This window comes from Molossus molossus, unplaced genomic scaffold (genome assembly GCF_014108415.1).
Source record: "Molossus molossus isolate mMolMol1 unplaced genomic scaffold, mMolMol1.p scaffold_m16_p_12, whole genome shotgun sequence".
Taxonomy (NCBI): Eukaryota; Metazoa; Chordata; class Mammalia; order Chiroptera; family Molossidae; genus Molossus; species Molossus molossus.
Window position 1 is genome coordinate 5,841,792 of NW_023425347.1, and position 1,153,433 is coordinate 6,995,224.

At 41.8% G+C, this 1,153,433-nt stretch overlaps 2 protein-coding genes across 2 annotated transcripts; one reads left to right on the forward strand and one right to left on the reverse strand.

The window, feature by feature from the left end:
• The first annotated feature begins 103,730 nt into the window (after nucleotides 1-103,730).
• On the forward strand, nucleotides 103,731-107,666 carry FOXC1 (forkhead box C1). Its single transcript, XM_036256307.1, has one exon. It carries the CDS (start codon nucleotides 104,245-104,247, stop codon nucleotides 105,880-105,882), a length of 1,638 nt encoding a protein of 545 aa, XP_036112200.1. The 5' UTR covers nucleotides 103,731-104,244; the 3' UTR covers nucleotides 105,883-107,666.
• A 9,453-nt stretch (nucleotides 107,667-117,119) lies between these two features.
• GMDS (GDP-mannose 4,6-dehydratase) lies at nucleotides 117,120-780,784 on the reverse strand. Its single transcript, XM_036256635.1, has 11 exons — nucleotides 780,507-780,784; nucleotides 635,615-635,659; nucleotides 612,682-612,769; nucleotides 610,792-610,901; nucleotides 480,025-480,217; nucleotides 479,107-479,211; nucleotides 446,265-446,392; nucleotides 243,445-243,563; nucleotides 212,149-212,245; nucleotides 117,715-117,783; nucleotides 117,120-117,491 (listed from the first exon to the last, which is right to left on the reverse strand). Exons 1-11 carry the CDS (start codon nucleotides 780,606-780,608, stop codon nucleotides 117,429-117,431), a joined length of 1,119 nt encoding a protein of 372 aa, XP_036112528.1. The 5' UTR covers nucleotides 780,609-780,784; the 3' UTR covers nucleotides 117,120-117,428.
• Nucleotides 780,785-1,153,433: the final 372,649 nt, after the last annotated feature.

Genomic DNA, 1,153,433 nt, shown 5'->3' on the forward strand with positions numbered 1-1,153,433 from the left:
AAAAAGTCAAAACGTCATCACCCAGGATTATCTTTGTTTCAGAGATTAGAAATGGCCAGCGTGGCTCGGTGGGTTGAGTGGCCTCCCACGGACTGAGCGGTCCCAGTTGATTTCCAGTCAGCCCACGTGCCTGGGTTGTGGGCTTAATCCCCAGTAGGGGGCGTGCAGGGTGTAGCCAATCAATGTTTCTCTCTCACATTGATGTTTCTATCTCTCTCTCCAAAACATATTTTCAAAAGTTTTAAATCTATGAAGAAAAAAAAACAAACAAACAGTAAAATTTGCAAAAAAAGAAACTGGAAAATAAAGCAGGTGCTTATTTCCTGCCATTCCTAGTAAACTGTAGGTGTTGATTTGTTAATACGATGACTTGTTTGGTAGTCTCTGTATGACGGTGTACAGAGCACACCTCTGATGTTACAGCCTCACAGCTGCAGAGACCCGTCTCCTCTGATGGCTGGAAGTAAGCAAACAGCCTTGTGCAGAGAAGGCACCGCCCAGGCCTCTGGCCTCTGAGGTGATCCACTCTGAGGTGGAGTCCAACATCCCAGGGTGAAGCATTGTGAAGCAGCATGGAAATGTCAAGTGTTTTACTCTCTTTGTTATCGTTAAAATTGGCTGTGATGATTGGAGGAACCAACTAACTGCAGGATGGACCCTGGATATTACCCTGGACCAGAGAGAAAAAGGACATTAATAAACAACATGCAAGGTCTGAATCTGAGTTAATAGTATTGGACCAATGTTAACTTCCTGGTTTTGATCATTATAATACATACATGTACGATGTTAACAGTAGGAAAAGCTGGGTGAAGGATATTGTCTCTCCTTTTTCTTTTTTTGCAAATTTTCCCTGTCTAAAATTATTTCAAAATGAGCACTTTCTACTGGAGTTTTAAAAAATGTTTAAAACCACTCAATAAAAATTAATTGAGACTCTAAATCCTCAAAGCAGGCCACAGAGTCTGAATTTCTTATAACTGTTTTCTAATTTGTGTTGTTTTGGTTCTTGTGATACGTTCACAGCTCTGGTGCCCACGTGTTTGAAATCTGTTGTCACTGTAATTGCACACCGAGCCGTCTCATTTACACCCACCACACTAGGAACAGGTGGGACGCCACACACCTGCTCCTAACCACAAGCAGAGCAGCCTCAGCGGCTCCTAAAGAAACAGAGAGCTATCTTTGTTTTATTGTTTTAAACTTACTGCTTGTTATCCCAATAAAAGCTTTGTATAATGATCAAACTATTCTCTGCACCTAGCCACTTTCTTTCTATTAATTTTCTAATAACCCTGTTTAGTGTATAAATCATCTTAATTTGTGAAACATTTATAAATGCACAGACCCACACACTTGTAACACCATCCCCGTGTGCTCCTAATTCACTGGGCAAAAACGTTACCGAGACAAGCGTGGTGTAAAGACATTCGATTGTCTCTCATTGTGGTCACACCTTCAACAATGGAGTCTGACCGCATCGTCAGGAGACACTTGCTCTCCTGTCCCAGTTCACTCTGTTACTAGCAACTGCTCGTGTTATAAAGTGAAAGAATTTGCCAAAATCAGCATAGTCAGTTAAAAAAAGAAAAAGCCCTGGGTATTTGGCTCTGAAAATCTTTTTTGACTAGATCCTTACATCCCTTTCCCAACTCAGGACTTGAATGGTAACCAAAGAGGATGCGGGGACCCCCAGCAGTGAGTGGGGAGCCCTTTTATCTGATCTCCCCATGCAAACGCAGCGCATCTGTGCACAATCCACGAGTCTCTTGTACACACAGGAAGATGAATTCCCCAGGGAGAAAAACATGATTCAGAGTGGTTCTGACTGAAGAATGATTCCACTGGGTTAGTGTTGAACTGTCCATCTAAAGGAAGATCTATTCAAAGAACCCACCAGTAAAGGACTACTCCATTCAAAACAGTAACGGAGTCAGAGAGCGGACTGTGTCGTTTGGGACGATGAATGTGCTGAGGCAACATTCCCTGGAGACCACAGCTGCCACATGAGTTCCCGAGTAGAGCTGACCATGGAACATCGGTATGTCAGCGTGTCCAAGCCGGAAACGAAGGCAGCCTCCAAGGAGGATGTCAACTGACCCACAAGCTGTGACACGCGACTTTCTTCACAAAGCTTCACGGCTGAATTCTGTTTTCTACTTAGCAGAGGGTGTCCACGGGCTCATCTTGTCCACTCACAAACAGTCGGTTATTTTGCACTGAGACGGGAGAGAGAATCATTCTCAGCAATATCGTCTTCAACAGCGTGGCTCCCCCCAAGGACAGGCAGAGTGCTTAAGGACGCTGGGGAAAGTGCCAATGAAGAAAGTGCTACAAACTGAAGACAGAGTTGTGTTCGAGCATGCTGTGGAGAAGCTATTAAAGCCGAGAGTTCATAGCTGAGTGCCTGCAAGGATTCGCTAAGTTCTGCTAGCTGTGTAAAGACAGTCCCTTCAGAGTACCTTTCTCAAAAATGATATCAATTAAACTAGACTGTCAGAAATGGAAAAATAGGGCACTAACTTCCTCTCTCCTCCCAGTCGTCCAGTGATGCTGAGTGAGGAAAAACTAAGGTTCTCTGGATCCATTCAATCAGACTTGGGGCACAGAGAGCCCATACATTCCCAGGCAGTACTGGGACAGCAGGGGGCAATGTTAGTCCGCACTGGTGGCCAACCCGAGCCACCTGCTTGCTGCTAAGGGAGCTCTTCAATCCTCAGCTGCCGCCCTGACTGAGCAGACAGGACTAGAACAGAAACTGGGCACAGACAGTGTCCTAAAAATGCAGGGGAGATTTTTCTTCTGTTCGGACATGAGGCAGGGAACACATGGGGACATACCCAATTCCTCCTGCTCAGTTTGCCTTTTCTCAGATTAAACAGAGAAGACAGAGTCATGGTTAGCAGGGGCATAAGTTTAGGTCACACATCGGAGCCATGAGAGTGGTCAGTAGCATGAGATTTAGGGATGGAGAAGGGCACCAGGACAGCGGTTCAACCCCAGTGCGTCTAATCCAACAGCCTCTCCTGTCCTGTCAGAATCAGAGCTTTTCTTCTCCTTCTTTTTTATTTATCTATTGATTGATTTTGACAGAAAGAAGAGAAACAATTTGTTGTCCCTCTTATCTATACATTCATTGGTGGATTCTTGTATGTGCCCTGACAGGGATAAAACCCACAACCTTGGTGTATCAGGACGGTGCTCTAACCAACTGAGCTACCTGACAAGGGCTCATCTTTTTTTAACAGATCTGCAATCCTGGTCTTCAGATACCATCTATTTTAACGTAAATGTCTCCTTCAGCTCCATCAGCTGAAATTATATTTAATGGGATTGGACACAAGATGAGCTTCTTAGTGTTTAAGGAAGGTCCCATGGACAAAAAAAAGGGGAGGGCATCTATGGAAAGTAACTCATAAGGTAATCTGATCATAATTTGTTTTTATTGTTGACAGTATTACAGATGTCCCCCAATCTCCCCAACATTGGCCATCCTCCACCCAGTCCCTACCCCACCCCAGGCTTTCACCACACTATTTTCTGTGTCCATGGGCTATGCATATATGCATATAAATTCTTTGATTAATCTCCCCCCCCCCCACACCCCTTTCCCTCTGAGATCTGTCAGTCTGTTCCATGTACCTGTTTTTTTATCAAGTTATTTTGTTCATTAGATTCCACATATAAATGAGATCATGTGATATTTGTCATTTTCTAACTGGCTTATTTCACTTAGCAAAATAATTTCCAGGTCCATCCATGCTGTCACAAAGAACAGATGATCCTTCTATTTTTTTTTTATTTTTTTTTTTTTATCCTCACCCAAGGATATTTTTCCATTTTTTTGTACAGATAGAGTGGGAGGGAGAGAGAGAGAGAAACATCGACGTGAAGGGACACATCGAGTGGCTGCCACCCGCACGACCAACCAGGGCCGGGGACAAACTGCAACCGAAGTACGTGCCCTTAGCGGGAACCAAACTCGGGTCTCTCCGGACCGCAGGCCGACGCTCTAACCGCTGAGCCAAACTGGCCAGGGCGATGATCCTTCTATTTTATAGCCGTGTAGTATTCCATTGTGTAAATGTACCACAGCTTTTTTATCCACTCATCTACTGATGGGCACTTGGACTATTTCCAGATCTTAGCTATGTAAACAGTGCTGCTACGAACATAGTAATGCATACATTCTTTCTGATTGGTGTTTCAGGCTTCTTAGGATATATTCCTAGAAGTGGGACCACTGGGTCAAATGACAGTTCCATTTTTAATTTTTTAAGGAAACTCCATACTGCTTTCCATAGTAGCTGCACAAGTCTGCATTCCCACCAGCAGTATATTAGGGTTCCTTTTTCTCCAGATCCTTGCCAATACTTGATGTTTGTTGATTTTTTGATGGTAGCCATTCTGGCAAGTGTGAGGTGATACTTCATTGTAGTTTTAATTTTCACTTCTCTGATTATTAGTGACTTAGAGCAGTTTTTCATATGTCTACTGGCCTTCTGTATGTCCTCTTTGGACAAGTGCCTATTTAGGTCCTCTGTTCATTTTTTAATTGGATTGTCTTCCTTTTGTTGAGTTGTATGAGTTCTTTATATATTTTGGAAATAAATTCCTTATCAGATGTATCTTGACAAATATGTTCTCCCATACAGTGGGTTCCCTTTTCATTTTTATGATGGTTTATTTTGCTGTGCAGAAGCTTTTTAGTTTGATGTTGTCCCATATGTTTATTTTTTCCTTTGTTTCTCTTGCCTTAGGAGATATATCGGCGAAAATTCTGCTGTGTGAGATGTCTGAGATTTTGCCGCCTATGGTTTCTACTAGGATTTTTATGGTTTCGCAATTTACATTTAAATCTTTTATACATTTTTAACTCATTCTTGTGTATGGTGTAAGTTGGTGGTATAGTTTCATTTTTTGCATGTACCTGTCCAATTTTCCTAACACCATTTACTCCAGTGTATGCTTTTGCCTTTTTTTGTCAAACATTAATTAATCATAATGTGGGTTGATTTGGGGGGTTTCTGTTGTGTTCCATTGATCTATATGCCTGGTTCTTGTGCCAGTGCCAGGCTGTTTTTATTTCATTGGATTTGTAGTATAGTTTAATATCCAGTTATTGTGATCCCTCCAACTCTGTTCTCCTTTCTCAAGATTGCTGAGGCTATTTGGGGTCTTTCATGGTTCTATATAAAATTTTGGAATATTTGTTCTAGATCTGTGAAATATGCCACTGGTGTTTTGTTTTGTTTTTTTATTCTCACCCGAGGACATTTTTCCATTTTTTGTTCAGGTAGAGTAGGAGGGGGAGAGAGGAACAGAGAGAGAGAAACATCGACGTGAAGGGACACATCGAGTGGCTGCCACCCGCACGACTGACCAGAGCCGGGGACAAACTGCAACCGAGGTACATGCCCTTAGCGGGAACCGAACCCGGGTCTCTCGGGACCGCAGGCCGACGCTCTAACCGCTGAGCCAAACCGGCCAGGGCGCCACTGGTGTTTTAATAGGGATTGTATAGAATCTATTGATGGCTTTGGGTATTATGGACATTTTAATGATATTAATTCTTTCAATCCATGAACATGGTATATGGTTCCACGTGTTCATATCTTCCTCTATTTCTTTTTTTAATGTCCTATAGTTTCCAGAGTATAGGTCTTTTACTTTCTTAATTAAGTCTGTTACTGAGTATCTTATTTTCTTGTGTTGAAATGATAAATGTTTATTTGTAAGTTTCTCTTTCTGAGAGTTCATTATTAGTGTATAAAAATACCGTCGATATCTGAATGTTAATTTTGTATCCTGCTACTTTGCCAAATTCATTTATTAAATCTAGTAGTTTTTTGGTGGAGTCTTTAGGTTTTCTATGTGCAATATTGTGTCATCTGCAAATAATGACAATTTTACTTCTTCCTTTCTAATTTGAATCCCTTTATTTTTTCTTTCTATCTGATTGCTGTGTCTAGGACTGCCAGTATGTTGAGTAAGTGGTAAAAGTAGACATCCCAGTCTTGTTCCTATTCTTAGGGGAAATGTTTTTAGTTTTTGTTCACTGAGTATGTTGTTGGCTGTAGGTTTGTCATATACAGTATGGCCTTTATTGTGTTGAGGTATGATTCCTCTATTCCCACTTTGCTGAGGGGTTTTATTTTTTAAAAATGGGTGCTGGGTTTTGTTAAATACTTTTTTATATGTCTATTGATGTGATTATGTGATTTTTATTTGTCATTTTGTTCATATGATGTATCACATTTGTTGATTTATGAATATTGTATGAGTCTTGCATCCCAGAATAAATACCACTTGGCCATGGTATTTAATGAATTGCTGGATCCAATTTGCTAATATTTTTATTGAGGATTTTAACATCTATGTTCATCAGGGATATTGGCCTATAATTTTCATTCTTTGTAGTGTTTTTATTTGTTTTTGGTATAGGATAATGCTGTCTCATTTTTTTTTTTTAAGCTTAGAAGTCTTCCTCTTGAAGTTTTTAGAATAGTTTGAAAAGAATAGGTGTTAGTTCTTCTTTGAATGTTTAGTAAAACTTGCCTGTGAAGCCATGTGGTCTAGGACTTCTGTTTGTTGGGAGTTTTTTTATTATTGCTTTAATTTCATTAATTGTTATCAGTTCATTCAAGTTTTCTGATTCTTCCTGATTGAGTTTTGGAAGATTGTATGTTTCTAGGAATTTGTTCGTTTTAGCTGGGTTTTCATTTGTTGGCATATAGTTCATAGTATTTTCTTTCAGTCTTTTGTATTTCTCTAGTATCCATTGCTACTTCACCTCTTTCATTTCTAATTTTATTTATCTGGGTCCTCTCCTGTTTATTGATGAGTCTGGCTAAAGGTCCATCAATCTTGTTTATCTTTTCAAAGAACCAGCTCTTGGTTTCATTGATCTTCTGCATCTTTCTTTGGTCTCCATGTCATTTATTTCCACTCTGACCTTTATTATTTCCTTCCTTCTACTTACTCTGGGATTTTCATGTTGTTCTCTTTCTAGGTGTTTTAGTTGTAAGGTTAGATCATTTATTTGAGACTTTTCTTGTTCCTTTTTTTAATTATTAATTAATTAATTTATTTTTGTTACAGATGTTTCTCCTTTTCCCCCAACTGATTCCCCCTCCCTCTCCCTCCTCGCCCTGTCCCCAGCTTCTTTGTCCATGTTCATTGTTCATGCATACATGCATTTTTTTGTTTCTTAAGGTAGGCCTGTAATACTCACCTTCCCTATCAGAACAGTTTTTATTGTGTCCCAGAGATTTTAGGTTTTTCTGTGTTCAGTTTTAGTTGTTTACAGAAAGGTTTTTTTTTTTATTTCTTGTTTGATCTCATTGGTAACCCATTTTAATAACACACTATTTAGCCTCCATGTTTGAATTTTTTTAATTTTTAAAATTTATTTTTAGAAAGAGGAAGGGGGGAGAGAGAGAGAGAGAGAGAGAGAGAGAGAGAGAGAGAGAGAGAACCATCAATTTGAGAGTGAAATATTGATTGGCTGTCTCCTGCAAGCCCCCACCAGGGATTGAGCCCATAACCCAGGCTGGTGCCCTGACCAGACATCAAATCAGCAAACTTTCAGTGCACAGGACAACATCCAACCAACTGAGCCACACTGGCCAGGGCAGTGTTTGAATGTTTTTGAGTGTTTTTATTATAGTTGATGTCTAGTTTCATGTCATTGTGATCCAAGGAGATGCTCGATGTGATTTCAATCTTTTTGAACTTGTAGAGACTTATTCTGTGTCCTAACATGTGGTCTATCTTTGAGAATGTGTCATATGCACTTGAGAAGAATGTATATTCTGTGGCCTTGTGGTAAAATGTCAATTAAATCTATCTTATCTAGTAAGTCATTCAAGGTCACTGTTTCCTTCTTGATATTTTGTCTGGAAAATCTATCCACTAATGTCAGGGGGGGTGTTAAAGCCCCTACTATGACTGTATTGATGTCAGTCTCTCACTTAAAGTCTTCCAAAAGTTATTTTAAAAATATATATTTAGGTGCTCCTATATGGGGTACATATATGTTTACCAGGGTTACATCCATTTGTTGGGTCGATCCTTTTAGTGTTATGTAGTGGCCTTCATCATCTCTTGTTATGGCCTTTGTTTTGAAGTCTATTTGTCAGATATAAGTATCATTACCCCTGCGTCTTGTTTGTTTTTCTCCATTTGCATGGATACTTCTTTTCCATCCCTTCACTTTCATTTTGTGTGAGTCTTTGTTCTGAAGAGGGTCTCTTGTAGAGAGCATACATATGGGTCGTGTTTTCTTCTCCATTCAGTTACCCTATGTCCTTTGATTGGAGCATTTAAGGTTATTATTGATAGGTACTTACTTATTTACATTTTTATTCTGTATGCATATGTTCCTCTCTATATATATTTCTTCTTCTTCTTACAGCAGTCCCTTTAACATTTCTTGCAATGTTGGTTGATGGTAATAAACTTCTTTAGCCTTACAGGTAACTTTATGTCTCTCTATTGCTGCCTTTAAGATTCTTTCTTTATCTATAACTTTTGGCCTTATAATTATGATGTGTCTTGGTGTGGGTCTTTTTGTGTTCATCTTGATTGGGACTCTCTGCGCTTCCTAACCTTGTGTGACTTTTCCCTTCACCAGGTTAGGGAAATTTTCTGTCATTATTTCTTCAAACAAGTTCTCTGCACCTTGTTCAATTTCTTCTCCCTCTGGTACCCCTATGATGGGTATGTTGTTATGTTTCATATTGTCCTAAAGTTCCCTTACACTGTCCTCATGCTTTTTAAGTATTTTTTCTTTTTGCTGCTCTGATTGAGTTATTTTCTTTACCTTGTCTTCTAATTTGCTGATTTGATTCTCTGCCTCTTCTAACCTCCTGTTGATTCCTTTTGGTGTATTTTTTTTTATTTCAGCTATGTCATTTTTCATTTCTAAATGGTTGTTTTTTATAGTTTCTATGTCTTTTTTTATGCTGTTGAGCATTCTAAAAACCATTACTTTATATTCTGTTTCTGATAAATTGCTTGCTTCTATTTTATTTAGTTCTTTCTAGAGATTCATCCTGTTTGCTCATTTGTTTCTACATTTTTAAAAAATATGTTTTTATTAGTTTTTTTAGAGAGGAAGGGAAAGAGAGATAGAAACATTGATGTGAGGGATACATCAATCAGTTGCCTCCTGCACTCCCCCTACTGGGGATGAGCCCACAACCAAGGCATGTGCCCTGACTGGGAATCAAACTGGGACCACTATGTCCATGGGATGATGCTCAATCTACTGAGCCACACCAGCTAGGCTGTTTCTCCATTTTTGCTGTTTCTTTGTGTTTGTTTCTTTGTATTAGATAAGACTGTTATGCCTCCTAGTCTTGATGAAGTGATTTCCTTGTGGGACCCAGTGGTGTAGTGTCCTTGTACTTCTTAGCTGGATGTTCTAGGAATGCTCCTTGTTTGGGTTATGTGGGCCCTCCTATTGGATTTGGGTCTTGATTGCTGTTGTCTCATTCATGGGTGGGCTCAGTCCTCAGGCTTGCTGACTGTGATGCTCAACCCTGACCACGTCATGCCAGCTATTACACAGGTGCTGACAGAACAAAACAAGACTGAACCTAAAACAACATGAAAAACAAAACAACGACAACTAGAGGAAAAACTGGAAAAGAAAAAGAAAAGAAAAAAAAATACTAAAAGATAGGACACCAAAAGAATTAGATGGGGAAAGAAAGGCACCAAAAAGGAGAATATGAAAGAAAAGAAGGAAGAGAAAAGAACTGGAATAAGAATAAAAAGAAAAGGAAAAGGAAAAATAATAAATAAAACAATAATTTTAAAAAGCAATGATAATGAATAAATTAATATATAGATTATATTAGGAAAAGAAAAATTGGAAAAGAAAAGAGAAATAAAATAAAATAAGAAAAATTTAAAATAGAAAGAGGAAGTAAGAATAGAATAAAAGGAAAGAGAAAGAAGAGATATGAAAGAAGAAAGAAAAAACCCTTTGGATCTGCTATTTGTGGAGCTCGCAGATTTGCTCTGATGTTGTTGAATCTGCCCCCTGGTGTGCTGGTCCTGGGCCTCCTGCGAGGTTCTCTGGTGCAGGTCAACGTGAGTTGCTGGCCCTGCCTGGCCCTGCACAACCTGACTGATGCACAGCAGGCACAGTCCCAGGTAGACCCGCAGGTGTGGCTTCTGCAGCCCAGAGCCTGGGTCTGCTTGGGTCTCACACCTTGATTTCCCTGTTCTGAGCTGCTCTCCCTTCCCCCATGGAACTGGGCTCTGCAGGGGAACCGTGGTCTTAGCCAGGTCGGTTTGAACAGACTCCTGTCAGAGGTGGTTCCCATAGCTTGTAGGAGGGGGACAGGCACTTCCTCTCCTTTCAGTGCTTCAGCTCTGCCTAGTTGCTGGCACCCCTTCACCGCCACCTCAAGCAAGAGGGGATACAAAAAAATAAAAAATCAGCCCCTCTTGGCACTCCTATCTCTCAGTGCCACCAGCCCCTGTTGGGCAGGGCACCACCCAGACTCTAACCAGGCCAAATATCCGAGTCCCCTATGCTGCCAGAGCCAGCCACAGGGTGAAGATTTCCCCCTTGCCTCGGGTCACTGCAGGGCAGGGCAAAGCCAACAATTCCGCAGGTTGGGGAAGTGAGGCCCTCCCGGCTCTTGAGGTGTGCAGGACCGATCCTCTTTCCCAGGTCCACTATCTAGTCCTTCTGGCTCTCTGCCAAGAGTTCCTTCAGAAAGTAAAGTGTCCCTCAGATTCACCGCTGGGTGTGCCATCAGACCCCTCCTCTGGCCCTGAGCTCTGCTCTGTGACCGTCCCACAGACGCAGACAGGGGCGACCGTCCCACAGACGCAGACGGGGCGACGTCCCGGCGAGCCGGCTGCGCACTCGCCCCCTCCGGCGAGTCTCGGCCTTGGACTCCCACCTCCGCACTCGCACGCAGCCAGCGCAGCAGCACCTGCAGCCCCTGCTCGCCCCTGGCATTCCCGGTTCCGTGGCCTTGCTGCAGCTCAGCCTCCATCCAGCCCACAATTCCAGCAGTGCCCAGGGCCGGGGAGGTGATGGGCTTCCCCCCAGAAAACACCACAGTTCCTGGACCCTGACTCCTGGGCCACTGGGGTAGAGGGCCTGGAAGGCCCGGCAGCGAGGCTGGGCATTGAGTCTTGGCTGTTCCCAGTGGCATCCTTCAGAAGCGGACTCGCAAATATCCCCAAATTGTGCACGCTCCAAACCTCTGATCATACATTTTAACTGGTCAGGTCATGGTGGGCATTCATGCCCCAGGCATATAACTTCTTTAGTAGAAGGTTTATCTCTGCCGTTAGCAAGCGCCAATTTTTCTGTGCATCCAGGTGAACACACCTTTGAAATGCCCCCTTTCAGGCCCATCCTTCTAATAGTTGACCACTCTCACCCCTCCTTCTAAAGTATGAGAACATGCCCTGGCCAATTTGGCTCAGCGGCTGAGCATCGGCCTGTGGACCAGAGAGTCCCGGGTTCGGTTCCCACTAGGGGCATGTACCACCAAAAAAAAAAGTGTGAGAACACCTAGTCTTAACTCTCCTGTATCCTTGCTTTCTCCACCTTTATGTAATCATTCCCACATTCCCTCCTTAATTTCAAATGCATAAAAGAAGCTGCAAAACTCTTATTCTGCAGAGCACTTTGGCACAAATAAAATATTATAAAAATTCTTTACAGGACTGGACAATTCTTACATCAATAAGACTCTTATTTCTTGCATCCCTCATTCAATCCTCAGTAAGTCCTGTTAGTTCTACCTTCAAAACAGATCCAAGTGCAACCACCACTCTCCAGTTCCACTGTTCCTGCCTTGGTCTGGCCACCACCCTCTCCTGTCCTCTGATCTGAGACAAGCCAATAAACCAAGACAAGTGGAACAGGGAAACTGAGACAGATCGTTAAACCGCCAAGCAGTTTACAGTCATCTAGTAAACTGCAAAATCCTATCTTCCCTGACCAAGGACACAGTAAAGGGTTTACACTTCTCCTCCCCAACCAGAAGGTAAATAGCTTAAATCACGCTACTCAGGGAGACAGACAGCAGAAATCCAATCAGTGCCATTTGTGCCAACCACACCCAAGGAGGATGAAGTTAAGGAAATAAATCTCATTTGGTGCATCAGCAGAAAGCTGATGAATATTTATTGAGATCGTCCCCTAAAATTCCCACTTCTAGAAAACAGATAAGAAGCCTCAAGACAAAGACCAGCATGGTTCTCTCGGAAGCACACCTCTCAGTGTGCATCTTTACTTCTCTCTCCTAAACTCAAAGGGTCCCCATGAGACTTGCAACCAAGGGAGCAATGAGCAGCAGCAGCAACTCATCCCAGGCTCATCCCCTGAACCTGTCCACAAGGTTCCCTTTCCTCTAACTTTCCAGTGAGCTAACAGCAGCCCTGCCATGGCTCAGTTCTTTCCTGTACTGTTTCTAGGGAGCCAAAGCAGAGCCCTGCCCTAAGCCGTTCCTTTGTTTTGCTGTCCCCAGCTTTAATAAATGTACTCTCACAATAACCTGGATTCATACTGTGAAATCTTTCCTGCACAGTCAAAATCCCACCCACTTCTAGCCAGCTGGAGGCAGACCAGCTCTGGGTCTAGTCCCTTTACAAAAGCTTCCTAATTGGTCTACCTGGATCCTTCCTTGCTTCTTCAGAGTAATCTCCATTCAGCAGCCGGAGGGATACAATTAAAATGTGTGTCACATCATGTTACCCCACTGCTCACTACTCTCCAATCGCTTCTCGTCTTACTCAGAAAAAAACCCAAAGTCTTACAATGCCCTACATAATCTGATCTTGCTGTCTCTCTGACCTCCTCTCTTAATATTGTTCCTCTTGCTCAATCCACCCCAGCCATTCTCTCCTTCTTGCTATTTCTTGAGCTTTCCAGGCATGACTCCACCTCAGGGCCTTTGCACTTGCTGTTCCCTCTACCTGTAAGGCTCTTCCCCAACATATTTTTGTGGGTCATCCCCCCCACAAACCCTCCTTATGTCTATTCCCTGGCTTTATTTTCCTTCACAGAATTTATTACATATAAATATTATGCTACATTATTTCACTTATCTTGTTATACATCTGTTTCACTCAATCAGAATGTGAGGACTAAGAAGGCAGGGATTTGTTTATTTTATTCAGTGGTGGACCCTTAGAGCCTAGAGCATGTCTGGTATACTGTTGGTGCTCAATATATCACCAAATTATTTGTTCACTAGGGGATGAATGAATATTGAATGAACCATACAGATCAGGCAGGATAGAAGCCACCAAAAGAGGAGAAGAGAGGCGCTGAGAACCCACTCGTTGTGCCAGGCATGCTATTTCTTTTTTTAATATCTTTATTGATTTTTTTTTTTTTTTTTTAGAAAGAGAGGAAGGGAGAGAGAGATAGAAACATTGATGTGAGAGAGAAACATCAGTCAGCTGCCTCCTGCACGCCCTCCCCCACTGGGGATCAAGCCCGAAACCAGGGCATGTGCCCTGACCAGGAATCGAACCGGGACCTCTCAGTCCATGGGATGATGCTCAATCCACTGAGCCATGCTGGCCAGGTGGCATGCTATTTCTTAATCTATTAGGTAAGAGTGCACAGAGGAGTCATCCAGCACCGTGTTTTTCATCCATGGCATTAGAGTGTCATGATATTTCAGTGGGCCATGACCATCAATATAAAACTTAAAAAATAAATAAAATATACTTTTAAAAATTAGGACAAATTATATTCAATAGGGTAAATATTATTTCATGAAATTTCTGTTTCCGGTGGTTGTACACACATGAACTATGGCAGTGTAAAATATATTGCTTATCATAGTTCTCAGCCAACAGAGTTTAAGGAGCCTGTTCCAGAGACCTCCCGGAGTGGCTAACCTCATCCGGACTGGTTCTACAGGGAGAGGTCTTCCCCCGCCTGGTCGGAGGCCCACGGCGCGCATGTTGGTGTGCTTGTGTCCAACATTTCTCTGCGGTTCCGCTCATTTGTCCTTGTTCATTTTTCTTTCTGTTTTTCAGGTTGTATAATTTTTACCTATCTACCATCAAAGTTTGCTGGCTCCTTCTTCTACCAACTCATATCTACTGTTGAGCCTCTTCATTGAACTTTTCGTTTTTGTTTTTGTGTTTTCAACTCCAGAATTCCCATTTGGTTCTTGTTTATAATTTTTACCTCTTCAGTGATATTCTCCACTTATCATACTCTCCTTTAATTCTTTGAACATGGTTTTCTTAGTTCTTTGAACATATTTATAATACTTGCTTTGAAGTATTTATCTACACAGTCAATGTCTGGGCCCCTCCGAGGCAATTTTATATTCTCTTTTTTTTCCTGCATATTGGCCACCTTTTCCCATTTCTTTGTATGGTTCATAATTTTTTGTTGCAAATTGAATATTTAGATAGCATATTATAGTCAGGATACTGATTTTTTTGTTATTTGGTTGTTTGTTTAATTAGTTAGTGATTGGGCTGGGCTAATCAATGTGCAGTCTCTGATGTTCCTCCTCAGATATTTTCCCTTGCTTGTGTCTTTTCTTTTTTTAATATTCACCCAAGGATATATTTTCTCTACTGATTCTATAGAGAGAGGAAAGAAGAGTGAAACAGATAGACAGACAGACAGACAGACAGAGAGAAATACTGATGTGAGAGAGAAACATCTATTGGCTGCCTTCCATACATGCCCAAACTAGGGATAGAACCAACAGCCTAGGTTTGTACCTTGACTGGGGATCGAACCCACAACCCTTTGGTGTAGGGGACGATGCTCCAAACAACTGAGCCACCAAGCCAGGGCTCCTGGCTTGTGTCACTTAAACGCTTCCTAAGGGTCACCTGGGTCCCCATACACCACTTATTGGTCAAAAGTTGTGCGTAAGCCCCTTAGCTCCCTAGATGTCCACCCTTTGCTGTGGGATCTGCGTGTGACTTGGAGACACTGTCGCAGTTCAGGGAGTGTATGACGGTGCCCTGCCTTCAGCTCGGACTAGGAGCTCAGAGTTTGGGCATGTGTAGTCTTCCAGACAACCAGGAATAAATGTGATTTCTTTGTACACCTAGGAGTCACCCCTTTGGTTTAGCTAGTGTTTGTCAGAGGCTGTGCTGAAGCCCCTTGTGGGTGGGTCTGTGTGCGGCATGAGCAGTGCGTTCCAGATGCCCCAGGGCCCGGAGGAACACCCCTGCTCTGGGAGCAGGCACGAACAGGGGTGGTGGTCCCCGGCTTTCTCAGCCCCCTCTGTGTGGAAGCGCCACCCCAGGAACAAGCTGGAGTGGGGCAATCAGGTCCAAGTATTCTTGACCTGTTACACCTGGGTGAACCTTCACCTGTAAACAGGGGCTGTGTGGGGAGAGAGCGCGAGTACTCAACCCACGCCCGCCTGGAACATCACTTCCTCGGCTCAAGGCTGGGAGAACAAGAGGTCCGATGACCCGCCCTCCTGGGCAACCGCAGCCTCGATTATGAGCTGGGAAAGTGAGCTCACGCTCTGCCCCACTGCCCAGGGTAGAGCTCCACGCACAGGCCTGGGGGGGGGGGGGGGGGCATGGCTCAAATGCCAGACTCTTGCTGTTCTTATGGAGCGTCAGGAGATTTTCTCAACTGACTCCCCTCTGCCGAGTACCTTTAGAACAATACCTAGAGACTTTAAATGCTTTTTGGTTTGTGTGTGTGTTCTTAAATAATTTTCAGCAGTTAAATGGTTGTTTCACTGAGGACACCATCATTCTGGACATCCTGCCCCTGGGCCTTATGTAATCCACATCCAGGCCTTATTCTGCGCAAGCAGCCTTTCATGTGGAATGTAAAGGCTCAGCACATGAGGACATCCTGCTACCTTTCAACAGGTACCCAGGGAATGGGGTTTCCCCAACCTAAAATCTCAAAGGCCCAACTGAAAAAGAAGCCGGAGGAGAATGAGGAATAATGCAAATGCAGAGTGGTGTGCAGGAGTGGTGGCGCCCACTAGTGGGCAATCTGTTCAAGACAACAAATATTTACTGTTGGAGCCACACACTTCAGTTTCCATAGGCTGTTACTTCCACCAAAATGTAAGGACAAGAGGGCGGAGGTTTGCTCATTTTACCCAATGCCATGTGCCCAGAGCTTGGATCAGTGCCTGGTACATGGTTCACAGCAGGGTAACCCATTGACAGGGTGTAGTTCATGACCACCACCTCTAGCTGTGATTGCGGATAAGACACCGATGAGGCCAGGCTTCTACAAGAAGACCTTGACCTTCCCAAGACATGGCTGTTCAGCCCACTCTCTCTCTCTTTTTTTTAAATCTTCACTCTCAGATAATTTTCTATTGACTTTGTTTTTTTTAAGATAGTGTGGGAGCGAGGGAGGGGGGAGAGAGAGAGAGAGAGAGAGACATCAATGTGAGAGAGACACATGGACTTGGTTGCCTCAGGCACCACCCCGACCAAGGCTGGGGATCGAACCTGCAACTGAGTCAGTGCCCTTGACCATAATTGAGATCGCAATTCTCTGGTCCGTGGGCTGACACGCTAACCGCTGAGCCAAACTGGCCAGGGCTCAGTCCACTCTCTTATCCTGTCGCTTAGCATAGCCCCCAGCTCCGGCCCAGGATGGCTCCCATCCGACCCCATAACGAGTTGGATGGAGCACGAGAGATGTAGCCCAAACCTGAGAGAGCTGCGCCTTGAGACAGAGGTCCCTCGTCCCTCTGTCACTCCTCTCTCAGTGTCCCATCTGTAAGAGGGGAAGGGATGGGTACTGAAGACTATTTTGCTGCCACCCCAGGAGACAGGGAGACATACCCACCACATTTTCTTAGATAATCATCTGCGTCCCATGCATTGGGTGGACTGAGGGGAGGCTCTCACGTGTTGGGATGTCAGCGCCCAGCGCGCCACCACCCACGAGGTAAGGAGTACCAGACCGGCTGTGAAATGAGGAAATGAGGCTTAGAGAGGAAGCGCTGTTGGCACTCTGTATCCAGGGGTTCTGCAGCCTTGGGTTCAATCAATCTTGGATGAAACATCTCGGGGGAGTACATGTTCTTGCTGACATGTACTGTGTAGTTAGGCCTACGATGGTTGCGCCTGTACTGAACACATACAGACTTTTTGTCATTATTCTCTAAACAATACAGTATAACAACTATTTACGTAGCACTTACATTGTAAGTAATCTAGAGGTGATTTAAAGTATATGGGAGGGTGTGCAAAAGTTATATGCAAATAGTATACCATTTTATAAGAGACTTGAACATCCTCAAATTTTGACACCCATGGATCCTGGCACCAGTCCCCTGAGGACCCGGAGGGACTGTAATGTTAATGTCACCTGACCAGCAAGCGAAGGGTAATGCCCGAGTCCTTTCTCCTGTCTATGCTGTATCACCCTGGAAGAAAACTACGATTTTAAACATCCTAAAAGGTCTTTGTGGTGGAAAGAACCTATGGGTAAGCCAGAAGACGCCTCTCACATTTTGCCTTAGACTATATAAAGTCTTTAAACTGAACTAAGGCTTTATTGTGTTGACTGAAAAGAAAGATCTACTGTGTTATCGAAGACCGTGTGGTGACCACTGGCCCGGCAGCTCTTTGCCAGCCCTGTCCTCAGCCCGAGGCCACCTCGGCCCGATCGGCCCAGCTAGCTCGGGAGTTACTTTCGTACAAACTTAATAACATAGTACCCCCTTTTGACCGATGCTCAGAAGGACTCAACTGGAAGCAGCTGACATTTATTATTATTATTTAGTGGTATCACTAGAAAAGTTGGAAGCTGCTCATTTTAACTCAGAGGACTAGGATCTAAATGCCAGATTGCCCTTTCTCAAAGCTGTGCGAAAATGAAGGACATATTAAGTGGTATTTCTAAATGACCAGTTCTCCCAAACAAAGATGGTTTTTCTTATTTATTTCAAAATTTATGAAACACAATTTGCCAAAAACAAGCCTCTCAGAGACATCTGAGTGTTGGATTCTGACTGAGCAGGAAGAGGCTCGAACAATCAGCACATCTTCATGCCCTAGGGGCCAGTCCTTCAGCGGGGGAGAAGGCACACCCTCCCCGCAGCCGTGTGAGGGGCCCACCAGCCTCCTGACACGGACACAGCGAGACCACATGTACATGCTCAGTGCTTTGACCGGAAGCAGAGGCCTACAATTGTGTAAGCTATCCTTTTACCCAGTTGTCCGAGGGTAATCATTAATAATGTCCCCTTTTATTCTGAAAGGCATCCCAATTTGGTTGCCTAAATTATGCAGTGACTTAGAGCTGGGAAACAATCCTAGAGATTTGACAGCTTCTCATCCTTCGGACACAGGTTCCAAAAACTACAGAACTAGTGTCCTCTACTTGCCTTGGTTCCAGAGGGGGCAGTGGGTAAGCAACAAGGCACACCTAAGACCAGACAGCAGGTCAACCTCTGTGCTTGCTTAGAGTAGCCGGGCTGCCCCTGCACTGACGGCCATGGTTAGTCTCATGGCTTCTTTGTCATCTGCCCCAGGCCCTTCTCTTTGGGCTGATGGTACCAGACTGACAGGAGGAAGCATTTCTCCAACTATATGATATAAAGACCAAGGCTTCGTTCTTTCTCGTCCCAGCCAAGAAGTCCTTTTTAAATTTGTAACCACTATTTTGTTACTATAGAAACCAAAACCAAGATCTCCTCTCTCATTGGGATCTCATAACACTTCAGATATCTTGAAAAGAGATTTGGGGACTCAAGTTGCCCAGAAATTCTAAAGAACTGAGAATGATCTTTTGGAATATGAAAGAGCTTAATGTCCATGACCCCTACAGGGTCTCCCTTCCGTATGTGATGTGGGCACCAAGCAATACACTGTCCCCATGGTTACGAGAAGAACAGCTTTGCTGCAGTTTCACTGGGACACGTGTTGTACAAACTACCAAAAGATACTTGCATTACCTCAGCAAAAGGCTTTGCTGCCAACTGTGCTCACCAATCCACCAGGCTGGCTCTGACTTGGGGACCCGTATATTCCCAAGCTGAAGCCTTTGTTTCTCAGTCTGATATATACATATTTAATAAATCACAATATTATACATCTCAAATTTAGTATGTTCTTATGTCAAAACTTATCAAATCATACATTTTAAATATATGTAGTTTATTGTGTGTCCATTATACCTCAATGAAATAGTTTTTAAAATGTTAGTATGCATAAAAACAGATGCTTGCTCCCCCCCCCCAAATATGTTCTATTGAAAAAACTTAAAAAGCCTGAAGGCTTTGCTAGAAATAAGTAATGGAGATTTATCTAAGGGTCTTAGCATTTGCAAACTGGGTACACAACTAGGCAAAGACCCAGAAGTGTGCCAAAGAAGAAAGTTAAGAGTGCATTGTTGAGAATGAACAGTCCGCATTCTTAGCCCTAGGATTGGCGTAGGAGAGCTGTCAGTCAGACGTCAGGCAGTCTGGATGACGGGTGCAGGTGGTCTGGAAGGTGGGCGCAAGGTCTGGTCAGTGCTGGTGGTCTGGATAAGGGCTCAGCTGAACGTATGCGTGAGTCCTCCAGGGAGTAAGCACAGGGCCTGCACACGTGAGGTCTAGAGGGTTTCCTGGTGGTCCAGATGGACATCTGGGCATTCAAGTAAGACTGGACAGTTCAAACTAGTTTCAGTCCCCAGGCTACTTAGAACAGGAACGAGTCTTCCCTCAGGCCTCCCCTTCATCACGTTAATGGTTTTAGCAGCTTTCTTAAAATGACTGTTTCATGTATCTGCGTCTTCACTCTCAGCTCCTTCCCCGGTTGCTGCCATTTTAGCAAATGGTAACACATAGTTGCCCAGATGAAAACCTTAGGCAATGAGTCACGCCCCCTCCTCGCACCCACCGGTAATCCTGTCTGTTTTGTGTCTCAGTCCATCTACTTGTCTCCCTGAATGTGGTTGAGCCACCATCATGGGCCGACTCAGGTGCCTGCCACAGCCGACCTGTTGGTCTTCACTCCAACTGCCTCCAATCTTCTCTTTTGTGTGTGTGTAGTAAAAGGACACACACATAAAATTTGCCATTTGTACCATTTGAAGTGTACCGTTTATTGGCATTAAGCACAGTCACATTGTTGTGCAACCACCACCACCATCCATCTCCAGAAATTTTTTTATCTTTCTAAACTGAAACTCTGTACCCACTAAGCAATAATGAGCTGTGCCTACTTTGCCCTAGTTGCAGAAACATTCTACCTTCTGTCTCTATGAATTTGACTACTCAAGTGTTATCACCATAATTAGTTTTTGTTTAACATTAATAATAAAAAGAGAGCAAAGGGAGGCCAGGCATTGTAAGCACGGTCGTCTGGGCAGCTTCACCAGGAAGCTACAGCTTCATCTCCCCAGGGAGCCTCCGGTCCACTCTCTGCAGATCACTGGGGAAAGGGACAGAACCAAGGGGGAGTGGACACAGGCACAGTGAAGTTGTGGTGACATGGGGAAGGGGCTTGTGTGTCAGTCTAAAATCCCTGAGACAAGATTCCCCTCGTTCCTGCTCCCTCTCACTGCACCTGGCCACCATGCAGCCTTAACTAGCCTCATGGTTCATGGCTCATGGCCACGTGGATGACACACACAATGGACTGCAGCCGGGAACACAAGGTAACCTAGCCAGATGCTGGACTGGACAAGACTTTAATATGGAGCAAAAACTCTGGGCATTGGTTTAAATTTCGGCACCACTGAAGACAAGAGTGGACTCTTCCGTGGCAAGGCTGATAGAGATGGGACCTTAAAGTGGAGCTCCTTTACTTTTACATCATCAATAAAGCTTTCCACCCCATCTTCCCGAGGTGGCCTCAGGAAATTCTTTTCCCCATGGCACCCCAAGAACTCCACTTTACCGATAACATAGGTACCTCATTTAAGTGGAATTATTTGTCCTTTTGTTTCTGGCTTATTTTACTTAGGATAATGTTTTTACGTTTATATTATAGCATGTGATAGGATTTTGTTTTTTTTAAGGTTGAATAATATTCTATTATGTGTATGCCACATTTGTGTATCCAGTTATTTGGTAATGGACACTTGGATTGTTTAATCTTTGTGAACAATGTTGCATTGCAAATGGGTGTGCAAATCTCTCTGAGGTCCCCGCTTTCAATTCTTTTGGATAAAAACACCTAGAAGTGGAACTGTGACATCACATGGTAATTCTATGTTTAATTTTTTGAGAAACCTCCACACTCTTTTTCACAGTGACTGTATCATTTTACATTTCCATCAGCAATACACAAGGGTTCCAATTTCTCTAAATCCTCATCAACACTTGTTATTTTCTGTTTTGTTTTTGTAATAATAGCCATCCTAATGTGGACAAAAAAGGAACCACACACTAAACCTGAGACGCTCCAGGGAGGCCTGCTTGGTGGCCTTACGAGCTCAGAGACCTGAAATAGGATGGTCTGAAATTAAACTTTTTATCTGGCCCTGGCCGGTTTGGCTCAGCGGTTAGAGCGTCGGCCTGCGGTCCTGAGAGACCCGGGTTCGGTTCCCGCTGAGGGCGCGTACCTCGGTTGCAGTTTGTCCCCGGCCCTGGTCGGTCGTGGGGGTGGCAGCCACTAGATGTGTTCCTTTCACGTCGATGTTTCTCTCTCTCTCTCTTCCTCTCTCTCCCTCCAACTCTACCTGAACAAAAAAAAAGGGAAAATGTCCTCAGGTGAGGATAAAAAACAACAACAACAAAAAACTTTTTATCTGAAAGCAGTTCATGCCCTGGCCAGTTAGGCTCAGCAGTTAGAGCGTCAGCCTGTGGACCAGAGAGTCCCGGGTTCGGTTCCCGCTGAAGGCACGTACCTCGGTTGCAGTTTGTCCCCGCCCCAGTTGGGGTCGTGTGGGTGGCAACCAGTATATATGTCTCTTACACATTGATGTTTCTCTCTCTCTCTCTCTCTCTCTCTCTCTCTCTCTCTCTCTCTCTCGCTCTCTCCCGCTCTCTCTCCCTCCCGCTCTATCTGAAGATAAATGCAAAAATGTCCTCAGGTGAGGATAAACATACATACATACATACATACATACATAAAGCAGTTCATGTCCCAGGCTGGTATCTTCCTTGACAAATGTTAATCTTACCTTAACTGAGCCTGCCTATTGTCTTTTTGCACCTACGATAACAAATTTTTGGAATGTCAGAATCTCCTTTTTTTCCAGACCCCTCAGGGCACAATCTCCCACAAGAGCATGAAACCCCTCATTGTTATCTTGCTGCCCAAATACCATCCTGTGTGCTGTAAAGGTTCACTGTTAACTATCCTACACCCACCCCTGTGAAAGCAGTATCTGTCTCTTCATTTCACTCCTTATCCAACCTCAGAGAGTTCCTCACTTTGCTTTCTCCTGCCTCTCTCATCTACCACCACCGACGTCATGGGACCCTCCTTACACCTCCTCCTTTGATTGTAATGTATAAAATAAAATGCAAAACTGCCATTCTCCTGAGCTTTTTCTCACTCCATTGAAATTTTGTTTCCTGGCAATTGTTGTCAGTTTTGCTAAAAACAAACGAAAAAAAAACTCACAGAAATTCTCTACAGGCCCCACACAGGTGGCTCAGTTGGTTGGAGCATTGTCCAACACACAAGAGGTTGCAGGTTTGATTCCTGGTCCGGTCACAACCTAGGTTGTGGGTTTGATCCCCTGTCAAGGTGTGTAGGGGAGGCAACAGATCAGTGTTTCTCTCTCACATCAATGTTTTTCTCTCTCCCTTCCTCTCTCTCTAAAATCAATAAAAACATTGCCTCGGGTGAGGATTTAAAAAATAATCCTCTATGCATGAACAGTGGACATGGACAACAATCTGGGGAAGGGGCAGGGAGGGGAGGGGGAGGGGGGAATCAGTGGGGGAAAAAAGGAGAATCATCTGTAACAAAAATTAATCAATAAAAAAAAATAATAATAAAATAATCCTCTACAGGTTTGGATGTTTCTTATGTTGACACTAATGTGGGTGATGGGGCATCTTATTGTGGTTTTGATTTGCATCCCCAGTGATTAATGCTGATATCTCTTCATGACTATTGGCCATCTGCATGTCTTCTTTGGAGAAACATCTATTCAAGTCCTTTCCCCATTTTTCAGTTGACAATTTATTTTTTTATTTGTTGAGTTTTGGTCTATCTTTCAAAACATAAATTAGATTGTGTCCACTCCTACATTAACCCCATATAGCAGGTTTTCACTGCATTTAGATGAAAATCCAAATGCCCCGGGTGGCTGACTACCCCAAACCATCTTGCACCGCGTTCCTGTTGGCTCATTAAGCAGTCTCCTAGGGCCTTTCTTCTGCTCTGCACATACACCGAGCCTTTCCCTGCTCTCTCTTTATGGCCCTTCCTGCTGCGGGTGAGAAAGCCTCATCCAGGGGACTGTCTCATCCCAGGGAACCTCCTTGGGCTGGGCTCAGTGCACCATCTTGTTCATTACAACCTGAGATTATCTTGCTGATGTTTTTTGCTTTTTATACTTCCCTCTTCGCACAGCTCCTCCATGCAGGGGTCTTGCTTGTCTTGCTCACAATGTCTGTAATATGTAGCCTGGGGCCAGGCTCACAGCAAGCAACAGTAAGTATTTGTTAAATGAATAAATAAATCTATTAGTCCCCTGCTACTGTTACCTCTGCTCCTGCTTTTGTTACTAGTCCAAAGTTTGTCTGCCCAATGCTTTGAAAGGCCAAACTCAAAACATCTGAGTTCAGAGTTAAAAAAAAAAAAAAAAAAAAAGGTTATTGATGGAGAAGGTCCCAACTGAGAAGGTAGGAGCCCTACAGGTTCCTCAGATCCGTCTTAAGAAAGTACAGAGTCTGGCTTCTTTTATGTCAAGGGGAGGGGAAATGAAAGGGACTGTCTTTGTAAAACTCAAGCCTCAACAGAATTCCTCTAAGCAGCGGTTTTCAACCTGTGGGTGGAACGACCCTTTCACAGGGGTCGCCTGAGACATAGCAGCAGCAAAATTACAGTTATGAAGTAGCAATGAGAATAATTGGGGTCACCACAACATGAGGAACTGTATTAAAGGGTCGCAGCATCAGGAAGGTTGAGGACCACTACAAGACTAAGCAGAATCTATTAGCCTGAAGGCTGTGGGAACAAAGCAGGCTTGAACAGATGGAGTCAGGGAGACCTAGCATTTTATTCTTTTACACTTCTATGATTTCTACGACTTACTAAGAATGTATTATATGCCAGGACTATGCTCTTGCCTCTAATCTGCCATCACTGGACTTCATGGCACCTCCTTGCACCTCCTCCTGTGAGAGTATTAATATTCTCAAAAAACCTATTATTAGAATGCTTATTCCATAGATGCAAAACATGTCTCTAGTTAGTAAAGTAGGAGAGCAGGATTTGTCATCCCAAAATATGTTTCTTTGGCAGAAGGATTCTTATAAGCTAGTTTTTGTTTTGTTTTGTTTTTAAGAAACAGCAGACACAGGAGTTACCCTTTTGTAAGAGACAATTACCATTATGAGGGAAATTTCCACTTGTAACGGTGCCTCCCTCTCTATGCCAGGAGAGAAAAATGATTTAATCTCTAGAACACTTATCAGTGGAGAAAAAATGACTTAAATCTGCATAATAACCTTATCCTTTTTCACTGTGCTTTTCCTGGTAACCTCCAATGACTGACTTCAAAACCCAAACATCTTCTTTTGTCTTTGGCTGAAAATGGCATTTAAGATGATGGCTTTCAGCATTTCAGAGAATTACTCAAGTTTCCTGGGTCTCTCCAATGTATACAGGAGGTATACATGTTGTTAAACTTTGTTTGTTTTCTGCCTGTTAATTTGTCTTATATTCATTTATTATTAGTTCAGCCAGAGAACCTGGAAGGGTGTAATAAAACAGTTTTCTCCCCAGCAGTGGACACAGTCAGCAGGGCCGTTGCAGCTGAGAGGTCCTGGGCCTCTGACAAGAGTCAGTAGGAGGTAAAAGTTCTAACCACATTAGTCTCCTGGATCTCTGCTTGCCGGGTGTGATGGAAGCAAGAGTGGAAAGAATCCTTCTTCTTTTCTAAATGTGTATTAGCGGGAGACAATATTTGTGGAACTAGTTCCTTGAGTATAGCAACTCTGTAAAAATGTGGAGTTTGTCCTAAGGGGTCAAGCAATAAGGAACTTCGTTGTCCTAACCTTCCTTGTCTCACTGGTGCTGGAGCAGTCACAGCAGCACCTGCCTGGTGCCACAAATCAGAGGGTCTGTGACTGGGGGTGGACCATGTTCTGTGGGAAACCTGAGACACCATTTGTACCAGCTCCATCCTCGTCCTCCTTTGGGAATGGGGAGTCTTACAAATAACATGTGTTCTTTCCCAAAATTATAAACTGTAGGAGAGCTGTGTCTCCTCTTTCTGTGAATGCAGAGGAAAAAAAAACAGTCACAATCACCCCATTTCTCTGGCTTTGACCTGACTCACTGCTAATTTAGAACCATGAATCTTCCTCCACTCCCAGGTCCATTTATCTGCCAAAGTTATACTCGTTTGTTTCCGAGACTCTCTAGGGGATGATTTGTGTGAAAAAGAGAAAGGAACCGTGCAGACGGCTAGGCCTGGAGGCTCCCAGCTCCCCTGGCAGGTAGCTGCCAGCATCAGACCCCCTCCCTCAGGCCCTTGTGCCGAAGCTGGTGGGTCCTCTGCCCATCACATAAGGAGAGGTCAGATTTTGAAGCAACAGGTTTTTAGCAGCAAAAAGCGATTTTTATTCATGAGGCAGCCTGATGAGAAGAGGGGAAGAAAGCCCAAATCTGTCTCCCTGAATAAAGATTTTAACTAAATTTAAAGAATAAGATGAGGAGGGTCTAAGCATATTCATTAAATCTAGTTCGGAGAGTGGGTTGGACAGTTTGGAACCCAGCTGTCTAAGGTAAGGAACATGTAGGGAGGCAGGACAGAACATGATTTAATCTGGCAGAATTTACCTGGTCAGTCCTGTTGTGTGCCCATAGTGGACGTGGGCCCTGGATCTTATTTACTGATGGGCCGCTTGTGTTTTCAAAGGTTCCAGACGGCAAACCTCTCGTTATTTGAGTGCTATGGACCTTGGTTGCGTTATGCTCTCAAAGTCAGTTTGGGGTCCCCTGGTTGCTAACTGCGCCCCCTCAGGCCCCTAGAACCAGCTTGATCCAGCTAGGCCTGGTGGTCTCCGGAGTGCTGGGAGGCCTGGTGTCATCTGAAAGACACTAACGACAAACTAGAGAGAAAAAGTCCTGTCCGAGTCTGGTTTCAGCGTCCGCCCGGCTTGCCCTTCACCCCGGCCCTCCCTGGGCGGCGCTGGACTGCAGGCAGCCCAGCAAGGAGGCAATGGCAAGGCCTGGCGTTAGGTGACTGTATAAAACCGTTTTCTCCAAAACACTTAATGCTCACTTATGAAAACCAGAAAATATGTGTAAAACCATACCGGCTCTCTAAATCGTACAAGAGGGGGTGAAAATTCCTGACCTGGTACTTTTTACCTTCGCTTGCTGAGTCCAGGTTCCCCCTCCTGCTGGAGGGCAGCAGTCGCTCAGCAGCCCGCGCCCACGAGCAGAGCGCCCCCTGGTGCCTGGCAGCTCTCAGGGCACCCGCAGAGCGCCCGCCCCACAAGCCGCGGGCCAGGCCGTCTGAGCCTGTGGGCTGGGGAGGGAACAGCCTTGAAGAGCTGTGGAGTTTAGATCCAAGGTGCCTCCACGTCAGCGTGGACGAACTTTGTGCTCAGAAGGGCAAATACTGCACGATCCCACTTGTATGAGGCCCCCGGGGAAGTAGATTCGGAGACAGAAAGTAGATGATGGTCGTCAGGGGCTGGGGGGAAAGGGGGTTAGTGTTTAAATGGTTTTAGTTCTACAAGGTGAAAACAGTTCTGGAGAAGGATATGGTGTTGGCTACACAGCAAAGTGCATGTACTTAATGCCACTTGAACTGTGCCCTCAAAAATGGTTAAAATGGGCCCCGGCCGGTTTGGCTCAGCGGTTAGAGCATTGGCCTGCAGTCCGGAGAGACCCGGGTTCAGTTCCTGCTAGGGGCATGTACCTCAGTTGCAGCTTGTCCCCGACCCAACCAGGGCCGTGTGGGTGGCAGCCACTCGATGTGTTCCTTTCACGTTGATGTTTTTCTCTCTCTCCCCCTCCCACGCTATCTGAACAAAAAATGGAAAAATGTCCTCGGGTGAGGATTTAAAAAAAAAAAAAATGGTTAAAATGGTAGGATTAAAAAAAATGGTTAAAATGGTAAATTTTAAGTTATATATATTTTACCACAATAAAAAAATCTGGGCGGTGGCTAATTCCCACTCTCCCTGCCTAATCTGAGAGAGACACGCGGGCACAGGGACGAGAGGGCGGCTGGGCGCGGCCCTGGCCCTGCTGCCTTCCACCTTCGGCACAGGGTCCTTTGCAGCTCGGTCACAGGCTGCTTTCTGAGCTGGCCTGGCCTGGGGGGACAGCTGCGGAGACGGCCAGCACGCGGCAGGGAAGGCGCCTGCCTCCCTTTCCTTCCACTCTGGCTACGGACTGCGTCACCCACTCCTCCAGCGTCGGGACAGCCCTGACCCCAGACCAGCCGCGAGGAGCAGTAGAATGAGCACCGTACCACTTGGGGACACCTGCTCCCTGACCCCGTTCTCAGGTCCATGTGTCACCTTAGACGAATCCCACGACTTCTCGGACCCTCGATCTCCTCATTGGTACAAGAGAGGGTCGGACAAGACAATCCCTAGGGGCCCATCAAGCGCCGCCCTTCTGAGAACTGGCCTGGCACAGCGTACCCCATTTAGCACGCACAGAACCAAAACGGAGAGCCGAAGAGTCCCCGCAGGGAGAATAAGGCCGGCCCAGCACAGCCTTTTTGGAAAAGGACACGATCGGAGGCAAGAGGACACGCAGTGAGCGCGCAGGCTCCGCAGCTCTGTTCTCGCGGAGAGTCTCGCTCTTTCCCGGGCAGCCCATCGGGAGTAACTAACATCCAGCCCTGGCCCCTCAGCTCCTGTTCTGATTGCACGTGGCCTGCAGCGTGAACCCGCCCAGCCCCCATGGATAATGCCTGCCAGTCCCACCTGCAGCCCTGCAGGTAGCCCATGGCCCAGCCCTTCCCTTCCTCTTCCTCTTCCTCTGCCTGGTGGCTGAGCTGGGTGAAGGAGCAGGCCCGTGGGCACTGTGCTTGCCCACCTCTGCCCACCTCAGAACCGCATCCCGCGTGGAGCCCGCCAGCCTGCACAGCTGCTGCGATGGGCCTGCCCTACTTTAATCAGCGGTGTTGGGAGGTGGACGCAAGCACCAGATTTCTGGGGCCTCCTTGTGACCCGGGCCCAGCTGACTCTCCCAGGGGTGCCCCCAGCCCTGGAAACAGGTGCCTCAAGGCCTCTCCTGGCCTGCTGTTCCTCTCTGGGCTGAGACTGGCAGGACAAACACCCGAATAAGCTCACAGGGTGAGCTGAGCACCCAGCAGCAAGCCCACCCCGGGCCTTGGAAACCCCACCGCTAGCTCTCGTGCCATTTTATCATCATGGCCTGAACACAGGAACTGGAAGCCTGTGAGCAGGACAATTCTGTCGTAAAGACTTAAGGACCATGCCATGGATGGGTCCCCAACTTAGAGTGATTTCTAAACTAACAACCACTGTGTCAACAACAGGAGAAAAGAGGTGATTTGGTTTCCTAGACGCTGCAAGCCTGACACTGCTCAGGACCAGTCCAAGCTGCTGGCCCACCTGCAGCCTTCAGCCCAGGCCAAACACAGGCCACTGCAGGCTCACAGCTTCTCCAGGGGTGGGTGGTACGCGCGCCGTGGGCAACGAGCATGCGTACCCGAGCCTGCGTGTCAGTGCGTATACACGCCCCAAAAGACACGAACACACGTTTACCTGCGCACACCTGCTAAGGCTCTTCATATTCACGGGATGGAAAAACCATCACGTTTATTGTCTGCTCTTGTGTGGTATATAAAATACAACTTCGAATGTGTGCAGATTTTTAAATGTTATTCAACCACTTGGGTTTTTTTTTTTTTCCTTGTTTTTAAACCAGCTGACTCTGAGCCAGACTGCATGTGTCCACATTGAAAGGGACCATTCTTTCCTCCCCTCTCCCCTCCTCGCATGCCCTCCTTCCAGTGAAACCCAAGTGTTTCCTTTTCCGTAAGGCTCGGCCAGCCAGGCTTCTTCTCCAGGCCTGTGCTCAGCCGTGAGGCCAAGCCCTGTGGCTCAAGCAGACCCCCATGAGTCTTGAAATACAAACACAAGTCCCAAGCTGGGAAACCGTCTGTCAACAGCTCCCATATTTACGACCACAAGGCCAAGCTGGTCTCCTGGTGCACAGCGATTATTCAAACCACCAATCATGTCTAAGAGTTCCTAGATCTCTGGTTTTCTCTTCCAAAAAGTTTTCTTCAGCTTTGGAGAAATGCAGTTTCCTCCACCATCTCCTGTCTGGTGATCACTCTAATGAGGGCATTTCGGTGAGGAGAGGCCCCCAGCACACTTCTCTCTGCTTGAGGAGGTGCCCCTGGACGGAGCGCGCCTGACAGTGCCCAGGTACCCTCAGTTCCCACCCCTATGAGTGGGAATAGCCGCAGCTGCTATTTGGTGGATGGGCCTTCCTTCTGTCTTTTCCAAAAGACACCATGAGCTATATTTTCTAAAATATATTTTTCCAATTTTTCATTTTTAGTGTAAAACAATATAGTATCATATATAACCCACAGTACAATTTTATCAGCCCCATGATTATCATTTGTTTATATATTTTCCAATCCTGACCATGTAAATGAGTAGAGTATTTCACCAAATTTCAGCCTGATATAAGTGTTTTCACATCACATTATTTAAAGCCACTTCCATTTGTGTTAGTCTTTTTTTTTTTTTAACTTTTTAAACTTATCATTTTAACATTTTTATTTATTTATTTTTTTTATTGATAGAGAGGGGAGGAGGGAGAAGGAGAGAGATAGAAACATTAGTGAGAGAGAACACTGATTGGCTGCCTCCTGCATGCGCCTCACTGGGAATTTGGCCCACAACCTGGGCATGTGCCCTGACGGGGAATCGAACCTGTGATCTCTTGGTGCATAGGTCGATGCTCACCCAGCCGGGCAAACTTATCTTTATTGTTGAATGTATTATTGATGTTCCCCCCTTTTTCCCCCATTGACCCCCTCCTTCCCACTTCCACCCCCTTCTACCTTCCCCCACACTGTTGTCTGTGTACATTGGTTATGCATATATGCATATAAGTTCTTTGGTTTATCTCTTCCCACTCTCCCCCCTTCCTCTGAAGTTCATAAATCTAACAACCAATTTTTACTTTTTAATTCCTTCACCTATTTTCACCCTTCCCCCCAGCCCCCTCCCATCTGGCAACCAAAAAAAATTTCTCTGTATCTATGAATCTGTTTCTGTTCTGCTTGCTCATTTTGTTTGTAGATTCAATTGTTGATAGATATATATTTATTACCATTTTATTGTTCATATTTTTGTTCTCTTTTTTCTTCAAGAAGACCTTTCAACATTTCATATAACACTGGTTTAGTGGTGATGAACTCCTTTAGCTTTTTCTTTTTTGTGTGTGTGGTACGTGCCCCTAGCAGGAACCAAACCTGGGACTCGCTGGTCTGCAGGTCGACGCTCAACAGCTGAGCTAAACTGGCCAGGGCCCTTTAGCTTTTTCTTGTCTGGGAAACTCTGTATATGTCCATCAATTCTAAATGACAGATTTGCAAGATACAGTAATCTTGGTTGTAAGTCGTTGCTTTTCATTACTTTAAATATCTCTTGCTGCTCCTTTCTGGCCTGCAAAGTATCTTTTAAGAAATCAGCTGGCAGTCTTATGGGAGCTCCTTTGTAGGTAACTAATTGCTTTTCTATTGCTGCTTTTAAGATTCTTTGTTCTTAACCTTTTGCATTTTGATGATGATGTGTCTTGGTGTGGGCCTCTTTGGGTTCATCTTGTTTGGGACTCTAGGAGCTTCCTGGACTTGTATGTCTGTTTCCTTCACCAAGTTAGGGAAGTTTTCTGTCATTTTTTCTGGTAGGTTTTCAATTTCTTGCTCTCTCTCTTCTCATTCTGACACTCCTATGATGTGAACATCGGTATGCTTGAGGTTGTCCCAGAGGCTCCTTACACTATCCTCATTTTTTTTGGGGGGGGGGGATTCTTTCTTCCAATTAAATGTTTTTTGCTTCCTTATATTCCAAATCAATGGTTTGCTTCTTAGCTTCACCTACTCTACTATTGATTCCCTGTAAATTATTCTTTGTTTCAGTTAGTGCATCCTTCATTTCTGATTAGTCCTTTTTTATGCTCTTGAGGTTCTCACTAAGTTGCTTGACATTCTCACTAAGTTCATTGAGCATCCTTATAAACAGTGTTTTGAACCCTGCATCTGATTGCTTTTCTCTGTTTTGTTTAGTTCTTTTCCTGGAGTTTTGGTCTGTTCTTTCATTTGGAACATGTTTCTTTGTCCCCTCATTTTGGCTGCCTCCCTGTGATTGTTTCTATATATTAGGTAGAATTGCTATGTCTCCTAGGCTTCTTAGGGTGGGCTATTTTAGTAGGTGTCCTGTATAGTCCAGTGGCACAGCCTCCCTCGTCACCCCAGCTGGGCCCTCGAGGTGCACTCCTTGTATGGACTGCCCACCCTTCAGTTGTAACTGAGTCTTGATTGCTGTTGGCACATCAATGGGAGGGATTTACTCAGGCTGATCAGCTGCAAAGACTGGCTGTGCCCACTGATCACTTACCTCTGACTCCCTTGGAGGATCAGCTGTGCAGGGCCCACCACACAGACCAAGACTTACTTTAAGCAGGGCTCTGGTACCCACTGAGTCCACTCCTTGAGTGTGCCCGTTGTGGAGGTGGTTGGGTGGTGGTGCTTCGACGGGGTCTGAAGCTGTCCACTGGGTGTGCTGGCTCTGGGGCAAGCACAGCAACTGCCTGTGTTCTACCCGGGATGACCAGGTATAAGCAACAAAGCTATCTGAAGATGGCTGCTTCTTGTCCTGGTCTTGCAGGTGTCCAGGCAAAACCAAGCTGTGAACCAAGGCTGGCTGCTTCCAGTGCCAGGCCTGGAGCCAGTTAGCTAGAGGTTTGGGGCTTGCTAAGGCCAGGTGATGTTTGTTTGAGAGAATTTAGGAAAATCTGAAGCAGGAGCCAAGACAGGTCAATCCTGTGGTAAAGTCACTGGGAACAGCTTGGGTGGGCCTAAAAATTGGATGGGGCAGGGCCTCAGGGAATCACCAGGGTGGGGCCAACAGTGTGAGCCAGGTTGCTGGAGTTCCAGATATAGTGGCCATCTCACTGCCCTGTGGGGGAAGAGCCCACCAAAGGAACTATGGGCTCCACCCATACATCTGTCCAGGAGAAAGCTGCCTTTCCAGCTCTCGCCCCTATGCCAAAAAACTGAGTTCTTATTGGTATGTTTCTGGTGCCTTTCAAGCTGCCTCCCCCGTGCTGGAGCCTACAGGGAGAGGGTCCGAATAAGTCCATGCATGAGTCCTTTAAGAGGAGCTGCCTGGGGCTCCAGCTGCCTCAGCCTCCCTGAGCCTCAGTTCCGGCTGGTTTTACAGCCAAAAGTAATGGGGATTCTCTTCCTGCCACTGGAACCCTGAGCTGGGTGCCTGGTGTGGGATGGGGACCCCTCACTCCTCAGGGAGGACCTTCCCAGCGAAGTGTCCTCCTGATTTTTACCTGCCACAGATGGGTGTAGGACCAGCCCGTCCACCTCTGCCCCTCCTATCAGTCTCCATGTAGCTTCTTCTTTAATTTCGCAGTTGTAGGACTTCCATTCAGCTCAGTTTCAGGCGGTTCTGAATGATGGTTGTTCTGTAGTTTAGTTGTCATTTTGATGTGGTTGTGGGAGGAGGCGAGACCACGTTGACCTCCCCGCCATCTTGACCGGAAGTCCCATTTGTGTTAGTCTTCACAGAGGTCATTCCTCATGCTTCGATACTGTTCATCCGAAGAGTGCCCTGGGGTTTGGTCTGCCAGGCCCCTGTTGCTGGACATCTAGGCACCACATGGCAGAGACTGGTTGTTTCTTCCATTGGATTATTTCCTTGAGATGAATTTCCATGGGTGATGACAGCATAGCCACTGGTATAACCATTTTCAGGTCTGAATTCTAACTTGCTTTCTGAAAAGCTTTAAAAAACTTAAGATGCCACCTAGAGTGAGCATTTTTCTTTTCTTTCTTCCTTTTTTTTTTTTTTTTTTTGCAAATTTGCCAGCAATTAAAGTAGTTTTTGCTGACTTAGTAAAGAATCATAAATTCAAAAGGGTATTTTAATTTGCATTTCTTTGATGACTAGTGAAGTTTTTTTTTTCCCTCTTAAACTACATGCATTTTTAAAACAGCCTATGGCTACACTTTCCTCCTACTTTCTCTAGATTCTGCTTCAAAGCAAAGAATGCAAATGAGGCCCATGGGGGAAAAGGAAACGAGACCATGAAATGGCCTGTGAAGTGACTTTCCTCACACAAAGTACACACTTCGAGCTCTTTCAACTAGGACAGATGGAGAGACTGAGCTGGGAGGTGGGGTATGCAAAGAAGTGATTTCCAGGGACAGAGAGGTTGCTGCCATGTCCCCCTCTCCTGAATGATGATGGGTTTCTGTGCTGACCCCTGCTGCCTCCTGGGGGCCATTCCCTTCCATGGGTTCTTGGGTCCTGACAGCTTGGTTGTTTTTCTGAACCACAGGTCCCAAAATGAAGCTCCCTCTATGCAGCTGTTTTGTCCTCAGAGGCAATAGTTCTAGCACACACTCTCCAGTTTCTTCTCAGTAGTGCTCACAGGCTTTGTAGTCTTTTTGTTTTATTATCCCAGCTTTATTGTGATAATGATTGGAGAAATTTAAGGTATACAACCTGTTGATCTGTACGTTTATATATTGCCATATGATTACCACCGTAGCTAGCACCTCCGTCACATCACATGGTTACCATTTTATTTTGTTTGGTGAGACCATTTCAAATATACTCTTCTAGCAACTTTCAGGAATATAATATGACATTGTTAACCATATTCACAACACTGTGTGTTAGATCTCCAAACATATTCACCTTATAACTTGAAGTTTATACTCTTTGACCAACATATTCCCTTTTCTCCCACCCCCAGCCCCTGGGAACCACTATTCTAGTCTTTGTTTCTATAAGTTCTGCTCTTTTAGATTTCATGTATTTGTAATATAACATAGTAGTTGTCTTTCTCTGTCTGATTTATTTCACATAATGCCCTCAAGGTTCATCATGTTGTCACAAATGACAGGGTGTCCTTCTTTCTCAAGACGGAGTAGTATTCATGTATATGATCACATCCTCCTTATCCATTCAGCCATAGATGGACCCTTAGGTTGTTTCCAGATCTTGGCTATTGTAAATAATGCTACAATAAACGTGGGAATACAGAGATCTCTTTAGGATCCTGTTTTCATTTCCTTTGGGTATGTACCAAGAAGTGGATTGCTGGATCATGTGGTAGTTCTATTTTTAGTGCATTGAGAAACCTCCATCCTGTTTCCCACAGTGGCTGCACCAACGCACATTGCCACCAACATTGCACTAGGGTTCCCTTTTCTCCACATCCTCGCCAACACACATCTTCTGTTTTGTTTTGTTTTATGTATTAGCATCCTAGCAAGTGTGAGGTAATATCTCATTTGGTTTTAATTTGCATTTTCCTAATGATTGGTGATGTTGAGCACCTTTTCAAGAATCCACTGGCCATCTGTATGTCTTCTTTTTTTTTTAATTAATTCATTTTTGTTACAGCTGTTTCTTCTTTTTCCCCCACTGATAGCCCCGTCCCTCACCCTCCCCACCCTGTCCCCAGCTTTGTTGTCCATGTCCATTGTTCATGCACACATGCATATACATTCTCTGGTTTATCTCTCCCCCTGACTCCCTCTCCTGGGGATTGTCAGTCTGTACCCCACTTCCACATCTCTGGGACTACCCTGTTCCTCAGACTGTTATGTTCATTATATTTCACAGGTTAGTGAGATCATATGATATTTGTCTTTCTCTGCTTGGCTTGTTTCGCTTAGGATAATACTCTCCAGCTCCCTCCATGTCATCTCAAAGGACAAGAGATCTTTCTTTCTTTCTTACAGCTGCATAGTACTCCATTGTGTATATGTACCACTGCTGTTTTATTCATTTGTCTACTGATAGATATTTGGGCTGTTTCCAGATCTTAGCTATTGTAAATAGTGTTGCTATAAACATGGGGGTACATATATTCTTTCTGATTGGTGTTTCAGGCTTCTTAGGATATATTCCTAGAAGTGGGATCACTGGGTCAAATGGAAGTTCAATTTTTAATTTTTTTAGGTAACACCATATTGTTTTCCATAGTGGCTGCACCAGTCTGCATTCCCACCAGCAGTGTACTAGAGTCTCCTTTTCTCCACACCCTCGCCAACACTTGTTGTTTGATGATTTGTTGATGGCGGCCATTCTGGCAGGTGTGAGGTAATACCTCATTGTTGTTTTAATTTGCATCTCTCTGATGATTAGTGATGATGAGCATTTCTTCATATGTCTCTTGGCCATTTGTATGTCCTGTTTGGACAGATGTGTATTTAGTTCCTCTGCCCAATTTTTAATTGGGTTCTTTGTCTTCCTCTTGTGGAGTTGTATGAGCACTCTATATATTTTGGAAATCAACCCCTTATCTGATGTGTCATTGGCAATTATGCTCTCCCATACAGTGGGTTGCCTTTCCATTTTGGTGGTTGTTTCTTTTGCTGTGCAGAAGCTATTGAGTTTGATGTAGTCCTATGTGTTCATTTTCTTCTTTGTTTCTGTTGCCTTAGGCGATGCATCAGTGAAAATTCTGCTGCATATGATGTCCAAAATTTTGTTGCCTACATTTCCTTCTAGGATTTTTATGAATTAATCAGTCACACTTAAGTCTTTTATCCATTTGAGTTTATTTCTGTGTATGGTGTAAGTTGATGGTCTAGTTTCATTTTTTTGCATGTACCTGTCCAATTTTCCCAACACCGTGTATTAAAGAAGCTGTCTTTACTCCACTGTATGCTCTTGCCACCTTTGTCAAATATTAATTGAGCATATTATCTTGGGTCCAATTCTGGGTTCTCTATTCTGTTCCACTGGTCTATGTGCCTGTTCTTGTGCCACTACCAGGCTGTTTTGATTACAGTGGCTTTGTAATATAACTTGAAATCTGTAATGTGATCCCTCCAACTTTGTTCTTCTTTTTCAAGATTTCTGTGGCTATTCAGGGTGTTTTTTGGTTCCATACAAACTGAAGTATTTGTTCTAGTTCTGTGAAGTATGCCATTGGTATTTTGATGGTGATTGCATTGAATCTATAAATTGCTTTGGGTAGTATGGACATTTTAATGATGTTAATTCTTCCAATCAATGAACAAGGTATATGCTTCCAGTTTTCTATATCTTTCTCTATTTCTTTCTTCAATGACCTGTAGTTTTCTGCAAATAGGTCCTTTATCTCTTTGGTTAAGTTTATTCCTAGGTATCTTAATTTTTTTGCTGTAATGGTAAATGGGATTGTTTTTTTAGTTTCTCTTTCTGTGACTTTATCATTGGTGTATAAGAATGCCATCGATTTCTTGATGTTAACTTTGTATCCTGCTACTTTGCCAAATTCATTTATTAAGTCTAGTAAATTTTTGAGAAAGTCTTTGGGGTTTTCTACGTATAGTTTCATGTTATCTGTGAATAATGACAGTTTCACTTCCTCCTTTCCAATTTGGATCGCTTTTATATTTTCTTTCTGTCTGATTGCTGTGGCTAAGACTTCCAGTACCATGGTAAAGAAGAGTGGTGAAAGTGGGCATCCTTGTCTTGTTCCTGTTCTTAAGGGAAATGCTGTTATTTTTTGCCCATTGAGTATGATGTTGGCTGTAGGTCTTTCATATATGGCCTTTATTATGTTGAGATATGATCTCTCTATGCCCAGATTGCTGAGTGGTTTTATTAGAAATTGGTCCTGGATTTTGTCGAATGCTTTTTCACCGTCTATTGATATGATTGTATGATTTTTATCTTTCATTTTGTTTATGTGGTGTATCACATTTATTGATTTGTGAATATTGTACCAGCCTTGCATCCCTGGGATGAATCCCACTTGGTCATGGTGAATAATTTTTCTGATTTATTGCTGGATCTGATTTTCTAGTATGTTTTTCAGGATTTTGGCATCTATTTCACCAGGGATATTGGCCTGTAGTTTTCATTCTTCGTAGTGTCTTTTTCTGGTTTTGGAATTAGAATTATGCTGGCCTCATAAAATGAGGTTGGAAGTCTTCCTTCTTCTTGAATTTTTTGAAATAGTTTGAGGAGAATGGGTATTAGTTCTTCTTTGAATGTTTGGTAAAACTCCCCGTGAAGCCGTCTGGGACTGGGCTTTTGTTTGCTGGGAGAGTCTTGATTACATCTTCAATTTCTTTTGTTGTTATTGGTCTATACCTGTCATTCATGAGAGGAACAATCAAGACAATGATGTTGTTGTGAAAGTTGAAATGAGGCAGTGCCACCGGCAGTTTGCACATGCTCTTCACTGCCACCTCCACCAGCCCTTTGTACGCCTTCAAGGAAACGACATTACTTTTCTTCAGTTTCCTTTGCTTCCAGTCTTTAACCATTTGCTCCAGATTTTCCAAATAAAATTTATATTGGCTAACCAGGCCTTCTTCAAATTCTCTTAACTTTTGGGGTTTTTTATGGATCTTGGTGGATTTTTCTGCTTTTGTTAGGGGCCGGATTTTATATGAAGGAGTAATGTCTTTAAATAACTCCGTCAAAGAAATGATCACCAGCTTTCGAACAGTAACAGCCACATCAGGATCCTGTACCATCAGCATGGAACGTAATTCTTTCAGTTTTTTAACATTACTTTCTGGATCTCATAAAGTGGCAGATGCCAAGGCTGCAATATGCAGTTTCTTCTCCTGTAGTTTCTTCTTTCTCTCAATTAAATGTTCTTCTATGGTCAGCTCTTGAATAGGATCTTCAATGATCTCTTCCTCTAGTTCCATCTCTTCTTGATCCTTTTCGTCTTGGTTAGTGTCAGTAACTGGCTTCTCCCTGGTCTGTGGGATTACACCACTTTTATCTTTGATAGGAAGCAAGTGAATCAATTCCTTCTCTGGTGCAGTTTGTAGAGATCTTGGTATTTTTTCATATTTATCTATAGCATGCTCATGCTTTCGTTTCTTGGTGTGAACAGGCTCACTAGAAGAAAGATCTCTTGTTAGAAAAGATGCTCTTTGTCCTAAATCCTTCATTAACTGTAAGTCATCTTTATCCATCATATCTAAAGGAAGGGCTTCCTCTTCTTCCTCCTCTTCCCTCTCAATCCTTTTACCGCCTTCATTCTTAAATCTGAAGGAAGTTCCAGCAAGAAGAGTTCACCACGGGCCGGGATAATCCAGAAATCCCGATGGGCAGACACACGTGCCCCACACGCGACACTGCGAAATGGAAATCATCTGTATGTCTTCTTTGAAAATCTTTCTCTTTTGCGAATGGGAGCCTCAGGACCATGGGCTCCAGGGTTAAGCTAAACCAGCAGCTGGGAGCACTGCTTTTTAAATGCAGGCTGCTTTGAGAATCTAATAGAAACCTGGACTCCAGCCTCCCAAAGTCATGACACACATGTTCCATATTGTGGTCCCAGCGTGCCTGAAGCACCCCCAACTTCAGGTTAAGAACCAAGTCCCTCCCGAGCCACGAGGAATTTATTCAGGGAAGTTCTATCTTGAGCTGGGGAAGACATTGGTGCCCGATTGCAGGCTCATCCTCAGGCCATCAGAGACAGGCTGTTGTCTTGTGAAGGAGTTAAGAGACAGTTTTGTATGATGAGAAAGAGAAACTTGAGTAGAAATTTGGAGCATGGATGTTGAGCATCCAAGGGTCTTTCTGCTTGTGAGGATGTGAGCCTTGCTTTCATTAAGACATTCAACACTCTTCCTCTGATCTTAAACAGCTCTCCCCAAAAACTTTCCCACTGTCCCAGAAAGATATTCTCCCCTCTAAACCATTAGGTTTGGTTCCCGGGACAGTCTCATTCCTGAACTTCTTGAAATCCCGTACTGTGCCATGTCTCTCCCTGTAGCACAGCAAGAATCACCTGCATTACAGCTGTTTGCTCGCTTATCTGGTTCTCCCATTAGACTGCCATGTCTTGGAAAACAAGAGCATCTCTTATTTCTCTGATTCCCAGCACATGTTGCCTGATCACAGTATTAGATGATTGTCTGACTTCGGGTGGACAGAACCTAACTCTGACTCTCCTTGAGTAACAATAGAACATGTGGCATCAGCTTCTTGAGATCCAGCCACTGCTAGGGCTTCAGTCCCCCAAGCAGGGAGACTAGGCACTGGTCATACCAAGTGGAGCCTCATCAGCCCAGCAGGAAAGCACCAGCCCAGGCGGCTCTCCAAGGATCAGCAATAAGTAAAAACCTGACGATAAAAATACTGGGCTCTGGTTGAAATGAGCTTCTCTGAGGAGCCTAGCCCAGCCCTTCTCCCTGGGTATTATGAGGGCCATTTATTTTTATTTGGTTTGGGTCCATTTTACTACTCCCCCCCCAACCTTGAAATACTCATCTCATCATCTGCACCCTGTGTTTTGCATCAGCTTTACCTAATAGAGCCTGCTATGTATTTGGCAACCCTGCATAAATTTGCAGATATTTTACATGTATCTAATATGGACATGTATATCACTTTTACTTTTTCCATAAGGCAGTACAATATGCTTGCTCTCTCCACTTGGCATTATGCCCTGGAGCTCATTTTATGTCAGTACATCCAGTGTTGCCTTGTTCTTTTTCGTGGCTGCAAAGTGCTCCTTTGTGTGGATTTTCGGTAACTTATTCAGTCTGGCCTCCCCTGAGGGACATTTAAGTTGTTTTTAATCTTCTGCTATTGTAAGTAATGTTACATATTCTTGTAAAATTTTACCTGTAGGGTCCTGGCCGGTTGCTCAGTGGTTAGCGCGCCAGCCTGCAATCCAAAAAGACCTGTGTTCGGTTCCTGCTAGAGGCATGTACCTTGGTTGCAGTTTGTCCCCGGCCCTGGTTGGGTCATGCAGGTGGCAACCACTCAATATGTCCCTTTCACATCGATGTTTTTCTCTCTCTCTCTTCCTCTCTCTCCCTCCCACTCTATCTGAACAAAAAACAAAAAAAAATGTCCTCGGGTAAATAAAAAAATAAAAAAATTACCTGTAGTATGCCATCTCTCAGCCTGCCGGGATTGGTGCAACACAATGAACTACAAGCACATGCTAGTTGGAGTGAGAGGGAGCTTTGCAAGGAGCAAATGCTCCAGATCTTTGGACGCAGTCCCTTTATTTGCAGATGGGTTCCCCCAGGTTACAAGTGGATTTAGTAAATTATTTCCTTGAGATGGCTTCTCTGCAAACCATACAGCCTAGCTTTGGACAGCCTGCCTATCCATCAAACCTCTCTGTTCACACACACACTTTGATCCTAGGCTGGCCAGGTTGCAAGAGTGCATTATCACAAGGTTACAAATAGTCCATCTACCAAAACCCCATCCCCACAGTAGGATATATTCCTAAAAGTAGGATTGCTGGGTCAAAGGAAATGTGCCTTTTTATTTTATTTTATTTTTATTTATTGATTTTATAGAGAGAGAAAGGAGGAGAAAGAGAGCGATAGAAACATCAATGAGAGAGAACATTCATTGGCTGCCTCCTGCATGCCCCCACTGGGGTTTTGACCCACAACCTGGGCATGTGCCCTGACCAGGAATGAACTGGGATCTCTGTGCATGGGCCAATGCTCAGCCGTGGCCCGCACCAACCGAGCAACTCTGCCTTTTGAATATGGTTGAAAATTTCTTGATTGTTCTGCACAAGTGCTATGCCAGCCCACTCCTGTGTCTACAACATATGAACATATCTGCCGTCACTCACACGTGATGTTGGTCACTTATTTAATTTTCTAATCTAAGTGGAAAAAAAATCCCATTGTAGTTTTGACTTGTACTTCTTTATCATAGCATATTAAGTTGTACATGATACAGTATTGTAAATATTGTATATTTATTTCATTATGTCTTATACTAATTTTTATTTGTCTATGTGAAAGACATTGACTATAGAATATAAATTTTGAATTCAATCACTTTACTGAAGTATTTTACTATTTGTAATTCCCTAGAAACTCTTCAAAAAGTCTGCTGGGAAAAAAAGTAACTATCACATAAGCTGCAAATGATTAGTTTACCTTCTTCTTTTGAATTTTTATATATCTCATTTTTCTCCTATCATTTATTAACTGATCTCTAGAATAGTATTGCATGATACTTGGGAAAGTATATATTCCTGTTTTACTTCTTTCTTTGATGTAAATGCTTCAAGTGTTTCCACATTTTTAAGCATGATGCTATCTTTGGGATTAAATATGTTTTCATATCATGTTAAGGAAAAACAGCCGCCAACACCTCAGAGTCAACCAGTCATTATGTACCTCCTGCTGAAAAAATCCATATCACGTATGAAACAATCTTGTCCAAAAAATGTCAAAACTGGATCTGTCTCTCCTACTACACTGTCTAGATCTAGCTTCTGGATCCTACTATCAACCTATGGAAATACAGAGGACAGAGGACCGCTCTGCACTACAGCGGAGGGAAACAATCAGCAAACTCTAGATTCGGGAAACTCCAGGACACAGAGCTCCTGCCCCTCAGCAGGTGTGTCCTTGAGGGGGAGGAGGAGATAGAAGGAGATACCTCTGGGCTAAAGAGAATTAAAAGACATCAATCAAGCCCTGGCTGGTTTGGCCCAGCAGTTAGAGTGATGGCCCAAGGACCAATGAGTTACCGGTTCGATTCTGGTCAAGGGCACATACCTCGGTTGAGGTTCATCCCTGGACCTGGTTGGGTTGTGTGGGAGGCCGCCAGTCAATGTGTCTTTCTCACGTTGATGTTCTCTCTCTCCCTCTCTTTCCCTCCCTCCCACTCTATCTGAAGATAGGTGGAAAAATACCCTCAGGTGAGGATAAAAAAAAAATGGGGGGAAAAAAAGACATCAATCAATTCCAATGTGTGGAACTTATTTGGATTCTGATTCAAACAAACAAGTTGTCAAAAAATTATGACATTCATGAGAAAAAGAGATTTGAACATTTATTGGACATTTGATGACATTAAGGAAGTATTACTAATGTTTTAGTGTAATAATGGTATTAAGGTTCTTTTTAAATCCTCATCTTTAAGAGACATGTACTAAAATATTAATGGATGAAATGATATGATGTCTGGGTTTGGTTTAAAATAATATAAGGAGAGGAAGGTGGACAGGGTTACAGATGTGATAAAAATGGCCACAGTTGGTACAATTTAAATATATGCACTTTTGGTCTGTCAATGATACCTCAATAAAGTTTGTGGGAGGAAAAGGAGTGGCCACAGGTGAAGCTACTAGGGATATGGGGGTTCATTGTACTATTCTGCCTACTTTTGTATTTGATATTCCTTATGATAAGATTTTTTTAAATGAATGATGCATTTTTTAAAAATGCCTTCTTAAAACCTGTGGAATGGCTAATTATTTTTCTCTTGGGTTCTGTTAGTATTTTGTATATTTTTAATCAATTTCCTATTAGTGAACCAAACTTGCCTTCCTGGGGAAAAGCCACTCAGGCATATGGTCCATTAATCTCTTAATGAGTTGCGAGGTTCTTTTTGCCACTATTTTGATGAGGACTTTGGAATCATTATTCTTGAGTGAGATTAGTGAAGACCTTGGTTTCAACATAAACCCAAAAGTAGATTTTGTATGGGAAGACACCCTGAGGCCCTTATATTTGTTAGGATAGTGGCTGTAAGTATTGATTACCAGTCACTATGCTGAGCACTTGATTTTTAGCTGGTCCTGCCCTTCATCTCACAGTTGAGGAGACTGGGTCTCCAGTGCCCTGGAGCACAGAGAGAAAGGGCAGCAGTAGCATGTCATCCCTGGGATCCCTGGCCCTGCCCCTGTGTCACCCCCTAAGCCAGCCCACGGAGCCGCTGCATGTCCTGTGCACTCCTCGGCCTTGGTCACAGGAAAATGACCCTCCAGTCCTTGTGTGAAGTTCTTACCTCAAGAGTGACCTAAATCAGGAGAGGAGTGTATTCCTCGACGGTCTTTTCCTTGGCCAGTCTTGCCTCACCAAAGCCATTCAGAGGAGCTGGAAATAGCCTGGAATATCCTGAGGCTCCCTGGACAATGAATATGTGGAAATCAAAGTTCTATTTCCTGGCATGGGGATTGTCTCATGGAGAATAGCACCTGATGGTTCACAGATTCGACTTACATTAATACAATGTAATGACTGTGCAGGAGGAATACTCATGATTTGATGCTGAATGAAGACAAGAAGATTTAAAAACTAGCAGAATATGCAGTAAAATCTCAAGTTTTTAATTCATGTATATAAAAAATATATATACTAAAACATTTGTAATGGTTATATGTAATGGTTGATGATGAGTGATTTTTTTGTTTCTGAAAATATTTTTCAATAAATGAATCCTAACTTTTTTCTAACTGTCATTTAAAAGAAATAATATAGTGGTATCCCATAGGTGGTCAAAGGATTGTGGCTAATGCTATCCTATTAGAATTGTATCCTGTTTAAATCATTTTCCAGAAAAATGATCCATTGGACTTTAATGTGTCCACATGGGTAGAAAGTGAGCTATCACCCTGCTGTGTTCGTTTTTAAAGCTTTATTTCGTGTTGGACCTAGATATTCCCCCAACATTGCCAGTATTTTCTGCTTGTCATTTTCTCACTGCTCACCCTGTGATATGATCAAGACTCCTTTAAAAATAAAGAGACCTGCCTGGCCGGTGTGGCTCAGTGGTTGAGCGTCGACCCACGCACCAAGAGGTCGCCTGTTCGATTCCCGGTCAGGGCACATGCCCAGGTTGTGGGCCCGATCCCCAGTGGGGGGCATGCAGGAGGCGGCCAGGTAAAGTTCTCTCTCATCGATGTTTCTCTCTCTCTCTCTCCCTCTCCCTTTCTCTCTCTCTCTAAAATCAATAAAAAAAAATTTTGAAAAAAAAACAGAGACCTCAAAATTGTTTTGAGCTCATGTGTCTGTGCCACAGAGGCAGGATTCAAGGCACTGGGTGGTCAGCTTCCCATGCAGAGGAGGGAAGCAAACAAAGGGCACTCCTGGGAGAAAGCACGTTGTTCAGACCAGGGCAGTATTATTTGGAGACATTATTAGAAGTTATGTGGAGATAATAGGTTGCATGTAAATCAGGCCATATTTCTGGGAGAGTGTGAGTATCCTCTGAAGAAGCTTATGAGCTTTTAATATGAAGTGAGAATGCATTTTGGACCCATTTTATAATAGAAGTAACAAATTTTCTCACTGTCTGCAAAAGCACAGAGCAGATTTGGTAATTACCTATTTCATTTGAGTAGTCTGCAGTTGCAAGACTATTTATTTGGACAAAATTTACCTGTGGCAAATGAATCAAAATAAGTGGATCTCTGCCAAGTTTTCTTTTTCTTTGTTTCTCTCTCTCACTCACTCTTTTATTTACACTCAGTGGTCATGGCTTTGGAAAACTGGTTTCTTTGTGTCTATTCCATAATAGAGCAAAAATAATTTTTAAACAAACAATAAAACGACCTTAGCAATGCCTTAATTTGCAAAAGCAATGAGCAGACAAAGCTCAAAGGGAAAGTGGTGATGGAGCGTGCGCCTTGCATCACTCGAGTCCCCTGTGGGCACTGACTGCTGTCATATGTATGTGGGTGTGTCTTGATGAAGTTTGTAGCAAGAACTTAATAGACATTAGCAACTAATTTCCTAAGATGAGTTTCTCATTCTTGATTGAATGCTGTGAAGCAAATGCCCAGGATGCTCTCCTCGAAGTTCGATGGACCGTGTCCATACTTGGCCATCAATCCCACCGGGACAGTCTCCTAAAGGAATGTGGGCTTGACGCTTCCCATGCCAAACTCCCTGCATCCCTGGGACCTGAACTCTTCGAATAGCGATGACTGATTTCTGTGGATCGGTGCCGTGAGGCGCTGTTATGGGAAGTGCTGATCAGCGGTGCTCCAGCCTCGGCTCCCCCAGGTGCCAACTCTGGGCTTCACACAAACGCTCTTTCAAATGACTGAACCGGGTCAGAGATACTGGGAGAGGGGGTGGAGAAGGATGACATGCACAGGCGAAGGGCTGGCCGGAGGGAGTTTTCGTGCTGATACACTATCCCTGTCCTCACTATTTGGAGCCTCGGGAGAATCAGAGAGCTGGCAGATCCACCCGTGTCCCTCCTGCAGAGCAGTAGGCCAGGCTCTAACAAGAAAGGCAATGACCCCAGAATGATTTTCCTTAAGTGAGACTAAGGGGTTCCAGGCAGCCAGCTGTGCCTCAGCTTCTTCACTGATGCCTATTGAACCAGAAAGATGCCCAGGCCAGACCTCTGACTGGTCCATGGAGACGACTTGAGGTACACACAGGAGCGCAAAAGAAAGTCAGGATGTGTTCATGCTTGATGTGCATGAAAGGCTGGCCAAGTCCTCACGGCCGTGTGGCTCAGCTCTCTCCCACTACACGACTCCAAAGAATTCACTCAACGTCTCCGAATTTCAGCCTATACAATGTCAAACTCTCCAGATGTTCCCAAGCATGATGTTTTAAATTATGTGCACTGTGGTGTACTCTCAGTGACCAGATGTTTTATTGGACCTGGAGAGCATTATGCACAGTGAAATAAGCCAGTCAGTCATAGAAAGACAAGTACCATATGATTTCACTTATACGTGGAACCTAATGAACAAAATAAATTAAGAACCATAGTAGAAACAGGCTCATAAATACAGAGAACAGACTGACAGCTGTCAGAGAGGAGGGACTTGGGGGGGCTGGGTAAAAAAGATGAAGAAATTAAGCAGTAACCTCATAGACACAGACAAGTGAATGGTGATTATCAGGGGGAAGGGGGTAGGGGAGTTAGAAGAGGGTATAGGGGGATAAATGGTGATTGAAGATTTAACTTTGGATGGGGAACATACATTACAATATACAGATAATTAATGTATTATAGAATTTAACGACTGAAACCTATATAATTTTATTAACCAATGTCACCCCAGTGAATTCAACTTAAAAAGGAAGAAGATGGTATTGAAAAAATAACTTACAACTGGTTGTGATAGTTTCAGGTACTACTTGTTGAGGAACTACTAAGCTCTAAAAGCTAAACTAGGTGCTTTGCTTAAGTATTACTTCTGACTGTTATGACAACCTGTGAGGCAGACACGATCACTTCCGTTTGTCCTTTCCTTGTGTAAGTCTGCGGATCAGGGGGTCCTGGAGACATGACTGAAGTCACCTGGGGCACACATGACAAGAGAGGGAATTGGAAGGAAGATATGCCCAACTGCAAAACCACTCTGCTTTCATCTCTCTGAACCCGTTTCCTCGTCGGTACCACAGAATTATGACATTTGGATGTTAAGAAAATAAAATAATATACATCGACTAGGAGGCCACAAAGTCAAGGCCTTTTTGGCAGGTGTAGCAGAGATGTGTTTGATTCGAAGAATACAGCACTTTAGAACTTTTAAATCTGAATCAAACAGGCAGGTGATGTTGTCTTCAGTTAAGCACAAGCCCCTCTGTGCCCCGTTGTCCCCATCCAGCTGATTCGCTTACTGGCCTTTCCCAGGGGATCCTGAGCGCACCCGAGCTGGTCCCAGCTGAGAGTCCCTGTCACCCTCTTCCACTTCACAAAGGAGGATAATGCCCTCACACGTCCCACTCACTCCAGGGGCCGCCGGGAAGCCCTCACTACGAAAACAGGACTTCATTCCCCGACCTCTCCCGGACTTTCCGTCTCATGCTCTCTGTGAAGGGGGAGGCTGGTTGGACAAACTGAGCATTTCGGGCTGTGTTAGAATGTACCATACGCAGGTAGACGGTGGGGATCATTTCTGTTTAATAACTTTACTTCTGCCCTGGCCAGTGTAGCCCAGTTGGTTGAGCGTCGTCCCGTGCGCAGAGAGGTCACGGGTTCAATCCCCGTCGGGGCACATGCCCAGGTCGCGGGGTTGACCCCGGTCAGGGTGTGTAGGGGAGGCAACCGGCTTCTCTCTCACATCGCTGTTTCCCTCGGGCTCTCCACCTCCCTTCCTCGCTCTCTAAAACCAATAAAAACACTTAATAATAATAATAACTTTACTTTTTACATTCTTGAAGTACTGTGGGAGAATATTTCGCTGGTAAGAGGAGGGTCCGGGGAGCCAAACCGCGGGGCAGGTCAGACCTGTGCGCTGGCAGCGGCGGAGACGAGCCCGAATGAGAACGGAGGGCGGGGGCGAGGTCCCGCTCCATCACCTGGCGTATTAATTACATTTCCTCCTTTTCTGTGTTCCCTGGGCTCTGGCATCTGGGGCTTTGCTGAGGAGGACGGACTGCCCCTCCCCGGGTCAGCCAAATTTTGGAGATGGCCCGGGCCTCACCCGTGCGCGAACCTTTTCTATGCGGGCCACCCAACCCAGCGCCCACAGCCCACCACCTCCTTCAGGAGTCCTTACTCTCTGGGCCACGAGTCCCTGCCCCACTCACCTCCAGGCCAAACACTAGTCACCAGGGACAGCCCATGCCCCAGAGCCCACTGAAACTATGCGGAGCGGACCCTGAGCCTCCTCCCTCCGCCTCCCCTCCCTCCTGCTGGGAGCCCACTTCACCCCGGCTGGCGCCGCCCTCCCTCGGCCGCCCTCCATGGCGGGGTGCCCCTCTCTTGGGATTTGTGACTAATACATTATTTTCTCTTTGGCAATTGTCTCCTATCTGATGAATTCACCACACCTGAATAATAACCTACATTTAAACCTACATTTTAAAACACACAGGATGCAAATTGTCTTTGACCATAGGGCAAACATTCTCTATGTCTCTCTCTTTTTTTTAATCTTCACCTGAGGTTATGTTTTTATTGATTTCAAAGAGAGAGGGAGAAAGAAACATCAATGTGAGAGAGAAACATCGATTGGTTGCCTCCCCACCTATACACCCCTACCAGGGATTGAACCCACAACTTTTTGGTGTACGGGACGATGCTCCAACCAACTGAGCCACCCAAGGGCAAAAATTCTCTGTTTCTGGGTCCTCGGTTAAATGACCATAATCACCCAATTATTTGAGAAGCAATCAGCAAATATGTTGAGGTTGCTTGCAGTGTACAATCAATATGTGGCGAAAGAAGTAGACCTGTCCCAGGCCCCAGCAGCTCGGACTCGCGTCGTTCCCAGTCCTGTCAGAGATGGACACAGATGCGCCCGGAAAGTGTGCTCCATGAACAGCGCTCAGAGGAATGGACGCAGGAGTCGAACGATTTGGAAAACCACTGTTTCTGGACAGTCACAGAGCACACTGGCCTATTAAAATCTGGGAGAAAACTAGTTTAAAATGTATTTGCTGCTGGAACTGTTTTTTTCTATGACAACTATTCACAGCTATTGACTGTCCATGAAACTTATCAGAACATACTTCGGGGAAGACCAGCCCAGAACACACAACTACTTAAGAGCAATTTCTTATTTAAGTTATACAGAAATTTCAGAATTTAGGGCCAATACACCATTTTCTCAATTGATAACTTAGTATGCTTTGTTATTTCTGAATATATAACTGATCCCAATAACGGTCTCATATACAAAAGATGGAAAAAACAAAGTGGCAGAAGGTGTTAGTTGCCTCATAATATCCCTGCTCCCCTTATTTGGTCACAGAATCCTGCCTGTATTGGAAGTGACAACATGCCCAACTAACAGACTACATTTCCCAGCCTCCCTTATAGTTAGGTATTGCCAAGAAACTACAGTGAGGCAGTGGTGGTGGGACTAATGAGAAGATTTCTTAAAGAGAGCTAACTCAGACAGTGAGCCCACTTGGTCCTTAGTTCTGCTGTTTGGAATATAGATGTGATGGCAGGAGCTCCATCAGCCATTTTGGACCATAAGGTTTCCTTGAAAATGAGAGCTATGCACTGAGGATGTATGAGCAGAAAGGCAGAAGAGGCCTGGTCCCTGTTGACTTGTGAAGTTGCAGCTCCAACCCAGGAATGCCTATACCTGGATGTGTTTTACATAACAAAATAAACACTTAGATGTTTAAATTGTTATTTGAAGTTTCCTTTTATAAGCAATTGAGCCAAATCTTAACCAAAGAAAAGAGAGTAACTACTTGAGAGAGTTTATTGATACTTCTGGTACAGGATTTATTGGCCACTTCTCCAGGAAACTTCCACCTTCCCAGCTGTTGCTCCAAGCAAAACATGATCTATTACCTGATAACCAACAGCAGAATTCCCCTTCCATCTAGGGATTCCTTGTCACCCCAGAATCTTAGCCTGTGGCCCTTTGTCCTTTCTGCAGGGCAGGAATTATTTTGTTCTTGCCAGAATCCTTACAGAGCTAAAGCACGTGAGCTTTCGCCGGTCGTTGCTTTCAGTGTAAATGTATCCTGTAAATCTTATTCTCATTTTCCTGCACGCATCTCCATTCTGGATGGAGCCGCTCACCACGAGGGTGCCGCGTCATCCGCTGTGATATTTTCTCCAGGTTCCTATCCCTTTTCCTCCATCTGTCAGGAATTGAGTTTCCAGTAAGAGAAAGTTTCTTTTTGATTGGGTAAATTGATGTAAGAAGAGACACAAAACTATTTTGATTAGAATGTTTACTTTTCCAGCTGTCTGATCCAAATTCCAAAGCTCCTTATTTACCTCTGTGTGCAAAACAAAAAAAAAGCAAGGCCCGCCAAGAAAACAAAAGGCTCTCAGAGAGTTAAAATATCGATTCTTCTTCATCTTAGAAATAATATCATCTCTGAAAAGTCTGAAACAAGTTTGCTTTCTTCTTTTAAGCTAAGTACTTAAGGTAAGTGGAATGTAAGGGCTGAGCTACTATAACAAAATACCACAAACTGGGTGACTTTGAAGCAATAGACTCATTTCTCACAGGTCTGGAGGCTGGAAATCCAAGATGCGGATGCCAGAGGGTCGGGCAAGGCCTTCTTCTAGGCTCAGACCGCTGACTTCTCTGTCTTCACATGGTGGGAGGGACCAGGGAGTGCCTTGGGCTCCCTTTCACAAGGACACTAATCCTCTTCATGGCCTAATCACCTCCAAAGGCCCCTCGTCCTAATACCATCACATAGGAATTTTAGACGGACGCAAACATTCAGACTATTGTAAAAATATCACGGTTTACGAACTCATTCACTTTAATCTCTAGAATAGGGATAGATAAATATGGGGGGGGGCTATTACAATTATAAGACGGCTGAGAGAAAGTACAGATAAGGAAACTGAAGCCCCTAGAGACAGAGCCATGGTTTCCCCAGTGACACGTAAAACTCAGGGCCCCAAAGCTCAGTCCACAGGTCTATTACTGCCACTTTGCCTCATTCTCAATAAAATTAGTCAGGTTAAACTATGTTATGCTGCAATAAGAAACAACCCTCGCCCTGGCGAGTTTGGCTCAGCGGTTAGAGCGTCGGCCTACGGTCTGGGGAGACCCGGGTTCGGTTCCCGCTAAGGGCACGTACTTCGGTTGCAGTTTGTCCCCGGCCCTGGTTGGTCGTGCGGGAGGCAGCCACTCAATGTGTCCCTTCACGTCGATGTTTCTCTCTCTCTCTCCCTCCCTCTCTATCTGTACAAAAAATGGAAAAATATCCTCGGGTGAGGATAAAAAAAAAAAAAAAAGAAAGAAAGAAACAACCCTCAAATCTCCATGGCTCAAAACAACAAAGGTTGGTTTCTCTCTCACACTCCATGTCCACGGCTGGTCAACAGGAGGGCTCTGCTCATCTGAATGAGTCAGGGCCTCACGCGGACAGGGTGCTACCATTTGGGGTCACAGCCATCCCAGCACAGTCTTCAAGTTCACGGCTGCCAGGAAAGACAGCGTGGAGGGTCCCACCACACTTCCCACCTCCGTCTGGAAGCAAGCTGTGTCGCTGCCTCCTACCTTCCATCAGTCAGAGCAAGTCTAATAGAAGCTAGGACGGTCCGCAGCCCCCTCGCTGCTGTGCACGACGAAGGTGGGGTGGTGGATGGCAGACAAAGGTAAGAGCCACCTGCAAAATCTTTCTCAAGATGAAATAAAATTGACCTGCGATGTAGGCTTAGAAAATTACAAACCAAAGACACAGGGAGTGCTCAGTCTCAGTTCCAGGCATCTTCAAATCTGAGAAGAGTCCAAGGGAGACATTGACCTTAAACACATAGTACTGGGGCCATGAAGAAAACGTGTTTTAGGGCATGCTGTGCTGCCAAGCTGGACGTCCTCTGGAGACTGTGAGGCCTGGGAGAAATCACTGTCTTTTTTTTTAAATCCTCACCCAAGGATATTTTTTCATTTATCTTCAGATAGAATGGGAGGGAGGGAGAGGGAGAGAAAGAGAAACATCGATGTGAAAGAGACACATTGACTGGTTGCAACTGACCAGGCTGGGGACTGAGCCGCAACCGACATATGTGCCCTCGACCGAAATCGAACCCGCCGCTCTTTGGTCTGCGGGCCGACGCTCTAACCACTGAGCCAAACTGGCCAGGGCATCATTGTCTTTTTTCATTGTCCTGGCACAGCTGTCTGGTGGATATTATTATCACTATTTTACAGACGATAAAAAGGAGACTCAGAGGATGAAAGAGAGTTGACCAAGTACATTAGTAAGAATGAGCTGGGTTATCCTATGGTAATAACCTTAAACCCTCATGCTTTACCCTACAGGGGTGCACTCTCCCCCACAGGGCATGTCCACACTGGCTGTCAGGGAGCTCGGCTCTACACAACCCTGGGGACAGGGATGACGAAAGCTCCCCACCGTGGCTGTCGTGCAGGGAGCACACACTGTTCTCAGTCACAACAGCAGGAGAGGCTAACGAGAAAAATGCTTCCACCTGGCCCTGGCCAGTGCTCAGTAGTTAGAGCAACAGCCCAGGACCGAAGGGTCACAGGTTTGATTCCCAGTCAAGGGCACTACCTGGGTTGCAGGTTCCCCAGCCTCAGTCGGGCTCGTGCAGGAGGCAACCAATTGATGTGTGTCTCTCACACTGATATTTCTTTCTCTCTCTCCCCCTCCCCCTTCCTCTCCATCTAAAAATCAATGGAAATATCCGCAGGTGAGGATTAACAACAAAAAAAATGCTTCCACTTTCATGTGACACAGTCATTTCTACTCAACCCCTATTAGCGAGCGGGCCATGTGGCTGGACCCCACCAGCGGCGTCTGGGAGGGACCGCTCTCAGTGTGGAGGAAGGCGTGAACAGGCGTGAGGCTGCGGTGCCCACCACGCCAAGGCCCGTGGCAGAGCTGGTCCAGCACCAAGTCAGGATCAGTGCTCCTTCGGATGGAGAGTACAGGGCTCAGTGTGAAAACGGAGGTCTCATCAATGACCCTGGGTGGGCCAGTCGCTTTATCTATCAGGTCCTCAGGAATGACAACATCTACCTCAGGGATGTTTACGAGGGTTTCACGAGACAGTGAATACTAGCCCTCATCAAACTCGCTGCGAGGTTGTAGTTAAAGCCACACGATACTGCTGTGCCCTGTACGCTGACATCAGGAACGACTGTTGGCCAGGTAATCCAAGCACCTTACCCTTTGCATCTCCGACTGGATGAAAATGACCCTCCAGTGACCACCCTGCTTGGAGCTGGCGATTCGTCACTCAGACTCTGAGAAAAGCTTATCGCAGACCCACTAGTGAGTCTGGGTTCTTTTTCAAACTCATTATTTTCTCCATTAATCAACAAACATTGGTGAAGCGCGTCTCTGCACTGGCCACTATTCCGTGTGCCGGACGGAGTCCAGGGGCGGCGAGAACAGCCAGCGCGCTGCCCTCCAGGGCTCGGGCTTTGAGGGAGCACAAAGCCGCCCTCAGGTCTCTGGAAATAGAAGAAAACGCCCGTGCAGGTGAAGGGAATTGGAGGCTCGCGAGCACCTACTGTCATCATATTCTGTACCCACACACAGCGCGTAGACTGCACCCTGGATTTGAGCCTTGCCTGTAGTTAAAAGGGGTGCAGCTAGTCTGCTGTGGTGAGTCACTGCCCAGCCCCTCAGGAAACCCCTCCCTCCTTCCTCTGTGTTTCCTCCACGAAGCACAGCACGCATCCCAACATTTACCCTCTCCTCTTAGCCCGTCCTACTTACCAGCTCACTTAGGGTAATAAATCCAATACATGTCACGAGAGGAACAAAGCATGGAGCCTTCAGAGGCCTCATGAACTGTGGCCACGGTCCCCAGGTGGACTCACCTGCTCCAGCCCCAAAGCCCTTTCTGTTCCTTCGCCAGCACATACCTCCCCCCACCGTCTGCTTTGTCACCCAGCATCTCAGCCTGTCTGACTGCTCCTGACCTTGGGGGCCTCCGGAGTCACTCCTGAGAGCAGGTCTTGTTGGTTCACATTCTCCAGTGTTTCTATGAGCCACTGAATGTCCTATAAGAAATCCCTTCTGCTCCAGCTACTGCGAGCGGGTTCTGCTCTGCAGCGGAACCCTAATCCATACTGAGATTGGGATCGGGGAGCTGGCAGAGCCCCTTTGGCCCCTTAGGAATGAAAATCATAGTTCCGTTATCTCAGTGTTTTCTAACTCCTAGGTCCAAGTGGTACACAGATAATTTTAAAGAAACGTGTTTGCATGTCCTCACCTTCCTTATACACCGTAGCCCAAGCACATGCTTGCGTGTACACTCACCCTTGACCCACTTCAGACAGAAAGCATGAGCCCTCAGCCCCCCAGACTCACTCAGGCACCTCCCTGGGCTTAGAGACCTTCCGGGGCCAAACACAGGAAAGCCCCTCTGGACAGCTAGCCAAGGCCTGGCCACTGTTCCTGTCTCACGTGGCTTTTGTTAAGGTGATGGCCTGGCGTTAGAAACCGAATATTTTGGCCTATATTCAGATGTCCTGAATTCAGATGTGTGATGCAGGGGGGGGGGTGAGAGTAATGACAAGTTTTGTTTACTAACCTCACCTCTTCTACCCTTCATCTATTGTCAAGGAACATCATCTTGAAGAGGGAGTATTGTGAGGGACAAATAAAGAGAATGTGGACAATAAACACTAGGTGATTTCGAACTAGGAAGGAATCGGAGGAATTGACTGATATTTCTATAACAAAACCCTTCCCATTCCCATGAGCTTATTTAGCGATCAGAGTTTTTCAGCAGCTACATCTACGAAGCACAAGAAATATGGGCAGAGTTGATTCAGGGAGTGGATCTTAAGAATTCTCACCACACACCAAGGGAAGTGACTGTCTGAGGTGATGGATATGTCCCTTACCTTGATCTTGTTCATAGTCACTGGCAATTATAATGTATATCAAATCATCACATTGTAGACATTAAATATATACAGTTACATTTTTCAATTATTCCTAAATGAAGTTTAAGTAAAGACTTGACAAGAACTATGCTGCTTTCTGGCGGCAGCACACACATCACGTTACATTGATAAGAAAGAAAAGGACATCACGTACGTGATGCATTTTTAACAAAATCTTCTCCTTGTGTTTAGCAATGATTTGTCAATATTATAACAGATTTGTGTTGTTTTCATTAGTTGCATATGAGAGCAATAATTATACTGATCATTCAACCTAGAAAATATTTGTAACTTCTAGTCTTTTAGAGAACATCTTAAAATTTCATTGGCTCTGGCCAGGTAGCTCAGCTGGTTAGAGCATCGTCCCAATACACCAAGGTTGTGGATTCGATCTCTGGTCAGGGCACATACAAGAATCAACCAATGAATATACAACTAAGTAGAACAAATTGACATTTCTTTCTCTTCCTCTCTCACTCTCTTTCTCTCAAATCAATAAATAAGACCTAAAATAAAATAAAATTTCACATACATTTTTTATTAAATTCATTGGGGTGACAATGGTTAACAAAATTATGTAGGTTTCAAGTGTACGCTTTTATCATACACCATCTGTATATTGCATTGTGTTGTCAAAATATATGTATTTGACCCCCTTTGTCCTATACTACCCCCCAAATTCCTTCCCTCTGGTAACGACCATACTGTTTTCTGTGTCTATGAGTTTTTGTTTGTTTGTTTTGTTTGTTCATTGTTGCTTTCAGTTTTATATCTCACATGTAAGTGAAATTGTATGCTTCTTGACTTTTTCTGTCTGACATTTCTCTTAGCATGATATTCTCAAGATCCATCCATGTTGTCACAAATGGCAGTATTTCGTTTTTCTTATGGCTGAGTAGTATTCCACTGTGTCTATGCACCACGTCTTCTTCATCCAATCATCTATCAAAGGACGCTTAGTTGTTTCCATGTCTTGTGCATCATGAATAATGCTGCAATGAACATAGAGGTGCATTTATATCTTTGCAAATAAATATTTTCAATTTTGGGGGGTAGATACCCAGAAGAGTGGTTTTTGGGTCAAATTGTAACTCTATTCTTAATTTTTTGAGGAACCTCCATACTGTTTTCCATAGTGGTTGTACCAGTTTACATTCCCACCAGCAGTGAATGAGGGTTCATTTTTCTCCACAACATCTCCAACACTTGTTATTACTTGTCTTGTTGATAATAGTCATTCTAGCAGGTGTGAGGTGGTATCTCAATGTAGTTGTGATGTGCATTTCCCTAATAGCTAGTGAGGTTGAGCATCTTTTTTGTATATCTGTTGGCCATTTGCATGCCTTGACAGAAGTGTGTGTTCAGGTCCATGTTTTAATTGGATTGTTTGTTTGGTGTTGAGTTGTATGAGTTCTTTATAAATTTTGGATATTAGCCACTTGTTGGAGCTGTTGTTTGCAAATATCTTCTCCCATTCTGTTGGTTGTCTTTTTGTTTTGTTGAATTTATTTTGTTGTGCAGAAGCTTTTTTAGTTTGATATAGTCCCATTCGTTTATTTTTGCTTTTACTTCCCTTGCCTTTAGGGTCAAATTCATAATCACATACATTTTTTGTTATCAGAAAAGTGTGATCATAAGCTTTTCAAGTATAAAAATATATTTTAAATACAACATGGATGAACTTGGAAACATTATGCTAACTGAAGGAAGCCAGTCACAAAGGACCACCCATTGTATGATTCCATTTATGTGCAGTGTTCAGAAGAAACAATTCTATAGAGGCAGAAAGTAGGTTCGTGTTTGCCTAGAGCTGGGGGGCAGGATGAAAGGAGAAATTAGTGGTCACAACTTAGAAGTTTAAGATGTCTTTGAAATGAAAATGTGTAACGTTGTAGTCGTGCATGCACAACTCTGATATACTAAAAGCCATTAGATTGTACAACTGAAATGCAGGAATTTTGTGACATGTGAATTATATCTCAATAAAGCTATTAAAAATATCGAAAATATATTTTACACTATAATAGAGTTCTAAAGAGAAAATTGAATGAAATATATGTTCAAAGAGTAAAAGAAAAAAGAAAAATTTCAAATGTCAAAGAAGAGATTATTCCAATACTTTAAAAGTAAATGGGAATGTCTGCTCAATTATCGAAGAGGCAATGGCGTCTTTCGGTCTGTACGGTGGCTTTGGGCAGTGCTCTCAAAGAACTAACCTGGAGTCTGTTTCTTCAGTCTTCCCAACGAGTCTGTAAACCATGCAATGTCCTTTACTGCTTAAACGAACCAGACTGAACTCTGTCGTCTGCCAGTGAACCTGGGCAATACACCATGTAACCCTCTTTGCTACTCCTCTCCCTGTGGATCCTTTTATTTTTCACTAAACCAAGTCACTACACAGGCATCTAGGAGATGTCATTCATTCTCCTTGGCCAAACTACAGGCTTTTCTTTTTTTAAATGTAACTTGAGAATTGCCCTCCATGAAGCCATTTTAGATGAGTTTGAGAACACATCCCATTTCCTCTGAGACGTACCTTAGACACTTAGGAATGGCTCTTTAGGGACGCTAACAACAAGAATCGGTTTCAGAGCCAGAGTCAGAGGACTTCCCCTGGGAACAATTTTTCACATAAAGTAAAAAGTACTTTGACCCTAGGAGGGCAGATGAGGACTTGAACGAAGAGCTAGAATCTCAGGTTGAGATGGTGAAAGATGTGAAAACTCATTCCTCAAGCCTTTCACGCTATGTCTCTCCCCCTTTCTTATCCCTCCCTCTCCCACACTCGGCAATCGGGAACAAACTAGATGGCAGTTATTCGTTGCCAACGACAGTAGTCTTTCATTTGAAAAAAGTCCAAATCTGTCAGCAGAGCAGCCCCACGTTTCAGGAGGCCCTGGAACTCAGAGCCACCTCCAGGGCGCAGTCTTTCCCAGGTCTCAGAAGACGAGGCCGGCCGGAGGCCCCCTGACTTGCACACACCGCCTCCTAGCGACAGGTCCTGGCGCTGCTTCCCGCTTTCCCGGGGCGTCTGTTCCCTTTCTGGGCCGGAGCATGGCAGATAAGAAGGCAGAAACAAACTCACCTAAATTTCAAAGAGAAACTTTCAAAAGGAAACAAAATGAAAAGACGTCATTCCAACAAGTATGTGAGAAACCTTTAGAAACTGTGTACGTTGTATTTCTCTGTAACTGTGATTCCCAAAGTCATGGCTTTTCTTCTTTACCTGTAACTGCTTCACTCAGAAGTGGCATCATGACCATGTCATCGAACTTCGGCAGCAGCACTACACAATTCAGAAAATTAAAAGAGCTAATAATTGGCAAATAAAGTCATCTACATTTTGATCTTCTATAAAACTAAAGGAAACTGCAAAGTAAACTGGTTAGTTAATCTTATGTGTTTATGTGTCATTTCCAAAACTCGATTTTCTTTGAATAATAAAACCAACACTTTCTCTAACAACTCAAGGGGTAACTGTGTGAAGTGTCACTGAATCAACATTTAGGATTTGGAATTAAGACTTAATATGTACATATTCCTTAATTAGAAGGTTGGCTTCCTTACAGAGGATATTTACCAGTTCCCACTTTAATTATTCTTTTTTCTTTCTTTCTTTTTTTTTATTTATTTTTTGTATTAATTAATTTTTGTTACAGATGTTTCTCCCGTTTCCCCCACTGATTCCCCCTCCCCCTCCCTCCCTGCTCTTTCCCCAGTTTGTTGTCCATGTCCACTGTTCATGCATACATGCATATGAGTTCTGTGGTTTATCTCTTCCCCACCACCCCCCTCTTTAGGGGATTGTCAGTCTGTACCCCACTTCTGCGCCTCTGGGACTACCCCCTTCCTCAGACTGTTATGTTCATTATATTCCACAAATAAGTGAGATCATATGAAACTTGTTTTTCTCTCTTTGGCTTGTTTCACTTAGGATGATACTTTCCAGGTCCCTCCATGTCGTCTCAAAGGATAAGAGATCTTTCTTTTGCACAGCTGCGTAGTACTCCATTGTGTATATGTACCACTGCTGTTTTATCCATTCGTCTACTGATGGACATTTGGGCTGTTTCCAGATCTTAGCTATTGTAAATAGTGCTGCTACAAACATGGGGGTACATATATTCTTTCTGATTGGTGTTTTAGGCTTCTTAGGGTATATTCCTAGAAGTGGGATCACTGGGTCAAATGGCAGTTCAATTTTTAATTTTTTGAGGTAACACCATATTGTTTTCCATAGTGGCTGCACCAGTCTGCATTCCCACCAGCAGTGTACTAGAGTCCCCTTTTCTCCACACCCTCGCCAACACTTGTTGTTTGATGATTTGTTGATGGCGGCCATTCTGACAGGTGTGAGGTGATACCTCATTGTTGTTTTAATTTGCATCTCTCCACTTTAATTATTCTTTCTTTTAATCAGTAGATTATGTTACATACATTTTTGTTCATACACGTATACAATGCTTGTCTCATTGGAATCAACTAGATAGTAAAGGAATTTAAACATAGTCCGGGATAAAAGCTGCATTTTGGACATTCTAAACACCTGTATTTATTGTGCTTATGTTATAAACATTGAGATATAGGAAGGTTCTAGCACACCTCTGCTTGCAAATTCCCAAGAAAAGTCCCCAACGCCATGGAAAAGCTGCCGAGCCTTGGAAACGTGGAACAGTACAGGAACTGACCCTGCGGTATATGTTCTTTCAAGACACTGTGAATACAAAGGGTGGATGCCTAGAAAACCAATGCCTTTCACTCCTTCTGCAAAAAAAAAAAAAAAGTTAAAAAAAAAAAAGACAATTTCTGACAACCTCTGTATGCATAATTTTATGCAAATATCACATGCAACCAGGTGGAGGTGTTCCCAAATATGTTTACTTAAAGTCAAAATCCAGATACGTACACTTTTTGTATCGTCTTTAAAAAAAAACACTATAGTCTTCTTTATTAAAAATAAAACTTGGTAACAAACACTATCATGTGTTACTAAAGGTGTTTTAACTGCTTCTGAAAATGTGTGAGCACATACATGTTTGAAACCCCTTTTTTTCATCATTTTCAAAGACAAACTTTTAATTTCCTGCTCTGAAACATGTGGAATATCACTTTAAACAGACGACTATTTGACGGACTTTCAGGCTCGGTGTGACTGCTCAGCACAGAAAACATGCAGGACTTGGTTGCTCGCTCACTGCCCAGGCGACTAGACACGCATATAGAGCAATCACATGCTTTCCAACTGGATGATAAATGAGAGGGCAGTGGCCATGCCTCCCACATCTGCGGTGGCTGTCCCGGGCCTGTGCTATGTTTACTGTACACACGGACCCCGGGAATTAACGATAAAAGCTGGTATTTGCAGAGCACATTCTCTGTGGTGGGTGCGCATTATCACATGGAATCTCTCACACCATCCCTGAGAGATAAAAATTACTAGTATCTCTCTTTTCTGCCTGAGCATAATGAACTATTTTGTAACTTCCAGTTTGTACTTCTTTTTTTGTTGTTGTTAATCCTCACCCAGGGATATTTTTTCCATTGATTTTTTTTTTTAGAAAGACTGGAAGGAGGAAAGAAGGGGTGGGCGGGGAGAGGCATAAATGTGAGACAGACACTTCAATCACCTGCCCCAACTGGGGCCGGGAATCGAACATGCAACCCAGGTATGTGCTCTTGACCTGGTATCGAACCCAGAGTCCTTCAGTAGATGGGCTGATGCTCTAACCACTTAGCCACACTGGTCAGTGAAATCATATGGTATTTGTCTTTCTCTGTCTGATTTATTTCTCTCAGCATAATACCTTTTAGGTCAATCCATGTTGTCACAAATGGTAAGATTTCATTCCTTTTCATAGCTGAATATATTCCATTGTATATATGTACCACAATTTCTTTATCCAATCATCCATTAATGGACACTTAGATTGCTACCATATCTTGGCTATGACAAATAATACTGCAATGAACAAAAAGATGCATATGTATTTTCAAATTAATGTTTTGGATGTCTTTGGGAAAATATCCAGAAGTGGAATTGCTGGATCTCAAGGTAGTTCCATTTTTAATTTTTTGAGGAACCTCCATATTGTTTTCCACAGTGGCTGCACCAGCTTACAATCCCACAAACAGTGCATGAGGGTTTTCTTTCTGCACATATTCCTCAATACTTGTTTGTTGATTTATTGATGACAACTATTCTGACAGATGTGAGAATGTGGTTTTAATGTGTATTTCTCTGATGATTGGTGATGTTGAGTACCTTTTCATATGTCTATTGATCATCTGTATGTCCTCTTTGGAGAAATGTCTATTCAGTACCTCTGCTTATTTTTTCAATTGTGTGTGTGTGTGTGTGTGTGTGTGTGTGTGTGTCTGGCTTATTTTATCTTTTTATTCTCACCCGAGGACATTTTTCCATTTTTTGTTCAGATAGAGTGGGAGGGAGAGAGAGGAAGAGGGAGAGAGGGAGAGAGAGGAAGAGAGAGAGAGAGAGAGAAACATCGACGTGAATGGGACACATCGAGCGGCTGACACCCACACGACCAACCAGGGCCGGGGACAAACTGCAACCGAGGTACGCGCCCTTAGTGGGAACCGAACCCGGGTCTCTCTGGACCGCAGGCCAATGCTCTAACCACTGAGCCAAACCAGCCAGGGCTTTTTTTTTTTTTTTTTTTTTTTTTGCTTTTTAAAGCTGAATAATATTCCATTGTATATATGTATCACATTTTACTTATTTATCCATCTGTTAGTGGACACTTGGGTTGTTTCCACTTTTTGGCTATTATGAATAATATTTCTGTGCATATGAGTGTACAAATATTTGAGACTTGCTTTCAATACTTTTGGATATATATCGAGAAATGGAATTACTAGATCATATGGTAACTTGACTTTTAAAATTTTTGAGGAACTGCCATACAGTTTCCATAGCAGCTGCACCATTTTACATTCCCACCAACAGTGCACAGGGGTTCCAATTTCTCCACATGCTCACCGACATCTACTATTTTCTGCTTTCTTTATGGTAGCCCTCCTACTGAGGGTTAGGTTGTAGTTTTGATTTGCATTTCCCTAATAATTAATGACAATGACCTTTTCCCTATGTTTGTTGTCAGTTGTATATCGTCTTTGGAGAAATATCTATTTATAGTCTTTGCCCATTATTAATTTGGGTCAAGTTTCTTTTTATTATTTAATTGTAAGAGTTCTTTATGTAATAAGATACATGACTTTCAATACTTTCTCAAATTCTTAAAGATGTCTTTATACTTTTTTGGTGACAACTTTTGAAGTACAAAGTTTTTCATTTTGATAAAGTCCAATATGTCTACTTTTTCTTCTATTTCTAGTGTTTTTTGGTGTCATATCTAAGTAACCTTGGATAATCCAAGGTCATGAAGCTTTACTTCCATATTTTCTTCTAACATTTTATAGATTTAATCTTACATGTATGTCTATGATTTATTTGAGTTATTTTTTTGTATATGATGTAAGAGGTCTAACTTCATTCTTTTGTATGCGGATATCCCGTTACAGTACCACTTATTGAAAAGACTGTTCTTTCCCTGTCTTGACATTCTTATGGGAAATCAAGTCACTGGAAATGTGATGGTTTATTTCTCGATTCTCAGATTCTCAATCCTATTCTATTGACCTACAAGTTTATCCTTACGTCAGTACCACACTGTCTTGATCACTGGAGTATTGTAGTAAGTTTTGAAATCAGAAAGTGTGAGTCCTCCAACGTTGTTCTTTTTCAAGAATGTTTTCATTATTCTGGGTACTTTTAATTTCCATATAAATTAGAGAATCAAATTGTCAATTTCTTCAAACAAGGATTATGATGATATAAATTGTTTTGACTCCTTAGGTCAATTTGGAAGGTTTTGCCATTTGAACAATATAGTCTTCCAATCCATAAACATGGAATGTCTTTCCATTTATTCAGGCCTTCTTTAATTTATTTCATCAATGTTTTGTCATTTCAGTGTATAAGTTTCTCACTTTTGTTAAATTTACACTCAAGTATTTTACTCTTTTTGAGGCTATTGTAAATGGAATTGTTTTTTTAACTTCCCTTCTGGATTGTTACTAGTGTATAGAAGTATAAAGGATTTTGCATATTGATCTTCTATTCTGCAACCTTGATGAACTTCTTCATTAGTTCTAATAGGTTTTTAAAATGGATTGTATATATAAGATCATCATCTGAAAACAGATATAATTTATTTCTTCCTTTTCAACATGGGTGCCTTATTCTTTTTCTTGCTTAATTTCCCTGGCTGAAATCTTCAATATAATGTTGAATAGAAGTGGCAACAGCAAACATTTTTGCTTTGTTTCTTATCTTAGGAGATGAGCACCCAGTCTTTCATTATTAAGTATGATGTTAACTGTTGGTTTTTTATAGATTTCCTTGATCAAATTGAGGCAATTACCTTCTATTCCTAATTTTTCAGTGTTTTTAATATGAAGGAGTATTGTCAAATGCTTTTTCTGAATTTATTGAGATAATGATGTGGTTTTTGTCCTTCATTCTATTGATAGGGGTACTATGTTAATACAATTTTTTATGTTAAACCAACATTTCTGGAATAAACTCAGTTAGCTGTGATGTACAATCCTTCTTTATATGTTGCTGGATTCAATTTACAAGTATTTTGTTTAGGTTTTTTGCAGCTATATCAGTAAGAGATATTGGATTGTAGTCTTCTTTTCTTGTGAAGTCTTTTACTGGTTTTGTTATCAGGTTAATACTTACCTCACAGAATGAGTTTGTAACTACCCCCTCCTATTTATTTATTTATTTATTTATTTATTTATTTATTTATTTTTACAAACCTCGGAGGGAAGGGGAGTGGGAAGTGGGAAGAGATAAACCAAAGAACTTACATGCATATATGCATAACCAATGGACACACAGTTCAGTGAAGGGAGGGGTGATAAATTTTAAAAATAAATAAATATTCCAAAGTTCAAATTAAAAAAAAAGAATTTTAAATGTTTAGACAATTCAGAAGTAAAGCTTTCTGGGCCTGGGCTTTTATTTGTGGAAAGATTTTAAATTACTAATTTAATCACTTAATTTTTTAATAGGTCTATTGAGATTGTCTATTTCTTCTTGAGTCAGTTTTAGTAATTTCAGCATTCTAGAAATGTGTACACTTCATTTAAGTTATCAGATTTTTTGTTATGCATAATATTCCCTCATAATAGTTTTATTGCTATAAGGTTAATAATAATGTCCCCTCTTTCACTCCTGATATTAGTAATTGAGTCTTCTCTCTTCTTCTTGGTCAGCCTAGTTAAAGGTTTGTTAGTTTTGTTAATCATTTAAAAAAAAAAAAACTTCTGCTTTTGTTCATTCTATTGTTTTTCTATTCTCTACTTCATTAATTTCTGCCCTAAATTTTTTTTCTTTCTTTTGTTTGTTTTAGTTTTAATTTCCTCTTCTTTTTTTAGTTTCTTAAGGTGGAAAGTTGCACTACTGATTTGAGATCCTTTTTTTTAAATAAAGGCATTAACAGCCTTTAAATTTCCTCTAAATGCTGTTAGCAGCATCCTGTAAGTTTTGGTTTACTAATCTTCATTTTCACTCACCTCGAAGTAGTCCTCATTTCCCCTATGATTCCTTTATTGACCTGTTGGTTATTTAGGGGTGTGTTGTTTAATTTCCACGTATTTGCAGATTTCCCGAATTTTCTGTTATCAATTTCTAATTTCAGTTCATTTTAGTCAGAGAACCTACTTTTTTTTTTTTAGAGAGAGAGAGATAAAAATATCAATGAGAGAGAAACAATGATCAGCTTCCTCCTGTCCACCCCCTACTAGGGATCAAGCCCACAACCCAGGCATGTGTCCTGACTGGGAATCAAACCTAGACCTCTCAGTCCTGGCATGATGCTCAATCCAGTGAGCTACACTGGCAGGGCTCTGTAAGTTATTTTTAATGATTTCCTTGGGCTTATACATCTTCATTTATGAGAATTGACTTTAAATGTATATTAAATTAATTTCAGTTGGATATAGAAGCATTACTTCTACATAGATCTAGCTCTATTCCTTTCCCCACATTTTGTGCACATATATATATATATTACAAACCAAACAATTCACTGTGATAATTGTTATATTATACAATTTTATATCTTTTAAAGAAGTTGAGAGAAGAAAGGAGAGCAAGTTCATATTTATAGTTTATATTAGCCTACTTATTTACCACTTACTGCTCTCTTGATTTGTTCTTGTACTTACCCTCTGGTATAGTTTCCTTCCACTAATTCAGTTTTGCTCACAATCACCTCCTTGTGTTTTTGTACAATATATCACATTTCTATATGTTATTGGCTCAAAAATACTACTATATAACCTACTGTCTATATAATATCTTTTTAAATAAGAGGAGAAAATATGCGTTATTAGTGTCTTTCATAATTATATAATTACCTTTAATAATGCTCTTGGATTTCTCATATGTGAATTTGAAATTTAATCTGGAGTCACTTGCTCCCAATTTAAAAAACTTCCCTTTAGTATTTCTTGTGATTAGGCTGCTAGCAGCAAAATATTTCAGTTTTTGTTTATCTGGAAATATTTTTATTTTATCTTTTTTCTTCAAGGTAGTTTTGCTGGATGTAATATTTATTGACTTTTTTTTTTCTTTTAGCACTTTGAAAGTTATGTATTGCTTTCTGGCCCCCATTGTTACTAATAAGAAGTCAATTATTTTGTGGTTCAACATTTCTTTTTAAACTTATTAATCAGTAAGAGTAATAGAATCACATAAAGCTGGGTTGGAACTTGTCATCCTCACCTTTCTAGCTGGTGAACTTGGGTAAATTACTCAAATCCATGAATCCCGGTCAACATTTTTTAAAAATATGTTTTAATTGATTTTTTTTAGAAACAGAAGGGAGAGAGATAGAAACATCGATGTGAGAGAGAAACATTAATCAGCTGCCTCCTGCACACCCCGCACTGGAGTCGAGCCCACAACCCAGGCATGTGCCCTGACCAGAAATTGAACCAGGACCTCTCAGTCCATGAGATAATGTTCAATCCACTGAGCCACACCAATTGGGCTAGGCTGTGTTCATTTTTGTTCATCTTCTGCCTCTTTCTATTTTTTAGATTGCATAATTTTTATCTTCAAGCTTTCTAATTTTTTTCTGGCAATTCATATCTACTATTGAGCTCTTCTAGTGAATTTTTTAATTTAGTTATTATACTTTTCAACTCGAGAATTTCTATTTGGATCTCTTTTACAGTTTTTATTTATTTATTTTTCAGTAATCTCTATTTGATGATACATTATCATCATATCTTCTTTTACTTCCCTTAGTATAGCTTCCTTTAGTTTACAAATAGCTCGATTGGTATGATTCAGTGGTTGAGCATCAACCCATGCACCAGAGGTCACTGGTTCAATTCCCAGTCAGGGCACATGCCCAGGTTGGGGGCCAAATCCCCAGTGGGGGGCATGCAGGAGGTGGCCAACCGATATTCTCTCTCATCGATGTTTCTCTCTCTCTCCCTCTCCTTTCCTCTCTCTCTCTAAAATCAATAAAGAAAGAAAAAATAAAAGTGTATGTGTAATGATTGCTTTGAAGTCTTTGTTAAATCTGATGTCTGACTCTCTCGCAGCAGGTTCCTGGGGCCTGTTTCCACTGTTCCTCGCCTCATATGGGTCACGCCATCTCGTTTATTTGAATGTCTGGTTTTTGTTGTTGAAAACTGGGCATTTCAGATAATATAGTATAGCAGCTCAGGACACTGACGTCCCCCTCCCTCTGGGGAGTGTTGTTTTTACTGTCACTTGCTCATTTATGTATTTGGGGATTTGGCCTAGTTTAGTAAAGTTCATTTCCCCTGCACTGTGATGCTTCCAATTTTGCTCCTCAGAAAGCACAGCTTCGGCGGCGCACACCCGCCTGGGCTGACTGGTGTCGGCGGGGCTCTCTTGCTCTGTTCTTTCCCGTGTGCCGGTTAAACCATCTGCCTTGGCTGATACCGCATTCAGCTGTTAGGTTCTACTACTCCTCTGCTGGCTGCTCTATTGTTTTTTATAATGCCCTGGTGCTTACATTTCTCCATAGTCTCAATCAATTAACTTTATACCCTTTTACAGGGGTATTTTTTGAGGCTATTCTTCAAGATTTGCTTTGACCTCCCCTCCCCCCACCCCAGGGGTCCTCAGCTGTCTTTCCTGGTCCTCTGACAACCTAGCGGGCCTCCAGGTTAGGTTGTTGCTGTGGCCCTGATTGAGCTAGCAGCAGAATACCGATCATTTAATTGCTTACCAGCAGAATATCTATCATTTTTGAAAACTGTCTGAAGCTTCAACTTCTCACACTATGTTTTAAACAAAGTAAGTTCATCTGGGGAGAACTTTAGAGATCTCTGTTCTTAAGGCCCACCCTCCTGCCGGCCACATCTGTGTGTCCCTGCCCTAAAGCCGGCAGGGCCGTGGTGCACTCTTCTTTGAGCAGTAGCCTCTGTCTAGGAGCAGCGCGCTGGGCAGGGTCAGTGGGCTCTGGTGTTCCCGCCTTGCCTCTCCTGCAGAGAACCCCCACCCGCTGAGTGAGCCGTGAGGACCCGGGGGCCTCCGCGCTCTTGGCCTGCCACCTGCGGTAGAACTTCCATTCCACAAATGGAGGAAAGGAGTCCTTGACCTCAGCCACATGCACCTGGAATTCAGACCATTCAACACAGAACTGGAGAAGATGACAGCTACTGGAGGGCTGGCCTCCTAAAGAGAAGCAACAGGCCGCGCCCGAGGTGTGGGACGGGGGCCCTATGTCCCCGGCTCGCCCACCTGGAGTGCGGCTTCCACTGTGCTGAGCTGGTGGGACAGCAGGTTTGGCTCCAGCGCCACAGACTCATCCTCTTCTTACCAAGATATATAGAGCTTCTTGAATACATGTGTTTTCATTTACTGTCTCGCTTAGGAAAATTTCCAGAGATTAAATGGTTGAAGCTTTTTAAAATAATTTTTACCAATTATGGTTTTTATACAGATCTACAGGGTTTCTCACACCATCATTCCAGGGGTGACTCAGTCTATGTACTCATAAGCATAACAATTCATAGGGAAGAATATCAAGAAATTATGTATCAAAGGGCAAAGGGAAAGATAAAATTACTTTCATTTAACACCAATCTTTATTGGAATGTTATTTTTTATTTTAAAATAAACTATAAAAATAAACAATTTTGAAGCTACATCGTAAGACTATGCAGACTCTGCCTTACTCAGCAATGACTGCTCTATGAGTCCTAAGTCACCTTGCAAGGAATCTGACCAGCCCAAGGTTGCCATGCTGTGAGGAAGCCCAAGCTGCAAGGAGAGACATGGCTGAGACCAGCCATCAGGTCGTCTCAGCCTGGCACCAGCCCCGAACACTGAAGTCATCCCCAGCTGTCCAAGTCTTCCCAGCTGAGACACCCATGGCTGTGAACACATACAAGTGGTCCTTGCTGTGCCCCATCCAAACCTGAACCCAAGAATCTGTCAGCATAATAAAACACCACGAATCTGGGGATGGCTTATTACACAGCAACAGACAACTGACAGATGGGGAGAACATTCAAGAGGTGTTCCAATAATAGTTGTGTACTCAGATGTGTTTCCTTTTCTCATACCTTGTGGTCGGCAGGGGAAAAGTGACAAGAGTGTTGTGAGATGTAAGGAAGACCCAGGACCACTTGCCAACATGCTGGGGAACCTCCCAGTCCAGCGGGCTCACACGTTCGAGCAGCTCTTCAAGGTGGCCTCAGGCTGGACCCCTCGGATGCCTGCACAGTTGTAGACCCCACAAAGAAAGGATACAAAGAGGTAGGGAGCTGAAGAGTTCCACAAGGTAACATTGACCTGGCTGAGGTTACCGCAGTGCAGAGATCTGGGGCTCAGCTCTGTGGATTCACCAACCTGGCTGCTCAGCATCCACCAAGCCCACAAAAGATAAGTAACCAAGGGCAATTCATTGATTTACAACGAGAAATATCACCATATGCCTTCTCATTCTAGGTGGTGTGATGTTGGAGCGGAATAGTAATCAGAAGTTTGTTTGGTGACCAAAGGATCAAAACAAAGCGTATTATAAGATAATACAATAATTAACAGGGATTAAATTCAAATAAGCTGGTAGGTGCAGCTGTCCGCCGAGCCCAGGTGAGCAGGGCAGGCCCAGGCCCTGCTACGTGCCGCCTGCTTTCTGACCGCAGAGCCTTCAGGTGTGTCAGGGCCTGTCCTCAGGCAGCCAGGCCTCTCCCACCGCCCACCGGCAGGGACGCAGGCGCAATACCACCAGATCAGCTGCCTCTGGGAAGAGATGCTAGAAATCCAGGTTTTAATTTTTAAATTCCTGATTTTTAAAAATAATGACTCAGAATTAGTACACCACGTGGATCCAACAAAACACACCATCAGAACGGAGTCCGACTGCTGGCTGCCCGGTTGCCATCTCTGGGTGAAAAGCCAGGCTGCTCACAGAAGGCCCAGCAGACCTCCGAGGCAAGCTCCTGGGCCCAGGGAAGGGGGGCAGCCCAGCACTGGCGCACGGAGACAGCAATGCCCCTCGTACCGGGCTCGGCGACATGCTCTCTGAGCAGCTGGTTTTGCCTTCCGTGGTCGTATCTGTGTTTCTGGTGTAAATATTCGAGGCATGAAGCACACAGTTCAGTGTTCCTTCCAACTGCCGGACGACCCAGCCAAGGAGCCTGTCCAGGCCAGAGAACTCGGGGCTAAGAGATGCTCAGGGGCAGGAAGAGCCCTCATTTATATTATTTTTACTACATTTTTCCTCCTTGGAGAGCAAACTAGAGAAAAGCAACCTTCCATTAACTAAGTCCTATGGCCAATCCTTGCCCATCCCCAAACCCCAGCCAAATTTCACAACCTGGAACAGGAGAAGGTGACCTTGGACACCCTCACACAGACTATTCCCCTCCCACCAGTCTCCTTGGCACTCCTGGTGGCCGCAGGTGCCACTCCCGTTCGTGGGCACCGCGGGGCTCGCACTCACAGTGGGCCTGCATCACGACAAGCAGCCCTGACGGAGGAACAAGGCCCTACCCTTCCCCGCAGTGAGCTGACAGCTAGAGCCTCAATTTTGCAGAGCAGTCTCAGTTACGAATGATGGATTCCTTCATTAGATCACAATGGATTTTTTCTCTCCAATGGCAGAAAATGTCATCTGAGGACTTACGAAACCCGGGGCCAAGCCTGTCCTGAGCAGCTCTGTCCTGAGCACTGGCTTCCTCCTACCTGCGTCTCAGTTTCTCGTCTGTGGAACAAACACCAGTCCCTTCCCGGGGTCTGTTAAGTGTCTGGAAAATGCAGGGAGGGGTGACTTAGCATTTGAGCTCACTAGGTCCCACCTCCTTGCACTTTGAAGTATTAATCATGGTCCCTGGTTAGAAACTCAATAAACATGAGCTCCTTTCCTCCTAATCCCTGTCAGTAGATTTTATCTCAACACAAATCCCCACTGGTCTCTCAGGGCAGAGCTCCTGGGAGGGGTCTGGGTTGTCCTGCGATGTCATTACGATGACCACCCACCAACGCAGAAGGGGCTGGAGTCCTCCCTGGGCCTCTGGGCCTGCGCGCTCCCCACTCAGCCTTCTTCCCTGGCCGTGTCCTCCCTGTAGGTGTGGGAACGGAGGCTCTAAACAGACCCGGAGGGTTTCACTGAGGGAGTGGAGCTGCGGCTATAAAACTCACAACCTCTGAGTTCCCAGGCTCTTTGTCAAGCCACCAAGCCATGTCACCTCACAGCTAATGAGGACTGCGGCCCAGCATTCCCCTGGGAAATGTTAAAAGTACAAGTCTGGTTTTCAGAAACACCATGTTCCCCCACACTTTGTGTGAGCAGCAAAATGAAAGTAAAAAGGGAAAGGACTTCTTGAGTGACTTTCTCGCAGGAGATACCATTTCTACCTGGGAAATCAGAAGAAGCGGGCAATAATCCGCTCTCTCGGGAAGAAAGCCATAATCCCAGAGCATCTCCAAGCTCAGAGCCAGGTCCACTCCAGCCTCAGCCCCGTCGTAACACTGCCCCTCCCCCAACACCGAGAGGCCCAGTGTCAGGGTTCCCGCCTCCGTTTGCTTGTTTTCAGAGAAAGATCCCAGGAACAGCGAAAGCTCTCCTTTGCGAAGCGAAGCCCGGACGCCCTGTTTTGAAGACTTTTCTCGCGCAGGCCTCAGCACTGCCCAGCCAGTCTCGGCTGGGAATGAAAGGCTCGCCTTGTTCTTTTGGGAACTGGGCTGTGGCTCCCCGCAATCAGAAAATGCAGTTGTGATGATTAAAGTGTGCGTTTCAACAGGCTTTGTGAGAGACATTTCTGGGCGAGGTGTGGGGAAAGCAGGCTGTCTGCCAGCCTTGTTTCTCTGAACTTCTGGCCCCGGTGGGAAAGGAAATTAAACTTCGTTTCTAATTTTTAGTCATGATCTGCAATGCTAACGGGTCATGGCCCGGGGTTTAGAAAGCCTATCCGGGAAAAAGATCTGAAATGCTATATTCAAGGATTCCTTCCACAACAGAAGCACCAAAGGCACAGTCAGGGATGGCAAAATGAATCTCTACAGCAGTGACTGCACAGTGGGAAGATGCTGTTAAGCATCCCTAAAGTCGTGAGTTTATCTGCAGATTACCAAGAGATTTCTGCGGGCCTTTCACACTTGCACGTGAACGCTGACCGAGGACCTTCATCTCTCAAATTCTACCATGCGATCATTTTAGTAGCAAGCCTTTGAGACCCATTTATAAAATGATATGCAAAATAATCAATCCTGGCAATAAATGAAAGAGAAGTTGGAGAAAGAAATAGCCAAGCTCAAAATCAATCATTGCTCAGTGGATAACTTAATGCCCAGTAACTTGGGAAAACAAAGCTATTCAGGAATGAACAGTGCCTCTTCCTGGCACCAGGGAGAGATTCTAGAGAAAATTGGCGACTACAGGAAAACAAACAGATCCCACATGGTCTTGTTTGACTCTCAGGGCTTGCTTGCTTTCTTTTCTTTTTTAACCTGAATTACTACTTATATGAGGTACATAGAGAAGGAGAGAGCCTGGCGGTGGCCAGGGCTGAGGGCGGGGTGGGGAGCCATTCCACGGGCACAGCGCTGCAGTCTTGCGAGATGGGGAGTTCTGGATTTCTGTGTACAACAGAGTACATTACTTAACACTACTGAATTGTACACTTAAAAATTATTAAGATGATAAATGTTGTAGTATGTGTATCTCACCACAATTTTTTAAAAAAGAGTTGAATTAGTTGCTAACGTTAAAAAAATCAAGACATCAAAAAAGGGGGACATCTGTATACTTCCACCAATAATAAATAAATAAATAAATAATAAAGGCTACTGTGTGGTGGGACCACTGCCAGGCAGCAGGGACCCGTCACAAGGAGAGAAAGAAAAAATGAAGACACACTCACAGGTCTCAGTTCCCCTCCTCGCCTGTGACTGGAAAACGAGGCTGCCTGGGCCACCATCCACATGGCGACAGCCTGTTGGGGCTGAGCACAGCTGTCCCCGGTAAACTCCTTCATCCCAGCTGCTACCCCGGGGCCTCCAGAAGCTTCTGGGTTTCAGAACCCAGGGCTGGAGCAAATGGAACGTACTATACACATTTGACCCAGTGCAACTAATTTTCAACATTTTAAATAGACTTCAGAGTCCTAGGAGAAAATTATTTGAAATGCATTCTTAGTCATGCTGAACAATAAAGTAGGCAAGTAGCAAACAGGAAAGACCACGGGTCCAGTGGGAGGGCTGCGCCCTGTGGCCGGCGCCCACACGCCCCTCTCTCTCGGGCCGCGCTCCTCTCTGACGCCAGACCCGCCGCCCTCCCAGCTTCTGCAGGAGACACATTGCTAGCAATCCCCTCCTGCAGGGATGAAGGGCCACGGTCCTCCTCCCAGGACACTCACCACCCGGACCTCCCCAGGCCTGTGGCCAGGCCCCTGAAAGGAGACAGTGTACCGTGTCAGAACGCACATTTGTCCGCGTCAGGCGGCAGGGGCCCTGGGCCACCAGAGGCCAACTTTGGGAGAGATTTGTGATGTGGAAATCTCTGCCCTGGAAACAAAGCTGAGCTCTTTGGCGGGTCGTATGCCATCAATCATGGGCTACCGAGCAGCCTTTGGAAGTGACAGCCATCGGAGGCAGCCAGTCCCCACCCCCAACCCCAGCAGCCTACCAGCTCACCTTTCCTTCTGGGTCCAGAGCTTGTGCACCAGGCAGGGCGTCTGGACAGACTCAGGGACAGGCCAAAAGTTCCCAGGAAGGAAGAATATCTGAAAACGGGCACAAAAGGGGAAAGAATCGTGGTTATGAAGTTGAGTTTAGCTGTCCAAGCATTTGGAAACGCCTCAAAGCCTGACACTGGTTTTCAAACTGGGGTCTTTACGGTGTAAGGAACAACTGTACGGTGAGGACACAGGGAACCTTGGCCACCAGGTGTGTCAGCACGTCCCGGGGACGAAGCATGGCGAGTCCTGAAGGCCGGGGCAGGAGTGAGCCGCGTTCGATAGTGGAGGCCCTGGCAGGGGAGCCGGCACTCGGGCACAGAGCAGCCTGACTAAAAACCATCTGTCGGGTTTTTCGTTTTTGTTGTTTTCATTTATGTTTCATTATTTTATATAGAAAAGTCCTGCTTTTAAACAAGTCAAGGAAGGAGTCACAGAGAGAAGTGGGTAAGACGTGAGGAGGGCGGGAGGATTGAAGCCCTGGCCATGTTTCAGGAGGAAAACCTACTATTCTGTTTTCTGAATTTCTTCGCTGGAATTTATTACTAATCCAAGCACAACAGATAATTGAGTGGGGTATTCCACTGTCCTTCCAAAAACAATAATGCCACATGTCCAAAATTCCACCATTTCAAAAACCTCATATCCAACAAATTGTTGAGTCCCTCTATGGTAACCATCTCATACCAAATAAATCCTGCTGTTGCCACAGAATGGCCATGGTTCTTTCCATTTCTTATGTGGGCTTTGAACAGACCATAAATCCACGGATGAATTACTCATATTTTGACCACAGTTCTTTCCACAAAGGTTAGCAAGGTATGATGAATTTAAGCCTAGTGGCCATGCACAGGAAAAATCATACAAATTCTCCTTTTATCAGTTGAAGATGAGACATTTGGGGGAAATGCCCAGCGATTTCTTGCTTACATCCAGATTCATTGATTATTTATTAGCTGTTTGGATGAACAGCTGGAAAGTTCATCCTGCCGGGGTTCTGGGCCAGCCCACCAGTAACCAACCATGACTGGCTGAGTCACAGCTCTTTTGGGATTGAGATGCCAGCCAGCTCACTGAGATTCCTTCCTACAGACTTCCTGCTGGGACACCACATGTGACCTACGAGAGGGAAGGAAAGACCGGACAGTATCTTGGGAGAAATGGGCAGGAAAGAATGAAGAGAGTTTGATGAAGAGGAGAACAGACAGCTCAGTCTCCCATCACCTGAGGAAGGGTGATCCCTTTGAAATCAGAACTCAGCCTTTCTAGTTTCTGGAGATGACGCTGCCCAAGTTTAACATCCCTGTTGGACAAAGACTTGGCCTGAAGCGCACCCTCCCCCAAGGTGAAAAGAGACCCCGTGCTGGGCCTGCCTTCCCCTGGGAAGAGCACACCTTGTCACCACATGAAGGCCCCTGGGAAGGAGCGAGGCCGCATGGTTCCTAGTGAATTCCTGCTCTTGTGATAGATACGGAGAAACAACTGGAGGATGACGTGGGGAAAGCGACGATTCCAGGAAAGGCCTAGGTGTATCAATGAAGAGTGAAGTACTTATAAATACATGATGTAATACAGTACACACGAGATGTCCGTAACCCTATGATACACTGGGTGTACACAAAGAGGACAAACACTGTGCGCCTGAGAGGCAACAAGGCCGTCTTTATTCTGTAGATCCCAGCCCTTAGTTCATCCTTTCAGAAGACCGCAGACAGTTTGGAGCACCCCGAGTTCAGAGGAACACTGAGACATTGGCAGCCTTCCAGAAAAGAGCCACAAAGTTGAGTTACAGGCTGCGAAGGGTTGAGCAATGAAGGGAGGGTCAGTAGCATGAAACACTGAGTAAGCGCAGCAGCTATAAGTCAACCAGGGCAAGAACAACCTAAAAATAATCACGAGACCTCCTCCATGAAGGTTTCCATTCTCCTGAGGACCAGGACCTGGGCAGCTGCAGACCGCACCGGCCCAGGCCCAGCAGTCTATTTACCATCTGCAGTTTCCAGGGACTGTGGTGGCCGCCCTGCTGCACTGGGATCAGCAGTCAGCTGTCGGAGACGTGGTCCACGGAGGGGTGACAGGCTCAAGCGGATGTGGTCCCCAGGAGCAGTGTGAGGGGTCCCCCTCGGTATCAGGGTGCTCTCACCTCTTTTCCTCTCTCCTTGCACCTTCCCATCTCCTCCCCACTGCAGTGATCCTCGGTGACCTTCCGTTATGTCGGCTTCTCCAGTCCAGGAAGAAAATGAGATCATAAAACAAATCACCCTTGAGGTGTGAGCGACTCTGCAGATTAACATCCAAGACCAGAGGGTCGATAAAGATGGAGAGTCTGGCAGACGAAGGTGGTCCAGGGAGATGCTGTGGAGGGAACCAGTTCTGCCCCAGCTCCATGCTGCTCGAACGGAAGCTTTTCACCCGGCCTGGAGCGCTGACCGCCGCAGGTCAGGGTCTGGCATTGCGCCTCCTCAGCCAGCCTGGACCTAGCCTTCCCTGAAACACACCACTTCTTACTCTAAACAAAACAAAACAAAAACCCCGGGGCAAGAAGACATGGAAGAGTCACTTGCCATTTTCTGTCTTGGAAATGGATGATCCGAGGAAAGGGCTAACAGATACACTAATATGGCCGTTACATGAGTGGTTTAGAGATGACGTACTCATGCCTCCGCCGGTAAGAGCTCTCCAGAGTCCTCTTTTTTAAAAAAACAATACTGTGTTGACTGAGAATAAGGTAGAACGTTACATTAAGTGATGAAACCAGTGGAGAGAAAACTTCCTTGGCCACACACTTGGAGGACAAGGTCTGCAGCCATGGGGGTCCCACCTGGCTTGGAGGGCTGCCCTGGTAGGGACCATCATGCTGCTGGTCAACCCAGGTTCCACCCCGGGAAGCTACGATTCTACCAGAATCTTCCCAACCTGTACTTGCTTTTCTGCCTTAGAAAGAAATCTTCATAAACATGAAAATCATCCTGTAATTCGGGTATGGTCAAGGGCACAGGCCCACCTGTTGTGATCTGTGCTCATCTTCGATGTAAGAGCACAAGGCAGAGCACCTGCTGCCCCGGCCTGGCACAGACGGGCGGAAGGACGAGCAGCACAGCCAGCGTCCGCAGGGAGTTGGGGTTGTGTGCCCGGGAGTGTTCCTTGGCAAAGTTTTGAGCTGCCTCTACTTCTTTGTTTCTTTCCATCTGTCCTGCAGCCACTCCCACCCCCACCCCAAAAACCAGGGCCCTTTTTCTCCTCCCATCACCTGAGCCCCTGTGGAGTCTGCGCTCTGATGTGTGTGCACCAGGGACTCCCGCTCACCAGGGAGCAGCTGGGCAGACAGAATCGAAGAGGTTGCCAGAAATTCAGGCACCTGGTGGATAAGGGCTGGTGTCCTATGAGACAGTGGAGAGGAGATAAGTGACCCAAAGGACCTGGAGAGGACACTCTGCCTGGAGGTGCCCAGGACATCTGAGGAGGCGAAGCTTGAACAGCTCCTGAAGCTGAGTCCCAAAGACCCCGGTGGAACACCACGGGCCAAAGGCTCCCAAGTGATCCTTCAGTCAGAGAGTGGCGAATTCATCCCATGTTGCAGCCAAAGGGGGGCAGGAAGAGGTGCCCAAGCCTGACATAAAATACTTTAAACAAAGAAAAAAGAACTCCCGGCCCCTGGGCAGTCTGCCAGCGCAGTCTCCAGGCCACCACAGCTGTCCAGGGTCCACCGCACTCGGTCTGCTCGGGGACATCCCATCTCACTGACTCCCACTCTGCACGTGACCGACACTGCACACCTAGGTCAGCAGACTTTCAGGCTAGTGGAAAGCATGAGGGTGCTCAGCACCTCAAACCAGAAACGGGACCATCCAGAGAGGAGACAGGCTCAGGGGCGGGGAGCTGGGGACGCCCTCGGAGTGGAGGTGAACAGAACTGTCGCTGGGGCCGGTGTAGGCTGTCGGGAGCTCTCCCACACTCCAGGGGCCCCTGGTGACTAGGACCCAGTAATTCCACACTGAGAGGGACCCAGACCGAAATAAAATACATGAACATGTGCACCTTGAGTCATGTGAAAGAATTTCATAGAAAACGGGTCCTAACAGCCCCAGGCTGGAAATAACTCAGACATTCCGCAAGGTTAAATGCTAGGTAAGTGGACAGGGATGTTACAGCAGGGAGGACCCCTGCAGCTACACGCAATGAGAAGCACCAACCCCGCCAGCATGGTGTTGCAGAGAAGCAAGACCAAAAGAAACAGACTCATGACTCCATTTCCATAAAAAATTCAAACACAGGTCAAAAGCCACACAAAATGTATATCGTTGATTATATCCAGGTGGTAAAACTGTGAAATAAAAAGCAAGAATCTCCAGAGAAGTGAGAGAAAGATTCAGTTGGGAGAGCCCATGGCTCGCGCTCCCCAGGGTGGGATGAGGTTTCAGGGTATGGGGATGTTCCATTTCTTGACCTGGGGATGGCTTCACTAACCTACACATGTATGCAGGAAGCGCTTCCAGCATGCATGTTCTATTTCACAGTAAAAGACGGGCAAAGAAGACAGATCATGGAATTTGGAGACAAATGCATAGTTTTATTTGCACCTCTGTCAGTTATTAAACCCGTAAGCTAGTCATAGAGCCTTCCCAAACCTCAGTTTTCTTACCTGCACAATATATAGATGGTAAAATGGGAGTAATAACTCTTACCTACCTCAAAGGGTTGTTGCTATCTAAAGTGACTACGCATTTTTAAATGCTTTAAATCCCAAATGCAGCAAACCCATGGAAGATGTACCTTTATAACTCCTATCTCACAGTTTTGCCTGTAGCTGGATATTGATGTTACCTGCACACTCAGTAACATCACTTTGTGCTTGCTAAGTGCCTGGCGCTGTGCGAACTGCAGAGAGCAACAGCAGACGTTTCATTGAGGATATTTGCATCAATATACAAAAGTAAAACTGGGATCTGTCCACAGACGGAAGGATACACAAAATGGGATGCAGCCGTGCTATGGGCCACGACCCAGCTTAATGAGGGTCGCACGCTGCAACGTGGATGAACCTTGAGAACGTTATTCTCAGTGAGATAAGTCAGTCCTAAAAGAACAAATGCTGTGAGTTCACCCAGGTGAGGTACCTGGAGTAGAGAAATGAAATGCAAGGACAGAAAGTAGAACTTGGCTGCCTGGGGCTTGGGGAGAAAACTGGGGGGTTAGTGTTTAATGGGAACAACATCAGTTAAAAAAAGTTCTGAGGATGGATGGAGTGTGATTATTGTACAACAATGTGAATGTACTTAATGTTACCAAACTGTACACTTTAAAATGGTTAAAATGGTAAATTTTATGTTTTGTGTAATTTACCACAATTTTATTTATTTATTGTTAAGTCTATTTTTATTGATTTTTTAGAGAGAGAGAGAAACATCGATGTGAGAGAGATTGATCGGCTGCCTCCTGCACTCCCCCTACTGGGGAGCCTGCAACCACGACACGTGCCTTGACCTGGAATCCAACGGGGACCTCTCAGTTCATGGGACACAATCCACGGAGCCACACCGGCCAAACAAGAATAGATATTTTTTATTTCTTTTTCTACAATGAAACACTAGAAGGACACAGCATACACACACACCCCCCACACTGCCCCCACCTGCTTCCCCCCCACACACACAAACTCATTAAAGTCTTACATCTGGGGCTGGATTGGGGGCAGGAGGACGCACCTGGATGGGAGGAGGACTGCCAAGTGTCTACCTTGCCGTCTTTTTTCTATGTAGGCTGTGCTCAGGCATTGCCTAGCCAAATAATGAAAGTTAAGTTTTAAAAAGTCCTCAAGAACTTCAAAGTTTCAAATAAAGATTTCTTAAATGTTGATGATACTTGTTTCAAAGATTATTCTATGACTTGTCTGATCAACACCTTGATTCCCAACGTTCTCTATGACCTCGGTCATCTCTTTTAAATTGTGCCAATTAATGAGCCAACTACTTACCTGGTGAGTGTGGTCCTTGTGCAGTGCTAACCTCAATTATTCAGAACAACAACAACAAAAATCCTTTCTTCAGGAACGAGCAGCAAGGGACTTGCTCTAAATGATCCCATTAGCTCTCCCACATGGTTCTGCTTGTGTAGACACAGCCTGGCTTGTCCCAGGTGCCTCTGGGTGCTGCCCATCCCGGTAAGCTCATAAATTCCCCTCTCCAGATAATTCATAAACAAACACGAAGGTGAGAAAGCGCACAGTGCAAGAGCGCTGGCTGCTGTTCAAGACGGTGGAAATCAGCGTCGCTCCACACGCTCTCATCCAAAGCCCAACACAAAACACACCCCACCCTCTGAGCCACCCAGACGCCAGAAGGCCACACGTACTGACTCTGTTCATTCCATCTACTCATGAAGGAGAACAGCCAGTGTGTTTGAACTGGCTCTACTACGTGTGCGGAGCTCTAGGAACCGTTGGAAACCCACCGGCCTCTTCCAGCAGGAAAATGGTCTGTTGCAGAATGCAGCTGCCGTTTGGGAGCACCCCCTGGACTGCTCTTCTGTGGGGAAAGGGACCCAGGCAATGAGGCTGAGTGTCTCCCAGTCTCCCCTATCCTAACACCCTGCTGTGTGCTTTTGTGTAGGTGAAATCAGCTCAGAAGAGAAAAACCCACTCACTAAAAGCACATGAGCTTGGAGTGCTGTAGAAGGGACGGGACGCGTTTCCTTAGTGGGCTTCTGGGCTCCCAGCGGCAGAGCAAAGCCAGCTCCTCATGAAGACACCCACCTGGCCCGCTGTCAGCACCAGCACACAGGGCCCCTGAGCTCGTGGCCTGGACCATCGCCCCAGCTCACCGCCAGCTTCAGGGTGAACCACTCCTGCATTCTCAGGTCCCACCCAGGGACCAGAACGGCACAGGCTACCTGCCCCTGCAGCAACCAGCCTCGACGACATTTTTTCTTCAATGTATCTTTCTAAATCCTTTGACCTTGCCCTCCTGGGATGTTGCTTTTTCTGTTTTTCCTTTACAAAATAAAATTATGCAGAGCAATAAAATATATAAATACAGAAAGTGAGTCCAGTGTTCCTCCAATCAAGTCATGTTAGTGTCAGATCACTGTTCAGAGGTTTTCTGAAGAAAGGCCCTCAGAAAGGCTGTTCGTCCTGGTCCTGGCTCCTGGGAACCCGCGCGCCCGTGGACTGGAGGCCACACACCCCCGACGGTGGAACGTGTGGAGATGCTGAGAACAGTGCCCGGGCGGGCTGCCACCTGCTCCGTGACCACTCTGACCACAGCTATCTGCCTCCATCCTTTGTTTCCACGAGCGACCCTTTTCTCCAGGGCACTAAATGTGGCTTCTCTGTGGCATGGCAGAGGCCAGGTGGGGAACACCTGAATGACATCATCCATGAGGAAGGAGCCCTTCTCCCCAGTTAGGACAAAAATGTTGAATTAACATGACTGAGGGGTTAACCTTCACTCCTGCCGTTACCTTAGCAAGGCCTCCAAAGGCTCCTTTCTGATTTGGTTCATACTCCTGATTTTGAAGTAGTGGGCATATGAATGCATTTGTTTATGTTTAAAAATCGCCCTGGCTGGTTTGGCTCAGTTGCTGGAGCACCAGCGTGGACTGAGTTGCGGGTTCGATTCTGGTCAAGGGCATGTACCTCGGTTGCAGTTTGATCCCCAGCCCTGGTCAGGGTCATGCAGGAGGCAACCAATCAATGTTTCTCTCTCACATCAATGTTTCTCTCTCTCTCTCTCCCCGATTCTAACTGAAGATAAATGGAAAATAGCCTCAGGTGAGGATTTTTTTAAAAATCACCGCCCTGGCCGGTTTGGCTCAGCGGTTGGAGCGTCGGCCTGCGGTACAGAGAGACCCAGGTTCGGTTCCCACTAAGGGCATGTACTTCGGTTGCAGTTTGTCCCTGGCCCTGGTTGGTCGTGCGGGTGGCAGCCACTCTATGTGTCCCTTCACATCGATGTTTCTCTCTCTCTCTCTTTTCCTCTCTCTCCCTCCCGCTCTATCTGAACAAAAAATGGAAAAAATGTCCTTGGGTGAGAATAAAAAAATAAAAATAAAAAAAATAAAAATCACCAAGGCCTGAGGAGTTTGTCTCTCCTCAGTCTCCCTTCCTTTCTTGTGTGGTACATGCAACCAGGCACGGAGTCATTGTTCCCACAAGCATAAAAGGACCCCTTGATACGGGGTTTGTGTCCTCCAGTCTGAGTGTGCGGGCCCCAGGTGTGAGCGTGATCGTCAGGGTGCGGCTGTGTCAGATGAGCTTGTGGGTGAGCAACTGTGTAGTGTGAGCACATGTTAGGTGTGTGAGTGTGTGCAGCTGTGAGAGACAGAAAGAGACAAAGAGAGAGAACATCTCCTGTGTGACTGCGTTAAATTTTGAATTGCTGGTGAATTGGAGCCAACCAACTCAAATGAAGAATTTCTCTTTTCATTGACTCAAGAAAGGCTTAATAGCTCTGGCAGAAACTCTCCAAAAAAAATTTACCTTTGGGCATACCTGGCCCGGCACCAGACAAGAGGTTTCAGCCCCCAAGAATTTGGCAGAAAGTTATGAGCAAGTGAATAAAGCGGCTGTGAAATGCAACTCCACTGCTCCCTCCGACCTGCGGGCTGCCGCTCGCTGCCGCCGGCGGGAGGCCACTCCTGGGGTCTGGGGTCTGCACCCGCCCCGCAGCAGGGCCGCGGCTGCGGAATCAAGTCCCATAAAGGCCTTTGTGGGTTTATGTTAGGCAACCTTTATGGAAATAGTACAGACTATAGACTTGATAGAAAAGTCTACATACATGTCCTAAAGCTATCTCCTTCATAGAGAACCTTACGTGCTCAAAATACCAGGATAATCCTTCCAATAAAATATGCACATATAAGAGCATTTTTGTCATTAAATTCATGGTAAGAATGTGTAATGTTCCAGAACATTTGCCAATACACAACATGAAATAAATGGAAAGTGAGGCCATTTTCCAGATAATATATGACCCCAAAATACTGGCGGCTGGATTATGTAGATAAAGCACAGAAGTACAGCCGCTGGCTCACAGTCTGACCGACCCTTTGCTTCAGTGTGCGCGCAAATGATTCTGTGCCCTGGCCGGGCAGGCTCAGCAGTTAGCGCATCTGCCCAAGGACCTAAGGGTCATGGGTTCAATTCCAGTCAAGGACACATACCTGGGTTGCAGATTTGATCCCCAGCCCTGTCTAGGGTCATGTGGGAGGCAACCAATCAATGTGTATTTCTCACATGGATGTTTCTCTCTCTCTCTGTCCCCCGCCCCCCTTTCACTCTATCTAAGAAAAAAAAAATTAATGGAAGAATATCCTCGGGTGAGGATTAACCAAAAGAAAGAAAGATTCTAAAAACTAAGAGTACAAAAATGACCTCATATCTACTCTGTTTTGCAGGGTCGTCAACTGTCATTTCTTCTTTCAGTCATAATCACTAACAAACATTTATGAAGCACCTGTTCTGAGGAGACAAAGGTGAGTAAGAACAGACGCTGCCCTGTGTGACAATTATCATGAGCAATAAAGGCTACTTTCCTACTGTCCCACCACGTCCAGCCACTGCCCTGGGTGCTTTACTGTCCCTTTTGTTTCAACCCCAACAACCACAGGCAGCTCCATTCAAAAACATCCTTTCCCTAACTCTGCAGCACAGCAGTCTCTGTTCAAACCTGGGAAGTCCCAGTGTTGGGTACAGAGTATTTGAGAACTGGTGGCTATAACTGTTACTATTTAATTATAAATGCAAGACCTTCTTTCAATAGAGACAGGAACCAAATTTCATTTATGCTCTTGCCTAGTACCTAGCACATGCTTGGCACATACTAGATGTTTAATAATAACATTTTCGTGCTTTCCTCATGTGCAGACATGACCAATACTGAACTGCAAATTCCACAAAGTAAAACAGGGATGTTGAGACTTTTTAGTCATTGCCATTATCCAGTTGTTGTGCACGTAACACTGTCTACACAAGAAATGCAAAAAGAAAAGGAAAAATCAGTGTATTCCAACAGTAATAGTGACACAATGGGCCTCAGTCCCCCTGGTGGTCAGCAGGGTTCAAAGAGCAGTGTGCATCTGCGAGGTGCCGCCTGAAATACTCATACTTGGTAACTAAGGTTGAGATGGTTATTGATGCAGGTGGAAAAACAAGATCCAAGGGAAGTCACTCTAGTGTCTCTTCTCTTTTGGCAACTCGAAGTCCTGCATGTCTTTGCATACACACCCTAGTGCATCATTTCATTTACCCAAGACAGTGGAGAGACTATTTTTGTCCCCACGGTGGCCTGGCCCCTCTGCTGCCATCTGCCCACCGTGGGAGCATCCGCGAGTCCGCACACCAGCATAGCCCTCGGCTGCAGATATGCCCACATATTCTGTGCACCTCCAGTCCCGAGGGCAGTGTTTCCCAAGAGGACCGCCAGGGAAGATGATCTGGGAGATGATTCCATGGTCCACAATGTACGGGACATACTACAGACCTCATGGAATTTGAAAATATACATTAGCTGCTGAAGGCTCAGACGAGGCCTGCAGAAGAGGAACAAGTTTGGCTTTGCTCAGAATTTCTGAAATTTATCCAGTGGCATGACCCATGATCCTAGTGTTCTATGGCACTCATTTTAGGGAACGGTGCCTGAGAGGCACCGTTCATATCTCACTTTGGAGGAAATTGGGGAGCCTTCTTTTTCATGAAAAGGACACTTGAAAGTGATCCTTTACTTGAAAAATTTTTCCCCAGTAGAACTCCAAAGGTCAAAAACACCAGCTCCAAATGAAGTAATCTATCCTTCTAGTATATTGAGTACACTCATATTCAATAGTTCAACAATGATAAAATTCTGGTCTTTGATGAGTGACTTTTGGTGGGGGAGGGCGGTATGTGCCCCTGGCAGGAACTGAACCCGGGACTCTCTGGTACGCAGGCTGATGCTCCAACCACTGAGCCAAACTGGCCAGGGCATGGCTTTTTTTTATGGGGGTAGAAAGATGAGATGGAGCGGAGAGAAGGGTAAAGAGCTATTTCAAAATAAAAAGGCTTAATTAACAAAACCACATAAATGCAGTTAGTTTTTTTAAATGTGAATTATTTTTGTTTTGACATTAGATAAGACCAAAAGTTAAATTCCTAGATACTAGAATAATCATTACCCAGAATCAACAGATCTTAAAAGTGTACACTGAATTCAACAATATATAGCCCATAATCATTTTTCACAGATTCCATATTTGCAAATTCCCCTAGGGCTAAAAGGTATTTGTAACCTGAAATCAATGCTCTCGTTTTCCCGGTCCTTTGCGGACATATGCAGAGCAGTAAGAAATGCAAGTTGCCCTAGTGGTCCCAGCTGAGGATGCTCCGCCTCCTGGGCTCAGCTCTCAAACAGCAAACACGTGTCATTTTCACAGTCTAGTTAGCGCCCCATTTTTATATCTCTGTGCTTTTTGCTGATGTTTAAAATGGCCCCAAGCAGTCTGGCCGGTGTGGCTCAGTGGTTGAGCTTCAACCCATGCACCAAGAGGTCGCCGGTTGGATTCTGGCCAGGACACATGCCCAGGTTGTGGGCCCAATCCCCAGTGGGGGGCATGCAGGAGGCGGATAATCCATGTTTCTCTTCCTCTCGTTTTCTCTCTCTCTCTAAAATCAATAAAGAAAAACAATTTTTTTAAATTAAATAAAATGTCCCCAAGCGGAGGCTGAAGCGCTGTCTAGTGTTGCTAAGGGCAAGAAGGTTGTGATGTGCCTCAAAGAGAAAACATTTGCTTAAATGAGCTCCATTCAGGCGGGAGTTGTAGGGCTGACCAGCACAACGGCGCTGAATCAACTATACTATAGTAAACGAGGTGTCTTTGAACACAAACACACATAAAGCAAGCTTATGTATTGATCGGTTAACGAAAATGTAACCAGAGGCTCACAGGAACCCAGCCCTGTGTTTTCCCCAGGAGCAGTGGTCCCGTAATCACTAATTCAGAGCTCGTGGTAACGTTATAGAGCTTACACCCGTTAATAATGAGAATCAACTGTATTATATTTGGAGAGCAACGAGCAAAGTTTCCTTCGAGAAAGTCTTACTGGAGTAGACCAGGATTAGTTCAGGGAGGTGACAGGCTGCCCTGAGTGTGCAGCCTGATCAGAAACCTTGGACACGGACAGAGCCACACGGCGCCCAGCAGCACATGCTGACGGCGCAAACGCGAAAATGTGCCGGCCGCAGCCAGTTTGCTGACTCAGCCCTATGTGTGAATTGCTGACTCAGCTCTATGTGTCAATCTCTTTTACTCCTGCCTTCAGCAACGTTTTCTTTAAACTCCTGGTTGAAACAACCAAATGATGCCCTAGAAGGGAGAATTCATTCATACCTTGACTCTGCTGCTCTAAATGTTCTTATCTGAGCTCGCTGAAAGTTGAGAGCTGTGTACAAAATACCGTGATAATCAAGTGAACTGTAATTATGACCTCATAAAAATCTGCTGACATCACCAAACATTTTTTTCAGATATTGTTGCATCACCCTTTTCTCTAAAGACTCTGGGAGATCATGCCTTGATGAGGCCTGGGTTGGCTCTTGTCCCTCGCTGTGTCACCCGCAGCCTGTGTGGCCTGGCCTAGCACACTGCCTGCCGCCGCCTTCACAGAGAGCTCGCTACCATGTCAGAGCTGCTTGGCCCCGGACAAAGCTCATGGACAATGTCAGCTGTTGCAGCTCAGCCATCGTGCAGCCAAAGTGGCCCATGTCCAGTTCTGGAGGAAGAAAAGTTCAGTATCTGTGCTCCTACTTCTTCCAGCACACTCCCTGTGCCCCTCCACACCAACACACACAAAGCCTTCGGCGAGAGTAATTTTGTTCAGTGTTTGAGAAAGTACATGCTTCTAAAGTCACCCCATGAATAGAAGGTTACAGCCAAGGAACTCTGATTTTACAGGAGATTCCGTGGAAAATACATACCTAAAAAAAGCCTTTATGATCAGGCACCCCACCCCCAGGTGCAGCATGCTTATTCCATGACGCAATCATTGTATAGCTATAAAGAAATACGTTTATAGGCTGAAATAGCACATTTTTCCTTTGAACTGATGACAAGATCCTTGGGCGATTTTGAGAGCTGTGCCGAATATATGCAAGGAGTGAAGTGATTCACAAGGGGTTTTGCTTGGCTTGTGCAAACACACAATGGACACAAGAAAAACAGGCAGGAACACCATCTCCTCAGCTTCATCTGTCTCAGGAGGAACTCTTCCTCCTTGGGTGAGTTTTCTGGAAGCCTGACGATACTGCCCTCACCCCATGAATGTCTCTGATGAACTGAGCACCTGTGGTTACCTGCTGTGTTTGTACACACCTCATGGCCAAACCAAAGGAAGCCCAGACCCTGCCGTCTGTGTCCAGAAGAGCTGGCCTCCGAGAGCACGCAAGACCACAGTCCTGCTTCACAGGAAGGAAGTCCCAGGTAAGTGCCTGAACCAGTCCTGGTTGGCCCCTCCTTGCCTGCCCCCCTGGTGGCCAAGACAACTGTCCTGGCTGTTTCTCCAGAGGGCAAAAGGGGACACCACAGAGAAAATGAAATGGCTTTCCTTTGGGGAAGAAGCAAACGAGGGGGCCGCTGAAGGGTTTTCTTTCTTCCTTTGGAGTTTTAACAATAAACAGATTCCTGGGGTACTGGGTACCACTATAGGAGAAGGAAGCATCCCGTCACCTGATTGGTATTCATTTTGCTGTCACTTGAACCTGCTTGGTAGCTGAGGACCAAAAAGGCTGTATAGCTTCCATAGGTGAATGCAGAATTCTGTGGGCACGCTTGTGTGTGCGTGTGTGTGTATGTGATCTGGGTTGTTTTTTTTTTAATGTTTTTGATTTGCTGTTTTAAAAAAGAAAGAAAGAAAGAAAGAAAGAAAGAAAGAAAGAAAGAAAGAAAGGAAGGAAGGAAGAAAGAAAGAAAGAAACTAGACAAAGGCACACAAAATGTCTGTCTGGCCAAGGAAGAAATTGCTGACAAGTGTAGTTTTGTTAACCCAGATACCAGCTTTCTCACAGCAGCTTAACTTGCCTGCAGAAGGCTTAGGTAAGCCACCAGGAGAATTTGCTTTCCTGCTGGGCACGCTCCTGGTAAGACGTCTGCTGAGTCAGCCCCTGCTTTCCCTGCAAGTTATAAGTCTATCAGTGTGAAAACCCAGAGGATGAAGTTGAAAAGTGCCTGCATTTAGTCTCCCTTTGAACGTCACTGAACGTTTCTGGTTAAAAAATAAACTTGCAGGTTGCGTTATGAATTCTATATGATTCCAAATGCATGGACAACAAGGAAATTTGTTGAGGGTTAGTCCTTCATAAACCCCCTTTTTTAAAATTGTGGGGAAAAAAGAGAGCCCTATTTTCTCTTTCTTTACTAAAGGACTGGAATTCTGTTGTCTAAAAATTGCCTCCCTGACGACCATGGAAAATTTGCCCGTGGAAAGAACCGAGGCAAAGTAGTGAGCGTTCTTAATAGACAAGGTGAGCTGAGAGTAACCCACCGCTGAAGCAAAACAACGGACTTTATGTTCTTCCAGAACAAATTGCACACTTTCCCCAGCTCATAAAGACTTTTTATATAAGTTCACTCAGGCAACGCTTGGGCAGGGAGGGTCTTCGGGGAGATAACACATCCCTGGGGCCGCAGATGCCGGGTTGACACCACCTCCCAACACCTGGCACCTCCGCACCTCGTTGGGCTCTCCTGGGTTAGACAGACGCCCACCTCGGGTTCTTTCTCCACCTGGGACTCAGACCATAACGCCAACCAGGGCCCATCAGGGCCACGGGCAGGGGCAGGAGCGGGGCAGTCACCAGAGCCTGGGTCACCACAGTCCCCCACTAGTGAAGCCCTGGGACCTAGAAGTCAGACTTGAACGTGGGCCCTGGACACCTTCGGCCGGCCGCGTCCTCACAGGCGCCGCCGCCGCAGGCAGGCTGTCCCTCGGGCGGGCCGCGTCCTCACAGGCGCCGCCGCCGCAGGCAGGCTGTCCCTCGGGCGGGCCGCGTCCTCACAGGCGCCGCCGCCGCAGGCAGGCTGTCCCTCGGCCGGGCGGGCGAGCACCCGCACAGCGGGCATCCTGCCAGGCAGAGGCGCCGAAGCCCCGCGAGGGCCGGAGCCGGAGGAGGGCGCTGTGCGCACGGCCGAGGGCCGACGGCGAGACTACGCCTCACACAGCTCCCGCGACTAGTCCAGACAGTTAGGTTGTGGTTTATCTAAATCGTTTCCTTAATATGTCGATATTGTTCTCAAATGTTAATCATTCTACTCACTAATTATTTAAATTAACTCATCTGGCCCCCGTGGCCTCTCCTGGAGCGCCGGCGCGGTTCCCCAAGGGCTGGGCCCGGGTGAGCGCCCAGCGGGCGGGGGTGGGCGCTGCGGGGCGCGGCCTGGGTCTCCGCGCGGGCTCCGGGCGCTGACGGCGGCGCCCCCACAGCCCTGCCAGCAGGTGCCTGCGGTGGGGAGGTTGAGGGGACACGACTCCGGTTCCTCGCTTCTGCAAAACGTCCGCCGGGCTCCTCAGGGCCCCGAGACCCCTTCCCCGTCCCCACCTTCACGCCCGCCCTCCTCTCCTCCCACGGACGGCGCGGGAAGCTGGTGTTGGGGGCCGTCCTCAGGGGGACCTTCCTCAGGGGGGGCCTTCCTCAGGAGGGCTTCCTCAGGGGGACCTTCCTCAGGGGGGGCCTTCCTCAGGAGGGCTTCCTCGGGGGGGGCCTTCCTCAGGGGGGGCCTTCCTCAGGAGCCGTCCTCAGGGGGGACCTTCCTCAGGGGGACCTTCCTCAGGAGCCGTCCTCAGGGGGGTCCTTCCTCAGGGGGGCTTCCTCAGGGGCTGTCCTCAGGGGGGTCCTTCCTCAGGGGGGTCCTTCCTCAGGGGGCCATCCTCAGGGGGACCTTCTTCAGGGGGCCCTTCCTCAGGGGGCCATCCTCAGGGGGACCTTCCTCAGGGGGGCTTCCTCAGGGGCTGTCCTCAGGGGGGTCCTTCCTCAGGGGGGTCCTTCCTCAGGGGGCCATCCTCAGGGGGACCTTCTTCAGGGGGCCCTTCCTCAGGGGGCCATCCTCAGGGGGACCTTCCTCAGGGGGCCCTTCCTCAGGGGGCCATCCTCAGGGGGACCTTCCTCAGGGGGCCTTCCTCAGGGGGGTCCTTCCTCAGGGGGGTCCTTCCTCAGGGGGGCCTTCCTCAGGGGGGTCCTTCCTCAGGGGGCCTTCCTCAGGGGGGTCCTTCCTCAGGGGGCCCCTTCCCCAGGGGGTCCTTCCTCAGGGGGCCGTCCTCAGGGGGCCGTGGTGGAAATCAGCGGAGAAGTGAGCGAGCGGAAGGGCAGGGCGCAGGCTCACCCCGTCTGTGGACGTTTCCGGTTGCCCCCAGGCTACCTGTGGATTTGGAGGTGGATGGGCCAGAGTGCAAAGCAAGGTAACTCAAGTTCAGTTACGGTTTTGACCGTAGAGAAACAGACCCACTAAACAGATCCTAATTTGACACCGAAATCCAGCTGCTCCTTTAACGAGCTGGAGTTAGTCTAAGAGCCCATGTGGTTACACTGCCATTCAGATCCACTGGGAAGGCTCTTGTCTGGCGAATATTTAGTCATAAAGCTCAAGGACTTAATACTTGGCAAACACGTCTTCTCACCTTGCTGGTGTGAAACGTCCTTGGCGGCTTCGAGGCCCGTTGGTGCACTTCTCACTGTGCCCACGAGATGGCACGAGAGGTCCATCACAGGCCCTGCAGACCGCTGTGTTAGCGGCAGTCTGGATTCCTGGAGGAAGAAGAAAAATAAAAAGCCAGATGGGGGTAGGAAGCGAGGAGTAGGGTAGGGAGAAATTCGGAAATCACTTGTGTTGATACATTCTTATGGAGTCAAAAATAACTTCCATCTTCAAAACTGAGGTTCCACTTTAGTTTATTGGGACTCCGGAAAGAACATAGCATCTATACGTTAAAATCCATGGCAACTAAAGTTGTACAAAATAGAGAATCTACCTTTAATGTTTAAGTCCATATAAAACATTGTTGAATGCATGAAGTATGTCTAAAACAAGCTGATGATGGATATTTTAATAATTTATTTTCTGTAAATGCTAACAGGCAACAGGAATTGTCTTGGCTGTTGTTGAACACAACAAACTTCTTGATCCTTCTCCCCCTTTCCTGTTCTCAGAACCGCTCTTCTGTTTAAGGCTGAGGTCACCTAAGAATGTGGGCTCTTCTTCCTCAGGTAACACACACAGACGAAGTTTGCCAGGAGACAGAGTCCTCATGAAAATTCTTCTCTCACTGGGAGACAGAGCCATTTGCCCTGGAGCTTCCCAGGCGCCCAAACACACACACACACACACACACACACACACACACACACACTCCAGCCAAGAACAGACCATAAGCAAACAGCTCAGCGCTCCCCTTCACCTGCCCCCTCTTTCACAGCACCCAGCCTTCTCCCCCTGCCTACACCTCCCCCCACACACAAGCCCAACAGATAAGATTCATGCAAAATGAGAGGGAAATCAATACGTCCCTCCTGAAGCTTGCTCCCCTCAGCTGCTCCACTCTGTCTTCATGTCAATTTGCAGCACCTTCATTTTTGTGAATCAGCAAATGTTATATGAATGATTTACCATTTTAAAGGTGAGATAACATCAAAAGCAGAGGGAGATAAAGGGCTTTATGTGAAACTCAATGCCCACAGCACTGGGAGTAGCTGAGTCTTTCCTTCTTTGCCTTCCCAGGGTTTTAGACCCCTTGTTTATCTCTTCCTCTCCCCAAATTACTTTGGGCCATTTACACCTCTTCCTCCACCACTGGCACCCACTTCTTTCTCTTCCCGCCTCTTTCTCTTCCTACCCCTCCCCATGAGTCCCTCTGCCTGTCCCATACTTGTTCTTGGGGAATTTCCAGGACCAGCTGCCAGCTGGACTTTCCAGACTCTGGTGATGATGTGATCATATATCTCAAATCAAAAACTATGTTTTTCCAAATTCCATTTTCCCACTTTATAATTTTAAAACCTGTATAATAATCCACTAAAGAAATGGTTAGATAAAAGAATCATCCCACCACCATAATTATCATTTACATTTTCTATTTTCTTTGACATTCTTTGTCCAAAAGGAGCCATCAGTGGGTTCATCATGTCATACTCTGCAAGGTCCTCATAATTATGATTGTTTGTGATCTCATTAATGGACATCAAATTTGCTTCAGAGTTTCTTCAAAAAGTTTTTGCTTCAGAGTTTGCACTATTAAAAACCCACTTGTGTTTCAAACCCAATTTACACTAAAGTAGACTGTGTAATTTATGGATATCTTCAAGTCAAAATCTCAATTGCAATGCCATAGTAAGAACTTTTTTCCCGGAGACTTCACAGCTCCCTATGTTTCCCACGGTAACACAATTTCTTCTCAGGCTTCGGCTCAGACACAAACCCTGGCCAACAATGAGGTGCAGCGTTTCCTTGGGCCCCTCCGACCCCACCGTTTCTCGGTGATGCTGTAAGTCTCTTTATTTGCAGTTTCCTTTCTCAGCAGAATCAGACTTTAACACCCAACTCCTGCCGGTGTGTGCTGGCCAGGACAGAAGCCTGGAACTCCAGTGAGTGAGGGTAACTGGGACTTCAGCACACCAGCATGCTCTTTCGTCTACTATTTATAATCCTTGTTCCTTAATGTCCTGTATTTACACAGATTCGTTTTTCAAAAGCTTTCCCAAAGTTCTCCATTAAGATCATCTCATAAAAATCCCGCTTTGGGGGAAAAAAGAAGAAACATCTGTAACAAAAATAAATTGCTTAATTTTAAAAAATCCCTCTTTTAACCTTTGAGTTAAGTAAGAGACAGATATTATTTTCTCCTTAGAAAACAAGGTAAACTGAGGCACCACTAAGCACCTCAGGATAGACATGCTGGGGACGCCTGGAGCGCGGGCCTTGCCTGTGCGGCCCAGCGCTGTGGGGCCGTGAGGCCGTGGGGCCGTGGGGCCGTGGGGCCGTGGGGCCGTGGGGCCGTGGGGCCGTGGGGCCGTGTGGGGCCGTGGGGCCGTGTGGGGCCCAGCGCTGTGGGGCCGTGGGGCGGTGTGGGGCCGTGGGGCCGTGGGGCCGTGGGGCCGTGGGGCCGTGGGGCGGTGTGGGGCCGTGGGGCCATGGGGCCGTGGCGCTGTGGGGCCGTGGGGCCGTGGGGCCCAGCGCTGTGGGGCCGTGGGGCCGTGGGGCCGTGGGGCCGTGGGGCCGTGGGGCCGTGTGGGGCCGTGGGGCCGTGGGGCCGAGCGGCCAGTCCTCCGGCGCCGCTATGGCCTATAGCCTGCACCTGAAGGGCAGGAAGGTTTCCTTTCTGTCAGATTTTGGTTGCAGAGCCGGGCCATTTCGTTCACTGAAATAATTGAGAGAAGCTTATTTTTTACCCCCACAGACATCCTGCCTGCACTTCATCATATGTAGTATTTGGGACCCACTTCAAAAAGAAATATGGCTTCTTATGGTGTATGCAGTATGTGAGCACAAAACGCACCAGGCAAACATGTCCTCCACGTGGGGATGGAAGCGGCCTGCGGAGAACACCCGCACTCCCCTGGGGGACAGGGTGAACATGGGGCAGAAGGCCGTGGAGTGACCCCCCCCACCAAGAAATGGACAGGACACAGGCCAGGCAGGTGGGCTTCAGCCAACAGTCCGCCCAGCAGGTATGCGATGGCTTCTCCTCCCCAGGACCACCTTGCACACATGCTTTACCCCGCTTTGGTGGCTGAAATGAGAAGGTCCCCAGAAGTTTCCTAAACATTAGCACGAACACTGCCTTCTGTCAGGGTGTGCTTCACTCTGTGCCTGTGTTCGGCAGGGCAGCTGCACAGAGAACCTGTGATCTCTGATCTCTTCTGCTCCCGACAGGAGTTTGGATTCACGCTACAGGCAGCCTCTCCACTCAGTTTCAGTGGCCCCCAGTACCATGGCGCTGACCCCAGGGCCCGATCCTGCTGGAGGAGAGGGGTGGGGGCGTGCCGTCTCTTCCGCACTCTCCCACCTGTGGCCTTCTCTGTGCACCACCACTCCGTTTCTTCCCCTCCCCAGGGGCACAGAATCGCTAATGGAGGAAAACGGATGCTATAGCAGCAATTTGCACTGAAGTGTTAGAAAGCTCATGTATCTTTTGTTGTTGTTCATCCTCACCTGAGGATCTTTTTCCATTGATTTTTAGATAGAGTGGAAGGGAGGGAGAGAGAGAAACATCGATGTGAGAGAGATACATCAATTGGTTGCCTCCTGCACAACTCCAACCAGGGCTGAGGATCAAACCTACAACACAGGTATGCACCCTTGACTGGGAATCAAACCCGTAACCCTTCTTTCTGTGGGCTGATGTTCTCACCACTAAGTTAAACAGGCTACGGCAAGCTCATGTATCTTAAAAAAAAAAAAAGAGGACACAAGCTTGAACAGAAACAACCCTACCCCTGGACACACATGCAAAAAAAAAAAAAAAAAAATCCAACCAGCAGACAGAGGATTCACCTGTCTCCCCAGCACAGCCTGGGCCCCCAGCAGGTTTCAGACTGAACCAGCCAAGGGGACAAGTGGGGTTTCCCTGCAGTATCCTGTCAACTCTTCGCCCATATAATCATTAATAAGCCCTTCAAAATACGAGAGAATTCATAACCACGACCGTTTTTCTAAGAGAAAGTGGTATCATTAAAAGACCCATCAATCTTTTTCTTCAAATTTTTGGTCCTGGGTTTGATCTCTTTTCTGACCCCACTTCCATGCTCTCTCCCATGCCCCCACCCCTAGCTAACTACAAAATTTAAATATAATATCAAATAGCCAGAAGTTGGGCACAATAGGGGAGGATGAATTGAATCTATCAAGACTTACATTACAGTGAATTATTCAACATTCAATCTTTTCCTAAAAGAAAGAACAAATTATGCATTCATCATTCTCTTTTTCCACCGAATATAGACACTTAACAGCATTTGTTTGTGGATAAACTGAAAGTTATGCTAATATTGGAGAAGCAGATCTAGGCATATCAGAGAAATTTGTTTTTAAAGGGATATTGCCAAAAACTTTGAATCGAGTACTTGGCTTGTGCTTACTATTTCTCTGATCTGCTATGGGACACTTCCTAGGTTCTAAATACCTACTTGGAAAATGTTTGGCACAGTCAGAAAACAAAGTGCAGCTCTCTTTTTATGAAATTTACAATAGACTGTCAACACAGCTGATAACTGAATCTCCTTAAAATCAGCAAAGCTACACAGTTATCATCAGGAAAGCTAATGTACAAAACAGCCAGAGAAGGAAAACAAGAGCAAGAAAACTTTGTTTTTCTCCATTTAATGCATAATTAAAGGAAAGTCAAATATGCCAATCTAAGGTGAAATATAAAACACATATTTTTCTAAATTCATTTAAAAGTAAAAGAAAATGGTATTGCAATGCATTAGTCCTCTGTTTTAAAATGTCCAAAGACAAACCGAAGTGGGCAAAGCATTGGGATCTAAGTCTGAGACAATTCCAGAGAAAACCAGTTAACGTTGATGACAGTGATGTTTACTAGAAAACTAACCTACTTCCAGCAGACAGTACACAATGTGACTGGTATTAAACAAAACAGGGGACTCTGTTTGCCTTGATGTGAAGAGGGTGGAGCCCGTCTGTTTTCCTATTATGTAAAACCCCTGCCCAACTCCTCCCAAAACATTTTCCCAGTGACACGTTTGCCTGCCTTTGGATGGGCACCTTACTAAAACAAATACACCTCACAAATAATCTTTGAAAGCAAGTACTCATAAAAGCAAACAATGAAAACTATGATGGGGTGTTTCTAAAGATGGCACCAGGCACTCTGCAGAATCACCACACACAAAAGCAAAACAGTTCTGCCTCAGTGACTGGGCCAGTTCCCAGAAGTCAGCAACTTTTAGCAACTTGCTCTTTCCTAGCAAGTAACTAATTTTGCTTCCTTTGGGCAATGAGCAGTGGGTGCTCTTCCTAGTAAGTCTCAATGTGCATATATGTTGTCTACTTTAGAAGAGAGAGGAGTACAAAAACAAACTATTATTACAAGCACACTCACAAATAAAAAGAGGATGTCTCCTGAGCCGATACCAACACCTTATAAAAGTGTCATTTAAACCTTATCTAATCTGGAGCCTGTTTCATCATTGGCATATCCCATAACGTAAACCTTTGTGTTGGGAAGAAGCAGAGGCGGGGCGTGGCCAGCCTCCCTTGCTCCAGCCTCAGGGACTTTCTGCTGCAGGGCAGTTGCAGACTTCGTTGTCCCAGGGACAGTGGGTGAGAAAATGATGGATGGGCTGGGGTACAGTGAAGGCAAAAATGGCTAAGAGAATCGTTTCCTTTTCCCATCTGTTCAGGAAGGACGTCAGCGAGATAGACTAAACAAGGCCCTGGGTCGCGATTACGTGTGCGCGCCTGTGAACACAACAGCCCAGCCTTTAAAAGAACCTTCCTCCGCAGGCTGCGGGACAGACAAAGGCAGACCAGACGCCCACAATGGCTGGTCTTGAAGAGAAGCAGGACCGTCCCAGACTGTCGCCGCAGCTGGCGGAGGCTGGGGCAGTCCTGGGGGAGTCTGGCCTGTGGAGCCCACCGCCTGCTGTGACCACCAGCTGAGAGGGCCCACTGGCGAGGACTGGGCACACCAGGCTTTTCCTGGGAAGGTGCCGGAAATCCTGGCGCACAGGGTCCCCTGGGCACCACTGAGGGATCTAGGGCACAATGTTGTCCTGACCCCTGGGAGAGCAAAGCTCCTTGGGCCAGAGAGGCAGTCCCGCTACCCAGACCTCCCCTCTCAGGCCTGGCTGAGGTCTTGGGGGCCTCTGGCTCTGTGTCCCAGGAGACCTTCTTCTCAGCTCACTGCTGGACTTTGGATCAATCTTCCAGGCTCAAACCAAGTCCAGATGAGCAGGGGTGGGGTTCCTAGAAAGGGAAAACAGTCCTGCTCCTCTCCATGCCTCCCACCCCACCACCCCTCCTCAGGACACGCTGCCTTAGACACCAGGGCCTTGGTGGGACTCCAGGCCGAGGTGCTGAGGGAAGACTGGACTAGACGTGGCAAGTCCTGGGTGGGAGCCTCCACTTAAGAAGTGGGAGAGCCCATAGGCGTCCCTCAGTGGCCTGAGCATCTCCCAGGGACTGAGAGGTCTTGGTTCCATCCCGGTGAGGGCACAGCCCAGGGTTTCCACTGGTCCCCAGTAGGAGGTGTGTGGGGGCAGCTAATCGATGTTTCTCTCTCACATCCAGGTTTCTAGCTCTCTTTCCCTTCATCTCTCAAAAAAAAAAAAAAATCAATAAAAAACTATTTTTTAAAAAAATAAATAAAATTCTATTTTAAAAATATAAGTGGGAGACTCAGACCAGCTCTCTTCAAGTGACTCAATTTTCCTCTCTGATATGAAAAGCATGAGTTCCATGACTGGGTCCTGAAGGTTAGTCAAGCCCGAAACCCAACACCTGCTGCCCAGTCCCTCCCCCAGCCTCCTTTCTCCCACATCTTGTGAGGGGAAGACCGTGGAAATGTTGTGTTTTCCTGCAGCATTCTGAGCTTTCCTAGCCTGCACGGTCCTCTCTGTCTAATCCCTCTGAAAGCAGGGGCAGGTCCAGCATTCAGGATAGGGGTCAGGAAAGATCACCTCTTCTTCCACTGGCTGTCTTTCCTGGAGAACCTTCCTTGGGACAACTCAGTGGAAGGGAAACCTGGCAGAGGAGCCCTCAGATGGCATTCCAGATGAGAGCAAACATGTCAGCCAGCAGGACCTCTATTAGCTTTTATAGAAATGTTCATGCCCAGATATAAAGCCTTTTCCTGGACATGTACTTATATTGTTTTCCCCTCATATCACTATTGTGAGCATCTCTAGAACATATATGTGCTAATATACCAGCCAAGTGCAAGTTAAGTATATTTACACACATACAATAGATCTAAGCATTGATATAAGTGGCTATTAGTATTTACCTTCACAAAGATGTCCAACAGAGGGTATGCTGTTATATATCTAGTTGTTAGAATAATGACTATAATGAAAGCCTCCATACATTTGTTGATTAAATAGATTAGTCAATGTACCATTGATATGAAATGCATATTTTAATATCCAAAATGGAGATGAGACACCCCCCCCCCATAGTGCTTAATAGTTTAATTTTTCCTTCTCTTAATGGCACATCAATGATCCAATATGACACAGCAAAGTAAAATTATGAGGGCTGTGTAATCTTGGGCCAATTATTTATTCTCTTTAAGCTGTAGTTTCCTCCTATATAAAATGCAGATAATAGTATCCATATCAGGTACCTGGTGAAGATTAAATAAAAGGATTACTTAAAGGACTTGGCAGAGCCTGGCTGGTGTGGCTCAGTGGTTCAGCATCTACCCCTGCACCAAGAGGTCACCAGTTTGATTCCTGGTCAGGGTACATTATCGATGTTTCTACCTCTCGCTCCCTCTCCCTTCCTCTCTCTCTAAAGTCAATAAAGACAAAAAAAATTCTGCCCTGGCCAGTTTTTCTCAGTGGTTAGAGCATCAGCCTGCGGATCAGATAGTCTTGGGTTCGGTTCCCACTAGGAGCACGTACCAAAAAAGAAGAAAGTTCTTTTCAATACATTTTTTTAAAAAGCACTTGGCAGAATGACAACTGAAGTGTTCCATGCATCTTATTATTGTTTAAGGGTCTGTGGTTAAGACCAGAGAAATGTTGTATCAAACAAATTCATCCTTGGTGAGTATTCACACTCTGCCCCAAACCAAGTGTCTGCAGGAGGAGTCAAGATTTGGGGAGAACAAAGAGCTGTCCCATTTGGTGAGTGAAGAGATTTTCTAATTTCAACTGGGGCTTTGTGACCCCAAGCAAAAGGGGACCTCAATAAAAGTCAATTCTGGGTTGGTTTGTTGCCCTTAATTTATAGTCTAACTCTAGTCAACTATTGGCCTTAAGTAATACTAGGGCACCCAGAACTACGTACTACAGAGTAAGTGCCTTTTTTTTCCTTTCACATATTTATTTCTATTTAATATTCTGTGGAAATTTGCCTCTCTATTTGCCATAGTTTATCTTTTCTTATATCTTTGCTTCCAAACTAAATAGCACTAATCCGAATGCATTCCTCTGCAGGCCAGCGTCTAGCCTCGTGTCTGTGTCCACAGTGTCTGTGAGCATTGGCAAGTTGCTCAGCAGGCAAAGCCACAGTGTGCACTGTTGGTGTTGCCGTGTCTGGGGTGTGTAAATGCATGTGAGGGTGTGAGACCGCACTAGCAGCCACCATCACTGCCACTCAATGGTCCTGTTCTCTAAACTGGTTCTTGGGGGTTCAGTTTTTCATAATTAAGACTAAGGAGTGGTTAAAAAACAGAAGTACATTTTCCTGGAAACCAGCAGTCTTCATTTGCAACTTTTATTGGCAAATCTGGCTGCCAGTAAATACATTCCTTGGCATCTCCCAGAATGTAATTCACTTGATGAAGCGGCCTTGCTTTTTCTGCAATGTGCCCATCAATTAAAAGGGGTCGCCTGGAAGGAATGTAGTGAGCGGCTGGCTTTCAATACAGGGTCACCTCTGGCTCCAGGCACCAAAACTTCCCTGGTCTGTGCGCGGGAGTCGGAGATGGTCTCTCCATGGGATTTCATGACCAGACAATTCCCGCCTGGACCCTGGGTAGGTTGCAGGGTGTGAAAACAGGAGGCAGTCCCTGCGGGGGTCCCACTCCAGCGGTGTGGCCTCCCCCAGGGACCTCTTCCGCAGAGCCCTTTTCCCAAGGAAGGCTCTGGAAATAGCAGGCCGGAGGCCGGCCTAGAGCCTCCCGCCATCGCAGAGGCGCAGCGAGATGAAGCTGCGGACGGCAGGGGGCGCTCGGGGCCCGAGTAGGGTCCAGTGCTGGCGCCCTGAGCGGCGGGCGAGCTTGGGACCCAGAGGTTTGGGACTGGCCGGGGACCGGCGCCCCTAGCCCCGGGCTGTGGAGCAGCTTTGAGGCTTCCCTGAGCGGGGAAGAGGCGGGAAGCCAGTGGAGGGTGGAAGGGGCCTCGGCCACCGAGCTACCGCTTCCAGCCGCAAGCGCACGGAGGACCTGCCGCCCTCCGGGAGACCTGTTGCGCGGAGCCAGTTTGGCCGCCCTGAGTGGTGCAAACAGCTGACTCCCGCGAAAGGGCTCGCGGTTGCTCCACTCAGGGTCCGGGGTGTGCGGGTGCCCGCACCTTACATCAGGCCCAACCGTGCGTTCGTGTCGGGTGACGCCTGGGGTGGGATGAGGGGTTTCAGAAGGAGCAACCCGGAGCTCGGTCCCCCAGGGGCGCAAAGGGGCCGGATCGACGAGGCTCAGGCTCGGTGCAGGCCGCTCTGGGGCAGGAGAAAGGGCCGGCGGCAGCTCCCGCGTGGGGTCAGCTGCGAGGCGGGGCTGAAACCTGGGGAAGCGTCCGCCGCCGGCAGGACGCGAGCCCAGCAACCAGCAAGGTGCAGCCGGCCTCACCCTGCCTGCGGTTCCGAACTGCCCGGGGGTCTGTCCTCTGATCAAAGCCTTTCCTCTAACACCCGTTAGCCAGCCAAGGTGCGTCTGTGCAGGAGCGTGCGCTTTCCGCCCCTGCCCGAGGAAGGCGCCTCGGACCCTGTGTCCTCCGACAGCCCACGCCCGCCCGCACCCGCAGCCTCTGCAGCACTAGCAGCCTCTGCGGCTTGAGGGCCCCTGGGCCCCGCGCGGCGCGAGCCCCAAGGAGTCCAAGTCGCGAAGCAAGGCGGCAGTGGAGCCTCTATCTTTCAAGGCCCTGGGGACCTGGGTGGGAATAAATCGAGGCACGCGTGAGCACACGCGCACACAACTAGTCCTTTTCGATCATCCGCCCCTTTACCAGTTGTATGCTTGATCTGAGTTGTTAATGAAAAGTGACAGTTCGGACCGCCATCTATTTCTGCCTGGACAAAGAAAGCCCCGAGTCTTTCGTAGCCAGGCACCAAAATTAAAGATTAACTTCCCGCAAGCCCCGTGGCCCTTTCTTGCTACTCAGCTTGGCTCTGAGCCCCAGAAAAGCTCTAAGAGACTGGGGCTTTTCTGCAGAGGGGCGACAGGTGGGCCCAACCCGAGGGGATAACCACAAGCAGATGTTGGCACATTCTCTCCCGTGTAAGTAATTAGTGGGACGGTCCGTGTTGGGGACTTGGGGGATGACATTAATTTATCCCATCCTATAAACTTCCCGGGGAGGGTTGCCCCTACGAGGGCAACTAGCCAATCAGTGAAATCATGTAGACAGGCAATGTGGATCACTCTGTCTTTAAAACACAATCGAAAAACAAACGCTCTTTTTATTTATTGTCAAAATTATTTTTCTACGAAGGAGGGGGCTGAATTAGAGGGACTTCCTCTACAGACCCTCTGCTCAGAAACGCCCAACAAGAAGAGAAGAAAGAAATCGATCCCTCGGACGGGGTCACTCAGATATTTGTTCCCCGCCTCCCCCCTTCGCTGAAAAGTCACACTGATGACAAACACTACCTGCCGGGCTGACAGTTTGATAACGAATAACGGTGATTGGCACCAGGACATTCTCCCCTATCCTTGGGCTTCTGGTCTATGCAAACGAGGCCCTGAGGAGAACGAGGACAATTCTCTGAATAGCTCAGATACAACCGCCAAACGGACTTGCCCCATTGTTTGTGATTTCAGTCTAGTGAGAAGTTTTCAAGTCGCATCGTCGGGGCAATTGCCTTAATCTTCCACTCCTCCCGGCAGGGCAGGGGGAGAGGGTAGACAGCCGTGGACTAGCCTCCCTCCTCGGTTTGCAGAGCCCCCAAGTTCTCTGCGCGTCTAGAGTAGGAGAAGCCCCTTTCGCCATCTATGCCTGGGGCTCCTTTTCCCGGAGCTCCTGGGTCAATCGCCACCAACCCCAGCCAGCACGAGGGCGTCTTAGGTACCCCTCACACGGGCTGGCTTCCAGGGTACAACTCAGAGCCAAGGGTGCGCATAAGGGAGCCGGGGGTCTGGGCACGCCATGGGCGCGATTCGGCTGGCAGGACTGAGGGGCACGCTGGAAAAAGTTCCCGAGGGTTCTCTGACTGGTAGAACAGTCTGTCCACCCAGGACTGGGCTAACGCCTCAGGGTGGTCATTTCCTGGACTCAGGGCCTCCCAACCCGACCCTTCTGCTCTCTACTTGACTTGAACCGAAAAGGAGCTCCTGCCTCCTAGTGACCTGCGTTAGGGCACCATCTCCTCCCCCCACACACTCATTCCTGCGGTGCCACCACGTTCCCGAATCCAGGCATTTCCTGGAGTGCTCGCCACATCTCCCTTCCTGGTGTTTCTCTACTGTGGGGGCCCGGGAAGGCCTTGTCTTAAATATCGCTGTGACGTCACGCCCCCTCCTCAGAGCTGAGAATCCTACGGTGGGCCCCAGGGATTGTAACCCCGCCTGGCGGGTCAGGGAAGGGAAGAGGGTCGGGGATTGGCCGAGTGACAGTTCTACCAAACATCCATTACCGCTGTCGCCTGCGGGGCATTTCTGCCAATTGAGTGAAGGATTGTGGGGGAGACGGGTGACTGAACTACCCCGTGGAGTAGGAAAAAGAGGCATCAAAATCTTTAACCTGGAAATAAAAACTTTAACTTATACCCCCATAGACTTCATATCTGCGCCTTAATGTTCACATAGCGCCGCTAGCAACAATAATAAGTACTTGAAATACAATCAAGCCGTTTACTGGAGGTTTGCTTCCGAGTAAGCTTATAAACACAAATGCAAATATCTTTTCCTGGCGAATGTCCAGAGCTAAACCAGTGGAAAGTTGATCTTTATAAAACTGCACCCCTCTATTTTTTTCACATTCCAGAGACTAATTTTACAACTGCAACTTTTATATCCGAAGCAGGGAGCCCAGAACCCCACTGCTATTCGATTTGCAATTTACATAACAGGCTGTTTATATTTCTCCGGGGCTGAGGAGGGAACGAGGGGAGATACAGCGGAGCACGACTGTCTATTGCAAAACCGGGGGCGGTTGGCATTGCCCACATTCGTAAAATAAACGAGTCGCTGTCGCTGTTTGTCCCCACGCACCACACTAGAAACGTATTTTAAAGACCGCATTCACCAAATGCTGAGGTGTTTAGGGAGAACACTTACTTCACTGGCCTCCATGCTGAAGCTAGAACGCCCTATACAGCCTCGGCCAGAGGAGCTGATAATAGTTAGGGTATAGGGCTGGGGTTGGACACAAATTCATTTTACAAGTCTGGGGGTTTCTCCCCTCTCATTCTCCCTCAAGTGTTTAGGAACCACCAAGTACTGAGCCTCCTGCTGATAAATCAAGTGTTTCTTCCAACCCTTCAGCGACTCGGCCTTGCGAACACCCTGGAAAAGTAGTTTAAGTGGCCCAAAGTGCAAAGCAGGCCCAGGAGGCAGTGGCCTCAGGAATCGGAACTTCCGGGCACCCCCCAGGCTAGTTCTAGAAGTAGCAGGTCCTCCTCTTCTCTCCATGAAACGTCCTTTATGAAAGATATATATATATTAAAGTTATATATATTAAAGTTCAAGTGACACGGAGCTGTGCCTAACATTTAACAGCTGAAGCTGCAATTAGAAATTTTGTGCAGAGGAAGCTGAGAGATTCCAGCCGGGAAGCCAAAAGGGGATCCCAAAACGTCCTTGTAGTTAAAGTTTGTCATAAATTGGGGGAGTAGAACTGTTAAATGCGTCATGCTACTCTTCACAGTTTTCTAAACTCGCCAGTTTCCCCAGCTTCTAGTAAAGGGTCTAGTGTTCAGTGTCCAGGAAGGTCTTTTCTGGAGTTGGCCAAATGCAGAATCGCGTTGCAGGCGGAGGGAGGCCCATGTCTTTCTTGCTCCTTCATTTCTTTCCCTCTGATTTATCTTATTCCCATTCCACCCCAGTCACCCAGAAACTTCACATCTCAGGCGCATGCACAAGGATATGCCTTCTGTGCTTACCCCCAGAATCCTTGAGCCTCCCTGTAGGGGCGATTCTGAGCACCCCCTCCCCAAACACCCTTATCTCTGCGAGCCCGCAGCCCCGCACGTGTGCAGATGGAGACTGGACTGAGACGCGTTCAACTCTTGGACATATTTATTTGGTTCTCGTTATTACACCTGCTAATGTCACTGAGCCCCAGCCTGACGACCCCTCCTGGGAGTTGGACCGAGCAAGAGAGGATGGTGAGCTGCGAACCCGAGGGACCCCCGCACGCTCCCCGAAGGCCGGCGCTGGGAAGACTCCTGTCTTCATCAGCCCGCACCGCGAGCACCCTCAGGCCGCTAAGGGTACTAGGGGGCCGAGAAGCGGGGCGTCCCGCAGTGGGGCAGCCACAGCCTACCTGGGCGAACCACCGCCGGAAGCTCCGGGCAAAGCCCCTTTTCCTCCTCTTATTTCTACTGGGGAGGGGTCACGGGGACGGCGAGGTGGGGTCGACAACTCCTTCCCCACCAGGAACAGAGCACGGCTGTTGCTGAGCCCATAAAACTCTGTAACCCAGCTCAGGACAGGAGAACCTCTAAGTGGAGAAAAACTGTAGACGTCTGTGAACTCAGAGAGTTCACTGGGCGATCAGGAGGGGAGGGAAGAAGTGGGGAGAGAGGAAAGGTGAGGGGGGAAAGTAGGAGGGGCCGGGAAATCCCGGAGCTGGAGCTGGCCAGATCGGCCCAAGAATGAGAGCGCGCCAGCGCGAGTTGGGGCTCGAGAACTCGGTGACACCGGGGGCGGTAGTCCGAGGAAGGGTCTGCATGGGGCTCAGTAGGACTCAGGAAATCTACGAAAACAATGGACGTCCGTGCGGAGGGCCCTGGGTGGAAGACGGCGCCCGGCGCCGGCGGCGGGGGTGCGCGCGGGGAGGGGAACACACCAACAGAGAGCGCAGGCCGCACGCGGGCAGGGGCTTGGGAGCCCGAGCGGGACCCCGCCGGCCGGCGCGCGTGTGGTCAGCCCCGCGGTCCTCCCGCGGCCCCGCGCGGCCCGGCCAGGTTCGGCCTCCAGCTCATTCAGAGGCGGTTCTCGTCTCCCATTGGCCGTTGCTACTGCAGTAGGGCGGGGCTCCGCTGCCCGGAAAAAAATGTAACTGCGTAAAAAAGTCCTCGCCTGGGTGACGGATGCTCAAAAGTTCAGAAGTTTTCCAATGCTTCCTTAAGCGGCCGGCGCGCGAGAGACTGAAAAAAAAAGGTGACGCGGGGCCCGGGAAGGCGGCCGGCGCGCGGCCCCCCGCCCTGGTGATTTGGCCGCCTTCGCCGGCGGCTCGGCAGTCTCCTGGAAGGCGCAGGCAGTGTGGCGAGAAGGGCGCCTTCTTGTTTTTAAGTTTTGGCTCTTTTTTTCCGTTCTCGCCTGGAAGTGGCTCCGCGAGTTCCTTCAAGGCCGTTTGCCGCGTCCTGGTCCGGCCCTCTCCCCTAGCAGCGACCCTCCTTGGCGGCCGGCGCGGGCCCTGAAGTGGGCAGAGGCGCCCCGGGAGCCCGAGCGAGCGCAGGGAGAGGCCGCGCGCAGCTGGCGGCTCCGGGAGGCGGCGGCGGCCCGACACCAGCTCCGCGAGGCCGGAACTCGGACTGGGCGACCGGCGCGGCTGACCGGAGCGAGGGTGGGGGGCGGCGGGCGGCGCGGGGCGGCGGCGGCGAGCGGGGGCCATGCAGGCGCGCTACTCCGTGTCCAGCCCCAACTCCCTGGGAGTGGTGCCCTACCTCGGCGGCGAGCAGAGCTACTACCGCGCGGCGGCGGCGGCGGCCGGGGGCGGCTACACCGCCATGCCGGCCCCCATGAGCGTGTACTCGCACCCAGCGCACGCGGAACAGTATCCGGGCGGCATGGCCCGCGCCTACGGGCCCTACACGCCGCAGCCGCAGCCCAAGGACATGGTGAAGCCGCCCTACAGCTACATCGCGCTCATCACCATGGCCATCCAGAACGCCCCGGACAAGAAGATTACCCTCAATGGCATCTACCAATTCATCATGGACCGGTTCCCCTTCTACCGGGACAATAAGCAGGGCTGGCAGAACAGCATCCGCCACAACCTCTCGCTCAACGAGTGCTTCGTCAAGGTGCCCCGCGACGACAAGAAACCGGGCAAGGGCAGCTACTGGACGCTGGACCCGGACTCGTACAACATGTTTGAGAACGGCAGCTTCCTACGGCGGCGGCGGCGCTTCAAGAAGAAAGACGCTGTGAAGGACAAGGAGGAGAAGGACCGGCTGCACCTCAAGGAGCCGCCGCCGCCGCCGCCCGGCCGCCAGCCTCCGCCCGCGCCGCCGGAGCAGAACGACGGTGCGGCGCCCGGACCACAGCCGCCGCCCGTGCGCATCCAGGACATCAAAACCGAGAACGGTACGTGCCCCTCGCCGCCCCAGCCCCTGTCCCCAGCCGCTGCCCTGGGCAGCGGCAGCGCCGCCGCGGTGCCCAAAATCGAAAGCCCCGACAGCAGCAGCAGCAGCCTGTCCAGCGGGAGCAGCCCCCCGGGCAGCCTGCCGTCCGCGCGGCCGCTGAGCCTGGACGGCTCGGAACCCGCTCCACCGCCGGCGCAGCCCGCGCCGCCGCCGCACCACAGCCAGGGCTTCAGCGTAGACAACATCATGACGTCGCTGCGGGGATCGCCGCAGGGCGCGGCGGCAGAGCTCAGCTCCGGCCTCCTGGCCTCGGCGGCCGGGTCCTCGCGCGCGGGCATCGCACCCCCGCTGGCGCTCGGCGCCTACTCGCCGGGCCAGAGCTCTCTCTACAGCTCCCCCTGCAGCCAGAGCTCCAGCGCCGGCAGCTCTGGAGGGGGCGGCGGCGGCGGGGGCGGTAGTGCAGGGGGCGCCGGGACCTACCACTGCAACCTGCAGGCCATGAGCCTGTACGCGGCCGGGGAGCGGGGCGGCCACTTGCAGGGCGCGCCTGGGGGCGCCGGCGGCTCAGCCGTGGACGACTCCCTGCCCGACTATTCTCTGCCCCCGGTCACCAGCAGCAGCTCCTCCTCCCTGAGTCACGGCAGTGGTCAGGAGGCCGGCCACCATCCTGCAGCCCACCAAGGCCGCCTCACCTCGTGGTACCTGAACCAGGCGAGCGGAGACCTGGGCCATCTGGCTAGCGCCGCGGCGGCGGCCGCAGTGGCCGGCTACCCGAGCCAGCAGCAGAACTTCCACTCGGTGCGGGAGATGTTCGAGTCACAGAGGATCGGCTTGAACAACTCTCCGGTGAATGGAAATAGTAGCTGTCAGATGGCCTTCCCTTCCAGCCAGTCTCTGTACCGCACGTCCGGGGCTTTCGTCTATGACTGTAGCAAGTTTTGACACCCCCGCCCCCTCAAAGACGAACTGAATGGAACCCCAGCGCAGGAACAGCCAAAAGAATCATCGATGCAAAATCGAAACCAAAAAAAAAATCCAATTTTTAAAAATCTTGAAAAACATTCACCAAACCAGCGAACAGAATCCCTCCAAAAGTTCAACTCACCAGCACAAAAACAAAACAAAACAAAACTATTTTCTTAAAAAAGAGTAATTAAGAGCCACCTCCACTTTGCCTTATCTAAATAAACAAAACCGTAAACCATTTTACACAGAGACAGCAAAATCATGGTTTATTAAAGGACAGTGTTACTGCAGATAACACGTAAGTTTCTTCTTGCTTTTCAGAGAGCACGCGTTCCTTCTCCTCTCCTACTCCCTCGCCCGCTGCCTTCCTTCACCTCTCACCTGTAAGATATTATTTTATCCTATGTTGAAAGGAAGGGGAAAGTCCCCATATATGAAAATCGCTTTCCTTTTATTAATGGACTTGTTTTAAAATGTAAATTTCAACATAGTAATTTATTTTTAAATTTGTAGTTGGATGTCGAGGACCAAACGCCAGAAAGTATTTCCAAAAGCTGACGTTAAATTGCCTGAAACTTACATTGTGCCTTTTTCTTTTTCATTATAAAAAGGGAAACTGTATTCATCTTATTCTATCATCTTTTCTTTCTTTTTGTTGAACATATTCATTGTTTGTTTATTAATAAATTACCATTCAGTTTGAATGACACCTATATGTCTGGATACTTTAATACAGCCTTAAATATTATAAGAAAAAAAAGATTTCAGAGATTAAAACACTAGAAATTAAAACACTAGAACTCCTAAATCTCTGAAAAATGGAGAAACCCTCTATTTCCTGTCAAATTTCACATAAAAGTATCTTTTGGTTTAGTTTTTACCTACAGCATCTCCTGCAAAGTGTACTATATATAGTCAGCTTGCTTTGTGGCTAGTAAAAACATATTTTCCTAAATAGGTCTGAGTTGGCATATACACAAATACATTTTCTCAGTAATGACAGAACATGATTTGGAAATTGTAAGCCCATGAATCAGCAGCAGTCTCTACCACAGTGATACCTGTGTATTCAGAGAGCGGTGACTTGCTTCCAGAGATAAACAGATGAATATTTGGCATGTGTGTTATACATCCCTGTGAACCAAATGCTGGATAGATTTTTTCCTATTTTTTCACTCCATTATAAGAGGAAAAATGAACCATTTAAAAACGTATGTATATAATTCATCCACATTTACAATCAACCCTCCATGTGTTATGTAGAAGGATTGATTTTTTTTTTTTTTTTTTAAGAAAAATGTACCGCGGGTTGGAAAGGGAAATTTAATCTTTGGGAAACTATTTTAGAAGATATGTTTGTAGAACAATCATTTTTTGAAAAAAATTTAAAGGAATAACAAGAAGGAAGGAGAAAATAGAACATTTTAGTCTAGGGTGGTTTCTTTTCAATCCAATTTTTCTTGCTAATTTACAGTTAAACCTAGGGGGCAATTGGATTGGCCCTCCCCCTTTGTAAATAACCCAGGAAATGTAATAAATTCATTATCTCAGGGTGATCAGCCCTGTCAATCAGACTTTAGGGAGATGGCGATTTGATTACAGACATTCAGGGCCTTTCAGTTTGTTTTCTAGATAATACAGTTTCCTGCTATCTGCCGCTCCTATCTAGAGGCAACACTTAGCAGTAATTGCTGTTGCTTGTTGTCAAAATTTGATCATTGTTAAAGGATTGCTGCAAATAAATACACTCTAATTTCAGTCAAAAAGTGCTTTACGTGGCCTCTGATTTACTCGGGTCTTCTTTGCTCAGAGTCGTAACCTAATAGCCAGGGAAGTCTGTTGCGGCTCAGGCACGGGTGTCTCCCAGTCAGGTCGGCTGGGACCGGCCACACTGCTGTTTGTGAGCCTACGCGCGGCTGTAGCAGCGCCAGGTCCCGGGGCTGCCACGAGATTTCTCGGGTACCCCTGCTTTGGGCGGGTGGTGAAGGGAAAGAATCCATTGACAAAGCTCGTCGAGTTTGTGCGTTGGTCCATTTTATGCGAGCGAGCGTGGAGCCGGGGTTTGAGGACAAAGGGTCCGGCGGCCGGGGCCGGGTAGTCTAGGCCCGGAAGGAAAGCGGCAGCAGGTGACCAAACGGCCCGCCGTCCTTAGGACCGGGTGATCGATCCCCAGGCTCGGCAGCTCGGACAGCCGGGGACTCTTCCTTCTCCGACTTGCCGGGTTCAACTTTTTGGAACAGGGGGCTGGCGAGTGGAGACCTGCGGCCCAGCGCGGGCTTTCCGGGGGGCGTTTCTCGCGGGCCGACGCCGGCCTCCGGACGCCGCTCCCGACTGGAGGCTCTTCAGCTAATTAGCTGTAATTACCCGCCGCGGCCGGGCCGCTTGTTTGTGTTTGGAGCTCCTTCCTGCCCCCACGTCGCCCCCGCCCCGCCCCTTCCCGGGCTCCTCGCTGCCTCCTCCCGAAATCAGTTGTTTGGGGAGAAAACAGAGTCCAAGCCGACCTGGGTTGGATGTACGGGTGGGAGCGCGGGTGCTGGGCAGACCGCGCCGGTGGGAGGTGGCACCGGGCAGGGGTGTGTGAGCAGACGAGGCCCTCGCCGCCGGCCGGGAGCCCCGGGAAGGCAGCCGGTCCCGCTCCTCACCCTCTCGCCGCCCGAGCGCAGCGCTTCCCGTTTACACTCCTCGCCGCCTTTGTTTTGAAGACACACGTGTGTTTAGGAGCTCATCGGGGTGGAAAGGTCACAGACACTCCATTGCTCCCCGTGACAGCTTGCCCCGCGCCAGCCCGCCGTCTGGGCAGTCACGGGTGTGCAGGGGGACCCCAGCCCGTGCCCCTCGGCCTGGCCGCGCGGACCTGCCCGGTCCAGCGCCGGTGCCCCAGGCGGCCTCCCCAGCAGGGCTGTGTCCCCGCGGCGTGTGAGGTCTGTTGACGAAGGCCACAAATCACTTGGCAGTGGCCGGCGCTGGAGTCGCTTGGCCCAAAGGACGCGAGAGGCATGCAGGCGAGCAGGGCGTTCGGAGTGCCCAGCTCCACGTGCCGGTGACCCTCTGCATCTCCTCGGCCGTCGGATTTGTGGCCCCAGGCGTCGCGACCGCGGTCAGCCCCGGGCCCAGGCCCAGGCCCAGGCTAGCCCTTGAAAGGTCGACCGCGCTTCCCCGAGCGGTGGGTCGCGGGGCCCAGAGGCGGGCGCGCGGGGAGGGGTCGGCCCTGGCGCCCAGAGGGAGCGCTGGTGGCCTGAGCTGGAGTGGGCTCTGGGTGAGATCTTCCCGGTCCAGCCAGGATTCGGACTGGGCTTCGGTGCCCCTTGCTCCTTCTTCCTAGGTCCCGAGTCCCTGTGGCTGGAGGAGCCTCGGTGGACCGAAAGGAGCCCTAGCTCTAGCTCCTGACTGCGCTTAAGGGCTTGCAGGGCGCAGGCTGCTTAGCAATCATTTTTGCCCTCTTGGATTCCAGCGTTTGAAAATGAGGCATGAAGACGTGTGTGTCTAGGAAGGTGTTTGTGTTATACGTATATAGCAAAGGTAGTTATTTCTACATGAGTTGCTTATGTTTGAGTGGAAGGTCAGAAGTTCTACTCATTATTCTGATTTCTAAAACCACATGTGTAATGGTTTCTACTATCACTATATTTGCATTTGGATTCTCATATCCCATTTAAGAAAAACCAACTCCTGCCAATCTTATTTAATCTGGAAGGACTACTTATTCCTTAGTGGTTTGCATGTTTGATCTGTACTTTTTCAGCAATAAGAATAATTTTTTTTTTTCTGTATACTAAGAAAACTCCTTGATATTTTAACTAACAGACATTACATTTTGAAGTTAGCCTGCGACACTGGACAGGACTCAGCGATGGGGACTTGGCTAATTTTGAAATTAGGCTTTAGGATAGCATTTTGTCCTTTGTGTAGCAGTGAGCACATTTATTTTCTTAGCAGTGTATACCATGAGCAACTAAAGGCCAGCGTGGTACATGCCATCTGAAAACTTGCACGTCTGGTAGGAACGCTTGCTGTTCCCAAAGTTGCGTATTAGGACTTTTCCCTCAGACTGCATGCAAACAAGCGTGCATTTTACAATTTATCATTCCACACAGTTTGTGTCATTAATAATCGATGTTTGCAGAGGAATAAGGCTCAATTGTGTTGGTGGCCCATAAGCTCTTGGCTGTTTCCTGTGGGGTCAGAAACAGGGGTCAGGAAACAAGAGTGCCTTATAGCACTACTGGGCTCCCCTGAACTTTGATAGGTGAAGGATGGACATAAGACCTTTTCTCTCCCACCCAGTTCCCTAGAGAGGAGCTTCAGTTTTTAAGGTGGAAGGCCATTTATTTTGTTCTTAATGGTGCAAAACTCCACAGAGGTCCTGAACTCTATGCTGGAACCTGGTTCAGGCAGACTGAACAGACTGCCCAAGAGGGCCCAGAGGTATCCACAGTGGATCCAAGCTTTGGATACCAGTGGTCTCCCTCGCTGTGGGAGACCTGAATGAAGCCAGGCTAGTTAGAGTGACAATTGCTTTTTACCTCCGCGATGCATCTTGGAGCTCTTGGGGAGGGGTCCCATTTGCTTCAGAGCCCAATTCCCACCACTGGATCTTGCCTGGTGTCACAGGGCGTTCTCTTTACACTCCTCTAGACTCATTTCAGAGCTGGTTCATGAAGCCATTAGCCCTTCCCACCCAGTCATAAACAAATGTCACTTTAGGGGCAAGATTGATGGTGGCCATGTAATACAGCTGGCCAGGCAGAATACGTTCTGTACGGGCAGTCATTCTTCAGCAAGCAGAGAGCTTTGGGGGGAGGCAGGGAGAAAAGGGATCAAGAAATTTTGTCAAAGTGCTCACTCCACCAATTTGTGGGAGAGCTCCCGACATGCAAAGCCTAATTTATTCAGACAGTGTCCACAGGTGTGAAAAAAACCCACTGAGATTTGCCATGGGACCCTAATGCCAGTTTTAGAAACCCCACTTTTCTGAAAGCTCCTGTTTCAATTTATAATGAAGCCAAGAGGTTCCTTGCAAACAGCTTTTATTAATAGCTTTCCTTTAGTATTTGGACTCTGTATTCATAGCCAGAACATTGTGGCCTGATACTTTACTCCATCTCCCCTTTCTGAGTGTGAATCCAATATAATCAAGTTCTGTGTCTTGTTGTGTCTCTATCCCTCTGTATCTGTCACTTTTGCTCACCACTCTTTTTAGGCCCCCAAAGGAGACCTGGAGGCCCGAAGAAGTTTCTCCCAGATGTGCCTGATGCCCCCACTCCAGTTGAGCCCCCTCCCTGGTGGCCTGCAGGCTCAGGTGCTGAGCCCTTTGGGTGATGGTCTGAATGCAGGGGACCAGAGCTCACTCCCAGTCCTCAGAAGGACCTGGTGCCCTAAGGGAGCAGGATTGGCAGGTTCCAGGTCCAAGTCAGGTTAGGAAAGGAGCAATCTTAATTAAATGAAGTCCAGCTCCAAAATCCATTCGGGAGAATGAAAGCCACTTCTCCACGACGTTCTAAACGTGATTAGGAGTGGAAAATTGAGCAAAATGTACCATGTCCGCATTATTGGAAACGAAAACATGGCATAGAGAGCAGAAGGCTGGACTTAGGACCTTTGTGGTGCCCCTTTCCCATCAAACCCTGGCTCCAAAGAAACCCTCTGTTTTATATTATTTTTTGTTGTTGTTTACTTGATTTTTTCCCTCAGTGATTTTTAACTTGCAGCATATTGAGTGTATTATAGGAGATACAGTAGGATCTGGAATTTCCTTGCATATAGGCCCTGGCCCTCCAGACAGGAGAGAAGGGCGGAGCTTCCCCAGGAAACAGCTCAAGAGAAGAGGCGGTTCTGTAAGGTCCTGAGAGGGCCTGGCATTGCCTCCATCTCATAATCTCCCCACCTGGGGTTGGGAGGGTGACTCTAAAAGCCTCATGGTTGCTTCCCCAGGCCTCTTGCTGTTCCAGATAGCATCTTCCTCTGTTCTCCCAAAGAGCATCTTCTTTCTCTGGTCTGACCTTGGGTTCTTCCAACCCCAGTTGCACTGCTGGTCATTTGGACTAAACTGCTCATCTTCTTCTCCTAGTTATCTCTGCAGATTGCTCCCAGGGAGACTCTGCGGGCTGTTCATTTGCCCACCAAGTCGTCACAGTTTGGTGCTACGTGGTTGGGCAATTTGTGAGCCCAGGGATTGAGCAATGGGCCTCCCCATTAACCTGGGTGGTGGGACCCCCAGCAGGGCTTAGAAACACGGAGGCACCCCAGCACACAGGACAGCAGGGCCTAGGGAAATGGAGGGGCTCTTCTGGAACTCAGAACTGGAGATTCAGAATGAAGAGGTTTGCTCTAGGGCTTTGAGGAAGATTTTGACTGAGAGGAGGGAGGGAGGTGGAGAGAGAGAGAGAGAGAGAGAGAGAGAGAGGGAGAGAACACTTCCTTCCACCATTAGGTACCCCAGGGAAAAAGCAGGAAAACCAACACATTTAGCGCTATTAACTCTTAAGGCCTCAGCACTTCCTTCAGTATAAAAGCAGGTCATTGGTACCGGAGGCTGGGTCGGGGTCTTGTTAATGGTTATAGATGTAAAACCGGACAGGGGTGGGGAGCACTGTTTAGGAGGCGATTGGATTCTTAAAAATCTGCCAGTAGCTGAAAAACAAAAACTCTGCCTTCCAAGTGGAGGAAAATCAGCATTCCCGACGGTGCACAGGGGGGGCCCTGGAGCCTGTCGCGCAGTAGCCCACGTCGGCTCCCCAGATAGTCTACAGCACCCCGGGACCTTTCCGGAGCCTGCGCCAGGGCCGGGGCTTCCTCGCGGTTCCAAAGAGGATTTTTATTATAATTACGCACGGAGGACACGGCCGACAGTGGCCAGGCCTTGCAGCGAGAGGAGGCGTGTGGGCTAACTCGGGTGGGAGGGTGCTGCCCAAGCCTCCGTGTCCTGGAGAGAGACCGGGAAATTGGGCCCCATTATTGTTCCCACCGCCAAGGGCTGTCTAGGTGCTAGAAATTCCCAGACAGAACTCGACGGGGTGACAGCCTGGGTCATCAGTCCCGGGTCCCTGCGGGGCTTCCTGCACGCCCACTCCCACTCCGGCTCTGGTTCCACGGATAGGGGGGTGCAGGGAGTGTGCGGTGACCGGGAAGCAATGTGACATCGCTCCGCAGCTGCCGCCCGCTCCTTGGGCGCAGTCCCGGGACAGTGGCGGAGCCGGGCTGCGGCGCGGGATTGCGCCTCCCTCTCTTCCTGGCGCTGCGGGGCGAAGTGGCACAACAGGAAAGCCTCGCCAGACGGCCCTTCCCAGGCGGCTTCCTCGCCATAAAAAGTCACACTCCAGCCGAGGTCCTGACCCCTTCCAAATATATATTCTCGCCCTCGGCCGCCACTGCAGCCCAGGCCTCGGCGGCGCGGCGTCCTCGCAGGCTGGCTGGGCGCAGGGCCTCCGCTCAGGGTGGTGGGCGGCAGGAAGCCCCGTTTCAGTTGTGTCCCCCGGGTCACCGGCTTCTGAGCGGCCATCCCCGCGTGCGCCCTGAGTGCACCGGACCACTAGCGAGGCCAGGACTACGGCTGTGGAAGGTCGTTGCTGTTTTTCCCCCCGTAGCGACACTTGTCCGGCACCTCAGCCGTCGGCGGCGCGCCCGGGGGAGAGCGAGGCTGTCGGCTCCTCCACGTGCGCGGGACTCGGCCTGGGCGGAGGGACGCGGCCGGCGCATGCGCGCGCTGGCGCTGTAGTCCGGGTGGCCGCCGCAGGCCCACTGTGCGGACCCCTCGGTCCAGGCCGGTTTGCAGGCCGGGAGGCCTAGAAGCTCGCCGGAGCGCAGAGCCAGGAGCGGGCCACGCGGGCCAGCCTAGACGTCCGCAGCCCTGTGGGGCTCCGCGGCCGCAGAGCGGGCCCAGCGCCAGCGGCCGTACGTGAGGGGCGTGCACCAGGCGGGCACCTCGGCCCCGAGTTTAAAGATCAAAAGGGACAGCTGAGAGCAGGGCGTCCGGGGCGTCAGTTGTGTGTGACCCCTGACCCTAGAGGAAGGGCGGGAGACGGGGAGTAGGCGGCGGGGTCTGGGCCTGGGGTCAGCCCGCGGTCGTAGGCCTCCCGGCAGAGACTGTGGCTGAGAACATCGGCGAGGGTGGAGTGGCCCTGCCACCGTATTCGTACAGGGGCCTGGGAAGGCCTTCCGGGAAGGAGCGCGGGCTGGGGGAGCGAGGGCGCCTCGGGCCTGGGGGAGGGAGCGGCGGCCTCACGGGTTTGGACAGCGAAATGGCCGCAGGTCCAATCTGGGTAATAATCCGATGGCACACCCCCTCAAACTGTGCTCCCCAGCTCTGGGTGTGCACGCGGAGGCACCGAGGCCCGGAGGTCACGGCTAAGGTCTTGGACGCGAGCCTTCTTGGGGCAGGGCAGCAGCACCCCGGCCTGCTGCAGGAAATTCAGCCTGGGCCCCGTCTGCTGGAAAAGGGCACTGTGGACGGTGGGAAACCCCGGACTGTGGAGGGTGGGTCAGCCCCCAGAGAGGCTTTGTGTCCCAGTTGTCAAGGCTGTCTGTGGAAATTCTCGGCATCCCCAGTGATTAAAACCCACAATTTTGGGAGGCATCGGTGGGGTGGCATGTTGGAACATGTTTGTAAGACATGCACACACACACAGAGACACATGATCTTTTTGTAAAACCCCACTCCTCATGCCCCCATTGAAGGCCGCAGCGCCAGTCGTGAAAAATAGATGATGTGTGAACGTGGACTTACCAGGATACACCTTAAAACTGAGACTACCTGGGAGCCTGAAGCAACTTCCCCGATCCGAAACGGAGTTCCCTAAGGAGCGCTGTTACAGGGAGCATTATCTCCCAAGCACTCCCCTAGTCGGCAGCCGGCTGTGGGCCTTCTCTTCTGAATAGCTGTGGAGCTCTGCCTGGTTTGGTCTGCCGGGCCCAGCTCTCTTCTAACACCCTAAAGACAAAGGGCAGCAGAGGAGCCCAGGACAGCCTGGCAGGCAGGTCTGACGGAAAGTGAGGCTGCTGGGTGGCCAGGTATCCATGCACCTTGTTGCTCATCCGGGCACAAACTCGGGTTTTGGCTGCTTTGCTATTGTATTTGATTGTACCAAAAATTTAACTTTCTTAGTTTGTAACTTAAAAAATGGAGGCAGAACATATTTTATCACATCTAAATGAATAGTCAAAGCTGGCAGAGCAGAAAAAAGGGAAAATAATTCATGGAAATTGAGTTGAGATTTAAGATAGAACTGTCTTGAAGAATGTTCAAATGAAATTCACAACACAAAAAGCACAGAAATACTCAAATTCATTCTTTTTCTCTTTTTAAATATACACAGTGAGGCCTAGAAGCCAAATTACTCCCCTTGTGTCCCACTGAGGGTGCAGGATAAGAGAGGTTTCGACTGACCAAAAATACTTTGTGTCCTTCAAAAACTGATTCTCCAGGCCATTTTGAAAAGAATAATTTAACATCATGGCTCCATTGGAGTCCCATTAAACCCCTACCTAGACTCTTTCCTGGTCTTCACCGAAGAGCTAATTATGTCTTTAGGCTAAAAAGGCACAACACACTGAATTGAATGGGGTCACTCCAAGCTCTAAGGTTCCTTGAATGGTCTCGATGCCTGGGTATGGGATGAGGTGGAGGGTTCAGGGGGTCAGGAGAAGAGGAGGTGCCTGTCTATTAGGTCAAGGGGAACTTGTGTGAATGTGTTTATTTGTGAGATTTGTGAGTATGTGTGTGACAGTGTGTGATAGCAGATTTGTGAGTTATGTTTGCAAGTGAGTGAATGTGTGTGAGATGGCGTGTTTGTAGGTGTGTATTTGAGTTTGTGAGTGTTTGGATGTGTGTACTGAAGTCTGTGAGTGACAGTGTGTGAGTATATATGTGTGAGTGTGTGTATGTGTGCCCACCAGCCTGCCTAGTCCTGGAGGCCCAGTCTGCCAGGGTCCATCTGTTTCCAATTAGCAACATCCCGATTGGGAGAAGGCCTGTCCTGGGGCAGCTTCTGAGAAGGGGTGGGGCTAGCTAGCTCAGGCCACCCTAGTTCTGCTCCATCAAAGCTGAGGCTGGCCCTGGCCAGCATGCTGTCGCAGCAACTCAGCAACTCAGGCAGCCACACAAAGAGCCCTCTTTCCTGAGGCCAGCCAGCCGTTGGAGCTTGGGTCCTCCCCCAGACCATAAACCTGCTGGAGAAGACATTCAGAAACAGTTCACCGGTACTCACAGGAGCATGGGCAAAGGCTAGAAGTCCATTTGCTATGAAGTTTTATTTTATTTTCCTTGGAGGGGAAGTGAAGGGAAGAAGAGTCTTGACCTAATTTACTCTATGGCAAAATACTGTATTTCACGCAGAGGTACCCACCTGTACACAGATCCTTGCTTGCTGCTTGTGGATTATATATGTTTGTGTGTCCACCTGCCACAGCTGTGCGGATACACTGTCCACCACTCAGGAGCACATGCCTGTGGTCAAAGCCAGGCCACCTAAATGATGCATTCAGTAGAACTGGGTTCAGTGATCTGAGGCTCAGACTTAAAACCTCTTTATTATAATTTCTAATTAATGCTGATGTAATTGAAGGGCATAGTATCTGGAATATATTAGGTACTTAAAGTAAATTGGTTGAATGACTAAATCAAAATTAGATTTAAAAAGTGATCTAGTACTGAGAAGAGGTTGGAAGTATTGTGTAAGATTCTAGACCACAAGGGAAAGCATGAGTTCAGAGACCTCTGGGTAACCCAGGGGCTTTGGCATGGAATGTTCCAACAATATTTACTTACCTTCAGGTTTCTTCTTCTAACCCCCCTCTATTTCTGAAGCCTTCTTTTGAGATGATTGGAGCCCCGTGGGTTCTATTTATAGTCAGCAGAGACCAGAGCGGGTGTGAATACCTCCTTTCTGCAGGAACTGGATTTCCAAATCGGCTGGATAGACTGGCTTATTGTCACTGGGAGGGAGAAAGAAATGTCCCAGGCAGAGACTCAGGAGGACTCTGGCAAAGTCAGACTGGGGCCTGGCAGGGGTCTGCCAGCAGGGGCTCTCTCACAGGGAGCAGACCTGAAGGAAGCTATTTCACTCCGAGGCATGGATCCCGTTTTGTTTTGTTTTGTTTTCAGCCCTTAGAGCTGCTTCTATAACTTGAAGAAAACATGGACATCAACACCGATTGCTGGTTCATAGAAAGACCATTTTTAATAAAAAGAAAAACCATTTGAAAGCCTCACAATTTCAGCTATCTAATGACATAATCTCAAGTCAAGTGAATATGTGATTGAAACATCTTGTTGATTTCATAAAACCGTTCAGAAAAGGCCTGGACAAAAGGAAAGGGGGCGAACCCGGAGCGCGGGGTCCCGGCTGTTGCAAACCCAGGCGGCCCCAGTCCTGCCGGCAGGACCAACTCGCAGCGGCGGCGAGGGTCTCGGGCCTCCGTCGGAAGGGCGCGTCCGTCGCTCCTCCCAGGACCACTCGTGCGCCCCGCACTGGCTGCCTCTGCCAGAGACCAGGCCTGCGGGGCGGCTTGGCGCCGGGCGGCCGCGCTCAGGCGTTGGGGTTGTTCCTCATGAGCTCCACGTCGGCATTCACCATCTCCCTCACCAGCTCCTGGGAGCCGAGACAAAGGGTGGGCGGTGAGGACGGGGTTTCTGTCACTGTCTCCTGGCGACATCTCCACCCCCGTGCGGCTGCCACCCTGCCCTGACCGCCCTCCACCCTGGGCACCTTGGCGCCCAGCTGCCCGCCAGGTGGCCACGCTCCCGCGGAGCCGGGCCCCGAACTAGCCCAGCGCGAGGGGTCCCACCGGCCCCACCGTGCAAGGGACACTTACATCAAAAGCGACCCGAGGCTTCCAGTTCAGCTTCTGTTTCGCTTTGGTGCAGTCTCCTTGCAGAAAGTCCTACGGGGTGGAGGGAGAGAGAAACAGGCGTGGTCAGGGGTGGCGGTCCGTCCGAGCCGAGGGGACCCCCCCACGCTGTCCTCGTTCAAGGCTCCCGCTTCCTTCTGTGTCCCCGCTGGGCACGCTGTCTTGGCTCTCGGAGCCATAAATCTTGCGAAGGTCGCGTTTAAGATTGCGCCGGGCGAGGACCGTGACAGCCGTCGGTCCGCAGCCCACGCAGCCGCCCCGTCCACCGTGTCCAGTGACGCTCCGTGACTTTACCGCATGAACATGAGATTGACAGGGACGCTACTGTGAGGACTGTTTCGAATTACGACATTTCTCAGGCGAGAAGAGAGAGGGACGAGTAAGTCCCGGCCCCGCACTCCTGTCGCGCAGAGACGGGGCTCCGGGGGCCGTGCGTCCCTCTGCACCCGGCTGCGCGCTTCCCGGCGGACCGCAGCCCCCTGGCCCTCCAGGCAGGCGGCTCACTCTGCCACCCAGCAACCCACATGCGCTTAAAACGAAACCGAAGCTTCCCGAAGCAGCCCTCACCCTGCCTTCCAGGGGCACTATGTGCAGTATTCTGTTCTCTTCGCTTCTGGTCCCTTCAGTAGAAAAGGCTCATGGGGACCCAGGAACGCGGTGCGCCAGGCAGTTTGAAAACCCTGCTCTGAAGAGCCAGCACTGCCTCGCTCGCCTCCCTCTGCACAGGGTCACCTCCCGGCCCCGCTGGAGGATCAAGTTAATTTTCAAACGAGCCTCCAGCTCCTGTACAAGAGGCTGGGGCCGCCATTTGCTTCATACTCCAGTTTCTCATCCCATCTGACAGGGCCTTATCAAAATACCGAAAAGAACCCAACGTGTGCCCGAGGCCCGGGCGTCCGCCCCCAGCGCTACCGTGCAGGGCGGAAGCTGCAAACGCACCAGGGCTTCGCAGAGTTTCCATCCATTTAAAAGACTTCCTAAGAAGGAAAACTTGCTAAAAGAAAACTACAGGAGAATAAATTAATCCTGCATCTCAGCCCTCACTCACCAATTTTTTATTACAGCTCTCTGAAGAAAACTGAGATGAGAATTTCAAGATGATTTGCAAAAAGGAAGGGAAGGAGGGGGAAGGAAAGAAGGAATGAGAGAAGGAAAGAAGGAAAAGATAAAAAAGAAAGAAAAGTACTTGACCATTTTAGGGGTAAGATAAACATTGAGCTTTTCCATATACAAATGTATTCATCAACTAGTACACAAGATATGCGTACTCAGAACAGAATTATGAAGGCAGTATTAAAACAGCTGAACTTTAAGCAAGATAAATATCTCATGAAGACACTATTTTCCATACAGATGATATTATAGAACAAGCTAAAACCAGTTATATCAAGTGAAAGTAACAGATAATCAAGTGGCTGAAAGCCCTCCCCATAGATGTGCCGGGTCCCCTGGAGGGAGGCAGGGTTAAGGGGTCTGTTGTGGACACACAGTGGGGAAGGCCACGGGGCTGGGCAGGGCCAGCTCTGCAGGCCACTCGGGCACTCACCTTCCCTGGTAGCTGTTTCTGAATATCTGTACTGTTTGCTTGAAATTATACTCTAACAGAGTACATTCAACAACTCTCATTTGAAATCATCCATCATTACTTTGTAGGGTTGAATAAATCAAACTCCCAAAGGCTTTCCATTTCACAATACACCGAAGTACTGATTTCCTCTCCAGAGTATTAATAATAGTAAAACAAGTTATTTCTGCTGGCTCAGAGGTCCATATTCAGATTCTTCAGGAAACGTAGGATACAAAAATTAATAATTAGCAATTTAACACAGTGTTACATGGAACTGGAAATATAAGTGGAAAAGCAAACAAATTTATTTCTCTTTCCTTTCCCTAAGTAAACTTGTACATACTTCTACAATACTTCTATTTTACTATAAGAGTCGCACACAGATACTCACTCCTGTTCCCCAGAGGAGGCTGTGAAAGTGGCCTCATGAGGCAATAGGGCCCTCAAACTCGATGGCAGTTACACAGCCTAAAGAAACATGGTGATTGTTTAATCACGTAACACTTGTTGTAAATCAACTAGCACTGCAGAGGATGCAATTCATGGCTCTGAACTTATAGTTAGCAAAACCCTAAAACCAAGTTTGGCTTCAAATGATCTCAGTAGGCTTGGGAAAGGGAGCTTTGTATTGTAATTATGTTTCCTGTATTTTTCTACAAGTAGCTCATAATATAAAAACAACTAGGGAACTACAATTAAGGAAAAAAGAAAAATGGTTTTCAAAAGCTTAGAAACAGACATTGTTACCATGCACTGTAAAAGTATTTCATTGAAACCAGAGACGAACCCAGTTAAACTTCCCAATTTAGTTCTGAGCCCAACTCCCACATTCCAGTCTAGCAGCTTACTTTAACCTTCTGCCAAGGCTCTGTCTCCCTGACATTTAATTACACCAAAGACCTTGTGAAGGGAAAGGATGAGGTTCCCTCAAAACAAAACAGCAGCTCGCTATGCCAGACACAACGGAGCAAACACATGGGGCGGCCCTTGTGCCCGTGCCCCAGTCAGTGTTAGGGGGGACTGAGGACATCCCCGCCTGCTTTACACTTCACTCCTCCCCAAGGACTTTACCTCTTCCTGTCACGTCCTTCAGAGAACAGATAGAGGAAATGATTTGGTCTGCGAGGTCCGGGGCACGGGAAGGTGGCCGGGCGAGCCTGGCACGAAGAGCACGTGGCCCTGGAGTGACAGCCAGTGCAGAAACGCTTCTGTAAGTAAGCCTCTGCTAGCCTGGGAGAAACGAGGTTCTGAAAGCCGTATTCTTACAAGGACACCAGGAACTGCTCCCCTGATAGACTGTGTGGGGCAACAGGGAGGGAGAGGAAAAGGGCTGAAATATAGTTTCCTTTTAAATGTCACAAATCCTCTCCACTAGGGTGTGATCAGCTCCTAAGGACAAGAGAGCAGAATGAGTTCATCTGTTTTGCTCTTTTCTTCTTTTTTGGAAGTTCAGTTCCTTTTTGTTTATGGGCTTAAAGCTATAGGATGACAACAGGGGGAAAGGCGGAATCAGAATGATGATTTTATGTGCAGTTGCTAAAATGGACTTTGTGCACTGGGTGGTCTGGAACCTTTTTGTCAAAAAAGACAATAAAGCTCTGAGAAAAATTTAAAGCATTTCTATGTAGATATGACATTTCCTGAACTCTGGCTCCCGGTGTCTTCTCCATCTCCATCGCTATCCCTTAGGTGAGCTATACAGTTTCAACCTGTGATTTACTATTGTCAAATTCAATTAGGGTTAGCCGAGCATTTTATAGCCGCAAAACGCATGAGCAGGAGAACGTGGATATGTCCAGATACCTAGAGCCCCTTTCCTTTTGCTCGGAGTCCCTGACTACTGTCGACTTGTCTGACCTTCAGCAGTTGTCCTGTAACTCTTGGTCCAGGCATAAACCCTAAAGGCCAAGGCCAGTGGTCAAGGCTATGAACCGCAGCCCGGCAGGAGGGAATGTTTTGCTGCAGCAATTTTTCAGGCTTTCCTGGCTTATGTTCTTGTTATAGGGGACTGATAAAGGGCCAGGCCAAATCCTGGAAAAGTCATTAAGCCAGTTTCTGAGCCCACAGTAGTTAACATAAAGTTCAGAACAGCAGAGACCATGCGGTGCTATTATCTTCTGCCCTAACTATAGTCCCCTTCCTCAAGTCTCCTGGGCACCTTTTCATCTCCATCAAGATAACAGCACTTCTTTAAATGACAGTGGTTGGTTTTCTTTCCTTCCCCCAATCTTATTTTATTTTGATTATTATTTAACACATTTAATCCCTTTGATACCCACCCACTTCTAAAATCATCGTGGGGAATGTTATTAAATAGATTGTATCACATATCTTTTCCAAGTTCACAGTCTCATGTTTTTCTTCCGCTTTTGTTGAGGTTGCTTATGAGGTTTGCAAGGACATCTGTTTAGATGGAGAAACATTTTAAGAGTGTGAGCTCTTTGGGCAGGATGTTAAATTTCAAATGTGCATATCGAGAGAAATTAACTTGAGTGCTATAAAAAAGGAGATGTATAGACGAGGATGTTAATGAGGAAAACTAAGACTGATGAGAACCCTGGTTAAACATCGCGAAGAATCTCAGCTACGGAGCCAGAACAGCGCTCGGCATTCACTTCTTTCCTTCACTTTTCTTAAAAAAGCAAAATTGCGGAATGGCCCCGGCTCCGAGGGAATACAAGAATGCCAGTGCAGTTGGTTCTTGATCTAACTTTATGCTAATGGAGAGTGAGCAGGAAAGATTTACTCTTGGGGAAATGCTTCTTTTTAGAAAGATAAAACTGCTAAAAAAAAAAAACCCCAAAAAACTAGAAAACCCTAGCCCATACCCCGCAAACTTCAGTAAAATGGAAAAAGCTTCAAACAATACACCACTCGACATTCGAGATATGCAGCTGAGAGTCAGAAAATAAAAAACAAAAAAATGAAGCCCGAAAGTTCCCCAAGAAAGTTTGCAATATAACACCTCTTATTGCACAGTTGAAACTCAGATGCCCATAAATACATCCTTTGATTTAAACCTTCCCAAAGAGGGAGTGGATCTCAGCAGCAGGAAGTGCAGTGGCCTTCACAAGGGTCCTGAGTGTCCCCTTGCTCCCTCACTGCTGTGCACCAGCCCAAATGGGAGCTGAAGCCAAGCATCTCCTTAATGACAAAGGGCGATAAGACACAAGGAGAAAACAGTCTCGTCTGCTCAGGAAGCTGGACTCGGTGGGACCGGCCGTCAGCAGGGCTGACAGAGCAGGTAGATGCTTGGGCTCAGCCTCAGGGAAATGAGTCGCTCAGCACTGGCTCCGAGGAGCCTTCTGACAGAGGAGATGAAGCGGCAAAGGGAGCACAGAGTGAGCAGGCCCCGCATCGCGTCCAGTCCTCGGTTAGTGGGCAGAGGCCGCGGGAGCGGTGGGCACAGGGCAACATGGGGCAACATGGGAAGCCCTGGCCAGCCCGCACGCCATGACACTGTCACCCCTGCGGGCAGCCTCACCCGTGAGCTGTCAGTCAGAGCTCAGGCGGTGCTGCTCTGACCCCCTGGGTAGTGCCTGAGGGGGTCCCTAGGATCCTGCAACCCCTCACTTGATCCCATTTTTCTTTGCTGGGAACCTCTTATTTTCAATTGGTAGAATCTGTCATTTGGAATCGGTAGCTGGTAAGAGCTACCAAACAAGGGGAGAAGCCCATCCACGCGTGTGCCCAGACACCGGCGTGAAGGCCTACCTGCACGCGGGCCTCCCCTGGAAGGTGAACGAGAACATTCTCTCCCTTTTGTGCCCACGTGTAAATAAACCTAGTGTGGTCTCAAGAAAGTGCCCACTTCGTAAAGGGAGGACCTGACTGATGCCTTTCGGTGCAGCCCACACACAGACAGTGTTATTCCTCTGTATTTTAAAAACATGGTTGGCATAAAAAGAGAAACGTAGTTAGCAAAAAGAGCTCAGAAGACGCACAGACAGCACAATTATACAGGGGACTTACAGGACACAAACACATTCATTTCCTTTTAAATAGTTTAAAAAATGTCCTGGAGAAAGTGTGTGCAGAGACAGGACAGTGGTCTGTTCTCGGTGGACACTCGTGCCACCCCCAGTTCATGGCACACGGAGCCCAGCTCCCCCTGACCTGCGGGGCGGAGGGGCAGGGCAGCCTGGAGCCCGGACCCAGGAACGCTCCAGCCAGCGGCACGTCCGGCCCTCGGCCTCTGGGCCCGTCCTGTCCAACCAGGCTCTGGTCTGAATGGGCAGGGCAGCGAAAAGCATTTCTCAGAAGCTATACCTAGTAGCTTTTGGGGAGCTATCTACTCATAGGTGGGTGTTTAATAGGTTGCTTTACATAAAATAAGCAAATGAGATTTGGGGGATGTAGTCTTGCATCATGCACATTTACGAGGTACTCCATCTTTCTGTGCCTGCTCTCCATCTATAATTATAATCGCAGAGTTACTTTTCTTGGTTAGCCTTCCTTCTCAGTCCCTGGTGCTGGCAGGGGCACCAGCCCGGCGAAGGCGGTTAAGTGCGGCGATGGGCCCTCCCGATTCTGACTTCTTCCCTGATCCTCGCCGCTGCTGACGTGGGCGCTGACTCACAGTTGTGAGTGGGGCCAGCTAATGAGAGGGAGATAAGGTTGTTAGCGACCTCAGCATTCCAGGCTTCAAAGCCAGCACCATCTCTGTCGGAAATTACTGGTTGCGTTAATAACTGGATTCAGGGTGTAAAGATTTGCAAATGCTGGAGGAGGTGGCCCAAACGCAGAGGAAAGGAGATAAAGCACCTTTAAGTGGGCTGATTAAGATCATGGTGACATAATTGGCAAGTGGCAATCTGGAGCACGAGACACAGGCTGCTTCTTTTGTGCCACTTAGTGCGTTTTATCCTCAAAGCACTTTGCATACATCAGCTAATTAACCTGCAGTCACATTCATAATGCAACTCAGGCCAGCTTGGATCCGTTTCGGGTGGGCCCTTCCCTAGGGTGAAGCGCTGTGCCAAGTACCCAACTCCATGGCTCAGCTCATCCTCAGCCTGCGTGTGGAGGGGAAGGCCTCCTCATCGGTGACCCCCATCCCGCCAGGTGAAGGCGCTCTTCCTTAGCTTGTTCCCTTCCAGTTGGTTAGGACATCTACCCTACCCTTTAGAAAAGTTGTCCTCACTCCCTTTGAACGTGGGTACTAAAGAATATTGTAGCCCTGACCGTGTTGTCCAGTGGTTAGAGCATAGGCCCACACACGAATGGGCATGTACCTGGGTTGTAGGTTCGATTCCTGGGCAACTAATCCATGTATCTCTCTCAACTCCATGTTTCTCTCTCCCCATCCCTCCTTCCTTTCCACTCTCTCTAAATGTCTATGGAAAAAAATTTCCTTGGGTGAGGATTAACAACAAAAGAATATTGTACATAATTTGAGTGCCTCCATAATATAGATGGGATATTTTTCCTTTGGAGTTTTCCTCAAATTACATAATACATTAGGTCATTCAGATTCAAGAAACCTCGCTTCAGTAATCCTCCCTCACTCCCTGCCACCCAGCCACCCACCCTCCCCCACCCGCAGCAGAAGCGGCAGGACGGTCATGCAGACTCTCATTCCCTCAGTGACTTAACCTCTGGGGCTGGCCAGGCGACTTACCACATTCGAGTTCTTGAAGACAACTACTGAGATTGGTCAGTAAGGTTTTTGAGAGGCAAGGAGAAAAGATGAGTCTTGAGATGAATCTTTCGGTCTATTTCATTCATTCATCCATCTGGTTGCCTGTCTTCACGGTTCTGAGAGTCTTGCCAGGCTGGTGGGGGCCCGTGCCACACCTCTGCCTGGTTCTTTCCTTTGCATCTTCGTATGAGAAACACGGTTCTATATCTGAATGCATCTGCACAGACACTTAACCCACACCTTGATTAATGTCATAAAGTAGGGTTTGGGACTGAAAGCCAGGACTTCCGGTTCTTAGTCCAGCACTCACCATGTTCAGTGCGACAAACCCTCCCTGGGAAGCAAAGCAAAATACTTCATGCAAACAGGTCTCCAGATGACAAAGACCACGTCCACATACAGACACACCAGCATACTCCGGTGCCGAGCAGAGCCGGGCCGAGGGCAGGGCGCTGTGCGGTCCGGTGCGCAGGCCGTCCTAGGACAGGCCGCGAAACGGATGGTGACAGATCAGTCAGGGCGGGGGGCCGGCAGGGAAGGGCTCGAAGGGCCTTTCGAGTGGTGTCTTCATACTGATCGGAGTGTGGGGTTCCTAGTGCATGTAGTCAAAGGGGATCAAACTATCTAGCTAAGGTCTATGCACTGTTATATCTCAATAACAAAAGATTAGTAGACACCAACAATGGAGCCACCACTGGGGAGACCTGGCAACCACTTAGCTCTGTGAGCTTGGGGCAAGTTTCTGTTTTTAATCCTCACCTGAGGATATTTTTGCATTTATCTTCAGATAGAGCGGGAGGGAGAGAGGGAGGAAGAGAGAGAGAGAAACATCAATGCGAGAGAGACACATCGACTGGTCGCCACCCACACGACCTCAACCAGAGCCGGGAACAAACTGCCACCAAGGTATGTGCCCTTAGCGGGAACCGAACCCAGCACCCTCTGGTCTGCAGGCCGACGCTCTAACCGATGAGCCAAACCGGCCAGGGCTGGGGCAAGTTTCTCAGTGCTTCTGAGCCTTGGGGTTTAAATGTGTGAAATGGGGAAGGCAGCTTGTCTTGCAGGGATGTTGTGAGAACTGAAGATGACACCGGTGAGCAGTGAGCAGTGGGTCAAACTCACTGTGTGCAGGGTTTCTGCTTGTCTATCTACTGCTGCTTTTATCACTAAGTTGTAGGAAAAGCTATTATTTTAATTTCTAGTAATAACATTATGGGCAAAAGTGTAGTATTTTAAGTGGGTTGCCTTATAGCTTTTCTTACATACTCATATGTTAGGTTTACTCTGCACTCCAAACTAACTCTATTTTCAGATGATCATTTTCTGAATAATGTATATTGCAGAGTATACAGGATTTTGTATTCTGCTTTCCCCCAGTAATTGTAATCATTTCACATGCTCTGGTTTGTGCCAAACATTTCCTGCTCTCGATGCTGGGGAAGCGCCGAGGGCGAGACGAGGCCTCTCGTCTTTCGTCCAGTCGGGAGAGACAGGCAGGAGCACGGGGCATGGCCCGGCCCGTGTCAGCGCCGGGGTGCTCGGCGGGGGGCTGCTGGGTGGGGTGGCGAGGGCCTTCCTAAAGGGTTAACATTTGATCAGAGATCTGACCGACAAGAAGGACAGTCACGTTAGGACCTGGGGCAGGAGGGTCTTGGGTACAGAGCGTTAGGGAGCAATTCGCTCAGTCTGAGGAGCAGAGAGAGGGCCCTGAGTCTGGGGGCAGAGTGACTGAGGGGCACTGAAGCCCAGACAAGGTTGGAGGGCCGAACGGTCAGCGGATTACGTCTGGCCTCCCGGGCAATCCCCGCCGTAGGGCCCAGCCATTGTCAGCAGAGCCCTGTGGTCACAGACCCCATTCTCTAGCCACTGACTGTCCCCTGGTGCACCTGAGGCGGGTCGGGCGGTCATAAACCCGGCTGACCCAACTTGCCGGAGCTCAAAAGTCTGATTTTGTGACACTAATGTAACTTTTGAAAGTAAGTATGGGACTGACTTCTAGCTGTTTTAAAAAGGGTGGCTCGCCCTGGCCGGTTTAGCTCAGCGGTTAGAGCGTCGGCCTGCGGTCCTGAGAGACCCGGGTTCGGTTCCCGCTAAGGGCGCGTACCTCGGTTGCGGTTTGTCCCCGGCCCTGGTCGGTTGTGCGGGTGGCAGCCACTCGATGTGTCCCTTTCACATCGATGTTTCTCTCTCTCTCTCTGTTCCTCTCTCTCCCTCCCACTCTACCTGAACAACACCACCAAAAAAAATGGAAAAATGTCCTCAGGTGAGGATAAAAAAAAAAAAAAAATTGTGGCTGAGTTAGTTTTGGCTATCATGCCCCAACTCTAATGCAAAACTCCTTTCCCTCCAAAAAACCTGCACTCTTTGATCCGTCGGGGCCTCCGACCTGGAAACTTCTGTTATTCTTGAAGGGATTAGGCCCAGGATCCTGGGGCCAGAGGTCAGGGGCCTGTCCTGCTGCACCGGCACCTCCTGGGGTGTGAGGTGGTAGGGCTGTTCCCCTTCTGGCCAAATGGGGACACATTCACCCTCCAAAAGGCTACTGAGAGGGTGTCCCGCCCTTTACCTCCGGTGTCAGCAGAATCCGGCCGGAGTAAGCGGCAGCCGCAGACTTCCGACGAAGGGTCCCATCCTCTCCCCCAGCTCTCGGGGCAGTGGGTCACAGCACTGACACTGGCCTGGGTTTCCAAAATATTTGGTCAAAGTGTGTGTGTGTGTGTGTGTGTGTGAGATGAGGATCCACTCAGCTACAGAGAAAGAGCCCGTCCTCTTCACTCGAACATTCGCAGTCCCCCACCAGCCTGCTACAGGTCGGAGCCTGGACGTCCCCTTGAGCCACGGGGCTCGAGGAAATGCAGACACACACTCTGCAGGCCACTCTCAGACCCCCTGCGGCGCCGTGTGGCTGCCAGGCGGCTGGGGAGGCGAGGACGCCCACGAGACGATGGCCACACAGGTGTGGGGGACGGTGGCGGCCTGGATGGGGGCCAGCGGTAAGAATGGGAAGATGGACAGAAATGGACAAACCGGGGACCCATTCAGCAGAAAGAGGACTTGCTGACGGACTGGATGTGGGGTGAGGGAAAGGGAGAATTCACAGAGAACCTTCTTAATGTTTTCAAATACATGTACAATGCTACCAGCAAAGAGTGAGTATAACATTTTACCATAACCCACCGGCACTAGAGATGATCTCCTTTTCAAGGAAGGCTCTCATTTTTTATGACTATGAAACAGAGACGCTTTTAAAAGATTCCTTTTATAAAACTACCCATGATCTCTTATGCCATTCCACGGACACACTGGTGGAACCTTGTCTGGTTCTGAACCTTGACTCGATGCCAAAGCTTCTCAGATGAGGACGTCTGCTACCTCAGGGAGCAGCTGTGTCCGCAGGCCCAGCGACACGCACGGGAAAGACGCCACCGACTCCACGACCCCCGTAGTGACGGCCTCGGCTGTGCCGCTGGACAAGCGAGGAAAGGGCGCAGTCACACCGTGTCCACGGTGCCCGACCAACACGTCCTGCTTTTCATCTCCGGCTGCGGCAGGAGGAAGTCCGAGAGGTGGCCTTTCACATGACACCATAAAAGCCTGATTTATCACCAGCCACCAAACATCTAGAAAATCATAACATCCTTCCAGGAAAATGCAGTGGGAGATAATCAGGCCGACTTAGATGAAAGCTGGGGGGCGGGGGGCTCCCGAGGGTGGCGCTCTGCACAGTGACCCTTGGCAGGTGCTCTGCTTGCTGTCAGAGCGGCCGACAAGGCCGAGTCCCCCCTTCACGGCTGCCCACAGTGACGCGTGGCCTCGGTGCCGCAGATAAAACACGAGCCTGGCCACACTCTGTCGAAAATAACGCCTCCGCACACAGGAGCATGCTCCGGAAATGACGGCTCCAGCCAGATGCGAGATCATCCATTGTGGAGATAGACACCACGCTGCAGGCGGGCTGTATCCCTACCCGGCGCACAGCGGGCAGAGACGCCGAGCCACACTCCTGCCCGCATCCGCGGCCGCTCGGCTCTGCCGCACTGCTCTGCGGTGGGAGCTCGTCCCTCTGCCCTATTTCCAGAGCTGGTCCTCTGTGCGGTCATTCTGAGCAACTCGGGGGCCAGGGGCTGACCGAGAAGAGACACGGCGGGTCGGAGGGAATGCAGGCCGTGTTCCTTCCCCCGAGGAACTGGTCTGGGGCGTCTGCCTCTCTGCGAGGTCTCTCCTGCCGGTCACTTGATAAGACCACTGAGCAGGAACCTCGTCCGCTTTGCTGTGTGTGAGGTGCTCCTCTCAGAAGCACAGGCAAGAGGGACAGGGCCGCCTGGGGTCGTGGATGGTTCTAGAATCCTGGCCGCATCAATCCTTCCGAAGCCTGTTAGCACAGAGTGGGCCAGCTGTGACAGGCGCGACTCCGGACTCCGGCGTTTGGGGGAAGGGAGGCGACCTGGAGACCCAGCCGGGACTGACACAGGGCGAGGCAGGGTTGCAGGCTGGCAAGTGAAGACTTGGGACTCAGTTCAGAGCTGCTTTCACTGTGCGGCTGCAGGGCAGGTTCTGTACCAAGGCTGCTGTGGGACCGGAGACCCTGTGAGCAGACACCCCCGCGAAGGCTCCGTGGGCCGCTGTGGAGGGACAGCCTCTAGGCTGGAGCTCAGAGCCCCGCCCTGACGCTACAGACCTCAGAGAAGGGCCACCTGCTGCCCCAAGCAGCCCTGACCACACCCCTGGCCCATTCTCCCAAGTTCCATATCTTCTCTGCAAAACCCTGCCCGAGCCGAGCCGATCCTTCCAGAGCCGGCCAGGAACAGGGTGACGGCGAACAGAGCGGGAGGCCGCACCCTGCGCTCCGCTCCAGCCCTCCCCGCCTGTGGAGGGGCCCGGCTGCACTGGAAGGAGCTCAGGGCTATGCTCTCGGCTGCTGAGCCCTCTGCCGGCTGGCGCTGGCCGGCCATGTGCTCGCACGGGGGCGTGGGCCCTGTGCCTTCCAGCGGCGGCAGAGCAGGGACGGGAGCTCCGCTCCAGCCGGGCTTCGCTCCGCCACCGGACTCGGAGTTCGGCCCCCACCCAGTGGCGCACAGTCTGGTGGCAGAGGTGGGGGCGGCCTCCAGTGAGGCTGGGCACAGCTTCCTGATGGCTCCCTGCGGAGGGTGCAGGGCGGAGGGACCAGGGCTGCAAACTCCCGTGAAATCCCCCTGGCCGTGGGGTGGGGCCGTGGGGCGGGGCCCCGGCCGCCAGGCAGACCCAGCTTCAGTCACCTGTGGCTGGAAGGCGGGTGATTGTGGCACCTTATTTTGCTGGGCTACGAACGTCACGGAGGCACTTGCATGATACATACATGACGGTGACCGTGGGCACATACATTTTGCACTGACGTAAATCACATGCCAGGGCCTGCCCCACTGGAGACCGCTCCAGGGTCAGGACGCCCGTACGCCCCACACCGCCGTTCACGCGGGACCCGAATGAGACGGGGCTCTGCCGTTCGCCCCAAAGGTCAGTAGTGCCCCAGGTAGGGGAGTTGGCGACCCTTCGGGCCATGGTACCTCTCTTTCCCGGCTCCTGCTCTGCTCCACACTGTCCACACCTCCCGCTGTTTAACCATCAGCCCCACACAGGACCTGAGGGCAGGGGCCCAGCAGGAGGAGCTCTGTCCAGTGTGACTCCAGGGCCGAGCGCGGATCCAGCCCCGGCTCTTGTGACTCTACAGACTGCTGGCCCATTCATCCAGCCCCTCCCGCAGGGTCCCCTCTTTGGAAGCGGCTGCCCGGAGGGAGAACAGCTGTGCCACACAGTCCCTCCCGCCAGGCAGACGCTCTCCGTGGGGACGGAGTGGCACCCGGAGCAGAGGAACCGGTCACAGACACAGCAGGAGAATGCGCATTCTCTGTAGAGAGGTCCAGAGAGGCCGAAACAGTTGATGGGCTACCTGTGCAGGTTACAGACCAGCGGATACGGAGGTGGAGACCCCCGAGTCAGAGAACCGCCGCAGGCCAGGAGACAGCCGCTGCGCAGCCCACAGCTCTGTCAGGGCTGGTGCAGCCTTGGATTGTAAAGCAAAAGTGATTTCATTGTTTTTTTCCCCAGCTGGAGGGGAAAGCTTTTATAAAGGGAAACAGGCTAGGTATAAAATATCTTGTTTGGATTAATAGGACTAATGCTAAGTTTTCTTAAAAACAACTATCGCTTCACAGAGCGTCGGGAATGGTCTTGATGACGGCCCTTACATTTAGGAGCAGCTAAAGCAGACCAGTGGCCACTCGCCATGCAAGGGCTCTTCCCCTCGGTGCCCCCGATGCTGCTGGGCCACGAGGCACTGACCTCCTGCGGCAGACCCAGGCTCGGGTGGGTTCTTCCAGGAAACCACTGCTTTCTGAGACCGCAAGGGACACTAAGGTTCCTGACATGGGGACTTTGTGTTTGGGAAACTTCCAAAGGGCCTTTGCTCACAATATCCTTCTCTCTGAGAAGATGTCAGCTCACAGAATGTAAAGGCGTTGTTGGTGTCACTTATGCCTCTCCATGGCCAATACTAACAGAAAACAGAAAAGACTTCAGGGCACAGCTTTGCCGTCTCCGGGCCTCAGTAGCGAAGACCACACCTGGGCCTGGACACGGGGAGAGAAGTCTGGAGAACCCGGGGCATCTAAACCTTTGTCCAAATCTACTTAGTTCTTGAGTTTGAAAGTGAGAGTTCAGGAAGAAAAAGATGCCTCTAATGACCACCAGTTATCACAAACATGACACTGAAAACGCACACTCCAACCCGTTTTCTCACGTGGCTCGGCCACATTCTGTGACTTGTGCACTCAGTGGCTCCAGCCTGGTCCTCACGGAATTCAGGGTCCAGTGGTGGAGACTAACAAGCAAATGGCAATCCCTGAGGCATGTCACAGTGCAGGGTAGGTGGCAGAGCGCAGGTGAGCAGAGGTCAAATGAGCGCAGGGAGCAGGGAGCTGGCGGAGAATGAGCTTTGGGGTGGGCCTTAAACAGTGGGATGACTGGTCTAACCCCCCCCCCAAAAAACTGCTGGGACTAAGCTACCCCACCATGTTGCAGAGGAGGGCCCACAGCCCAGCGGGGTCCGAGGCCTCGGACACCCTTCCCAGAGCAGGGGCCGCTCCCTCAGCCGGCCGTGAAGGAGTGAGAGGCAGGAAGGCAAAGGGCACAGAGGTGTTGGAACCTCTTCCGAAGTCACGGTTTGGGATGGCTGGGGGCAGCTGGAGGGAATTTGCCCTCTTGCTGGGTGTGGACCCCCAGGTGCTCAGCAGTCCGTGCTAGCTTGGCAGGAAATTTGGAGTCAACCTAGCTGAATCCACCCCGATTCCGCCATTTACTGGCTGGGTTTCGGTTTCCTCATCTATAAACTTGTTAAATTGTATCTACCAACAATAAAGATTGGCAATCACGAGAGCTTAGAACAGTGCTGAAGTCGAGCGGGCACGGCTCAGTGTATAACCCTACGGCTCGGTCAGGGCCCGCAGGACCAAGAAGATCCCGCAGGTGGACAGCAAGGCCCCCGGGCTCCTTCTCAGCGTCACTGCCCAGCACCCCCCAGAAACCTCGAACCAGAGCGACCGCAGCTGCCTGTCACCACCCAGTTAGCTCCCAGAGCCGGAATATTCCTGCGCCTCCTCTTCACCTACTTAAACCATATCCCTGTAAAAGCACATAGGATTTGGGGTCACAGAACCTTACGCTGAAACTAGATTCACCATTTGCTAGGCGAGCCTGAGTTTCCTCATCTGGACCACGGCCTGGCGCTATGGGGAGGACGTGACGTGGAGAACACTGGTCACCAAGGCCCTGCACACTCACTGTCCTCCCCTCACGTCTCAGCCCTCTTCCGTCCTGGAACTCAGGCCAGGCTTCTTCTCGGGTCTACCTCATCTACCTCTGCCCCCAGGCTGCTGCCGGCCTGCCAGCACAGCTGTCCAAGGGACAGACGGACAGACAGCGCCTGCACCGCTGCGGGAGGCTGGAGCCAACCCACCAGGAAGAAACCAGTCGTGGTAAGAGCCAGAATGAAAATGAAACTGAGTAATGGTGTCAAGAATGCTGAGGGGACGGCCGGGCAGCCCTCATTCCCAAGGAGGAGCCAGCTGGGGAGACCCAGGAAGGCATTCCAGGGGGGAGCAGCTTGGGCGGAGGTCTGGCTGGTCAGAACGCCCCAAATTTCTGACCCAGACAGGGGATTACTGTCTCAGGTGGCAGCAGATTTAAGATGTATTGATTTATCACCTCATCAAGAAAGATCCCTGGATCCCTTTCTTCCTCTGGGAAGCACCAGAGCCTCTGCCCGCAGGGGTCCTTGGGGCTCCCTGGGGGAACCGTTGGCCGTCCAGGGCCTGGGGACAGGACTGGACTGATTTCTGGGTGTCTTGGGAGGGGCTGGAGGCCAGAGCAGCACAGACATTTGCTACTAGAGGATCCAAAGCCCAGGGGAAGCCCGGAGCTCACTCGGACCCTCTTGCACTGCTCAGCACCCACTTGGGGTTCCCGGAGAGGGCGTGGGGTCTGATGCATCAAGCTCACCAGGGACAACCTCAGTCACTGTCACCACGTCAGCAAAGATGGCTGAGGGGAATGGGCTCTGCCGACTGCCGGCACACAGAGTGCCCTGGAGGCGCTGCCGGTCATGGAACCAGGCCTTTCGGGAGAAAAGACTGACCCTCCTCCTGCCCCGGGAGGGAGATGCTTCCACTGGCTGACAGCCGGCGCCTCCCGCCCAGCCAGGACCACTTCGGTCTTTACCAGGCAACGGAGCCCTTCCACCACAGCTCCGTCCGACTGCAGCCCTGGGGAAGGGCACAGGCCACGAGCAGGAGGCCAGAGGGGAAGACCCCCGCCACCCCGGCCGGGCACAGAGGGAAGACGCCCCCGCCACCCCAGCCGGGCACGGAGGGAAGACCCCCGCCACCCCAGCAGGGCACGGAGGGAAGACCCCCGCCACCCCGGCTGGGCACAGAGGGAAGACCCCCGCCACCCCGGCCGGGCACGGAGGGAAGACCCCCGCCACCCCGGCCGGGCACGGAGGGAAGACCCCCGCCACCCCGGCCGGGCACGGAGGGAAGACCCCCGCCACCCCGGCCGGGCACGGAGGGAAGACCCCCGCCACCCCGGCCGGGCACGGAGGGAAGACCCCCGCCCCCCCGGCCGGGCACGGAGGGAAGCCCCCCGCCACCCCGGCCGGGCACGGAGGGAAGACCCCCGCCACCCCGGCCGGGCACGGAGGGAAGACCCCCGCCACCCCAGCCGGGCACGGAGGGAAGACCCCCGCCACCCCGGCCGGGCACGGGGGGAGGGGGGGGGAGACCCGGCTCGCCCTCAGCTCGGCTGTGCACAGCTCCTCCCTTCCCCGAGCCTCCCCTCTCTCCTTCCCTCCTGAAGGTTCTTTGCTTTTCCCTGTCCGGCTTCTGCATGTCTGCGCTCCTGTTTGCTCCTGGGCATAGCTCTCGGAGCTCACTGCACCTCCGGCCTGCCTTCAGGAGTGGGGATAGGTGCTCGGCGCCTCCCCACAGGGCGCAGACACACTAGACCGGTCCTCAGAACCCAGGAGCAGGTCCTGACCCACACCGTGGGGTCGCCCGTGGCCCCTCTCTGCAGGAAAGTCATGCTCTTCAGATACTGGTGGACAGTAACACGTTTTTCTGTTGAAATCTTGCTAGTTTCCGCCTTTAAACCTACCCCAGAGTCATCAGTTCAATAACTGTTACTTCGGTCTGCCTGGAAGTTGCGGTTTTGTGGGGGAGAAAGTGAACTCTTCATACCTTCCAGGCATTCCCTCTCCTAAGGCCAAGGCCTGTCCTCCAGGCTGCAAGCTGGGTGGCGTGGTGACAATCTTGAGTTATATATAAAGTGTGTTTCTTTATCCTTATGACTAGAACCACAGTGCAATGATAAGACCTGTCTTCATGGTCCCTCTGCAGCATCCACGAGACAGACACGGGCCCGCGGTCCACGCGGGGGGCTGGGGACCAGGGAGGGCTGCTGCTCAGTCCACTGGGACGTCAGTGGACCTGGCAATGCCCGGGGGGACCGGGTCCCCTGCCCCGGTGCATGAGGAATAGCGGGCCACACACAACTCCAGCCTGTGATCCTCACCCTTTCCTCACTCAGCTTTGCCTTCATTTCTCGTCATTTGATTTTTTCCTGTTTTGAAATAGCTCCACCTTCTCCTTTGTCCAGGTGTCAGGTCTCCTTGGCAGCTGCAGCCCAGACCCGCAGGCTGCAAAGTCGCCCACCAAGAGGGCCCTCCCCCGAGGAGGTCTCCCTGTGGCCCTGCTTTTCCACCACGGCGTCCTCTTAACGTTCAGTCCCAGCCCTGGCACAGGCTGGAGTTACTAGTCAGCGGTTACTGTTCTCTCGTCTGCCTTCTCAGAAGGTGGGCTCCGCGAGGGCCAGTCACTGTCTCACTTACCTCTCCCGTCAGGATCTAGCTCTGTGCCTGGAGCACAGCAGGCACTCGATAAGTATTGCGTGGATAAAGAAGTGCTTAAAATTGAAGTAAAACACCCCCCCTACACCTGTCCCTTCCCAGTCGCACTGTCTCCACTGCCCCCCTACACCTGTCCCTTCCCTGTCGCACTGTCTCCACTGCCCCCCTACACCCGTCCCTTCCCTGTCGCACTGTCTCCACTGCCCCCCTACACCTGTCCCTTCCCTGTCGCACTGTCTCCACTGCCCCCCTACACCCGTCCCTTCCCTGTCGCACTGTCTCCACTGCCCCCCTACACCTGTCCCTTCTCAGTCGCACTGTCTCCACTGCCCCCCTACACCTGTCCCTTCCCTGTCGCAGTGTCTCCACTGCCCCCCTACACCTGTCCCTTCTCAGTCGCACTGTCTCCACTGCCCCCCTACACCTGTCCCTTCCCTGTCGCACTGTCTCCACTACCCCCTACACCTGTCCCTTCCCTGTCGCACTGTCTCCACTGCCCCCCTACACCCGTTCCTTCCCTGTCGCACTGTCTCCACTGCCCCCCTACACCCGTTCCTTCCCTGTCGCACTGTCTCCACTGCCCCCCTACACCTGTCCCTTCCCTGTCGCACTGTCTCCACTGCCCCCCTACACCTGTCCCTTCTCAGTCGCACTGTCTCCACTGCCCCCCTACACCTGTCCCTTCCCTGTCGCACTGTCTCCACTGCCCCCTACACCTGTCCCTTCCCTGTCGCACTGTCTCCACTGCCCCCCTACACCCGTTCCTTCCCTGTCGCACTGTCTCCACTGCCCCCCTACACCCGTTCCTTCCCTGTCGCACTGTCTCCACTGCCCCCCTACACCTGTCCCTTCCCTGTCGCAGTGTCTCCACTGCCCCCCTACACCCGTCCCTTCCCTGTCGCACTGTCTCCACTGCCCCCCTACACCCGTTCCTTCCCTGTCGCACTGTCTCCACTGCCCCCCTACACCTGTCCCTTCTCAGTCGCACTGTCTCCACTGCCCCCCTACACCTGTCCCTTCCCTGTCGCACTGTCTCCACTGCCCCCTACACCTGTCCCTTCCCTGTCGCACTGTCTCCACTGCCCCCCTACACCCGTTCCTTCCCTGTCGCACTGTCTCCACTGCCCCCCTACACCCGTTCCTTCCCTGTCGCACTGTCTCCACTGCCCCCCTACACCCGTCCCTTCCCTGTCGCAGTGTCTCCACTGCCCCCCTACACCCGTCCCTTCCCTGTCGCACTGTCTCCACTGCCCCCTACACCCGTCCCTTCCCTGTCGCACTGTCTCCACTGCCCCCCTACACCCGTCCCTTCCCTGTCGCACTGTCTCCACTGCCCCCCTACACCCGTCCCTTCCCTGTCGCACTGTCTCCACTGCCCCCCTACACCCGTCCCTTCCCTGTCGCACTGTCTCCACTGCCCCCCTACACCTGTCCCTTCCCTGTCGCACTGTTTCCGTTGGCCCCTCCCCCACTCCATCTTAAAATCGTGGTCAACTTGAGCCCCTTCTATGTTTTGTCCACATCATTCATTCCCAAATCTTCCCCAGAATCTTTGTTCCCAGCGTTTCCTTTCCTGGTCTCGGGTGATGTACTCGGGTGATGACAGCACCCTCCTTCTTCACACGCCACCCCTCCCTGCCCATGGTCCCTTCTCTTTTGGGATGCTGCTCACTCATCCTGGAGCTCTGTGTGACATTCCTCCAGTCAGAAATCTTGATTACTTGCCAAAAACTCCAAATTCGCACTCATACTTTCAACATCTTTCACTATTTGCACCCAACCCACTTCTCCAGGTTTATTTCCCATCCTGTGCACGACACCCTGCATCCCGGTCAGGTCGGAGTGATCAGGAAGCACGCATAGACTGAAGGTCCACCCCTCCCCCAGCCGGAACCTCGCGAAGAAGCGTATCAAGTGCCTACTGCCGGCAGGTACGGAATGTGGGCCGTGCGCAGCCACGTGCCATGGCTCTGCAGCGGGAGGCCATGCACAAGCCAGGTCTCTCGCACAGACCAGCTTTCCGGCTCCCCTGGGCGATGGAGGCCAGGCCTGCCCCTCTGCTGGCCTGGCTGCGCAGAGCGAGCGGATTCGCGTAGGAAAGGCGGGACTGCTTTGCATAAAGGTGACAAGACCTGGTGGGGGAGCTGGCAGGTGCTGAACGGAGAGAAGCCGGACCCCTCTCCGAAGGGGACCAGTGCTCTCCAGGGAATAAGGACCAAAGAATTTGGAGAATGGGTCGATGTGATCTGTGATTTAAGTGGCTTTATTCACTACGATGTAACCTCTCTACCGAATCCTTAACATTAAAGCAGACCTTCCTTGTTCTGTGATATGGGGATGGGAGGGGATCCCGACAAGGCTGCAGAGCTCAGGGGAAGCTGGACACTTCCCGAAGCCAGGGATATCGGGCACACAATGCACCACTGTGACGAGTGTGACAGAACACGGACAGGCATGAGGAGTGGGGACGGTGGAGATCAAAGGGAGAGAGCGCGGGCTCTGCTCAGGAGAGGGTGCCAGGGCCGGCGCTGAAGAACCCTGGAAACCCCTCGTGCCAGCGTGCGAAGCCCACGCCACTCCTCCTCGTAACAGCCGCTTGGGCACCGGGACCCTCCAGCCGCGGCCGTCCCCTCCAGAACCGGCGGAGAAGCCTCCTCCGCAGAGCGTGCTGGCCCAAGGCCCTGGTCTTCCCGTGACGCGCAGCCCTGTGCGCCCCAGGCACAGGTGTTCTTCCCTGACGGCCTTCCCGGGGCGAAGGGACTCGAATCCCTTATCCGCCCCATGCACACCTAGTACGTGTTTTGCCTACAGTGACCAAATTGCTTGTTTCAAGCCCTTTCTTTGATTAGATGAGAAAAGCCTGGAACTGTCATCTGGGCAGTGGTTCATCGGATCCTCTTTTTTCAAAAATTTCCCACTACTATCCTACAGAACTGGCAAAATAAGCAGTGTGGCTGCTCTGAGTGTAAGAGTATCAGGGGGAGTTATTTTGGAGGGGATCTCACACCTTAAGATATCTGCACATTTTAGGATCATCCTGATCCGGAAAACCCCTTCTCCGCGGGGTGACACGCCTGCCTCGCCGGCTTGTTGAGAGCTGCCTGGGGAGCCGCACGCGGCCACGCAGGAGGCTCTCAGGGTCGGGCGTACGTGGCCGGCGAGGGCTCTCCAGTGTGCATGGCAACATCTCACAACCAGCAAGTGTTACTGAGTTTATGGGAGAAAAACACAGAACAAGATTCAGTTCTGCTAAACCCTTATTCCTTGCTATTATAGCAAGAACTAGTTTTGAACACGTGTTACGAATATACAATTAGCCCTGGCCAGTTTTCTCAGTGGTTAGAGCATCGGACTGTAGACCAATGAGTCTGGGATTCGTTCCCGCTAAGGGCGTGTACCTCAGTTGCAGTTTGTCCCCGGCCCTGGTTAGTCGTGCAGGTGGCAGCCACCCGATGTGACCCTTTCACGTCGATGTTTCTCTTTCTCTCTCTCTCTCTCTTCCTCCTGCTCTATCTGAATAAAAAGTGGAAAATAAAGTCCTCAGGTGAGGATTAATAATAAATTAAAAAATAAAAATAAATGTAACACATACTTATGTCAACAACATTAAAAATGTCTGTAACATTGTGCAGCTAGTCTTTTTTGGAGCATGTTTAATACTACGTTTTAATTTTCCTAGTACTACGTCCATGACACCAGATCCCGGAGGAGCCGGGCTCCCGGTGGCTGCGCCGTGCGCCGTGCAAGTGCGGCGCACACGGTGCTCGCGGCCACAAGGTGCAGGCTGCGGCCCGCGCTCTGGCCCCAGCCCCCGATCTCTAAGCGCAGGGGCCGAAGGACAGCCTCTCTCTGCTGCGGCCCGCGCTCTGGCCCCAGCCCCCGCATCTCTAAGCGCAGGGGCCACAGGACAGCCTCCCTCTGCTGCGGCCCGGCTCCCCCTACCGCAGGCCGGTTACCCGGGTTGTTCTCTCCCAACCGTTTCTTTTCATTTTTGAAGGAAGGTTTATTGCATCCTCTCCTAATAAAGACATTTCTACTGTGTGTCCAAGATGTCACTTAGATATTCTCGACCTGGAGGTTCTTTAACAACAGACTTCCCACAGGTCCAATTTCTCTACAGGGCTGACCACCAGTTCCTGGTTCCACAGTTTTCCAAATTCATTGCTCGGAGCGCCCCGAAAGAACAGGATGGAACTTTCCAGCAAATCTGTGCTTGATCTTCTGGAAAGGTCAAAGGTAACTACGAGCTGTTTGACCTCGGACAAGGACCCCTCCTGCGGCCTGAGTTGTGAGCTGCGAGGAGGCAGCGCTGGCTCTCAGGCCGGGCGTCCCCCTCTCCCCGTGGCGGCCGTGTCGCCAGCACCACCTGCTCGGCCACACAGCGCTGCACCTTCACGCCTGCGCTCTGACGCCGCCCCACGGCCTCCTCGGGCACATTCTGAAGGGTCATCTCCAAGCCAAGAAAAAACAGCCAGTAATTACACATTAATTTCTTCCCTTAAAGCTGGAAAGAGGCCCCTCTGAGTGCGGCCACCCTTCCGGAGTGCGCTGGCAGATGGCACACGACAGGGCACCTGTTTAGGACTCTGAGATGTGGCCCAGCTCATCAGTAACCAGGCAGAACTGGAAATGCTCAAAGGATTATCCTAGCCATTCTGACTTCATTTATGTACCAACTAGAATAAAATACAAGTACAGGTCTTATTGTCTACTGATTAAATGGTTTTTAAAAAATTATGACAGTCTTCGTAGATTGAAAAAAATGAGCAAATGAACGAACAGGAAAGCACCCGCCACCCTGCATCCCTTCCAGGAGACGGGACGGGAGCAGTGACAAGAAGACAAGGAGCTTTCCTCGGCCCTTCGTGGGATGAGGCTGGGCTTGGCACACGACAGGTGCCATCCCTCCCGGAGCACCCGGTCTACATAATTATGGCCGTGCTGGGTTCCACGACACTAGTGTGCACGCTCCCCTAGGTCTAACCGGGCAGGGAGCCACCCTGGGCTGTGGCCTTGCGCCTGCTGGGGCACGTAGGCAGCACCCCACACTCACGCGTGGCTCGTTCTCGCCGCGTCTCAGCGCACACCTGGCATACAGGTTGGAAACGCTCAGACAGGCTGACAGTCAGACTGGCCTGCGACGGCTCTGGCTCGACTCTAAGCCCCAGCAGAGCCTGCACCGCCCTGTGCACGGTGCTGGGCTTTGCACTTCTCGGTGAGGGACAGAGAGGGGACAGATATGCTCCTGGAACTCCCTCAACTTCTGGGGCCGGTGTCACCAAGACTCCAACTATGCTGTGTGGACAACTCCCTCTAAGTAAAAGAGCGGTTGTGCCGTCTGTTTAGCTGAGGCTAGACTGGCTCCCCTTCCCGGCCTCTGACCTTGGAGAAAGTGGATCCAAATGTGGACCTTTAGTTCCCTTCGCTCGGACAGTGTCCAAGGTCCTCTGTCTATATCCTGTTGCCGGGTATGTGTGGGCTGCTACACACACACACACACACACACACACACGTACTGCTGTGGCTCTGTCCCCACCCTTTGCTGGATGACCCATTCCTGTTGAAGCTCCCCCCTTGGCTTTCCGCCTCCTTCCGTGGTCTGTGCCACTCCACCGGTCTCACGTGGCTCCTGAGGCCGGTCAGACAGGCATCTTCCCCCGACCCTCCTGGTATTGCCCTGATGCCTCCCCCTGGTGTCACCTCTCACCTATGCTCTTGACTTGTTTGTTTTATCATTCAAATTGCTCTAGAAAAGAGATTACATTTTTCTTCTGTGTTCAAACATGGTGCTGTGCTTACAATGGGCCTTCAAAAACAAGGGAAAAAGACAAATAAATGGAAAGGCACTGTGTTCATGAATTAGAAGACTTACTATGATTAAGATGACAATTTCAATTAAAATCCCAGTAGCATTCTTTATAGAATGGAAGTCCATCCTAAAATTCACACAGAATTTGAAGGGACTGGGAATAGACTGAAGAGGGTTGAAAAACCCCACAAAGTGAGAAGTCTCACACTTTCTGATTTCAAAACGTTACAAAGCTATGGCAATCACGGCTGTGGTATTGGCACTGAGACCGGCGAACAGATCGCTGGGATAGCACAGCGAGCCCAGAAACACATCCTCACGTATGTGGTCAACGGACTTCGGCAAGGGTACCAAGACCATGCCGTGAAGAACAGACAGTGTTTTGAGGGCAGGACGTTGAGAGAGCTGGATCACCACATGCAGGAGAGGGAAGCTGGACCCTTGCTTTATGGCACAGACATGAACTGACTCCAAGTGGATCAACATGCTGCCGACAAAGACCGACTGAGGGTCGAATGACACACAGACTGAAAGTAGAGAGATGGAAAAAGATATTTCAAATTGAAATGAAAAAAAAATTGCCTGCCAGGGACTGAGGGAGAAGGGTGTGGGATTTGGTGTTTAATGGACACAGAATATCAGTTTTGAGAGATGAAAGGGTTCTAAAGACCTGTGCTCATGACAGTTCCACAACAATGTCGACATAGATTATGTCACTGAGCGGTATACTTGAAAATGGTTAACATAGTAAATTTTATGCTATGTATGTTTTATCATAATAAAAAAAACCTCAATCAATACTCAACTTCAAAATAGCCGTTACCATAGTAAATAATTAATTCTTCTTTATTTTCAAAAAGTGTCATAAAACTGAAAGCAACAAATGAACAAATAAAACAAACAAATAACTCACAGAGCCCTGGCTGGTGTGGCCAAGTGGTTAGAGCACTGGCCTGTGCACTGAAGAGTCTCGGGTTTGAATTCCGGTCAAGGGCAGGTACCTGGTTTGATCCCCTGCCCCAGTCGGAGGGGAGGGTCATGCGGGAAACAGTCAATGGATGTGTCTCTTTCATATCCATGTCTCTCTCTCTCTCTCTCTCTCTCTCTCTCTCTCTCCTCCTCCTGCCCTTCCACTCTGTCTAAAAATCAATGAAAAAGTATCCTCAGGTGAGGATTAGCAAAACAAAACACGTAAGCAAAAAACCCTCACAGGCACAGACAACAGCACGGTGGCTATCAGGGGGAGGGGGTGGGAGGTAGCCAAGGGTAAAGGGGGACAAATACATGGTGATGGAAGGAGATCTGACTGGGTGGTGGGCACACAATGCAGTACACAGATTATGCATCATGGAATCATACACCTCCCACCTATATAACCTTATTACCAGCCACCCAGGGAATTCACTTTGCAAAGCTGTCACACCCGAGCCGCGCCTGCCTGGCCTCGGAGCCGGGCTGCTGTAGTACCTCGCACAGCACAGCGCTGGCGCCGTCAGGGACCCAGCGCTGACTGGAAGGAAAGTGCAGGGGTGAGTATATGGGTTCTGACTATTCTTTTCTAAATTTCTAAAGCCACCCATTCAACTACTTCATGTTCAAACTGACATGTATGTGTATATATATATTTCTCTTTTCTTTTTTTTTTTTTAAATCCTCACTGGAGGATACTTTTCTATTTATCTTCGGATAGAGTGGGAGGGGGAATGGGGGGGGAGAGAGAGAAACATCAACGTGAGAGACTCATCGAGTGGCTGCCTCCCGCACGACCCCGACCAGGGCCCGGGACTGAACCACAACCGAGGTACATGCCCTTGACCGGAATTGAACCGATGATGCTTTGGTCCATGGGCCAACGCTCTAACCACTGAGAAAGACCAGCCAGGGCTATGTATTTCTTTTTAAAAAGATTTTTAAATTGAATTTTTAGAGAGAGAAGAAGGGAGAGAGAAAGAGAGAAACATCAATGTGAGAGTGAAACACAGATCGGCTGCCTCCTGCACACCCCCTACTGGGCACTGAGCAGGAAACCCGGCATTTGCCCTGACCAAGAATCAAACCAGCAACCTTAGGTGCATGCGACAACACCCAACCAACTAAGCCACACGGGCCAGGGCTAGCTTTTTTTTTTTTATCCTCACCCGAGGACATTTTTTGTTCAGATAGAGTAGAAGGGAGAGAGAGGAAGAGAGAGAAAGAGAGAAACATTGAAGTGAAAGGGACACATCGATTGTCTGCCACCCACACAACCAACCAGGGCCAGGGACAAACTGCAACCAAGGTATATGCCCTTAGCGGGAACTGAACCCGGGTCTCTCTGGACCGGAGGCCGATGCTCTAACCGCTGAGCCAAACTTTTTTAAGGAAAGAATTTTCCTGTTTATGTAAAATATATACATTAGTTTTTTTTTTTTTTAGGCTGAAACTTTATAACATTAAAAAAAATTGATTTTGAGAGAAGAAGGGAGCCAGAGAAAGAGAGAGAGAGAGAGAGAGAGAGAGAGGACATTGATTGGTTGCCTCTCCTATTTGGCCTGAAGATCAAAGCCAAGGCCTGGGCATGTGCTCCGACTAGGAATTGAACCCGCCACCTTTTGGTGTACGGGACAAAGCTCCAACCAACTGAGGCACACTGGCCAGGGCAGTCTATAACATTTATTATTTTTATTTTATTTTATTATATTTTTATGCTCACCCGAAGACATTTTTGCAATTACCTTCAGACAGAGCAGAAGGGAGAGAGCGGAGAAGGGAGAGAGAGAAACATCACTGTGAGACAGACACACTGACTGGCTGCCACCCACATGACCCCAACTGGGGCTGGGGACAAACTGCACCCGAGGTACGTGCCTTTAGTGGGAACCGAACCCAGGACTCCTCTGGTCTGCAGACCAACACTCTAACCACTGAACCAAACTGGCCAGGGCTATAACATTTATTTATTAAAATTTTTTAAAATTACTATTTTTTTCAGTCTATAACATTTTTCACAGAAAGCTAGAAAGAAGCATATAATGAATATTTATATGTATAAACAGATATTTATATGTATCTGTAATCAACAATTCAGAGCTTTTTATTGGGCTGTAGTATATGGTGTTATGGAAGTGATCATTTATATGGTATACGTTGCTGTGGTAAATGATAATTTATATGGTGTGTGTTGCTATGGTAAATGATCACTTACATGGTGTGTTTTGCTATGGTAGATGATCCCTTTCTGAGTCAGGATCACATCCTTCTGTAAGGGACGAGGGGACTGAGACACAGGAGTCGAGTAAGTGGCCCAAAGTCACACAGATGCTCAGAGCTGGAGCTGGCACTTGGACCCAGGACATGTCTCCCTAACACCAGCTGTAGGGCAATGTTTGCCTAATCCATTAGGTTCAATCTCTTCTTTTCCCCCCACTTATTTATGCAAGTTAATTATCTTAATAAGGTTAATTTTCTAACACGACTGGGCCAATTCTTCAAGTAAGTGACTAAATTTGTCTCACAAAGCACGGGCCTCGAGTGTCTCCTGTCGCGGATAAACAGCCTTGGGAGCGCCCGGCCGAGGGGGAACAGGCGCCAGGGTCTGAGGGCGCAGCCCCCGCAGCGCAGTTTGGAAGAGAAAACTCCCCCCTGCCCTGTCAGTTACAACTGAATTGCTGCATTAGGCCCAGGTCATCCTTCCCTCTTTGTCCAGGAGGAAGCAATGTGCCACTTCAGAGCGACGTTCACCCTGCCCTTTTCCGGCTCCCTGTTGCCAGGCAGGTTACGGCCACTTCACAAACTCAGGCCGACAGGAGGTGACGGGCGAAGGGCTCCGCAGATGGTGACTCGCACGTGCGGTCAAGCTGACCGAGGGCTTGTCAGAACACACTCTGGTCTGCGTTGCTCCTGGGGCGCACAGCGCTTTCCCTCTGCACGCCTGAGACGCCCCTGGCGAGGGGCTGCGGGTCCAGATGTCCGCACACTGTGGTGGGGGAGGGCTGAGGGTCCTTCGAGGGGACCCTCATCAGAAAACAATCTTCACCATCATGTTCAGAGAGAGGAAGGGAGAATTAGAGCCATCGACTGGCGGCACGCCCCCTACTGGGGATCAAGCTGCAAGCCGGGCAGGTGCCCTGACTGGGAATTGAACCGGGACCTCTCAGTCCACGGGATGACGCCCAGTCCACTGAGCCACACCGGCGGGCTTCCCATGATGTTTACTAGGCACAAGGAAAGGCTGGTCTGGCTTCCCAGCGGACCAGTGGGGGCTTCCTCAGGGCGGCCCGGGGAGGGGCAGTGTGCAGTGCAGGCCAGGGAGTGACACGGAGACACCGAGACACCGCCCGCGGGCCCTCTGCCCCATCCAGCCGCCCATGTCACTGAAGTCGAGCTTATCCCCTACCAGGCCAAGCACAGAGAGGAAACTTGTTTTATGGGATGAAAAACCCTAATGGATCAGAGTGGCATCCATCATGACACTGTCAGACGCGAATGATTACAAATGCTGACTTCATTCTTTCCCGTGTCACAGTGTGAGGTGAGCCCGGCGGGGCGGCCTCCCCTCGGGCAGCCCGTGAGCTGTTCCAGCTGGCACATAGCCCCCCTGAGCCGGCCCTTCATCTACCCAAACCGGGTGTGGGAAAGTAGCTCGTCAGTGGGGATGGAACCATCCAGCCACACCAGCTCCTTTGGTGCCACAGGAGGGGCATCGGCTCCCTGGGGCCTCGTTCTCTTAGCTGACACGGGTATCTGACTGGGATGCCCTCAGGTTCCTGATGGCACGAAGGCCCAATGATATGCCCATGGGCACGGTGGAGTCTGCCTCATGGACGCTCCCCAGGTAAAGCCAAGAGTGAGGTGTGAAGGGGACGGCGGGGGCTGGGCTTGTCTGGCACAGGCCTGCAGCAGAGCCCATTCAGCTGCCCCCGAGGGCCACTCACGCACTTAGGCAGGTGCTGAAGCGAGAGGCTGAGCTGAAAGATGCTGGTGGAGTCTCAAGATGACAGCTACAGCGGGGGTCATACAAACCAGACGAGCCAGCAGATAACCACTGCGTGCTGACTCGTGCCACAATAAAAACGTCAGTTTTCTGTATTATTTTACAGCACTGACTTGCTTAGGAATGCTTTCAAGCAGGACATGAACACCCTGCTGAACACAGGCCGAGGCATCACCTGCCCTTCCACCACTTGCATGTGAGAGAGCACGTTTCCTGTCCTCAGGACTGTCAGGAGCAGCGAGTATCCGGGCGCTGCCAGGCGTCTCCATCCCAGTGACGGTCGAGGGCAGGGACCCTACGCCCGCTCATTCCTGTCCCAACCACTTCCGCTGTCCTTTGAGCATTAATCACAATTCTCCTTCATAGATTTCATTCTTTACTCCTTAAAAATATTATTGTAACAAAGACTCACATACCAGCAAACAACTCTCAGAGTGATTAAAGGACCCCCCACCTCCCGCCCAGGGCCAGGGGCCCGCTCTCCCTGCACACAGCAGGAGCCCCTCAGACCAAGGGCACGTGTTTGCAAATACATACCAAATGAGGGTCTAGAACATGCGCCCCTGAATTCCAGACTGAAAGACACTGTTTTGAGGGTTGTCTCCTCTTTAATTTGGTGGTTCGTCATGAACTGATTTTATAAATACTGCTGTCCTTCCTAGTAAGGGGGTACATGGTGCTCTCTCTTATGGGAATTTAGGGGAAAGCATCAACCATTATCCAGCAGTTGCTTCTCTAATGAGCACACTGCAATTGGGTCGCTGTTTCAAAGCTGAAACCTCGGTGTGTGAAACCAGGTCTGTTTGCAGCTTCTCCACCGAGGAGGTACCATGTGCTTCCAGGCAGCTGGCACCCGGCACCCCCAGGAGCGCGCACCGCTGGCCCCGGGAGAGGCTCTGTCCCGGCGCGTCTGCTCTCGTTTCCCTGGTACGTCCTCTGCTGTACGGTACAAGCAATTACGGCGAGTCCACTGAGCAAGAAGGAAAATGCAATTTCTTTGAAAGACTAAAAGTGCAAGACTGAAAAAAAATCAACCTATGTGTTCATCATCGGTCATCTCAAAACCACTGAGTCTGGAATATTTAAAGCATCGGAGAGATTATGTAGATCGATATTCCTCTTATAGATCAGAAGCTGTGGCACCAGCCCCGGGGAGGTCACTGTCTAGACTGGAGTCACCTTGGCACATGGTGGTGTCACCAGCCACGCCCACTGTGAACAGTGTAGGGAACAGGGCAGGGAGGCCCCCCTTAGGAAAGAAAACCTTGGTCTGCGTGGGGCCTGAGAGTCATCCTTTAACATCTAAAAGACACAAGAACAAGGGATGGGAATTGTTTGAGGAAATAAAGTAAAAGTTACATGGAGACAGGTTTTAGTTTAATAGAAAAAGATAGCTTTCTAACATCAGCTTTCTGACAGGTGGACGAGCTGCCTGGCGAGCGAGTGACCAAGTCTTCATCAGTGGGCCTGCCGGACCCGGCCTGGCCGCTGGGAGGCTCCGCGGGGCTGTGCGGCAGTGTGCACAGGAGGCCCCGACCCCACTGCGGGCTGCAGGAACAGGGTGCATGCTGGGAGTGCCCTGGGCAGGCTCCTCCCCGCCTTCCTCCCTCCCTTCTACATTTCTCTGCTGCATGGAACGCACCCATTTCAACTGAATGGTTCAATGATCTTTAGTTGCTCTACCAAGTTGTGCAACCATCACCACACATCAGTTCTGTAAATTTCCACCCCGGTAGGCTCCTGCAGAGGAAGCCGTTTTCCCCACACTCATCTCTAGGGTCAAGGTCGTCTGGTGAGGTGGCAGGGTCTTGCACAACAAATCCGATGGTGCGCCACAGCTGAGCTCCTGCGCTGCCCGAAGAACAAGGGCGAGAAGGAAGGGCCTGGATGGACAGGTCGAGACTGGCAGGTGGGCGGCTGCTGTCACCGAGGCGGCAACAGCAGAAGGGCGCTCCCTTTCCGCGGGGCCCCTTGGCTCCCCGCAAGGCTCCAGTTGGAGTAAGTCTGTTTCCGGCGTGGACTCGCGCACCCCGACAGTTTGCCATAGTACACTGTAGGGACCTTCAGAATACTTGGTCACTTGAAAAGACTTAGTTACTCAGGAAACTGAAGCTAGCAGCCAGCAACAAGATGATTGTAATTGTAATGTCCATTTTTAACATAGTAACACCCATGTTACACCCACTTCATTTCCCTAACAAGTTAAAATCGCCAGATAAAGGGAGTCCTCATGAGGCCCGGGCTCCCTGTGGTGTGTCTGACAAGGACTGGTCAGTGGCCTTCACACAAGTCCTCCTGCGAGCCGTGTGCTTGGCCCGCGCCCGAGCGTGCACCACGCTTCTCCCCCGAGACCTGCCTGTGCTCTTTATCTCATTTTAGTTTTTATTACTTTCAATTGCTGTTGACAGTCAACATTATTGTGTATTAGTTTCAGGTGCACAGCACAGGGGCAGACGATCGCGCCCTTCACACGGCTCCCGATGTCCTGCACCCGCTCACGCGCAGGAGGCTCAGGAGGAGCCTGTGACGGAAACGCCTGCTTCATGCACACACGCACACTTCCTGGCTGTGGAAAGCGCGCCTGGAAAACCCCTGCCCGTCACATCCAGGCGATCCAGGGCAGGGCAACGTCAAGCCACCAATCCACGTGCCAACTGAAATTCAATTGGACTGGAATCATTGTTTTAAAGATAAAGCCTAGCACTTCAGCTACAGGAATACGAGCGTCTTACTTGAGAATTGATTCTTCATACAAAAGTCTGAAGAGTGGGCTCAGAATCATTGGGCGTATCGTACCTAACATCCAAATGAAACAAACAACAAAAACTGCCCAGAAAAGCTGAGAAAGCCATTCCAGTTTTCTGAAGCTCTGACAACATTGCAGACATAGCATGTCTTTCTCCCAAAAGGCTCAGGGGAAAAGGATGAGACCTGAGCAGCACTTCTAGGAGAAAATGAATATGTAGGTTAAACCAAAGTTGTGAATGGTGGGCAGTATTCTGCTCTGTTCGCCCCTTTGACCAACTGGAGAAGAGCACAGCTCTAACCAGGCGGGAGATGAATTCTTCCTATTCCGATCACTGCCGACTAGGACCCGCATTCACACCGCCCACATGTTCTGTGGGCAACGTGGCATATAGGGGACGGCAGCAAATCTAAGACCCACATCCCGCTAGTCTTTCACATATGTTTTTACTGATTTCTTTTAGAGCGAGAAGAAGGGAGAGAGAGATAGAAACATCGATGTGAGAGAGAAACAGCGACTGGCTGCCTCCTGCACGCCCCCTACAGGGGATCGAGCCCACAACCCGGGCACGTGCCCTGACTGGGAATTGAACTGGGACCTCTCAGCTTATGAGACGATGCTCCATCCACTGAGCCACGCCGGCCGGGCCTGCTACAGTCTTTTACAAATACTCACCCACAAATGTGGGGTGGCAAACAGTCTCGTGCCCAGTCTGGACACTTTCAGAGCTGCCTGGGAGAAAGTACAGCAGGACCTCCCGTTCTTTCCAGCACAGTTCCAGGGATTTGTCAGTGAGTCAGTGCTGGTCACACCAGCCGGCCTCCATCTCCTCCCACCTTGACCTTGAGATACGGCCGGAGGAGACCGCAGCCCCAGCAGGCAGCCTCGGCCTGGTCCTCACAGCTCCACAGAGGGTCGGACCCTATCACAACAGGCACCATCTGCAGTGAACGCCAGGACGCAGGCCCCTCCCCCGCTTCTGGGAAATTGCTGGGGAGCTCTGTAACTGCCCAACATTGGGGCACAGGCCTCACTGACATCTTTTTCAAATTATGAATCCACTTGGGATACCTTCTCAGGGCCGTGCCTTTGACCCGAGCGGATGGCACAGCGGGGCTATTAGGGCCTCGTCGCCACCAGCGAGCGATGATCCAGGAACTTGGGAAGGTTCTAATAATAAGCAAGAGCTATCATCAGGGTACTTCAATGCTTAACCAGCTTTGCATCTTCAAAGCACTTTATAATCATTAATTAATTAATATACACTACACCCCTGTGATGTAGTTAAGTATTATTATCTGCACTTGACATATAAGGAAACAGGTTAAGTGGCTTGCTTGAGGCCACACACAAGCCCACAGTGGGTCTGGGAACTTGAGTTAGAAGCCCCTGACGCGCTCATTCGCGCCCAGGGTGCTGGTGGCACAGTCCCCAGCCGAGACGTGCCCTGTCTGACCAGCTGCCGAGGAGGCCCCAGGGCGCTGTCAGGCCCTGTCCGACTGCACAAGGAGAGGCCACTCCCCGGAACAGCAAGACTGACCGAGAGCGAGCAGAGCTGTGCTCCGGCCAACCCTTCGCCGGGTCCACGTCCGCATTCCCTCGCCACCTGGGAAGTGCTCAGACTGGTCTGGCTGGAGGAGAACGCTCGCAGGCCAGGCAGCTGGAAACGCCAGGTGTCCTGTCTGAAGAGTGGGTGGTGGGGGAGGAGAAAATGGAGGGAAGGAGCAAACATGGGCAGGAGGGGCCCATCGCCCGAGAGCCATGGAAAGCAGGGCGATGCCATGGCAGCCGCTCTGGGAAATGGAGGAGCGGCTAGACCCAGAGGGACACCACGGCGGGAGGCTGAGGAGGAGCTGCCCGGCCACTGGAGAGGGGCGGGGAGAGCTGGGCAGCTGACGGGAATGCAGGGGCTGGGCAAAGGAAAGAGGAGAACCAGCACTTCTTGAATGCCGTCTGTGTACCAGGAACTTGGCAAAATTCACTCATTGGTCATCGACACAACTCCACCTTCCTTTGTATCCTCACTGCAGGAATGGGGTACTGAGGCTCCAGTGGTCCGGTCCCAGGCAGCGTTATGGTGACCGTCCTGCACCACCCAGGCAGGGAAGGGCTCTGGGCACTCGGCAAGGGAAGAGGCAGGCGGGCCCCAGGAAGACCGAGACCCCAGGACAGGTGCAGGACGCCGGAATGCTGCCTGGTGGGTCACAGCTCCCCGTGAGGGACTGCGGTCCACTTGGGAACAGTCCTGGGAAGGGGGGGACCCGGGGAAGGTGAAGGAAGGTCTAGGCCCACATTACAGTCTTAGGAATCTCACCAGCCTAGATAACTCGGCGGAATATCCCAGGAGAAAGATTCAAGGGGTGCACACGTCACACCGTTGGCGTATATTAACTTAGATATACTGTCACCAGAGCCAAGGAAAATGCCCTGACTTTTACAAATACACGCTTGAGAGATATCATCCCAGTATCTCCCTGGTTATCTGATGACAGCGCGGATTTGGGGTTACTTCTGAGTAACATTTCATGCTCGCTCCTGCCGAGGTGCTGCGGGCTGTCTGCGGAGCAATGCCGCTTTAAGATGAACAGACGTTTGTAGAACGAAGGACTGAATGAGGGTTCAGAGCAAAGCTTTTGGTTAAAAGTCTTGCAATGGGACTGTCAATGGAGAATATAGGTTTGCAGTGAATTTTTTACTAAAAGCTTCCTATTCCCCTGACCCCTTCTGGATTCAGGGAGAGAGGTCTGACCATTTCCTTTCAAATACGGCAGTTTCTTCTACGGGAAGAGGTAAAACCTAAAGTGAGATTTCTTACTTTCACAGACTTCAGTTTGCAAATATGGCATGTAAGACCAGACTAGCTTTCCTTGGCATCTCCTTGCTTCGGCAGTGTGCACACCGGGAAAAGTGAGGGGAATTCAGCCGGGATGTCTCTGGAACTGCTGGGGACACCAGCAACGCGGGACCGAGTGTGGCCCCTGTGCAGGGAGAACACCGTGGAGGGAGGGCGCTGGCTCAGCCAAGGCAGGCGCTGCTTCCCCTTATGAACCCAGAGCAGTCTAAACTGTGGAACCCCCCACCAAAGCACCCCAAGTGCCTCTTGTTCTGACGTATTTAACTGGAACCCCCGCGAGGTTTCTGGAACAGCAGGCAGCACTTCGCCCTGCCCCACCCTGCCTCCTACACAGCTCCTTCCACACCCACCAGATGATGCGCTCAGGAATGCAAGTCACCCTGTAGCGTTCCTCCTGCCAGAGACAACCCCACAGCTCCCCTTCTCACACACACTGCACCCCGAACTCTGACCGCGGCCCTCACGCCTCTGTGACTGGCCCGAGGCCGCCTCCCTAACCACCGCTCTTCCTCCAGCCGGTGCTCACGCTGCGCCCGGCACCCCCGCCACAGGCCGAGCCCTCTCAGGGCGCCTCCTCTGAGCACCTGCAGGGCCTCCCCGCCTCCGTTAGGGCTGTGCTCAAAGGTCTCATTTACAGAGAGGCCTTCCTTTATTTTTCTTCACAGCATATATCTCCCCTGAGATATTCATATATTTATTGTCTGTGTCCTCCCATCAGAACGTAAGCATCCTACAAGTACCCCAAGGTCGAGAGCAGTGCTTGGCACACAGTGAGCACCAGCAAGAACTTGCCGGACAGGTGCTTAACTTGCGTGTATCACCTATAATAGTTTCTTTACAGTAATTAGGTAACTGTTGCTTACAAAAATGAGTAATCCAGCAAAGTTTTTTACTTTGGCAATTATTTTTATCAAGTTAATCCTGAAATGTTACACATTCTTACTGCAAAAGACCAACTTTGAATCTTAATTTTGTTTTTTTTTTAAGATCAATAATCTGCTTTTTCCTACTTGAATCTTGTATCAGCCTTCCGTCAAAACCAACGAGAGCCCGGGCCGACCTGCTGGCACAGAGATTTCTGAACCATGCATGGGACTCCTTTGTCCCCACGGCCCTGCCTCACCCGCCAGGGCCCCTCAACCCACTGACTTGTGTCACCGAGGGTCATGGCAAGGTGTGTTCTTCCGACCTCACTGCTAGAAGACTGGGTGTTTTCTCCTTGGAGGGACCTTGGATGAATGACCGTTCTCCTGAGAGTTCTCATTCCACTGTGTCTGGCCCGACTTCATTTACAAGCCAGTACTGAAGGTTTGCACCTCATGTAAACTATTCTCTGATCAGCATAGTTCTGGCCTAACAATTAGGAGAAAAATGCTAATATTTACACACAATATTTAATTTAGAAAACCCTAGTAGAGCAGAGTCTGCACATATGGATCGGGGTTTCTTTACCTCGTTGATATCAAAGGTATAGGGCCGTGAAAACATTTTGAAATGGAAGTTAAAACAGTCTTAACTGTGGAATGAACATGCTTTCCTTCAGCGGTGTCCATCCCACTCTTACACCCGCCGTGGTGCTGTGTGAGCATGGACAGCCCTCTGCATGCCCAGCTGGCTCTCCTCATAGTGACTCCCGTGGACGGAGCGGGATTCATTCAACTGGCAGTTGTTCGTTTGTTTTTTTCCATGTATTCAAAGGTGGCTTATACCTTTAAGGGCACAAAGTGTATAATCACAATTACTTTAAAGGGTTTCAGTTCCACCTCCTCCGAGAAAACGGGCCAGCCCAGGAATTGAAAGTGATCATGAAATATGAACGTTAAAGGGGAAGGGGGGGCAGACCCTTGACTTCTAGTGCAAAGAGTCAGGCTTGTCTTAGGCTCACTTTATACCTTACTTTGACTCATGTTTCTTCCAGGGTAGGAATAGTGTCTGGTAGGGAAGAACAGGGTGGAAAGTCTGCTGTTGTTTTGGGGGTCCTGGTTTTCCTCTTGTACTGCGACCAAAGCAGAGGGCCGCCTTCCTTTTTCTGGTGACCATAGGTTCCTGATCTGCATTTTGCCTGGACATGGGCTTCGTTCCGTGGCCATGCGTGCCGAATGGAGCAGAGACAGCTGAAGAAGACAATGACAGGATGGGGGGGGGGGGCGTACACCTGCCTTGCTTCACACACGGCTGCAGCCCTAGAAAAGCAGAACGTTCATACACACCACCGTCTGAAATGTCACGAGGAAGCGTGCTGCCTAACATAAACCCCACTGGCTAAAATAAGGACTACTTTCTAAATTCCTCTTTAATCGATCTGTTTGGTGTGCTAGGATTTGTTATATCAAGTTGAGTTACATAACTGGTACACTATTTCCCTCTGAGGACCTTATTTCTAATTTCAGTGACCTATAGAATTAAACTCAACCTCTGGTCACAGTAACAGGAGTCAGCCACATGGACTGTCAACGGAAGAGTGATCATGACACCCCCACTTGGCCGGGTGGGGGTCTATAGAGAGACTTTCACATGCACCACTTTAAAAAAAATTTTTTTCAGAGAGAGAGGATGAGAGAGAGAGAGAGAGAAACACATTGATGTGAGAGAGAAACATCAATCGGCTGTCTCCTGCACACCCCCTACTGGGGATCGAGCCCACAATCCGGGCATGTGCCCCGACCTGGAATCCAACTGGGACCTCTCAGTCCATGGGACGATGCTCAATCCACTGAGGCACACTGGCCAGGCTCACATGCACTGCTTTTGAATCTCATGAGCCGCAGGGGGTAGGTATGTTGCAGGTAAGTAGATCAGACATCTGTCCCATGTTGTGAATGAGGAAACAAAGGCTCTGTGAAAATCTTAAGGTCGACAGCTACGAGGTCCTAGAACTGGAAGCCAAATTCTTTTATCCCAAGGTCCTCTTGCCCACACCACAATGAGTGCATCTCCTTCTACACCCTCCTTATTTTTTACTGTGGATCTGGTGGACTAGGGCCCCTCTCCTGTTGGTCTTGAAGATACACTATGACCAAGAGCATTGTGGGGCAAATGTGGGAAATGTTAAGCATTGGAGAACTGCCCCTTCCGCCCACTCTCTCAGCCTTATTGTACTAGGTAGGCAAATCTCTGCCATAATTTACTTAAGTTTTTGTCTACCTATTTGTTTAAATTAAAAATAAATTCTTGTAAATTTAAAAAGCTATATACATACTCATTGATCCAAAGGTCATGTCAAGAAAACTTTAAAAGACATTAAGCAACACAAATTTATAATTACACAATCAGCTTTTTATGTCATGGTGTGTGCTCATTGATGGAGTAATGGAGGAGGACCCACAGAAGGCACAGGACCTCAGGGTCCTGGGGCAGGATGTGCCCAGGTCCCTTGCTGCAGGAGTTGCGTGGCAGGCACCTCCTATAATGTCTGCAGCTGATTTGTGACACGTTTACATTTTGGGTCCCTAAGATCAGTGTCCTTGCAACCTTGGCAAGACGTAAGCTACCTGGAACGATGGTGGAGATCAGGAACTGACTTTATCTCCTTTCTCTGACAACGTGAACTGGCGAGGCCGCCGGTCAGCAGCCCTTTACGGAGCACCCTCGGAGGGAAGGGTGCTGTGCTTTCCACTGAGCACAAGCACCCTTGGGATCCTCACAGAACAGGCCAGGACCAGCCAGAGGAGCTACACCGAAGATGTAGGCCTTGAACACATAAACACGAGCCTAGCGGCGGCCGCACACCCCAGGCCCCTGCGGGATGCAGCGAGGACGTCCACGGGGGCGGGGAGGGCTAGAGATGAAAGAACCAAGTCCGCCCAGCAAACTGCTAGGTGGCCAGACCCAGACTGATCAAAGTGTGCCATTTTGCCTTATCTATTTGGAACCATAATTCAAGAATGAAATTGCCCTAGGTTTTCTCCTCCCCACCATTAAATTCCATTCAATCATAGTAGGCAAAATGCAGTCACGCTCAAGCAGCCAGATGTTATCATTACAGACCTTTCTTTATAAACCAATGCTGAAACTTGAGTGGTTGATGAGACCAGCTAAGCAGTTGTACCTTTGACCCGACTGCATTAAACTTGCCCTATCGATTTAAGCTTAGTATAAACACCATTTCCCAGGGCCCTCGGGAAGTCAGCGGCGAGAAGAAGCTGACTAAGCCTAAACATTTTTTAACAGCAATCTTGTCTTACAACACCAAGGGGATTTACTGGGTATCTGGGGCTTTATAAAACCATATGAACATGCTGAAAGAATTAAAATCCTTTAAAAATGAAAAATTGATGGTGACAGTCCTTTCTGAAGACCAGGGGTGCGATGGCAGCAGAGGAATGGGTCGGAGAACTGGTCTGAAACACGTCTGCATGTTTTAAGTGACATCTCTGTATTGGCTTTTTCCTCAAATGTTTACTCTGAGGTGGCCATTCCAATAAAAAATAAAAAATGTGTCCCACTTATCGGTGCCTTAGACATTTTCAGAGAAAATGAATGTATTGTCCTGGTTAAATTTCTCTCTAGTGAAGATGGGGACCCTCTCCATTCAAACATCTTGAAAAATGCTATCGCACGATATAAGACGATATTTATGATTTGTAAACAAATATACTTCAATGTAAGGCTACTTCAAAAGAGAAGACCAGCCTTGGAAGTATTCAATTTTTTTTTTTGGTATAAAAAGAGTTTTCTGTCACTTTGTGGCTCAGCCTCCAAATAAGTAAGATATGGTCACTTTCTGTTAAAATGCTGTATAATAGGATACTGATAAGCAAATAAGTATGAATATAAGATTGATAAACTTTAATACAAGTTACTTTGAAAAATATCTAAATAAGAAAAAATTTTGGAACTATAAATTACAAGTCTTAAAAATTAGGCAGAAAATGTAAATATTTTAAGAGACATGGGGACAAAAAGGAATGCAAACATCGAAACAGAATATTCTCCATTCAGGGAAAAGTGCTAACCACTTAGACACAGTGCTTGGGAATATGTGTTGCCTCTAGCACTATATCATCTGATGTTTGCCGAATCAAACAAGTACCAGGTAGCAGCGCAGGCCAACAAAGCCAGTCGGCTATCAGAAGGGACTGTCATGTCAACCTCGCACACACGGGATTAGAGAAGAGCCACAGACCAGGGGGACGCAGGTGTGACTCAGGGACACTGAAGCAATCAGCGAGTGGAGGAACGCTCCATGACGGTAAAAGCTAACACTGAGGCCTAAGGAAACTTTGTCCAATGTCTGCTCTCCGATTAAAAAGTTATAGTATCTCTATTTTCTTCAGAAGGAGGCGACAGAAAAGACATCAGTTTCTGGGAAAAGAGAAAGCGCTGACAGAGCTCCTCGGGAAGACACCGCTGGCCTTCGACAAGGGCGCGAGCTGCTCGGGAAGGCGCTTCGCAGGGGCATCGGAGCTGCTTCCTGGCTCTGTGCTTCCAAGGGGCACGTCTCCCGGGGACGTAGGTTGGGCTCTGTGGGCTTAAGGCCCTTCTCATCTTTAGGATTCAATATACGTAGGAAACATTTGTTTAGAGAGAAAACTGTACTTTGTGAATAACCCCTTCCTCGGTTACTTTAATAAAATGAAACGACGTGCACTGTTGTTTCTCTCTTTCAGTGGGGCGTTGGCGATGACGCCATCACGTTCCACAGCACCTCACAGTGAGTGTATGAAGCCTGCTTGGCAGCAGAGGTTTGGCATCAGGACATGTCATGATCAGTCTGACGGTGGCCCGGTGACTGCAAAGACCACGGAAGGTTTGGTGGGCTTCTCAGGAACATCCACTCAGCATCAGAGGGGGGAGGCTGAACAGTGTGCTTTAGGCCCATCAAGTCTCCAGGGAAGAGTAAATGCAGGCACCAGACACGGGGCGAGAATAAGGCGGCCTCCCTGGGTGCTGGGTGGCCTGCTGGGATCATGGGGCTGTAATGAGGACCAAGGGCAAGGCGGGAACGTAACTCTCAGGAGCAATACTTTCCTTGCTTTGATTTGAAAAAGCAATTTCAGTATGAAGAGTCCTGCTTGTTGGCTTTTCCCGCCTGAACTAAAAGTGAGAGGAGAAGGCTTTGGGAACCGTTTGGTAATGAGCCACGTCCACCTGATGGAACACAGGCTGCAGCGCAGGTCTGTCCATTTCTGAGGCATTATGACTGGGAACTGAGCCTTACTTTTTAAATCAGCAGCTCAGATAGTTCAATGAAACTGGTTCATCCATATTGGGATGGGACAGAGAAAAAAGTCCATGAATGTAAAAAACGTGAATTTCTTCTAAGTTGGTTTTATAATTAAAAAGAACCTTTAAAATGAGAAAAAATATTTAAATTTCCTAAACACCATTTTCCTAAGGTAGCAGTCGAGTAGTATTAGAGAGATTTTTGTCTGCAGCTGTATTTTTAGTCTTCATTCTGCATTCCACGGTTCCAAAAGCTGGAGTCATCTGCAGGTCGAACCATGGCCTGGGGGAGTGCCTCTTCTTACAAAATCGCATCTTCCTCTGAAAACACCGAAGGAACCCCAGGCTGGGTTCGCGAGCCACGCCTCCTTACCAGCTGCCTGTCTCCTGGCTCCCAGGGCTGCCGCTTGGCTTTGCTGTCACCACATAGCTGCGGGGCTTTGTGAAATTCTAGACAATGAAGCTCATTTCCACGTTACTCACCTCCCAGCAACTTGGGGCCTTCCGAAGGCCTCAGTCTTCCTGCTGGGGGGACAGAGGGACGGCTGCATCCTGCACCCACTGGTCCCGCTCAGGGTCAGTCTGCGGCACGGCATCACGCTCTCTGAGCAACCTGTGACCCACGGAGATGCCAGCCCGGCCGGCCTGGTGGCGGGCCGGGTCCTCTCAGGTACGGCTCTCAGGCACATTCATGCCCATGCTTGTGTGCACAGGCGGCCTCTCACTGTGCCCGCTCCGAGCAAGCCAGCAGCCAAACCCAGCGCTCCTCTCTGGCTGCACCTCTGTGAAGCACACCAGTGACGAGGGAAGCGAATGGCAAGCCGCTGGGGTCGGGCCAAGAGCAACACCGCCACCACACCCCACAGCACCACCGAAGACTCCACACAGGGCATCTTGATCTGCCAGGCTTAACGTCACCAATGTCTGCGAGAGTAAACCACGGAGTGGAGAGCAGACAGAAACGCTGAATGAATGACATCACTCTGGTCATGTAAGGGGCAAGCATTTTGTTAATTCCTAAATATGTACGATAGCCACTAAAAGTGGGTGAAACCACAGATCCAATACTACCACACACTCCTTGACTGGGTTTTGTCCTGGACTGGAAACGCCACCGGTCCCACAGTCCAGCCACGGGCCTGGCTGCGGAGACAGCGGTGTGGGTAATCTGAGAGGTACGGGCAAATGCGAGGCCACTGCCAGGTCCCGTTTTCTGGTGCCCACGTGCCGACGGGTTAAGGGGAGAGAAGATGGCTGAAAGGAGAGGGGGAAGAACTGGAGGGCAGGGCGGTGGCGCAGGGAAGAGGGGCCCCGTGCGGCTCGGCGCGGGCGCGCATGAATACAGAGACCCGGCGTGCTCGGTAGTCCTTGCAGCACAGTGGTAAGTCTTGGAAACAGAAGTACCTGTGAAATGTCCAGTTTTATGCCTAACACTGTTGTAACCACGTGAGTCTTTAAGAGTGGTGTAAAATAGGCATTTCACAATTCTTGGTTCCCTTAGTAAGCAAAGTCAGATGCTGAAGCGAATTCTGAGACGGTTAAAGGTCTCGGGAAGCAACAGCCCGCAGACGTTCTGCGCGGGAATGTGGGGGGAAGGCCTCTCTGGCCACCAGACCAAGAATCTTCCAGAAGGTAGAAAGGGCCTCATGACGATTCAAACGCCTCCCCAGGCAACGCCTCGGCGGTGACATAGATTTCGGGGTGAACTCCCTGGGTTGTGTGCCCCGTCGCCTGTTTGCTCCCTGACCCTTTCCTGGGGGCGTTCTGGGCCCGGTCAGGCGCTGGAGGAGGCTGGAGCCGGCACAGGGCGGGGGAGGACGCCCTTCCCGTGTCCTTTCTGGGCACGTCAGGAAACAAGCGACCTCCCTGCCACGCCCAGCCAGACTTTTCAGCGGGGACTCCGAGCGTCCCTCCTAATTCCTAATTCCATATTTTTAAACACAGCATGAAACAAACCATCGATCAGCCAACAGCAGCTGGCAGAGGATCAAGCAGGCCCACCGTGGCTTGAACTTTGGTGAAAACAAATGAGGGTTAGGATTTCAGAGAACCTCTCCAGTTTCAGGCCATCACTAATACGAATTTTCTCTCTAACATCTCAGGACGTCCGGCAGGCAGATGCTGCACAAATCACAGGCTGCTGCTTCCCAGGAATTATAGGGCCAAGTGATCCGGGCACCGCCATCTCCCTTCTCTCCTCCCCACCACGTTTTGTGGCCTAAGACTCCCAGTTTCTCACTGTGACTTCTCTTCAGTTAGGGTGTTAAAGGCCTTTTTTGTTTTGATTTTAATTTATGGACTTTAGTTTTCGGAGCATAAGTTTTAGCTTTACAGAAAAAGTACACAGAATTCCCAGATACCACTTCCTCCCCCATTCCCTGCACAATTTCCCCTATTATTATCTATCTTGCATTAGAGTGGTATATTTGTTATAACTAATGAATCAATATTGATGCATTTTTAACTAACGTCCATAGTCTACATTTGGGTTCACTCTTTGAATCGTACAATTCTATGGGTATTGACAAATGTAAATGTATAGCGTCATGAATCCACCATCATAGTATTGCACAGAATTTTTCTGCCGTAAAAAACCCCCATGCTGCACCTGTTTAATCCTCCGCCTGCTGCTGAGTCCTTGCCAAGCCTGATCTCCTGACTGTCTCCGCAGCTCTGCCTCTGCCACAGTTGGACTCACAGTATGTCGCCTTTGCAGGCTGTGATATGCATTTAAGGCTCCTCCATGTCTTTTCTGTGGCTTGAGAGCTCATTTCTTTTTATCGATGAATACTATTGCATTGCGTAGATGTTCCACAATGGATCTGTTGTCCTATTGAAGCATATCTTGCCTGCTTCCAGTTTGTGGAGATTGTGAATAAAGTTGCTATATGCTTTCCTATGCAGCTTTTGTGTAGACATAGTTTTCAACTTCATTGGGTAAATACCTCGCAGTGCGATTTCTGGACATTATAATAAAACTATGTTTAGCTTTTGATGAAACTGGAAACATTCCTTCCCAGTGGCTGTACCATGTCACAGTCCCCGCGCAGTGCGTGCTCCTGCTCAGACATCCTTGCTGGCAGCGGGAGTCTGGGGCTGTCCCTGTTCTGCTAGGTGTGCAGTGGCACTGCGTGCTTGATTTAATTTGCATTTCCCTAACGACGTGGTGTGGAGCATCTTTTCATGTGATTACTTGCCATCTGTGTATTTTCTTTGGGGAGGTGTCTGTGACCCTTTGCCCATTTCTAATTGGGTTGTTCATTTTCTTATTGTTGAATTTTTTTTTTTTTTTTTTTTTTACTTTTTTCTTTCTTTCTTAATCCTCACCCGAGGACATTTTTGCATTTATCTTCAGATAGAGCGGGAGGAAGAGAGGGAGGAAGAGAGAGAGAAACATCAATGCGAGAGAGACACATTGAGTGGTTGCCACCCACACGACCCCAACCGGGGCTGGGGACAAACTGCAACTGAGGTACGTGCCCTTAGTGGTGTTTTCCCACGATTTTCCTCCAAATCTGTGGCTTGTTTTTGTTCTCTTAACTGTGTCTTTCACAGAGCAGAAGTTTTTTAATTTTAATGAGGTCTCTTTAATGTTTCCTTTCATGGACTGTGCTTTTGGTGTTGAAACTAAAAGCTCCAAGGTCACTAGATGATCAAGATTTTCTCCCATGTTATCTTCTAGAAATTTTTTGGTTTTTCATTTTGCATTTATGTCTGTGATACATTTTGAGTTAATTTTTGTGAAGGGGGCAAGGTCTGTGTGTAGATTCATTTTTTTCTTTTTGAATGTGGATATCCAGCTGTTCTAGTACCACTGGTTGAAAAGATTGTTCTTTATTCATTGAAATGCCTTTGCTCTTTTGTCAAAGACCAGTTGACTACATTTGGGTGGGTTTATTTCTTGGCTCTCTATTCTGTTCCACTGAGCTATTGTTTTGCCAACACCATACAATCTGGATTATTATAGCTTCGTGATAAGTCTTGGAGTCAGGTAGTGTCAGTTCTCTAACTTTGTTCTCCAGCACTGCGTTGGCTATTCTGAGTGTTTTGCCTTTCCAATATAAACTTTAAAATTAGTTTGTCAATATCCACAAAAATATCCTATACTATGTTCCTTCTTTATGAAGAGGAACTTTTAATTTCAGTTCTTGCAAGGCAAATCTACTTGTGACACAATTCCTTAATTTCTTTTTCTTTTATTGATTAGAGAGAGAGACGAAGGGTTAGGGAGAGAGAGATAAAAACATCGATGAGAGAGAACATTGACTGGCTGCCTCCTGCATGCCCCCCCTCCCCCCACTGGGAATGTAGCCCACAACCTGTGCCCTGACTGGGAATCGAACCGGCAACTTCTTGGTGCATGGGTTGACGCTCAACCACTGAGCCCACTGCAGGGCCAGTTCCTTAATTTCTATTTATTTGAGAAAGTCTTTATTTCTCCTTCACTTTTGATGGATAGTTTCACTAGAAACAGAATTCCAGATTTGTGGTTTTTTTCTTTTAACACTTTAAATATTTCACTTCACTCTCTTCTTACTTGCGTGCTTTCTGAAGAGAAGTCTAATGTAATTCTTACCCTTGTTCCTCTACAGATAAAGTGTTTTTTTCTCCCTCTAGATTCTTTTGAGATGTTTTCTTTGTCTTTTACTATCTGCAGTTTGAATATGACATACCTAATTGTAGATTTTTGGTATTTACTGTACTTGGAGTTCTCTGAGCTTCCTGAATCTGTGGTTTGGTGTATGTCATTGATTTTGGAGAAACAAGCTAGTTTTACTTCAGATATTTCTTTTATTCCTTTCTCTCTTCCTTCTCATTATGCTACTCCCATTATGTATATATGACACTTTTTGTAATTGTCCTACAGTTCTTGAATAGGCTGTTCCAGTTTTTTCCATTCTTTTCTCTTCGCTTTTCACTTTTGGAAGTTTCTAATGCCATGTCTTCAAGCTCACTGATTGTTTCCTTGGCCATGTCCAGTCTACTGATGAGTCCATCAAAGGCACTCTTCATTTCTGTCACATTGCTTCAGATTTCTAGCATTTCCTTTTGACTCTTTCCTAGAGATTCCATCTGTCTGCTTATACTACCCAGCTATTCTTGCATGTTGACCACTTTTTCCATCAGATTACTTAGTATATTAGTCATAGCTTAGTATATTAAGTTAAAGATGAATAATTCCAAAATATTTTCTATATCTGATTCTGATGCTCGCTTTGTTATTACTTCATACTGTTTTTTGTTTTTTCGCATATCTTGTAGGTGAGAGTCAGACTTGATATATCAGCTAAGACAAACTGAGGTAAACAGGCCTTAAATGTAAGGTTTTGTTTATCTGGCTAGGAGTTAGCCACGTTTATCATTTGCTATAGGTATCAGAGGCTAAGACTTCCTCCAGTGGCCTAGTTTTTGTTCCCCTTGTTGTCCTTGGGTTTCCCTGTAGAACCCTTCTTAGAGTCTGAACCTTGCAGTTCTTTCAGTTGCAATCCCCATAATAATACAAGCCTGCTGATGTGCCGGTAAAATGTGAAGGAAGGGGAAAATCCTATAATCCCATAATTAGTTCTTATTCTTTTCCTGGGTCTGTGTCCCTGGGCTGTTACTTTCACAAGTGCTTTTCAGCTTTCCTCTTCCTCATCTTAAGTGAGATGAGAGGGCTGGAGGGGCTGGAATCAGGATCTGTCTTCCCTGCATCAGTTAGATGCTGGTAAATAGCTTCCCTTGAAGGAAGGACTTTGTTAAACAGAACACAGAGCTCTGAACATATTCCAAAGTGGTTACTTTTCTTCTCCTCCAACAAAAGCATGAGGTTATTTTCTTTAATCTTCACCCTGAGAATCTAGTAGGACTCATGAAGGGATAACTCATGAGAGTATGGGGTCCCCCTAAGGCTGAACCCCCAAGAGTTTTGATCTCTCAAGCTAATCCATATTAGCCTTCAGCAATGCGACAACCACCCTTATGTGTTGCTACCTGATGCTGGCCCAGAGCAAGTTTCTGCTCCCAATAATCTCTGATTCTCTCCATTCATGTCTCTGAGTTCTGAGGGCGGCGTCTTGCCCCGTGGCCTCAGTTCTCTGGTGGGTCTCAGAAGAGTTGCTGATGCTCAGATTGTCCTGCTTGCTTCTTGTTGTGAGGACAGGAAGGAAGGCTTCCCACTCCGTACATCCTGGAATGGGAGCTGGGAGTGAGGTCAATGGGCTTTTAATTATTGTTCTCATCAAGTGAATGCGACTCAGATCAAACACGGAGAGGAAACACAGATGGCAGGGGCAGTACTAACCCACAGGCAGAGCATTCTAGCTTAAGATTTGGTCAGAGGTAAAAAATTAAAAAAGCTTTTTGAAATTATTTTTCTACATGATTTCCCTGTGTCAAAATATATTTTCAGGCATTTGTTTTAATTACTTAAACTTATAAAAATTACTTAAATATTTTCACTTACATTAGCAATGAAACACGGCCCAGCCCGCTTTGTCACTAAACACTACAAGGATTTCATGATTTGTTTAAAACAAGCACCCACCATAGCACATTCTAATACCCAATTCTAATTCTGATAGCAAAGCAACCCATTTTCTAAATGAGTGCTGTTTACCAAAACAGCCCTAGGAAAAAACAAACTGCTTTTCAAAGGATTTATATAACGCCAGCTGCGTGCACACACACACACACACACACACACACACACACAATACTCTCTTTGTTGAATACACATGCACATACTACGAAGACCAAGGAGGACACCATGCTGTATGTGAGTCCCGTGTCAAGAGCAGACAGACAGTGGTGATCAAGTTCTTCTGCACTGATGTTGGAGACGGTCACTCCGCAGAGGCAGTAACCTTTGTGAAGACTGCACTGTCGCTGGACCCAGCCTGTGCAAGCAGCCCTGTGATCCCCTCTTCCACTGAAGCATATGGATTGTTCCAGCCCGTGGGGGTGGGTGGGAAAGAGTTTTAAAGTATAAATAGAGACCAGGACAATGACTATATTTATTTAGAGGTGGCAAAGACATTAAATAATTTAGGTCAACTGATGCAAGAGCTGAGAAGCTGAACGTTTACACCATTGGCACGGTTCTCGGCCTTATCAGACCAGGCCAGTGTGCCTTGGTTAAAGTTGTCTATTTGTTCAGATTTGCTCTTTGCTCCCCATGCTTGCTGGTATTGAACTTGCAGGGAGTTTAAGGCCTATGCACTGTCTGTGGAGCAATGACTACACACTAATGGATGTAGACAAAGGCCCGTCTTGATGTACTACGAGCTTCACTCATGCGAACACCTCCAAGAGGGAGCTTGGCCACTGTAAATTGCCACAATTCAGTGTGCACCATATTTTGATAATGTACAAAGAGTGTTTTATTGCAGTCAAATAATATCTTGAGCTCTCACAACAGCAAACTGCAGAAACTTCAAAGGAATTCCAGTCCAGCTAGAACCATCATTACAAAACAAATTTTAGCTTTATTGTTAGCCAGACCACAAAGGGGCAGAGACTGCCAAAGTAAATGCTTTTGAAATCTCCTCTATATATTACCTTTGAACAATTAATTGGTCTCCTGGAGACAAAGGGGGGAGGGGAGAAAACAAAATAAAAGATTGACAATGGAATATATTGTTCCTGGATGTTGTGGCATGGATAAACCATAGTCACATTGCAAAAATACCTGTGCCAAATTGATCATTAATTTCAACTAGTCTCTAATTTTACACATTAGGCTAGGTGTCATAAAGGGAAAATATCCTCACTCTGTAGGTTATATTTTCAGTTGGTTACAGAGAGACAATTCTACTGCCTAAGAGATCTACTGTATTTAACATCCAGCTGTTCCACGGACCACTGTCACCAAGCCTCAGAGTGACCTTCACTCGTGAAGCATGTTCTGGGGCTAACACATATTCCGAACATGTGCGCCCTTCACCAGCCTGACTTCTTCCAGCATCCTTCACAGAGACAAGACCAGGTCTGGGTGGTCACGTTAGTGAACAGGACAGGCAGGTGAGCTCCAGTGAGTGGATGGGGGCCTGACCCATGTCAGGAATGAACTGTTGGGAATCTCAGTCCCAAACACCCCTCTGCCTGTGATGGCTATTTCTCTTTTTACACCTTCTGTCTTCCAGGTGCTGAATGACCTGAGACTTAGATCTGATTTGGCTCTGAGTCTTGACTATGGCTCAATTTCTTATATCAGCAATGGTGCCTGCCTCTGGCCTTCCTCCCTGGGGAGCTGTCCCGAATCTGCCTTACATCACACGATAATGCAACATTTCACACCGATCAGGTCCTCTGAAATCCTCATATTAAAGGGACTTAACAAGGTGCAGCAACACTGGTGCCCCACACTCCTGCCCAGCGGAGGCAAGGGCACAGGGTGTGTCACCGAGAGAAAGGAAGTGTCTGCACACTTGCCTCTCCTGGGGTCCTGCCACCCAGACATGCTGGTACGCATCCAGATGTGACACAGGCTTCTGCTTGACTGACATGTGACATCAGCTGCAATTCTGTCACACAGTCAGATAAGCCACTCACTTTCCTGTCAGCTGTGTCCCGGCATCAGGGCTCCGAAAGGGCAGAGGAAAAGGCAGCGCCGCGGTGTCCATTATCCGAAGTTACGAGAAATCACAAAGGCTCCTCACTCCGGACAGAGTGGTCCTGAGTGGGGAGCGCGAGGCGCCACCTGGCCGGGCCAGAGCGCTTCCACAGAGACGCTCACTGCGGCCTCCAAGGAGCCAGTGCAACCCTGCCAGCCCTCTTGATCGGCTGGTTTTAAATTTATTTTTTGTTTAATCCTCACCGGAGGATATTTTTCCATTGATTTTTAGACAGAGTTGGAAGAGAATGAGGGAGGGAGGGGAAGGGAGAGGGAGAGAGGGATAAAGAGAGAGACACACACATCGAAGTGAGAGAGACACATTGACTGGTTGCCTCCCGCACGACCCCCACCAGGCCGGGGATGGAACCTGCAACCCAGGTAGGTGCCCTTGACTGGAACCCAACCCGAGACCCTTTGGTCCACAGGCTGACGCTCTAACCGCTGAGCCCGACCGGCCAGGGCCCTCCTGATCCTTTAAACACCACGAGGAAGTGATGGAAGTTGAGTAAAGAGAACACTGTGAACTTGACGGTCAAAACAGCATTCAGCGTATGCACGTAGAAATGCCGCCCCTTCTTCTCCAGTGAAAGACTTTGGGGCTGAGACTTGGGACCTGGCTACAGATTACGGCCCCCCAGCCTTCAGTGCTGGGTATGCCCCCGGCTTACGGAATGCTTTCTTCCCAGACGGTGACACTGGCCGAACACCCACTGTGCCTCCCAAGGCAGATGCGACTGTCAATCATTTCATGGGATTCATTTATTTTATCCTATAATTTATTCTAAGACTTATACAAGAAAAAAAGAATCTACGCCCAAAACACCTTTGCACACTTTTTGCGACGTGGCCCCATCTTAGACAGGAGAAAGCCGGCATCGTGTTAGAGCCCAAAACGGTTCTCTTTGGCCCCACTACCCAGCCCTCCACCTCCGCCTCCACCAAGCTGCCAGCCAGTGTGGGCCTTTCTGGTCAGGTTCACACACAGCTCTCTAGTGGGAGGCATTCAGGAGTTTGACCTCTGGCCACTCTGCCACCATCGCAACTGTGTGGGACCGGGGTCAGACACGCCCCTGGCACAGGCAGGCGGCGGCCAGTGCAAGCAAGGCGTGTGCTCCTTGTAAGAGGGCTTCTGGTTTCTCAGAAAGAGGGATCTGGGTCTTTCTGCGAAATATTCTGACATCTAAATTAAATGGAAAAAGCCCCTGTGTTGGCCCAGTTGTTCCCAGAGGCTCCCAACTTGAGACCCCCCGGGGGGGGGGGGCACTGCAGAGGAGGGAAAGAACGGACAGCCAGGCAAATGCGTGCAAACCTCCTGTGCTGAGCCCATCAATGTCCTTCCTGCTTGGTTCCTATAATACCCACCTCGCCCCAGGGTGGCTCTACTTCTAGAGCTAAGCCCAGAAACTCTGGCTGAGAGGCCGACCCTGGAGGCCCCAGAGTGCTGGCTCCCCCCCTAACTTTAGATAACAGGATGCAACCACTCACCCCACGGGTTCGAGGAGGGGGTGGGTATTGCACAGGTGGCATGACCTTCTGACTTGGGGGATAAAACCCTTAGACATAAGAGGAATTTTGTCCTCACTCATGTTTTCCCTATATTTGTTTTTCAGTTAATTAGTAAATTTCTTTGCACACATTCAACTTTGTATTTCCATCTCATGAGATGAAGTAGGCTTCTGGCTTTTGACATGTAACTCATATTTCATCTGTCTTAGAATCCTCTAGATTATCAACAGACGTTTTCCTAGTGTTAAATACAGCACGTTCTATAATAGGAAGAGGGTGGGTTTTTGGCATCAATAGACCTAGTTCAGTATGAACTGAGTCTGCCATCTGTTAGCACCTTACACAGGCCACTTGACCTCTTGAGGCCTCAGTGTCCTCATCTGTAAAATGGGACCGATAACAATGATACCCTCGCAGCCCACTGTGAGGATGAACAGAATTGATATAGAAGAACCAGGATGCGGAGGGACTGGAACTCACACGGGGCAGGGCACGTTGGGAAAGCAGTTTGGAGGTGTCTTATAAAGTTAAAAGTAGACTTCCCACAGGAACTGGCAACCCCACCAACAAGTATTCACCTGCGAGAATGAGATCACAGGTCCACACAGAAGGTGTGTGGATGTTTACAGTGGCAATGGCCATGTCATCCCCACAGGAAACGACCCGGTGCCCCTCGGGGCTGAGCGGGTAAGCTGCACACCCTGGACGCGGTGGCCGCCACTCAGCAATGAAACCCTGCTGACACGTGGAAGGACAGGGCGACGCTCACAGCCACGATGTCAGGAGACAGGACTCAAACACAGACTGAACATGACTGATTCACTTTCTGTGACATTTGAGAAAGAAAGAAGTACGGTGACGAAAGAGGTGAGGGGAACTGGCCGCAGGGGCAGGAGTAGGCTCCTGAGGCGGCCGGAGCTTCTGTCTTGGTTATGGTGGTGGCTACACAATCGCACAGATGGCCGAGTCCTCCAGCTGTGCCCTGGAAGGGAGGGGTTTATGTTTTAAATAAATTACACCTCACCAGAGCTGGGTTGGGGGAGGGGGGAGCCAAGCACAGCCCCAGTGAACACGGAGTAAACGGTCAACCCTCCTGCGCGGCTGCCGTTCTGTGACCCTTGCCGGCCACGGCCACGGCCACGCCGACCTCCGGCTTTGGTGCTGCTTCTCCTCCAGGCGCATTTAGGACAGACACAAACCTGTGTCCCTGCCCCCGATTTGTGTGTTTGTTTTTTACAATTTACCTACCTCAAAAAATAAAAGAAAAGAAAAGAGGTACGTGACGCGAAGGGCTGCCGTGCAGGGCCTGGGACCCCGGGTAACAGTGATCCCGGAGCGCCAGGTGTGGCTGTAACCCTCCTTTGCAAGCACACAAATAGTACAGCTCTTTGTTTCTAACTGACTTTAGTAATAAAGTAAAAAAAAAACAAACCACACACACAACTCTGTTTATTCTTTAAAGGCAATTAAAAGGCCATTTGACAATAAATGCCTCATCTCCAATTATGCTGACAGATCGCTGATGCTCACAGTTCCGGACTCCACCATGAGGGCCTACGTTCTGGGAGCCACGGGTCCCCGAGGCCCCGCACTCCTCCCCCCGGGGCGAGTCTTGCCAGTGTTGGGGCTGCCTCGGGCAGGTGCGTGGATGTAAACATTCTACAGCGAGATGGGTGAAGGAGGGAAGAGGAACCGAGGGGCCCAGAAGTGGGCATTTTAGGCTCAGGTTGAAGGAAAACACTCAACTGTTCTTGGCTTTACTAAGTAATATTTTTAAGTTTTAAAGCTAACAATTTATGACAACTTTCTCAATCTTATCAAAGCTTTTACACATCACACCGAAGACGTCTTTGGCACATACTTGAATCCTCACTGCCCTTTCTCATCTGGGTGAGCAGGCCACAAAGCGGGAATAATGAGTCATTTTCTGAGACAAAACATTGCTCCACGTGGGGTCTCCCGGGCCAGCTCTGATGACTGTGGGCTTGTCCGGGGGTCCGAGGAACAGGGGCCTGTAACTCTGGTGAAAGCCTTTCCTGGCTGGAGGCACAGGCTGCAAGCGGAGGACAGAGCGGGGATCCTCAGCCCCTGCACTCTGAAACCCGAGATGACGGCTTCTTTCCTGCACCACAGTCTGGAGCGTCCCGTTGGTGTTATGACTTGTCTGGTTCTCACAGAAGGAGGAATCCTGCCAAATATTTGTAATCTGCGCTGAAGTATGCAATCAGGGAAACCACACCTAGAAGCAAGTGCATGGCTGAATAATTAAGATGATCTTGCTCGCAGGTCAGATGGAAACATTGGTCAGGGGAGGGAGAAGCTGAGGAAGGGGCGTCCGTGCCTCCAGCTCTGCCCGACGCGTTCTCGTCAGACCCGGGAGACCTGATCGGTAGGCCGATCGCAGTGTTTCTGTAGTCATTTGTTTAAGGATCTGGGCGAACTGATCCGCTGATTGATTCGCATTTATGTCATCGCCAGAGTGGACAGCACTTCCGTGCAAGTGAACTCTTTCCTCCCCAGCAAGGGGTTCTGTTGTATTTTTCATGACAGCACTGGGTAAGAGTGCACAACATATTATTGTAGGCACCTTTTAGAATTGAGCTTCTCCGCGTTCCAGGGCTGGCTTCACTATACAAAATGGTTAAAACCATTCATTTTCTGCCCTGGCTTGGTAGCTCAGTCGGTTAAAGTGTTGTCCCAAATGCCAAGGTTTCAGGTTCAATTCCAGGTCAGGGCACAGACAAGAATCAACCAATGAATGCATAAATAAGTGGAAAAACAAATCTTTCTCTCTCAAATCAATAAATAAACATCATTGACTTTCTGAGGTATTGGTAAGATAAAGGACTAAACAAATTAATGTGCCGTTCCAGGATGCAATAACATTAAAAAATGAGATTAAGTTAGTAAAGCTGAAATTTACCAGATAGTAGCTACCAGCAGCGCCATCTGTTGAAATATCACAAAACTTCACTTCCTCCATCCCAGATGATACTAACTTGGAGTAAAGCAACATAAAAACATTTGGAATCACAGGTAAAACTAGAACTTTTTGTGTTTTTATCCATCCTGAGTTTTAGGAAAAATCACAACTATATTTTCCAAGACAAGAGGAAAGGGGCTATTTGGAAAGCCCGTACCTACATCAGTAGCTCCCCCGGGTTTACTAAGCATCTCATGGACAGAATTTTTCCATGAACAGAAAACTAAATCTTATGCCTTGACTTGGATGCGCTTCCTGAGGCTTTGTGTCAGGAAGGATGGGAGGTGAGATCAGTTGCCCTCACACCACACACACACCACACACACATACCACACACACAACACACACACACACACATACCACACACCACACACACATAAAACACACACACATACCACACACCACATACATGTACCACACACACACCACACACACCACACACACACTACACACACACCACACACACACACCACACACACATACCACACACCACACACACCACACACACATAAAACACACGCACATACCACACACCACACACACACCACACACATGTACCACACACACCACACACACACCACGAACCACACACACCACACACCACAAACACACATAAAACACACACACACACACACCACACACCACACACACACCACACACACGTACCACACACACCACAAACACACGTACCACACACATACCACACACACCACACATCACACATACCACACACACATACCACACACATACCACACACACATACCACACTCACCACATACCCCACACACCCCACACACCACACACACATGTACCACACACCACACACACATGTACCACACACCACACACACATGTACCACACACACACACCACACCCCCCCACACACACATGTACCACACACACCACACACACACACACACACACACACACACACGCAGTCTCGCTCACACTTCACAGCATCACCACGTCTCAGCTGGAAGGGCCCAGGCTTCCACCTCACAGAAGCAGAACAAGAACCATGTTCTAGGTTAGATCTTGCCCAGGGTCACACAGGTAGTGAGTATCAAGGTCACGCCCTGGATTTCGGGCCCAGGTGCTCTGAATTTGAGCCCAGAACTCTTTCCACTGCATTCCAGGTCTCTCCCTCAAAGATGTGTAGGGCCAGTACGAACTCATCCATGCGACAGACAGGTCTCAGGCAGCTCTGTTCCAGGTGCTGGGGAGACAGCGAGCGTGAGGAGCAGAGACTCAGTCCTGCGGAACGTCGCCTCTCCTTGGGGAGAGAGTCAAGGGGGGCGCGGCGGAGGTTGCTGTTTGATTGAGGCTCCGCTGACAGGGTGATATTTACACAGAGGGAAAGGGGTGAGGGAGCCTGGGGAGAAGTCTGCACGGGCAGTGTGGCTGAGGGGCGGGGGAGAGGCAGGGGAGACGGCAGATCCTGGAGAGCTGGCCGTGGAGCGCCTAGGATTTCATCCCGAGTGACACGGAGAGCCACGGGGAGGGTTTGATGGAGAAGAACAAGATCTCACTTGATTTCAAGTGTCACTCTGGCTGTTGTCTTGGGAGCTGTAGAGGCAAGAATAGGAGCCGTGGGGATGTAGGAAGAAACACGGCAGAGAAGATGGTGTTCGTCCATGGAGGTGACGTGGAGGTGCTGAGCCCTGGCTGGATTCTGGATGTATATTTCCAAGGGAGAGTCGACAGAGTTTGCTGATGGAGTGTGAGAGAGAGGAGTCAAGGTGACTATAAGGTTTTGGGGTTCAGCAAAAATAATGACTACATTTGTTCAGTACCTACTACGTGTCAGGATATTAGTCTCAGAAGCTCTGAAAGGTAGGAATTACTCCCACTATAGAAATGGACAAAAAGGTTTAGAGAAATTCTTAGCTTGCTGAGGTCACACAGGTGGGAAGTGCTGAACAGAATACAGGTCTAACTCCAAAGTTCTTCTTCTTTCTCCCACGTAGATCTGCCTGCAGGGATCCAGCAATTCCGGTTCCCTCCGCCTGCCGAAGGGAGGTGTGTGTCTCCACTTCAGGCCTCTCTGTGACGATTTGCTGAAACCTCTCCCAATCTTCACACACATCTGCAGGGGCTGAGTCACAAATCCGCCACAGCTCTTTCCTGGTCTCCCTCAGATACCAGCCCGAATGGGAGTCTGTCCAGGGACTTCATACTCCTACCCAGAGCTCAGTATTTTTAAGGTATTGCTGTACGTCTTCATTAGCTTATCAGTATGAAATAACGTAGCAACTGTATAAAGATAAGGCGCAAACACTTTGGAAGTATATGCAGATTTTTGCAGTAGTGCTTTTTTCTCCTTTGGCACCTATTCAAGGAACATGAGTTTATATACATAAGAAAGTCAGCTCTCCCTATGTACACACAACCTGTGGAAGGTAAATAAGTGATAGGACTTTAACATAGTGTCATTTGCACTGGACATGGCCCAAAACCAACGTATGAGAATGTGTGTTTTGCATGGTCATTGCTGTAAAATCACCTTCTTATGAATGGTGTTCTGCAACCACACTTCTATACCACCGTCAACATAGCCTAGTACACAGACAGGCAGGTATTTGGTCTTTTTATTAAGCTGAGCTGTGTGAATGCATTAGATTCACATGCATTTTAACCACTGAAGAGACACAGGGGGAATGGCTTGTGTGGAACCCCATATTTCATACTGAGTTGGATACGGCCACAGAAGGATTTGTCCACCACTTACTTCCCTCTCCTCTTCACTCGACTTTGCTCCACGCCCAATGACTGCAAACATGAGCCAAGAGAGCCCATAAAATCACTTAATGCAGGCCTTTAAAACTACTTTGCAATGAGTACTTAAAAGCTTTCACTAGCTATTATAAAGTAACTTTTTATTCTCTGAATGAACTGTCTAATGACTAATGTCATCCAGCAATGTAGCAATCGAGGGCCACTCCTCTGGAGTCACAAATAGTGTAGAACTGAATAGAGGTATAATTTAGAAAACTACACCCACATCTTTGAATCAGATACACTTGTATCTTCTGATATAGACACTGGATAATAGCAGGAGACATGTTCCTGGCAATCCTGCACAGGTCAACTTGTAACTCTGGAGTGGATCCTGCCGCTCACTGACACAAAGTTCTCCTGCGCACCTTCACCACTTCACACTGCCAGGGCTCTGTCCAGGTTCACTGCCTACAAAACTGACTGGACGGCTGTCTTAGATTGCAAGCCACTGGAGCAAGGGACTATATACCACTGTGTCCTGCAAGTGGGGACTCCCTAATACCTTCTGAGACATTGCAATCATCTAAAGAAGAGCCATGATTTCCTTAAGTCAAGTGGATTTTGCCTGACCTAACTTAATGAATATTCAAACTGGCTTTCAAAAGCCCACAAAGCAGACTGAAATACCCGGAGTACAGTAATACACAAAACATGACCAAGTAGTAAGATTGCTTTTTAACAATAAGATGAAACTGCTGAACATTTACATATACAAATGCACTGAGCATTGCTTCTTCTAAAGAAATTATCCTGGAGTCTAACATCACGTACACTAGTCTTGGCTCCCACTATTCTGGAGCACCCCTTGGAAGCTGCCTGAACAGTGAGCCTACAAATCACTGTAGAGACCAGTTCAGTGGTGCACAGTATGTTTAGCTTGTTCTGCTTTATTAAGGTTCATAATTGACATACAGTAAAAAGCTGTCACCCGTATCTTTGTTCTTATGTGTCACGTTTCATTCACGTCTTTTGTCTTTGTCACCAGTTTTGTATAATTGGATTAGGAGGCGTCTCAGTGCAGTTTTCTGCCGTTTCTTTTGCTTGGAGTCTCTTGAGTTTCTTGGATCTGTGTATTTACAGTTTTCATGAAATTTGGAAAATTTAGTCATTTTTTCCTTCAGATATCTCTCCTGTTCTCCCCTCTTTTCAGGGACTCCAATTACAGGTATATTAGGGCACTTGAAGTTGTCCTATAAAATTGATTCTCTGTTTCTTTCTTTTGAAAACTTTCTCTTTCTTTTTTTAAAATATTTTTTATTCTTTAAATCTTTATTGTTGAATGTACTACAGATGTTCCTCATTTTTCCCCCATTGACCCCCTCCTCCCCACTCCCGCCCCCCTCCCGCCTTTTCCCATACTATTGTCTGTGTCCATTGGTTATGCATATAAGTTCTTTGGTTTATTTCTTCTCACCCTCCAACACCTTTCCTTTTGAGGTTTGTCAGTCTAGCAATGAATTTGTACTTCTTAATCCCTTCAACTTTTTCACCCATTCCCCCAACCCCCCTCCCATCTGGCAACCAACAAAATGTTCTCTGTAACTATGAGAATGTTTTTGTTCTGCCTGTTCATTTGTTTGTAGATTCAATTGTCAACAGATATATATTCATTGCCATTTTTTTTGTTCATATATTTTATCTTTTTCTTCAAAAAGACCCTTCATCCTTTCATATAATAACGGTTTGGTGGTGATGAACTCCTTTAACTTTTTCTTGTCTGGGAAACTCTTTATATGGCCATTGATTCTAAATGACAGCATTGCAGGATAGAGTAATCTTGGTTGTAGGTTCTTGCTTTTCATCACTCTGAATATTTCTTGCCACACCCTTCTGGCCTGCAAAGTTTGTTTTGAGAAATCAGCTGACAGCCTTATGGGAACTCCCTTGTAGGTAACTAGCTGCCTTTCTCTTGCTGCTTTTACGATTCTCTCTTTGTCTTGAACCTTTTGCATTTTGATGATGGTATGTCTTGGTGTGGGCCTCTTGGGGTTCATCTTGTTTGGGACTCTGTGCTTCCTGGACTTGTATGTCTGTTCTTTTTCTTCACCAAGTTAGGAAAGTTTTCTGCCATTATTGTTTCAAACAGGTTTTCAATTTCTTGTTCTCTCTCTTCTCCTTCTGGCACCCCCAAGATGCGAATGTTGGCATGCTTGAAGTTGTTTAAGAGGCTCCTTACACTATCCTCATTTTTTTTGGATTTTTTTTCCTTTTGCTGTTTTGATTAGGCATTTTTTGCTTCCTTATATTCCAAATCGATGGTTTGCTTCTTGGATTTACGTACTCTACTATTGAATCTGTGTAAATTATTCTTTATTTCCGTTAATGCCTCTTTCATTTCTGACTCTGCATCCTTCATTTCTGACTGGTCCTTTTTTATGCTCTTGAGGCCCTCACTAAGTTCACTGACGTTCTCACTAAGTTCAGTGAGCAAGTATCCTTATAAGCAATATTTTGAACTCAACATCTGTTAGATTGCTTATCTCCATTTTGCTTAGTTCTTTTATTGGGGTTTTGTTCTGTTCTTTCATTTGGGACCTGTTTCTTTGTCTCTTCATTTTGGCTGCCTCCCTGTGTTTGTTTCAGTGTATAACTTAATGAGAGGTATGGGGCTAGCTGAAACCAGATGCTGCTCGTTTGACAGAATTTAGGAAAAACCTGAAGAAGGATCCAAGACAGGCCAATCCTATGGTTAAGTGGCAACAGCCTGGGTGGGCCTGAAAGTTGGGTGGGGCGGGGCCTCAGGGAGTCAGCAGGGCGGGGCTTCCAGTGTGAGCCAGGTTGCTGGAGTCCCAGATATGGCGACTGTCTGCCGCCCCGGGAAGGGCCCACCAAAGGAACAAAGGCCTCTGACAGCACGTTTGTCCCAGAGAAAGCCCCCTCTCCAGCCCTCGCTTCAGTGCCAAACAGCTCAGTTCTTCCCTGTATGTCTCTGGTGCCCCTCGAGCTGCCTCCTCTCCGAGCTTAGAGGGAGAGAGTCCGGTAAGTCCGTGCGCGGGCCCTTTAAGGAGCTGCCTGGGGCTCCAGCTGCGTCAGCCTCCCTGAGCCTCAGTTCCCGCTGGTTTTCCAGGCAGAAGTGATGGGGATTCTCTTCCTGGCACTGGAACCCTGAACGGGGCACCTGGTGTGGGACGGGGACCCCTCAGTCCTCAGGGAGGACCTTCCCAGCTGAGGGAACCTCCTGATTTTTATCCGCCACACGTGGGTATGGGACCCGCCCCTCGCGCCTCCGCCCCTCGCGCCTCCGCCCCTCGCGCCTCCGCCCCTCGCGCCTCCGCCCCTCGCGCCTCCGCCCCTCGCGCCTCCGCCCCTCGCGCCTCCGCCCCTCGCGCCTCCGCCCCTCGCGCCTCCGCCCCTCGCGCCTCCGCCCCTCGCGCCTCCGCCCCTCGCGCCTCCGCCCCTCGCGCCTCCGCCCCTCGCTCCCACCAGTCTGGATGTGGCTGCTGCTTTATTTCCGTAGTTGTAGGACTTCCATTCAGCTCGATTTCAGGCAGTTTTGAATGACGGTTGTTCTGTAGTTTAGTTGTAACTTTGATGTGGTTGTGGGAGGACGTGACACTGCGTTTACCTACCCGCCACCTTGACCAGAAGTCGAAAATTCTTTCTCTTTCTGTGTTTCATTTTGAATAGCTCATTATTGCCACGTCTGAAAGGCCCCAATCTTTTGTTTTGCAATGTCTAGTTACCATTAGTTCTATTAATATATTTTCACGTGGGACAATGTAGATTTCCTCTCTACAAGTTCAATTTGGGTGTCTTCTTTATATCTCCCTTCTACGTAACTTTTTAGATACATGGAATAGTGTTCTCAAAGTTGGTTTACTATCCCTGCCTCTAATTTTAACATCTATGTTAACCATATGTATTGGTTTTTACTGATTTTTTCTCTTTATCATGGGACATATTTTCCTCTTCTTTGCAAACTTGGTAATTTTGATCAGATGGCATTGTGAAATTTGCCTTGCGGTGATAGATATTTTTGTATTCTTTTAAAATAATTTTTTTTCTTTATTGATTTTAGAGAGAGGAAGAAGGAGGGAGAGAAAGATAGAAACATCAATGAGAGAGATCATCGATTGGCTGCCTCCTGCACGTCCCCCACTGGGGATCAGGCCCATAACCAAGGCATGTGTCCTGGCCGGGAATTGAACCTGCAATCTCTTGGTGCATGGGATCGATGCTCAACCACTGAGCCACACAGGCCAGGCCATATTTTAATTTATTTTTTTAATCCTCACCCGAGGACTTTTTCTTTTTTATCCTCACTAGAGGACATTTCCCCCCCCGCCCCCGATATTTTGTTCAGATAGAGTGGGAGGGAAGGAGAGAGGGAGGGAGGGAGGGAGAGAGGGAGAGAGAGAGAGAGAGAGAGAGAGAGAGAGAGAGAGAGATATCGACGTGAAAGGGACACATCGAGTGGTTGCCACCCACACGACCCAACCAGGGCCAGGGACAAACTGCAACTGAGGTACGTGCCCTTAGTGGGAACCAAACCTGGGTATCTCTGGACCTCAGGCCAACGCTCTAACCGCTGAGCCAAACCGGTCAGGGCAACATTTTTGCATTTATCTTCAGATAGAGCGGGAGGGAGAGAGGGAGGAAGAGAGAGAGAGAAACATCTATGTGAAAAAGACACATTGACTGGTTGCCACCCACACGACCCCAATAGGTGTCGGGGACAAACCGCCACCGAGGTACGTGCCCTTAGCAGGAAACGAACCCAGGACTCTCTGGTCTGCAGGCCAACGCTCTAACTGCTGAGCCAGGGCCAGGGCATATTTTTGTATTCTTATAAGTATTCATGAACTTTGTTCTGGGACACAGTTAATTTACTTGAAAACAGTGTGATCTTTTTGGGTCTTCCTTTAGGATTTTTAGCCTGGTCTAGAGCAGTGCCCAGGCTCAGGCTAATGAATCCCCACCACTGAGGCGAGACCCTTCCAAACACGCCAGCCAAGGTCTGTGGATGTTGAACTCTTGCAGTCTGGCTGGTTGGAACAAGCAAGATTCCCAGCCTCGTGTACATGCTTGACACTTTCCCTCTAATTCTTCGGGGGGCTTTCTCCCCAGCCCCGTGCTCTCCCCATCCTCTGGGGGAGGGTCCCCGCTCTTGTAGTAATCTGTGCAGTCCTCTGCTCTTCGGCGTCTGTCCTGGGTAACCTGCCAGTCTGTCCTGTCCTCTCAGTTCAGGGAGTCTGCCGGCTCTGTCGAGTCTTGTTGCAGGTGTATCCCGAGAGCTCTCCCAAGGCAGTGAGGGGCACTTAAAGGGCTCACCGCGTTTGTTTTCTACTTTTCAGGGATCACTGTCCTCCTGGACAGGAGGGTGAATCTGGTCCCTATCCGCCTTGGCTAGATGTGGACGTCCTTCACGCTTAGTTTTTCTTATCGACTTGATGAGGGGAGACTTTGGATGTCACTAACAAGCATGGTCACTTTTGTTTCCCCTTTATCATTAACTGAGCATGTACTACGCCTTCCAAGTGCGCTGTGCTGTGCACATGATCTCATTTAATCTCTACAAGAATTTTTAAAGGAGATATAACAAGATGTAAATGTGCTGTCACCCCCCTTTTAAGTATGCGGAGACTGCGATCTGAAGAGGCAAGCAACTTGCCCATGGTCGCACAGCTAGTCAGCGGCCAGGCCGTGAGCTGAGACCAAGTCTGTCCGGTTCTAAAGCTGTGTTCTCATTACTTGCACTTCCAGGAATACTAACGAGAAGGTCTGAGGCCACGAAAACTACTGGAACAGGACAGTGTTATTCAAACACAGAAGGTACAGTACCCTTTGGATGACCTAAAAAGGCATGACAACATCACACTGCCTCACAGATTCAGCGGCAGCACTATCTTTTCTACCCCCAAGAAAGAACAAACCTGCCCCTCCAACTATGGCACGGTGTTTTAAATGCCATCAATTTCAGGATTGTTAAAATTAAAACTTAACAAAAAAAATTAAACATAAGGACAAACCCATAAAGACTCAGATTTAATGTTCTTTGGGGTCACATATATGTATATGTCTCTATCTATCTATCTATCTATCTATCTATCTACCTACCTACCTACCTACCTATCTCTATATATAGATATATACATCTATTGAGAGTCATATAGATCTCTATTTTAGAGTTGTTAAAAATAAAAAAAAATTATGCCTGCTAAAGTCAATAAATGGTACAGCACTAATCACTGGTCCCGACCACATGCCATCATTACATTTGACTCCACACCACCAAAGGCAGGCCTTACAGTCTGCATTCAGAAGTGCAGCGAAGCTCAGAGAAGTCAGCAACAAGTTCAAGGCCATGCAGATAGTGAATGGAGGTGCTGGGCTTTTGCTATTTCTTATACACTTGTTTAAGAAAAATCAATCTTATTACTTTTTTTTACTAATGGCATGTTAACCTGTGTGTGTGCGGGTGCACGTGTCTGCACACATGTGTTCCTGAGCACCTGGGGGTTAGATCTGCCGTAGCAGATGGTGAGAGGTGGAAATGGGATCAGTGAATGGTGGCAGAATGAAATTTCTCATCTGCTCACAATCTAGTGAATGAACGACTATGTCATGAATGTTACATCAACTTAGAACAAGCTTGAAGATTATTTACTGTGGCAATAAACCAATTTTTAAAGCAGAACATACATCTGTTCAAATGAAAAATATCTGTTTCTTTCATAGAGCCCTGCTCAGTCTGAGCGTATTAAAGACTCGGGCAAACCGCGCCTCGTGAGCAGGCTGTCTGAGCCCTGCGTGCGGGAGGCCTCTCGCGGCACTGCGCGGGAGGGTCTGCTCCCGGGACAACGTTCTTTTCTTGTTAATTCTGCCCCTCTCTTGTGTTAAAAGCAATCAGAGAACAGATTCACAGCTCTCCGTGAATAAACAAAAAACCGTTCCTGAAGGGGAGAGTGAGGTCTTGGTCATCCCTGGGACTGGTAACTGTGGCCGGATGAAGCATCCGGAGACAGCTGGCCACACACGAATGTGGAGGACACTGAGACAGTAGGCTGCCACTTAGGGTCCTCACTCCTGATCCGAGTTCTGAATCTCAACAGAGAGTTGATTTCAGAAATAAACGGATCTCTGCGTCTTCTGTAAAGATGCTGAACCAGTGAATGTCCTTGAAATAGCAGAGTGAAATGTAACTCCCTCTGAAGCCTCATCAGTAACATTCTCTCAGGAGCTAGAGGCACGTCAGTGCACAGACTGCAGTCCCGCCCGGCAGTGCAGCCCCTTCACAGGAGCCGCGCAGAGCTTCCTGCACGCTCCCCGCGTCGGAGGAGTGAGGGGGACAGCGCACCGGGATTACAGAGGGTGCTCTCCTGGGAGCAGGCAGGGCCTGACACGGCGACTTCCTTCACGTCGATACCGACTCCTTTGGCCATGACAAGGGAATCTGGAAGTAGCAGATGTGTGCTCCTCACTGTCAGGTCCCTGTACCAGGGCACCTGCCCTGCCACCCTGAGTCCCACGTGCTGCTCTCCTGGCTCAAATCCATGACCGGGACCCCAGTGACTCAGCACTGAGCAAACAGAGGAGACTCTCGGGCTCCATAAGCTGAACCTGAGAGAAAGACGACGATACACTGTCTGGAGCGGGGGAGGGGGGGGAACCGGAGCGTTGATGGGAAAAACAATGCTAGAGAAAATGGGAGTTAACTTAGATGTTGAAGCGACAGGCAGCCGAATCTATGCACACAGAGAAAAGGGAAGAACAGAAAAGGCAGAAGCAAACACTTCATAAAAGGATTATTATAACCTTCTTGGTCCAGCACTCCAGAATTCCTAATGTTTGAAGCAGAAAGTAACCGTGACACCATGCAAGGAGACCCTTCAGGGGAGGCGGCTGGCGGGGCCTGGCCCACGGGCCCCTGTACACTCACGAGAAGGATTCAGAGCGGCAGCCTGCCCCTCTCTCTGGCTGGCTGCTCAGGGGCAGGGCGCGTAAGCTGCTAATCTTTGTAACACCAACCGAAGAACCATTTTTCCCCTGAGAATTTTCTTGTGTTGCTAATAGTGGTTCCTTTCATTTGCTTTCTTTCTTCTCCACTTCAGTAAACAGTCCTCAAGCTGATGGGTCCAACGTGATCAGAATCAGCACGTTTAGTGTTTTCACAGGTCACCACCAGCTTTGCCCGCAGTATTTACTGCTCCTGAAGACACGCGGAGGAGGAAGGTGGGGGAGGAGTGAGTCCCCCCTTCACAGATGAGGAAAGCGAGGCTCAGAGGGGCGAACGAACGAGGTGACTTGTCCAAGTCTACAGCTGGTCACTGGAAGAAGCAGGACAAAAGTCCAGGCACCTTGCTGCTCGGTCCACTGCCTCTGCTCCACAATCAAGTAAAAGAATGTGAGTGGTCAGAAGAACAGTGGTTACTGTAAGAAGACCCAGGTTTAATGTTCATTAGGGTCGTGTGGTCTAAGAATGAGTGTTTAACCTGTGGCCCTGGGGTCAATAATGATTCCCTTAAGTAGCTACTTTTGAAAGACAGAAATACTGACAGCTACCCGGTAGGGCTACAGTAAAAATGAAGCAAACCAATGCAAGGAAAATGCACAGCCGCGTGTCTGCCACACAGTAGGTGCCCAACAACAGCTGTTCTGCTGGGTGAGCCTGAATGCCACCAGCCAGCACACCGGAAGAGGTGGCGACTCCTACATACCCCTCATCAGGTTAATGAGCGTCTCTGCAGATCAGCCCTGTGCTTGGGTGGCAGGTCTTGCTCCACCCACGTCTATCGCTTCGCCTACAAACCCGGGGGGCGGGGGGGAGCACGGCCACAGCCTTTCCAGCGGGAGGAAGGAGCCGTCTAAAAAGAGCCTTTCTGTGTGAGCACCTAGGGGCGCCATTCTGGAAATGGTTTCCTGTCGTGAGTTCTCCCAGAGTTCGACTTATGGTCTAGACCAAAGGCTCCCAAGTTTGAGTGAATGTCAGAATCATCCAGAGGCTTGTTAAACTCAGATGCCTGGGCCTCGACCCTGAGGTTCCTGACTCATCAAGCCTGGCATCGTGCCCCCGAGCATGTTTCTGACATGTTCTTAGGTGGTAATGTTGCCGCTGATCTGCAGACCATGCTCTGAGAACCACTCTGAGAACCACTGGCTTACGACACGGTGTTGCAGAGGTCCATGACTTTTGCATTATTTTCTGTTTAGGAATATTTTATAAAAAGTTATTTTAGGTGTTTTGTTTCAATTTTGTTTCATTTCTCCAGGACTGAAAGACGACCAGCCGTCCCAGTGTGCCCAGGACTGTCCCTCCCTTGAACATTATCGTTTACTTCCACTCTGATTCCTCAGATTGAACTGGGAGAGTTCTCAAGTACGGCCCGTCCCTTGCTCCCCAGCGATGCAGTAGCACAGACACTGCCAAGTGCCAAGTGCCTCCGGAGGGCGCACAGGGACAAGAGGCGTGGGGCTAGCCGACACGCTGGCCTGTTTGGGGCACTCGCGAACGCTGACTTACGCATGTGTTCGGAAGAGAACAGGGTGGACACAGACCGCTGCTCCCAGGCCCTGCACACCCTCCTCAGCGGGCGCCCTGGGGCCCGAGTCCCACATGCGCCCCCGAGAAGATGAAGCCCGGCGACAGTCTGTCTTGGTGCACACACAGCTTTTCAGACGATACATGTGTGTGATGTCACTGCAGACGAGGCCGGGAGTGGGTGGGCGATGCCCAGGAAGTTAGAACTGAGCTCTTCTAAGTGCCATCTCGTTCCCCCAAATGTCCATCTTGGTGTGGTGGAAACACGCATGAGTGTCAGCGGGAACACCCCCTCCCTGCAAACAAGTTCAGCAGAGTCTTCTGTTTCAGAAAGAGTGGAGGCTCGCGTGGTAGCTTTTCATCTCTGGGGACTTTGCTCATTAGACAAGTTCACGAAACTACAGGTTTCCCGATGAAGGAGATGCGGCGGGCAGGAGCGAGCTGTCGGGGCTGCTGCTGTGGGTCGTGCGCAGTTGGAACCGGGCGGGAAAGCAGAGGCAGGGCCGGTGCCCAGCGCTGAGCAGGCAGGCGCTGGTCCGGCGCCCGGCCCGCCCAGTGGAGGCGCTGCCCCAGGCGGCCCAGGCCTGGCTTCCTTTGCTTTGTGGCGGGGGCATACTTCCTCAGGAAGGAGCAGATACGTTACTCCTTAGGACTGTGAATGCTTTCTTGTCACCTGGCCAAACGGAAATTCCAAAGTCCTCTGAACAGACAGCCCACTAGGGTTCCCAGGCACACATGCCTACAGCCACGGAGCGACAGAAACGCCAGCCCCACTTCCACGCGAAGGACACGGCAGCGGGGGCTGGGCCGTCCGTGCTGGCCCCACGCGCTCTGCAGGCCCCACCCAGCCCACCTCCACCTGCAAATTGCTCGAAAACGCTGGCTGCCAGAGGACAAGCAGCCTGCAGTGTTCTAGAAGGGACCAGTCAGGAGAGAGAGAAGAAGAAGAGAACCGCTGCCTCAGATTAGGGGAAGGCGCCCTCGGGTTTATGCTTTGCGAATGGAAAGAACAACAAAAGGGGAAAAGGGAAAAGGAAAAGAGCCAGAGGTGAGAGGCTGATTAGGGGCAGACAGGACACAGGGCCTGGGGCGGCCAGGAGGGGTTTGCAGAAAAGGCTCCACAACGAGAAGCCTGTTGGGGGAAGCCACAGCCAGGGGATTCCGGGGCACTCGCGAGGGCTGGACAAGTGTCCAGTGACAGCTGGAGGCTGCAGAGGAGAGTATTCATCCCCTCGCCTCTTCTGGCTTCCAGAGGCGCCGGCATTCCTGGGCTAGTGGCCCCTCCCTCACACCCCTGTCATCGCTGCCTTTGTTATCACATCTCCTTCTGTACGTGAGCCCCAAGCCTCCCTCTCGTGAGGACCCTGTGCAGGGCCAGTCCCTGAGCCCAGGGCCTGCGGACCGCACGCACCTCCTCACAGGCGGCGAGGCCGGCCAGCGTCCCGGGGCTCCGGCACCGCACGTGCACTGAAGGGGCCCGGTGGGCTCAAGACGAACCCAAGGTCGATGTTTGCATGCTTTTCTATGAGGGAGGCCCCCAATGCAAAAACTCCCACAAAAAACTATTTGTCTGTTTATTAAAAACTCTCAGTCAGAAGCTACGTTTAATTTGAAGTACTCTGTAGCTAATGATGTGGCAGAAATATTACAGTGAATAGAAATGAAGGAAAAGGAACATTACTTTCAGGAAAAATCTTTGTGCTCCTACTCATTTATCTGAGTATAAAATTTTTGATTTATTATTTTAGAAAACCCATTTTTATTCTCAACTACTCGTTGAAAGGTTTTATTTTTATTCTGAATTTTACTATTATGCCTGCTGGAAAAAAATCTGCAATCATTTAGTTTCATTTTCATGTAGTCATGAAAGAAGAAAATTGAAAACTGAAAATTTGATGTTCAGATCAAACGGAGCTCCGGAGAGGAAGAGCGTGAAGTAATTTTCATAAACTCCAAATTATTCGTTTTTCCCTTGGGGGGGGGCAGAAAAGAACAGAGCTGTAGTCTTTGGGCCCTTAGTCACTCTGGACAGAGTCAGAAGCTGCACAGAAAGGATTTTAAATTCTTACGGGGGGCCCAAAACACTGACGACTGCCTGAACACTTGATGCGAGGAGGAGACTAGGGCAACAGTATCGAGGTCTGGTGTTTGCAGCACTGAGCTCGGTGGGGGCAGCACGTCCATGGCAGACAGGTGCCAGCCCCTCCTCTCCACCTGTGTGCAGCACCCTGCGGGGCCACTGCCTGGCCCTGGACTCTGGGCACACGTGTGTCCTGGACACAAAATCCATCCCGTCTCATTCTGGACATCTGAGACTGTTACTGTGCTTTAAGATAACTGACAGAGGCAAGAATCAAGGACAGGGGTCAGTCATGATGTAGCCTATTCATAAATCAGAACAGCAAAGTGCAAATTCCTCGGTAGAATCTCTGGGGACACAGCAGGGTGTGTGGGGCAGGCAGAGGGGACTATGTTGTCTGTTAAGGGATACACAATATTTACTAAGCGTTGGATTATAAGTAACCAGTAGACCCCAATTCTACACATGAATTATATTTACTGTTCAAAACCACAGGTCACCCTCTTTCACTGTGAATGTTTCCGGTGTTTTCTTCCCATGGACAGTAAAATAAAAATAAAAGACTGGTCCCTGCTTCTCCGTGAAGCACTGTCTCCCCACGTGACTTGATACTGCCTGCGGGCGGGCTCTCCAGGGTCAGAGGTCGACCGTGACAGTCTCTTCCAGTCACCCAGAGCCATGCCGGTCCCCACCCAAGGCAATGTTTGCACTTAAAGACAAGTCTTTACTATTTACAGGCTATATATTCAAATTTATGAGACATTAGTAATAGCTTATGTTCTCTTGTGTTCTCTGTGATGACAAAATAAAAAATATAACAATTTACTCCATTCTATTTCCATACATTAGGCCATTAAATCGAAGGTCACTGGGGCAGAAGTCTTATTAGTGTTTCTTCCATTTCTGTAAGCTTAGAGTAAATTCCTATAAAACAAATTATTTCTGTTTACTGATGACGGCTATGGTAAATACTTTTACTGGGAGCAAAACATGTTCTGACGCAGAGAATGGTGCTCCCAAAGCGACTGAACGCGGATTCAGACGCAGGAGCTTGTCTCCACGGCGGACACGATGCTATGCGATCTCAGATGTCTGGGACGCTTGAGGGGGGGGGGGTGCAGGCCTTCCGAAATGACCCCGCTCTCTGGGTATTCGCGGCCTGGAACCCGAACCGCTTTCGGAGCAGTTCTGTCCGGAGGAGGCTCAGAAGCAGCAGAGCCTGCGCCGTTTTCCCAGGGACGCCCGTACTAGCTGCCGCTTTAACGCGAGGAGCTGGCCTGACCCCGCGGAGCTGGAGCTGGAGCTGGACCCAGGCCCTGCTGGAGAACCTCCAGGAGAACGAGACATTCAGAGCAGCAGGAAAGCCTGCTTCCTTGGCTTCACAGATGCGGAGACTGAGGCAGCGGAGCCGAGAAACACACTCAGCTGGTGGCAGAGCCAGGACGAAGATATCACAGTGCCTTCACTCTGTCACCTTAATTCAAACACCCCCTGCCCACTGGAGGGGCTCCTGTGAGAAGCCCCCTCCCAGCACGGCCCTGGCTGTTTCCGAGCGGCGGGCACAACAGTTAGGGGAGGAGGGGAGGGCAGCACCTGCTCCTACGAACCCCGTTCCTAGGAAGGACAGAGAGACTGCTCGAGAAGGCTCACGGACACCTTCTCTGTCCTCCGTCCCTCTCTGACCCCCAGCCACAGTTTTAATAGCCCTGTCAATCAGGGTGATGTCTTCTGCGGTGCACTGGAGGGAGCACGGATTTCAGAGCTTCAGGGGGAGGGTCCTGGAAGTTCCCAGGCTGAGGCCTTTCAGCTGTGAGCACTGGAGTCTCCCGGGGAGCTCAAAACACTGAATGACAGCGGACACAGAGCCTCGCCGCCGAGCCGACCCTGGGGCACCCCCATGAAGGACCAGCCTGTTTCGGTGCCGACTCTGTCTCAGTCCACAAGGGGCTGTGCGGCTGCTGCGTGCCGGCGTCCGCCAGACCGCTACCCGCGCAGGGTTTCCACACGCCACGGCCACTGGAGGTGTCACGGCGCGAGCCCTGGGCCGCGGCAGCACGTTGGGGCTGAGCCGCGCGTTTCCCGGGCATGGCAAAGGCAAAGCATGTGCAGTCAGGTCCCCAGCAGGGCCGGAAGCCCGAGCAGGTAGGCGCTCCAGCCCCGCTTTGGGCTGCCCCTCCCTCCGCCCCTCCTCCTCGGGGAGAACAGATGTGGTAGCTGCTGGTTTGTAAATATTCTGAAGCAGGCAGTTGCTACCTGAGTTCACCCCTCTTATCTCCAGATCCACCCTCCAGTCATAATGTAACAAGTCTAAACATGTCTTGTCATACCAAAAAGGGGCCTGTAGCTCAAATATTTAGGGACTTTCATTCAAGAAAGTTTTTAAAAGTTGCTTTTATATATGACATTTTCCGTAGAGGGAAGCAGGGTGGGTGGGAAGAGATTAACCAAAGAATTTATATGCATAACCTTGGACACAGACAACAGGGCAGCGAAGGCCTGGGGTGGGGGTGGGGTGGAGAGGGTCGATGAGGGGAGAAAGAGGTGCCATTTGCAATACTTTCAACAATAAAGATTTTAAAAACAACAGAAACACCTATTCTGTATAAATAAAGAAGTGCCACCCTCTTCCCCACCCCCAGGCGGCTCTCCCGGGCTGCTTGCCTCAATGGCCATGCTCTGCCCCAAGCGAGCAAGGAGGTGGGGTGTGTGTGTGTGTGTGTGTGTGTGTGGACCCTGAAGCTGCCCCGAGCGAGCGAGGAGGTGGTGTGTGTGTGTGTGTGTGTGTGTGGACCCTGAAGCTGCTCCTGATCAAGGAGGTGGTGTGTGTGTGTGTGTGTGTGGACCCTGAAGCTGCTCCTGAGCAAGGAGGTGGTGTGTGGGTGTGTGTGTGTGTGTGTGTGTGGACCCTGAAGCTGCTCCTGAGCAAGGAGGTGGTGTGTGTGTGTATGTGTGTGTGTGGACCCTGAAGCTGCCCCCGAGCAAGGAGGTGGTGTGTGTGTGTGTGTGTGTGTGTGGACCCTGAAGCTGCCCCCGAGCAAGGAGGTGGTGTGTGTGTGTGTGTGTGTGTGTGTGGACCCTGAAGCTGCTCCTGAGCATGGCCCTGACATTAGCTGGGCCCAGGACAGAGCTGCATCTCCAAGGACACCTTGCACTGTCGTGGTTCCCACTGAGCTACCGGTAGCTACATCCCAAGGCTTTGCTATATGAGGTGCTGTTGGGTTGTGTGCCTTCTGTGATTTCAATTTGGATCCAGGTTTAGGACGTGCAGTTATCACATTTCTCTTCTCCTTTTCCTTCACCTTTGACATGGCTTCTTGTAAAAATGCGTGTAAGGATGTGGTCCTCCATGGGAGAGATGTTTCTGAACATCAGTGCACCTGACCTTCAACGGCCCCATCAATCACAACATTAATCACCTGTCATCTTGTGTTACAGTGATGGGCAGCATGGAAGATACAACATAAAGACAAGACATGGTTCTCGACTCCAGCAAGTGAACATTTTTCCTAAGGGACTGATGATATAATCAGCCCAAACCAAAAGGTTGTCTACAAGGGTTAAATTCGCACCGATAGCTCTAAGTACAACTGGGCCATGAGAAGAAAAATGAGCCTTCTGGTGGGGAGGGGCCGTCTGAGCAAAGGCACAGGAGATTCCAGGAGGGGTGCTTGTTGGGGGTAAGTCCAGGGGACAGCCCTGCCTGGTACAGAGGTATATGTACTAACAGGGCAATCAGATGCTGGAGGGCTCTGAAGGCGGGGCGGACGAGTGCGGGCTGCATGGGGCAGGCAGCTGGGAATCCCTGCAGTAACTGGGCAAGAATGTGCCGTGGAGAAGGAGGTGAGGGCAGCAGTTCGAGCCAAGATGGTTTGCTGAAGGAAGAAGACTGAGGCAGTGAGACCAGCTAGAAAGAAACTCGGAAATCAAAGGACCACCCCAGAAAAGAAGAGGGCTGGACAGATGAACGGGGGGAATAAAAATATCTGCCTCATGGTGCTACTGATAACAGTCAATGAGAAAATACACAGAATGCTTAGTGTAGTGCCTAGCATATAATATGTGGAATTATCATTGTTATCATTTCCATGTGTGAGCAGAGAAATAAATCCATAGAACATAGTTACACAGCCCCTGCCTGCGTGAAGCTTGCTTTGTGGGTTACTATTAGAGCATCAGGTCACGAGAACAGTCTCCTGCCACCTGAGGGGCTGGGTACAAACGGCTTTGGTACCAGAGTGTTTAATAACACACACGGTCCAACGCTGAACAAAGCCCGTGCGGACGCCGGCAGCTCAATGGCTTTTGATAAGGAGATGTTAGTTCTACAGGCAATTCTTAAATATTACTAAAAGGGAAAGTGATGAATATTTAAATTCCATTCAAGCAATAAATATTGACAACTTATGATATGTCTAGCAAGGCCCTGGGGATACAAGTGAAACAAAACACCTTCCTGTACTTAAAGAGCTTAAAATACTGCGGCAGAAAGAGACCCAGAACCCAGGTGCACAACCTCTTCTGTGAAAACTTTAGGGAATATTTTGGAGTTCACAGTTTTTGGCTTTTAGGACAGGGTGTCCTGTGCCCTGGCCTGTCTGGCACGACCCCATGTACACTGGTCCTGGTCTCGAGGTGGCCAGGGCTACTCTGACAAGCTGGATGGGAATATGTGCTTGCCCTAACCCCTCCTTTCTCAACAGCCCAGCAATGTCTGGGAGCATCTCATAATCAAACACATTCATGTTTCTTCAGAAAAATCAAATTTCTTCCGCAAGAAGGTGTGAAACCTTGAATATTCACAATAAATAATGTGAAGACACTGTAAATCGTTTTGTGTCAGGTTGGGCCAGATTTTGCTCCCAGACGGGTTATAAGACTGGTGGACTTGAAATCCTGGCGAGGGAGGGCCTGGGCAGGGTGGTGACTGCCGCCTGTGAAGTGAGGTGCCGCAGGACGACGGCAGAGGGGCGGCCCAGACGAGCACCACAGCCCCGAGGCCCCGACGCCAGGCAGGGGGAGAGCTCAGCCCCCACAGGCGCTGGGAACCGGGGTGGTGGAGGGAAAGGCTGCCACATCCGAGTCCTGGGAGGCATCAGGCACCCCAGGCACCCCAGGCAGAGTCAGACAGGGACAGAAAGGCCTCATGAGCGATGGAGGGCATTAAGCCAGAAGGAACATGGCAAGATTTGCGCTTTAAAAAGAAGTGTTCTGGCAACTTCACAGCTGCTGACTCTGAGGAGGGCGCCAGGCACTGGAGGCCAAGTGGGCGGCGCGGGCGGCGCGGGCTGATGCGCTCAGGGATGTTCCCGAGGCGGGTCAGAGGCTTGGGGACTGATGAGAGGTCGGAGGCCACCAGGGACAGAGTGAAGTCCAGGGAAACAGCCAGGCTTTTTCCGCCTGTTTGTTCTAACCTGAGGCCTGTGAAAAATACTTGTCTCTTTCCTCAGGCTTTTCTTTGTTTTGACTGATGAGAACAAGTCTGAGGTCTGTGAGCAAGATGTTTCTTTTCTTCAGATTTTCACTTTAAGGTAATACATGTTCATCAGTGAACATCTGGAAAATACAGAACATTAGGAAAGCCCCCTCAGAGGGTCATCAGCAAAGCCCAATGTTAACATTTGTGCTGGAATGAGACCTGGAATACAGGAGAAACTTCCTTCCAACTTTTTCTTACCTGTGAGTTAGGTTTCCTTACATGGTTGTGATCACACTGTCTACACATTTTTTAATACTGCTTTTTTCCACTCAACCTTGTACCTCAAATATTTTCCTGAGCTAGTCCATGGTCTGAATGAATGCAATTTTAATAGATTCTTTGCATGTGTCAGTTTGAAGTATCATGCATAATTATCTTTGATGATTGGACATCATGCTGTCCAACAGATCTCTAAACCCAAGAAGATCATTATTTTTTATTTTTTTATCCTCACCTGAGGACATGTTTTCGATATTTTGTTCAGACAGAGTAGGAAGGAGGAAGAGAGAGAGAGAAACATCGATGTGAAAGGGACACATCGAGTGGTTGCCACCCACATGACCCAACCAGGGCCGGGGACAAACTGCAACCGCAGTATGAGCCCTTAGCGGGAACCGAACCCGGGACTCTCTGGACCGCAGGCTGATGCTCTAACTGCTGAGCCAAACCAGCCAGGGCCCCAAGAAAATTATTTTAAAGGCAACTCTCATGCCGACATTTTTGGGAAGTGAAGAAGCATCTGGTCTCTCTCACGAGTTCCTGGCTTAAAACCCTCCAAATGCTCTGCCCACCGCCTGGGCATGGAAACATGTATAAACTGGTGGTTTGTGGATAACAGGGTAGTATTTTAGCAGTTAAGTGAATCTCAAGTTTCAGTACCTCTCAAAGGTTGTTTACCCAAAATTTCAATATTATTATTGGTTGAGAACAGAAAAAATTAAAATTGCATCTCCATTGTGCCCACCAGAACCACGTCTCTGCTAACCATACTTTCTATGTGATTTTAAAAAAGCAAAACCAAGTCATAAGGTTTCGAGGTCAAAACATGGGTTGAAAAGATTGTGATTTTTAAAAATATCTATCCTTGCATTCATCTATGTAGTGATCACTTAAAAATATGTCTGGGTCTCAGATTAGGGGAGAAGGCTTTAAGGGTAGAGGGTGGCCACCCGGCGGGGAGAACAGCGAGAGGAGCCTTCTCTCCGGCTGTGTCAGAACCCACACTGGTCCAGAGGAGAGGCTGGGCGGAAGTGGCCTCGGCCGCCCCCAGGGGCCCTCCCGCAGACTGACCCACAGAGCTCTGCGGGAGACGCTGCGCCCGGCCTCCTGTCCCTCCCCACCCACCCCACTCTTTCAGAACATGCGCTTTCATAGAAAAATGATTTATAACTAGGTGTAACTAGGTGTAGTTAAACTATTATTAGTATTTTAGATACATTACTGAAAAAAAATAGGCTTTTGTTGGGCAAGGCTGGGGCCCTAATATCATTTAAACAGGCTTTAAGGGAGAAAACTGTTTTCCGGTGCCAGCTCGGTTCCTGGACTGAAGACTTCACAATAGGCTGAGCCCTTCCTATGCACGCAGGAAGTACATTCTCCGAAGCAGGTATAAAACTGAAACAAGACTAGACAAATACACTGCCCACCCAGTGTTGATGGGGAAATGTCCAGAGTACCAAGTGCGAAAGCTAAGGCTGGGAGGCCATGTGCTCACCACCCACAGAATGTGGGCAGGGCGGGCACCGCGTCTCAGGCGGGGCTGGAGCTCTGGGGACCCTGGCAACCGCAGTCCTGGGGGCAGCACGCCCCGCGCCACCCGGCCTGCTCAGGGCCAGCCGAGGAGCGGGCCTGCAGCTGGGCCCCTCTGGGGCACGGTCGGGACAGGGACAGTGACAAGGACAAACGTGCCAGGTGGGCGGGTCAAACCTGAACTGCTCAGCGAAGTCTGGCATTGACAAGATCGAGGCTTAGGCATGAAGAAGGTACTGGGGAGAAAGTCCCGTTCCATCAGAGAAGTGGTCCCTAAATGGTTTAGGTCGTGGGGAGAGCAGCTTTGGCTTTTCCTCAAACTGTGCCTATTATAAACGCTTCGGTAGGGCACCCCTTTCACCTGAAACTCTCGCAGACGGAGAATCCCCAGGGCGTGCCGTCGAAAGGACAGCGCTGGCCAGGCAGGCCTCCAGGCCTTGCTAACACCCCCTCGAGCCCAGGGCAAGAGCACTGTTGCTTAGAAAGCCACCAGTCGCCACGTCCTACTGCTCTGCATCTCACAGCTTTAAGTCTCCTTTTAAACGTAAACCTGCTCAAGAAGACTTTTTTATGTGGTAAGTAAATGTGCCAGTCACACACTAAAAGGACAAAGGGTCACTGTCAGGTGATACGGTGATGAGCTCCAGCTGGGCCATGACCCCTGCCACTTGGGGATAAATCTGCGGAACCGATGGGAGACCTGGGCCCCCTGTACCGGCCTCTGATGGCCCGAGTACTCACAGGCCTGGGCTCTGCCGGCCGACGGCGCAGGTCCTGTCCTGTGCACGCATCACCGCGTGCCCCGAGCTGACAGTGTCGGCCATCAGGAGGTGCACCACCCACTGCAACAAAGAATCAAAATGTTAGCCTGCCCTTAGTGCCGCAGCAGAGGGAACTTGCTGACACGTGGACAACAGATGCCCCTGAAGGCCCAGGGGCAGGAGGCAAAGTTTTCAGGGGACCTGGATCCTACACCCTGAGGAAAGCGAGGGAGGCTTCCCAGGGAGCCCCTGCTGCACAGCCAGCGAGCATGCGCTCGGGCAAGTTACTCAGCCTCTGCAGGTCCCACCTGAAATGACAGGGAGAACCTGAGGAGAAGATAAGGCTCTGCTGCTGTGGGAAGTGACACCAAGGCTCTGTGCTGGAGCACCAGGGCTGCAAGGCCGCAGAGGCCCACCTCACGGGGCAAGGCGACAAGGGCCGGCGAGGGCATCCACCGCCTGCCCCGGGCCCGAGGGGCACAGGGTGCTTTGAGCTGCTTCACAGAGGCACCAGCAATGAACAAATGCTGTGGCCGAGGCCTTGCCCCCTCCCTGCCTCGTGGGCAGGAACTTGGCCTTGGAGCTGCCCGCACAGCCTGGAGACACTGCTGCTGCAGGGACAAGGGGAAAGGAATTATTCTGTAACTAGCCTTTGGAGTTGGGACTGACAGTTCTGTTTCAAAACCAGAAAGTGAAGTTTTGAGGAAGAAATCTATCTCTTCTCTAAATGAAAACGGTCTTTCGGCTGAAAACCTGGCTCCCCTGGGCCAGAGCACCGAGAGTGGGAGTTTGCACCTCAAGCAACAGCTTTGGCTTAATCACAGGATTATTTCTGGAAATAGTCAAGAAAAGTTGCACGTGCACATAAAACAACAACAAAACCTCAACCGATACAAGCTCACTTCTTATAAATAACTTCAGCTCTTAAAAAAAAATCATTCTCTTATCGCCCGAACCCCGAAAGCCCCATCCACGCCATTGCTGGGGCCTCCCAGAACCACTGTCGCCGGCATGGCTGCGGCAGTCGGCTGTTCACTGCCACGTCCCCACTCCCCATGGACAGGGAGAAGCTGAACCACATCGTGGCTGAGAACACAGCAGTCATAGTCACCAACTTGGTAAAGAAAATCAATCAAACTGACCGATCGAACACCTAAAACAGTGGACTTACTCCTGATTGTTTTCTGCAGGTATCTGCGGCATTCATTCAGTCGCCAGCACCAGAGGCCATGGAATAAACAGTGTCTGGGTCAGAGGGCCCAGCGTCAGCCTACAGTACCGGAGACTACGGAGGGCAGTGCAGGGCGAGGCTTCGTCACAAAGCGTTAAAAAGGGGGGGCATCTGCAATACTTTCAACAACAAAGATAAAAACAAAAACAAAAAGCACTCATCTGCGTGGACACGTCGAAGTACCTTGGACACTCTCCTGCGATGTGGCCCCTTTGAGCTGCAGCTCCTTGAAGATGGGGCTAGGGAACTACGGCTGTCCGCACACAAAATCTCGACTTCTGAATTTCTGCCGTCAATTTAACTTTAATGAGTAAATTACCTTTTGAAGCCAAGTTCAGTGTGCAGGTCCTAAGAACGCCCTCCCTCGAGGGGCCAACGGCTCCCTGTTCCTGTGCAGGGGACAGGTCTCCTTCCCGAAGCGCCCATGTGTGTCCGTGAAGGCCGGACTACACATCATCCGATTATACAAATAAAATTTTAATCACGCCACAGGAGCATTTAGAAATAAAATGGCCCATAAAATGACACTTGAGCCAAGCTGACATTGGGACTAGAGAAGAAAGGGGCTAGACTTCACGCTTTAGTTTTGATTTTCTCAGCACGGATGACTGGGAAGTAACGAGATTCCCTACATTTATAAGAAATGCTGTATTCTGAGTATTTCCCTCCTGGGAAAAATCAGCTTTCATCTGATTCTTCACGAGGTTAATGAAACCAAACATGTCAGTGGCAGCTGAGCCGTCGGCACCCTCGGATGGCACACCAAGGGCACAGCTTCCCCCTTGTGAACACGGCCGGCTCAAGGCCGCTGCCTCCGTGGCCCACGAAGAGTCCTGAACTCCCAGAGGAGATCGCGGCTCAGCTGGTCTGAGGAGAAGCCCCGGAAAAATGTCTTTTTCGCAGTTTCCTGTATGGTTCTAATGCACCAGGCTTGAGAACCATGGGCTGGGGTGGCCACCCGTAATTCTGCGCATTGCCTGGGTGGGGGCGGGTCTCTGGACACTTCTCTAAGAACAGAAAATGGGTACATCCACACCCATCTGACCTTCTCAATCACAATGAAGCGCCGCGAAGGGGTCCATGGGAAAACCCATTTGTGCCGTTTGCACCGGGCCTGCCGTGCACACAGCCTGCCGTCGCGGGGTGTTCCCATACCTTGTTCACACATTAAATCGCAGTGCAATGTTTTCATCCACTTTGCTTAGCTCTGCGCTGTCAGTCTGCCTTCACCTATGAGAATCCTGGCCACCTAAGTACCCCTGTCCCTGCCCCTTAAGTGACTTGGGAATCTTTTGGAAGGAAAGCTGTCTTTTCAGTCAGATTCCAGGCAGCATGGCCCCCCGAGTCCCTGTGGCCATGTGAGATGAGGGGGAGAGGGACTGTTAATAAATGCCACTGTGAACACGGGCTGACATGATGATAGCCAGCAGGTGTCTGGACAGTCACCCACAGAAGATGCCCTGTAAACCTGGCCCGATCCCCCACCTGAGTGTTTGCTAATACCTGACTCATGTCTTCTGTTTGTAATTCCATGACCATGAATACTCTTCAACCCTCTCGAGCATCTAGAAACAGACTCTAGGCTTGACACAAAACTCAGAGAGATGAGAGGTTCAGCGCGTCACAGCATAAAGAGGGTGCTGATGAATTCAGATGAATCCTGACCCTTTTTTTTTGAGGAGTTTTCCTTGGTAATAATCACATCGATTCATACTAATATGGTATCTTTGATCACAGATCTCATCAGGTTCCAGTCATTAGTTGGATCTCGTACCGGTGGGTGTGAGGTTCAGCACACTCACCCTTCATTTAGAAGACAAGGAAACTGAGATGGTGTGTAAGCTGACGATCTGGTGACTAAGCACACGGCATTCCGATGCTGCAGCCTGTCTTCACTCCTGACTACCTGGCTGAGGTGTTCTTCCTTGTGGTCGGCTTCGGGTGAAGATACTAATTTCTTCACCAGTGGTTTACAGAAACAACCGTAACTGCAAATACACATTCCCAACCTCCTGCCCAGAGGGAGGGCTGGGGTGCACACTGTCACACACAGAAGATGCAGAAGAAACAGACTTATCATCAACTCAATGTTTCAAGACAAATACACATGTTCCTCTAAGTCTGTCGTGCAGACCACAAAGCATAAAGGTATAGAAATGAAGTTCAGCTGCCTGGAAAAACTATAAAGAGAGAGGAAATAAAGAAAAAAAGAGGTTGGGTTAAAAAAAAAAAGAGTACCATCATGAACAATGCAGAAAAGGAAAGAGGAGCATGTGGAGGAAGCAATGAGCTGCTCAGCTTGGATTCCCAGAGGGCCTGGCAGCAGAACAATCTATATAAGTGTCATTGAGCTGGGGGAGGGTGTTGAGAGAGCAGGTCGAATCAAAGACTGCCACACACACCAACCGTGGGGACACTGGAGCAGGTGGACACGTTGTTTCTGCTGGAGAAAGCTAGGACCTGGGAACACAAGCCTTCACGGACCAAGTCATCGATCTAAGACTGAGAAATCAGAAGGAATGTGAGCACTGTGTGTGCTCCAAATGGACCAGCAGCTGACGGTTTTATGTTTGCTAGACAAACCCATATGATAGCAGCTTAAGTGCCGGCCTTCTCATAAATATGTGGAAGAAGGCCTTGATGACAACCATGCCTTTAGCCACGGCTAACCGTATGCGACGGAATGTCCTAGTTTTGCTGATGGACTCCAGTGTGTGCTGACTTCTCTTTCCACTTCCTTTCTGGGACCAGTTGGTGGTTGCTCAGCACCACACGGACGGCTGGGCGCCGCCCACCTGCCCACGCGGGATCAGATGCGCTGCCATTGTTTGTTCAGTCTCCTCCCTTGGCCAGGCTGCCTCCCACTGTGTCCCTCACCAGCTGAACCAGGAGACAATGCACGCGTTGACAGCCAGCAACTCTGGGTAAGTGGGAGGTGATGATTCACAGCCAGAATATTTTGTATCGGTGGACTGCCCCGCCCCCACTCTAACACACACATTACATTTGACAGGTGTGCCAGTTGCGTGAACATGGCTCCCCGTCATCTCAGTTGGCAGCACACAGCATAGGGACCTGAAAGGAAAATCAGGAACTGTTTTAATCCACGTTCCCTCTCTTTTCTTTTTCCTGTTTGCCTGAGCCACAGGCCCATTAGAACTTTCTTCACATCCTCACTACATGTTAACTTTTAGCAACAGAGTCATACGCATCAGCCCACTTCTCAGCTGAGAAATGTGATGCTGTTGACAACTTTTAGATCCCTGTCATGCAGAGTGGACTCAAGCCTATTCCAGTGCATCAGACTGAATTTTTCACCAAAACAGGTTCACAAAGAGGAAGACAATGCAAGCCTTACTAGGAAAACCTTCTTTGTAACCCCAGCACATTTCAGAAATTAAAAAACATTGTTCTAAATGACTGTCACTTATCTTATTCAATCGCATATTAAAATTTGAGTCTGTACTTAGAAGAAAAGCACTGGAGATTCTAAGTGAGGAAAGGAACTGATACTGTGCCATTACTTCTCTAGTAGACATCAGCTCCAAATATCATTGTAGTGACTCGCTGGTCCACACTTCTCACCTTTCATTCACTAAGGTTTAGAGATGAAGCAGCAGAGGCACCTAAGGCGACGACGAAGTGTCTGCTGCACAAACGCAGGGGGGTGACAAAGATGGAGGCTGCCGGTGGAGGCATTTCTTATTAGCAGCTCAAAGCTAATGATACGTCGGCTGGGCATACTCTCCTCAGACAGCAGCCTAGGATGCACTCTGCACGCCTGCCGTTACTGTGCAGATGTGAGCTTTCTCCTGCGGGGAGTCACGACAGCGTGCCCACAACACGCATGTGGGTGCTCGAAGGCACCGGCTCTAGAGTCAGGTTGTAGTGTCACCATTACCGGGGCTTCCTACAGAGAGGCACGAGGAAATAACTGGTGTTAGCTCATTGAAGAAGCTTGGAATAGACTAAAAAGGAAGTTGCAGGGTGAGGAGTGAGGGGGAAATAGTCAAAACTTATGAAAAAGAGAGTTTCCGAACAGATGAAGAACAGAAGGAAGAGAACATCGGCAAAACCAGAAGAAGGGGGCAGAAAACACAAGAGCTGGTAAAGAGGGAAAGACGTGGAATGTGAGGTTTGTTTAAAGGCTGGATGTTGCCCTGGCCGGTTTGGCTAATCAGTTAGAGTGTCGGCCTGCGGCCCGGAGAGACCCGGGTTCGGTTCCCGCTAAGGGCATGTACCTTGGTTGCAGTTTGTCCCCGGCCCTGGTTGGGTCGTGTGGGTGGCAACCACTCGATGTGTCGCTTTCACGTCGATGTTTCTCTCTCTCTCTCTCTCCCTCCCACTCTATCTGAAAAAAATATCGAAAAATGTCCTCTGGTGAGGATAAAAAAAAATAAATAAAAATAAAGGCTGGATGTATAGATGTGAACTGTAAAGTCAACACTCATCTTGCCAAAGAATCTCAACTGGAAAGGAAAAAGAAGAAAACGTTTTTTATACCTTTTTTGCGATTTAGAATTTAATTGTGTATCCCACGGGTGGAGTGATGTCGCTAATGCCGGAGATGGCCGGAAAGTACGAGGAAGACTGCGACGTGGTGCACATGTGTCCACTGGCTCACCCCACTGTGTGCCAGGCACCGCCCAAGGTGGCATTCTGCTCGCAGGGTCCTGGGGGGATGAGCACTCCCAAAGGGCTGAGTGCTAACTGCCGAGGACACGGGGGAGGGGGACCAGGGGCGACACTGGTGCACGGCCTTGAGACCACCACTCAGCAGGTTTTTCAATACGCCCACGGAGTTGGGTGGGATATGCTCATTGTTATGTCTCACTGGAAACACAGAGAGCTTCAGGGCTTTAAGATTTATAACAGTCTGAGCACTGGGAGCAAAAAGTGTTGAGATTATACCTTTTAAATTTATACCGCAAGCCAGTAGGACATATCCAAATGGTCACTATACTTTCTTTTAAATTTTAGTATTTCAGTAGGGGAATTTGGCACGCTCTAATCTTCCAAAAATAAAACTAATTCACAAACAAATATTTCTTTTCAACAGCTTCTTAACTAGCTGTACAGAAAATTTGACATACTCCCAAAAGTTCAGCAAATGGGTTTAGATGATCTCGTTAGGGACATTCTTTCTGCTAATCTATTTTCCAAAAATAACAGAAACAACCTGGATTTATTTAAAAGGTACAGTGTCCTTCTAACACCACTACTGCATAGCATTAATTTCATTCTCAACAAAATCCCTGTAAAATAGGAAAACATTTCATATAAAGTTGAAGAACATGTTTTATCGCTATCCTAATATCTGGCGTTTTTGGAGCCAACACTGAGGAATGGCTAAGAGAACCTTTTTAAAAGTTTTTTAAAAATTAAATCCACTGGGGTGACAGTGGCTCATAAGATCATATAGGTCTCAAGTGTACATGTCTGATGCATGATCTGGTATTGCATCGTGTGCCCACCATCCAAAGTCAGATAATCTTCTGTTGCCACACATTTGGCCCCTTTACCCTTGAGTACTCCCAGCCCCCTTCCCTCTGGTAACCACCATACTGTTGTCTGTGTCTATGAGTTTCAGTTTTATATCCTACATGTAACTGACTTGTTTCGCTCAGCATAATATTCTGAAGGTCCATCCATGCTGTCACAGACGGCAGTATTTCATCTTTTCTTATGGCCGAGTAGGATGCCATTGCTATTGTACCACATCCTCTTTATCCGATCCTCCATGGAGACACTTTGGTTGTCTCCATGTCTTGGCCATGGTGAATAATGCTGCAGTGAACATAGGGGTGCAAATGTCTTTGTGAATACATGTTTTTAATTTTTTTTTTGAGTATATACCCAGGAGAGGGATTGCTGGGTCATATGGTAGCTCTATTCTTAATTTTTTGAGGAACCTCCAGACTGTTTTCCACAGTGGCTGTACCAGGCTACATTCCCACCAGCAGTGAGCGAGGGTTCCCTTTTCTGCACAACCTCTCCAACACTTGTTATTACTTGTCTTGTTGATAACAGCTATTCTAACAGTGTGAGGTGATATCTCATTGTAGTTTTGGTTTGTATTTCCCTAATAGCTCGTGAAGTTGAGCATCTTTTTTGTATATCTGTTGGCTATTTGCATTTTTTCTTGGGAGAAGTGTCTGTTAGGTCCTCTGCTCATTTTAAATTGGGTTGTTTGTTTGGTGTTAAGTTTTATGAGTTCTTTATATATTTTGGATATTAACCTCTTGTCAGAGCTTCTGTTTGCAAATATCTCCCATTCAGTTGGTTGCCTTTTTGTTTTGTTGGTTGTTTCTTTTGCTGTGCAGAGCTTTTTAGTTTGATATAGTCCCATTTATTTACTTTTTCCTTTACTTCTCTTGCCTTTGGGGTCAAATTCATAAAATATTCTCCACAACCAAGGTGCATAAGTTTAGTACCTATGTTTTCTTCTATATTATTGCCTTAGATCTTACATTTAGGTCTTTGATCCATTTTGAATTAATTTTTTATACAAGGGGACAAACTGTGGTCCAGTTTCATTCTTTTGCATGTGGCTTTCCAAATTTCCCAGTACCATTTATTAAAGAGGCTTTCTTTACTCCATTGTGTGTTTTAGCTTTATTGTCAAAAGTTATTTTCCCATATACACGAGGTTTTCTTTCTGGGCTCTCAATTCTCTTCATTGGTCTGTGTGTCTGTTTTTCTGCCAATACCACGCTGTTTTGCTTATCGTGGCTCTGTAGTATAATTTGAAGTCAGGTAGTGTGGTATGTGCAGCTTTGTTCTTTTTTCTGAGGATTGCTTTGGCTATTTGGGGTATTTTGTGGTTTGATACAAACCTGATGATTCTTAAAATGTTTTTATTTTATTTTATTGATTTTTAAAGAGAGAGAAAGGGAGAAGGAGAGACAGAAACACTGATGTGAGAGCGAAACATTGATCAGCTGCCTCCTGCATGCCCCACCCATCAGGAATTGAACCAGCAACCTTTTGGTGCCTGGGATGACACCCAACCAACTCAGCCACACTGGTCAGCACTGATGATTTTTTTGTTCTATTTCTTTTCAAAACGTCATTGAGATTTTGATGGGGATTGCATTAAATCTGTATATTGCTTTGGGTAATATGGACATTTTAACTATGTTGATTCTTCCAATCCATGAACACAGAATATCTTTTCCTTTCATTGTGTCCTTTTCAATCTCTTTTAATAATGCTTTGTAGTTTTCAGTATATCGTTCTTTCACTCTCTGTGTTAACTTTAGGCATAGGGATTTTATTCCTTTTGTTGCAACTGCTAAAGGAATTGTTTTTCTTTTCTTTTTCTGAAATTTCATTTGTACTATACAGGAATGCAGATTTTTGTACATTGATTTTGTACCCTCCAACTTTACTGTATTTGTTTATTGTTTCTAATAGTACTTTGGCAGAGGCAGAGTCTTTAGGGTTTTCTGTATAAAGAATCATGTCATCTGCAATCTGCAAAAAGTGACACTTCTACCCCTTCATTCCTGATTTGGGTGCCTTTTATTTTTTTCTATTCCCTGATTGCTCCGGCTAAGACTTTCAGAACTATGTTGAATAAGAGTGGTGAGAGTGGACATCCTTGTCTTGTTCCTGATCTTAGAGGAGAAGCTTTCAGTTTTTCATCACTGAGCATATTTGTGGAGGGTTTATTATATGTGGTCTTTATTATGTTGAGGCAATTTCCTCCTATTCCCATTTTATTGAGTGTTTTAACTATAAATGGCTGTTGCATCTTATTAAATGTTTTTTCTGCATCTATTGATACAATCATATGATTTTTATTCTTTGTGGTGTATTCCATTGATCGATTTGAGTATGCTAAACCATCTCTGTGCCCTGGAATGAACCCCACTTAATTGTGAGATATATATAAATATCAGAGATATTGGTCTGTAGTTTTCTTTTTAGATTATCCTTGCCATATTTTGGTATCAGGGTTATGTTGGCCTCATATAATGTGTTAGGAAGTATTACCTCTTCTCCAATTTTTTGGGAGAGTCTGAGAAGGGTAGGCACCACTACGAAGTGAAGAGTATGTTTTTAAAAAGTATATTTATATTTAGATTGATCTTCTTGGAATGACTGTTAAAGACTCACGTTTATGAGATAAACAAATCTCTCTTACGAAAGTAAGCTCTTCCCTATTCCCGACTTTACCTTTTAATTACTAAAACAACTGTGAACAGTTTAAGAATTCGTCTCAAACACAAAACTTGTTTAAACTTACTTAATGTAACAGGTGAGGGGACACTTCCAGAATTTGAACCAGTCGGGGGTTAGGCGATATGAACCAGCGAACAGGTTGGTAGTCTCAGCAAGAACAGAGGCTACATGGAGCATAAGGATGACATGTGGCTGGTTTTTAAAACTTATGGGAAAGAAAAGAGGAGGTAAAAACCGGAAGGAGAGAGAAGATAAAAAGAGAGGAGGAGGCAGAGCGATGGCCTGGCTCCAGGCTGGAGGGGGTTGGGGGGCTGGGCAGGAGCATCTGAGGTGCTGAGCCTTGTTCCTCATGGCCCCCGCTGAGCCCACTCTCCACAACAGGGTCTCTGCCCAAGGTTCACTCCCCGGGCACCTCCTGCCTGACCTGGAATGCTCTCTCTTTTAAACCACAGATCTTGCCAAAACCCTACTGTGAAGCTCCCTTTCTTCAGAACGCCTTTCCTGTCCCTTTGCCCAGGGTCCCCTCAGACTTAAGTATGGTTTGTTCTCATTTATAGCCACTCAACTGCGTGTTAATGACATTTTTTTGAGTGTGGATATTATGAAGCTTCATACTGACAATTAACTGGAGTCCTCCATTTCTCATTTCTCCTCCAGGTGATGAACAGAGTACGTTCCGAACAAGCGACATCACGAGCCAGTGCCGGTTCGCTGTGATGACTTCAGTATCCTCGGCCAACAGAACACCCTGCGGTCCAAGCACTCTCCGGCCTCCAAGGAGCTCAGCTCCGCCAACCCTTAATTCTACCCAGTGAAACTCAGTTCCAACTTCAGACCCCTAGAACTGAGAGACGGCGGATCTGTGCCGCTTTCTGCTCAGTGTGCGATGACTTGTTACAGCAGCAACAGGAAACCGACAAAGGTTTTAGACGGTGAGGGTTCCCCCCAGGCGCTCAGAGCCTAACTAAGGCCGGCTTCTGCAGCAGTCCGGAGGGAGGGGTGAAGGGCATGGCTGGCAGTGAGTGTGGACATGGCTGCTCTCTAGCCTGTTAGGGACACTCACGCACGGGACAGCCACAGGCTTGCTGGATATCAGGGCCGCTATAGCTGCTGGGGACAAGCAGTCCTGGCAGAATCAGAACAGACTCAGCCATTCACTGCTCATCTTTCACCGTGATCATCCTTTCTACCACGGGGTCAAGGAGTACAGCCTTCTCTGCATAAAGTTGTATAGATGCAAAAGAAAACAAATATTTAAATAAAAGAAAACCTCAGGAGTTGAAGAGCTCAAGTATCCTTGCAGATGCCTCTTGATAACTAAGATTTCGCAGACGTGTATAGCAATGATGATGATAATTAATGAAGATGACAGTAATAAAAATGATGATATGCAGGGCAGCGTACCTTATATTTATACAAGCCCTTTGATCTTTAAGAATTCTAAAATGCTTTGCAACCTCACTTCCAGGACACGTCAATTTGGAATTAGGTCTTTGTTTATCTCTGGAATTCAGTTTTGCCTGGATTGAGGTGTAGTAATCACCTGTCAGTTAATGTGAACTCTTTGGCATTCCCCCTTTAAACTATTTTTTTAAATCCTCACCCAAGGATACTTTTCTATTTATCTTCAGACAGAGTGGGAGAGAGGAAGAGAGAGAAACATTGATGTGAGAGAGACGCATTGACTGGTTGCCTCCCACATGACCCTGACCAGGGCCGGGGATGAATCGCAACCGAGGTACGTGCCCTTGACCAGAATCGAACCCGCAACTCATTGGTCCTTGGGCCAACATTAACTGCTGAGCCAGACCAGCCAGGCCCCCCCTTTAAATCTTTGAGGAGCCTTGAAGGCAGGTAATACTTATCTAGGGTGAGAGACACATTAGTCTGGTCCTAGGCTCTGGGATATAAATGCTTCATTTGTGAACTCTGAATCTGTAACCCACTTTTTCAAAATGTGTTTCTGAAACGAACCCGGCACTCAGACTTGCCCAGCTCCGTGACGAGCTCCACGCTCTGTGCCCCGGCCCCTGCCCAGACACGCTCTTTCCGAGCCTCATCTCCGGGCTCCCGCACGGCCGCCTGCGCTCCGGGCCCACGCCTGACCTCTGCCTTCCACACCAGGCCCTCGGCTCCACGCCGCCTGAGCCGCGCCAAGGCCAGCCCTCAGGCATGCACACGGCCTCGGCCTTCCCCTGCGAGCCCTCCCCCTCGCTTCCTCCTGTGGTGACGGCATCACTGTCTACCCACCCTTCCCTCTTCAGCTCCAACTCCTGGAGTCACCTCCGGGTCCTGCCTGTCTTCCGCATGTGACCACCGGTGAGCTCTCTGATCTTGTGGTCTCCATCTCCGCAGTACCTGGCATCTGTCGCTGTTCTTCTTGTTCCATTGTCCTGTTCAGTTAGTTCCTGGTTATACCTGCCTGTGACTGTCCCGGCTTCCCCTCATTCGTCTGAGATCACTGTGCAACAGGGACCTTCTCCCCGTCATCTGTGCATCTCTCACAGCGCTGCTGGGCCTCACGCCATGCCAGGAACCCAGGAAACACTGCTTTGAATGGAAACTCTAAGACTTCAATCATATAAGCATGTTTTATTTTATATATACTGATATATTTCTGAGAAGCCGAGGTAAATAAAAATTATATTTAAAATGTACACAGTGAATGTACTATATAAAGGACTCCTTTAGTAAACTCTCAAACGAGAGAATCTTTTAGTACCTGGACACCTGCTCATGTCTTAGATGTTCTCACACCAGGTTTTCACGAAGAAGTCACATCTGCCTTATCCAGGAAACTCGTGAATTTATCACAGCATACAAAATGTACAAGTTTGACTTTGCTGTTAAGCACAAGGCCTATTTTCAACAGCAGCTCAATGAAACGAGGCCACGCACATCAGGTGTGACTGGGGAGTGGCCGGAGTCAGGAGCAGGACTGTCCCCGTGAGAGCCTCTGGAAGGGTCCAACAGAGCGGTCAGATGGAGCCTCCACTCTGCCAGTGGCTGTAACAATGAAGCAAGAAACCAGTTTGCCGTGGGCCAAGGGCGTGGGTGGTGAGGCAAGAGGAACCCTCCAGGGTAAGATCAAGACAGATAGGAGCCCAAGGTTGGCCCATGTGGGTTAAATTTTAGTATACCCAGAACATTTGGTGTTCACAAATGAATAATGTATTAGGAAAAAAAAAAACTTGGACAGGAATAATTAACCTTATTGGAATAGGGTGGAAGAATAACACCATGTATATAGTATTATCTATAAAACTTCCATGTGTATTTTAAAAGTATAGTTATTTTAGAAGGTAAACATGACTTGATAGAACAGAAAATGTTTGTCGAGTTGTTTAAGAAACGAACAGCAAACAGGGGTTTCTAACGTTTCAGAACACAGCTCACCGGCGAGATGAAAACGAAGAGGGACCAGGGGACCACGTCGGCGACGGACGGGTCTCCCATCAGTAACTATTCTTTGAGTGACTTGCATAAGAGCTCCTTCAGGTAGAAGCTGAGCTGGAGTACTTATTGTTATTCCTAAGGAAAGTAGCTACAGAAGCTAAAACAAATCTCCAGGATTTGGGAATTTATTTTGTGGATGTCAAGGGGTTAACACTACAATTATAAATGAGGTAGTTGCTACCCGGACAGCTTATTTTAGAAAGAAGATACAGATTGTACAGGAATTCCCTGTTGGTACAAGGAATGGAATCACCTACATTAAGGATACCAGAAAGATTTTAGGATAAATACAAAAGATAGTTTAAAATAAAAGAATGCATAGAGTTATCTCCAGTCATAAAGATGTCTGCGGGGTTAATGACATGACCCCAATCTGGACCGATCCCAGGAAGCCCCAGGAAAGCCCGGGGGAGGGGGCACTGCAGTCAGCACACAAGCACTGGTCACCGGGTAGGCAATGCTCCAGCGGGGACAGCACCTGGGGAGGGGACAGGCCTGAGGAGGACAGTGACACACGTCTGGGGTTCGTGTGGGACCCGGAAGGACCGGAAACACAAAGTGGACTGTTTCAGAATCAAGCAAGAGGCTCTCCTGGTTAAGTGCACGGGAGGAGAGGCGCAAGGCCAGTGCGACTGAGGAAGGGCGCAGAGCCGAAGGGGGAGCCTCAGAGGGAGGCTCAAACCCACGCCCGGGACTCAGAGCCACGAACTGCGCAGACAACATGAGCGGTGGAAGTTCGGAGAGGGAGTCCGAGGAGGGGCCGTCCGGAGGAGGCCTGGGGAGGGCGGTCGCCCCCGCGGTCTGCCGGTGGTGGTAGCAGAAATGCCGGGATGGGAAATGGGGGGGCCTTGCAGCCGGGGCCGCCCTTCCCTGCCAGGGAGTGCGGGGCAAGGACTCGCCCTCCTCTGCCCTCCCCGCGCCGCTCACCGGGCTCCCGTCGCAGCAGGAACAGACGCGCAGGGGCAAGGGGCAGGCCTAGCGGGCAGAAGAATCAGGGCCCGAGAGGCCGGCGGGGAGAGGCAGGGAGGCAGAGGGAGCACCCAGTTCTCCAGTGCGGGAGGTGAGGATGTGAGAGCAGGGAGTGAAGGGGCAGTTTCCAGACCCCAGGACAGAGACGGAAGTGAGGGCAGCGCCAACTGGCATTCAAACCAGTGCCCTGAGACCAGTGCCCTGAGACAGGGGTCCCAAGCTCTCCAGCAGGGCTGCGAGGCCGAGCGCCGGCCCGACTCAACGCCCTCTACAGGCGGACACGGGAGGCTCTGCGGAGGGGACACGCGGCCAAGCACGTGGTGATTGCATTAGAAACAGGCCACCTGCTTTTACTGAAGGCAGGTGCTACTTGAACTAGCGTGGTGAACGTCTTTAAAGTTACCGTTTTTCTCAATTTAGATTTTAATTCACATTTTTTTTTCTAATATCTATAAGCAAGGGGAATAAACATGATGTATCTAAGTAAATCAAACAAAACCCAATCACAATGGAGGACATTAGAAATACAACGGCAAGAAAAATAAATGTTGAAGACAAATAACATAGCAAGACAGAATGCAGTCTGCATCATCTACTAGAATCTCAGTGAAGGTGTTCTTTAGGAAAAACACATGCTTGCCTGTCTCCCAGGCTTACTCCTGAACTGCGCTGCAGGAAAGAAGGGACTTTCGCTGGTTTCACAGGAAAAAAAAAAAAAAAATCTTACACTTTTTAAAAAAAGTGGATTAAGCATTTGGTGTGGTTTAAAAGTTAGTGCATTCAGCTGAATAATACTTTATTAACTCAACCTCTGTAAATTTCCCAAGTTAAACATTGTCACCCAAAAGAAAGAAATCTTTGTGGTTATTTTAAAGTAAGTAATAGGTCAATATCAACTTTCTTATATTTACATGATACTTCCATACTTCTGAATATGTATTTAATCTTCCAAAAGAGGATCAGAAAGGATGGAAAGCAAGATAAAATAAGAATTTAAAAAAATCAAAGTAAATATTAATATTTTCTAGTAGCTTTGATTATACCTTGTTATTTACCTTTTATTGGCTAACCTATATAATTCATCGATCATGTCATTCTACTTTTCAAAAGGCACTAGTTTTAAGCAACTGATCTAGACCTATATGTACAACCTCAACAAGGGCAGGGAATGTGTATGTTGTTCACACTGTTTTCCCAGGTATGACCCAGTGCTTGGTAAATAATAAACGAACGAACGAATGAACGAACAAATAACAACAACATCATTGGCACCGGCTGGGTAGCTCAGTTGGTTAGAGCATCATCCCTATTCGTCAAGGTTGTAATTTCGACCCCTGGTCAGGGCACATACAAGAATCAACCAATGAATGAATGCATAGATGGGTGGACCAACACGTTGATGTCCTCTCTCTCCATTCCTCTCTCTCTCTAAAATCAATAAATTAAAAACAAAACAAACCAATAATAGCATCAATACTGGGTATTTTACTGTGTGCCAGATACTCTTCTATTAATCATTTTGTATACTTGTTTAATTTCCAACAACTCACGGGAAGAAGTTCTATTACCAAATCCATTTTTTTTTTTATCCTCACCTGAGGATATTTTTCCATTTTTTGTACAGATAGAGTGGGAGGGAGAGAGAGGAAGGAGAGAGAGAGAGAAACATCAATGTGAAGGGACACATCGAGTGGCTGCCACCCGCACAACCGACCAGGGCCGGGGACAAACTGCAACCGAAGTACGTGCCCTTAGCGGGAACCGAACCCGGGTCTCTCCGGACCACAGGCCGACGCTCTAACCGCTGAGCCAAACTGGCCAGGGCACCAAATCCATTTTTAAAGACAAGATACATAAGCACTCAGAAGAAACCTGCTTAAGGTCACACAGCTAGTAACTGTTTTTGAACTCAGGCGGCTGGCCCTGGGGCCCACACTTAAGCACAGCCCTACTTCTCTGCGAATAAATGCACAAGGCGATGATCTATGTGCAAATGTGTGCACATACAGAAAGGGATGTACAGGATAGAGCTGTAAGAGGACAGAACTAAGTATTGACAACATTATCACCAAAGACTGGAATCCAGGGGCAGTGGGAAGTGTCAAGTCGGATTTTCAGGATTAAGCTCTCCATAGCAGCAAAACTCCTGAATGTTCAAAGGAAACCCAGGGGTTTATAGGTAAAGAATACGTGACTCCGTTCAGTTCTAAAGGGGTGCTGGAGCCCTGGCTCAGAACAAAACGTGTGTTTCTGTCGGTCTGTAAGCAGGGTTGACGGTGCCCTGGCGCTGGGCCGGTGGGGGCGGCAGAGACTGCTGGCCCGCGGGCCTCCGCCTAGTGCCGGCTTCGCTGAGGGAGAGGGCCTTTCCTTTCTGGTTTTAATTCTCACCTGAGGATGTTTTTCCATTTATCTTCAGATAGAGTGGGAGGGAGAGAGAGAGAGAGAGAAACATCGATGTGAAAGAGACACATTGACTGGTTGCCTCCTGCACGACCCCGATCGGGGCGGGGACCAAGCCATAACTGAGGTACACGCCCTTGCCCAGAACCGAACCGAGACTCTTCAGTCCACAGGCTGAAAACCGGCCAAGGAAAAGAGCCTTTCTTAAGACTAGTCTGAATCTTATTCAAAAAGCAACATGAAGCTCTATGTCCCTTTGGTCCTGCTTAGGACACGGTGTTCTGAAAGCTGACATGTCTCTATGCTTTTTTCTTCCCCAGTGTCCTTCTCCTTCTCCCTGTCAGTCAGACGTTGGAGCCACTGGACACAAGTCTAGTTCCTGTCCTTGGCTCTGGAGGGCCGTGTGCTGACGCTCTTGGGGACGCACACGATTAAAGCTCGTCAGAGAACACGCCTTCTCAGGATCTGGGGACAAATGGAAAGAGGCCACGAAGCTCCTGAGGCGACTGCGACGGGAGTGGGAGGGACACAGCTCCCAGCGGCGGGACTCCGCTCCGCGGGACGGTAGGTGCTGCGCCCGAGGAGCCGGCACCTGGCGGGAGTCACGCCCAGGCGCTCGCCCTGCCGGCCAGGAGGCCCCTGGGTGAAAGCTCATTTACAAGTTGTGTTCCGCTTTGGTCACCTTTCAACCGGAAGGGTGCTGTCACCCTGAGGCAATTCAACAAGGCTGGTGACCGGCTCCGAGTTGGGGGAAAACTCCTGAGGAAGGAGGTTAAAGTTGAGTCACACATCAAGAAAAGCTTCCCCGACAGAATCCTCAGGGGACGTGAGGCGAGCGGACGCACGCAGCCTGGAGGCCCAGACGGACACGCAGCAAACATCCAAACCCGAGCAGTAAATTCGGGAGTGGGGTGGGAGCTAGTGGACAAATACAGTAAGGAAAGAAGACCCGCTCTTCTGTCCAAACAGCTGCGGTGGGAATGAGCAGCAGCACAGGTACGGCGATGGCCCGGGGAGAACAAGACGTGGGGAGGGATGCAGCGTCAGGACAGGAAAGAGGGGCCCACAGGGACGGACTTGAAGAACTGCCTTGTTAATCCAAGGGTCTTTTCCCTGTTCAGCACACTCTTGTTCTGTGTTCTTATCGATCCCACACCTGGCCAGCGTGAGAATGACAGACAGGCCGTTCTTAATGACTTCCTAGCCTTTGAAACTATTTTGGTGTCAGAGGGAGAAAGAGCCACTGCAAACTGTTATAAGGTTGAGCTTTCTGTCGGCTCAGTAAACTTTCCACTCTGAGACGACCCATTTTGTTAGCACAGAAACAACTTTGCCTGTTTACGTGATCTGCACACTGTTCCAGAAAAGTGACACCTGGTGGTCCCTCCTCAGGACAGGGAAACGAACGCCAGCGTGGGGGCTCCACACGCAGCACCCCCGCGTGTCAGCAGGAGTGTGCTGGTACCCCAGAAACATCCTCTCCTGCCTGCCGCCTGCCCTCAGCGCAGGGGTGCCTGCCCCGGGTCGGAGGCCCAGCCACGCCTGTGCCAGGACAAGGCTGCGACCAGCCCCAGTCTCCACACGCACCTGTTTCCTCCTTTCTCCTTCCTCCTGGGCGACAGTGCATGGAGGGAGGTTTTCTCCTTGTTTCAGACAAGACATGTGAAAGGGCGGCCACTGATGGCGCGGGCACTGTCAGCCTCTCTGGAAGGCTGTCCGACGCAGGGATTTGGTAAACACAGGTAAACAGGCTCGCAGGGCCCCGTTTCACAGCCGTATGCATGTCCCCAGGTGACCGCCACGTCTGAACTTCGCCCTGAAGACGCCACTTCCACTGCCGTCAGACATGCCCCGCTGTGGACTGTCGCCACAGTGAGGGCGGACAGCACTGGAGTGTTAAATGACAACACCAAGCTAGAAGTTTGCATAAATCTTGGAAAGGAGGAGGCTATGTTCTAACAACCTAGAGGCCATTTCTTAATACAGAAACCTCTGCATTCAGAAATCCATCCACTCATCCATCCATTTACCCATCAATCAATATGTATTAAGCACTTACTTTGTTACAGTTGAAAATATTTTTAAAAAGCCCTAATCTTGAACGACCTCATATTTCGGTAGAGGGAGAAAAACATGTGAACGAATGAGTATAACCATTACAGTAGGTAATGTCATCATGCTGTCGCATAAGCAGTAGACGAAAAGAGAGGAGTCGCGGTGTCGGGTGTGGTGTATTGTCCACAGGAACCAAGGGCACGGCCGTACTTGAGCTGAGTGTTGGGTGACGTGCGGGGAACCACTCCTGACTTACTGGGAGATCTGCCATGGATAGGAGTCTCCATTTCTGAGAACAACTACTTCTTCGGTGTGTTTTAACCCTTGTTTTCCCTTTTAAGGCAATGGATTTTGTGGTGAGAATATCTCAAATTCCACGCACTGCCCTCGGTTTGGGAAGTGCCCTCTGAAAGATGCCAGAGAGCCGATGGCCAGCTCTGAAGGCTGGCCTTGGGCACTGAGGGATGGCATCTCCCAGACAGCTGGGCGGCCAGGGTGCCTTACCACTTCCGTTGGTCGGTAGTATTTGAGGTCCACAGTCACGTGAACTTTGCCGGTCTCTTTACATCTGCCCACTTCATTTTCATTCTTTCCTTCCCACCTGTAAAGAAGATAAACACTTAATCAGCCTTTAATTGCTTGGGAGCATTTGGCCATGCTGAGGTCCCTCAGGAACCCAGCCGGCTCCCGGCAGGAGGGTACAAGCTCATTACCGCAGGAGCACACGCTGCGGTGTGACTGCACCGTTAGGGGAGGGAGGGTGACGGCAAAGCCTTCCACGTCTATGTAGAAAGGGTATGGCTTTCTTCTTCTGCTTTTCTTTTTAAGAAAACCGTGATGGGTTCAGAGACTGTAGAAATGACTGAATTATTCAAAATAATAAGGAATTGGGCAACTTTCGGGGAATTTAAGTATTTTGTACTTCTCTAGCCTATTTTTGATAAAGTCAATTATTATGAATTACTTTCTTCTGTCTCCCCCTTCTTTTTTTATTTTTGTAGCTGTATGGATATTTATTGTAAATTGAATACATTCCAGTATGGAATGCATTTCATACCCTAATTAACCATTCATTTCATGCCTGCATTCAAAATAAATTTTCTTGCCCTCCCCAGTGACCAGGGGACTCATTAATAAATCTCAGATGATTAAATCTCCAAAAAGTGCACAACTAATTGGTTTACTCTTGCTAAGAGAGGGTACATTAGCATCTCTCTACCTCCTTTGATCCAGCTAGTGTTATTTCTTCCGTAAACACCTACAGTTGGCAACAGGTAAGCATGCTGACAGCAGCCCCCAAGGCCACGCTGCTTATGAGCTTCAAGACCAGCATTTGGCTGGAATTCCATTTCACATTCTCATTTTTTAAAGAGATAGAGCCACTGGCTTAGCTGACCTCTGGATTTCAAAAATCTAATACCCAAACCAAAAATACTGTATAAATTTGAATTATTTTTATAAATGAACCATTTGGTAAACAAAGAAAAGAAATGACAAAGTAGTGTCTGACTTTAATGCTTATGCACAGAACTGGTTTGCTTCATCAGCTGAGACGAACCTACGACAAGAGGGTTCCCAGTGCCCCTGCATCAGAGTCACAGTGGGGATTAAAGAAAAGTGTTAAATTAGTACTCAACTATGTGACTCGCAGGTACCATTGAAGATGAAGATTAACTGTTGGTCACAGTTACATTCTAGACATAAGTTGGACATTGCAGACATTAACTGGCCTCATAGCTTCATTTCTGATCAACTGCCTGAAGGTTCTATTTTCCATGCGCTTTTTGAAAGCAGAGGGATACATTTCACCATTGGAGGACTATTGAGTTTATTAATATGCTAAATTTGCCAGTGCACTCGGGCAAACAGAGAGAATTACGGAACAGGGTGTTGACCATTACAAAACTGTGCCACCAGCATCTCCCCAGGACTTTCATATCAATGGACTAAAAAAGAAAAGTTTGATAATTTACTTGCTTGGTTTCATTTCGTACTGTTGGCTTGACTGATTTGGCAGGCTCAGAGCTAAGTTTCTGGAAAATTCACCTGGAAATGGTACGTGGATGCCTTGGGGAGGGTATGTAGACCAGAAATGCTGTAAACGAGAGAGCCTACAGGTTTGGGGATCTCTGACTGATAAAGCCCGAATCTTGGCTAATATCTACAGTGCGGTAGAATAATTGGTAGTCATTAATTTTAAAAAATCACCTACTTAATACTAAAGTTAATTGTTTAAGTGAAACCTTTTCTTTGGTTAGGCTCTGAGTAAATAAGAGGATGTCTGTATAGTAAAAGAATGTTTTAATTTCATTTTTGTTTACATTTTATACTTATAAAGAGAAACAAGTTCAACATATACCTTTCTGAAAATATCTCCAACTAAGCCAAAAGGGTTTACAAAAATACTGTTCATGATTTTCCTGTTTTTTTCCCAATTATAGCTAAGCACATAACCTATCATGTTTGCTTATGTACACACGTACATTTAACACTGTCCTTTATGTTGGTAAATCTGCTTAGAAGTGACAAACTTCAGACGTGATGAGTCAGACATATCTATATTGACATTTTGTTGGAAACCACACACACACACACACACACACACACACACACACACACACACATTGAAGTTGCTCGAGCCCTGGGAAAACTTGGAGGGCTTTCCGTGACCAGGAAGGAGCGTGGGGCCAGGAGGAGTGAGGCTAAACCAGCGGTGTCTAGACCAGGGGCTGGCAAACGGCATCTGGACAGAGCCGGAAAGTAAATACTGTAGGCTTTACAGATCACATGCACACGGCCTCAGTTGCATTTTCGTCCTTTTCTCCTCCTCCTTCTGCTTGCTATTCCTCTTCCTTTTCTTTCTCTTCTTCCTTATCACCATTAAAACAACAACAACAACAACAAAAAAAACTACCCTTAGAAATGAAAAAATCTCCTTAGAGGACAGTAAAACCCAGGCCTCCTGGAAGCTGTAGGTCACCCCTGCTGTAGGGGTGAGGTCAGTGGTGCAGCCGTCCCCTCCACAGAAGGACAGCATCTAGTCTCCTTTCACACAACAGCTTGCATCTCATTGAACCAGCTCTAACTTTCCTGCCCACTGCTGATTCTCTCTGATTGCTCTGCGGTCATATGCCAACGTGTGACATTTATAACAGCCGCTGGGATGGGAAAAGACTGAAGGGAGGGATCTGCGAGTCAGACTCGAGTTCGATGCTCCGTGGGCTCCTGTGGGTCTGAGCGCCCGCACACAGGCCTTCTTAGTCTCTGACGACTGCTGGGCTGCCGTCTGCAGAGGCTGCCTACGGTCAGCCATCTCTAAGGGCACGATACTGCCCCGTGATTAATACAGCTGCACTGAATAATCAACTGCAAGCAGGAAATGGCTCAAAGCAGAACGCAGTTGGCAAAATTACTTTCTAATGTGCACTAGATCTACACGGGGGCAGTAAGCAAAAGTTTCGGCCAAGGGCCAAAAACATGCAGTTACAACAATACACGAAACACTTGTATTAACAAGTAGAAGGTAACAGCTAACTTGTCCTAACAAGTAATGTTATGACTCAAAGCAGAGCTGCAATGTTCATGAAATGATGATATCTTGACAGGGAGTAGAGGATTTAGCTAATTAACAGGAATTGCTAACCATTTATTTAGATCAACAGCTCATGGAGCAGGAATCCTGTATAATTCAATTTTTAAAATACATTGTTGGCTCCTAATAAGCATTAAAAAGCAGTGAAGAATAGCAGACTTAACCATGTAAGGCAAGATGAGGTGATAATAAAATCTCAACTAGGAGCCCCTTTAAGGAATAAAAACACAGTTGCTGGGTAAGTCGAGGTGAAGAGACACATTTAAAGTTGGGGGGAGGGGAGCAATGTCCTCCTTGTAGAAACCGGGAAATCACAAAAGCTCTCAGAAATGATTTCAGAACTCACTAGTTCATTAGGACACAGGTGCAGAAACAGGTTGCCAGAGGCTAAAATGCAGCCAGTGACATAACCAGTCCTGGAAGAAGTATTAGGTTCTGGATAAAGATATTTGTTTGCACACACATTACTTCTTCCCAGACTTCTTTCAGAAAAGGAATAAACTCACAAGGGCTGAAAGAACAGGAAAGAAAAGGGAGAAACCAAACTCTGGACGCTGGAGAGCAGATGGATGAGTGCACAAGAACTTGCAAGGAGCCCCAGGAAGCAGACTCCGAAGCAGCGGTGGTCAAGCAGAAAATGAATGAACCCAATTCACACTGTGGGAGCCTCCAAATGTAGGAAGTGCGGGCTGATTACAACTCTGCTTGAGACGCAGTTCGATGCCCAACCCCTCTGCGATGCCAAAGCACTGGGCAATGCCTCACCCTTTCTGGAGAAGAAGTTCCCAGGATTGAAGGCCACTGGGCCCAGTGAAGGGTGGAGTCACCACCCTGAAAACAAGGGAAGATTAAGTGCAGCGTGTGAACCATACGCTGAGATTGCCCAGACAGCCTGGGGTGCTGGCCAGCAGACTTATCTCCTTCCAGGGAGGAGACCGAGGACTCTGTGGGCACCCGGGATTCTCTGGCTCAATGGCCCTGTCAAGTCTCCCCACAGTGACGCAGTCAACAAACGCCATGTTCTCAGGAGCTCCCAATTAGCCTTGAAGCCCACTCTTAAACACGAACAGAAAACCAAGGAGTACCAGGCAGCAGGTGAGGAAAATCACATAAAAAACAGAAAGTCACAACAAACAAACAGAAAAACAGCAACTTGAAGGAAATAGAGCAAACAAGAAAGATAATAAGAAAAACACACCCATAAACCACTATTAATATGTTTAGAGACATAAAGAAAGATATCAAAGAAACAAAAACAAGATACTATGTAACAAAGGACAATTTTTATAAAGATTTTAGAAATTGAAAATAATTCAGAAATTTAAAATTCAAGATAAGATTTTGAAGACAAAGTTGAGAAAATCTCCCAGGAAGTAGAGCAAAGGCTTGAAAAACCGAAAGGAAGATAAAAAATCAGAAGACGGCCTCAAGAGGTCAGTATAATGGGATTTCCAGAGAAGACAGAAAAGATGAAGCAGAGCAAATAATTACCTAAAAATAAATCAAGAAAGTGGATCAGAGCAAAAGAACGTGCATTTTCAGACAGAAAGGGATACTCCCCAAAATAATGGATGGGGCTTAACTTGTAATGCATTAGGATTTTGCTTCACCAAACCAAAAAGTTATTTTATTTTTAAATCTTTTTAAAATGAGTTTTTATTGATTTTAGAGAAGAGGAAGGAAGAGAGAGATAGAAACATCAATGTGAGAGAAAAACGTCGATCGGCTGCCTCCTATACGCCCCTTACTGGGGATCGAGCCCACAACCCTGGCATGTGCACTGACTGGGAATTGAACTGGGACCTCTCAGTCCATGGGATGACGCTCAGTCCACTGAGCCATACCAGCTGGGCAACCAAACCAAAGAGTTTTTTAAAAGATCCTAGAAAATAGGGGTCCAACTCAGGAGAGTGGCTGAGAGAACCCTCCAGACATGCTGCAGGTCGGTCATGTCAGAATGGTCAAGGCACCCAATACAGAAGACATGGCTGATAGAATAACCCACGGGCTAGAAAAAGTTTGGGGTAGTTAGTGATAAATATATGAAAAATAAGGCAAATGAAGAAAGATAACAATTACTAGCTTTACGGTAAAAAAAAATGACACCTGTACAAAAAGAAAAAGTAATTGCAGTTTCCTAGAATGAGTAGCATTGATAATATAACACCAAGCTACCCTAAAATTAAAACAGAACAACAGAGTACTAAGAGAAAGGAGGGATGGGGCAAGGGAAGGAAAAAGAACAAAACCCTTGTTGTGACTAAGAGGAGGCCAACAGATAATGCCTAGGAAAAACAAAATTCAGAGCCAGCAATAAAAGCATGTTACTGAGAGACATGGGGCTAAGTGCCCGTGAGGCAGCTGGAGCAGAGCACACTTGGGTTTCCAGAGAACAGAACACAGAGTGGGGCACATGCTTGGCTAGAGGTAAATCAAGGCAATTCAGCAGAGCAGAAGAGCACACTCGCAGGTGGACAGCGCAGGCAGAATCTCGCAAACAGCACTAGGGTGTGGAACTGGACGGGGTGCCAGGGGGTTGCTGGGTCTTCTGACAATTCCTGTAGAATGATCGGAGTTTAGATGATGTGCTAAATTAACTGGAAAGAAAACAGTCATGAAGGAAGAACCCATCACCAACACACACATTACAAGCTGCAGACTGACGGGCCCAGGCTCTGCCCAGCAGCTCCCTGGACACTGCTGCCAGGGCTGGGCAAGGTCCACTCTGCCCACCCCGCCGGGGCTCTGCCCCAGGCTTTCTGCTCTGCCCACCTGCCCCGAAAACCCAGTGCTTCCTCCTCCCAGATCTCCTCCTGCCGTTCTGCCTTCTGGCCAACCAGAAAAGCTGAGGTCTGGGAGCCATTTCCTCTACATTGTCCGTGGAGGAAACCAGCCACAGGGCAGAGACTGAGGAGCCGACTGGGGAGGAGGCGAACCGGCTGCCGGAGGGCGCGTGTGTGCCCAGGGAGCCAGGGTGTCCGCACTGCCCGAGGCCGGCAGACGTCCAGGAGGACTCGAGAACTGAAACGGGCCCATTGGGCTTAGGTCCCTGGGGATGTCAGAAGGAGCAGCTTGATGGAGCCCCAGGACAGACGCAGACTGGCCTGAGGACATGGGGAGGAGAGGAGAGGCCACTCCGGTCTGTCTTAGCAGAGCGGGGAGATGAGAGGAAGGGCAGGGTCAGGAGGGAAGGAGTGTTCGCGGGCTGGGTTTGAAAATGTCAAGATGTCGAGGGGAAGGAATAGAAGAGGAGCGGTAGGCAGAGGGAGGGCCCACGGAGCTCCCGGAGAGGGGCGGGACAGAGGCAGCGTGGAATTTTTAGGTTCAGGGACCACTGCTTTAATTACAAAAGCTATCTTAGTTTCTGAAAGACAGTGCTAGTGTAAAGGCTGCCTCGTGTATACACCAGGATTTAAGTCGTACGCAGGTCTTTCGGATTGCTTCTGCCATGGACACTCCTTTGTCTGCATTCATGCTCAGTCTTTCTCCATTTTATTTATATCAGTAATAGCTGTTATTAAATGATGGGTTGCCAGCTCTTACATTGCAGTTAACAAATAATCAACTACAACAAAAAATGTGAAACTTACATCTATTCTACACTATTCATGTAGAAGGCTGTTCATGTCACTTGTTAGAGTAAAGGAGAGCTTTCTGCTGTGCTCTCTCTAACAGGCCCTTTGTAGATGTCAGGGGATGAATCCCCGCCGAGACTGGCGGGCAGTTCAATCTGTAGTTTCTACGTGGCGAGGGGGAGGGGGGCAGGACTTCAGGGGCGGGACAGTTTACGACAGGCCTGGTGGGGGAGGGCTCACCTCTCTCTTACGAGGTTGAGATGAGCAGAATGGGTGAGGTGCCCTCTTAAAAGGATAGTCATTTCTATGGGGAAGCCCCCAAACACTTTCCATAACAGTTGTCAATTGGTCAATATGTCCATTGCTTTCTTCTTTCTATCAGTATCACTGAAAAACTATTAAATAGAGAGGCTCTACTTTCAAATCGTCTCCTCTCATGCGTCATCCTTAGGAAACAGGCCTGGTGTAACTAGGTCAACGGTAAAAGCCTTGTGTGACTGTTCTCCTCGGGGGGAAGGGCGTGGAAGGGGCTCCAGTGCCCAGCTAGCTCCTGCAGGAGCCTCCGTGCCTGTGCTGCCTCATGGGTTGCTCACTGTGCGCTCTCCCCCTGCTTCATTTCGATTATTTTAACTCAGCTAACGTGTCCCAGTCCCAAAGACTGTAGGAAAAATATATGGAGGTCTTACTAAGGGGCCCTGATGGCAAGGTGGTAATTTCAGGCCTGCTGCTCAAGTTCTATATGAGCGTCTCAGCCAGAGTTCAGGGTCTTGTCATCTGTACCTCTCCCATTTGGCCAGCTTCATCTATCTCCCTTCTCCCACCTCCCACAAATCTGCACTGAGTACCTACTAAGTGCTAGGCACTAAGCTACGCCAGGTGCCAGGGACACATGCATGAGTAAGCAAGACATAGTTTTGTCCTTAAGAGGCTTAGGTCCAGCAGCCACCACGATGCAGTGTACTGATGATGGCAGAAGGCACACAGAGTGCTGTTCGAGGACCAGGGAGGGCACCTAGCAAGACTCGGTTGAAGGCAGGGTGTTGGCCTTAAGGAGGAAGCCTCAACTAGGACCTAGAGAACGGGTGTGGGGAAGCACAGCGTGTAGTAGGTGTAGGCATCTCTCGATGCGCTCCAGTGTGGTCAGGCTGGTCCAATCCAGTTTGTCTGCTTGCCCATCACCCACACACACTTACTAGCTCCTGCCTCCATGCCTTTTCTCATGCCATTCCACCCACCTGGAATGCTTTCCTTCTTGACTACTATCTATAACTCCCACTTCGGCCTAGGGCCCATTGAAATCTTCCTTTCTATAGATACCACTCCAATCTTGATCCCGGTGCTATTACTTCAGTACTGATGTGATAAATTTGCACAATAACATCATCTATTTGTATATATTTGTAAATAATGTCTTCTTCTTGTCACTCAATTAGAGCCTACACTTCTCAAGGACAAGAACATGCCTTTTGATTCTCTTGGATGAGTTTGGCTTTGAGAGAAAAATGAAGTGGGCAGAGAGCACATTTATTGAGCATCTACTATGTCTTAGGTACTCTGCTGGCAGTTCAATTAGGTAACATGTAGAGACAGTAGTTATTCTGAGGATCTAATGCATCCTTAGTTAAATCATTTAAATTGACCTGCTACCCAGTGAATTGCACTGCCTGTGTATGACATGGGATGAGGGCTGTCTCAGCCTGCTGGACACAGAAGACATCAGGGCGCAGATCAGAGCCTATACGTGCTAACACTTCAGGACCTGCTGCTGTGGTAAAGGGTCACGTCACTCTAGGTTGCTATAGTTTGTTTTTTATGGTTGAAAACCCAAGCATCTTAGAAGTTATAAATAAAATGATAGTAGGGCTTAAATTTCCAGAGATGGGAGGGAGGGGACAAAGAAGAAAGAAAGGAGGGAGGGAGGGGAGAAATGTTCTTTCAGTGGTAAGTTGAAGCTTACATGAAAAGTCCGAATCTCTTTATTACTACTCAACGTTATGTATATGCTGTCGAAGGCTTGGCTCTAGTTAGAGTATCTCGAGAAAGTTCTCACGGCACCTACATTAAAGAACAGGCTCTCCATGCGGGCTTTCTCCCAGTGAGTGGTTTTCCAAGCTCCTGTGACAGATTCTATGTGGTGGATGACATTAGATTTCACTCACCCTTGAAATGGACATCAAAGAAACAGGCAGCCAGTTGGTAAGGTGGGAGGTAGAGCTATTAGGGGCTCACAGATGCCGCGATGCTGTCAGGGAAGGGACGCTTAGTGCCCTGTGCAGGGCTAAAGCCATGAACCCTTCCCAGAGGAGCAATGCAGGGCCACAGTGCCTGCTTTCTCCTGACTTTCCCCCTAAGGACCCCGAGAAGTGCATCATGGGAAAATCTGTTCATCAGAAATATCTGACTGGAAAAGATGTCTTTCTCCCACAGTGCAATCTGACAGCCCCAGGCCCAACCACAGGAAGCCAGGATTCACACCCAGAACCTCCACGCACGGGCTTCCTCTTTTCACAGCCCTCTTCATGCTCATCCTCAAGGGCCAGGGAAGTAAACCCTACCAGGGAAAGAACAGATATGAACACACAGTCTTGTATGTCAGCCAGGAGGCTTTCAGGAATGAGTTTCTTTCTTTCTTTATATTTCATTTTTTTTAAAATATGTTTTTATTGATTTTTCATAGATGAGGAAGGGAGAGAGAGAGAGAGAGAGGAACATCCATGTGAGAGAGACACATTGACTGGCTGCACGCACATGACCCCAACCAGGGCCGGGGACAAACTGCAACGGAGGTACGTGCCCTTAGCAGAACCCGGGACTCTCTGGTCTGCAGGCCGACGCCCTAACTGCTGAGCCAAACTGGCCAGGGTGCTACTATTGATTTAATTGTAGAAGAAAAGTGCTTCCTTTTCACATACTTAGTAATAAATTAATAAGAAAGTGAAAAGCAAAACAAAACACTTAAGCAAATAACAATAATGCAACCTCCTTCGAACAAACAAACACACACCTGTAATGTTCTTAGAAGAAAACATTTGTGGTCATAAAGGTGCCTTCTCAATTCTAATGACCAACTGGGAACTTAATTGTCAAACAGGACCTTAATTTTCACCAGGACTGCATGTGGGCTGGTCTGCTGCCCTGAATATCTTCTATTAACCCAAACTCAGATGAATGTGCTATTTTTAAAAAAGTTTTCTTTATTGATTTTAGAGAGAGGAAGGAAGAGGAAGAGAGAGAGAAAAACATCAATGAGAGAGAACATCAAATCGCTGCCTCCTGCATGCCCCCCACTGTGGGGATTTGTCCCACAACTGGGGCATGTGCCCTGACCGGGAATCGAACCGGCGACCTCTTGGTACATGGGTCGACACTCAACCACTGAGCCACACCAGCCAAGCTGTGTTATTTTTTGATAAATTCAAAGCAAAAATCACTTAAATTAAGTCAAAGACTTCAAGAGCAAATTCTAAATATACAGATGACAGTACATCTTACAAGCTTTTTCAGTGAAAATCACAACAAATATTTTCTTTTTTTTTTTTTTTTATCCTCACCCGAGGATATTTTTCCATTTTTTGTACAGGGAGAGAGAGAGGAAGGGAGAGAGAGAGAGAAACATCGACGTGAAGGGACACATCGAGTGGCTGCCACCCGCACGACCAACCAGGGCCGGGGACAAAGTGCAACCGAAGTACGTGCCCTTAGCGGGAACTGAACCCGGGTCTCTCCGGACCGCAGGCCGACCCTCCAACCGCTGAGCCAAACCGGCCAGGGCACAACAAATATTTTCAAAAGCAGTAGCAGAAATAAGGAGAAACATCAGGTGTTAAGACAGCTGGAGTGAGAAGGTTCAGGTGTTGGCTGGTGTGTAACCTGAAAGGCAGGTGGTGCAAGGTTAGAGGGAGCCCAGAAGTGCAGAGAAAAGACCCTGCCTTCCTTGAAGCAGGTGGATGACGGGAGGGAGGCAAGTTTTCTGTGCTCCTTGTGGCCACACTAGCCAAGCTCCCCGCCCCGTGTGCAGTTGCTCACTGGGTCCTGGCGGCTGTCCTCCCTGGCTCAGACCATCTTCTCCATATCCATGCCTTTGTGTGGGCTCAAAGCCTTGTCACCCTCCTTAGCAGCCCAGGGATGGAAAGCACGGTGGCTTCCCTGAGTGTCACCACCACGTGAGAAGGAGTCGTGCCGAAGAAGTTCCTGCCCGCCTAACTTGGAGAAGGGGCATTGTCGGAAGGATTCTGAGCAGCTGGCCTCTGGGTACCCATCGGGCTCAGCTGAGTACTGGGAGCACCTGGACCACGGCTGTGAGCATGGAGGACACACTGCTGGAGGAGGGGCTCCAGTCCTACCTCCTTCCCTCACAGCTGCGGGTCCCCCAGGACAGCATCGCTCCCGGAACGAGGGGTGGCGCTCCAGGGCGGGAGGGAGTATGCTCCCAGAGACAGACCACAATTACGTGTAATGAACATTCTCCTTCACAGATCCTTCAGCTCTTACTTCTTTTCATCAGAACTCGGGCTCTTGAACGCTGCGAGGCTCAGCACCTCTGGCTCTGCCTCGTGGCTGGGGTCTCTCTCCCAGAGGCATGCAGGCCCAGGGCTAGTCTGGCAAGTTTGCCTATAACCGACTTCACTGTTTGCATGCAAACCATCAAATCACAACGTGTTTGAAAGAAGAAAAGTGCAATCAAAAGGCCTTTTGTTTCAGAAATCCCCAGTTGAGACTCAGGCTCTACCACTCACTAGCTGAGCAACCTTTGGAGGGTACTGAACTTCACTGTGCCTCTGTCCTTCTCTGTGAAAACAGTATCCCCAGCCCTGAAATTAAGCTGAACAGCTATGCAGCCCATGGCATACTTTTGGACTACAGTGAACATGTTTTTGTCTGCCTAGTACCACTTTCTGCCTTTATTCTAGACATCACATTCCCCCGTGGGTGGAGGCCTCTGCTCCTCTCCCACTCAACCTGGATTTCTGCGGGGCTTCCAAGCACAGAATTCTCTTTTCCAGACAAGAGGACAAGGGCTAAAAGCCTGCCCCATACTCTGGCTTCAGTGATTGGTCTGGAGATGACCACAGGACCCAATGGGGACAGCCAGACCCTCCCTTGGGATCCCTCTCAAGTGGAGAGCTATCAAACGGCTCTGTCCCCTGACTGTGTCAGGTGTGTCCTCAGAAACGCCGTCCATGAGGCCCTGTCGGGGACATGCTGAGGGAGCGGAGGTGGCACCCCGAGAGCAGTACAGGCAAAAGGCAGAGCAGCACCACAGGGCTCCAGACCCCCGACCCAAGTGTCCCTGAGGCCACTCCGGGTCCAGTTTCATCCCTTAAGAACAAAAGAATTCTGACGAGTAAAAATGCGCATTCGTTTTTCCCTCCTTCCTAATATAAATACTTTCATTATGCTTAAGGCTTTGTTTTATTAGCACAAATACTTCACACATCAAAAAATAAGAATTTATATATAGCATCCATCACAATTTTTGGAGCTTTACCGAACACACCTAATAATAGCATGTCAAGCTTGATTTCTTTAGAGAACTAAAAGGGCACCTATTTTTAGAAAATAAGGTGTTAATTTGCCTCCACTGTAGAGTGGAGGATATTCATTTTTGCTAAAGTATACATTTTATAAGAACTTTGGAGGATTATTTTAAAAAAATGTGAATTCTATATTTAAAACATGTTAAAAAAACAAACAAAAAACCACCTCAGTCCTAACATAAGCAATCCACAACACATTTTTAAGTCCACAAAAGAATATGGACAATTTCCTTGAAACATAAAATATCTTATTTAAATAATGAAATAGAAGGCATGAAAATAATATAGATGATTAAACTGCTTTGCAAAGATTATTTAATATCTTCCTGCTTTTTATTTTTATTCAATATTTCAACTCCTAGCATTAAAACTATATTTTTGCCTTCCATTATTAATCTTCTCTAGTTAATATAGTTAGTTTCTTGTACAATGTTTTTATGCAAAACAAATTTATAAGTCAAGTAGCTAGGTAAGGAAGAAATGTAGGTGAATATAAAATAACATGTAAAGTGATTCAGAAACAAAATTACCTTAAAATTACTACAAAAAAAAAATATTGGTTATGGGTCTACGGTCTTTCATTAATGTTTTAAAATGCAAAATGTTATAGAAAATCAGGTGAAATATTTCCAAAAAGATAAGCTCTTCAACATTCTCCAGTTTCCAAGGTTATTTTGACAAGTGATAAAACTATGTCATAAGTTAAATTGTCACAGATTGCTGTTATAATTTTTGAAGTAAGCGAACTACTTTATACATTGAATTGTTGGTTCATTTGAAAGAATGTGACTCGTCATGACCTGGTGGGATTGGGTACGTAACCATTGCTGGATAAACTGGATAAACCACCGTGCTCCTTACGCTCTGAGGTGGCTTTTAAATTAAACTTATTGGAGTGACCCTGGTTACTAGGATCACGTAGGTTTCACGTGTGCACTTCTATATTACAAGATGCATACTGCACTGTGTGCCCACCACCCAGTCAAACCATCGTCTGTCACCATATACAAGGCCCCCGCACCCCCACCACTGCCCACCCCTTCCCTCTGGAAACCATCACACTTGTCTGTGTCCATGAGCTGCAGTTTTATATCTCACATGAGTGAGTCATGTGGTTCTCAGCTTTTTCTGACTGACTATTTCGCTTAGCATGATATTCTCAAGGTCCATCCACATTGTCACAAATGACAGTACTTCATCTTTTCTTATGGCTGAGTAGTATACCATTGTGTATATGTACCACATCTTCTTTAATCGATTCTCTATTGAAGGACACTTTGGTTGTTTCCGTGTCTTGGACACTGTGAATAATGCTGCAGTGAACACAGGTGTGTGTATATCTTTGCAAATATGTGCTTTTGGTTTTTTCGAGTATATACCCAGGAGAGGGATTGCTGGGTCATATGGTAACTCCATTTGTAATTTTTTGAAGAATGACTAGACTGTTTTCCACAGTGGCTGTACCAGTCTCCATTCCCACCAGCAGTGAATGAGGGTTCCTTTTCCACACAACATCTCCAACACTTGTTATTGCTTGTCTTGTTGATAACAGCCATTCTAACAGGTGTGAGGTGGTATCTCATTGTAGTTTTGATTTGTACTTCCCTAATAGCTAGTGAGGTTAAACATCTTTTCATTTATCTGTTGGCCATTTGTATGTCTTCTTGGGAGAGTTCTGTTCAGGTCCTCTGCCCATTTTTTAAAAAAATTAATTTCTATTTTATTTTATTTTTTTAAATTAATTTATTTTTGTTACAGATGTTTCTCCTTTTTCTTCCATTGATATCCTCCTCCCGCCCCCTCCCCCAGTATTATTGTCTATGTCCATTGCTTATGCATATATGCATTAAGTTCTTTGGTTTATCTCTTCCCTCTCCCCCTCTCCACATCCCCTTCCTGTGAGGTTGGTCAGTCTGCAGCCTACTTCTATGTCTCTGGGTCTATTTTGTTCATCAGCTTATTTTGTTCATTATATTCCACAAATAAGTAAGACTATGTGATACTTGTCTTTCTCTGATTGGCTTATTTCGCTTAGCATAACACTTTCCAGGTCCCTCCAAGTCGTCTCAAAGGTAAGAGATCTTTCTTTCTCTTCTACCCATTTTTTAATTGGATTGTTTGTTTAGTGTTGAGTGTTATGCGTTCTTCATATCTTTTGGATAAGAAACCTTTGTTAGGGCTATTGTTTGCAAACATCATCTGCCATTCCAGTGGACGCCTCTTTGTTTTGTTGGCTGTTTCTTTTGTTGTAAAGAAGCTTTTTAGTCTGATACAGTCCCATTCATTTATTTTTGCCTTTACTTCCCTTGCCTTTGGAGTCAAGTTCATAAAATGTTGTCTACGCCCAGGGTGCATACGTTTAATACCTATGTTTTCTTCTATGTAATTTATTGTACATGGGGACAAACTGTGATCCAGTTTCATTATTCTGCATGTGGCTTTCCAATTTTCCCAGCACCATTTATTTGAAGAGGATTTCTTTTTCTCCAATGTGTGTTTCTGGCTTCTTTGTCAAAAATTACCTGCCCACATACATGTGGTTTTATATCTGGGGTTGCAATTCTGTTCAATGATCTTTGTGTCTATTTTTCTACCAATACCATGCTGTTTTGATTACAGTGGCTCTGTAGTATAATTTGAAGTCAGGGAGTATGATACCTGCAGCTTTGTTTTTTTTTTTCTGAGTATTGCTTTGGCTATTTGGGGTCTTTTGTGGTTCCATACATATCTGATAATTTTTTTGTTCTATTTCTTTAAAAAAAAATGACATTGGAATTTTGATGGAGATTGCATTAAATCTGTATATTGCTTTGGGTAATGTGGCTATTTTAACTATGTTTATTCTTCCAATCCATGAGAACAAACTATTTTTCCATTTTGTTGTGTCTTTTTCAATTTATTTTAATAATGCTTTGTAGTTTTCAGTATATAGGCCTTTCACATCCTTTAAGTTTATTTTCAGGAATTTCTTCTTTTGGTTGCAATTGCAAAAGGAATTTTTTTTCATTTATTTTTCTGAAGTTTTGTTAGTATACAAGAAGACAATGGATTTTTGTACACTGATTTTTATATCCTACTTTACTGTACTTATTTCTTGTTTCTAATAGTTTTTTTTGGTGTAAGATGACTTGTATTATCAAATATAGTATCTTAGATTAGAGATCAGTTTAGTTATGGTTGAACCAGAAGCAATTTCCAGAAACTTTGGCTTTATACTTTGGAGATCCCAGCCTTCTCCTGGTCTGTCTCCTTCAAACCATATGAAAGACAAAAGGTAGGTTCTATGACTGCTGCTGTTGAGGGCCCTTCATCTCCTGAGGGCAACCCTGAACTTATTAATGGCAGAATGAGAAATCCAGAGAATTATTTTTACCTCAGTTTATCAGATGATAAATTCAATCCAATTGTAATTAAATTCAACTAGCATTTATATGACCTTATGAATACTGGCGATGCGAGGAAAGAAGGAAAAGGAGGAAAATGGGAAAATGACCTAAACCTGATGCAGGTGCTCACTGAACTGTTCTCATGGGAAACCCTGGAGTTTTTAAGTCTTTACATTTTAAAGATATTATCCCCCCTGCAACCACCTCCATAGTAAAATTCCCCAGCTTCCAAAAATTCTTATTCCATTGTTGATTCATTAAAATGTCAATTTTTAAACCAAGTGTCTGACTGTCCGGGCAGAATGAAAGGTACAGAAAGGAGCCAGAACTGGACTCTGCCCTTCAGGGGCTGACTGGTGCACCAGGGATGTCTCAGATGACTACATCAAGGTCGAAGTCATAAGGACTTAGACTTGGCAACTGTCAAGGTTCATTTTAAACTTGAGATTCTAGAATTCTCTCAGGCTTTGCCTCTCAAACTGTGATCCATGGACCAGCAGTATAGCATCACTTCGTATCTTGTTAGAAATTCAGAATTTCAGGCCCCACCCAGATCTACTGATTCCAAATCCGCATTTCAACAAGTTCCCCAAGTGATTCACAGAAAATGAAAGTTTGAGAACTACGGCTCTACAGAAGAGAGATTCAGGAGAAAGGTGTTATGATTCTGATGAATGGCCCATTACTTCTCAGAAGGGGTCAGGTGTTAGACACAAAGAGATGTCCCATTAGATCCACGACCCCTGTCCCATACAACTGAGCAAGCTATTTCCTCCTCCTGCACCTGCCTTCCTCTGCTACGGGTCTCTGGTAATCCTCCTGGCCACACATTAGTGTGACTCTCTTTACTTCTTCTTGTCCCCAAAACAGGATCAATTGCCCAATTTTACTGAGTCTGCATTTTACTTATCCCTTCTACTCATTGCTGACAAATGTCATTTTCAATTACCCATTTCATTAATAGCAAACACTTATACAGAGCTTAGGATGTATCAGCCACTGTTTTAGGTACTTCACATATATTAACCTACCTAGTCTTCACACTGCCACTTTAGGGTAGGTAACTTTTTAAAATCCTCACCCAAGGAACCCTGGCCGGTTTGGCTCAGCGGTTGGAGCATCGACCTGAGAGTCCAAGGTTTGGTTCCCGCTAGGGGCACGTGCAAAACAAAAAAACAAAAAACAAAACCTCACCCAAGAATATGTACATTTATTTCAGAGAGAGAGATATCAACCCCATGTGCCCCAACTGGGGATTGAACCTGCAACCTAGGTACGTGCCTTGACCAAGAATCAAACCTGCAACCGTTTTTTGGTGGATGGGATGACGCTCCAACCAGTTGAGCCACCCAGCTGGGTGAGGTAGGAGCTCTCAATACCCCACACCCCAGTTGGGAGAATGAAGACACCGAGGGGATACACGCGTCCTCTAGGAAGGTGCAGAGTGGGGACTCAAACCCAGGGAATGTGGCACTGGGACTGCGCTTTCATGGCGCACCTCACTATGGCCCACTGTGTGCACATAAGGACGTGTCTTAGCAATGGAATCAAACCAGCTATTAAAATAAAGAAATTAAAACAGCGTAACTGGGAGGAAAAGGTATGCTCTCCTGAAGGTCTACAGAAGCACATGTCCCCAAACGGGGATGAAGCTGAGTTATGGAGTCTCATTACTATCCTTGGCCTTTTACGCTTTGTTCAGATCCTATGTCTTTCTTTGCTCATTTCTGCCTGGTTTCTGATGTGCCGACACCTTTCCCAAGAAGGACTCGATGGTCCTGCCAAAAGCTGAGATGCAGTGGGGACTCAGACGTGGACTTGCTGGTGGCCTCCCCACACCCCTCCCCCCAGCTGAGCCTGGTATGTAGCCCAGAGCAGATCCAGAGGAAGGAAATAGAAAAAAAAAAACAACAACAAACAATACAGCATAACTTGCAGACAGCATTCACAAAGCCATCATGACTTTATTATCTGGCCCTGAGCAGGAATTTTATATTTTCAGACAACTATGAAGAGTATGCAAGGTAAACATTCTGTTCCCACAACTCCAATGATCTGATACAGAAAGACCTGAAATAGGTACTGGGCACCCATGTGGTAACGGCCACCAGTGTGCCATGCTGTCTCTGAAAAGACTTTTTTTATCCTCAGTCGAGAACATTTTTCCATTTTTTATTCAGATAGAGTGGGAAGGAGAGAAAGGGGGAGAGAAAGAGAGAGAGAGAGAGAGAGAGAGAGAGAGAAACATTGACGTGAAAGGGACACATCAAGTGGTTGCCTCCTGCACGACCCAACCAGGGCCGGGGACAAACTGCAACCAAGGCACGTGCCCTTAGCGGGAACCGAACCCGGGTCTCTCTGGACAACAGGCCGACGCTCTAACCTCTGAGCCAAACAGGTCAGGGCAAGAGAAGACTCTTATTAAAGGGAGAAAGCAAGGTCTTTAGCTCATTTAGAATGATCACATCTCTCTTTTCTGGAAGAATTTGGAAAAAGTTTTTGACTCCAACAAAATTTTATATTCCATTCAAAGGCAATTTTTAATATACCACTACAAGCTTGATTTGTGGTTTAGTCTGTCATTTGAAACAAAATGAAGGTCACTGCCTGAAGCTTGAAATACATTTCGGGGAAACTGATTCCGCTGCTTTCTCGGGCCTTCCTACTAAGGGAGAAACTACCAGTGACGGGTATGACCTTAGGGAGAGGGAAAGAGGCAGACAGACCACACATCTGCTACTTTGTTTTGAAAGATAAGAACTTTTCCCAGTGGTAATCCACAGAACTCTGTTGTTCGTGTGGGATTTTAATATAAAATTTTAAATTAAGCTTGGAAAATGCTTGGTTAAACACATTTAACAGTTTCTTTGAACTGTCTATTTAAATCAGTTTCTTTAAATCTGGTGGTTCTCCAAGGGGGCTGTAATAGTCAGTGTGTCATAGATGAACTAGACACAGAATGCTTCTGCAGACATCTCCAAGGGCTGCATCCTGGTCTGTGAAAGACTGTGCTAGGTCCCAAACCAGGCCTTGAGCCCAGGGGATACAGGACAAAGGGATGACTTAGTGACTGAAGAGAGATTATCTCCAAGATGGGAGAATGGTCAAGGTTAATCCACTTTTCAAAAGAGAGTCTTATTTGGGGATTCATTTGCAAGACTATCCCTAATTTGAAAAAATTATGTGTAAGGTGACTTCTTACTGCAAAAGCATATAAGTTCATTATTAAAAATTTGGTTAAAGCCCTGGCCGGTTTGGCTCAGCGGTTAGAGCGTCGGCCTTCGGTCCTGAGAGACCCGGGTTCGGTTCCCGCTAAGGGCATGTACCTCAGTTGCAGTTTGTCCCCGGCCCTGGTCGGTTGTGCGGGTGGCAGCCACTCGATGTGTCCCTTTCACATCGATGTTTCTCTCTCTCTCTCTCTCTGTTCCTCTCTCTCCCCCCCACTCTACCTGAACAAAAAATGGAAAAATGTCCTCGGGTGAGGATAAAAAAAAAAAAAAAATTTGGTTAAAAAGAAATGTATACAGTAGAAGATTAAATGTCACCCATAATTCCTCCATTATTAAATTTTTGGTGTGTTTTCTTCTAATCTTTTGTAGGTAAATTTTTAGGGAATTTAGGTAATATAACAGATCTAAACTGCATGCTGTTTTTTTGTCACTTAATATTGTCATAAGCATATCTGTTATTCAAATTCCTCTTTAGCATTATCGTAGGAACTGTGTAAGTTGATCAAATTCACTTGAACATTCCTTGATGATGGTTACTTAAGTTCCTTGTTTTTTATTCTTTTTATTAAAAAAGTCAATTATAACCCTGGACTGTTTGACTCGGTGGTTAGAGCATTGGCCCATGGATCAAAGAGTCACAGGTTCGATTCTGGTCAAGGTCACATATCTCAGTTGTGGTTCAGTCCACAGGCCTGGTCTGGCTCATGTGGAGGGCAACCACTTGATGTGTCTCTTTCACATCAATGTCTCCCCATCCTCCCCCCCCCTCCCCCAACACACACACTCCCTCCCTCCCTCTCTATCTGAAGATAAATGGAAAAATATCCCTTGCGTGAGGATTAAAAAAAAAAGTCAACTATATTGAGGCATCATTTAAAACCAAAATGTGTAACAAAGTATATAGGTTATGAGTTTCGAAAAACGCATACACTCATATAACCACCACTATAATCAAGATACAAAGCACTTCTCCCACCCAAAGACTTCCTGTCCTTGTCCAGGTCCCTCACTCCACACTCAGCTTCAATCATGCTCATGCTTCCATCAGTACAAAGTGTTCTTTCCTGGAATATCACCATCAATTAAGATGCTAATTGTGGATTTTTCTCAGAGGTCATTTGTCAGCTTGAGAAAATTTCCTTCAGGTGCTAGTGTGTTTAAAGTTATTTTCATTTTTAATAATAAATAGTTGTTAAATTTTTTCAGATGCTTTTCTGCATCTATCGAAAAAAATCATAAGGTTTATCTCTTTTGTTTTCTTAATATGGTGAATTACATTGGTTTTTAAATGTTAAACTAACCTTACATTCCTAGGATAAATCCCAGTTGCTCATGGTATATTAAGTGTTTATATGTTGCTAGATTCAATTTGCTAATTTTTTAGTGATTTTTTTGTTTCTATGTTCATGTGGAATATTAATCTATACTTTTTTTTTCTTGTAATGTCTTCGTTTTGAGTAGGTAATGCTGGCCTCATAAAATGTGTTACTATGTAGTCCCTCTTCTAGGAGTATAGAGGAACGATATTATTTTTTTCCTTAAATGCTGAAATACAGTTTATTTAACAGATATAGAAATGTTAAGATTTCTATTTTTTTTGTCAATTTTGGCAATTTGTGTCTTTCACACAATTTTGTCCATTCCCTCTAATTTGACAAAGTCATTGACCAAAAGTTGTTCATAATATTTCCTTATTATTCTCTTACTGTCTGGAGGATCTGTAGTAATGTTCCCTCTTTTATTTAGATACCATTTGTGTCATCCTTTTTTTTGCCCTGATCAGTCTGACACAGGTGTATCCAGGATTTGGTCACACTGAACTTCCCTATTGTTTTTTTTTTTTTTTTTTTTTTTAAGAGAGAAAGGAAGGAGAGAGAGATAGAAACATCAATGTGAGAGAGAAACATCGATCGGTTGCCTCCTACACGCTCCCTATTGGGGATCGAGCCTGCAACCCGGGCATGTGTCCTGACCGGGAATCCAACCAGGACCTCTCAGTCCATGGGACTGACACTCAATCCACTGAGCCGCATCGGCCGGCTTCCACCAATTTTTTATTTCATCAGTGTCTATTTTTATCTTTATTATTTCATTCTTTCTGGTTGCTTTGGGTTTAATTTGCTGTTCTTTCTATAACCTCTTAAGATGGAAGCTTGGATAACTGGTTTGGTATCTTCTTTTTAAAAAAAGAAATTTTTTTTTCTTTATTGACTTTTAGAGAAAGAGGAAGGAAGAGGGAGAGAGAGGTAGAAACACTGATGAGAGAGAACATCGACTGGCTGCCTCCTGCATGCCCCCACTGGGGATCGGGCCCACAACCCGGGCACGTGCCCTGACCGGGAATCAAACCGGTAACCTCTTGGTGCACGGGTCGCCGCTCAACCACTGAGCCACACTGGCCAGGCTCTTTCTTCTTTTTAATATTAATATTCAAAGCCACACACTTCTCTTTAAGAACTGCTTTAGCTGTAGTCCACATATTGTGGTATGCTGTCTTCATTTTCATTTAGTTCAAAAATATATTTTCATTTCTCCTGTAATTTTTTCTTTGACCTGTGGGTTATTTAGAAGTACGTTATCTGGTTTTCAAATATTTAGGGACTTCTAATATTTTTCTGTTATTGATGTTTAATTAAATTTCATTTCATTAAGAAAGACTTTTAATTCTTCAAAATCTGTACAGACTTCTTTCATGGCACAGAATATAGTCCATCTTGGTGAATGTTTAAAGTGCATTCAAATGCGCATTCTGCTGTTTTTCGTTAGATGGGCAATATGTTCCTATAAATATCAATTAGGTCAAGTAGGTGTATTAAGTTGTTCAGGACCTCTTCATCCTCAAACATTTTCTTCCCACTGTTCTGTCACAGAGAGAAAGGTGTTGTAGTATGCAAATATAAGGTGTACTTGTCTATTTTCCCCCAGTTCGGTCAGTATTTAGAAATAACTATAATTGAGTTATACTATGTATTTAAAATTATGTCTTCGTAATGAATTGAACCCTTTAAAATTATGAAATAATTCTTTATTCCTTCTGATTAAATGAAGTCTAATTTGTCTCATATAAATATAGCTGCTCCAGCTTTCTTTGGTTAGTGTTCATATGTTTTCTTTGTTCAACTTTTACTTTTAACTTATCTATGTGTTCAAATTTAAAGTGTGTCTCTTGAAGGTAACATATTGTTTTTTTTATCAAGTCCAACAACATCTCCCTTTTAACTAGAGTATCTATAATGGATGCAATTATCAATAGTTACTATTTGTTTTCAATTTGTCCCACCTTTTATTTGTTCCCATTCCCTCTTTTTCTGTTCTAGATTGAGTAGTTTTTTAGAATTTCATTTTAACTCCACTATTGGTTTACAGCTATTTTTTTTAAGTAGTTTCTTTAGAGATTAAAGTTTGCACTTTAACTTATTGCAGTCTATCTTCAAATAATTTTATACAATTTCACATCTAGTGTAAGAATCTTACAAACAATCCAGGGTGGGGCAAAAGTAGGTTTACAGTTGTGAATAAGCGAAACACAGTGTTTATTCTTCTATTTCAATTATTGTATTAATTTTTGTATTATTTTCCATATGAACAATGGCAGAGCTACTTTGCCCCACTCTGTATAATTATGAAATGCTTCCATCCTGTCCCCATACATTATGCTGCTGTTGTCATACAATTTATTTATATATGTTAGAAACAAAAACATATTGTTATTATTTTTACTTTCAACAGTCAATTACCTTTTATAGAAATTTTAAAATGAGGGAGAAAAATCTTTTATATTTTCCACATATTTATTCTTTCTCTTGCTCTTCATTACTCCATATAGATGCAAGCTTCAAACTAGTATAATTTTCCTCTGTGTAAATGTTTGCTGGCAATAAACTATCTCAGCCTTTGCCTGTCTGAAAAAAGTATTAAATTCACCTTCATTTTTGAAATAGGTAGCTAGGTATAGAATTCTAGGTTGTAGGTTTCTTTCAGCAGTTCAAATATGGTGCTCCATTATCTTCTGCCTTGCACAGTCTTTGGTAATAAAACATTCTTATAATTGTTCCTCTGTAAATAATACTCTTTTTCTTCCCTGGGTGTTTTTAAGATGTTCTCTTTAGCATTTATCTTTAGTAATTTGATTATGATGTAGTCTGGTGAGATTTTCTTTTTGCTTATTGTACTTAGGACTTATCAAGGCTCTTGAGGATCTGTGGTTTTATTGTTTTCATCAAATTTGGGAAAATTTTGGCCATTATTTAATTATTATTTCTGTGCCTCTGCCCCCACCCTTTTTGCTCTGGATCTCCAATTACATAAATGTTAAATGTTTGATATTGTCCCACGGGTCACTGAGACACCCCCTCCCCTGCCCTGCCCCGGCAAATCTTGTTCTTTGTGTGCTTCATCTTGGATGATTTTTACTATTATGTCCATAAGTTTGTTCACTAGTCTTTTCCTCTGCAGCATCTAATCTGCTGTCAATGCCAGAATAATTTTTTTTGTTGTTGTTGTCCTCACCTGAGGACATTTTTCCATCTTTTGTTCAGATAGAGTGGGAGGGAGAGAGAGGAACAGAGAGAGAGAGAGAGAAACATTGACGTGAAAGGGACACGCCAAGTGGCTGCCACCCGCACAACCAACCAGGGCCGGGGACAAACCACAACCGAGGTACGCGCCCTTAGCAGGAACTGAACCCAGGTCTCTCTGGACCGCAGGCCGACGCTCTAACCATTGAGCCAAACTGGCCAGGGCCAGAATGAATTTTTTATTTCAGACACATATTTCATCTCTGGAAGGTCCTCTTAATTCTTTTTAAATATGTATTTTCCCTCTCCACTATATTCATGCATTTCTTAAAATACTTGAACATACTTATAGTAGCTATTTTAACATCCTTGTGTGCTCAGACCATCACCTCTATTATTCCTCAGTCAGTTTTTATTGATTGCTTTTTTTGTTGGTTATAGATCACATTCTCTTGCTTCTTGACACTTCTACTCACTTTTGATTGAATGTTAAATGATAATGTTGTTGCCCTAGTCAGTTTGGCTCAGAGTTAGAGTGTGGCCCACAAACCCCACAGTCATGGGTTTGATTTCTGGTCAAGGGCATCTACCTGGGTGGGAGGCTTGATCCCTGGCCCTGGTTGGGCTCATGCAGGAGGCAACTAATCAATGTGTATCTCTCTCGCATTGATATTTCTCTCTATCTCTCTCCCTCTCTCCCTTCCACTCTATCTAAAATCAATGGAAAAACATCCTTGGTGAGGATTAACAAAAAACAAAAGGGAATTTTATGTTGTTGAGTCTAGATTTTACTGTCTACTTTGAAGAACATTATCCTTTGTTATGATAGGAGGCTAAGTTATTTGTGTCCAGTTTGATTCTTTTGAAGTTACTATTTAAACTTTGTTATCCTGAGTCTAGAGTAGTCTTTCCTCTAGCTATTTGTCCCTTACTGGGGCACGGCCCTTCTGGAGTCTGTACTGCCTTCCCTGAGAGACAAACAAGGTCTCTCCATGGCTGGCTGAAACTCAAATGCATCCCAGACATAAGGTCTAAGAAGCATTTTGCAGCTCCCAAATAGTTCTTTGTCCAAGCTTATGGAATTTCTTCTTATACGCTTACATCTTTTTATTCAGTAAAGACTTAATGGGATCCTGGCGCAGATTTCTGGGAGTTTTTTCTAGGACTCTACCCCACAATATCCAGGTGCCTCGAACTCTTTGAATTCTGATCTTTTCCTACTCAACTCAGCAACACATTTGTTCTGTGCTTGAAATTCTCCCATACCCCATGGTTAAGACTGCGCTCCAGGAAGAAGGACAGTTTACGGCAAAGCTCACCTCATCTGCTTCTTTTCTATCAGGAATCACAGTCCTGAAATGCCTGTTATCTGATGTCTGCAACAATTATTTGATATATTTCCTCTAGTTTACTTGTGTTTTAAGATAGAAAGTTTCATCATAGCTAGAAGTAGAAGTCCTACTTTATAATTTAAAAATGAATGTTGGAAAACAATTTGGCAGCTCCTCAAAAAGTTAAACATGACCCAGGACTTCCTCTCTTAAGCGTATACTGACAGCAGGGACTCAGACATTTGTATACACATGTACATAGCAGCATTATTCACAATAGCCACTCGTTGGAAGCAAGCCAAGTGTTCCACGACAGATGAGTGGATAAACAAAATACACTACACACATATAATAAAATATTATTCAGCCTCAAAAAGGAATGAAATGTCAACAAATACTTCAGCATAGATGAACCTCGAGGACATTAGGCTCTGAAATAAACCAAACACAAGAGACAAATACTGTATGATCACATGGTTTCAGTTGGAAAATATTAAAAAGTTCTGGAGATGGATGGTGGTAATGGTTGCATAACACTGTGAATGTACTTCATGGCAGAATTACGTGATTAAAATGAGGACTTCTGGTCAATGGTAGAGTACACAAACACTGGGCTTGCGTCCTCCCACAACCACATCAAAATTGCGACTAACTTATAGAACAACCACTCTTAAGAACAACCTGAAGACTAGCTGAACAGAACACCTGTGACCAAGGAAACACGGAAACCGTGTGGGGATTGGTAGGAGAGGCGGACACCTGAGACAGACTGATCCCACACCCACACGCGGTGGTTAGGAAACAGGAAAAGCATCTCAGCTGTGGAGCCTTCCCCTGAGGAGTGAGGGGTCCCAGGCCCATGTTGGGCTCCCCAGCTGGGGCACCGCTGTGGGGAATAGGAGTCCCCACACGTCCGGCTATCAAATCGGCAGGTTCATCGAGGTGATAACACAAGGCTGCTACACACCTAGGTGACCTCGGTAAGAGCCTGAGTACAACTCATTTGCTTAAAAACACTCACCCTGAGCTCCAGCAAAAGGACAGTAGCTCAAAAAGGATCAGGGACATAGGGTGGGGAACTGGAGTATCTGGCTTCCGGGCAAGGGCTGGAGGGGCAGCTCTCTCTAGGACAGTAGTATTGGCAGGTGCCATTGCTCCTTTGTGGAAGCGTCTCCCCAGACAGCCTGCAGGTGCAGACAAGGCCAGATCCGAGTCTCCACTAACGTGGCTCACACCCTCACCCCACTCTGGTGATTTCCAGAGACCCCGCCCCGCCCAACTCTTTCAGGATCTGTTATACACAAACAGCTGCCCTCAGGCTGCACTGCAGACTTTCCTAAAATTCCCAAAGGTCCACAGCCCTTAAAAAAGCAGCAACTGGCCTCAGAGTGCTATGTATATTTTGCTAAGCAGCCCTAAGCCCCGTACTAGTGGTAGTCGGACTCAGTTTGTAGCATAGCCTCCAGCAGGAACTGCAAGCCCAGCACAGGCAGCTACATCACTTTGTAGCTCTTACCAGGAGGTCCTGAGCCAGGTGCTGGCAGGAACCAACCATGGCCTGCACTGCAGCCGAGCCCAAGCGACCCCAGAACCCACAAACCCAGTGGCCAAGTTCAGATCACACCAGAGTACCGCCCAATTAGTGCCACAAACAAGATAACCAGAGGGTGGACTTGGCAGGCACCAGAGCCCTGCAAAAATGAATCCTGATCCATGGTGTCAGCCCCAGCTCATCTGCTGTAGTCACGGGGTAGAGCTGGTTAGCCAATCCCACCCACGGATGTGCCAATAGCAATCAAGGCTCGAATAAAACAAGAAGGCATATCAACCCACACAAGGGACAGGTGACCAGGGAGACTGTGCAGCTGGGCCCCACAGAACAGGGTAAACTCCAGAAATAGATAAATTCCTAGAAACATAATCTTCTAAGTCTGAATGAAGAAGAGAAAATATGAGCAGATCAATAATTACTAATGAAATTAAATTAGTAATCAAAAATCTCCCAACAGACAGAAATCCTGGACCAGATGGCTTCACATGTAAATTTCACCAAACATTTAAAGAAGAACTAATACTTATCCTTCTTTTTTTTTTTTATCCTCACCCGAGGACATTTTTCCATTTTTTTTTCAGGTAGAGTGGGAGGGAGTGAGAGGAACACAGAGAGAGAGAGAGAAACATTGACATGAAAGGGACACATCGAGTGGCTGCCACCCTCACAACTGACCAGGGCCGGGGACAAACTGCAACCTAGGTACGCGCCCTTAGCGGGAACCGAACCCGGGTCTCTCAGGACCGCAGGCCGACGCTCTAACCGCTGAGCCAAACCGGCCAGGGCAATACCTATCCTTCTTAAAGTATTCGTTTATGATAAAAACTCTAAGCAAAGTGGGAATAGAGGAAACATACCTCAAAATAATAAAGGCAATATAGCCCTGGCCAGTTTGGCTCAGCAGTTAGAGCATCAGTCCGCAGACCAGAGAGTCCCGGGTTCGGTTCTGGCTAGGGGTGCGTGTGTGTGGGGGACCACTCGGTGTGTCTCTCTTGTGTCAGTGTTTCTCTCTCTCTCTCTTCCCCCCCTTCTCTCCTGCTCTGTCTGAGGATAAATGCAAAAATGTCCTCTGGTAAGGATTAAATAAATAAATAAATAAATAAATAAAGGCAATATATGTCAAAGCCACAACTAACTTCATACTCAGTGGTGAAAAGCTAACAGTGTTTTCCTTAAGATCAGGAACAAGACAACATCCACTTTTGCCACTTGTATGCAACACAGTATTGGAAGTCCTTGACATAGCAATCAGAGAAGAAAAATAAAAAAAAGTCATCCAAACTGGAAAAGAAATAAATCTGTCATTATTTTTTGCAAATGACATGATACTGCATAGAGACAACCCTAAAGACTCCACCAAAAAATGATTAGAACTGATAAATGAAGTCAGTAAAGTAGAAGGATACAAAATTAATATCCATAAATTGCATTTTATAAAACAATAAGAAACTATCAGAAAGAAAAATTAAAGAAGCAACTCCACTTACAATTACATAAAATATACCTAGGAATGAATTTAACTTCATTCATAAGGAGGTAAATGACCTGAACTTGAATAATTGTAAGACACTGAAGAAAGAAATTAAAGGAGATACAAATAAATTGAATTTATCATGTTCATGGAATGGAAGAATTAACATCATTAATGCCATACTACCTCAAGAAATCTATTGATTCAATGTAACCACTATCAAAATACCAATGACATTTTCTTCAGAACTAGAACTAATAATCCTAAAATTCATAGGGAACCACAAAAGACCCTGAATACCCAAAGTAATCTTGAGAACGAAAAACAAAGTTGGAGATATCAGGCTACCTAATATCAAACTATACTATAAGGCCACAGTAATCAAAACAGTATGGTACTGGCATCAAAATAGACACAGATCAATGAAACAAAATAAACAGTGCAGACATGCGTATATGGTCAACTTATATATGACAAAGGACGCAAGAACATACAGTGGGGTAAGGATAGTCTATTCAATAAATGGTACTGGAAAAACTATACAGATACATGTAATAAAATAAAAGTTTCTTATACCATATACAAGAATAAACTCACAATGAATTAATTTGGACTTAAATAGAAGACCCAAAACCATAAAACTCCTAGAAGAAAACACAGGCAATAAACTGGACATTGGTTTTAGCAATATTTGGGGGGATATCTCTCCTTGGGCAAGGGAAGCAAAAAACAAAACAAAAAAACCAAACGGGACTACATCACATTAAAAAGTTTTTGCACGTGGAAGAAAACCAACAACAAAACAAAAAGATAACCTACTGAGTAGAAGAACATATTCACCAATGATACATCTGATAAGGAGTTAATATCCAAAATATAAAAAGAGCCCTGGCTGGTGTGGCTCAGCTGGTTAGGCATCATCCCGTGCACTGCCTGTTGGATTCCTTGTCAGGGCATATGCCGGGGTTGCAGGCTCGATCCCCACGGGGGTGTGCTGGAGGCAGTCGATTGATGTTTCTCTCTCACACCGATGTTTCTATCTCTCCTTTCCTCTCTCTCTAAAAATTAATAAAATCTTGATATATACATATAAAGAACTCATACAACTTAACACCAAAAAACACACAGTCCAATTTAAAAATGGGCAGAGGACCTGAATAGACACTTTTCCAAAGAGGACATACCTCTGAAAAGATGCTCAATATCACTAATCATCAGAAAGATGCAAATTAAAACCACAATGAGATATCACCTCACACCTGACAGAAAGACTATTATCAATAAATCAACAAACAGCAAGTGTTGGTGAGGATGTGGGATGGTAAATTGGTGCAGTCTATAAATTGGTGCAGTCTCTATGGAAAACAGCATAGAGGTTCCTCCAAAAATCAGTAGAGCTAACATACAACCCAACAATTCCATTTCTGGGTATTTATCCAAAGACATCTAAAACAACAATTTGAAAAGAGATATGCATCCCTGTGTTTACTGTGGTATTACTTACAATAGCCAAGATATGGAAATAACTGAAGTGCCCCTTGACAGAGGACTGAATAAAGAAATAATACATACATGCAATGGGATATTAGGCAGCCATAAAAAATGAAATCTTACCATTTGTGACAACATGGGTGGACCTAGAAGGTATTATGTTAAGTGAAACAAGTCAGACAGAGAAAGACAAAAACCATATGAGTTCACTTATATGTGAAATCTAAAAAAACAAGATAAATGAATAAATAACACAGACTCATAGATACAGAGAACAAAATGATGGTTGCCAGATGGGAGGAGGTTGGAGGGATGAGTGAAAAAGGTGAAGGGATGAAGAAGGAAGAAATACAAATTGTCAGTTATAAAAGTCACAGAGAGGTAAAGTACAGCATAGGGAATTTAATCAATAATATTGTAATAACAACATCATGTTAGACATGCACTAGACTTATCGGGGACATACCTTCATAAATCATATAAATGTCTAATCACTATGCTGTATATCTGAAATAGTATAAGATTAACTTTCAGGGGGAATTAAAAAATAAAACATTTATTAAAAAATAAAAATGTCTAGAATAGTAAATTTTATTACACACACACATATATATGTTTGTTTTGTTAATCCTCACCTGAGGATATTTTTCAATTGATTTTATTTAGATAGAGTGGAAGGGAGGGAGGTGTGGGGGAGAGAGAGAAACATCAATGTGCGAGAGACACATTGATTGGTTGCCTCTGCACAACCCTGATCAGGCCCGGGGATGGAACCTGCAGCCAGGTAGGTGCCCTTGACGGGAAATCAAACCCGAGACCTTTTGGTCCGCAGGCTGATGCCCTGATCACTGAGCCAAACTAGCCAGGGTTGTTATATACATTTTTTTTACTGCAGTAAAATAACTGCCAAACATGAATCTTCCGATCTTCCACGTATAATGATTTCCCACAAATCTTTCAACTATTCCAATAAAAATCTGCCTTCAAAATTTTCTAAAGCAACCAAGTGAATGTAGTGCATGAGTATAAACTAGATCATTTTCATATACAGGATGTGGCAAAGTACATTTATAGATGTTTGTATGGAAAATAATTCAATAATTCAGAAACAAGAATACAACAATAAACTGTGTTTAGCGGACGTACAACTGTAAATCTACTTTTGCCCATCCCTATACAGTATAGCATTCACTCAGCTGGCAAAACTTAAATCGGATCTGACAATTAGACAGCAGCGATTTCTCACAGTGATTGTCCCAATTTTGATGTTTGCACTGCGTTTATATGAGAAAATGTCTTTGTTTATAGGAAATAAACACAAAAGTCCCGGGTGACGGGGCATCAGGCTGGCAACCTATTCTCAGTGGTTCAGAGAAGATTGTTTGTAATGCATTTGAAACTTTTCTGTAAGTTTTTAATGGATTCAAAAATTTAAAATACAAATTGAAAGTATTAAAAAAGATTGTGTAGCTCTGGCCAGTCTGGTTCAGCGGTTAGAGCGTCGGCCTGCGGTCCTGAGAGACCCGGGTTCGGTTCCCGCTAAGGGCACGTACCTCGGTTGCAGTTTGTCCCTGGCCCTGGTTGATTGTGCGGGAGGCAGCCACTCGATGTGTCTGTTTCACGTCGATGTTTCTCTCTTTCTCTCTTCCTCTCTCTCCCTCCCACTCTACCTGAACAAAAAATGGAAAAATGTCCTCAGGTGAGGATTAAAAAAAAAAAAGATTGTGTAATGTTATCATATTGACTAGTAAGAGTACAATTAGTTACAGTAATATCATAGTATACCATATATAAACCATAATTAAAAATTAAAAACCTTTCAAAAAGTGAAAATATTTTAAAAATGAAAAAGGCAAAAGAAATTTTAAAGAGACTGTTTAGATGGTGACAAGCACGTCACATAAAACATAACGATTTGGCTGGTCCACGGGCCAGGGCCAAATATAACGGTTTGCATGTGTGATAACAAAGGCCGGCCCATGCTGAGACTCCCTACATTGCTTTACAAGAGAGGAAAGAGGGAAAAAGACAAAACTGAGGCAGAATAGCAAGTGTATATACAAACCTGCCAACAAATACCTGATGAGTGACCAGACATCAGCTCTCAGTTATACTTACACAATGGTCTTTCCAATGTGCAAAAATGACTTCTCTACGAATTCCCGGACACTGTGGACTTCCCCAGTAGCTATGACGAAGTCCTCCGGCTCATCGTTCTGCAACATCAGCCACATAGCCTGGAAAGAGACAGGCAAATCCAAGTTAAAGCTGCGGCCAGCTGCCACTTGGGAAATATAATGTTATCGAACACACGTAATTGGGTATGGACATTGTCAAAAGGTAAACGGAGGCACATTGCATTTTTTTTTTTTAAAGAATGTACAGTGATACCTCGGTTCTCGAACGCCTCGGTTTTCGACCAAATCGGTATTCGACCAGGAGATTCGAGAAACTTGTCTCGGAATCCGAACAAATATTTGGAACTCGAACTTCCGAGATGAGCCGAGTTGAGCCAAATGGCGTTCATTCGGCCCAGCGCGCCTTGCTTGCGTCATCAGTGTGAGTGCAGAGAGAGAGTCACGCTTTGTGGAGTCACGCTTTCCTATTGGTTTCATTGCTTCGGTTCTCGAACAATTCGGTTCTCGACCGTCCTCCTGGAACGAATTATGTTCGAGAACCGAGGTATCACTGTATTTGATCATACCTCTGAATAGAGCAGTGCTAAACCCAATATGATTAGGAGCAATCCACCCAGAGCCAGGGGCAAGGTTTTTATAGAGCAGAACCGAAGTGAAGCAACGAATTCTTTGATTTGCTGTAGCTTATGCAGTGGCCTTATTTAGGAAAGCCAAGTTAGCTGTTTGTGATTGGTTCTTCTTCAGTTTCATGTCCTTGGATTCGAGTGAAGTGACTCTGGCTTAGGCTCTGGTTTGCGCCTGCGGGCTGCCAAGGCATCAGAGACAGCCGGTCTAGAAGTCTCCATGCTGAAATACTTTCACACGTACAGCCAGAAGTAGCCAGGGGTTTAGTACAGTACTCTCGGCCTAGAGTAGTGCTTCTCAAACTTCACTGTGCGTCAGTCATGCCGGAAGCATCTCAGTCTAGACCCTGGGCCACAGCTACAGAATGGGCTTCGCACATGCTTTAGGCAGCTTTATCTTGAACACCCAAGGTGATTCTCATGCAGCAGGTCCGTGGATGGCAACTTTTAGAGGAACAAGATATTGAAGCATACCCGTGGCAAATAACCTATCTATAGTATACTTAAGGAGAGTTTTAAAAGCATTGTCTAATTTATATCTTCATATCATGGATGGACGGGAAATAAAAGTCTTCTAGAGACTAATGTTTACTCTCAAAATAGAACATTTCTTAACAACAAAGTAAAACATTTACCAATGTGTTGACATCAAAAAGCAAAATAACCAAGATTCATTCATGGGATTCTGGTCAAGATGAGGCGTAGGTAAACGCGGTACTCACATTCCCCCACAATCATCACCACTAAACCACAGAGCAACCATCAGTCAGAACTGCCTAAAATCTGGCTGAATGGAAGTCCTACAACCACACAATTAAAGAAGCCACATCAAGACTGGCAGGAGGGGCAGAGACTCAGAATGGTCTGGTCCCACAGCCATGTTGGTGGATAAAAATCGAGGGATAACTTCATGCAGAGGTCCCCCTGAGGTGTGAAGGGCATCAGCTGCACACCAGGCCCTGAGCACAGGGCTGGGAGGAGAAGTCCCCACAACTTCCGGCTGTGAAAACCACGGGGTTGTGGCGGAGTGAGATGGAGGGCTGCTGGAGTTCCAGGGTTCCTCGCGAAGCGCCCGCACACGGACGGACGCTGACTCGCTTCCTCTGAGCTCTAGCACTGGGGTAGCAGCTCAGAAAGCACCAGGGACATATGGGGAGGAAGTGGACTGTTTGGCATCAGAGTGAGAGCTAGGGGACAGCTTTCTCCCAGAACAAAAGTGCTGGCAAAGGCCGCTGTTCCTTTGATGAGTCCTCCCCTCACAGAGCGGGCGGACAGGCACCATGTCTGAGACCCCATCAACCTGGCTATCACAGTTCACCCTGCCCTGGTGATTTCCTGAGATCCAACCCCACCCAACTTCCAAGTCCTCCCAAGATGTTTCCAGTAGCTTTTCCACACAAATGACCTGTCTTGATCATGCTTCAGATTTTCCTAAAATCTCTCAAACAAACAGCATCTAGCGTCAGTGAGCCCTGTACCTCTCGGTAAGTGGCCACAGGCCTGGCACTAGCAGCAGCCAGCCTTGGTTTGCAGCTTGGCCTCTCCTGGGCACTCCAAGCCCAGCACAAGTAGCAGCCATCTGCAGATCCCTTTGTAGCTCAGGTGGGTGGTCCTGGGCAGAACAAAGGTGGGGGCTGACCTTGGCCTACACCTCCCAGGAATCCCCAGAGCTAGCACACCTGGTGGGCAGCTTCAGACCATGTCAGAACAACATCCAACCACTTCCACAGCAATACACTCAAGGGGTGGACTCAGTGGGCACCACAGCCCCGCTGAAGTAAGTCCTGCTCTGTGGGGTGGGTCCCTGCACAGCTGATCCTCCACCATGGTGGGTGGTCACAGCCAGTTTTTGCGGCCAATCAATCTGGGGGTAAATCCTTCTCATTGATGTGCCAACAGCAACCAAGGCTCACCTACAACAGGAGGTTTTACACAGTCCACACAGTGTGGGGCAGGGACCCTGGAGTGCTCAGCTTGGGTGACTGGGGAGACTGTGCCACTGGACCCTACAGGACACCTACTCTGTTAGGCCACTCTACCAAGCCCGGGAGACATAGCAGCTCTACCTAATACGTAGAAACAAACACAGGGAGGCAGCTGAAATGGGGAGACAAAGAAACATGTCCCAAATAAAAGAACAGAACAAAACTCCAGAAAAAGAACAAAACAAAATGGAGACAAGTAATCTACTAAATGCAGAGTTCAAAACACTGGTTATAACTTTGGTGAAGAGTAGTTGAACTCAGAGAGAACTTTAACAACATAAATAAGGACATGGAACCTCCTCCGCCCCCCCCCAAAAAAGCCAGTCAGAAATGAAGGACACACTAACTAAAATGAAAAATAATTTATAGGGAATCAACAGTAGAGTAGATGAAGCCAAAAGGAGAAGAGGGAGAGCAAGAAATTGAAAATGTATTTGAAAAAATTATGACAAAAACTTCCCTAACCTAGTGAAGGAAATAGACACACAAGTCCAGAAGTGCAGAAAGCCCCCCAAAAAGATGAACCTAAAGAGGCCCACACCAAGATACATCAGAAATAAAATGCAAAAGGTTAAAAGACAAAGAGATAATCTTAAAAGCAATAAGAGAAAAAAAGCAGTTAGTTACTTATAAAGGAACTTCTATAAGACTGTCAGCTGATTTCTTAACAGAAAGTTTGCAGGCCAGAAGGAATTGGCAAGTAATGTTCAAAGTGATGGAAAGCAATGACCTACACCCAAGATTACCTTACCCAAAGAAGCTGTCATTTAGAACTGAAGGACAAATAAAGAGCTTCCCAGACAAAGAAAAGCTAAAGGAGTTCGTCACCACCAAACCAGTAATACATGAAATGTTAAAGGGTCTTCTTGAAGAAGAAGGAGAAGAAGAAAAGATAAAAAATATGAACAATAAAATGGCAATAAATACATATCTATCAACGAATCTAAAAAACAAAATAAGTAAGAAGAACAGAAAGAGACTCACAGACACAGAGAATATTTTGACGGCTGCCAGATGGGAGGGGGAGGGGGCTAGGTGGGAAAGGTGAAGGGGATTAAGAAGCACAGATTGGTTGTTACAGAATATTCATGGGGATGTAAAGTACAACATAGGGAATATAGTCAATAATATTCTAATAACTACATAAGGTGTCGGATGGGTATTTGATTTATCAGGATGATCACTTAGTAAGTTATATAATGTCTAATCACTAGGGTATACACCTGAAACTAACATAATATTGTATGTCAACTATAATTGAAAAAAATGATTAAAAAAATTTAAAAATAAAGCCCCAAGGGATTTAAAAAAAAAAAAATCCACTACCACTTATTTACTGATACTGTTAAAATTGGATTGCAAAACCTGGGATTCAACAATTGATCTAAAATCAATTTCTTTATCTGTAAAAGTGAAAGAATGCCACTTACTCACAGATTATTATAAATTGTCAATAAGATGATTTGTGATTTAGCTCAAAGGAAATGATCTCAAGAAGGAAATACTGAAACCTACACAGAAGGCTGGACTTCACAAGTGTTCTGAGACCTCACGAACGCCACCACCGCCCACAAACATCACTAAGTCTGCACGTTAAACCACGGATCTGCTTTCCAGCTGCTCGAACTTTTTTTTAAATTCTCACCTGAGGATATTTTTCAATGATTTTTTTGATAGAGTGGAAGGGAGGGAGGGAGGGAGGGAAACATCCGTGTGAGAGAAACACATTGATTGGTTGCTTGCTTCCAGCATGGCCCTGACTAGGGCCGGGGACAGAACCACGACTGAGGTACGTGCCCTTGACCGGAATCTAACCTGCGTCTCTATGGTCAGGGGTCGACGCTCAACCGCTGAGTCAAACCAGCCAGGGCTCAAACTTTTTAAAGATCCCCCAACTTCTATGAGTAGTACAACTAAGTATGGCACTTAAAGAAATCAACCTAACTTAGGTTTTACTCTTCCAAGAGCAACCACTCAAAACTTATAGTGCTTCTCTGTATCTTATATGCAAACGCTTTTTCTAGAGGCTTCACTGGTTACCAATCCCACATTCCAACGAAAAGAAGTACAGTCAAAGCCTGTAAAAGAAATCTCTCCTAAACTGCAAAAAAATCATTAATGGAAAAACAATCACATAATGAATATTACTACCACTTTTGAAAAGTTCTCTGAGAGGCAATGAAAAGTGTGAACCAGCTCAGGGTTTCATCGGGCAGCATTGCAAGGTCAGCTGCTCAGTGGGACTGTCCTGCAGGGACACTTTTTTTTTTTATCCTCACTCGAGGATATTTTTCCATTTTTTGTACAGATAGAGTGGGAGGGAGAGAGAGGAAGGGAGAGAGAGACAGAAACATCGACGTGAAGGGAGAGAGACAGAAACATCGATGTGAAGGGACACATCGAGTGGCTGCCACCCGCACGACCAACCAGGGCCGGGGACAAACTGCAACCGAAGTACATGCCCTTAGCGGGAACCGAACCCGGGTCTCTCCGGACCGCAGGCTGACACTCTAACCACTGAGCCAAACCAGCCAAGGCTGCAGGAACACTTTTTAATGGTAGAAGTCTAGTTGGGTAGCAAAGCAGCTGCATGTCTGAGACAAACTGTGCAACTGTCACAGCTTGGCTTCAGTCAGTTACATCGGCGTTCATCAACAGCATACAGGCCTAGAGTTTCTGTAGCTTGGAATTGCACATTAATTTTAAAGGTTCTGTTTACACAGATAGAAGATCCAGATTTAAAATAAATATAGTCGGTATCTGACAATGGCACGTCTCCTTAAGAAAAATACAAGCATGGAACAAATCAACATATATATTTTCTATCACTCCTACCCACTTTTCAAAATATAATAGACACAAATAATAGGCAGTTCATTATAACACAGTGCCTGGTTTTATGTAAATTTGAACTCTTGTTCTAACGTTTAAAGAAAACTTTTGGTTGGTGTCTCCTTAGGTACTATTGGATAAGCTAAGAAGTAGTTTGCTGAATTCAACAGGGCAGGGTTTTTTTCTCTTAAAAAAAAAAAAAGAAAACCAAAAAAGTTTAATTCTTCTTTATGCTTTTGAATCCGTGGCAGCCTTCTGAAAACATAAAGGTAAATATTTCTCTTTTACTTGAAGTTTCTTCTTGTGAGTATTTTGTATTTTTGGCCTATTACCTGATAGTTTTAAATCATAGTTTTGTTCTATAAGAAATGAGACTTTGGACAATTTTACATGCCTTGGAGATGTGGCAACTGGTGAAATAATGGCGATAGGTTCAGGCCAGTCACACACTGAAAAGTAACCGATGAAACGGTCTTGGCTTGGAGACTTTCGTTCACTAGGAGATCACAGGTACTGAATTTAGTCACAATACTTTTTCTTTTTAAATCTCCACCCAAGGATGTGTTTATTGGTTTTTAGAGAGAGGAAGGGGGCGGGGGGACATCAGTAGGTTGCCTCCCGAGCCAGCCCCGACCCGGAATCAAACCCGCAACCTGTAGCAGACCATGCTCCAACGAACTGAGCCACCGGCCAGGGCTTATCACAATACTTTCAAAATTTTATACTAATTATATTAATATTAATAACAAAGATCCATCGGTTTTTTTTATTTTTTTTTTATCCTCACCCGAGGATATTTTTCCATTTTTTGTACAGATAGAGTGGGAGGGAGAGAGAGGAAGGGAGAGAGAGAGAGAAACATCGACGTGAAGGGACACATCGAGTGGCTGCCACCCACACGACCAACCAGGGCCGGGGACAAACTGCAACCGGAGTACATGCCCTTAGCGGGAACCGAACCCGCGTCTCTCCGGACCGCAGGCCGACGCTCTAACCGCTGAGCCAAACTGGCCAGGGCTCCATCGGTTTTTTAAAGTCACACAATACGAGATGTTCTCTTTATCCGGGTAGTCCACGCGGCACACAGGGTCTCTAAAAGCTTTGTCGCTTGCTCCCTGCCCTCCGTGGCCGCTGACACTGTTATCCGCTCCAGGCTGAGACCAGGACTGTGGTCTGCGATGCAGCCCAGCTCCGCGGGCCGAGCCCTGCGCCCGGCGTCCTTCACTGTTACGCTCCAGGGAGAGGAGCCTCTTTGTAACGGGCGCTGGCTCCAGCAGAACCGGGCAGGGCGCCTGCCCTTCTGTCTGCGCCCTGCACGTGGCCCCCTGCCTGGAAGGCCCTCTTCCCTCGCCTGCGTGGGAACTCGGACCACTCCTTCTGGACCAGGTACAGAGCCCTAAGTCTAGTCCTCGACACGAGTCCCTGAGATGGCCCTGAGATTCCCGTGATGGACGGCGCAGCGTGGCTGGCTCGCTGGGACGCAGCCCGCCCTTTGGCCACCCCCACCTCTCCTGAGCACAGCCATGCACAGCACACACACAACTCGTTTTGGCTTTCTTCAAAATACTTTCAAAGTTTTTAGGAAAAATTAAATTATGCTTCTGGCTAGAATTTCTATTTGAACGTTGTTCTGAGGGATTGATATATATACTTAACTGTGTTTTACTCAAATTTCCATTCTAAAAATAACATTTCAAATAGGTCTTTCAGGACTGCTCAGCTTTATTTTATTTCTTTTAAAACGCTATGTTGTGCTAGAATGGTTTTGAAAAAATCATATTTTTAGGCATGTGAAAAAAAGCAAGGGTTTTCTAAAAATAAAAGGAGAAAATATGATGACTGGTTAATGGTAGATTACTTTAAATAGTAGATTACTTTGCTCCTCAACAGGAGTCTGGGGATCGGTGGGAGCCTCTCACTCTCACTAGGGTGAGTGCCAAGAGCCTGCTCTTTCCTTTTCCACAAAACTATCTGCAGCCTTTGACCTACCGATTTCTAGGCATTTCCTCTCAAGTTCCTATTGTACCAGACTCCAGTCTGGGAATGGGAAGGGAAAGGATATACAACTCCAGATTTATTTGTTATTACTGAATAGTTTACTGGTTTTACAGAGGGAAAAGGGCTTTGTTTAAATTTCCATTGAGCATAATTAATGGTTATTGACTGGTAAATGAAGAACAGGTGACACTCTGGATTAGAAGATAAACGATCTTGTGTTCTGGTGTGATAATGGGTAAGTAATTTGCCACAAAGCCCAGGCCAGTGCATCCCATCATGATGCTAGGTCATGTCCAGGACACAAAGGCCCCTGTGTGGAAGTCCTCAGCCACCCCTCCTATTCAGCTGCACGCACTGATCTGGTCTATTTATTCCCTGATGGATGGCACAACTGAGGCAAAAGTTCACCACTTCTCACCTTCCTGTTCACATGCTGAACACATGACCCATGACGCCACCAGGGCACAATCTGTGATCAAATTGCCACCCAGCTTTGGCTTCGGACCACAGAAAGGATTTCGAGGTTACATGTTTTAGATGTCCGTTCTCTCTCTGTCTCTCAAGAAATAAAGGAGGAAAAAGGCGAAGTCTTCCCACATTCTTTGAGTGCCCTTTAAGGATATGATGGGCTTATCCACTTCCTCACATACTTATTTACTTTCAGCCCTGACCTGCTCACCAGTGCAAATGAAAAACAGCTCCTGCTTTTTAATCCATCTCACAAGGAGGAAAGACAATTAACTAAGGAATTTACCAATGCTTCAGACTCTTCAACACGGTGTGTCACTTAATGTCAAATGAACAGTACAGTTTTCAAATCACGTCTCACATTCATTTTGCTTTGAAGACACATAAAGTTTGGGGGAAATCTGACTCTACACTATTGACTTGAAGGACAAATATTAGTTAACTTTGCACACATGCTCACTTGCAACTAGAAAATCAAGTCAAAATACAATTTTAATCTAAGAAATTTCAAATAAAAAGACTCCCACAAGCTACCCTGGCCATTCAGATCACGAATGCGGAAGTGGGCCGTGAAGGGTCATGCCTCTCCCCGGCCTTGGTGGCTCTGGAGGCTGCTCACAGCTGGGCCAGTGAAGGAGAACACCCAAAGTACATCACCACAGCCCACTAACCACGCCTGACTCCATGCATGCCTTTTGGGGTGTGATGTATGTTTGTCTTAAAAATCTGGATTCTACAATTGTTTCCACCTCACCATTAACCTCCAGTTTAGTATCCAAGCCACAAACACTTATTAACTGAGCTGTCATCCATGAATAACAAGATTTGTTAATCAAGGTTATGTTTAACTACGTTATTTGACTGCTGCTTTTTCAGCCCTGGGCTTTTGTTTCATGTGCTGCTGTCATAAAAATCATCTTAAAGGAGAACTACACACACACACGCGCGCGCACACACATTTCAGGGGAGAGCGTCTATGACATGATTCTAATAAAAATCATAGAAACTTGAACAAATGGAAATTAAAATTCCCAATAAAGGATACCAGGTGCGGGTGCATTCACACATGCTTGTCCGAGGCTATGCTCAGGAGCTGCGGGGAGGACAGCTGGGCGTTCAGTTTGGGCCGGGACTTATGTGCTGTGGGACCCATAGGCAGGTCTGAAGGATAGCCTGGGAGAGTATGCCCTACTATAAAATAGTTGGGGAAACAGGTACCAAATAACTAACAAATAAAACTATATTATGAAAATCATCTAGCATAAAATAAGGTCCTCTCAATCTATTAATTTTCTTCCCGGGCAAACATACTGTGGTTTGTGGATTTCTTTGATAAAGGGCTCTTCAGGCATTTTAAAGATATAAAGTCACTGAACAGGAAAAATGATTAGACAACAAATAAATAAAAATATCAAAAATAATAAAACACAATGTAGAAAACCTGCCGCTCTCGTGTCTTACTTTTGCTGTTGACAGAGCGTCTGCATTGCATTGCTACCGTATGTTCTGAAAGAAAGAGGCTGCACCAAAACCTGCCCAGCCTCCAGCCTGGCGCTGTGGCCAGGCTCAACGGTCTCGTCCCTGGAAATGCTATGCAGCCTAAAAGCTCCTAGTCTCGTTAGCAATTCTGAATCCTTTTCCTGGGACGCCATCTGCTCTTCAATATGCAGAGTCTAGTTTCTGTTTATTTCTATTAATCTCTGAGTGTATTTCATCTCTTCTATTTTTTTCCATTTATTTTTCAGGAACACCAATTATGCACGTATTGTATCCTGCTGTTGTTCACCTGATTATTTAGCAACATTTCTTTTAGATTACATTGCTAATGTGGCTTCAATCTCTGAGATGATTTTCCTGTTCTCTTCCATATCTTTCCTGATTATTTCCAGCTTAAATCTTTCATTTACTTTCTTTAAGCCAGGGGTCAGCAAGTTTTTTCTGAAAGGGCCAGAGAGTAAGTACTTCAGGCTTGTGAGCCTGAAACTGCTCAGCTTTGCAGCGCACGTATGGCCACAGCCAATACAGAAACAAGCCCTCGGCTGTGCTCAAACACTCTTTACAAAAACAGGCAACTGGCCCATGGCCTGTAACATGCTCACCTTTGCTTTCTAGCGAACTGAGCAAAAGCATATTGTCTGTCATTTTTTTGAATCTCTGGAAAACAGTGATCTGAGTCCCAGCTACATATTGTTTCTTTGAGTAACACTCCCTCTACTATGTGCTGTTCACCTGCTTTATTGGTGCTCCTTTTCCTCAGCTCGGAGCGCCCCCCGCCCCTCAGGCACAGCCCACGGGCAGGGCCTTTCCTCTTACTATTGCTGTGACTGCTGGAACCAGGCTGCTGGCTGAAGAAACCAGCGAGGAGGAGCCAAGTGCACCGAGGGCAGCCCGCAGCTTCAACCCCATCTGCTCTCAAAACCCTCTCGCCGCAGCACTCCCCCTGCCCGGGACACGGCTGCCCTCTGCCCTTAGATGGCCGTGTGGCTCCCTGAGGACCCCGGAGTCCACGGCCACTGCGGTGCTATCCGGCAGCGACTGCCTCACCTCGGCCTTCCCGATCCCAAGCACAGGGCCCTCGGCGGAGGCTGTGGCCAGTGGGCCGTGGGCTCTCCTGCGGCCGCGCTCTCCTGCGGCCGCGCTCTCCTGCGGCCGCGCTCTCCTGCGGCCGCGCTCTCCTGCGGCCGCGCTCTCCTGCGGCCGCGCTCTCCTGCGGCCGCGCTCTCCTGCGGCCGCGCTCTCCTGCGGCCGCGCTCTCCTGCGGCCGCGCTCTCCTGCGGCCGCGCTCTCCTGCGGCCGCGCTCTCCTGCGGCCGCGCTCTCCTGCGGCCGCGCTCTCCTGCGGCCGCGCTCTCCTGCGGCCGCGCTCTCCTGCGGCCGCGCTCTCCTGCGGCCGCGCTCTCCTGCGGCCGCGCTCTCCTGCGGCCGCGCTCTCCTGCGGCCGCGCTCTCCTGCGGCCGCGCTCTCCTGCGGCCGCGCTCTCCTGCGGCCGCGCTCTCCTGCGGCCGCGCTCTCCTGCGGCCGCGCTCTCCTGCGGCCGCGCTCTCCTGCGGCCGCGCTCTCCTGCGGCCGCGCTCTCCTGCGGCCGCGCTCTCCTGCGGCCGCGCTCTCTTGCCGCGAGGGGTGTGAAGGTGGTTGTCCGCAAAGATACCCTCCGCTCCTACGGAATAGCATTCTGGGGACCTCTTACACTCCAAATTAATCTCAGCAGAATCTGCAAACCGTATGTATGTCTGGTCCGTGTAATATATTCTGGGTGAGTGTATAAGGAACTATTTTAAGCAATTCTATGTATCCCAAAGTCACATGACCACGTGAATAATGTGTGAAAGACCTCGTGAAAAATGCATGTGCAAATAAAGGATGTTTCATTTGTTCAGAGCTGCTTAATAAGCCGCCCTAAGACTTAAGGATCTGAACCATTGCTCAGGCTTCTGTGAGTTAGCAGTTCAGGGGGGCTTGGGGGGAGGGCTCATCTGTGCTCCTTGGGGGGCTGGCTGAGTTGTCCTGACTGGGGCTGTAGGACCAAGAAGGCCACCCTCACACGTCTGGGTGCTGGGTGCCCCTGCACATCAGTTCTCCACGTGCCTCCACCCCATGGCCCCTCACCACCCACCTGTCTAGCCCAAGCATCTTTACAAAACAGAAGCTGCCAGGCCTCAGAAGGCATCAGCCTGAAAGCGACCTGGGGTCACTTCCTCTGCATACTACTGGCCAGAGGGTAAGCCCAGTTCTAAAAAAGGGGCACATGCACTGGCTGGTTTGGCTCAGCGGTTGGAGCATCAGCCTGCAGACCAATGAGTCGTGGGTTCAATTCCGATCAGGGGCACATACCTCGGTTGTGGTTCGTCCCTGGCCCTGGTTGGGGTTGTGCGGGAGGCAATCGGCTGATGGTCTCTCTCACTTCAATGTTTCTCTCACCCCCCTCTTCCTCTCTCTCCCTCCCATCCTATCTAAACAAAAATGGAAAAATATCCTCGGGTGAGGATTAAAAAAACAGAGGGCACAGACTCACCCCTTCATAAGAAGAGTGGTGAAGTCACATTGCAAGAGGTGTGCAGGGTGGGAGGGGTTACTGCAGCCATCTCTGGAAAAATCTACTATCTTGTGATGACTATAGTATCATTTGATTGATTCAATACAGTAGTGAATATTCTTGCCGTTAATATAAACATTGCTTCAGCTTGTGGTTTCTATGTAGCTCTCTGTCTACCGTTGACACTGTGTAGTGATAGTCAGGTTTCTATGAGGGCAACAATAACTCACAGACTCACACCTGGAATATGGAAACTCACGATCAGGTCACTATAACTTAACAGACACTCTGATTTGGCCCTAGCAGCGCTGCTGTCACAACACACTTCCCAGAAGTGCTTGTTTCCTGGAGCGTGCCCAGCCACCTCCCTCGGCAGGTGTTCCCACTGCGTGCACCCACTCGCACGCCGGCAAGCCGTTCCAGAACTGGTTCCTGGCCCAGCGGCAGCTGTGTAAAAGCTCTGGCTGTGCAGCAGGAAGTTTCTTTTCACTCATGACCACCTGCTCGTCCATCTCCCTGCTCATGGTTCCCGGCCACACTGCCTAAGCCAGCTGACTTCTCTGTGACCCCTCCAGCCGTCCCGAACACCTGGTTGTGCCACTCGCTCTGACTCTAACCTTTGGAATCCAGCTTCTGAGCTGGTTCAGGGCGCCCTTGAACAACAGGCTGGGGCCTTGCTGTAGCTCTCGGTCCTGGTGCTGATAACCATCATTACCAGTAAATGTGATCTACACACACACCGTATTGTGTGCATGAGGGAGAAGATGACAGGACTTCACAAGCTTCGTCTAAAACAGTGCTGCCAGGCGAAGATGCAAGCCACAGATATAATTTTTAATTTTCTGTTAGTCACATTCAAGGAGTAAAAGAAAATGTGGCATCAAATTTAGTGTTTTCTTTAACTCAAGTAGATTACAGTATCATCTCAATATAAAATATTATGGAGACAGTTTACATTATTTCCCCATGTGTTGAGGATTCAACGGCCAGTGTGTATTTTGCGTTTACAGCACATCCCAGTTCGGACTGAGTGCCCGTGGGGTGCTTCGCACCCACGCCCGGGGCCCGTGTGGGGAAGGGCCCACTGCTCACCCTGCCGAAACACGGTGCTGGGTCTCCACGGAGAGGAACCCTTCTCCCTCCCCTCCTCCCTCCTGTCATTACCTCCGCCTCCTGACTCTTCCTGTGGTGATTTCATCGGTGATGCCAACTAGGAGAAAGAGGGCTTGGAAAGCAGTCTAACTAGCTTCTAATTTATGATCATTTATGACATCTGAATGCCTGCCTTGTTCATGTGTAAATGGGCCATACCACACTGCCAACTCCCCAAGTGATACTTGGGGAGCAGAACCCTCAAGAACCTCTGATCGGCGAGTTGAATGCAGGGAGGGAGGCGCAGGAACCTAGAGTTTTAGTGTGCGTCACACTCATCCGAAGGGGTCAAGCAGATGCTCTCCTGCAGCCCCAGGCTTCTCATTCAGCAGGCTGGGGCTGGGGCCTGAACATCTGCATTGCTAAAAGTTCCACGGGGACGCCGAGGCTGCTGGTCTGGGGGCCACACTGACAACTTCTTATTGTGGTTGGAGCTCAGACTCAGACAGACCACCTGTTCTGGGATTTACTGGGTAAATTCTGGCAAGTCTCGATTTTCCAGTGCCTGGAAAAATGAGAACAATAACAGTCCCTACCTCACAGGGCTGTTTTTAAGATTCAATTAGTTAATACATGTAAAGTGCCTGGAACAGTGCCTGACACATAGTAAGTGCTCAAGCACTATTGTTTACCATGATGATGACGGTGGTGATTATGTAGTTTGAGAGGGTTATTGGTGCCTGAGGATCTAGTTCATCTCCATAACCAAACTCAGGAAACTCTGTATGGCACTGCGAGGGAAGACTGAAAGGGTGGAATACATTTAATCCTCCTTCTGCCAGAGCCATCGTTTTATAGCTGGAAGGGGTCTCAGAGATGTTCTCGTTCAATTCCATTCATTGTAAAGACAAAGCAACTGAAACCAGAGAGATTCCATTACTCACCCGAGGTCACACATAGGTAATGTCAGACCTGGGACAGAACCGTGATTTCCCTTTTAGTATTCTTTTTATTGCATTACAACAACATGCATTTTCCTAATGGTTATGACTAGGAATGCAGTGTCCTGTAGAAATTCTGTTATAAATGGCTGTTAGGAATAGCTGCATGGACTCTGTGGGCTAACCTGGGGACCTAGTCAGTCAATAGCATACATGGAAGGCCTGCTGGGTGCCCGGCGCTGCGCTGGAGTCTGAGAGTATCCAAGTAGAAATAAACAAGGCAAATGCTGTGCCTTCTTGGGTTATGGACCTCCAACATTTATACAGGAAAAGAATTTTAAAAGTCCGACGTTTGATATAAGTAAGAAATTCTGAGACATAAACTCCAGGTAGTATGCAGAAGACATCAGGCATGGAAGCTTTCGAACACCTCCCTCCTGAGCAAGACTATCCCTACCATGGCTCTTGCACAAGGAGTGACTCAAAGCATTTATTTTATTTTATTTTTTTGGTACGTGCCCCTAGCGGGGACCGAACCCAGGCTCTCTGGTCTGCAGGCTGACGTTCCAACTGCTGAGCCAAACCAGCCAGGGCAGAGCAGCTCTTTTTAAGCCAGGTGGCCTGTCCCTGTGCCTCCCTGCCCTCCTGACTCCATTAGCAGGGACGGACACCTGACGGATTCAGGGCCAATCAGAGTCTCCGAGAAGACTGTAGTAGAGACTGAATGAGGAGGACGGCACTGAGCATCCGCTGGCCTCTCTTCGGCAAGGAGAGGCCCGCAGTAGCCCTGCAGAGCTGCGCCGCAGACCTATCTGGGTAACGGCGTAGGAAAGAGGCGACTACAGAGCTTACGGGGTGACAGGAGAGATGCACAAACACACGGGAAAGCCGCTTCACTTCCATTCCTGTGAAGGATCCCTACACTCCTTTTGATAAATCCCTTCTTACTTGAATGTCTTTGAGTTGGTTTCTGCTCCTTGAACCAACGAGATCAGATGAAGACGGCTGGAGACCAAACAATACTTCCAGAACTTTGCAGAGTCTGAGTGAGTGGAACCAGTCACGCACTAGGCTCTGTACTCAGAGCTGAGAAGGCAGTTCCAAGGGGGGTGAGGCACCACCTGGTCCCCAGGATCCACAGGGAAGGGTGCCAGTGTGCCCACCCAGCAGCCACAGCACCACGAGGCGATGGGGTAAATGCGGGCAGGCAAGGAGGCGTAGCGCTCAGCGGAGGAGACTGCACACCAGTGGGGTGGGAGAGCTTCAGAGGGTGCTTAGCAGCCTGCTCCTGATCCCAGAGAGCACTGGGCCTGCCCACTGCCGGGCCCCTCGGGAGCCTGCAGGCCGGACACATGCACCTCGAACTGGAACTGGTGTCCTGCCAACACTCCCATTTGAACTCTTTTCAAATGTGTTTCCCCACAATGTCCTCATTCACAAAAATCAGGATTTCAATGTAAAAGTCACACTCCACTCAAGAATCTTAAAACTATGCTTGAGTAGTTTTAGATTCAATCATTCTGTCTTTAACTTTTGGTTCCTAAGATGAAAATACCCCAATAGAAACTGCCCATAAGCCTCGCTCTTCCGGGAGGTCAGACTACTCTTATTGACTTGGTCTCACCCATGAGCGTAATGTTTCTGTCATAATTATTTCCTAGATGCTGACTCTGTAATGTCCTTGATTGAAAGATAAGAAAAGGGAAGCCAGTTATATTTAAGAAAACATTTATTATAACAGTAATATTGAGCCTAGTGATATAGGAGAAAAGAAATTCCACTGTATATAAAAAATGATAATTTAGAGACTACTTCACCTCTAGTAAGGACTCCTTCACATTTCTGAAAATTAAACAAAGAGCTCTTTTACATTCACCAAGTTAAAACGAAAATCAAGAGCGTTATCTTAAAAACATAGATGGGATGGGAAATTTTTTTCTGGGTCTTTGTATCTTTATTTGAAATCTAGAAAAACAAGCCTTTGATAAATTGAAGCACATTTTTTTCTAAAACATTTAACTTATAGAGTATTTGAGAATTCTAAAATGTTAAAAAAATGTTTAGAGAACCTTAACTAAAATGACCAGATTCTGGAAAATAAACATTTATTTTTTGGTTACTAAAATTTTTTGGTTACTGACAAGTATCAATGACTGCGCAAGATCCACTATTGACAATAAACAATTGTCTATCACTATGCAACCCCATAAGTAAAGCCATCTAGCAAAGGCTAAAGGTCAAGAACTGAGGAGCAAGCTTTTCTGTTACTATAATACAACATTTTTCACATTCATTTCATATACATGAACAATGTCTTCATTGATGTCCTGAACACTAATTTAGTGTTGTATTTTTTTTGCTTGTATCAATGAGTGTCAAAATATTGTTCTTCTAATACATGGAAGTATTTGCATAGGGCTTTATTACTGATCTTTAGATGTTAGCCAGAGGCAAAATAAAACAGAGAAGCTCCAGTTGGGAAATCTCACTCGCTATGAAAAGCAAGAGTCTTCAACATGTTCTGCTTTTCTGCCAATTTTTTTCCTCAAGTACACAATGGTTTATTTACCCCACAACTGGTGAAATTAAAAGCAGTGTCAGACACCACAAAATAATACTTCAACTATAAGACACAAGGATTCCATTTCCCTAAAAATGAAACAGAAAGTTTGCAAGGAGGAATACAAAAACTTGAAAAGGAAGTTCTAAGATCCTGACATGAATTAAAATATAATACCATGTAAACCAATTACAGAAAAGCCAGGAAACACAGTGTGCTTCAACAATGAATTGAGAAACACATGGGTGATTTTTATTGTCACGCCTTTCTGCACCATCTCGTCATTAAATGCTCAATTGCCTGTGATTGTCTGCATTTACCCCAGTTATTAAGAAAAATAGAGCCAGCACACCACACTTTCTGCCTCTTCAGCGATGAAGAGCCCACAGCCAGGTACCCGTGTGGCTTTCAGCTCTGGTTTCCCCGCCCTGACGCCGGCGATCTTGCCCTTGTGCTATTGCCCAGAAGACAAATGCCCTTTCACGGGCCGGCTCCAGCTGATGGGTTACTCACTGCGAAACCGGAGGGCTGCGCCCTGGCGGCGTGAGCAGAGCGCAGTCCCAGCGCTGGTGCCAGCACAGGCTGGTAAAGGCCACGCTCGCACCGCGAGCAACCAGACCAGCCTTTCAAGTCAAGTGTCGGCTTGTAGACATAGAAGTTAATCAGCCATGAAATAACCACCACAATGTCCTTATTGATCACAAAGTGCTTCTGACGCAACTCTTGGCCTGGAGACGATCTGTGCTTCATTCTTTCATCCTCCAACGTGCAGAGGGAGCGCGAAGCTCTCTGCGAGGGCTGTTTACCAATGCCGACCTTCCCTGCCTGAGCAAACCTTCCTGGGAAGATCTGCAGTGTGCTGGGTCCCCAAAACGAAGTACACGGAACCCATCCCAGTCGCATACCTGTTCATTTGTTCAAAGAACACGATGGCGTTCTATTATTTATTAAGAGTCAAAGGGTACTCAGAAAACTGCCAACCAATTTTAAATGTTCCCTCCGATTTTTTTCCTTCACTGTTAGACACTAGGTAATGTTGATATTTTTGTTTTTAATTCCATATTATTGATTTAAAGAACAGCTATTGAACATTTGCTCCAAAGGTCACAAATTCAGAAGCGGTCATTCGAAAGCGTGCAGGCGGAACACTCGGTGCACGTCACTGCTCCTGAGAAGCCAGTGTGACCGTCACACTGCTCACCCAGAACCACATCTCCAGTTCCCATTTCTAGCACATCTTTCTAAAACCACAGACAGAAAAACAAAAGCGGGTGAGAATGATGTGTGCTGCTGGACCTTCAGGACACATTCTAAGATGCTGCTAAATGTGGGCCATCGGCCATCCGCAGATGTGACAAGAAACTAGCGAGTCCTCTCCCACTAGGCCAGCTCTGTTATTCAGAGGTAGGTGTCCTCCAGCATGATCTTCTTAAGCAAAACAAAAAAGAACAAGTTCAGTACAGAGCCTGGTGAGAGGACTATGCAAGTGAGCTGAAGAATCAAAAATGAAGTCTTTAAGAAAAACATTCAGTCAATCAGTTCTCCACGGGCACAGAGTAGAAGTGCTGGTGTCTCCCTACAAGTGAACTGGCTCCAAGTGACAACCCTCTATCCCCGTGCGCCGGGCTCCCTGTCTGCTCAGGCCTCCCGAGCACGTGCCCGCGGACCTGGGAGAGCCGGTCGGAGGGACTGAGCATGCGCGGCTGTGTGCAGCCTCACCCCTGCTCCCGCCTTCCTTTCTTTCCCAGAGAGCTCGCCTGTGTACGACTGACTCCAGGACAAACCGAGATGAAAAACAAAATCAGCTATTGTATTTCTAACAGCAACACGACTGCAGGTTTGCTCTAGGGAGACAGTGGGATGGCCCGTCGTCATGGTGGCAATGATGATCTACACAGCAATGGGAGCCAGTTTCTCAGTTTGCACGACTCACTTTTGTCTCCAACTCAGTACTAGTTTAAAACTTTGCTAGAACCACTGAGAAAAAGGGCATGCATTAGACATTTGCTCTTAAGAGTGAACAGTGCCCCCCAGCTGGGGAGCAAGATGTCCTGACCACTTGGAGGAAATGGCGCCACCTACTGAAAACCGATCTCAGGCCCAGAATCCTCCCCAGCCGCTGCCCGGGTTGGAAGGCTCTGTAGGAGGCAGAGCCAGCATCACAGAACCGTCTATTTCTCATCTGATTCAACTTCCCCTAGCACTACTGGAGGTGGAAGCTAAGAGTGAAGGAGTGAAGAAAAAAAAGTTTTGTTATATATATATATTTTTAAATATCTTGTTCCCAGCAGTAAACACAGTGCTGATAGCTTAGGAAACCTTTCTGTGGCCACGTGTATACTTTTATGTAACAGGAGCCTGTGGTGTGAGACAGAATACAAAATAACACACTCAAAACGAAAACCCAGACCGTATACAGAACGTGAGAGCCAGAGAACCGCAGCGCCAGGACACCTGTGTTTATCCGTCTTTCCAAATGAAGTGTTTTCACAGGAAAATAGGCAGTCGTGCAGGACAGCCTCCATGTCACGCACAAAAAGAACTCAGATGGGAGTCCTAAGGCAAGTCATTCAGTTCACCTTGACTTTCTCACACAGGTTACATGCTTTTAGGTATCGCATTAGATAACATTCTGAAAGCACTTGTGATGTACTGAATGTTTTTGCTACTAAAAGTGATACTATCATTGGAGAAAATCCCAGAGTTAATGCCTAAGAGAACAGCCACTGAGATACGGTGTGAAAATTCCACAGACCATTGTCATACTTAACATGAAAACAGCATTTTTCAGAGCACTAATTCTTTTAAAAAAACTTATTTTAGAATGGAATCAGGGTTTCGGCATTTCCATCCTTAAGAATTTCTGACTCTTTGCCCAAAATCTTGACAATTTATATATTTGACTTCTATGTGGGTCTCTGCTATTTCAGGAACATAAATTTGCATCATACAAATAGATATTTCAGAAGAGCTTTAAGTCTTTTGCTCTGAATAGTTAGCGTCATTAATTACTGTCAGTGTTCTTTAATAGTGTTCCTAAACAGTAAACAGTTGTTGATAAAGGTTTTCTCCAACAGGATTTCTCAATGAAGAAGAAAAATTCATAAGTGGAGCTTGAACTGAGAAATAATCAGCAGATTTAAACAAATAAAATATTTAAAAGGAAACAACTAAATGAAAAAACACAAACCTTCATAAACACACCAGTGAACTGGAGAGTGTTTTGGAACTGGATTCTAACTTAAGCATAATCATAAGTCTAATGCCATCTTTTATTCAACATCATTTTCCTAATTATCTCGGTCTGAGTGCTTCCAAACTTTATTGTTTATTTTGGCATAAAGAACTCCCACCCCCACTGTCTCCCTTCCCAGAGAGGGGGATGGTGCTGACATGTAGGTTAGGTGGCAACACAGGCAGCAAGACGGCTGTGGTCTGATGAGCCCCTCCACACAGATAAGGTGCTACATACGAGTAAATCAAAGACTGGATCAAGGCAGAGCCCCCATGAAAATATTCATTTGCCATAGTTATGACGAAAGTAATCAGAAACATTTCTCTAACATTTCTTATAAAGAACATTAATTTCATTGTCTTATTTTGCAGATGGAGAAACTGAGACATACTAGGGGGAATGACCTGCAGAAGGGTCAGGCGGCAGCAGAATGAGGAACAGAAGGCAGATTTCCTGATCCCTCTGCCAGTTTTCCACCCAACCCACCCGTCTAAATGAACCGGCAGAGGCTGAGTTTTGATAAGCAGTTCCATGAAAACACACTTTGTGCCAGGTTCTCTCCAGTGCCCGAGACACTCCCTGATGGTGAGCTGGGCGGGCCTTTAACTCTTTCAGCTCACACTGATGTAGACACGGTCGTAAAATGAGGGCTTTGGGTAGGCACTTCCCAGACTCAACACAGGACCCTCCTCCTTGTCCCACTTTTCAGCCTTAACACTAAGGGCTGAGGGTCCTGAAGCCTGTAGTTTGGGTCCTGTAACATCCCTGGGTCCCCTCATTAATGACTCTGCTTCAGACATCAAGTGCAGATGTCCCCGCGCAAGCTGTGCTCCGATGGCTGCAGGGCAGTCAGGAGAACGGAGCCCAGAGGGGAGCGGGCGATGCGGCCGGTCCTCACCCTGCGGAGGGACTCCCGCACCGCCAGCCACAGACAATGCGCTCTCTGTGCACCAACATGTTTGACTCTGAGACTTTTTTTTTTGACAGAGAAATGAGGGAAGTTAGAAAACCGAAGCTGTTGTGTAATGACTCGCTGGAAAGTGAACAGTAACAAAGATCAGAGACCTTTTGAGAGTTGGCAGGTTCGTTTGATTTTTAAGGATAAGAGAACTGGGGTTCAACAAGAAGTTCCAGATGGCCAGAGACAGGCCCAGCATGAGATCCCGCACCTTCCACGGCCCAGCCCAACCCTCCTTGTAGGTCTTCAGCAGGCAATGGGAATATCCTGAGAATCGAAATGTGAGCCAATGAAGAAATGAGTGTAATATTTGTATATCTGCTTTTAAACAAGAATTAGGAATAACTTTCTAGTGAGCAAAAGTCCTCTGAAAAATGATTTCTTTTTTAACATGGCACTGGGCGAAGGGTCTAAGACAAGGCGCAGGACTCCAGGGCCCGCGGGGCACCGGCGCTCACCCGGGCCGACAGACACTCGACTCTAGAAGGCGCAGTTCGCACCTGGCTCCAGCAGACAGCGCCCATCTGAAAGGCTAAAAATCAAGTCATGCTAAAAAACTCTCAAAATTTGGCTGTTAGCTTAAAAAAATGTAAAACTCTGTCTGGACTAAACAAAGCGTGGCAAGTGGCCAGGAATCTGACTTGAGTGTAGAATTCACCAAGACTCTCCAAACCTTCTTGTTACACCATCACTGCAGGGCAGACTGAACTTGATTCAATTCACTGGGACATAAAGTGGACAAACTATAAAATGTAGCTTCTTAGTTTGTTTATAATATAGATATCATATTTAAGAATACTCATGTTTTCCTACTTTTCTGAAAATCTTCATATAGGAAATGTAAACCACAAAGAGAATATAATTTTAAAACAGGAAACATATTTTCTAATCTCCCTCCCCCACCCCAAATTTCATTAAAGCCACAAGAGAAAACATCCTTTGTAAAATAGCCAATATAATTACAAAATAATTAGTTGCAGAGGTCCTACATGATAAAAATAACAACAACCCTTAAATTTCAGTCAAGAAAAATCAGAAAACTCATTATTTGGGATATAAAAATACCAGTTCATCTAAAGTAAATTTGGGGTTAAAAAACAAAACAAAAAAGACAGCCAAGCAAAATCCAGTACTCCTTCCACCCTCTGCTCTGTCCACCCGTTTGAAATGGACTTGAAATAACAAATGACAAAGACAGAAAGGGCGACTGCGAGACCTCCCTCCGATTCCGCTCGGAGCTGCCACTTTCCCAGTCCCCACACTGACCTCTGAGTCAAGCCAGATGGGACTGAGAGAGACATCAAGCAAGTGCTGAAAAGGTGACTTGAGTATCTGGCAGCTGAGTCTGGAGCGAGTTTCTGTGCAAATTCTCTTGGGGTTGCAGCTTTCCAATTTCTTAGGAATGTTTAATTCTCCTCATCCCTTCAGTGAAGCTCTCTCTGGAGAGGTCAGGGAAGCCTGTGACATCCCCGGAGGGCACTGCCTGACTGAATTAGCATGAGATAACTTTGGACTCTCTTCCAAACATGAAAATACAGGGAGGGAATTTCATTAAAAGCAGAAGACTAGGTGATCCGAGTTAATCCCAGCTGGAAGCTTGGGAGGAACGTGCAGTTTACGGGACTCTCCTCCCTGGGACAGAGTTCACCAACCAGTGCCAGCGACGCGAGCGCCCAGCTCGACCTCGGCTGACCAGACCTTACTTTCACAGTGAAGGCAAAATGTGGGTTTGGTGGTGTTAGTAAGTATTTGGTCTGTTTATGTGTTACTATATAAAGCAGTACGATCCCAAGGTCAAAAATAAACATTTCAGCATTTTAGCCTTTAAATATCTTTTAAATTAGGAAGAGAAAACTTTAGTAGGTAATATGAATCATTAAGCATACATATGTGTGTAAACATGGGAATGTCTAACTTCTTAAGGCATGTAATGTCACAGAGACATGCTTTCTATGACATCTGCAAGTGTTGGCGAGAACACATTGTAAATATTTAGTGATAGTATAATTAACGAGATATGTTCACAGAGCACAACAATGACCATTTCATCACTTGCTTTTAAAAAATTTAATAGGAATGACAGCTCTAGAAAAGGTGTCAATGTAGCCTGTCTATAAAATGTGACTCATAGAACATTAAAGAATTCAAATTTGACACATACCTTGACGTTCTTGTACTTTGACCAAGGAAGGACTGTGTTTACTAACTCGTTGGTGAATACACTTTTCTTATTAGCTACTACACCATAATGTATACTACACTTTGTTTTGATTTAAAAAATATTTTGTTCCTTTTTAATATTCATAATTTGTGAAAATTGGCCCTTCATAACTATTATAAGCTAGTATTTACCTACTGACATTTTGCAGACTAAAAGCTTTGCTGTGCACTTTTAAACATTTTGACTTTGGATTCCTTTTAATATTCTTTGACTATTGTAAAAGATCAAAGGTATAAAATAATATTCCCGGGATGAGGAATAGCGGCTTACTTTGGTTACAACACATTCTATGACAGACAACAGAGTACCAGTGATAAAAATTATTCGCTAGTGTATTATACTTTACATTAGGTGATCCGATGTAATTAATTCCTAGAAAAATCCTCTATTTGGAACTTGGGATTCTGTGTGACATGCCCTCCACGACCTCCCTAAAGACTTGCAACAGTGACGAAGCCGAGATGGACACACTAGCAATGGCGCTGTTGGCTGTGTTTGCAGAGCCGGCGCCTCTCTCAGAGAGCACGCAACGCAGCAGAACGAATCTAATGTAACTTATAGGAGATAAATTCCTGAATGTCAAAGGTTGGGTTAAGAAACTTGTTCAAACAGGGGGGAAATTAAATTATATATATATATATATTATATTATATTATATTATATTATATTATATTATATTATATATATTATAATATACAATTATATATTATATTATATATTATATATATAATATATATATATATATATATGAGCCTGCAGTGATTATGTTTCAGCTGAAGTACAAGTGAAATTTAGACTGAAGCTATGAACATACAAACAATACAGAAAACACAGTGAGGAAATGGACTGGCATACTGTTATTCCCTGCCCTCTTCTGAACCCTTCATGGGCATTTCAGGATGGCTGGTGGGCTTAGTGAAGCCTACGGTGGCAGAACTGTGCTGTTAGTCAGCCGGCAGGAAGACCGAAGCCCACGCTCCATGCCTAGTTTTATGCTCTAACAAACTGAAGTGGATTAGCTTAGACATGAAAAGCTGATACTGCTTAGGTAACAGAAGTTGAATATAAGTTTCTGATGAGTTCCATCTTTTGTTATGAATGCTGAATAAAATCTTAAAATACTTTGTGGCTATCTGTTTAATTTTTGAAAGCGGTGATTTTTCACTTTATTTGGGTCACAGACCCTTTGAGAAGCTAATGAACAACGAGGAAGCTACTTCTTCGCTGACAAACGTACGTGTGAGCCCGCACACAGGCCATTTTCGCCTAAGGTTTTAGGAGATTCACAGATATCACCTGCAGGCTATCTCTGGACGTGAGGTTCGAAAATCTGATTTACAGAGGTAACACTACAATTTCCATGACTTTCTCGCTTTCGTGCTTCCATCCAGCACGTATTTACTGAAGACCAAGCTTACGGCACTGTCTTAACAGCCGTGTGGGGCCTGAGACAGCCGCAGCCCTTGCAGTGAGGGCTGGCATGCAGCAGACATGGCTGAGACTGACCCTGCCCCGCGACTGCTCCAGATCGCTCCTCGGTGGCAGCCTCCTCCGCGGGGACTGCAGTCCAGCGGCAGCGACCCTCTGCGCCGGGAGTGAGGCAAGGGCAGTGAACAGTGCTGTCTTTGTGAATGGTAAACCACTGTGCAAATGTTAGTTGTTGATTTTATGAAGTCAAACTCGCCTTCCTGTTCTGAGAGCCAACCATTGAGCAGTAAAGTGTATACCAGGAAAGTGAAAATAGAAGGAAGAGAATTAATCAGAAGCACCCATAATGGTATTCCTAATGAGGATAGAAAGATCATTTTACCAAAAGCATCTGATCAGCTGTTTTAGAAAGATTTTTAAAATGATGATCCTTTAATAAATAAAGCTGATGAGGTAATAAATGAAGAAGCATTTGCTAAAGTGTGGAGCACGGGCTCCGAATGGCTTAATGTTCTTTACTTGGTTCATAAATAAATAAATACGTAAATACATAAGTGATTACACTAGATGAAATAAGACCGTGAGTAAAGGTTTATTAGACACAGGCACTGTGATGCTCACTCGCCCCTCACCCCACACGGAACCGCCCTGCCCTGGCGCTCAAGCGCTGCGTTCCTTTGGCCCGAAGATAGCTAGGCTCCAAAACAGGATGGATCTGGAGCATGTCAGCGGCAAGACGTTAAACAAACCATATTCACTTTCAACATCCCACTGAGGAGGGCTTTGAAGGTGTCTTCTGTGTCTCCTAAATTAGGGTGCAGAGAAACCACGAGGAAAGCCTGGGCATGGGACAGACCCTGGTCAGAACCCCAACTCTGCTACTACATGCCTAGAATACTGGGCAAGTCACTTCAACCGTAAAACGCATATAACAATGCCTCTTCTGCAGGCTTTATTTATTTATTTATTTATTTATTTATTTATTATCCTCACCCAAGGACATTTTTCCATTTTTTTGTTCAGGTAGAGTGGGAGGGAGAGAGAGGAACAGAGAGAGAGAGAGAAACATTGATGCGAAAGGAACATATCGAGTGGCTGCCACCCGCACGACCGACCAGGGCCGGGGACAAACTGCAACCAAGGTACGTGCCCTTAGCGGGAACCGAACCCGGGTCTCTCAGGACTGCAGGCCGACGCTCTAACCGCTGAGCCAAACCGGCCAGGGCTCTTCTGCAGGCTTTAAAAAAATAAGTGAGAAAATGAGTGTAAAGTATCTGTAACTGGTCGGCACGTGGTAGCAGATGAATATAGCGGTAGTTAACATTAGTTTGCATTAATGATGCTATTCAGTCCAAGTAAATCAGGCATAAATATCCTACAGTTAAACAGCACCGTATGTTTTATAAAACACCCTCACAATACGTTGTTTGAATCTCACAACAACTTTGAGTTAAAAAAACAACACAGGTATTACTGTTTCTCTTTTGCCCACGAGAAAACAATGGACGAGAGATGTGAACTGATTTGCCAAAGCCATCCAGTGGTGTAAGTGAGAAGTGGCGCGGCTGCAGGTGAACAGCTTTATAACACCTGGTACGTCCAGCAGGGAGAGCACCCGATGGCACCAGCGTCCACTGGTACAGTGTGATATCTGAGCCAGCTCTATTAATATTGTAAATATTCAGGAAAAGAAAAAAGAGAAGAGCTATCTAGGAATTGTGAACATAAAACAGGGACACAATCGGTCTCAAGAGAAACTTCAGAGTACAAGAAAGAGAAGAGAGGACAAGCAAAGAGGCTTTCGTTGACTTCCAATAGCGATAGGAAGAACAGCCCTGCGAGCTGACTCCAACCGTCTCAGCGAAGGTTGGCTGTGCATGGCCCAGAGAGCGGTCTTCACGAAAACAGTGCAACAATGTGCTGAAGTACACACTGCCCTTCCGTAACCTGCAGAATCTCATGCTATTTTCAGTTGCAGAAGGAGAAAATCAAAATTGAAGACCACAATAAAAACCGAATGTTTTTTAAAAAAAAAATCCCCCATAGTAGAACGAAAAAGGAGTATGCTAAGAAAAAAGTAAAATGTCCTCCATAATTGGAAAATGGTGTGTCTATGTAGAGAAATTCTGATGTACATAATTTCCCCTGAGTCCTTTCATTTTGTCTTCAGTGACAATAAGTCATCTGAGTTGATGTTTTGAATCTGCGAGTCACTAAGAAAAAGCCCCTTGCAAATACAGACAGGGCCTCCAAGGAATGTCGGTGGTTGAGTACTGGGACTGCACCCTCAGAGGCAGTTAAACATTTCACAGTTATATTTGGCTCTTAAAATGAAAAAGGCCTGAGCAGAGACTCAGAGGACAGAGAAGCTCACTGGGGTGCAGCATCACCTACTCTCATGTACTACATCATCTAGACCGAGCAGACAGGAATTCACTGGTGATTCGTTTGTGAGAACTTTGAAAACAGGCTGGTGACCGTGGGGAACGCCCAACGGGGAAAGGACTGCTGCAGGTCTATCATGCTACCTAAGACAAAACTAAACGTGAAAGTAGATGCAAATATTCTTTATTTCCTTTCAACATCTCTGCAGGTGGCAGCTTGTCGGTAACAACTAGTTTATGGAAGGAGGGTTTTATTGAAAACATTGCCTCTATATTCCTGTTTGATATTTCCCATGTTTAAGCTGGGAGATATGTTTCAGAGCAGAATACAGGTAAAAAGATCACAGAGGGAAGCTTTTGATGATCACTCGGTGGGCCGACACGGACAGCTGCATTCCTCTTTCGCTGTGAATGCAATGCCTGCCAGCCCGATTGCAAACATTGCGCTCAAACAGCAGGCTTGAAGCAACTGGCAAGGGGGACATAAACTATCTCAATGGATGATGAAAAATGCAGGGGAAGTTAAAGGGAAAAGTAGAGCATGAGCTTTATACTTTATTCAGGCACCTAGAAAACTCAAGGACGGTCCACTATTTTAACTTCAAATTAAGTGTATTATTTGAGAGAAATAGCTAAGTTATTTGGTTAACCAAGGTCTACTCAAAAGTTACAATATTTCTTGGATGCTATTAGCATCTATTGAAGTAATAATTTCTCAAATATAAGTCTATTCTTCTATCAAGGTGGTAATGAAAGCCCTGTCCATCTGCTCAGAATGGTTTAGTGCTACAGTTACAAACGCTGGACATGAACTATTTATTTGAACTGATCCGTTTCCCAGAAGTGATCTGGGTGCCTCAGGACCACACCTCTAAGCAGAGTTATACAAGTGAAGAAAGAGGCCTGACACCTGGACAGGCAGGTGTGGCGTCGGAGGACAGGCTGCGTATATGTTCAGCTCCACAGCATGGGCAAGAGAAGGGAGCCGCGCACCCTGACATCAGTCAGCTCCTGACCCAGAGCGATGGGCACACGCCTCGCTCGCAGTAATGTCTCACACCGGGATTCTAAGTGGCTGATTCCTCCCGAGAGAATGTGAAGAAGAAACTCTACCAAGGGATTCGCATCTTATTCCAAGAACGAGTTAATTACAACTTTCCTCTCGTTGGAAAGGATAGAGACGATTTTAACATGAAACAGGACAGCCTGTTTTTTTAAAGAAAAAGTAAATCCTTTCATAGTTTATGAGTATCTTAGAGTTCAAGTATCTATTATTGGGTGAAAATGAAAACCACTATACATGATACAGTTTTGAAAAATAGAACTAGATTTAATTTTTGAACAGTAGCTTCAATCTAAAGCACAGAAATAACTACATCTATTTAAAAATCAACATTAGAATGACATATAAAATTGACTGAAGTAAGTCTTGAAAGAAGAAGGCCATGGCCATTGTTGCTTCTTGCAAAATTCCCAAAGAGCACTGAAATGTTGGAGGCAAGGCCTTGTGAATAAGTGAATCAAAAACATAAGAATTCTACTTCTCTCATCTCTTCTCTTAGCTGCACTGTTAATATAAACATAGCTGCAGAATAAAGGACAGTATATTATGTGGTGTGGAGAGATATACTGTCTTCTTAACTCACTTGTGCCTCATCACTCCTGTGTCACAGGGCTTAACCTCCCCCGCTCGTGGAAATAACATCCTTGTTTTACGGCATCCATCATGTGGTCTTTCTGCATACATGGGGGATAGACAAAGTAATGAGTTGATGTGAGATATGGAGTAGATCTCACAAGTAAGAGAGGCAGGCTCTCCGATGAATTATGAGGGTTATTCCTTCACAGCTGCAGATAGTTCTCATATTTTGTCAAACAAAATATGATGCAATCTCTCACTAGGCTATTAAAAGTGGATTAGGGCCCATCAGCATCCCCAAATGATGGCCGTGTGTAAATGTGCAGACACAGACAAACACAGGCATAAACACGCATGCTGTCCTGTCTCATGGAAACCGAGGAAAGATGCTCTAAGCTGTGGCTCACATGGAAAACACATGTGCAGCAAGTGATAGTTCTGAAAGCATGGTAACTGATGGCGGGGGAGAAATTACTTGACCCAAATGAAAAAAGACATCATTCCCTAAGCTTCTCTTTGTGCTTATAAAGAAGCAAATTTCCATATTTAATTCTCGCAGTCATCTTTAACAGCAACTCTGACTGAATCATAGATGTGCACAATTTTAGAGGATCAGAAGACCTTAGATGACCTTGGGTTAAGAAAAGGGATCTGAAGGCACAGCAGCCAGCGTGAGGCAAAGCCAGGAGCGACTCAGGAAAAGTGTCTTTGGGACCAGAAAAATCCTTGCCCTTTTCTGGGGTCCAGGGCAGGGTCCTAAGGATTTCCAAGCCAAGGCCACTAGATGGTCAGTTGTCTTGGGCTTCTTGCAAAGAACAAGTCAATTAGAGACAACTACTGAATTAAAGCCCATAACACCTAACATGATCATTCAAAATAAGAAAATAAAACAACTCAGGAGCCCAGGAGTGAGATTTTTCAGAAATACCAATAGGTGGGGAATTCTGCCTGCAAGCTAACGCCCAGCTGAAGGTCAGTGGCGTTTTGAGGGCAGTCACAGCAAGACCTCATGGGCCATCTTCATTTCCAAAGATGTAAACGTTAAGTATGATGACCACTTAGTGTGTCTGCTAGCATAAAAGATACCTATGTGTGCATTAGAAAAAGGCACTCTTGCCTTTTGTTCTGCAGAAAACTGTATCGCTCTGTGACTGTTGCAATAGGGATGCTCCACCACCACCTGCTAGACATTACGGTGAGTGTGCAGATTGGAGCTCCCAGAAGGAGTGGCTCCCACACGGACCCACACCCACTGCACTCTGAAGCTCCCGTGGTCTGATGTTCAGCAGGGTCCAAACCCGCACTTATCTGAAGCCTGCATACACACACGATTCACTGACAGGCCTGCTCCAGAGAGCCAGGGCCGGAAGGAGGCAGGAAATGAGAGGAAGGTGGCTGGCGTGGGCTTTTTTCCCTCTATAAAATCATGTTGCTTACAACTCAAAATATTGTTCTTCAGAGCACAGAGGAATCATCCTGCAATTAAAAAATGTGAGCAATAGATGGTTGTTTGTAATGATAGATATTTTTCTTCTTCAAAATTTCTAAAATTAATGTTTAGTCTTTTCTAACTTTATCGTGAAAAGAAAAGTTTGTTTTTAAGAAATAAGAAAAAGGGAGCTGGGAGGTCCGTGGGGTGTTATGGTCAGTATTCTACTGAGCATTATAGGGCATGTTTTGTCACCCCCTGGCCTGCACACCGCCGCCACCCTGGGGTCACACAGGCAGCGGGGAAGCAAACCAGCTGGACTGGGAGCCGGGCACCTCCCTCGACCTGAGCGTTGACCCGTGCCTAGTCTGCAGGTGACAACACATCGTGATCAAGAGGACACTGACTTTTCTAAACCATTCATAGGAAGGCAGTGAAAATATACCGTTTCTTTCCTTCAATTTTGAAAGGTCATGGGGCAGGTGTTGCCTTTTTAAAGAACAAATTATGCCAAGTAAATAGATTTCCATTTAAATCGAAGGTATTGTCTCCACAAAGCCCACCCCCCACACAGCGCGTGTGGACTCTCGGTCCCAGGACTCTCGGTCCCAGGCCCGCAGAGCGCCGTGGACCAGCAGTGCGGACTCCCAGTCCCAGGCCCGCAGAGCGCCGGGCCCAGCAGTGCGGATTCTCGGTCCCAGGCCCGCAGAGCGCCGCGGACCAGCAGTGCGGACTCCCAGTCCCAGGCCCGCAGAGCGCCGGGCCCAGCAGTGCGGACTCTCGGTCCCAGGCCCGCAGAGCGCCGGGCCCAGCAGTGCGGACTCTCAGTCCCAGGCCCGCAGAGCGCCGGGCCCAGCAGTGCGGACTCTCAGTCCCAGGCCCGCAGAGCGCCGGGCCCAGCAGTGCGGACTCTCAGTCCCAGGCCCGCAGAGCGCCGGGCCCAGCAGTGCGGACTCTCAGTCCCGAGGCCCGCAGAGCGCCGGGACCAGCAGTGCGGACTCTCAGTCCCGAGGCCCGCAGAGCGCTGGGACCAGCAGTGCGGGCTCTCGGTCCCAGGCCCGCAGAGCACCGTGGACCAGCAGCTCTGGTGCCACCTGCGAGCACGGAGGCGGGGTCTCAGGTTCTACTTGAGACTTGGGGGAGCAAAGTCTGCCCTGAACCAAACCCCACAGCACTCCTTAGCTCCTCCTAGCAGGCACTCCACTTGCCTGTGGAGAGCCTGTTAGCACAGGAAATAAACAGAAGGGTGAAGACTGACACTCTTCTCCATCAAGTGCTGCAAACTCCTGTGGGGATGTGGCTCAAGGCTCATCAACCGAGGAAGCAACAACAGGGAACATTCGTAGGTGGTCATCTGGCAAAAGGTCACAGATGACAGGTGTCAGACAATCACTAGTGTGAAAACAAATGGTTTAGACACAAATTCTAGTCACCTCATACCCTGGGAAATCTGTAACAATAACAAAGCCCATCGCTGATGAACACCTACCATGTGCCAGGCACCACGCAGGCACTCCACATTTGCCTCGGTTCCCACACTGCCATCTCAACAGGCTGCCTTGCTGCCAACCGGGGGCAGGACTGCCGATGTCTGGCCACGCCCAGCTAGCTGGGGAACTGTCTACTGCGTGCAGGCTTCAAAGGCCTCGCTCTTTTCATTACTCCACGCCGCTTCCTGAAAGTTCATGCTGTTACGGGGAATGTGTGAAACACTTTTGTTTTTTGTTTCTTTTATTTTGATGTGTCAATTCTACAAAGAAAAATAATCTTTGCATTTTTATTTTATATTATTTCTGTATTTCTTTTTTTAAATATTATTTTATATGATTTCTTTTTTGAGACAGTTCCAAATTGACTGCTGAAGGCTGAGGCACTTTGCCTCGAGAAATTTAAATACATAATAAATATTTATTTTAGAAATACATACACACACATGCACATACATACATTCACATATATACACACATAGATGTACACATACACATATGTGTGCGCGTGCACACACACACACACCAGCTCCATATGGGTGTTACACCACGGTCAGAGTTTTCTAAGATCATAATGACATCAATATTTCTAGGAAAAAGGAGCATGTTGAGCAAGTCTCTGCTCCGAGAGGCAGGCATGTGCAGTCGACAGCCATCTTAGGGGACAAAACTGGAGTTTAATGAGATGTTCTTTGGATGAAATCCACATTTACAGAACACTTTCTCTTTGGGGGATGGTGAAGGGATAGCAAGAAGGTATAAAATGCCTTCCTCAGTTTAAAACACAGTTCTCTTCAGACTGCTCACCGTGAATAATGAACCAGGGAATTAAAAGCTTTAAACCTGTTAAAGAAGCAATATTAAGTTTGGTATAAATATAGCTGAAATAATCCAGACAGTTTTATGACCTTACACCCCAAATAAAGGTGAAATACTGAATTCTTTCCCTAGAAATAGTGGTAAACACAGCTAACAGATGGAAGAGCTGAATGGAAATTTCAATAAAGAAGGCCACAAAGACGCATTTGTAAGCTCAGGGGTGCACACTTTAAATAAAGAAGCTGAAAAATGGAACTTTGTTTTATTTTGATAGAGTGCCAAAACAGTACTGCATTCCTTAAAGAGCCGAATAAAGGATCGAGTTAGACTGGCCTTCTCAACACCTCTCGAAAAGCCCCCTTGGGTCTCATTTTGCTGGGATGACTATTTATATGACAGGTAAGGGAATAATTTTGCTGGATTCAGTTACACTCAGGACTCTGTGACCCCTAGGTCAAAAGAGCAAAGGCAAAAGTGACAATGTAGATAATTGCCTGTTTAGGATAATGGCATACTGATGGAAGCTGGTGATTATAACACCTGGAAGATAAACGAGCCGAGGTTGGAGGAGCAGGGGAGAGAGCCGACCAGTGGAACAGGCTGCACCAGGAGTGCCCAGAACTGTGGAATTCCAGGGGAGGGGCTGCTCTCCTGACCGGGAACTCGCTCCAGCGTGGCGTGTCCCAACATCTAAAATAGGTGAGTTTGTAAAACATGCCATAAAACAGAAATTCAGCCCACTGCCCCAAACTGCAGGATTAGAGGAACATTCGTTAACGTGGCCCTCCATTAATTTTCACTGTAACCTCCGAAGGCCTAGACTTGCCCCAAATCCATTACTTCTGCCTGCCACTGAGGGAACTTTCCCTTCCTGCCAGCCAGGAAAAAGCCTGCTGACGTCTGCAGTTCAGACCTCAAGCGCGTCGACAGCAGCGCCTGACCAGTGTGGGCCAGGGTTGTACTAGCTCCGCAGGCAGAACTTGGCCCCTCGGATTTTCTTTTTTTTTCCCTCTAAGGCAGAAAAATGCCTGGAAATGTTTTTCCAACCCCAACACCCCACTGCCCTCCCGGTTCAGGTTTCTTATTGCTGTGCCTGGCCCTTCAAAGGGCCTGTCCTGTCACCTTGCAGGGGCTGGCGCGGCCTCCCAGGCTGCTCCCCGGACCAGGCCTGGCCGGGCCACTGGGAGAAAAGCTGCGGTCTGTTTACAAGTGGGGCCGGAGGTGGGATGCGTGCCTCCTCCAGGTTCGGGTTCGGGTTCGGGTTCGGGGGCTGCCTTTCCCGGCAGTCCCTCCAGTATTCGAGGCTGGGAGCCAGTCTGTGCAGACCCAAGATGCCACTTGATGGGAAACTTCAGAAATGGGTCACTCTCTCCCCTCAGTGCCCGCCTAAGTCGTGGGCCCAGTCTGTCTCCTCTGACAGGCCTGGTGACAGTCTCCTGACCAACGCTTCTGCAGCGAGGACGCCCTTTGCTTCTGGATGAAACCACTGAGGCCCAAGGTCACATACCTGGTCAGCTAACATCGGGGGTTCCACCCGGGCCCTCTTCCTCCAAATTCTGTCCAAAGGCAACCAAAGAACCTGGAATGGCCTGAGGAGCTTCTAGAGATTGTAACTGTGGAAAGAAACTTAGACCCAGTCCACGTTTTCCAGAGAGACAGTGCCTGTGACCCCTGTGGAGACATCCGTCTTCTCCTTGATGAGCACATGTCTATGTAAATAGGAATGTCCTCTGACAGGAAATGTCCTCAAAATGTTCCTTTGTTGCTGCCCCCGCCACCCTGAAGAATAGCTCGACAAGCAGCTGGACAAGCATAATTCAATACTGTGTGCTAATCTGTTCTTCTAATTGATAGTGGTAAAATAAAAACACCACTGATCAAATTCAGTTTCTTCTTTCATTTACTGAGGGTCACAGATGAATGGAGCTAAGTGTCTGTTTTTAATTGCTCCGCATCCTGCAAGGGAGCCAGCCCATAACCGAGGGATCAGGTACATCTCAGGGGGCAGCAGCCACAAGCGGGCATCTCTGGAGCAGCTGGAGAGTCGCTTCCCGAGTCCCGCCTCGGTTGCTGATTCCAGCCCTGAGTTCCATCTTTTGAGAACACATCCCACCAAACAGCTCCCTCAGGCCACACACAAATAACCACGACTTCAGAGGAGCTGGTGACAAGCTCTGAATATATAAAGAGAGAAGCATATTTAATACTCTCCCTCCACCTGCAGCCTGTTGTTGACATATATGAAAAGACAGTTTAGTAACTGCCTTTGAGGATTCATGTGTTTTGTTTGCTCAATAATTATTTCTAATGTTTTGGAAATGCGTGACTTTGGGCAAATCCCTTACTTCTCTGAGTCACGGCTTCCTCATCTGTAAAATGAGGATGATAATAGGTGGTAGCACAGAGGTTCTCGTTAGGATTAAATTCCTGTACTTAGCATGGCGAGAGACAGAACATGGTCCATAAAAGGCAACAACTGCTGCCACCTGAGCAGCTTACACAGCGGCGGTGGCGGCCAGGCTCTGGCTGTCTGGCTGGCCTGTGAGAGGGAGGCACAGGGAGGGCCACAGCCCTGCCTCAAGCTCCCTCCATGGCCCTAGGAGCCTACAGCCAGCAGATATAAACCGTCTCCTTTCCTGTCCTCCTCAGCTGTGGGGCTGGAAGTCCCGGTGGGGGCCTGCTTGGCAAGAGTGGGCCGTGCTGGACGCCAGGCTCCCTGTGGCCCCCCAAGCTGCACATTCCACTCATGACCCAGCGCCGGGCAGGACGCGGGGCTCGCACACCTCGCTGTCTTGTTCTGCACGATCCTACATCCAGGTGGCTCTTCCTTTGAATCAGAAACTAGAGTGCAGCCTCAGACTTGTGAATTCAAAGTGCCTGCAGAGGCCTGACCTGGTATAGACATGATGCAGCATCATTTCTCCATGTCTTTTTTAATGTATACATTTTTAGAGATTTATTTATTTATTTTTTATTCTCACCTAAGGACACTTTTGCATTTATTTTCAGAGAGAGTGGGAGGGAGAGATAGAAACATTGATGTGAGAGAGGCACTGGCTGCCACCAACTTGAACCCAACGGGGACTGGGGACAAACTGCAACCGAGGTACGTTCCCTTAGCGGGAACCGAACCCGGGTCTCTCTGGACCGCAGGCCGACGCTCTAACCGCTGAGCCAAACCAGCCAGGGCTAATGTATACATTTTAAATCATCATATCAAGGAACCAAGCTTTAAATTTCAAAAACCTACAATCAGATTTTTATTGTCCTTTTTCTTTCATAGCTCATTGTACATACAATTTGAGTTCGAAGAATTACCTGCAGGAAGTGAGAGTTTTCTCTGCAGCTGTGGCAGTGGACAAACTGATCCCTGCTGTAAGCTCACCAATTCAGAAGCACTGACTGAGGCGGAGAGGCCGATCCGGGAAGATGCAGAAAAAGCTCTTTACTAACCAATAGTGAGAAAATGACCTTGCGTGTTGAAGGGACCCGAGACAGAACATCACAAAGGCGTCCCCTGCCTCCCTGGTCCTTGCTCCAGGTGTCACTACTGCTGACTCCGGTCGCCTCGGAGGGCAGAGAGCTCCCAGCGGGCTGTACTCCTGCTGTTGCTGGTGGTCCTGGCTTGATACTCCGCCAGCTGCCCCGTCTCTGGTGTCTCGTTGCTGATTCGCTCAGGCTCGGATTCTGCCGCATGGTACCTAGCCTGGCGCGGATTCCCAACCCTTCGCTCCTGGGGCTGACTGCGTGGCCTCCTGATGGCTTCCCTAAGGGCTCTGCTCCAAATCGACCTCAGGTGGGTTTGAGTTCTCAAGTGTGGAGGCCTAGCCCTTGGGCCCGCTTCCCTCTGCTGTCTCCTGCCACCCTCATTCCCAAGCTGGGTCACCTCCTGTGAGAGATGCTGGCAGCTCTTCCTCGTGGACTTGAACTCCACTGCCCTGTCAGTTCAGAGAGGTGCCCCGCTGTGAACATCCGCTGGAGTGACGCTGCTGGTCATAACATCCTTTCCTTTCAACTCAGTACTGAAAGACGAGTCACCAGGTTCCAACATGCTCAATGGTTGTAGAGCCTTTTACAATTTATAGTAGTGTAGGAATAGTAATTTAGGAGTAGCACCATCTTCTCAGACCAAACTTCTTTCTTTTTTTGACACAAGTTGATTTTCAGAGGATCCCAGCTGTACTGAAATATTGATGAGCAGGGGTGGAATGGGCTGACTTCAAACACCCATCCCGTCGCCATGCTCCCGCCAAGTTCAACAGGCTGCACAGCAACGGGGTGTTGTGCTTGGACCAGCGAGACCGAGTCTGCAGGCAGCTGGAGAGACAGCTGATTTTATTCTGAGTAAAATTAATTCAGTGGAATTCTATTGAAACTGCATGGGGAAAGAGAATTTGGCCTGGCTTAGTCCATTTTTTTCATTTATTTCCTTATTCCAACTTAGCCCAAAAGAAATTTCTAGCAAAAGACCTAGTTACATGTAATTCAAAAGAAGGAAACCCAAAACACCCAAACCTAGGTATGTTCTCAATCAGTGTTTCTAGATACACAACCAAACAACCATAATAATCTTCAACTCAGGCTTTGTGACACTGATTTACTTAGATAAGTTGAGTAAGAACAATTGGATAATTAGAAAAATCTCATCAGAGACCACAAAATGCTCTAAAACTTTAATCTTCTAATGCTATCTTTCAAGTCCAAGCTTCAAGACCAACTTTGTTAGAACCAATAAAAACAAATTTAGAGAAAATGGGCCCATCATCAAACACAAATTCTGCATCACCCATCGAAGGATGAATGCTCTGTATCAAGAGACCTTGGACAAAAATGCCTCATGGCTAAATGTCTGATTCTTCAAGTTTACTGACCCTAATTCAATCTTGGCAAAGAGAGACATTAGGAATCTCTACGAAGTAATGAAGAAGGAGAATGGCAATGCAGATCAAAGGAAATAAAGCGTTTATAATTTCACTAAAGGCCTGCAGTGTTCTAGGCACCACGCACATCCGCGTTTTAACTTGTCTAGTTCCCAGAACAGCAGTGAAAGGAGGCACCGCTACTGCCCTCCGAGAAAATCGGGATCAGAGAGGTCTGACTGAGGGCGAGACCGAGGACTTGACTTCTCAACTCAGCCAGCTGTAAGTTGAGAAATCAACTCAAAGCACCCTAAAATCTCTTTTTTTGTGGAAGTCTTGTTCCTGAGATGTATGGGTGCTAGGGACTCGGGTGCAGCGTCCCTCTCACACTGCATCCTCGGGGCCTGATAACACTAAATATGGAGGTCACGACCCACATGTTCAAAGCACCTAAAAGGAGGGGTGCTGTTCTCTTACTCCCTGAAATATAAAATCTGAATGAAGTTGTAAATAAAAATAATAAAATGCATTTTTCCCTAAGAAGAGCCATGATGTTTTGTACAGGGTTGATAATGCTGCTGAAATAAATACAGCTTTGCCAGCTTAAGAGGTGGACATTGTATTCCCACTGAACATCCACCAACGAGAGACACGTGAGAACATCAGAACAAGCTCTCTGACAACGCAGCTCATTCACTCACATGAATGAGCTTCAAATACACACACTACAATGACGTGAGGTGCTCTGGCACTCGTGACAAAGACGTGGGCATGCTAGGGTTGGCTGAAGGTTCACAAGTCTAACCCCTTCCTCCTGGGTCTGTGGCCAACCTAGACTTGTGATGAAGGGGTAGGTGGTAGGCTGGATGGGCTGGTCTTAAAAAAGAACAAAAACATGAAAACTTCTCAACTGTAGTCAAGTTTCTGACCCGACACCAAATATTAGATATTAATGTGCTGTAATAAAAGCTGTATTTTGCATGTTACACGTGGGCTATTTATGATTGCCATTAAACAACAACAACATGCACTTCTAAGCATACTGATATGTGACAGGGACCAGAAAAGTTCATTTGTAAGTTTTCACGGCCCTCTGTCCCCTTCGCCTGCCTGATGATGTTCAGTTTGTCTGGTCCCAGGACTACTGGGACTAGCTGGGGGGAGTGCTGGCGGAAGAGGAGAGCAAAAGGCCAGAGTCGGAAGGAGGGAGAGGAGAGCCAGAGCTTGTGGGATGTCAGAGCAGGGAGTCTGGGGCCGAGGATGGAGACCCCGCCGGCATTTGCGGAGACGGATGAAGAGGACTTCAGGGCTCCCTGATTGCGCCCCGTGTTGGTTGCCCTGTGCTGCTTCTTCTGAAGACTGCAGGAAACAATGAAGCCACCTTTCTGTGCTCTGGAAGGGTGCAGTTCTGCTTCTCTGGGATGCGTGCTGTCCACTCAGCAGACTGGTTTCCTTTGCAGAACATGCAGAACAGGTGACTTCACTCTCTGCCTGTCACAACCTAGATCTGAACGGTGGCACCGCACCTACAGACATCAGTTCAAAACTGTGCAACTATTTCAAACATTACTACTCAGAAAGAAAGAGTTTTCCAGAGTAGTTTCAACATCCAATAATCTGTGTTACAGCACAAATTTTTCCCTACAAAAGCGGAAATAATGGCATTTTAGTCTAATAAGATAAGGATCAAAATTAAAAAGTGCTGAATAAAGCTGCAGTAATACTTAAAAGTCCTAAGAATTTGACCCATTATTTTCAAGCAGAGTCTTATATTAGCCAAACAGGGTTAGGAATATAATTCGCAAAGTTCTTTGTGCGGCCATAAGAAATCCAGATGGCTTATAATTGAAAAAGAGAATTAAAAAGATGATTTTATTTGTATTCTTAATAAATCTCCAGCCTGAACTATAAAAATAACATAAAAACAAAGTTATATAGATGGTGGGTTAAGAAAAATTCTAGCAAGTAGCAAGAAAAAGACAGTTTTACCAGATGAAAGTCATAATGTTAAATACAATCATAATAGGTTGTATCATTAGACCTTGTTGCCTTTGAAGAGAGTAACTGAGCCACGACCATGGCAACCGAATGCCATGACAGCGCTTTGTAGAGCTTTCTTATGCACTGATGACAGCACAGAAGAACTATACTCAAACTGTGCCTAGTTTGAAGTTTTAACACTGTGCACAACACCTCGTTCTGGAGGAATCACTTTCCAGGGAAATGCACAGCGTGGCGGGGTCGGGAGACTGCGCGATGGTGCACTTTGGCGCCAGCGCACTGCGCAGGTGACGTGCTCCTGGAACCACGGGCACGGACATGCCCATGCCCAGGACCGCCACGCCTGCCAGAAACACTGTCCCCCACAGAGGGAATGTGAAATTTCCTAGTAGCCACAATAAAAAAAAAAATAGGTGAAATAAATGTGTTACTTAATCTAATACCCAAAATACTATCATTTCAACGTATCACCCAGATGAAAATAAAGTATCTTACATTAGTTTTTTGTACTCTTAAGTCTAGTGCCTAGTTCACATCTACTACAGCTTGCTTCAGACTCGCCGCCACTCACTTCAGGTGCTCGCTAGCCAGGCCAGCTAGTGGCCACAGTCTGCAAACGGCAGAATTCCCTCTCTATCCTTGCTCTCCTCGATTCAACTGGGTATTTAAAGACAGTTTTCCTTGTTTTGATTCAGGGAGCAAGGTCTTCCCATCTTTTGAATATTCCCACCGCCAGGGACCCAGAGACCTCACTGCCAGCCGGTGAGCAGGAGAAAGAGAGACAGGCCCGGAGTGGGAGTCGCTCTGCCCAAGCAGCGCTGGGTGCACAGCTGCTATCCTTCAGCTCAGAGGAGCAGCAAGGACCTGTGCAAAGCGGGCAGAGTCCAAACCTCTCTTTTTCTCTCTCTCGAGCAAGGGACACTGAATCCTCATTTTGAATTTTCCTTTTTTTAAAAACTGAAAGCCTTTTAAAAAATATGTTTTTTAAATTGATGTTTGAGAGAGGCAGATAGAAATGTCAGAAGATTCCAAAATGGCAGCAGAGTGAATGGAAGCTACACAGACCATCTCCCATGACCAAACTGGAATTACAAGTAAAATAAAAACAAATTGTTAGGAAAAAGCAACAGAAAAGCAGCTGGCGAGGATCATGTAACCAGGGACACTGAATCAATCCTGGTAGGACTGCGAAGGCACAAGAGGGGGGCTGGGAGCCCACAGACAGCAGCGGTCTTAGCTGTGAGCAGTGCCCTCCGGTTAAACTCCCAAGTGGCTCCACAGCACAGAACTGGGACAGAGGCTAAAATAGCCACAGTCACTCACCTTGGGCTCTGGCAGAGGGAGGGCAGACTGGACTGGAACTGTGTGGGGACGCTCGGGATTTGGAGGGCACTCAGAGCTTTTGCTGAGTTGTGGCCACACAGGACTGTGGTCATCTTACTCCTTCCCAAGGCTCTGGGGAGAGGTGGCGTCCCCTCCCTCGGAAATTCAACTCCACCCAGTGGCCATTGAAATGCTAATTGAAGCTAATTAACAACCAGCATCTGCCCCACTCTTGGAAAATCCTCTTACACTGAACACCTGAGGGAGTTTTTAATTTAACTGAAAACCCAAGGCTCTTCCAATACCCATGACTAATAGCCTCCAGGCACAAAGCAAGAGGATAACTGCACCATTCCTGGGCTTGCAAATCCACCCAGGAAAGTAAGACTTTACAGTGGTGTTTAACATGGGTCCTCCCACACTCATCCAAACTCAGTAGAGGGAGCCACAAACAGCAGAACACCAACACCCACAGGGAAAACTTGGCAGGTTCCTAAACCCACTAAGATAGCCAAAATGGTAAAACACAGAAACAAATTCCAAATAAAAGAACAAGAGACCTCTACCGAAGATGAGATAAATGAAATGCGGTTAAGCAAGTAATCAGAAGTAGAATTCAGAGCCATGATCTTGAGGAAGCTCAATAGCATGAGTAAGGACATCAACACCATGAGTAAAGACATAGAAACATTGAAAATCAACCCATTTCTGATAAAAAACCTCAGCAATGTGGGAACAGAGGGATCATATCTCGACATAATAAAGGCCATATATGAAAGATCTACAGCCAACATCATACTCAATGGGCAAAAACTAAAAGAGTTTCCCTTAAGAACAGAAACAAGACAGGGATGCCCACTTTCACCACTCTTATTTAACATAGTATTGGAAGTCTTAGCCACAGCAATCAGACAGGAAGAAAAAGTAAAAGGGATCCAAATTGAAAAGGAGGAAGTGAAACTGTCATTATTTGCAGATGACATATTATATATAGAAAACCCTAAAGACTCCATCAAAAATCTACTAGACTTAATAAATGAATTTGGCAAAGTAGCAGGATACAAAATTAATGTCAAGAAATTGACAGCATTCTTAAACACCAATGATTAACTCACAGAAAGAGAAACTAAAAAAACAATCCCATTTACCATCGTGGCAAAAAAATTAAGATACATAGGAATAAAGTTAACCAAAGAAGTAAAAGACCTATTTGCAGAAAACTACAGGACATTGAAAAAAGAAATAGAGGAAGATATAAAAAAATGGAAGCACATACCTTGTTCATGGATTGGAAAAATTAACATCATTAAAATGTCCATATTACCCAAAGCAATCTATAGAGTCAATGCAATCCCCATAAAAATATCAATGACATACTTTAAAGAACTAGAACAAATACTTCAAAAGTTCATATGGAACCAAAAAAGACCCCGAATAGCCACAGCAATCTTGAAAAAGAAGGACAAAGTAGGTGGGATCATAATAGCGGATATCAGGTTATACTACAAAGTTACTGTAACCAAAACAGTCTGGTACTGGCAAAAGAATAGGAATATAGACCAGTGGAACAGAACAGAGAACCCGGAAATGGACCCAAGACATTATGCTCAATTAATATTTGACAAAGGAGTCAAGAACATACAGTGGAGTAAAGATAGCCTTTTTAATAAATGATGTTGGGAAAATTGGACAACTACATGCAAAAAAAAAACAAAACTAGACCATCAACTTACACCATACACAAGAATAAATTCAAAATGGATAAAAGACTTAAATGTGACCCGTGAATCCATAAAAATCCTAGAAGAAAATGTAGGCAGCAAAATTTCAGACATCATACACAGCAGAATTTTCACTGATACATCACCTAAGGCAACAGAAACAAAGGAAAAAATGAACACATGGGACTACATCAAACTAAAAAGCTTCTGCACAGCAAAAGATACAATCATCAAAATGGAAGGCAACCCACTGTATGGGAGAACATCATTGCCAATGATATATCAGATAAGGGGCTAATTTCCAAAATATATAGAGTGCTCATTCAACTCAACAAAAGGAAGACAAAGAACCCAATTAAAAAATGGGCAGAGGAGCTGAATGGACACCTCTTCAAACAGGACATACAAATGGCCAAGAGATGTGAAGAAATGCTCAACATCACTAATCATCAGAGAGATGCAAAGCAAAACAACAATGAGGTATCACCTGACACCTGTCAGAATGGCCGCCGTCAACAAATCATCAAACAACAAGTGTTGGCAAGAGTGTCTAGAAAAGGGGACTCTAGTACACTGCTGGTGGGAATGTAGACTGGTGCAGCCACTATGGGAAACAATATGGTGTTACTTTAAAAAATGAAAAATTGAACTGCCATTTGACCCAGTGATTCCACTTCTAGGAATATACCCTAAGACGCCTGAAACATCAATCACAAAGAATATATGTACCCCTAGGTTCATAGCAGCACTATTTACAATAGCTAAGATCTGAAAACAGCCCACGTATCCATTGTAGACAAATAGATAAAAAAAAAGCCGTGGTACATATACGCAATGGAGTACTATGCAATTCTAAGAAAGAAAGACCTCTTATCCTTTGAGATGACATGAAGGAAACTGGAGAGTATTATCCTAAGTGAAACAAGCCAAGCAGAGAATGACAAATACCACATGATCTCACTTATTTGTGGAATATAATGAACATAACAGTCTGAAGAACAGGGCAGACCCAGAGACATGGAAGTAGGGTACAGACTGACAACCCTCAGAAGTCGGGGGTGGGGGATAAACCACAGAACTTGTATCCATGTACGCATAACTGATGGACTTGGACAACAAAGCTGTGGATAGGGTTGGGGGTATGGAGAGGAGGGTGTCAATGTGGAAAAAAGGAGAAACATCTGTAACAAAAATATATTTTAAAAAAAGAAACATTGATCAGCTGCCTCTTGCACGCCTCCTACTGGAGCTTATGCCTGCAACCGGGGCATGTGTCCTGACCGGGAATTGAACAGGACCTCTCAGTCCTTGGGCCAACGCTCAATCCACTGAGCCACACAGGCCAGGCTGAATTGTCTTTATGTTCCTAACATTCCAAAACTAACTGGCTTTATCAGAAAGGAAGAAAAAAAAAAACACCCTGGTTTTGTGTCGCATGGTTGAGGGTGAGCAGTGTGGGCACATGGCTGCGTACAGAGGCCCGCCTTTTACTGCTGGCGGGCAGGCACGCGTCTGTGCTACCGTGTACGTGTGCTGAGATACGAATCCAAACTGTACTCTGGGGCGGGTTTGTCTGGACTAGTCCTCTAGTGATTGTTATGGTCACTCTGGCTGAGTAACAAATTTCCTCGAAACTTAGTTGTCTACAACACCCATTTATTATGCTCATACATTCCTTGGGTCAGCAGTTTGGACAGAGCCGTTACTGGGGCCTGAGCTGGAAAGCAGCCAGGCTTGGGGCTGGACGCAGCTTTGATATTCACTCCGGTGCCTGGAGGTCAGTGCTCGCTGTTGCCTGTGAGCCCCGTGCATGTCCATGCAGGCTGCTCCACGGGGGAAACTTGGGCTTTCTCACAGGTGACAGCAGGGTCCCATGGGCAAGCATCCCATGACAGGGACCAGTGGGACCTGTGCTCCACCTCCACCACATTCTGTTCCCTGAGGCAGTCCCAAGAGCCCCCCCGACTTCCGGGAAGGGAAAAGAGGTCCCACCTCTTGATAGGGAAGTGATGTGGTTTTGTGAGAGCACGTGGGACTGCATGTTGCCATGGCCAGTTCTATGAATATAACCTGCCACACTGAGTGATCACGCGATCATCTGTTAGGTTCAGAACTTTGATCTCTGCTCACCATTCAATCCCCAGTTACTCCCATGAAGGGGCAAAAACCTACTTTGTGAAAAATGCTACTAGAAATAAACCCAAATTCAAGTGCTGATGAAGGATGTGCAAAGGTCCAGCAGAGATGGTTCTTGGCCAGAAAGCTGAAGTGTTAGATGCAGGACGAGCCGCTCAGTGCGACAGCGGGTAAGGAGGAAAGTCCACCCAAGCAGGTGTGCTCCTGGCCCAGCCCACCGTGGCAGTGCTGGCTGGGCCTACAGGGCTGTGGAGGTCTTGGCCAGCCTGTGTAATGATGCCCAAGGTCACACTACTTGTCCCACACAGAAAGACGTTATTTTAATAACCCCACAGAATGGTAAAATAACGAAGCACTTGCACAGTTCAATTCATCACGTGTAGCCACCAATGAGGTTGATAACCACAATTCAGAACACGGAACTGCACCGCCTCACATACAGCATTCAATTGGCACAGAGCCTGGGCTGAGGCTGAGGAGGACAGGAAACGGGGTCCGCTGGGGGCAGCACCGTAAGAACCCAAGTCCCGCGGGATAGGGTAAAGAGCAGGCTCTGGGCTCTGGAGAGTGAAAAGCCAAGACTCCAGACAGGTCCTGTCTCCAAGCCCAGGCGAGCATGGCAGAGACTGGAGGAAGGCTGTGGCTCCATGAGCAGGAGGGCGGCCTCCTCATCTCGTGCCCCTGGCCCACGCACTGTGCTCTGGCCAGCAAACTGCGTGTCACCCCCACCCCCGCGGGTGACTGCGGTTGCTCTGGTGCTGACCGCAGTGAGGACTGGTCAGCCCTGCGTCCACACATCGCGCGCACGAAGGCGGACAACCTTGGGCCAGGCACCCAGAGCCACGCTCCCACCCTCGAGGGAGACTGCTCCGCTGTGAGCGCAGGTCTGGCACCTCCCAAATGACACAGTCATAGGTTGAAATGATTACAATTTTAAAAATTGGCCCACAACTTGTGCCATTTTTATCTTCTGAAAATTATAATTACTTTTGAAAGTAAGAAAGAACAAAAAATGACTACTGATTAATCAAAAAGAGAAAAAACTTGAGCGAGGTCAGCGTCACGTTACGCTAGGGCAGCTTTAGATGCACTGAGGTGCCTTTCGCTGCATCTGCTCCTGGACCCCCAGCAAAGTGCCCCCAGCAAACATGGTCCCACAGAGTCACGACTCCCCAAACTCATCTGTGTCAAAACAAAAGGTTTCCACTTGAACATTAACTGCATGTTTTTTGGGCATGCCATCATCTCCCCCTTGGCTAAGGTGCCATCATATAAATCAGGCCCTTAAGTTATCATTGTTATAGTAGCAATAAAAATAATAATAAAAGTACTGTGAGGTCAGAAAATGTCAAGAACAGTCAGAAAAATGAGAGAGACATAAAGCAGTATAAAGAGACTCGCTCGGACTGGGAACATTCAGGCACTGTAGCTCCAAGTGTATTCCAGCGGGAGGCAGCTGCCACTGCTGTTTTATTTAATGAGTCTCCACGTAAATCCCAGCTGCTAACCATGTGATAAGTCCCTCTCTGCAAACAGGAGGCCCTGTTCTCCACTGGCGTTCAGTCCTGGCTGCTCCTAACAGGGATTTCACTTACAATCAGGGAAAAAACAGACCTTGAGATGTTCTTTTGGGTTCACATTTTTAAAAAAAAGTTTACCGATTAATTGATTTGACTGTTTTTTGATTTTTTTTTCTCTTTATTAATCTTTAGAGAGAGAAGAAGGGCGAGAGACACAGAAACATCAGTGAGAGAGAACATCGACCAGCCGCCTCCTGCATGGCCCCCACTAGGGATCAGGCCCACAACCTGGGCATGTACCCTGACCAGGAATCAAACCAGCAACCTCTTGGTGCGTGGGTCGACGCTCAACCACTGAGCCACACCAGCCAGACTTAACTGTTTTTTGCAACAAAATTCATGTGTAAAATCTTGAGACCCAAACACATGAAAAAGGAAGGAGAACAAGCCCTGGATACTTGACATATTTTTAATGGGGAGAAAGCATAAAGACATTTTCCTGAGAGAATTTAGACTCTAAAGCAGAAATAAAGCCTAAATAAATTTCATAAACTGTCTGTAACGAGTAGATAGAGAAAAGAGCCAAGTTTTTTTTTGGAATATTTTTATACCACACGTACTTTTGTAAACTTTTTAAAAAATTTATTGATTTTAGAGAGGAAGGGAGAGAGAAAGAGAGACATCAGTTTGTCGTTACACTTATTTATGCATTCATTGGTTGATTCTTGCATGTGCCCTGACCAGGGATTGAACCTGTAGCCATGGCATATGGGGACGATGCTATAACCAGCCACCTGGCCAGGGCTAAATTTCCAAGTCCAGGGTTTTAGTGGCCGACACACCATTTTGAAAGTGGAGTGTGTAGGGGGAATATAGACTTCTGCTTGGTAGCAAAAGCTCCCGTGTGCGGAGGTAGTGTGGGATGGAGGAGAGAACACAGCCTGGAGGCAGAGGGATGGGAGCCCGGCCCTTGGCAGTTACTTACCCCCTCTGTCTCCGTTGCCCAGATGTCAGTTGGAATATGAATAGCCGGAGGCTAGCACAGGCACCGAGGAGAGGCATGGCAAACCAGCCCGAAGCAGGCACGGGCAGGACACCATGGCAGAGAGGCAGGGGCCAGGTGACTGCTACCAAGGCCCCAGTCAGGAGGGCCAACCCGAGTTCAGAGCAGGGGTGCAAGAATGGGGGGGAGGCTCAAACGACCCAGAAAGAAACCACACAGGGAAAGAGGGTCTCATTCAGTTTACCCGCCACATTCCTCGGCCTTCACGATGACAGAGGGGCGGGGCAGCAGCACACAGATGGTTCTTTGGGGCTTGTTGTTGGTTCCTAAGAGGCCTCGGCCAGCTCATTCACAGGCCTGGGGGACTCTGCTGGGTCTCCTGGCAGAAGTGACTCGAGATTTGAAGGAAATGGGAGAAGGAAGAAAGAGGCAGCTTCTGAGACTTCGCCAGCAGCGGAGGGACAAGGAGGGCTGCAGTGGTGACGTCGGTACTGCGGGCAGGGAGAGCTTCTGTCAGAACACTACAGGCCGCTTGCTGGCGGCCCGATGCCGGCCCAGGGCTGTAAGAAGTGTCGAAGCGCCACCTGGTTCAAACGCTGGTGATGCCGCTCGGCACTCCACGTTTAGGTCAAACAAGTTTAACTCTTTTAAAAGGCATATGTTTGATTTTCTGTTGTTGTTGTTAATCCTCACCCAAGGGTGTTTTTCAATTGATTTTTAGAGATTGTGGAAGGGAGAGAGAAGAGAGAGAAACATCGATGTGAGAGAGACACATCAATTGGTCGCCTCCCGGGAACGAGGACTGAACCTGCTGGTGCTGTTGGCTGGGAATCGAACCTGAGACCCTTCGGTCATGGGGCTGATGCTCCTAACCACTGAGACAGACTGGCCAGGGCCATATGTTCGATTTGAGTCAACTTAGATTTCTGAATTTTCTTTCATCTCCATGAACGTGTCAGTATTTCACTGCGGTTGTGATGCTAACCACCTGCAGTGAGACTCCACAGGTGCAAGGGCAGGCCCCCCACAAGGCGTCCTCACTCTGATGCCAGCTCCAAGTTTGGGGGTCCCTTGGCCACTGGACTTCCGACTAATCATTCACAAATGCAGGGGGCACCCTGCATAACTTGCTGGAATCAACCCCAGAACTCGGGAAAGCACTGCACAGTGACAGACAGAAACCAGACCAGCCTGCCGAGGGCCGTGGTGGAGGGAGAGTTCCAACTCAAAGCGTCTGTGTCCCCGGACACGAAACCCTCTTGGCACATGTATACAGTCACCAATAGGAAGCTCCACTGAGCCGCAGTGTCAAGAGTTTTTAGTGGGGGTTCATTATGCACATGATTGGTAGGATTGATCGGCTATGTGGCCGAACTTCATCTCCCACTGCCCTCTCCCCAGGGGCCAGGAGTCTGGGCTGACCTCACGTGACCCAGAGCTCAGATCCTCTGTCTTGCAGTTTGTCTCTCCAGCAAGGCCAGCCCCCATCTGAAGGCTACGTAGGGACCCACCATGAGTCACCTCATCAGCATAAACTCAGGCATGGTCTGAGGGGCCCACCAGGAATAATAAAGATGTTCTTATCAGTCAGGACATTTCAAGGATTTAGAGTCTGCCAGGATGAGGGACCAAGGCCAGTCAAATTCCTTATTACACAAGTTAGATAGAACTGGACAACATTTTCTTATGGCATCTTGCTGCTGATAACATAGCTAAATATTATCTAAGTATTATTCTAAAATTTAATCTTATTACTATTTAAATTATATACTTATATTTATTAGCTTCTGTACTTAAAATGATTTCTGATCTACTCTGATATATTTTATTATTTTTCTCTATCTTGTATCCATAAAGAAACTTTTTTTTTTTTTTTTGGTTCTTAAATACATGACATTGCATTCATTGCTATTGAAGATCCTACTATTTTTATGAAATGCTTCTCCCACTTTCTGCCAACAATCTGATCATTCCTACACACTCGTTCACAAAGCAAGACATAAAACAATGTCACTCCAGTATAACAGCTCAGGAATAGACCTTCAGGATTTATGGGTTATTAGACAAGCCCCTTTTATCAGCTAAAAGATAAATCAATAATTACTAATAACAACAATGAACAAGAGTTCATATTTATTGAATGTATTCAATGTATTAGGAGGCACGGTCTTCTAACAACCCAATGAGGTAGATATATTATTGTCTTTGTTTTACAGATGAGAACATTGAGATTTAGAGAGGTTGAGCAACTCCGCACAGAAAGTGGTGGAGTTGGATTTCAAACTCAGTTTTTGATTCAAGCATCTAAACTCTTAACTGTCATTGATTATCTATCTGTTTTAATGGAGATGATTTGACAAGGCACGTTATCTATGAAACATTCAAGGTTTTTGATAGCTATAGTTACAACCAAAATTAAATCTGAATTTTCATCTGTATGTGACTATTACAAGAAACATAATTTTAAACAAATTTCCGTTCACCGACAATAATCCTGACACTTGGGGATAAAGTGTACAGAAGTTCTGGTTGTCCACACCTGTTGGCTCCCTTTATCTCTGGCGGTAGATTGAATGAGGGCCCCTCAAAGAGGTTCGTGCCTGCATCCCCTAACCTGAATATGTTACTTTACATGGCAAAAGTGATTTGCAGATGTGACCAAGGACCTTCAGAAAGGAGATTATCCAGGGTGAGGGCAATGCCAATGCAGGTCCTTATAAGGGAGGCAGGAGGACCGGAGAAGGCAGAAAGTGACGTGAGGACAAGACCGAGGTTGGAGTTGTGCTGCGGAGGTGGAGGAAGGGCCATGAGCCAAGGAACACAGGCAGCCTCCAGAAGCTAGGGAAGGGCAGGGCCGGACTCTCTCCTAGAGCCTCCAGAAGCTAGGGGAGGGAAGGGCCGGACTCTCTCTTAGAGTCTCCAGAAGCTAGGGGAGGGAAGGGCCGGACTCTCTCTTAGAGTCTCCAGAAGCTAGGGGAGGGAAGGGCCGGACTCTCTCCTAGAGCCTCCAGAAGCCAGGGGAGGGAAGGGCCGGACTCTCTCCTAGAGCCTCCAGAAGCCAGGGGAGGGCAGGGCCGGACTCTCTCTTAGAGCCTCCAGAAGCCAGGGGAGGGCAGGGCCGGACTCTCTCTTAGAGCCTCCAGAAGCCAGGGGAGGGCAGGGCCGGACTCTCTCTTAGAGCCTCCAGAAGCCAGGGGAGGGAAGGGCCGGACTCTCTCCTAGAGCCTCCAGAAGCTAGGGGAGGGAAGGGCCGGGCTCTCTCTTAGAGCCTCCAGAAGGAACCTAGCTCTGCCGACACCTTGATTTTAGCTTGTAAGACCCATTCAGACTTCCAACCTCCAGAACCTTTTTAATGATAAAAAATTTGTGTTTGCCTGAGTCTGCTTGGGCTGCCACAACAAAATAGCACAGATGTGGTGGCTTAACCAACAGACAGTTATTTTTGTGCAGTTCTGGAGGTTGGAAGTCTGAGCCTGCGACCAGGTACCAGCATGCGCAGTTCCTGGCGAGAGCGGCCTCCGGTCTGCAGATGGCAGCCTTCTCCCTGTGGCCTCATGTGGTGCAGGGAGCCAGCACGCTTGGACGCTCCTCTTCTCCTTAAGGCGCTAACCCCATCACAAGGCCCGCCTCCATGACCTCATCTAGACTGTCTCTCAAGGGCCCATCTCTAAATGTCATTCCATTGAGGTTAGGGTTTGAACTCAAATGTTGGGGGGGCACAATTCAGACCACAGCAGTATTGTTCTATTATACCACTAAGTTTGTGGTAATTTGTAACAACAGCAGTAAGAAATTAATATATTTCTTTACCAACTTCTTCCTCTAGATAAATGAAGTTAACATCTTACTACACTAATTAGTTAATAATACTCTAGTGTATATTTGAAGATTGCTAAGAGAGTAAACCTTATTTTATTTTTTTTCCTTTATTGATTTTAGAGAGAAGAAGTGAGAGGGAGAGAGAGAGAGAAACATCTATGAGAGAGAACATTGATGAGAGAGAACATTGATTGGCTCCCTCCTGCATGCCCACCACTGGGGATTTGGCCCACAACCTGGGCAAGTGTCCTGACTGGGAATCAAACTGGCGACCTCTTGGTGCATGGGTTGATGCTCAACCACTGAGCCACACTGGCCGGAGGAGAGTAAATCTTAAAAGTTCTCAATACAAGAAAAAAAATTCATAATTATATGATAATAAATGTTTACTATATCTCACGATATACAGGGTGGAGCAAAAGTATGTTTGTATGGAAAATAATACAATAATTCATAAATAATAATACAAAACTAAATTGTGTTTTGCATACTCACAACTATAAAACGGCTTTTGCCTCACCCTGTATACAAATATTGAATTATGTTTTACACTTGAAGCTAATGTTATTAGCAATCATATTTCAATAAAAAATAAAAAAATCTTACTTCCTGTACTTAAAATATAGTGTGCATTCAGATGAAAACTGAATATATTTTACTTTAATACTATGTATAACATATAGTCAAATTATATTTATTTATAAATTAATTTTTAAACTAATCAGATATTACATGTAAATAATATAAAAAATTAAGTAGTGCTAAAGACTTACGTACGAGAGCCCATCGCTAGGACGTGGACGTGTCTGTCTGGCCTGGCCCCGCCCGGGGCAGACGGCAGCGCTGTCCTCTCCTGGCCAGCCCGCGGCTCGATAACCCTTTCTTTTAGCAAAGCTTTCAGCTGTGAGAGTGTTGTTGTTGTTGAGCATATCCAATGTCATTCTCAAAGTTTCCTTGAACTCTGAATATTAACAATAGTGCCGAATCATTTTGTATTTGTTACCAGCTCTATGGACTTAGTGCAAGGAGTTTCACATGTGCACCCCCAGGACATGCTTGTCCTCCTTACCCCAAGTACGCAGAATTAATTGGGAACCTTTGAAAAAGAGACAGAAAGGTCCCATTCCACACTAAAGGTATTCATATATTAATAACGTCTTAAATGTTCTAAATCAATGTATTTTTATATAAAGATTTCTATATGCTACCAAATATTCCGATGTAGTGATTTCGATTTTTAAGGAATTCTCAGTTATAGCTAAAACCCTCGAGGCATCAGTTACACTAATATACACACAATGTTAGTCTACACTTAAACAACTGTGAGGGATCGAATGACTTGGTTTCCTTCAGGATATGCCAATGTCGTTTTCCATATATGTATGTGTATGTGCGCACGCGCGAGCACACACACACACACACACACACACACATACACACACATACAGGGTGGGCAAAAGTAGGCTTACAGTTTTTCATATGGAAAATAATGCAATAAATAATAAATAATACTATAAGAATAAATCGTGTTTTACATACAACTGTAAACCTACTTTTTCCAACTCCTGTATATTTCCATATATATATATTTATAGTATATATATCTTTAAAATAAATTATTAGAAGATCTAGGCACTATATTTCCTCATTGGAGAAAAATTAAAATCTGACAGAAAACTTTTAGATTTCAAAATAATAATCACTCAGTGATAAATGGGCAAATTAGAAAGAAGTATGACTTGAATTAAAAAACATCTGACAGCCCGGCCAGTGTGGCTCAGTGGACTGAGTGTCATCCCAGGGACTGAGAGGTCCCGATTTGATTCCCGGTCAGGGCACATACCCGGGTTGCGGGCTCGATTCCCAGTAGGGGACGCACAGGAGGCAGCTGACCGATGTTTCTCTCTCACATTGATGTTTCTATCTCTCTCTCCCTTCCTCTCTCTCTAAAAATATCAGTAAAAACATATTTTAAAAAATCTGATGATCAGTTATGTCTAAACATGAAGTCCACATGAAATGTTCCAATATTGGGAGGAGCTCTGCAATATAAAGAATATGTCAATAGGTGTTCCTCAAAGCATCCATTCACATCTCATCACTCAATTTAAACAGCTCTCATTTAAAGATGTAACGTAAGAGACATTTGCAGCAAGACACCAGAGACACTCAGTCACATGTTGAGAATTTACAGTGCCCGGACTGACTTCCAGTACCACTGGAGCCAGGGGGTGGAGAAAGGCGGGGCCCGGCCAGTTCTCTTCTTTTGACACCAAGTTAGCAGGATGTCTATACCTGAACAGAAAGGTGACTAGAGCTGTGACCTGAGTCAGAACATGTTCTTCTCTAAGCATAAGCACAGTGGTGTGTGCACACTTCTCTACTAATCAGCACAATGGTGTGTGCACTCTTCCCTATCAATCAGCACAGTGGTGTGTGCACACTTCTCTACTAATCAGCACAATGGTGTGTGCACTCTTCCCTATCAATCAGCACAGTAGTGTGTGTACACTTTTCTACTAATCAGCACAATGATGTGTGCTCACTTCCAATCAATCAGCACAGTGGTGTGTGCTCACTTCCCAATCAATCAGCACAGTGATGTGTGCATACTTTCCAATCAATCAGCATAGTGTGTGTACACTTCTCTATCAATCAGCACAGAGGTGTGTACACACTTCTCTGTTAATCATCACAGTGGTATGTGCACACTTCTCTACTAATCAGCACAGTGGTATATGCACATTTCCCTATCAATCAGCACAGTGGTGTGTGCACACTTCCCTATCAATCAGCACGGTGGTGTGTGCACACCTCCCTATCAATCAGCACGGTGGTGTGTGCACACTTCCCTATCAATCAGCACGGTGGTGTGTGCACAGTTCTCTATCAATCAGCACGGTGGTGTGTGCACACTTCCCTATCAATCAGCACAGTGGTGTGTGCACACTTCCCTATCAATCAGCATGGTGGTGTGTGCACACTTCCCTATCAATCAGCACGGTGGTGTGTGCACACTTCCCTATCAATCAGCACAGTGGTGTGTGCACACTTCCCTATCAATCAGCACGGTGGTGTGTGCACACTTCCCTATCAATCAGCACAGTGGTGTGTGCACACTTCCCTATCAATCAGTACGGTGGTGTGTGCACAGTTCTCTATCAGTCAGCACAGGCCCTGAGAGGGCTCTGCAGCTGGGAACATGACAGGGCTCTGGGGATAGAAACTCCTGCAACGCTGGCTCCAGAAGTCCACCCAGCCTCGAATTTCTCCTTGAGGTTTGCCAGGAACTGGGGTCCCTGGTCATTTTATCTCATGTAGGAAGATAAGTGGGGGAAAAATGTATATAATTTGTTATTTTTCCTTATGACAGTGCTCCAAAATATAGGCTATAAAAATAAAGCTGGTTCAGGTTATAAACTGCACACTTACCATGTGTACTTTGAATCACCTGGGATGCTTTAAAAAAATACAAATTCTCAGGCCTCACTTCTGCAGATTGTAATTAAGTACATTGGTGAGGGGCCTGGGAACGTGTAATTTTATAAAGCTCCCCAAGTCCTCTTAACAGTCAAGCTGTGTCTGGGATTTCAAATTTGATGCCATTTTGGAAAATTTCCATGGGACACTAAGTTCTCAAATCATAACTCTCAAATTTTATGTCAATTTGAAATACTGAACCTCTGCATATACTATTTGCTCCTTTAGCAACATAAAATTCAGTGGTTCACCTCCTCATTTCAATTAAAAATAACAAACACAAAATATTCATTGGCTGTGTTTTCCATCCAAATGCTCCTCAGCACTTAGTAAAGATCTTGTTCCTCAAAGTGTAGTTATTGTTACTCCTTTGCTATGTCTGCAGGGGTTCTTGTCCCATTCACTAATATGCCAGAGAAAATGAATCTCGCTTCTGATGAAAATGTTTAGTCCGATGGCTCTAGGAAGCAGGAGGATGCTGTTACCACACCCACATCCAAGCCCACGGCTCATCATTCTGCTGCGCGGAAGGGCATGATAAAGTGTACCTGATAAAAGGAACTATCTAACTTCCCTCTGCAGTTTAGGCAAGGACCACGGAAACGGACTTGAGCGTACCTATGCTGACTTTCTGAGACGGAGCGCTCCTCCGCAGGGAGTGTTTGGGATGTTCTGATTTCTGCGATATTAAAACGTGGTGGCAAGCGCGATACAGTCACCACCATCATCTTCGTAGTCACTGACATTTAAAATAGTTACAGTGTCATGCATTTCGCACACATTGTGTTGAAACACCCCTTGAAATCCTGTGATGTATAAGTACCATTATTATATTCATTCTACAAAGAACTTCACAGCTAGGAAGTGACAACGCCCATGTCTGGTCTCGGGAGGTGTGGCTCCCGAGTGGACTGTCGTTCTGGAATTGGGCTCCAGGGCCCCTCGCTCACGCAGGAAACGAGGGAAGTTGTGCTCGCGGGGGCCCCAGAGCACCGCCGTCAGGCCCCTTTACAGTCACCGGAGCCTTTGTACGACAGGACAGACGGTGAGACATCAAAATACGTGTTCCTCACGGACAGGCAGGACACTCCAATGTTCTGATTCAGCTTGGTCTCTGACTCATTTGGGGGCATTAACGCTAAGAATGTCTCGCAGTTATTTCCTGGCTTTATATACTCAAAAGTGCGCCTAAGAAATGCCCTCCTGCAGCTCTTGTACAAAGTAGTCAAAGGACACAAGTTTTCACGTTTCACCAGTTTTGGTTTCGATCTCGGTTTGTACTAGTTTCAGAAAAGTACGCATTCCATAGTTCTAAACATGTGTTGACTGTGCCTGTGTACTGACGGAGGCCAGTCTCGCCTGAATTCTGGTTTTAGAGTTTACTCCTAATTACTCAGCAGTCACACACACACACCCCTACCTCGAGGGAAAAGGTCTAAGGATTTAAAAAGCTATTATTGAAAATTGCAACTCCACACCACTGTGTTCTGATTTTCCAGTAAGTGACAGTGACAGATCATTGTGGAAGAAACCAGATCTTTAGGGATGTATTAAGTAAATCGACTTGCACTTAGTCCTCCTCCGGTGAGAACAGAACCTGCAGAACCACTGTGTCTGCGCAAACCCTTGGTGTGGGAGGCTCTGGAACGGCACCAGCTCTCGGGAAGCTGGAGCGTGAGCACAGGCAGGAGCAGCAGTCTCTTTCTGATCAGAAGGGCTCACTGATCCTCCCCGCAGCCAGACCCACTGAGTCTTCAGGAGAAAGTGTGCCTCCTCCTGGCGTGTTCCGTGTGTGGGAGTTCTCCAAGTGGACGCCCCCCCCCCCCCCGGTCAAACAGAAGCGGGCACTATGAAGTTCTTCTTGCCCTCGCCTCCTCACAAGCAGATCCCACTCTCTGGCTCTGGCACCAAGAGCAAGAGACAGCTTTGTTGACACCTACACTGGGGGTGTGAACTGCAGGCTCTGACACATCGGTGGCAACACAAACCTGCATTTTACCGGCTTAAACACATGCTTCTGACTATGGGAAGCAGCTGTATGAATTTAGCAAGGCAGGAAGCTGGGTGCAAATAACCTAGAAACCCCCCATTTTACTTCTGTCTCATGGATGGTGTTCTGGGTGGTCAGCACTTCAGGAGTCAGTAAAGAGGCATTTCCATCACCACTACTTATTTTTAAATATGAACTTTCACACCTTTACACCTAACAATCCCCAGCACATTGTTTAATTCAAAGATAAGCGAGGGAAGGATGTGCAGCCAAAGAGCGAGAGTTGGAGGAGGAGAACGAGGGAAATGGGGTGCGAGGTGGGAACTGACGGGGGCTCTCTCACTCGGTGCAGGCCCGGAGCCCCCCGCAGACAGCTGCCCCCGCCTTCCTGCCCTCAATGCTTAGATAATGAAGAAGAGATTCTCTTTAAAATGTCAAATTTCGCAGGATTTAATCCCTAATGCTAAAAGTGTGTGACCTTGATGTGTTGGCTCAGACTATAAACTGAAATGGCCTTAAGCGTTCGCAAGGAAGTGCCTTTTAACAGAGGATGAGGGGTCACACGGACTCTCAGCCAGATACGCTTAAACTAGTGCCTTTGGCTTTCCTTTTCAAACTATGATACTTCTGATGAGCATGTTTTTTAATAGGAAAACTATGATCAAGATATACTTTTAAGCCTGAAGGTCTTCATTATTGTCAAAGTAGGCTAACGAAGGCAAAAGTATAAAACTGTGATTCTCCTTCCTTAGTCACATCCTAAAATAAAGAGATGTCATATGACCTTGACATGGAAAGGAAAGCAAAGGGAGAAAGTCAAAAGATTTTGACTAGAGGGCTGGGGAGGGAAGGAGAAATAAAATGGGAGACAGATTCTGAAGAAAATCATTCTCTCATACAGGTGTATGACTATTCATTTAATGTATCTGTTGTCATGAACACACAATCACCGGTTTCAGAGTTATAAACTACTAAACAAACCCCATGGACTCTGTGCCTAGATACACTAGTTTGCGGACTCCCTCTTTGAACAGACAAGAAAACCCACCCACTATCTCAAATACCTCCCACACATTTATAACAGACATTCATTTGAGTTAACCAACTCTCCAAGGTTTACACTAGTAGGTCATTCGCACCTTAGTGCCAATTTTTTTTTTTTTTAATAATTAAAATCACAACCAGCTGAGAGAGCCTCAGTGACTCGGAACTCTGCAGTGGGGACAGAGAGCAGGCCAGGGGAATGGAGGCCCTGACGCACCTGCTGCCCAGGGCTGTCCTCCCTCCCTTCCATCTGAACTAGGGCTGCTTGATGACCCTCTGCGGACTGGTGGCTGACTTCTGGAAACCATTCCTGCTGAACAACAAGGTCTCCTGACTACCTTTCAAAGTAAATAAGGTCTAGTTTAAGTAATGTGATATATCAAAATAAGGAGGCGTGTGATCCTAAGAATCCTAGCAATTCCACATACCAGTTGTATTGATTTGGTAAATTCCTTGAACTAAGTTTCATTTTACTCATTTCCAAAAAGTGGATAACAATATCATCCTGTCTCAGAAGTGTCGCTATGAGGCCAAAAGCAGGTGACATCTGTAACCAACGTGCTTATGGTCCCTAATGTGCGTTTCTGTACAGCACGCACTGCACAGTAACCGGCGACTCCCTGGGACCTGGTAAAGCAGACACACCCAGGCAAGGCAGCCGCAGTAAACAGATGTAATTTTCATGTGAATGCACAGGCATGAGGTTGGATCTCCAAGCACAGTCACGCCAGAAGACCTTGAGGTATGGGAACAAACTTCTGGGGGAGAACTTCCAGAGGAGAGAGCTCTGGAGACTGGCAGTTCCTGAACGGGCATGTCCGGGTAGGGCTATGGATGTCACAGATCCCAGCAGCAGGCAGCCACCACTGCCTCCCTGCTCCTGGGAAGGTGTGTTCCGAGGAAACAGCCTACTTCCAGGCACTCTTTGGAACACTCAATCCTGCCTGTGAGACCCAGGGTCAGCACGGTCTGCCCTAAAGCTCAGAGAGCAAAGTTCTCTGCAAAGTGTCCCCATTTATTGACACCCCATGCTGAAATTACCTTTCAGGAAGAGAGAAATATACTTTTGGGGAAGCAGCTAAGCACAGCGGCCTTTATGGGGGACACGAGTGTACATTTCTAGTTTGTTCCTTTGCATTTTAAAAGTGAAAGCCATGCTATTTATATGAACAAGAATGGTCCCTTGTTGGAGAAAACTAAATACACAGATTATTGTTGCTCAAGTTGCCAATCCTGGTAGCTATTCAGTAGATAAGTAATTAGTAACAGTTTTGTTGGACCATGAATATCAGAGATTCATACCCTTTGAATGGAACCTTAATACAGCAGTAAAGGTTTATAGCTACATAAAGCTGTCCAGCTGGACGGGAAGCAACCCGCAATATTTTCCATGCAAAATCCACTCATGATGCATTCCTCACCCCACCTCACTCCTGCTGCAGAGGCAGGGCAAACGAAGCAGAGGTTTGCATGGGAATTTTCCCAGGGCTTATTTCAAGAAGCTATCCCAGCGAGCACACCTGAGCAAACGAGGCCTGGCTCAGGCAGGCATCCCCACGTGTCTCAGACGACAGCTCACAAGCGTGGAGAGCCATCAAGTAGGAAAAACAAAGGCATTTCAATCTTTAAAGTTGGACTTCTATACACTAGTAATGTTCAACTTAATCAGCTTTCCAAAGGGGACAATGGAGAGCTATGGTATTTTTAGCTTGAGTTTTCCTGTGAGTGTATGTGTGTGTGTTTCAGAGAAAACGTCTCGTCTAGTGCTCCTCCTTCCCCATGTATACATGACACTGGACACTAGAATGCTGAAATAGGCACCGACATTAAAAAGCAACATCTCAGGCATTGCTAACAACAAACTCTGGATTTGGATATTTAAGCAAAGTATGTTGAACAAAGGCCCATATTTGCTTGGCCGGAAAAACCGCGATGTAGAATCACACAGGGAAAAATGCTGCCACAGTTTGTCAATCATTCCAAAGCAAAGTAAAATCTACTTCTTAAAATATTTTAACAAAGATACAAGTCTTCATTTGAGACTCTGAATTGTACATATATACGTTAATGAATGTGTAAATAAATATCAGACACACCAGTTAGCCCAAGGCTTTGTATACAGTTGGTATTCAATAAACGTTAGCTGACTTAAATGGAAGGACAAGACAGAATACTGTGAGATTAAAAAGAAAAAAGAAAGTTTCTACAAAGCAAGTATTTTTTATCATAGGCATATCTCAAACTAATAGGCAGGAAGTATATTTAAAAAATGCTTTTGCTTTAGGTCTAAAGATTTTCCTTTCCAACTATGAAACAGCTGAAATCATGTATCCTCAGCCCAACGTAATTTCACGCCTAATTTATGGAAATAGAATACCAAAGGACTCTGAAAGGGAGCGGGCAGGCAGGAGGGAAAGGATAGTGTGACATTAACACAGGGACCTGCTACTCCGTTGCTGGGCCTGGAGAGGCCGGCGATTCCACCCTCCAGGCAGCGTGGTGAGATTCCAGCAAAAACATGTGTTATGAGGGGAGAAGGGGGTACTCAGCTGAATGAACTTACTGTTACCTTTTTCCCCCCTAACATAAGTCTTCTTTTTCCTGATACTGTCTGAATTTGAAACATCTAATTTAATCCGTTGGAGGGCCAGTCTTCCTTTTATTTCCTGTCTGTGCTGAAGCAGTCGCCTGTTTCAATTACGTCTTTCTCCAGCTCCTACGTTGTCCTGCTCCAGCTGGCTCAAAGTGCACTTCCTTGAAGGTAAAATGCACTCACTGTGCTGATCGGAGACTGATAGCTGGAGAGCCACAATATTTAATAGCTGCACTGATAAGGAGGTTTAAAAAAATCCATTTTTGAGCCTAAACAAAAGGATATTATGTAGCTGTATGTTCAATTAAGATCTAGTTAAATTCTTTTTTCCCATTATGTGCAACTTCATACAGGCAGCAGCCGACATAATTCATAGTGTTATGGCAAATTTCATCGGCACTGTACGTTTGAGAAATGGTCCCCTCCTGCTTTTCAGTTACTTACTGCTGATTTGGGACCAGCTTGGTGCAATTATTTCAAAGAACAGAACTGTGGGATTGATACGGCGTTCTTGCAAAACGTTGGCTGGCTAAAAATAAGACTGTTTTGTAGTTGAGAAGGCAAAAAATGTCTCTGAGCTGTAAACACCAGTCAGTGTATTTCTTTTCTGCTTTATGAAAACCACAACTTTTTTCTTTTTTCCATCCCTCCTTACTCATAGTGCAGTTTAATTACAGTTTAATCTCTTTCAGCAAGCTGCGCTGGAGACCTTATTGTTCAACCACAGCATTATCAGTGCTTCAGCTACAATTTACGACAAAAGGTAGAAGCTCCCCTTAGAAAAACCTAAAATTCCCTTTCTCCCTAAATAAATACATATGCTAACAAACAAATAAATAGGTAGATAGGTAAATAAATAAATAAATAAATAAATAAATAAACAGTCACTTTATTTCTAACTCACATTGCAAACTTTTATGAGGCCCTAGAGATACCAGCACAGTAATTAAAGAAATACCTGTGAGGTGTTGATCAACACTTACCCTGTTTAACTCTGCTGGGTCAATAAATCTGAAGGAAAACTTTTAAGTTAACAAGATTGTTTAGGCCTCCAGTTGCTGAAAAGTATTTGGTTACACTGGGGGAAATGAGGTGGAGAGCGCGGAGAGGCTCAGAAGTAGGGCCACCTCTCCACACTCCAGGCACAGGCATATAAAGAGTTTGTTGCAACTGGAGGGGTGAATAAGGTCAGTAAATTATTTTTGCTGCTTTAAGCTCGCAGGTGTAATTTAGTGTCTGATTTGTGGTACATGTTTTGAAAGAGTGGCTACAGTCCTAGAGTTTCAAGGAAAGGAAAGGTGTAACTCCACCTTGGGTAGGAGAACAAAACAGGTAAGAAAAAGGCCACGGCACACGTCTGAGATGGAACTTGAAGCATTACTGTGTCAGTCATTTCCTTTGTTGTCTTCATTCTTTAAATGTTTTATGGTCAGTTTGATCAGTAAAGTCGTCTACTCTACAGCAGCATGAACAATAAGAACCTTTTATTTCGCTTCCCAGAGCAGGCCGGCGGCTTGCAAGCTTGAGTTCCCACCCTGACTTGGTTCTAATGCAAGCCTTTCTCTCACCCCAGGACCTCCGTCCCTGCGGTCTTACATCATGACCCAGTGGGGCCACGGGCTTCAGTGCATGCTGCCCGGTGGGGGCCTCGGCATGCTGCACCGGACCGCCTCAGCCATCTCTGAGGCTGGCCCCCCCGGTAACCGGCCCCCGCCACCTCCACGTGGCTGCCACTCGGCTTTTCTTTCCATCACTTCTGGGATTTATGTTAAAGTGCTGCTTTATGAATTCTGCCAGTGAACCCGACCTTCAGTGCCAGCGGGTCCTCTTGGCAGATTATACTTACTGACCAGTTCCCTGCTATTAGAGAACACATTTATCTCCTATTTATCATGAATTGTACATTTTCATTTGAAATTATAAAAATTCATTAATAAGCTCTACAGAAAAACGCCAATAAACAGAAAATTCTGAAAAAATTTAATAGAAATTCACTTATCAATAGACATTTTTTGTTTTTTGTTTTTTATCCTCACCTGAGGACATTTTTTCTATTTTTTATTCAGGTAGAGTGGGAGGGGGAGAGAGGAACAGAGAGAGAGAGAGAGAAACATCGATATGAAAGGGACACATCGAGTGGCTGCCACCCACACGACCGACCAGGGCTGGGGACAAACTGCAACCGAGGTACATGCCCTTAGCGGAAACCGAACCCGGGTCTCTCCGGACCGCAGGCCGACGCTCTAACCGCTGAGCCAAACCGGCCAGGGCTCAATAGACATTTTTAACAACAGAAATGTGTTTATTCTATGTGTTTTTCTAAAACTCTTTAACATCATATGCCCATTCCCATTGGCAGCTGAAACATATTGCTCTTAATATTTTCTAGGTGAAAGTCACTTCTGCCATTTTTTTCTTTTAATGTTTTTATCAATTTTTTAGAGCAAGAGGAAGGGAGAGAGAGATAGAAACCAATGTGAGAGAAGCACTGATCAGAGGTGCACATCCCCTACCGGGGCTCGAGCCCGCAACCTGGACGTGCCCTGACTGGGAATCAAACCCGGGACCTCTCAGCCCATGGATGATGCTCAATGGCTGGGTAATCTCTGCCAAACTTTAAGGCACAGAACTCTAGGATCTCAATAAATACTTTTTCCAAGTTCTTCAACAAAATGAAAGTGTTTGTTTGAGAAAACATTGATCTACCAGTATCCTGTAGCCAACCTTCTGAAGGAGGAGGGGCTTTCTGTGTCAAAGAGAAATCCAGACAGGCACCGTTCTGTCGCAATGGAGAGTCAGCCTTCCTCCCGCTGTACCTGTTTCGGAGCTGATGACCTCTTTTCTGTCACACAGAACTTACAGCTCTCTCTTTGTATTTTTAGATTTTCATAATGTAACAGTGGTTTAGCGCTTTGAGATGGTTCAGAGTTAAGCTGTTTGAGTGCTGACATAGAAGTGGTGTGAAATGTATGCTTCATTTTTCCTGTTGTATTCTATACGCATTTGAATTTGGTAAGATACACTGTTTTCTAAGAAGGGGGGCATATATTATTAAAAATATATCCCTTTGCATGAAAGGGGTCCCATATACATGACGTTTCATACCACTCTAAAGTGGCCACATCAGCATCCCAACAGCACAGGGACCCTGGGAGGCCCCTGAGACCCTTTGCTTTGGTCTTGAGGGCAAAACTATCTTTCTAATAATACAAAAACATCATGCCTTTGCCATCATTCTTTCACAAGGGTATCTTTCTCTGGACACTACCGGACTTATACTGTAAGTGGCTGTTGAAGCAGTTAAGAGAACCCAATTGTCTCCTATTAATCCAGATATTAACGAGATTTAAAAAAATGTGAAAACATGTCCCTCTTCGAATTTTTTGAGAATACAAGTATTTTTCATAAAATGAGTTGTTTATGTTACAATGTTATTTTTAGAAGAATTAATAAATATCTGTCACATATCAGTTTTATTTTCTAATATGGTTAACGTTGATAGATATAACCCACATAAGCAAAAGTAGTTTGAGATCCTCAACATTTTTTTAGTGTAAAGAGGGTGGGGTGAGATGCTGAGACAAAAGCAGTTTGAGAAGAAACTTTGACATTGAGTGTTTCTCCCTTTGGGGCTGGCCTGTCGTGCAGTTTCATGTGACGTGAAAATATAGATATATGTAATCGGGGTCTGCGTGCAAAAACGTACATTGATCACCAACTCTGTTCCACGTCCAAATTCATGTTACTTTTGAAAAAGTATTTAGCCATTCAAAGATCAATGCTCAAAGCTTGGAGCAGAGTCCCACTAATAAAATAGGTCTTAGTATTTGCTTATCATAGACTACTTAAAATATCAAAGACCATCAAAAGTTCCTATGAATTTAGATTTCTGTTCTTATAAATTGAGACCTTAGTTTTGATCCAAGAGGCCGATTCCTTTGGATTAGGGATTATATTGTCAATTTCATTAATTTAGAAAAAGTCTCTGAATATGGGCATGGGTGCTCCATCCATTGTTCAGAGAAACTGGGAATGCACACACACCTTAACTGAGATGGAAGTCTGGTAGGCCCACTTGAAATTTAACAAATCAGGGCTTTGGAAACACTATTGCCAAGTCTCCCCGTTTTACTTTTTGTGGCAAAAGCCCTCAGTTATTACAGCCATTAGGTTTGTCAGTGGCACAAGTTTGAATTTACCTAGGTAAGAAGCTTAGGATTCTTACATTTCAAAGCAGGAAAGAGACTGCTGATATTTTCACACAGTTACCTATAATTGAAGCATAGGATTTTTTTTAAAGCAATAGTTATCTTTAAGAAATAGAACTGTAAACACCACTCAAATTCACAAATCAGCTAATAGTTCTCCCTTACAGAGCCTCTGTTCAGTCTCACTGTAGCTGTCAAACTCAGAACAAATCTCAGAACAAATCAACAAAGGCTTGTCGATCCCCATACATTCAGTGGCGCTGATACAAATATAATCCGCGTCCCTGGTCTTCATTTAGACCCGTGATTCTCAGGGCCGAGTGAGGGTGGGGCGGGAGCAGGGGCAGTCTGTGTGCTTTGGAAAAGTATTTTCAGAACTCTAAGTGTTTTGTTTCAGTCACAATATATTTATTTTTAAAACTCAAAGAACAGATTATAGGAAGTGAGATTTATAGCCAGAGACCTTACGCTTGTGATGACAGACTTTCACTCCTATGCAATCCCTCCCTTCTTCAGCCTCAGTAAAGGTGGGACCATGGTCTGTATGTGAGAGAGCAGAAATGGGGTGTTTTTCACTCCTGCTTTGACAATGACCATAACACGAACTCAGTTAAGACTCCCTGGAAGAATTTAAGGAAATGTCTACCTCTACCTCACATCATACACTAACATTTTAGGTTGATCTAGCCCTAAATATGAAAACTAAAACTCTAAAGTTTATTGTAGAAACATAGACTATCTTCAGGACTATGGAGATAAGCAAAGACTTCTTAAGGAAGACAGAAAAAGCAGTAATCGTAAAAGAAAAAGAAATGATGAGTTGGACTTTATGACAATTAAAAACTGCTCACCAAAAGAAATCACCAAGAAAGTAAAAACGCAACCCACAGAGTGGGAGAAAATACTCACATTATGCATAACGGACAGAGGACTTTGCTTCTACGTGATACAAGGAACGCCTAAGATTGATAAAGAAAAGCCAGAGCCCGACACTTGCTGATTGAGCACCATCGGTGGTCCTGAGCAGGAGGATCACAACCACCAGCAGGGGTGACTTGTGCATCCAGGAGTGTTCCTGCTACGTGACCCTGTGTTGGGAATTGTGCACACACAGTTGATAAAATAATGGCAAGAAGCTTTCAGTTAATCAGGGAGGCAGAGAAGTAAGTGGAAATTCTAGCGGTGTGAAGCTGCCGTGAAGCCTAGACGAGGCGTGGCGAAATTCAAGGGCAGCCGAAGGTTACATAACTGGTTTCATTTCCTTTAATCTTAATTTCATTAGTGCCACTTCTACCTTACTTACTGAAGTCTTTCTTGACCATGCCTATTTTATACAGAGATATAAAAGTAATGACCGTGGTGAGGTTTAATTATGACCACTTGTAGAATGGATGAGCAAATGTAACATCCAGCACTTACTTTCAAATGGAAGAAACAATCTTAGAATTTTCCTGTTGATCAGTATTTGGAGTTTGGCTTTAGGCCCAAATTCTTGACACTGTTTCATACTGTTAAGTATAAAACTGAATTTCTCTAATTGTAGATGTTGTCACGTATTACATGTATAATCATCACATCAAAGAAGGTACATTTCCGGTTTTAAAAACAACAGGTAAGTACTGACTGATGTCCCTACAGTCACGCACCGCACACTGACACTGAGGTCATTTGGGACCACATTTGTGACGGTGGTCCCATGAGGTCACGGCGGAGCTGGAGAGTCCCGCTGAGGAGGCCGGCAGCCGTTGTAACCTGGCAGGCACTCCTCACGTGTGTGCAGAGGCTGGCGAGACACACCACTGCTCTGCCAGCCATTTACAGCTACAGCACGTACACTTACATACAGTGTGCAGGACTTGATAGTAATGACTCTGTTACTGGTTTATATATTTACTATACTACACTTTTTTTTTTATAATCCTCACTGGAGGATACTTTTCCATTAATTTTCAGATATAGTGGGAGTGAGGGAAGAAGGGAGGGGGAGAGAGAGAGAGAAACATAGATGCAAGAGAGGCTGCCTCTCGCATGACCCCAACCAGGGCAAGGACTGAACCTCAACCGAGGTACATGCCCTTGACCAGAATTGAACCTGTGACCTTTTGGTCTATGGACCGACACTCTAACCGCTGAGCCAAACTGGCCAGGGCCCTATATTATACTTTTATCATTTTTGAGGGTACCTTACTTATTAGAATTTGCTGGAAAACAGTATGCGGTTATGCCTGGCGCAGTCTCATACATCCGTCTCTTGATTACATCATTTCTCCCGTGCTTTGGTTTAATCTCGTGTTTTATAAATGTATTCTAGCCTAAGTGTACAGTGTTTGTAAAGTCTGCAGTTGTGTACAGTAATGTCCTACGCCTTCACATCCACTCACCACCCTTGTGGGTTACCAAAAGTAACCCACCCGGAGAACTTCCTGTCCTGCGAGCTCTAGGCATGCCTGTAAGGTGAGCCACTATCTCCCTTTCACCATATTCTTACTATACCTTTCTATGCTTAGAGTCGTTCAGAGACACAAATACTTACCACTGTGCTACACTGCTGCAGTATCCGTCTACAGGCCTGCAGCCTGGGGCAGGGGGCTGTACCATCCCAGTGTGTGAGTGCACTCTGATGTCTGCAGTGATGAGTGATCACATTGCTCATGATGCATTTCTCAGAATGTACTCGCATCGTTGAGTGGCACAGGACTGCATTTGGAAAAGATCAGCTTACTTTGTTGAGAATTTCAAGATTATCATTTTCTCCAGCGTTCAAAGGTAAGAATGGCTGGAATTAAACTGAAGCCAACATTACAAAATACATACATAACTACCTATTTCTGTATCTATATTACCTCTCCTTCAGGGACATTTAATTAAGTTTTAGGTCCTTGTCTTTTTCTTTTTCAAAGATGATTTTACACCAGTATTTTCCATGAACACATCTGGGGTTTCTTTACAGCCTGAATTTACTAAATGTCATAGCTAATGAAGGAAGGATTTATGCTTTTTCAACATAAATTCATTTTATTTCTTCCACGCTCCTCCCTCTCTACTCAAAGCTGATGACTTCTTAAACCAAAATGGTTGGTCAGAATCCAATCAAGAATATAAAGGCAACTGAATAAATAAAACCATGAAGTAAGTGTAAAATATTAGTGTCCAGACATCCGAGATGTATGTGGCTACTATGAAACGTCCACAGCTGTACTGGCCTGGAGCTCACGTGGCTCCTCAGACTTAACAGGACCCATTACCAGTTAAGAGTTTTATTTGCTTAATAAATTACATTCTAAAGCACAATAGCCTAGGTTCATAGCTGTAAAATTGCCAAATATTGTCAATGACCACTCTCTGGTCATAAATAACAAAATAATCTATGACTCATTGGATTTTTGATTCCCAGGGCAATTCTTTCTCGCCATTACTCAAAAATGTAAAAAAGTGCCTCTACGTGGCATTTTATGGAGGTTATAAATTACTCAAAGGAGATGACATAGGACAGATTTGTAGGCCGAGTAACAGGAACCAGCCAACCAAATGTGTAAATTAAAAAACTAGTGACAAAGAAGAGGGCTAGTGAAAGAATACTGAAACCCTAAGAAAAGATCAGTTAACTATGAAAAGGGAAGAGGGGAACGGAGGGAAAGTGATGCAAAAACCATTCACGGAACAATTATACCGTTAGGGGCAATGTATTAAAATAATTGAACCATCACCTGGTGACTTTGAAGGGCAAACACAGGTTAACCTTGAACTACATTTTATATTCACAGTCTTATTTGAATGCATCAAAGGGTGAACACAAATATCTAACATGTTGCACAGAGATAACCCTGGAAGGTTATGTTTTAATAACTAATATCAATTTTCAAATATGTTCATAGTTCTTTCATTTATGCAACTAACACACACCACCGAGCAGTTGCTGTCTGCTCGCCCCTAGGCCAGGGGCGGGAGTGTTGAAATTAGTGCGGCGCGGCCCTGCCGCCCACTGGAGATGCTCACAGTTGCGCGAGGAGGGAGATGGTTCGATGGGCAATCCCATGCGCACCCCCTGAGCTGACACAGGTCCCGGGCACGGGACAGTGCAGACTGGGGCATCTAACTCCGCTGGAGATGATACAGGCTCAGGGGAAGCTGTGTCGGGCAGGACAAGAGTGAGGACACTGGGGGAGTCGGGATGGAGAAACAGTTTCCCCGGCAGATGAACCGAGGTGAATAAAGGGGCATGAAGAGCCTGGTGTCCAGGGAACAGACAAGGAGAGGTATGTATGGGGTGAAGGTAGGCAGTGGTAATCACGAGGATTTCCCTGCCGAAGGGAAGAATGGACATCACCTTGTCGGCAGGCAGTGCAATGGCAAGAGTAGACTGGCATTTAGAAAGATGATTCTTTCATCGCTGTGGCTAATTTCATTACAATTCTATTTACTGATCACAGTCAAGCATTTTTAACTTTTTAACAGAATATTCTTAGAAACTAAAAATTTATCTTTGTGGCAATTAATTATGAAAACTAGAACAGAACAGTCTTGGTTACATTCCTCTTGCGTGTGCAGTTCCTCCGGTGGAACTGGAAGCCGGCGCGCGCTGAGATGTGCCCCTGTCTCCATGCCCTCCTCTCAGCGGCCTCTCCAGCCAGTCGTCCGCAGAATCATCTGTGACGGGCTTGGGGGGTTCTGATAGCATGAGCTAGAGGCTTGCCAATTAGTTTGTCCCATTAAGAGGATAGATTTTAGCCGCCATCAACAAATCATCAAACAACAAGTGTTGGCGAGGGTGTGGAGAAGAGGGGACTCTAGTGCACTGCTGGTGGGAATGCAGACTGGTGCAGCCACTATGGAAAACAATATGGTGTCACCTCAAAAAATTAAAAATTGAACAGCCATTTGACCCAGTGATCCCACTGCTAGGAATATACCCTAAGAAGCCTGAAACACCAAACAGAAAGAATATATGTACCCCCATGTTTGTAGCAGCACTATTTACAGTAGCTAAGATCTGGAAACAGCCCAAGTGTCCATCAGTAGATGAATGGATAAAACAGCAGTGGTACATATGCACAATGGAGTACTACGCAGCTGTAAGAAAGAAAGATCTCTTATCCTTTGAGACTACATGGAGGGACCTGGAAAGTATTATCCTAAGTGAAACAAGCCAAACAGAGAAAGACAAGTATATGATCTCACTTACTTGTGGAATATAATGAACATAACAGTCTGAGGAATGGGGTAGTCCCAGAGACGTGGAAGTGGGGTACAGACTGACAATCCCCAGAAGAGGGGGTGGTGGGGGAGAGATAAACCACAGAACTTATATGCATGTATGCATGAACAGTAGACATGGACAACAAACTAGGGACAGGGCAGGGAGGGAGGGGGAGGGGGGAATCAGTGGGGGGAAAAAGGAGAAACATCTGTAACAAAAATTAATTAATATAAAATAAATAAATTTAAAAAAAAGAGGATATATTTTAGAATCTTTTGGTTTCTTGATTACTTGGACTCACTTTAAAGACAGTGCTCTGCTGGGTCAACTCCCACATCCCACTGAGTTTGAAATGAGAAACAGTTATTTAAAAACTGTCCCCTTTGTCAAAGAAGAATATGTCCTATGTCATAGCAGCCATCTAAGAACAGTCTTGAGGTCTTTTCTTATATTCAGTATAATGCTATGAAGTTTGAACTGTCCTGAATAGACATTTTGACAAACAAGTCCTATGGGTATTATCAGCTACGTTTATTCATGTTTATGTTCCTCACAGCTCCCAGTGGTATTCTGCACATAGAAGGTGAGTACATTTTACCTTAAATAAATGAAAGAAATGAGTCCTGCTTTTAATTATTTTTTAATATATCTTCAACATATATAATTTTATATGTACAGTAACTCCCAATATTTTGATTGACCAGATTTTGTTTTTGAAACTACAGAGCTGCATAATGCCTTTGGGGCCTGAATGGAAAGCGACACTTGTGGCCTCTAGTCACAGAACGTGCATCCATGCTCATTGGAGGGCGCAGTCCTGTGAGCTCCCCACTGCTGCTGCACACGTAGGATGCTGCACACAGTAGGTTTGAGGACAGGGACACACTGGTTTAGGATTCTATTCTGCTATCTGTTAATTCTCTGAATAAGTTTGATGGTCCATAAAAGCAAAGACTGTGTCTAGAGGATTCTGTGTGGATATATAACACAAACCCACCTGAAATTAAGTACTTAATTTTAAAACACTTTGCTTCCATAATTTTAGAATTAGAAGCTCTGATATTCATTCATCTTATTCATCTAATAAATGTTTACTGAACAACTATATTCCAGGTACATGCTGGATATACAAAAATAATGGTATCTTCTTCTTGTCATGGGATCACTCAAGTAGGAGAGGATTATGACGAGACCTGAAAAACGCGGAAGCGCAGCTCTGGGTGCAGTGCTGCAGAAGCGCAGGGGAGGGAGGACTCACGGTGAATGGGATAAGAGGTGGGTGGGAGTGAACGTCACAGAGGAACTTAGGTAGAGATGTAGAATAGCAGGCGTTGCCCAGGCAACCTGAGGCGGAGAGCAAGGAACACAAGAATGAAAGCCCAGAGTAAGGTAAGGAAATGTTCCCTACTCCTGGCCATTCACGTCAGGGGAATGTATAAAGGGACATTTTAGTCAATATTCTGGGACTAGATGATAACTTATTGAGGCCGTTAGACTTTCCGCAGTTAATGGTGAATTGAAAAATGTAGAGAAAACCAGGGAGTCTCAGTGTTGGCAGCTGCAGAATCTTCCAGGACATTGAGTAGAGGGCATGAGGGAGAAGAAGAGAGGGCAGAGGGGAGGGAAGGGAGAGGGGAGGCAGAGGTCGAGCAGTGAGAGGAGGGACCGAAGCGTGGGAGAGGGGACAGCAGAGAGGAGAGAGCAGAGCCCGGCAGGCCTTAGATGGGGAGCTGACAGCTGGCGCCCCGTCCCTAACCCAGGTGAGCCGACACAGAAGGACTAGTGAGGGGCCGGCACTGCGGGGCTAGTGCGGGCGCCTCACCTGGGGTTGGGTGTGAATTCTCAGGCTCCCGGGGAGGGAGGTAGACTGTTTCGGAACACACAGAAAGTTCCAGTTTGATGTCAAGTTCTTGGGTTCCAGAGCAGGAACCACTCACACTGGGAAGAGCATGGGTTCTGCCCGAGCTTTCCTTGCTTCGTCTCTGACGGTTCTCAGACACCGTACGCTTCTAAAATGGGATATTAAGTATCAGTCTATGTTTTCAAGAATCTGGGAAAAGAATAAAAACTAATAACTAATAAACAAACAAATCATTTTAAAGATTTCTTCAGATGAAAGTTCAGAAGGGAAGACCAGAGCTGAACAGCCAGTGTGAAGTTATTTTAGGAACTGCAATTCCTAAGTCATTCCTAACTTTATTTGACCTGAGAAAAAGAAGGGTTTCCTTTTCATCCGAAAACTTCACATGATGTCCCAGGTGACAGAGAGAATCATAAAATCCCTAAAGAAGGGCCTTGGGAGAAATCAGTTCTAGAGAGCTGGTAATGTATGGTTGAGAAAACAGAGAGGTCCAGGGGTTTCAGGAGCATCCTTCCAAGGATTACAGCATCCCCACGAGTAAGATGTTCATGTGAGAGAGAAGAAGCAATTGGCTGACTTCTTTAGTAATGGCATCTCTACTAACGTAGGCTCTCATGTATGATTTAAAATAAACACTTAAAAATTTTCCTTCGCATAAGTAAACTAAATATAGACTTGTTCATCCTGTTGTTTTATAATTGAAGACTAAAATATTAGAAAAGAATAACGGAATAAATTGCATGCATTGTTTAAAATAAACAGTAGTGTTCAGTTCCGTATCAAAAATGTGTAAATTATAAAACATAATTGCTTCACATGAGCAAATTTTGAAAATCTCGCATTATGAAGCCGTGCTAGACTTCAAAATGAAGCTGAGTCCCCGAACGCAACCTGAAGCCTATTTGCTGTGTTTGTTTCCATTCTCATTTCGGCTCATTCTCACATATTGATAAGTAAAACTAGTACTGACCGCTTCATTTTAACCCAGACCAGAATATCTGTGCTGGCATGTGTGTCTGATCACATCTGCCTCGGCTGCCGAGGTTTTTAGGGGCATCAGGACGGGGTAGGTTTCCATTCTCCGCATTCATGTGGCAGAGACAGGAACTTTTTTCACAAAAGGAAAAAGCACCCCACTTTCAAAGGGCATGACTAGAATGGCCGGTTTTTCTTTCTAAAAAAGTGTACATTTTGGGACCAGAAAGACTATCGGAACATTATGACATGTTTTCAACATTAATACCCAAGATAAGGGTGCCCAGAGGGAATAAAAAGTGCGGCTGCCTCTGGCGCATTCCGGGACCACCCGTGCTGTGTCCGTAAGTTCGTGGTGTGTCCCATGAGGGGGAGGAGGAATCTAAACATGTCGGACAGTATAGAGACTTAAATAATGTAAGATTCACTAATAAAAGAGCCACACAATGCCTGTAGTTTTAAAGAACTCTCAAGTAGAAGATGAGCAGATTTAATTTAAAGGCATTTTATATTTTTATTAAAAAACAAACACGTGTGGTGTGTGTGTATTCAAAGTTCATGTATATGAAACAATTCTGCTTCAAGTCTCTAAACTTCTTTATACAAAACCAATTAAACTATTGGCATCCATTTTATGATTTTGTAAAATTTCCTGATACTTTAGTTTCTGGATATTTCAGTTTTCAACTAAAATGAAAGGATGAACAGTTCTGTACTTAGTTGACTTGTACTTAAAAAAAGAGAAAGGTATCTATTTTAAATTAAGTGTGAAAATTTGGAAACAATAACAGGCATGCAATAAAACATCATAAATTCTATGACAATACATGTGTGGTCATGTTTGAAACAGTCCTCTTTAAGATGCAATGCACCCTGCTGGGGTTAAGTCCCGTGTACACGGTGCATCTCTTTCAAATGAAAAGCTGGAGCTTTTCTGCATGTTGGAATAGTTTAGACCATTTAAGATGATTTTTTTCCCCAATGCATGTATTGCCTGCAATAAAAAAGCAATTCATCTAATTAAAAAATTCAGCAATTCACCTTAGGTATGAGGCAAGTTTATAGTATCAGTCACCCCATAAATAACATTTTAAACCCAAAAAGTTATCACATGCAAACATGTTTAAAATAAAATAAACATTAGACAACTTCTTTATATTTGGAAAAAAGGGCTGTGGTAGAAGAATTCAGTGGCTTTGTTCTCACTATGCAATTCTGAACGAAGGCTACCCGTGGCCCCTGCCTCACTGGTCACTCGTGAAAAGTGCACGACAGGCGACAGCTCTTCACATGGGCTTGGAAGGGGACATTTACTGCATTTGGTGACTAAGACCATTTCTTGGAAAACTAAGAGAAAAACAGTCTAAATTTTTATTTGCTTTTCTCCCTTGTGATGGCTGACATGGTTCAAACATCACTTATTTAAAAAATATCGGTAAGGTTGTTTAAATGAGATTTCAAGTTTGCATTTTTCTTTTCAAACCCTTTCTCTGCTCATGCTAACTGCAACGAACAGATACACAGAGGCATGTTTTCTAAGTCGCTAAGGTTTTCCTCGTGTCTTTGGACAGCAGGATGCGGCTGCAAGGGAGTTTCAGTGGAGGGAGAGTGACAGTTTTGGAGTCGATGGAAACTGCCAGAGGACAGCAGGTCAGGTGGGGTGATAAGAGTTTAACATTTCATCAAAAATTTTTCCCTTTTCTCCTAACACAGTATTTAGAAAACGTGTCATTAGTAAATTAGCAGTGACCATACATAAGAATAGTAGTGTGACTATATATATAAGTTGGTGTCTACACATATATATTTAATAATGGCTGTCCTTTGTATATGTACACACACACACACACACACACACACACACACACACACACACGATGCTACTGATAGATTGCAATCTAGAACATGCCTTCCTGTTCCAATACAAATGGGTCTGCATTTTCTTTTAACTTGGCAAGGTTAAAAAACAGACTCGTCATAAGTGTGTAATGTCTTGAACCAAAATAGACTTCCTTAATGATTTGTTTTCTCCAATTTCACCACAAAATGTAATGCAGCCAACAAAAGAACTATTCTTCCCCCACGTATAATAACATGTTATTCAACAATCATGTAAGAAAGCCTATACATAAGACTGCCAAGGATCTGAAATTCAGTTTCTAACTGAAATGTTTGGGAAGAAATCTTTTTTTTTAAAGTTTCACTCCAAGACTTTGAGTGAAATGATATAAATATCTAGGGATATACAGTTTTGCTTTACTACTGTAACATGCTTACAGAAGTAGTTATGGTTTACTTTATAACATAGGTCACTGAAAACATTAACAGTAAAAACATATAAAAATACAAACAAGTTCTCAGTAGACCATTTACTTTGTAGCAGAACAAACAATTTAATTGCTTCTGTCCTTGTGAGGGCAAACAGCTCCTGATGGAGCCAGGTCAGGAGAACGCCTTGGCTTTCTAGGGAGCTGACGCCCTGATGCTGTTCACCCTGACTCTCTCAAGACTTCAAAGGAGCTGCACCTTGGAAAGGAGGGAAAAGCCTGTTAACAGGGGAAAAGGCCACCTATGCCTTAAATCCTGAAGCAGGTTATAGTAAAATGATGGGTTTCTTTCTCTCTCTCTCTCTCTCTCTCTCTCTCTCTCTTACTGCAAAGAGAGAGAAAGAAAAATTATAACGCTGTAAAAAGCTAACAAAAGGGGGGAAAAGTGAATCCACTATTTACTTTTTTAAAATCTAGAGTTGGTCTTAAAATATCCATCATAATCATTAGCTCAGCAGAAAACGATGGAAAGTACAAAAGATTCAAGCATATAAACACATCATCTAAATGCATTAATACATGCTTTGGGGTAAATGTAATAATGGATATCACTATTACAAAAAACGACTGTATCTCCTGGATCTGTTACATTTCTGGGAAACATAATTGGGTAAATTATGTATTAGCCAAGAGAAGGCATAGCTATTTAAAAATTAGAATATCAAGGATAGTTTGTTGTAATGACTGAACATTAGGTTTCTCTGAGATGGGGGTGGGGATGGGGGAACTGGTACAAGCATACACACATATGTATATATACATACATGCATATTTATATCATGCATATAACACATATCCTATATCCAGCACACATACACATACACTAGATCATCAAAATAGGTGTATTTTGCACTTAGGTGGTGTGCCTGGGTAATTCCAGACCCACCGCTATTCACCACCTATGGGTAAGTCACTCCACCCTGCCTGTCTCAGACTAGGGAGAACACCACTCACCTTACTGGGTTTTTATTGAGAGATATAAAAAGTTAATGCAGGTAAGGCCCTAGTGTTGTACCCTGCACTCAATAGGTACTTACTCTAATAAATTCAAGGTAGACCCATTCAATGGACTCCAACAGTTCCTGTGAAAAGCACTGGTGTAACTTGTCACATCAGGAAGGTTTCATGAAAGAGGCCTGCTCCTTGAAAGGTATTTCTTTATATCCATTTTAAAATCTGTACTTTGGTAAGCTTTCTCATAAAGATAAGATTATGACAGGTAGAAGCTTTGGGGAAAACATTAAAGAAAAGAAAATAGTATGCTGCAAATTAGAAATCTTCACGCTAAGCAGGAACCCCTGCTACAATTTTGAGTATTAGTTTTAGTAATGTGCACAACGGTAAATATATAGATCACACAAAATGTCTGCCTGGTACTAACATAGAAGCCCTCGGATAATATAACCATTATTTAATGAAACTGCACATTTTCCAATCTGTTGTTATAAGCTATATCATCCTGAACTCAGCATTAACGAAATGAAACTTACAAGCCTGAAAACAAATTTAGTTTAAATTATAAATGGGGAAAAAGAACTTAGGGTAGTTATCTGCTATTCATGTGATACTGAAAGAAGAGGTATGAACTTTATTATAAAAAATAAAATGTGGATAAATAATCCCTTGGTAATAAAAACATACACATAAAAAGTATTGGATTTCACAATCAGAATGCAATGAGAATTTTCCCCCTTTGGCAGTCAAACAAATATTCCAACAAATAGTTTAAATTCCCCTCACAAAGTTCAAATGTAGCTATTGGTTATTAATTTGAAAATATAAGAAATAATATTTTGGTATAGATATCTGACCAATAATTGTTTATGTACCCTATAAAATTTTTAATATTTTTGCATTTAATATATTTGATATGCAATTATTATGTTTCTATTTGCAGTCTAACATGTATTTACTGAATATAATTCCATACAGATGTATTACAATCTCATAGAATTCTAATTAAGTTTCCATGTAAACAATTCACTGAGAGGGATAAGTGGTGTTCATGATTATTTTTAAGTAAGAAGAATGTTTTAAAGAAGGGATAAGTTACTTAGGTATTGAAGAATAAGTTCATCTAATTTCTAAATATCTGATAAGCACTGTTATTTATATAATGCTCTATAACATAAAGTCTGAAGCTCTTAAAAAAATCATGCACGCCTTCAAATTCACATTTTACAGACAAAAATGATCCTTTAGGATTTCTCTGCCTTTAGAACACTGGCTGGTCACTAGGTCATTCTGCACATGTGGGTAAGGACCTCAGCTGTAAACCTGGCCCTGGGTTTTTTGCTCAGACCCCAATCACTAACTTACTTGGTGATTTCAATGAAGTCAGGAAGCCAGTATGTTTCAAACCGGAATCTACAAAAAGTGTCAGGGGAAGTACTGAAAGAAGGTAACTTCATTGTGTCTCACATACATGGACTCTATATATGCACACGCCTATTACACCCAATTATAGCTATCCCAAAGTGAAAGGATGTCTTCAGAGAGGTGATTATTATAGCAAACAAGATAGGAAACATTCTTTTTCACTTCTCAACGAAACACAGATACTTGTTTCTTGTCTCCTGGAAAAAATGGGAAAGTCTCTGGCATTTCAGAGTTAGCGTGTCTCCCCAGAGGTTCCCAAAAGAGCCTATGGTAAATACTCCTAAACTGAGGAACTCTTCTGGTTCCATCCTAGCTGGGAGGCCCCATTCAGCCTGAGCTGTGGGGGCTGCCAGAAGCCACAGATGGCGGACAGTGGACAGCAGACAGCAGGCTGCAGGTGGGCGGGCACTCCGGGAGCAGGCCTATCAAAGCCAGGACAGCAGGGACGAGGAGGGGAGACTGACATTTCTTTGGTAATAAAAATTCAATTTATATAAAGTATAGGAGACTTGGTGAGAAACTAAAAGAGGTAATTGTTCGCATTCCAAATGTTTTAATATATAAACTGTGTAACCATCACTCATGAATAGCACAGCTGCTAACAATTTTTCTTTTTTTTTTTCCTCAGGATAAAAATCATGCTGAAGCCAAGAGATGTTTCTCTAGTGAATGATATTTTGAAACTCTGGTCAGAACATAACTGTGACATAATAAATTTTAGGAAGTCAGGAAAGCTTGTAGTCTGAAATTTGAAAGAAGACCCCATTTTTACCCCAATTAGAAAGGACCACATTTTAGCTTTCATTGCTGTGGCAGGCTTCATCTTCAGAAGGGAAAAAGGCCACTTCTGTGTGCACATCTGTTTCCAGTGTGGTGCTGGTATGCAAACTATTGTCTACTGGAAGTGTGCTGTGGTAATGTTTGCCAGGGTTAAAGGCTGGGTCAATTTGATCAAGAAGCTAAAATTAGCTTCTGTGTGTTTTCCTGAAAAGAAAAAAAAATACTGTAAAGCTCTTTGTTTTCCTTTAAGTACTGTTCTCAGATTTCAGTTTCTGGTGTGTAAACTACCAGGAAACACGTCTGTGACAAGTGGTTTCTTGTTCATTGCATTCCGCATAATGAAATGATGCAACGCGTTACCTGAGCTGAAGGAGGCATGGAAAAAGCAAGCATGTGACCCAACTCAAATTTTCCCATTTATTAACATTACAAAATTATTTAAAGTGAATGCATTTGGAAATTCAAAACCATAGCTATGTTTTCAAGTATGTGATGGTTTGGCAAAGCCCAAACCTATTAAGAAACTCATCATTCTGAGAAGTATTGGGGTAAGTTTTAGGACATATATTCCTGGTTTCATGACAGTGCTCTGATTATTTTCATAGGAAGAGAGTTCCTTAAGATTCAAAAGAGGGGGGAAAAACATATAAAAACTCCAAACCAGTAATGATTTGACAAACTCAAAGAGCAAAAAGAAAGGAACCAAAGAAACAAAATACGCAGTGGTGGCTAATTCAAGAAAAACATCAATTAGCTTAGAGAGCAACAAAATTACTTAATAGTTCAGATAAATGGAAAGAAGAAAAAAGGAGGAACAGAATTATCTGTTATGTTTAAGACTTTGTGATGAATGCACAAATAAAATGAAAGCAAAAGCGTGTTAGAGATTTATTTCCATTATAGGAAATTTGCTGTTTCTCATATTAGATAGTAAGTTAAATTACAACGATCTATTTTTACTTCAGTAAGATGCCTCTTTAATATTTTAACTGCGTAATTATTGCTAACTTTTAAAATGATCTTTGATGTAATAAAATTTAATTTAAAAATCATCTATAATGTAATATTTCTCTGATAAAGAGAAGTATAGAAGAAAAAATAAACAAGTTTCCCCTCCAGATAAAAAACGTGATAGGAAAAGATTTCAACCTAGTTATTCCAAGGTGAAATATTATATACAGTATTTGGGTCACTTATACCATGGGATTCCTTTTTTCTAGGTACCCCCCCCCCCCATTTCAATGTACAAAAGATATATTGTACTTTTTAAATTTAAAGCAAATTTAAAAGATTTGTATTCATACCAGAAGTATGTAAACCATTTGGCAAAACATGTTTCTATAGAAAGTTTACTTATTTGTAAAATATATGTAAAAGTACCTGATTTTTATATTTAAATACCCTCTATAACTTAACGTAGAATGGTAAGTATCTCCTAAGTGTTTGATTGTTTTTCTATTGGGTCAGGTACTACTGGAAAAACTACCTGTTATATATATTTGACATCAAATTAATAAAATTCTATATTTTCTCTAATTTCTCAGCACCTACTGTTAGTTTAACATTGGCCCTCTTCTCATACAGTTCTTTCTTTTTAATTTATCTTTATTGTTGAAAGTATTACAGATGTCCCTCCTTTCTTCCCCTGTTGACACCCTCCTCCCCACTCCGGCCCCCCCTATACCTTCACCACACTGTTGTCTGTGTCCACTGGTTATGCAAATATGCGTATAAGTTCTTTGGTTCATCTCTCCCCGCCCCCCAACCCCTTCTCTTTGAGGTTTGCCAGTCTGTTCCCTACTTCCATGTCTTTGGATCTGTTTTGTTCATCATTTAATTTGTTAATTAGATGCCACATTTAAGTGAGATCATGTGATAACTTGTCTTTCTCTGACTGGCTTATTTTGCTCATACAGTTCTTTTAAAAAATGGGAATAGTGAACAGCAAACTGTCTATTCCTTAAGTCTGAAGTTTTTCAAACACTACCTTCCTAAAATGTATCTTCATAAAACAGCTGACTGCTGTCTTCCGAAGAGATTCTCCAGGGTTTCTAAGAACTGCACCCTCCAGGTGCCCCTCCCTTCCTCTCCCACCCACTCCCTTCTCCTCCTCTTTCTGACACCCAAATTTAGCCACTTCCTAAAGCTCTGACCTCATCTTCCTTCCTTTTCCTCTTCCATACTGTTTTTCAGTAAATTCATCTACTAATATGGCTTCAAATATCTGTTTCAGGTGTGCGGATCTTTAACCTAGGAACAGAAGGCCCGGGGATGGACTTCAGGAGTCCATTAAGCTCTTCAAATTATGTTAGAATGCATGAATAAATAGGTGCATTTGTTAAGAATCTAAAATTTTCATCTACAGTAGTCTATGACTTAAAAACAAGACCAAACAAGAACTTAAAACCTCATTTTCACGCCATTTTCTGATAGCGCAGTATCACCCATGGTTCAAACGCAGGCCCATCTAGTTATCTGTCATATCCTGAAAAAGTGGCTTCTCTCTCTCCTATGTCCCCTATTTGGTTACAGTATTATCGAATTCCACCCCTCTGAGACTGTCCTCCTTTCTCTGTTATCCAACAACTCCAGTTGGCTGTGAGTCCAGAGGCTTCTATGTAACACTCTCCTCTGTTGCCACCGCCACCCCATCAGGCCACAGCTCTTGGACTATGTGATGACTTTGCCTTCTATCTCCTTACCCAGGATGGCCACTGTTGCACAGTTCAAGGGGCTAAAACTCCTGCCATACACCATGTAAATGCAACACACCTCCACGCAACATGAAGGTAGCCTCTGGGGCTGTGCACACAGCCAGGCATCCAGGCACACACATCTCGGCTTTCCACAGCGTCTTCCTCAGTCCCATCTGTAGTCTTGTCTACTAGGTCTGCTCTTCCTTCCATAAATAACTATCCACAGCCTCTGAATATGTCCACACTTATTTTTTAAAGCCTTTGTGCCACAGCTCCTGCTGGTCACTCTGCTCTGGAAATGCATTATTAAATCCTCGTCTCTCAAAACGCCTGGTGAACTTGTTTCTGTGCATCTCTCCCAAGAGGCTTGCTGCAGGACATAGTGTTTGCAATAACAACTGAGTACTTATCACATTCGTTCCAAACCCCAGCTCCTGCACAGACTACCCAAGTCACCTTCTATAAACTACTTAAACTCTCCACACTCAGAGCCTTGTTCTAACGTGGGGATAATATTTAACAGCCAGGACGGGAGGATTTTTACTGTTCATATTTTGTAGCTATTATTTTATTTAAAAAAGCTTTTTTTCTTTATTGATTTTAGAGAGAGGAAGGGAGAGGGAGAGAGAGATAGAAACACTGATGAGAGAGAACATCAACTGGTCACCTCCTGCATGGCCCCCATTGGGGATTTGGCCCACAACCTGGGCATGTGCCCTGACCAGGAATCCAAATGGTGACCTCTTGGTGCAGGGTCGACGCTCAACCACTGAGCCACACCGGCCGGGCTGTAGTTATTATTTTAACATCCTCACTCCCAAGTAGTGATTTTGCTCTATTCTATCCATTCTACTACTGTACATTTTTTTTTTTTTTTTTGATATTTTGTTCAGATAGAGTGGGGGAGAAAGAGAGAGAGAGAGAGAGAGAGAGAAACATCGACGTGAAAGGGACACATCGAGTGGTTGCCACCCTCACAACCCAATCAGGGCCGGGAACAAACTGCAACCGAAGTACATGCCCTTAGCGGGAACCAAACCCGGGTCTCTCTGGACCGCAGGCCGACGCTCTAACCGCTGAGCCAAACCAGCCAGGGCCATTTGTTGTTTTATCACCTCCTAAAAGTGACTTTAGATGTTGGGAATGTGCATCATTACACTTAAGTCACTTCAAGCATCTAGCACAGTGCCGTCCACATTGTAGTTGCTTAATGAACATCTGATTATTCTTCAGAAGTCACTATTTTGGGGCCAGAAATTGCAGAGGTGGAGAAGGGAGAAAGAGGAACCACAGAGGGTTTTCAAATACTTTTTAAAAATATATAGCCCTGGCCGGTTTGGCTCAGCGGTTAGAGCGTTGGCCTGCGGTCCGAGTTCGGTTCCTGCTAAGGGCACGTACCTCGGTTGCAGTTTGTCTCTGGCCCTGGTTGGGGTCATGTGGGTGACAACCACTCGATGTGTCTCTCTCACATCAATGTTTCTCTCTCTCTTCCTCCCTTTCTCCCTCCCGCTCTATCTGAAGATAAATGCAATAATATTCTCAGGTGAGGATTTAAAGAAAAAAAAAATCTAAATCCTTTACCTGCAAGTAAATAAATCCTCTTGTGGAAGTAAGTCACAACTTCAAAGTTGCACACAGGATACAATGACCAAGGTTTTACATGTACCAAACAAAAGTATCAATAGGGAATATTACTGAAAAGGTTTAACTTGTATAGTTTCCTTTAAAATATCTGACTCTTGTGAGAACAAGTTCATAGGATAAACAGAAAATCTAACAATTTTTACCAAACACACATTTTCTTAACTTTAAAAAATGTACTAGACCTGCCCTGGCCAGTTTTGCTCAGAGGTTAGAGCATCATCCCATGGACCAAAGAGTCGTGGGTTTGATTCCAGTCAAGGGCACAAACCTTCATTGCAGTTTGTCCCTGTCCTGGACAGGGTCGTGTGGGAGGTGGCTGGTCAATGTGTCTCTCTCACATCAATGTTTTTTTCTGTCTCTCCCCCCTTCCATTCTATCTGAAGATATTTGGAAAAACATCCTCAGGTGAGGATTTTAAAAAAATGTACTAGACCAAATATATAACAAAAATTCAGATTTGCAAAATAACAGACAAATTAAAAGTTGGCTCAATTGAGCTATAATGAATAAGTCAAGTCTACCTAATTTGAACAACTAGCTTGAATATCTGTAGCAAGAGGTTCATGGAATACTTCTAAGTAGAGAGCCTATGAGATCTACCATATACAGATATAAATTTATATCAGCAAATTGTTTCTGTGCAAATAGAGGCTACTAAAATTATGCTAACTGCTTAAAGGTTTGTTGTAGGTAGGAATCACATTCACTTTGCTTTTACTATGATAAGCAAATTCTTTCTACAGACATTGAAAAAGTACACTTATTAAACTCCAAATTGATGAAGCAAGTTATAATAGCCTTATTTTAATTATACATACCTGATTACTTTTCAATTCTGAGTTCTTATCAAGAATGAGCTAAGCCTATATAAACTTCAAATTGCTATCTGAAATAATTTCACGTTAGAAACCTAATGTGTAAAATGAAAAATGTGTAGAGCTATTGTTTATTATAATTTAACAAATAACTACTAGATACACACTAACATCATGTGTTTGGAGAAGAGTCCTGAGGCAAAATCTCTGGCATCTAACAACCTTGTAAGTTAATTTTATTAAAAGATAATGATTTGTTGCCATTGTTTCAACCCTCACCAGCTAAAACAACTTTCAGGGAATTTAAAGGAACTGTACCTATATTTATGTATGTGTCTGTGTGTGTATATATATATTTTGTATTAAAAAAATAACTGCACATACAGGGAATTTAGAAAGCTACCGTGCTAACCCAAGGAATGATACAGGCTCAGAAAACACCTGGGAAAACCTGACTCTTTCACCTTAGGATGATTCCTGGTACAGCCACACCCTACAACAATTAAAAAACACACCAAACAACTAAACAAGCAAATAAAAAACCCCAGCAAACTCTGGGAAGAAGAAACTAACTCCCAGAGTTAACGTATTATAAGATTCAAATGTCCACTTTTTAACAACAACCAAAAATCACAAGGAGTATAAACAAACAAACACCCAAACCAGAAAAGTATGGCCCACTCAAAGCAACAAAAAACACTGACAGAAAATACACCCGGGGAAGCCTGTATTTCAGACTGACTGTAAACAACTGTAAAAAAGATGCTCAAAGGGTTAAAGGACGTCAAGGATAAACCAGAAAAATGATATAGGAACAAAGTGAGAATATTAATAAAGAGACAGAAATTATAAAAAGGAACAACAAAGTAATTCTGTAGCTGAAAATTAAATAATTAAAATGAAAAAATGCAACAGAGGGGTTCAGAAGATTTGACCAAGCAGAAAAATCAGCAAACTTGAACATAAGACATGGAATTATTATGCATGAAGAGCAGAAAGGAAAAAAATAATGAAGAAAAGTGATCAGAGTCTAAGAGACCTCATCAGATACAAGAGGTCCTCAAAAAGATTATCAGTCAACCTATCATTAGAAATCTTGAAAGCCAGTGGGCCACTGGTTGATATATTCAAAGTGCTGAAAGAAAAACATTGTCAACCAAGAATTATATATCCAGTAAAACTGTCCTTCCAAAATGTGGGAAAAATTAAGACATTCCCAGATAAACAAAAGCCAAGAAAGTTAATTAGCACTAGACTTGTCCTGCAAGAAATCCTAACAGGTGTCCTTCAGGTTGAAATGAGAGAAAGCTAGACAGCAACCAAAGCCATATGAAGACAGAAAGATCCCCAGTAAAGGAAACATAGCTATTATAAAAGCTAGTATTATTATAATTTTGGTTTATAACTCTACCTTTTATTTTCAACATTATTTAAAAGACAAGTGTATAAAAAACAATTATTCATCTATGCTATTGGGCGTACAGTATTTAAAGATGTAACTGGTGACATCAATAACAGACAAGTGTGGTGATAGAGCTGTAGTGAAGTTAACTTGGTATAAATTCAAATTAGATTGTTATAACTTTAGGATGTTAATTATAATCCCCATGGTAACCATAAAGAAAATCAATCTCTCTCTCTCTCTCTCTCTCTCTCTCTGTCTCCATATACATACACACACACACACACACACACACACACACACACACACGAAAGTGAAAAGGAAAAGAAGAATTTGGTACTAACTCTGCCATTTACTAAACATGTAGTTATAAGCTGGCCACTGAACCTACTGGAATCTCAGTTTGTTATTTACAATTAGAGTAAATACTACCTGCCATGACTACTTCACAGAGTCAGAGTGAGGACCAAGTGATCTGATAGAAGTAAGATGCTTAGCAAACTGTAACTTTCCATAAAGAATTTGGCTGATTGATGAGAAAAGGCAATCTATTGGAATTGACATCGTCTTACTTGAATCTGCATTTATAACATCTATACTATTTACACTCATGCTCCTTCATTTTCTATATATATATATATATATATATATATATATATATATATATAAAGAGGATGATATGCAAGCCTTACCCTTTTCTGCTCAATTCTAAAAATAACAGTATTACATCCGCAGAAAATATTCTAGTGTTCTCAACTAGTAATGACACATTCAATTTTAAATTTTGTGGATCTCATGGTTATGGTTCAGGAATCTCCATGTATCTGTATTATTAGTTATTGAACATATATGCTAAAAAAGATAAAGTATTACTTTACTTCCTCTCCTTTGACACAACTATGTAATAATACACCTTAGAACAACCATATACAACCAAGGAGTTATGGGTCTCTATTGGGATGAAACTAGTTCTTAAATGACTCATAAGAAATCTGTTACTATTAGTACCTCTAAAGTTTGTAAATGATTAGAAAAACCAAATCTGAGCATATTCAGGGCCATCCCCCGATGTGGGTATACTTTGTTGGGTAGCGGAAGAAGCAGATATCACCTCACCTTTGTATGCCTACGGAGGATGTGCTCTTCATGAAGATGCATTTAGAATCCCATACAGGACATACATACTTACATGCTTGAAACAACCAAGTGAATAAAGGGATCAATGTGACTGACTAAGCCTACGAGTGTAATTAGGATGGCTGTAAATGACTCAGTCATTGCTAGTAAATTTTAAAACATTTTAGTGAAATAATTTTAAGGGCACAAATGACTTTTTAAAAATTAAGATGAGTACTGAACACCAAGGTCCTGGAAGAAGAAATAGGGACCTCAAACCTTCTCTAATGAAGATGTGTAGTGGTTTCAGAATATACAACAAAAGATATCATATTATCCTTTTACCCACATCCACCTTCCAATTTCTTACTGTAAAGTTAGAACATTTGTATTCAGTTCTATCCTCATAACCGAGTAGTCCAGGCTTTGTCATAGGTTAACTCTAAACAATGGAAACCAAAAATCAATTTTACATTATGACAGTCATGCGAATAATGCTCTCTTGCAGAACCAGGTGATGTGCTCTGATTACAGAATTAAGTCTTGTTTTGTGGAAGTAGTCTTCTTGAATCTCTCTGTGGATACTAAGTAGAAATGAAGAAAGGAGAAAGCCACGTTAGGTCTGTATATGAAGCTAGGCTGAATGAATGGTGCGCTTTGTTTTACAGTGACTAGGAAGTCAGCTATTATATTGAGGATCCCCCAAAGATAGATTAGTGAAGACTTAATTTTGGGAATCTAAACCACTTTAGCCATGCTGGTTCAGATACCAGAGAGAAAATGGTATTTTTATAGGGTAAGAGCAGGACCAAGGCATTTCATATACAGACCCTTAGTTAATTCTCGACCTATAAATAACTTTTGCTGTATGTGATATGTGTCAACTTCTAATGTAAAATCTCTATAGGTTTACTGGGGAAACAGGGTCTCTCCCCATGGCTTCTAGGCCCTTGACCCTCAGTGTACGGTCCACCAATCAGCAGCATCTGTGTCACCTGGGAATCCTGTCAGAAATAAAGAATCTCAGCACCTTGTAAGACCCACTGGAGAGCTCAGAGCAATTCACATGCAAGTTAAAATTTGGAAAGTGCTATTTTAAGTCACTATTTCTTCTGTTCTGCCTAGTTCATTAACATTCTTTGGTCTACTCTGTGTTCAGAAATTAGGTAAAATCCCTCATCTGCTCTTCTCTTTGCTGTTGTAAGTATATAAATCTTTTGTCATTTTATCTTTTTAAATGGGGCTTAAGGACATAGTAGAAACAAATGAACATATTCATTCTACATTCTTGAAATGGAATCCTACCTCTCGCATTTTGGGTCCTTCTCTCAATTACTTCATTTAGAATGCCAAAGTATTCTTTAAGGAAAAATCCATAGCTTGAAGGGACCTCACTCAAAGTTACTTCTGAATGTCAATACATTGGTCAATTGATAGTGCCTGCAACACAGGAGGCAAATTTAATGAAGATGTAGTTTGTATTCCTGAAAGTACTGCCTCTTAATTGAAAACATTAGATGTTGAAAACAAGACTTTTAAAGCGTGGCTTAGGCCCTGGCCGATTTGGCTCAGCTGTGAGAGCATCAGCCTGCGGACCGGAAAGTCCTGGGTTCAGTTCCTACTAAGGGCACGTATCTTGGTTGCAGTTTGTCCCCGGCCCCAGTTGGGGTCATGAGGGGGCAGCCAGTCAATGTGTCTCTCTCACATCAATGTTTCTCTCTCCCTCTTCTTCCCTCTCTATCTGAAGATAAATGCAAAAATGTGTTCCGGTGAGGATAAAATACATAAATAAAGAGTGGCTTAAAAGGTAAAACAAAAGGTAGTTATCTTCAGGATTTCAAGACTATACAAAGGATTGTTATAACCAGGGATTTACAGAAGAAGCCACATCAAGACTGGTAGGAAGGGTGGAGATGCAAAAAGTGCTGTCTCTGCTCCCACAGGGGGCCGCTAAGGTTCTAGAGGGATATCGCAACTGTGTGTGTGTGGGGGTTCCCACTGAGATCTGTGGGGTCTCAACCCCAAGCCAGGCTTCCTACTCCAGAACACCAAAGCCAGGAAGAGGCACCCACATAACAGGCACCCACATAATATCTGGCTGTGAAAAGCAGTGGGGTTTCTGTCTACCAGGGAGAGACAAAAGTCTGCTGGATACACAGGCAACCTTTTAAAGGGCCATGCACAAAATTTTGTTCACAGCTGCTCAACCTGGGCTCCAGTAGAGGGAGGGCAGAGTGGACTGGAATCACCTGAGGAGAGCCTAGAGTTTGTGGCCCTGGGGAGAGAGCTAAAGGGACAGCTGCCAGGATCCCTGTTCTGAGTCATTCTCCCACACCACAGATGCCATCTTTCTTGGGTGGAGCACTCCCATCCATGTGCCATCAACCTGGGGGAAAGCAATAGCCCCCTGTCCCCTGGACCCCTTCTGGCCTCACCCTGTGGAAATTACACCCTGATGAGGAGTACGGCTCATTCAGAGACTGAGCCTAACACAAAGCCAGCAGATGGACACAGGCAAAGGAGGATCTCAGGGTGCCTTGGGAGTTTTGCTGACATGCCCCTAGGCCCAGTGCTGGTAAAGCCAGCCTTGGTATACAGCTTGGTTCTTCCCACGCACACACAGGTCCAGCAGGGGCAGCTACAAACTGTGGATGGCCTGGAGCTCCAAACAGGTTGCCGAGGGCCAGTCACAGGCAGCGTCTGTCATTGGCCTGCACCAGATTTCCTCCAAAGAGACCCAGAACCAACACACCCAGTGGCCAGCTTCAGACAACATCAGAGCAGGATCCACTAAGCTTAACAAGTAGCATATCCAAAGGGAGATCTTGGCAGGCACCAGACCCTGCTGAGGAATTCCACTTCCTGTGGTCAGCAGCTCACACGCCATGGCCAGGTTGAGCCTCACAGTCAGCCAGCCCAAGGGTCGCTCCTCAACATGAAGGGGACAATAGCATTCAAGACTCAAGTACAAATGGAAGGCCCACATAACCCACACAAAGAAAATTCCTGGAGCACCCTGCTGAGGCAGTCAAGTGGCCTGCACCATTGGACTCCACATGACACCTACCACGTAAGGCTACACCATGAAGACTGGGAGTCATAGCAGATCTATCTAATACATATGAACAAACACAAAGAGGCAACCAAAGTGGGGTGACAAAGAACCAGGCCACAAATAGAAGAACAGGAGAAATTTTCAGAAAAAGACCTAAATAAAATGGAGTCAAGCAATTTTATCAGATATAGAGTTCAAAGCAATGATTATGAAAATGCTCAACAGCGGTGCAGCACAGCTGGGAAGTTGAAAGGAAGGTGCTGCAGCGAAGCTCCTACCCCGGAGCGTGCGGTCTCAGGTCCATGCATGGATCCCCAAACAAGAGCAAGAGAAGAGGGAAGGGGAGCCCACATAGCATCAGATAGTGGAAATCAGTGGTGATTTGGTCAAGCTGGGGGACTCAGACTGCCCTATTCCAGGCAAAAAGTAAGTGCTTACTTACAAAGCCAGCCCAAGAAGTTCACCCTGATCAGTTCTGTGGAAGGGGCCACACAGCAGAACTGCAGACCAGAGGGGAGTCTCAGTGGCCCACCCAGCAGTGAATCTGAGGGGCCGATTATTCTCTGAAAGAACTTTGGACAGAGAGCAGGACAGGGGCCAGACACCGTGCCCTGGGAAAGAGGTATGACCCTCCCCACCTCGAGCTAAGAGAGGCACCCCCTTCCCATCTGCGGAGCAGCTTGAGATGGTAATCTGCGTCTGTGTGGCTCAGCCTGGCGACACCAGGGACTCAGACATCATGCCTCCTGGGAGCCTGGGCATGAGCCCCACCCAGTGAGAGCCAACCATGCTGAAGGATTAGACAGCCAAGTGCGGCTGGAGTTTTTTGGATTTTTTTTTTTTTAATATCCTCCTGCTGGGGGTGGTGACAAGGGGTTGCCAGTGACCCAGGCAGAGCTGAGGCATTGGAAAAAGAGGAAGTGCCCACCACCCCTTCTATAAGCTATGGGCACCACCCCCACTTGTGTCTGTTTAAACCATCCTGACTTGGACAGGATACATCTGCAGAGCCCAGTCCTTTGGGGGAAGAGAAAGAAGCTCAAAACAAGGACAGAGTGTGTGTCCTGAAGCAGACCCAGATTCTGAGCGAGGGAGGTCCCGCCCACAGACTACTTGGGGATCCACTCTGCAGGGCTTCAGTCAGGTTGCCCCGGGCCAGGCAGGGACAGCAACTCACATCAGCCTGCACCAGAGAACTTCCCAGGATGCCCAGGTCCCACACTAGGGGGCCAGATCCAACACTGGAGCAAAATGCAGCAAACTCCACAAACAGCAGAGCCAAAGGTTTTCTTTGGTTGTTGTTTATTTTTGTTTGGTTGGGTATTTCTTCCTCTTTCTTCTTTTTTTCTCCCATATTCTCTCTCTCTCTTTTTAAAATCCTCACCTGAGGATATTTTTCTGTATATCTTCATATAGAGTGAGAGGGAGAGAGAGAAACATTGACATGGGAGAGACACATGACTAGCTGACTCCTGTATGACCCCGACCAGGGCCAGGGACCGAGCAGCACTGAAGCATGAGCCCTTGACCAGAATTGAACCAAGATTCTTTGGTCCACAGGCCAACGCTCTAACTGCTGAGCCAAACTGGCCAGGGCCTCCCATATTTTCTAATTGCTATCGTTCACTTCAGTCTATTTTTTTCCCTCATTCTCTTTACTTTTTTTTTAATTTTTCATTTTTAATTTAATTTTTCTTTGCTTTTCCCACTTTTCTTTTCCTATTCTATATTTTACTTTATTCAGTATTATTACTTTGAAAATTGTTATTACTATTTCATTCATTTTTTTCTATCTTTTATTTTGTATACCTATTCTATTTCTGGTCTCTTCCTTCTTTGCTTTTATATTCTCACTGTCTCTTTTTTCTCCTCTAATTCTTTTAGTCTCATGTCTTCTAATATTCTATTTTGGTGTGTTTTTTGCTTATTTGTTTTTTAGTCTCTTTGTTGCAGTTGTTGCTTTTATTATTGTTGTTTTGTTTTTAGTGTTGTTTTTGGTGTAGTCTGGTTTTGTCTTGTTTTCTGTCAGCACCTGGATAACAGTTGGCGTGATGTGGCTGGGATTGAAACTAATGTTCAACAAGCCCCAAGGCTGAGCCCATTCACAAAAGGGACAACAGCAATCAAGATCCAAATTCAACAGGAGAGCCCACACAAGAGTCATTCCTAGAGCAACCAGCTCAGAAGATCAAGGAGACCATAACACTGGTTCCCTAAGAAGGCCACCCCACCAAGATTGGGAGGCATGGCAGTTTTATCTGATAAACAAAAACAAACACAAACAAACAGCAAAAATGGGGAAACAAAGAAACACGCCCCAAATGAAAGAACAGGAGGAATCTCCAAAAAAATACCTAAATGAAAGGAAGGCAAGCAATTTATCAGATATAGAGTTCAAAGTAATGGTTATAAGGATTCTCAAACAACTTAGTGAGAACTACAACAACTTAATGAGAACTACAACAACTTAACAAGCAACTTAATGAGAACTACAAAAAAGTTAGTGGGAACTACATTAGCATAAAGACGTATAGAAATCATAAATAAGAACCAATTGGAAATGAAGAAGGACATAGATGAAATAAAGAATACCTTGGAAGGAATGAACAGATTAGGAGAAGCTGAGGACCAAATCAGTGAATTAGAAGACAAGAAAAAAAAAGTCACACACTTTTGGTCAAGATGGCAGTGTAGGTAAATGCGATATCACGTCCTCCCACAACCACATCAAAGTTACAACTAAACTACAGAATAACCATCATTCAAAACTGCCTGAAATCAAGCTGAATGAAAGTCCTACAACTACGGAATTAAAGAAGCAGCCACATCGAGACTGGTAGGAGGGTTGGAGGCGCGACGGGCTGGTCCCACATCCATGTGTGGCAGATAAAAATCAGGAGGAGACCTCGGCTGGAAAGGCCCTCCCTGAGGACAGAGGGGACCCTGTCCCACACCAGGTGCCCCACTCAGGGTTCCAGTGCCAAAAAGAGAAGTCCCCATAACTTCTGGCTGGAAAAACCAGTGGGAACTGAGGCTCAGGGAGGTTGAGGCAGCTGGAGCCCCAGGCAGCTCCTTAAAGGGCCGGCGCACAGACTTATCAGACTCTCTCCCTCTAAGCTTGGAGGGGAGGCAGCTCGAGGGGCGCCAGAGACATACAGGGAAGAACTGAGCTGTTTGGTATTGGAGCGAGGGCTGGAGAGGGGGCTTTCTCTGGGACAAACGTGCTGTCAGAGGCCTTTGTTCCTTTGGTGAGCCCTTCCCTGGGCCAGCAGACAGCTGCCATATCTGGGACTCCAGCAACCTGGCTCACACTTTTGGTCCTGCCCTGGTGACTCCCTGAGGCCCTGCCCCACCCAACTTTCAGGCCCACCCAAGCTGTTGCCAGGGACTTAACCATAGGATTGGCCTGTCTTGGATCCTGCTTCAGGTTTTCCTGCATTTTTTCAAACAAGCAGCATCTGGTCTCAAATAGCCCCAGACCTCTTGTTAATTAAGACACAGAAACAAACAAAGAGAGACAGCCAAAATGAGGAGACAAAGAAACAGGTCCCAAATGAAAGAACAGAACAAAATCCCAAGAAAAGAACTAAGCGAAATGGAGATAAGCAATCTAATAGATGCTGAGTTCAAAATACTGCTTATAAGGATGCTCAATGAACTTAGTGAGAACATCAGCGAACTTAGTGAGGGCCTCAAGAGCATAAAAAAGAACCAGTCATAAATGAAGGATGCACAGTCAGAAATGAAGGAGGCACTAACTGAAATAAAAAATAATTTACACAGATTCAATAGTAGAGTACATAAATCCAAGAAGCAAACCATTGCTTTGGAATGTAAGGAAGCAAAGAATGCCCAATCAGAACAGCAAAAAGAAAAAAGAATCCAAAAAAATGAGGAGAGTGTAAGGAGCCTCTGGGACAACTTCAAGCGTGCCAACATTTGCATCTTGGGGGTGCCAGAAGGAGAAGAGCGAGAACAAGAAATTGAAAACCTGTTTGAAACAATAATGGCAGAAAACTTTTCTAACTTTGTGAGGGAAACAGACATACAAGTCCAGGAAGCAGAGAGAGTCCCAAACAAGATGAACCCAAGAGGCCAACACTAAGACACATCATCATCAAAATGCAAAAGGTTCAAGACAAAGAGAGAATCTTAAAAGCAGCAAAAGAAAAGTAGTTAGTTCCCTACAAGGGAGTTCCCTTAAGACTGTCAGCTGATTTCTCAAAAGAAACTTTGCAGGCCAGAAGAGTGGCAAGAAATATTCAGAGCCTACAACCAAGATTACTCTAACCTGCAAAGCTGTCATTTAGAATCGATGGCCATATAAAGAAAAAGTTAAAGGAGTTCATTACCACAAAACCGTTATTCTATGGAATGATGAAAGGTCTTTTTGAAGGAAAAGATAAAATAAATGAACAAACAAAATGGCAATGAATACATATCTATTGACAATTGAATCTACAAACAAAATGAACAGGAAGAAAAGAAACATTCTCATAGATACAGAGAACATTTTGTTGGTTGCCAGATGGGAGGGGGGTTGGGCGAATGGGTGAAAAAGGTGATGAGATTAAGAAGTACAAACTCATTGCTAGACTGACAAACCTCAAAGGGAAAGGGGTTGAGGGGTGGGAAGAAATAAAGCAAAGAACTTATATGCATAACCAATGGACACAGACAACAGTGTGGGAAAAGGTGGAAGGGTGCCGGGAGTGGTGAGGAGGGTGTTAATGGGAGAAAAATGAGGAACATCTGTAATGCACTCAATAATAAAGATTAAAAAAAAAAGAAAGAAAAAAATTACAATTAGAGCAGCAAGAAGAAAAATACTTAAAAGGCATGAGGACAGTATAAGGGAACTGTGGGACAATATTAAACACTGATACATCTGCATCATAGGGGTACTAGAGGGAGAAGAAAGTGAGAAAGGGATAGAGAACTGGTTTGAAGAAATATTGAGAGAAAACTTCCCTAACCTGGTGAAGAAAATAGTCACATAAGTTCAGGAAGCGCAGAGAATCCCAATCAAAATCAACACAAACAGAACCATAGCAAGACATATCATAATTAAAATGAAAAATATCAAAGACAAAGAATTTTAAGGGTAGCAAGAGACAGAAAGTCAGTTATATACAAGGGAGCTCCCATAAAGCTGTCAGCTGATTTCTCAATAGAAACATTATAAGCCAGAAAGAATGACATGAAGTATTCAAATTAATGAAAAGTAAGGATCTGAAACCAAGACTACTCTATCCAGCAAGGCTATCATTTAAAATCAAAGGTAAAGTTTTCCATGAAAATGGAAACAACAACAAAAAATCTGGGATGGTAATACTCATATCTACAAAATAGACTTCAAAATGAAGGCCACAACAAGACACAAAGAGGTCACTACATAATACTAAAAGGATTGATACAACAAGAGGGTATAACCCTGGTAAACACATATGCACCCAACATAGGAGCACCAAAATATATTAAAATACTCCTGGAGGACTTTAAGGGAGAAATTGACAACAATACAGCATAGTACAGAACTTTAATATGCCATTGACATCACTGGATAGATCTTCTATACACAAATCAAGAAAATAGTGACTTTAAACAACGCAAAAAATCAGATGGAGTTAATTGATATCTACAGAACATTTCATCCTAAAACTGTAGAATATACATTCTTCTTAAATGCACATAGAACATTCTCAGAGACAGACCATGTGTTAGGAAACAACAATAAGTCTTTATCCTGGCTAGTGTGGCTCAGTGGATTGGGCATTGTCCCATGGACTGAGAGGTCCCAGTTCGATCCCTGGTCAGGACACAGGGCTCGATCCCCAATAGGGGGCATGCAGGAGGCACCTGATCAATGTACCTCTCTCACATAGATGTTTCTATCTTTCTCTCCCATCCACTCTCTTAAAAAAAAATCAATAAAAACATGTTTAAATAACAAAAATAAAATAAGTCTTTATAATTTTAAGACAACTGAAATCATATCAAGTGTCTTCTTGGATTATAATGGCATGAAACTAGAAATCAACTACAACAAAAAACTCAAGAATATTCAAACACATGAAGGCAAAATAGCATGTTAATAAACAATGAATGGGTTACCAGTGAGATCAAGGAAGAAATAAAAAACTACCTGAAACAAAGGAAAATGAACACACAATAACCCCAATCTATGGGACACAGTGAAAGCAGTCCTGAGAGGGAAGTTCATAGTATTACAGACCACCTGAAGAAACAAATAAACAAAAAGCTCAAACAAACAAATCCTGCAACAAAAAGAATTACAAAGAGAATGACAAGAACAGCCCAGAGTAAGTAGAAGAAAGGAAAAAAAAATCAGAGTGGAAATAAATGACACAGAGACTAAAAAACAATACAAAAAATAAATGAAACAAAGAGTTGGTTCTTTGAAAAGATAAACAAGATCGATGAACCTTCAGACAGACTCTTCAAGAAACAAACAGACAGGACCCAAATAAATAAAATCAGAAATGAAAGTGGCAAAATAAAAACTCAACAGAAATACAAAGGATTGTAAGAAAATACTATGAACAACTATATGTCAAGCAAATGAACAACATGGGCAAAATGGACAAATTCATGGAAACCTATAATCTTCCAAAACTCAATCAGAAAGAATCAGAAAACCTAAATAGGCTGATAAGAGCTGATGAAATTGAAGCAATAATTTTTTTTAAAAAAAAAAAAGAACTCCCAGGGAACAAAAGTCATGGACCAAATGGCTTCACAAGAGAGTTTTACCAAATATTCAAAGAACTAACACCTATCCTCTCTAAACTATTAAAAAAAACTAAGAGGAAGGAAGACTTCCAAGCTCTTTTATAAGGCCAGTATTATTCTAATTCCAAAACCTGATAAAGACACTACAAAGAAAGAAAATTACAGGTCAATATCCCTGATGAACATAGATGCTAAAATCGTCAACAAAATATTAGTAAATCAGATGAAGCAATACATTAATTATATACCATGACCAAGTGGGGTTATCGGGCATGCAATGCTGGTATAATATTTGCAAATCAATAAGTGTTATACACCATATAAACAAAATGAAGGATAAAAATGACATGAACATATCAACAGATGCAAAAAAAAAAAAAAAATTTTTTTCAAAAAAATCCAGTACCCATTTTTTTTCTATTCTTCACCCGAGGATATTTTTCTATTCATCTTCAGATAGAGTAGGAGGGAGAAAGAGAGAGACAGAGAGAAACATCAATGTGATAGAAATACATTGACTGATTACCTCCCACATGACCCAAACAGGGCCGTGGACAAACTGCAACCAAGGTATGTGCCCTTGACTGGAATTGAACACATGACTCACTGGTCCACGGGCTGACACTTAAATTGCTGAGCCAAACTAGCCACAGCCCAGCACCCATTTTTTAAATAAAAACTATCAGAAAAGTGAAAATAGAGGGATCATACCTTAACATAATAAAGTCCATTTATGACACACCTACAACTAGCATTATTATCCATGGGCAAAAACTAAAAGCATTTCCCTTAAGATCAGTAACAGACAGGGATATTTGCTTTTACCACTCTTCTTCAACACAATACTAGAAATTCTAGCCACGGCGATCCAAAAAGAAGAATGAAAGATATGCAAATTGAAAAGGAGAAAGTAAAATTCATTATTTGCAGATGATATGATATTCTAAATAGAAAACCCTAAAGACTCTACCAAAAATACTACTAGATTTAATAAACAAATTCAGCAAAGGAGCACGTTACAAAATAACATCCAGAAATAAACTGCATTTTAATACACCAATAATGAAATCTCAGAAAGAGAAACTAAAAAAATAACCCCATGTACCATTGAAATAAACAAACAAAAATTAGATACCTAGGAATAAACTTACCTAAGAAGGCAAAAGACCTATGCTCAGAAAATTATAGAACATTGAAAAAAGAAATAGAGGAAGACACATATAAGTGGAAGAATATACTGTGTTCATGGCTTGGAAGAATTAACATAATTAAGATGTCCACACTACCCAAAACAATCGGAGGTTCAATACAATCCCTATTATTGACATATTTCACAGATCTGAAACAAATATTCCAAACATTTATATGGAACCAGAAAATACCCTGAATAGCCTCAGCAGTCTTGAGAAAGAAGAACAAAGTTGGAGAAATCACAATACTAGATATCAAATATTACTAGAAAGCCATGTTAATCAAAACACGCTGGTACTGGCAAAGAACAGGTGTAGAGAACAAAACAAAGACCCCAGAAATCGACCCACACCATTATGGTCAATTAATTTTTGACAAAGGAGGCAAGAGTATACAATGAAATAAAGGCAGTCTCTTCAATAAATGGTATTGGAAAAATTGGACAGATATGGGCAAGAAAATAAAACTAGACCACTAACTTACACCATACACAAGAATACACTCAAAATTGATAACAAATCTAAATGTAAGTCACGAAATGGTAAAAGTCCTAGAAGAAAACACAGGCAGTAAAATTTCAGACATCTCAAGTAGCAGAACTTTCACCAATACATCGCCTGGGGCAACAGAAACAAAGGAAAAAATATACAAATGGAACTATATCAAACTAAAATCTTCTGTACAGCAAAAGAAACCATCACCAATTAGAAAAGGGAACCCATGGTATGGGATAACATATCTGTCAATGATATATCTGATAAGGAGTTAATTTCCAAAGTATATAAAGAACTCATATACCTCAACAAATGGAAGACAATAATCCAATTTTTAAAAAAGTGCTCAACATCAGTAATCATCAGAGAGATGCAAATTAAAACTATAATGAGGTATCACCTCATACCTGACAGAATGGCAACCATCAATAAATCAACAAAATTAAATGCTGGTGAGGATGTGGAGAAAAGTGAACCTTTAGTACACTGCTGGTGGAAATGCAGACTGGTATAGCCACTACAGAAAACAATGTGGAGTTTCCTCAAAAAATTAAAAATGGAACAGCCATTTGACCCAGCAATCCCACTTCTGGGAATATATATCCTAAGAATCCTGAAATATCAATTAAAAGGAATATATGCACACCTATGATCATAGTAGCAGTATTTACAATAGCTAAGATCTGGAAACAGCCCAACTGCCCATCAATAGATGAATGGACAAAAAAGCTGTAGTACATTTACACAATGGAATATTATATGGCTTACCCTTTGCAGCAGCATGGATAGACCTGCAGACCATTGTGCTAAGTGAAATAAGCCAGTCAGAGAATGACAAATATCACATGATCTCACTCATATGTGGAATGTAATGAACAAAATAAACTGATGAATTAAACAGGTCCAGAGGCATGGATGTATGAAACACACTGACAGAAATCAGAGGAGAGAGGAATAGGGGACACATGAAAAGATTAGCTGAAGACCTTATATGCATATATGCATAGCCCAAGGACACAACAATAGTGTGGTGAAGGCCTGGTGTGGGGCGAGGGCTGGTTGGAGGGGGCGAGTGGGGAGAAAACAGGGGACATATGTAATTATGTCAATAATAATAAATACATTTTAAAATGTTCAACAGCATTAAAAAGGACATAGAAACCACAAAAAAAGACTAGTGAGAAATGAAAATACACTAGAGGGCCCTGGCTGGTGTTGCTCAGTGGTTAGAGCATCAGCCCATAGACCAAAGCCTCTTGGGTTAGATTCTGAGTCAAGGGCACATACCTGGGTTGCAGATTCAAGCCATGGCCCTTGTCAGGGCCTATTCAGGAAGCAATGAATAAATGTGTCTCTCTCACAACGATGTTTCCCTCTCTCTTACCTTCCCTCCCTTCCACTCTCTCTAAAAATCAACTGAAAAAATCCTCAGTGAGGATAAAAAAGAAATACTGGAAGGAATAAACAATAGGTTGGATGAAGAAAAGGATCAAAGCAGTAATTTAGAACACAAGGTAAAAAGACACCCAGTCAGAGCAGCAAAATAAAAACAAAACAAAACAAAAAACTAAAATGAGCATAGTCTAAGGGACCTTTGGGACAATATGAAATGTAAACAACATCTGCATCATAGATGTACCAGAAGGATAAGAGACTAAGCAAGGGATCAAGAATCTATTTGAAAAAATAATGACCAAAAAATTCCCTAACCTGGTGTAGGAAAAAGACACATAAGTCCAGGAATCGCAGAAAGTCCCAAACAAGATAAACCTAAAGAGGACCACACTAAGACATATCATAATTAAAATGGCAAAGGTTAAAGGCAAAAAGAGAATCTTAAAAGCAGCAAGAGAAACACAGTTACCTGCAAAGGAGTTCCGATAAGACTGTCAGCTGATTTCTCAACAGAAGCTTTTCAGGTCAGAAGGGATTGGCAAGAAATATTCAAAGTGGTGAAAAGCAAGGACCTATAATTGTGACTACTTTATCCAGCAAAGCTACCATTTAAAATTGGAGGAGAAATAAAGAGCTTCCCAGACAACAAAAAGCAACAAGAGTTTGTTACCACCGAACTAGCATTACAAGAAATGTTAAAGGACGAAGGAGGAGGAGGAGGAGGAGGAGGAGGAGGAGGAGGAGGAGGAGGAGAAGAAGAGGAGGAGGAGGAGGAGGAGGAGGAGGAGGAGAATGGGAAAGAGGAGGAGTAGAAGAAGGGGAGGAGGAGAAGGAGGAGGAGGAGGAGGAGGAGGAGGAGGAAAAGGGAAGGGAAAGAGGAGGAAGAAGAAAGAGGAGGAAGAGTGAAGAGGGAAAAAGAGGAAAGAAGAAGGAGGAGTAGGAGAAAAAGAGGGACACAGTTAAATGAATAAAATAGCAATAAATCACTTTAAATATAAGTAGCTTAAATGCTCCAATCAAAAGACACAGGATAGCTGAATGAGGAAGCAAACAAGACCTAGTTATATGCTGTCTACAAGAGACCCAACTCAGAATAAAAGATACACGAAGACTAAAAGTAAGGGATGAAAAAAAATTTCATGCAAATAGTAACAACAAAAACAAAAAAGCTGAGGTAGCTATACTTGTACCTCACAAAGTATACTTTAAAAGAAAAACTATAATAAGAGACAAAGAAGGACAATACATAATGATAAAAAAAGCAATCCAACAAGAGGATATAACTCCTGTAGACATTTATGCACCCAACATAGGAGCACCTAATTATGTAAAGCAAATTTTGATGAACATAAAGGGAAAAACTGACTAATACAGTTATACAATGAATAGCTCTTCCAGACAGGAAAGCAACAAGGAAACGGTGACCTAAAATGACACACTAGATCAGATGGATTTAGTTAATAACTTTAGAGCATTTTACCCCAAAGCAGCAGAATATACATTCTTTTCAAGTGCACATGGAACATTTTTTTGGATAGATTACGTTAGGACACAAAACAAGTCTCAATAAATTTTAAAAGATTGAAATCAAGCATCTTCTTTGACCATATTGGTATGAAACTAGAAATAAATCACAAGAAAAAAACTGAAAAACACACAAAGACATATTACTAAACATGAATGGGTTAACAATGAGATCAAAGAAGAAATCACAACCTGAAATCTATGGGATAGAGTGAAAGCAGTCCTAAGAGGGAAATTCATAGCAAGAAAGAAGAAAAATCACAAATAAACAATCTAACTTTACACTTAAAGGAAATGAAATAGGAACACAAAGCCAAGCCCAAAGTGAGTAAAAGGAAGGAAATGATTAAGGTCAGAGCAGAAATAAATGAGATAGAGTCTAAAAAAAATACATGAGATCAGTGAAGCCAAGGGCTGGTTCTTTGAAAAGATAATCAAAATTGACAAACTTCTAACCAGACTCATCAAGAAAAAAATAGGACCCAAATAAATAAAATCAGAAACAAAAGAGGAAAAGTAACAACTGGCACCAAAGAAATACAAAGGATTTTAAGAAAATATTACAAACAACTATATGCCAACAAATTGGACAATCTGGATGAAATGGATAAATTGCTAGAAACATACAATCTTCCAAAAATGAATCAGGAAGAATCAGAGAATCTGAATAGACAGATTATAACAAGTGAAATTAAAACAGTAATAAAAAAACACTCCCAACAAACAAAAGTCCTAGACTGGATGACTTCATAGGTGAATTTTACCAAACATTCAAAGACAAAATAACACCTAGCGTCCTCAAATAATTCCAAAAAACTGAAGAAGAGGAAAAACACCCTAATTCCAAAACAGGATAAAGACACTACAAAGAAAGAAAATTATAGGCCAACATCCTTGATGAACACAGATGCTAAAATCCTATTAGCAAAATATTAGCAAACTGGATCCAGCAATACATCAAAAAGTTCATGCACTGTGATCAAGTAGCATTTATTCTGGGGATTCAAGATTGGTACAATATCCTTAAATCAATAAACATGGTACATCATATAAACAAAATGTAGGATAAAAACAACATGATCATATCAACAGATTCATAAAAAGCTTTGATCAAATCCAGCACCCACTTATGATAAAAACACTCAGCAAAGTGAAAATAGAGGGATCATACCTCAACATAATAGAGGCCATATATGACAAACACAGCCATTATCATACTCAATGGGCAAAAACTAAAAGTGTTTTCTTTAAGATCAAGAACAAGACAGGGATGTCCACTTTCTTCACTCTTATTCAACATAGTGCTGGAAGTCTTAGCCACAGCAATCAGACAAGAAGAAATAAAAGGTATCCAAATTGGAAAGGAAGAAGTAAAACTGTCATTATTTTCATTTTTAAAAATGTTTTTATTTTTATTTTTTTTGAGAGAGAGAGAGAGAGAGAGAGAGAGAGAGAGAAAAACATTGATGTGAGAGAAAAACATCAATCGGCTGCCTCCTGCATGCCCCCTAATGGTGATTGAGCCCACACCCCAGGCATGTGCCCTGACAAGGAATCGAACTGGGACCTCTCAGTCCATGGGATGATGCTCAATCCACTGAAGCACACCAGCTGGGTGAAACTGTCATTATTTTCAGATGACATGATACTGTATATAGAGTACTCTAAAGATTCCATAAAAAAACAAAACAAAAGAAAAAAATACAACTAAACTGAAAAATGAATTCAGTGAAGTAGCAGGATACAAAATAAATATCCAGAAATCAGTTGAATTTTTTAAAAAATCTTATGTTTTAAAAATATTTTTATTGATTTTTAGAGAGAGGAAGGGAGAGAGAGAAAAACAAACAAACAACAACAACAAAAAAACACTGATGTGAGAGTGAAACAACCCAGGCATATGCCCTGACCAGAAATTAAACTGGGAAACTTGTGGTGCATAGGACAACGCTCAACAAACTGAGCCACACCAGCCAGGGCTCAGTTGCATTTTTATACACCAATAATGAATGGTCAGAAAGGAAAATTAAGAAAACAATTCCATCCGTGATTGCATCAAAAGGAAAAAAAATACCTAGGAATAAATTTAACCAAGGATTTAAAAGACCTGTACTTAGAAAATCATAAGACATTGAAGAAAGAAACTGAAGATACAAATAAGTGAAAGCATATGCCATGTTCATGGGTAGGAAAAATTAGCATCATTATAATGTCTATACCACCCAAAGCAATCTATAGATTCAATGCAATTCCTATAAAGATACCAATGGTGTACCGTATTTCACAGAACTAAAAAAAAATGCCAAAAATTTATATAAAACCACAAAGACCCAGAATAACAACAGCAAGCTTGAGAAAAAACAAAGTTGGAGGACTCACACTACCTGGTATCAAACTATACTACAAGGCTATAGTAATCCAAACAGCATGGCACTGAAATAAAAGCATACTTATAACCCTGGCCAGTTTGGCTTAGCAGTCAGAATGTCATTCCATGGACTGAAGGGTTGTGGGTTCGATTCTTGGTCAAGGGCACATGCCTGGGTTGCAGGTTAATCCCCAGCCCTAGGTCAGGGTCATGCAGAAGGCAACCAGTAGATGTGTCACTCTCACATCGATGTCTGCCTCCCTCTCTCCCTCTCCCCCTTCTTCCCTTTCTTCCTCCCTCGCTGCCATCTAAAAACCAATGGAAAAATATCCTTGGCTGAGGATTAACAAAACAAAACAAAAACAAAAAGCATACATATAGATCAAGGGAACAGCATAGAGAGCCCAGAAATAAACTCACACCTTTATAGTCAATATTTGACAAAGGTGTCAAAAACATACAATGGAGTAAAGATAGTGTATTCAATAAATGGTGTCGGACTTTTGGACAAGTACATGCCTAAAATGAAACTGAATCACCTTACTGCCTCACACACAAGAATAAAATAAAAATGGATTAAAGATTTAAATGTTAGACTCAAAAACATAAAAATCCTAGAATAAAACATAGGAAGCAAAACCTCAGATATTTGTCATAGCAATTTTTTTTCCTGATATTTCTTCTTGGACAAGGGAAACAAAAGAAAAAAATAAACAAATGAGACATCACAATAAAAGTTGTTTTTTTTTTTTACAGCAAAGGAAACCATCAACAAAATGAAAAGACAACCCACTGAATGGGAGAACCTATTTACCAATGATACATCTGACAAGAGGTTAATATCCAAAATGTATAAAGAACTTATACAACTCAACACCAAAAAACAAACAAACAAACAAACAAACAACAACAATCAATTTTAAAAATGGGCAGAGGACCTGAATAGACATTTCTTTCAAGAGGACATATAGATAACCAATAGACATATGAAAAGATGCTCAATGTCACTAATCATCAGAGAAATGTAAATTAAAACCACAGTAAGACATCACCTTACAAGTGTTAGAATGGCTGTCATCAATAAGTCAACAAATAAGTATTTTCAAGGATGTGCACTGTTGGTGGGAATGCAGATTGGTGCAGCCACTGTGTAAAGCAGTATGGAGTTACTTCAAAAAATTAAAAACAGAATTGCCTTATGACTCAGTTATTCTACTTCTGGGGATTTATCTGAAACACTAATTTGAAAGAATATGCACCCCTATGTTCACTGCAGCATTATTTACAACAGCCAAGATTTGGAAGCAGATCAAGTGTCTATTAGTAGATGAGTAGATAAAACAGCTGTGGTACATTTACACTGGCTATTAAAAAAAAAGGAAATCTTACCCTTTACGACAGTATAGATGGACCTGGAGAGCATTATGCTAAGTGAAATAAGCCAGTCAGAGAAAGACACGTACCATATGATTTCACTCATACGTGGAATCTAATGAACAAAATGAACTACCAAGCAAAATAGAGACAGACTCATAGAGAGAGAGCAGGTTGACAGCTGTCGGGGGGTGTGGTGGAGGGGTGTGCTTCTTGGGATAGGGAAATGGAGGGATTGGGGGGGGGAGAATATATAAAGGATTAAAGGGGGAAAAAAGCTAACCCAATGTCATGCAGGTGGGTACCTGTACTACAGACTAAATTTTCCAAGGACATATTTTTAAAGTGTTATGCACAGAGTTTTTAAAAGCGCTGTATCTCAAACAGCTTGGATGCCAGAGAAACAGTGTTCTGGGAAAATCTGTGGACAATGACACAATTATACCAGAAGAGCTGGAAAATGTGAGAATATCAGAAAAAGTGATACTGGAAAAACATAGTATATATATTTATAAATATATATCATATATATATATATATAAATAAAGATTTTAAGTATTTGTATAACTAAATTGAAAACAATTAAATATTATAAGTAGATATTTCCCCATAAAACATTATTTATCCCCCAACCCATTTTTTCAGTGAATCTTCTCATTAGGTAGATGGGAGAATCATCCTATACTCGAGTTACTTTATATGTGGGCATGTATGGTACTTTTGAATTCTTTAACACTCAGCTCAAGGACCTTCTGTGTTCAGCTTTCTGAGGATCCATCTGAACAAAGATGTTCCTACCCTTTTATGGATTTTGATGAAATCCTGAACGTTCTGTAAGCACCTATGGAGATTATTCATTTCAGGAGTTAGAATTTGCGAAGCCAAACCAGCATACTGAAAATGAGATGTACAAGGTGTGGAAGCCTAATTCAGGTCTATGTTGACCATCACCTACAAGGTCTCCATGCAGCCAGGGTGCAAGGGCCACAGGTCAGTTCTGGTGACTTCTACTGTCATCATTTCTATCTCTGCAGAGAGGTTTTGTAAATAAATAATTCTAACAAAGAGCTTCTTTATGGTCTGGGTCCTAGAACAAATAGCCAGAAGTAGGTTTTGAAAATAACTTCAGATATGTAATAAATCTGTGAAAACTACCATATTAGATGGTTTGGCTAGAGCTAAGTGAAGACTGGAGTGCAGAATAGAAAAACTCCTTAGGTTAATTTTTAAATTTTATTTATTAATTTGTGTTTGTTACAGATGTTTCTCATTTTTCTCCCATTGACATCTTCCTCTCCCCCCCCCTCCTCAGCTTTGTTGTCTATGTTCATTGGTCATGCATACATGCATGTAAATTCTGTGGTTTATCTCTTCCCCCTCCACCCCCCTCCTCTGAGGCTTTCCAGACTATAACCCACCTCTGTGTCTCTGGGTTTTAATTTTTATTTGTTTATTTTGATCCTAGAGTTTGCAGTGATGACTTTTTTGTTCTCATGCGACCACTGCCTGTCACACACACCACCAACCACAACTTGGCCGCCAGGTCTCACTGGGTGTTCAGGATGAAAACGCAGAAAAGTGGGAAAGAAAGGTAAGGGAAGACAGCGCCAAAGACTGACCTTAAAAATAGCCTGCCACATGAATTGTTAACTGAGCATTCAGTAAGGAAGAATAACCAACAAACTGAGCCTTCACATAGTGGAAAGCACATTTGCAAAAATCCTTTAAAGCAAAGGTTAACTTTCCATTTCTCTTTTAAGGTGAGCTTCCTCTAGTGCAATCCAACAAGCTCCCCGGGAACGTCGGCCGTGGAGGGGAGATGCCTACAGTGAACTTGAGAGGTTGTGTCTCTGTGGCCTCTCTCCAAATCAGACCCTCGCCCAGCGAAACGTGCAGGCCACACGGGAAGGAAGTCTTCAGCTACTGAAGATCATTAGCAGCGTAAGTGGAATCACCGTCAGTTTCTCGGGGTTGCCCTCTGAGCACTCACACAAAGGACGGAAAATTATTGGCGCCACTGGACCTCTGCCCAGCGCAGGCGGCAGCGGGCCCTGTGAAAGGCTCCTTCTTTAACACCAGCATACCGGAAGTGGGCAAAGGGTAGCAGGGACCCTCAGGCACATTAGTCAGCAGGAGAATCAGCCCCATGTCCCCTCCCTCGGGGCTTCACGGCCCAGACTACATGTGTCAGCAAATCCCAGCGAAGGGAGGCCCCAGAATAACAGTGGACGCATCAAATGTCCTCCCTTCCCTTCATATGGAAAGCTCATCTCAGAGGTGTCAGGATAAAACATGAGAACAGCATTTGTCCTCAGAGACAAACAGGAGTGATTCACTGTTACGGCACAAGGAGAGGAGGAGGACACTGTAATAAAAACTTTATAAGGTGAAATCTAAATCCTGAATGCAGTACACATTTTTAAAACTTTTTTTTATTTTTTAGTTTTCTTCCTTTCTCTTCTCCTCCCCCTTCCTCAGGGAACATAACACTGTAATTAAACGGTAAATTACTTGAGAGAGAAATGTTTAGACTCCTGACAAATCTTTATGCAGAAACAAAAACTCACACCCAATTCATACTTTGGATAACCACATTCTCCCAGCGAAGTAGAAAACTATAACCAAGGTTGTTCAAAAATCAGTTTTCGGATGAAAGGGCAGTGGGTTGAAAAGCCTTCATTATTAAAAAATGAGGTAATTTTTGGAGGCAGAGATTAACACCAACCCAAGTTGCTCATTAAATAAAGTAAATTAAGAGGTAATTGGTTAGCTTTTCTCGATTTCTAGTCAAAGTCTAAATGGGAAATATGTTCCTCTTAAAAATCACAATGTACATTCATTCAAATCTTGGAACAACTGCAGTATTCTGCTCATCAAAAACTGAAGACTTGTATCTACAAACACAATTGAATCATCAAGACAGAGGATAGTTTATTTTAAAAATTAAATAGATTACTAAGGGTTAATATTTTGAAATCTGGTAGCTAAAATTGAAAAGGGAAACATCACAGATTTGCAGGTTAAAATATTTGGCCTGCTTTGTAATGAAACCAGCTGATACTAATTTCATCAAGTAGCAAAAAAAGTGAGAGAGATATACAAGGTTTGATTAAGGGTACAGTGAAGGTTTAAAAACATTTAAATGGAAAAAGAGATTCCATTTAAAATGTTGTCAGTGGTGGAAAAAAAAGTTGGGCTATTTTAAATTACTAATTTCCATCTGGCAGGACAGACCCAGACCTACAAGGCAACATGTCCCTGAGCAATTGCTCTGAGGTCCCGGGGCTCCCGGGGTTACTGAGGGTCACAGGCACCATGATACATCTTCTGTCTGGTGGCCCCAGTCGGGATCCATCTTTTCTGAGTGCATGACATCTGTGTGAAGAGTCAGCAACTCCCTCTTTCATTTAATAATAAAACATAACAAGACCTCTCACTTATAGTGCTTTTGTGAGATTTAATTTAATCACCAGAATTCATTTGTAATATAGTTCTAATTTGAATACAAGATCACTGTTCGCACAGAAAATGAACTGAAAAGCAATTTCTTATAAGCTATATCACATGCAATAATTCCAGAATTTTAAAAATCAGATATTGAATTCATATGGTTAAAGTCTAACAAGTTAACAAGGCATATGCCGAACTGTCTCCGTGCAGTCTGCGAACCCTCCTGCTGCCCAGCCCCCGACTTTCCCCGCCCAGGCAAGTGCACTCACACTCTAACTCCCCTCGCCCACCTTTTTAATGCAACACCACACGCCCACTGTCGGGATCTTTTTCACATAACTTAGAGGTGTTTCTGTTTCGTAGAGCATGTTCTTGTTCTTTTCTACAGCTGCAAGCAAACCATATTATAGATTTATCATAATTTATTTAACTGTTTTAATTTAGACATTAAGTAGTTCTCTATTAATGGACATGGGCTTCCTCTCTCTTGCTCCCTAAAAATAAATAAATACAGGAAAATAACAATAAAGAAAAGTGTTTTTGGACTTTAAAATCTTGTTCCACGGTTCTAAGTACCGTATATCTAATCACTTGGATTTAATTTTTTGGTCCTTGAGTTTGAGTCAAAACTGAAGTCTGTCATCTCCTTTATAAACAATACTATATCCTATTTTTAATTTTCAACAAGCAGTTGGAAATATTTATTAAGCAGTTACTATTTTATGTCTAGGTCTTGATACTCCCTGGGTATCAAGTGGAGATAGGAGCAGGGGCAGGTTGAGGTGATTTTTAAAAAATCACCAGTGTTCACTAGGAGCTTATAATGTCATTAAAAAGATAAGCCATACAGATAGCTCAAAATGGGTCCAAAGCAATGTATGACCAAGTGTCAAAATAATAGTTGCATGGGTTAGATGTTCCGAGGTAAGCTAGTTAAATAACAAAAACTGTTGCCCTGGCCGGTTTGGCTCAGCAGTTAGAGCATCGACCTGTGGTCCGTAGAGACCCGGGTTCAGTTCCCGCTAAGGGCGCGTACTTCGGTTGCAGTTTGTTCCTGGCCCTGGTTGGTTGTGCAGGTGGCAGCCACTCGATGTGTCCCTTTCACGTTGATGTTTCTTTCTCTCTCTCTCTCCCTCCCACTCTATCTGAACAACAAATGGAAAAATGTCCTCAGATGAGGATAAAAAAACAAACAAACAAAAAAAACTGTTAACTGTTTAAGATAGCAGATGATTTAGTCATAAATTTGAGTTCAAGTGTAGACTGGCATTTACTATCTGTATGATCTCGGTCAAGTTCTTTTCAACTTTACTCAGTTTCTTTATGTACATGGAGCAGGTCTTCTATTTCACACAATTACTAAGAAGAGTGAATGAGATCATACTATTTACTTCCCAAGAGATGATGGGGTCCCAATACATGACAGGGCTCTTCCTGAACTCTGGTAGATAGTTGACCCCTGATGCACAGGATGGAAGTTCTTTTGGTATATTATCTTTCATAGATAAATAGAGAGAGAGAGTGAGAGTGAGAGAGAGAGAGAGAGAGAGAGAGAGAGAGAGAGAGAGAGAGAGAGAGAGAAAGACAGGATCATAGGAAGTGCTAAGATGAGATGCTCTGCGATGTGGGCATAGTAGGAGGGCACAGAAGCCAGTGTTGGGTAGGGGCTGGCTGTCAGGGATGGATGTTTCCCTTAAGGACGTGATGTCTAAATCAGCTGAAGGATATGCGGAGTCAGCCAGGCGAAGAGCACACGGGGGCCAGTAGCCGGGAAAGGCGGGAGGTGGTCTTACTGGCGCGGCTGAGTCCATGCAGCGTGTCTGTCCTGCCGCAGTTGGGGTGCGCTTCCTAACTGGGATTTCAGTTGCACTCTTTGGGGGTAGTTGTTCAATTTTAAGAATTTTTATCCTGCTTTTACAGAAAATAATGGGAAACAAAGGTGAAATAAAAGGGGGTATGTCAATATCACATAATAATAATAATCTAAGTAATATTCACATTTAAGTCACTAAATTAGATTTATGTCTTTTTAGGTTTGATGAATGTATTTTATAAGTTCTTAGATTTTTAAAAATCCAACTAGTAAGTGTGAGTAGGTGGGCATTAATATCAACTGAATAGATAATTGTGAGGGATCATGAATAAAATTAGATATAGTAGGTGCTTTTTGATTATAAAATTCTTACAAGTATCAATTTGGTAATACAGTAAAAACATAAGTATTATATCAAGGACAGAAGAGGCTATCAATTTAATGTTCTTGAGGGTCATTAAGGATTCTTTCATTTGCTTTATTTTTTAAATATATATTTTTATTCCTAGTGCAGCGATTTTCAACCTTTTTAAACTCATGGCACACATAAGCCAATTACTAAAATTCTGCAGCACACCAAAAAAATTTGCTGATCTGACATAATGGGCATAGTTTTAATTCATTCACACCAGACAGCTATTGTTGTGTTAGCTGTTGTCATTTTTTTATTTGACAATCTAAGGGAAAATAGGTCAGTGCCCCTGACTAAATAGTCAGCTATTACATGTTTTTAAAACTCTTGCAGCACAGCACATCAGTTGAAAATCGCTGCCCTAATATCTTACCATCTTTAACAGATCAAGAGTCTCTTTTCTCAGTGGTTCTCTTGTGTCACTGAAAAAAAAAAAAGCCTAAAACTGAACTTAGATTTTGACATGTGAAAGCCAGTAGAGACCAAATGAAATACTCAGATTGGTGTGAATATGTTACAATGACACTGCCAACTTAATTTTTATGCGATTTCACTAACCTCAGGAAGGAATCTGTGTTGCGTGTTCTAATTTGTGCTGAGGGTCCTAGGTCTGTCAGTGTTCCCACTACATTGCTAAGTGAAGACATTCCTTGGAATCCGAAAGCGTTTGGAGACTGCTGCTGTGTATTCGATGATAAAGGAAGTTTCCTGCATTAGTAGAATAAAATCTAGCTATTTCAGTTCACAGAAAAATATTCTTGTTATGAAAATAACCTATAAAAGGGAGATTGGGTGAAATGGTTGATGAACTGGTTATATAAAATTCAGTGTTTCTTCACTGAATTTTGGTCGAGTTCTCCCTTTTTTTCTTATAAAATTCTATGGACTCTTGCAAATCCCTTTCTTCTGCCGCCAAGCTCTCATTCAAAACAGAGGACACCTGAATTACATAAATCTCGATCACAAAGTTACATTTTCTGTGCAGAGCAAGAGCTTGACAGGAAAAAGGTAATGAAGAAGAATAGCTTAGACAGAGGGATTTAATGATATCCAGCTGCTACTCCATGTTACTTGCTGATAAGACTTTATTTTAAGTTTACAATAGAGAAAGTTTGGGAAAAGGCTAAAAATTCATATACAGGAAGTGGAAGTCTTTATATTTCATTTGTTCAATTTCCCCTAAGTCCTGCAGTTATGTTCATACAAGGTTTAATTTTCAGAATGTTCAAATGTGTCACTGTGAGACTTTAAAAATAAAATTTAAATTGAATTCAGAAGTGTAGAAATATTGCACCTTAGGGAAAAGATACTTAACCTCTTTGGGCTCACCACATGCGTAGATGATACGATAAACCTGGAAGGCGCGGAGCTAAGTGTTTACTATCATTGTATGTCATTATTGGGGCGATTCCTCTGTACTTTCAAAAGGGTAGGTAGGGGGTGGGTGAAGACAGAGAGCTCTTTCCAGTGGAGGAGACACAGTCATTTCTTCATAACACAGTAAGTTACCATAAAATTAGACAAATACAATCTTTGAAGAATGGAAACACCTAAACAAATTGCATTTCATTGAGAATTCAGATTCCGGTACTATGGGACCTTTTAGCTTAACGGCAATGCTCCAAGAGCTCACCAGGGTGACAGACCCCATTACTAGAGTCTGAACTTTGTATGGGATGGAATGAATATTACGATTAACTCTTATCTAGTACAGAAAGTTACTAAAAAAATTATCTGTGGAATCAAAGTAATTTTGACTCTTTAAAGAAAGAACTTCAAGATCTGAAATGTGAATACTGCCCTCAATGGATTTACTGCCCAGGAGCCAAAGAGTTAAAATGAAGGCGCAATGTTCTTTCAGGCTAATGAAACCTTCCTGTGGGGAGTTCCTTTCCCAGTGAGTGGGAAAGAACCGGCTTGAATAGCTGGTGCTCTGTGCACTTTCCCACAGGTCAGAACAGGATCTCCAGCTCCCCATCCACCGCTCAGGCAGCAGGATGGGCACGGAGGGCAGCGCTGCAGACCCGGCCTCCCAGGAAAGGAGCCGGGAGGACTGGAGAGACACCGCTCAGGTGGTCTCACGCGGCTCTGTGGCTGCTCACTGAAGGCTCTGAGAGGCTGGATCAAAAACAGCATTGCTTAAAATAAAAAATTTTTTTAAAGGCAAAAGGTACATGAAGGTCAGTGGCAGGTACCAGTCTGGAGGCTTTTTTATGCTATTGGTGCAAACCTCCCATGAGCTGAACTTAAAGGAATGTTCCATCCTTGCAGGAAGTCTCCAGATACAGGAAAAGCTAATAAAATGAAAAAGGAGGAGGCTTTGCTTTCCTTCCCAATCTGTGCTCCTACAACATCTCACATTACAAATTTGCAAACTAATTACTTAGAGCCAGACATATTAAAAAATTTACCCTTACAACTAAGTGAATACAGAGAGATTCAAAATAGAGTACTTGGCTCCAGACTCAGATAGGGCTCTGAATTTAAAAGTCTAATTAAGGCGAATCATGTTTGCTATGTAGTTCTCTCAAACACTAGCATTATTGAAATTACTCCTAACGACTTAATTGATTTAACCAAAACCTCAAGTAAAGATTAGGCAGTAATTAGTTCAGCCTGCAGAAGTTGGAGTATTAGGGATGAGGACGCTTTCCATAATGGCTTTGGCAATTTTTATTTTCTACATACATTTATCTCTGTGAAATTTCAGGTTAACCAGTTCTACTTTAAATAGACACATTCATAGAAATCAACATGGAAAATAGCTGAAATGCTGACTTAAACGGGATGATTTCTCGGTGAGCATTAGGATCGGGGTGGGGAGTGGAGGAATTCCTTTTCTGTCTCTTTCCTGTGAGCTCTTCTGGAAGGAGAAAGGGGAAATGGCAGTAGTTTATGACTCATCCTTGCAGCAGCATTCCAAGTGTGATTTACTTAATGTAGCCCTATAAATCACCTAATGCAGAAATAATCTCAAGATCTGCATGTAAACACAGCTATTAAAATAGTACAATTACTCTGTTTGCTTAGTGCTCAGAAGGTATATCTCATCTTAAGGTAAACAGCTTTTCCCGAGGTGGGGCGTCTGAAGTAGCATCCAAATTACATGGCCATCTAAGAATGCTGAGCTTGAGCAAATATCTAGGTAGAACAAGAGCGTGACTAAGACAAGGGACTCTTCTACCTGTAGCTGACATTTTTCTGCTTTCAATTTGCTGTACTGGTTTGGAAATCAAATTCATCTAATGTTATAGTTTGTTATTACACTGGCTGGTAATTATTAATCGCAGAAAAAAATTTCAGCTCAGAAAAAAAAGCAAGCATGTCTTTGGGCACATTTATTTTAGGGATTTGCTCTGCAACAGCCACAGGGCATTTACTTTTAAACAAAAAGTGAGCCAGGGGACCCGGATATATACATGCCTTTTGGTAATACTTATTTTTGACTCACAAGACTTAACTTTGCTTAGTGGAGTAATCTGTAACTGTAAGCAATCATCTTCCAGATTACTATTGGGTTAAAAACTGTAAACCATCTACAATTACCAGCATGATCCCTAACCTTTGTAAGGTGGTAATCCAGTATTGCTTGTTAGCTGTCAAATTTATTTCCCTTTGGTGAAATATACCCTGCATTTAATTAGCAGTCATTCTTGATACTTTATGGAGCTGAGCCCAAGCACTGTGGCTCTGACATTTAACCCCTGACCCTCAAATATTTACCAGCTTTTAAACTGGTTGTGTACAATTATCCCTTCAAGTATATCTCAGATCCATCATTTCAACCACTCTAGTCAATTCCAAGTCAGATATACTATTCCAACCAACTGATGTTGTAATTTTCACCCTGAAACTGGAAATAAAACCATGTTGTTTCACAATGAGCGCTGTCAGGAAAAGTTGAGAGCACTTGTCGCTAGAAGCTACCTATGGAAGGAGCAGGGTGGGCTCCTGGTCACGCGTCCCAAGGACGAGTGTGACAGGCAAGGCAGCAGGCTGAGCGGCTGTGGGATGCTTTTGTTTTGGGCTCTAGTGAGCTCCGAGCCTTGGTGGGGATGTTTTAGAACTAATTTCATCTTTAGCTCACAATGAAAATATTTTGGGAACTGCTTTTGGTCATTTGTTTGACATCAACTTTACTGAGGTATGATTTGGGAAGCGTATTTTTTAAACTCTCAACTCTCCCAGGCAGCAGACACCTAGATGGGTGGGGCAGGCTGAGCTCCCCTGCTTTCGTGTAAAATGCCCACAGCACACACTAGACACAGCATGCTCTTCGGCCGTCAGAACTTCAGAAATGTATTTTAATCCCAAGGGTCGGGAAGAAAAAGCCCTCACTGGGCAAATACCAAATGTTAAAAGATAAAACACATGTGGTTCTACTGAGACATTTCACCACCTCACACCTGGAAGGTGTGTCCAGGCCTGCACCTCAGGGTCGGCAACAGGCCCACAGGCCCCACCTGCCCAGCCACGTTTCAGAGCCCAGGCGGCGTGCCTGGCACATGCTAGGTTCTCAGAAACCATTTCAGTAAAGACACCATTTAAATAAAGATGGCAGTCCTAACGACAGTTTTAGCAAGGCAGATGTGCCAGCCCAGACCAACAGGTTTGTGCAAGTAGGAAGAAGAATGTTGCTGGAAGTGAGGGAGTCACAGAACAGAAGCACCCATGGCCGAGCCCCTGCCCTGCCCTGCCCTCAGCCCACTCCCAGCCGGAGAGGAGAGAGTGAGACAAGTATTTGCTGCTAGTGGGGAGCCCATAAGCCGAGTCTAAATTAGGGCCAGATGCTAGTTTTTGGCTACTTTCAGAAACCAAAGTCTGGGTCAGCTGCACTTCCAAGTGGAACACAGCGTGGAGACTCTGGGCTCTGATGTCCAGCTGATCCAGAAGCCTGTTTTCTGTAAGGAGCCAAGACAGTCCTGAGAGGCCACCGGACTTAAGGAAATCTGTGGAACAGCCACACTGTGTGGTCTCCAGCACAGCCTCCTTGGGGCTTAGTTTGGGAAAAATACTTCAGTGGCAGTTTGGTGCTGAAGGGACGGGACCTGGCAGCCACTGCCTCCCGTGGGCGGCGGCTGCGCGATGACGCTCCACCGCGTGCAGATCGCTCGCAGATTAACAACAAACAGCGCAGGCTGGAGTTTGTGAGCCAAACCTCCTTCGTATTTCTCCAAGGTTGACACATGGATACATACACACAGAATTCTGGTATCAGACACTGAACAAGCTGTCCATTTAAAAATCTCTGGAATTTTTTTCAAGTTTGTTAACTAGTGTTTTGGTGAAGTGAAAAAACAAACAAAGCCTGAGTACTGAGTCTGGCCGATAGGTCTCGGGCACTTGTCTTCAGGGGCTGAAGTGCTGGACGGCTAAGGGTAAATGGACCCCCTCCCGTGTAACCCCTTGCTGTCAGAACAGCCCAAAGTATTTCAGAAGTATTTCAAGCCATTCCTTGTTTTCAGTTTGGTCTTAGTTCAAAGGTGAACTGTATGCAGGGAGGAGGTTGACGAAGCATATTTCAGCGATTTGTAAGAAATGTGATACTGAAAATAGTATCTTTCCTCCCCCAAACTCTAACTACAAAATGAACTTATATGGAGCGCAATAAATTCACAAGTAGCTGATAACCAAATACTGTTTTTGGAATGACTGAGTCTTTCTACAGATCCGTGTCACAGCTAAGTAGAAATCACCAAATCTTTTCGTAAAAAGTCACGTTTTTACATCCTCAAACAAATAAAATTGGGACGGTGGAAGCTGTTAAGGTTGCAATGAAAAATTAGCATGTCCTTAGTTTTGCTGCAACGCCACTGCCATAGGAATGTCTGCCTGTGGTGGGGCGGGGGGTGCACTATGAGAAATGATGCCGACACAGGTAGTCACAGTGGCTGGAGCACCTAGGATTTTATCAGGTCCATCACTCCCTCATAGCCCGCTGCCCAGGGAGTCCTGAAACCCTAACCTCTCAACTATTTCCTTAAAGAGCACTTCCTCTTCGCCCTGGCCTGTTTGGCTCAGCGGTTAGAGCGTCAGCCTGCGGTACGGAGAGACCTGGGTTCGGTTCCCGCTAAGGGCACGTACTTCGGTTGCGGTTTGTCCCCGGCCCTGGTTGGTCGTGCGGGTGGCAGCCACTCGATGTGTCCCTTTCACATCGATGTTTCTCTCTCTCTCTCTCCCTCCCACTCTATCTGTACAAAAAAATGAAAAAATGTCCTCAGGTGAGGATAAAAAAAAAAAAAAAATAAAATAAAAAACAGCACTTCCTCTTCATTTTCCCCACCACTGTGTTAATTCAGAACCTTCCTCATATCTGGTCTGGATATTCCCATAGTTCAGACTGGCATCCAAGCGTGGGTGACATAAAAAGACCTCTTTCTCACGCTCATCTGTCATTATTCTCATTCTCTGTAGACATGCACTTATGGCTCCCTTCAAAAGAACAGATTATTTCAGACTTCTGACATTTCTGTACATGCTGTTCCATGTACCTAAAATTTCTTCCTTACTTTTTTCCCTTTATTGATTTAAGAGAGAGAGGAAGTGAGAAGGAGAGAGAGATAGAAACATCGATGAGAGAGAACATCGACTGACCCCCTCCTGCATGCCCCCCACTGGGGATCTGGCCCACAACCTGGGCATGTGTCCTGACTGGGAATCGAACCGGGGACTTCTTGGTGCCTGGGTCGATGCTCAGCCACTGAGCTACATCGGCAGGACTTGTTAAAACTCAGGACAAGGATCCCTGCCTCCAGGCAGTCTCTTGTGGTGACTTTGTATAGAGACCTGAGTGTTTTCCTACCTTCTCCTTTCCCCAGTAAGGTTTGCATGCTTGTCCCCACCCTTCTGCCTCAGGGAGACTGACCACAGCTCTGGTCTGATGCAATCAGGGCAATCCCACTCATGTATGCTAGGGATACCACTCAATACTAGCCAGTGAGATGGGGCAGATGTGCTGGGGACTTCTGGGAAAAACGTGGCACATCACTTGTTTCTCCAGATGGAGAAGGATGTGGCCCTAACTGCTATTGGCAGCTGGCCTACAGCCATCTCAGAGCCCAGCCTGGGGGCAAAGCTGCACACTGTGCACAGCAGAGTGGGCTCAGCCTGGGTCCTGGACAAGTCTGGCCCAGCCCACCTCTGAATGTCAGGTCATGTGCAACAGTGTATTTCCTTATAGTAAAGGTCAATTCAATTCAAATTTTCTGTCACTTAAATCTAAAAATATCCTCATTTGGGGGGCTAGTTGAGGGGCATCAGCTAGCTAATGATCCTTGCCTTCAAAGTTTGCAATGACATACAGAAGCTCAAATTGTGTATTTTTAATATGGAAACATCTAGATCTCCCGAATGGCTGCATTCTACCTGGGTGGCAGATAATAGACAATATAGATTATGAACCACATGCCAATGCATCAGTGCCAGTGCCCACAGCCAAGTGGGCAGCCTTCAGAGTGGCAGGGGTGTGTGGCCTCAAGCAGGTAGGTCCATTCATGCACAGAGCAGGCCATGACCACACGGGCCAAAAGGAACATCTGTCAACCCTTCTGGGTTTCCTGACTCCAATGTTAGAAAATAAAAAAATCTCCATCAATGTGCAATCAAGGTGAGAAATCAACAGAACCACAAGGACCAGGGCTGTACAGCAGCTCGTTCCAATGCAAGGACCACGTGGTTAACTCCTGCCCTGGTGAGCACAAGGCAGCGCCCGCCCCACAGGGCCCTGTAAGCAGTGAACGGGGAGCAGACTACCACTGTGTCCACCCAGCCTGTCTCAGTGCTACTCAGCTTTGATGCCAGCTTTCTATTAGACTTTCACTCTCAGCACCTTCTTCTCACTGTTCATAGGTTTTAGTTTCAACAGTATGCAGGTGATCCAACAGCAGTAACTATGATTTGAATATCTACCATGTGCTACGTACCACAGACTTTATTCTCACAATAATCCTACTTGCAAGGGTTATTGCCTGCAAAGTCCACAACGCTTAAGTGGCCTAGCGGGTTTGAATGCAAGGTTTTCTCTAAAACTTATGTTTTTCCAAGTCTGGAATATTGCCTAAGTATAAAGAAGCTAACAAACAAACAAAACAACCACCTGCAAGTAGAATGAATTTTTCTCAAGTCAAAAGGCGAGGCTTCATCCTTGCTGAAGGCTGATGGATTGCATGTACCCAAGCCCCACGCTGAACAGTCCAAGTTGGTCTTTAAAAGCAGATACTCTGACAGCAAACCTGTCTCAAATAGTTTTTACCTAGTTCAGAATAAAAAGTAAAATCTTACTCCCTAGCCAGTTTGGCTCAGCGATTAGAGCATTGGCCAGCAAACCAGAGAGTCCTGGGTTTAGTTCCCGCTCGGGGCACGTACCTGGGTTGTGGTCTGTCCCCAGCCCTGGTTGGGGTCGTGTGGGTGGTGACCACTCCATGTGTCTCTCTCACATTGATGTTTCTTTCTCTCTCTTCCTCCCTGTCTCCCTCCCACTCTATCTGAAGATAAATGCAAAAATGTCCTTGGGAGAGGATAAAAAAAAAAAAGGTAAAATCTTGCTATATCATACTTCTTACATTTAACTCACATTTTTGAAACTTAAAAATTCTTGTTATTTTTTTACATTTAGCTTGAATTTTCCAAAAGCCACTGACAGACAATCTTCATTATCAGAAACTTTATCAACTCTGTACCAAGAAATATAACAACCTACACCTTTTTCTTTTCCTGGAGGGATCTGAAAAAAATCTGATTTTTGTTGTTTTTTAAATTTGGCAAAGATGGCAATGGCAATGACAATTGGTATACATGCTGCCTGTACTATATCTATCTAGCAACTTAGGAGCATTACTATGTCAAACGACATTTCAAAGTAACTTTTAGCCCACCTCCAAATAGATACTATTTTTTTTTTTTTTTTAATAAACAGGTTGCCTTCTCTGATAACTTCATTTGAGTAGAAGAAATTAATAACAGAGAATTGAACTTGTAATCTTAAGGTAAATGTTTCTCTTTAAAATAATTTTTTTCTTTATTGATTTTAGAGAGAGGAAGAAAGAAGGAAAGAGAGATAAAAACATCGATGAAAGAGAACATCCACTGGCTGCCTCCTGCATTACCCCACTGGGGATCGGGCCACAACCTAGGCATGTGTCCTGGCCAGGAATTGAACTGGTGACTTCTTGGTACATGGGTCGACACTCAACCACTGAGCGCACTGGCCGGGCAAGGTAAATGTTTCTTAATGTGAATCGACTGTGACTGGAATAAGTGGCCCTCTTTAAAGAAAATGGAAATCTCTAGATTTTATAGTACTACTCAGCAAACACTGCTAAAGCTCAATGAATTTGAATAATGTATTCTTAATATTTCACTCTAGTTCAAATTAAATATGAAAGTGACTAGTTACCAAGGAAAAGTACAAACATTTGAAATAATGACAAGACAAATTATTTCACATCACTCAGAATTTTACATCTTAAATTGAGGTAATTTGTAAGTGTCATCATCTGACTCTCTGATGATTTCTATATTATACATTTAACCAGTGGCTTATAAGTTCATAGACTGAGTTAACAGCAGAAAGAGTGATGGATTTCACTCTCTGGCAACCTCTGTCTGTTCTCTGTATCTATGATTTTGTTGTCTTTGTTCATTCACTTTGCTTTTTAGATTTCACATATAAGTGAAATCAGATGGGATTTGTCTTTCTCTGACTTATTTTACTCAGTGTAATACCCTCTAGATCCATCCATGATGTCTCAAATGTAAGATTTCATTTTTTATGGCTGACTAATATTCCATTGCATATATGTACCATTTCTTTGTCCAATCATCTATCAGTGAACACTTAGGTTGCCTCCATATCTTGATTATTTTATTTTTAATTTTTTTATCCTCACCCGAGGGCATTTTTGCATTCATCTTCAGATAGAGCGAGAGGGAGAGAGAGGGGAAGAGAGAGAGAAACATGAATGTGAGAGAGACACATTGACTGGCTGCCACCTACATGACCCCAACCAGGGCCGGGGACAAACTGCAACCAAGGTACATGCCCTTAGCGGGAACCGAACCTGGGACTCTCTGGACCGTGGGCCGACACTCTAACTGCTGAGCCAAACCGGCCAGGGCCATATCTTGACTATTTTAAATAATGCTGTAGTAAAAATAAGGATGCATACATCTTTCAAATTAGTGTTTTGGATTTATTTGGTTAATTTTTAATTTCTTTTCTTGATTGATTTTAGAGAGAGGAAGGGAGAGGGATAGAAACATCAATGAGAGAGAATATTGATTGGCTACCTCCTGCATGCCCCCCACTGGGGATTGAGCCCACAACCTGGGCATGTGCCCTGACTGGGAATCGAACCTGTGACCTCTTGGTGCATGGATTGATGCACAACCACTAAGCCACACTGGCCGGGCTATTTTTAATTTCTTGAGGAACCTCCATACTGTTCTCCATAGTGGCTGTACCAACTTGCAATCTTACCAACAGTGTATGGGAGGGTTCCCTTTTCTCCATATCCTCACCCAAAGCCTGTTGTTCATTGATTTTTTGATAATAGCTATTCTGACAGGTCTCATTGTAGTTTTAAGTTGCATTTCTCTGATGATTAGTGACACTGGGCATCTTTTCGTATGTCTATTGGCCATCTGTATGTCCTCTTTGGAGAAGTGTCTATTCAGGTTCTCTGCCCATTTTAACATCAGATTGTCCTTTTAGTGTTAAGTTGTATGGGTTCATCATATATTTGGATATTAGCCCCTTATTGGGTGTGTCATTGGGGAATAACTTCTCCCATTCAGTAGGTTGTCTTTTTGTTTTGTTGATGGTTTCATTTAGTTTCATGTAATCCCATCTGTTTATATTTTCTGTTATTTCCCTTGCATGAAAAAACATATCTAAGAGCAATGTCAGAGAGTTTACTGCTTATGTTTTTTTCTAGGATTTTTATAGTTTTGGGTCTTGTATTTAAGTCTTTTATCCACTTTGAGTTTATTCCTGTATACGATGTAAGAAAGTAGTCTAGTTTCATTTTTTACATGTATCTGTTTAGCTTTCCTAATACCATTTATTGAAGAGCCCGACTTTACCCCATTGCAGATTCTTGCCTCCTTTGTCTTAGATTAATTAACCATACTGGTGTGGGTTTATTTCTGGGCTCTTTATTCTGTTCCATTAATCTATGTCTTTTTTTTTATGACAGTACCACGTTGTTTTGATTGCTATAGACTTATAGTACAATTTGATATCAGGAGCATAATACCACTTTGTTCTTTGCCAAGATTGCTTCGTCTATGTGGGGTCTTGTGTGTTTCCATATAAATTTTAGGATTATTTGTTCTCGTTCTGTGAAAAATGCCATTGGTATTTTGAAAGAGATTGCATTGAATCTATAGATTTTAAGGAGGTTAATTCTTCTTATCCATGAGCACAGTATATCTTTTTTTTTTTTAATCCTCACCCAAGGACTTTTTTGCATTTCAGATAGAGCGGGTAGGAGAAAGAGAGGAAGAGAGAGAGAGAGAAACATCAGTGTGAGAGAGACATATCAACTGGTTGCCACCCACACGACCCCAACCAGGGCTGGTGACAGACTGCAACCGAGGTACGTGCCCTTAGCAGGAACTGAACCCGGGTCTCTCTGGTCCGTGGGCTGACACTCTAACCACTGAGCCAAACCAGCCAGGGCGAGCACAGTATATCTTTCCATTTATTTGTATCTTCATTATCTTCCTTCTTCAGTGTCATAATTTTCCAAGTACAGATAATTTAACTCCTTGGTTAAATTTATTCCTAGGAATTCAATTAATTTTGATGCAATTGTAAATGGGATTATTTTCTTAATTTCACTTTCTGATAGTTTGTTATTGGTGTATAGAAATGCACTTGCTTTCTGAATACTAATTTTTCATCCTGCTAGTTTACTAATTTCATTTATCAGTTCCAACAGATTTAAAAACATTTTTTTTCTTTATTGATTTTAGAGAGAGGAAGGGAGAGAGAGATAGAAACATTGATAAGAGAGAACATCAATTGGCCAGCTCCTGCATTCCCCCCACTGGGTATTTGGCTCATACCCTGGGCATGCTCCCTGACTAGGAATTGAACTGGTGACCTCTTGGTGCATGGGTTGATGCTCAACCACTGAGCCACACCAGCGGGGCAGTTCTAATACATTTTGGTGGAGTTTTTAGGGTTCTCTCTATATAGTATCAACTGCAAATAATGACGGTTTTACTTCTTCCTTTCCAACTAGAATGCCTTTTCTTCCTTTTTCTTGTCTGAATGCTTTGGCTAGGACTTCCAATGCTATGTTGAATAAAGGTGGTGAAAGTGGACACCCCTGTCCTTTTCCCGATCTTAAGGAAAACAATTTTAGCTTTTCACAATTGAGTAAAATGTTGGCTGTGGCTTTGTCATATATGGTCTTTATGATGTTTAGGTATGTTCCTTTTATTCCCAGTTTGCTGAGTGTTTTTTTTTGTTTTGTTTTTTTTTTAAATCATAGTAGCCCTGGCTGGTTTGGCTCAGCAGTTAGAGCGTCGGACTGCAGACCAGAGAGTGTCGGATTTGATTTCTGCTAAGGACTCGTACTTCAGTTGCAGTTTGTCCCTGGTCCCAGTTGAGATCATGTGGGTGGCAACCACTGGACGTGTCTCTCTCACATCCATGTTTTTCTCTCTCCATTTGCATAATATATCTTTTCCATCCCTGTACTCTTCCCTCCTCGATCCCTCCCTCTCTATGTGAAGAAAAAAAACATAAGTAGATGTTAAATTTTGTCAAATATTTTCCACATCTATTGATATAATCATATAATTTTTATGTTCATTTTGGTTATGTGGTGTAGCACGCTGATTGATTTGTGACTATCAAATCACACTTGAATCCCAGGAATAAATCCCACTTGACCATGGTGTATGATCTTGTTAGTGTATTGATGAATTCTGTTTGCTAATATTCTCTTCAGGAATTTTGAATTTATGTTCATCAGGAAAAATGGCCTATCATTTCCTTTTTTGGTAATGTGTTTGTCTGGTTTTAAAATCAGAGTAATGCTGGTCTTGTAAAATGTGCTTGAGAGCCTTCCTTCCTTTTCAACTTTTTGGAATAGTTTGAAAACAATAGGTGTTAATTCTTCTTCAAATGTTTGGTAAAATTCACCTGTGAAGCCATCTGGTCCAAAACTTTTGTTTGTTAGGAGTTTTTTGATTGCTAATTTGATTTCGTTAGTAGTCATAGGCCTGTTCAGATTTTCTGTTTCTTCTTAACTCAGTCTTGAAAGATTGTATGTTTCTAGGAATTAATCCTTTTCTTCCAGGTTGTCCAATTTATTGGAATATAATTTTGTAGTATGTTCTCACAATCCTTTGTATTTCTGTCATGTCAGTTGAAATTTCTCTTTTGTTTCTGCTTTTATGTGTTCAGACCCTGTCTCTCTTTTTTAATCTTGATGAGTCTGGCCAAAGGTTTATCAATTTTGTCTATGTTTTCAGAAAACCTGCTCTTGGTTTCAATGATCTTCTGTATTGGTTTTTGAGATTCTATTTCATTTATTTCCACTCTAATGTTTTTTTGTTTGTTTGTTTGTTTGTTTTTTATCCTCACCCGAGGACATTTTTCCATTTTTTGTACAGATAGAGTGGGAGGGAGAGAGAGGAAGAGAGAGAGAGAGGGAAACATCGATGTGAAAGGGACACATCGAGTGGCTGCCACCCGCACGACCAACCAGGGCCGGGGACAAACTGCAACCGAGGTACGTGCCCTTAGCGGGAACCGAACCCGGGTCTCTCCGGACCACAGGCGGACGCTCTAACCGCTGAGCCAAACCGGCCAGGGCTCCACTCTAATGTTTATTATTTCCTTCCTTCTACTCATTTTGGGCTTCATTTGTTCTTCTTTTTCTAGTTCTTTTAGATGTAATGCTAGATTGTTTATTTGAGATTTTTCTTGTTTCTTGAGGAGGCCTGTATTGCTATGAATTTCCCTCTTACAACTGCTTTGACTGTGCCCCATAAATTTGGGTCATTGTGTTAACATTTTAATTTCTCTCAAGGTATTTTTAAATGTCTTCTTTGATCTCATTGTTAACCCATTCATTGTTTAATAGCATGTTATTCAGCCTCCACATGATTGTGTTTTGAAGTTTCCTTGTAATTTATTTGTTTCATAGCATTGTGATCAGAGAAGATGCTTGATATGATCTTAAATTTTTTGAGACTGGTTTTGTGTCCTAACATATGGTCTATCATGGAAAATGTTTCATGTGCACTTGAAAAGTATACATATTCTGCTGCTTTGGTGTGAAATGCTCTAAAAGTACAAATTAAACCCATCTGATCTAGTGTGTCATGAAAGGCTGCTGTTTCCTTGTTGATATTCTGTCTAGATGATCTATCCATTGATGTCAATGGTGTGCTAATGTCCCCTACTATTATTGTATTACTGTACCTCTCTCCTTTTATGTCTGTCAATATTTGCTTTATATATTTAGGTGCTCCTACATTGGGTATGTAAATATTTATAAGGATTACAACCTCTGGTTGGGTTGATCCCTTCATCATTACAAAATGTACTTCTTTGTCTATTGTTATAGCTTTTGTTTTAAATTCTAGTTTGTCTAAGTATTGTTAGGCCAGCTTTTTGGTTGTTTCCATTTGCATAATAATCTTTTCCATCCCTTTACTTTCAGTCTCTGTGTGTTATTCAATCTGAAGCAGGTTTCTTGTAGTCAGCATCTATATGGGTATTGTTTTTTTACCCATTTAGGTACCCTTTGTCTTCTGTTTGGAGCATTTCATCCATACACATTTAAAGTAATGATTGTTAGGTATGTAGTTACTGCCATCTTATTATTCATATTTTTCCTCCTTCTTCTTCTCCTTCTTTCTTCTTCAAGAAGTCCCTTTAAAATTTCTTGTAATACTGATTTAGTGGTGATGAACTCCTTTAGCTTTTATTTGTTTGGGAAGCTTTTAGCTCTCTGTCAGTTCTAAATGACAGCCTTGGTTGTAGGTCTTTGCTTTTTACCAGTTGTCCTAGATATTCCATGCTAATCCCTTCTGGTCTGCACAGTTTCTGTTGAGAAACCAGCTTCTGGCTGCTTCTTTATATCCTTAGTAATGAGATATGCTCAACTAGTCTTCAGGTGAATCTCATGGGTGGTTGTTCTATAATTCACTTGTAATTTTGATGTGGTCAGGGGAGAAGGCAAGCACAGTATTTATCTAATACTCTGCCATCTTGAAGAGAAATCTCCTATTTATGAGCTTAGTGGAAGAAAACTATATCTAGATTTTCTTTACAACATCTATCAATGATAAACATAGATATACACACAACACAGATACATATATAAACATAATTATCACAGAAAATGCACATAGGTTATAGCCCAATAATATGATGGCCTGTAATTTTATTAATCATTCATTTCATTGCTTATGAATATTAAATGGATATTTAACGTAACTAAGACCTTTCAGATGGGTTTTTTTTTTTAATCTTCTCCTTAGACTGTAAACTATCTATTCAATAGGACACAAACTATAAAAACCAAAACAGAGCTCCCCAGGTGTGCAGCGGGAGCTCCGGGGACAGCCACTCACTCTGGGGCCTCCTTAATAATATGAATGGGGAGTTGAAGGAGGAACTAGACACCATGACTTCTAATGTCTTTTTATCTCTAAAATTATAAATATCAATAAAAAGGAACAAAACTACTCCAACAAAGGGTTAAAACGAATCATAGTTTATAAAATAATGATTAATAAGTTTGTCTGTATAGAGAATAGGAAAGATAGTAAAACTATGAATTTGGAAGGAATGATAAAACAGAGTTTAGAAGGGGGGGGGGGGAATCCAGAGAGAGAAATTCTCTACATCTCCTGAAATTCTAGGCTATAAGTCTCTATTTCCTCCACTGAATTGTTAAATTTGCAACCTGCATTTTAGAAAACTAGGGATTGGCAGTACAGAGCACAGGATAAAGGGAGTAAGTGAAAGTGATGTGGCCAGAAGCAAGGTCATATCTGCAGCAAAGCAAAGCTCCAGGATAGCATCTGGGCAGATATGTTTTAAGATTTAGAACATTCACAACCCATTTCTTTTCGGATGTAGCAAATTTATCAGTTTTGACTCTACTAATCCAAGAAGACAGAAACTCTGGTAAAACAAATGATTATCACTGAAAAAAACACTAAGGGAAGAAAAGCAGTTGACATCATTCCTGACCCTTTGGATGTATTTAATAAGCATTATTATATGCCTTTTATTGGAAAGATGGTTAATGGTCTTGAAGAAATCTAGAAGATGGCCAAAACGATAATGGGAACAGTGATAAAATTTCCATTCTTGGCAATGTTCAAAAGATAAAAAGAGCAGAACCATATCCAGTCTGTCTCATTGTCTCATGTTTTTAAATACCACTACTACAATTGATTTTTGCATCTAAATCTACATCTCCAGTTCTCATCCACACTTCCCATGCCTGCCAAATCCCTCCACGCTAACACTCACCAGCCTTCCATCTCTGCATGTGCAATAGGGAACCCAGTTTCTTTGCAGCTGGACATGTGTCAACCCATTTGTTTCCTATGTCTATACATGAACCACATGCTCCCTGTTAGGAGGTCTTAAAACCCTGGAGTCATCCTTGATTAGTCTTCTCCTTTCCTCTGATATTAACCAGGCTGTAAATTCCACACTGTTTGCCTAGGCAACATGTCTGCCAACCAGTGCTGAAATTCTGACTTCTGCTGGTCTGAGTGTTCTGGTAGACCAAGACAGACATGGCCCCTGACTTAAGAGTTTACAGTTTAAGGGGAAGATAAGCACTGTGGAAGGAGAAAAGAGGGTGACAAGATTTACGGGAGACAAGAAGAAGGTACTATGGGAGTGCATAGCATGGGCATTAAGCCAAGCCTTGGGAATCGGAAGCCTCTCTGAGGGAGACACTGAAACAGACTTCAAGGCTACAAGGTGAAAAGTAGTGGGTGGTCAAGCACTGCTAGTTCAACTTTCCTAAAATCCACCTCAAATCTTGTCAGTTTCCAATCTCCATGGCTCCCAACTGCCTACAGAGAGAAGTGCAGCCTTCTTAGCTTTGCATTTAAATTGTCCTTGATCCGGCACAAACCTATCTTTCCATTTATATCTTTTACTGCTTCTTTTAAGTATGCAATGCTCCAACAGAGCATTCCACCATGTATTCCCTAATCCCTCGGCTTCAATATTTTGCTTATCTGTTTTATGCACCCGGAACCCCAGGTGTCTAATTGCTACATATCTTTCAATGCAGAGCTCAAATGGCACCTTCCCTAAAAATATCCAAGGACCTCTGCCCCTACCACCTCACTCCAAATCCTCACTGCTGTTAAAGTGGGAAGCACTCTATCTGAGCTCCGATAAGTGTAGGTTCTAAGTATGATTCTTTCTTCCCGGGATTTAGCCACTCATTGATTGTTAAGCAAATACTTGGTAAGTATCTGTTATGTATAAGGCACTTGTGTTAGCACTAAAGGTTGATATTCAGTAAATATGTGGAAAAATGTTACATTTCAGGAAAAAAATCTCATAATGGGTGTTCATAAAGGAATATGACCACTGGAAACATGCAGATCAAACAGTTTCAACAGTCATGCATCCACAGGCCACATGTGCTGGTGAGTCAACATCAGGAAGGAGGACTGGGTGACCTTTCTTAAAGCAGATAACTGGGTAAAGAAGCAAGCAGCATCGTGATTTCCTTCACGCTCCAGATGCAGAAAAGTTTGCTGGCTTGTTAGTAAGCACAGGAGCATGCAGCCTTCTTAGTTGTGAATAACTTGTGAATATCCAGTAAATATTCTCAGCTTAAACAGAGTAAGACAATGTTGTTATTGCAAAAACAAATCCTAGAATTACTGTTGCTGTAGCTTTCCCTGAATTTGACTTTCTTAAATTTTCATTATAATCTCCTCATTCTAAAAAGAGTATACCAGCCTGGCCGGTGTGGCTCAGTGGTTGAGTGTTGACCCATACACCAAGAGGTCACCGGTTTGATTCCCAGTTAGGGCACATGCCCAGGTTTTGACCTGATCCCCAGTGGGGGGCATGCAGGAAGTGGCCAATCAATGTTCTCTCTCATTGATTTTTCTGTTTCTCTCTCCCTCTCCCTTCCTCTCTCTATAAAATCAATAAAGAAAATAATAAAAATAAAATAAAAAGAGTACACCATAAGAACCACCCTATAAAGTCCAGAGAATCGACAGTTCTGATGAAAGGTCTTGGCCACATTATATAAAATAGTAACACCATCAGTATCATTACGACAGAATTTTGCAATCCCTTTTCTCCACCTAACAAAGAACTTTTCAAAACTCCTTTCAGAAGCCAGAATTGCTCAGAAAAAGTGGGTGTTCTTTGCAAAATATGAAGGTTGTTTTTCACAATAAGGAAGTTAGGTCTCAAAGAACTATTGTACCTGAAGACATTGACTATGTGTCCAAAAGCATTCGTTTCCCTGTAAATGATCCTTGTGTGTTCCGATGTAGAATATCAGAGATAGCCTATTTCTCCTGGTATATTTCTTCCTGCTTCTCCTCATTCATACACATGCTGGCTCATGGGCCATCTATCCCAAATGAAGGCTTAAGCTGGCAGCAAACTGATGGCAAATTTCTGAATACTTGTGCCAAGCTACTACTATCAGATGTAAATACATTCTCAGACTGTGTTAAAAATGAGGCCCTTTTTGGTTCAGCTTCAGTTCCTATCACCCAAGTTTTGTTCATTAGAAACTCATTACAGTGGACATAAGTGTCAAAACGTGCATTGTGCTCAGGCTCGTCTGCATGAGCACAGTCCAACTTTTATCTAGCCTTTAAGTATGCTTTTTATCTCTGTCAGTTTTCAATTAATTTTCAATGCTGGCTTGTTTATCAGAACTGGAATTGGGCCAGGCCCTCAGTATATTTGATGAGTCTTACAATAACTCCGAATGCACCTGTTAATTTTGCCTCTGGGTAAACAGTTGAAAATTCTTCAGCTATTTCCTCAAATTGGGTGAAAACAAAGAAACATGAGATTTCAAAAAAAAAAAGTCTAGATTAGGGAATTGGAGATGCATTAATTTAAAAAGGGAACAGGGTCAAACTAGGGGCTAGGAGGCTAATAAGCACAGAGCACACAGCTAAAAAGCTCCCAGCAGGGTAAGAGTTCACTCAATTTATCCAGGCGATCTATTCCAGACGCAGTCAATGATATATTATTGGATCCAGACCTGCAACTGCTTCCTAGGACCAACCTCACTTAAGTGTCACCGCCTGCCCTTTGAGAAATATTGCTATTACCCAAACCTGTTCACAGGGAGGGCTTCACTCAGCTGGCAACCCTCTAACGTGCTCTTTATGATGCTCCCTCCAATTCCCTTCTCTGCTGTGGGAATGAGGCTAACAAGCCCCGTGCAAACCGCAGAACACCCAAGTGGATCCTCCTCGCGGAGATTTTTAGTACTTTATTATTACATGGAAAGCCAATCCCAGGGATCACAGACTATAAACAACAGCAAATGCTCTATCAAGCAGGCTGTACAAGGTTAAGGACTTTGATTTACTGGAGGGGTTGTGGAAGGGGGTGTGCCCTCAATCCAATGCCCTTTCCTACACATCAGATTAAAAACAAAACAGAATAATGGAATGTAAAATAGCCTACCTAGTTAAGATATTTAGAAAATACATGTTTGATCCACACAATGAGGGGAAAGGCTGACTGATTAGCTACAATTAAGGCTGTCTTTTCATTATTAATGTGAAGGGTTAAAAGTATGAGAAAATACAGATATTTTATTGCACAAGGAAATAAGTTTTAGGTGTTTGCTCATGTCATTTAAACATTTAAATATTTAAACACATTTGGTGAACAATGACTAATACCATACTCATGTTAAGAGGTTTACTGGAAATAACATACTTTATTAAAATTAGGAGCTTCAGGGCAGGAATTTGCTTCTTGCCTGTGCTGCTATCTAATTGTTTGAAAACACACATATTGTACAGCAGACCCCACACTGAATGGCAGAAATCTAGGCATTTAATAAGGAGAATGTGTTTGTAAGGCTATAAACACAGGCCAACAAGAAAGTGATCACCAATATTAAAGTGCTACAGAGCTTTCCCTTAGCCCCGCGTTTACCTCAAAACACCGTACTTTTGAAAGCAATAAAAAAAAACACACACTGCATTTGATTATCTATGCATTGTATCTTTTTAATGAAATCCTTTTAGTGACAGTCTGAGGTGGCTGTTTTGTCATTTCTGTAACTCATGGCTCTCCCTCTCGCACGGGCCTCTTCTGTTTCTTATTGAGAAAAAGCACCTTTTATTTGGGGAGATTAACACTTTCAAATGAGAACAGAATGGTAGGCGCTCGCTCGCAGCCAGCACAGAGCACACCCCACATGCCCGCTCAATCGCCACCTGCGCTGCTCCTGTAGCAGCTCGTCCCAGGTCCGAGTCGCGTGGCCAGCGGACAGAGGCAGGGACGCGCCACCAACAGTCGCGCAGACCCTTTGGCAGGCGGGCGGGCGTGGAAGGCAGGCTCCCAGGCTCCCAGGCGCGCGGCCTGCTGAATCCCGCAGAGCCCATGGAGACAGCGGGCAACCTGCGCCCAGCGTCACGGTGCCCGTGTGGGAAGGCGTGGGCACCGACGTGTAGCATGTGTGCCAACAACTTGAAATAAAACAACACATTAACTTTACTACTACTCCTTTTGGTGAAAAAAATATCAAGTACATTTTCTACAACAGAAGCTTTTTGCTTAATGAATAAATGCAAGAATGAAAAAATGTGAGTACCCTTTCCTTCCACTCTAGACACATCTTCTACCCTGAGCTATGCAAACCAGTTTAAAAGAAATATTTCAATATTTATTTTACTCAATGTTTTCCCTCCATTAAAAGATGCTTTTCCTCATAATTCATGCTTGGATAATTTTGCATTTTCTCTTTCTCATGCTCAATTTTTCTCTCGACTTTCATTAACTACCCTCAACTACTTGTCCTGTTCCTGGGGATGGTGGAAAACAGTAGGAAGGGGCATGGGGCTTAAGGTCTGCTGATCACGCTGAGACCACTCCATCTCTGCCCTGGATGGCAGCAGGGGGAATGCATTTCTTTCTTTCCTCTTTACAAAGTACAAATAGGAAACTTCTGAACAGTATGCAAAACGTGCAAGATTGCCGACACCAAGCACAGAGTCGTGTCTCAAGATTACACAAGGAGACAACAGGGTGTATGTGTGTGTGCATGTGCATGCGAGTGTGCTCACACTGGGACAACCATGTATGTGAACAAAGACAAAAACATTACTTCAGGTTGTCCACCTCGGCTATGCTTACAGCTACAGAGCCTACCAGGAAATTAAAACATTAGACTACACTGAGGTGATTAGTTCACCGAAGAGAACACTCATAACTGGGCGATCATTTTAGCACTGCAAGACTCAGATAGTCTGGGATGGAATCAGAGGCATTATCAAGTTTGATGTACTACAGGTGGTGAAACATACAAGTTCTATGTGGATCAAACCTAGCTACTCATTTCAGAAAATCCCGAGTTGAATGAATGAGTCACGCACATGAGGTGTATTTTTTTTCAATTATTTCCCCCACTCTGATATCAGTGCCAAATCCTTCCCCTCCTCAGTCCTTTCGCACCATTCAGAGGTAGACAATGCCACCACTGTTTCCAGAACATAGACATGGTCAAGAGTGGAATAATATAATGATGCCATTTGAAGCAGGGCAGCTAAGGTTGTGTCAGCATTTCCATTATAAAAATCTCTTTTCAAGGATTAATATCTCAGTTGTAAAAGTTCACACCCAGGTAAACTTTGGTAGCAGAAACAATTTCATTCTCTAAAACTGGAAAATGTGCTTGTTCACAAAGTCTTATTTTTAATATCCACTAATTTAAAAAAAAAAAAAAAACAAACAAACCCAAAACATAGAGAAAGATGAATGTGTCTGTTGTGTGTGTGGATGAAGCCACTGGCCTTGAGTTGTACCTTGGTGGCTGTATTTTACAGAAGTCAAGGGCAAAAATACCATGTACCAAATTGGAAGTTCAGTTTTAAAAACTCAGATTTTGTTGTAAGAACCAAACACAGTAAGTCTCATGACAAACTTCTAATGTCTTCTGTTAATACCATACTCCAGCACTATCTAACCTCCATCCATCCTTCTAGAACAGCGGTTCTCAACTGGGGGAGAGTTTGTCCCCCAAGAAACATCTGGCAACGTCTAGAAACATCTGCAGTTGTCAAACTGGGCTTGTGTGTGTGTGTGCTACTCCAGGGTAGAAGCAAGGGATATTACTGAACAGAAAAGATTAAATTATACAGCCCAAAATGTTAATAGTGGTGAGGTTGAGAAACTGTTCTGGAAGTTACTTCTGAGCACCTCATTGCAGAGCCATCCTCATTCAGTGTGAGAACATTAGATATTTCAAAGCTGTCCACAGCCTGGCTTCCCGGCTCCTAGGAAACTCGCAGTCCAGTAGGGAGGTGGGCTCATTAGCAAACCTTATCCGCACTGTCCTGAAATGTTCATTTGTGTGTTTTCTTTCTAAGCTTACAGAAGAGGAGGCACTTCAAGATCTCAGATTAATTATGCTGGACTATTTCCTTTATTATTATACTGTCTTGCTAAGGGTGACTATTTACAAAGCCCAGAGATAATTAAAAAAGAAAGATGAGAAATAAGTGGCTCTGTGCTAGAAACTGATGCTTATTTTTTAACGATTTCATTAGAGAGGAAGAAGTACTGTTGGGCCAGAGTGTGCAGCTGTCTAAAGAACCCCAAAGTGTCTAGTTTATAGTAGGTACTCACTTGGCATTTAGAAACCACTCAGTTTACCTATGACAAATACTAACTCCCATATTTTATCTGTTCGTTACTCAATCTCCCCACCTTGTGTCAGGACAAATGTTAGGGGCTCTATGTGCTTTGATGATCTGCTATGGAAAATGCACACGGGAAGCACAGACCACATACACTCAAAGGAAATCCCCAGTTCCACTTCTAGCCATTAGTGTCAATATCTTCTCCAGTTGCCATCCGTTTGCTAAAACCATCAATATCAAGTAACACATTTTGGTAATTCAAATTTCACCTCCTGTACATCCTTATTTCTACCATTGAAGGGAAGGTCTGTATAGTAACTAAAGAGTAAAAAGGCAAGAAGCTGGGCAGATGAACAGTTAGCACAAGACCAGAGCTCTGTTTCAGAACACAGACAGCACTGTGGAATCCAGAATTCACAAGTTCAGAGATGGCTGACACCATTCCCCCAAAATGCCCAGGTCAGGAGACGCTTATGATTTCCTTTATCTATTATCTTGATGGATGGCATGAAGGAGTGACAAATAATGTTAAATATTAGAGGAAAAAGAATTGAAGGATAACAAGTCAAGCAAAATACGCAATTGAAGCAAGCTAGAAAAATAATACTTCTGTTACCCAAAATACAGTGTGATACAGGAGGTCAACCAGCAGACTGACAGGGAAATGGTATTTTCAGAAAAAAAATTTACACAAATTCACCCTTCCAGAATTTTAAGCACTTGACAGGGAATTTAAATTTACCTTTCTGACAAATCTTAGGCATCATATCATATATTCTTCTTTCACTCAGCTACTACTACTGTTACTGCTATTATAACACATATATACTCCTGCATGTGCATGTATGGATCACGCATATATACGATGAGATGTAGATTCTTAAACAAACATTTGTACACACTATGCGTGTCTGTGTATCTCTCTCTCAACCCCAAAGTCTCTCCACGAGTTTCAACATCCTCCTGAATTCTGAGCGGCTGAACAATGAACACTTGAACGGTTCTGGGAAATCCAAACCTCCCCATAAGTGCACAGCCTGCCCGCCTCAGGGGACAAGTGTTGTATTTCAGAGTGTGGCAGTGAGGATCAGATATGTTCCTTGGTGGTGGTGATAGTGATAATGGTAGTGGATGTGTTTTTAAAATACTTAAACTATTGTCATCTCCTGATTCTGATGAATAAGGTGCTGAAAATGAAAACCTTCTGTATAATTCACCCAGGCCTGATGCCTGTCACAGAAAACTGCACTCTAACCTACCTGCTGGGGGCTGCCTCTATCTATCCCACTTACAACTCAGCACCTACACTCTCTCCCTCTGGTTTCATAAATCAGAAAATTCCTCTGGCCCTAAAAACATGATTAGCTACCACATGGAGTGCCAAATGTTGCCACTGAGGTAGACCTGAGCTCTTCAGTGGGCTGAGAGCTATTTGCACAGTTTGCATTTTGATATTCTGCAGTGGTAGCTGACTTCACTCAGTGCATGGTGATGGTGCCCCTGCTCTGCTCAGGACAGGCGATCCTGGCATGCTGCCCAGACCATGACAGCTGCAGCTCATCTGGACAAAACGCAACAGAGAACAGCCCCTTATTCCCACAGGGTCAACAGGTAGGGGGCTCCGCCCTGCATCCAACAGCTAGCTTAAAAGAGCTTAACTTAGAAGAGCTCCTCATTAGGCTGAGGAGTTCTGATATTCCTTCCTATACATCTCACCCTTGTGAATGACCACGTCCACTACTGGCACAGCCACACGAACGTGGACAGATTCACTCCGGAGGTGCGGGACATCACAGTCTAACACAGTAAACAGATGAAGTCAGCCCCACCATGCATAGAGTCCTAGCACATGCTGGTGGCTTTCTGACTCTCGAGTTCATAGTGCCTTCCAGAAGGAATGGACATGCTGTGCACACAACCAGCAGCACCAGTGCACAGAGTGCAAGTCTACCCTCAAGACATTTGTGAGGCTTTTGTGTGACACTGACTTCACTGCCAAGCTATGAAGTATGGAAAGGACCATCTGTGAGAAAGGGGACGGAGGAAAACATGCGCATGGCGTGCCCTGCAGTAAGTGTGACGGGTACTGCTATCTGCACACTTCAAAAACAATCCCTTAGTCCTATGTGCAGAGTTCAGTTTCAGCATCATAATGGAAGCACAGGGCTCTCACACAGCATCCAATACCCATGAACAGTGAATAAGGCCTGGGGACGCAGAGACAGCGACGGCGGTGCACTTATGCTGGATTTGGGCTGGGAAGGGATGTCCCTTCCAGTGTCTTCAGCCAATAGTTTAAAAGGGGCAGTTTGGCTCTGGCTAACAGTCGCTTGAGTTAGGGTCACAATAGGGGCTAATTTGAAAAGTCTTTCTAAACTTCTTTTTATCAGGAATGGCCTCTTAAGTTTGATTATATTGGCTTCCTGTTTATGAGTCTGAGAACTACCTAGCAAAATGCAAATATCCAGAAGTCTTGAGAAGACAGATGTCTCTGCTTTTTTTGCATTCCTGGGGATATAAACCATGTATTTCAATTATTCATCATATTTTATAGCAGAACTGAGCTGTGGCCCACATGAAGACTTCTTGGTTTGTTTATTCATTAAGTTATAAATATGACCGCAACCACTTTGACAATCTACGAGTTGTCACATTAGGAGCTGCATTTCTGGGACTGCACGCAAAACACACTGGGCATCCATCTGTAACCATCATCTTGGGAAATTCACCAGATCGATTTCAAGATAAACTACTGCCACACCCACCGCAAGCTTGTGCTGTATTTATGAACACGTCACACCACATAACAGTGAAGTGTGTATATTTATGAAGATCTATGTCTCACTACATAAGTGTAAAGTTATACAGCTGAGAGTTGGGAGTCTTGTAACTTATTAGCCTATGACTCCAAATATCTCAGCACATTGAACAAAACATATAAAACAGACAAAAAGAACCTAATGTAAAATCTTCAAACAATAATGAAATCTAGAGAAAAGTGTTTAGACGTTACCCCTCATTTCTTGCAAAGTAAGCTCATATTTAAGTTCAGATGGGCAGGGTTAACAATCACTATTTTTACTGTTAAAATGCCCCGGGGAAGTTATAAACGCACCAAATATGCTGTTAACCTCCCTTTATATTGTGTGCAGCTGTGTGGCTTTGTACCAGGGACCAAACTTCCTAACCGGGCCAGCAACGTGAAAGAGGCTTTTTTCCAAAACCTTTCAATAACAATGCTTTGCTTGTCACTAGATTTCCATTTCGTTTTTTCTACTACTTCACACTAGTATTTGGTTTACATTTTACTTATTCCAATTACTTTCTTTGGTTGTTATTTTTGCTGAGGAATGCATTATATATTACTGAATAGAAATAAAAACAGAAAAAGAAACATAATGGAGAGAAGAAGAGTAAATTCAAATGCTTATTTCCAACACCCAGAGTCAATGCTCTCTCGCAAGTTTAAAGAGATATGTTTAACATTTATGTAGTCCTTCCTGGTGCCACTAATATAGAAGATTATCAATTGACCTTATGAGAATTCAACACAGATGATGATTTTTATTCTTTTTTTCTTACTGTCTACATGGGAGGTTAAATTCTATTCAACTTTTTAAAAGAGAATTTTAATGGCTTTAGATCATTTACAAGCGTTGGCAGGCTACATTAAAGGAGAAAATGTCAGCCACATTTTGGTGCTTTCTTTAAAAAAAAAAAAACATAAAATTAAGATGAAATCCACACTGTGGTCAAATTTTTGGGTCTCTGGTTTTGTCCTACTGGTTTATGCTTTATGAACTTTATACTCAGACCTGTACAAAATGGGAACTCAGCCTAGGCCCCAGCAGTGATTAACTGACTAGCATATTGTACGTGTTTTTTTGTTTTGTTTTGTTTTGTTTTTACATCCACACACAGCACTTACCTAGAAGATTCAACAGCAGATACTGATACACCTAATCAGAAAACAGAACTCTAACTAGAATCCCCTGTGCCATTTTAGTTGTGTTGATAAAAATGTTTTCTTCAAATGCCCCTGCCAATAGCAAGGCGATCTACAAACTAATCACTAAAATGCATCTCATGGCAGAGAAAAAGAAAACTTTTCTTAGGCAGAAGGTCACATTAGGCTAGGCTGTAGTATATTGATAAAAAAATTAATACAACAAATTAATTCAATTTGGTATAAAATTGCAAAATTTTATCTGTGATGGCCACCAAAAGTGAAATAAAATGATTCTAATTGTCTTAAATAGTTTATGCCTCATTATGGTATTGAACTTCAAATCCTTGCCTTTGTTTTTTCAAGTGAAAAAAAAAGATCCTAAAGCTTTGTTTCTGAAATGTCTGTCAACGACCACACCCCTGAGGGAGGGCTGCATATTGCTCAGCATGTGCCACCTGGCCCTCTTACCAAGTGGATGGCTGAGTGGCTCCTGTACCCTCCCAAATTCTCTTCTGCAAAATCAGGGGGACTGCTCAGATGATTTCTACAGCCGTATAAAAGCCACACTGGAATTATGAGTCATAACAGTCAATTGTATCCAAAAACTCATCATAATTTACTTATTAAATGCTTTCAAATATATTCAATCCTCATTTTTAGAAAATAACACTTAGGTACAAATTTTAAGAGATTAGAAAATCCTGTTTAATATGATTGGACTACAAGCCTATAACACAGATTGGCCCATATTGACCAGAAGACTGTAGTGTTTCCCACTGGGTCTTCCAGACCTCATATTGTACTGAGGAAGAGAGACTAGTTAAGCAAACAACAATTAAACACACACACACACACACACACACACACACACACATGTACAACACCTCCAGAGTAATTAGTTACAAAAAGAAATACATGAATTAAAACCAAAGCATTGATCTCAGTCTTTAATTATATATAACTGAAAATACTGGGAATACAAATAATATAAGATTGATATATAATTAAAATGTTATGAATAAGTTCTGTAGTTTTCTTTAAGTTAAAAAAGTTAGCCAAAGCAATCTTGAGAAAGAAGAACAAAGTTGGAGGTATCACACTTCCTGGTTTGAAACTATACTACAAGGCCATAGAAATACAATCTGGCATAAAAATAGACACATAGATCAGTGGAACACAACAGAGAGCCCTAAATTAAACCCTAGGTTATATGGCCAGTTAATCTACAACGAAGAAGGTAAGAATATACAATGTGGTAAAGATGGTCTCTTTAATAAATGATGCTGGGAAAACTGGGCAGGTACATGCAAAAATAAAAAAATAAAAAAATGAAGCTATACCACTTTCACATACAAAAATAAACTTTAATAAATGGATTAAGGACTTAAATGTAAGACCTTAAACCATAAAACTCCTAGAAGAAAGCATAGGCAGTAAACTCTGGCATCAATCTTAGCAATATCTTTTTGGATATATCTCCTCAGGCACAGGCAACAAAAGCAAAAATAAATACATGAGACTAAATCAAACTAAAAAATTCTGTATAACAAAGAAAACCATCAACAAAATAAAAAGACAACTTACTGAATGGGAGAAAATATTTGTAAATGATATACCCATTAATGGGTTAATATCCAAATTATACAAAGAACTCATATAACTCAATATAAAAAACAAACAAATAATCTGATTTAAAAAATGGGCCAAAGACATGAATAGACACATTTCCAAAGAGGACATATAGATGTCTAGTAGACATAAAAAGATGCTCAATACCACGAATCATCAGAGAAATGCAAATTAAAACCACAATGAGATATCACCTCACACCTGTCAGAATGGTAATTATCAAACAGTCAACAAATAACAAGTGTTGTTGAGGATGCGGAGAAGAGGGAACCTTGTTACACTGTTGGTAAGATTGCCAGTTGGTGTAGCCTCTATGGAAACAGTATGGAGATTCCTCAAAAAGTTAAAAACAGATCTAGCAATCCCACTTCTGGGTATTTATCTGAAGAAAATACATTCTATATTTACTGCAGCATTATTTACAATAATCAATATGTGGAAGCAACCTAGATGTCCATCAATAAATGAGTAGATAAAGATGTACTGTACATATGAAGAAATGAAATCTTGCCATTGTGACAACATGAATGGACCTGGGCCTGTCATTTTCTAAGTGAAATAAGTCATAGGTAGACAGACAAATTCTGTATAATTTCACTCATATGAAAAAGCAAAACAAACTAACAAACAACAGAAACAGACTCATAGATACAGAAGGGACAGGGGTGGGACATGGTTGCAAAAGATGAAGAGAAATAAGAGGGGCAAACTTCCAGTTATAAAATAAATAAGCCCCAGCCTAGCCAGTGTGGTTCAGTGGTTGAGTGTCGACCCATGCACCAAGAGGTCATGGGTTCAATTCCCGGTCAGGGCACATGCCCAGGTTGTGGGCCAAATCCCCAGTGTGGGGCATGCAGGAGGCAGCCAATCGATATTCTCTCTCTCATCGATGTTTCTATCTCTCTCTCTCCCTCTCCCTCCAAAAAAATCAATAAAGAAAAAATAAATAAATAAGCTCCAGAGTTATAGTGTACAGTCCTGGGAATACAGCCAATAATATCAACTTTGCACAGTGACAGATGATTACTAGACTAATCATGGTGATCACATTATAATGTACATAAATGTGAAACCACTATGTTGAAACTAATATAATACTGTCTGCCAACTATACTTTAATAAAAAATTTAAAAAATTTTCATCCCCCCAAAAAAGTTGATTCATACAATGGATGACTACTCAGCAATAAAAAAAAAAAAGCTACTGCCCTGGCCAGTTTTACTCAGTGGTTAGTGCATCGGCCTGCGGTCCAGAGAGACCCGGGTTCGGGTCCCGCTAAGGGCATGTACCTCAGTTGCAGTTTGTTCCTGGCCCTGGTTGGTCGTGTGGCTGGCAGCCACTCGATGTGTCCCTTTCACGTCGATGTTTCTTTCTCACTCTTCCTCTCTCTCCCTCCCACTCTATCTGAACAAAAAATGGAAAAAATGTCCTCGAGTGAGGATAAAAATTTAAAAAAAAAAAAAAAAAAAGGAAAAGCTACTACTGATATACTTAACAGGGATAAATCTCAAATGCATATGCTAAGTAAAAGAAAACAAACTCTGAAATCTACCTGCTGTATAATGACATTTATATGGTATTCTGTACAAGAAGAAACTATGGGGAAGAAAACACAATGACTGCAGGGGATTAGGACTGAGGAAAGGAGAGGAAACAGACTACAAAGAGAAATGGGAATTTTTGGGGTGATGGATTATTCTGTATCTTGATTATGATAATGATCCCATGATTAATGCAGTTTAAAAAACAAAGAACTATACACCAAAAAGGGTCAACTTACCTGTATGTAAGTTACACCTCAATAAGCCTGACTCCAACAACAAAATAAGCTGATATTTTTCACTAACATATGTATATTGTCCCAAAAAAAGGGACAAGGAGAGTCTAAGATCTTATGCTGTTATCGGTGACAGAGAAGGGCATCCACAGGTTTGGGTTTTAGAAATTTGATTAGGAAAGTAAAAACCAACAATATTTTCAGGTTAAATAAGTTAAATTCTCCAACTTGCTGAGCCACACAGCAAGCAAAGAGTGATGGGAAGGGGATAGGAATCTGAACCCTTCGGCGTGGATCAGGACTCGACCGCCCGGGCAGGGGCCTCTCTCTCCTCAGCCTGCTGCTGCCTTAGCTGTTGGTCAGTTAGCAGCACACTCACTCACATTTACACATCCTGGCCCGGAGCCAGCGCCAGGGCAATGAAATACCAAGCATATAACTTACAAACGCAAGATCTCTCTGTTCTCTGCCTTCCACTTGGCGAAACCAATAACATGTCTGCTTGCTGCAGTTCACTGGCAAAGGTCTTCCCATCACCTGTGGGTAAAATGTGCACGAGGGGAAGGCACCCTGGTCCCTCTCAATGTTGGAAGGCCCCTGACACTAGACTGACATCTCTGAAGTTCTGGGTTCATCATTCATAGGTTAATTCTAGGAGGAAACTATGTGTAAAAATGGGAAATGATGACAAGATATATTTAAATAAAACAAAAACTCTGCATAATGAACAAATAAGACGGAGAACCCAAGGGTTCTAGAGCTAGAAGACGAGTGTTTCCCTGCGCCTGAGTTAGCCCTTGTCATTATTAACAACTCTGGCTGTTAAAAGCTGTCTTACACCAAGTAACAATCTTTCTTTTAAGATGTTATTTTGACCTATGGAACAATATAAATTATTTCCTCTATTAAATAACAGCCTCTCCCATATGAAAATGTAGCTTTCAAGTTTCTGCTTTAGGTCAAACCATGTAGTAAAGTAGTTACTAAGCAATATTTATAATTACCACTAAATGATGTTGATTCCTTAACCTCAGTCACCAAAAGAGTTATTCTCTGTTCAGCTCTCTCTGTGGCCAGCAAGTTAGCTTCGCGTCATTCAGGACCCTAGGAGCTGAAAGGCTGAATAATCTCCAAAGCCGATGTCAAGAAGGCTGACTGTTATCCAGGCAGTGACACCGTCCCAGGCACGGAGCAGGGAGCAAGGAGCAGGGAGCAAGGAGCAGGAACCAGGAAAGGCCAGTCAGCTTGGTGCATGTTGGGGACAGCCAGCAGGGTCAGCCTCCCGGGTCCTGTCTTGCTTTGCAGAGGGAAATGAAGAGAGCCTGTTTCCTGTGAACAAAGTAGCCTACAGGGCGGGATCCCTCTGATTTCAGGGCATAAAGCAGATATGTCAGTGGCTGAAGGTAGAATTTTTCCTCTAAACAGTGAACAAATGAAGAGGTGCCTACGGCCCCAGGGAAACTGCCGAATTGGCTGGGAGTAGCTCGCACTGCACCAGCCCCGAGTCGCTGCCACAGGCCTCTTCTGCGGGAAGCCGGCATGTGAGACCCTGGGCAGGTGCACTGCAGTCCCTGGTCACAAGTGAGCCTGAGCCTGGTAAACACACTGGTCCCCTTTGACTTGTCTTTTGAAAAGTTAGTCTAGACGACAAAGACAACATGCATTTTACATATTATACTGAACATTATTTTTGTTAAAATTCAAATTGAAAAGCAGATATTATTGAATAAGTTTCAGAACAGAACATAGAAATTACACAAACCTTAAAATAATAAAAGAGTTGCTTCAGAGAGAACGTTGTTTCAACCACTTTCCCAACAATCTAAGTTTTACTTACACTTTACACCTCTGAGTATTTCACTGGGATTTACAGAAAATAACATGGACAGGAAAGAACAGATACTTCCACACTAGGAATTCTCATTCTTCTTAAAACAGACCAATAAAAATAATGTTTTATTTGATGAGTTAAGCTCATTTATTTATTTTAGAGGCTGTGGGTCATCCACTGGTATTAAAAGAGAAATAAAAATTATTCTGTTTAATATTTCAAACTAAAACAGTGGTTCTCCCTTTACATAAACACACCTTGACAACAGGGAAAGACAGCCAGCCGGGCTGCCGCAGCTCCGGGCTCCCAGGAGAACATCACGAAGCGCACTAGGAACGCACACCCCTGGGGTACGAGTACGAGGGCTGAGTGCAGCACACCAAACTATTACAAAGAATTTGCTGAATATACCAAATGTGTACCTCCATAAGTTCTTTGCATTAGCTAGCACTAGGTTAACAAATATGAAAACTTTTCATAAAAGGAGGATATGGTCTTTATATTTCCACAGCCTGTTGGCGCTTGTGCTGATTAGCCTCTGCCAGCTGCACCCAAGACCCTGGATTGAAGACGTCAGATCACCTTGAAAACATTAAACATTTTATTCACATAATATTTTCCTAGGTAAAAAATGGAAGATTTATTACTTTACACCACTGAGTGATACTTTACTTTAGGCTAAAATAAAGGGCATAGATAGCCCAGCTGTATGGCTCAGTGGATTGAGTGTCGTCCCATGGACTGAGAGGGACCGTTTGATTCCAGGTCAGGACACATGCCCGGGTTGCGTGCAGGAGGCAGCCAGTCGATGTTTCTCTCTCACACTGATGTTTCTATCTCTCCCTTCCTCTCTCCAAAAATAAAAGGATGGGCATAAATAAAATCTATTGGGGAAGAGATTTATGTTTATGCCCATAATGTTATAACAACATTGTTAAGAAAAAGTCTTTCCAAGCCACATTCTCTCTTCCAAATATAAACTTGCATAAGCAGCTTACACAAAGCTCAGAGAAGAAAAAACATCCCTGAAGTTAGAGAAGTTACATATTGAAGTTATAGATAATTTATTATGAGCAGTAACTGCTTAGAAACTAAACTAATTACATCATTCTGCTTTTTAACATGTAAGAAATAATGCTTGTATTTTTACTCTGCAGAACAGAATGAAATCTTTTTTAGGGACTCGGATTCTAGACATTAAATTCAAAAGGTTTTCTGCCTGTTGTCTGTTGCTTCAATGTCCTTTGTTTCCTGTGTGACTAAAAGGTGGCAGAGATCTCAACAACGAATTCAAAGTATCAATGAACTCTTAGGAGGTGTTACAATCATACACAACCATTAGTTTCTTTTAACATATTGAGGAAAACTCCCCATAGGAAAAATTCTAACAAGTGAAAAAGAAAATGTTTTAGGCTTTTACCTTAGAGGGTATATTTTTCCTATTTGTTTTAGCACATTTTTGTGTGTAGGGAGAGTGAACTGGAAACAGTACCCACAAATGCTTGGCTATAAAACTGTAAAGTATTATATAATATGTCCACATATTAATTCCTTATATAGGACCTTTAAACACAGGAAAGCAGTGTGTGTGTGTGTGTGTGTGTGTGTGTGTGTGTGTCTGTGTGAGCTTTGCAATATAAATACATGATGAAGGGAAAACATCCTAATACCTCTAAATTTACATAAAGTATCTGAATCGCTTTTCTTAAAAAAAAAGTAAATCTTTTAAAACAGCATGAGAATTGGTTATTTTATTATTAGTAATTTAAAAATTCTGATACCTCTTAGAAGCTTCTATTAAACCTTATAAATTCTTAAGCACAAGTAGAACGTTTCTCGGACAGACCACAGAGGTTAAGCCACAGACAAGCCTTAGGAAATTTAAGAAGACTGAAATCATACCAAGTATCTTCTCTAACCACAAACTAGAAATCAATAACAAAGAAAAAAACTAAAAAACTCACAAATACATGAAAATTAAACAATATTCTTCTGAACAACCAATGGATCAATCAATAAATTAAAGGAGAAGTAAAAGAGTATCTTGGAACAAATAAAAGATGGAAGTTCACACCTATATGAAGAAACAAGAAAGATGTCAAATTATCAACTTAACTCTATGGCTCAAGAAACTGAAAAAAGAACAAACTAACGTGCCCCCCCCCCCCGACCAAATCTTATAAATTAAATTTATTTTTTTTCATTGTCCATAAATAAAGTTTTATTAGAACACAGACATATCCATTTGCTTATGTATCATCCATGACTGCTTTCACAGAGGAGTTATGGTCTGAAAGCTTAAAATATTTACTCTCTGGTCCTATCAAATTCAAATGAGCTGATTTTATTACTCGTGTACAATTTGAATATCAGGAGAGAGCTGCATAACTAAATATGTAAATTAACATAATAATGAAGCTTCTGTTTTGTTGAACATTAAAAGAATATTTTTGAGGAACTGTGATGCTGCAGTAACACATGAACTTGATTGCATTGCTGTTCCGGACGCAAACAGGCTCCCCTGGTCTGCAGAGCAGTTCAGGAACAGGCGTCAGGAGCCTGAACGATCACTTTCACTGCTGAAAAGCATTCAACCATAAGAACATATCACAGTTCATTCAACCATTTCCCTATAGACAGCTCTATGCATTGTTTTCAGTATTTTACTATTAGAAACAATGGCATACATAACATTTTTATGAATGATGCATTTAAGATTGTATGTATTTAACATAAATCATCAACTGATGGTAAATCTATGGGAGTCACATTTTCTGCGGAACAGAGTATTTTATATAATCTTTGAGTTCCTAGGATATAAATCTAAAGGTGGGCTTGCTGGGTCACAGGTTAAGCACATCTTCAACTGTACTAGATATTGCCCAAAATGTTCTCTAAATCAAGAACAATTTATTCTATGTCAACACTTTTATATATTATTGTTGCCAATCTGATGGAAAAGAATAGCATCTCACTGTTATTTTCAACTGCATTTCCGGAATTACCAGTAAGATTCAATATTTCTTTTTTCTTTTTTTAAAGAATAGCTTACTGACTTTTAGAGAGAGGAAGGGAGAGAAAAAAACATTGACATGAAAGCACATTGATCAGCTGCAGACTTAGACATGTTTACATGTTTGCTTCAGCTCATAAAATAAGAACATATTAATATATATGTCTAAAAACTACAGTAGTTTGATAATCTATAAATCACATTGTCTTCACCACTAATGTAAAGAATTCACAGGGATAGGCAAAAGTAGGCTTATAGTTGTTCCTACGGAAATGACACAAATAAATAATAAAAAATAAACTTTCATGCACTCATAACTGTAAACCTACTTTTTCCCACTCCTGTATTTATTAATACAATGCAACCATCTCACAGACATGTATATTCCTTTATACTGATGCATTTTATCAACATAAATCACTAACTTTTAAAGTTATCACAAAATAAAAGGACAGGTTTGGTAACATTTTCTGGTTAGTATATAGCTTTTAAAAAGACATTAACCAATTTCAAACAAAGCCAATAAACCAACTCATTTTCAAAAATTAGAAATAGTAAATTATTTATTTTTGCTATAAACAAACATTTTAATTATCACACTACTAGTCAAAATCATGAAGCAATGGCTCAATCTACAGTGCCATTAAATTTTTCTTTTTATATAGCACAAATACCCAGGGGTGGAAACAAATTTATGATCCCCATCCCTGGTCTTCATTCATTTAGTAGTGTTTACAAATGTGGCAAAAGTAGATTGGCTAGTGATGAACTCAGGATAAAATGGAAAAAATGTGAACCTTGACCTTTCTAACACCACTCAAAAATCAGAACCAGACGCATCAGCACACCACGCCATTGCCTTCAGCCTAACAAACTGGAAACCCGACTCCCAGTCATCTGAGCAGAGTACACTTGCTCAGACGAACTCCTAACGCCTCTCTGTTGCCTACTCCCTCCAGACCAAATGCACAGAAGGATTCCAAATAAAGTCAAATTTCTTACAGTATTTAGAGTTTTCAACAATGTTGGATATAAGAAATATTTCTGAACTATCTCCTTTGCCTTGTTTTCAAATTCCATTTGCAAAACATAATATAGAGGATATAAATTTTGAACAAGAAAGGATAACAGAAACTCCATCACCTGTGCTCATGAGTTCCACTCTTCAATACTTCTTTCTTCATAGTATTATCATGTTAAATGGACCAACATATCCTAAATTGATCACCACAGACATACATTTCATTTACTAAGAACTTCTCAACTGAGGGTTTCCTTATAACTTTTCTTTCCTGGTTTGTCCTTGATTGCAGAACCTTTTTTTATATCTCCTTTTTCACTCCCCACCCTGGTAGATTTGTTTCTTTCTCTCTCCTTTTTTTTTGGGTACGTACCCCTAGCAGGAACCAAACCCGGGACTCTCTGGTCCGCAGGCCGATGCTCCAACCACTGAGCCAAACCGGCCAGGGCTAGATTTGTAATAGTAGGGAGATCACAACTATTTGGTATAATGTCTAAGACACAATTGAGTTGTGTTTATTTCTAGGAAAAACAAAGATGACTGACAATACCTGTTTTCCTCTAATTTTTCAAACTGGAAAACCTGGAACTAGGCAAAAGTGAGGTGAAATTTTACAACAAATTAAGCTAGGGTGATAAAATCCATGGGGAAGAGGAGGAGATTAAATGACATTTAAAAATATCCAAGCCTTCATTTGATTAACTTTAATCTAATTATAAAAAGTCACTGCTCAGTTCCCTACCAAACAAGGAGACCTCAGAAGATTTAGGTAAAAAAAAAAAAAAAAAAAAAAGAAGTTAGAGAAGCAAAAATAATGCTGAATTAAAGCACTTGGAGACCAATGGCTTTGAACCTGGTCTCCACCAGTCATTCCAACCAGTGAGGCTGTCTGCAGAGGTTTGGGCTCTTGTTAACAGAGCCCTCATTGTTTTCCAAGGCAGTTAGAAAAATGCTGCTTTATATCTCCTCACACCACAGGCTCCGTGCACAGCCCTGAGAAAAGGCGGCTGCGAGCGCACAGTCCACAGGAAGAGAAAAATGCATGGATATATACACAACCCTCACCCCTCACCCCCACCCCCACCCCCACCCTACAGAAAAACACATTTTTCTGCTATAAACTACCTCAAACTCAATTCCTGGCTCACAAACTGTGGTAAAGGATGTTATGGTGGTGCATAATTTATAACTGGAAATTTCTGATTCATGTGGGATTTGGGGCATTTCTTTGCCCTTTACCCACTGCCTCTCCATTTCCACCTCAAGCCCAGGGAGGTGAGAGCCACCGGGCAGCGGGGCGATGCCATCGGGCAGTGAGGAGATAAACACTGCATTTTTCAGAGTGTAGTTATTCCACACCTGTTTACAATGTTTATACAGTAATTAAAGATTAATGCTTATTCCAGACCAGATAAATATTAGACAGTGCATGTGTATATATATACATGAATCTGCAAAGCTGCGGAGAACAAAGATTTTATTGTATCGCGCTTCCTTAGTGAAGGGTACAGGCTTTAAAGAAGTCTGAGCTTCACAGAGTTTATATAACCGAGGAGAAAAGGGGCTTAAAAATGTTAAGTGGTTGGAGCTACTGAGTGCCATACAGAAAGCAGGTAGTTAGCAGTGAGCATGAGCTAATTCTGCTGCTAACAGTTTGGTTTTGCTATTTATTGAAGGGCAGGCCTCAGTCTACTCCTGACCTGCAGTCAGTTCAGTGGGTCACTCTGACTTGCTTACTGAAGTTCAACAGCCAGAACCACAACAAAGAAAACATTTGGTGTGTTTTCTTAAATTACTGACTATAATAGACACAGGTTTTGTTTTTAAGCTTTGAAAAGGCAAAGCAATGAGATGTGTTTGGGTAACTGTCTGAGCCGTACAACAGCACTGCGGTCCGCAGTGAAGAGCGGGGAGCCTGCTATGTGGCGTCCGCACGCCCAGGAGCCCGCGGGGCGGCCGAGGCCTGTGGGCAGTACTTGCTGGTGCTGGGTGTGGTCACCCATCTCACTGACTGAAAGATAACACAAATATATGCTTTAGTTTATCATGCATTGATGGTTTTATAAACATTTTAATTACCACCAAAAAGGTTAACAGAGTAAGTGGTGTGTTTCAGTTTATGAACAATTATGCCTCTGATAAACTGCAGGGATATATTCAGTCATATTTCTCAATTTACTTACAGAGATTCTATGCATTCCCTTCTGATGATATTAATTCTGGTGACGTCAATCTACTTTGAACTCAAATGAGTTGTAAATCGTGACAATTTTTATTTATTTATTTATTCAGTTTTGTTAATCCTCACCAGAGGATATTTTCCCATTGATTTCTTAGAGTGGAAGGGACTGGGGGGCAGGGCAGTGAGGGAGAGAGAGACATTGATGTGAGAGAGACACATATATTGGTTGCCTCCTGCAAGACCCTGACCAGGGCCAGGATCAAACCTGCAACCCAGGTACGTGCCCTTGACAGGGAATCGAACCGGCAACACTTTGTTCAGCGGGCCTACACTCTAACCACTGAACCACACCAGCCAGGGCAATTGTGACAATTTTTAAAGTTAAAATATTCATATACTGTACTTTCATAAAGGGTATGCCAATAGATTAAAAATAAGAATTACTTCAAAAAGTTGTTAAATAAGTCTCACCAAACAATCTTTACCTGTTTTCTATAAAAAGAAGTTTTTTTCTTCTCTTAAATGTTAATGAAGACATTTTATTTACACTATTACTGGGTAATACAAGCAATGAGACACGAGTTTGAAAGGATAACAATAAGGTTATGCCGCAGAGATTTGGTACGGTTTGTGGGAAGAAGTACACAGAATTTTGACAAATCTCTGGATTTTACAACACTGTGCATTCAGGCCACCAGAACCATCTACATCTTAACGCCCAGCTAAGTTACTGACACTCACCAGCCTAAAATGGAAACCTGAGAGCCCTCCCTGGGCACTACACAAGGTTCCCACCACAAGATCTCTAGAAGTAAGTAGACATGTATCTTGAATAGAGATACAAGAGGAAATTTTCTTCTATTGCTTGAGTAATTTTGAATTATTAGTAAGTATGACTTGCCCAGCTGGTATGGCTCAGTGGTTGAGTGTTGACCCATGGTCCAAGAGGTTTCTGGTTCAATTCCCGGTCAGGGCACATGCTCAGGTTGTGGGCCAAATCCCCAGTGGGGGACATGCAGGAGGCGGCCAGTGGATGTTCTCTCTCATCGATGTTTCTCTCTCTCTCCCTTCCTCTCTCTCCCCCTTCTTCTCTCTCTAAAATCAATAAAGAAATAAAAAAATAAGTATGACTTTAACATGTATAGTCAAAATAAGTCAGTAAATAAAAAGAAAATTCTAAACAAAACAATCAGAATAAAATTCACCGAGATAAGAAACTATGGCAAAAACCCAGCTTCAAGAAATACTGATAAAATAATGTTTTGAGGTGGGAGAAACACTATCAGAAATTAGCCGGTTACTGTAGGCATCCCTGCCTGCATGCCTATGGGTAGGCATTTTCTCCCCAGCAAGACAGTTCTGGGAAGGCGGGGTCCTAAATGTTCTTTTTATCTCCCAAAGGCTGTTCTGTGCTCAGGGATGTTTGCCTGCCAATTTGTTCACCAGTCTATTCTAAATGGGTAATCAAGTAATCTGGGAAATATTTTTCTAGACTGACAAAGTGAATATGGGGAGAATATACACATGACCCAAAGGAGACAGCAATAATCTGAGTCAAATACATTGAGTTTCAAACACTGAATGCATTCTCCTCAAGATTACCTTGGACCCAGGCAACAAGAAAGGATGAGAGGAGACTGAGAACACTACTTGCTGAACACCGGGGTTGGGCATTTTTACACTCCTTACTTCATTTAATAATATTTAAGACTCTGTGAGTTAAAGATTTTTACAGATGATGAAATTTATCTGAGAGGTGTCAAAAGCGGCAGACTTGGGGTTCATTCCTAAATTTCTGAATTAAGTTGAGGGCTCTTCCCCTACACTCTGCTGCAAGTGTTACACATAAATGTTTAGTAACTATAGAATGTACAGAATATATTACATATAATTATGTACCCAGACACTGAATATCCAGTTAATGTGGATAACCAAGAATCTTATAAAGCAGTATTTGTATGTTACTTAAAGTCAGAAGTACAAAGGTACAAACGCCTGTTGTATGACAAATAAGTACTAGAGAAGTAATATGGAACATGACTATAGGGAACAGTACTGTATAGTACATTTAAAAGGTGCTAAAGATTCTTATTTTTCTATTTTTTTCTATCTATATGAGATAATAGATGTTAAACTTACTGTGTTAATCATTTTTCAATTTTTGTGCATCAAGTCATTATGCTGCACATCTTAAACCTATACAGCACTGTATGTCAATTAAATCTCATTGAAACTGAAAAAAATCAGTAGTAGATTATTTAAGTATATTTTAAGTTTAATATATTCATTTAATTACTCAAGCCTGGTTGGTGTGGCTCAGTGGTTAAACATTGACCCAGGCACCAAGAGGTTGCCAGTTCCATTCCGGGTCAGGGCACATGCCCAGGTTGTGGGCCTGATCCCCAGTGGGGGCGTGCAGGAGGCGGCCAATCGATGTTCTCTCTCATCGATGTTTCTATCTCTCTCCTTTCTTCTCTCTCTAAAGTCAATAAAGAAAAAAAAAATTACTCAATGTATATCTACTTTCTTTCTAAAATGATTTAAGACAGCTTATAATGTGAACACCTACAATTGAAATAACATGAAAAAGAAATATTAGAACAGGGATCTGAAGCCATGTTGTGAAAGTGGAGGGAAGCATATAAACACCAAGCTTCTCCCAGGCCCTGTGCAGATAAGAAGCTCATGCTGTGTGAATAAAAGGAAAATGCAAATCCTCAGGAGTGTTTTTCTCTGGCACGAGGTACATGAATTCTCATACATGTATACTGAGTGACACAAGTAGGAATGTTTTCCACGGTGTCTCTGTAGATGCCAATGTGTTTCTTTTTTTCCTTTTGTTGTTGTTGGTGGTGGTGATCCTCATGAGGATATTTTTCCACTGATTTTTAGGAAGAGTGGAAAGGAAGGAGGGAGGGAGGGAGGGAGAGAAAGGGAAGGAGAGAAAGAGAGAATAACATCGATGTGAGAGACACACATGGATTGGTTGCCTCCCACAAGACCCAACCAGGGCCAGGGATAGAACCTGCAACCCAGGTGTGTGCTGTTGACCAGGAATTGAACCTGCAACCCTTTGTTGCGCGGGCCGGCGCTCTAACCATTGAGCAACACCAGACAGGACTGCCCTTTGTTTTTAAATAGCAGCCCCGAGTAAAAGGCAAAGGCGCATGTAAATCATAATATAGGGCAGGCCATTTCAGCGGGGGAGATCGTGCAAGCGCAGTTTCTCTGGGGCCATCCAGTCTGAGGCAGATACAGGGTTCATAAAGCACAGACGAGGTTGGCATGGTGTTCTTCTATAAACAGCCTGAGTTCTGACTGGCTGGCAGAGGCTGGAGGACTGTCAAGACCTCGCTCCCTGGTGAACGTCTGGCATGTGCGTGTTCTAAATTGTTGGTCTGTGTGAGAGTCGCCGCTTAGACGTTCACGCAGTAACGTTTCTGACAGGGCGAGGAACACTGAAAACTCGGCGACCACCTTGCTCCTGCTCCTCAGCAGGGGAGGAAAGCAGGTCACAGAAATGCTTATAGGCAGAAAATGAATTGTAATGTTAAAATAATAAAAAGCTGAGGAGCTGCAGAAAATGTTTGGTAGCATACTGCAGGAAAGAGACAACTTGGTCCTGGGACATTTAGTGGGCTGGTTCCCCTTCCACACTATGGAGCGCACCTGCTCAGAACAGGCGGCATCTTCCCCCACCTGCTGTCTGCTCTGCCTGCCTTCTGTGTGCCACTGTCATCAGCACAGGCTCACTGGCTTCTCTCGGGCACAGGGATGCAGCCATCCGGACTGGTGTGCCCTGGAAAAGGCTCTTCTGCCACAGGGTCATGCTATGGGTCGAGGTGGTCTCTGACTATGCTCGTCTGCCACCAGTTGCCCCTGGAATAAGTGGAGCCTGTTCCCTCACAGGTGGAAGGAGAGGTCACACCTGGCGCCTGCTTTGCTAGGCCGAGGGGAGAGTCAGGCCCAGGGCAAGCAGCCACTTACTGCCGTGTCTCTGCCAACATGCCATATTTGGCACTTGAAAGTTTAATTCAGCGGCCACTTCCTAGTGGTTTTTCTTCAGGAATGAGCAGTGAAATCAGTGCTGGTTTCTTTCAGGCCCTGCTTCCCCTCAGTGGCAGGTAGGGCAGGGTATACAGAGGTGTGTGCAGTCACTGCTCTGTCAGTGGACAGTGACTAAGAAAGCAGGACATACCTTTCAGTGCACATGACGGAGAACTCAGGACAGTTTCTCCAGTGTGAATTTCAGTGACGACCATGCACTCCCCTTTTACTGTGCCAGTCGATCCCTAATCTCAACCTGTCTCCGCGCCCCCAGCACACACGCACACACGCACACACGCATACACGCACACACACACACGCACAGCTGCAACCAACCCAGGTCCAGTCAGCGCTGTGGCTCTGCTCGTGCTACAGGAGCCTCCGTGGGCAGGCGTGCATGCAAGCTCAGCACATTCTGTCTTTCCAGATGGGGAATGCACTCCAGGGCCAGTTACCTTGAGATATGTTTCTTTAACTAGACTCTTCTTACATACTCCTTTTAATGTAATTATTATTTTCTTTTCTCTCTCTCTCTTTTTATTTTTCCTTCATTTATCTTCAGATAGAGTGGGAGCGAGAGAGGGAAGAGAGAGAGAGAAACATCGACATGAGAGAGACACATGTTGTGGCTGCCACCCATGCAACCCCAAATGGGGCCAGGGACAAATGCAACCGAGGTACATGCCCTTATCGGGAATTGAACCCAGGACTCTCTGGTCCGTGGACTGATGCTCTAACCGCTGAGCCAAATCATCCAGGGCTGGAATCATTATTTTCATTATACCTAAGACGTACCTTTGAAGTTTAAGAAGTCATTTAGAAATAGTATTAAGAACAAATGTAAAACACATACTGTTAGTTCAATTCACCCTTATTAATAGCTTCATTTTTCTTTATATCACTTCTCACAGAAGGCAGACATGATAATTTAGGGATTATACCAACCAGTAAATTTCTGTAAGCAAAACTAAGAATAGGGCCAAGGGAGCGGAAAATGTCTCCTGTTGTATATGCTGGTAAATCAACGTCAGGGTTGGCACAGACATTCACCACCCTTCATATGAACCAAATTCAGGTTTGGGTGGCTTCCCCTTATGAGAATCAATACCTGTCTTCTCCAAGTTGAACACAGCCATCCATGTCCTTACCCCCTAACCCCACCCCCCAAATACACACGTAAACCGTCATCTAATGACACTGGAAACACCCCAAAGGAGAGTTCCTAAGTTCCGTGGCTTAAGAAAGGGGGCCAGGGAAGGGGCGGAGGGGCACGAGGAACAAGAAGGAAAGCCCTCCAGCTGGGGTTTGCTTGTGACTTCTTGGCCTCACTGTTAGAGACTTTCTGGCATTTTTATTGCCTGTGGTCTCAGTGATAATGTGCAAGCACAGAGATATTAAAACTCTAAGTAAATATATTCAAACAAAGAAAAAGAATAGATCATTCGAGAAAATAGCAGAACATTAATTTTGAAGTAACATGTAGAGAATGCAATATTTTAATTTTTAGAATTGCCATAAAAGTGTTAGCTAGACTATTATTATTTCAATTGAATGCTTTTGGGAGTACAGGCAAATAAATGAATTATAAATGACAGTCCATGAGATAAAAAGCTAAAAGATAACTTGGACAAGGTGGACTTTCCCTGCTCTTCTGTCATAGAACTGCTTCTTCATGAAGCTGTGAGAACTAATCTACCATTTCACAGAAGAGCATGGCTCTCTGTCCTCATCTCAGACGTACTTGTTCGAGCCACACACCATAACACTGATGTTCTCTGCTGCTGTCCCAGTACCGAAAGCTGATCACAATCCACTCTTCAAGGACTGAAAAGAAATAGTCACAAACAGCTCAACTCTTTTATTAGTCATGTAATACTTTCTACAAAAACATAGTCCAGACTGAGATTAACAACATGACAAGCCCTTTGCCCTTTTTTCTTTTCTGAATGGAACAAATGCACGATATCGGTGCCAAGGCTGGCCAGCCCCGACGTGCTGGCAACACTGTCCCTTGTGCAATGCAGCGCTCTCAGGCACCAGATTATTTACTGAGCAAATGACGTACTTAATTATAACTAGCCATTAAGTCATACCCTCCCCCCCAGAGGACAGTTATCTTCCCAGACCCCCTCTTACAAACTAATCTCTGCGTTGCCTATAGTCCTATCTCTTCCCTGTATTGCCCTCTGCTTCACCGGGGCGACCCTCGGTGGGGCGCACAGCATGCACGCCGGCCTGGATGCTGCGCCGGCTGAGGACAGCCACCAGTTGCGAGCAGAGATACCTTATTTTTCACAAAGGGAAGAGAAATTTTAACTGTAATAATCCAATCCATATTAAGGATAATAATACTTACTTATATTCTTTTGCCTATGACTAGCATATATGTGATATATATGAGTAATAACCAAGAAAAATTATGCTGAATGTGTTGTGGGAAGGTTGAAGAAGAAACACCTTTGTTTGTAAGATTCTTTAAAACATTTTCCCTCAATTGCCCTGTCAGACTCTTTTTGGAGGGACATGATAGTCCTATGGATAAAACAGCGCACATTTGCTAGCTACATGTGACAACATCCAAAAGGGGTACAATATATCACCCAAACAGCTCAGAAACTGGCTAGTCACATTATTTATTATGAGCCACACATGTGACAAATTATTTAACTCAGTTGATCCTAATAAGTCAAAGAGCAAGCAATTAGCTAACTCAGTCAGAGGGCTGTTTGTGGCAATTTATAGATGCGCTCAAGCTGTCCCAGCACTTCAAAGCCCCATTAAGGGGAGACCTTTTAATGGCTCACTTGGGATGACAAGCATTACACAGCACATATGGCAGCCAAGAATCTGGCAGCCTATTCTGTTACACCGCCTCCCCGCCAGCCTGCCCAAGCCCCAGCAGCTGTTTGCTGCGTTCGGTCTGGGCTCTGCTGCCGTGCGCGGCGCGGCGTGGCAGTGGCGCGGCGTGGCAGTGGCGCGGTGTGGCAGTGGGGCGGCCATGGAACTCTTGCATCATGCAGGTTTCTGGGAACTGCTGAAATCCCCACCGTTTTATGGGTCCGGGTGAGTTAGTTCACAGGACAGGAAGGACAGGGAGACACTCAGGCAGTGAGGGGTGGCCCTGGTAACTTTAGGCAAGTCACTTGTTCCAATTCTGTTTCTTTATAGGAAAAGTGAAGATAACCTACCTTAAAGAGGTGTTGGGAAAATTAACTAAATGTTAGTAAGATGTTTTGGAGATGAAAAGGTTATCTATGTAAGTCCTAAGGGTGCTTATCATTTATTGGACCATTATCTGTGCATGTCTGAGGCTGTTGTGCATTTTGACTTCCTCTAACCACTCGCCCTTAAGACGGTTTTCACTTGGGCTGGATCAACATCCACATCCTAACGCCACGGCCCGCCTCCCTGCCCACCTCCAGAGGAAGAATGCAGCACCACAGCTCCATTGCTCAGCAAGGCCACCCTGACCAACGGCTGCCCACAGGGACACCACCACTGCAGCCACTTTCCCCTGGACACAGGGCACACAGGTTAGACCCCTAGAAACGAAGCATCAGCTGCCTACTCACTCTCCAGGCAGCACTGAAGAATCAAGCACGAAGGGCGAGGACTGGCAGAGAGGCAGAAGCAGTTTACCACGTAAAAGGCGGAGAGACCTGAACACCAAAGCGGTATGCTGATTTTTAAGTGAGAAAGGTCCTACTTTTACCGGTGCTTTCAAGTAGTCCAGTTAGGCCAGCCTGGTAAAAGACAACTGAACTGGTAAGAGAAGCTGGCGACAGCAGGAAAACACAACACCCTACCTTGTTTGGAGGGGCCACAGTTCACTAAGAAAAGGCAAGTGTCAACCTCTTCCAAAGTACCAGCAACCACAAGGACTCATTAAATCCTCTTGCACCATACACTTGCTTTACTCACATGAAACAATCAACCGATTGTGCTTTCGTGTTCCCCAACGGCCACAGCTGTATGCGAGCCATGCTGTAATTACAGCTCGAAAGAGCCAGGCGGACAAACAAGGAAGGGGTAACCACTGTCTCCCACAGGGCACAGAAGTGTGCCACCCACAGGGACACCACCCCAGCTACCAATGCTAAGAGTCACTCTATTATTGACTCTGGTCTCACACTGGCCTGATGGAATTTCAAGTTTGTTACTTTGGTTGTATGGAAAAGCTTGAGAGAAGAAATTCAAGAGGTGATATAGAAAGAGCAGTGGAGAGGTAGACTTTTTAAAATAGTGTTTTAAACTTTCAAATCTCCCTTGCAATACCCCTCAGCAAAACCAGAATCGCCTTATACTTGAGTCCTAACAATACCCTGCGTATAACGGGGCAGTCTCTGAATCACATTATTTTGAACAACTCAGTGTTGTGTTGGGGTGATGGAGTGGGAGGAAAAACATATTAATTTCAAATAACACCAATCAATCCTACTTTCTGGGCTTCAAGGAGTCATGTGAAAAAGTCTGTTTAAAAAGAGAGGTCAAAAATCCCTTCACTGGAGACTTGTGGCTTGGAAGAGACTTTCCTGTGGTAGCACCAGCAACAGATTCAAAGCCCTGGTGACGACAATGTGCTCTGGAAACAGGTGACTCCTAAAGGTGTCGAAGATGTGTTTGAGAGTATTGGATAAAATCGTTTTATAAAATATGAGTAGGAAAAAAAAATCAATATTTCTAAATATCTCAATACTATTTAAAATGTTTATGTACTTAATTTAGTAAATTAAACATTTATAGTCATTTGACCATTTTGTCCACATTCCTAAATGTTTAAATATTTAGTTGGCTTAGAACATTTTTAAAAAATTTCTTCTCTTTGGAAAATATGTAACTGTTTCATATTTGAGGCATATATAATTCAAAAGAAAAATACAAAACTGTAAAATGATGTAAGAATATCCCCAAAAAGTTCTATTCAAAAAATTATTTCAGCCCGGCCGGTGTTGCTCACTGGTTGAGTGTTGACCATGCACTAAGAGGTCATTGGTTTGATTCTTGGTTTGATTTCTAGTTCGATTTCCGGTTTGATTCCCAGTCAGGGCACATGCCCAGGTTGTGGGCCCAATCCCCAGTGAGGGGCGTGCAGGAGGTGGCCAATTGATGTTCTCTCTCATTGATGATTCTATTTCTCTCTCCCTCTCTCTCTAAAATCAATAAAGAAAAAAATATTAAAAAAATATTTCAAACTAATGAATTTGAGCTAATTTATAAGCACATTAATTTTGATGTTTATGATTCAGATTTTAGTTACAGAAAATATTTGAACCTTTTATTTAACTAATATATTTCATTTCCAGACTTTTTTCTATTTATATACATATACATACACACACACACACACACACACACACACACACACACACACTGGAAAGGTATGTTCCAACATAATCTGAGTCTCAGAATTAAGGTTTTTATATGTATACAAATGCTATAAGATATATTATGCAGATTTTAGATACACACACACACACACACACATAAAATAAAACTCATGGGACTCTATTACTATCTCGAAACCTCTAAACACTAGAATTACAGAGGAATTAAAAATCTTAAGAAATTTTCAGAGTATAGAATCTTTACTCATATTTTTTAAATCACTGTATTTGTATCTCAAGATATTCTAAATGGAGTTTTTCCTATAGTACCACCAACTATTTTCACAATTTATATTTGCCAAATAAGCCAAAGTAAACTTTTGACAAAGTAAAATTTGCTCAGAACTGTTAATTTCATGTTTTAAAATATGTATGCAAAAATCCTTACGCAGTTTTCTATTATATCTTCATTAAAAAATAAAGATGATTCAATGTAAGACTAAAGGTATGTTCTGTTTTTTCTGTCATGCTCAGGAGCTGAAGGCAATGAGAAAAAAGATTTTTGAACATAAAAGAGATAATTTATTCACTTCTGAAATCTGTAACCTAAGGATGTAGTCCTCATGATGTAACAACAGACTCTGAGGATTTGTAAGACAAGCCTATGCCCAGATTATTGGGAGGCTGCGTGTGATGTTAGGCTGGTGGAAAGTGGAGGCGGTTAAGCCTAGAAGACCCAGGCTCCTGCCCGGCTTTTGGACACCTCCTGAACCTCTATGATCTCATCTCCTTCGATGAACACGGGAACGATAACGTGAACTAGTGCTATCGCGAGGAGTGATTAAATGAGGTTACTCATTGGAGAGCTTTCTGAAAACTTGGACACACAATATAAATGTTAGGTATTATGACTGACATTTCTGTTTGCTCAAAAACTTCTACTCAGACTACAGCATGAAATGAAACTCTTCCCTTCCTTTTAGATTTATAGTGAAAACTAAGATAATTAATTTTCACATGTTCAGAGGTTCTCTGAGTATCCTTACCTCTTCCCATGGTGGACAAAACAGGAGAAAGTGACCTTGTAGCAAAAAATATCCTGGGCAACAGTTATGGCTAAAATGCCAGAGTAAGACAACTTCCTGCTGCTACTCTTATCAGAATGTTGGTCTTTCTCAGAGTAACAGAGAAGCGACACCTCAAGCTCTGGTTTATCACGGTCTTTTCTTTCCCCTGCAGGGTCACCTCAGAAGGGTCATGCTACAGGACTGACAGTCCCTCCACCGCTGCAGTGGGAGACCCTGCACTCACACGACCTGCCCCCAGTCCCACCCTGGGACGAGTGGCCCCGTATGCAGCAGGCACACAGCTGTTCAGCAGAACTGTTGATGGAGAGAACTGAGGGGCCTAACACAACGGTTAGGCTTGAAAGGCACGCTTTCTTGTGTCAAGCCCCCCATTATCCTCTTTAGACTTGGACACTGTATAAAAGCACATTTTAGAGGGAAAATGTAGCTAAGACACATCCAGAATGGGTCATAAGTAATATATTGAGAGAGATTTAGAGACTAAATTGGTCGGCAGGTGTGCTGTTTCCCTGGTCACCTGGCATGACAGACCTTCACCATGTATGTCCAGGTTGTGAGTTTAGAGGAACTTCACATTTTTTGAGAGATGCTTCCTATGGGGAGGAAAATTATACAAGCTATAAGATGTATAAGCAAAATGCTTTAGGTCTTTGAAACGAACTTTCATCATTTAGAGGTCAGCCACACCTATGTGCACATGTAGCTCACCTGACCATGTGACTGGCTATATCTGGTTCCCAATAGTAACACAAAACTGTATACAGAAATATCCTCCCTTTTAAAAATTCCAGCCTTGGCAGGGTGGTTCAGTTGGTTGGAGCACCATCCCGTACACCAAAAAAAAAAAAAAAGAGAAAGTCCTTAGGTTGGCTATGCAAACAATCTACATTAGCTTATTCCTTAGGGATATCCTTCCATTTTTATAACCATAGATATTTTAAGGGATGATATGATGTGTTAACCCTCAAAAATGTAACCCTCAACCACTGGGGAATTCTTGACTCCACACATAAGCTCTGGGTGTGCAGATGTAGGTGTGTGACATCTAGTCCTGTGGGACAAGACTCCAACATTTCTATTGGCCACACAGAACTCTGTGTAAAAAGAAAGTTACATTTACCGAACTGTGAGAAATGTAACGAAAATGCCAGTGTACATGGTAATGCTCTAACAGACAGGTTTAATCCCTGGGAATATCAACGGAAGTATAAATGAACCCAATGTGCTTTCTGCAGAATCTAGTGGGGGACCAGGTAAATGATCAGATATATGGAAATATATCTAATATTTATAATATTAGATATATCAATAAATATAAACTTCTGAATAAAATTTAAAAGACTCTTAAAGGGTGACTTTCCCCCCAATGGATATAAAGTCAAGAGAACACACGAGGGTTTGAAATAGCCCTAAGTCTTTCTAATTAAATCTGGGCCCAGAGCTATCATCGTACTCACCACCACTTATTACTATTGACTTCAGTGAGCATGCTTTTTTATTTTTTTAATATAGGTTGTTTTTTTCCCCTTTATTGATTTTTGAGAGAGAGGAAGTGAGGGGGAGAGAGAGAGAGAAACATCGGTGAGAGAAAACATTGATTGGCCACCTCCTGCATGCCCCCCACTGTGGATCGGGCCCACAACCTGGATATGTGTCCTGACCAGGAATCAAACCGGCAACCTCTTGGTGCATGGGTCGATGCTCAACCACTGAGCCCCACAGCTGGCCATGTATGTTTTTATTCTTACCCTAGGATATGTTTATCGATTTGAGAGAGAGAGGAGAAACATTGATATGAGAGAGAAACATCAATTGGCCTACATGCTCCCTGGCCAGGGATCGAACCTGCCACGTAGGCACGTGCCCTGACTGGAATTGAGCCTTCAGTGAGGAATGACACTCCAATCCACGGAGCCACAGGCCAGGGCAGTGAGCACATTTCTTTGTTACATAGTGGGTCCCAGAGGTCAGGGGCTGTGTTGTATTCCGTTAGTCATCGATCCCTGGTATAAATAAATACATTCTCTGTAGATGGCTGGTATTCAAGAAATATATGCTAAAAAAGTTAGAAGAAGTTATGAATGATGAAAAAGGGGGAAAAAATTCAAGATTTGTTTCTAAACTATAGTTATAAACACAGAAAAGAAAATGAACTGGTTATTTTCTATTTAAATAGATATTGGGCACAAAACCTAAAAATTGAGATATGGGAGAAGGGCCACCTGACTACCGGGGGACGAGCCAGGAAGAATGGTTTCAAGGAAGGGGAAGTATTTCTCAGAATTCTCACAAATCTTTGAGAGGCACACCTTGGACAGTTTGGATACTGACCTGCTAAGGGAGCAAGAGCTATCTCAGAATTATGAGCCAGTGTAGGCATTTTTTGGTTAAATAAAAAACTAATTATTTCTTGAAGAAATTTACTCTTATTTCTTAGCATGATACCCATTTTTTCCTATTTAGATAATACAGAGAAGTTCTTGTCGCTGTAGATTTTCTCTCATTTTTACTTCTCTGTGCGTAAGCAGGAGAACACTCATGACTTGATGGTAGTAATTCTGGCAGATCGATCTGGCAACTGACCAGGTTTGGCACAGGACAGACGGCTTCAGCTGTCAGGTTAGAAATGGGCTGTACTGCCCTGGCTGGTTTGGCTCAGTGGTTAGAGAGTCAGCCTGTGGTCCAGAGAGACCCGGGTTAGGTTCCCACTAAGGGCACGTACCTCAGTTGCAGTTTGTCGCCGGCCCTGGTTGGGTCGTGTGGGTGGCAACCACTCGATGTGTCTCTTTCACGTCGATGTTTCTCTCTCTCTCTCCCTCCCACTCTATCTGAACAAAATATCAAAAAATGTCCTCGAGTGAGGATAAAAAAAAGAAAAAGGAAAAAGAAATGGGCTGTACTTCTAAGACATCTCTCAATATCTGTCTTCGTGCCCGAGTTCTGACCTGGCTGCACCAGGCACAGGCGTGCTCCCACACAGCGAGTCGCTGTAGGCATCAGCAGTACAGTCTTTCTAGGTGACAGAGCTGTTGACCCTGGTTCTGTTTTACAGGGTCTGGGGAGGCACTCCTCATTTTGCTACATGTGACCTGTTCCACATTTGAGATGCAGAGCGCACTTTGGTAAATATGAAGAGAGAGACAGTGAATTGGCTTCATTATTCAATACATACTTGAGCTGATATGTAGGAGTGTGAATGATAATGAGTGATGATGTATTTTCTTAAATAAGAGTTTGTACTACAGTGCTAGGAAGGCAAAGCATGAGAGTGTAAAGGACGGGAAGAAAATTTTGCAAAAGCATTTTGTTATAAGAAAATTTTAAAAACTTAACTGGGTGAAGTTGGGGCTTACTGTTCTTTACCCAGTGCTCTTGGTACCCTTGCTTCACCTAGGACCACAAGTGCGCTCCTTTGGCACTAGCTATTCTGGTTAATGTCTAAACAGTTGCTAGAGTTACTTCTGCCAGGCTAATGGAAAGCATACACATACATGGTATCTTTCAATGCGGATGTAGGCAGCAATATGGTGCTTGCAGTATTTCTCCAATTCTAGCCACATTCCATTAATATACTTAGACAATCATCAGAGATAAAGGTAACTTCCAGCAGCACATACCACACCCATTTGGAAATCTCAAACACTGCCTACCTATGACAAGGTCTCCACCTGTATCTGGTGAACACTGAAATTAATCAATCAATCACCAATCAACCAACTAAATAAATGTCCCTATTAGGTAGTAATAGGCACTTAGTAGAAAAATTAAACTAGAAATAAGGGTATGAATTATTGATGAGATATAATAGTAGAAATCAAGGATGAAGAAACAATAAAAGAACATCTCGTTATCTTGAAAATATTAGACTGAACCAAATGTAAACTAATTCCTGAAGTATATTTCATAGATGGAGAAGAGGAAATTTTAGAAATGGATACTTTTTCTGTTCTCAATAAAGAAGACAACCATCTACTAAATAAAACCAAAGACAGGAGGGAAAAGGTGGCACAGAGAAACCAAACACAGTCGAAAAGCAGCATTTCCTGCACGAATGAGCCAGGACGCAGACGATGAACTGGGACGTACATCGAGAGCAGAGGAAATGGGTGAGCAGAAGAAACCGAAGCAGTGACAATGCTGCACTACATTTTAACCCCTTTGCAGCCAAGCCCTTGTCTTGAAAATCAAACTCACAAGACCAAACATTTAAAAAACTCATTTAGTGATGAAAAATAAAAACAAACAACTGAGACTAAAAATAAGATGGCTTACTTCCTAGGAAATGAAGTGTGGATACAGATCGAAGCAAAGTGATTCTGTATAAACCCTAAAGTACTCATTGTGATCGCTGCCCTGTAGCAGTGCAAGGGCAATCCTGATACAGCCAAAAGGGGGGAATGTGAAGAAATAATGGGTTCATCTTAAAACTGTGAAGAAGTGATTAAAATAACCACATAAATGAGACAATTATCTAAAAATGCCTGTTCTGTTTTTCAGGGACCCTCTCATCTCTGGTTCTCAGTGTTTCCTCTGGACTGCTCCGGCTTCCGTCCCAGAAATCCTACTGAGTTTCTGGAAATAACAGGATTCAGATTACTCAAATGATCAAGAGCATCTGCTTTCCTGCAAGATGCACAGCGGGATGAAGCAAAAGACATCATTTAAGATCTGGCAAGTCGAGCAACAGTCAGAAAGAGATCCAGCAAGAATCACAAGTCGAAGGAAGCCGACATAACTTTCGGGAAAGGGGCGGGGGAGAGGTGTGTGATTCCAACTCCTGCAGCTACACAAAAAATTGAAGTCTTTTCCCAGATAAGGTCCTATGTCAAGGAACCTTTATCCACAAAAGAGACACAAAATGATTATTTTTTTCAAACATGAATATAACTAGGTTTATTTATGGTATTTTATACTTAGAACTTCTTTTCTAAATCAACCAAGGGAAGCATTGGCTTAAAAACATGGTGTGGCATTTTCAAACTGGAACATACAATTTATGCTGTCTAAATTAAGCATATTGACCAGCAGCAGGGGTCTGAGAATTCTTTCAAGCCCTTAATCCCTCAGAGCTGGGGACAGAGAAAATTTATGCATGGTACTTTCCGGGAGGTTGACCAAAGAACCATTTAAATGGCTTCTTAAAACAGAGATATATCCCTGGCTGGTTTGGCTCAGAGGTTAGAGCGTCGGCCTGTGGTCCAGAGAGACCCAGGTTCGGTTCCCGCTAAGGGCATGTACCCCGGCCCTGCTTGGGTCATGCAGGTGGAAGCCACTCGATGTGTACGTTTCACGTCGATGTTTCTCTCTCTCTCTCTCTCTCTCTCTCTCTCTCTCTCTCTTCCTCTCTTTCCCTCCCGCTCTATCTGAACAAAAAATGGAAAAAAAAAAATGTCCTCGGGTGAGGCTTAAAAAAAAAACACCACGGAGATATATTACTTAGAAATACAAATATTGTTATAATTAAAATCATCCTATTTAGTTGAACATACATGTGTGAGTACATGAGCATACACATATATATGTATATTAAAATGTAAATAAAAGGCTGGGGTGAAATAAACCAAAGTATAATCAGAAGTGCTCACTGAGTGTTCCTAGAACAGAATGACCAGTTGACTAAAAAATTCCATAATTTGAAATTAGAATTATCATGACTTCTTAAAAAGAAGAGAGGGAAATAATGAAATGAAGAAACTCTACATGAAGACTTAGGAGGAGGAAAAAACTAAATGTAGTCTTAAATCAACACTACTAGCAACATGTGGCAAGTAACATACAGTCACAGAGTTAGTGACCAAGAGAATACTAACACAATTTTTGTTGCTGATTTTTTAAATAAGCACTAACACAGCTACACATAGGATCTTTAAATTTGTTGGCTCTTGAATTCATTATCTGATGATACCCAAGAATGAAGTGATAAGGGTAAGGCAACTTGAGGTGATAGAAAAAAGCATGGAATACCCAACTCAGCATTCCCTGTCATTAGTTACATACCTTTGGGCTTTGCTGCAGTTTCTTCATCTATAAAACACAGCTAATAATCTGTCCTGCACATTGTTGTGAGGATTAGATGACACAGTGTGTGTCATTCAGCCTGGCTCCTCGTAGACACAAAACGGTAGCACGCTGGCAGCAGTGGTGCAAGCCGTTATCTAGAGAAAAGGGCCTCCCTTCTTACAGAGACACAGTTTGTGACATTAAGAGTAAATGCATACATTAGACTTTTATTTACTGAAAAAAAATTTTATGGAATTAATCACAATCGTCCATTGATCTATGTTTTTTACATACTGATCAATGGATTTTAGAAGTTAGTAATAAAAAGGAAGAAAAACACAAATTAAATATCTTAAAGATGAAATTAAATAATAAAAATATCTTTCCACATATAGTATGAAATAGATTTTGAAAGCTAGACAGGCCCTTAGATATATTATCTATCTACTCTGAAATCCTGTCCTACTGAAAAAATTTGGTGAGTTTTTAGCTTGCATAGACACACACAGATTAAGGATCAGATATGGGACTGAAAGTCAGTACCCTGGTACCAGAGACTTTTCCTCCTACAAAAATATATACAATTATTTTGTATACTAAGCCAAATAATTTAAAAGTTTCAGCATTAAAATGTTAACATTTAAATTTTATTGTTAATTTAATTTAAATATAAAATAGACCAAAAAAAATTTTCACCATGTATATTTTATGTTTTCTTATTGGCCAAGTAAAATTAAGACTTAAGTACATTATATGTTCATCTAATCAAAACAAGCCCTGGCTGGGTGGCTCAGTTGGTTGGAGCATTGTCCGTTACACCAAAAAATTTCGGGTTTGATTCCTGTCGAGGTGTGTCCTCCCCTCCCCTCCCCCCCTCCCCTCCCCTCCTCTCCCCTCCCTTCTTCTTTTCTTTTCTTTTCTTTTCTCTCTCTCTCCCCCCTCCCCCCCTTCCTCTATATCTCATCAGTAAACATATCCTCCGATAAGGATACAAAAATATCCTTCAATTATTACAAAATGTATTACCTACTTATATTTAAATTTCATTTAGAATTAATGGATGGAACATGGTCCCCTACATCATATTTAGCATATGATTTTCAATGAGCAAAGAAAGATCTTTTGATATGATGGAATTACAGTCAGAACAAGAGTTTCATTTTAAGAAAGAAGCCACGATCGACCTACATGTGGGAACCTGAATTACTCTGTCATTGTCCTTCTGATCCCGTGTCTTACTTTTCTCACCAATTGGTACCAAGTACCCAATCAAATATCTATGTGAAAATCAGATCAATACAATTCATTAAACTTTTACAGTTGAGAACTTCCTTTATGAGAAGTATCCAAAAATCAAAACACTGCCAACAAAGAAAAACATAACACAGGAGGACAACTTAAATAACTTAAATAATCACATTTAATAAAAGACACAAATCCCAGAGCCCTGGGGAGGAAATGATGCAGCATAAATAAAGCTTACAAATAGAACTGGTGGTCAGTTACAGCTTTGCCTAAGTGGCATTTTTGCCAACAAGACTATTGGCAGCCCTTAGGGGACTAAACTAGTACAATTTACCAAATATGGTGGAGAATGTGAAAAAGTCACAGACATTAGCATTTATATTTGAAGCTAACATAACGCAGTCCACAGGCTGCCATCAGAGCCTGCAGCCACTAAGTGATAACTGGAGCCATGGAATGCAAATAATCCACTGGTTCACATCAGTGTCATGCGCATTTGTAAATGTTCCCAGTCCCCTCTGGCCCTAAGGGTACCTAACTTGCTTTTTAGGGGCATAACTCATCTGCAGTATGTTTGAAAAAGGAGTTGTGAGAGCACCAGTTAGCCATGATTTACTCATTAAAAAGTAGATTAGGCTACAGTGCCCTGAGCTGCTCGACCTTGCAGCTGATCACTTCTCAACTACTTGAATAGAAGTTAGTTACATACTGGTAGTGGCCCCAGATTTATCTACTTAAGCCAGAGAGTTCTATCATTCATCTCTAAGCTCCCTACTCAGTGTTAAATTTCGAAATGCTGATTTAACATAGAAGGAAACTCTGTTGGAAACAAGTGAAAAATGAAGAGAACTCTGATAAAACAGGAAATATTTAAGCAAGCTGGCACCTCTCCTCTGAGAAGTTAAAAGGATGTTTCAAATAATTTATGGATTTAAGGAGATAAAGTCCTTGTTATAAAGAAATAGGGTCAGAGGCTTAGAGCACTTGACCCAGAAATGCCATATTGGACTTCTGATTCTGGAAAAGAGTGAAACTCTGTAATTTATTAGAAAAGCCTGAATGGAAATTAATTTATAGCCTAGTTATCTTCATGCTACAGAGATAAATATAATTATTTTTCATTTTGAAGTTGGAAAAGAAAAGCTATCTTAGAATAAGTGGATTCTCCCACTCATTCTCTTTCTGCTTGTTCATCTTCGCCATATATCAAATTAATGTGTCTGCAAATCCAAGTAGAGAAGTCAAGTGTTTAATCTAACTTTATGTCACTCTCTCATACCCAGGAAGAGCAGGAGAAATGATGGAATTTATCTAAACTGATATTGGCTGGAGACTACAAAGGCAAAGGAACAAAGCCTCACGTTTGCATATGTGAAAAACACTCTTGTGTTTTTAGTTTTAAAAGATCATAGTCAGAAGTGATGAAGAAATATGATTTTTCCTTGGCCAAGGCTCCCTAGGTGTCAGAAAGGCAATGCAGCCCAGCTTACCCGTCGTGGGCTGCCTCTCCCCCCTTCAATGCCACCGCCCACCTGCCATTCCCTCAGACAGGAGTCCTCTGGTCTGAAGCATGAAGCCCACAGACTTTGTTGAAGCCGCTCCATTGGTGGGCCAGCCTGGGGCACTGCGCCGCCCTCCAGTGCCAGGAACAGGGGCTACTTAGCCTTTTCTTTTTGTCCCACACCCCCAAAACAGAGGAGAGTGCTGAACTCACTGGGCCCCACTGACCAACAGACTGTGTGTGGTTCCCATACTGCTTTGATGACTGCTGCATGCAGAAATGAGAGGGACAGGATGAACCAAAGAAACTTATCCAGGAATCACAGCATGCTATTCAGAGTGAATGTTTTTGTAATTTATAAAAAATTTCCTGCTTGGTCATTTGTCTGAGGAAAAAAGAAAAGTTATAATAGTCCTCCTTCCCTCCTCCCCAAAGGTAAAACCAATGCCAAGAATGTCCCCTAAAAATATAACATTAATTTTCATCTTCAAGAACTTAACATACTGTCATCAAGTTCAATCTCCATCAGAAATCCCTCAGGTTATATGCTTTTAAGATCCATCAAATCATTTGTTCTTAGTTGTGTAATTGTGTTGGAATTTGTCTGTTACAAGCACTAAAATATCAATGAAAAAAGGATGACCAGAAATGGCACAGATTTTATTCTTCAGTAAATCAAAAACTTCATCACATATCAGAGATGGAAAGGTAAATTAGAGACCCTGTTATGAATGCAAATAGGCTTTTTATAATGAAGACAGTTCATTTACAGTGGCCAAGAAACTTGATAGCGCCTTTGTTAACAGTGTCCTAAATAAGAAATGACTGTTAGGATTATTGCTAGCACCTCTCACGCTGACCTGGGGTTCTGCAGTGGACAGTGACGCACCACTTTATGTCGTGCTTTAGCTACATACTTCATTTCAATTAATTGTACTTTAAAAAAGTAGAAAATCAAGAACAAAAACAAAGTTTATTTTATAACCTTTGTCAACACCAATAACTAAGAGGAACTAAATTTTGCAAGTCAGAAGTAGTACCATTTAGGTGTTGTGATAAGAGATTAGATCTGACTCTTTATCGGATGGTAAACTTGATCATATCAGCATCCGGCTTTAATCTGAATAAATGATTGAATCAGTGGAGCTCATTCTTATTGGTTACTCTCATTAACAACTGGAGAAAATAGTTCTTTTTTTCTCTATTTGTTCTTAAATTTTTACTCTGAGTTGTGGTAATAGCATCAGCGGCTGCTGCTGCCCCTTTAAACTGTTGAGCACTTTGCATGTCCCACGCTCTGCACTTCCATGCATCCCTTATCATGGTAACACATGAAGTAAGCACTTCTATCACACCCACTCCACCAGTGAGAAAACAGAGGCACTGAGAAGGTGAGCAACACACTTCCTCTGGATGGGAACCCATGACAGCCTGTTCCAGGGCTTTACTTCTTTAACCGACTATTTAGCAGCTGCATTTTTCAATAGTACTGCTTCAATTATCCTAACAGAAACTTTGCAAGTAGACATTATTATCACCATTTTAGAGCCGAGATCACATACTTGGAGAGGTTTATAAAACTGTGCTGAAGCTTGTAGGCCGCAGTGCCGGATGGAGCCTGAGGTCTCGCTCGGGAGGAGTCCCCAGGGTTAGAAGGGCACAGCTTTAGAAACGTATACAGTGACCAGTTACCAACTGCTACATGTATATTTTTCATTAAGTAAAAGAATAAATAAAAGTATACTGTAGTTTAGGCCTACTCTCCAAAATGGGAAGAGGCTGTGACGGTGGAGCTGGGTACCAAGTATTTAAAATGCCTAGATCCAGCGTTTTATTTTATTATGAATTTTCTTCTGCTTTGCTCTAATTATTAGTCATTCCACTCTCCTGGGTCCTTTCCCTCTGCTTCCAAATTTTCTTAAGATTATTCTTTCTAAGCAATGTCATATTAATAGCAAAACCTTCCTCTAACCCTCAGTAATTTCTTCTTCCTTCTTTCACCCAAACTCCTTAAAAAACTAGTCTACACTACTGTCTATAAGCTTCACTCATTAAAACCTTGTATCTGGCTTTCACATTCATTGAATTTAACTGAAAAATTAAATCCCCATCAAAGTCAATCACTCGCCTGTCATTCCGGAGCACTGCCTTTATTAACCACCCTCTTCCTCCGTGAATCCGCCTCTCTCCTTCCCTCCATTTCTCTGTAGCACTATCGGCTCCCTCGCCATCTTAGACCAGTCTTCATCTGACTTTTTCCTGGTGCTTAAAAAAAAAAAAAAGCGATGTTTCCAGGTTCTGCAGTTACACAACTTCACTACTTCCGCTCCGTTCTCCCTGGACACCTGGTCCACTTCCACCGCTTCACCCGGTCTATGCCGAGCTTCTAATGCTTCCCTCAGCCCAGCCTCCCTCCCACGTTCCAGATGCTCACTGGGCTTTGCCCTTGTATGTACTCTTGGTGCCTTGAGATGAATATTTTTGTTTCCTTTTTTTTTAACAAATCTTCATTGATCTAGAATTTACATACCATACAATTCACCCAGTTAAACTGCATAATTCAGTGGATTTTAGTAATATTCACAGAGTTGTAGAACCACTACCACAATCTAAGTTTAGAACTTTATCATCCCCAAGAAAACTCTACATTCTGATTAGCAATCACTCTCTGCCCTCAGTCCCTAGTCCAAGGCAACCTACTACTCTAGCTTAGGCTGTCGAAGACTGCTTGTTTTGGACATTCCACACAGATGGAACCGTGTAATGTGCTGCCTTTAGGTTTTTCTTCTTTTACTTAGCTTAATGCTTGTAAGATTCACCATGCTGTTCCCTGCAGGAAAACTTCACTCTTTATCAGAAATATAATTTGCAAATATTTTCTCCTGTTTGGTGGGTGGCTTTTTCATGACAGTTTTCATGAAAAACATGAAGTTTTCAATTTTGATAAGGTCCAGTTTATCTGTTTTTTCCTTTTGTTGCTTGTGTTTTAGGTGTCATATCTAAGAAGGCTTTGCCTATCTTAAGGTCAGGAAGAGTTCTCTCCAAAGTTTTCTCCTAAGAATGTTAGTTTTGTTACATTTATGTCTCCAATCTATTTTCAGTTAATTTTTGTGTATGGGATGTTCTTTCCCCATTGAATTGTGTCGGAACCCTGTTAAAAACCAATTGACTATACGTGTATGGGCCAATATTTTCAAAATCGAGCCTTATTTTCTTTCCCAAAGCCAACTTCTGATATGTATAAAGAATGGCACCGCCATCTGTTCTCCTGATCTGACATGAGGAGTCAGCTTTGATTCTTCCACTGCCTCCTCTGCACTAACACCCGTCACGCCCTCTGGTTTCCACTTCTACAGGTTGTTTTCATTCATTCTTTTTTTTTTTATCCTCACCCGAGGACACTTTTCCCATTTTTTGCACAGATAGAGTGGGAGGGAGAGAGAGGAAGAGAGAGAGAGAGAGAAACATCGACGTGAAAGGGACACATTGAGTGGCTGCCACCCGCACGACCAACCAGGGCCGGGGACAAACTGCAACCGAGGTACGCGCCCTTAGCGGGAACCGAACCCGGGTCTCTCCGGACCGCAGGCCGATGCTCTAACCGCTGAGCCAAACAGGCCAGGGCTTCATTCATTCTTTACATTCTCAGCGACACTGACCTCAGTCACATGCTCACCACAGTTGGCTTCAGGACAGTTGAGATCTAAACCCATATCTAACCTGGGAAACTGAACTGTTCCCAGCACAAGCTCCCGCACCTCCCAGGGCCCCAGGAGCAGCCAGTCTGCTGGAACGTGAACAAGCTGGTGCCCAGCGGCTGGGCTAGAGCAACAGGGCTGCTCCGGGTCTGATGCCAACCCCTGCGCTTCTACAGTGGATTATGCTAATTTGAAAGGAATGTTAAGAGCAGTCCTGGATGATTAGAAAAATTCCAAATTATTTTAAAGAAATTCTCAACTTAGTATAAATATTTCAGCTCCTAATTTAGTCTGACAGGCTAAATTTTTTAGCTTTATTGAGGTACACATACGTTTAAGGTATAGAACTTGATATTTTGATATATCTATACATAAAATGATCACCACAAACAAGCTAATTAACTTATCTATCAACTCACATAGTTACCATTTTCTTATTTTTTTCCCATGGTGAGAGCACTTAGGATCCCCCCTCCTCGCAAGTTTCAAAGATACAATACAGTATTAACTATAGTCACCGTGCTGTACATCAGATCTCCAAAACTCCGTATTTTAAAAAAGACTTTCTTAATTTGGGGTCAGGATGTGGGTTAATGGCTAGGGCTGTAACTGCAATTGTGGTACCGAGAACAGCAGCACGATTACCTGGATTACCTGGGGAGTTGTTAAAAACGTACATTCTGGGGACCCACTCCGGGGACAGGGCCTAACACTGTGTTAACAAAACTCGCAGGTATTCCGATGCATGCCGGAGGGCTGAGACCCGGTGGGGACGGCAGAGGTTACGTGACCCCATCAGTACTTTCTCCAGACGCAGAAAGGCTAGTGAATCCAAAGAACTCTGCACATTCAACTGACTATCGAGGTTTAGGAGTAATGTCTAAATGATATAGCTAAATACAGAAATTGTTATGGTCAATGGTTAATTTCTGAAGGTATTAGCTTTTGAAATAATTAAAAATTTACTGCTCTCTGCAAAACAAACAAACAAACAAACAGAAAAAACCCCAGGTGGGAGCGGGAGGGAGGGGGGATCAATGGGGAAAAAAGGGGGACATCTGTAATACTTTCAACAATAAAAAAATAATAATTTTAAAAAGCCCTACAAATAATAACCTTGCTTATTTGGATATCACAAATTCCACATAACAGAAGCAACATAATAGGGATGTAAATAACACCTATAGTTAAACTCTGCTTAGATTTAAATACGGTATTTATTTTCTCTTGGGACAGACTGAAGCATATACTCAAAGGGAAAGCAAGGCCACAGACACCACGTTTACCTAGAAGTGTGTCTTCCCCAGACTTTGAAGACCTAGAATCTGCTGATGTTTCAATAAGACATCTTTTACCAAAGCCCACAGTAAATCCACTTTTAATTAACCTTCTAACACCCATATGAACTACTTAAAAATAATGTTTGGATCTGACAGTCAGACGCGACTGAGCAGGGTGGCTTTAAGTTCAGTGGTGTTTGCAAAAGGGAAGTGTTACTATTTTTTTACCCCCCGTCGTGTAAATGGGACCATCTGATGCCTTGGCCGACTTTGATTAGACATGCATTCTCACTCACAGCTGCAAACTGTTCCCGTCCTGCGGGCCACTCCCAGATAAGATGCGATTCTGCCTGGGCTCTAGCCCGCCTCCTGGCCACCGCTGCCCACTTTCCCCAGCTGCCGGAGCGGTCCACACTAGCCCCTTGTTTGTACCAGGGCTGCAATGAAAGCAAAGCCAAGACGGGAAGCCCCAAGGAGAGCGACAAAAGTGCAAGGCCAAACCCTGATTTTCAGCCTCAGCTCCCTCCTCCACCCCGACTCCTCCCCGCCCTACCTCAATTTAAGAAAATGGAAGCAGGCCGGGCAGGGGACAAGCAAACAGCACCAGGGAGAGAATTCCAAAGGATTCTCTTCTTCTCTGATTGTTTCCCCTGTCCCAACCTTCTCTATCCTCTTTTTCATTTTCAGTTGCCATTTGGGGCTTTCTTCACAAATTGAATCCTGTTCTCCAAATTGGCCAGTGAAAAGTTTTTGCCATGTTGAAATCATTTCCAGAGAGAGCTAAATCGGGAAACCTGAGGCAGCCGGGCAATCGTACAGCTGGCTGGAATGTGGCTTGCAATAAAAGGCAGTGTGAATAAGGTGCATTGAAGCTAAATTGGATTCATGTGAAGGGCCGTTTATTCGGAGGGGAGTGGAGATGGAAGGAGAGGAATTAATGAATATGAGAAATTAAATTAGCTCAAGCAACCCTTCAAAAAATATACTGAAAAATATTTGACCTCATGAATCTTTACACAAACCTGAGATCTCTGGGTTCAGACCACGGATACTCCTCTCCAAAGGAGCCCTCTGGGAGGACGGCTCCCGAATTAGATAAGTCAGAGCCTGAAAGTGGCCGAGGGGAAGGTGGTTTCTCTTGACTGCAATCAGGAGGGTGGAGGCACAGCTGTGAAAATCAGTATGCAGCTGAGAGACAGGAGGTCCCCTTCACTGATGAAAATCTTTAACTAATCACAGAACACCTGATACAAAAATAAACTTATGTTTTCCTCTTAGCTATCACATTTTTCTTCAACAAAATGGACAGACATCATGACCTATCATGTTCTTGAAAAATCATTGATCAATTTATAAGCCTAATGCTTTAATTGACTGCAATAATATTTTACTCACACTTCTAATCTGATCCTGCTGCCTCTCTGAGAGAAGCAGTGGGGAATTCCTGCTGGAAGAATGAAAGCAGCTACAGGCAAAAGCGTTGTACAGAACCTATCAATATTGTCCTGTTCACATTATCTGGTTGTGAAAAACGTTCCCTCGGAGATGGGGCAGAGCGAGAGTGTGAAGGTGATGCTATGTCGCATGGGGTTGGATGAGATCTGGGTTTCACTGTGGGCACAGCTGGACGAGGACCAGCATGACTCGGACCTTCTGGGTGGTGGTGCAGACTTCCTGTCATCCAAGTGTGCCCTACGACCACAGGTGCCCTCAGACACCTAAACCGGACAGCAGGTCAAGATCCTTCTCCAGGTAAAGATAACGGGGCTCCAAGTCACAGGTGACGCGAATGGGGGTGACTATGGAGACAGGAATGTGTATCTTTGGAAGTGAAACAAACGGCTCTGAGATTCCCTGTGGGGTCCAGGAGGACAAGGGAAGGTCTCCAGGATGACTTCCGGTTGGGGGAAGTGCAGCTATGACGCGGCAGCTCGTGGACAAGGTGGCAGGCTGAGGCGGGCAGAGTGCTGGGCGGAGGAGGTCTGCACTTGCGAGAGACGTGAGGTCTCAGTGCTGGTTGAAGCCACGGGCCGGGCTCTGTAGAAGGGGAGTGGACAGGACGAGAAGGATGTGTTAATTTTCTAGGCCTGCCATCATAGTGTTCCACAGACTGGGAGGCTCAAACATCAGACATTTATTGTCTTATGCTTTCGGAGGCCAGAAGTCCCAGGCTGAGATGTCGGCAGGGGTGGCTTCTGGAGAGACCCCTTTCCTGATTCCAGACAGCCATGCTCCAGGGCTCTGCAGCTGCTGCTGTCTCTCTGGAAGGTGCTCGCGCGGCCCTCGCTTTGCTGGCTCCGTCTCGCCATTCAGCTCTCAGGTTCAGTGGCACCTCTTCAGGGAGGACGTCGTCACTCGGTCACAGCACTATGCCTCGAATTCCTCCTAAGCTGGAACAGTACTCCGTCCTTGAGTGGAAGTCTCCTCTCATTACAGTGCAAGGTCACTGAGAGCAGCAACTTAGATGGCTTATTCATCACAGTGCCCCCAACGCAGGGAACAGAGCTTACACGTAAAAGGGGCTCGAGATGCACTTCTGGAAGGAAGGGAGGAAGAGAGGAAGGGGGAGTGAGAGAGAGAAGCGAGGAAGAAGAAGGGGTCAATGCATGGAAGAAAGGGGTCCAATGCGAGTAAGGCAGGCAGTTCTAGGAGTATTCATGGACGTGGCACCTTTGATTCAACTGGTGTTGTTAATGTGAGCTGCGGCTGGGAAGTACTGGTGGTTAGGGAAGGGGGATGAGGAGCGACATGGTGGTGGAGAATGCATAACCCAGAATCACAGGAGCTTTAGGCTCAAGGACACTTAACTTTGAATCACTTCAATAATTCTGGACTTTAGCTCCATCACTCCTGAAATGGCCCAAGGAGAGGCGGGAAGTCCTCACCAGCCTTTTATGTGAGCTGCAATGGGTTTCGTCTACTTCTCATATGAGCTATACCCACAGGCCTCAGAACACAAGGCTGTGCCTGAAGGATCTCGACTCGGACGGACGAAACTCTGGCATCCAAAGGGGACGGGTGGCCCAGGAGAGGCCATGCCTTCCCTTAAGGTGCTCACTGGGGTTCCTCACTGAGCTGCTGCTGTGGACTGACTAACCTTTCCCCTAGAAAGTACCCTCTCACCAAAGGGCGAGGCACAGCATCTACTGTGCCCTGCATGTGGCTGGCACAGCACGCAGCACAGGGGTTGATGGGTAGCGTACCCAGTCATTAATCTTGTTAAGTTATCTGTGAACAAAAGAATTTGACTTCTGCCACGATTATGTGTACCTTAAGGAAACGTCACAAATCTGAAGTCTGTGACAAGGCGGAGGGGTGGGATTTTGGCGCAGAATCAGCCCTGGTGTTGTGTTTTGCCAAGGCCACAAAACAGGACTGCCAGGTACAGGCATGGTGCCCCGTGAAATCTGAATTTCATATAAACAATGACTAGTCAGTGTTTTGGCCACATTGATACTAAATATTATTTGCCATTTACCTAAAATTAAAGTAACTGGATTCTAATAACTCTACTTGCTAAACCTGGCAACGCTATCATGAAGGGACTGCTTCTCATTTGACGAACACTTGAGGGCCATTCCAGTCATTCACCACCAGTAGATGGCCTCTAAGGCCACAAGAGGACGCGTGCATTCACTCCTCAAACTTACCGAGGACCAACCCTTACAGAGCCGGCTAGGCGCGACAGAGGTGCACGAGCCTGCTCTTAGAAGGGCGCCTGGTCGGTAGATGAAGCACGCAGGCAGAAGTGAGCGCTACCGAGTGCAAGGCGGTGCTGGTTACTCGCGCGCAGTGTGAAAGAGGAGAAAGCCCCTCCCAGCCTGGGGACAGGGTGCCGTCCTGGACGGGCCGGCTGAGAACCTCAAGGGAAAGCTGGGCAGTGGAGCGAGGGCTGGCCACACAAGGCCTCGGCGACCGGGCCACGGAGTGCGGGCTTCGACATACAGACCGGGGGCCAGTGCCCCAAGCAGGGGTCCTGTGTCAGGCAGGTATCAGAGAATCCAGAAGACAAAATGCCTAAGAAGGGGACAAAGCTCCCCTGGGGTGAGCCATTATGGGTGTGGGTGCGAGAGAAACTCCAGAATATCTTTTTTAAATCAGTGCTGACTCGGTCTACCCAAAGGCCCATAATTATAATTACAAATGAACACAACATCGTATCCAAGTCACTAAATAATCTTCTCCACAGAACAGATGTACATGGCAAGGAACTGTGGGTTTGGGTCGCGGTTTCCGGAGCAGCACGGCGGCCAGCTCGGAAGCACCCTCGCCCGCATCGCCTCTGAAGGCGTCTCCTAGGAACTCAAGTACCAGAGGTAAAAAAGAAACTAAGAAATTGTTTTCATAGCTTCATTTTTAAATTGAGCTTGGACTTTTCTGGTTCTGGAGAAATATTTATACCATAACTAGGGTACATAAAAAGGTGTTATAAGGAATTAGCATAAAACATGCAAAGAGTTGACAAGTAGTTTAATTTTTGAAAACACCAAGAAAGGTGATTTAGTAAAGAACTCTCTCTTCAGCTTGATTGCTTCACATTTCAAATTCTCACAGATGTTCCCTGCCTTTATATATTTTCTTTAAAATGGCCCTGACTTTAGTGCGGCCAGAAGCCAGGCGTCCTTCTGCGGAGAAGTTTTGGGTGTTGCAGGTCTGATTCTGGTGCCTAGAAGCAAGGCTCAAGGGCATGTGGATTGTGTTCAGAACACTATGAAAAAAATGTGCTCTAGTTTAAAAACCAAATACCAGTATTAAAAATGGAAATCTTAGAAGCTATTAACTTGTAAATTCATAAACATGAATAGAAAGTTGTTTGAATCATTTACAATGTACTTGTGTTACTAAATTAATTTAAAAAAATTTTTTTCTTTATTGATTTTTAGAAAAGAAGAGAGAGGGAGAGAGAGAACCATCGATGAGAGAGAACAACGATTGGCTGCCTCCTGCACGGCCCCCTCCCCACCCCGGGGATTTGGCCCACAACCTGGCCGGGAATTGAACTGGCAACTTCTTGGTCTGATGCTCAACCACTGAGCCACACTGGTCAGGCTAAATTACTTTTTAAAAAGGAAGTGAGTGTGTATGTGTGGACTTCTAATTTTTAACTATTGTGATTTATCAAAACCACCTAAAAAACCTATATATAAATAAGCCTAGACTGATTATTATATAACCTGTACATACAAACACAGCATGAAGTTTACCATAAATACTGAAATCCTCCTTCATGGTCCCAATTTTGCATCCTTAATACGTATCTTTTGATGAGCAGTAAAGAATGTAAGTTTTCAGAAATTCATTTGGCAGTATCTTAAGATTGCTGGAATGAGGCTCCCTTCCCAGCTATATCATTGTGAGAGTCTGGCTGAATTTTTGCTGCAGGACAAAAATGACAAATGTTACAAAAGAGTAAACAAGGAGCAGGCTGCTGGCAGGTGGCACAGCTCGGGGAGGACCGAGTTTCGGCGAGGGAGAGCTCTGTCCCGCAGAAGCAGGGCGGGGGCCGTGCCGCAAGGCGACGCCGGTGCAGCGCCTGGGGTCAGTGTGGTGAGGAGCGCCATGGGTCCCAGGTTCACGAAGGCCGGGTCACGGGGACACGGAGTCCTTTCAGGGCAGTACGCCCCTAATGACTGAACTGGGATGCCTTCTGCCAGCTACTGTATTGCAAACCACGTTTGGTAAGCAATTCCTATAGCATGATGCTTTCTTAGGCACCTGGGTGGTTATACATTAGAATGCGGCCATTTAAATTCCACGAAAGTCTGACACGTTGTATGAAGCCCAGAGACAGAAAGAGGCAAATTATGCAGAAATCAGAAAGATATTGCTTTATATTTTTACTGTACTGGGAGCTCTCACAATGTCAAAGCACCCCGTGGGGAGTTCTTTTGTAAAATGAGCTTCTACTCCCTAAGTTTAGAAGCACACCTTTGGTAAATCAAGTTGTTGCAATTTTTTTTCTACCCCCTCGCCCAGGACACAGTTCCAAGTCTATACAAATCATTCTTGTAGCCTAAAAAGAACTATTTTTTGAAGTTTTAATTCATGGGGAGAGAGAGTGCTGTCATACGACAATCTCAAGCCTCCCTATGAAAAAGCACCGGAGAACTAATGAGCCAGCCGGGGACTGGCTCAGGACCAGGGTTCTTGACCTAATACTGAATGATTTCTTTCACCAAAAAAGAAGCACCTTAAAATGTAAGGATCCCGGATACCCTGTGCAGTCTGGACCCACACCAAGGACACTGTGCCCCTGCTGCCCCTTTTCTGCTCAGGGCTTTCAGTGGGCAGCCGCCCCCACCCCAGAAGGACATCCTCAAGGCCTTTCCCCTTGCTTCTTACTCAAGAAGAGAAACCTTCTGAATTATTTCTTAAAACTAGAGTTACAAGATACTTTAGAAACGTACCCGGTCAGTCTCTGTACTGATGCCATCCATCTGTCATCCTGGAGGCTGAGCCCCTGGGGTGGGAGTCATTTCACAGAACAGGGCACCAGTCCGTGTTGGGTGAATGACTGCGGCCTGAAGGCTCCCCACGGCAGGCTGTCAGGTCTTCCTACTCCCACGGAAGCCCCACTCCACCTGGGACTGCTTTCAGCAGGTGATAGTTATTGATCACAAAGCAGAACCCTTTTGGGAACTTTGAAAAAGAAATCTTTTTTCCTAGGATGTGTGGATTTTGGGGTGTGGGCATGTGTGTCTGAATATTACATTTTGCACAACAGCTCTGCCCTAGAGAGAAAAGAAGTAATTGCCCTCAACGTCCTTGAGGAACGTTTCGCTCAGGAATTCCTGAGGGCAGCTCGGGGACCCTGGAAGTCCTCAGGTGGGGTGCACCTGTCTTCTTGGAGACAACTCAGAGCAGCACATCAGCCTGATCGGGCAAACTTGGCCTTGCTCATCCCCAAAGGACATGAGGAAGGCATCAGCCATTACTGCCAAACTTTATTTTCAGACTCCCTTCCTCTAGGCTGGGTTGTGACCCTCAGGACCTGGAAACTGTCTTTTTCGAGAGCAGCCACAAGGAGATTTCATGCTGATGAGTCAGGGTGGTGCAATGGGAAAGCACAAAACATAAAGTCAGAGGACAGCTAGTGACGGCTCCGCCTCACCCCAAGTGACCCCAGTCAACCATTCACTCTCCAAGGTTCCAAGTCCCTTTTCTATAAATTGGGCAAAACAATAGTGTCTGGAGGATTTTACTTGCTTGTTCATTCTACAAACTTTGACTAAATGTCAAAATGTGCTCAGTGCTGCACTGGGCCCTAGGGACTCAGTGATGAAGATTCATGCACAGGCCAAACCCTCATGAGCCTGTTGGTCTAGCAAGGAAGGAAGACTGACAATTAACAGCAAGTGTTCTGTGAGTTTCAAAATAAAGCACAAGATGCAATGAGAGCTTACAAGTGGGTTGTTAAACCCGGGGGTCAGAATAACCTCCTAGGAGATTCACACTTGAGCTGCAGTGCTGTGAGAGTCAAATCGCATCATCTATCCATGAATAAATACTATGGCTTGCCTATCACGAGCCAGGAAGTGGCCAGTGGCTAGGGATTTAGGAGTGAACAGGACTGACAGGGCCCTGCCGAATGAAGCTTACAACACAGTGGAGAAGAAGGATCCCCAGGGATTACACAATTAATGAATTAATTACAATTGTGATAAGTGCCATGAAAGAAAAGAACTGAGATCATGGATGTACAAGTGCTTTTTAAACTACCACATTGTTTACAAATGCTCCTTTTTGCTAAGAAGACTGCAGTGCAAGGGGAGAACATAGTTAAAGGAAAGCTTCCTTTCCCCTCTTTTCTCCCTTCCTTCCTCCCTCTCCATCGACCCTGTCTACAGGGCTGCTAAGACATCTGTTATGCTTTAAATGTTACCAGTGTTTTTTTTTCCTGAACGCTTTGGTCCAATACTGATGAACTGGAGTAACGAACAGCATCTGACTTTATGACTGGGAGGAAGTAAGTGTAAAACCACTGTTTCTGTGCATCAGGGCTACGTGGAGAGCAGGTGAAGTGAGGAGTGGTGACAATTCCCAACGCGGCAATGTTGGGTGAAGGTGATCCAAGAGATTTTTAAAGAGTAGCCTCCATTAAAGAGAGAAGACCTTCACTAAGAAAGCTCAGTACGAAGGCTGCATGGAACCGAGAGAGAAAATGCTAGGGCCATTCCAGGAAATGATGGAAAAAAGCATAAGCTTTAGTAAGTTTACTATAAAACATATTAAATTTCAAAGCCAAAAAGTCATCTCCAAAGGCTCCAGTAGACCCTCAGCGCAGACTGTCGTGTAAACATGACCTAACTTAGGGGAGGCAGCACCAGCTGGGGTCTGGCGACAGCGAGAGGTGGGCAGAGAGAACAGTCACCTGTGACAGGACGCCCAGCAGTTAGTCCCGGAGAGGCCACACAGCCACCCACACGTTTTTAGCTAACGTGGAAGGCTGAGGTCACTTTATTTATTCATGAACTGTCCCTTTCCCAGGAAAGAGCTCTGAGGAGCAAGGAGACTATTTGTGACAGAGTAGTGGCCCAAGCCCTCATCAACAGTTAGGGCCTCCCGCGGGGGGGAGGGGGGTAGTGGGGAATGAGGGGTGGGGAGTGCAGCTGTGGGGGTGACCTCCTCTTGAGGTATCTAACATGGGGTGAACGACCACCCAAGTGGAGGCAGTTCCTGAGCAGATGCGGTGGATAACTGCTAACATTTAACAATCTAGTACTTTTGTCACATGGAGTCTACAATGGAAACTGCCAACAATGCATAAAGGAAAAGACTGTCTCATACTTGAGCACGTAACACAGAGCAGCAATCAAATCCATCATTTCATAACAACCCCCTCAACTTTAAATGCTAAGCATTTATTATCATTAAAAATATGTTCATAAAAGAATCCATGCTAGTGTGTCAAATTTCATAAATCATGATGTTTAAAAAATAACATATATTGAAGCATGATATACGAATAAAAAAGTACATGTATTATAAACATATGGCTAGATGTATTTTCAGAAACTAATCGTGAAGTTTTATGGTCAACTTCTAACAATCTTTAAAGTAATGTGACAAGATGAGACAATAGTGGGAATAAAAAACCAGTAGCCAGAGACTGAGAAGTTGGGTTTAATTTTTTTCCAGTTCTGGCTGCACAACATTGGATAAATCATTGACTTCTTTTGGTGTTCATTTCCATGTCTAATTGAAGTAGACAATTTCTAAGTATACCTTCTAGCCTAAAATGTTATACACTAAAAGCTAGGCTGCCCAACTTCAGGAAGGTGCTTCTTCTGGTTGATATCACGTAGAGATGTTTCACACAACTCATTTAGGTCGATGTGCTATAGAACACACTACACGGACTGTGCAAAAAGAAAGCTAGGGTATGCTGTAACCTTTCTTTCCCTCCCTAGGCCGTTTCCTTCAGCCGATGTGCTTATTACTGAACTGGACACTGAAGAAACCAAATGAAACACACCATTCTTGCCCTTGAGGAATTTGTAATCTGTCTGGATAGACAGACACATGAACAACTAAGTAATAAATCATTGCTATGGAGATAACATAAACTGAGAAGCTAGATAGGGGAGAAGGCTTATTGTAGGTGCTGAGAAGATCACCCTCCAAAAATAAAAGAGTACAGTTTCATTTAACGATGAAAGCGGAAACATAGAAGAACAGCTAATGGATTGGAAAATCTAGGGTGGGCGGGAGTTCCTTTACATCGCATGTTGTATCATATACCAATTGCCAATTGGCTCAAAGTTCTAAGAGTGTGTAATTAAAGTCTCTATACTGAGAGTTGAGTATGCAAGAGTATTTAAAATAGGGAAGGTTTGTTTCTGAATTTCCTGCCTCTTAAAGCCCAATCTTCACTCTAGACACACACTAACCTGGGCCTTTCAACCTGAAACAGTGTTAGTAAAACTTAAGTGCAGAATAAAAAGCAATGGTAAATATAAAGGTCACTTATGGACTAAGCAATAAAGCATGAAATAACAATCTTTCCAAGAAATCAATGATCTGAACCACTAAAAATGTATGTTTGCAGTAATTTTCTTTTTTCTAGATAACCAAATAAAACAGTAAAGGGCCCTTGAAGAAGGCCTTAAGAAACACAATATCAGCCCTGGTTGGTCTGGCTCAGCAGTTAGAAAGTTGGCCCGCCAACCAAAGAGTGTCGGGTTTGATTCCAGCCAAGGGCATGTACCTCAGTTGTGGTTCGTCCCAGGGGTCATGCGGGAGGCAACCAGTTGATGTGTCTCTCTCAAATTGATGTCTCTCTCTCCCTCCCCTCCACTCCATCTAAAGATAAATGGAAAAAATATCGAGTGATGATTAAAAAAAAAAAAAGAAACCCAATATCATATAGCTAGATCCTTAATAACCCTGAATGATCTACTAGTCCTCAGCAATCTCAGCAGAAATATGTAATTTCATCATCTGGAAAACAGCTGGAATTGATATTTCTGAGAAATTACATAGGTATGCTAAAACGTCTATTTACATTAATTACTACATCAGCCACAAGATAATCAAATTATTGGACAAAGAATACTAAGAAGTGCCCTGGCCAGTGTGGCTCAATTTGTTGGAGCATTATCCCGTACACTAAAAGGTCATGGGTTCGATCCCCAGTCAAGGTGCATAGGGGAGGCAACCAATTGATGTTTTCTATTTCTCTCTGTCTCTGTCTCTCTCTCTCTCCTGGGTGTGTGTGTGTGTGTGTCACTTTCTCTCCCCCTTCCCCTCTCACTCGAATAAAAAAAAAATCCTTGGGTAAGGATTAAAAAAAGAAAAAAAAGTACTAAGAAGCCACATATGATCATTTATAATGCAGCTACTAAAAGAGTTCAGTAGACTTTTAAAAATCCTTATAACTGAATACGGTTATATATTTAAATAACTGGGTAAAATAATAGATATAAAAACATTCAGATTACTTCAGTAGAAACCATAACTCTAAAATCTGTTTTATGGATATACTATTTCATTATTTAAGTTCATAAAGAGAAAAATTTTCAGGTCCAGAATGTAAACATCAATATAGCATTGTCAGGAAATCTATCATTCTGCAAAAAGCTTAATGTTAATATAAAGATGTGTTATATAAAATAGCAAGCTCTCACAAAGAACCTCATTTTTTTCCTATCAGAGTATTCTAATTATTACCACCAATTAGCTATTATAGATTTTATAGCAATCAAAGGATTCACTTTGTTTTGTTTATAAAGTTTCTAAATAGATGATTTTCAGGTATTCAGTAAGGAAAGTACACATAGTACCACAGGAAGAGATTATTAATGTATTATTAATCTTTGATGGTGTCTTTTCTTTTTTGCAAATTTAGAGTCAAATCACCACAGTGGTAAATATTGTTTAAAGTGCTACAATAAATGACAAGTTATGTCTTGTTTTCTATTTCAAATGCAGTACTTGTATGCACGGGGGGCAAGGTAGTGCAGGTTGCATATTCACTTCCATATGATCTGTTCAATGATGATTTTTTTCAAGTGTCCTTCTTTGTGTGGTTATCTGGGATCATGCAGAACTAAAGGAAGAACCTGGGGTAAATCCTAATCCAAAGCTACCTTGTCTGATTCAGCTTTCTGTGAATAAAAACACACCAAAAGTGTTTTATCTGCACAGCTTCTTTGGTCTAAAAAATTTACAAGCTCAGTGTGAACCAGGTATTAATTTTATGACAATATTTTTTATAATGAAAGCTCCTTTATTTGGTTTTCTTTTTTTGTCTCCTCTATTAAATCAAAGCTTCTGAGCCATTGTATTTTCCTCCCATTTAATTACTGTATACACATAGCCTGACACAGACAGAATTTATTCCTCGTTGCAAAGCTTGTTCTATTCCATTCTAACTAGATAAGTCCACTCAAATGCGCTGATGGGCGCCTCCTCCCCCTCCATGTCCTCCCAGCCTTGGATGCCTTTCCCATCCTCCTTCGGCATATTCTTGGGTGGGCAGAAACCTGGGGAGACCCAGCCACTAGGCAGCTTGCTACCCTCCTGAAGCACATCTGGGCTTCATATCAGGCCTTTAATTAATCCTCAGTGAAAGCCAAGCTATGACATTTTGACTGGGCAGGCTCCAGTCCTGGACAGGTCTTGATTTATTGCGACTGAGTCTCAACCAACTTTGATTTATTTCAGCGCTGGGGAGGAGGGCAAGCTCAGAACAGAAAAGTGCTGTTGAGTGTGGAACACGTGATGTCAGGACAGGACCTCCAGACTTCTGAGGGCTGCAGGACAAACGGTTCAGAACAGCCTCAGAGAAAGCCATTTTTTAAGAATCTAAGATTTAAATAACATCAAATAGTACAAAACTGAATAAACATTATCGTGGAGACAAAATGGTTCCTGAAGTAGCCGGCTGGCTGGCTGGAGCAGGGTGGAAGCCCAGGCCTTGGAGGGGCAGTTCCCAGGGGGACAGAGTTAATCAGAGCCTCATTTGCATGTGGGGGCGGTGATCCAGCCCCCTCCTCTTTTCTAGCTAGGAGGAAAATCTTCTAGGGTGTCTTCCCTCCTCAGCAACTCCAAACATCCTTTGGCTGATTAAATATGGGTAGGTCTCCCATGCTTATTTTTTTTTCAGGCAGACGGAATAAGTCAAAAGAAGGGACAGTTATTGATTAAAGAAGACAAAAGAGTTAGTAAACGTAACTAATGAATTTGTCTCAGCCACTGGAAGGCAATCAGCAAACCTTCTTCTGGACGAGGCTTTGACAAGGTGCTGTGCTCACTGCCACCTCCTTGAGCACAGCCACGTCAAAACTGAGGTGACCCCAAGTGCCAGCTGAGGGTGCAGAGATGAAAATACAGCCAATGCTTCTGCACAATGCCCAGAACAGAGAGAGACCAGGGCTTCTACCACCGGATCTATGCCACTGACCAAGCCCTGCTCCTTCCCGGAGGGCGGCGTCCTGAGTGCATGGTCCTGCCTAGTGTCAGAAGGAACACATGGGGTAAAAAAAAACTGTCAACAATCTTTAGAGGCAGAGTTAAGCTCCCAGAGGAGGGAGAACGGTAGGAAAAACAGGTTGCAAGAGAAAGAGGAGGGAAGAGGATAAGGCCCGAAGAGGCAGACAGAGGCGGCATGGCAAGAAGGCGGAGAGCCAGGAGCTCAGGCACGGGTGCACGGACACTCAAACCCACTGCAACCACTAGTGCAGTTCTCAGCCAAGCCAAGCCTCCTCCTCACTGGCAAAATGGGGATTAAAAACACTTATTCTGCAGGGCTGTTTCGAGGAGCAAAAGAAACACTTGTAAAGCTCTTACCACCTTAGACATGAGGCGCTGCTGGTGCTGAAACAGGTGTGGAGACCGGGGCAGAGGAAGAAGAGGTCTCCCTGTCCTCTGTGCACTGGGCTCTAGCTCCGGTACACACTATAGGTGGCAAGAATGACCCTAGAGGTGTGCAGGAGCCTCTGAGAGGAAATGCCCGGGTGTCTGCGAGTGTCATCCGCCATGCATGGAAATGAAAAGCATTCATCGACTCCTTCTTCACAGAGCCACACAGAAAGGTGTTCTGAAGATACAATAATCTCTACCTAAGACTACCGAGCGAGTGGCACTGGGACAAGGCCTGACGGACTGCCGGACTTGAGGACAGTGATAAACAGCTTGCTAGGTAAGCAGCGCCTAACAGAAGTGCCACCGTCTACCAGCGCTGGCTTCATGACAACAGGCGCGCAGAGGGACCGTGTGGCGGGTCTCGCCAGCGCTCCATGGCCCATGTTGAGGGCGGTGTGCGGGAAGTCAGTAGGCGAGTGTTCCAAGCATGGGGCGAGCCTTTCGCTTTGAATTTCACAGAATCCCCGAGGTTTGGGGGTAAGATGTAGGCCACACCAAAACACAAATCACTATAAATTAAATAATCACAGTTGAAATCAACAACTACACAATCAAATTTATTTTTTTGGTCAGTGAAGCCAGCATATTCTAATTTCTATGAACTTTATTAAAACCGGAAGTCAAAGTTACTTGCATACATGTATTCCCTGATTTGAGAAGTCCAGCTGCTTTCCCCTCCTGCGAGAGCCCAGTTTCTCAGAGACGCTGGGAACCGCTGAGGAGCTGGAGGCCCAGGTGAGAAGTGCGGCGCGTGCACAAGCCCTGCCAATGCACGCGTCCTGGATCTGCACACCGGGGCTCCTGCGGCACTCGGGCTGGAGCGGGGAGAGCTCTGTTTTGGGGGCACAGAGGAAACTGCAGGGCGGCAGGGGTGTGAAGAGAATGTTTCCTGTTCCCGTGGGCCCAAGGCTACCTAAAGTGGCTGCAAGGTCCTTCTCAGAAGCCGTTCGTCCACCCAGTGACACTCACACACAAAGAGGGGCAGAGGACCTGGTGCAGGGCTCTCTCCATGCATGGCAGACCCAGAATCCTCAAGAAGGGGGAAGTCAGACGGTGTATGTCCCCGCTATCTAGCCACTGGGTGTGAGTGCTTAGATACAGGGACAAGCTATCAGGCCACATGCCGCCAGAACCCATCATTTTCTGTCCATTTGTGAACAGCAAGATGAGGTTGAAGGTAATACGTCCATATGTCTGTGTCTGCAAGCTCCCCTCCACCATGATTTTCTGTGTTTGCCTGTGTGTTTCTCTCCCAGCTGACTGCCGGCTTCTGAGGAGGGTGAGCACGGGTGGGCGTGCATCTGCCCTACTGCTCCCACAGACTCAGACAGCAGTTCTGCAAACCAAGTTCCACACAATCCCGTGTGCCAATTTTCAAAGTGGAATCATAGTAGAATTTAAACAAATAAACACAAACAAACGTGGCACAAAGCAATATATTGTGACCTATGAATAGAGGTAACTTTATAAAAATATTTTTTAAAGTTTTGTTTAAGAAATCAAAGACTGGGTACCGACTTTAGGCCAGTACAGTGATGAAATAAGGGAAGTAATGTGAACTCTCCTAGGAAGGTTCTACCTTGAAAGGGGCCTTTTAACTAAAGTAGGTGAACATTTTTCTTATAGAACACAGTGTGTTTATTTTGCCAATGAATAGGCCAATAATTCCATAAAGCTAATGCCAGTGGCTTGTTCACCACGACGCAGGTGTCACAGCACTAGCAGGAAAGCCTTCCCCCGGGGAGCCAGGTTGGCCTCTGTGGGGATGCACATTTTACAAAAGCACAAACAAAATTTTAAATTAACATGGGGTTATAAATAATATGTTGCATTCCTATATTAGACATAACGGCTGATCAATAAGTGTATACCATTTTTTATACATTCCTCTTACATTTTTCATTTAAAGGTTTCACATAAGATTTCTCTTTGCCAGGTAGTGTACGAGTATTGACCTGTTTTGGTATGAATTTCTTTTGGGATGCATGTAATTTGGGTCATTAGATAAACTCAGTAAATACTGACTGGATCATTTTAATGTCATCACTCCAGCTAACAGAATCATCTATAAAGGAGCAAAGAGGTCATGGGAAGGAAACAGGCCGCTCAGCCATATTTCTCTCCTCTTCTCCTGACCACCACTATGATCCTCAGACAGACACTTGCAATCAAAAGTACAAGTTGTTTGCTCATCGGCTCAAAGATGGCAAAACAGATATGGAGAAGTTTGCGTTTTGCCATGGGCACTTCCTCACACACAGGTGCACATGTATGGGAATGATGTGTGTAGTATCCTGCTTCTTCATATTCATAAATAACTAGAGGTCAGAGCAGAAATCCAATAATCAGGGGCCCTGGGTTAAAATCCCAGATTTGTCCCACATTCATGGCTGACCTTAAACACCATACTGACTTGCAACACTAATTGAACCATTAAGGATTTAAATGTTCCTCATTAACTTTTATTAGTCTCCATTTTTAACATTTTCTCTTTCTCTTAAAATAAAAAAAATGAGCTTTCCCTTCACCTCTGCACACCTTCAAGCAGCATTCAGGCTAAGCAAGGTCCTGGAGGGAGCGCAGACCAGGGAGGGGAGAGTGTACGTAGCCGGAAGCCTTGCTGCAGGCTCTCCGATGGCTCTAAACCCTTCATGAACAAGAGTCTGCGGGCCCACTGTATGTATGTATGTATGTATGTATGTATGTATTTAATCCTCACCGGAGGACATTTTTCCATTTTTTGTTCAGATAGAGTGGGAGGGAAAGAGAGGAAAAGAGAGAGAAAGAAACATCGACATGAAAGGGACACATCGAGTGGCTGCCACCCACACAACCCAACCAGGGCCAGGGACAAACTGCAATCGAGGTACGTGCCCTTAGCGGGAACCGAACCCGGGTCTCTCCGGACCGCAGGCCAACGCTCTAACCGCTGAGCCAAACCGGCCAGGGCTGAGGGTCCACTTTTAAACTTACAGGAAAAACCAGAGATTTCATAGTCCTGTGGTTTTAGTGCTCGTCATTCCTCACACTACGAAGTAGTGACCTAATTAAGACTCTTGGAGAGGGCTCCAACTTCTTCCAGTCCTTCCTCCGTGCTTAGGCATCAGGTTAAGCACTTTAAATTTAATATTGCAAATTTGTCCTAATGTGGTGCCTGTGTGTTCATCAACATGACAACTACAAAAAGAAAGGAAACACTGCCCTGGGGTCTTCTTCCCCCAAAGCCTGGCCTGCGCATCTGATCTGCCCTGTGACTGATGAAGTGCATGAAAGGAAGAAGAGGGGTGGCCCAGACAAAGACCTTTGAGTCCAAAAAACCTTTGATTTGCTTTGTTTCTAAAAACAATGTTACTTTAGAACTTATATGCATATATGCATAACACATGGTCACAGACAATAGTGCAGGGAACGTGGGGGGGCAGGGTGCAAGGGAGTGCAAGGGGGAGCAAAGGGGGGACATCTCTAATACTTTCAACAATAAAGATAACTTTTTTACAAAGTAGCATTTTAGAAATAAAAAATAAGTGTACATTTGGTTGGAAAATTTTCAAAATTTGTGCAATGTTATAAAATAAAAATACAGAATTTCACCTCCTCGTACACATCCCTCTGCGGAACTATAGCCAATGCCCAGGTGACCTCTGAGTGCCTGAGGCCAAAGCACTATCACAAACTGTTACCTGTCAATAGCAGGTGTACCTTACCTTCATCCCACAAGATAGAAACTGAGTACAGACAGCCTTTGAATATAAAATCTACTTTATTCTTAATTTCATCCCTTATTATTATCTGATTTTGTAAGAACACTAATTATTAATGTACACAATGAAATATTATTTGGCCATAAAAAAAAAAATCTTGCCCAGCTGGTGTGGCTCAGTGGACTGAGAGTCGTCCCATAGACTGGAAGGTCCCAGTTCGATTTCCGGTCAGGGCACATGCCTGGGTGGCGGGCTCAATCCCCAGGAGGGGGTGTGCAAGAGGCAACCAATCAATGTTTCTCTCTCACATCAATGTTTCTCTCTCTCTCTCCCTCTCTCTCTAAAAATTCAATAAAAATATATTTAAAAAAAGAAGAAGGATATCTTGCCATTTGCAACATGGATGGGCCTTTAGGACATTGTGCCAAGTGAAATCAGTCAGACAGTCAGACAGATACTGTATGTTCTCTTATATGTAGAATCTGAAACAACTACTAAAACCCCTCCCCCACCTCACAGACACAGAGAACAGACTGGTGGTTGTCAGAGGGAGGGGTGAAAGGTGGGTGAAATGGGTGAAGGGGTCAAAAGGTACAAACTTCCAGCTATAAAAGGTACTGAGATGTAATGTACAGCACAGTGACCATGGATATTTGAAAGTTGCTAAGAGAGTAAACCTTAAAAGTTCTCATAACAAGAAAAAAATTTTGTAACTACATATGGTGATGGATACTAACCAAACTTATTGTGGTGGCCATTCTGCAATAAATACAAATATCAGATCATTATGCTGTATACCTGAAACAGTTTCTCAATTTTAAGAAAGAAAAAAATAAAGTAGTTATTGTTAATTGACCCCTTAAGAAAACTTGTATGTTATAAACTTTTTAAAAAAATTTTTTATTAATTTATTTTTGTTACAGATGTTTCTCCTTTTTCTCCCCATTGACACCCTCTTCCCCATCCCCGCCACCCCATACCAGACTTTGTTGTCCGTGTCCATCAGTTATGCATACATGCATATAAGTTCTGTGGTTTATCTCTTCCCTCCCCCCACCACCCCCTCTTCTGAGGGTTGTCAGTCTGTACCTTACTTCCACGTCTCTGGGTCTACCCTGTTCCTCAGACTGTTATATTCATTATATTGCACAAATAAGTGAGATCATGTGATATTTGTCTTTCTCTTCTTGGCTTGTTTTGCTGAGGATAATACTTTTCAGGTCCCTCCATGTTGTCTCAAAAGATAAGAGATCTTTCTTTCTTATAGCTGCATAGTACTCCATTGTGTATATGTACCACAGCTTTGTTATCCATCCGTCTACTGATGAACATTTGGGTGGTTTTCAGATCTTAGCTATTGTAATTAGTGCTGCTATAAAAATGGGGGTACATATATTCTTTCTGATTGGTGTTTCAGGCTTCTTAGGATATGTTCCTAGAAGTGGGATCACTGGATCAAATGGCAATACAATTTTTAATTTTTTGAGGTAACACCATTATAAACATTTCTTAATTACATTCTCAGTCACCTCATTTTGCTGGCATGTAAAATAGGTTACCAACTATCTAAAAGATATTATAAAGCAACTTTCTTCCTCAGAGAATAAAATGCTGTCATTCTTTTTAAAAAACTAAGTTCCAGTTGGAGAAAACAATACTATGTCAAAAATGACACTAATACGCATTTTTTTCACCTTGGAAACTTTAGACTTGGAAGCAGCTTACGGTCTAACTTTCCCATTGCTCCCGCTGAATTCTGGGTCCGCCAGGCAACAGCACCAGGCAGACACTGCACGCCGGCCCTGCTGGGGCAGAGTGGCCGAGGAACAGGAAGCAGGCCCGATGTTCTGCTGAGGGAAGCATTTTTTTTCCTTTATAAAACCAATAAAAGCCCTAACAGGTCAAACACAAAAATGTAGATACGGTAAAATGGAAAGTTAACAGGGAGGGTTATGTAAATGAGACAAGCATAGATTTGCATTATGTTTCCATCCATTAGCAGTGAGTGTAGGGGGGGGAAAAAAGGCAAAATAAAACAGTAGATTTCTACCAGTTCTGAATGATTCTCCTGAGAGGGAGAAAACATTTTGGAAACCAAGAGCACCTATGAGTTATCATAAAAACTTAAAAAAAAAAAAAAAATGAACCTTTAAGTAGAGTCCAAAGTAACTACAGCCACTCTTGAGTTCTTTTTTTGTTGTTGTTACTCCCCACCTGAAGATATTCTCCCATTGATTTTTAGAGAGTGGAAGGAAGGGAGTGGGGGAGAGAGAGAAACATCAATGTGAGAGAGAGACATCGATTCGTTGCCTCTCACATGACCCTGACTGGGGCAGGGATTGAACCTGCAATCCAGGTACGTGCCTTTTACTGGCAATTGAACCTGCCACCCTTCAGTCAGCAGGCTGACTGTCTAACCACAGAGCCAAATGGGCCAGGGCCACTCTGAGTTCTTGTGGTTGTTCGCAATCACATGAAGTGCAGAGGTGGATGGGACAGCACAGGGGAAACTTCTGGAGGAGGCAGGAAGAAGAACCCCGTGCTCTGGATCCACTTCAGTACCCCCCCCCCACTGTGGCCAGTGCACAGCCACACCTCTACAGACACACATGCAGACTTAGGATGTGTCTCTTAGAACACCCTTCTCTTGTCTTCTTTGACTAGAGAGAGTCTGAGAAGCCAAAAACCTGGCCTCATGATCTCCCCTACAGAGCAGAGTGGCCATGGGCCACGGCTCTGGCTAACAAAATGCTAGTGCTGGTCACCCAGAGATCTGCAGCCTTCTCTTCCCTGACCCAGGCCTTAGGGGAACTGCACAGGATGGGGCTGCGGCTGGTGGCTGCTGCCACCCTGGGGTGATGAGAAGGGACAATCAGAGATTTGGCCCTGGCAGTGGCCTGCACACCCCCAGGACTTCTGGTGGTGAGCAAGGGGCAGCCCCTAGTAGGCTCTCTGTCCCTCGCAGCTGAGTGAACCTCCCAACTGATGCATGAACTACCTAGATGACTAGTCTCCAGAGTTGTGGCAAAATGCATCCTGTAGCACTTTTGTTGGTTGTGTGATCTGATGGACAACACAGTGGAAAGACCATGAAGGATTGGAGTCAAGTTCAGACTCTGAACTATCTGTTTTACTTCAAGTCAGTAACTACCTCTGAATAATGAACTGCTTTCACCTGCTAGATAAAGGGGCCGGATAGGATGATGTATAAAGCTACTTCAGGTTTTAAGTTAAATAAATCAATGAAGCTAATCTGGCTGGAGGTTCATTCACTCTCAGGTATTATTCAAGAAACTCACGGCAAGCACCCTGAAGTTTCAGGTATTCTGAAGGCCACTGGGGGCTACAAAAGGTGATCAGCATGGTGGTCAGACACAGAGAGAGGCTTCCCAGCCAAACTGGGATAAAGGGAGCAGAGAGTGTGACCAGACAAAGCTGAAAAGGGACACAAGGGACACTGGCAAGGATCCCAGCTGAAGGCCGCCAAGCAGCAGCCTTTATCCCGTGGTGGAGACAGGGACGGCTTCATGGAGAGAGGGAGGACGGGCTCTGTGCTGCTGAAATCAGGGGATCCTGGCCGCAGTGCGGAGGTGGAGCACCCAGCAAAGTGCAGGACACAACGGGCTCAAGGGGAGGGTCAAACTCAGACAAACTGAATTACTTCATCTCTCCAAGGCTTATTTTTTGTCTCTGGGGGAGGAAAGGGAAAATAGCATCTATTTCACTAGACTATTGTGAAAGTAAGCTTGTAAAGAGTATCCAATAGTTTATATATTTGAGTACTCAGTAAGGTCTTAAACATGGAAATAAAAGCTAAAAGTAAATTTTATTAATAACATTTCAGATTCAGAAAAGACCTTTTCTTTAAAATAACGACAAATGAAAATTAGAATGGTTCAAAACTTTTTTAAAAGGGCTATCCTGGAGACAATGATTTCTCATTTTTTCTGTCTGGCTAGCTACTTCTCAAACACAGATAAAGATGGAAGGTTAGCTGAACATGAAGATCTTTGGCTGGTGCGAAACTGCCACTAAATATTGAACACAAACTCATGTGACAGTCGTGGCTGAATCGAGCCCTTTATGATCAGGACTTCCTCACTGCTCCATTCCAGTTGAGAAGAGCTGCAGGACAGCGAGAGGAAGCTCAGCGGCCACCTCTTCACACCGCTGTTCACACTGAGCCCAGTGCCAGCAGCAGGGGCGGACCGCCTGTAGTTTATCACCTGGAAGAGGGTCTCCGTCACGCAAAACCAGGTGGTTAATGCTCAAGACAGTGTTAACACTCAGAAGGAAGACTTGTTGACATTGTCCTTCACTGCCCACTGAGGGGGGGGGGGACTGGAAGAAGAAAGGGGAAGGAGAAAAGGACAGGGGAAGGCGAGGAGAGAGAGGGAGAAAGAGGATGGGAGGGAGTGTCAGCTATGGTGAGTTAAGAAAGATCCTACTGAAATGCTTAACTAAGCCAATCCAATCCCCTTTGAGCTCCACTAGACTGCTAACATCCCAGCCCTATATCACGGGTAATTAAACAAGCAAACCGGTAATTCATTAAGGCTAATTTAATAGATGACTCATTTGGCCCGGCCAGTCAATGATGCTTTGGTTTCCCAAAGGCTCCTGCAGATAGTTAACTACAATGAAGCTCCCAGCTGCCACGGACACGCAGCAGTGGGATTTGAATCACCTGTGCCATTTCTTCAGCCTTCTTCCTTCGGGTTTTTTGAAGATAAGGATCAAATGAAATGATGTGTGTTAAACCTGTATTTCTTGCACAGAGTTGATATCTTCTCCAAATTATATGATTGTACAACTATTACATTTACACTTCAGAAGAAGTCTCCTACTCAGGATATATGACCTGGCCTTTTAACGTTGGCTCTTCGAATGTTTTAGTTTCTTTCTAATTCAATTTCTCATACCTGTGCTCCTTTTTTCACAGGATGAGTAGAGATTCTAGAAGGCCATTAGTAGAAATGCTGGTTTATTTATAATTCCTAGTGAGGGGTAAATGGTTGCTGTTAAATGGTCAACATTTGAAGCCAGTGGAGAAAAAATGGCTTTAAAATCTCACAAAAAGGACTAAACATACCAACAATCAACAGTAAGGGGCTGCCCTGAAGAGTGTGTGGGTTGGGCGGGAACCCACTGTTCAGTACCAGGCCAGGACTTGGCCAGGGCCTCTCTTTTCAAAGCCAGCTTTTTCATAAGGAAAACGCAAATAATAACTCCTGCTCTCCTTACCATGGTCCCAAATTTGTTGGGAGAATCAAATCCAAAGATGGAAATGCTAAAACAAGCACAAATACAAGAGGACAACTTTCAAGGCTTTAAAAAGAAGGTCTGATGAAAGCTTTGTATTTTGTTTTCAAACTTGAGATTTAAGATCCAATGAATATCATCAAGTAGTTCTTAACATAAAAGAGAGACGCTGTAAGAAAAAACACTCGAAACTGGGAAGCCACTGGGATCCTGATCTTTGTCTTTTCACTGACTAAAAGGAGGGGGGCACAACAGCCACACCCCGGTGAGTATGTGTATTGTGTGGATGTGATTACAAAATGACCAAGAGGCATGGGCCACTGTCACCTTCCTGGAATGCAACCTGCCCCTAGGCTCCGCCCAGGTAACCACACAGCCACCCTGGGGCTAAAACACACCACTCCACTTCCTGAGTCAGGGCTGGAGGACGCACTGGACAGGGATCTGTGCTCTGACCAAGTGGGGACTGGGTGCCAAGGGAAGGAATGACACTCAGAGAACCCAAAAGATCCTGCAGTGTTTCCTGCAGTGTTTCTCTTTCCTTCTAAATGTGCAGTTGGCACAGATTTTCTACAGCTAATATCAAATAACTCTAAGAATCTTTAAGTTCACTTGTACATGTAATTAAGAACAAAACACAGTTATTATTAGAAAATGACCCACTCCTAATGTGTGTGTGTGTGTGTGTGTGTGTGTGTGTGTTTGGCGGGGGCAGGGAGGTGTTTATGGACTGGGAAGAGGATGGAGAGAGGGGAAGACATGGATGAGTGGAACTTTTCCAGAGTGATAAACCTGTGATGGAAATCTTCTCTATCTAGAAGACTCCTCTTGTAAATTGAGAGGAAGTGATGATCACACAAATAAGAGGTTTCCAAATGAGCAGATGGCAACATTATCAGTCTCACTGAAGAACACTGGATCTTGTAAATTAATGCTAATTCTGTGATTTTAAAGTTTTTGTTTTACATATCAGGGCAAGTGTATCATTCTTGCTATTTTTTCCATGTGCTCAGATAGCTTCCTTTTAAAAATATAAATAAAGTCTACTAATAGTAGACTCTAGAAGTATGGGTAACTTACCACAGCATGAAAATATAATAATAGCACTTTTCAGTTTTCCTTCATCGTCCGCATGCAATAAGAGAGAACAATGCTTGAAAAGATTTTGCAGCAATAGAATAAATCAATAACAACTAAACCCAAAACTTGGTAAGATCGTATTCAGTGGGCATGTCTTATGCTAGGTAGGAAAACAATAAAATAATAGTAAGAGAAATAATGCACATTTCACATATACATATTCACTTTTATAAGTTTTATAAGGAAACAGATAAGGAGAGTCCATTGAATTTAAGTATTTACTGAGCGTCTGTTCTCTTCCAGGTATGTTGGGAGACACAATGACGATGAAGAGGAATGACTCCCAGGCCCTGCCTTCCGAGAGCTTCCTGGGGAGACTGGCAGCAGGTAACTAACCACATCATACTCTGTGTTTATGAAGAAGTGATTTCACTCTCAGAGATCTCAGTATACTAAGACTATGCAGGAAGTAATGATCAGTGATGACTTAAGCCCAACCACTCTCTTCATAATAAGACAAAATTTAGTAAAAGTGATCTCAAACATTTTACATAACTGAGTAGCTGGGGAACCTATACTAAGACGTAATTTCATCTCTCTCTTTAGGAACTCTACTAAAAATCTCCATGTGAAGCTTAAATCAGCAATACAAAGACAATTCTGCAAGTGGTTTACCAAGCTTGCCTGAACACAATTCTGCTTCTGTAGAACGGCACTTGTGAATGAGCGGGGCTTAGTGAAAGCCCCCGTCTTTTTCTCTCCTAAAGTGAAAAGGGGATCTTCACTTAATGGCACCCCAAACTCATCCACTTGGCATATATTAGCTTACATTCATGTTACAGCCACAGTTTCTGAAGCACCTCTAAAAGCTACATGAGAAATAAGTTGGAAATTTGGTGCCAAGAGGATGGTTGTTTTTGAATATTCTCTAACTACAATAAGGCCTAGAGTAAAGAGCAAGACTCAAAGTCACTGACCTATTTTAAAGCTATTTAACTAGCAGCTCAAAGTGTCAATCATTTTATTGCTGCACAGTATCTATTCCAAACAAGAGTCCAAAGAGACCGCCTTCTGCAGGGGTCTGTGTCAGGTCTCACCACCACTGCCCTGGGACAGCAGGCAGTCAGTGCAACCGGTCAAAGTAGCCGTCACAGAGATCTCCCCCATTTCAGATCTAACTGCTCGGCAAAGCTTCAGCTATCCCAGCTTTACTAAAGGTAAGGTAGAAAAAGAAATAACAGATTGTACAAATGCAAGTGAACCAACATTCACAAAGGGGAATCAAACTTCTTCTTTGCCTAAGAGAAAGAATGAGGAGAATCTCTGAGGCTTCCCTGCTCTGATCCCGGCAGAGAAGAAGCAGGCGTTTTCTAGCATGGAAACAGGAGCAACAAGTAAAATGTGTCCCTTTGGCTTAAGGAACATTCTATTTGGAAAAAGTTTTTTGCTTTGTAGCTTTGGATGCAAAGGCAAAATTACAGCTTTTTGTGTTAAAAGGACCCTGGAGCCAAGTCTGGGACCCTGGAGCCTGGGCTCTTGAGACAGCAGGAAGGAGCACTCCGGGGTCTGAGAAAGTTACAGAGCAGGGCCCCAGGGCACTGTAAGGACGACGCAGGGAATTTTAGTAAATGGTTTATTGCAATAAAGCACTGGGAAACCTAGGATAAAACCAAAAAGTACTTTAGAATGAATTTAAAAATAAGGATTTTGATGACAGATATTATTTTCTGGGTGTTAATGGGCATGGATTAAATGAGAGTAAGAGAAAGACTACCTTGATTGCAAATACTTTTTTCTTTGTCCTTTTCAGAATGCATTGGTGTAAAAATTAAGAATTTAATATGAAAGACATATATCATCTACAGGCAAAATCATCATAAACTTAGGTGATGTCATATTTTATAAGAGGCAGTTACATCTATATCACACCTACAGTCTTGTTATTAAAATTAAATAGCCAGTTTAGCTGGGTGTGGAAGGAGAAAGTTGAAGAAAACTCATGGTACACTTCAAACGTAAGTCAACGAGCATCATAATCTAAGAGGAAAAAGAAGTTTCTTACACTGTTTTCTAAGTTATCTTAGGTATGAGCAGTCGTTTCGTGATCCACAACAGCATGATGACACTTGGCGTCAACGGGAGTGAGTAAAGGGTGGAGTACAAGCTTCTACCTTAATGTGGTTAATTGCCACCCATTAGAAAATAAATGGCATTTACACCACGTTTCATAATCCGTTTGCACAGGCACTATATCTACTGAACATGCAACTCCATTCTATGCTCATTTTCATTCTCTCTCCACATACATGCACTTGCATACATTTGCCTAGAACCACTTTTCCAATTTAATGCCAGATGCTCACTTTTATACTTTTAAAATTCAGCTGAAAGTATGATCTAAAAATACACCCACCTCCATGTTTCTAAATTATCTGTGGATGGGAATTTAGGGAATAATCCATCCTAGAAATATGGATGGTACAGCCTTCTTTATTAAAAGATCAACTTAAACAGAGTCTGCAGTTTCTGGGAACTGCGGGCTGTGACCACTCCTGGGATCCAGCCCTGGCTGGAGGAGTCTGGTAAGTGACGCCTTGCGGAAGAATGAATCCCGGTACCACTGATGTGTGAGAGAGCTCAAACACACTAAGAAATCAAGCTGGTCTCCTGAATATGAACAAAAGGTTTGCTGATGATGTTGCAATAAGCCAGTTTTCACTTAAATAAAATCTCAGAATGTTTAAATGGCATCCTTTCCTTCCAGATCTGTGTGAATTAACACAGGATGCAAAATGCTAGCAGCAGACTACATGAACCCATATGAGAAAGAAAGGATTGGGAAACACTGGTTGATTCTCCCCAATTCTGTCAATAGTCTACTTCCCACTGCCGGTGGCCTCCAGTTTTCCCCAGGTCTCTGTTATCAGCTGAGAACTGAAAGCTGTCATGAAGGTTAATTCATTTAGAGACCAATAGACAGAGAGAAATACACACCTAACTACCCATTTTCCTCAACGCACCCTTTGCATGACTGCCTCATAGAGCCAATATGATGGCTTCAGAGATCTAACAGTTGTCTCAGCCAGTCTCTCGTCTTCCAGATATTTGTCTTCCCCTTAGACTATGTATGGTGGAAAGAGAAAAGTGAGAGAAGCTTAATTTTCTGTCCCTGTGTGAAATGGAAAGTTACCCAGATCCCACCGCTAATGTCCCTGTTCCCCTCACTTCACTATAAATTAGTGGTTATGAGTATGTCTTAGGCGCCAGGCAAGGGCTGGAGGTATGGCCTCAGCCACCTGTACTGATCATGGTTTTAGGTGCATATGTTATCTAAACTCGCTAACCCTCAGTTCCTTCTTCTACAGTATGAGGATATACTCTCTACCTTTCATGATTATTGTACTTATATAAGAAAATGTAAATAAAGTCCTTATTATAGCTTCTGGCATACAATAAATGCCCAACACTCAACATTTGGCAATTATTATTTTTATTTCTAAAACTAGCTTAAAAAAATTAATCTGTGTTCCCTGCCCCCTCCCCATAAAAAGAAAGAACAAAAGAAAAAGGTGTGTGTATGTGGGAATGCAATATTAAAACTCAGATGAGTCTCCATCCTCACCCAACAATCTGAGTGTCCCTGGACTGCCTCTGGGCCACCAGAACTCTGCAGGAGCCTCTGTGTGCTTAGTTGTTGGCAGAAATGGCTTTTTAACAAGTGCTGGAAAGAGATAAGACTTGGGACACTTGATTACCTGTGTATCCCAAGAGGAAGGGACCATCTTATTAGTGGTAAAAGCTTAAAGATACTTTCAGTATCTTTTAAAGATACAGTCCAGTCCTTATCAATATTTTCCAGCTACAGTTGTGTTCCAGCTAGTTCTATCAAGGTGAGATCTCTGTGGGACCTTGCTAACCAAACATCTACCTCATTTTATTTAAACATATGGTGCCATATCCCAACTCTGTACTGCTAGATGTTAGTACCTATTTTTTATGAAAATTATGGAAACGTAAAATAAGTTTGAAAAATCCCTTGTTAACCTGAGCACATTCACATATCACAAGTTTTGAGAAGTCAGTCTTACAAGAAAGAAACGTGCTTACCTTTTTGTGCAATAGCATATGCAGGACTAGTGGGCTTTGGAGAGTTTAGAAGGCTACCACTTGCAGCCACTAGAACAATGACCATGATCAGTACCCAACAGAAGATACATTGAAGGGACAGAGAAGTTAGAGGTTCTCTGGTTTGCATTTTCAGGCCCTGCTGATAACACTACTGCCCACATGAATGGGCTTGAATGTGGTTTACTGCCCGCACTGAGTTCTTGTGAACATGCGGAGCTGTTTCAATGTATGCGGAGAGAGGCAGGCATAAAACAGGTTGTGTGGTATCACAATCATTGAAAAAGATAAAAATATTTTCAGTCTGAATTGCTGACTGACTGTATCACATAAGAAGTGCAAATTTTTGATAACCCGTGTTTGTGTAAAGTGAGCATTTATAGCTCTAAGCCATTAGCACTACGGCAATTTTTAAAATATTTTTTTAAATATGTTTTTATTGATTTTTTAGAGAGAGAAGAAGGAAAAGAGAGACACATCAATGTGAGAGACAAACATCCATGGATCAGCTGCCTCCTGCGCGCCCCCTACTGGGGATCGAGTCCGCAACCCAGGCATGTGCCCTGACAGGGAATTGAATCGGGACCTCTCAGTCTGAGATGACTCTCAATCTGCTGAGCCACACAGGTCAGGAGCCACACGGGCCAGGCGCACTACAGCAATTTTTAAATTTAAATAAATTTTTTTTTCTCAAAATGTAACAAAAATGTTAATTATAGAATCTGGGTGGTTGGAGATATGGCTATTCATGGTAAAAGTCATTCAACTATTCTGTGTGTTTAAAATGTTTGTATTAAAATATTAGAAAAGATGTAACTGCATATAACTTGTTTATTCTGAAATACAATATAATTTAATATAGTTTTTATGTTCTTCATTTCAAATTGAAATCCCTCTTACTCAAATATTTTAAAAATCATTTGATCTAGGAAACAAGACTATAAATAGATGTTAATGATCCTGACTCAGCAACAGGAAGTCGTTTTGTATAAATTGTTGCAAAAATGTTTACAGGGCAGAGGTAGATTCTAATCATGTAATATACAGCACATTAATGCTAACTTTTTACAGGGCTGTTATTATGTCCTTTTCACAGATGGGTAAATTTAGATATAAAACCTGTCTAAGGCCGAGGAGCAAATCACTGACACAGCTGGGTTACCTACACCCCGTTTGTCAAACGCTCTACTCTTCATCGTGGAAATTCATCCATAAGTAATAAACTATAAGTCATTTAATCCAGACTTACCAATACAATATGTGTGTATAAGGAGAGGGAGTATACAATTACAGCGTGTGCAGATGAGATGCTAGCGCGAGCCCTTTGATCTGTGCTTGCCAAGGCGGCCTCATTCCAAGCTGATTACAGTGCCAGGATGCAGACCTGTTTCAACAAACAACGCTTCTCTTTTTTTTATTCTTATGCTTTTTCATTTTAATTTCAGCAACATCTACTTTTAGTCATAAATCTGTGAAATAATCTCATTTTAATATATTTAAATGCAAGGGATGGTAATATTTCTTAAAATGAAGATAGTAAACTTCAAATTCTTACTTAATGATAGATTTTCAACATCAAGAACTCATCAGTGAGAACTATAAAAGGCTTCTGCCCTGGCTGGTTTGGCTCAGTGGACCGGAGGTCCTGGGTTGGGTTCCCGCTAAGGGCATGTACCTCGGTTGCAGTTTGTCCCCAGCCCTGGTTGGGGTCATGTGGGTGGCAACAACTTGATGTGTCTCTCTCACATTGATATTTCTCTCTCTCTCTCTCTCTCTCTCTCACTCTCTCTCTCTCTCTTTCTCCCTCCCTCCCTCCCGCTCTATCTGAAGATAAATGCAAAAGTGTACTCTGGTGAGGATAAAAAAAATTTAAAATGCTTCTTACATCATCAATGTGTGTTATTGTCAGAACTCCAAGGGGATCATAAAACCCACTTGTACTATGGAACAAATCAGGTCTTGAATGCCAATAAGAACAACTTAATTTTGTATGTGTGTCTCTCTGTAAAATTTGAAAATTTTATATTTTACCAAAAGGCTAGAACATCTTGCTGTCATGTTTTGGCTACTGAGCATGCTGTACTGACACCATTTTGTCAAGGAATCTTCAAAATAACATCATTTGGGAAGACCTTTTAGAAAGACCTTTTTGAAGTCTTTGAGCCAAGATATTTATAAAATACCGTTATTTTAAATGAATACAAATGTGGACCCTCTGTATCAGAGTTGGAACTACACCCAGGAACAGTGATAGCCTTGGCATTTTGGGAATTGAATGACAGCAGGGTCTTTCTTCAGCTCCACTAAGCTCACAAAAAAATTTCTCGTTACATATGTATTTATTTATTTCTGGTAGATATTTTGGCCTATTTTTAAAATGTCACTTATTTTGTCTCCTGATTTAAAAAATTTATACATATTTATTTCAAATATATGGAAAATATAGAAGTATAAAAAGATAATAAAAACATAACCAGTAATAAGCATTATTAACATTTTGATATGTTTCTCTATCAAAATTTATTTCCGAGTTCCAATACTAACTTTTTCTTTACCCCAGTGCAAAAATATAAAATAAAACAGAATGAAACTTAATCTCTTTGGCTCCAGAATTTAGAGAACAAGAATTGGATGAAGAGGGATACCAATCTAGCCTTCTATATAACCCTAAGTATATTCAGGCAGCTAGAAAGAAATACATCAAAATCATAGTATTAAAAAAATAATGTATTTATTTTTACAAAACTTGCCTCATATTTTAGGCTAGTCAACAGAAAGTTTCAGCTTCTCCTGCTAACATCACCTTTTCCCACTTTCTTATAATTTCTGAAAGTGTGGCCTCATATATTTTTTTAATGTAATGTTCGTAAAATATATCTGACCAATGTCATAAAGTGCATCTTTGTAATTACAGCTCAGAAGAACATATTTACATATTTTTAATTTAAATATTAAATATTAGCATACTTAATGTGGTATTATTTCAAATTTAAACTCAGAACTATTTTTTGTGCATAATGTAAATTAGTAATAGGTGTTCAAGTATACAACATTTTTAATTGCTATAAACAAAAACAGTCACAACTGCTGAAGCTAACCTCTGTGTTAGCCAGTGAACTACTTGTTTGCTTTCTTTTGAAAATGTTGGGAGTTTCTTTTGAATAGCATCAATGAACAAGGAAGCCAGATCTGGTTTCCAAAAGAGGAGTCATTAAGGACAGAAATAGTCTCCTGAGCACAGGAATTCTGTAAGCACCTCAACAAGGACAAGCAGCCTCCAAGGGAAATGATAATGTCACTGCCATGCTCATTCAGGCCTGGCCACAGAACCATCACAGATAACTAAAAGCATACTAATCAGGGCAAAGTAAAATGTAACTGTTTGCTTAAAGAAAAATCACACTTCTTACATATGTAACATAGGTAACTCAACCCAAAATTTAATGTGTAGTATATAAATCTCAATAGTGAAAATTAAGCAGCAGAAACCAAAAGCTCTATAAGAATATTACTCTCAAGAGTAATTTAGTAGAATAATGTAAATCTGAAGGTCTTAGATTATACAAATTGAAATTAGGTAGTATTTCTTGAAGCTCTGAGAACTAGTACCTTTATAACAAAATATTACTTCACAGTTAGTTATATGTGTATTGGGCAGAGAGGAGGAAGAAGGTGTAAAAAGTGGGGAGCTGAAAAAAAATCTTTAGAAAGTGAAGAACACCACTGAAACATTCTTATTCATCCATCATCCAAAACACTGACCAACACATTTTTTTAAAAGGCTATCTCATTTAAGTAACATTCAGTATAATCTAAACCAAACAGCCTTAAATTGAAAGTAGTATGAGCTTAAACATATTTGCATTAGCAAAATGTTATATTCTACCACCTCTACCACTAGAGGCCTGGCATGAAAAACCAACAGATACAGGTATTTTTAAGAATATGAATTAGTTCCTACCTCTACATAGTCCTTGGCATGGCCCCAGTCTCGTTTGGCATCCAGATTTCCCAAACTGAAACATTCCAGTTGTCCAAGGTAAATCTTAGCTACTGACCGGCTAATTTTTCGAGTAACAAAATTAGCTCCTAAAAAGAGACAAAAGATGTATTATTAGTAGAATGTGTAGAACCAAACCCAACCTCAGCCTCTGGGCATTCCTTTCATTCTATTTTTCCCCTCTTTAAAATAATAAAAAAAAAAGAAGAAAAAAAAAGATCATTAACTGTCATTTAGACAAGTTAAGAAGCTCTAATTCTAAGTGTCATATCAGCTCTATTTTCATAACAAACATTTTTCTTTGCGGGACTTATGTCTTAACATTCTTAATATGTTGCTGCAATATGCGACCCAGGCATTGGGCCAAAGAAAAGCTATTGCAACGCCAGTTTTTAAACAGAAAATTCAAAAGGGTTGTATAAAGGGAAATGCCAGAATGGAAGACAGACATCTAAGACCACCCTGATTTTTTAAGAACATAAACATCATATATTCCTATTAATAAAGCTATTTTGGGGCTCGTGGGGAGAGGGAGAAGAAAGTAACTTAGCTCACAGGGAATATTCCTAGTTAAAAGAAACAAACAAGGAATGCAGTTGAGTTGTCAATAAATGGGGATCACTTTTATTTATAAACTTGCATAGCCATCCAATTATAAATTATGCTCCAAATCAAATCAAAATTTCTCTGTACTATACACATACTGCAATGCTGCCTCCCAGCTTCATTTCAGTGTTATCTATAGGACTGGGCTCCTGAATTCTTCATAAATATTTTGAAATCAATAAATAACAGTATCATAAATTTAAGAAAGTAATGAAATTGTTTAAATGTTCTCTCTGCTCTTCAATAAAAGGCATTATCTACTTTTAAACAGTCACAAAAAAGGACAAAATTAAAAGATAATGCTGAGACAATTTTATCCATGTCTCTATATCTAGGTGACATTTTCACAAAACACCAAGTAATGACACTTTCTCGAGGTAAGGACACACATATGAGCTAGTCAATACTGGCTTCACAGTTCAGATGAATTATTATAATAATTTATCACATTTCAATAACTTTAGCTTTGTTCTTTTGCAGATGAAGCAGGAAGGTGAATGTTATGATAAAAACTTTTGGCTTCTAGAAAAATTGGCAAAGGAATAAGGGGAATTTTTCTAAATAGGTTTTCTAAATTTTGGCAAGAATATGGCCCAATGCAAGTTCAAACCTATACTAGATTCACTTACTACACAAACTTGGTATATACATTTAAACCAATGCCTTGTCATTAAAAATGATAGGAAGAGATCAAAAAACGTATATGGATATATGCATAATCTATGGACACAGACAATAGTGTGGTAAAGGCCTAGCGGGGGCAGGGGCAGGGTGGATGGAGGCAAAGGGGGAGAAAATGGGGGACATCTGTAATACAGTCAACATTTAAAAATAATGACAATGGGACTTTCATGGAAATCCACATTTTCAGTTTCTCTTAGCAGTCCACAGAGTACCTTAAGAAATCCAAAGTTTCAACTTCCAACAGCAGTTTATAAAACATACAGAGTTCATTCAAAAATGAGCCTTTCAAAATGAAGAAATATTTATTAGGTGTAATCCTTCTCAATCTATGACTGATTAGCAATATTTATTTTCTATTGATCAGTAACAATTAAATTTATAACTAAATGCAAGTTTCCTTATGTCTTTTTATTTTAATGGCAGGACTATGCTATCAGCCCAAAGTACACTAGATAAATGTGTGTTAAATCATTAGAGCAAGTTTCCAACACAAACCAGTTCAGATTATTCTATTTACCAGTAAACTAACGTTTAAGAGTCAAATGGAAGCATGAGAAGTTCAAACAATCTACTTAGGCCCTAACCTCATGATTCATTCTTTCAACCAGTGTTAGCAGAGCACCTACCAAACTCTGAGCACCAGGCTGGGGGGTCTGGGAGTGAAGCAGCAGCCCCTCTCAAGTAGCACAGAGAGCGTGAGAGAGACAAATAAACTCGTGCTGTCAGAAACGTAGCAGCAGCTTTGTGAGGACAGAGACAGTCAGGGCCTGTGACCCTGATGCTGTGTGTGGTGAGGATCCACCTATCAGAAAAGGGCTTGAAATGAGTGTCCTGGTGAGGTCGGTCATAAAGGGATTAAATTGTGAGAAAGGGACAGTGAACAGCACATGCAAGCAAGGGAGGACCTTTCAGCAGGCCTCTCTCCTTCAGCTCTTCCTCAGTTTCGCACTGACCACAGCCATGACATCTCTGACGATGGCCGCTGCTTTTAGCACTGCACTAACCTCTTTTGATGCAGAAACTCATTTAATTTTCAGGGCAACCCACAGCTAAGAATGATTATTACCCCCACTTTTAGATGAAGAAGCTGAGATCCAGAGAAGCTATGCAGAGTGGCCATTCTAAAACAGGGTTCAAATCAGTGTCTATGTGACTACACGCCCGGGCTCTCACCTTACCAGGACTTAGAATGGCATGCTGGGAGTTATGGAGCCTTTCTTACCTAGGTCTAAAAGTTATCTTGGATAACTAGTCAGATTCACTTGAAATTTCTAGTTCTTTAATTTTAATTTTTAATGTTATTCTTTTTTTTATTATTATTATTGATTCTTTAGAGAGAGAAGAAGGAAGAGAGAGAAAGAGATAGAAATATTGATGAGAGAGAACATCGATTAGAAGCCTTCTGCATGTCCCCCACTAGGGATCAGGCCCACAACCTGGACATGTGCCCTGACCAGGAATCGAACCGTTGACCTCTTGGTGCACGGGTCAACGCTCAAACACTGAGCCACATCAGCCGGGCATGTGTGGTCTTTTGTAACTGGCTTCTCTCACAAAATATTTTCAAGGTTCAGCTATATTACAACATTAATAAGCACCTCATTCCTTCTTTGTAGCTGAATAATATTCTATTATGTGGATATAACACATTTCATTTATTCATTCATGAGTAGATGGACATTTGGGTTCTTCCCATTTTTTGGCTATTGTGAATAATGCTGCTATAAACATTCATGCACAAGTCTCTGTTTGGATACTATGTCTTCATTTCTGTTGGGTATGTATCTACAGATGGAATTGTGTGAAATCTATAGATCAACATGGGGAATACTGCTGCTTTAGCAATATTATATCTTCCACTTCATGAACACGGGACATCTTTCCATTTATTTATGTCTTTTAAATTTTCTTTCAGCAATGTTTAGTAGTTAGTTTCCAGGGAGTTAGTTTTGCACTTCTTTAGTTAAAGTTGTTCCTAAGTACTATTCTCTTCGATCTTAAAATGTAATTTTTCCTAATTTCATTTTCAATTAATTTTTTGAATTATTATTATCATGTGTTTTACTAGTTAATTCTTAGGAGAGGCTTAAAATGATTTTTAAAAACTTTGCTCTCTTCATTTTTACTCCTTATCATATAAGAATACTGATTTTAGAAAACTATATAAAATTATTATACATGAGGGCTAAGACCTTAAAGGTCATTTATCCAACTATCCCAAATGTGCAGGTGCAGAAAGACAGGCAAAGCAATAGTCAGGACAAGGAGACAAGTCTGCCCTTGGCGTGCCTACCTGGGGCTGTTTCCATTGACCCACAGTGCCATGCAGGGGGTACCCTCCTTGGATTACATTACTCAAGTGATTGTGCATTATAACACATGTGGGTAATGGAACTCCCATAATTATTATAAATACATGCTTGGCTTCTAAGAGCCTTAAACTAGAAGACCTTAGCTAGGAAGAAGACCAAGAAATGAAAAGCTAGCCAATGAACTGACCGAAGGCCAGCTGCTAGTTACTAGCACAAACCATTTAATAAGTTATATTTCCTCTGTAAACAACCATTATAATAATATTTACCACATCAAATTCAAAGGTACACTAATGTAGATGAAACTACATCGTAGAACATAAATCACTACATGTCTTTGTTGGTAAAATAAGAATAATAACAATACTTACCATGTTGGTTTGCTATTTAAGTGAGAACATGTAAGTAATATGATTAGAAAGTCCTCAATAAATGTTAGCTATTATTATTATCATCATTATTATTATATTACAATGTTAATGACATCTATTATAAAGCCTCAATGAAAAGTTTGGATTTCTTAGTTCTTTTACGTCTGAGTGTCTTAATTCTCTGATTTTAAATTTCTGAGATTGAGAATAGACCTAAACAAACAGGCAAAGGTAGGCACGCAGACACACACACTGTAGGTTACTTTTCAATGTAAACTTACTAACCTAGGAAAAACAGAGTACCTACGTAAATGTATATTCATAAGAAATAAATCAATTAAGAAGAGTTTTAGTCCAAATATTAGTTCTAAGATTGAGATCATGAGTTTTGGTAGTGCCAACAGAATGAAAAAAAAAACAACAATTTGTTTCAGCAACATAGCAAATAAGAAAAAGGGCCACATTAAAAACACCAAGATATGCCGGATAAAATGTACTTATGATATATTTAAATTCAAAGCTGAGTCTCCCAGAAGTGCCCAGGTGAAGGGGGACCAGAGCACAGGTTAGGGGCAGGCACTGAGGGCCTGTGCTGAGCAGAACGAAGGCCACCTCGGGGCCTGAACACAGGCTTCGGCTTCAATATCCAATCTGAGGCAAAGGAGAAGGTCTTTCAGACAGAAAGACCTTGGAAACAGGGTTACACACCATATGAACCACTGATCATTTTGTTTCTGTTATCAGTACTGTTATCTTAAGCAAGTGTTTTAACTTTTTAGTTACCTTATTTATAAGACAGGATAATAATCCGTACTAAGGATCAAATGAGATACAATTCAAAGGCTGCAGAACCCTATATCAATGTAAAGCACCCCTGTTAGTTATAAATGTTTACTGACTGGATATTTTTTACTGTGATACATCTTTTAAAATAGTAAGGCTTTTTTCTTCTGCATTTCTCTTTACATGATCATCTCTATAGTTAGCCCAAGGATGGAAAAAGATTAGAAGAGTTAAATGAGATAGTAAAAAAAAAAAAAAGTTAATATTTATCCCTATAATTCAAAACAGGCTGCAAAAAGACAGTGAATTTGAAAGCAAGGCTTCATGAAAAGTAATTTTCTAAATAATTATAGTGTATCAAAATCCAAATGTGGTCATAGCCCAAAGTTTCTCCCACAGTGATGCCCATTCAGGTTCCGATTGGCAGGCACGCAGCCCGTGGTCCTTTCAAAACAACAAGAGGAGTAGAAGCAGAGGGTCCAAGTCTCCACTCTTTCTGAACTACAGAAGGACAGGGTGGAGGCAGAGTGTGTCTTCAGTGCTTTAATGTAGCCTCTCTGGGATGAGATGACAAGTGCTGTGGACGGAAGGTATCATTGAGACACGGAGCTCTGTCCTATTTTATGTTGAAGAATCTGGAGAGACCTCCTTAGGATGCCAGCCAGGGACCCGGGGCAGCTGCATCAGCGTACGCTAAGCAGTGGTGCCAGGCTCTCTTAAAGGCATGAGCAGCAGCGTGAAAGCCAGCATGCCCACCATGAGTGGGCCTGAGGTGGAAAGTAGATGATACCCTAGAGCTAAGGCTGGGAGGTAAGACCACCTAGGCCAGGGATCGCATGTAAGATGAGGCAGTGGGCGGTGTCCATATGCCGGTGAGGGACGGAGTGAGGCTGTCTCGTCCCGGGGTCCTATGCAAAGGGAAGGCCCTGAAGGTTCTCAGCAGCAGACAGCAGGAAGAGCCAGACCTGGGGCTAATGCTGCTTCTAGGCCACCAGGCAAGGGAGTAGCTTGTACCTGCAACGCTGTGGCTGAGCCCAGCAGACCCACAGAGTGTACTGTAGGCCTGAGGGTACCAACTGACCCCTTGTCAGCACAAGGTCAGATAAGCCACATCTGGGTCCCAAATATCCAGGTGCCATCTTGAGGAGAAATCAGGGAAGGTGACAAAACAAGAACCGACTTCAGGCCGAGAAAGACAAATGCCATGATTTCACTCATATGTGGAATCTAAAGAACAAAATAAACGAATAAACAAAACAGAGAGACTCTTAGACACAGAGAACAGAGGGCAGCAGTGTTGGGGGCCTGGGTGGAGAAGGTGAAGCAACTGAGAAGGGCAGGTTGGCAGTTATTTTCTCCTCTGTGTGTCTGTGTCTTGGCCGCCTCGGTTTCTTACAAGAACACTAGTCATGGATTTAGAGTACCCCCCCCCCCGGTAATGCAGGATGAGCTCTTTATCCCCAGATCCTTAATTACATACACAGACTTTTCCCAAATGAGGTCACATCCACAAATCCTGGGAAGTGTGATGTGGATATATCTTTTTGGGGCTACCGCACAACCCACCACGAGGATCAAGGATTAGAATAGTTGAGAAAATATGATAAAACATGAATTAAGCACTGTTATATTATTTTAATATCATCTTAAGGGTAATTATCTTTTATGAGCACAATGAAATACAGTCTCCAATTGTAAAAGATTAATTTAAAGGTAATAAAATAAGTTTCCTCTCTATTTAAACTCTGCAAGTTTGACTCAGTTAATAGAAACAGCTCCCACGACTGGGAGGAGGAGGGGGATAGAAGAAGGGATAAATGGTGATAAAAAAATAAATAAAAAGAAAGTCCTTCAAAGAAAAAGAAATAAAATAAAATAGTAAACAACAACAACAACAACAAAAAACAGTTCCCTGGGTGTCTTTCTTTCTCTCTCTTTTTAAAAAATCCTCACCCAAGGATATGTTGTTTTTCACTGATTTTAGAGAGAGAAGGGAGGGGGAGATAGAAACATTATATGAAAGAGAAAAACACTGATGTGAGAAACACTGATTGGTTGCCTCATGTATGATCCCAGTCTTAAATGTGTAACCTAGGTGTGTGCCCTGACCAGAAACCAAACCTGCACCATCTCAGTGTATGAGATGATGCTCAAACCAACGGAACCACACTGGCCATGGCCCTGGTGTCTTTCTTCAGATCTAGAAATGCTATGTACATTCCTGTATTTACCGATTTCCTTTCTAATTTCTTCTTGAATCTTTCCTCTAACATAATTTGCTTTCTTAAAATGAATTCTTTAGAAGTGTCTTTAATGTAGAGAAATTGAATGGCTCATATTTGAAAAACAGTTTTGCTAATTATACAATTCCAGGTTCAAAATCATTTTCTCTTAGCATGCTGAAAGTATTCTTCTACCATCTTATTATTCCACTGGTTTCCTTTGTTGCTGTTAGTAAGTGTGAGGCCTGTCACGGTGTGGTGGGTTCTGTTCTCCTTGTTAGTGTAGAGATGTTCTTTTTGTCCTCAAGTTTCAGTCCTTTGTTTCTAGACACAATTCTCTGCTTTATGTACATGGCGCTTCTGTACCTGTGCCTCTGATAGCGGGTCTGGAAACTTATTATTTTTTTTGTTAATCCTCACCAGAGGATATTTTTTCCATTGATTTTTAGAGAAAGTGAAAGGGAGGGAGAAAGGGGGAAAGACTGAAAGAGAAAGAGAGAGAGAGGGAGAGAGAAAGAATGGGAGAGAGAGAGAGAAACAGCGATTAGTTGCCTCCTGCAGGTGCCCTGACGGGGCAGGAATCGTACCTGCAACCCAGGTATGTGCTCTTGACTAGAAACTGAACCTCTGACCTTTTAGTGTGCAGCTCGTCACTCTAACCACTGAGAAACACTAACCAGGGCAGGTCTAGAAATTTCCTAACAAGCATCTCTTCAGACATTGCCTCTTCTTCACTCTATTTTCTTTTCTCAATTTCCTTCTGGGAAAGAATATTAGATCTTCTCATTTTACCATCCAATCTGTTTTTTTCACATTTTTCATCTTTTTATCCTTCTTTGCAATACTCTGGGTAACTTAGAGCCATCTAATTTTTTCTCAGTAGTCTCATATTTAAGGCAGCCATTTAATTCTTTATTTTAACAACTACTTTTATATCTAAAATTCTCTTTTTCAAATCTGCCTGGACACTTTTACATTCTGTTGTTGCTTACTTATTATGATGTATCATTTTTTAAAGTTAAACATCTTACTAATTTAATATTCTGAACATTTAAAGTTCTTGAGGGACTCATTTCTTCTTACCTCTGCTGACTCTGACTGGCACTTGGTCCCTCGTGCACTCGGTGACCCTAACAGTCCCTGGTTTCTACTCTGGAGGGCAGAGGGCATGTCTGAGGAGAGGCTTCCTTCTCCAGGGTCTGTCCTGGTTTCTGATGAGCCAGGAGCCACTAACCCAGGCACATTCCCCCCTCCCACAGTCCCCAGGTTAAGACGGCTGTGCTCTTCCACGTCCTTGCTGTCTCGGCCAAACCCAAGCCTTCTAATTAAAGGGGCGGGACAGTCCCTAAGGGCCTTCTTTTTTTTTTTTTTTATCCTCACCCGAGGACATTTTTCCATTTTTTGTTCAGATAGAGCAGGAGGGAGAGAGAGAGAGAGAAACATCGACATGAAGAGACACATGGAGTGGCTGCCACCCGCACGACCAACCAGGGCCGGGGAAAAACTGCAGCCGAGGTACATGCCCTTAGCGGGAACCGAACCCGGGTCTCTGTACAGCAGGCCGATGCTCCAACCGCTGAGCCAAACCGGCCAGGGCAAAGTAATTTCTTTTCTTTTCTTTTTTTAAATCCTCATCCGAGGACACCTTTTCATTTTTTTGTTCAGATAGAGTTGGAGGGAGGGAGAGAGAGAGAGAAACATCGACGTGAAAGGGACACATTGAGTAGTTGCCACCCGCACGACCAACCAGGGCCGGGGACAAACTGCAACCGAGGTACATGCCCTTAGCGGGAACCGAACCCGGGTCTCTCAGGACCGCAGGCTGACGCTCTAACCGCTGAGCCAAACCGGCCAGGGCCCTAACGGCCTTCTTAAGTCACAGTTCCAATGAGGACTGGACACCACTTTGGTGCCCACTACCAGTGGGAGAGAAGATGAAGACAGATTTAGAAAAATAAAAAAATTTTTGCTCTGCACCTCTGGATGTAATGTGAATAACTATGCCATCCTTTACACATTTATTTATATTTTCATGTTAAACATCAGAAAATTTTTATGTCTATGTTTTCTTTTCTATGGAGTATATCTGTATAATGAAGATATATTTATAAAAATATACGAATAAACCTAAAATTTATCTCACTGTTTTGCTCACACTATTTCTCTGGCTCACTCAAATACAACTATTTGTAATAATTTCTTTGTATATGAGGAAAACTACACTTCTCTTCCTGAAGAAATGACAGAATTCAAGATCACCTTGGGTCTGCGGTTCCTCCCCCGGCCTCCCCTCCCGCAAGGACAGAGGATGGAGACGGCGTTAGACAACCCCAGAACCAGCACACAGGAGGCAGCTCAGACACAGAACTAAAGCCACGTTTTCAATTTCCTGGCTTTGTTCTTGTGTCTAACCCTTATATCAACGTGTGTGTGTGTGTGTGTGCGCGCGCACGCGCACACACACGTGAGCATACACATGTTCCCTGTCAATTTAAACTTTCTACTATAATATCATAAAATATACCAACATATTCCCAAAGTCAAATATCTTTTAAAACAAAAACTGAAGGAAAAGGAGAACGGACATAACTTATAAAACAGATGCTTTAAATTGCCAGCCTTAAACTTTAGGACACAAATAGTAGCAACTAACAGAAACTAAAGAATTAGCTCATCTTTTAAATCACAACCTTCACCTCAATGTATTATACTTCAGTAGAGTTTTATTTTTTTAACTACAAAATGAACCACTGGACATCTTATGATGATCAAGTAGAACTAAAGGAAGAGACACTGATGGAGATACAATAAGTCCTACTAAGGACCATTCTCCTACTTTATCATGTTAAACACAAGTACTTCCTTCTCTTATCTTTTCTTTTTTAATCCTCAACCAAGGATATTTTCCCATTGGTTTTGGGAGGGAGGGAGGGAGGGAGGGAGGGAGAGAGAGAAACATCGATGTGAGAAACACACATCAATTGGTTGCCTCCCGCACGACCCCAACCAGGGCCAGGGATAGAACTGCAACTGAGGCACATGCCCTCGCCCGGAATCAAACTTGAGACTCTTTGGTCTGAGGGCCAATGCTCTAACCACTGAGTCAAACTGGCCAGAGCAGTACTTCTTTTTCAAACATATATTTCATTATAGCCCTGCAATTATACTATGTAACTCCCAGGAAGCAAAGTAGCCCTGACAAGTGGCAAATTCTACTGTTTGTATGTACACGTGTACACACAACTGTGTGTGAGCACATACATAAATGTAAAATTTATCCCTGTTGACACCCAAATAGAGCTGAAGTAACCACAATTGCTCTAATAAAAATTCTATCCCATTGCTCAGTACTTCGTCCAAAAGCTTTTGATTTCAAGTTTTTTGGAGTTAAAGTACAAAGAAAGACAGTTTGGACAACATTCACTGGAAAACAGAAATCATTCCAATTTACCCTGAACCCCACATGAACCTCCGCCTTGGGGCCCTGTGTTTTCCCCCTGTGGTAATCTCTGGCCACCCCACTGAGAACTGCCTGGGCCATGGCTCAGTGTGGACAGGGTGTAGAAAGAAGAGACACTGGGAAGGTCACGGCTGACTGAGCAGACTACGGAGATCAGAGAGCGCATGCCTCATTTGCTCACCACGTCCTGCCAAGAGCAACACGACTGAGCTGCAGGTACTCAAACTGCAGCAGGCTTGCTTCGGGGATCGGGGCTCACAAGAGGGCCGTTCACACTGTGCAGTTATTGGGCATAACTACACCTTTTGGCAACTATTCATAAATATGTGTTTTAAAGAGAAAGGTTCAAACTACTTTGTTATTTGCATAAAATGCTCAATTCCTTTTCCACTGAGAGTTAGATCATTCAAATTCATAAATCTTCATTTTGGGGTTTCTCAACTCTAGCAATATTGACATTTCAGGCTGGATAATTCCTTTTTTGTTGGAGACCATCCTGTATATTACAGAGTGTTTAGCAGTATCCTTGGTTTTTATCCACTAGATGCTAAGAGCACCCCTCTCCCCAGTCATGACAACCCAAAAATGTCTCCAGACATTGCCAAACTCTCCCTGGGAAGACACTGCCCTCCTTGAGAACCACTGCCTCCGTCAAATCGACCCTGACAAAGAGAAAGCCCACCAAACTAAAACAAATGTACATACAAGTGCTAACCCCACCACAGATGCACTGTGTTAATTTACGTTTTTCTATTCATTTGACACATGAACCAAATACCAGGGAAAGAACCAACATGAAATATTTAAGTCACGATGAGACAAGGGTGAGTGTTCCTCTAAAGTCAAAATGAATATGAGTCTGGCCTCCCAAGGAGGGCCTAGGTGAAAAGCACACATTTGGGAAACATTGATGTGCAGATGGTAATTCAAGTCCAGACAGGCTGAGAACCCCATGCGAGGGAAGTGAGCAAGAAAACAGATATGGTCCAAGAACAGAATCCACTGACAGACACTGCAACGTTGACAGGTCACACAGACGAGCCAGCAGCAGCAATGAAGACCAGAAAGGAGAAAGCAGAGAGGCCCAAGGAAAAGGAGAGCATGGAGGAATCCTGACATCTGGAAACTGCCTGACTGGAGGCTGTTCACCACCGCACCTGCAGGGCAGGGAGGACGGCAGGGACAGGTGGGAACATGACCACTGGAACGAGGTGACTGGTGACCCTGTTCAGAGCGCTTCAGAGAAATGTGGACAAAAAGTCCAGTGGGTGAGAGGGTTCAAGAGAGAGAGGAGGAGAGACTTTAGAGAGGAGTATAGACAGCTCTCTTCAGGACTTGTGCTGTATGGTGAAGAAGGAGTTGAGGTTGAGAGGATTTGTTTCAGGACGGGAGAAAAAGCAGCGCCTTCGCATGAGACAGTGATGGGGAGAAACTGATCCAGCAGAGGCGAGAAGTGATGCTTTTGTCTCTGAGAAGGTGTTTCCAACAGGAGCTAGTAGACAAACGGTGGGCCCTACAGACACCTCGTCCACGGGCACAGGAGAGAGGGTAGAGAGAACACAGATGTAGACCAAGAATGTGTATGGTCCCATCTGAGGGCTCTCTTCACCCCTCAAATCATAAACAAACACTCCATTCTACAATTCATCCTCCAGGTCCAGCATGTCCAGCCTCCCCGTTGCACTGCACCAGTTAGCCAGGCACACGTAACTCCCAGTCTCTCTATCATTTGGGTCCTGCAGTCTTTATTCCCTTCCTTTTCACGTCGACGCACCACTTCAGCCATTTGTTGCTAATGCCTACAATTCCTCGGCTATCCTTGCTGTTCCACTTCACACACTCTGCCGAAGAGGGAATCGAGCTCTACCCACTGTCCTTCCTCCCATGCGCTGGCGTCTGAGCGCTGTGGGAGGAAACCCCACACGGTATGCTCTCCAACCCAAGCTAAGCTCTTCGCTGCCTGGTAATTGTTTTCTGTGACTGCCAGTTCCCAGTCAGATTTCCCTATATTTTTTGTTAATCCTCACCTGAGGATATTTTTCCACTGATATTTAGATAAGGTGGAAGGGAGGGAGGGGAAGAGAGAGAGAAAGAAACATCGATGTGAGAGAGGCACACCAACTGGTTGCCTTTCGAACGTGCCCCAACCAGGGCCAGGGAAGAACCTGAGACCCTTTGGTGTGTGGGCTGATGCTCTAACCACTGAGAGTACCAGCCAGGCATCAGATGCTCTTCTAATCTTGAATGTCTTGTCCCTCCAATCTGTTCTAAAACCTTATGGTTTCTAAATGCAAATTTCATTACAACCCTTTCTTCAGTGGTGACACTATTCCTGTGCGATCTGTCAACTGCCACCTTCTCGTGTTCCCTCCTGCTGCTTTCACAGCTCAGCGTTCTCTCCGCCACATGCCGGTGTGATGGTCCCCAGCAAGCCTGGCTCCCCTCCGCTTCGCAGCATAGCCCTCCTCTCTGTGCGCAACTTCTTTAACCCGCATTTTGCTACCCAGCTGTTTCACCTCAATAAAAGGATTTCCTTAGTCCTCCCCTTACCAAGAGGTGAGCTGCCTCTCCTCCCGCTCCGCAGTCACCTTGCAGGTGTCTACCTGTTTTCATTACACTTCACTGTCATGTTTTGTTTATTTATCTCAACTGTGAAAATTTTAAAACCAAGTATTATATTCATCTCTTTCACCAGTGTCTAGTCTAAGGCTTTTCATATGCTAGATTTTTCAGTTCACATTTTCTGATAGGGAAAAAAGACAGTAGGGGTGTTTAACAATTTAAAGACTAAGGTAACTTTGCATTGGTGATTTAGTACATAATAAACAGTATTTTTTTGTTTTTTAATTTCCTTTGCTAGAATTCCAGATTCTTAATCATTATTAAAGTCTTAAACTGGTGTGTTTGTTTTATAAGCACATGCCCACCAGTAAGCATAATAACAATAGAACAGTATCAGTAAATGACGAGGAAATCATCTGGTCACACTTGGCAGCTCGTCTCTCTTCTGACACATTAGTCAGAATTTCTTCACGGCCCCTGTGCTTGACAGACCCTCTATAAACGTAGGTTCATCTCTACAGTGAGGTGGGGGGGAGGGGAAAGGGAGAGGAAAATATGATGCAGAAGAATCAAACTTTATGACATGGGAGAAAATATTAAATTTATATAAAAAGAATGAAAAATACATGGGAATAATAAGGAGATAAGTCTATCTTCTGAAATCAACTCCTTTTTATAGAAATTATTTATAACATTAAAAATGACTTACCCCATGTCATTCTCTGTTAGTTTGGGCTCTACTCAGAGTTAATACCAGTGATTTAACAGAACGGCTGTGTGCATTTCTGCTCGCCAATGCTCACCCTGAACACCTTCAATTCAGTGTCTTCTTTAGCACCCACCTTGACTCAGAAGTGACACTTGAGAAGTAAAGCAGGGCCACTTCATATAAATTTCATTGTCACAGTGACTTAAAAACAACAATATTGGCTTATTGCCATTCCAGTGTAAAGACCAAAGTAAGAAAATCTTTAAAAGGCCTTTGATTCACATTCTTCACCTGAGAGAAAACGGGGACAAGACATACGCCTATAAAACGAGGCAACTGTATCTCCTTCCACAGAAATCTTACTTGGCTCTCGAGTTTCTCTTATCCTCTCCTATCACAGAAAAGTAAATATATACAATACCCTCAAGACAAATGAGTAAATAATATTTTTTTCACCCAAGGAAAGCAAATAATGTTGCCTCCTCTGTAATAACTGCTGGACTGCAGTTTACGAGGTATTTTTCAGGAAGGGTGAGCATCAAAAGGTAAGAATAACCAGAAATAAACAACAACTTCTAAGTCTTGGTTGCCAGCCAGTAAATACCACCTCACTAGTTGACGTGGAATACATGTCTAATATTAAGGAATGGAAGAAACACAAGGAAGGAGAAATATGACTTTCTCATTTGTTGCAGGCGCTCTCCTCTGCCACTGTCTACACCCTCTCGGGACGCCTTCTCTATTTCGGGTTCGGAACTGGAGCAGCCTAGGAATGGGATGACACGAGCATGTCTCTAAGGCGCCGGAGCAGTGACAGAAACCGCCTGCTCTGCCACAGGGAGTGGAGTGTAAGTTCATTTTTGGGAAACGTTGGTAATGATTTTTTTAAAAGCATTTGGTCAATATGATGATATGTGTCAACTTGACCAGGCCATCGGGGGCCTGGATATTTGGTTACATGTTATTTCTGGGTGTGTCTGTCAGCGGGTTTCCAGTGAGTTACAATCTGATTGAGGCAGGAGACGGGGGAAGCACAGGGCCCTCTCTAAGGTGGGTGGCCTCACTTAACCCCTTTGGAGGCCTGCACAGAATAAAAGGTGGATGAAAGAACTGCTTCTCTCTCTGCCTGAGTGTTGAGCCGGGACACTGGTCTTCTCCAGCCCTGGGGCTGAGACTTCCACCATGAGCTCCCGCGGGTTCTGGGCCTTTATACTCAGACTGGAACCACATTTGAATCTCCAGCTTTCTGACATCAGATCATGGGACTTCTCAGCTTCCATAGCCCTGAGCTGATCTTTATAAAAAAAATCTTATTTAAGTATACATATCTCTTACTGGTTGTTTTTTTCTGAAAATCCTAACAGTCAGTATTAGAGATGTTTTAAGACACACTGACATTAGACCAAATATGCAAGGAGATAAACTATTATGCAGTTTTGGGGTAGGAGGTATGGAAAGTTTCATCTTGAATTTTATAGTCTACACATATTGTCTTAAGGCTGTTAGGTGAGTCGCATGAAGCAACGTCTGTGAGCTGCAAACCCCAATATTCTTCAAAACAGTTTATAAGAACAAATATTGTTACTATCAACAAAAATACAGATTTAACAATCATATAAATATATAAACAATATAAACAATTCTAAAACATAAGGGTAGCTATCGTTCAGTCATAGTACTGATATAGCATCCCCTGGATGGTCTCTATAAACTAAATACCATGAAACACTATAAAAATTAATACATGGGACTGCATCAAACTAAAAAGCTTCTGCATAGCAGAAGAGAAAAGCATCAAAATAAAAAGGGAACCCACTATATGGGAAAGCATAATTGCCAATGATACATCAGATAAGGGGTTAATTTACAAAATATATAGAGTACTCATACAACTCAACAAAAGGAAGACAAAGAACCCAATTTAAAAATGGGCAGAGGACCTAAATAGACACCTCTCCAAACAGGACATACAAATGGTCAAGAGACTTATAAGAAAAATGCTCAACATCATAAATCATCGGAGAGATGCAAATTAAAATAACTATGAGGTATCACTTCACACCTGTCAGAAAGGCCGCCATCAACAAATCATCAAACAAGTGCTGGCGAGGGTGTGGAGAAAAGGGGACTCTAGTACACTGCTGGTGGGAATGCAGACTGGTGCAGCCACTGTGGTAACAATATGGTGTTTCCTCAAAAAAATTAAAAATTGAACTGCCATTTGACCCAGTGATTCCACTTCTAAGTATATATCCTAAGAAGCCCGAAACACCAATCAGAGAGAATATATGTACCCCTAGGTTCATAGCAGCACTATTTACAACAGCTAAGATCTGGAAACAGCCCCAGTGTCCATCAATAAATGAGTGGATAAGAAAGCTGTGGTACATATACACAGTGGAATACTTTGCAGCTGTAAGAAAGAAAGAGCTCTTATCCTTTGAGACAACATGGAGGGTCCTGGACAGTATTATCCTAAGCAAAACAAGCCAATCCAAGAAAGACAAGAATCACATGATCTCACTTATTTGTGGAATATAATGAATAAAATAAGGTGATGAACAAAACAGATCCAGAGACACAGAAGTAGGGTTCAGACTGACAAACTTCGGCGGGGGGGAGATAAACCAAAGAATTTATACATAGAAGCATAAAGAATGGACATAGACAACAATGCTGGGGGGGTGGGGGAGGGGGGCAGAATGGAATGGGAGGAGGGTATCAAGGTAGAGAAAAGAAAAAACATCTCTAACAAAAATAATTAAATTACACACAAAAAGCCTTTGAAAATTAAGACTAGATACAAGATAACTTAATCATATGATGCGCAGTTTTTATGTCAACTACATGACAAAATGCAGGTGAAAGAATTTACTTACATACTTGGCTTCATCATTTCATTTTTTCACTAATTAAATTTAGAATTTAGCAAAACTAAAAAGAAAAACCAGGAAAGTAAAAAGAAACAATAAAATGTCAAACAGGAATCAAGGTCCTCAGGAAAAATATGAGGGTCAAAAAAGGGGGTTGATAAGAAAAAAAGTTCATTTTGGGAAATTGAGAGTGACTGAAGAGACAGGCCACCTTAGGAGTCAGCATAACGTAATGGACAAACTCGGGGCTTCTAGAATCAAGCTGTCTGGGTTCAGATCCTGTGCCTTTCACTTACGATGGCAAGGTCATTTAATCTCTCTCAATTTCTGCCTGCTCGCCTATAAAATGGATGTAACCATAGCTTCTTAATAGTTTCATTGTGGAGATGAAAAGAAATGGGTGAAGAACAGAGCACCCTGCGTATGATAAGGGCTAAGCAAGTGCTAGCTGCTATATTACTTATCATTATTAGCATCACTAACATGTTAATAACTTTTTTAAATGAAGCTATTCACTCCAGAGCCCTTCATACTTCTCAAGAATAATTTGTGCCTCAAGATTCCAGTCTCAGAAGATTTAAGATTGGGCCCAGGAAATGGGAATATGCTAAAAACATTAAGCTAGTGTCAGAGGCCTTGGGGCAAGCGGCCACTGGGAATGTTCATCTCACCAGCTGGAGGAAAGGACCTGGCGACAGGGCAGCCACCTTGGACCCTAGGAGGTGAGGCTTCAGAGTGAGCAGTAGCCACCCTCAGTGGTCCTTCCTCCTGGTGGAGGGGCCGTCCAGATCCTGAAGCATATCTCATGGGGAGCATTCAACTTCCAGAACCCCCACCCCAAATCCATTCCAGAAAAGGGATTTCATTTACATCACCATCCATCTTAATCAACACAGCAATATTCAGCTGTGTCCACCTAGTTCTGTTTCTCTGTTAGAAGGGTATACAGGGCATTTTTTCATACGTGGTATATTTGCTCATTGTAGTGCTGGGTGTAGAAGAGTAGATCATATTTATTTATTTTATACTTTCACTTCCCTGCCTTATATTTGCCTCCTTCAAGGAACCATTCCATTTGAAGGCTGAGGAAACATTCGCAAATGTCTACGCTTCAGACTGCATGTGTGCCACAGCCCGGACAGCGCGCAGCCCACGGCTCTCTCCAGAACGTGTCTCAGTGCTGACGTTCCCCACAATCTTCGTCTTCCTCCAATAAAATTCATCAGTGCTTCTCTGAGAAACTCCTTCCTCTTCATTAAAAAAAGGTTTTGCTCCTTTGTGCAACTTAATTGTTAAGGTTTTAAGAGGCACCTGGGCCAGGGCGGAGACATTTCCTGTGTACCTCAACACAGCCTTCTTTAACGTCTTGTGGGCCCGGGGCTTCCCCTATTTCCCTGCTAAAACTGTCCTGCATACCCACCTTTCTCAGCGCCAGGAAGTGTTTCCTTGTGATCAGATTGTATTTTCACTTCCTTAATTGCATCTCATTATGAGCTACTTATCCTCATGTACATCCTGTTTGAGAACCTTTTAAGAAATCTAAAACTTATTAGACATTTAAGAAGTTTTGTTGTAATGATCTGCTACTCTGTCAGTAATAAGCCTTCTTCAACATAAACTTTTGCTCACTCTGGAAATTTACACTCTACCCGTCACTAGGGCTGTCCAGACCCGGGTACCTGTGTAACAATACCTGGAGTGTTCACTAAACCAGGGCAGTATGAAGATGGCAAAAGAAACTGTTGAGAGTAGTTGAACCCAAATTCTAACAAGATCCAAGTAAAACTTATTAGATGTATTTAAGTAACTTGATACCCTAGGATTCCATCAGCCTAAAGGAGGTCAGAAGCAGCATTAGGGTCCAACTTTTGCTGACTCAATACCCCTACCTGCTGATTCGCAAACAATTCTAGTTTATGGGAAATATTAAGTATTCTTAAGAACAGTGGTCTGAAATTCTCACCCTCCTAGTATGAGACTACTTTAGGGAGGACCCAGGTACCAGTATTCTGCACGAGACCTCTGCCTGCCACATGGGCTCCTGCTCCTGACTGCTCAGAACTGCACCGGTCCTGAGGTGCTAAGGGACAACGTACCTCACTTAACGAATTGTGCTTCGCACATGAAAGTGGGGGAATGAATGCCCTCTTCCTAGTTCATGGTCTGTTTGTAATCTGATCCCAAAAGGAGTATCTCTTGCAAATCTCACAAATTTCTTTTAAAAAATTAAATAAATAAAAGTCTGTGTGCCTATACTGTCCTCACTGTGCACCATCTCTCTTTTCTCATACCTCGTATGTGTCTCAGCATCAGAAGGTTGCCAGTCCTACTTTTCATCTTGGTTCTGGCTAAGCTTAGACTATACTTGCTGTGTGTTTGTAATTATCTAACAAATTATAAAGGATATTCAAAGATTCTGGTAAAAATGTCCAATGCTCTCTTACACACACACACACACACACACACACACACACACACACACCCTTAACTTAACGCTCTGCTCCAGGCAGATTCTCTTCACTGTGAGCCTTGCAGTTTGGTCTGCCCCGTGGTTCTACTCCAAGCAGCCTATGGCTACATTGTAGTCTAGGCCTACGCACTGGCCAGAAATTCGGTCTTCAAGCGCTGAGTCACTGTCATCCGGTTCTATGCAAGCCTTCGGTTCCTCCCTCAGCTTTCCAGAATGCTGTCGCCTATGGGTCTGGACTGCTGTGGCTCCTCCGCGAGCTTCTTTTTCTTTCCTTGTAACCAATATTTACTTACAAAATAAGGTTTTTTTTCTGCAAAGGGTGAGCACAGCAGATTGATATGGGTTTTAAATCTTCCATGTAGAACAATCTTTCTGCTCAGAGTTTAGTCTTTAAATGAACGCTGGAAATTAAACACCTCATAAGCAACAGAAGAGCAGGATATTATTCTTACCAATACTTTGTGTTCAATATTCTGTGAATTACTTTAGCACATCTTATCTATCTTAATTACCAATTTCCAAGCTCTGAAAGCTCAACCTCTTAACTAGCTCAGGAAAGATAAGTTGTCTGTCCCTTTATTAATTTTCCCTTTTATGAGTCCTTTTTCTAATTATTACATTTTACATTGTGAGGTGGCACAAATTAACATTCCTTCTCTAGATATATTAGTAGCAGCAGCGGTTGTAATAATAATAATGTGCTAATGACTTCACTTACATATTTCCTTTAATGTGCACAACAGCTCTAAGTGAAGACTATTATCCTATTTACAGATGAGAAAACTGAGGCTCAGGGAGACTGAGAAACTTGGCAAAAGTCACTCATTTAGTAAGTGATGGAACCTGGACTGAATCCAAGCAGTTGAATATTTCTGTATCTTTACCTGAACCTGAACCAGTTAAAAGGTGGAACAAAATTCCTTAATAAGTAGGAAAATTAAAAGCTTTGACTCAAACTAAATTTGGGGGGGAAATGCCATTTTGAAAAAATTTGCAATTTATCTTATAATTTAAAAAAATTAAGTTGTACTTATGTGTTTTTTCTTGCTATAGCCAAAAAGTAAAGTGGTTATCTTTGTTCTGGTTTGAAATTATTTTTATAAAACAACATTTTGTACTTCACGTAAGATTCTTCCAGGACCATTAATGAAAATATCTGAGTCATTTAAAAAAATACTTGAAGGCTTCATTAATATTCCCAAGGGTCTTTCACAGACCTCTGGTGTTAACCCATGTCCTTCCATGTTCACCCTCTTCCCTAATTGAAAAATGTTCACTGGTTTAACTGCCAGGATCTCATTTATAAATGGCTTTTCCTGTGAATCCAGCAATTCTCCAATACTACTTACATTTTCCCTCTTTGCAGCTCATGGATGTCTCAGTGACTGCTCTAACTCATCTGCAAACATCACTAATACATTGTTTTCAGTTTAGAGCCATCTCTGATTGGCAGGCCCTCCTGGACTCACATTTCTCGCTGTCCCAGCCTCATGCCAGTAGCCACCAGAATCCCACAAATGGGATTCCAACAGAGTCCTTCACATCAGAAGGGGAGAAGTAAGGAAACTAACACTCTAGGACTCGGCACCGAAAACAGAGGAAGAGGGAAGAAGGGAGGGAAAAGGAAACAAATGTTGAAAATCTACCAAGCACTGTGTCCACCTTTTTCTTTTTTTAAGTTTTTTTTTTTCTTTATTGATTTTAGAGAGAGAGAAAGGAAGAGTGAGAGATAGAAACATCGATGAGAAAGGACAGTGCTTGGCCACTTGCTGCATGCCCCCCACTGGGGATTTGGCCCACAACCTGGGCATGTGCCATGACCAGGAATCGAACCAGTGATCTCTTGGTGCACGGGTCAACGCTCAACCACTGAGCCACACTGGCTGGAGTGTTTCTGCCTTTTTCACAGGTAAGTGTATTGTCTCTGATCCTAATCATGCACCTGGCAGATAGGCATTATTATCAATGCAGAAAAGGAAACTGAGGCCTGGGTAAGTAACATGGCCAAGCTTAATCCATCCAGGCATGGCTCTGAGTGGCTCAACACACTCTTAACCACTGTGCACACTGCCTGCTTATTCAATACTGTGGGAGCTGTGCTCTGTGAGACCAGACAGTCATCAGTTTGGTTCCAAATGTAAATATCACAGAAATTACAAAACATTAAAAAATCTATTTAACAATCCCAGAAGCCTCACCTTAGTAGGTGGGAAAAAACTCTTGTTTAGTAGTAATAACCACCTCAAGGAAACCAAGTATTGCATCAAAAGTCTTGCATGTTTGAGCAATCATACCTCATTTCTCCACAAATAATAATACAGGTAGACAGCTCTGTGATCTCTAAGTATATGTGTCATCTGTGAAGCATCACAGTCTACAATCCAGATGATGTCACTCTGTACCCAACCAGAAAGGCAACCTAGAACTGGTGGGTCCAAGGTGAGTAGCCAGTAACTTCACCATTTACACACAGACAAATGATGTTGTGTAAAACCTACAGTGCTCTGTGGAACTGTACCATTAGGTTACTTCATCTCCTCACTTGGGTAGCTAAAATTTTTTTCCCAGTAAATTAAGGCTATAATGCTCACCTAAAAAAACCACAAGGTACCTTTAATAGCTAGAAATACAAATAAAATATTGGACTGTTTGATATTAGTTTGTTTGTTTCTTCATATTAATATAGCAGCATGATTTGAATTCACTACTCAGACTAGCAAATACTAACTCAGTAATTTGTTAAAAAATTATTTACACACACAGACGGAGGGAAAGAGAGGGATACAGGGAGAGAGAGTTGGGGGGAAGAAGAGTGCTTTCCGCCTACTGGTATTAAATAAAAACAAGTTCTAGCCTGGCTGGTGTGGCTCAGTGGTTGATCACTGACCCATGCACCAAGAGATCACTGGTTCGATTCCTGTCAGGGCACATGCCCAGTTTGTGGGACCAATCCCCAGTGGGGGGCATGTAGGAGGCAGCCAATTGATGCTCTCTCTCATCCATCTTTCTTCCTCTCTCTCCCTCTCCCTTCTTCCCTCTAAAAATCAATAAAGAAAATTTTTTTTTAAAAAACCAAGTTCTAGTTATTTAATTTATATCACGAATTCTATTATCCTCGAAAGGACTGAAATATCTATGAATTTGAATAATTTTAAAAAAATTCTCAAGTAAAGTGAACCTCTAACATTAATATTACTGTAATCCTATGCATTGCGAGGTGATCTCGAATCCATTTAATGGTTGTCTTATACCAAAGCCAGAAGATGGACTCTACAACCTATTCCCAAAGGAAAGCTTTGTTCTTGTCATAATTTATAACAAAAGATAATTATGCTCACTTATTGTGGAGGTGGAAGGAGAGTCACGGGCCCACCTGGACACAGTTCTGTAGACCAGTGAGTCACTGAAGTGCGACTTCTCCCAATGATCAGGGGGGTCCTGAAACACACTCTGTTACCTGGGCTTCCCTGACTTGGGGAGGACCTGCAGTGGATCAAAACACTTAAGGCCTGAATAGTTTCACATGGAGGTATTTATTTATTTATAAATATGTTTTTATTGATTTTCTTTTTTTTAGAGAGTGAAGAAGGGAGAGAGCGATGGAAACATCGATTTGCGAGAGAAATACCCATTGGCTGCCTCCTGCACGCCCCCTACTGGAGATCGCATCTGCAACCGGGGCATGTGCCCTGGCTGGGAATTGAACCAGCACCTCTCAGTCCTTGAGAGGACGCTCAGCCACTGAGCCACACCGGCCAGACCACATGAAGGTATTTAAATCAGAATGTTTTCCTCCCGAGCTTCGGTAAATGTTTGCTGAAGCTCTGGGATGGAGTCACTGCGAAGTGCAGGGACGTGTAAAGAAAGAGAAGATCCTGGCCTCACAGATGACATTCATCTAAGTTGGCGATAACATCCGAGGGTGAAATTCTAGAGCAGCATTTCTCACCTTCAGCACTACTGACATCTGGGGTTGGTTCATTCTTTGCTGTGGGGACTGTCCTGTGCCTTACAGGATGGTTAGCAGCAGCCTGGCTGCTACGCCGCCCTCATCTCCAATTGTGATAAGTAAAAATATCTCCGACATTCTCACGTGTCCTCTGTGGGGGGCAAAATCACACTCTCCCCATCCTCATTTCTCAACCCCTGTTGAGAACCACTGTCCTTCATATTAACCTTATCTTTAAAGCAATGAATACAGAACAATCTGTATTAAAAATGAAGGAGAAAATTATTCAAAATTTTACTATGACTTAAGTAATCAATGTTTACATAAGTTATGGTTTTAAAAATGTAAAGATTAATTCATAATAATAAATATAGTTAGCCCTGGGCTTTGTGGCTCGGTTGGGTTGAGCGCCATCTCCTGCACCAAAAGTTTGCCGTTCGATTCAGTCAGAACACACACCCAGGTTGCAGGTTCTATCCCTGGTCAGGGTTTGAGGCAGCCAATTGATGTTTCTCTCTCACATCCACGTTTCTCTCTCCCTCTCCCTTGCTCTCTCTCTAAAATCAATGAAAACATGTTGCTTTTTAAAAGAAATTTAGCTGGTGGCAGATATATGGTTTAAAAAATAAGTAAGTAAATATAGTTAAATATTTTAAGAAGCAAAACACGTAGCAGCTAGAAGAAAAAAGTTCATGTCTAAAACTCAAAACCACAAGTTCATGAATTAGAAAAATGTCAGATTTCTTTAGTCAAGTGAATATAGTGTTTAGACTGATATGTATGATTTCTTATGAAGCCCATATTTAGAGGAATGTGCTGTGTCATCTAAAAATGGCTCAATATCTAAACAACATTAGTACACCATCCATTTGCGGTACTCAAAGTGTTAATTATGGGTACCTTTAAAGTACTTTATAGCTTCTTATTGTCACACTATTTTCAATGTATTTTGTATTAGTTCTATTTCTCGTCAACTTCTTGGTCATACTCAAAGTAAGTTGTTTCATACCACATTTACATTTTAATATTATAAAACTAATGTTTTATTATTATTATTTCTGCTAAACATCTGAAAAATATTGCCTTCGATCAAACTAAGTAATGTCTTTCACATAAGATAAGTGCAGCTGAGGTATATGTCCAGCTTCTCCACTTGCTCCATTCCACGGCCTAAGTAACAAGCTCTGCCTCAGGGGGAAGAACTGCTCCGGTTCCACCTGTAAAAGTCCTATATATGCTATTTCTACTACTACGAATGTTCACGTCATTCTGACCTTCCCCAGAATTATTTCCAGTCCCAGTGCAGACAACTGTTAGTTTTGTGACCTTGGATAACTCACATGTGTCAATTTCTTCACTGACTAAATAAATAGGATAAAATTATCATTAAATTCCTTTCTTATAAATTCTGAGAATACTTGGGGAGAATACATACAGGTTGATGCTAACTGTCTAGTCCCTAAAAGCTCATTTGAATAAAGAATATTAGCTATATATAATTAAAATGTTTTTTTAAATTAAAAATTTAGAAAAATAAAAAATATATAAATATTTATATATACATAAAGATGTAAGTGAAACAAGTTAGTCAAAATGCCTCTAAAAGTACCAATAGAATATTAAATCACTATGTCAAATGCAACAAAAACAGCTCATGGATATATTTTTCACGATGATGATGATGTTGATGGGAATGTTGATGATAATGGCCAAACTATTCTTATTCCCTCAGCTGGGAAATGACATAAAGTTTTCTTGACTAAGAAAGAAATACAAAATGAAATAAGCACATGCGGGCAGCAGCCTCAGTGGAAACATTAGGCCTCTTGGAATCCAGGAGAAAACAGCACTGAAGAGCTCCTGAAGGAAGAAGGCAGTGATGAAGCCTCTTCACAAGGCTCCACGGTCAGAGAAGGCAGCATAGTTGCCTATAACACATGGAAGAGGGCATCATTTAGAAGACAGAGATAGAAGCAGAATGAAAAGGAAAAAACCTACTGCAAAGAGACAGTACCTCTTCCAGAGCTGAGTAAATGTTCCATTTTTAGACACTGAAGAAAAAGGAAGAGGAGGAGATGGATGAGGAGGAAGACGAGGAGGAGGAGGAGAAGAAAGGCTACAGGGAGGGGTCCGGGGGGAGGGAGAATAGAAGAAATAACACTGCTAACATGAACTGTGATTTCTTACTCAGACTAAAGGTATCCAAGAAATGAAGCCAATCATTGCATGTGACTCACTCACTGCTAGTCAACTAATGACAATGAGGTAGGTTCACTTGGCCAAACTTTACTTCTTCAGTTGATTCTGAAGTAATAGTCACTATATTTTCCAGACTTACCTAATAACCTACACATTATGATAAGTCAACAAAAGAAAAATATTCTCATAAAAAGACTGGAACTCTTTTTTTTGTCCTCACCCAAGAACATTTTTGCATTTATCTTCAGACAGAGCAAGAAAGAGAGGGAGGAGGAGAGAGAGAGAAACATCGCGTGAGAGACACATGGACTAGCTGCCACCCACACAACCCCAACCGGGGCCGGGAACAAACTGCAACTGAGGTACGTGCCCTTAGTGAGAACCAAACCCGGGCCTCTCCGGTCGGTGGGCCGCCACTCTAACCGCTCAGCCAAACCGGCCAGGGCAAGACTGGAACTCTTCAACTGACCTTCTCTCCAAAACCAGTGGCATCCATGTGAGAGTCAAAAGTAAACCGACTACACTATTGTGAACCAGCAGACACTTGAGCCCCACCTGCCAACACCAGATAGCGGAGAACTTCCACCAAGTACACTCCTGGTGTGGGCTTTCTCCTCATGAACACAGACTCTGAGAAGTCTCTCAGAAACCAACACCGCTCCCTAACTATAGGAATCTAATTCTTATTCTACTCTCATACTGAAAATGAAAAAGTCACATTCCCAAAAAAAAAAAAAAGCCCAATATTACATGCTACTGTCATCAGCGAGTTTCTTCTTTTAAAAAAAAAATCTTGATTAATTTTAGAGAGAAATGAAGGGAGAGGGAGAGAGAGAGAAACACTGATGAGAGAGAATATCAATTGGCCGCCTTCTGCATGCCCCTCATTGGGGATTTGGCACAAACCCTGGGCATGTGCCCTGACCAGGAATCAAACCAGTGACCTCTTGGTGCATGGGTCAATGCTCAATCTCTGAGCCACACTGGCTGGGCAAGTCAACTTTATTCTAATCATTTGATTTTTCTATCTCCTGAAACTAGAAGGTGGGATCTCTCTCTTTTTGTTCACACTTAATGATCATGCAAAATGTGTGTGTTTTTTTTAACTTGCAATATATTATTTTATTTACAATATATTGATGTTATAATTTTTTAAAGGTCGGCAAATTTGTATTTGTGACATGCTAAAGCAGTCTGCTGATATAAGGATAAAACATAATTAGCAAAATGGTTTAATTATCCAAGTAATAAATAGTAAATATTTCTGTTATATTATCTTTTAAAGTAATAAAAAATCAGAATTAGAAATATTACTGTTAGCTTCACTAATAGGCTTGCTTTTAATGTTCTAGTTTATAAAATAATTTTAAATTTAAGAAATTTTATTATTGATAAACAATATATTTGAAAATAAACTTAAATATCCTGATTCACAAGCTACTTTAAACATTTTTTTAGTTTAATTTATAGTTAACAGCTTTGTGCCATCACAGCCTTGATTAGCCTTTCAAAGAAACTTAGCAACTAAAGCACTTTGCATATGACACTTTCCTCGCAGAAATGCAGTATTTCTAGACAATAAACACAGACTCGATTTCCTAAATGGAGAATATAAATCTGTATTTCCAACAGAAAGGTATCATGATAGCCACATTTGTGGCAAACAGAAAACTCTATATTTATGTACATATGTAAATGAAAGAGTCAGATAAAGAATTTCAAATTTGAAAAACCACATGAGAAGAAAAGTTTTTCAGATACATATACAGTTTGTACAATTTATTCATAAACTATTATTTTAATAAAAGAGGAAAAAGTACATTTTTATTTTAAAGTTGAGTGCTTAAGAATAAAAGTACCTTGTTAATATCTGTAAATATTATATAATACATAGTAGCAGTTATTCACAGAACATAGGATACATACATCTCCATGCCTTTTATGGAGATATAATTCTAGAATTGTATCTGTTATTCATTATTAATTTGTAGTCGATATCACTAAAGTGCCTCCATTTTATAAGAAGCAAACCTAAAGCATAAGCATACCAATCATCCTGCCTTATTTGAAAGCATGGCTAAACAGATGGCTGACTGAGGGAAACAGACCAAGTCCCTAGATCAATGGATTTATTCCCCAGATCAGTGATTTCCAAATGTTAATTATGTGCCAACCACAGGTGACCCGGACTATATTTAGTAGTATTATAAACTTCTCTTAACCAAACAAAATAAATATCTTAAGAAAACCACAAAAGATTGAAATGGAGAAAAGAGAAACTGAGGAGCCAGAGCTGCTGTGAACTATGCTACAGATCTGTGGTCAGTTACTACTTTATCTGGTTCCACACCCCAGTACTTCAGTCAGCACAACGGCACCCCAACTGACCAAATGCTTCAGGAATTCTATTTAGGGATGGGTTGACGGACTCTCTCTGACTTTAATGTTTATTGAAAATCTTTCTATAAGACTATCTTGCTAACTTGGGAGAAACCCATGTCAAGCACAATTGAACTTTTTTTTTATTTTATTTCGAGGATCTAACTATTCCGGGTCCAGCAAATTTTTTCACAGGACTCCATTGTGAGCACAGCCATAGACAACTGGGGATGGCTGTGATCCAATAAAACTTTATTTACAAAAATAGGCTAGTGGGCTGGATTTGGCCCATGAGACATAGTTTGGCAACTTCTGGTTTAGAATATCTTTATATTAAAAATACTTTTTGAAGTCAGAAATTCTCATGGAATGTTATTCATGCAGTCAAAAAGGGTCTTGTCAATTATTTTTCATTAGAGAAAGCATACGACCCAAAAAAGTTGCATTAATTTGGGCTCTACTAATTTGGGCATTTGAGATTATATACTTCAGACTAGATTGAGGTTTACCACTGCATCATCTATAAAAAGGGTGTCTACTTCCTGGGATAGCAGAGCAGAAGGGGACTGATGCTCAACCTACTTAAGAAAATAAATTCAAAGTACTACAGCAACTATCAGTACAAATTTACCTACTTATTAAAGTACAATAGACTGAATCTTTACTTAAAAATAGTTTACCTTCAGTTATTATATGCATGAAATCAACATTTATTTAAAACTATCATAAAAATTCCTACTGTTCTCTAATTCAGACCGCCTAGATTTCGAGTCAGTAAAGTTTTACTGAATCATTAGATATTCATTCATGTATAAATATTTATTGAATGCTTATTAGCAGATAGAAACTATATTAGATACAGAAGATTTAAGAAATCAGTATAGTCCTACCATTAGGGAATGCTCAGTCTGGCAAAGAATATCCTCAGAAAATAACAATTAATTGTGACGAAACAACAATATTATTGTCAAATTAATTTAATATAAAAATTAAGTGTCTGCCCATCCGGTGTGGCTCAGTGATTGGGCGTCGACACATGCACCAGGAGGTCGCCGGTTCGATTCCTGGTCAGGGCACATGCCCAGGTTGTGGGCCTAATCCCCAGTGGGGGGCATGCAGGAGGAGGCTGATTGATGTTCTCTCTCATCGATGTTTCTCTCTCTCTCTCTCTCCCTCCCCCTTCCTCTCTCTCTAAAATCAATAAGGAAAAAAAATTTTTTTAATTAATTGTCAAGTTTCAGGAAATGCTACAAGTATCAGATATATTATCAAATAAATATTACATCATTCCATATATACCTCTATAATTTTTCATTATTTATTTAAATAAATGAAATAAAAATATTGATTTCTGGATAGATAATAAAGCAAAAGATTGGTATATGCTACAAGGTTAAGTATTTAACAAGCATTTAACAACAGCCCTAAAGGCAGAAGATTTTTTGTAAGTTTACAGTACAGATACCTGGAACATTTCTGAAGGAATGTTAACAGGGGGCCTGAGGACAGAGCTGAGAGTCAATGGGACAGAAAGAATTTTTACTTTTCTCCTTATACCCTCCTTTACTGTTTACTTTTCTTTTAAATAAAAAAGAAGTATTAATGTTAAAATAAATTTTAAAAAACAAAGTGATTAATAGTTCTCATCAGATATGCAAATAGAGAATTTTGGAGGGTATATTTAAATTTATCTTTTCATTCCACAACTAAGCATGCCTTTCCCTACCCTAACCTGATCCAGAACAACTGACTTTTATTTATGTTTTTGCAGGTAGAAACATTAAAGGGAGAAGAGCACAGAAACCCACACAATGTGTATATACATGTTTGCAGCAGAAGAGGCAAGGACCGTCACTTGAAGATTTCTTGAGCCACTCCCATATCATATGCTGTAAGCCAAGAATCACTAAGTTCTTCCTTTTCCTTTTCCTCTACTAAGGATATCCAGAACCACAAAATTAATTTTATTTATTTATTTATTTTCTTAACCTCATCTTTATTGTTGAATGTATTATAGATGTTTCTTCCTTTTTTCCCCATTGACATCCTCCTCCCCATTCCTGCCCCCTCCTGCCTTCCCCCCACTATTGTCAGTGTCCATTGGTTGTGCATATATGCATAGAAGTTCTTTGGTTTATCTCATCCAACCCTCCCCCCCCTTTCCCTTTGAGGTTCATCAGTCTAACAACCAATCTGTACTTCTTAATTTCTTCATCTTTTCACCCATCCTCCCAGCCCCCATCCATCTGGCAAGCAACAAAAAGTTCTCTGTATCTATGAGTCTGTTTCTGTTCTGCTTGCTCATTTTCTTTGTGGATTCAGTTGTTGATAGTTATGTATTAATTGCCATTTTATTGTTCATATTTTTGTTCTTCTTCGCCTTCAAGAAGACCCTTCAACATTTCATATAATACTGGTTTGGTGGTGATGAATTCCTTTAGCTTTTTCTTGTCTGGGAAACTCTTGATATGGCCATCAATTCTAAATAATAGCTTTTCAGGATAGAGTCATCTTGGTTTTAGGTCATTTTTTTCATCACCTTGAATATCTCTTGCCACTCCTTTCTGGCCTGCAACGTTTCTTTTGAGAAATCAACTGACAGTCTTATGGGAGCTCCTTTGTAGGTAACGACTGCTTTTCTCTCGCTGCTTTTAAGATTCTCTCTTTGTATATAACCTTTGGCATTTTGATGATGATGTGTCTTGGTGTGGATCTCTTTGGATTCAACTTGTTTGCTTAAACAAAATTAATTTTAAAAAGTACTCTGGCAGCTTCTTAATTGTTTTCCTTTTTAGCAACAGAGATGACAGGCTGAGTTATAGCCCATCCTGGGAATTTTTAACTTACATAATTATAAAATAAAAATGTACTGACACTAAAGATGCCTTTACAAACCTGTCACTTTCACCTTTTTCATGATGATGTTTAATTATATGGCTATATAATCACATAAAATTTCACTGAAAAAGTTGCAAGCATTACTAATTGTTGGGCATGAAACATAACACCGGACTTCTCATTTATTCTCAAGCTAAAAGGCTAAGTGATAGTGAAATTTAACCAAAATTCTTAGATTACACAGATAATTTTTAAATTGCAAAGAGTGTACATGTTTTGTAGAGATTTCTCATGCTTCCATAAATATGAAATATAGGAATAAACAATTTCTTATTTAAAACCCAATATTTGGAACAGGAGATGTAGCATGTTGCTAACAGTCTCAAGGAGAACTGTGAAAAGACAACAAGACAATACAAATAAATATGTTTTTTGAAAAAAAAAAAATACTGATAATGATTCTAAGTATAAGATGTTGGAAGCCAGAGAAGGGGTACCTAAGGCCAAAGATCACAGAAATTAATTCAGTCCTGTTTTCCCATGTACTCACAGCTGTGGGACTGCTTTTGTCCTGCCTGTATCTTTGTTCGTTCGTTCTGCTTCCCCACTGGGTCACTGGGCCCCTGAAGTTTTATTCCACTTGTCATTGTCCACATCGACCCGCCATAATTAGAGTTCATGTGCATGAACTCCAGCTTAGCAAGCCAAAGCAGATTTCTCTTCCCATTTGTGTGAGATTATTTCTACAAGTCTGTTCATTTTACTTCCTTATATATTTGTAGGGCCCCTTATTTTATTTCACAGAGTATGTACTTATGAAATGCAGAGAATGACTAAGTTTCTTTATGTGAAATGGGAAGGTCTTTGAGGTCTAATCTTCTATGATATGGATTCCTTTTTCAGTATTTTCAATGTTGTGATACCCAATCCTTCTGGAAACTTCTAGTCCCCTCAGGAAACAGTCATTCTACTGTGTGAAACTCAGAGGTGTGCAGATATCTGGCTCCCACCCTGTTCCTGCCTCTTTCTGGAGCAGCTGCCAGAACAGTCTGCTCTGGGGATGCTCGTTTAGTCTTCTCCTCTCCAGGCTGAACTCTTCCTGGTCTGGCTAACATTCTTCACATGTCAGGTCACCTTTCTGATTGGCTTCCTCTGAATATATTCCAGTTTCTCCAAGTAGCCTACTAAATGTGGCATCCATAATTAAGCCAGGAGTCTAGATCTAGGCTGACCGGAGGAGTAGACTGTGGCCCTCTCCTGTTTTCCTGGGATATAAATCCTTGTGGGGTGTAGTGATAGAAATTGTCTAATAGTTTTGTGCTGTGATGGTTGATAATGAGTTAATGAAAATACTCCAATGCTTCTCATCGGAACTGTGGTAACAGATGATGATCACAGTTTGGTATAATACCATTGTGAGGGAGGTTGAGAATCCAGTGTGTTTGTGGACCCTGTTCCGATCACACAATTAATGTCAGTGTCCATTTGAACCTCCAGGTTTTCCTATTCCCCACAGCTCTTTCCTCTCTCACAGAATTTAGCTGCTAATGGATGTTCTTAGAACTATTCCAAGATGTCTTTACTATCATGGTATTAAATCATTAAAGTTACTTTTTCACAAGATATTTTAGACAATTCTGTCAATGATGGAACACATATACAACAGTGATCCCATAGGACCAGAGCTGAAAGATTCCTATCACCTACTGGAATAGCACAGCACGTGTTTGTGGTGAGGATGCTGTAGGCAAGCCTACTGTGCTGCCAGTCATACAAAAGTATAACACATACAATTACATGCAGTACATAGTACTTGATAATGATAATAAACTACTGTGCTACTTGCTTATGTATTTACTAAATACTTTTTATCATTTTAGAATGTATTCTTTTTGAAAAAAATTGTTTCCAATATATTTTAAAATATAATCTAGAAGCACAGTAATTTCTGGATGCCTGTTTAAATGGAATATAAAGAAAAACTATTGAATATCCAACTGATTCAAAGTAAAACTATATATAGATTAGATAAGACTATGAAACAATAGTTACTTCTGGAAACAGGTATTAGTTTATTACTTATTCCTTTGCATTCATACAAAAACTTCCTAATATTTAGGCTGAATAAATGCTTGATTGATAATTGATAAGACCTACCAATGAAAATGAGAAAATTGGAAAAATGTTCAGTTTTTCTTGTTGGAAAAAAAAACTTCAAAACTTATTAAGTAATTAGGGACGAATTTTCTTCATTTACCACTCCTGACACCCTTAATAGTGAAAATGTGGAATTTTCCACAGTCTGTATAATACAAATGCAGAATATACATGTAACTTTGTTTTGTTAAAGTCTGAAATTCTCTTTTCCATTAATATATTTACTAACCTCTTCTAGGACTCTCATGATTGAAGAGAATGCCATTCACTGCGAAGAGATTATATGCCTCACGGAAATTCACCACAATCCAGTAGGCATACAATTTTGCTGCCCCTGTTGGAATAATTTTTTAAAAGCAAATAAAAGACAATGATTATTACAAAAGACAGTGTGTTATTATTAAAAAGCAGTGATTTTTCACTCATCTTAAGTAACAACTTGTAAGAATTACAATCTGTAATGTATCAAGATAGAAAAAAAAAAAAAAGAGGTAAAAGCCAAAGACAAACTGAAGGTTCCTTTGCCAGTTAATCAGGTGTACAGGGAAATATTTAAGAATTGCTTATTTCTGTAATGCATATGGTTCTTTCTTTCACAATCTAATTTCAACTACAGTGTGTTTCATATATCAAGTGGACTGTCTTATATTTTATTTCCTGTCTCTTAGTACTAAGAAATTAGAAAGTGAAAAATATGGGATCTTAATATTCTAGCTACTTAGAATTTTATCACAAGTCTTTTTGTTTCGTTCTTTGTTTTTGCTTTTCTAAGGGTTTGAACTCAGGGAGACTTTCTTCAGGAAAAAAAAAACATGAAACCTTATCACTTCAGCAAAACAGGTCAGAAAAAAGAATCACGTTTGGTCTCCTTTTCCTTTCAAAGTGATCTGTGTGAAAGGGTTGAATGAACATGAATAGGTGAGGTGAGGTGGTAATTTCACGCTGGAGGCAATGGCAGCAAATACTGCAGTTAGCAATGTATAAAGGCATGCTTCTCAACAAGTCTAGTCACTTTAGTCTATCTCAGTGTTAATCTCACACCCAAATGACTTCAGCCATGAGACATGAACGGAATTAAGCAGAAACACACACACCAGCACCCACAGAGAGCAGGGCACATGCACAGGGGGTGCGCAGGCGTTCTCACCGTATGGTGACCGAGGATAAAAGGGAGTGGTCTCCTTCTGGGGTATTTCTTGCACTTTCCCATAAAGTTCACTTGTTGAGGCTTGATAGAACTTCACAGAGTTGATAAGGCCACAGGTCTTAACCGCATCCAGGAGCCGTAGAGTGCCAACTCCATCGACATCCGCAGTATATTCAGCCAGGTCAAACGAGATCTGGAGACAGCAGAAGGCAGTGCTACATTAAGGGAAACGGCAACTGACGGGGTAAGAAAGACTTTTTACAATTTCACACTTAGAAAAGTTATACTTGTGAGAAAATATTTTCTAATAGAATGAAAGTGTGGATATCATCCATTTCTAACACCAAATGGATGGAAAATGCCTTAGGAAATAAATGTCAATGGCAAAATGAAGAACAGTATAACCACACCTATCATGTCCTAAGTCTAGGCTGAAGCCCCCAGAGCAGTGTTTCTCAAAGTGCAGATCCCAGCTCCTCAACAGCATCTGCAGGGGTCCTGGAAAATCAAGACTGCACCTGTCCCTTGGGGGTGAGGGACTGAGAAATGCACATTTGTAATGAGTCCCAGGTGATTTTATGCACAGAGAAGTTTGAGAACATGTGCTTTAGAAAAGTTGATTGAAAATGATTGTTTTATTTTCTATTTTAAATTAAATATAACAGTGACTTTTTAGTATATTACATATATAAATAATCTTTTACTTATGAGCTATACTGAATACTACAAGTTGTCCATGTATATTGAATTGAAGGATTTATAACCAGAGGGTGTGAAGGGATAATTCAATATTTTAAAGTGTTAACATATTCTTTAAAAGTAAATATAATGTCTGCCTTTTTCTTAAATTATTTATAAGCACAATAAACAAATTTACCTAATATGCAAATTGCCTGAAATAATAAGGCTGAAAATCTTTGTCGCTGGTTTATTTACTGGCCAAATGCAGCCAGGCATGAGCAGACAGTCTTCCCTGCTGCCTGGTGAATGACCTCAGCGCTCAACTGGACACGCCCTCTCTGGGTAAGAGAGGGTACTGGCCTTCTTTACTGCCCAGTCCTGAGTGTCCCCTAAGCAGAAGCTGCAGCCTGTCTGTGCACAGGCCATTTAGGGAACATAAGCAAATGGTTAACCAGAGCCCCAGCTCAGACCACTAGACCACGAGACTCATGTCATGTAGGCCTGTCACCGGGTAGCCATGAGATAAAACAGAAAAACCGTGTTTCACCCACGAATTTTCAAAGCCAAGAAAACACAATTTGGAGCGATTTTATTCTTTAAAAAAATAATTTGTGAATTACATACCATAAAATTCACCCTTTTATAGTTTACGACTCGGTGGTTTTTAGTGTATTCACAGCTTTATGTAGTCATCACTACCGTCTATTGCAGAAGATTTCATCATCCCCAAAAGACACTCTGTACCTAGCAGCAATCACGTCTCATCTTCCCTTTCCCACCCCAACAGCCACTTATCTGCTTTCTGTCTCTATGCACTTACCTATTCTGACATTTAATATGAACAGATCACATACTAAGTGTCCTTTTGTGACTTTCATATACCATATTTTAATTTCTCTTGGATATGTGCCTAGGAGTAGGGTCATTTGGTAACACTATGTTTGACATTTTGAGGAACCGCCATACTGTTTTTCAATGTGGCTGCACCATTTCACATTCTCACCAGCAGTTAACAAGGACTCCTGTTGCTCCAAACCCTACCCAACACTTATTGTAGTCTGTCTCCTTAATTACAGACATCCTACTGGGTGTGGTATCCCATGGGTTTGTTTGTTTTTTCCTTTTAATTGAGATATAATTGACCTATAACACTATATTAAGTTTCAGAAATATAACAAAAATTTGATAAATGTATATATTATGAAATGATCACCACAATAAGTCTAGTTAACGACCATTACCACACAGTTATAAATATTTTTCTTGTGATGAGAACTTTTAAGATCTACTCTCTCAGTAACTTTCAAATATACAATAAAGTGTTATTAGCAATAGTCTCATTCTATACATTACATCCTTATGACTTCTTTATTTTATAACTGGAAGTCTGTATCTCTTAACCACTTTCACCCATTTTGCCCCCTGCCTAACACCCCAACACCAAAGTGTCCACTGTATCTATGAGTCCATTTTGTCTTTTTTAGATTCCACATAAAAGTGAGATCTTAAAGTATTTGTCTTTCTCTGTCTGACTTATTTCACTTAGCATAATGTCCTCAAGGTTCATCCACGTTATTCCAAATAGCAGGATTTTTTCTTTTTCCATTGATGGACAGTTAGGTTATTTCCATATCTTGGTTATTATCAGTAATGCTGCAATGAACATACCGGTACAGATATCTGAGTGTTTTCATTTCCTTTGGATGAATCCCCCCAAAGTGGAATTTTGGAATCACTAGGAAGTTCTATTTTTAATTTTTTGAGAAACCTCCATGATGTTTCCATAGTGGCTGCACCAGTTTACACTCTCACCAACAGTGCAAATAGTTTATCAGGACTACCCCAAAGATTTTCCCTCCTATTTTCTCTTTACATACTGTACTCTTAAACTCAAAATACATACCCAAAAAAGAGTGCACATTTAAAAAAATCTGAAATCTATTATAAGCCAAACATGAAAGAAAGAATAAACCAAAAATACTCGCCACCATTTGTACTAACATGTAAGCTTCATAGATAGGGGTAGAAGCCTTGATTATTTCTGCTCAACATTACATTACTTAGAATGACACACTGGTCAAAATGCACCTGGAATTTAAAAATGAAAAGTCATTTGAAGAAAATGGGTACTAAATTTATTTATAACAAATTAAATAAAAAATATATTTAACTCTCCTACAACTGTCAATAGAACTATTATCTTCTAAAGCATAAATAAATTTTAAAAAGTACTTGATTAAAAGTTTTAGTGAGAATAATTCAAAATATCCATAAGAAATTGATGAATAAGGCCTAACTTCTTTCAGGCCTTTCAATTGAAACAAAAAAGAAAAATACATAGGTGAATTTAAAGAAAGGCAAAAATACGTCTGAAGACATGAAATGCCAAGATGTAGCATAGCAGTCAGGAACTGCAATGCAAGTTCTGACTAAGTTATACATCAGACTTCCGGGAAAACCTATTAACATAACCACCGAGTAAGTCTATGTTCCCACTGCAGAGGCTGAAGAAGATGGATCTGAAAGCTTTTATGCAAGTGTCAAAGAAGAAACTGATGATACATCAAAACGAGACATGCTAATAATTACAGGTGATTAGAACACAAAAATAAAAATAACATCAAAATGAGACAAGAGACCAGCTTATGGATTCTGCAAAGTCAACAACTAATCAGTCATGTAACATATACTTCACACTACTGAACAGATGACTGCACACGTAAATATCACCACAAGGCCAAGACGGATATCAAATAAACTGTGTCACTGGAAGCAGGAGATGGAGAAGCTTCTCTGCCAAAACAAGGCAGGAGCTGACTGTGGTGCTGACCACCAACGGCTCACATCATCAGTGGAGGGAAGCTGCAGAAGAGCACTGGGGGAGTCACAGTGTTCAAATGGAACGGAAATGCACTCTTGATGGATTTGAGGTCCAGGTAAAAAACTGATGTGTACTATAAACTTAATCAGTTGAGAGCCAGAAGAACTGTGAACTACAACTAGAAATATTATTAGAGGAAAATGTAAAAGACAATGCCAGAAGTAAAAAGGAAAGAAAAGTTAAGGTCAGTGACAGCGGATGTTAGAATGGCTATCATCAGTAAATAAAAAACAACAACAAATACTGACAAGGATATAGAGAAAAGGGAACCTCATGAACTGTTGGTGGGAATGCACACTTGTGCAGGCACTGTGAAAAATAGTACCGAGTTTCCTCCAAAACTTAAAAATGGAACTGCCTTTTGATCCAGCGATTCCACATCTGGGAATATATCCAAAGAAGCCTGAAACACCAATCAGAAAAAAATATATACCCCTATGTTCACAGCAGCATTATTTACAAGAGCCAAGATCTAGAAACAGCCCAAGTGCCCATCAGTAGATGAGTGGACAAAAAAGCTGTGGTACAATTATGCAATGGAATACTATGCAGCTGTAAAAAAGAAGGAACTTTTATCCTTTGTGACAGCATGGATTGAACTTGAGACTCGAATAGTGAAATAAGCCAGTCAGAGAAAGACAAGTACCATATGATCTCACTTATTTGTGGAATCTAATGAAGAAAATAAATTGATGAACAAAATAAACTGACAAAAAAAAAGAGAGAGAAAGAGGCACAGATACATGGAACAAACTGACAGCTGTCAGAGGGAAAGAGGATGGGGGTGGGTGGAAGTGGGCAAAGGCATGGGAAATGGGGATGGAAAGAGACTCTACTTTGGACAATGGACACATCATACAGTGTACAAATGATGTTTTGTTGAATTGTACACTTGAAACCTGCATAGTGTTGTGAACCAGTGTTACCCCAATAAATTCCACTAAAAAGAAAAAATACATTGCTGAAAAAACAAAAACAAAGAAACATAAATATATCCAAAAGTTTATATGGAACCAAAAAAGACCCCGAATAGCCACAGCAAACTTGAAAAAGAAGAACAAAGTAGGAGGGATCACAATACTGGATATCAAGTTGTACTACAAAGCCACTGTGATCAAAACATCCTGGTATTAGCACAAGAACAGGCATATAGATCAATAGAACAGAACAGAGAAACCAGAAATTGACCCAAGCTATTATGCTCAATTAGTATTTGACAAAGGTGGCAAGAGCATACAATAGAGTAAAGACAACCTCTTTAATAAATATTGTTAGGAAAACTGGACAGCTACATGCAAAAAAATGAAACTAGACCACCAACTTACATCAGACACAGGAATAAACTCAAAATGGATAAAAGACTTAAATGTGACCCATGAATCCATAAAAATCCTAGAAGAAAATGTAGGCAGCAAAATTTCAGACATCACACAGCAGAATTTTCACTGATACAATGCCCAGGGCAAGAGAAACAAAGGAAAAAAATTAATAAATGGGACTACATTGAGAATGCTTCTGTATAGCAAAACAAACAAGCATCAAAATGGAAAAGGAACCCACTGTATGGGAGAGCATTTGTGCCAATGATACATCAGATAAGAGGTTAATTTACAAAATATATAGAGTACTCACACAACTCAACAAAAGGAAGACAAAGAATCCAATTAAAAAACGGGCAGAGGGCCCTGGCCGGTTTGGCTCAGCGGTTAGAGCGTCGGCCTGCGGTCCTGAGAGACCCGGGTTCGGTTCCCACTAAGGGCATGTACCTCGGTTGCAGTTTGTCCCCGGCTCTGGTCAGTCGTGCGGGTGGCAGCCACTCGATGTGTCCCTTTCACATCGATGTTTCTCTCTCTCTCTCTGTTCCTCTCTCTCCCTCCCACTCTACCTGAACAAAAACAAACAAACAAACAAACAAAAAAAAACGGGCAGAGGAGCTGAATAGACACCTCTCCAAATAGGACAAATGGCCAAGAGTCATATGAAAAAATGCTTATCATCACTAATCAACAGAGAGATTCAAATTAAAACAACTATGAAGTATCACCCCACACCTGCCAGAATGGCTGCCATCAACAAATCATCAAACAAGTGCTGGCGAAGGTGTGGAGGAAAGGGGACTCTAGTACACTGCTGGTGGGAGTGCAGACTGGTGCAGCTACTATGGAAAACAATATGGTGTTTCCTTAAAAAATTAAAAATTGAACTGCCATTTGACCCAGTGATCCCACTGCTAGGAATATATCCTAAGAAGCCTGAGACATCAATCAGAAAGAATATATGTACCCCTATGTTCATAGCAGCACTATTTACAATTGCTAAGATTGTAAACAGCCCAAGGTTCCACCAATAGATGAGTTGATAAAAAAGCTGTGGTACACATACACTATGCAGCTGTAAGAAAGAAAGATCTCTTACCCTTTGAGATGACATGGAGGGACCTGGAGAGAATTATGCTAAGCAAAATAAGCCAATCAGAGAAAGACAAATATCACTTATTTGTGGAATATAATGAACAGAATAAGCTGATGAACAAAATAGACTCAGAGACATATAAGTAGGGATCAGACTGACAAACCTCAGAGGAGGGGGGCAGGGGAGAGGGAAGAGATGAACCAAAGAACTTATATGCATATATCCATAACCAGTGCACAGAGACAACAATACTGTGCGGGTGGAGGGGGTGGGACCGGGAGGAGGGTGTCAATGGGAGAAAAAGGAGAAACATCTGTAACAAAAATGAAATAATTAATAAAAAAAGAGGAAGAAACATAAATATATATTACCCAGCAGCATTGGTTATTTTCCAGTTCACCTTTGACAGAAATGTAGTCATTCCTGGGATTCTCATCTTATTCTTTAAATGATTATTTTTTTATACCTTTCTTAAAACATCTAAAGTCTTGCCAACTTTCCACTCAAAACACATTATTCTGTTATCCTAATTACTGTCACCATTAAACACTTTTGAAGTTCAAACAAGAAGATGGATGACAGTAGAAACATTAAAAATTGTTCAAGACAGGTGAGGCAAAAGTTAAATGTGACAGAACACTGAAACAGGTTTTGTTGTGTTTTTCCTTTGTAATTCCCTAATGACATGATGTTGAGCATCTTTTCATGTCCTAATTTACCATTTATAAATCTTCATTGGTGGTATCTGTTTAGATCTTTGGCTTATTTTTTAATTGGGTTGTCAATTTTCTTTCTTTTTATTAAAAAAATTATATTCAATCACAGTTGATGTACAATATTATTAGTTTCAAGTGTACAACCCAGTAATTAGACATTTACATAACTTACAAAGTGATTGCTCCAATAAATTTAGTACCTATCTGACACCATACATAGTTTTTACAATATTATTGACTATACTCCCTATGCTGCACTTTACATCTCCATGACTATTCTGTAACTACCAATTTGTTTGTTTTTTTTTAAATCCTCACCTCAAGATATTTTCCCATTGATTTTTAGATAGAATGGGAGGGAGGAAGGGAGAAGGAAGGAGAGAGAATGAGAAAGAGAGAGAAACATTGATGTGAGAGAAACACATTGACTGGTTGCTTTCTGCATAATACTGACCAGGGCCAGGGATTGAATCCACAACCGAGGTATTTGCCATTGACTGGGAATTGAACCCACGACTCTTTAGTTAAAACCTGTGGTTAGAGCTGAGCCAAACCAATCGGGGCCCAATTTGCATTTTTAATCCCTTCACCTTTTTTCTCCCTTCCCCCCTTGTCCCTCCCATCTGGCAGGGAGTCTGTTCTGTTCTGCTATTTTATTTATTTTGTCTTTTACTTATAAGTGAAATCATATGGTATTTGTCATTCTCTATCTGACTTATTTCACTCAGCACAGAATCCTCTCAGTCAATTCATGTTGTTTGCAGATGGCAAGATTTCTTTTTCTTTTTTCTTTTCCTTTTCTTTTTCTTTTTTTTTTTTAATGGTTGAGTCCTATTCCATTGCATATATGCACCATTTCTTCTTTATTCGTTCATCAATCCATAGACACCTGAGTTCCTTCCGTATCTTGGCCATTGTAAATGATGCTGCAGTGAACATATGAATGCGTATGTCTTTCTGAATTAGTGTTTTTGGGTTTCTTTGGATAAATGCCCAGAAGTGGAATGCTGGGTCCTTCTTTGCCTCTTATTATAGCCTTTGTTTTAAAGTGTGTTTTGTGTGATATGAGTATTCCTACCCCAGATTTTTTTTTTCCTTTATTGATTTTAGAGAGAGGAAGTGAAAGGGAGAAAGCGATAGAAACATCGATGAGAGAGAACATCGATTGGCTGCCTCTTGCATACCCCCCTGAGGATTGGGTCCACAACCTGGGTATGTGTCCTAACGGGGAATCTAACGGGTGACCTCCTGGTGCATGGGTCAGTGCTCAACCACTGAACCACACTGGCTGGACTACTCCAGCTTTTTTTGTTTCCATTTTTATGAAACATCTTTTTTTATTCCTTGACTTTTAATCTGTGTATGTCTTTTGATCTGAAGTAGGTCTCTTGTAAACAGCATATGTAACGATCTTATTATATTATCCCTTTAGTCGCCATATGTCTTTTGATTGGAACATTTAATCCATTTGCATTTAAACTAATTGTTGATAGATTTGCATTTATTGCCATATTATTATTTATATTTTAAAATCCACCCCCTCCCTTTCTTCTTCTTAAAGAAGATCCTTTAACATTTCTTGTATTACTAGTTTGGTGGTGATGAACAACTTTAGCTTTCTCTTGTCTGTGAAGCTCTTTACCTGTCCTTCTGTTCTAAATGACAACTTTCCTGGATAGAGTAATCATGGTTGTAGGTCCTTGCTTTTTATCACTTTGATTATTTTGTGCCAATCCCTTCTGGCCTGCAAAGTTTCTGTTGAGAAGCCTGTTAACAATCTTATGGGAGCACCCTTGTAGATAACCACCTGCATTTTGCTTGCTGCTTTTAAGATTCTCTCTTTGTGTTTAACCTTTTACATTTTTATTATGGTGTGTCTTGATGTGGGCCTCTTTGGGTTCATCTTGTTTGGAACTCTCTGTACTTCCTGGACTAGTATGTTTATTTCCTTCACCAGGATAGGTATGTTTTTGTCCTTATTTTTTTAAATAGGTTTTTAATTTCTTGCTCTCTCTCTTCTCCTTCTGGTACCTCTCTGATGTGTATGTTGGTATGCGTGAAGTTGTCCAGAGGCTCCTTAAACTGTCCTCATATTTTTGGATTCCTTTTTCTTTCTCTTTAAAAAACATTTTTTTTTTCTTTATTGATTTGAGAGAGAGAGGAGAAGGGAAAGGGGGAGAGAGAGACAGAAACATCAATGAGCAAGACCATGGATTGACTGTCCCCTGCATGCCCACCACTGAGGATCGGGCCCACAATCTGGGCATGTGCCTGCCCAGGAATAGAATGGGTGACCCCTTGCTGCATGGGTTGATGCTCAACCACTGAGCCACACCGGCCAGGCAGAATTCCTTTTTCTTTTTGCTGTTCTGATTGGATATTTTCTGCTTCCTTCTCTTCTAAACAACTTATTTGATCCTCTGCTTCATGTCCTCTAGTACTGATTTCCTGTGATGTATTCTTCATTTCAGTTATTGTATTATTCATTTATGATTGGTTCTTTTAATGTATTCTTTCTCCATTTTTATATTCCTATCTCTTTGTTGAAGTTCTCATCAAGTTTATCTACTCTTCCCCTGAGTTTATTGAGCATCATTATAAACAATGTTTTGAACTCCGCATCTGGTAGATTGCTTATCTCCATTTTTTGGAGTTTTCTTCAGTCCTTTCATTGGGACATATTTCTTTGTCACCTCATTTTGGTTGTCTCCTTGTGTTTGTTTCTATGTATTAAGCAGAGCTGTATGTCTCATGGACTTAATAGAGTGGTTTTATATAGCAGGCGTTCTATAGGGCCCAGTAGTGCACCTCCATGGTCACCTGAGCTGCGTGCTTCAGGTGGACTCTGTCCCCCACCCCATATAGTTGTGTGTACCCTCCTGATGTAACTGAGCCTTGATTGCTGTTAGCACATCAATGAGAGGTATTTATCCCCAGGATAATCAGCTGTAAGGATTGGCCATGACCATAGCAAAAGATCTGCCACGCAGGGGCTGACCCCAAGGAGCAGGACTAGCTCAAGTGAGGCTGTGGTGCCTGATGAGTCCACCCCTTGAATTCGTTGTTTGTGGACATGGATGGGTGGTGCTCTGGCATGATCTGAAGCTGTCCACTAGGTGTGCTGGGAGAGGTATGCCAAGGTTAGCTGCCACCTGTCCTGCCTGGGTCTCCATGGCATAAACTACAAAAAGATCTGCAGATGGTTGCTGCTAGTGCTGGGCCTGAGGCCAGTTAGCAAGTGTTACGGGGCACACAAAGGCTGGATGCTGCTTGTTTGTGGTTTGTGAACCTTTAAGAGATTTTAGGAAAGTCTGCAGTGTGGGTCAAGACACATTGCAAGCCAATATCACAAATGAACATAAATGCAGAAATCCTCAACAAATACTGGCCAACTAAATGAACAAACTAAATTACTTTAATGATCATTAAAAGGATCATATGCCATAATCAGGTGGGATTTATTCCAGGGATGCAAGGATGATTCATCATCTGCAAATCAGTCAATCTAATATACCAAACTAAGAAAATGAAGGATTAAAAACCATATGATCATTTCAATTGATACAGAAGAAAACATATGACAAATTCAATATCCATTTATGATAAATTAAGGAAACAAACACCCTCTCAGTAAAATGGGTACAGAAGGAAAGTAACTCAACAAAATAAAGGCTATATATGATAAACCCATACCTAATATCATACTCAAAGGTGAAAATCTGAAAGCTTTCCTCTAAGATCAGGAGCAAGACAACGTCCACTCTCACCACTTTTATTCAACTTAGTATTGGATGTCCTAGCCAGAGCAATTACACAGAGAGAGGGAGGGAGGAGGGAGGAAGGGGGAGGGAGAGAGAGAGAGGGGGAGAGAAAGTAAAGGCATCTGTATTGAAAGGGAAGATGTGAAGCTTTCAGTATTTGCAGATGACATTACATTATATATAGAAAATTCCAAAGACTTTACCAAAAAACTGTTACAACTAGTAAGCAAACTCAGTAAAGTTTCAGGGTACAAAATCAATAAACAGAAGTCTATTGTTTTTCTTTGCTGTAATAACAAACTATCAGAAAGAAAAAATAAAAAAACAATCCCACTTACACTTGAGTTAAAGAGAATAAAATACCAAGAAATAAATTTAACCAAGGAGGTGAAAGAACTGTATGTTGAAAACTACAAGACCTTAAATGAAAGAAAACAAAGAATACATTAAATAAATGGAAAGATATTCCATGCTCATAGATTGAAAAAATTAATATTGTTAAAGTGTCCATACTACCCAAAACAATATACAGTCAGTGCCATGCTTATCAAAATTCCAAAGGTATTTTTTCACAGAAATAGGACGAACAATCCTAGAATGTGTATGGAATCACAAAAAAACAACAAACAAAAAACCCTAATAGCCAAACAATTTTGAGAAAGAAGAACAAACCTGGAGGCATAACACTCTCTAATTTCAAATTATATTACAAAACAATAGTAATAAAAACAGTAGGGTATAGGCATAAAAAAACAGACACATAGATCAATGGAACAGAATAAAGAACCCAGAAGTAAACTGACATATATCTGGTGAATGCATTTATGACAGCGGATCCAAGAATATACAATAGGGAAAGGACAGTCTTCAATAATGGTGTTGAAAAACTGAATAGCTACATGCAAAAAAAATAAAACAGGACTGCTTTCTTACTCTAAATGTAAAAATTAACTCTAAATGTATTAAAGACTTGAATGTAAGATCTGAAACCAGAGAGCTCCTAGAAAACAACTTAACAATAAGCTCCTTAATAAGTCTTGGTGATGATTTTTTAATCTGACACCAAAAGCAAAAGTAACAAAAGCAAAAATAAACAAGTGAGACTATATCAAATAAAAAGTTTCTGCACAGCAAAGGAAACCATCAACAAAATGAAAGGTAACCTACTGAATGTGAGAAAATAATTGCAAATAATACATGTGATAAGGGGCTAATATTCAAAATAAATAAAGAATTCATACAACTCAATAACAACAACAAAAACTCAAAAATCCAATTAAAAAATGGGCAGAAGATCTGAACAGACATTTTTTCCCAAAGACATACAAATGACTAATAGGTACATGAAAAGATGCTCAACCTATTAATCATCAGAGAAATGCTAATCAAAACCACAATGAGATATCATCTGACTATTTTAGAATGGCTATTATCAAAAGATAAAAAAAAGTGTTAGCAAGAATTTGGACTAAAGGGAACCCTTGTGCACTTACATTCCTGGGAGGAATGTAAATGTGTGTAATCACTATGGAAAATGGTGTGGAGGTACCTAAAAAAAAATTTTTAAAATAGAACTACCATAAGATCCAGCAATTCCACTTCTGTGTATTTACCAGAAGAAAATAAAAACATCAATTTGAAAAGATATCTGCACCCCATGTCCACTGAAGCATTATTCACAATAGCCAAGATATGAAAACAACCTAAGCATCCACTGATGGATGAATGGATAAAAAAATTGTGCTACACACACAGAGTAGTATATCATTTAGCCATAAAAAATGAAATCTTGCCATTTACAACAACATAGATGGACCTTGAGGGCATTAAGCTAAGTGAAATAAGTCAGACAAGGAATGAAAATTATATAATCTCTCTGATATGTGGTATCTTCCCCCAAAAAGAAGACCAACCAAGCTCATAGATACAGAGAACAGACTTGTGGTTGCAAGAGGCAGGGAGTAGAGAGTGGGAGAAATGGGTAAACTGCTTGTTTGGTTCTTATTATTTTAATTAAGTTTAAAAAAATAAAAAGAAGAGCCACTCAATCTCTCTTAGAAAACACATCCACACCATTTATAAGCTCTTATCAGCCACTTTTTATTCTGGATGTTTATGTCCTAAAGGCATTATTGTTACATCCTTCATTATTCCATAGTCTGAATCATTCAGCAGATGCGTGACCTCTATACTAAATATCAAAACTCCTCAAGTAGATTTTTCTGCCATGTTGGAGCCTGTGAAGGCCTGTGGGGAATAGGACTTCTATAATGACAAAGATTCTGGAGGGCTGTGATCCAAGGCCATTTTTGCTGGCTTTCAGCAGATGTTCCAGAAACAGAAGGAGTACATAGCTCTTCTTAAAATTGAAGGTGTTTATACTCGAGATGAAACTAAATTCTGTCTAGGCAAGAGATGTGCTTATGTGTACAAAGCAATGAACAACACAGTGACTCCTGGTGGCAAACTGAACAAAACAAGCATAATCCTGGGAAAGGTAGTTGGTGCTCATGGAAACAGTGGCATAGTTCATGTCAGATTCTAAAGCAACCTTCCTGCTAGGGCCATTGGATGCAGAATCCGTGTAACGCTGTACTCCTCAAAGATTTAGACTTACTAAAACGAAAATAAATAAAATGGAAAAAATAAACACCTCCTTACATACATTAAGACATTAATGTGACATTGGATTTGTACATATAAGTAAAAAAGTGAAAAATCAAATTAGCTTTGAGATCTATTTTATGATTTTTGTCACTTTAATCTTCTGAATTATTTGATCACACATATACAAAATGATCTAACAGTCCCCAAGCTCTCTGTTGGCAGAAGATGGCACTGCAGTGAATAGAGAGATTATTTAAATCGGGGGTATTTAACCAAGAGCTTAAAATACTAAACTCAGGGATTAAAAATATTTGTTACAGGTAATCCGGAGATGACTACACGATTTAATATTTGCTGCCAGTTACTACTACTCAGATTATGGTAATCTGGGGGGTTCTCTGTACAGACAAAATAATGAAAAGGTTGTGTATCAGGTGACTAAAGCACAACAGAAATCGTACAGTCTTCAACATTATTATAAAGCATGACTTTTATGAATAGTATAATTATATTTGGAAAGGCCACCACTATCTGTAACATTAAAGTAGAAATGGAACACTTATCTTTGCACTTAAATAGCTAATCATTATTTAATTAATAGACAAACTGAATAAAAGAATTAGATCTCACTGAAATGGTTAAATAAGTTTGAGAAGCCACAACATGGTCTTAGTTATCAGTAACTGAAATTATCCACAGGGAAGAATTAATTAAGACAAACAGAGCTAAAGTTTCTAGGCAGAAAAAGCAACTGGTTTAGGCAGCTTTAATCTCACGGGCAATGGGCACATGCAGGTGTCTATAAACCACATTACACGAGAGACCATACAATATGTCATGTGAGTGATACAGGTTTGCCCAACTACCTGAAAGCAGAGTGTTCCTATGAAACCTTTGTAAGCCTAAAGGGCATAAAGTGAAGGAGGACATAGCTGCCTAATGGATGCACAAAATAAATGGAGCTAAAGCACAGGAGCTCACAGACACAGTTCAAGCTTGGCTGCCTTGATGCTGAGAGGCTGAGAGTAGCTCCCGGAAGGAGCTGGGGAGTACCACTCTTGCAGCTCAGCGTGCACACGGTCTATAACGGCTGGTGCAAAACAAATGCTGAATGCTATTTCTCACTTTTTGCTGTTTTTGTAAAAGCAAAAATCCTCTTTGGATTTCTGTCAGTTAGCAAAGCAGTTACTAATGTAGGTCTTCTGTAAAAGTGAAGCAGTGTAATGAGACTTTCAAAAAGTGGGAAATACCTGTAAACTGTTTTCTATGCCTCCTTGCCCCCATTTCTCTTGGCCTACTCTCCTATACCAACAGCACATGTATATCATTTTCAGAAGGAATGATACAGAAAGAAATATCTAAGGCATGGGAGAAATACACAAAAGTCTTATGTAAATAAGTAACCCCTCAGAAGACACCTAGATGTTTTGTTAAAACTATTTTATGGAAAGCCCTAGGAAGAAGAGTCAGGAGCTCAAACCAAACAAGAACTGAATGACAAACAAGGGAAAAGGTACATTCATTAAGCTGGAATAAAATTTAAATGATGCACAAGAAACAACAAGGTCTGTTTCAAGGACAAATCTAAAATCAGTAAATGTGAGTATCTAAGATGATGGTGGATTAGCTGGAAGCTACACTAACCTCCTTCCAGGACAAAACTGGAATTACAACTAAAATACAGAAAAATCATCCTGAATAACCCCCTGAAGACTAACTGGAAAGAAGCTTTCTAACCAAGGACTCACAGAAGAGGCAGCACTGAGACCGGCAGGAGGTGCGGAGGTACAAGAGGGCTGTATGGGCAGTGGCTGAAGTTCTTGAGGGATATATCACCTGCGGGGTGTTCTCCTTGAGAAGCGTAGGGTCTAAATCCCAAGCAGGGCTCCCCAGCCCAGAGCAACAGAACCAAGTAAAGTGCCCATATAACATCTAGCTGTGAAAAGCAGTGGGGTTTCTGTCCACCAGGGAGAGATGGCTAGAAACACAAGCACCCTTTTATAGGGGCAGTGCACAAAATAATTGTTCATAGCCACTCACCCTGGGCTCCGGCGGATGGAGGACAGAGCGGACTAGAGCTGCATGAAGAGTCTGCTCTGGGGAGAGAGTTGAGAGGTCAGCCACCAGGATTCCTTTGGTGGGTCATTCCCCATACTACAGAAGCCATTTTTCTCAGGGAAAGCATTCCCTTCCGTGCAGCATCAGCCTGGCGGAAGCAATAGGCCCACACGGTGTAATCCCTCTTGCCCCACCTTGGGGAGGTTATGCCCTGTTGAGGAGCAGAGGCAGAGACTCTTTAAGTGACTGAGCCTAACAGCCTGCAGGCAGACGAGGATCTTGGGGTTCCTTGAGGCTTTTGCTGACCTGTCCCTGGGCCTGGTGCTACTAAAAGCAGACACTGGTTCATAGCTTGGTCCTTTCCACATGCACCTAGGTTCAGCAGAGGGAGTCAACCCTATCAGAACTGTCAGCTATGGATCGCTGATAGTGTCAAACCGGTTGCCCAGGGCCAGTTATAGACAGTATCAGACACTGGCCTGCACCAGAGTCCTCTGAAGAGGCCCAGAACCAATACACCCAGTGGCCAGCTTCAGACAACAGAGCCAGATCCGATAAGGTTCACAAGCAGCATATACACAGGGAGACTTTGGCAGGTACCAAACCGTGCTGAGGCAAATTCTGCTTCATGTGATCAGCACCTGCACAGTAGCTTGCACACTGTGTTGGGGGTTTAGCCTCACTGTCAGCCAGTCTGAGGCTCGAGTCCATGCAGGCCAATAGCAGTCAAAACTCAATTAAACAGGAAGGCCCACATAACACACACAAGGGAAATTCTTAGAGTACCCAGCTCAGGTAATCATGTATACTGTACCACTGGGTCCCACAGGTCACCTACTACATAAGGCCACTCTATCAAGACTGGGAGTCATAGCAGATCTATAGAAACAAACACAAAGCAGTAGCCAAAATGGAGAGACAAACAGGCCTCAAATGAAATAAGAGAATTCTCCAGAAGGCGAGCTAAATGAAATGGAGGTAAGTAATATATCAGATCCAGAGTTCAGAGTAATGATTATAAGTATGCTCAGCAGCATGAAAAAGGTCATGGAAACCACAAGAATGGACCAGTCAGAAATGAAGAATGCGATATTTGAAATAGAGAATACACTGGAAGGAATAATCAATAGCCTCAATGAAGCAGAAGGTCAAATCAGCAATTTGGATGACAAGGTAGAAAAAACACACAATCAGAATAGCACAAAGAAAACAAAGATAGTTTAAGGGACCTTTGGGACAACACAAAGTGTAACAACATCTGCATCACAGGGGTACCAGAAAGAAGAAAGAGAGCAAGGGATTGAGAACCTAGTTGAAGAAATAATGACTAAAAACTTCCCTAACTTAGTAAAGGAAAAAAACATACAAGTTCAGGAAGTGAAGACAGTCCCAAACAAGATGGACCCAAAAAGGCCTACACCAAGACACATCATAATTAAAATGCCAAAAGTTGGCCCTGGTGGTTTGGCTCAGCAGTTAAGAGTGTTGGCCCATGGACCAAAGAGTCCCAGATTCAATTCCAGTCAAGGGCATGTACCTTGGTTGCAGTTTGGTCCCCAACCCTAGTCCAAGTCATGCAGGAGGCAACCAATCAATGTGTCTCTATCACATCAATCTCTCTCTCTCTCTCTCTCTCTCTCTCTCTCTCTCTTTTTCTTTCTCTCTCTCTCCCCCCTCACCTCCCACCCCTCCCACTCTCTCTGAAAATAAATGGAAAATACCCTCAAATGAGGATTTTTTTTTTAAATGCAAAACTTACACAAAGACAGAATCTTTTTTTTTCCCTAATCCTTACCAAGGATATATTTTCATTAATTTTGAGATACAGTGGGAGGGAAGGAAGGAGGAGGGGAGAAAGAGAGAGAAACATCAATATGAGAGAGACACATCAATTGGTTGCCTCCCATATGACCCCAACCAGGGCTGGGGATCAAACCCGCAACTGAGGTATGTGTCCTTAACCAGGAATCGAACCTGTGACTCTTTGTTCCATGGGCTGATGCTCTAACTGCTGAGTCAAACCAACAAGGACCAAAGAGAGAATCTTAAATCCATAAGAGAAAGGCACTCAAGTCCCGCCAGTGTGGCTCAGTGGTTGAGCATCAACCCATGCACCAAGAGGTCACTGGTTTGATTCCTGGTCAGGGCAAATGCCCGGGTTGCAGGCTTGATCCCCAGCAGGGGGCGTGAAGGAGGCAGCCAATGGATGTTCTATCTCTCTCTCCCCCTCTCCCTTCCTCTCTCTAAAATCAATTTTTTTTTTTATTCTCACCTAAGGGCATTTTTCCATTTTTTGTTCAGATACAGTGGGAGGGAGAGAGAGAGAGAGAAACACATTTTTTCTCAGTGAAAGGGACACATCAAGTGGTTGCCACCCGCAGGACCCAACCAGGGCCGGGGACAAACTGCAACCGAACTGTACGTGCCCTTAGTGGGAATTGAACCCAGGTCTCTCTGGACTGCAAGCCGACACTCTAACCGCTGAGCCAAACTGGCCAGAGCAAAAATCAATATTTTTTAAAAAAGAGAGAAAGGCAGTCAGTTAACTGTAAGGGAGCCCTCATAAGACTGTCAGCTGAGTTCTCAACAGAAAAATTTCAGGCTGAAGAGAGGCATAAAATATTCAAAGTGATGAAAAGCAAGGGCCTACAACCAAGGTTACTTTACCCAGTAAGGCTCACATTTAAAATTGAAGGAGAAATAAAGAATTCCTTGAAAAGAAAAAGCAAAAGGAATTTGTTACCACCAAACCAGTTTTACAAGAAATGTTAAAGGGCTTGCTTTAAAAAAAGGCAAAACAGTGTGTGTGTGTGTGTGGGGGGGGGACCACAGAACTTATATGCATGTATGCATGAACAATGGATATGGACAACAAAGCTGGGGACAGGGGCAGGAGGTATCAGTGCGGGAAAAAGGAGAAACATCTGTAACAAAAATTAATTAATTAATTAAATTTAAAAAAAGAAAAAAAGAAAAGGCAAAATAAACAAACCCCAGAGAAATAGTTAAAAAATAAAATCGCAATAAATATGTGCCTATTAAAAATCACTTCAAAAGCAAATGGCTTAAATGTTCCAATCAAAAGACAAAGGGTAGCTGAATGAATAAGTAAACAAGACCCATGTATGTATATATACTATCTTCAAGAGACTCATCTCAGAACTAAAGAGACACAGAAGCTAAAAATAAAAAGATAGAAAAAGATATTTCATGCAAGTGAAAAGGAAAAAAAAGCTGGGGTACAAATACATATATTTGAAAAAATAGACTTTAAAACCAACAATATAGTAAGAGACAAAGAAAGGCACTATGTAATGATAAAAGAAACAATCCAACAAGACCATATAATCCTTGTAAACATTTATGCACCCAATATAGGAGAACCTGAATATGTAAAGCAAATCTTGATGGATAGAAAAGGAGAGATTGACAGTAATACGATTATAGTAGGGGATTTTAACACCCCATTGCCATCAATGGATAGATCTTCCAGACAGAAACTCAACAAGGAGATGGTGGCTTTAAATGACACACTAGATCAAATGGATTTAATTTATATATCCAGAGCATTTTACCCCAAAGCAGAAGAATAGACATTATTTTCAAGTTCCCAGGGAATGTTTTCTAGGATAGACATGTTAGAACACAAAACAAGTCTCAATACATTTAAGGAGATTGAAATCATATTAAGCATCTTCTCTGACCATAATGCTATAAAACTTGAAATCAATCATAAGAAGAAAGCTGAAAAACAGACAAAGACATGGAGGCTAAATAATATGTTACTAAACAATGAATGGGTTAAAATGAGATAAAGGAAGACATCAAAGGATATCTTGAAACAAATGAAAATGAGAATATAACCCAAAGTCTGTGGGACACATGAAAAGCAGTCCTAAGAGAGAAATTCATAGCATTACAGACCTATCTCAAGAAACAAGAAAAAGCTCAAATAACCTAACTTTACATTTAAAGGAACTTAAAAAAGAACATACAAAGCACAGAGTGAGAAGAAGGAAGGAAATAATAACGATCAGAACAGAAATAAATGAAATAAATTTTAAAAAATACAAAAGATCAATAAAATCAAGAGCTGGTTCTTTGAAAAGATAAATAACATTGACAAACCTTTTAGCAGACTCATCAAGAAAAAAAGAGAGAGGACCCAAATAAATAAAATCATAAATGAAAGCAGAGAAGTAACAACTGACACTAAGGAAATACAAGAGATTATTAAGAAAATATTATGAACAATTATATGCCAATGAATTGGACAATCTGGGTGAGATAGATAAATTCCTAGAAACATACAATCCCCAAAAACTAAATCAGGAAGAATCAGAGAATCTGAATAGACAGATTACAACTAGTGAAATTGAAGCAATAATCAAAAAACTTTCAACAAACAGAAGCCCTGAACCAGATGGCTGACAGGTGAATTTTACCAAACAGTCAAAGAAGAACTAACACCTATCTTCAAACTATTCAAAAAAATTCAAAAGGAGGGAAGAGTCCCAAGCTAATTTTATGACACCAGCATTATCCTAATTAAAAAACAAGATAATGACAGAAAAAGAAAATTATAAGCCAACATCCCTGAAGAACATCCCTATAAAAATCCTCAAAAACATATTAGTAAACTGTGCCTAGCCAGTGTGGCTCAGTGGATTGAGCATCATCCCGTGTACTGAAAGGTACTGGTTCAATTTCCAGTCAGGGTACATGTCCACATTGTGGGCTCAATCCCCAGTAGGAGGTGTGCAGGAGGGAGTCAATCAATGTTTCTCTCCTACATCAATGTTTCTCTCTTTCCCTTCCTCCCTCTCTAAAAAAAAAAGATAATAATAAAAAAACCAACATCAAAATATTAGCAAATTGAATCCAGCAATATATTAATAAGATCTTACATCATTATCAAGTGGGATTTATTCCAGGGATGCAAGATTCTTGGTATAATATCTACAAAAAAAAAAAAAAAAAACATTATAGCCCTGGCCGGTTTGGCTCAGCAGTTAGAGTGGGTTCGAGTTCAGTCAAGGACACATACCTCGGTTGAGGTTCGGTCCCCAGCCCTGATTGGGATCATGCGGGAGACAACCAGTCAATGCGTCTCCCTCACAAGGATGTCTCACTGTCTCTCTCTCCCCCACCCACTCCCACTCTTTCTGAAGATAAATGGGAAAAAAATATCCTCAGGTAAGGATTGAAAAAAATTAAAATAAATAAAAACAAAACAAGCAAACAAAAAACAATAAATGTGATACATCACATAAACAAAATGAAGGATAAAAATCATATGGTCATATCAATAGATGGAGAAGAAACATTTGATAAAATCCAGCATGCATTTGTGATAAAAGCTCTCAGCAAAGTAGGAATAGAGAGAACATAACTAACTCAACGTAATAAAGACCGTGTATGACCAACCCACAGCCAACATCATACTTAACGGGCAAAAACTGCAAGCATTCCCCTTAAGTTTGAGAACCAAAGAGGATGTCAGCTTTCACCATCTTGTTCAAAATAGTACTGGAAGTTCTAGCCCCAGCAATCAGACAAGAAGAAGAAATAAAAGGCATTCAAATTGGAAAGGAAGAAGCAAAATGTTATTATTTGCAGATGACATGACACTATATAGAAAACCCTAAAGATTCCACCAAAAAAAATAACCAAAACTACTAGAACTGATAAGTGAATTCAGTAAAGTAGCAAGATACAAAATAAATATCCAGAATTCAGTTGCATTTTTATACACCAATAGTGAACTATCAGAAAGATAAAGAAAAAAACAAAACAATCCCATTCACAATTGCTTCAACTAGAATAAAATACCTAGAAATAAATTTAACCAAGGATGTAAAAGACTTGTACTCGAAAAATTATAAGACACTGAAGAAAGAAATTAAAGAAGATACAAACAAGTATAAGCATATACAGTGGTCATGAACAGGAAGAATTAACATCACTAAAATGTCTGTACTACCTAAAGCAATCTACAGATTCAGTGCAATTCCTATCAAGATACCAATGTCGTATTTCACAAAACTAGAATATTCCAAAAATTTATACAGAACCACAAAAGACTCTGAAATAGCAAGTGATCTTGAGAATGAAGAACAAACTTAGAGAAATCATGCTGCCTCATGCCAAACTATACTACAAGGCCATAGTAATCAAAATAGCCTAGTGCTGGCATAAAAACAGACATATAATCAATGGAAGAGTGGAGAGCCTAGAAATAAACCCACGCTTTTATGATCAATTAACATTGGACAAAGGAGGCAAAAACATACAATGGGCTAAATATAGCCAATTCAATAAATGATGCTGGGAAAATTGGACAGATATTCAAACACACACACAAAAAAGAAACTAGACTACCTTCTTACACTGCAAACAAGAATAAACTCAAAATGGATTAATGACTTAAATGTTAGACTTGAAACCATAAAAATCCTAGAAGAAAACATAGGAGTAAAATCTTGGACATTTCTTGTAGCAATATTTTTCCTGCTCTATCTCCTCCGGCAAGGAAAGAAAAGAAAAAATAAACAAATGGGACTACAGCAAACTAAAAAATTTTGCATAGTAAAGGACTACAAAATGAAAATACAGCTTACTGAATGGGAGAACATATTCGCCAGTGATACATCTGAAGTGGGGTTAATATCCAAAGTTTATAAAAAACTTAGACAACTCAACACCAAAAACAAGGAAACAAAAAATCCAATTAAAAATGGGCAAAGGACCTGAACAGACACTTCTCCAAAGAGGGCATGCAGCTCGCCCACAGACATAAAAAGATGCTCAAAGTCACTAATCATCAGAGTAAGGCAAATTAAAACTACAATGAGGTATCACCTCACACCTGTCAGAATGGCTATCATCAATAAATCAACAAACTAACAAGTGCTGGTGAGGATGTGGAGAACAGGAGAAACCCTTGTGCACTGTCGGTGGGAATGCGGATAGGTTTAGGAGTGCGGAGTTACCTCAAAATTTGAAAATGGAACTGTATCATGACCCAACATTTCCACTTCTGGAAATTTACCTGAAGAAACCCAAAACACTAATTCAAAACAATATATACACCCTTATGTTCACTGCAGCATTTACAATAGCCAATATCTGGAAACAGCCCAAGTATCCATCAGTAGATGAGTAGACAAAACAGCTATGATACATTTACACAAAGGAATACTACTCAGCCATAAAAAAAGAAAAATTTTTTACCCTTTTGACAGTATGTATGTTATGCTAAGTGAAATAAGCCAGGCAGAGAAAGACAAGTACCATAAGATTTCATTCATATGTGGAATTTAATAAACACACCAAACTAACAAGCAAAATAGAGACAGACTTATAAATAGAGAGCAGGCAGACAGCTCTGGTGGTGGTAGGAGTTGGGTGGAGGAATTGAGCAAAAAAGAGAGAAAGAACTACTGGACACAGACAACAGTGTGGTGATTGTGGGAGACGGGTATGGGTGGAGGTGAAAGTGGGGATAAGGGGGATAAATGGTGATGGAAAAAATTTTAAAAAAAATAAGAAGTGCAACCAAATTTAGAGAAGGCTGAAGGCTGCTGGGAGATGGGAGATCCTGGTGTAGAAGAAATGCAGAGATGCCTGGAGAGCTGTGAGAATTCACTCTCTCTACGCTGTGGAAGACAAGAGAAGTCTCAAACTGCTACCTGATGCAGATATGTAGGAACAGTGGTAAATACTAGGCTGCCCTAGATCTAGGAGACAGACAAAAATGAAGACAAATCACCAAGCCGGATGAGCAGTCACAAAATCATGAGTGATACTGCAAATCTACATGCACTGTGATGAAAATGCCAGCAGATGACTGATGTGACTTCACAGTAGTCCACAAAAAGTAACTGACAGCCAAACTGAAGGGGAGCTCAAATCACCGGGCCCTTGGATGCCACTTCTATAGTGAGAAATCTAGCAAAGAACACGATAATGAGCAGAGTCAGTGCATAAAGGTAAGTGTTAAGGTAGGAAAAAAAGGTGGCTTTGTGACAGTTGGTATTGCCTCATGACTTTTAACGGATAAACAGACACATGGGTAAGGAGCAGTAAGGGGGAAACCTGTGGATATAATTCACCCAGATTGTCAAAGCCTTGACAAGTACCATAACAAAGTACATTTAACAAAGGAATCACAATCACTCTGCCACTGGGAGAATGTCCTGTCCCACAACTGCTAACAGTGAGTTCTTTGCTCCATCCCCAGTACCCCCACCCACCACAATGAGAAACTTCCAGACAGAACACTGAAAGTTAAAAGAAAAACATACAACTGAAAGAGTGAAATACAAAAAGCAGGTCTTGTCAGTAGTTAGCTTAGGAACTGTTCTTATTTAATGTTTGTAAAACAATCTGAGAAGAAAGGTATACTATGAAAATCTCCAAAACTTCCACTGTTTTTCCAGAAAAGTGGAAAGTCACATACACAATGGTAAGATCGAGTGGAGCTACCTGAAGGGCTTCAAAAATGGCAAGACTTCAAACTGAACCATTTGAAGATAATACATTTAAGACAGGAGGGAATAAAAGAAGGGTTGAACCCATGTCCTAAGAGTTATATTTCCTGAAGGCATCAGCTTTGGTTGACAGTAAAAGGTCAAAAATAAAAAAAAAAATAAAAATGTGAGTGTCCCTAAAAAGAGCAGAAGGCACTGTCCCTTTGTAGAAGACTTTGATTCCTGTACCCCAGGAAGCCGTGAAGTCCTGGTAATCTTAAGAAAGTCACCTGGATCTCAAAGGAAAATATTCAAGGAAACAGAGTAGCTATCACATGAAGAGCCAAGAAGTGGATATAATGACAAAGGCTTTGTAAAATAATAAAGAATAGGAACAGAAAGATCATAGACCAGCTGATTAGGGGTCCAGAAAACCTGAATGCGGCATGCCCTTAGTTTAGATTAAGTGCTAAATATGTCCAACTTAATGATATCTGAAAGATAATTCATTTAATCTGCTCCATTTGGAGCAACTAATTCTATCAAGAAGTAGTTACTGCATAAAAGAAACCACGAATTTCAGAGGCAAAGTTAATAACACCAAGCATCTCCATCTAGCCCTGTGCCTGGCACATAATAAGCTTTCAGAGGTATTTCTTGAAGAAATGAATAAAGAAGAGCAGAGTATTCCAATATCATCAAATATGGCAGACATCCGCAGAAGAGAGAATGATTTCTAAACTGTTCCTTCCTCTCAAGATGCCTTTTTCTAAATTCCATGTGTTGGTTCTAATGAGAAAGCATTTCCACAACAAAATGATGTAACAAACCTGATGTAAGCCTGAGATCAAGGCAGTTCAGCAAGATGTAGTATTCTCTAAGAGTAAATTATTAAAGCGTTTAGCATGTGTTCAGTATCTGTCTTAAAAAAAAAAAAAAGTATATAAGAAGGTGTTAGCCACACTTTCAAAGTGTGGAAAAATTGAATACTGTGTTTTCAAGTACTTTTCTACAACAAAACTGCTATGCAGTACAAAATTTAGATTTTATAGAAAAACAAAGGTCACTCCAAACAAAATATATGCCTTATTTTCTTTTGAATATTGTCCATGATGATACTTGCTGTGATGTAAGTCTATCTTCATTTCCTTGAGGTTTATGAACTGAAGAGAGAAAAGTATGGAAACTGAGGACAAGAGGGTAGAAGAAAATGATGCCTGTACCTATAATACTTCAGGCAAACAGAGAAAATAGAACAAAAGCACATTGGTTACAAAGTAAAAGGGGAAAGTAATCAGTATCCAAGTTGGAGTTTAGCAAAAACAAACAACCCACCCTCAACAAAGAATTAGAACTTATGAATTCTCAGAGGCAAAAAAAATATGAATTTGCTATAGCAGTCATTCCTTGGATAAGGAAAAGAAGCTTGTGTGTATATGATTGATAAATGAGAAACAAGAACAAGTTGACAAAGAAAATTATTCATGTCAATTAATTAAAATCCTAGGGGCTCTAGTCCTAATTTTGTCAATAACCAATAATCAGCCTCTCTAAGCCTCAGTTTCTTTCTCCTAAATAAAGTCCTGTACAGCCCTTACTCTTCCACGTAATTTGATGTATCCAGCAAACATCAATTTGACTGATTTAAGGATCAGCAGAAGCAAGGGAAACAAATGGGCAATCTTCTGTTCCAAATAGCTGGTGGGTAATACAGCAAGAGGTACAGTCAGGAACAAGGCTGGTCCTGAAGGTGAATGACATCCAGGCATCACTGGATATACTTCCCAATTTACTGCAATTACTCCTATTAAGCCTAATATCCTTTATACATCAGTCACACTTAACACCTCGGTCCCTCATTAGCCTTTGCCTTATAGGCAGTATTTTCCAAACAGGTCTCCTAACCTCTTACCTGGCCTCCTGAAAACCCATCCCATCCTCTATGCTACCAGAAGTCTTCCTAAAATGTAAAATCTAATCAGGTCACATGTTTTTAAAAGTGCAATGGCTCCCCATAGCTTTCAGACAAAGTTCAAACACCTTAGCTTAAATAATTAAGTCAACATGATAAACTATGTGTCCGTATACTCTAAGTTTAGCAAGAATGAAAGTTAAGAGAAGAAAATTAAAACTACACAGCTGCATTGTCCTAACTCAAAACAGAAGCTACTGAGACACAAAGCACTAAGTGAGGCTCAAACTACAAACTCACTGGAGGTCAAGGCTGGAAGGAAGGACGGGTCTAGTTTCAGTTCTGGTGAGTAAAAGATGAATAGGGCTAAGAAGAGGGACGTTTGAGCCAGGCTTGCTCCTGAAAACTAAGGACTAAGGCAGAATTTCCCGGCCCATGAAAGTTAGGGGAGAAAAAGAGCTGTTTCTGACCACCTGAAACTGTGAAGTTTTTGTTCATTTTATAAAGCCAGGTGTCTAAAAAGAGAGGCACATATCAGCAGACAAAGCTTTCTGTGAAGATCTGCTCCTAGATGCCAGATAGGTTACGTTTCCAATATTGGAGCTAGATGCAAACTAAGCCAGCAACACAGAACTCGCTCTGGACTAGAATATTCTAGTGGCTGGGTGGTGGTAATCACAAAACCATTAACAATAGGGAGAAGGATAGAAAGGGAAGGTGAGGTTTGACAGTTCGGTTGGATACAATTTTAGACAGATTGAGATTGAGGTGCTTATAGAACATCCAGGTAAGGTCTAGTGGTTGCCCACTGTGAACCTGGGGCTCAGGCGGGAGTGCTGGGTTACAGTGCATCTGGGGGAGTACTCTGAAACGAGGGGATAGATGTAATTAGTCACACTAGAGCACAGTGGGCCTTGATCCAATATAAGAAGACAGTCATTGAAGACAGAGGAACTCAGGCAGGATGCCATGGGGCAATGAAGGCAAAGATTAGATTTACCAGCGGTAAGCCAAGAGACACCAAAGCCTGCCGGCTACCCCCAGAGCTAGGAGAAGACACACAAGGATTCCCCTATAGGTTTTAGAGGAAGCATGGCCCTGCTGACACTTTTTGATTTCAGACTTCTAGCCTCCACAGCTGTAAGACAATACATTTCTTTTTCTTTTTTTTAAGCCACCCAGTTTGTGAATTTTGTTAGAGTAGCCCTAAGAAACCAATGCACCAAAGCATGCACTTTGGGTCTTCTCTCCTCTCTCTCTACTCCCACCACTGGGATCACTGCATCTATCCCCTCGTTTCAGAGTACCCCCCCAGATGCACTGTAACCCAGCACTCCCGCCTGAGCCCCAGGTTCACAGTGGGCAACCACTAGACCTTACCTGGATGTTCTATAAGCACCTCAATCTCAATCTGTCTAAAATTGTATCCAACTGAACTGTCAAACCTCCCTCCTGCCTTCACTATCCATGATCTTCATCTCACTAGAAGCGCATCGCTGATACTGCTCTCCTCTCCTGAAGCCTAAAATATCATCTCTTTTCTGTTCCCACTGTCTTTTTCCCAGGCCAGGGCCACACCTATTCACCCACACTGGCCTCGTCCTGCTCTTTGAACTTGTCACAGAGGTTCCTGACCCAGGGGCTTAGCCCTGGCTACTCCTTCTGCCTACACGTCTAAATCCCTTAACTTTCCCCTTTATTCAAGGTAACATTTGATTGAGGCCCCAATCACCATGCCCCAGGCACTCCTGATCCCCTTGGCCCATGGTATTGATCCTTTTCTAAAAGAACATACAATCTACTTGCCTGTCTGTCTGCTTATTTATTTAGGATTGCTCTCTGTCTTCCCTTGAGAGCGTGTACCTCGCCAGGGCTTACATGGTTCCCTGGGTGGTCCCAAATTCCTAGAACAGCCCCTGGCACAGAGAAATGCTCAATATTTGTCTGCTAAATGAATTAATCTATAGGAGATTAACAGGCTTCTTAAAGGCCTCCATTCACCTCCCAATAGATCCTGTACACTGCCCACAAAAAGTATATAGACTTTTCAATAGATCTTTATTTGAAATAGTTCATGAATAAAAATAACTATTTTAAAAAATCTAATTTGTGGAATATAATGAACAAAATAAGCTGATGAACAAAACAGACCCAAAGACATAGAAAGGAGTATGGTTCAGACTGACAAACCTCAGAGGAGGGGGACGGGGGGAGGATGGATGAGGTAACCTCAGTACTTATATGCATGTGTGCATAACCAATGGACATAGACGACAGTGCTGGCAGGGAGAGGGGGGATCAGAAGAAGGGTATCTAGAGGAAAAAAGGAGAAACATCTGTAACAAATATAAATTAATAAAAATTACCAAAAAAAAAAAAGAAAAGTAAAAAAACAATCTGCCACCACAGATATAAGCAAATCCTTTAGCTGCTTTTTTTTCAGAATAAAATGCAGATTCTCTCACGTGACACTCACAGCCCTTCATGGCTCGGATGTCCCGTCATTACCACTGTGACCTCTTGTCTCACCCTTTCCCAGACCCACGCTCTACTCACTACATTCAGTCTACTAAACTGCTCTTGTTTTCCAAATGGCCAGGTATAGTCTCATTTTTATGACTTTCCTCTCAGTATTTTGGCATGTTTGTTTTATTGTAGAATATGCTGCCTTATCCATACAGTAAATTCCTGACCTTCTCATTCTTCTTTTGGTAATCTGCAAGTCCCAGGAACTGATTTAGATAGTGCCTCGTGTATCATTTTTGATACACATTATCAATTTTTTTAATCCTCACCCAAGGACATGCTTAGAGAGAGGAAGGGAAAGAGAAAGAGAGAGAAACATTGATTGGTTGCCTTCCATACATGCCTCAACTGGGGATCAAAGCACAACACCGGCATGTGCCCTGACTGGGAATCGAACTGGCAAACTTTTGGTACACAGGAAGATGTTCACTAACTGAGCTGCACTGGCTGGGCCATTATCAGTTTTAAAATAAGACTGTACCACACCAATTTGTGGACTTCCTAAGTGCAAATTTGGAGGATTTTCTATCTGTGTACACCAGCACCTCTGCAGAGGGCCTGGAACATAGTAGATGCTCAATAAATATCTGTTGTAGGCAGACACTGAAATAAAAAAGAAAATCTTACCATGAAGTAAACAATTATCATCATGTAAGAAACAAAAATACATTGATGGAGACTTCCTGTATCTATATCCACAGAATCATATTTCATTATTTCTGTGAAGTTGGTTTAGCAAGAATCCCCCTGCCCTTGATGCCTCCTCTTAATAATTTTCCATCCACTGAAGCCCCCTCACTCTGCTCCTTTGCTATAAATTCTACTTGTCCTTTTGTATTTAAAGTTCAGCCTGAACTCTCTCCTCAGCTACAATACCCTTGCAGCAATAGTTTGGAATAGTCTTCCTCAACATTTTAACAAGTGTCAGAATAATTATTTTCTTACTGTTTCATACTAAGATCATGAATTTAATAAAATAAGAGTTATAAGATGATCAAACAAAATCTATTTGTTCAATAGTTTTTATTGTGAGTCTACTATGTTTCCGTCATTACTCTAGGCATGGGGGATACTGTAGTGAACAAAAGATATGAACTCCCTACTCTCATGGAGCTTATATGCAGGTGGAGTGTATAGAAATTTATAACAGGTCAGGTAATAACAATATCCAATTGCATTTATAGGACACTGACCACAAGCCAGGTGTTATTCTAAAAGCTTTGCCTATATTACTTATTTAATCCCCATGACAACTCTATGAAATGCATACAGTTATAGCCCTAATTTTGCAAATAAGACAACTGTGGCACAAAGAGGTTGAGTTGCTTGCCCAGAGTCACAACATAGCGAATGAATGGCAGAGCCAGGGAGCTAGCTCTGAGGGTGTGCTCTCTACTACATAATACTGACCTCTTCACAAAGGCCCGTGGCAGGTGTTGATGCGATGTGATTTCTGCCCAGTGCTCTGAATGTCAAAGTGAAGAAATTCAATGAAGCCCAGGTAAATGGCGAAAGTAACTATGACTCTCTTAAGGTAGCCAGATGCCTCGTCATCTAATTAGTGACACGCATGAATGGATGAACGAGATTCCCACTGTCCCTACCTATTATCCAGCGAAACCACAGCCAAGGGAACTAACGAGCTTGGTGAATCAGCGGGGAAAGAAGACCCTGTTGAGCTTGACTCTAGTCTGGCACGATGAAGAGACATGAGAGGTGTAGAATAAGTGGGAGGCCCCCGGTGCCCCTCTGTCCCCAGCGAGGGGACGGGGTGGGGTCCACCAGCCTTGCAGAGATGCAAATTAAAACAACGAGGAATCACCTCACACCTGTCAGAATGGCTGACATCAACAAATCATCAAACAACAAGTGTTGGCGAGGGTGTGGAGAAAAGGGGACTCTAGGACACTGCTGATGGAAATGCAGACTGGAGCAGCCACTATGGAAAACAATATAATGTTATCTCAAAAAATTAAAAATTGAACTGCCATTTGACCCACTGATCCCACTTCTAGGAATATACCCTAAGAAGCCTGAAACACCAATCAGAAAGAATATATGCACCCCCATGTTCATAGCAGCACTAATTACAATAGCTAAGATCTGAAAACAGCCCAAGTGTCCATCAGTAGACATATGGATAAAAAAGCTGTGGTACATATACACAATGGAGTACTATGCAGCTGTAAGAAAGAAAGATCTCTTATCCTTTGAGACAACATGGAGGGACCTGGAAAGTATTATCCTAAGCGAAACAAGCCAAGCAGAGAAAGACAAATATCACATGATCTCACTTATTTATATGAATGAATATAATGAACATAACAGTCTGAGGAATAGTGTAGACCCAGATATGTGAAGTAGGGCACAAACTGACAACTCTCAGAAGAGGGGGTCATGGGGGGAGGGAAGAGATAAACCACAGAACTTATATGCATGAACACATAACCGATGGACACAGACAACAAAGCTGGGTACAGGGTGGGGGGCATGGGGAAGAGGGTGTCAATGGGGAAAAAAAGAGAAACATCCATAACAAAAATAAATTAAAAAAAAAATACTGACCTCTAAGCACAGCAAAAGAAAAAAAGGTAACAGGAAGATGTGGTGCACAGCAAAGGCCTCTCTGATGAGGGATTATCTGAACAGAGATCTAAATTTAGTGAGAAAACAAGACATATAAATGTCTGAGGGAAAAATTTTTGACATGGAGGTTACTGCAGTGCAGAGACTTTACTGAATTCCAGGGACAACAAAGAAGTTAATGTGGAGAGAAGTGAATAAGGAAGGATCTGACAGGAAATGAGATTAATGTAGCCAAGACCCAGATCACTTAAGGACTTAAACACCAAGGCTAATATGCCATGAAAGATAAGAAAATCTCCCCCAATTTTATTAGATGATATTATTACCTTCTTTTAATATAGTTAAGATTGGCATTCTGTTCTGTAGCCTTATTTCACACAGTTGTTTAGCCTTACTTTCTTTGATTCACCAATTTGCTGGCTAAACTATATTCTCAAATGTTTTCCAAAAAGGGTGCCAATGTGTTGTATTACCCATGTTTTGTTTTAAATTTGTTTTTAATTTTGTTTTAAAATAGTCTTGCAGGAAATACAGGATTTATATAAAGTCCCGGGATCACATTTTCTTTGCCCTACATCTGGCAGAGCCAAGCGTTTATTCATCTTTCACTTCACTTCACCTGTATCGTAGGTTAAACAGCAGTGGGGAAAAGAGACCGTTCCCTGTCCTATGGCTCTTCTAGCCTACTGGAGAGAGATAACCCATCAACACAAAGTATACATCAGCTGGTGACAGAGATTATGGAAATAATGCAGGATGGATGAGGGATATACTTAGATATTCAAGTAAATGTTGAATATAATGAAAAAGCATTAATCTGAAGATGAACAGTTCTTTTAGTCACTATTATTTATAAATTGAAAATATCTTGTCATGAAATTCTACCCTATAGTAATATGAGAGATTAAATATTGAAAAAGGTTCTAGGCAGTACATCTCTATTTCGTAATAATTTCAAAGTAGATCCAAAACAAACATCAGAGACTTGTGATCCTAAAGACCATGAAAGAATTTTTTTTAAAACACTTAAAGAATATAATTAAATTCAACAGCTACTTGTTAAGTATTTGGCACCTTCAAAACATTGTACCTAAAAGGGAATCCAGACTCAATAAAGTATTCTTGTCTTCACAAATGAAAGAGTATTTCAAAATAATGCCAAAAATATCTACTAATCTTACATGGTTGTGAAAAAGTTCTTGGTGTACAGGTTATTTTGAAAAGTTGAAAATTTTTTAAATTGATTTTAGAGAGAAAGGAAGCGAGAGAGAGAAACACTTCCTGCAGGGATCAAACCCGCAACATAGGTATGTGCCATGACCCGGAGTCGAACCTGAAACCTTTTAGTGTACAGGAACATACTCCAACCAACAAAGCCACCTGGCCAGGGCAAAAGTTGGAACTTTTTAACCTACTTTCCAAATAGCAAGTCATGAAAATAATATTAAAATGAAGGGTCCCTGTCTAAATATGTAGAATCTTGGCTAACACAAGACCATCTTCCACAACATTGTTTGAAAATAAAGCACATGTTTCTTAAGCTAAAATACTTGTAAGGGAGTTTCAGAATGCAAATTATTGTATAAACTGAATATTACTGCTTAGTCATAATTAATCTAGGTATAGAGAAAGCCAAGATGATAATGGTATTGACAGATCATGATGAGGACCCCGCATATTTATGTGGCATCAGGACCCCACTAAGATTTTTAGATGTTATCTTATTAATAATATCCCTTATATAATTATTTCAGTTCTGTAAATTGAGAAGCCACAAATAAAATAACTGAGTTAAAATTCCACAGAGTCAGAGCACTGCCAAGTTACCTGTCTAGGAAGCACCCTGTCAATTAAGCTATAAATCCACAAAACACTTGTCGTTTGTTTTTTTTTTTCCTCACCCGAGGACATTTTTCCATTTTTTGTTCAGACAGAGTGGGAGGAAGAGACAGAGAGAGAGAGAGAGAAAGAGAGAGAGAGAGAGAGAGAGAGAGAAACATCGACGTGAAAGGGACACATCGAGTGGCTGCCTCCCACACGACCAACCAGGGCCGGGGACAAACTGTAACCGAGGTACGTGCCCTTAGCGGGATTCAAACCCCGGTCTCTCTGGACCGCGGGCCAACGCTCTAACCACTGAGCCAAACTGGCCAGGGCAGCATTTGTCTTTTTTATCCCACCCACTCCCTCAAAGAATCTTTGACAAAAATGACAGCAAAATTTTTCAAATGGTAGCAGCAGCAAATTCTGAGGGCATTTCTTACAGTAAGACTTGCCAGGAATGAGGTACACAGGACCTTGGTCATAAATATTTGCCTAACAATCTCCGAACAGTCAAATTGGAATACAACAGCATTCCCCAGTTCTTGAACTGTGAAACCAGCCATGCAATGGGAAGGAACAAAAGGGACACCTCGCAAAGGTGAGGGGAAGCACTGCGGAGTCAGTGCCAGATCCTATTATTTAAGCTGCAACTGCACCAAAATCCTGTTCATTATGACCCCTTTTCCAGTGCTATGTTTGTCTAATAAGATTATTTTGACCTAATTTTCTGATAAAGATCCAATGTAGGTACTTACATTTTGACATGTAGACATCTACCACATATTAAAATAAGAACCAATGGCCCTGGCCAGTTTGGCTCAGCGGTTAGAGCGTCGGCCTGCGGTCTGGAGAGACCCGGGTTCGGTTCCCGCTAAGGGCACGTACTTCGGTTGCAGTTTGTCCCCAGCCCTGGTTGGTCGTGCGGGTGGCAGCCACTCGATATGTCCCTTCACGTCGATGTTTCTCTCTCTCTCTCCCTTCCTCTCTCTCCCTCCCACTCTATCTGTACAAAAAATGGAAAAATATCCTCGGGTGAGGATAAAAAAAAAAAAGAAAAAAAAAAAAAAGAACCAATGATATGGTCACATAATAGCCTGCACTATATCACTATATATGACACGATTAAGTCTTCTATGCCAAAAGTCAGTGTGTGACCAAAAAAAAAAAAAAAATACCCCCAAAAAACAAAAACAAAAAAACACCTCTCTTTAAAAGAGTACAAAACAGCCCTGGCTGGTTTGGTTCAGTGGTTGGAGCATCGGCCCGTGGACCGGAGAGTCCTGGGTTCGGTTCCCGCTAAGGGCACATACCTCGAGTTGCAGTTTGTCCCCGGCCCTGATTGGGGTCATGTGGGTGGCAACCACTCGATGTGTTTCTCTCACATCGGTGTTTCTCTCTCTTCCTCCTTCTCTCCCTCCCACTCTATCTGAAGATAATGCAAAAAAAATAAATAAATAAAAGAAAATAAAAGAGTACAAAACATTCAGCAGTCACTGAAATTAAAATTAATCCGGATGTATGTCTCTACATTTTAAATTTATTAATCTTTTTTAGAGACTGTCCATTGCCCAAAGGCTCCAGGATAAGCCCCTCCAGGAGACAAACAAATAAGAAAGTTTTTATTAGTCGTATCACACCTACTCCCTAAAACAACAGATGTAGATTTAAAGCTGCAAAATTTCCAAGGTACTTTTTCTGGGTGTTGGCCTTGGTGGAGATAAGGAGCCATAAGGGCCAGGCAGAAGCCACTGTTCATTATCCCTTATCTACATATCTATCGAAAACTTCAAAACAACTCCAAGTTGGAGAACAGAATTTAGCTATTTTTAAATTTTAAAATCACTTAGTAATTTGGTACAATAGTCACTAATTTAAAAATAAAGTTTTTCTTAAGTTCTTCCAGATGATAGTGGAGATTATACAAGGGAACTCTCACAGCTCATGAGCTGCTAGACACAGGAGACTTAATATGTAAAGACTCCATCCACCCTCTAGGGTTGGTCTAAAATTATTATTGACTAAAGCTTTCTAAAATATCGCTGGGCCTCCTGGCTGATACCAAAGTTCTAGACTTCTGGTACTGTGACTAAGGAAACAGGAAAAGAAATCCTGATTTCTTAAAATTGTGTGGGGAGAGTATGGTAGTGATGGAAATAAGGATTGTGGGGAAAACAACAAGGAATACAAAGACCCCAATTTCAAGCAAGCTTTAAATGGGCTTCTGGTGTTTGGATTTAATACTGCTCTATAGAAAATTATTTGAGCTAATGTTTGGCATTAGCTGCTGAAAACTGTCTATAAAATATAGCAATCGGAATTAAACTAATAAAATCTTACACAGTTTCAATCCATAGATTTAATAACTAGATAAGGGTGATTTGCAATGAGTGTATAGATAGTGTATAAGTAAGCGAGAGCTTCTAAAGTACTTAAGAAGTACTTACGGGTGCTTATAAACAAAGTCCTGCTTTAAGTAGTTTGAACATTCTTGCTAAAATCTTGATTGCACTATTAGTTTGCTTAATGGAACTTTTTTCAGAGACTGTTACGGTGAGTTTTAATAAGCCCTGTTCTGGAATTGCTCAAATCCTGACTCAATGGGGACTGGATTAATAAGGTTTTAAATTACCTCAAAACACAAGGCCTTGTGCAAGATGTTAAGTATCAGGGAGTTCAACTGTATGATTCAAGCTAGAGGCAAAAAAAATTATAGTCAGAGTCAGTCTACTAGGGCCATTTACCCCACAGAAAACAACTGCCCCTCTATGATTTCAACTCTGTAAAAGAAAGAGATAAATTTATGTGTCTTAGAGTGGACAGAGATTTTGTCCACCGGCATTTGACATGTGAAATCAAGTTTAACAGTTTTGCCCACCTATTATCTATCAGAAATTTTGATAACATTTAGGAAAGCCTGTACCACATAGCCTACCACTTTACTCACTTTATCAGGATCAACACTTCACCATCTTCATTTTCCATTAATTCAATTAAAACCTAACCATTTGTCTTCTCCATTCCTATATTAAGTGTATTCAAGCTCATGGAGAAAACCAGAAATAATACCAACTGGCACACACTCCCAGTGAATATATGGCTACCAAACTCAGCTGGTTGCAGACTCAGCTGGATACTCACCATTTAGAAACACTTTTGAATGCCCTGCACTCAGAGGCCGTACTATACTTCTTGAAATACTCCTTCCCTTGGTTCCTGAATACCACCAATTCCTAATTCTCCTGCTCTTATCACTCCTAGCTCAGCTTTTACCCTTAACTCTTGGTATCCCCAAATGCCATCTTTATTTTCCCTATAGAACTCTCAATCAGACTGATTTCTTCACATTGTTACCACTTAATACACTAATAACTTCCAAATCCTCATCTCTAATCCAATCATCTTCTGAGCTCCAGGCAAGCATGTCCAGCTGCCATTAGAATCGCTCTGCCTGAAATTCTCTAACCACTGTTCACCAGGCTGAACTGACAGAAATGTAGACACCATCAAATCCATTGGCTTCAGGGGGTGGAGAACTGGAAGCTAAATCTCTACTCACAATACATTTCGTAACAATTGCCATAAAATGGATTTTTATTTATAGGTAAAATAAAAATGAATATTTTAATATTGTATTTTATTGTTTTATTTATGCATAATCTCTATATTAACTAAAAATATATTTTTAAACATCATTCTACTGTGTCTGCTCACCAGTAATTTTCCACCACCTTTTCCATTCTGTAACCAAAAAGTTAGCGAAGGTATTTAACTTTCCCCCCAAATAAATCAATCATCACAAATTACATCACTTTGACCTTTAAATTAATTTACATGAATCCAAAGTGTACAACGTTTTCAATCACAGTGTTCAAAGAAGTTAGAAGAGCCATTTCCAGGGCATACTGCAAATATTTTTCCCTCAAATGCAGAAGTGTTTTGAGCAATATGCTTAGCGTAAGTTTACGTAAGAGGAAAATACCAATCTGCTGTTATATAATTTCCTGTCTTCTAACTTAGGGCTAGGGAAAAAGTGACAAAAGATAAAAGAAAGTTTCATATAGAGTAGTTAGAGTAGTTTTTGTACTCTGAAAAATATAATAGAGAACAACATATTACTTTTACAACACCAGAGTGATCTGAGCAAGTTTTGATGGGGGGGAGTAATTGTGCAAAAATCTCATCCTTCAATAGCTTAAAGGTATGAAATGCAGTGTTTCAGATTCCTTCAGAGGTGCAATTATCCCATGAAACCACACCCTCAAGATATATACATATATAAAGTAAACACCAGACCAAAAGAAAATAATGCTTCATAATGAACCTTGAGCTTTCCCCTAATTTTAAAAAAAAAGACCTTTTTTTCCCCACAATTCTAAGCATATATCCCTCTGGAGAACATTATCCCGTTGGTTATTTATAATAAAAAATTTTATAAGAAATATACCCTTTAAGTTAATTAACTTCCTCTTACCAATTCTACCTTTTTCATTCACATTCTCTTGAATGTGAGATTACATAGGTTGGTACCCTGTTTCCTCACTATATTCTCAAATGTACTTGGTTTTCTCAAAAAGGGCCTCCCTTTTAAATTTCTTAGCATTTGAAGTTTAAAGCCATGTGCACTGTCAAAGTTTAATGAGTGATATTATAAATTGCTACATTTTGAGAGGAAAAATATTCAAATAATGGTAGGATTCTCAGAAAAGCAGTTAATTCAGCTGTGACAATGGGTGTATTCTCATTTCCTGGGCATTTGGTTACACAAATCTTTTCAGGTTTATTTGTAAATTAAATATCAAAACTTGAATGACTATTATAATGTATTACAAAGAAAATATGCCTGGCTGGTGTGGCTCAGTGGACTGAGTGTCGTTCCATGGACTGAGAGGTCCTGGTTCGATTCCTGACTGGGGCACATGCCCAGCAAGGGGCATGCAGGAGGCAACTGATCGATGTTTCTATCTCTCTTTCCCTTCCTCTCTCTCTAAAAAAAAAGAATCAATAGAAATATTTTTTTAAAAAAGGAAAATATACTATGATCTCATTTTATTATTTCAGAATGTTCTAAACAATTATAATTTCTACTCCATTTATTTCCAAAATACTCTTTCAAAAATACACATTTGTAGTTCATACAATTTTATATCCAAAATACTTTAGAAAAAGAATATAATAACTAGATTAGAACACACATCATCCTTTGTCATCATTTAGGAAGTTGCATATCAGTTCTTCATAAGGCAGAAAAATTTTCATGGCACTAAATTTCAGGAGAAAACTATTTTTAACATCATTTTTAATTGAATAGAAATAGTCTTTTTTTTTTTTTTTAATCCTCACCTGAAGGGTATTTTTCCATTTACCTTCAAATAGAGTAGAAGGGAGAGAGACACACAGAGAGAAACATTGGTGTGAGAAAAGCACATCAATTGGCTGCCTGCCACACGACCCCAACCAGAGCTGGGGACCAAACCACAACCGAGGTATGTGCCCTTGACCGGTATCGAACCCTAGACTCTTTGGTCCACGGGTTGATGCTCTAACCACTGAGTCAAACTGGCCAGGGCTGAATACAGATATTCTTACTAAAATTATTTATTATATTTATTATTGATTTAAAAATAGTTTAATTTATAACCACTTAAAACACTATTTCTCACACTTATGATACATTTTGTTTGTTACTAACTGGCTGTGGAGTTATGTCACGGAGTATACTTTGGAATGTGATGATATTGATCATCAATGGTCCAAGACTGTTGTTTTTATTTATTTTTTATCCTCACCCAAGGACATTTTTTCCATTTTTTGTTCTGATAGAGTGGGAGGAAAGAGAGAGAGAAAGAGACAGAGAGAGAGAGATCGACATGAAAGGGACACACCGAGTGGCTGCCACCCGCATGACCCAACCACACAGACGATCCAAACCGCAACGGAGGTACGTGCTCTTAGCAGGAGCCGAACCAGGGTCTCTCTAGACCGCAAGTCTCTGACCGCTGAGCCAAACCGGCCAGAGCAAGACTGTCGTTTTTAAATACTGCTTATCTCATCTACTCATGCCAAGAGCTGAATTAGCTGCCAGTTCAACCGTGAGCGTGTGGATAAGTGATCAAGATGCTATAATTCTATATGGCTGGAAAAAAGAGAAGCATATCTTACAGATATTGACTAAAAATTAAGAAACTTAGCTTTCATTTTCCTCAAGCCATACCCATAGGCCAGGATAGTAGAAAATGGCTCAATTCAGAAAAATGAACAAAAAATTTAAATTCTGAATGAATCTTAGAGCAAGCAGTGCTTCGTGCTCCTCCCACGAGCCTTGCCCGAATTTCTTCCGCTCCTGAGCGGTCCCGGCGAGCGTCCAGGCACACACGCCATCTCCTGCATGGTGCTCAGCTCAGTCGTAGACACCTGACAGGCCACTCACTTTCTATCTCAGTTATTTCACAATTTACTGTACGAAAAAAGCAAGTTGCTGACTGGTAGCCAAGTTTGTAAAAATAAAAATAGAAAGCAGCCCGGCAGGTGTGGTTCAGTGGTTGAGCGTTAACTCATGCAGCAAGAGGTCAGGATTCGATTCCTGGTCAGGGCACGTGCCCAGGTTGTGGGCCAGATCCCCAGTGGGAGGCATGCATGAGGCAGCCAATCGGTGTTCTCTCTCATTGATGTTTCTATCTCTCTCTCCCTCTCCCTTCCTCTCTAAAATCAATAAAAAGGAAAAAAAATAATAATAGAAAGCAGATTAAAGTGCTTGCCGTTATTACTGTCATTAACTTACATCCGGTATATCTTTTAATATTTACAACAATCCAACAGTGTATTCTAATTTGATAAATAAAAAAAGGTTACGTTTGTATTTAGTGCCACCTCTTGACTGACCAATCACATTTGGAAAACACATTTCAGGCCTTTTATTCCCAAACTAAACTCTCCATATGTACATTCACACAGACTGAGGATGCTATACTCTGTATTTTCTCATGGACACTCATTCAAAGAAACTATAGATAAGACATGGCCAGCCCAAATCTCAAAAAGGAAAGGGTGTTATTCATTCCTATGTTAGACCTATGATGAAATCAGAAACTTGAGGGTTGGGGCCCAGGAACATTATCTTTAGCTGTACAGTGAAATATAGAAACAAATTGTTTGGAAAACCACATTTCTGAGATCTTGGGTCCTGTATGTATTTGCTGGCAAAGCTAGAGTAGAATCCAAGACTCCCAACTTGAAGTCCTAGGAACTTTTTGCAACGTCACACAGATACGCTTTGGAAAAACGTGAAATCTGCTCACTAATGCACTAGATCTGAGCCCAGAGAACCTTTCAGTTGTGTCCATATCACTGATTTTAAATAGTAGTCTTGTAATTGTTTTGATAACCAAGGGAGCTCATTAATCATCTAAATGCTGGGGGCTGGGTGAACACATAAAAATTTTCCCCCAATTGTCTGATTTTCCACAACTCACCGTTAATATTTTTCTTTATAGATTTTAAAAAAATTATTTCATTCCTTTGTCCATCGTGAATTTAAAATCATCTCTGCTGTGGAAAATGACAGCTATAAACAACACATAGATGCATATAAATATAAAACATCACCATTTAACACAAGAAAGTAATCACCAGACTCCAAGGATGAATAAGACATAGAAAAGCAGGTTGTATGACCTCAGTAAGTTTTTTAAAATGTTCTAAATGATTTTAAGAAACTCATTGGGGAATTTTTTATGTATTAAGAGATGAGTTTATATATATATATATATATATATATATATATATATATATATATATATATATATATATATATCAAGACCTGCAGCTGAAGAAAATCATGATCAGGATATTTCAAATCAGAGATATTACAAGCCCATATCTAAATAAATGACATCACAAAGACACTAAAATAGAAAGAGGGGTCTTGGCCACTGAGGATAGGAAGTTTTATCTCTTGAAATAATAACATCATAAAACTTACTTTATATATTGCTTTTGTATCCTGCACCCTTACTGAATTTATTTATTAGTTGTATTTCTATGCACTAACAACAAACTATCAGGAAGAGAAATTAAGACAACAACCCCATTTAAAATTGCATCACAAAGAATGAAATACATAGGAATAAATTTAACCAAGGAGGTGAAAGATCTGTACACTGGAGACTGTAAGACAATGAAGAAAATTGAAGATGACAAAAATAAACTAAAAGATATTCCATGCTTATGAATGTGAAAAACTAATACTGTTAAAATGTCCATAGGGCCCAAATGAATCAACAGATTCAATGCTCTCTCTCTCTCTAAATTCCAATGGCATTTTTCACAAAAATAGAAAAAAAAAAATCCCAAAACTTGAATGAAACCATAAAAGACCTGGAATAACCAAAGCAATCTTGAGAAAGAAGAACAAAGCTGGAAGCATCACACTTCCCGATTTCAGACTATATTACAAAGCTACAGTAACCCAAGCAGTATGGTACAGGCATAAAAGCAGACACATAGATCAGTGGGACAAAATATGGAGCCCAAAGGAATCCATCAATATACAAAAGGTTAAAACTGGGCCCCTATCTTACACCATACACAAAAATTAACTTGAAATGGATTAAAGACTTAAAGTTAAGACCTGAAACTGTAAAATTCCTTAAAGAAAACAGAGGGGGTAATAACCTTGACACTGTTCTTGGCAATAATTTTTGGGTTTGGCCTGAAAAACAGAGCAACAAAATAAAAAATAAACAAGTGAGACTCTATCAAACTCAAAAGCTTCTGCACAGCAAAGAAAACCATTAATAAATGAAAAGGTAACTTACAGAACGAGAGAAAATATTTGCAAATCATATATATGATAAATGATTAATATCCAAAATATATAAAGAACTCACACAACTCAACAGAAAAAAACAAACAAACAATACAATTAAAAAATGGGCAGAGGAACTAATAGACATTTTTCCAAAGAAGGCATACAAATGGCCAACAGGCACTCAACACCACGAGTCATCAGAAAAATCAAAAGCAAAAGTACCTAAGCTATCATCTCACATATATTAAAATGGCTATCATCAAAAGACAAGAGAGGCCCTGGCCGGTTTGGCTCAGCGGTTAGAGCATTAGCCTGCGGTCCGGAGAGACCCGGGTTCAGTTCCCGCTAAGGGCAAGTAACTTGGTTGCAGTTTGTCCCCGGCCCTGGTTGGGTCGTGCGGGTGGCAACCACTCGATGTGTCCCTTTCACATCGATGTTTCTCTCTCTCTCTCTCCCTCCCACTCTATCTGAACAAAAAATGGAAAAATGTCCTCGGGTGAGGATTAAAAAAATAAAAAAATAAAAGACAAGAGAGAACAAGCGTTGGTAAAGATATGGAGAAAAGGCAACACCGTGCACTGTTTGTGAGAATGTAAACCGGTACAGCTGCTATGGAAAATGGTATGGAAGTTCCTAAAAAAAAATGACCATATGACCCAGCAATCCCAAAGGAAATGAAACAGCATCTCAAAGCAATATCTGCACGCCCATGTTCACTGCAGCATTACTCAGTATAGCCAAGATAGGGAAACACCTAAGTTATTTGTCATCAGATGAAGGATAAAGCAGATGTGAGATAGATACAAATATAAACATAATGGAACATTATTCAGCTATAGGAAAGAAGGAAATTCTGCCATTTTCAACAACATGGATGGAATTTGAGAGCATTATGCTAAGTGAGATAAGTCAGAGAAAGACACTGCATGCTCTCACCCTACATGTAAAATCTAAATAAAATTCAAACTTACAGAAACAGAGAGTAAAAGTGAATGCCGGGAGATGGGAGGGGTGAGGAAAATAGGGAAAGGTTGGTAAAATGAATAAGGTCAGAGGATTTAGTGTATAACATGGTAACATTGTATTTATTGTATAAATAAAATAATACTAAAAGAACACTGAAATATGCTAAATATTATCTGCCCAAAATAAAACAAAAACAAAACAAAGTAGAAATGCCCCACTGTATATTCCCACCAGCAGTGTGAGAATGTTCCAATTTCTGTACATCCTCACCAACGCTTGGTATCATCTCTTTTTTTATTACAGACAGCTTAGTGGGTTTAAAGTGGCATTTCATCATGGTTTTGATTTGCGTTACCCTGATGGATAATGATGTTTTCATATGTTTAATGACAATGTATAAAAATACCAATGATTTATGTATATTGATCTTATAACCTGAATCATCCCTGAATTCATTTATTAGCTCTAATACTTTTTATTTTATTCTTTAGAATTATCTATAAACAATATAAGATCATATTATCTGCTAAAAGAGGTAGTTTTACTTCTTCCTTTCCAATATTTTCTTTCTTTTTCTTGCCTAATTACTCTGGCTTGAACCTCCAGTGCAACACTGAGTAGAAGTGGAGAGAGCCCACAATCTTTTCTTATTCCTTATAATAGTGGGAAAGCATCCACTCTTTCTCTATCAAGTATAATGTTAGCTGTAGGTTTATTGTAGATGCCCTTTTTCAGGTTAAGTTCTCTTATAATCCTAGTTTGTTAGTGTTTTCATCATGAAAAGGAGTTGGGGTTTTTCAAATATCAAGTTTTTTATCTATCTATTAATAAGAGTATGTGGAATTTGTCCTGTATTCTATCAATATGCTGTATAAAATTAATCAAATTTTGTGAGTTAAACTAACTTTGCATTCCTGTACTAGATCCCACTTGGTCATAGTATATAATCCTATTTATATTTGCTGGATTTAGTCTGTGAATATTTTGTTCAGGATTTTTGCAACTATTCAAAAGAGATGTTGATATGTTTTTCCATGACAGCTTTATCTGCTTATTGATACTTTAAATTCACCTAAATCTTAAACTGGCAACAGTCTAAAAAACTGCTGAGCTTAGGAGTTTATCTGACCAATGCTGTACACATTCATGATATTTATCCTAAAAAAATGGTATTTTGAGAAATTACCCTTGGGAATACAAGTGCATACAAAAATGATTTGTTTTACAGGTATTATTTATGCATGTCATCACTTAATATGCATGCCTAAAGATTACAATTTAGTTAGGGTAAACAAATACTATACATATGTACATACATTTATATATCAATCGGAGACAAAATACAGAACCCTAAACAGCAAGATTTAGAAACTAAAATAATATTAAAATTCTTAATTTTCAATACTTTTTCTATTATTTAAATGGGGATAAGCAGAATGCTTCCATTTGTAAAAAAAATATTTTTAAGAAAGCAGAGTTTTAGCTTAAGTTTGTAAAAATATTTAAATTATTCTAAATAATACAGTTTTCAATGCTTTAGTAATCATGAGAAAATACAATGACTTTAGATGAATATATTATTTAAAAATCAAAATCATCAGAGAGCCCTTTAATGGGAAAAACACTTAATAAAATAAAAATCAATGGGGGAAAATGTCACTATTTAATTTAAGTAAAAATAAGTGACTCTTTTAAAAGCTGCAATAAATGCCTAAAGAGAAATTTTACAAATTCAGATAACAGAATTATCTGAAAATAACACATCTGTTCGCACAGGAGGAAATTTTGCTTAAACAATACATAGATATATTTGTTTTCCTTAAATCACAGATGGAATGTTACTTTAAAAAATGTAAAGCCTGAGACTGAATATGTGTTTATCTACTAAGCATATCTGGAAAAATAAAACAAACGTGCAAGGTTTTTAAAAAATCATTTAGCTCTTCTACCCCCAGCTGAGCTGGTCTTGCGCTTCCTCCTTCACCCAGCTGTTCCTTGTGCATTTGGCTTTAATCAGGTGCAGAGCAGGAACTCAACATCCTGTTGCCTTCCTCTGATTAGGAGGAGTCAAATTGTACAAATTGGCAGGTTTCTGCTTTTAGTGATTCTATTTGATGAATCATTCGCTTTTAAGTATTTGAAAAGGATCTTTAGTAAGACAGCATCCCAGCCTGTCCCTATTTTCTGATCTATTTATAATCAGCCACTCTGATCTATTTATAATCAGCCACTCCAAGGAGTCAAATACTGACCCTCTTTATCTACTGAACTATTGGAAAATTTAGGAATACAGCAGAAAATAATGGATAACTATCTAATATCTGAAATAGTCACAGTAGTGAGCAATGGCTATGATACTAATTGTAGAAAACTTAAGGCCATTAAAATATTAAATTCTCAAACTAAGAGACCAGCGTGCCTTTTTCCTAAAAAGAGATATATTGTGAGCATTTAAAATCTGAGTCCAAACTCTCAAGGATTCAGTAAACAGTGAATACAAAATTAAAAATATAAAGAGGAAAAAAGCCCCAAATTAATATAAGTAAAAATACTTATGACTCTCTTGGACTCCAGGCCATATCTTAACTTCAATTCATAAAACTCTAGTCCCAAATATGAGCTACTGAAGGTATCAACATCTTGAGGAATAGAACATTGTTACATCCACTAATGATGACATTCCAAGTAAGTTCCCATCCCTGCCCATTCAGGAAACAGCTCCCCACTACATCACACCACAGAGCCTCACTCTGGAGCTCCAGTGAGACTACAAGGTGATTATAACAATGCATATACCACCCTGCTGGTAGGATGGCATGGAGCCAGACATCCTCAGCTGAATCGTCTTGATTTAGAGGCTGTGAAATGACAAAGTCTCATTAAACTTGGCCACTGTCTCTTTCTCAACATCATTAAGTTGCCAACACAGCCAGCCCAACATGAAATGGCCTTTTTGTAATCCTATCAAGCCAAAGGATGAGAAAAGTTGGATCTAAAGATGAGGGAATGCTTTTCACTGAAACCTGAGTTCCCTATCTATTTTACGGCCTGACAGGTTCCCTAAGCCTAGCTAGGCAACAGAGTATGGAAAGATGGCACAGAAGACAGAAGCTGTACCCAAACAGGAAGTGGCAATGCCAAAAGGACAGGGAATAGAGTCGAAAGAAACCAAAGTGGAAACAAATTTCTTTAAAAATGTTAAGGCTGGGGGTGGAGGAGGTGGAGTGCTGAAGAAAAACAGAAAGCAAATAGATAAGCCAGAGAGTATGAAGGGCAAGTCTTCCAAGTACTAAACCTAAATAGGAGAATAAAAAGAGTAGTTCCTGATCCCTAACTAGCAGAAATTCATGTTCTGAAATCCAAGTGATCATTTTTGTGGCATTTTTTCTGATATTCTTTTGTATTTTTTGAGATTCATAATATAAAACCATTAGTTAAAATAATACAGAGCTTCAATCATTTTTAAAATTTAAATTTTAAAAGGAGGGAGAAGAATCACAAATGAGATCATGTGTTAAATCTGCTAGCAATTATGCAGATTACAAAATAAAAATCACAACCACATCTAACACAGGCTAAAACTGAGCTTCTTAGCTATATATTTGTTATTATGCATCTACCACAGGTGCCAGAGCACAGAAACACTTTAGACTGACATGAATTTTTTAATTTCACCATGCATTTGACTGCCCATGAGAGAAGCATTCCAAAAAAGGATAAAATTTTACTTCATATGTAAATAATCTGGGAATTGGTTAGAAAGCTTTGCAAATAAATAATTTTGAAGTGTTGGAACACACTAAGAGAATCCCCAAACTCCAACCAGTTTTCCTTCTAAGAACTAATAATGCGATTCAGGTACTTGTCTCTTATGAACTATGTGTTCTTAACATACAATTAAAAGGTTTTTAAAAAATTATTTATAATTGACTTCTATAATTTATTTCCTTAAATACCTAGATCTTGAGCCTACTTAGGAACCATGGTGAATGACTGTCTAACTGTGTTCTCAGAGATGTTTCAGGCATTTTTCAAACAGCCAACCTGAATTTCATTTTAAATTATATTAAAAAGTATTCAAACACACATGTAAACACTAACATTTAAAATAATGGTAGCTACCTAAATATGTAATTACGTTATCAAGTTAAATTAATTTTTCTTTAGACTTCAGAATAAAGGTTCTCCTATCATATTTACATTTACTTGAACCTCATTTAAATGTCATTAATTAGGATGGTTGCAAGCTACAAGAGGACAGGACTTCTGTCTCGTCCTCATGATGAGTGTTGGGTAAACAGACTTCTGTGCTATAATTTCCAGAATTCAAAACATAACAACTTTGTTTAAAACAGGGAAATGGAACACTCAGCGGAGTGCAGCCTGCTCCTCAGAAGCCCCGCAGCACAGGCTACAGAGACCGTCTGCAGCAAGCAGGGCTGCGGCGCACAGAACTTCACCCCAGGAGTGAAAAACTTTCTAAAAGAAGCATATTTGAGATATTCCAAGATAAAATAAGGAAGCAAAGCCACAAAGAAAAGGTAAATTTGAAGAAAGCACTAAACAAAAACTCCATGTAGTCAGTAAACAAAAGGCATGAATGAATAGGTTGAATAGTAGAAAAACTATTCAAAAACTAGCCAAACTACCATTCAAGAGTACAGGCAATATTAAGATATTTTCAGATAAAGGTAGGCAGTTTATAACTCACACCTTTCACTGAAACTAACACTAAAGAACCTATTTTAACAAGAAGGAAATTACACTCAAAAAAGCAGGAACAGGATGGAAGACGTAAGGATGGGTAAATAAATTCATAAACATGGATAAATCTAAACAATTACAAGTTATATTTAAAAACAACAACAACAATGATTAATCTGAAGGATATTAACAGGGTAGAACTCAATTGCTGAAGTGCTCTGAGTAGGCAGTGAAAACTATTAATTAGATTTAAAATTCATAAAGTATGGGTCTTAAAATTAAGTCTAACAATAAAAAGAATACAAATGACAAGTATAACTTCTGAACCAGCAGCTGAGGAAAAGGAAATAAAAAATTTAAACTAATCAAAGGCAAGAAAAAGGAAAAATGATAAGCATAAAAGAGTAGAAAACATAAAATAATAAGATAGAAATGAGCACCTATATATCAGTACTAACAATAAATGTAAACATTAAATTCTCTATAAAAGTGACAAACAATAAAATTGAAGTTACAAGAACGTAATGCCTAATTATTTTTTTATAAATATATACTGAAACCAAAAGCACACAAATGGTTGAAAATATATGGAATAAAAAAAGAAATTCCAGGCAGCTGCTTACAAAAAGAAAGATTATTCAGTAATATTAACCATTTTTCACTTTCAATCAAGAATAATGAGTGCAGTGCATACTTGTAATACCATTCACCAAAAGATATGATAATCATGAATAAGGAAAAACAGATTAAGTCCACAAAAACAGTGAGAGATTGCAATACTTTGTGTAAATATTATAATCTTCAATATGATTATTTAGGAAAAAAAGACACATAAGTGAGATAAACAATTCAATGGAATAAGAAACAGAAAAGGTACCCAAATAAAGTAGAAGATATCAAAAATTGATTTTTTGTTTTGATTTTGAAAATAAATCTAATTTGTTTCCATTTACTAGAAGAATTAAAAAAACAACTGTTAGCTCTGTATATATGATGAGGATGTGTATGTGTGTGTATGTGTGTGTGTGTGTAGAGAGAGAGATAAATATTTAATGACTGTCTATTAAATGACCCAGATAAAATGGCCTAGGAAAAAAATGGACCTTACAGTCTACAGAAAATAGATATTTAGAACTCTTAAAGCATGTGTATGCATACACACACACAAATGAGGACTTCTTTTGTTACTTGAAAATTTTTCAAATCAAATGCTTACTTAACATTATACATGTTGTTATAAGTCAAGTAAATTCAGCTAACATATTGCATGAATAATGACTGCTGGCTCAAAAGAAAGTACTTTCTATGCTGTATTTTAACCTATGGATCTATAAATGAATAAATGAGTGATCATTCAGGATGAATAAAGGTGCACTCCATGCAGCCAGTACCAGGTCAAGAAGTTCTCTGGCAATCTAAAACCGTGTGTCAAACTGAAGTATTTGGAAAATGAAAAAATGAACAAATTTGTTCTCAACAAAGCTACACAGAAAATAATGCTTGTTTGAATGAATAGTTGGCTCTGTAAACAAGATGATTTCACCAGTTATGTGTTAAATGATCATCTCCCTTAATCAAAAATGTTATCTTTAAAATTTTTTTTTAAAGATTTTAAGCTGCTACAGGTCCTCAGAATTTTTTGACCTAAAATAACTTCTAAAATTAATTTTAAAACTGCTTTGCATATTTTGCTCAAATGCTCAAGTCTTACTGTTTTTTTTTTTTTGTTTTTATGTAAAAGGTGTAACCCTCAGAACAATCACTTTAAGTTCAATTAGCACCACTTAGCTGCCAAACAAAAACAGTGCTCAAAAGGCAAAGAGGAGACTGAGGATCACCAACTGGTCCTGGGCCTTTACACCCCCTGGGATTTCTATGTGGCTCTCTATCTGAGAGTGTAGAAAACCTCCCAACTTCTCTCATTTCAAACTCAGAAGGCCTTGGTTCCCAGGCATACACCCTCACTCCACATTCACGAGGCTCCATTTGTTCCTTTGCTGACTGCTGGCAAAACTTGTCTAGCCATAATATAAACATATTCAGAATGTATCATGGGTTTATGAAGTGGAAAATAATAAGGAATTTTTTCAAACAAAAAGTTATGCAAAAAGAACTTTGCACTTTATATGTGAAATATAAAAAGAAGGTTTAATGTTAATATATAGACCATTTTTCTTGGTAAATGAGAACATACTATTCAAAACCACCAGCACCTGGTATAGTCATTTTTATTTTCTACTTTGCTGGCTACAGGTGCAAACTTATTATAAAAAAGTCAGTCTTGTCCTTTGTATGTCTGTACATGTTATCAGAAAAATGTTTAATTTTAGGATTAGCATTTCCTAACCTACTCATAACCGTTCTCAGTATTTCCTAGGAATTCTTCAGATGGACTGTTTTGATGATGTCTATCAGTGCATTGCACAGTGAACTTCATAGCACCCAGTGTTGGTGGATGAGGCAATCAACTACCTGGCCACCAGAATAAGTGAGATGTTAGTGCATATTACTCAAGCCTAAATTAGTTGTTTTATAAAATGAATGTTACATCTTCATTTGTTTATTGAATGTGATCTATGGACAAACTTTGTACTAATTCTGAGATGTAATCAAGAAATAGGAAATGAGTCAATAAATTTTTCAAATGAAGAATATGGACCATATAAGAAATAAGACAGCCCGGTCGGTGTGGTTCAGTGGCTGAGCGTCAACCTAGGTACCAAGAGATCGCCGATTCGATTCCTGGTCTGGGTACATCCCCAGGTTGGGGGCCAAATCCCTAGTGAGGGGCATGTAGGGGGCATCCAATCGATGTTCTCTCTCATCAATGTTTCTATCTCTATGTCCTTCTCCCTTACTCTCTCTCTAAAATCAATAAAGAATGAATAAATAAATAAATAAATAAAACAATAATAAAATCAAAGAAAACTAGACCAAAATTAAATAATCCCAGGAACTATGGGATTATTTAATGTGAATATAAGCAAAAATACCACGTTAAACTAGGAAATGAAGTGAGAGAATATAGTATAAATCAAGAGAATTTCATCTAAAATGAATGAGGTGACCCTGTTGGCCCTTCAAAGTTGAGGCACTCTGACTTAATGAAGAGAAGAGCGGTGCTCATGGAGAGGACACAGGGCACTGGGCAAGGCTGGGCGTGAGTGGGCAAGTGTTGAGCAAGGAGTTTATCTAGGTCGGCCCAGCTGTGTGGCAAGAGCAAGAGACGTGTGGGGAGGGAAAAAGGCACTCCAATGTGGAGAAATTAGCAAGGAGAAAGCTCTGAAGTGCAGAATTTGTTCCTTTTTCTTCTCCTTTGATTTCTAGTATACTTAGAAGAAAACTTAAGTGATTTTTTTTCTTAAAGTTGGAGATTAAGAAAGATGATTCTATTTGGAAATATAAGATATGCAGTCATTGAGGGGGTTATTCTATAGGAAAATTAAGTCCAGGAGAAAAGTGTTAGGGTCTGGAATAAGAACAGGAATGATCAACATAATAAGGATATATGGCAATATTAGTATGAACCAAAAACAGAATTTACTGATATCTGAATAGCAAATCAAAGAGAATTCTTCCAGAAACAGATGTAAGGAAATCAGAGGACAGCAGACTATATGGTAGTTATTATAAAATATGGTAAATGGCATGTCATAATACAGATTTAACAAGTCATAAATTTATGCTTCATAAAGTTTATGAAAGTTCTTTTGATTAAAAATAGATTTATACATGAAAAGTAGAAACTTCAGAAAATTATCTGCATAATCAAATTGTTTTTTATAGTGCATTTCTGGCCACTGCAGAGTTCTTTTCTTCTACACTTACACAACAAAAAAAATTGGGTGTCTACTTCTTTGAACAAAGGTTGGAAAAAATTTGAGAATTTAAGGAAAAGCAAATAATTTTGGGGAGAAAAAAACACTCAAAGATAGTAGAAGCTAAAGATAGCAGAGCCTAGAAAGAGATCTAACTGGTGAAACAATATCTTACATAGTTTAGTAAGTTCTGCTGAAGATTTCTATTTCAGTTTCCTTTAACAAGTATCTTTAAATATAAAAAGAGTACATTTATTCAAGCAGGGTCTCATTCTGTTTGGTATAATTAGTGAGGATAAATCTGTTCAGCATGTGACATGGATATAAAACACCCTTGTAAGTGGAAATAAGCACAGATAAGAGGGTAACTTAATTGAAATTAAATATGTTTCAAGTTCTTAATGGAGAAAAGGTACATATATTTTTAAATCCTAAATCATTTATCCATTGCAATTATCTCATCTACCAGAACTCCCAAATCAATTTGACTGGACTTTCATTTATGCTTTAAATAGGGGGGAAAAAAAATGACACATTTCCAAATTTAATTAACTGAAACAAAAATTCCGAGGACACCTCATATAACTCAGAGTGGACTAAACAATACATCTTAGTAGCTCAGGACAAAAGGTCATTTGGAAGGGATGTGCCTTTAAGGGTTTACAAAGGCTGGGTCTTCAATCCTGTAATAAAAGAGGAAGCACATCTCAGTAAAGGAAGGATGCCCACTTTAAATAAGGAAATGGTTTGCAGGATGCACACATGCTGCTTTCTATTAATGAGAAGCACAGTCTACAAAACCAGTCTCAGACTGCTTTAACTTTCATGTACAATACCTGCAGAGAATGCCTAACATAAACAAAATGACAAGTAATGTGTCCACTCACCATTTTATTAAATGATTTATGCATTCATAATAGAGGCTAGTAAATACTGATGACTATATTCCAGTTAATAGCTGTAATTACTGGTGTGATGACTGTATACCAGGATCAACGCCAATAATGTTTGAGGAGAGAAGCACACTTCAGAGGTTTATGAGGATAATTATACAAGACAGATGGCTTTGCTATGTGATTTTTTTTCCCCCCTAACCAAAGGAAATAAGAAGGCAAAGATTTCTGGAGACCTTTACCACAACTTTTAAAAAAATATTTTATTGTAAATGTTTAAGACATGTAAAGCATTTTGTTAAAGTTTGATCTCCTTCAAGACACAGAATAAATCTAATCCATATCCTTACAAATATTAATTTAAACTTAATTTGGCCATCACCTTTTGGATTCTTCCATTTCTCTGTCTCTGTTTCACCTCCTCACCCCCCAATCTGACACTAATCAGATATTTGTCAACTACAATAAAATAAATTACAAACTTTATTTAATTACTCAGCTGAAGACTAATTAATTTGTCAACTCGACCTGCCTCTGATAGCTTCATATTCCTTCTCATCATCTACTGATAACCCTTGGGGCTTTTGCTGTTTCTTAGCACCTCGACTAAAAGGTATGCAAAAGCAGATAAATTACTTAGCTAGCAAAACCCACTACAAGTTGTCCAAAATATTTGTGACGTTCAAGAACTAACTGCCTGAATGATGAAGGGAGATCAGATTACAAACTACACATTCAATTCAGTGCAATCTCTCTATACCATGTGAGTGGCAAATTTAATAAAACTGGAAAACACGTGCTCATTTCATAAGACTTGTGTCAAGGATTGCTATTATTACGAAATATTACTGAACTGTATTCTGGCAGGATCTGGGGCTGGCCCCCTGCTGGATCACATAACAGGCTCAATAAGTTTATGCTTGGGTTCCACATGTTACCCCAAAAGAAAAAAAGTTTATCTGCAATAAAGTTATCTAGAATCTCCACATCAAAATATTTCAAAGAAATATTTTAAAGAAGCTACTTTAATTTAAGCATGATTTTAAATTTTGTGTCATTATAAATTACATACTGAGGTGTGAAGAGGCAGCATAAAATACTATTTTCCATGCTTCAGGTACCTTCAGGATTTTAACCGGGTCCTGGGCAAACCTCTATTATAAAACAGAATGCATGCATTTTATCTAACTGTTGAGCTGTGTTTCCTCCCATGAGATAAAGACACCTGAAGAAGTGCGCAGACAGGCAGACAGGTTGGAGGAGAAGGGAAATGGGAAGCTCACACAAGGACCGTGGTCACTCCCACTGCACACTCTTCATGCCAGGCGAGAGCTCTCTGTTACTGCCGACTACTGTGCATCTGCTCCACAGAGTCTGCTTCTTTTGTGCAAACTTTAACAGGTGACTTCAAAATAGAGAATGAACAAGAATAAATATATATGACCATTTTCTTTTTCTTTAAATCCTCACCCGAGGATATTTTTCCATTTATCATCAGATAGAGTGGGAGGAAGTGAAAAAGAGGGGAGGAGAGAAAGAGAGGGGGAGAGAGAGAAACATCGATGTGAGAGACACATCGACTGGTTGCCTCCCACACAACCCAACCCGGGCTGGGAACGAACTGCAACCAAGGTACATGCCCTTGACCAGAATCAAACTCGCAACTCATTGGTCTGTGGGCCGAAGCTCTAATTGCTGAGCCAAGCCAGCCAGAGCTATGACCATTTTCCTAAATCATTTATGGAAGCTTTATTTATCATAGCTCAAACCAGAAAATAGTTCAAGTGTCCATCCACAGAAGAAAGACTGAAACAACCTGGTATTTCATACAACAGACTATCACTAAGCAGTAAAAAGAGACCCCTGCTGACACTACAACAATATAAACAAATCCCCAAAATATTGTTATGCGTAAAGGAAGTCAGACACAAAAGAATACAATCTATCTGACTCCATCTATGTGAACTTCTGGAACAGCAGGGCCCACACAAAGCACACAAGAGACATTATTTGATCACCCAAGTCTGGGGAACAGGATACATTGCGCCACTGGGTGTCACAGGTCACCTACTACATAAGACAACCCTACCTAAATTGGGAGTCGTAGATCTATCTAATACAAAGAAACAAACCCAAACAGGCAGCCAAAATGGAGAAATAAAGGAACAAGCCCCGAATGAAAGAACAAGACAATTCTCTAAAAGAAAAGCTAAATGAAATGGAGATAAGCAATTTAGCAAATATAGAATTCAGGGTAATGATTATAAGGATGTTCAACAGCATGAAAAATATATAGAAACTATGAAAATCAACCGGACGGAAATGAAGAATGACATAGCAACCTAAGAAGCCTGAAATACCAATCAGAAAGAATATATGCACCCCCCCATGTTCATAGCAGTGCTGTTTATAATAGCTAAGATCTGGAAACAGCCCAAGTGTCCATCAGTAAATGAATGAATAACAAGCTGTGGTTCATTCACACAATGGAATATTATGCAGCTGTAAGAAAGAAAGGTCTCTTACCCTTTGAGATGGTATGAAGGAATCTGGGGAGTATTATGCTAAGTGAAATAAGCCAGTCAGAGAAAGACAAATATCACATGATCTCCCTTATGTGTGGAATCTAATGAAGAAAATAAACTAAAGAACAAAATAGGTCCAGAGACATGGAAGTAGGGAACAGACTAACAAATCTCAGAGGGAAGAGGGGTTGGGAAGAAATAAACCAAAGAACTTATATGTATAACCAATGGACACAGACAATAGTGTGGGGAAGGCACTGGTGTTAGTAACTTACTTGAAATGCATAAAAAGTAAGATGGGTTGATGGATGAAAAGGCAGGTGGAGAAATGGATAGACCAGTATCGATGTGACTTCTTTGTGTTCACAGTTATGGAGGTTCTGTTCGGCTAGTCTTCAGGCTGTTCTCAATGATGGCTGTTCTGTAATTCAGTTTTAATTTTGATGTGATAATGGGAGGAGGTGAACACAGTGTTTACCTACTCCACCTCTGGACCCTTTGTTGTTTTTATTTCAGTATATGAGAATTTGGAAGGAGAGGTTAAGAGAGGACACACAACTTCAAATGTTGCCCCAATCTGTTTTTTCTGGGCCTTATTCTATATATAATGTGCATATAAAATACTTTCTTATCTAAAATTTCCCCAAGGATTTGAAGCAAGCAGAGTTGGTACAACAAACAGGCTTGACCACAACAAGTCTCAAAAGTTCTAATGCTCTCCAGGGATCAATGACATTGTGTGCAGAGAAGAATTTATAGCACTCATTGTAACAGTTCCCTTGGAACTATTACTTTCTGATAAAGAAAGTAATAGATATTTTTTAAAGTAGCACACTTGCCAAATATGTATTGGTGCCAAACATGGCAGTGTGCATTAGACAAATATAGTAAAAACTATAGTAAAGTGTTTCACTAAAATGTGGATATACTTCCGGTTAAAATATATTGCTTGAAAACAGCCCCCATTTCCTTTAAATGTAAAAAAAGCCTAGACTATGAGTATTATCCTCATGACTTAATACCAATATAATAACAAGGCATTATTCCAATTCCTTTATTTGAAACAGAATCAATTATTACTGCATCAACTCTCTCACACCTAAAAATTATCATATCACTTTCTACACTTGGGTCACAAATTCAAATGCTAACAGAGGCAAACAAGTAATATAAATAAGCAAGGCAGCCAGTGTGGGCTGTGGTCAAGTTGTGCAGTGCTTCTCAAGTTTTAATGCACATTAAGGAACCACTTGGTTTACGTGCACAGACTGATGCAGCTTCTGGGTGGCACCCAAGATTCCACATTTTGAAGAAGCTCCATGAAAAGTAATGGTCTAGAGAGTTCTTTTCCATTTTTGTTACTTTACAGTCCCCACACAGGAATGCAACCAGGCTCAGTGCTGACCAATTTCTCAAAAAAAGCTGCAAATTCATTCATTCAACAAATACGCCAACTTTGTCTGTGTTCTACATATTCTAGCACTGGAGTTATAGTAGTGAGCTAGACAGACACAGAGGCATACCCTAGTTAATAAAAGAAAGAGAGAGACTGCTATTAAGATAAATTAGCAAGCCCTAGCTGGTGTGGCTCAGTTGGCTGAGCTTGGGCCCATGGACCAAAAGGTCACCTGTTCAACACCTGGTCAGGGCACATGCCCAGGTTGCTGGCTCACTCCCCAGTAGGGTGTGTGCTGGAGGCAGCTGATTGATGTTAATCTCTCATAGCTGTTTCTCTCTCCCTCTCCTTTCCTCTTTCTCTCTAAAATCAATAAAAACATATTTTTTAAAAAAGAGAAATAAGTAAAATGTATAAGGCTAATGGCAAATGCTTAGGAAGAAAGATAAAGTGAACAAGAGATAATGTGTGTGTTGGGGGGGGCGGTGTGTGTGCACAGTTTTAGATATGGTGACCAGAGATGGTTTAACTGAGAACATGACATTTGAGTGCCTTGAAGAAGATGCGGGAGAAAATTACGAGGACATCTGGGCTAAGAACAAAGCTGAGCTGTGAAAACTAGGGTTAGAGCATTTCTGGTATATAAACTGAACTGGTATGGAGGCCAGGTGGCTGAGAAGCAAACTGAACATGGAAAATACTGACAGGTCATCACAAAATCTAAATGCTGTACATGTTATCTTCAGATTTTTCAATACTAAAATACGAGTCATATATTTAGAAAGTAGTAGGCCTTTGGTCATCACTTTCTGGCCTCTATAGATTTAAGACTTTGAAAATACAATTAACATTTTAATAAAATGCTTAAAAATATTAACTATTTTTATCATTACCTAACTCATTCTATACTCTTCAATATATTGAAAATATATAACTTTATAATCAGAACTTATTATGAAAATGTGTGAATGCAAAGATCCACCAAGAACACCTGCAGAAGTTTGGATCTCTCATGATATAGGGATGGAAAAAATCCCCAAAGGTAATATTCTGTTTTTCTTCATCTATGAATTTGCTGCCTCTAGTTCATCACCTGGAAGATGGAAACTGTGAGCTGCTTTTCTGGTGGTGATGATAGGTTTGTACTAGAAACATACAGCTGGTCCTCCGCCTCTTTGTAATCAATGTCAAGCACACGGAAGGAGAGTGGCCAGATCAAGGATGCCTTAAGAGCCAGGAAATCTAATTTGCCTCTTCTCTTTCTGATACAGAATTCTGTACAAATGAAAATCACAGAGCCAAATCTACCACCCTTCTCTGGGATTCTGTAGGATTTCATGTATGTAATCTATATTCTAATCTCATTCTTGGTACTGCCTTACTTTGCTACCTATATTTTCCAATTGTCTCTGTTTCTCCTTACCAATATCCCTTTTCTCTTGACATGCTGTATACATGATCACACTCCTTAGATTTCCTTAAATCCTTTTCTAAAGTTCTAGAATCCATTCTTTCATTAATTTTTATTGAGTACTAGATGTTATTATAAGTGCTCTTGCATACATCAGAGAACAAAACAGAAAAGATTCCTGCCCTTAGGGAGAAAGTAAAAATATATGTACAGGCAAACAAGATAAAAGTCAGATTTAACCAACAGCATAATTAGTAGCAAGATTTCCACTCATCATTGTAAAACCGCTAATTCACTGCCAGTGGTCACAGTAAAAACAGTGCAAACATCTGGAATATAGCCCATCTTGACAGACACGAAACATTTCCTTTTACTGATTTGCTAGATTATTCACTGACTCCTAGAAGAAGAGAATGCAGAAAAAAATTATAACACCAATGAGATTTTTCAAATTTCATTTTCAAAAACTCTAATGTAAAAGTCATAAAAATGAAAGTAAAATAAATAAAACCCATGTAAGATGTGATTAAACTACGTTACTGGTATTCATGCAAAGGAAAGAATATATTAAATCTTGCAGTCAATTGAATGAATAATCATGCAGAAAAAGATAGATTGAGGGCTTTGCAATTCAAGTCATTTCCATTTCTGGATTATTTTAAATTGACATTTTCTTCTTTTATAATTTGAGCCAAACCATATACCCAATGGAACAATTGCATAATCATTGAATCAATGATTCATTAATCAATGAATAATAACTGCAGAAAGAAACCATAAACCCAATTATGGGGTTAATAGTAAAGAACTCAATGAGAAGTTCCCAAAGTGTCACATTATACTGCTTTTAAGTTGATAAACTAGAGAAATATTTATTTCCCTCAAAAAAGATCATATTTATAATCCATTTATTCAAAATGTCTAGAGCAGGCAAATCTACAGAGACAGAAAATACATTCGTAATTGCCAGGGGTTAGGAGAGAAATGTAGTAACAGCTACCAGGTAGGGGTTTATTTGGGGGTGATGACAATGTTCTAAAATTGATTGAGATGATGGTTGCAAAACTCTGTGAATATACTAAAAACCATAGAATTTACACTTTGAGTGGGTAAACTGCCTGGAATGTGAATGATATCCCAAGATAGCTGTTATTAAAAGTGTAACAACCATTCTTATCCCAGGGCTCAATTGACCGACAGGCCAGAGTTTGTCAACCACTTATTTACAGCAACTGTTCCCAAAGTGTGGTCTGAGAACCCATGAGGGTGCCCAAGACATTTTGAGGAGGCTGCAAAGTCAAAGTTTTACCATAAAATACTAAGATGTTATTTGTCTTTTGCATTTTTATATTCTCACATGTACACAGTGAAGTTTTCCAGAGGCTAATGACAGGCGGCATTGAAACAGACCAAATGCAGAGGCAGGACATGAGAATCCAAGCAGGCCTTCTTCCTGCCTGCACCGTGGGTGGAAGGCCCTAGGTGAAGCAGCACTGTGAGCCCACGTGGAAGAAGGTCCAGGTGGACAGCTGAGAGGAAAACAGAAGCTACTATCCCTGAGAGCACTGTGGAGTGGCTGTCTCATCTCTAAGCTTCCTGCCACATGAGAAAAATAAGTTCACTGAAGCTGTGTGCCAGGCTTCCATAATTTGCAGCTGATTAAATTATTTATGTATATAGTATCACATCTCTCCAAAATTCATATATAGAACACTGTCAAGTCTCGGGTAGCCTCAGGCGTTGTTCACCGTGGAGGGAAGGCCTCACTGAAAACAGTCCAGAAGTCAAGTCACTGTTCTCTGGTATGGCCCAAGCCTTCTCTCCTTGGTGCTTCTGAATGCTTTGTTTGATCTGCTTGGATGCCTTTCACTCACCTTCCAAAATTCAAAGCTTAGCCAATCTTCAAGGCCAACCTAACTAATAAGTCACCTCCTCAAAAGTGTGTCTTCCTTTACTTTCCACAGTCACCCATTTGCGTTTTACCTCCCACATCTGTGCCTCAAATGGTATTAATACTATTTTACATGTTCTTCATTCTGTCATATTTACCACAAGACTTTGAACTAAGTAAAAGCTAAAATGTGTCAAGTATATCAACATTACTACTCATAATCAAGTTCTTTAGGAAATAGCAAACATCATAGGATAAAACAAAAGAATATTCAAAAAATCTCCTGTCCAGCTCTGGTCAGGTGCTGAGTTGGTTGGAGCATCATGGAGCATTTGATTCCCAGTCAGGGCACATACCCAGGTTGTGAGTTCAATCCCCACTTCAGGAATATGCAGGAGGCAACCAATTGATGTCTCTTACATCTTTTTTATCTCAATCTCTCCCTTTCTCTCTCTCTGTGGGAAAAAAAAATCTCCTCTCCATGAGGAATCTGACTTCTTAGGCCAGTCTGGCCTAGTGAAGTACCTGGGCTTTCAGGTTATTGTGCTATTAAGAGTTAAAGGACAGTGTTCTCCTTTCACCCACGTTTAATTTAGTGTGAGTATTTGTGTGCCTGATGAAAATCAAGTCAAGCCTTAACTCCCTTTTAAAGTCAATGAAGGGAATCATAGAGACTTAATTAAATGGTGAAATAAAGCCTTTTAAAGGAAGATTTATGACCCTTCTCTGTAAAGTACTTTTTTTGTATCCTCACCCGAGGACATTTTTCCATTTTTTGTTCAGATAGAGTGGGAGGGAGAGAGAGGAAAGAGAGAGAGAGAGAGAGAGAGAGAGAGAGAGAGAGAGAGAGAGAGAGAGAAACATCGACGTGAAAGGGACACATCGAGTGGCTGCCACCCTCATGACCAAACAGGGTCGGGGACAAACCGCAACCAAGGTACGCGCCCTTTGTGGAAACCATACCCGGGTCTCTGGACTGCAGGCTGACGCTCTAACGGCTGAGCCAAACTGGCAGGGCCTGTGTAAAGTATTTAAGATAACAAGGTGTTGATAAATTAGGTTTTGGATGGATAAAAATCTAAACATAATAGTGTAACTGATTATGAAGTTGTATTTTAAAAGTGCACATCCCAGGAATAACTAGCTTATTGATGCGTCAATATGTTTGCTAACTAGGAATAAAATCATTGCTTTTCAGTGCCTTTTGGCTGGACATCGATCAGGTTGATTAGCTACTGGTACCTAGAAATCCAAGTTTTGTCCAACATGAGAAGCCCTGTCTCGGGGATCCCTTAGTACTTCTTTTCTTCTAGGCTCTAGCTGTCTATACCAGGCATACAGATATTCCTGGCATTATCCATTTGCCTATTCCAAATAAGCAGGGCTCTAGGCAAAATGCCAAGAGAGCTTAAAACAATAAAATCATGTATACTGATTAATAATAATTATTTTCCTATAAATGTCAGGAAGTAAATATAGAATACACTCAGGGTAAGCAGTTAACCTCATAAAGAATATTCCATAAGAAAAATAAGTCATAAAAAAAGGTTTTAAAAAGTTGGTTTAGGAAAAGACTTCAGAGCCTTTGACATGCTAACTTCATAGCCTGTGAAACTGGCCAGGTAAGCAGTGTTCCCCCAAATTAATATCACCACAGATCACTTTATGGCATCTTGAGTCACAAAACACACTTTCTGAAGTAAGGTCTAAAATAAATACTCACTAGATGCCTCAATTCCCACTTCTGGTCTACCTGGACTGACTTTCCTGGAAGCAGGAAGATCCTGGGGAAAAGCATGCATTCCTGAGATTTGAAAAAGGCCCCTGGGGAGCATCAGGCTCAACAACTTTCTCCAACAACCTGCAGGCTGCCCCACTGACAGCTCTCACAGCAGGTGGTGTGCCACTCCCAACTGCTTCAGGATACACCTTCTGAGGGCTGTTTATGGAAAAAGAAAAGAAAGTAGGAAACAGATAAAAATCCGATTGGAGATATACAAAAAGTAAGCAAGCCAGACTAACTTCCTACTCTGTGACATTAGTCAGAAAGCCATGTCATGCTGCGGTGACAAGAGGCTTAAATAACACATTCCCACTGTCAGGCTGTGCTCATCCTAGACCCCTCGACGGAGGTTGTGTCCTGACAAAAACTTCTCTAACAAGGTGGGGTGGGCAGCATGGGCTTTAGGAAAGTCAGAAGACAAATGTGCCAAGAGGTCAGATCCCACCTTGTACCTAGAACAAGGAAACTGAACATTTCTGAAACAGTGTCATTGTTCAACTACATTGTAAAGAGATTTCTACAGATTACATTGTGATGTGACGGAGAGGCTGCACTTCCTGACAAGGAGAACCTGACTGTCTTGGGTCTTGGATCTGCTGCTCTCCAGTGTTTACAAACACGAGCACCGTGTCCCTCGCCACTAAGGTCTACAGTTGCTCACTTGCACGTCATTTCTAAAGTAGCCTAAAATGAAGACAGGAAAGCAGAGCAAAGATAGAAGGGGGGGAAGTGGCAGAAAAAAGCTACATAAGTAGTACAGCAGCGATTTACAAAAGTGCTTGGACCACTCCTTGCCACAGTATAACTATAGTTTACCTGCCTTGGTAAGCTATTTTTTTAAAGTTAACCTTGAACTTTGAAATAAAGAGGGGGAACAGTCTGGCTCACCAAAGTACCCCTTATAAATGAAAGCCTGCAGTTGGGCTCAGACACTGTTCCGTGAAGACCAGCCCCCTTCCTCCTGACACAATGCTGTTTTTGTCCCCCTTCCTGCATCTGCGGCACAGCACAGGGCGTGCATGTTGAAAAGCAGCTGTTTGCTGACAGACTGTGAGCTGGGAAGCTGAAGTTAAGTGAAGTGGTTAACCCACATCCCTTCCCCACTGATAAAGTGCTTTGATAAGCAAGCTACACTGGCAAAAGCTAGAAAGACTGCCAGAACAGCCGCTCTCTGGAATAAATGCAGGCTTGTTTGGTAGACGCTGGATGCTTTCAGGACCTTAGCATCACTCATGGTCTCCAACTTCCACTGGGCCGGTCTGCTTCAGCCTTCTCTGAGTGGGATGCAAGAGCAATTCTTTGATATGTCAGAGCAATATCCTGTTCAGATGGGGAAAAAAAACACACACACACACACATACACACACACACACACACACACACACACACACATCCTGCAAGGAAAGTTCTCTGCATATAGCTTTTCCTCAAAAGTCATCTTCCTAATTCAAACTCCTATTTATAAGCACAGACAATATAAAAGAAATAGGCTCCCACAAAAATAGGCTCATTGGACCAATGACTACTCAGTAACACCGACACACAGATTTTTCTGCAACTTTTATTAACAAAATAAAATTTGAAGTTCAAAAATGTGATTAATTTGGAATTTCAACTACTAAGTACCTGTGGACATAGCATTGCTAATTACCTGCAGAGGCTAGGGAGACAGATACTACACTAACCTTTTTTTTGGCATTATTTTCCACACATGTAATTATACCTTAGGATACAGTTCTAGAAGTAATTTTGATATTACCAAAATGCTGTCCTAAGGTCTGTACCAGTTTATAGTCTAATGAGTAATGGGAAAAAGTCTCTATTTTCCCAAATTCTTACCAATCAAATGTGTCATAAACTTTTATTTAATTATTTATTTATTTTTGTTACAGATGTTCCTCCTTTTTCCCCCATTGACACCCTCCTCCACAGTCTCATCCCCCACTGCCTTCACAGTATTGTTGTCTGTGTCCACAGGTTATGCATACACGCATATAGGTTCTTTGGTTTATCTTTTCCCACCCTACTCCATCCCCCTCTTCTGAGGTTTGTCAGATGCCTAGTTCTATGTCTCTGGGACTATTTTGTTCATTATATCCCACAAATAAGTGAGATCATGTGATATTTGTCTTTCTCCTAGTAGCTTATTTTGCTTAGCATAGTATTCTCCAGGTCCCTCCATGTCATCTCAAAGGATAAGAGATCTTTCATTCTTACAGCTGCGTAGTACTCCATTGTGTATATGTACCACTGCTTTTTTATCCATTCGTCTACTGATGGACACTTGGGCTGTTTTCAGATATTAGCTATTGTAAATAGTGCTGCTATGAACATAAGGGTGCATATATTCTTTCTGGTTGGTGTTTCAGGTGATCCCTCCTACTTTGTTCTTCTTTTTCAAGATTGCTGTGGCTATTCGGGGTCTTTTAGGGGTCCATATAAACTTTTAAAGTATTTGTTCTTCTTCTTTGAAATATGTGGCTGGTATTTTAATGGGGATTGCATTGAATCTATAGATTGCTTTGGGTAGTATGGACATTATAATGATGTTAATTCTTCCAATCCATGAACAAGGTATGTACTTCCACTTATTAATGTCATCCTCTATTTCTTTATCAATGTCCTCTGGTTTTCTGCGATCAGGTCTTTTACTTCTTTGGTTGAGTTTATTCCTAGGTATCTAAATTTTTTTTTTTTATTGCAATGGTAAATGGGATTTTTTTTTTTTTTTAGTTTCTCTTTCTGGATCCCACACTAGCCCTAATGAATAGCGTTCTTCATGAACATTCCCTCATTTAAATTTCTAGACCAAGGGGCTTGAATTCCGCTCACATACTTTCTCTGAGTCAAATGATTCCTTACTATCTGAGTAGAGGACACATTAGACCACATTTTCCTCTCTCCACAGAGAAAAAGAAAAAGACGAGGATGACAGCAAGACCTGGCTGTCATGTCCACATGAATAATTAAATCAAAGGCTCAATAGTGATGCTAGGCCAATGTGAACATTTCCCAACATTAACTAGAATCAACTCACATGCATACTGCCCACTGGGGTGAACTTGTATGTAAGTGAATATAATTTTATAAGCATGCCATTTAAAGACAGAATCAGTGAGTGTGTGAAAATAGAGACTGGTTACTATTCAGAACAGGTATTAGAAAAGCTATATGATCTATTTTAGTTATCAGAAAAGATTGTTCTATAGTCTATAGCAAACATGTTAATAATATTATCTTTTCATTCATTATCCACATGTTCTTTACTTCCAGAGGTGTACATTAATTTTTAAAGTAAAATATGTCAGCCTGTAAGAGTTGTAGAGAACTCTTTGAGGTGGGATCAAAGATGACAGAAGGCACCTGTCCTTACAGAATTCTGGCTCCCTGGATCTAAGGTGGGGAGCCAACAAGTGCTCAAAAGGATATTGCACAAGGTATAAATTCATGTACACTTACACACAAAAATGTACATATGCATGTGTGCCTGTATAAACAGAATTTCTAATAACTGCAAGGCCTGATTTAAAAGATGAAAAAATTAGAGAACTAAAATGCCTAAAACTGCTATAATATGTAGGCAAAAAAAACAAAAAGTAATGAATGAAAAAAATAAAACATAAAAGACTATGACTACTTTAGTTGCCTTGAGAGTATGGTGCATTAAGTAAGAGCAGCCATGACACTGATCTTAGACCATTTAATTAAGCTATCTTGCCTGCGACATTGTTACAGAGCTATTTTGACATCAAGGCCATTCTGACTGGGTTTAAAGAAAACATACCATTGAAATTTCAAATTTTAAAACATTACCCACTAACATGTGCTGCAGACAGTTGACCCCATCCCTGAGCTTCACCTTCCCGTCCTTGGCCTGAAGAAGAGGTGGGGGAGCAGAGAGAGGTGGGGGGTCAGGAATATGAGTAAGGATCAGGGTTGTCTATTGAACATATTGCTTAACAAATATTTTAAACACCAATTTTAAATCTTAATATGACTGTAGAAACAGGGTTTGGGGAACTACGAGAAAAGACCCAAGTAAGGTTAGCAAGTATGCCATAACTAGCAGTGTGGACAGAGGGAGGACAAACACATTAAGGAATACCTTTAAAGAAAGAAAGGGTCCCCAAGTAGAGGGGATTATATCACCCATAAACATGCCACTTCTACACATAGTGCAGCAGGAATGTTCTATCCTACCCAATCAAATCATATTAATAGAAGGGATATCACTTTAAATGTTGGTAAAACACCCTGATCAACTAGTGGAATCATTTTTTCTGAAGGACATAATATTAGATAATGGGAAATCACGACAGAATGACTTCAAATTTTAGAAAAAGTAGTAAAAGGGAAATAAAATATGTTAACCTGTACCCTGGCCAGTTTGGCTCAGCGGTTAGAGTGTGGGCCTGCGGACTAGAAAGACCCGGGTTTGGTTCCCGCTAAGGGCGTGTACCTCGGTTGCAGTGTGTCCTCGGCCCTGGTTGGGGTTATGTGGGTGTCAACCACTCACTGTGTCTCTCTCACATCCATGTTTCTCTCTTTCTCCCTTCCTCCTTCCTTCCCGCCCTATCTGAAGATAAATGCAAAAAAAAATGTCCTCGGGTGAGGATAAAAAAAAAATGTTAACCTGCTAGAATGTCACATGTGCTCACATTTGTTCTACATAAACTCTAACAACCACTACCTTCCTTAATAAACATTTTTAGAGTATTCAACAGCAAGGAAATTATTAGAATGCTAGCAAGTACCCACAATGGAGAAGGAATAAACCTGGCCCCGTTTTTCCTCTTGGTGTCCAACAGCCGACCCTTCCTCAGTCCTCCCTGTTACATCCCCATTGCGCCCAAATGCCCTCTTTCCTCCACACCAGACCTACACTGAATACTTGTCCTCCCCTCAGTCCATCCTCCATACGGTAGCCAGTTACATTTATTGGATGTACATCTCCATGGCTTACAGCAATAAAAATTACATGGGAAATTCATTCCAAAACAGATTTATGGGGTTTGTCAAATGAGATTCTAATTGGAAAAAGTCCAGTGTAGAATATATGAACCTGAATTTTGAATATGAACCCCAGATGATTCTAAAGTAGGTGGTCTTCACAAACTATTTTGAGAAGTGCTGGCCTAGGAGATTTGAACCCTCATCATTTTCAAAACAACTCATAAACACAGGGAATTTAATATTTTTAAAAGAACAAGGGACAACAAAGCCTACTGATAATTTTAATGATTTCCTTCTCTCTCTCTCTCTCTCTCTCTCTCTCTCTCTCTCTCTCACACACACACACACACACAAAACAAAACATTTAGATCATAATCACCCTTCACTTTACTAAATCATCACTCATATACCACTTTCTGTAAGTTCACTAAAGTAATAATAAAGACAGCATTACAGCTTGGACAGAATTTTTGGAATTCTCTGGGGTTTGATCAAGGCTCATGGGTCAAAAAAGTAACCTGAAGACAAAGGGGTTATTGCACAAGCACTAATTTACTGCCATCACTCAACACGTTAGTCCACGGAGGCAGAGAGAACTTGGCCCACAGGGACAGCTGTCCTACTTTGGAGCTGGTTAACCTGGTTTCACAAGTTGGACCTTCTCATTGTCTGATATCCAAACATCCTTTATTTCTGTGCCTTAACAGGGTTCCTACAACTCTTGACTGATTCAAGAAATCTTACCCAAAAAAGTATCCCAGAATACTTCATAAGTTCTTAGAGTTCCTCACCCCATTTTTATCTCAACAGTCTTAACACGTTGATTAGGTGGACAGAGCTAGAGAAAACCAAAGCTAGAGCCCTGGGAGGCACCCAGAGCTAGACAGACAGGTGGTAGTGCACAGCTTACACCTGAGCTGTCGGAAACGAGAGCCACTAACCACCTGAGGCAAGTGAACACTTGAAGTGCTGCTACTGCCATTGTTAAACAGTATTTTGGATATTCTGTATTAAATGAAATGTTCTATTAATATTAATTTTACTGTTTCTTTTTGCTTTTGTATGGCTACTAGAAATTTTTCAATTATATATGCTGCTCACATTACATTTTTAGTTTAGTCACTTATGTGTGAGGTAAAACAAAAGCCTGCCTTGCTGTGTAGCACATTGTCAAAGTGAATACAGGAAAAGCCTTCTCGTCGTTGTTGTTAATCCTCACCCAAGGACATTTTTCATTGCTTTTTAGATAGAGTGGAAGGGAGGGAGGGAGGGAAAGTGGGAGAGAGAGAGAGAGAAACATTGATGAGAGAGAGACACATCGATTGGTTGCCTCCTGCACAACCCAGACCAGGGATGGGGAATTGAAACTGCAACCCAGGTACATGCCCTTGACTGGGAATTAAACCTGAGACCCTTCGGTCTGCAGGGCCAGGAAAGGCCATTTTTAATAGGAACAAGTGTTTCATGGCTAAATATGTCTGTTGATGATTTCACATAGATTTTTTTTTTTCATTTAAGCTTGAGACTTTTTTAGCCTGTAATTTCTTATTTTTGTGCTTTCGGGCCTTTGCTAGTTTCACAATTCAGTTAGGAACCATCTCACCATTTTTTGTGTTTCACAAAAGTTAAATGGCTTAAGATTCATCTATTCATTAAAGGCTTATAAAAACATCTGGAAAAAGAGCCTCTGGGTGTGTACATATATCATTGTTACTATGTCTTCTGTTAGTAGTCTACTTAGGTTTTCTTGAGTCAATTTTAATATTTTATATAATTATATTTTCCTGAAAGTTGTTTTACTATTTTTTCCATATTTTCTATCATATTACATGTAATAAAATAATTAAACAGCCCTGGCCGGTTTTGCTCAGTGATTAGAGCATCAGCCTGAAGATGGAAGGGTGTCGGGTTTGATTTCTGGTCAAAGGAGTTACCTGGGTTTCAGATTCCATCTCCAGCCCCAGTCAGGTGAGTGCGGGAGGCAACCAGTTGGCCCGTCTCTCTCACATCAATGTTTCTCTCCTTTCTCTCTCTCTTCCCTTCCCTCCCTCCCTTCCACTCTCTCTAAGAATCAATGGGAAAAATGTCTTCAGGTGAAGATTAACAACAAAAAAATAGTTGAATTAAGTGGCACTAGCTTAATAATTTTCTGAAGCATTTTTTTATATTTGTAAGGGGACAGTGATAAAGAAATAGGGGCAGTAATCACAATACTAAAAGTACCCCCCCAAAATTAATCATATTCCTTACAATAAATGGTGTGTGGAATTAGTTTTACTTTGAGCAATCAATTTCTACTTATATATACTCACGAGTGTGCTGCGCAAACCCAATGCACGCTGGCAAACGTAGAATTACTAGAAACCATGACTGCCGTAAATGTAAACTTCACTTTCTAGTTATGTTTGGATAAATTCCAACATGAAAAAATCAGAAGCAGCCTGAATATGTCCTAAAACCAATACCCAATTCACGCCCTAGATAACAGTTTCCTCATAATGGACATTTGATAGTATCCACCAGAATACCATCCTTAGGTGATCTTGAATAGTTTGAGTGTGTTAAAATTCGAGCACAAAGCTCTGGGAGTAGCCTTGTAAACTCGAACAATCTGATTGTATAAAACAGTGACCTGGAGGAATGGGAACGGGCCTGTTACTGGGGTCCCAGGGAGATCCTTTTCTTTGTAATGCACATCTACATGCAGTTCTTCTGAAACAGCAAGTCACCTGGCACAACTGTATTTAAACCCAATTATAACCAAGTCATTCACATAACGTTTAAGAATAAATTCATATAAGGATTATACATTTTGAATATTTTTAAAATGTATTGTTACCCTATAAAGAATATTCTATCTGGCAAACTACATCTAGTTTTAGAAAACTGGGTATCAAAGTTTGATATCTGAACTTCCATTCCAGATACTTTTAGATAAAGCTACATCAATGTTTACTAAATGCTTATATCATTGCATTTACACTGAACAACACTAAAATTATATAGTACAAAAACTCTTAAGACTAGTATCTCGTAAGTCAATGATCATTCTTCAGGTTTACACATGCTCATTTACTCATATTCTCTGGTAGCCAATAGTCAGGAGCGAATTCAAACTGTAAAGACCAAACAACTGATCTGGTAAGCTCCTTATATCTTGTGTAAGAGATCTTCCCCTACCTTGAGGTTATGAAAACATTGCACTATGTGATGTTCTAGAAGATTCAGTCTTTTGCCTTTCACATTCAGATCTATGATGGACCTACAATTGTTGTATATGCTGTAAGGTTTTTTCCCACAGGACCAGGCAATTAACATAATGCCATTTAGTGAAAGGATGAGTCTTTCCCCACCTTCCTCAATACTGTGTTCTATTAGTCTATTTGTTACTCTCACAGCAAAGCCTCAGTGTTTTAATTAAAGTGACCTAAAATAAATCTTAATAGTCAACTAAGCCATTCCTCCAACCATGCTATGTTTTCTTGCAAGAGTATGTTGGCTACTTTTTTTCTTTTCCATCTTCTTGTTCTTTTTTATTTGTTGTGATGGCTATCCTTGTCTCTTGGCATTTCCATATCAACTTTAGAATCAGCTTACCAGTTTACTCACACACACCTACCTGCTGGGATTGCATGTAAATCTATACATTAATTGGGGAAAATTTACATTGTAACAATATTGCATCTTCTCACCTTTGGTCAGAAATATAGTGTTACTTCCTTTTGTTTTGGCCTTCTGAAATTTCCTATCAACATTTTTTCTCTGTTGTGATATTACATATTTTTACTACATTTGATGTTTTTCTGCTATTGTAAACAATATCTTTTTAATATTCTGTTCTTTCTCTGTTGCTGTTATATAGACATACAAGTGATTTTATTCACAGTACTGACTTTGTATACAGCAAAATCCTATTATGAACTGAACTGTTTGTGCCCTGCCTCCAAATTTCGTATGTTGAAGCCCTAACCCCCCATATGCTGGTATTTTGGAGGCAGAACCTTTAGGAAGTGTATGGGTTCACAAGTCACCCCAAGATGTGCCTCTGTTGTAGGCAGATTATTTTGAGCTAAAGGCCAATGAGAACCTGTAAGCGCAAGAGAAACTTCTGCCCTTCCCTTTAACTATGTAGAAGAATTTAAATTAGTGGCCTTGCACACAACAAGTTATCACTAGAAGTAACTTCTAAAAATAATGTATATTTTCATTGATTTTTATAGAGAGTGAGGAAGGGAGAGAGAGAGAGAAACATCCATGTGAGAGAGAAACATCTATCAGCTGCCTCCTGCACGCCCCCTACTGGAGATCAAGCTGGAAACCTGTGCATGTGCCCTGACCAGGAATTAAACCAGGACCTCTCAGTCCATGGGACAATGCTCAGTCCACTGAGCCATACCAGCTGCGCTGAAATAACTTTCTATGGCTGATCTATAGGACAGGGCAAACTATAATTACTGAATGTTTGTTATTCTTATCATCCTGCAATCACCTTCCTCCCCTCTGAAATCTTGAGGCACCTCATTTTTAGCTCACAGAACGCCATGGAGACCTCATTTTAACTTTCTGTTCCTGGATATCTCGTGCATGTGGGGTCTGACTTGCTCACATATTTCAGGTTCCCATATTTCATATGTAATTAAATGTGGTTATTTTCTCTTGTTAATCTGTCTCATGTACATTTAATTATTAGAAGGGTAAAGTTTCTTCTTCTTCCCCCACAGAGGGAAGCAGGGTAGATGAGGTCCTGAGGGTCCACATAGAGGATCCTCGTAATGATGTCAGAGCCCTCACAGGAGATACCACAGAGCTTGCGTTCTCACTGTGCCTGCATGTGAGGACAAGACAACCATCTGAAAGACAGAAACTAAGTCTGTCCTGATCTTAGCCTTCCGGCCTCCAGAACTAGGAGAACATCAAATCCTGTCGTTTAAGCCAGCTAGTTGGCACTCTTTTGTTATAGCAGTCTGAATAAGACAGAGTTTGATGCTGAGAGTGGAGTGTTGCTCTAACAAATACCTAAAAAGGTGGAAGTGGCTTTTTAAATGGGTAATGAGTAGGGGCTGGAGAGTTTAAAGGGCATGCTAGAAATATGCACACAGGGGTGAATCTGGACAGGTCTCTGGTGGGAATGTGGATCATGTTATTAGAAACTGGAGGAAAGATTATCTCTATTGTAAAGTGACAAAGAACTTGGATGAAAAGTATTTTAGGGTTTTGTGGAAGGCAGAATTTGCTAGCAAAGAAATTAAATTGTTAGCTAAGTGAATTTATAAGCAAAATTTGAAGGAGCAACAATAGTTCCTCCTTACTACTTACAAAAATATGCAAAAAGAGTGAGATATACTGAAGAAAAAATTGTTAAGCAAAAAGAACCCAAAACTTGACTATTTGGAAAATTCCTGGCTTATGCATGTTACAAACCCTCAGAAAGCATGTTCTGAAGAGTAGGTCTATTGCTTGATAAAGAGCTTGTAGGATTATATGTGCAGAAACACCACCAGTTTGAACTGAAAGGGGATAGAGATGAAACAAAATATAGGAAGGCTGTAGGACCTCTTAGATTTGCCAGGAGGTAAAGATAGCGCCACCGATTGTGAACATCTGCTACTCTTCAAAAAGTGGGGAAAATGACACCAAAGGAGTTTCAGAGATCATCAGGACCACCACCTTGTTTTTAACAGGCCAGGTGGCCTCTGCCCAAAGCCTGGGGGTGGTGGCAGTGGGGGTGGGCAGGGCCAGTCTGCAGAGCCACGGGGGTGAAGATGCCTGGAGCCTTGGGGGCAGAAACTGGCCCAGCAGAGAGGGAGAGCACCCCTAAAATCTAGGGAAGGGAGTGCTGCTGCTCCCCAGTAGACCTAAAGAGTTCAAACCAAATAGAATTATTCTCAAGGCTTAAGATCTAATGGAATTTGCCTCACTAGGTTTTGACCTCATCACCTCTTTCTTCCATCCGATTTCTCCTTTTTGTAGTTGGAATGTGTATACCGTGCCTCTTCCACTATGGTACTGTGGAAGAATATAGCTGATCTTGAATTTTGCCACGGGATATATCATATCTCAAATCTTACTCATACCTGATTTAGATGATATTTAGATGAGGCTTTGAACTTTGTACTTTCGAGTTAATGCTGGAATGAGTTAAGACTTTTAGGGTTGTTGGGATAGAATGAATGTATTTTGTATGAGAGAGGGCATAAATTTGGGGGGATCAGAGACAAATGTATGAACTAAAAGTCTGTGTTCTCCCAAAACGCCTATGTTGAAGTGTTAACCCCCGATCTAATGGTATTTGGAGATGAAGCCTTTAGGAGTTAATTATGGTTAGATGAGGCCATGAAAGCGGAGCCCCGATGATGGGATTAGTGCCTTTATAAGAAGAGTCACAAAGCTTGCTCTCTCTCGTGCCATACCATCTGAGGACACAGTGAGAAGTCAGCTCTTTACAAGCCAGAAAGAGAGCTCTAACCATAAACCAACCATGTGGCACCTTATCTTGGATTCACAGCTTTCAGAACTTTGAGAAAATAAGTTTCTGTTGTTTAAGCCAGCCAGACTATGGTATTTTGTTATATGAGGCCAAGTTAAGTCAATTACTAAAATTACTTATTAATTCCAATAAAGTATCTATATATTATTTATTTTTATTTTTATTTTTTTTAATCCTCACCCGAGGACATTTTTCCATTTTTTGTTCAGATAGAGTGGGAGGGAGAGAGAGGAAGAGAGAGAGAGAGAAACATAGATGTGAAAGGGACACATGGAGTGGCTGCCACCTGCACGACCAATCAGGGCCAGGCACAAACTGCAACCGAGGTACGTGCCCTTAGCGGGAACCGAACCCGGGTCTCTCTGTACCGCAGGCCGACGCTCCAACCGCTGAGCCAAACCGGCCAGGGCTCTATATATTATTTTTATATTCCTTTGTCCACAATCATATTCATCTGCAAATAATACGTGAGACTGCTTCCTTTCCAAACTTTTTTTTCCCCCCCAAACTTACTTTAACTGTGTGCCTAATGCACTGGATATGTCCTGCATTACAGTGTCTAACAGTCATGATGTTAATGGGCAGCCTTGTCTCATTTCCTATATGGGAAAAGTTTTCATAATTAAGTATCATTTCTCTGTAAACGTTTTAAACTCTTTTTTAGCTAGGTAGACTAAATCTCCACCCCCTTACCCAAAACTGACGCCCATGTCCTGGGATTAGAAGCCTGTGAATATGTTACACATTACAGCAAAAGGGTATTTTCAGGTGTTATTAAGTCAAGGATCTGGATGGAAATGGTAAGAACGACCTGGATTATCCAGGTGGAAGGAAATGTGACCACAAAAGCCAAGTGGAGTGAGGCGGGATCACAGGCCAAGGCAGCCTTTAGAAACTGGAAAGCAAGAAAGTAACTCTGCCCTAGAGCCTCCAGAGCAAACACACCCAGCTCTGCTAACCCATTGTGGCCTTCTGACCTCCAGAGCTGCGAGATAATACATTTGCGTTGTTTTAAACCATTACATTTATAACAATTTGTTAAAGCAGTAGGAAACTCATACACTATAGCAGAATTTAAAAGTGCCATTAGTTTCAAATAATTATCTGCTTCTGGTAAGAAAATATATAATTTATCTCATTTATTTAAATAATGTACTGAAATATACTACTTGATTTTTTAAATGTTAAATACTTACATTTCTGAAATAAACTCAATTAGCTCATAATATATCATCCTTATTATATATTATGGGCTTTTGATTGGCAGTTATTTTGTTTACAAACTTTTTGTATGAAAATTCGCAAGTGAGATTGACCTGTAATGTTCTTTTCTGTTAATATTCTTGTTAACTGATATTACAGAAGTTATACTACTTCATAAAACGAGCTGGGGAATATTCCCTTATTTTATGTTCCCTGCAAGACAAGAGCATGGATAAGACTGATACATAACTTCACCCAAGTATGTAAAAAGTCACAGGATATATTAACTTAGCTTGAGTTAAGCATGCTATTCAATTCTTCTGAAAATATATCTCTATCTATCTACCTACCTACCTACCTAGGCTTCTCACATTCAGAAGTGGGCTAAAATCTCCTCCTATGGTTACAATTTGACTACTTCCCCTTTTAGTTCAGTCAACTTCTGCTTTCTTGTTTCTTGATAGGTTGCAAAGTGCTAATTTAGAACTCTTCCTTGGAACTGAATTTTTATCACTATAAAGGTAGTATACCTATAACAGTAATTTTTGCCCTTTTAAAGACTCCTTCTTTTATCCTGATATTCAGACAGACTTCCCCAAATAAGTTATATCTAACCTGGTAGTTAAAGGATATGAAGAACTTTTAGGCATAGGAGGAAAAATTCCAGACAGCAATGAGAAGGTCCTAGAAGCAAGAAAGAATATGGTGCTTTCAAGGAACTAAAATATCTTTGGTATCTAAAATTTGTATGAACAACAGTCTCTATACCATGCCCCTTCATTGCTGGCCACCAGAATCCTAAATTTGTTCTGGTATTCACTCTGCTGTGTATCAGGAAACACATGGTCTAGCTTGAGAAGGTAAATCATAATTGCTGCATGCCAGTTATGACAATTCTATTTCCCTGGCCAAGGAGACATGAGGAAACACCAGGAAAAGGTTTCCCCCTCTAATAATACATTCATGGAAGAAAACCTGGATGTCTGGAGCTATAGCAACCTTTTTGTGATAATGAGGGAACTAGCACTAAAAGCAAGCTAACATATAAGGCTACCAGGCCAAAAAGATGGAAGGAGCCTCTGTCTACACTGACATTGCTGACCTGGCTCGGTGCCCAGATTTCCTGTTATGCAAGTTTATAAACTTTTCATTGTTTAGAGGGCTTTCAGGTTGGGTACTCTGCTCCTCTCAGCGGATGCATCCTGTTATACCACTTGTTGATTTTTTTTTTTTATCCCCAGTTTTAAATGACAAGAGATTTCTGAAGAACAGTTAATTTCCAAAATTAAATAATCTTTGCAAAATATATATTTTACTTTCTCCTAAAACATTAATATATGTATGCATTTCATTATAGTTCAAAATATTAAGAAATTTAACTTTTAAAACATTATCATAAAAATATATTACCATTCTATAACCCTTAAAAATAATGGTCTTATAGAAATTCTTTTTGAAAATAAAGTTTCCATGTCTGGTTATGATGAAGTGGAAATACAAAGAATAATACATAAAACTGAATATAATTAAATCCCAGGAACAAACACACACACACACACACACACACACACACGATTAAGTCAGCATGAAGCATTTCATAAGAATTAGGGCTCTTTAATTTTCAATGAATTAGCAAGTACAAGATCTAATTTAAAAATTTTCATTTTCCACATCCTCACTTATACCTATTAATGTTTTATAGTTGCTCTAGCACATACTTGTATCACAATAGTTCAAATTTGAAAAAATTATAGAAAAGCAAGGCATACATTCCTAATCCAATAATGTATTAAAATTTCACAGAACATAATTTTGAGAAAAAAGAGATTAAACAGAGAAAATGTATTTTTTCAGGTTCAATATGATCAAGTAAAAAAAGTTAAATTTTGTAACTACAATCACAGAATAACTAAAAATAAAATACTTTTAGACTTCTGGTCAAGATGGCGGGTAGGTAAACGCAGTATCGCGTCCTCCCACAACCACATCAAAGTTACAACTAAACTATAGAACAACCATCATTCATAACTGCCTGAAATCAAGCTGAATGGGAGTCCTACAACTACAGAATTAAAGCCGCAGCCACATCCAGACTGGCGGGAGGGGCAGCTGCACGACGGGCTGGTCCCACACCCAAGTGTGGCGGATAAAAATCAGGAGGACACCTCGGCTGGGAAGGTCCTTCCTGAGGACTGAGGGGTCCCCGTCCCACACCAGGTGCCCCGCTCAGGGTTCCAGTGCCAGGAAGAGAATCCCCATAACTTCTGGCTGGAAAAACCAGCGGGAACTGAGGCTCAGGGAAGCTGACGCGGCTGGAGCCCCAGGCAGCTCCTTAAAGGGCCCGTGCATGGACTTACCGGACTCTCTCCCTCTAAGCTTGGAGGGGAGGCAGCTTGAGGGGCGCCAGAGACATACAGGGAAGAACTGAGCTGTTTGGTATTGGAGCGAGGGCTGGAGAGGGGGCTTTCTCTGGGACAAACGTGCTGTCAGAGGCCTTTGTTCCTTTGGTGAGCCCTTCCTGGGGGCGGCAGACAGTCACCATATCTGGGACTCCAGCAACCTGGCTCACACTGGTAGCCCCGCCCTGGTGACTCCCTGAGGCCCCGCCCCACCCCGCCCCACCCAACTTTCGAGCCCACCCAAGCTGTTGCCACGTGCTTAACCATAGGATTGGCCTGTCTTGGATCCTGCTTCAGGTTTTTCCCAAATTCTGTCAAACGAGCCCCATACCTCTCATTAAGTAATACATAGAAACAAACACAGGGAGGCAGCCAAAATGAGGAGACAAAGAAACAGGTCCCAAATGAAAGAATAGAACAAAACCCCAATAAAAGAACTAAACGAAATGGAGATAAGCAACCTAACAGATGCTGAGTTCAAAATACTGCTGATAAGGATGCTCAATGAACTTAGTGAGAACCTCAGTGAACTTAGGGAGGGCCTCAAGAGCATAAAAAAGGACCAGTCAGAAATCATGGATGCACAGTTAGAATTGAAGGAGGCATTAACTGAAATAAAGAATAATTTACACAGTTTCAATAATAGAGTACGTAAATCCAAGGAGCAAACCATCGATTTGGAATATAAGGAAGCAAAAAACGCCCAATCAGAACAGCAAAAAGAAAAAGGAATTAAAAAAAAAATAAGGATAGTGTAAGGAGCCTCTGGGACAACTTCAAGCATGCCAACATTCGCATCTTGGGGGTGCCAGAAGGAGAAGAGTGAGAACAGGAAATCGAAAACCTCTTTGAAACAATAATGGCAGAAAACTTTCCTAACTTGGTGAAGGAAACAGACATACAAGTCCAGGAAGCACAGAGAGTCCCAAACAAGATGAACCCCAAGAGGCCCACACCAAGACACATCATCATCAAAATGCAAAAGGTTCAAGACAAAGAGAGAATCTTAAAAGCAGCAAGAGAAAGGCAGCTAGTTACCTACAAGGGAGCTCCCATAAGGATGTCAGCTGATTTCTCAAAAGAAACTTTGCAGGCCAGAAGGGAGTGGCAAGAAATATTCAGAGTGATGTAAAGCAAGAACCTACAACCAAGATTACTCTATCCTGCAAAGCTGTCATTTAGAATGGATGGCCATATAAAGACTTTCCCAGACAAGAAAAAGTTAAAGGAGTTCATCACCACCAAACCGTTATTATATGAAATGATGAAGGATTTTTGTGAAGAAAAAGATAAAATATATGAACAAACAAAATGGCAATGAATACATATCTATCAACAATGGAATCTACAAACAAAATTAACAGGTAGAACAAAAACATTCTCATAGATACAGAGAACATTTTGTTGGTTGCCAGTTGGGAGGGGGGTTGGGGGAATGGGTGAAAAAGGTGAAGAGATTAAGAAGCACAAATTCATTGCTAGACTGACAAACCTCAAAGGGAAAGGGGTTGGGGGGGTGGGGGGTGGGAAGAAATAAACCAAAGAACTTATATGCATAACCAATGGACAGACAATAGTGTGGGAAAAGGTGGGAGGGGAGCGGGAGTGGGGAGAAGGGAGTCAATGGGGGAAAAATGTGGAACATCTGTAATACATTTTACATCCAACAATAAAGATTTAAAAATAAAATAAAATACTTTTATAGATAAATATGCATTGCTAATTATGTTGATATTATGTAAATAAAGTAAATAGTTGGGCAATTATCAAGGCAAATCAATCCAAATTCACTTTTCCTATAATTATATGTACAATTACACGTACATATGCCCCCTCCAAGGAATTACTTGAAAAATCAAAGCTTTTTACACTTGATTTGCAAAGGTAGTATCTTTTTTCTTTTAATTCTCACCTGAGGATATGTTTTCATTGATTTTTCAGAGAGAGGAGGATACAAGGGCAGGGGGGTGGTAATCGATGTGTGAGAGAAGCATTGACTGGTTGCCTCCTGAACATGCCCCAACCAGGGACTGAATTTGCAACCTGGGTATGTGCCCTGGCCAGGAATCAACCAGAAACCTTCTGATGCACAGGAGGACACTCCAACCCAGTGAGCAACCCCTTCAGGGAAAAGTTAGTACCTTTTGTTACCAAATCATGTATTTCCTTATAATAAAGAAAACATCTGAATTTCTATTAAAAATACATCAGATGTGCTCATTCAGAATTCATAATAAGTTACACTTATGAAAGACATCAAAGTGTCAAAAAAGTACTTTCAGTTCTCACAGAAAATGAAACAAAGCTGTAGATCTCCAATTTTAGCTTATTGGAAAGCAATTTCATTGTTCTTTCAACATAAAATGTAAGCTTTATGCATGTCTCCACTCACTAAAAACATTTGCACATATTAAAAAGTAAGCAGCACAGAAGAATCCTCTTCCAAAGGAAGATAAAAATATTTCTGAAACCAATGGCAGATGATAATTATAAACATCAACAATGGACAACATCAACAAAACAAAAAGGAAGGAAAACCAAGTGCTTGAAGATATTTGAGAGCATCTAAATAAAAGCAAGGAGATTCTGGAGAGTAACTGACACCTGAAATAAAGATAAAGGAATGACTCTAAGTGAATTTCCTATTTTTCATGAATTTTAGCGTAAGGGTAGGTTCCAGTTTGTATCATGCAGAAGCAGCCAAACCTACAAAAAACCTACTGTCTCATTGGCTTGAAGAACCAAAGGACAGATTTTAGGGCAACCACAGCTACTAGAAATGAGGTTGGAAGGGAAGAGAGAGACAGAGAAGACAATAAACACTTCTGTGTCTAAACGCTGCTCAAATCTCCGGCTGACATGTAAACCATGATAAAACTAAAAGAAATGAACTGTGATTTGAACTACTGCCCAAAGACAGAATTTGCAGTTTGAGTTATCCAAGTTATTTTTTTACAAAAACAAAAATACCAATACCATTAGAAGGAATGTAATAGAATCAAAAAAGGAAAACCAGATCCATTCTCCAAAGATAAGATAATCAAGAAAGATTAACTCAGAGATGATCCCACATGTTGAAATTAGTAAAGATTTTTTAAAATTTTAATTTATTGATTTGAGAGAGAGAGAGAGAGAGAGAGAGAGAGAGAGGAAGGAAGACAGAAAGAAACACTGATTTGTTGTTCCACTTATATTTATACATTTTTCCTGACCTGGGATCAAACCTGCAACCTTGTTGTGTTAGCCAGGGCTGAAGCAGCTAGTGTAACTTTGATCAAGGATATATAGTAAAATATACTCATGATGAATGAAAAGGAATCTCAGCATAATGAATGAAAAGAAACATCAAAGAAACAGAACCTATTAGAAAAGAATCAAATAAAAATTCTCGAACTATTAAACATCATATTGAAATGAAATGGACTTTTTTTAAAGCACAATATTATACTATCCCTGTAAATGGACTTCCAGAGAGAAATAAATAAAAAAGAAATAGGACAGAAGAAATAAAATGTCTCAATAGGGAAAAATTACTAAGTTAAAATCCATAAACTTCAGCAAACACCAAGCAGAAAAAATACAATGAAAACCACACCTAGGTGTGTCAGTCTACTGAAAACCAGTGATAAAAAGATACTTATCTAATTGTCAGTTGGGTCACTGTTTGTTGCATGACGTTCAGTCTTCCTACATGCTGGCATGTCTCGGTGTGATGACTCTGGTATCTGCATAGCCTAGAATCGTGCCTCAAGGATGTAAAATTATGTTCTGTCTTTCTCAACACTTCATCCCTCAGCGTCATGGTAGTCATGATAGTGTGCAGGGCTAAGCTGCTGATTGGGTGGAAATAGTAACTCGGATTTCCTTCAGCTCACATGTTTTTTGCCACATTACCTAAAAAGAACTAACCAACTCTGAGCATTACACACACATGAGTAGATTAAATATGAGGACAATCAATACAGAACAGTGGTTAAATTAACAGGCTGGGCTTCGGAGAAAAATGTGTTTTGATTATTAGTTTTGTGACTTTCTAGCTGTCTCAAAATAATCACTTAAAAAATACCTACGATTATTACTTTTTTATGAAGATTAAGTGCATAGCACCAACCCTGGCACACAGAAAATGCCCAATAATTCATTGAAATTATAATCATCACGATTAAGTTTTAAAAAGACACCAAGCTGCCCTGGCTGGTTTGGCTCAGCAGTTTTGCTACTGTTATGTCTTAGGAAACCCCTGTGAAAGGGTTGTTCGACCCCCAAAGGGGTTGTGACCCACAGGTTAAAAACCGCTGGGTTAGAGCGTTGGTCCGCGGTCCAGAGATACCCAGGTTTGGTTCCCACTAAGGGCATGTACCTATGTTGTAATTTGTCCCCGGCCCGGGTTGGGGTTGTGTGGGTGGCGGCGAGTCAATATGTCTCTCTCACATCGATGTTTCTCTCTCTCTCCTTCCCTCTCTCCCTAACGCTCTATCTGAAGATACGTGCAAAAATGTCCTCCGGTGAGGATAAAACAAACAAACAAAAAACAAAATGAAAATGAGCACATCTAATCTTTTGCATTTTATAAAATAAATGAATCTAAGACCTTATCAATTATAAGATACTCTTATTCTATGTAGCACACTGAAATAATATTCCCAAGTAAACCAGACATTCTTGTTTGTATGTCACCCACCTGATTTTTGAGAAGCTAACATTTACATCTTAGAACAAATGAAATAAGGCACATATATCAGCTTATTTAAACCTCACAAAGTCCTACAAGATAAATGCTAGTATCCCCATTTTTCAGATAAAGAAACTAAGGCTCACAAAGTTAAGTCACTTGTCCAAAGTCACAGAGCAGGTAAATGGTGAAGCAAGATTCAAAGACAGGAAACCTGCCTCAGCGTTCTTGCTATTAGCCACTATATACGAAATGCCCGTTTTTCTTGGGTTCTATCATTTTTATTAACTTTAATATGTTTTTATTATTTTTTTTTAGAGAGAGAGAGAATGAAAGAGAAACATCAATCAGTTGCCTCCCATACCCACCCTTACTGAGGATCAAATCTGCAACCTGGGAACGTGCCCTGACTGGGAATTGAACCGGCAACCTTTTAGTGCACAGAATGATGCTCAACCAACTGAGACACACCAGCCAGGGCATCATTTTATTAACTTTAAATGTTCAATAATAAAATAGGGCTCAATTCTGCAAGAATACCAGGTTCTGACTGGTGAAAAAAAGAGAGTCATTCCATGTCACAAGAAGATAGCAATTCCACACAAAAGACCAGTGGCTTCCAACCCTGGCTGCCCATCAGAACACTGAAGTGCTTACAAAGCCACAGATGCCAAGAAGCAATCGCAGACTAAGTTAGAATCTCTAGGAGCAGAATATAGGGACCTGTGTTTCCTTTAATGCTTCAAGAGTGACTCTGCTACATGTCCAACTTTGAGAACCAAACCACTTTATTTTTTATTATTTAGTTTTTCCACCAAAACACTCTCCATTATTTTTACCATCAGTGATGTATACCCAGGTAGTAAAATGTTGACTGTACACCAACCAAAAGTATTCTGGTGTTAATATAATCTTAATTTAACATCATTATTTTTAAACTTTACAATTTGTTACATGTGCACTGGGGACTGCTGAGAATGAGAACCTCCATTTCTGCATAAAGGCAGCATGGCCACAGAACACCGAGTGGGTGTTGAGATGACAGAAACACAGCAGTGCCTAGCATGACTGGGGAAAGGAAACAAAGTACTTTGGAAGGAAATAACATCAGTGTCTTTGTCCAACTTCTACCTTAAGTGACAAATGATGAAATTACCCACAGGATAATGCCTTCCCAGGCCAGAGGCCTTGCTTCCTGAGGATAGCATTCCTGTCCCAACCACAACACATAGCCGACTGCAAGTACCTGCTTCTGTGTGTGTCTCCTTCTCTGATCTCTGAGCCCCTCCAGGGGAGACCCCACGATGACCTCCTCCCTAGACAGGTCAGTGCCAGGACAGAGTAAAGTCGCAACAAATATGTGCTGAATGAGTGAGTGAACAAATGAACGTTCTTTTCCTCCAGTTCGTATTTAATACTATGGCAGCATATATATTTGAATACAATTTATATATACAATATATTAACATATTAAAGAATATATTTTTTACTACAGTTTAATCATGTCTGTACTTCCTTTTCCAGGTAAACCTCTAACTACAAAACCTCACATACCTTAATCCCCAATAATGTTGAATTACTCATGTCTATCTGTATTACCCAGTTTTCCCAAGAAATTAACAATGTCACTAATATCTACTCTCTAAATGACAGTCATCCTTCAAAACATAAATTCAATTACACACTTCCATTAAAACCTGCCTGATCCCCTAACACAAAATGTGTCACTTTAATAATCTCCTACAGTAAAATTACAGGCATCAATGTGAGAAATATGGAAAACTAATCATGGCATTCTTTTTATGTTTTGTGGTGCCAACTAATGGTTAAATATCAGAGGAGAGAAACACCATTCAGTAAAACTTGTTGCAATGATAGAAACAGTCTATATTATTGTTGCCTAATAGCCACAAATGGCTAGTGCAGCCTGGGAACTGAATTTTTAATATCATATAACTTTAATTAAAATTTAAATGTAGCCCTGGCCAGTTGCTCAGTGGTTAGAGCATCAGCCCGTGGACCAAAGAACTGCGGGTTCGATTCCAGTCAAGGGCACATACCTAGTTACAGTTGGGTCCCTGGCCCTGGTTGAAGTTATACAGGAGGCAACCAATCAACGTGCCTCCCTCACATCAATATTTCTTGCTCTCTCGCTCTCTCTCTCTCTCTCTCTTCCTCCCTACCTACCTCTCTATCTGAAGATAAGTGGAAAAATATCCTCAGGTGAGTATTTAAAAAAATTTTTTTTATGTAAATAGTTCTCATAATTACCATATCAGGCAATACAGGTCAGGAGGTGTGCTGGGATACACCTCAGTACCCCAGCACTGGCCTTATCTTCCATTTCCTCCTAGAAATATTTTAATTAAGTCTTCAGAACAAGTATGTCAGTGCCAAAAAGCTGGAAAGACAAGTTAATAAGCTATGAGAAATAATACCCCTATGAAGATAACAAAGCAATGGTACCAAAGTCTTTATCTAGCACATTTCATGAAAATATTTATTAAAGACTAAACAACAAACCAAAAACAGAGAAATAAAAATTAAAAGCTTAATGAGGCTAGGATGATGGTGTAAATAAACTGGTATGGAGCAGAAAACAAAACAGATTTTAATTAACTCAGTTCACCGTGTCAACTGTATAACACTGACTACCCAAAGCAGCTAATGTCATCCTAGCTACATACAGACAAAGCAGTTTCCAACAAGAAGGAGACTGGCCACTCCACCCTCTCCAGGCTGGTGAGTTGCACCCGGTTTATGGGTTGAGTCGGGGTGCCACACCAAAAGTAAGGCTTGCTCCAACTGGAGCAGGTTTCATGGAGAGGGACCAAGGCTCAAAACCAGGCCTGGGGAAAGCTGTAAAAAAGATCAGGAGTAATTACCCTTAAATAATGCTAGACTACAATAACTATTACCATACCTAGAAAAAAAACTAAAGTAGAAATTTAATTTTTTATTATTTCTAAGGTAAAGGTTAAAGGCAGGTAGATTTATTATGAGCATGGGAAGAGCTTTCAAATACAGCTACATGAAGACAGAGGGTCAAAGCTTTCAAATAAAGCTGTCTCTGAAGGCAGATATGCGATCTTGAAAGGTAGTAAGTCCCATATCACCAAAGATATTCAAGAATATCTCCAACTACCACATTCAATGTCACTGTAAAAGGATTTGGAGTGAAGAGAGGTATTGGGAGCTGAAGCATCAAAGTCTAAGCTTGTAAGTCCAAGTAGAGATCAACAGACTCCAAAAAAAAAGAATCTGGTTTTCATAACACTGTTGTATAAATCAAATGTGTACTGGGAACAGATCTAGATCTTCCCACCCTGATCCACTCTGTCCATGAGAACAGAGGCAGTCACACATTTCAAGGTGAGCCGCTGGCAGTGATGTCCATTACACATGTTCTCATGTCCAGTTTCCTCAGGAAACCGGCAAGAGAGCTACATCTGAAGGTATGTAATTCATTAGAACTATTATTTTTTTTAATGTGAGGCAGACTGAAAATCTGATCATTAAAATAATATTAAATATCTCATAGTTTTATTTATAGAGTTCATCATCATTCCTTTTCTTAAGTGATGTTCTGGAAAATTATTCAGTTAATTATGGAACATTAAAAATGCACTACTGTTCAAAACCCAAGGGGGAAAAACTGTATTTCATCCTTGAATAATAGTTCTTAAGTTTATCAATCCCAAATATATTATACATAATTCTGACAGAACACAGCTCAGAAGCACTGATCCAAAAAAATGTATAGAGTTAAAAATTATAAATATTTTTATAAAATTGGAAATAGAACATCTCCATTTTCAGCACTGCTCTTAGAGTCTGGCTTTCAAGTTTCAAAAAAATTTATAAAATAAGTTTTAAAACTAAAATGACAATAAAAAAATACAACCTTTTAAAAATAAAAGAACAAAAATATATCAGTAAATAGAAGCCTCCTCAGTTTTTCACTAGACTATATTCTCCATTTTCTACACTGTTCTCCCTGGTCAATAAGTCAAAGAAGTGATTTTAGTCACATAAACAGTCTGATTTACAACTTAAAAAGTAACTGAGGTCATGCCACCAGCCTCCCAAGCAAGGGTAGCACTGGGCATCCTGCTTCCAAGATCCCAACACTCTCTGCCCCTCTGCTCTTCAACTCATCACAACGACCTCACTACTCTCTATGAAAGCTGCGCAGGAGGCAGCCATGATGATCATTTCTCCCTTAAATACCTGACAGAAAGCACATTTTAAATATTTTTATGTTATTTTCAGGTTCTTGATAAACACAGTTGAAAATTAACAGCAAAACAAATAAAGCCAGTTTCTCAGTTTTGTGATTATATAAAAAAAAGTTATTCATTCAAAAAATATTGACTGGGTATCTAGGATGGGCCACCACCATCCTAGACTCCATTCTAGTATAATCCATCCTAGAAGGTGCCACAGAGACACAATCTCTACATTCATGGATTGTATATTTTAGTGAGGGGAGAAGGACAACACACAAAATAAATATATCAAACTTAGAGAATATGTCTGATAACGGTAGATGCTGTGGAGGAAAACAGGAGCAGCGAAGGGAGACAGGTATGGGCAGACTGCACATTAACCAGGGAAAGGGAATACCTCACTGAGAAAGTGACATCCAAAAAGGCCCCAAAGAAGGAAGCCAGCCATGAAGGCATCTGGAAGCAAAAGGAATAGCAGAAGGAACATGACCAGCATGTCCAGCATCAGCAAGAAGGCCTGTGTGGCTGCCACTGAGGGAGGAGGGGGAACTGGTAGGAAATGAGAGTGCAGCCAGGTCTTGTAGAATCTGGTAGAATCCAACAACTGCTGTACACTGCCTTTCCATCCACTTACATCACACTCACATCCTTTACCCCTGAACCTCATACCTCTGGGTCTACACTACAGGCCATCGAATAAGAAAAAATTATAGCGTTTTGGAAACAGAAGAAAACGTTTTTCTATAGATTGGTAGTTTTCCAAAATTTATCTTCAAATGTAGTATGTTGTTACTCTGGAAAGTAAAAATGATATTATATATTGACCACTATTAAAAAATCTTAAGTGGTTACCAACCTACATTATTGAAACGATCTGTTGGTATGCTAATAACAGATGCTTATTATAGCCTCAAATATAAGAGGATAGAGGAACTGTACTAGTGAGATTCTATCTCATCAGTCATTCTTTATCTCACAGTTCATTAAAAAATTTCAATGTTTTTATAACTTTGAATTTTTTTATCACCTGGAAACCTAAACTAGCACAAGGTAGTAGGCTTGGATTATTTCCTAAGAGTTTGGCAGATGAATAAAATTGAAAACTAAGTGTTAATCATTCACTCTGTATTTTCTTGACCACAGTTATACCTAGATCAGCACAAGACACCAGAGAGAGCATTCCGCTGCACTATACCCTGCAGCTCGCCCTGAGGATCTTAGAACTGCCATCACCTTAAGCACAGCGGTGCTGCGGAAGTGTCCGCCTCCTGTACCCTAAGAGGCCTGAATGGTCCACTGCAAGAGTCACTCATCTAGGGCACTTTCTGACTTCCACAAATCTATAGTTGAACCTTGAACGACACAGGTTTGAACCTAGGAAGGGGATCCCATAAGACTATCAGCTGATTTCTCAACAGAAGTGTTAACAGGCCAGAGTGATTGGCACAAAGTACTAAAGATTACTCTATCCAGCAATGCTATTATTTAGAATGGAATGACAGATAAAGAACTTCTCAGACAAGAAAAAGTTAAATTAAGGCTGGTTCTTGCAGGCATGTTCCAAATTCAATAAAGGAGGCTGATGCCACAATGGCTGTCAGAAACGTGCAAGTCACATACAGTCCAGCAGGAACAAAGCAGTGTTTCAGCAGCTCTAAATAATGTCCCACCTGTCGTTATGACAAACAATTTGGCCCACTTCCATAACAATACAAAAGTCACTTTTGTTGTACGCCCAATATGCTGAGAGAATGAGGTGGAAAAGGGTGTTTGAAAGTTAGAAGTACTCTGAATGGTTTAAAAAGAATAGCAATAAATAAAACTCATTAATGCCCCCTAACATTTCTGGTCAAAACAGTTATGAATTAACAGATGTTACTAGTACAGCTGCATGCCCAAGTGATAGACAAATTAAGTCATATAAATAGGTGACCTACAAATAAAGATATCAAGAATGAATAATTAACTACAGACCATGTGGAAAAGATATCTCACAAATTTAAAGCATCAACAAATGGCACCTAATGAAATGGTTTTTAAAATACAAAGAGTAGACCTGATGTTTTCCATCACCTGAAATGTAGCCCTTGTCATAAGTTATGTTTTCATACATCAAAATGATACTTAAAAGGTAATTTAAGCTTAGGGAACTACTTGAGTATTCCACATTTAAAAAATCATACTGTAATTAGTTAAACACAATTGTATAAATGTAATTACTGTATTTTTTCCAGTTTGTCACAATTTAGTCAAAGTATTTTGGAAATGAGGATAAGACATATCAAGGCCAATCAAATGTTTTTAAAAACCTAAGAGGTAGGAGGGAAGGAAGGAAGGGAAGGAGAAAAGACCACAGGGTAGGGGTAGGGGGTAGATACGTTCTGACCAACTACACTCACCTCCAGCAAATTAGATTTTGCTGCGTACTTTCCCAGTATCTTCCTCCCTGGGGCTTGCTGGCAGACATTTTGTCCGTAAATTAGGGAAAGTCTGAATTTCCCCCTTTCCTATGGCCTTGAGTCGTCTGCCCCGACCCCACCAGCCCTCTCTTCCTCACAATCACTTTCTCTGGCTTTAAGTCCCCTCCTGCTGCCCATTGACCTGACTCAGGCCAGGTCTCTCAAGTTCCTCCAGCCCTGCTGCCTCCGTTTCCACCTCCAACAAGTCCTGATAGTGAGTGAGGGGCACTAGGATGGTCAGCATGGCTGGCATGGGAAGAAAAGGTAATCCTGCCCCACTGGCTTTCAGAAAAGCTGGCCGACTTCACAGCATGTGATTCTTCAGGAATTCCACGCTGTTCTGCATATAGAGTGTGTTTTTTGGAGGGGGAGTCATTCTAAGCACCATTTAGAGTCCTGTAAACTTCACAATAATCCTATGAAGTAAATACCATTATTATCTCTGTGCTATAGATAAAAACAAAACAAAACAAACAAACAAAAAACAAAAACAGGGCACAGAAACGTTAAGTGCTTGTCCAAGGTCACAAGAGCCAGAGTGTCAGAGGCAGGGTTGAGCCCACGTCATCTAGCTTCAGACCCTATGCTCGGCACCACTGTACCCTTCTACCCTGAAACTCTTCTCTGAGATTCTATTTAGAGTGCATAAGAAGCAAACCAAATTAGAAAATATAACAAATAAGATCTAGGTTTAAGTTACTTTCTATTAAACTTCTTACGTATTACAGATTGATACTGAAAGGTGGCACAATATTCCACCCCAAAAGATACCACTTGGGCATAAAAATTACTTTGAGCTAATGGTCCCTGAAAAGCATCAGATGCCGGAAGAGCTGCCTTTCTGCCATCAGGAGGGAAGCCGGGTGGAGGGGGTCCTCCTGCTCAGGGGACGCTGCGCTCAGCACCAGAGACGGAGGGTGGAGGCCAAGGACTATCTGCACAAACAGACCTCGTTAAAATCACTCTTATCTTCTTTATACTCTAGTTACTTTTCCACATTGCCTCTCTTTGTTCAACCTAGTGTATAAACTCTTAGGTCTAGCCTCTTTTTTGGGTCTTCATTTTCCCATTGGAGCCTCCATGTACATGTAAAACTCTGTGTACTTTTCTCCTGCTAATCTGTCTTATGGTAATGTAACTCTCAGATCCAACCGGAGATCATAGAAGAGTAAAGTTGTGCCTCCCCTACAATACAAATCTCATAACAAATAGATGAAAGGAAAGCAAAACAAATCAAAATAAAATAATAAATCCATGAAAAATCCAGTCTCTGGAAGAGAAGATGGTTGTAATGTTTTACCTCTCTGGGTTTCAGAGTAGGCAGCAAAACCAATCAATCAAACACTTTTAAATGGCTTTGGATCAAAACAAGAAGAAAAAATATAACATCTGACATTCATAATTATATAAATTTCCACATCTAGAAAAAGAGAGACATGATTTGATAGCAGTTAAGCAGTTAACGTGTTACAGACCACAGAACTTCAGTCTTTCCAGGGTGGTGTAAAAAATGTTAAAGCTAAAAAGATGTCAGGCTGCACAAGTAGAGGAGGGCTTGCTGGACCAGGGCAGCATCTGCACAGAGCCGTCCTGCTGAAGCAGCAGTGCAGGAGCGTGGCAAGAAGCATGGAGCATGCCCAGGACCAGCTGCTGGGTGACTGTCAGAAACAGATGAGAGGAAGGGATATGATTACATATGAAAGGAAGAAAGATTTATGTTAAGAGGAGAAAATCTTTTCTGTGTTACTCTGGAATCATGACTATGAATAAAAGTGTCCCAGGCACACCTAAATTTCTTAACACATGCAGAATTTTCCAAAAATGCTTAATGATGTCAAAGGCTGCATGCAAAATAGAAAGCCTGTAACTAAAAATATTCTATCATATTATAGATAAAAATAATTCACTCAAAAGTTACCAAATGCCCACCTACTAAGCACTAAAAGAATTGTTGGGACTAAAAATTCATCTACTCAATCTACCTGTAACAAGAAGCTCACATTCTATTTTTTAAAAAAAATACATAATTTATAAACAATCACAATATACCATTGTAATTGCCATTATCATGGTATAAATGACGTGTCGTGGGTACTCAAAGCAAGGTTTCTACAGAGGCCCTGATGTTAGATGTAGCTTGACTAGGTGAGCAAGGTGATACGAAAGGCCCTTTCGATTACATAATCTCTGAGGAAGAAAGAGTATTATCGAAGGGAAAGCACACTCATGCTTCAGCAGGTGTCGGAAAACTGTTCCCAGGTTACCACCTCACACTTCTTCAAACTAAGCTCCTATCTTAGCAAGTTAATCTTGAAAGTTATGGTTTTAACAATAGGCAGTCTTTTGTATTAGATATACATTTTAAGTGCTATAAAACTGAGAGATTTTTATAGAGAAAATGGAATGTAAAAATGTATTAATACCAATTCTTACCACTCTAAGCATCTTATTTACTTTTAGTGATTTTTGCACAAGCATATATCATAAATATAATGTATCTTCAATTATTATATCCTCTTCTATTACCATCCATTTACAGAAAAGTTGAGTCCATAATGTTAACTCTCTTGTCCAGGTACACTCGTCAGGAAGTAACAGTCAGGTTTGAATTCAGACAGTCTGGCTAGAGGCCATGCTCTTTCCTGAACCGTATACTGTTTCTCAATGACAAAAATATCAGGGAGATTCTGGTGGACCCCAGTTCAAACTGTCTAGTCATTACTAAAATACGATTATAGCATGACCAATGGACACAGGCAATAGTTTGGGGAAAGCAAGAGGGGGGTAGGAGCAGGGAGGAGGAGGTCAATAGAGAGAAAAGGGGGGGACACCAGTAATACTTTCAACAATAAAAATAAAAAATAAAGTTAAAAATTAAATAAATAAAATATGACTATAACTAAGAGACTGAAATGTAACTGTATTACATCTTTCCTGTTTATTCACACACCATTCCTCAGTCGTTCATCAGGTGTCTATTTAGTGCCTACACGAAGCCACTGTGCTGGGGACACAGGCGTGTTTGTGCCATGGACTGCTCTGGCAACCTGTGAAGCCTATGATGCTTTCTCAGAAGAATGTTTTGGGGTTTTTTGTTTGTTTGTTTGTTTGTTTTTAAAATATTTTTTCTTTATTGATTTTTTTAGAGAGAGGAAGGGAGAGAGAGAGTGAAAGAGAAACACTGATGAGAGAGAACATCGACTGGCTGCATCCTGCATGCCCCCCACTGGGGATCAGGCCCACAATCTAAGCATGTGCCCTGACCTGGAATCGAACCGGTGAACCTCTTGGTGCGTGGGTCGATGCTCAACCAGTGAGCCACACCAGCAGGGCAGAAGAATGTTTTTAAAGATACAAAATAAAATATAGAAATTTACAAAGAAAGTGAACTATATTGAAGTAGCGTTATAAAAATATTTTGAGACAAATTTATGATATAGCTCAACCACTGAGCCACACTGGTCAGACAATACTAACTGCCTTTTAAAATAGATGACGCAGGGAAGAAAAACCCATATGACAAGTCAGATGGTCTCAAGCCAGGTCTAAGGGCCCCAGGGCTCTCTAACCAGAAGGCTTTATTCAGTGCCCATTCTCTTGACCTCATGAGCACTCTTGAACCCCCACGACTCCCTGAACCTTGGCTTCTACATCTATCTGTATCTCCTAACTTTCCAAGATTTCCTATCTCTGCTCCTTACATTATTTTTGTCCAAACTCTGAACACAGGCATGTGCAAAGGTTTCTTCTCAGAGTGTGCGTCACAGAACCAGCACCTCCTGAAACAGTTCGGTACATTCTTCACGGCCTTTCCTGGTGTTCCTCTCCAGCTCCAACACACCACCGTTGCTCTTCCATCATGTTTCCTCACTCGTGTCTACTCACAGGAGCCACACCCTCGCTTCAGAAAGGACTCCCCTGGCCCCCAGCTAACATATTCCTACAAAGCAGAGGCAAAGATCATTTACTATCTTTTCCCAACGCCTTCCTCAGTTCATTGTCCACATATATACAGTTTTTCTGAAGAATCTGATTTTCCAGCAAGTGTACCCCAACAACTCCACATCCCAGATGTTAGCTGGGCCCAAATCAGAATAAACCACAAATCCTAACCCTCCATTCAATTGTGTGCAAAAGCCAAATTAGAAATTTACGCAATATAGTGCACAGGGAATGTTAACAGCCCGCCCACCCACCCCTCACCCCCACACGTGTCTTTCTTATTCTGAGTTGAATTTAACTAAGATATCTTAAGGACTCCTTTTTTTTTCTTTTCATTTTTTATTTAGATAGAGCGGGAGGAAGAGAGAGAGAGAGAAACATCGATGTGAAAGTTTCACATCGAGTGGCTGCCACCCGCACGACCCAATCAGGGCCGGGGACAAACTGCAACCGAGGTACGTGCCCTTAGTGGGAACCGAACCTGGGTCTCTCTGGACTGCAGGCTGATGCTCTAACCGCTGAGCCAAACCGGCCAGGGCTTAAGGACTCCTTTTATTCCTTTAGCGAAAATGTGAGGAGAATCAGGCCTGAGCATGGTTCCTTTCAATGAACCCATCTACCCTAACAGACAATGAATTCCTAAATTTGCATATCCCACACAGCTGCCTTGTCCAAAGCAGGAGCTCAATAAATGCTGAATGAATAAAGGCCAACAAAGTAAATACAGGAAGCCAAGGATGCACCAGAGGCTGGACAGCTAACGAAGAACAAGCATTCCATCTCCCCTAACAGTTAAATTGAATACTAAAACAGCTAGGAAAAACAATGACATGTTGAATACTTTACTTGACAAAAAGAAGAAACTAAATTCTAAACCCTCAAACTCTAAACCCTCATTCACCTGCACTGCCATATCTGAAATGCCCAGGATGGCAAATGACAAGTGATCAAGACTGAACATCAACCTCAAGCAGCTACAGTTCAGCTGCATATGCCTATGCCTATGTGTCTTATTTTTAATGTGATCTTGGGTAGTTCACACCACACACCCAGGCTTCATTTTCTTTATCTCCATTAAGGACCCAAATGGAAAAATGAGTAAAAATGACAATAAAACCTTCTGATAGTTTGTAAGACAACTCTTGATTAATGAAGAAATAAACATGTGAATCAGAAGGTTCATACCAGGCAGGAGAGGAACTGTATGTGGGGTGTGTGTGTAGAGGAGGAATGGTAGTGTGTATGTATGTGTTTGGCCATGGATACATTCTTTCATTTAAGTTTTCCTTTAAACAATAGAAAATGCATGTCATAGGACAAAGCTGATATTAATTTATTTTAAAAAGCAACTTATTTAGTTTCTACAACTTAGATCCCCTAAGATAATTTAAAATTTAAGAGGGGGGAAGCCTCCTCTACTCCCAACCCTCAATACCATAACTTTCCAAAGTTCTAACAGTTGCTCTTCAAGACACATTTGAAGAAAAGCAGCTACTCAGAAAGCTTTGCAATGTCTTTGTTATCTAAAGACCTGTGTTTTCGTTTTTGTTTTAAAAATAGAACTGATCGAACATGAAAGTATCATTGCTCCAAAATAGGCTGGACGTTCCAAATTTTTAAAGCTATTAGGTGCATGAACTATAAATTTTGGTTTCGTAGCAGTAGGGAGTGAATTGTGGGAGTTATGGTTTATTTTTGAGTGACCAATTTCTGCAAAGGGAAGTTAAAGGAAAGATACTGGAAGCCATCCAAAATCAATCTTCTCTCAATTTCATTATTTTGGGACAAGCAGCAGATCCTTCACACTGCATGGAACAAAATCAATAAAAGCCAAGAACAACAGGCACCACTCTTTCAAGACCATTTCATCAGATTTAGCAGAGGCAAACACAATGAAGTATCTGTAAGCTGCTAGAATAACATTTTCACTTTGTTATTCACTGTGCTCTAATCTGAACCCCATCTTCCTGTTCCAAATGCCAATTCAATATTTGAAATCTCTATAGCTGGTAAAATCACAAACACATCTGTGAATTTCTATCCCCTTAAATTAGATGAATGTGTAACCTTTCTCTATCTTGGGTTCAGATAGTCTGCATTAACATACTGTTTTCTTTTTGCATATATTCTTTTTATCCATCTGAGGCTCAATGACCCTTCCCTAGAAATATCAACTATCGGTTTTGTTTTCAGCATTGGAATGTTTAGATTAGACAGTCAGTGCACAAGGAAAATTAATATAGCTCCCACCTGCCACAACTCATGTTAACTTCTGCACATGACACTTCTGTGCTGAGTACACAAGAGCATCTCGGGAATAGCTCTGGGCTTGGGGAGGCATCTTCTCTAAACATATCTAGTTACTCTTCATCATCATGGCATCCTGGGAGGGCAAAGCAGCAGTCCCCAGGATATGAAAAAGTCACCTCGCAGACACATGGGAAAGGAACATATTTAGTATTAAAGAAATGGTATTCTGCTTCAGATACCAATCCTATATTCACCTTCGGCAAACAAATAAACTTAGAAATAACAATAGTGAGAACCCTGTTAAGTGGAAGAGAACACTTCCCTCCATAATCCTTTATAGTCACTTACTCAAAACAATATTGGACAAGATGTTCCTGCTGATCCCCACTTTTCCATTTTCTGGTGCCAACATAGAATGGTTTTACATCATGATGGAACACCTTTTGGCTTTTATACTATTCATTTAGTAAGTTTTTTAAATGTGGTAAACTCCACACAGAAAGCAGTAAAAAATAATAATAATAATAAGGGTGGGAGGAGAAGACAGGTTTCCTGAGCAGTTGATCTTTGGTTAGTAATTGGAATGAATCATCTAATACTATTAACATTCAACTATTTGGGGGCTATAAAATGGCAATTTCCTATGGCTCAATTGAATAATTAATAGGAGCCTTGATTTTCTATAAAATTGAGGTATCTCCTACTTAATAGAGCTACTGTATGGGGATGCATACAGTAGTATCACAATTATTTCAACATTTTTACTCAAGTTTTGTTTATAAAGTATATTAGTAAATGTTGGATGTCAGGTTCTCAGTGAAACACCCATATTCTATTTTTTAAACTTCTTAAAGAATAAAAAAGCCCTAGCCGGTTTGGCTCAGCGGTTGGAATGTTGGCCTATGGTCTGGAGAGACCCGGGTTCAGTTCCTGCTGAGGGCGCGTGCCTTGGTTGCAGTTTGTCCCCGGCCCTGATTGGGTTGTGTGGGTGGCGGCCACTTGATGTGTCCCTTTCATGTCGAGGTTTCTCTCTCTCTCCCTCCCACTTTATCTGAACAAAATATCAAAAAAAAAATGTCCTCGGGTGAGGATTAAAAAAAAAAGATCAAGGTGAAACTAGGGCTTTGTACAAAGAAATAACAAAACATGCCCCTCAGGACAGAGAAATGTACCCTAGGAACTACATAAAGGCTGTCTCTGGCTACATATTGTCAACTGAAATCCCAGTTTGGGGTACTGTGAAGAAGGAAACTTTATTCAGTGCAAAACAGCTCAACTGTGATGCAGCAAGGCTGTGAAAACAGCTGGGCTAGGAGGCAATCCTGGGAAGAGGCGGCCCCTCAGCCAAATGGCCCTGGGACCAGGACCCTCTCCAGCTAGACAGCTCTGCTATGCTCCTTGATTGGCTGCTCCTTGCCAGTCTGCTTTGCACAGTGCTGCTCTGTTCTGCTGTGCTTTAGTCTGCTCTGGCCTTGTGCACATCTCTGCTCTGCTCTGGCGAGGCATCTTTGGTGTTTCGGTTCAGCCAGAGAGATGCAGTATTCAGTGGAAAGAGAAAGTGTGCTCTCGGAGCCTAAGGAGAGCTGGCTTATATGAACAGAAGTTCCCATCCCTGGTTGGTCTGTTCTCAAGCAAATGAAGATTCCAAATCATCACAGTTTGATTGGTCCAAAAGGTACTGTCCTGATTGGTCAGAATAGAGCTGCTTTGATTCGTCAGAGCTATGTAGCTCTGACTGGATGAGTAAAGGCTCAGTCCTATTGGTTGAAATAGGATTCCAGGAACTCCTTTACAAGGGCTGCCTCAGCCAACAGGAGCCCAGTACAGGCAGGCAGTTCAGTGCAGGCTTCTCCCTGAAGTGCAGTTTTTGTGAGAGGCTTTTGTGTTGAAATGGCTGCTAGGTTCTGTATTTTAAAATATTTGAGTTCAGTTAGCTACTAGGAGCCTTTCTTGAGAGGTGTCTTCTTTCTCAGGGTTCACAATGCAAGGAGTTTGCATACTAGTGAGGGCTTAGTTCCAGTGGGCTGTGAGGTGCCCTCTCTAGGCAGCTCAATAGAATGCCCAGCCATCTCAGGCATCAGCACTTCCCTCTTGGATTTCTGCAGACCACACTTCTTGCTTGTTGGTCCATGTCCCACCTCCTGATCCATCTGTCCTCATCCTTCAGCCCTCCACTCACCTAATCAATTGGATTCATCAAACAGTTCTGCAGCTTACTCCTCTGACAATGGCAGCCCTCAAAGACCAAAAATACCAGCATTTGTCTCTATTGATAAGACTAACCACAATCTCAAAGAGCACAGGCCACAGGCCACGTTCCACAAGAGGGAGTAGGTGCCATGCTGTACCCACTCACTCTCACAGGTCTCTTAAGAGTAATGGTTTAAACTGGAGCTCTCTTCTCTTTTGTAGAGAATATTCATCACGTAAAATTCAGGTTAGGTTTGTGATCCCCCCACCTCCATCTGTTCTGACGAGATCTTTGGAAGTCCAGAATTGATGTGCTTATTCCTGTGATCATCCCTCTCCCTCCTCCAAGCAAAATTATATCCACATATCACAAAGGAGGTCTCTTAAACATACAACTCACTTCAAAAGTATCTGACACCTAGAGGTAGGACAAGTGAGCAAAATACAACTACTAACCCAATGTCCAGCTCAATCTCACCACTGCCACAAATTTCAGGAAATTTAGCCACAATGGAGAACTGCCTTATTTTTCTAACATAACTAAAATCTATTTATACCATTGATCCCATCTATGAAAAAAAGTTATGTGCATAGCAATAACAGTTAAAATGAAATAAGATGGAAAGACATATACAAAGTGCTCCCTACTTTATACACACAGACTCAAACACAGAAAATACATGTACTTTTTCCAAGGACCCATTGCTAGAACAGCGTTTATCACAGGTCTCATTCACTTGCCACTTCCCCTGATGCACTTCAAATATTTTCTTTCACAACCAGGGAAAGAAAGGGAGCATACATGTAAATGCTACCTACCTCTACTCTAGTCTAAGCTGCATTCCTGAATTCTGATGACTTCCATTCCGAAGAATGACAGAGTGAGACACAGCCAGGAGAGGAGACAGACAGCAGAGGTTACTGCTGCTGTCTGATCAATGCCCAGCTGCCTGGCACGATGGGCATCACGCAGTCCACAGAACTGCTACTTGGTGCCACACAGCTCATGATCACAGGTGCAGCCTTCCCCACTGCATCCCTCCATGTTACAATGAGGGTCACAATTTGTAATTGCCAAAATTCAATTCACATTTTTTGTCAAAAATATCTTAAAATTGATTCCTAAAATTTAATTTAAAATCCTAAAAAATGAGACCTTGGCCAGTTTGGCTCAGCGGTTAGAGCATCGACCTGCGGACAGAAGGGTTACAGGTTCGATTCCAGTCCAGGACACATACCTGGCTTGCAAGTTCAATCCCTGGACCTGGTCAGGGTTGTGCGGGAGGCAACTAATCGATGTGTCTCTCTCACATCAATGTTTCTCTCTCTGTCCCTTCCTCCCTTTCATTCTCTCTAAATATCAATTATAAACATCCTCGGGTGAGAATTAACAAAAAAATTAATTAATTAATTAAATTTCATTAAATCCAAAAAATTAAATGACGAAGAGCACCAAATTCAGTGTTTTCCAAATTGAAAGTGATGGTTGTGGGTCATGACATCGATTTAGTAAACAGCATTTTAAAGAAGTAAAATAAAGTATACATTGTACACTGTGAAGACACTGTTGTTTTTAAAACACAAACTTGTTTACTGAATGGTTTATAAAATATGTTTCTTACTATGGGTTGCAGTTCAAAAAAGTTTGAAAACATCAGTCTAACCCAGTATTTCTGCTTACTTAGCAGAAAATAAAATTGAGGCTCCAAATGGTTAAAAAACCCACAACTATACAATTTGTTACTGGCAAATACTCAGCATAATTATTCTTCATAAGATGTCTTAAAACAAAACAAAACAAAATAAAACACAATGCCATTTTCTGTAATTCTTCCTCTTAAAGTGCCATTAAATATAAGCATTTTTCTGAAACACAAAATATAGGTATTTCACAAATTTTTCAGAGAATTGAACATTAAAAAATTAAAACAGTTTTTCCAAATAACCTGGCAAATCTTGACTCTCAGGGTAAAATCAAACTGAGATTAGAAACCAGATACTGTGGTTCTTAATCAATACAAGATTAGATACAATTAACACACAAGTTGATACAAGATCAGGCACTCAATAAATGCTAATATCTTCCTTAGTCATAACTCCTTTATTTTTCCATCATGAAGCCTGAGCCAAAATTGATCCCAGATCACCCAAACCTATAGAAAACCCCCACAACAACTAAGCTAACTGCCTGCCCCAAAGCCATATCTAGCATTATTAGATAATCTGTAACTCTTCAAGTATCTATAACAGCCCAAAGAAAACACAAAAACCACAGAAACACCTTGACTGATTCTAATGGGTTGTAAAATTTTTAAAAATGCACAGAAAGAAAAACAATATCTAAAACAACTATTTAGGAAATAAAAATCAAATCAGATATATTCTAACTGAAATGTCACTTCAGACTATTAACTGTATATCTTTTCTAACTGTTTGGTTAATTCTGTTTTTAAAATATGGCCTCAATGCTTTCTAGAGTTAGAAGTTGAAGGTCGTGGCTATGCTATCAGAAAGCTAACTTTGCTTTGATTTTACAAGACCTCAGATCTCTCATAAATCTTCATGCCAGTTAGAGTATTCTTAAATATAACTACAGTTTGTTGGTCAAGTCCATCATCAAACAATTTTCATTTACTAGTGATCCCTGACAGATATACTCAAATGGAGGTTTATTTTTACAAAAACATACTAGTTAATTGGGGGATGAGGGGTAAGGCATTCCAATATCCCACATTAACAGAAATTATTTCAACTTGAACAGAAAAAAAAAACACAAAAATCCGCTAATATTAAAATAAACAATATTCAAGATATAATAAGTCATAAGCTAGTCAGTCAAAATTGTATGTCCCAAGGACAGTTCTGGGTAGAGAAAACCAAATTAACAAATATTTTATCAAATGCTCTCTCTATATAAAATACTGTACTAGACTTTATATTTCAGGAAAATTCATGTAAGTTACCTTCCCTGACTAAAGTCTCAGGACAAATGATAAAAGTTCTACTTGATCATGTAACCTTGACTTTTTCTTTCATCCTTTTCATATAAGCCTATGTATTCCTAGTACCTCTACCTTTAATGTAGAGGTATATGCATTTATGGGTTTAGGAGGTTTCAGGGAGAAGAACAATTTCTAAATCATATAGGCCATAATAACCCAGTGAACAAGAGGCAGCCCTGTAAATACACCACTTTGAATAAACTGGTCGGATATACTTTGAGAAGCTGCTTATTTGCTCAAGTGGCAGATGGAGATCCAATTTTCCAATCTCTAAAATTGCTACCAGATCCTAGATTAGTCAATTACCCTTCATTTCATAGAAAGTAGCTACAATAAAATAATCCAAATAAAATTCTTGGCTGGTTTTCACAGTTTGAGTGAACCAGAGAAGGCCATCCCTTTCATCAGAGACTTTCTAACTCTATTAAAGTAGAAGAACCAGCCTTACAATAAGTCACAAATAACCATAATCAAATTCAGAAATAGTACAAATCTAGCAACCCTATCATTTTTTTCAAGGTTTTAGTAGTTAGCCAAGGTTTTAGTAGGTAAAGCCAATAAAGCTTTGGAAAATATCTTCATCTAACATGTTCATTTTTAGAAAAGTCTGCCTCTTCCACAACAATGCTTGACCAATGTCATGGGACCCTTAAATTTATTAAAGTATCCACTGTTCCTCTAAAGAGGCAAAAAAATAACCTTTCTTGTCTTAGAAGTCTTCAAGGCAACCCCAGCTCCACTCCCATATCTATCCCTGTCTTGTTCTCTTCCCTTTCTATCCATCTCCCCAGGTATCTACAACATGGGTCATATTATTTCATTTTTCTCTCACACTTTTATCTTTCACCTATAGTTTTTTAGTCTGGCAAATCAATCAAGCTTGTTTTTTCACTTAGTCAAGGAAATAAGTAAAAGATGTTCTTAAACCAAGAGTAAATCATCACATCATCCTTTAGTTAACTGTCTACACACCGACATGTTTACTTCATCAGAAGAGGAATAAATCCTTCCATGAAATTTAGACATTTTTTTTTTTAATATTTTTTTTATCCTCACCCGAGGACATTTTTCCATTTTTGTTCAGATAGAGCGGGAGGGAGAGAGAGGAAGAGAGAGAGAGAGAGAGAAACATCGACGTGAAGGGACACATCGAGTGGCTGCCACCCGCATGACCAACCAGGGCCGGGGACAAACTGCAACCGAGGTACGCGCCCTTAGCGGGAACCGAACCCGGGTCTCTCTGTACCACAGGCCGACACTTTAACCGCTGAGCCAAACCGGCCAGGGCGAAATTTAGACATTTTTGTAGTCAAACAGGCCTGTATTCAAATCCAAGCTCTCCCCTACTTAGAAGGCTTTGGTTGATGCACCCAAGTGAAAACAGACACTGTCCCACAGACATGCTTCCTTTTCTTCTAGAGTTGGCACCTAGAATAACATTCTACTAAGAAAAGAGTCTAAAATTGTGCACCTTGAGGCAATAGTAACTCTGTATGAGCACTAACCTTCCTGCTGCTAGCAGAATCTGTGAAAACCCTACCTGAGTTCCCGTTCTTCTTTTCATCCCTCTACTAATAAAAACACCTCTTTTGTTCTAAGACACAATTCAAAGAAACATCTGGTCTTCCGCAATAGAAAATTATGCCCACATATCTTGAGTTCCCATCATTCTAATGCAATAGAGTCACTTGACTAAGATCCAGGCCCTTCATGGAACACTGGCAATGCAGTAGTATCTCCATTTACAGTAACCAGTTAAGAGTAACCAGAGTGATATGGCTCCTCCCCAAAGCAGCCACCTTGGGACTGAAACTTCCAGTAGTGAGGAGGACTGCATCCCAGCATTTATGTACTTTCCAATTCATACAATACACATTTTAAGGACAATGTTGATAAATTTTATTCTGCTAATGCTCATCAGAAATGCATTTTGCTTTCCTTCTGGGCTGTGTGCGGGCAGAGAGCAGGACAGTGAAGAGGTAGTGGTGTATAACTCCAGGTCCTTTATGGTCAAGATTATGAAAGAAGGGCTTTGACGAAGAATGCTTCAGCTGACAATAGTTTTCATTTTAGTACATTATTGTTGCCATGTGTTTGCTGCTGTCTGGAGTAGTAAAAAAGCTCTGAAATATCTGCCTGTGTCCTTCATGAACTCAAGAATTTCCATAAGAGAAATCACTTGGAAAATCACAATTTTGCTCCAAATAAAATATTAACATAAAAAACTTGTTGAAATGTTGAGCTAAAATACTAAAGAAGTATTACCACAAATGTAATTTATGAGGGCCCCAGCCTCATAAGGGCTTTCCCATTCCCACTACAAGCACAGGTTTGGTAATGTTCTTCACACAACACTATGCCACCAACCAGAATGAATTGGTTTTGGGGGATCCTCGAAGTTCTGATAGAGAAGATTAGAATGACAAGGAAAGAGCACTCTATGAGTCCATCTTGAATAAAAGTACACTTAATATTCCAATAGCCAGCCCTTACAATTTTATTTAAAGAAATTAGAATGATTTCTTTTGAGTATGAAAAATGTAGGTACATTTTCCTTCTTTCTGTCATCCTAATTGTAGATTGATTTCCTTGAGCAGAAGGATTTGGCCTTAAAACTGCAATAAGTTACCAGTAGTAGTAACTTGTAGAGTTAATTCAACATTGGTAAAATAAATAACCTTTTAGTATTCATGAATTCTCTCCAATCTCAGTACAAGTCTTCTCACTAAAAAAATCTCCAACAGAAGAAACTGAATTTGTATTTGGGCCCTTGATTTCATCTTCATTTTTCAAATTTAATGTCAGATTGCTACACTAATCAATACATGGAAACTGTATGTACTCAGCAAATGCTGTAGTAACTTAATGTGACTTCACAGTGTCCGGGCTGCCACTGTCTCTTCTACGGATCTGAAAATAAGTCCTGTGTCTGGAACTTTTAATGATCCAAAGACCTAACACAACTTGGCTGTTGTTATTAAATATTATTTTTGCCAAAATTTTAGATTGAGTGAAGTCTTTGTAATCAGGGTAAATTATCTACATCACTCAGGTTTTGTGTCCTAAGATTCTTATTGACATTAATGTATATACTCTGTTCACATATTTGTTTACACAAGTAAGGTCTTTGTTTTTCCTAAATCCACAAGAGCTGAAAAAAGGAGTTTTGTACTTAACAATGAACTCAGGGTTTATCTACTTTACTTGCCTGCAAAGTAATGTAATATATCCATACTCTGGAGTGGAGGAAAGAGAGGTGGTTAAAAAGAAGGTCCAGATGAGAAAGAGTTATAATAAAACGCTGTGATATGAGACATTAATTTTACAAATGAGAATGCTATGGAAGAAAAGGTCAAGTGTCTTGCCAAGGTTACAAGGCTAAATTAGTCATAACAGCAGGGATCAGAAAAAGAGATGTGGTCAAGATCAGAAGAAAACAATATAGTCAAGAGCAGTGTGTGGAGGGTCTGGTGTTTAGTTAGTACTTCTGGAAATGAACTAAGTGATTCATTTTCAAAAATAAAGGATGGCAAGGAGTTAAATGGCTGTTAAAAGGGCAATAACAGGAATCTGCTTTGCCTGTATCATAACACTGGCCTAAAGAGAAAAGAAGACAGGTAACACCTGGGAAAATGTGCAGTAAATCATAAAACACCAGTGAGTCTAATGTTCCTCCTACCAACCTTACCCTGCCTAATAACTCACACTTACTTCCAGCAAAGGAATCTGCTTTCTCTTACCCATTAATTCACTGAGAGAACATTTGTTTATTAGACAACTATTATGAGTAAATCACTATATGAAGAGCCAGAACCAATATTAAAACAAAACAAAACAACTCTCATTCTTCAAAGAGTTTATAGGTTAGTTTCTAATACAGCAATATAGTATGGGAATGAATCATATGAATAAACGGATCTCAGCCATTTCCCAGTTCCTAATACCTCTGCCCTACCTTCACATAATGAAGGAAGGTTAGCTGTGGCCAAATCACAGGGAAATCAATAAAATTTTCAGAGACACCAATGAAAGACTGTGAGAAAGGACTTAATTAGCTTGAAACTGTATTGCTATTGAGTTGGGGAAGAAAAAAAAAATTAAAGTCAATAAGAAGATTCTAACAACAGTCCATTGGTGAGAAGGGGAGAAAGACCTTAACCAAAGCAATAGTACCAGGAATAAAAAACGAATGCAAGCAGAGGATGAATTTCAGTGAAAATACTCTAAGCTGAAGAAGGGAGAGAAGACAGTAAGAGAGAGAGAAGTAGAAAGAAAAAGAGAAAGTAGTACATGAAGCAAAAGAAACAAACATGTGAGAACAATGCTGTGGGGGGCGGGATCAGGAGGAGGGTGTCAGTGGGGGAAAGGGGAGAAACATCTGTTTCAAAAATAAAATAATTAATAATAAAAAAAGAGGTTTCAATAGAAATTACTTTTTTCCGTGAGTGCCTGCTTATTTTTTACTATGTGCTGCTCATTGATTTGTAAAATTATTTGTGAGGCTTATTTGTGATAACTTCCTCCAGAGAGGGATTTTGTTAGCTTCTGTCGAAAATCTAAGGGTTCTGCAAGTCTGTGAACTCTTAAAAGTAAACCCTGAGCTTAAAGTTTTCTGGACTACCCAGATGATGTGATTTTGAATTACAACATGCTTGAGGGCCTACTTATGGTTTCACCTTCTCTGGAATTTCTCTCCAGTCTGCACTGCTTAGCATCAAAGCAATTTTCCCGGGGAATACCCTGGAAGTGAAGATAGGGAAACTGAGACAGATAGCTGAACAAACTCGAGAGCAATTTACAGCAATACAGGGCACTTCCCTAGAGATAATATGTAGGCCTCAGTTGTATTTCAGCTCCAGGCCCAGAAAAGTAACAAAACCAAGTGGGCAATGCCAGGATCAAATTGACTAAGGACCCCTGCCCTGGAACTGACCAATCAGTGGAGACCACAACCCTGAAGAAACACACCTGAAAAACTGATGAATATTCTGCTGAAAACCTCCCCTGAGACCTGCCCTAAGATTCCCACTAGCAAGAGAGAGATAAAAACCTCAAGACAAAGGACCCAGTCCTTCTCTCCATCTGGGGAGCAGCCCGAGCCATTCCCTTTCCCCTCTTCTTCCTCCACAGCCATGCATATCCTAAACTCTAAGAGTCCGCAGGAGACTTGCAACCAGGAGAACAAAGGGCAGTAGCAGCTTATCCCACGCTAATTCCCTGAACCTGTCCCCAAGGCCCTCTTTTCTCTAACTTCCCAGAGAGGTAGGCAGCCCAGGCTAGGCTCTCCTGTTGCTTCTTCTACCCTAAGCCCTTTCTCGTTCTACTGTCTATAGCTTTAGTAAATGTACCCTCAGAGTCACCTGGACGGGTGCTGTGAAATTTTTCCTACCTGAAGTCAAGAACCCACACACTACCAGCTGGCCCTAGGCCAACCCAATCAGGGTCAGGTCCCCTATTTGGTAACAATTTAATAGTTATAAATAAAGTTATTTACCACCAAAAACTAGATCATTTATTAGGCCATCAACCAATGCTACATAGAAAATACTCATAATGATGTACATCACAAATATGAACAAATCTCTTAAATTTCCAAAGTGACATTCAACCTGAATAAACAAGAATAGATTTTTTAAAAATATTAAGTTCAGAAAATGACCTATTTTACACTGTTTTCTAAGATTTCAACCACAAGCTAGAACAACAAAATGAAAAAAACCGTTTCTCAATCTCAATTATACTGGTATAAAACCCAAAAGTTTTTGGAATGGTATTTTGATTTATACTGATACTAGTTCAATATATTCAAAACAAAATATTTAAAACAAATATTTTAAAATAGCTGAACTCTTACTATGTTTATAATGGCATAAAATAATTTGAACAATCCCCCAAAACTGAAGTGGAATATATGCTTCAGACTATCAAAGAAGGACTTAGCTGAAGTTTCAAGGTCTCATCACTTATTAGTTCAAACTATCAGCCTAACAGAACTAAAAGGGAAAATGACACCATATTCATTATGTAATTTAAGTATAAAACACTGCCATGATAAATATTTGGAAATTCCAAGCTTTTATAAAAGCACATTTTATGTACAATATCAGCATTCATCCCTTTAGGGTGTACAATGTGGACTGCCTCTGGGGGAAATTTATCTCATTTCATTTTCATTCTACATTCCACTTTTCAGTTGCCAACTAAATTGCTTCTTGGTTTATAGTATAGAAGATTTCATAATGTTTAGCTGGAATTGCTTACTTTTAAAGTATGCTGATAGAAAACCCAATGTGGTCTGAAATATCCTCACCAGATGTTTGGATGGATGTGAAACCAACACATATCAAAAGGAGATCCAAAATACCATTAGCTGTATAATACATAGCCTCATACATTTAACAAGTTCAACCGATGAGAACACATTACAACATTTTCAGAGGAACTGAACTTAGTTCTTACATTTTCTATTGCCAGGTACTCAAATTAATTCCAGTTTTCTTCCCCCCAACTCTCTGTCTCTGTCTCTGTCTCTCTGTCTCTCTTTACTGATATCAGGATCTCTATAAATATCAGGTGATAATGAGCTACAAATACAGTTTAAGTACATTTAATATGACTAGACAATGAAACAGTTGGATATGGTTATCAAAACAAGCTTTCACAATATTGGTCTGAAAAAACAGAATTTCAGCCATTAAAACAAAGAAAATGATAGTCTTATTTCTTTCCATACCAGTCAGGCCACAGCCTAGTTTAAGATATTTAATTCCAAGCATTATGCCTAAAGAAGGATGTAGACAGATGGGCTGTGTGGGGCACACAAAAATCAGGATGTTATGGGACCTGAAATCCTCATTATAGAAAACGGGGTGGTATGCAGGTGGGGAAAGGGTCATGGCCGAGGTGGGAGGAGGGTGTCTGCATGGGAATAATAACCCTTTCCAAACTGAGAGAGTAGAAATGCAACAAAATAACTGGGTTTGTTTTGCATTAATTCCTAAGGAAAACACTAGAAACAATGGATGTAAAAAACAACTACAGGAGACAGATTTTCCAACAGAAATGTCTGAGGACGAAATGGATTGCCATGACTAGCAGTAGCAGTGGAGTGAACTGCTCTCTCAGGGTATACGTGTTCATTCTCACTGAGTATCCCATGTACCTCCACACAGTCAGGCCTCAGCCTGTGCTGTTCTCTCTGAACCAGTTCCCTTCTTTGACCAGATGGCAAAATAGAGCTTTAATCGTTCTAGCTCAAACACAGTCCCCTTTCTGCAATTTTCCCTGATATCACCCTCTCCTCCAAACCCCTCCCATCCTTAGAATTATTCATTCCATCTTCCAAGATCACACAGAACTTTTTGTGTTCCTCTACTGAAATATTTACCTACACTAAAGTGTGGTAATAGAAGATAATTATTCTTTTTTTCCTGTCACCTACACAATGCCTGGTCTCGTGCCTGTCGTGTTACAGGCAGCAGATGTGTTCTGAAATGCATACAATGGTCAAACACCAGATGCAGAGTCGGGATAGATGACTTCAAGACCCAGAGAGTCTGTAGTTCTGGGAAATAAAGAATCATTTTTAAGGCCTCTTACCAGTGAAGATAGATTTTCTATCACTGATATCCCTACCAATGATTATGGAAGAAAAAATACTACAAACATACCCTAAAATGAAACAGAAAGACTCAGAACATAGTGCCTTTCTCCCAACAGTGAAAACAAAGAGCTCATCCAGAATTCCATAGGTAGAAGTTGGGCATTTACACATCCCAGAAATAAGGTGAACTTTTAATTTAATGGCGATATAAATAATATTCTAAATAAAGCAGAATGTTTGGCTCTGGCTTTTGTGGCTCAGTTGGCTGAGCATCATCCTATACACTGAAAGGTAGCAGGTTCAATTCCCAGTCAGGGCGTAAGTCTGAGTTGCAAGCTCAATCCTGGGTGGGGGCATGCAGGAGGCAGCCGATCAATGTTTTGCTTTCACATGGATGTTTCTCTCTCCCTCTTTGTTCTCCTTTCCTCTCTCTCTAAAATCAATGAAAACAACATATATGTGTTTAAATATATTTATGGAATATATATTTATATATTATATATAAATATATATATATTTTAAAGCAGAATGTTTGATAGATAAGGATACTGAAAGGCTGTCAGAAAATACAGAGACATATATGTATTAAGCCAACAGTTATCAGAGTATACATATTTATAGAACAAAAAATCTTCATTATCCTATTTTCTGGGCTATATTTGAACCCGCTCATTAAATATGGCAAAACTGCAAAAGTAAGGCATAGAATGAAACCCATAGTCTCACCACCAACTCTTTTCCAATGTGACCAGTCTTTCCACTTGTAACTAAATGGACTGAGAATTAAGTTCAAACATATTTAGCCTATGCTACTCCTGTCAGGGTTTTAGAAATCCCTCTGTTAAAAGAAAAATAGGTCTACAAGACCACAAAACATTCTTTCATATATAAAAAACAAACAATAAAGAAACAAAACGTGGAAATAATACAAACAAGCAAAACAAAAACTCTTTGGTGTGTGTGTGTTTTTCATCATGTACTGTTTTTTGTAGAATAAGAAAGAAAAAATGATGAGAAAAAAAATGTGGATTTGTCTTAAAAGTAACATCCAAGGTATTTGATATGGTCAGCACAGATTCAACCTAATCCCCTAACTAAAGGTAGTAGTTAATTACTATAACAATAACAATTACAGAAAGTCTGAGAGAGGATTCGAATAAATAATAAACATGCAGAACAAAGCATTGTAATTATAATGATCAATATAAATGTAAAGTTAAAATCATTCTGTATGATTTTTCAAATTGACTCATAAGGTTATGCAGTCATTAAAATGCTGCTTATTGTAAAAAGAATTGTTTTATAAAGTTTAATGATAAAATAAGATGAAAAAAATTAAACACTTATTATGATTCCATGTAAGTCAACAGACTAGAAAGAAAAATAGCAAAATGTAGGTTCCAGTATTAAGATTTTAGGTAACTTTCTTTAGTTTTCCAGCTATAATGCTGTTACTTTTATAATTTAAAAGCAAAATAAGCCAGTCAGAGAAAGACAAATATCAAATGATCTCACTTATATGTGTAATCTAATGAAATAAACAATAAACTGATTAACAAATAGAACCAAAGGCATGGGAACATGGAACAGACTGTGGAATTTCAGAGGGGGGCGGGGGTGGGAAGAGATTAACCAAAGAACTTGCATGCATATATGCACTATGGGTGGACATAGACAATAGCGTGGTAAAGACCTGGAGTGGGGTGGGAACCTGGTAGAGAGGGGCAATGGGGAAAAATGAGGAGATATCTGTAATACTCTAAACAATAAAGATGAAAACAAAATTTTTAAAGAAAAAAAATTTAAGACTTGGTATAATGGGAAAACAGTAATTAAGGTGGAATAGATTTGTCATGAAACAATCCTGTGACAATTCCCAACAATCTCCAAGCTTTGATCAAGTTTTTCGTGATATTCATGTAGACAGGATAATAAAATGCAGGCCCTATAAGAAAACAGGGAGATTTAAACTGGCTAAAAGACCACTACCCAAGGGAGCTAAAGACCAAGGTCAGCATATATCTATGGGGAAAATTCTGTTGGATGCAACAATGGCTTCCTGCTCAGGTCTGTTCCGTTCGACACCTGTCAGTAAAGAGGACACGTGCTTAGATAACATGCTGAACAAATTAGAGACGGATAATGCTAGAAATGATTACAACTATATTGGACAGTGTAAAACAGAATAAAGCTTTTAAATTTGTGCATTCCTACAACTAGAAAAACTTCACTTAGATCTATAAGATGACAACTTATAAAAGGTGAATCTGAAATCCTCCATTATGTCCAAATATTAAACTATAAAAGTAGGGTGGCAGAAAGCACAGCTAATAGGCCAAATATCTGGAAAAAAACTTAGATATTTTGTCACTCAACAGCATGGAATGACTGCCAATATAGCAAATATGATTCCGGAATGCATACGAAGAGAAGATAGTAACCCTGGAGTGACAGCTGGTTTACTCAACTCACATTCTACCAGGGACATTAGTAAACTGAGCACTTCAGAGAAAAAAAGGGGAGCTTTAAGGCTATATTCAAAATTTTAAGTGGAAATTATATAAAAAGAGAGATAGACACTTTGTGGTAGCTGGGAGTTTGGGAGAGCTAGAATCAGTGGAATGGAGATTAAAAACAAAAACAAAAACAAGCAGATATAGAGACTTTTCTGACAAGAAAGCAGTCCAAACAGGGCAGAAGTATAAATGAACTTACAGTCAGAGAGGCTACAGAAAAGATTTATAGTTGGGTATACAACGTAGAAGGTGGGGACACAAAAAGTCCTAAGGTAAAAAAAAAAAAAAATAGACTAGAAGGCCAAAATCCTTGGGGAAAAGCATTTGATGGCCAAATGTACAACTTTCCATCTCCCCAGTAATAGCTCTGTTTTACCCAACTAAAATGAACAAATGCCTGGAATTTTCTGCTCTGACAGTCCCAAATGTGAAAATGACTAAGTTATATTTTAGCTAGTACACTATTAATCTATGTTAAGTAGGTAAAGTGTTTTTCATTACTTACTGCATGATTGATCCATGAAAGAATTTTAATATTTCATTAAGTTCTACTGAACAGCAGATCTGTTTAGAAAATTTTTCAATTGTTAAGACATAAAGGCATTCAAAATGCAATTATGGAGATGTTTTTGCTAAGTATTCACAATTCATATATGTTTCCTATTATAAATGAAAGTGTGTGTAAATGAAGATTCTTTTTACTGGTTAATGAAATAACAAATTACTCTTCTGTTAAGTTTCAGAGTTAAACCTATTTAACTTTCTTGGTCCTTGACTATATGGTATGGCTTCAGTGAGGTAACCTTCCATTTTGTTTATAATTGATGCTTTGTCCTTTTTACTGAAAGGGCAGCTTTGATTATACTGGAACATCCTGGGAGGCATGGAAGAGATTATTACTGACTAAAATGTCTATGAAATAGATTTATCTCATTTTCCATTGGTGTGAACTGTAGCTTTTGTTCTTTTAAATTCAATAAAAATTGTTAATTGTGAAAAAAAAAATTGGAAAGGATTCTTGCACCACATAAAAGACAAATTTAGACTCCCTATAAAATGTCTTCCAACTGCTACACTCATGACTTGTTGAGCCAACTAAGGTAAGGTATAGGCACAACTATACCAACACTGAAAATAAAGCAGAATTCTGTATGAAATGTTCTCATTAAAAATAAGACAAAGGGTTACTTGCTGCAGTAAAGTGCAGAAGGCACACTCCTAGGAAGCACTAAGCACCTGCACCTCGCTGTACAACACAGCACAGGACGGCAGACATTCTACAGGAGATGTGTTCACACGTCAACACTCTGAAGTATGTCTGTGCCTTACACTCCATGGTATCACACAACTGCGGGCAGCCATGATGGTGTGCACAGCTGGTTGTCACTGTTCCTGCTGTCACTGTAGGTAGTACACACCATATCTGTAATTACACCCTCATTCAGCAGTAACACAAAACATTATTGTACATCAAAAGGAACTAAAATGCAGGCTGGGGCACAGCTTTAGTATTAACTTAAGCAGATATCTGTCACTAGAAGAATGTCCACAATTCCATATTTTCTTACAAAGTAACCAATTTATTTCACTTATAGTTTGTTTGTGATATGCACACAAGAGTAAAATATGATACAAATCTAGGTGTCAATAAACCTAATAACTTTTTCAATAAATATAAAAAAATGTAAAGTGATAAGAGATTTGTATCACAGTTTAATTAAAAAAGCTTATCCTTTCCTAATGATACACACACAAAAATAATGTATTGGAAAATCATTGGTGTCTTAGATTCAACAAAATATGTGTTTCTTGCAAATTTGGTACATAGTTTATATAACACAACTCTTTATTTTTAATTTATCTGTCATTTAATGAAATCTCAGAATTGTAGAGTTAGAAGAAAATTTGGAGTTCATTTGTTCTAAATCAACCAAATGTATGAATCATTTCAACAATATACCTAATGTAATGGATGACTACTTTTATTTATTTATTTATTTTTCTTTTCTGATTTTAAAGAGAGAGGAAGTGAGAGGGAGAGAGAGATAGAAACATCAAGGAGAGAGAACATCGACTGGCCATCTCCTACATGTTCCCCACTGGGGATCCGGCCCACAACCTGGTCATGTGCCCTGACCAGGAATCATACCAGTGACCTCTTAGTGCATGGGTTGATGCTCAACCACTGAGATACACCTAGTCAGGTGGACGACTACTTTTTTTTTTTCCCTCACCCGAGGACATTTTTGCATTTATCCTCAGATACAACAGGAGGGAGAGAAGGAGGAAGAGAGAGAGAAAGAAACATTGGTGTGAAAGAGACACATCGAGTGGTTGCCCCCACACGACCCCAACCGGGGTTGGGGACAAACTGCAACCAAGGTACGTGCCCTTAGCTAGAACTAAACCCGGGCTTCTCTGTTCTGCGGGCTGACACTCTAACCTCTGAGCCAAACTGGCCAGGGCTACTTTTAAAGAAGTTAAAGATTCCCAGCAATTGTAGAATCTAGTAGAGAAAGTATGCTATCCAAAAAAGAATTTCTCAAACAAATCACATAAAGCATCCCCTCTAAAGTGTTCCACCTTGAAAATAATTTATTTATGTCCAGAGAAGGACCCCACAAAGTTAGCATAGCAGTGACAAACTAGAAGAATCTATTTCCAACATATATAACTGACAAAAGATTAACAGAAATCCTATAAATCAGCAATAAGAATGGTAAAAGAACTGAAGAGACAAATGATAGGAAAGGGTAATTCACAGAAAGGAACACCAGAATATCTAATAACCATGTAAAAAAGTTTGACCCTATTATTTTTTCTTCTTTATTGATTTTAGAGAGAGGAAGGAAGAGTGAGAGAAGGATAGAAACATTGTTGAGAGAGAACATCGACTGGCCACTTCCTACATGCCCCTCACTGGGGATTTGGCCCACAACCAGGGCATGTGCCCTGACTGGGAATTGAACTGGTGACCTCTTGGTGCGTGGATCAATGCTCAACCTCTGAGCTATACCAGCCGGGCCTTGACCCTATTATTGATCAGAGATATGTGTAGCTATGACAGTATATAATTGTTCTCTCATTTACAGAATAGATTTCAATATTTAGTAAAGTAACACAGAAAGTTTATCAAAAAGAACCCCCAAATAAATTATTTTAAAAGGTAAATCTTCATTGTACAGTTAAAAATGATCAAGCTAGTTTTTATTTTTTTTTTATTTTTTATTTTTTTATCCTCACCCGAGGACATTTTTTTTGTTTTTTGTTTAGATAGAGTGGGAGGGAGAGAACAGAAGAGAGAGAGAGAGACAGAAACATCGACGTGAAATGGACACACCGAGCGGCTGCCTCCCGCACAACCCAACCGGGGACAAACTGCAACCGCGGTACGTGCCCTTATCAGGAACCGAACCTGGGTCTCTGGACCGAGGGCCGACGCTCTAACCGCTGAGCAAAACTGGCCAGGGCTCAAGTTAGTTTTTAAATTAAGGTTTTTACATATCAGGTTGTCTTGAAGTAGTATAATATCTGTACAGAGAAATAAAGTATATTTTATAATTTCCAGATACAAATATATATATTTAACTCAGTTTTCTTTCATTACCAGAATTTGTTTATGTTTTTAAAAAACACAATATACTTTTAAACTTGAACAAAGTTTAAGCACAACCCAGTAAGAGAAACATTCACTGTGTCTATTTTAGAAATAAAAATTTTAATGTTAATGATGTAGTAGACACCATATCAATGTTTTACCATTTTGAGAAAAATGACAAGTTGGGTAACAGATATTGATAGGTCAAGTGCAATTCAAAATCGTTAGTAGCAATGTATGGTTAGTTCTAATATTTCAATAGGTTTGCTAGCTACAAAGTTCACATATTGCTCAATAATTCTAGAACTAATCAAAGCAAGGGGAAAAAGTACTTCTCACTACCTGAGAACAGTCAAAACCTATTTGACCTATGTCAAAGAGGGAGTCTCCCAACTCAAACAGATGGATAACAATTCTAAAATACTACAGTTATCTCATTAAAATTCCTATCAACTCACAATGAACACATGACATAAAAAGCTAACATCAACTTTATATTTTAGTTATGAGTAAACATATCTAGAGATCATGTAAGTTAGTGGTTATAAGTTTATATTTTAAAATGTCCATATACTTAAGAGTCAAAGAATAAGTTTTTTATCTTTTTGAATAAAGATAATTACTAAAGACAGATACATAGTATGTACATACCAACAGAGAATGTGAATCTATTTAGTAGGCTTCATCTTAATGTTATTATGCTGTGCAAAATACAAAGAAAATAATGCTATTTGAAAAGAAAAGAAAAACAAAAAACAAAAACCACACAACTTTGCAAGTTCCAGGTAATAAAAAAAATAAAAAAAATTGCAAGACTGCCCAGAAGTCCAAGAAGGTTCTACAAATCACTAAATTTTTGAAATTTCAAAATTTTGTATTTTTACATTGTATTGTTATTGATAAGTACCCCACCCCACCCCCATTGGAATAATGCCTGGTCTATTGTTTTTGAGAGAACAAAACAGATGGTCCCAGTCAAGCCCGTTAGCAGTTTTCTGCGTTTACTACACACCTACTGAAGGAAGGGGTGGCGGGGTGAGGGGTGGCTAGGAGGGCGCACGCTGCGGAGAAGAGAAAGAGGGCGGTAGTTCAAATAAAAAGTGGACAGGTAGAGCAGTGAGGGATGAAACTGAATGTAAATTATGTTTGGCTTTAAAGATAAGAGCTTTAATGTTTTATTAGTAATAAATCCACCTCTCCCCCCTTAAAATGCTACCGCTACATGTATTAGTGGCCCCTGACAAATTCTCAAAATCGTTGCCATCAGTACACAGGTAAGGCTCTGAAAGAATGTCAAGCAATCCATCCTTGTCAAACTTTGATAAACCAAGTGAGAGGGATTGGGTAGAGAAGATTCAGCTCTGACTAAAGAGTAAGAAAGCCTTCACTTTAGTCCAGTTCTGCCCATATAACCCCCCTCTGCCCTGGAGCGACCCAAAGCAAGGAGCCTATTTTCTTGAGTTACCCACTGTGTAAATGAAGGAATTAGAACAGGATTTCCCAGTTATAAGACTGTAGTCACTAGTCCATATGGTTAAAATAGGGACAACAAAAGAAATTCAAATAAATAAATTGTTGTCATTAGTTACAGTCTATAAGTAATTTTCAGGCAGTTTCTAAATTTACTACCACAGCTTAAGAAAAAAAACCAAAAAACTTCAATAAGCTACCAAAAGCATGAGAAAACAATATTAAACTTGATTAAGTACTTCTTTATATTAGCAAAAACAAATAAGTCAGGATTATATTAAGAAAATTACATAAGTTATTTTTATAATTGCTGTTCAAATAATGAAAATTTAGTCACAAGAAAGTAATGTATTTGACAAAATGTTTAGCTTTCATTGCAGATGGCAAAAGTTGAAAACCAATCTAAGAATTTATGTAATTTATAACTTCATTTAGAAAAAAATTTCTTAAAACCTTTAAGATAATTGTATATAAGAAAGATGGAGAAAATTCTAATTTTTACATGATTTCTTTAGTTATACTTATAGCAATCCGTGCACAAAACTTTTAAGATTTCCACAAGTCATATAAGAAAACTTATAAAAAGTTCAGAGTAAATAGTTTAGAAATGCCCTAATTGGGGTTAAAATAAGACTAACAAGCTCTAAAAACCAACATAAAAACAAGTTTGCCACCTTGAGTGCGTGAAATGCCACTAAATGGAAAAGGAATCTGAATGAGTTAAAAATACATGAATCTATGCTAGTTATTATAACACGATATTGGAATCTTTTCACTTGAGAATATAATATTTAAATACAGTGATAGTTAAAAGACATAGTTTTATTAGTATGTAGTATTTTTTCTCTGGCGTCTATAAACTCTAGGAATAAGAGGCAATTCTTCTTTATTCAAATAAAAATTTAACAAAAAATAAACATCTTCAAAATTAAAATTGTAATTTTTTTTTCTGCCAGATGATGAATTAGGGCTATACTAGTTCAATTACAATGTTATCTTTCAAAGATACATTTTTTAAACTTTCACTTTTTGTTTTCCGAAATCACTGTCTAAATTTAAGCACTACATTTCATAATATAAAGTCCCATTTAGCACTTAGTAGAGCAGCCAGTACTGGTAATGACACACACTACTATTATCCTACAAATCAAACATACACTTTAAACTTAACTACTCCTCCAAACAAACCCCTTTCCCACCCCTAACCTTGCAAAAGCAACAATTCACTAAATAGAAATTTATGAAAAACTGTACTTTAATGAAAGTTACTTATAATATTTATAAAGAAGGTTGGTTTCCATAATTACAAACTGCATATGCAATACAGCCGGGGCATAAAAATAGTTTTGTTTATTTGCCCCTGAGGACCATATTTGGGGCACATAAGATTCTCTGCAATTGTCTAAAAATTTTAAGAAATGAAGACATAATGGCTGAAGTGAAATGTAGAAACAAATTAAAACTGACAACTATATTTATTTATATAACCTCGGAAATATCTTATAAAAATGCATATATATAAAAAACAAGCATGCATTATTCAGAAAACCAACTTATTTTATTCATCCAAATTTCCATTGTACAGAAAATATTCACATACCAATTTTCTCTAGGTGTGACATCTTGATGGCAGGAGTGTAATCAGCAGCTTACAGAGTAGTCAGCTACAGTCTGAATCTTCTGACAAAATGGAATAGAATGTTTTTCCCATCCCAGAGTTTCCACTATTCTGCATTAAATTTTTAAAAAGGTATAAACCTAATTTAAATGAGGATTTCAACTATTTCTTGAGAAAACCATTATACACTAAAATATATCAATTGATTTTTCCCAAAAAAGTATGGTTTTTAAGAGAAATTGTTTGAACTTTTCAACCTTAGTTTTTATTAACACATGTTTAGATTACACAAAACACATATGTTATATTGATAAAGATAATACCACTGCAAAAAATATATCATAGAATCACAGAATTTTAGGGTTGAAATAGGTTTTAGAGAACATATAACCTAACTCTTCCTTACTTCCCATAGTCTCACACACCCTTTTACTGATAAGGGAATACTTCTCTTTTTTTATAAGTTTTGCTTTACATGACTAAAAAGACTAAGACTCTGACAAGTCTAATTTTTTTTTTATTTCTTCTCATGAAGAAAAAATAGCTTGTGCTAGTATTCAGAATGTTTTCCATTTCAATACACTGATCATAGATACAAGGTCAATGAGGTTAAAATCGCAAACTATATAATTAAAACCAAGTTAAATAAATAATACATATACATTGTCAATATAGTGAATCCTTAGCTTATGTGTAAACCATGTAGTTAGTTAGCTTTTGGATTTAATACACATTTCTAAGAGATTAACAATTTCTGAATTTTCAGACGTTAGCCACGTGAAAGCATGTTTTCTTAATGTCTTAAATGTCCAACAATCAGTGTTTTCATCATTATAGTGATGTTTCATTAAAATATCTGCATATTCAATAAACTACTTTATCTAATTTTATGAACTTCTATTCATAAAGGTCTAAAGCCACAATACAATTTAAATAAACTACAGATTATTCAGTAAGGGATCCGATATGTGGCAACAAAAACATATGTCTTTAATACAGATGAAAGACTGCAAATAAAAAGTAAATGACAGCAACAAAATCTATATAACTGAGAAATCAAGATACCATATACAGCATCGGGTCACAGCGATAATATTTTTTTAAAATACCCCAAAAAAACATAACACTGGAATACTACACAATTGTCATGTGCTAATATCTGGAACTAAAATTACTGGAGTGAAGAAAATAAATTGCCCCTGAAAAACAAAAGAAAGTATTAAATCTCTAAACTTTATTGTTGTTGTTGTACACGTAGAAATGTAATTGTTATCCAGAGAACAGATTTCACTAAAAGTTTTTAATTGTATTAGTATTGTCTTTACAATGCAAGAAAATGAGTAAAATTGGCCAAAACTCTTTGTAAACGTCTATTTTATTATGAAAAGTATAATTAATTTGCAATGTTTCTATTAAATATTTCATGAGCTAATGAGTTGAGATTTCTTTTTAATGTGACAGTGTTCAAATGTCAAATTTTACTAAGAAGTTTCTCTGGAAAATACTAAATAAAATTTATGCTACATTACAATCAATGAAATTTTCCTGATTTGTAATTTAAAATCTCTGACCAATAACTGTGTAACTGAAATATTTATGTTGTCAGTGAAAATACATCTTTTTCCAAATGATATATCTATAATTTCGTTCAGAATTAGTGTGGCAGAAACACACACACACACACACACACACACACACACAGCGGGGGGGGGGGGAGGGATTCAATGAACGTTGTCAAAAGAATAAAATGACAAGTAGTATTTTACATGTTGGAGACTTTTGGGTTTTATGGATTGTCTCTGGATCCTATGCCAATAAAGTTGCACCACCAAGTCTCATCATCATAAAAGATGGTCAACTTGGTAAGTGGAATCCTCGAGAAGAAACTAACAGTGAGGGGGAAGAGTCCGGGAACTAGAGATAAAAGAATCTCCCACAAAATAAAAGAGCACATCAAATCTATGTAAAATCATCTTTCAAAGAATACAACTATAGGCAGTATGTTGAATCTAAGTGTTCAATACAAAAATAAAGATGTAACCTGTAAAAAAGAAAAAAAAATTTTTTAAAGAACATATTTGAGGCAAAAACTGGTCATTAGGGCATTTATATTAAATTAATTTTTCCACTGATTATTAAACTTCATGAAAAACAATGGTCACAAGAGAAAATATGCTTTGGGGTGTCTCTCTCACACATCAATTTAAATAATTAAAAAATATTTATATACTTTAAAATATTTTTATCAGATTATTTTAAAAAGCAAAATTTGGGCATAATAAGAAAGAAAAGCTAAGAATTACAAGCACAAATATTTTAACAATATAATTCCAAACAATAGAGTGCGCTATATTTTATTGATCAACTGGAATGCTACTTAATTAATTATATGAAAGTTAACACAATTAGAGAAAACATTAAAGCCATAAGCTATAATTATGTTATAGTGGAAATTTTCAAGCATCTAAGATTTTCTAAGATTTATTCATTTTACCAATGTAAAGCCATCACAATTTACAATTGGTTATAAGATGCCAATAAAATAACTGATATATATTCTGCTTTTCTAGTTTAAAAAGTGCATCTAAAATTATTTATAGAGTGCATTCTTTGTAAAGTCCATTTAAAAGGTTATAAGCAAAATGAAAAAAATTTAATTATTAAGCATTTAATTGTTTACATAAAATATTTACAACATTTTAACAAGGAAAATTGATATGCCAGTGGTAATACTATTAAGAAAATCAATATATTGGTTTTTTTTAAAGTTTCAAAACAATGTGCTTCTGTTGAATTTGCCTACTTCAGCACGATTCTTTGAAACCAAGCTGTTGAGGAAGTGGTGTTGCAATACTGTCCTTTTTATGAAAAGTGTGGTAGTGAAAAGGTCACATAAATAATCTGCATGATACTATCCTATCAAGAAAAAGCATAGCGTCTAAATCTAATGACTGCCAAAAAGGAACAAAAAGTGTAAGAGAAACAATATGCCGTCACCTGCAAAACATATTGTATTCTGGTTAAGAGTTGGTTTCAAAGAGCATATGTTAATGTGAAACAAATTATATTAATTAATATCTATTTCTAAAACAAATATATTTGATATTTTTAAATGATTTATAAAGAAATTTATATATAACTGTGACTAATTCAAACAAATTAGACTTTGTTTTAAGAATTACATGATGGTGAAAGTTCATCTTATAAAATTCTATGTAATTAATGAAATTGAAAGCCCACAAAGTTATAAAGTAATTGCATGTTTAGAATCAAATTCAAATTTTGATTAGTTCAAATTGTTCTTAGTTCTTATGTTTGCACAGCCACACTGCTAAAAATATTCGAGTAACACAGGCCTATGTGTGCATACAAATTGAAGTTAACATAGGAGATTGTTTAAAACAGAAAAACAGAACATACATGTGTGTATCTTCTTTTTCTGCTGATATGTAACAGAGTATAGCCATTCAATCATTAATAAGTAACAAGCAGCAGCCGGAATATGTTTTATGCTTCATTAAAACAACATTGAGGCCCATTACAGTGCACAGCAAATGGGGCTGGAAACCGCCTCACCCCCGGCAAACCACATTCCCTCCGAACCTCATTTGCTGGGAGCAGCTAGAGAGTGAACAGCAATACACTCTCAAGTAAGCCTTTATTAAGTATGAGAAATAAATTATATTAAGTGTTATTTTTTGAACCCAGAAATGAGGGAAAAGGTTGTTAAGATATCAAATTTACTAAAAAAATAATTATGTGAGAAATAAGTTGCTGTCACAGGAGAGACTTGCCAGACATTGCATTTGAGCAAGTTGTTATACACACCTTTGGAATCAATTCTGTGACACAGAGATTAGTCTATGGAACTAAATCGCCAGAGAGTAGATCAGAAAAAAGCTAAAGGGTAAGGGAAATGTTTTCCTGAACTCTATTACCATTACTCTAGAGGTATTAAGGAGCCCTTATGTTTATAAGTAGTAAGATACTGACATGATTCGATAGTTCAGAACATGTTATAAATTGCTTTTTTATAATATGCTTCCATATCTCAGATTTCTGATACATATGATTTCACTTCATTAGATCCTCATGTCTGCAATTTCACCAAATTCAATTCTAACACTTGAAAATTACCTTGGAAATTTGTGGGAAGCCACAGAAAGGTCCTCAGAAACAGACACACATTAAATATTAACTACAATGACTGTCATATTTTATAGTGATTATGTCATTATTTAGGAATGGTAATTAAGACATAAAATGACTTAACTGCAAATATAGTGTAAAGAAATACATTTGTACTTGTGTGTTGAATAGCATGGGGACCAGACCATAATAGACTGCAGTTCTATTTTCTAAAATGCTGACATTTGAGCAAATGTTCCCATGGAATGTTTGCCTGATTCGGGGACTGACATTTCCTCTTTGTAACTTGCTTAACAAGGAGACACGCAGGCCAAGCTCTCCAGTCCCCGCAGGCAGCAGGCCATTACTTGCTGCTGCCGCTTGTGCAAGGTTTCTCTTTTACTTCCCCCTTTCCCACCCGCCCGCCAGTTCTTCACAGGCTATTTTGACATGCACATTATCTTGGCTGATTTCTATCATCTTACAGGAGTGGATGACATACCTTAAAAGATTAAGCCTTCCCACCTGGGATTTGTCCAGAAATTCAGGGTATTATAGCTTCTTATAGCCTTCTTCATTCTCCTATACTCTTGTGTTATCAATAGTGGCTTTCTTTCTTATTTTATGTTTAGCTACAAGACACAGGCAACTCTGTTGATAGAAGTCAGTTTATATTGTCACTCATCTTTCATCATAGCTACAAGGTTGACTTCCGCTGTCTTATAACACTTTGCTGCCATCTATGTGTATAAAAGAATACAACACTCTTCTAAGCACCAGAAACTTCCTCATTCCAAAAAACAATCATGTCTCTCTACACAGATGACAAGGGGAGCTTCAGGAATAATTTGCTTCCTCACAAAAATGTAGAAGCCTAAAAGGAATTTTTGTTTATTTCTCTGTGAAGCAACTTTCTAAAACAAAAAGAGTACTGAAGATGCATTATTTAACATAAAGCCAAACCATTATTTCCATTATATAAATTTTAACTAATATGGAAACCTCTACAGTTGTGATTGAGGGGGAAAAAAAGGTAACAAGTGGAATTTTAAGTCACATAATTACAATAAAATAAATTTTTGCAAAATTACAATCTAAATATCTTGCCAAATGATTTGATGAAATGATCACTAAGCCAAAACACTTTCATAACATAATGTAAATGTACAGTAACAATTATATAAAATATTTATAGTATTTAAATTACCAATAACTCAAATATTATGACTTAATAATCAACGAATTTCTGTCAAACACTCAAATGCTTCTTTAACAGGGAAGAGGAGAACTAAAACAGAACACGGAAGAGCCTCTCAACCTCTCTGTCCTGACAAATGTCAGTGTCAGACAAACAAACAAACAAGAGAAACACTCCAGTGGGAAACGTATGGAAACCTTAAGCAAAACAAACAAAAAAACTTTCCTCTACTAAACCATTTAACAATTAATCTACACAGTAAAGGTAAAGATTGATATTTCCAATCAGGACTAATGATGTGTTAATAGTCCTAAAGAATGCCCCTTAAAGGTTTATTTTGTCAATACTACTGATTTCTAAAACACTTTTTACTGTTAAATAAACCGGCACCAATAAAATATATAGGGGTGGGAGTGGAAAGGAGACTCAGGAAAAGGTTTTACCCTGGCATAACAAACAAAATGAAAGCTCACACTGGTTGCCTGCCCTCTCCCAGTTTGCCATTTACAATAACTACATAATTGCTATCAACACAATGTACTTAACATAGTTTAACAAGCAAAACCAAGCCTGTATGCATATTACTTATAAATAACGCAAATCTAAATTCATCATGGATGATTTTTTATTAACATCCCTAAACATTGTAAACATTATGTGAATATTACTAAAAAGAGTAACATAATGAAATCTACTAATCTTTGATGATAGAAATTTTTCAAAAAAATAAATATCTAAATTAAGGCAATTTTCTTATCATTTATTTCTTGCTGGCACTGGTAAGGTATCCAATCAATGATGAATAATGTAAGTTAATAAAAAACATTTTATGCATTAAATTTATTTGAAATAAACAAGGTTGCATTTTATCTTACTATACCAACTTTAAGGATCCAACTTTAACAAAGAGAATTTCATAAATTCCACTTGTACTAAAAGGATTAAAGTAGGAATCATATTTGAGACCAAACTTTATTAGGTGTTTTAAAAGAGCTGTTAAGTTTAAATTCTTAAATTTGCACACAAGTTTTTTGATTGTTGTTGGGAGGGAGACAGATATACCTAACTGTGGTTTTAAACAAGTTATTGTTTATGTCTACATTTTAATTTTTGCAAGTTACATAGTATCCTAGTCTAATTGGGAATACAAAAACACTTTTCCATTCATTATTAAAAGTTCAAGACAAATAATTTCACTTATAAATACCTTCACAAACTTACTCTTTGCTTACTATTTATAAACATATCTAGAAATTGATATTAATATAAACATGTATATTTAGCTATTTGCATTAATTTAAGCTTAATTGTTGCAAAGCTAAAATAATACTTTGGATTTTATTTAGTAAACAAGTAACTATTGTAAGTGGATTAAAAGTACAAAACCCAACAAACATACCTTTGTGTGGTCCACTAATTATAAGCAAAATTCCAAACATTATTAGCTGTTATCAAAATTACAATACCACCTAGATCTAATAAAACAGAACAATCTGTTTGAACAGGGAGAGGAGAACTTTCATAGAGTGTTCTCTCTCACATAAATTCTTAATGGACTATAAAGAACTTTTAAAGTGGTTTTAGATTTGAATTCAATTGCTCAAATCCATAACAGACTTCCAAGAAGAATTTGGGCCAGATGACACAAGGGACCCACCAGCCGTGTACAGTCCCACCTTACTCTTATGAATATAAGATTAAAAATGCAAAATTTCTTATTGAGAACCATAGAAACAGATGAGCCATATTTACATTAGTGCAGTTTATGCACTGTAAGCACAACCATCAAATTATAAAATGAAACGATTTTGTATTGCAATTTCACCTTATAATAAACTAAAGTCATTACATAATTTACTAAATATCATGGGTACCGTGCCCACTCAGGTAACAAACAAGATCAATCAGAAAGAAACTGAAGCCTGAAGAACAAAAACAAGCCAATACATATCATCCAAACTGTCTGTCTACGGAGAGTAAAAACATCCAATATTTGTTCCATTCACCTTACCCACTTCATCTTGTAAGAGAACTAATTTTTCCAGAAACAGACACATTACTTTATGCATGGATATTAGGTTTAACTACTCAGGTTCTCAAAGTTATACTCACTGTTCTTTACCAAGTAAAATCTTCACCCATAGGCACCTGCATAATTTCAACATTAATAACTTGCTAACAAATTAGAGTGATTTTATGTTGCTCTGAGCACACATAAGAATTACCTATGAAAATATAAAAATTAATTTTAAACCTCATAAATTACATAAACCTGTATCAATTCATATATCTACTAAGAAAAATAAGTTATCGTCAGAGACCCAACATGAATTTATAATGTGTGTATACAAATATCTGGACAAAAATTTATTTGCAATATTAAAACTAAAATATGTATTTTTAAATCTTAAGCAGGTTAACTGACAGTATAGTCATATAACTGTCTTGGCAATTTGTTTTTAAAAAGCAAGTATATAAATAGAAACAAATTACTCATTTTGGTTATTAAACTATTGTTTCTTCTGATTACATAGGTGGTAATTATTGGCCTCCCACAGCTTTTAGGGAAACTTACTTACACACCAGGATAGTATAGGCACTCAGTACAAAAACCATATTTTGAATTGAAATGAACTATCCTAACCAAAAAGATTGTGATTCTTCCTGATGAGTTAGTACTGTGGATTTCTATGTTCCCTACATACTCCTTCTATGTCAATGTTACTGACATCTTAACATTACACCTTGCACTGCTGTACTTGGGGATCTTCCTAGCTATGCAAACACTACTCATATGGTATTAATTATAACCAGTTCACTCCAGCAAGGAAAAAACAATGTTTTTAACTCAAAACTATTACCTCATTGTAATAAGTAGCGAGCAGTACAAGAGAGGTAAAACCCCAAACATCAGAGTCTTGTTATCTTCCCCTCATATTTCAATAACACCCCTCCCCTTGGTCTTCTCAGATTAGTAGTATAACAAGAAAACCAAGAGGCGTCAGATCTGGGTTCCAGCCTAGATAGTGTGCTCTGCTGCTCACCAAATGGAAGTTCCAGGCAGCTCTCCCTGAAATAAGGGCTTGAGCTGGCTCATCGCCAAGATCTCTTTCACCTCAGAATGCTATGGCCCATTTAATAAAAAACCAAGGCTCCAAAACATCATTTTCCCCTTTATAATATGTCATAACAAGTTAAAGTTTCAGTGGCAGGAATTACAGGCATTTGAATGAGGAAAACATTCTTGCATAAGATTTCGAACAGCAGCTGCTGCAAAGGGCAGGCCTCTGTCTCAGGCAGAGCAGCAATAAATGGCACGTTGACTCATTGTGTTACCTTAGCCCATTCATTTCTCTGGATAATTTCCTCATGTGGGCCTAAATTAGGAGCAGGGAGCACACACAGGGGCTGGGGGGGAAGGGGCAGCAGAGTAGCCAAGTTGCATTTCCTGTCTTCCTCCAACGAAGCTCCTACTACATTCCTTTGCTCATCTACTTCATCCCTCGGATGGACTGTGTAGCCACTCCTGGGAGAGTTACTGTTGTAAATAGGACAAGCAGCCTTCTCGAGAAGCTAACATTTAAGCAAAAATTGGAAAAAATTAAGGGAATGAGGCAAGTGGATACCTAGAAAAGAGTACTACCATCAAAAACAGCAGAAAAGGCCCATAGGATCCACAGCCTAAGGTGGGTGCTCATTTTACAGATGAGAAAATGGAAGCTTAGAAAGGCTGAGCGCTCTGCCAAAGTCACAGAGCTGGTTGGTGATCTGAAGCCAGGTAAAACACCAAGCCCAGGTTACGGGGTGGGCCTGGATCTGTTATTTTAGGATGTACTCTGGGAATTCTGATGTATACACATGACATGAGCACTCTTGCCTGTAACACAGTGTCATGAAAACCATCCTCCCTTCTACTCCATGAGAGACGCATCTACTCCAACACTCATCACCATGCTCTTTATCTGTGAGCTTCTTTATGTATCAGACCCTGGTAAAAGGTAGCAACAAGGTTGGTAGGAACATAGCTGTACTCACACAACTTGACTAAATGAACTCAAACATGCAGTTGTGTGAGACGTGGGGCAAGAGCCTCACTCAGATTATGGATGTTCTGACAGTTCCCTTTCTAACAGCAATAGCTATGCGCCTACCTAAGTCCTCATTTTCCTCCTCTATTTACCTCCTTGTCAGGCTCCCCAGGATCCAAAATAAATAAAAGAATGAACAAGGACATAGAAGAACAGTCCTCTCTGCTATTTGCTCTGGGCTTTTAATAGGCCACCCCTACCCCTGCTATAATTACACAGTAAAGGGCTACATTATTGCAATTTTATTTTGTTCTATAACTAGGTTATTTCCACACTAACCAGATGCTCAACCTAGGCACCTGCCCTTCCCCACTTATAAGCAATTCTCCCAATGCATTTAGTCACCCAGCCCCTCCCCTCAATTACAGCAGCCATAAGAGGTTTAGGCTTCCTGGAGATAAATATAGGAATTAGGGCTCCAGCCATAAATTTCAACTCAGAGGACCAGCCAGGAAAAAGCCACTGGACATGACAATTCTTTAACCAAGGTTAAATTGCTCAGTCCCCTTCCCAGGGACCACTCTTTAATTCCCATGCATGTTTTTATTCCCAGCTTCATTCCCTAGACTGGCTTTTCTGTCTCATCTCTCCCTGATTTACATTTTGCTTGGCCACTACATGAGCTACTTGGCTCACAATCAACTCTGCTTCTTGCCTAGCTTTCTGGGCTGGAAGTACCACTATGAGGACAATTTAGATCTGGCTGCTTTATGCTTTCTGTTCAGAACCTGCTAAATGGTCCCACACGACAAGAAGAGAAAACCCTGACCCACTCATGCTGCCACGCCCCAGTTCACCTTCCCACCACAGAAGCCTCTCACTGTCATGAAACAAAATTAAACAGATAATTTATATAAAATTAAAAAGGGAAGTAGTAAAGATAATTAAAGAGTTAGAAAATGAAAGAAAAGAACAGAATTGTTGAATTTGAGTAAGAGAAAGTTCAAGGAAGACTCAGTAATGGTCTTCAGCGCTGAGAAGGAATTTGAAAATCCTTTTCAGAACAGTCAGAGGAGTAAATCACTTTCTCTACTAGAGACACAAGGGGGGAAATAAGCTTAAGAAGAAACTTAGGTATGTAGAGAAAGAAAGTACTTAAGGTATCTTACATTAGAATTATTACTAGTAGAAATAATCATTTTCTTGGACGGTCTTTAAAACAAACTATGGAATAAGGACCTAGTTCCAGTAACCAGATGTGGACTCTGAGCAGGCAACTTCGTTTATAAAATGAAAATTATATTAAATTCTTTCTAAAGTTACTTTAACTCTAACATTTCATGATTGCATAAATTTCATTCCTTGGGAAAAAATGGCAATTCCAAGCTGACATTGTGAGACGAAAGGGAGTAACAGAACTGTGTTTACTGTAGAAAGATCTTGTCCAACATTATGACTTCAAGAGTGACAGTAAGGAATGTTAAAAAGATAAGAAATTTAAGACAGAAATTACTGAAAAAGTATTATTTACACATTAAGAGCAAAACACAAAAAAGAACAATAAAGCAAGCTCCAAAACATGTCCCCACAAAATGGGCAGCGCTCTACACTGGGTCATTTGTTCCCACTCGGATGACGTCATCATGCGAGGTTTCACTACTTTTAATAACTAGTACATTTCAGCCATCTCTCACTCTCTCCCACATACGATCAAATCAGCCTCTCAATGACCTACACTTCATGAGTCATAATTTTTCTGTTTATGATTCAGAAAATGTCTTCAGTCAGTCTTTCCCAGACTGCTGTGGGTTTATTCCAAGAACCAATTTCATCTTCATTGGTTTCCTACAGGAAACCAGACCAACTTCCTATTATTTTATTTTCCTTACTTTTAGCATACCATAGCCCACATCAAATTAACTGGAAGTGAGAGTGATAGAAGACTTTACTCTGTGCAAAAGAGAAGCCAACACAAACAATGCCCAGTCTAGAAGTCACGGATTCAAAAGTAAATACAAAATGTGCTAATATTAGAACCTTCTTTCAAAAGAGTTCCAAACTAAATAGCAAGAAATGCATTTTAATTAACGCTGCTGCAAGCATTCCACTGACAGAAAGAACTTCTGTTTAAAAACTACTGTCTATATCCCCAGAAGAGGAGGTGGTGGGGGAGAGATAAACCACAGAACTTATATGCATGTACGCATGAACAATGGACATGGACAACAAAGCTGGGGACAGGGAGGGTAGGGAGGGGGAGGGGGGATCAGTGGGAGGGAAAGGAGAAACATCTGTAACAAAGATAATTAATTAAAATATATATAAATAAATAAAAACTACTGTCTATGAATGCTATAGATCCTACAAAGCTAATTAATATAAGAAATTTATTATGAAAAAACAAAATATGTATTTTCTATCCTAATCCCTAACAAGCTGCTAGGAGAACAGGCAGACAACTGAGCCCAACACACAGAGCCTGGGAGTTGTGGGGATAGAGCAACATCTCCAGAGCAACTTGGCAGTCCATTCTCACCAGCTGGCCATGCCAGCCCCTGCCCCACCCACTCCCTCCATGACTAAGGATCGATCTGACCTTAGATCACAGCAGAAATAGTGGCACGGTACATGGGTGTGTAAAGGACGTTCGGACAGTGGCTTGTACTCATGCTATTCTCCTAAAATACTAGGAGTACCCGAGAAGTATTTATTCTCATGGACTACATACTCTGAAAATGGTTTCTGAATGTGAAGAATTTGGGTATAAACATATATTGCATTCTCCTTACATCCTTTCCATTCTCGTCATTCCTGATCTTATGGGTATCGTTTTAGGCTTTAAATGCTCACACAGTCATTAACTGCCAAGGAACAGGGCTTTACCATGTCAAATTCCAAAGCTGACACATTAAAGAAAGAAGGACTCAGAAGAATGATTTAAAGCACATATTATATCTGGATAAACCAAGAAACCTGAAACATTAGAGCAGCAGTTCTCCAAGTAAAGTCCCCACACCAGGAACAGCATCGCTTGGACAGGTCCTAGGAAGGGAAGTTCTCAGACCCCACTCTAGACCTACTGAATCAGAAGTTCTGGGGAAGTGAGCTTTATCATATTCTCTCTCTTCCTCATACCAGGAAATTTCTAGAAAATACTCCACTCAATTTACATTTCCCTCACAACCCCTTAACTTTTAAACACTCTGTATCCTGACTACTCTTCTATTGTATCACTAAAATGCTCTTTTTAAGTCAAAAATCAACCCTAACCTAACCGCTGAGGGCAATGACTGTTTCCTGTGCCACATCTGAATTACCTAGCACAGCTGACAGCCCCTACTGCTTGAAATGGCCTTTTTTTTTTTTACTTCTGTGACACAATTCCACCTTCCTGCCTCTCCCTCTCCCACTTCCTGTCATCAGTGACTAGTCTTGCTCCTTCCACAATAAACATACATGCTTGACCCCAAGGCTCAATCTTCAGTCTTCTACTCCTCTTTTTTCAGCTATTGCTTTGGCATCTCAAGAACTCCCAGAACTCAATTTACATCTCTGTACCCCAAATCTCTCTCAAATCTCCCAGCATATTTTAAACTACCTCATGACCTGCTTCACTCGAATGTCTGTCCAGTACTACCAATGAAACATATCCAAGAGGGAGCTTCTCATGTCCTCTACCCGACTCCAAGAGTTCCTCCTTCAAAGCCTGGTTCCCTGCACACTTAAGTATCACTTTCTCTCTTCTCTGGCCCCCCATACCTTGCCAGGAAAGGGGTCACCTCTACCAGGCATCCTGTTTCACCTTCATAGTTTCCACTTCTAATGCCAGCATCTTCATCCAATAGCTTCCTATGTTTTCTGAAGCTCTACCTCAAGACTTCTACCTCTAAAACTCACCTCTGAATCCGAAGCTGCCCAAATGCAGCCTAGTTCTTACTTAGCCTTACCTCACATTTCTCCTCAACAAATGTTTAGCTCAGCTAATCTAGAATGCTCATCATGTTGTAAACATGTCCCAAGCTTTCTCACTTCTGACTCTTGGCCTTATATTATTACCTCCATTTTAAGTACCAGTTCCCACTATGTCTATAGATTTCCTTCCTAAACTTTCTCCTTGACAATATGCAGAATTCCCTCAAACTGAAGTTCTCTTTCACGCTTCTCCATAGACCCAAATACTTAATACCAGCCTCTGTCACGTGCCACCATGCACCCCTATGAAAGTTGAGATCCTTCACAACAGAAGTGGGTTTTACGCATGTTTGTGTCCTCCACTCTACCATGCATGCAAATATTTGTTCAAGGACTAAATGATCTTATAAGCCAAAATACATATTCAATTATGTACCATTTCTGCTAATTATCCAGCCTTTGGGAGCAGGCAAAACACTGTAAAAACAGATAAACTTCACATATGTAGCAACTTAGAAGAATCAACTCAAACTCCTATGTTTTCTACATGTATTACAGTACAACCACCCTCGAAGGATAACCAGGTACTATAGGCTCACTTCAAAGTGAGGAAAGTATATCAGACTTTTTAAATTGAAAAAACATTTTAGAAAAAAAAAAAAGACCGACTCACTTAATATCAAAATGGAAGGGAGGGAGGCCTTCTATAAATAAATCTTTATAAAATTTCCTGCATCTCACACCATGTGTTTGTAGCTTTCAGAGGTGATAAACTATCTACAATCCCAGAGGAAACTTCTTAATCTGAAGGAAATTAAATAACAGAGCATTCATTCCAAAATATTCTATTTTGTCTGGCAGATACTCTCATGGTTGGTCAGGAAGGCCAAGCAGCTAGATAAATTATAATGTGGAAGAAGATGGACTGATTGCTTCATTTAGGGATAAATAATTCATTCCTGGAGTGATAAAGAGTCACTGCTTCTCTATGGCAAAGAGGGGTGATAATCTCTCAAGGCATGGTACGCAGGATACTCTTTAAAAATGAGAAAACACACTTAGAATCATTTAGAAAAATAGCTCTGCTCTAACCTTGATACCTTTCACAGATCAAAGTTTAAGCTTGGACACAGAACAGAATCATCAGAAATTAAGAAAGGGGTTAAATTTCTTTTTCTTCTGAGACAGAACAGACAAGAAATGTTATTATTGATTTATATGTAGCAATCCTTCAAGTTAATATTTTAGAGAAAAATTATAAAGAGTCACACTCAATTTTTAAATTTGGTATCAGTGACAAAACTGAGCTTACCACAAGATTTCTCTATGTTCTATACCTGGTTTCATTTGACCTAATTTAATTACTCCCTTAAAATAACAGAGATATAAGAACAGGCATATAGCTTCCATTCTGCCCCAAGTTGGGATATGGAGAAATAGCAAATAAATAACAAATCACCTTAAATACTTTCTGAAAGAAGACTGCTGAATTCATTCATCAAACAGCAAAAAGTACTGATAGATTTTCTGGACTGTTTTAAGTTAGTTAATTTGCTCTTATTTCAAAGCTCCACTAACTATCCTGATTGTATAAGTATCTAAATAGATGTCACATCCTCCCTGGCTTCAGATTTCACTCACTCAAGTGAGCCCTAGAATCCAGCAACAAAACTTGACTTAAACAAACTTCTTAGAATCCCGGGGATGGGCTGCTCAGTTAACGCAAATTTGTTCCAGAATAAAAAACTAAAGAGAAGAAATCAGTATTAGCTGTATCATACAAGAGGCAAAAGAGTTTTTCTTCCAATGATTTTTACTACGTATAATAAAAAGTTAATTCTGTTAATTTTAACATATTATTGAGACTAAAAAATATTATTTTCTCAGTGATATAACCACTACCAAAAATTAATATTAAAATAGAAGTTTTATTGAGTTGCATTTTCTAACATTTTGACAAACACTCATTTACAATGTGATTTGAACTGGCAGAAAATAAATCAAAGTGGGCATCGTAATTACAAGATCAATCCAACATAAATGGATACTGCTATTTTAATGTTAGCAGTAAGATTTTATTATATCGTTCAATAACAGAGAATGTACTTCTTAAAAATGTATTAGTATTTCTACTAGGATTCACTAATACCCAAACTAATATTGATGATTAAATTTCAGGAAAGTGGTTGTATTTTACAGTATCAGAAACAACAGACAAAAAATAAAATACAGACTAATGAAGGAGCACAGCCAGAGAAACTATGACAATGGAAAGGGCTTACTTTGACGTGGCTCTGGGCTCCGAGGTTGTAGATCTCAGTGGGCTTGACTTCGTTAATGATCTTCACAAGGCAGGTGCTATCAGTGAGGTCACCATAGTGCAACTTCATGTCTTTAGGATTCAAAAACAGCATCAGATAGAAGAAAACAACATAAGCCCAATCTTTTAAAACATCAAAATTAAAATGCATATTCTGAAAGTCTGAAAATCAGATTGGTTCTGGATCAGCAGAATATTTAAAAAGTGAAATAGTGCCTGGCCGGTGTAGCTCATTGGTTAGAATGTCGGCCTGCACACCGCAGGGTCTCGGGTTTGCTTTCTAGTCAAGGGCACGTACCTGGGTTGCAGGTTCGATCCCCAGCCTCAGTCAGGGTGCGTGCATGAGGCAATCAATGAGAGACACATGGATGTTTGTCTCTCTCTCTCCCCTCCCTCCCCATTTCTCCCTCCTACTCTCTCTAAAAATCAATGTAAAGAATATCCTCGGCTGAGGATTAACAACAATAACAAAAAGTGAAATAATAAGAAGATATTCATATTTGTTGCTTGTGTCCGTACAGGATTTGTAAAAACGCAGATGAACTTTTTTTTAAAGACACAATATTATGACAGATGTTATACAATTAACATATCTTATGGCTCCCAGGTAGTTGTAAGATGTTACATAAGAGTGAGATTCAGACAAAGAAAATCTCGCCATAATGTGTATTCTCTCTAAAAAAAATCTAACACATTGATGAAAGTGAAGACAGCTATGTTCAAATACTTTTATCTAGCAATTTTTAACTACTTCATAAACATCAATCATTAAGCCACCCATGGAATGCTGAAGTAGTGGCATAACTAATTAAAGGAAAACTAACACCCACTCTAACACCAAATCTAGGCAGATCCTTACACTGACTTCATTAGTCAATGACACACGTATATGAGTGATTTGCTAACTTGATCTTTTCATTATTTTTACACAATTTTGATTTATGTCTAGATCCAATGGCAGTACCATTCTGTACTTTGCGCAAAAATTATAATAATTTTAAAGAGGATTAATGAATAACCTAAATATTAAGATGAAAAGCCTTTTCTAGGGACAACAAGGTCATCTTCCTGATGGTGTCACTACATGTACACATAACCCTACCTTCAAATATTCCAGGTTCCGGGGTAAATACGAAATCATTTATGGTTTACAAGCTGACTGGGTCATCCCTGCTTGCTGGAAAAACTGGATGAGTAAAGCAGGCTAAACTAGGAAGTCAAAAAATGCTGAGTCCTAGTTCCAGCTCTGTCTTTTACATGGTGTGTGGCCTGGACAAAGGGACAACCTCTCTCTGCCCCCATTTACTTATCTGTAAAATGGTCTCATTCACAACCTTGGGAGCTGCTGGAAATATCAAATGAGAACACATAGTGACGGTGCTAGGTAAACTGTACATCTACAGACAGACAATTTTATTAACAAAAATAACAACTGCAAATATTGACAAAGATTATACAGCAATTACATATAGTTTTTATTGCCGTTTTGTTTTGGGAACTGTGTTCATAAATTATTTTTAAAAGTAAATGTACAAAGATTGCTTACCTTAATTACATTAGACCTAATATAAAAAGCAAAAGAGTACTGTGAACATGGAGCTGACCTTACTTGAGGGGACAAGAATACCTGAAGAAGGTCCCTTGAGTGGCATGACCTGACCAATATCCTTGTAACAGCCTAACCAAGATGACACTGTGACCCCGGGGAGCACACAGCAGCAAAGGGTTTCCGAAGCATTCAATACAGGTAATTCGTGGAAATGATGATGGGCTCAGAGAAAAAGAACATTTGAAAATACTTCATAATACAGGAAGTTACAGAAAGAGATTTTAGAAAAATACCATTCCTTACTTCCTTCAATATGAGCCTGGGGGTTTTTATACAGATGTTCAATTCGGCCGGTATTGAATGAACTGGATCTCCGTACAATTCCATGAACCTGCATTTTTATATTATGGAAAGATAAGAATAAATTAGAAATGTGCAATGAAGAGTAATAAGCAACTCAAAAGTTCTTTTGCTAATGTTTAGCCTTTGAAATATATTATTATAAAACATTTTTTTTTTTTTATCCTCACCCAAGGACATTTTTGTTCAGATAGAGTGGGAGGGAGAGAGAGGAAGAGAGAGAGAGAGAAATATCGATGTGAAGGGACACATCGAGTGGCTGCCACCCGCACAACCAACCAGGGCCGGGGACAAACTGCAACCGAGGCACGTGCCCTTAGCGGGAACCGAACCCGGGTCTCTCAGTACCGCAGGTCGACGCTCCAACCGCTGCGCCAAACCAGCCAGGGCTATAAAACTTATTTTACATTATTAAAAGTCCCACCGCGTACAGTCTCCCAAAGAGCCGCAGGCACGCTCCCTCCATCTCTCGCCAGTGTCTCCACTGCCAATCTCAACGAAAGTAATTAGATAATTACGTGACTTCACAGCAAGTGTTTAGTTGCAGATACTCAAATGTCTCCTGTTCCAAACACACACTTACAGTCCTACTGCTGACAAAAATATCTCTTAAATTTGAAAGTGAAGACAGACCACATGAGGCCATATCAGCAAAACAGGCTTGTGACCTCTCTAACATAGAACATGACGCTGAAAGGCTGTGACGCCACCACATCTTTCCAGTGTCCTCAGACCTTTGTATCTTACATTTATTAACATACACACACACACACACCTAGGTCCACAAATATAATCAGAGAGCAGTTGCTGTTTACAGCTACGTGGAAAAGTAAGAAAGCTAAATAGCATAGTTTGGGGACAAGACTTACTACCAAAGACGTGAGAAAACCCAAATGAAGACAGGACTTTTTAAAAATGTTATTTTATTTATTTTTGTTATAGATGTTTCTCCTTTTTCCCCCTAGACACCCTCCTACCGATACCTCCCCATAACAGCACTGTTGTCTATGTTCATTGGTTATGCACATATGCATATAAGTTCTTCGGTTTATCTCATCCCCACCCTGAAAAGAGGACTTTTTAAAAATTTTTTATCTTTGACTTAACCATGATCAGTGTGAGGGGGAAAAAGTCACTGGAACAAGGATGCATGCCTGTCTAATACTGAAGAAAAGACTATTTGTGTCTGATACATAAGATAAATTGTTCAAGACCTGGTACCACTTCCTTCTTCTGTCAAGATTGCTCCCTTTGTGCTGCCAATGCTAACAACAGCTATGTCACTGGCTGTCCAGACCCAGTTCCACTGGTGGCAGTTTTAATCCTCCACTTATTTCAGAAGTGTTCTTTCTAATGTTGGGTAATTTCATTTGCAGCTGAATAGACGTCTATATTTTAACTAAATCGTGTTCTGTCTATTCCAAACAAAAATTAATCCTTCGCATGACTCAAATATTCCAAGTGCAATGGGAAATTATAAGCATATAAGACTTTCTTTCAAATAGAAAGAAATGCCATCGTTAGTTCGTATGACATACATGAGAAACTGACATCGGCAAAAGGGTACCACACACACTCACAATTAATTCTGTTAGCTAGCTGCTTTGTAGTAAAAACTAAAAGTATTCATCCATTCTTTTCTCCCAAAGAACTAAACCAAAAAAATTTTTGGTAAACACGAAAATATTTTAAGAAGGGAACGTCACAACCTTGATTGACATTTTAAGAGGTAAAATCTAGAAAACATTAATTTGATATTTGGGTATACATATCCATTTCTTAACTTAGAAGTGAAGAAAGCAACAATTACATTAACCTTAGGGTTTATTCTACTTGATAGTCTCCAATTTTTCAAACTGTTCTTAATTGGAAAGTTGAACTGCTCTATAAACAATAAATGTTGTTTAATAAACTTATACATAGCAAAATTGGCGTTTACTACCAAAGTTATTTTTGAAATACAAATTTCTCAGCTTTATTTCATTGGCTACAATAATTTATATGTTCTAAAAACAGATTATGTAACTTTGACATTGAAAAAATAAATAAAAATAAGGTTTATTCTATTTTTTCTCTTGATTATTTAATTCTGGGTAAGTCACATACCCAACTCGAAGAGAAATGCCATATACAAACACACTGTATACAAAAATATAAGCTCTGATAAAAAAGGAAATTATATTGATGGATTCAGTATGAAAATCAGACAACTACACAAACTCACAGCATATAAAAACCACAAGTGTGACAGTAAAGTGTTAAGCACTAGTTCTTTTTCGGTGTTTTGTTTTGTCTTAATACCAAATAATGTGTTTTAATTTTCCCTCACTCCCAACTTTTGGTGCATGTACACAGGGAAAGAAAGACCTGCCAAGTGCTTAATCCATGACAGCAAGTGTTGTTCTAAGAACTTATGAAAGCTAAGTCTGTCTGCTTCTGAGACAGGTGAAATATAAACTTTAAGACAAGCCAAAATGTGTGCAAACTGGATAATCTAGTTAAGAATTTGAGATTAGTGGATTTCTCTTTACAGAAGGGATGTAAGTAGAGGTTTTTTTGTTTGTTTGTTTTTATAAGGATTTGGGGGGGAAAGAGATGGGAAGTTAGAAAAACAAAGTGAAAAGACATATGATTCCATATAAACTTAATCAAAATAATTATTAAATTACAGCTCAAAAACAAAACATAATTCTAAAAAACTGAGGTCCTAAAATAAATGAAAGTGAGTATTTTGACAAATAAATTTCATGTCCCATTTAACTAAGTGATGAAAAAGAAAACTTCAAGTTCCCTGTGTCAAAACAAAGTCGGTTTGATTTCAAAACATAGTCAGATTAGGTAATAGAGAAATCCTTCCTTCCTTCCTTCCTTCCTTCTTTCCTTCCTTCCGTCAGTCCCTCCTCCCTCCCTCCCTCTATCCGTCTCCATTTCTCTCCCCCTTCTTGCATCCTAAAAATCCATTTGTTTATTTATTTAATATAATAAAAAAATTAGAAAATTTTTACCACTGGATTTCAAATTATTCAGTGTCTAGATTTTTTTTGGAGGCAAGGACGCCTTCCTGGGATGTTTAATGCCACTTGTTAGTCTTTCTTGAAAAGTATAGGTTATGTGGGTAACATCAATAGCTAACATGTACATGGCAGTGACTATGTGCCAGGTACTGTTTTGTGTGTGTGTGTTTTTATCCTCACCCAAGGACATTATTTGCATTTATCTTCAGATAGAGTGGGAGGGAGAGAGGGGTGAAGAGAGAGAGAGAAACATCGACGTGAGAGAGACACATCGACTAGTTGCCACCCACACAACCCCAACCGGGGCCGGGGACAAACCACAACCAAGGTATGTGCCCTTAGCAGGAATCGAACTCGGGTCCCTCTGGTCTGCGGAGCCAAACCAGCCAGGGCTGTGTGTGTGTTTTTTGTGTTGTTAATCCTCACCCGAGGTTATTTTTCCATTGATTTTCAGATAGAGTAGAAGGGACGGGGTGAGGGAGAGAGAGAGAGAGGGAGAGAGAGAGAGAGAGAGAGAGAGAGAGAGAGAGACACACACACACACACACACACACATCGATTGGTTGCCTCCTGAACAACCCTGACCTGGCCAGGATAGAACCTGCTACCCAGGTACGGGCCCTTGACTGGGAACTGAACCTGAGACCCTCCTCCATGAGCTGGCGCTCTAATCATTGCACTAAACCACCCAGGGCAACCAGGCACTGTTCTTTATAGATACTAAAGCACCTGATCCTCACAACAACCTTCCTATTACTACTCCCATTCTATAGATGAGACAGAGACCACGCAGCTAGTAAGTGGTCATGTTAAAGGGTGGGCATGGCCTTGCTGGGTGGGTCGATTGGTTGGAGCATCGTGTCCTACACCAAAAGGAGTGTGGGTTGACTCCTGGTCAGGGCACGTACCTGGGTTTCCTGTTCAATCCTTGGCCGGGTGTATATGGGAGGCAACCATCGATGCTTCTTTCTTTCTCTCTCTCCTCTCCCTCCTCTCTCTCCTCAGCAAGGAACTTTTTTTAAAAAAGGGTGGACATGGTTCATCATGCTAACACTCAGTATGGTTTCAAAATCAAATCCATAAAAAGTTTTTTTTTTCACCACAGATTCTGGGATATTCAGCAACCCAGAAAAGCAGTTCACGGATTTTCACAGATCAAGAATGGAAGCAAAAAAACTCCATATTCTAACAAATAATTTTCCAGAGATAACAATTAGACAATATTTATATCCCATTTCTGTCTCCTGATCTCCCTAGTTATGCTACCTGTCCTGGGAGGAAAACTCACAATTTACCTATTCTTTATTTCAAATGCTTATATGCTTTGATGTAGTTGTTACCAAGTAATTTAATATAGATTTTTCACATATTCCCAGATAAATTTTAGCTTTTAAAGAGTTTAATTCTGTCCTTCATTCATTTGGTTTCTCTCTGTATTTTGTGCAGTTTGAATTCAATGTTATTTTGTATTAGTTTCAGGTGTACAAAAGTATGCTGTTGGCTTACTGCTAACAATGATGCTAGGAAAACACTGGAAACTAGAATGTAGTTTCCTAAGCTTCATTTCCTTTTTTTGGTTAATCCTCACACAAGGATATTTTTCCATTGATTTTTTAGATAGAGTGGAAGGGAGAGAAAGAGAGACAGACAAACACCAATGTGAGAGACACACATCTATTGTTTGCCTCCTGAACGACCCCAACCCGGGGCCAGGGATCAAACCTGCAACACAGGTATGGGCCCTAGACTGGGAATTAAACCCGCAACCCCTTGGTCTCTGGGACAATGCTCGACCACTGAGCCAAACTGGCCAGGGCAAGAAGCTTCACTTCTGTCAGTTTTTCTTTTTCCCTCATGATGAGAAGGAATGTGCACAAGGCTAGGATCCTGGGCAATGTAAACACACCTGCCTTTCATTAATGCTAAATAATGAACTGGTCTAAGGAACCCTCTGCAAAGCCTGTGGCCCTCAGCTTGTCAGCATCAGGTAATGTGTCGCTCTCTCATTCCTGTATCAATAAGCCCCGAAGAGCCCAGAGCCTCTCTGGACTGTCTTCCACAGACTCTCTCACCGAATCTTCACAACCACCTTAGAGAAAAAGTGCACCTAACATCCCCATTCATGTGAAGGGACTAAACCTGAGAAAGGTACAGTGACTTGCCTAAGGCCGCAGAGCCAGCAAGTGGCAGAGGAGGCCTAGGACACACAGGCTGTCCAGCACTGGGGCCCAAGGGCTTCCTCTCTTCAGTGAGCTGAACAACCTCATTCACTCTGTGCAGCTGACAGAGTATAAAACAGAATTACCCTTTGCACTGCAACAACGTGTAGAAATAAACATGTTTTTTTTCTTGTTTTGTTTACTAGTCCCTTTTGCATATTTTTTATTTTTTTAATTTTATTTTTCAATTAAAGATTAAATTCAATATTGTTTTGTAGAGTTTCAGGTGTACAGAAGAGTGGTTAGTCAATCATAAAATATACTTTACAAAGTGTTCCCGCCCTGGCCGGTTTGGCTCAGCAGTTAGAGCATTGGCCCGCAGACAAGAGAGTCCCGGGTTCAGTTCCCACTAAGGGCACAAGCCTTGGTGGCAGTTTGTCCCCGGCTCCGGTTGGGGTCATGTGGATGGCAGCCAGTCGATGTGTCTCTCTCGCATCGATGTTTCTCATTCTCTCTTCCCACTCTCTCCCTCCCGTTCTATCTGGGGATGAATGCAAAAATGTCCTCAGATAAGGATTAAAAAATAAATGAATAAAAAAAAAAGTGTTTCCTATCACAATATTTCCAGTACCCACCTGGCACCATAGTTATTATACTATTATTGATTATATTCCCTATGCTGTATTTTACATTTGTGTAACCATTTCATAACTACCAACTTTTACTTCTTAATCCCTTCAATTTTTGACCCCGTCATCCCAACCCCTTTCCTCCATGGCAAACAGGACTCTGTCCTGTGTATCTATGCATAAGTTTCAATTTTATTTGTTCATTTATTTTGTTCTTTAAATTCCACATGTAAGTGAAATCATACAGTATTTGTCTTTCTATGATTATCTTATTTCACTTAGCATAATACCCTCTAGGTCCATCCATGTTGTCACAAATGGTAAGATTTCAATCTTTTAAATATGTTTTTATTGATTTTTTAGAGAGAAAGAGACAGAAACATCGATCAGAGAGACACATCAATCAGCTGCCTCCTGCATGACCCTCACTGGGGATTAAGTACAAAACCCTGGCATGTGCCCTAACCTGGAATGGAACTGGGACCTCTCAGTCCCTGGTATGATGCTCAACCCACTGAGCCACACCAGCGGGGCAGATTTCACTCTTTTTAAAAGCCGAGTAATATTCCATTGTGTATATGTACCAACACTTCTTTTGTCCACTAGTCTACTGAAAAGCCCTTGGGTGGCTTCCATATCTTCACTATGAAAATAACACTGCAATGAACATAAGGATGTATATATTCTTTTTCATTAGTGTGTTGGGTTTCTTCGAATATATACCCAGAAGTACAATCATAGGGACATATGTCAGATCCATTTTTAATTTTTGAGAATGTCCATATTGTTTCCCTTAGTGGCTGAACCAATCTGCATTCTCACCAACAGTGCATGAGAGTTCCCTTTTCTCCACATCCTCACCAATACTTTTTGGCTTATTTCCTGACAGTAGTCATTCTGACAGGTGTGAGGTGATATCTCATTACGGTTTTCATGTGCATTTTTCTGATGATTAGTAATGTTCAGCATATTTTCTATTGGCCATCTGTATGTTTTTTTGGAGAAATGTCTATTCAGGTCCTCTGCCTATTTTTAATCACACTATTTTGTTGTTGTTTTTTGTTGTTGTTGTGTGTATTCTTTATAAATTTTAGAAATTAACCCCTTATAAGAGGTATCATTGGTGAGTATCTTCTCCCTCTCAGTAGGTTGTCTTTTTGTCTTGCTGATGGTTTCTTTTGTCATGCTAAAACTTTTCAGTTTGATGTAGTCCCACCTTTCTATTTATTTTTTTAATTATTAATTTATTTTTGTTACAGATGTTTCTCCTTTTTGCCCCAGACATCCTCCTCCCTAACTCAACCCCACCCTCACCCTACAAGCATTATTGTCTATATCCATTGGTCATGCATAAATGCATATAAGTTCTACAGATTAGCTCATTTCTCCCCCTGTCCCTCTCCTCTGAATTTTCTTAGTCTGAACCGTACACCTTTCTATATCTCTGAATCTATTTTGTGCATCAGCTATTTTTGTTCATTATATTCCACAAATAAGTGTGATCATAAAATGTTTGTCTTTCTCTGTTTGGCTTGTTTCACTTAGGATAATACTTTCCAGGTCCCTCCATGTAGTCTCAAGGTAAAAGAGATCTTTCTTTCTTAGAGCAGCGTAGTACTCCTTTGTGTATGTGTACCACAGCTTTTTTATCCATTCGTCTACTGATGGATATTTGTGCTGTTTGCAGATCTTATTTATTGTAAATAGTGCTGCTATAAACATGGGGGTACATATAATATTTCTGATTGGTGTTTCAGGTTTCTTAGAATATATTCCTAGAAGTAGGATCACTGGGTCAAATGGAAGTTCAATTTTTAATTTTTTTAGGTAACCCCATATTGTTTTCCATAGTGGCTGCACCAGTCTGCATTCCCACCACCAGTGTACTAGAGTCCCCTTTTCTCCACACCCTCACCAACACTTGTTATTTGATGATTTGTTGATGGCAGTCATTCTGGCAGGTGTGCGGTGATACGTCATGGTTGTTTTAATTTGCATCTCTCTGATGATTAGTGATATCGAGCATTTTTTCATATGACTTTTAGCCATTCATATGTCCTGTTTGGAGAGGTATCAATTTAGATCCTCTGCCCATTTTTTAATTGGGTTCTTTGTCTTCCTTTTGTTGAGTTCTATGAGCACTCTACATATATTGGAAATTAACCCCTCATCTGATATATCATTGGCAATTATGCTCTCCCACACAGTGGGTTGCCTTTCCATTTTGATGATTGTTACCTTTTGCTATGCAGAAGCTTTTTAGTTTCATGTAGTCCCATGTGTTCATTTTCTCCTTTGTTTCTGTTGCATTAGGTGATGTATCAGTGAAAATTCTGCTGCGTATGATGTCTAAAATTTTGTTGCCTACAGTTTCTTCTACGATTTTTATGGATACACGAGTCACATTTAAGTCTTTCATCCATTTTGAGTTTATTCTTGTGTATGGTGTAAGTTGATGGTCTAGTTTCATTTCTCTGCATGTAGCTGTCAAATATTCCCAACACAATTTATTAAAGAGTTGGTTTTTATTCCACTGTATGCACTTGCCTACTTTGTCAAATATGAATTGAGCATATTGCCTTGGGTCCATTTCGGGGTTCTCTGTTCTGTTCCACTGGTTTATATGCCTGTTCTTGTGCCAGTACCAGACTGTTTTGATTATAGTAGCTTTGTAGTATAACCTGAAATCTGGTAATGTGATTCGCTCCTTGTTTTTTCTTCTTTTTCAAGATTGCTGTGGTTATTCGAGGTCTTTTTTGGATCCATATGAACTTTTGAAGTGTCTGTTCTAGTTGTGTAAAGTATGTCATTGGTATTTTGATGGGGATTGCAAGGAATCTATAAATTGCTTAGGGTAGTATGGACATTTTAATGATGTTAATTCTTCCAATCCATGAACAAGGTATGCGCTTCCACTTTTTTATATCTTCCTTTATTTGTTTTTTTCAATGACCTGGAGTTTTCTGCAAATAGGTCCTTTATTTCCTTGGCTAAGTTCATTCCTAGGTATCTTAATTTTTTAGCTGTGATGATAAATGAGGTTGTTTTCATAGTTTCTCTTTCTGTGACTTCATCATTGGTGTATTAAAATGCCTTCAATTTCTTGATGTTAATTTTGTATGCTTCTACTTTGCCAAATTCATTTATTATGTTAATTTTTGATGGAGTCTTTGGGGTTTTCTATGTATAGTATCATGTCATCTGCTAATAATGACAGTTTCACTTTTTCTCCTTTCCAATTTGGATCCCTTTTATTTTTTCTTCCTGTCTGATTGCTGTGGCTTAGACTTCCAGTACTATGTTATATAAGAGTGGTGAAAGTGGACATCCTTGTCTTGTTCCTGTTAAGGAAAATGCTTTTAGCATTTGCCCATTGAGTATGATGTTGGCTGTAGGTCTTTCATATATGGCCTTTATTATGTCAAGATATGATCCCTCTATTCCCACATTGCTGAGCGTTTTTATCAGAAATGGATGCTAGATTTTGTCGAAGGCTTTTTCGGCATCTATTGATATGATCATGTGGTTTTTATTCTTTATTTTATTTATGTGGTGTATCACATTTCTTGATTTGTGAATATTGTACCAGCCTTGCATCCCTGAGATAAATCCCACTTGGTCATGGTGAATAATTTTTTTGATGTATTGCTGGATTCGATTTCTTAGTATTTTGTTCAGGGTTTTTGCGTCTATGTTCATCGGGGAAATTGACCTGTAGTTTTCATTCTTTATAGTGTCTTTTTCTGGTTTTGAAATGAGAATTATGCTGGCCTCATAAAACGAGTTTGAAAGTCTTCCTTCTTCTTGACTTTTTTGAAATAGTTTGAGGAGAATGGGTGTTAGTTCTTCTTTGAATGTTCAGTAAAACTCCCCCGTGAAGCCATCCGGGCCTGGGCTTTTGTTTGCTGTGAGAGTCTTGATTACATCTTCAATTTCCTTAGTTGTTACTGGTCTATTCAAGTTTTCTATTTCTTCCTGGTCCCGTTTTGGGATACTATATGTTTCTAGAAATTTGTCCACTTCGCTTAGATTGTCGAATTTGTTGCCATATAATTGTTCATAGTAGTTGTTAACGATCTTTTGTACTTCTGTGGTGTCAGTTGTTACTTCTTCTCTTTCATTTCTGATTTTGTGTATTTGGGTTCTCTCTCTTTGTTTCTTGGTGAGTATAGCTGAGGGTCCATCAATCTTGTTTATCTTTTCAAAGAACCAGCTCTTTGTTTAATTGATCCTTTGAATTGTTTTTTCTTGGACTCTATGTCATTTATTTCTGGTCTAATCTTTACCATTTCCTTCCTTCTACTTCCTCTGGGGTTTTCTTTTTGTTTGCATTCTAGTTCTTTAAGTTGTGAAGTTATATAGTATATTAGAGATATTTTTTGTTTCTTGGGGTAGGCCTGTAGTGCTATGAACTTCCCTCACAGAACTACTTTCACTGCATCCCACAGATTTTGTGTTGTTGTGTGTTTATATTAATTTGTTTCCAGGAAGTTTTTATTTCTTCCTTGATCTCCTCAGTAACCCATTCATTGATTTATAACATGCTATTTAGCCTCTATGTGTTTAAATGTTTTTGTTGTAATTGACTTCTCGTTTCATGCCATTGTGATCTGAGAAGATGCTTGATATGATTTCAATCTTCTTGAACTTGTAGAGACTTAGTTTGTGTCCTAACATGTGGTCTATCTTTGAGAATGTCCCATGTGTACTTGAGAAGAATGTGAATTGTGTGGTTTTGGGGTGTAATTCTCTGTAGGTATCTATTAAATCCATTTGGTCTAATGCTTCATTTAGATTCTCTGTTTCCTTGCTAATTTTTTTTCTAGGGGATTTATCCAGTGATGTCAGCGGGGTGTTAAAGTCCCCTGTTATTATTGTATTGCTATCAATTTCTCCTTTGAAGTCTTCCAGAAGATTTTCAATATGTTTTGGTGCTCCTATATTGGGTACATATATGTTGATCAAGGTTATATCTTCCTGTTGGATAGATCCTTTCAATATTATGTAGTGGCCTTCTTTGTCTCTAGTTATGGTCTTCAATTTGAAATCTAATTTATCAGATATGCGTATTGCTACCCCAGCTTTTTTTTCCTTTCCGTTTGCTTGGAAAATTTTTTCCATCCCTTCACTTTCAACCTATGTGAGTCTTTTGATGTGAGGTGAATCTCTTGTAAACAACATAGATGAGCCATACTTTCTTATCCAATCAGCTACTCTGTGTCTTTTGATCAGAGCATTCAATCCATTTACATTTAAGGTGATTATTGATATGTACTTATTTGTTGCCATTTTTGTTTAGTGTGGTTCTATTTTTCTTCCCATTTCTCCTGCTAATTACAGGAGCCCTTTTAACATTTCTTGCAGTGCTAGTTTGGTGCTAATGTATTCCCTTAGCCTTTTTTTTTTTTTTGTCTGGGAAGTTCTTTATTTGATGTTCTATTTTGAATGATAGCCTTGCTGGATAGAGTAGTCTTGGAGTCAGATCATTGTTTTTCATGATCTTGATTACCTCATGTCATTGCCTTCTGGCCTGTAGTGTTTCTGTTGAGAAGTCAGCTGAGAGCCTTATGGTGGTTCCTTTGTAGGTAACCTGTTGCTTACCTCTTGCTGCTTTTAGATTCTATCTTTGTCTTTAATTTTTGGCACTTTGATTACTATGTGTCTTGGTGTGGGCCGTTTTGGGTTCTTCTTCCTTGAGGCTCTCTGTCCTTCTTGAACTTGAATGCCTTCTTCCTTCACCAAATTAGGGAAGTTTTCTGTCACTATTTCTTCAAATACATTCTCTAACCCTTGCCCATTTTCTTCTTCTTCGGGGACTCCTATAATGCGAATATATTATGTTTCCAGTTGTCCCACAGTTCTCTTAATCTGTCTTCCTGTTTTTTAATTTTTTTTTTCCTTTTGGTTTTCTGATTGATTTTTTTCTACCTTGTCTTCTAAATCACTGATCTGGCCCTCAGCTTCCTCTATTCTGCTGTTTAGACATTCCAATGTGTTCTTTATTTCTGATATGTCATTTTTCATTTCTTCTTGGTGGTTTTTAATTTCCAACTTGTTGATTTTCAACATTTCTATGTCTTTACTCATGGTGCTCATGTCCTTACACATGTTGCTGAGATTCCTCAAGATCATGGCTCTGAATTCAAGTTCTGTTAACTTGCTTAACTGCACCTCATTTATCTAATCTTCGGTAGAGGTCTCTTGTTCTTTCATTTGGCTTTTGTTTCTGTGTTTCACCACTGTGGCTATCTCAGTTGGTTTGGAGCCTGCCAAATTTTCCCTGTGGGTATTGGTGTTCTGTGTTTGTGGTTCCCTCTGTTGTGGTTCCTGGGAGAGTCCCAGGTTCAGTACCTGCTAAGGGCACATACCTCGGTTACAGTTTGTCCCTGGCCCTGGTTGGGTCGTGTGGGTGGCAACTACTCGGTTTGTCTCTCTCACATGTATGTTTTTCTCTCTCTCTTCCTCCCTCTCCCTCCCTCGCACTCTACCTGAAGATAAATGCAAAAATGTCCTTGGGTGAGGATAAAAAAATAAAAATTTAAAATTTTTTTTAAAAAAGAATGTCTTCAGTTCCTTGATGTTAATTTTGTATCCTGCTACTTTGCTAAATTCGTTTATTAAATCTAGTAGATTTTTAATGGAGTCTTTAGGGTTTTCTATGTACAATATCATATCATCTGCAAATAATGAGTTTCACTTCCTCCTTCCCAATGTGGATCCCCCTTTTTTTTTATCCTCTCCTGAGGCCATTTTTCTATTTTTGTTCAGGTAGAGTGGGAGGGAGAAGGAGAGAGAGAGAGAAACATCGACGTGAAAGGGACACATCGAGTGACTGCCTTTGCCTCCCACATGACCCCAACCAGGGCTGGGGACAAACTACAACCAAGGTATGTGCCTTTAGCGGGAACCGAACCCGGGTCTCTCCAGACCGAAGGCCGATGCTTTAACCACTGAGCAAAACTGGCCAGGGCCAATGTGGATCCCTTTTATTTTTTCTTCATATCTAATTACTGCGGCTAAGACGTCCAGTACTATGTTAAATACGATTGGTGAAAGTGGGCATCCCTGTCTTATTACTGTTCTTATGGGAAATGCTTTTAGTTTTTGCCCATCGAGTATGATGTTGGTTGGCTCCTCATATATGGTCCTTATTATGTTGAAATATGACCCCTCTATTCCCAGATTGCTGAGCATTTTTATCAGAAATGGGTGCTGGATTTTGTTGAATGCTTTTTCAGCATCTATTGATATGATCATATAATTTTTATCTTTCATTTTGTTTACGTGGTATATCACATGTATTGGTTTGCGAATATTGTACCAGCCTTGCATCTCTGGGATGAATCCCACTTGGTCATGGTGAATAATCTTTTTAATATATTGATGGATCCGATTTGCTAATATTTTCTTCAGAATTTTGCCATCTATGTTCATCATGGATATTGGCCTATAGTTTTCTTTCTTTGTAGTGTCTTTATCTCATTTTGGAATTAGAATTACACTAGAATTAGAATTATGCTGGCCTCATAAAACAAGTTTGGAATTCTTCCTTCTTCTTGAATTTTTTGGAATAGTTTGAGGAGAATAAATGTTAGTTCTTCTTTGAATGTTCGGAAAAACTCCCCAATGAAGCCATCCAGACCCGGGTTTTTGTTTCTGGGAGATTCTTGATTACATCTTCAATATCCTTACTTGCTATTGATCTGTACAAGTTTTCTCTCTCTTCTGGTTCAGTTTTGGGAGGCTATGTGTTTCTAGAAATTTGTCTGTTTCACCTAGATTGTCTAATTTGTTGGCATATAATTGTTCACAGTATTTGTTCACGATCCTTTGTATTTCTGTTATGTCAGTTGTTAGTTCTCCTCTTTTGTTCTTGATCGTGCTTATTTGGGTCCTCTGTTTTGTTGTTGTTGTTGTTGTTGAGTCTAGCTAAGGGTCCATCCATCTTGTTTACCTTTTCAAAGAACCAGCTCTTTGTTTCATTTGATCTTTTGAATTGTTTTATTGGTGTCTATGTCCTCTATTTCTGCTCTGATCTTTACTATTTCTTTCCTTCTACTTGCTCTGAATTTTCCTTTCTGTTTGCATTCTAGTTCTTTAAGTTGTGAGGTTAGTCAATTAAAATTTCTTTTTTCCAGGGGTAGGCCTGTAGTGCTATTGAACGTCCCACTCAGGGCTTCTTTGCTGCATCCCATAAATTTTGTGTTGTTGTGTGTTCATTTTCACTGGTTTCCAGGAAGTTTTTAATTTTTTCCTTGACCTCCCTGGTAACCCACTCGTTGTTTAATAACATGGTATTTAGCCTCTATGTGTTTAAATGTTTTTGTTGTAATTGACTTTTCGTTTCATGCCATTGTGATCTGAGAAGATGCTTGATATGATTTCAATCGTCTTGAACTTGTAAAGACTTAGTTTGTGTCCTAACATGTGGTCTATCTTTGAGAATGTCCCATGTGCACTTGAGAAGAATGTGAATTTTGCAGCTTTGGGGTGTAATTGTCTGTGAATATCAATTAAATCCATTTGATCTAGTGCTTCATTTAGAGTCTCTGTTTCCTTGCTAAGTTTTTGTCTAGAGGATCTATCCAATCATGTGAGTGGAGTACTGAAGTCCCCTACTATGACTGTATTACTGTCGATTTCTCCTTTGTAGTCCTCTAGAAGTTTTTAAGTATATTTCCGTACTCCTATATTGGGTGCATATATGTTTACCAAGGTTATATCTTCCTGTTGAATAGATCCTTTCAATATTATGTTGTGGCCTCCTTTGTCTCTAGTTACGGCCTTCATTGTGAAGTCTACTCTACTGCATGAGTATTGCTACCTCAGCTTTTTTCCTTTCCATTTGCTTGGAAGATTTTTTCCATCCCTTCTCTTTCAGCCTATGTGAGTCTTTTGTTGTGAGGTGAGTGTCTTGTAAACAACATATATATGCGTCATGGTTTCTTATCCAATCAGCTACTCTGTGTCTTTTGATCGGGGTGTTCAATCCACTTACATTTAAGGTGATTACTGATATGTACTTATTTATTGCCATTTTTGTTTACTCTGGTTGTGTTGTTCTTCCCATTTCTTCTACTAATTACAGTAATCCTTTTAACATTTCTTGTGCTGTTTTGGTGCTAATATAGCCTTTTCGTTTGTTTTATCTGGGAAGCTCTTTATTTCACCCTCTATTTTGAATGATAGCCTTGCTGGATAGAGCAGTTCTGGATTCAGATCCTTGTTTTTCATTATCTTGATTACTTCATGCCATTCCCTTCTGGCTTGTAGTGTTTCTGTTGAGAAGTCAGCTGAGAGCCTTATGGGTGTGTGTGGGGGGGTGTTCTTTTGTAGGTATCCTGTTGCTTATCTCTTGCTGCCTTTAGGATTCTCTCTTTGTCTTTAATTTTTGAAATTTTAATTATTAGGTGTCTTGATATGGGCCTATTTGGGTTCTTCTTACTAGGAGCTCTCTGTGCTTCTTGAACTTGTATACCTTTTTCATTTACCAAGTTAGGGAAGTTTTCTGTCACTATTACTTCAAATATATTCTCTAACCCTTGCCCATTTTCTTTTTCTTCTGGAACGCCTATAATACGGATGTTGTTATGTTTCCAGTTGTCCTACAGTTCTCTTAGGCTGTCTTCTTGATTTTTAATTGTTTTTTTTCTTTTTCATTCTCTGATTAGGCGATTTTTTCTACCCTGTCTTCTGATTCACTGATCCAATCCTCAGCCTCCTCTACTCTGCTGGTTATTTCTTCCAATGTGTTCTTTATTTCTGTTATGTCATTCTTCTTTTCCAGTTGGTTGGTTTTCAATGCTTCTATATTTTTACTCATACTGTTGAGCTTCCTTGTGATTATTATTCTGAACTCTCCTGATATCTGGCTCAATTCCCTTTTATTTATTTCATCTTCTGTCAAATTAATCCTGTTCTTTCATTTGGGATTTGTTTCTCTGTTTCACCTTTTTTGCTGCCTCAGTGGGTTTTAGATCCTGCCAAATTTTCCCTGTGGGTGTTGGTGTTCCACTGGTTGTGGTTCCCTCTACTGCATTTTGATCAGTGGGAGGACCCATGTTAAATGCCACTGTCAAGTCTTACTTTCCTGGGTAGATTTGCAAGCCCAGAAAAGGTGGGGCAGATGCTTGCTTGCTGTTAATGAGCCTCAATTTGCATTTCTCTGGCCCGAATGGGTGGTGTTAAATTCCTGAGGGTGGGGCTGTTCCTTCTCTCTGGAGCTCTGGGAAGGGGCTCTTTGAGTAATATGACTACAGTCCTATTAGGGAGTGATTCAGCACAAAACTCCCATTGCCCTCCAAATCCCAACTCTCCACACAGTTCCAGTCAGTCTGCCCTCCCTCTGCTGGAGCCCAAAGTGAGTTGCTGTAGTTTATTTAGTGCTCTTTCCAGCCCTCTGCACTGTGGAGCAGGTTTGGAATTTGGAGGGAGCTGCTCACGGCTAAAACAGCTGCTGTCCATGGGCTCCCAGCCCACCCTCTAATGCCTCCAAAGTTCCTACCAGGCTCATGGTTATGCAGGTCCTCTCCAGCTGCTTTTCTGTTGGTTTTTCTCAATGATTTGTCCTTATTTTAGTTGTAATTCCAGTTTGGTCTTGGGAGATAATCTGTGTAGCTTCCATTCACTCTGCTGCCATTTAGGAATTCCAAAGCATGGTCTAGTCCCATCTTTTTATTTTTCTTTTGTTTCCCTTGCCAGAGGACACATATCAGAAAAAAAAATATTGCTATTAAAAGTGTCAGAAATTATACAACCAATGTTTTCTTCCAGGATTTTTATTATTTCAAGCCTTACATTTAAGTCTTTAACACATTATAAGTTTATTCCTGTGTGTGATGTAAGAAGGTGGTCTAATTTTACTGAATAGACAGTCTTTACCCCATTGTATGTTTTCACCTCCTTTGTCAAATATTATCTGACCATATAGGCATGGATTTATTTCTGGGCTCTCTATTCTGTTCCATTGATGTGTATGTCTGTTTTTATGCAGTACCATGCTGTTTTTATTACAGTAGCCTTGTAGTATAGTTTGATATTAGGTAGTGTGATACCTCTGACTTTGTTCTTTTTTCTCAAGATTGCTGTGGCTATTTGGTGTCTTTTACAGTTCCATATTAATTCCCGAATTATGCTATAGTTCTGTGAAATATACCACTGGTATTTTGATAAGAACGAAACTGAACTATAAACTGCTTTGGGTAGTATGGGCATTTAATGATGTTAATTCTTTCTATCCATGAGCATGACATATGCTTCCATTTGTTTGTATCTTCTTCAATGTCTTTCTTCACTATTTTATAACTGCCCAAATACAGGTCTTTTACCTCCTTGACTAAATTTATTCCTAGGAATGTTTTTTAATTCAATTGTAAATAGGAGTGTTTACTTCAATTCCCTTTCTGATAGTTCATTATTGATATATGAAAATGCAACCAATTTCTAAATATTTCTTTTGAATCCTGCTACTTTACTAAATTCCTTTATCAGTTATAGCAGTTTTTGAATGGAATCTTCAAGGTTCTCTCTATACAGTATCATGTCATATAAAACTAATGACAGTGTTACTTCTTCCTTTCTAATTTGGATGCCCGCTATTTCTTCTTGTCTGATTGCTGTGACTTCCACTGCTTTGTGGAATGATAGTGATGAAAGTAGACATCCCTGTCTTGTTTCTTTTCTTAAAGGAAATGCTTTTAGTTTTTCCCTACTGAATATCATGTTAGCTGTGGGTTTATCATATATGGCTTTTGTTATATTGAGGTATGTTCCCACTTTGCTGAGAAATTTCTTCATAAATAGGTGCTGGATTTTATCAAATGCTTTTTCTGCATCTGATATGATCATATAATTTTTATCCTTCATTTTGTTTATATGGTGTATCACATTAACTGATTTGCAAATATTGTGCCAACTTTGTGTTCCAGGAAAAAAAATCAAACTTAATTATAATGTAAACTTAATTGTGATGTATTGCTGAATTTGATTTGCTAATATTTTGTTGAGGATTTATGCATCTATGTTCATCAGAGACATTGGCCTATAATTTTCTTTTTTTGTAGTGTCTTTAACTGGTTTTGGAATTAGGATAAGGTTGGCCTCATAATAATAGCTTGGAAGTCTTCCCTCCTCTTGAACTTTTTGGAATAGTTGGAGGACAGGTGTTAGTTCTTCTTTGAATGTTTGGTAATGTTCACCCATAAAGCCATCTGGTCTAGGACTTTTTTGCAGGAATTTTTTTTGATTACTGCTTTAATTTCATTGTAGTTGTAATCAGTGTATTCAGATTTTTTTGGTTTTAATTCAGTTTTGGAAGATAGTATGTTTGTAGGAATTTATCCTTTTCTTCCTGACTGTCCAATTTGTTGGCATACAATTGCTCATAATATTTTCTTATACTCCTTTGTATTCCATTGGTGTCAGTTGTCATTTCTCTTTCCTTTCTGATTTTGTTTAGGTCCTCTCTCTTTTTTCTTGATGAGTCTATTTAAAATTTCATCAATCTTGTTTATCTTTTCAAAGAACTCTTGGTTTCATTGATCTTTTGTATGGTTTTTTTAGACTCTATTTTGTTTATTTCCACTCTGATCTTTATTATTTCCATTCTTCTGCTCACTTTGGGCTTTGTTTGTTGTTCATTTTAACATTCCTTTAAGTGTCAAGTTAGATTATTTATTTGAGATTTTTTTTCCCTGAGGTAGTCCTGTAATGCTATAAATTTCCCTCTTAGGACTGCTTTCACTGTGTCCCATTTATTGCTTTGTTCTCATTTTCATTTGTATCAAGGTATTCTTTTGATTTATTCCTTGTTCTTGTTAACTCAGTCACTGTTTAGTAACATGTTATTTTGCCTCTATGTGTGTTTTTCAGTGTTTTGTTTTTTTTTCTCTTAACTGATTTCTAGCTTCATACAATTGTGGTCAGAGAAGATGCTTGATATGATTTCATTCTTCTTAAATTTATTGAGATTTGTTTTGGGTTCTAACGTGATCCATCCTGGAAAATATTCCCCATGCCCTTGATAAGGATGTATATTCTGCTGCTTTGGGGTGAAATGCTCTCAAGTTATTAATTAAATCCATCTAACCTAGTGTGTCATTTTAGGCCACCCTTTCCTTATTGATTTCCTGTCTGGAAGACCTATCCATTGATGTCAATTGTGTGTTAAAATCTTCTACTATGACTGTATTACTGTCAATCTCTCCCTTTATGTCCATCAAAATTTGCTTTCTATATTTAGGTGCTCCTATATTGGGTGCAAAAAGATGTACATGGGTAATATCCTCTTGTTGGACTGATCCCTCAATCATTATGTAATGTCCTTTTTTTTTTGTCTTTATTATAGCCTTTGTTTTAAAGCCTACTTTGTCTGATACAAAAAAATCTACCACAGCTTTTTCTGTTGTTGCCACGTGCATGAAACATCTTTATCCACCCTTTTTTGTTGTTAATCCTCACCTAAGGATACTTTTTCCATTAATTATTAGAGACTGTGGAAGGGAGGGAAAGAGTCAGGATAAGAAAGAGAAAGAGAGAGAGAGAGAGAGAGAGAGAGAAACTAATGTGAGAAAAACACATCGATTGGTCGCCTTCCATATGCACCTAGACTGGAACTGGGGATTGAATCTGCAACCCAGGCATGTGCCTTTGAGTGGGAATCAAATCCTTGGCCCTTCAGTGCATGGGTGATGTTCTAACCACTGAGCACCTTGGCTAGAGCTCTTTTTCTATCCTTTTATTTTCTGTCTGTGTGTACAGTAATATTCCTAGTAATATTCCTTGTAGAAAGGCCAGATTCAAAATAATATGAAAGCTCACAGAAGCAAGTCCCCACAAATTATCTTATGATTAAATGATCTAATTTGAATCTTTAGTTGCAGTGGTTCTCAAACTGCAGTACCCAGGAGGGTAGCATCAGCAACAAGTAGGGGCTCATTAGAAAGGCAGGTTCCAGACCTCTGCGTCAGCCATCTGTGTCACAATGAGCTCTGGGAGATTCTGATGCACATTCAAGGTTGAGAACCTGCTGAATCAGAAGTCTATGCTCATCCACAATTGCTGATGTTGACCCTGTCAATTCGCATATGTATCCCCCTCTTATTCTACTGCATGCTATTTAAACAACCCTGTTATTTTGCTCATGGTCTTGAGCAACCAGGGACTGCTGGCTGATAAATCTGGAAATTTTCCAATGCAACCTCTTGGAAATATCACTCTCACATTTACTTTGACCTAAGCACAAAAAGATGAAGCCTGTGCTACCATCAGATTCCTCTCAATAGCTTACCCTCCAATTTTATCACACTCTTAAAACTGAAGATAGCAGCCTATAAAAACTGAATATAGTACAGAGAAACACACTTTCACTCCCCTCATTCCTACAAACTCACTTTCCCTTGTACTATGAGGAAGAATCATTTCTGGTTATGCTTTGTACCTCTGTACCTTCCACTGTATTGTCTTTAGTATTTCTTTCTATCAATTTATGGATCTCACTCACAAACCTTTTTTTTCCTTGCCAGTCATTGTTTCAGTGATTCATTCCTCCCTTTAACTATGACTTGCCAAATGGGCCTTCTATTATCTGTCTTTTTTTTTTAATTAATTTATTTTTGATACAGATGTTCCCCTCCCCAATTATTATCTGTCTTTATCAGAATAAAATCTGTCCTTCAAATTTCAAATGCCAGTGGGACAAAAGAATTTGTAGTTCCTGTGACAGTCCCAGTTTCTTATTACATGTATTTCTAAGTCTTTCATCCATTTAGTAACATTACTACCTATCCTCTCAAGTCTGCTAATTCCTTAACAAGCCACCTAAATGGAGCTTTGCTTCTCCATGCATGTCTTATTCCTAGCCTTTTCCAAAAATACTGACAGCACCATCCTGATTACCAAGAATGTTTACCATCTATCATATCCAGACAAACATCAAGCCCACCCACTAGTTCACCACCTTATCAGAGACCACCACACCTCACACTGCCACTACCTTTTCCTCTAGACTAGCTAGACACTGCTTGTCACCCCCCCCACCACCACCACCACCACCATCCTCATTCTCAAGTCTTAATCCCCCAGGTCCACCTTGGAAGTAGATCCCAACACCTATGCAGTTCGAGCATTCCTTCTGATATACCACCCCTCTCTTACAAAACTGTCATGACTACAATTGGGGTTCAGGGAACACTACCCCAAGATACAGCACCTTGACATATTGAATATATTAAGCGGAAGGAGTTTTAGAAAATGGCAGAAGCAGGAAGGCCACTCTGAATTTCCCCTTGCCCTTCTCCCTCGAAGCAGTCATAAAACCTCCATGTAAAAGGTGCCCCCCCCCCCGACATGCAGAGGAAAGGAGCATCCTTATTTGCGAAAACAAGGGGACACCAAAAAGAATCCTAACAAACAGAACTTGCTAGGTTTCCCCTAGTGTACTACACTTAGCTCTCACTCCTTGACCTACCTACCATATTTCTCCACGACTGTCCACTCTCCATCAAACCTAACAAAAAAATACTTAGGCTTAACTGTCTCTTCAGATCTTCATTTCCTCATGAAAACTTCATGTCATATAAAACTTATATTAAATAAATTTGTACACTTTTCAGGTTAATTTTCAAACCCAGCCAGGGACCCTAAGAGGGTCAAGAAAGACTTTTTCCTCCTCTACATGAAACTGACAAAGACAGATTTACAGGAGAAACTTCTGCCATTTTCTCAGACTCCTTCAGCTTAAAATATGCATTATGTCAAGGTGTCATATTTTGGAGTAGCATGTCCTGAACCCATCAACTATTACTCAGTTAGCTCTTCTCTTGGTTTACTCGATACACAGCCAATTCACTAACTCCTCTCTAGCCACCAAAGACCTCTTGCTCTGTCCCAAAGTCTCTCTGCCACACCCTTCCTTTCAGATTTACTGCAACATCATGTTCATCTAGCCTGAATAAAAAACAGCCTGCACCTAGAACTCACTTTTCTACATGGCATATGATCCATTCTAAAATCTGCTGCTCTGTAGAATATGCATTTATTGCTCAATTGTAGTAAAAATCTATGTATGTGAATATTTGTGTACATGTATAATAAATTTATAATTACACTGCCTTATTTTGATATTATTGCCAGGTACAGAACTAGCTCTTAGATAAGGATACAGAAGGTACTATCTGTTATTCGTAAAATCTCAAAGTCAAGGCTCTCAGACAAGATTATGAGTTCAAGTAAGAAAATTAGTTTCCTTTTCTTCAAATCCTTTTGGTTTAGATGCCAAATTCCTTACTGGTGTTTTCCCATTTTCCGACAGTGCAATGCCCCTCCAACTGGGATAAACAGAGAATCCAAAATTATTAATGTAAATACTCCCAAATCAGGCCACAGCATATGGGTCACTGTGCAGGTTTTTGTTCTCTGTATAACATGAATTTACACTGATGTACATATCTGAAAACTGTTCTTTAAAAAGGTAAGATGTACATACAAAACATATCAAATTTATAATATAATACCCTTGTTTCTTTTAAAGAAAGCAGGAAATGTGAAGAAGGAGGAGGAGTAAAAGACGATAACAAAGGCAATGATAGCAGCAAACACAGAAGTTTCGGCTTCCATAAATTATATGGCTGCCTTTCAAAAATCAAAATCTGTAAGTGTTAATTTTTCATTTAAGCTTGCCAGAGATCAACTTGGTTTTTATTGCTCTGTGCAATTTCCGAATTAAGTGACTTCACTGTGAGTGGGGCTTTTTTATGTAACACACCACATCATAAATTAACCCTAATGATGTTATAGCTGTTAGGCTTACACAGGTTGCTGCTTTATCTGAGAATGTGGGAAGTGTGCAGAGCAGTTAAACACTAAGGAACAGGGGAAGCCACCAGTGCTCACCAGTAGATAAACAGTACAATGAGCTGGCATGGTTACAAGCCAAAAGGCACATTCTTCCCCTGATTTTGATTTGTTATCAGAGTTTCAGTGGAAAACACACACAGGAGGACGGCAGCAGAGGAAGTGGGAGGCCCCTGTGTCTAAGTGATTCCACTAGCCTGTGCTTGTTCACTGAGTCACTCACCTCATAGCCTTTCTCCAGCAGGAACTCAGCCAAGTAGGAGCCATCCTGGGAAGAGAAGGAAAATTGACAAATGTCAGACCCATCATGGCTAGTCAAGAAAGCAGCCAAGACTAAGGGCTATGAGGAAAGCATTTAAGAGGATATATGAACTTAAATTAAGAATCATGGTAAACAAAATAAAAGGAATACAGATGATGGTGGTTAACACTGAATGCTGTTCCACTGTTCACTATACATTTTCATAGACATTATTTCGTTTGCGTGCCACAGAAGCACAGTAAAGTGTTATCACTGTCATACTCAATATGGGGCAAAAGAAAAAACATGATGCTTCAGAATCAGATGAATTTCTTTTTAAATTTTTTTTTTATTCCTTTACAAGAGGAATTGAGTGGGAGAGAGAGATAGAAACATCGATGAGAGAGAACATCAACTGGCTGCCTCCTGCATGCTCCTCACTAGGGATCGGGCCCACTCCCTGGGCATGTGCCCTGACCGGGAACCAGCAGCCTCTTGGTGTATGGGTTGATGCTGAACCACTGAGCCACACCAGCCAGACAGAATCAGATGGATTTTGAGTCAGGTTTTGCCACTTGCTAGCTATGTAAAACAGTGATTTTCATCCGGTGTGCTGCAGGAATTTTTAAACCAAGCAATGCCTGCCTATTTAGTCAGGAGCACTGACCTCTTTTCCCTTAGATTGTCAAATTAAAAAATGACAGCAGCTAACATAACAATAACCATCTGGTGTAAATGAATCAAAATTATACCTATTTTTTGTCAGATCGGTGAAAAATACATTTTTTGGTGTGCCACAGAATTTTACCAATTAGTTTTATGTGTGCCATGAGATTAAAAAAGGCTGAAAATCACTGGTGTAAAATATGTGAGGCAAAGCAGAAGGCCTTGATACTGTACAAACATAAAGCAAAACTAATTCTGAGGGCTGCAAAAAGGCATCGCTTAGGAAGGGATGAGACAGTAGCTAGGGGGAGAGAGCCGGTGAGCATGAGGAGAGAGAATGCCAGCGTGCTGACCCCACTGAGAAAAGACACTGGTGGAGAGGAGGAAGCAGAGCGCCTCTGCGGGGAGGCCTTCCAGGCACTGGTGAGAGTTGGCTTCTAGCTCAGGAAAGCCACTAAAGAAAGGATTTTAAGGTGGGAGTCAGGGTGGGGGTTGGTAGACATGTTCAGATTTGTATTATCACTGAATATACATGTGCATGCACACAAACTTAAAAGAAGACTGTTTATCCTTTTTATAAAATAATAAGTGCTTAATTTGTATGCACCTTAAATTATGCAGTTAATCTCTACATTAAATGAGGGTGTCTAGCCCAGTGGAGTACACCGAAAGGTTGCAGGTTCAATTCCCAGCCAGGGCACATACCTGGGTTGCAGGTTGGATACCAGGTTGAGGCACACACAGAAGGCAACTAATCGATGTTTCTCTGTCACACCAATGTTTCTCTCTCTCTCTCTCTCCCCCCCACCCTTCCTCTCTCTCAGCATGTCCTTTGGTGAAGATTAGATAAAGAAGAAGTAAATGAGGGTGTCTAACTAAACACAAGTATATTCAACTGGTGTTTTATAATTATTTTTAAAATTTCTGGGTAAGAATAGTCCATTTAAACTAATTATTTCATGTGCCACTTGTAGATACAGAAAGTATGAGAAATCACCATTCTAGAGGAATTATAAGTCACCAGCCTTGCTCAGAAAATGAATTGTGCAGACATTTGACAAGCAATCCTGCAACTGCTCTTCTGCTCCATCCCATCCACACAGAAAAATGGGAGGCTCCAACTACTAGAAAATTTGTATACTCAAAAGTAGTTGGGAATATTTGGATTTTCTTTGGTTTCCTCTATTTAAAAAAGCTTAAAATACCTTCTGAGCTTTGAAGGTTCCTATCAGCTATTCCAAGAAAAAGAAAAAAGAAGGCCTTATTATTATCATTACTTGGCTTACAGCTGAACTTGGAGACATCAATGAGTCCTGAAAAATGACAGGATTGTCAAGAGAGTGTTTTCTGCACTAATGCAGAAATCATGCATAGATTTAAGCAGGATGACAACACAAGGTATAAAAGGGACACACTTGGAGTTCATTAGAACTTCCAACAGATTTTCTTCTGACTTCTTGACATAAATATTCTGGTTTACAGACTCATGTGGAGAAAAAGAAGAATGGTTAGGCATACTCCTTTCAGACCAGAACAAGCCAGGTCATTCTACATGACCATCAGAAATGTAAGAATAGTCAGTAGTCTTACAAATCAATCAGTGAGAAAACAGCTTAACAAAAACAGCATTCACAATAAGAATACTTTTACAGCAGGTGGAAAAACTAGGAAGTATGTTTTGTTTTATCTTGTTGGTGTTGTCATTTTGAAGCAGTCATGTTTTATCATTGGTCTTAGAATAAAAAGTTAAATACTTTATGTTCTACCACAGTTGCACAGAAAGTTCTGTGGGTTTTTTTGGCTTTTTTAAGGCAGAGGTGAAAGTGCTAGAGAGCCACGGTGCAGGGAGAGCTGTGATTATGTAGAAGGCTGATGTGAAACAGACCTGAGCAGGACTGAACCCTGTCAATAAGGTCTTGTTCTTCTCACCCAGGCCACTTCTCAAACTTTCCAACCACACTGGAACACTGAGCCAGCAGTGGCATTGGCTTCCGCCTCACTTCCTTGCCAGGTCTCTCCAGCGATAGGGCCCGGGCAGCACAATGAGTGGGAAGCAGAGCAGAGCAAGGTCTCCTGTCTCCGTCCCTGGGAGCCCAGCTGGCCTCCCTTCATCCTCTCCCCAGGTCCCTGAGGGGACTCTGCGTGGAGACACCGTATCTAAACAGACAGGCGTCCGTCCGCCAAGCCAGCGGGATTATTGTCTCTGCCTCCTCTAGAAGAACAGAGCTGTTAGAGAACGCTTCAATCAGACTAACGGCTAAAACGCCATGGTAACTGAGAACCTGCAACCAACATTAAATTCTCACACTCAACTCCTCAGAAATCAAGGAACTAATGGACTAAATTTCCAACTCACTTGCTATGAACACAATTAGTCTGATACAAATTCCAGCCTGGGTTCAATCCCTGTTACAGAAAACTTTTTAATTGGAGAAATAATGTCCCAATTGTGACTCTTAAATTTAATTTTGCACATGGTTATTAAGAGTATCCATTTCATATTAAATGCTATACAATTTTAAGTAATCACCATGGCTTTAACATTTTCAAGACACAGAAATATTTTCTTATTTTTACAAGAACTCGGTCTAGAAGGCAAGCAGCCACTTGGCGTCTGAGATAACTAAGGCACATGGAGGTTAGCCAACGTGCCTAACACCACACTAGAGATGAAACCAGGACTAGAACCCATGTCTCCCATTAATCTGACCTAGGAAACAATCACCTTCCTTACCTCCTCTCTACCAAGGCTCTACCAGAACTCGTCTAAACCCAACAAAATAATAAAATAACATAAGTTGATTCATTTTAAACCAAATTGATTTAGTCATTTTCCATTACAGAGTATTTTTATGGATTAAACAGTGCTTCTAGTTTTAATCAGGTGACCCAAACCCAGAGACGCCTTGTAATTTTGGAACACTCCAGAGTTCAAAGGAGGGAGACAGGACATAGCGTCTGAAATTTCTCAGGTCTCATTTGGGCATGTGCACTACTTGGGAAGCAGTACAGTGTTGTTTGGAGGTGCATGTAGATTTGTGGTGGACCTATGTTTTGGGCTTTAGGGCCAAAGGGGTAGAGCTACTGCCCAGGGTTCAAAATGGCCAGATTTAGCCCTGGCCAATTTGGCTGAGAGGTTAGAGTGTCAGCTCATGGACCAAAGAGTCCCGAGTTCGATTCCCGCTAAGGGCACGTACCTCGGTGGCAGTTTGTCCAGACCCCGGTTGGGGTTGTGTGGGTGGCAACCACTCGCCACCTGATGTGTCTCTCACATCGATATTTCTCTCTCTCTCTTCCTCCCTCTTTCCTTCCCACTCTATCTGAAGATAAATGCAAAAAAAAAAGTCCTCGAGTGAGGATAGACAAAATGGCCAGATTTAGGTGTGCCTGGTACCTCTAGTCCCTAACCCTTTCATGAGTACTCAGAAACGTTCCAGATAAACAGCCATAAAAATTAAGAGTAATTCCAGAAATTAGCTGAATTCCATCTTGGCTGCAGTAAGAAAACTACCTTAGATTTCACATCTAGAAAAAGCTGATGAAGGACAGAAAGTCTTCCCCTTCTCCCAAAGGCCAGAGAAGGCTGGAAAAGCACTGACCGAACCCTCATCTCAAATCCACATGTAAATATGTGTGTGCCAGGCAGTCTACCTTCCTACAGAGAAGAAAGACTAGCATTTCTCTTCTCTCGTCAAACATGGATGAACTTACAGCCCAGAAGGACAACGGAACAGGATACCTTCTTACATGCTATCTGAGATTCTGGTCCCTCTGAACTGCACAGTAAGTTATACTATATGTTTCTGCCTAAGCACCCTTTGGCAGCTTCTCTGAACAGAATAAGATAAGTAGTATTGGGTTAAAGAAATCTTGCCATGATAAATGAATTTCTTTGTTTAGATCATCTCAAGCATCTGGAAATAAAATACTCTTCTGTAAGAAGAGAAAGCACTAATTTACACCACCTTCAAAGCTCTTTAATTCTAAGTATTCTAATTACTCTCAAATAAGCCTCATTTCAGTTCATTGCAATTCCTGTGTAGAAGTAATCTATATCTCCAATAAGAAAAATACAAACACCTCAATAAATAACAAAGGGTGCTGTTTTGATTTAAATTGAAAACTTCCAAAGGGAAGATTAGCCACTGTAGTGTGAAGAGCCCAGAGGCAGACTATATTTGAAAAGTATTTTGACCTGGCTCATGTTTGTAACACAAATCATTGAATAAAATTTCTGTCAGACTCACAGAATTCAAAAGACCATAGGGATTAATTAACCCAACTCTCATTTTACAGATCAGGAAATTGAGATTCAAAATAGCTAAATGCTTAGTGTACAGTCACAGTTAGAAAGTAGCACCCAGTTGTACCACCCCCCCCCCAAAAACAAAAACCAACAACAACAACAAAAAACAGGTTTCTGGACTCCCAAACCTTACAATTTTTCACTAAAAAATACAGTGAAAAGATGTAAGATGAAGAGACTGACTTAATGTCAACAGTTGAGAATCAAGTAAAACACATCAATGCATTACCAGAATGAAGAACAAGAATATAGCCAACAATTATCAGTAGAGTGATAATTAACTGATTAATTGGTAGACAAGAAACAAGGACACAATCAATATTTAAAACATATAAATAAATGCCATCTCCTTCAGTCTTTAAAGTTGAAAATTATCTCCTCATAAAAGCTGCAGTCACCAAAGAACTGACTTCCACTTCCTTTGATGTATACCTCCTGGTAGAGAAGAGCACAGCAATTCAGAAACGTGATCCACAAATTCTAAATAATAACGGATTGCCGGCACCCAGCAGCGAAGACTCTCTCTGTAATCAGCCCTTCGCTCTGAATGTCTGCCAGGGCAAGAGCCCTTCGAGCAGGTGCTCAGTGGTCACACATGCAGCTCATCCACACACAGTGAGAAGTAACGGCTCTGGCTCCCACACAGGGTCTGCCAGTAAATCCTGACTAGCTGGAAGGTCATCCTGCATACTGGTCTACTGTCACCCCACAGTCATGCTCAACTTCCAAAGACTATAGCCCTGGCCAGTGTGGTTCAGTCAGTAGAAGCCGTTGTCCCATGCACCGAAAAGGTGGTGGGATAGATTCCTACTCAGGGCACATGCCTAGGTTGTGGGTTTGATCCCAGACCAGGGTTGTGTGAGGGAGGCAATCAATAGATGTTTCTCTCTCTCTCTCTCTCTCTCTCTCTCTCTCTCTCTCCCTCCCTCCCTCCCTCCCTCCCTCCCCCTTCCTCTCTCCCTCCTTTCCTTCCCCTGAGTCTAAAAATCAATGAAAATGTCCTCAGGTGAAGATTGAAAAAAGAAAATATTAAGTCTTATGTCCATGGTAAATTTTTTAAAAGATTTACATGTGGAAAAAAAAAATATCACAGAGGAAAAAAGGAACCTAATAATTTAATTTTAGAAAATATTTTCCCAATTTGATAGGTTAAAAAACAATTTTTTTCTTTCAGTTTTGAATTAGTATTAAGATCAAAAAGTTTTTGTGTGTGTTTTTGACCTTATATTCTTTTTCATCTAAGAATTATTTATTCTTATCTCTTATATTGTTATACATTTTTCTAGTAGACTACATTTTGCTAATTGATTTGTTCTTATAAGTATCTAGAACATATATAAAATTGACTAATTTTTAAGTCCAATAAAAGCCATTCAAAAATATTTTGAAACAGGTTAGCAGATTTTCAGTGTTAGAACTTCCATAATAATCTGGTTTAAAATGCATATTTCCTTCAAATTGCAAATAGTTATTAACTCTGGGTTTAAATGGGAAGGAAGAAGGCAAGCGCCGCCGCTTAAACTCCAGGTACATTGGCACAACCCAGCATTCATGATCCATTCATTTCCACACAGTGAAACAGATTTCTATAGTTTAGGCAAATGCTATAAAGAAAATTGGCTTAAAGGTTAAAACAATAGAATAGAAAGTAAACAGTTTCTAATAAGGTATAGAAAGGTAAATTTTTTTTTGTTAATCCTCACCCAAGGATATTTTTTCCACTGATTTTTAGAGAGAGTGGGAGGGAGAGAGGGAGGGAAAGAGAGAGGAGAGAGAAGAACATCCATGTGAAATAGACATTAATTGGTTGCTTTCCTCACACACCCCAATCAGTGCTGGGGATCGAATCTGCAACCCAGGTATGTGCCCTTGACCAGGAATCAAACCCGTAACCCTTCAGTTCATGGGCCGATGCTCTAACCACTGAGCAACACAGGCCAGGGCTAGAAAGGTAATTTTTAATTGCATGATCAGGCAGACAACACAAACATATATTCCAAACATAGTCTCAAAAATGTTTTAAAAGCCTCAAAAGTAAAAAGCACTTATTAACAGTCTACATGTGTGCTGGATGTACATAATACCAAGACATCACGGGTTCTCAAAGAACACTGATCCCACTGATTTACTTTCCTGTTTTAAATGTGAGCTCCCTTCATTTGAACCTCATGTTTTTCTCTCTCCCATTCTGCCATTCTTGACACTCATGCTGAAGTTTTTTATCCCTTAGAGGGAAAAAAAGAAGCCCCAAATGACCTATTATTACTACAAATGATGGTGATAATAGTAATAACAATTATGGTAAGCACTTGTGTAGCATTGAGGATATGCCAAGCACATTCTAAATGTTTTATTATCTCCATTTTACAAATGAACAAAGTGAGGTGAACTAAGATCAAAAACTCCCCAAAATTTCAGTAGCCAGAGCAAGGAATTAAAACGTGTGTGTGTTTGTCTGTGTGTGTGTGTATGTGTGTGTTTTTAATGAATTATTTCTATGGCAATTTGCCCCATCAATGGGATCAATCACTCCACAATGATGGGCCTACGGGTATTTTAACATAAAATGTGGTCTCTATAGAATTTATTAACAATGCAAAGTTACCCTAATTAGTGAATATCACACATTCACTTGGGTCACAGGTGTTATGGAATAGAGGACAGGAAGGAAATAAGAGATTTAGTCCCTATCTTATTGCTCTGAGAAATCTTGGAAGCCAGCCATTTCCTAGCCTAGATAGAGCCATTTCACAAGCATCAGCCAACCCACAGAAGGACAGGAAGAGAATAACCAGGCAACCTGTACAGCTAGTCAAGATGTTTTGCCATCAGGGAACGCCAGTAGATGCATTAGTCAAGGACAGAGGGTGGCAAGGATGTGTGCATAAAAGAAAAGCTATGAAATACTATCATTCTGGTCTCTTCTATACTAGAAGGCACAATGCCTAGGAGAAATAAATCACCACAGCTGAGAATGAAATCAAGTTGGGAAAAAACAGTGGAAATACAAAAATCATATCCCTGTTAAAATCCTTTGAAAGATCTGCCTACTGACCAGTTCAGTGCTGGTGTGACTAACTCCTTTCAAGTGTAGAACAATATACAAACTGAACATTTTTAAACTCAGAGCTCCTAAAACATTGATACAGATTTATATAGCTTTATAGGGAAGTTAATAATAAATTACTGGTAAACATCATGCTTAAAAATAATTTTTTGGTTCTGGCCAGTTTGGTCAAAGGTCAGAGCGTCAGCCCTCAGACCGTAGGGCTGAAGGTTCAATTCCTGGTCAAGGGCACATACGTGGGTGCAGGTTCGACCCTTAGCCCAAGTCAGGGTTTTGCAGGAGACAACCAATTGATGTGTCTTTCCCATATAGATGTTTCTCTTTCTCCCTCTCCCTCCCTCCCTCCCTTCCACTCTCATCTTAAAATCAATGGAAAGCTTGGCCAGTGTGGCTCAGTGGATCATCCCATGGACTGAGAGGTCCCAGTTCGATTCTCAGCCAGGACACATACTCTGGTTGTGGGCTTGATCTCCAGTAGGGGGCATGCAGGAGGCAGCTAATCAATGTTTCTCTTCACACTGATGTTTTTTGATGATTTCTCTCTCCGGTGAGGATTAACAAAAATAATAATAATTTCTTGGCTCCACCAGCAAACTATTAGAACAGATAAATGAATTCAGTAAAGTAGCAGGATACAAAATTAATATTTAGAGGCTAGTTGCATTTTTATTTTACTGATAAGGAACTAATCAGAGAGAAAAATTAAGAAAATGATCCCATCTATAAATGCATCAAAACAAAACAAAACAAAACAAAAATAGCCTGGCCGGTTTGGCTAAGCGGTTACAGCGTCAGCCTGCGGTCCCGAGAGACCGGGGTTTGGTTCCCGCTAAGGGCATGTACCTCGGTTTCAGTTTGTCCCTGGCCCTGCTTGGGTGGTGCGGGTGGCAGCCACTCAATGTGTCCCTTTCACATCGATGTTTCTCTCTCTCTCTCTCTTCCTCTCTCTCCCTCCCACTCTATCTGAACAAAAAATAAATAAAAAAATGTCCTCAGGTGAGGATAAAAATTAAAAAAAAAACACCTATGAATGAATTTAACCAAGAAGGTAAAAGACCTATACGTGGAAAACTATGAGACAATAAAGAAAAAACAAAAATACATTAAAAAAAAAATAGAAGAATATACCATGCCCAGGAGTAGAAAGAATTAGCATCGTTAAATGTCTATACTACCTGAAGCAATCTATACATTCAATGCAATCCCTACCAAAATACCAATGGTATTTTCACAGAACTAGAACAAATAATTCTAAAATTTATATGAAACCACTAAAGACGCCAAACAGCCATAGTAATCTTGAGAAGGAAAAACAAAGTTGTTACCTGATATTAAACTATACTACAGTATAGTATGTTACCTGATATTAAACTATACTACAGTTTACATTAATCCAAAAAGCATTGTACTGGCATAAAAACAGACACAGATCAATGGAACAGAACACAGAGCCCCGAAATAAACTCATACCTATACGGTCAATTAGTTTCTTACAAAGGAGGCAAGAATATACAGTGGGATAAAGACAGTTTCTTCAATAAATGATGTTGGGAAGACTGAACAGATACATAAAATAGAATGAAATTAGACTACTTTCTTATACCATATACACAATAACCCCAAAATGGAATAGAGACTTAAATATAAGAGCTGAAACCATAAAACTCCTAGAAGAAAACATAGGTAGTAAACTCTCTGACATTGCTCTTAATTACACTTTTTTGGATATGTCTCCTCAGGCAAAGGAAACAGACAAACAAAAAAACTAAAAGTGTTTGCACAGCAAAGGAAAACATCAACAAAACAAAAAGACAACTGACTGAATAGGAGAAGATATTCACCAATGACACATATGATAAAAGGTTATTATGCAAACTATATAGAAGAAATCATACAACTTTAAACCAAAAGACATGCAACCCAATTAAAAAATGTGCAGAGGACCTGAACAGATATTTCTCCAAAGAGAACATACAGATAGCCAATAGACATGAAAAGATGCTGAACATTACTAATCATCAGAGAAATACAAATTAAAACCACAGTGAGATATCACCTCACACCTGTCAAAATGGTTATCATCAATATATCAATAAACAACAAATGTTGGTGAGGATGTGAAGAAAAGGGAACCCTAGTGCACTAATGCTAAGAATGCACACTGGTGGAGCCACGACTGAAAACAGTATGGAGAGAAGGTTCCTCAAAAACTTAAAAATACAAGTACCTGATGACCCAGCAATTCTAATTCTGGGTATTTATCCAAAGAAATCCAAAACACTCATTCAAAAAGATATATGTACCCCTATTTTCACTGCAGCGTTATTTACAATAGCCAAGGTATGGAAGCAAGCTAAGTGTCCATCTATAGAAGGTTTGGGTAAAGAAGAGGATAGATAGATAGATGATAGATAGATAGATAGATAGATAGATAGATAGATAGATAGATAGATAGATAGAATGGAATATTACTCAGCCATAAAAAATGTTTGCCACAACATGGATGAACCTAGAAGGTATTGTGCTAAGTGAAATAAGTCAGAGGTCAGAGAAAGACAAATACCATATGATTTCATCTATATGTGGACTCTAAAAAACAAAATGAATGAACCCATAAAACAGAAACAAACTGATAGATACAGAGAACATTTTGATGGTTGCCAGATGGGTGAAAAAGAGGAAGGAATTAAGAAGTACTAATTGTTAATTACAAAATAAGCATGAAGATGTAAAGTACAGCATAGGGAATATAGTCAATAATACTATAATAACTATGTATGGTGTCAGGTAGGTAGTAGACGTATATGGGTGATCACTCTGCAAGTTACATAAATGTCTAATCATTATGTTGTATACCTGAAACCAATATAATAAATCAACTGTGATTAAAATTTTTTTAAATTTTAAATAAATTCTTTGTAGTAAATATATGTGTGCATATATACATGTATCTACATTAAAATTGTACAAATTTTGAAAATAGAGATCCTCTCTCTTTTCTTTTCCCTTTCTTGTTATCTCTCAAAGTGACAGACCATACAATTAAAGGCTGTTTCTTTGCAAAGCAAGTGCTTAGGCAGTTGTAATCATTTAAGTGATTTATAGAGGAAATGATTTTTGTAGGTACTCAAACTAAAACACAGCAGCACTTTGTCCAGTATTCAAGGCCACGATTAATTAAAAAAACCTTAAGTATGGAAGAAAAAAACTTTGTACTGAAAAGAGAAGAATTATGAAATTTTATTCTTTACCTGATTTATTAACATTTCCTTGTGCATTTTGTTTTATAATTTATGTCCTGATTCAGGAAGAAAGACAAAACAAATGTCCTTTTGTTTAGTTTTTAAAAGGTCATATGAATAACAAAAACTGATGACTATATCTTTTCCCATTTTACTGTACATTCATTTAACAGGTTGCTACTAAAATGTCACTGTTGATGATATACAGAGTTTAATTATTTACAAATGTTCTTGCTCTTTTTCTTTTTTTAATCCTCACCCGAGGACATTTTTGCATTTATCTTCAGATAGAACTGGAGGGAGACAAGGAGGAAGAGAGAGAGAAACATCGACATGAGAGAGACACATCAAGTGGTTGCCACCCACACGACCCCATCCGGGGCCGGGACAAACTGCAACCGAGGTACGTGCCCTTAACAGGAACCAAACCTAGGTCTCTCTGGTCCGCGGGCCAATGCTCCAACTGCTGAGCCAAACCAGCCAGGCTGTTCTTGCTCTTTTGCCCCAATTTCTTTCAGGGATCTAATTAATTGACACAATCCAGTTAAGACTGTACTTAAAATAGTACATGCTATGACAGAAATGTCACTTATCGGCTCCCTGGGTGCATTTCAGAGCTGCTCTGCAACTAAGGAGTCCCCACCACCCTGGAGACATTATACATATGCCACTGAAGAAAGATACAAATAAGAACTGTGATTTGCGTAACAAAATCTCTGAAAGACAGATGATGCATATATACATGAGTGTAAATAGAGAAATGTGTAAGCACCTACTCAGGAACCTGCATATCATAGAACTAAAAAAGCTAACTAATATTCAGAGCCCAAAGACAGACAAAGAATGGAGTGTTGCAGCAATTAGTGTAAATTAGAGTTCAGAGGAGTTGATTTCACTGAGGTGTGGTTTCTGAGAGTAGGTAGGTTCAGCTGTAAAACTCAATTTTGTGGACTAAACTATATCTCTATTTAATTTGTTACATTTAATATATTGTATACTAGGGTTCTGTCACTCAGAGAAGGTATCAAAAAGCATTTTAGGCGGGGGAAGAGCACATATGTGAAAGTATGTGCCTCCATCATACCTGCACTTACTCTCCAGGGTCACAATCTTTTAGGCCTTACAGTCCAGGTGCAACTCTAGATAGCTCAGCCCTCACACAGTAATGGGAAGGGCAGGGGTAAAAGAAATTGTCAGATGACAGCTCAAACTTCTATAGGGCTCATGCTCTAAGTTGTTTTTATTTTGTCATTTTGCTTTCTTTCATGAACAGCAACATGGCTTAGCTGTTATTCAACTATACACTTTTAAAAATCTTGACTCAATAGGACTGTTAGAAACCATTATCAAGATTACACGCTACTGAAGACCAGAGTATGTACGGGCAGACACAAGTGAGTGGGGAGTGAGTGAAATGGAGATTTTCTAGGTGAAAAATAATGCCCTTCCTAAAAGGCAATGTACATAACTCCCCATCTTGGTCACAGTAGTCCCAAGTTCCAAATTTTCAACTTCACCAGGGCCTTGGGCTGAAAGACACCTTACCAAGGTATCTCTAATTCAGTCTATTATAACCACATCCACCTTTTGGTCTAATGTTATAATATTTAAATATCTAACTATTGCTTTGTTTCCGAGTTATTGTTTATCTTAATATTTATGACTTATTTAGGATATCTGATTACAATTTTTTTAGATTTAGATAAATTACTTAGAAAAGTTGAAAGTATTTTTTCTAATAATACAGTAGGCTTAAAACTCAGATAAGCTATCATCTTTTTGTTTTTTTTTTAATCCTCACCCAAGGATACTTTTCCATTTATCTTCAGATACAGTGTGAGGGAGGGAGGGAGGAAGAGAGAGAGAGAGAAATATCGATGTGAGAGACACATCGAGTGGTTGCCACCCACCCGACCCCACCCGGGGCCCAGCCAGGGACAAACTGCAACCGAGGTACATGGGAGGGAGGGGGGAGAGAAAGAGAGAGACAGAGAGAGACACCAATGTGAAAGAGACACAGTGATCAGTTGCCTCCCACATGAGCGCAACCAGGGCCGGGGACTGAACCACCACAGAGGCATGTGTCCTTGACCAGAACTGAACCCAGGACTCTTGGTCCAAGGGCCGATGCTCTAACTGCTGAGCCAAACCAGCCACGGCATAAGCTATTACCTTTTAATAGATATAGTTAACCCAACTTTACATTATAGCACATATGTTCTTTTAAGTATTTACTATTATTTCTATCAAAATAATAAGTTACATTTCTATAATTTCTTATGGCTGCTAAGTACTCTAAAATATGTTTTCCCATTTATATCTCACAACAGCCTGTGAGGTAGCTGATATTATCCTAATTCTTCTGTATTAGAAAACTTAAATCCTTTGTTCAAGGTCATAGAGGTAGTTAGATAACTGGGCAGAATATGAGACCAATTTGTCTAATCCCAGCTACAATGTTATTTCCACAATATTTCTCCTTCAATCACAATAAAAATATTTCAATCAAAACAAGATACCACAAAAGTATTTTTAAAGCTTTTCAATGAACAAATAAATGTATATAAAAACATATATTTTGGTGCAAAAAATAATTTAAAACTAAGTATCATCAATTACTTTTGCAATAATCTCCTATGAAGAATGATTGCTTAAGCCCTGGCCAGTTATGCTCAGTGGTTAGAGTGTTAGCCCATGGACCGAAGGGATGTGGGTTCAATTCCTGGTCAAGGGCACATACATGGGTTGTAGGTACAATATCTGGCCCTGGTCGGGGTTGTGTGAAAGGCAGCCAATCAATGTGTCTCTTTCAAATGGATGTTTCTCCCTCTCTCCCTCCCTTCCTTCCACTCTATCTAAAAATCAATGGAAAAATACCCTTGGGGAAGGATTAACAAAAAAACAAACAAACAAAAAAACACAATGATTGGTTAAAATAATCCTTCCTTCAAGTACACTAAACAAAACAAAATGATCTTTTGTGTGTGTGTACAGTAGTCCCCCCTTATCTGCAGTTTCACAAGCATTCCTTTTGTTAGATAGAAAAGAAAATCTTATATTGAAGTAAATATTACAGAAATCTTTGTAAAACTCACCCATAAATCTACCAATAAGTACTGGCAAACAGCACAAATTCACTGCCTTCACTTTCATTCAGCAGGTCTGCAAACTGGCAGCGATTCATAGATTTGCATGTGTAGACTGAACAATTTTAACTATGAAATCTATGAGACTTTTGAGTGTTTGCCTCAGAATATAGTGCAATGAACCAATAAGAGAAAAGCCAGTCTCTTGTTTTCAAATTCTAATAAATGTGGATAGCTGACCTAATAGAAATTAATTTTTTCATATCCATCTAAAATTCTTCTTTGACATATGTAAGACATTCAAAGATATCTATGCTACAAATTTGATATTTTGGGCCACAAATTTACAGCATTTCTTTGTAAATTTTTTAATCTTTTGAGATAAAGGTATCTCATATGTTTACTGGCAGTGACCCATGTATCGCACAACTGGTGTAAAGCTAAAGAAAAGTACTTGAAATGTTTCAAATTTCAAATAAATTAATCTCTGATACTGTTAGAAAGAACTTGAATTCTACTGGCAATTGTTTGGTAATTTAATTCTATCTCTTTAAGATTCTGTAAAATATATTTTTGTGTTTTCTCATTATTTTCTAATAAAACTTCAGTAACTAAAATGATTTCTTTTGCCATCTCACTATCTAAAAATGGTTATCGCGCCCTGGCCGGTTTGCTCAGTGGTTAGAGCATCGGCCCGAGGACCAGAGAGACCTCGGTTTGGTTCCTGCTAAGGGCATGTAACTCGGTTGCAGTTTGTCTCTGGCCCCGGTTGGGTTATGTGGGTGGCAACCAGTTGATGTGTCTCTCTCACATTGATGTTTCTCTCTCTCTTCCTCCTACTCTATCTGATGATAAATGCAAAAATGTCCTCGGGTGAGGGTTAAAAAAATAAAAATAAAAATAAAAATAAAAGTGGTTATCGCTCTAGTCAAGTAGTTCAGTTGGTTAGAGCATGGTCTGATACGCCAAGGTTGCAGGGTTAATCCCCAGTCAGGGCACACACAAGCAGCAACCAATGAATGAGTAAATAAATGGAACAACAAATCCATGTTTCTCTCCCCACCCCTTCTTCTCTCTCTCTAAAACCAATTAAAAACTCAAAACAAAAGTGGTTACCTCTTTTGTACATTAATTCAAGCCATTTTATAGGTAGCCAAAGTTACATGTTCACATCCTTTAAAATATTTAAATTTCTTACATATTTAATTCCGATTTCAGACACTGAAATGGATTAATTCCTTTTTGACCTTCAGGAGAAAACATCTAATCAATCAATTCCACTATAGAGTCATTAAAAACAATTTTTGTATTACCCACTATATTTTCTTTAAATTTTATTTACACAACAAACAGCTTTTCTGTTTTGCTCTCGCTTAGCAAACTGCAAATGCCAGTCCTTGTGGAATTTCCCAGTGTCTTTGTCCTCACTATTCTGATCAGAGCACTAGTTCCTGCATCTGCACTCAATTCCACAGCAGCAATGTGGCTTGTTTTACATTTAAAAACTGGTCTCCGCCCTGTCCGGTTTGGCTCAGTGGTTGGAGCATCTGGGCCTGCGGACCAGAGCGTCCCGGGTTCAGTTCCGCTAGGGGCATGTACCAAAAAATAAATAAACAAACAAACAAATAAATAAAAACTGGTCTGTACTCACTTTTAACTAGAAAAATAATTATGTCATAAATACAATTATAAACATGTTGATTTAAATACCTACAGTATATATATATATATATATATATATCTCACTGTAAGTCATGCTTTCTGCATAAAATATTCAAATAAACACATTACACAATTAGAACACAGAAAAAACATTTGAGGTGAATAAATTAGTTGATACTAGCAAGAACTGTTTGAAATACATCAGTTAAAGTGAGATGCAGTCCTATAAAACAAGAAAGTTGCATTTAACAGAATTAGATTTTATACTGCTTCTGTTTTTAAAATTTCCATTCCTCAGATGCGAGAGCCATATCTTAATTGTTCAATAACTAAGTATGGCTATGGCTACCATTTTGGACACTGGAGTGCCAGGCTGTGTTCTCAGCACTTTACATTTATTAACTAATCTTTCTCAAAACAGCTCTTTAAAGTAGTTACTCTAATTATTCTCCCATTACAGACAATGAAGCAGGCAGAAATAATTAAATGATGGGTAGCCAAAATCACACAGCTATTAGACAGCCTGCCTCCAGAGACTTGCCCATTCCCAATCTATCCAAAGATCTACCAGGGCACAGAGTTTGATGAGAAATGACACCAGAGGTGCAAGGTGTGTTAAAAATATAAATCAGCCCAGCCAGTGCTACTCAGTGGTTAAGCCTCCACCCATGCACCAAGAGGTCGCCAGTTTGGTTCCCCGTCAGAGCACATGCCTGGGTTGTGGGTGCAATCTCCGGGGGCGGGGGGGCATACAGGAGGCAGCCAATTGGTGTTTCTCTCTCATCGATGTTTCTATCTCTCTCTCCCTCTCCCTTCCTGTCTTTCTAAAAATCAATAAAAACACTATGTAATGCACTAATATATGTATGTAATGCACTAATTATATATATGTAATGCACTAATTCCATGCACACATATATAAACCAAGCTAACTTTCCAGTGAAAAGTAGGAGCCAAGATGGATAGGAAGACCCTCTAAAAGAAGAGAAAGACTTGAGCTTAAAAATAAATGTTGTAGATGAAAAGAAAGAGCTATTTGTGGCCAAGAGGAATGGGTGTAACAAGTGGGAGCAAAGTGCTCCTTGGTCATGAACGGACAAAAGATGATCAGCTGTTCAATTATTGTGGCACACTAAATAATGCCCCCTCCCAAAGACACATCCTAATTACTAGAATCTATGAATGCTAGCTCATATCAAAAAACAGTCTTTGATGGGAGATTATTTTGGATTATCTGGGCCCTGAATCCAATCACAAGGAGGCAAAGAGAAATTTTACCCAGATAGAAGAAAAGACACACTGAAGAGGGGGAGACCACGTAACCCCAGAAAACAGACTGTACTGATGCGCCCACAAGTCAAGGGATGCCAGCAGCCACTGGCAACTGCAAGAGCACAGAATGGATTCTTCCGTAGAGCCTGCAGGGAAAGCAGTGTCCTGACAACACCTGGCCCCAGAACTAGGAGAGGATAAGTCTGTTGTTCTAAGCCATCCAGTTTGTGGCAACTGATTACAGCAGCCTGAAGAAACTAATACAGTTACTAAGATCTTCTCAAAACCTTGAGCACATAGCCCTAGCTGGTTTGGCTCAGTGGTTAGGGTGTCGGCCTTCCTGGTCAAGGATACCTGGGTTGCAGGTTCGGTCCTTTGTCAATCCCTGGTCAATCCCTGGTCAGTACCTGGTAGGTCCCTGGTTGGACTCATGCAGGAGGCAAACAATCGATGTGTCTTTCTCACATTAATGTTTCTTTCTTTCTCTCTCTCCCTCCCTCCCTTCCAATCTAAAAATCTATGGAAAAATATCCTCGGGTGAAGATTAGCACAAACAAACAAACAAAAAACATTGAGCATGCAAATGTACTTGTGAATCAGCAAGAGGAGAGTCTAGAAAGCAGCATTTCCCAATTTATTTAATGGCAGAATTCCCACGCCTCTCAGGGGCAGGGCTGGTAGGGCTGGTGGGTGGTGAAAGAGAACACCTATTAACTATGGCCAACCTAGCATTCCTCTAACAAAGCCTGGGAAATCCTGACCGAAGACAAACTACAAGTAACCAGTTTGAGCTAGCTGTCCTAGTTAACAATACGCCACGCTTACTGCACTCTGCCCTGATGAAACTACCACCTATCAAAAGTGTTTCAAGTCTTCTCAGGGACACTGACAAGATAAAGTGGCTTTGGAGGATGACAAATGAGAAATGGCACGCACACACACACACACACACACACACACACACAATAAACAAAGTGTTGTTCCCAGAGAACAATAATCAGAGGGGGAACAAAATAGCAGTACTTTCAAGTAACTGAAAAGATAAAATAAAACAGAAGACATGAAGTATGAAGGAGTCATTAAAAAGATAAATAAATATTAAAGGGGGATGGGGTTGGCTCAACACGAAACCGTCCATTGTATTTTGTAGGAAGGAGTTCCTAGTCTATTTGGATACTCTTGGGGAGACTGGATAACCAGTTGTTAGACTGCTGTAGGAGGAGAAAACCACACAAGGTAGGAAGTTGGCCCAGAAAACCAACAAGCTTCCTCCAACTCTAAGATTCCGTGCCCCAAATGAGTCCCAGAACTATCTGTCACACACATGTGCATAGCTGGAATAATAACTGAATTAAAAAATATTACATTAAATTAGGGGTGAAATTCAAAATACTTAATAACCTGTGTGGCACAGGCACCAACCCACAAGAATGGTGGCCAGCTTATGCGCATACAGGTGGAAACCTATCAGATAAATTTTACCCTTCATAAAACTGTTAACAGGGACCTGTAATTGAATATGGATTCTGAGTAGGCAGGGATACAGAGGAGGACAAAATTAACAGCACTTAAAAAGTTTTATATGAATTGACAATAGGTCCCCAGTCTTAGGAAACCACAAGATGGAAAGGAAGGATGACCAGGTAGAATGAAAGCCACCTCCCATATACTGGACATCTGACAACAACCTACCAGCAGCTACAGTCATGGCTCAGCAGCCACACCCTGTGGTACCACAGACTCCAAGTGTCCGCTTGGCACATTCTGCAAACACTAATTCCATGCCAGGAAGTCTGGGTTTAGTTTTGGTTGCATTTTCGGTCTCTGACTCTGTGCCCCCTCCTTTTTCCTTCTCTCCCCTTACCTTCCTACCCTAGCATAAATTTGGGTCCGACTGGTTTCAGGCTAATAATATCCATTTGGCAGCAACTGTCTAATAGGTTAATGGACAACAATGAGCACTTGTATTTTCTTATAAGGTGGAGGTAAATTATGGCACTTGAACAAAGACCTTATTATCTAAATTTTACTACACGTTTACTACAAGCCAGTTTCAATTTTATGTATTTATTTTTTAGGCCTTAAGACAAAAAAGGGGGGAAAAATTGATGTTCATATTTGAAGGGCTTTTTTCTAAAAACATAACAATGTCAGGCTAAAAACAGGACCTCTTATGGGATAAAGTGTGTCCCCCTGAAAATTCATATATTGAAGTCCTAGCCCCCAGTACCTCATTTGCAAATAGGATCAGTGCAGATGAAATCAGTTCATGTCAGGTCACATTAGAGTAGGGTAGGCCCTAAACCTGATATGACTTGTAGAAAGGGGAGGTTTGGACATACACAGACCAACAGTGGGAGAACATCATGTGAAGAAGGAGGCAGACACTGAGATGATGCTCACACAAGCCAGGTTGCCAAATATTGCCCTTCCCCAAAACAAAACAAAACAAACAAAGCAAAACAAAAACAAAACAAAATATACCAAAAGCGAGGGAAGAGGGAGGCCTGGAGCAGATTCTCCCTCACAGCCCTCAGAAGGATCCAACCTTGCTGACCCCCTAATCTCAGACTTCTAGCTTCCAGAACTTTGAGAAAATAAATTTCTGTTGTTGAACCCACCCAGTCTGTGGTACTTTTACGGCAGCCCTAGTAAACTAATACAAGACCCAAAAGAATGAGAAGTGGCACGCGAGCCATCAGATGGCCGGGGGGGAACATTCAGAGGAAGGAGTTTCTGCTCCTTGCACCTCCAGTCGGCAGTCAGGAGCCACCAGGTCTTCCCCCGTGCTCTGCCTGCAGCTCGCAACGACCTTCTCAGGCTCCATAATCCATCCTTCCTGAGCTTCACGCAGGCTGCTCCCTCTTCCTCAAATCTCCTGACCACCCCTCTCTCACATGTCCACTTAGTGTAACTCCCATAATTCTAGATGTCAGTTCAACAATCATTTCTTCAGAAAATCCTTCCTGATCTGCTCCACCCAAACTGAGTCAGATCCCCTACCCTGCCAGAAACACTCAAAGCACACAGTTCTCGCCGGCATAGCTCTTGTCATGTCTCATTATGAGTCAGTGACAACGAATTACGTCTTCTCCGCTGCCTGCAGGACCCATGTGGACAGGACCATGACCGCTTTGCTCATTGTGACCCACATGTTCACATGGCCATTACACCGTTAGGCAGTTGACATGCAGCACATCTGCTTAACAAAATAAAAGTCAGTGTCCTTGGGTTTCTAATCGCACAGGTCCTAATCTGCAGACACGCCAATGCGCTGTCTGCAATTTATATGTCAAAACTGTCTAATCAAGTCATCAGTTTGGCCTTTGTCTTAAAACATAAAATACAATGGGCTCTTCTTTACCACAATGCCAATCAAAGGGTGCTACAGACTCTTTTTTTGTTGTTGATTTTGAGAGAGACAGACAGACAAAAAGACAGATAGTGAGACTCAGTACGTTGTTCCACTTGTTTATGCATTCATAGGTTGATACTTGCATGTGCCCTGACCAGAGATGGAATCCACAACCTTAGTATATTGGGATGATGCTCTAAACAACTGAGCTACCTGGCAGGGCTACAGACTCTAGTGAGCAGATTCGCAGCTGCCATCCCCTTCACCCACCTCATCTGGTCACTGCTTTGGTCTTTCTGCCTCTAGTGTCTAATCCGTCATCACACACCCAGCACACCTGGGCAAATGAGCTGTGTTACTCCTTCTACAATGAAATTTAAGCAGAAATCCAACACATAAAAGGGTTTACCACAGAACTGTCTGGCTTTGAGGTGGGGTATCACTTGGCCTCCCACTCTCCTCTGTATCACACCGGGATCAATTCCCGGTCAGGGCATATCTCTCTCTCTCTCTCTCTCTCTCTCTCTCTCTCTCCTGCCCTCCCCCTCTCTCTCACCCCCCTCCTTCTCTCTCTCTCTATCTCCACCCCCCAAGTCTGCCCCCCTCTAAAATCAACAAGCATATCCTCGGGTAAGGATTAAAAATAAGAAAGATGTGCTCTCTCACCTCCCACCCTGCGCATGCTGCGCCCCCAGTGCAGCGGTAGCACAGCGCCAGGCCAGGAACCCGCAAGGCCCTGACAGGGACACAGCCACGGGCCTGGATGTCAGTAAAAGCTCTACAGACAAAGCAGCAGCTTGGAGTAGGTAAGAAAGGAGTAGAAACTTGCAAAAGGACAAGAATGGAAGGTGGGCTTTCCAGTAAGTTGGCCAATTCCGTTAGCTACAAGTTGCCACAGCAGCCTCCTGGGAGAGCACAGCAGAATGACCGTGGAGGTGAGGCCAAGCGCAGAGTCTGAAAGGGCCACTAAGACCACAGCAAGAATCTTCAATTTTTAATTAAGAGTATTATGACAAGAAGTATGAATAGGTATGCATTTTAGTTCAGTTCCTCAAGAGTTAATTACGTACTGGTTATAGTTTAAGCACATATATAACATGATATAGACAAACTGAATATCCAGAATATATCCAGAAGTCCTAAATAAATTTAGAAAAAAACAACCCCATGCAAATACTGGCAAATGTATAGACAGGTATATTTTAGAAGATGAAACACAAATAGCCAGTAATCACAAGAAAGATACTCACTTAATCTTTGTTAGTAATCAGGAAAATGCAAATTAAACCACAGAGAAGTAACATTGTACATCCACTAGATTATCCAAAGTTTAAAAATCTACTAAAATAATTAATAGCAAAGATATGATAGCAAGAAATGTTTGTGTACACTGCTGGTGGGATTATAAATTAGTAAAACCATTTTGCAAGATAAGTTGATTATATTCCAATGATGAAGTTGCTTATACCCTAAGATATAGCATGTACCCTAGAAAGACTCCTGTTCATGACACATCAAAAAATGTTCACAGAAGCACTATTTGTAAAAGCAAGAATTGGAAAAATCCAAATGTCCAGTAACAGGAAACCTGATAAATAAATTGTGGTATATTCAGAAAAGTGATTATTATGCAGTTGTGAAAATAAAGCAAGTATATTTACTCACCTCAAAATTGATAAATCTTATAAACAATGTGGAATTAAAAAGATATACAATATAAAAGGTGATATAATTTTTAAAAATTAAAAAACACAAAACTAAACAATATAGTATTTAATAACTATTCATTTATGAAAAAAACTATTTCAAAAAAGCAAGAGAATAAGCAAACATGATGCTCGTTACCTCTGGGGCGTGGCAGGAAGAAATGCACAAGGAGCGTGCACCAACATTCTCCTGTTTTCTTTAAGTGGTAGATTAACCTGAGTTTGTTTTCATTTTATTACTATTCTTCATAAATTACATAGATAGTACATATTATTTTTCATTTATTAATTTTTCCTAAATAAAAATAAAATACATGACATAAAATGGGCCCTTAATAAATGATAAAGATTATTCCTTAAAATGGAAGGAATTAAAACATGTCAACAGGCTAGCAAAGGGAGCCAGTGGAGAGAGAGGGATAAACAAACAGAAGGGAAGAGGAAATGGCATGACCAGGAAGGGAGAAGGCCCAAGAGCAAATGGAAAAGGACTAGTCTAAAGGGGAAGGAAAAGGGCTTCCCAAAGCTGGGCAAAAGAATGGGTGCAGGAGGAGACAATTTAGTACAGGGAAAGGAGGAGGGAAGGTTGTCTCAAGAAATAAAAAGCAAGATTACTTGCTCAAGTTTGGTCAGAGTGGTCGAAGAAAGAGGCAAACTTAGAACACTTATTGTTAGCAAAGTGTACGAAAAATGGTCAACATAAGATGGCCAGTGAGAGCCCCAAAGAGATGGGAAACTATGAGTAAATAGTGATACCATTTACATATTTAGTTACTACTCCCACACCCTCCAGAATACTCAGTCAACTGAGCATAAGCACAGGAAAAAAAAACAAAAAGGAATAGTGAGACATTTAGGATTGGGAGTTTGCAAAGATAAAAAGGAAAGACAATGACCAAGGAGCTGAGAGTACTGTTTCAAGAATAAATCAAGTAGCTGCTCACTGGATTTAGATCTGGAAAAGGTAGAACTGAAACCCAGAGAAGATAACCTAGGAGAAAATGGAATATTTGAAGGCACAGAAACTTGGATTAGACTCAAGAACAATTACAAGCCCTGGCCAGTGTGGCTCAGCAGTTACAGCATCAGCCCACAGACTGAAGGGTTGCAGGTTCAATCCCCAGCCCCGGTCTGGGGTCATTTGGGATGCATCCAATTGACATCTCTCTCTCATATCAATGTTTCTCTCCCTCCCTCCCTTCCACTCTATCTAAAAAAAAAAAAAAAAAAAAGAGCAATTACAAAAGGAAACCATGTGGCTGAAGCCTTTTATAGACAAGAAGGACACACAATTTTTACATCACAGATGCAAGTATTTGCATGCATGACACCAGGCCACCTGCCACCCACCCAGAGCACACACAGCATTGGTGCCCTCTGGGCAAAGAACCTCTCTCCCGAATGCTAGGTGGTCACTACTAATCCACAGGCACTGCCATTTGACCTGAACCTGATTTTTTAGTCCTTGCTAGATATTCCCCCAACTTTTAATCTTGAAAATGTTCAGATCTACATAAATGTCAATGAAAAAGTACAGTAAACAACCATATTATTCTTTTGCCCAGATTTACCAATTAATAGTTTCCCACACTTGTTTTATCTCCCTCCATATTTTACATATACACTAAGTTTTTGTTGTTTTTGAGTGATGAATCAGTTGAATATAAGTTACAGACATAATGATACTTCACCCTTAATGATACTTCTTTGGCAACTTCTAAGGATATTCCAGTTCTCTTATGTGACCTCATTACTATTAGCATGGTATTCAAGTATCCCAATTGCCCTCAAATGTTTTTATAAAATTTCTTTTTCAATCCAAGATCCAGCCAAGGTCTGTGTATTACATAGCAGTTAAAGTCAGTAAACTTTACACCTGTGAAAAAGCACAGCTTAAGGATCTGGCAGGAGTGAACAGGACTGACTGAAAGCCAGAACAGTAAAGGAAGGAGAGAAGTTAAGAAGATGCCTTGGCCGGTTTGGCTCAGCGATTAGAGCATCGGCCTGCGGACCAGAGAGTCTCGGGTTCAGTTCCCGCTAAGGGCATGTACCTCAGTTGCAGTTTGTCCCCGGCCCGGCTGGGGTAGTGTGGGTAGCAACTAGTCATTCGTGTCTCTCTCACAACGATGTTTCTCTCCCTCTCTTCCTCCCTCTCTCCCTCCCACTCTATCTGAAGAGAAATGCAAAAATGTCCTTGGGTGAAGATAAAAAAAATAGTTACCTCAACAATTCAAAAAAATAAAATAAAAAAAAACAAGATTAGTTATAATGAACATGTGAGAGATGGGCAAAGTCAACAGTTATAGGGCATAAGAAGGAGTGAAGTCGACTAGGAGAATGATACATATTGGGGAGGCTGGTTTGGTGGGGAAAGATACAGACATGCCCAGCAGGTAATATGTGGTTATGTAAGACTGGAATTTAATTCCATTATATAATCTCTAGTAGCCCTTGTAGCTCTAAAGAGTTAAGATTCTGTAATAGTATCAGAAAACGTCAAGCTTCATGGCTCCTTCAGGTATTCTACTGTAATTAACTTCTTCCCTTGCTTTTACATTCGTGCACACTCAATGATACTTTTTAATTACCCAAAGGGGAAAAACTCTTTATAATATGGATGTTTGATTTTTTTTTTTTTCTCTCTTACTGCTTCAGCTGGACAGTAGGCTCTTGCAAGGGTATGAAAAAGTGTTCACCTTATGTCCTCAGAGTGCCTTCTACTACAGTGCTATGCATACAATAGTTTTTTTTTTCTAAATGTAGTGTAGATCAGGAAGAGAGTTAAATGCCATGCAGACTGTCAAGAAAGCCTTCCCAAAGGTGAATTTTAGGCAAGCCTTTTGCAGATGTAAAAGATCTTAATTAGCAGAGAATAAGGAGGAGACATTCTTGGTAGATTGTATAAAGACATGAAAGAGGCAGTCACTGATATATCTGTTATACCATTAACTGAAACAAATGGACCAAAATGCAAAAGAAAGTAGAGTCCCATTTGCCTTATCCTTATTGAGCTAATTCTTATATTCAGAACATCTATATTCTTTTGATATGTTGGAATCAAATATGGTATTTTGGAATGAAGAGAAAAGCCATTCAGAAAACTCTTTAGTTTTAATGAAATCTAAAAGAAAGTTACCAGTTGGCCAAATTGCAAAGTAATGCTCTGAAATAAATCATGAAGATAATCAAAAGGACAATCCTTAAACTGCTGATACAGCAGACTCTGCCAAGATTAGAAAACCAATCTCACACACATATATGTTGAGAGTCACTCATTTTAGTGGTACATAACATTGGTTGCTAGCCCAGAAAAGATACATGAGATTCTGAACCTAAAATTTCCAGTAACTTAGTCAAAAAGTATTAGGATATTTTTTAAATATTCCAAAAGGAGAAGGGAAGACCTACACATAAGATTTCTAGAACTTTGAGACCCTAAAATTAATAATCTCTAGTCTGGCATTAAGACATCAGAAACCTCTGCATTATTCCCAGCTCATCACTCTGAAGTCCCCTACATTTATTTATCCTCCCTCCCCACATATATGCATGCCATCACCATATATCAAATGAGAATAGCAACAATCTTGTACTTTTCACAGGCATCCAATTCTTAATAGGATGTTTACAAAGCAATTCATGCTACAAAATACAAAACTTTTCTCTAAGAGCCTAAAACAAGTATAAAGACTACCCAAGCCCAGTAAATAAATGCTTCAGAGAAATTTCCCTGAGCATACTAGATAAGTTCCCTCAGCAACTTAGAAACTAAAAGTAGTTATATTTCATGCATAATGAAATAGATGTGTTGCTAACAAGATGTCTTAATAAAATATTTATATATTGACTCACATTTGAAATATGTTCCCTATTTAAAAGAATCCTGTGTAAAAGCCCCTATAAAGGCTGTTGTGTATTAGACATTCTCAAAGTGGGGCACCCTTACCATAGAACTAAGCTCCCTGTTTCAATCCAGTGTTTTGAAACACATTTTTACTATTCCTGGAAGCATTTTCACATTTTTGTCAGATGTTGAGTGAGCAACAGGGTAAATAATGTTTCAAAAGCATTTTTAGAGCAGTAAAACCTTAAGTTCCTTGCTAAAGGGGTGATCCAAAATAAATTAAATCCTGTGTGACTAAGCCGAGTGTGGTAAATTCTGATTTGTAGTGTGAAAACCTCCAGTTAATAGATCTATTCAGTGACTCAACATGCACTTCGAAGTCATAAGTAGGCAGCAGAGTATAAATACAACACTTAAAAGCATCCTCTGGTCTCTGCGCTTGTGTTCACATCTAAGAGTCGGTAGATGAGAGTAGGGTTTCTTCAAGACCTGTTGCCACACTCTGGAGTGTTGCATCAGTTCTGTTAAACAGGTAGAGTTCAGGGAGCTGTGCTTCAGGAAAAGTCTAAAGCTGAGTAAGTCCACGGGAGGAACATTCACCTAGGTGTAGAAATACGGTAGAAAAGCAGGTGAAGACACTGCTCATGTGGATTACACTGGAACCCCTCAAATGCAACACCTAAGGTCCTGCTGGTACACTGGGCTTCCAAAGACCATTGAAACAGCCATGAATCATAAAATCAGACTTGGAGAGGGCCTTAGAGATCAATTACAGCTGATTACTTCACCAGTGCGGAAACTAAAACCTTGACAATATGAGAAGATTAAAAAAACAAACAGACAGTTCTTTTGCTTGCCTCATTTAAGGTGGTTACAGGCTTTATATTAATTGACTAATAAGAAAAAAGTAGATAATTATTATCTTATTTATTAGGGAAATCACTGAAGAGCTAGTGGTTTGATTTGAAGAGATCATCAGTTTAGTTAATTTCATTAAAACGAATATAAGGACAACAAGATGTATTACCTTTTTATTTATTAACCAAACTGCTACCAAATATTGGGTCATTTATGTGTTTTCTTCTGTTTGGAAACCTATAGGTGGACAGTATAACCACCACAAAACTAGAAAAAACAGGCACACGCCGTGAATGTGCACACAAGGATTATGTCAGTCACCTGAATTTAGGTCCATTAAAAAAACGCAGTGTGGAGTGCAGCAGCTGTCCCAACACCAGCAGTAACAGAGCCGAAAATATTCCCACGCCAGCTCCCCTGAATCCAGTCTATTTTCTGCTCTTGCATGGATTCAAGGAAACAGAATTACTATTTAAAAGTGCATTTACAAAGAAGCCTTTAAAAAGCGTCAAAATAAATTACTTTAAAGTGTTTTTCACTAACACGCCTCCAGCTTTCCCTTCTTTTCCTATTTGCTGTTCCACAGAATCCAACTGTGACTATATTTAACTGACTTTACAAGCTGTGGGGAGATTGAGTACACAAGGCAGGCCCCAACCAGAGCTGTGTGCATTAACTGAGTCCCAAGGTTTTTTGACTTGGGAGTTTTCTTTTCTTTCTTCTGTTTTTTTTTTTTAATCCTCACCCGAGGATATTTTCCATTTATTTTCAGATGAAGTGGTTGGGCGAGGGGGGTTAGAGAGAAACAGAGAGAGAGAGAAACACTGATGCGAGAGAGACACATAGATTGGTTGCCTCCTGCAGGACCCCAACTAGGGCCAGGGACCAAACTACAACCAATATACATGGCCTGGACTAGAACTGAACCTGCAACTCTTTGGTCTGAGGGCCGACGCTCTAACCACTGACCCAAACCGGCCAAGGCTCCTCTCTTTTTAAAATCTTATATCCTGGGAACAGGAAGAAATACTTAGAAGACCCTCTTTCTTGATTGGTTACGTATGTTGAACTCTGAAACTTATTTTTTTATGAATAACAACAGGTGCTCAAGGCAAACACTGGCATGACAACGTATTCTTTAAGTTTGTATTTTATTATTTCTGCCAGAAAATGCTGTTTCCAACAAGTACATATAACTAAAGAAGAGTAAATAACTTGTCCAATGATTTTATGTTAAAAACAGGTATAAAAAGATCAAGTACTGGGTAGAAGCCGACTACGAAATCAAAACTTCCTGCAGATTTGAAATAAATTAATAATTTCACTGAGTGGGATCCTTCACTCTGAAGTTCACATCTCCTACTAATATAACACCAGCTCCATGGAATTCTAGGGACATACATCTAGCACGCAACTGGCTTTACCAATAACTGATTACATTGTCCTGTGGGAAAACCACTGGCTGCTGTTGGCTTTAGTTTCCCCATTTATAAAATTAGAACGTTAACTCGAAAATAATTTCTGAAATTATTTCCATCTATGAGAAACAATTATTTCAGATTACTAATTCACAATTTAAATTAAGTAATATCGAACAGATTAAATTTTTCTGCAAACTCTGTAATATATTGGCCATATAAATTGAGTCAAATCACTCAGCAAATTTTAAAGTGCTATGGTTAGCTAATATTTCTAAGTATAGCAATACCTCTTTCATTAATTATTATGTGACAGCTAATATAAGTTACCTCTTTCAATTCCACAAAAAAATAGGTCACAATTAAAGTTCAGACCTTCTAACTAGTCTGAATATTTAGCAATTTTTAATATGAATATGATTGGACTTCTTTTAGTGTTAAATGTCCCTTAGAGATACCTGAATAATTAGTAATATACTGAGATGTTATGAGACAATGCATTTGCAATATTTTGTCTACAAGGTAAAATTAGCTTTAAAATATTTAATTTTATTTTTATTGAAGATTGATCCAAAAGGGAAATACAACTTTCAAAAATAATTCTGTCATATAAGTATGAATGAATCATACTTATGTAAACTATAAACATGCAGGAGAGTCTTTTGCTAGCTACATAACCTTGTACTACATCATTTCTTCGCAACTGTAAAAACTAGGAAGATGAAGTCTATCAGTTTGTGAGATAATGAAGAAAAAGCTTTTAGTGTAATTTGGTTCATAATAATCACCAGTATTATTATTACCTATATTATTTATTAAGCATTGCTATTAAAATACATAGAAAACTGCTCTTGACCTCAGAAAAATTTATGTACAATATAATTAACACTGCATTTTCCAAAATTCAATCTTTCTCATTCTTTAAGAATTCTAAAGTTTATGTACTGTTTTTTACTTTTTTTCTAAATAATTTTGCTTCGTCTTTAACCTTATTCTAAGCAAATGTCAAACATAAAAGCACACACTAGAAATGGGATAAGTAATTTTTTCCTAAGATAAATTAAATATATAACTATTAATTTTAAATGAACGTCTTAAAATATTTATGTTATCTTACCAACAGTTTGGAGAAACACTTAACTAAACTGACATTTCCAAATTAAAGTTCACATCTTTTGTTAGAAAGTCCACCATACTTAAAGGCATACATGTGCTGAACGGTCAATGTCACAAACATAGTTTTCTAATAAGAAAATATTAATGTTGTAAAAAAATACCTAAATCTAATATTTTTCTTCTTATAAGTTGGCTTTATTTCTTTATGGATGTTATTTAAAGTCCCTTCATTAGACAGAAAACTAAATTCAAGAGTACCTTCCTAAAAAGGTTATTTATAACCAATTAAATGCACTCAAAATACTTTATTGGTCAATTTGGAAAGTCTAAGAGTTGCTTCCTGATACTAGTAAATGTAATTAGATAAGATAGTAGAAGATAAAAGTTATTATTTTGCAGATGCCTAAAAAAGAAAACTCTATTAATAAAGTTACCTGGTTATAACATTATTATTCAAAATCGAGAGTTTTCCCATTTAAAAGTAATATGTAAGAAAATTATACTATGGGAAATGTCCTATATACACTAGCAACAAAATCTGATTAACAACATAAGGTTAAAAAGATATTAATAGGAACCATATCAAGGATGCTTTAAGCTCTTCAAAGATGTATGAACAGAAGGTATTTTAAAATATTGAAAGATAAACAATCCTTGCTCTTGGATTATAAGATTCAACATTATGAGGACACCCACTGTACCCTAAACAATCTTAAATTTGATTCAATGCCAGGTTATAGGCTTTAGAAAGGTGATAAAATTATATGCTAGAGTCAAATAGGCATGTGAGAATAACTTGGACATCCTGAAAAAGATGAGAAGGGATGGAATACTGTCATGAAAATGATGTATCATGAAACATATAATACAAGTAGACAGACAATAATGATCAATCAAAACTTAGATATAGTCCCAAAATACACACAGAAATATAAGACAAAGCACATTTCAACCAATGGAGAAAAGACGGATTATTAAATAAATGATGAAAGGAAATAGCATTTTAAGAAAAAATTAAAGCTAGCAGCCGTACTTCATTTTTTACACCAAAATAAATTTCAAGTACAATAAACCAAAGTTAAAAATGAACTCTTAAAATAGTAGAAAAAGCATGCATAAATATTTATAATCTTAGAACAAGGAATAAATGAAGCAGAACACAAAATCCAGATCATAAGAAAAAGACTGATAATTTAATTGACTACAGAAAAAATTTCTGTAGGGCCAAAAATACCAAATAATTAAAAAGCAAATGAGAAAATGGAGGGAAAAAATATCTTTGATATAACAAAAAGAGTTAATGTCCACATATACAAAGAACGTGTCTAAGAAGAAGAAAAAAAACAATAGTCCAGTAATGTTATATCAGTGTTATGAACAAGCAATTAATAGAAAACATACGTATAAATGGGCAATAAATATATATTCAAAGATACTGACCCCTACTCAAAGTGAAATAAACATAAATCAAAATGAGAAAGCAATATCATACTTTTTACCCAGTTACATATACGTGCATGAACAAGAATGTTTATTCCAGCAAGGGACAGAATTGTATGAAGAGTATAACATTTTCATAAATCTTAAAAGAATATGTACTGGTATGTGCATAAAAATATTACTGAAAAGATGCACCCAAAAGTGTACTCTAAGGGGGGAATACAGCACTAGGAAAAATGTGATGAGAGTGATTCTATACAGGTTAGTTTTTGCCTTGTCCATATAGTACTTTTATATAAAAAGTAAGAAAAGTATTTATTAAGGCTGCTTTTATGGTTTTTTAATATAAGTATTCTCTATTCTTCCCAAAGATGCATACAACCCCAAGTCATAATCACATTTACTGAAAATTTAAGTAGAAGGATTTGATATTTCACAGATTTTAGACACAAAGTAGAAAAAAACAAAGAATATTTAGTCTTTCTAACTGACATGTTGGCCCTGTTCACATTTTTCTGGACTTAAAAAATGGCTTGTGAATATATACAGTGATCCTACTTGGGAAATCTTTTGCCTCTATTCCAGAAATTCTTTTCAATATCAAAATGTCACATTAATTAAATTTTCTGTCTGATTGCTGTTAGTAATTTTCATTAACCCAAAAATAATGTTTGAGAAGCACTCGTATACTCAAAATTAAATTAAAATACTGGGAAGTGGTTAGGATCTATAATTCTGATTCTGGCACATAAAATAGAAAAGAAAGTCTGTGGCCACAAGTATGTACCAACTTTTCCCAACTTAAATTCAGTAAAAGACTGTTCCCACCTAAACTTAGACTACTCAACTTCCAAACATTCGGTGTCTGGTGCCACCCAAAACTTCTTCTCTTGATTAATTCTAAGGTTTAGTTTAGTATTAGACTAATAATTATTACATATCAATAAGTATATGCACTGAAATACAATTATATGAATGATCAGGGTAAAAGCTGGATTTTTCAAAATATTTCTTACTCAAGGACCTGAATTTCTGGCCAGACCCAACTCTATGCTAAATTTTATTTAGTTAAAGGTGAGTTCAATCAAAGCTTCTTATTGAGGAAAATGTAAAAAAAATAAAATAAAATAAAAAAAATTTACCTTAGACCAAACCAGTCAATTCCAAGAATACTGCAATAGGCTGAAAGGCCAAACTGTATAAAATGTATTCAACAGTGTACCTGCAGTTTCTTACCTATTTCACATAGCCCAATATAATATTAAACCCTAAAGAGGCTGATTAATTCGATCTATTGTTTCACAACATTTTTTCATTTTTATCAACTCATAATATATGTAATCATACTTCATTTTGAAATACATTTCCCAAACCAGAGGTGAGGCTCTTTGTGGGATGCTTAGTCTCAGATCCTTCCATAATACTGGCACAAGTACTCAGTATATGCTGTCAACGTAAAAAAAAGAAAGAAACTAACTTCTTTAAATAAGACTTTATATGACTAATATAACACAGATTATTCTTCTAATCATAAGGTTATTTGTTATTACCAATTAAAAGTTTACGTATAACCAATTTATCTTTGCTATTTCCCAGTAATTATATTCAACAGATGAAACATAAAAGGAGATAGAAAGTACAAAAGGGACAATGACTTTTTTTCTCTTAATTTGACAATTAATAAAGAGATCAGAAAATTGTCAGTTTCCAAAAATTAAGTAGATTCACACACTGACTTGAAGAGTAATTATCATTTGGGTGAATGTCATTTGTGGCTAAACCTTGTGACCAATACCCATAATTTATTTTGGACCTCTCTCATCAGTGGTCTCCCTATTTGAAAGAGAAGACTTGACTCCTTACCACCAATATATGAGAGTTCAACCCTTAAACTAATTGCATCTGACTGACAAGAGAAAACCAGTGTGTCCCAACCAGCAGGTAAGAACATAACTGTTTTAAATTTTTCAAATGCAGGCACCATGCTCACAGGAGTTCCTTATTAATGGAGCTTGTGGGGATACTGTATCCTTAAGAAAAACACAGTGCAAGAAGAATCACCATGATGCCAATTTCCTCTTAAGCAACAGTTCCATCAAGTCATTTTCTCTTTCTTATAGTAGAGAGTAGGAATCCGTGTTTCTGCTGAAAGGTCTTTTTACTCAGGCGTGAAAACTTTACAAATGTGAGTTGAAATTTATGTACATAAAACCAAATACAATGGTCATAATGCAAAAAAGATCTGAAAAGATTTTAAACCAACCTATTAACATAATGAAATTAAGCTAAAAAGATTCAAGAAAGTAGGATACTTACAAGATGTTGCCAAATGTTAAGAAAAATCTAAATAAATGGTTTAGTATTTTCTTCCTTTAAATCTTTTCAGTCAATACCACTTTCTGGCCCAGAGCTTAGAAAATTAAATATACTGTTCAGGACCTTAAAAGCTGGCTCCCAGTATTTGCAAGTTTTGTGTCATCATTTCAAGACAAAAGTGTGAAGGATAAATACTAGGGGCAGAAAATCTCCAATCACTTGAAAAACAACTTTCTGAGGTTACTCAATTATATGTATGTTCCTATTACTGCAAACTTGAAAAAATGTTTTCACTTAAAAAAAAATGATACTTTTTTTAAGTAAGAAAATCTAATGAAGATTTCTAAGCCCTAAAAGGGAAAGACTCAGCAGGCCTTGCTGTGTCATTTCATAGCATATGTTCAATATAAATGATGAATTAAATGAGACTTGAACATACAGCCAAAAACTGACTTTCATGATAAACTAAAAAGCCTTTTGTTTTTAAAAATACAGTCTTAGAACATATCCTTGATAACTACTAAAATAAAACTATATTGATACTTTAGTGTTTTTTTTTAAACAAAAAACTTAAAATTTCATAATGTGACCAACAAAGTAGATTATTTTTTCTTCTCCTAGTCAGGTAAGGAATATAGACTATGTTTCAAAACATCACTGTTAAAAAACATAACCATGTTTGGGGGTAAATGTTATTTTTGTTTCTGTGCATGAGAGCTTTCTAATTTCTACTCTGAATCTGCTTCTATTTTCTTCACACACACCAAATACCAACCCATACCTTCTTCAGTGTCCTATTAAAATGAAAGGAAAGCTTTAGAGAGAGCTCACGGTTTTCAGTGAGAGCCAAATACTACAGCTTTGCATACACTGCTAAACTTGCAGAGAACTATCACCAAAGTGTTATTGTTAAAGAAAAACATAGAACTAACTCAGATAGTTCTCTCTACTGATGCATATAATAAATAAACTTATATTCCTTTTAATTTCAGAGGAATTTAGCTTTTGTGGGAAGTGCGGTAATGAGGGATAAACCCACTAACAACTCTATTTGTAGCAGCAGTACAGCACAGGTTGCTGTCTTTATAGATTCAATACGTCCCAGAGCAGAGCTTCTCAAACTCTACTGTGCATCCAAATAATGTGACATCTCTTTTAAATGCAAGTTCTGACCCCATGGGACTGGGGCATGCCTAGCAGGCTCTGAGAGACCTGTTCATCTATCAAACACACTTAAGGCAGCCCGCCCTCAGACAAGGGCTAAAGTGTTGGGGTGAATTCAAATTCCTCGTATTTTCTGAACGTAGACATTATAATATGGAAATTTTATGGCACAATGTATGCCATCATCTGTGATGCATTTTAAGTGATCTAGGAAACCAGCAAGGGGTAAAAACGAGAGCAATGAATAGCTCAGCCCACTGACCAAGGAAGGTGCTCTGACTAAAAGATCACCCATCCTACAGCAAATCTCAGCACACAGATGTTGTCTTGACCAGAAACGCCAGTGCTCATTTCGTCATGTGAGTATTTTTGCTGCCAAAGGGAAATCTGCAGACAGAGGACAAACTTGCCAAAGAAATTAAGGCTTCAGTAATTCAGAACTGCAAGCCACTACACATCTTGCATCACTCGGAGATGAATGGGAACACTTGCAAAAGTGTTTCACCATGAGCCTGTTTTGTGAGAGAGCCACAGGGGGAAAAAAAACCCAGGAATTTTTAAATTCCTTTATTACCCAATACAATTATGTGTTTCAGCCTAAACTAATGCTGGCACTGTTAAGCAGGATTCCTTCATTCCGCAAGGGTAAAATGAGAAGCAGAACAAATAGACTGTCTATGTTAGCCTTTCCATGTGTATCTAAGAGAGACATCTCTGTTTGGAAATGGGCATTAAAACCTGCCTGGCTGATACAGTTCTGATTCACTATTGTCTCTAAGATGGTAGCTGAAACAAAAACAAACCTCAGCCCCCAAACCACATCAATACCTCTCTCCTCTTTGAAAGCTCCATTCTTTCATGTTCAACTCCCACAGTGGCCTTTTTATCACCTTGCTGGTTCCAAATTTTATTTTCCCTTCACAGTAATATTAAAAAACAAACACACACACACAATGACTTATATGTATTCATAGTGGAAACACAGAAATCAAAAGTCTGTTTCAGTTCACACTCAAATAACTCCTAGGGAGGGAGTCCTTAATGTATAGTAAGAAAACACTTTCTGGAGTCTGATGAGAATAGAACACAAAACTGAACTATAAATATGTTCTGTGACAAATACTGTTTTTCTCCTGAAAAATGAATTGGAAGTGTGAAGCAAAATTTCCAATAGCCCTCCCATACGTACCATCTAGATGCCAAAATAAAATGGTACCTCCCACATGATAATGCTTCAGAGACCTTAATGTAGGAACTTCCAAGTTCAGAAAGAATCACAGATCACAAATGTCCCTCCTCTGTAAAAATTCCCATTGGATGACTGTGACCATTTAATTGCTACTAAGATCATCGCCCTGACTTTCCTTCACTGCTAGGGTGAAAAATAGCAGGGCTGAGGGCTTAGCAAAATTGCTCCTGATTCCTCCCCTTAATCTTCACTCACAAACCAGTACACCCAGATATGGTAACTACTGGCATAAATGGGTGTTTATTTCCCTCAGTATGTCCACGTTAACTAACTCCCTGTCCTGCTGAAAATAAGAAAGTGGTCCTTCACAAGTCCTCAGTTGTTTGTGACCAGTACAACTGCGTACATCAAGAATCTTCAAGGTAACCCTACAGGAAAAGAATTCAAATAAGAGTAGGGGGCAGAGGGAGGATCAATGATCATGTACTCCAGGTGAACAATAACAAACAGGTACTTACCCATGTTTTTGAAACAAACAAACAAAAAGGATTCATTTCCTCTCAATATTGTAGAATTTGACACTTGACAAAACACAACCAAAATATCTCTACCACCTAGGGACAGCTCTTCATTATAAGCCAAAAAATGATTTTAACAAGTTCTTTGTAAGCATCTGTACAAATATGAAAATATGCAGTTTTATAGCACCATGTGCTTATCATCACCAAGCACAGGAGTATAAATGAACAAAAAAGACAACAAAAAGTTCTTTGACTATAAATATAATATAATCCTTTTACAGTTAATAGGAGGTAATATGATCTACTTAAGACTAAATCATTACTCTATCTTTATTATTATTATTATTTTTTTTATTTTTTTTTTTTTAATCCTCACCCGAGGACATTTTTGCATTTTTTGTTCAGACAGCGGGAGGGAGAGAGAGGAAGAGAGAGAGAGAGAAACATCGATGTGAAGGGACACATCGAGTAGTTGCCACCCGCACGACCAACCAGGGCCGGGGACAAACTGCAACCGAGGTACATGCCCTTAGCGGGAACCGAACCCGGGTCTCTCTGGACCACAGGCCAACGCTCTAACCGCTGAACCAAACCGGCCAGGGCCATTACTCTATCTTTAAATGAATTTTAAGACAAATGTAAGTATCTTTACCTATAAAAATTAAGGTACTGTATTTTCCAAAAATAATTTATAATAGTTTTATCTCTACAAATTGCAGCTTTTTAAAAAAATGCTACAGCTAAACTCTGAGAAGAAAGAATCTTGGATAGTAACTCTGCACCAGAAGAAGAATGACAACAGCAGCTGATGTCTGTGGAGCGTGTCCAGGTGCTGTGCAAGCATGTAAAAAACACACCTTCCTTCATTTATCTTCACTAAGGCCTGATGAGTGAGCGCCATTAAGATACCATTAGTAGGTGGAAACCATCTCCAATATAAAGAAGTCAACCCATGTCTGATGCCAAACTGCAAATTCATTAATTCTTTTATATATTTTAAATGAATTATTTAAAGACAACTCTATTTTCTAAACCAACACAGATTACAAATATTCTAATAAAGATCACTTCCCTAAATACGTACTGTTATTCTTGTAACCTGAATAAACAAAGACCATACTTTGCAGCTCTTTGAGACATTTTTAAGCTTTAATTGATGTATTATCAACTCTTCCAGACTCAAAGATCTGCAAGAGAAGACCTCAAAGTGGACTGACAGCAATAGTGCACAACTCGTGCGTCCTGAAGACAAGACAACTGGAGAGAACACTGACCTATGGTGTCTGTCTCTATTGCCTAGTGGGAATGACAGCCAGCACTAAAGCAGAAACAGTACATCCAGTGGCGTCTTCACTGCTTTATCTACCTAATATCTAAGCACATGCTGAAAATAACATTTATGAGAAAAGAGATATGAAAGAACATCCTGGAGCCAACTCTGTAATTACAGAAGACCACTGTTCCTTGAAACATTTTTCGTGGTTATTGTTGTTAATCCCGACCAGAGGACATTTTTTCCATTGATATTTAGAGAGTGGAAGGCAGGGAGGAGAACAGAGAGGGAAATGGGGTGGGGGAGGGAGAGAGAAAGAGAGAGAGAGAGAGAGAGACATGTATGTGAGAGAGACACATCCATTGGCTGCCTCCCACACAACCCAGACTAGGGATGGGGATCGAACCTGCAATGAAGGTATGTGCCCTTGACCGGGAATTGAACCGAAGATTCTTTGGTCTGCAGGCTGACACTCTAACCACCGAGTCAAATAGGCCAGGGCCCTTGAAACATTTTTAATAAACTTTGTCAAAAGTATTATGCTAGGATAATTTTAGAGTGTAATTAATCTTTAATTCTATGTATATGTTAGTTTCACTCACTGACTGAAACAAGCTATTTAAATAGTAATGAGTGACACAAGTGGCAATAAGCCTTCACAGCACTTCCTGTATCCACTATCTGGGTCATTATGAGTACTGGAACACGGTTTATAAACAAGGCAGATAGAACAGTACCCTCAGGGAGCTTTGAAGTATTTCTTTGAGGATTTTATTTCCATTTGGACAAAGTTGAGGATCTGGAAATTCACTCTCAACAGCATAACAAAGCTGTGCTATGAAGCCCTGACCCAGAGGCGGCTGGGAAGACCCCCGTTACTCACCATGACCCTCGGACCAACTTCTCCAGGACAGAATAAGAACCCCATATGCGACTGGCTGGTAAAAAGATAAAGGACCTCAATGGAGAAACCAAAGAACCCTTTTACACAAAGTTACCATTTCCCAAACTCTCCCTGAAACACAAATAAGGGCTAAGGGTTTGGTTTCAAAGGACTTCCTGGCTGTGACTCAGGCTGCTAGAATCAAAAGAAAGCCAAGACCTCCAACAAGTAAGTCACTAATGACAGGAGTCACTCTCAATAAACTGAAAAGCAAGATTTGCCACAGATAAGCTACAATACAGCTAATTCACTCAGAAAAATCAGACAGCTGGCTCTGTGTGCGTGTTTTACACCACAATATATTCACCTAGAAAAATAATATTCTACCAAGGAACATCTTAATGACACAGGAAATTGTCTATACCTGATAAGGTCACTGCTTTCAGAGGCAAAATCTCTTGAGACTAAATTGGGCCCAGAGCCACACCACGATATATATTCTAGTTCTGCCTACAGTTATGTGACCTTGAAGTCTTAAGTAAGACAGTGTAGAGGCCAGTTTTTGTACTGGTAAAAAGGAAATGATTAGACAAGCTCAGTGGTTCTCAAATTCTCCTCTCATGGTACACCAGTGTTCCCCACAAAGGAGGACTGGTTTTCTGTAGCTAAAATCAAATAATACACATCTGTTCTCAAAGTCCTCTCACGTTAATTTTTCTTTTTTCTTATACCTCTGGAGCTTGACACCATTTGTTGCTATGAGCAAGCAGAAATTGACTGCTAAAAAATAAGAGATTGCATATTACAATCTCATGTATTTAGGATTGGAATTTAAACTTCATACTTAAAATAATTATATGTATTGCTAGTAAAATTATTCCTGGTTCAAATGACAGAATCAAAGACACCAGGTTTTCACGTTCTACCGTATACACACACATGCATACATCTTCCTGGTGCTCTGCTACATGACTAGCTTTGAGACTCACTGGATTAGTAACATCTAAAAAGCAGCCCTAGCCCTGGCCAGTTTTGCTCAGTGGTTAGAGCAATGGGCTGCAGTCCAGAGAGGGGTTCAGTTCCCGCTAAGGGCGTGTACCTCGGTTGCAGTTTGTCCCCGGCCCTGGTTGGGTTGTGCAGGTAGCAGCCACTCGATGTGTTCCTTTCACGTCGATGTTTCCCCCCCTCTCTCTCTTCCTCTCTCTCCCTCCCACTCTATCTGAACAAAAAATGGAAAAATGTCCTCGGGTGAGGATAAAAAAAAGCAGCCCTAGACTGAGACAAGATAGCAGGTGTGCAGGCGACGCGTGTGTCCTCCTAACTCGCACTGCTTCCCAGGGGCCTGCAGTTCCCTCGTCATCTCCAGGTTCTGGGACCATTGCAATCCCACCGCACCCCTGCCATTCGGTGCCTGCACCCACCCATGTTGATCACCCTTACATGTTCTATGACTATATCTAAGAATAAAAAATTAGAGGACAACAGCCCATCAATTTACACAACTCTATAATTTTCTCAATGATCCCAGCATGACTAGGCTAAGCTCTTAAGATGTCCAATCGGGACTGATGACATGTGTTTTGGAGTCTAGGTTTATAATACTGAATGATGATGAGGGTGTGGCCCAGATGACTATAAGAAACAATGAGCAGGGACTAGAAAAACTGCCAGGAAAAGGGTATGCACTCATGTCATCTGCCCTGACTCTCAGGTAGAAAAAAAATCACCACTGAAAAGTGAGATCGCCAAACCCAGCCATGTCATGTGGAATTCTCAAGCCCAGGAGAGTCCATCACTAAATAGCCTGGACAGTCAGAGTTCTCCAGAGAAAGAGAAGCATATGTGTGTGAATAAAGAAATTTATGCTCACATAATTATGGAGGCTGAGAAATTCCAGGATCTGCAGTCAGAAAGCTGGAAATCTAGGAGAACCAATGGTACAGTTCCCATCCAAATGCCTATTGGCTCGAGACTCTAGAAAAGCCATTGTTTCAGTTCAAGTCCAAAGTCAGAAAAAGACTGCTGTCCCAGCTCAAGGCAGTCAGGCAGGAGAAGTCCCCTCTTGCCTGAGGGACCGTTGGCCTTTTTGCTCTATTCAGCCTTCCACTGATAGTGTGGGACACACTCACAGGGGGGAGGGCAATCTGCTTTACAGTTTACGGATTCAAGTGTTAAACTCACCCAGAAACACCCTCACAGACACACCCAGAATAACGTTTGACCAAATGTCTAAGCACCCTGTGGCCCAGTCAAGCTGACACATCAAATTAACCATCACAAGTGCACTCCCTGTCAATCTGGTACCAGTACACATCACATCTTAAACCTAAATAATCTCCATATAAAGATAATAAAGTTATAATTTAGCCTAACATAATACAACTATCCTATGTACAACTGAAAGTGCTCTAACCCTTCCCCAGAAGAGGAAGTAAAGTCCTTGAATATGGTTTTTTCTCTCCTTGATGTGCCATAAGTTAAATTCTATGATATAAAATTAATATTTAAATACTATGATATAAAGTCAAAACATCTTAAATTATGTGATAAGGAAATAAGAGAAAAAACAGAGATGTTTGCTATATACATTATATACAGTGTATACACACACACATACATATTGTGTGTGTATACTCACATGTACACACACATATATTCATTACAAAATAAGGAGGAAATACTCCAGACAATTATAGTCCTTATTTCTGTAATGGTCATGACATTGTAGCTAGTATCTACAACTACCTTCTTTCACTACCCATTCTATATTCCTTTGCCCTTAGCAAGCACCTCTTTACCTGGTGGGGTGATCCAAACCTTCATTCCTGAGCCATTGTAGTCCTGCCTGGATTGGGTTGTTGTAGTTTTCCATAAACCTTAATGCAGGGCATGATAATACTAAGCAACGCTTTAAGGGATGTTGTGTATTCCTTACCTCCACTGTGAAGTACCAGTACAATTTTCCCCTGCTGGTCAGGATCAATCACTCCAGCTAACACCATAACTCCTTCTTTGCCTGTTGAATCAGAGGCATGAGGAGCCCGAAGTGTTCTTCCAGTTCAACAGGATCATTGATGTAACTCCAGGTAGAAGCATTACTCCTCTGGAACTAAGACCTCTAGACTACAGAGCACAAAGTCACAAGAACAGGGATAAAATAGTTTGCTAGTAGGTCACTAGGGTGTTGTAATAGTGAGTAGTGCCCCTTCCATTTCCACGCCTTGATTCCTGGGCCTGTGAATCCTGGCTATGGGGGAAACAGCACCATACAGTGGACATGGATTCAGAATGTATGAAGTATTCTGAAGAACGTGACCCAGCCCTGCAAGGCTGTGGCACCTAGCTGGCACTCTAACTGAGTCTTCAAAAGGCCATTCCACCATTCTGTAAAGCCAGTTGCGTCAGGATGATGGGAACATGCAGAATTCGGTGACTCCCATGAAGATTGGCCCACAGCTGCATTTCTTTTGCTATGAAGAGAGTTCCTTGATCAAAAGCAATGCTGTGCATAACACCATGACAGTGGATACAGCACTCTGTAGTTTTGGCAAAAGCATCGCGAGCAGAGAAGACAAATCCATTCCCAAAATAAATGTATACTCCAGTAAATGTTGCCCCTTCCTTAAGGAAAGTAGTCCAATGTAATCAACCTGCCATAAGGTAGCTGGCTGATCACCCAGCAGAATGGTGCCTTATCTGGGTCTCAGTGTTAGTCTCTGATGTCGGCAGACTGGGCACTCAGTAACTGGCCTTTGCTAGGTCAGCCTTGGAAAGTACAAATCCATGTTTCTGAGTCCATGTGTAACCTCCATCCCTGCCCCTCCAGTTACTTTGCTCATGAGCCCATTGAGTGATGACAGGAGTGGCAGAGAACGAGGCTGACTTGTGTTCATAGAATGGGTCATTCTATCCACTGGATTATTAAAGTCTTCCTCTGCACGTTGGGAGAGAAGGGGGTGTAACAGAAGTAGGACCATGAGCATGTGGGCTTCGTCTTCATGTAATTTCTTTGTGTCCTCTGTGCCAGCTCAGGCTGACCTTACATTTACCACTTTCAATGGATGATGGAGTGCTGATGTGGATGCCCAACTATATTGCTTGGTGGGTCAGATAACACCCAGCTCAAACTTCATGGTAACTTGGTAGGCCTATGGTTAGATGTCCAGTCTCTACTAAGGTCCAGCAGCAGACTAAGGGCTGATTCTCATATTTCTCAAGAGGAGAGTAGTTGTCTATGGAAGATGGTAGGGTTTTGCTCCAAAATCCTGAAGGCCTCTGATGCAATTCACCTAGATGGGTCTGCCAAAGGCTCCCAACAGCACCCCTATCTTTCACTGACATTCCAAGTTCCAGTGGATCTATGGATCACATGGCCCAAGGGGCAGAGTAGCTTGCATGGAAGACTGAACCTGTTCTGGGCCCCACTCAAAACTAGCAGCTTTTTGGATCACTCAGTAAATGGGACAGAGTAACACACCCAAATGAAGAATATGTTACCTCCAAAATCCAAAGAGGCCCAATAAGTGTTGTACCTCTTTCTGGTAGTAAGAGGGGCAGATGCAACAATATACCCTTCACCTCAGAAGGGAGATCTTGACATGCCTCATACCACTGGGACCCTCGAAATTTTACTGGGGTACAAGATGTCTGAATTTCAGTCAGATTTATTTCCCACCCGCTGACATCCAAATGTCTTACCAATAAGTCCAGAATACTTGCTACCTCTTTACTAGGTCCAATCAGCATGATGAAATCAACATAATGGACCAGTGTGATTTCTTATGGAAGGGATATGCAATCGAGACCCCTACCAACTAAATTATGATATAGGGCTCCAGAGATGATATACTTCTGAGGCAGAACATTAAAGGTGTATTGTTGGCCTGGGCGGCTGAAAACAAATTGCTCCTGGTGGTCCTTACCGACAGTTCTGGAGAAAAAAGCATCTGCCAGATTAATAGCTGAATACCAGGGAATGTGTTGATTTGCTCAAGTAATGAAACCACACCTTGTTCAGCAGCTGCAACTGGAATCATCACCTGGTTAAGCTTACAATAATCCATCACCATTTCCCCAGATCATCTGTCTTCTTCACCAGCCAGGCTGGCAAGCTGAATGGGGACATGACTGCGATCACCACCCTGCATCTTGCAAGTTCTTCATAGTGCCACTGACTTCTACAATGCCTCCAGAAGTGTAGTATTGGCTTTAGCTTACTATTTTCTAGGCAGAAGCAGTTCTAGTGGCTTCCACTTACCTTTTCCATGTTTGAGAGATTAAAAGGGAATTAAGTTGATAATGTAATAGCCCTCACTCCACAAGCCAAAGAACAGATGTGAGCATTCTGCCAACTGCTATGTCTATACTAAGTATGCAGTCCAAAACTGGGGATATAAACACAGGATGGGCACAGGGATCCACTGGGCTCACTGTGCATTGGACCTAAGGTAAAATTACATTGATCAAATAACTTCCATAAGCCCCTACTTTGAGTAGTGGACTACAGTGACATTTTGGGTATCCTGAAATTAGTGTCAATTCAGAACCTGAAAAATTTGATTATTCCCTTTCCCTAACACACAGTTACCCTAGTAAAAGGCCATAGGTCCCTTCTGGGAAGGCTAAGAGAAAGATTAACAGTATAAATTGTTGACACTGTACTGGAGTTCTTCCTCAAGAAGACTTGGTCTCTCTTTCATTTGAAGGGTTCTGGGTCTGCAAGACGGCTCAAGTTTGGGAATTTAATGAGGGGATGTGATTCTCTATTTTTATGATTCAGATTAGACTTTTGTTCACTTGATCTAGAACATTTCTGCATATACACATCAAGTAAGAATTTAGTAGACTTCCCATCTATTTCACTTTTAGGAGCACCATGATCAACCAGCCAAGGTTTGTGTGAGTCAGACTCTCTGACCACTTCTTTGACTCTGCTGCCATGCCAGTAGCCTCACCCACCTTGCCTTTGGTGCTTGAGTGCTGCCACTGGGCACCTGACACCCCAGGATCCAATGGCTCCCACTGCATTTCAATTCCCCGATTCAGTGACCACAGTTCCCACTGCAAGGTTGGACCTACAGAGAAGAGTGATCACAAAGCTCTTCAAGACTAATGGGGCTCCCATCACAAATTTATTTCTCACAGTGGTGGTAAATGTCTTCTGAACCCTTCCAAAGTAGGTGAGTACTTCTTAAATGGTAAACCCATTCTAATACTCCAATTTCCCTAAGTGTCTGAATCCCTTCCTGTACATTAAACTAAGGCAAATCCAGCATTTCTGATGCACTCATAGGAGGCCACTTTTCAGCCCTTTTTAGCCAGCCAACCAACCACACTGTTAGGATCCTTTCTAACTTCCCAAGCTGCACCAATAAACATAGACTTTAAAATAATTATGTTTAAGAGATAAAAAGGGAATCAAATTGACCATGTAAGAACAGGACATCATAAAATAAAAACAGGCAGTTCTGGAAAGAAAAACAGAAATTCCAGAACTAAAAATATATAATTACCATAGTTAAAAACTGAAACATGGGTTGAATAGTAGACTTGACAAAGATAAATAATAATAATAATAATAATAACAACAACAACAACAACCAGAGTGGAAGAAGACATCCACAATGATTCATAAAGAAAGAGAAAGACAGAAAATACATAAAACAAGTAAAGAAATGTAGATGATACACTGAGCAACTCAACAGTCAACTGGTACACTGAGGAAAGAAGTAAGAAAACAGGAAATGAGCGTTCAAGTGAACAATGGCACAACATCATCCAGAACTGAAGACTGACAGTCCTACGCCTGGAGGAGTATTTCGAACATCAAGCAGAATAAATTAGAGCAAATCCATTCCTATGCATATCTTACTGAAACTCCATAAAGCGACAAACTCTTAGGGGGAAAAAGTCTCAACTGCTTCCAGCAAATTAATAACAGTAAAAATAACATTATTATTGTTGTTAGCTGCCAGTTTCTGTGCTGTTACTCTGTGTCAGGCCCTCTACTAAGGAAACATTGCAATTATAATTATCTTTTTAAATTTTAACCTTCAAAATAGCCTGTCAGATAACTCATATTCTCATTTTACAGATGAAGAAACAGGCTCAGAGAATTCAAGTGAATTATGCAAGTTTCCTCATCGGAATTTCTAATGCAGATCTGACTCTAAATCCTAGAACCTTATTCATACTACTACTACTAACTACCTCCCACAAATAGCTGCTATTGGTTTCTTCATCTGGAACAAGAGAATAAGAAGATTTATGTGGACGATGATTTTAAAATAATGTCCATGGGCCACAGAGTCAATAAGTAGCAGTTTCAAATCTAGATCTACCATACTCCAAAGCAATGTTTCCTCTGCTATGTCATTTATCAGTGGGCCTCAATTTCTTCAACTGTAAAAGCAAGACCTTTCTCTCAGTTTCTCCAAGACCCAGCCACCTTGCCAGCCTGCTATACCTACTGGGTAAAACCCCAACCCTGCCATTCCACGGTTTCTTCATGAGTCTCTAATTTACATTCTCTGTTCCTAACCCAAGGTAGCTGACACAGGCCAAGAAAAATCCCAAAGCTTCTACAAATAAAGATGACCAGATCTCAACTGCATCATCAAAACTGCTCAGCAATCCTGTGATATCTTCCTGGCCACTGTTTCTCTCAAACAATTTTATATTGTGACTGACTCATTAAGCTTTTCTATTTCAATGAATTCACCAATGACTTCCTAGATACCTAATTCTGTGCACATTTTTTCAGACTTTATTGTTCTTGAAATTTTTGCAGTATTTTATTTGGTTGATCGTGCAGTAAATGGCACCAATACACTCACCTACTCACTGAAGAGGCAAAATGGGAGTCATTCCAGTTGCCTCCTTTTATGCTCTTATCAATCAATAAATTCTATTCTGTCTCCTTGATACTTATTTCCTTTATCTTCTCTATATGGCCTGTAATAATCCTTAATCTGAACTATTAATCCTTAATAATCCTCATAATCCTTATAATCCTTAATCTGAACTATTATGATCTTTTCTCCTAAAGTTTCATTCCCTACTCCAACTCATTGCTCACCAGACTGATCTTTGAAAAGCTACCAGTATCAGAATCAATACCTCTTCAACTTTACAGTTCCCCATAAGAAAACAACAAAACAAAAAACATGTAATTCTATGGGAAGACATGCAAGACCCTGACCATTCCACCTAATCTCTTACCCCCACATGTAATATGTTCTTTCATATTCTTACAAGCATCCTCTACCTACAAGGCCTGCTCCCAGGTAGCCAGTGTGGAATGACTCGCCCAAGGATTCCTTCTCAGAGAATTCCCCTAGCTGCTCTTTACTCCTTGCTCCCTTCGCAAGCACACACACTTCCATTTTGGCAATATCCCACTCTATGAAGTTGCATATATATGATTCTCTTCATCAATCGATTCCTTGGAACAAAATTCTTGTCTTTTTCTCTTTGATTCTCCAATGCCTAGTAAAAATTCTGGATTCACACTGCAAGCAGTCAATAAGTAGCTCTTAAATGAACAAACACATGACTGGATGACTAACAAGCCCTGACTGTAGTATTTCAAAGGTCCCACCAACTGGGAAGTTCCTAAAGTAAATGTTAGTCAATGCTGAGGCTCTGCTCCCTGGGGCTCATTTCTTGTGGCGCATTCCTTGCCTTTGCACTGAGCAGATAAAAACTTTACTAGGGTGACTCTTCCATCTTTGTTTTTTCTCCATTCTCCTCCTCTTTCCTTCCTCCCTCAGAAGGACAGATGTATCAGCAATACTGATGTTCCTATTCTTTCCATTTCCCCTCTTCAGCTCTCTAAGACTCTACAAACTGTCAGGAGGGTTGAGTATGAAGACTGCTATTTATCATAACAGTGCATAAAACCCAAACTATCTTCATAACTGACGGCTCCACTTGTACCATTTCAAGGTCTAAGATTCATTAGTAGAGGAAACTGAGAGGGAAGCAAAGGGTCACTTCACTGTTTTTTTGTTTTATCCTCACCCGAGGACATGTTTTTTCCATTTTTTTGTTCAGATAGAGTGGGAGAGAGAGAGAGAGAGAAACATTGACATGAAAGGGACACATCGAGTGGCTGCCACCTGCACGACCCAACCAGGGCCAGGGACAAATTGCAACCGAGGTACATGCCCCTAGGGGAACCAAACCCGGATCTCTCCGGACCACAGGCCAACGCTCTAACCACTGAGCAACCACTGAGCCAAACCAGCCAGGGCTCACTTCACTGTTAATAAAATGTGAGCATCAGGATGTGGAGACAGAAAATTTTACATAATTTGACTGTCTCACCCACTGTCAACTTTTAGCCTATGGGATTACAAATAAATGTGAAGTAGCTAGCACACTGTATTTGTATATTTTTCAGAGAGAGAATACTATGTAGAAAAATCCCTAACTATGCTCATTTCATATATACTACAATTTAGATCTCTATTATGCTTTCTCTTTTCTTTGCTGTACTTCCTAAAATTGAATGAATCGGTTACATTCTTCAAATACTAGCCAGAACACATCAACTGCTTATTTTAAAATAAACCCTCAAAATGGGATGATATAGATGCCAAATAAGGACTCTTTCTAAATATAAATGTAATACAACCACTGTAGGCAAGATCAAAATTATTAAAAAAAAACTATTTCTGAATATTTAGAAGAAAAATGTTCACTTGCCATTTTCATGGATTTATAAATATTTATAGTCAACAAAACAACAAAAATAATAATTATATTTTTAATTCTAGTAGATATACTGACAATTATAATGTAGAAAATATGGATTATAGCATAAGAATACTAAAAGTTTAAGTCACAGATAGAGTATTTGAAAAAGATGCTAAGATTCAGAGAGAAATAGTAGATTTCAGCATAGACTCCACAATCAACTTTCCAGGGGGGAAAAAAACTAAAATTCATCCACTTTCTTAATATCTGAGATAACTTCAACATAGGCAGCGTTATATTAACCAGACATAAAGGAGGGACAAGTTAAAAACTGGAAGGCACTTTGAGAAAGTAAAGAATGAAATTGAAGTTAACATTATTATAAAAACAGTTAACCAAAAGCCCAGTTGATATTAAAAAAAAAAAAAGCTTAAAATCCTCTCAAGAAATACCTCACTCAGCAACAGTATGTACAATAGTTTAAAGCAACTGAGCAACCAAAAAATAAATTTTAAAATCTTCTGGGAAAAGAGGCACCAAGAAATAAATGATGACAATTGCAACTCAGTGAGGCCACTGAGAGTAGCTTATTTTTCCCTTTACTTTCATAAAATAGTTGTCAGAACCTGTTATTTTTAACTCACACCCCCTCTAGGCAAACACCATCCTCAAATGCAGACTCTGGAAAAGACTCAGAGCACTCAGTCATGTCTTCACAATGCTGGAGAGTCCTGGACTAGTTTAAAAAGTGCTATGATAGAAAAGAGGATCCCATTTTCTTAATGTGATTGTAAGAAAATCTTGTTACTTCCAGATTTCTTTAAGTCCCTTATTCTTGTTACTGTTTATTCTAAACTAAATAAAGAAGCATAATTATATTACAGACTCACCCATTTGTATAGTTAGTTACCTTTTTTGGAAGACTTAAAAGTCTAAAGACCAATACATAGCAGACTGACAAAAACTATTACTATTAAGTATATATCAGTACCAAAAAAAAAAAGCATTAAAAATGATAAATATACATTGGTAAGGGAATTCAGGAACTCATGAACCTGATTCAAGAGTCTGTATTTTTAATCTAAGGAGTAAAGTATATGATACGTCACACAAGTTTCAAGGGTCTTATGAGCTTAATAAAATGGAGTGATGAGGTCTTACACACATTCAAAATAAAATAAAATAACAGCCAAAGAAGAAAAGGACATGGAGAAGGAATTTAAGGAATTTGTTCAACATGGGTGCAGGACTTACTGGGGTGATCATTTCATAGTTATATAAATGTCTAATCACTGCGTTGTACACCTGAAACTAATATAATATTGTACATCAACAGGAATTGAAAAGTAAAACACTATTTTAAAATATAACAGGATAAAGTAAAAAGGAAGGTGAATGAAATATGGAAGAATAAAATTGCAAGGGAAGAAAAACTCCCACTGAAAGCAGTGAAGGGAAAAACTGACACAATAAACAGAAAAACAATTCAAATGGCAAACAGATTTGAGATGCTTTCTCAGATTATAGAATTAAAAACAGGTATCTTTTAAACACTGTAGAATACACAAGAGAAGAGACAATGTATATAACAAATAACAAACCTCCCAACCCCCCACAACAGGCAAGAATACACTGAAAATAAAAAAATAAGGCAGAAACATCTCCAAACTTATCTGTTATAAAAATCATTATAAATAAATTTAACTCCTCTCTGATAAGATAAAGTCTCTCAAATCAAGAGGAGGAAAATAAGATACCATCTCCTAAAATAACAAATCAATTATATATCAAGCAGATTAAAGGGGGGCAGGAAGGAAGGAAGGAGTGACAATATTAATATAAGACAAATTCGATTTTAAGACAAAAGCATTTTAGTGGAACAACTGATTAAGATGTAATGATCATGAACTTCTTTCTGTGTGTCAAATATAACTGCACTGAAAGAATAAAATTGCACTGAAATAATAAGAGGTTATTAGAAGTACATGAAAAGTTAGTCCTACACCCAAGGCAATATGCTCAATTAATATTTGACAAAGGTGGCAAAGCATACAGTGGAGTAAGGGCAGCCTCTTTAATAAATGGTGCTGGGAAAATTGGACAGCTACTTGCAGAAAAATGAAACTAGACCATCAACTTACACCCTACACCAGAATAAACTCAAAATGGATAAAAGACTTAAATGTAACTCATGAATCCATAAAAATCCTAGAAGAGACTGTGGGCAACAAAATTTCAGATATCATACGCAGCAGAATTTTTACTGACACATCACCTAAGGCAATAGAAACAAAGGAGAAAATGAACACATGGGAATACATCAAACTCAAAAGCTTCTGCACAGCGAAAGATACAATCATCAAAACGGAAAGGCTACCCACTGTATGGGAGAGCATAATTGCCAATGATATATCAGATAAGGGGTTAATTTCCAATACATATAGAGTGCTCATACAGCTCAACAAAAGGAAGACAAAGAATCCAATTAAAAAATGGGCAGAGGAACTAAATAGACACCTCTCCAAACAGAACATACAAATGGCTAAGAAACATATGAAGAAATGCTCATCATCACTAATCATCAGAGAGATGCAAATCAAAACAACAATGAGGTATCACCTCACACCTGTCAGAATGGCCGCCATCAACAAATCATCAAACAACAAGTGTTGGCGAGGGTGTGGAGAAAAGGGGACTCTAGTACACTGCTGGTGGGAATGCAGACTGGTGCAGCTGCTATGGAAAACAATATGGTGTTACCTCAAAAAATTAAAAATTGATCTTCCATTTGACCCAGTGATCCCACTTCTAGGAATATACCCTAAGAAGCATAAAACACCAATCAGAAAGAATATATGTACCCCCATCTTTGTAGCAGCACTATTTACAATCGCTAAGATCTGGAAACAGCCCAAGTGTCCATCAGTAGACGAATGGAGCAAAAAGCTGTGGTACATATACACAATGGAGTACTATGCAGCTGTAAGAAAGAAAGATCTCTTATCCTTTGAGACTACATGGAGGGACCTTGAAAGTATCATCCTAAGTGAAACAAGCCAAACAGAGAAAGACAAGTTTCATATGATCTCACTTATTTGTGGAATATAATGAACATAACAGTTTGAGGAATGGGGTAGTCCCAGAGACGCGGAAGCGAGGTACAGACTGACAACCCCCTAAAGAGGGGAGAGGTGGGGGAGGGATGAACCACAGAAGTTATATGCATGTATGCATGAACAGTGGACATGGACAACAATCTGGGGAAGGGGCAGGGAGGGACGGGGAGGGGGGAATCAGTGGGGGAAAAAGGAGAAACATCTGTAACAAAAATTAATCAATAAAATAAATAAATAAATAAATAAATAAAACACACACACACACACACACACACACACAAAGAAAAGTTAGTCCTACAAAATCTAACAGCATTAGACGAGCATATATCTCTCAATATTCCACAGGAAAAAAATTACAAAGTACAGCGGATTGGGATTACATAATTGATAAATATTAAGCATCTCTGTGCAAGGCTCTATGCTTAGATGCTGAAAGTTCAGAAGTCTCAAATTTAAAAAATGTGACCAAATACACTATCTACCTCAAAAAGTTTGGGGGATTAAATGAGTGAATGCTTGCAAATGTACTTTTTAAGAATAAAGTTTTAATCTTAAAAAAGGAGGGAGGGAGGGAGGGAGGGAGGGAGGGAGGGAGGGAGGGAGGGAGGAAGGAAGGAAGGAAGGAAGGAAGGAAGGAAGGAAGGAAGGAAGGAAGGAAGGAAGGAAGGAAGGAAAAAGCACTTTCTCCCATCCCATTCTTCTATTAAGGTATTTTCAGGTCTTACGTAGGAAAGGTTAGAACTCCATGTACAAAGGCACCCATTTCATTTAAAAAACAAACTATACCTGCAGAATAAGTCACATGTTTTTCAGAATAAAAATGAATCTTCTGTGTTAGGGTATGGCTGTCTGAATTTTTTTTACTGAGTTTTTCATCTTAAATATTGTTTAGATAATCAAAGAGCAATATAACAAACAGGAGTAGAACTAAAAGGTGCCTAGTTTTTAAAGGTTCACTGACATATGCAAAATTTGGAAATAGCAAAAGTCTTGTACCTGGGGAGGGCAGAAGACTCAAGGGCTTGGGAACCAGGTCTCCCCCAAGTATGGTGATAATAGGACCCAATGGGCAAGCTACAAAGTCCTTCTCTGTAAAATAGAAAAGATTCTCTCCAGTCTGGCCGGTGTGGCTCAGTGGCTGAGTGTCAACCCATGTATCAAGAGGTAGCTGGTTTGATTCCCGTTTAGGGCACATGCCAGGTTGTGGGCTCCATCCCCAGTGGGAGGCATGCAGGAGGCTGTGGGTCTGATCCCCAGTGGGGGACATGCAGGAGGCAGCCAATCGATGTTCTCTCTCATTGTTCTATCTCTCTCTCCCTCTCCTTTCTTCTCTCTCTAAAAATCAATAAGGAAGAAAAAAATTAAAAAGAAAAGATCCTCTCCACTCAACTAGACCACAACAGTGAACCAATTCGTTATTAAGGTCACCTAGCAGCTACCAATGTGACACATGACACAATACAATAATTTCAAAGACCTCCCCAAGGAGTCTCACAGTTGGCCAGATTTGGGAACCTAAGAAATAATTGCATTTTTGCTTCTTGAAAAGAAGTTTTAGTTATTAACATAAATTTGAAAAGAATTAATTCAAAAAAAGAACAGTACATCTTAAGCAATATACAAATAGCAAGTTTAAGGTGTTAAAATATTATTAACCTTTAATGTGACCCAACAAATTTAAGCAGTTTAAGAATTACAAAAACATGACTCCTGGGCTTGGCAGAATTAAATCCAAATATTGTTGAACTCAAAGGAAATTCTCTGCCAAGGAGAGATGCCACCTGAGGTAGGTAAATACACACATAAAGAATGTTAGGAGAATATTATGCTAACTGAAACAAGTCAGTGTGAAAAAGCTAAGAACCATATGATTTCACTAATATGTGGGCTATAAAACTGAAACTCATAGGCACAGACAACAGTATGGTGGTTACCAGAGGGAAGAGGGTGGGGAGGTAGTTAAGGGTAAGGGGAGACAGATACATGGTGACAGATGACTTGACTTTGGGTGGTGGGCACACAATGCAACATACAGATCATGTATCATAGAAATGTATATCTGAAACCTGCATGACCCTACTGACCAGTGTCACCTCAATAAATTTAAAAAGAAATAATGTTAAGCAAAGAGGCATCAGGTCCTCTGCTCTGCGACAGTCCTGAGGGAGCTGATGAAGAATGAGGAAAGGAAAGCAGCACAGCCGCACTTCAGCTCGGGGGCGGGGGTACCACGGCAAGAGGCAGCAGCATCCCACTCAGTGAGCCGCCTGACTCAAATCCAACTTTCCTATCACATCCACACTGCAATTACCCAAGCCTGGAAGAACAGCTCCTGAGAAATGAGCCAACTTTTGTGTTTTAACACACACACACAGTCAGGCATGCTGCCTGTCTCAAATTTCCATAAATGAATAACTATCTCTATTAAAAATAACAGTAATAATTATTTATATTTAACACCTACATAATCTTCAAAACATGTTCTAAGCACTTTATACGTATTAACTCACAAGTCCACATAAACAACCCTACAATGTTTGTATTTTCATTATCTCCATCTGATACAGTACTATTTTTACCCCCATTTTACAGATGAGGAAATAGAGGCAATAGCAATATTGTACATAACTGTATCATACAAAAGTGCCTTTGAGCAAAGATGCTTTGATTTGTCTTCAAGCAGCTGAAAGCAACCGACTGGCTCCAAGCAAAACGCAACCTCAGCAACCTTTGATTCTGCTACCACAGGCCTCCCCATCTGCCACCCAGGCTGCCTACCTCCCCATATCAGCCCAGGATAAAACTTTATTTAGCTAATTAACAAAGAGTATCAAAGCAGAATAGATTCTAATTCACTACATTTATTGACCTATTACATATTAGCAGTTTTCCTAAACATCTTAACCAAATATTTTGTTTTAAAATTTTATCTCACCATTAAAAGAATTTTAAGCACTAGAAAACTACAAGAAGGCAATGCAACAATGTTTAAAAACACAGATTTTGAAGTCAGTGGTTTGGGCTCTTAACTGTCTGTGTGACTTCAGCTAAGTTATTTCACTTTTTCGCACTTCATCTGTGAAAATGGGTACACAGTTCTTCATGAAGTGAGGCAAAGATTAAAGCATAAATTTCCTAACACAGTGTCTGATGAAACAACTTAGTAGGATATCGAGGTGGGTGAGGGGTTAGGAGTGGGTTAGGGAACAGACCTGAAGAAGCAGGGGAATGTTCACAGAAACCATATAATGGCTTACCTTAGGACCAGGTATAGAGACCTGGTCTGCCTTGTTTAAGGTGGGAACAGGGGATTTTGTAAATGCCAATGGAAACAGGAGAGTTGGGAGAGAATAGCCGTAAAGACAGATCCTTCTTCCCCCATCCATCCTCCTCAGAAGCCCACCCTGGCAATCCCAGGGAGTTCAAGTGGGAGTTGGCCTAGATGCAATTGCTGAAGCCAGTTCCCCAGGACTAGTAATTCCCAGTACTAGGGCTGCATGCAGCTCTGAACATGGGCTACCGTGCAGGGCTCAGGAATAAGGGATGGTCAGGTGACAGGTCAGGCAGAGAGGGGACACCCTGAGAAGGTGTGGCCATCAGGCAAGCAGAGGAGTAGGAAAGCAACCTAAGCAGGTGGGAGAGTCAAAGGGAGAGATTTTATTTTAGAAGATGGACAATCTCAGAAAGTTTGGAGGCAAGTGGGGGAAAGAACAGCAGGAAAAGATACACAAGAAATGGAACTGAACCCAGAGAGAACAGTCTAAGGTAAAAAGAACACAGGTGGGAGGTCCAACCTTGGGAAGAAAGAGGCATATTTTCCTCCTCAGAGACCAAAGAAGAGAGGGACCATTACACCACAGTAAGGATTTAAAGGGATGAGATATGATTAGCCTAAGGATGGGTTTGATGTCAGTTAAGCAGGAAAAGGCTCCAATATTTTGCTAAAAGGAATGGGTCAGCAATAAAACCTGGAGAGGTCAGGAAAGTGGAGCAGATGTGGCCCAGGGGCTATGGAGCTAAAACAGGGGGACAGTGAGATGGATGAAGGCACAGCTGGCACTGTAGGTCAGGATTTAACAGAATTCTCCCATAATTCCCCTTTCCAGTGTTTGAACATCCACATGCTCTTTCTCCACTAACAATGTTCTAATGCCAAAACATATCCTTGGAAACATATTCTTTGTTAAAAGATCATCTATACCATGACTAGGTATAGAAAAACAGAGATGCCATTATCAGAACAGATTTGAAATCTTTAACATTCTTTCACTGAATAATTACTCTGTACGAGCGACTATTTTACTCTCTGTATGAACTACACCATGAATAAAAATGCTACCGTCCTTCAAGAACACTACCTTCTAGTCCAAAAGATGAGAAATAAATGCAAACCACCTTAGTATATGTAGAAAGGCATCATAAAGGTCATAAAATATGACACAAATATTATAGAACAATTCCAACTCAAATCCATGATAACGACTTTTAGAAAGAGACAGTTGATTTTCATAACAAGAAATTAAAAAGTATCTTTAAAATGTGATTTCAAGAAGTTGCAGTATCAAGGTCCACAAAGAGTACAAAAGGTTTATGCAACAACAATAAAAAAAATCATTTTAAGGTTCTCTACTTCGAAATTTTGATTAACTGCCCAAGTAAATTAAAGCAATTAAAATTTAAGGTGACACACCCATCTGATCATACTTAAAGATGAGAAAGATACACTATAATAGTGGCATGATTTTCTTGACAGAGACCAAGCACGAAGCATGGGTTAACTGCAGGCAGAGTAGCTAGGCACTTCAGTCTGTGGTCTGAATGACAGCAGCTGGGCACTGCAGGACTGCTCAGAGTGCAGGTTGAATCAATGAAAGCCAAAGAACTGTCAAAACTGGTTACCAATGTAGGCAGAGATGCCAGAGGCTGGGCAAATTCAGACATATTTCTAAATATCAAAGGCTGTCTCTCAAGGAAATAAAAGAATAATAATATCAGGATCTCACCTTACAGAGTCCAGACCAAATAAAACACACCTGGATCTTTCTGAGGAGCTTCTAATGCTATAGAGAAAGGTATACACCAGAGCTAACCTGTTTTCTCAATTGCCCTATTGACCAGGAGCTAGTCCAGTTGATAATCTCAAATTTGATCATTAATCTTGGCCTTTTCATCATTTGAATTCAGTAAGAAAAAAGGTATTAGCAAACAAAAATGGTCTAGAAAATAAAGTTCAGGACTTAAAGCTAAAACAAAAGTTGAATTTTTCCTTTTTGTTCTCAGTGCCTTAAGAAAATGACAACTGGCCCTGGCCGGTTTGGCTCAGTGGTTAGAGCGTCGGCCTGTGGTCCAGAGAGACCCGGGTTTGGTTTCCGCTAAGGGCATCTCGGTTGCAGTTTGTCCCCGGCCCTGGTTGGTCGTGCGGGTGGTGGCCACTCGATGTGTCCCTTTCGCGTCGATGTTTCTCTCTCTCTCTTCCTCTCTCTCCCTCCTACTCTATCTGAACAAAAAAATGAAAAAAATGTCCTCAGGTGAGGATAAAAAAAAAAGAAAATCACAACTGTGGTGATAAAGCTATATGACTACCCACAATATCTATACTTCACTACCTGAGTAACTTTGCAGAATGAGCTGAGACATAAATAAACACATGCCAATTAAATAAATACAGAGCAGGATGACACTTTGGAATAAATAGTAGCCAATGTAGTCAAATCCTCCCATTAATTCCAAAGAATTTTCCTGGAAGTTTTCAAAATACTTGATAACCAAAATGATTTCTTTCTCCAACGTCTTTAACCATTAAAACCAGCTGGAAACTCCAAGAAGCCTATACTACATTAGGTATTTCCTCTCTAAGTCATGTATAACAATATTACATAACACAGATGTACAAAATTCCACTTTCAAAAGGATTAATAAGGTATATAAAAACAAGGAAGATAACTAACATTTCTCAATTCTCAATTCCCACCCACCCCTCTCTTCAAAAAGTATCTTTCTATTCAATAAGTGGCATCTTATTCATCCAAACGATCAAAACAAACACTTAGAATTCATTCTTGACTCCCCCTTTCCTTTCACTCCCAAATTTAATCTATGAGCAAATCTTATCAGTTCAACTTCAAAGTACAGATTGGTCTACTTTTCTTCGACTCCCTTGTCCATACTCTTGTCCCGTCCACCACCATTTCTTCCCCAGACTACTACACCAGCCTCCTAATTGGTACATTCTCTTCTACTCTTGATCCCTATTATCCGTGTTGCAAAACTGATCTTAAACTCCCTTGCCAAAAACCATTCAACAATTAGTACTTAGACTAAAACCCAACCTCGTTATTAAGGTCAAGATGCCGTGAGAGGAACTAGCCCTTACCCAATACCCAATCAAACCTCTCCTCACTACCGTACTCACTCTACTCCTGGACTCTTTCCGGTCCTAGAACATGCTAACCACACGTTTGCCACCTTGAGGCCTTTGCACTTCTGTTTGTTGTCTAGAAAGACCTTCACCAATCTCACCTCACAGAAGACTCCCCTGACCTAAACTTACATAGGTCACCATCCTGCTACTCTCTCGCAAAGTGCTTCTCCAACTATCTTTGCTGAACGGAGCCTTTACAAAGGATTTCCAATCTACCAGTGAACTATTCTCCTTTAAAATATAGCTAAAATTATTTTCTTAAAGAAAATGGACTTTAAAAACATAAAATATGAGCTTGAAATTTTAATTATTAGCATCAATGGTCAAAAATGTTCTCTCACATTGCTGTAAGAGTCCTTCCTTTCCTACACTTATCCCACTGCAAACCGCCACGACTGCCGGCCGTCAGCCTTGGGTGCCACTGCAACATGCCACCATAAGTGCTTTCCCTTCCATAGCCCTCAGCACACTACCGCCACTCATTTCTGTTTGTCTGGGCACTGGAGTTGCAACAATGTATGAAAGAAACAAGATCACTTTCAGTGGTTGAGCATGGACCCATGCACCAGGAGTTCACCAGTTCGATTCCTGGTCAGGAAACATGCCCAGGTTGTGGGCCAAAGCCCCGGTCGGGGACATGCAGGAGGCGGCCAATTGATGTTCTCTCTCATCGATGTTTCTGTCTCTCTCTCTCTCAAATCAATAAAGAAAAAAAAAACAAGATCCCTGCTCTCACAGACCGCATTTCCATGGGGAGGCACAAGGAGGGCAGGTAATTGGTCAAGACCACAAGGCAAAATCGGCATTTGAACTCAAGTCTGACTCCAGGGCTTTACCCTGGGTTCCAAAATATGTTCAGTACTTAGCTAAGCAGTGAAGTTCATATGCATCATCGTTTGTTCCTGAAAATACTATACTTTATAATTGTGTATTTTCATATTATGCAATGATCAAATATTTTTATCAAACTGCCATTCTAATACCAACTTTGAGATCCAACAAGATAGAATTAATTTTTTTAAATCCTCACCTGAGGATATTTTTCCATTTATTTATTTTTGATAGAGTGGGAGGGAGGGAAGTGGGGTGAGAGAGAGAGAGGAGAAACATCAATATGAGAGAGACACATTGATTGGCTGCCTCCCGCACAACCCTGACCAGGGCTGGGGATCAAACCTATAACCCAGGTACATGTCCTCGACCAGGAATAGAACCCAAGACCCTTTGGTCCACAGGCCAACATTCTAACCACTGAGCCAAACCAGCCAGGGCAAGATGGAAGAATTAAAGTGCATCTTCAACTAGTGTCTGGAGCCAACAATAATATTTTAACATTTTACTCACTTTACGCATTTTACTCATTTCCATAACTAAACTACCAAGATTTACATTAAATCTCTGTTAGCATTATTCTACCCTACATGCATATTATCTACCTCCCTGATCAATAGTAAAGACAGAATTTCTCCCAAGATATAATCAATGCCTCCGTACAAAATTCCAGTTGATGCCCTCAGGCCATTTTGAGAGAACTGGGGCCATAAGGACATTACACCTATTAAATACATACCTCAATATCCTGAGGTTTCATCAGGTTTGAATGGAGTCCCATTCAAACACATCAGCCCACATCTGTCCTCCGCATATCTGCACCCAGAAGTGTCTAGGAGTGTCTCACATATGCTCACTCTTGCCACTCATGTTCAACCAACTCAGCATCTCCCCCAATACTCTCCATATTGTTCTTACTCCTATTGTACAGTTGAGAAAACTGAGAATTATATATATTTAGTAAATATGTCAAACATTAATGAATCCAACTATATTTCTTAAAGTTTTATTCTATTAAATACTAGGCTTCAAGTCACCAAAGCTGCCATTATCGAAGCTGCCAGGTGGTTCTAACACAGGCACACTGGCATTGGGAACCAGCGAACTTCACCGTGCTAAACCAAGTGTGCATATGGACAAAACATGAAGGGAATGTACAAAAATGAAAGCTGCTCATACACAAAATGTATAGGAACCACTGTAATGTTTTAAGTATGATGTTACTAGAATATCATTTGCTCAGCAACTCAAAAATCACTTGTTAATGTTACTGCAATGTAGGACTGGGCCTATCCCTTAAAAATAGCATAAGTGCCGCCCTGGCCGGTTTGGCTCAGCAGTTAGAGCGTCAGCCTGCGGTCCACAGAGACCCAGGTTCGGTTCCCGCTAAGGGCATGTACCTTGGCTGCAGTTTGTCCCGGCCCTGGTTGGGTCGTGTGGGTGGTGGCCACTCGATGTGTCCCTTTCACATCAATGTTTCTCTCTCTTCCTCTCTCTCCTTCCCGCTCTATCTGAGTAAAAAATGGAAAAATGTCCTCGGGTGAGGATAAAAAAAAAATAAAATAGCATAAGTGCCAATTAATAGAACCTGGCATAAGTCTACCTATTCAGTTTAGTTGATTCCTAAAATAAGGCCAAGGGCACTGTTTAAAGATTTCCATTAAAGCATTTGACTATCTGAAACAACCTGGATGGAGGGGATCTGTAACAAGCCCTTACAGTTTCTTACTTCTGCGGAAACAATGTGTTAGCCAGCCTTCCCATAATAAATTAAACATGTTAGAAGAACTCCAGCTCTATATTTGGTGTCCCCTCCAGCTGCCTTCATGCATTTTCTCTAATACACACTGAAGACCATTGTTTAATTTTGTTTACTAATTTAAAGGAAAAAAATCCATTCTGTCAAGCAAGGACTAAAAACCACACACCCGCCTACATAGATTCTGTATCAAGATCTGACTAATCAAGGTGCAGGACTGAAATCACTAGTGGATATGACTAGCACTCTCCAGTTGTTGGTGTTGAAAACCAAATGGGCAACTAAAAACATCTTTACCTGGGTATTTCACAATTTACAAATAAATACATGTACTGTATATATATTTATATGTGAGATAAATTTGATACTTTAAAAGTGACATCTGTTATCAAACATTAGTGAAATTAGGTTTAAAAACAGTAAATATTTTTAAAACTTTGCCAGCTCACTAAAATATCCTAAACGATTCCTGTTCTAGGTAATCATACTTTATATCTTACTACCTATCATGTCTGCTGTATTGATTTTGCAATGACATCATTTAAGACCTGGGATATTCTTAATTTACAAGTCAAGTTCATAAAAGAAACAGATGAAGAAGTTGGTTTCAGCTGGTTCTCCCCGCACTGGGGCAAGAGAGAAGGGCAGTTGGTCAGTGGGTAAAGCATTCCTGACTTGGGGAAGGACAGACCTTTCATATCTTCAGATTCTACTTCAGCTCCACCCTATTGGTCTGGGATGAAGTCACAATGACTAGCAAGGCCTATAAAATACTTGTGAAGCAAGTTCCATTCTTTTTATTCATCACTTAACAAGCACTCATAGTTCTCTGGATTTGATTTACCTGTGGCCCCATTAGTCACAGTCACAAGCCTGACTCTCATCCAAGTACACCTAAGCTACTCCTTGGAGAGGTATCAAGCTCTTACACAAAATACAAAGTGGAAAAAGCACAAAAATGTCTCACATTTTTGTATCCTGAGAGCTACAGTGCCATGTGCTTGCTATAGATCACTTCATTTAATCCACTCATAAGCCTATGAGGGGGGTACCATCATTATTCCCATTTTTCAGAATAGAACACTGAGTTTAAAATAAAGTTAAGAAGACTTTGCCTGTGATGACATGAAGCAAGTAAAACAGTAAAGACTTAAACCCTGGGCTGTGACTTTTATCTGCCTTTCTTTCACTGCAATAGGTGATATAAAATGACATCCACGTTAGGGGAAATAAGCAATGGCTTTCAACCTAAAATAGCTTTATTCAAAAGAATTTTTTTTAAAATGTGTTCAATACAGTCAATTACTAAAAAGCAGAATATTACGGACTAAAACCAGCACCCTCATTTTAGATTCACTGAATTCAATCACTGCCTCTGAATACAATGCCTACAAGTGGTTTGCTCAGAAAAGCAGAGAAATAAAAGTGTCAAGGCTCCTCGCAGAGCTTTCAGTTTAGTATCAGCACAATCAGCACCCTAATCCTGGTAACTAACAAATTAATTTCCCACACACTCAGGCTGGTCTCGCATAGGCTGACAGCTTGCACACTTTAGAAGCAACATGCCCCTCTCCACAGAAAAGGGAGAATTTAAAGTGATGGGAATCATCACTGCACGCAACTGAAGTATGGATTTGATTATTTTATCTAAATGCTCAGAATTCTCTCCTCAAACACAAAGTTCAATTTAGCTAAAACTCATCAATAGTCAAACAGAAATAAGTTTAGCTTTTCCACATTTAATATTTACTTCCAACCAAAGGTAACTTAAAGCTGCCTATAAAAACAGTATCAAGACCCTTTTTTAGTCTTTCTAGTTGCCTCACTGGAATTTCTGAAACTAGTCTATCATGGTTACAGTGTCAACTGCTCCTTAAGTTCTGAAATAAATGCTCTACCTTGACATGGAATAGGTTCATTATTGAGGTAGAAAAAGGCAGTAAGAGGTTTCAATTCCTATTCTTTGCAATAATGGCATATTTTCCAAATAATTTAAATTTAAAAGAATTCAACAAATAATTACTGCCTTATGTACAATGGTCGAGATTTTTTATTAATTGCTACAGGGGTATCTAGATGAGTAAATCTAGGTTCTCAAGGAGTTTATCCAATAATAAGGATAAGCCAGTAACTGACGACCTGTAACATGCTGAAGATTCAAAGGCGGATGACAGCACATCTGGTAAAGGAGGAACCGGGAAGTCTTCCTCAAGTACCTGACATTGAGCTGGATCATGACAAACTGAGAGAACAGGGTGACGCCCCAGGCAGAAGGATACCATTCCCAGGAGGAACAATAGGGGTACGTGAGAAAGGTGAGGCAGGGTGAAAGGACAGTCAATCGTCCACATGGACAAAGTTTTGAAACACAGAATGAGATAAAACTAGGATGATATTATGGAAGGACTTGAATATAGGCTAAAGCATTTAAGTTAACTCAACATCAGCATGATGCTCTAAGAAAGTCCTCATATTTATATAAACTGGTAAGAAGACTAAATCCAGTAAAATCAGTGAGACTGCAAATCCCATGAAGGTTAATGAGAACACAGACTAAAAGAGTGGCACTAAGAATAGTTCAGAAAAAATGGTAATAAACTGGTCTGATGGGGGGAAAAAAGAAGCAGAAAACCATTCAAAGGGATCTGATGTTTTGAGCCTTCGCCTACAGGAGATAAATCAAGCTAATAACGGGTTGGGGTGAAGGGGTGGATTATTTTCAGGAGTGTAGATATTTCCTTTTACTTGTGTTGACTTCAAGATTTAGGAAGAACATCCAGGTAGAAATATCAAATGGACAACAAGAAATGCAAGTGAATCTTACCTTAGGAGGGTTTGTTTTCCCATCCATAATGGTGATTCCCCAATCTCTATAAACGTCAGAATCAACTGGGGAGCCAATTCAAAACAAAGACTCCAAGCCCCAATCTACAAAATCCTGACTAAGTAGATTTGGACAGGGCCCAGAAATTCATGTTATTTAGAAAGTAAGATGGGCGCCACTGCTCTATGGCACACTGTTCACTTTGCAGTTCGCAATCTCCTGCCTTTACAGTTCTGAATAGACTTCCAGAACATATTCACTCTGATGGCATTGCAGAACATGACATAAGGACACTCCTCTGGAGGACTGGAAACATACTTCCACATCTGAAAATAATTATTTCTCAGTCTATATCCACCTGATTATGGGGAATGGTTTTGATATTCTACTACGTAAGTGATGGTTTAGGTCTACAAGAATCAACCACTACAACACAGAAACCAATTCTGCTCAAACTTTTTGTGACCATGATAACTCATGTCAATACATTTCTTTCTCTCTCCGAATCTTTTCCCTGCTCCTATCTCCATTTCTCCTCAGGTTCAAGACAGAGGCGAGATCATGAAGGTCAGGAAGGCAATTTAGGCAACTGAAAACATTCAACCTGCAACTTTCATTAAAAGCACAAAATGTGCCCTGGGGTGTTTGGCTCCAAGCAGATTGGAGCGTCAGCCTCAGACCAAAGAGTCTCGGGTTCAATTCCAGTCAACGGAACATGCTTGGGCTGGGGGCATGTTGCGTTCTCACATAAATATTTCTCTCTTTCTCTCTCCCTCTTCCTTCCTCTCACTCTAAATATCAATAGACTGTGCTTTAAAAAAAACAAAAACAAACATAGTTTAATATCAGAGTAACACTAACTCCATTTATTGCTGGTTTTATCTCTTTTGATTAAAAAAAAAAAGAAAGGTAAAAGACAATCTATTACAAACTCACTTTCTATAAGACACTGTGCTGTCTTTATACAGCATTTCTTTTTTTCCTTTTTATTTAATTTATTGGGGTAAACTGGTTAACAAAATTATATAGGTTTCAAGTGCACAATTCCACAACACATCATCTTTTCACTGTACTGTGTGTTCACCACCCCAAATCAAGTCTCTGTCCATCACCATTTATCATTTATGTCCCATACCCTCCTCCACTTCCCCCCTCCCTTCCCCCTCCCCCACTCCTGGCAATCATCATGAGATTGTCCATGTCCATGAGCTTTTTCTTTTTTGACTCAATCTGTCCATACCTCCCCACCCAGCCCCCCAACCCCCAACCCTCTGACAGCCATCAGCCTACTCTTTGTCTATAAGTCTGTCTCTATTTTGCTTGTTAATTCATTTTGTTCATTAGATTCAACATGAGTGAAATCACATGGTACTTGTCTTTCTCTGACTGGTTTATTTTACTTAGCATAATGCTCTCCAGGTCCATCCATACTGTCGTAAAGGGTAAGATCTCCTTCTTTTTTATAGCCAATTAGTATTCCATTGTTTACACAGCATTTCTCATGTAATTCTTACAGTTACCTTATTATTTAGGTAATTTGATTATCCTTATTTCTACAGATGAGAAAGCCAATGCTTGGACAAGGTCTCACTTCCCATAAGGTCAAAGCTGGAATTCCCACCCAGTGACTCCTGATTGCAGTGTCTTCTTGGCCGTGATCCTAAGGACCTGCCACAATATGGAAGAGACTGTAAAGGTAGGAGGAAAAAAGCTTATCTTTTAAATGATCCATACATGATTTCTTTTCTGGATTCTACCTATGACCAAGTTACTTTGCCTCCCCTTACACTGCACATACATATATGTGTTTTCTCACACACGAGACTGAGCTCTCTCAGGAAGGAAATAAGAGTCATTCATCCTCCACTCTCTGGCGCCTATCACTGCCTTGAAAGATAGGTTCTTAACAGTGTTATTGAATGAACATGGCCAAGTAATTTGCTAGGGATTTACCACTGGCTCTCACAGCCCACATTCCCATAGCTCTAAGTGGGGTTTTGCGAATTTAGGGAGGCATTCTGGTTGACATAACCACTGGAGGATGCTGCTGTTTAGAGGGTGGAATGTGCTAGAGGTACTTCAATGCCTGGGACACACAGCCAACGGTGGTCTTGTGTCCCTTATAACTTTCAAAAGTCCTGCTAGATATTTCTGTGCAGAAAAAAAAAACACACACAAAAAAAACAACTTTTTTTCATTATCCAAGCATAGAACCTAACAGGTTTTTAGATAGGTACAAAGTATGTGTTACAAAGTATGCATTAAGAAAAACTACTATTTTTATTTCAAATTTAACCAAATTGAACCATTTCAATAAGTGATGACACCAACCACATGGCCACTAGCATTTACTGAGTTGCCATTGCCACCCACGGGCGTCCTGGCCTGCCATCTGCAGCCATCACATCTGGGATTCTATGTTAGGTGTCTGCATCTTCGTGCTTCATCAAACGTCCTTCTGCACCAGTGTCGGCACATTTATACACAGAAACACAAATTCCCCTTACACATTACTTTCCTTTTATTTCCTTTTTGGTTGTAGTACAAACAATATATGGATATTTTAAAAAAAAATGTGCAATTAAGATGTTATCCATGAATTTCATTTTAAGACTGTAAAGGCATCAGCTACACATGAAATGGCCACAAAGCCCCTTAAATGCTAGAAACTTAGTGAGAATACTGAAAAGGGGGAGGTACATAAATACTACTTTTCTTTCTCAATTCAACATGATGCAAGGCAAGCTAGGCAGGTCGTTCCCACAGCTCAGGAAATCGGGACTTCACCTCTGCTTTAAGAGCAATTTGTACTATGTGTGTATGAGGGAGGCACCTATTGATCAAGGCACGTCTATATTCTACACTTCAGTTCTTTATATCAAAGCTTAATTAAACATTCACTGTAATTTCTGAAGCAACAAGCAAAACTAATTTTTGAAATTGTAAAGCAAAAGGAAATAACATTAAAATATTCACGATGCAAAAAACCTTTCAAAGAAATATGAAAAATAAAAAATTGGGGAAAATATGTTTCACGATTCTTAAAGGTCAATTCTTTATAGAATAGTTTTCAAATACACACACATATATATAGTTGTTTAAATCTAATAAATAAATATTACATCTGAAAGTAGTATAACACTAAGCTATATCTTTAAGCATTTTCTACCAATTTTATGTTATCAACTTGCTCTGCATCTCTAATTCTTTTATCATTATGATAAAAAAAAAAGGTTCCATTTTTAGATCAAGCTACCAATACAAATAAAAGATAATTAGGATTAAAAAGTGCTACACATACCTGGCTGGTTGGTTGGAGAATCAGCTCGTACACCAGAAAGGTTGCCAATTTGATCCTCAGTGGGACACGTATGGGAAGCAACCGATCAATGTTTCTCTCTCACATCAATGTTTCTGTCTCTCCCCACCCTTCCTCTCTCTCTAAAATCAATAGAAACATATCGTAAGGTGAGGTGTGTTTTTTTTTTTTTTAACAAAAAAACACACTTTTTTGTTGTTTTATTTTCCTAATCACGAAGAAGGGGAAAACATACATACAGCTTCCTCTACACAGTTCACACACCGTAATAGTTATTTTTTTAATCACATCAATTTCCTTGACAAAAATTAATTCCTTAACAAAGATTCATTGTTTAGGACTCATGGCTACCGCACGGCTAACCATATACAGAAGGGGAAATGTAGTATAGTCCACTGAACATATATCAAGACTTTCAGACACAGTAAACACTGCTGCCGACCAACTACAGTAAAACAATGTTCAGTAAACGCCACTCTTCAGTCACAGTCACCCCCTTAAACAGTCTTTGGAATTATCAGCCTTCACGTCACCAAAAAGGATAAGAAAACATTGTTTAATAATATCAATACTTTCATTTCCTTTTTGAGGTAATTATACTTACTTGGACTTAACACAAGTAAATAAAATTGTGGTGATTTTAAAACATGTTTTTAAAAACTTATTTCATCTTTTCTTCAGGAAAATTCTAACTAGAATTAGTACAAAGGAAAAAAAACTGATTTGAATTTCACCTTCTTTTCCCTTTTTTTATTCTATAACATAAATTATAATACCTTTGTCTAAAACCCCTGAAGCAAAAAGAAAAATAACTAAACAGGAAAGTAGGCATTACATTTTTGAAGAAGTGTTTTATTTTACACTATGCCTTAAATTTATTGGGGAAAAAAAATCCTAATTTCAGGAAATATGTGATTGAAAAATAAAAAGTATAAAAATAAAAAAAGACTTAATCTGCTGTGTCTTAATCTGCTAAAAAAGCATGTACCCCAAGGGTTAATTTTACTTAAACTTTATTGCACATATATTCTAAAAGAAAGCAAATATTTTGGCATTTTAATCCTTTTTGTCTAATGTCAGCGGAAAGCTATTGAGCAACTTCCTTCTCATGGAATAAAACAGGTTTTTAAATTCTTCTTGGGCAATAACAAATTCACAAAAAAGTATGTGTTGATTTCTCAGGTATTGTGTGTGTCTCCATTTTCTACAGAATGAAAGCATAAAATTAGACAATATAAACCACGCTGACAGTTTAAATTTCAGAAGTGAAATTAAATACTCATTCATTTCATTTGTAACTGTGGACAGTACATGACAAAATAAACAGATTTTAAAATTATCATAAAAGTCTAAGGTGACAATTTGGGGCACTTACTTCAGCCAAAAATAGAAATAATGTTCAAGCTTTCATGTAAATCTAAGCAAAACACAGTGTTTGGATCCAAAAACGTATAAATGCTAGTCAGTGACACAATTCAAATAGACAACTTTTGCTTTAACATTCTAAGATTCTGTGGGGAAAATAAACAATTCTCACAATGGGTTTTACTAAACGGTCTCTCTGAAGTGCAAAGAACCGCAAAACTTCAGCGTAATTATCAAGGACTAACAAGTGCAGATGCTATATACTTGAGCCACCTGGTGGTTTATTTTCCTCACTGCACTAATAAACACCTGTGCAATGCACACAACTTTGGATTCTACATTGTTTTACTTTTGGTGTTTAGACCAAAGAGGATTTACATTTACCAAAATTTAGTAACAGTGTAGGTCACAAGGCACAACTCCACTAAAAGCACTTTAAAAAGTTCACTGTTGCTAAGCTTGGACCTCACTCCTGAAAATGTACCATAGCAGGTTTCTATAACTGCTTTTGTCTTTTCAACAGTGTTTGCCACGTACACTAAGTGGTGATCCAAAACAAATTCAAAGTAACGGTAGACCACAGCTGGCTTGCCTGTGATTTATTTACCCCTTGTCTAGTCATGGAGTTCAGAACAGAGCAAATGTAACTTCTAACAGAACACTGTCTTAACTGTCAGCAAGGTGGCAATAGGTGCTCAGAGGTATCAGTTTAAAAACAGAAAAAAGTAAAAAGATATATTCTGTTAACAAGAGGAAACTTAAAGAACGCCAATCTTTATGACTCTGTTTGGCATTAAATTATGTCAACTAAAAGAATCCCCAGAGAGATTCTTAAGGTGCTCAAATTTTTATAAGAGCAGAATGTGCCCAAAACAAACCTTCATCTTAAAATAATAGCCTAGCAGCTAGAGAACATTAGACAATAGGCATGATAATTCTAATGGTGATGATGGTGAGGACTATATAAAACTTGACTCTAAATGGATACTTGCCAAAAAAATCTGTGACAGTGTAAGCCTTTTAACTAACTGGTAAGAGGGTCACGGAGATGAACTTCTGTGTCCAGTAGCAGTCCAATACCCTTCCTAGGAGAAGCAACTTCCTCCCTCTAAGTTTCAGTGATCCCTTCAATGAAGAACCAATAAAATTCAGCATGAAAGAAAAGCCATTAGCAAACTCACACATACATTATAAACCACTACTCCCCATTACTGATTTTATTGGGAGGTGTGTTAGGCATGCCTTCAGAGGCTCCTCACCCTCCCTCAAAGTGCTCTGTGTTTCTGACTCATCCCAGTGATTCAAGGCCACACGACTTGCCCAGTGGAAACACTGAATGAACAGGAAGCCTCAAAGGATGGCTGTATTCATCTTCCAGCCCAGGTTCTTGGTTAGAGGCATGGCTGCTGCTAAAAGACTAGTTTCCTGAGGAAGGTAGATAGTTTTAGGAAAAGACCATTTGGCTGCAAGGCAGAGGCTCTTTTGCCAGCTGTTTCTCCAGCTCTCTGTGTGGTCTTGAGTTAAGTTGCTAAACCTGACCACGTCAATGGCCAGGTCTATAAAAATGACTACATTTCCCGTAAAAAGGCCTGCCTGGTTCTGCACCATTTGCCTTCACAGGGGAGTTCGGCAGCCCGGGAAGCTCTGGCTTTGCTGTGAATACATCAAAAGGTGAGACATGGGCTCAGGACATTGTCATGGAACATTTCTTCAGTGCAAATAAAAGTGTCCCATTTCCTTAAAATGCTCTAACAAAGGGTAATATGGCTTTAGTTTTCAAAACTTCCTAATTCTAGGTGCTACCAAGCAATAAACAGCACTGTGAAGGAAACTATGACAGTTTTTTTTTTTTTCTCTTTAATGCCATTTTTTAATGATATAATTGCCAAATAAGTTATATTAGTTTTAGGTGTACAATGAAAGGGAGTCAAAAAGTACAAATTTCAGTTTATAAAATAAATAAGTCATGGGGATGTACAGCATGGTGACCAGGGTTGACAATACTGTATTGAATATTTGAAAGCTGCTGAGACAGAAGATCTTAAAAGTTCTCATCACAAGAAAAAAAAATTTTGTGCCTATGCGTGGTGATGGATGTTAACCAGATTTACTGTGGTGATCACTACACAATATACACAAATACTGGCACTGATATTCTATGACAAAGTAGGAAAAACAAAGAAAAATACTCCTTAAAGGAGCCATCTTTCTCTTAGTCTCTCCTCATTCAACAAGGGTAAAAGGTAAATGTAAGTTTCAATAATTCTATCATTTATTCAAGAAATTACTAAGAAATTACAAGGGTATCATTGGGAGGATATAAGCTTTGGAGTCACAGGCCTTGGTTCAAATCAAACCTCTGACATTTATCATCAGGGAGTGCATCCTTGTCCCCATCTATAACAAGGAAATAATACGCATCACCCCACATGCTCGTCACCCACAGCAGCTGAGGAGGGTGTACGTGGCATATAAATTCAGTAGCCACTGGAAGCTGAGACCAGGACTGGCTGAAGCAGGAAGGAACAAAGAATGCAGAACACGATTCTGGACTCGGAGATGATGGTGGCAGGCAGGACTGGAGCGAGGGTGAGTGTGTGAGAGTGTGAGCAAGTGTAAGAGAGATTGTAAGTGGCACGATTCTGGACTCGGAGATGATGGTGGCAGGCAGGACCGGAGCGAGGGTGAGTGTGTGAGAGTGTGAGCAAGTGTAAGAGAGACTGTAAGTGGCATGATTCTGGACTCGGAGATGATGGTGGCAGGCAGGACCGAAGCGAGGGTGAGTGTGAGTGTAAGCAAGTGTAAGAGAGAATGTAAGTGGACATGATTGTGGACATGCAACCTCAAGCAGTGCAGAAACGTAGGGCAGAGGGTTCCTGTGCTGTGGATGGGGAGCAGCCAGCTACCGCAGTAAGCAGCTCATCAGGGCACTTCTCCCTGGCCAGCAGGAGGCCCCGCAATTTTGGAAGATCCCTAGACTATTCTGGGAGGTGGGAGGAAGGAGCAGGAGGGACTAGGGCCCAGCGACGTGAGCCTACCAGTGTACCTCGCACCATTGGACCAGTGGACCCATGGACCCCACTTTCTCAACACAGACGAGTGCACAGTAGCAGCACTGTCAAGGTACCTGCTACAAAAGCCAAATGCTGCTGGGAACCGAGCACCATCCCCCACAGCAGGAGCCTGATCAGAGCCGAGACACATCCCCAGCAAAAGAGGCTCAGGAAGCAGCAGCACAGATTGGCAGCTGAGACCCATCCCCAACAGCATCAGCAAAGGCTGAGCAGGACCTGAACCCCATCAGGTAGCAGTGCTCCCCAGCTGCCAGCGGCAGGACCCAGCCCCAGTGGGGCCTGCGCAACACAACTGCCTGTGACACTGACGGGGACCACACAATCCAGCAGCCTGCAGCAGCAGTGGGGCCCCCTGCTCCAGCAGCAGCACCTACCAGGACAAACCAATACCAGCCATCACTTGTCAATCCTCCAAGACTCACAGCAGACAAGAGGCGCCACGCACCAGAACTGTCTGAGAGGCACAGAAGCTTTATTTGATACACACCAACCTGCCTACACATCCCAACATCCCTCACTGAGTTTAGAACTTCCAGACGGCTAAAATAGGGAGACAAAGAAATAACACCCAAATGAAAGAAAAGGAGGAATCACCAGAGAAAGAACTACATGAAATGGAAAAAAACAATTTGTCACATAAATAATTCAAAGCAAGGATTTTAAGGGAGCTCAAACAATTCAGTAAGAACTACAAGCAATTTAATGAGAATTATAAAGAGCTCAGCAGGAACTACATTAAAAAAAGAGGTAGAAGCTATGAATAAAAATCAAGTGGAAATAAAGAACAACATAGTTGATATGAAAAATACCTTAGAAGGATTCAATAGTAGATTAGAAGAAGCTGAACACTGAATCAGTGAGGTAGAAGATAAGGCAGAAAAAACACCCAAATAGAGAAGGAAATAGGAAAAAATAAATTTAAAAAAAAAGGAGTAGAGTTTAAGAGACTTTGGGTCAATACAAAAAGTAACAACATTTGCATCACAGGGGTACCAGAAGATGAATCAGAGAAAGAAATAGAGAACCTGTTTGAAGAAATAATGACAGAAAACTTCCCTAACAGGCTAAGGAAAAAGTCACACAAGTCCAGAAAATACAGAGTCCCAAGCAAGACAAACTGAAAAAGACCCACAGCTAGCCACATCATAATTAAAATTCCAAACACTAAAGACAAAGAAAGAACCTTAAAGGAGACAAAAGAGAGACAGACAGTTACCTACAAGGGAGCTCCCATTAAACTGACAGTTGATTTCTTAATAGAAACAATGTAGGCTAGAAGGGAGTGGCATGAAGTATACAAAGTAAGGAAAGGCAAGGGTATGAATCCAAGACTACTCTATCCAGCAAGGCTAGTATCATTCAAAATTGAAGGTGAAATACAGAGCTTCACAGACAAAAAAAAAAAGCCAAAGAAATTTCCCACCACCAAACCAGCAATGCAAGAAATAGTAAAGGGACTGCTATAAAAAGAAGAAAAAATGGGGGGGGGGGGGGGGGAGCGGGACACAGGCATAAAATAAAAATGGCAACTAAAAAGTATCTATCAGTAATAAATTTAAATGGCTTAAATGCTCCAATCAAAACACACAGGGTAGCTGATTGGATAAAAAAACACGACCCATATATATGCTGTCTACAAGAGACCTACTTCAAAACAAAAGACTCACACAAGATGAAACTGAAGGAATGGAAAAAAATTTTCCAGGCAAACAGAAATAAAAAAAAAGGTGGTATAGTTATACTTATATCTGATAAGACAGACTACAAAACAAGGGCCATAATAAGAGACAAAGAAGGTCACTACTTAATATTAAAGGAAACAATCCAACAATGGGATATAACCCTAGTAGACATATATGCACCAAACACAGGGGCACAAAAATATATTTAAAACCTTTGGGAGAACTTCAAAGGAGAGATCAATAGAAATACAATCATAGTGGGTGATTTTAACATCCCACTGACACCACTGGATAGAGCTTCTAGACAAAAAATTAATAAGAACACAGAGTCCTTAAATGGCGAACTAGATCAGCTGGACTTAATTGATATTTACAGAAAAATTCACCCCAAAGCTGCAGAATACACATTCTTCTCAAGTACACACGGGACATTCCTGAACATAGACCACATGTTAGGACACAAATTAAGTCTCTACAAGTTCAAGAAGACGGAAATCATATCAAGCAACTTTTCAGACCACAATGGCATGAAACTAGAAATCAATTACAACAAAAACATTCAAACACAGGGGACAAGGCTGGAAGCTGCTGCCGCCTCGGCTGCATCTGGCGACCGCAACTGAGTCCTGCGAACTCGGATGGGTGCTACACCCTCCACAGGTGCTGTAGCCTCGGCCACCCTTGGCTCGAAGCAGCACCCTCGGGTTAAAAGTCCCAGGTGGCTCCACAAGGCAGAGTATGAACAGAGGCTAAATTGGCAGCAGCCACTCACCTTGGGCTCCAGCAGAGGGAAGGCAGACTGGACTGGAACTGTGTGGAGACACTCGGGATTTGGAGGGTGCTCAAAGCTTTTGCTGAGTGCAGCTACGCAGGACTGTGGTCATCTTACTCCATCCCAGGGCCCTGGGGAGAGGCGGGGCCCCTCCCTCGGAGATTCAACCCCACCTGGTGGCCAATAAAATGCTAATTGAGGCCCAATACCAACCAGCATCTGCCCCACCCTCGGGAAATCCTCTTACACTGAGCACCTGAGAGAGTTTTTCAGACAACTCAGAAACCAAGGTTCTTCAGGTGACCACTACTAATAGCCTCCAGGCAAAAAAAAAAACCTAGAGGATAACTACCATTTCCTGGGCTAGCAACACTAACCAGGAAAGTTAAGACTTGACATTGGTGTTTAAACTGTGTCCTCCCTGCCTCATCCAAAACCAGAAGAGGGAGCCACAAACAGGAGAACACCAACACCCACAGGGAAAATTTGGCATACTCCAAAGCCCACTGTGATAGCAAAAATGGTGAGAAACAGAAACAAAAGCCAAATGAAAGAATAAGAAATCTCTACTGAAGATGAGATAAATGAGGTGCAGTTAAACAAGTTAACAGAACTAGAATTCAGAGCCATGATCTTGAGGAAGCTCAAAAGCATGTGTAAGGACATAGAGATGCTGAAAATAAGCCAACTTGAAATTAAAAACCACCAAGAAGAGATAAAAAATGACATATCAGAAATTGAAAACACATTGGAAAGTCTAAAATGCACAGTAGAGGAAGCCGAGGACCAGATCAGAGAATTAGAAGATAGGGTAGAAAAAAATCAACCAATCAGAAAACCAAAAGAAAAAAACGATTAAAAAACAGGAAGACAGCTTAAGAAAACTGTGGGACAACTGGAAACGTAATAATATTCACATCATAGGAGTCCCTGAAGAAGAAGAAAATGAGCAAGGGTTAGAGAATATATTCAAAGAAATAGTGACAGAAAACTTTCCTAATTTGGTGAAGGAAGAAGGCATTCAAGTTCAAGAAGCACAGAGAGTCTAGCCCTGGCCGGTTTGGCTCAGCGGTTAGAGTGTAGGCCTGCGGTCCTGAGAGACCCGGGTTCGGTTCCCGCTAGGGGCGCGTGCCTCGGCTGCAGTTTGTCCCCGGCCCTGGTTGGTCGTGCGGGTGGCAGCCACTCGATGTGTCCCTTCACATCGATGTTTCTCTCTCTCTCTCTGTTCCTCTCTCTCCCTCCCACTCTACCTGAACAAAAAATGGAAAAATGTCCTCTGGTGAGGATTAAAAAAAAAAAAAAAAAAAAAAGAAGCACAGAGAGTCCCAATAAGAACCCAAACAGGCCCACACCAAGACACATAGTAATCAAAGTGCCCAAAATTAAAGACAAAGAGAGAATCCTAAAAGCAGCAAGAGACAAGCAACAGGTTACCTAAAAAGGAAACCCATAAGGCTCTCAGCTGACTTCTCACAAGAAACACTACAGACCAGAAGGGAATGGCATGAATTAATCAAGGTCATGAAAAACAAGGATCTGAATCCAAGACTACTCTACCCAGCAAGGCTATCAATCAAAATAGAAGGTCAAATAAAGAGCTTCCCAGACAAAAAAAAAGGCTAAGGGAATACATAAGCACCAAACCAGCACTGCAAGTAATGTTAAAGGACTGCTGTAATTAGCAGGAGAAATGGGGGAAAAAATAGAACCACACTAAACAAAAATGGCAATAAATAAGTACATATCAATAATCACCTTAAATGAAAATGGATTGAATGCTCCCATAAAAAGACAGAATAGCTGATTGGATAAGAAAGCATGACTCCCTATATGTTGTCTACAAGAGACCCACCTCACAACAAAAGACTCACATAGGCTGAAAGTGAAGGGATGGAAAAAAATCTTCCAAGCAAACAGAATGGAAAAAAAAGCTGGGGTAGCAATACTCATATCTGATAAAATAGATTTCAAAATGAAGGCCATAACTAGAGGCAAGGAAGGCCACTTCATAATATTGAAAGCATCTATCCAAAGGAAGATATAGCCTTGATAAACATATATGCACCCAATATAGGACCACGAAAATATATTGAAAATCTTCTGGAGGACTTCAAAAGAGAAATCGATAGCAATAAAATCATAGTAGGGGACGTCAACACCGCGCTGACATCACTGGATAGATCCTCTAGACAAAAAATTAGCAAGGAAACAGAGACTCTAAATGAAGCACTAGACCAAATGGATTTAATAGATATCTAAAGAGAATTACACCCCAAAACTATAGAATTCACATTCTTCTCAAGTGCACATGGGACATTCTCAAAGATAGAACGCATGTTAGGGCACAAACTAAGTCTCTACAAGTTCAAGAAGAATGAAAAAATATCAAGCATCTTCTCAGATCACAATGGCATAAAACTAGAAATCAATTGCAAAAAGAACATACCAAGATATTTGAACACATGGAGGCTAAATAGCATGTTATTAAACAATGAATGGGTCACCGAAAAGACCAAGGAAGAAATCAAAAACTTCCTGGAAACCAATGAAAATGAAGACACAACAACACAAAAACGAAGGGATGCAACGAAAGCAGCTCTGGAGGGAAGTTCATAGCACTACAGGCCTACCTCAAAAAAAAACAAGAAAAATCTCTAATAGACTATCTAACTTCGCAACTTAAAGAACTAGAGAGCAAACAAAAAGAAAACCCCAGAGCAAGTAGAAGGAAGGAAATAGTAAATAGCAGAGCAGAAATAAACGACATAGACACCAAAAAAGCAATTCAAAGGATCAATGAAACAAAGAGCTGATTTTTCGAAAAGATAAACAAGATTGATGGATCCTTAGCTAGACTCACCAAGAAACAAAGAGAGAGAACCCAAATACACAAAATCAGAAATGAAAGAGGAGAAGTAACAACCGACACCACAGAAATACAAAAGATCGTTAACAACTACTATGAACAATTATATGGCAACAAATTCAACAATCTAAGCGAAATGGACAAATTTCTAGAAACACAGGACCTCCCAAAACAGGACCAGGAAGACATAGAAAACTTGAACAGACCAATAACAACTAAGGAAATTGAAGATGTAATCAAGACTCCCAGCAAACAAAAGCCCAAGCCCGGATGGCTTCACGGGGGAGTTGTACCGAACATTCAAAGAAGAACTAACACCCATTCTCCACAGACTATTTCAAAAAATTCAAGAAGAAGTAAGTCTTCCAAACTCATTTTATGAAGCCAGCATAATTCTAATTCCAAAACCAGAAAAAGACACTACAAAGAAAGAAAACTACAGGCCAATATCTCTGATGAACATAGATGCCAAAATCCTAAACAAAAATACTAGCAAATCAGATCCAGCAATACACCAAAAAAATTATCCACCATGACCAAGTGGGATTCATCCCAGGGATGCAAGGCAGCTACAATATTCGCAAATCAAGAAATGTGATACACTACATAAATAAAATAAAGAATAAAAACCACATGATCATATCAATAGATGCTGAAAAAGCATTCGACAAAATCCAGCATCCATTTCTGATAAAAATGCTCAGCAATGTGGGAATAGAGTGATCATATCTTGACATAATAAAGGCCATATATGAAAGACCTACAGCCAACATCATACTCAAGGGGCAAAAACTAAAAGCATTTCCCTTAAGAAAAGGAAGAAGACAAGGATGTCCACTGTCACCACTCTTACTTAACATAGTACTGGAAGTCTTAGCCACAGCAATCAGACAGGAAGAAAAAATAAAAGGGATCCCAATTGGAAAGGAGAAAAAGTGAAACTGTCATTATTAGCAGACGACATGATACTATACATAGAAAACCCCAAAGACTCCATCAAAAATTAACATCATAAATGAATTTGGCAAAGCAGAAGGATACAAAATTAACATCAAGAAATCGATGGCATTCTTATACACCAATGATGAACTTACAGAAAGAGAAACTAAGAAAACAATCCAATTTACCATTGAGGCAAAAAAATTAAGGTACTTAGGAATAAACTTAACCAAAGAAATAAAGGACCTATTCTCAGAAAAATACAGGTCATTGAAAAAAGAAATAGAGAACGATATAAAAAAGTGGAAGCACATACCCTGTTCATGAATTGGGAGAATTAACATCATTAAAATGTCCATATTACCCAAAGCAATCTATAGATTCAATGCAATCCCCATCAAAATACCAACAGCATACTTCACAGAATTAGAACAAGTACTTCAAAAGTTCATATGGAACCAAACACGACCTCGAATAGCCACAGCAATCTTGAAAAGGGTGAACAAAGTTGCAGGGATCACATTACCAGATTTCAGGTTATACTACAAAGCCACCATAATCAAAACAGCCTGGTACTGGCATAAGAACAGGCATATAGACCAGTGGAACAGAACAGAGAATTCAGAAATGGACCCAAGGCAATATGCTCAATTAATATTTGACAAAAGTGACAAGAGCATACAGTGGAGTAAGCCTCTTTAATAAATGGTCCTGGGAAAATTGGACAGCTACATGCAGAAAAATGAAACTAGACCATCAACTTACACCCTACAACAAGAATAAACTCAAAATGGATAAAAGACTTAAATGTGACTCATGAATCCATAAAAATCCTACAAGAAAATGTAGGCAACAAAATTTCAGACATCATACGCAGCAGAATTTTCACTGATACATCACCTAAGGCAATAGAAACAAAGGAGAAAATGAACACATGGGAATACATCAAACTCAAAAGCTTCTGCATAGCGAAAGATACAATCATCAAAACGGAAAGGCTACCCACTGTACTGGAAAGCATAACTGCCAATGATATATCAGATAAGGGGTTAATTTCCAATATATAGAGAGTGCTCATACAACTCCACAAAAGGAAGACAAAGAATCCAATTTAAAAATGGGCAGAGGAGCTGAATAGACACCTCTCCAAACAGGATATACAAATGGCCAAGAGACATATGAAGAAATGCTCAACATCACTGATCATCAGATAGATGCAAATTAAAACAACAATGAGGTATCACCTCACAACTGTCAGAATGGCCGCTATCAACAAATCATCAAACAACAAGAGTTGGTGAGGGTGTGGAGAAAAGGGGACTCTAGGACACTGCTGGTGGGAATGCAGACTGGTGCAGCCACTATGGAAAACAATATAGTGTTACCTCAAAAAATTAAAAATTGAACTTCCATTTGACCCAGTGATCCCACTTCTAGGAATATATCCTAAGAAGTCTGAAACACAAATCAGAAAGAATATATGGACCCCCATATTTGTAGAAGCACTATTTACAATTGCTAAGATCTGGAAACAGCCCAAGTGTCCATCAGCAGACGAATGGATCAAAAAGCTGTGGTACATATACACAATGGAGTACTACGCAGCTGTAAGAAAGAAAGATCTCTTATCCTTTGAGACTACATGGTGGGACCTGGAAAGTATCATCCTAAGTGAAATAAGCCAAACAGAGAAATACAAGTATCATATGATCTCACTTATTTGTGGAATATAATGAACATAACAGTCTGAGGAATGGGGTAGTCCCAGAGACGTGGAAGTGGCGTACAGACTGACAATCCCCAGAAGACAGGGCGGTGGGGGAGAGATAAACCACAGAACTTATATGCATGTATGCATGAACAGTGGACATGGACAACAAACTGGGGACAGGAGAGGGAGGGAGAGGGAGGGGGGAATCAGTGGGGGGAAAAGGAGAAACATCTGTAACAAAAATTAATTAATAAAAAATAAATTAATTAAAAGAAATATATTCCTAATTGACTTCCTAACCCTGCAATTCAAAGAACTAGAAAGTACACAGAAAGAAAAATGCAGAGCAAGTAGAAAGACAAAAAACAGTGAAGGTCAGAGGAGAAATAAACAACATAATAACTAAAAAAAAAAAAAATTCAAAAGATCAATAAAACAAAAAGCTGGTTCTTGAAAAAGATAAACAAGATTGATGGACCCTGAGCCAGACTCACCAAGAAACAAAAAGAGACCCAAATAAACAAAATCAGAAACAAAAGACAAGAAATAACAATTGGCATCACAGAAATAAAAGGGATCATCAAAACATACTACAAACAATTATATGCCAACAAATTGGACAATGTAGGTGAAATGGACAAATTTTTAGGAACACACAGTCTCCCAAAATTGAACTGGGAGAGAAAGAAAACTTGAATAGACCAATAACAACTAAGGGAATTGAAGATGTAATCAAGAAACGCCCAGCAAACAAAAGCCCAGGCCCAGACCACTTCATGGAGGAATTTTACTGAACATTCGAAGAAGACCTAACACCCATTCTCCTTAAACTATTCCAAAAAATCCAAGAAGACAGAAGACTTCCAAAGTCATTTTATGAGGCCAATATAATTCTAATTCCAAAATCATAAAAAGACATTACAAAGAAAAAAACCTGCAGGCCAATATCCCTGATGAACACAGATGCCAACATCTATAACAAAATATTAGCAAATTAGATCCAGCAAAACATCAAAAAAATTATTCATCATGACCAAGTGGGATTCACCACAAGAATGCATGGATGGTACAATATCCACAAATCAATAAATGTGATACACCACATAAACAAAACGAAAGGTAAAAACCGTATGACTATATCAATAGATGCTGAAAAAGCATTTGACAAAATGCAACACCATTTTTGATAAAAACATTCAGCAGTGTGGAAATAGAGGGATCATATCTTGACATAATCAAGGCCATATATGAAAAACCTACAGCCAACATCATACTCAATGAGCATTTCCCTTAAAAACAGGAACAAAGGGATGCTCACTTTCATCACTCTTACATAACATAGTTCTGGAAGTCTTAGCCACAGCAATTAACATGAAGAAAAAATAAAAGGAATCCAAATTGGAAAGGAGGTAGTGAAAGTGTCATCATTTGCAGCTGACATGACACTGTATATAGAAAACCCTAAAGACTCTATCAAAAATTTACTAGATTTAATGAATGAATTTGACAAAGTAGCAGGATACAAAATTAACAACAAGAAATTGATGGCATTCTTGTATACCAACAATGAACTCAATGAAAGAGAAACTAAAAAAGCAACCCCATTTACCATTGCAGCAAAAAAATTAAGATACCCAGGAATAAACAACCAAAAAAGTAAAGGACCTATTTGCAGAAAACTACAGGTCACTGAAAAAAGAAACAGAGGAAGATACAAAAAAGTGGAGGCATATACCTTGTTCATGGATTGGAAGAATTAACATCATTAAAATATCTATACTACCCAAAGCAATCTATAGATTCAGTCCAATCCCCATCAAAATACCAACAACATATTTCACAGAACTAGAACAAATACTCCAAAAGTTCATATGGAACCAAAAAAGACTCTGAATAGCCACAGCAGTCTTGAAAAAGAGGAACAAAGTAGGAGGGATCACAATACCGGATATCAGGTTATACTACAAAGCAACTGTAATCAAAACAGCCTGGTACTGCCACAAGAACAGGCATATAGATCAGTGGAACCGAACAGAGTCCCAGAAACTGAACCAAGTCATTATGCTCAACTAATATTTGACAAAGGGGGCAAGAACATACAGTGGAGTAAAGACAGCTTCTTCATTAATGCTGTTGGGAAAATTGGACAGCTGTATGCAAAAAAAATGAAACTAGACCACCAAATTACACCATAAAAAAGAATAACTTCAAAATGGATAAAAGGCTTAAATGTGACACATGAAGCCATAAAAATCCTAGAAGAAAATGCAGGCAACAAAATTTCAGATAACACATGCAGAAGAATTTTCACTGATACAATGCCTAAGGCAATAGAAAAAAAGGGAAAAATGAACACTTGGGACTACATAAAATTAAAAAGCGTCTGCACAGCAAAAGAAACAACCATCAAAAAGGAAAGGAAGCCCTGGCCGATTTGGCCCAGCGGTTAGAGAGTCGGCCTGCGGTCCAGAGAGATCCGGGTTTGGTTTCCGCTAAGGGAGCCTACTTTGGTTGCAGTTTGTCCCCGACCCTGGTTGGTTGTGCAGGTGGCAACCACTGGAAGTGTGCCTTCCACATCAATGTTTCTCTCTCTCTCTCTCTCTCTCTCTCTCTCTCTCTCTCTCTCTCTCTCTCTCTTCCTCTCTCTCTCTCTTCCTCTCTCTCCCTCCCTCTCCCTCCCAGTCTATCTGAACAAAAAGAAAAAAAAAAAAAAAATGTCCTCGGGTGAGGATAAAAAAAGGAAAGGGAACCTACTACTGTATATGGAAGAGCATAACTGCCAATGATACATCAGATTAGGGGCTAATTTACAAAATATATACAGTATTCATACAACTCAACAAAGAGAAGACAAAGAACCCAATTGAAAAATGGGGAGAAGACCTAAATAGACACCTCTCCAAATAGGACATACAAATGGCCAAGAGACATATGAAAAAATGCTCAATGTAACTTATCATCACAGATGCAAATTAAAACAACCATGAGGTATCTTCTCACACTTGCCAGAATGGCTGCCCTCAACAAATCCTCAAACAACAAGTGCTGGTGAGGGTGTAGAGAAAAGGAGACACTGCTGGGGGGAATGCAGACTGGTGCAGCCACAATGGAAAATAATATGGTGTTTCCTCAAAAAAATTAAAAATTGAACTGTCATTTGATCCAGTGATCCCACTCTAGGAATATACCCTACAAAGCCTGAAACACCAATCAGAAAGAATATACGTACCCCTATGTTCATAGCAGCACTATTTACAATTGCTAAAATCTGGAAACAGCCTGTGTCCATCAATAGATGAGTGGATAAAAAAGCTGTAATACATATACAAAATGGAGTACTATGCAAAGATCTCTTATCCTTTGAGATGACATGGAGGGACCTGGAGAGTATTATCCTAAGTGAAACAAGCCAAGCAGAGAAAGATAAATATCACATGATCTCACTTATTTGTGGAATATAATGAACAAAACAAGCTGAGGAACAAAACAGACCTAGAGACATAGAAGTCAGGTGCAGATTGACAAACCTCAGAGGAGGTGGATGTGGAGGGAGGGAAGAGATAAACCACAGAAGGTATTTGCATGTATGTGTAAACAAAGACATAGACAATAATGCTGCAGGGGGGCGAGATTGGGAGGAGGGTATCAATGAGGGAAAAAAGGAGAAACATCTTTAACAAAAATAAATAAATAAATAATAATTTAAAAAAAAAAAAAGAATGCGGAACATGCATCTGGAGCTACAGAGTTAATTTTCTTGACATGATGAGAAATTGGGATATGTATACACACATGTACATGTATACATATACAAATATATATAATTCCTAAGAGATGATATGTTTCCTGAGAAAGGGACTATCTTGTGAACAGGTGTCTCATCACTGCTGCGTCATAATAGGAAAAATTACTCATTAGGAAATGATATATGTCCAACATGCAAAGAATGACTTTGAGGGCCCTGCTATAAACTAATGTACTTTATTTCTCCTTCAATGACACAATTTTCAATGTGTTTAGTTTTCCTTTCTACAATATGAAAGCAAGGTTATATCAAATTTTAATACTGCCCCAAAGGTCACTGATTTAGAAATATAAATAATGAGGGAATTTCCCTGACTGGGGTGGTTCAATTTGTTGAAGCAACATCCCATGCACCAAAAGGTTGCAAGTTCAATTCCCAGTCAGGGTACATACCTAGGTTTCAGGTTCAGTCCCTGGTCAGGACACGTACGGGGGTAACTGATTGATGTTTCTCTCTCACGTTGATACTTCTCTCTCACTCCCCAATTTCCTCTCTCTAAAATCAATAAACCTGTATTCCTGGATGAGAATTTTTTTCTTTTAAATGAGGGAACTGAGAAATAAAAAAAAGTACAGCTGCGGTTAAGAAGAAACATTTTATTTTATTGATATAATGTATTTTACAGAATCAGAAAATTATGACTGTGTAAAACTGGAAAATATGAGGACTATTATAACTTCTATACCACATCAGACTTCTCATCAATCTCGTGAAAAACTAAGCACTGTACACTTCCTGGTGTCTGGAACACAAAGAGCAAAGGTCATGGACACAACCCAGAAGAATCATTACTAGTCTATAAAGTACTTTTAGCCTAAGAACAGGAAGAGACAGAAAAGAGCCATTTACAGAGTCTATATAATTCAGGAAAACATTTGCTGTTGCTGCCCTAAAGAGAGAACATAGTATCCTTGTTCATAAAGTTGAATCCCTAATTTCTAACAATCTATTCATTTCAAATAAAATTTAAATTTTTTAAATATTCAAAACTGCAATTTGAAAATAAAATTTCCTCTATCATACAAAAGACTTTATAAAATAAAATACTGTTCATTTCTTACTGGTCTTAATAGATAAATATTTAGTCTAATTTACTTTTAGTTTTTAACTTTCATGTCCACAATACATGATGTTGTTTATTTAATAATTGAGATGTTCCTAAAACCCATTTAATGAAAAAAATTCTAGTTTTATGGATGGCAATAAAAAGTAATATTAAATAGCCCGGCTGGTGTGCCTCAGTGGGTTGAGCGCCATCCCATGGACTGTGAGGTCCTGGTTTGATTCCTGGTCAAGGCACATGCCAAGTTGCAGGCTCAATCCCCAGTAGGGGGCATGCAGGAGGCAGCCAATGGATGTTTCTCACATTGATGTTTCTATCTTTCTCTCTAAAAATAGCAATAAAAAATATTTTAAAATTAATATCAAACTAAAATATCTCTACTAGGCCTTAACAGGAACCCAAAATAAATTAACTGCATAGTACAACTTAAAGGCAACTAGAGAGCTTTGTAAAATGTAAATTATGGAAGATGTCCCTCGAATGGCTTCCCATTTCAACTGGGATATAGTGTAAACTTGACACTATGGCCTACAAAATTCAACACAATCCATTTCCTACTTACTTTCTACCCTCATAGTTCTTCCTTCTCTACCCTCCACCCTCTACCCCTACCCTAACACCTCCTCCAGGGTACTGGCTCCTTCTCTCCATTTTTAGTTCTTATGATACCTCCTCAAAAGGCCTCCTTACCAACAATCTAATGCAGTATCCCCCCCTGCCAAGCCCAATTTACTCTCTACTCATAATTTTTTTAATCCTCACCTGAGGATATTTTTCTATTTATCTTCAATAGAGTGGGAGGGAAGGAGGGAGGAAGGGAGAGAGTGAAACATCAATGTGAGAGGGACACATCAACGTGAGAGGGACACATCAACTGGTTGCCTCTCGCATGAGCCCAACCAGAGTCTGGACCAACCGCAACCGAGGTATGGGCCCTTGGCCGTAACCAAACCCGAGACTCACTGGTCCGCTGGCTGACGCTCTAACCGCTGAGTCAAACTGGCCAGGGCTCTATTCCTAAAATTTTATTCATAGTATTTATCATTTGTTGAAATTATCTTCATTTATTTCAGTCTCTTTCATTGAAGTATAAACTACTTAACAGTAGGACTCTTATCTCCCCGTTCACCACTTTTCAGCAGTACCTAGAAATAATATCAAGCACAGAGCAAATACAGGAAATATTTGTTAAAAAAAAAGAGTGGAAAGTCTGAGAATTACAGGTTTCCAAAAGATAAAGGATAAAAAATCCCAAAGCATATAGTGAATACTATTCCAACCCACAGCAGACCAGAAATATTATGTAATTATATGTTACACATATTAATGCTGTCATGCATACCTTATCCTAGGTACAAATAGCTCTAGAATACATTCATTCATTTAGTAAAGAAGTATTTATTGCACACCTACTGGGTGCCAGATAGTATTCTAGGCAGTAGAGATTCCAGCAATGAGTATAATCAAAGTCCCTAAACTTGGAAAGTTTACACTCTAAACAAGGGAGATGGAATAAACAAATACATGTCAGGTGATGAAAAGTACTAAAAAGGAAATAAAGCAGGAAAAGGGAGTGGGAGGAAGGAGACTGGTATTTAAAATAGAACTCAGAAACAGCCTCATGAGAAGATGGCATCTTAGCAGACATGAAGAGAGAGAGAGAGCAAACCATATGGATATCTGAGCTAGAATGATGCAGGCAAGTTCTGCTGTGGGGACAGCAAATGCAAAGCCCCAAGCAGGGTGTACGCTAACGTATCTATCCAAAGAATAGCAAGGGGGCCAGTGTGGTTGAGGCCAGTAGGGAGGAAAGTGGTGGAAAATAAGGTCAAAGAAGCAGGAACTATTTCCTGAAAGGCTTTAACAGGCCATAGTAGGCCTTTGGCTTTTTCTGAGTAAGATAAGAAACCACTGGAGGGCTTGGGGGAGAGGATGACATGACCTGCCTTACACTTCAAAAGTCAATGATCACCACACAGAAGACAGATCACAGAGAGGAAGAGTGAGAACAGGGAGACCAGTTAGGAATCGCTGAGATAGAAGTGAGGGTCTTTGTTACGGATTAAGTACTTGTAACATATGCACTTACTTTAATAACTTAGAAAGCTTTGGGGTTTTTTCAAAAACAAAAGCTATTTTCCAAATAAAGATTTCCAGGAGTCTAACCTCTAAATAAATAGATTAGGCCATTAGTGTGCTATTAAACTTGACAAAACACATTTTTAGGTACACAATGCAAACCTTGATCATAAGAAAAACTGAGTGGCTAATTACTATCAGACAAAGTAGACTTCAAAACCAGGAATATTGGCCTGGACAGTGTGGCTCAGCTGATTGGGTGTTGTCCTGTGCACCAGAAGGTTGCCAGTTCTATTCCTGGTTAGAGCACATGCCTGGGTTGCAGCCTTGATCCCTGGTAGGAGGCATGCAGGAGGCAACCAATCAATGTTACATTCTCACATCGATGCTTCTCTCTTTCTCTAAAAATCAATAAAACTATTTTTTTATTTCATTTCTATGCTGTAAGTAGTTTTCTTTTTTAAAAAAGGAATATTACCAGGGATAAAGAGAGACATTTTTAAATGATAAGCAAGTGACTCCATCAAAATAATACAGCAATCTTTCTTAATGGAGTACAAACCCAGTGACAGGTCTTCCAATAAACTAAGTGAAAGAAAGATGCATGAATTATACCCTAGGGCAGTGGTTCTCAACCTTCCAGATGTCGTGACCCTTTAATACAGTTCCTCATGTTGTATGTGGACATATCTGTGTGTGGGTGGACCCGCCTGGAGAGGGATAGAGGAGCGGTGTCTCGGTTCCTAAGATCATCGAAAATATGTTTTCCGATAGTCTTAGGCAACCCCTGTGAAAGGGTCGTTCGACCCCCACAGGGGTTGCAACCCACAAGTTGAGAACCGCTGCACTAGATGGAGTAGGAACAAACAGAAGCACCCATGCAGTTTGTCTATCAGTGTAGCTACTTGGGGCGAGAACCGCAGATCTGGAAGAACCAAGAGCCACAGGCTATTACTTGGTTTATTCTAAGCTGGGGAGGTAGCACTTCAGCACTCAAGGGTCTGCTGACCTGTAAGATTCCATGAGGCTCCACAGCTGGACAATGTGATGTTCTGTGTTTTTAGTTTGTCCTCAGGTCAGTGGCAGGCCTGGTCATGCCCCACCACAGCACACTAAATTAAAGCTGGGCAAATTCTGAAATGAGTGAACATAATAGCAACCACCTGAAATCTTGAAACTAAATTTTACCTTGAGCCATATAATGCTGTTATTTTTACAGGTCAAAATGGTTGACCGAATATTGCTAATTTCATATGGTTTAACCTAATAGATTTAAAAGAACACAAATATCTCAATTGGTGGTGATTTTCTGTTTTAACTATAAACCAGCACTTATAATCCTCAGACTGACTTTTGGTGTGACAATTAGGTACTAGTGGATCTCATGTAACTATTCCTCAGGAGACTCCTTAGCTCTATGTAAACTGTGTGTTGGGTCCAAGCTCTTTTCATGTGCTCTTTAACATTCATTTCAGCCCATTATGCAGATATTCAATGAGGTAATAAGAAAAATGTCAGATTAGCACAAAAAATATTTAAGTATTCTGAGAATGAAAAAGATGTAAACATTTTAAATGATTAAGCCTTATAGAGTAGTTTAAGAGGAAAAAACTTCTAAAAATAGTAATAGTTGTTTACACTCAATTCAGTGTCTACTGTGGGGTGCTTTCCAATGATATTACAGTCAGCCGTTATATTGTTGTTAATTAATATAACCCTATAATAAATAATTACATTATGGCAGAATGCCAATTTGCACCTAGCTGGCTCTTAGCAACTTAGATGTGGACTTCACAGTCATGTAAGACTATTGTCATATTCTCAGCTCCTCTCTCCGTCACTCTCTCTCTCTGTCTCTGTCTGCTTGTCTGTCTGTCTCTCTCGCTCTCTGACAGTCACAAGATTCTCTAATACTGGTGTGCTAGAACATCTGGTTTCAACTCAAATGTCTGTTTGACTACCTCATAATTCCCTCTGTGCCCTTTGACTGGGAGGAGGGGCCTATATGGACTGGGTTGTATGGATGGGAATGGAGTGAACTGATGAAAACCAGGTACGATAGGAACAGTCATGATAGCCCACAGGCTCCGAGACTAGACTTGTGACTCACATCCTTCACAAAGGAAGGGACGTGCAGTAGAGTTACTGAATTTAACATGGTACCAAGACTGTTTTGGTTAATCTCAATAGAATGTACTGCTTCTGACCTGAAAGTCCTCTCACTCTAATAAAGATGAGCTGTGCTCTTGGTTGAAGCAGAGGAGGGGATGAAGATGGTCCCCCAAGTCATGTGCACAGTCCTGGAGAAGCAATTCTGGCCTTTATCATTTGACAGATTCTGCAGGAAGTCAGCATGAGTCAAGCAGTAAAGGCACCTGGATGAGGGCTGTGCACCCTTCCGCCATAAGGATTCTGCTGTATTTTCACTTGAAAGGTTTCTAAGAACTTTCCTTAGTGTGTTTTGAATGGTTCATACTTGTTAACTTTATAAGAATGTGTGTTCATAGGAAGCCTGTTAATCAGATTGCCAACATAAATTACTTTTCCTCATTTCTGAAGGCTTGTCCAATTAATAAAAAGCTGATGCTTATGTACAAAGTTATTTGAGGCCACTGGGGGACTGGGGGAAGTTATATTTATTGATTCAATATAGACTTTCCTGTCACTTTGAGGACATTGATTCAATTTTGAAATGAAAAATGATGGTAAAATTGGAAAAGAATATGTAAGAAAAGAAATTTGTGAAAAACAATTCCCCAGTTTAAAAATAATACTGCCTTCCCTGTCAGGCTTTGCTGCCAGCTGTTATTTAAACTTATGTGCTCCTGCCCAGTGCTAGTGGGCAGTGGAGAGTCCTGCATTAGCAGGAAACCAGGGCATTTATTATTGAGTTCCTGTTATTGCCTTATTCTTAGACAAAATGCCAAGTTTCTTTAGACACAGTACAGTGGGCCCACTGTGGAAGCTCTGTGTGAACACTGTTGTGACATCTAGACTGCAATTTTGTTTTATGTGTCAAGACTTTTTAAATGACTTTTAAAACATCTCTACAGTATTTTCTGTAATGGTTTGGAGAAAGTGGTTGACTCTAAAATGAATATTCTGTGTTTTTAAAATAGCATTTACAAAAGAAATATAACTAGTTTAGGTTGATCCCAATGATTCTGTCATGTTTTCTTCCTACAAGGTACAGTTTGTTAGAAGACCTTAAAGTGGCCCTTTTAGGTAGAGGGTAGGTAGTAGGGCGGAAGTCTGGGAGGCACAGTTGGGGAAATGTCTTCACAACAGTACAAGGAATGAAAAACATTAAATGGGCACATAACTTCTTAAGAAAACAAATGCATTTTGTAAAAATAAATGATCAGTTAGATAAAATATTGTGGATCAACATATATCAACATTTAACATTTATCTTTGGGATGGGGGGGCATTAGGGTCAGGGTGTAATTTTCCTTGAGGTAAATTTGAGATATTTCCGAACAACTTGACTTTCCAAGTTCCTTAATTTGGGTGACATGTATTCTTTTTTTTTTTTTTTTAATTTTTAAAAAAAATTTATTTATTGAATTTAGAGAGAAAGGAAAAGAGGGAGAGGTGGAGAGGAAAAGGGAGAAGGAGAGAAAGAGAGAGAAGCATCGATTTGTTGTTCCACTTACTTATGCATTCATTGGTTGATTCTTGTATGTCCCCTGACCAGGAACTGAACCCTCAATCCTGGAGTATCAGGGTAACATCCCAACCAACTGAGCTACCTGGCCAGGGCTTGACATGCATTCTTTTTTTTTAAATATTTTTTTATTGTCCTGGCTGATTTGGCTCAGCGGTTACAGTGTCGGTCAGTGGACCAAAGAGTCGCGGGTTCGATTCCAGTCAAGGGCACATACCTCAGTGTGGGAAGCAGCCAACCAATGTCTCTCTCTCTCTCCCCTCCCTCCCTCTGCCCCTCCCTCATACTCTATCTGAAGATAAATGGAAAAATATCCTCGGGTGAGGATTTAAAAATATATATATATATATATTTATTATTATTGGTTTGTTTTTTGTAGAGAGGAAGGGAGAAAGAGAAACATTGATGTGAGATGCAAACATCAGTCAGCTGCCTCCTACATGCCCCCTACTGGGGATCAAGCCCACAATCCGGGCATATGCCCTGACCAGTAGCTCAGTGGATTGAGCATTGGCCCATGGACTGGATTGCCAGGACCTCTCAGTCCATGGGCCAATGCTCAATCCACTGAGCCAATGCTCAATCCACTGAGCCATGCTCAATCCACTGAGCCACCCCAGCCAGGCTTGACATGCATTTTTAAAGAAAGTTGTTTTCCACAGAGACAAAACTAGTACCTTATGTTGTCTTTCTTTTGATAAACTCGTCATTTGTAGTATTTCTCAAGCTCGTCATTTGTAGCATTTTCTCTAAAAATGCCAAGCATAAATCACGTATTAGGTTCCTATCACCAGCTGTGGCCTGGCTTATAACTGAGGTCATTTTCCTATCACCTTTATGTTATCCTTTCTGCAGGCAGAGGTAATTTCTGTTTGGATGGTTCTGGGTCAGGTTAGAAACTCAGGGACCATTATACATCTGTCTCCTTATTCTACTGCCAACATGTGGCAAACTGCTTAGATAGCTCTACAACCTGACTTCAGCCCTCTCCTACCACTTACTACAAGGCCTAAAGCTATGATGACCATTTGTTTTCATAACAAAAATCAATCTATAGTATGTGTGTTTTGACAAAGAATCTTTTCTAATATAGACTTTTTTTTTAAATGTTTATTACATATACATTTCAGGAATATATATATATATATATATATATATATATATATATATATTTTATCCTCACCCGAGGATATTTTTCCATTTTTTGTACAGATAGAGTGGGAGGGAGAGAGAGGAAGGGAGAGAGAGAGAGAAACATCGACGTGAAGGGACACATCGAGTGGCTGCCACCCGCACGACCAACCAGGGCCGGGGACAAACTGCAACCGAAGCACGCGCCCTTAGCGGGAACCAAACCCGGGTCTCTCCAGACCGCAGGCCGACGCTCTAACCGCTGAGCCAAACTGGCCAGGGCTAATATAGACTTTTTTATATGTAAAGTTTTACCAAGAAATATAGTAATGACTAATATGTACTAACCATTTACTATTTTCCCATTATGTATTGTTCTAAATACTTTAACATATGTTTTCTCATTGAATACTCCCATCAATCTCCAAGGTGGATGAGGCTCTATTTTGCAAATGAGGCCATTGAAAATACAGTATAACTTAACCAAAGTCACACTGATAATAATTGTCAGAGCTGAATCAACCAGCTCAAAGTTGCATGGTATGTGGTCTGAAACATGCATTATTCAGACTCTGAATTAAGTCATCATTAGTTGCATATAAAACTCCCTCATTGAAAAGTTCATCTCCCAAGTCCAATAATGTAGCAAATCTCATACATTCTGCCTCCAAAATATATTCCAAATCTGACCTTTTTCACCATATCTTTAGTCCAAGTCACAATTTTCTTGTGTCCAAACTATTCTAAAACACGCTAACTGGTATCCCTTCTTCTACTGTTGCCCTCAACAGTCTATCTTCCATGCGGCAGCCAGAACAGGCTTGTGAAATCCAAATCAGACCACATACTGTTCTAGTTAATACTTTCCATTTGTTTCCAGTATCAATTAGAATAAAACGCAGTCTGACAAATTCTTAGAGGTCCTGAATGATGCGGTCCTCGCACACATCAGAGACCTCACCAGGGACGTTCTTATAGTGGTGGCTCTGCACTTGTTCTTTCCTGCATACTGTCCCCCAAGTCATTACATGGCGGATTCCTTTCCATTGTTTAGTCTAAGCCTTCAGGAATTTTGTTTATTCAGGGGGCTTTTGCAATTGTGTGAGAGAGAAGTTTTTTGATAACAATATCAATTTCCTTAATGGAAATATACTACTATATATGTGTTCTGTTACATCATGAGTCAGTTTTGGCAGATTCTCTTTTTCAAGCAAGTTGCCCATTTTTCACTGAAATAGTTTGATGGTAGGACATAACATAAAAAGCACATATATCCAAATCTGAAATCAGATTTCCCATTCGATATGCGGTTTCCTTTGTTTTGGACAGCTCTGGGTTCTTACCTCAGGTGGTCTTCACTGACTAGCAGACTCCAGAGATGCCTCTAAAAAGCACTAGAAGGTATAAGAAGCTGTGCCCACTACCTTGAGGGATATATGTATCTCTTGCATGAATTCCTGCATCTTTTTAAGTGCTTGTTTGTCAGTTCCATAGTAAATATGGAAAACAACTTGTACAGAATCCAAATGGCCATTTTTATCAACTTCAACCACAACAAGCCCACTGTTACCTGGCCGACCTCATATGCACAGGCCTCCTTCCCTTCTTTGTCTAAGTTACTAGTTGCAGAAGATTGTAAACCAGTGGTTCTCACACTTTCCCCTGTGATGGAATCATTCATTAAAACGCAGATTACTGGGCCCCACTCTTCACAGTTATCTTCAGAAGTTCTAGGGTGTGGCCCCAAGATTACGAACTACCAGATTAATACCTATGCTGCTGATCCGGGAAGTGTGTTTTGAAAATCCCTCTGTCAAGTTTTTTCAGGTTTACCTGGTCAGGAACAGTGCAGCTCAGATTGCTTAATCTGAGGATTTCCTTACTTGCAATCTGAAACGTCTGTCAGCAGGGGCCATGAAGGGAAGATAAACACATTTGTAAGCCCCCGGAAATCATCTCGGTGTTGCTATTCACAATCATGCACTAAGGGTCAAAGACGACCATGAAAACATGAGTTACTCACAGTTAAGACTAGGTATATATGTAAGTTAAGTCTAGTGTTAATAGGCTGGTATTCCTATTAATGACTAGGTTAACAATAATCAAGGACCTACGTTCCTTCTATCTTTATGGCTTCTATCCTCAAGTTTACCTCACCATCCAAAATTACTGGCGCTCCAAATATCACATCCACATACTGGGTAACAGGAAAGAGGAAAGTAAAGGCTATAAGGGGCATTTCTCCAAATTCCCTTTAATCAGTCTTTCCAGAAGTCACACAAAGCTCTTCCATTTATACTCATTGCTCAGAATTAAGGCAGAGTCAGAGTGACTGCTAAGGAAGCTAGAAAATGTCATCCGTTAAGTAAGCACAAAGCTGACTCCAAGTAAAACAAAGGAAAATGTATGTCAGATTCAAATTGTCTATTAGCTTATCTGCATTGTTCCTAGCAGATATTCAATATCTGTTGAAGGAATGAATACTATCCATGAGAACAATTTACATATCACTATTAAATGAAAATAAAAGTGGTTCTCATGTCAGACCCCTCCTTCTCTTCTGTGATGGAAGGACTTCCCAGGTAAAGTTTCTCCTGGGAAGACTGCAATATGAACATTGCCAGAGGCAATTTTCTTAAGGACTAAGGGGAGTTATACAGGTAAATTCCTCTGAGTAGAAAAAATTTGAGAACATTTCTCTAAAATAAAATCTCCAGTTATATCAGTTAAGCATATAGTTTGTCAACCGAGTAGCTCTTTTCCAGGAATGTGAAAGACTCAGATGGGGAGAGGTGAGCTGATGAAGATAGACAAGCATTCCCTTTCCCAAATTAGAAAGAATTCATCCGTCATCTTAAAAATATGACCATTCTGGCTCCATCTATATCACAGCTGAATAGTGTGGGCTAGCTTAATAGCATTTACTGTTCCCAGTTTTATGGATGACAAAATTGTCCCAAAGAAAGGCTGAGCAACTCACCTAGAGATAAATATTAAATCCATAGCAAAATGAAAGAGGAAGCTACTATCCCTGATCCCCAGCCCACAGACTCACAGCCACAGGAGAACTACCTGGAGTGCTGCACAGTGATGTATATATGATCTCCTCACTGCTTTAAGGGCCGCGTCTTTAAGGTAAGAACCCAGATAGAGCACTGATCACATCCACATCTTTTAGATGCTTATAGGAACCTGTCTACATAATCAAACATTTCCCTACAGACTGATAGCGGCCCAGACTGTGGAAGAGTTCAGTGTAGCTGAAGTATCCAAGGGGAAGTAAAAGCACTTTAGAAAACGGCCTGTCCAAGATATGGCACTTTGAGAAACCACAATTTTAGAAAAACCACTTTTTTTCTACTTTCTTCAGTAAAACTTGCACATTTTTGTTAAATTACTATCACTAACTGAACTCTAAGGACTACAGAGTAGACTACATTAAGAAAAATATAAAATATCCATCTGAATACTCACTGCCACCATCCTATTTAAAGAAACAGATGTCTTAGGTTATGGTGATCCAATATTCTCAATAGCATAGATAATGACTATGTGGTAGCTGATGACACAGACACTAATAACCTGACACTGCAGTACTGTCCCAAGAACCAGAGCAAGTATCTTACTAATCTAAATAGCAAGCTTAGTTTTAAAAACCCCTTCTGGCCCTGGCAGGTTTGGCTCAGCAGTTACAGCATCAGCCCATAGTTCGATTCCCAGATAAGGGCACATACCTGGGTTGCAGGTTCAATACCCAGCCCTGGTCAGGGTCATGCAGGAAGCAACCAATCGATATCCATCCCACCCCCGCCCCTGCCTCCCCTCTACTCTCATCTAAAAATCAATGCAAAATATCCTCGGGTGAGGATTAACAAAAAATAAAAATAAAAACCCCTTCTGTCACTTCAAGGTTACCATTACTTTGAGTCTCCTTCTCCCTAGCTGTTAGTGATGGACCTGCTCCTTAACAGTGCAGGTCCCTAAGTGTTCACCAGGCCATTACAAAGCAAAAAAGAAATTAAGATAATGTCAGGTAAGCCCATTGCCCAATAATACTCAGACTTCTTATAAAATCTTCTACCATTCAGATTACTTCCTAACTGTTCGGGAGTTAAAATATCCTTTTTTTTTTTTTTTTTAATGTAATGTCAATATTTAGTATTGGTCTATGGCAGGACTTCTGTTTGGCTGGTTTTGGTTTTACTTGAAATATCCCTAGGTGACAAAATAAGAGCCTAGTATGGAACCCAGAATTAACATACACTGTGTGGGAAGGGGTAGATGCTGCTAAACCTTCCCTTCCAAATGTGATGTTTCACATTTCCTCAGTCCTGTGACTAATTACTGAACTTCTTCCGCCTCCAGGGGGGGCAGTCCCTGAACAACAGGCCAGTGTCCTCAACCAAGACCCCCTCAATAACAGGCATATACCAGTGTGTGTACATTCTGGGATTCTACAAGTGCCAAGTAAAATGATAACAGCCATGTTGAAATTTTGAAATATAATGTATCTTTAACACACACACATATACAAACATATACTGTTTTTAAAAATGAACTTGAGAAAAAGTTCTACTGCTTATATTACTTATTATCAAACATGTGCATTTATAAATTGCTTAAGTGGTTCTAAAAAATATGATAAAGGAACTTTAAAATTAAGAAAAAAATGATTTAAAATAATTAAGAAAAAATCTATCTTGGGGATTTTAACATATGATTTATCACAATATCTAACACAATGCTAAGACAGACCCTTAAGCTGTTTCAGTAAAACAAGAGCTCCGTGAGCGAAGCAGCCTGTCCAGCACTGTTGCTGTGAACCACATAAAGACAGACAGAACATATGCTCCTTACCCATCAGGACCCCAAACCTAGTTAATATACATGAAAGGCTTCCCATACAAAATAGCCTGAACATATATAACGGTGACATAGTGTTATAAACACAATTAGTAAAAAAGATAATAATTATTTATTCCACACTGTAGACAAACAAGAAGCTTCATATAAATGAGTTTCTAGCTACTAAAGGTGGATCAATTTAGATCCTCAATTCCTTTTTTTTTTTTTTTTTTGTTCAGATAGAGTGGGAGGGAGAGAGAGAGAGAGAAACATCGACGTGAAAGAAACACATCAAGTGGCTGCCACCCGCATGACCCAACCAGGGCCGGGGACAAACCGCAACCGAGGTACATGCCCTTAGCGGGAACCGAACCCGGGTCTCTCTGGACCGCAGGCCGACGCTCCAACCGCTGAGCCAAATCGGCCAGGGCGCTCTTCAATTCCTTTTTTATTATCATTAACATACGTGCATAGAATATTTCAAATATATATTTCTTATTTTGCGCAGATGGCATTTTGAGAATGCAAGGTCTGAGATGGGAGTGCCAGATTAGTATTCCTAGTACAAGGTCCAAAGCTATCCAAGTTTCTTTGTGTACACCTCAGTTTCTCCACCTACCTTAGCATACTGGTAAAGGAGTAAATGAAATAATGCACATAATATACTATGAACACTTAGCCTAGCACTTAGTAAACGCTTAATACCTTTTAGCTATTATAATCAAAAGTACCGTGGCTGGTGTTTGTTAACTACCAAGTTTCTAAACAAAATCCCAAATGTGTTTACCCATCCCTCCCCAGTGCAACTCAACCCCAGGAGTGAGCCAATGGGTGGGTTACAAGTGCAGGAGGGCCAGTAGGGACTAATGAGACTAGAAAGGAAACCAGCTGGGGACTTTCTGAAAAGATTTTCTTACTCCTAAGAGAAAAGGAGACAGAAAGAGACAGAGACAGAGGAGTCTCCTTCTAAACCTTCATCTCTGGACCCAGTTCATGAAAAAGCTTTAGCCACCTAACACCCTCTCATGCCACATGTGGTTCCCCTCTTTCAAAGTACTTGACGACAACCTAAATAGTATTGTTTGTTCACCTGTTTATTATCCTTCCCCTCCCCTCCAGAAGTGATAGGAAAGTTATTTGGAATGCATATGCAACTTCCCTTGGAGAGCACTTAATTTCCGAGAACAGGGGATCCGCTGGCTCCTGCTGGCTCCGGATGGGCCTGAACATAGTGGATGCTCAACAAATATTGGTTGAAGAAGTAATTAAAATAATCTTATTTCGTGGCAAGGATATTTGAGAAAGTATCCATTTTTCAAATAATATCTGATTATTTTCAAACTGTTCTGATAGCACTGTCAATTACTCTTCTCCTACAATCCTCTAGTTTGCATTTTAAACTTTAGACAAAACCAATTCATAATGATATCAGCCCTACACAGTTTTTAAATAGGGCTTTAGTGAAACCCCTCCCCTCAATAAAGCAATAGGCAATTTTTTTAAACTCTCAAAAAATATAAAAGGCAAAAAAATTTTTTTCATGTTAGTACTCTTAAAATTGTCTGTGTTATGTGATTAGAAAATAGGTACTACTGAAAATAAGTCCAAAAAATTACTAGAAAATCCTAAATTCCCATAAAATATTTATTCCATTTGAAAACAAGACTACCAAGTTAAGGATTTGATGCTTTTAGGTTAGTCAAAGCAGGAACTTAAATTAAGTACTCTCATAAGACATAACATATAAGTATTCCAAAAAATACAACTTTCTTATCATTTTTCCCAGTTTAATCACTTAAAATTTAGTTGAACTTTCAGAAATTGATCATTTAACCTGAGAATGACAAAGGGGCGACATACTAAACCTGACAAGCTCAGAGGAGACATAGATCAGGCGTGGAAAGCTCAGTGACCAAAGTAACCACAGCATAGTCTGATCATAAATCCCTAATAGGACAGGTCATGTCCAGTAGTCACATTCCCAGCCCACAGCTTCCACAGCAAAGGTCAACCTTTACCGTAAGTGAGCCCTGTCCACTGTTCTTATGCATCAAGGATAATATAGCTTTGAATGTCACAGTAATTTTCTTTTCCAGACCCCTTGAAGACAAACACTGGCATGAGAACCAGACCACCAGACCATGAGACTCCTCAATGTTATCTTGTTGCCCAAGTACCAACTCTGTGTGCCGTAATGTTTAGTATTAACTCTCCTGTACTCGCCAGTGTGAAGAAAGCATGTATCCCTCCATTTTTCATTTATGGACCAAAAGGGGTTCTACCAAAAGTAACCTCACAAGATGATCTGATCATAAATTCCTAACTGAAGGTCATAGCAGGTAGTCATGCCCCAGGCATACAACACAGTAAAAGGCCTATTAGTCTTAAGCAAGCCCTGTCCATGTTTCCCTGTATCTAGGTTAACACACCTCTTTTCAGACCCTTTCTTTTAAAGCTTGACCACCCAAAAGAGAGCACATCATCTTACTAACTATCCCACCTGGATGTAACCTTCCTTAGTTCCCTCCTTAACTCTAAATGCATAAAAGAAACTGCAAACTGTCATTCTCTGGAGCCTACGAGTGAGATCTTGCTGGGCAACCGTAGTTAGTTTGGCTCATATAATAAATTCATAAAAATTCTCTAGCCCTGGCCAGCTGACTCACTTGGTTGGAGCATCCTCTCGTACACTAAAAGGCTGTGGGTTCAATTCCTGGTCAGGACACATACCTGTGTCATGGGTTCAATCCCGTCAGGATGTGCACTGGAGGCAACCAATTGATGTTTCTCTCTCACGACAATGTTGCACACATTCTCTCTCTCTTTCTCTCCCTCTCTCTCTCCATCCCTTCTTCTCTCTCTAAAATCAATAGACTTATCCTCAAGTGAGAATTTTTAAAAAATGCCTCTACAGGTTTGTCAACACTTTTCACCTAAATCTAAAGATCTCGCCATTTTGCTTTTTCCTGCCTCCTTGCAGGAAAAAGGAAATCAATAGATTTCATGTAACCTTCTCCTTGCATTTTCGCCTTTGATTCTAAATGTATAAAACAAGCTTTATTATAAAATTGCATTCTCTGGAGCATTTTCTCAATCTACTGAGATCTTCCTTTTGGGCATGTCCTCAAAATTTGTCTTGAATAAACTCATAAAACTTTGCTATAGCTTTGCACGGTTCTGTGTCCACAAACCCATCCCTTTTGAATCACAGCTGGTGTGATTAAGTAAATACAGTAGAGCCATGGGGGGTCATAATGTTACAGCACCTGCTTGCTTTTCCTTTAGAACATATGTTACATTTCTCTGTAATTCAAATGATTATAAACCAACTAGATGTGATATTTGTGATGTGATAAAGTTATTCTACCTCTAACATGAATTTTTTTAACATCTGGATTCAATTATAAAATAGCAATAGCTCAACTAACTCTTATTAACTCTGAATGTTCTTTTCTACTTGGAAAAATTAGAGTTCAAGAAGGTCTTTCTCAATGACTGAAGCAAGCAAGCATATAGACATATTAACAATTTAGAATTTCCCTACTTAGACAAAACACCGCCTTAGCATAAGCATTTCCAGGACTACCATTCAAACAATCTTGCCTGACTGACAAAATTTCAAGAACATTACAACAATGCTTAGATAATACAAATTACAGGATACTCCTTATACACTTAAAATTTACATTTAAACATGCATAGTCTCTAAAAAATTGCACAGCCCCAAACTCATGTTTAGCAATGATAAAATTGCTATAAAGATTGTAATTGCTGGAGAAAACATCCTTGGTAGCCTTTGCATTAGAAAATCCTGTTTACTTTTTCTTTTAGTTATCCCCTTCTTCAGTATACCAAAGTTATATTAACTTTTCGAAAAACAATTAGAAAGACCGAGTTTACTACTTGAGAACAATCTAAAAATAATCTTGGACTCACCCAGTTCAACATGGACTCGAACTTCAGACATAAGAGCACACTGTCAGCTTAAAAAGTAAAGAGATATTGTCTTCTGTATAATTGTTTCTGGGTTGTTGTTTTGTTTTTTTTTTATCACTTTAAACTTTTAAAAAGAACAATTTTTTCTCATAATTTCTTCTTTATACTCATGTCATTTATTACTTAACTTCTCTTCCCTTAGGTTACCCCCTTTCCAGGTGACTTAAGAACCTAGGGACAGGGAATTTTACAAGTTCACACTGTACACCATTTCCCAGTATTCTGAACTCAATAAAGGAATCACAGGTTTTCACTACAAGTCCTCATTCACAGTATTAGAAATCATAGCACTGTAATTCAAAACAAAAACTCATTATAAGGGGGCAAATATCACTCAGGAAAGCCATTTTAGACGATCCTGACTGAAGAATGCCTCAAAATATTTTGCAGAAATCCCTTCGTGTACAGTAGTCAGGGAAGCACAGTAAAAAACATCTGCAGCTCTAAATTCTAACTCCTTAATCTGTCATTTACTAACGCTGGGACCTTGGGCCTTTAACAAAAAGTTTAACAGATTAAGCTTTGGGGGCTTTCATTTTTATCATTCATAAAATGAAAATAACAATACAGACCCAAAGGTCTTAAAAGAGCAGGGACAGCAATTAAAAGAGATATTTTATGTGAGCTCATTTTGAAATAAAAGTGCAAATGAAATACAAATTAATTCTATTATAAGGGTACACAAAATAGTTCTATTATGAGGAGGGGCACATGCAGAGTGAAAACAGAGAATGAAACAGAGGCAGGCCTAAAGAGATTACTGGGCCACACTACAGCATGGTCACAGGGTGGGAAGAAGCAACATTTTAAAAGCAACCCTAGGCCCAACTGGTGTGGCTCAGTGGTTGAGCATCGACCCATGCACCAAGAGATCACCAGTTCGATTCCCAGACAGGGCACATGCGCAGGTTATGGGCCAAAGCCCCAGTGCAGGGCATGCAGGAGGTGGCCTATCAATGTTTTCTCTCATCAATGTTTCTATATCTCTCTCCCTCTCCATTCCTCTCTCTCTAAAAATCAATAAAGAAAAAAAAAGCAACCCTAGGCAGCAGCACTTTAGGAGACTACTGGTCAGACAGTGCTAGGAAAGAGCAAAGAAGCCTTCTGGAGGTCACAGGAAGGCCAAACTAAGGAGCCTTCTCTCTGTTTTCATACACGTGTGCAATCCCATCACATCTGAGCCTGGCGGGACAATCAGTGAGAGGCTATGGAGGTGACCCTCTAGTTCAGACAGGGAGTAAGGAGTAACAGGCTAAGCTTTGAGGATAATGTTAAAAGCTGTACAAAATGTAGATACAAGGCTCTGTGAGATGAAAGAGAAGCTAATGTGGGAGACCTGACAGGCTCAGCTCTCAGATAAGGCACATGGGTCATCATGAGAATACAGATGAGTGAGGCTAGAACTCAAGCTTAAAGGGGGAGGGCAGAAGAACTGACTCCCACTGTTTATAGAGTTTGGGGTCAAAATAAACATTCCATACAACCATTTCACAAATACTTATTAAGCTTCTATGATATGCAAAACACTGCACTGAATGTGTGACAAAGAGGTGAGCAGATAGTGCTCCCCACACTGAAAGGCAGCATGAAGCACAGACTCCTAATTTTGTACTAAAAGACTCAAAATTAAAATAAACCTGCCCTCAAGCACCTTGGAAAAATAACTGATCCCAGATTTGGAGCTGGAAAAGTACATGGATAGTCTTGTCATTCCGGAAAGCAATGAAGAAAAGACTAGCAAGGCTGCATCAAAAGAACGCAGAGGCCAAGTGGAAAAGGTTCTTCTGGCCATAAACTAGGCAGTTGGAGAAAGATACAGAACTGAAACACATTAAAAACATTTAAATTGGCCAGCGTGGCTCAGTGGTTGAGCGTTGACCCATGCACTAAGATGTCACTGGTTCTATTTCTGGTCAGGGCACATACCCAGGTTGTGGGCAGATCTCCAGTGGGGGACATGCAGGAGGTGGCCAATCGATGTTCTCTCTCATCGATGTTTCTATCTCTCTCTCCCTCTCCCTTTCTCTCTCTCTGAAATCAATAAAGAAAAAAACAAAAACATTTAAATCCATGAGTCCATAACGATACTAAAAAAAAAAAAAAGGTCACCAATGGAAGACAGTATAGACCAACTCATTAAAAACTGGTAAAGAAAAAGAATTGATCATTTATATTGCCTTTCCTATACCCCAGAGTAACCAAATATTTACAAACTTCTCTTCTTAGAAGCATTTCAGCTAATCAATGAAGAAGGAATTACAGAATCCAATTATCATCTCTAATAAATTACAACTTCTAATAAAAGAACAGCTCCTAACAATGACCTCAATGACTACTGTTAGAAGAAAAACAAGACACTGTATGCCTCTTCTTTTTTTAAGATGTTTTATTGATTTGAGAGAGGAAGGGAGAGGGAGAGAAACATCCACAAGAGAGCGAAAGCATCCATTGGCTGCCTCCTACACAACACCCCAGGGATCCACATGGAGCCTGCGACCCAGGTACGTGTCCTGACCTTTGGGTGCTCAGGAGGACGCCCAACCAACTGAGCCACACAGGCTGGGGTGACATTATATGCCTCTTAATGGAGGTACACAAGATCAACTCTGAAGTACTCTTGTAGTCACCACACTCTCCAAAAACCAAGAGTGACCTTGATCAAGCCTTTTAATCTAAATACCTATTTATAGCAAATACAAGGGATTTAAAAAAAAAAAAAACACCACTGGAATGAAATCAATCAATGTCATACTATGGAAACAAGACAGCAAATGGCTGGGGTGGGTGGGTGGGTAGAGGGAAAGAGAAGGGGAGGTGAGGGGAGAGGAGGGTAGGGACGGAGAAGAGAGGGGAGTCAAAGAAAGAGAGAAAGGAAATAAGGAGGGAGGAAGCTCAGAGAGAGGCAGAGAAGAAAGGGAAGTGGAGGAAAGAGGAGATAAAAAGACTTAAGAGATATCAATCAATTATAATATATATACCTTAGTTGGACCCTGATTCAAACAAACAAATTATTAAACAATTATGAGACATTTAGGGATTCTGAATATTGGCAAATATTTGATTACATTAATTATTACTGGCTTATTAAATGATAATGCAGTTATTTTTTAAAAAGAATCATTTAAAGATATACAGCAGGTCTTCAAATAACATTGCTTCATTCAAAGTTGTTTCATTATAATGTTGATAAGATGCTGTGGGAACTTGTTTATAACAAGTAGACTATGGTGAAATTGGTTTTGTCATAGGTTGTTTCACTAAAAGTAGCAAAACCTATTGACAACATTAATACTATACAGAACTTACTGAATACTATAATAAATACATACACCAGTAATATTATAATACCCAAAATTTCCTGTGAAAAAGTTGGGGAAAGAGGATCTTGGAAAAAAATAGAGCTACACACAAAATAAATTTTACTACAAGTTGATCATTGTAGCATTTAAGTGATAGGTATGTAGAGGTTCATGATATGATTTCTACTTTAGTATATATTTAAACATTTCTTTTTTTTTTTTTTTTTTTAATCCTCACCTGAGGGTATTTTTCCATTTTTTGTACAGATAGAATGGGAGGGAGAGAGAGGAAGGGAGAGAGAGAGAGAGAAACATCGATGTGAAGGGACACATCGAGTGGCTGCCACCCGCACGACCAACCAGGGCCGGGGACAAACTGCAACTGAAGTACATGCCCTTAGCGGGAACCGAACCCGGGTCTCTCTGGACCGCAGGCCGACACTCTAACCGCTGAGCCAAACTGGCCAGGGCTAAACATTTCTTTAATAAAACTGTCTTGAACTATTTTTGGGTAAGGCAGAATATAGATAAAAATTTAAAAGACAGGATTATTAAAATGATTTTTTAAAGAGGACAATATATACTGCTTAAAAGCACACATCATTAAATATTTTAAATTTCTAATTGTGTAGTATTTAAGGTTCAGAAATATGTGGATAACATTTTAAAATTTTGTAAAGAGAATAATACCCTTTAATCATTTAATAATTCCTAGATTTATGATAATTTCTTTGGAACATTTTAAGAAAAACATGATCTCCACTGACTCAAATTAAACATTAGTAGGAAACAGATTCCAACTTAATCAGAGGAGCATGCACATGCTTCAGGAGGCCTGGGAACCTCAGGTTGTACAGAGGGGATGTGAGTGTAAGGGGATGTGTGTGTGCACCTGTGCATCTGTGTGTAAGTATGCATGCGCAGGCACTTATTGCATGCACGCTTCTCTATGGGGAAAGATCCAGGCTTCAGTCAAAAGGGTATGTAACCCAAGAAGAGTTAAAAAAACAACAAAAAATTGAAAAATGGACTAAGATCTACTAACTGTCAATTCTCATAAATAACATTTCTATCTCTAAGGATAAAACAGGCTAAAATCACACATATCCCTCTATAACAGGCCCTTTCACACTGCGTTTAACACATGCTCCAAATACTCAATTGTTTTAAGTTGGTTGAACAAACTATGGGCTGTTTATCACCTTGCCTTCCTTTTCCTTGTGCAGGTGCCTCTAACTGGCATGGCCCCTCCCCACTCTCCCCTCTGCCAGATATTTCCTACTCCTCTCTAAAGAAACTGCACTCAGCTATCATCTGCTCCCAGATACCTCCCCCTCCTACCATAGTGCCCCTAGGGCCCAAGTTCAGTATTTACCACCAATCTTACTGTTCACAGGGACCTAGGCAGGTAGTGTCTCTCTCTGCCAGGATACTAGGAGCCCCAAAGGACATACCTGCCTTTAGCTGTACTCTGCGTGATGAAGGCCAGGCAGCGCCCCATCTACTGCAGAGAGATGTGGATTACAGGTGCCACTCCGGTCCTATGGAAGACATCTCTGAGACAGTTAACTAGGTAAGCAGCTCAGCAGCAGAAAAGGACAATAATCATTACAGGCCAGTTTCTCTGAAGCCCAAGCTATGGTAACTCCTAATTGGCTTAAAAGCCTTCTAAACCTCACCTCCCTCCCACCTCACTCTCTACCCTTTGTTTCATCCTACTTCTCTTCTGTTGTCACCAACAATCCCAATCCCATCACTACAAACAAAAAATGTCCTTCCCCATTTGTTTTCTCTTCTGTATTTTTTTTTAATTTCCAACTCCACCAAGACTTACAGAGCATTGTTACACATGTTATTCCATAACATAGGGCTACAGTGTATTTTTTTTAATTAATTTATTTTTGTTACAGATGTTTCTACTCTTTCCCCCACTGACACTATCCTCCCGTTCCCGGGCTGCCCCTTCCCCAGCACTGTTGTCTATGTCCATTGGTTATGCTTAGATGCATAATTTCCTTGGTTTATCTATTCCCTGTCCCTCGCCCCCTCCTCTGAAGTTTGTCAGTCTGAACACTACTTCTATGTCTCTGGGTCTATTTTGTTCATCGCCTTATTTTGTTTATTATATTCCACAAATAAGTGAGATCATGTGATACTTGTCTTTCTCTGACTGACTTATTTTGCTTAGGATAACACTCTCCAGGTCCCTCCATGTCATCTCAAAGGATAAGAGATCTCTCTTTTTTACAGCTGCATAGTACTCCACTGTGTGTATATATACCACTGCTTTTTTAACCACTCATCTATTGATGGACACTAGGGCTGTTTCAGATCTTAGCGACTGTAAATAGTGCTGCTATGAACATATATTCTTTCTGATTAGTGTTTCAGGCTTCTTAGGAAATATTCCTAGAAGCGGGATCACAGGGTCAAATGGCAATTAAATTTTTAATTTTTTGAGGTAACACCATAGTGTTTTCCATAGTGGCTGCACCAGTCTGCATTCCCACCAGCAGTGTACTAGAGTCCCCTTTTCTCCACACCCTTGCCAGCACTTGTTTCCTGATTTGTTGATGGCAGCCATTCTGACAGGTGTGAAGTGATACCTCACAATCATTTTAATTTGCTTCGCCCTGATGATTAGTGATGTTGAGAATTTTTTTTATATGTCTCTTGGCCATTTGTATGTCCTGTTTGGAGAGGTGTCTGTTTAGATCTTCTGCCTATTTTTTAATTGGGTTGTCTTCCTTTTGTTGAATGGTATGAATACTCTATACACTTCAGAAATTAACTCCTTATCTGATGTATTTATTGTTGGCAATAATGCTCTCCCATTAGTAGGTTCCCTTTCCATTCTGATGCTTCTTTTTCTGTTCAGAAGCTTTTTAGCTTGATGTAGTCCCATGTATCATTTGTTTTCCTTTGTTTCTCTTGCCTTAGGTGTTGTGTCAGTGAAAATTCTGCTGCGTGTGATGTCTGAAATTTTGTTGCCTACATTTTCTTGTAGGATTTTTATGGATTCAAGAGTCACATTTAAGTCTTATCCATTTTGAGTTTATTCTTGTATATGGTGTAAGTTGATGGTCTAGTTTCATTGTTTTTGCATGTAGCTGTATAATTTTCCCAACACCATTTATTAAAGAGGTTGTCTTTACTCCATTGTATGTTCTTGCCACCTTTTTCAAATATTAATTGAGCATAATGTCTTGGGTCAATTTCTGGTTTCTCTGTTCTTTTCTGTTGATCTTGGGCCAGTACCAGACTGTTTTGATTACAATGGCTTTGTAGTATAACCTGATATCTAGTAATATTATTGGTGTATAAAAATGCCAGTGATTTAGATGTTGATTTTGTATCCTGCTACTTTGCCAAATTCATTTATTAAATCTCGTAGTTTTTTGATGGAGTCTTTAGGGTTTTCTATGTATCATGTCATTTGTGAATAATGAGAGTTTCACTTCTTCATTTCCAACTTGGATCCCTTTTATTTTTTCTTTTTGTCCAATTGCTGTGGCTAAGACTTCCAGTACTTTGTTAAATAAGAGTGGCAAAAGTGGGTATCCCTGTCTTGTTCCTGTCCTTAAAGGAAATGTTTTAGTTTTTGCACATTGAGTATGATGTTGGTTGTAGGTTTGTCATAAAAGGCCTTTATTATGTTGAGATATGCTCCTTCTATTCCCACTTTGCTGAGAATTTTTATCAAAAATGGATGCTGAATTTTGTCAAATGTTTTCCAGCATCTATTGATTCGATCACATGATTTTTTTTTTTTTAATCCTCACCTGAGGAAATTTTTCCATTTTTTGTTCAGACAGAGTGGAAGGGAGAGAGAGAGAGAAGGACACTGATGTAAAGGGACACATCAAGTGGCTGCCTCCTGCATGACCCAACCAGGGCCAGGGACAAACCACAACCAAGGTATGTGCCCTTAGCAGGAACCAATTCCAGGTCTCTCTGGACCAGAGGCCGACGCTCTAATCGCAGAGCAGAACCGGCCAGGGCAATCACATGATTTTTATCTTTCATTTTGTTTATGTGGTGTATCACATTTATGGATTTACAAATACTGTACCAGCCTTGCATTCCTGGGATAAATCCCACTTGATCGTGATGTGCAATTTTTTTATATTTTGCTGGATTCGATTTGCTAAGATTTTGTTGAGGATTTTGGCATCTATGTTCATCAGAGATATTGGCCTGTAATTTTCTTTCTTTGTAGTCTCTTTATCTGACTTTGGGATTAGGATTATGCTGGCTTCATAAAAAGAGCTTGGAAGCCTTCCTCTCTCTTGAATTTTTTGGAATAGTTTGAGGAGAATAGTTGGTAGTTCTTTTTGAATGTTCGGTAAAAGTCCCCTGTGTAGCTGCCCAGACTAGGGCATTTGTTTGCTGGGATTTTATTGATTACTTCTTCTATTTCCTTAATTGTAATTGGTCTGTTTAGGTTTTCTGACTCTCCCCAGTTGAGTTTTAGAATAGTATATGATTCTAAGAATTTATCCATTTTGCATAGGTTGTCGAAGTTGTTAGCATGTAATTATTCATAGTATTTTCTTACAATCCTTTGTATTTCTGTGGTGTCCACTGTTACTTCACCCCTTTCATTTCTGACTTATTAACTTACATTCTCTCTCTTTGTTTCTTGGTGAGTCTGGTTAAAAGTTGGTCAATATTGTTTATCTTTTCAAAAAACTACCTCTTGTTTTCATTGATCTTTTATATTTTTTTTAGCCTTTATGTCATTTATTTCTGCTCTAATTTTTTTATTTCCTTCCTTGTACTAACTCTGGGTTTTTCTTTTTGTTCTCTTTCTAAATCTTTAAGTTGGGTTAGTTTATTAGAAATTTTTTTCTCTCTCTTGAAGTAGACCTGAATTGCTACGAACTTCCCTCCTCAGCTTTTGCTGAGTCCCATAGATTTTGTATTGTTGTATGTTCATTTTCAATAGTTTCCAGGAAGTTATTTCTTTCTTAATCTCACTGGTAACCCATTCGTCATTTAATAACATGCTATATAGCCTCCATGTGTTTAAATGTTTTTGAGTGTTTTTATTGTAATTAATTTCTAGTTTCATGCCACTGTGATCTGAGAAGATGCTTGACATGATTTTAATCTTCTTGAATTTGTAGAGATTTACTTTGTGTCCTAACATGTGGTCTGTCTTCAAGAATGTCCCATGTGCACTTAAGAAGAATGTCTATTCTGCAGCTTTGGGGTGAAATATTCTGTAAATATCAATTAAGTCCAACCGATCAAGTTCATCATTTAAGGATTTGGTCTCCTTGTTAATTTTTTGTCTAGAAGATCTATCCAGTAGTGTCAGTGGGGTGTTCAAATCACCCACTATGATTGTATTGCTATTGATTTCTCCCTTAAAGTCCTCCAGAAGTTTTGTAATATTTTGTAATATATTTTTGTGCTCCTGTATTTGATGCATATATGTTTACCAGGTTTATATCCTCTTGTTGGATTGATCCCTTTAGTATTATAGTGACCTTCTTTGTCTCTTATTATGGCCTTCATTTTGAAGACTATCTTACCAAATATGAGTACTGTTACACAAGCTTTTTCTTCATTTCCATTTGTCTGGAAAAAAATTTTTCCATCCTGTGTGAGTCTTTTGTTGTGAGGTGGGTCTCTTGTATGCAGCATATATATGGGTCATGTTTTCTTATCCAATCAGCTACCCTATGTGTTTTGATTGGAGCATTTAAGCCATTTACATTTAAGGTTATTATTGATAGATACTTATTAGTTGTCATTTTTATTTTATGCCTGTGTTCCTCTCTCTTTCTTCTTCTTCTTACAACAGGCCCTTTAGCATTTCTTGCAGTGCTGATTTGGTGGTGGTAAATTCCTTTATCTTTTCATTTTTGTCTGTGAAGCTCTTTATTTCACCTTCAATTTTGAATGTTAGCCTTGCTGGATAGAGTAGTCTTGGATTCAGACCTTTGCCTTTCCTTACTTTGAACACTTCATGCCACTCTCTTCTGGCCTGTAGCGTTTCCATTGAGAAATCAGCTGACAGTCTAATGGGAGCTCCCTTGTAGGTAACTAACTGTCTGTCTCTCTTGTTTCCTTTAAGGTTCTTTCTTTGTCTTTAATGTTTGCCATTTTAATTATGATGTGTCTAGCTATGGGTCTTTTTGGGTTGGGGCTTTCTGTGTTTCCTGAATTTGTGTGACTTTTTCTTTCACCAAATTAGGGAAACTTTCTGTCATTTCTTCAAACAGGTTCTCTATTTCTTTCTCTGATTCTTCTCCTCTGGTACCCTTGTGATGTGAATGTTGTTACGTTTCATATTGTCCCAAAGCTCCCTTAAACTCTCCTCCAGCTTTTTAATTGTCTTCCCCATTTGCTGCTTTGTTTGGGTGTTCTTTTCTACCTTGTCTTCTAATTTGCTGATTCGATGTTTAGCTTCTTCTAATCTACCATTGGGACATTTTAAGGTATTTTTCATATCAGCTATGTCATTCTTTATTCCTACTTGATTTTTATTCATAGCTTCTACCTCTTTTTTAAGCTAATGTAAGTCCCACTGAGCTCTTTATAATTCTCATTAAGTTGCTTCTAGTTCTCACTAAATTGTTTGAGCACCCTTAAAATCATTGCTTTGAATTTTTTATCTGACAAGTTGCTTGCTTCCATTTCATGTAGTTCCTTTTCTGGTGATTCCTCCTTTTCTTTTACTTGGGTATTGTTTCTTTGTCTCACCATTTTAGCAGTCTGGTAGTTCTAGATCCGGTGAGGGATGTTGGGATGTGTAGGTAGGTTGGTGTGTATATGGCTGCTTTGCCTCCCAGACTGTTTTAGTGCCTGGTGCCTCTTGCCTGCTGTGGGTCCTGGAGGATTCACATCTGCCAGCTGGCATTGGTCTGTTGTGGTAGGCACTCTGGGGGGTGTGGGTCCAGCTGGTGCACTTCTGCGGTGTGTGGGTCCAGCTGGTATGCTGCTGGGGTGCACTGCCTCCTAGTGGGGTTCAGCTCCTGATCAGTTTCCGCTGATGCTGCTGGGGGCAAGTGTCAAGTTCTGGTTTGTGCTGCTAATGCTGTTGCTGTTGCCAGGGGGTGCTCTCAGCTCCCAATCCTCTGCTGCTATTGGAGGTTGAGGATACTCAGCTCCAGGGACTTTGCTGCTGCTGGGGGAGGGACTACACTCCAAATCCGCAGCTTCAGTTGTTCAGGGTTGGGTCTCGGCTGCCTGAGCCTTGCTGCTGCTTGAGCTGGGGCACTGCTCCTGATCAGCCTCTGCTGATGCTGCTGGGGATGGGTCTCAGCTGCCGATCTGTGCTGCTGCTGCCTGGGGATGAATATCCACTCCCGAGCCTCTGCTGCTTGGGATGTGTCTTGGCTCCTGAGCCTCAGCTGCTGTTGGGGGTGGGGCTCCACTTCCACCCAGTCACTGCTGCTGGGGTGGTGCTTGGCTCTGATCAGGCTGCTGCTGTGGGGGATGGTGCTCAGCTGCCGGCCAGTTGCTGCTTCCTCGGGCAGGTACCTTGAGAGCACCGCTATTGTGCATTGGTCCACATTGACACAGCGAGGTCCACTGGTCTCACCATGCACGATGCACTGGTGGACTCAGGTCGCTCAGGCCCTATCCACTCCCTGCTGCCTCATCCCAGAAAAGACTAGGGAACTTCTAAAATGGTGGGGCCTTCTGGCCATGCAGGAAAAATCGCCCTGATAAGCCACTTACCACCATAGCCAGCTGCTCCTCGTCCACAGCACAGGAACCTTCTGCCCCACATTTCTGCACTACTCAAGGTAGCTCATCCAACTCATGTCCACTCACACTCTTACACTTGCTCACACATTCATCCTTGCTGCGGTCCTGCCTATCACCATCGTTTAATCCTGCAGTGTATTTTTAATATACTATCATTATAATAGTCATATAATAAAACATAATAGCATATTGTATATAATACCATATTTTAATGTTGGGTAAGCATTTATATTTGAAGGTGGTGGTTTAATTTTAAAAGGGATATGTATTTTCACCAACCTACTTTTGAACTAAGCCTTTTACAAGGCTAAAGTTAGGAGGAAAGATCTCTCACGCTGGTTTAAGTAGTAAACACCAAACTACTGTTACAAAAATTTTGCAGCCCTGGCCAGTTTAGCTCAGCTGTCAGAGCATAGGCCCATGGACCAAAGGGTTGCAGTTTCAATTCCTAGTAAAGGGCACATAACTGGGTTGCAGGTTCAATCCCCAACCTAAGTTGGGATGGTGCGGGAGGCAACCAATCTATGCGTCTCTCTCACATTTCTTTCTCTCTCACTCTCCCCCCCCCCACCCCCAACCCCTCCCTTCCACTCTATCTAAAAATCAATGGAAAAATATCCTGGGGTGAGAATTAACAACAAAAAGAACACACAAAAAAATTTTGCAAATGGCTCATAAAATGGTACCCTTGTGAGAATTAAATATGCAAAGATCTTAGCACATATAGGGCTTGGCATTTATAAGCATATAATATATTTCAGCTGCTGTTATTAATCCTAATAGTAGTAAAATGGCTTTCAGTATTAGTAACTAAAATTTGGGGGCAGTTTACTAGGAGTGAGCTCCCTGACAGCAAGATGGCTCTTATTCTTCTCTGAACTCTCCAGCTCCACCAGGGCCATGCACACACAGGCTGTTTGAGGAACACCTTCTGGACGTATAGACTCAGCTGGAGCCAAAGCCTACAGAGAAATATGAATCTTGCACATCCTTCTTTGAAAGGAGGAAACACAAAATTAGCTTTGCTCTGGATAATAAAAAGCCAAGGAATATTTTAATAAAGTTAATTTAGACTGTGGACTTACTCTAGCTGTCATATAAAGACAAACTGACAAAAAAACAAATACTCTCAGGTTTAAAAAAAAAACAGAAATGGTTTATAAACTCAGTATATACATATGGCCTGAGGGCATGCCCCTAAGTCTCCTCACTACCTTCCACTAGAGCACCCTTCCTGTAACAGAGTGAAATGTTAGACTGACTCCATCTTGTCTGGGCCTGTGCTGCTCCTGTGGCCTTCAGGCTAATAGCTCCTGCTGTAGACAAGCTAATCATTGGAGAAATTCTGCTTGGGGCTTGAGTTATTATGAAAACAGCCTCTCCCATTTTCTCTTCCCTTGCCTTAAAGAAGCCTGAATTCTCTGCTTTCTTAAGATGAATTTAAGAATTGGAAGCTCTATCTTCTCGATCTGGTGCCATCCTAATCAGTAAGTTTCCTTACTCCAAACTCTGGCGTTTTGAGCTTTGGCCTTTGAAGCATCAGGCACATGGACTATGGACTGGTAACATTCCCACTGGCTTATGATTTTCTGATAAGCCCTTTTCTCATTTATCCCTGTTTTTGTTTTAATCCTCACCCCAGGACAGGAGGGAGGGAAGGAGATAAAGAGAAAGAAACATCATGTGAGGGAGAAACATCGACTTGTTGCCTCTCACATGGGCCCCAACTGGGGACCAAACCAGCTACCTAGTTATGTACCCCAACTAGAATCGAACTCTCAACCTTTCGATATAGGGGATGATGTTCCAAACAACTGAGCCACACGGGCCAGGATATTTATCCCTCTTTTAAAGACATCTGCAGGTCTAGAATAAAAACCTCAGGGGAAAAAGGAAAAGAAAGTTAAAGGGTTATAATGAGTTCATCTGACTACCAAGATATTCAGAACAATCCACTGGAAATTGAGATGTTAAGGAAGAGAAAGTAATAACAGCAAAAAAATCCTATCTTTTGTACTACAAATCAACATAAGTTCCCTCTCATCTTAGTTATAATGAGAAAAAAACAAGGGACAGAAAGATCTTAGCCCACAGGAAATGAAAGATGAGGGCAAATCAGATAGATCAGATCATTAAAACATTATTTTAGCTATTCCATGGTTCTTGGATAAAAAGCCTGTTTTTGCCAGAAATTAAAGATTCACTTTTGCAAATAATGACACAATATAAAATGGAAAGTAGGTGTGTTGTTTTTTTAATCCACTTCAGACAGTACAGGACATTTATATTATCTTAATTTTTATCCTTCCCATGTGATACTTCTTCAATATATTTTAATTTACACATGTGTAATTTGAATCTTGTTTTTAATCCTCACCCGAGGATATTTTTCCATTCATCCTCAGGTAGAGTGGGAGGGGGAGAGTGAGAGAGAGAGAAAAACATCAATGTGAGAGAGACACATCGATTGGTTGCCTCCTGCACAATTCTGACTAGGGCCGGGGAATAAACTGCAACTGAGGTATGTGACCTTGACCGGAATTGAACCCGCAACTCTTAGGTCCATGGGCTGACACTTTAACCACTGAGCCAAACTGGTCAGGGCTAATTTTGAATCTTTTATATGTTTTAATGTGTGTATATTTTAAAGCATTTCAGATTATAAATGCCATACAATTTACCGTAAACTATGGTATATGCCAACAATCTGGCAAATGAGTGTTAATTATCCTCATTCAAGAAATTAAGACACTGAGGTACACAGAGGGTAAAGTTTATTCAAGGTCCCAAGGTCCCCATATCTGACCTAAAACTTGAACTCTTTGTCCTACACCATGCTGCTCTCTGTTCCACTTTCTACATGCTGTGCATTCTTCATGAGCATACATTTCCTCTTAGTTAGCACCATAGTTGTTAGAATAACTACCTTGTTAAAGAGAACATTTAACTTGCCTACTTAACAAGCCCATGCCTTTGGTTACTCGGGCTATATTTTAAAACATTTTGGGGTATATCTCAGAAGATTAACAAGAACTTAAACTGCTCAAAAGTAAATGTTCTTTAGGTTTTTACTGAGATTATTTCATAGCCAAGATTATTTCAAGTCCCCTTTACATATATCTTCTTGATTAAAATTACTACAACTATAATCTGAGGCAAAATGTACGGCTCTTGAGACCAGATTTTCTACTTGCCACGGTAAGACTCACTGAGAACATGAGACTGACTGTGCCTGGAACCCAACTCCATTCAGAGGGAGGGACCCTTCTACCTCTGTGGCTTGCCCCAGTCAATCTGTCAGCTTTCAGTCTACCACTCTCACCACAATGAAAAGTCAGTAAATGCAAAAGACTATACTTTCTTTCTTCTCGTTACTTATTTTAGACGACAACTAACTGTTTGTCAAAAGCAAAAGAAAATGGTCTACATCTGAGACAGGATAATAAGAAGCCAGGAAAATTACCTGGCAAGTGAAATGGGGAAACTGAGACAGAAAAGTGATTCAAACTAGCCTCAACCAGCACTCTGACTCACCTGCCTCCTTCTCTCTTACACAACCACTCCCTTAAGCATTAAGCCCTCAGGACAATGAGGTTCTGATCAGTATCAGATAATCTTAGGAACAAAGTCTCAGGGTCTGATGACCACAAGACAGTTTTGGTCAAACTACAGATACCATCTAGGCCTCAGCTGTGTTTCAGCTTCAGGCCCAGAAAAGCAACAAAACGAGACAAAGCAACTCCATGGCTAACATCAAGACCAGCTGCAATGACCAGTGACCCCTACCCTGGTACCAACCAATCGGTACAGATCAGACCCTGACCCTATACGCTCATTTTGATGAATCAGCACATTAAAGGACACACCTGGAAAACTGATGTATATTCTACTGAGATCCTCCTACAACTTCTCCTTGCTTCCTCAGTCCACACAGCCCCGCTGGCTCACTTCTTCTGCCTCTGTGACTTTCTCTCTAAAAGGCCAAAGCAGTGCTCTAAGCAACCCACTCGAATCTTCTCTTTGAGTGTGCTATCGTTTTTCATGCTCTTGTGTTAAGGGTTCTTGGCTCTAAATTCCTTCTTTGCCAAACTCAAGAATTGAGGTTGCTGAAAAGAGAGCCCAAATCGCTGCTAACACATCTAATCAGCAACATAGAAAAGTTAACTCTGGGTCTACACTGCTGCCCCATATTTACCCCAATCTCAAAAAGTTCTCACAGGATTATTTGAAGAAGATGGAGCACATTCACTCTGACACTCAAATATAGCTAATACAGACATGAGCTTCAGGTGACTCCTCTAATACAAGGAAATAGGGAGGTAAAGGCAAGGGTAAAAGAGAGACTGTCCTGACAACCTATTTGGATTATTTTGTATTTTAAATTAGATGAATTATTACTTAGTCCCACATCCCTCAGATTATCCAGATGTCTCTGATGAGTATATGGAACCAGACCTCCTCTACCCCTATAAGAGATGGCAGGAAGACCGGAGGGGATCACCTGAGTTCATTTACCCTTCTCTATGTCAGATTTAAGAGGTTGTAAGGCACAGCTAGATAGATTCTCAGAAGATCCTACAAGATTCATAGGGGAATTTCAAAGTATAACTCAAACCTATGAATTAATCTGGAAGGACTTAACCACCCTTCTCTCCCAATGCTGCCAACCCAAGGAAAGGCTCCAAATTTGGGGAGCCACCCAAGAATATGCACTCTTTATACTCAGCCCAGCCAAACCGGTTCCCCACAGGAATGACTGCAGTCCCCCAGACTGATCCTAATTGGTCTTATCCACTGGGGCAGGTAGGGTTTGCCTGCAGGGACCAAATGATCTGTTGCCTTCTAGAAGACATGAAAAGAAGCAGCATCAAGAGGGTCAGTTATGACAAAGTATGCGCAATTTCTCAGCTTCTGGACAAGAAAACCTCTTTTTCACTCTCGTCTAACAGAGGCCATTCACAAGTACACCAGCATAGATCCAGACTCGCCCAGAGGGGAAACAGTGATAGCCACACACTTTATTAATCTGCCCCTGATATTCAGGAAAAACTAGAGAGAATAGCACTAGGCCCCCAAACCTGAGGAAATAAATTAATAGATGTAGCTTTCTCTGTCTTCCACAACCAAGATCAGGTTGAGAAAATCGAAGTGAAAAAGCATGTCAATCATTTGGCAGCTGCCTTAGGAGCAGCAGCTTCACCTCAGGAATGGCCCACGGGTCGTCCTCCCTAGGAGTTGCCACGAGAGGGTGTACATTACTCCTGCGGGAGCCCAGACCACTAGAGCAGAGAGTGTCTTGAAAGAGGCTGCCAGAGCAATGGGCCAAACCCAACTAAGACACACCTTGCCCTCCACGCAAGAAAAAGGGGCACTGGAAGAGGAACTGTCCCCTGTCCCAAAGGGAGAAGGGAGACAGCCCTTCTCAACAAATGTTGCTAGAAGACTGAGGAGGCCCAAGTTTCTCTGAGGCTCCCAAAAGAAACTTGGAGGTCAAGAGGGAAACCATGGGTGGTCCTTGACATAGCAGGTAAACCTATTCTATTTTTAATTGATATGAGAGCCACTTACTCTGTTTTAACTTCTTATTTTTGTCCTTTTGTAATAACTCCATTCTGAGCCTGTTACTGCACGTACACACCCTGGCATATTCTTTTTTGGAAACATAAAGGCCTTGAGAGACCCAAAGAAAACTATAAAGATGAAAGGGTTAATGGTGGCCTTGGGAAACTCAGAGGAACCATGAGAAAAAAGAGATTAATGGTTGCCCTAACCTTTTCACAGCTGCTCTGACCCCCCTTTTGCCAGTTCCCCTCCTTAATGGTGCCGAAAGCGCCACCAAGAATGTAGTTTCTTTCTCTGTAGTTTGTGTCTATATAAGTGGGCAACGAAGAAGGTTGGGGGCTGTCAATTTGGGGAGAGCCCCCCTTCAGCCCACCGGTGTAATAAAGTGCTCCTTTACAATTCGGCTGTGCGTCTCTGGTTATCTCACTGACACGTTGTAACACTTTGTCTTCAAAAACGTGCTCCAAGGACAAAAGGAAAGGCTATACCTAAACCCTTCACTGAGCCTCTCCCCTGTATCTGTGGAGACATTTTAATCCTAAATTTTTAAAATTATGCCCAAGTGCCATGTCCATTATTAGGAAGAGACTTTTTGGCTGTACCAGGAGCTACTTTAAGCCTACCAGAGGTCCATGGTTTATTTCTGGTTAATCTGTGTCCCCTTGAAGAACCCCAGCCTCACACAATCCCCTGCTCTGAGATATGGAACAAGCAGACCCCCAGGTTTGGGACAGGGGAGTCCCAGGCCAAGCTAAATCTGCTCAAGCAATAAAAATTTCTCTCAAGGATCAGACTAAATTCCTATATAAATAGCAGTACCCTCTCAAACCAGAGGCCAAGAGAGGCCTCCAGCCCCTCATAGATAAAATTTTAAAACATGGCCCTATAGTCACCATGTCAATCTCTCTTCAATACCCCCAATTTTACCTGAATTAAAATCAAATGGGGAATAGAGAATGGTTCAAGACCTTCGAGTCATAAATGAGGCAGTCATACCTAACCCATACACTATTCTAGCCCAGACACCAGATGGCTCAGCCTGGTTTACTGTCTTAGACCTTAAAGATGCTTTCTTTTGTATCCCTTTACACCCAGAGTCTCAATTTTTACTTGTCTTTAAATGGACTGACCCAACCACTAATGTAACTTAGCATTTCACGTGGACAGTCCTGCCACAGGGCTTCAGGGGCAGCCCACATTTATTTGGCAACATTGTTGCCAGAAAATTTAGGGAACTTACTTTAAATTCTGGGGCTCTCTTATAATATGTACATGACATCTATAGACCTACCCTAGAGAAATCAAACAAAAACACCATCCAGGTCCTCAGTTTCTTGGGAGAACAGGAATACAAAGTCTGCCTTGCAAAAGCCCAAATCTCTTAACAGACAGTAACCTATCTTAGCCATGTCCTTAGCCCTGGTCAGCGAAAGCTGTCAGTCCAGCGTAAAGAGGCTATCTTACATATAGGACCACCCCAAACAAGGAAACAGCTCAAAACGTTTCTAGACTTGGCAAATTTCTATCGAATCTGGATACCAGGATTTGGACTCATTGCTAAGTCACTATATGAGTCCCTAAGAGGTTCTGACACTGACCCGCTTGCATGGGCAGACACATAGCAGCAGGCATTCCAAAGAATTAAGGATTTGCTCACAACAGCCCCAGCACTGAGGATCCCAAGTCTCGAAAAGCCATTTTATTTATATGTGGCTGAGAAACAAGGAGTGGCCTTAGGAGTTCTTATCCAGCAGTTTGGGCCAGAAACAAGACCAGTGGCCTATTTTTCCAAACAATTAGACTCAGTGGCAGCAGAATGGCCGGCATATCTAAGGGCTGTTGCAGCCACAGCCAAGGTCTCCTGGTAGACGAGGCCACAAAATTAACAGTGGGTCAGTTACTAGAGGTCCTGACCACACACCAAGTTCAAGGTGTCTTAGAAATTAAAGGGGGTAGGGTGCACCTCACTAGACACCAGGCCTTACTCTTAGACTCCCCTGCGATGACTCATAAAGTATGTTAAACTCTTAATCCAGCCAACCTCCTACCTGTGAAGAAAAAAGAGAAAAATTTACACCCCTACATAGAAATAATAGAACACATTTATTTAAGCAGAACTTGTCTAAAAAAAAATCAGTCACCAGACAATTCAAATAAAGTATAGTTCACTAAGGGCAGTAGTTTCATTTAAATATAAATAAAATTAAAAAGCTGAATATGCAAAAACAGACCATAACAGGTCATTGAAGCCCAGGCATTACCTCCTATCACCTCGTCCCTAAAGACTGAGCTCATTGCCTTAACTAGAGCCCTACAGCTGGGGAGGGGACAGAAAGTCAATATTTGCACAGACTCTAACTATGCCTTCCTCATCCTGTTCACCTATGCAGCAATACAGAAAGAACAGAGACCCTTAACAGCAAAGAACTCCCCTATCCATCATCACCAATAAATACTCATCCTCCTATGAGCAGTATTAGATCCTGCGGAGGTAGCTGTAATTCACTGAAAAGGGCATCAAAAGGGAGATACAGATATTATTACAGAAAATAACCTAGCTAATACTGCAGCAAAAAGGGCTGCCTTACAATCAGCCCTGCTATAGGCTGGCCTATTCACACAGAACTCTGGCCCCCAACAGAGGTCACAATACACAATGAAGGAAAACGACTGGGCTCAGAAATAAAAATACCAACTAAACTCTAAGAGATGGTGAGAATTAAATCACCGATTATTCCTCCCTCAAAACTCTCAATGAAAAATCATTAAGGAGCTTCTGTAATTCCTCTCATTTAGGCATAGATGCAATGACCTCTCTAGTTAATAGAATTTTTATAGGACTTAGGCTCCATAAGACTGTCAAGAAAGTAAATTATAAAGGCTTGCAATTTATACCATACTAATGCCCTAGGAGGAGAGATTAGAACCCCTCACCTTTTAACCCCCACCCAAAGACAAGGAACCTACTCAGAAAAAGATTGGCAAATAGATTTTACTCAAATGCCACTTTCTCACAGAAATATTTACTAGTACTAGTGTTTATTGACACCCTCATGGGCTGGATAGAAGCATACCCTACTAGAACAGAAAAGGCCCAGAAGGTTGCCAAGTTCTTACTAAAAGCAATAATTCCCTGATTTGGACTTCCTAAGTCTTTACAAAGTGACAAATGGTCCTTCTTTTGTTTCTAAAATTACTCAACAAATGTCCTGTGCTTTGGGCATAAAATAGCATCTCCATACTAGCTGAAGACCCCAATCATCAGGAAAAGTTGAAAGGGCCAATCAGACTCTCAAGAAAATTCTAGCCAAACTGTGCTGAGACATCAAAGACCTGGGTAAAACTCTTACCTATTGCTCTTCTTAGACTAAGAGCAGCCCCAAAAGCTAATCTTAATCTCAGCCCCTTTGAAATATAATATGGGAGGCCCTTCCTAACTTCTGACTTTCTATTAGACACTGAGACTCATGAACTTGTCAAATACTTAACTAGCTTAGGACAAGAACAAAATACCCTACCAGAATATGGCAATAAGATTCTGCCTATGCCCAATCGGAGTTCTAGCCTCATTCATATTAGCCCAGGCGACCTAGTCCTTCTCAAAACTTGAAAGGCAGTCCCTCCCACTAACGAATTACAACCTAAGTAGAAAGGCCCCTACCAGGTTCTCCAAACTGCTCCCACAATGATAAAATTCCATTGGATTACTAGCTGGGTCCAACCTGTCCAGAATTAAACCTTTCTTCTGAGCATCCCTAGGAAAGTCCTGAAGAGGGAGCCCACGAGCACACCTATAACTGTCAACTCCTTGATGGCTTGAAGTTTCTAGAAGCTTTCACACTACAGATGACTCCAACACAAGAATGGCAGCTTGTCCAGCAGCGCCATCCCATAGAGAATGTTATCAATTGGACATTGTGTATGCTGCCTCCCAGGGACAGCAAGCTGACCTGGACTTTGCAAAATAAAATCCCTCTTCCCTGCGTGAGGATTCCCCTTCCCTTTTTGCTCCTTTCTTCCTTTGACAGATAGGGAGAACCTCTAAGCCTTAAAATAGGCAAGACTACGCAGCTTTGACAGCACAAAGCAGTTACAGAAGAGTAAGACCTTCACCCATTTACCCTTGTAAGATTACAAGGCTCATGTTCTCTAGGGGGAGAGATGTTAGCTTAGGTAGCTAGTTTTATATAAGGAAGAAAGCAAAAGAGAATTAAATAACAAGCTTACTAAACTGTGAAGCTGGAGCAGGTATCAGGACAGCATTGCATCACATTTACTGGGCAACTGTAGCATAAACAGACTCATATACCACGGGACTGCAACTGAGACGACTTAATACTTAAAATGAACAGGAAATCTCCCAGGGTTGCTGCCGGTACCATTCTCCCAGAGTAGAGAGGAGGGGAAATTCCTCTGCTGGGCACATGTGCTGTAGAAACCAGATGTCATCACAGAACTACTGGACATGCAAAGGGAAAGCCAGGGGGACAACACAGGGGGCAGAGCCTAGCCTGGGAAAAACTGGAAAGGTAATCAGATTGGATAGTGGGCATGGACCTCAAGTAGGTCCAGGAAAAGATTTGCTGGGAGGAGGGCCTGATTCAGATCCAGGAAAAGTTAGAAAGATGGGTTGGATGATTTGCATGGTGCTTTATTCTTTATCGTGAACCAAGAAAATATATGGAGGACTAACAGAAGCCTCATGGCAGTTGCTTCAAGAGCATGCCCACCCTCTATGTCCCCAAGACAGCAAATAAAATCTTGCCATCTCGGTTTGTTGTTGTTGTTCTTGATACTCACCCAAGGATACTTTTTCCATTGATTTTTAGAGAGAATAGAAGGGAGGGAGGGAGGGAGGGAGGGAGGTTGAACAGGTAGAGAGAGAGAGAAGCAATGATTTGAGATAGACACATCAATTGGTAGCCTCCTGCACGTGCCCCGACCTGGGCTGGGTATCAAATCTGCAACCCAGGTACGTGCTCTTGACCAAAAATCAAACCCCTGACCCTTCAGTACACAGGCTGACTAGCCAGGACCTGCCACACATTTAAACTTGTTCCTGCATGTGCCATTTGAAATTCTTTTCTCTAGATACCACAAAAGAACTCACTTTCATCAGTAATAAAATAAGCAAAAAAGGTCAACTCCAGAGTGAGTATGTGCAGTGGTGAATTAGTTTTTGGGATTTTAGGTGTTTCTGGGAGGGGTTTAGGTGTTTCTGTCTCCAGACTTTGGAGCATCAAATTCTGACTCTGCCTTCTAGTTGGGAGGGGCCTTGTTCTTGACATGGTCTGTCCAGAAGTGTCATGGTGCCCATCCCTCTCAGACCCCTTCCACCTGTGGTGTCAGTTTTCATTATGATATAATGAGCTTTGGGATGGTCTTGGTCAGTTTTTCCTCCATCTTGGAATGATCTGGTTCTAGCCAGTCCTTGTTGACTTCTGTGACCACCGCAGGGGTTTTCCTGCCATAACCTGTTTTCTCTTTGGTCACACCCGGAGGTGGGGTTAGTAATGAAATGTCTTTGATGATCTCAATAGTAAGGTTTTAGGATGTGATGGGAAAGTAACCAAGTAACAGTGAGTTGAAGAGTACTTAAGACAAGAAAGTGGACATAGTGACTGAAGACACTCAGCTGTGAAACAAAGGCTAAGGTAGTAATCAGAGGAACAGCTTTTCTGACAGCCCTGTGCAGAGCCCTAGAAACCGTCCACCCCACCGACACACACTGCAGTTATTCTTCATTCAGCTGTCACTTCAGGGACCTCTAAAGCAGACTGCTGACCACAGGGCAACAATGACTTCTGACTTTCAGTTGGAGTATGATGCTGGAAACCTTGCAATAAGCCAAAAAGTTGGAAATTATTTTCAATTTGCAACCAATTACTTCCTGATTAAAAAATCTTAATAACACTTCTTACAGGAGAAACACAATTATTCTAAAAAGAGTTTAGCAAGTAGTTTTAGCTATTTTACATATATGTTTATAGTTGCAGTAAGAAATATTTTGTGTACAAGTTTGGTATTGTGTCTCAGAGCAAATGCTCATGAAGAAAAATATCATGATTGCATCATTTGTTAACTAATATTAAGTACCTTCATAAAAACATGTTTATTTGGACATGAAAATAAGAGTTAGTGAAGTATTCCTGTCAAAATTATAGCATATCTTCAAGAAAATAATTCTGGGGCAAGGTAGACTAATGTGTAGAACAGTTAATACTAAAAACTTAATGTGTACTTTCTCTGTGCCACACACTATGTCCTTAACATGCATTATCTCATCTAACCCTCACCCCATGAGGAAGGTAGTGTTACTATACCCATTTTACAAAAGAGAAAACTGAGGCACAGAGAGACTGAATACTTGCCTCAAAGCTGCAGAACTAAGAATTGGGAGAGAAGCCATCTGAACAGGGTGTGTCTATATAATTTCAGCCTTTCTCATATTGACTTTCTTGAAGACAGAGGGGCAGAGCAAACAGATCTCTTCTGCGGTTCATTCTGGTTGGTCCCAGGCCACTCTGCGTGCGTCATGAGTCATCTGCTAGCCCTTGAGTTTTCCAGCTTGCATCCGGATCAGTGTGTTTGCTCCAGAGCAACACTGGTGACCAATATCACACCTTACTTACACATGACGCTAGGAATCTAAAGGGAGTGACTGTGAAACCCTAACATAGAGTACAATAAGGAAATGCTTCAAGGGTGAAATGAAAGGGGTGGATTCAGGCAAGTACTAGTTTCCATCTAGACCATGACCTACAAATATCACTAATGCTCCTCCCAGAACTATTTCGATAAGATTCCACTGTTTGCTTTCTAAACTCTCCTAAGGTACAACTGCAACCTGCAAGGCAATCGAGTCCAGAGGAGGGCAAAGACCACACCAGAGCTCTGCTGCCACGCTCACTTCCTGGTGTGTGAGCTTTCATGATAGCCAGACAATAAGCTGTTCCCGCTCCAACCTTTGTAGGCCTAACCTGAATTGGATGTGGGGGGTAAGGGGAGGGATAGAAAAGGGGAACAATTAAAAAGGAAAAACTAGGGGGGAGCAGAAAACAAAGAAGAAGGGGAGAGAAAACAATTATATAAGGGAAAGTTTCTAAAAGATGACACCCAGCCAGGTAAGCAATCAAGATTTACACTCTGTTTTTTGTTTTTGTTTTTTTTCTAGGGTTTTCCAACATTTTACCATGTCTACAAACCACACGACCACCTTTCAAGAGAAAATCAACTGAGAAATCAAGATGGAACCTCACCCTTGTGCCAGGTAAGGAGTCTCTATTTCCACCTACCTAGGATAAAGAGCAATCCCAAGTACCTGTTCTAGGTGGATTGAGGAGTTAGATTTCCATATGGTAATTGTTTATGAAAATAAAAGTGGGCGAGTAGGGAGAAAGAAACTTTCCCTTGACCTAATGTTCTTTTGGCAAGTGTCTAATAATTAACCACATTTAATTACATATGTACAGATGGGAACCCCCACATAAATGAGTCAGAGACAGAAAGGGAAAATGAGGTCTATATGGCATTCTGAGCTGAGGATGAGGTAAGGCACTTTGGGCTTCAGAGGTGAAGTCCTCTGAAGGTGAAGTCTTATCATCATTCACAGGATGATAAGAAGAGCAGATGTTCAGTAATTAGAAATTTTCCCTGCCTTATAGATAGGTCATAAAAAGTTATCTCTCATAATAACTTTTATTATGGTCAAGGCCCTTAATTTATATTCTTTCAGGAAGAAGTAAAAGTTTCTTGTGAGCCTGCAGGGTCTCGACTGCCTTCAGCTCAAAATAATTAATATGCCAAAGTAACACATCTGGGGCAGCCTGTTCTAAACCTTTTAAGTGCAACTAAATTTTGCCATTACTGGGTGTTACAGTTAAATTTAGATATTAATAAATCAAGTTAACAAAGTGCTTTCACATTAACAAAAGTTACCTGAAATATATACCAAGAGCAAAGGTAAACAACAACCTCCCAATCAGGATGAGCAGTATTCGAATATAATACTTGAAATTGCAATCTTCAATCAACATCACAGGAATTTTTTTTTATTCCTCACCTGAAGATATTTCTCCATTGATTTTTAGATAAAATGAAGAGAGAGTGAGAGAGAAACATCGATGTGAGAGAGACACATCGAATGGTTGCCTCCCACACAACCCCAACAGGCTGGGGATCAAACCTGCAACCCAGGTACATGCCTTGACTGGGAATCGAACCCGCGATTCTTCAATTCTCAGACCAACACTCTAACGGCTGAGACAAACTGGGCCACAGGAATTTTTTTTGTTTTTACATATAACATACCAAAAATTACTGAACTCTGATTCTATTTGCATTTATTTCCCTAAATTACATCATCTCACTGAAAATATAAAACCAATAAAAACAAGTATCATTTGAACTAAAATATACAAGCAGATGTCATGATAACTGTAATAGAGGCCAAAAAAGTGCTATATGGGTTATATGATTAGAAATCTTGAAGATGGGGTTTCCCTCACCCCTGAACCCAGAGGTGTGCTCCACGGTTCCCTATAGTTCCTTCTATTCAATCAGTACTTGCTGACTCCTAAGGAAGCATTCAGGAAAGACTCCACACACAGCCACTAAAACATCCATATCCTCTTCTAGGCCAATTGCATTTGCTGAAAAGCAATGAAGCAAATTAGAAACAGTCTAGTCAAAAGAGTGGAAAAAAAGATAATAATGTCACGAGTGATTATTTCTGAGTGGTGTGATTAGGGATGTGGATTGGGTTTTTTTCCTGATATTTTATACCCTCCTATATTCTCTAATTTTTCTATAGTAAACATATATTATCATTTTTAATAATTGGGAAAAAATCATTTCACCTTCAAGACACTTTCACAGTTCCCTTAAATGAATGGTTCTCTACCCGAGCTCACTTTTGAATTACTAAAAATGGTTTTGAAAACTATCAAAGTCCCATCCTAAACCCACTAAATTTTATAGGGGAAGAACCAAGTCTTTTTCAAACTACTCAAGTGATTCTACCATGCAACCAACATTGAGAGTTATCTAGGCTTTAGAGATATTTCCTACTTCACCTGTAAAGGTGAATTTCTTTGGAGAGGGTTGAAATCAAAGGTCAAAACACCAAAAAGAAAGACAAAGTATTCTTTTGGTTGAACTCCAAATCTAGTTATAGCAGATTCTGGTGAGAATTTCTGTAATTCCTAGAGAGTAAACAGAGAAAAAAGAACCTTAGTAGGAAATACCAAGATTGATGCAGTAAATGAAGTGATAGATTAATCAGGGTTGGAGCTGAAGAATGGGATGGACAAGACAGGTTTGTTTCCTTGGGATTCTGGAATAAAGGGCTGTTCTGCACAGGTGCAGCTTGGGTTATAGTGGTAGCTGCATCTCAATAGGTACCCAAGCAAGCGAGAAAAAGGTTGGGCCAGAACCCCCTGGGTATAGCCGCATGCATACGGCTGCCCAGAACTCACCTGCAGCTCCCCAAATGCAGGCCCTTACACCTGTTTCTACCTTCTCAGTTCTGGGCAGCATTTCCAGAAAAGCTGGAAATCTGCACACTCTTGTACTTTGCAACTTGCAGTCCAGCTTGCGGCAAAGATAACACAGTGCTCTCCTCCTCCTGCAACCACATCAAAATTTCAACTAAACTACAGAGCCATCATTCAGAAATGCCTGAAATCGAGCTTAATGGAAGTCCTACAACTAGGGGATTTTTTAAAAAGCCACATTCAGACAGGTAGAAGGGACAAAGAGGCAGAATAGGCTGGTCCCACACCCAAGTGTGGCAGATAAAAATCAGGAGGGGTATCTTGGCTGTGGCGGTCCCTTCTGAGGAGTAAGGGGTCTCAGCTCCATACCAGGCCCCTCAGCCTGGAGTTCCAGTGCCAAAAGAAGTAAAAACCAGCAGGGATTGAGGCTGAGGGAGACGGATACTGCTGGAGTTCAAGCAGTTCCTCTTTTTTTTCATTTAATTGCTTTGAGAGGGAGAGACAGGAACATCAGTTTGTTGTATCACTTATTTATACATTCATTGGTTGATTCTTGTATGTGCCCTGACTAGGGATCGATCCTGTACACGGAGTTACTTAGACTCACTCCCTACAGCGAGGAGGCAGCAGCTTGAAATGTACCAGAGACTTACCGGTAGGAACTGAATTGTCAGGCATCAGGGCAAGAGCTCCAGGCAGCTCCCTCAGACAGAAGGGCTGGCAGAAGCAATGTTCCTTTGATGAGCCCTCCCCTCCACAAAGCCAAAAGGCAGACACGTATCTGAGACTCCATCAACCTGGCTCACACTGTTTGCCCCACCCTAGTGATTCCCTTAGGCCAGGCTTCAGCCAACTTTCCAGCCCACCCAAAGTGTTTCCAGTGGTTTTTCCATATGAATGACCTGTCTTGGCTCATGCTTTAGATTTTCCTAAAATCTCTCAAACAAGCAGCATCTGGCCTCAGTAAACCCGGTACCTCTCGTAAGTGGCCACAGGCCTGGCACTAGCAGCAGCTGGCCTTGGTTCACAGCTTGGCCCTGCCTGGGCACCTCCAAACCCAGCACAAAAAGCAGCCATCTGCAAATCACTTTGTAGCTTATGCCTGGTGGCCCTGGGAAGAACACAGGCAGTGGCTGACCCTGGCCTACACCTCACGGGAGGCCCAGGTCCAGCACACCCAGTGGACAGCTTCAAATGACAATGAAGCACCATCCAACTTACTCCACCAGTGACACACTCAAGGGACAGACTCAGCAGACACCAGAGTTCCACTGAAGTAAGTTTTGCTATGTGGAGTGGGCCCTTACACAGCTGATCCTCCAATGTGGTTGGAGGTCAGTGATCAGTGGTTAAAGCCAATCCTTGCAGCTGATCAGCCTGGGGGTAAATTCCTCCCATTGACGTGCCAACAGCAATCAAGGCTCAACAACAGGAGAGTGTACACAGTCCACACAAGGGGCACACCTCGAATGCCCAGCTTGAGTGATCGGAGAGGCTGTGCCACTGGACCCTACTGCAGTACACCTACTGTATTAGGTACCAAGCCTGTGAAATGTAGGAGCTCTACCTAGTACATAAAAACAAATACAGGGAGACTGTCAGAATGAGGAAACAAAGAAACATGTCCCAAATGAAAGAACAGATCAAAACCCCTGAAAAAGAACTAAACAAAATGGAGACGAGCAATCTGCCATATGCAGTTAAAAACCCTGGTTATAAGGATGTTCGACGAACTTAATGAGAACCAGTCAGAAATGAAGGATACACTAACTGAAATGAAGAATTATTTACAGGGAATCACAGTAGAGCAGATGAAGCTGAGAATCAAATCAGCAATTTGGGACATAAAGAACGGCAGGAAAGAAAAAAAAGGAATCCAAAAAAATGATGATAGTGTAAGAAGCCTCTGGGAAAACTTCAAGTGTACCAATATTCACATCATGGGGTTGCTGGAAGACGAGAGAGAGCAAGAAACTGAAAACTTGTTTGAAAAAAATGATAGAAAACTTCCCTAACTTGATGAAGAAAACAGATATACAAGTCCAGGAAGTACATAGAGTCCCAAACAAGATAAGCCCACCCCAAGACACATCATAATAAAAAAATGCACAAGGTTGAAAACAAAGAGAGAATCTTAAAAGCAGCAAGAGAAAAGTAGTTACCTACCTACAAGGGAGCTCCCATAAGACTGTCAGCTGATTTCACAACAGAAACTTTGTAGGCCAGAAGGCAGTGGAAAGAAATATTCAAAGTGATGATAAGCAAGGACCTATAACCAAGATTACTCTATCCAGCAAAGCTATTGTTTAGAATCAAACGACAAATACAGAGCTTCCTAGACAAGTAAAAGCTAGAGGAGTTCACCACCACCAAAACAGTATTATATGAAATGTTAAAGGCTCTTCTTTAAGAAGAAGAAAAAAAGATAAAAAATAAAAATAAAATAGCAATAAATACAAATCTATCAACAATTGAATCTAAAAAACAAAATAAACAAACAAGCAGAACAGAAACAGACCAACAGATACAGAGAACGTTTTGACAGTTGCCAGATGGGAGTGAGACAGGCTAGTAAGCCATGATAAGTGGAATAGGGAAAACTGAGAGAGACAGCTGAACAAACTGACAAAGCAATTTACAGTGGACACACAAAGTCACCTCCCTAGGCGACTAACATCTAGGCCTCAGTTGTATGTCAGCTCCAGACCCAGAAAAGCAGCAAAACCAGGTGGGCTACACCAGGACCAGCGGCAATGACTAATATCCCCCTCTCTGACATCAACCAATCAATGAAAACCACGATCCTGAAGGGGCACACCTAGAAAACTGATGAATACTCTGTTGAAACCCTTCCCTGAGACCTCTCCTAAGATTCTCACCGACAAGACAGAAATAAAAGCCTCAAAACAAATGACCCAGCACACTTTCTTCTTCACAGGAGCATGCCCACGCTCCTTTTTTCTTCCCCCACTGCCATGCATCTCCTAGACTCTAAGGGGCCCCATGATGCTTGCAACCAGGGCAGCAATGGGCAGCAGCACTTCGTCCCAGGCAAACCTCCTGAACCTGTCCCCAAGGCCCCCTTTTCTCTGACTTCTTAGCGAGCCAAAGCAGACCAGGCTAGGCTTATTTCCCCAACCCTTTCTTCTTTCACTGTCCCCAGCTTTAATAAATGTCCTCTAAAATACACCTGGATTCATGTTGCAAAACTTTTCCTACAAAAAGTCAAGAACCCACACACTACCGGCCAGCCCTAGGGAGACCTGCCAAGGGCCACATCCCCTTTCCCGTAACAAATAAAATTCTAATAACTATGTATGGTGTCAGATGGGTGCAAGATTTATCAGGATGCTCACTTAGAAAGTTATGTAATGTCTAGTCACTGGGGTGTAGACCTAAAGATAATATAATATTGTATGTCAACTGTAATTGAAAATAAAAAATTATTTCAAAAAAAGCCAAGGCATTGCCATGCAAGGTCTTCTCTACAGTGCAGGGCCCAGGCCTGTGAAGTGCCTACACTAGGAAGCAGAATATAAAAGGAAAGCAAGCAAAACCTGCTGGTGCTGAACCTGGATAAAATGTACCCCACTTGGTAGCAGAGAATTTAGGAAAATTCACCTTCAGCTTTTTCCCTAAAGAAACTGAAAGGGCAGCCCTAGCCGGGTAACTCAACTGGTTGGGCATCGTCCCCAACAGGTTGCTGGTCCAATCCCCAGTCAGGTCACATTCAGGAGACAACTGACTGATCCTTCCCTCTCTCTAAATTAAATTTTTAAAAAACCATATCCTCAGGTGAGGATTAAAAAAAAGAAAGAAACAGGAAGGGCTTGGCTTTTCTTAGATATAAGCAGCAAGGTTTTGTTAACTCAAATGCCACTCAGCATTATATATTTACGATATCTCATCACTGACTTAAAAGGCTATTTACAGTGGGAAATGACACTAAAAATTTAACAGCATCCTGCTATGCTGCTCAGAGATTCTGTGGCTTTCCGCTTCTTTCCCTTTCCTCTTCTATGTTATAAACTCTCTCTCTTTCTTCACTGTCCACTCCAACCCTCCCTGCATAGGTGAGACCATTTTTTGAAAAGGAAAACCGTGTTTAAGAGAAAGAAGCCAGCCCTGGACGGTTTTGCTCAGTGGTTAGAGCGATGGCCTGCGGTCCGGAGAGACCCGGGTTCGGTTCCCTCTAAGGGCATGTACCTCGGTTGCAGTTTGTCCCTGGTCCTGGTTGGGTCGTGCAGTTGGCAACCACTTGATGTGTCCCTTTCACGTCGATGTTTCTCTCTCTCTCTCCCTCCCACTCTATATGAACAAAAAACAAAAAAAATGTCCTCGGGTGAGGATAAAAAGAGAGAGAGAAAGAAGCCACTTGTTGCAGACTACAGTAAAAACAGAAATCCTTCCCCACCCCACAGCAGTCATGCTTCAAACTGTTTGGTGGGCTTTTGAAATGAAAGTACTAACTGATCAACTAACAAATTCTGCCAAAAATACTCTTGCAAATCAACTATTTGAAACTTGTAATCCATTTCTCCATAGGAAGAGCACTCAGTTGAACACAAATTTAGTTCCCAAAGTCCATAGTAGGTAGTGTTATGAGTAATCCTACAAAGTATTAATAATATTTTCCTACATGGAATGGCTTACTTGGATCTAACTGAGCAGTGTTATAGAGCTCCCTCTTTGCCATCCAAAATTAACCCAAATCTTTTTCTTTTTAATCCTCAGCTGAGGATATGTTTTTATTGATTTCAGAGAGAGAGGAAGTGGGGAGCAGAGAAGGAAAGAGAGAAAGAAAGAAACATTGATGTAAGAGAGAAACATCAATCAGTTGCCTCCCATACATGCCCCGTCCAGGGATCAAATCCACAACGTAGGTATGTGTTCTGACTGAAAAGGAACCGCCAACCTTTCGGTGTATGTTACAATGCTCCAACCAACCGAGCCGCGCTGGTCAAGGCCAGCCCAATTCCTTTTAACAGCTTTATCATGTGGGGGTTCCAGGGCTCCAGTTAATATTGGGGGATGAAAGTGGGCAGTCAGGCTACTGGCCACAACAGCAGCAAGAGGCTCCTGGGGAAAAGTCCATGGCTGTGGAATGGGGGAGGAGGAAGCAGGAGGAAGAAGAGGGAAACAGCAGGAGTCCCTGAAGCAGAATGTCAATGGCAGGGGCCTGTGGCTCCACTCTAACCCAGAGCTCCACTGTAGATATGGGTGGAAGAAGTGTCATAAGCCAATCAGGTGTCAGAAGATAAGGAATTGTTTGAATCCTATCTGGTACACTGGAAAAACCAGAGATCCTCTAGGGTTGTGATGCTCCCATCTCCCGAATGCCATTGCACAAGGCACTTTCTTACAAGCAATCCTCACTGCACGCTAAAGTAGGTTTATTAGTTCCTAGCACATATAAAAATGGTGTAGATATACAGAAATTTGCCTGTGACCCCCAGTAAGTACTGAGGTCAGGATTTAAATCCATGTTTAACCAGCTCTCCTCTTCCTTTAAGAACAGATATCTCTCAATTCCAAGGCCAGGATTACAATACTTTACCAAAATCATTCCTGACAAAAATATTTACATATTAACACAACCTTACTGCAACTAAATAGGGGGAAAAACTGTCAACTTAAAGATATAAAATAAACTTTCAAAGCATACTCAGTTGTTCTACCTGGTAAGACTAAACTGTAACAGCAGGTCCTACATGTGCCTCTGCCTCGTAAACCTCAAAGGCTCATTCTTCCCCAGAGCCCGCAGGAGCAGCCTCTGTCGCCACACTTACTGTGCCATCACTCCAAGGTGCTATGGGAACCACACTGCTGCGTCTTCCATGACCACCCTCGTGACACTCCCAGAGCCAACAGCTGACTTCTCTTCAGAGTCTTGCAGCAGGCTAACTCCTGAAATCCCTCCCAAATCCAAACATTAGTCAATGTCCCACTAAATTCTAGTTTCCATTATACATGCTGTAATTTTTAACCTAGGAAAGCAAAAGAAAATTTAGGTGTCTTTACTCCAGGAGCAACAAACATATTTACATCCTTTTCCTGAAATGTATATTTAAAGAGAAGAAAAGCCAAAGCCCATAAAGGTTAAGTGATCTGCATTGTTCAAAGAGCTAAGTAGTAATTTCAGGTTTCTAGGACCCAAGCCTAAGCCCTCCACTGAACCACTGTGCCATGCAAAGAGAATCTTCTCAGATTTCTAGTTGGACTCCCAACCATTTACCTTGTCTAGCTAACAGAATTCCTTTTAAAACACTCCCCTGTTTTTAGCAATTAAAATCAAAACACCCATAATAACAGTCTGGCAAAAGTATAAATTTGGGGTTATACTTAAATAGTTTAAAATCTGTATGTTCAAATATCAGTAAAGATGAAAATAAACTCAATGGAAAGAATATACTGTATAAGTAAAAATTATTCAAAACTTTCTAAATTAGCCAAAATAGCAAAATGAACGAGGAGGTTAAATTAAAAATAAGACAAAACACTACAGTCCATGAAAATCTAAAAGGAAAAAAAAAAAACTATAGAGGCAGTTCAATTTTTTACAACTCCTATGTCTCCTTTTCAAGGTAAATATTTAAATGCAGGAAAGCAAAACTCTCTTTTAAAAAAGCCATTATTGCCCTAGCCAGTTTGGCTCAGCGGTTAGAGTGTCGGCCTGTGGTCTGGAGAGACTCAGGTTCGGTTCCCACTAAGGGCATGTACCTTGGTTGCAGTTTGTCCCCAGCCCTGGTTGGGTCGTGCAGGTGGTGACCACTCGATGTGTTTCTTCCTCTCTCTCTCCCTCCCACTCTATCTGAACAAAAAATGGAAAAATGTCCTCCGGTGAGGATAAAAAAATAAATAAATAAAAATAAATTTAAAAATCCATTATTTATCATGTCCCCTCAAAAACAAATCTTTTCACTCGCCCTTAAGAAATACACTCAACACTTTTTTCTTCCATATACCTGGGGTTCACCTCACAAAACCAAGTCAAAACCACACAGAAGCACCCTGAAACTTGATTTCAGTTTCAGGTTCCCAAGTTAAAGTTGAAATAACACAACAATAATTTGAATATTCTTTCCCAGCACACTTAGAGACTAATGCCAGCTGCACAGAATCCATGTAATGCTGTCCCCCCTCACAAATTTAAACTTACTGAAAAAAAAGTAAATCAATAAAAAGAATTTCTTTAAAAAAAAAAAAAGGTTTACTATAAAACAGTATGCCATGTACACTGGCCGCAGTCTCCTACATCTCTTGACTGCATCATTTTTCTTGTGCTTAGTTTAATACCATGTTGTTTTGTACAGTAACATGGTCTATAGGCTTGTAGCCTAAGAGCAATAGGCTATACCATATGGCCTAGCTGTGCAGTAAGCTGTACCATCTAGCCTTGTGTAAGTACACTCTGTGATGTTTGCACAACAATGAAGTCACCTAATAACAAATTTCTTAGAATATATCCCTATCATTAATCAGTTCATGACTTTACTAGTCCAAAAATTAATTACAAACCATAAAACAAATATTAATTCCAGGTTGACACTAACTTACCACTAGGGACTATACTAGGAATGTCATCACAAGATGAGTTATGATTCCCTTGTAAATATATCTGATCAAACAATGGGTAAGGTCTCCAACTGGAATAAATGTTCAAGGCTGGAAATATAGCTTTTAAGACAGAAAAATAAGAATGAAAAAATAACATCTTTAACCATCCTTCACAGAATACAAGACTATGCAAAAGACTTCTGTGTCAAAAAGAATAAAGTAGCATATAGATGGTCCTTAGGCAACTCAGCTTCCTAACAAGGATGGGGAACTTTTTTCTTCCAAGGGCCATTTGGATATTTATAATATCATTCAAGAGCCATTAAAAATTATCTGCTTAGCCCTGGCCAGTTTGCTCAGCGGTTAGAGCATCAGCCTGTGGTCCAGAGAGACCCGGGTTTGGTTCCCACTAAGGGCGCGTACCACGGTTGCAGTTTATCCCCAGCCCTGGTTGGGTTGTGCGGTCCTAGTTGGGTTGTGCGGCCCTGGTTGGGTTGTGTGGGTGGCAGCCACTCGATGTGTCCCTTTCACATCGATGTTTGTCTCTCTCTCTTTTCCTCTCTCTCCCTCCCACTCTATCTGAAAAAAAAAAAAAAAGGAAATATGTCCTCAGGTGAGGGTAAAAAAAAAAAAAATTTTTCTACTTAAAAATTTGCCTGTTATACTTGGTCAGGCTAATTTGGTGAGGCATGTGATGTTAGCTGGTATGGATTTCAAGGGCCTTATATGACTCTCGGGCCAAACGTTCCCCACCCCTACTATAAAAAGACCTCACAACCCTTTTAATAACAGGGCATATATAACCAGAAACTTCCAAAGTAAGGTATGCTCAGTAAATCTGTTGAATTAATATTACTTTAGAGTATTTTTAAGAGATGATCTTCTTGTGCCAGTGACTCATTTAATTATTATCATAGCACTTAACATGCCACAAAATTAATTGTCAAATTGCTTGTTCCCCATTAGACTATCAGCAACTTAAAGACAAAATCATGTCTATCTTGCCCTGGCCGGTTTGGCTCAATGGTTAGAGCACAGGTCCACAGACCAAAAAGTCACAGGTTTGATTCTGATCCAAGGCACGTTATCTCAGTTGCAATTCATCCCTGGCCTTGGTCAGGGACCTGCCGGAGGCAACCAATCAATGTCTCTCTCTCACATCAATGAATGTTTCTCTCTCTCTCTGTCTCTCTCCCTCTTTTCCTCCCTCCCACTTTATCTGAAGATAAATGGAAAAATATCCTCGATGAGGATTAAAAAAAAAAATCATATCCATCTTGCTGGTGGCTACATTCCCAGAGCCTAGTTCAACATAGTATAAATCTCAGCAAATGTTTACTAAATAAATAAAACCTCAATGATTAAACACTAAGTTCAAAATACAGATGCTTATATTTTCTAAAACTTCAATAAAAAACTATACAAATAACAAAAAATTTTAAATCCTTCCTCAGGAAAAAAAAAAATCATTCATTTGGTATAACTTACAAGGGCAGATAGCTCAGATTTTTTATTTCAACTTTACAAATTTCAGCAAAATTCAACTCATATTCGAACTTCTTCTTAGTTTACACACTTCACTATAAATTTACTAAAGTTAATAGTTCTTGGTTTCACTTTTTTAAATTCTACTATTGGCCTTATTGTTAAAACTGATATTAAATGACTGTATTGCTTAAGTACAAGATTTGTTTATACATAATCAATTATAATTTATTATTCAATCCTAATGTCATAGACCTTTACACTCCAAGCAGACACTAGAGATAATCTCATTATGGATGAAGAAATAAACTCATAAAAAAGTAAGGCTCTAGAATTAATTGGGGTTAAAACCCAGCCTCTGATTCTCAGTTCCAAGCTCTTTCCTAAGGTAATCAATTAATAATAAGTAATGTAAAGACATTTAAAAAAAACTTTCCACCACATAATAGTCTTTAATCAAAGTAGGACATTACTTAAGACATCTTTCTCATTTCCAATTATGCCAAACCTTTCATCCCACTACCACAAATCCCATTAAGATTTAGAGTGAAGTCCACTGATAACAATCCTCTTATATGGCTCCCAGATCTGCTTTGCACATACAGTCTGTAAGACTCCAAGGATGTCAAATCTTTTGGCCTCCCAGTGCTTTTACAACCTTGTGATTGATTTCAAATACTACGGAAATTTCTACCCCTAGATGATAGATTTCCTGTTCAAAGCAAGGCTACATATTAATACCCTCCACATTCAACTTCCTTTCCTAACAGTGTTAATTTTTATTATCTTTTATTATCTTGTTAACCCAGTGAAGATACTAGTAATGGAGCAAAGGGCCCTATTATGTGCCAGGCTTATTTCTATTTGGTAGGAATTACTCTTCTACCCTGGCAGCAAAGGCAAATAACTTGCCCAAAGTCATGCAGCTGGTAAGTAACTAAGCAGTTATACAAACCCAAGTTGGCCTAGAAATGCAACTAATTCTCCTCTACTTGCTCTAAGACAGAGTCTTAGCCTTCAGGGAATTTGCAAGTTTAGGTATCAACACGGGCTCTCCAAAGAACTAACTAACGATAAGACGGAAATGACACAACAAATAAAATAAAGTTGTGATTAACACATGCTTATTTTACTACTGTATAATCCACCTTTCCATAACTGCAAAAAAACTCTTGAATATGTTTTGTTTTTCAAAATTGAAATACAATGTATTTACCACTCCTTAGAATTAATTTTTTGATACTAATTACAAACTTAATAGAAAAAAAAATTACTGGGATTTGTATTTCAAATCTGACTTTGCAATATATATAACCTCTGTGTTCCTTGGGGATAATAAGAAAACCACCTCTGAGGACTGTCCTGTTGTTTCAGTAAGTTAATAAAGGTAAAACCCTTTGAACAGTGCCTGCCACGAAATAAATGCTTAATACATGTAAATTATTGTAATCTATCATAATCATCATCACCATCATTAACATCTAGAACATCAATATTACAATGTTATCAGAACATCAATGTCCTAAGGATGGTTATTTTTGTCTGTTTTCTTCACTGTTGTATCCCCAGTACCACATAGTTGACACACAAATATTTATTGAAGAATTACTTATGATTACTAGTACTTCTATTACTAAGTAGAAGGTGACTTGCATCAAAATAATTGCCACCCTGACTGGTATGGCTTGGCTGGAGAGTCATCCCGTGCACCGAAGGGTCTCAGGGTTCAATTCCCAGTCAGGGCACATATCCAGGTTTCGGGTTAGATCACAAGTAGAGGTGCATACAAGAGGCAACTGATCGAGGTTTCTCTCTCACATCGATGTTTCTTTCTCTCTCCCCCTCTCCCTTCCTCTCTATTAAAAAACAAACAAACAAAAACTCTTTAAAAAAGAAATGTAATAGAAAAGAGGGGAGGCAACTGTTAAGTCAAGGAAGTATCTCATCAGGTCAAACTAACCCACCAGAAGAAACGTCAAGTCAAAAGTATTTGCTGGCCCTGGCTAGGTAGCTCAGTTGGTTAGAGCATTGCCCCTGATACGCCAAGGTTGCGGATTTGATTTCTGATCAGACACATAAAAGAAGCAACCAATGAGCCCTGGCTGGTTTTACTCAGTGATTAGAGCAATAGCCCATGGACCAAAGAGTTGTGGCTTCGATTCCAGTCAAGGGCACATACCTCAGCTGCAGTTCGGTCCCCAGCCCTGGTCGGGGTCATGCAGGAGACAACCAATCAATGTGTCTCTCTCACTTTGATGTTTCTCTGTTTCTCTCTCTCTCTCTCATTTCCATTCTATCTGAAGATAAATGGGAAAGTATCCTTGGGTGAGGATTAAAAAAAAGAAGCAGCAACCAATGAGTACATAAATAACTAGAACAATAAATCTATGTTTCTCTCTCTCAAATTCAAATTTTTTAAAAGTATTTGCTAACGGCAATTTGCAGGCCAAAAGACTTTAAGGTTTAGACAGGGTTCTTTGATCACGATAGAGGTATAAGAATCTAGCATAGGGGACTTCTGAGTACCCTAAGAAAGATATAATCTGGGCCATAACAGCAAGAACAAACCCTACTCTACAGAGGAAAGTCGCATTAGGGAAAAGATGTAATGTATCTAAGGGCACGGCAAGCGAACTGGGAGCTGTAACTCTCAGACCAGTGTGCCAGGAGAACAGCCCTTGAGAACAATTTGTAGAGGCCACAAAATCAAGCATCTCAGCCTCTTACCTGCTTCTCTCCACCAAATGAAAACTGACTATCCACGTGCTCATCAGGGCTCTGTGAGCTCTCCAGTCACAATTTTTATTCAGATAATCCATCACCCAAGCTGCAGCCTCTGCAATCTATCTGTTTCTGACATCCCATGAACTGTCTACTGGTGCTTAACCCTCCACTGAAAGAGATAGCAGTTCATGGTCAGAGAAAGGAACTTTGCTTTAACCTCTTTCATCTTTTACTGTAAAAATCCTCAGAGAACTGAGGAAAAACGCTGGGAGTCTTCAACAGGCCTCAGAAAACACAGCCTTCTACCTCCCTTCCCCATCCTTATTCCAGGCTTCCACTGACACACAGCTACAAATGTTAACATCTCCTGATGAACATGGTAAAGCACTAATAAAAATATATAGCAGCCTTTAAAAGCAACTTATTTTTTGAGAGCACTGAACTTCTAGTTTGTCAGCAAATTAGCCAAGGGGTCTAGTCTGACTTGACAGGACAGAGAAGGTCCTGAGAAAAGCCTTGCACATTAAGGGTCCTTAGGCAAGCTCAAAGTTCTCCAACTCTGTTTCTTGTTTGATAAAAATATTAATACATACCATCTAGGGTTAAGTGAGATAATTAATATAAAGTGCTCGGTGCATTACCCTGCACACAGTAATAATTATATCAATATCAGTAAATATTTTTCTGTAGCCTCCCCCAAAATAATTACCTCAGCTATCCAGAATCCTAGTTAAAGGCAAACAATTGGCCTCACTCCCTAAGCTTAATTCTTTACATGGAATCACATCCTCAAAGCACACCATTAAGGATTAAAAGACTTTTAGTTCACCTGAAAAGCTAGAAAGTAATTAATAAAACTTACCCTTAATTTAGCCTTGGAATCCTGAAGCCAAGTGTGCGGACAGGCAGTTCTAGGTTTTCCCACCGCACGAGTGGACAAGGCAGTGCTCAGTAAACCGGAGGCAAGCTACCAGCTTGGGACAGCATATGGCTTTGAATGAACAGTGTGTGTCTAAATTCTCCAAAGAACATGTCATCTAAAGTTAACCCCTTTCTTTAGTCCTTATAATCTTATTTTCATATGTAGATCAAATACTAAAATATTTTATTACAATAAAATGTTAAATTTTATATTAAGTTACCTTTTCCTTAAATATTGAAATAGGTTTGTTACTTATTCAGATGTACATTTATTATATTCAATTTATAAAACCCTATATACACATTTTACTACTATATAGTCTTTTACCCCCATTTTTCTGGCTCAAAGCAGTCTTCCTTATTGTTTGTGAAAGACAGTGTTGATCATTCCTAAGACAATGGAAAGACAAGAATCTGGGGTGTAACCCTAACCCTAGCACTAACCTGCTACATAACCAGGAGCAATTATTACACTTTTTCAGTCTTCTTTCCTACTCTACATAATGGTGGTAACGTAACTCAAGTTCTAAAATCACAACATGTGCCCAGCTGGTATGGCTCAGTGGTTGAGCATCGACCCATGCACCAAGTGGTCATCAGTTCAATTCCCAGTCAGAGCATATGCCTAGGTTGTGGCCCAAATCCCCAGTGCGGGGCATGCAGGAGACAGCCAATCGATGTTCTCTCTCATCGATATTTCTCTCTCTCCCTCTCCCTTTCTCTCTTTCTAAAAATGTTTTTTTTTTTTTTTTTTTATCCTCACCCGAGGACATTTTCCCATTTTTTTGTTCAGGTAGAGTGGGAGGGAGAGAGAAGAACAGAGAGAGAGAGAAAAACATCGATGTGAAAGGAACACATCGAGTGGCTGCCACCCGCACGACCAACCAGGGCCAGGGACAAACTGCAACCGAGGTACGCGCCCCTAGCAGGAACCGAACCCAGGTCTCTCAGGACCGCAGGTCGACGCTCTAACTGCTGAGCCAAACCGGCCAGGGCTCTAAAAATCTTTTAATTACAACATGTATGTCAAGGGAATCTTTTTTTTTAATTTAGTTGTTAACATGAGTACAAAAACAGAAGGAAATATATCCCATAGAACTGGGTATGTTATTTTTTCCCCTGAAATGGGTATATTCCGAGTCCTTAAAATCTGAAATTATAACAAATTATTTCATCTCTAAAACTGCAACTTATCTGTCAGGTATATACTATTCTCCCCAGTACTCTGACAATGTCTTGTTACTATCCAGTCAAAAAGAAATGCATCATAACATTTTATTCCAATTTCTACAGACTTCTACAATTCCCAGGCAAGTTTTCTGCAAGATAATAAACACCAGTCAGTAAAGATTAATTTAATTATCAAATATTTTGAGTACCTAACCTATACCAATTATTCTAGATATAGGAGATAAGTGATTAAGACACTTTTTTAAATAGTTTCAAGTAATCAAAATTCCGTAAGAACATAGCACAGGTGCCATCACTCCCATCCCTCTCCCAGGAAGACATCATTAATCGATCATGGGCCTCTCCCTTGAACTGGCTACAGCCTTGACTCCAGGATTCCATGTAGCCATTACCAATCAAATGTGCTTGTTTTAATAGACCTCATCACATTTCATTAAATCTCCATCCATACAAGTGATGATTCTGATACCTATATTGGAATGCGGAAATTTGTGGGAAACTGAATATGGCTTAGAAAGTAAAACCAAATGAGGCAAAGTCCCTATCATCTTTTATAATCCAACTGAAGCATAAGCCCTGGCTGCTTTGGCTCTGCAGTTAGAGCATCAGCCCTCGGACCAAAGAGTTGTGGGTTCGATTCCCCCACCCTGATTGGGGTCATGTGGGAGGCAACCAATCGATGTGTCTCTCACATCAATGTTTCTCTCTCCCTCCTTCTCTCCCATTCTATCTGAAAAATCAATGGAAAAACATCCTCCAGTGAGGATTAAAAAATGGAAAAGAAAACTGGGATGGGGGGATGGTACTTCCTGCCAATTCTCAATGACCATTTTCTAACATTCTAAATTAATAATTCTTAAATAAAGACAATGAAGTCTGTGAAAACCACCTGAGTCTAGGGATTCAGGTTATACATTTCACATATGTTCCCTTTAAAGGACAGAATTGTTTTATGGTAGTTAGAATAAACTCAAAAGAAACCAATGAAAATTAGTGAAAATAAAAAAACACAGCTACAAAATTAAAATTCTAAAACAAAGTAATATGATTAAGTAATCTGACCTTAATAACTCAGAGTCCATCTTTTTCATCTATGCAAGACTTACCAAAAATTTGTCTTCTGACCACAGACAAGTTAACTCTTCTTGTCCATGACTAACATTCAAATATTTACAGATAAATGCTTTGTTCTCCAGACATCATGGTGCAGAACTCTAGAACCTCAAATTGGTACTGGCTTCAATGTTTGACTATTTCCTAAGGAAAATCTAGGCCTACCTGCAGGTGGCAAATACCTCACCATGTCACATTCTTCCATATTTAAAACACCAATATTAACCTTACTATCAAACACACCTGACATAGGAATCTACAGTTCCAACTTGCTTGCTCTCCAGACAGACACCAGCCTAAAATAAATATTAGAAAAGGGGAAATCTACAAATACTAACCATTTAATTGTCTAAAGTCTCCACCTACCAAAAAGTGTGTTTTTATTGTCCATTAAAGAGTTATAAAAGAGTGTCCTGGGAAGTTGACTCTGTCTTTTTTAAAAAACTACTACGGAACATATTGTGCATCATGTTATTCTGAGTCTGTTGATTAACAGTTATTCCGCTGAGAGTTCAGTACCAATAAAATGTCACACTCACCTATTCACTTTGTCTTGACTGTAAGGAAGGTCAAAGCTGAATTTTATGCCTACCTGACAGCTTTAGGTTTTGGTACACTACCTCCATCTTTCTATTGCCTTCACTGCAAACTCTTGTTTCTTTTATTCTTTTTGTTGTTGTTGTTAATCCTCACCAAAGGATATTTTTCCATTGATTTTAGAGAGAATGAAAGGAGGAAGGGAGGGAGAGAGAAACAAATATCCATGTGAGAGAGATACATCAATTGGTTGCCTCCCGCATAACCCCGACCTGGGCTGGAAATCGAACCTGCAACCCAGCTATGTGTCCTTGACTGGAACTCAAACCCAAGTCAACGCTCTAACTGCTGAGCCAAACCAGCCAGGGAGATTTTATTCTTTTTATGATGGTCTAGTGATATTTTTTTTTTTATTGATGCTACCTCAGAATTCTTTTGAAAATGAACAAAGGATATAAATAACTTAATAATTTAATTTCCTTCATTATTACTATTTATTTTCTTCCTCAGTGTCCCTCAAAACTCTCCCTTTCCTGTACTCCTGTGTAGGCTGTTCACCCCAAACACAGTCCCTGCTATTTCTAGCATTCAATGACTTCTCCCAGACTCCTAAGGTTGAATGAACCATTCATTTGGCCACTAATTACTTTTCACATTCACTGTCTTTTCATCTGCATTGTGTTAAGTTCCTCAAAGACTGTGAGATCCTAATGGGTAGACAGTACATCTTACATATATTTATATTCCCAGCAGCATCAAAACAAGCCTTGCATACAGCAGATACACAGTAAAGATGTGTTCTGTTAATGGGAAGAGTAAGTCAGCATTTTTGAAAGTTCACTGGGTGAAACCATGTGAGAGTTAGGCTGAAAAGGAGTTTCTATCTTAAAGTAGTTTACAAACCAAAGAACTAAGATAGTAAATTACCTATGGAGCCAACAGGAATTGCATATATGTAAATACATATAAAGTTCCTGGTATGACTGCTTTTGGCAGGATTAGTCAGTGTTCACAGAGGCTTTTAAAGGGAATAAGACTTGTGAGGTCATTTGGTCACAAAATAATGACTCCAATGATGTACAAGGCGACAGTATTTAAAGAACAACCAGAATATTTCCCTAGGTGTAGTTACAAACGACAAGCATCATTAGACAGTGGAGGTGAACTTTGGGGATGGCAGGCAGAGGGCCTAGAGGCAGCAACACAGAGCCAGAGCCTGGTTTTCTTTGAGGTGATTTAATAAGGTAAAAATTTGGGAAATGATGCACAACTACTGACAAGAATAGATAGGAGGGAGAAAGCTAGAATATGAGGCCTGACAGTAACTACTAAAGATTCATAGCAGACAGAACACAGTGGCTACTTGCACTCAGTCTCAAGTGGGAATTTCAGACAATGCGTTTAAGAGCCCACCTGGGCACAATTGCCATGATAGCCCTACGGGCCAGAGCAGTTCTTTCTATCTCATCTTCTTAAATCTGAGACCTCCTCTTAGAGTAAAACAACACCCCATCCTCCCCACCCCCACCCACCAAAACCCACTCCCCTCTCTGTCACAGAGCTGTAATTTCAAGTGTGTGGCTTACCACAGAGGCAGTATAACAAAATGGTTTAAAGCAACTCCTGGGTTCAAATCTCAGCTCTGATACTCATTAGGTGTGTACTCTTATGGGAACATATTTAACTTTACTTAGCCAGATATAAAATTAGAATAAAATTGTACCTGCCTCTTAGGTAGATAAATAAAATGTTTAGCAAATTGAGTAGCTCAGTAAACTCTCACCCAATATTATTTTTAAAAGGGACAATAAGGTATGGATTTTCGGATCCTTGATACCCAGGTTGGAAGTCACTGTCTTAGAAGACAAATGCAAAGCACAGCAATAAATTCCATCAGCAAGGATTTATGTGGCAACTACAAAGTTTAGCACTGTGCCAGGGGCTACAGAAGCCAACACAACATCCAACAAGTAAGGGGACAATGCAGAGGATGGATGATGGAAAGATGTGGGATTGGTGCAAAGGTTAAAAGGAGACAAAAACTTGCCCAGCCAGTGTGGCTCACTGGTTGTGCATCGACCCATGCACCAAGAGGTCGCTGGTTCAATTCCCGGTCAGGGCACGTGCCCAGGTTGTGGGCCTAATCCCCAGTGCGGGGCATGCAGGAGGCAGCCAATCGATATTTCTCTCTTTCCCTCTCTCTCCAAATCAATAGAGAAAAAAAAATTTTTTTTAAAAAGGAGACGGAAACTCAAGGAGTTTAAAGTTGGAAATGGTATGGGGAGACAAAGATGTCTGGTCAGGGAGTTGCATGCTGCACATGTGCTTAAGGAAGACTACCCTCTGGCAGTACACAGGACAAATTAGAGTAGGGAGCACATCTCTCACCACTCAGAACCAACCAGAAGACTGAGCTCAAAGCTCTAAATAAGGTTCCATTGCTAACCTGCATCGATTCACACTTCTGGTCACTTAAATTGGTCTAAGCCATACCAACAATTATATTAACAGCTTAACTAATTTCTTCATGATAGTTAAAAAAATAAAAAACTTTACCTTCTAGAGCTCATGTAAGCTTAGTAAGCACTTGCGCTTCAGATCCAGGCTAAGAAATTGGAAAAAGGGGAACCACCTGCAGAAGAGTCTGCAGCATTAGAAAAGGATAGACAGTATGTAGGCCCTTGTCTGAATTTAAGAGTTCTCGTCCTCAACTTCACATGCTTGACCTACTCACCGCTCTTTCCAGTTTTCAAACACTTGTTTATTGTAATTATCTTAAACACAATACGATGCATGAATAATCAGAGCTTAATCAGATATCCAGTAGTAAAATCGTCTAATCTTTTATGACATTCCATCTGGCCAATTTCAACTTCTCTAATGCTAGATCTTTGAGATTCGAGTTTGCATCCCAACTGGGCACTTCCTAGTTGTCTGACTTCAGGCAAATCAAACTCCCATTCTTCAGTCTCCACCTCTGTAAAATGGGGATACCCCCTCAGAGACTAGTTGTGAAAACTAAACTAGTTCATATTAGTCAGGTGAATAAAATATAATAAACACAATATGTATTAGCTATTATTGAGTATCATTGGCTTCTCCCACAGCTGTCACATTTTTTCAACCAAAATACATGGGCAAAATTATTTCATCGCCACTGAATCGCAAACAGCACAGCTTGATGAGACCCAGGGGTCAGCCCGTACCCGCTGCAACACCTCCAAGAGATGACTGTCACAAGCTGGCCATGCTCAGCCTGCACGAAGCTCCAACGTTCAGGGCTGCTTCTCCTCAGTCAAGGAACTCATTACTCTGGACGTGGAACTCCAGCATATGTGAATATGAATCTCAGAAGTTCGTGAAATTTAAAAAACTTTTGGTGAAGTATGCTTTTTTTAAAAGGGGCATTTCCTGATCTGTGACTCCACAGCACTACTTTGTCATTCTCTCTTTTCTATCTGGAAACCTGATGAGGCGGAACCAAAACAGCAAAAAACGTCCTTCCCTGCTTCCCAAGCATTAGCAGGGAAGTGGCCCTCCGGGGACTCCACACACACGTTCACGGATGAACGGTGCTCTTCCCTCCTGGGCGCTAGGGTCCGCCAGGAACTAACTTCCAAGTGCACCCCAGGGGGCTCGTCAAGACAAGGGCTCCAGTGGGCTGTGGACAGGTGAGGGCGGGTGGCCTTGCTCAGGTGTGAGGACCACATCCCCTGCAGAGCACGCTTTCCCACACCTGGGGGGACACAGAAACAGTCCACGCACCGAGCACACTCCCCCGGCCGCCTCTCCGGCAGCACACGCCTTCCGGGACGCCCCGAAGGCTGTTCCCGGAACGCAGGCAGCCCGGGCGCAGGCGAGGTGCGCACGTGCCCGGGCAGCAGCAGGCCCGGCCCGGGCCCCCGCCTCCGCACTCACCTGGCCCGTGATGCCAGTGATGAGCGCCACCTTCCTGGGCTTGCCCATCTCGCCGTCCCCGGAGCCCCGAGCGCTGGGGCAGCGTGCCGGCGCGTGTGCCATGTCCCCGCGGGCGAGGCGGAGGGCAGGGCGGAGAGAAGGCGAGCGGGGCTGAGGCAGCGGCGCCGGAGGGCCGTGGGGGTGTGCCCGCGCGCGAGCCGCCTTGCCCGGGATGCAGGGAAAGAGCGCACCGCGCGGCCAGCCGCCACAATCTGACAGGGGAACTCCGGGGGACGGGTGGGAAGGGCCGGGGGCGGGCCGAGGCGGGTCCGGCGGCGCTGCGGCCCCGCTGCAGCCTGGCGGGCGTCGCGTCATCGCGTAGGCCGGCCACGCTCCCGCGGGGCCTGCGGCAGGCCCCGCCCCCCGTCGACGGCCGCGCGGGCGGGACGGGGCGGGGCGTCGGAGAGGCGGGGCTTGCCGCTGGGCTCTGCGGCCTCTGGCTGGCGCTGATCCGCGGCCTCAGGGAAGGGGAAGGCCCTAGGTCTCTGCCCCTGGCCAGGCCTGGCGAGTGGAGGCGGCGGGCCGTCGGCGGCCTGGACCTCAGCATTTTTCCTTCCGGGGAACCCCATGTGCTCTCTTCTCCGTCTGCTCTCCTAGGAATCCTAACAAGTATCTGAGGGTGCTGGGAGAAGCTATGGGCCGATCTTTCCATGAGGAGAAAGCCCTGAATTCTAAATCTGGGGGTCACGGGGCCTGGGTCAAAGGCTTTGATAAATAATGTCTGGAAACCTGTTGCAATGCTCATTTGAGGAATCTGGTTTTATGTTTCTTCAAGGGCAGTAGGGTCACAAGGCCCTGGAATGGGGATCATAGTTGTGAGGAACAAGTCACTTGGCTTTCTCCTCTTCTGGCATATCCCAGAGTTCAGAGGACTAACAGGATGCAAGGAAGTCCCTGGTCCCACCCAAGTACACAATAAAGAAATGTTGAAGACAGTGCACGGGTCAATAAACCTGAACGTGGCCAACTTAAAAAAAAAAAAAAAAGTAATTCAATACAAGGTGGAGTCCTAGTTTACATCTATTGAATTTGGCTTCCATGTGGCAGCTGCACAGAGCAGGGGAAGGCGTGGAGGTGACTGAGACGCTGGGAGGCTAGCAGGTGTGTGTACCTAAGCTGCTGACTGGGATCCGGGAGGAGACAGAAACTTCCTTATCTCCACTGCTCTGCTTGTGACACGCAGGATCTTCACATTAAATCACAAATTAAGTAACTAGGAGAGTGCTCAATCTAACACACAAATCAGACCTCAAATCCCCAAATCAGAAAATCTCAGGATTAAATTAAACATCTCTATTCCCTCCCTTGCCAGGTGGCTCATTTGGTTGGAGTGTCTCCATGCACCAAAAAGTTGGGGGTTTGATTCCCAGTCAGGTCACAAACCTAGGTTGTGGGTTCCATTCCTGGTCGGGGCAGCATGGAAGACAACCAGTCAATGTTTCTTTCTCACATCAGTGTCTCTCCCTTTCTCTCTCTCTAAAAATAAATAAAAACATATTCTCAGGTGAGGATTTTTTTTTTTAAGTCTTTATTGTTAAATGTATTACAAATGTTCCTCATTTTTCCCCCATTCACCCCCTCCTCCCCACACCCTCCCCCCTCCCGCCTTTTCCCACACTATTGCCTGTGTTCATTGGTTATGCATATAAGTTCTTTGGTCTATTTCTTCTCACTCCCCAACCCCTTTCCCTTTGAGGTTTGTCGGTCTAGCAATGAATTTGTACTTCTTAATCCCTTCACCGGTTTCACCTATTCCCCCAAGCCCCTTCCCATCTGGCAGCCAATAAAATGTTCTCTGTATCTATGAGAATGTTTCTGTTCTTCCTGTTCATTTTGTTTGTAGATTCCAGTGTCGATAGATAGGTATTCATTGCCATTTTGTTTGTTCATGTGTTTTATCTTTTTCTTCAAAAAGACCCTTCAACATTTCATATAATAATAATGGTTTGATGGTGATGAACTCCTTTAACTTTTTCTTGTCTGGGAAACTCTTTATATGGCCATCGATTCTAAATGACTGCTTTGCAGGATAGAGTAATCTTGGTTGTAGGTTCTTGCTTTTCATCACTCTGAATATTTCTTGCCACTCCCTTCTGGCCTGCAAAGTTTCTTTTGAGAAATCAGCTGACAGCCTTATGGGAACGCCCTTGTAGGTAACTAACTGCTTTTCTCCTGCTGCTTTTAAGATTCTCTCTTTGTCTTGAACCTTTTGCATTTTGATGATGATGTGTCTTGGTGTGGGCCTCTTGGGGTTCATCTTGTTTGGGACTCTCTGTGCTTCCTGGACGTGTATGTCTGTTTCCTTCACCAAGTTAGGATAATTTTCTGCCATTATTGTTTCAAACAGGTTTTCGATTTCTTGTTCTCTCTCTTCTCCTTCCGGCACCCCCAAGATGCGAATGTTGGCATTCTATTATTGAATCTGTGTAAATTATTCTTTATTTCAGTTAATGCCTCCTTCATTTCTGACTGAGCATCCATCATTTCTGACTGGTCCTCTTTTATGCTCTTGAGGCCCTCCCTAAGTTCACTGAGGTTCTCACTAAGTTCATTGAGCATCCTTATAAGCAGTATTTTGAACTCAGCATCTGTTAGGTTGCTTATCTTAATTTCGCTTAGTTCTTTTCTTGGGGTTTTGTTCTGTTCTTTCATTTGGGGCCTGTTTCTTTGTCTCCTTATTTTGGCTGCCTCCCTGTGTTTGTTTCTGTGTATTACTTAATGAGAGGTATGGAGCTATCTGAGACCAGGTGCTGCTTGTTTAAAAGAATTTAGGAAAACCTGAAGCAGGATCCGAGACAGGCCAATCCTATGGTTAAGCAACTGGCAACAGCTTGGGTGGGCCTGAAAGTTGGGTGGGGTGGGGCGGGGCCTCAGGGAGTCACCAGGGCGGGGCTACCAGTGTGAGCCAGGTTGCTGGAGTCCCAGATATGGTGACTGTCTGCCACCTCAGGGAAGGGCTCACCAAAGGAACAAAGGCCTCTGACAGCACGTCTGTCCCGGAGAAAGCCCCCTCTCCAGCCCTCCCTCCAGTGCCAAACAGCTCAGTTCTTCCCTGTATATCTCTGGTGCCCCTGGAGCTGCCTCCCCTCCAAGCTCAGAGGGAGAGAATCCGGTAAGTCCATGCGCGGGCCCTTTAAGGAGCTGCCTGGGCTCCAGCTGCTTCAGCCTCCCTGAGCCTCAGTTCCCGCTGGTTTTTCCAGCCAGAAGTTATGGGGATTCTCTTCCTGGCACTGGAACCCTGAGCGGGGCGCCTGTCTTGGTAAGAAGGATAACAGTAGAAGACCCATAAAAATAAAATCGATAATATTGTAGGGCTTGTAAATAAAATAATTATATAACATTGAGGTAAATAGTAGTTCAGAGATACAGCAGAAGTTTAAAAAAATTAGATTTCTCTAAAAACTATAGAAAGGTGGTAGAACAGTATGTTGGTTTGTTGGGCTGTCATAACAAAATACCCAGACAAGGTGGCTTAAACAATAGAAATTTATTTCCTCACAGTTCTGGACGCAGGAAGTCCAAGATCAGGATTGGTTTCTTCTGCAATCTTATAGATGGACATCTTCATGTTTACATGACAGGCTCCATATGTATCTGTGTCTAAATTTCCTCTTCTTATAAGGACACCAGTCATATTACAGTAGGTACCCCCAATATCCTCATGTTAACTTAAGTTACCACTTTAAGACCCCTATCTCCAAATAGTCACATTCTGAGTTATTGGGGTTAGGACTCTAACATGTTAATGGGAAGGGTACAGTTCAATCCATAGCAAGCAGTTGGAAAGAAAAGAGAGGTTTTTCTTGGTTTTGGGGGTGATGTGGGGGGCAGAAAAGGGGCTGGTTTAAACATAATGCAAAATATGAAGGGCAGGGCCGCAAACTCCAAGTTCTCTAAATGGATAAAAGTCAATTGTATTAGCCCAGGCTGCTAAAAACAAAATACCTCAGAATAGGTGGCTTAAACAACAGAGATGTATTTCTCACGGTTCTGGGGGCTGAGAAGTCCAAGATCAAGGTGCTGGCTGATTTGATTCCTGGTGGGCGCCCTCTTCCTGGCTTGCAAAAGGCCATATTCTTACTGCTCCTCTCTTGGTGAAGAGAGAGACACCTCTCTTTATAAGGGCAATAATCCCATCATGAAGTTTCTGCTCTCATGGTCTAATTACATCCAGACCACCATCTACAAATACCATCACAGTGCAGACTAGAGCTTCAACATGTGAATTTTGGGAGGGCACAATTCAGTCCATAGCATCAACCATTTTGTATAATAATATGTTGAATAAGTTATTTCACATCTTTGTTTTTTATTTCTTGACATTGAGTAGTAGATGCCAATTATTTAAGAATAATGCCTCTGCTTTCCCCTCCAAATTATCTCTTCTCTTCTTTTAATATTTCTTTCCTTTGCTTTTCACTTGTGCAACATTCGCTAATCTTCTTTCACCATACTTAGTTTGGAAAACCAGTGTTGATGCTTAGCGTGTATGGAGCGAGCACGTAAGATGTGCCATATCTTATTTAATTCGATGTGGTAAGTATGATAACAATTCCTATTTTGTAGAAATTGAGAATGAGAAAGGCTAGTAAACTTGCCCAAGGTCACATTGCTAATGGCTGGTTATGGTAGATATCATGACTGGTTATTTCAGTTCCCATTCCACATTCTATTTGGAAAAACTGAAGTGCTAAACCCACATTTCCCAGATCAGTTTGCATCTAGTGTCTTGGAAGCATATTGAGTTCTGTCATTCAGACATGTTCTCCCTTAATCTGGTAGGTGGAAGTGAAACAGAAGCCATCTTTTCACATCTTGGCACACTGACCTGAGAGTTTTTGGCATCTAGACTCCAAGTTTGGGTCTAGTCTCACAAGTTTCATGACTACACATCCAGATGGGATAGTGGCAGAAGTAGTTTCCTAAATTCTGGCTTAGAGCTATACGGCTGGCTTACATATGTGCCCTTGACATCCAGACTAGGCTTCTGTTCCTCCTCCTCTTACAAAGATTTTTTTTTTAACTGAAGTTTTTATTTAGATAATTATAGATTCAAATATATTTCAGTAACACAATGATATCCTATGTACGTACCCTTTAACCCAATTTCCCCCATGGTCACATCCTTAAAAGCTATAGTGCACTATCATAAGCAGGATATTGACATCCGCTGATCTTATTCAAATTTTCCCAGTTTTACTTATACTCATTTATGCATGTATGTGTGTGTTTAGTTCTATGCTGTTTTGTCACATGTGTAGGTTTGTCAAAATACCAAATAGTTCTAACAACACATGAATACCTCATGTTTCCCTTTTACAACCCCATTACCTTACCCTTCAAATTCACTAATCTGTCCTCTACTTCTAAAGTTATGTCACTTCAAAAAATATTATAAATCTTTTGGGATTGGCTTTTTTCACTCATCTTACGTTTCCTGGATATTTGTCCAAGTTGTGTATAGCAATAGATGATTCCTTTTTATTGTTGAGTGGTATTCACAGTGAGGACATGCCATTGTTTAGTCACTCACTGAAGGATATCTGGACTGTTTCCAGTTTAAGGCTGCTACAAATAAGCTGTACAGGTTTTTGTGTGACGAAAGTTTTCATTTTGCCCAAGAGTACCATCACTGGGACATATGATAATTGTATGTTCAACTTTCTAAAAAACTGCTAAACTGTTTTTTTGCAAAGAGTTTGTAAACAGAATTTCTTACACTAAATCCTACACTATTTGAGATGCCTACAGTGGTTTCTGTGTCCCACTCAAAACTCTGACATGGCAGTACAGACAAAACAGAAACTCCAAACTCAGGGTTCTTAACCAAGACTGAAGGACCAATGAAATGGTTACTCATGTGTGTAAGTATGATTGACAGACAGGCATTGTAGCAGGGAAAACATACAAGGGAGAGGTAGAGACCGTTTCCTTTTTACTTTCCCTCCACTTCAGAATTTATATCACTTTTCCAATTCAGGAAATAATCAAGATAGAAGTAGTAAATTTTTAAGTAAAATCTTATAAAATCCAACTCCATTGGAAGTGAGACAAGTTAGTGTCTCCAGTTTTCCACTGTGTTTCTCTTTGGAATAAAAGTCTTTTTCCCAGAATTTATGGTAGGAGCAGCAGAGTTTTAGAAAAAATTGAAAGATGATGAGATAGCTCTAATGTTTGTAAGAGCTTCCTGAAATTTGTCACCTCAACTTTGTGTTATAACATTCTACTAATGAAATCACACTATGGCAAGATTTTTAGACCATGTTTTTTAAAAAGGGGGAAAGTATTCAAAATAATTAAAGACATGTATTTCTCATATCCTCAAGATATGAGACATTTTCCATCTAAGAGCTCTCTTTCTTCAAGCAAATGGGTATAAAAAATATGAGTTTTTGGTCCTGTGTATACTCTATCTCTAGTAGAGCATGTGTACCTTAAGTCCCGTTGCCTCTACCTCTTTTGTTTTGTTTTGATTTTAATTTTCAATTTTTTTTTTTTTTTTAGTTAAACTAATAGTTGTTGAAATAGAGAAGCTAATTCGTTGGGAAAGTTTTTCATTCTGGTAATCTCAGTTTCTTAATTCACAAAATCTCAGGGAGCAGAGCCTTGGGATCATTGCTGTACTATCTAATTTCAATCTCCACTTAAGGCAGGCAACATTGTTTTTCCATTAATGGCATCAAACCCAGGGGAGAAAGTGTGTGAAGCCTTAAGTCTTCTTGGCTCCTATTTTCAACATTCTCCTCTCTGGATTTGAGAACACATATATGCTCACTCTTATCTTTGCAATATTTCTTAAAGCCTTGTTCAAAAACGAATGAATCTCCAATAACACAAACACTAGAGATAACATAATACATTATACTATTTTAAATTAAATTATAAAATAAAACACTCTTTACTGCCTATGGAAACTTGCCAGTTTCTAGCTACTAGACTGATCCTTAGAATATGTCAAATTGCCTCAAGGTTAAAATCTCGGTCTCATTTTTTAATTCTAAGCATTCTAATTCCAAAGAAACTTTACCCATTTGTACTAACATGTTTAAGATATTTAAGATGCTGTCATAAATGTTAAGCTACTTCAGGCTGAGTACACTCCAAGTAGTAATGGCTTCCAATCTTCCTTCTAGAACTTATATGCCTAGTAAAGGTCTTGGCTAGGGGCCCAATTTATATAGGTAACAGGAACACACACAAAGGATTTTAAAGGCAAGAACCACAAATTCTGTGCATTAGAGAATTCACTAGACCTCCTAGGAGAAATGGTAAAGAGAACTTTGATACTAATGAATTTCTTAAGTGGCCCCTTCCTTCCCACCAAGAGCTTCCTTCAACCTCTGAAAGGCATGCCTTAAGGGATTTACTTTAGGACAGAAGGAAGACTGAAGAGTATGTGAGCTCTGTCCTAGATTGTGCCCTAATCATTAGTGAAAAGGCTCACTATTGTTGTTAATCCTTACCCAATGATATTTTTCCATTGATTGTTAAACAGAGTGGAAGGGAGGGAAGAAAAGGAAGAGAGAGAGAGAAACATCGATGTGAGAGAGACACATCAATTGGTTGTCTCCTGCATGACCCTGACTGGGGCTGGAGATCAAACCTGCAACCCAGGTATATGCTCTAAACTGAAAATCAAACCTACGACCCTTTGGTCCACAGGCCAATGCTTTAATTGCTAAACCCAGGCTAACTTTTGATGTGATAGGAGATGGAACTCTTAAATAATTCTCAGATGTAGCTCTGAGGTAATTTGCCCCAAGTTCTGAAAGCAAACTGTAAGCTCTAAGAAAGGAAGCTGCTCCTCTGGGAACCTTACTCAAGAGCAATAATCGCTGATGGGGACAGAACCTTCAGCTGTCAGTGAGCAGTGACAATAGTTTAGGCAAAACAGTATGAGTTGTGGTCCTGGCACAATGACTGTGGAAGCACATAATCATTGCAGTAGACACTGAAGTTTTACTCCCAACAAAAGGGTTGTTCAGCAAGTATTCAGGGAAGGAGCGTGAGGGGTGAGTATAATTAGTCTAAACTTATGGAATTTGATTCCCCTTGTCAGTGAAGGACTGACATAGACATGTGATGCAACCCTAGTCAATGAGATGTGATGGGTGAAATTGTTCAGCAATTGAGTACCCTCCTCTCCTCAAAACTACCATAGGTGATATTCTAGGTTAGTGTTGATGATACTCTGCCTCTCTCAGAAGACACCCAACCATATCCTGCCTGATTACTGTGAGTCAGGAATTTGAGCAGGGCTCTGCTGGGCAGTTCTTCTGCTGTTTGTGATGTCAACTGGAGTCACTCAGTGGTATTCAGATGATGCCTAGTATGGTCTAAAGGGTCCATAAAATCTTCACTCACAGGCTGGTACTTTAGCAGGGAAGGCTAGAAGGTTGGGCTCAGCTGGGATCTAAGATGACCAGAGTTCTCTCTCCATCTGCCCTGTCTATGTGTCTTTCCACATGGCCCTTTCAGTATGGTAGATAGCTTACACATTGGGTCAGGACTACCAAGAGTAAGGATTATAAAAGACCTAGGAAGAAACTTCAAGACTCCTTATGACAGCCTTGAAGTCGCAAAACATCATTTCCATCACATTCTATTGGTCAAAGCAAAAACTGAGTAATTCCGCCCTGGCCGGTTTGGCTCAGTGGTTAGAGCATTGGCCTGCGGTCTGGAGAGACCCGGGTTCGGTTCTCACTAAGGGCACGTACCTCGGTTGCAGTTTGTCCCCGGCCCTGGTTGGTCGTGCGGGTGGCAGCCACTCGATGTGTCCCTTTCACATCGATATTTCTCTGTCTCTCTCTCTTCCTCTTTCTCCCCCCCACTCTATCTGTACAAAAACTGGAAAAATATCCTCGAGTGAGGATAAAAAAAAAAAAAACATTATTGCCCTGGCCAGTTTGGCTCAGCAGTTAGAGTGTCAGCCTGCGGTCCGGAGAGACCCGGGTTCCCGCTAAGGGCACGTACTTCGGTTGCAGTTTGTCCCCAGCCCTGGTTGGTCATGCGGGTGTCCCTTCACGTCAATTTTCTCACTCTGTCTCCCTTCCTCTCTCTCCCTCCCACTCTATCTGTACAAAAAATGGAAAAATATCCCCTGGTAAGGATAAAAAAAAACTGAGTAATTCCAGCTCAAACTCAAAGGGAGGGAATTAGATTCCACCTCTTGATGAAAGGAGCACAACGAATGTGCAGAGAGGAATTGATAGCAGCCCTCTTCAAAAACTATCTACCTCACATCATCCTCAATTCACATCCTCTCTTCATGCAAAATGCACTTACTCCTTGCATCAGACTTTTTTTTTACAATTTTATTTTATTTTATTTATTTAATTATTTTTATTAATTAATTAATTTTTGTTACAGATGTTTCTCCTTTTTTACCCCATTGGCACCCCCCTCCACACCATACCCCCGCCCATCACCAGCTTTGTTGTCCATGTCTACTGGTCATGCATACATGCATATAAGTTCTGTGGTTTACCTCTTCCCACTCCTCCCACCCCCTCTTCTGAGGGATGTCAGTCTGTTCCCTACTTCCATGTTTCTGGGTCTACCGTATTCCTCAGACTGTTATGTTCATTATATTCTTTATATAAATGAGATCATGTGGTATTTGTCTTTTTCTGCTTGGCTTATTTCACTTAGGATAATACTTTCCAGGTCCCTCCATGTCATCACAAAGGATAAGAGATCTTTCTTTCTTACAGCTGAATAGTACTCCATTATGTATATGTACCACTGCTTTTTTATCCATTCGTCTACTGATGGACACTTGGGCTGTTTCCAGATCTTAGCTATTGTAAATAGTGCTGCTATGAACATGGGGGTACATATATTCTTTCTGATTGGTGTTTCAGGCTTCTTAGGGTATATTCCTAAAAGCGGGATCACTGGGTCAAATGGCAGTTCCATTTTTAATTTTTTGAGGTAACACCATATTGTTTCCCATGGTGGCTGCACGAACCTGCATTCCCACCAGGAGTGTATTAGAGTCCCCTTTTCTCCACACCCTAGCCAACACTTGTAGTTTGATGATTTGTTGATGGCGGCCATTCTGACAGGTGTGAGGTGATACCTCACTGTTGTTTTAATTTGCATCTCATTGATGATTAGGTGATTAGGAGAGCATTTCTTCAAATGTCTCTTGGCCATTTGTATGTCCTGTTTGGAGAGGTGTCTGTTCCGCTCCTCTGCCCATTTTTTAATTGGGTTCTTTGTCTTCCTTTTGTGGAGTTGTATGAGCACTCTATATATATTGGAAATTAACCCCTTATCTGATATATCATTGGCAATGATATTCTCCCATACAGTGGGTTGCCTTTCCATTTTGATGATTGTTTCTTTTGCTGTGCAGAAGCTTTTGAGTTTGATGTAGTCCCATGTGTTCATTTTCTCCTTTGTTTCTGTTGCCTTAGGTGATATATCAGTGAAAATTCTGCTGCGTATGATGTCTGAAATTTTGTTACCTACATTTTCTTCTAGAATTTTTATGGAGTCACGGGTCACATTTAAGACTTTTATCCATTTGGAGTTTATTTTTGTGTATGGTGTAAGTTGATGGTCCACTTTCATTTTTTTGCATGTAGCTGTCCAATTTTCCCAACACCATTTATTAAAGAGGCTGTCTTTATTCTACTGTATGCTCAAATATTAATTGAGCATATTGCCTTGGGTCCATTTCTGGGTTCTCTGTTCTGTTCCACTGGTCTATATGCCTGTTCTTGTGCCAGTACCAGGCTGTTTTGATTACAGTCACTTTGTAGTATAACCTGATATCTGGTATTGTAATCCCACCTACTTTGCCCTTCTTTTTCAAAATTGCTGTGGCTATTTGGGGACTTTTTTTGTTTCCATATGAACTTTTGAAGTATTTGTTCTAGTTCTGTGAAATATGTCATTGGTATTTTGATGGGGATTGCACTGAATTTATAGATTGCTTTGGGTAGTATGGACATTTTAATGATGTTACTTCTTCCAATCCATGAACAAAGTATGTGCTTCCACTTTTTTATATCTTCCTCTATTTTTTTTTTTTTAATGTCCTGTAGTTTTCTGCAAATTGGTCCTTTATTTCTTTGGTTAAGTTTATTCCTAGGTATCTTAAATTTTTTGCCACGATGGTAAATGGTATTGTTTTTTCAGTTTCTCTTTCTGTGAGTTCATCATTGGTATATAAGAATGCTATCGATTTCTTGATGTTAATTTTGTATCCTGCTACTTTTCCAAATTCATTTATTAAGTCCAGTAGATTTTTGATGGAGTCTTTAGGGTTTTCTATGTATAATACCATGTCATCTGCAAATAATGACAGTTTCACTTCCTCCTTTCCAATTTGGATCCCTTTTATTTTTTTCTCATGTCTTATTGCTGTGGCTAAGACTTCCAGTACTATGTTAAATAAGAGTGGCAAAAGTGGACATCCCTGTCTTGTTCCTGTTCTTAATGGAAATGTTTTTAGTTTCTGCCCATTGAGTATGATTTTGGCTGTAGGTGTTTGATATATGGCCTTTATTATGTCGAGATATGATCCCTCTATTCCCACATTGCTGAGCATTTTTATCAGAAATGGATGCTGGATTTTGTTGAATGCTTTTTCAGCATCTATTGATATGATCATGTGGTTTTTATTCTTCATTTTGTTTACGTGGTGTATCACATTTATTGATTTGCGAATATTGTACCATCCTTGCATCCCTGGAATGAATCCCATTTGGTCATGGTGAATGTTTTTTTGATGTATTGCTGGATCCGGTTTGCTAGTATTTTGTTCAGGATTTTGGCATCTATGTTCATCAGGGATATTGGCCTGTAGTTTTCTTTCCCTGTAGTTTTCTTTTCTGGTTTTGGAATTACAATTATGCTGGCCTCATAGAATGTTTTTGGAAGTTTTCCTTCTTCTTGAATTTTTTGAAATAGTTTGTAGAGAATGGGTGTTATTTCTTTTTTGAATGTTCAGTAAAACTCCCCCATGAAGCCATCTGGCCCTGGGCATTTGTTTGCTGGGAAAGTCTTGATTACCTCTTCAATTTCCTTAGTTGTTACCGGTCAGTTCAAGTTTTCTGTCTCTTCCCGGTCCAGTTTTGGGAGACTGTGTGTTTCTAGAAACTTGTCCATTTTGCTTAGATTGCCAAATTTGTTGCCATGTAATTGTCATAGTGGCTGTTAATCATCTTTTGTATTTCTGTGGTGTCGGTTGTTACTTCTCCTCTTCCATTTCTGATTTTGTGTATTTGGGTTCTCTCTCTTTGTTTCTTGGTGAGTCTAGCTAAGGGTTTATCTTTTCGAAAAACCAGCTCTTTGTTTCATTGATCCTTTGAATTGTTTTTTTGGTCTCTATATCATTTATTTCTGCTCTGATCTTTACTATATCCTTCCTTCTACTTGCTCTGGGGTTTTCTTTTTGTTTGTTTTCTAATTCTTTAAGTTGTGAGGTTAGACAGTCAATTAGAAATTTTTCTTGTTTGTTGAGGTAGGCCTGTAGTGCTATGACTTCCCTCTCAGAACTGCTTTCGCTGCATCCCATAGATTTTGTGATGTTGTGTGTTCATTTTCATTGATTTCCAGGAAGTTTTTAATTTCTTTCTTGATCTCCTCAGTATCCCATTCATTGTTTAATAACATGCTATTTAGCCTCCATGTGTTCAAATGTCTTTGCATATTCTTCTTGCAATTGATTTCTAGTTGCATGCCACTCTGATCTGAGAAGATGCTTGAAATGATTTCAGTCTTCTTTTTTTTTTAGATGTTGTTACTTTCTTTCTTTTTTTCTTCTTCAAATCTTTATTGTTGGATGTAAAATGTATTACAGATGTTCCACATTTTTCCCCCATTGACCCCCTCCTCCCCCCTCCCGCCCCCCTCCCACCTTTTCCTACACTATTGTCTGTGTCCATTGGTTATGCATATAAGTTCTTTGGTTTATTTCTTCCCACCCCCCCAACCCCTTTCCCTTTGAGGTTCGTCAGTCTAACAATGAATTTGTGCTTCTTAATCCCTTCACCTTTTTCACCCATTCCCCCAACCCCCTTCCCAACTGGCAACCAACAAAATGTTCTCTGTATCTATGAGAATGTTTCTGTTCTGCCTGTTCATTTTGTTTGTAGATTCCATTGCTGATAGATATGTATTCATTGCCATTTTGTTTGTTCATACATTTTATCTTTTTCTTCAAAAAGACCCTTCATCATTTCATATAATAACGGTTTGGTAGTGATGAACTCCTTTAACTTTTTCTTGTCTGGGAAAGTTTTTATATGTCCATCGATTCTAAATGACAGCTTTGCAGGATAGAGTAATCTTGGTTGTAGGTTCTTGCTTTTCATCACTCTGAATATTTCTTGCCACTCCCTTCTGGCCTGCAAAGTTTCTTTTGAGAAATCAGCTGACAGCCTTATGGGAACGCCCTTGTAGGTAACTAACTGCTTTTCTCTTGCTGCTTTTAAGATTCTCTCTTTGTCTTGAACCTTTTGCATTTTGATGATGATGTGTCTTGGTGTGGGCCTCTTGGGGTTCATCTTGTTTGGGACTCTCTGTGCTTCCTGGACTTGTATGTCTGTTTCCTTCACCAAGTTAGGGAAATTTTCTGCCATTATTGTTTCGAACAGGTTTTCAATTTCTTGTTCTCTCTCTTCTCCTTCGGGCACCCCCAAGATGCGAATGTTGGCACGCTTGAAGTTGTCCCAGAGGCTCCTTAGACTAGCCTCATTTTTTTGGGATTCTTCTTTTTTTTTGCTGTTCTTGGGCGTTTGTTGCTTCCTTATATTCTAAATCGATGGTTTGCTTCTTGGATTTACGTACTCTATTATTGAATCTGTGTAAATTATTCTTTATTTCAGTTAATGCCTCCTTCATTTCTGACTGAGCATCCATCATTTCTGACTGGTCCTCTTTTATGCACTTGAGGCCCTCCCTAAGTTCACTGAGGTTCTCACTAAGTTCATTGAGCATCCTTATAAGCAGTATTTTGAACTCAGCATCTGTTAGGTTGCTTATCTTCATTTCGCTTAGTTCTTTTCTTGGGGTTTTGTTCTGTTCTTTCATTTGGGGCCTGTTTCTTTGTCTCCTCATTTTGGCTGCCTCCCTGTGTTTGTTTCTGTGTATTACTTAATGAGAGATATGCATCTTTTTTGAACTTGTAGAGATTTAGTTTGTGTCCTATCATGTGTTCTATTTTTGAGAATGTCCCATGTGCACTTGAGAAGAATGTGAATTCTGTAGTTTTGGGGTGTAATTCTCTGTAGATATCCATTAAATCCATTTGGTCTAGTGCTTCATTTAGAGTCTCTGTTTCCTTGCTAATTTTTTGTCTAGAGGATCTATCCAATGGTGTCAACGGGGTGTTGAAGCCCTCTGCTATGATTGTATTGTTGTCGATTTCTCCTTGGACATCCTCCTGAAGATTTTTAATATATTTTGGTGCTCCTACATTGGGTGCATATATGTTTATCAAGGTTATATCTTCCTGATGGATTGATACTTTCAATATTATGTAGTGGCCTTCTTTGTCTCTAGTTATGGCCTTCATTGTGAAATCTATTTTGTCAGATATGAGTATTGCTACCCCAGCTTTTTTTTCCTTTCCGTTTGCTTGGAAGATTTTTTTCCATCCCTTCACTTTCATCCTATGTGAGTCTTTTGTTGTGAGGTGGGTCTCTTGTAAACAACATATAGAGCAGGCATGCTTTCTTATCCAATCAGCTACTCTGTGTCTTTTTATGGGAGCATTCAGTCCATTTACATTTAAGGTGACTATTGATATTTACTTATTTATTGCCATTTTTGTTTAGTGTGGTTCTATTTTTCTTCTCATTTCTCCTGCTAATTACAGCAGTCCTTTTAACATTTCTTGTAGTGCTAGTTTGGTGCTAATGTATTCCCTTAGCCTTTTTTTGTCTGGGAAGCTCTTTATTTGACCTTCTATTTTGAATGATAGCCTTGCTGGGTAGAGTAGTCTTGGATTCAGATCCTTGTTTTTCATGACCTCAATTACTTCATGCCATTTCCTTCTGGCCTGTAGTGTTTCTTGTGAGAAGTCAGCTGAGAGCCTTATGGGGTTTCCTTTGTAGGTAACCTGTTGCTTATCTCTTGCTGCTTTGAGGATTCTCTCTTTGTCTTTTATTTTTGGCATTTTAATTACTATGGGTCTTTGTGTGGGCCTGTTTGGGTTCTTCCTACTTGGGACTCTCTGTGCTTCTTGAACTTGAATGCCTTCTTCCTTCACCAAATTAGGGAAGTTTTCTCTCACTATTTCTTTGAATAGATTCTCTATTACTTGCTCATTTTCTTCTTCTCTGGGGACTCCTATGATGCGAATATTATTATGTTTCCAGTTGTCCCACAGTTCTGTTAAGCTGTCTTCCTGTTTTTTAATCATTTTTTCCTTTTGGTTTTCTGATTGGTTGATTTTTCCTACCCTGTCTTCTAATTCACTGATCCGGTCCTCAGCTTCCTCTACTCTGCTTTTTAGACCTTCCAATGTGTTTTTCATTTCTGATATGTCATTTTTTTATCTCTTCTTGGTGGTTTTTAATTTCAAGTTGGCTTATTTTCAGCATCTCTATGTCCTTACTCATGCTGTTGAGCTTTCTCAAGATCATGGCTCTGAATTCCAGCTCTGTTAACATGCCTAACTGCTCCACATTGATCTCATCTTCAGTGAAGGTCTCTTGTACTTTCATTTGGCTTCTGTTTCTGTGTTTCACCATTTTGGCTATCACAGTGGGCTTTGGAGCCTGTCAACTTTTCCCTGTGGGTGTTGGTGTTGTGCTGTTTGTGGCTCCCTCTCCTGGGTTTAGATGAGCGAGGGAGGACCCATGTTAAACACCACTGTCAAGTCTTACTTATCTGGTTAAAGTTTCTGGCCTAGGAAAGTTTCTATCCTCTAGCTTTTTGCCTGGAGGCTAACAGTCTAGGTTACTTGATGAGTTTTGGGTTTTCAGTTGATTGAAAAACTCCCTCAGGGGCTCAGCATAAGGGGATTTCCTGAGGGTGGGGCAGATGCTGGTTGTTAATGAGCTTCAATTAGCACTTCAGTGGCCCACAGGGTGGGGTTGAATCTCTGAGGGAGGGGCTGCTGCCTCTCTCCAGAGCCCTGGGAAGGAGCAATATGGCCACTGTCCTGCATGGCAGCAACTCAGCAAAAGCTCTGAGTGCCCTCCAAATCTCTACTGTCCCGACACAGTTCTAGTCCAGTCTGCCCTCCCTCTGCCAGAGCCCAAGGTGAGTGGCTGTGCCTTTTTTAGCCTCTGTCCAGGCTCTGCGCTGTGGACCCACTTGCAGTGTAACCCGAGGGCGCTGCTCACAGCTGAGGCTGCTGCCGATCTGCCGACCGTGGGCTCCCAGCCCCCGTCTCACGCCTTCGCATGCCTACCAGGATCGAGTCAGTGTCCCTGGTTATATGGTCCTCGTGAGCTGCTTTTCTGTTGGTTTTTCCCATCGATTTGTCTGTGTTTTAGTTGTAATTCCAGTTTGGTTCTGGGAGATGGTCTGTGTAGCTCCATTCACTCCGCCGCCATTTTGTAATCTCTCCTTGCATCAGATTTCTACTGCTGCATAGCAAATCACCAAAAATTTAGCAGCTGAAAACAACCCACATTTACTCTCTCACAGTTTCTGTGAGTAGCAGTCTAGGCACAATTGGACAGGGTCCTCTGCCCAGGGCCTCACTGACTACAAACAAAATGTCAGCTGGACTGTGTTTTTATCTGGGAGACTGACAGGGGAAGAATCTGCTCCCAGGTTCAGTAGATGGATAGAAGAATTCATATCCTTCTAGATGTATAACTGAAGATATTGGCTTCTTGCTGGCTGTCAGAAGAAGCAGCCTCAGGTCTTAGAGACCACCTGAAGGTCCTTGCTCTCTGAGGTTCCTCAACATGGCTTCTCACTTCATCAAGACAGTGAGGAGAATCTCTCACTCTAACATGCTAAGATGGAATCTTATATAAATAGTTTAACAAAGGAGTTATAACTCACCACCATTGCCGTATTCCATTGATTAGAAACAAGGCACAGTTCACATGTTCATTCAATGGGAAGGGATCTCACAAAGGCATAAATACCAGGAGGTAGAAATTATTGGCCCTAGGGTCTGTCCACCACACTCCATATTTGGTGCCCTCCAAATCTGGTAGCTTAAACAAAAAAATTATTATTTTCACTTATAGTTCTGTGAATTGACTGGGTCAGATAGGTTGCTGTTACTTAAGATCACTCTTCTGGTTTTAGTCAAATGGCATCTGGAGCTGGAATCATCTGAAGGCTTGACTGGCCTAGAGGTCCATATGATTTCTTCACTCACATGTTTCATGCCTGAGTTGGTGACCTAGCATGCTTGAACCTGATTGGACACTTCTCTCTCTCCATACAGCCTTTCTGTGTGGCTAGCTTGGGCTTCCTCACAGTGTGGAATTCTCAAAGTAGCCAGAATTATTCTACAGCAGCTGGCTTCACTAGAGTAAACATTCAAAGAGTTCTACATGGAAGCTGTAAGGTTCATGCAGGTGTCATGCAGTGTGACTTCTGTCCCAGTCTAGTAATTGAATCAAGTCAGGAGGCCAGCCCAGATTCAAGAGCTAGGGATACACTAGAGCATGAATACTCAGAGGCATGGCTCATTGGGGGATTCATTTGTGGAGATTAACTATTAAAACCTAAAATATGTTAACCTCAAAATTAGCATAATTATTTCATATAGTTTCAAAAACTATCACTTGTAGACATGTTACTGAGATGCAAATCTAGATTGCAGATGCAATTTTGACTGTGCAGTCAGTGTTGTTGCATTATCTACTGATTATTTAATAGAGCCAGGCATCAAACATGTATAGTACCCTGAAACTGCATAGCTATTGCAAATCATATACATGCATCCTCACATTCTTTGATAGCTCAAGACCTAAGAGTTCACAACCTATCACAAGAAAGAGTCTGGAAAGACGTTTCCTCCCTGGAAAGAAATAGGCAAAGAAAAACTCATGTTTCTGCTTTGGGGTTGTTATGTGAGGGTATGATGCCTGGAGTTGCAGCAGCCATCTTATGACTATGAGCAAAAAGTTAAAAGTTTAGAGAAACAACTGAGAACCTCAACAGAATGAACAGCTATAATAACTAATCCAGAAACTTCTTATCTCCTGGCTTTTTTTTACGTGAGACATTCAGTTTCTTATTTTTAAACCACTTTAACTGTTACTTACAGCTCAGTGTATTCTTATTGATACACATCCCCAGGCCCCCCAGCAGTGGAGAGGAAAGGAAGCTGGCAGTGACAGAATGCTAATGGCCACTACAAGCATATAATCACCTGGCACGCTGACAGGAAAGTTGGAGTCTTTGAGTCAAAGACTCCAATGATTGGGAATCCATTCTTTCAACTATTGTGCCTAAGTCCAGGTGGCTTAAGAAAACAAGTTTGATGTTTTGTCTCCTTGGAATTTTTTTTTTAATCCATATAACCCTTAAATATTTGCTCCTTTTCTAAGGCTGGCTTTATGTTAGAGAACTAAGATTGTATTTTAGGGAGTTTATCCATAATTATTTTTTTTAAAACTGGTGTTGCCTCCATCTGTTCCACAGATTATTACTAAACCCCAAACTAGAGTCAAATAACCTTTTGTGGGACAATATATTAGTCTCCTAGGACTGCCTTACTAAAGTACCACAAAACTGTGGCTTAAAATAAATGTATGCTCTCACAGGAGGCTAGAAGTCTGAAACCGAGGTGTCAGCAGGACCACACTCTCTGTGAAGGCTCTAGGAAAGGGTCTTTCCGCGTCGGCCTGCGGTCCTGAGAGACCTGGGTTCGGTTCCCGCTAAGGGCATGTACCTCAGTTGCAGTTTGTCCCCGGCTCTGGTCAGTCGTGCGGGTGGCAACCACTCGATGTGTCCCTTTCACATCGATGTTTCTCTCTCTCTCTGTTCCTCTCTCTCCCTCCCACTCTACCTGAACAAAAAAAACAAAAAAAAAAAAATGGAAAGGGTCTTTCCTTGACTCTCCCTGGCTTCCACTAATCCAATAATCCTTGGGGTTCCTGGGCTCAGAGATGCATCAGTCCAATCTCTCCCTGTCATGAGGCATTCTCACTATGTGCATTAATGTCCAAATTTCCTTCTTTGTATAAGGACACCAGTCACTTTGGATTTAGGGTCCATGCTATTCCAATTTGACCTCATCTTAACTTGATTACATCTACAAAGACCTTATTTTAAATAAGGTCAAAGTCACAGAAGCCCAAAATTAAGACTTCAACATATCATTTTGAGACTCAATTCAATATATGACAAGGTAATTTAGAGAGAAAAATAATAATAAAACGTCCATTTGAAGAGATACTCAACTTAATACAAATTAAAACAAAATACTACTTATACCATAAAATTCTGAAGCATTCCAGGTTGACTGGAATCGAACATGCGACTCATTGGTTCACGGGCCGATGCTCTAACCACTGAGCAAAACCAGCCAGGGCTGTAGGGAATTTTTATAAAATTTTATTTGAGGCAAAAATTGATGACAATTGACAGGAAGAAAGATCTCAAATGCTCTGGAGAGTAGCACTTTTGCAGTTTCTTTTATGCATTTAAGAGTGCGAAGGAAACATAAGAAAAATTACATGAAAGTGGGAGAAAGCAAGACAGGGATTTGATTATAGGATGGTTAGAATTATGTGCTCTTTTGACAGTGGTTATATCTTACTTCAAAGTTGTGTTAACTTAGATACACAAAAACAGTGGGCAGGGGTTGCTTAAAGCAAAAATATACCTTTTCTTATGAAGTTATATGACTTGCCCTGGCCAGTTTGGCTCAGCAGTTAGAGCATCGGCCTATGAATCAAAGAGTCATGGATTCAATTCTGGTCAAGGGTACAAGGTCATGTAACTCGGTTTTGGTTTGGTCCCCAGCCTTGGTCAGAGTCATATGGGAGGCAACCAATCAATATGTCTCTCTCATTTTGATGTTTCTCTCTCTCTCCCCCTGCCCACTCTAGCTGAAAATAAATGGAAAAATCTCCTCAGGTGAGGATTAAAAATAAAAAAGTTATATGCCTGGGGCATGGCTACCATTCATGACCTGCCCAGTTAGGAATTTATGATGAGAGTACAATGTACATTTTTGTCCTCAATTTTTCCTTTTAGTCATAAGTCAAACTAAAGGATGCATCAATAACCAACCTTTTGGATAATGTGGTCTCATAGCACTAGGAAGGCTCATTCTTAGGAAGTCTCAGTATCAAACATTATGTTGTTTAAACAGTGGACCATTGGGAGTGGGGAAATTTCATAATCATGAGATGTAACTTGAGGCTGAATTTTTTCCAAAAGGGATGAGTAGGTAAATTAAAGGCAGTCAGGTCTTATGGCCTTCATTGCAAAACAAAAAATAAAGAAGAAACCCCTCCACACTCTGGATGATTTCTATTCTGTAAACTATCATGATATGAGTTTTGCAATGTCTCATTTTTCTGTATTTTGCAGCTACTATAACATTTACACAAGTTATAAAAAGAGCATACTAACGGTTATTTTATACATGGTCAGTAATCATAAATAATTTTATAGAAAAACCCAAATAATGTGTATAACTATTATTATGATGAATATCATTAGTGGACAGGTAAAAACAATAAAAAAATGGTTCTGAGTTCAACATCAATCTGTAGATATACACAACTCTTGACGCCTTGGGATAGCTGTCTACCTCTGGTGTCAGCAACTTCCATCCTTGGTAAGTCTTGGATGTTTGTAGACAGGGGCAGATGTCCATATCCTTTACCATACAACCCAGCAATCACACTCCAACTTATGTAAATAAGTTGAAAATTTACATCCACACAAAAACCTGCACACAGATTTTTGTTGCAGTTTTATTCATTATTGCCCAAACTTGGAAGCAACCAAGACGTCATTTGATAGGTGAATGGGTAAATAAACTGTGATACATCCAGACAATGGAATATTATTCAGTGCTAAAAAGAAATGAGCTTTCAAGCCATGATAAGCATGGAGGGACCTTATTAAAGACATGAAGTAATGCATATTACTGAAAGAAGCCAATCTGAAATGGCTGCATACTGTATGATTCCAACTATGTGGCATTCTGGAAAAGGCAAAACTATGATGACAGAAAAATCAGTGGTTTCCAAGGGTTGGAGCAGGGGAGGGAATAAATAGGCAGAGCAATGAGAATTTTTAGGCTGGTAAAAATACTCTACATGATATTATAATGGTGGAAACATATCATTATACATTTATTCAAACCCACAGAATGCACAATACCAAGAGTGAATCCTAATATAAACTATGGACTGGGAGTGATTATGACGTGTCAATGTAGGATCATCAGTTTTAACAAATATACTGCTCTGGTGGGGGATGTTGATAATGTGGTAAGCCATGCATTTGTGGTGGCAGAGGGTATATGGGAGATCTCCATATCTCTGTACCTTCCTCTCAGTTTTGCTGTGAGCCTAAAAAATGAAATCTTTAAAAAAGAAAAAAAGATCTCAGCAGCAGCAGAGAGGCAATTGTCCCTCAGTCTCTAAGTGGCAGAAGAACAGCTTTGACATGGTAGAAAATATAGAGGATGCCAAAAACAAGAACAGTACATGAACCTTCTAGGGCCTTCTCAGAGAAAGGAAGGAGTTACAGGGGTTTCGGATCCCATTATTGCTGCTGAATTAGGAGCCAAGGGGAACAAGAGTCACTCTGATGTTATTATTGTCTTCTTGTTGTTATTGTTAATCACAAGCTTTAACTACCATTCACTCTAGGCTCTGTGGTCTAAGAAAGTGAGAGCTACACTTGTCATTTAGAAAAAAGATATTTAATGGTGTAAAAAAACTTCTTTAAAGTACAGATGGAGAAGTATTGGATATAAATTAATGGTGTTTGGGGTTTGTGAATGAGCACATGGAATTCTGTTTTGCTTTATTTTGTGGATGGTGAAATTATCCATACTACAAAATTACAAACAACAACAATAATAAATGACCCTTCTTACATAGTGATAACTTATGTTGAAGTAGCTTAGCTTTTGTCACTCTCTTCCTTCCAGCATTTACTGCTGATGGAACACTCAAACAGGGAAAACAACTGGATGAGAGAGTCCAATGCAGTATATTATATTTGGATTAGGGCACAACACAACTCTGTTCTAGAAAACTGTTAGAGAAATGTGTCCCAGGTTTGAAGCCTGAGTGTTTTCCTATCCTCTCCTTCCTTCCCCTTATTTGTAGACATTTGGTTTAGGATAGACTTACCCACCAACTTACCCACCCAGTGAGAGGTGGTAGAACTGCAACAGAGAAATGATGGTGGGTCGCCCTGCTCTCTTGAGAAGGTGGGGGAGCTTTCTTGCCAGGTTTGTTCATCACAAGGGAGGTAGAGGCAGATGAGACCCTGCAGAGCCTGAGCACAGAGTAAAAAAGAAAAGTGAGGAATCTGGTTTCTGCTTTTAGGCAGTTACCCAGTAACTCCTCACCAATCACAATTGAATTCATCATACTTCCTCCCTTGGAGTGAAGAAAGATATAGAGGTAGAAGTCATAAATTTCATTCAAATGTTTCCCCTAGGAAGAAGAGGGAGTCTTGGACTCAAGTTTTGTCCACCCATTGGACTGAAAAAAAAAAAAAAAAAAGTGGGGAAATAAGTTTACCTAAGAAGAAATACTATCAGAAGAAACATGGCCTATTAGGAAGTAGCTTAGGAGAGCAAAATATATTCCATGAGGATACAGAAAATCTGAGATGATGACCCTAAGTGGTTATAATTTCAGAAAAGTTCTTTCTCCTCAGCTGCTTCACAGTAAAATGGGGGAGCAAATGTTTTCCCTCGACCTCCACTCTTCCCTCTCTATTTTCTGAGTATATGGAGGCTAAGGCACAGGTCTTGCCTTCAAGGAGCTAAGGTCGTAGGGTGTTGGAAAAAAACTACCAGTTTTTGTTCTTTCTAAAAATCTGAAATTTCTGATCATTAAAAAGTATGGTCTACCTCCTGATGAAGCCAGACATCCCTTTCAGTTAAAATTAACATGAACTTAAATCAACCAAGACATCAATTGAATCAAACAGTAGTACTATTTTTTGATATCCTAAATTAAGAATGTTACTGAAAATTTCCTTTAACATTATATATCTTCCAAGTCAATCCTGAAAATAACCATAAAACTCATCTGCAGGGGAAAGCTCATTTATTTAAATTAAGCAACAAAATTTCAAATAAATAATATTGTTGAATAAAACACAAGTTAATAATAAATCTGATCTAAAATATGAAAATGAATACTTTAAAATGTTTTCATTATGTGTTTTTGGTTAAAAATGTGTGATATTATGATTTATAATAAAAATATATTTAGTCATTCAGATGACCAAAATAAAATTTTTATATGTATTTGGTCTTTATCTGTGGTTCCTGGTTCACAGCTCCCCAAATCCTTTTATAATAAAAGGATAACTTTTTGTAATAATATTTGGTCTTTTGTCCCTAGTTCCTGAAAAAGCTTCAGAGCCATATAAGTAAAATAGGTGTTTAGTTATTCATAATAATCCCCTTTCCACCACAACTGGGTTAATGAGACAACTTTTGGAAAGCACTTAAGGATGGGTGCTGATTGCCAGGGAACCAACCATGAATGGAAGTTTGGTATCTGCAGTCCCTCTCACTGATATCCAACAAAGTGAGAGGGTTTGGAATTTCATTCAGTTGCTAATGGCAAATGGTTTAATCAATTATGCTTTTGTAATAAAGTCTTAAAAAAAAAACTTAGTGACACATTCAGAGAGCTTTTGGGTTGGTGAATACATGGAGATTTGAGGAGAGTGGTGTACCTGGAGAAAACATGGAAGCTTTGCACCTTTTCCCCATACCTAACACTATGCATCTCTTCCATCAGCCTGTGTCTGAGTTGTATTCTTTTATAATAAACTTGTAATCTAATAAAATGTTTTTCTGAGTTCTGCGAGCTGCTCTAACAAAATGATCAATCCCAAGGCAGAGGCCACTGGAAACTCCAATCTATAACATGTTGGTTAGAAGAACAGGTGACAACTTGAACTTGAGACTGGTGTTTGAAGTTGAGGCATGGGGAGCAGACTTGTAGGAATAAGCCCTTAGCCATGGGATCTGATGCTATCTCCAGGTACATTGTGTCAGAATTCAGTTGAATTGTAGGACATCCAGCTGGTGTCTAAGAAGTGCTTGGTGGTGTAGGCAAACCCCTCCTTCACACATTGGAATTGGTGACCAGAATTTTTAGTTGGTGTCAGAGAAATGGAATTTGCTAGAATAGCCCTGGTTTACAGAAACATGTGTTTATTAAGAGAAAAGATAAAAGGGAGTAGGATGAAGAACCTTTGATCCTTGGATGGCTACCTAGTCACTGAAGAATAAAGTAAAGAAATAAAATGCAGTCACCATAGTAAATCTGCTAAGTTACTAAAATCAAGTAGGTTTAGTCATGAGGAAACAATTTTATTCTTTTCTAAATTAGCCTGGGAGTAAACTTTTGAATGTTCCAGTCCTGTGTTAATACTTGACTATCCATCAAACTTTCAGATAAAATTTTGATTACTCTCTGAAAGTCTATGGAATAAATGTTCATGTACCCAGATCACCTGACATCTACCTTGCATCCATCATCCAGACCACCTGATATCTATCTGGTAACCATGCTGGACCAATCCTAGGGCTAAGTATGTATAACTGATTATCTTTAAGAATGTACTTTTTATCACAAGAACTCAACTTTTCTTTCTCCTTTGGAATACTTCTGGATTTTTACCTAACTGTGTTTTCAGTTTGCAAACTCTAAGACCCTAGGATAAATCTTTATCATTTTGTTAGCAGTAGACAGTCAACTGGAGCACAGGCAGCTGATGGCAGAGTGAGCAGGGCCTGGCTGTCTGCTTCAGAAGGGTTGACTGCATGGGGGCTGTGCAGGGTAGCTGGCATGCTGGGATCCAGTGGTGCCCTGCAGACTCTAACCATCTGCCCAGATGTGCTGTACCATGTCCAGCATGGGAAGGTGGGCTGAAGACTATGACATCTCCAGGCTTCCTGACAGCAGGACCTGCAACCACCCCACTCCCCCACTGACCCTGATACCAGTAGACAGTCAGGGAGTGCTATGGAGTCTCCCCCATTGGCCAAGAAGGCACAGGGGAAGGTTCGTACACTGAGTGCACCAAAGTCTAGAAAGATGAATGTATAAGGCCCAAGCATACCAAAAGCTAGCAAGATAATTGGTAGGGAACAAGCCTCCCTTCCCTCTTTACCCCTATAGGAACCACAGGCTTGAACAGGAAGAGGAGATGGTCTTTGAGATTGGAGTCCACCATTCTCTCAGGTTGTGGCACTGAATAAACCTCTTTCCTTTTGCACCGGCACCTGTCTCATGAGTTTGGCTTTCTTTGCAGCATGCAGCTTAACTTGCATTTCAGTTACAAGTTATTTCTAGCAAAGCCTCCAGACTCTTTTATTTTTATTTATTTATTTATTTTAATTTTTTTTGTTGTTGTTACAGATGTTTCTCCTTTCCCCCATTGACACCCTCCTCCTGATCCTGCCCCCACTCCTCACCAGCATTGTTGGCCTCCAGACTCTTTTAGAGTTCATTTGACATCATCCACGGTATGTATGAATCTGCAGCTGCACTGTGAATAGTACTTGTCCAATGAATAAATGGGTTCCCTGAGTACTGTGAGCCATGCTAGCCAATTAATTGAACCCAAGGAGGGGGAAGGTGGTAACCTCCAATCTGCAGCCAACCTGACAAAATCATACATAACAACCAAGGCTTGTATTTGGCATCTGAAGTGGAGGACAGTCTTGTGGGACTGAGCCCTTAGCCTGTGGAACTGATGTTATCTCTGGGTAATTAGTGTCAGAATTAAGTTCAATTTTGGGACACCCAATGAGTGTTGGAACTACCTCCCCAATACCACCACACTGGAATTTTGTTCAGAACATTTAATATATCATCTAAGAATGGTTATTGCAACATGTAAAAAGCTGTAGCCTGTCTTTTCCAAAATTGCTGAAAAAAATCATACAAAAGGCTCTGGCCAGTTTGGCTCAGCGGTTAGAGCGTCCACCTGTGGTCCGGAGAGACCTGGGTTCGGTTCCCGCTAAGGGCATGTACCTCGGTTGCAGTTTGTCCCCGGCCCTGGTTGGTCGTGCGGGTGGCAGCCACTCGATGTGTCCCTTTCACATCGATGTTTCTCTGTCTCTCTCTCTTCCTCTCTCTCCCTCCCACTCTGTCTGTACAAAAAGTGGAAAAATGTCCTCAGGTGAGGATAAAAAAAAAAAAAAAATCATACAAAAGACTAATTCATGGAGTGTAAAGGGCAATGAGAATAAGTAAAAGAAAAAAGTTATAAAGCATTTACTCATTCTGCTGTGCTGGGGACTCTGTTTACATACACAAAGTTTATATGAACTTCTTTGGAATCCAGCATAAAGCTTTGATAGTATTTAGAAAAAAAAAGAAAGAAAGAAATAGCAAATAGAAAGAGAGAGTTTAAAGTGAATGGAAACACACAGTCAAAAAATTTCACACCTTCCTGTCTTTGTCTCTTGATTCAAAGCTCTAAGGGATGTAAACACTGGAAATTATTGTTTACTGCAAAAGCCTTCTTTGATTATACTAAATCAAAACCAAGTTCTTAATGAATTAAGAAATTATTGAGAAAGAAGAGCACTTTTGAAACTACTAGCTCCTCCAAAACAGGACTGTGCATTTGTTATAATGTGTCAAGAGATAACCAGAGATGCACAGCCAAATTGTAAAGGAGCGCTCTATTCTCGGGGCTGTGGAGGGCATAATCTCCTCTCAAATCAGCAGACACAATTCTTCTTGCTGGTCCGATTTTAAAGACAGAAGCCCCATCATCGTCCCCCGCCCCTCCCCCCCCCACTGGTACAATAGTGGGCATGACAGCGATTACAGAAGTCAAAATTAGCATTATTCATGGGGCCTGCAAATCCCTGCAATTACTGGTACTGGAAACTGCAAATGCCTCCCAACACATGGGGCAACTATAATCTTAGTCAACATTCCTTTACTTCTTGGGGTAATTAACCTATTATTGAAAAAATATTGAGGAAGGTCCATTGATGATAAAAATTGAGTTATTTAGTCGCCTTAGCAAGAGGCCTACATAAGAATGGAATCTAGTCACCTCGGGGCCCAGGTCACATTTCCCTTCTCTGAACATATCCAGAACACATTGGAAAGATGTTCAATAAATACTGATTAAATTGAGTGTTGGTGAGAAACAGACAGTGCTGTTCTTCTAGTGATTAGTTTTATTTTATGGGGGCAGCTTAAAATTTTATCCATTTAGATTATGACATTTAAGTTTAGGAATGTTCTCCTTCCTTCTTCCTTACTCTTACTGTATTCAGTGTTCCTCCCAGTATAAAATACAACGACTAGTAACCAGAATTGCCATAAAAATTTAAAAACAAAACAAGTGCTCCTATTAAAAGTCATCTTGTGAAAAGATTTCTTTAGTTAGTGTTCTCTTTAAGCCTAATAAAGGGCTTTGACAAAAATGTTGAGCAGTTTTCTTCTTGCTAAAGTCCAAGAAAGATAAAAGGGACCTATATTTAAACTTTGAACATTTTATTTAGTCAAACTTCACTCACAAAATATTTGTGTCTACTATGTACCAGGCACTATAATGACTAGCTGTTAATGCTGGGTTAGCTGTAGGAGTGAACTACTAAAGGAAGTAGTTTAATATGAATCATTGAAGATCTTTGATGAGAAGACAACTCTCTATCCTGAAGGGGTAACAGGAAAAAAGCAAATGGAACTAGGTAAAACTCAAGGTGCTCTCTAGCCCTCTAATTCTTACTCCATGCTAATCATAAGTCAAGTTGGGAAAATCTCAGTCATTCTGACTTGGGAGGTGTTAAAAGATCATAAAGTTTGATTGGGTGGAAAAAAGCCATCAGTACCATTCTATTACCTATCCTTCCAGTAGAGAAATTAAGTGGAATAAAACTAACCATTAGTGCCCTGGCTGGTTTTCTCAGTGGTTAGAGCATCAGCTCATGGACCAAAGGGTCACCGGTTCGATTCCCAGTCAAGGGCACATACCTGGGTTTCACATTCAATCCCTGGTCCAGGTTGGGGTCATGCAGGAGGCAACCAATCGGTGAATCTCTCTCACATTGATGTTTTTCTCTCCCTCCCTCCCTCTCTCCCTTCCACTCTATCTAAAAATCTATGAAAAAATATCCTCAGGTGAGGATTAAAAATAGAATAAAAAAAAAGCCATTTGAAAATTTTAAAAAAACCTAAGCATTAGTTAAGAATAACATAATTTGATTTAGTGAATCAGTAATTGGTTGTAACTCTACAATAATGATGAATTTTTCTGCCACTTGAAAATCCATGTTGTATAAAACTAGATCAGTTACATTCCATCCTAGAGCAACCATAAAAGTCTAGTTGAGAGACATTTTTTTATTCAGTAGCTTCTTTAAGGAACACTGGATGTTTAGATTCTTTCAGAGACCTCATATGGATTACCAAGGTGGGCCTGGAGGACCATTCTCAGTAATGAATCTAGGAATAATATTAGGTATGTGTAAATGATTCTTTATTGTTTTTGTCATTCTGAATTTAATCTGGAACACGAATTAAAATCTAAAAACAAACAAAAATGACATCAAAGGTAAATCAAAACAAAGAATTGAACCTAACAATCCAAGTGGCACTGGAGAGGACAGTTGAAAATAGATTGTGCTAGGACTTATCATAATAAGGAGGCAGACTGTATTATTGACATCACGGGTTGTGCTGTGCCATGTTGCAAGGCATTTGGCTACTGGGCCTCCTAATACCCAGTTGTTATGACACTCTCAATATCCTGTTTTAGTTAGGATTTTCCTGTAAGCAAATATTGAGACAGCATTTGAATGCAAATATTTTATTTGGGAGGTGCAGGAAACACCAGAAGGAGAGTGAGAAAATGATAGAAAGAATGGAAGGCAACCAATAAAGGATATGTTAACAAGCTAACTACTGCTTTGGGGGACTGAACCTAATTGTGTAGGAAAACTTGGAAATATTATAGAATAGCACCTCATAGTTGTTTCACCAGGGCAAGGGACCAAAAGGTATTTATATTCCAATTTCTGTTAGTCTTGTTTGAAGACCACTAGTATGTTTGAGAATGTAGACTATTTCTTAAAATGGATGGAGTTGAAAAATCTGGAGCACAGGAACACAGGCAGAGAACAAACATTATCAGCTACAGAGCCCATTTGTTTCTAAATTTCTTTCTAAAGGTCAGTGTCAACTTTTGCTTGGTCTTATTCCACCCAAGACAACAGTGTCAAGCTGTCATGTGCTTTAGGATGTGGAGCAATAGCTGTCAGACTTGCCTTGTTAAGAGCGTACACATTTGGTTATAGAAGGAATTAAAGGTTGAAAGCCTGAGAGCCAGTTAAGAGGATATTGCTGTAGTGAGAGGAGTTATAAAATAAACAAAATAAATAAGTTAAAAAATATGTTATATAACAATAAGAAAAATAGAGCAGGGAAGGGGATAAGGGGTATCAGGAGGTTAGGGTAGAGGGCTGTGATTCTAAATTGTATGATTAAAGAAGGTCTCACTGTGAAGGTTACATTTCAACAGCAATTTAAAGGAAGTAAGGGTATAAGCCATAAGGGTATCTGGATTAAAAGTGCTCAAGGCAATGGGAAAACAAAGGCAAAAGCTCTGAGTTGACTGCATTTTTGGCTTCTCCAGGAAACAGAAAAGAAGCCAGAGAGGGGAGTATGAAGATCACTGTGGTGGGCAGTCTCCAAGGTGGCCACAGATTCCCAACTCCCAGGATTCCTACCTTTGTGTGGTCACTCCCTTTAAGTGTAGCTACACTTATTAACTCATTTCTAACAAACAGTGAATAGCACCAGGGTTGGGATGTGACTTCTGAGATTGTGGCTTCATCTTGCATGTTCTCTCTTTCTTTCTCTCTCTCTCTCTCTCTCTCTCTCTCTCTCTCTCTCTCTCTCTCTCTCTCTGAATCACTTGTTTTGAATCACTTGTACTGTGGGAAGGAAGCTTCTTGCTCAGAGCATCCCCTGTAGAGAGGACCACATAGCATAGTAAGGAGTTGCTGAGGCCCTTGATCCAGAATATTGCAAGGAACAAAAGCCTGCCAACAATTACATGAGTGGGCTTGGAAGGGATACTTCATCTCTAACAGGGGCTTGAGGTGACTGCTGCCCTGGCCAATAACTTGACTGTGCCTCATGAAAGACCTTGAGCCAGAATTACTCAGCTAAGACATTCCTAGATTCCTGGCCCACCAAATGGTTAAATAATAAATATTTATTTGAAACATGGTTTTATACTGCCAAGTCTTGGGGTACTTTGTTATGCAGCAATAGATAACTAATACAGTCAGGTAGAGAACTGTAGCCCATTATGTGAGTTTGCCCTTTATGTGAGAGAATCCATTGTAAGGTTTGAGTAGAAAAGTAAATTATCAGCCTTATAAATTTAAAAGATCATTTTAGCTGCTGTGTTTAAACTTAGTCTGAGGGGAAAGTAGGGAGCAGGATGAAAAGTTAAGAGGCTAGTTAAATAACTCAGGCAAGATGTGATAATGTTGACTTGAACCAGGATGCTAACAGTGGAGATGGTGGGAAGTAGCTGCATCTTAAATAAAAAATAATCAGAATTTGCTAAAGAATTAGAAGCAAGGAGGAAAGAAAGAAAAGTCAAAGATCACCTCAGGGTTTTGACTTGAGCAAATAGAAGAATGGACTTGCTATTAATTGAGCTGGAAAAGACTGCGGGAAGGAGCAAGTTTGGGTGGGAGGTAGGACATGTTAAGTTTGAGATGCCCTTTAGAAATCTGAATGGAGCTATAGATCAAGACATAGGACATTTATATCTGGGGTTCAAGAGAGAAGAATTGGCTGGAGGTACAAGATGAGAGTCATCAATCAACATATATATGATATATAAAGAGAACAAGTGTAGATAGAAAAGAGTTGGCTGAAGGCTGAGACCTGAGGTCTTCCAACATTAACAGGTTGGAGAAATGAGGAATAGCCAGTAGGAAAACATCCGGAGAGTGTGGTGTCACAGAAGCCAAGAAACAAAAGCATTTTAAGGAAGGAGTGAGCAGCTGTCTACTGCTCCTAATAGTTTGAATAAAATAAAGACTGAGAACTGGCCATTGGATTTAGTACAAGGTGGTGAATAGTGGTAACCTTGACATAAACAGTTTCAGCGGAGTGGTGCTTAAAGTGAACTCAAGAACACACAAGAGATAGGCATTGAAAACAACAGAGAGGAGTTTTTTTTAGAAGTTTTGCTGTAAAGGAAAGAAGAGAAATGGAACAAAGACTAGAAGGAGACATAATCTGAAATACTGTGATCTACAGAGAAGGTCAATGGAATGACAAATTTGTAGTGTGTGGGAATGACCCAGCTAGGAAGGCACAAACTAGTGATGCAGGAGACAGAGGGGAGATCTGCTGGAGGGGTGCCCCTGAGTAGACAAGAGGATGACATTCAGTAAACAGATTGACAGAAATGGTTTGTGGCCATGGGGGCTTGCAGAATTCTGTTTCCATTTTTTCAGTTAAATAGAAAATGAGGCCATTGGTTACGAGTGAGCATGGGGGAGGGGTGTTGGAAACTTGAGGAAAGAGTGTGAGAGAGTCATTCAGGAAAGGAGAAACGTGGATAGACTAGGGAAATTTCCAGGCAGCACTAAGGGATCACTCAGTTAGTTACCATGTATTTAAAGTAAGACCAGTCAGTAGAGTTATGAGTTTTTCCTGGGCTATGTTCAATCACATGGCCTAGGCAGAGTGTTCAATTTAACCAGGACTGTGATTTTGGCAAGAAGGTATGACCAAACCAGAAAGGAGGGGGTTGTATGGAAGAATGTGCTGCTGCTGAGCCATGGAATTAATCACAAAGAAAAGTGAGTAAATGAGGGCTGAGGGACAGTGAATGGTGGTTGAATCAATGTACTGTGGCTCCATAATGCTTTCCACAGAGATTGGACAGTCTACATTCCCACCACCAGTGCATGAGGGTCCTTTTCTCCACATCCTCACCAGCACTTCTTGTTTATTGATGTATTGATGGTAGCCACTGTGGCAGGTGTTTTTAGCAATAGATTTGACAATAAACTCAAAAGAAGAGATGGTTAAACTTAAAAAAATATGATTTAAAGGGACTAAATTCTAGTCGATGACAGTAAAGAAAATTTCCTCAACTGCAGAAAAAGAATACTCTTTCATGGTGACAGTGTTGTGCACCTGGCACTAGGAGAGTGGGTGAGTGAAAGGTGCACATGAGTTCCATGCAGCACCACAAGGCAATTAGAAGCAGTAGATTAAAAATACAATTCAAAAGAACAATGTGGATAGAGCTTAAAAAATAGTGTTTTCTGAAAACAAAGTAAAGGAATACAATTTGATATATAACAATGCCATTTACATATATTAAGCCACATAACACATTTTATAAGAACATATACACTCAAAAATGCACATTAAACAGAGTAGAGTGGTTGACATAGGGGGAGGGGCACAGCAGAGTGTAATGAAAGTGGAATAAGGGAACAATAAGCCTTGCAGGAACCAATGATATAACTGAAGGGTATAAAAAACCCACTGGGCTCTGGCTGGTGTGACTCAATTGGTTGGGTGTCATCCCATGCACCAGGAGGTTGCCGGTTGGATTCTTGGTCAGGGGCACATGCTGGGGTTGCAGGCTCGATCTCTGGTGGGGAGGGCATGCAGGAGGCAGCAGATCAATGTTATGCTCTCATATTGATATTTCTCTCTCTCTCCCTCTCCCTTCTTCTCTCTCTAAAAAATCAATGAACTATTCTTTAAAAACAAAAAACCTACCCAGCTGGTGTTGCTCAGGGGTTGAGCATCGACCCATGCACCAAGAGGTTGCCAGATCTACTCCCAGTCAAGGCACATGCCCAGGTTGTAAGCTTGATCCCCAGTGGGAGGCATGCAGGAGGTGGCCAATTGATGTTCTCTCTCATTGATGTTTCTATCTCTCTCCCCTCTCCCTTCTTCTCTCTCTAAACAATAAAGAGGAAAAATTTTATTTGGAAATTTTAAACACATTTAATATTTAATACTTTCCTGAATACTTAGCATTTAATTTTTTCTTTAATAATATAACATAAGGAAGTATAGTAATTTTTTCACAAAGGCCAACACAAATGCCTTCTCATCATTCCTTCCAGTTTACCCAGTATATGGACAACTATACAACTATCCATTATTGTCATGAAGTGAATGAAAGGGTTGAGGAGCACTGATGTCCCTTGGTTGTTAGACAGAAACTTGACAGATGTATTCTGCTCCTTACCCTTCCATAAAGCAGGCCTAGCTCTATGTTGCAAACATATTATGTGAATGTTCTGCTTATGTAATTTTCAAGGTTTGATGGTATTTTTGCCTGCAAGCCCTCTACCCCTGCTCTCCTAGTCACTCCTGATGTGATTGAGCAGCCCAGCCTCATGGCCTCTCCCTGGGATTGCATTAATCTTATTGTGTGATTCCTGCATGGCTGCTGCTGGCCTGTTTTTCCAGCTCTGAGGGTAAAGACCCAGCTTTTCCAGGACCAGTAGCTGTTGGAAAAACCCGCCCCTTTTCTCCATGGTGCACACATGCTCTACTTTGCCAGGAGTGGTAAAAACTAATACCCCTAATTCTCCTCTTGGGCTAGCAATTTTCTCTTTTCTTTCCCACTGGGTCTCTGGCAGTAAACATGCAGTCTCTGAATAAAGAACCATTTATCTAGCAGTGGTGACTGCACATTAGGATTACCTGGGAGCTCTAAAAATGTACCAGTGCCTGGGCTGAACCCAGACAAATGGAATCAGAATTGCTGAAGGTGGAGTTTGAATGTAGTAGATTTTAAAAGCTCCCCTGGTGCTTCTAACATGCAGCCAAATGTTGAGATCCACTCTTCTAAGCTCTACATTTGAAACTAGAAAATTAGTTTTGACAACTTTGAAAAATTAAAATTTTAATCTTGCCCTGGCTGGTTTTACTCAGTGGTTAGAGCATTGGCCCATCGACTGCAGGGTCTTGGGTTCGATTTCTGGTCAAGGATACATACCTGGGTTGCAGGTTTAATCCCCAGCCCTGGTTGGGGTGGGGTCATGCGTGAGGTAACCAATTGATGTGTCTCTTTCACATTGATATTTCTCTCTCTCTCTCTCTCTCTCTCTCTCTCTCTCTCTCTCTCTCTCTCTCTCTCCCTTCCACTCTATCTAAAAATCAGTGGGAAAATAGCCTCGAGTGAGGATTAACAACAACAAAAATTTTCAATCTTCACATCAGTGGCATAAAATTACACTTAAAAAATCTTAATAAAAATGTTTCAAAGGAGAACTCCTGGTAAAGATGGCAGCGTACATAAATACGGTACTTGCCTCCTCCCATCAAACACATCAAAATTACAACTAAACTACAGAACAACCATCATTTAGAACTGCCTGAGATTGAGCTGAATGGAAGTCCTACAACTATGAAATTAAAGAAGAAGCAACATTGAGACTGGCTCCAGTGTGGGGGAGGCAGCTTGAAAGGCACCAGAGACATAAATGGAAGAACTGAGCCATTTGACATCAGGGCAAGAGCTGGAGAGGCAGCTTTCTCCCCAACAGACATGCTGGCGGAGGCCGTTGTTCTTTTGGTAAGTGCTTCCCCCACAGGGCGGGCAGATGGGCACTGTATCTGGGGCTACAGCAATCTGGCTCACACTGTTCTACCCTGGAGATTCCCAGCGGCCCTGCCCCATCCAACTTTTAGGCCCACCCAAGTTGTTTCCAATGACTTTACCATAGGATTGGCCTGTCTGCTTCAGATTTTCCTAAATTCTCTCAAACAAGAAGCATCTGGCCTTAGCAAACCCTATACCTCTTGCTAAGTGGCTCTAGGCCTGGCACTAGAAGCAGCCAGCCTTGGTTCATAGCTTGGCTTTGCCTGGGCACCTCTAAGCCAAGCACAAGAAGCAGCCATCTGCAGATCACTTTGTAGCTTATGCCTGGTGGCCCTGGGTAGAACACAGGCAGTGGCTGACCTTTTTCCAGAGCCAGCACACCCAGTGGGCAGCTTCAGACCACGTTGAAATACCCCCACCCCAATCATCTCCACAAGCAACACACTCAAGGAGTAGACTCAGTTGGTACCAGAGCCCTGCTGAAGTAAGTCTTGCTCTGTGTGGTGGACCCTGCACAGCTGATCCTCCAAAAAAGTCAGAAGTCAGAGGTCAGTGGTCAGTGGGCACATTCAGTCCTTGAAGCTGATCAGCCTGAGTAAATTCCTCCCAGTGATGGCCAACAGCAATCAAGACTCAATTACAGTAGAATGGTATATTGTCCACCTGAAAAGTGCACCTCGAGGACACAGCTGCAGTGGCCAGGGATGCTGTGCCACTGGACCCTACAGGACATCTACTACAAGAGGCCACCTTAGGAAACTGAGGAGACATAGCAACTCTACTTAATACATAGAAACAAACACAGGGTGGCAGCCAAAATGAGGAGACAAAGAAACATGTCCCACACAAAAAAACACAGAACAAAACTCTAGGAAAAGAACTAAATAAATGGAGATAAGCAATCTAACAGATGCAGAGTCCAAAACATTGGTTATAAGGATGCTCAAAGAACTTAGTGCATAAAAAGGGACCAGTCAGAAATGAAGAATGCACTAACTGAAATAAAGAATTTACAGGGAATATATTTGGAATATAAGGAAAAAAACACCCAATCAGACGGGCAAAAAGAAAAAAGAACCCCCCAAAATGAGGATACTGTAAGGAGCCTCTGGGACAACTTCAAGCATACCAATATTTGCATCATGGGGATGCCAGAAGGAGAAGAGAGAGTACAAGAAATTGAAAACCTATTTGAAAAAATAATGAAAGAAAACTTTCCTAACTTGATAAAGGAAACAGATGTGCAAGTTCAGGAAGCACAGAGAGTCCCAAACAAAACGAACCCAAGGAGGTCCACACCAAGACATCATAACAAAAATGCAAAAGGTTAAGGACAAAGAGAGAATCTTAAAAGCAGCAAGAGAAAAGCAGTCTATTACCTACAAAGCAGCTCCCATAAGTCTGTCAGCTGATTTCTCAAAAGAAACTTTGCAGGTCAGCAGGAATTGATAAGAAATATTCCAAGTGGTAAAAAGCAAGGACCTACAACCAAGATTATTCTATCCAGCAAAGCTATCATTTAGAATCGATGGACATATAAAAAGTTTCCCAGACAAGAAAAAACTAAAGGAGCTCATCACCACCAAACCAGTATTAAATGAAATGTTGAAGGGTCTTCTTGAAGAAGAAGAACAAAAATATAAACAATAAAATGGCAATAATTACATATCTATCAACAATTTAATCTACAAACAAAATGAGCAAGAAGAACAGAAACAGACTCATATATACTGAGAACTTATTGTTTGTTTCCGGACGGGAGGGGGTTTAAGGGGACGGCTGAAAAAGATGAAGGGATTAAGAAGTACAAATTGGTTTTAGAATGATGACCCTCAAAGGGGAGGGGTGCCCTGGCCAGTTTTGCTCAGTGGTTAGAGCGTTGGCCTGCGGTCTGGAGAGACCCGTGTTCGGTTCCCACTAAGAGCACATACCTCAGTTGCAGTTGGTCCCCGGCCCTGGTTGGGTCATGTGGGTGGCAACCACTCCATGTGTCCCTTTCACGTTGATGTTTCTCTCTCTCTCTCCCTCCCACTCTATCTGAACAAAATATCGAAAAATGTCCTCCGGTGAGGATAAAAAATAAATAAATAAAAGGGAATAGGGGAGGAAGGGTGGAAAGAGATAAATCAAAGAACTTATATGCATATATGTATAAGCAATGGACACAGACAGTGTGGGGAAGGCAGGAGGAGGGTGGGAGCGTGGAGGAGGGGGTCAATGGGGGGAAAACGGGAGACAGTGGAAAAATATCCTTGGGTGAGTATTTTTTTAAATTGTTTTTTCAAAGGATTCCCCTTCTTGCTCACCAACTGTCTCTCTTTCTATCATCTTTAAAGTTTGAAAGAATCCTGGGGGAATTTTTGCACACTTTTCTCATTGCATTCTAAGATAGACACTGGAAATATAACTAATCTAAGTTAATGACAGGATAGTGGCAGACAGTTAAAGACATTCCTTTTTCAATTCATTCATTCCCTTTTCCCATTTTATTCAATTCTTTTGTTAACTATGTCATCAGTTTAGTTCATGAATATCTATTGACTACCAGATTATATGCAAGTAAGTATTCTCACATATTGTGGAATATAAAGATGGTTGGGACACTGCTGTGGTCGTCAAGGTGCTTCTGGTCCAACTTTTCACAACAAACTAAATCCAAGGCAGTGTATAATTTCTTAAGAGAGGTTCAAAAGTTTTGTAATTCACAACTGGTAGAAATGAAGCTCAAAATGGGCTGGGATCACATTGGAGAAGGTCTTATGTTAGCAGCCTGCACCTCACAGGCAATGGAGAGTCTATAAAATGGGGTCATTGGTGTGGTATCATGACGAGGTGGGGTTTCTGGATGAGTGGTGAATTATAATAGGTAAAGGGTAATTTTAGTCAAGGCAGGGGAACCAATATTATCTATGTTGGTGTGAACTAATTAAAAAGGTTGGGCAAAACTCATCTCTGGTATAAAAAATTCAGAACAGTGGGGGATGACTGGGACGGAACATGAAGAGGCTTTTTAGGGAGATGCTAATATTCTATATCTTGATAGGGATTTGGGTTAAAGGGTATATTCATTTGTAAATATCAGTGAATGTATGTATAAGATTTGTATATGAAATCATATGTAAGTTTTATTGCAGAAGAAAAAATATAGAACTCTAGTTAATGGCATGTATACAAAAGTATTTAAAGGGAAGTGTACGGATGTTTATAATTTACTTGGAAATTTATCAAAAAATTGATGGATGGAAAGTTATGTAATAAAGCAAGTGTGGTAACATGTTGATAGTAGAATCTAGGTGGTAGGTATATGGATGTTTACTATAAAATTCTTTCAAATCTGCTATATGCTTTTTTTTTCATAATAAAATGTAGGAGGAAAAGGAGTCTGAAGCAGAAGATAAGGCTAGTGGCATTTCATAATTTTTCATTAAAGAGCTTAGCATACATAAATGAATGTAAGAAATGAGGAACATATAAACTTAAATGATCAGGATACTTGGAGAATAAATGTATTATTATTAATAGGAACCATTTATCGAGCCCCAACTGTGTGCCAAGAATTGTGGGTTGTTTTTTTTATCCTTACCCGAGGACATTTTTCCATTTTTGCTCAGACAGAGTGGGAGGGAAAGAGAGGAAGAGAGAGAGAGAGATAAAAATCGACATAAAAGGAACACATCGAGTGGCTGCCTCCCGCACAACCCCAACCAAGGCCAGGGACAAACTGCAATTGAGGTACATGCCCTTAGCGGGAACCAAACTGGGGTCTCTGGATCGCAGGCCGATGCTCTAACCACTGAGCCAAACCGGCCAGGGCGAATTGTGGTGTTTTGCATAGTTTGTTTCTCATCTTCATAACTCTATATGGAAAATAATATTATATTCATTTTAAAGATAAGAAAACAAAAGCCCAGACTGGTTAAGTAATAAAAGAAATAGAGAAGCCAGGAGAAGTTAGAACAGGATGAGTATAATTTTGAGATGAAAGGACATTTAGGTGGTAATAGCTAGTAGGAAGTTAGAAGTATGTGACTTTAGTACAGAGAATAGGCCAGAAATAGACTGGGTGATCTCATAAACTCAAAGATTCTTAGAAGCCAGCAAAACAGAGGCATCTGCAGAGGTCATTGAGAGAAGGTAGGCAAACACAACTCTGAGGAGTGGTGATGGGAAGAGGAGAGGGGTAAAAACAGAGAAATTGAGAGAATGCCCACAGTGGAATAGGTGGAAAAAGTGGAGCTAGAGAAGCGTACAGGGTGGCGAGCATATCCTGGTACCTATGCTGGTGTGGGAATAAATTGGGTAGGACTAGTGGCTCCGTGGCAATGTTATATCTAACACTAAGATGGAGCAGTTCTTCCTGCTCCCTCCTGACTTACACCTGAGGGTTGTGACCAGTGTACAGTTCAGATTTGTGACTTATCTAACCTTCTAGCTTATCACCTAGTGAAATTCCCTCTCATTTTTCTACTTGATTTTGTTTTCTTTTCTAGCCCCATTTCCCAATAATTTGAGTTGTACATATGATGATTCCCAAATGGACATCAGGGATCTTCCCTCTGTAACTTGATATCCTCATATCCCCAGTCTCTACTCCAGACTGTGGACATTGGAAAGGCTAAAAGTGCCTGTGAGTGAAACCGGCCAGCTGCAAACCTTTGTGATGAGACTGTGCTGCAATCCCTGTTGCTGTCTCATGGTCAAAACCGTAGTGGCATAACTCACCATTCAACTGCTCACATCCAATCATATTTTGACCATTTATATTTTGAATTCTGTTTTATTCCCACAATATTTTACATATAAAAGACATGGAGGTAAAATAGTGCCAGAATAGTATATTTTTACAGTCTGAGAGAAGAGATGTGAAGATGATGAGCAGCAGTCTTAGCTGATACAGAGGAGACAGAGAGAGATAGGACTGGGGTATGGCTTTTGAAGATGGCACTCAATTGTTGTCTGACCTATTAAGTGCAAATATCCACAAAATTTCTACTCTCAATTTTTTTAGAGCGAGAGAAAGGAGAGGGAAAGAGTGAAACATCAATGTTAGAGCAGAACATCTATCAGCTGCCTCCTGTACCACCCACTACCAGGGATCAAGCCTACAACCCAGACATGTGCCCCAACTGGGAATCAAACCAACAACCTCTCGGGGCATGGGACAAAGCCCAATCAACTGAGCCGCTCTGGTCAGGGCTGTACTATCAATTTTTTAAAATATGTTTTTTTATTGATTTTTAGAAAGAGAAGAAAGGAGAAGGAAAGAGAGAGAAATGTGGATTTGTTGCCTACTGCACATGCCCTGCTGGGAATTGGCCCACAACCCAGGCATGTACCCTGACTTGAATTGAACTGGGGACCTCTGGGTACATGAGATGACGCTCAACCAACTGAGCCACACAAGCCGGACTGTACTATCAATTTTTAACAGTCTACCAGAGAAACAAATTACATACAAATTATTTAAAAAATTTTTTTCTTTATTGATTTTAGAGAGACAGGAAGAGAGAGGGAGAGAGAGATAGAAACATCAATGAGAGAGAAGTTTGATTGCCCACCGCCTGCATGCTCGCAACTGGGTATCAGGACCACAACCTGGGCATGTGACCCTACTGGGAATTCAACCGGTGATCTCTTGGTGAATGGGTTGACGCTCAACCAGTAAGCCACACTGGCCGAGCTGATTTTTAATTAATTAATTTTAATTGAGATAAAATTGATATATCACATTATATTATTTTTAGGTCTGCAGCAGAATGATTTGGTATATGTATAATATTATATGTATATATTATTGTGATGATTAATACAATATGTTTAGTTGTCACCTACTTCCACACAAAGTTACAATTTTTTTGTGTAATGAGAAATTTTAGCTCTTATAGCAGCTTTTAAATACACAAAACAGTATTGTTAACTATAGTCTCCATACTATACATTACATCCCAGGACTTACTTATCTTATAATTGGAAGTCTGTACCTTTTGACTACCTTCACTCATTTTGCATAGCCCCTCCACACCTCCAGCAAGCATCAATCTGTATCTATGGCTCAATTTTTTTTTTTTTAGATTCCACATATAAGTAAGGTAAAAAAAATAGTTGTCTTTCTCTGTCTGACTTACCTCACTTAACATAATGCACTCAAGGCCCTTCTGTGTTGTCATAAATGGCAGGATTTCCTTGTTTTTATGTCTAAATCATATGCTATTGAGAGATTATATATATCATATCTATTTATTAAAATACATTCATCCTTTGATGTTGATGGACACGTGGGTTGTTTCCATGTCTTCGATATTTTTTTAAATAAATTAATTTTTGTTACAGATGTTTCCCCTTTTTCCTCCACTGATTACCCCCTCCACCTCCCTCCCTGCCCTGTCCCCAGCTTTGTTGTTCATGTCCATTGTTCATGCATACATGCATATAAGTTCTGTGGTTTATCTCTCCCTCACCACACCCTCTTCTGGGGATTATCAGTCGGTACCCCACTTCCGCATTGCTGGGACCACCTCATTCCTCAGACTGTTATGTTCATTATATTCCACAAATAAGTAAGATCATTTGATACTTGTCTATTTCTGTTTGGCTTGTTTCACTTAGGATAATACTTTCCAGGTCCCTCCATGTCGTCTCAAAGGATAAGAGATCTTTCTTTCTTACAGCTGCATAGTACTCCAATGTGTATATGTACCACTGCTTTTTTATCCATTCGTCTACTGATGAACACTGGGGCTCTTTCCAGATCTTAGCTATTGTAAACAGTGCTGCACCAGACATGGGGGTACATATATTCTTTCTGATTAGTGTTTCAGGCCTCGTACGGTATATACCTAGAAGTGGGATTACTGGGTCAAATGGGAGTTCAATTTTTAATTTTTTGAGGTAACACCATAGTTTTTCCATAGTGGCTGCACCAGTCTGCACTCTCACCAGCAGTGTACTAGAGTCCCCTTTTGTCCACACCCTTGCCAACATTTGTTGTTTGATGATTTGTTGATGGCAGCTATTCTGACAGGTGTGAAGTGACACCTCATTGTTGTTTTAATTTGCATCTCTTTGATGATTAGTGATGTTGAACATTTCTTCATATGTCTCTTAGCCATTGTATGTCCTGTTTGGAGAGGTGTCCATTTAGTTCCTCTGCCCATTTTTTAATTGGGTTCTCTGTCTTCCTTTTGTTGAGCTGTATGAGCACTCTCTACATATTGAAAATTAACCCCCTATCTGATGTATCATTGGCAATTATGCTCTCCCATAGAGTGGGTTGCCTTTTCATTTTGATGATTGTATCTTCTGCTGTGCAGAAGATTTGCGTTTGATGTAGTCCCATGTGTTCATTTTCTCCTGTGTTTCCATTGCCTTAGGTGATGTATCAGTGAAAATTCTGCTGTGTATGATAGCTGAAATTTTGTTGCCTACATTTTCTTCTAGGATTTTTATGGATACATGAGTCACATTTAGGTCTTTTATCCACTTTGAGTTTATTCTTGTGTAGGGTGTAAGTTGATGGTCTAGTTTCATTTTTTGCCTGTAGCTGTCTAATTTTCCCAAGATCATTTATTAAAGAGGCTGTCTTACTCCTCTGTATGTCTTACCACCTTTGTCAAATATTAATTGAGCATATTGCCTTGGGTCCATTTCTGGTTCTCTGTTCTGTTCCACTAGGATTTTTATCTTTTATTTTGTTTATGTGGTGTATCACATTTATTAATTTGCGAATATTGTACCAGCCTTGCATACCTGGGATGAATCCCACTTGGTCATGGTGAATAATTTTTTTGATGTGTTGCTGGATTCAATTTGTTAGTATTTTGTTCAGGATTTTGGGATCTATGTTCATCAGGGATAACAGTCTGTAGTTTTTTTCTTTGTAGTGTCTTTTTCTGGTTTTGGAATTAGAATTATGCTGGCCTCATAAACGAGTTTGGAAGTCTTCCTTCTTGAATTTTTTGAAATAGTTCGAGGAGGATGGGTGTTAGTTCTTCTTTGAATGTTTGGTATAATTGCCCCATGAAGCTGTCCCGGCCTGGGCTTTTGTTTGCTGGGAGAGTGTTGATTACCTCTTCAATTTCTTCTGTTGTTATTGGTCTGTTCAAGTTTTCTATCTTTTTCCAGTTCAGGTTTGGGAGACTATGTTTTTCTAGAAAATTGTCCATTTCGCTTAGATTGTCGAATTTGTTGCCGTATAATTATTCATAATATTTGTTAATGGTCCTTTGTATTTTTGTGGTATCAGTTATTATTTCTCCTCTTTGATTTCTGATTTTGTGTATTTGGGTTCTCTCTCTTTGTTTCTTGGTGAGTCTAGCTAAGGGTCCATCAATCTTGTTTATCTTTTCAAAGAACCAGCTCTTTGTTTCATTGATCCTTTAAATTTTTTTTTTTTTTTTTTTTTTTTTTGGTCTCTTCTTTTTGTTTCCTTTCTAGTTCTTTAAGTTGTGAGGTTAGATATTCTATTAGTAATTTTTCTTGTTTCTTGAGGTAGGCCTGTAATGCTGTGAAATTCCCTCTTAGAACTGCTTTGACTGCATCCCATAGATTTTGTGTTGTTGTGTCTTCATTTTCATTGGTTTCCAGGAAGTTTTTAATTTTTTCCTTGATCTCCATGGTAATCCATTCATTGCTCAATACCATGCTATTTAGCTTCCATGTTTTCAAATGTCTTTGCATGTTCTTGTTGCAGTTGATTTCTAGTTGCATGCCACTCTGATCTGAGAAGATGCTTGATATGATTTCAATCTTCTTGAGCTTGTAGAGACTTAGTTTGTGCCCTAATATGTGGTCTGTCTTTGAGAATGTCCCATGTGCACTGGAGGAGAATGTGAATTCTGCAGTTTTGGTGTGTAATTGTCTGTAGATATCTATTACATCCATTTTATCTAGTGCTTCATTTATACTCTGTTTTCTTGTTAATTTTTTGTCTAGAAGACCTATCCAGTGATGTCAGTGGAGTATTGAAGTCCCCTGCTATGATTGTATTGCTGTCGATTTCTTCTTTGAAGTCCTCCAGAACATTTTTAATATATGTAGGTGCTCCTATATTGGGTGCATATATGTTTACCAAGGTTGTATTTTCCTGTTGGATAGAGCCTTTCAATATTATGTAGTGGCCTTTTTTGTCTCTAGTTATAGCTTTCAGTTTGAAATTTACTTTATCAGATATGTGTATTGCTACCCCAGCTTTTTTTTTCTTTTTGTTTGCTTGGAAAATTTTTTTCCATCCCTTCACTTTCAACATATGTGAGTCTTTTGTTGTAAGTGGGTCTCTTGTAAACAACATATATGTAAGTAATGCTTTCTTATCCAGTCAGCTACTCTGTGTCTTTTTATCGAAGCATTCAAACCATTCACATGTAAGGTGATAATTGATATGTACTTATTGCCATTTCTGTTTAGTGTGGTTCTATTTTTCTTCCTATTTCTTCTACTTATTTCAGCAGTCCTTTTAGCATATCTTGCAGTGCTGGTTTGGTGTTAATATATTCCCTTAGCCTTTTTTTTTGTCTGGGAAGCTCTTTATTTGACCTTCTATTTTGAATGATAGGCTTGCTGGGTAGAGTAGTCTTAGATTCAGATTCTTGTTTTTCATGACCTTGATTACTTTGTGCCACTCCCTTCTGGTCTGTAGTGCTTCTGTTGAGAAGTCAGCTGAGAGCCTTATTAGGGTTCCTTAGGAGGTAACCTATCGCTCATCTCTTGCTGCCTTTAGGATTTTCTCTTTGTCTTTAATTTTAGGCATTTTAATTACTATGTGTCTTGGTGTGGGCCTGTTTTTGTTTTTCTTACTTGTGGCTTTCTGTGCTTCTTGAACTTGAATGCCTTCTTCCTTTACCAAGTTAGGAAAGTTTTCTGTCACTATTTCTTCAAATATATTCTCTAAACCTTGCCCATTTTCTTTCTCTTTGGGGACTCCTATGATGTGAATGTTATTAAGTTTCCAGTTGTCCCACAGTTCTCTTAAGCTCTGTTTCTGTTTTTTAATTGTTTTTTCTTTTTGGATTTCTGATTCATTGATTTTTTCTACCCTGTCTTCTACTTCACTGATTTGGTTCTCAGCTTCCTCTACTCTGCTGGTTAATCCTTCCAATGTATTCTTTATTTCTGCTATGTCATTCTTCATTTCCACTTGGTTGGTTTTCAATGTTTCTATACCTTTACTCATGGTGCTGATGTCCTTTCTCATGCTGTTGAGCTTCCTCAAGATAATGGCTCTGAATTCTACCTCTGATAATTTGCTTAACTGCATTTTATTGATCTCATCTTCAATAGAGTTCTCTTGTTCTTTCACTTGGGATTTGTTTCTTTGTTTCATCATTTTGGCTATCTCAGTGGGTTTTGGAGCCTGCCAAATTTTCCCTGTTGGGTGTTGGTGTTCTGCTGTTTGTTACTCCCTCCACTGGGTTTGGATGAGCCTGGGTGGGCCCATGTTAAACACCACTGTCAAGTCATACTTTCCTGGGTAGATTTGCAAGCCCAGGAAAGGTTCAGTTATCCTCTAGCTTTTTCCTGGTGGCTAGTAGTCTCAGTTAATCAGTGCCTTGGAATGTAGCCCTGGTGTTCTGCATAAGAGGATTTCCAGAAGGTGGGATAGATGCTGGTTGTTAATGAGCCTCAATTTGCATTTTTTGACTCACCTGGGAAAGGCTGAATCTCCGAGGAGGGGTGGGAGGGGATGCTGCTTTTTCCCACAGCTCTGGGAAGGAGCACACTGGCCACTGTCCTTTGTGGCCTCAACTCAGCAAAAACTCTGAGTGCCCTCCAAATTCTGGGTGTCCCTTCAGAGTTCCAGCTCAGTCTGCCCTCCCTCTGCCACAGCCCCCAGGTGAGTCCCTGTGGCTATTTTAGTGCTCTGTCATGGCTCTCTGCTCTGTGGAGTGGGCTTGGTCTTCATTGCTCATGGGCAGTGCTCACAGCTCAGATTGCTGCTGTCCCTGGGCTCCAAGCCCACGGATCTCTCGTGCCTCCATAGATCCTATCAGTGTCCCTGGTTATATGGTCCTGTCCTGCTGCATTTCTGTTGCTTTTTTCTGAGAATCTGTCTTTATTTTAGTTGTAATTCCCGTTTGGTTCTGGGAGATCATCTGCGTAGCTTCTATTCACTCTGCCTCCGTTTTCACATCCTCTATGCCTATCTTGTGCGCAGCTGGGTTGCACAAACCTTCCTGTTGCCTCCACACCCTGCAGGTCCCGCAGGTAACTGGATTGCACAGTCCCTTTGGTGACCCGGCTCTATGCCTATGTTATGAGCTGCTGTTTCGCACAGGTCTCTCTGGTGCTTCTGCACCCTGCAGATCCTGTGGGTAACTGGATGGCACAGTCCCTGCTGGGTCGCACAGGCCTCTCTGGTGCTCCTGTACTCTGCAGTTCCAGCAGGCAGGCAGCTGGATCACACCAGTCTCTCTCTGACTCCGGCTTCCCACTGCTCTTGTTAGCTCCTAGATTTCACAGGCCTCTGTGGAGCCCTGGAGCCCGCTGTTGGTGGCTGGAGAGTGCTGCTGCCCAGTGGGGCTCAACTCCTGCTCAGCTTTTGCTGTAGTTTTTGGGGATGGGTCTCAGCTGCTGGTCTGTGCTTCTGTTGCTTGGGGGTGGATTCTGCTCCCCTGCCTCTATTGCTGGGAGTGTATCTGGACTCTGATCAGGCTGCTACTATGGGGGATGGTGCTGGGCTCTGGACTGTCTTCGGCTTTCGCGACTAGCACCTTGGCAGCTCCACTACTGCCTACCGGTCTGTGTTGACACAGAGTGTCCACTGGTCCAATGATGCCAGGTATTCTGGTGGCTCAGGTTGCTGGGCCCTAGCCGCTCCCACTGCCTCCTCCCAGGGAAGACCCAGGATCTTCCAAATGGTGGGACCTCCCCATGGAGTAAGGAGAAGCGCCCTGAAGGGCCACTTACCGTGGTAGCTGGCTGCTGCCATCCACATCACAGGAACCTTCTGCTCTGTGGCTCTGCACTGCTCGGGTTTGGTCATCCACTTTCATGTCCACTCACACTCTCTCACACACTCACCCTCCCTCCGGTCCCGCCTGCCGCCGTCTTCGATCCATGTCTTTGATATAAAGAATGTTGCTATGAACATGGGAAATAGGACTTTCTAGGTCATATGGTAGTTCTATTTTTAATTGTTGTGAGGAATTACCATACTGTTTTCCATGATGGCTGCATAAGGTTATATGTCCACCAATAATGCACGAGGGGTTCCTTTTCTCTACATCTTTGTAACACTTGTTATTTCTTGTCTTTTTGATAAGAATCATTTAACATGTGTGAGGTGATACCTCATTGTGGTTTTGATTTGTATTTCCCTAATGATTAGTGATATTGAACACCTTGTCATTTACCTCTTATCCATTTGTATATTTCGTATACAGATTATTTTAAAACAAGGTATGTAATAGGGGGTTTTCAAGAGTATTGTTGGTGTAAAGTGGTAAAGGCAATTGCCCATTTTCAGTAGAAGGGAAAATATTGGGCAGTAAGGAAAGTGGCACTGTAGACTATTTACAACAAAAGTTTGGCTGTGAAAGGCAGGAGGGAAAATGAAATGGTTAGCAAGCATAGTATCACCCTTGCCTACAAGTGCCTTGGGGTCTATTGGAGAAGATAGATATATTAACAGATATTATAAAGAAAGTGTTAAGACAGAAGCATCAACATGGATATACAAAGGAAGAAAGGGACAACTGAGTTTGTACGGAAGTCCTGTCAAAGTATTCATAGAGAAAATGGCATTTAAAATAAGCCTTCATATTAACTTGGGAGGAATTAAAACAGGAAAGTCAATTTCTAGCAAGAGATAGAGCATAAGAAAAGACTTAAAAAAAATAGAAGAGCCTGGCTGGTGTGGCTCAGTGGTTGGGCATCGACCCATGCACCAAGAGGTTGATGGTTCCATTCCCAGTTAGGGCACATGCCCAGGTTGTGGGGCATGCAGGAGGTGGCCAATTGATGTTCTCTTTCATGGATGTTTCTATCTCTTTCTCTCCCTTCCTCTCTCTCTAAAGATCATTAAAAAAAAAAAAAAGAACATGCACTATTTATTTGAGGATTGATGAATAATTCAATTTGAGTTGTAAATGAAAGGGAACAAGGAAGTGAAGCCAGAAGTATATACTAGTACCAGAGGGTAAAAAGGAATGTGTCTGATCTGGTAAGGAATTTGGATTTTATTCTGTAGACAATAAGAAACTCGAGCTGAGGAGAATATAAATAAAATGTGTTTTAAAAAGGGTAACCGATGTTCAAATATGACAGAATAGCTTGAATCAAACATACTTCATCTAAGAATAGCTAGAAAAGTCAGATAAATGCATAGTTTAGAAATACGTTTGAAAGTATGAATGTGCTACTGAGGCAAATAGGAATTAAGGCAACAGAATCCAGAGAAGGGGAAACCACTCTGAGGACTGAGCTGACACTATGCAGTCACTCTTTTCCTTGGGGCATTTGTTGATTCTGGGGGTAGATTGAGAATTCAGGGAAAGGGATTAAGGAGATGATTGCTACTAAAAGCAGAAAATCCAGCAAAGCTTTTCACAGTCTCATACTACAAAGACAAAATTAGAGACTTGGAGGTGAGATTTTTATGCAAAAAGAGGTAGAAAACTGATCCCCATACTTACTCTATTGGATTTTCCTCAAGTTGCTGCTAAAGCCTCCGCTGTGACCCCACCTGAGTCCTGTGATCTCTGCTGCATGCTAAGCCCTCGGCTGGTGCCGCACGAGCTGACCCGAACTGGCTCCAACCAGGGGACTCAGCGGGATTCTGCTTCCCAAGCTGACTCCCACGAATTATGTGTGCTAAGCCCTCGGCTGGTGCTGCACACTCTTGTGGGGAAAAGGGACTCTGCTGGAAGGTGCTGCCACCCCGGCAGTGTCCTGCTACCGTGGCTCAGTCCTGGGGCTTCTGCTGAGTGCAAAACCCTCTGCTGGTGCCACAGCCGTGGCCGCCCTTGGCTGGAAGCAGTACTCTCGGGTTAAAAGTCCCAGGCAGCTCCACGACGCAGAGTCTAGACAGAGGCTAAATTGGCAGCAGCCACTCACCTTGGGCTTCAGCAGAGGAAAGGCAGACTGGACTGGAACTGCGTGGGAACACTCGGGTTTTGGAGGGTGCTAAGAGCTTTCGCTGAGTGCAGCCACACAGGACTGTGGTCACTTTACTCCTTCCCAGGGCCCTGGGGAGAGGCGAGGTGGAGGCCCCTCCCTCCGAGATTCAATCCCACCTGGTGGCCATTGAAATGCTAATTGAGGCCCATTAACAACCAGCAGCTGCCCCAACCTTGGGAAATCCTCTTACACTGAGCACCTGAGGGAGTATTTCAGGCAACTCAGAAACCAAGGGTCTTCAGGTGACCTCTACTAATAGCCTCCAGGCAAAAAAAAAAAAAAAAAAAAAAAAGCTAGAGGATAACTACCATTCCCTGGGCTAGCAACACTAACCAGAAAAGCTAAGACTTGAAGGTGGTATTTAAAGTGGGTCCTCCCTGGCTCATCAAAACCCAGGAGAGGGAACCACAAACAGCAGAACACCAACACCCACAGAGAAAATTTGGCAGACTCCAAAGACCACTGTGATAGCCAAAATGGTGAAAAAGAGAAACAAAGGCCAAATGAAAGAACATGAGACCTCTACGGAAGATGAGATAAATGCGGTGCAGTTAAGCAAGTTAACAGAACTAGAATTTAGAGCCATGATGTTGAGGAAGCTCAACAGCATGTATAAGGATAAGAGCACCATGAGTAAAGACATAGAAATGTTGAAAATCAACCAGTTGGAAATTAAAAACCAACAGGAAGAAACGAAGAATGACATATCAGAAATGAAAAACACATTGGAAGGTCTAAAAAGCAGAGTAGGGGAAGCTGAGGACCATATCAGTGAATTAGAAGACAGGCTAGAAAAAATCAACCAATCAGAAAACCAAAAGGACAAAACGATTAAAAAACAGGAAGACAGCTTAAGAGAACTGTGGGACAACTGGAAATGGAATAATATTCACATCATAGGAGTCCCCAGAGAAGAAGAAAATGAGCAAGAAATAGAGAATCTATTCAAAGAAATAGTGACAGAAAACTTCCCTAATTTGGTGAAGGAAGGAGGCATTCAAGTTCAAGAAGCACAGAGAGCCCCAAGTAAGAAGAACCCAAACAGGCCCACACCAAGACACATAGTAATTAAAATGCCAAAAATTAAAGACAAAGAGAGAATCCTAAAAGCAGCAAGACATAAGCAACAGGTTACCTACAAAGGAAACCCCATAAGGCTCTCAGCTGACTTCTCACAAGAAACACCACAGGCCAGAAGGAAATGGCATGAAGTAATCAAGGTCATGAAAAACAAGGATCTGAATCCAAGACTACTCTACCCAGCAAGGCTATCATTCAAAATAGAAGGTCAAATAAAGAGCTTCCCAGACAAAAAAAGGCTAAGGGAATACATTAGCACCAAACCAGCACTGCAAGAAATGTTAAAAGGACTGCTGTAATTAGCAGGAGAAATGAGAAGAAAAATAGAACCACACTAAACAAAAATGGCAATAAATAAGTACATATCAATAATCACCTTAAATGTAAATGGACTGAATGCTCCCATAAAAAGACACAGAGTAGCTGATTAGATAAGAAAGCATGACTCATCTATATGTTGTTTACAAGAGACCCACTTCACAACAAAAGACTCACATAGGTTGAAAGTGAAGGGATGGAAACTAATCTTCCAAGCAAACGGAAAAGGAAAAAAGCTGGGGTAGCAATACTCATATCTCATAAAATAGATTTCAAAATGAAGGCCATAATTAGAGACAAAGAAGGCCACTACATAATATTGAAAGGATCTATCCAACAGGAAGATATAACCTTGATAAACATATATGCACCCAATATAGGAGCAACAAAATATATTTAAAAACTTCTGGAGGACTTCAAAGGAGAAATCGATAGCAACACAATCATAGCAGGGACTTCAACACCCTGCTGACATCGCTGTATAGATCCTCTAGACAAAAACTTAGCAAGGAAACAGAGAGTCTAAACGAAGCACTAGACCAAATGGATTTAATAGATATCTACAGAGAACTACACCCCAAAACTACAGAATTCACATTCTTCTCAAGTGCACATGGGACATTCTCAAAGATAGAACACATGTTAGGGCACAAACTGAGTCTCTACAAGTTCAAGAAGATTGAAATCATATCAAGCATCTTCTCAGATCACAGTGGCATGAAACTAGAAATCAATTGCAAGAAGAACATACAAAGACATTTGAACACATGGAAGCTAAATAGCATGTTATTAAACAATGAATGGGTCACCGAGGAGATCAAGGAAGAAATCAAAAACTTCCTGGAAACCAATGACAATGAAGACACAACAACACAAAATCTATGGGATGCTGAAAGCAGTTCTGAGAGGGAAGTTCATAGCACTACAGGCCTACCTCAAAAAAGAAGAAAACTCTCTAAAAGACTATCTAACCTCACAACTTAAAGAACTAGAGAGCATTAGCCCTGGCTGGTTTGGCTCAGCGGTAAAGAACTAGAGAGCAAACAAAAAGAAAACCCCAGAGCAAGTAGAAGGAAGGAAATAGTAAAGATCAGAGCAGAAATAAATGAGACAAAAAAAAAAAAAAAAATTCAAAGGATCAATGAAACACAGAGCTGGTTTTTCGAAAAGATAAACAAGATCGAGGGACCCTTAAATAGACTCACCAAGAAACAAAGAGAGAGAACCCAAATACACAGAATCAGAAATGAAAGAGAAGAGATAACAACTGACACCACAAAATACAAAAGATCGTTAACAACTACTGTGAACAATTATATGGCAACAAATTTGACAATCTAAGCTAATGGACAAATTTCTAGAAAAACATAGTCTCCCAAAACTAGTTCAGGAAGAGATAGAAAACTTGAACAGACCAATAAAAACAGAAGAAATTGAAGATGTAATCAAGACTCTCCCAGCAAACAAAAGCCCAGGCCTGGATGGCCTCACGGGGGAGTTTTACCGAACATACAAAGAAGAACTAATACCCATTCTCCTCAAATTATTTCAAAAAATTCAAGAAGAAGGAAGACTTCTAAACTCGTTTTATGAATCAGGCATAATTCTAATTCCAAAACCAGAAAAAGACACAACACAGAAAGAAAACTATAGGCAAATATCCCTGATGAACATAGGTGCGAAAATCCTGAACAAAATACGAGCAAATACACCAAAAAAATTATCCACCATGACCAAGTGGGATTCATCCCAGGGATGCAAGGCTGGTACAATATTCGCAAATCCAGAAATGTGATACACCACATAAATAAAATGAAGAATAAAAACCACATGATAATATCAATAGATGCTGAGAAAGCCTTCGACAAAATCCAGCATCCATTTCTGATAAAAATGCTCAACAGTGTGGGAATAGAGGGATCATATCTAGACATAATAAAGGCCATATACGAAAGACCTACAGCCAACATCATACTCAACGGGCAAAAACTAAAAGCATTTCCCTTAAGAACAGGAACAAGGCAAGGATGCCCACTTTCAACACTCCTATTTAACATAGTACTGGAAGTCTTAGCCACAGCAATCAGACAGGAAGAAAAAATAAAAGGGATCCAAATTGGAAAGGAGGAAGTGAAACTGTCATTTGCAGATGACATGATACTATACATAGAAAACCCCAAAGACTCCATCAAAAGTTTACTAGACTTAATAAATGAATTTGGCAAAGTAGCAGGATATAAATTTAACGTCAAGAAATCGATGGCATTCTTATACACCAATGATGAACTCACAGAAAGAGAAACTAAGAAAACAATCCCATTTACCATTGTGGCAAAAAAATTAAGATACCTAGGAATAAACTTAACCGAAGAAATAAAGGACCTATTCGCAGAAAACTACAGGTCATTGATAAAAGAAATAGAGGAATATATCAAGAAGTGGAAGCACATACTCTGTTCATGGATTGGGAGAATTAACATTATTAAAATGTCCATATTACCCAAAGCAATCTATAGATTCAATGCAATCTCCATCAAAATACCAACGGCATACTTCACAGAATTAGAACAATTATTTCAAAAGTTCATATGGAACCAAAAAAGGCCTCGAATAGCCACAGCAATCTTGAAAAGGAAGAGCAACGTTGGACGGATCACAATACCAGATTTCAGGTTATACTACAAGCCACTGCAATCAAAACAGCCTGGTACTGGCACAAGAACAGGCATATAGACCAGTGGAACAGAACAGAGAACCCAGAAATGGACCCAAGGCAATATGCTCAATTAATATTTGACAAAGGTGGCAAGAGCATACAGTGGAGTAAAGGCAGCCTCTTTAATAAATGGTGCTGGGAAAATTGGACAGCTACTTGCAGAAAAATGAAACTAGACCATCAACTTACACCCTACACGTGAATAAACTCAAAATGGATAAAAGACTTAAATGTAACTCATGAATCCATAAAAATCCTAGAAGAGACTGTAGGCAACAAAATTTCAGACATCATACGCAGCAGAATTTTTACTGACACATCACCAAAGGCAATAAAAACAAAGGAGAAAATGAACACATGGGACTACATCAAATTCAAAAGCTTCTGCACAGCGAAAGATGCAATCATCAAAACGAAAAGGCTACCCACTGTATGGGAGAGTGTAATTGCCAATGATATATCAGATAAGGGGTTAATTTCCAATACATATAGAGTGCTCATACAACTCCACAAAAGGAAGACAAAGAATCCAATTAAAAAATGGGCAGAGGAACTAAATAGACACTTCTCCAAACAGGACATAGAAATGGCTAAGAAACATATGAAGAAACGCTCATCATCACTAATCATCAGAGAGATGCAAATTAAAACAACAATGAGGTATCACCTCACACCTGCCAGAATGGCCGCCATCAACAACTCATCAAACAACAAGTGTTGGCGAGGGTGTGGAGAAAAGGGATCTCTAGTACACTGCTGGTGGGAATGCAGACTGGTGCAACCACTATGGAAAACAATATAGTGTTACCTCAAAAAATTAAAAATTGATCTTCCATTTGACCCAGTGATCCCACTTCTAGGAATATACCCTAAGATGCCTGAAACACCAATCAGAAAGAATATATGTACCCCCATGTTTGTAGCAGCACTATTTACAATCACTAAGATCTGGAAACAGTCCAAGTGTCCATCAGTAGACGAATGGATCAAAAAGCTGTGGTACATATACACAATGGAGTACTACGCAGCTGTAAGAAAGAAAGATCTCTTATCCTTTGAGACTACATGAAGGGACCTTGAAAGTATCATCGTAAGGGTAACAAGCCAAACAGAGAAAGACAAGTTTCATATGATCTCACTTATTTGTGGAATATAATGAACATAACAGTCTGAGGAAGGGGGTAGTCCCAGAGTCGCGGAAGTGGGGTACAGACTGACAGTCCCCTAAAGAGGGGTGGTGGTGGGGGAGAGATAAACCACAGAACTTATATGCATGTATGCATGAACAGTGGACATGGACCACAAACTGGGGAGGAAGAGGGGGAGGGGCGATCAGTGAGGGGAAAAAGGAGAAACATCTGTAACAAAAATTAATTAATAAAAACAAACAAACAAACAAACAAACAAACAAACAAAATAAAAAACTGGCTTTGGAAGCTGCTGAAATAAATTGCTAGGCTGAGATGGAACCGCTGCTGCTTGAGGTGCCACATCAACACACTGAAACAGAAAACTGCGTCTCTGGAAATGTTTTCCTGAGCAGAAATGCAGAGCATTCAGTCAGCCGGTCCCCAGACACCAAGCTGACCCTGGGCCTGTCCACCGGGACAGGTTGACTAAGTGACCCAGCCAATCAGGTATTTCCTATATGTCACTTCTTTGTTCTTGATCCTGTGAAAGCTTCTTGCCTTCTGCCCATCCGCAGTTTTCTGAAAGCAGTCTGTCCACTTCATAAAGTGTTAATTTGTTTATGTCACCTAAATTGTCTTCTTTTATTATTTTTTAAACACAGCAAAGGTCGTCCAGTAAGAGAGAACACAGGAGATGATGGTGAACTCGGAAAGGGTTCCTGGGGAATTCAGTTCAGGGATTCAAGTTGGCTTGAAAACACATCTCATTTTATGTCATCAAACTTCAGACTCTCAAATCCTTCCATTGCACACACCTTCATGTGGTCACACTGTACTTGAATGTGGAAATAGGACTGGATGGAGTTTCGTCTCCATACTCATGCACATTATCCTGGGCTTTGCCCTTTGTTTCGTGTGCCTCTGCTGAACTCTCCCTCCAACTCCATCCCTCTTCTTCCCAACCAATGAGGAACACAGCTGTTTTGGGTATTGTTTTAATTTGCTGCAATTTTTTCCTGACACATGGCAGATGTGTAGAGAAGCCTTTTTTCATTTTTTTTTTCTGGGAGGAAGGGGGTGGATGTAATCAGAATTGTTAATAAATGAGTGCTAATTATTAGACTTCTTTGTTCTTAAGTCCTATTAAAAAGAAACATCAGGCCCAAAATGGCATCACTTGCGCTAAGCCCAACCAAGACTCAGTACCTAGCCTGACTGCAGTTTCAGCTGCTCCCAGGAGTGGAATTTTAAACCAATCAGCCTGGAATTTCCTGGTGGGCACTAGTGAAATAATTTGCCTGGAAAGACCCCCTGCCTCTCCCTAAACCTAGGGAAGGTGACCTTGCCTGAAATAATCCCCTCTTTTAACTTCCTTGTCTTGCCCAGTTTCTGCCTCTTACACCTTTCTATTTACATGTTGCCTGGTACATGAATTGTTCAATAATTAGATCTCTACATTTACTCAGTTGAATCTGTTCTTCAACAGTCCTTAACTCCCCTCTCTCCAACCCCCTTTTTCACGGAGGGTTCCAACCTTCTGGGCTACAAAATCCTGTCCTTTTCTCTGACTGTATTCTAGGAAACTGCATTCTTTATCATGCAGATTAAACCACCTAGCTTTCCCCTGTCACTCCCCTGACTTTCCAATCAGGGCTCATCTGTCACCAAACTACATAGAAGTGTTTCCCTGAACAAATCAGAGGTCTCCAGAGAGGAATTTGGGGGCTATCCTGAAAATAATTCTTCAAAAATAAAAATTGAATTCTTCTATTCCCAACAGAGTTCTTGCACCAAGTTTTGTCTTTCCCCTTCCTTAAAATTTTGCCAGGAAGTTCACGCTACATTGCCTAGATTCAAGCTCTCATTGTTGGTGTCCCTAATACGAGTTTCTGCCCCCATAGTAATGTGGATGGTGGAAATGGCACCAGGTGTTAGACCAGTGGGGTCAGACCAGACCTGGGTTCAGCAACCTTGGTACTTGAGTTCTGGCTAAGAAAGAATTTAGAACCAAGGCCCAAATTATAAGTGAACATTTATTTGGAAAATCACAGAGGTAGAAGAAATAATCTGTAGAAGAAATGGGTTTAGGAAACAAGTAACGAAAGGGCTCTTGGAGCTTAGAAATGAGGAAGATAAAAATGAGGCACCTGGGGAAATGGGGAGAGAGAGGGGGAGGGGACAAGGAAGGGCACAGGCATACTCCCGGGAGGGAGAGCACACTGGGTCCGCCATCCTAAGGGTTTAAGGGTAGAGATTTTAGGGGAGGTCCCAAGGGAAGAGCTCAACAGACTATTCAGCAGTTTTCTAGATGTGTCCTTTCAGGGTCTAGGTCTCCACTGATTGAATGGTCAGTGCCAGGGCAGGAGGTCATTAGTCAATGCATTTGCTTCTGAGGTCAGCTGTGCCAGTGCTTGTCTGCTTTTGCTGCTTTTATGGGCCTGGAGCTGAAATACAACTGAAGCCTAAATGTTATCTTTAGGGAGGAAAGGTCAGGGGGTCTAAACTGAATGACCAGCGATGTGCTGGGAATGGGGGGAAGGGGGCGGAGACCACCGTGGAGGTCGTGGTCCCACCTTACAATTGTTCCTTGCTAGCCAAGTGGGGCTTTCCACCCTGGTGACCTCTGTACCTGGCCCATCGTCCTTGCTCTGCTCATGTCCGTCTAACTGCCTGCCACAGTAATATATTATTCCTCTTGTGTGTGTTGACATAAGAAATATCCAAAGCTGTACAGGCTTTTTATATAGTTTATTTGAGCCCAACTGATGAATATGCCAGGAAGCAAAATCTCAAATGCTCCAGAAATAAATTTTGTACCTTGTTTTATGCATTAGAACTTAAGGAGGAAACTTTAGGAAGATTATCTGAAGGTGGAAAAAAGCAAGGCAGAGATTGCATTACAGAATAGTTAATAAGATTATGTGCTCTCTTGAGTGTGATTATAGTTTATTTGAAAGGGGCCTTAACACAGATGCATAGAAACAATGGCCAGGGCTTGCTTAAAGCAAAGATAAATCTTTTACTAAAGAACTTGTATATGCTTGGGCACCACTACTCACCATGACCTGCCTAGTTAGGAATTTATATGATCAGAACACCCTGTGAGATTACTTTCCAGAACACTTTTTTTTTTTTTTTTGGTCATTAATCAAACAAAAAGATGCATTGATGATCAACATTTTGATTGGCTAGTGTGATTATTACTGGACAGGAACTGACCTGGAGCAGGTCTGCCTCGGGCAGGCATGTAGTGTGTGGGTTCTTGACTTCATGCAGGAAAGATTTCACAACACAAGTGCAGGGATTTTGAGAGTATGTTTAGTAAAGCTGGGGACAGTGAAACAAGGTCTTAGGGTAGAAGAAGCAACAGTAGAGAGCCTAGGGGGGGGCTGCTTTTGCTCTCTAGAAATGTTATAGGAAAGAAATGAGCCAAGGCTCACTGGAAAGTCAGAGAAAAGGGGGCTCTGGAGATAGGTTCAGGGGATTATCCCAGGGTGAGCTGTTGCTTCCCATTGCTACCCTGGTTCAGCTTCACGGGGGCCCTTAGAGTTCAGAAGATGCATTCCTCAGAGGAAAGAAAGGGATGGGCATGCTTCCAGGACGAAGAAAGCACCTGGGGCCTTCGTCTTGAGGATTGTAAAGGCTGTGAGTTTAGAGAAGGTCTTAGGGGAGGATATCAATAGAATATTCATCAGCTTTATGCTGATGGGACAAAATGAGATTTATTCCCTTGGCTTCATCCTCCTTGGTGTGGGTTGGCACAAAGAGCACTAATTGAATTTCTCCTGTCTGTCTCCTGATTAGGGTGATTTAATCTATTTACCCCCCTATATGGGGAGGAGAGTGTAACCATTTACTTTGTGTCCTTGGTTAGGGGAATTTAGGATTTTCCAATTTACAAGATGGCTGTAAACTGCTTGGCCATTTATGTATCTGTCTCAGTGTCCCTGTTCCACTTGTCCTGGTTTACTAGCCTGTCTCATGATCTCACAGCACTAGGAAGGCTCATTCCTAGGAAATCTCAGTATTGATAATGTCTTTCTGTCCATTGGTGATGAGAAAATACTGTAACCATAGAAATAAAGATGGATTAAGGATTGAGGGGAGGATAGAAAAGAGAAGAGAGAAGCATGCCACACTACAGAGAGATGCTGGTGACCCTATAAGATGAGACATGACTATAATCTGTTTTATATTAGGTTGTTTGTAGTACAGTGAATAAATTCCTTTCATATTAAAAAATTATTAACTCAACAATATGAAAAAATTATATATTGAGATTACTTTTAACTGATAATAAAATGTGTACAAAATTGTACATGTCAATCAACTATTCAATTGCATTAAAACTCAATTTATTTAATTATGTATAAATAATGTTTAATATGAGATATGGGAGAATCTTAACATAATTAATATAACATAAAGTCAGACCCCTAAAATTTCCTGAATTCTAAGGAGGCTTTTAAAAAAAATGGTCATGCCCAAACCAAAGTATTCAAGTGGAATTGGTAACATTTTGAGTATACAATATTGAAACAAAAAATTTAAAAAAATTCCAAGATTCCAAAATGGCGGCAGAGTGAATGGAAACTACACAGACCATCTCTCAGGAACAAACTGGAATTACAACTAGAATAAAGACAAATCGTGAGGAAAAAGCAACTGAAAAGCAGCTTGCGAGGACCATATAACCAGTGACACTGACTATATCCTGGTAGGATAGCGGCGGCACAAGAGTGGGGCTGGGACCCCATGGACAGCAGCAGTCGTAGCTGTGAGCAGCGCCCTCAGGTTAAACTCTCAAGTGGCTCCACAGCGCAGAGCTGGGACAGACACTAAAATAGCCACAACCACTCACCTTGGGCTCTGGCAGACAGAGCACGGAGTGCAGAGAAACTGTGTGGGGACACTCAGGATTTGGAGGGTGCTCAGAGCTTTTGCTGAGTTGCGGCCACACAGGACAGTGGCCATCTTACTCTTTCTCAGGGCTCTGGGGAGAGGTGGCGGCACCTCCCTCGGAGATTCAACCCCACCCAGGTGGACCATTAAAATGCAAATTGAAGCTCATTGATAACCACATCTGCCCCACGCTGGAGAAATCCCCTTACACTGAGCACCTGAGGGAGTTTTTCATTCCCTGGGAACCCAAGGCTCTTCAAGTAACCACTACTGATAGCCTCAAGGCAAAAAGCTAGAGGATTACTATATCATTCCTGGGATAGCAACTCTAACCAGGAAAGTAAGACTTGATAGTGGTGTTTAAAGTGGGTCCTCCCTTCCTCATCCAAACCCAGGAGAGGGAGCCACAAACAGCAGAACACCAACACACACAAGGAAAATTTGGCAGGCTCCAAAACCCACAGTGATAGCCAAAATGGTGAAACAAAGAAACAAATGCCAAATGAAATAACAAGAGACCTCTACCAAAGATGAGCTAAATGAGGAGCAGTTAAGCAAGTTAACAAAGCAAGAGTTCAGGGCCATGATCTTGAGGAAGCTGAACAGCATGAGTAAGGACATTAACACCGTGAGTAAAGACATAGAAATGATGAAATTCAACCAATTGGAAATTAAAAACCACCAAGAAGAAATAAAGAATGACATATCAGAAATAAAGAACACGTTGGAAGGTCTAAACAGCCGAGTAGAGGAAGTTAAGGACCAGATCAGTAAATTAGAAGACAGGGTAGAAAAAAATCAACCAATCAGAAAACCAAAAGGAAAAAACAATTAAAAAACAGGAACATAGCTTAAGAGAACTGTAAACATAATAATATATTTGAAGAAATAGTGACAGAAAACTTCCCTAATTTCGTGAAGAAAGAAGGCATTCAAGTTCAAGAAGCACAGAGAGCCCCAAGTAAGAACACAAAGAGACACACACAAGACACATAGTAATTAAAATGCCAAAAGTTAAAGACAAAGAGAGAATCCTAAAGGCAGCAAGAGATAAGCAACAGGTTACCTACAAAGGAATCCCCATAAGGCTCTGAACTGACTTCTAAACAAAAACACTACAGGCCGGAAGGGAGTGGTATGAAGTAATCAAGGTCATGAAAAACAAGGATCTCAATCCAAGACTACTCTTCCCAGCAAGGCTACCATTCAAAATAGAAGGTGAAATAAAGAGTTTCCCAGACAAAAAAAAAAAAAAAAAAGGCTAAGGGAATACATTAGCACCAAACCAGCACTGCAAGAAATGTAAAAAGGACTGCTGTAATTAGTAGAAGAAATAGGAAGAAAATAGAACCACACTAAACAAAAATGGCAATAAATAAGTACATATCAATAATCACATTAAATGTAAATGGATTGAATGCTCCCATAAAAAGACACAGTGGCTGATTGGATAAGAAAGCATGACTCATCTGTATGTTGTTTACAAGACACCCACCTCACAACAAAAGACTTACATACGTTGAAAGTGAAGGGATGGAAAAAAATCTTTCAAGCAAATGGAAAGGAAAAAAAGCTGGGGTAGCAATACTCATATCTGATAAAATAGATTTCAAAATGAAGGCCATAATTAGAGACAAAGAAGGCCACTACATAATATTGAAAGGATCTATCCAACAGGAAGATATAACCTTGATAAACGTATATGCACCCAATATAGGAGCACCAACATATATTAAAAATCTTCTGGAGGACTTCAAAGGAGAAATCGATAGCAATACAATCATAGCAGGGGACTTCAACACCCTGCTGACATCACTGGATAGATCCTCTAGACAAAAACTTAGCAAGGAAACAGAGACTCTACATGAAGCACTAGACCAAATGGATTTAATAGATACCTACAGAGAATTACACCCCAAAACTACAGAATTCACATTCTTCTCAAGTGCACATGGGACATTCTCAAAGACAGACCACATGTTAGGGCACAAACTAAATCTCTACATGTTCAAGAAAATGGAAATCATATCAAGCATCTTCTCAGATCAGAGTGGCATGCAACTAGAAATCAATAGCAACAAGAACATGCAAAGACATTTGAACACATGGAGGCTAAATAGCATGTTATTAAACAATGAATGGGTTACTGAGGAGATCAAGGAAGAAATTTAAAACTTCCTGGAAACCAATGAAAATGAACATACAACAGCACAAAATCTATGGGATGCTGAAAGCAGTTCTGAGAGGGAATTTCATAGCACTACAGGCCTATCTCAAGAAACAAGAGCCCTGGCAAGTTTTGCTCAGCGGTTAGAGCGTCGGCCTGCAGTTTGGAGAGACCCGGGTTCGGTTCCCACTAAGGGCATGTACCTTGGTTGCAGTTTGTCCCCGGCCCTGGTTGGGTGAGCGGATGGCAGCCACTTGATGTGTCCCATTCATGTCGATGTTTCTCTCTCTCTTTCTCTTCTTCTATCTCCCTCCCACTCTATCTGGACAAAAAAAAAAAAAAAAAAAAAAATGTCCTCAGGTGAGGATTAAAAAAAAAAAGGAAAAAAGAAAAAAAACAAGAATAATTTCTAATAAACTATCTAACCTCACAACTTAAAGAACTGGAAAGCAAACAAAAAGAAAACCCCAGAGCAAGTAGAAGGAAGGGAATAGTAATGATCAGAGCAGAAATAAATGACATAGAGACAAAAAAAATAATTCAAAGCATCAATGAAACAAAGAGCTGGTTTTTCAAAATAAACAAGATTGATGGACCCTTAGCTAAACTCTGTAAGAAATAAAGAGAGAGAACCCCAATACCCAAAATCTGAAATGAAAAAGGAGAAGTAACAACTGACCCCACAGAAATATAAAAGATCATTAACAACTACTATGAACAATTATATGGCAACAAGTTCGACAATCTAAGCCAAATGAACAAATTTCTAGAAACACATGGTCTCCCAAAACTGAACAGGGAAGAGATAGAAAACTTAAACAGACCAATAACAATTAAAGAAATTGAAGAGGTAATCAAGACTCTCCCAGCAAACAAAAGCCCAGGCCCAGACTGCTTCACGGGGAAGTTTTATCGAACAATTAAAAAAGAAATAACACCTATTCTCCACAAACTATGTCAAAAAATTCAAGGAGAAGGAAGACTTCTAATTTGTTTTGTGAGGCCAGCATAATTCTAATTTTAAAACCAGATAAAGACGCTACATAGAAAGAAAACTACAGCCCAATATCCCTGATGAACATAGACGCCAAAATCTTGAACAAAATACTAGCAAATCGAATCCAGCAATACATCAAAAAAATCATTCACCATGACCAAGTGGGGTTCACCCAGGGATGCAAGACTGGTACAGTATTTGCAAATCAATAAATGTGATACAGAACATAAATAAAATGAAGAATAAAAACCACATGATCATATCAATACATGCTGAAAAACCATTCAACAAAATCCAGCACCTATTTCTGATATAAAACGCTCAGCAATCTGGGAATAGAGGGATCATATCTCGACATAATAAAGGCCATATATGAAAGACCTACAGCCAACATCATACTCAATGGGCAGAAACTAAAAGCATTTTCTTTAAGAACAGGAACAAGACAGGGATGCCCACTTTTGCCACTCTTATTTAGCATAGTACTGGAAGTCTTAGCCACAGCAATCAGACATGAGGAAAAAATAAAAGGAATCCAAATTGAAAAGGAGGAAGTGAAACTGTCATTATTTGCAGATGACATGATATTATACATAGAAAACCCTAAAGACTCCATCAAAAATCTACTATACTTAATAAATGAATTTGGCAAAGTAGCAGGATGCAAAATTAACATCAAGAAATCGATGGCATTCTTATACACCAATGATGAACTCACAGAAAGAGAAACTGAAAAAACAATCCCATTAACCATTGTGGCAAAAAAATTAAGGTATCTTTGAATAAACTTAACCAAAGAAGTAAAGAACCTATTTTCAGAAAACTATAGGACATTGAAAAAAGAAATAGAGGAAGATATAAAAAAGTGGAAGCACATACCTGGTTTATGGATTGAAAGAATTAACATCATTAAAATGTCCATACTACCCAAAGCAATCTATAGATTCAATGCAATCCCCATCAAAATACCAACGACATATTTCACAGAACTAGAACAAATACTTCAAAACTTCATATGGAACCCAAAAAGACCCCAAATATTCACAGCAATCTTGAAAAAGAAGGACAAAGTAGGTGGGATCACAATACCGTATATCAGGTTATACTACAGAGCTATTGTAATCAAAACAACCTGATAATCGTACAAGAACAGGCATATAGACCAGTGGAATAGAACAGAGAACCCAGAAATGGACCCAAAACATTATGCTCAATTAATAATATTTCACAAAGGAGGCAAGAGCATACAATGGAGTAAAGACAGCCTCTTTAATAAATGGTGTTGAGAAAATTGGACAGCTACATGCAAAAAAATGAAACTAGACCATCAACTTACACCATACACAAAAATTAACTCAAAATGGATAAAAGACTTAAATGTGACCCGTGAATCCATAAAAATTCTAGAAGAAAATGTAGGCAACAAAATTTTGGACATCATACGCAACAGAATTTTCACTGATACATCACCTAAGGCAACAGAAACAAAGGAGAAAATAAACACATGGGACTACATCAAACTCAAAAGCTTCTGCACAGCAAAAGAAACAACCAACAAAATGGAAAGGCAACCCACTGTATGGGAGAGCATAATTGCCAAAGATATATCAGATAAGGGGTTAATTTCCAATATATATATAGAGTGCTCATACAACTCAACAAAAGGAAGACAAAGAACCCAATTAAAAAATGGGCAGAGGAATTAAATAGATACTTCTCCAAACAGGACATACAAATGCCTAAGAGATATATGAAGAAATGTTCAACATCACTAATCATCAGAGAGATGCAAATTAAAACAACAATGAGGTATCACCTCACACCTGTCAGAATGCCCGCCATCAACAAATCATCAACAAGTGCTGGCGAGGTTGTGGAAAAAAAGGGACTCTAGTACACTGCTGGTGGGAATGCAGACTGGTGCAGCCACTATGGAAAACACTATGGTGTTACCTCAAAAAATTAAAAATGGAACTGGCATTTGACCCAGTGATCCCACTTCAAGGAATATACCCTAAGAAGCCTAAAACACCAATGAGAAAGAATATATGTACCCCCATGTTTGTAGCAGCACTATTTACAATAGCTAAGATCTGGAAACAGCCCAAGTGTCCATCAGTAGACTAATGGATAAAAAAGCAGTGGTACATATACACAGTGGAGTAGTATGCAGCTATAAGAAAGAAAGATCTTTTATCCTTTGAGACAACATGAAGGGACCTGGAAAGTATTTTCCTAAGTGAAATAAGCCAAGCAGAAAAAGACAAATACCACATGATCTCACTTATTTGTGATATATTATGATCATAACATTCTGAGGAAAAGGGTAGACCCAGAGACGTGGAAGTAGGGTATAAACTGACAACCCTCAGAGGAGGGCGTGGTGGTGGGAGGGAAGAGATAAACCATAGAACTTATATGCATGTACGTATAACCAATAGACATGGACTACAAAGCCTGGGACGAGGTGGGGGGCATGGGGAGGAGGGTGTCAATGGGTTGAAAAAGGAGAAGCATCTGTAACAAAAATAAAATAAAATAAATAAAACAGGAAAAAAATAGAAAATTAAAACAATTCCATTGAAAAATGGTCAATAAATCTGAATAGACACTTTTCCAAATAAGACATACAGATATTTTAACAGACATATGGAAAGATTCTCAGTGTCACTACTCATCAGAGAAATGCTCATTAAAACCATAATGAGATATCACCTCACATCTGCTGGAATGGCTATCATCAATAAATCCACAAACAAGAAATGTAGGTGAGGGGGTGGAGAAAGGGATACCCATGTGCACTGCTGGTGGGTATGCAGACTAGTGCAGTCACTGTGGAAAACAGTATGGAGTTTCTTAAAAAAATTAAAAATAAGGCACATCCTTCCTTTCCTTTCTCCCTTATCTTCCCCCAGGTGTGTTACCTTTGCCTTTCTCTTTGCTAAGCTCCAAGGGCCCTTCTTTTGCTTCTGTAACTTATTTCCTGAGTCCATGCAGCCCAGATGGCTTACCTTTTATTTATTTATTTATTTTTTACCTCTGTGACTTTCTAAATAAACTTTGTCTTATAAAAATAAAATTAGAAATGCAACTGGCGTAGGCAGTTAGACAGACATAAACAGAGCAGGGATGATGGGCCAGGTACAGAAGGTCACCAGGGAGAAAAACCCCAGGTGCTTAGGAATGGACAATTGTAGGGTGGAACCTTGCCTCCAGGTGACCTTTCCCCCCAGCATACCATTCCTCATGAAGTTTGGACCCCCTGACCTTTCCTCCCTAGAAATAACATGTAGGCCTCAGTTGTATTTTACCTCCAGGCCCAGAAAAGCAGCAAAACCAGACGAACAACACAAGGCTGACCTCAGGACTAGCTTCACTGAATAATGATCCCCTGCCCTGGCACCTGTGGAGACCCTGACCCTGAAAGGACACGTGGAAAGCTGCTGAATATGCTAATGAGATCTACCGCTGGGATCTCCCCTAAAATCTCCACCCTTAAAACCTTTCGGGGGGGGAAGGACCCAGTGTGTGCTCTCTCTGGGAGCACACTGGTGCCTTTCCCTCTCCCCTCCCCCAACCCCCCCCCCCCTCCACCACCAGGGCTGTTACCTTAACCTTCTCACTTCTAAGCTGATCCAAGGGCTCTTCTTTCATCTCTATAATTTGTTTCCTAAGCCCATTTCTTCTACGAATTATTTCTTCTACCTCTGTGATTTTTTAAAATACATATTCTCGTATAGTTTGAATCTTGGCTCTGAATTCTTTCCTAGCCAGGACTCAGGTACAGAGGCTGCTGAACCCAGGTTCTGTCTGACCCCACCAGTCTAACATCTGGTGCGATTCCTGCTGCCTCCAACAGAACTGCCTCATGACCCAGAAATTCCACTTCTGGGACTATATCTGAAAAAATCCTGTAACACTGATCCAAAAGAATATATGCACCCCTATGTTCACTGCAGCATTACTTGCAGTAGCCAAGATTTGGAAGCACCACAAGGGCCCATCAGTAGATGAGTGGACACAAAGGCTATGGTACATTTACACAATGGAATACTACTCAGCTGTAAAACAGAAGGAAGTCTTACCATTTGCGACAGCATGGATGGACCAGAGGGTATTATGCTAAGTTAAATAAGCCAGCCACAAAAAGACAAATACCATATGATTTCCCTTATATGTGAGATCTAATGAACAAAATGAACAAACAAAATGGAAACGGACGGATAGATACAGAGAATAGACTGACAGCTGTAGGGTGGAGGTTGGGGGGCTGGGTAAAATAGGTGAAGGGATTAAGCAAAGATCAACAAAAAACCAAAAGCATTTGAAATCTTGTTCCCCAGCATGTCATCAGTTTAGCTCAAATAAACTCATAAGAATAATATAAAAATATAAAAGCCAGACACGCACAGCAGTATGGTGAATGCCAGAGAGAAAGGGGGTGGGGGGAGGCAGAAGAGGGTAAAGGGGGGATAAGTGGTGATGGAAGGAGACTTGAGCTGGGGTGGTGAACACACAATACAATATACACATGATGTATTATAGTTATACACTTGAAACTTGTATAATGCATTAACCAGTGTCACCCCAATAAATTTAATTAAAGAAAAAAACAAGAAATTATATTCTTAGTTATGTTTAGTACTTACATAATTAAATACCAGGATTAAACCCACATGAATAATGTCATGCTCTTCAAAGGAATAGAATGTCTTTACCAAAATAAACTAATAAAAAATAAATACAAAAACAAACACAAAGAAATAAATAGAAAAAGAAGAAATGTTTATTAATTAGAAGTTTGCCCTTCCCTACAGATAGGTAAAAAAGGTTACGTCTGATAATGTTGTATTATGGGCATAGCCTCTTATTCAAGCTCTTGTAGGTAGGTACGTGGGGTCGGAACTTTCCCGGAGCCCACAGGGTCTTGGTCGCCCCTAAATCAAAGTGATGTGCATGCCACAGAGGCACAGCTTGAGGTGACTAATTTTGGACCACCACAGTTTCTTCCTCTGAACTGTCCTGGAATTTTCACATTCCAAAATTTGGGCTGATAGATCATTATATCATCACACCAGTCTCAGTCTTGAGAAAAGTCCAGGTTAGTGAAACAGTTGTGTCTCATTTCAGGAGTTGTTGATACAGGTGGGCTCCCAAAGTAAGGCCTATGGCCCAAGAAATCAGGTATTTAATAGGAAACATCTCTATGGAAATAAAAGAAAAATAAAGGTTAATCATTAGAGCAAACTATAATATTGGTTTCTGGGTCTGAAGGCAGGCATTTGTAAATGTCTTGGATCATTGTCAGATGGAGATTTACATTGATTAAGACAAGACAAACAGACATTTATGTTGATAAAACACTGAATCTTCGCTTTCTAGGCACAGCACTTCCTTTTACACCATCTTATCAGTAGTACAAGAGTCCAAAATAACGTTTCTTTTTAGCAGAGAAAGAGAACCAAATTCTGTTGCATCAGCTTATTTCTAATAATAAAATCATCTCAATTAAATTAAATTAAGTCCAATCTTATTCAGCTTGATCACACATAAAGTTTTATGTCTCATGATTTCTTTTCATAAACTTTCTACAACTTTCAGTGTCCCTTTTAGCTCATCTCTGGTTCTCTTACCCACTCGGAAATAATCAGTACAAAATTACTTCATTTCCCTTGACAAAAACACATCTCCATATCTCTCTATTTTTAAACCAAAAAATATTTCTTGTGTACATGGTTCTTTTCCCTATTATTGTTGATCTTTGTAGTTTTAATTACATATATTAGAATTCTTAAACTTTAAAAATATTTGTTGTGTGTGTGAAAACTAATAAGTAAACATGCGAACTCTCTTGTACTGTATTTTTTGGATTGACAAGTCTATGAACATGTCATGATTTCTCGAAATTTACCTTTCCTCATAGCACAAATTTTTAAATGTGGCACAAGATATGCTTACTGCCCAGGCTGATGTGGCTCAGTTGGTTGAGTGTCACCCCAGGCACCAAAAGGTTGCTGGTTCGATTCCCAGTCAGGACACATGCCTGGGTTGCAGGCTCAATCCTCAACAGGGGGCGTGCAGGAGGCAGCCGATCCATGTAGCTCTCTCACTGAAGTTCTTTTTTCTCTCTCTCCCTCTCCCTTCCTCTCTCTCTAAAATCAATAAAAACGTATTTTTTTTTAAAGACATGTTTACTAATAGACCCAAATGTCTTTAGTTTCTCTATAGCAAAAGTAGATAAACCTATGTTCAACAATTAATATTTTATTATTTTATGTTATTTGGAAATGGTATAGACATTCCATGCACATCTATCATTTAATTTAGCTAGCAAACTTTAAAGTTACCAAAGAGATTTAGGAAACAATTTTTTTTTTTTTGGTTAATCCTCACTTGAGGATATCTTTTCTATTGATTTTTAGAGAAAGTGAAAGGAGGGAGGGGGATGGAGAGAGAGAGAAACATTGAAGTGAGAGACACCTTAATTGGTTGCCTCCTGCAGGCACCCTGACCAGGGTGGAGATTGAACCTGCAACTCAGGCTCGTACCCTTGATCTGGAATCAAACCTGAGATCCTTCAGTTTGAGGACAAGGCTCCAACCACTGAACCACACTGACCAGGCAGGAAACCATTTTTAAGTACATATGCAATATAATTATTGCTAAAGAGTTAACCTAAAAAGAAATGTTTTATCCTACTTACATTTATTTAATTTACTTGCTCTTAACAATTAAGTTTAGATTACTAATAAAATTTTTATCACAGTAAGTTATTTTTCTTGCTGACAAATTTTGCAACAGAGATAACAAACTTATGTAACTAATAAACCCAGATAAAATAAAAGTATTATTTAATGCTGATGACTTTAAAACTATGTCTGTCTAACCAAACCAAACTCGACCAACATTAAGATAAAATATTTCCGCCCGGCAGGTTTGGCTCAGAGGTTAGAGCGTCGGCCTGAGGTCCAGAGAGACCTGGGTTTGGTTCCCGCTAAGGGCACGTACCTTGGTTGCAGTTTGTCCCTGGTCCTGGTTGGGTCATGTGGGTGGCAGCCACTCAGTGTGTCCCTTTCATGTCGATGTTTCTCTCTCTCTCTCTCTCCCTCCCACTCTATCTGAACAAAAAATGGAAAAATGTCCTTGGGCGAGGATAGAATATATATATTCTATATATATATTTCATATATATATATGAAAGATAAAATATTTCCCAGATCATGTGGTTCTGAAAGCATTTGGGTTCATTTCTGCAATATTTTTGAGAATTCTCATATAAGCACTTGTTTGTTTAAGCTAATTTAACAGAGCTCTTTTATAAATTAAGAATAGCATTCTGAGGTAGAACATATCACAGAACACACATTAACATACAAACAACATGAACAGACACCTCCTAGCCTTCATTTTAAAATGATTGACCTAGGACGGAGAAGAGTGTGTAAAGAACGGCCGTAAGTAGGGTTTAGCCCATATTTCTGTCTGGTGATAGGTTGGTACTTCCAATCTGACAGTTGCTGAGCTGAGTTCTTAAGACATACATTTTTTGAGGGGTTATCTTTTTGTAAGATTCTGATATTCTTTTTCATTTTAAGTGTAAGACAGTTGCACCTCCAACATCCTAAATTTTACCATATCGGCAAATGTCTGATGGCAAATCGGAAGAGGTCTGAGTGGACTTTAATTTTTGTTGTAATTTCTGTTCTTTCATCTGATTAAGGGAATCTTAATGACTAGACATTATAACAATATGAAAACTCTCTAAAAATATTTCTTTCTTTTCAATTTAGAGGTTTTTTTCCAATTAAAAGGATCCATTGTCTGGTCATTGATGATAGGATCTAGAATGACTCAGAAGAAGAATTATTTTATAGCTTAACCAAGGAAGCAAGAAAATGGTCAGAGAAAGGAAAGACCTTTCATTACAGAGAAACTTTGGTCTTTACAAAAATGTCAGATACCTCCAGCCACAAACCTGCTCATTTGTAGCACTGCACAAGCACTAACAGTATAGGATTTTTCCAGTGTTCACAAGCAACAAAGGCCCCGTATGGGCTAGGACCCTTATCAAAAACTCTCCTGGGCCCTGGTCACTTTGAATCCGTGGTTAGAGCATCAGCCTGAGGACGAAAGGGTCTTGGGTTGGATTCCAGTTAAAGGCATGTACCTGGGTTGCGGGTTTGATCCCCAGCCCTGGTTGTGGTTGTGCAGGAGGCAACTTTAATTGATGTGTCTCATGTCAACGTTTCTCTCTCTCTCTCTCCCTTCCTGCTTTCCACTCTATCTAAAAAAATCAATGGAATAATATCTTCTGGTGAGGATTAAAAGAAAAAACAAAAAGAGAGAGAAACTTTAAACAAACAAACAAACAAACAAAACTCTGCTGAGAATTGGCAATTCTGGACAAAGAGAAATCAAGACTTGGAATCCCAGTCCATTCTGCTGGTCACCAGATGCACCCAGGGAAAGTCCTCTTTTCAAATGGTGCATACCAGAAAAAAATTTTTCACTGGTCATAAATATCAAGCTCTCAAGACATACAACAAGATGAAAGGAGAGACACCAGACAGAGACACTGAAAAACATATAGGTACTCATACCAGCTCACTAAGAGTTTCTAAGCCCAAGAAACTAGTTTCACAAATATTTTGTCCTGCTAATCTAAATTTGGAAAAGGAAAAAGAAGAGACTCTCAAAACTCTGCTTTTACCACACTCTACAGGTAGAGATCCAGGAGTCTGACTTGGCAAAAATCTTACCTTTTCTAGCATGCTACAGGTCTTAGGATATTTCTAGGCTGCAGCTTTGGGGTGAGTAGTGCCCAGGCTGGCTCACTTTTATTACCTCTGTAACTTTCTAACTAAACTTTCTCATATAGTTCCGAAAAAGGAAAGAAAATGGCCTTATAAGGGTATTTTTGTACTACTATCAATCTGACCGCTCATTATAAGGCCTTTTATATTAGTTCTTCTGAAGTAGTTAATGTAAGGTTTCCTATCTGGTCTCTCCTTTGGTCTCACCTTTTTCCAATTTATTCTCTATAATGTTGCACAATTGTTTTTGTTACTTTGCTTAAAAGATGTAGACATAACATCCAAACCTATAGAAAAATTTATGAGTTTATTTAAGCAAAACTGACAGTACGTAAGGAAGTAAGATCTCAAATGCTCTGGTAAATGACAGTTTGAAGTTATTTTTATACATTTGGAATTAAGATGTGGCCATAGGAAAATTATATGAAATTGTAAAGGGAAATCTATATGATTGGATTAAAGATAGTTAACAAGAATATGTGCTCTCTTGAGGGTATTTTCTCCTTTGAGGGGTTCTGAAAAAGAGGGTTACTTCGTTCGTTTCAAAGATGTGTGACCCTTGAGGCCCAAGAACAATGGAAGAGCTTGCTGAAGGCAAAGACAAACCTGGTGGAGGCCTGGGGCCTGACTCCTGACCAGGACCTGCCCCGTTGGGAATTTATGATAAATCACCTTGTGAAGTAACTTTCAGTCGCGGAATTTGTCAGATTTATTACATAGCTCTTTTACTGTTCACAAAGTTTCCAATAGCTCTCTTGGCCTTCAAGATAAAATCCCAACTCTTAGTGTGGCATGCAAGGAACTTGCCCTAGCTGACATAGCCAATGTCTTCTCCTGTCCTCCCATTTTAGTCCTTAAATTCTAGCTCTACTAAAATACTTGCTGTTTCCTGAGTCATTAAAAAATTTACTTCCAATTTGACTATTTTACAAGATTTATTGAGTATCATTGAACCAGAGACCTTTGGAAAGGTCTTTTTACCAAAAAAGCCTTAGGGTTGAGTAAGCCTTTTCCAGGAACAAGAAAACTAACGATGACAAGAATCCAGGGAAAAGTACACATAAGAATACATACAAACAGCAGTTGTCTTTTATTTCAGTCTCAAGATGGTACACTGAGATATCTCACTGACATCTATGCAAAAATAACACCTATCTTTGTCTTTGAAAATTTAATTTTAACATTTATAATTCATTTTTTTTTATTTTTTTTATTTTTTATCCTCACCCGAGGACACTCTTTCATTCTTTGTTCAGATAGAGCAGGAGGGAGAGAGAGAGAGAGAGAAACATCGACGCGAAAGGGACACATCGAGTGGCTGCCACCCGCACGACCAAACAGGGCCGGGGACAAACTGCAACCGAGGTACATGCCCTTAGCGGGAACCGAACCCAGGTCTCTCCGGACCGCAGGCCGACACTCTAACCGCTGAGCCAAACCGGCCAGGGCTACAATTCATTTTTAATTACATAAACACACTTTAAGAGTTCTTATACTAATTTTAGATTGGTTTTAAAGTTTTTTTTTTTTAAATCCTCAACCGAGGACATTTTTCCATTTTTTGGTTCAGATAGAGCGGGAGGGAGAGAGAGGAAGAGAGAGAGAGAGAAACATCGATGTGAAGGGACACATCGAGTGGCTGCCACCCGCACGACCAACCAGGGCCGGGAACAAACTGCAACCGAGGTACATGCCCTTAGCGGGAACTGAACCCGGGTCTCTCTGTACCGCAGGCCGATGCTCCAACCGCTGAGCCAAACCAGCCAGGGCTAAAGTTTTATGGAATAAGGCCTGCCATTTTCTATACCAAAAATCACTTTACTTGAATTCCAGGGTGTTTTTGCTTGCATACTGGCAAACACAATTAGGAAAAAGTATGAAATTTTACTTTATTGCTACCAGAAAATATTAGCCATAAGATGGAAATGTGAGAAAACTCCCACTTTGCAAGAGGGGTCTGTGCATCAGGTCACTAGGCTCTATTGAAATAGGTGATACATTCTTACAACTTTGTACATAATGCAGAGAATCATTGAACTAGTTACTGTCCTAACCAGAGAGAGTCATGCTGGTCTTCATCCTCTCCTTCGGCCTGCGGGCTAGACTGTGGATCTCATGGCGTGAGTTTTCGTGTGAATGAAGAGGCGGAGCCACGTGCTGAGGACGGCAGAGAAACACCATGGACGGAGTCTGGTTCCCTAATGGTCAATGAGCTGCCAACCCAGCACAGGACTATATAAAGGAGGAAAATTTCTGGTTTGTTTAAGCAAAATGGCTCTTATTCTGGGGAAGACACTGAAGGTGATCAGAATATTCCATACCAAAATATATCACTTTGGTATAACAATTATTTTGAACTGAAAGCAATTGAGAAAAAGCAGACATAAGAAAAGCTCTCTGTCCTCTCCCTGTTTGCCTAAAACAGGGTCTACAGTGCCTTGTGAAGGTATCCCCTCTCTCATACCAGGAAGGGAAGAACTATCTTTTTGTTGTTAATTCTCACCAGAGGATATTTTTCCTTGATTTTTAGATAGAGTGGAAGGGAGGGAGGGGGAGAGAGAGAGAAACATCGATATGAGAGAGACACATCAGTTGGTTGCCTCTAGCATGACCCGGATCTGGGCCAGGATGGAGTCTGCAACCCACGTATGTGCCCCTTGACCGGGAATCAAACCCAAGACTCTTCAGTCCTCCGGCTGACGCTCTAACTGCTGAGCCAGACTGGCCAAAACGGGAAGAACTATGTGTATCGTAGAAGGTGGAGACAGCAGTAAGATGTGACTGCACAAACAGGCCTGACTAAGTAACCTTTGTCTGCCATTAGTTTCATGTACATATGTACTGTCCTTAAAAAGCCCAAACCTGTTTCCTTTGCCTTGTAACTCCTGCACAAACTTACCATTCTTTGTTAAAAAATAATAGTATATAACCCTCGGTGTTTGACCACCTCTTTGGGATTTTCACTTCAGTTCTGAGGTCCCCCATATGCATGCAGAATAAACCTTTTTTCCCTATTTATGTTTTGTCATTTTGATTCACAGACCCCAGCCACTGAATTTAAGAAGGTATCCCTGGCTGTTTCTGCTCAGTAGTTAGAGCATCAGCCTGTGAACCAAAGAGTCCCGGGTTCAATTCCAGCCAAGGGCACGTACCTTGGTTGCAGTTCCTCCTTTGCCCCAGTTGGCGTCATGCAAATGGCAACCAGTTGATGTGTCTCTCTCACATCAATGTTTCTCTCTCTCTCTCCCTCTCACTCTGTCTGAAGATAAAATATCCTCAGATGAGGATTAAAAAACAAAAAGAAGGTAGAGAGAGAGAAAATATTTTTTTATTTCCTCCCTTACAATCTCAAGGGAACCAAAACACATGAATTTACTTGCTCTCTGGAAGACTGTGCTAGTTAATCTTTCTATTATGTGCAAAGATGAGAAGAATAGTATAAGGAATTCGTGTGTACCTATCACTCTGTTTTAACCATTATGACTGATGACTTATCTCATTTCATCTGTATCCTCACATTTCCTTCTCTGTGTTTTTCTGAAGAAAATCCAAGAGAATCTATTATTTTTATTTATTTTTTATCCTCACCTGAGGATATTTTTCTATATTTTGTACAGATAGAGAGAGAGGGAGAGAGAGGAAGAGAGAGAGAGAGAAACATCGATGTGAAGGGACACATCGAGTGGCTGCCACCCACACGACCAACCAGGGCTGGGGACAAACTGCAACCGAGGTACATGCCCTTAGCGGGAACCGAACCCGGGTCTCTCCGGACCGCAGGCCGACGCTCTAACCGCTGAGCCAAACCGGCCAGGGTGAGAATCTATTATTGTATTCATAAATATTTCAGTATGTATCTCTAGATATACACTATTTCTCTTCTTTATAAGGGCACTAATCCCATCATGGGCCCCACCCTCATGACCTCATCGAAACCTCATTTTCTCCCAAAAGTCCCAACTTTGAATACTATATCACTGGTCGTTAGTGTTTCAGCACGTGCATTTCAACACAAGCAATGTATAATAATGGAGATGTTCCTCACTCCTTTTTAATGCCACTTCTTTCTATTTTTGTTATTGTCATTACAAATAGTCCTGTAGAGAATAACTTTGTGCATTTATCTTTTTATATCTTTGCCAGTAGATTTGTGGGATAGAGTCCTAGAAGTAAGATTTCCAGGTCAAAGGATAAGAGGAGGACATGCATATGTAATATTGCCAAAGAATGCTAAACATCCCTAAAGATTGTACAATTTTGCATTTCCATCTGCAACACATGAGAGTACCTGTTTTCCCATAGCCTTGTCAACAATTTGTTGGTATCTTTTGGATGTTTGCCATTGTAATACCTAAATTGTGTTTATTATGAAAAAAATCACATAAGATATACCCTCTCAATGTAATTTCCTCACGGTTCTTTTATGTTTATGTTATAAAATATGACAGAATTTTCTTGTTTTATAGTTGCTGAATAATATTCTATTGTATATAAATACCACGTTTCTTTTTCTTTTTTTTTATCCTCACCTGAGGACATTTTTCCATTTTTTGTTCAGATAGAGTGGGAGGGAGAGAGAGGAAGAGAGAGAGAGAGAGAGAGAGAGAGAGAGACATCGACGTGAAAGGGACACATCGAGGGGCTGCCACCCACTTGACCAACCCGGGCCGGGGACAAACTGCAACCAAGGTACGCGCCCTTAGGGGGAACTGAACCCAGGTCTCTCCGGACTGCAGGCCAATGCTCTAACCGCTGAGCAAAACTGGCCAGGGCAACACCACGTTTCTTTATCCACACATCAACTGATGAACAGTTAGGTTGTTTCCACATCTTGGCTATTGCGAATAATGCTGTAATAAACATAGGAGTGCGACTATTTCTTTGATATCCTGTTTTCAGTTCTTTTGGACAACTAGCTAGAAGTGGGAGTGCTGGATCCCTTGATAGTTTTATTTGTAATTTTTTGAGGAAACTCCATACTGTTTTCCATACTCCATTGTTGTCTGTGATATCTGTCCTCTAGAGTGCTCTTGTTCATTATCACCTACACCACAAAGGGATGGATATTGCACTGTATTTCCAGTTTATAGAAAGGACAGGAGACAGAGGAACACATGACACCAATGTTTATTGTCTGAGCCCAGGTTGTCTGTTTAAACACCAGCAACTCTGCTGCTCAGGGGTCTCTCCACTTTGTGCCAGCTACACCTATCGAGTAGCTGTCAGCAGTTTGGTGCTTGGCACCATATGTCAGTGTCATCAGAGGTCCTGATGCTTCCTGGGGCACTGTGAAAAGTGCTGTTTCCATCTTCATCCCCAGCGGTTTATACTATATTCAGACGAACACAGTCTGCCCCTGGGATTTGTGCTCTACCCTAATTTTTACAAACTAATAAAGTCCTGCATAGAACAAGCCAGTCCTGTTACTTCTACTAGTGTGTTAGTTTTAACAAAATATTAGACAAACAGCAGAAATTTATTCTTTCACAGTTCTGAAGGCTAGAAGTCCAGTATCAAGATAATCATCAGGGTTGGTTTCTTCTTAGTAATGTGGTCCACACCTTTTTTCTAGCTTCTGGTGGTTGCTGGCAATCCTTCTAAAAAGACCTAAAATTTTGGATAAAATATAAAAGATATTTTTTAAATCATCAAAAAGAAACTGAGATATAAGGAACTGGCTGTTCAAAATCTAAGGGAAAATGGAAACCCAAGAAAGCAAGAAAAGTAGAGAAGTATTTTGGGTTCTGAGAGCATTTGCTGATGCTGGTAAACCTGATTTTTGGTTTTAATGACTTTCAGAAGCAAAGCCCATGGTCAGCCTAAGACAGGGAGACTGTCCCCACATTAATACTGGGAGGTGGGCCAGACCACAGGGTAAAGTAAGTCAGAGGTGCATGCTCATTAGGCAGCTTCCAGGGAAGTTATCCTGAAACTGAACAAAAGTGGTTTGGAGGGCAGAGAAACCTGTACCTGAGAAACAGTAATGGTAGCCCCCGTGATGGATTTGGAGCATACATTTTTATCTTTTATGTGGTCAAAAATTTTTTAAGCCTTGAGTTTATTTAAACATGGTCTTGGTATAATCACTGTGGCAGACATTTTGGTAGTTTTTAGTAAAGTTACTCCTGTACCGACCACATGATCTGACAAGTCTCCCTCAAAAAAAAAAATAGAAAACATGTTTACAAAAATATTTGCAAATAGCTGTTCATAGCAGCCTTATTCGTAATGAACCCAAACCTGGAAATACTACAAATGTCCATGAACTGGAAAATAGATAAATAAATTATAATCCATATATCATAAATTGCTATTCAAAAATAAAACAACAACAACAACAACAACAACAACAAATTACTGATACATATAAGATGGATAAATATAAAAAAATTTTGCCAAGAAGAGTGGGCAGACTATAAGAGTACATAGTGTTTTACCACATTTGTATCGAATTGTAGAACAGAAAGCAGATTAGTGGTTTCTGGGGTTGATGGTGAGAGGGATGGACTATAAAGGCACACAGGGAAACTTCCTGGGAAGAACATCTATATCTTGATGTTGATGGTGGTTACGCAGTTGTAGGTATTTTTCAAAAGTCAGTGATTATATATATAATTAAAGTATTCAAGTTTTATTTTATGTAATTTATATCTCAATAACATCATTTAAAAAGTAAAAAAACAGCCCTGGCCGGTTTGGTTCAGCGGTTAGAGCGTCGGCCTGCGGTCCTGAGAGACCCGGGTTCGGTTCCCGCTAAGGGCGCATTCCTCGGTTGCAGTTTGTCCCCGGCCCTGGTCGGTTGTGCGGGTGGCAACCACTCGATGTGTTCCTTTCACATCGATGTTTCTCTCTCTCTCCTTCCCACTCTACCTGAACAAATAATGGAAAAATGTCCTCGGGTGAGGATAAAAAAAAAAAAAAAAAGTAATAAAATAAAATAACAATTTAAAAGTGGTCCTGGGCTGATAGAGCCATTAGGCATTGGGCACCAGGTAGACATGTCTTTATTTTAGGCCTCAAAAAATATCCACAAGCCTGGCCGGTGTGGCCCATGCACCAAAAGGTCATCAGTTTAAATCCCAGTCAGGGCACATGCCCAGGTTGTGGGCCCAATCCCTAGTGGGGGGCATGCAGGAGGCAGCCAATTGATATTCTCTCTCATCAATGTTTCTGTCTCTCTCTTCCTCTCTCTGTAAAAAAAATCAATAAATAAAAATATTAGAAAATATATCAACAAATAACTTTTAATAAATATTATCTAGCATACAATAGACAGTGTCATAGATACACTATAATGTGCAGAAACATAAGTTTGCAGAAACAAAGCCTACATGTGTAATAAGTTTCATATCCAGAATATATAAAGAACTAAAACTCAACCACAAAAAAAACAAATAACTCAATTAAAAAATGGGCAAAAGACTTGAATAGACATTTCTCCAAAAATGAATGTGCCAATTAGCACATGGAAAGGTCCTCAACACTACTAGCCTTAAAGGAAAGTCAAACAAAAACCACAATGAGATACCACTTCATACCCTTTAGGATGACTATTATGAAAAATAAAATAAAGGAAAAGTAAGTGTCTGCAAGGATGTGGAGAACTGGAACCCTGTGCATTGCTGGTAGTAATGAAAGTATTACAGCCACTGTAGACTAGTTTGGTGGTTCCTAAAAGAGGTAAAACAGAGCATTACCTTATGATCCAGAAATTCCACTTCTACGTGTGTACCTCAAAGAGTTGAAAGCAGATATTTGTAAGCTAATGTTCTTGGCAGCATTATTACAAGAGCCCAAAGGTAGAAACAACTGAAGCATTCATCAAGAAAAAATTAGGGGTGACATTAGCATCCTGACAGCATAAATTTCCCCCCTCCCTGTTTTTCTTACAACTGATTAGACATCCATAACCAAACAAAAGTAACTCTGTGCATTGCAGCAAAGGAAGCAGGAGGTTTCTAGCCTACCTGTGCATCCAAAAATAAGCAATCAGGACATGGAGAAAAACAGTGAATCCAAAGGAGGCAGCAAACCTGATTCACGGCCACTCACCAACATCTGGGAAAAAAGACACCATAGGTGAGAGAACATTCCTGGAAGTTCAGCCTGCTGGACAGAAGACTCCAGCACACTTCAAAGTAGAATAGCAGCAAGTTTTGACACAGATGAAAGGGAAGAACTAACCAAAGTTCACCCCATCCCCGGGGTCATGTCCTCTCCGACGGAAGAGGTAAAAAGTAAATGTGGTGAGTGACTGCCCAGCAACTCCAGCTGTGTGGATTGTAGCTGAGAAAACCTGTTTCTCTCCAGCAGCATTTGGATTCCTGAGGAGGGACCTCCATGACTGGAGGGAAGGAGGAAGAAGGAAAGAAAGCAGTAAAGAATAATAAAGGGCAGTAAAGAAATGGTTCCTGTTGTCTGCTTCAGGATTTCAGCAAGAAATCTGCCTACAAGTGTGTAGGCACACCCCACTTGAGGATCCCCTGCCAGGCATTTGGCACTCCCAAGAACCCAGGTGCTAAACCCACAGCTCCCCTAACTCTGCTGCCTCATGCATGCCCCAAAGTTTATCCAAAAGAGCAAGCTTCAGTGGATAGAAAGAATGATCAGACAAGCCCAGGTCAGTGGGCAAGGGGAAACCATAAACATGAACTATAGCTCTACCTTCTGAACCACAAGAAAAGTTTCTAATAGCCAGCTGTTGACTTGTAAGAACCCAAGAAGACACAAAACCTTAGTTAACAAGATGTCTGCTACTTCAAATGCAAAATCAAAAGTGCATTCCAACAAATACAATGAAAAATCAAGGAAATTGATATCACAAAAATAAAATTTTAATTCTTCAGTAACTGAACTCAAAGGAACAAAATATTACAGTCTCCTCGGAGGTATAGTTCAGTGGTTGAGTGTCGACCCAAGCAACAGAAGGTCACCAGTTCGATTCCTGGTCAGGGCACATGCCCAGGTGGTGGGCCTGCTCCCCAGTAGGGGAATGCAGGAGGCGGCCAATCGATGTTCTCTCTCATCAATGTTTCTATCTCTCTCTCTTCCCCTCCCTCCCCCTTTCTCTAAAATCAATAAAGAAAAAATATTTAACAAACTATAACAATCTAACTGATAAAGAATTCAAAATAGCTGTTCTAAAGAAATTAAATGAGGTAGAAGAAAGCTCAGGAAGACAATTTAATAAAAATTTTTTAAAAATTAAAGAAAAGGAGTTATTTACTAGATTAAAGTGATAAAAAAAAACAAATTAAAACAGATTAAACAGATTAAAGTGATAAAAAAGATAACCAAACAAATTTTAGAGCGTTGCAAAAAGGACAGACCAGATGGAAGAAAGAATAAATGACTTGGAGAGTAGAAATATAGAAGTAATTCATTTAAAAGAAAAGAACTACATTTTTTAAAAGTGAAGAAATCCTATTAATCGAAAACAAAGGAGGTAAAGATATATGAGGGGCCCTGGCAACTTTGCTCAGTGGTTAGAGCGTTGGCCCGGGGACCAAAGAGTGATGGGTTCGATTCCAGTCAAGGGCATGTACCTTGGTTGCGGTTCATCCCCCATCCAACAGGTTGTGTGGGAGTCAACCAGTTGTTGTGGCTCTATCACATTGATGTTTCTCTCTGTCTCTCTCTATATCCCTTCCTCCCACTCTATCTAATGATAAATGAAAAAATATCCTCAGGTGAGGAATTAAAAAAAAAAAAAAAGATATACAATGGGGTAAAGGCAGTCTCTTCAATAAATAATGATGGTAAAATTGGACAGATACTTGCAAAAATTTTAATTGCACTACTTTCTTTTTTTTTTTTAAATTACTTAGAAAGTATCTTTATTGAAGCTATTTTTTTTTAAATGAATTTTTATTTATTTTTTTGTAACAGATATTTTACCTTTTTACCCCATTGGCACCCCCCACCCCACCCCCCCTCCACCCTGTCCCCGGCTTAGTTGTCCATGTCCATTGGTCATGCATACATGCATATAAATTCTGTGGTTTATCTCTTCCCACCCCCCCCAACCCCCATCCCCTCTTCTGAGGGATGTCAGTCTGTGCCCTACTTCCATGTGTCTGGGTCTATTGTATTCCTCAGACTGTTATGTTCATTATATTCCGTATAAAAGTGAGATCATGTGGTATTTGTCTTTTTCTGCTTGGCTTCTTTCACTTAGGATAATACTTTCCAGGTCCCTCCATGTCGTCTTAAAGGATAAGAGATCTTTCGTTCTTACCGCTGCATAGTACTCCATTGTGTATATGTACCACAGCTTTTTTATCCATTCGTCTACTGGTGGACACTTGGGCTGTTTCCAGATCTTAGCTATTGTAAATAGTGCTGCTATGAACATGGGGGTACATATATTCTTCCTGATTGGTGTTTCAGGCTTCTTAGGGTATATTCCCAGCAGTGGGATCACTGGGTCAAATGGCAGTTCAATTTTTAATTTTTTGAGGTAGCACCATATTGTTTTCCGTAGCGGCTGCACCAGTCTGCATTCCCACCAGCAGTGTACTAGAGTCCCCTTTTCTCCACACCCTCGCCAACACTTGTTGTTTGATGATTTGTTGATGGCGGCCATTCTGACAGGTGTGAGGTGATACCTCATTGTTGTTTTAATTTGCATCTCTCTGATGATTAGTGATATTGAGCATTTCTTCATATGTCTCTTGGCCAGTTGTATGTCCTGTTTGGAGAGGTGTCTATTCAGCTCCTCTGCCCATTTTTTAATTGGGCTCTTTGTCTTCCTTTTGTGGAGTTGTATGAGCACTCTATATATATTGGAAATTAACCCCTTATCTGATACATCATTGGCAATGATGTTCTCCCATACAGTGGGTTGCCTTTCCATTTTGATGATTGTTTCTTTTGCTGTGCAGAAGCTTTTTAGTTGGATGTAGTCCCATGTGTTCATTTTCTCCTTTATTTCTGTTGCCTTAGGTGATGTATCAGTGAAAATTCTGCTCCGTATGATGTCCGAAATTTTGTTGCCTACATTTTCTTCTAGAATTTTTATGGATTCACGGGTCACATTTAAGTCTTTTATCCATTTTGAGTTTATTCTTGTGTAGGGTGTAAGTTGATGGTCTAGTTTCATTTTTTTGCATGTAGCTGTACAATTTTCCCAACACCATTTATTAAAGAGGCTGTCTTTACTCCACTGTATGCTCTTGCCACCTTTGTCAAATATTAATTGAGCGTATTGCCTTGGGTCCATTTCTGGGTTTTCAGTTCTGTTCCACTGGTCTATATGCCTGTTCTTGTGCCAGTACCAGGCTGTTTTGGTTACAGTCGCTTTGTAGTATAACCTGATATCTGGTATTGTGATCCCACCTACTTTGTTCTTCTTTTTCAAGATTGCTGTGGCTATTCGGGGTCTTTTTTGGTTCCATATGAACTTTTGAAGTATTTGTTCTAGTTCTATGAAATATGTCATTGGTATTTTGATGGGGATTGCATTGAATCTGTAGATTGCTTTGGGTAGTATGGACATTTTAATGATGTTAATTCTTCCAATCCATGAACAGGGTATGTGCTTCCACTTTTTTATATCTTCCTCTATTTCTTTTTTCAATGACCTGTAGTTTTCTGCAAATAGGTCCTTTACTTCTTTGGTTAAGTTTATTCCTAGGTATCGTAATTTTTTTGGAGCGATGGTAAATGGGATTGTTTTTTCAGTTTCTCTTTCTGTGAGTTCATCATTGATGTACAAGAATGCCGTCGATTTCTTGACGTTAATTTTGTATCCTGCTACTTTGCCAAATTCATTTATTAAGTCTAATAGATTTTTGATGGAGTCTTTAGGGTTTTCTATGTACAATATCATGTCATCTGTGCCCTGGCCAGTTTGGCTCAGCGGTTAGAGCGCCGGCCTGCGGTCCGGAGAGACCCGGGTTCGGTTCCCGCTAAGGGCATGTACCTCGGTTGCAGTTTGTCCCCGGCCCTGGTCGGTCGTGCGGGTGGCAGCCACTCGATGTGTCTCTTCACAACGATGTTTCTCTCTCTCTCTCTTCCTCTCTCTCCCTCCCACTCTATCTGAACAAAAAATGGAAAAATGTCCTCAGGTGAGGATAAAAAAAAAAAAAAAAAAGACAATATCATGTCATCTGCAAATAATGACAGTTTCACTTCCTCCTTTCCAATTTGGATCCCTTTTATTTTTTCTTCATGTCTGATTGTGGTGGCTAAGACTTCCAGTACAATGTTAAATAAGAGTGGCGAAAGTGGACATCCCTGTCTTGTTCCTGTTCTTAATGGAAATGTTTTTAGTTTCTGTCCATTGAGTATGATGTTGGCTGTAGGTCTTTCATATATGGCCTTTATTATGTCTAGATATGATCCCTCTATTCCTACATTGCTGAGCGTTTTTATCAGAAATGGATGCTGGATTTTGTCGAATGCTTTTTTAGCATCTATTGATATGATCATATGGTTTTTATTCTTCATTTTGTTTATGTGGTGTATCACGTTTATTGATTTGCGAATATTGTACCAGCCTTGCATCCCTGGAATGAATCCCACTTGGTCATGGTGAATAATTTTTTTGATGTATTGCTGGATCCATTTGCTAATATTTTGTACAGGATTTTGGCGTCTATGTTCATCAGGGATATTGGCCTGTAGTTTTCTTTCTTCGTAGTGTATTTTTCTGGTTTTGGAATTAGAATTATGCTGGCCTCATTGAACGTGTTTGGAAGTCTTCCTTCTTCTTGAATTTTTTGAAATAATTTGAGGAGAATGGGTGTTAGTTCTTTTTTGAATGTTCGGTAAAACTCCCCCGTGAAGCCATCTGGGCCTGGGCTTTTGTTTGCTGGGAGAGTCTTGATTACCTCTTCAATTTCCTTAGTTGTTATTGGTCTGTTCAAGTTTTCTTTCTCTTCTGGGAATAGTTTTGGGAGACTGTGTGTTTCTAGAAATTTGTCCATTTCGCTTAGATTGTCGAATTTGTTGCCATATAGTTGTTCATAGTAGTTGTTAACGATCTTTTGTATTTCCGTGGTGTTGGTTGTTACTTCTCCTCTTTGATTTCTGATTTTGTGTATTTGGGTTCTCTCTCTTTGTTTCTTGGTGAGTCTAGCTAAGGGTCCATCAATCTTGTTTATCTTTTCGAAAAACCAGCTCTTTGTTTCATTGATCCTTTGAATTGTTTTTTTGGTCTTTATGTCATTTATTTCTGCTCTGATCTTTACTATTTCCTTCCTTCTAGTTGCTCTGGGGTTTTCTTTTTGTTTGCTTTCTAATTCTTTAAGTTGTGAGGTTAGACAGTCAATTAGAAATTTTTTTTTGTTTTTTGAGGTAGGCCTGTAGTGGTATGAACTTCCCTCTTAGAACTGCTTTCACTGCATCCCATAGATTTTGTGTTGTTGTGTGTTCATTTTCATTGGTTTCCAGGAAGTTTTTAATTTCTTCCTTGATCTCCTCGGCGACCCATTCATTGTTTAATAACATGCTATTTATCCTCCATGTGTTGAAATGTCTTTGCGTGTTCTTGTTGCAATTGATTTCTAGTTTCATGCCATTGTGATCTGAGAAGATGCTTGATATGATTTCAATCTTCTTGAACTTGTAGAGATTTAGTTTGTGTCCTATCATGTGGTCTATCTTTGAGAATGTCCCATGTGCACTTGAGAAGAATGTGTATTCTGTAGTTTTGGGGTGTAATTCTCTGTAGATATCTATTAAATCCATTTGGTCTAGTGCTTCATGTAGAGTCTCTGTTTCCTTGCTAATTTTTTGCCTAGAGGATCTATCCAGTGCTGTCAATGGGGTGTTGAAGTCCCCTGCTATGATTGTATTGTTGTCGATTTCTCCTTGGAAGTCCTCCAGAAGATTTTTAATATATTTTGGTGCTCCTATATTGGGTGCATATATGTTTATCAAGGTTATATCTTCCTGTTGGATAGATCCTTTCAATATTATGTAGTGGCCGTCTGTGTCTCTAGTTATGGTCTTCATTTTGAAATCTATTTTATCAGATATGAGAATTGCTACCCCAGCTTTTTTTTGCTTTCCATTTGCTTGGAAAATTTTTTTCCATCCCTTCATTTTCAACCTATGTGAGTCTTTTGTTGAGAGGTGCGTCTCTTGTAAACAACATATAGATGAGTCATGCTTTCTTATCCAATCAGCTACTCTGTGTCTCTTTATGGGAGCATTCAACCCATTTACGTTTAAGGTGGTTATTGATATGTACTGATTTATTGCCATTTTTGTTTAGTGTGGTTCTATTTTTCTTCCCATTTCTACTGCTAATTACAGCAGTCCTTTTAACATTTCTTGCAGTGCTGGTTTGGTGCTAATGTATTCCCTTAGCCTTTTTTTGTCTGGGAAGCTCTTTATTTGATCTTCTATTTTGAATGATAGCCTTGCTGGGTAGAGTAGTCTTGGATTCAGGTTCTTATTTTTCATGACTTTGATTACTTCATGCCATTCCCTTCTGGCCTGTAGTGTTTCTTGTGAGAAGTCAGCCGAGAGCTTTATGGGGTTCCCTTTGTAGGTAACCTGTTGCTTATCTCTTGCTGCTTTTAGGATTCTCTCTTTGTCTTTAATTTGTGGCATTTTAATTACTATGTGTCTTGGTGTGGGCTTGTTTGGGTTCTTACTTGGGACTCTGTGTGCTTCTTGAACTTGAATGCCTTCTTCCTTCACCAAATTGGGGAAGTTTTCTCTCACTATTTTTTTGAATATATTCTCTGTCCCTTGCTCATTTTCTTCTTCTTCGGGGACTCCTATGATGCGAATATTATTACGTTTCCAGTTGTCCCATAGTTTTCTTAAGCTGTCTTCATGTTTTTTAATAGTTTTTTCCTTTTGTTTTTCTGATTGGTTGATTTTTTCTTCCCTGTCTTCTAATTCACTGATCCGGTCCCCAGCTTCCCCTAGTCTGCTTTTTAAACCTTCCAATGTGTTTTTCATTTCTGATATGTCATTTTTTATCTCTTCTTGTTGGTGTTTAATTTCCAATTGGCTTATTTTCAGTGTCTCTATGTCCTTACTCATGCTGTTCAGCTTCCTCAAGGTCATGGCTCTGAATTCTAGCTCTGTTAACATGCCTAATTGCTCCACATTGATCTCATCTTTGGTGGAGGTGTCTTGCTCTTTCATTTGGCTTCTGTTTCTGTGTTTCACCATTTTGGCTATCACTGTGGGCTTTGGAGCCTGTCAAGTTCTCCCTGTGGGTGTTGGTGTTCTGCTGTTTGTGGCTCCCTCTCCTGTGTTTAGATGAGCGAGGGAGGACCCACGTTGAACACCACTGTCGAGTCTTACTTTCCTGGTTAAAGTTGCCAGCCCAGGATACGTACTGTTTTCCTCTAGCTTTTTGCCTGGAGGCTAGCAGTCTAGGTTAATTGATGAGTTTTGGGTTGTCAGTTGATTGAAAAACTCCCTCAGGTGCTCAGCCAAGGGGCTTTCACGAGGGTGGGGCAGATGCTGGTTGTTAATGAGCTTCAATTAGCACTTCAATGGCCCACAGGGTGGGGGTGGATCTCCGAGGGAGGGGCTGCTGCCTCTCCTCAGAGCCCTGGGAAGGAGCAATGTGGCCACCGTCCTGAGTGGCTCCACTCAGCCAAAGCTCTAAGTGCCCTCCAAACCCCGAGTGTCCCAACACAGTTCCAGTCCAGTCCGCCCTCCCTCTGCCGGAGCCCAAGGTGAGTGGCTGTGGCTGTTTCAGCCTCTGTCCCGGCTGCGCTGCGGGGCCGCCTGGGAGTGTGACCCGAGGGCGCCGCTCCCAGCTGAGGCCGCTGCCGAGCTGCCGACCCTGGGCTCCCAGCCCCCGTCTCGCGCCTTCGCAAGCCTACCGGGATGGAGTCAGTGTCCCTCGTTGTATGGTCCTCGCAAGCTGCTTTTTTGTTGGTTTTTCCCGTCGATTTGTCTGTGTTATAGTTGTGATTCCAGTTTGGTTCTGGGAGACGGTCTGTGCAGCTCCGTTCACTCCGCCGCCATTTTTCGGTTCCCCTACTTTCTTATACCATATATAAAATTAAACTCAAAATGTATTAAAGGCTTAAATGTAAGATCTGAAGTGATAAAACTCCTAGAAGAGAATATAGGTGGTAACCTTTTTGACATCCCTCTTAGCAATACATTTTTGGATGTCTTCTCAGGCAATGGCATTAAAAGAAAAAAAAATTAACAAATAGGACTACAAAAAGCTAAAATGTTTTGTACAGTGAAGGAAAAAATAAATGGAAAAATCTTGCAGAATAGGAGAAGATATTCATGAATAATACATGCAATGGGGGTTAATACAAAAAATATATTGGAACCCATACAACACAAAAGAAATAATCCAATTTGAAAATGGGCAGAGCACCTGAATAGACACTTCTCCAAAGAGGACATCCTATAGCTAAGAGACATATGAAAAGATGCTCCATATCCCTTACCATCAGGAAAATACATTTAAACCACAATGAGATATCACCTAACACCTGTCAAAATAGCTGCCATCAATAAGTCAACAGATAGCAAGTGCTGGTGGGGATGTGGAGAAAGAGAACCCTTGGTGGGACTGCAATTTGGTACAGCCCCTGTGGAAAACGGTATGGAGTTTCCTCAGAAAATTAAAAATAGAGCTACCATATGATCCAGCAATTCCACTTCTGAGTATTTATCCAAGGAAACAAAAACATTACTATTTCAAAAGATGTATGTAGCCCTGGCCAGTTTGGCTCAGCAGTTCAGCACCGGCCTGCAGACCAGAGAGTCCAGGGTTCACTTTCTGCTAGGGGCGCGTACCACACACACAAAAAAAGATGTACGCACACCTATGTTTACTACAGTATTACTAGTAATACTCAAGATGTGGAAGTAATTTTAAAGTCCATCAATACATGAATGGATAATGAAGAGGTGGTACATATATAAAATGGAATATTACTCAGTCAAAAAAAAGAATAAATCTTGCCATTTGTGGCAACATGGATGTGAAGCAGGATAGTAAGAAGCTAGAGAAATTCCTTGACAAGTGGAATAAGGGAAACAGAGACAAAATAATTAAACAAGGCCAAACAATTTGAACAATTTATAGCCAGGTAATGAATCATGAGATTTTACCTGTCCTAATCAAAGATACTTATGAGCAAATGGTTTACACATTCCAGATCGTTCCAGGACAGACTGGCCTCAGTCCCAGTCCTTTTTTGATGACTTTCTCTGAAAATAAAACTAGTCAGAAAATAACCCTGACCTCTCTATTCACAGATTTTAATGAATCAACATATCAAAGGACACACCTGAAAAGTTAATGAATATTCTGTTAAGACCCTCCCCTGAGACCTCCCCTGGATCCCACCTGACAAAGAAAGATAAAAAGCCTCAAAGCAAAGGATCCATGACTCACTCTCACTAGAGCAAGCCTACACCTTATTTATATCTCTGCTCTCTTTCTCCTAAACTCCTCGGGTTCCCAGGAGACTTGCAATCAGGGGAGAGGCGGGCAGTGGCAGCTCATCCCAGACTTACCCCATGTTACTGTGACTTTTACTTCTCAGTGAGTTGACGTAGCCCAGCATGGCCCACTTCTTCCTTATAATGTTTCTAAAAAGCCAAAGCAGCACCCCTAGGCTCTCTCCTGTTGCTTCTTCTATCCTAAGCTTTCTTCATTTCACTGTCCCCGGCTGTAATAAATGTACTCTCAAATCACCTGGACTTGTGTTGTGACCTCTTTGCTGCACAAAGTCAAGAACCCACACCCTACTGGCCAGCTCAAGGCAGACTTGCTTTGGGCCCAGTCCCCATTAGGTAACAGATGAACCTCGAGTGTATTATGCTACGTGAAATAAGTCAGACAGAGTAAGTCAAATACCATATGATTTTACTTATATATGGAATTAAAAATAACAAACCAAATAAATAAACAAACAAAATTAAAAACACACATAGATATGAAGAACAAGCTGATGGTTGCCAAAGGAGAGGAGGGTGAAGGATGTAAATTAAAAAATATATGTATTTATTGATATTTTTAGAGAGAAATAAAGGGAGAGAGAGATAGAAACATTAATGTGAGAGAGAAACATCTATTAGCTGCCTCCTGCACACCCCCTGCTGGGGATCGAGCCTGTAGCCAGGGAACGTGTCCTGACTGGGAATCCAACCAGGACCTCTCAGTCCACGGGACTATGCTGAATCCACTGATCCACACCAGCTGGCCTGAGGATGTAAACTTTTTAAAATGCTGGAGGAACAATAAATAAATAAGTTAATAAATTAAAATAGATAAATGTGAAAAATAGAATTGAAATTAATAAATGTGAAAAATTGAATAATCAGAGGGAAAAATAAAAATAAAGATGGAGACATACAGAGGAAAAATCATGTGAAGACAAGCACACAGGGAGAATACCACGTAAAGACTGAAATTTTTGTGCCATTAGCCAAGGAACTACCAGAAGCTCAGCAAGAAGCCTGAGATGGAGCCTTCCCTCCGTCCTTCAGAGGCCTCAGATCTGTTTCGGCACCAGGCCCAGAAAAGCAACAGAACCAGACAAGCAATGTTATGGCTGACATCAGGACCAGCTGTGATGACAAGTGACCCCCTGGCTTGGCCCCAACCATCAGTAGAGACTACAACCCCGAAAAAACACACCTGGAAAGCTGATGAGTATTCTATTGAGATCTTCCCCCAGGGACCTCCCCTGAAAATCCCCCCTTAAAACCCTTAAGATGGAGGACCCAGCAGGCTCTCTCTCTGGAGCTCACCTGCGCCCCCCAACCTACCCCTCTTCCTCTGGGCAGTTTCCTTGCCTCTCTCTTTCTCTTAAGCTCCAAGGGCCCTTCTTTGCCTCTGTAACTTGTTTTCTGAGCCCATTTTTTCTACAGCTCACTTCTACCTCTGTGACTTTCTAAATAAACTTTTTCTTATAGTTTTTTTTTTTTAAAAAATGGAGCCTGAGTTATACAAAAAATAAAAATAATAATGAAGAGACTATGAGAGCTATGGGATTTGATCAGAAGAATAAATATAAGGATAATAGGTAAACAAGAAGGGGAAGAGGAAAAGAAGAGGGAAGATAGCTTATTTCAAAAAAGTAAAAGCTGAGAACTTCCCAACCTTGGGGAAGGACTTTGACATGCAAGGTCACCAAGCTATTAAAACACCCTATTATCTCAATGCAAAACGACCTTCTCCAAGACACATTGTAATGGAACTATCAAAAATCAGTGATAAAGAATCTTAAAGGCGGCCAGGAGAAAAAAGGAAGTAACCACAAAGAACCCCCATTAGGGCACTAGCAGATTTCTTGGCAGAAACTCTACAAGCCAGGAGAGAGTAGAATGACATATTCAGACTTTTGAAAGATTAAAACTGCCAGATGGGCCCTGGCCGGGTTTCTCAGTGGTTAGAGCATCGACCCGAGAACCAGAGAGTCCCTGGTTCGTTCCTGCTAAGGGTGTGTACCTCGGTTGCAGTTTGTCCCCAGCCCAGGTGGGGTTGTGTGGGGGGGCAACCAGTTGATGTGTCTCTCTTACGTCGATGTTTCTCTCTCTCTTCCTCCCTTTCTCCCTCCGGCTTTATCTGAAGATAAATGCCCAAATGTCCGCAGGTGAGAATAAAAAATAAAACTGCCAGATTGGGGGTGGGAGGAGGTGGGGGGGGGGATGGGTGAAAAGGTGAAGGGATTCAGAAGTACAAATTGGCAGAATAGTCATGGGGCTGTAAAGTACAGCATAGGGAATATAGTCAATAATATTCTAATAACTATATGTGGTGTCAGGTGGGTGCAAGATCTATCTAGATGATCACTTAGTAACTTATGTAATGTCTAATTACTGGGGTGTACACCTGAAACCAATATAATAACATATGTCAACTGCAATTGACAAAACCCCAGCCAACCAAGAATACTTTATCCAGCAAAGTTATCCTTCAAATATGAAAGAGAAATAAAGGCTTTTCCAGATAAACAAAAGCTGAGGAACTTTACCATCACTAGACCTGCCTTACAAGAAATGATTAAGGTCTATGAGCTGAAATGAAGACAATAAGCAGCAACATGAAAAAATATGAAAGTACAAAAACTTTGGTAAAGATGAAAAATAGACAAAATGCAACTCTATGTTGGAATGATGCATTAACCACTTAACTAGAGTACAAAGTTTAAATAAAAACTATTAAAAATAACTATAGCTACTATAATTTGTTAAATATACAGCATAAAAGATGTAAATAGTCCTTCTGCTATACATTTAATATTGCAATTCCATTGCAGTAAGTCTCTATTAAAATTGAAGAGGTGTTATTACAGGGCAGAAAGAACTGTTTTTCAGTCAAGAACCAGTAATTTGTGACTTTAAGCCAAATACAAGAGACAAAGAAGTTCACGATATAATGATAAAGAAGTCAATACATCAATAAGATATAACGATGGTAATACATATACACCCTATATTTAAGCACCTAAAATATATTAAGCAAATAATAACAGATCTGAAAGGAGGGATACATAACAATACAATGAAAGTAGATAACTTCAATACTCCACTATTAGCAATGGATAGATCATCCAGACAGAAAATCAACAAGGAAACATTTGAATTGAACTAAACTTTAGCCTTTAATAGACATATATAGAACATTCCATGTGTCAGCAGTAGAATCCACATTCTTTGCAAGAGCACATGGAACATTCTCCAGGATAGATTACATGAAAAGAGCCAAAAAAAGTATTAGTAAATTTGAGAAAATTGAAATCATACCAACTATCTTTTCTGGCCACAATAGTATGAAAATAGAAATCAACAAGAGGAAATATTGAACATCTTCAAATATGTGGAAGCTAAAAAACACACTCTGAATAACCAAAGAATCAAAGAAGAATTCAAAAGAAAAAGTTATCTCAGCCCTGGCCAGTTTGGTTCAGCGGTTAGAGCGTCGGCCTGCGGTCCGGAGAGACCCGGGTTCGGTTCCCGCTAAGGGCACGTACTTCGGTTGCAGTTTGTCCCCGGCCCTGGTTGGTCGTGCGGGTGGCAGCCACTCGATGTGTCCCTTCACATCGATGTTTCTCTCTCTCTATCCCTTCCTCTCTCTCCCTCCTACTCTATCTGTACAAAAAAAATGGAAAAATATCCTCGGGTGAGGATAAAAAAAAAAAAAAAGAAAAAGTTATCTCAAAACAAATGAAGATGGAAACACAACATAGCAATTTCTACAGGATGCTGCAAAAGCAGTTCTGAGAAGGTTTATAGCAATAAATGTGTATATTAGAAAATTAGAAAGATCTCAAATAAAACTAACTTCAATAAAGGAGAAAAAGAAGAACAAATTAAGCCCAAAGTTAGAAGGAAGAAAATAAAGATCAGACTAGAAATAAATAACATAGGGACAAGAAAAACAGTAGAAAGGATCAGCAAAACTAAGAGCTGGCTTTTTAAAAAGATAAACAGAATTGACACATCTTTAGCTAGACTAACCAAGAAATAAAAGAGAAGACTCACATAAATAAAATTAGAAATAAAAAACACTACAGAATACAAAGGATTGTAAGAGACTACTATGACAATTATATGCGAACACATTAGATAACTGAATAAATGGAGAAATTCCTAGCAACACACAACCTACCAATATTGAATTAGGAAGAAATAGAAAATTTGAACAGACTAATAACAAGTAAAGAAATTAAATCAGTAATTAAAAGCTTCCCAACACAGGAAATGCCAGGACTGGGTAGCTTCACTGGTAAATTCTACCAAACATTTTTTTTTCCCATTGATTTTTAGACAGAGTTGAAGGGAGGAAGGGGGAAGAGTGAAACATCAATATGAGAGAGACACATAGACCTGTTGCCTGCCACAGGACCCCAGCCAGGGATCGAACCTGCAACCCAGCTATGTGCCCTTGACCTGGAATCAAACAAACAACCCTTAGGTTCAAGGGCTGATGCTCTAACTGCTGAGCCAAACTGGGCAGGGCTACCAAACATTTATAAATGAATTAATGCCAATTCTTCTCAAACTATTCCAAAAAAAAAAAAAAAACTGAAGAGGAGAAAACATTTCCAAACTCATTCTATGAGGCCAGCATTATCTTGATGCCAAAGGTAGATAAGGACACTACAACAAAAGAAACCTATAGTTTAATATCCCTTATGAATATAGATGCAAAGAATTCTAAACAAAATATTAGCAAACCAAATTCAAGAACACTTTAAAAATATTATACATAACCAAGTGGAATTTATCCCTGGGATGCAAGGGGGGCTCAACATACACAAATCAATATATGTAACACATCACACTAATACAATGAAAAGTTAAAAATCATGTAACTATTGTAACAGATGCAGAAAAAAAATTATTTCAAAAATACAACATCCTTTCATGATAAAAACCATCATGGTTCTAGAAGGAACATACCTCAACATAATAATGGACATATACAATAATCCCACAGCTAACAATATACTGAACAGTGAAAAACTGAATGTTTTTCCTCAAATATCAGGAACAAGAAAAGGATGCCCACCCTCATTGTACTTTTTCAGTATAGTACCAGAAGTCCTAGTTTAAACAAGTAAGACAAAGAAACAAAAGACACCAAATTGGAAAGAAAGAAGTAAAATTGCTGCTATTTGCAAATAATTCAATTGTGTACATAGAAAATCCCAAAGATTCAACCAAAAGGCTGCTGTAACTAACCAACAATTATTGTCAAGTTGCAGGATATAAAATAAACATACAGAGTCCGGTCAAGATGGCAGTGTAAGTAAATGCGGCATTGCCTCTCACAACCACATCAAAATGACAACCAAACTGCAACACAACCATCATTCAGACCTGCCTGAAATTGAACTGACTGAAAGTCCTACAACTATGAAATTAAAGAAGCAGCCACATCAAGACTGGTAGGAGGGGCAGAGGTACGGATAGGTTGGTCCCACACCCACGTGGGCGGACAAAAATCAGAAGAACACCTCAGCTGGGAAGGTCCTCCCTGAGGAGTGAGGGGTCCCCATCCTACACCAGGTGCCCAGCTCAGGGTTCCAGTGCCCGGAAGAAAAGTCCCCATAATTTCTGGCTGTGAAAGCCAGAGGGAACTGAGGCTGAGGGAGGCTGCAGCTGCTGGACCCCCAGGCAGTTCCAAGGCAGCATGAGGGGCGCCAGAGACATACAGGGAAGAACTGAGCTGTGTGCCTTAGGACAAGGGCTGGAGCGGGGATTTCTCCTGGACAGACACGCTGGTGGAGGCTGATGTTCCTTTGGTGAGCCCTTCCCTGGGGTGGTAGACAGCTGCCATATCTGAGACTCCAGCAACCTGACTCACAATGTTTGCCCCACCCTTTCAGGCAAATGCAAGCTGTTTCCAAAGGCTTTACCATTGGCCTGTCTTGGATCCTGCCTCAGAGTCTCCTAAAATCTCTCAAACAAGCAACATCTGGTCTCAGCGAGCCCCATACCTCTCAGCAGCCAGCTCTGGTTCACAATTTGGCTTTTCCTGGGCACCTCCAAGCCCAGAATAAGAAACAGCCATCTGTAGATCACTTTGTAGCTTATGCCAGGTGATCCTGGATAGAACACAGGCAGTGGCTGGCCTTGCCCAGAGCCAGCACACCCCGTGAACAGCTTCAGACCACATCAAACACCACCATCCAACCACCTCCACAAGTGACACATTCAATGAATGTACTCAGTGGGTACCAGAGCCCTGATGAAGTAAGCCTTGCTCTGTGTGGTGGGCCCCTACACAGTGATCAGGGAGACTGTGCCACTAGATCCTACGGGACACCTACAACAATAGGCCACTCTACGAAGCCTAGGAGACATTGCAACTCTACCTAATACATAGAAACAATCACAGGAAAACAACTAACATGAGGAGACAAGAAACATGTCCCAAATAAAAGAAAAGAACAAAACTACAGAAAAAGAATGAAACAAAATGGAGATAAGCAGTCAATCAGATGCAGAGTTCAAAACACTGGTTATAAGATTGCTCAAGGAACTTGGTGAGGCCTTCAAAGAACTTAAGTGAGATCTTCAAGGAACTTAAGGAGACCTCCAAGGAACTTAGTGAGAACATCAACAACATCAAAAAGGACCAGTCAGATATGAAGGATGCATTAACTGAAATAAAGAATATTTACAGAGAATCAATAGTAGAGTAAGTAAAGCCAAGAAACAAAGCATTGATTTGGATTATAAGGAAGCAAAAAACACCCAATCAGAACAGAAAAAAGAATCCAAAAAAATTAGAATTGTGTAAGGAACCTCTGGGACAACTTCAAGTGTGCCAACATTCGCATCACAGGGATGCCAGAAAGAGAAAAGAAAGAACAAGAAATTGAAAACCTATTTGAAACAATAGTGACAGATAACTTCCCTAACTTGGTGAAGGAAACAGACATACAAGTCCAGGAAGCACAGAGAGTCCCAAACAAGATGATCCCAAAGAGGTCCAAGACAAAAAAAAAAAAAAGCAAAAGGTTAAAGACAAACAGAGAATCTTTTTTTTTCTTTTTAGTCTTCACCCAAGGACATTTTTCCATTTTTTTGTTCAGATAGAGTGGGAGGGAGAGAGAGGAAGAGAGAGAGAGAGAGAGAGAGAGAGAGAGAGAGAGAGAGAGAGAGAAACATCGATGTGAGAGGGACACATCGAGTGGCTGCTTCCCGCATGACCCAACCTGGGCCTGGGACAAACTGCAACTGAGGTACGTGCCCTTAGCGAGAACTGAACCTGGGTCTCTCTGGACTGCAGGCCGACGCTTGAACTGCTGAGCCAAACTGGCCAGGGCCAAACAGAGAATCTTAAAAGCAGTAAGAGAAAAGCAGTTTGTTACCTACAAAGCACCTTCCATAAGACCGTCAGCTGATTTCTCAAAAGACACTTTGCAGGCCAGAAAGGAGTGGCAGGAGATATTCAAGGTGATGAAAAGCAACGACCTACAACCAAGATGACTCTATCCTGCAAAGCTATTATTTAGAATTGATGACGTATCAAGAGTTTTCCAGACAAGAAAAAGCTAAAGGAGTTCATCACCACCAAACCAATATTATATGAAATGTTGAAGGGTCTTCTTTAAGGAGAAGAACAAAAATATGAAAAATAAAATAGCAATTAATACATATCTATCAACAATTGAATCTGCAAACAGAATGAGCAAGCAGACCAGAAACAGACTCATAGTTACAGAAAACTTTTGTTGCTTGCCAGATGGGCGGGGGTTGAGGGAATGGGTGAAAAATTGAAGAAATTAATAAGTACAAATTTGTTATTAGGCTGATGAACCTCAAAGGGAAGAGGAGAGGGAGGGCGGGATGAGACAAACCAAAGAACTGCATAACCAATGGACACTAACCATAGTGTGGGGAAGGCAGAAGGGAGGCGGGATTGGGGAGGAAGGGGTCAATGGGGGGAAAATGGGGAACATTTGTAATACATTCAACAATAAAGATGAGTAAAAATAAATAAATAAAATAAAATAAACATACAGAAATCAGTTGCATTTCTATGCACCAGCCATTTTCAACTTTTTACATAAAATGATTACTAGAATTCTTTAGCACACTAAAACATATATTATATTTTTTGCCAATCTGACCAAAAAAAAAAAAAAAAGAAAAAGAAAAGAAAAAAGAAAGGAATAATTTTGATTCATTCACCTGGTACAGCTATTGTGTTGGCTGTTGTCATTCTTTATTTGACAATTGAGGAAAAAGAGGTCAGTGCCCCTGACTAATAGTCAAGTATTGCATGTTTTAAAAAGATCTTGCAGCACACCAATGTGCTGCAGCACACTGGTTGAAAATTGCTGCTATACACTAATAATCAAACATTTAAAAAGCAATAAAGAGCCCAGCCAGTGTCTCTCAGTGGTTGAGCATTGACCCATGCACCAAGAGTGCACCAGTTTGATTCCAGGTCAGGGTACATGCCAAAGTTGTGGGCCAAATCCCCAATCTGTGGCATGCAGGAGGTGGCCAATGATGTTCTCTTTCATTAATGTTTCCACCACTCTCGCTAAACAATAAAGAAAAAAAAAAGCAATAAAGGAAAATTTCCCATTCACAATAGCATAAAAAACAATAAAATACTGGAGGAATAAATTTAACCAAGGAAGTGTAAGATCTGTACAATGAAAGCTACAAGGCTGTTGAATGAAATTGAAGACATAAACAAATGAAAAGACATTCTGTGTTCACAGATTGGAAGAATTAATATTGTTAAAATGTCAATATTAGCCCCTGCTGATTTTTCTCAGTGGTTAGAGCATTGGCCACAGAACCAAAGAGTCTCAGATTCTATTCTGATCAAGGGCATGTACCTCGGTTGCAGTTTGGTCCCTGGCCCTGGTTGGGTCGTGTGGGAGGCAACCAATCGATGTGTCTCTCTCACATTGATCTTTCTCTCTTTCTCTCTCTCTCTCTCCTTCCCACTATATCTAAAGATAAATAGAAAAATATCCTCAGGTCAATACTACACCAAAACCATCTGTAGATTCAATGCAATTCCTATCAAATTCCAATGGCATTCTTCACAGAAATAGAAAAATAAATCCTATAATTTGCATGGAACCACAAAATACCTTGGATAACCAAAGCAAGTATGGTACTGGCATTAAAATAGACATATAGGCCCTGGCCGGTTTGGCTCAGCGGTTAGAGCGTCGACCTGCGGTCCTGAGAGACCCGGGTTCAGTTCCCGCTAAGGGCGCGTACCTCGGTTGCAGTTTGTCCCCGGCCCTGGTCAGTCGTGCGGGTGGCAGCCACTCGATGTGTTCCTTTCACATCGATGTTTCTCTCTCTCTCTCTGTTCCTCTCTCTCCCTCCCACTCTACCTGAACAAAAGAAATGGGAAAATGTCCTCGGGTGAGGATAAAAAAAAAAATAAAAAAAAAATAGACATATAGACCAATGGAACAGAATAGAGAGTTCATAGTGAATCTCTTGTATATAATATTCGAGAATACTCAATGGGAAAAGGGTAGTATCTTCAATAAATGGTGCTGGAAATACTGAATAAACAAGCAGAATAATGAAACTGAACCCCCTATTTTATACTTCTCACAAAAATTAACTTGAAATGGATCAAAGACTTAAACATAAGACCCGATACCATAAAATTCCTTGAAGAAAAAATAACAAAGAAGCTTCTCAACATTGACCTTGGCAATGATTTTTTTGGATATGACACCAAAAGCACAAACAGCAAAAGCAAAAATCAGCAAATGGGACTACCTTAAACTTAAAAGCTTCTGCACAACAAAAGAAACAGTGAACAAAATGAAAAGTCCACCTACAGATTGCTAGAACATTATTACAAACCATATATCAGCTAAGGGGGGGTAATATCCAAAATATATAAAGAACAAATACAAGTCAACAACAGCAGCAACAACAAAGAGTCCAATTTAAAAATGGGCAGAGGAACTAAATAGATATTGTTCTAAGAAAGACATGCAAATGGCCAACAGGTACATGAAAAGATGCTACACATCACTAATTACGAGGGAAATGCAAATTAAAACCACAATGAGATGTTACTTTATACCTGTTAGAATGGTTATCATCATGAGAACAAGTATTGGCAAGGATATGGAAAAATGAAAACTCTGGTACACTGTTGGTGAGAATGTAAATTGATTCAGCCACTATGGAAAATAATATGAGGCTCCTCAAAATACTGAAATTAGTAGATCTACTATCGATCCAGCCGTTTCACTTATGGATACCCAAAGGAAATAAAAACAGTGTATTGAAGTAATATACACATTCTCATGTTTATTGTAGCATTATTCATAATTCCCACTACATGTAAAACACTTAAGTGCCCATCAATGGATGAATGGAAAAAGATGTGATATATGTATGAACTTTATTAAGCCACGACAAAGAAGGACATCCTGCCACTTGCAACAGCATGATTGGACCTTGAGGACACTATGTTAAGTGAGATTAAGTCAGAGAAACACAAACACAAATGGTGGTTTACCAGAGGATGGGAGTAAGGGTTGGGGGGAGGAATAGGACAGATGTTCTTTAAGGGTATAAACTTGCAAAGAGTAGTATACAAACCACAGAGATCTAATGTAAACTATAGTGAATATAGACAAAAATATTGTATTATACTCATCAAACTTTATAATATTTTCCATATCTTTATTTTCGCCTACTTGACCACCCAAAATATAATGTTATTAAAGTCTCCTGATAGTTGTGTCTGTCAATTTCTCTTTGTATTTATAAACGTTTGCTTTATTTATTTTAATATAATAACATTAAATGCAGAGTCAGGAAAGTTTTTCCATATGTGTGGAATAATAGTTCTTATCAATTAGTTTTAAATTAACTCATTTTCCCATTTAGTGGCATTTGCCTTTAATTCCACTTTAACTTTTCATTGCAATTCATGCTTTTCTTTTCTTTGTCAAGGTAACTGATATTTTCCACTATTTTAATTTTAAATTTTTTGTGTTACTTTAAGTGTGTCTCATGAATAGCATACATTTGGATTTTTTAAAAAGTATCTTCTTTTTAAATTCATTTGAGAGAGAGAGAGAGGAATGGGAACACACACACACACACACACAGAAAGAGAGAGAAACATTAATTTGTTGTTCCACTTATTTACCCATTCATTGGTTGCTTCTTATATGTGCCCTCATCAGGGAACCTGCAACATTGCTGTATTGGGATCATGCTCTAACCAACTGAGCTACCTGGCCAAGGCTGGATTCTGATTTTTAAACTATTTAAGTCTGTCTTTTTAATTAAGAGGGTCAATTAATTTATATTTATGGCAATAACTTAGATACTCAGTCTTATTCTGCCATCATATTTTTAATACAGTATTCTGCTTTTCTTATTATAGGCAACAAAACCTGCAACCCAGGTATGTGCCCTGACCAGACATCAAACCAGTAACCTTTAGGTGCATGGAATGATTCACAACCAACGGAGCCACTCTGGCCAGTCTAAATCTCTCTTTTTGTGTCTTGCATCTTTCACCTAACAGTAGGTTTTAAAGATTCGTTGATATTATGTAAAATTTTAGTTAATTTATTTTATTTTTATTTTTTTGGTACATGCCCAGGGCAGTTAATTAATTTTGTTGCTATGTGATATTCCATTATATGAATATACCAAAATTAATTTATTAATATACCTATACTAACTTTTGGGGAGTATTATATGCATGGTACATTTTTTTTTTCTTTTTTCTTTTTGTTACCGATGTTTTTCTTCCCCCTCCACTGACACACTCCTTCCAATTTCACCCCACCCCACCCAGCATTGTTGTCTATGTCCCTGGTTATGCATACATGCATATAAGTTCTGTGGTTTATTTTTTCCCTCCCCTTCCATACCCCTCTCCTGAGATTTGTCAATCAGTACCCTACTTCTATGTCTCTGGTTCCATATTGTTAATCAGCTTGTTTTGTTCATTATATTACACAAATAAGTGAGATCATGTGATATTTGTCTCTGATTGGCTTGTTTTGCTTAGGAAAATACTATCCAGGTCCCTCCATGTCGTCTCAAAGGATAAGAGATCTCTCTTTCTTACAGCTGCATAGTACTCCATTGTATATATGTACCATGGCTTTTTTATCCACTCATCTACTGATGGACACTTGGGCTGTTTCCAGATCTTAGCGATTGTAAATAGTACTGCTATAAACATAGGGGTACAAATATTTTTCCTGAATGGTGTTTCAGGCTTCTTAGGGAATATTCCTAGAAGTGGTATCACTGGGTTGAATGGCAATTCAATTTTTAATTTTTTGAGGTAGTACCATATTGTTTTCCATAGTGGCTGCACCAGTCTGCATTCACACAAGCAGTGTACTAGAGTCCCCTTTTCTCCACACACTCGTCTGCACTTGTTTGAGGATATGTTGATGGAAGCCATTCTGGCAGGTGTCAGGTGATACCTCATAGTTGTTTTAATTTGCATCTCTCTGATGATTAGTGACATTGAGCATTTCTTCATATGTCTCTTGGCTATTTGTGTGTCCTGTTTGGAAAGGTGTCTAGTTAGGTCCTCTGCCTATTTTTAAATTGGATTCTCTGTCTTCCTTTTGTTGAATTGTATGAATACTCTATATATTTTGGAATTAACCCTTATCTGATGTATTGTTGGCAATTATGCTCTCCCATAGAGCGGGTTGCCTTTCCATTTTGGGGGTTGTTTCTTTTGCTGTGCAGAAGCTTTTTAGTTTGATGTAGTCCCATGTGCTCATTTTTTCATTTGTTTTTCTTGCCTTAGGCATGGTATCAGTGAAAATTCTGCTGCATGTGATACCTGAAACCTTGTTGCCTGCATTTTTTTCTAGGATTTTTACAGATTCACGTCACATTTAAGTCTTTTATCCATTTTGAGTTTATTCTTGTATATTGTGTAAGTTGGTGGTGTAGCTTCATTGTTTTGCATGCAGCTGTCCAATTTTCCCAACACCATTTATTGAAGAGGTTGTCTTTACTCCACTGTATGCTCTTGCCACCTTTGTCAAATATTAATTGAGCATAATGACTTGGGTCAATTTCTGGGTTCTCTGTTTGTTCCATTAATCTATGTGCCTGTTCTTGTGCCAGTACCAGGCTGTTTTGATTACAGTGGCTTTGTAGTATAACATGATATCCGGTATTGTGATCCCTTCTACTTTGTTCTTCTTTTTCAAAATTGCTATGGCTATTCGGGGTCTTTTCTGTTTCATATAAACTTTTGGAGTAATTGTTCTAGTTCTGTGAAATATTTCATTGGTATTTTGATGGGGATTGCATTGAATCTATAGATTACTTTGAGTAGTATAAACATTTTAATGATTTTAATTCTTCCAATCCATGAACAAGGTATATTCTTCCACGTTTTTATATCTTCCCTTATTTCTTTTTTCAATGACCTGTATTTTTCTGTGAATACTTTACTTCTTTGGTTAAGTTTATTCCTAGTTATCTTAAATTTTTTTTTCCCCAATGGTAAATGAGATTTTTTTTAGTTTCTCTTTCTGTGCGTTCATTGTTGGTGTATGAGAATGCCATCAAGCCTGGCTGCTGTGGCTCAGTGTTTGAGCATCAACCCATGCACCAAGAGGTTGCTAATTTGATTCCAGGTCAGGGCACATGCCCAGATTGTGGGCCAAATCCCCAGTTGGGCCCATGCAGGAGGTGGCCAATTGATGTTCTCTCTCATCGATATTTCTATCTCTCATTCCCTCTCCCTTTCTCTCTAAAATCAATAAAAAAAAATTATTTAAAAAAAAGCCATCAATTTCTTGACATTAATTTTGTATCCTACTACTTTGTCAAATTTATTAAATCTAGCATTTAAGCCATTTACATTTAGGGTTATTACTGATAGATACTTATAAATTGCCATTTTTCTTTATGCCTTTGTTCTCGTCTATCTCTCTCTTTCTTCTCCTTCTTACTGTAGTCCCTTTAGCATTGTTTTTTTTTATCCTCACCCAAGGACATTTTAGGTTCAGATAGAGTGGGAGGGAGAGAGGAAGAGAGGAGAGAGAGAGAGAAACATAGACGTGAAAGGAACACATCGAGTGGCTGCGACGCGCACGACCCAACCAGGGCCGGGGACAAACTGCAACTGAGATACGTGCCCTTGGCGGGACCTGAAGCCGGGTTTCTCTGGACCGCAGGACAACGCTTTAACCGCTGAGCCAAACTGGCCAGGGCCCTTTAGCAGTTCCTTCAGTGCTAGTTTGGTGGTGGTAAATTTTTTCAGCATCTATTGATATGATCATATGCTTTTTATCTTTCATTTTGTTTATATGGTATATCACATTTATTGATTTGTGAATATTGTACCATCCTTGCATCCCTAGGATGAAACCCACTTGGTCATGATGAATAATCCTTTTTTTGATGCATTGCTGGATCCAATTTGCTAATATTTTGTTAAGGATTTTGGCATCTGTGTTCATCAGGGATACTGGCCTGTAGTTTCCTTTCTTTGTAGTATCTTTATCTGGTTTTGGAATTAGAATTATGTTGGCCTTATAAAATTAGTTTGGAAGTTTTCTGTCTTCTTAGATTTTTTTTGAATAGTTTCAGGAGAATGAGTGTTAAATCTTTGAATGTTCTGTAAAACTCCCCCGTGAAGCCACCCGAGCCTGGGCTTTTGTTTGCTGGGATAGTCTTGATTATCTCTTCAATTTCTTTAGTTGTTATTAGTCTATTCAAGCTTTCTATTTCTTCCCGGTTCAGTTTTGGGAGACTGTGTGTTTCTAGAAATTTGTCCATTTTGCCTAGATTGTCCAATTTGTTGGCGTATAATTGTTTGTAGTATGTTTTGATGATTCCTTGGATTTCTGTGGTGTCAATTGTTACTGCTCCTTTTTCATTTCTGATTTTATTTATTTGGGTTCTCTCTCCTTGTTTCTTGGTGAGTCTGGCTAAGGGTCCATCAATTTTGTTTATCTTTTCAAAGAACCAGCTCTTTGTTTCATTGATCTTTTGAATTGTTTTTTTTTTTTTGTTTTTTGTTTTTAGTCTTTGTGTCATTTATTTCTGTCTGACATTTACTATTTCTTTCCTTCTACTTGCTCCAGGTTTTTATTTTTGTTTACTTTCTAGTTCTTTGAGTTGTAGGGTTAGAAAATCAATTAGGAATTGGTCTTGTTTCTTGAGGTAGGTCTGTAGTGCTATGAACATTTCTCTCAGGACTTCTTTTGCTGCGTCCCATAGATTTTGTGTAGTTGTGTGTTCATTTTCATTGGTTTCCAGGAAGTTTTTGATTTCTTCCTTGATCTCCATGGTAACCCATTCATTGTTTAATAATATACTATTTAGCCTCTATGTGTTTTGTTTGTTTGTTTTTATGTCATTTCAGTGTCCTTTATTTTTTATTATTACTATTATTTTTTATTTTATTTTTCATTTTATTTTTGTTACATAGGTTTCTCCCTTTTTACCCCATTGACACCCTTCTCCCCATCCCCCCCACCCGGTCCTTGGCTTTGTTATTTATGTCCATTGGTTTTGCATACATGCATATAAGTTCTGTGGTTTATCTCATCCCCCCCCCCCCACCCTCATCAGAGGGTTGTCAGTTTATACCCTACTTCCACGTCCCTAGGTCTACCCAATTCCTCAGACTGTTATGTTCATTATATTCCACAAATAAGTGAGATCATGTGATATTTGTCTTTTTCTGCTTGGCTTGTTTTGCTTAGAATAATATTTTCCAGGTCCCTCCATGTCGTCTCAAAGGATAAGAGATCTTTCTTTCTTACAGCTACATAGTACTCCATTGTGTATATGTACCACTGCTTTTTTATCCATTCGTCTACTGATGCACACTTGGACTGTTTCCAGATCTTAGCTATTGTAAATAGTATTGCTATGAACATGGGGGTACATATATTCTTTCTGAGTGGTGTTTCAGGCTTCTTAGTGTATATTCCTAGAAGCGGGATCACTGGGTCAAATGGCAGTTCAATTTTTAATTTTTTGAGGGAACACCATAATGTTTTCCATAGTGGCTGTACCAGTCTGCATTCCCACCAGCAGTGTACTAGAGTTCCCTTCTCTCCACACCCTCGCCAACACTTGTTGTTTGATGATTTGTTGATGGCAGCCATTCTGACAGGTGTGAGGTGATACCTCATTGTTGTTTTAATTTGCATCTCTCTGATGATTAGTGATGTTGAGCATTTCTTCAAATGTCTCTTAGCCATTTGTATGTGCTGTTTGGAGAGGTGTATATTCAACTCCTCTGCCCAGTTTTTAATTGGGTTCTTTGTCTTCCTTTTGTTGAGTTGTATGGGCACTCTATATATTTTGGAAATGAACCCCTTATCTGATGTATCATTGGCAATGATGCTCTCCCATACTGTGGGTTGCCTTTCCATTTTGATGGTTATTTCTTTTGCCATGCAGAAGTTTTTGAGTTTGATGTAGTCCCATGTGTTCATTTTCTCCTTCGTTTCTGTTGCCTTAGGTGATGTATCAATGACAATTCTGCTCTGTACGATGTCCAAAATTTTTGCTGCCTACATTTTCCTCTAGGACTTTTATGGATTCATGGGTCACATTTAAGTCTTTTATCCATTTTGAGTTTATTTTTGTGTATGTTGTAATTTGATGGTCTAGTTTCATTTTTTTGCATGTAGCTGTCCAATTTTCCCAGCACCATTTATTAAAGAGTCTGTCTTTACTCCATTGTATGCTCTTGCCTCCTTTGTCAAATATTAATTGAGCACAATGTTTGGGTCCATTTCTGGGTTCTCTGTTCTGTTGTACTGGTCTATATGTCTGTTTTTGTGCCAGTACCAGGCTGTAATGATTACAGTACTTTTGTAGTAAAACCTGAAATGCGGTATTATGATCCCACCTACTTTGTCCTTCTTTTTCCAGATTGCTGTAGCTATTCAGAGTCTTTTTTGTTTCCATATGAACTTTTGAAGTATTTGTTCTAGTTCTGTGAAGTATGTCGTTGGTATTTTGATGGAGATTGCATTGAATCTATAGATTGCTTTGGGTAATATGGACATTTTAATGATGTTAATTCTTACAGTCCAGGAACAGGGTATGTGCTTCCACATTTTTATATCTTCCTGTATTTCTTTTTTCAATGTCCTGTAGTTTTCTTCAAACAGGTCCTTTACTTCTTTGGTTAAGTTTATTCGTAGGTGTAATGAATAGGGGGCGCCGCCGAATAAAACAGAGAAGAAACTGGAGAGCCAATCAGCCGAATAAACAGGGATCAGGCTTTATTGGGTACACTCTGGGCGGGTTCACAGACTCCGGGGGTCGAGTCCTAGAAGCCGCGCTCAATGTAGGGCCTTGTGTCTTTTATATCTGCCTGTTGCAGCTGGAATTTGTTCCTTAGGGTTTGGCCCTGCGGGGGCTATGCATGGAGCCTCTGGAATGTGAATCGATAAGAGCAAGATGGGAGTTAATCTACAAGCTCGAGGCAGGCCGTTCAGGGTAGGAGGCAAGGCTGAGCAAGGAGACAATGGTCGAGCACTTTGCCTGGGGCCAGTCCCTAGGCTATCGGACAGTAGGTATCTTAATTATTTTGCCACGATGGTAAATGGGATTGTTTTTTCAGTTTCTCTTTGTGTGAGTTCATCATTGGTGTATAAGAATGCCATCAATTTCTTGATGTTAATTTTGTATCCTGCTACTTTGCCAAATTCATTTATTAAGTCTAGTAGATTTTTGATGGAATCTTTAGAGTTTTCTATGTATAATATCATGTCACTGCAAATAATGAGTTTCACTTCCTCCTTTCCAATTTGGATCCCTTTTATTTTTTCTTCATGTCTTGTGGGAGACTTTTTGCATGGCATCCATTTTGTTAAAATCTGCTCTGCCATCTCCTGCCCCAAGGCAGGATATCTCTGCATTCTGCATTTTTTTATCTCTGCATTTTGCAATTCTTTAAGTAACCATTTACTCAACAAGCCAGTCTTTGCTGACCTTTTGTTCCTTTTGAAGTATTTCCTGGAATTGCTTCGGGCAAGCCTGGTGTTTGGCAACAGGTGCTTCTTGCCCTATATATTGTGTGAATTTCCCCTGAATAAACGAGACTTGATCAGAACCCTGTCTTATCTCCATTTCTCGTGTCTCTTGTTCCTCCTCATCCTCACTCCCCCTCTAGAGTCCTCATTGCTCGACCTGCGGGACTGGTCAATGTCTGATTGCTGTGGCTAAGACTTCCAGTACTATGTTAAATAAGAGTGGCGAAAGTGGGCATCCCTATCTTGTTCCTGTTCTTAAGGGAAATGCTTTTAGTTTCTGCCCATTGAGTATGATGTTGGCTGTAGGTCTTTCATATATTGCTCGTATAATGTTGAAATATGATCCCTCTATTCCCACATTGCTGAGTGTTTTTATCAGAAATGGATGCTGGATTTTGTCAAATGCTTTCTCAGCATCTATTGATATGATCATGTGGTTTTTATTCTTCATTTTGTTTATGTGGTATATCACATTTATTGATTTTCGAATATTGTACCAGCCTTGCATCTCTGGGAAGAATCCCACTTGGTTATGTTGAATAATTTTTTTGATATATTGTTGGATTCCATTTGCTAGTAGTTTGTTCAGGGTTTTGGCGTTTATGTCCATTAGGGATATTGGCCTGTAGTTTTCTTTCTTTGTAGTGTCTTTTTGTGGTTTTGGAATTAGAATTATGCTGGCCTCATACAATGAATTTGGAAGTCCTTCTTCTTCTTGAATTTTTGAAATAGTTTGAGGAGAATGAGTGTTAGTTCTTTTTTGTATGTTCAATAAAACTCCTGCGTGAAACCATCCAGGCCTGGCCTTTGTTTGCTGAAAGAGTCTTCATTGCCTCTTCAATTTCCTTAGTTGTTATTGGTCTGTTCAAGTTCTCTATCTCTCCCTGGTCCTGTTTTGTGAGACTATGTGTTTCTAGAAATTTGTCCATTTTGCTTAGATTGTCAAATTTGTTGCCATATAATTGTTCATAGTAGTTGTTAACAATCTTTTGTATTTCTGTGGTGTCAGTTGTTACTTCTCTTTCATTTCTGATTTTGTGTATTTGGGTCTCTTTCTTTGTTTATTGGTGAGTCTACCTAAGGGTCCATCAATCTTGTTTATGTTTTTGAAAAAACAGCTCTTTGTTTCATTGATCCTTTGAATTGTTTTCTTAGTCTCTATGTCATTTATTTCTGCTCTGATCTTGACTAGTTCCTTCCTTCTACTCGCTCTGGGTTTTTTTGTTTGTTTGTTTGTTTGCTTGCTTGCTAATTCTTTAAGTTGTGAGATTAGGTAGTCTATTAGAATTTTTTCTCATTTCTTGAGGTAGGCCTGTAGTGCTATGAACTTCCCTCTCAGAGCTACTTTTGCTGCATCCCATAGATTTTGTGTTGTTGTGTGTTTATTTTCATTGGTTTCCAGGAAGTTTTTAATTTCTTCCTTGATCTCCTCAGTAATCCATTCATTATTTAATAAGATGCTATTTAGCCTCCATGTGTTCAAATGTCTTCACATGTTTTTGTTGCAATTGATTTCTAGTTGCATGCCATTGTAATCTGAGGAGATGCTTGATATAATTTCATTCTTCTTGAACTTGTAGAGACTTAGTTTGTGCCCTAACATGTGGTCTATCTTTGAGAATATCCCATGTACACTTGAGAAGAAGGTGAATTCTGTAGTTTTGGGGTGTAATTCTTTGTAGATATCTATTAAATCCATTTGGTCTAGTGCTTCATTTAGAGTCTCTGTTTCCTTGCTAAGTTTTGTCTAGAGAATCTATCCAGTGATGTCAGTGGGGTGTTGAAGTCCCCTGCTCTGATTGTACTGCTATCGATTTCTCCTTTGCAGTCCTCCAGAAGATTTTATATATATGTTGGAGCTCCTATATTGCATGCATATGTTTATCAAGGTTATATCTTCCTGTTGGATAGATCCTTTCAATATTATGTAGTGGCTTGCCCTGGCCGGTTTGGCTCAATATTATGTAGTGGCCTTCTTTGTCTCTCGTTATGGCCTTCATTTTGAAATCTATTTTATCAGATATGAGTATTGCTAGCCCAACTTTTTTTCCTTTTTGTTTGCTTGAAAGATTTTTTCCATCCCTTCCCTTTCACCATATGTGAGTCTTTTGTTGTGAGGTGGGTCTCTTGTAAACAACATATAGATGAGTCATGCTTTCTTATCCAATCAGCTACTCTGTGTCGTTTTATGGGAGCATTCAGTCCATTTACATTTAAGGTGCTTATTGATATGTACTTATTTATTGCCATTTTTGTTTAGTGTGGTTATATTTTTCCTCTTGTTTTGTATGCTAATTACTGCAGTCCTCAGCAGTCCTTTCAACATTTCTTGCAGTGTTATTTTGGTGCTAATGTATTCCCTTAGCCTTTTTTTTTTTTTGTCTGGGAAGCTCTTTATTTGACCTTCTAGTTTGAATGATAGCCTTGCTGGTTAGAGCAATCTTGGATTCATATCCTTGTTTTTCATGACCTTGATTCCTTCATTCCATTTCCTTCTGGCCCATAGTGTTTTTGTTGAGAAGTCAGCCGAGAGCTTTATGGGGTTAGCTTTGTAGGTAACCTGTTGCTCATCTCTTGATTCTTTTAGAATTCTCCTTTTGTCTTTAATTTTTGGCATTTTAATTACTATGTGTCTTGGTGTGGGCCTGTTTGGGTTCTTCTTACTTGGGGCTCTCTGTGCTTCTTGAACTTGAATGCCGCCTTCTTTAACCAAATCAGGAAAGTTTTCTGTCACTATTTCTTGAAATATATTCTCTCACCCTTGCTTATTTTCTTCTTCGGGGACTCCTATGATGCAAATATTATTACATTTCCAGTTGTCCCACATTTCCCTTAAGCTGTCTTCCTGTTTTTTAATTGTTTTTTCCTTTTGGTTTTCTGATTGGTTGATTTTTCTACCCTGTTTTGTAATTCACTGATCCGGTCCTCAGCTTCCTCTACTCTGCTGTTTAGACCTTCCAATGTGTTCTTTATTTCTGATATGTTATTCTTTATTTCTTCTTTGTGGTTTTTAATTTCCAATTGTTTGATTTTCAACATTTCTATTTCTTTACTCATGGTGTTGATGTTCTTATTCATGCTGTTGAGCTTCCTCAAGATCGTGGCTCTGAATTCTAGCTCTGTTAACTTGGTTAACTGCTCCTCATTTATCTCATCTTTAGTAGAGGTCTCTTCTTCTTTCATTTGGCATTTGTTTTTTTGTTTCACCATTTTGGTTGTCACAGTGGGCTTTGGAGTCTGCCAAATTTTCCCTGTGGGTGTTACAATTCTACGATTTGTGGCTCCCTCTCCTGGGTCTGGATGAGTGTGGGAGGACCCACGTTAAATACCACTGTCAAGTTGTACTTTCCTGGGCTGAGTTGCAAGCCCAGAAAATGTTTAGTTATCCTCTAGCTTTTTGCCTGGAGGCTATTAGTAGAGGTTACTTGAGGAACCTTGGGGTCTCATTTGAATGAAAACCTCCCTCACGTGCTCAGCATCAGGATTTCCCGAGAGTGGGGCAGATGCTGTTGTTTTCACCACCTATTTACCTGAGGCTGATAACTGGCATTTTCTGAAGTGTTATACGCTTTCTGTTTCCTAATTCTCTTTTCTCTTCCCCATAAGTGATGATGGCTTCTCTGGTTTTTAGAGCCCTCTCACTGAGCAGAGCAGATAGAGTGCTGCTGGTAACTCCCTCTGCATTTCACTTTGTGAAAATAACTGAAGTTGTCACTCCACTGGCTGCTTAATATACTTTTAAAAAGTTACTTGCTTTCACCTCCCCTCCGCTCCACCCTTCTCTCCTCTGCAGGCTGTTTAACTTGAATCACTGCCCACAACTGCAGGGAAGGAAGGATGCAGACACGGTAGTACACCCCTGGCTTATTGTTCCTGTGCCTTTAGGCGCATCCTAAAGGAATATCCTTTTCTTAAAAAGTTGCTTGGCTGAGTGTCTAGGAGTGACATAGGCTTTGCCTGGAGGTTCTTTCCAACTCAGCCAGGTGGTGTTTGGATTTTTTTGTGTTATTCAAGGACAATGCGTAAAGTACAGGAAGAGGGGAGCTAATAACCAGGAGTTATACTGGTTATTCATTCATTTTACAAAAATGTATTTAGCTCTACTAAGCTCAGCTCTCTGCTAGGTACTGTGAATAATAATAAGAAGGGGTCAGACTTTCGAATTGTACAGCACACTTTATGTACCAGGTATGGTTCTATGTGTTTAACTTATACTAACCCAACAAGTTAGCTGGTCTTTGATGCCAGGGAAATATACACTGTGCGGTTAAGGACAATGACAAACATTCTCACAGCTTAATAGGTCTTAAGAAGGCTAACAAACCAAATTGACAGCAATATCTAAATCTATCAAAAAGGAAATCTTGGCCTAATTTGTTCAGAAGAGAAAAGGGGCAATTCAAGGTGGAAGGTAAAACAAGGATGGACACAAACCGCACTAGGATATTAGGATATTGCACTGGGCGCTGGGGTGCAGATGGAGAGCTTTGTGGTGTTCCCTACTGCTGGTACCAGGGCTAGAAAACACACTGCCTTTGGCGTCCTGGACTTACAGCACAAATACAGTCACCTTACTTTCCTAGCCAGGCTGGGGCTCCTGTTGCCGGGGATGCCTTCGGCTACAGCCTGGACCCGTTGCTCTTCAAGGTCAACACTGAGGAACTGGGCTGCTTTGAGTCTGCTGGTGGACAAGGTACGGTGCTCACTGGGGCCTGGCACCTTGCGCAGCTGCTCGCTCTGGGGCCACATAACAGCCTAGGGAGTCTATTAGCCACTGACTGCCCACAGAGGCCGGATGGGCTGCGGGGAGGAAGGAGCTTTCCGTCCATGCACAGAGGGGCAGTCAGCAGCAGCCGCCACCAAAGCCCAGGTCGGGAAGATCTGGGGTCGTGTGTTGTATAGGAGGAGGAAGATGCCGTGAGTCTTTGGGAAAAGAAGAGCCAGTAGGCAGTGGGAGACGCTGTCAGTCCTCTCGGGAAGCCCAACTTCCAGATTTTGAATCTAAAATATGGCTGTTTTCCAGATTGTAAAACCAGATAGGAGCGTACCTAGGTGTGGTGCATTTTTGGCACTAATAAGGTTTATTTCAGACAATGCTGTTGAAAATGCCCCCGAAGTTTTCACTCTAACCCAGTAGAAACAATCCACATCAGACCTGTTCAAAATCTGCTCATTTCTGTTCTCAAAAGAAAAGACACGTTGAGCTGAGGAGGACTCACGCATAAGGACTGTGTGGTCACTGCAAAGCCAAGAGGTTCTCTTGTGGGAACATATACAACTTTAAATATGCCATGTGACCAGCAGTGCGACTTGTACAGCATGCCCACGTTCTTCTTGTAACTCACTCTACTGCTTTTTTAGATGCAACTTAGCCGGGTGCCCTGGAGAATGGATTAGACATGTGTCCTTTATGTAGATTGTATACCAATTGTACAATGTGAGTAGAATAAAATAAATGCATGTAGAAAAGAAAGGATCGAAACTCAAACCATCTTGGAGCCTAGGTCCCTTGAAAACTGGGTGAACTAGTCACATAGGATACACAGGTCATCCCCATATTCCAGTCTGGTTCTTCAGGTCAGCAGACTTCAACACCAGGCCTCGGGGAGGGGGTGGGGGAACAGGGTGCGAAAGGTTCTCAGTTGAAAAGGATCACACTCCTGTAGACTTCTTCCAGGGCCACTCCTCAGGGGATGCTCCCGGTTTGTCAACGTTCTCTTCCTTTTGTCCTCAGGGTTGGGTGAGACTGTGGCATCTCGGTGGGTGTCCGTGAAGTGCCCAATACACTGGTAGCTCTGGGGGGACAGCAAGGAGCAGTGGCAGAAGATAAGCCCCTCGGAGGCTTTCATTTGGTTCCGTGCGCAGAATGTGGTGCTGGACAAGAAACATCAACACCATTCGGGAACCTGGCCCCACAGCAATGTGGGTTTTAATGTGTCCTCAAGGTGAATCTGACTCTAAAGTTTCAGCAGTGTGAAAGCAAAAGGGGCTATATGTAATAAATTTCACAAGTCAGGGGGCCTCACGGCAGGCTTGACAAGCCAGTGACCAAAGTAACCACACAGACGGTCTGATTACAAATTCCTCAAGGGCAGGTCATGGTGGGGAGCTGTGTTCTAGGCCTATAGCTTCCTTCGCAAGGTCAGTCTTACCTTAACTGAGCCCTGTCCATTGCTCCTATGCCTCAAGGCTAACATACTTTTAAAATGTCAGGGAAAATCTTTTTAAGACCCCTCGAAGGCACCAGAGAACAAGACCTCGGAACCCTGCATTACTGTCTTGTTCCCCAAATACCATCTAATGTGCTATAAACTATCCTGTCCCCATCAATGTATAAACGTACGTGTCTCCATCTTCCTTTTTATCCACTACTAGAGATTTCCCCACTTTGCTTTCTGTTGCCCCGTAATCTACCGCCAAGGGATTTCCTGTAATCCTCCTCACGTCTCCGGTTTGATTTTAATGCATAAAATAAGCTGTAAAACTGCCCCTCTGCAGAGCACAGTCTCAAATCGTTGAGATCTTGCTTCCAGGCATGTCCTCAACATTTGACTGAAATAAACTCTTGTAAAACTTTTCTTTAAGTTAGGACATTCTTTCATTGACAGAAGGCACTTAAATCTCGTTTCTTGTTTCTTTGCCTGAAAAGTCCATTTTATACCCTTCCAGTGATATTTAGACAGTCATACTTGGCTATTTCTCCCAAATGTTCTTTCAAGGATGGAAAGAAGTCAGTAACTTCGGCTCTTAGACAGGGCTCTGTGAGCTCCAAATCCAGCTTGTGGCTTTGAGAAGACACAAAGCTGAATAAAGTAAAATTTGCTTTGAGTCCTCAAGAACACACCGGAGCCCGGCTGGTGTGGCTCAGTAGATTGAGTGTCGTCCCATGGACTGAGAGGTCCCACTTCAATTCCCGGTCAGAGCACCTACCTGGGCTCGATCCCCAGTGGGGGGCGTTCAGGAGGCAGCCAATCGATGTTTCTATCTCTCTCCCTTCCTCTCTTTCTACAAAATCAATAAAAACATGTTTTTAGAAAATGCACTGGCAAAGTCTGGCATGTAAATAGGAAGCATGAGATGGGTGCTGTACAAAGGGCTTTGGGAACACAAGTAAAAGGACATTTATTGAGTATTCCATTATAGAGATGTGCCCTCACTTACTTATCCTGTGCCCTGATGACGACATTTTGGTTGTCTTATCTTTTTTTCCTATCACATGATGTTGCCCTGGGTAAACCTGTTTGCAGTTCATCCACGTAGGAACATTTCCAGGAGCAGAAGCGCTGGGTTGAAGGCTCTGTGCTGCAAGACTGAACATGCCGGTGGACAGTGGCCCAGCCACCCGCTACATAAACGCAGAGCTCGGACACAGCCTGCCGCAGTCAGCCTGGAAACAGATGATGACCTTGCTGCAATTGGCCAAAAATGGCCAGGACTGGCTTAATAACTGACAGCTTCCCTCATTTTTGCTCCTGCTTCCAATTTAGGACCAATGAGAGAGATCCAATCTGCACCTGTAACCAATTCCACGATGTCCCCCCTTGTAGTTAGCCTGACCCCAGCACCCCAGGCCCACGGCTCCCAATCATGGCACCTGAACATTTCTCTTTATCCCACTGTAGTGTTCCTGCTACTCTGCCTGCCTTTGAGTCTCTGCCAAACAGAAATAAGCTCTGAATAAATAGGCTTTGCCCATAGCAAGCTCTGAATAAATAGGCTTTGTTTCCTCATTTGGTTGGTCTTTGTTTCCACAGTTACAGTGGAGGTCCCCCTGTGACATGGTCTGCACTGGCTGTGCCACGGGTCCGAGTTCAACCAGGTGTGGAAGCCCCGCCCTCGCAGCTCACAGTGATAGTGTGGCAGTGAGCACTGGCTTCAACTTCACTCTCTCTGCATTAAGTTCGGCTGTTTATTCTCAGTTCGTAGCCAGGTTCTGTTATTGGTTCCCAATTTTCAGGCATCCTTGGTGTAGTCAGGCCATTCTGTTTCATCCCTTTCTGCTGTCTTTTGTTTTTATTTATTTATTTAATTTTATTTTTTTGTTAATCCTCACCTGAGGATATTTTCCCACTGATTTTTGGAGAGTGGAAGGGAGGGAAGGGGGGAGAGAGAGAGAGAGAGAGAGAGAGAGAGAGAAACATCGATGTGAGAGAGACTCATCGATTGGTTGCCTCTTGCACGATCTCAGCTGGGGCCAGGCATCACACCTGCAATGCAGATATGTGCCCTTGAGCAGGAATTGAACCCGAGCTCTTGAGTTCAGTGAGGGCCGACGCTCTAACTGCTGAGCCAGACCGGTCAGGGCTCTGCTGTCTTTTGTGATACTGTTTTGTGCTGTTGTGTTGTCATAAGGAGAATCACAGGGTAGAACCAAGTATGTGCCCTAGACTGTTGTGTGAGCGCGCCTCCCAGACCGGCGTGTTTGCAGTTCTCATCAGATCAGCATTCCCATGGACACACTTTGTTGTGGGTCACCAATAAGACTGAGTAAGGTTCTCCTTCTGTTTTGATTTTGTGTCCTGAGAGCTTAGCTTTGACCCAGAGAGAGTTTTCTCACTGTTTTCTGCCTTCCAAGGGCGCTGATAGTGGGGTCTGCTTTTGGAGGCGCCAACCATCAGGAAGGGGGCCTGACACACTATGTTCTTGCCGACCATTGGAAACTCTCATGGGGTTGTCTAAGTCCAAATCCTCTTCTCTACCTGGAAAAACTCCTGCTTCTTATGTATGCTCTGTTCACAATGATCATTCTTGTGCCTGCCTTTCTCAATGGCATAACTTCACCACGCATGACTTGGACCTTCAGGGCCACTCAGGGGAACACTGGCTTTGAATATCATGATTCCTTTGAGAAGAAAAGGGAATGCTATTTCTCAGGTCCAATGGGCAGCACTTTTTTTTATTGGTATGCAGAGCCCTCCAAACAAAATTCACAGTCAAAAACGGATTCACTAAAGATTCTTTGACCAAAGCTAATGAACAATTAGGCAAAAGGAGGCAAGAACAAACTACTCATTTTTTTTATCTTTACCCAAGGACATTTTTTGTTCACATAGAGTGGGAGGGAGAGAGAGGAAGAGATAGAGAGAGAGAGAAACATCGATGTGAAAGGGGCACATCGAGTGGCTGCCACCCGCACAACCAACCAGGGCTGGGGACAAACTGCGACCGAGGTACATGCCCCTAGCGGGAACCAAACCCGGGTCTTTCCTGAACCGCAGGCCAACGCTTTAACCACTGAACAACCGGCCAGGGCACAAACTACTCATTTTGATATCTGCTCTCCCTTCCCTGATTTCCCTTCTCAGTCCTTCCTATTGTGCCTCAAACAACTCCTCCCTCATCCTCCTCTTATCCAGTTATTTTCCAAATAACTCTCCCAACATCCAAAATGCCAGTTGCTTCTAAATATCTCTCCCTCCCATGAATCAGGTAAGCAGACAGCTACAGTATTTAAACCTTGAAACAGCAGAATTAAGAGTTATAACAAAAGATTTTCCTGAACCCAACCAGATCAGCAAATATTCACAGATGACTTTATAATGCTTTGGGGGCATCTGATCTAGGATTACCTGACCTAGATCAATTTGTACACATGTTGATCAGAACCTCAGATGCTGAATCCTGGGTGATAAAAGCTAATTGGATTGATCCCCAAATGAACCTACTGGATCCCTCTTTCCTCAATAAACTTTAGGGTTAACAAAAGGCCAAAAATGTACATTAGAGTCTCCTAAAGGTTATACTTGAAACATTTCCAGTAAAAGTTGCCCTGGCTGGTATGATTCAGTGGTTAGAGTGTTGGCCCTCCCACCAAAGGGTCACAGGTTTGATTTCTGGTCAGGAGCACGGACCTGTGTTTAGCAGAATTGCCGGCCCCACTTGGGACACATGCGAAGGCAACCAATCCTGTGTCTCTCTCACATGGATGTTTATCTCTCTCTCTCCCTCCCTCTAAGAATCAATGGAAAAAAATATGCTTGGGTGAGGATTAACAACAACAAAAATCTATTGGACCATAATTTAATTATGCAAACAAACAAAAGAGATGAAACTATAGGAGAATTTTAGGATCGATTAAAAACCTTGGGACAATGTTCAGGGTTAAATAAGATGCTGAGGGGACAGCAAAGTGCTCTTCTCATTTTGTCAACAGAGGTGAGCCTGAACTTGAAGATCTGATTTGAAAACAAAAATTGAAATGGGAACTAGGTGCTGGACTGCGGCACCTGGCAGAACATCCTGAAAGGGCTTTAGATAGAAACGAAATGGGATCCCAAGTAAACCTGCCCAGCAGATCACACAGCTGGTTGGTCCACTACCCCAACAATTACCTACTGATAAAGAAACTTATAGATCTTGAAAACAGGAAAAAAGTCCTCTCTCTCTCTCCCTCTCTCCACACACAAACACACAAAGGAAAATCCCTTAATTCAGATAAATGAGGGTGTTCCAAAACAACCCACAGTTTTCCCTGTCCCCAGACCTTAACCTAACCCTCCTGCCCTTGACTGAGGACAGTCCTTTCTGCCCTGTGACGCACCCCTGCCGTTTTACTAGAGGGGATCCATCTGAAGTGGAGGGAGTGTTTCCTGAGGTCCCAGAGGACTCCTGTTAGAGTGAAGTTGTGCCGGCTCTGACCATGACTTTGCCCCTGTGTTATACTTGAAGTAGACTCCAGATGACGGTCAGAAGTCATGTAGGCTTGGGGGAAATTTGTTTTATGACTTAGCGGAACATTTTGAACTGTTAGGAGGAAAATGTTAGATATAATATTATTGTCAATAATAGCTAGTATAGCATGTATACAGCTTCCCAATAAAAATATCGGTAAATATTTGGCATCATTACATTTAGTGTAAAACAAAAACAACTTTGGAAGCCAAGTAGTCAGTTGAGAAAATGCCTTAACTTTGCATTTTGAGAGAGATTTATATTTTCATTTAATGATAATTGTGGGACTGTCTCACCAGGGTTGATTACAACAAGCGTGGTTTTCTCCTCTTTGTGATGCTGCGGTCAACACGGCCAACTCTCAAAACTTCCCGGAGACACTCAGGTGGGACAGCGGGCCTGCCTTGCCCGGAAGGCCCGGTCCTGACTTCCCAGCCCAGGTGACTGTCGCCAGAGCAGAGGCAGGCCCAGCGCTGCGCCTTCCACACATTGTCACTGAGACACCAGAATCCAGGTTTTCCACAGAGAAAGTTGTTATGTAAATGTTGGCAACTGATTCACTCAAACAACAAAGCAACCTTGCGCCCAGCCGCACATGGGCTGTGGCCCAGCTCGTGGAGACTGGAGATCTGCCGGGGCCCTTCCCTCGTCCCCGCTGCAGTGAGGGCGCCCTTTGTGCCCCCCGCTCACATCCATGTCAGCCCCTGGGGTCAGCCGCGTTTCCCGCCTGCAGGTCCTGTCTCTGCCCCGGTTCTTGATCTGTGCCCTTTGCTCTGGTCCCCGCCCCGGCTGCAGCCCACGCGCCGTCCTCGGCCCAGTCACAGGGACACGCAGTCCCGTCACCTCCTCCGCGCTCCGCGCACCATCAGTCACCAGGTCTTGCCCATTCTGTAGCCTAAATATTTTCAAATCTACCCCTTTGTCCCCTGGACAACTGCTGCCGCTCCAGGGAGGACCCTGACCCACGTCTGCGGATGTCCCTTGCGAGGCTGTCCTCCACGCAGCCGCCCCATGAGGAGCTGTCACGGAGACCTGCCCACGCTCCCCACGCGACCCTCCAGAAAGCCGACCGTACGTTCAGGCTCGAGCCCCCCCTCCTCCCCAGCCTCGCCCCCCGACAGCCTCCCTTCCTAACTTGCGCTTCAGGGGCCAGCACGCTGGCTGGGCACCGCCCACAGCGCCCTCTCACCTGGAACCCCGCTTCCGCCCGCGCCCGCCTCCCCCCCACCCCCCCTGAACTCCCAGCCCCCTGACTGCTTGTTGAATCCCCTGCCTCTGCCTGTCCGCCGCCTGCTTTCTCCTTGGCCAGAAAGCTCCCTGAGGGCAGGGCATGTAGCTCACCTATTTTAAATTCCCGGTGCTGGCGCGCCCTGGTGTACGGCCAGTAAGTGGGGCGTTTGTTCAACTGAACTGTTCGGCGGGGCTGGTCTGACCTGTGTCGCCCCCGCAGCTGCACATGTCAGGAAATCAATGTTTGTGTTCCTCCAAAATTCATATGTTGAAGGCCCAATCTCTAATAAGACTATATTTGTAGAGAGGGCCTTTATGGAGGTAATTAAGGCTAGATGACGTCATGAGGGTGGAACCCTGATCCAAGAGGATTAGTGTCCGGAGAAGAGAGAGACACCAGAGGGCTTGAAGTGCACTTCTCTCTCTCTCTCTCTCTCTCTCTCTCTCTCTCTGCCTCTATCTCCATCCTTTCTCTGCCTCTATCTCTGCCTCCCTCTCTATCTATGTATGTATCTCTCTCCCTCCTCCCATTGCCATGTGAAGACACAGCAGGAAGGTGGCCATTAAAACCTGATGGAACTTTGATCTTGGATTTTCCAGCGTCCAGAAATAAATTTCTGTGTTTATCTCTGGCCAGTTTGGCTCCGTGGTTAGAGTGTCGGTTCATTTCCCAGTCAAGGGCACGCGCCTGGGTTCCAGGTTTGGATCCCCAGCCCCAGTCAGGACACATGCAGGAGGCAACCAACTGATGTGTCTCTCTCACATGGATGTTTCTCCCCCTTACCCCCACAAATCAATGGAAAAAGAATCCTCTGGTGAGGATTAAAACAACAAAAATGTTTCTGTGTTTAAGCCACTCAGTCTATGGCCTTTTCTATGGCAGCCCTATGGGACTGATGCAGAGATCCTCAAGAAAGGGCCAGCAAGTGGCAAAGACTCTCCTCCCAAATGCCAGTAGCTGAGATGACTGAGATAGGAAGTGTAAAGAGACAAGGTGCACCCTCTCCTTTCATTTGGCCAGCGAGGGACACCACTGTCCTTTTAAACGACATGCTGACTCCTGCCGGCATCCCAACAGGAGGTGGACTGGCGCCTGCATCGGGTTGTGTGTCCGTCAGGATCTGATGCCAGTGGCTGGAATTCTAACTCATACTCGCTTAAAAGAAGCAGATTCGTCAGGTTACCGGCTGGGTAGGGCAAGTGCGAAGCCAGAGTTATCGGGATCAGGGACTGTGAGTGTCAGGGCTCTCCCTCCCTTTCTGTCTCTCTGTGTCTGTCTGTCTGTCTGTCTGTCTGTCTGTCTGTCTCTCCCGCTCTCCTTGGCTCTTATCTCTGATTCAGCCTTTCTCTCCTACTCCAGACAGGCTTCACCACAGAGCCAGGGCTGAGGCCGCAGGAGATTCAGTCTCACTTCTTTAAGACCTTGTAACCGAAGAAAAAATAGCTACAGCTAAAAAAAGTTCTCTGCTGGGGTCTGGTTGGTTCAACCGATGTTTAGGGCACACCAGGGGCACTGTGGTGGCAGCCCCCTCCAGGCCACGTGCTTTGGGTGAACATTTTCCAGCAGAGGGAGGTGCTATTCCAGGCACACAGGAAAGTGTCCACTTCAGAGAGGCTAGTGAGTGTTCATGGGGATTCTCTTCCCTGTGGGAGAGAAGAGGGCCACCTGCCGGGGTGGGGGCAGGGCCAGTGCCATATTTACTGCCTATAAGCCAGTTTGCACAATGCTTTTGGCATAATTTTGGCATTTGTCTGCTTTTATATTGGGAAAATATTTTTAAAGTAATGTTAAAATATCATCCTCCTATTCTATTTGTTTCTGTAAGAGGAGGGTCGATGGTAGAGAGGCTGAAGGACAGGGGGTGTGGGTTAGAAGGTGGCATGGCTAAGCAGAAAGAAAACTGTCCTAACCACCTGGCATCCAGACGTGAGGCCATCTCGACAGGGGCCCCAGGCTAATCCACATTCGTGGCCTGGCCAAATACTGCTGTGTGATAAAAATTTATTTTATGGGTCACAGAGTGTCCCATAAAGTAGAAGCCCTAAATCTAAAAACAACACTCGCTGCTGTGACTTGGATATAATGAAGCAGTTTGATATGTTTATATGCCAAGGTGTGAGGGGCTTTTGTTTATTTTCTGTTTAAGGGGTTGGTCTGTTGTTTGTGTTTAGAAAACCGACCTTGAAATGCCTAATCTCTCTGCTGCTTTCCTTTGATTCCACAAAAGATAGGGCCCAGTGACTTTCCATCTGGGGCAGTGGGCCCGCTGCTGGTCTGTGCCGTGACTGGAGACCCTCAGGCACAGTGCGGCTGGTCCCCATCCAGAGGAACTGGGCACCTACGGGCTGGCGGAGCAAATCCAGGGCCCCCACAAGTCCCTACATCTGCACCAGAACTGGCCTGGAGTTGGGAGAGTTGTACCCCTTAATTCCCATTTCTACTGGGTCTCTGGACAATATTAGAAGGCATTCAAATTAGCTTGTATTTTACCCTTATCTTGTGAGTCTATGACCCATTCACTAAAAAATAAATAAATAAATAAATAAATAACTTGCTTTTAGCTCTATCCCTAGAATTATAAGGTTTGTCATGAGCAGGCTGTGCATTAGCCCGTCAGCTCCCGTGTGGCCCTGGGCAAGCTCATGAGCGCGCCAGGCCATAGTTTACGCATCTGCGAAAAAGGATTGGGTTGGACGGTACTGAAGGTCCTTCCGAGCTCTAGGTAGGGCCCAGTACACAGACATACTCATTCAGGTTTCTTTTTCTTCATTTCTGAGAATATTTCTGACTCTATTGCTAAGTAAAAAATAGAATAATTATTGAGTAAGATGTTATTTTATGTCATTCCTTTCCTACTAGCCAATTAGCTAATCTACTTTGTGGAATCTCCTATGATCCTGGTGAAAGAGGAGAAAAAGAAAGTGTGAAGCTAAATTCACATTTTGTTTTAAGTTAGTTCTATAGATTAGTTCATTTGTCCCTCAAATCTCCGTGGAGGACAGCAACAGCAGCCCGCCCGAAGGCTCCTTTGTCCTGGCCTCAGGACAGCTCACCGGACAGTTCCAAGTCTGAAAGAAGGGGAACCTTTTCTTTAAAAACTACAGTGCTAGTGAGTTTTAAAAATTATCAATTTTAATTTAAATGGAAAGTTTTTAAAGATGTAAATGAGTGTTTAAAGGCCTTCTGAGCAAGGTCTTGACTGAAAAGCACGCGCTGTGGTTTGTAAGCCGTGCACAGCACTCTGGTTCTTTATTTGTGGGTGTTTCTGGCTGCTTTCTCTCCAGCACCCCATTCCTCACTCCCCTTGTCACTAATGGGGCTGGGCCTAGAGTGGGTCTGCCTCAGGCCAGCTGGTAGTGTGCGGGGTCTTGACTTCATGCAAGAACGATTTCCCACGAGGAGTCTGGGTGATTTTGAGACTGTTTATTAAAGGGGGACAGTGAAACAAAGGAGGGGCCTCAGGTGGAAGAAGCAACAGGGAGTGGGGGGGGGGCTAGGTGGGGCTTCCTTGACTCTCTGGAAAGGGTACAGGAAAGAAGGGAGCCCAGGCCGGGCTGCTGGTAGCTCACTGGAAAGTCAGAGATAAAGGGGCCTTGGAGACAGGTTCAGGGGGTGAGCCTGGGGCGAGCTGCCACTGCTCCCCTGGTTGCAGGTCTCCTGGGGACCCTTGCAGTTTAGGAGAAAAAAAGCAGAGATATAAGGTGTGGTTGTGAGCCATGGATCCTTAGTCTTCAGGCTTTTTATCCTTCTTTGGCCTGAAGGATCCTAAGGGAGGTCTCAGGGGAGGGTCTTAACAGAATATTCATTAGCTTTCCAGATAAGTCCTTTGATATGCTGATTTGTTAAAATGTGCATATAGAGGGGTCAGGGTTATGTTCTAGTTAGTTTTTTTTTTTCTAACAGTGTCATTAAAGAGGGACCAGGATGAGGCTGTTCTGTCCTGGGACAATCTGTAATGTGTAAACTATTTGCTCCTAAGTGTCCTTGGTTAGGGAAGATAAACCTTGTGATTCATTAGCTGGTGGTAAATTGCTCAACTTGTTTGGCCTTATTTAATTATTTTGTCTGTTTCCCTTATTCGACTTGTCAAGGAGTTTCCTTAGCTTCTTACTATCCTGCCTCACCCTCACCACACTCAACCCGCTAGTCAGCATCACGAGTGTCTTTGGGACCAAGTTTTCTCATCTTAGGTCCAGGATTTTTATTTTATATTGGTAATAATAAATATTTTTATTTTATTTTATTTTTTTTATCCTCACCTGAGGACATTTTTCCATTTTTTGTTCAGACAGAGTGGGAGGGAGAGAGAGAGAGAGAGAAACATCGACATGAAAGGGACACATCTAGTGGCTGCCACCTGCACGACCAACCAGGGCCGGGGACAAACTGCAACCGAGGTATGCGCCCTTAGCGGGAACCGAACCTGGGTCTCTCTGGACTGCAGGCCGACGCTCTAACCGCTGAGCCAAACCGGCCAGGGTGGTAATAATAAATATTATTAAAATATTAAAGATTAGTATTAAATTCTACTACATAGCTTGTTAAAATAAGACCGTCCAAACCTGTAGAAAGTTTTTATGAGCTTATTTGAGCCAAAGAGAAGACATGCCTAGAAGCAGAGCTCAACAGACTGAGAAAAATGTTCCCACAACTACAGTTGCAGTTTCTTTAAGCATTTGGAGTTAAGCAGGGAACATAAGGAAGAGTACACGAAGGTGGGAGAAAGAAGCAGGGATTGCATTAGAGGATTGTTAATATTATGTGCTCTCCTGAGGGTGGTTATGCTTCCCAGGGGTCTGAAAAAGAGGAATTTCAAAGGTGCGTTGACCTAGACGCAAAAATAATCAATCAATCAATCAATCAATCAACAAGTTTTCAACAGAAAAAAAGTTTTTAATGGGCAAATTTTAACATACTATGCAGGCTAAAGTTTATTTTCCTGAGTATGGATTTTGCCTGAAAAATATACATACATCCCATGATAGAGTTTATTCTCTAGTAACTGGTTGCAAACTGTAGCCTACAGGCCAAATCTGGAGTGCTACCGGCTATAACACTGTTTTTGAGTCAAGAATGGTTTTTACATTTTTTAAAATGTTATAAAAGTATCCACATAATACCCCTTAGTTTTACCTCTTGGCTCTCACAGCCTAAAATATTTACCATCTGGCCCTTTAAGAAAAGTTTTCCAACCCTGTTCTACTTCCCAGGGATAAATACCTCATGTAGCATTTCAACAATGCCTACTGGAAGTAGTATGTAGAGCAAACCTGAAAACTTTGGTAATAAAAAGGTCTGAGAAAAATCAAAGACAGCCTGGAGGATTGTAATGTTTCTAACTCCAAATGTGAGCTTGTTTTTCTCTCATGCATATATTGCTCTATATGTTTGTAGGAAAATTCCCATGTAGTTCCAAAGCTCTTTCCTGGGCAAGGTAAACAGTGGTGCTTTTCTAACCATGAGATAGATAAAGTGTATATCCATTGGGTAAATAAGAGTTGGAAATGAAAGACTATACACAGAGCCAAAAGAAATAGATGGATCAACAGGGTTTTCAAAGGGAGTTCACAGTAGTCTCTGCTTGGATGGAATAATATCTTTGAAAGTTTCAAAACACAGATAAGATTAACTCATTTGTATATCTTGTGAATTACTCTTGAAACAATGAGAAGTACCAGCCAGATTTAGGCTGTTCTGGTATAGTCAATACCGCCACCTGCTGGCCGAATTGAGGAAGGCTATTTGTGTCAACATTGTGTCTTTTGTAGTAACTGTGCCACAAAATAAATCACCTCTCAGGATGGTGAAAAGCTCTAGTATTTAAAATTCAGTGTCCTTTCTTCTCTTTGCCAATGACTTATACAGAAATGGGTCTTTATGTGTAACACTTTTTTGAATATGAATGGATATGTATTGGGATCACGTATAGCTACAAATCATTTCCAGTATACTTACCAAAGTTAGGGGAGTTATAAATCTTTGTGGAGCTAATAACTTTTTTTTTTTTTAAATACCCGTGGTGTCAACTTAAAAAAAATTAAAGTTATGAGGGTGCCACTTTGTCAGTAGGTTTCTATGATATATGATCTGTGTATTGCATTGTGTGCCTACCATTCAAAGTCAAATCTTCTTTTGTCACCATATATTTGGTCCCCTTTACTCTTTACTACCCCCCAACCTTATTCACTCTGGCAGCCATCATACTGTTGTCTGTGAATTCAATTTTATATTCACATATTAGTAAAATCATATAGTTCTTAGCTTTTTCTGACTGACTTATTTCCCTTAGCATAACATTCTCGAGGTCCATCCATGTTGTCACAAGTGGCAGTATTTCATCTTCTTTTATGTCTGAGTAGTATATATTATTGTTATATGTACCGCATCCTCTGTATCCAATCCTCTATCACAGGACACTTTGGTTGTCTCCATGTCTTGGACACTGTGAATAATATTGTATAGGGGTGCATATATCTCTGTGAATAAATGTTTTTACGTTTTCTTGGGTACCCAGGAGAAGAATTGTTGGGTCATATGGTAACTCTATTTTTCATTTTAAGGAACTGCCATATTGTTTTCTGTAGTGGCTGTACCAGACTACATTCCCATCAGCAGTGAATGAGGGTTCCCTATTCTCCACAACCTCTCCAACACTTGTTATTGCTTGTCTTATTGATAATAACCATTCTAACAGTGTGAGGTGGTATTTCATTGTAGTTTTGACTTGAAGTTAAACATTTTTCCATGTATCTATTGGCTGTCTTTATGTCTTCTTGGGAGAGGTGTCTGTTCAGGTCCTCTGATCATTTTTTTAATTGGATTGTTTGTTTGGTGTTGAGTTCTATGAGTTCTTTATATATTTTGGATATTAACCTATTGTCAGAGCAGTTGTTTGCAAATATCTTCTCCATTTGGTTGGTTGTCTTTTATTTTGTTGTTGGTTTCTGTTGCTGTGCAGAAACTTTTTAGTTTGATATGGTCTCATTCATTTATTTTTGCCTTTACTTACCATGTCTTTGGGGTCAAATTCATAAAATGTTCTCTATGACTAAGGTTCATAACTTTAGTACCTATATTTTCTTCTATGTAATTTATTGTTTCAGATCTTATATTTAGGTCTTTGATCCATCTTGAATTAATTTTGGTACATGGGGACAAACTAATCTAGTTTCGCTCTTTTGCATATGGCTTTCAAATTTTTCCAGCATCATTTATTGAAGAGGTATTTTTTTCTCCATTGTGTGTGTTTGGCTCCTTCATTAAAAATTATTTGTCTCTGCACATGTGATTTTATTTCTGAGCTCTCAATTCTGTTCTATTGGTCAATGTGTCTGTTGTTCTGCCAATACCATGCTGTTTTAATTATTGTAGCTCTGTAGTATAATTTGAAGTCAGGTAGTATGATACCTCCAGCTTTATTCCTTTTCTTCAGGATTGCTTTGGCTATTAATGGTCTTTTGTGGATCCATACAAATTTGATGATTATTTTGTTTTATTTATTTAAAAATTGACATTGGGATATTAATAAGGAGTGCATTATATCTGTATATTGCTTTGGGTAATATGGCCATTTTAACTATGTTGATTCTTCTGATCCATGAACACAGACTATTTTTCCATTTCATTGTGTCCTTTTCAATCTCTTTTAATAATGCTTTGTAGTTTTCAGAATATAGGTCCTTCACATTCTTTAAGATTTTTTCCCTAGGTATTTTATTCTTTTGGTTGCAATTGCAAAAGGAATTTTTTTCTTTTCTTTTTCTGAAATGATTTTTGTACATTGCCTTTTTATCCTGAAACTTGATGTATTTGTTTATTGCTTCTAATAGTCTTTTTGGTAGAGTCTTTAGGATTTTCTGTATACAGAATCATGTCATCTACAAAAAGTGACACTTTTTTACTTCTTCCTTCCCAATTTAGATGCCTTTTTATTTTATGTTATTTATTGTTGACAATGTTAGAGATGTCCCCCCTATATCATCCCTCCACCCCAGGCCTTCCCCACACTATAGTCTGTGTTCATGGGTTATGCATAAATGTTTTTTGGTTAATCTCTTCTTTTCCTTCCCACCCCCATCCCTTCTGAGGTCTGTCATTCTGTTCCCTGCATTTCTTTCTCTTGCCTGATTGCTTTGGCCAGGACTTCCAGAACTAGGTTGAAAAACAGTGGTAAGAGCGGGCATCCTTGTCTTGTTCCTAATTTTGGAAGAAGGATTTCAGTTTTCACCATTGAGTATAATATTGACTGAGGGTTTATCATATATGGCCTTTATTATATTGAAGTGCTTTCCTTCTATGCTTATTTCATCAAGTGTTTTAATTGTAAATGGATGTTGTATCTTACCAAATGCCTTTTCTGCACCTATTAATAAGATCATGTGATTTTTATTCTTTCTTTGTTAATGTGGTGTACTACTTCGGTTAATTTGTGTGTGTTGAACCATCCTTATGCCCCTGGAATGAGCCACACTTGATCATGAGGTATTATTTTTTAATGTATTATTGTTCTATTTGCTAATATTTGGTTTAGGGTTTTTTGCATCTGTATTAATCAGAGATATTGGTTTGTACTTTTGTTTTTTGTGTGTGTGATCCTTGCCAGGTTTTGGTATCAGGGTTATGTTGACCTCATAAAATGAGTTAGGTGGTCCCAACGTTTTGTCTTTTAATTTTTAAAATATACCCACAGTGGAGAAAAATTAAAAAAAAAAAAAGGGTAAAACTTTAGCCACTTGTTGGCAGCTTTCATTAAATGTTTGGTGGAGCCCCACTGGTGTGGCTCACTGGTTGAGCATCGACCCATGCACTAAGAGGTCACTGGTTTAACTCCCAGTCAGGGCACGTGCCCAGGTTGTGGGCCCAATTCCCAGTGAGGGGCATGCAGGAGGTGGCCAATTGATGTTCTCTTTAATCAGTGTTTCTCTCTCTCTCTCTTCCTCTCTCTCTAAAATAAATAAAGAAAAAATATTTTAAAAAACGTTTGGTGGAAAGTAAGTTTAATATTACTGCTTAACGTGAAGGCCTAATCACTGCATTTTAAATTTATTGTTCATTGACACAGAACACTATTATTTTAATGGATTTACACTGATTTAATCATAAAGGTCCCAGTGTTTATGTTTGTATATACGCGTTTACTGCAAACATCTACTTCCCAATAAATGTGTTGGAACCACACATTTGATTTTGAAAATCAATTTAACCAAATATTTTTGCTGCTGTCTCTAAAATATGGCTGTATTTGACATTACTTTTGCATTAGTTTTTTTTTTGTTTTGTTTTGTTTTGTTTTACAATAAGGGCTGTATGGAAGAAATACATATAAACACCATTTGTTATAATAAACCAAATGCTTTTCAAAATAGGGGAAGCTTGATTTAGGAAAATCTTCATGAAAGCATAAATTTTGTATATTTTATGATTTTTAGATCAGGTAGCATATATAAATCTGCACAAAATGATAATGCCACACTTAAAGTCTTTAACTCATATAACTTGAAAAGTAGTGTAAATATCCAAAGACAGGGAAGTCTGTATTCTTAGGCAGGATTTTAGAATTTTAAGCTGAAAAACAAAAACAAAACAAAACAAACAAAAATCTCAACAACCCCCACCTCCCCCCCAAAAACCTATTAATTATAGAATTAGACTTTAAAATAACTTTTATAACATTGGAAGTTGGGGTAGATAACTAAAAGTATGTCCATATGAGCACACAAATCAAATATTTTGGTTAAAAACAGATTTTTGGTTTGTATCCCTAAGGCAACACAACTTATTTTCAGCAATTCTGTCTCCTTGGATTCAAAGTAAGTTTTAAGAGCCTTGGAGAATAGCCCAGGGTTTCTTACTTAGTGGTTTCTTCTAGTTGGAGTGCTTGACATTTGTACTTTTTTATACCTTAGTTCAAACTGCTATTCACTAAAATGACTGTGTCCAGTTTTCGAACTGAGAGATACTGTAACAACCATGTGATCCAAACTTATTTGGTCCTGGAAATAGAGGCCCTGAGTGGTTAAGTAGTCTACGGTACCCAAACACGTGTCCAACTGAGTCAGGACAGGACAGAGGTTAAATACGCAGCAGGTGTTTGGATTCTACTTCCTAACTGAGTGAGCACTAAAAGTTCTTTTTACACTGTTGTTCACACATTAATTGGTTCACTTTGTTTCCAATATATTTAAAAGTAGTCTTTTGGGTCTATAAATATATTTTTACATTTTCAGTTGATGCATGACAAATACAAAGTAAAAACTTAATAAAGTCCATGTGATTTCAAAATTAGAGCCTTACATTAAAAGATGACTTCCCAGTTAGACGTTGGTGCTCTTTACAGCAGGCAGATCTGCTTACGGATGAGGAGGATGTGTGGCTGCTGCTGAGTGAGGACGAGGAGGCAAATGATTGAAATCTGTGTATTCTCCTGAACTGATCCCAAGTGATGAACCCTCCTGATCATTCACTCATTCATTCATTCAGTATCTGCTATGTTTATTGAGAGCCTATGATAGCAACACCTGTTGTTAAGTAATGTGTGGAAAGAGAAAAGAGGAGAGATAAAAGACAAAGGTGCTTTTATAATTCTCATTTTTCTTCTTGTAGACCAGACTCTGGTTTCCTTGCCTCTCCCTTCTCTTCAGCACCATCCCCTGAGCGTTCTGCTCAGAAGCACTGTACTGTGTTATTAAGGACTCCTGCCACGTCTAGTTTAGATGCATATGTAGGAAAAGCAAACTTAGAAAAAGCTGGCATAGTGTATTTTCACATTAAGTTAATATGGATTAGTCATGTGTGCCTGGCTGCCTTTTTACCACAACCTTTAAATATATAGAGCAAGTCTTTTTCCCTTCTCAAAAATGTGTCTTAATAATACAGATTAATTTAAATTACTCCAAGTAGTAATAATAATTTGGTAGATTGTAGTAGACGAATGATTTCCTCTGTTTATCTGGGATCACTGCTGTAATTCACCTAAATTTTTGTCTATATGTTGGTGTTTACAAGTGTAAATTTAGTTGAGAAGTGTCAATGTGATAAAACCAGACAGCATAAAGGTGTTACTAATATCACAAAGTAAACCACAAATTAATTAATGTAAATACTTTAAAAAACATTTTGCTTAAACAACTTGGCAATTATTATTGCATATAGTAAGAAATCCAGGGGTAAGGTTCACTGCTCAGTGTCACTGTGAAGAACTCAAGTGTGTCCACTCTTCCCCACTGCCATCCACAGCGCTGTAGGAGACAGCACAATGCCCTAGTGTCCACACCCTAATTCCTAGAGCCAGTGAATATGGAGAGAAGCTGTTTATTGCAGGAAGTAGCTTTTTTTTTTATTGTAAAATTTGTCTGCATTTTTAAGCAAATGAATTAATTGCAGAGTGGTATTTGCCATGGTCCCTGTAGACAAAATGTTTGTTACAGAATAGAAGCTGTTCATGTTACTGCCTACAAACCAAATTAGCAAATGACATGTAACATTTACATTAATTATTTGGGGCTCAGAAAAGGATGTTTTAAGCATTTGACATCCTAATATTATGTATTACTTATAGACACATATAGAGACATTTCACTGTGTTGTAGTTGTTTTAGGAAATCTGTTACGGTTATAAGGGTTGTCATGCAATGTAGTATAACTTTTTTAATCCATTTACAAACAGTGGGAAATAGGCTCTTAGTGTTTTTGCACGGAACATTTGATATTTGAGAACACGGTATGATGAAAAGTGGGCGGTGCTGGGACACCCTGAACTGGCCCCTCACGTGCACCACGCCCCTTCCGTGTGCACCGCGTTCCCGCCTAGCCTATTGCAGTTGCCTTCTAACTAGTCTTTCTGTTTCTCCTACTGCTTTCCCAGCCTCTTCATAACGCAATCACAGTGACTTTAAAATTTGTAGTAAAATATGCACAACAAAATTCATGATTTTAATGATTCTTAAGTGTACAGTTCCGAGGCATTAAGTGCGCTCATGACACTATGTCACCCTTGAGCCCGTCCCCCCCCCCAGCGCCTGTTTCTGCTCGCTCCCAGTTAGCCCCGCAGTAGGGAGTATGCGGTGGGAAGGAACTGGATACAGTGTAGCTGTGAGGACCCAAGAAGATGATACTTGTAGGGTGCTTCAAAAGAACTAGTATTTGCAGGTGGAGGGGCAGAGTTGGGTATCTATTATTTGCATCTTTAAAATATACCATATAGAGTAAGCTTATTTCCAAATTATTATCTAAGGCATAGATTCATGACAATTACACAATGACTGTAAATGACAAGAGTCCAGTGTCATCGATAGTTCAGTTCTAGAAATATTTGTACTGGAAATTCAGACCCACCGGAATGGCAACACTGAGAAGGATGGATGATCCAAGCATTGAGCAGGATGTGGGGAGACAGGGCGTGGCTAATGTGCAAACTGGCACAGTCATTCTGGAAAACCTTAGTTGCTTTGTGAAATTAAGTGTACCTCTGTCCTCTGACCCAGCAGCCCACTCTGTAAGTTGTGCAATGTGTTGCTTTCACAACTGTAAGCTGTGGCCCTGATTCAAGTCCACAGAATGAGCTTCTGGAGCATCTGGGAAGAGGTCCTCATGTTGCCAGGCATTCCAAAGATCTGGGTCTGTCCCGGAGCGGTGCCTGAAAAAGAGAAGAAATAAGGCCGGTGTATTTCTGGGATTGAAAAGGAAAGCTGTTGTGTCATTGAGGGACCTTCAAGTCCCGGTGGACTCGGTGAAGGTCGGAAGCTGTGCGCCTCCAGGGAGCAGGGTCATGGAAGGGATGCAGGAAGAGCGTCTCCAAGGACCTAATACTTGGAGCCACAGCCCTGAGAAACTGGGGGATGGGGGCCGTGTGGGCTTAGCACAAGGAAGTGTAGAAAGCTGCAGAGCATCTCTGTTGAAGAAAGCCACTGGCTGCAGCACAGGTCAGCAATGCCCACCAGCGAGGGGCCCGCGCTGGAGCAGTGTGGGGGTGGGGAGCAGTAGAACAGGTCAGCAATGCCCACCAGCGAGGGGCCGCGCTGGAGCAGTGTGGGGGTGGGGAGCAGAGAGAACAGGTCGGCAATGCCCACCAGCGAGGGGCCGCGCTGGAGCAGTGTGGGGGTGGGGAGCAGTGAGAACAGGTCGGCAATGCCCACCAGCGAGGGGCCGCGCTGGAGCAGTGTGGGGGTGGGGAGCAGTGAGAACAGGTCGGCAATGCCCACCAGCGAGGGGCCGCGCTGGAGCAGTGTGGGGGTGGGGAGCAGTGAGAACAGGTCGGCAATGCCCACCAGCGAGGGGCCGCGCTGGAGCAGTGTGGGGGTGGGGAGCAGTAGAACAGGTCAGCAATGGCAGTAGCCAGCTGGGTGAGGGCAGGGCTCTCCTTTGCTCGAAAGAAGACTGCTGGAGCCTCCCGGGATCCCCAGATGATTAGGAGAGGACAGGAAAGCACGTGGTTGTGATCCTGGAACTCCTGGCAATCCGTAGCTCATTCTCGCGAACCTGGAAAAGTCAAGTCCATGAGCCGGTACCTCCATTAAGCCAAGCACTGTGGAGCAGTTTCTATGTGCTACCTTCATTTAAATTTCCATTTTCTTACTTGATTCTGACTTTTTCAAAAGTTGGGTCCAACTTTTACTCTGCTTTATATCTCCATGACTTGGCACGGAATCGGAGACAGAGCCGTTCCCAGTAAATATTCGCTGAAGGGGCAGCGGGAAATGCAGACTGCACACGCAGGTGAACCTCGGAGGGCCCAGAAGAAGGCAGAGGAGAGCGAAGGCTCCAGGATTAAGGCGGACGTCCCCAAAGCCCTCCCAGCCCTCTTTCTCTTTAACAGCAAGTTCTACAGCCTACTCCAGATCATTTGCTCACACATCTGGTGAGAGTCCGGTCACTATTTCCAGAACCCCCCTGAAGAAACAAAACGGGGGGAAGCTATTGATAGAAACTCATAATTATTCTATACTATTCCCACTATGTGTTTTGACAAACCTTGGAAGGTCATCGATACCAAATAGTACTTTTTTTTTTTTTGAGTTATTTATTTCTTTTTTATTTTTTTTTATTTTATTTTATCCAAATGGCACTTTTAACTCAAGTTTCATGATGATCTATTCTGATCCATCCAGCAACCAATAAAATTCTGGTTAGATTGTAATGACTGAAAATGGAGAAACAAATCACCCTCATCCTAAGAGCTGTTGCAGATAGTAGGAATTTGTTTCCCATTTCTTGATTGGTTTATTTCCTTGGAATATAATGCTTTCTTGTAAAACTTTGTACTTGATAGTACATAAAGAATAGACGGGTATTTTTTTTTTCTAAATTTGAAGGCTGTTGAAAATGTAACAATTTAAGATTTTTTAAAATTTTATTTAATTTCCACAAATCTTGACCTTTGCTAACAGAGTTTAATTTGGGCCTCTCTATGGTGTTTGAAAGATTCCAACAGAACTAAAATCTTTAGCCACAGTAAATGTTAGTCCCTGGAATGGAGATTTGTGGAATTGCTTAGCTGAATCCATTAAGTTGACTTAGGGGTTTCACAATAAACAAATGCAGATACACTTTTTCTAGACAGGTTCTGTTGAATTTAGTGGCTAATGGTATTGATATTGGCCAAGTAGACCAAGGTTTTAACATTTTCTTAAATACTTTATCCTATTCTTGGAGTGAGGTTCATTTCAGTGTTTTCCAACTACATTTATTTGTGTCTATGGGCATGAAAACAATTATAGATTAGATATAAGATAGGCTTTAGAACACTGATTGATAAGTTTTATACATGCTAAGTACTTCCACAGTTCACTTATATCTGGCTCATCTCTACATCCAAATACATGGGAGAATTGCATTTCCTTGTCTTGGCAGTTAGTTACAGCCATGTGACTTGCTTTGGTCAACAGAATTTGGTGCCTGATTTTCTAACCTTTTCTTTATGTGCCACAGCTATCAGGGAAGCATGTGTTAGCTGGTCCCTGCATCAATCTGTGTCACTGAATAACTGGGATGAGAGGACCTGGCCTCTGACCTGCATATGGGTCTTTAGTTAAGAAATAAGCTGAGACATCTAAATTGTCTGTTACTGCAGCATAATCCAACAAGTCCCGACTGATACAGTAAAATACTCTTCATAAAAGTGCATATATGGGTGAATATGCATATAGGTGGACAGTGATAGGAAAAATGGATCATTGAGCTTTGTTTCCTTTCCTTCCTGGGCATTGTATAGATAGGCAACATTGTTTAGCTTCTGTTGCAGGAAGGAGTTCTTTTCAGTGAAATGTGGAAAGAAATTATATCAGCCATTTGTAGGCCTGGCTCATAGAACATCTGCCTTAAAATTGCCTACATATTCCTCCTCTTTTCTGCCAACCAGGTGCAGAGACTCCAGGGAGGCCTCTGAGGCTCTGGGGATGATGGCACCAGTAGATGGAAGGAGCAGAGAACAGAGTCCTCACACTGCCCCATGATCCATGGTGGGATGTCATCTGACTCACTAAAACAAAACAAAACAAACCACTTTTATTGTTTAAGCCACTGAGAATTTGAAGTGGAAATTAGCAATAGTTGGATACTTTAGTTTGAAATGAGCCATACTTGTATACTTCTACCTGAAACTTAGAATCATGCTTTATGGGGAAATATAAATATTCTCATTAAAGTTAGAAATAAAACAAGAATATGCACAATTACCATTATTATTTAGCATTCATTTGGTACTAACCAATACAATTAGGTAAGAGAAAGAAGTCATAGGTTTTAACTATACCAGATAAATTGTGGGAGACACTGGCCCATGAATAGGCCCTAATACCCGCCCAGAGATCCAGTATTTGATAAAGGGACTGTAAATCCATGAAGAACAAATGAATCATATAATAAATGATGTTAGGACAACAGGACAAACATCTGAATAAAACTAGATCCCTGTCTCAAATATTAGTTCCATTTAAATTCGAGATTTACACTAACTTTGCCCTGGCCAGTTTTGCTCAGTGGTTAGAGCATCGGCCTGCAGTCCAGAGAGACCTGGGTTCGATTCCCGCTAAGGGCATGTACCTCAGTTGCAGTTTGTCCCCGGCCCTGATTGGGTCGTGTGGGTGGCAGTCATTCGATGTGTCCCTTTCACGTTGATGTTTCTCTCTCTCTCTTCCTCTCTCTCGCTCCCACTCTGTCTGAATGAAAAATCAAAAAATGTCCTCGGGTGAGGATAAAAATAAATAAATAAATAAATAAATAAATAAATAAATAAATAAATTAGATTTACACTAGCTTTAAAGGTAAAATAAATAAAAGAATGAAAATACTAAATAGCATTGAAAATTAAAAGGAAATATTGGCATGGGAAAAGTCTTTCTAATTATGATATAACACTTAGGTTGTTAAATTCAAAGCTATATATATTTTGAAAGTTCAAAAGTTAAAGGGAAAATAGGAAAAATATGTAGGAACTGTTCCATAAGCAAAGGGCTAATTTCCCTAATATTTAAAATACTCCTTATAAATCAACAGAAAACATTTTAATAATTCAATAGAAAAACAGGAAAACGATTTAAATAGATAGGTCTTCGAAAAGTTAATACAGATAAGTGACAATACAATGAACTTCCCCTGCCTGTAACCATCATTGAGTTTCAACATTTATGAACTGATGGCCAGCTGTATTTTCTCACACCCTTCTATCTGTTTCTTCCAGAAATACCATTCTTCACCTATCAGATGAACAAAAATTTAAAAAAATTCAGCATGCTTTGTTGGAGGAAAAGTAAAAAGAAAAAATAGTACGCCATACATTGTTGAAAGAAATGCAAATCAATTACAATTTCTATAGAGCAATTTGTTCCTTTTTAAAATAAAATGTTTTTGCTTTTATTTTTTTATCTTTATTGTTGAGAGTATTATAGCTGTCCCCTGTTTTCTTCCCCCATTGACCCCTTCCACCTGAGTCCTGCCCCACCCCAGGCCTTCACCACCCTATTGTCTGTGTCCATGGCAATGCGTATATGCGCATATAAGTTCTTTGGTTAATTTATTCCTGACCCCTCACCCCCTTCCCTTCTGAGATTCATCATTCTGTTCCATGTGTCCATGCCTCTGGTTCTATTTTATTCATGCGTTTATTTTGTTCATTAGTTTCCACATATAATTGAGATCATATGACATTTGTCTTTCTCTGACTGACATATTTTGCTTAATATAATCATCTCTAGGTCTCTCCATACTGTCTCAAAGAGTAATAGATCCTTCCTTGTTTTTTACAACTGCATAGTACTCCATTATGTAAATGTACCACAGATTTTTTTATCCACTCATCCACTGATGTGCACTAGGGCTGTTCCCAGATCTTAGCTATTCTAAATAATGTTGCTATGAACAAAGGGGTTAATATATTCTTTCTGGTTGGTGTTTCAAGATTCTTAGGATATATTCCTAGAAGTAGGATTGCTGGGTCAAATGGCAGTTACATTTTTAATTTTTTGAGGAAACTTCACACTGTTTTCCATAGTGGCTGCACCAGTCTGCATTCCCACCAGCATACTAGGGTTCCTTTTTCTCTACATCCTCACCAGTGCTTGTTGTTTGTTGATTTATTGATGGCAGCCATTCTGGCAGGTGTGAGGTGGTACCTCACTGTAGTTAATTTGCATTTCTCTGATGATTAGTGACTTTGAATATTTTTTCATATGTCTCTTGGCCATTTGTATGTCCTCTTTGGAGAGGTGTCTATTCAGGTCCTCTGCCCATTTTTTAATTGGATTGTTTGTCTTCCTTTTATTAGTTGTGTGAGTACTTTGTATATTTTCGAATTATCAGATGTATCATTGACAAATATGTTCTCTTATTTAGTGGGTCTCCTTTTCATTTTATGGGTCGTTTCTCTTGCTGTGCAGAGCCTTTTGATTTGATCTAGTCCCATGCTTTATTTTTCCTTTGTTTCTCTTGCCCTAGGCAATGTATCAGTGAAAATTCTGCTACAAGAAATGCCTGAAGAATTTTGCTGCCTATGTTTTCTTCTAGAATTTTTATGGCTTCACAACTTACACTTAAGTCTTTTATCCATTTTGAGTTTATTCTTGTGTATCGTGTAAGTTGGTGGTCCAGTTTCATTTTTTTGCATGTAGCTGTCCAATTTTCCCAACACCATTTATTGAAAAGGCTGTCTTTACTCCACTGTATGCTCTTGTCTCCTTTGTCAAATATTAATTGAGTGTAATGTCTTGGATCGACTTCTGGGTTCTTTGTCTGTTTCATTGATCTATGTGCCTGTTCTTGTGCCAGTACCAAGCCATTTTGATTACAACGGCTTTGTAGTATAAATGGAATAATTTAAATCAAGTTAACAGTAAACAGCAAAAGTGCAATTACATGAAAAGCTCCATATTTTGCATGTTTTAATTGTTCTTCATTGTCTTTACTTGTAAGATGTTGAAATGGTGGAGTAAGGTACACATTGTTCTAGAGTGCCGCTCTCCTGGAATTTATGGTTTACCAAATGAATTTATGAGCAGTAGGTTGTTTTGCTGTAGGAGCCTCAGTGCTACAGTGAATGATGCCATTCAGGGAGCACCATGCTTCCATCCACATCCCCGATTGTGTTTTTGCCATTCATTTCAGTAGTATATATAACTCATCTGTGATGGGTTATATAAAAAAAACCCTGCTTGTTGTCTTCCTTCACTAATGCGCCAACCCTCACATCATCTTCCCTGAAGAGAATTCTGAGATAGTTGACAGCCTTGGAGGCCGCTGTGGCCGCTGGCCTGCCACAGCCCACACTTCAGGCCTTGCCGACCTGCCCTGCGAGTGAGCCATTCAAATCCATGGGAGGCTAGAGCAATGTGTTCTTATCTATCAAAACTATAAATACTTTGACCCAGCAATTCTCTTTCAAGGATTTTTTTTAATGCTGCTTTACTTGCACACATGCACGACTACATATCTACAAAGTTATTAATTATGATAGCCAATGATTGGAAAAACAGAAATGCTAACACTTTGTAGCTACGAAACAAAGGGAAGAGACTGTACTGACATGGAATGATCTCCTCGGCATATTGGAAACGGATGTGCAAAGTGCAGAACTGTGTGGCAGTGAGCGCCCCCATCTGTGCAAAGACAATCTCAACACAAAGCCTGGTAGCAGTGAGGGCCCCACGGCATCTCTGGAAGGAATCGGGCAGCTAGGGGACTGGGACCGAAGGGGAGAAATTAGATTTTTCTCTACATATGACTTTGAGTTATGTACCATTTCTAAGTACTAAATGCTCATACAGAAAATTAAGTTAAAAATTAAAACAAAAACACTATGTTTAAGCAAAGCACACTATTTGTTTCCTGCCAGCCAATGACTAGACCATTGTTGTGTTCTCTTTGGAAATTACAGAAGTAACTCATTTTATTTTATCTTTTTATTAATTTATGTTTTAATCCTCACCCGAGACATTTTTTCATTTTATTTTTTACAGTATTTTTTTTTTTATCCTCACCTAAGGACATTTTTCCATTTTTTTTCAGATAGAATAGGAGGAAGAGAGAGAGAGAGAAACATGGACGTGAAAGAGACACATCAAGTGGCTGCCACCGCATGACCAACCAGGGCTGGGGACAAACTGCAACCAAGGTACGTGCCCTTAGCGGGAACCGAACCCGGATCTCTCTGGACCGCAGGCCAATGCTCTAACTGCTGAGCCAAACTGGCCAGGGACATTTTTCCCTTTTTTGTTCAGATAGAGTGGGAGGGGGAGAGAGAGAGAGAGAAACATCGATGTGAAAGGGACACATTGAGTGGCTGCCACCCACATGACCAATCAGGGCCGGGGACAAACTGCAACTGAAGTACATGCCCTTAGCGGGAACCGAACCCGGGTCTCTCTGGACTGCAGGCCGATGCTCTAACCGCAGAGCCAAACCGGCCAGGGCTATTTATTATTATTATTATTAATTTATTTATTTATTTTTGTTACAGATGTTTCTCCTTTTCCCCCCACTGATTTCCCCTCCCCCTCCCTCCCTGCCCTGTCCCCAGCTTTGTTGTCCATGTCCATTGTTCATACATACATGCATATAAGTTCGGTGGTTTATCTCTCCCCCACCACCTCCTCTTCTGGGGATTGTCACTCTGTACCCCACTTCCACGTCTCTGCGACTACCTCATTCCTCAGACTGTTATGTTCATTATATTCCACAAATAAGTGAGACCATATGATACTTGCTTTCTCTGATTGCCCTCTTTCATTTAGGATAATACTTTCCAGGTCCCTCCATGTTGTCTCAAAGGATAAGAGATCTCTCTTTCTTACAGCTGCATAGTACTCCATTGTGTATATGTACCACAGCTTTTTTATTCATTCGTCTACTGATGGGCATTTGGGCTGTTTCCAGATCTTAGCAATTGTAAATAGTGCTGCTGTGAACATGGGGGTACATACATTCTTTCTGATTGGGGATTCAGGCTTCTTAGGGTATATTTCTAGAAGTGGAATCACTGGGTCAAATGGCAGTTCAATTTTTAAATTTTTGAGGTAACACCATATTGTTTTCCATAGTGGCTGCACCAATCTGCATTCCCACCAGCAGTGTACTAGAGTCCCCTTTTCTCCACACCCTTGCCAACACTTGTTTGATGATTTGTTGATGGCGGCCATTCTGACAGGTGTGAGGTGATAGCTCATTGTTGTTTTATTTTGCATCTCTCTGATGATTACTGATGTTGAGCCTTTCTTCATATGTCTCTTAGCCATTTGTATGTGCTGTTTGGAGAGGTGTCTATTTAGTTCCTCTGCCCATTTTTTAATTGGGCTCTTTGTCTTCCTTTTGTTGAGTTGGATGAACACTCTATATATATTGGAAATTAACCCCTTATCTGATATATCATTGGCAATGATGTTCTTCCATACAGTGGGTTGCCTTTCCATTTTGATGATTGTATCTTTTGCTGTGCAGAAGCATTTGAGTTTGATGTGGTTCCATGTGTTAATTTTCTCCTTTGTTTCTGTTGCCTTAGGTGATGTATCAGTGAAAATTCTGCTGCGTATGATGTCTGAAATTTTGTTGCCTACATTTTCTTGTAGGATTTTTATAGATTCATGAGTCTCATTTAAGTCTTTTATCCATTTTTAATTTATGTTTGTATATGGTGTAAGTTGATAGTCTAGTTTCATTTTTTGTATGTAGCTGTCCAGTTTTCCCAGCACCATTTATTAAAGAGGCTGTCTTTACTCCATTGTATGCTGTTGTCTCCTTTGTCAAATATTAATTGAACATAATGTCTTGGGTCCATTTCTGGGTTCTCTGTTGTGTTCCACTCGTCCATATGCCTGTTCTTGTGCCAGTACCAGTTTTGATTACAGTCGCTTTTTAGTACAACCTGTAATCTGGTATAGTGATCCCACCTACTTTGTCTTTCTTTTTCAAGATTGCTGTGGCTATTCAGGGTCTTTTTTGGTTCCATATGAACTTTTGAATTATTTGTTCTAGTTCTGTGAAGTATGTCATTGGTTTTTGATGGGGATTGCATTCAATCTATAGATTGCTTAGGGTAGTATGGACATTTTAATGATGTTAATTCTTCCAATCCATGAACAAGGTATGTGCTTCCACTTTTTTATATCTTCCTTTATTTCTTTTTTCAATGACCTGTAGTTTTCTGCAAATAGGTCCTTTATTTCTTTGGTTAAGGTTATTCCTAGGAATCTTAATTTTTTTGCCACGATGGCAAGTGGGATTGTTTTCTTAGTTTCTCTTTCTGTGAGTTCATCATTGGTATATAAGAATGCCATCGATTTCTTGATGTTAATTTTGTATCCTGCTACTTTGCCAAATTCATTTATTAAGTCTAGTAAATTTTTGATAAAGTCTTTGGGGTTTTCTATGTATAATATCATGTCATCTGCAAATAATGACAGTTTCAGTTCCTCCTTTGCAATTTGGATCTCTTTATTTTTTCTTCCTGTCTGATTGCTGTGGCTAAGACTTCCAGTACAATGCTAAATAAGAGTGGCGAAAGTGGGCATCCTTGTCTGTTTACTGTTCTTAAGGGAGATGTTTTTAGTTTTTGCCCATTGAGTATGATGTTGGCTATAGGTCTTTGATATATGGCCTTTGTTATGTCAAGATATGATCCCTCTACTCCAAGATTGCTGAGCATTTTTATCATAAATGGGTCCTGGATTTTGTTGAATGCTTCTTCAGCGTCTATTGATATGGTGATATGACTTTTATCTTTCATTTTGTTTATGTGGTGTATCACATTTATTAATTTGTGAATATTGTACCAGCCTTGCATCCCTGGGATGAATCCCACTTGGTCATGGTGAATAATTTTATTGATGTATTGCTGGATTTGATTTGCTACTGTTTTATTCAGGATTTTGGGATCTATGTTCATCAGGGATAATGGTCTGTAGTTTTCTTTGTAGTGTCTTTTTCTGGTTTTGGAATTAGAATTATTCTGGCCTCATAAAACGAGTTTGGAAGTCTTCCTTCTTGAATTTTTTGAAATAGTTTGAGGAGAATGGGTATTTGTTCGTCTTTGAATGTTTGATATAATTGTCCCGTCAGGCCGTCCCGGCCTGGGCTTTTGTTTGCTGGGAGAGTCTTGATTACATCTTCAATTTCTGTAGTTGTTATTGGTCTGTTCAAGTTTTCTATCTCTTCCCAGTCCAGTTTTTGTAGACTGTGTGTTTCTAGAAATTTGTATATTTCGCTTAGATTGTCGAATTTGTTGCCATATAATTGTTCATAGTAGCTGTTAACAATCTTTTGTATTTCTGTGGTGTCAGTTTTTACTTACTTCTCTTTCATTTCTGATTTTGTGTATTCGTGTTCTCTCTCTTTGTTTCTTGGTGAGTCTAGCTAAGGCTCCATCAATCTTGTTTATCTTTTCAAAAAAACAGCTCTTTATTTCTTTGATCCTTTGAATTGTTTTTTTTGGTCTCCATGTCATTTATTACTGCTCTGATCTTTACTATTTCCTTCCTTCTACTTGCTCTGGGGTTTTCTTTTTGTTTGCTTTCTATTAGAAATTTTTCTCGTTACTTGAGGTAGGCCTGTAGTGCTATGCACTTCCCTCTCAGAACTGCTTTTGCTGCATCTCATAGATTTTGTCTTGTTTTGTGTTCATTTTTATTGGTTTCCAGGAAGTTTTTAATTTCTTCCTTGATCTCCTTGGTAACCCATTCATTGTTTAATAACATGCTATTTAGCCTCCATGTGTTCAAATGTCTTTGCATGTTTTTGTTGCAATTGATTAGTAGTTTCATGCCTTTGTGATCTGAGAAGATGCTTGATATGATTTCAGTCTTCTTGAACTTGTAGAAACTTTGTTTTTACCCTAATATGTGGTCTATCTTTGAGAATGTCCCATGTGCACTTAAGAAGAATGTGAATTCTGAAGTTTTGGGTTGTAATTCCCTGTAGATCTCTACGAAATCCATTTGATCTAGTGCTTCATTTAGAGTCTGTGTTGCCTTGTTAATTTTTGTCTAGAAGATCTATCCAGTGATGTCAGCAGGATATTGAAGTCCCCTGCTATGATTGTACTGTTGTTGATTTCTCCTTTGAAGTCCTCCAGAAGATTTTTAATATATGTTGGTGCTCCTATACTGGGTGCATATATATTTACCAAGGTTATAGCTTCCTATTGGATAGATCCTTTCAATATTATGTAGTGGTCTTCTTAGTCTGTAGTTATGGTCTTCATTCTGAAATCTACTTTATCAGATATGAGTATTGCTACCCCAGCTTTTTTCTTTGCTTTCTGTTTGCTTGAAAGATTTTTTTCCATCCCTTTACTTTCAACCTATGTGAATCTTTTGTTGTGAGGTGGGTCTCTTGTAAACAACATATATGTGAATCATGCTTTCTTAAGCAGGCAGCTACTCTGTGTCTTTTTATTGGAGCATTCAAACCATTCACATTTAAGGTGATAATTGATATGTACTTATTTATTGCCATTTTTGTTTAGTGTGGTTCTGTTTTTCTTCTTATTTCTTCTACTAATTACAGCAGACCTTTTAGCATATCTTACAGTGCTGGTTTGGTATTAATATATTCCCTTAACCTTTTTTTTGTCTGGGAAGCTCTTTATTTGACCTTCAATTTTGAATGATAGCCTTGCTGGCTAGAGTAGTCTTGGATTCAGATCCTTGTTTTTCATGACCTTGATTACTTTATGCCACTCTCTTCTGGCCCATAGTGCTTCTGTGGAGAAGTCAGATCGTAGCCTTATGGGGTTTCCTTTGTAGGTAACCTGTTGCTTATCTCTTGCTGCCTTTAGGATTCTCTTTGTCTTTAACTTTTGGCATTTTAATTATTATGTGTCTTGGTGTGGACCTTTTTGAGTTCTTCTTTCTTGGGGCTCTCTGTGCTTCTTGAACTTGAATGCCTTCTTCCTTCACCAAGTTAGGAAATTTTTCTGTCACTATTTCTTCAAATATATTTTCTAACCCTCGCCCATTCTTTTCCTGTTTGGGGACTCCTATGATGCGAATGTTATTACGTTTCCAGTTGTCCCACAGTTCTCTTAAGCTGTCTTTCTGTTTTTTAATTGATTTTTCCTTTTGGTTTTCTGATTGGTTGACTTTTTTCTACCCTGTCTTCTAATTCACTGATCCGGTCATCTTCCTGTACTCTGCCGGTTAGTCTTTCCAATGTGTTGTTTATTTCTGCTATGTCATTCTGCATTTCCACTTGATTGGTTTTCAATGTTTCTATATATTTACTCATGGTGCTGATGTCCTTACTCATACTGTTGAGCTTCCTCAAGATTATGGCTCTGTGCTCTACCTCCAATAATTTGCTTAGCTGCATTTCATTGATGTCATCTTCGATATAGTTCTCTTGTTCTTTCATTTGAGATTTCTTTTTTTGTTTCACCATTTTGGCTATCCCCGTGGGTTTTGGAGCCTGCCACATTTTCCCCGTGGGAGTTGGTGATCTGCTGTTTGTGACTCCCTCTACTGGGTTTGGATGAGCCTGGGTGGGCCCATGTTAAACACCACTGTCAAGTCTTACTTTCCTGGGTAGCTTTGCAAGCCCAGGAAAGGTTCAGTTATCCTCTAGCTTTTTCCTGGTGGCTAGTAGTCTCAGTTACTCAGTGCCTTGGAATGTAGCCCTGGTGTTCTGCATAAGAGGATTTCCAGAGGGTGGGATAGATGCTGGTTGTTAATGAGCCTCAATTTGCATTGCCTCACCTGGGAAAGGCTGAATCTCTGGGGCGGGGGTGGGGCTGCTTTTCCCCACAGCTCTGGAAGGAGCACACTGGCCACTGTCCTTTGTGGCTCCAACTCAGCAAAAACTCTGAGTGCCCTCCAAATCCTGGGTGTCCCCACAGCGTTCCAGCCCAGTGTCCCCTCCCTCTGTCTTAGGCCCCAGGTGAGTGGCTGTGGCTATTTTAGCTCTCTGTCCCTGCTGTCTGCACTGTGGAGCAGGCTTGGTCTTTATTTTCAAGGGGTGCTGCTCACAGCTAAGACTGCTGCTGTCTGTGCCTCCGCATATCCTACCAGCGTCCCTGGTTATATGGTTCTGTCCTGCTGCTTTTTTCTGAGGATTTGTCTTTATTTTCATTGTAATTTCTGTTTGGTCCTAGGTGATCATCTGTGTAGCTTCTATTCACTCCACCTCCATTTTCACATCCTCTATGCCTATCTTGTGTGCAGCTGGGTTGCACAGGCCTTCCTGGTGTCCCTGCACCCTGCAGTTCCTGCTGGATCGCACCAGTCTCTCTCTGGCCTGGGCTTCCCACACCTCTTGTGGGCTACTGGACCGCACAGGCCTCTGTGGAGCCCAGGTCCCGGGGCTGGTGGCTGGGGAGTGCTGCTGTCCTGTGGGGCTCAACTCCTGCTCAGCTTTTGCTTTATTTCTGGGGGATGGGTCACAGGTGGGGTCTGTGCTTCTGTTGCCTGGGGATGGATGTCTGCTCCCCAGCCTCTGTTGCTGGGGGTATATGTGGACTCTGATTGGGCTGCTACTCTGGGGGATGGTGCTGGGCTCCCAGCTGTCTGCAGCTTCTGTGACCAGCACCTTGTGAGCTCCACTACTGTGCACTGGTCTGTGTCGACACAGAGTGTCCACTGCTCTGATGGTGCCAGGTGCTCTAGTGGGCTCAGGTTGCTGGGCCCTAGCCGCTCCCACTACCTCCTCCCAGGGAAGACCCAACATCTTCCAAAATGGTGGGACCTCCCTGGGCACAGGGAGAAGTGCCCTGAAGGGCCGCTCACCATGGTAGCCGGCTGCTCCGTCCACAGCACAGGAACCTTCTGCTCCGCGACTCTGCACTGCAGGGGTTTGGTCGTCCACCTTCACGTCCACTCACACTCTCTCACACACTCACCCTCCCTCCGGTCCTGCCTGCTACCATCTTCAATCTGACCAGCATTAACTCATTTTAAAAAGATATTTCAAATTAAAAAAAGTTGTTAGTGTTGACCCGTGATCTTCATTTACTGTTCATTATAAAAGACCACAATTCTGTGGTGAAAATATATGTAAATTAAGAAAAATAATAAAAATGAGAGAGTATTGACTCATGTTCTGAGAAATAAATAGCTTGGGAAATGTCCTGGTGCTAGCACACACACTCAAACACACATGCACACACAAACACACATACGCACACACACACATATGCACACACACGTGCACACATAAACATGTGCATGGCATACACATACACATACAAACATGTCCACACACAAACACGCACGCACACACAAAGGCACAGACATGCAAAAGCACATGCACCCATACACACACGCACACACAAATACACATGGACACACGTTTACACCCACACAAAACATTCATGCACACACACACAAATACGTGTGCTCAGACACACACACAGACATATGCACATGCCCCCACACTCCTGTCTTGGTAAATTGGTTCTCTCCCCACGTAGAATGAGATAACACACGGGTGGACGTAAAGGCAAACGCTGGCCTATAATGTGTAGTTTTGTCCCTCAGCTGTCTTGGCAGCTGAGAGGAGGCTCCGTCTGATCAAACGTCATGTGTTCTGAACTGCATTTTATTTTACAGCTTTCCAAAGAGCTGTCCAAAATGCTCCCACACCCTTTCACAGTGAACCCCAGCCATCTTAGTGTGTGTTTCTCCCCCAGCTGGCCCAGCTGGAAGTGTGTGCTAGGTGCCAAGAGGCCCCTTGTCCCCCAGGAAGGACACTGGAGGGTTTCTTGTCTCATTCCAGCACTGAGGATTGCTGTCCACTCCCCCTCCCAGCTCCCTCTTAAGGGCAGCTTGGCAGCAGCATTGAGATGCCTCTGCAAGTGCGTGGTTGACTTCGTGCCGCAGAAAATGGACTTCATACCTACATTTGTAAAATTTTATGACTCGTAAGAAATAATGAATCTACACAATTTAGTAGTGCAAATTTTTATACAAATAACTCATCTGAGACTGAAACTGTTTTACTATAAGCAGTGCATCAGCACTTGTGAAGTGGTACCTGCCTGTCTCAGTGCTAACTGACCAACACATTTTTATTGAGCCCATACCATGTGCAAGGCTCTATTCTAGGGGCTAGGGATGCAATGATAAATAAGACAGAGAAGGTGTTTGACTTTCTGAAGCCAATAATCTGGTGATGTGAGATTTAAAGTTATTGTCAAACATTCAGCTTATCTTCAGAGTGGATGCTGTTCCCCTCAGATCGGCCACTGGGATCTGCAGATCTGTGCCCCTCAGCCCCCCCTTCAGATGCATGGTATTGGAGCTGACAGCCCTCAGCTGAGCCCCCTTGGATGCTGCTCTCGGTGGGAAGAAATGGCTTATGTTCAAGGTCTCAAATGTCCTTCTCCAGGAGGTATCTACATCTGATTGCTGATTGTTCGTGACAGGTACAAAGCAACGACGTAGTCCTCCATCTGGTAGCTGGGACTGTCTGTTTCTTGGCCTTATTCTGTAAATGACCTAATTCCTTTGCTAAGAAAGCAGAGAACATAGTGACTTTGCTTATTTCTTAATCTTACTCTTCCTTCTGTGTGGATTGACTATTTCCTTGAAATCTGTGGGCCAGATACAAATACTATGTTTTTAGAGTAAATTTTCAAACTTGTGCTTCGTTTTTCTTTTTCTTTTTTTTTTTTTTTGTACAGATAGAGTGGGAGGGAGAGAGAGGGAGGGAGAGAGAGAGAGAAACATCGATGTGAAGGGACACATCTAGTGGCTGCCACCCGCACGACCAACCAGGGCCGGGGACAAACTGCAACCGAAGTACATGCCCTTAGCGGGAACCGAACCCGGGTCTCTCCGGACCGCAGGCCGACGCTCTAACCGCTGAGCCAAACCGGCCAGGGCTTCTTTTTTCAATTATATTTGATACTTAGGCTAGATCAGTATTTTAAAAGTGGTCTTCAACCTAGAACTTTTTCTTATTTTTAGAATCTCATCAATGAAAGTAAACTTTACTTTAATTAAAACAAATGCTTGAAGAATAAGCTAACAAGAGGTTCATAAATGAATTGAATTTATACCATCCCACTTTAAAGGACTTCTAAGAGATGATCAGAGGATGTCATTCCCATGTGCTCTAACAGGTTTCTGTCTGTTGTAAACGTCAGGAAGCTCTGCTGGGACTGTCTGGAACAGAAGCAGTGGTTCTCTACTGTGCTGACTTGGCCCCAGGGACAGTGGGCAATGTCTGACACATACTGAAGGTGTTCCATGGCATCTAGTGGGTGAGGCCAAGGATGCTGCTCAATATCCTTCAACACACAGGACCATCTCCACCACAAAGAATTATTTAGTCTAGATGTCAATCAAGCTGAGAATGACAGTTCCATGTAAATGACAATAGCAGCTGCTGGCCTCACATCCTCACAGCATGTCCTTCAATGGGAGAAAGAGATTCACTCCCTGTAGCTCCATCTAAAGGGAGAGATGTTCTTGTTCCCTCCAAGCCCCACCCTCTCGGCCTCAGGTAGTCGTGCTCTCTGTAGTCATGCCTGGAATGGGACAGGTTCGTGGATGTAACTCAGACAGAGCCTGCCCAGGGGTGGAGAACAGGTCCTCAGAAGACGGAGGTACTACTTCACTCAAAGGAAAAGTGAATGTATGGCTAAGACGAGAGAGACAGAGAGAGACAGAAAGAGAGAGAGAGGGAAATCTACTCTACTGAACTAAAGAGCAGGCTTAGTCATTCAATAAAGTGCATTAGGGGATTTTCTTTCATTGAAAAAGTCAATGAAATACTGTCAGGGGAAGTGAAGGCCGTGCTTTCTCACTGGCGTGAGATTCCCGAGCACAGGACGTGGCTCCTCTGACAAGCAGCCTGATGGGAACTAGGAGGGGTTCAGGGGGCACACTGCTGGAAGAACCCTTCGGTGGGACCCGGGTTTCATCTTTGTGTGTTTGTATATGCGTGTGTGCACACCCGTGTGTTAGGGGTGATGATGGTGGGAAATGCATTTGTTTCACCTAAAACACAAAAACCTCTAGACTGGTGGTTTTCCAGCTACTCTTTCTTTCCTTTTCTAACCTCTCCACCCGCTTTAAGAATTATTGCATACAGTGAGAAATAATAACAATAGCTAACATTGCTGAGTGCTTACTATAGGCCCGCTATGGTACACCTTAAATGCAAATGGTCAAAAGACCCCTTTGGCGAACACATGCTTTTTATTCCCTTAGAAGGGGAGGCGCCTGAGGCTCGAGAGATTGGGTAATTTGTCCAGGACCAGTGAGTGCCCCAGAGGAGTGGCACGGAGGCAGGAAGACATTGAGGCTCGCTGCTCTAACTCTGATGAGAGCATTGCTGGGCACAGATCTATCCCTGCCCCGATGGGCTCTGCGTGGATTTGTCCTGCTTCAGTTAGAGAAGAGTACGTGGAAGTGATGCCTGCCACTTGGGGCAGCAGCTTCAGCAGCCAGCACACAGCTCCCTGTGCTCCCTTCCCTCGCTGACAATGACAGTGACGCTCCAGGCAGAAGCGGCTCCATCAGTCAGGGTCCTTGTGAGCTCAGCCAGGCCCTGTCCGCAATGGGATATCTCTAATGGAGTACGTCCCTGAGATTCTGGGGTTGTTTGGTACCCTAGCAGAGTGTGGTTTATTCTGCCCGATTCAGAGGTCCTTGCGACTTTCAGCCATAAAAGCTTTGGGTCCCTAGAGCACAAGGCTGAGAAGGAAGCATGTCAAACAGTCTATGCTGGTAACTGTTCCACTGGGCTATGGTTACTCACCGTGCAGCTAAGATGTGCTGGAGGATTTACAAGATGAAGTGGTGGTAGAATAGGGCCCCACATTCTTGCACTTCCCAGGACAAGACAAGAAGAGGGGTGAGTAGTAGGTGTTGGGAGGTACTTGGAGGTGCTCAGTCTATAATCTAATATCATGTAGACTTTTGTCCTATTGTAAAATAGGATTTTATAATAGTAAAATGTAGTAAAAATGAAGTATGGATTTCTAGAATCCTTTATATGAGATAAAATTAGGTCCAGATGGTTTTACTGGACAATTCTTCTAAACATTTAAGGATGATACAATAATGGTGTTACACAAACTTTTCCAGAACATAAAAAAAAGAAACACTTTCTCTTTTTTTCCTTAAAAAATAAGTATCAGATAATTTGTTAACTTATTTGATTAGAACACTGCATTATAAGATGATGAGTTCAAATATATATATTTGAGCTAGCTATCCTTATTTTATTTTAGGACAGTCATCTACAAACCATGAAGAATGCATTTATGTAGTCAATTAAATATTGAGCACCAAAGTGAACACTGTACTAAGAATAAAATACCAGCTGTGCCTTTAAGATATTTAATATGTTTATACATTAAATTTTATTATTGAATTCCTCCACTGGAAGCTAAGTCTGTAAAGATGAGAACTCATCATTTTCTCTCTAGTGCCCAGAAAAGAGCTCTTCTTTTTTATGAATCTAGTCTACCTTGAATTTCAAAACCTCAAAAATTTCATCTAGGCTAGTTGTTTTCAACCTTAAGAAATAACCAGATAAAATTCTTTTAAAGAAAAAATTTCTCACAGAATCCCCCAGTTTAAATGACTTACCTTTGTAAACTTAAGTATGTGCAGCTAGAAAACTATGCATAAACTTCCTTTACTTATAACTTTTTAAAAATTTATTTTTAGAGAGAGAGGAAGGGAGAGGAGAGAGAAACATTGATGTAACAGTGAAACCCTGGGAATCGAACCAGCAACCTTTGGTGCACGGGATGACGCCCAACCAACGCAGCCACACCGGCCAGGGCTTCACTTAAAATTTGATAAGTACATTTTAGAATTTTACATTCTAAGTATAAATTTATATTTAAAGTGATTTATATATTAATCAATCCTTTCAATGTGAATATGGTTTTGACAAGGTTTATTTTTAATTTGGTATGACCATTTTATTATCTTTCAAAAAATGATTTTATTCTTCCACCATTTCTTTATTTAAACTACTAGACAAATTTTCTGAAACACTGCTTTGTTGTCTGGGTTTCACCCGGATCAATGCATTGTTTAGTTCAGGGATGGACCAAGTATAGCCTATGAGCTAAGCCTGGCCTGCAGTCTGTTTTTGTAAATACAATTTTATTGGAATCGGCCACATCCATTTATTTATGCATTATCTGTGGCTCTTTTATACTCTTGACCAAGCTAAGTGTATGCAACAAAAATGGAAATCCCTGCAAAGCCTAAAATAGTTACTGTCTGGTCCTTTACAGAAACAGTTTGCCTGCCCCTCATTTCTATGATCAGTCTGTTCTTTTATGAGCTCATTGAAATTAAGGGAATACTTTTTGGCATTGATGTCCTCATAAATTCCCATGCAGAAGTGAGAGCTGTTTTAAGAGGAGGTACTCAGTTATGGGAGGCATTTGATGATTTGGAATGTGTTTACAGATTATGGATTATTGTTTCTGGAGTAATTTAGACCACTTCATAGTACCAGACGCTAGGTGTTTAGCACTGACATAAAATTAGAGGGAACAATTTATTGGTTAATGCAAGCTAATTTACAATTTGTCTACTTTGTACATTAATGTTATATAAAGCTATTTTCTTGGTCTATGAGAAAAATGAACATTATTCAATAAAATTTTATGGGAAATCTACTAGGAATCCAAAAATGAGTAAGATACAGTTCTTGACTCAAAGTTTTGTAGAGCTAGAATGTGGGGGTCCACCTTATTTCAAGATTTGGAATTCAAGGTGTGTCAACTGTTGGTGGAAATCTTGCTAAATTCTTGGCCAGTGCAAATGGCAGCCAGATGGCCTTCTCTTGCACACTCCCGTGTTTCTGTTGAAAACCACTGCGGTGCGGGAAGTGGTCAAGAAAAGAGGGCTTGAGAAAAAAGGTGTTTCCTTCTGTAGTTTAAAGAGAAATATTTTAAATACAGGTTCTGAAACTGGAAAGGGTACGCATCCATCTTTCCATTCACAGTCATGCGCTGACAGTTCTCTATGTGCCAAGTGTTCTGCTAGGCACTGGGGAGACCCATGTGAACGGGACATGCTCCTACCCCCAGGTAACTTCCAGTCTAGTAGGGCAGATGGCTTTATGCAAATGTGGGAGACACACCCGAACATCGTGAGATCCTGCAGTAGGGGGCAGAAAAAGCATTTTGGATGAAATCATATTTGAACTAAGGTCTTGAGTATATATAGGGTTATATAAACCAAGAAGACAGGAGGAAAATTCCAGGCAAAATGCAGAACCTGTGCCCAGTACTGGAAACTCCTGAGGAACGAACAAATAAAGATGATAAAGGTGTCTACAGATACGTTGATCATATATCACTGCGAGACTTGCAGACTCTGCCTGCCTTTCAGCTTTTTCTTTTTTGGCCTGGGATCCACCTTAAACTACCTAAATGTTGTCTCTGTGTTAGTTCACTGCTTATTGAGATATACTGACATTCAACTCTTACACCACTTTTTAGCCAGCACAGGAAGAAGTCACCCTTTGCCACCCACCTAGTTTCCACATGATCTCAAAAGTAATAAAGCAGACAGACCAGTCTGTATTTGCCAAACTGTCTTGTGCTCTGAGCTTGTGATATATTGGCCTATTTCTCCTTCCCCCAAGAAGGAAATTTTGCTCTCATATTTCTTTCTATGAGCAAGACAAATGCATGCACATATTTCATAGGAGTTTTAAAATGCTTAATTTCAAGAATGCTCCTTAATGATACTTTCTCCCTTTTCTTCGTTCAGGTCAATTAGATACAGATGCCCTCACATGAGTGTGGAAAAGGTATCTCATTCTGCAGGATTTATTTTAGAGAAAATGTAATATGAGTACGATCTGTTTGGGCAGACTCTGTTTAACATCTGGGCTCATCTTTACTCACGACAAGTCTCATATAACCTCTTTTCTGGAGCTGACGCAAGAAAGTGGTGTCTGCTAGGTGGCTAGGGATGGGTATTTGCAATGGGTTCATTTAAAAAACCCTTTTACATGAAGTCTGTATTAGAGGTCCCCCTTCCCCTAAAACTGTCCTGAGCCCCACTGCTCTTCGTTGCTGGTGCGCCCCCTCGTGGCCGCTGCGTTTGGAAGCTGGGTGCAGCGGGAAGCTGGGAGCACACTTTCGGTTCCCAGCCTGGTTTCCTGCAAACCTGCCGAGGCCCCTTGGGCAAGTCATTTTATACATTTGGGCCTTAGTTTCTTATCCAAAAATGAGGGGTTTGCTTTAGGTGATCATTAAAGTCCCTTCTTGCTGTAACATTATGAATGAATGTACTGAACGTGTTTCAAATCCCTGGGCAGATGGAAATTGAAGTTGAAAGTTTATTTCGTACAGCATTTTATGAAGAAAGTAGCATAGTCACGAAAGCCGTTGAATGCTTGCTACTGTCATTTATGTCAGTCAGCTGTTCGGTAATAATAGTAGTTTCATTTCAAGGAAAATTGGGATTAAGGAAAGGTTGTGAATTTGGATGCAGTGTCTAATGGATTACATCCCACAATTCCCACCCCACTAAAGATCTCATCTGAGAGCCCACTTAGCAGACCACCGGGGTCTTTGTACGAGTGTCCTGTTATCCTCATTAAGCACGAGAACACGCACCAATTATGTAAAGGTTTGTGTGTGGGGGAGCTTCAACACATTTCACCAGGGAATGGATACACAAAACCAACTTTGAACCTGCAAACCCAGCCAGCCAACATGCCACAGGTGGGAATGTGCTAGTGAGGGGGTGACGACGGTGCTGACGACATCCATTTGTTATCTTCAGATACACTCAGGCTGCGTCCCGGGTCTCTGGGTGGCGAGAGGGGTCCTCCCTCTTGGCGCCTGCAGCCAGTGTTGGCCAACAGTGTCTCAGGCCCTCTCCCAGTTTTCTATCGTAAATATTTACCTGTTCCCCTCTCCATCTTATCTCCTAACTTTCCTACTTTTCCTTTCTTCTCCATTTGTTTCTCCTTTGTTTCAAGGCAATAAACAGACAAATGAGAAAGAAGTAGGAAAAAAATACTATTTTAATATTTGACGTCGCTGACACAGCCAGCATAATATAAAAATCAGAAAACCAGCTGGCAACTTTTAGTAACCTCTATACTTTCTCACTCTCCCAAGAAGTGTGTGCATAGGATGTGTGGGAATCTTCTCCTTGTGTTATGTAGTAAGTATGAAGCATTGATCTTGCAATGACCAGAGAAGATAGCATAAAAGTGAATTACCAGATTTTTGTTTGGGGTAAAAATCTTTCCTGTCTGTGCCAGGAGCATCTGTCCCTTGGTATACACACACTCCACGCATACACATGTACACCACACACAGATGCACATGGATACGCACACACCTAACACATACCACATGCCTCCAAAATATCACAACACATACTGCCATAACCCAACACACACATCATACACATGTACATACATGCAATGCATGCACACACAAACACACATCTTCTCTACACCCAATGCACACGTACCACAATCCAACAACCCTCACCTATACATGTGTGTACACACACCACATACATGTACACAGACTTGTGTGAACACACCCACAACTGGTGGGGAAAACCACCCCTCTCTGGAGAGACAGCCAGGAGGTGACAGGCGGTATGAATGCTCGTGGGTTTAATGAGTGGGAGGCTCTTTACAAATAGTTTTCAAAACTGTCTTTACCATATTCTAAAGCTTGATAGCTTTTAAATGATGAAAAAAGGGCATATTTGCCAAAAACATTTTATCTAACTATTTGCTTGGTTTCACTTTCTCATGATTTTAAAACCAAGCAAAAAACAAAAACAATCCCTACACACTTTTGTTGATGGCTCTCTCCTGCAGTTGGACACAGGCTCAGGTTTTTGGGTTGGTAGCCATCGAGGATGGAGATTTTCTTCCCTACACAGCCGAGAAGGCCTTTCTGTTAGCACCAACTTGTTTTCTGGCCACACCAAGAAAGAATGGAGAAGCCCAAGTGAGAAAACCAACCTTCTCAACAACAGGCTGATAAAAAGTCCATTGAAATGCCCTCCAGGGCTCCGCCTGCTGCCTGCCCTCCCTGAGCAGACCGGCAGTGTGTTTCAACAATTACCATGGTGATGGTTGCTCCTGAGCCTGAGTCACTCCTGTGTCTCAGGGACTCACTGGCCTGTCTGTTTTAGCACATTTCCACTGGGTGTGGTTTGCCTGCCAAGTGCAATGTGGCAGTAAGTTACTTGAAAACATTTAGAAAAAAAGCCAGATTCCTCAAGTCTGGCTTACCTGCAACCACAAAGACGCGGTAATTGCAAACAGCCGCCCACCCACTGCGAAACAGTGAGAGAGGTCATTTAAAAAATGTTAAAAATAGCCACCTCTAAAAGCAGCAAGTTCATTTGTTGGTTCAAAAATGTTTGCCACCAAGAAGAGTGTTCTGAACATATACCCCAGATAACATTTCAAAGCAGTTTCACTCAGGGTTAGCCCACTGTAACCTCAGTAATAAATAATAATAATAATAATAATAATAATGGCCCTGGCCAGTTTGGCTCAGTGGTTACAGCATTGGCCCGCAGACCAAAGAGTTGCAAGTTTGATTCCAGTCAAGGGCACGTACCTTGGTTGCAGTTTGGTCCCCGGCCCTGGTTGGGGTCGTGCAGGAGGCAACAAGTCGATGATTCTTTCTCTCTCTCTCCCTTCCTCCCTCTCTCCCACTCTATCTGATGATGGATGGAAAAATATCCTCAGGTGAAGATTAAAAAAAAAGATAATAATTCATATTTATTCAGCATTTACCATGCATGGTACTCTAAGCATCATACATGTACTAACTCAGTGCAGCCTCATACCCCTATGAAGTGAGTGTCCTCCAGTATCACAGAGCAGGAAGCAGACACCTGCATCATGATTTCCTGAGATGTTAGGCCTTTGCCCATGTGACGGAGGGCCCTGTTCTTTCTGTGTAACAAGTTGTACAGTGAGACTATAATTTTTCTATAAAGAATTCTCCTCTTAGCATAATACCCTCTGGGTCGATCCATGCTGTCATGAAGGGTAAGATTTCCTTCTTTTTTATGGCTTTATAGTATTCCATTGTATAAATGTACCACACCCTTTTTATCTACTTATCTACTGATGGTCACTTGTGCTGTTTCCACACCTGAGATACTGTACATAGTGCTGCAATGAATATAGGGGTGCACATATTCTTTCCTTTTTTACTTTTTTATTGAATTCATTGGGGTGACATTAATTAATAAAATTATGTAGGGTTCAGATGTACAACTCTATATCATCTGTGTATTGTATTGGAATGCAGACCAATACAATACAATAGACAGATGATAGTGCTCCATATTGTTCACCACCCCAATCAAGTCTCCTTTTATTACCATGTATTCGCCCTTTACCCTTTTCTACCTCCACCCTCTGGTAACCACCATACTGTTTCCTGTGCCTGTTTTTTTTTTATTTCCCCCCTTAATTCCTTTACCTTTTTCACCCTATATTCTTTTGAATCCGTGTTTTGGGGTTCTTCAGATATGTTCCCAGAAGTGGAATCGCTGAGTAATAAGGCAGTTCCTTTTTTAACTTTTTGAGGAAACTCCACACTGTTTCCCACAGTGGCTGCACCAATCTGCATTCCCCCCAACAGTGCATGAGGGTTCCCGTCTCTCCACATCCTCGCCAGTGCTCATCGTTTGTGGATTTATTGATGATAGCCATTCTGACAAGTGTGAGGCGATATCTCATTGTGGTTTTAATATGCATTTCTCTGGTGACTAGTGACGTTGAGCATCTTTTCATATGTCTATTGCTCAGTCATAGAAAGACAAATACCATATGATTTCACTAATATGTGGAATATGATGAACAAAATAAGTAAACAATGAAAAGATTCATAGATATAGAGAACAAACTGACAGCGGTCAGAGGAGTGGGGGTAGGGGGCTGGGGGACTGGGTGAAATAGGTAAAGAGATTAAGCTAAAAACAACTCATGGACACAGAAAACAGAATGCTGATGACCAGAGGCAAAGGGGGTGGGGGGATAGGCAGACGAGGGTAAATGTGGGAATAAATGATGATAGAAAGAGACTAAACTTTGGATGGTAAACACACAATACACGATACCGGTGATGTATTATAGACTTGTACACTTGAAACCTATATAATTTTATTAACCGTTGTAATCCCAATAAATTCAATAAAAAAATAAATAAAAACTTATAAAAAAAATGAATGCTCCTCAACTAGTTTTATGAGGTGATCCAAAAATGGAAATAAAGTAAGGAAAGAGGAAAGGAACAGGGAGTGGCAGAAAAGAGGAGGGATGAGGAAGGGAAAGAAGAGAGGAACATGGAGGGAAGAAGCAAAGAGAAAGGAAGCAGGAAGGAAAGGGAGGAAGAAAGGGAAGGTCCCAGAGTCGATTCCAGGTTTAAGGACTATTAAAAAGGTTTGCTCCTGTGTGACTTCTCAGAGTCTTTGCTGTTTCTCAGAGGAGGTCAATATTTGCAATAGGCTGGGAGGTTTGGGGAAGATATAACTTAATAAAGTTATTGGGTATGTGCAAGTGTGAAGACTGGATATAGTTATGAAAAATAAGTAAAAGGGCATTCCTGGACCTTAGTGGATTTTTGTAAACATGTGCAAACTAACCAGCAATTTAATAAGCTATAAGTCTTTGTCAACCTAAAAAGGGTTGACATCCACATCCTCGCCAGCACTTGTTGTTTGATGATTTGTTGATGGCAGCCATTCTGACGGGTGAAGTGATGCCTCGTAGTTGTTTTAATTTTCATCTCTCTGATGATTAGTGATGCTGCGCATTTTTTCATATGTCTCTTGGGCATTTGTATGTTCTTTTTGGAGAGGTGTCTATTTAGATCCTGTGCCCATTTAAAAAATTTTTATTTAATTTTATATTTTTTAACTCATCTTTATTGTTGGATGTATTACAGATATTCCCACTTTTGTTCCCCATTGACCCCCTCCTCCCCAATCCAACCACCCTCCTGCCTTCTCCCCACTATTGTTGGTGTCCATTGGTTATGCATAGATGCATAAAACTTCTTCGGTATATCTCATTCCACACTCCCTCGCCCCTTCCATAAAGGATTATCAGTCTAACAAGCAATATGTACTTCTTTTTCTCTTCTTTTTTTTTAAATTAAAAAATTTTTTTGGTTACAGATGTTTCTCCTTTTTTACCCCATTGACACACTCCTCCCCCCCCCCCTGCCCCATCCCCGGCTTTGTTGTCCATGTCCATTGGTCATGCATACATGCATATAAGTTCTGTGGTTTACCTCTTCCCACTCCCAACCCCCTCTTCTGAGGAATGTCAGTCTGTGCCCTACTCCCATGCTTCTGGGTCTACCATATTCCTCAGACTGCTATGTTTATTATATTCCATATATAAATGAGATCATGTGGTATTTGTCTTCTTCTGCTTGGCTTATTTCACTTAGGATAATACTTTCCAGGTCCCTCCATGTTGTCACAAAGGATAAGAGATCTTTCTTTCTTACAGCTGCATAGTACTCCATTGTGTATATGTACCACTGCTTTTTTATCCATTTGTCTACTGATGGACACTTGGGCTGTTTCCAGATCTTAGCTGTTGTAAATAGTGCTGCTATGAACATGGGGGGGTACATATATTCTTCCTGATTGGTGTTTCATGCTTCTTAGGGTATATTCCTAAAAGCGGGATCAGTGGGTCAAGTGGAATTTCAATTTTTAATTTTTTGAGGGAACACCATATTGTTTTCCACAGTGGCTGCACCAGTCTGCATTCCCACCAGCAGTTTATTAGAATCCCCTTTTCTCCACACCCTTGCCAACACTTGTTTTTTGATGATTTGTTGATGGCAGCCATTCTGACAGGTGTGAGGTGATACCTCATTGTTGTTTTAATTTGCATCTCTCTGATGATTAATGATGTTGAGCATTTCTTCGTATGTCTCTTGGCCATTGTATGTCCTGTTTGGAGAGGTGTCTATTCAGCTCCTCTGCCCATTTTTTAATTGGATTCTTTGTCTTCCTTTTGCTGAGTTGTATGAGCACTCTATATATATTGGAAATTAACCCCTTATCTGATATATCATTGGTAATGATGTTCTCCCATACAGTGGGTTGCCTTTTCATTTTGATGGTTGTTTCTTTTGCTGTGCAGAAGTTTTTGAGTTTGATGTGGTTCCATGTGTTAATTTTCTCCTTTGTTTCTGTTGCCTTAGGTGATGTATCAGTGAAAATTCTGCTGCGTATGATGTCCGAAATTTTGTTGCCTACATTTTCTTCTAGAGTTTTTATGGATTCACGGGTCACATTTAGGTCTTTTATCCATTTTGAGTTTATTTTGTGTATGGTGTAAGTTGATGGTCTAGTTTCATTATTTTGCATGTAGCTGTCCAATTTTCCCAACACCATTTATTAAAGAGGCTGTCTTTATTCCACTGTATGCACTTGCCACCTTTGTCAAATATTAATTGAGCATAATATCTTAGGTCCATTTCTGGGTTCTCAGTTCTGTTCCACTGGTCAATTGCCTGTTCTGTTCCAGTACCAGGCTGTTTTGATTACAGTCGCTTTGTAGTATAACCTGATATTTGGTATTGTGATCCCACCTACTTTGTCCTTTTTTTCAAAATTGCTGTGGCTATTTGGGAATTTTTGGTTCCTTATGAACTTTTGAATTATTTGTTCTAGTTCTGTGAAATATGTCGTTGGTATTTTGATGGGGATTGCATTGAATTTATAGATTGCCTTGGGTAGTATGGACATTTTAATGATGTTAATTCTTCCAATCTATGAACAAGGTATGTGCTTCCACTTTTTTATATCTTTCTCTATTTCTTTTTTCAATGTCCTGTAGTTTTCTGCAAATAGGTCCTTTACTTCTTTGGTTAAGTTTATTCCTAGGTATCTTAATTTTTTTGCCACAATGGTAAATGGGATTGTTTTTTTCAGTTTCTCTTTCTGTGAGTTCATCATTGGTGTATAAGAATGCCGTCGAGCCCTGGCCGGTTTGGCTCAGTGGTTAGAGCGTCAACCTGTGGTCTGGAGAGACCCGGGTTCGGTTCCCGCTAAGGGCACGTACCTCGGTTGCAGTTTGTCCCTGGCCCTGGTTGGGTCGTGCGGGTGGCAGCCACTCGATGTGTCCCTTTCACATCGATGTTTCTCTCTCTCTCTCTCTCCCCCTCCCACTCTATCTGAACAAAATATCGAGAAATGTCCTCGGGTGAGGATAAAAAAAAAAAAAAAAGAATGCCATCGATTTCTTGACGTTAATTTTGTATCCTGCTACTTTGCCAAATTCATTTATTAAGTCTAGTAGATTTTTGATGGAGTCTTTAGGGTTTTCTATGTATAATTTCATGTCATCTGCAAATAATGACAGTTTCACTTCCTCCTTTCCAATTTGGATCCCTTTTATTTTTTCTTCATGTCTGATTGCTGTGGCTAAGAATTCCAGTACTATGTTAAATAAGAGTGGCAAAAGTGGACATCCCTGTCTTGTACCTGTTCTTAATGGAAATGTTTTTAGTTTCTGCCCATTGAGTATGATGTTGGCTGTAGGTCTTTCATATATGGCCTTTATTATGTCAAGATATGATCCCTCTATTCCCACATTTCTGAGCGTTTTTATCAGAAATGGATGCTGGATTTTGTCGAATGCTTTTTCAGCATCTATTGATATGATCATGTGGTTTTTATTCTTCATTTTGTTTATGTGGTGTATCACATTTATTGATGTGCGAATATTGTACCAGCCTTACATCCTTGGAATGAATACCACTTGGTCATGGTGAATAATTTTTTTGATGTATTGCTGAATTCGATTTGCTAGTATTTTGTCCTGGATTTTGGCGTCTATGTTCTTCTGGGATATTGATGTGTAGTTTTCTTTCTTTGTAGTGTCTTTTTCTGATTTTAAAATTAGAATTATGCTGGCCTCATAGAACGAGTTTGGAAGTCTTCCCTCTTCTTGAATTTTTTGAAATAGTTTGAGGAGAATGGGTGTTAGTTCTTTTTTGAATGTTCGGTAAAACTCCCCCGTGAAGCCATCTGGGCCTGGGCTTTTGTTTGCTGGGAGAGTCATGATTACCTCTTCAATTTCCTTAGTTGTTATTGGTCTGTTCAAGTTTTCTATCTCTTCCTGGACCAATTTTGGGAGACTGTGTGTTTTTACAAATTTGTCCATTTCGCTTAGATTGTCGAATTTGTTGCCATATAGTTGTGCATAGTAGCTGTTAACAATCTTTTGTATTTCTGTGATGTTGGTTGTCACTTCTCCTCTTTCATTTCTGATTTTGTGTATTTGGGTTCTCTCTCTTTGTTTCTTGGTGAGTCTAGCTAAGGCTCCATCAATCTTGTTTATCTTTTCAAAAGACCAGCTCTTTGTTTCATTGATCCTTTGAATTGTTTTTTGGTTTCTATGTCATTTATTTCTGCTCTGATCTTTACTATTTCCTTTCTTCTACTTGCTCTGGGGTTTTCTTTTTGTTTGCTTTCTAATTCTTTAAGTTGTGAAGTTAGACAGTCAATTGGAAATTTTTCTTTTTTCTTGAGGTAGGCCTGTAGTGCTATGAACTTCCCACTCAGAACTGCTTTTGCTGCATCTCATAGCTTTTGTGTTGTTGTGTGTTCATTTTCATTGGTTTCCAGGAAGTTTTTAATTTCTTCCTTGATTTCCTCGGTAACCTATTCATTTTTAATAACATGCAATTTAGCCTCCATGTGTTCAAATGTCTTTGCATATTCTTGTTGCAATTGATTTCTAGTTTCATGCCATTGTGATCTGAGAAGATGCTTGATATGATTTCAATTTTCTTGAATTTGTAGAGATTTAGTTTGTGTCCTATCATGTGATCTTTGAGAATGTCCCATATGCACTTGAGAAGAATGTGAATTCTTTAGTTTTGGGGTGTAATTCTCTGTATATATCTATTAAATCCATTTTGTCTAGTGCTTAATTTAGAGTCTCTGTTTCCTTGCTAATTTTTTGTCTAGAGGATTTATCCTATGGTGTTAATGGGGTGTTGAAGTCCCCTGCTATGATTGTATTGCTATCGATTTCTCTTTGAAGTCCTCCAGAAGATTTTTAATATTTGTTGGTGCTCCTATATTGGGTGCATATATGTTTATCAAGGTTATATCTTCCTGTTGGACAGATCCTTTCAATATTATGTAGTGGCCTTCTTTGTCTCTCGTTATGGCCTTCAATTTGAAATTTATTTTATCAGATATGAGTATTGCTACCCCAGCTTTTTTTTTTTTTTTTTTGCTTTTCATTTGTTGGGAACATTTTTTTCCATCCCTTCACTTTCAACCTATGTGAGTCCTTTGTTGTGAGGTGGGTCTCTTGTAAACAACATATAGATGAGTCATGCTTTCTTATCCAATCAGCTACTCTGTGTCTTTTTATGGGAGCATTCAGTCCATTTACATTTAAGGTGATTATTGATATATAGTACTTGTTTATTGCCATTTTTGTTTAGTGTGGTTATATTTTTCTTCCTATTTCTTCTACTAATTATGGTAGTGCTTTTAACATTTCTTGCAGTGCTGCTTTGGTGCCTTTGCCTTTTTTTTTTTTTTTGTCTGGGAAGCTCTTTATTTGACCTTCTATGTTGAATGATAGCCTTCCTGGAGAGAGTAGTCTTGGATTTAGATCTTGTTTTTCATGACCTTAATTACTTCATGCCATTCCCTTCTGGCCTGTAGTGTTTCTTGTGAGAAGTCAGCTGAGAGCCTTATGAGTTTTCCTTTGTAGGTAACCTGTTGCTTCTCTCTTGCTGCTTTTAGGATTCTCTCTTTATCTTTAATTTGTGGCATTTTAATTACTATGTGTCTTGGTGTCGGCCTGTTTGGGTTCTTCTTACTTGGGACTCTCTGTGGTTCTTGAACTTGAATGCCTCCTTCCTTCACCAAATTAGGGAAGTTTTCTCTCACTATTTCTTTGAATATATTCTCTAACCCTTGCTCATTTTCTTCTGCAGGAACTCCTATGATGCAAATATTATTACGTTTCCAGTTGTCCCACAGTTCTCTTAAGCTGTCTTCCTGTTTTTTAATCGTTTTTTTACCTTTGGTTTTCTGATTGGTTGATTTTTTTCTACCCTCCCTTCTAATTTACTGATCCGGTCCTCAGCTTCCTTTACTCTGCTTTTTAGACCATCCAATTATTTTTCATTTCAGATATGTCATTTTTTATCTCTTCTTGGTGGTTTTTAATTTCCAATTGGTTTATTTTCAGCATCTCTATGTCCTTACCCATGCTGTTGAGCTCCCTGAAGATCATGGCTCTGAATTCTAGCTCTGTTAACTTACCTAACTGCTCCATATTGAGCTCATCTTCGGTGGAGGTCTCTTGCTCTTTCATTTGGCTTCTGTTTCTGTGTTTCACGATTTTGGCTATCACAGTGGGCTTTGGAGCCTGTCAAGTTTTCTCTGTGGGTCTTGGTGTTTTGCTGTTTGTGGCTCCCTCTCCTGGGTTTACATGAGTGAGGAAGGACCCACGTTAAACACCACTGTCAAGTCTTACTTTCCTAGTTGAAGTTGTTAGCACAGGAAAGGTACTGTTATCCTCTAGCTTTTTGCCTGAAGGCTAGCAGATGAGGTTACTTGAAGAGTTTTGAGTTGTCAGTTGATTGAGAAACTCTCTCAGGTGCTCAGTATAAGGGGATTTCCCGAGGGTGGGGCAGATGCTGGTTGTTAATGAGCCTCAAGTAGCACTTCAATGGCCCACAGGGTGGGGTTGGATCTCTGAGGGAGGGGCTGCTGCCTCTCCCCAGAGCCCTGGGAAGGAGCAATATGGCCTCCGTCCCTCTTGGCAGCAACTCAGCTAAAGCTCTGAGTGCCCTCCAAATCCTGATTTTCCCCACACAGTTCCAGTCCAGTCTGCCCTCCCTCTGCCAGAGCCCAAGATGAGTGGCTGTGGCTGTTTTAGCCTCTGTCCCAGCTCTGTGCTGTGGAGCCGCTTGGGACTTTAACCTGAGGGCACTGCTCACAGTTAAGGCCGCTGCCGAGCTGATGACTGTTGGCTCCCAGCCCCTGTCTCGCGCCTTCGCAATCCTACCAAAATCGAGTAAGTGTCCCTGGTTATATGGTTCTCGCAAACTGCTTTTCTGTTGCTTTTATCGTCGATTTGTCTGTGTTATAGTTGTAATTCCAGTTTGGTCCTGGGAGACTGTCTGTGTAGCTTCCGTTCACTCTGCCTCCATTTTGGATCCTTGTACTGCTTAATTCCTTCATATTTTTCACCCATCTCCCAGCCCCCACCCATCTGGCAAGCAACAAAAAGTTCTCTGTATCCATGAGTCTGTTTCTGTTCTGCTTGCTCATTTTATTTGTACGTTCAATTGTTGATAGATATGTATTAATTACTATTTTATTTTTCATATTTTTGTTCTTCTTCTCCTTCAAGAAGACCCTTCAACATTTCGTATAATACTGGTTTGGTCGTGATGAACTCCTTTAGCTTTTTATTGTTTGGGAAACTCTTGATATGTCATTGATTCTAAATGATAGCTTTGCAGGGTAGAGCAATCTTGGTTGTAGGTTGTTGCTTTTCATCACCTTGAATATCTCCTGCCACTCCTTTCTTGCCTGCAAAGTTTCTCTTGAGAAATCAGTTGACAGTCTTATGGGAGCTCCTTTGTAGGTAACGAACTGCTTTTCTCTTGCTGCTTTTAAGATTCTCCCCTTGTATTTAACCTTTGGCATTTTGATGATGATGTGTCTTGGTGTGGTCCTCTTTGGGTTCAACTTGTTTGGGACTCTCTGTGCTTCCTGGACTTGTATGTATGTTTCCTTCATCATGTTAGGGAAGTTTTCTGTCATTATTTTTTCAAATAGGTTTACAATTTCTGTCTCTCCCTCTCTTCTCCTTCTGGCACTCCTGTGATGTGAATGTTGGCATGCTTGAATTTGTCCCAGAGGCTCCTTACACTATCCCCATTTTTTTGGATTCTTTTATCTTTTTGTTGTTCTGATTGGGTGTTTTCTGCTTCTTTACATTCTAAATAGATGATTTTCACACAACTTATATGCATGTACGCATAACCGATGGACATGGACAACAAAGTTGGGGATTGGGTGGGAGGGGGATGGGAAGGGGGGTGTCAATGGGGAGAAAAGGAGAAACATTTGTAACAAAACTAAATTAATAATAAATAAATAAATCAATCGATGGTTTGCTTTTTGGCTGTACCTACTCTAGTATTGATTCCCTGTAAATTATTCTTTATTTCAGTTAGTGCATCCTTCATTTATGACTGGTCCTTTATTATGTTGTTGATATTCTCACTAAGTTCCTTGGAGGTCTCACTAAGTCCCCTGAATGTCTCACCAAGTTCCTTGAGCAACCTTATCATCTGTGTGTTGAACTCTGCATCTGATTGATTGCTTATCTCCATGTTGTTTAGTTCTTTTCCTGGAGTTTTGCTCTTTTCTTTCATATGGGACATGTTTCTTTGTCTCCTCATTTTGGCTGCTTCTCTGTGATTGTTTCTATGTATTAGGTAGAGTTGCTATGTCTCCTAGGCTTCATAGAGTGGCCTATTGTTGTAGGTGTCCTGTAGGATCCAGTGGCACAGTCTCCCTGATCACCCCAGCTGGGCCCTCGAGGTGCACCCCTAGTGTAGACTGTACGCCAGTCTGTTGTAATTGAGTCTTGATTGCTGTTGGCACATCAATGGGGGGGATTTACTCAGGCTGATCAGCTGCAAGGACTTGCTGTGCCCACTAGCCTTTGACTCCCTTGGAGATCAGCTGTGTAGGGGCCTACCACACAGAGCAACACTTACTTTTTCAGGGCTCTGGTACCCACTGAGTCCACACATTGAGTGTGTCACTTGCGGAGGTGGTGTTTCAATGTGGTCTAAAGCTCTCCACTGGGCATCCTGTCTCTGTGACAAGGTCAGCCAGTGCCTGTGCTCTGTCTGGGGCCACCCGGAATAAGCTACAGAGTGATCTGCAGAGGGTGCTTCTTGTGCTGGGCTTGGAGGCATCCAGGAAAAGCCAAGTTGTGAATCAATGCTGGTTGCTTCTAGTGCTAGGCCTGGGGCCACTTAATAAGAGGTATGGGGCTTGCTGATACCAGATGCTGCTTGTTTGAGAGATTTTATGAAACTCCGAAGCAGGATCCCAGACAGGCCAGTCCTATGGTAAAGCCTTTGGAGATAGCTTGGGTAGGCCCGAAAGTTGGGTGGGGCAGGGCCTCAGGGAATCACCAGGGTGGGGCAAATAGTGAGCCAGGTTGCTGGATTTCCAGATATGGCGGCTGTCTGCCACCCCAGGGAAGGGTTCACCCAAGGAACATCAGCCTCCACCAGCACCTCTGTCTAGGAGAAAGCTGCCCCTCCAGCCCTTGTCCTGAGGTCAAACAGCTCAGTTCTTCCCTATATGTCTCTGGCACCCCTCAAGCTGCCTCCACTCTGAGTTAAGAGGGAGCTAGCTCGAGTAAGTCCATGCATGGGCCCTTTAAGAGGAGCTGCCTGGGGCTCCCGCAGCTGCAGCCTCCCTCAGCCTCAGTTCCCACTGGTTTTTACAGTCAGAAGTTATGAGGACTTTTCTTCCTGGCACTGGAACCCTGAGCTGGATGCTTGATGTGGGACAGGAACCCCTCACTCCTCAGGGAGGACCTTCCCAGCCGAGCTGTCCCTTATGATTTTTATCTGTCACACGTGGGTTTGGCACCAGCCCGTCTGCGCTTCTACCCCTCCTACCCGTCTGGGTTTGGCTGCTTCTTCAATTTCATAGTTGTAGGACTTCCCTTCAGCTAGATTTTAGGCGATTCTGAGTGATGGTTGTGTTGTAGTTTAGTTGTAATTTTGATGTGGTTGTAGGAGGAGGTGTACCTCGTTTACCTATGCCGCCATCTTGACTGGAAGTCTCCTCTGCCGATTTTTTTTTTTTTTTTTTAACATCGACGTGAAAGGGACACATGGAGTGGCCGCCACCCGCACGACCCAACCAGGGCCGGGGACAAACTGCAGCCAAGGTACATGCCCTTAGCGGGAACCGAACCCGGGTCTCTGTGGACCGCAGGCTGACGCTCTAACCGCTGAGCCAAACCGGCCAGGGCTCCTCTGCCAATTTTTAATTGTGTTCTTTGTCTTCCTTTTGTTGAGTTGTATGAGTACTCTACATATTTTGAAAATTAACCCCTTATCGGATGTATCATTGGCAATTATACTCTTCCATATAGTGGATTCCCTTTCCATTTTGATGCTTGTACCACATGATCTCACTTATCTGTGAAACAAAATAGACACAGAGACACAGAAAGGAGTACGATTAAGACTGACCTCAGAGGAGGAGGGCAGAGGGGATGGATGAGATAAACCAAAGAACTTATATGCATGTATGAGTAACCAACGGACATAGACAACAATGCCGGTGGGGGGCATCGGAAGGAGGGTGTCTAGGGGGCAAAAGGAGAAACATTTGAAACAAAAATAAATTAATACAAATTTCAACCCCCCCCCCCAAAAAAAACCCTCATGCATAGATTGAATTGAATGGAGACACACATACCATACAAACCCTAAGCATAAAAAATGCTGCTACGGTCAAATTACAAGCTGCTTCAAGGTATATTCAACAAAAGATATACAGAATCTCAAAAACTATAAAAATTTGCAGAGTGAAATTAAAGAATATCTAAATAAACAAAAAGATATACTATCTTCATTTAAAAAAAAAAGAAAAGGTTGACATTACCAAGACACAAAAATTCAAAAGAAAGAGACAGTTCAAGATGGCAGTGGATTAAGTGGAAGCTACACTGACCTTTTCCCAGGACCAAACTGAAATTACAACTAAAATATAGGAAAACTATCCTGAATAATGAACTAAAGACTAGATGGAGAGAAGCCTTATAACCAATGACTTGAAGAGGAAGCCACATCGAGACTGGTAGGAAGTGCAGAGGGTGGGCTGGGCTCCCATAAGCAGCAGCTAAAGTTTCAGAGGGATATATCAACTGCAGGGGTTTCACCTGAGAAGTCTGGGGTTCATACCCCAAACTAGGCACCCCAGCCCAGAGCACCAGAACTGGGAAAGGTGCCCATATAAAATCTGGCTGTGAAAAGCGGAAGGGTTTCTGTCCACCAGGGAGAGACAGCTAGAAATGCAAGCATCTTTTCAAGGGCCAACACACAAAATTGCATTTGTTGTCACTTGCCTTGGGCTCTGGCAGTGGGAGGGCAGGATGGTCTAGAGCTGTGGGAGGAGAGTCCGGGTTTGGTGGCTCTGGGTAGAGAGCTGAGAGGACAGCCACCTGGATCCCTGTACTGGGTCACTCCCCCATACCGCAGAAACCATCTTTCTCAGGATGACCTTTACCATCTAGGCAGCATGAGCCTGGGAACAACACTGGCCCCATCTTTTAGATTCCACATCATCCCACCTTGTGGAGCTTACACCCGGACTACAGCTGGAGGCTCATTAAGTGACTTGAGACTAACAGACAGCCTGCAGGCAAAGGCAGATCCCTGGGTGCTTTGAATCTTTGTCTGACCTGTTCCTGGGCCTGGGGCTAGTAAAAGCAGACTTTGATGCACAGTTTTGTCCTTTCCACACGCACCCAGGCTCAACAGAGGGATCCACAAACTGTGAATCACTGATAGCTTCAAACAGGTTGCTCAGGGCAAAGCACAGACAGTGTCTGACATTGGCCTGCACCAGAGCCCTCCAAAGAGGCCCAGAACCAGCACACCAAGAGACCAGCTTATGACAACAACGTGAGGTAGGACAGGTGGTGAACTCATTGGAAAGTGACCCATCACAAAGTTATTTGCAATGAGACAACTTACATAGAACCTGTGGTCTGTTAAAGAAGCAGCTGACACAATTTATGTGTGTAGAAGATGTATAATTTTTCTTACTATATTTTCTCAATGCCAAACATTGTCTTTTGACTTTGATGTACACATAAATAAAGCCTAATGGGTACAAGGTGTCCAGGCCCATTTTATTCCTTTTTGTTGACAAACATCATTGTACTCACATTAATTTGACTGGGCTATTTGAAATAACTGTATTCTATCTCAGTATAACTTTCTGTCTTAGCACATTTGTTGGGGATAGAACTTAGGAATCAAGGCAAGAAGATGTCATGAGGACTCAATTATATGTCCCACAACACTCATAACAATAAAAAGCTGCTTTGTGCAACTAAGTCCTAACTAAATATTAGGAGTCCTAAAGAAAAATAGATTGATGTAAAGTGACTTATAAGATTATAGATATAAAGAAGGTATATCTGTGGAAGAAACAAAATGTCTACCTACTCCCAACCCCTGCCTGTCCCAATCAGGTAATATAAAAAATAAATTTAAATGTTTGCAACCTAACTTTTTCTTGCTTAACCTTATTAAAAGCAATGATAAAGAATGAATGATTATGACCTAGTGGTCAAGTTATGCAAACATGTAACCACTCTTCTGAAATCCAACATACAAGTCAGGTTGAGAAGTGACAACCATAGTCGGAAGACCCCTGTCCCAACCTCCTAGCTGTGTAGATTTGAGCTAGTCACCTAGCCTTGACATTTCTATTTTCTTAGCTACAATAATCTTTACTAAATAAATAAATACATAAATAAAAACAATTGATTAAAAATAGGCACTATCTATATCAGAGGATGTTTGTAAAGATCAAATGGATAATAAGTAGTTAATATTCTCTTCTGTTCCAAATAAATAAAAAGAAGAATGTAAACCAACTGACTCAATGTATGGAAGTTCTTTAAAACTCCAACTCACTATAGATGTGCAAAACATTATTACCAATTAATTTAGTGAAAGGACAGAGTTCTAAACAAGACTAGGATTTCATATTTTGACCTTAGATACTGGACAAAACAATACAGTTGCAAGCAACCCCCAGTCCCACTGCATTTCTCTGTGCTTTCTCCAGTACCAAAGCAACTTACACTAGAATGTTCTGCATCTCAGGTGCTAGGAGAGCTTTAGGATTTAGTATGGGAAAGAGGCACTGGATGCCCACTATGTTATTCTCCCAGTTTGCTGTACTTATTGCAATGATGGTTTACCAATTAATTGATTATATTTGTTTAGTCTGTCTCCCCTATTGAGTTGTGGGAGTCATGAAAACAAGGTCCATGTCTATTTTGCTCAATGTGATGTATGACACATAGTAGGCTTTCAAGAATGCTATTTAAATAAAGGAATACATGAAGGAGTGACTGAGTGAATCTGCCCTCTTATGCTTCATTTTATTTTATTTTGTTAATCCTCAACTGAGGATATTTTTCCATTGACTTTTTAGATAGAGGGGAAGGGAAGAAGGAATGAAGGGAGAGAAGGAGAGAGAGATGTAGAGAGAGAGGAAGAGAGAGAGAGAGAGAAACATCAATGTGAGAGAGACACATCAATTGGTAGCCTACTGCACGACCCTTATTGGGACTGGGGATTGAATCTGCAACCCAGGTATGTGCCCTTGACTGGGAATCAAACCCTCAACTCTTCTGTCCATGGGCTGACACTATGACTGCTAAGCCAAACTGGCCAGGGCCTTCTCATGCTTCTTAATCAGATGTTGCTGGAGTAAGGCAGGTAGGCTCCATAAAGGAAAGCTAACTAAGATCAAAAGAAGGGAGGGGGAGGCCCAGAAAGGTACCAGGCAAGTAGAAAGGGCTCCCTGTATTTGCATGTGCTTCTCCTGGCCAGATGCCCTTTCTGCACTCTGGATAATGCACCTATGTTCTGGCCATGCTCTGTTGAACTCAGATTATGCTGTTTTCTTCCCCTTTCAAACACAGAGTCAGTATGAATGGCTTTCTCAATAGCTTTAGTCAGTGGAAACTGAGCAGTATAATCTAGCTGGTGGCCATTGAACCTTCAAGACAAACAAATTAAACTGACAAAGCCTAGATTTTGTCTACATGACAAAAATACATGGGGATATATACATTCTACATATATGTATATGTCTACATCTATGAATGGTTGAGTTGTGTTAAGGAATAAGGACATAGCTGGTGGACTAAATAGGTCCTAACACACACACAAATACACACACACACACACACACACACAAAGTGACAACTGGCTCTCCCAGATTTCAGTTCTTATCTAATGTATTCATTGTCTTTGATTTAGCAAATAATGAATACAGAATGTCAAAGAGTTAAGTTAGGGAAGAGAATGTCATGATAATATTTCTCTTTGGGTAAAAAAACCCTTCTATTTTACTAAATTTTTTCAGTATCAAAATGTCAAGTAATTATACATAAATAGATATATCTATCTAATTTTGGTTGAAAAATTTTCCCCAAATTGAAGAAGTTGATATTAAATTTTAAAAATTTATTTTTATTGTTGAGACTATTATAAATGTCCCCCATTTGCCCCGCTCCCCCCCCTGCCCGCCTCCACCAGACTCCCACCCCACCCCAAGCCTTCACCACATTATTGTCTGGGTCCATGGGCTACATATATATTCATAAAAGTTCTTTGGTTAATCTCTTCCCTTCCCTCTGAGATCTGTCAGTTTGTGCCACGCTTCCATGTCTCTGGACTTGTTCGTTTGTCAGTTTATTTTGTTCATTAGATTCCACATATAAGTGAGATCATGTGATATTTGTCTTTTTCTGAGTGGCTTATTTTGCTTAGCAAATCATCTCCAGGTCCATCCATGCTGGCTGAAAGGGTAAGAGAGCATTCTTTTCTGCAACTGCTTAGTATTTTTATCCACTCATCTACTAATGAGCATGTGGAGTATTTCCAGATCTTAGCTATTGTAAATAAGACTGCTATGAACATAGAGGAGCATATATTTGTTCTGAGTGGTGTTTTAGGCTTCTTAGGATATATTCCCAGCAGTGGGATCACTGGGTCAAATGGCAGTTCCATTTTAAATTTTTTGAGGGAACTCCATACTGTTTTCCACAGTGGCTGCACCAGTCTGCATTCCCATCAGCAGTGTACTAGGGTTCATTTTTCTCCACATCCAAGCAAGCAGTTGTTTGTTGATTTATTAATGGTAGCCATTCTGGCAGGTGTGAGATGATAGCTCACTATAGTTTTAGTTGGCATCTCTCTGATGATTAGTGGCATTGAACATTTTTTCATATGTCTATTGGACATCTAAATGTCCTCTTTGGAGAAGTGTCTATTCAATTCCTCTGCCCGGTTTTTAATTGGATTGTTTGTCTTCTTCTTTTTTTTTTAATCCTTACCCAAGGGCATTTTTTCACTTATTTTCAGGCAGGGTGGGAGGGAGAGAGAGAGAGAGAAACATTGATGTGAGAGAGACGCATCAGTTGGTTGCCTCCCACATGACCCCAGCCAGGGCCGGGGACCAAATCTCAACTGAGGTATGTACCCTTGGCCAGAATTGAACTACAACTCTTTGGTCTGTGGGCCAACACTCTAACAGCTGAGCCAAACTGGCCAGGGTGAATTATTTGTCTTCTTTTGGTTGAATTGTATGAGTTCTTTTATATTTTGGAAATTAACCTCCTATCAGATGTATCATTGGCAAATATATTCTCCCATTCAGTGGGTTCCTTTTGCATTTTGAGGATGGTTTCTTTTCCTGTACAGAAGCTTTTTAGTTTGAGGTATTACCATTTATTTAGTTTTTTTTTTTCTTTCTTTTTCTTTTTCTTGGGAATTTATTTGTAAACATTCTTCTATGTGAAATATCAGAGATTTTACTGTCTATTTTTTCTTCTAGGATTTTTATAGTTTTGTGACTTACATTTAAGTATTTTATCCATTTTGAGTGTAAGTTGGTAGTCTAGTTTCATTTTTTTGCATTTACTTGTCCAATTTTCCCAACATCATTTACTGAAAAGACTGTCTTTACTCTATTGTATGATCTTGCCTCCTTTGTCAAATGTTAATTGATCATAATGACATGGGTTGATTTCTGGACTCTCAGTTCTGTTCCATAGATCTATAAGCCTGTTCTTCGCCAGTACCAGGCTGTTTTGATTACAAAAACTTTGTAGTATAGTTTGCTATCTGGTATTGTAATCCCACCAATTTTGTTCTTCTTTCTCAAGATCGCTGAGGTTATTTGGGGTCTTTTTGTTTCTATACAACTTTTCGGAATATTTGTTCCCTATCTGTAAAATATACCAATTTTATTTTAATAAGAATTGTATATTTTAATAGGATTGCTTTGAGTAGCATGGACATTTTAATGATGTTAATTCTTCCAATCCATGAACATGGTACATATTTCCATTGATTTTTTTGTTGTTGTTTTTAGAGAGAGTGGAAGGAAGGGTGGGGGGGTTAGAAAACACTGATGTGAGAGAGACACATCAATTGGTTGCCTCCTGCATGAATCCTGACCAGGGCTGGAGATTGAACCTGCAACCCAGGTATGTGCCCTTAACCAGGAATCAAACCCACAATCCTCAGGTGCAAGGCCAATGCTCTAACCACTTAGCAACCCCAGCCAGGGCTGTTTCCACTTGTTTGTATCTTTTTTTTTTTTTCAATGTCCTATAGTTTTCCAAGTACAGGGTTTTTACCTTATTGGTTCAGTTTATTCCTAGGTATCTTTTTTGTTGTTGTTGCAATGGTAAATGGGATTTTTTAAAGTTTCTATTTATGAAAGTTCATTATTGGTTTATTAAAAATGGCACTGATTTTCTGATGTTAATTTTGTATCCTGCTACTTTATGTATGTAATTCATTTATTAAACCTAGTAGTTTTTTTTGGTGAAGTCTTTAGTGTTTTCTATGTACAATATCATGTCATCTGTGAATAATAACAGTTTTACTTCCTCCTTTCCAATTTGAATGCCTTTTTTTCCTTCTTGTTTGATTGCTTTGGCTAGGATTTCCAGTACTAAGTTGAATGAGAGTGGTAAAAGTGGACAACTCTGTTTTGTTCCTGTTCTTAAAGGAAACACTTCTGGTTTTTGCTAATTGAGTGTGATGTTGGCTGTAGGTTTGTCATATATGGCCTTTTTTATGTTGAGGTATGCTTCCTCTATTACCACTTTGCTGAAAGTTTTGAACAAAAATTGGTGCTAGATTTTGTAAAAAACGGATGCTGGATTTTGTCAAATGGTTTTTCTGAGTCTATTGATATGATCATGCAATTTTTTTTAAATCCTCACCTAAGGATATTTCTCCATTTTTCTTCAGTCAGAGTGGGGGGGAGAGAGAGAGAGAGAGAAATGTGAGAGAGACACATCAATTTTTTGCCTCCCACACAGCCCTGACCAGACAGGGGACTGAACCATAACTGAGGTATGTGCCCTTGACCAGAATCAAACCTGTGGCTCTTTGGTCTGTGGACCAGTACTCTAACTGCTGAGCCTAACTTGCCAGGGCTTATCATGTGATTTTTATCTTTCATTTTCTTTATGTGATGTATCACATTTATTGATTTGCGAATATTATACCAGCCATAAATTCCTGGAATAAATCACACTTGGTCATAGTGTATGATCTTTTTAATATATTGCTAGATCCAATGTGCTAATATTATATTGAGGATTTTAGCATCTATTTTCATCCGGGACATTGGCCTGTAATATTTTTTCTTTGTAGTGTCTTTATCTGGTTTGGGGATTAGGAAAATGCTGGCCTCATAAAAAGAGCCTGAAAATCTTCCCTCTTCCTGAATTTTTAGGAATAGTCTGAGGAGGATAAGTGTTAATTCTTCTTTGAATGTTTGGTAAAAGTTGCCTGGAAATCCATCTGGTCCAACCAATTTCAGTAGTTGTTATCAGCTGATATTAAATATTTTGATAAGGAATTAATTCTTTGGATATTGCAATTTCCCAAACCAAGATAAAAATATCACTAAGGAAAGTAACCTCTTTGAATGAGTAATGTTGTTACTACCTAATCATTACTTATCCTTTCAGAAGAGATATTTAATCTTCAGCTGACTCCTTGCTGAAGTCACAGGCCAACTGCCTGCTCTTCTCTATTATTCTTTCTTTTAGAAAGGAAACTACTAATTCTCTGAAGGAGTACATTGCATTGAAATGAACCAGGAAAAGGAACCTAAGAGTTACTATCTTTGATCAGAGCGCAGAATATTGCTTTATGCTAAAATGAAAAGTTTAAGATATCTTTACTTATGTGAATTAGGAAACAAGGGCTGTGTTGAATATCATAATATAAGTAAATGACGTTCTTGGATCATAGCAGTTTAGGAATTCTTGTTATAGGCAAATGTCAACTGCAGAGACATGAGGATAGATAGAAGGTCCAGGAAGTCAGCCAGCAGTGGGCTGAGGAAGGACACAGCTAGCCACCCTCATTTGATTCTGGCCTACTTCTCCCTAACATCCTCCCCACCCGTCCCCCATCCTGGTGCCTTAGAGAGAAGTATTTGAACATGTGGCCAGTCTCCTATTTAGTTCCTGGCTTCCTAAATTTCATTTTTTCCCCTCCACAAAACCATTATCCCAATTACTTCTGTCTTTCCTGACTAGTCAGCGGTAGATAATTGAGGCTGCACATAAACCTTTCTCTCTTGCATCCTACTCAAACGTCTATCCACATGACAGGGCAGCAACATCTCATTACACAGATTGGAATGTCGGGAAAATAGGTATTGGTTGTCAAGACAGCCTTGTCTAGGAAGTGACTAGCAGCCTAAGTTTGAATTACTTTTGGCAAACTTTGCATGACTGTTCTGTTCCAGGAATAGGGAGATGATAATCATGAAACTTGGAAAAATTGGTTTGGGGTAAATGATATGATATGTGATACATTTTCTTGCTATGGAGAATGGCATGCACAGAAGAGGAAAAGGTAATCCAATGGTCTTTGGTTAAGAATGTGTTAGTCTCTGAAACTTGCTAAGGTATGTGTTCAGGGCTGAAATCCGCATGCATGTGGCAGATGTTTCAACTTCTGTATTCATTTCAGGAATGTGAGATTGAAAACAAAACTATTTAGACATTACCGGTGAGATTTTATGGTAAGCATACTTACTATGCTGTGACATAAAATGTCACATCTAAAAATAGGTAAATGTGAAACAGAGAAAAAGAATCCTTATTTGCCCCCAAAAGGATTTCTTTTTCTTTTTCTTACCAATTTGGATTTAATCATTATTAGTATATTTTTCTTTTAGTTTTGGCAGTTGGCATTGCGAACTCCTGGGGAAAAAGATATCTGTTTTAAAATGATAAATTTCTCAAAGCAATAATTTCACATCCATCTAGCCCATACTTGGGTTCACATCTGACATTTCCAACCAGGACACTACCTCAGGTCAGTGTTCCACAGTGTTAGGTTGTCAAGAGTCTATTAAAATGCTTTTCAAACATGGATAGTTGCTGCCTCATCAGTTGTTGGGTGCTGGTCACGTTAGGCTCATTTAGGACTCTAATTGATGTGGAATATAATTCATATATCTTTGATAAATAAAATTTCTTTTCTCCCATTTATCCCTGCCTTTTTTTTTTTTCCCCCAAGTAAAAGACTTACTTTTAAAATTTATTTATGGCACAACAAGTTCTCCTTCACAATCACTCCTGTTTGTTCATTATGACATTTGCAATATGGTTTCGGTTCATTAATGATTCTTAAAGAACTCAGCTGTGCAAAGAGCCGATCCTAGGCCTACCAGCCAGACAGGCGATGTGCTGATCTTTGTTATCTGAAAAGGGCAAGCACAAATTTCATTTTCTCAAACATGTAGGTCATAGAGGCAATTTTGTAAAAGAGATTCAGATTTTTAAAAAAAGTCAATGTTCTCTCTACTTTTGTGCATGTTCGAACGTTTTCATGGTAAAAAGTTTAAAATGTATTGACAGTCTTATTCATATACAGTTGATCCTTTTTATTTGTTATTCCATATTTGTGAATTTACCTACTTGCTAAGATGTGTTTGTAACCCCCAATTCAGCACTTTCGGGCTTTTATGGTCATTCGCTGACTTGTACAGAGCAGCGAAAACTCCCAGCCACCTGATGCACATGGTCCCAGGTGAGGTCCAGCAAGATGATGCTCCGCCTCCTGGGCTCCACTCTCAGTCAACAGTGTCCTAATCACAGTCTTTTTGGCACCCCATTTTTACATCTTTGTGCTTTTTATTGGTGTTTTGCTGTTTAAAATGGCCCCAAGCAGAGGCTGAAGCGCTGTCTAGTGTTGCCAAGGGCAAGAAGGTTGTGATGTGCCTCAAGGAGGAAACACCTGCATTAACCAGCTCCATTCGGCGGGGCTGTAGGGCTGTCAGCCACGAGAGCAGCGTTAATAAGTCAGCAATCAACATGATATATGAAAGAAGGTGTCTCTAACCAGAATACACATAAACAAGTTTGTGTTGAACCATTGACAAAAATATTGTGACCAGAAGCTTAGAAAAGCCCAACCCTGCATTTCCCCTGGGATCCCAGGCTCAGTATTGGCGAATTGGGTGTGCTGCCAGTAAGAAGAATCTACTGATCTTCCATATGAGTATATCCATCTGCATGTAAGGAGCACTAAGGAGGTGCTGACTGCTTTCTCCTGCACAGGACGCCTCGGAGGGCTGGCCCAGGATGCGGGGCTGTGTGAGCACACCAAGGGGTTCGGCCGCTCCCGCGTTGTAGACATCACCTGCTGCTGTTCTCTAGATTGTACTACTATCATGATTTTCTCCAAACTTTACTATTATTACTGTCGTTGTAATAATTATAATTAAAAAATATATCAAATGCTCATTTTAGATATTTTATTTTTAGAGAGAGTGGAGGGAGGGAGGGAGAGAGAGAGAAACATCTATGTGAAAGAGACACATTGATCAGTTGCCTCCCACACAATCCTGACCAGGCTGGGGATCGAACCTTCAACCCAGACATGTGCCTTTGACTGGGAATCAAACCTGAAGCCCTTTGGTCTACGTGCTGACTCTCTAACCACTGAGCAAACCGCCCAGGGCAATAATTATAATTTTTTAAGTTTTGGCAGTTGGCTTGTGAATCCCTGGTAAAGAGACTGTGTTTAAAATGACTATTAAAGTAAAAGCTGGCAAGTACCCTCACATGCCCTCCTCAAGTGGTCAGGGTCCAGGGCTGCACGCTACAAGACCAGGAAACACAGCCCTTCTCTGGCCAGCTCTTACTCACCCCCAGACCTGACGTAGCACGTGGCACCCAGTAGGTGCCTCACTGAATGAATGAGTACCAGTTAAGGGTAGAATCATAGCACATATTAATTTAAACATTCTACAAAATCAGTAGTGACTAATGTTTAATGTAACAGCTGGGAAATGGTGCCTTTAGGGCAGAAGCTGTCTTAGATGTTTAGAGATTTACTGTTGGTTACACAACCTATAAAATGCACAGAAAAATGTCTATTAAACACACATATTTCTTGTGCTAATTATAGAGTTTATGTATTTTATTGGCTTGGCAACTGACAACAGTAACTGTAAATAAACGACTGAGGTACACTTTATTAGTTAGATACAGAATAAGAAAATATTGCCCAAGGGACAGAAAAGCAAATTTAAATGATGATATCTGGCTTGGAAATTATTTCACAATTAAAGTAACCTATCAAGAGGGCATTATTTTTCAGCTGTTCTCTGCAAACTTTACCATTTACATTATGCTTTTCATTTTTGTTGAGTAATAGAAGCGATTATTTCTAAGCATTATAGTTTATTTTGCATTTGGGCTTCGTGCTGCTCAAGAGCTGACTTTTCCCCCCAGGCAGTTGAAAAGGATATAAATGTCACTTTAATAATAGGAACTGAAAATTTAATAATATGGTATTAAACTGTAAGTATAAGTGAATAATACTAGTCCTAGCTCATTTTATTTCCTACATAATTCTGGGCTATTAATGAATTTTTTATTCAAAGGAATGTTGTATTATAATTTTTTTTTAAAGTAAAGTAGCTTTCAACAGAAACAAAAGGAAAAATAAAGATAAATGTTAAGATACTTATATGGATTGTTGGAGATATTTACATGAATATTTAAATAGATTAAATTCTCTTAGCCTGAAATTTTCAGACAAAAACAATAACAAAAAATAACTCAGAGAAGTAAAGGTGGTTTTTACTTGCAGCATTTTCTTAATTCTTTATGTAATTTGGTTATGTCAGTAGGTGTATGAACAAATGCAGAACCACCTAAGTTCTATATTGACAGGCATACCTCGTTTCATTGTACTTTGTTTTATTGCTTTCAGAGATACTGCCTTTTTTACAAATTGAATGTTTGTGGCAATTCTGCATCAAGCAACTCGGTCGGCACCCTTCCACCAATAGCATTTTCTTGTTTTACATCTCGGTGTCACATTTTGGTGACACATTCTTGCAATGTTTCAGACTTTTTCATTATTATTATTATATGTCATGCTAATCTGTTATCAGTGATTTTTTATATTATTATTGCAATTGTTTGGGGGCACCAAGAACCGCACCCATATAAGACCACAAACTTAATCAATAAATATTGTCTGTGTTCTGACTACTCCATGACTTGGCTGTTCTCCATTTCTCTCCCTCTCCTTGGGCCTCCCTATTCCCTGAGACACAACAATAGTGAAACGAGGCCAGTGAACAGCCCTCTGATGGCCTCTAAGTGTTCAAGTGAAAAGAGGAGTCCCATGTCTCTCATGTGAAATCAAAGGCTAAAATTAGTGAGCTTCGTGAGGAAGGCATGTTGAAAGCCAAGCTAGCCTATAAGCTGGGCCTCTCGTGCCGGTTAGTTGAGTTGTGAATGCAAAGGAACAGTGCTCGAAGGAAATCAAAGTGCCAGTCCAGTGAGCACACAAATGACAAGACAGAGAAATGAACTTATTGCTAACATGGAGAAAGTGTTAGTGGTCTGGATAGAAGATCGAATCAGCCCCAACATTCCCTTATACCAGTGGTTCTCAACCTTCCTAATGCTGCGACCCTTTAATACATTTCCTCATGTTGTGGTGACTCCCAACCATAAGATTATTTTTGTTGCTACTTCATAACTGTAATTTTGCTACTGTTATGTCTTAGGCAACCCCTGTGAAAGGGTCATTCTACCCCCAAAGTGGTTGCGACCCACAGGTTGAGAACCACTCCTAAGCTAAAGCCTGTTACAGAGCAAGACTCTAACTCTCTTCAATTCTACGAAGGCTGAGAGAGTTAAGGAAACTGTAAAAAAAAGGAAAAATTTGAACCTAGTGAAGTTGTTTCACGAGGTTTAAAGAAAACAGCCTTCTCCATAACATAAAAGTGCAAAGTGAGGCAGCAAGTGTTGATGTAGAGCCTGCTGCAAGTTGTGTAGATCTAGCTGAGATAATTCATAAAGGTGGCTGCACTGGAAGATAGATTTTCAGTGTAAACCTAACATGTTTATATTGGAAGAAGATACCATGCAGGACTTTCATAGCTAGAGAGGAGAAATCATGCCTGACTCTGAAGCTTCAAAGGACAGGCTGACTCTCTCATTAGGGGCTAAGGCAGCTGGTGCCTTTACGTTGAAAGCAATGCTCATTTTCCATTAGAAAATCCTAGGGCCATCAAGGCTTATGCTTAATCTCCTCTGCCTGTGCTCTATGAATGGAACAGAAAGCCTGGGTGACAGCACATCTGTTTGCACCAAGGTGCTGAATATTTTAATCCCACTGTTGCGACCCCCTGTTCAGAAAAATACTTCTTTCAAAATATTCCTGCTCATTGACAATGCACCCGGCCACTCAAGAGTTCTGATGGAGATGTACAATGAAATTACTTTTGTTTTTATGCTTGTAATGCAACATCCATTCTACCACCCATGGATCAAGGAATAATTTTGACTTTCAAGTCTTATTATTATTTTATTAATTTATTTTTGTTACAGATGTTTCTCCTTTTTTCCCCCTTGACACTCTCCTCCCCATACTCCCCACCCTGTCCCCAGCCTTGTTGTCCATGTCCACTGGTTATGCATACATGCATATATGTTCTGTGGTTTATCTCTCCCCCCCCCCCTCAAGTCTTATTATTTAAGGAATACCTTTTGTAAAACTATTGCTGCCATGGATAGTGATTCCTTTGATATATCTGGGCAAAGTAAATTGAAAACCTGTGGAAATGTTTCATCATTCTAGATATGCCATTAAAAACATTCATGATTCGTGGGAAGAGGTCAAAATATCAACATTAGTAGGAGTTCGGAAGAAGTTAATTCCAACCCTTATGGATGACTTTGAGGGGATAAGACTTCAGTGGAGGCAGTAACTGCAGAAGTAGTGGAAACAGCCAGAGAACTAGTTAGAAGTGGAGCCTGAAGACGTGACTGAATTGCTGCAACCCCATGATAAAACTTTAACACACGAAGAGTTGTTTCTCATGAATAAGCAAAATAAAAAAATGTGGCTTCCTGAGATGGACTCTACTCCTGGTAAAGATGCTGTAAAGATTATTGACATGACAGTGAAGGAGGGAATATTACATAAACTTAGTTAATAAGTTAGTGGCAGGGTTGAGATGATCCACTCCAATTTGGAAGAAGTTTTGTGGGTAAACTGCTATTAAACAGTATTGCACTCTATAGAAACATTATTTGGAAAGGGGGAGTTAATTTATGTAGCAAACTTCATTATTGTCTTTTTTAAGAAATCGCTGCAGCCACCCCAACGTGAGCAACCACCACCCTGATCAGGGAGCAGCCATCCACACTGAGACAGGACCTTCTACCACCAAAAAGATTGCGATTTGCCAAGGGCTCAGATATGGTTAGCATTTGGTTTTTAATCCTCACCTGAGGATATGTTTGTTTATTTTAGAGAGAGAGAGAGAGAGAGAGAGAGAGAGAGAGGAGAGAGAGAGAGAGAGATACATGGATGTGAGAAACATTGATTGGTTGCCTCTCGTACACACCCTGGCCAAGGATAGAACTGCAGTCTAGGTATGTGCCCAGACCAGGAATCAAACCCACACCCTTTTTTGGTATACAGGATGACACTCCAACCAACTGAGCCAACCAGCCAAGGCAATGGTTAGCATTTTTTAGCAATAAAGTATATTTTAATTAAGGTATGTACATAGTTATTTTAGACAAAATGCTATTGTACACTTAATAGACTATAATAAAGTGTAAACATAGCTTTTATATGCACTGGAAAACCAAAAAATTCATGTAACTTGCTTTATTGCAATATTCACTTTATTGCAGTGGTCTGGAGCCAAACCCACAATATCTCTGAGGTAAGTACGTGTGTATGTGTGTTTGTAAGTCTATCTATATAGAGATATAGAGATAGATAGCTCTGTGGTATAGCTAGGTAGATACAGTTTGGATGTAGATATCCAAGAATACATTTGAAAAGCTAAAAAAGTATCTGTGTAAAGTGAAGACTAAAATAAAATAACTCTTCCTACCAAACAGAAGTAAGGCAGATGTTAGGAAGTCCCAAATGAGAGTGGCTCCTGAGGGTTGCCTTTCTCACTCTGCTTATTGCTATCCCACTGTTGCCAAAGAGAGATTATACAACGGCTTGAATTAATTCTTTAAAAAATAACAATGATAATTTTTCTATGTTTTATTTTGGCACATTGATGGAAATATGGCTAGCTTATGACAATAAAAAAACACTATTAGCTATTTTATAGTCTGGCTCAGAATTTTCACTGAAACAAAGAGAAACAACATGTTATAAATGAAGAGAGATGTTTGATCATTTAAAATGAAAACATATTTATTATAACTATAGTATATTTAAATATTTTCTTGCTAAAAGTTACTCTAACCCTTCTCCTCTTGACTCTTCTGGGCCTGCTGTCTTGTTCGAATGGGGTCACTATTTCATACACTTTCACTGACAACCACACCACAAATTTCCACCCTGACCGATCTAAGATGTGAAAACAATAAAGTTTTCTCTTGGTTGTTGCATTTTGGAAATTAAACAGAAATAAACCCCAGTTTTCCTCTTCCACTGGCCCAAACAAGTTACTTTTTTTAAAGTTCTTTCAGCAACAGCAATAGAAGATAAAGGAAATGGGATACTCTGAAATGTTAGTGTGTGTGTGTGTGCCACGGACAAGCTTTTTGTAACTGGTGGTGGGCATGGTGTCTATTTATTGGCTGAAAGACAGGTTTCAAGCAAGTACTTCCTTACATTCACCCATCAGATTCCAAAACCTGGACTCCTCACAGGTGACAGACTTTTGTGTGACTAAGCCTATAGAAGGCCAAGGAGAAGAACACACAGTATTTTTATTATAGGACTGTCCTTACAACATAGCCCGAGAAGCCTGTGGTTTGAATTACAGTGTCTCATGAGGACTTCCGGCATCTGGTTTGACAATCATCTTCTAAAAAAATGTAGTCCTTTGTGAGCTTGTGACCCCAAATGATATGGTAACACTAAAGCTGGCGACTCACAGTTGCTTAAGTTGCAAATGTTATGCAACTAAGAGAAGAGAATAAATAAGATTGAACATTGGATGAAGTGTAATAAAATGTAATATATAAAAGGGAAGTCCTATTTATTATTTATCTATTTATAGTGGACTGAATGACGACCCCCTGAAAAGACATGTATGTCTTAACTCCCAGAACCTGAAAATGTAGCCTTATTTGAAACACACACATCCACCCCCCAACACACACACTCATACACTCACACACACAAAACGGGTGTTTGTGAATGCTATTAAGGACCTTGGGATGAGGAGATTATTTTGGATTATCTTGATAAATTCTAAATCCAATGAGAAGTATCCTTATAAGACACACAGAGAGGAGAAACAGACAGAAGAGGAGGAAACCGTATGCCCGTAGAGGCAGAAATTAGAGTGATGCAGTCACAAGCCAAGGGACACTGGGAACGACCAGGAATTGGAAGAGACAGGAATGAATTCTCCCCTAGAGCTGCTGGAGGGAGCATGGCCCTACTGAAACCTTGATTTAGGACTTCTAATCTTCAGACCTGTGAGAGAACATATTTCTGTGTTGTTGTTGTTTTTTTATTTATTTATTTATTTTTTATTTATGTTTTTTTTGTTACAGATGTTTCTCCTTCATTACCCCATTAACACCCCCCTCCCCCGTCCCTGGCTTTGTTGTCCATGTCCATTGGTTATGCATACATGCATATAAATTCTGTGGTTTATCTCTTCCCACCCCCCACCCCCTCTTCTGAGGGATGTCAATCTGTGCTCTACTTCCATGCTTCTGGGTCTATCGTATTCCTCAGACTGCTATGTTCATTATATTCCATATATAAGTGAGATCATGTATTATTTGTCTATTTCTGCTTGGCTTATTTCATTTACGATAATACTTTCCAGGTCCCTCCATGTCGTCTCAAAGGATATGAGATCTTTCTTTCTTACCGCTGCATAGTACTCCATTGTGTATATGTACCACAGCTTTTTAATCCATTCATCTACTGATGGACACTTGGGCTTTTTCCAGATCTTAGCTATTGTAAATGGTGCTGCTATGAACATGGGGGTACATATATTCTTCCTGATTAGTGTTTCAGGCTTCTTAGGGTATATTCCTAGAAGCGGGATCACTGGGTCAAATGGCAGTTCAATTTTTAATTTTTTGAGGGAACACCATAGTGTTTTCCACAGTGGCTGCACCAGTCTGCATTCCACCAGCAGTGTACTAGAGTCCCCTTTTTCTCCACACCCTGGACAACACTTGTTGTTTGATGATTTGTTGATGGTGACCATTCTGACAGGTGTGAGGTGATACCTCATTGTTGTTTTAATTTGCATCTCTCTGATGATTAATGATGTTGAGCATTTCTTCACATGTGTCTTGGCCATTTGTATGTCCTGTTTGGAGAGTTGTCTATTCAGCTCCTCTGCCCATTTTTTAATTGGGTTCTTTGTCTTCCTTTTGTTGAGTTGTATGAGCACTCTATATATATTGGAAATTAACCCCTCATCTGATATATCATTGGCAATGATGTTCTCCCATACAGTGGGTTGCCTTTCCATTTTGATGGTTGTTTCTTTTGCTGTGCAGAAGCTTTTTAGTTTGATGTAGTCCCATGTGTTCATTTTCTTCTGTGTTTCTGTTGCCTTAGGTGATGTATCAGTGAAAATTCTGCTCTGTATGATGTCCGAAATTTTGTTGCCTACATTTTCTTCTAGAATTTTTATGGATTCATGGGTCACATTTAAGTCTTTTATCCATTTTGAGTTTATTTTTGTATATCTTGTAAGTTGATGGTCTAGTTTCATTATTTTGCATGTAGCTGTCCAATTTTCCCAACACCATTTATTAAAGAGGCTGTCTTTTCTCCCCTGTATGTACTTGCCACCTTTGTCAAATATTAATTGAGCATATTGCCTTGGGTTCTTTTCTGGGTATTCAGTTCTGTTCCACTGGTCTATATGCCTGTTCTTGTGCCAGTACCAGGCTGTTTTGATTACAGTCGCTTTGTAGTATAAACTGATATCTGGTATTGTGATCCCACCTACTTTGCCCTTCTTTTTCAAAATTGCTGTGCCTATTCAGAGACTTTTTTGCTTCCATATGAACTTTTGAAGTATTTGTTCTAGTTCTGTGAAATATGTCGTTGGTATTTTGATGGGGATTGCACTGAATCTATAGATTGCTTTGGGTAATATGGACATTTTAATGATGTTAATTCTTCCAATCCATGAACAACGTATGTGCTTCCACTTTTTTATATCTTTTTCTATTTCTTTTTTTCAATGTCCTGTAGTTTTCTGCAAATAGGTCCTTTACTTCTTTGGTTAAGTTTATTCCGAGGTATCTTAATTTTTTTTGCTGTGATGTTAAATGGGATTGTATTTTGTTTCTCTTTCTGTGAGTTCATCATTGGTGTATAAGAATGCCGTTGATTTCTTGACGTTAATTTTGTATCCTGTTAGTTTGCCAAATTCATTTATTAAGCCTAGTAGATTTTTGATGGAGTCTTAGAGTTTTCTATATATAATTTCATGTCATCTGCAAATAATGACAGTTTCACTTCCTCCTTTCCAATTTGGATCCCTTTTATTTTTTCCTCATGTCTGATTGCTGTGGCTAAGACTTCCAGTACTATGTTAAATAAGTGTGGCGAACATGGACATCCCTGTCTTGTTCCTGTTCTTAATGGAAATGTTTTTAGTTTCTGCCCATTGAGTATAATGTTGGCTGTAGGTCTTTGATATATGATCTTTATTATGTCGAGATATGATTCCTCTATTCCCACATTGCCGAGTGTTTTTATCAGAAATGGATGCTGGATTTTGTTGAATACTTTTTCAGCGTCTATTGATATGATAATGTGGTTTTTATTCTTCATTTTGTTTATGTGCCGTATCACATTTATTGATTTGGGAATATTGTACCAGCCTGGCATCCCTGGAATGAATCCCACTTGGTCATGGTGAATAATATTTTTGATGTATTGCTGGATCTGATTTGCTAATATTTTGTTAAGGATTTTGGCATATGTGTTCATCAGAGGTATTAGCCTGTAGTTTTCTTTCTTCGTAGTGTCTTTTTCTGGTTTTGGAATTAGAATTATGCTGGCCTCATAGAAAGAGTTTGGAAGTCTTCCTTCGTCTTGAACTTTTTAAAATAGTTTGAGGAGAATGGGTGTTAGTTCTTTTTTGAATGTTTGGTAAAATTCCCCCGTGAAGCCATGTGGGCCTGGGCTTTTGTTTGCTGGGAGAGTCTTGATTACCTCTTCAATATCCTGAGTTGTTATTGGTCTGTTCAAGTTTTCTATCTCTTCCCAGTCTAGTTTTGGGAGACTGTGTGTTTCTAGAAATTTGTCCATTTTGCTTAGATTGTCGAATTTGTTGCCATATAGTTGTTCATAGTAGCTGTTAACAATCTTTTGTATTTCTGTGGTGTTGGTTGTCACTTCTCCTCTTTCATTTCTGATTTTGTGTATTTGGGTGCTCTCTCTTTGTTTCTTGGTGAGTCTATCTAAGGGTCCATCAATCTTGTTTATCTTTTCAAAAAACCAGCTTTTTGTTTCATTGACCCTTTGAATTGTTTTTTGGTCTCTATGAAATTGTTTTTTGGTCTCTATGTCATTTATTTCTGCTCTGATCTTTACTATTTCCTTTCTTATACTTGCTCTGGGGTTTTCTTTTCTTTCTTTCTTTCTTTTTTTTTTTTTTTGCTTTCTAATTCTTTAAGTTGTGAGGTTAGACAGTCAATTAGCAATTTTTCTTGTTTCTTGAGGTAGGCCTGTAGTGCTATGAATTTCCCTTTCAGAACTGCTTTTGCTGCATCCCATAGTTTTTGTGTTGTTATGTGTTCATTTTCATTGGTTTCCAGGAAGTTTTTAATTTCTTCCTTGATTTCCTCTGTAACTCATTAATTGTTTAATAACATGTTATTTAGCCTCCATGTGTTGAAATGTCTTTGCATGTTCTTGTTGCAATTGATTTCTAATTTCATGCCATTGTGATCTGAGAAGATGCTTAATATGATTTCAATCTTCTTGAACTTGTAGAGATTTAGTTTGTGTCCTATCATGGGGTCTATATTTGAGAATGTCCCATGTGCACTTGAGAAGAATGTAAATTCTGTAGTTTTGGGGTGTAATTCTCTGTAGATATCTATTAATTCCATTTGGTCTAGTTCTTCATTTAGAATCTATGTTTCCTTGCTATTTTTTTTGGTAGAGGATCTATCCAGTGGTGTCAACGGGGTGTTGAAGTCCCCTACTATGATTGTATTGCTGTCGATTTCTCCTTGGAAGTCCTCCAGAAGATTTTTAATATATGTTGGTGCTCCTATATTGGGTGCATATGTTTATCAAGGTTATATCTTCGTGTTGAATAGATTCTTTCAATATTATGTAGTGGCCTTCTTTGTCTCTCGTTATGGCCTTCATTTTGAAATCTATTTTATCAGATATGAGTATTTCTACCCTAGCTTTTTTTTGCTTTCCATTTGGTTGGAAAATTTTTTTTCATCCCTTCACTTTCAACGTATGTGAGTCTTTTGTTGTGAGGTGGGTCTCTTGTAAACAACATATAGATGAGTCATGCTTTTTTATCTAATCAGCTACTCTGTGTCTTTTATCGGAGCATTCAGTCCATTTACATTTAAGGTGATTATTGATATATAGTACTTGTTTATTGCCATTTTTGTTTAGTGTGGTTATATTTATTTTCCCATTTCTTCTACTAATTACAGTAGTCCTTTTAACATTTCTTGCAGTGCTGGTTTGGTGCTAATGTATTCACTCAGCCTTTTTTTTTAATCTGGGAAGCTCTTTATTTGACCTTCTATTTTGAATGATAACCTTGCTGGGTAGAGTAGTCTTGGATTCAGATCCTTGTTTTTCATGACCTTGATTACTGCATGCCATTCCCTTCTGGCCTGTAGTGTTTCTTGTGAGAAGTCAGCTGAGAGCCTTATGGGTTTTCCTTTGTAGGTAACCTGTTGCTTCTCTCTTGCTGTTTTTAGGATTCTCTCTTTGTCTTTAATTTTTGGCATTTTAATTACTGTGTGTCTTGGTGTGGGCCTGTTTATGTTCTTACTTGGGGCTCTCTGTGCTTCTTGAACTTGAATGCCTTCTTCCTTCACCAAATTAGGGAAGTTTTCTCTCACTATTTCTTTGAATAGATTCTCTATTTCTTGCTCATTTTCTTCTTCTCTGGGGACTCCTATGATGCGAATATTATTACATGTCCAGTTGTCCCACAGTTCTCTTAAGCTATGTTTCTGTTTTTTAGTCATTTTTTCCCTTTGGTTTTCTGATTGGTTGATTTTTTCTACCCTGTCTTCTTATCCACTGATCCGGTCCTCAGCTTCCTCTACTCTGCTGTTTAGACCTTCCAATGAGTTTTTCATTTCTGATATGTCATTTTTTGTCTCTTCTTAGTGATTTTTAATTTCCAATTGGCTTATTTTCAGCATCTCTATGTCCTTACCCATGCTGTTGAGCTTCCTCAGCATCATGGCTCTGAATTCTTGCTCTGTTAACATGCCTAACTTCTCCACATTGATCTCATCTTTGGTGGAGGTCTCTTGTTCTTTCATTTGGCTTCTGTTTCTGTGTTTCATGACTTTGGCTATCAGAGTGGGCTTTGGAGCCTGTCAAGTTTTCCCTGTGGGTGTTGGTGTTCTGCTTTTTATGGCTCTCTCTCCTGGATTTTGATGAGCGAGGGAGGACCCATGTTAAACACCACTGTCAAGTCTTACTTTCCTGGTTAAAGTTGCTAGCCCAGGAAAGGTACTGTTATCCTGTAGCTTTTTGCCTGGAGGCTAGCAGTCGAGGTTACTTGATGAGTTTTGGGTTTTCAGTTGATTGAAAAACTCCCTCAGGTGCTCCGCATAAGGGGGTTTCACAGGGTGGGGCAGATGCTGGTTGTTAATGAGCCTCAATTAGCACTTCAATGGCCCACAGGGTGGGGTTGGATCTCTGAGGGAGGAACTGCTGCCTCTCCCCAGAGCCCTGGGAAGGAGCACTATGGCCACCGTCCTGCATGGCAGCAACTCAGCAAAAGCTCTGAGTGCCCTCCAAATCCCGAGTGTTCCAACACATTTCCAGTCCAGTCCACCCTCCCTCTGCCAGAGCCCAAGTTGAGTGGCTGTGGCTTTTTTAGCCTCTGTCCCGGGTCTGCGCTGTGGAGCCGCTTGGGAATATAACCTGAGGGTGTTGCTCCCAGCTAAGGCGGCTGCTGTCTGTGTCCTCCTAGCCCCCGTCTCGTGCCTTCACTAGCCTACCAGGATCGAGTCAGTGTCCCTGGTTATATGGTTCTTCCCAGCTGCTTTTCTGTTGCTTCTTCTCATTGATTTGTCTGTGTTACAGTTGTAATTCTAGTTTGGTTCTGGGAGATGGTCTGTGTAGCTTCTGTTCACTCTGCCACCATTTTGGAATCTCTATTTCTGTTGTTTTAAACCACCAAATTATAATGATTTGTTATGGTAACCCCAGAAAACTAATTATCATCTATCTATCTATATCTATCTATCTATCTATCTATCTATCTATCTATCTATCTATCTATCTTCTGTCATCTATCTACCTATTTATCTATCTGTCTATCACATATCTACCATCCATGTTAATATCCTCAACACTTATCCTTTCACTGTACCCTTTTTTAAAATTTTTTATTTTATTTTTGTTACAGATGTTTCTCCTTTTTTATCCCATTGATACCCTTCTCCCCATCCCCCCACCCCATCCCTGGCTTTGTTGTCCATGTCCATTGGTTATGGGTACATGCATATAAGTTCTGTGGTTTATCTCTTCCCTCCCCCCACTACCCCCTCTTCTGAGGGTTGTCAGTCTGTACCCTACTTCCATTTTTCTTGATCTACCCTATTCCTCAGACTGTTAAGATCATTATATTCTATAAATAAGTGAGATCATGTGGTATTTTTCTGCTTGGCTTGTTTCACTTCACCTCACACCTGTCAGAATGGCCACCATCAGCAAGTCATCAAACAACAAGTGCTGGCGAGGGTGTGGAGAAAAGGGGACTCTAGTACACTGCTGGTGGGAATGCAGACTGGTGCAGCCACTATGGAAAACAATATGGTGTTACCTCGAAAAATTCAAAATTAAACTTCCATTTGACCCAGTGATTTCACTTCTAGGAATATACCCTAAGAAGCCTGAAACACCAATCAGAAAGAACATATGCACCTCCATGTTCATAGCAGCACTATTGACAATAGCTAAGATCTGGAAACAGCCCAAATGTCCATCAGTAGACAAGAGGATAAAAAAGCTGTGGTATATATACACAATGCAGTATTATGCAGCTGTAAGAAAGATCTCTTATCCTTTGAGACGACATGGAAGGATCTGGAAAGCCAATGCATTCTTATTACTTTATACATATTTAATTATCTTATGAACTCTAAAAATAGTACACCTATTAACTGAAAAATAATAGATTTTATCCATTCTCAATTTGAGGGAATATTTGATTTCTGTATTCCACTTTATTACATATGCATAGACATATATTAAAATATACAGATATATGTTAAAAATAAACTTCATTTTGTATCTGTGACATCTAAGGGTGTCCTTTGATGTTGCTTTGCCTATGTTAAATCTCAAGCCTCAAAGGAAATGATGCTTCTTGGAGTTATTTATAGCAGCTCTAATGACAATGTCTTTTTAAAAAAATCATTTTTTATTTTTTAATTATAGCTGACATACATTATGACATACATAATGATATTAGTTTCAGGTGTACACCACAGTGATTAAATATTATATAACTTACTAACTGATCATCTCAAAAGATCTCGTACCCATTTGACACCATATATAGTTATTCGAATATTATTATTATTATATTCCTTACCCAAGGATGCTTTTTATTTATCATCAGATAGAGTGAGAGGGAGGGAGGGAGTGAGAGAGAGAGACAGACAGAGAGAAACATCAATATGATAGAGCCACATCGACTGGTTGCCTCCCCTCACAACCCCGACCAGGGCCAGGGACTAACCACAACCAAGGTACATGCCCATGACTGGAATCAAACCCGTGGCTCATTGGTCAGCAGGCCACTGCTCTAACTTCTGAACCAAACTGGCCAGGGCAGAATATTATTGACTATATTCCCTATGTTGTACTTTACATCATTTTTTTTTTTTATCCTCACCCGAGGACTTTTTTGCACTTATCTTCAGATAGAGCAGGAGGGAGACAGAGAAGAAGAGAGAGAGAGAAACATCAATGTGGGAGAGACACATCGAGTGGTTGCCACCCACAAGACCCCAACCAGGGCCGGGGACAAACTGCAACCGAGGTACACACCCTTAGCAGGAACCGAACCGGGGACTCTCCTGTCTTCAGGCCAACACTCTAACTGCGAAGCCAAACCGGCCAGGGCTGTACTTTACATCTTTATGACTATTCTGTAGCAACCAATTTGTATTTCTTAATCCCTTCACCCATCTCTCAACCTCCCTCCAATCTGGCAACTGTCAAAATGTTCTCTGTATCTATGAGTCTCTGTCTGTTCTGCTTGTTTGTTTATTTTGATTTTTAGATTCAACTTTTGATAGATATGTATGTATTGCCATTTTAGTGTGTATATTTTTATCCTTTTTCTTCTACTTCTTAAAGAAGACCCTTTGACATTTCATGTAATACTGATTTGGTGGTGATGTAATTCTTTAGCTTTTTGTTGTCTCAGGAATTCTTTACATTTCCTTTGATTCTAAACAATAGCTTTGATGGGTAGAGTAATCTTGGTTGTAGGTCCTTGCTTTTCTTTTTTAAAATAATTTTTCTTTCTTGATTTTAGAGAAGAAAGGAGAGAGAGAGAGAGATGAAGACATTGATGAGAGAGAACATTGATTGGCAGCCTTCGGCATGCCCCGCACTGGGGATCAGGCCCACAACCTAGGCATGTGCCCTGACTAGGAATCGAACCAGTGACCTCTTGGTGCACAGGTCATCACTCAACCACCGAGCCACACCAGCCAGGTAGGTCCTTGCTTTTCATCACTGACTAGTTCATGCTAATTCCTTCTGCCTGCAAAGTTTCTGTTGAGAAATCATCTGACAGTCTTATGGAAACTCCCTTGTAGGTAACTAACTGCTTTTCTCTTGCTGCTTTTAGATTCTCTCTTTCTATTTAATCTTTTGCATTTTAATTATGATGTATCTTATTTTGGGTTTCTTTGAGTTACATTGTTTGGGACTCTGTGCTTCTTGGACTTGTATGTCTATTTCCTTCACCAGGTAAGGAAAGTTTTCTATCATTATTTTTTTCAAATAGGTTTTCAATTTCCTGCTCTCTCTCTTCTCCTTCTGACAATGTCTCTTACTGATTACAATTTTCACGCATATCCTTTCAATTTAAATTAAAAATAAGTCTGAATGTGTGTTAAGAGAATAACAAAACCAGGAAACCAAGGCTATTCCACTAAACATGTTTCTATTTCATTAGTCCTTATTTCAGTTGATGACATGGGGAAATGAAGCCCCCAAGCCAGCATCCCAGGAGTTTCTTATCTTACCTGTCACTAGGTGCTTTACACCCCATCAAATATCCCTCCATCTATCTCTTGTCCTTCTCATTGCACCAAGATGGCGCAGTTCTAGTTGTTCTTTTGTCCATCAGTTACTCTAACCCCTCTCCTCTTGCCTCCCTGCCCTTTTCATTCTTTCTTCTGCTAGTAAACACATACACACATGCCCATGCACACACACCAGATGTGAGCACATACATGCATGCACACACTTTATGTGATTCTGGGGGGTTCCTCAATTACTCGGATCAGCCACTGCAGCCTGGATAATAGCCCCATGTCTCATCTGCAAGAGGCATCATCCTAGCTGGGGCTCATCAGAGACCTTCTGGGAAATGCCCATGGATGTGGGGAAGCCACAGTAAACTTTTTTCTCTGGGCATTCTGTCTGAAAGGATGATAAAGGCCTGGAACTTCTTTGCAATTTTGCCACTGCAAGAAGAGAGTCTGACCAAAAGTAAAGCTAATTCAGAAAGGGAGTCTAAAGATAAAGGTAGAAGGAGGGGGATTGCTGAAGGGAGAAAGAATCATCTTAACTCCTGGACCCTGCAGTGAAGCTGGCTTCCTACCATGGACTTCAAGTTTGGGAACCACTACAATTTCTTTTCTGCTTAGGCCAATTTGAACTGGAATTTCATAATTTGCAATTGAAATTGTCCACATAAATCTATTCATTGTTGCCCTGTTTAACATCTTTCCCTTTTTTCCCAGAGTAAGGCCTAAGCTTCTTTGCAAGTCTCACCAGTACTTCACATCAGTGTCTTACTTCTCTAACTCCAGAATTAACCCTTGGTCTCCTTTGTCCTATAATCTAACCATATTCAAGTACTTACAGTTTCCTTGCTACAAAAACATGTTTCATGTCAGACCTATGCATAATTATTTATTCCAGAAATATTTATGGGGTCCTTATTTTCTAAGCATTAATGATATACTCATGAACAAAACAGAAAAAATGTGCTGTCTTCATGGGGCTTGTATTCTAGGAAAGATGATGAGGAAGATAGAGTATAATTAAAATTAAGATATAGAATACATGCAGAAGCCCTTGCCACAGCAATCAGACAAGAAAAAGGAATAAAAGCCACCCAAATTATAAAGGAAGAAATAAAACTCATTATTTGGATGACATGATACTATGTATAGAGAACCCTAAAGATTCCACCAAAAAATTATTAGAACTGATAAAAAAATTCCGTAAAGTAACAGAATACAAACTTAATATTCAGGTATTGGTTGCATTTTTTTTCACCAATAATGAACTATTTAAAATAGAAATTAAGAAAACAATCCCAATTACAATCACATTAAAATTATGTTTTTAATCCTCACCTAAGAATATGTTTATTGATTTTAGAGAGGGCGGAAGGGAGAGAGAGAAACAAATATTAATTGGTTGCCTCCCACATGTGCCCCAGTTGGGGATTGAACCCACAACCTAGGTATGTGCCCTGACTGAGAATTGAACCTGTAACTTTTCAGTGTAGAGGATGATTTACCCAAGGGAGTAAAAGGCTTGTACTTGGAAAATTATAAGATATTAAAGAAAGAAACTGAAGAAAATACAAATAGAGGGAAGCATATACTGTGTTAATGAATGGGACAATTTAACATTGTTAAAATGTCCATACTACCCAGAACAATCTATAGATTAATGCAATTCCTATAAAAATACCAATGGCATTTTTCATAGAAGTAGAACAAATAATTCTGAAACTTTTATGAAACTACAAAAGACCCCCAAATAACCATAGCAATCTTGAGAAAGAAGAACAAAGTTGGAAGTATTGCACTACCTAATATCAAACTATACCATAAGGCTACAGTTATTAAAACAGTATGGTACTGGCATAAAAGCAGACATATAGATCAATGGAACAGGATAGAGAGCCCAGAAACAAACTTATAAAATGGGATAAATAATCAACCTCTTCAATAAATGGTATTGAGAAAAATAAATAGATACATTAAAAAAAAAAAAAAAACCTAGACTACCTTCTTGCACCATATACAAGAATAAACTCAAAATAATTAAAGACTTAAATGTGAGACTTGAAACCATAAAACCCCTAGAAGAAACAATAGAAAGCAAACTCTCTGACATTATTCTTAGTAATATATATATTTTTTATATTTCTCTTTGGGCAATGGGGACCAAGAAAAAATAAACAAATGGGACTATATCAAACTAAAAAGTTTTTGCACAGCAGAGAAAACCATCAATAAAATAAAAAGACAACCTACTAAATGGAAAAAGATATTTGCAAATAATACATCCAATAAGGGGTTAATCTCCAAAATTTCTAAAGAACTCATACAATTTAGCACCAAAAAACAACAAACAATCCAATTTAAAAAATATGCAGACAAGCTGAATAGACACTTCTTTAAAGAAGACATACACATGGCCAACAGACAACTGGAAAGACATTCAGCGTCACTAACCATCAGAGAAATGCAAATTAAAACCACAATAACATATCACCTCACACCTGCCAGAATGGCTATCATCAATATAGTAACAGACAACAAATATTGGCAAGGATGTGGAGAAAAGGGAACCCTTGTGCACTGTTGGTGGGATTGCAAATTGGCACAGCCACTATGGAAACCAGTATGAAGTTTTCTCAAAAAATTTGAAAATAAAACTACCATATGATGCAGTAATTCCACTGTGGGTATTTGTTCAAAGAAATCTAAAACATTAATTTGAAAAGATATATGCACACCTAAGTTTACTGCAGCACTATTTAAAATAGCCAAGCTAGGGAAGCAACCTAATTGTCCATCAATAGATAATTGGCTAAAGGAAAAGTGGTACATTATACAGGGGAATATTACTGAGCCATAAAAAGTAAAATCTTACCATTTGGGACAACATGGATGGATCTAGAGGGTATTATGTTAAGTGAAATAAGTCAGACAGAGAAAGACAAATACCATAGGATTTCACTTATATGTGGAATCTAAAGAACAAAATAAATGAATAAATAAAACAGAAATAGACTTCTAGGTATAAAGAACAAACTGATGGGTACCAGATAGAAAAGGGGTTGTAGGACTGGGTGAAATGGTGAAGGGATTAAGAAGTACAAATTGGTATTTATGAAATAGTAATAGGAAAATAAAGTATAGTACAAGAATAAGAAATTATAGAGTATAAGCATAAAGTTAATCATAGACATGCTCTATGACCCAGCAATTCCACTCTTAGAGATATACCAAAGAGAAATGACATGTGCCTATAAAATGTGTGCATGAATGTTCATAGCAGCATTATTGGTATTAGTCAATGAAACCAAAAGTAAAATAACCCAATCTTTTAATGAATTAGATATGAATTGGAAGTAAAGAAAGAATTCAACATCAGCATCATGGAGAAATGAGAAAGGTCCTTTGTTTCTACCTTAAATGTACAAATCAGATAACAATAAGAACAAAGGAGTCCCTGCTCAATACACAAACACACCTGAAAGATACACACATCTGAACATCTGAAGGTGGGCAGACTGGGACGAGTAGGGGAAAGAAAATGGGGAAGGATAGAAACAGTTGCTGCAGATGTAGTTTGGCACCAGTAAGGGTCCAATGAGTATGATAGTGGGGGAGGAGTCAGAATGCAGCCCTTACATGCTACAGCCTGGATTGTAAGAGGGTCAGAAGCAGTGATCTTCCTAGAAAAAGCATAACCCTTTGTCCCCCCTCCTCCCTGAAGCTCAAGAACTCAGGGGGATGAGGAATGTTTTAATAGAGCTTTGGAAACAGAGAAAATTAGATAGAAGAGAGAATTAGTGAACTTTAAGACAGAAACCTAGAAATGGCCCAGGAGGAGAAAGAGAGAGAACCAAGAGCTTAAAAAAGGAGAAGAAGAAAGAAAGAACTCTATGAGAACTTTCTGACTCTATTAAAAAGAGCAACATAAGAGTAATATGTATACCAGCAGAAGAAGAGGGGGAGAAGAGAACACAGAGCCTACTCAAAGAAATAATTGATGAGAACTTCCCAAGCCTATGTCAAGAACTGGACTTTAGAATTGAGGAAGTTAACAGAATACCAAATTATATCAATGCAAAAATACCTTTTCCAAAGTGCATTTTATTCAAACTGTCAAAAGTTAATGACTAAGAGAGAATTATCGGGAAGACAGAGAAAAATACTATAACCCACAAAGGAAACCAGATATTTAAAACAGAAATGTTAGAAGCCAAGAGACAGTGGAATTAAATATTCAAAATATTGAAAGAGAAAAACCACCATTCAAGAATAATATATCCAGAAAAGTTATCCTTTAGATATGAAGCAGAAATAAAGGTTTTTCCAGACAAACAAAAGTGGACGGAATATCACCACAAGACCTTTATTACAAGAAATGCTGAAAGGAACTCTTTTATGTAAAACAAATAGATAATCCCCAATCAGAACAGCAAAAAGAAAAAAGAATCCAAAAAAATGAGAATAGTGTAAGGAGCCTCTGGGACCACTTCAAGCGTGCCAACATTCGCATCTTGGGGGTGCCTGAAGGAGAAGAGAGAGAACAAGAAATCGAAAAAACCTGTTTGAAACAATAATGGCAGAAAACTTTCCTAACTTGGTGAAGGAAACAGACATACAAGTTCAGGAAGCACAGAGAGTCCCAAACAAGATGAACCCCAAGAGGCACACACCAAGACACATCATCATCAAAATGCAAAAGGTTCAAGACAAAGAGAGAATATTAAAAGCAGCAAGAGAAAGGCAGCTAGTTACCTATAAGGGAGTACCCATTAGGCTGTCAGCTGATTTCTCAAAAGAAACTTTGCAGGCCAGAAGGGAGTGGCAAGAAATATTCAGAGTGATGAAAACCAAGAACCTACAACCAAAATTACTCTATCCTGCAAAGCTGTCATTTAGAATTGATGGCCATATAAAAACTTTCCCAGACAAGAAAAAGTTAAAGGAGTTCATCACTACCAAACCGTTATTATATGAAATGATGAAGGGTCTTTTTGAAGAAAAAGATAAAATGTATGAACAAACAAAATGGCAATGAATACATATCTATCAGCAATGGAATCTACAAACAAAATGAACAGGAAGAACAGAAACATTCTCATAGATACAGAGAACATTTTGTTGGTTGCCAGTTGGGAAGGGGGTTGGGGGAATGGGTGAAAAAGGTGAAGGGATTAAGAAGCACAAATTCATTGCTAGACTGACAAACCTCAAAGGGAAAGGGGTTGGGGGGTGGTGGGAAGAAATAAACCAAAGAACTTATATGCATAACCAATGGACACAGACAATAGTGTAGGAAAAGGTGGGAGGGGGGTGGGAGTGGGGGGAGGGGGTTAATGGGGGAAAATGTGGAACATCTGTAATACATTTTACATCCAACAATAAAGATTTGGGAAAAAAATATATAAATAAAATAAAATTCAGAGAAAGATTCAAAAAAATAAAATAAAATAAATAGATAAAAGTATACAAAACTTTGAGTAAGATGATAGTCAGAAACAGGAATTTGCAACTCTATTTCAGAATATAGTTTAAACAATCATAATGTTTAAAGGGGAAAAAGCATTTTTTAAAAGACTTTTTAAATATTTTACTATGTTTTCATTGATTTTTAGAGAGAGGAAGAGAGGAGGACAGAGAAAGAGAGAGAAACATCAATCAGTTGCCTTCCATATACACTCTGGGGATTGAACCACAATCTAGGCATGTACCCTTACAGGGAATCAAACTGGTGACCTTTCAACGCATGGGGCAATGCTCAACCAACTGAGCCACACCAGCCATGGTGGGAAAAAGCATTTAAAAAAGACTATAATTTCTGCATTTAAACATAATGATAAAAACAAAACAAAAATCTAGAGCTGAGACACAAAACATTAAAGAAAGAAAAAAAGAGAGAGAGAGAGAGAGAATTGTAGAAAACCACCACACTAAGGTAGCAGACAGAAACACAATGGAAAAGAATGGAGTTACAGAGCAACCAGAAAACAAAAGAAAAAAGTGGCTGTAATAAATCCTCATATATCAGTAATCACCCTAAATGTGAAAGGACTAGACTAACCTCACCAATCAAAAGGCAGAGGAGTGAGATGGATTAAAAAACAAGACCCCCCCCCCAAAAAAAAAAAAACAAGACCCAACTAGATGTTGCCTTCAGGAGACTCATCTCAGCTACAATGACAAAAATAGGTTCAAAGTGAATAGATGGAAGATGATACTCCAAGAAAATGGCATCCAGAGAAAAGCTGGCAAAGCTGTATTTATATCAGCAACATAGATTTCAAGAAAAAAAGGTAATACAAGACAGAGATGGACATTTTATAATGATAAAGGGGACAAGTCATCAAGAAGACATAACACTTAGCAACGTATATACACCCAACCTGGGATCACCAAAATACATAAAGGAATTACTAACACACCTAAAGGGAGAAACTAACAAAAATACATTGATACCAGGGGACTTGAATATCTCATTGACAGCAATGTAGATCATCCAAACAGAAAGTCAAAAGGAAATATTAGCCCTAAATGACACAGTAGAGCAAATGGACATAATCAGTATAAAACTTTCCATCCCCAAATGATAGAACATACATTTTTCTCAAGGATACATGGATAATTTTTAAGAACAGACCATAGATTGGGACACAAAACTAGTCTCAATAAATTTAAAGAGATTGAAATCATACCAAGCATAATTTTTGACCACAACATTATAAAACTGGAAATAACTACAAGAAGAAAGCTGGAAACCCCACAAATATGTGGATATTAAACAACATGCTACTGAAAAACTACTGGGTCAAAGAAGAAACAAAAGAAGAGATCAAAACATACATACACACAAAATAAAATAAAAATGTGACATACCAAAATTTGGGCATACTGCAAAACTGTACTAAGAGGAAAGTTTATAGCATTATAGGCTTACTTCTAGAAATAAGAAAAATGTCAAAAAATTTAACATGATATTTTAAAGAACTAGATCAAGAAGAATAAATGAAGCCCCAAATCAGTAGAAGAAGGAAAATAATAAAAGTTAGAGCAGAAGTAAGTGAAATAGAGGACAAAAAGACAATAGAAAAAATTTATGTCCTGGCTGAGTGGTTCAGTTGATTGGAGTGTCATCTGTACAACCAAAGGGTTGTGGGTTTGACTCCCAGACAGGGCACATACCTAGGGTGAGGGTTTGATTCCTGGTCAGAGCACATACAGGAGGCAACGATTGATGTTTCTCGCTCACATTGATGTTTCTCTCTTTCTCTATCCCTTTCTCTCTGTCAATAAAATCAATAAAAACATATCCTCAGTTGAAGATTACTTTAAAAATATGAAACAAAGAGTTGGTTCTCTGAAAAGATAAATTGACAAATCTCAAGCTGACTCATTAAGGAAAAAAAAGACTCAAATAAATAAAATCAGAGATGAAAAAAGTGAAATGACAAAGAATTATACAAGATTATTATGAAAGGCTATATGTTACCAAATTTGATAACCTAGATAAAATGGACAAATTCTTAGAAATATATAACCTTTTATTACCTCTTTATTACCTCCACAAGTTTAAAAAAAAAAAAAAAAAAAGGAGAGAAAGACATACATTCTAACTTATTTTATGAGGCCAACATTAATCTGATATCTAATTCAAGCAAGGACAACACACACAAAAAAGAAAATTATGAACATGGATGCAAGATTCTGCCTGGCTGGTGTGGCTCAGTGGTTGAACAAGGACCCATGCACCAAGAGGCCATTGGTTCGGTCCCCAGTTAGGGCACATGACCAGGTTGTGGGCTGGATTCTCAGTGGAGAACAAGGAGGAGGTGGAAAATTGATGTTCTCTCTCATTGATGTTTCTATCTTTCTATCCTTCTCTCTTCGTCTCTCTCTAAAATCAATAAAGAAAAAAAATTCTAAACAAAGTACCAGCAAATCAAATACAACAATACATTAAAAAGACAATACTCATAATCCATTGGGGATCAGTCCAGGGGTGCAAGGATGGTTCAACATATGCAAATTAATTAATGGGATACACCACATTAACACAATAAAGGCTAAAGATGATCATATCAATAGATGCAGAAAAGGTATTTGACAAAATACAACATTGATTTATAATTAAAACACTTAATAAAGCAGGTATAGAAGGAAATTACCTCAACATAATTAAGGGCCACATATCATGCTAATATCTTACTCAATGGTGAAAAACTGAAAGCTTTTAAGATCAAGAACAAGACAGAGATGCCCATTCACCACTCTTACTCAACATAGTACTGGAAGTCTTAGTCACAGCAATCAGGCAAGAAAAAGAAATAAAAGGCATCCAAATTGGGGACAAAGAGGTAAAACTCACTATTTACAGGTAATAGGATTCTATATATAGATAACCCTAAAGACTACACCAAAAGACTATTTATAAACAATAAACAAATACAGAAGTTGCAGGATACAAAATCAATATAAAAAATGTGTTGCATTCCTATATACTAATAATGAAATATTAGACAGCGAAATGAAAAAAAATATCCCTTTTGCAATTGCAACAAAAAGAATAAAATACCTAAGAATAAATTTAACATGCCCTGGCCAGTTTGGCTCAGCGGTTAGAGTGTCGGCCTGCAGACCAGAGAATCCCAGGTTCAGTTCCCACTAAGGGCAGTTTGTCCCCAGCTCCGGTTGGGTTCGTGTGGGTGGCACCCACTCAATGTGTCTCTCTCACTTTGATGTTTCTCTCTCTCTCTTCCTCCCTTTCTCCCTCCCACTCTATCTGAAGATAAATGCAAATATGTCCTTGAGTGAGGAGAAAAACAAAACAAAACAATAAACAAAGGAAATAAAAGATCTGTACACTTAAAAGTACAAAACATCATTGAAAAGAATTGAAGACAAGAAATGGAAAGATATTTTGTGTTTATAGATGGGAAGAATTAACATTGTTAAAATGGCCTTGTAAATGAAAGCAATAAAAAGAGTTAATGCTATTTCCATCAAAATCCTAATGGTGTTTTCACAGAAATAGAAAAAAATTATCAAATTTATATAACAAAGACGCCCCTAAATAGCCAAAAGAATCCTGAGAAAAAAAAGAATAAAGCCAGAGGTATCACACTCTCTGACTTTATACTTTAAAGCGACAGTAATAAAAACAATATGGTATTGACAGAAAAACAGACACACAGAGCAATGGAACAGAATTTAGAACTCAGAAATAAATTCACACATATATGGGTAACGAATTTTCAACAAAGAAACCAAATAGATAAAATGCAGAAAGGAGAGCCTCTTCAAGAAATGGAGTTGGGGAAACTGGAAAGCCACATGTAAGAGAATAAAATTAGACTGCTGACAGCATACACAAACATAAACTAAAATGGATCAAATACTTGAAACAATAAGACGCATAGAAAAAAATATGGATATTAAACTTATGGAACTTGGGGGTCTCAGAGAGGTCTTTGTGAACTTGACCCTGAGGACAAGGGTGGTAAAAGTAAAATTCAATTACAGACGACATCAAACCAAAAACTTTTTGCACAGCTGGAGGAACCATCAATAAAACGAAAAGATAATCAACCAAATGGAAGAATATATTTGTAAATGATGCCTTTGGTAAGGGGCTAATATCTGAAATATATAAAATAGTCATACATTTATTGCAACAACAACAATAAGAACAAAAACAGTCTGACTGAAAAATGAACAGAGGACCTAAATAGATACTTTTCCAATAAAGACATACAAATGACTAATAAATGCATGAAAAAATGTTCAGCTTCATTGACTATTCAGGAATGCAAATCAAAACCACAATGAAATACCACCTCACACTGTTAGTTGTCTATTATAAAAAGACAAGCAATAACAAGTGTTGTAGGGGATGTGGAGAAAAAGGAACGCCCTCATACCCTGCTGGTGGGATGTAAACTGGTGCAGTGACTCTGGAAACCAGTATGGAGTTTCCTCAAAAAATTGATAGAGCTACTATATGACTCAGAAATCCCTTTTCTTGGTATGTATTCAAAAAATTTGAAAACACTTATTTGTAAAGATATACGCACCCCCATATTCATTGCAGCATCATTCACAATAGCCAAGATGTGGAAACAACCCAAGTGTTCTTTGATGGATGAATGGATAAAAAAGAGGCCATATATAAATGGAGTACTATTTGGTCATTAAAAAAATGAATAATTGCCATTTGTGACAACACAGATTAATCCTGAGAGTATCATCATAAGTGAAATAAATCAGATAAAAAGGACAAGAACCTTCTAATTTCACTTTATGTGGGATATAAAACAAAAATCTACAAATGAAAAACAAAACAAGCAAACAGACAAGAAAAAAAAATCAAACTCGCCCTGGCCAATTTGTCTCAGCAGGTAGAATGTTGGCCAGGGATGAAAGAGTTGCTGGTTCAGTTCCGGTCAAGGGCATGTACCTCAGTTGTAGTTCTTTCCAGGCCCGGTTGGGGTTGTGCGGGAGGCAACCAATCGATGTGTCTCTCTCACATTGATGTTTCTCTCTCTCTCTCTCTCTCTCTCTCTCTCTCTCTCTCTCTCTTTCTCTCCCTCCCACTCTATCTGAAAACATATGGAAAAACATTCTTGGGTGAGGATTAAAACAAAATCAAGCTCATAGATACAGTCAACAGTGGTGGTTACCAGGAGAGAAAGAAGGGGAGGGTGAGGAGGACAAACAGGGCGAAGGGAGTCAAATACATGGTGATGGAAGGGGACTGCACTTCAGGTCTGAGCACACAACGTAGTATACAGATGTCATATTATGAAGTCATACACCTGAAATTTATTATTATTTTTGTTTATTTATTTATTTTATTTTATTTTTGTTACAGATGTTTCTCCTTTTTTACCCCATTGACATCCTCTTCCCCATGCCCCACACCGCGTACCCAGCTTTGTTGTCCATGTCCATTGGTTATGCATATATGCATATAAGTTCTGTGGTTTATCTCTTTCCTCCCCTTACCACACCCTCTTCTGAGGGTTGTCTGTCTGTAAACTACTTCCATGTCTCTGGGTCTATCCTATTCCTCAGACTGTTATGTTCATTATATTCCAAAAATAAGAAAGATCATGTGGTATTTGTCTTTTTCTGCTTGGCTTGTTTCACTTAGGATAATACTTTCCAGGTCCCTCCATGTCGTCTCAAAGGATAAGAGATCTTTCTTTCTTACAGCTGCATAGTACTCCATTGTGTATATGTACCACTGCATTTTTATTCATTCATCTACTGATGGACACTTGGGCTGTTTCCAGATCTTAGCTATTGTAAATAATGCTGCTATGAACATGGGGGTACATATATTCTTCCTGATTAGTGTTTCAGGCTTCTTAGAATATATTCCTAGAAGTGAGAACACTGGGTCAAATGGCAATACAATTTTGAATTTTTTGAGGTAACATCATAGTGTTTTCCATAGTGGCTGCACCAGTCTGCATTCCCACCAGCAGTGTACTAGAGTCCCCTTTTCTCCACACCCTCGCCAACACTTGTTGTTTGATTTGTTGATGGTGGCCATTCTGACAGGTGTGAGGTGATACCTCATTGTTGTTTTAATTTGCATCTCTCTGATGATTAGGAATGTTGAGCATTCCTTCATAGATCTCTTAGCCATTTGTATGTCCTGTTTGGAAAAGTTTCTATTCAGCCTCTCTGCCCATTTTTTAATTGGGTTCTTTGTCTTCCTTTTGTTGAGTTGTATGAGTACTCTCTATATATTGGAAATTAACCCCTTATCTGATATATCATTGGCAATGATGTTCTCCCATACAGTGGGTTGCCTTTCCATTTTGATGATTGTATCTTTTGCTGTGCAGAAGCTTTTTAGTTTGATGTAGTCCCATGTGTTCATTTTCTTCTTTGTTTCTGTTGCCTTAGGTGATGTATCCGTGAAAACTCTGCTGCGTATGATGTCTAAAATTTTGTTGCCTACATTTTCTTCTAGCAATTCTATGGATTCACGGGTCACATTTAAGTCTTTTATCCATTTTGAGTTTATTTTCATGTATGGTGTAAGTTGGTGGTCTAGTTTCATTTTTTTTGCATGTAGCTGCCCAATTTTCCCAACACCATTTATTAAAGAGGCTGTCCTTACTCCACTGTATGCTCTTGCCACCTTTGTCAAATATTAATTGAGCATATTGCCTTGGGTCCATTTCTGGGTTCTCTGTTGTGTTTCACTGGTCTATATGCCTGTTCTTGTGTCAGTACCAGGCTGTTTTGATTACAGTAACTTTGAAGTATAACCTGATAACTGGTAATGTGAGCCTACCTACTTTGTCCTTCTTTTTCAAGATTGCTGTGGCTATTCAGGGTATTTTTTAGTTTCAAATGAACTTTTGAAGTATTTGTTGTAGTTCTGTGAAGTATGTCATTGATATTTGATGAGGATTGCATTGAATCTATAGATTGCTTTGGGTAATGCAAATATTTTAATGATGTTAGTTCTTCCAATCCATGAACAAAGTATATACTCCCACTTTTTTATATCTTCCTCTATTTCTTTTTCAATGTCCTGTAGTTTTCTGCAAATAGGTCCTTTACTTCTTTGGTTAAGTTTATTCTGAGGTATTTTAATTTTTTTGCCGTGATGGTAAATGGAATTGTTTTTTTAGTTTCTCTTTCTGTGAGTTCATCATTGGTGTATAAGAATGCCGTTGATTCCTTGATGTTAATTTTGTTTCCTGCTACTTTGCCAAATTCATGAAGTCTAGTAGATTTTTGATGGTGTCTTTAGAGTTTTCTATGTATAATATCATGTCATCTGCAAATAATGACAGTTTCACTTCCTCCTTTCCAATTTGGATCCCTTTTATTTTTTCTCCCTGTCTGATTGCTGTGGCTAAGACTTCCAGTACTATGTTAAATAAGAGTGGCAAAAGTGGACATCCCTGTCTTATTCCTGTTCTTAAGGGAAATGCTTTTAGTTTCTGCCCATTGAGTATGATGTTGGCTGTAGGTCTTTGATATGTGGACTTTATTATGTCAAGATATGATACCTCTATTCCCACATTGCTGAGCATTTTTATCAGAAATGGATGCTGGATTTTGTCGAATGCTTTTTCAGCATCCATTGATATAATCATGTGGTTTATATTCTTCATCTTATTCGTGTGGGGTATTACATATTGATTTGCAAATATTATACCAGGCTTGCATCCCTGGGATGAATCCCATTTGGTCATGTTGAATCATTTTTTTGATGTATTGCTGGATTTGATTTGCTAGTAATCCGTTCAGGATTTTGGAGTCTAAGTTCATCAGGGATATTGGTCTGTAGTTGTCTTTTTTGGTTTTGGTATTAGAATTATGCTGGCCTCATAAAAAAAATTTGGAAGTCTTCTTTCTTCTTAAATTTTTTGAAATAGTTTGAGGACAATGGGTGTTAGTTCTTTTTTGAATGTTCGGTAAAACTCCCCCGTGAAACTGTCCGGGCCTGGGCTTTTGTTTGCTGGGAGAGTCTTGATTACCTCTTCAATTTCCTTAGTTGTTATTAGTCTGTTCAAGTTTTCTGTCTCTTCCTGGTTCAGTTTTGGGAGACTATGTGTTTCTAGAAATTTGTCCATTTCACTTAGATTGTCGAATTTGTTTCCGTATAATTGTTCATAATATTTGTTAACAATCCTTTGTATTTCTGTGGTTTCAGTTATTATTTCTCCACTTTCATTTCTGATTTTGTGTATTTGGGTTCTCTTTCTTTGTTTCTTGGTGAATCTAGGTAAGGGTCCATCAATCTTGTTTATCTTTTCAAAGAACCAGCTCTTTGTTTCATTGATCCTTTAAATTGTTTTTTGGTCTCCATGCCATTTATTTCTGCTCTAATTTTTGCTATTTTCTTCCTTCTACTTGCTCTGGGGTTTACTTTTTCTTTGCTTTCTAGTTAGATAGTCTATTAGAGATTTTTCTCATTTCTTAAGGTAGGCCTGTAGTGCTATGAACTTCCCTCTCAGAACTGCTTTCATTGCATCCCATAGATTTTGTTTTAATGTGTGTTCATTTTCATTGGTTTCGAGGAAGTTTTTTATTTCTCCTTGATCTCCATGTAACCTATTCAATAACATGCTATGTAGCCTCCATGTGTTCAAATGTCTTTGCATGTTCTTGTTGCAATTGATTTCTAGTTTCATGCCATTGTGATCTGAGAAGATGCTTGATATGATTTCAATCTTCTTGAACTTGTAGAGATTTAGTTTGTGTCCTAACATGTGGTCTATCTTTGAGAGTGTTCCATGTGCACTTGAGAAGAATGTGAATTCTGCATTTTTAGGGTGTAATTCTTTGTAGATATCTATTAAATCCATTTGATCTAGTGCTTCATTTAAAGTCTGTGTTTCCTTGTTAGTTTTTTGTCTAGAAGATCTATCCAGTGATGTCAGTGGGGTGTTGAAGTCTCCTGCTATGATTGTATTGCTGTCAATTTCTCCTTGGAAGTTTTCCAGAAGATTTTCAATATATATTGGTGCTCCTATATTGGGTGCATATATGTTTATCAAGGTTATAGCTTCCTGTTGGATAGATCCTTTCAATATTATGTAGTAACCTTCTTTGTCTCTTGTTATGGCCTTCATTTTGAAATCTACTTAATCAGATATCAGTATTGCTACCCCAGCTTTTTTTCTTTTCGTTTTTCTTTGAAGATTTTTTTCATCCCTTCACTTTCAACCTATGTGAGTCTTTTGTTGTGAGGTGGGTTTGTTGCAAACAACATATATAGGAGTCATGCATTCTTATCTAATCATCTACTCTGTGTCTTTTTATCAGAGCATTCAATCCATTTACATTTAAGGTGATTACTGATATGTACTTATTTATTGCCATTTTTGTTTAGTGTGGTTCTATTTTTCTTTCTTTTTTCTTTTTTTTTCCTATTTTTCTTTCTATTTCTTCTACTCATTACAGTAGTCCTTTTAACATTTCTTGCAGTGTTTGTTTGGTGCTAATGTATTGTCTTAGCCTTTTTTTTTTCTTTTTCTTTTTTCTTTTTTTTTTATCCTCATCCAAGGACATTTTTCCATTTTTTGTACAGATAGAGTGGGAGGGAGAGAGAGGAAGAGAGAGAGAGGGAAACATCGATGTGAAAGGGACATATCGAGTGGCTGCCACCCGCACGACCAACCAGGGCCGGGGACAAACCACAACCGAGATACATGCCCTTAGCGGGAATCGAACCTGGGTCTCTCTGGACCGCAGTGTCTTAGCCTTTTTTTGACTGGGAAGCTCTTCATTTGACCTTCTATTTTGAATGATAGCCTTGATCGGTGGAGTATTCTTGGATTGAGATCCTTGTTTTTCATGACCTGATTACCTCTTGCCATTCCCTTCTGGCCTGTAGTGTTTTTGTTGAGAAGTCAGCTGATAGTCTTATGGGGGTTCCTTTGTAGATAACCTGTTGTTTATCTCTTGCTGCCTTTAGGATTCTCTCTTTGTCTTTAATTTTTGACATTTTAATTCCTATGTGTCTTGGTGTGGGCCTGTTTCGGTTCTTCTTACTTGGGTTTCTCTGTGCTTCTTGAACCTGAATGCCTTCTTCTTCCACCAAATTAGGAAAGTTTTCTGGCACTATTTTTTGAAATATATTCTCTAACCCTTGCTCATTTTCTTCTTTTTCGTGGACTCCTATGATGTGAATATTATGTTTCCAGTTGTCCCACAGTTCTCTTAAGCTGTCTTCCTGTTTTTTACTTGTTTTTTTCCTTTTGGTTTTCTGATTGGTTGATTTTTTCTACCCTGTCTTCTAATTCACTGATCCGGTCCTCAGTTTCCTCTACTCTGCTGTTTAGACCTTCCAATGTGTTCTTTATTTCTTATATGTCATTCTTGATTTCATCTTGGTGTTTTTTAATGTCCTATTAGTTGATTTTCAACATCTCTATGTCCTTACGCATGCTGTTAAACTTCCTCAAGATCATGGGTCTGAATTCCATCTCTGTTAACTTGCTTAAGTGCTCCACATTTATCTCATCTTTGGTAGAGGTCTCTTGTTCTTTCATTTGGCTTTTGTTTCTATGTTTCACCATTTTGGCTATTACAGTGGGCTTTGGAGCCTGCTAAATTTTCCCTTGGGTGTTGGTGTTCTGCTGTTTGTGGCTCCCTCTCCTGGGTTTGGATGAGCGAGGGAGGTGCCATGTTAAACACCACTGTCAAGTCTTTCTTTCCTGGTTAGAGTTGTATGCCCAGGAATGGTTCGGTTATCTTCTAGCTTTTTGCCTGGAGGCTAGTCGTAGTGGTTACTCGAAGAACCTTGGGTTCTCAGTTGAATGAAAAACTCCCTCAGGTGCTCAGCATAAGGGGATTTTCCAAGGGTGGGGCAGATGCTGGTTTTTGTGAGCCTCAATTTGCATTTCAATGGCCCACCTGGGTGGGATTGAATCTCTGAGGTAGGGGTGCTGCCTTTCCCCAGATCCCTAGGAAGGAGTAAGATGGCCACCATCCTGCATGGTTGTAACTCGGCAAAAGCTCTGAGTGCCCTCCAAATCCTGAATGTCCCCACACAGTTCCAGTTCAGTCTGCTCTCCCTCTGGTGGAGCCCAAGGTGAATGGATGTGGCTATTTTAGCATCTGTCCCAGCTCTGTGCTCGAAGCCGCTTGGGAGTTTATCCGGAGGGCGCTGCTCACAGCTAAGGCCGCTGCTGTCCATGGGCTTCCAGCCACCTCTCACGCCTCCGCAATCCTACCAGGATCAAGTCAGTGTCCCTGGTTATATGGTCCTCGCAAGCTGCTTTTCTGCTGCTTTTTCTTGACGTTTTGTCTTTATTTTATTTGTAATTCCAGTTTGGTCCTGGGATATGGTCTTTGTAGCTGCCATTCACTCTGCTGCCATTTTGAAATTGGTGAAACTTATTTAATGTTATTAACCAATGTAACCCAAGTAAACTTAATTTTTAAAAGATATGTTTTAAAAAAGAAGTCCAGGCCGACTATATGGCAACCCTGCACCTGAGACGCCGTGCAGGCAGCTCTGCATCTCGCTCTGCCCCGCCCACCACCATGCTCTCCCTGCTCAGCACAGCGTTTGGGCACAGGAGGGTCTCTAGAGCGTATCTGTAGGTCACACGTACAACCCAAATGTACCCTTTAGCCTCAAGGCCGTTCTCAACATGGTGACATCACTCGGAGAAACACCCACGCACTTCTGAAAGCACAGGAGCCACATTAGACCTTGGCTGAAGGTCACAGCAGAGCTGCCTTTCCCCCATCTCTTTTCTGAAGTCTCTGGGTTGCTTCTCCCTCTCTTCCTCAGACCCCCACATCCATTCCATTCTTTCGACTCACTCTTTCTCTGCTCCCCCCACCCCCCAGTGCTGGCTCACCTCTCCTCTCTGCCCCGCCCACCTCATGTTTCCTTAGTGACTGAATCAGTCCTGCTTCCTGTGTCTGACAGTCTCCTCTCCGTCTCCTAACCCAGTCAGTGGAACAAATCTGGAAATGCAACTCGCCTGAGCAATGTGTCCTTTCTCTTTAAATGATGAGGAGGGAAACTGTGCTATAATAAGAAATTTCCCTTCATTCTTGTCACATATGAATGAAAACTATTATATAGTTCTTAGTTTGGGATATGGAAAAACATATTTCACGTCCCTGTGTTTGCACCTGCTGTGTCCTATCCTTGGAAGTCTTTTCTCTTTCCTTTTCCCCAAACAACTACTCTTTCGTTAAGATCTCTTTCCTCGGGCTCATTCCTCAATGAAGTGTTTCCCCAACATAGAGCCAGAGACAATGTAATACTGAAGGGAAAACCCCATGGATTTGGAAAAAGACTGGCCTGGGTTTGAATCTCCATCTCACCTTGTATGAGCTGTGTGACACCTTAAGCAAGTTACTTGGACTTGCAAAGCCTTGCTTTCCCCATTGTGGAGGTGTGGGTTTCAGTGGTGTGAGTCAATGCGATCTTGCTTCACTACAGCACAGTGAAGCACCTGAGAATGGCTTAGGTGGTGCTGAGATGTGGTTCCCTGTAGCCTTTAGAAGACTGGAACCTGGGCAGGTGGCCTCCAGCAAAGAGTAGCCTCCTGATTAGACCTGACTATGTCATTTTTTCTAGATGAGCAGTGATGTGAAAAAGATGGGGAAACACTGAAGGAATATTCTAAAGTATGTGCACCTAGTAGGTGCTCAGTAAATGTCAGTACTCTCCCCTCTTGTTCCTTCCCATTTCCGAGCAAGCCTCCATCACAGCATCTGATACCCCAGCCTTGCACACAGGACTGGAGGTAATTCGTGCTATCTATCATTATTTACTTGCATCTCTCTCTCTACCTCTAGACTCTAACTTCTTCAAGCCCAGGAACTGCATCTCTGTAACCCCAGTACTGGGCCTAGACATAGTAGGTACTCTGTAAGTATTTGCTGAATGACTAGATCAATGGGTGACAATTTCATGGAAGAATTGCTCACTAAAATTTCCAGCCACAGACTTAGGAAAGTCAGGATGAAAACACATCATGTTTCTTGCCCAACCATCACCACACTCTTTAGGGGTGATCACAGCACTGCCTGATTTCTCTGTGGAAGAATGAGGTGTAGGTTTGTGTTGGGCACTTCCTGGTCCTGCTCTCTGGTGTGGGGGACAGAGAGAGTGCCCACAAGTGAGAGCAGAGCCACATGACAAAGGAAGCAGGGCGGGGGTGGTGGCTAGCCTGGTGAGGCTCCTGGTAGTCCCATCCTGTGTGCGGGGCTGGTGTTTCAGATGCCAGCACATGTCTCCAAAGTGTCTCCCAGGTCCTAACCTCACTCTCAGGAATTATCCCTGATGCTCTCAGTGAAAATAAAGCTCATCTTCCATTATGTGTCCCCTAAAAGCTCTCTGAGGAAACAAGTGCCATTAAGCGGGTGCCACTCCAGGAGAGAGGCCAGTCCTGTATGACCTTGGATGACTTTGGGGTGTCCCTAAAGGGAAGCAGCTTCCACATTTCACAGTGTGTTTGGCAGGATTGTTTCAACTTTTCAGGCTTGTTTAATCATGACTGGTTCTGTGTCCTTAGAATTCAACCTGGGAGACGGAGTTTGATGAGTTCTCATTCTTGGGGGCTGATTTCTTAAAATAAAAATTGGACCAATCTGTTGAGGCCCAAGTGTTTATGGAAAGACATATGAGCTAGATACACAGAGCCTGAATTTAGTTCCTAGTTCAGAATGTTCATGGGAAAAAGTTGTTGACTTGGTGAGCTTCCTAATTGTCATATAAACATTAGGGATGGGACAACAATCTGCAGCAGGAAAGCTTCCTTCCTACTTCTCCCTTCTCTGCACCCCTCCCTCTCTCAGTTGTGGGTGCCCCCTTTAGACATAGAGGAGGAGTATTATTTGGCACCTCACTCCTCAGAGTGGCACCCAAGACCTGCACCATTTACATCACTTGAGAGCTGGTTAGAAATGCAGAACCTCAGGCCTCACCCAGACCTAAGAATCAGAATCTGCATTTTCACAAGATTCCCCAGATGTTCAAGCTCAAAATGCAGTTATATAGTAGTTAAGTTGGGGTTTGTAGTGTATACCAAATGCTATTTGCCGAACAATCCTGGCTTTTATTCTGATCCCAAATCCTGCAACATCCTATCTTGAATTGGGGCAAGTTACTCTTGAGTCTCAGAATCCTTATTTGTAAAATGTGCACAGAGGCAGTACCTATTCTATAGGTACTGTTGATGGGATAAAATGAACAAATGGACATAAAGCTCTTGGTATCCAGTGTCTGGTAATGGTGGTTACATAGACGACTATTATTCCCCTTTCCCCTCCTGGCACCTGGGACCCAGGTAATGCCCCTGGCAGGAGGGATTTAAGAGCCCTAGCCTGACTTTTTGGTGCTCAGGACAGGTAGCAGTAAGCTGACTGATTTTGTGTTTTGAGTGTCTCTCTCATGAATGTTGATAGAAATGGGGGCAACTGAGCAACATCCCACTTTTATTATTTCCTTAGGTATTTTTATTAATGCTAGTATTTCTATTCTACTAAAGGAATTCATGAGTTCTCAACTTGTAAATGCAACAAATTTTAAAAAATGCAGTTTTTAAAAGTTACAGTTGCAAGTTACAGGTCTTCTGAATTAGGGTCCTCTCAAGCAAGAGTGTGCCACCTGCCTGAGGTATCTGTGGATTAGACCGGGTGCCACAGAGACTCTGTCTCGGGGCGGGTGGAGTAGACTTGGCAGGGCAGTATAGTCCAGCTAACGGTGTCTACTGGGGCAAAGCAGGTTTGGAAAGATACTGACATGGCGGTAGAACTGGGTGCCAAGGGGTGAAGCTGCACGTGGCAGGGAGAAGTCGGGGCACCTGTAGCCCAGGGACACTTCATAGTTTGCAATCTGTTTCAATGAGTCTCTGCCTTAAAGAAGATTTTTCATACTTTCTGTTAAGGTCTTCAAAGTCTTTGGCATATGACTTCCACCTAACGCTAAACAAGTTGATTTGTCAGTGAACCCAGTCCCCTCGTGCCCAATCATTTTGCTTATATTGTACAAACTCAATAGAAACACATGTTGGATGGATACTTGTATCATCAGGGCAGATGTGGGGATAGAGACAATATCAAGGAATATGAATGTGACGAGGATGTATAATGAAGAAGGTAGGAAGTCAAGGAGCACAGGTGGATGGCCAGGTGTGTTTTTTTTTCCATAACACTTTACATATTTGGCTTGGAAATATAGAATTCTGAGGCTACTCCATGAATTGTCATGGAGTAGCTACTAAATTTTTCTTGGACAAAGCCAACTCTCCCAAATCTTGGATAGTTGTCAGAAAGGAATGAAATCTTTCTATATTTTTGAATATCACAGTTGGCTGTGTTCCAGCCAGTCAGACCACGCTAACACTGCCCTGTAGTAGCAATAGCACTCAGCCAGATGACAAATTCTGACTCCAGAGAGTCCTGTGAGCAAGTAACTGCCAGTCAGGGACTGTTTCTTACCTTCTCAGCTGTTCATTTGATCATAAACTGGTCATTATTGCATCAGTGGGCTGCCACGTGGACTGTGTGCTGTAGAAAAGTTGCTTTACTGTCTACAGATGCTGTCTAGCAATTTTCTAGATAATTCAATCCATAAGAAGCTTTCACCTTTCCTTAATGATGGGACTACTTCAAATGAACATGCTCTTTTTGGCCAAAATTGTAATGTAGTTCTCCATGTTTCTGATCATATATCAAAAGAGACATACTGTTTCTTATACGTGGGGTGGAGCACCCACATCATGTAATTCACCAGAAAATCTCCTAGGGCTTGAACTGGTCTATACGTATCTTAATATAAGAATACCACTGGTCTAAATTAGAAAATATTCGGATTTGGGTCTCAGATTAATGTCCAATTTTATACTTGTTTTTGTATGGAGAAGAGTCACCAACTAAGTTAATGAGGATTTGGAAAAATAGTCAGCAGAGAAAAGTAACAACAGTTATTAACATTTATTGAGTACATCTTTGTGTTAATTGTGAAATACTCAACCTCTTGACAACCTAAGGTTGGCAGCATGGAAGTTTGAAAATTTATGTTCCCTGCTTTGAATTTTCAACTGGAAAGTGACAAAGACCAGACTCCAGTCTAAGTCCAGTGGATACGAGCTCCTGGTTGATGTGTTCTAACAATAACGATGGGCAACATGTTTATTAGTAGTGAATATGATGCTGAAAACAATAATAGAAAAAGTGAGGTCCTGACTGTTCCTTTTCATGTTGGAAAGGCAGGTGGTGCGAAATGCCCTTGTCTTCTAGGCTTTTGATGCACCCTCTGGCCTCAGAATGTCTGCTCCTCTTGTCCCCTTCTCTTTGTCTATTTCCAGAAGAAAATAAACTCCTCCAAGACCCTCACTAAAAATTCACAAACTGCCCACAAGTTTCAATAACTCTCTGTGGCTTCTTTTTAAATATTCACGGGTAGCCGAGTCCTGGAGCACTTGAAAAGATCCTTCATTTTGCCAGCAGACTGGAGAAGGGAAACTCAAGTCACCGGAGACAAAGGGGCAAAGTCACGGGTTTGGCGGCAGCAGGAGAGAAATGGTGTGTGACCAGGCCGCAGGCCGCCTGTGTTGGCTCTGGATGACAGTCTGCTCTTGCTCCAAGGACCTTAATTGGCTGATAGAGTGGTTGCTTTGGCCAAGGGTCCAATTAATACCCAACATTTGAGGACTGGTTTTCCAACCCAAGTTGGATGAGTTTCTTGGCAAACAAGGGTAACCGCTATAAACTCAATCCACTTCCTTGACTCTGCACCCACTCTGTAACGTAAGGGTATCACTCTGTCTGGTTAATTCCAGACAAGGCTCATAAGCAGATGGAGAATTTGGAATTTCGAATTTAAAAAAAGTCATAAGTGAGTGTGAGTTTTATACAGTTGCCTTGATACTCCATCTTGTGGAAAATATACCAAGTTCTGATATAATAGAAGGCAGAATTACAGAGCTTAGACTACATCGGTCCATGCCTGGGGAGAGTGCTTGATCAATAGCCTGCCATCATTGGCTAGGGACCCGCTGGAATCTCCACTGCACTAGAAACGAAAGTGTCCCAGGTGGCATTGCCGGGTCGCAGCCTGGAGGTGGCATCCACGCGCCAGAACCACGGGAACACACAGACTTGGATCCTCAGGTTCAGACCACAGCTCTGAAGTTTACTTACATTGCATACGTTGGATTAAACTGCATAATCTAATCCATAAAGCAGGGGTGATAACACTGTTGCAAGGATTACATTAAAGAACATGTATAAAAGCATAAGGACATTCAGTTAATGTTTGCTCCCTGCCTGAACACCAGGCATGGCTGCAGCTGCTCAGTCCGACACTCCCTGTGCCTTTATGCTTTACACTTTCCTGGAGAACCACATGCCATATAACACTTGCTTCCCGAATAGCAGACATAGAGCAGCAAATTCCTAGTAAAACAGGCTTATGAGATGCAGTTGCCCCCCTCCCGGTTTAGCATCCTGGCAGACAAGCTGTCTTGGATCCTGAATTTCAATGTTTTTACTCACCCCAAATATACTGCAGGCTATCCACTCATGACTGCTTCCCTTTACAAGGGTTTGTCTTGACTTATTTTTCTTCTTCTCTTGTTTACCAGATGGAGTGAAGTCTATTTGTCAAAACATCCCTCCACTCTATTACTTTGACCTGATTTTGAAAGCAGCACATCGTTTTATTCAGGCTGCTGGAAGGAGCACTAAACCAGATGTTGAGGTGACTGGGATTTCTGGAAGACATTCTTCTTTTCTCCAATGAGACACGTGATGCATGAAGTAGCGCCTCTGGCAGGGAGCCACGGGCCTCTACTGCACACATGCTCACTCACAGCGTGACCTCGTGCCTCCCAGCTTTGTCCAAAGGGCCAGCTACTTCAGGATCTGTCTGCTAATCATTCTTTTGTGTGTTACCCAGACGACCTGGCTTCTCTTGGCTCTGTCTGCGGGTGGGTAATTCAGTAGCTGAGGGCAGAAGCTCCCAATTACAGGGAATCCACAAAGCACTGGAGTTTGTCAAGTAGGCCAGTCCAGGTCTGTGTCATTTGTTTTTGAAAAGAAATAAAACTCATTCAAGACTTTACTTTTACTCTTAACTTCTTAGGTAATCAGTGTAGGCAGAGAGCAGGGTGTTCTGTGGGAGGGATTACCACACCTCGCCCTGCCTTAGGACAGGCGTCCTGATTGGAAAGTGTGTCAGTCGGTGTCCACATCTGCACATCCCGTACGAGGGGTGAGCTTTGCTTCCTCCTTCCTGTGTTGGCTCATTAGCTGGAGCGAACTGTGGCTACTAAGGAGTAGAAGGAACATTTTATTCTGCTTCCTACTTATCAGTCTTTGGAAAATCGAGCCAAGTAGGATGAAAGGCATTTATTCATGCATTTATGCATTTAATCAATGATCATTTATTGAACATCTATTATGTGCCAGGCACTGTGGTGGAAACTGAGGAAAGAAAGATGAACAAGACACAGCCGTTGAGCTGAAGCAGACTGAGATTGAGGGTGGGGTAGGTCAGACAAACAAATAGCAACTGTGATATAACTGGTAGTGTGGTGTGTCAGGTCAGCACTGGGGGCCTTAAGAAGCTCCCTGGGAGTTGAGGGAACTTCCCAAGAGGAAGCAATGCCTTGGCATAGACCTGAATGGTGAGAGAGAGCTGGTCCCTTGTCGGGTAGGGAGGCTACAGGTGTGAACTCCAGGAAGAAATAAGGGGAGACCTGCAGGGTGGTGGACTCTGAGGAGGCTGGGACGTGCTTGGGGCTTCAGTGGAGGCCAGCTCGGGCTGACCTGGGACTGCCTGGTAAGGGCCTATAAAGGAGGATTGATCACTGGCTTCAAAGTCACCATTTCCAACATCAGTGGAGTTGCATTTCCCTCTCAGGGCCCCTCAAACTTTGGTATTCGGTACAAGGAAATATTCTTCACCAGTCTTGTTGATGGTGTGGATCAGGCCCTGTCCCAGTCTTCAGAAAGGTAGTATGGGAAGACCTGGAGTCTTCCTGAACAGACCAGAGTGATGGAAACAGCAGACCAGACATCTCTGGGTCTCTGCAGAACTTCTGAGAACTGCAGCCTGATTTTATCTCCATGGTCTGGGAATCCAGGTCTCACGGCTATGGTGAGGCAACTGTAGCCAGTCTCTCCAGGTGAGGGCAAGTACGGTGTGGGCGCATCTACATGATGCTTCTGGATTTTCTTTCTTAACTGTGTACCACTGACAGCTTTCACCTTCGACCAATTTTCCATGAATGCTAGGATGACTAACTTTTTCACTGTGCCTGGGGTAGTTCTCCAGATGCCAGACTTTTGGTGCTAAAACCAAGAAAGTTCTGAGTAAACTGGAATTAGTCACCCCAAGAATGCTGACCTCGTGCCATGAACTTCCATGTTACGTGATCACGTTTACTCTTTCCAGTTTGCTTTGAGGTAGATACTATTATTTCAATTTTAAAATAGTTGTAAATGAGAGGTGATGTGAGTTTACCAAGGCCCCTTATACAGTAGTAATAGAGCCTGGGTTTACATTAAGTTGCCCGGTTTACAGCCAGGGTATTAGTTCTGTATTGCTGTATAATAAGTTATCCCCAAACCTGCTGGCTTAAACCAACAAGAGAGGGTTATTAATTCATAGCTTCTGTGAATCGGGATTTGGAGCATCTGCACTGGGTGGTCTGGCTCAGGGTCTCTCACGGGCTGAGGATCTGCTCCCCACACGGAGCCCTCACAGAGCTGCTGGCAGACCTGGGCTTCTCCCCACCGGCCCTGTCGCAGGGCTGTGTGTCCTTGCGACCTGGTGGCTGGTTTCTCTCAGAGTGAGCCACCCAGAAGAGAGGAAGGAAGAAGCCACAGTGTCTTGTATTTTCTAGCCTTAGGAATTATATGTTATTGCTTCTGGAATATGCTATTGGTTACACATTGCAGCCCTGCTCAGCATGGCGGGGGCTGTACAGAGGGTGAGTACCGGAGGCGGGAATCGCAGGCAACCTGGAGACTGGCTGCGTGGTCAGCGTGCGCGTCACTGCTCCACAGCTGCCTTCGGGGCCGCGCAAGGTGGGCCTTTGCGCAGAGGCTGTAGGACAAGATACTGAAAATGCATACATGTGATCATAATGTGTTCCAAAAACATTTTTATGTATACATGTTAACACACATATGATGGGTACTGCTTGGAACTCTTGGGACCTAGTAGAAAAGCAGTCTTTCTGTTTAATGTTTCAGAAAGCAAAATATTTCCTGTTATAATAGACATAATTATATATAGAATTCTATATTCCACTGTACGTACAAATATACATTTTGGAGTGAATTTTACTCAGTGCTAGCACAATGTTGCTGGGTGGTCCATGTTAATTTAAAGAGGCTGGAAACGTAGTTACTTCATTTGTAAAACAGAGGAAGACAGTGACCTTGTGCTTTCAACTCCACAGAGCTGTTGTAAAAATCAAAAGTAAGAAACTATATGTGAAAATGCTTGGAAAAAGGTAAAGTCCTAGACGAGAGGAGGGGCCACTGTCACCATCATTGTAGCTGTTATCTCTGGAAGTGTATCAAGACCTCCCACGGGGCACGCGCACCCCTGGGAGCCCTACTTTGAGGAACATTAGCCACACATCTTGCTCCAGTTGTTGGACAGCTTGGCCACGGTGTTTTCTTAAGCTCTGCTTCCATGTGCTACCTAGAAGCGCATGGTTCTTGTATAGAAACGAGGCTGTTGGCAGGGTTGTTTACTCATGTCTGCTCATGTCTGCCTGGATGTAAGGTCAGGTAGGGCTAGGTGGGCACGAGGCCTGCCACCTGGTGCTGGTGTGTCCACAGCGCTGGCGTCAGTCCACAAGGCCCCTGGGGAAGCAAGTAGAGATGGTCCCAAAGGCAGTAATGGAACATGCACACAAACCTGTAACACTGCTTTCACATTCCTGGCCACACCGCCAAGGCCAAAAACAGGAGGAGAGTTGGGTTTCTTTGACAAACGTTTCTTTTTCACTCCTTTTAGGACCCCAACCTGTCTGAAAATTCTGGCAGCCATTTGTGTGTCAACAACAGGCTGTTTTATGGGACGGCATGAGCAAATTCCATGCTAAGACTTTCAGCTCTGTGCAAGAAATGAATTGCTGCTTAATGAAGCACAGCTGAAAACCTTCAGCTGCCTTCTGAGGACTCCCACATTTTTATCTCTACCAGATTTCTTTATGATCCAAAGAATGGTGTGTGGGTAAGTGTTTAACAAACAATTCTCCAAATGGAAAAAACAAAAACCAAAAAAACCACACCCTGAATTGTAGCATTTTCCAATTTCCGTGGTGTAAATATTCTCACTGTGGCCAGTATCGAGCTACTGAGAGGATGTCACTGAATGCAGAGCGGGGAAAAGATGCAGAGCATGAGTAGGCTCGCTCCAGTAAACCACTGGGTCCAAATTTACACATCAAAAGTACCCTTTACATGTTTACTTGGAGGCAAAGTGAGTAACTCATAATCAACATGTGCAAAATTAAACTAATAATCTCTCTGTCCCACACACAACCTTGTCCCCTTCCAGGGTTTCGTGAGTATGTGCTACCGCAATGCAGCTGATTTTGTAAGTCAGATCCGAGACATCAGTAATCATCCTTTACATTCCCCTTCATCACCACCCTATTTGGCCATCACCAAGATCTGTTAATTTTATTCAGTCTGTCTAGTTTCCCCAAGATTATGTTATTATTATTGTTAATTGCCTGGATTATTGCAAAGGCTTCTAAGTGGTTTCCCTGTATCCACTTTTGCCCACCCATAGACTCAACCTATTTTTCTAGTGTTGATCAGAGTGATCTTTGAAAAATGCAAATTTGAGAACATCATGCCTTTCATGGCCTCCCACGGTTCAGAATAATAATCAAAATTCTCACAGTAGCCTGGAAGGACATGCTGACTCCTGCCCCTTCAGCCTACTCCCCTGCTGTTCCGAGCCCGTGCCCTTGGCCCCTCTGCCCCAGCCACACTGGCTGCCTCTCAGTTCCTCAGACGTGCCACGCCCTTTACCAAATTCGCCTTGGTCTAAAGTGTCCTTTTTGCTTAGAATTGCTTGATCTGACCAAGTCCTTATTCTTCAATCCCAGCTAAAATTTCTAGAAAGGCCATATCAAATCTTCCAATTTGAAAAAAATCCCTCTATTTTTACCTTCCATAATATCCTGTTTACACTCCCTGTAGCAGTGTAGGAAAGTCTCAGTTGCTTCGCATCCAAGCCAACACTGGGTATTATAAACATTAAAATTTTTTGACAACCTAGTGTAATGGTATCTCATTGTGATTTTAGTTTGCATTTCTTGAGTTACTAATAAATTTGGGCATTTAAAACTATATTTATTGCTTATTTGGATTTTCTCTGTGTAATGCCTGTTCAATTTGGTTGTCCTTTTTTGGGGTTGTCTTATTTTTATTAATTTTTAGTAGGATCACTTTGCATACTATGGATGTTAGAGTTTGTGGGTTATATGTGTTGCAAGTGCCTTCTTCCATTTTTTTTTTTTTGTCTGTTTTCACAGTCTTCAAATATTAACATTATCAAATATTTTATCCTTTCTTTTAGGAACTTCTAGTATTGCTTAGAAGGGTCTATTGAAGTTAACTTTCTCAGGTTTTATTTTTCAGAAAAGGTAACTTTCCTCTTCATTCTTTTTTCTTCTTCTTCTTCTTTTTTAAATGAGGCCAGAATTGTCTTAATTCTGAGACCAGATAAAGACACTACAAAGAAGGAAAATTATAGGCCAATGTACCAGATGAACATAAATGTTAAAATCCTCAATAAAATATTAGAAAACTGGATCCAGCAATACCTTAAAAAGGCCATATACCATGATGAAGTGGGATTTATTCTGGGGACGCAAGGTTGGCACAATATCTGCAAATCAATGAACGTGTTACACCACATAAACAAAATGAAGGATAAAAACCACATGGTTATATCAATAGATGAGGAAAAAAAGCATTTGATAAAATCTTGCACCCTTTTATGATAAAAAAAAAAAAACAAAAAACCTCTCAGCAAAGTGGGAATAGAGGGAAGATACCTCAATGTAAGAACATTATATATGAAAAACCCACAGCCAACATCATCTTTAATGGATAAAAACGAAAAGTGTTTTTCTTAAGATCAGGAACAAGATACGGGTATCCTCTTTCACCACTCATAGTACTAGAAGTCCTAGCCACAGCAATCAGACAAGAAGAAATAAAAGGCATTCAAATAGGAAAGAAAGAAGTAAAACTGTCATTATTTGAAGATGACATGATATAGTATATAAAGAATCAAAAAACTTCTTTTCATTTCTGTAAAATAATAATTTGACTAGATAAAGAATTTTAAGTTGATAGTAATTTCATTTCAGTATATTGAAAAAACATTCACTCCTTTTTCTGGCTTTCATTATTGTTGTTAAGTCTAGCTTCAATATAATTTCTTCCCTTTGAAGGTTTCTGTCTTTTCTCTCTGGCTCACATTTAAAATCTTCTCTTTGTCTTTGATGTTTAACAGTTTTGTTATGTTGTATCTGTCCTTAGATATCTTTTTATTTCTACCATAAGAAATTTATTGGGCTTCCTCAATCTGAGGGTTTAAGTCATTCAACAAGTGTGGAAATTTCTCACTCATTATATTTTGAATATTTCCTCTTTTTGTTCTCTCTTATCTCCTACTAATGTCAAATTAAACACAAATTATATCTTTTCATTCTCTTTCTCATCTTTTTGTTTCTCTGGGTTGCATTTTGAAAAATATATTCATATCTACCTTTCAGTTTAGTGATTTTTATTTAATTTTGCTTAATCTGCTGTTTAACATGTCTAATAAAATTTTAAACTTTATTGTAATTTTTATTTCTAGATGTTCTACATTACAAATTTTATTTTCTTTACAAATGCGTTTGGTCATTTTAAAAACTCTGAAGGAATAAAATCTTTATTAAAACATTAAAATATCTTTTTTATATTCTGTTTGATAATTTCCATATTTGAAATCATTACTGGACCTATTCTGAAATCTATCTATCTATCTATCTATCTATCTATCTATCTATCTATCTATCATCTAGCCATTATCTATTTATCTGACTATTATCTGTTTATTATATATCTATCTACCTTTTTATCATCTATTATCTGTTAATTTGTCTATCAATCTATCATCTGTCAATCATTGATTATTTATCTATCATCTATCTATCTATTTATCATTTATCAAATCTATTTATCTGCATATTTATCAATCTATCTTAAAATTTTATTTATTTTTAAATTTGTCTTTATTGTTGAGAGTATTACAGATGTCCCTTAATTTTCCCCTCATTGACCCTGTCCACCCAGTTCCCACCCCACCCAGGACTTCTAGTACTATGTTGAGTAAAAGTGGTAAAAATGGACATTTGTGTCTTGTTCCTATTCTTAAGGTAAGTACTTTTGGTTTTTGCCCATTGATTATGATGTTGGTGTAGGTTTGTCATATATGACCTTTATTATGTTGAGGTATAGTACCTCTTTTCCCACTTTGCTAAAAGTTTTTATCAAAAATGGGTGCTATATTATGTCAAATGCTTTCTCTGTGGCTATTGATATGACCATGTGACTTTTTTTTTTTTTAATCCTCACCCAAGGATTTTTGCATTTATTTTCAGGTAGAACATGAGAGGGAGAGGGAGGAAGAGAGAGAGAAACATTGATGTGAGAGAGACACATCGATTGGTTGCCACCCATACAACCCAAACCAGGGCTGGGGATGAACTGCAACTGAAGTACGTGCCCTTAGTGAGAATTGAACCCGGGACTCCCTGGTCCATGGGCTGATGCTCTAACCACTGAGAAAACCGGCCAGGGCTTTGCCCATGTGACTTTACTCTTTCAATTTATTTATGTGATGTATCATATTTATTCATTTGTGGATATTGTGCCAGCCTTACATGCCTGGAATAAATCCCACTTGGTCGTGGTGTATGATCTTCTTACTATATTGCTGCATCTGATTTTGCTTACATTTTCTTGAGAATTTTAGCAACTATGTTCATCAGGGATATTGGCCTGTAATATTTCTTTCCTTGTAGTGTCTTTATCTGGTTTTGGAATTAGGATAATGCTGGCCTCATTAAAAGAGCTTTGAAGTCTTCCTTCCTCTTGAATTTTTTGGAATAGTTTTAGGAAGATAGGTGTTAGTTCTTCTTTGAATGTTTGGTAAAACTCCATGTGAAGCCCTTCCAATCAGGACATTTGTTTGCTGGAACTATTGATTACTGCTTCAATTTCATTAGTTGTATTGTTTTATTTGTTTCTGAATCTTCCTGATTGAGTTTTAGAAGATTGTATGTTTCTAGGAACTTGTCCATTTTGCTTAGGTTGTAGAATTTGTTGCAATATAGATTGTTTATAGTGTTTTCTTACAATCCTTTGCATTTCTGTGGTGTCAGTTGTTATTCAGCTCATTTGTTTCTGGTTTTATTTATATGGGCCTTCTCTCTTTGTTTTCTTGACCAGTCTGGCTAAAGGTTCATCAATCTTGTTTACCTTTTCAAAGAACCAGCTCTTTGTTTCATTGATCTTTTGTATTGTTTCTTAGTCTCTATATCATTTATTTCCTCTCTGATCTTTAATATTTCCTTCTTCTACTTACTTTGGGCTTTTCTTAATGTTATTTTTCTCATTCTTTTAGTTATAGGATTAGATAGTTTATTAGAGATTTTTGTTTGTTTGTTTATGAGGTAGGCCTGTAGTGCTATGAACTTCCCTCTTAGGACTGCTTTTGCTATATTCATAGATTTTGGTTTGCATGTTCATTTTAATTTGTTTCCAGGAAGCTTTATATTTCTTCCTTGATCTCATTGGTAACCCATTCTTTGTTTAATAATATGTTATTTAGCCTCTATGTCAAGGGTGGGAAATCTTTATTTGCCATGGGCAATTTGAATAATTATAATATCATTTGCAGTACATAGAAAATCATCAACTTAAAAATTATCCTGCTATATTTGGTCAAACATTTAATTAACTCACTCCTAATGTGATGGCTGGTACTGCTTCTCTTTGGTGAGGTGCATGATGTTAGCTGGTATTGATGATGTTGCTGCTTGCAACTGCTTTTCCAGGTTTGCGTCAGTCAGTCTGGAGCACAGTTGACTCTTTGCGATGATAAGTTTTGAAAAGAACTGCTCACAACAGTCTTGAATACAGATACATATTCAATACATGTCTCCTCTAAGTGGAAAATTCATCATTGCTTATGTAACGTTTATAGAACTCAAGCAGTGGGAGGTTGTTGTACCTAGCTTTCAGCTCATTGCTTTGCAGCTGAATGATTTCATGTTGTAGCTTTTCAGGCACATCAGCTGGTTCCACATTGAATGGTGTAGCAAAGATGTTCAATTACATTTGTTTACTTTTCACATCCTTGAATCTTTCATTAAATGCCTCAATTAGTTTCACTCATTCACGCATATTCAAGTGTGGCAGCAGGCTTTTGTCCTTCCAGAGTGGGGCAATGCACCATGTTATTTTTTCAACCTGCCCCTTTCAGAGCCTTAATTTAGCTACAAATGATTTCACGTTTGAAAGCAGGGAGCTGAGAAGCTGGTTGGGGCCCTGCAGCTAGAGTTGCTTGGTAATGTCCACCATGAATGCTAAATCACACAGCCACTTGCTATCATTGAGTTCCCTGATAGGTTTTCCCTTCATCTCTGTGAACTGCTTGACTTCATCCCACAGTTCCTAAAACTTCATGAGCTCATTCCCGAGACTCAGCCACTGCACTTCACAGTGATAAAAAAGATCACCATACTCAGAGTCAAGATCATTCGGTAACTCCTTCAACTGGCAGCTGTTAAAACCTCTGCTTCTGACAAAATTTATGCATGCTGCTATTGACATCACATTGTTCAGCTGCAATGACTGTGCACAGAGACTTTTGTCGTGTATGATGCAGTGGCATATAATTAAATCACTTAGATCAAGACTGAGATGATTCAGTTCTTTTTTGATAAATGCAATTAACCCTTTTTGTGGGCCAACCATGGCTGGAGCTCCATGGCTGTAGTAAGGCCACTTCACTTTTAAAATGTTAGCTCAAGTTTCTTCATTGATAAAACAAATCTCTCAAATAAGTCCTCCCCTCTGGTAGTGCCTTGCGTGGCTTCTAGTGACAGCTGTTCCTCTAATGTATCAAACTCTGCAGTTATCACACGAATAAAAATGGCTAGCTGGGCAGTATTTGTTATGTTCGTTGTCATGTCACAAGCCAGAGAGAAAAATTGGAAATCTCCTGCAGAATGCTTCAGTGTTTTCTCAGTATCTTGTGCTATGTCAGTAATCGGAACTGAGATGGTTCTCTGAGACAAACTAACACTCTGAAACAATTTTACTTTGTCTGGTGCTAACAACTCCACAGCAGCCACTATTCACTCTCTCTCACAAACATGAGGCCTCGACTTCTTTGCCAATTAGCTTGCTCACTGCATAACTTGCCTGAATAACATTGTCTCTGACATAATGAGGCCTAGTGAAAGTGGCTTGTTGTGATTCTGATGAAGAGCATTGATTTTATCCAGATGCATTTGGCTTCCCAATTCATCGAGTTTAGCATGTTTTTAGCTGTATTGATGCTCCAGATTGGCTTTTTTTCATTACTGCTAATGCATTACTATAAACTAGGCATACAGGCTTGTCTTTGACTTCAACAAAAAATAGTCACTTGTCCATTTCTCTTGGCTAGATCTATACTCTGCATCAACTTTCCTTTTCTTTGTAGTCACCATTTTTAGGATGTCACACCAATTAAGTTTTAATAACTCCAGTGTGTGTCACTGGTGATGCAATTATTTTGCTTTGATGGTTGAGGTCGTTTCTGTGTACTGTAATTTCCTTAATCTTTATCTGAGATTCAATTTCTTGGGAGGATTGATGATCATAGATGTGTGGGTAAAAGTTGAATTGGAGTTATTGTCTTTGTTGACAAAGAAGTCGACAACATCATCAATCATTAGAGGCAAGGTCATCAACCTCGTGAGGAATCATCTCATCTCATCATCACTGAATCGCCGTAGTTTCGCCACAGTGTGTTAATACTTTCACAATGTGTACACTCCCAGCCTACCTGGCACTGATTGTCCTCTGAGTCACCGCAATAGAGGCAGATGGGCTGCAGGCAGCTGTGAAGAAGCGTATATGTCTGTCCCTATGTGTCCTGTGTATCCCGTAAAGGATGTTCATTTTTTGTCCCTCAAAATTTACATTATTATCATGACTCACTTAATATAAATTTATCTTGCTATGAAAAAAGCTCCTAGATTTATTGACTTTTGAATCCCACCTGTAATTGCCTTGCCAGAGCCAGACCAAACGGCTTCAGGTTGGAATTCCCCACCCCTGACATAGTAGATCACAGTAGATGAGGTTTTAGTTCTCCGGGTCTTGATTCCATTCCTTGAAGAGGATAGGAAGATGGACTGTTAACTTTTTCCTGGAAAATGTAGATGAGAGAAAAAATCTACCTTTCTTTGAAGACTGCTTGAATATTCATCATGCATACCTGAAATGTAGTCATTCTATTCTAACAGCACTCTATCTATCTATCTATCTATCTATCTATCTATCTATCTATCTAATCTATCCATCTGACACAGAGATGTACCACTTGTATTCTTCTGCAAGAAAAGAGTTGATGCCTAGCTGTTGATGCCAGCTGTGGGGAGCAATGGAGTCATCAGGCAGCCTCTATCTGCAGAGAGCTGGCTCTGCTAGGGCCACACTCTATCCAAAGCAACCTGTATGTAAAGACTGAGTGAGGGTATCAAGGCTTGGCCATTTTGGCCAGGTGTGGAACAACACTAATGAACAACATCTCACCAGTGCTCTCTGCTGGGTTGGACAATGTTTTGTCAGAGCTATACTTCTCCTGCTTAATCTTGCTTCCTCTCCTTCCCTTTCACAGTTGCTGATCCTAATAAACATCTTGTAACCCAAGTTGTGCAAAACCCAATCTATAATGTGTGTGTGTGTGTGTGTGTGTGTGTGTGTGTGTTCTGCTGCTTCTTACTCACAGTACTTTATTTCCTTTTGTCTTGATGTTTCTTGAAAGTTTATCTGTTGGAACTCTTTGAGATCTGTGTTGAGGTTGGATTCCTTTTGAGAATGTATGAGATTTCTTCTATAAGTTGTCCAATGTCATAATCATCTTGGAACCAGTTTAACTGTTCATATTTTTTCAAATGTAGTGTATATGGTTTGCAAACCCATGGGAGTGGGGACTGTAGTTAAGAATTCTCAAAACGCGCATGTTCCTTACTTCCCTTTCTGTGTTGGGTTTTTTTCCCCATTTACCCTTATACTAATGCTGTAGACTTATAGGCCCCCACCTTTATGTAGTATTTTCCAACCTTGAGTGGGCCAAAGGCTTAATTTCCTGTTTCTCATCTCACCAGTGGAAAGAAAAGGTCATTCGAGTTCAGTACATAGTTTCAGGGTGAAGGGAGATTTGGGTTTTGTTTACTTTCTATGGTTCCCAGACTCAATGTTTCACTTGAAACCGGAAACTCATATTTACAGGTTTTAAAGTAAGATAAGCCTCTCACTTTATAACCTGCTCGCTGATTCATTGAATTGTTACTGTTATTTCATATTTGCCCAGGCTTCATTTATTTTTCCTATTGTGAAGTGGAGGTGGCAGGGTCATTTATGATGTCTAGTCCACCATACATGGAGACAAATGCCTGCAGTCATATATAAGTGGATCTTACATAATAGGGCCAATGGGACCCCAATAGAGTCTGTGTTGACTGGATCATCGGAAACAAGGGGAAGTTGTAAGCAGATAAACAGAGAAAGTAGGGAGCTGTTTGTGAGATATCCATAGTTATAAGAAATGTCTCTGAAGAATCCACAAATGCATTCTGAGAAAAATATTTTTGAGTGTCCCCAAAGATCAGGGGTATTACAAGAAGGTGAAGGCACTTACTGCCAAATAAGACCCTGCCTTTCCTCTCTCTTCCACTTCCTCCCTGGGGGAGCCAGAGGAAGATTCACAGGGAGGGAACAGAAGCAGAGCTTTAAGCTTAGAAGAAGAGACTGGAGACACCTCCCCATAAGGCCTCCAGGAAGAAGCTCATATATGGGAGAAGCTTTAAATAACTTTCATAATTTTGATTATTATAGTGGAACAAATAAAACCCAGTGGCTAAAAGATGACCATTCTTGTTTATTCTTACAACTCAATGTGAGAAGGCAAGCTATGGCGTCTGCTGCCTAATCTAGGTGAAGATGAGAACAAACTCCACAGAACAGCTTGGTATGAGGGGGGAGAAGAATATAGATATTTCCCGGTTGAACATAGAGACTACCTAGGATTTACATGAGAAAACTAAGTAGTTGGAGAGATATAAGCAGTTGGGGAGAAATATGGGGTTAAGGGTTTTTGTTTGTTTGTTTTAGGTAAGAGGGGTTAAGTGCATTTATGTTATTGGGAATGCAGGAAGTATTGGAGAGAAAGAGGTAATAATGAGGGAAATTCCTAAGGACATAGAAGGGGTGGGATCTAGTGAGCAGGTGAATGAATTAACCTTAGGTGAAGAAGAGGATCACCTTTTAATTTTAAAAGGAAGAAAGAAGAAAGGGTGGATGTGCTTACATGGTTACATCTGTATGTTTCACGGCAAAAATTTAAGGGACTTATGATCTGATGACTTTTTTCTCTCGTTTTTAGAGAAAGATGGGTCAGGTGATGACTTTTAGGCAAGTCTGACCAAGGACAAGTAAGAGGATGTTAGAATCCACTCTTGGCCCAACCAAGGCTGCAAATCAAGACTTTATAACGGCACTCATCTATACTGTTGTATGATTTCCTGCAGCAGGATAACCCTCTTAAAGGTCGGGCTGGAAGGGGGCAGCTGAATGGTCCCTGTGCAGAACAGAGTAGACCTTCCTAGTGTCTAGAATTCTTCATCTTATGCATAGAATCTCTTTCTCCCCTTACTCTTACAATACTGCACATAGCCACCACACTTCACTTCTGACACCAAACCTGTGGGCTTCCCACACATCACACAGTTCTCTGACACCATCTTCTGGGAGTTAGCATCAAATCCCACAGGTGGTTAAGAGCTCAATCCCCCAAGACTTCTCCCCATCCCCTCACTTCAGGTGCCAATCATAAGTCCCCTGCACTTCTGATCAACTAGCTATAAACTGGGGTTCCCACAACCCCCTCCTTGAGTTTAATAATTTACTAGAATAATTTGAAGAACTCAAACACATTTATTGGTTTATTATAAAAGGATATTATCAAGGATATAGATTAATATCCAAATGGGAGAGATACATAAGGCAAGTTATATGGGAAGCTATGTCCTCTTCAGGTATGCTGCTCTCCCAGTACCTCTACGTTTTCAGCAACTTGGAAGTTCTCAGAATGCTTTACTTTGGGTATTTTCATGGAGCTTCATTATGCAGGCATGACCAATCATGAACTCAGTCTCCAGACCCCCTCCCCTTCCAGAGCATGGTGAGTGGGACAGAAAGTTCTAAGCTTCCAGTCATAGCTTGGCCTTTCCAGTGACCAGCCTCATCCTGCAGTTAGCTGTTCAGTAGCTCACTGAGAGTTGCATCATAAGAACAAAGTCAATCCTATCACCTGGGAAATTCCAAGGGATTCAGAAATTGTGTCAGGAACTCATGGCAGAGGGAAGTATATACATTTTCTATTTGATATTCCCCCTTCCCTCTTTTCTTATACAATTTCTCTGTTTTGAGATTCCTTCTTCTTCTTCTTTTTAATCTTCACCTGAGGATATTTTTCCATTGATTTTTTGATAGAGTGGAACGGAGGGAAGGTGAGAGAGAGAGAGAGAGAGAGAGAGAGAGAGAGAGAGAGAGAGAGAAACATTGATATGACAGAGACACATTGATTGGTTGCCTTCCACATGACCCTGACCCTCCCTCATGACCCTCACCCGGGTATGGGATAGAACCTGAAAACCTGGTACATGCCCTTGACTGGGAATCAAACCCTCAGCCTTTTAGTTCATGGGCCAATGCTCTAACTGCTGAGCCAAACTGGCCTGGGTGAGATTTATTCTTGTTATTTTTTTTTAACTTTTTAACAATTTTTTTATTAATTTATTTTTTGTTACAGATGTTTCTCCATTGACACCCTTCTCCCCATCCCCCCCCAGTTTTGTTGTTCATGTCCATTGGTTATGCATACATGCATATAAACTCTGTGGTTTATCTCTTCCCTTCCACCAAGCCCCTCTTCTGAGGATTGTCAGTCTGTACCCTACTTCCACGTCTCTGGGTCTAACCTGTTCCTCAGACTGTTATGTTCATTATATTCCACAAATAAGTGAGATCATGTGATATTTGTCCTTCTCTGCTTGGCTTGTTTCACTTAGAATAATACTGTCCAGGTCCTTCCATGTCGTCTCAAAGGATAAGAGATCTTTCTTTCTTATAGCTGCAAAGTACTCCATTGTGTATATGTACCACAGCTTTTAAAAAAAAATCTATTTGTCTACTGATGGACATTTGGGCTGTTTCCAGATCTTAGCTATTGTAAATAGTGCTGCTATGAACATGGGGGTACATATATTCTTTCCGGTTGGTGTTTCAGGCTTCACCTCACACCTGTCAGAATGGGCACCATCAACAAATCATCAAACAACAAGTGTTGGCGAGAGTGTGGAGAAAAGGGGACTCTAGTGCACTGCTGGTGGGAATGCAGACTGGTGCAGCCACTGTGAAAAACACTATGGTGTTACCTCAAAAAATTAAAAATTGAATTGCCATTTGACCCAGAGATTCCACTTCTAGAAATATACCATAAGAAGCTTGATTTGTTTTAATTCAATCAGATATTTGTTTTTCTCAGTCACAACCCAGTCCTGTGACTTGACTGAGAATGTTTGTTAGTCTTCATCTCTAATGCAGATACATATCACTTCTTAGAATGGGTTATTTCTGAGTGTGACAAGACTGCTGCTGCTTCCTCCTCAAAGTCAGTGATCCTCAAATTTGGGGAACATCTCACTATAAGCTTCTGTATGTTAATTACAGATGCAAGAAAATAAAAAGACTAAATAAAGTGCTCGATGGTGATGCCAAGCACACTTTTGCATGCGTCGGAATTGTGTGTGTCCTGGTGGATTTGTGAGCACACAGAGTGCTGGGCACTGCTCTTAGATTTCTTATTCAGCTGGTCTGGGAAAGAGCCAGAGAACTGAGTTTCTCCCACGTCCAGATGGTGCTGCTCTTCAGGACCATACTTAGAAGACTGCTGTACTGAAATAACAAGACAGGCGACAGAAAGTTAAAAATGCACTCAAAGTCAAGTTTAAAAGGAACTCTATTCACAGGAGGTCATTTTTCTGGGTTCTTTGGTTTCTTTGAAAAATGTTCTGATCGCCCTGGCTGGTTTGGCTCAGCGGTTAGAGCGTCGGCCCATGGACCAATGAGTCAGGGGTTCGGTTCCGGCCAAGGGCATGTACCTCGGTTGCGATTCGTCCTGGCCTTGGTTGGGGTCGTGCGGGAGGCAGCCACTCGATATGTTCCTTTCACATCAATGTTTCTCTCTGTCTCTCTCTCCCTTCCACTCTATCTGAACAAAAATGGGAAAATGTCCTCAGGTGAGGATTAAAGATAAAAGAAAAATGTTCTGATCACTTGTTTTTATGTTGCGCTTGTTTAAGTCTATAAGTAAAGGAAGACGAAGGAGACAAGGGGACCTGGAGCCCAAAAGGTGTGAAGGACGCCATCAGAGTGCATCTCCGTGTCCTGGACACAGAGGGAGATGAAGAAGGGTTAATGGTTCTTGCTGGTGTCTATATGTCAATATTATGAATTTTAATGCTTGATGAGAAAGAAATGTTACAATGTCTCTGTAACACAAATCAAGGAAAGCCTTCAGTAAATCAGACTTGGTCATACTTAGAAAAAGAGTTAAAAAATGAATTTGTACTAGATGTACAGTAATAGTCCTTTAATAATTTAGCTTTTAATTTAATAGTTAAGTTTATGAAAGTAGTGTGTAAAATATTTAGGGAAGTTTTGTGTTAAAAAATAATCAGTGGACAATAAACTAGTTCAAACAATGGTGAGAATATTTCCTCTCCACACACACTCAGATTTTGAAGAAGTTTTAGCATCAAACAGATTGGCTAGTTGAGGAGGCAACTAATCTCTTTTATAGAGAAAAGAGAATATAGTATGTGCTGTATTGATCAAAGGGTTCCTTTCTTTATTGACAAATTTTTGTTCCTGTGATTACTCTACAGGTTTGGCCTGTCTGATACTTTCCCTGTAGCTCACTGCTGAAGTTGGAATTCTTTTCTTTTTGAACCAAAGGGCATTATTACCTATTATCTGCCACCATTTTTTTGATTCCATAAAAGAAAAAATGAAGCGCACAGTTCCTGTAATCTTGCAAAAGCATTTGGCCTGGAAGATGCTCCTTGGCTGTGTGCCAGTAGCAGTGACCATAGGGACTGTCTTTACTTAGTCCAAAATGAGCAACTTGAATCTTTATTGTTTAATTTCTACTCAATTATTCAGAATTGGCTCAACTTTAGTCTCAGGACGAAGTTTATGAGAAGGAATTTCCACGTCCAAGGAAGGAACCAAGATCACCGAGAGGTCACAGGGTGAAAACAGAAAAACAAAACAAACAAAAAACCCCCTGAATTATCCTAAACAGATTTTATTAATTATTCATAATTAATTTAAAATATTTAATATAGTCTCCTACCTTATCAACCTGTAAAAAGCCACTGAATTCACACAGTCATTTTGGGAAGCCAGCTGGCAGGCAAACGTGGAAATTGCTGGCTCATAGCTTGGTGAGAAAATCAACAGAAACAGTTGGCCCTCTGTATCCGCGGTTTCCACAGCCGTGGATCCAACCAACTAGTGATCAAAAGTATTCGGTAAAAAGTGTTATGTTGTCGCTGACGTGTACTATGTAGTTAGGCCTACAATGTGTACTGCACATGTATAGACTTTTTTGCATTAAACAATACAATATAACAACAATTTATATAGTATTTACATTGTATGAGGCATTATAAGTAATCTAGAGATGATTTAAAGTATACAGAAGGATGTGCATAGGATATATGCAAATACCACGCCATTTTATGTAAGAGACTTGAGCATCCCCAGATTTTGGTATTTGTGGGGGTCATGGAACCAATCCCCTCTGGATACCAAGGGACTACTTGTAGTTGGTAATTTTCTTCTTTTTTTCCTCTTTCTATGCTCCATCTTTTCTTCCTACTTGCCTTTCCCTCCCTTTACCCACTTTCTTTTTGGCTATTAAAGATTTATTGCCTTTCAGTACTTACAGATGATGTTTTCATAGGCTCTAATGAGGTCCCAGCAGTTTTTAACAATAACAGGACATTACTGTTCCTAAGATATATTACGTGTTTTCCCTCATCTTTCTCCCTTGAATGAAATGCTTAGAAGCATGTTAACCTCCAATTCCCTTTCCTTTACTATGACAAATGGTCCAGTTACTTAATAGGGCTAAATAGTTTGCGATGACATAATACTCATCTGAATAAAATCTTTAAAAGATCACTTGTGTGCTTTTTAAAATGTACTTTCTGATGGAGTACTTGAGTACATGAAGACACCTATTCGTTACCAGCCTTGGAAGTCCTCTCCAAAGCCACCTTTGCCAGGGCGCATCCTGATCCTCGTGGAGAGCAGCAGGTCAGGGAAGTGCTCCCATGTCCTCGGGTTCGGACTGTGGCCGAGTCTGCCCTCGGCAAGGACTTGCTCCCTTGCCCCGCTGGCCCGGAAGGTCAGAGTTCCTCCAGCGGCCCAGGGGCTACTTGCAGCCCTAGAGGTGTCTTTTAAAAGGAGAGAATGTTGACTATAGCTCGGTATAGGTTTTACTTTTTAACCACACACTCATTAATCTTTTATTTGGTGTTTTATCTGTAGGAGTGAATATGACTTGAACTTACTCATGTTTAGTGGGTGTCTGAAATTAAGAAACCGGGCAGATCCATCTACTCTGACCCTAACAGTGGCCCTAAAGTAAATTACTTGAAGAAATTGGGTCCCAACTACTATAGGTGGGGAATTGTTGAAGTATGTTCACAGTCAAGTGTAGATCAAGGAAACTCAACTGAAAGAGTTGTGGACTGGCTGAAATGACAGTTGGATTGAGCAAAAATGGGATTAAGAATCAAACTCAGGAGGAACTAAGGCAGTGTATGGAAGGACTCAGAACATGTGAAATTCCTTAAATCAAAAAATCACTAACTTAAAAAAAAAAGAGAACGTGGCAATGAACAAGTGCCTCAGCGTGGCCTCATAGTGGCACTGTGGCCAATGTCCCCCGGGCACTTGTTCCCCTGTTGTGGCAGGTTGGAGGCAAGTCTCCAGGTATCTCTCATCAAAGGTGGAGAGATGAAAAGTAAACAGCTAGGAAGGGAAGCACACTGTGTGAAGAGGCTTCTAGGAGGAGGGTTCAGGGCGCTTTGCATCCTGGCTTTCACTCTGCCCTGAAGTCAGCATGTGATAAACTGACAGGTTGGGCCTCCAATGCTGCAAAGAAGCCAGCTTGAAAATCCATTCTGGGAAGGCCTGAATCATTTGTTCCAGGCACAGATAGTCATAGTTCCTGGAGAAGCGGGCGTCTGCACAGCCGCTCAGGCCGGTTCCCTCCTGTTTGCTCTCCCAGCCCCAGGCTCTTGGTCTCCCAGCCTGTCACTTCACTGCTGGTGTTGCTGAGGCTCCATTTCTGCTAAGAGCTTCTTTGCAGACTGTCTGCAAACAACTCTTTGAGAGCCTCCCATTTGCGCATTCCTGCGGGAGAGAAACCACGAGCTATTTCATGCAGTCTGCGATAACCCTCATTTTCCATCCTCTGTTTTCTGGGCAACTGCCTCAGCGCTTCACACACACAAATAATGACTGCAAATGAGTTCCAGGGAGCGCGGGCCGCGTCGGCGCCGGGAGCCAGCGCGGGTGAGGTCGCTGGGCTGTGCTCCCTGCTCCCAGCGCCCCTTCGAGGAAGATGATTTGACTTTGGGTGGTGGGCACACAAAGCAGTGTACAGATTATGTATCATAGAAGTGTACATTCGAAACCTACATGATCTTATTAACCAATGTCACCCCAATAAATTTAATTAAAAAAAAAAAAAAACACAGTTAAAAAAAATCTGCCCGAGTTTCCACCGAGAGGCCGCTCATTCCACCTGTGGCAGGACGGGCAGCGCCAGCCGAGCTGTTTATAGCCCCAGTGGCCGGCACTCCGTTTTATTTAGTTCCGTCCCTCCCTCCATGGCCCCCAAACAAGCAGTCTGTCCCGAAAAAGGATCAAATGGAAACTTTATAAATACTCCAAATGGTGGAAACAGGGAGTGGAATAGAAATGATGTAGCAATTCACAGAAAACATGTATTTTCCCTCCGTAAATATGCACTATTCATTTCAGAAACAGGCTGTGCCTAAAGCTGGAGACGAAAAGTCCCAGGGCCTCTTCTGACTGGAGCCTGTTAAGAGAAGCTCCCTGTGGTGTGCCCTCGGGGTGGCTGGGCCGGCAGGACTGCGTGGCCATGGGAAAATCGAAAAAATACAAATGGCTTTTAGAGTGGAAATGCAAAGTGATGCCATGTTGGGGTCCTACATCCCAGTGTCCTGTGATTTATTTAATAGATACTTTATCATTATCAATCATATCGATGGTATTGATACCGATCCAATGATCTAATTTCTAAGCCATACCCAATTTATCCCTGTTCACTTTATTTATATAATAATAATAACTAACATTTATATAATGTTTACTATGTTCTAGGCAATATTGTAAGTGCTTCACAAGTATTCACCCATTTAACCCTCACAACAAGCCTAAGCAGTGGGCATTATTATTATCATCTTCATTTTATAACTGAGGAAACTGAGCACAAAGGAATGACTAACTTACCTGATGCGCACAACTTAGAACTGATGGACTGAGATTCAGACCTGGTTAGTTGGGCTCTAGGACCCATGCCCTTACTAGTATCTCTTTACTGTGCATTAATAAGAGACTAGAAAAGCAACCACAAAGCTCAATGCGAACAAATCAAATGTGTTTATTTATTTATTTATTTATTTTTAATTAATTTATTTTTGTTACAGATGTTTCTCCTTTTCCCCCCACTGATTCCCCCTCCCCACCCTGTCCCTGGCTGTGTTGTCCGTGTCCATTGGTCATGCATACATGCATATAAGTTCTGTGGTTTATCTCCACCCCCTCTTCTGCAGATTGTCAGTCTGTACCCCACTTCCACGTCTCTGGGACTACCCCATTCCTCAGACTGTTATGTTCATTTGTGTGGTTTTTTTTTATTGACATTGTTTAGACTTCACAAAAGATTAAACAAATGTAATTATGATGGGATTGTTGAACTATAAAGTTAAAAACTGGTATCTAATTACATGTGTCCTTATAACAGAGAGGCCTAGGAGGTTTGAAATAGCCAGGAGAAGACACAGAGAAAAGAGGAGAAGGTGCTATGAAGAGGAAGGCGGGAAACGAGGAGGCCACATGAAGATGAGGCAGAGATTGGAGTGATGTGGCCACAAGCAAAGGAACACTGGAAGAGGCAAGAAACAGATTCTCCCCTGAAGCCACTGGAGGGAGTTTAGCCCTTCTAACATCTTGATATCAGCCCAATGATACTGATTTCAGACTTTTGACCCCAGAATGCAAAGATCTAAATGCTATCTATTAATTAAAACTGTAATCTTTCATGTGCAGAAGAGGGAGAAAAGGAGGATCAAATGACTTATTTCTGTGTTGCATTAGTCTAAAGCAGTAGTTATCAAACTTTTGTCTCTTTCACTATTAAAAATTATTGAGGACCCCAGAAAGCTTATGTTAATGTGTGGTACATCTATAGATTTTTACCATTTTATAAATAAAAACTTAGAAAATTTTAAATATTTACTAATTCATATAAAAATAAAAATGTTGACATAAATAACTCGATTTTGTGAAAATGGTTATATTTTTCAAAACAAAAATAATTAGTGAGTAGAGTGACATTGTATTATATGTTTGCAAATCTCTTTTTTTTTCTGGCCTAATAGAAGATAATTGGATTCTCTTACTCCCTTTGCATTCAATCTTTTGCAATATGTTGTTTTGGTTGACATGTGTGAAGAAAATCTGGGCTAACGTGAGTATATGCTTGCAAAAAAAGGAATATTGTAATAGCCTTCTAAATAAGTATAAATATTCTTCTTTGAATCTTTATAAGAATTAAATGACAACTTAAAAAAGTTAACTGTGGGAACATTCCAAATGGCGGTGGAATGAATGGAAGCTACACAGACCATCTCCCAGGACCAAACTGGAATTACAACTAAAATAAAGACAAATCGTCAGGAAAAAGCAACAGAAAAGCAGCTTTGAGGACCATATAACCAGGGACACTGAATCGATCCCTGTAGGATTGCAGACGCCCAAGAGGGGGGCTGGGAGCCCATGAACAGCAGCGGTCTGAGCTGTGAACAGTGCCCTGGGGTTAAACTCCTAAGGGGCTCCACAGCCCAGAGCCAGGACAGATGCTAAAATAGCCACAGCCACTCACCTTTGGCTCCAGTAGAGGGAGGACGGACTGGACTAGAACTGTGTGGGGACACTCAGGATTTGGAGGGCACTCAGAGCTTTTGCTGAATTGCAGCCACACAGGACTGTGGCCATCTTACGCCTTCCCAGGGCTCTGGGGAGAGGCCGTGGCCCCTCCCTCAGAGATTCAACCCCACCTGGTGGCCATTGAGATGCAAATTGAGGATCATAAACAACCAGCATCTGCCCCACCCTCAGGAAATCCCCTTACACTGAACACCTGAGGGAGTATTTCATTCAACTGAGAAGCCAAGGTTCTTCAAGTAACCACGACTAATAATTTCCAGGCAAAAAGCTAGAGGATAACTGAACCATTCCTGGGCTTGCAACTCTACCCAGGAAAGTAATACTTGACCGTGGTGTTTAACGTGGGTCCTCCCATGCTCATCCAAACCCAGTGGAGGGAGCCACAAACAGCAGAACACCAACACCCACAGGGAAAAAAAAAATTTGGCAGGCTCCAAAACCCAAAGAACAAGAGACCTCTACCGAAGATGAGATAAATGAAATGCAATTAAACAGGTTATCAGAGCTAGAATTCAGAGCTATGATCTTGAGGGAGCTCAATAGCATGATAAAGGACATCAACACCATGAGTAAAGACATAGAAACATTGAAAATCAAACAACTGGAAATTAAAAACCACCAATAAGAAATGAAGAATAACATAGCAGAAATAAAGAACACTTTGGAAGGACTAAACAGCAGAGTAGAGGAAGCTGAAAGCCGGATCAGTGAATTAGAAGGCAGGGTAGAAAAAATCGACCAATCAGAAAACCAAAAGGAAAAACCAATTAAAAAACAGGAAGACAACTTAAGAGAACTGTGAAACCTAATAATATTCACATCATAGGAGTTCCTGAAGAAGAAGAAAATGGGCAAGGGTTAGAGAATATATTTCAAGAAAGAGGGACAGAAAACTTCCCTAACTTGGTGAAGCAAGAAGGCATTCAAGTTCAAGAAGCACAGAGAGCCCCAAGTAAGAAGAACCCAAACAGGCCCACACCAAGACATATAATAATTAAAATGCCAAAAATTAAAGACAAAGAGAGAATCCTAAAGGCAGCAAGAGATAAGCAACAGGTTACCTACAAAGGAATGTTCAGTGATGTTAAGTGTATTCACATTGTTGTGCACCAATTACCTGAACTTTTCCATCTTGAGAATTTTAAACCCTAAACAGCATCTCCCAATTTCCTCCTCCCCTCAGCCCATGGCAACCACTCTACATTCGTTTCTATGCATTTGTGTGTGTGTGTGTGTTTTATCTTCACCTGAGGACATTTTTTTTTCCATTTTTTGTTCAGATAGAATGGGAGGGAGAGAGTGGAGAGAGAGAGAGAGAGAGAGAGAGAGAGAGAGAGAGAGAGAAACATTGATGTGAAATGGACACATTGAGTGGCTGCCACCCACACAACCAACCAGGGCCAGGGACAAACTGCAACCAAGGTACATGCCCTTAGTCTCTCTGGACCACAGGCTGACACTCTAACCGCTGAGCCAAACCAGCCAGGGCTGTGTGTGTGTGTTTTAATTAAGCCTCACCCGAGGATATTTTTCTATGAATTTTTAGCTAGCGTGGAGGGAGGGAGAGGAGGTTGATTGTGTTTTGATTCACAGAAGGTTTAAATTTTGATATAGTCCAATTGGCTATTTTTAATTTTGTGACCTGTGGTTTTGGTATCATATCCAGGAAGCTCCTTGCCAAATGGAAAGTCATGAAACTGCCGCCCATGTTGTTTTCTAAAGTTTTATAGTTTTAGGTTTTACATTTAGATTTTTATAAATTTTGAGTTAATTTCTGTATATGTATAAGGTAAGGGTCCAACTTTTGCATGTGGAAATTCAGTCTTCCCAGCACCATTTGTTGAAAAGACTGTCCTTTTGCCCTGGCTGATGTTGGTCAGTGGTTAGAGCATTGGCCTGCACACCAAAGGGTCACAGGTGAGATTCTTGATCAAAGGCATGTACCTTGGTTACAGGTTTGATCCCAGCCCGAGGTACATGTGGGAAGGCAACCAACTGATGTGTCTCTCTCACATCAGTATTTCTCTTTCTTTCTCTCCCCCTTTCTTCCTCCCTTCCACTATCTCTTAAAATCAATAGAAAAACTATCCCTGGGTGAGGATTAACAACAACAACAACAACAAAAAAGACAGAAAAAAAAAGGCCGTCCTTTCTCTCACTGAATGGTCCTAGTGCCTTGCAGAAGATCAGTTGACCATATATGTGTTTATTTCTGGGCTCTCTAGTCTGTTCCATGTGTGTGTGTCTGTCATTATGTTACCCACATATGATTTGTAGCATCACCTATTGATGTTGGTTCGTTGAGTTTTTACATTTTCTAAATGTTGACATATTTCATTTACAATATTAAAAAAATTATATTCATTAATATTACCACCAAACTCATTCAAAAGTCTTTAAGTGTTGTTAAACTACTTATGGTGTTAGACACAAATTTTCCAAAAGTCTAATTTTTACTAGATAGCTCAAATGTTATCATTTCCAATCAGACTGATGATTGTTTGCCTTGTAGTGACATGCTCGCTGTTTTTACTTTATTTATTTACTTAATTTATTTTTAATCCTCACCTGAGGATATTTTTTCACTCATTTCAGATAGAGTGAGAGGGAGAGAGAGAAACATTGATGTGAAAGGGACACATTGACCAGTTACCTCCCAAACGGCCAGGAGCAGGGATAGCATGAACTGCAACCGAGGTATGTGCCCTTGACTGGAATCTAACTCTTGACTCATTGGTCCACGGGCCAATGTTCTACCACTGAGCCAAACTGGCTAGGACTCACTGTTTTTATTTTAAAATAATTCTGCCAAGCACCCAAATCTGAATAACCACAGTTAAACAATTAAACAATTTAATACAGTTAATCATTTCCTCCATTAAAAATTTTTTTATTGTGTGCTATCATACTCTCCTGGTTTTCTTTCCTTCTAACTGACCACTCATTTTTAACCTTTATTGGCTGCTATTCCTGCTCTCTAATGGTAGGGCACACCCAGGGTCTTCATCCTGGGTCCTCCATGTCTCTAGATTCACTTTCTACCTAGGTGATCTCATCCAGTTTTGTGGTTTTAGATCTCATCTATAAACCAATGCTATCTATCTATCATCTATCTATCTGTCTATCTATCTATCTATCTATCTATCTATCTATCTATCTATCTATCTATCATCATCTATCTATCTATCTATCATCTATCTATCTATCTATCTATCTATCTATTATCTATCTATCTATCTATCTATCTATTATCTATCTATTATCTATCTATCTATCTATTATCTATCTATCTATCTATCTATCTATCTATCTATCTATCTATCTATCATTTCCATCCTTCCAATAAACCCCAACTACATAGGGGATAGCTCCACTTGGAAATCATGTAGGTGTAAACAACTGAATGTGGCCACAACCGAATTCTTGATTTCATTCCTCGAACCTGTTTCTCCCTCATCTTAGTAAATGGACCACCATTCTAGCCCAAAGTTAAAGCCATCTCTTGTATTTCCCCTCTCGTTTCCATATCCAATCTACCAACACCAGTGGGCTGGGTATTCCAAATACATCTAGAATCCTGCAACAGCTCATCACATCCCCAGCCCTCATCTTTGACCAGGCCATCATCATGGGACCAAGAGTATTGAGATACCTAGTATTAATCCCTTTTAGGAGGCTTCAAAAACATGCTTTTCCAAGTTTATTTTATTTCATGATCCTTAGTGTGATGCCATCAGTTTGTAAGAGGGTCTTTATAAAAAAGAATCCCCAGAACTTAATGCTGTGTGTAGTTAAGGAAATTGTTATGTCACATGGTACATTCTCCTTGAAGAATCCAAAGAAAAACTCCTGTTTAATCTAGTAGAAAGAGTCATTTGTATATTGGCTGGGACTTTTCAGTCATAAGTAATTAAGAATATAATTTGTCATCCAAAATTAAAATGCTTTCCCTGGCTGGTTTGGCTCAGCAGTTAGAGCGTCAGCCTGCAGTCCAGAGAGACCTGGGTTCAGTTCCCACTAAGGGCACGTACCTTGGTTGCAGTTTTTCCTCAGCCCTGGTTGGGTCATGAGGGTGGCAGCCACTCGATGTGTCCATTTCACGTCAATGTTTCTCTCTCTCTCTCTCTCTCTCTCTCTCTCTCTCTCTCTTCCTCTCTCTCCCTCACACTCTATCTGAAAAAAAAAAAAAGGAAAAATGTTATCGGGTGAGGATAAAAAAAATAAAAATTTTTTTAAAAAATTAAAAAAATTAAGATGCTTTAGGGAGTAAAAGAGAACCCTCTTGATCTTTATGCTGGGACTGTCTCAAGAGGACCAGGGCATATGATCACCTTAGCTATAGTAAAAGAAACCAACTCTGCCTGATTTAATTGAAAATAGGGCACTTTGATGAAAGGACCCTGGTATCATCTAGACATTAGGAGCCAGAATACAACCAGACCTCAGCAAAGGCCTGGGACCAGACAGGTGCTTTTGCTCCCCTTCGCTCGCTCAGGTGAGTCTGTGTCTCTCTCTGCTGCCCGGCTTTCTCTTTCCCGTGCTCCACATGGCGGATGGCAGTCTTGGCTTAGCTCCATCAAAGAGACTAGAACAGGCTAAACCAGAATAACAGATTTCTATTTCATTTTATTAGCATTCTTTTATAACTTTACATTTGTTACATCCATTAATTATGTTTTTAAGAACAACTAGATGTTTTGATAACACACAGTAGAAAATTGAAATTAGTGATGGCAGTTATACACCTCAGCATGTAACTTTGCTTTTTGTTTTGACTGCACAGAATTTAGAAAATTCTGATTTACACAGACAGTACTAAATATCTCAATCATTGCTCATGATTTTCATCATAAGTGTAAGCTCATTCACACCTAAAAATATCTATAATATAACATTATCGCATCTGTCACCCTATGCTCACGTCTGCTAAGCACAATCTGATATCTCAGTGAGCTTGTCCAGTTGGCACATGTACTTGACTGGACTTTGCTTGTCATCTCAGAGCTGTGAATACATGAAATGAGAGCCCCTTTTATCTAATTTGGTGTTAGAAAAAATTCACAGGTGTAAATTTAATTTTTTTCTTTATTGATTTTTTAGAGAGAGAGGAAGGGAGAGGGAGAGGGAGATAGAAACATTGATGAGCGAGAACATAGATTGTCTGCCTCCTGCATGCCTCCCACTGGGGATTTGGCCCACAACCTGGGCATGTGCCCTGACTGGGAATTGAACCAGGGACCTCTTGGTGCATAAGTGATCACTCAAACACTGAGCCACACTGCCTGGGTACACAGGTGTGAATTAAAATACCAGTGTAAAACTTCATTCTTCCCAGTCAATGACATGCTTAGGCAATGTCAAGTAGACACAGAAATGACAAAGGGTTTATGTTAAGGATTGCACAAAATTAGTTACTTGGCAGGTAGCACAAAGTAGGAAGGCTATTAAGTCTTTCTCTGGAGCATTTCACATTCCTGAGAGAGAATTCTTGGTCCAGCCAAAGGACCAGAAATCTCCATGGCCAAGGGCTAGAGTTACAAAGAACTTCCATGGTTATTGGGAGAGGAGAAGTGGCCAACAAAGAAAAAAGTGTCAATTATTCAAAAAAGTAAGAAAAGAACCAAGAGAATAGTAAGGGGAGAAAGTTTCAGGGACACAACCAATAATACTAAATGCTTCAGATAGGGCAGGTAGAATAATTTACCCACTAATTTAATAAAAATGTCTTGATCACTTACTCAATGCCAGGCATTATTCTAGGCACTCTCCTAAAATGAAACCAATAATGTTCCTGCCCTCAAGGAGCTTACTTTCTATTAAAGACAGTGACAATGAAAAAATATGTAAAAAATGTATAGTATATAATAATACATAGTTTAATATACATAATAGTTTAATAAATTTCAGGTTGGAGTAGGCGACATGGGCTGGGGAGGCTTTCTTGAGGATCTGACATTTGAGTGAAGTCCTGAATACAGTAAAGGAGTGAACACTGGGGAAATCTGGAGGTAGAATGTTCCAGGCAGGGGAAATGATGTGCAAAGGCTCTAATAGGTGTGGGTGTTTGAAGAACATGAAGACCGGTGTGGCTGAGTTGAGGAAGATGAATCTGGAGAAGTGTAGGAACCAGATTACAAGAATTTACAGGCTTTCATAAAATCCAAGAACTTTGGATTTTATTCTCTCTCATATATATATATATATATATATATATATATATATATATGCTCTATTCTGTCTCTTGTATATATATATTTATATCTTTTATACTTTAAAAGATACTTTAGATATATATATATATATATACCTTTTTATACTTTACATATACATAAGCTGTTTTTATACTTTGTATGTTCCTAGGGTTTTATTCTTAATGTAATGGATGCTATTGAGAGTTTGAGCATGAAAAGTGCTGGGATCTGATGTATTAGTATTCCATGGTACACATCAAGTTTCCATAAACATTTACTATCTCACAGTTTCTGAGGGTAGGAGTCTCAGCACCACTTAGCTGAGACTTCTGCTCAGGGTCTCTCATGACCACAATCAGGATGTTGACTGGGCTGTGTTCTCATATGGGGGCTCAACTGAGGAAGAACCTACTGTTATGCTCCTTCAGGTTGTTGGGAGAGTTCATTTCCTTGTGCTTGTAGGATTCATGATGACTTGCTTCTTCAAAGTTAGCAAGAAGAGCAAGACTGTAGAGTGGGTCTACTAGCAAGACAGTCTTTGAACACAATGTATTTATGACATTTTATGATCTTTGCGATATTCTATTGGTTAGAAGGTTAACTTAAAAATAAGGACTTTCAAAGTGAGAGGCAACAACATTTATTTGCGATTAATAAGAATAGTGTTTCAGGATGCACTGATTCAGGCAGAAACCTGAATAGTATTCCAATTAGGAGACAAAGGCAAGGGGCATTTATGAGAAAGGGAAGGGAAATAATTACATCAATAGAAAGAAGGCATTTCTATTGGTGCAGATAGCATAACATAGTGACATTAATTCTAAAAAATGTTTTAATATTCAATCTGGTAATCATCAGTTAAGTAGTCAGAATAACTACTTTTGTGTTATCCTTGCAAAAAGTTCTTTGGGGCACAAGATTGCCTTAGGCCTAGTCCAAAGATTATTTCACTAATTTTTGAAGCATAAGATGTGCAAGACAGTTTCTCTGGGATGGCAGCTCTGGCTTTATTTTAAAGTAGCTCTGTTTATATTATTTTGACAGAAGCAAGCCACAGATTGTATGAGAGGGATGAACATGCACATGAATGTCAGAAGGTAGGGCTGATGGAGTCTAGCTTCAGGTCTATCCACTCTGTCTGCTACAAGCTTCAAAAATACCTCCAAGCTGATTTGTGGAGAACAGACTCTAGGGTAATAGGCAGAAATAGTTCAATAGTCTATATGGCAAAGGGACAAAATGCGGTCTTATTTAGAAATTAAGAAGTCATTGGGGATATTTTTCAACAAATATTTATTGAACTCATTATGTGAGAGGCACTGAGCTAGGATGGTGATTAAGTGAGAAAGTAAGACTTCTATTTATTTATTTATTTATTTATTTATTTATTTATTTATTATTTATTATAATTTATATTTAATATTATTTTGTATTAGTTTCAGATGTACAGCATAGTGGTTAGACGATCATATACTTTACAAAGTGTTACCCCTGATATTTTTAGTACCCACCTGGCACCATACACTGTCATTACATTCACTATTATTGACTATATTCCCTATGCTATACTTTATATTCCCATGGCTGTTTTGTAACTACCAATTTGTACTTCTTAATCCCTTCATCTTTTTCACCCAGGCTCATCACCCCACCTGCCACCTGGCAACCATCAGTCTGTTCTCTGTATCTATGAATCTGTTTCAATTTTGTTTGCTTATTTATTTTGTTCTTTATATTCCACATATAAGTTAAATCAAAAAGCACTGGTCTTTCTATGATTGACTTAGTTCACTTAGCATGGACCCTCTAGGTCCATTCATGTTGTCACAAATGGTAAAATTTTATTCTTTTTTTATGGCCAAGAAGTATTTCATTATATATTTGTACCTCCACTTCTTTATTTACTTGTCTACTGATGGCACTTGGGTTGCTTCCATATCTTAGTTGTTGTAAATAGTGTTGCAATGAACATAGGGATGCTGATACCCTTTCAAATTAGTGTTTTGGGTTTCTTCAAATATATATCCAGGAGTGGAATTGTTGGGTCATAAAGCAGTTCCATTTTTATTTTTTAGGAGCATCCATACTGTTTTCTGTAATGACTGCACCAGTTTGCATTCCCACCAACAGTACATGAAGATTCCCTTTTCTCCACATCTTTCCTGATTTAATAATGATAGCCATTCTGACAGGTGTGAGGTGATGTCGCACTGGTTTTTTGATTTGCATTTCTCTGATGATTAGTAATGTTGAGCATCTTTTCATATGTCTGTTGGCAATTTGTATGTCCTCTTTGGAGAAATGTCTATTCAGGTCCTCTGCTCATTTTCTAATATAATTATTTCTTTTTTTGCTGCTTAGTTATATAAGTTCTTTATAAAGTTTAGATATTAACCCCTAATCAGATAAATCATTGGTAAATATCTCCTCCTATTTAGTAGGTTTTCTTTATTTTTTTTTTGTTTGATGTATTTCCATTTGTTTATTTTTTTATTTTGTTTCCCTTTTCTGACAAGATATATTGGCAAAAATATTCCTAAGAGAGAAGTCAGAGTTTACTGCCTGTGTTTACTTCTATAAGTTTTATGTTTCAAGTTTTACATTTAAGTCTTTAATCCATTTTAAATTTATTCTTAGTGTATAAGATGGTAGTCTAGCTTCATAGATTTGTTTGCATGTATCTGTCCAATTTTCTCAACTCCATTTATTGATGAGACTGTCTTTATCCCACTGCCTGTTCTTGCCTCCTTTATCATATATTGATTGACCACATGGTTTATTTATGGGCTCTCTGTTCTGTTCCATTGATGTATGGGTCTGTTTCTATGCCTTGCCATGGTGTTTTAACTACTATAGACTAGTAGTATATTTTGATGTCAGGTAGCATGATACCTCTAACCTCTCCCACCCTCAAGATTACTGTGGCATTTCAGGGTCTTTTGTGGTTCCATGTAAAATTTTTGATTATTTGTTCTATATCCGTAAAAAGCACTATTGCTGTTTTGATGAGGATTTCATTGAACTATAGATGTCTTTGGGTAGTATGAACATTTTAATGATGCTAATTCTCTCTATCCAATTGCATGGATATGCCCTTGTATATTTATACTTTCTTCCATTTCTTTCCGAGTATAGGTCTTTTACCTCCTTGTTTAAATTTATTTCTAGCTACTTTATTATTTATTTGTTTGTTTACTTATTTATTTATTTATTTTAGATGCAATAGGATTGTTCTTCTAGTTTCTCTTTCTGATGTTCCATTATTAAAGTATAAAATAGCACTAATTTCTGAATGTTTATTTTGTATTCTGCTACTTTATTGAATTCACTATCAGTTCTAGTAGTTTTTTGGTAGAGTTTCTAGTGTTCTCTATGTACAATACCATGTCATCTGCAAATAATGACTGTTTTACTGCTCCCTTTCCAATTTGGATGGTTTTATTTATTCTTCTTTTCTGATTGCTGTGTCTAGGACTTCCAATACTATGTTGAATAAGACCGGTGAACGTGAATATCATTGTTTTTTTCCTGATCTTAAGGAAAATGCTGTTAGTTTTTTCCCATTGAGTTTGAAGTTTCCTGTGGGTTTGTCATATATGGTCTTTATTGTGTTGAGGCATGTTCTCTCTATTCCAACTTTCCTGAGAGTTTTTATCATAAATGAGTCTTGGATTTTATCAAATGCTTTCTCTGAATCTATTAATATGATCATATAATTTTTATTCTTCATTTTATTTGACATATCATGCTTATTCATTTGCAGATATTGAACCAACCTTGCATTTTAGGAATAAGTATCACTTGATCATGCTATATGATCTTTTTATTGTATTTTGTATTAATGAATTCAGTTTGCTAATATTTTGTTGAGGATTTTAGCATGTATATTTATACAGGAATATTGGCCTATAATTTTCTTTCTTTGCAGTGTTTTTGTCAGATTTTGTATTTTTTAGAATCAGGATAATATTGGCCTAGTAAAATGAGCATGGAAGCCTACTTTTCTACTAAATTTTTTAAATAGTGTGAGAAGGATAGGTGTTAATTATTCTTTAAATGTTTGTTAAAACCTGTGAAGACATCTTGATCAGGACTTTTTTGTTGTTGTTGGGAGTTTGTTTTCTTGGTAATAGCTTTATTGAAATATAATTCACGCCCTGGCCAGTTTGGCTCAGCGGTTAGAGCGTCGGCCTGTGGTCCGGAGAGACCCGGGTTCGGTTCCCGCTAAGGGCACGTACTTCGGTTGCAGTTTGTCCCCGGCCCTGGTTGGTTGTGCGGGTGGCAGCCACTCGATGTGTCCCTTCATGTCGATGTTTCTCTCTCTCTCTCCTTCCTCTCTCTCCCTCCCACTCTATCTGTACAAAAAATGGGAAAATATCCTTGGGTGAGGATAAAAAAAAAAAAAGAAAGAAAGAAATATAATTCACATCAATACAATTAAACCATGTAAAGTGTACAATTCAATACTTTTTAGTGTACTCATAAAGTTGTGCAACCTTCACCCCAGTCCATTTTAGAATATGCTCATCACCCCCAAAAGACATCCTGTAATGTTTAGCTTTCACCCTCAATCTACCTATGTTCTTATGGTATGGATTTGCCTATTCTAGGTATTTTATGTAAATAGAATCATACAATATGTGGTCTTTGTGACTGGCTTCTCTCACTTAGCATAACGTTTTCAGGATTCACTCATGCTGTAGCATGTGTAAGTACTTCATTTTTCTTTATTGCCTAATAGTACAGATATAGCAGATGAGTGATTTTATTCTGACTTCCACATCTTTCTATTTTGACATTTTTTGGGGAGTTTTTTGATGACTGCTTTAATTTTATTGGTTGTAATTGGTCTGTTCAGATTTTCTGTTTCTTCTTGGAGATTGTATGTTTCTTGGAATTTATTTATTTCTTCCAGATTGTTCAATGTGTTGGCATATAATTATTTGTAGTATTTTCTTATCATCCTTTGTATTTTGATTTTATTTATTTGGGTCCTCTTTCTTTCTTAATCAGTCTGGCAAAAGGTTTATCAATCTTGTTTATCCTTTCAAAGAACCAGCTTTTGTTTTCATATTTTCTATTTGATTTTTAGACTCTACTTCATTTATATATGCTCTGTTCTTTATTATTTTCTTCCTTCTATTCACTTTGGGCTTTTTGTGTTCTTTTTCTAGTTTTTTTAGGGGTAAAATTAGATTGTTTATTTAAAATTTTTCTTGTTTCTTAAGTTAGGACTGAATTGCTATAAATTTCCCTCTTTGAATTGTTTTGGCTGTGTCTCATAAATTTGGGGTCATTGTGTTTTTATTTTCATTTGTCTCAAGGTATGTTTTGATTTTTTTGTTAACTCATTCATTCTTTAGTAACATGTTATTTAGCTTCCATGTGTTTGGGTGTTTTTTTCAGTTTTTTCAAGTAATTGATTTCTAGTGTCATACCATTTTGGTAAGAAAAAATGTTTGATATGATTTCAGTCTTCTTAAATTTATCAAGACATGTTTTGTAGCTTAGCATGTGTTCTATCCTGAAAAATGTTCCATGAGCACTTGATAAAAATATGTATTCTGCTACTTTAAGGTGAAATGCTCTAAAAATGTCAACTAAATTCATCTGGTCTAATGTGTTATTTAAGGCTAATGTTTTCTTGTTGAATTTCTGTCTAGAAGTTTTATCCAATAATGTCACAAAGTGTTAAATTCTCCTACTATGACTATATTACTGTCAATCTCTCCCTTTATGTCCATCAAGATTTGCTTTATATATTTTGATGCTCCTATGTTGGGTGCATAAATGTTTACAAGGATTATATTCTTTTTTTGGATTGCTCCATTTATCACTATAAATGTCCTTCTTTGTCTCTTATGATAGCTTATGTTTAAAAGTCTATTTGGTTAATATAAGTATTGCTACTTCAGTTTTATTTGTTGTTTCCATTTGCATGATATATCTTTTCCTGTCCCTTTACTTTAAGTTTGTGTGTGTCTTTTTATCTGACGTGGTTCTCTTGAAGACAGCATATAGATGGGTCTTGTTTTTGCTACACTGTGTCTTTTGATGGGAGCATTTAACCTTTTTACATTTAAAGTGATTATTAATAGGTACATATTTATTTCCATGTCATTACTTATATTTATGGGTTATTTTGTTTGTTTGTTTGTTTTTATTCTTCTTATAGAAGTCTCTTTACACATTTCTTGAAATACTGGTTTAGTGGTAATGAAATCTTTTTCCTTCTTCTTTTCTGGGAAGATCTTTATTGCTCCTTTAATTTTAAATGATAGTCTTGCTGGGTAAAGTATTCTTGGTTGTAGCTTTTTGCTTTTCATCACTTTGAATATTTTGTGCCACTCTCTTCTGTTTCAAAAATTTCTGTTGAGAAATAATTTAACAGTCTATGGGAGCTCCCTTATAGGTAACTATGAAACTGTCTTTCTCTTCCTGCTTTTAAGATTCTTTCTTTGTCTTTAACCTTTTGCATTTTAATTATGATGTGTCTTGCTGTGGGCCTCTTTGGGTTCATTTTGTTTGGGACTTTCTCTGCTTTCTGGACATGTGTGTCTTTTTCTTTTACTGGTTTAGAAATGCTTTTAGTCATTATTTCTTCAAATAGGTTTTCAATCCTTTGTGCTCTCTCTTCTCATTCTGGTACTCCTATGATACATATATTGTTACACTTCATATTATTCTAGAGGACCAAAGAGTTTAAAATTATTTTTCTTTACGTTATTCTGATTGGGAATGTTCAGCTACCTTCTCTTCCAAATGGCTGATTTTATCCTCTGCTTCATCTGTTCTGCTGTTGATTCCTTCTAGTGTCTTCTTTTTTAAAGAAGCTATTTTATTGATTTTTAGAGAGTGAGAGAATGAGGAAGGGAGAGAGAAACATCGATGTGAGAGCAAAACATCAATCAGCTGCCTCCTGCGTGTCCCCTACCAGGGATTGAGTTTACAACCAGGGCATTTGTCCTGACTGGGAATTGAAGCAGCAACCTTTCAATGCACAGGACAATGCCCAATTAACTGAGCCACAATGGCAGGGCCCTTCAAGTATATTATTCATTTCTGACCAATTATTTTTTATAGTTTCTATGTCTTCTTTTATTCTGTTATAGTTCCCACTAAGTTCCCTGAGCATCTTTATAACCATTGTTTTAAACCTTGTCTGGTAGTTTGCTTGCCACCATTTTATTTAAAAACTTTCTAGATATTTCTCCTGTTCTTTCACTTGAGACATGTTTCTTTGTCTCCCAATTTTGGCTGCCTGCCTCTCTGTGTTCATTTATTTATTTTTTTATCCTTACCCGAGGACATTTTTCCATTTTTTGTTCAGATAGAGTGGGAGGGAGAGAGAGGAAGAGAGAGAGAGAGAAACATTGGTGTGAAGGGACACATCGAGTGGCTGCCACCCGCATGACCAACCAGGGCCGGGGACAAACTGCAACCGAGGTACGTGCCCTTAGCAGGAACCGAACCCAGGTCTCTCTGTACTGCAGGCCGACACTCCAACTGCTGAGACAAAGTGGCCAGGGCTCTGGGTCCATTTTTATGTATTAGGTAGATCTGCTGTGTCTAATAGTTTTGGTATGGTGGCCTTATGTAGTTGGTGTCCTGTGGGGCCAAGTGGCACAGTGGTCCTGATCATTTCTATCAAGGGCTTCAGGGCCCTTTGTGAGGGTTATGTGTGCTTTCCTGTTGACATTGAGCCTTGATGGCTGTTAGCATATGTGTGGGTGGGTTAGACCCTCAGGCTGGCTGGCTGTGAGGAATAGCCACAACCATAGTTTATAAGCTGTTGTATAGGGGCTGACCCCATAAACTTGAATTTGCCCCAGCAGGGTCTAGTGTCTGGTGAAAACTCCCTTTGAGTGTGCCATTTGTGGAGCTAATCGGGTGGTGTTCTGTTGTGGTCTGACGCCATTCACTAGGTATGTTGGATCTGGGGCCTCTTGGGAGGGACTCAGGTGCAGGTCAATGTCATATGCTGCCTGTGACTGACCTCAGGTTACCTGTTAGGAGCTACAGAGTGATTCATGGTTGGTAGTTGCCTATGCTGGGCCTTCATACATGTGGGAGGGGCCAAGCTGTGAAGCGAGGATAGCTGCCACCAGTATCAGACCTGGATCAGGTCAGCAAAAAGCCCAAGGTACCCTGAGACCTGCCACTGACTGTTGGTTGCCTTTCAGGCTTAGCCACTTGAAAAGTGTCATGTGGTATGCGAGGTGTTAGGCAGGTTCTCAGGGAGTTACCAGGTAGGGGTGAGTGGTGTTCACCAGGTTAATGGAGATTCAAACTCAGTACCAGTGCTGGGTCTAAGGTCACTAAACAAAAGTCTCAGGGTACACTGAGGCTAGCTGCCACCTGCCTGGGCCCTGCAGACTTTGGAGGTAGTGCAGGTCTCAGGCAGTCATCTGGGTTGAGCCAGTGGAGTTCAGCAGCTAGAGCAGATGACGACTGTGGAGGGAGGGCTTAACCCAGGAAAGGTGGCACCAGTCAGTCACGGGGAAAGACAACCTTGCCTTGAAGTCAAACAATTCAGTCTCGCCCCACATGTCTCTGAGAACTCCCAAACCTGACTAGAACTCCTAGAGAGTTCTTCAGAATGATTGCAGCACGGGCCTCGCCTGGCCTCTTTCGAGCTGAGTGGAGTGGGGCTTTGCGTGAGTTAGTCGGGGTGAAGCTTCCAGGAGTCACTAGGATGGAGCAAATGTATCTCCCTAGGCTACTGCCCAGTCAGGGGAGGGCTCACCTAAGAAAAGGGGCACCCCTGAGCTGTGTGGTAGGAGGACTCAACACAGGCACCCTGGCACCACCTCATCTGCCATCCTTCCACGAGTGCCTGCAAATGAGAGTGTATGTGTTGCTCCTTTAAGAGGACACCTGGGCCCTGGTTGGTTTGGCTCAGCGGTTGGACAGAGAGTCCCAGGTTCAGTTCCCACTAGGGGCACATACAAAAAAAAAAAAAAGAGAACACCTAGGTTTCCAACAGCCTTTTACCTCACCTGGCCAGATGAAATCTCCACTGATTTTCACTGCAGATGTTATGTGGGCTCCTCTTTCTGGCATTGGTGCCTCATCCTGGGCACCCCAGCCTGAGGCTGAAATCCCACACTCCTCAGGGTGGACCTCTGCAGCTGAGATATCCCTCCAAATTCTCAACCCCCATATTGGGTGCGGGGCCACTCATTTCTCATCTCTGTCCTCCAACCAGTCTCGATGTGCCTTCTTATTTATATTCTTAGTTGTGGGACTACTGTTAGCTACTGTTCTGGTGGTTACCCAGATTGATTATTCTATAATTTGTTTATACTTTTATAGTTTTTTTGTTCTCAGTCCTCACCTGAGAATATTTTTTCCATTGATTTTGAGAGAGAGTGGAAGGGAGGAAGAGAAAGAGAGAGAGAGAAACATCAATGTGAGAGAGACACATCAATTGGTTGCCTCCCACACATGCCTCCACCAGGGCTGGGGATCAAAACTGCAACCCATGTATGTGCCCTTGACCAGGAATCAAACCTGTGACCATTCGGTGTGTGGGCTGATGCACTAATCACTGAACAACATGGGCCAGGGCTCTTTGTAGTTGTGATGTGGTCATGGGAGGAGGTGATCGCCACTTCCGCCTACTCTACCATCTTGAACTCTCGCAGATTTCTCATTTTTGAGAAAGCATTATCTTGAAAGGGCTAGTTTACATTGGTTGAGGAGTAAACAGCAGGTGAGAATGTAGTGATAGCCATTTAAAATATTTTTACAGAGTTTGGAGTTGTCTAGAGAGAAAGTGATGAGGCAGTAAGTAGCTAGTGGTTGCACAGAGTCAAGAAGGTGCTTTATGTACATATTTTATTTTGTATTTCTTTTCAGGCTTAAGGGTAAGAACAGTGGAAAGAAAGAAGCAGAAAGTACAATATAGGGACATTGCAGAGGAGAAGGAAAGAGAGGGAACAAGGGACATGGGAGGGAGTTATCTCAAAAGAAAGTGAAGACATCTTTCCTGAAACAACAGCTGTAAAGACATCAAGAAGGTCAGTGAAGGGGTGGAGGGAAGGTGAGAGAGGGGAGCCAGAGAGCCTCTGTTTTTTCTGTCAACTCAGAAGGAAATATTATTTATTAAGATGTACAAAGAAGTTGTCGCTTTGAAGACTGTAGACAGTTGCACATGGCCTTCCCAGAAGGGAAGGGAAGGGGAGGTGAACTGCCCCAAGACGAGTAAGTGGCTTACTTGGCAAGACGGTGGTTCTGGTTGAGACAGAAAACTGTGAATTTGCAGTGAAACCAGGCAACGGGTATGTCACTTTCTCAAGCAGTATTTGGTAAGTTGAGGAATAGGAATGGACATGAGGGATAGTTGGATGATCCAGGGCTGGGATTAGCACAAGGTCAGTGTAGCAGGAGTTAGAGGAGGCTGTTTATAGCCAGAATGGTTGACAGGCAGAGGCCGCGGGAGAGAGGGAAGGGGCTGGAGCGGAAGTGAGAGGAAGCTGCTGAGGAGGAAATGCTGTGTTTACAGAGGAGAATTTCACGCTTTAGCATCTTCAAGGTGAAGCCAATTTGGATGTTATGAAATCTAATTTAATGAGGAGAAGTGCTAAGTTGAGTTAGTAAAAAGTTAACGTTAATAAAAACTTCCTGAAAGAAACAGGGCTTGAATTACCTCTTATACCAAAGATCTTTACATACTTGATGAAGCCTTGGGGAGGCCACATCATCCCTTTCGAGGTCACCGCAAGGAGACAGTGTTACCAAGTTTTAACCCTCTTCTCTCTGTTTAAATCAGAGTCTTTGGGTCTGTCTGTCTGATCTATTAGGAACTTCTAGGTTGACATTTGAAGAAAGGGTTCAAGAGCTAAAACATTTGAAAACCACTATCCTAAAGTCTAAGAGGCTTAGAATGTGGTCCTCACAGATATGAATTACCTGGAGAATTCCTAATGTAAATGGTGTCCCTGGAGTTGTAAGCACAGTCGCCCTGTGCCTCTCTGGTAGTACCCGCACCACAGAAGCTGGCATTCTCAGCACGGGCGAGCAGAGCCCTGGCTCCCCTAGTCTGTCCCAGTATTGCCGGTTCCAGAAATCCCTGTGCCACAGGTGAAAACATGGCATTGCTGCCCATAAAGAGTCTTTCAGGCCTTTCCTCCTCAGACTGTCATCTGTGTTAACGTGTGCAGCCACAGAGCACATGAGCACATCACTGCAGCTAACCTGCCCCCTGGGGGAGAGGAGGTACATGTTGACAGACCCCGCTGGAAAGCCCCATCTCCTCCTTGTGTTCATTCCTTTTCAACTTGTCCTGCGTTTCTTATCAATGTCTGCCAGCAACAGAGGATTAATGGCCTTGAATTGCCCTCATCATCACCTCTGCCTAAATTATTTATTTAATCATTTTCTATTGATGGTTTAACCTAGATAGGCAGGGGGGCATTTATCCCTTTCTTGGAAAGATTTCCAAGAGGATGGGAGGAGACCTAGAAAAACACCAATAAATTCTAATGACTTTATGTATGAACTTGATTCATGCCTTAGGGTGATGAGCTGGGGAGGAGGCTGCGGGGGATGGAGTGAGATGGAATGAGGACAAAGGTTTGGAACCAAACCAGAAGTCACATTATCTTGCAGTTCCTTTTATCCTTTCTTACAGGTAAGACTTCACTTCTTTTCATGCAAACTGAGGCCAAACCTGTGGTCAGACTGTCCATCTGGAAAACGGGGAACTAGGAAGAGGAAGAGGCTGTCTCCAGCACTGGCACGGTCCAGGCACGCTCGCCAAGCGATGAAAGCCCATTTCTCACGCCTCCTTGGCTCGGCTCAGTACTAACTTCTAACCAGTAAAAACTGACGCAAAGGAAAACACAAATGTGGTACCTTGATCGGTGAGGTTTCTCTCTTGTCGTGTTATTCCTGGGGCATTTGTGGAGGCACCAGCTGAAGCCCTGTTCCTGCCCAAGCATATTTCTTGCAAAAAGAGCTACATTGCTCCAGAGCGCCCTCCAGCCTGGAGTACAGTGTGTCTCCTCTCTTTCCCTGTAAAAGCTGTAGGTCTTCCTTAGTCCCTCTTGAAATGAATTCTTCATATGTATTCCAAAGGCTGTTTATTTTATTTATTGAAATTGTACATTTTACAAACACAATTTGATCTTGTATTATGAATTCTTAAAGAAGAAGGGTTTAATGTCCTCTGCTAGTTGAACTTTTGACAGCTCTTCAGATTTTGATACACTTAGAAATTGATCTAAAAATATTTGTTGGTAAAACCACCAATAACTTAGTAAATAGATAAATTTAACTTCTTATAAGATATTTGTTGAAAAACGGATTAATATTTCAGAGGCGTTTTGTATTTATTAGGCATTTTCTCTATCGGCCTGATACATAGGATAAAGTGCTAAGTACTGAGAATAAAAGAACAAAGGACAGACGCAGGACTTCCACTCCTGGGCATATACCTCCAAAAATGAGTAATACGTCCACCACAATGTATGTGCAAGAGTACTCATAGCAGCATTGTTCTCAATAGCCACAGTCTGCAAACAATTCAATTGTCCAGTGATGGAAGAGTGCATACATACATTCAATATACACCAGTGTAAAGGAACAGGTTATAGCTACATGTAACAACCTGGGTGACAAAATGCTGAGTGAAAGTTAACGTCTCCAAAGAGTACATATTCTATAATTTCATTCATGTTAATCTCAAAACAGGCACAATTAATCCATAGTGATAAAGGTCAGAATAGTGCTTATCTCTGGGGTGTAGACTGGGAAGGGATGCAGGGTACAGGTGTGGGTCCTAGAAGTGTGTCTGTCTTGATCTGGCTGGGGTTGCACAAGTGGAGCGTATGTGGGAGCTGGTGGGGCTGTATGTGTAAGATGTGTGCAGTTTGCAATATGTAAATTATGCCTCAATTAAACAGCTTAAAAGAAAAAGAACAATACAGAGTCTCTGGTTTCCAGGAGTTAGCAGACCCTAATGTAAGAGAGAAAAGTGTAAGAAGGAAGCATTTCCCTGCAAAGTGCTACCTGCTGCCCCAGAGGAGCGTCACAAAGACACACAGGGGGCTCTGGGAAGGAAGAGAGGGGAGAGACACACACTGGTTCTGTGGGAAGGAGGCGGAGGGGCATTTCAGGAGAGGGGTCCAGTCACTGTCACAGCGTGAAACTGCTCTCCAGGTCCCCAAATTCAGGGACATTTCCCAGTTTCTCTACTTTTTGACCTCGTGGTGGCATTGGGTTTTCCCAGTTGCTTTCATTTTTAGAAGCGCTCTCTTGCTTAGCTTCAGTGACACTTGCCACTGATTTCTTCTTCCTTTTGGCCATGCTTTTTCTTTGTCTTTCTGGTTCCCTCTCCTGGGTCTTGCCCTGTAAATGTTGCCATTCTGCAAGGTCTGTCCATGGTCATCCTTCTCTTCTAGCTACTCCTCCCCATGCTGTGGACTTCAAATTTGGTGTTTCCAACCTACATTTTCATCGGTACCTTACGAGTCGTAGAGTATATGCCAAGTGACATCGCCACTCAGATGTCCTGCATGTAGCCTACAGTTTAATCTTCTCAACACTGAGCTCTTCATCCCCTTCTTCTCTCCAACCTGGCTCCTCTTTTGTTTTCCCTCATCAGGCAGATGGCCTTCGAGTGCAGTCTTGTCTTTTCTCCCGGGCTCAGCGAGGTGATGTCGCGGGGCTTTCTCGCACCTCACACACCTCCACCGCCGCGCGGCCTGCGCTCGGTCAGGGCAGCAACAAGATGGCAGCACAACTGACGTGTATCTTTACCTCCGAGAAGCCCCCTTGTGGAACACGATCAGGCCTGACATTCTTTTCTTGACAGGACTTGCAGTTGCTTCACAGTGTTCCTTTCCTTTCCCACAGCTCTGTGTGAACAAGGGTGTTTTGAATCTTTTAGCAAAAGCAGGATGTATTGAACAGCATTAGATTTGACCTTGGGCATCATTGAATCCAGGGGCTGTGAGGGTGTCTTGTAGATTTGCTCTCTTCCCTTCCCCTGCTCTCTGGCCCTCAGATCTGCTTTCATACCGACTGGCAGGGAGGTGGAATGCTCCCCCGCTGCAGGCCTGCGCCCGGTGCCCACCTCAGGAGTTTGGAGGTTGAGCCAACCATCAAAACGTCTGAGCTTGGTACAGGGCGGGCCGCCAGAGGAGAAGAGAGGTGCTCTGACCAGAGGAGAGAAGGGGTGCTGGCCAGGCACAAAGGACAAGTGCCCATTATCAGTCGTACGTGAGGAGGAGTCGTCGGGTTCAGGGCAGGGCCCTAAGCTGGTAACAAAGCCGTGGTCCTCTGGGGCAGCCTCCTGCCAATTGTGGTTTAGCTTCTGATTTGCTCCATCTGCTAGTTTGTCTCTCTGTCAGCCACACACTTCCTGGGACGAGTCCTTGCCAGGGGAATGGACATCAAAGAAAGGGGCTTTTAACCTGCATTTTCAGTTTGCCCTCTGTCTTTACCTGCCATGCCCTGTCCTGTGTCATGGGAATGAGGAAGGAGGATGTGACCAGCGAGCTCTAACAAATCTGTGTGAGTCACAGGTAAGTCATGCAGAACGATGCTATTGAGGGGTCAGATTTCTGGGAACTGCAGCTCACGCATCTTTCTTATTCCATTTAGCACCTGGCACAGGACTCTGGCTCTCACCCCTCTGCCTTTTACCTTTCAACGTTGCTCAAACTACAAATTAAAGGGATGTTTTGAGAAAAGAAAAAGAGCTACTGTCCTAAACCCAAAGCCAAGATGAGCTGCAGACAATGAACAGAGTACTGGCGTGGCCCGGTGACCAGACTGTGTAACAGGTGTGAGCCAGGACAGCCGTGCTGGCTCTGTTCATCCTGTGCCCACTGGTTGGTGCCTGGTCTTATCTAACATCATCCACGTTTCTAGTCCTGGCTTTGTCACCACATTAACTTGTTCACTCATGCGTTTACTGACTTCCTCCCCAGGACGCAACTTTCTTTTCTTTTTTTATATCTTCACCTGAGGATATTTTTCTATTTATCATCAGATAGTGGAAGGGAGGGGGTAGAGAGAGAGACAGAGAGAGAGAAACCTCAATGTGAGAGAGACACATCGACTGGTTGCCTCCTGCATGACCCCACCAGGGCTGGGGACAAACCGCAACTGAGGTACTTGCCCTTGGCTGGAATCAAACCTGTGACTCATTGGTCCATGGGCCGACACTCTAGCTGCTGAGTCAAACCGGCCAGGGCTAGAATGAAACTTTCTATCAGTAGAATTAGAAGCTGGGATACAAGCACTCCTTTTAACTCAAAAAGTTCAATGATTTTTATGATTCTGGGATATTTCATAGAAGGAAACCCAGCACACACACACAAAATACAATTCCTGTATTCTGGAGCTGATTTGGTAAAAATCACCATAAATCAGTTACTAGACACACATTTCTTAATGTGTCCAGTGGTGGGGCAAAGGTATAGTGCTACCACAATTAGAAGATATCTTAGGACCAACAAATACAGCGGGCAATTCCATAGAATATACAGAATTTCCTGTAGGGTGATTTACCTATGGGAGGTTGGGTTGGAGCCGAAGAGATGACCCAGCAATTCTGTGCAGCTTCTTCGCCTCCAACGACCCGCGCTGCTGCATGGTTTTTATCATATAGCTCAGGTACTAGTGACTGACAAGACAGCGCGACCAAGGATGCAGTAGTGCCAGGGGCCATCTCTCCTGGTGGCAGATACTATCTCCGGTTTGACGTCTATCTCAGTTGTCATGCCATTTCAAATGTTACTAACAAAAATACTTGTGGCTACATTTTTAGGGACACGGACAATCAGCAACTAGGGAAGCTCTGATAGGCTCGCGGAGGACAGGGAGGCTGGTCAAAGTCACAGCGTGAAGGGACGCGGAGGTGGAGGTGGCTCGTTCACATGCGCATCCACACGGCTTGGAAAGCCAGGGCTTCGCTCTCTTCCACTGATTCAATATGTGCTGTTCCCTAAAATAAAAATCAACTGCATAGAAAGCTGCTGAAAGCTTTATGTAGTTTTAGCACACACCACACCTAAACCCAGCAGGACATTGTTTCCTTGTTAGAAGACACATAGCAAAGGGTTCCAAATAATAGCTTAGTTGTCCAATGTATACTTAATGGATCAGCAAAGTTAACAAATGATATCTTATTTCTGGCTTCTTCTGCTGAAATGTAATACTTCCAAAGGCGAATAAGCTGTTCCCACTTGGTGACCTTCCTCCTTTCAGGGAATGAACACATTTGCTTCTCTCAGCCGAGGCCTTTCCCCTCCTCGCAGAATAAACCAAAACATCTGGAGATACTGTGGGGTCTCTTTCAAGAAGATTACTCGTTCTTTTCGGCTCTTACTTTTCTGGAAGATGAATCTTGACAACTTGAAATTAGAAGCTGGTGTTACGGCTACATGTGAGACCGGTCTAAGTGTCCCGAGGGAAGTCATGCTGTCCTCCGTCTTTCCATGGTCTCTCCCCGTTTTCCTTCATTCCCTCTTTTCCTCTTGTTTCTTTCCTTGCAACCTTTCACTGAACCTTGAGAATGTGAAGCACAAAGAAGCTTTCCCTTCCTCCTCTCCCTTTCCCAGTCCGGAAGGAGGTCACCTGGAACTAGAATTCAGCATTGCTGACACCCTCCCCTCCCTCTGGCGTTAGCCTGGGGCCCGGGCTGCTGGTCAATGCGGCGGCGTTGACCTTACCCCTGGGTATCCCTGAAGGCCGCTGAGCTCCCACCTCTGCGTAGGTGTAAGTTCCAGCTTAGAGACCTTGAAGCCTGGTGGCACTGGCTCCTGGGTCCCGCCCATAGCGAGGGGCTTTGCAAATGCTGCTGTGCCATCTCTAATCATTCATTTATTTTCCCTCCAAACTGATTCCCCTCTGGTCAATGTATTAGGTGACAGGCAAAGGGCTCTTTGCCAACCAAAGCGCTAGGACCGTTTTCAAGCTGAGATGAAAGAGGCCAGCTGTAGGGCACCCACAGGAAGGAGCGCTCCTTCTCAGAATTCTCTCCTCTTCGGCTCCCAGTTGAAAGCTGTTCGCTGGGTTCTTAAGGTCCAACTTTCACTGAAGTTTGGTTAGAGAGAAAAAAAGATGAATACAACCCCCACTCGAGTGCTGATGGGTAAAAAGCACTCCAGTCTCTGTGCAGAGCTGGGGCCTCTGGGTGGAGAAGTCAGTGAGTCATAGGACATTGTAAGGATAAAATATTTTGGGAAAAGTCATATTTTTCCTTTGGGTATGGACAGTGGTACATGTGTGTGTGTTTGGTAGAAAAACAGGGTGATGGGGGAATCAAGAGAGTGGTGGGAAGACAGTAACAGTAAGTGAGGTGCAGAAAGGTACAAAGAGCCTCCCTTGTCTGCTTTGGCTGCTTTTGCTGCAGGTGGAATGTGAAATATGAACTGTTTACACAGCTCATATTTCCATGTACTAAGAAAAACAGAGAAAGCTGGGCACAGAGCTATAACTGAGCTCCCTTCTTCTTAGCTCCAAACCACTTCTTTAAAATGGACCGTTAGATCTGGGAGGAAGCTGTTTTCCACTAGACCTCGTGGTGCTGGAGCAGAGCGCATGCCACCAGCTGAGAAAACAAACCGGAGAAAGAGAAAGTATACTCAGGTTAACAGGCCCTAGGCAAGCAAGCCTCCCTCCCTCCTCACCGGCCTCGCCTGGGGCCGACTGGTGGGCTTGGCAGCAGAGGGCCCGAGGTAGGGGATGCGGACTGGCTGCCCTGGAGCCAAGTGGAACACGGAGAGATTTACAGTCTTCGACTCCTGACTTTTACTTAATGGAAACCAGAGGTATAAAAACGAGGCAGCGAATAACACCATAAAAGGGGAGGAGGGGAGAAAAGGCTGCACCGTGAATGGAGTGCTCGTTTGCGACACACGTATTCAGTTAGTTTTCATCAGCCACACTCCTCGAAGGTGATGTGACACGTGAATGCACGGGTGCAGCGCTGTCGCTGGGTCCGGCTCTAGAACTCCTGCAGAAGGTTCAACCTTGGTGAGACCCTAGCGGGTCCTCGTTGGGATTGTTCCTCTTTTGCTTGGAAAACTTTGTTTACTCTAAGACACATTTCATACGGTTATTTCTGGTTTGTTTTTATTTCTCTGGAACTGGTTGGGTTAAAAACTACTTGCCGCCTAACATTCCTTCAGGAGCGTGTGTGTGCAAATGTGTTTCTCTGTGTGTAAAATACTCATACTTTTCCTTTCGGGCAGCTAGCGATTCGAGCTAAATTTAACATTCCGAACCCTCATCCTAGTCTCCAAGTGGGTATGTCCCCCAGCAACCTGCGCTCCTTCCGAGGGACAGAACTGCCCCTAGACAGGACAATCCCCTGCACTGAAGGCTGAGTCCTATTTTTAGAGTCACACGTATTTTCCTTCTTGTTCCACACTCACACCTGGGCTCTGATTCATTAGCTAAACTCAGGTGGAAGAAATCAGATGCATATAAAAATATTCTAAAAAGTCACGCCTAACCTTTAAGGGGAAAGGTCTAGATGTTTCATTAAACATTTATCACATTTTGGGGGGAAAGAAATGTTATTTTCCTCTCTTGGGGAATTACCCAGAAGCAATAAAATGCTGTTTTATAACTGAATATCCCAGTTTACATCTTGTGGAATGAAGCAAAATAAATATAAACTTTAAAAATATGGTCACGGCCCATATATTTTAAAAAGTGTTGTCACCACGGACCAATGCAGCTTAAATATGTTTCTTTTATGTTTAACTGTACGGAGTGGCTAGATCTCTCCCCACCAATATCAGTTTTGTTTCTCTGTTTAACTGATTTTGGCTGTGGTGTTTGATTAGAAAAAGGAAATGGTAATGAAATCTTCTCTTATTTAAAATGTAAACGTTATCAATCTGAGACGAATTCCTAGGAATTAGTTCCTGTCCCTACTTCCCCACTTGGCTCTTCGCGTTTTCCTCGGGTGGCTTTCTTCTGTTCTCCAGGTAGGGGCCCTGGGAGTTCACACGCAGCCTCGCGGGTGGCCTGTGTCCTGTGTGAGCGCCCCCTGCCTGCACCCTGAGGAACTGTGACGGAGAGGGCACACGGTCTGGGGTTTGCTTCAAAGCAGTGCAGTGGGGAGAGGTGATGGAGGGGCCAGGGGGGAGGCTGTAGGTGCAACCAACTTAGCTGATTATCATCGAAGCTGCATGCTGGGCACATGGCGGTTTATTACATTATTCTGTTTTAGAATATGTTTGACATTTTCCATAAAAAACAGTTTTCTTCGATTCTGTCTCTAGGATTCACTTTTCTCTCTTGCTGGACCCTAGTTTGTTGGTCCATGTATTTCTCTTCTAGACCCTAAATATATATTCTGGAAAAAACACCACTTTGCCCCGTTCACTGACTCTGACAACGAGATTTTGGGAGCTCTGTCCGAAAATATGTTAACATGATAAGACAATATCGATTATGCTGCGTGTCCATGTGTCCTTCTTGTAACTTTGGTCAGGGTGGGTGCAGCAGCTCCGGCCCCAAGAGCACAGGCTGAAATGAGCAGGGATGGGCTCCGTTGGATAAAAAACTTCCTCCCTTCTGGCTCCAGGTTTGCCTCCTTCTCTCTCCTTCCTTCCCCTTCTTTGTCTCCCTTACTATTTCTTCATCCCACTCCTTTGTTCTCTCTCAGTACCAATTAAACTCTCTTTCTTATACCACGTGTGGAAAAGCTGTCCTGCTATTTCTAAAATTCAAAGTGGTCTGGAGTAGGCGGGTCGGAGCACTGGGTCACTGTCGGGTATCCATCCGCCCCAGAGGCGTGTAGACGTGGCCCGCTTGCCGTGGGGCAGAGGAGGTCCGGGGGAAAAGAATTTGAACTCTTCCACAGATGGGATTAGATATTTTCAGAAAAAAGCTAATGAGATGTGTTGCAGGAAGGACATTACCAACTGAAGTCAGACTTCAGAGATGGACTTGAACTTCTGAAAGTCTTTCCTCTTTACCAGGCTTCCCAGAATATAAAACTCATTTGCTGTCTCTCTATGTGTGTAAGACTACGATGGATTAGAACCCCAAACTTCTTCAATAGGCAAGAATGACAAACTAGAACCAATAAGGTAAAACATAATATTAACAGTTCTAAATTGCTGCATTTGGGTGAAAAGGACCAAAGGCAACAGTGTAGTAAAGAACTGACATGAATATGCAGTGGCCTGGGATTCCCCAACATTGAGTCTGAGCCAATAAAAATGCATCACTGAAAAAGCTAACACCCTCAAAACTAAAGAAAGATATTAACAAATTTGGAGAATCCAGAGGCAAGTTAGTTAGAAGAAAAGGAGTCTGGAAATAATAAGTTATAAGGAATCCTGAAAAAGAAAGAAAAGAAAAGAAAAACCAGGGATATTTCTCTTGAAGAGAAACAAGGAATCAACAGAGGCTTCGCTCAGAGGGCAGAATGCAGGTGTGCAGGCAGGATGCAGGTCGCGGGCAGGATGCAGGTGTGCGAGCAGGATGCAGGTGCGCGGGCAGGATGCAGGTGCGCGGGCAGGATGCAGGTGCGCGGGCAGGATGCAGGTCGCGGGCAGAATGCAGGTGCGCGGGCAGGATGCAGGTGCGCGGGCAGGATGCAGGTCGCGGGCAGGATGCAGGTGTGCGAGCAGGATGCAGGTGTGCGGGCAGAATGCAGGTGCGCGGGCAGGATGCAGGTGCGCGGGCAGAGGCACAGGGAAGTTCCTGATGAATGGTGGGATGCTCACTTGTCACAGTTTCCCCACCACCACGCGTAGCTATAGAACCTGGACAGAGTGTGTGGAGGAGCTACTCCAGAGCCCTGATGAGTAGGAAGTGGTAGGTGGGCTGGAGAAGATGAGAATTCAAAGTGCCACTGAAATGGCCGCAAGATTACCGCTTTCCCTTCCGTTCTCTCACTGTTGTCCCAGATGTGGGTGTGGCTGAAGAAGGGCTTAGCGGAGTGGGAACTGAAGCCCCAGCTTTCTAGGTGGAGGACAAAAGAGTGGGCCTCAGGAACTGGGAGGTATGCACAAAACATAGACAGACAGGAGTTTGGAAAAGCAACCTCATGAAGTTGTTTATGAAACCCTGGGCTCACTCACAATTCAGAATCTGATTCTGATGAGCACACGAAGGACTTTGCTAACGGAGTTAGCAGATGGACCACCATCCAGGCCCCAGACGAGGCCCTGTGGAGCACATGTAAGGGACATAGCCAAAAACCCTGCAAAGATTTAAAAAATTGAACCAACCTTAAAATCACAGACTAAAGATAGTGGGTTGGATTTTGCAGGTTGAACCTACCCAGGTTGCTTGTCAGCTAAAATAAAAATATCAACATTTTTCATATATTTAAACAAGACTCAGAGTCTCACAACATGATAGTCAAAACACCTCAGATATAACACAATCTTATGTGGTACAGAAAGAATTAGAAAAATCTCAACTCTTATGGCAAAAAGCAATTAAAAGACATGAGTAAGATAACACTCAGATGTTGAAATTACATGACAAATAATAGAAGAGCTGTTATTAAAATATTCCAAAATGCAATTGTGAACACAACTGAAACAAATGGAAAGATAACATTGAAAAATAAAATAACTGAAGTAAAAAAATAACTCACAGAATGGGCACATTACTTTTGTTTTTAACATAATGTGTTTAATTGTAAGTGTGTATAATTTATTTTTTTAACAATGGCTCTTTTAAAAAACCTATTTACAAATTCCTGAAAATGTAAGGCTCTGCTCTCAGGAGCTGGTATGAGCCAGTTCACAACACAACTGATATTTGCCACGAACAGTCTGTTTCAATGAACATAAAATATTTCACACTGGAGGAATTCTCAGACAATTTCCTATGAAATGGGCCAGTGAAACATCAAGTGAGAGATGAACACACATCTCTAAACATGGTTCACCTGTAGTCCATGGAATATACTTTGGTAAATTCTGATCTAAACAAACAATTTACCTCCAAGATGCTCTGATTCTTCTGACCACACTTTAATCTTCCTTGCTATATACTTTTACATACACTCTAGTTACAGGCCTTTAATTATTTGTTGTCTTTATCTTATTTCTATTCCCCTCCTCTGTAACTCATCTCTTGACACAGAGCAAGCCCCCCCCCCCCTTTTCATAGACAATAACTAAATTTAACATCTAGACTACTAAGTAAAAATTTTGGAAAGGTCTACTTTCTTAGCTAAGAGGCTTCTCCCACGGCTTTTCCTCAGAGTTACAAAACTTACACTTAACATCCTCAAAATTGTCTCTCACAACGTCCACACTCCTTGCAGCTATTAATCACTGAAAAGATGGAGGCTGTCCCGTACGCTTGGAAAGCCAAACCTTCGGGGTAATGGAAGACATCAGTCCCCTTTTTGGTGGCGATGATTTATCCGCACCCCTCCCTCTGCTGACCTTCCTCCCACCGATGAATTGCTAAAGCCCACATCCTCGTTAACGCGAGGGAAGAGCCGAGTAGCTAGAAACCATGTGATTTCCCCGCTCGTTCTCAGATGGATAATAGATCACAGATACACTATCATCAGTGTCCCTGGATCTCATGTTGGAAATACTACTTTTTATTACTTTAGAATATGTTTATGTCAATAAATATCATCCCCGAACTACAGAAATTTGACTCAATAGCTAATTTCTCTTAATTTGCACACAGCTGTTTTACCTGTCTCGACAGTTTTCCCGATGAAAAATGTTGCCCCTGGTGGGGTTAGAGCCTTGTTCCATTGTGCCAGCATTTGGGAAATAAACGGTGTGCTAGCGCGGAGCTGCTTGGCAGCGAACCGCGTGCTCGCTCGCCCACGCCGCGGGGCTGCCGCCGCGCACCTCGGGCTCCCAGCAAGTGTCTGAGGCTGCAGGCTGCCGACGGGAAAACGAACAGAGGCAGCGACCGGCTTGAGAAATTAAAAACATGCCTATCTCTGATTGGGAACCGATATTTAAGCTTAAAATGGTTGAAACAATTAAACTGAAAGCAGAAGCTGAGTGCCACAAGAACCCGCTCTCCATTTCTCCATGGGCACTTTAAGGTTGCAGTTTAAACTGTGGCAATTGGTTTTTAAGGATGATTTGTTGACACACTTTGGGATTGCCCAAATTAGGCTGTGGGTTTGCTTACTGCATGTTAATCAAAAGAATGAAATTGTTCACACACACACACACACACACACACACACACACACACAGTGTAATTGGTCTGTGATTCACAATCCTTATCACTCAATATTATGTCTCTTTTCTATAAATAGTAGTACACTTTGTTCTTTCTAAGTGGAAATGGTGGGGGGGCTGCTATATTTCTCTACATTTGAAAAGCCCTCAAAATCAGCAGAGGTAATATTACCTCCAATTAAGTGAAAATTGGTTCTTGGGGGAGACGCAAAAAATATCTTCCTCTTTTTATGTGTAAGTCACAGATATATACATATAATCCATAAACACTATATCCATGGTATTAAAATTTCATGGGGGATTAATTAGAAAAAAATGTCTAAAAAGTCTCCTTAGAGAGATGATAATAAAAAAAAAAGGCCAAGAAACAAAAATGTGGTCACATTTGGATAATTTGCTATTTGTAACACTAGTTAGCTTCAAAGTCTGTGACTCCATTTACTTAAAAAGAGATCCTACAGGATGGACAGGTAGAAATAACAGGTGGAGTAGTCTCCCCTTATCTGTGGCCATGCATTCCAAGACCCCCACTGGATGTCTAAAACTGCAGATAATACTGAACCCTACATATACTATGTTTTTCTATATATATGATAAAGTTTAATTTATAAACTAGGCACAGTAAGAGATTTACAACAATAACTAATAATAAAATAGAACTATAATATACTATAATAAAAATTACATGAATGTGGTCTCTCCCTCTCTTTTTTTCCCTCTTCATCTCTTCTCCTCCTCCTCCTTTTCCTCCTCCTTTTCCTCCTCCTCCTCCTCCTCCTCCTCTTCCTCCTCCTCCTCCTTCTTCTTCTTCTCTCTCTCTCTCTCTCTCTCTCTCTCTCTCTCTCTCTCTCTCTCCTCTCCTGATAAGCGATGTGATAACCTAAATAGCTACTAAGTGATGAACAGTCAAGTTGCATCTACAGTGTGGATACATTGGGCAAAGGGATGATTCACATCCTGGACTGGATGGAGCAGAAGGTGCAAGATTTCATCACACTACTCAGAATGGTGTGCAATTTAAAATGTATAAATTGTTTATTTCTGGAATTTTCCATTTTATATTTTCAGACTATAGTTGTCCATGGGTAACTGAAACCTTGTATAAGAAGGTTCTACTATATATAAATTATTCTTATTGGGCAAACTATAATGTTTTATTTCAACTAGCATTGGCATTGCTAGTAGTTTAGAAACATACATCACATCTATGTTCACACTGGTTTTTTGGCTATGTAGATAAAGTTTACTCTCACTAAAATGACTAAAATCAATGTGATATTTTAAAAACAAAAGATGGCAAACCCTAGCCATTTATTCTAGACACTATTTGTCCTAACACAATAATAAATTGTAGTAAGTTAAAAATGGAGTTGTCGTCTTTATTATAAAAATATCATGCTGAGCATATTATTAAAGCTTCTTGGTTTTTTTGCTGCTGTTATGGTTAAGAGCTAAGACAAATCTTCCCTTTTGTGTTTAGAGAGTTATATCCCCTTTTAATTTTGTGGTATCAGCATTTGTCCAAAGCAGTTCTGTCTTTGAGAAAGGATTGTCCAGGCAAGGCATAAGAAAAACAGAAAACTCTTTTAAAAAGAAAACATAAATCTGAGCTGTATGTTTAAAACAAAGAAAATAACACTTTCCAAGGTAAATGAAAAAGAGTTTATCTTATTTTTCTCAGAAAGGGAAGGTTGAAAGCTAACCCATTTATGATTTCAAAGTCATGAACGGATTGGTAAAATAGTGATAGATCCCATGTATATTTTAGAGTAGCATGGAATTTAAAAAATAGGAACTCCTACAATATTATTTTATCCAAAGCATAATAAATATAGAGAGCAAGGTCACTGGAGCTGATGATTTATACAAATACTGTAGTTCTAGAGACATCTCCCATCGTGAGGAAAAAGTTGAGAAATGGCATCGTTCTGCTCAGTGTTTTAAACACACTCCTCCATCATGATTAACGCGAAGATAAACCAAGCAAGGCCAGCTTTGCATTTTTCTTGTGGGTCAAAGGAAGTCATTGAGATATAATTTCATGTCCTACTTTGAAAATTTGGGACTTGGTGTTATCATGATTTAGGCCACGTTTTTGAGGGATTACACTGAGGGAGGGGGGGCTGCTATGGAACTCAGACCATTTAGTTCCTTAGGAAAGTAACGGGACTGTTTCTCACGCCTCAGTGAAGCCCCCGCTGGGGAGGGGACGTGCTCTGGGCACAGAGCCAAGCCCGAGGGGCTGGGTTTGAAGGCGTCCTTGGCATTGACCCCACAGGTAGGGAGAGTAGACATCGAGTTAGCTTGTCACACTATGAACTTCCCTCCAGCGTGAACTGTGATTTTCTTTATTTGATGGGACATCAGAGAGGAAGAATTCTGGATTAGGTCAGTGGAGACCAACTTCACCTTCTTCCACAGTATCTAAGAATCATGCTGGATGGCTCCAGGCTTCGTTCAAACCTTCAAACTTGCCTCGTTGCCTGTTTGAGTCAGAGAAGAACTGCTTTGCTATCTTTTGTTTTCAAATGATGGTCAGTCCAGAATGATTTAGCAAATTACTTAATATCTTTTTGACTTGTTTCCTTGTCAGTAAATGGGGATAGCAACACGTACTTTCACATACAAAGTACTAGACACAAAGTAGGTGCTCATGAAAGAGGAGGGACGGATCAGAGCGCAACAGAAACGGAAGCTTCTCTGCGAAGGTAGATGGGAGATGGCCTTTGTCAACATTGTTTGGTTGTTTGCACCAGGGAAACACCCAGGAAAGTTAAAACTGGAAATAAATTAACTTCACTGTTTACCTCAGGAAATGGTCACAATCACTTTATTGAAGAAAAGAGTGTGCTCACCTGGACAAACTGCTCGCTTTTAAAACAAGTTTCTTTGTCAAGACGCACCTGCAGGCATGCTTTCCTTCTGCCCCCACCGCTCACCTAGGGGGTTACCGACCTGCCCCCCACCCCTCACCTAGGGAGTTACCGACCTGCCCCCCACCCCCCACCTAGGGAGTTACCGACCTGCCCCCCACCCCTCACCTAGGGAGTTACCGACCTGCCCCCACCCCCCACCTAGGGAGTTACCAACATGCCCCCCACCCCCCACCTAGGGAGTTACCGACCTGCCCCCACCCCTCACCTAGGGTGTTACCGACCTGCCCCCTACCCCTCACCTAGGGAGTTACCGACCTGCCCCCACCCCCCACCTAGGGAGTTACCGACCTGCCCCCCACCCCTCACCTAGGGAGTTACCGACCTGCCCCCACCCCCCACCTAGGGAGTTACCGACCTGCCCCCCACCCCCCACCTAGGGAGTTACCGACCTGCCCCCCACCCCTCACCTAGGGAGTTACCGACCTGCCCCCACCCCCCACCTAGGGAGTTACCGACCTGCCCCCACCCCCCACCTAGGGAGTTACCGACCTGCCCCCACCCCCCACCTAGGGAGTTACCGACCTGCCCCCACCCCCCACCTAGGGAGTTACCGACCTGCCCCCACCCCCACCTAGGGAGTTACCGACCTGCCCCCACCCCCACCTAGGAGTTACCGACCTGCCCCCACCCCCCACCTAGGGAGTTACCGACCTGCCCCCCCCCCACCTAGGGAGTTACCGACCTGCCCCCACCCCCCACCTAGGGAGTTACCGACCTGCCCCCCACCCCCCACCTAGGGAGTTACCGACCTGCCCCCCCTCACCTAGGGAGTTCCGACCTGCCCCCACCCCCCACCTAGGGAGTTACCGACCTGCCCCCCACCCCCCACCTAGGGAGTTACCGACCTGCCCCCACCCCTCACCTAGGGAGTTACCGACCTGCCCCCACCCCTCACCTAGGGAGTTACCGACCTGCCCCCACCCCCCACCTAGGGAGTTACCGACCTGCCCCCACCCCCCACCTAGGGAGTTACCGACCTGCCCCCACCCCTCACCTAGGGAGTTACCGACCTGCCCCCACCCCTCACCTAGGGAGTTACCGACCTGCCCCCACCCCTCACCTAGGGAGTTACCGACCTGCCCCCACCCCCCACCTAGGGAGTTACCGACCTGCCCCCACCCCTCACCTAGGGAGTTACCGACCTGCCCCCCCCCCACCTAGGGAGTTACCGACCTGCCCCCACCCCCCACCTAGGGAGTTACCGACCTGCCCCCACCCCTCACCTAGGGAGTTACCGACCTGCCCCCACCCCCCACCTAGGGAGTTACCAACCTGCCCCCACCATCCATTCCAGTTCCTTACCTTGAAGACCTGCCTTAAAGGACCTGTGTCCAGGGTCCAAACTCTATTCAAGTTCCTCTTCTGACCTTCCGTCTGTCAAGGTGGTGTTCTCTCTTGCGGCAGTGAGTAGAATAAACTGGATGTTACTCAGTTAAGGACTGATGGTGATATTTGGGGGATTCAACAATCACCATTACAGTCAGCTTCTGCTCCACGCGCCGCTGAGCAGTGGCCGCCGCGGGAGGCTTGGCCCCGCTCAGTCCTCGGGTACTTCTCTCTGGTGCTCAGCAGGCTTCTCAGGAGCAGTGGTAGCCAGCAGCTGCGGGAGTGGGATGCATTTTAGATTGCCAGTCGTTTGCTTCACGTTGTCGAAAGCCTTATGGAGCATCCCTAAATTAATCCCAACTCAGCCAGCTGCTGGAATCAGCCTGGCTCATTATCCCTTTCCAGTGGAGGCACCCCTGTTTGCTGAGCACTCCATAACACCCGCTTAGTTCTGTGCCTGGGAAAAAACAGGAGGCAGCTCGAGCTAGACACTCTGCTCAGATGACTGAGATGAAGCCACGTCACTGAGTAGCAGATGCCACGTCAAGGGTGACACTGGGTGGGCTGGCGGTTCCGACCCTCAGGTTCGTACCTGAGTTCAGCAGAAGAGCAGTGAAGTCTTTGATTTTCAATCTGTGGATCTTGGTTTGAATGCTGCTGCTAGCTGTCAGCCTGGCTTCCCAAAACCGTTATTTCCTCAGCTGAGTTTTCCAACAAAACGAATATCAAATCAGCCAAATTATCTTCATTTGGCTTTTGGCATTAGAATAGGTTAGGAGAAGAAAGAAAACCTGTCTTGTACCTCCTCCAAAAGCTGTAGATCTGGAAAGTTTTTAAATGTTTGTAAGTCCATAGGCTTTTCTTTTTTTTTTTATCCTCACCCGAGGACATTTTTCCATTTTTTGTTCAGGTAGAGTGGGAGGGAGAGAGAGGAACAGAGAGAGAGAGAAACATCGACATGAAAGGAACACATCGAGTGGCTGCCACCCTCACAACTGACCAGGGCCGGGGACAAACTGCAACCGAGGTACGCGCCCTTAGCGGGAACCGAACCCGGGTCTCTCAGGACCGCAGGCCGACGCTCTAACCGCTGAGCCAAACCGGCCAGGGCTAGGCTTTTCTTTATATCTTCATGCAACACAGACAAACAGAATATTAAAGCTGAAGTGTCATGGGACCCAAGCAGTATATTCATCCTCAGTTTAGGTGCCCTGGTATCTAGGAGTAAGTGTTGCCAGATTTAGCAAGTAAAGCCAGAGAAAGCACAGTTAAATTTGAATTTCAGAGAAACAGTAAATAATGTTTTAATATAAGTATATCTCAAATATTGCATGAGACGTAATTAAACTAAAAAAGTTATTTGTTGTTTATCTGAAATTCAAATTTCCTGTGTGTCCTGTATTTTATCTGGCAAACCTCCTAGGGGTTTAAGAAAATTGCTTAAACTAAAAGCCAGGTTTCCTTACGTGTAGCTCCGGAGTTTTCTGAGCATCGATCAGCATGCTCATGCTTGTTGAATTGATGTATTAACTTACTTATGGGACACCGAGCAGTATCTGATCAGTGAGAAACTACACAAACGCTGTTGTCATGTAGAAACACAAGTTCACTGTGGGAAAAACGGAAGTCTGAAGCTGGGTCTTTGGCGCTCAGGCATGGGGGGGGGGGGGGAGTGCCTAGCGCAGATCTTAAGAGCGGTGCTTGAACATAATATTTAGCTGTCACAACTCGGTTTAAAAGTGCGCCTTTCTATCATTCTTGCCAGGCTCATGCCCTGGGAAACTCAGTCAGGGGGTATATTCAGTGACAGCAGGCTGATTGTGGCCAGATGTTTATCTTGCTGTTCACTATATTTCCCTGCTGTTACATTATCTGTATAATGCTGAATAACAACATGCAATGAAACTCCTACTATCCAGTAGTCAAAATTGTCAAATTACAAGGTCTGGGAAGCCCATGTTCATCTTGAAAATATTTTTCAATACCTTCTACCCTTTTCTAAAGTCTATTCATTTATCTTTGTATCTTATAACTAGAAGCCTCACATTCATGCTGGAAAAAATATTTCTGGGGAAAATATGTTGATGTAGTTATTTTTTTTCATTATCGCACATCATGTTCATATTACTATGGGAAAGAGTCCTTTTCCCTTAGAAAAAGTTCCTGCGCGCTAGTAATGTGGAAACACATCAAATACAACAGCGCCCTCCACTGTTCATCACAGGGAAACGTGTGCCTTTGTGACAGACGGGAAGACAGGCCTGTGGGAGGTTACTCCAGTCAGAGGCTGATTTCGTTACCTGTGTAGCACAAGTGTTCAGTATCAGAACACAAGTAAGTGATTGGAATTGAGCCTCTTTTTCTTTTTTTGAAAAATAGCAAGAATGATATAAAGAAGTGACTTCTGACTACGTGGTACATAAAAACAGAACTCTAAACCATAAGTGAGTATTTGATTAAGACATCGTTGCAAAGCATGTGAGTCCCTTACTGTGCTTATGTTCTCCCTCTCGTTTGCATTGGAACAGATTCTGACAGACAAACAAAATTAAAGTTAGATGCAGTTCTCAAAACCTAAAGAGGAAGCTGGATCTGTGTGCTCACCATACTGCAGGCTCTGTGAAGTCCAGTGTGCTTTTCGGCTAAGGGGTGGGCATCAGTGTCAGGTGCTCTGGTGCAGCCCACCTGGAGGAAGTTGTTGGTTTTTTAATTGATTTGAAAGAGAGAGACATCAATTTGTGCTTCCACGTATTGATGCAGTTATTGGTTGCCTCTTGTATGTGCCCTGACCGGGGATCAAACCCACAACCTTGGCTTATGGGAACTATGCTCTAATCAACTGAGCTACCCGGCCAGGGCACCTTACTCTGTTTCTAAACGTCTCAGTTTTGGTGGAAAAATTAATTTGCAAAGAGATGTTAAATAAAGGACCAATTGTTGTAGAGGAACTCAGGAGGGGGTTACTCGGGTGCCTGGCTAAGGCTACGGAGACCCCTGGTTTTATTGCTTTTAGAGTCTGTTTTACTCGCGGAAATGTATGCAGTCGCACCCCAGGCCAGCAAGCGGTTGGTTTTGGTCTGTCGGTGAGTTTTTCTTCCATAACACGGTGTGTGAAGTGGAGGATGAACCACTGTGCTCAAGGCAGGCCTACAACAGGTTCAGCGTTTTTTACAGGTTCACGCAGATACTGTGGAATCAAGGTAAGTTCATGGCCAAATTAGTATGCTTAACCACATGGAATGATTTTTAGTAATTAAACAATAACAGAGATAAGCTAATAGTATCTCAGATACATTATTTTTTTTTTTTATAGACCAAAGAACTCTAGTAAATCTCTAACTTAATTTTTTTAACATGAAAAAATACCTCCCAAAACAAGAAAGAAACTTGAGTTGCTTCTCTTAGAAGGTAAAGCTCCTTTAAGCATCTTCAGCATCTGGGCCACGCAGCCAGCGCTTTTAATAAATCACAGTCTAGAGACAGCTTGAGAAACGAACTGTATGTGGAGGGTAGTCTCTCAGAAACACAGTCTGGAAATCCAGTGAGAAATTCGTTGCCAAATCGTCCTTCTTCACCCACACTGTCGAGTTTGTTTTGTCACCAGTTACTGTGAAAGGTAACCCTGGGGCACTTTAGCCTCCGTTTTCTAAAAGGCTTCTTCTGTGACCAATTTCCATAAAGTTCATTTAGCAGTTCAAACTTTATTAAGACTCTTGACAAAAACAGCTGCTAGAATTGCAAAGGAATGTAATAAAAAACATAGGGTCAGAAACCACCAGAGTCTATAAAAGCAATGTCCACAGTGGCCAAGCCCCCTTGGGTACAAACTGATCTCAGTCCCCGCCCATGCTGTGGGGACCCCTGATGGGCAGACAGCAGGACCCCAGGCTCGGCACAAGCTCTGGGCTGGAGGCTGCTGCCATCGCTGGGCTGATAACCTAGTTAAGGTCTGGGCAGGAGGCCAACAAAAGACTATCCTGAGCAGGGGAGGCATGGTAGTTTAAAGAGTGAGGAAACACTGGAGCAAATTCATTTTATGTTGGTTTTATTATGTAGTAAAAAAATCTCCAGCACATACTCATTTACTAAAAAGAAAACAATAAATGTTCAGTTGATTGTAGTTTCCATATTAGCACGAAGGGGCACACATTGAAGTTAGCCAAAGAGTCTGAGATGCATTTGGAAATCTTAGAGAAAAGTTCAGGTTTGAACAGAAATATGCAGTAGGAATTAGTGTTGACAAGCCACTATTGTTGAGCTTCTTTCATTGGAAGGGGGGAACCTTTGATATAAACCTCATACACTATGGAAATGACAGCTAGATGTTTCAGGGAAAATATGGGGTCACAACCGCTGGTATTGCTTTCCACATAAAAAAATAATATTCAGAAAACAGAAAATTAGAAAATTTAATTTATTTTTGCGGTTTTGACTGAAATCACAAATTAAGCGAGTTGGAGAGGTTGGTGTGATGACGGAGGAAAGGGAACGAAACGCCCTGGGCACCGCTGCCCCACCTCCAGCCCCCACGCACAGTGGAGGGGCAGTTCTTCCTGAGGCCCCTGCAGTCCCGCGCCTGGGGAATAACCTCCAAAGCAGGCTGCGGAGATGGGCATGACCAAGACTGACCCGTGGTTACTCATGAACAAGCGTGTTTGGGAGTCTCAGACAAGTGCCTATTTTGTCTGAAAGTTGGAAGTAAACACACCTTGTACTATCTTGAGAGAGCTGTGAGCCTGCTTGGGGAAATGCTAATTATATAGGAATGTAGATGGTAGCCCACTGGTGTCACAGTCCATGGGGCTGCAAATCTGCCCCCCTCCCCATCTTTAATGTGAGTGTTGTTCCTGGGTTATTCAATGCAGCGGTCATGCCATTCATTCATTCATTCATTCACTCATTCATTCAACAGACATATGAGAGCTTATCCATATGTGCCAGCCACTGTGCCAAGCAAGGCAGACACAGAGATAAGCATGTGCCCCTGTCCTCAAGTACTTCACAGTTCAAATGGAGACAGACAAGATCAAGTTCTGTTACAGGTGGGAGCACAGAGGAAGACCAACTGACTCAGACCAGGGCGGTCTTGAAGGGTTTAAAGATGAGGCAACTGGGGACTGAGATGCAGACACAAAGCAGGAGTCAGGGAGAAGGAGGCAGGGGTTCCAGGTGGAGAAACCCCTCAATAGTCCCGAGGCCCAGGAGGCCCAGCGCTGGATCAGGGAGGAGCGTGGGCTGGAGGGAGAGGCAGCGGAGGTGGCAGCCAGCACTTTGGACACAGCATGGCTGTGCTTCATTCAGGGGAAGGTGATGGTTCCTTTCACATGGGGGATTCGGGCTCGTCCCCTACTCAGCCTGCACTGACCAAGGAGGACCAGGGCCTCACCCTTCTCCAAAATCACTTTTTGGTGGTGGTGTCTGCTGTCACCAGTTGCTGAATCTTGTTTAAGGACAAGTGAACGGCTCAGTTGTCCAAGTTCTCTGAGAGGGTCACAAACTGAAGTTTCTACATCCTTAGCTGAGAGGCTGATTAGGAGCTGGAAGAGCCCTCTCCCCTCAAACGCTGGAAGGTGTGAAGACACAAGCCACACCTGTAATCAAGGTCTGTCAGCATCAGTAGGGAGGGGCACAGGTCCTCTGGCTGACACAGGTGGTGGGGAGCTGCCCGTGCACCTGTGGGGGTGCCTGGACACGGCACCTTGGGGCTGAGGTCACGCCACTCGACACTGGGCACCATGGCTTTGTCTTCTACACCCTCGGAGGACGTCAGTATGCCTGGGAAGTCATAGCTTTGTGTGTGCTTGCATGCATTTATTTATTGTTTACACTTTCATTAAGATACAATTCACATACCATACGATGCACCCATTTAAAGTGTACAGTTCAATGGTTTTGATATATTACATGATTAACTTTTTTTTTTTTTTTTTGGTATGTGCCCCTAGTGGGAACTGAAGCTGGGACTCTCTGATCCGCAGGCTGACACTCCAACCCCTGAACCAAACCAGCCAGGGCTAACTTTTATTTATTTATTTTTATCCTCACCCGAGGACATTTTTTTTTATTGTTGTTGTTGTTCAGATAGAGTGGGAGGGAAAGAGAGGAAGAGAGAGAGAGAGAGAAAAACACCGACGTGAAAGGGACATATTGAGTGGCTGCCAACTGCCTGACCAACCAGGGCCGGGGACAAACTGCAACCGAGGTACATGCCCTTAGCGGGAACTGAACCCAGGTCTCTCTGGACCACAGGCCGACACTCTAACCACTGAACCAAACCAGCCAGGGCTAACTTTTAAAACTGTGATAAAATTTGCCACTTAACAAGTTTTGAGTATATAATTCAGTAGCATTAATTCCATTCATAATCTTGTGCAACCTTCACCATCTTTATTTCCAAAACTTTTCATCATCCTAAACAGAAACTCTTCTTAAAAACAGAAGCTTGGGCTGAAGTTATTAAGCAATAATTTCACATTTCTCTCTCTGCAGTCCCTGGTAACCTCTCATCCACTCTCTGCACCGATGAATTGCCTCTTTAGGTATTTCATGGAAGTGGAATCCTACAATACTTGCCCTTTTGTGTTTGGCTTATTTCATTTAGTATGTTTTTAAGATTCATCCAAGTTGTAGCATGTGTCAGAATTTCCTTTCTTTCTATGGCTGAGCAATGTGTGCTCCGTTGCACATATATGCCACACTTAATTTATCCTTCGCCTGTGGACGGGCTCTTGGGTTGTGTCCCCCTTTGGGCTGTTGTGAATAACACTGCTGTGAACACTGGTGCACAACTATCTGTTCACATCCCAGCTTTTAACTCCTGTGGATATTTTCCTAAGAGTGGAATTGCTGGGCCATATGGGAGTTTCAATTGAGCTTCTTGAGTATCCAGCAAACTGTCTTCCTTAACTGTTCTTCATTTCCATCAGCTGTGTCAGAGTTCTGACTTCTCCATGTGCTTGCCGATAGACATTTTATACTTCCAAAAAGATTATTATTAAAGCCATCTTAGTGGGTGTGAGGTGGTATCTCATTGTGGTTTGGATTTGGATTTCCCTAATGACGAATAATATCAAGCATCTTTCCATGTGCTTGCTGGCCATTTGTATGTCTTTGGAGAATTGCCTCTTTAGGTCTTTTGTTCATTTTTAAGTTGAATCGCTTGTCTTTGTGTTGTTAAGTTGTAGGAGTTCTTTATATATTCTGAATATTAAACCCTCATATAATATGTGATTTTCAAATATTTCCCCATTCTGTAGGTTGTCTTTTCACGCTCTTGATAATGTCTTTTGATGATCACCCCTTTTTCAAAGTACAGGATTGCCTTCTTGCCCCACCCCGTCTCCGTGCGGCCGCTGGGCCCACAGTCAGGGACTGCGAGAGGCCACGGACAGAGGAGACCCTCGCAGTCTGGTTTTCTCAAAGAGGCCCTTTCTGTCCTGAGGGTCTTACCCTGTAGAGTATAACATTCCTCATGGTGAATTAATCATTTCCCATTTATGGAGGCTACTTTTCAAAGTAAATATTCCAACCATCTCCTCACTCCTGGGCAAAGTCCTAAGCCCGCCCGCTCAGTCGCATCTGCTTCCAGCGTCACACGTGTCAGGAGGCCCACATTCCAGGCTGAAACACCCCCACGCAATCACGGAGAAATGCTGCTCTTAAACCTTCATCTGTCCACTTCTTCATAATAGGGAAGAGATGTGCATGAATGTTTCTAATTAAGTCAGGGTGTGGGAACCTAGTCCTGCATAAAATGACAGGAACCTCAAAGCTGGGGTCATTGCAAAGGAGGTTGTTCGTGTTTTCCATCTGAGTTCAAGACAGAACTTGGCATTGTGTAGAGAGTAGTCAAGTTTCATTATCAGCGGCCACTCCAACTCCCTGAGACCTTTCTCAGCCTGTTCATGCCCACACTTGCCACCAGCCCTCTCCAGCAGCCGCACCCAGCTTGATAGGTTCAGAGAACCGTAAGAAAAAATTTGTTCTTTAAGGACTGTGCCAGGGAAACTTGGCCAAAGGTTTGTGCTTTTTAAAAACATCATCACCCAAGGATATTTTTTCCACTGACTTTTACAGAGAGTGGAAAGGAGGGAGGGAGAGAGAGACACCGATTGGTTGCCTCCCGCATGCACCCTGACTGAGGCCAGGGATCGAACCCGCAATCCAGGTTCATGCCCTTGACTAGGAATCAAACCTGTGACCCTTGGGTGTGTGGACCAACGTTCTAACTATTGATCCACATCAGCCAGGGCCGAAGTTTTGTGCTTTTTTTTTTTTTTACCTTGAGTTTTACTATGGACAATTCTAAGCACATGCAAAAGAAAATCTGCAGGTACCCATCACCCAGTTTCAATAATGTCAAAGCATGGCCAACCTTGTTTCAACTCTACCTCACACGCTCTTGTGCTATCATTTTGAACAAATCCCCGGCCTCATGTACTTTGTTCATAAAGGTTTCAGATTAGATCTCTAAAAAGATAACGCATAAAATGTACAGATATAAATATATTATCATGTCAACAATATTAATAGCGATTCCTTATTATCACCCCATATTCTGTCATTACTTACATTTCTTTTTTTTTTTTTTTTATCCTCACCCGAAGATATTTTTCCATTTTTGTACAGATAGAGTGGGAGGGAGAGAGAGGAAGGGAGAGAGAGAGAGAAACATCGACGTGAAGGGACACATCGAGTGGCTGCCACCTGCACGACCAACCAGGGCCGGAGACAAACTGCAACCGAGGTACGTGCCCTTAGCGGGAACCGAACCCGGGTCTCTCCGGACCACAGGCCGACGCTCTAACCGCTGAGCCAAACTGGCCAGGGCCATTACTTACATTTCTAAGTGTTTTGTCAATGTCTTTCAATTATTCTACTATTGGTTTGTTTGAATCATAGATCAAAAGAAATTTTACACATTATATTTGGGCAATATGTTTCTTTTAATCTATTAGATTTCCCCACCTCCATCTCTTTCTTTCTCTTTTTTCCCTCTAGAAATGTACTTGAAGAAACTGAGTTGTTTGTCCCATAGAGTTTCTTTAACCTTAATTTTGTTAACTGCATCGTAATGGTTAACATATTTTTCTATTAAGCTGGCGGTCGAGCCATCCAATGTTTTTCGTAAGCACAGAGCTATCTGGAAGTTCACACCCTGAGGATAGTTGCACTGGGTTTTAAAGAAACCAAGCCTGGTCCCCGGGAGACGGGCGGCATGTAGAGTGTCCTGGAGAGGGGGCCTCACTGCAGCAAAGGTCCCCGAAGCTGGTCTTCAGGAAGTGTTAGAAAGTCGTGTTTCTCAGAGAATGTTGGGATTAGGGGTGTGAGGAAAGTTCAGGTAGGACATTCACTTTGTAGCATTTTTTTAAAAAAGAACTTTAACTTTTATTTTTAAATTACAGTTCACATTCAATATGAGTGTGTGTTAGTGTCAGGTGTACAGCATAGTGGTTGGACAATTATATACTTTATAAAGTGTTCCCCCTGATGTTTCTATTACCCACCTGGCACTATATATAGTGATCATAATATTTTTTACTATATTCCCTACGTTGTACTTCACATCCCCATGACTGTTTTATAACTACCACTTTGTACTTCTTAATCCCTTCACCTCATTCACCTAGTCTCCCAGTCCCCTCCCCTCTGGCCACACCAGTCTGCTCTCTGTGTTTATGAGTCTGTTTCAATTTTGTTGATTCATTTATTTAGTTCTTTAGACTCCACATATAAGAAATCATGTGGTATCTGTCTTTCTCTGATTGACTTATTTCACTTAGCATATAATATCCTCTAGGTCCATCTATGCTGTCGCAAATGGTAAGATTTATTTTTTTTATGACCAAGTAATATTTCATTGTATATATGTACCACCACTGTTTTTATCTACTCATTTATTGATGAGCACTTGGGTTGCTTCCATATCTTGGCTATTGTAAATAACACTGTAATGACCATATTCTTTTGAATTAGTGTTTTGGGTTTCTTGGATATATACCCAGAAGTGGAATTGCTGGGTCATGAGGCAGTTCCATTTTTAATTTTCTGAAGACCCTCCATACTGTTTTCCATAGTGGCTGCATCAATCTGCATTTCCACCAACCGTACATGAGGGTTGTCTTTTCTCCACATCCTCCCCAAAACTTGCCGTTTGTTGTAATATTGATGATAGTCATTCTGACAGGTGTGAGGTGATATCTCATTGTGGTTTTAATTTGCATTTCTCCGATAATTAGTTATGTTGAGTATCTTTTCATATGTCTGTTGGCCATCTGTATATCCTCTTTGGAGAAATGTCTATTCAGGTCCTTTGCCCATTTTTAATTGAATGTTTTGGAGAGTGTTGAGTTGTATAAATTCTTTATATATTTTGAATATTAACCCCTTATCAGATGTATCATTCGCCAATATATTTTTTTATTCAGTAGGTTGTCTTCTTGTTTTGTTCATAGTTTTCTTTGCTGTGCAAAAACTTTTTAGTTTGATGTAGTTCCATGTGTTTATTTCTTTTTTTCTTTCCCTTGTCCAAGGAGATACATCAGGAAAAATATTGTTATGAGAAATGTCTGAGATTTTACTGCCTATGTTTTCTTCTATGATTTTCATGGTTTCTAGTGTAACATTTAAGCCTTTAATCCATTTTAAGTTGATTTTTGTGTATTGTGTAAGAAGGTGATCTAGTTTTATATTTTTATATGTATCTGTCCAAGTTTCCCAACACGATTTATTGATAGACTCTCTTTACCCTATTGTATGTTCTTTTCTTCTTTACCAAGTATTAATTGCGCACATAAGTGGGGGTTTATTTCTGGGCTCTCTATTCTGTTCCATTGATCTGTATGTCAATTTTTATGCCAGTACCATAATGTTTTGATTACTATAGCCTTGTAGTATAGTTTGATATCAGGTAGTGTGATATCTCAAACTTTGTTCTTCTTTCTCAAATTTGCTGAGCTGCTTTCAAAATTTTTCATGAGAATATTTTAAACATTATTTGTTAAATACTAAAATAAGCTTAAAAATAAAAAAAAGGGATAAATGAACAGTGTACAAGACAGCTTGGCAAGTACTAGATACATGGGTTGAAGACAGGGATATGGGCATAAGAAATGATAAGAAAACTAAGAGGCCCTAAGCAGACAAAGAACCAGAAAACTTCTCCATTACCCTCCACTTCTTCCTTATGCTAGAGGATCAGCAGGGAAGAAGACCAGGGTATTATTTGGTCCTTGAGCATGAATCCTCATCTTGCCACACCTGTTTGCATACCATGCCCATAACATATATTTTAATCCTCTACTTTACTCTGTTTTTATTTTAGAATCTAGTCCCCCTCATGTCTCACTGGTGATTGGCTGTAATTCTAAGACATAGGAGTCAGAGATGAAAAATTATCAGTTCTGTAGTAAAGTACAGTTTGGGCAAGTGGCCACAGGGCTTTAAAAATTTACCTTGCCCAGCTGGTGAAGCTCAGGGGTTGAGCGTTGACCCATGCACCAAGAGGTCACTGGTTTGATTCCCAGTCAGGGCACATGCCCAGGTTGTGGTCGAAGTCCCCAGTGGTGGGGGCATGCAGGAGGTAGCCAATCGATATTCTCTCTCATTGATGTTTCTATCTCTCCCTTCCTCTCTCTAAAATCAATAAAGAAAACAAATAAATAAATAAACAGCCCTTGAAATGGCCACACTTCCCCATCAGCTTCAAGAATAGCTCTGGACCTTCCCCTGGAGGGAGAGATCAGAGCAGAACACCACCTACCTGATCTGAAGATGGAGAACCCAGGAGAGGCAATATTTCCTTCTCCCAAATGCACCAGTTATACAAATATTCCCATAACATTCCCATTCTTTAAGGAGACAAGAGGGATGGAGAGAAGTTGAGAGAGTCTTCTCGTGTTTTTCCCTCCAGAGGAATGTGTGGAAATCCCATTCCCTCTAGGGAAACCTAAGGGGTCAGGAATAAATGTTCCTCTCTAATATAGCTGCTATACTTCACTTGACTAGGTAGAAATACCCTCCCCTTTCCTTGGACTCCAAGGAAAAACAAAGTCTTCTAAATGCCTCATCCCAGTCACCACATCATACTACCATGTGGCTACATAAAGCTGACTAAGCAGTACTTGGCCTGTGCCATATTTAGATCCTGCTCCTAGGAAGGAATCTGATGGGGAGAAATAGCGAAGACCTCAAGGTAAATGACTAAATGTATATGGCAGCTTGTGTGTGCATCAGTGATGATGGTGATGATGTACTAAGGAAATAATAGGAAGCTAGTAGAAAGTTCCACATTTACATGTTCTGATCCAATTCAAATGCCTTATTTCTAAAGCAAGTCATCTTCAAATGGAAGCCCCAGCAAACAATGAGACACTAAACCCACAACTATGCAAACAGGACCTCATTGCACACAGTCAGTAACCACCAAGGTGGAGCTCCTGTGCCCGCTGGAAGGTGTAAGGAAAGAAGGCTGCCAGGCCTGAGGACTTAGGGGTGTTCAGAGGACCTGCTGGGCTACTATACCACCTTATCAGGACACCAGGTGCTTAATTTTAAATGAGAGAAATCTGATCTGGTCACATGGTTGTAGCTGAGGATTAATCCAAGTCTTTCTTTAATTTAAATATGAGTAGTGCTCCATCAGAAATTAGAAATAAAAAATTCCATACTCTATGATTTGTAACATTTTTTTCAAAGTATTAAAACTACCCTTTATAATATTTCAAATGCAATTTAAAATCATATCTATATCTATAGATCTGTATCTCTATCTGCTCGCCCATACCTGTGTCCTTGAACCCTGAGTCCTCCACAGGCTTGAAGGTCTATTAGCTGGAACCTCACTACTTCTCCAGTGGACATTTATCACCCTGAAGGCCTTTGTAAGATCTAGTGGTACATTGATCTCCACTCTTCTCATCTTTTAAATTAGTGAACATTTTAATTTACTTAATCAGTTGGTCTTGTAGGTATTTTGGTTTTAACTTCTTGTTCCTGGTGTCCTTTGAGTCTTCTAGGTCACTGAGCTCTTCAGTTTCCATCTTTAGACCCTTGAGAATTTCCAGGACCCGAGGCCCCCTTGCTGTCCCTCACTTAGCCCGCAATCGCACCCCTTTCTTTCTCATGACTGCTCCTGTCAGTACATTTATTCATGTAAATGAAAAAAAAAATCACAAAAGAAAACATACCAATTACATTAGGGTAGAGCAGAGAAATAAAGGAGAAGTTAATGGTAATATCATTTTGATTGTTTAAAGAATATTATTTTTCCCCAAGGCTGTGAACAAAGGTTGTTGATATGTATAGATGGGCAGTACTCTGCTGAAATACCATTATTTATTTTAATTTTATTATTGCAACTTCTTAGATTAAGTCATCTCAAGGCACAAGTACAGAGGAATAACAATTAGTTAATTTAAATATGTGACTGGTATAAAATTACCAGTTTTAAAATTAGTAAAACATATGAAGACCTTTCTTATTTATACAAATTAGGACTGAAAGGTTATGTTGTCTTGGCCAGGGACCCAGATGCAAAAGTAGAGGGTAATTCAACCTCATGTAATTCCCCAGTTCAAGCTGTAATGATGGATGTCCACTGCACTTATTTTATTTTGACATACAGTGGTTAACCTAAGCACAAATATTTGATAATAGCAGTGTATGTAGCCTGGAAATATGAGGCTTGTTCACTATCTCAGAATGTACTTTTGCAGCAATAAAAGCCGGAGAAGGGGGGAGAGAAGAAGAAAGAAAAGCAGAAGGAGAAAGAGGAGAAGAAAGGGATAATCCTTGGCATGCTTTTTCATGGGCAGGCAACTTTCATGAAAACAGGACTTGGATCAACTCTGGAAAGCTTGATTAAATCCCTGATAAGGTGCCCAGATGTTCTAGTGAACTTTCTTGGGGGTTTTGTCATTTGAAGTTGATGTGTTTTGCCCAAGGGCCAAAGATTGGGACAGTCCCAACATCTGCTATTGATTCTTCAAAGAAGCCCCTTTCTCACCTTTGCACACTGAGTGCCCGCTGGAGAGCCTGCAAATTGGATCAGCCTGATAGAAACTGTAAAGCCTGGAAGCAATATTCCTGCTCACTCTTCCAGGAACAGTGTTCCAAGAAAGAAAGGATTCTTGGGATCCTTCCACTGCCTAGCAGCGATGGGTATGTGGGCAGATGGAGTGCAGATTGCCTTCTAAATCCTGCATATATTTTCAAGTTTGCTCCTTGAAGTCTTGAGCAATGGGAAGATTCACTTGAAAACCATTTATCCATAATTGGCTATTTGATGGCCTAGGCTTTTGGGATGCGGAGATGGAGATGAATATAGCAGCGTCTCTGTCTTTGAGGAGCTCACAGGCATTACAGGGGGTGCATGTAAACTGACCAAGACTGTATGACATACCAGAAGCTCAATGAGGTCAATATCTTACTAAGTTTTGGGGACCCTCAGCCTTCTAGGTAGGAGCTTCCAGCTCCTACTACCAGGTTTGAAAGTTTCTGAGCCCTAGGATTTTATTCTCCTTTCTTATTTATGCATGAGCTTCTATATTACTTAATCCATTTCACTGAAGAAACATTTGTCATTAGTTATTTGTCCTTATCTGATTGCTCTAAATTTTGTAAAGTGTTCAATTGGGAAGAAGAAATGACTTAGATAATATAACTAGATGTCTGAGCTATGACATTAGTTTTTTAAAAGCTAGTTCTTACCCTGACTGGCTTGGTTTAGTGGTTAGACAGTCGACCTGTGGACTGAGAGGTCTAGGGTTTGATTCCCGGTCAAGGGCATGTACTTTGGTTTCAGGTTTGATCCCTAGACCCTGTTGGGGTTATGTGGGAGGCAACCAATATGTGTCTCTCTCACACTGATCTCTCTCGCTCTCTCTCTCCATTCCTCCTCTATCTAAAAATAAGAAATAAATATCAATGGAAAAATATCCTCTGGTGAGGGTTAAAAATAATAGCTAGTTCTTATTTGGAAATGGGTTCAAAGTATATCAAAGAAATTCCCTTGTCCTACCCAAAGAGCACTACGTTTCATCATTGAATTTAGAGACATTTTACTTCAAATGAAGGTATAAACTGGGTTCAAACTTAGATCAGCCTTCATTTAACATTAACTGCAAAAAGATGGATTTGCATCAGAATCAGTTGGTCTATCCCACTGTTCTTAATGCTATACTGCCATTACGTTTATTTAATGCAGTAACAGACTACTAGATCTGGAAGAAAGCCTAGTCCTAAGATGGCAAATAATTTTTATTTCAAAAACCAACACCATTTGGTTGATAGAAGCTTCCTGGAAGCCTGGGCTGAGAACCCTACATTCATGTTGGAGCTCAGTGTCTTGATGAATTAATGACTCCTGCCATGAACATGGAACTAGGGGAGTTGGCAATGCCTGGCGTTTGCTGCCTTCCGTTTACCATGGATAAGGAAATAAACACTCAGAATCACTGACTGACAGAAAGTCCCAGTGTGAGCTAGGTTTGGACTTGGAGTAAAAGCCATGTTTTCACTGGAAACAGGGGCCAGAGGAAGCAGCAGTCGCACGGGTGTGCACGCCCCTCAGCGCCGGCTCTGCAAAGGCACGCCAGGGGCCGGAGGAGCAGCGTCGTGGCTCTGGTAGACTTCCTGTCCACTGGAGGCATTTTCTCAGAGGTAGGCGGGGTAGGAGAGCACCGGCCTTGACCTTAGGTGCAGAGGAGAGGAGGGATGTGCCCAGCATACCTGTAGGTGAAAGGATTCTTTGCAGAAGTGACTGGTGATTAGTCTCACTTGGTTTCAACCTGGTTCCACACCTGGCTTATCTTTAACAGCTAGTCTACCTCAAGATAAACAATATAAAGCAGAGAAAAACATTTTGGGGTCACTTGGAAATACGTCACAGCTCGAACGATAAAAGCAGCCAAGAGAGCAATACGGCAAGAGCAGCTGGGGCCAGGCCTCCTCAGCTCAGACTCAGCTCCGTGGTCCCTGGTGCAAAGGTGCTCTGGCTGTATGTTTCTTGTCAGGTTCAGAGACCGGTGTGTTGTTCCAGAAGTTCTTTATCCTGCAATATCTCCAAACTAGGTAGCTTGCCGAAAAATGTCAAGAAATACAACTCCAACAGCTGATTTGAGCTAAAAATAATAGCATATTTGGGAAGAATAAAGAATTCCATTGTGGGGATTTCTATTCTAAGTGGCAAAATTTGAGATCTAGAACAATAAAAAGCCAAAAAATTATGTGGGATTCTAATGGAACAAAAGACTAACCTGTCATAAAAGCAAAGCAAACATCAGTGCTCACTGAGCCTGAATAGGCAGTATTATAACTTACCTGATCGCAGTGATATTTCTAAATTCTACTCTGAGATTATTTATTTATTTATTTTTCTTTATTGATTTTTGGGTTTTTTTTTTTAGAGAGAGATGAAGGGAAGAGAGAGATAGAAACATCAATGAGAGAGAACATCGATTGGCTGCCTCCTGCATGTCCTCCACTGGGCATGTGCCCTGACTGGGAATCAAACTGGCGACCTCTTGGTGCATGGGTTGATGCTCAACCACTGAGCCACACTGGCCAGGCCACTCTGAGATTTTTTAAATGGAATGAATTTGACACATAGCATTGTGTAAATTAAGATGCGTGACGTTACTTTGATGAATTTCTATATTGTAAAGTGATTGCCAATGTAGAGATAGCTACCACATTACAGAATCATAGGAGAGCATCGTTGTCCTGTTCATATACTGTGCATTAACACTCCATATTGCAGTTACTAGTATCAATTTGCACCCTTAAATATCATCAGTTGTATCCCCCCACCCGTTCCCCCAACATTTTACTCTCTGTTTTGAAATAAATGTTTGAGAAGAGATGGTTCCCAACATTTCAGTTAATTTTACTTCAAGTCTGAGGTATTTCTGGTGTTGCCAGGCACGTGTCTGATACGATGCATGCCCCAAGTCTCTCCTCTGTTCTCTGTGACTTAGTTCCCATTGACCCTTAGTTACTTATATCCTGTGGACCCTATGGACCCAGCCTTACCTGCCTCTTCAGGCCCTGTTCAAAGTCTCTCTTTTCTCGAGGCCTGTCTCGAGGCCTCACTTGCTGAAGCTCCCTTCCCTTCCGAGCAGCCATCTCGTGTGGCCAGCACCTGTTTCGAATGCCACCTATCAGTTGTCATATTTGGGGTACAGATATGTGGTGCGGTGAGCAGACTTGTCTAAAGCTGCTCATAGAGCTGACTTCATGTTGCACAACTGATAAGCTCTCTGGTACCAGGGGACCTCTAATTTTCCAGCAGGAGGAGCTGCCTCAAGCTCTACTTGCTTTGGGACTGGGGCTTCCTTTCCTTACAGGGGAGACTGTCATTTCCCACAGGCCCCTAAAAACTCCCGGCTCAGGGTGGCCGATATTCTGCAATAGGTACTTCCTCCTGTAAATAGCTGATGCCCCAAACCTAGACGGTGTGGCTCCAAGCAGTCCGTTTATTTCCCCTTTGACAGGAATGGTTTGCTGTGATGGACCCATAGGAAGGGAGACCCACACTGCAGAGGGGTCCCTGCCCTGGACCCACACTGTAGGCAGGGCTGTGCCCTGCTCAGATACATCTCTCTGTGATGTCAGGAAGTCCAAGGGGACCAGTGCCTTCTCTTCTCATCTTGGATCTTGGCCAAATACTGGTTTTTAGTAAAGCCTATTCATTAGCTTGTATTGTGTAACTTCGGCAATATTTCCCAAACCTGCGTGCATGAGCAGCGGAGATTCGGACAGGATGTCGCTGAGCACGAGGAGACCCACCTTGCATGACAATGTCTTGTCTCCCCTAGTGGAATCAAAGGCTCTTAAGCTGGTTGGAGCCTTAGTAGCACCTCTTACACAGTGAGGAATCCGAGGAAAGGAGATGAGGAGGCCCTGGAAGATCACGGAGTCACTGTGAAAATAACAGCAATGACTAATAAGGGGAAGGGGGTGGCTAAGGGGTACTTAGCAGGTGCACAGAGTGAGCCGCTGAACTGACTTCTAGTCCTGTGCTGTGTGCACTTAACAAGGACACTCAAAGATTCCAAGTTCCATCAATATCCATGATTTTACTTTGCTATTTAAGTTACCCATGGTCAACTGTGGTCCAAAAATATGAAATGAAAAATTCCAAAAAAAAAAAAAAAAATTATGTTTTAAATTGCATGAAGTTCTAAATGAATAAAATCCCACGCCATCCTGCCCCGTCCCACCCAGAATGTGAACCAGCCCTTTGTCCAGCACATCCTCATTGTAGACACTCCCCACTCAGGACGCTCCTTGATCAGGTTGACTGTGGAGGTATCACAGTGCTTGTGCTCAAGTCACCCCTATTTTACCTATTAATGACCTCAGAGTGCAAGAACTGTGATGCTGGCAATTTGGATATGCCAAAGAGAAGCCGTACAGTGTATATAAGTACAGGAAAAAAAAACGTATCGGGTTCAGTACTATCCGCATTTTCAGGCATCCACGGGGGATCTTGGAATGTGTCTCCCACTGGTAAGGGGTCTACTGTACAATGTTTTTCCTGCCTACCACTCAAGGTTCTTAGGTCTTTTCCATCTGTCTGCCAAGTTGACCCCTTTTTCCTCAACACTCTCTTTCCCCTTGTTGCCAGTGAAAACGAATCTTTTGCGGTATAGAGGGAAAGGAATTTCAAAAGGCACATGTGTGGAGAAATTTAAACATGATGGCAAAATTTTACTGGAGGTAAGGGAATTAATACACCTTTGGGAACGTAGAAGGCAGGCAACCTCTAGCAGCAACTGCCACGAGGCTCCTGTTAATCCTCCACATATTTTCTTGGTTCTTTGTAAAAGCAAGATGCCTTTCAAACCATCCAACCCAACTTTCTGAATTTTCTCTGACTTGAGTCAGGCTCTCCTCCCAACCAATCATGTTCCTGGACCTACTGGAGTTCCACGCTCACTATCCAATCCGATTACCTTTCCAGTTTTTCCCAGGCTAGGCCCTGCCCCTTTATGTCGTCATTTTGGCTCTCATTGCGCATGTCCAAATACAGGAACTCCTCCCACTGTGCTATCATGACTTCTATTACGCATGTCAAAGTTCTGTTACGTCATCTGGTTTCTACTGTGTCTGTGCCCAGCAGAGGGATTTCCCTTCTCCTTCCTTCCATAGTCCAGGTAATCCAGTACTGGGCGGGCAGTACTCCTGGGGAGATTCCCTGTGGAGCAGAGGATTAAGTCTCCTGGGTTCCTGGGCAGCAGTCCCCTGGATTGTGAGAATGAGTCTGTAGCTTCCTAGTAAACTCAATGGAATGTTGTCCTTATATCTGATTCAGTTTCCCAGTTGATTACGCTTAATGTTTGCTTCAGCTCTCTAGTTTATTAAGCTTATTATTGGATTCCCTTTGCTTCCTTTCTTATTAATAACTAGCTAACTACCTATGCTAACACTTTGACGTCTATAAACATACTCAGGCTTACTTTTGCCCACACTCTGAAGACTTCTGGTTTTTCCTTCTCCACCTCCTCCTCCTGTGCCCTTCTCTCTGGTTGGCTCCCCTCCCGTGCTGGGCTGCACTTGGACCAAGACAGCCACTGCACTTGGTCCACTTGGGCCAGCTAGTGCAGAGCCTGGCTCCAGCTAGTACTCACTGAAATTAGTTGAGAAGAAACAAAGGCATGTATTGACATTATAAAGACCGTGGTAAAGTAATGTTGAGCTCCTGTTTTATCGAGAGGTAAGCTGGTGACATAGAAGGGAGTTTCCCTCAATGTAGATGTGGTGGTCGTGAGAACGTTTCTCGGGCATCCCATTCCAGAAGTGAAATCTAAGGCTGTGTGATGGACCTTCCTCTGAGCCCAAGCTTCCACAGGCTGCCGCTTCCAGCCAGTGACTAGGCAGCCAGCACACTGAAGCAGGCTGGTTCCTGGGAGACTCAGGACTCCTCTGCTGGGCAACATCGACTGCAGGACTCCCTGATGGCCTTTCAGAAATGCCCTTAGATTGCAGCGTGGCCCAGGACACTGCCACCCACCTCCGATCCCTCTTTCCTCAGGCTCATCCTTGCATCACAGCCTGTCAGCGCTCCCAGCCTTACCTGGTTCTCCCCATTCTTAATGACGTTTCCCCTATAAAATCCCTGCATGCTTCATCCTGTATTGGCACCTGCTTCTCTGAGACCTAGACTAATAATTGGCCTTGCATTTGGGGTGTCAGCAGATGCAGATGACACCTTCTGTGCCAATCCTAAGAGTGAAAATTTGAATTCTATGACAAGTCAAAAGTATCTATTGTTTCCTACTCCTAGTAATTTAAATGAATGGCCAATGTTTGTAGAGCTAAAAAATTAATCAGGTTTGCAAGACAAAAGTTCCTTAAATGTGCACAAGAAAAATGTAATAGAAAATAGGTTAAGACATATGAAAAGCATATTGCAAAAGTTTCTTCCAACTAGCTCAAACAATTCTACTCTGTAAAGGCATTGCAAGAGCAGTTCTTAGGAAATCCAGGTGAGCAAATCAAGATTGTGGAGAACTCTGTACAGATGCTGATGCTCGACAGCTGTGAGGTGCTGTTGGACCTGCTGATTGAAATAACATTTCTAAGTTTTGTGCTGAAAGTGCTTTCTGCTGAGGAGCAGGATGGAACTGCTCCCAGGGTGTCACCTTTTGTTTGGTGGGGTGTGGCATGCTTCACAGAAATGGGGAGGAGGAACTGACCTGGCCACCTCATAGCTGTGATTTTCACAGCATCCCTCCGAAGCGTTTGTTATCTTCCTCATTCTGCAGATTTGGTAACTGAAACTCACGGTAGTTAAGGTACACAGCCGGTTACTGGAATTTGACTTTGGAGCTGTTTTGCCTAGAGCTGCCTGCATTCACACATCCAGGGCCTTTGTGATCACTCCTAACCTGGTGTGCAGAGGTTTGCCTGGTGGTTTCCGAAAAAGCAGCTTGCCAGGTGAGAAGAAGGCAAACTCCCCTGCATTCGACAGACAGAGTTGGTGTCCCATTCACTTCTCTGCCTCAGCACCCAGCCCCTGCTGGACAGACACCATCCTCCCTCATGCAGACTTGAAGTGAGTCAAGTGGTAGTTTAACAGAGGCAGTCTCTTTGGTGTTTAGAAATGATGTTTGCTCATTCATTTTTTTCTTTATTTGCTTTTTGTCTGGCTTGGGTTTCATTTACGCCTTGAATTGTGGGTCTCTGCTGTTTTCAAAGACTACACTAGTTCAGCAACTACATGATTGCCATGCTGTGGGTTAGTCTTACTTCCAAAAGCAGGTCCATTTGCCAAACTATATACCCTGCTCTTTGGCCTAGAAAATATAGTCACTCAGCCAATCAGGCTGCCAGTCCTCACGGTTTGCATTATACTCGCCAGACCCGAAGGATTCCTGATTGTCCTAACGATGAGACAGTGTGTTCTGGTGGGTGAGGTGTAGCACTCTCTTTTTTGAGTTCACCTTGCTATCCATTCCTTAAGAGATATTATTTTTTTAAATGTTAAAACAGTATGTTTTTTTCTTAATACATAATAAGAGAGATGTTCATTGTCATTAGATATGCAAATACACAAAAGAAAGAGAACTTGAAAAGCGCCCATGATTCATCATCCAGAGATAACCATTATTTTCACCTTGAGTAGACCCTTCCAGTCCTTTGATATGTGGGTCCCTGGGGCTCCAATAACTTTTCTGTGAGTACCCTGGAACTGATATTTCTCTCCATAACACACTTGTGCTGAAGGTGGGTGATTTATGATTTTAAGACACTTAGAGCAAATATTGGTTCACATTTGTTTTTCTAATTGTCAGAACATATAGTGATACGTTCTTCATATCTTTAGTTTAGGTATTCTGTATTTATAGTTTTTTTCAAAGATTATTTTTTTATTGATTTATAGAGAAAGAGGAAGGGGGAGGGAGAGAGAATCACTGATGTGAGAGGAGGGCTGCTTTCTGCACGCCCCTTACTGGGGATTGTGCCCTGACAAGGCGTCAAACTGGCAGTATGTATAGTTTTTAAAGATTTTTTAAAAATTTATTATTTTTTTTATTAATTAATTTTTGTTACAGACGTTTCTCCTTTTCCCCCCACTGATTGCCCCCTCCCCCCCTCCCTCCCTGCCCTGTCCCCAGTTTGTTGTCCATGTCCACTGTTCATGCATACATGCATACAAGTTCTGTGGTTTATCTCTCCCCCACCACCCCTGCTTCTGGGGATTGTCAGTCTGTACCCCACTTCCACGTCTCTGGGACTATCCCATTCCTCAGACTGTTATGTTCATTATATTCCACAAGTAAGTGAGATCATATGATACTTGTCTTTCTCTGTTTGGCTTGTTTCACTTAGGATGATACTTTCCAGGTCCCTCCATGTCATCTCAAAGGATATGAGATCTTTCTTTCTTACAGCTGCATAGTACTCCATGGTGCATATGTACCACTGCTTTTTTATCCATTCGTCTACTGATGGACACTTGGGCTGTTTCCAGATCTTATTTTATCAGTTTATACACACTACTTTGAAATATCTTTTCTTCTTTTACTAAAATTATGTAGTGAGCATTTTTCTATGTTAATACATAATGAGCTACACCATCATTTTATTTTATATCCTCACCTGAGGACATTTTTGCATTTATCTTCAGATAGAGCAGGAGGGAGAGAGGTAGGAAGAGAGAGAGAGAAACATCGATGTGAGAGAGAAACACTGAGTGGCTGCCACCCACATGACCCCAACTGGGGCCAGGGACAAAGTGCAACCTAGGTGCATGGCCGTAGCGGGAACCGAACCTGGGCCTCTCTGGTCCATGGGCCGACACTGTAACTGCTGAGCCAGGCTGGCCTGGCAACCCATGCTCTTCGTCCACCATTAGTTATTTAACCAGTTGTCTCTTACTGGATACTTAGTAGTTGATTCCCAGCAACCCCCACCCCACCCCATTGCAATTGTACTAAAAATCATTTTACTAAATCTGTTTATTCCCCGCTTAGGACGGATCTCTCCAAGTCGAGTTTCTGGGTCAAAGGGGCGCATTTCTGAGGCTGTCGCCCTCTGCCCGGCAGCCTCACTCAAAGCTGCCACGGCAGCCCCGCTGCGCTCGCCCGCAAACACACGTATGTAAATTGGTGGAAAATATTTTATTTAAAAAAATAGGGATGCTTTTGTTCCTTGTTACTTATTTTTTATGTTTGATTTGTTAAAAAAAAAATAAACCTGCCCTTTTTAAGAAGGAATTCCTGGGTCTTTCTTTTTATTTATTTATTTTTATCCTCACCCGAGGACATTTTTCCATTTTTTGTTCAGATAGAGTGGGAGGGAGAGAGAGGAAGGGAGAGAGAGAGAGAAACATCGATGTGAAAGGGACACATCGAGTGGTTGCCACCCGCAGGACCAACCAGGGCCGGGGACAAACTGCAACCGAGGTACGTGCCCTTAGCGGGAACCGAACCCGGGTCTCTCAGGACCGCAGGCCGACGCTCTAACCGCTGAGCCAAACCAGCCAGGGCATGGGTCTTTCATCTCTCTGGCTGCAATGCCCATTTTAAAAAGTAGGTTTTGCTATTGTTCACATGTGGTGAGGCAGGACGCGGTGGCCTCTGAGGAGGTAGTTTGTTGCTCACAGTTCCAGAGGAGGTCACACTGCGCATGCCACGCATGGCCACACAGGGAAGTGCCCTGGTCTGTCAGGAACAGGGGAAGCTGGCAAGAGACTTATTTTGGTTTCTGGGGGAACAAACAGGTGAGGCAGGAAAAGCAGGTCAGGATTGGCCAGGGTGAATAATTTCAGCAGCCCTGGGGCATAGAGTCTGTCCCTAGCTGTCTGGTATCTGTCCCTGGGGCGATTAGGCAGAGGGATGGTGGCCCAGAGTGGGAGAGCTCACCGCAGAGGTATCTGGGGTGTGAGCTCTGGATAAGTTGGTTTGCAAATGCAAGCAGGAGAGTCCTTTACTATCACTTGGACCTGACTAATCCTGCAAGAGGCGGTCCTCCAAGGTCAGCAAGGACCCAAGGTGTCCAAATACCCCAACACAGATGAGGAAAGGCATGGTTAACACAGCCTGCCACTGGCTCATAATCGCTGGGATGTGCTCAGAGACTGACTGCCTGAGTGTATTCACCATCTAGAGCCCGGTGGGATGGCTTCCTTTACTGCACAGGCCTGTCGTGGCCGCCCTGCAGGCCCAGATTGGAGGATTATTGACAACTCCTGGTAGGCGTCCCCGTGCACTGCCCGACCCCTGGGTAGGACCAGGGCATGCCGTTCCTTCCATCACAGGATCATTAGTGATGATAAGATAGAACCTCACAATACATTTCTTAAAATGTGGATAATGTTATCAAACATCCAACTACTACTTATTGAAGGCTCAAAATCTCTTAAAATAGAAGTCTTACTATTTAGAGTTAACTGTTTCTTCAGACATATTCTATTTTTGAAACATTTCTTATACATTTTGTTTAGCCAAGGCTCTTTGCCAAGGGGTGTCCATTCGCCCTCCTGCTGTCTGAGGCCAGGCTTGCTGTGAGGTTAGTTTCTTCGATTTCCCTTCTGCCTTACCCATGCCCACAGTTAACTGATGGTGAATTGGGCCACAGAAGTCTATTTTGGAAGTGATAGAATACAGAAGGATTTATGGGTCAGATTTTTTTCCTACTTCAAGAATTACAAGCTAACCCCAAACTGCAGCAAGAATTCTTAAGGTTGAATAATGAAAAGCACAAAGCGAGTCCCCCTGGAAAAAACCGGTGTGGTCTGGAAGATGTCTTTAAAATTGTAGAAGACTGTGTAACTCCCAAATATTATGGATACAAATGATCACTGGGTTTCATTTAACCTAATTGTCTTCATTTCTGTGGCTTTCTCCTACATTTTGTTTAGAGCACATTTGGTTTAGTAGCTCAGTGTTGGAGTCTGAAGTGGTGGTGAAAATAGGATTCAGATTAAGGGGTGGGGGCGGGGAGAGACCTTTGTTAGGAAATAACATGTTTTTCTTCAAAGACATGGAAGTCTTATAAATTCAGACCAAAGATATGTTAAAAACCAACACATTTTGCTATGTGAAGTGTTTTGCTTGCCTCTTGGAATGATTGATGTAAATTTGAGAAGAATTTGAAATTTGAGTAAGCAAGCAACCAGGAATTGGGATCTTATCTAAAATGAGGCAAAAATTTCAGACCACTGTAGTTGAGAAATCGGGTTAGAAATCTCCTGAAAAGTGGCTTTCCCACAAGATTTCTGATGCTTCTTAGTACTGAATGGATGAGAAATATGGCAAGAATGTACCGTTGCTATTAGTGTCTTTTGTCCCTTTCTGTTGTTTTGTGTAAAAGTAGGAATCCAAGAGATGCAAACAAACAAATTGCCAAGTGACCCTCGAGGGGACCATGTTGGAGTTTCGGGGACATGCTGGTTTGGGTTGTGGGCAATGTCAAAAGCCAGTTCTCTAAGCTTCTCCCCCTGTTCCCAGAACTTCTGCCTGCAGTGGACTTGGCACGTATTCCAGTGGGTGGTTTGGCAAGCTCTCTCCTCTGGAGACTTGAATTCAAATTCTGGCTTAGTTCAGAAGGGAAAAGGGCTGGTGGTCTTGACCCGACTCTTGTGGGCTTAGGTCCACATAACCCTGACACACACCACTCTGTGGCGTTGGTGGACATCCCTGGGAAAGTCCCAGAGCAGGAATGAAGAAGTGCTGAGTGGGAGATGTGGACAGTGACCTTGCTTTCTTCATGTTTGCCGTTAGCTAGACATTAGCCCTCTGGGTCTGATAAGCACGTTGCTTTGGCCTCCCTGCGTCACGCCTCAGCCACGCACAAGTGCACAGGCAGGAGTGGGTGCAGCGGGAGCAGCTCTGTGCCTGGGAGAGGAAGAAGAGCAATTCCTGTGCCAGCAGTGAGTGTGTGGATGAGTGTGTGGGCATGAGTGTGAGTGTGTGCATGTGTGCACATGTGATAAGACTGTGGGGATCTTAGGTGGATGATCGACTTCATGATGGAGCACAAATAGCTGGTTGTGTATCTCTGACAAGTTGAGAATACTTGTGTCAATCTTTCCATGACAAATCATATTTGCTCCCAAATGTTCTACTGCTGGGGAAATGCATTTTGTTTCCTTGTCTTTAGACAAATGATGAGCACAGTCCTTCACGTAGCCAGCTCCAAGGCTGGCCGCAGCCCAGGAGCCCACACCTGCCTCCTGTTCTGGCTGCACTGGATGGACCAGTCTTCGAATGAGACAGCATGTCATCCTGCAGTGGGCGGCCCCTAAGGCTAGGGAAGGCCGTGGGACCCGGCTGGCTCCAATTTATTATTTTTAATCTAGGACACAAAGCTCATTTTTTGTATTCTCTGTCCACAACAGATCTTCAATAATATAGATTCAAGGAAGAATTTTTAATTATATTTTTTGTATCTGTGTAGATCAGTTGTTGAATCTCACAAGATTTTCTGACTCGTTTTTGAGCAAATTTTGTCACCTCTAATGAGGCTGATAGTGTGGTCTACTCCAGGAGAAAGGGAGGTGAGGGCGGGGTTTGGCTTGGAGAGAGAAAGTAAGGATTGCTAAAACGGGGCGAGAAGACGTCCACCCGAGCGCCTGGTTCTCCACGGCCACGCGGACAGAGAATTTCATGAAGATCTCGGCGCTTGACAACGCTTTTCATTTGTTTTGGTGAGGAATTTGTTTAAAATCATACACAGTTTAATAATATTTTGCTTTAAGATGGCAATATTTTAAAATAAATGACTCTAGTCATCACTCTGCCTTCTGTTCTTTTAATTTTAATTTGCTAAAAATATTTGCTGAACTTTCATTGATCATAATTTATTATTATTTATGAAAATAATTTTTACTAAAAATAAATTATATTTGAGTTTATTTTATAGCCCAATATCTAGTAACAAAAATCAATATCTACACCACTCTCTCTCTCAACATTTGATTAGTTCCATTATTTTAGGCTGATGACATTTATTTAGATTTAGTTCTTTCTTGTCTCCAACTTGCAGTAACATAATCTTTCATAAAACATATCTTTAAAAGTTTATAGCTTGTAAATTTAGAGCCTCACAAAACCAATGATTTATTTAAGTTCATTAGTTTTCATTCTAGGTGTTTCAGCTGCTAAGAAGCCTCTTAAACCAATAACCATAATTGGATCAGTTTATTGGTTTTGATGAAACCCACAGACGCACATGTGAGAAGGCAGGTAATACACGCCTTCCGCAGCACTGCTCAGAAGTGAGTGTCTGCTTGAAGTACAGTTGTATTAAACTTACATTTCACTTCTATGGATTCAACTTTATGACTTCAGCAAAAAGAAAGAATATTAAACACTGTTCAGTTGCACCCACTCATGAATGTATACCTTAGAGAGGTGGGTGGTTCTGATGCATCTCACCCTCAGCCGTGTAGGATCACATGTGTCTCTCACAGTACAAACATCCCATGAGCTGAGTGTGATTCTGTGACTGAAAGAGAAATGGCCTCTAACCTATGTCAACAGCTTCATTTGCTGTTCAACCAAAGAAACAGCAGTGCTTTCAACAATGAAGGAAATGCTGGAAGTTATGTTCAGCGCGAGGCTTTCTGAGGATTGTTCAAAGTGATCCCCTGTTTCTCTCTTACCCACTGATTTTAGAAGCTAACTGTGTGGGAGATGCCACTCCACTACAAAATTAATGACAGATGGAGGGCATTTTCAGCAGAATTTGAATATCTCGGTGACTTTCTCTCTCACGCTACTTCCGTGATGTTTCTGTGATCCTTTTCTGAACTCAGCATGCATCCATCACCAGCTGGGACATCCCAAGGTGAAGAGATCAGTGTATTCAAAAGTCAGAATAAAAGTCAGCAGAGTTTAACAGTCTTAGTATGGGTCAGGGCAGAGCCTTAGCAAAAGCTGTTTTTGAAGCAGAAAATAATTCAGTTCTGTTACATGTACAATTCTCACAGAAACCTCTGCCTTGAATGCCCTTCTTTTAAGAGTTTCTAAGAAGCAGCCACATTCTAGTCAAATCTTAGGACTAACCTGACCACCACTTCTCAGTTTTTAAAGATTATTCACCATGGTGAAGTGGTATTTATTCTGGGAATGCAAGGCTGGTACAATATTCGCAAATCAATAAGAGTGATACACCATATAAACAAAATGATGGATAAAAAGCACATGATCCTATAAATAAATGCAGAAAAGCATAAAATCCAGCACCCACTTATAATAAAAACTCTCAACAAAGTGGGAATATAGGGATCATATCACAATATAATAAAGGCCATATATGACAAATCCTCAGCCAACATCATATTCAGTGGGCAAAATTTAAAAAATATTTCTCTTAAGATCACGAACAAGACAGGGATGTCTGCTTTCTCCACTTTTATTCAACATAGTACTGGAAGTTCTAGCCATAGCAATCAGTCAAGAAGAAGAAATAAAAGACATCCGAATTGGAAAGAAGGATGTAAAACTGTCATTATTCACAGATGACATAATACTGCATATAAAAAAACCCTTAGGACTCCACCAAGAAACTACTAGAACTGATAAATAAATTCAGTAAAGTAGCAGGATACAAAATTAATATTCAGAAATCAGTGACATTTTTATACACCAATAAAGAACTCTCAAAAAGAGAAATTAAGAAAACAATCCCATTTACTATTGCAACAAGAAAGATACAAATATGTGGAAGCATATACTGTGCTCATGGATTTGAAGAATTAACATCATTAAAATGTCCATACTACCCAAAGCGATCTATAGATTCAATGCAATTCTTATTAAAATACCAATGGTATATCTCATGGATCTATAACAAATATTTCAAAAATTTATATGAACCACAAAAGACCCTGAATAGCCTTGGCAATCTTGAGAAAGAAGAACAAAGTTGGAAATATCATACCGCCTGATATCAAACTATATTATAAGGCCATAGTAATCAAAGCAGCCTAGTACTGACATAGGAACAGGCATATAGATCAATGGAACAGACTAGAGAGCCCAGAAATAAACCCATACCTTTATCGTCAATTAATATTCGACAAAGGAGACAAGAACATGCAATGGGATAAAGATAGTCTCTTCAATAAATGGTAAAGATAGTATCTTCAAGAAATGTATTGGAAAAATACATGCAAAAAAGAAAAAGAAAAAGAAATTAGACCACCAACTTATACCATACACAAGAATAAACTCAAAGTGGATTAAATACTTAATTGTAAGTCACAAAATCATAAAAATCCTAGAAAAAAAACAGAGGCAGTAAAATTTCAGACATTTCTCGTAGCAATATTTTTGCTGATATATCTCCTCTGACCAGGTAACAAAGGAAAAAAGTAAACAAATGGGACTACATCAGAATAAAAAGCTTTTGCATAGCAATCAACAAAATGAGAAGGCAACCCACTGAATGGGAGAACATATTCACCAATGATACATCTGATAAGGGATTAATATTCAAAATATGTAAAGAACTTATACAACTCAATACCAAGAAAACAAAACTCTAATTAAAAAATGAGCCAAGGGTCTGAATAGACATTTCTCCAAAGAGACTATACAGATGGCCAATAGACATATAAGATGCTCAATGTCACTAGTCATCAGAGATATGCAAATTAAAACCAAATGAGATATCGCCTCATGCCTATCAAAATGGCTATCATCAATAAATCAACAAACAAGTGTTGGCAAGGATGCAGAGAAAAAAGAACCCTTGTGCACTGTTGGTGGGAATGCAGACTGGTGCAGCCACTGTAGAAAGCAGTATGAAGTTACCTCAAAAAATTAAAAATGGAACTGCCTTTTGACCCAGCAATCCTACTTCCGGAAATATATTCAAGGAAACCCAAAACACTAATTTGAAAGAATATGTGCACCCTTATGTTCATTGCAGACATATTCACAATAGCCAAAGTCTGGAAACATCTCAAATGCCCATCAGTGGAAGAGTGGATAAAAAAGTTGTGATACAGTCACACAATGGAATACTACTCAACTGTAAAAAAGGAGGAAATCTTACCTTTTTTGACAGCGTGGATAGACCTGGAGAGTATTATGCTAAGTGAAATAAACCAGTCAGAGGAAGACAAATACTGTATGATCTCATTTATATGTGGAATCTAATGAACAAAATAATTTAACAAACAAAACAGAAATAGACTCATAAATAACATAGAACAGACTGACAACTTTCATAGAGGGTAGGGGGGGTTGAGCAACTGGGTGAAAAAGGTGAAGGGATGAAGCAAAAAAGAAAGAAAGAAAGAAAAAAAAAAAAATATATATATATATATATCACACACATAGACACAGACAACAGTGTGGTGACAGCCAGAAGAAAAGGGGGTGGAGTGGGATGCAAAGGGGGGATAAATGGTGGAGGAAGACCACTTTACTTGGGTGATGGGTGTACGCTGCAGTGTGCAGATGATGCTTTGTTGAGTTGTATACTTGAAACCTGTATGGTTTTGTTAACCAATGTCACTCCAATAAATTCAATATATTAAAATAAGAGTTTCTAAAGAGCAGCTATATTCTAGTCAAATCTTAGGCCTAACCTGACCACCACTTCTCCATTTCTGTTTTTAAAAGAACTATTTTATGGAAATATACCCTGCCCTGAACTGAACTGCAATGTGAATTTTATCATTACCAATAGTTGTTATGCCATAGATCTAATAGCCTTCAGAATTTCTTCTGTTTCTTTGGTCATTCATTGAATGTGAAAAGAAACCATTCAACATTATAATGAATTTGGGCATCTCTGAGAACACAACTGTATTTCTTTTAGCCTGAATGACCTGAGTTGCCTTTTTACGGAATAACTATGTGCGTGATAGATTGAGAGTCTAATTCTCTCTCTTTTTGCTATTATTCATTAGCCACCTGAAATCTAAAGGCCATTTGCATCACAATAAACCAGAGAGCTGCACCAATAGCATGAGACCTGGCCGGTTCTGGTGGGCTAGGTCTTGCTGGCAGGGCGCTCAGAGGTGCAGCCCTGGCACTGGTGGAGGCCTCATGTTTGCCAGACCCCTCCCTAGCTCTCCAGAGGTTTTCCATCTGTTGCCTTGGCCTGGCTTGCTCCTGCTCAGCAATACTGGGAACATCACTCTATGGAATAGGATGACCTTCCCCACTTCCCATCTATAGGCTGCCCTGTAACTGAGCCGCGAGGCTATGCTGTATGCACTCTGACAAAGGAGAGAAATTTATAGAGGAAATAAACTTTGCATCACAGATTAAAGCCGAAAGTTGTGCACAACTTTTATCTGTAAGTGTCTATACATCTTCACGGGAGTTCTACTCTCCTGGAAGTCGGGTGCTCTGGGCTGCCTGGAGCTAGGCTGTTGGCAAGCATTGATTTGCTCCTAAAATATGTTTCTTCCTAGTTAAGAGTAGATTGCATTTTCCCCTTTTCTGGACACTGTGCATTCCAGGTTTATATAAGCTAGTTCATTGTGCTATAAAACCTTGGCCAACATTACCAGAAACTGTCCTCTGAGCCTCCTCCTCCAATTCTCCTCTTAGTTATGACAATAGAGTTACATGTACCGTAGAAAGGTCAAGAGCCTCTTCTCTACTCCCAAGTCAGGCTCATTATATATCTGGGTTCCCTACACAATAGCAAAAATTATGATGCTGAATGTCAATGTGCAAAAAAAAAACAAAAAACAAAAACAGACATCATGGTTATGGAGAAAAACATCAAGTAGGGAGTGTACTGGTTGAAAAGTGTTTCCCCCAAACTTTTGCCCACTTGGAACCTGTGATCAAATTAAGATGAGGTCATACTGGAGTAGGGTGAGCCCTTCTCCAATATGACTGATGTCCTTATCAAAGGGAGACATTTGGCCACAGCCATGTGCGGGCGGAGAGACCCGTGAAGGTGGAGGCAGAGATGGGAGAGCTGCATCTAAAGCCGAGGAACGCGGGCGACTGCAGCGACCACATGAAGTCAGAGGGCGGCACAGAGCAGATGTCCCTCAGAGCCTCCGCAAGGCAGCAGCCCTGCTGATGCCTGGAACCGAGACGTCCAGCCTCCAGAGCCGCGAGAGAATAACTTTTTTAAGCCACTTAGGTTGACAGAATTTGTTAGGTCAACCTTAGGAAACTAATGCAGGGAGTTAGAACTATGAATACATTGTTAGTTGCCCTTATTAAGTTGTCTACACTATAAAATGAAAAAAAAAAGAAAGAAAGAAAGAAAACACCAGTTAGAGAGGTTATCAGTGACATATATGCATCTTAAATTGGTAGTCATGGGAACTTCACAGTTCTCTTCCATTTATCATTCCTTGTTAGATGGAGACTTCAGGATCTTGCTCTCCATCCATGTCTGTGCCTTTATTTTCCTGTGTGTCAGGCAACACAGAGTAAGGGGCATCTTCTTTGGGTTTACTTGAAATGGACACCCCTCTCTGTGCCCCCCAACTCCACCCCCAGCACACAAATCTGCGCATGTGAGCAACAGAACAGTTTTGGTTTTTTTGTTTTATTTTATTTATTTATTTAAATTTATTTGTTTATTGTTGAAAGTATTACAGATGTCCTCCCTTCCCTTCTCATTAACTCCCTCCTCCCCACCCCCCCCCCCCCCCCCCCGCCATTTTCCCCAAATTAATGCCTGTGTCCTTCAGTCTGGATGAACTCTGCCCCTGTAGCTTTGATGGATCTCAGTTGTGCTCTGTGGAAATCTAACCTCAGCTTTGCTGTGTGCTCTATGGCCCTTTCTCTTCTCCAATCTCAGTTTTCTCTTTTTGTGTCTGCCTTGAACAGTGCTAATTAGGAGGAGACATGAGTTAGAGGGGGTGGCAAGAACACAGTACCAATCACAGCACAGATGCATGCACTGTGTTCAATAAGAGACATGTGTAGGTATGTTCATGGCAGCACTATTTTTAATAGTCCCAGCGTGGAAACAACCCAGCTGTTCTAGAGTAGACTGCATCAATACATTATGATGTGTTTATAAAATGGGAAACTGTACAGCAAAGAGCTTGAACATCACAACAACACAGATGAACCTCACAAACATAGTGTAACACAAAAATAAAGGTAGACACAAAAAAGCACGTGCTCTGTAATTCTATTCACCTAAAGTTCAAAAATAGGAAAAACAGGTTGATGGTGTTAGACGTGAGTGTGAAGACGACCACCATGGCCTTTGGAGGTGGGGAGCATCAGAGATCTTGGAGGGTGACCTCTGTTCTTTGATCTGGTTGCTGTGGACATGTGTTCCCTTTCTGAAAATGTACCAAGTGGTTCACTGGTGATCGGTATATATTCAACTTATTCATTTGGGGCTTGTCATGTACCAGCCCGCCCCCCCCCAGTCCTCCAGTCAGGAGCCTGCAGTGCCAGCAGCAGAGTCTGGACAACAAAGACCAGTGTGATGGAGCGCCCCAGGCTTGGCCAAGAGCGGATCAGGAGATTCCCTAGGTGAGGAGACCTGATGGACCGCACCGGAGGGCAGCACGGGTCTTGTCTTTTCTGTAGCCATAAACAGCCTCCAACAATTCAATATGTAGAGGTGGCTGCATTCAGTGCTTGGCCACAGCTTCTCTTCAGACCCCATATCAGTCAGGGTCTCCACAGGAAATATATGGCATCTTCAAATGATAATCTTTTAAGAAGGATTGAATGAGGAGACTCTTTGCAAAGCTGAAATCAGGGTACAGGGAAATGACAAGTCATAACAACACTAAGGCTGTTACCAACTGCTGGGCCGGCAGGGGTGAGGGCGCCTGCTGACGGGAACCGGTGCAGGGGCCCCTTCGGAAGAGCTGCACCGCCAGCTCCAGGGACGCAGCTGGTCAGAGGAACCGCTCGGGAAGGTTGCTGGGGGAGCAAACACTCCGCCCTCACTCTGCATTGCCAAAGTAACCGAAGTCAGAGGGTGGGGGCCCCGGAGTCTCCCAGGCCCGTGGCAGCGTGGAGAAGGACGCGGGGTGGATAGGGAAAGACGCAGAGAGCAGGGGCAGCTCCGAGCAAGCCGGGGCCTGGAGCCCAGGGCAGCTGGCGGCCTCAGCTATTGTCCGGGCCTTCGGCGAGTGGCTTTGGGAGCTCACAGCTTTGACTACAGAACAAAATGGGTTTCTGTGGGCCCAATTCATGAGCTTTAAATGCCACATTAAAAATGTTTTGATACTGCTTCCTGGCTTGGGCAGCCCAGCCCACCTGTCCTCCGAGCCTCATCTGGGGTGCAGGGCGCCCTGCAGCACCTGGTGGGCAGCTCCAGCTGCAGCCGGTGGAGAGGATCCAGGTCAGAACTGGGGGAAGGAGCAGACTTTCAAATAATAACAGCCTGGTTTGTTTGAAGCTCTTTATACTTGAGGCAAAAACCTTACCATCAAATATAGAAAAGGTACCTCTTTCATAAGTGAGTTACTAGTTTTTCCGTACCTGGAATATTATATGTATGTTTTATTTACTGGATGTTTACATTTTGGGAAGGAAAACAGTTTTGTTTATTAAAAATATAAATATTTGTAATTTGTTGTTCTAAGAATTTTAGACCATACAATTTTTTTCTCCTGAATTTACATTTTCTAAATGAAGATATGCCAGTATAAAATTGTGGGAAGAATAGGCTTTATTAATCAAATGAGGTCTTGGTTTTTCTCAGTGAGAAGATTGTTTTATTTTTAACACTTAACATGGAGGTTTTTTCTTAGCAAACAAGTTTGGAAAGATGGATGTCTGTGCCCTAGACTGCCCCATCAGTGTACGGAGCAGATGTGATCTTTGTCGTCTTAAGTTCCTCTACTTTATAGTAGTTGCACTTAAAAAAAAACAAAAACATTATTTTATGTATTTAAAAAATGTTTATGTGACTTACAGAGCATTGCAAATGATTAAAAACAAAGTCATGTGAAAATCTTACCATCTAAATGAATTCTAATGTTGACTTTTACTTTGATGTGTCTTTGATTTAATTTGAGACATATTTAAAAGGATACTTACTTGTGTTTGTAATAATCTTTGAAGAGCTTGGAAATAAAATTTCTGCTTAATTTATTTTCAAAAAAGAAAAAAAAAATGTGTTGATTACCAACTTGTCAGAAAAGGGTGCTGAAATGAGTTGAGAGAAACAAAATGACCCCCTTGCACAGGATTACCCTGCAGGAAAACACAGTGATAGGATTTTTTTCCTTTTTTTGAAACCTCTCATCTTCAAGTTTGCTAAACACAAATGTAACAAAATCTAAAACCTGCGTGTGGAAGTTGTTGAGGGAGGTGAGGTGGAGAGGTGAAGAGACAACTCCTGAAATCCAGGACGAGCCCTGGAAACAGCAAATCAAGTAACAGGTACTGGGATTCCCAGACCTGCCTCCTCCCTACAAGCTTCCCCTGCTTCTCCCCGGCACAGCACGCCCCGCCCCAAAGCTCCAAAACCACAGTGCACGTTGGAGGGCCTTTCATTTATATGCTTTTCACTTAGCTTAGAATTAATAATGCAGAGGAGACAGGGAGAACACTTCTATGGTCATGGTTTATGTACATTTGAAGCATGAATTATTTTGTTGGAGTACAACACAGACTTAGAAATGTGCCTACATAAGCAAATAGCTCAGTGAATGTTCATACCATGGACACTGCCCGTACAGACATCAGGCCTGTGTGCCCTTGGCCACGGAGTCAGGCCGAGTGACATGTGAGGTGGTACATGACAGCTACCATGCGGGTGAGTGCGCCATAAATCAGACCAGGCTTCTTGTTTCTTGTGCACTTGGAAGATGATGGATTTTCCTGAGGAGAAAAATTATCAGAGAAAAACGCTTGCTTAGAGTTCTGGAAAGGAAAGAAAAACAAGATATGTAAGTACAGGAAGTGTTATGCTGTATGTTCTAGAAATAGTGGCATATCAGTCATTTGTTCAACTTCCTTTACTTGTCTGGAAGAAGCAAGAACCATTTAAAATGTCACATGTCAACGTTAATTCCAAGGCATGACTTAATTGACAGCAGAAATGGTAAGATTTGGGATGATTTTAGTGTAAAAAGATGTGTCTATAGAAGCTTAATTGAAATCTTTAGGCTGACAATGGGCTTACTAAAAATGTCTAGCTCTATTTTTGCCATTCTATTTATCACCTGAAATTCAGTATTAGAAGCCAGAAGGAAAGTATTCTAATATATATTGCCACTACGTCAAATGCACTGTCACGGGGGCCTGGGGACTCAGTGATGCTGACCAGACTTTACAAGTACTGGATTCTTTTGGTCCGTTCCGGATAGTGAGGGTGTGTAGTGACCGCAAATGAGGGTATGGTGGTGAGGCCTGGAATAACGAGCCTTCGCGTCTTGGGGCTTCTCCTACTTTCTGATTATGTTTTCCATATAGGATTACATAATTGGCTAGCAAATGCATAATGGTTTGGATGTAATAATGGCATAGTCTGACTTCCTAGCAGGCCCTCACTTTCTGAAAACCAGATTCATCCAAAAACTTAAAAACCAAATAAATATTCCTTCAAGTGATTACTGCGTTCCAGTTGTCATCTGGCTTGTAATGACTGGTTTTCAGTGTGCAGTGATGGCCCAAGCCTAGAATAAATCTTGTCCCAATCCTCCGTGTCAACACGGGCATTAAAGACCATAAACCATAGAGGGCCTCGTCTGTCAGCTGCTCCCACGTTCTCTGTACGAGCGCTGGAAGCCGGCCTCGCTGGCCTAGCAACCATGCAGCAGGCTTTTTATGGCTGCCTTTTCCTCAGCCAGACGAAAATGATTATAAACTACAAGGGCTCTTTTGATATGACCTATTAATAGCTATTTTGGGGGTGGGGGCAGGGAGTGTTGGCATAGAATGGGCAAGAAGTGGGCACTGCCTGCTGACCTCCCAGAGTGCTGCCCGAGGTCTCGGCGTCAGGAGTGGCATCTCCTCCCCAGCCCCTGGGATGTCGTGCGCCCGCCTGGCCCATGTCCCCCACACTGCTGTTGTGCATCCTTTCTCTGGGAAAGAATGTTCGACATTCAAGCTATTCCAAGCAGCATCCTTGATGTCTCATTTCATGGGTCCATTTCACACCGCAGTGATCGCTAGTTGTTAACTTTCATACCTCAGCTGTTTGTCTTGGCAGCTCCCCCTGTTTTGCTAACTGGACAGAATCAGGCAAAGGCAACCTCCCCTGTATACGCGGGAAGGGGCGCCATCTATCACCCCTCTGCCAGCCAGCAGGACGCCTGGCTGAGGCCCCCCAGCAGGACCAGAGGGCGAGTGTCCTCCATCTGTCTCTTTCTCTGTTCCTGAACTGTGGGGGAAATGTTTAAGCAAAGATTTAACTCACAACCTTATGGACAAACTTTGAAGTAAAATACATGAAGAGAGTTGGTAGGGTTGAGTCAGTGGTGAGTCTTGAGGTCAGTGGAGGAGACGGAGGGCCCAGGGAGACCACACTGGTCATCCCTCCTCAGGAAGAACTTCGCTGTTCCCAGCACGAAAAGAGCCTGTGGGGGACGCGCTGTGTTCTCTGCTTGTACGCGTGCAGCCCAGGCAGACCTTGGTCATAATCTTAGATCTGGAGGCTCACCAGAATGCACAAACACCATCTGATGCCAAACACGAGACTGGACAAGAATGACAACTCGAACGCACAATCTTCCCTGCTTAGGGGTACAATGGACTACCAGAGTGCAGAGTCTGGAAGACAGAATATAGAGTACAGGAAGGTGGTTAAGAATTTGATAATGAGTCCTAGTTAAAATCACACAGGATTCCCCCACTACTGGCCCCTGCTGAGGGGACCAGAACAATAACCCTCCTTTACCCGAGATTGCCCTCCACGTTTCTGTGCTCATGGTCTGCCTGACACTAGCCTTTAAGAAATGGTTTCCAACTGCTCCAAGTTTGATTTCTTCTTCAACTTTCACTAGAGGTTCCATATTTGACCACGCGTTCATTTAAAAACCCTCCAGGGTGAGAGACAGCCTTTGAACATTTCCGAAGACCAACCAAGATGGTATTTGCGAACACCGCCTGCCATGACGGCCCTCAGCTCTCTCTGCCCCGGTGGCACCGGGAAGAGCTCAGCTTGACTTTGGTCCAAGTGTGGGTCAGAATCATCCTAGAGTGACAACAGATGGTGTGGGAGTGAAAAGGACGAGATGAAGAAAAATAATTGGTTAGTTCATGGCATTTGTCTCAAAGGACTGGGCTGGGGAAAGTCACTGCAGGCACTCACGTGAGGTAATTGTTCGAGATGTCAACCCGGATCGTTTTCTCCTCGAAGAAAAAGGGTCCTTAACAAGTGATAACAGAGATAAGGAAAGCATTGTTCTGAAAGGTTGTCTTAATTTGTAAAATAAAGTCACACAGAAGTGACAGTTTACATGTGACCCATGTGTAGTCCCTTTCCGGCGGTGTTCGGGGGCTTTCCTTACTTCGGGGCTCTGAGCGGGCAGTGTAGCTCATCTGATCCCTCAGCGCCCCGTTTCGGAGCTGCCTCTCACGGGCTCAGGATCATCTGGAAAACAGACCATTCGTTTTGCTCCTCCACTGCCAGGTGGTGGGGCTTCGGAAAGTTATTCAGCTCCATCGAGCCTCATTGATTCATTTGAATGGAAAACATGTGAATTACCTCTTGGAGTTCCTACGATGAACAAGTGTGATAATATCACGATACAATGTTGCACTTGAGCTTTGCATTTTGCATCAGGCGCTGCCTAGATTCTATTCAGGGAAAGAGGAAAGTGCCGAAGCAGACAGGCCGTTTCATTCCTTTGTCTCTTACTCTTCATTTCTAGGGCAACTCTTCGCATTGTCCCTGGTAGCACGTTTTGTTACCTCGAATGGTGGACAACCCGAAACGGTCACCTACTGGGTGGGAGGGAGCGAGGGCGAGGCTCACCGCCACGAGAGCTCAGCTGAGTCGTCGTGAGCCCGGGACGGGGCGGAGGGCACGCTTACCCCGGCCGTGCGCTGTGGGGGATGACAAGGAGCCATCAGGAGCGTGGAGCGCGCGTCTTCAGCTCCGGAGGACGCCACAGTGGGAGACGGACACCCACTGAAGACAGCGTGAGGGTCGCCGGTACCCAGACCCCGACCCAGGGGTGTCGCCGTCTTCCCGCCTGCCTGGGACTGAGCCCTGGTTCCAGGTCTGAAGCACCAAGGCTCGCGCCCAGGCCACCCTCCCAGGTCAGCCGCATCTCGCTCGGGGCGCACGCAGCACCGCGGGTGGCCGGCTGACTTTCTAGCCCAGGAATGTCCAATTTCCTGCTCTTTCCACTTCTCCACTTGCAATGCTGTCTGTCGTACCACTTTGTCAGTGGTTGACAAAATTACGAGAAGATTTAATGGCACATGAAAATGACATGAAATTCAGTTTTCAGTGTCTACAAATACAGTTTTATCTGAACACAGCCACATCCGTCCGTTTATACACTGCCTGTGGCTGTCGATCCACGACCGCGGCTGCGCGGAGTGGCAGCGACAGAGGCCATCTAGCCCACAAAGTCTAAAATATTTACTCTCCGGCCCTTTACAGAAAAAATTTACCAAAGTCTGCTCTAAACCAGTGGTTCTCCAGTGGTAGCATGTGTCAGAATCCCGGGGGCTGTGAACGCGCAGTGTGAGGCCCACCCGGAGTCTCAGATCCAGTGGGTCTGGGCCAGGCCAGGGAGTCTGCATTTCCGGTGATTCCCCAGGGACACCTTGAGCGCCCCTGCTCTAAACCACCCTGCTATATTGCTGCTCAAGGCCGCTGGATGGGATGAAAAAAAGTCTGAATTCTTGGTGTTGCCTGGTTTACAGCTGCCTTTTGAGAAAGTGCCCCCCAGTGACCTTTTCCTGGTTGGGTGGCAGCAAGGTTATCAGAGATGCGGAACCAGACCTGTGTTCAGAGCCAATGGCTGCTCACACTCCATGTCATTATGCAGGGGCCGTGTTCAACGGGTGCAGGGTGGAGATACATTGCACCCAATGATGCCAAACGGGGCAAACAGATCCCTCTCTTCAGTACAAATAAATCCCAGGAGAACAACGGGACTTCTATAGCAATGCTGCTCTGCTCTCCTGACAATTTATGAAGTTTGGATGGGCACTGAATCAGCACGCTGCTGCTGGGCCCGTCACCTCGGGCTGCATATTTGCACGTTCCTTTGTGGTAACTGCTCACCATCCTAAGTTAGTTATTCATGTCCCTTGTGATCTTGAGGAATCCAACCAGCAGGACTAGACCTTCTGGAGAATGGCCAGCGTTGCAGTTTGGCATCCCTGGAAGCAGACCCTGAGGTTAGCGTGTGGGATGTTTTCTAGGGAGTCCTCTCAAGGGGCACCTCTGGTGGGAGCGGTGCGTGGGGCTTGGCGGAGAGGGAAGCCGAGCTGTTGCAGATATCACAGAAGCTTCAGCCTGCCCCTTGGCGCTGTGAGGCTAGGGTGGCTCTTCCAGGTTGAGCAGAGGTGAAACTGGGCCTTTATGCCCCTGTCCCCTTGCCCGCTTGTCATTGGCCAATACAGGCTGCACCCCTGCATCCTTACAGTCTCTGTGTTGGGCTCACGGCTACACGCTCACTCATAGTTCTTCCACTGTCCACTGTGGTTCTATGGCAAGGTGTGAGGAGGATGCTGGCAGAGGACTGCCTGATCAGAGATTACATTTGTGTTCTCTCTTTAGCCAGAGACTCACCAGTCTTTTAGTAATAAAGGCTTCAGCAGAGAATCACCTTGTTGTCACTAAGACTGGCCTGTATGTGACCGGAAGCAAGGTGACACTGGGGTCCTCAAAGGTTTTTCTACAAGAGGATCTGATGTCCAGGGAGGAAATACAGTTAGAATATCTGTATTCAGGGGGTTTTAAAGGAAAATCTGCACCACCTCTTTTGAGGTGGCCAGCATGGAGGAAAGGGAGGGAGACAAGATTTGTGTCTGAGCTGCTGGCTGTTAGAACTGGGTCTGGGCTGGCTGGTATTCTGGAAAGTGCCTCTTTATGTGAAGTGGAAGAATGTGTCTTTAAGAACTGCAACTTTGAGGCTCAATATAGAACACTTTTGGTGGCAAGCAATACTTAGGAAGGGGTCTGTCCTCCCTGGAAGACCCTTTGTGGCCTGGGCAGGCCCACCCGGGCCCAGTCTGTTGTGCAGGACCAAGCTTCAACAGCACCACCATGTGGCAGTGGAAGCAACTGCAGTGACCACTGGTTACGGTTTCTCTCCAGCTGACAAGCAAGAGGACTGAGATCCTGCCTCCACCTCGAATCCAGTATATTTTTGTAGTTTATTTTTGGAACAATTCTGGGAAGAGAGCTCTTAAGAGAGCAGTGTTGGAATTTTGTGTTTTGATTTATTATGTGAGAAAATCAAAGATATTTAACTAGATCTGTGCCTCAGTTTGTGGTTCATGTCAATTTAAACAGTTTTGAAATACCGATATGACCATCATGTTGTTTTCCTGGTTCATGAAATGTCACAGTGAAAACAATGCCTCAATAAGTTTTTAATTCAAAGCTTCCATACACAGGACTGTTATGAAATCTTTACTTACCAATGAGAAAAATAATTTGAGGTAAATATTAATAAAGTTAAACTTATAAAATTCAAGTAATTTTAAAAATTCTAATAATATATTATTATAACTGTTCATACTTTCTTGGTATAAAGTTTTTTTTTTCTCTTTTAAAATGTTTGTGATTTTAATTTAAAATGTTTTCATTTGGGAAAGTAAAAGTTTGGCAACCCAGTATTAATTTTTCAGAATGTTTCTAAATTTTACTTATCTATGAAATTAAGCGTATCATTTACATAACATTACTTAATTTATTCTCTTTAGAGCATTAGTTAAGAGAACCTGATGGCAGCCATATAATAACTTTATTCTTTGTCATGACTGCCCCCACAAACTGCCCATGTGGGCTTCTCTTTACACTGGATAATATCTGAGATAAATCCTGTGATTTTTAAAATCAAATTATGTTAAAAAAAAAAAACAAAAAAACCCACAACTCTTCTCTCATCACTTCTAGTCAGAGTTTAACTTTAATAATTAAAAGCTTGAGATGGTAAAACGACGGCGGAGTGACTGGAAGCCACACAGATGATCTCCAAGGATCAAACAGGAATTACAACTAAAATAAAGACAAATCTTCAGAAAAAAGCAACAGAAAAGCAGCAGGACAGGACCACATAACCAGGAACATTAGTAGGATCTGCGGAGGTGTGAGAGGCTGGCGGGCTTGAAGCCCAGGGGCAGCAGCAGTCTTAGCTGTGAGCAGCGCCCCTGGGGAATAAAGACCAAGCCCACTCCACAGCGCAGAGAGCCAGGACAGAGCACTGAAATAGCCACAAACACTCACCTGGGGCTCCGGCAGAGGAAGGGCAGACTGGGCTGGCACTCTGTGGGGACACCGGGGACTTGGAGGGCACTCACAGTTTTTGTTGAGTCACGGCCACAAAGGACGGTGGCCATTTTGCTCCTTCCCAGAGCTGTGGGGAAATGCAGCAGCTCCCCCCCCCACTCAGAGATTCAGCCTTTCCCAGGTGAGGCAAAGAAACACAAATTGAGGCTCATTAACATCCAGCATCTCTTCCATCCTCTGGAAATCACCTTATGAAGAACACCAGATCTACATTCCAAGGCACTGAGTAACTGAGACTACTAGCCTCCAGGCAAAAAGCTAGAGGATAACTGAACTTTTTCTGGGCTTGCAAATCTACCCGGGACAGTAAAACTTGACAGTGGTGTTTAACGTGGGCCCACCCAGGCTCATCCAAACCCAGAAGAGGGAGCCACAAGCAACAGAACACCAACACCCACAGGGAAAATTTGGCAGACTCCAAAACCCACTGAGATAGCCAAAATGGGGAAACAAAGAAACAAATCACAAATGAAAGTACAAGAGAACTCTATCGAAGATGAGATAAATGAAATGCAGTTAAGCAAATTATCAGTAGTAGAGTTCAGAGCCATGATCTTGAGGAAGTTCAACAGCATGAGTAAGGACATCAACACCATGAGTAAAGATATAGACATTGAAAACCAACCAAGTGGAAATAAAGAATGACAGAGAAGAAATAAAGAACACATTGGAAGGACTAACCAGCAGAGTAGAGGAAGCTGAGGACCGGATCAGTGAATTAGAAGACAGGGTAGAAAAAATTAACCAGTTGGAAAACCAAAAGGAAAAAACAATTTAAAAACAGGAAGATAACTTAAGAGAACTGTGGGGCAACTAGAAACCTAATAACATTTGGATCATAAGAGTCCCCAAAGAGGAAGAAAATGGGCAAGGGTTAGAGAATATATTTGAAGAAATAGTGACAGAAAACTTTCCTAACTTGGTGAAGGAAGAAGGCATTCAAGTTCAAGAAGCACAGAGAGCCCCAAGTAAGAAGAACGCAAACAGGCCCACACCAAGACACATAATAATTAAAATGCTAAAAATTAAAGACAAAGAGAGAATCCTAAAAGCAGCAAGAGATAAACAACAGGTTACCTGTGAAGGAACCCCCATAAGGCTGTCAGCTGACATCTCAACAGAAACACTAAAGGCCAGAAGGGAATGGCATTAAGTACTCAAGGTCATGAAAAACAAGGATCTCAATCCAAGACTACTCTACCCAGCAAGGCTATCATTCAAAATAGAAGGTCAAATAAAGAGCTTCCCAGACAAAAAAAAAAAAAGGCTAAGGGAATATATTAGCACCAAACCAGCACTGCAAGATATGCTAAAAGGATTGCTGTAATTAGTAGAAGAAATAGGAAGGAAAAATATAACCACACTAAACAAAAATGGCAATAAATAAGTACATATCAATAATTACCTTAAATGTAAATGGTTTGAATGCACCGATAAAAAGACACAGAGTAGCTGACTGTATAAGAAAGCATGACTCACATACATGTTCTGTACAAGAGACCCACCTCACAACAAAAGATTCACATAGGTTGAAAGTAAAGAGATGGAAAAAAATCTTCCAAGCAAACAAAAAGAAAAAAAAAAAAAAAGCTGGGGTAGCAATACTCATATCTGATGAATTCGATTTCAAAATGAAGGTAATAACTAGAGACAAAGGAGGGCACTACATAATATTGAAAGGATCTATCCAACAAGAAGATATAACCTTGGTAAACATAAATGCACCCAATATACTAGCACCAACATATATTAAAAATTGTCTGGAGGACTTCAAAGGAGAAATCAACAGCAATATAATCATAGCAGGAGATTTCAACACCCTACTGACATCACTGGATAGATCATCTAGACAAAAACTTAACAAGGAAACACAGACTCTAAATGAAGCACTAGATCAAATGGATTTAATAGATATCTACAGAAAATTACATCACAAGACTACAGAATTCACATTCTTCTCAAGTGCACATGGGACATTCTCAAAGATAGACCAATGTTAGGGCACAAACTAAGTCTCTACAAGTTCAAGAAGATTGAAATCATATCAAGCATCTTCTCAGATCACAAAGGCATGAAACTAGAAATGAATTGCAACAAGAACATGCAAAGACATTTGAACACATGGAGGCTAAATAGCATGTTATTAAACAATGAATAGGTTACCATGGAGATCAAGGAAGAAATTTAAAAATTCCTGGAAAACAATGAAAATGAACACACAACAACACAAAATCTATGGGATGCAGCGAAAGCAGTTCTGAGAGGGAAGTTCATAGCACTACAGGCCTACCTCAAGAAACAAGAATAATCTCTAATAGACTATCTAACATCACTACTTAAATAACTAGAAGGCAAACAAAAAGAAAACCCCAGAACACATAGAAGGAAAGAAATAGTAAAGATCAGAGCAGAAATAAATGACATGGAGACCAAACAAACAAACAAACAAACAAAAAAATCAATTCAAAGGATCAATGAAACAAAGAGCTGGTTCTTTGAAAATATAAACAAGACTTATGGACCCTTAGTAGACTCACCAAAAAACAAAGAGAGAGACCCCCAAATACACAAAATCAGAAATGAAAGAAGAGAAATAATAGCTGACACCACAGAAATACAAAGGATTGTTAACAAATATTATGAACAATTATATGGCAACAAATTCAACAATCTAAGTGCAATGGACCAATTTCTAGAAACACATAGTCTCCCAAAACTGAACCGAGAAGAGAAAGAAAACTTGAACAAACCAGCAACAACAAAAGAAATTGAAGATGTAATCAAGACTCTCCTAACCAACAAAAGCCCAGGCCTGGACGGCTTCATGGGGGAATTTTACCGAACATTCAAAGAACTAGTACCCATTATCCTCAAACTATTCCAAAAATTTCAAGAAGAAGGAAAACTTCCAAACTCATTTTATGAGGCCAGCACGATTCTAATTCCAAAACCAGAAAAAATCACTACAAAGAAAGAAAACTACAGAGAAAGAAACTACAGACCAATATACCTGATGAACATAGATGCCAAATCCTGAACAAAATACTAGCAAATCAGATCCAGCAATACATCAAAAAAATTATTCACCATGACCAAGTGGGATTCATCCCAGGGATGCAAGGCTGGTACAATATTTGCAAATCAATACATGTGATACACCACATAAATAAAATGAAGAATAAAAACCACATGATCATATCAATAGATGCCGAAAAAGCCTTCGACAAAATCTAGCATCCATTTCTGATAAAAACACTCAGCAATGTGGGAATAGAGGGATCATATCTTCACATAATAAAGGCCATATATGAAAGACCTACAGACAGCATCATACTCAATGGGCAAAAACTAAAAACATTTTCTTTAAGAACAGGAACAAGACAGGGATGCCCACCTTTGCCACTCTTATTTAACATAGTACTGGAAGTCTTAGCCACAGCAATCAGACAGGAAGAAAAAATAAAGAGATCCAAGTTGGAAAGGAAGTGAAACTGTCATTATTCGCAGATGACATGATATTATACATAGAAAACCCCAAAGACTCCATCAAAAATTTACTAGACGTAATAAATGAATTTGGCAAAGTAGCAGGATACAAAATTAACATCAAGAAATCGATGACATGCCCTGGCCAGTTTGGCTCAGCGGTTAGAGCGTCGGCCTGCGGTCCGGAGAGACCCGGGTTCGGTTCCCGCTAAGGGCACGTACTTCGGTTGCAGTTTGTCCCCGGCCCTGGTTGGTGTGCGGGTGGCAGCTACTCGATGTGTCCCTTCACATCGATGTTTCTCTCTCTCTCTCCTTCCTCTCTCTCCCTCCCACTCTATCTGTACAAAAAATGGAAAAATATCCTCGGGTGAGGATAAAAAAAAAAAAAGAAATCGATGACATTCTTAAACACCAATGATGAACTCACAGAAAGAGAAACTAAGAAAACAATTCCATTTACCATTGTGGCAAAAAATTTAAGATACCTAGGAATAGATTTAACCAAAGAAATAAAGGACCTATTCACAGAAAACTACAGGTCATTGAAAAAAGAAATAGAAGAAGATATAAAAAAGTGGAAGCACATACATTGTTCATGAATTGGAAGAATCAACATTATTAAAATGTCCATACTACCCTAAGCAATCTGTAGATTCAATGCAATCCCCATCAAAATACCAATGACATACTTCACTGAATTAGAACAAATACTTCAAAAGTTCATATGGAACCAAAAAAGACTCTGAATAGCCACAGCAATCTTGAAAAAGAACAAAGTTGGAGGGATCATATTACCCGATTTAGGTTATACTACAAAGCCACTGTAATCAAAACAGCCTGATACTGGCACAAGAACAGGGCTATAGACCAGTGGAACAGAACAGAGAACCCAGAAATGGACCTAAGGCAATACGCTCAATTAATATTTGACAAAGGTGGCAAGAGCACACAGGGGAGTAAAGACAGCCTCTTTAATAAATGGTGTTGGGAAAATTGGACAGCTACATGCAAAATAATAATAATAATAATAAATGAAACTAGACCTTCAACTTACATCATAGACAAGAATAAACTCAAAATGGATAAAAGACATAAAAATCCTAGAAGAAAATGTAGGCAACAAAATTTCAGACATAATACGCAAAAGAATTTTCACTGATACATCACCTAAGGCAACAGAAACAAAGGAGAAAATGAACACATGGGACTACATCGAACTCAAAAACTTCTGCACAGCAAAAGACACAATCATCAGAATGGAAAGGTAACCCACTGTAAGGGAGAGCATAATTGCCAATGATATATCAGATAAGGGGTTAATTTCCAATATGCATAGAGTGCTCATACAACTCAACAAAAGGAAGACAAAGAACTCAATTAAAATATGGTCAGAGGAACTAAATAGACACCTCTCCAAACAGGACATACAAATGGCCAAGAGAGATATGAAGAAATGCTCAACATCACTAATCATCAGAGAGATGCAAATTAAAACAACAATGAGGTTTTAATTCACCTCACACCTGTCAGAATAGCCACCATCAACAAATCATCAAACAACAAGTGTTGGTGAGGGTGTGGAGAAAAGGGGACCCTAGTACACTGCTGGTGAGAATGCAAACTGATGCAGCCACTATGGAAAACAATATGGTATTACCTCAAAAAATTAAAAGTTGAACTGCCATTTGACCCACTGATCCCACTTCTAGGAATATACTCTAAGAAGCCTGAAAGACCAATCAGAAAGAATATATGTACCCCCATGTTTGTAGCAGCACTATTTACAATAGCTAAGATCTGGAAATAGCCCAAATGTCCATCGGTAGACAAATGGATCAAAAAGCTGTGGTACATATACACAATGGAGTACTATGCAGCTGTAAGAAAGAAAGATCTCTTATCCTTTGAGACCACATGGAGGGACCTGGAAAGTATCATCCTAAGTGAAACAAGCCAAACAGAGAAAGACAAGTATCATATGATCTCACTTATTTGTGGAATATAATGAACATAACAGTCTGAGGAATGGGGTAGTCCCAGAGACGTGGAAGTGGGGTACAGACTGATGGGGATTCCATTAGAGGGGGTGGTGGGAGAGAGATAAACCACAGAACTTATATGCATATATGCATGAACAGAGGACATGGACAACAAAGCTGGGGTCAGGGCGGGGAGGTTGGGGAGGGAGGGGAATCAGTGGGGGGGACATCTGTAACAAAAATAAATTAATTTAAAAAATATTTTTATTTGAATTCATGGGTGTGACATTGGTTAATAAAATTATACATGTTTCAAGTATACAACTGTACAACGCATCATCTGTATATTGTATCATGTGTTCACCCTTCAAAGTCAAGTCCTTTCCATCAACATTTATCTCCCCTTTTTCTTTTTCTACCTTCCCCACCCCCTTTTCCCTCTTCAATCACATTATTGTCTGTGTCTGTTTTTTTTCTTTTAATCTTCACACATGGATATATTTTTATTGATTTTTAGAGCAAGAGAAACATTGATCACTTGCCTCAGTTGCCTCCTGTGCGTACCCCAACTGGGGATTAAACCTGAAATCTTTCTGTGTATGGGACGATGCCCCAAGTGACTGAGCCACCCACCCATGGCTGTGACTATTTTTTTAATTCCTTCACCTAGCCCCCCTTTTTCTGACAGCTGTCAGTCTGTTCAGACAATGGAATACTCCTGAGCCATAAAAAAGAAGGAAATCTTGCCTTTGCAATTGCATGGATAGACCCAGAGATTATTATGCTAAGTGAAATAAGCCAGTCAGAGAACAAGTACCATATGATTTCACTTATATGTGGAATCTAATCAACAAAATAAAGTAACAAACAAAATAGAAAGAGACTCATAGACACAAATTGTTTCTACAAACAATTTGGGGTTACAGTAGCTCGTATACAATAAAAAATAACCGGGGTTTTTAGGAGACAAGATAAGGTGTACAAACATCAGCCGGAACAACTAACTGCAACAACAGGCCCACGGAGATTCCAGGCAGCAAAATTACAAAATTTAATAGAAATGGAAATTAGAAAATATAGGAGAAATACACATTTCAATGTAACTATTCTTACTATGTTCAAGGATATGAGAGACAATATTAAGAATTTTGGCAGAAAGTTGTCTATGCCACAAAACCCAAAAGCAAGTTCCAAAACAGAAAAATTTAATAACCAAAACAAAGAACTCATGTTTGGATTTAATAGCAGATTAATCACAGCTGAGGAGAGGTTTAGCAATCTGGAAGTTAGGTCAGAAGAAAATATTCAGAATAAAGCATGTTGAGATAACGAATGGAAAAATACAAGAGTTTGATAAGAGACGAGAATATGGTTTTAAGGTTTAACACCAGCAGAAAAGGAGAGAGAACATGCAAAAGATATTTTGGAAATGATAAGATTGAAAGATTCTAAACAATTTATAAATGTGAAAAATTTAAAACATACATTAAACTTCACAAAATTTAGGAAAATAATATTTATTATTTATAAACTTCCCAATATACCTCTAAAATACTCCTTTGGCTGCACTCTGTTTGATCACCTCTTCATAAGACAACAGTTTCACTCTTTTCTATAACGAGAATACAAAGATAATTCACACTATTTCAGCATGGTCGTTTAAACTTTCATTTTTATTATTGAAGGTTTAGAAACATTTATTTTACTTTTCTACTCATTGCTGGTCATATTATGTAAAGTTATTATCATTGTCAAATTTTGGAAAATCCTTTATTATATATGAACTGTAGGATTTCAGAACATTTGAAATTTTATAATGACTAATCATAAGTCCCCTCTGAATTGATGATATGCATGAACAAGTTTCACCAATGGCTAGTTAGAATAACTTTTTTGTAAGTTTTATGCTATCTTCATTGATATAATTATTTTGTCTCAAATCAAGAAGGCATTTAAATCTTTTCCCAATGTGTTCATATGATTATTGTATCTTCATTGATTATATTTTGCTATAATTTAATCTTATTCACTATTTTTACTCAGAATTTATCTCTTCCTCTTGATGAATTATTGTTTGTGGGATGATATGGACTTTTTTGTTGTTAAATTCTATTTTGTCTATGGGAATAATTCTTACTGATTTCATCATATATCTTTTTCACTTTTGTTTGTATTCTATTACATTTAATGTAAATTTTCTTAATTATTTAATAAATTTAAGCTTGTTAATAGATTATGTAAATCCAAATAAATTACATAGATATACATAGATAAATTACATAGATATACATCCAAATCAAGACTACAGGTTTTCATTTGTTTTATTAAAATGTTCAACTTTCTAGATGCAGGAAAAAATGTGTTCATATTGTATCAAATATTCCACTGTCATAGTGAACTTTTGCTTTGATAGGTATTGATGATCTTATGCATACAGTTTTACCTAATGATGACTGGAGGAATTTTGCACAGACTGGCTTCTGGATCTATATATAGCAAGACTTGTTTCTCCTCCATTACCCACAGCTGGGTGCTGTAAGACTTCTTATTTCTGGCCCTGCATCTTCACATCTTGATGCTGTATGAGTAGACACAATGTGTAATGGAGACAATCGTAGCAACCATCCCACATCAAAATAATTAGCAATGACTTATCAGTAGAGGAGATTACCTGGAAATTATATAAATTCGATTCCCGGCCAGGGCACATGCCCAGGTTGTGGGCCCAATCCCCACTGTGGGGCATGCAGGAGGCGGCAGTCGATGTTCTCTCTCACTGATGTTTCTATCTCTCTCCCTCTCACTTCCTCTCTCTCTACAAATCAATAAAGAAAAAACTTTTTAAAAAATTACACACACACACATAAAATTTTTAAAAATTTGAAATGGGCAGAGATATATCATACAGCATATCTTTTCAGGTTATCTTGGTCTCATGGTTTCTGAGCTATATAGAACTCTGAATGAAGAAACTGCATGGCAATATACATGATTCTTGAGCATGAATGTTCAAATGTATTGGGTCTACTGGTGATGCAGTTAATTATTACCCTGTGGATAGTGACTAATTTTAGATCTATTTGTAAATTTATCTCAACATTTCTAATTACTTCTGTGAATATGCATATGTATGTGCTTAATTATATTTTGAACTTGTTATAGTTAATCTCTTATTGGTTCCCTCATTGGTTAATGATGTAAATAAAATCTCTGACGTGTTCATTTTATATTTACATAAGACTCGTGATGATTTTACTCTTTACAAATTTTTAAAATACATGTATATGACAGAAAACCTTGCTTATATAATTTCTACTTTGGGAATTTATTGAGATTTTCTTTTTGCCTAATAAATGGGCAGTTCCAGGGTTATAATTTTTCTATCATAACATGGCATTTCTAAGATCCAGAGCAAATAACATGATTTCATTTTGTTTTTGAAATCTGGATTAAAAACTTCAATTTGAAAAGTTGTGTCACTTTGGCCAGGTAGCTTGGTTGGTCCCATAACCAAAAAAAAAGTTGTGAGTTCAATTCCTGGTCAGGATTCATACAGGAGGCAACTGGTTGATGTCTCTCTCTCTAGGAAAAAAAAAAAGTTGTGTGGATGAAAACATGCTTCTAAAAGGCACCAGAGCAAGTGTGTATGGCAGTGGAGATATATGGAGAAGACTTAGCCTTTTGATTTGGCAAACAGATCCTCTTCAGCACCATCCAGTTGTCACCCACCATCACTGCTTTGGACTACTTGCAAACAGATGACTTTCAGCATTGATCACCAGACTTATCCACTGTCTCTCTGAGTCTAATGTTCACATAAGCATGGTGTCTGAAGTGAAGGCTTTCTGATTTTCTATTACCAAGAATTTCTCTGAGCAGAAATAGTCCAGGTCTTATTTGTTTTTCTCTTTTTGTACCTCCAATATCTTTTGAGTGAAACACAGTCCCCAGTAGCCATCCTCTGACCCTTTGTCTTGCTGCCAATCCTAACCACTCAGAAAAAAGACAACAGATTCATGATTTAAAGAAATCAGACTCAAAGAAGTGCTTGGTTTTGTCTGGAACCAATTAATTGTATTCACAAAGTCATCAGAGAGTTCTTCATAGTGTGTTGACTCCACAGTTACGCAGAGAAAGCAGAACTCAACTTGGCTGATATACAGTAACTCCTATGCTCCCAGGAGATCAAAGGCACCGGAACTCCGGTCCCTGCAGCACAGGGATGCAGGATGAACATCTCTGCTGATTGGTTATTGCTGGGCTGGGAGGGGTGAGGAAGAAACGGCTGACATTATTCTTTTTCTGGGAATGGGTTTTAATGTGCACTTAGCAGGAGAACATCTTGGGCTTGGCAGGACATATTTGTGCTAAATAGACATGTGCCTGCGGGAGGCGAGGAGACAGCACACAGAAAAGAGAGATGAGTGCAGAGGGGAACCTGGAAGTGATCACAAAGGTAAACATCCCTGGAACCCAGATCACAGCCCCAATATATGAAGAGTTCTCATGCCTTCTTGGATAGGAAGCATGAAGAGGCTACATAGTGTCTCTACCTGTCATGACATCTGCTGTCGGGCACGTGCATCTAATCTCACTACATGTGGGTTTGCTTCACCTCCCAGGGCTGCAGTCTGAATCTCTGTGAGCGCAAGGCCCCTTCACACAGTCTGCCCAAACAACTGAATCCTTCCATCCTTCTACCAAGTACTGGAGACTTCCAGGTGTTCATTGAAATGGCTGTGTAGGTGCCAAGTTCAGGTAAAGTGTGCTGATCATCATCTGGCTGGCTGAAAGCCTCGCTGGCAGTTTCTTCATGCCAATGGAAAATCAGCCCATTGCCTAACCCCACTCAGTTAGAGTTCACTAATGAACTTCAGCAATCATACCACTTATGCGAGTTGGAGCCAAGGTTTATTAGCTTAGATTTCTAGCCCGTTTACACACACACACACACACACACACACACACACACACACAGCATCGTCTTTATTGCCCTGATACCCATCTATTCATTAACCCACCTTTTCACTAACCACATAGACATCTTTTACTTACTCCTAGAAAAGGATAATGTGCTAGTATACACCCCTAGTCTTCTGATAACATAAAAGCAGATTCTAATGTTCAAAACAAAGCTACAATTTATATGATGTTTAAGAACAAACATCTGCTACCCTACATGCTTCGATATGCAGACTGCAGACCAAGGTGGAGAGGGTGTCTGCTCTTGCTCTGAGTGGTGACGTCCTGGTGAATGTTGCGCAACCTGTTCTCCAGGAGTAAAAAGCTCTGGTCTGTAGCATTTGCCTATTTCCATGGTGAAAATACTCCCTCTTTGGCTGATATAAAGCTCCCAATATAAGGGGACTCACGGGGAGTTGTGAAGAAAAGCACGCGGTTGTCTCTCGGAAGCCAGTGTGAGCCAGCTCTAGCACGTCGCGGCGTTGGGTCTACTATGCTTCTGAGCATCAATTAACGAGACAGAAAAGTAACCATTTATCAAGTAATTTATTCCAGATTTGGGGTGTGAAGTATCCAAAAGTGATTTTCACATTCAGGTTTTTCCAAAATTATCTTTGGCAAGTAAGGATGATTAGGTAACATCAGATACACACCAGAATGATGCTTCTCCTGGTCAGGCAACAGCCATCAACCGTCTTCTTACACAGCATACTTCAGTAGAAGAGGAAACCAAAGCCTTCTATGGATATAAATCTCTGGAAGTGGCTTACCTGTTTAGAGTTTGTGACCCAACATTCTTTGCATAAGAATAAAGTGGTTTTTAGACAATTTAGATTTTGGAAAAGACCTCATAGCTTGTCTGTTCTAGTTCAAACTGGCTTAAATAACAGAATAATTTATTATCTCATGGAGCAGTAGCTCAACGATGTCAGGTTCCCCTTTTTGTTTGTCCTGCCATCCTCTGGCTGACTGCAGGGTGGCTGCATAGTCTGGACACCTGCCCAGACACAGGTATCACCTGAGGAGAAGGAAACAACTCAAAGATGTCCCCTCTGCAGGCTTCCCTCATTTACCAATCCCTCTCAGGGAAATTATGGATAATTGTAATTGGTTAATATAAATCAGAATCTACCCTGGGATGAGAGATGAAGGCACTGTGGGAAGGGCATATGCTTGAATAAAATGGGGAAGGAAAGAGGTCCAAGGTGGCAATGCCACGGGAGAATGCTAAATTGCCCCCTCCCACAAGCTCACTAAAATATACACTTATAGAGAGAGCAATTATTCCTGACTGAATAGCTTCTGAACAACAAAAGAGAAAGAGACCACATAGATACGGCTGGGAAAATGCAGGAGTTCTCCAGGATCTGTGGGACTTCTATGAGATTGGAGGTGCTGGTGAGCATCATTGTTTATGTCCTCCTCTGTCTTGATAAGGCAGGCAGGAGCTCTGTCCGGTGCTTAGGCCTACATACAGGATTGTTGCCGGAGGCCCATTTCAGCTCCCCGCAAAACAGAGCAAGAAGTATCAACAGGATGTCACCACACACACCAAGTCTCCCTGCCCAGAGTTGCTTCAACCTGGCAAGCCAGCACCCAGACACCATAAGCACTCAAACAGCTCCAGCAAGGCTGAAAAAATGACCTGACACACAACTTACACAGAGGTCACTTCTACACAAGATCACTTTCTGTACAACAAATGAGAGAGAGACTTTATAGAGAAGGTTGGAGAGGCGTGAGAGTTCTCCAGTAACTTCTGGGATTCTTTGGGATTAGAGGTACCCTTTCACCTCAACAGGGCAAGCAGAGGCCCCATCCAGGAGCTCTGGCATACTTTAAAGCTTCTTGCAGTGTGCTCCCACACATATCACCAATGCCCATTTCAGCTCCAAACAAAATAGCAAGCATGAGCAACTGGACATTACTACATTCACCTGACTTCCACACCCAGAGCCTCTCCAGCTTTACAGGCCAGTGCCCTGGATGCCATAACACCAGTTTGGATCCAACAGGCCTGCCAAAACCACCCACCACACACGGCCTACAGAGAGGTTGATTCTACATAAGGCCACTAATATCTAGGAGACAAACCAGTGGAAATAAAAAATCAAAACAGGAAAATAAGAAAAAAAATAAAAAACATGAGGATTGTTTAAGGAACCAATATCAAGTTCACAAATATTTGTATTGTACAGATCCCAAAAGGAAAAGAGAGAAAGAAACAAAAACTTTATTTGAGGAAATAATGGCTGAAAATATCCCTTATCTGGGTAAGGAAAGAGACATCCAGGTCCCAGAAGCACAGAGAACTCCACAGCAAATAGAATGACTCCAAAGAGACCCACAGCAAAACATATTGTAATTGAAATGGCAAAAGTTAAGGGTAAAGAGATCATTTGAAGGCACCAAGAGGAAAGCAACAAGTTACATACAAAGAAAACCCCATAATGCAATTGGCTGATTCTTCAGCAGCAACTTTACAGGCCTGAAGAGAGTGGCAAGATAACATTAAAGTGCTGAAAAAAAAAAACATACAATGTAGAATAATTTACCCAGCAATGTTATCACTCAGAATAGAAGGAGGGCTAAAGTTTCCCAGACAAGCAAAAACTAAAGGAGTTCATCACTATTAATCTAGATTTACAATAAATGTTAAAGGGTCTACTATATGTAGAAAATGAAAGTCCATAATCAGAAATAAGAAAACGTGAGAATGGGGGGGGGGGGGGCGTCTCACAGGTAGAGCCAACCATTTAAATGATACAGACACTCAAACATTTAAAAAGCTACTCAGAAGGTCAAAAAAAAAAACAAAAGTACCAACTCAACTCAAGCTATAATAGGTAGTTAGGAGATACACACACACACACACACACACACACACACAGTAAAATATGACATGAAAATTATGGCACAAAGAAAGGGGAGTAAAAATATAGTCTTTGACAAAATATATTTATTTTTTTTATCCTCACCCAAGGACATTTTTATATCTGTCTTCAGATAGAGTGGGAGGAAGTGAGGAAGGAAGAGAGAGAGAGAGAAACATTGATGTGGGAGAGACACATTGACTGGCTGCCACCCGCACAACCTCAACTGGGACCAAGGACAAACCGCAACCGAGGTACATGCACTTAGTGAGAACCGAACATGGGACTCTCTGGTCTGCAGGCCGACGCTCTAACCGCTAAGCCAAACTGGCCAGGGCTGACAAAATATATTTAAACTTAAATGACTATCAGCTTAAAATAGACTGCTGATATATATAAACCTCATGGTAACCACAAAACTAAAACCTACAAAAGATATGTAAAGAATAAAGAGAAAGGAACCCAAATGAAACACTAAAGAAAGCCAGCAGACCACAAGGGAAGAGATCAAGAGAAGAAGAGAGGAAGAGAGGAGAACTACAGAAACAACCCCAAGTGACTAAGAAAATAGTAATAAGTACATACTTAATAATTACTTTATATGTAAATGGTTTAAATGCTCCAATATAAATATAAAGGGTGGCTGACTAGATTAAAAAATATAATTCATCTATATTCTTCCTACAAAACACTCATTTCAAATTAAAAGACACATATAAACTGAAGGGATGGAAAAAGATATTCCATACAAAGAGAAGCAGAAAGAAAGTTGGGGTAATTACACTCATAGCATACAAAATAGACTTAAAGACAAAGAAGGACATAAAACTTATGAATATATATGCACCCAACATAGGAGCACCTAAATATATAAAGCAAATATGAATGAAGATAAAGGGAGATATTTGCAGCATTACAATAATAGTAGGGGATTTTAATACCCTACTCTCATCAATGATGAGATCATCCAGACAGAAATTAATAAGAAAATAATGGTCTTTAATGCCACATTAGAGCAGATTGACTTAATAAAACATTTCATCTAAAAACTGCAGAAAACACATTTTTTCAAGTGCAATTGCAACATTCTTTAGGATAGATTACATATTAGGCCACAAAACCAGCCCCAATAAATTTAAGAAGATTGAAATTATATTAAGCATCTTTTCTGACCACAATGGAGTGACACTAGAATTCAAGTACAGGAAGAAAACTCGGAAGAAACACAAATATATGGAGACTAAATAACATGCTATTAAACAACCAATGGATCAAAGAGGAAATCAGACAGGAAATTAAAACACAACCTAGAGCCCTGGCCTGTTTGGCTCAGCCATTAGAGCATCTGCCTATGGACCGAAGAGCCTCAGGTTCAATTCCCATTCAAGGGCATGTACTTGGGTTGTATGTTAGAGCCCTGGTTCCAATATGGGTCGTGCAGGAGGCAACCACTTCATGTGTCTCTCTCTCACTGATGTTTTTCTCTCTCTTCAGCTCTGTCTAAAAATCAATGAAAAAGTATCCTCAAATGAAGATTAACAAAACAACAACAAACAAAAAACCCCACAACCTTGAGACAAATGAAAATAAAAATACTACATTTCAAAATTTATGGAATACAGCATAAACAGTTCTAAGGAGGAAATTTCTAGTTATATATTCCTACCCAAAGAAACAAAAAAAATTCCAAATAAACAATCTAACTTTACACCTAAAGGAACTAAAAAAGAAAACTGAGCCCTGGCCAGTTTGGCTCAGAGGTTGGAGCATCAGCCAGTGGACCAGAGAGTCCCGGGTTTGGTTTCCACCAGGGGCACGTACCCCCCCAAAATATATAAATAAATAAAAATAAAACTGAAAATAAGTAGATAAGAGGAAATAGATAAGATGAGAGTGGAAATTAACAAAATAGAAATTTTAAAAATTTTTGTAAAGATAGTGAAACTAAGAGCTGGGTTTTTAAAATGATAAACAAAATTGACAAATGTTTAGCCAAACTCATCAAGAAAAAAGAGACAGAGCCCTGGCCAGTTTGGCTCAGCGGTTAAAGCGTCGGCCTGCGGTCCGGAGAGACCCGGGTTCGGTTCCCGCTAAGGGCACGTACTTCGGTTGCAGTTTGTCCCCGGCCCTGGTTGGTCGTGCGGGTGGCAGCCACTCGATGTGTCCCTTCATGTCGATGTTTCTCTCTCTCTCTCCCTTCCTCTCTCTCCCTTCCACTCTATCTGTACAAAAAATGGAAAAATATCCTCGGGTGAGGATAAAAAAAAAAATTTAAAAAAAAAAGAGGTCGCTGGTTTGATTCCCGGTCAGGACACATGCCCAGGTTGTGGGCACGATCTCCCGTGGGGGGCATGCAGGAGGCGGCCAATCGATGTTTCTATCTCTCTCTCCCTCCCCCTTCCTCTGTCTCTAAAATCAATAAAGGAAAAAACTTTTATAAAAAAAAAAAGAAAAGAAAAAAGAGACAGAGACAGAAATAAATAAAATCATAAATGAAAGAGAGGTTACAACAAACACCACAGAAACACAAAGAATACTACAAACAATTATATACCAACAAATTTTACTCTAAGAAATGGATGTTTCTAGAAGCATATAACCTTCCAAAACAGAAGCAGGAAGAAATAGAAAATATAAACAGATTGATTACTATCAATGAAACTGCAGCAGTAATAAAAAATCTCCCAACAAATAAAAGTCCAGGACCAGCCTGGCCAGTGTGGGTCAGTGGACTGAGCATCATCCCTTGGGCTGAGAGGCCCTGGTTCAATTCGAAGTCAGGGTACATGCCCCGCCTTGATCCCCACTGGGGTTGTGCAGGAGGCAGTCAATCAATGTGTCTCTCCCATATCAATGTTTCTCTCTCTCTCTCTCCCCCTTCTTCTCTCTTTCTCCTTAAAATAGAAAGAAAGAAAGAAAGAAAGAAAGAAAGAAAGAAAGAAAGAAAGAAAGAAAGAAAGAAAGAAAGGAAGAAAGGAAGGAAGAAAGGAAGAAAGAGAGTAAGTCCTGGACCAGATGGCTTCACAAGTGAATTCTTTCAAACATTTAAAGAAAAATTAACACCTATCCTTACACTATTTTTAAAAAATCAGAGGCAGGAATGCATCTAACTTCAGTCTATGAAGTCAGCATTACCCTAGTGCCAAAACCAAACATAATACAAAGAAGGAGAAGGAGGAAGAGGAGAAGAAGAAGAGAAATAAAATTAAAAGCCAAAATCTTTGATAAACATAGATGCAAAATTTTCAACAAGACATTAGCAAACCAAATTTAACAATGCATCGAGAGGATTATGCATCATGGCCAAGCGAGATTTATCCTAGGGATGCAAGGATGGTTCAACATCCACAAATCAATTAATGTGATACATCACAACAACAAAATGAAGGATAAAATCCATTGATGATCTCAATAGATGCAAGAAATATCTGACAAAATACAACATACATTTATGAGAAAAACTCTCAATAAAATGGGTTAGAAGGGAACTTACCTCAAAATAATAAAGGTTGTTTATGACAAACCTACAGCTAACATCATACTCAATGGTGAAAGATAAAAAAGCTTTTCCTGTAAGATCAGGAACAAGAGAAGGATGTCTACTCTTACCACTTCTATTCAACATAGTATTGGAAGTTCTAGCCACAGCAGTCAGACAAGAAAAAGAAATAAATGGTATCTACCTGGAAAGGAAGAAATAAAACTGCCACTATTGCAGAAATAATTCTATATATAGAAAATGCTAATAATACCACCAAAAAAGTATTAAGATTAATAAATGAATTCAGTATAGTTGGAGAATACAACTAACCTTGCAGGATATAAGTATAGTAGCAATATACAAAATTAATATACAGAAATCTATTTTGTTTCTATGAACTAGTAATGAAAACTCAGAAGGAGAAACTAAGAAAACAATTCTATTCACAATTGTATCAAAAAGCACAAAACACCTAGGAAGAAATTTAATCAAGGAAGAGAAGGACATATACTCTGAAAAATATAAGACATTGACGGAAAAAAATTGAAGAGGATACAAATAAATAGAAAGATACACCTTGCTCTTGAATTGAAAGAATTAATATTGTTAAAATGTCCTTACTACTCAAAGCAATATACAGATCCAGTGCAATCACTATTAAAATACCAGTGGTAGGAGGGAACAACATGGCAGGGGGCAGGGCCAGAGTGAGGGTGAGAGTGTGAGTGGGTGTGTGTGAGAGAGAGTGTGCAAAGGTGTGAGTGTGAGTGTGAGTGGGCTTCTGCTTGTCAGTGTGGGAACTCAGAGTAGGCCATTTTGGCACTCCAGGTGGAGGGAGTTGCCAGAAGCAGAGGTGCACTCTCCCACCGGGCACTTCTTCTGGCTTGGGTTCAGAGACTGAACCATTTTGGAAGATTGGTAGGGTCCTTCTTGGGAGGAGGCTATGGGGAATGGCAAATACCCAGGTCCCAGAGGCCACAGATATGTGCACCCAGCCCCTCTGCCTCTCTGAGCAGCAGACGGCCACCACCCCTGCGGGACTCGTGAGCAGCAGAAAGCTGTGGCCTCATCAGACCTGCTGCAGCAGAGGGCCACTGGCAAAGTGAGAACTGCTGCAGTAGAAAACCATCAGCTCTGCCACAGCAGAGCCACTATTCCACAGGCCTCACTGCAGCAGAGAACCACTTGCCCTACACCGCCATCCTTGCTAGCCCTGCTGTCACCACCACCAAGAGCCACCAGTGCCCCTAGATGACTGGACCAGATCCAAGATCTGGCACCATGACCCACAGTGACCTGATGCCCCTGGACAAACTGACCTGCTCCTGTGATCTGGCCCAAATCATTTTGCCCCAGGCCACCAGACTGATAAAATGGTGAGACAAAGAAACAACACCCAGATGGAAGAAAAGGAGGAATTGTCAGGAAAAAAAAAAAAAAAAACTAAATGAAATGGAGGCAAGCAATTTATCAGATAAAGAATTTAAAATAGTGGTTATAAGGGTGCTCAAGCAACTAAGTGAGAAGTACAAACAACTTAATGAGAACTATAAGGAACTCAGTGGAAACTTCAGCAGTATAAAAAAAGAGGTAGAAACCATGAATAAGAATCAAACAGAAATAAAGAATGACATAGCTGAAATAAAGAATACCCTATAAGGAATCAACCATAGAGTAGAAGAAGCTGAGGACCAAATCAGTAAATTAGAAGACAAGGTAGAAAGAAACACCCAATCAGAGCAGCAATTTGAAAAAAAATTAAAAAGCAGCAGGATAGTTTAAAGGAGCATTGAGACAACATGAAGAGGGAAGACTTCCAACCTCTTTTCATGAGGCCAGCATTACCCTAATCCCAAAACCAGACAAAGACACTACAAAGAAAGAGAATTACAGGCCAATATTCCTGATGAATATTGATGTTAAATTTCTCAACAAAATATTAGCAAATTGGACCCAGCAATATATTAAAAGGATTATATGCCACAACCAAGTGACATTTATTTCATGGATGCAAGACTGGTACAATATTCACAAATAAATAAATGTAATATATCACATAAACAAATTGAAAGATAAGAATCACATGATTATATTAATAGATGCAGAAAAGCATCTATTCCAACACCCATTTTTGATAACTCAACACCCATTTTGAGTTCTCAGCAAAGTGGGAACTGGGAGGAGGGGGGACAGTGGGAGGAAAATGGGGGATATCAATAATGCAACAATAAAAATTTTAAAATCCACAAATGAAAAAAAAATGGTATTCTTCTCAGAACTAGAACAACTCATTCTACAATATATGGTGCCACAAAAGACCCCCAAATCACAAAAGACCCCAAATAGACAAAGCAATCTTGAGAAAGAACAAAATGGGAGGTTTCACATGCTCTGGTTTTAAACTATAATACAAAGCTACAATAATAAAAAATTATGGTACTGGCACAAAAACAGATGCATAGATCAGCAAAATAGAACAGAGAGACCAGAAGTAAATTCTCACTTATACGGTCAATTAATCTGTGACAAAGAAGGAAAGAATATACAGTGGGGTAAAGACAGTCTTCAATAATGATACTGAGAAAATTGGACAGCTACATGGGGAAAAAATAAAGTTGGATCATTTTCTTACACCATATAAAAATTATAAAATGAATTAATGTCCTAAATGTAAGACCAGAAACAATAAAGCTCCTAGAATTAAACATAGGCAGTAAATTCTTTGACATCAGTCTTAACAACACCTTTTTGGATATGTCTTCTCAGTCAAGGGAAGTTAAAGAAAAAATAAACGTATGCCTTCCCCTGGGCAAGAAGTGTTTTGATGAATTTTTGTTGTGTTTTGGGCCCAACACTTGCCCATGATCATCATATATTAAGTGCTTGATGATATTTTATGAACCAACTCAAAGGTGGCTTTGCCTCTGTCTGGTCTTGCTATTTACCATTTGGGCTACTTGTTGGTCCACAGCCTGAAATGCCAGCCATATCTCAACCTACATCTACCCTTCTTCCACAGACTCATTTTTCCCCTCTTGATTTCTGGGTCATTGAAATTTCCAGTGGGAAAGGCTGGGGGGAAATTGTTACTTTGAGAACTGACTTCAGAAGTCTTCTCTTGAAGAGAGGACTATCTCTCTCTCTCTCTCTCTCTCTCTCTCTCTCTCTCTCTGTAAATGGGCATATTTGTTTATGGAGATGAGGTCATAAACAGTAAGGACCAGCAAATGACAAAGTTAGAGAAACTTCACGGTATCAGAAAAGAACAGGAATAGTGTGGGTTGCCCACGAAGGTCAGATGAGAAAATTGAAAGATACTATGTTGGGAGACCAGAGATGATAGGAAAAAGTCAGCCGATGAGAAGTTCACTAGAGCAGGTGCGAAAGAGGGATGTCTAACTTTTCATCTGAAATAATCTGTCCTGCAGTTCTGTGCACACCTCCTTTCCATCTTTTTTAACTTTGAGTGAAACCTCCTATATGCCCACCCACTTGTGTGAGTGGAGTTTAGTGAAATCAAGAAAAGGGGCAGTGGCCAGGCTTGTATTGACAGAAACAGTCATTGGAGGTGAGCTTTGAATGAGGCTGAGCGGTCAGAAAGACAGGAAATTGGCACAAGAGGTGACCATGGGAACGTTACCCCCATAGAGTTTGCAGAAATCCTGGGTAGGGCCTTCCCACAGGATGTGGGAAAGAGGCTTAGCCAAATCTATTTGAATCCTAGAGGACCTGGTGAGTTCAGCTGACTCCTAAATTACACAATCTTCATCCCTCATTCTTTTGGCCAAAAGTTGATTCAAGGGATAAAGAAATAAAAGATACATGGGTTCTAGTTTACTCCTTTCAGGGACTTCTCACAGTAGACCAAGGACCTTACACATCTCTGACCTCCTCAGGCATTTCCACCGCTATCTTTGTTATAAAGAGTCTGCTATTCTGTTGCCTTGTGACTGATGGGGCTAACCTGGCTTTGGGAATCTGGAAGCTTAGCGGAAGGAACATTTGATCCAGGACCCAAAGGATGAGTTGGTGTTAGGCAGGCAAAGAAAGGAGAGGAGCGGTCAGTGGTTTGATGAGTGACAAATATTTCAAAGTCCTCATGGCTCTGCCTGCCTCTATCTCTGATAGGTCAGAGTTAAGACATCCTATGAAGTAGGATAATTTGCAAAATGGTCTTCACACGTTTATCTCTGCACACAGACCCATATGTACACAGACCACAACACACTCTTTCCTCATCCTTCCAAGGGTAGGAAACTCTGGTTTGTGTGTGTGTGAGAGAGAGAGAAGGAGAGGGAGAGGGACAGGGACAGGGACAGGGACAGGGACAGGGACAGGGAGAGGGAGATCTACTTATCCTGCTTCCTTGCTGCACAAAGAATGAGGACAGTGTGGAGAGGATGAATAGAAGGTGCTTTGGCTGCTTATGAAACAGCTGTCTGAATAGTAACACAGGTACAGTAATGGTTAAGAATACATCCTCCGAAGCCACGTAGTCTGTGTTAAAAAGTCTAGTTCTGCCAAATTCAAGCTGTGAAAGCCACCTCGCCTCTCTGTGACTCCTTTCTGTTTCCAACAGTATCCATCTGATAATAACCATTTCCTAGGATGGCCATGAGGACAAAATCAGTTAACGCGGTGAAGCACATTAGAATAGTGCTCAGTATATACTAAGAGCTTACAAGAGATAGGTATTTATTACTATTTTCAGCATGGGAACTGGTATGTCAAAACATCTTTAGTTTCCCTCTCACAGAACAAGTGGCATCGTCTGCCTCTGAGTCAAAGAGCTGCGTCCTTTTCCTCCTCCTTCTTTCCTGTCACCATGTGCAATACCTAAATGTTGGGTGGTTTCTTATGTAAGAACATGAGTCAAGTGTTGCCCAGGAAAATTCAAAATGTCCCTGACAAATTGCAAGCTAATAAAGTCTCCAGGGCACCTATCAATGCACATATCTGAGTAAACATTGAGTTAAGAGATGGAAATTTAGGTTGTTATCCTCATCTTTCAGGTCCTCAGTTTCTGTGTGTCTCTAATGGGTATAATTTTCTCTGCTCTTATTTGTGCAATTCAGATATGAATGTATAAACAAAAATGCCTGTAAAAGTGTGACTCATTCTACAGGTAAAACTAATATCTGCGTTCATTTCCTACTGGGTGCTAGTCTGTTAGGGTGCAATAATTTCTTCAAGTATTTCTTAAGCCACATGAAGGAAAAGTGGCTGCTAGAAGTTCTCTGAGCCTGCCAAGCATTTGGAGATGAAAGAAAATTTATAAACATAATATACGATCGTTGTTGTCTATGGTGATTGACAGTCTCAAGCCACCACAATTCAAAAGCAAGACAGCTAGTCCTGGGTGTGCCATTAAGAGTTCTGGAGCCAAAGAAAAATGAAAAGCATTGGCTTTCACTGGTGTAATTTTCTTTCCCAGTGGCCCCAAGACAACTCCTGCTGGGGTGATTGAAAGGGGCACTTAAAGAAGGCATCACCCAGGTCCAGTTTCTCTATAAAATGTCCCTGGTGTAAAGTTAGCTGTACTTCTCTCAAACTAGCCACTTTGAATGACTCTGTCATTAGGAAAGAATTTACTGGCTTTACATTTAATATAAGCTAATGGTTTCTGGAGGATTTTGAGCAGCAAATAATAAGTTTAAGCAGACTCCTGAGAAGTTTGAATGACGTACAAGTGTTAAAACACCTGAGAGCACTATGTCTACCATCTCCCAGAGCAAAGTATTTATTTGGCTTTGGTACTCACATTTGTCTGAAAAATGCTAGCTCCATTCCCTGTTATACATAGTTAACTTCTTATTTCTCTCACCTTTGTGGGTAACTCTCGTTCTATCTCATGGTAACCACTGTAGTTGTGTGTTTCTACGGAGGAATACGGCAGACATAAATCCACAGAACGGCTGGTTGTGTTGGGTACGCGCGTGGGATAGAAGAGCGCTCGACGTGGGTCAGAACACTGCAGTGACAGGTCAGAACAGTCCAAGGCACCGCAGTGGGATCTGAAAGATCGTTAATTTTTTTCTGTTACTAAACTATCTTGAGTTCTACACCAATGGCATAAGGACAAACCACAATCTGACAAATCTGATAATGCAGTTTTTGTTCTTTCTCTTTTTATTGTGGTAGAACACACACACAAAATTTACTGACTTAATCATTTGTGAGTGTAAGCTCAGTGGTGTTAAGTACATTTAGATTGCTGGGTAACCATCACCACCACCCATCTCAATAACTTTTTTATCTTCCTAAAGCAAAACTCTACCCATTAAGCAGCTTTCATTTTTATTGAAAAGCAGTAGAATGTTGGGATGACAGATCATAGTGACAATTTACATATGTGGACAATACCCTTAGAGGAATGCTATTCTGGGTCGTGTCTCCATGGGACAGTCAGTCATCCAAGCAGGGCCCTTGGGGGCCCAGACTGGAAGTGAGGGGAGCTCAGCCTGGAGTCCTCGGCTGGGAGGACCCGCTCGGTCGCCGTCCTCTCTGCTGTGCATTTCCTCCAGTAACAATGCGAAGGGGGCAACTCAACATTCCCAGGGGTGCTGGAAACGTCCCTTCCTTTCTCTAAGCTGACCCACTGCTCAGTCCCTCTTGAGAGTGCAGGAATATGCCAACACCGTTCTCATTTATGGTTCAATGCTGGTACTTAATCACCGAAAAATTTGGCTATTGCCAAATTGCCCCACAGAAATGATCATTGAGCAAAGGGAAAAGTAGTTGTCACTCTTAGGATGGTGAGTTTTCTCCAAAGTAAACAGCAGTGCCCTTCCAAAAATAACCAATCTGCCCGTTGGGTCATATGTATTTACATCTGGTCAGAGCAGTAAAGGGCCAGGACTTGAGCCAGCACTGCTGTGGAGAGGCCGTTTCATGGCTGAGGCCTTTTGTTTGACTGTCTGGAAAAGGCTTCCAGGAGAAAGGATGGAGCTTCCCAGAGAGGAGAAAGGAAACAAGTGACTGAGCCGGCGGCTGGGCTCTGTCACTCACCTGCTGCAGGCCTGGGCCCCGGTGGCAGATGACAGCGGCCCGCCCCCGGCTCTGCCGGCATTACTGGGAGGAGGGTTACAGCAAGGACGAATGATTTCTGGGGAGTTAGATATTGTTTTCTGAAAAATAACTCTAATGTTCCATGTATTTATGCTCCAGAATTGCCTTGGGAGCCTTTTAGGGTCAGCGTGCTCCCCGAGGAGGCGCAGCAGCGTGTGGAAATCGTGGTTCAAGCAGAATGCTCACACCCGCGGGCCGCCCCGGGCCGCCCTCCCCTCGCCCGCGTTGGGCAACCGCGCTCAACGAGTCATGTTCACACGGACTCCCGGGGATGGGAGAAAAGGGGGAGCAGGGAGAAAGGCACTAGCATTGATGGAAAGGCTGTTATATGCCAACCACTTTGCTCTATTTTCAGTCCTAAGGGATTAGTTTACTCTAAGAAAAGTGTGGTTCTGAGAAGTTAGATAACTTGTTCAAAGACATGTAGCTTACCAGTGTGTTTAAGTGTTCAATCTCCTTGACTCCACAGACCTCATTCTTCAACTACACAGTGTTACAAAGACATTCAGGTCCTCTGACTAGTTCCATCCAGAAGGAGTATGTATTAGTTAGGATTCCCCAGAGAAACAGAGCATATCCATTGATATATATCTGTTGATATCTAGATATCAATATATATCTAAATGGATAGGTATAGATATAGACATCTAAGTATATCAGATAGAAAAGTAGATAGATAGATAAATGATAGATGACAGATAGATAGATAGATAGATTACATAAGTAGGTAAATATCCTAATGGTTCTGTTTCTCTGGAGAAACATTATCTGTCTCTGTCTACCAAAAACATCTGACTATCAATGAAATAGAGGGATATTTACTACAAGGAACTGGTTCATGTGCACAGGGAGGCGGACAAGCCCCCGGAGCTGTGGCTGGAAGCTGGAGACACGGTGAGGCCACAGCACAGCCGCAGTCCAAGCCCAAAGGCCTGAGAAGCAGGACAGCTGATGGTGTAAATTCTAGTCCAAGTCCAAGTCTGAAGGCAAGAAGAAAACCAAAGTTCCAGCTCAAAGACAGTCAGGTAAAGAGAGTAAATTCTCTCTTACTCTGCTTTTTTGTTCTAGTCAGGCCTTCGGTGAACTGGATGAGGCCCACCCACAGGAGGGAGGGTGGTCTGGTTTCCTCCGCCTCCCAGTCCAGATGTCAGCCTCATCTGGAAACAGCCTCACAGACACACACAGAACACCGTTTCACCAAATATCTGGGCACCCCGTGGCCCATTCAAGTTGACACATAAATCACAGACTGCTAAGTATAAAAGGATTTGAATAGATCATTTCAAGAAGTAACAGACATTAGCAAAATTACAGAAAAAGGTTTTTTTTAAGTTTTAATAATATTTTACATTAATATAGTAATAAAATGATAGTTTAAAATATAGTAATAAAATGTATGTGTAAATTTAAGGGAGTTTATATAGATATATAGTGTTTATAAAACCATCCTTTGCAGTCAGGTACTAATATTTCCATTTTATGTGTGAAGACACTGAGGCCCAAAGAGACTGAGTGACTTCTGTGAGGCTGGAAATGAAGAAAGAGGGAGAACTAGCCCCATAACCAGACCTGCTGATAGTTAAGTTCCTTCTGTAACAACTCCTAAATTTCAGTAGATTAGAATAATATATTTTAAATTGGTCAGAAAGGTAACCATCAGTAGTTAAATTATAGTTTTGTTTATTTGGCCAAAAACACTTTAAAAATATTTTAAAAATTAAAATTATTGTGCAGTAAACTTAGATTTCCAAATGCCAGACTCTTTCCAGAAAAAAAAGTCTCAGATGCTCTGAGTAACTTGTGCAATGTTAAATATCTAGTACATAACACGGATCTAAGCTATTGAATGCCAGGGAGGGGAATAACAGTTAAGAAAGTTGGAGGAATTAGGCAAGAGCCTAGAAAACTATCATTTTATTGGAAAAAGAAAATGACTAGTTATTTGCTATCCAATAAATACTTATTTTTTAAAAATATGTTTTTATTGATTTTAGAGAGAGAAGAAGAGAAAGGGAGAGAGAGAGAGAAAGAGAAACATCGACGTGAGAGAGAAACATTGATCAGTTGCCTCCTGCACGCACTCCAACTAGGGGTCAAACCTGAAACTGGGGCATATGCCCTGACTGGGAATTAAACCAGCGAGTGACCTTTCAGCACTCAGGACGATGCTCAACAAACAGCCACACCAGCCAGGGCAAAATCCTGTATTTATTAAAGTAATTTTCTCTTGTTCAGCCTGTGCCCAGTACTCTGAGAGGTAGGAGAGGTTCTCTGGATGGAGTTTGCTTAAGTTATTGGGGAAATTTAACAATAGGCTAAGGAAGAGATCAACATACTGAAGTTTTGCTGAGCTGAAGAACCCAAATCATCCCAACAAAGAACCAAGAAAACATTCTACTATGTGAAACCTGGAATCAAATAGATTTCCTAGAAGAATTCAGCTGTAAGATGAGGGGCCTGGGGGAGTTATAATGAAGTAAGCCAGGAGGGGAGAAAACAGGAGGGAGAACAGTGTAAGAGTGATTGATAGTAGTTAGAGGTATCCAGATGTTTTTATCACTTTAAATTTTGTTCCCAGCATCATATTTGCAAATAGATTAGTAACGCCAGTTATGCTTATGCTTAACCTTGAACATGCAAGATAACCTGTCATGTCTACCTCTGGCCTGGACCTCCCTGTGAGACCCAGACCTGTGTACCCACTGCCCACCTGAACTTCCCCTGGGAGATCACAGAGCAGCTCAGCTCTGACGTGTCCAAAACCAAAGTCAGGTTTTCCCTTGAAGCTTAGCGCTTGCCTCGTTCATCCTAACAAATGGCGCCCAGCTGCCCAGGGTGCAGGTGAGCAGCACCCGATCATCTCTGGCTCTTTACCACACTCCCACCCCACCCCCACCCCCAACCCTCACCCCACCCCATCCCCCCTTCCACCCCACCCCCCCTCCTCACCCTACCCCCACCTCCACCCCCATCCTCACCCCACACCCACCCCACCTCATCCCACCTTCTCAGTCCGGGCATCAAAGGCTTTCCTTCAGTCCACTACAACGGTCTGTTCTACTACTATCCTCTGCTGCCCATTTTGGTTGAGTTCCTACCCTGTAGCCAGAACAATCCTGTTAAATATGAAACCCATTGCATTGCCGGCTTTGCCCGGTCCTTGGGCGAACATGCTGTCCATGGGGTCTCCGGGAGCCTGGTGTGGCTTGTCCGCTGCGCATCTCCCGAGTCGCCTCAGCATGATGCCTGCATTCTGCACCGGCCGCAGCGGGTCCTCGCACTGTCCGCGCCAGGCCCCTCTAGCCTCGCCCTCTGACACTGGCCACTTTTCATATATTGGCATCTCTACCTGGGCAGTTATTTTTTTCCAGGTTTGCCTATTCACTCCTGCCCCTCCTTATCCTTCACACCTCAGCCTGGTCCCTGCTTCCCGCAGGCGGTCTTTGCTGACACCCCCACTGGGTCAAGCCTGGTGCTGGAAGACTGCACACTTGCCAGTACCTCTCCTTTGAAGCTCTATTTACCATTGTAATTAAACATGTATTCGTGTTACCTTCACCCTCCACACAGCAGGGACGGTTTTTGGTTTTGCTCTCTGTATTTTTGGATTTAAAGAATAAATAGTAAGTAAAATCCTAACTGATAAGGAAATTGCCAGTGGCTTCTCTGTGGCCGCCATTCCTACGAGAGGCTGGCTGGCTGCTCAGTCCTGAGCAGAGCTAACTTGCTATCGTCCGCCCACTGTGCTTGTCCCAATGTAGACAAGGTAAGGAATACAGTCATGCTGTCCTCCACTCTGCTGTCCTTGGCGGTGCACACCTGAACGACTGTGCTAGACAGACACTCGGACAAATGAACCTGTAATGTCATTAATAAAATTGGATTCTGCAGACATGAACTTTGAAAACGTTTCACTAGACCTCTTATTTCACCTTTTCATTACTTTGAGGAGAGGGCAGACGAGAGCTGCTGCACATCCTTCCCCGTTTTCTGGTTGTTTGTCCTCTTCCTTACTGTGGTCATTATCCTGGCTTTCGGAGCCACGCCTGCACAATCAGACCGTCCTGGGACCTCCAGAGGCGAAGGCTTCTCACAAATTCGGAGAACACCTGGTCTGCGGAGAACTTGGAACAAGATCCAGCCCTGAAACGTCTCGAAGTTCAGGTCACTCAGCTCAGTGTTTCAGCCCATCTCAGTGGGGTCTTCACACTTTCTGCTGGTTTTCAGCGACACGTTTTACATCGCACACCTGACGTTTTGTGAGGAAACTGAGTCAGCTACACCCATAGGTCAGCAGGCTCATCGTGTTCCCAACTTGCTAGAGATGCAAGTTAATCTTCATCCAGAGGCATTTAGCAAGTGGAGGTTCGAGTTTGGGTAAAACTTCTTGATTTGTGAGTATTTGCTGGGGCTTCCTACCCTGTCTGCATTAACATTCTTAAATTACACAAAATTTATACAGGCGGTGGAAACAAGAGGTGATCACACACCCGTGGAGATTTCGGTGGTATTGTAAATCAGCCACTCTGGCTCTGAGGACTGACCGGACCTCCTGACCTTTGGATTTTCATAACATAATTCAGTCTCAGCCCTGGGTTTATCTATGTGTCTTCTTCCCAAAAGAGCAGGAAGAACTTCCTGAGAGTGTTCAGATTACAGTTTATTAAAGTTCTTAAATCATCTCAAAAAGGGAAATATGACCTGAGTAAAACAAATGCTTTAAAAAAAATGACCATCAGAACAAAGCTTGGTGTTTTACACCAAATAGTTAGTTGTGAATTAATTAGGCTGCAAGAAGCCAGGGAGAACCATTTTCAGGCTTCTGTTGAATTTCAGTCACATATTCATATAATAAGTCATATAATAAGTATATTATCCTCAGAACAGGTCTGTGCATTTTCCATATAATACTCACAATATGAAGAAATTTGAGGCCCGCTTTCAACAGCTGAAGCAGAAGTTTCAACAATTTTCTGTGAATTAAGAATTATTTTGAATTAGCAGCTTGCTTAGACAGCCAATTTGGACAGTTTGAACCCCTAAGTGGTGTGTTAGGTCTGGTTTATTTGCTTTGGCTATGTAGGTAATTTGCAATGACTAGACAATGGCTCATGGAGAAAACGGGGCACAGCTCTCTGTGTTTGTCTCCTTTCTGGGCAAGTATTTAAATGTGAGATGGTAAGAATTGGCCTTTCCTGTGACTGAAGGAATGACCTCAGAGGGTCTAACACTTTTTCTCTTCATTTTTGAAATGCAGACAGCAGTGGGAACCTCCTGAGCCCTGGAAAGCCCGGATAGCAATTGTGGGATAAAATGTTTTAATTGATTAAAGAGCCCCTTGGCTAAATTCTTGTCTTTGTAGAACTTGTCAAAAGTGTTCAGTGTCAAGCCCCAGCGCTGCCAGAATGAAGGCCAATCATTAGTGACAGAAAGATTAGGAGACAGAGATCTGCAGGCTGCCCACCAGCACAGGACAGAAGGCCAGGCCGCCCCCGGCCAGTGCTCACTGGGAGGGCTCGGTGGTGCTCGCACTCACACGGCATTTCTCACACAGAGCAGTGATTTCTTGTGGTCATAAGACACTAGAAAACTAAAAAGTTGACCCTCCAAGTGTATTTCGAACTCAATTATTTTCTTCGTTGTGCACCTACACTGTTCCAGGCACAGGAGAAAACAGAAGAGCAAATGACTAGCCATGTTATTTGCTGAGTATATCCTACTGAGTTGATCCTAGGTGTTCTATACACACACACACACACACACACACACACACACACACACACAGAACTTACATATTCCTTTTGACTGTGGACTCTAGCCCCATCCACATAAACATGGTGGCAAAATTACTGACACGGGAGCATCTGTGCCTTGCCCCACTTCCACACCGCGAGGTGGATTCTGTCTTGGCCTACGCCACTTTCGAGCCTCTGTTGGTCAGGGTTAAAGTAAGGAAAGAGTGGCAAAGGTAGAGCATCCAGGGAGAGTTGACTGATTTCCAGAAAGTTACAGGAGACACAGGGATAGGGAAGACGGAAAGGCAAGCTTCAACCGTGACTTGGAGGAGTCTGCCGAGCGTGGTGAGAGGTAGGACAGAGGTTATAGGAGAATTGGTGTGACCCAGACATTAAAAGGAAAAGAACAATTGCGAAAGAAGGCTTTTTGGCGTCCTTTATATGTTTTTGGGTTTGTTTGTTTTTAACTAATAAAATCCCCTTTTGCATTTTAAACAGACCCACGTAAAATATATTTTAATTGTTTTTCTAATTAAAAGCTTGGATGCCAGACGCTGTTGCTTCGTATTTAACACTTTGTCAGGAATGGGTGGCAAAGCATCTGGGCCTGTGTGGATGGCACAGGTGACTGAAGCCTTGTCTGCAAGGCACTGAGTATTAGCTGTAAGGGGAAAACTACGTTAAACCCGATGCCCAGGTACCCACATCACGTTGCCCTGGGCTTCTCATTGTGAGTGTGATGTGTTGGCTGCTTAGACATCTGCGTGTCTCTGTGCAGCAGTCACCACACCACAGGGCACAAGCAGGAACTGCTGTAGTGATCAGACCAGGGACATAAATATGGTCACAGTCACTGTGCCTACTTCAAATAGGTACACTCCTTAGAGTAAAATGGCTTGTTTTAAACTTTGGAGATAGTGAAGGCGGGGCAAGAACTTCAACACTAGAAAATACAATTTTTCTATTTTTTAAAAATGCCACAGTTTTAAAAAACAAAAGAGAGCAAAATGATCACCCCAAACTGAAATAGCATTTGCTTGGTAACTTTCCATCTGTGCCATAGCAATGTTCACTCGTGATTTTAAAAATCCTCTCATAAGCAAAAAACAGGTTTGGCCACCAAAGTAAACTCCCTTTTCTGCTAGTGATTGAGTGTGACTTCCAGATTTATAAACTCACAGGCCACTCACATTACGTTCGTTATTGAAATAGGGCAAGGTTTGGCTTTGAAAGATGTTTACAATACTTCTTAGGTTTTGTAATAAGCAAGTGTCCAGTGAAATTCCGCATGTGGACAGCAGTCGCCGCGCTGTGGACAGCTCTGAGCTCGTGCTCCCGTGTGGCCGCTGCGTCCAGCCGGGCCTCGCTCAGGGACCGAGGCCTAAACAACCGAGATGCCGCGAGCTCGCCCAACTGCAAGAGGTAGAGAGACCTCATCTAAAGTGTCCCACATACCAATCTAAGTCAATCACTTTTTCTAAATGTTTAGTAGATTCCAGTTTTACATCTGCCATGGGCAGGAAGCCAGCCATGTCTGGAAACAAGGAAAGTGCAGATCTGCGTCTCCTTTATGTTTCCATGGCGTGGGGACTCTTTCTGCTCAAATTATTGTATCTAAACCTGGTCTGAGAGCCAGGGATGTCAAATAGCTACAGCGCCTATACAGTAACTCAGTTACTTTGGTTTACGACATACCCTGTGACTCCCAGACCTCAGCGCAGAAGGGGCTCCCTTCCCGCCACCTCACCAAGATTCCCTGGACTTCCAACCGCGTGATAGCTACCCCCAGATCCCTGGCGTTCGGAGGCTCAGGTGCCTTTGGCTATGAGGTAGAGTCGTCTGCAAGGAAGGGAGGTAATTAGTTCGAAGTTGGGATAAAGACTTGCTTGGGTCCTCACATATACTCAAACACACAGTCGTGTAACCCTAGGGGTAGCTGTTTGGCAATAATTTCTCCCGTTCTTTCTACTATGCCTCCCAGGCTGCTGTATCATCCTCTCTGGGACAGCTTCTCTTCATTTCAAACCTGCTCTTTGTGGGTTTTTAAAAAACAGATTCATTACAAAAATGTTTTGGAGAGAAGAAGAGGAACAGGAAGATATACCGATTTGCTTTTACCCCCCACACACCTGGCCTTCATAACCCTCTCTGTTCGTTTCCGTCATGCGACTTTTCACCTTTCTTCCTTCCTAGTCAACGTTTTCAACACGACATATTCATTTCTCTAGTTAATGTGAATGAAAGTAAAATTGTTTTGAGAGCTGATTTAACATACCTGGAATATTACTTAGGCATGCATTTGGATGTAAAAGAACATCTGAAGATGTTTTAAAAGCATGGAATGTATTTGTGTCAGGTAATAAGAAATATTAGTGTAGTTGAAACAGGGTGAATCTCCAGGCGCCTTCTGTCTTCCTGCTCTGCCATCCATGGTGTGTGGTTTCCATCTTCGTGGTTGCAAGACGGCTGCTGGACCTCCAGGCACTATATTCCAGGTAGGAAGAATGGATGAGTGAAGGAAAAAGGGCAAAAGGCTGAAGGGGACAGACCTTCTGAGTCTTTGCTCTTAAAAAGCTTTCTGGGGCACTGTGTCCTGGCTCTCAGACCCACCCTTTGCTGCACAGAGTCTATAGCTTCTGTTAGAGGAAGGGGGACCCCGACTTTTGACTAGCTTTGTGAGGATTTTAACACTGAAATAATCCAAAGGAAATACACATCTTGGTTCCATGAAAATGAATCCCAGGAGGGTTTATATTAAGGGTCAAGATTACCTTTTCATGGGGTGACAGTATGTCCACACTTATCTGAGACATTTCATTTTATGCCTGTGTTCTGGGCCTAATTGCTACTGGTACCGCTTTTCACCCTTTTCCCAAATGGCTATTATGAAAAATTTCATGTTATTATGAATGTCAAAAGGATTTTATGGGAACACCTGTATATCCACTACCCAGGTTGTACCATTAAAAATTTTCTACACTTGCCTGGCTAGTGTGGCTCAGTGGATTGAGCGTCATGCCACAGACTGGGGGGTCCCAGTTTGATTCCTGGTCAGGGCACATGCCTGGGTTACAGGCTCGATCCCAACAAGGCGCATGCAGGAGGCAGCTGATCAATGTCTCTCTCTCTCTCTTCCTCTTGCTCTAAAAAAATCAATAAAAACATATTTAAAAAAACATTTTCTACACTTGTCTTATTACATATCTCTCCATCTGTCTTTTTTTTAATGACACATTTCAGAGTAAATTACAGACATCAGTACACTTCTGTATATCATTTCAACTATATCATTAACAAGAATTCTATTTTTTTACAATGTGTTTTTCTTTTGAGGAAAAATTAATATAAAATAAAATGTACATTCTAATTGTATATTTGCTGAATTTTGACAAATATGTAACCCAAACTCTTACTAAGATATGAAAAATGCTCAACATCACTAATCATCAGAGAGATGCAAATTAAAACAACAATGTGGTATCACCTCACACCTGTCAGAATGGCCACTATCAACAAATCATCAAACAACAAGTGCTGGCGAGGGTGTGGAGAAAAGGGGACTCTAGTGCACTGCTGGTGGGAATGCAGACTGGTGCAGCCACTGTAGAAAACACTGTGGAGTTTCCTCAAAATATTAAAAATGGAACTGCCAGTTGACCCCATGATCCCACTTCCAGAAATATATCCTAAGAATCCCAAAACACCTATCAGAAATAATATATGAACCCCTATGTTCATAGCAGCACTATTTACAATAACCAAGATCTGGAAACAGCCCAAGTGCCCATCAGTAGATGAGCGGATTAAAAAAAAAAAAACTGGTAGATTTACACAATAGAATACTATGCAGCTGTAAGAAAGAAAGATCTCTTACCCTTTAAGAGAACATGGAGGGACCTGAAGAGTATCATGCTAAGCAAAATAAACCAGTCAGAGAAAGACAAATATCACATGATCTCACTTATATGTGGAATCTAATGAACAAAATAAACTCATAAGTAAAATAGAACCAAAGGCATGGAAACACAGAACAGACTGAAGAATCTCCAAGGGAAAGGGGGTGGGTGGGAAGAGATTAAGCAAAGAATTTATGTGTATATTCACATTACCCATGGACACAGACAATAAGGTGGTGAAGGCCTGGGGTGGGGCAGAAGCCTGGGTGAAGGAAGGTAATGGGGGAAAAACTGGGGAGACATTTGTAACACTCTCAATAATAAAGATTTTTTAAAAAGATATAAGCTCTGGCCGGTTTGGCTCGGCTGTAAAGTGTTGACCCGCGGACCAAGGAGTCCTGGTTTCGATTCTAGACAAGGGCACGTACCTCAGTTGTGATTCATCCCCAGCCCTGGTCGGGGTCGTGTGGGAGACAACCAGTTGACGTGTCCCTCTCACGCCGATGTTTCTCTCTCTCTCCCTTTCTCTCACTCTTTTTCTACCTGAAGATAAATAGAAGAACATTCTTGGGTGAGGATTAAAAAAAAAGATATAAAACATAACTATCACCCCAGAAATTTTCCTTATGTCCCCCCTCAGTCAATCGTTCACCCAGAAAACCAGTGTTCAGATTTTTTTCGATGTAATTATGTTGCCTGTTCTAGAACTTCAGTTAAATGGAATCGTATATTAGATACGGTTCGGGATAAGGCCTTAGGGGAAGTGAAAACTAAGGATAATATTTTGAGAATCATGCAGGTAAATGTGTATAATTGCAGAAGCTTATTTTTTATTTCTATGTATAAGAACCAACAAACTCTGGATCCCAGCTGGCTGACTGTTCAGTTTTAATGGAGAGCAAAGACCTTTAAACCTGACAAAGCAACACGGCTCCTCTCTATGGCAAAGAATGTAAACTAGAAACAAAGATCTTTATTTCACAAAAAGAAATGTGCATTTTAGAACTTATAAATGGCCCATTTTAAATTTAATGTCTCTCTAAGAGATATAAATTAGTGGCAGCAAAATATTATGGCCCTTCGAATGCTTCAGTCCCTGAATTGTAAATTAACGTTTGTTTAGCTATTTGAGGTGGGGCTTAACCATACTAAAAAGAGCTGTTAAATGTTTTATGGTATCTAAATGTAGTTGCAACCATGGGCACCACTCCTGACCCCTGACACGTTTTTGTTCAAGGGAGAAAGGGAACGACTGAGAATGCACATAAAAATATCCCCAGTTAACAGAAGTTTAAATGAATTAGAGAAGTAAAGAACACACATGTTTGCATTTAGACATGGTATATGGCCAATTTTTTCATGAAGAGTGGCTTATTACTTGTGCTCTAAGCGGTACTCTAAATGTTCAGCATTTGACAAGGGGAATTTCCCTTCCCTTCTCTCCTCTCCCTACAGTATATATTACACTAATTGCTTTATTTTAACAAGGGGGACCCTGTTTCCCCAACCATCTTCTTGACCTCCAGCTTGAACTTCAAATGCAAAGATCTTTGCTGAGAGATAATTGCACAACTGATATGATTTAATGCATTTTGGCTCTAGTACATCAGCTTTTCCATCTTTAGAAACATTTTTAACTTTCAAAGGGTCAGATTCCCATCCTATTTAATTCTTGGAGAGTCATATAAAAAAATTGGCCCAAAGTTTTCTTATCATTTATTATTTTCATAATATCCTCAGAGTCACAACACTATCTAGTGTTTCAGAGATGAACAATTTGCTGTTTTTCATGAATAAAAATTCTCTGAAGAGTAATGTAAGGAACTCCAATAGGATTAAAACTGTCACAGGAAAATTGTAGCTAAAACTTATGCAATAACCTACAGTTATTATACAGCACTCACTTTGGTTCTACCTTTACAAATATCCATTTCTTTAGCTTCTTCTAAAAAATTTCTCATGATTGAAGCGAACAAGCATTAAACTCTGGCATGAGACATGTGAGGTTAACCTTCTGCTGTGGAGGAATAGACAGGTCGAGCCACACACCACTCAGGGGGGTCTCCTCCCTGGGACTCAAAACTCTCTTTCCTGAAAAGTTCCCCCGATTCACCTGCTTGAATTCCCAGGGAAGCACTGAATTATATGGTAATTTGTGTTTTCCTTCCCACTCTCCCCATTTTTGGGGGGTAGGTGGCTTTGTGCACTTGAACACTTATATGCACACACGTGCACACACGGGGACTCAAAACACACACCTATGCTGTTACAGAGAAAGCCACATACAGCTCACATCCAACTCCTGTATGCAGACACACACATTCAACATGAGCAGCATTCGTTATATTTAATTTATTCACTTTCTATCTAGTCCTGACCCATTAAAGAAGAATGTTGCTCTCTTGGGATAGGCTTAAGCAAATGCTTCTAATATTAACTCTTTCTGAAGGTGTTGGGCTCAGTCAGTGATTTTAGAGGTAGTGTACCTTCAGGCAGCCTGGGCTAATGCAACATTGAGAACTTGCCTTCTAGAAATCTTCAGCACTTTTCAGCTAAAGTGACTCGGACAAGTATTTTTCCTTTGGTTCTTCTTTGGGAACTGTTTCTGGATCCCAGCAGGAGATGCTCACTTCTAACCAGCATCAGTCACCATTGTACACAGTGAGCCAGAGACTATGGCTAACACATGGAAGGGAGACTCAACCAGCATCGAACACTCTCAGAAACTAACTTGTTTGTCAGAACGATCTGTCCATCTCCAATAAGTCAGGGTCGTGGCCTTCTTGCTTCTGTCAGGAAGCAACACTTTGACTCATTATTGGAATTCGGGGAGAACTGAGTTTCTCCCCTACGAGGCTGTGTTCTGGTGTGTTATTTTCTAAGCTGCTCCCTTGCAGCTTGCTCTCTGGGGCATGCTGGTGATTGGGGCCTATTGTTCTGGACTGACTGCTTTTGACCGTTTATTTTAGCTCCATGTCTCAATCCTTCAGTTAGGGCTGTGCTTTTTCAATTTAACCCTCCACTTATGGTCCCTGGCTTTTAACCCAATTCTTTTTATTATTTTCATCTTTGAATCATTGCTAACCACAAATTCCCCATTTCTCTCTGTGGCCAGTTGGTGTAATTGATGGAAAGCCAGTGGCAGTAAGGCTGTAGGTTGGCACGGTTTCAATTTCTGAGCAAGTCAGTTATTATACCATGGCCACACATAGTATGTTTAAAATGCCCAGCCATGTTTTAATCTGGCGGTTTAGGTAGTGCTTGGCATTGGTCACCCAAGGCGAAGATGAACATTTGGTGGAAACTGTGTAAATCCATCAGTATTGGAGAATGGTTTTTGGAGGAAATCTTGCTGATGCATACATTTCATACTGGACACTACAAAGGTCCAAGGCTGCCTGTCACTACTTGAGCCAAATTAAGCAGAGACAGGGTTGAATAAAAATAAGTGTTTATTCCAACAGTGCCAGCAGTATGGAGAGAGCAGTAGGTCATCCTCAAAATTCTGCTCCGACTCCCCCATGCCAGTTGGCTGGTTATGTATGGGCGAAGGAGAAGACAACTTTGTGCAGCTGCGAGTGCAACAGGGAAGAGGGTAGGGCTGCATCTGCAGTCCGGCCTTAAGGAGCTCAAAGTCCGATAACAAGGTGGCTAATCTTCTATGTGTTACAAAGAGCTCAGCCCATTCCTGGGACCAGCGAATGGTCAGAATTCCTGAGGCAAACTCCCAGATGGGTCGGGGTCCTGGCACAGTAACCAAGTCTAAGTGTGTACTACTTCCTTGGTCTGCTTTTAAAATGTATTTTCTTTTCTGAGTAACGGGCCCATCAAGGCTCTGAGGCATCTTACCTTTCACAGCCCTGTTTCATCCTCCAGTTTCCCAGGGTCTGTAAGAAAACCTCTTATCTGTCGTTAGTAAGGGGAGTCATCATTGAACAATTGTGGCTCTATTCTTATTACATGCTCTTCCCACTATCATCATCAATATTGTATGGATGCTACCAATTTGCTCCTAAAATGGCCAACCCCACTGCCTCTGTGAACATCCCTGGGTCCCTTCTCTCTGCCCCTCCCCTCCTGTAGGCACACAAAGTCTTTTCCTGCTTTTGCTCTGACTTTGCTCATATGCATCTAACTTGAAGTTGCTGTAGTCGATTGTTTATGGATCTGTCTTCTTTTCCTAGACCAGGGCTCAGCAACATTTTTCTGTGAAGGGCCAGATAATAACTACTTTAGACTTTGCGGGCTTCACAGTCTCTGTCTCAACTGCTCAACTCTGCGGTTATGCTGCGAAACAGCCATAGTCAACATGTAAACAAACGGTGTGGCTGAGTTCCAATAAAACTTATTTATGGACATTAAAATTTGCACTTCATATAATTTTTACATGACATTATTTTTCTTTTGATTTAAAAAAACACTTAAGACTATAAAAATGTCTCTTAGTTCAAAGGCTGTAAATAAACAGGCGGAAGGCTGGATTGGGACCATGGACCAGTTTACTGACCCCTGTACTCACTGGAGTATAGATTTTGAGGGCTGGGCCTTTTCATGTTTATGATTCTAGAGTTTGGCCCATGGCATAGTTAATAAATACTTGTTTAGTAAAAGAAAAATTTCTTCAGAATCTATATAAATATAATGTATGTTTATGAATACTTATTACATTGGAGTATTATATAATTTCATATAATAATAATATATTGCCGTCTATAAATATAATAGTATAAACTTATATTTGCCAAAATTTTTCCAGTTGAACAAATACTTTTACAAACATCATTTTGTTCTGTTGGATGCCTGTGATATCTGCCGAGAAGGCCACAATTCTGATTTATAGACGATGGGATTTATCCTAGAGTGCATTTTGACATTTGTGAACACATCATGCAAACCTTGATTTTCAGTGGTGTCCAAATAATTACCCCATAATAAATGCTTTCCTGGTTTTTAGTTTTTTAATTTTTATTTACTTTTGAGGATGCTTTCGGTGATTTTGCTAACTTAATAATGCATCAGCTCTCTGTAACACATTTCAGCTTCTGTTTAACCTGGGCAAGATGGTAAGCCCTCTCGGTCTTCGTGAACATGAAGTAAGATGAACTCTGGACATCTACTGCCGGTGACATAACCTCTGAAGGAGAAAAACACTGTCTATGAGGGTCTGCTGAGCCTGAAGTGCCGGCTGCTCTCTATTGGCCACTGAGCCCAGACGTACTGTCCACTCCTCAGCCTGTGCACAGGGGAGCTAGCCTCCAGATATGCTTGCTCCATGGACAGCACAGTGGGATGTCAGAGGATGAGGTACAGAGAGGGTGGAAGTTCACCTACCTGTTCTGCTCTGCAGGGGCTGTGTACTCTGTGGGAACAATCCCTGTCCAGGGTCTGGAGTGACGGTGTCCCCCATGGGAACAACGCCTGTCCTGGGTCTGCAGTGACAGTCTCCCCCATGGGAAAAATCCCTGTCCAGGGTGTGCAATGGCTATGTCCTCTTTAGGGGGAGTACTCTCTCTGCCTTACCTTTTTGGTGGGAGTAGCAATAGTTTCCCATTATTGATCCTGGAGTATCTGACTATTTATTTATTTATTTATTTATTTATTTATTTTAAATGCTCACCTGAGGATATTTTTCCATTTACTTTCAGACAGAATGGAGAGAGAGAAAAAAAGAAACATCAATCTGAGAGACACTCATCATTTGGTTGCCTCCTGCACAACCCCGACCAAGGCCGGGAACTGAACTGCAACAGAGGTACATGCCCTTGACCAAATCGAACCCACAACTCTTTGGTCTGTGGGCCAAATGGGCCAGAGCATGACTACCTCTTTAAACTGCCCACCTCTGTAAATAATCTCTTCATTAAAAGCTCTCCAGTTAAACTCTTTGATTCTGCTTCCTATGTGGGTACTGGCTGACCTAGCAATCCATGAAGTATGAGCAGGAGACACTGGGAACTACTTAGTTGGGGTCCCAGCTAATAGCCGTGACTTCTGAAGTTCCTGTGCTAACAGCTTCCTTTGTGGGTTACAACCCTAAGCATGTTTGTATTGCAAACAGCCCACCTTACATGTGAGGGAGCAATCATTTACCTTGCATCATGAGTGTTAGGGACAGGGTCTGCTGTATCACTGTCCTCTGTGTTGAGGCTGCCTTGGGCCACTGGGGGAATTTCGGCTAATCTGAGCTACCAGAGCAGGGTTGTAGTAAGAAAAAAATCCAGGACACTTTATGGGGGTCAGACCTAGGTGGACCTTCGGGGACAGGAACGGGGCATGGGGCACTCATGGGTTGAAAAGTAGGGTCTGAATGAAGAGGTTAGAAATGAAAGTTGGGAACACTAAGGATAGTTTTTGTCTATTTTTTTCACATTTTTCCCATGATGTGTGTGTGTGTGTGTGTGTGTGTGTGTGTGTGTGTGTGTGTTCATGGGATAAAAAATTTCATACTGTACTTAGATAGACAAAGAAAATATTCTTCACTTTTTATAACTGCTTTGAGCTTCCTTAGAAAACCCCATCTCATAGATGGCAGAAAACAAAACTAAACTTTTGTCCAGTTTAAATTTATTTCAATTCAATAAGTTAAACAGCATTTTTAGGTAATCGAGTGTCTTCCAGGTCAACGCTCAGGTTTTCTAGTTCCTGCACTTGGTCCTCTCCAGAATGTGTCTGGGGATGTGGAGAAGGGCTCACATGATCCCAGAGCGACAAAGAAGATGAAGACCTTTACCTACATGTGGGATCCTTGTACTGCCCTCTGGCTCCTCAGCAGCATGGTCTTCATCTGCCTCCTCACTAGGTACACCCAGTGGCCTTCGATTCTGAAGTTCAGGGCAGGGAACCAAAGGAAACTGTGGCAAATTGTCCCAGGCCAAGCAAGGGCACTGGCATTGAGAGCATCGCCCCCTTCCCTTTGTTTGAAATGGCCTTTCTGGTTCAGATCCCATCAGAGTTGTCTCTAGACAATCTACCCTGGCGCACTCAGCCATAGGCCATTCTACTTCCAACACGGTAACCCCCTTCTCGTCAGTACCCTTAGCTTCTTCACTCAGTGGAGTCTCAGTGGGGCAAGTGGGAACTCCTGGAGGCTGTGTAGATCTCTGGGAGCCAAAGAAGAATTCGGGGCCTAGGCTTAGCCTACTCATCTTACCCGACACAACTTGCTATTACTCTTATTCGGATCAAGTGACCTAGGATTTACACTGGTGACTCCTCTCTAAGCCCCAACGATGGAGAAGGGACAGATTTCCTCTATTATCAGCATTCTCTTCATCTACCTCGATGTTTATAAAGCACCTCTCCTCATGCTCCACTTCCCCATATATGGCCCTTATATGGGGGCAGAGTGGAAGAAAATGGGTTCAGTAACTGACTCCATCATCCATCCCAGACTCATTTTTCCTCTTCAGCCCCTCGGCCTAGCCTTCCACTTCCTCTAGGTGCCTACTTCTCCTTGTGAGTCACCAGCCTTATGGTCTCTTTCTCGTGTTCAAGATGGGCTTCTTCCTCATCTTAAGGAAAACCATGATTTGAGTCTTCTGGGTTTGTTCAGTGATGTATTCAAAGTATAAGTAAGGTGTGTAGAAATTCCTCTTCTCTCCTGAAAAAATCTGATTTCCAGCTTATGATTTGCTCTGGGTTGAAAAAAATATTTGGATGTCACAAGTAGAATAGTAACTCTTTCTTAATTCCCTCTGTAAGAGTCCTGATTCTTCTTGTGACAGATTGATTCTAAAAGTGCAGAGGTCAGGGGAAACTTATTAATGTATTTCAGAAAATATTACCTTTTCACTATTCATAAAGAAACAACAAGATAAATCTAGATATTCATATTCTACAAGACAGCTTGAAAACCATGGAGGATGGCTTGAGTTTTCTCAAACTCTCAAAAAAATTGAATAGACGAGAACACTCCCTAACAAATTTTATGAGGCCAGGATTGACCTAGTACCAAGGTCAGAAAATGACACTAGCCAGAAAAAAGCAATAGGCCAATATCTCTGATGGGTATAGATGCAAACATTCTCAATAAAGTACTAGCAAACAAATTTCAGCAGCTCATTAGAAGGATCATTAACTGTGACCAAGTGGGATTTATTCCTGGGATGCCAATATGGTTCAACATATACAAATCAATCAATGTAATATACCATATTAATAGAATGAAAGAAAAAACCGTATGATTATCTCAATAGACATAGAAAAAACATTTGACAAAATTCAACATTCATGCATGATAAAAACTCTTAGCAAATTAGGTGTAGAAGAAACACACCCCAACATATGAAAGGCTATGTATGACAAGCCCACAATGAACATCGTAGTAAATGGTACAAGGTTGAAAATTGTTTTCTCTAAGATCAGGAGCAACACAAGCATGCTCACTCTCACCACTCTTACTCAGCACAGTATTGGAAATTCTGTTATCAGTGAAAGGAAGTATTCCTTTTCCCACTGGACACTTGGGGTTGGGGCTTTATAATATCTCAAGAAAAAGAATTTCCTGAGACTTGTACAAAAGGATGAATGATTTTTATTTGCCTGGAATTACATCTTTGGGTTTCTAAGGTCTAGTTTCCCTTAATCCAGTCCGAGAAGAAGTGCAGCTGGGGATTTAATAGAGCTAGAAGCAAAGCCAATGTCCAAAGTTTTCCATTCCACATTGGAATTGTATCTGGTTCAGGTTTAGGTTACTTGCAGTCCATTGTTTGGGGTCCACATGGCTGTGAGCAATGTGAACAAATGCAGGAGCCAAGAGAGCGCACGCCCTGCAACAAGAGTCCCAAAAGAATCAGGATAGAAAGAGAGTGAACCTCTCTGTTTAGAAGATTAAATATCTTAAATCCTCCCATGCTTGCAGTAGCCACACCCACTCCAGCAATGACCTGCTCCCAGGTGTGACTGATGGGCAAGTATCCTCCCCACATCACACAGACTCCACTGGGCACACATCCATTTTTCCTCTGTCCAGTCCCTTCCCCAGCAATCCACCGAGAATAGACTGGTGGCCTCCTGGGGAGTGTCAAACTGATGCTTCCTGGCAATGCTGCACAAATGGCACGCCCATAATATTTGACCTTCTCTTTGCTCCTTTCAACCAGGTTAAATTACAACATTATCACAATCAGACATAAAAAATAAATAAAAAGCATAAGAATAGCAAAAAAATAAAAATAAAATAATCAAATTTTTCTCTATTTGTAGATTACATGATTTTATACAGAGAAAATACTAAAATTCCATCCTATAACTTTTAGATCTAATCAATGAATTTAGTAAAGTTGCAGTATACAAAATTAACATATAAAAATTAGTGTTTCTATACACTAAAAATGAATTATCTAAAAAAATTAAGAAAACAATCCCATTTACAATATTATCAAAAATAATAAAATACTTAGGAATATTTAACCAAGAAGGTGAAAGATCTCTACTCTGAAAACTATAAGACATTGATGAAAGAAATCAAAGAAGACACAAATAAATGTAAAGTTATGCCATGTTCATGGACTGGAATAATTAATATTATTAGAATGTCAATACTACCAACAAATGTCATCTAGAGATCAATTTAATCCCTGTCAAGATTCCATGCCATTTTTTAAAGAAATAGAAAAAAATAATCTTGAAGTTTATATGGAACCACAAAAGACCTCAAATAGCCAAAGCGATCCAGAGAAAGAAAAACAAAGTGGGATGCACTGCACTTCCTGATTCCAAGTTACATTATAAAGCCATAGTAATTAAAACAGTATGGTACTGGCATTAACACAGACACACAAAGCAATGAAACAGAATTGAGAACCCATAAATAAGCCCAAACATATACAGTCAATTAATATTTGATAAGGGAGCCAAGAATATTCAATGAAGAAAAGACAGTCTTTTCGATAAATGGTGCTGGGGAAATTGGATACTTACATGCAAAAGAATAAAATTAGACTCCTATCTTACACCAATCACAAAAATTAACTTGAAATAAATTAAATACTAAAATGTAAGACCTAAACCATAAAAATCCTAGAAGACAACATAGGAGAAAAGCTTCTTGAGATGAATCTTGGCAATTAACACTTAAAAGCTTCTGCAAGGCAAAAGAAATGATTAACAAAATGAAAAGGCAACCTACAAAATGGAAAAAAAAAATGATTGCAAACCATATACTAATAAGAGGTTAATATACAAGAATTCATGCAACTCAATAGCAAAATACTCCCAAATAATCCAATTAAAACTGGGCAAAGGACCTGAATAGATATTTTCCAAAGAATATATACATATGGCCAACAGGTGCATGAAAAGATGCTCAACATCACTTATCATTAGAGAAATGCAAATCGAAGCTACAATGAGATATCACCTCATGCTTGTTCGAATAGTTATCATCAAAAAGACAGCTAACTGAGACCGGCCCGGACCCGCGCGCTGCTCCGGGAGCTCCGGAGGCGTGACAGCACTCAGGGGGCCGCGTGCAGGGTGCACGCTGGCACGGCAGAGTAGGGAGTGGAACAGGGAAGGAAAAATGGCGGCGGAGTGAACGGAGCTACACAGACCGTCTCCCAGAACCAAACTGGAATTACAACTATAACACAGACAAATCGACGGGAAAAACCAACAGAAAAGCAGCTTGCGAGGACCATACAACGAGGGACACTGACTCCATCCCGGTAGGCTTGCGAAGGCGCGAGACGGGGCTGGGAGCCCACGGTCGGCAGCTCGGCAGCAGCCTTAGCTATAAGCGGCGCCCTCGGGTCACACTCCCAGGCGGCCCCACAGCGCAGCCGGGACAGAGGCTGAAACAGCCACAGCCACTCACCTTGGGCTCCGGCGGAGGGAGGGCAGACTGGACTGGAACTGTGTCGGGACACTCGGGGTTTGGAGGGCGCTCAGAGCTTTGGCTGAGTGCAGCCACTCAGGACGGTAGCCACATTGCTCCTTCCCAGGGCTCTGGGGAGAGGCAGCAGCCCCTCCCTCGGAGATCCAACCCCACCCTGTGGGCCATTGAAGTGTTAATTGAGGCTCACTAACGACCAGCATCTGCCCCACCCTCGTGAAAGCCCCTTGGCTGAGCACCAGAGGGAGTTTTTCAATCAACTGACAACCCAAAACTCATCAATTAACCTAGACTGCTAGCCTCCAGGCAAAAAGCTAGAGGATAACAGTACATTTCCTGGGCTGGCAACTTTAACCAGGAAAGTAAGACTTGACAGTGGTGTTCAACGCGGGTCATCCCTCGCTCATCTAAACACAGGAGAGGGAGCCACAAACAGCAGAACACCAACACCCACAGGGAGAACTTGACAGGCTCCAAAGCCCACAGTGATAGCTAAAATGGTGAAACACAGAAACAGAAGCCAAATGAAAGAGCAAGACACCTCCACCGAAGATGAGATCAATGTGGAGCAATTAGGCATGTTAACAGAGCTAGAATTCAGAGCCATGATCTTGAGGAAGCTGAACAGCATGAGTAAGGACATAGAGACACTGAAAATAAGCCAAATGGAAATTAAAAACCAACAAGAAGAGATAAAAAATGACATATCCGAAATGAAAAACACATTGGAAGGTTTAAAAAGCAGAGTAGGGGAAGCTGAGGACCGGATCAGTGAATTAGAAGACAGGGTAGAAAAAATCAACCAATCAGAAAAACAAAAGGAAAAAACTATTAAAAAACAGGAAGACAGCTTAAGAGAACTATGGGACAACTGGAAACGTAATAATATTCGCATCATAGGAGTCCCCGAAGAAGAAGAAAAGGAGCAAGGGATAGAGAATATATTCAAAAAAATAGTGAGAGAAAACTTCCCTAATTTGGTGAAGGAAGAAGGCATTCAAGTTCAAGAAGCACAGAGAGTCCCAAGTAAGAAGAACCCAAACAGGCCCACACCAAGACACATAGTAATTAAAATGCCACAAATTAAAGACAAAGAGAGAATCCTAAAAGCAGCAAGAGATAAGCAACAGGTTACCTACAAAGGGAACCCCATAAGGCTTTCAGCTGACTTCTCACAAGAAACACTACAGGCCAGAAGAGAATGGCATGAAGTAATCAAAGTCATGAAAAACAAGAATCTGAATCCAAGACTACTCTACCCAGCAAATCTATCATTCAAAATAGAAGATCAAATAAAGAGCTTCCCAGACAAAAAAAAGCTAAGGGAATACATTAGCACCAAACCAGCACTGCAAGAAATGCTAAAAGGACTGCTGTAAATAGCAGTAGAAATGGGAAGAAAAATAGAACCACACTAAACAAAAATGGCAATAAATAAGTACATATCAATAATCACCTTAAACGTAAATGGATTGAATGCTCCCATAAAGAGACACAGAGTAGCTGATTGGATAAGAAAGCATGACTCATCTATATGTTGTTTACAAGAGACCCACCTCTCAACAAAAGACTCACATAGGTTGAAAGTGAAGGGATGGAAAAAAATTTTCCAAGCAAATGGAAAGCAAAAAAAAGCTGGGGTAGCAATTCTCATATCTGATAAAATAGATTTCAAAATGAAGACCATAACTAGAGACAAAGACGGCCACTACATAATATTGAAAGGATCTATCCAACAGGAAGATATAACCTTGATAAACATATATGCACCCAATATAGGAGCACCAAAATATATTAAAAATCTTCTGGAGGACTTCCAAGGAGAAATCGACAACAATACAATCATAGCAGGGGACTTCAACACCCCGTTGACAGCACTGGATAGATCCTCTAGGCAAAAAATTAGCAAGGAAACAGAGACTCTAAATGAAGCACTAGACCAAATGGATTTAATAGATATCTACAGAGAATTACACCCCAAAACTACAGAATACACATTCTTCTCAAGTGCACATGGGACATTCTCAAAGATAGACCACATGATAGGACACAAACTAAATCTCTACAAGTTCAAGAAGATTGAAATCATATCAAGCATCTTCTCAGATCACAATGGCATGAAACTAGAAATCAATTGCACAAAGAACATGCAAAGACATTTCAACACATGGAGGCTAAATAGCATGTTATTAAACAATGAATGGGTCACCGAGGAGATCAAGGAAGAAATTAAAAACTTCCTGGAAACCAATGAAAATGAACACACAACAACACAAAATCTATGGGATGCAGCGAAAGCAGTTCTGAGAGGGAAGTTCATAGCACTACAGGCCTACCTCAAAAAACAAGAAAAATTTCTAATTGACTGTCTAACCTCACAACTTAAAGAATTAGAAAGCAAACAAAAAGAAAACCCCAGAGCAAGTAGAAGGAAGGAAATAGTAAAGATCAGAGCAGAAATAAATGACATAGAGACCAAAAAAACAATTCAAAGGATCAATGAAACAAAGAGCTGGTTTTTCGAAAAGATAAACAAGATAGATGGACCCTTAGCTAGACTCACCAAGAAACAAAGAGAGAGAACCCAAATACACAAAATCAGAAATGAAAGAGGAGAAGTAACAACCAACACCACGGAAATACAAAAGATCGTTAACAACTACTATGAACAACTATATGGCAACAAATTCGACAATCTCAGCGAAATGGACAAATTTCTAGAAACACACAGTCTCCCAAAACTATTCCCGGAAGAGATAGAAAACTTGAACAGACCAATAACAACTAAGGAAATTGAAGAGGTAATCAAGACTCTCCCAGCAAACAAAAGCCCAGGCCCAGATGGTTTCACGGGGGAGTTTTACCGAACATTCAAAAAAGAACTAACACCCATTCTCCTCAAACTATTTCAAAAAATTCAAGAAGAAGGAAGACTTCCAAACACGTTCTATGAGGCCAGCATAATTCTAATTCCAAAACCAGAAAAAGACACTACGAAGAAAGAAAACTACAGGCCAATATCCCTGATGAACATAGACGCCAAAATCCTGAACAAAATACTAGCAAATCGGATCCAGAAATACATCAAAAAAATTATTCACCATGACCAAGTGGGATTCATTCCAGGGATGCAAGGCTGGTACAATATTCGCAAATCAATAAACGTGATACACCACATAAACAAAATGAAGAATAAAAACCACATGATCATATCAATAGATGCTGAAAAAGCATTCGACAAAATCCAGCATCCATTTCTGATAAAAACGCTCAGCAATGTAGGAATAGAGGGATCATATCTCAACATAATAAAGGCCATATATGAAAGACCTACAGCCAACATCATACTCAATGGACAGAAACTAAAAACATTTCCATTAAGAACAGGAACAAGACAGGGATGTCCACTTTCGCCACTCTTATTTAACATTGTACTGGAAGTCTTAGCCACAGCAATCAGACATGAAGAAAAAATAAAAGGGATCCAAATTGGAAAGGAGGAAGTGAAACTGTCATTATTTGCAGATGACATGATATTGTACATAGAAAACCCTAAAGACTCCATCAAAAATCTATTAGACTTAATAATTGAATTTGGCAAAGTAGCAGGATACAAAATTAACGTCAAGAAATCGACGGCATTCTTGTACATCAATGATGAACTCACAGAAAGAGAAACTGAAAAAACAATCCCATTTACCATCGCTCCAAAAAAATTACGATACCTAGGAATAAACTTAACCAAAGAAGTAAAAGACCTATTTGCAGAAAACTACAGGTCATTGAAAAAAGAAATAGAGGAAGATATAAAAAAGTGGAAGCACATACCCTGTTCATGGATTGGAAGAATTAACATAATTAAAATGTCCATACTACCCAAAGCAATCTATAGATTCAATGCAATCCCCATCAAAATACCAACGACATATTTCATAGAACTAGAACAAATACTTCAAAAGTTCATATGGAATCAAAAAAGACCCCGAATAGCCACAGCAATCTTGAAAAAGAAGAACAAAGTTGGAGGGATCACAATACCAGATATCAGGTTATACTACAAAGCGACTGTAACCAAAACAGCCTGGTACTGGCACAAGAACAGGCATATAGACCAGTGGAACAGAACTGAAAACCCAGAAATGGACCCAAGGCAATACGCTCAATTAATATTTGACAAAGGTGGCAAGAGCATACAGTGGAGTAAAGACAGCCTCTTTAATAAATGGTGTTGGGAAAACTGGACAGCTACATGCAAAAAAATGAAACTAGACCATCAACTTACACCATACACAAAAATAAACTCGAAATGGATAAAAGACTTAAATGTGACCCGTGAATCCATAAAAATTCTAGAAGAAAATGTAGGCAACAAAATTTCGGACATCATACGGAGCAGAATTTTCACTGATACATCACCTAAGGCAACAGAAATAAAGGAGAAAATGAACACATGGGACTACATCAAACTAAAAAGCTTCTGCACAGCAAAAGAAACAATCATCAAAATGGAAAGGCAACCCACTGTATGGGAGAACATCATTGCCAATGATGTATCAGATAAGGGGTTAATTTCCAGTATATACAGAGTGCTCATACAACTCCACAAAAGGAAGACAAAGAACCCAATTAAAAAATGGGCAGAGGAGCTGAATAGACACCTCTCCAAACAGGACATACAAATGGCCAAGAGACATATGAAGAAATGCTCAACATCACTAATCATCAGAGAGATGCAAATTAAAACAACTATGAGGTATCACCTCACACCTGTCAGAATGGCCGCCATCAACAAATCATCAAACAACAAGTGTTGGCGAGGATGTGGAGAAAAGGGGACTCTAATACACTGCTGGTGGGAATGCAGACTGGTGCAGCCGCTATGGAAAACAATATGGTGCTACCTCAAAAAATTAAAAATTGAACTTCCATTCGACCCAGTGATCCCACTGCTGGGAATATACCCTAAGAAGCCTGAAACACCAATCAGGAAGAATATATGTACCCCCATGTTCATAGCAGCACTATTTACAATAGCTAAGATCTGGAAACAGCCCAAGTGTCCACCAGTAGACGAATGGATCAAAAAGCTGTGGTACATATACACAATGGAATACTATGCAGCGGTAAGAAAGAAAGATCTCTTATCCTTTGAGACGACATGGAGGGACCTGGAAAGTATTATCCTAAGTGAAAGAAGCCAAGCAGAAAAAGACAAATACCACATGATCTCACTTATATACGGAATATAATGAACATAACAGTCTGAGGAATACAGTAGACCCAGACACATGGAAGTAGGGCACAGACTGACATCCCTCAGAAGAGGGGATGGGGGGTGGGGGGTGGGAAGAGATAAACCACAGAACTTATATGCATGTATGCATGACCAATGGACATGGACAACTAAGCCGGGGACAGGGTGGAGGGGGGGTGGGGTGGGGGGTGCCAATGGGGTAAAAAGGTAAAATATCTGTAACAAAAAAATAAATAAATAAATAAAATTAAAAAAAAAAAAAAAAAGACAGCTAACTAATGCTGGCATGAATGTAAAGAAAAGGGAATCCTTCTACACTGTTGGTGGGATTGTAAATTGGTGCAGCTATGATGTAAAAGAGTAGAGGGGCTTCTAAAAATATTTGAAACAGGACCACCATATGATCCAATTATTCCACTTTGGGGTCTGTATCTGGAGATAATAAAATCACTATGTCAAAGAGATATCCACATCCCCCTGTTAATAGCAGCGGTATTACAATAGCCAAGACATGGAAACAACCTAAGTGTCCATCAACAGATAAGTGGATAAAAGTAATATACACACACACACACACACACACACACACACACACTCACACAATGGAACATTATTCAGCTTTAAAAAATGAGAAATCCTGCCACTTGTGGCAACATGGATGAAATTTGAGAACATTGTACTAAGTTGAATAAGTCAGACAAAGACAAATACTGTATTATCTCACTTGTATGTAGAATAGAAAAGCAGAGAAGAAGATTAAACTGTTTCTGATTAAAAGAGACAAAAGAGATTACTAACTGAATGCAATGCCTGAACTGGGTAAACAAAAACACAATAGATATTAAAATGTATTTTCAAACAACGGCAAAATTTTATAAATAGACTATTGATTAAACAATATATGATGCTATTTCTAATTTTATTAGGTGTGAAATGGTGCTGTGATTACATGGGAAATGTATGTTAATATTGCAGAGTCTATGATGTATTTTCCAATGGTTCAGCAAAAACAAAACAATAGAAAACTATATATGTATATATTTTATATAAATTTTATATAAATTTATATATATTTTATATAAATTTTATGCTATATGAATGTATATGTATATAGCATAAAATTTATATACAAATATATAAATGGCAGATATAAACTCTCTCATATATATGTATATATTTAGCAATTGAAGAATCACAGTAAAAAACTGTGAATGTTCATTATATTATTCTTTTACTTTACTGTAAGTTTGAGCTATTTCAAAACTTAAAAAATTGAGAAAAATAAATTTTAAAATGTTTAACCTCAAGATTAAATGTAAAATTCAGGCTACCCTTTCAGAGCAAATGCAAATTAAGAAGAGCACAGAATTTTTAGTGCAAAGGCTTAGATTTAAGACCTAACTTTATTTTTTGATAACTCTGATTCTAGTCATGTGTCACTTAACAATGGAGATATGTCATTAGGTGATTTGGGGTTGTGTACACATCATAGTGTGTAGTTATACAAACCTAGATGGTATAGCCTGCTATGCACCTAGGCACCATGGTATAGCTTATTGCTCCTATGCCACAAGCCTCCATGCATGTTACTGTGCTGAATCCTGAATACTATAGGCAATTAAAACACAGGACAAGTATTTGTGTATATAGACATATCTAAACATAGAAAGGGTATGATAAAAAGTCAGTATAAAAATTAAATGTGGAAATCATCAGGAAGGGGCAACCGAAAGGCAGCCTGGAGGACCACATAACCAGGGACACTGACTCAATCCTGGTAGGCTTGCGAGGACACGAGAGGGGGCCGGGAGCCCACCGCAGCGGCCTGGGCTGGGACTAGCGGACTCGGCTGGGACCAGGGGACCTGCCTGAGACCAGGGGACCAGGCTGGAAGTTACTGCTGCCTCGGCTGCATCCACGACCGTGGCTGAGTCCTGCGAACTTGGCTGAGTGCTACGCCCTGGGCTGGTGCCGCAGACTTGGCCGCCCTTAGCTGGGAACAGCGCCCTTGGGTTAAAAGTCCCAGGTGGCTCCATGACGCAGAGTCTGAACAGAGGCTAAATTGGCAGTAGCCACTCACTTTGGGCTCCGGCAAAGGGAAGGCAGACTGGACTGGAACTGTGTGCGGACACTCGGGATTTGGAGGGTACTCAGAGCTTTTGCTGAGTGCAGCCACACAGGACTGTGGTCATCTTACTCCTTCCCAGGGCCCTGGGGAGAGGCAGAGGCCCCTCCCTCACAGATTCAACCCCACCTGGTGGCCATTGAAATGCTAATTGAGGCCCATTACCAACCAGCATCTGCCCCACCCTCAGGAAATCTTCTTACACTGAGCAGCTGAGGGAGTTTTTCAGGCATCTCAGAAACTAAGGTTCTTCAGGTGACCTCTACTAATAGCCTCCAGGCAAAAAAAAAAAAAAAAAAGCTAGAGGAAAGTTAAGACTTGACAGTGGTGGTTAAAGTGGGTCCTCCCTGCCTCTTCCAAACCCAGGAGAGGGAGCCATGAACAGCAGAACACTAACACACACACGGAAAATTTGGCAGGCTCCAAAGCCCACTGTGATAGCCAAAATCGTGAAAAACAGAAACAAAAGCCAAATGAAAGAACAAGAGACCTCTACCGAAGATTAGGTAAACGAGGTGCACTTAAGCAAGTTAACAGAACTAGAATTCAGAGCCATGATCTTGAGGAAGCTCGAAAACATGTGTAAGGACATGAGCACCATGAATAAAGATATAGAAATGTTGAAAATCAACCAGTTGAAAATTAAAAACGATATATCAGAAATGAAAAACCCATTGGAAGGTCTAAAAAGCAGAGTAGAGAAACCTGAGGAATGAATCAGTGAATTAAAGACAGGGTAGAAAAAAAATCAACCAATCAGAAAACCAAAAGGAAAAAACTATTAAAAAACAGGAGGACAGCTTAAGAGAACTGTGGGACAACTGGAAACATAATAATATTCGCATCATAGGAGTCCCCGAAGAAGAAGAAAATGAGCAAGGGATAGAGAATATATTCAAAGAAATAGTGACAGAAAACGTTCCTAATTTGGTGAAGGAAGAAGGCATTCAAGTTCAAGAAGCACAGAGAGCCCCAAGTAAGACGAACCCAACAGGCCCACACCAAGACACATAGTAATCAAAATGCCAAAAATTAAAGACAAAGAGAGAATCCTAAAGACAGCAAGAGATAAGCAACAGGTTACCTACAAAGGAAACCCCATAAGGCTCTCAGCTGACTTCTCACAAGGAACACTACAGGCCAGAAGGGAATGGCATGAAGTAATCAAGGTCACGAAAAACAAGGATCTGAATCCAAGACTACTCTACCTGGCAAGGCTATCATTCAAAATGGAAGGTCAAATAAAGAGCTTCCCAGACAAAAAAAAAGGCTAAGGGAATACATTAGCACCAAACCAGCACTGCAAGAAATGTTAAAAGGACTGCTGTAATTAGCAGGAGAAATGGGAAGAAAAATAGAACCACACTAAATAAAAATGGCAACAAATGAGTACATATCAATAATCACCTTAAATGTAAATGGATTGAATGCTCCCATAAAAAGACAGAGTAGTTGATTGCATAAGAAAGCACGACTCATCTATATCTTGTTTACAAGAGACCCACCTCACAACAAAAGTGAAGGGATGGAAAAAATCTTCCGAGCAAACAAAAAGGAAAAAAAGCTGGGGTAGCAATACTCATATCTGATAAAATAGATTTCAAATAAAGACCATAACTAGAGACAATACATAATATTGAAAAGATCTATCCAACAGGAAGGTATAACCTTGATAAACTTATATGCACCCAATATAGGAGCACCAAAATATATTAAAAATCTTCTGGAGGACTTCAAAGGAGAAATCGATAACAATACAATCATAGCAGGGGACTTCAACACCCCGTTGACAGCACTGGATAGATCCTCTAGACAAAAATTAGCAAGGAAACAGAGACTCTGAATGAAGCACTAGACCAAATGGATTTAATAGATATCTACAGAGAATTACACCACAGAACTACAGAATTCACATTCTTCTCAAGTGCACATGGGACATTCTCAAAGATAGACCACATGTTAGGGCACAAACTAAGTCTCTACAAGTTCAAGAAGATTGATATCATATCAAGCATCTTCTCAGATCACAATGGCATGAAACTAGAAATCAATTGCAAGAAGAACATACAAAGATATTTGAACACATGGAAGCTAAATAGCATGTTATTAAACAATGAATGGGTCACCAAGGAGATCAAGGAAGAAATCAAAAACTTCCTGGAAACCAATGAAAATGAAGACACAACAACACAAAATCTATGGGATGCAGCGAAAGCAGTTCTGAGAAGGAACTTCATAGCACTACAGGCCTACCTCAAAAAAGAAGAAAAATCTCTAATAGGCTATCTAACCTCACAACTTAAAGAACTAGAGAGCAAACAAAAAGAACCCCAGAGCAAGTAGAAGGAAGGAAATAGTAAAGATCAGAGGTGAAATAAACAACATACAGACCAAAAAAGAAATTCAAAGGATCAATGAAACAAAGAGCTGGTTTTTCGAAAAGATAAATAAGATTGATGGGCCCTTAGCTAGACTCACCAAGAAACAAAGAGAGAGAACCCAAATACACAAAATCAGAAATGAAAGAGGAGAAGTAACAACTGACACCACAGAAATACAAAAGATCATTAACAACTACTATGAACAATTATATGGCAACAAATTCGACAATCTAAGCAAAATGGACAAATTTCTAGAAACACATAGTCTCCCAAAACTGGATCAGGAAGAGATAGAAAACTTGAACAGACCAATATCAACAGAAAAAATTGAAGATGTAATCAAGACTCTCCCAGAAAACAAAAGCCTAACCTCGGACGGCTTCACGGGGGAGTTTTACCGAACATTCAAAGAAGAACTAATACCCATTCTCCTCAAACTTTTATTTCAAAAAACTCAAGAAGAAGGAATACTTCCAAACTCGTTTTATGAAGCCAGCATAATTCTAATTCCAAAACCAGAAAAAGACACTGCAAAAAAAGAAAACTACAGGCCAATATCCCTGATGAACATAGACACCAAAATCCTGAACAAAATACTAGCAAATCGGCTCCAGCAATACACCAAAAAAATTATCCACCATGACCAAGTGGGATTCATCCCAGGGATGCAAGGCTGGTACAATATTCAAATATCAATAAATGTGATACACCACATAAATAAAATGAAGAATAAAAACCACATGATCATATCAATAGATGCCGAAAAAGCCTTTGACAAAATCCAGCATCATGCCCACTTTCGCCACTCTTATTTAACATAGTACTGGAAGTCTTAGCCACAGCAATCAGACAGGAAGAAAAAATAAAAGGGATCCAGATTGGAAAGAAGGAAGTGAAACTGTCATTATATGTAGAAAACCCTAAAGACTCCATCAGAAATTTACTAGACTTAATAAATGAATTTGGCAAAGTAGCAGGATACAAAATTAATGTCAAGAAATCGATGGCATTCTTATACACCAATGATGAACTCACATAAAGAGAAACTAAGAAAACAATCCCCTTTACTATTACAGCAAAAAAAATTAAGATACCTACGAATAAACTTAACTAAAGAAATAAAAGACCTATTTGCAGAAAACTACAGGTCATTGAAAAAAGAAATAGAGGAAGATATAAAAAAGTGGAAGCACATACCCTGTTCATGGATTGAGAGAATTAACATCATTAAAATGTCCATGCTACCCAAAGCAATCTATAGATTCAATGCAATCCCCATCAAAATACCAACAGCATACTTCACAGAATTAGAACAAATACTTCAAAGTTCATATGGAACCAAAAAAGACTTTGAATAGCCACAGCAATCTTGAAAAAGAAGGACAAGATGGAGGCATCACATTACCAGATTTCTGGTTATACTACAAAGCCACTGTGATCAAAACAGCCTGGTACTGGTATAAGAACAGGCATATAGAGGAGTGGAACAGACAGAGAACCCAGAAATGGACCCAAGGCAATATGCTCAATTAATATTTGACAAAGGTGGCAAGTGCATACAGGGGAGTAAAGACAGCCTCTTTAATAAATGGTGTTGGCAAAATTGGACAGCTACATGCAAAAAAAAAAAAAAGAAACTAAACCATCAACTAACACCATACACAAAATTAACTCAAAATGGATAAAAGACTCAAATGTTACCCATGAATCCATAAAAATTCTAGAAGAAAATGTAGGCAACAAAATTTCAGACATCATACGCAGCAGAATTTTCACTGATACATCACCTAAGGCAACAGAAACAAAGGAGAAAATTAACACATGAGACTACATCAAACTAAAAAGCTTCTGCACAGCAAAAGAAACAATCATCAGAATGGAAAGGCAACCCACTGTATGGGAGAACATCATTGCCAATGATATATCAGATAAGGGGTTAATTTCCAATATATATAGTGTTCATACAACTCAGCAAAAGGAAGACAAAGAACCCAATAAAAAAATGGGCGAGGAGCTTAATAGACACCTCTCCAAACAGGACATACATATGGCCAAGAGACATAAGAAGAAATGCTCAACATCACTAATCATCAGAGAGATGCAAAATAAAACAACAATGAGCTATCACCTCACACCTGTCAGAATGGCCGCCATCAACAAATCATCAAACAACAAGTGTTGGTGAGGGTGTGGAGAAAAGGGGACTCTAGTACACTGCTGGTGGGAACGCGGACTGGTTCAACTACTATGGAAAACAATATGGTGTTACCTCAAAAACTTAAAAATTGATCTGCCATTTGACCCAGTGATCCCACTTCTAGGAATATACCCTAAGAAGCCTGAAACACCAATCAGAAAGAATATATGTACCCCCATGTTCATAGCAGCACTATTTACAATAGCTAAAATCTGGAAACAACCCAAGTGTCCATCAGTAGACGAATGGATAAAAAAGCAGTGGTACATATACACAACGGAGTACTATGCAGCTGTAAGAAAAAAGGATCTCTTATCCTTTGAGATGACCTGGCGGAAGCTAGAAAGTATTATCCTAAGCAAAACAACCCAAGCAGAAAGAGACAAATACCACATGATCTCACTTATCTGTGAAATATAATGAACATAACAGTCTGAGGAATAGGGTCGACCCAGAGACATGGAAGTTGGATACAGATTGACAGCCCGCAAAAGAGGGGGTGGTGGGGCAAGGGAAGAGATAAACCACAGAATTTATATGCATGTACGCGTAACCAATGGACATGGACAATAAAGCCGGGGACAGGGCGAGAGGGATGGGGAGGAGGGATTCAATGAGGAAAACAAGGAGAAACATCTGTAAAAACAACAACAACAAAATATATAGTAACTCCTGCAATTTGGAAATCAACACATAACATAAAAGGGGATAGTTTGTGATTAAAAAAACAAAACATAAGTAGGGGGAAGTACTGAACTTACAAAGTTGAATGGAGTTAAGATGCAATTAGATGAAAAAAGAATATTGTACATATAAAACTTTTTTTTTTTGCATAAACCTAATGGTAAACACTAAACAAAAATCTAGAACTGAGACACATGACATAAAAAAAAGAACAAATGCAGGGGGTAATATCATACAATATCACCAAACTAAAATAATAGAAGCACAAGGGTAAAATAACAATGGAGACACAGGGCTACCAGAAAAGAAAAAGTAAAATGCTATAGAAAATCCTCATACATCCATAATTACCTTAAATATAAATGGAGTGAACTCACCAATTAAAAGGCACAGAGTAGTGGGATGGATTAAGAAACAAAACCCAACTATATGCTGCCTTCAGGAGACATATCTCAGCTGTAAGACAAACAGACCCAAAGAAAAGAGGTAAATGTTAGCCAGAGAAAAGCAAGTGTAGCCATACTTATATCAGACAAAATAGATTTCAAGATCAAAAAGGTAAGAAAACACAAAGATTGACATTTATAATGATAAAGGGGATGCTACATCAAGAAGACATAACATATTAAGATATATGCACCCAAACTTTGTGCACAAAAATATATAAAGCAACTACTAAAAGAAGTAAAGGGAGAATCTAACAAAAATACAATTATATTAGGGTACCTAAATACCCAATGCACAGCAATGGATAGATTATCCAAACAGAAAATCAATCAATAAGGAAATATCAGCCTCAAATAACACATTAGACCAAATAGACATAATTGTTATTTATAGAGCTTTTCATCTGAGCACACCAGACTACATGTTTTTCTAGTGCACATGGAACATTCTCAAGGATAGACCATATGTTGGGGGACAAAACTAGCCTCAAAATTTTAATTGAAATCATACCAAGCATTTTCTCTCAACACAATGCTTTGAAATTTAAAATCAACTGCAAAAAAACCCTGGAAAACCCACAAATATGCGGAGATTAAACAACATACTATTAAACAATGACTGGGTTAAGGAAGAAATAAGAGAACAGATCAAAAGATACATAGAGATAAATGAGAATGTCAATACAAAATATCAAAGTTTTGGGGATATAACAAAAGTGGTAATAACAGGGGCTTTTAAAAAAATTTATAATTTTTTTATCATTACAGGCCTATCTCAAGGAACAAGAACAATTTCAAATAAACAACTTAACATTTTACCTTAAAGAACTATAAAAAAAATCTCGAAGTCAGTAGAAGGAAGGAAATAATAAAAATTAAGGCAGAAAGTGAAGTACGTCAGGAAAAGACAAATACTGTATAATTTCGCTTATATATGGAATCTAAAAAACAAAACAAACAAAAAAGTCTCATAGATACTGGAAACAAACTGGTGGCCACCAGAGGGAAGAGGAGTTAGAAGGCAGATGAAACAGGTAAAGGGGGTTAAAAAGTACAAACTTCCAGTTATAAAATAAATAAGTCGTTGAGTTGTAATGTACGGCATAGGGAATATAGTCAATAATATTGTAGTAACTTTGTATTATGACAATGGTAACTAGACTTATTGTAGGGATAATTTTTCAATGTATATAAATATTGAATCACTATATCGTACACCTGGAAAAATAATTAGAGAAAAACTAAATGAAATAGAGATTTAAAAACAATGAAAAAAATTAATGTTGCAAAGAGTTGATTCTTTTTAAAAAAATTTTTTTATTGCTTTTTTAGAGAGAGAGGAATGGAGAGGGAGAGAGAGATAGAAACATCGATGAGAAAGAACATCGACTGGCCGCCCTTCAGCATGCTCCCCACTGGGGATCAGGCCCACAACCTGGGCATGTGCCCTGACTGGGAATTGAACTGGCGACCTCTTGGTGCATGGGTCAATGCTCAACCACTGAGCCATATCAGCCAGGCAAAGAGTTGATTATTTGCAAAGATTAATATGACAAACCTCTGGCTAGACTCATTAGGAAAAAACAGAAAAGACTCAAACAAAATCAGAAATTAAAGAGAAGTTATAACAAACACCACAGAAATACAAAGGACTATATGAGAATACAATGAAAGGCTATATGTCACCAAATATGATAACTTAGAAGAAATGAACAAGTCTTTACAAATATATAACCTTCCTAGACCGAAGATCAACAGTAAGAAAATTGAAATGGTCATTAAAAACCTCCCCAAAGAGTCCAGAACCAGATGGCTCTGCTAGTAAATTCCACAAACATTCACAGAAGATTGAATACCTATTCTTCTCAAACCCTTTCAAAACATTAAGGAAGAGGTTATACTCATTCCTAACTCATTTTATGAGGCCAATATTATCTTGGTACCAAAACCTGGCAAGGATAACACACAAAAAAGAAAATTATAGACCTATCTTTAATGAATATATATGCAAAAATTCTAAATAAAATACTAGCAAATAGAATACAATAATACATTAAAAAGACAATACATCATGTCAAGTGGGGTTCATTTCAGTGGCACAAGGATAGTTCAATATAGGCAAATCAATCAGTGTGATACACCAAATTAACAAAATAAAGAATAAAAATTGTATAATTGCAGAAAAATATTTTATAACATGCAACATCCATTTATGATAAAAACCCTCAATAAAATAGTATAGAACAAAAGTACTTCAACAAGATAAAGGCCATATATAACAAACCATTAGCTAATGTCATAATGGTAAAAACTGAAAGTGCCCACTCTCATCATTGTTATTCATTGTAGTCCTGGAAGTCCTGGTCAGAGTAATTAGATAAGAAAAAGAAATAAAAGGCATCCACATTAGGAAGGAAGAAGTAAAACCATCATTATGATGACACAATAGTATATATAGAAAACCCTAAAGACTCCATCAAAGCATAAGAAACAATAAATAAATACAGTAAATGAGCAAGATACAAAAAGAAATGTATAAAATCTATTGTGTTGTTATATACTAAGAATGAAATATCAGAAAATAATAAAGATAGTAATTTCGGACTTCTGGTCAAGATGGCGGGCAGGTAAACGCAGTATCTCGTCCTCCCACAACCACATCAAAGTTACAACTAAACTAGAGAACAACCGTCATTCAAAACCGCCTGCAATCGAGCTGAATGGAAGTCCTACAACTACGGAATTAAAGCAGCAGCCACATCCAGACTGGTAGGAGGGGCGGCGGAAGCGGTGGAGGCGGACGGGCTAGTCCCACACCCACGT

Bases quoted from the DNA above. Each gene is read 5' to 3' on its own strand.
- FOXC1 (XM_036256307.1), top strand. From the start codon at position 104,245: ATGCAGGCGCGCTACTCCGTGTCCAGCCCCAACTCCCTGGGAGTGGTG.
- GMDS (XM_036256635.1), bottom strand. From the start codon at position 780,608: ATGGCACACGCGCCGGCACGCTGCCCCAGCGCTCGGGGCTCCGGGGAC. The intron at 480,218-610,791 runs GTAAGCCCTTTC...TGCTGTCTCCAG, and splicing joins GAGCCCAGAGCCACGTCAAA to ATCTCGTTTGACCTGGCTGA. The intron at 212,246-243,444 runs GTAAGTATAACT...TCTTCTTTACAG, and splicing joins CACATTGGAAAGACCATTGT to GTGGGAAGGAAAGAATGAAA.